Genomic DNA, 1153433 nt, shown 5'->3' with positions numbered 1-1153433 from the left:
ATGACCACTTGGGCTTGTTGGATCCATTTCAAGACCACAGATTCCTATAAACGCATTATACAGATATGATCATCGTGAAAATGAAGACAAACCTTTTCCACAAGATCATACTACCCAACTGCGAGACATTCCCTCACACATAGTCTTAGATCTCTCTGGACCTCCATCAACAAATAATAAGACACACATACCCGCCTATTTCTTAGATCTATACGATCCTGATATCCCCTTACACCGAGATACCCTCACATTTGTTAGCCTTTAATCCCCCAGGTGCACCCCCTTGACATATGGACCTGCAGACACAAATACCTACACCAAAACAAAAACTGGAATATTAAAGACTATCTCTTAGTGTCTGGGAGGCGAAGAAGCCTGCTTTGTTATGTTATATTTTATTATATCGTGTTATACTTTGTTATGTTTCACGATAAGTCGCATGGTTTTTCTTTTTTCTGTTTTTATTTTTTTGTTTTAAGGTTACCAACTGCTTGATAGCGACTGCGTCCGCAACTGTCTTATGCCAAATGTAACCTAACCAACTGCTACTGACTATATGTTGTTCTGCCTGCCTGTTCCGGTATGTAATTTTCAATAAAATTGTCATTAACAAAAAAAAAAAAATTCATCATAACGAAAATTCGTAATTTTTACGAAAAGTTCATGAACCTAAAAGTTAAAACCACAGGAAGTCAGCACAAGGATGGTGGGAACCCTGGGAATTTCTATGCTTACAAATTTCATACAACATTTTGTTAACGAATTTCAGATCCAAATGAACAGAAACATGACTGGTGTTTTGTTCACCAGAGGAAGTCAGCACAGCACAGGGATGGTGGAAACCCCTAATCATGATAAATTCATCATAACGAACATTCGTAATTGTTACGAAAAGTTAACAAATCTAAAAGTTAAAAACCTAGGAAGTCAGCACAGTACAGGGATGGTGGGAGCCCCTCATGATGATAAATTCATCATAACAAACTTTCGTTATTTTAACGAAAAGTTTATGAATCTAACGAAAATTTGTATTTCCTATGAATCCGAATTGAATTTCGTACACAAATTACGAAATACAATTTTTTTTTTGTACGGAAAGAAACAAAACACATTTTTTGATGGTGCCCATGTCTAGTTGCTGAAGGAATAGTTTATTTTCTTTAAGCGAATAGGGTAATAAGCTGTTTTTGAGCAGGCTGTGCTTCTAAACCAAGTGACCATCCATTTTGGTAACTTAATTCACCTAACCATTACATTTCACATCTTGACAGTGTCGTTAATTTTGGCAGCATTTTGGAATTGTACTAAGGGGCCCGCTAGAGTGTGGCACGAGAAATGAAAACCTAAAAAGCTGAATTTCACATTTGTCCTTACTCAGGAGGAGGTACTAACTTATGATGAAGCTGCATTTATGTATTCCACAAAAATCTTCAGTAAGCACGAGACACAAGCCTATTACTTACAGAATATGAAACTGAATCTAAATGTACAATTTAAGCAAAATTGAACAAACACTTCTTTAAATAGAACTGTGTGTACCTGAGTAGACATTCCAAGGTATTAAGTAAGTAGCACAGTGAGTTTTTTTAAGTTGTAATTTTTCCCCACAATTCTTTGCAAAATTAAAATTTTTTTTTTTTTTTACAAAATTATCATATTATCTGGTTATTTCTCACACACAGCATATGCATACAACAAATTACACCCCAAAATACATTTTACTACTCTTCCCGAGTATGGCGATATCACATGTGTGAGACTTTTACACAGCCTGGCCACATACAAAGGCATTGAAGTAGAACCTTCAGGCGTTCTACGAGCATAAATGACACATCTCATTTCTCAACCACCTATTACACTTTTGAAGGCCCTGGAGCACCAGGACAATGGAATTGCCCACCAAATGACCCCATTTTGGAAAGCAAACACCCCAACATATAATCTATGAGGCATAATGAGTCTTTTGAACGGTTTATTTTTTTCCAGAAGTTTTTGGAAAATGTGGAAAACGCATTTTTTCCCACAATATCAATTTATAAGCTATTTCAAACACCTAGCATGTATATAGCAAAAATTACACCCCAAAATACATTCTGCTATTCTTCCCAAGTATAGTCATGTGTGAGACTTTTACTCAGCCTGGCCACATACAGAGGATCAACATTGAAGTAGTACCTTCAGGCGTTCTAGGAGCATAAATTACACATCTCATTTCATTTCTACCTATCACACTTTTGAAGGTCCTTGAGCACCAGAACAATCGAATTACCCACAAAATGACCCCATTTTGGAAAGCAGACACCCCAACATATATTCTATGAGTCATGGGCTGCAGATAGGTACTCGGGTACTCTGATGGGCTGCAGATAGGTACTCATGTACTCTGATGGGCTGGAGACAGATACTTGGGTAACTTGATGAGCTGCAGACAGGTACTCGGGCACTCTGATGGGCTTGTGACAGGTACTCGGGTACTCTGATAGGCTGGTGACAGGTACTCGGGTACTCTGATGGGCTGGTGACAGGTACTTGGGTACTCTGATGGGCTACAGATAGGTACTCGGGTACTCTGATGGGTTGGTGACAGGTACTCGGGTACTCTGATAGGCTGGTGACAGGTACTCGGGTACTCTGATGGGCTGGTGACAGGTACTTGGGTACTCTGATGGGCTACAGATAGGTACTTGGGTACTCTGATGGGCTGGTGACTGGTATTTTGGTACTCTAAAGGGAGATGATAGGTACTCAGGTACTCAGTACTCATATTAACTGTGACAGGTTGTCAGGTACTCAGATGGACTGTGACAGGTACTTGGGTACTCAGATGAACTGTGACAGGTACTTGGGTACTCAGATGGACTGTGACAGGTACTCGAGTACTCAGATGAACTGTGACAGGTAATCAGATGGACTGTGACAAGTACTCAGATGGACTGTGACAGGTACTCAGATGGACTGTGACAGGTACTCAGGTACTCTGATACTCATATGGACTGTTACAGGTACTCAGGTACTTGGGTACTCATATGGACTGTGACAGGTACTCGGGTACTCACATGGACTGTGACAGGTACTCGGGTACTCAGATGAACTGTGAAAGGTAATCGGGTACTCAGATGGACTGTGACGGGTACTCGGGTACTCAGATGGACTGTGACAGGTACTCGGGTACTCAGATGGACTGTGACAGGTACTCGGGTTCTCAGATGGACTGTGACAGGTACTCTGGTACTCATATGGACTGTGACAGGTACTCTGGTACTCATGGACTGTGACAGGCACTCGGATACTCAGATGACCTGTGAAAGGTACTCGGGTACTTAGAAGAACTGTGACAGGTACTTGGGTACTCATATGGACTGTGACAGCTACTCGGGTATGCAGATGAACTGTGACAGGTACTTTGATGGGTGGTGACAGGTACTTTGATGGCTGGTAACAGGTCTTCTTTATTGGGGGCAATCAGTGTGATTGGTGTACACTGTAAGCGGTAATGAGATGTTACCGCAATCTGTTTCTCACACATGATTGGTGTGTGAGAAGGGGAACCAGTTAACATCTCATTATGACTTTGTGTTTACATTTAGTGATCGGCTGTGAAAGGATCACAGCCGATCACATGGTAAACAGCAGCCGGCCAATGGCTGTTTACCAGCGTCAGTGATGAGCAGTGTTCCTGGGAAGACGCTGCCACTGACGTGCACACAAAGTGTGCTTGCGCATGCACAATGCAAAGTGTGCAGGTACTATCTGTGATCAAGAAAAAAAAGGGGGGAACAAACTGCGCTACGGAGTACCCAAAATACAGAATTAATCGAAAGCTGCTACTCTAACGTACACCAAAAATAAACAGAATCAAGATAAGAAAAAAAGGAGTTTCGCTAACCTATATGGACAAAGATTGGTATGAACCCCAAAAAATATATATATATGTGCCAATCCAGGAGTGAAAACAACTGAAAACCTCAAGTTGTTACACCTGAGGGGTAAATCACTTCAACAAATTGTGCATGTGTATACACGTGCAACACTTAGCCAACACAAATAGGATACAACTATGTATCTCCAGTGTTCGCATCAAGGAGAAAAACCACTGTGTGTTAAATTAAAAATAAAAATTTTAAAGCATGAGTGATAAACTAAAACTCAAACAGGGTGCAAAACAAAATAAACATAAATCATATAATAAACAAATGAAGAAGCAAGTGAATAAAAATGAATTAATCAATATTAACACTGTAAAGTGTCCATATAATTTAAATAAAAATTATTAATAATGCATAATGTCCATGTGGTTAACCGACCACCTGTGATGGATATATAGTGGATGACTGAATTCCAGACAAAACTTTCCAAAGTGTGAATGTGCTCTTTGCCACTACCATACATATAAGTTGGCTCTTTACCGACTCAAAGTGACCCCTGTTACAGAGGGTCTCAGCAGGCAACAATAGATTGAATGGGCATTCAGATTAATGTGCTGCTTGTCCGATCACAAATCTTCCACAAGATGGAACTAATGCAGTCTCTGCCGTCTCTCCATACACCACTCTCCACTCAGCGCAATATCATATAAAAGTTAGAGGCTCCAAATAGTGTAAAACCAACGACTTTTTAATTAAAAAAATAATAATAAAAAAATAATAATAATGCACTTACATAAATAGCTTTACATCAGGCTTGATAGGAAACAAACCAACCCGTACTTCCTGGTGTTTAGCGAACGAAAAGACCGAGGTGACGTCAACACGTTGCTCCTCCCTACGCGTTTCGTAATAACATACGTCGTCCAGGGGCGACTATCTGTGATCGGCCGTGACTTCATCACGGCCGATCACGTGGTAAACAGCCATGCCCAATGGCTGTTCACCCCCCTCGGGGCCAAGCGGTGTCTCTGTGACAAGCCACCACCAAAAGTACAGGGTTGTGCGCACATGATCGCACGCATTCCCTGTTTAAATGGACGGATGTCATATGACGCCCGCCCAGAGCAAGAGCAGTGCCGTCTGGCTGGCATATGACGGCCGGCAGGCGGCAATCGGTTAATTGCAGGCAATCTCCAATTTTTTTGTAGTGGGTCTCTTAGCTATTTCTTGCTGTGTTCCCTCCCTTCAGGTGTGCTGTTTTTGGACATCCACAATATCTTTGAATCCTGTGTCCTTCAATGAACAAAATAAAAATTATATTTTTGAACTCACCATATATAATTTTCAAGTTCATTGAGGGACACCCCTCTGTGTTTATGGTCTTATTCTAGGCATGCTGGAGTGGTAGGAGTTATACCAGGCTGGTCACAGTATAACTCAAAGGTCTTTGAATCCTGTGTCTCTCCATATAAAAATGCAAGAAATGCGGCGCTACCTAGAATAAAATACAATACTCAAACACATGTGGTGCAACAGTGAATTCACCTCACTAAAAGTGATAAATGTGCAATATTCAACCGTGAATATTATAGTATCCTGATAAAATAAAGTGTATAAATCTTCAAAACATCATGCATGAAATATTAACAAAATATTAAATGTGAAAATTGCTGAATAAATACTCTTATGAAAACAGTCCGAGAAATGACGGATAATAATAAAATGACAAATAATACATAAAAAGTGCTTCTCTAATGAAGTCCATGCAATTAAATAGTGAGCATGTATCTCAGTTCATGCAAAATTAATAAAGTGTTCTCCAGATCCGTGACTGTCCACCGATCAACTTCAGTGCCCAATTTCAGTGCCACAACTCCGTGCACCCACTGTTTCCCCCAGGCTCTCACCTCAGAAATCAAATGTATAGGCACTGCAACAAAACCGATATTCACTCGTCCTTAGCAGTCCAGCTTCAGCAGCATACCACTATATATATAGGAATAGTGTTTCTCCAATGTCTTCAAACAGGTGAAATTATCGTTCGTGGTACATAGGAAAGATAAGGGGAGGCTCTCATGGGTAGTAATCAATAGCAGCGTTTTAATAGATAAAATAAATCACTTACATTAAAGCAAATGACAGCAAACTTCGCAAGTACGAACAGAGCAGATGACAACAAACTACGCAAATACGAACGGAACTTCCGGTCTCGGCCGCGAACGGAAGTGATGAATGCAACACCAAAAGCTCCCTCCCTGACGCGTTGCGTCACGACCTCGTGACTTTTTCAAAGGGTGTGTCTCTCCATAAACGCCAAGTAGAGGATTTCACAGTGAGTACAAAAATCATACATGAACTCTATGTTGAAATATTTTCACCTTTAGGTCCGATTGTCCATTTAAATTTGCTATTTCTTTTTGCGGTTCTTCAATGTTCATTCTCGCCTACACATTGCTTTCCTCAACCCCTTCCATTCTTGTATTTAAATAATTTTCCTATCTGATTGTGTTAAATACCATGTTTCAGATCCATGAGTTACAGTTACTCTAATTATAGAATATAAAGTTTTATCTTCAAAGTTCTGGATACTGCATGCAATTTCATTATAAGGTACATGGCAAACTAACATCTATTTTGTGCTTTAATTATAGCTTTAATTTTACTGATTACCCTGTTTTTCTCTGTAGTAATAAATTCCACATATTTTAATATACTAGCTTTATGAAATTCACAGTTTCCTATTTTAACATCCCTTATATTTACTGTCTCGTTTGGCTACCCATTGAAGTCATATATTTACAGTAGTTTGGTCTACAATCATTTCAAGCTCCATCCTTTCCAACAAATCTTTTAGCAAACTATCCATGACATATGCTATTTTAAGAGATACCACTCATTATGGAAAAGCACAAAAATGTAAAGTCGTGAAGATACAATGTTATAAAACACTTTCTAATACAGTTATAATTATGAAGGCATCATAACTGCTTTTGCTTAGTTTCAGAAATTATCTTTGTTACCTTTTTTACAAGGTTAAAAAGTTCTGCCGTGTAACCATGCTTCTAACTTCAGCTTGTTCAATTAAGCTTTAACAATAAAACATAGAAGATGATTGGTTACTACAGTAAGTTTCTCTGTGTTCCAGTTTTAGTAACCCCCCCCCCCCCCTCCCCAAAATGTGTCCTGTATTTCATAGTCTGTTCAGTCTGTGGCAAGATGCAGGCTTTGCTTGAGCAGGAGACATGTTAAAGAGGCATGCTGTAATTGGGAGGGTGTGTGTGCTAGAGGCTGGCTGTGATTGGTTGGGGGCATGGTGGCTCAACAAACTACATAGTAAAGGCATGCTGTGTGTCTACACAGTGTCCTGTACCTCTGAATGGCCAGCCAAAGGAAAAAAAACTGACCACGCTAAAATATATTAGCTTTTGTACTTTGTGTAGTCAGTTTAGAACAAGGTAGAAATGTGCCTGTCAGGATCAACCAGATACTACCAATGGAAAAAGTACATGAAAATTATAGAGATTATGATTTATAAAATACACATGTGAACACACACAAAGAAAATAAATACATATTTAGGGCAACATACACTTTAACTCAATTTAACCTTAAAAGAGAGAAAAAAAAATGCATCTGCAAAAACACTTAAACTGTAATTGAATGGGATGAAGGTAACCCTATAAATCATTGGCCAGTTTCCTTTTAATCATCTCCTAACTTCTTGGATCAATATTCTAATATACAAACTGGTTACTGCTGTACACTTTACAAGATAAAAATAATGTATCTGGCAGCAGCTTAACTGAACAAGACCAATACTCCACTAATCTGTGTCAGTCAGTGCTTATCTTGAGTATAAATAATTTAATCCATAGAACAATTTTGGCAGAGACACAACATAAAGAAACTCAACTAACTCATATTTGTGAAAACATTGGTATTGCTTAAAGATTCATCTGAGGTGTCTCATTATGGTAATCCATCCTGGTCCTTCAAATGTAGCCAGAGGTTAAATAACATGACTATTCAAATGGTAAGATTGCGTGTTAATATCCTCAGATCTTACAAAAAGAGGCAGTGATGAAAATTTTGAATGCAATACACTAACTATCAAAAACACGATAGCTGGCAAAGTGGCAGGTGGACATCTGCATGGAAAACACTGCTCATAGGTTGAACCACTCAATGGGTGACATCACTCATTTCACAGAATCACCTCTGCTCTGATGCATTTCAATAGGTCTGCCTATCTTTCTTAGGAAATATGATGTATACGCAGATATTCCTTTATATCCCGTTTTGCCTTTTTCTTAACCTTTATTAATCCTCAATAGCCTCCTCCTAGTAGATTCCTCACTGGACAGGAGAATCATCTCAGATGAGCTATACATATTTATTCACAATAGAGAAAAGTTATTTTATGTTGTATCTCTGCCAGTATTGGACTATAAATTTGGTTATTTCAACTTAAGGAGAGCGCTGAGTGATACATTGCTATTGCAATCTTTTTATATGTCTTTCTAATGACAATCACAAATAGTTTATTTTTTGTATTTTTGAAAAGCATCCATTTGAATCTAATCTGCTAGAACTAGTCCCTGTGGAAGACTATTTATCCCATACTTTAATTGCTGTTACAGTAAAGAATCTTTTCTATTTGCGGAGGTTCAATCTCTTTTTTCAGTCGTAATGGAGGGCCTTTTTGTGTTGATGCTAAAGTCAACATATTTCCATAAAAATTTACAATTCATATATTTAGAGATGATCATATTTGACATGATTGTCTGTACCAATTCTGTTTACATTCAGTTAATTTATCTTCCCCCATAGCCCTTCTAATCTTCTGTGCACTTCTTTTTACTTCTACAGTATCTTTTTTTTTTTTTTTACTGAAAAGCATATTCAAAATTATGTTGTTCTAACGCTATATATGCACTATATACTATGTCTATATATTGGCAAAATATTGTCTCTTTCACTTGAGTTTCTGCATTTTTATATGCAGAAATGTACCTTGCTGCTTCTAGGATGCTGATTGGGCTTTGCAGTTGTTATTACAGTGCCTTGAAAAAGCATTCATACTCCTTGAAATTTTCCACATTTTGTCATGTTACAATCAAAAATGTAAATGTATTTTATTGGGATTTTATGTGATAGACCAAACACAAAGTGGCACATAATTGTGATGTGGAAGGAAAATAATAAATGGTTCTCATATTTTTTTAGAAATAAATATTATAATAATATTAAATAATAATAATAATAATAATAATAATAATAATAATAATAATAATAATATAATATTAAATATTATAATAAATATTTTTTATTATAGTATTTATATGTGTTTATATTCAGCCCGCTTTACTCTGATACCCCTAACTAAAATCTAGTGGAACCAATTGCCTTCAGAAGTCATCTAATTAGTAAATAGAGTCCACCTGTGTGTAATGTAATCTCAGTATAAATACAGCTGCTCTGTGAAGCCTTCAGAGATTTGTTAGAAAACCTTTGTAAACAAACAGAATCATGAAGGCCAAGCAACACAGCAGACAGGTCAGGGATAAAGTTGTGGAAAAGTTTAACCGGGTTCCCGACCGGCGCATGTCGGCAGAATGGCATGGGCAGGCATATTGGCGTACAGGTACGTCCAATCTTTAATGCCGCCCTGCCATCTCAAGCGCGCTGCCGGCGGGACCCCCGTGAGTCCTGTCACGATCGTCTCACGGGGCAGCTGAACGGAGAAATGCCATTGTAAACAGCATTTCCCCATTCTGCCTAGCAACTAGTGACGCTGATCTCTGCTTCATGTGATTGGAGCAGAGATCAGTGTTCACTAAATGAAAGCCCAGCCCCCCACAGTTAGTAACACACCCCTAGGAACACTTAACCCCTATACTGCCACCAACTGGTTAACCCCTTCACTGCCAGTGTCATTTACACAGGAATCACTGCATTTATATAGCAGTGATTGCTGTATAAATGACAATGGTCCCAAAAATGTGTCAAAAATGTCCGATGTGCCCGCCATAATGTCGCAGTCACAATAAAAATTGCTGATCGCCGCCATTACTAGTAAAAAAAAATTATTAATAAAAATGCCATGAGAAACTATCCCCTATTTTGTAAACGCTATAACTTTTGCACAAACCAATCAATAATCGATTATTGCGATTTTTTTTACCAAAAATATGTAGAAGAATATGTATCGGCCTAAACTGAGGGAAAATAATGTTTTTTTTATATATTTTTTGGGGATATTTATTATAACAAAAAGTAAAAAAATAATGCGTTTTTTTCAAAATTGTCGCTTAATTTTTGTTTATAGCGCAAAAAATAAAAACCACATGTGTGATCAAATACCACCAAAAGAAAGCCCTATTTGTGGGAAAAAAAGGATGCCAATTTTGTTTGGGAGCCACATCGCATGACCGCGCAATTGTCAGTTAAAGCTACGCAGTGCCGAATCGCAAAAAGTGGTCTGGTCTTTGACCAGCAAAATGGTCCGGGGCTGAAGTGGTTAAAGCAGGGTTAGGTTATAAAAAATATCTCAAGCTTCACTGTTCAATACAAAATGGAAAGAGTATGGCACAACTTTAAACCTACCAAGACATGGCTGTCCACCTAAACTGACAGGCCGGGCAAGGAGAGCATTAATCAGAGAAGCAGCCAAGAGGCCCATGGTAACTCTGGAGGAGCTGCAGAGCTCTACAGCTCAGGTGGGAGAATTTGTCCACAGGAGAACTATTAGTAGTGCACTCCACAAATCTGGTGTTTATGGAAGAGTGGCAAGAAGAAAGCCATTGTTGAAATAAAGCCATAAGAAGTCCATTGTGAGAAGCAGTTTTTGATGAGCCATGTGGAAGACACAGCATACATGTGGAAGAAGGTGCTCTGTTTAGATGAGACCAAAATGGAAATTTTTGGCCTAAAAGCAAAACGCTACATGTGGTGGAAAACTCCAGAAATGAAGAACAGAAGATGGCGACAGTGGCAGCGGCGACAGAAGACCAAAGAGGGAGACAAGACCCCCGAGGGGGACAAGACCCCCGAAGTCGGAAGAAGAGGGCGGCGGCGAAGAAGAAAGCCGGGCTCCTCCGCTAGTGAAAGAGCTAGCAAAAGAGCAGAAGATAGCGGAGGAGTCTGGCGAGAAGACCCCCGAAGATGGAAGAAGACCCCCGGAGCTGTGTAATAAACTAATTTAACCCTTGTGTGTTGTGTTTTTTTTTACTTTTTTTCACAGGTGAATGGGTAGGGGTACATTGTACCCCATACTCATTCACATAGGGTGGGGGGCCGGGATCCTATTAAAGGGGGCTCACGGATTCCGATAAGCCCCCCGCCCGCAGACCCCGACAACCAATGGCCAGGGTTGTCGGGAAGAGGCCCTTGTCCTCATCAACATGGGGACAAGGTGCTTTGGGGTGAAGGGGGGGTGCACCCCCCCTTCCCCAAGGCACCCCCCATGTTATGGGCACGTGGCCTGGTATGGCTCAGGAGGGGGGGCGCTTGCTCGTCCCCACTCCCTTTCCTGGCCGGCCTGGTAGCGTGCTCGGATAAGGGTCTGATATGGACCTAGGGGGGGACCCCTACACCGATTTTTCGGCGACGGGATTCCCCTTTAAGTCCATACCATACGCCGTACTTAGTCCGCCGCAAAAGTGCCGTGTGTGGGCAGATAGCTCGTTCGGAAAGTCCGGCGGACAGTCCGGCGGAATGTCCGCCAGACTAAGTCCGCCGGATAGTCTGATACGTGTGTACGCGGCATAACGTATAATCTATGAGGCATAATGAGTCTTTTGAACATGAAAGCGCATTTTTTATTTTTTTTACACAAAGTTGTCCATTTATAACAGGGATATGCAATTAGCGGACCTCCAGCTGTTGTAAAACTACAAGTCCCATCTTGCCTCTACCTCTGGGTGTCATGCTTGTGGCTGTCAGAGTCTTGCTATGCATCATGGGACTTGTAGTTCTGCAACAGCTGGAGGTCCACTAATTGCATATCCCTGATTTATAATAATAGATATTTCTAACATATAGCATGTACATAGCAAAAATGACACCCCAAAATACATTCTTGTCAGGGCTGGCTTAGCCCTTCCTTTTCTGGGCTGGCCGCTAAGCTGTCGGCTAATTGCCAGCTCTCTTCTCTCTCCACAGCTACCAGTGATTTTAAACCCTAAGAACAAACTCTTATGCCGTGTACACATGTCTGGACTTTCTGGCAGAAAAGGTCAGATGGAATCATTTCATCGGATATTCCAATCGTGTGTGGGCTTCATCTGACTTTTTTCAAAATTTTCAAAAATTCTGATGGACCTAGAAATAGAACATGTTTTAAATCTTTCCAACGGAATCAATTCCTATTGGGAAAACCGTTCGTCTGTATGCTGTTTCAACAGACCAAAAACAACACAAGAGCAGCTATTGGCTACTGGCTATTGAACTTCCTCTTCTAGTCCTGTTGTACGTCATCGCGTTCTAAATGAATGGACTTTGGTGTGATCGTGTGTAGGCAAGTCCATTTCAGAGGAACTCCGTCTGAGTTTATTCTGGCAGAAAGTCCGGTCGTGTGTACGTGGCATTATTGTTACTTTTTGGTTTGTTAATTGTGATATTAAAGCGTTTTTGTTATAACTGTTTAATAGGTGCAAAAAATATAATACTTGTTGATTCCTATAAAAATTATGTGAGCTGATAACTTTAAGTGCTCTCTGCAGTATACAGTAGACATGCACTTATCATTGGCAACCTTTTCAGAGGTAGTAGGCAGCATTTACATGTGTACATATGCTGGCTATGGACACAATGGACATATCTGGGCAGGTATACTTTGATACCTCCAGTACAGCATGTACTAGAGCTTTGTTACTTTCTTTTTTTCTTTTTTTTCTGCCAATATTTATATCATTGTGCAATTCATGCAGATTTATTTCTATAGAAAATTCATATGTAAAATACCTAACAGAAAAACCAAAGGTCATTAGAGAAAATCACATTTTAATGTAGGCATACCTTTGCTTTGCTGGTGTATGTTTGGACACTAGCACATACACTACATAGTAAACCACACTAGTTACTAAACCCAATGCACAGTATGTACGCCATAGCCTGTGCACAGATCTCCACATGCATAGTAAAAGCTGTTCATAACCTTTAGTAAAACAAGGTCTTTTGGCACACACAAAAAAAGCTATGAGGGATCTGCAGGTTACTTTATTTATTGCTGGCAAGGGAAAGAGAGTCTATTAACCACTTAATATAAATCTATATAGACCACATTGTCCCCTGCTTAGAAAACACATGACCTTAAAAAGAAACAAAATGTGGATGTTTCTTTCCATTTTTTACTTTATGTCAGCCAGGACCTTGGGGGCTCCTTGGAATCTATTTATAACTGACGGCCCTCAGGAAAAATAAATTGCTCTCTATTCATAGAATCACCCTCTCATTGGCACTTGTCACATCTCATCCGTATATTGGAATGACTGTGCTAACGCTGCAATATTGAAACTCCAAACATACAGTATTAAACCTTCCAAGACAGATGGAAAAGGTGCCTGATTAATATTTAAATGATTGCTTGAGCTAATTTATCTTCTTAGCTGTTCCTCAATATGAAATTAAAGCTGTGAGTCTGTGTTTATTTACAATAGAAGCTAGAATTGCCATGGCCTAAATTCAAGTTATAAGCATTTTTTTCATGGTTGAAGCAGCTTAACATATCTTGATCTCCTGCTCACATTGTTCCATCAAATTTAGGCTGGATTCACACCTATGCATTTTTAGTGCTTTCTGCAGTTTGAAAATTTGCACTGCAGTCCATTTAACATGGTTTCCTATGGAACACGTTCTGTAGTGCTAATCTGCAAAATGCAAAAAGCATTAAAAATGCATAGATGTGAATCCAGCCTTATAGAGGCTTAAAAAAATGAAATATATGTCTTTCCATGAGCGCAGCTCCAGGTTCCACGATAGTCTGTCATGTGATCAAAAGGAGATATTACATTTAGGGAGAGTCAATCAATGGCTCTTCAACACTCAGATATGCGTCTTTAGTAGACATCACAGAGCCTGGTGGAATGTTCTTGATATTTTATGTTGTATTTTAACATCTTTGAATTTAACAGGTTTATCAGAAAGGCAGTGTTTTTTTTTTAACTGTAAGTCTATCTTAAATGAAGTCCAGATGAAAATGTGGTGCTAACTACAGTGTAAAAAAATAAATAATGTAACTAAACCCAAAATAATAGTCAAGACTAATCAGCAGTGTAACATCATCAGGCTAACACAATCCAAGTGATAGAAGAATCCAAAAATGATAAAACATATCCAATGTAACTCTGAAAATGCATAGAAGTATAAAGAAATCAAAAAAAGAAGAAAATTAGCAAAAATCGCATGAAGTGAAAAAAGTCTCATAAAATTGCATAAAGTGACAAACTCTTCACATAAAGTGAAAAAAAAGATCCAATACAGATGCAAAGATCCGAAGTGCATAGGAGTGCAAAAGAAACCACAATTAAATGAAAGAAACACATAAAATGCATAAAAATCGCTAAAGTGCAAAAAATTGCATGAAGTGCAAAATAGTGAAAAATCACTGTAAAAATAGGAAAAAGTGCAAAGTCCGATCAGTGCAATCAAGTTCCAACGTGAATGCAATAAATCTTCATATAACAGTTTGTGTAAAAAACACAAAGTGCATGTGCAGAAAATGGTCTGTTTCAGATTCCTCCAATCAGACACTCACCTGTCCCACGGTCCAGTGGTACAGGTTACTAATTAGACCAATCAGACACTCACCTGTCCCACGGTCCAGTGATGTGGGCGCACGAAGCCCCGATCCTCTCACCCTCCTCTCTGAGGCATTCTAACTGTTGGCGCTGGCTGTGGCTTCACAGCCGGGCACGCACTGCTCATGCGCGAGCCGCTCTGAGTGCTGTGAATGGCCGGGCAATCTTCTGGGACCTGGAATCTGGGTGCCTGTAAAAACAGGGTACCTGCTCCTCCCCCCAAAAAATGACATGCCAAATGTTGCATGTCAGGGGGCCACCTGCACTCGAAGTAGAAGTTCCATTTTTTGGGTGGAACTCTGCTTTAAGTACATTTTCCTCATTTAGATCACCAGCCCGCCTCTTTAATCAGCAAAATTCCTGTACTGGAGTTTTGAGGACCCCCCGTTTTGAGAATTTCTTATTCCCTTGTTGGACTATTAATTTATTTTATACTATATAAAATTATATTTAGGGAAAAGAGGCAGACTCAAGAAGCCAAAAGAAGATTTTTTTCGCTGCTATAGTCTCTACCAGAGATGCTTACTGGTACTTGGCAAGTGTTCTCCACAGAAATATTGTTCTAATTGGTACCCAAATAGCAAGCAATTGTGTTGAAAGTTTGAAAACGACTTGTTAAACTATTGTTAGCCCTTGTACACACGGTCGGAGAATCCGTCGGAATGTGTCCTATCAGACCGTGTTGTCGGATAATCCGACTGTGTGTGGTATGCATCGGACTGATTCCGTCTGAATATCCGTCGGACCCAATTTTCCAACTTGTTGGAAATATTTTCCCACCAACTGGTTCGATCGGACATACTCCGATCATGTGTAGAGAATTTTGATCGGACCAAGTGCCACGCATGCTCAGATCAAATTCCTACATCAAAGCTATTGGCTACTAGCCTGAACGTAGTCCCATCGTAACGAAATTACGTCATCACCTTCTGAATGATCGGATTTTTCGACAACTTAGTCTGACCGTGTGTATGCAACCGTTTCGGACAAGATCCGACGGACAAAATCCGACTGGACAAAATCCGATGGATTTGGTTGTCGAAATCTCCGACCGTGTGTACAGGGGCTTAGACTTGCCAGACTTGACAAGTTTGTTCCACAATCACAGCCAGATTGCATGATTCCAGATCAACTTCCTTTACAAACATTCTGCAAGTCTGCTGCAAGTTCTGGTTCAGATATGTTGTGCAATAGTCATCCCACCACAGGGGTCATTGTGGCAGAATTGTCATGCTGTAGACTTGCATAGCTCTTGCTGTGGACTTGCCACGTAAATTTGCAACAAATTGGAAAAGTGTCAACTAGAACTTGTGCTTCAAGTGCTCTGCAAGTGTACAACTTGCCAGTGAAAATGGGCAGCAAATGTGGAGCAAGTTAACAGACTTACAATTCAATGCTGCCACAGTGGCAAGTTATCCTTGCTATCTGGGTATGAGCAGGGCTGAAAAAAAAAAATTAACAAACATGGTAATGTGAAAGAACCAATGCACACATTTAGAGAATAGGCAATTTACAGCAAGAATATGCGTCTTAACTTGTTATTCCTCACTCAAGGATAGTGAGCAAGACTATGATAATATCAAGGTATGATTCCTTTATGCAACTGGAACATCTGTGCATGAAGATCAGCTGGTTTACAACACAGGTAAAGCCTAATGTCACAATAAAAAGTACAGCTAATAAAAAGTGTAAACTGATGGAAGGGACATTTTAACAAGTTGTCTATGTATAGTGTTCTCTTCATTTACAAAAACACTCTTAAATGTTAATATGAAAACATTTAGGTTATTGTATGTTGAATATGTTTTTATGATACAGTGGTTGATGGTTTTTAGCATGTGATTACCAATATCATCAACATATTGAGGACTGAACATATTACTACAGGTAACAGATTTTAGCCACATTATCTTCTTGTATTACTCATGAAAATGTTTACTCTTTCACAAGACGCTCTACATATGCATTCTTGAGAAAGCTGGCTTTATTCTGAGAAGCACATTGTATGGATAAATATCTACATATGCAGTACCTTTCATATGTATAATACAGTGTAAAATATTATGTTTCTGTCAACTTTTTTATTTTATTTGGGAGAACCCAACAATTAGTTACATTGTTAAACCAGTTGCTATTTATAATTACTAGGTGTCACAAGTATCTCTTCTTTGCAGTTATAATTTGTGAATAGCAATATCCATTGCATTGGGATATGACATGCAGAATGATGAGTGGTTCTCTTTGACCTCCACTACATCTCTTCTTCTCTAATAATGTTTTAGAGATATTTATTTTGAAGCGCATATAGCTGTTACAGGCTACTTTGGCAATATTAACACACTCTAGGCAAACCATAGCTACTATGCGGTAATGCTTGGGTGACAAGAAGTAGAGGATCTTTTTATTTATTTAAATCTTGTTTTGTTATAAATTTTTTTGCTTGAGAAATTAATGTTTACCCAGTTTCTAGCTGACATGACACAGTGGTTGCATTTCATTTTGGAAATAGGGATGAGCTCGTGGTTGGGACCAAACTTTGGCTGTTTGTCCATTAGTTTAAATGCTGGACTTTATGATTGTTCAGCAGAAGTTAAATATAATATATGATAGCAATATTTCTACTGCTACTATATATTATACCTTCCTTCCTGTTAATGGTTGCTAAGGAAGTGGTGCAGGCACATGCTGCATTCTTAGAAACCAGTGACATTACCCCTATTCAGTTACTGGCTGAGAATCCCCAACCATGTAAAAAAAAATGAAGGGGTAGCTTTACATCACTGACCAAATATGATTAGATGACCATATTTGGTAAACAATGTCACCTGAGAGACCCTGTACCTTTGTTTACCTTTAGCGGCCGGTCCCAGGAAATTTAGTTTTTGGTGCACTAACAACAGGATTAGACATGTCTGTTGGGCAATAGGATTGTTTTTCCAGCAGGCATCAGGTACAATTTATCATAATTTATTCAACACCTATTGCATGGGTACCCATGTACATGTGTACATGTAGGTAAACTACATCAACGGATGACAATGAATGTGCATTGATCAACTTTTTTTTTTTAAATAAAGGATTTGGTAAAAAAATAAATGTCTATGCTGTATGTGTTTTTCCTCATCAACATGGGACTTCCTCTCATGTTGAAGGCATGTGGCATGGTATGGTTTGGCTGGAGGGCACACACTCATCCCCCCTTTCCTGGCCTGTTAGGCTGCATGCTTCAAAAGATACGTGCAGCTCATCCATTTTATAGAACACAATTTTAGTTTATGCAATTTCTTGCATAAGTTTGACAAATGCAGTACAACCATTATCTTCTTATGGCCCCAATTAGATATTGGTGTCTCACCAACCTGTGAGAAAAATGCCTGATACAGAGGTAACCAATGCTTTTTGCAAGCAGTGTGCATGGGGACCTAAAAGGTAAATTTTAAACTATTCACAATAAAAGACATTTGAAGAGTTAATTGCAGATTAAGGCTACCTTGGGCCCCAGGTGTCTTCTGACACACATACATGTTGTTTTATAGTATCATGCAGAAAGATTATTCATTTAGTGCTTTGCGGATAATATACCACTTAAAATAGAGCAACATTTTTAGTAGACAAGCATGTGATTAAAAAAATACAATACTAACAGTTCAATAACCAAAATAGTTTAATAGGTTATTTGAATAGGTCCTAAGCACTACATAGTTGCCAGTAAACTTTTTCTGCTCTACATGTTATAACACACTGATGCAGATTATGGTCTTTTTATGCTTCAGTATGGCTCTAACCTCCCCTTATACACCTACCAGCTGCTCCCAGACTGCCCTGACTTGTGTAGTCACTGCACTTTAATAAGATCAGAAATGTTAATCATTGGTAAATCAAGGCTACCCAAAACTAAACATTTTGATTTTAGTAAATATTGTTTTGGATGCAGGTTTTTGTTTAATGTGGAAGTAAACTCCCATGCATACTTTTCTCCTATAGGTAAGCCTATAATAAGGCTTACTTATAGGTATTGTAAAAATCTCCTAAACGTGCAGCGTTTAGTAGATACAGCTGGTGACATCACCCTGGGTGGTCATTCCTTCAGAGTCCTGTGCCTCAAACGGCGGTTCCCACACACATGCGTGGGAGAAACGTCATTGCAGCTCTGGCCACTCACACAGCGGGAGTATGAACTCGGAAGGAAGACTGGATGAAGATGGAAGCACCTTCAGCGGTGATAGATTATCACTGGAGATGCATACTAGCACACTATGACATTGTCTTGTAGGTTGCAAGAAAAGAAAACACATCGGTTTACTACTGCTTTAAATTTGGTTAGTTAAATTCGATAGACTTGTGTCTTTTTTTAAAAAGAAACATAGGTCCTCGACTGCTAAAAGAATTTGGATCAAAAGGTAGTGTGGGACAACCAAGAAATTATAAATATAAAACATCCAAAACCAGTGCAGCTAATCAATGACATGTGGAGAATGTAACATCTGAAAAGACAACCAGGGGAACAGAGCTCAATGGACTGAATAGTCAGATGGGGAATCAACAGAAGTCAATGAAGCCCTAAATAAGGCTATAGTTTATTGTTTCAAAAGACAAGATGATAGAAATAAAAAGTGTTATACAAACAGCCAATAATACCACTCTCATTCCTCATGGACGTTGAGGGGTTAACATCAACCACTCGACCAGATGATAAAGCATGGGGGGTACCAGAGACCATGCTATGGAGCCGGAGACCTGGTCCAGGAGGGGAAGAGTAATCCTGAAAGCTCAGGACTGGAGAGCACCCGCGTATCTGGGGCTATCACCACTGTCCACAACGGGATGGTGTGGGCTGACCAGGAAAACCGGGCAGAGAAGCCTGACTTGGCTACGTGTCTGTTGTTACTACCTGCCGTAATGGAAGATGCAGCTGTCTGGAGAGCAAGCTGGCAGGTCGGCACGCCTGGATAACTGACAGAAGGTGTGGGGAAAGATGGAAGCCATTGGGTCAGGTGGAACGCAAGCTCATCTGTTGCCATGATGACACATGCGCTTTGTCATAGTCACCATAAAGGATTTTTTTGCAAATATGCAGTGAATGGAAAAGTATGAAATAAATATGAAGTTATGCAAAAAGGCAGCCAATTTTCCCATCTAAGGCCGCGTACACACGCGGGGACTGTTCGCCCAACTTTGTCCGTCAAACAGTTTCGGCAAACAGTCCGCTCAAAATTAGCATGGACGGACATGGCCACACACGACGAACGAACAGTTTGCTGAAACCGTGCGCGATGACGTGAACGGCACGTACGACGGGACGAAAAATACGACGTCCTATACACTGCATTATAACTTTCGGCGTGTAAATCCTTTCTGAGCATGCGCGGAACTTAGTTTGACGAACAAGCCTACACACGGGCGGACTGTTCGCTCAAACAAGGTTTCAGCGGACAGTTTTACGGAATTTCCGAAAAACCTTGTCCGTCAAACTGTCCGCTGAAACTGTCCGCTGAAAGCCCACACACGAGCGGACTGTCCGCCCAAACACTGTTCAGCGGACAAAGTTGGGCGAACAGTCCGCGCGTGTGTACGCGGCCTAAGAAACGATGGTATTCTCCAGTGGGAAACATCAACAGGCAAAACTTAACCAAAATGACTAATATATAACCATACTCCTGACCCCTGCATGCATTCACTATGTTATACGTTATACTCCTGATCATTGCACTGCATATGCTATGTTGTACATTATACTCCTGACTCCTGCTCTGAATATGCTATGTTGTACATTATACTCCTGTATCCTGCACTGTACACTACACTACTACTGTACACTACATTATATAAGGTTAGGCAACAGAGTCTGTAAAGTAACATCAAAGGGTACACTCCCTTTCGGAGAGACAGAATTGGCAGTGGTGGAGGGATATGCATGTATGCGAAGAATGATTTGAAAGTGGATTTGAGAAACGATATCACATACTGTATCACTCACAAAAATTGTAATGATGTAGAGTCTTTATGTCTGGAGCTCCATAGGAGTGCTGCAAATAGTAATTTACTTGTAGGATTATGTTACATAAACATAAAAGATGATGAAGATTTTCAGCTTTTCAGAAGCTGAAATAGCTGGAAACCAGGACAATAATATTATTATGTGCAATTTTAATTATCCTTATATTGATTGGAATTGCATGCTTGTCATTTCTTAAATGTATTACAGGACAATTTCACAGAACAGATGATGGAAGCCCCAACCAGGAAAAATGCTCTGTTGGATCTAATAAAGAAACAACATTGGTCTCATTACAGATGTCAACAAAATACAAATATTTGCAAAAAAGAGCACACAAGTTAAGTAGGAGGGTTTTAAAGATTAATTCAAGGATAAGTTCACCTTCAAAAACAATAATAAAAATAAATGCACTTTTGTTTGCAGGTACAGTATTTGCATTTATATATTTTTTTACTTTGAGCCTGTGAAGCAATGCACCCGTACTGCTGCCTGCCATACAGGACTCCTGCAGACTTGTCAGTGTATCGGTCTGCTCATACCTCGTGAAGTGGAATACAATGACTAATGCCCTTGTTTAAAAGCTAAGTTATTGATTCACAGAGTTCTGTGAACGGGAAACTACAAGTATCAACAGACTTAGCGGCTGTTGGCTTGTAGTTCTCAATGGACAGAGTCCTAGGAAGCACTCTTCACATGCTCAGTTTGGTGACTATTGCTAGAGAGTTTTTATTTTTTGGTTGGGTGCATGTGATCAGCACAGGGCCAATCAGCACTGTATAGACAGAGGGTCAGTGGTCATGTGGCTTCATAGGACAGTCAGGGGAGAATGAAAACTCCTTCTACAAGCTTTAACCAATGCTCAGCCAGACATTGATAGAAGTCACAGACTGTTATTTACTGCTGATGGGAAAGTATTTAACAGTGTATAGTTACTAAAATAATTGCATTTCCATGTTCTGTGTACTGTTGGAAACAAGATATAGTGAATGCAGGCTCCTGAGTTTAGTAACACTTTAATTGGTAATGCTGAATCTTGGCTTCACTGTTCAGATGACTGGACTATTAATATTCCTGGCTATGCTCCTTTTAGGAGAGACAGGGCAAAACAGAAAGATGGAGGTGCCTGTCTCTATGTGAGAAGGGAGTGTGAAAAAGGACCTTGTTAATGGAGAGTGTGATGAGACTGAAGCATTATGGGTGGAAGTTCATATGGATGTGCATAGCTCAAAGTTAATCATAGGAGTTTGTTATAGGCCACCCAATGTTATTGAGGAGGAGGAGACCCAGCTTCTTGCACAGATGGATAGGACTGCAAGGTTTGGGACAGTGGGGGATGCTTTGCTGGACCTGGTAATCTCAAACCATGCAGAGCTGATTACTAATGTTCATATAAAAGTACATCGGGGTATAACATGAGTTTATTTAATGTAAGTTATAAGCAACAAACACAAACTGGAAAGATAGAAACACTTCACTTTAGGAGAGCACATTTTCCAAAGATGAAAGCTACTCTCCAAGACTTAGACTGGGAGGGTATATTGGCAACTATGAACATAAACATGAATGGGAATTCTTCAAACAGTCTATACAGTCATGGCCAAAAATATTGGCACCCCTGAATTTCTGTCAGGTAATGCACCACTTTGCCAGAAAATTGTTGCAATTAAAAATGTTTAGGCATTCTCGTTTTTATTTTCCAAGTTTGTGATGCTCTGGTATATTGTAAGTAAACTCACCTGTATCAACTAACAAGTGCTGACAATATAGAAATCACACCAGTTAAAATGGTGAAACATGTACTCAACCTTTCTGAAAAAGCAGCAAATAATTGCCTGAGGTTTTTGAGAAAAAAATTTGTGGAAAAGCATGGACAATCTCAAGCTTACAAGTATAGATGGGCGAACCGCTCGGCTCAAGCATAAGTTAGGGCTAAACTTTCGTTGTTCGGTCATTCGGCAAACAGCCGAACAAACGGGTCATTCCACCATTTGTTTGGCCCCCCAAACCGACCACAATGCATTGCGGCACTGAACAGTGCATTGCAAACTGTAATTGGATGAAGCAGTGAAAGCTTCAGCCAATCAGGGCACAGAGCACTGTCAGAGTCATGACTGGACATTGTCATCATGATTTTAACCATTCATGGCTTATTCCTGCCCCACAGTATAAAAGTATTCTTTCACTGGGAGCCATTTTCAGTGTGATATTGGAGTGGTGAGAGATAGAACTGGGCTCTGTTCAGTGCTATTAGTTAGTTAGTGTGCTATACTGTGCTATTTTGCTTCAATTGTGTAGAATATTAGTTTAGTGTCAGTCTAGGGATAGTGTGAGTGTAGTGAGGGGGACCATCATTCAGCTTTGCATAGTGTGGAGCTAGAGTAGGGACAGCTCAGATAGTTTCACTGTAGTGTAGTGAGACTGTGTCATTCATACATACATTAGTGTAGAGTAGGAACAGCTTATATAGTTTCAGTGTAGTGTAGTGAGACCGTGCCAGTAATCTTTTTTTTTTTTTTTTTATAATTTTTATTCAGAAAAATAAGAAAATACAGAGGCTCATGTAAAGGCACATTCAGTAACGCAAAGATAGAATATACAAGTCCAGGTCAAACCCTGGGACAGGGAGAAACCGTGAGACACAAAAACGTTCAAAGAGAGAAAAACAGTAATATCATATTAGCCTAGGGCAGTAGGGATAGAACTGGATGGATCGGGGGCTGTTTTGAACCCTAATCAGAGCAGGCGCTAAAACCGGCTCCCAAAGGATCAAGTGCCTGACTACAAACTCACAAGTCAAGGTAATGAAGGAGGGAGGGGGGGAAGAAGGGGAGGAGAGGGGGAAGGGGAGGACAAAGAGAGGGTAGGGGAATGGGGGGGGGGGGAAGGAGGCAGATAACAAGCACAGAAACATTGTAAAGGGGGGTTCATAAGTATTGACCATATAAAAGAAACCTGGGGGGGGGGAGGGCTCCATGGCAATCTGGGCTATGCAGTAAGTCATAGAGTGGTATCAGAAACGAAATGATTCATTGTATGTAAAGGAAAGTTGATCCAATGCACGTTAATCAGGTAGTGACATGGTAGAGGTGATGAACAAACACCACCTGGCGAGGAAAGCCGCTTTTTGGTTGACATGGGAGAAATCAGTCGTGAGCCTCTCTTTGTACAAGAGGGATAGGAGATCCTTGTGGAGTTGGGAGGCTGGAGGGCCAGAAGGCGATAGCCAATAACGGAGTATGAGGCGGCGGGCTAGAAGTAGACACAGTAGACTCCAGTCAACTGTAGCTCGCTGAGAGTGGGGCCCTAGTATGGATCCAACATCGGAGGAGGCAGACCATGGCAGCAGCAAGGGGTCCCAATATCCGAATATTAGGAGCAGAGGTTCCTTAGGTAATTTCAGCAGGGTGACATCAAAGATGAAGGCCAAGACCTGGTCCCAGAAAGTAGATATAGTCTGGCAAGACCAAAAGCGATGAAATAGGGGTGGCTTCAAATGTTGACAGTGGGGGCAGGATCCCCCGTCTCGCTTGGACTTGGGGGAAATAAAAGGGACGTAGGCCCTGTGGGCAATCTTGAGCTGGGTTTCCCTCCAGATTTCGTTGGGCGTGAGTCGCAAAACTTTGTTGAGACCGAGCAAAATCTTGTGGACGAGGTCGGGGTCCGGGAAGGCCGAGGACCAATTTGGGATGGAAGTAGAGGATGTCGGTGGTGTCGAGCGTTCCAAAAGAGGATTGTAAACATCAGAGATCTTAAAGCATTTGTCTCGTATCAGCTGGTCAATGAAGCTAGATTGGAAACGAAGAGAGTCTTCCTTGCAGTTCTGGGTGATAAAGCTAATACACTGACGGTAGTAGAGAAAATGTGAAGTGGGAATTGAGAATGAGTCCATCACCCTCCGAAAGGCAAGAGGTTTGCCTGTGTCCGGGTCGCAAAGGGAGGAGAAGAGGGACAGGCCCCGAGCCGACCAATCTGAGAAGGCTTTGCAGTGGAGACCTGGAGTGAAGCAAGGATTTCCTTGAATAGGCAGATGGATGGATATAAAAGGTGGAAGTCTGGCCAGTTTCCTAGACTCCCTCCATGCTATCGCTGTGTCTCTGAAGACTAGGTTGTGTTGGTGGGGGGAGGGTACTGATTTCCAGCGGCAATGCAAAAGGGCAGACAAAGAGAACGGGTGAGCCATAGCGGATTCCAATTCAAAGTTAGAGTACCTGGATGAGTGGGTGATCCAATCTAGACTAGTTCTAAGCAAACAAGCTAAATTATATAGTCGAACATTAGGTAAACTGATACCCCCTTTGCCCCTGGGAAGGTGCAATTTTTTGTAGGCAATACGTAGTCTTTTGCCGTGCCATAGAAATTTGGAGATAGCAGAATCTAATGAAATAACATCGTAAAACAACCCTGGTGACCTGGGGACCTGAGAAGTGAAAACGGATCATCTTGACTATGTCAACGCACTCACGGAGAAGTACACATACCCATACCCTGCGCTCTCTGGGGACCCCGCAGAGCAAATCATCATCCGCAAACCTAAGCAAATTTAAATACTCGGGCAGCAGTAAACATTCCAAAAAGAGGCCCCCACAGGACAACGGTATCATAGAAGACATGGAGGACGACGAGGTCTCTCTACCTGCCTCTGAAGACTCTATTGCTGGTGCCAATAAGACTGACCACCTGCTCACCTATGCGGCCATGACTGACATTGCGGCCGACATTAAAAGCTCCTTCACTGCTGCAATAACGGACATTAAAACCGAAATTCTGCACCTAATGGAACAACTGGCAATAACCAACCGGGCAGGGAAGAGAAGAGACAGAGCCCTGATAAGACTGGATGACATCGCAGCCACACATTCCCAACACCTGATTGACATGAATCGACAAATTGAAGATTTAGACAATCGAGGACGCAGAAATAACATCAGAATTAGAGGAGTACCTGAGACTGTCCCCCAAGAACAAATTAAGCCGACTCTCACAGCCATATTCAATACCCTCATGGAAAGGCCGGAACAATCCCCTATTGATTTTGACAGGGCGCATAGGGCCCTCAGGCCTAGGGCACAAGATGGAAACCCCCCGAGGGACATCATTTGCTGTTTACCCAACTACTGCCTGAAGGAAGACATTCTTCAAAAGGCCAGGGCCAGAGAGCGGATTGTACATGAAGACGCTGTGATCCAACTCTTCCAGGATCTGTCGCCAATTACACTCAAAAACAGGAGAGCCCTGAAGCCACTCCTGGAAGTACTAAGGCACAAAGGAATTAGTTATAGATGGAAGTTCCCGTTCGCGCTTCAAGCAAACTTCCTGGGGAAACAACACTTACTCAAAGTACCAGGGGACCTCAACAAATTTTGTGATGAGCTTCAGATTGACACCGTAGAGCTCCCAGAGTGGTATGCCGAGTTCCGCCCACCCCCAGAAGTGAACAATCCGCAATTTTCGCCGGGACTGTCACATACGCAGTCGCCCTACCAACCTGGTAGACACCGCAGGAACCCGGACAGGAACAGTTTCGAGCCCCCGTACCCCTCCAGAAATGCCAGAAGCCCAAGAGGGAGAGACGCAAGGGACTACTGACCTGATGGAGCTGCTCATAAGTTCTGTCCCTGCAACCTCTGTTCTGCTGCCACCCATTGAACATTGTGGCCGCCCGATTGCCTACGGACGACGTGCACAATATCAACGTGAACGCTGCACTCATGTGTAAATTGCACACAGTATACCACTAGTCAGAGTGACTTACGACCGCACCTGGTCTTCTGCTTCCAACTGAACTGTAAGTACTAAATGCCACACCCGCTGCTGCCTCCCCGGTGCAGTCTGGTAAGGTACGTACCTGACCCGGACAACCGGGTTCCTCTTACAGCTTCCTGAACTTTGTGCGGGCCACTCTGATCCTGCCATAGCGGAGACTTAAGATGCATACACGGGACTGCAGCTGAACCGTATTAAGTATATATCTCGGGCCTACACTCCTTGTCAATTGGTTCAATGGGTTCTTTGGTTGGTTAAAGGGTTAAACTATTTACTGTTTGTTGTTACATGCCGGGTTGCAGAATGTTATGATACCATTTTAGGCTGGCAGATGAGCAAGTCTCAACCACCTTTGACCTGAGTTGCTCTTGCCTGAGCTTGTTATAATAATTTTTTTTTTTTTTTTAAGGTCCATTATCTTAGACGATTTTGTACGTTCTTCACGGTTATGTACTGTTGATAGAGGTTTTTTCTTAACATTAACGGTTAATTTGGGCAATGTCCATATGCAGTGTCATTACCCCAAGCGATACCACCTGCGGCTAATACTTCTCACCAATTTAGCCTTACATCTGATCCCAGACACCCTAATCTCAAAGGGGGAAACCCCCCCAGCCTGAACTCTTCGGTCCTCAGGTCCCATCGGACCTTTTCATAGGGTTAACTACTTCTAGTACCACACTGCGCTGCTACACAGCGCAACTCATACCACTACCTGCTATTACACCTCCCACTACCCCCAACAGGGGAAGTACCACCGTACTTTGGAACGAGCCAGACACCGGTCTGACCCGTTCCACAGGGTGGGCAGATCAATCTGCCCCACCAAACCACCCTACCCGTTCCATCCCCCCCCCCTACTTACCCTTACTCCCTATTTACATAGCCACCCCCTCACTCCTACACTACCCCTACCCGTTTACACCTCACGTTAACAGTGGGTCCGAATCATATTGACTGACTACTTTGTCCCCTCAAAACATATCACTCTAGAAGTCACACCTTCACCATGGCATACGCTTTCCTGGGAAAAGCTCCTACCATTCTCTCCCATAATGTGAACGGTCTAAACGTGCCCGAAAAGAGGTCTAAACTATTGAGGGAACTTAAAAAAGCCTGTCCTTCAGTTGTCTTCCTACAAGAAACTCATTTTAAAAGCAGTAATATTCCTAGGCTCACTGACAACGCCTTTACCACAGTATATCACGCCACCAACTCCCTGGCCAAAACTAAAGGAGTATCCACCCTCTTCCACAAAGACGCTCCCTTTGTGCTGAAGCAACAATTGGCCGACCCCGAGGGACGATTCCTGTTCCTCAAAGGCTCATGGGAAGGGTCCCCTATAACCTTCACTAATGTTTACTTCCCTAATACCTCCCATATATCTTTCTGTAACAAAATCGTAGGGGAACTCAAATGGTTTGCTGAAGGATGTATCCTTCTTGGAGGAGATTTTAATGTCCCTCTTGCACCCCTAACAGACACCTCCACAGGACACACGCAAGTGCCGTATAGAACACTCAAAAGAATAAAAGCCCTCCTGCAATCACTAACACTAGTGGATACATGGAGATCCATGCACCCCACAGGCAGGGACTATTCCTTTTTCTCCGCACCACACAAAAAATATTCAAGAATAGATATGATATTCATTTCGCAAAGGGACCTTGGTAACCTGCTCTCAGCGGAAATAGGCATTATAGCCCTCTCCGACCATGCACCTACAGCGGTTACGCTGCAGCTAAAAGCGCCACGCAAGTCTGTATTTAACTGGAGACTGAACTCCAACCTCCTCACTGATCCAATTATAAAAGAGGACATCCTACACGCCATCAACACCTATTTCGTTCACAACATTGACACTGACAAAACCCCTCTGAATAATTGGGAAGCACACAAATCTGTAATTAGAGGCGAACTTATTAAATGGGGTGCCAGGAAAAAGAGGGAAAGGGAAAATGAAATTAATAATCTCTCCCAGCAAATAGCAAACCTTGAATTGCAACACAAACAATCCCAATCACTCAAAGTAGAAAATCAATTAACTCAACACAGGACCGCCCTAAGACTCCTGTTAGACATGAAACTTAAACGCTCCCTGTTTTTTAAGAAAAGCATTTTTTACGAACACGGAGACAAGAGTGGTAAACAACTAGCCAAAGCTCTAAAAGACGCCACGTTGGCGAACCATATCCACGCGTTGAAAGATAGGAAAGGCACTTTGAAACACAACCCGGAGGAAATAGCACGTATATTCCATAACTATTATTCTGAACTGTATAAACTTCCAGCCCAACACAAACCGCCTCACCTTACACACACGAAACGGGATAACGTACATGATTTTCTACGGAATAGCGGACTTCCATCACTGACAGTAGAGTATACAAACGCACTTGAGGACCGCATAACTGCCACTGAAATCTCAAACGCGATTGCAGACCTGAAAGCAGGGAAGAGCCCCGGACCCGACGGCTTCACATCACAATATTATAAAACTTACACCACTGCCCTAATAAAGCCCCTCCGTTCAGCCTTTAATTTCTTGGCAAAAAACCAACACGACTCCCAATCCTTCCTCATGGCGCATATAGCTGTGATTCCTAAGCCCAACAGAGAACACACAGACTGCGCAAACTTTCAACCCATCTCACTCCTTAACATAGACCTAAAACTCCTAGCCAAAATCCTAGCCAATAGACTAAAACCCCTTTTAGCGAACATAATCGGCCCTGAGCAAGTGGGGTTCATGCCGGGGAGGGAGGCCCGTGACAACACCATTAAGGCCTTGAACCTGATACATTTTGCGCGCAAATCCGGCACCAAGGGCATGCTGCTCTCTACCGATGCCGAGAAGGCCTTTGATAGGGTCTCCTGGGAGTACATGATGGCTACATGCTCGCACATTGGCCTTGGAGGAAACATGTTGTCATGGATCTCAGCTCTCTATCGGAACCCCAAGCCAAAATCAAAATTAACAATATTGTCTCAGAACCCATATCCATTCATAACGGTACACGCCAAGGCTGCCCCTTGTCACCCCTTCTCTTTATTCTGACCCTGGAACCTTTAATTAGAACTATTAACCTAAACAAGGACATACAGGGATTTACATTAAAGGATAGAGAATATAAAATTGCTGCTTATGCTGATGACCTCCTATTCTTTCTTACCAACCCCCACATCTCGATACCTAACCTACACAAAGTATTTCAAACCTTTGGGTACATATCCAACTTTAAAATAAACCAGTCTAAATCGGAAGCCCTAAATCTCACCCTACCACAGAACCTCCTCGAAAATCTACAAACCAATCACCCCTATAAATGGGAACGGGGCGCCCTTAAGTATTTGGGTATAAATTTATCCAGCGACATTGAAAAATGATATGATGCAAACTATAAACCCCTACTTGCCACGATTAAAAGAGACCTCCTTAAGTGGAATGCAAAAATGTTTTCCTGGTTTGGGAGGGCCGCCATATTAAAGATGACGGTACTCCCTAAACTTCTGTATGTATTTAACGCCCTACCAATTAAAATCCCAGAACTCTTCTTTAAAACATTAAACCAAATTCAGAGGCGATTTTTGTGGGCTGATAAGAAACCTAGAATCCAATTCCGACATTTAACACTGGCTAAAAGAGATGGGGGTATAGGATTGCCCGACTTCAAAAAGTACCACCAGGCTACCCATGTCACAAGAGTTATAGACTGGCATTGCCATGGCCTGAATAAGGATTGGGTTCAAATAGAAAACAATTTGGCAAAACGCGGCACCCTCTACCTCCCATGGTCGTTTCATTCCAGACAGCCCAAACTTATAGATCACCCACTAATTGAAACAACAATAAAGATATGGCAAACTCTGGTAAAGTCACAAAAGATCGCAACAAACCCAGGTCCCCTGACGCCACTCGCGAATAACCCCGACTTCATCCCTGGCCTGCACCACAACCTACCACAAGACTTTCTAGTGCACACTTGTATATCAGGTACACAAGTTAAGTCATACGAAACTTTGACCGAGGAGGTAGGGGAGCTGTTTCCTGGAAGTTGGTTCTACATCCAATTAAAGGATTTCCTGGTAAATAACAAATACAAAAATCAATTTCGCCTCCCATTGACTCAGATTGAGAATATATGTTTACGGAGATCACCAACAACGAACACCACGTCTCTTGCATACTCATTGCTAATTCAAGCTTCACAAGCTGACAAAAACAAATTCAAAACAAAGTGGGAACGTGATCTCCAAACAAGCATATCTGAGGAGCAATGGAATAAGGCATGCGTGCTGGCACACAAGTGCTCCTTAAGCTCCAAATACCAGGAAATATCCTACAAAATTTTAGCTCAATGGTATATTACGCCACAACAAACCAGGAGATAGTCTCCCTCCACCTCAGACATGTGCTGGAGATGTAAGACTCACAAGGGTACCTTCCTGCACATATGGTGGGAGTGCCCGCTAATACAAGCCTATTGGGATGCAATCAAATCCTGGATAAAACAAATAACAGAAACTCGCCTAGAATTGAGCGCGGCTATGTGCTTGATCAATCTGGTCCCCACCAATTTAAGCCGCTACAAAAAATCATTGTCCAGACACTTACTCACGGCCGCTAAAACACTGATACCAATCCATTGGAAAACAACCAAAACACCGAGCATTACAGACTGGTTAGACAGAGTGCAATATATCTACAAGATGGAGGAGATTGTGGCTACCAAACATGAAAATAGCACGAACTTTATCAAAACATGGCAACCATGGCTGATCTTCACACTCTCCCCTGAATTCTGCACGCTTAGAGATTAATCTCTTCAGCATCTTTTGACCCTCATCACGGTGGGAGCAAAGCTTAAGCAGACATAGAACCTTTCTAATTAACGGAGTTACGAATGATAGCGATGGGATGATCACACCCCACACCCCCCTCTCCTTACCCCCTACCTCCCCCCCTCCCCACATCCTCCACACCGTTCTCACCTGTCCCCAAACATCATACGCTACTTTGCGTCTTCAATTGTGTTCTTACTCCAACCTAGCCGCTAACCGAATCTGAACACAGTGGAGATGTACTTATATGTTATGTTGTTTACAGATTGATTGAAATGATATTTGTATTCAGACATTGACTGTAAACCTGATCTTATTTTCAATAAAATCTTTGATTGAGAAAAAAAAAAGAAATAACATCTTTGTGTTTGAGCAATAGTGGGAGAGTTTGCATAGGGTATAAGAGTCTGGCAATGCTGACCATTTTCACAAGGTGGCACCTTCCCAGGAGCGAAAGGGGCAGATCCATCCAGTTGGTCAATTCTTGGGATATCTTAGATAGCAAGGGTGGGTAGTTCAGCTGATACAGTGAGGAAGGCAATTTCCCAATTTTAATTCCCAGGTAAGTGATGAAGGAAGGGGCAACAGAAAATAGAGAGCCACTAGCCCAGGACGGGGTAGAATGGGAGCCAATGGGTAAAATCTCGCTTTTGGAATAGTTGATGCGGAGCCCTGAGCATAACCTAAATTCATCAAAAACGGTTTTAATGTTGTGTATGTCAGTGTCAGGATTAGAAGTAAAGATAAGTACATCATCTGCGAACAGGGATGTGCGGAGTTCCATGTCTCCTATTTTAATGCTGTGAAGGGGAGCTGTATGGGATAGGTATCTAGAGAGAGGTTCGAGGGCGATGTTAAATAGGAGAGGAGATAAAGGGCAGCCCTATCTGGTCCCTTTGTGCAGGGGGAATCTAGGAGAAAGGATGCCGGCCGCTACCAGACTGGCGGTGGGGGAAGAGTACATCAAGTTAATGGTGAGAGGTGAGTGAAGGGGCCTGAGAAACCTAGTTTGGAGAGGGTCATGGAGAGCCAGTCAAAACTGACGTTATCGAAGGCTTTCTCCGCATCTAAAGTAATGATGGCATAGGTACCCTTGGGGTTTTGTTTGGCTGATTCAAGAGCTAGTAGAACTTTACGGATGTTTAAAGTGGCCGTACGACCCTTGACAAACCCCGATTGGGCTGGATGGATAAGGTGGGGAAGGATATCGGCTAATCTAGTGGCAACGATCTTGGAGAGGATTTTCACGTCTAGATTAAGAAGGGAGATAGGTCTATACGAACCGGGCTGTAGCGGGTCTTTCCCTTTTTTAGAGAGGAGTTTAATGACAGCTTGATTCCCGGAAGGGAGATACGGGCCACCCGTCCAGATAGAAGAATAAACTGAGAGAAGTGTGGGAGCCGCAATATGGATATGGTTTTTGTAAAAATCACTGGTGAAGCCGTCTGGGCCAGGTGCCTTATGTGAGTGGAGATGGCGGATGGTTTTCTCTATTTCAGGGAGAGTGATGGGAGCATTGAGAGTCTCCAATTGCTCCGTCGAGACGGAAGAAAGCAACAAATTGTCTAAAAAGGACCAAGCCTTTTCTTGTACAATGGGGTCTGGGGCATATAAATCCGTGTAATATCGCAACATTATCTTATTGATGTCTTGGGGGGAGGAATGTGTGCGTCCCGTGTGGTCACAGAGGGAAGTGATGTGTGTAGGGCAATGGCCACCTTTAGGGCGATGGCCACCTGGAGAGAAGTTTCCCAGCCTTATTACCGTATCTGTGAAGGGTAGCATCCAAGTGAGCCTTCTTCGTACGTTCGAGGGTGTCAGCCCAATTATCAAAAGCTGACTTGGCTGATACCCATTCATCGTGATGTATAGAGGAGCTAGAAGAGTATAGCTGCTGTTGGGCAGCGTGCAATTTGGCGCTAGCCGATTTGTAATGTTGGAGAGCGTTGCATTTAAAAGAAGTGGCATAGCTAATAATGCGCCCCCTAAGATACGCTTTCCCGGCATCCCAGAATAGGTAAGGGTCGGCTGTGTGGAGGGCATTCGTGGAGGAATACTCTGCCCAGGCCTTGTCCAAGTATGTGTAGAAATGTGTAGAAATCTGAATTATTAGCCAGGAAGGCCGGAAAGCGCCAAAGATTAGGGTGGGGAGGGAGATCCAGCCTGTCTAGGGAGATTGCTACTGGAGCATGGTCTGAGATCGCTATGTCATGTATAGCTGAGTCTGACATCAAGTGTATGAGATCATCTGTACCAAAAAAAGTGATCAAGCCTCGCCAGAGATCTATGGGGATTAGAGTAAAACGTGAACTCTCTGTCAACAGGGTGGGAGAGACGCCATAGATCTGTTATGTGAAGGGAGTCCATGGTGGAGGCAAAAGTGGTAGGGTTTGTTATGGCTGAGCCTGGTATCTTATTGTTTGGGTAGGATCTGTCTATCAAGGGGTGCATAACATCGTTAAAATCACCCCCTACCAAATGAGGTAGGTGGGTGAAGCTAAGAAGCCAAGTCGAGAGCTCGGTATAAAATTGCTTGGTGGGGTTGTTAGGGGCATATATGTTAGAAATGAACAACTCTTTACTTATTATCTGAGAGGGTGGATAAAATTGTGCATGGAAGATTTTTATGGATCAGAAGTAGTACACCAGCCTTCCGTCCTAATGATTCAGCTCCATGTACTGTACCCACCCACAGTTTTTGCATGCGCGGGAAATCGGATGCATGTAGATGGGTTTCCTGTAGTAGGGCAATATCTGCCTTAAGACGTTTAAGGTGTCGAAGGACCTTCACCCTCTTTTGAGGAGAGCGAAGGCCCTTTACATTCCAGGAGATTACTCTAAGAGGAACAAATACTGTGGACTTGGAAGGCTGGATACGTGGTTTAAAAGGGCATGGAGGGTTAGGTAGCCCAGGTTGGATTTGATAAAGATATAGGACAGGGGATCCTGCCCAGGGATCCTGAGTAGAGAAAGAGGTGAACCCAAGTACGTAGGGGGGGGAGATCGGAGGGGAGTAAAGTTAGGGAGGGTATGGGGGGCAAACGGGGATAAAAGAAGAATAACCAAACAAATAAACAAATGCAAATACTTCTCTTTTTTCTGCATGAGTTCACTGTGTAGGGGGGGAGCTCCTCAAGCAGAGCCCCACGGAAGCATAGGAGTGACAGCGAACAGTCCCGAGGATGCTCCATGGGCATGTTGTCCTGGGACGAGTGTCACGGCGTGGTGGCAGCACTGAAATGAGGTGGAGTAGTACACAGTGGAGTCATGCTAAAAAAAAACGGACACAATTTCAGAGGCACCTGCAATTCAGGTCATGGCAATAAAATACATAAACAATAACTAAGAGCATAGTGGATAAACAAAGAAAAATGCAGTAATAAGAGAATCCTGAACATTCATTTGTGAACTCGGGGTAAAAAGATAGAAGTAGGGCATAGGCAGGGGGCCTAAAGCGCCCTGTGTCCAAAAATCTCCACGGTCGGCAGAAGAGCAACTCCCTGAACTGGAAGGTAACGGTCCAGGAAACAGGAATGTTGGAGGGAGGGAGAGATGAAAGTTAAGAGTATAAAAGTAGTGAATAGCCACTACTTAACACAACTTGCCTTGTGATCCGGGCGGAGGAAGGAAATAGGAGAGACCGTCATATGGAGACAGAAGAGGCTTCAGCGTGGAAAGTTACGGTGTCGGTGATCCGGAGCAGAAGCTCGAAAGCGCTTGGGCGAGTCCTTCCTGGGGCTTCTCTGATCCAACGCTCGCACTGATGAGGCAGATTTGGAGGGCGTAGCCGGTGACGGATCCGAACGAAGAGAACGCAGGAAAGCTTCTGCTTCAGAGGGGTCCTGGAAAGAGAGTTGTTCCCCTTTGGGGGACTTGAGACGCAGCACTGCAGGGAAAGCCAAGGAGAACTTGATTTGCAGTTTAAACAGTTCCGAGCAGATCGATTGAAAGGCTTTGCGTTTTTTTGACACTTCAATAGAATAGTCTGCAAAGATGAGAATCTTGATACCATCAACATGTAGGGAAGGAGATTGCTGAAATGTTTGAAGAATAATGGCTTTGTCTGCATAATTGAGATATTTTTTTCAATAATGGGCCGGGGGTTCTTGCGGTCAGCGTTAAACGAACCCATACGGTGGGACCTTTCCACTGTGAAGGAGCCTGTGAGGCCCATGGCTTCTGGAACGCGTTTAGAGCAGAAGTCGTTCAGGTCGGCTGTAGGGAGCGACTCTGGGACACAGACGAATCGCAGATTGGATCGTCTGGATCTATTCTCTAAATCATCTAATTTTTGGATGACATATTGGATTGTTTTTTCTGGGGACTGCTCCGTGGCTTGGGATTGATAGAGATCATCCTCCACCTCAGAAACTCGGTGTTCAAGTTCATTGAGCCTGGTAGTATGCTCTGTGAGCTGGGCCTTAATTTGCTTCATACCAGCCTGAATAGCTTTTTCCACCGAAGCAGTGATCATTGGAGATAGCAGGGCCGCCACCGCTTGTGCTATGCGGTTAGTATGGCCATCATCTCCTGGGGATGGCCGATTAGTGCCCCCAGACAGATTGTGAGGGGTCCCAGTAGCATGTCCACGAGGGTGGGGAGGTCCTGTGGTAGCAGGGGATGCTGGTGTGGCGGCACCGCTTACCTCCATATCCGCGTCTGTGCGTTCCGCCGCAGGGGCCTGCGTAGCTGGAGCGGAGTAGGCCCGAAGCCGGGGGCTCGATTTGCGGCCGTTCGGAGGGTGCCACCGCGGCCACGTACGACCGGGCCCCCGTTTTCTCTACAAAGCAGTCCATGGTAGCGGGGATCATGAGGGGGGGTACCCGGATCCGAGACTGAGCACTGGGGCCCCTGAAACTGGCTTTTTATGCCGAATTAGGAGGCTCTGTTGCGGGAGCTAGGCTGGGACGCAGCTAGCTCATGCGGCGCCGGAACCGGAAGTTCGCCAGTAATCTTGACATTAGTGTATAGCTAGAGTAGGGACAGTTCAGATAGCATCAGTATAGTGACTATTTGATTGATTTTGATTGCGTTACTGCCAGTTTAACACCATTTACTTCTGTGTGCATTACTGCCAGTTTAACGCCATATCGTTTTGTGTGCGTTACTGCTAATTTAACGCCATATAGTTCTGTGTGCGTTAATGCCAGTATAATACCATATTGTTTTGTAAATTTAGACTATCAAACCATGTGCTGACATAAACTGTATCGAAATATACAGTAATTAATTGCAACAATGAAATGACTTAACCATCCAAAAAATTACTTAACCATCAAGAAAAAAAAAATTGTTTCAAAGTTTACTTTCTATGTGCAATGTATTGTATTGTATTCAGTCCACAATGCAAATTGAGCCGTGGTTATATCCCTGGGAGCAAAAAAAGCACATTGAAATATTTTCTTATTCTTATCAGACAATGTTGGGTAACAGGCATGTAAAGGTGGTTAGTTTGTGATTTCAGATCTCTTCTCGGGATAATAGACACAGGGACAGCTGCTGACAGGCAGCAGTGTCTTCTGCTAGATGAGCTCATTCACATGGAGGAGAAAAACAAAATGTTTCATAGCGTGATCCTGTTTCAAATACTTTTAAAGAATTCGCATGATGGTATCGCCTATGCATTAGGCGTGATTTTTAAACAATGGCTGGTACACACTACTCCAAGTTGTTGTATAGCCATGCCCTGATGCGTTTCATCATCTGCGACATTATCTGAGGGTTGTCAGATGTCACAGATGATGAAACGCGTCGGATCATGGCTATAGAAGAAGAGAAGGACAGAAGAACGGAAGAAGGGAAGGCGGCGGCGGCGGCAGAAGACCGGGCCACCACCTGTAAAAGAGCTAGAAGAAGGCGTGGTGGCCCGGCAGAAGAACCGAAGAGGGGGACAAGACCCCCGAAGTCGGAAGAAGAGGGTGGCGGCGAGGAAGAAAGCCGGGCTCCTCCGCTAGTAAAAGAGCTACAAGAAGATAGCAGAGGAGTCCGGCGAGAAGACCCCCGAAGATGGAAGACCCCCGGAGCTGTGCAATAAACTATTTTAACCCTTGCGTGTTGTGTTTTTTTTGTACTTTATTTTACAGGTGAATGGGTAGGGGTACATTGTACCCCATACTCATTCACATAGGGTGGGGGGCCGGTATCCGGGGGCCCCCTTATTAAAGGGGGCTCCTGGATTCCGATAAGCCCCCCGCCTGCAGACCCCGACAACCAACGGCCAGGGTTGTTGGGAAGAGGCCCTTGTCCTCATCAACATGGGGACAATGTGCTTTGGGGTGGGGGGGCCGCGCGGCCCCCCCTTCCCCAAGGCACCCCCCATGTTGAGGGCACGCGGCCTGGTACGGCTCAGGAGGGGGGACGCTCGCTCGCCCCCCCTTTCCTGGCCGGCCGGGTAGCGTGCTCGGACAAGGGTCTGATGTGGACCTGGGGGGACCCCCACGGCGATTTTTTTCAGCGTTGGGGTTCCCCTTTAAGTCCATACCAGGCGGCGGGGCCAGCGACGTATCCTTCGCGGGCCCCGCCTACCTGGAGACCCGCTCGATCCGGGCGGGAAAAGTCCATTCATTTCAAAAGAACGGCAGACTGGCATACACACGGCCGGATTGTCTGCCGAAATGCGAGTCCGGCGGGAAGATTGGAGTGTAAAACTACTTTCTAAGTCCGCCGTACTTTCGGGTCAAAAAAGTCTGCCGGAGGCTACACACGGGGGGATTGTCCGGCGGACTTGAGTTTGCCGGACTTTTCCACCCGCTTGTTTGATCGTGTGTACGCGGCATAACTGACAGTTTAATGCCATATAGTTTGCGTGTGTTACTGCCAGTTTAATGCCATATAGTTTTGCGTGCGTTACTGCCAATTTCACGCCATATAGTTCTGTGTGCATTACTGTCAGCTTAACACCATATAGTTTTGTGTGTTCTTGCCAGTTTAACACCATTTACTTCTGTGTCAGTTACTGCCAGTTTAACACCATATAGCTTTGCGTGCATTACTGACAGTTTAACACCATATAGTTCTGTGTGCATTAGTGCCAGTTTAACGCCATTTACTTCTGCGTGCGTTACTGCCAGTTTAACGCCATATCATGTTGTGTACATTACTGCCAGTTTAACACCATAGCGATTTGCGTGCGTTACTGCCCGTTTAACGCCACATAGTTCTGTGTGCGTTACTGCCAGTTTAACGCCATATAGTTCTGTGTGCGTTAATGCCAGTATAACATCATATATAGTTTTGTGCATTATGAAGTAGAATAGTAAAGTATTGAACCAGGCAGAACTTCAGCAATACAGGTTTAATAACAGCTGATAGCATACAGGTTTATGTTCAAAGTATTACAGGATACACGTCTAATTTATACAGTTTCTTACAATGCAAGCATATTAGATATTAGATACAGGTATTCTTATCCTCTAACCAAATTGAAACAATTGTGAATTGTTCTTACCTTGAACCAGAATGGGCCTTTTCTGCCAATTCTTGGGAACCCATCACCTGATAGGGACCAGCCGGTCGACCAGTGGTCCGGTCATCTCACAAGTTTGTGAGGGAAATTCACCACGAGACCACATTCTTGAACAAGTTAAGAAGTCTTCTCTATATGACTCGTACGAGGAGACAAGTTACGGACGGATATTTGCCTATTGGTTCTGACCATCTGCCACCCTTGCAATAGGGCTGCATAGAAAAACAGTCAGCCTGATAGATGCCTTTTTGACTTTTGTAGAGCTTGCATTTATATACCATTTTACAAGCCTTATCTTCACAATCTCTCTTAGATATGATTGGTCGCTAAGATCTACGTCAATGTAACTAACTATAAATCTGACACCTGTTCTAAAACCAGACAAATTTAATTATTCCCAAAATTCCTATATGTTCATTAAAGTGATTTATAACTGGTTTTGTCCAATTAAAAACACCTGTGTAGAGATGGTCTGGCACCCAGCTGTATTAAATCAACCTTCCTTATACTGATAAGACAGATTTACGACTGTGGGAGAATGAACTTTCAATAACCCCACCAGATGTGTTATATGTGTTACTATATAATCCTGTGTGTAAAAGTACTGTATCGCTTACAATATATATATATATATATATATATATATATATATATATATATATATATATATATATATATATATATACATGCACTTACACAAATACACATACATATATACAAATATATATACATATATAAATATGTTATGTATAAATATACATATATACATATATTTCCGTATTCAATGTATTTTAACAGTTTTAATGAGGGCTCAAGCAGACCTTTGTTTGACTTGACCTTGTCATACTTAATGTACTGCACATTTCCCGTATGCCACCTAATTATTTTAAACACCTGTTTTCTTATCTTATCTTGTCTGATTTATATGCATTTCAAGGACTTTGAAACAATTCTATATGAACTTTCATCCAGTAAACTATCTTATAAAAAGTATGAGAAAGAAGCAGAGAGGTCATCTAAAACATTTAAAATGTTCTCTATATTTATACATTAATAAAGATTAATAACTATTGTTTTACTATTTAATAATTTAATAATAGTATTGATAAGACCACTACTATATAACAATAATAATAATAATAATAATAATAATAACAATAATTATATTATCAATATAACATATGCAAATCAATATGAATAATATGAAATACATTGGCTAATAATGATAGTTTTGTGTGAGTTACTGCCAGCTTAATGCCATTATAGTTTTGTATGTTACTGTGAGTTTAACGCCATTTACTTCTGTGTGCGTTACTGACAGTTTAATGCCATATAGTTTTGCGGGCGTTACTGACAGTTTAATGAAATAAAGTTTTACGTGTGTTACTGCCAGTTTAATGCCATATAGTTCTGTGTGCATTACTGCCAGTTTAACGCCATTTAGTTTTGTGCATTCCTGCCAGTTTAAAGCCATTTACTTCTGTGTGCGCTACTGCCAGTTTAACGCCATATAGTTCTGTGTGTGTTACTGACAGTTTAACTGCATTTACTTCTGTATGTGTTACTGCCAGTTTAACACCATATAGTTTTGTGTGAGTTACTGACAGTTTAACGCTATATAGTTTTGTGTGCTCCTGCAAGTTTTACGCCATTTACTTCTGTGTGTGTTACTGACAGTTCAACACCATATAGTTTTGTGTGCGTTACTTCCAGTTTAACGCTATATCGTTTTGTGTGTTACTGCCAGTTTAACGCCATTTACTTCTGTGTGCGTTACTGACAGTTTAACACCATATAGTTTTGCGTGCGTTACTGCCTATTTAACACCATATCATTCTGTGTGCATTACTGCCAGTTTAACGCCATATGGTTTTGATGCAATGTCACGGATTAAGTCTTTTTGGATGTGGAATCTCTGCAGGACTTCAAGGCTGCCTAGCTTTGAGGGTGTTCAATCATTTCATCTGGGAGAATGTTTTTGGTATAGGTCTCATGGGCACAATTAACACCCAAAGACCATTTTTTCAGCACCTGTTTGACAGGTGCATATCATTGAAATTATTTACAGCCAGGCCAATTCTTGCTTTCATCGAGAGTACCTCTATAGGGTTATGGTCGGAAGGCACCTTCGACACTCAAAGAGTAATTTTTATGCACCTGTTTGAGAGGTGCATATCATTGCAGTTTTTTTACCGCTAGGCCAATTCTTACTTTCATCAAGAGTACCTCTATAGGGTTATGGTGGGAAGGCACCCCGACACACAAAGAGTAATTTTTCTTCACCTGTTTGACAGGTGCATATCATTGCATTTTTTTTACAGCAAGGCCAATTCTTGCTTTCATCTAGAGTACCTCTATAGCTTTATGGTGGGAAGGCGCCACCGAAACCCAAAAAACAATTTTTCTGCACCTGTTTGACAGGTGCATATCATTGCAATTTTTTACAGCAAGGCCAATTCTTGTTTTCATCAAGATTACCTCTATAGGGTTATGGTGGGAAGGCACCACCGACACCCAAAGACCAATTTTTACGCACTTGTAACACCAGAATGTATCCAAAAAAATCTCTAATCTTGTTCCCAGTGCACTACATTGCGGCCTCATCATACACACTGGCTCCTCAGCTGTTGCTGAGCAAAATAAGGCAGCTTAGAATTTTTTTTTTTTTTGGCTTTATAAATGCAATTATTACTGCAGCAGATTCTAGACATGGTACAAATCTGCCACTTTACAGGTAGACTAAGGGGACTTTAAATGAAGCACATATTAGCAATTGAATTGGTGGGTATAAAATTATTTATTATTCCATAAACACATATTTACATATTTTTAATAAGCATATACATAGAAATGCACACCTGCATATTGTAAATTTATAACACAGTGGTAACTGACATGATTAAAAAATGAATCGCATGATAGGGTCTGAGGATCCCACCAAATTGCATGATTGGATATACATATATTGTATGGTAGCCCCTGCATGGTCTATGATATTTTTAGTCGCTCTTCAGGAGCATACATGTTGTATCTGAAATGGAAAATATGTTGTCTAGGTAAGCTAACTTGTATCAGTAAAGAGAAGGATAGATCAACAAACACCCCCCCCCCCCCCCTAAAAGATCACTTAGAAGTATCTGTGCACTTGATAGCGCAGTGTCAAATTATGGAATTATAAATAATTTTATACCCACCACTCCATTCAATTGCTAACGCATTCTTCATTTAAAGTCCCACCCTCTTGCCCTCTCCTCCTGGAGGCACATGACCTTACCAGACCATGGCCTCATTTAAAGTCCCAACTTCCCCATTTCCCCCAATTATAGCATTATGAAATTTGAAGATTGCCAAAGAATTCTGGGGTGCAATGTAGGGCCCAGTGTCCGAAAGTTGGGACTTCATCAGAGGTCATGGGTCTTACAGCAGGACAATGACCCAAAGCTCACGTCAAAAAGTAACCCAGAAATGGTTTAAGACAAAGCACTGGAGTGTAATGAATTGGCCAGCAATAAGTCCAGATTTAAATCCCACAATGCACCTGTGGAGAGATCTCATAACAGCAGTTAGGACAAGGAACCCTTACAATCTGAGAGACTTGGAGCAGTTGGTGAAAGAAGAGTGGTCCAAAATTCCAGGAGAGAGGTGTAAGAAACTCATTGATGGTTACAGGTAGCAATTGAGTTCAGTTATATTTTCCACGGGGTGTGCTACAAAATATTAAATTGAGAGTGCCAATAATTTTGTCCTGTCCATTTTTGGAGTTTTGCGTAAAATGTGTCAGATTTGGCATTTAATTTCTCCACTTTTTTGTGTCATTGCAATACAAACAATATAAATAAAGAATGAGAAGATGAGAGTGCCTAAACATTTATAATTGCAACAATTTCCTGGGTGAAGTGGTGCATTATCTGACAGAAATATTTTTGGCCAAGACTGTATGTGAGCACACTGCAAATTATATTCCCATGGGCAATATGTTTAACCCCCCTGGCGGTATTCCCAAATCTGTCTCGGGGTGAAAATTCAGAACCAAAAGACTCGGGATCGCATCGCTGGATCCAGGATGAGTTTACTTACCTTGTCCCCTGGATCCAGCGATGTCCCCCTGCACTGTGAGCGGCTCGTCCTCCACTCGATTCATCACATCGCCAGGCTCCGTTCCCTGCGAGCGCTGTGATGCATGGGGATGGAGAACGGCGCCAAATTCAAAAAGTAAAACACACACTATACATACAGTATAATGTAATCTTACAAATTACATTGCTGTATGTAATTATTTCACATCCTCTTTGTCACCAGTGTCCTGCATGCAGTTTTATATTATAAAAACTGTTCTTTATGCCTGGAAACTGGAGATTGCCCATAACAACCAAAACTGTCCCTTTACATCAAAAATGGTTTTAGACCAGCTAGAAAACAGCGATAATAAATTAGAATCACTTGCAGAATTGAGAGACATCGATTTGTGGGGAGATCCGTCATTAAATACTGAAAAGTAATGACAGTGACAATTCTGCAACTGAGCAAATGTCTGTGTTTTTGATTTAATTACATTATTGAATCATTTTTATTTTTATTATTATTATATTATTATTTGGTATAATTATTTATAATTATTTATTATATTATAATTTATGATTTCATTTTTCAAACTTTATCATACCCGGGATGTCTACTAGACTCTGGTTTGGACAGATTTAAGTGAGTTATTCCTAAGAATTGCAGGACTACAATATAAAATGCCAAATTGTCATGCAAAATAATGGTACTGCTTTCAGCACCTAAAATCTGAAATAAGCATACCGACAGGCAGGTTAAAAGACTAAAAATAAAACCTATGTGTCTCTCAACCAAAGTTAAGAAAGCTATTAATGAGGCACATGCGCGGATGCCTGAGAGAGCAGACATGCTTTCTTAGAGCTCCTATCCAGAGGGGAACACGCTGAGGAACTACAAGCTTCAGCGATGCCCCGCTCAACTTTCAGGGTCACACATACCAGCTCTTTTGCGGATCTCTCCCCACTCACAGTGGCTAAGAGACGTGCACTCAAACCCCAATTGCAATTGCTTCAACGCAACCGAATTGCATATCACTGGGGGTTTCCATTCTCACTCCGCTTTACGCATCTTGAGACTAAATATGTTTGTCGCTCTTCAGAGGAATTACAGTCTGTTCAGATTGATTTGGGCTTTGCGGATCGAGGCACAACTAGAGACAAAACTAAAAGACATTCGGCTTCTCATTCTCCTGCACAGCAAGCAGTGGCTGGCTCAGGTCCCTCAAACTCTACACGCCAGAATCTTCATAAGCGTGGTTGGTTTGCTAATCCCATACCAATCAATTTTATGTACTGATTTTAATCCATTGGTTTGGAACATTTCTCGCTTCCCAAAAAGAAAAAAAGAGATTGCACTATGGACTAAACCAGGAAGAAGGGAAATGGGTATGAGCTGCCTCTACTTAATACCTCCCCCCCAAAATTGGGTGGGTAACGCAAATGGAATGAAGGGGGAGTAGATTTTGGCGCTATACCTAAAGGTCACATGTAATTGTGGTGAAACACCAGAAAAAATCCCATATAAAAGTGAATCCCTTTATGTATGCAATCCTATGTGAAAGGGGTAACCTTAGTGTGATAGCATTAAAGTTAGTGTAAATTATGCATATAGTACAATGTACCGACTTATTAGTGATTTGGTGACCTATCAAAAGGTAAAAAAATATTTTAAAATAATTTCTAAATATAACGTGAATCAATTTGTAATTGCCTTGATTACATCAACCAAAATGTGAAAAAAAGGGTTAATAATTCCTATATAGCATATATCAATTCCCTAGTAGTTTAGTGACCGTGATTATAAATATATATATATATATATACTGCTATTCGTGCCTAAAACACCAGTGTATATGAAGTTCATGCAAAAAATCCCTATGGAAATATATAACCAAAATTATACTCCAGTGCAGATGCCTGAATAAACAAATAAATATATGTATAAAAAGTGACAATTAATAAAAGATGACAATTGATAAAAGTCCCCCATAGAAATAAAGAAAGGTGACTAGTGCAGGAATCCTTAATTTTTCTCAGTAGAACAAACTTCTCCGGGTGCGCTTCTCAGTGCTTAGTGATATGATTGCCCTCACCAGAAATCTTACCCCAGTTGGGGTGGATAAGCCTCCGCAGTATGAGCCACTGTGCTGCTCTCTGGTGTTAGCTGGCGTTATCCTGGGAGATGCTCTTTCATCCAATAGTGTTGTATCCACGTTTATATGTGTGATGAGAAAAAGGACATATCCATGGTGTAGTACGTAATGGAAATGTGCTTTATTCGAAAAAAAAACTACTCACATGTAGCCTGCCTGATTGCATACAAATTGAAAAACGCCTAAGGTCTGACCTCATATTATATGGTTTTGGTAAATCTGAAGACAAAAAATTGCTGAAAATCTAATAGTGTGTATGGGGCTTTAGGCTCGTTTACCTGAGCCTGCTTTTATTATATTTATTTTTTTCTATCCTTTCCAGGAACTTTCATTTTGACCTTTTTGTGATTACCTACTCAGATTTCGAGTTTCTTTTGAGCTCAATTACCTCTAACTTTGTTTTTTCTCAGATTCATGACACTCATTGATATATATAGCCTAGTTTTCTTTTATTTGAAGACTATATTTTTTTGCTCTCTTTAAAAAATAAAAAATAGCTCTGGTAACATACAATTTTACTGAGAATGCATTGCTATTAATGCCTAATTGTTAATAACATATTACTGAAAACCCTTAGTCACCATTGGTTCCCTGAACCTAGAGTATCTCTCCTTTGTGTTGTCATATTAACCAGATCATTATTTTCTCCTAGTAGGTACCAGGTTGACCAATTTCCTGGTTGGAACTATCTAGGGTATTATAGTCTTGTTACAAATACATTTAAAATTACAGTTAAATGTTATTTACTAAAAAAGTTTTGGAGTTTCTCCAGTGTTGTCCCTCTCTTAGGAACTTCTTGTTGCCCTCCTAGTCACCCCCAGACCTCTTCTATAGTTATGCGGATCTCTGAGAGTGGCTCCGGAGCCCCTCTGGGAATACTTGATACTCCCATGAGATGCTCCCTCACCCTAATGTCAAGTTATTACCTATTGATATTCTATTATCTTAATAGGGTTGTTTGATTACGTTATTATTACTTCTTCTCTATTCTCTCCCTTTTTCTCCTCTATCTCCTGGTGGTAGTGCTGGCCCACGTCATAGATTATATTCCCTATGTCATAGTAACTGTCCTGGACACGTTATGGCCCCCATAAATATCCTATCCTTCAAAGTGCAAGGCTTCAATATCCCACATAAGCGCACCAAAGCAATGCATTCGTTTGCTGCTAAGAAGGCACATATAATCTGTCTTCAGGAAAACAATTTTGTTGACAAAGCCTCTCCTAAATTTCTTGCCGCCTCATATCCACAATTTTACACTGCCTCAGCCATAACTAAGTGACGTGGAACCCTTATTGGTTTCCATCGTACAACAACGTTTACACTTGCCTCACAACTGAATGATCCAGAGGGAAGATACATTTTGCTTACAGGATATATTTCTGATTGTCACAATTGTTTCTTATTATGCCCCAAACAAACACCATGGCTGCCTTTTTATCACATCTTCTCCAAGTTGTAGAAACACATAGGCTTGGAACTGTTATATTATGTGGCGATTCAAATGCAACTGTTTTCCCTTTCCTTGACAAATCCCCAACAGCCGCAAATAACAGCTCTTTTCACGCATAGACTCTATCCTTGTCTAAAATTATTCCTTATCCATGGATAGACCATTGCACAGTTTACACCACCATGGCCTCCCCAATTCTTAGGTCCCATGACTCTACCTGGTGTGCCAATGATTCTACACTGGCTCATCCATCTCATTGATTGGAGATTGAAGTAGCACTCACTGATAATCTCTCATTTGATGACATAGACGATATTCCCTTCCTTACACTATGGGAAGCTCACAAAGCTGTCATTCGGGGAAGGCTAACTTTAATGCATGCCACTTGGCTTTTCAATCTTCCCCGAATGCCACCACCAATAAAATTTAGAAAAGGCCTGTCTTGATCTGACTCACTAATTATATACTTTAGAGCCTTTATTACTTTCGAAAGCGTTCGGATAACTCTTCCTCCTCCTCTCTCTTCATCTTCACACCTTTCTATTCTCTTTTCTCCTCTACCTTTCATCCCCCTCCACATATCTTACGTGATTGCAGTGTGATAAACTGATTTTTGACTAGCCTTGAGCTTTAATTACAGGTTTGTATCAGATCACTACACTTGTGGGTTCTCCAGATGGCTTACTCCGCAGTAGGCCGAGGCCCTACAATCATATCACATAATGTAAAAGGGTTGAATCTCCCAAAAAAAGGTCTACACTGCTAAGTAAACTCAAGAAAGGTAGGCCACATTTTGCTTTTCTGCAAGAGACACGCTTTAAGACCAACCAGATTCCCAAACTGACAAGCACATACTTCACTGAAACATTGTATTTTCAACCATTATGTTATACAGTTTGTTACTTGATTATACTCTTATTGGTCCTATAGTTGTATATGTGAATATCTGATTGTATTTGCATTGTCTGTATCCCATATATACATTTATATATATATTTACTTTTTGGTTTTGTGTATATAAACCTCAATAAAAACATTGAACAAGAAAGCTATTAATAATAAGAAAAGAGCTTTAAAAAAAATCTAAAAATGAAGGAACACTATCATTGTTTAAATTTTACAAACAATAAAACAGAATATGTAAAAGGGAAATCAAGGCTGCAAAGACATTTGTTAAATATCTTAAAGCAAAGGAATTTGTCAAATATATTAAAAGTAAAAAGGTTAGGTTTGATTATGTAGGTCCTTTACAAAATAATCTAGAATGAGTGACTGGGGATAAAGAGAAGGCAAATGTATTAAATACATTCTTCAGCTCTGTGTATAAAAATGTGCATTGGGAAGCTCAAGTCCATAATGGGGATGATATTGACACAGCCCAAAATGAACCATTATTGCTCAAAATTGATATGGTCAAAAAACATTTAGACAGCAAAAGGGTGAATAAAGCACCTGGACCAAGTGGCATACATCTCAAAAGAATTGAGCTCTGTAATTTCAAAGCCATGTTTCTAATTTTTAGGGACTTTATTGACTGGTATAGTACTACTGGACTGGCGTAAGGCCAACGTGGTGTCTATATTTAAAAAGAGATCAAAGTTTTTACTAAGCAACTACAGACGTGTTTGTTTAACTTATATAGTTGGTAAGATACTGGAAAGTTTAATAGAAGAGCACATAGATGAGTTCTTGCTAGAACAAAATATTTTAAGTAACAGACAGCATGGATTCTTGAAAGACAGAAGTTGTCAGACAAATCTGATTTATTTTTATGAGGTGAGTATAAGTATAAGTATAAGTAAAACCTTAGACAAATGGGTGACTGTGGATGTGGTATACTTGGATTTTGCAAAAGCATTTGACACAGTACCCCACACACGGCTAATATGTCAGGTAAAGTCTACAGGCTTGGAAAAATCAGTTTGTAAATGGATAGACAACTGGCTAAAAGATAGTGTTCAGGGAGTAGTAATGATTCATACGCTGAATGATCTAAGGTTATTAGTGGTGTACCCTCAGATTCAGTGTTGGGTCCCTTACTTTTTAATATATTTATAAATGATATAGGTGTCACAGCCCCTACCATGCCATGTAGATAACCAGGCGTAGTCACACCCCAAGTGGTTCATGGAGGTATTGAACCCATGACATTCTGTTTGCTGCTGCTGTTTTGCCTCTGAGCCACACCTCAGTCCATTATTCAGCCTGGTTTTCAGCTATAATCTGGATCTTGCTTTGCAATTAGTATCTGTCACTCCTGGTTCAGCTGTGGCTGTTTATCTAATCAGCTGGGAATAAAAGACTGTCTCACTCTGAGGGCTTGTTCAATTCATTGTCTCTTGTATTGCCAAAAGTTCCTGTGTTCTTGTTTTCAAGTTGCAGTGTTCCAAGACTGACCCCAGCTTCTGAGTCTGGCTCCATTCATCGTTAACTGTGACTTCTGGAATCCCTGACTACGGCTTCATCTCGACAATCCTTTGGTATATTCCCTGTCAAGCCCCCGTGCATAGATTCACAGCCCAGGTAGCTTTCTACCTTGTTACCATGGGCTGTGTGTATTTGCCAGGGAGAGTATACATCTCTGCACTATGGACTCCAACCAATGTAAGCTCTTACAATAGGGTCTGGGATTAAAAGCACAATTTCAGTGTTTGCAGATCACACCAAGCTATGCAGTGGAATACCTTACAGGATGTCTTCAACTCTCAAGCTGACCTCAATACACTGTGTAATTGGGCAACTACAGTATGTGGCAAGTGAGGTTTAATGTTGATAAACGAAAAGTTATGCACTTGGTGGCTAAGAATATGCATGCATCTTACATACTAGAGGAAAAACAACTGGGGAGTCAATGGTGGAGAATTAGGGTGTTCTGGTAGATCATAAACTTAGTAATATTTTGCAATGTCAAGCAGTGGTTTCAAAAGCGAGTAAAATCCTTTCTTGTATCAAAAGAGGTATGGACTGCAGAAAGAAAGATATTATTTTGCCCCTGTACAATTCATTAATAAGACCACATCTAAAATATGCAGTTCAGTTTTGGACACCAGTTCACAAAAATAATATTGGGGTACTGGAAAAAGTGCAGAGAAGGGCAACCAAACAGATAAGAGGCATGAGGAAAGATTGGAAATAAACAATGGACTTCACTTTATAGGCATTGAGATACACATGAGTTAAAAGTTAGATGTGTTTATTACAAAAAGGTTCTTTATAAAATGAACACACATTTAAAAAAAAAAAAAGAGAGAGAGAATTACAATGGAAGTATTGCCTAGTAGATATATATAAATAACACCACCAATTACACCAAGGGTATATCCTGAATGGTCATGAGGGCATCCTAGATGTAACACTTAACAATGTTCCATCAGGCTTGGTGTACGTTGGTATGGCATGATGTAGCACCACCTGTTACACGCATCAGTGCTTTTTCAGGAGCTTAGGCATATATTAATATATGCCAAATAGTTGAGGTAAACAAGTAGAAACATCAGAGGATATATATATATATATATATATATATATATATATATATATATATATATATATATATATATATATATATATATATCTCCAGGAGGGAGCAGGGACTGAAGAATAGGTTAGCAGTCACTGAAATAATCCATAGGGATAGGCAGAGCCAGATTTCCCACAAGGCCACCAAGGCCAGGCCTCGGGGGCAGTGGTGCCGGGGCGGGCCGCGAGCGGCAGGGCTGGTAAAAGGCAGGGGTGGAAGGGGCATGTGCCCTTGGTGGTACCATTTTCTATAGGAGGGGGGGCGCAGCCAGCTGCACGGCCGCTGCCCGCCAGTGTAATACAAGTCACCTATGTCAGTGCCCAGCAGCACTGTACAAGCTGTGTGTGCCGAGTGTGTGCGCATCCTCCCTTCCCTCAGCTTCACTGTTTAGTTTACTGTCTCCTACTGTCACTGTTTACTCCCCCCTACCAAGGAGTCTCATAGTCCCTGCCAGCAGCGTGACATCACTCACAGCCGGAGGCATGGTTGGAGGATCAGAGGAGTGCAGGGAGCTGTGTCGGACTCGGCACTGCGACCTAGAGGAGCTGCTGCCTGGTTCTACCTGGATGGAAGCTAAGCTAGATTTGGATTTCAGTGTGACAGACAGTGTCCAGACTGAACTTGTGTAAAAGTAAGCACTAAATAAACAGATTAATAAATGGCTGGATTGGGGGATGGGAGGAGGCTGGGGCGAGGGTAATGACCACCATTGCTGTTTAATTTCTGCTGTAACAGATGGGGAAGTGTGTGGTGTGTACAGTGTGTGCACCCTCTCCTGCATGGATTTTGGCTGGAAGAGGAGAGCTGCCTTGTAGTGGAAGTGTGCTGTGCATGCAGTGTATTGTGAAGTCCAGGTTGGCATAGCTGTAAGACAGGTAGGAGTATATGTAATGCAGCATGGACAGGGGTCAGCAAGGTGCCCCACACAGACACCGGTCTGTGTGTGGTCCTTGCAATGTCCACTTCCACCACTGACTTTTTTTTTAAATGTTATAAGGCTTCTTTCACACTGGGGTGGCGGGTCCATTAGTGGTAAAGCATCGCCAGTTTTAAAGGAGGAAAATGGTGGTGTGTGTGTGTGTGTAGCCTTGGGGCTGCAAAGGGAGTAAATTTGAGCCTGGGGATAGGGGCATTGGTTAACCAGGCCCTGTCAGATATGGCAAGCAAAAGTGAGGAAAAATTAGCTAAACTGAATTTATTTTCTCTTGAGAAGTGTAGATTAAGGGGGATATGATAAACATGTATAAATGCAGTGCCTTGTAAAAGCATTCATACCCTTGAAATTTTACACATTTTGTCATGTTACAACCAAAAACGTGAATATATTTTATTGGAATTTTATGGGATAGACCAACACAAAGTGGCACATAATTGCGAAGTGGTAGAAAAATGATAAATGTTTTTCAAAAATGTTTACAAATAAATATCTGAAAAGTGTGGTGTGCATTTGTATTCAACCCCCCTCAATCGATACTTTGTAGAACCAACTTTTGCTGCAATTACAGCAGCAAATCCTTTTAGTATGTCTCTACCCGCTTTGCGCATCCACAGAGTAAAATTTTTGTCTATTCTTCTTTGCAAAATAGCTCAAGCTCTGTCGGATTGGACAGAGAGCGTCTGTGAACAGTAACTTTTATAAGTCTTGCCACAGATTCTCAATTACAATTTAAGTTTGGACTTTGAGTGGGCCATTCTAAAACATGAATATTCTTGATCAAAATCATTCCATTGTGGATATGGCTGTATGTTTAGCGTTGTTGTCCTGCTGGAAGGTGAACCTCTGCATAAGACCCCATACATATTATACAACTTTTGTTGTCTGATTTCCTTTAGATTTACCAAAACCATGTAGTGCAATTGCCTGCCTGATTGCATACAAATTGAAACTCTTAAGGTTTGAACTCATATTATATGGTTTTGGTAAATCTAAAGGAAAAAATCTGCAGAAAATTGTATAGTGTGTATCCAGCTCAAGTATTTTATAGACTAACAGGTTTTCTTCCAAGATTGCCCTGTATTTGACTCCATCCATCTTCCCATCAACTCTGACCCGCTTTCCTGTTCCTGCTGAAGTAAAGCATCTCCACAATATGATGCTGCTACCACCATGTATTGCGGTGGGGATTATGTGTTCAGGGTGCTGTGAAGTGTTAGTAAAAATCTGACCAGAACACCTTATTGCACATGTTTGCTGTGCCCCCACATGTCTTCTCGCAAACTGCAAACAGACATTTTTTATTGGCTTTCTTTCAACAATTCTTCTTGCCGCTCTTCCATAAAGGCCAGATTTGTGAGTGCACGACTAATAGTTGTCCTGTGGACAGATTCTCCCAACTATGCTGTGGATCTCTGTAGCTCCTCCAGAGTTATCATTGGCCTCTTGGCTGATTCTCTGATTAATACTCTCCTGGCCCAGCCTGTCTCTTTAGGTGGATGGCCATGTCTTGGTAGGTTTACAGTTGTGCCATAATCTTTCCATTTTTGGATGATGGATTGAACAGTGCCCCATGCGATGTTCAAAGCTTAGGATATTTTTTTATAACCTAACCCTGCTTTAACCTCCCTGGCGGTATGATTCATTCTGGTTTTAGGTGCTGAAAGCGGTACATTTATTTTGCATGGACATTTGGCATTTTATATTGTAGTCCTGTAATTCTTAGGAATAACTCTCTTAAATCTGTTCAAACCAGAGTCTAGCAGACATCCCGGGTATGATAAAGTTTATAATATAATAAAGAATAATAAAAATTATTCAATAATGTAATCTAATCCTAAAACACTGAAAAAGGGACACTTTTTGGTTGCTATGGACAATCTCCAATTTTCTGGCAGAAAAAACAGTATTTATAATATAAAAGTGCATGCAGGGCACTGCACAGACCACTAGGGACAAAGGGGGTGTGTAATTTTTTAATACAGCACTGTAATCTGTAAGATTACAGTACTGTGTGTGTTTTGTGTCTTTTTACTTTTTTGAATTTGGCGCCGATCTCCGCTCCCGTGCGCTGTAACGTCACAGGAAACGGAGCTCGGCGGCATTTGGCACTGTGTGAATCGAGTGGAGGACAGCTCGATCACACAGCGCGGAGGACATCGCTGGATCCAGGGGACAAGGTAAGTAACTTCTCCTTGTCCTCCCTGTATCCAGCGATGCGATCCCGAGTCTGGCTCCGGGTTACCGCTCATGATAGTAAAATCCCAACCCGAGCCAGACTCGGGATTACCGCTAGGGAGGTTAAACGTCTCCACAACTTTTTCCCTAATCTGTCTGGTGTGTTCCTTGGCCTTCATGATGCTGTTTATTCACTAAGATTCTCTAACAAACCTCTGCTGTACCAGCTGTATTTATACTGACATTAAATTACACACAAGTGGACTCTAATTATTAATTAGGTGGCTTCTGAAGGCAATTGGTTCCACTAGATTTTATTTAGGGGTATCAGAGTAAAGGGGGCTAAATACAAATGTACGCCCCACCTTTCAGATATTTATTTGTAAAAAAATTTGAAAACCATCTATCATTTTCCTTCCACTTCACAATTCCGTGCCACTTTATGTTGGTCTATCACATAAAATCCCAACAAAATACATTTACATTATTGGTTGTAACATGACAAAATGTAGAAAATTTCAAGGGGTATAAATACTTTTTCAAGGCACATAAGTGCATAAGTGGTCCATATAGGGAACTCAGTGTTGAGTTAATCACTTTAAGGTAATCGCAGAGGGCACCTAGAGGAAAATAGATCTAATCTCGAAATACAGAAATGCTTCTTCATAGTAAGAGCTGTGAAAATGTTTAATAGACTCCCTCAATAGCTGGTTCTGGCTAGCTCTGTAGATTGTTTTAAAATGACTGGATTCTTTCCTAGATACACATATTATAACCAGATACTAATATTTGTAGGTAAAGTTGATCCACGGAGTATCCAATTGCCTCTTGGGGGATCAGGAATGATTTTTTTCCCTGCTGGAGCGAATTGGATTATGCTTTATTGGGGGGGGTGGGGGTTGCCTTCCTCTGAATCAACTGTGAGTGTAGGATTGCGTATATTGGATTGTATCATTTTTTTCCCCTTCTATTGGTTGAACTGGATGGACTTGTGTAACTATGTAATATAATGTTGAAAACATAGCCTTCTCAAGTAATATTGGTGTGCTTAATATCTATAAGGCTGTAGTAGATTTTCAGCTTTCCTTCCAAGCAAAAAAATTGTGTAAACAGGACTTGGAACCATTTTCAAACACAACAGTGAGGTATTATGCTCCTCAATATTGCAATACAGTAGTTAAAAAAAAACATGTCTGCTAAGTTGCAAACATGTTATGTGATTCATTCCTGCTTCTACCACTACCATCTCCTGCCCTCTCCACAAAACACATGACATGACAGTGCTAAGTATACAAGTTTATGCAAACTTGGCCATTGAATAACTTAAAGTGAAAATAAGGAGAAGAAATATTGAGTAAATACCAGGCATCTTCATTCTCTCTCTCTCTCTCTCTCTCTCTCTCTCTCTCTCTCTCTCTCTCTCTCTCTCTCTCTCTCTCTCTCTCTCTCTCTCTCTCTCTCTCTCTCTCTCTCTCTCTCTCTTACACACTTTTCTACACTTCCCACTTACACCACTAACCGTGGAAGGAAGTTCCACACCTTTACTGCTTTAAGATTGAACTGCACTTCCGGTTCCGGCGCTGCATGGAGTGACTGCTCTTCACTTCAGCTCCCGCAGCACGACCACATATCGGCCTATAAATCCCGCTGAGCGGCCGGGCGACTGCACAAACTCCTCTGGGAGTCATCCCCCCTGCCCATGGACCGGTTCGTGGAGAAAACCGTAGCCCGCACGCACATGGCCCTGGCCGCGTCCGCAGCCCAGCCGCAAATTGAGGCCACGGCTTCGGCCTACTCGGCTCCCCTCTCAGAACTAAACGCGGCGGCCATGGAGGTAAGCAGTGATTTTGCCTCCCCTCTCCCTCCACAACCCTTAGCCTCACACCATGCCTCATCACCAGAGGGCACTGCCTCCACACAAACAGCTGGGGACAACACCACGGAGCGTATAGCACAGGCTGTGGCTGCTCTCTTGTCACCCATGATAACTGCATCTGTGGAAAAGGCAGTGAATGCAGGCATGAAACAACTTAAGGCCCAAATAGGGGAACATACTGCCCAACTGAATGACTTAGAACACCGCTTATCAAATGTGGAAGAGGAGCTCTATCAGGCCCAAGCCACGGAGCAATCTCAAGATAGGACAAACCAGTACATCTTACAGAAACTCGACGATTTGGAAAATAGGGCCAGACAGAGCAACTTGCGATTCGTAGGTATCCCCGAATCGCTACAAACCTCCGCATTGACTGACTTATGTGCTGTGTGTATCCCAGAAGCTCTGGGCCTCCCAGGTCCCTGCACAGTTGAAAGGGCCCACCGCATGGGTCCCGCTGCACCTGAACGCAAATCTCCTAGGCCTATTATCGCAAAATACCTCAATTATTCTGACAAGGCCCTTATCCTGCAAAAGTTCAGGCAAACTCGCTCTCTCCAAATTGATGGATTTAAGGTCCTGATCTTTGCCGATTACTCTATTGAGGTCTCCAAGAAAAGAAAAGCATTACAGCAGGTGAGCACGGAACTTTTCAAACTGCAACTCAAGTTCTCCCTGTCCTTCCCGGCTATCCTTCGCCTCAAGGCTCCAAACGGCGATCAACTCTCTTTTCAGGATCCCTCCGAGGCGGAGGCCTTCCTCCGCTCTCTCCAACCGGGTACGCACCCTCACACCCCATCCAAGACATCTTCGTTCAACCGCTCCCTGGACCAAAGAAGTCCACGTAAAGATTCTCCGAAATGCTTCAGACCATCCGCACCGGACTATCACCATCGTGCCACCCCTCGTTGAGGAAACGACGATCACCTCGGTTCTTGTTCTCTCTACCCCCTCTGAGCCTCTTCCACCAGGACTACAAGTCTGGTACTGATCTGTGAGTTTTACACCATGTTGTTTCTTTTAGGTTATAATTGTTGATCGCCCAGGCATTTCTTGCCCCGGTCGGGACTCCTGATCTGCCCCTCCCGGGCAGACACATTATTGTTTTTGTTTATTCTCATTCCCCTGCTCTACCCCCTGGCCTCAGCTAGGAGCAACTCGCCGTATTCCGGCCATGTTAAATGTGTTAATTGTTTCTACTTCACTGGGTCTCTTTTTGGATGTTTTCAGTATACAATGCCGGTGTTATCATATTGCATATCTGACTGTATTATGCTCCCCCTGGACTCACTGTGTACACCTGTAGCTATACCCTGGCACATGACCCATGCAGGCGAACCCATATTGATACTTCCCGCCCAGGCGCCTGTGTATTTTATCACAGGGTCGTGTACTGGGGGCTGGCCTACACAGTGACTCCATGCGGAAAGAAGCGAAGTTCGCTCGATTGTTTATGTTCCTGTTCTTGTTTCAAGTTCCCTCTCCCCCCCGCTGCCCCCCCTACCCCCTTCACCTTTTCGGGGACACTGTCCCCCCACTAGCTACGATGTTAACCTCGTCCCGCAGCTCCTCCAGGTCCTTACAACTTGATCTACAGTCCTTTTCCCATCGCCCATCGTGTGGCGACAAACTTATAAAACCGGCCCTCTTCCTTTTACCGACCCCCCTAACATGAGAATAATCTCATGGAATGTTAAAGGCCTTAGGTCCCCTAAGAAGAGAATGAAGGTCCTCCGGCATCTTAAAAGATTAAAAGCAGATATTGCCCTACTACAGGAAACTCATTTGGCCTCACCAGATTTCCATCGAATGAAAAAGCTATGGGTTGGCAAAGTATTAGGATCGGACGTTATTGGGCGCAAAGCGGGCGTTCTCCTGCTGATTCACAAGAACCTCCCATGCGAGGTAATGTCCATGCACTCAGACTCTCAGGGCCGGCTCCTCTCGTTGCATGTCCTTTTGGGATCCAAGGAATTAGTGATCACAAACGTTTATGCTCCTAACAACCCTAGCAAATCTTTCTATGGAGACCTGACCTCATGGCTACTTCGAAATACCTAGGTCCCTCATTTAGTTGGCGGTGATTTTAATGACATCCTACATCCCATAGACGACAGATCTTCCACACGACCCAACAGGTCAGGCTGCTTTCCCCTCGCTCCCACCCACTTTGCCTCCACCATGGAATCTCTCCACCTCCGCGATATCTGGCGCCTTACACACCCTGCGGATAGGGAATTCACTTTTTACTCCCATCCCCACAATGTGTTTTTGAGAATCTATTATTTTTTTGGCTCTGACAACCTCATTCCCATGATGTCTGAAGCAGACGTACTAGACATAGCTATCTCCGACCACGCCCCGATTTCAGTACGACTTGACAACCTGGACCTACCCCACCACCCTAAACTGTGGCGCTTCCCTTCATACCTCCACAATAACCCCGACTTCCAACACTTTATGGCAGAATCCTGGCTAGAATACTCTGAGGCAAATTCCCCCCACTCCGATTCCCCAAACCTCTTCTGGGATGCTGGCAAAGCGTTCCTAAGAGGACGAATCATCTCCTATGCAACCTCTTTTAAAAGAAACGCCTTGTCCCATTATAAGCGGGCCAGTGCGCAGCTACATTTAGCCCAAAGATCCCTCTCTGATAATGACTCTCCCGACAATAGATCTGAATGGCAGGCGGCTAAGAAAACATTTGACACTTGGGCGGACACACTTGAACTCACTAAAAGATCCCACTTCGATGCAACGCTCCGCAAGTTCGGAAACAAGGCGGGCAAACTTTTAGCGAGACTCTGCAAAGGTCCCTTTCACCCGACACACATCACTTCCCTTAGGGACACGGAAGGTAACATGCATAACACCCCGCAAGCAATAAATAAGGTGATGCTTAAATACTATACAGCACTTTATGCCCTGGATCCTATAGATAACGCATTGGCCCATTCAATCTTAGCTGACGTGGTCATGCCTAGAGTCACCCCCGAACAATTAGAAGCCCTCAATGCTCCCATCTCTCTTATTGAAATCTCCACCACCATACGCAAATTAACCCCGTCCAAAGCCCCTGGCCCAGAAGGTTTCACAAGCGAATTTTACAAAACCCTCTCTTCCATCACAGAACCCACTCTCCACAAGGTGTATAATGGCATCTGGTCTGGTGGCCCATATCTGCCTTCCGGCAACCAGGCCATTATCAAGCTACTTTCCAAAAAAGGGAAAGACCTTCTGAACCCGGGCTCCTATAGACCCATTTCCCTGCTCAACCTGGACGTCAAAATTCTGTCTAAAATTATTGCCACAAGACTAGCTGCTATTATCCCCTCCCTAATCCACCCTGCCGAATCTGGCTTTGTGAAGGGCAGAACTGCCACCTTGAATATCCGCAAGGTCATGCTCGCTTTGGAACATGCTAAAAACAACCCGGAGGGCGACTTTGCCATCATAACGTTAGACGCGGAGAAAGCCTTTGACAATGTCAGCGGCTCTCCATGGCTCTCCGTGGCTATGTCCAAAATGGGTTTCTCGGGCACTTCTGCCATCTTATCCACGCTATGTACACGTCCCCGGCAGCTAAATTAGTAGCAGCAGGTCTTCTTTTCGATGACTTTCGCTTACATAAAGGCACCCGCCAGGTCTGCCCTCTTTCCCCGCTCCTTTTCAACATCGCCCTAGAACCCCTTTCCAGATATCTTATCCAAAAAGCCCCTTTACATGGCATCCGCATTGGCCAACATGATCTACGCACATCCCTCTTTGCGGACGATGTGCTCATCTTCACAGCGAACCCCTCATCCGACATGTCAACCATTAGAGAGGTTTTTGACACATTCAGGTCTTGCTCAGGGCTCCGCATAAATTATGGTAAAAGTGAAATTCTCCCTCTAGGTTCTTCTCACAAGCCCCCCTGGACACAACACTCCATCTTCTCAGTCGCCAGCTCCCATATTACATATTTGGGTATTAAAATAGGGAAACTACCCTCCTCCCTCTATCACCTCAATTACCCCCCTCTGATTACAAAAATCTCACAGGAAATAGTAAACTGGATGGATCTGCCCCTCTCGCTCCTGGGAAGATGTCACTTGGTGAAAATGGTTAGCTTCACCAGATTATTGTACCCCCTACAAACCATTTCCCTGCTCCTTCAACATAAGGATGTTAAAATTCTGGAATCAGCCATCTCATCCTTCCTATGGCGGGGCAAGCGCCCACGTATAGCCTTGAAGAAATGATATCTTCTCAGACGCGAAGGGGGTATTAGTCTCCCTAACGTTAGAATCTACAACTTGGCATGCCTATTGAGAACCAGCCTAGACTGGATCTCCCAATCCTCAAGATACTCAAACTACTCTATGGAAGCCGCCATGGTTTCCCCGCTATCACTGGTAGCACTCCTCCACTGCAGATGGAAATCGACTCCGCCTCTGTTACAACACAACCTCCTACTAAGGGATACCGCCATCGCATGGAGGGAAACCAGGAAATGCCTTAAGCTTCCCCCTTTCATCTACAGACACCTCCTGATTCAAGGAAACCCCAACTTTCTGCCTGGCCTACTCCACAAGCCATTCTCTGTCTGGAAAGAGAATGGAATCACTAGTTTTGCTACAATCTGCGGTCTGGAATCGGGTCACCCGCTGCCCTTCCCAACCATAGCAGACAGGTTCTCCCTTCCGCCAACACACGCTTTCCATCACAGACAATGCATCAGCTACTTAAGGGACATCTGTAGAGAAGAACGTAAACACTTCACTCCAAACTTCCTAGATCAACTACTCAAAGATGACTCATACAAAATTTCGGACATTTACAAGCCTCTGCTCCAGAAAACCTCCTCCCCACTAACGTCCTCATCAGTCGCCAACTGGGGTAAAGACTTTCCCGATGCGAACATAGTTGACAAGATTCTGCAAGGTCTCAACAAGGTGCATCGACTAACCCCAAATGAGGTATGGAGAGAAACGCAACTGAAAATCGCCCACAGGGCATATCAACCCTTCCTACCATCCCACACCGATCAGGACAGTGCCAAATGCCCCCATTGTTTTCAACATAGACCTTCCTTGACCCACCGTTTTTGCTCATGCTCCTATATCTCCACATTTTGGGACCGTGTCCTATCCTACATTTTTAAAATAACTTTTCTACAACTAACAAAGGACCCCCTCCTCCTCATTTTTCGGATATTGGGACCCTCTACTGCTTCCGTGGTCTCACAACACGACCCCCGTGCCCACTAACTACCCGAAAGCCCGACCTACACACTCGGAATGGTCTTTTCTATGCCTACTTATTGCCAGGAGAACCATCCTAAAGAATTGGACTTCATCTCTTTGCCCCACTGCCCAAATTCAAAGAGAGCTTCTATCTCTCTTATACAAGGACCGCTGCAACGCAAATTTTCGTGACGAAAGATCGAAATCTCGCTTTTAGGGGATGTGGCTTCCCTTCATGTCCTCCACTCTTCCTCCGGAAGACATAACCACTATTGGCCATTTCACCTTCTTATACCACGGTGCACACCAATCTGACCTAGAGGACCTCATCACCCCATCTATGGACTAACCTGCTACCAGCTACCTACTGGTTTTAAGGACCGCCTTTTTGGATCTTCTTGGATCTTCCTCTCTCAGAGACTGTTCCCTAAGGAATCATCCCCCCCCCTCTTTTCTTTTCCCGGCCTTCAGCTATTGGTATCCAATTATTTGTTATCTAATAAAACCCGGGAAATATTGTTTTCCATATAAATATTGCTATTGCAACAATATTACATGATCCATCCAGTTAGTAATATTTTAGAATGTTACTCCGGTGTGCATATTGCACTGTTTTCTTTCTGTTAATGGTACTGCTGTCTATCCATCCTGAACGTTCAGCTTGCCCTGTTTTGATATAATCAACTCCTGCTTATTGTATTTGTACGATTTCTTCTTCCATGTACCTCATCTGCGATGATGGTCCTTTGATATCGTGCCTGTATCTGTTGCACCTGTATTCTTTTTTATTTCTCAATAAATACTTAAAAAAAAAAAAAAAAAGATTGAACTGCTTCTTGTCCTTCGTTGTGTGGCTGTGTGTCTTCTTTAGTGACCTTATGCCACGTACACATGGCCGGATTTTCCAGCAGACTAGGTCCGACAGGCTTCCCGACTTCCCAAGTTCCGATGAACTTGCGCACACAAACGGACTTTCCTGCAGACTCGGTCTGACAGTCTTCCCGACGGACTTTCGATTGAGTTATGACGGACTTCCAAAAGGAATGGACTTGCCCACACACAAACTATTTTGAATTTTGAATCATTTTGAACGTGACTCCAGGTACGACGGGACTAGAAAAGGAAGTCAATCTCGCAACTTTTATCAGCGAGATTTTGGGGTGTGGCCCCCCACCCCAAAGCACTTTGTCCCCATGTTGATGAGGACAAGGGCCTCTTCCCAACAACCCTGGCCATTTGTTGTCCTCATCAACATGGGGACAAGGTGCTTTGGGGTGGGGGGCCCTCAGGGCGCCCCCTTCCCCAAAGCACCCACCCCCCATGTTGAGGGCATGCGGCCTGGTACGGTTCGGGGGGGGGGGGGCTCGCTCGTCCTCACCCCCTTTCCTGACCAGCCAGGCTGCATGCTCAGATAAGGGTTTGGTATAGACCTTGGGGGGATTCCTTAAAATCCATACCAGACCTTAGGGACATTGCCGCCTCTCTCTCGCACTCGCTGCAATAGGAAAATGTCTTTTTCCTATTGCAGCAAGTGCAAAATGTACAGCACCCTGTAGCCGAGAACCAGCACGATAGGATAACGCTGGAAACATTCTCGCGGGCAGGTGCCCTTGCATCGTATTTGGCCTATCAGACCAGCATACAGACGAACGGGTTTCCCGATAGGAGCTGGGTCCGGCGGAGTTCCAGTGGGAAGATTTAAAACATGTTCTATTTCTAAAGTCCGTCAGATTTTTGGACAGCAAAGGTCCGATGAAGCCCACACACGATCGAATTGTCCGATGGATTCGTTCTGTCGGACCTTTGCTGACAAAGTCCAGTCATGTGTATATGGCATTGGAAACAATTTTTAACCACCATTATAAAAGATTTGTATATTGTGATGATTTCCCCTCTTAAGCACCTCTTGTCCACAGAAAAATAAGATTGATTTTTGTAGTTGTTCCTGAGGTCCTCCAGCCCCATTGGAAGTTTTTAGATTTAATTAGATAAGGATTCACAGGAATACTATAGGAACATAAGACATTTGTTCTTGTTGTAGCGCGTAGAATGTTGGATGATATAAACTAGGACTTGCACCTTTCTCAAGAAAAAAATATCCCATTGTGTCTATTATTATGGGTGTGATGTTAGCCTGCATAGTAATACTTACAAGCCCAGAGAATCCCAATTTGTCCACTTCTCACTCACCAAACTTCTGCTGCAAATTCCTTCCCACTCTGCCATCTTTGTTTTTGTCATTAGGATGCAGGGCTGAGAGCATTGCTGCAGGCCTTGTCGACGAGAGCTGACATCGAGTCACTCATCGGAAGTCTAGAAGCTTCCCACCACAAATTAATTGTGGCGGTTTGAACTGATATCACAGTGCTAACAGATCGGATGGGAGAAGGTGAAGCAACAGTGACAGCACTGGAATGCAGGATGCGGAGAGTAGAGGATACACAGACCTCCCAAGCGGCAATCATGCTCGCACAACTGCAATTGGAGGAAACTGAGGACCATAGTAGGAGAAACAACCTGTGACTTGGGGGCCTACCCGAAGCCACAGGACTTATCAGCAACCGCGCTAGCCATCTTCAGGAACATTGCAGGTGACAACTTTCCAGCTAACTTGTCATTTGATAGGCTCCACAGAGCTCTGGGCCCACGACCTGCAGATCCGAATCGCCCAGGAGATGTGATCTGCTGGGTCCACCAATACTCCCATAAGGAAATGGTTTTACAGAAGGCATGGGAAGTCAGAGACAGAGACAAATCCTACCAGATCTTTTACAAGCCACCCTGCAACGACGAGCAATGTTGAAACCTGTGCTAGAAATAGCCCAGCACTTCGCTATAGTGGTGACATTCAGAAAACAACAGCAGTCTTTTACACTGCGCTCACCAACAGAACTCCCAACACTATTCGCCTTCATAGAAGTCGACCCGGTGGAAGTTCCAGATTGGCTTTAAGTGATACCGCGATTCACTTCCCGTCTTGGTGGGTCAAGTCAGAGAAGAGCACGCTTACCCAGACCACAGAGGAGCCAACGCAGATGACGCATAACTTCACCGGAGGAGACCAGAGAAGTCTAGTGGCAGCTGCCGCAGCAGTCTTTTTTACAGATACCGCTGATCTTGCCTTAATTATTTGTTATACCTCCCCTGTTTGAGATCCCTGTCACCTTTTCCCACTTTGATGCCAACCATGTCAGATAGAGACTACCCCCAGATGAATGTTCCTAGCGGCCCCTGATTTTTGGCTGACACTTGAGCCGCCTGTGGGTGGCGGTTGGGCACCTGGAGATAGATGGAACTGCATTGGTGGGAAGTTGGTTTGGAACCCCTCCCTCCCCCACAGGTTTGATACAGAGAGGAGAAATTTTCCTCCCCATGCAGGAACCAAACGGCCCCCACTGGAACTTTTAAACTAGAGCTCCCTTTTGTCCTGATGACGGTTAAAGCAAGACACCTTGGGGCAAATGAGTCACTAGGATATACCTTTTCTAGGGAGGTGGGAGTTAACTGCGGTGTCAGTTGATGGGGATGCCCTCCAATGAGAAAGGGGAACTTTTCTTGTCTTGAAGTACTAGGGGTTTAGACGGTTCAGGTTCACAGAGATGTTATTATCTAATGAATATTTATTCCCTACAGGCTGGTATATTATCTTGCCGAGGTCTGGCCGTCGTGAGGGCTTAAGACATAATGTACCATCAGGCATGCTCCACAACAGTTTTAAGGCCTGCATTTTTTCAACTCTGGCTGCCCCCCCCCCCCTTCCCCTTGCTTGAGTGGGATGGGACAGCTTCACTTACTCGTCTATGCTCCTGGGAGGTTTTACATGTTTACATTCAGTATATATTAATGGGTACAATGGAGACATTGGCTATGTTGTATGTAGATGAGGTGTACTTATAGGACACACTAGAGAGAACCCTGGGCTGCCACCCCTTCCCAGTGGACACTTTGGGGGGATTTGGGGAGGGCGTAGAGACCCCCTCAATGAGAGGATGATACTGATTCCAGGGAGTCTTAACGGATATTATACTATGGGGTCTGGCACAGCCTTTTGTGGGAAAAGAGTGCTGACACCTGTGGTGGCAGACGTGGTCCCTTATTGCAAGGATCCACAAACAACTCATATACATGCATACCTCAGGTTTTCTTACCCCATAATAGACTGCCAAAAGGGCACCTACAGGGGCAATGCAGAGATGTTGACCAGGTCGAACAGGGACACGTGGAGGTAGAAGGGACGTTACCTGAGTTAGACAAAAACACTGTCATTGCCTGTTATATATTATCTGTTAATTGTTATATAGCCGATGATTTAGAATTATTGATTTCTAAAGTTACGTTTGACAATAGACCTGCACCGTTGTACTGATGCACACCCTTCACTCTTGTTTTCTTTTTTTAGAGTACATGTTGAAGCTTATATCCTAGGGCTGTGTGGTCTGAACAGGGACTCCCCTGGTCATAGTCTAGCCACCTCCCCACTAGGCCGGGGCACAGAACCTGGTGACTACCGGAGTGTGCCTCATTGCATACATTTGCAGAAGATTTTTTTTTTTAAATTAGGAATAGAAAGGACAACTTACATTATAGGCTGTCTGCTTTATTCTCTCTTGAGCTAACCTTGCTACTTTGCTTCTACTCTTTCTCCTTTTTAACTCCCTCACCTCCTACTCGACTCACCCACTCCCCCCTTCCCACCCCCATCCAACTCGGATGCAATGGACCACATTAACATTTACTCGTTGAATGCCAAGGGATTAAATCTACCTGAAAAATGCTGTATGCTCTTACATGATCTCAAACGAGCTTGAGCAGATGTAGCGTTCATACAGGAAACTCATTTCAGAATAGGCACACCTCCCTGCTTAAAAAGCCATCACTTCCCGTTATCCTACCATGCCACCAATCCAGCAGCCAAATCCAAAGGAGTGTCTATACTCCTCGCAGGGAAAGTAACTGCCGCGATATCAGAGTAGATCCTGAGGGCCAGTATGTGTACATTAAGGGACTAATAGGAGACGTACTAGTGACACTAGCCACTGTTTATGCACCAAACAATAGACAGGACACCTTTATACACAGCACATTGACCTTGCTAATGGACTTCACAGAAGGTCATCTGATTTCAGGGGGAGACTTTAATGTACCCCTGGCCCCCTTAGTGGACATGTCATCAGGTCTCTCATCTTTGCAAACCAGTGTACACAAATGCATCACACAAGATCTACACAAAGCCCAACTGATAGATATATGGAGACTACACCACTTTGGGGAAAAGGACTATACGTTCTTTTCACCCCCTCACAAAACATACTCACCCATTGATTACTTCCTGATACCCCACGGCCAACTGGAGGCAGCACATGACCCAGTGATAGGTAATATCATTTGGTCAGATCATGCGCCCATTACCATGTGGTATACTCTCTCTCAGACCTCGGCGACTCAATCAAAGTTCTGGAGACTGAACAAAAGTCTATTACAGACTCCAATAGTGTTGGCGGATGTTATGACCGAACTGAAACAATACTTCCAAACGAATGACACTGCCAATTGTGACCCAGGTATACTATGGGAAGCCCACAAGTATATAATAAGGGGGGTACTGATCAAGCATGGAGAACGTGTCAGGCATGAGAGAGCAGAACAGCTGCTCTTGCTCCTTTGCTAGAATCGAAGCACAAAAGCAATCCCATACCCTCACTAGAAACAGAACTGCTGACCCTTAGAAGACAAACAGTAGATATACTGCAATACAAAGCCAAGGCGGTGTTATGCCCTGTACACGCGGTCAGACTTTCCGACGGAAAATGTGCGATCGGATCATATTGTTGGAAAATCCGATCGTGTGTGGGCTCCATCTGATTTTTTCCGTCAGACTTTCCGACAAACAAAGTTTGAGAATTGGATCTCAAATTTTCTGACAACAAAATCCGATCACGTAAATTCTGATCATGTGTAGACAAGTCCGATGCACAAAGTGCCACGCGTTCTCAGAATAAATTATGAGACGGAAGCACTCGGTCTGGTAAAACTAGCATTCTTAATGGATATAGCACATTCGTCACGCTGCAATGTTAAAATTTTTTTAATGCAGCGCATTCTCTTTTTCTTTAAAATGCTAGACGAATTAAGTTGTTTTGCTGCTCATATTCACACAAACTTCTCACAAACTCCTTACTTTATTTTTTTTATGATTTCATGCATATAATTTTTTTTTTGTCAGATCTCCTGAATAATTATTTTAGTTTTATGTTTTAATATGTTTAAGTATTTTGTGGTTGTTTTTTCTTCAAAATCTCCATTTTTTTTTAGGTTATCTCCATAATTTTTTTGTGGGTTTTGTGTATCAAGTTTCCACAACACCATTGTTATCTTGTATTTTGAAACCTCAAGGAGGTTGGTTGGTGTCCCTTGTTAATTTCAAATTGTATTTAGGAAATGTACCTGCCTGCCTACTCACAAATAAACTGTGCTTTTTGAAGTAAAACACATAGGCAAGTATTTCTGAAAAATAAATACACCTTTATAAGGGTGTCATAAGAAAATAAAGAGGAGGGCAACTCTGGAGAAACTGCTAAAGTTGGCAAAACCTTTGTACCCCAGGGCTCACATCAACTATTTAAAGGCAAAAGTGGTGGCTTGAGGAGTCCATATATAAGGAGTACAGTCTGGTCCAGAAGTCCACACGATCAGGAACAGCAACAGATAACATCTATGTCCCCAGGCTGTGGTCATATAACAGCCTGCATCTTTTGTCAGATCAGAATGAACCCAGGCCCTCACACTCTTGTCTTCCTTAGACACTTCCTTCCAGGCTTCCTTCCAGGTTGTGGCTCTGCTGTTGTAGTTGTGACAGGAGGTGGAGGAGGAGGAGAGCGATGGTCAACCTCCTGGCTGCCACTTGCCACAGGCTCCTCCTGGCTGAGGTCTTCCTGTGTATGAAAATGGGACACAGTTTTAGTTTTTTTGTTCATCAATCACACAATTTTTAGCTCATGACTGTAGAAAATTGCATGTTAATAAATAGAACAGACTATTATTCTAAGCCCAGCATTTTCTATTCTTATCCCAATCATTTGTGGTCACTACTGTCTATTGATATGTAAACCACTTTGTTAAATCAGAACTTACTGATCAATAATAACATCTAGTTAACATCATTAAATTTATGACAATAAATATGTTGAACAATGCTCTACCTGACTCAAGCTTGGCTCCTCCACATGTTGCTGCCTGGAAGGCCCAAGTTGGACATCGGAAGCCTTATCTGGGGGGAAGAAAGCCTTGAAGGAAGACTGGAGAGTGCTGGCCTGGGTTCCCTCTGGTCTGCCAAAAAATGCAGTCTGTCATGGTACCACAGCCTGGGTACATAAACGTTATCTGAAGCTCCTGATCTCAGGGAATTGTGGACCTTCTTGCACTCCCTCAGATATGTATTCCTCGTGACACCAATTTTGGCCTTCAAATAGGTGATGTCTGCCGTGGGGCTCAACGGCTTCACAAATGCAAGCAGTTTCTCCAGTGCTGCCTGCCTCTTTCTTAGCTTCTTATAAAATGGATTATTCACCTGCCACAGGCAGGGCAGCTCCCTGAACATATCAATGCATATGGGGATACATTTCCTGTCTTGAATGCATCCATATTCTCTGCAAGACAACCCCTAACGTCAGGCTAAACTCTTCTAATCGTGTCCCAATATAAGCCTCAATCTAGAAGCAGTATAGGCCAGTGATGTACCAAGTTAAAATTGTACCTTCATTAGAATAATCGGCGCTTCTGCTACTCCTTCCTCGGCTCATAGATCGTATGACGCACGCGTGTTATGTTTTATATACACTGCGCATGCGTGAAACTCCATCTGCCCCTGACGTTCTTTCTAGTCTATTCCCCACCCCTTCTTTTTTGGCGCAGTGGGGAGAGCACATGGGGCAGACACAGCAGGTGCATTCTAATTACAGCAACGAGGAGGACAAGGAAAGCCCGGAGCCAGAAATGTCCCGATCCCGGAGGCGATTTAAGGCCTCAAATATGTCCTTTGTAGAGATGTTGGAGATGGTGGACATACTGAAGAGGAATGACTATGATGGGAATATGGACTTTACCCAAACCCAAATATGAGAAAGGCCAAGATCATGACTAAACTTGTGAAGAGTCTGCAGGAGAATTTCGGGGTACAACGATCCAAGGAGGAAATGCTGGTCAGCCCTGAAACTGAGGGAGCATGATCAGTACAGAAAAAGTAAGTATTTGTTGTGTGTTCATATTATTATTATTATTATTACTTGCATACTGCTCCATGTGCTTTTCTTTAGTGTTGTACAGTTTAAAATGGCCACTTTCATGTTCATGGGTTCAATCAGTCGTAGGAAACATTGTTCGTTCGGCCACTAAAATACAATGTTTTGTGAAGTTGCAGTATTTGTTCAGGCCTCTTTCTAGTCAAAGAAGTTTGTTGTCTAGATGGGTTTGTAACTAGAATGAAATGCAAATTGATTCAGTGTAAAGGAGAGGATACTCTGCAGCTGTTCACACATCTGGACTCAGGAGCACTAGTGTGGGACACCGGAACACCTTTTTATTAGGGTGTCCCACACATGTGCTCCAGTGAATACTATAGGGGTGTCTCCATCTGTGAAACTTGCACAAAACAGGTAAGTATTCTAGCTTTAGAAAGTGTAAAAAATAGTGTTTTCAGCTTTGAACTCTGCCAAAAAATATAATAGTTTGACACTTCCAAGCAATGTTTCATATTCCTATTTCTGCCCTCAAATATCGGTGTGCTAAGTATTCCTTTTTTACATTCTCATAGGGGAGAGAAGATTCAGGACGTCTGAGGACACCAGGGACCCCACACCTCCAAAAGAAGGTGAAATACCAACACCAGAAGAAGAGGAGGAGGAGGGAGAGGTTGTTGAAATTGGCAAAATTGTCACCACAATAGATGAGTGTCTGAGACCACAGCTTCAGGTAATAGATGTATGCCTGCATTTTTATAATACATGGTGTGCTTTTTTGTTTATTTTTAGGTGATGTGGATGTTGTGGAAGAAGAATGTAATTTTACCAGTGAAAGTACCCAGATCCTCATTGGGGAGATAATGGGATGCAATCGCGATTTAGAGAATCTGAAGAAAAACATCAACGATGTTCAACAAAAAATTAAGAGCATCGTTGTTGTTTTAGGAAGAATCTAAAACACACAAAACTAGCTGGCATCGATTTGAGATTTTAAAATCCAGTTTTATTTTTTTTTAAAAAGCCAAATTTGGAAGATGCACACAGTGTTTCAATATGTGCTATCTCCCATCATTGGGGATCAATGTATGCGTTTGGGGGTACAACCCCTTCCTCGCTACTAAAGTGGCTGAGATGAAGGGGTTGCACCCCCAAAACATGTACATTGATCCCCAATGGTGGGAGATAGCACATGTTGACATTAGGAATGTGATCAGGAGCAAAATGCCCAGTCTGAATCACAGTTTGTGTGCATGTTCCAAATTTGGCTTTTACAGGGATGACACCCCATCTGATGAAGGCAATATCAACACAATTTGGACATACTCCTGTCTGATATTGCCTTCACTTTTCAAAGTTGAACTTTGTAAGTTCCTGAGTTGTGTATGTTTTATTATGCTTTGAAACATGCCTGTTTTAACACAAACATTAGTTATATTAATGTTACCAAAAATAATGTTATATACATCAAATATGTTGGTTTGTTGAAAAACCCGTTTATAAACGCACATGTGAATGTGCTTTAAGTAAAAAGTTTTATTATCATCAACAATGCGTGGCTTCTTTCAATGCTTAAAAGCAGGTTTGAAGTAAAATTGGTGTTTTCTGTAATAATGGGGGTTATTTACTAAAGGCAAATCCAGTTTGCACTACAAGTGCAGTTTCAAGTGCACTTTTGCAGTGCACTTGTAGTGCAAAGTGGATCTGCCTTTAGTAAATAACACCCACAGTGCTTTTTGATTTGCCCCAATCACGCCTTTTTTAATGACTCCATACATTTCTGTCATGGTGCTGAAAATGTTATATATTTTTGTCAGTAATGCACTACATACATTAACAACAAAAACAAGGTGTGTGTGTAGCAGACCCACAACATAATAATAATATTATCTGAATAAGAGACTGTCACCTCCTGTCTCAAAGAAATTTGTTTTGCACTGTTGAAGAAAAAGGCCCCAAAAAAAAAAACCTAGGAGACAGATAAAAAAAAAACCCAAAGCAGTAAATGAAAACAAATATTATTCCAGTTTCAAATATAAATGTATTTAAAAAATGTCTCTCAAACATTTTCTGGCATATCAATGGCCCCCCTACCTGCAAAGTACTCCATGTATCTGCTTCTGGCCTCACGGGCGCTTTGGGGGGGCAAGCCAGGACAGCCAGGTTTTCTTAGAAAATTGTGCAGAATGCAGCAGGCAAGCACAATATGGTTCAGTTTATATTCTTCCATGGGGATCAGTGTCAAAAATAAGCTGAACCGGCTGGCCATTATCCCAAACGTGTTCTCCACCACTCTTCTGGCTCTGGCCAGCCGGTAATTAAAAACCCTCTGGTCTGGGGGGGGGGTCCTCATAGGGAATGGCCTCATAACATGGTCCCCCAGGGCAAAGGCTTCATCTGGGATGAAGACAAAGGGAAGTTCTTCTACATTGTCTTCTGGAGGTGGCAAGACCAAGCTGCCATTCTGGAGATGCCGGTAGAACTCCGTCTGGGAGTCTGGGAGATCACTCCACCATCCGACATCTGGCCATTTTTCCCCACGTCCACATAGAGGAACTCATAAGTAGCTGACACCACTGCCAACATCACTATACTATTATACCCCTTGTAATTATAATAGTACGACCCCAAGTTCGGGGGTGGGATGATGTTTCCCATCAATTGCACCCCCACAACTGGGAAAGTCCCAACGGGTGGCAAAGTGGGAGGCCACAGTCTGCCATCCCTGTGGCATTGAAGGAAACCGTGGAGTCAAACAAGAAAAAAAATGAGTAATTTTGCACGTAAATGTTGCAAGCAGATTAGACACAAACACTTTTGCCCAACATAAGTATAGCATTTATTGAAATTAGTATTTAAACATAAAAGTATAAGGTCCACTTATCAGATTCCTCACCCCATCTGATGGCCCATTGCAAAAATTTGGGGAGAGGGAGATGTTTTGGACAGGTAACCCTCTCCACTTCATTGAATGCTGAATGCAAAAATAATGTGTGTTAACTTTGGCCAGCCCCTCCTTACTTACACTATTGGCAGCCCACTAGACAGGTAAGCAGTGTCAAAATAACAAAAAAATACACTTTGAAAAAATGGAAGCACATTTTTACATTCTGCTATTACCTATCAAGATAATAATAGGAGAAACAAACTTTAAACAGTGCAAAAAAGGAGGGGAATTTTGGGACTTTAAATGAAGCACAAGTATGTGCCTCCATCCCGGTAATCGGTACGTAATAGAGGGAGTTTGGGACTTTAAAATGAAGCACTAGGATAATGGAGGTAGGTTTTAACCACATTAAAAAAAATATATATAATTTTTTATTGATTGTTCGGTAACAGATCATAAAAAATAATAAAGATCAAATTCATAAAGTATATAGGCGTAAGTACAGTAGAAGCATGATATATAGTATTCACATATAGCAGCACATAGTAGTAATAAATAAAATAATTGGGTAATATGGCATGGTAGTGCCTATGACAGCAAAACCGACATCAGCAAGTACATCCACATAATACATATGCATCCACTAGATGTAAAACAAAAATAAATTTAGTATATAGTTAAAAAAGTAAATTCATAACAAATTCATAAAGTATATAGGCATAAGTACAGTAGAAGCATGATATATAGTATTCGCATATAGCAGCACATAGTAGTAGTAAATAAAATAATTGGGTAATATGGCATGGTAGTGCCTATGACAGCAAAACCGACATCAGCAAGTACATCCACATAGTAGATATGCATCCACTAGATGTAAAACAAAAATAAATTTAGTATATAGTTAAAAAAGTAAATTCATAATAAAATAAATATAGTTCCATATAAAGTATAACTGGGACATCATTTCAAAAGCTCGACGCGTTTCGTGGGTGTCTCCCCACTCATCAGGAGCTGATGCGACCAAAAAATTCCTATGGAATAGAATAAAGAATATTATAATATACTAACCATATAAATAAAAATAAATTAATGGGGATTTAATGCGTGTAAATGGTTAGCCAGGGCAGACTCACCAATCCGGATGGAAAGTGCAGTGTGCGGCAGTGGGCGTAGGGTGGGCCATGGGCAAGATCCCTCCCCGGGAACTGAGGCGGCATAGACATGGATGCGATATCAGGCGAAACCAAAAAGATACAGCAGTGTTGAAGAGTATCAGATATGGAATGTGTGGCAATTGTTGAAAACAACATATCTAAAAACAAAATGTTAATAGTATGTATGATTAATGAAAATAATGTGATGCAAAAGTAATTGAAAATTGATAGTGACCCTCAAAGAGTACAGAGAGAGTGCTGGCCATAAGCCAAGTATATACTATGTAGTAAGTATATGCAGATGAATGTAAACAGTGAATGGTGTGCAAAAATTAAAGAAATGTAATAGTGTAAAAGAAAGTGAAAACAACTGCACACTCACACTTTCTTTTACACTATTACATTTCTTTAATTTTTGCACACCATTCACTGTTTACATTCATCTGCATATACTTACTACATAGTATATACTTGGCTTATGGCCAGCACTCTCTCTGTACTCTTTGAGGGTCACTATCAATTTTCAATTACTTTTGCATCACATTATTTTCATTAATCATACATACTATTAACATTTTGTTTTTAGATATGTTGTTTTCAACAATTGCCACACATTCCATATCTGATACTCTTCAACACTGCTGTATCTTTTTGGTTTCGCCTGATATCGCATCCATGTCTATGCCGCCTCAGTTCCCGGGGAGGGATCTTGCCCATGGCCCACCCTACGCCCACTGCCGCACACTGCACTTTCCATCCGGATTGGTGAGTCTGCCCTGGCTAACCATTTACACGCATTAAATCCCCATTAATTTATTTTTATTTATATGGTTAGTATATTATAATATTCTTTATTCTATTCCATAGGAATTTTTTGGTCGCATCAGCTCCTGATGAGTGGGGAGGCACCCACGAAACGCGTCAAGCTTTTGAAATGATGTCCCAGTTATACTTTATATGGAACTATATTTATTTTATTATGAATTTACTTTTTTAACTATATACTAAATTTATTTTTGTTTTACATCTAGTGGATGCATATCTATTATGTGGATGTACTTGCTGATGTCGGTTTTGCTGTCATAGGCACTACCATGCCATATTACCCAATTATTTTATTTACTACTACTATGTGCTGCTATATGCGAATACTATATATCATGCTTCTACTGTACTTATGCCTATATACTTTATGAATTTGTTATGAATTTACTTTTTTAACTATATACTAAATTTATTTTTGTTTTACATCTAGTGGATGCATATGTATTATGTGGATGTACTTGCGGATGTCGGTTTTGCTGTCATAGGCACTACCATGCCATATTACCCAATTATTTTATTTATTACTACTATGTGCTGCTATATGTGAATACTATATATCATGCTTCTACTGTACTTACGCCTATATACTTTATGAATTTGATCTTTATTATTTTTTATGATCTGTTACCGAACAATCAATAAAAAATTATATATATTTTTTTCAATGTGGTTAAAACCTACCTCCATTATCCTAGTGCTTCATTTTAAAGTCCCAAACTCCCAAACTTTAAACAGTACAATTTGAAAGTATTCAGGCAGGCCCTTGCACTACATGCTTTGGTGAATTCATCCATAAATCTGACCACAAAAGAGGAAGGTATAGTGTGTATGGGTTGCCAAAGTGAGCAGAGGATTGCTATCAGCTGACTTAGCGGTTGGGGGGAGGGAGGGTTCCAAATGCGTTTGGGCCACCAAAAAAAATCCTCTGGCACTCTGCATGAATTTAAGGACACACATAACATTTGTACACATTTTAGGGGGTGTTTAGGGGAAAGCACTACTATGGAGCTGACAAAATACATTGCTAAGTGACTAGGCCATAGGTGTATATGGGCCCAGGAGAGCATGCTGGGGAGGTTAGTGAAGGCAAATATGCATGAAGGACAAAAAAGGAACTTTAAAAGCTTCCAGCATGCATGAGGACAAAGGGGCACAGCATATTACAGCATATTACAATTATGGTAATTAGGGAAAGATGAAAGAAATACAATACATTAGCAAACATTAAATACATAAAATGTGATGTTACAGGAGAAAACTTACCTTAATATAGTCCTTCTGCAGGCCCTGAATAATGGCAGAACAGGTCTCTGGAATAATGGAGCTTGGGGGGAGATGCCTGTGGAGAACTTGAGGTCCTGCAGGCTTCTCCCAGTTGCCAAGTACCGCAACGTGGTGACTAGCCTCTGCTCCGGAGTGATAGCTTTCCACATGCAGGCATCCTGCCTGCTGATATAAGGGGGCAGCAAAGCCAATAGATGGTGAAAAATGGGGTCCATCATCCGGAGATAATTCCTGAAATCATCAGGATTATTCTCCTGGAGATCACGAAGCAAAGGCATGTGCGAGCATTGGTCACGCTGGAGCAGCCAATTCTTCGTCCATGAACTCCTCCCCACCCTGTTCATGTGTTGTATGTCACCTCGTTCTTGATGATCGGAAATTATGCCAACTTTGTGTGACTGTGTGTATGCAAGATAAGTTTGAGCCAACATCCATCGTAAAAAATGTGATGGATTTTGTTGTCGGAATGTCCGATCGCGTGTACAGGGTATTACAGTTTTTTAGGAGACAACAAAAAAGGGTAACAAATGCAGGAAACTACTGCCCAAATTGGTTAGACAGGGGACTTTACGCCTACATACCCCAAATTATGTCACTTTCGGGACACAAACAGGGCATGCCCACTCAAATTGCATGGGAATTCCAGACCTACTATTCCACCCTATACAACCTCCCGAAGCAGCATATCAGGGATACTTAAATAAAAGACTATCTTACTTCATCTGGCATAACCCAACTTGCGGAGGAAACAAAGGCAGAAATGGAAGAACCCATTACGTTAGTGGATTTGCACAGTGCCATCAAAGGGATGAAACCAGCTAAAGCACCAAGCCCAGACAGGTTTACCTTGCAGTATTACCAAACCCTTTTACCAGTGCTAGGCCCATACATGGGGAAATTGTTCAATAACCTCACGGAAGAGGGGGCACCTACAAAGAGATACTTTAATGGCGCGTACACATGACCAGTTTTCCTATCAGAATAAACTCCAAAGGTTTTTCTGACAGAGTTCCCTGAAACTGTCTTGCATATACATGATCACACCAAAGTCCGATTGTTAAGAATACGGTGACGTACAACACGTACGACGGGACTAGAAAAAGGAAGTTCAATAGCCAATAGCCTCCATCTCTCCCATACTTGCTTCAGAGCATGCGTTGTTTTTGGTCTGTCGTAACAGCATACAGACGAGTGGTTTTCCTGATAGGAATTGGCTAGAAATATTTAAGACATGTCCTATTTCTAGGTCTGTCAGATTTTTCATAAAAAAAAGTCCAATGAAGCATACACACGATCATAATATATGATAAAAAAGCTTCCGTCTGACTTTTTCTGTCGGACATTCCGCTCGTGTGTACGCGGAATTAGAGCTCACATCTCTCTCATCTCTAAGGAGGGTAAGGATCCAGCTGCTTGTAGCAGCTACAGACCTATATCCCTCCTGAATATAGATCTTAAACTCTTCACGAAGATATTGTCCAACAGACTGTCTCACCATATGACAGATCTGATACATCTAGATCAAGTAGCTTTTGTCCCCTCCAGAGAGGCTAGGGATAACTCCACCAAGGTACTTAATCTATTACAAAAGGCTGCAGTGACTAAAACACCATGCGTCTTCTTTAGCACGGACGCTGAGAAGGCTTTTGACCAGGTCAACTGGGAATTCATGTCATACGTTCTTAAGGATATCACACTATGTAACAAAATGTTGCCATGGATCTCCAGCATTTACTCCACACCAACAGCCCAGGTCAAAGCCAATGGGGTCCTCTCAGAACCCTTAAGCATTTCAAATGGTACCAGGCAGTGATGTCCAATATACCCCCTTCTCTTTGACCTAGAGCTGGAGCCTTTTCTATGCACGATACGCTTGAACCCTGACATATCGGGAATCTCAATAGACTATTCCCAATACAAGATTTCTGCTTATGCAGATGATCTTTTATTCTCCCTGACAAATCCTTTTATATCACTCGCAAACCTCATTGGAGAGTTTAGGAGATATGGGAACATCTCAAATCTAAAAATAAACTTCGATAAATAGGCAGCAATGGGGATAATCATTATACCACATAGCCTGTGCTCCCTGAAAGCTCAATTCAAATTCAAATGGTCAGACAGCCATCTTAAATACCTAGGGACAAATATCCCGAGTGACCTGAAATGTACCTTCAAATTAAATTTACCCCCCCGTTAACCAAGACAAGGGGGATGCTCGAAGATTGGAATAAGGGACTCCACTCCTGGTTCGGTAGATGCAACCTCATTAAAATGTGTATTCTCCTGAAATTTCTATACTTGTTCCAACCACTACTGGTTAGGATCCCATCCCTATACTTTAGACAAGTACATTCACTGTTTACCAAATTCATCTGGTCACACGCAAAACTACGACTATGCAGAAGGTACCTAACGCTGCCAAAACATTACAGAGGGCTGGCCCTTCCAGACATAAAAAACTATTACCTAGCAGTACATCTAGCGAGAATTGATTGGAAAAGACATCGAAAAAACAAATTGTGGATGTAACTAGAGAGTGCCCAGGTGAGTGTACCACTGAAGAGGGCAATATGGTGTTAAGACCAACTCCCCTCTAATATGACAACACATCCTGTCATAGGCACCACACTGCACATAGGTTCGATAATGATAAATACATCTTCCCTGACCTCCAGACACTCCCCTCTATTCCCAATTCTAGGCAACCCTGCATTTGTACCAGGTCTAGACCAATCAGAATACGAGACGTGATTGACAGCAGGTAAATACTGCGCTTTACATTTCATGGACGTGATCAATGGCCATCCATTCAAATGTTGATGAGCCATACAGGCTACTTCCAGCTTCCATTTTGGAAGGCAATAAGACTACACTATCTCATACACTCAATCCCAGACCCTATACAATTTAAACACAATCTGACAACATTTGAGGACTATTCTAAAGACGAGGGAGTTTTACCTCAAGTATTGTCAAAAACATATACACTGCTTAACACCCCATCGGAACAACCAGACCTGATCCTGCAGAAATGGCAAAATTACCTACAGTGTACTTTCACAGACGTACAAAAGCAAAACATCCTCAGGTTCTCCTTAAAATCGTCCATTTGCACAAGAATGCAAGAAACAAACTATAAAATCTTAACAGGTGGTATTATACACCCCAGATTCTTCCCAACTACTTCAGATAAATGCTGGAGATGCTAAAGAGACAAGGGGACAATAATACATATCTTTTGGTCCTGCCCACTACTACTACACTTTTGGACAACAGTAGAGACAGTCATTCAAAAATGTACTGATCACATGGTTCAGAAAGTACCAGCGTTCTTCCTGCTACACGCCACCACAATCCCGACACAGATCTACAAAAAATCTCTTGTGCGACATCTGCTCAACGCTGCAAAATCTTGTATTCCAGTAACACGGAAACAAAACTCACCGACATCTATTGTACTGTGGTTGCGTAAAGTAGAGGACATTAAAAAAATAGAGGACCTAGTTCTCACGGCCCAACACAAAAAAGAAAAACATTCTAAGGTCTGGAGGCTGTGGAACATGTTCCTGCTCTCTGATGAAGGAAAGTTCTTACTAAATTCTTGAAGAGTAACCAGAGTGACACCATCGCTGCATCCATTGCCCCCGGGTGGAACAACATTCCCCCCATCCCTCTGCCTCCTCCCCCTCTATCTTTCACTTTCTTACCCACTGATCCCATTCTCTGGTACCTCAGTACCTTCCTTCTTTTTCTTTAATTAATGCGGTCAGGGAACAGACAATCCGTCAAAAAAAAATATTATTAAGAAATGAAGGCAGCATCTCATACATAATCATACAGGACTGGGAATGGTGACTATCAAATGCTGTATGTGTAAAATAATACATTAACCCGTCTTTTGTGACATCACTAGGTGGTCCACATTGTGGATCGAGAGTGGACCTTTTTCCTAATTGCCACAATGTATGTTTATTGTCTGTTGTGACCATCACTGTACTGTACACTCTCTGTACCCCTCTTTATAAATAAGGAAAAATCTTGTTTTTTTTTATTTCTTTTAAACATGATTGTATATGTTAAAATATATTAAATATGGTCAGTTTTCTATTTTATTTCTGATTACTGTATTATTTGAATTAGTTCTTCAGTCATATACATTACATTAGTTCTGGAAGAACTTCTGTACCACTCTAGGATGAGAAACAGTGTCAAAGGCTTTTCTAAATTTCAAATATGTGACATTAACAGAACTTCTTCATCAATAATTGAATCATGTATAGCCATTACCTATATATCATGAACCCATGCCTCTCTGTTGTTTGAATATTCTCAGCTGTACATTTTGGTGTATCATTCCTTTGTAAACTTTCAGAAATTTGTATACAACAGAAGCCATACTTACTGGTTTACATATTCCGGTTACATTTCACCTTTCCAAAATGAGGAAACAACAGCAGTTGTACTTTGTTTTATGTAGATATGACCCAGTTTTAGGGAGTTTAACAAAAAAGGGCATTAATTGACCTATACATTTCATTTCCACACAGGATGTCATATAGAACAGGTGCTGTGCACATCTGTCTTGATATTCTAAGATGCAACCCACCTGCCAACAATCTTCCACCATATGTTCTGAAAACAGTAATTTCTTTCTGCAAAAGGAAGTGTAAAGGTCTTCAGACTTTGCTTTCTCATATACAATATTATTTCTTAAACATGTCTTAAATCATCAAATAATATTCATAGAAACAGGTTTATACATTTTGGAATTCAAGTTAACCACTTAAGCCCCGGAAGGATTTACCCCCTTCCTGACCAGAGCACTTTTTGCGATTCGACACTGCGTCGTTTTAACTGACAATTGCGCGGTCATGCGAGGTTGTACCAAAACAAAATTTACGTCCTTTTTTCCCACAAATAGAGCTTACTTTTGGTGGTATTTTATCACCTCTGCGGTTTTTATTTTTTGCGCTATAAACAAAAAAAAGATTTTAAAAAAAAGGCATTATTTTTTACTTTTTGCTATAATAAATATCCCCAAAAAATATATAAAAAAAAATGTTTTCCTCAGTTTAGGCCAATACATATTCTTCGACATATTTTTGGTAAAAAAAATCGCAATAAGCATTTATTGATTGGTTTGCACAAAAGTTATAACGTCTACAAAATAGGGGATAGATTTATGGCATTTTTATTAATATTTTTTTTTTACTAGTAATGGCGGCGATCAGCAATTTTTATCATGACTGCAACGTTATGGCGAAATCTGACAATTTTGACACATTTTTGGGACACCTGGCATTAATGCAGTGATCAATGCTATAAAATTGCATTGAATACTGTAAAAATATCACTGGCAGTGAAGAGGTTAACCACTATCGGGCGGAGAGGGGCTAAGTTTGTTTCCTGGGGCGTGTTTCTTACTGTCTAGGGGATGGGCTAGCAGTGACATGACACTGATCGCTGCTCCCGATGACAGGGAGCAGACGGTCGGTGTCCTGTCACTAGGCAGAGGAGATGCTGTGTTTACATCGGCATCTCCCCGTTCTTCAGCTCCGTGACACAATCACGAGCATGTGGCAGGCATGCGCGCTCATGCATGCGTTACTTTGCCCAGCCGTGCCATTCTGCCAATGTAAATATACAGGCAGCGGTTGGCAATCGGTTAACCCCTTGCCGCTGAGTGTACGCAGATATGCGTACTTTGATTTTGGGAGTTATACTGAGACGATGCCCGCGGCTGGAGGCATCATTCCGGTACTGTTTTTTAGAGCCGGCGATCGGCTTTCCAGCCATGGCAACCGATGCAGCTAAAAGCAGCTCGGCTGTTATGCCGGAGGAGGGGCCTCCCGCCGCTCTTACCGGGGCTCCTGTTCCATCGGGGGCCCCGATGAACAAACTGCCACTTCTGGCGGCTAGGGACAGAAAAAACTATTTGTTAATTTTTAAATAAATATGAAAAAATGGTTTTTCAAAGTGCCCCCATCGCCACGAGCTTGTGCAGGAAAGAAAACGCATACGGAAGTCACGTCCGCATATGTAAACGGTGTTCAAATCACACATGTGAGGTATTGCCGCGATCATCAGCGTGAGAGCAATAATTCTAGCACTAGACCTCCTCTGTAACTCTAACCTAGTAACCGGAATTTTTTTTTAAAGCATCACATATGGATATTTTTAGTTACCGTAGTTTGTCGTCATTCCACAAGTGCGTGCAATTATAAAGCGTGACATGTTTGGTATCTATTTTCTCGGCATAACATCATCTTTCACATTATACAAAAAAATTGGGATAACTTTACTGTTTCATTTTTTTAAATTTCATGAAAGTGTCCCTTTTCCCAAAAAGTTGCATTTAAAACACCGCTGCACAAATACCGTGTGACATAAAATATTGCAACAATCGCCAATTTATTCTCTAGATTCTCTATTAAAAAAAATATATATATATATAATGTTTTGGGATTTCAAGTAATTTTCTAGCAAAAAATATGGATTTTAACTTGTAAATGCCAAATGTCAAAAATAGGCTTAGTCATGAAAGGGTTTTAGCATAATTAGCATAATTGGCTTTTCTCCTTTAGAACCTATTTCGAATTTTTGTTAAATCATTTTTATTGTTTTTTTATAAAAAGGCATTACTGTACATAGAGCAGTGGTTCTCAACCTCAGTCCTCAAATACCCCCAACAGGCCATGTTTGCAGGTTTCCCTTTATCTTGCACAGGTGCTTTAAATCAGAGTCAACGGTTTGGTATTTTGGACAGCTATTTTATCTAAGAGAAATTCCCAAAACATGGCCTGTTGAGGACTGAGGTTGAGAACCACTGACATAGACCATGCTGGCTGTGATGTTGAAACAGAGGACTAATAAGATGGAACATCAAAGTAAAATGACCTTGGCAAAGGACATAAAAATACATATGGTAACTATGTAAGTGTGAGATACACCGTTTACATACTGTTGCTCTATTCTGCTATTCTAAAAACACCCATTTAGGGCAAAAATATATATTTTTCAGTGTTTCCTGCATATCTGTACATGTGAGATACACACTTTAGATACTGTTCTTCTATTCTGCTATTCCCAAAAAAATAATTTAGGGCAAAAATATTTTTTTGGTGCGTTTTCTGCATATCTGTATGTGTGAGATACACCGTTTAGATACTGTTGCTCTATTCTGCTATTCTAAAAACACCCATTTAGGGCAAAAATATGTATTTTGCAGTGTTTCCTGCATATCTGTACGTGTGAGATACACACTTTAGATACTGTTGTTTTATTCTGCTATTCCCCAAAAAATTATTTAGGGCAAAAAAAATGTTTGGGTGCATTTTCTGCATATCTGTACATGTGAGATACACTGTTTAGATACTGTTGCACTATTCTGCTATTCTAAAAACACCCATTTAGGGCAAAAACAAATATTTTGCAGTGTTTCCTGCATACCTGTATGTGTGAGATACACATTTTAGATACTGTTTTTCTATTCTGCTATTCAAAAAACACCTACTTAGGGCAAGATCCTAAATTTGAGAAATATGAGGAGAATGTCAAATAAGGGTGTGGTGGTGTTGCTGGTGGAGCTCCTGTTGCAGGGAGAGGGCGTGGTCAATCTGTGCCAGCTACACGCACAAGTGAAATACCTTCCTCAGGTACGAGTAGGCGACAGAGCCTGCAGTGGTATTTGGTCAGGCCTAATGCGGCTCTACGAATGTTGAGGCCAGGGCAAGTACAGGCGATAGTAGATTGGGTTGCTGAGAGTGTCTCCAGTTCCTTCACATTGTCTCCCACCCAGTCTCCTGCTGAAAGATCAGAGTTGGCACCTGCAGCCGATGTCCATCAGTCTTTCACCTCACCCCCTTGCAAATCAGCCATGCAGTCTGAGCCCCAAATCATGCAGCAGTCTGTTCTGCTTTTTGATGACCCTGTTAGCAGGGTTTCCCAGGGCCATATACCTAGACCTGCCCCAGAATTGGAAGAGATTGAGTCCACCGATGCCCAATCACTTATGTTTGAAGATGAGTACATGAGAGGACTATCGCAGCATGTCTCGGATGATGACAAAACACAGGTGCCAACTGCTGCTGCTTTCGCAATTGTGCAGACTGACAAGGAGGGCAGGGGTGAAGACTGGGTGGAAGATGATGTGGAGGACGATAAGGTCCTTGACCCCACATGGAATCAACATCATGCAGGTGACCTGTGTAGTTCAGAGGAAGAGGTGGTGGTCGCACAGAGCCACCAACACACCAGAAGAGGGAGCAGGGTGCAAAAGCAGAGCGTCCGTCCCCTAGATAGTATGCCTGCTACTGCCCAATGCAGCAAGGGACCGAGCACACCAAAGCCAGGTCCAAGGAGTTCCCTAGCGTGGCAGTTCTTCAGACATTGTGCTGATGACAAGACACGAGTGGTTTGCACGGTGTGCAATCAGAGCCTGAAGCAAGGCATAAACAATCTCAACCTGAGCACAACCTGCATGACTAGGCATCTAAGTGCAAAGCATGAGCTGTAGTGGAGTAGACACCTCAAAAACCAAGAAAGGTCTCTGGCGCCTCCTGCTTCCTCTTCTGCTGCAGTCTCGGCCTCTTCATCCACCTCTGTAGTGACAGTGGCACCTGCCACCCCGCAAACAGAGGATCTGCCAGCAACACTACCACCTGAGTCACCAACCATCTCCACAATGTCCCATGGAAGCGTTCAGCTCTCTATCTCCCAAACACTGGAGTGGAAGCGGAAGTACCCCCTTACCCACCCACAATCCCTGGCCCTGAATGCCAGCATTTCAAAATTCCTGGCCTTTGAAATGCTGTCATTCCTTCTGGTGGAGACGCAGAGTTTTAAAAGCCTGGTGGCATTGGCTGTCCCACAGTACATCGTGCTCAGCCGCCACTACTATTCCAGGCGTTCCATCCCTTCCCTGCACAACCAAGTGGGGGACAAAATCAGGTGTGCACTGCGCAACACCATCTGTGGCAAGGTCCACCTAACTATGGATACATGGCCCAGTAAGCACGGCCAGGGATGTTATATCTCCCTAACAGCACACTGGGTAAATGCAGTGGCGGCTGGGCCTGAGGCAGATAGCAGTTTGGCGCATTTCCTTTCATCACCGAGGATTGCAGGGCGCTTCAGTTTGCCTCCTGTTGCTAACTCCTCCTACTCCGCTTCCTCATCCTCTACCGCCTCCTCATCCGGTCAGCATAACACCTTCACCACCAACTTCAGCACAGCCAGGGGTAAACGACAGCAGGCAGTTTTAAAACTTTCCTGTTTGGGGAAAAAACCCCACGCCATGCAGGAGTTGTGGAAGGACATGGAACAACAGACCGATGAGTGATTGGTGGCAGTGAGCCTCAAGCCCCGGGCCTGGTGGTGTGCGATAATGGGCGAAATCTCGTAGCAGCTCTGGGACTAGCCAGTTTGATGCACATCCCTTGCCTGGCGCATGTGCTGAATTTGGTAGTACAAAGATTCCTTAAAAATTACCCCCATATGCCAGAGCTGCTGCAGAAAATGCGGGCCATCTGTGTGCACTTTCGGCGTTCTCACCCTGTTGTTGCTCACCCATCAGCACCACTTCACCACCAATAAAATGCGACACCACCTGTGTGCCTTGTTGCGCTGTTTCGAGTACTCCACCAACATGGCCAGTGCCAATGACGCCGTTCTCACCGTTACTATCCCAGTTCTATGCCTCCTTGAAAAACGCTTTGGGTGATGATGGAAGAGGATGTGGCACAGGAGGAGAAGGAGGATGATGAGTAGGAAGAGGAATAATTTCCAAGGCTTTCAGGGCAGTCATTCACAAGTGGCTCCGAGGGTGGGTTCCTGCACCAACAAACGCCAGGTACACAATTGTCCAGCAAGGGCACAGTTCTGGAGGATGACGAGGTGGAGGGTGAGGAGGAGGAGGTGGAGGAGGAACCATGTTCACAGTGGGTGGCACCCAGACCAGCTCATGGCCATGACTGGTGCGTGGCTGGGGGGATACAGAGGACACAGACGATACACCACCCACAGAGGACAGCTTTTCGTTGCCTCTGGGCAGCCTGGCACACATGAGCGATTACATGCTGCAGTGTCTCCACAACGACGGTTCGAGTTGCCCACATTCTAACTGATTTCTGGGTGGCCACGCTGCTGGATTATTGTTACAAGGACAACGTACCGTCCTTAATTCTGGAGCGTGATCTTAAGATGCGCGAGTACAAGCACACGCTGGTAGACGCGCTGCTGGTGGCATTCCCACCTGACAGCGGGACACAGTGGAGGCACAAGGCGAAGGCAGAGGAGGAGGAAGAGGTCGCCAATGCAGTCAGGCACTGCCAGCACCTCAGAAGGCAGGGTTAGCAAGGTTAGCCAAAATGTGGAAAAGCTTTGTCAGCACAACACAACAGCCAGCACCACCAGCCGATATGGAACGTCTTAGCAGGAGGCAGCATTTCACCAACATGATGGAGCAGTATGTGTGCACATGCCTACATGTACTGAATGATGGGTCTGCCCCCTTCAACTTCTGGGTCTCCAAATTGGGCAAATGGCCTTAGCTTGCCCTTTAGGCCTTGGAGGTGCTGGCCTGCCCTGCAGCCAGTGTATTATCTGAATGTGTATTTAGCACAGCAGGAGGCGTTATCACAGATAAGCACAGCCACCTGTCCAGAGCCAATGTGGACAAGCTCACATTCATTAAAATGTACCAGACATAGATCCCACAGGACTTGTCCGTACCTTGTGCAGAATAGACTTGTATACCGGCCTTACCCAGCCATTGTTGTATTTTTGATCTTTCTCACTCTTTTGGGGTGTACCCTAATTTAAAAAAAAAAAAATTAAAAACAAAAACCAGTGTTGGCTATCTAGTCCTCCTCCACTGCCGCTTCCACCTACACCGCCACATCCATCGCCACCTCAACCTCCTACTCCGTATGGACCTCGTCCTCCTAGGTCAAGATTATTATTTTTTTATTTTTATGTATTTTATGTTATTTTAAGTTATTTCCCTATCCACATTTGTTTGCAGCACACTTGCCATGCTCTTAACAACATTTTGCTGCCATTTGATGCCCTCTAGCCCTTTCCATTACCTTTTTAGAGCCACTTTAGTCCTCAAAAGTTCGGGTCCCCATTGACTTCAATGGGGTTCGGGTTCGGGGTCAAGTTCAGGTCCTGAACTCAAACTTTTTTTGAGAAGTTCGGCCAAACCCATCGAACCCGAACATCCAGGTGTCCGCTCAACTCTAAACACCAATATACTATGACAACGCATTATAAATGTTATGGCACATCCAAATGTCAATCCAATGTCAATCCAATTTCACTACAATACTGTTTTAGCCCTTGTACACACGGTCGGACATTGCGACGGAAAATGTCAGATCGGACCGTGTTGTTGGATAATCCGACCATGTGTGGGCTCCATCGGACTGTTTCCGTCGGAATATCCGACCGACAAAGTTTTAGAGCTGGGCTATAAAATTTTCTGACAACATGGTCCGATCGGACTTTGTCTGATCGTTAGTAGAGAATTACGACCGGACAAAGTGCCACGCATGCTCAGATCAAATTACAAGATCAAAGCTATTGGCTACTAGCCTGAACGTAGTCCCATCGTGAGGAAATAACGTCATCACGTTCTGAACGATCTGATTTTCCGACAACTTTGTCCGACCGTGTGTATGCAACACCAGTTTCGGTCAAAATCTTTTGTTGATTTTGTTGTCGGAATGTCCGACTTGTGTACAAGGGCTTAATGCATTTCAGTACCACAAACTTTTTGATTTTAAGTCCTCTTTTGTTTTACCATATTAACAGTCTCCTGTTCAAACATATTGTTTTTTATACATATTAGTACTATATTTTACAAAGCCAGTTTTTTCCTTTTATATCAGATACACATTTAATTTCCCGTCAACAGAACTTTTGTAATAGAAGATTAAACACAGTAATTTTATTTAAAGTCATTATACACAATAAAATCTGTCCATACAATCTTTCTACAACCAATTTGAGATTTACCAAAATTATGTAATCTGAAGACCTACCTAAACTTGTATAATCAAATTGCAACATGTGCGTTGAGCTCTATACTTTGTCACAAAATTCGCCCTTTTCTTGTTCGATAAATTTATTGAATATAAAGAATCACAGAACAGTACAATTTGACATTAAAGTGGTCGTGCCATACCAAAAGATAACAAATAAAAATTACAAGAAAGAGGGGCGTGGCCTGACCTGGCATGGCGGCGGATGCTTAGAATGAGAGCTCCAGCCGCCACAGGAGGATTCAATTAACTCTAGGAGGTATTTCCTGCACACACTACGCTGATACGATGGAGACTGCCTCGCGGAACACCTCTGCCTCCCGATCCTGTTCCTCGAGGGAACTTCCTGGCTCACAGCCTTACCAAATCCCAGAGATGTTTAGGACAGGTCGGGGGAATATGGCGCCTTCCCGCTCCGGCCCACCTCCCTCACAGGCGCAGCAACCGCCGATGTCTGTCTCACAGCCACCTTCCCCTCAACACCTTCCATTCCAGGGCGATGGCGGCGACATTGTCCTCCTGCCTCAACCCCACCTAAACATTAAGGACCTCCGCATGATGGCGGAGGACATCAAGGGCACCCTGGCAGCAGCCATAGCGGAGCTCCGGCTGGATCTGCACACCCTGAACGACAGGGTACATAAGGTTGAACAGGTGACAGACCTTCACGACAGGACCCTACACTCTGCTATATCCTGTATTGACTCTCACACACTGCAAATGAGAGACATACAGCAACATTTAGAAGACCTCGATAATAGAGGCCGGCACCAAAACCGGATCCATGGCATGCCCGAATCCATTGAGGGGGACCAGATTTCCCAGGCTGTAATAGGCCTCTTCAATGGCCTACAAAAAAACCACCACAGACACCAATTGTCCTGGAGAGAGGGTGATCCCCCACGCGACATTATCTGCTACCTGGTGGACTATAAAGTCAAAGAGGAGATTCTAAAGCAGGCGAGGGGCAAACAACAAATCCTTTATGAGGGAACCCCGGTACAAATTTATCAAGATCTGTCAGGCATTACCCTGCAACATAGACGTGACCTGAGGCCCCTACTGGAAACACTACAAGAGAAAGGCATCTGTTACAAATGGAAATTTCCGTTCTGTCTCTCCACATCATCTCAGGGCCGTACCGCCCTCCTAAAGGTACCCGAAGACCTCCCTTTTGTCACATGCTTGATATCCCCTTGTATCCCCAGGTACTGTTTCTCGGGTAACTGAATCCCCTGCTGAACCCATGGACACACAGCGCTCCAGATAACGTAGGAGACGCTCTCCTTCCACTTTCAGGAATGACTGCGATGTTACCTTGGGACACAGTGCTTACAACGCAGCCTCATCACCCTGATCCCGGCAGGCCCGCAGGGATCGCTAATCTATCAGGGCTGCCCCTTACTTTCTGAATGAGGTTGCCCCGTTGGGCGCATTTGAATGACTCGGTTACTTGACTGTCTCTCCGTTTACTTGGCCTTTTTATTTTATTTTTGAGTTTTCAGTTTTTCACCTGTTGGAGCTCACTTTGTCTCAGCCCCCCTTTGATTCTAACTTTTACCACAACTTGGGACTGCCACTCCGGAAGAACTGTTAGTTGCTTGGGCACCTAGAGCCCCTCAGAAATTTCATCTGCTCATGCCCCCCCCCCCCAGCTCTACCACATGGGAACACTTGTGACTGGCTACTTTTTGGGACCTTTGCCCCCTGCAAGCACAGCCAACGTCCCTTCTGGTTTCTGCCCAGTGATAAGCCTTGCTCTCTGGAACTACATTTCCCAGGAAACACAGGGGCTTGCGACTATGTCACATGGGTTGGCCACGAACTACTGATCGTCGCGCATCCGCCAACCAGTCTCCCTGATGCCTCTCATCACTGATGGTACTTGTACAAGTGGGCATGTGCAACGGTGGCCCAATCTGTCTGCTCTATTGATCAACGCCTCTCCACCTAGTGCCAACATGTCTGCTGCTGGGCCACTCCACAGCCACATTTTACAGGAGGACGCTCAATACCACCTGGCAGGCGGAGCAGACATCACACCTCTACCCCAACGAAGCAGCCTTGTCCCTCCACATGTGAATGGAAGATAGCCCTGCTGTCTGATCGCCATCCGACCGCCCACTTGGAACTGAATCTGTGATCGCTCACTGGACATTCCCCAGGAAGTGGCAACGCTCGCGGAGCACGGTTATGGTTCTGTACTGCTCTTTTGGTGTCTCATTTGGGCTTTCTGGAGAACTGACTTTGCTTGCCTGACCCCTCTCGTGTGGATTGCCTGTGCTGGGGCACTTTAAGACAACCTGCTTGGTTTTGGAAAAAGCAAGCACGTGGTATATGGTTAATTTATTGTTGCACAACAGCTAGTTCTCCAATGTTTCTATATGGTTAATTTTAATGTTTCTTGGTGGTTGCACCTTCTCCCAGCCAGCTTGACCGCATGTTTTAAGTGGTCCTAACCGACCTGTGGGAGGGGGCAGACTGATGGCTTGCCCCCCCCATGGGTCCTAGCTGACAGATGGTCCTACTACCACTACAGTCATATGTTGTTTACTGATACTGTATTGGTGTTCATATCGTTGCTTAATTGGTCACCTTTTTGTGCCACTTCGCTTAAGGCTAAACCCTAGCTAACGTTCCCCCTAATGCTGGACATTTCCACATGTGTTTTTTACTCACATGACGCTTACCTCCCCTACCACTACTTACGCCCACTGCCCTACACCCTCTTGTGGCGGCAGTCGTCTGTACATCCCTGGTTCACACATCATCCTCACTGCCAGTGTCCAGGGCAACCCCCTCACAAAGGCATGTCCTTTGGGACCCGGGCGCAGGCCATGTTCTGCACCCTACCGTATATAGTCAGGAGGTGAGTGGGCGTTACCCCCTCACCTCATCGGTTTATACCCAGTGACTTACTTCCGCACTTCCTCTCGCCACACACTTCAAATAATCCTCCCGCCCCCCCATTCACTTTTCCCCCACGGTCATGTCAGACCCAGAGGAGCCCCAACCCCCCCGTAGACATCCCCCCAGCCTCTCAACAAGCACTAGCAATTACATTGTGCTCTATCAACATCAGGGGACTCAACACCCCAGAAAAGAGGTCAAAACTTCTATACTATCTTCACCAATCCAAGACACAAATAGCACTCATTCGCACGGACACCATTCCCAAGCTCCACAACAAAAACTACCCCCCTACCTTCCACTCCACAAATGCAGAGGTGAAATCCAAAGCAGTTTCCATTCTCACTTTGGCACATTGCCCTTTCCAGGTGACTGACACTCTAACGGATCCTTGTAGGAGATTCCTATTTCTCAAAGGCACCATACATCACAGACCTTTCACAATTATGAATATTTATTCTCTCAACACACAGCAAGTTTCCTTTTTCCAGACGACCCTCCAACTACTTATAAGTTTCCAATCTGGCACCTTAATAGTTGGAGGAGACTTTAATGTCCCACTAAATCCCACCACTGACACTTCCAATGGCACATCCTCCCTTACATACAGGGCATTGCGTGCGATCAAACTACAGCTCAGTAACCTACTTCTCCACAATGTATGGTGCACATTGCACCCTATGGTTAGGGACTATTCCTTCTTTTCCGCCCCTCACAACAAGTATTGCAGACTGGATTACTTCTTTATCTCTCAACAGGACCTGACACATCTCACTAAGGCCACCATTGACCACACAATACTTTCTGACCACAGCCCTATTTCCTTGACCTTGCTCTTGCCCACATCCCTCCCTAAAGCTCACATATGGAGACTCGACAACTCCCTACTGACAGATATGGAGAATATAACTCGACTGACGGCTTGCCTCTCTAATTTCTTCTGGGAAAACCCCACAGATGCGGTCTCGCCTGCCATAACCTGGGCCGCACATAAATGTGTCCTGCGGGGTGAACTGCTCTCCATGACAGTGCAATGGAATAAACTCTGGAAAAAATGCATCTCTGACTTAACCACTCGTTTCGGTTCACTTGAACAGGCACATAAAGCCTCCCTCACCACCTCTTCTCTGATAGACCTAACCAAGGCGAGAGAAGAACTGCTGGACGTACTAACCAGAACCCTGAAGTGTAAGTTTGTGCTGACACAGAAGCTTTATTACGAATTTGGCAATAAAGCCAGCAACCTGGCTAGGGCGCTCGAAGCTAAAACGGCTGCACATACGATCCACACTATTAAGCGCCCCAGCGGTGAATCCACGGTGTCCAACGAGGATATCTCTGCTCAGTTCGTTCAATACTTTTCTAAGTTGTATAATCTCCCACGCACCAGACAGACTAACAATGATACAGACCGCAAGACCGCAATAACTGAATTTTTAGCATGATATGGCCCTACCACCCTATCACCAGAAGAATCCACAGCACTAGATTCTCCCCTGGAAGAACTTCTCAGTGCTCTCAAGCAACAGAAAGTCGGCAAGTGTCCAGGCCCTGATGGCTTGTTGGCCAGTTACTATAAATCGTTTCAAACTATCCTTCTCCCTCATCTTGCCAAAGCCTTCAATGATCTCCCTTCCACATCTTCGGCCCGCAGGAATATCTTGGAAGCACATATTACTCTCATCCCTAAATAGGGCAAAGACCCCTTGTTAGTATCCAACTACCTGCCAATATCGCTCCTAAATGTGGACCTAAAACTATACGCCAAAGCACTAGCGAATCGCATTCTCCCCCTCCTTCCTAAACGAATCTCCCTATATCAAGTAGGCTTTGTCCCTGGCAGAGAAGCTAGGGTCAATACCAACAAAGCCCTAAACATACATCATTGGTTGACTAGAACTGCTACGCCTGGTTTTCTTCTGTCCCTGGACGCGGAGAAGGCGTTTGACAGGGTGGCTTGGGACTATATGGAGGCCACCCTCAAAGCCCTGGGCCTCCCACCCCGCCTTCTAAACATGATTATGGCCTTATATTCTTCCCCGACAGCTAGGGTTAGGGTCAATGGCTGCCTGTCGGGCGCCTTCTCCGTGTCCAATGGAACCTGTCAGGGCTGCCCCCTCTCCCCGTTAATTTTTATTTTAACCATGGAACCAATGCTTCGTCAATTGAGAGACAACCCCGCTATTAAAGGCATAGACATCGCCCATAGACAGTATAAAGTGGCCGCGGACGATATCTTGCTCTTCTTATGGGACCCTACTACAACTATCCTGAATCTACTAGCCGACTTCTCACTATTCAAACATTTGTCCCACCTCCAAATACATTTTGAAAAATCGAAAGCCCTAAACATGACCTTACCGTCCTCTTCAGTTGAACAATGTCGCAGCAACTTGCCATTTTGGTGGGAATCGCATGCGATTTCCTACTTGGGTATCAAAATCCCAAAGCACCTAAGCGACCTCTTCACCTGTAATTTATCCCCACTGCTCCAGTCCATACAAAGAGATCTCACAAAGTGGCACCTGGGCTCATTCTCTTGGCTGGGGATACTGAAAATGAACGTCCTGCCCAGACTCCTCTATCTTCTCCAAGCCATTCCCATTAAGCTCCCAACCTCTTTTTTCTTGTCATATAAGCCGACCTGTAGGAACTTTCTCTGGGCTTCCAATGCCCCTCGAATAAGCTGGGACTGATTGGTGTTGCCCAAGCCACTGGGAGGCCTTGGACTCCCAGATCTCCAAAAATATCATTGGGCTTGCCATCTAGCCAGGATAGTAAAAAGGAAAAATAACACAATAAGGGAGCCCCCAAAGCTGCATAACCCATAAGTATACAAAAAACACAGGAAATTTCCCCAGGGGTTTTTTAGCAGCAGAGAGTTGGTGTGAGAATAATTGATGTAAAAAAATCATTTATTTAACAGACAATAGTAATTCCAAATGAACAATAATACATCATCCATATAGGTAGTGTGACAAAAACAAACATGGAACATCACTCATAGCAAAAAAAACACTCTATGTACAGGCATGGTTTGCCAATTGTATTCGTAACATATGTATCCACATGAAAAACCCTGATGCATTTCGACCCTTGCGATTTCCGGTCTCTTCAGGGGGATTTATATTCTAGGGAAATGTCAAAATATCGAATTAAAGACTTTGGGCAATATAAATAAATATATATATATATATATATATATATATATATATATATATATATATATATATATATATATATATAAAGGGTATAAATAGGCCCACAATACCCCACTCAGCGCCTATTTCAGCAGACCAAAAAATTCAGAGAAATAGTATTAATAAAAGATATATATAGTAAATATGACCTATCGAATTAATCACGAAGGTCTATAGGGCAGCAGCCGTTTAAAATTAAGAAAATCATAAAACAAATAGTACACAAATAAAAATCAGTTCACGTCCTGAAAATATCAGTACTAAAACAGCGCTAAAAATAAAGTCCCAAATAGCAGCATATAGATCAAAAAGTTGTGCAGAAAGGGGGACAATGGTGGTTTGATCAACGTTGTAAGGGGATAATGATGTTCATCAAAAAGTGCTGTAAATACTCCATCCACCAGGATTGCCCCAGTATTTAACTGCATGAAGCTCGTATCCCCTTAGGGGGTTAAACTCACCAGATACAACCGTAACAAGCGCCTTTAAGGGAATAATCCCACTTTTGTCTACCGCAATTCAATTATACTCCACCAGGGTTCGTCTGCCAAAAACGCTTCCAAAACGTCATAAAATATAAAGAAATTTGCACATAGCGTAATTCTATTTTTTATTAATTAATGGTCACACATATATAAAACCCTTATATCAATCTGCGTACATTTAGTAAGAAAAAATAAGCATAAGAACAACAGTGTGTTCTGTCACCGTGTTAGATGGATGCCAGGAACTTTCCCTATGTGTCTTTCTGCTGACACTGTGTCACTTCCTGGGTCTGGTTAGCGGTGGAACGCAACTGTAACTTCCGGTCAACGTCACATAGGCCATTCCCTGACGCGTTTCGTCATTTCCCGACGCGGTGAAATACTGGTGCAATCCTGGTGGATGGAGTATTTACAGCACTTTTTGATGAACATCATTATCACCTTACAATGTTGATCAAAACACCATTGTCACCCTTTCTGCACAACTTTTTGATCTATATGCTGCTATTTGGGACTTTATTTTTAGCGCGGTTTTAGTACTGATATTTTCAGGACGTGAACTGATTTTTATTTGTGTACTATTTGTTTTATATATATATATATATATATATATATAGTATTTCAAATTAAGCAAAATTATGTCTCCATGCATATAGAGGTATAGTTACCAATGGGTGGAAGAGGACATGAGGATGTGTCGCACAAACCAGCATTGCAGGATTGTAGCTGTCCAGTGATCCCATCGCTGCCACATGTTCCCCCACGCCCTCTGGGTGGGTGCATAGTCCACTGAGCTTACAGGGGGCCATGTTTTGGGACCCAGAGAGGAGGATGGGGGGTAAAACACCTGCAGATGGACATGCAAAAAAACTTTGTATGTCGTCATTAAATAATATTAGAGGGAGTATATAGAAGTGCTTGGCAGCTGTAGGCTTATTATTGCTTGGTCATTAATGGATTCATATTATAGAAGAATTAAATTAGTTATACATGGCATGGCGTAGTTTATTCGTTAGTTATATTGTTTATAAGAGGGATTAGCTGACAGTGAAAAGAAGGTGGGGGGGGATGGGGTGTGGTGATGTGGTAGGTGAAGTGAAAGTGCATGATGTGGGGTAGACTGATGATGGGGCAAGAGAGGTGTGAAAGTGAAAACAAAACAAAAAAAACTGCTGAAAAAGAAAACTGAAACAACAAAATATTTGAAAGTGTAAAAGTGACAAGTGTGGGCAACTAGATGAGTGTGGAGGGCCTAAATTAGTGAAGGGTGGAGGGTGGAGGGTGGAGGGTGGAGGGGGGGGGGGGGATAATGCATAAGTGTATATGTGTGTAAAGAGAAAAAAAGAAAAAAGGGGGGATAATTAAATAAGATGGGATAGTAGACTGGCACAAACACCACCTCACCAAAGACTGGATTCACTTGGAAAATTCCTTTGCGGCCCTCCCATTACCTAATGTACCTTGGATTCATCATAAATCACAGACCCTGGCCTACATATCGCACCCACTCATAGGAGCCACAATAGCAGTCTTCAAACAGGCGTGTAAAACACTTTTACTCGTCCCCTCTCCTGGCCCCATGACCCCTCTGGACAACAATCCAGACTTTCCCCCAGGTTTGCCTTTGAAAGACCCGACCACAGGGACACACTTTCTTCAAGCCAGGGCACGTGATTTTTTCAATGACGGGACTTTCCTATCATACTCGTCGCTGACTGAGACCTTGCATCCATTTCACATCCCCCTCTACAAATACTTCCAACTGAGACACTCTTTCAACGCCTCCAAGCCCTCCTCTCTCTGGCATAGAGACTATACCCCATTTGAACTGTTGTGCAACAGCACTGAACCCCAAGGCTACCTAATTTCCACCATCTACACACTTCTGTTCTCACAACACAAGGTTAAGGATGACCAATTAATTAAACAGTGAGACGCAGACCTTTCGATAACACTGTGGGCAGCACAGTTGTGTAGTGGTTAGCACTTTCACCTAAGCAGCAATAGGGTTGTTGGTTCAAATCCTGACCACGACACCATCTGTCTAGAGTTTGCATGTTCTCCCTGTGCCTGCGCGGGTTTCCTCCCACACTCCAAAGACATGCTGGTAGGTTAATTAGACCTTGTCTAAAAAAATTGGCCTTAATATGTGTATGTCAATGTTGTACGTGTTTGTAAGTGTGTCAGGACCTTAAGAGGTAAAGGACCACACAAAAAAAAAAAACGCAGATGGATTCTGGTGGCAAGAAAGTGCCCTTAGGCAATTCAGTTCGCATAGGTAGCGCTATACAAGTCACTCACTCACTCACCCCTGAAGAATGGGAATGCATTTTTACACTTATTCACAAGGGCTCAACTAACATCTCCACTCAGGAGAACAGATATAAACTATTCTCCAAATGGTATAGTTACCCCTGACAAGGTACATTGCTTCCACCTATCAATCCCACCAACATGCTGGAGATGTCACACGGCACATGGCACCCTGCGTCATATCTGGTGGGAGTGCCCTCTGATTCAACCATTCTGTGCTGAAATCCACCAAACGATCTCTCAAATCACCACCCGCACAATGACCTTCTCGCCAGCACACTACCTGTTACACCACACCTCTGAACCCTCTCGCTCATACTGAAAATCTCTGTCACTGCACCTCATCAGCCCCGCCCACCTTTGCATCCCTATCTTGTGGGGAAATGCTGGACCCCTCACGATAGAAGACTGGATCTGTAGGGTAGACAAGATAGCAGATATGGAAAAACTGATCTGTCAAGCTCATGACAATCCTACTAGATTTTTCGGCTACGTGGTCTTGCTGGCTCCACTATAGGTCGGTCAACTCTCCGACTACACCCCTTGTCCCTGCTCCCCTACATTCCCCACCCGGCATTCCCCCCTAGCAACGCTTTGAGAGGTCCTGGGCTGACCCTAAACTCCATGCTCCTTTTGTCCCACTTAAGGAACAACATGGGTACACCCTTATAAATAGTCACTGGATTCCCCTCACCCCCTCCCACCTACAACCTCCACGCACCCTTCAGGACCTGCCAATGAGTTCCAATGAACCGTCTCCATATGCGTTACTATGTTGAGCTACGCAGCCCCCCCCCCCCCCCATTCACAGAAAGTTCCCGAAAAGGGGTAAATGGATGGTGCCTATTATTAATATAATATAATATAATTAATATAGGTTACTCCCAGAGTCCTTGAAAACTGCAGCTGCTAACCTTAATATTTAATGGCCATTTGCTTCCCCTTAACTTTTTACCATACCCTAGAATGTTTCTCGACACAGGCTTTTCTTAAAACGGTTTGTATATCCCTAGGCAATACTCCTCAGGTTTTCTCCAGGTTTTTCTCCTTGCTATATGTTCCTCTTGCATTAGACTGGAGGTTTATGGTATTGTGAAGCATATATCCTACAAATGTTTTCATTTATGTACTGATTTGCCTGTCACTGATACGTTGTTATACCTGTCTCTAAACTCAATAAAATATTATTTGAAACAAAAATTACAAGAAAAAAACACACAAACAAAACAGTAGTGATTGAATACCGTCAAATAAAAGCTCTATCTCAAAAAATGATAAAAATGTAATTTGGGTACAGCGTTATATGACCACACAAAGTGTGGCAGCGCTGAAAGCTGAAAATTGGCCTGAGCAGGAAGGGGGTAGTAAAAGTGCCCAGTATTGAAGCGGTTAAAGAAGAAGTTATGAACACACTAGAGTTCTGGAAGGATCAACTGTTCTTTTGCTGTATTTACGATGTTCTTATAGAGACAAAGCATGCGGAATGTGCATGTATGACAGAAATTTACTGCTACTGAATATGTTTTTACTTTATTTTGCCCAGTCAAAAAACTGTAAAGCTAACTACACGTTTATGAAAAAAAAATGCAGCAAAAAAATAATTAAATAAATAAAATAATATAGCAGTGTTGTAATTTAATGTTAATAAAATTACCTTTCCATTTCAATCTGCAGCCAGTGTAGTTTTCTGTAAATTTTTTATTGTAATTGTAAAATGTAATTGTTCATTGTAATTGATCACCTTGTAAAACAACTTATTCCGTTTAAAACAGAAACTAAAGGCAAAACATTTGTGTATAGATATAAAAAAAAACATTATAAATGCCTTTTTCTCCCTTTTTAAGAATAAGTAATCACATTCCCTCTGTTCTCAGCTGCATAAGAGCTGGGGGAAGAGAAGGAGCAGTACACTGAGCTTCCCAGTGAATGGCTGTGCAGCGTTGGGGGTGGGGGGGGGGGGTGTCAGGACAAGTCTGGTCATTGGAGGAGAGCATAAAACAATAAAAAAAGACTGACCATTTTTGGGAGAAAAAAAACTATATTTTTTACTTTCTGCTATAAAGCATACCGAATAAAAAAAAATGTAAAATCAATTTTCTTCATTAATTTAGGCCAATATGTATTCTGCTACATATTTTTGGTTAAAAAAAAAAAAAAAAAATCCCAATAAGCGTTTATTGATTGGTTTGTGCAAAAGTTATAGCTTCCACAAACTATAGGATATTTTAATGGAAATAATTTTTTTTTTTTACTAGCAATGGCGACGATCAGCAATTTTTAGCGGGACTGTGACATTGCGGCGGACAAATCGGACACCTAACTGAAACTTTTGACTCTTTTTTGGACTAGCGACACTAATATAGTGATCAGTGCTAAGAAAAAATGCACTGTAACTGTACTAATGACACTGGCAGGGAAGGGGTTGACATCAGGGGCAACCAAAGGGTTAAGTGCCTACCTAGGGAGTGCTTTCTAACTGTGGGGGGGGGGGGGTGGTTTGACTGGGGGAAAGCAGAGATCTGTGTTGCTGCTTAGCAGAAACACAAGATCTCCCTTTTTGCCTTGTTTATATAGGCAGAACAGCGATCTGCTTTGTTTACATGGGGAGACCACCTCTGCCTCTCCTCAAAATGATCGGCTGATCCTGGCGTGCATCGTGTCCATCGGACCTGCTGATTGGCTCCCGCTGTGTTCAATCACAGCTGGAGGGAGTCACTGGCAGCACGTGCGCATACCCCAGGCCCTGTGCAAGAAATCACGTACAGGTGATTTAACGCAGGAGGGCCGTTCTGCCACAGTATATCGGCATGGGCCGTCTTATAATGGGTAAAGCCTTCACAGACACCAAGACTCCTCATTATTAGCAATTATCTTTTCTCCTGTCTTTGACAGGAATAGGAAATGTATTTGCTTAACAATCACTCTATGAGACTACAATCTACAAGATTGTTGAGAGATTTTTTTCTGCAAGATAAAGCTCATGAGTGATTTTTTCTCTTGAGGATTTTTTCCAGTGTCTGAGATTAATGGTCGTCTGTGTAGCTCTAGCCTTAAGGTTTCTATATAGCTAAGAATACTTATCGTTTGGCTGTCATGAATGGTAAGCCTCACTTTGTTCAACTCTCTGTTCACACATTTGGTCTCATAATAGCTTTGTACTTGTAGAGAAATAATTACTTTATTAAAATGTTATTTAATTTGCCTTCAAATCCTTAATCTCATTCGTTTGATGTCCTTTACAGCTAGTAAATCATTTAGGAACTGCAACGTTCAGTTACTTAATGCACTCATGTTAAATATGTATATTTTATGTGCTGCACTGTGCTAAAACAGGGGATGGCAGCAATAATAATTAGGGAAGAAAAAATAGACGTAAATGTCAACACATACAATAAAAAATGTACGACAATGATTTCTGCATTACCTGCATCATTTATATATTTAACAAGCTCTGGAAGGAAATAAGTGCTATCAATCTTTATGGAAGATCAGCATCAAAAGCTGTTAAGATTTTGTTTTGTTCTGGCCTGGAGGTAAAGAACTGAATCATAAAGTGGATAGAATGAACTGTCATTCTGCAACTCCTTCCCATGTTTGCCATTCTTATTAGCCTGATGGATTGGACAGTAGCCAGCAGGAACTTGGAAAAAATGACAACACTATCTAGTTTTGTTCTCCGTTGTCTTTTGTGGATGTATCTATAGTGCTATAATAATAGGCAGCTGTAATGAAAAAAAAATAAAGTTTCATTTTACTATTGTTTAAAATGTAACAGAAATGAGACAGAACATATAGTTATGGGAATATGATCCAATCTGCCTCCCTTCCTGTCAGCGTTAGAGAAATGATTTTAGAAAAAAGGTTTTCTATTCTAGAACACCAGGTGTTGTGACAATCGGTGTCTGCACACTACAGATAAAAGGAACATAATCCCATAGTAAACATAGCTTGACAGGCAAGATTTGTGTATGCCTAGGGTAAGGCTGAATAAGAACGAGCTATATACTTTGGTATCATGCAAATGTTAGATCTGTGTTCATTGAATTGCATGTGAATCTATTTGTTAACATTATATATCATGTGTGCGTTATTGGGCTTAATATGCTGTATTTAAGAACTGGAGTGCAACGCTTAGGTAAATAGTCACATAGTAAACACCAAAACAACATAAGCCATAGGCCCACTGCGTAGCACAGAGCAAAAAATGTATCAAGAGAATGAATGAAACAACAAATATTGCACCTACCAAATTGCTGAGTGCATAGAACTGAGTTAGCACTCTGGTGCTAGACAGGAATAATTGCTACTGGTTAAACAACTGGGAAGACTCCAACAAAGAATTTCAGGAGATGATATGACATCATCCCAAATCATGGAGTAGCAAACAAAGTCCTATGGCCACTAGGGATGAGCTGCGTATTCGAGTCGAACTCATGTTTGACTCGAACATAGTCTGTTTGTCCGTTCGGCGAAATCCAAATATTATGGGCCGTTCACGCTAAATTCAGGTGGCGCTCATGACCCATAATTCACTGAGGCATCACAGTGCATTGCTGGCTGATGATTGGCCAAGCATGCGCTATGACCCGCATGCTTGGCCAACCTCAGCGCCATCAGCGATGAGAGCCATAATTATGGCTCAGGGGGTTTAGGACACGCCCCACACTATATAAGGCCACCTGCACGGTGGCCTTGCATAGTGTGTTGCTTCGGCTAAGAGAGAGAGAGATAGATGGAGAGACAGTGTCTGAATTTCCTTTGAAGCTGTTGCAATTACAGTCGGTGTATTGTGCCACCTGCATAGTGTACACCTAAAGCTACCGCAATTGCTGGTGTTCTTCTGATCCTATACCACAGGCAGCTGCTGCAGCAATTACAGTCAGTGTATTGTGCAACCTGCACAGTGTACACCTAAAGCTACCGCAATTGCTGGTGTTCTTCTGATCCTATACCATAGGCAGCTGTAGCAGTTACAGTCAGTGTATTGTGCCACCTGCACAGTGTGCACCTAAAGCTACCACAATTGTTGGTGTTCTGCTGTTCCAATACCTCAGGCAGCTGTAGCAATTATGGTGGGTGTATTGTGCCACCTGAAGAGTTTACAGCTAAAGCTACCCCAATAGCTGGTGTTCTTCTGATCCTATACCACAGGCAGCTGCTGCAGCAATTACAGTCAGTGTATTGTGTCATCTGCACAGTGTACGCCTAAAGCTACCTAATTGCTGGAGTTCTGCTGATTCTATCCGCAGGCAGCTGTAGCAATTACAGTCGGTGTACTGTGTCATCTGCACAGTTTGCACCTAAAGATACCCCAATTGCTGGTGTTCTTCAGATCCTATACTACAGGCAGGCAGCTGCAGTAATTACAGTTGGTGTACTGTGTCATCTGCACAGTGTGCACCTAAAGCTACCCCAATTGCTGGTGTTCTGCTGAACCTATACTGCAGGCAGCTCCAGTAATTACAGTTGGTGTATTGTGTCATCTGCACAGTGTGCACCTAAAGCTACCCCAATTGCTGGTGTTCTTCAGATCCTATACCACAGGCAGGCAGCTGTAGCAATTACAGTCAGGCCGCGTACACACGTGGGGACTGTTCGCTCAACTTTGTCCGCTGAACAGTGTTTCGGCGGACAGTCCGCTCGTGTGTGGGCTTTCAGCGGACAGTTTCAGCGGACAGTCTGCTGAACAAAGTTTTTCGGAAATTCCGAAAAACTGTCCGCTGAAACTCTGTTTCAGCGAACAGTCCCCTCGTGTGTAGGCTTGTTCGTCAAACTAAGTTCCGCGCATGCTCAGAAAGGATTTACACGCCGAAGTTTGCATTGCAGTGTATAGGACGTCGTATTTTTCGTCCCGTCGTACGTGCCGTTCACGTCATCGCGCACGGTTTCAGCGGACTGTTCGTTCGTCGTGTGTGGGCAAGTCCGTCCATGCTAATTTTGAGCGGACTGTCCGATGAAACTGTTTGACGGACAAAGTTGAGCGAACAGTCCCCGCGTGTGTACGCGGCCTCAGTGTACTATGTCATCTGCACAGTTTGCACCTAAAGCTACCCCAATTGCTGGTGTTCTGCTGATTCTATACCGCAGGCAGCTCCAGTAATTACAGTTGGTGTATTGTCATCTGCACAGTGTGCACCTAAAGATACCCCAACTGCTGGTGTTCTTCTGATCCTATACCACAGGAAGACAGCTGAAATAATTACAGTCATGTACTGTGTCACCTGCACAGTGTGCACCTAATGCTACCCCAATTGCTGGTGTTTTTCAGATCCTATACCACAGGCAGACAGCTGCAGTAATTACAGTCGGTGTATTGTGCCATCTGCACAGTGTGCACCTAAAGCTTCCCCAATTGCTGGTGTTCTGCTGATCCTAAACCACAGGCAGGCAGCTGCAGCAATTACAGTTGGTGTATTGTGCCATCTGCACAGTGTACGCCTAAAGCTACCCCAATTGTGGGTGTTCTCATAGTAATAATACTACAAGCAGGCAGTTGATTCTGCTAGCTGCAGTATAATCAGTATATACGTCCCAGCTTTGTGCAGCTACATCTCCCTGCAGGCCATTAGTATGTCTGGAAGGCCAACAAGGAGAGGCAGACAGTCACAAGCCCATAAAAGAGGGCAAGCAGGCTCTGTGTCTAGAGGCAACAGTGCTGGTTGTGGACACGGTACATCCTCATCAGCACGTGGCCATGGGACATCCTTGTCCTTATTTTCAGCAGCTGGATGTGTTGAGCCGCAACATGCCGAAGACTTGGTAGCGTGGATGACCAAGCCCACCTCATTCTCCTCATCCTCTCTCACCCAGGCTCAGGGTACTGGCAAAGCAGCTGCCAACGCGGCCTCTTCCCTCGTCTCAATGGCATCAGTCACTCCTTCCCTAGCCCCACCATGTCCTCGTCCTGAGGAGTCCCCCAAACTGTTTGAGCACAGTGTTGGGTACATGCTCCATGAGGATGCCCAGCGTTTTGATGATGATACCCAGCTAGAGGAAGGCAGTAACATGAGCCCAGAGAGAGGGGATGCCCAAGAAGCACAGCAATCTGGCAGTCATGTTCCCCCTGCAGCATACTGCCAGGTTTGCTTCAGTGATGAGGAGGGAGTGGATGATGAGGTCACTGACTCTACGTGGGTGCCTGATAGGAGAGAGGAGGAGGAGGCACATCTTCAATGAGGCAGGATGCCCTACAGGGGCCAGCTTAAGGGCAGCACACTGACTGCATCACACCGCAGAGCTCCACCTGTGCAGGGCGCTGCCTCTGTGCTTTATTCCAAAAGTTCTTTAGTGTGGGCCTTTTTTGAGATGGGTGCATCAGATCGCCCTGCTGCTATTTGCAACATATGTCTCAAGCGTATCTCGCGTGGCCAAAACATCAGCCGCTTGGGCACCACATGCTTGACCAGACATATGTCGACCTGCCTTGCAGTTCATTGGCAAGTGTACCTAAAAGACCCACACCAAATAAAAAAGCGGACCTCTTCTTGATCTTCATCAGCTGTGATCTCCAACCCCACTATACCTTCAGTCCTCTCTGAAACCTGCACTGAGAGGAATGAAGGTGTAGAATTAGGTGTGTCACGGCCAAGTACTTGCAGGCAATCTGGTACACCCATGTCCAATTGTACCAGGCAAATTTCCCTGCCCCAGCTGCTGGACTGTCAAAAGAAGTTAACTCCCAGCCATCCACATGCCCAGCGGTTGAATGGTAGCTTGGCTAAATTGCTAGCACTTCAACTGCTGCCTTTTCAGTTGGTAGACTTGGTCCCCTTCCGTGAGTTTGTGCAATGTGCGGTTCCTCAGTGGCAGGTTCCCAAACGCCACTTTTTCTCACGGTAGGCGATTCCGGCTCTCTACCGGCATGTGGAAGCCAGTGTCCATGCCTCGCTGGACAGTGCGGTCAGCGGTAAGGTGCATATTAGCGCTGACTCATGGTCCAGCGGGCATGGACAGAGACGTTACCTATCTTTCACGGTGCATTGGGTGACTCTTCTGGCAGCTGGGAAAGATGCAGGACAAGGTGCAGTAGTGTTGTAGGTTGTTCCGCCACCACGCCTCCAAAATGCTACTACTGATGATTGTGATACACCTCTCTCCTGAACCCCCTCCTCTTCTTCTTCCTCCATGGCCTCCTCCTGTGCTTTGTCCTCGAAACCAGCGGTGCTCCGTAGGCATTCAAGGGGCTATGCAAGTATGCAGGCTAAAAGGTGCCATGCCGTGCTTGCGCTGGTGTGCTTGGGGGACAGGAGCCACACTGGGGCATTATGTCATCTCTGCAGGAGCAGGCTGAGAGGTGGTTGATGCCACCCCAGCTTAAGCCAGGAATGGTGGTTTGCGATAATGGCACCAACCTCCTCTAGGCCCTCCGACAGGGACAACTGACCCATGTGCCCTGTGTAGTTCACGTCCTTAACTTGGTGGTGCAGCGGTTCTTGGGCAGGTACCTGGGCTTACAGGATGTCCTGAGGCAGGCCAGGAAAGTTTGTGTGCATTTCCACTGGTCATATAATCCCAGTTCTCGGCTGGCTGACCTCCAAAAGGAATTGAACCTGCCCAAGAACCTCCTAATCTGTGACATGCCCACCAGGTGGAACTCAACGTTGGCCATGCTGCAGAGGCTGCACATGCAGCAGAGGGCCATCAATGAGTACCTATGACACTGTCCCTCTTGTCCACCTGTTTATGGAATATGGGTAATGCATGTTTATGGATATAATAAAAAAAAAAAAAACATATATATAATTTACATTTTTTTTTATATGTGTGTGTGTATATATATATAGTATATATATATAGTACCTTGCGAAAGTATTCGGCCCCCTTGAACTTTTCAACCTTTTGCCACATTTCAGGCTTCAAACATAAAGATATAACATTTAAATTTTTTGTGAAGAATCACCAAGAAGTGGGACACAATTGTGAAGTGGAATGAAATCTATTGGATAATTTAAACTTTTTTAGCAAATAAAAAACTGAAAAGTGGTGCATGCAAAATTATTCGGCCCCTTTACTTTCAGTGCAGCAAACTCACTCCAGAAGTTCAGCGAGGATCTCTGAATGATCCAATGTTGTCCTAAATGACTGATGGTGATAAATAGAATCCACCTGTCTGCAATCAAGTCTCTGTATAAATGCACCTGCTCTGTGATAGTCTCAGGGTTCTGTTAAAAGCGCAGAGAGCATCATGAAGACCAAGGAACACACCAGGCAGGTTGGTTATACTGTTGTGGAGAAGTTTAAAGCCGGATTTGGATACAAAAAGATTTCCCAAGCTTTAAACATCCCAAGGAGCACTGTGCAAGCGATCATTTTGAAATGGAAGGAGTATCAGACCACTGCAAATCTACCAAGACCTGGCCGTCCCTCTAAACTTTCAGCTCAGACAAGGAGAAGACTGATCAGAGATGCAGCCAAGAGGCCCATGATCACTCTGGATGAACTGCAGAGAACTACAGCTGAGGTGGGAGAGTCTGTCCATAGGACAACAATCAGTCGTACACTGGCCTTTATGGAAGAGTGGCAAGAAGAAAGCCATTTCTCAAAGATATCCATAAAAAGTCTTGTCTAAAGTTTGCCACAAGCCACCTGGGAGACACACCAAACATGTGGAAGAAGGTGCTCTGGTCAGATGAAACCAAAATCGAACTTTTTGCCCACAATGCAAAACGATATGTTTGGCGTAAAAGCAACACAGCTCATCACCCTCAACACACCATCCCCACTGTCAAACATGGTGGTGGCAGCATCATGGTTTGGGCCTGCTTTTCTTCAGCAGGGACAGGGAAGATGGTTAAAATTGAGGGGAAGATGGATGCAGCCAAATACAGGACCATTCTGGATGAAAACCTGTTGGAGTCTGCAAAAGACTTGAAACTGGGACAGATATTTATCTTCCAACAAGACAATGATCCCAAACATACAGCAAAATCTTCAAAGGAATGGTTCACAAATAAACGTATCCAGGTGTTAGCATGGCCAAGTCAAAGTCCAGACCTGAATGCAATCGAGAATCTGTGGAAAGAGCTGAAAACTGCTGTTCACAAACGCTCTCCATCCAACCTCACTGAGCTCGAGCTGTTTTACAAGGAAGAATGGGCAAGAATTTCAGTCTCTCGATGTGCAAAACTGATAGAGACATACCCCAAGCGACTTGCAGCTGTAATCGCAGCAAAAGGTGGCTCTACAAAGTATTAACGCAAGGGGGCCGAATAATTTTGCACGCCCCACTTTTTATTTTTTTATTAGTTAAAAAAGTTTCAAAAATCAAATAGATTTCGTTCCACTTCACAATTGTGTCCCACTTGTTGGTGATTCTTCACAAAAAAAAAAATTTTTATATCTTTATGTTTGAAGCCTGAAATGTGGCAAAAGGTTGAAAAGTTCAAGGGGGCCGAATACTTTCGCAAGGCACTGTATATATATGTGTGTGTGTATATGTAGATATGTATATGCATATAAAATAATATGTATATTATATAAATTGACGAATATATTGGTTTGTTGGCTCCAGTATACTTTGCTTAGGTCCTCATCTTTTTTTTATGGACAAATCACCGCCTTTAAGTGGTCAGCCCTTACGCACTAGGTATGTGCTGATGAGAGGAGGGGTTGAGATTCAGTCGCATCTGTTTGCGTTTTTTGATGCCACTTTCTCCCTTTCCCCCTGTTTGTGGTTTGCTGTAGCCCTTTCAGGTCGGATCCGCAAAATAAAGACCTTGCCAGGCCACAACATTCATCATCTAAATCCAGACGAGGTTCTCCACATGGATCTCACCACCAGAGGAGAGGTTCACATTCCTGCTCCAGACACGGCTCCCACCGCCATGATGGTCGCTCTGGTCACAGAGCCTGCTGGGGATGTGAGACTCGAGTCCCGGAGGGCAAATCTCTATATGAGCGATGTTATGCCCAGGCGGTTGGGGAAAAGGAATCAGAAAGCCAGCGTATGGAAGCCCTGGTGAAACGTGTGGTGCAGCAGTCTCTGAGAGCCATGGACACTTCTCACACGCTGAGTCAATCCACCTCTCTGTCTGGCCCTCAGGCTGATGAGGCCCGTGATGATTCGGGTACTTCCCAGCCCTACGCAGCATCTAATGCATCCTCAGAGGATGAGCTCCTAGGGGAAGAGGAGATTGGGGGCTTTGACTTTGTTATGGTTTCTCCACTGATTAAAGCAGTTAAGGAGGCCCTTAAGTGGGAAGACTCATCTACCCCTCTAGCCAAACAGAAGAAATTCTTCAAACAGTTGGGGAAAGAATGTCCAAGTTTTCCTTTTCTTACTGAGCTAAAGGATATTTTTGAGGAAGAATGGAGTAAAGTGGATAAAAATCCTCTATGACCAATAAAACGTCCAGATTGTATCCGTTTAAATCAGAAGACGTTAAACACTTAGAAAACACTCCACTGGTGGATGCGGCTTTGATGCGTTTGGCCAAACACGTTACCCTCCCATTGGAAGATTCAGTGTCCTTCAAGGATGGTCTGTAGAGGAAGATAGACCAGGATCTCAGGAGGATTTATGGTCTGGCTGGGATGGCCTGTAAACCAGCTCTAGCACTAGCGGCTATGTCTAAGGCCATGGAAGCCTGGGCCGAAAACATAGATTCATTCCTGAAAGGCGTTTCTGAGGTGCTGGCTAGAAGTTCAGCAGCAGCAGAGCTGAAGCTGGCGGCAGTTTTCATGGGGGAGGCATCCATTGATCTGATCTGTCTGCTGGCGCGCATTATGCTGTCAGTTACAACCCAGTCTCTAAGCAGGAGTGGTGCAAAATTCCCTTTGAGGGCTCTACACTTTTTGGCAACAAGCTTGATGACGCCATCACGCGTGCTACGGGTGGTAAGTCAGGTTTCCTTCCCCAGGACAGAAGATTATTGGGTCAGAAGAGACCCCAGTATAAGAAACACAGTCCAGAGCGTTCGAGAGATGCGCGCTCCTAAAAACCTGGTCGGGATTTCAGGAGGAATTGGTACAGAGGGCAAGCTTCCTTTCGTAAGCCCAGTAAAAAACAGTCATCCAGTGGTCGTGACCAGACCAAGTCATTCTGAGGTCGCGCCCGCCCAGGCAGGTCGAGGGGGGGCCTGTCTATCCCTTTTTCGGCACGTCTGGGTTGCCTCAATCTCGGATTACTGGGTAATCAGGACGGTCTCGTCAGGTCACAGATGGACCTTCTCCAGCACCCCTCCTCCCAGATTCGTGTCCACCCTGCTCCCTCGCTCAGAAGAACAAAATAAAGTACTGTCCTCCTACGTGGATCTGTTACAATCTCAGGGTGCAGTAGTTCAGGTACCAAAGGAAGAATGGTTTCAGGGAGTCTAATCTCCTCTTTTCTTGGTGCAAAGGAAATGCGGCTTGTGGCGCCCGGTTATAAATCTCACTTATCTGAACAAGTTCATAGAGTATGGGAAGTTCAAGATGGAAACTCTCTCGACTATTCAGCGAGCCATACAGTCAGGGTATTGGATGATTTCGATCGACCTGAAGGACGCTTATTTCCATGTCCCGGTAGAAAAAGATTTCCAAAAGTTCCTAAGATTCCACGTTGGTCAAGACCATCTCCAATTTACTTGCCTCCCCTTCGGGTTGACGACCTCTCCCCGAGTTTTTTCAAAAGTCCTCCTGGCCGTAGTGGCTCTTATCAGGTTAAAGGGTATTCGTCTATACCATTACCTGGACGACCTGCTGGTTCTGTCCCAAAGCAAAGAACAGTTGCTGGAACATCGGGAGCAAGTGATTTCTACTCTTTAAGTTTCGGGTGGCTTCTGAACTTGGCAAAATGTCATCTAGACCCGGTTCAGCGGCTAATATATCTAGGAGGCCAATTCGACACTCTGCAGAGTACTATCTCTCTTCCGGACGAGAAAATTCCAGTTATACAGGAAAGGGTCTCTCGGGCCCTACACACTCAACATCTGAAAGCTTCTCAGTGTCTCAAGATCATAGGTACAATGGTCTCAACGGCCCCCGATGGTGAAGTGGGCTTTGTGGAGGCTACGCCCCTTCCAGGCGGGTTTTCTCAAGCAGTGGAGGTCAACAGACAAAAATCAAAGTATTTGCATATCCACAACCATGAGGGAGAGCCTCTTTTGGTGGCTATAGCTCAAGAACCTGCTGAACTGTCACTCCATCATTCCCATCTCTTGGGTCACAGTCACGACCGATGCCAGTGGGACCGGTTGGGGGGCTCTCTGCGGATCAAATCTTGTGCAGGGCAAGGGGAATGCTCATCTCCCTCTACCAGGTTCGAATGTCATGGAACTCCGAGCTGCCTGGTGTGCTTTCCAGTACTTCTCTCATCTTCTGAAGGGGAAATCGGTGTTATTAAGGATGGACAACACCACGGCAGTCTCCTATGTGAAAAGACAAGGGGGCACTCGGAGCTCTACTCTTCTCCGAGAGGTCGAACCCATCCTATCATGGGCACAGAAAAACCTAGTGAACATCTCAGCGGTTTTTGTACCAGGGGTTCAGAACTCTCAAGCGGATTTTCTGTCCAGGACTCAGCTGGACAACATCGAATGGTCCCTTCATGCTCAAACCTTCAGGTGGGTTCTGTCATTAGGGGTGGATCCGGAGGTAGATCTGTTTGCCTCTCCCTGCAGCTTCAAGATAGAGAAATTCTACACACAAAGTCGTTGCAGTCAGGCCTGCGGGACAGATGCCCTAGCGGACCAGTGGAGGTTCAGGAGGGCATATGCCTTCCCTCCACTTCCCGTGAGCCTCAGATTCCTTCAGAGGATCATAGTGGAAACAGTGGAGATTGTGACAGTAGCTCCTTATTGGCCCAACGGGCCTTGGTTTCCCCTCTTGGTCCAACTCAGTGTTCAAGATCCCATACCTCTCCCTCTCAGGCCGGACCTTCTCTCTCAGGGTGCAGTCCTGCAACCTTGCCTGGAAGTTCTGAGACTGATGGTCTGGTTCTTGAGAGGAAGAGGCTGGAATCCATTGGGTGTGCCTCAGGTGTAATTTCCACCCTCATGAGCAAGGAGATCAAGTACGAACAAAGTGTATGGTAGAATCTGGACCAAATTCGTTGATTTCTGTTCATCCTCGAGTAGATCTTTTGAACATCCAGGAGTCCAGGACATTCTTGACTTCTTGCAGACTGGCCTCCATCTTCCTTTGTCAATAAGTTCTCTCAGAGTACAAGTATTGGCTCTATCGGCCTTCTCAGGTACATCTTGGGCAGTGCATCCATTGATTCGTCAGTTCTTCCGGGGAGCCTCAAGACTCAAACCCCAAAGAAAGCCCAGATCTTCCCCTGGTCCTGGATTCTATCTCAGGTTTAAGTAGGACGGGGCCATCCCCGCTCTCTATTAAGGACTTTTCAGCAAAAGCTGTTTTCTTAGTGGCGGTCACTTCAGCCAAATGGGTATCAGAGATCAGATCCTTGGGCTTTGAAGAACACTTTTTGAAGTTTTTTCCGGACCGGGTAGTCCTCATTCCCATGTTGGGATCTAATCCAAAGGTTACTTCGGTGTTTCATCAAAATCAAGAAATTGTCTTGCCTACCTTCAGGTCACCAGGTTCTAATGATGTTCATCCTCTGGATGTTGGAGAGGCCCTGAAGGAATATCTTCTTGTCACTACCCCCTTCAGACATTCAAATCATCTCTTCGTCTTACATTCAGGTAGCAACAAGGGGAAGAAGGCTTCAACCAGGACACTGGCCACCTGGATTGTGAGAACTATACAACAGGCATATAGGGCGAAGGGCTTGGCTCCTCCAGAGGCGGTGACGGCTCACTCTACCAGGGGAATGGCAACCTCATGGTCAGCAGCTCGGCATGTGGCTCCTGACACTATCTGCAAGGCAGCTTCCTGGTCCTCTATTAATACGTTCATGTCGCATTACTGTATTGAACCTGCTTCTTTATCCTCTGTGAATTTTGGTTTAAAGATTTTATTGGCTGATAAATCAAATTAAATGTTTTCTGTTCAAGCATACCCACCCGCGTGGTCAGCTAGTTATTTCCCACACGTAGGCTGCCATGGAGTCTGTCAGGGAAAAAGGAACATTTATTGTCAAATACTTAACGTAATTTTCCTTTCCTGATGGACTCCATGGCAGACGGAGTTCCCACCCATGAGTCATATGAGTAGGCTAGTTACGGAACACTGTGTGGAGTGGTGAGTGTTCATTTATGTGAATGGGGTCCTATAGCATTGTAGAGGAGGTGGGGTTAACCCACACGTAGGCTGCCATGGAGTCCATCAGGAAAGGAAAATTACGGTAAGTATTTGACAATAAATTTTGCTTTTTTGTGCAGGGACTGTCCTAAACACGGGAAATATGTGCCACTTCACAGGCATACTATAGACACCCCCCAGGCACGATATTTAAAGGAATAGTTCAAATTTTTTTTCACTTTAAGCGTCATTAAAATCAGAGCTTCCGAAAAAACTGAAGTTTTTAAAACTTTTTTTGCATTGATACATGTCTACAGGGGCAGGAGCCAGGTCCCCAAACCCTTTTTAGGACAATAACGTGCATATTAGCCTTTAAAATTAGCACTTTTGATTTTTAACGTTCAAGTCCCATAGACTTTAATGGGGTTCTAAAGTTTGCGCAAATTTTCTGTCCGTTAGCAGGTTCTGGTGTAAACCGAACCGGGGGGGGGGGGGGTGTTCAGCTCATCCCTAATGGCCACCATGAATCTTGGGTGGCAGAGTGGTCATAGTAGCTGGTTTGCTCTTCTACAAGTAAGCGTAAGCCCCAAAAAATAGATTAACCTCATTCAAAAGAGTAGGCCAGTGCTAATAGGAACGAAACCCTATGGCACTATCAGTACCCTACTGAGAGGGTCTGGTCTATCATATGGGTCACAGATTCTGATTTGATCTGCTACTCACTCACCCAACACAACCAGAAGCAGCTGTATATCTAATGTATTTGACATATGAGATGGATCATTTTTTTAGCACCCTCTCAATGAAATCAAGCAAATAGTAATTAGGGATGAGCTTCGTGTTCGAGTCGAACGTACGTTCAACTCGAACATTGGCTGTTCGTCCGTTCGGCGAAATCCGAACTCTTGGTCCGTTCGCGTCAAAATTCGTGTGGCGCGCACGGCCCACAATGCACTGCGATGGCGCAGTGCATTGCTGGCTCATGATTGGCCAAGCATGCACTGTGACCCCGCATGCTTGGCCAATCGCAGCGCCAGCAGCGAGGAGAGCCATGATTGGCCACAGGCAGGATGCCTGTGGCCAATCATAGCTCAGGCTGTGTAGTGCACGCCCCACACTATATAAGGCCGCCTTTGAGGCGGCCTCGTGTAGTGTGTTGGCATCTGAAGCAGTGGGTGTTCTGTGTACCTTCAACACAGTTACACACCGATCGTTTTTGGCTGATTTCCTATCTTGCTCTTGTGTAGTGGTTATTGTCTGTGCCCTGACCGCAGTATACACCACTATATTCACCTCACCTATATAGCTAGTGATCTATCTTTAATAATAGAGCTTGCAGTCAGTAATCCACCTACATAGCTGTTCTCTATTTGAGCCCAATTGCCATCTGCAGGAGTTATTGGAAGTTGTGTGTGCCTCCAGCACAGCACAGTATACATCTGTATATACCCCTTCATCTCTTCTGTTTTCTGGTTATTGTCTGCGTGCCCTGACCGCAGTATACACCGTGATATTCACCTCACCTATATAGCTAGTGATCCATCTTTAATAATAGAGCTTGCAGTCAGTAGTGTTAGGAGATAGTGCGTGCTGTTTGTGTGCTCTGTACCCAGTACATACCGCTATAATCCACCTACATAGCTGTTCTCTATTTGAGCCCAATTGCCATCTGCAGGAGTTATTGGAAGTTGTGTGTGCCTCCAGCACAGCACAGTATACATCTGTATATACCCCTTTATCTCTGCTGTTTTCTGGTTATTGTCTGCGTGCCCTGACCGCAGTATACACCGCGATATTCACCTCAGCCTAAGGCCCAATTTTTCTGCCCCTGTTTAACAGGGGCGTTTAAGTACAATTTTTGATGCAATGCTTTGCAGCAGGGCTAATTCCAGCAAAAAAACTAGAGTATATGGAAGAGGTTGCAGTGTGGTGGCACCAGCAGCAGTGCCTAAGGCCAAATTTTTCTGCCCCTGTTTAACAGGGACATGTAATTACAATTCTTGATATAATATTTTACAGGAGGGCCCCTTCCTGTGCCCACCCAGAGTAACGGTGAGGACTTATAGTGTTGTGGCACCAGCACCACAACCACCAAAGGTCAATTTTTCTACCACTGTTCAACAATGGCATGTAATTACAATTCTTGATATAATCGTTCACAGCAGGGCGCTCCAGCGCCCACCAAGAGTCACTTTGAGGGCTTACAATGTTGTGGCAAAACCAACACCTTGTTCCGCCATTTCTGCAGAGCATATAGGGCAGGCCCCTACTTTCAAACATCCAACTTACAAACATCAGACAGCAGCGAGATGAAAAAAGATGGACGACAAAACAAATTATACAGGGGTGATAACCCTTCCCTATGTTTTCCAAAAAGCTTAAAAATAGTTTTTTTGACTGGAGCTACACTTTAAAAATGTACCAGTTGAAAATTACAAACAGATTCAACTTAACACAACAAACCTACACAGTCCCTGTCTTGTTTGCACCGCCTGTATACTGCTGTTCTGAGTATATAGGGCCTGGGGGCCACACGCATTTCCTTTTTTTAATATGGGTACAGGGTTCCCCTTAATATGCGTACAAGACCCAAATAGGCTGGTAATGGGCAGGGAGGGCTACCCATGCCATTTTTCTCAATGATTTTCAACCATATTGCAGGAACCAGATATAACATTAAAACCGCAAGCAGTTTTAAATGGTGTTATTTCCGTTTAATGTCATTTTGTGCAGGGACTGTTCTAAACACGGGAAACACGTGGCACTTCACAGGCATACTACAGACACCCCCCAGGCACCATATTTAAAGGAATATTTCACTTTTTTTTTTTACTTTAATCGTCATTAAAATCAGTGCTCCCGCCAAAACGGCCGTTTTTAAAACTTTTTTTTGCATTGACCCATGTCCCCTGAGGCAGGAGTCAGGTCCCCAAACCCTTTTTAGGACAGTATCTTGCATATTAGCCGTTAAAATTAGCACTTTCCATTTCGAACGTTCGAGTCCCATAGACTTCAATGGGGTTCTAACGTTCGTAACGAACGTGGGGTCCGTTCGAAAGTTCTGGTGCGAACCGAACCGGGGGGTGTTCGGCTCATCCCTAATAGTAATAATAATGGCCAGAAAAGTAACACAGATAGTGTAAATTGTAGTGCCTGGTAAAATTGGTGGTCAGTCAATAAGTGCCCCATTACATTGGTGGCCAGAGGAAATTTGCCACCTTATACTGTTGGTAACTGGAAAATTCCCCTTTTACGTTTGTGGCTAGTGGAGGGAAAAACATCTGCTTTTTTAAGTGTTCAGTGATAGGCAAATTGTGTGTCATGGTTATGCAGTGCTCTATGTTTGACTCTGTTACCGACCTTGGCGTGTTCTCAACGATTCCTGTCTGCTTGTGACCTTGACCGTTTGCATGTCCCTGACCATCCCTGTCTGCCTGTGACCCTGAACCTTTGGCGTGTACTCTGTTGTTCCTGTCTGCTAGTTGCCCTGACTTCTACCGTATCCCCTTACTATCCTTGTCGTTCCAGCCTGCTGCTTCCTTCTCCTGTAGTCTACTGTGAGTATGAGCTGTGAGACCCTAGGGGCTGCGACCTGGAGCCAGACTGCAGTGAAGTCCATCCTTGCCACTGGAGGCTCTGGCGAACACCCGCTGGCTCTTAGACTCCACGCCCTGGGGAATCTATGCTCCAGCCCCCATTGGGATCTGTTTTAGTGATCCTGTAGACCTGTGTCCTGAATCTCCCTGGGTACAAGAAAGTAAGTTAAAGTGCTTATAAACCCATATATTTTTTTTTACTAAAAAACATGTCATGCTTACCTTCTCTGTGCAGTGGTTTTGCACAGAGCAGCCCGATCCTCCTCTTCTGGTGTCCCCCACTGGGGCTTCTGGTTCTTTCCCACTGTCAAGTTCCCACTATAGCAAGCCGCTAGCTATGGGGGTACATGTGCAGGCTTGCTCCCGAGTTGTGCTCTGTATTTCCATTGACACACAGAGCACGGCTTGGCCCCACCCCCTGCTCCCTCTTCACTGGCTCCCGGTGATGTCTCTGAGCCTATTGGGAGGGAAAGAACAGAACTGAATCGAGTTTGGGCTTGGGTAAGTATAATGGGAAGGGGAGGTTGAACCCTAATGCAAAGCATGTATTAAGGTAAAATCTTCAGCCTTTAGAACCACTTTAATGGGCAAGGGACATGGGCTTAAAGTATAACTAAAGGCAACCCTTATATTTTAGTTTTGGATAGAGTGGTGATGGATTAGAATATCTATTTTTATTTCTGTTTGTGCCCCTATTAGAGATATTCACCCTGTTTCTTGTCCTGTCCTGTTTACCATTATCTGTGAAAGTAAAAGAGAATGACACATTTTGGATTGTCCCCAGAAAAGTAAAAGAGGGAAAATCTTCCAATGGGGACACTAATTCTGGATACCTGGTGTGCCCCAAAAGTTTTCCCCAATTTGCAGGAAAATTTCTTTCACTTCCTTTTTTTGCCTGTGGAACATGAAATAAAGGGAAATCTCCCTAATGGGGCACAGATGGTAACAAAAAGTAAAACTGACAGGGGTTTTAACCTTCCCTTACTCTACCCAAAATGAAAAAAAAGTTTTGCCTATAATTCTACTTTAATTTTATCTACATTATGTGTGTATGCACGTGTTCATAGCAGTCACTTGCACCACTGCTATGAGTTATTATTGTGGCCACTGACAGAAGTGCTGGAGGCTAATATTGCAGCCCTCTGACACCAATAACTGACAACTGACAGCAATGTTGGGAGGTGCTACTTCAGCCACTAACATGAATGCTTGGAGTTTATATTGTGGCCACTTACACTAGAGCTCTGTGTTCTTATTGTGGTCAATAACACCAATGCTGAGAGTGGCTGCCACTAACACCAGTTATGGGGCTTCTTTTACTTCCATCTTCAGTTTAAATTTGCATTAAAAATACTGCATAACCAACATTTTTAGAAGTGAAGAATCAATTATAGGAGGTATCAAGTAAGGTGGACAAGGACTGGGAACATCTGGATTCCAAAGACAAAGAGTTGCTATTGACCACACTCCAGCCCTCAAAGCCAAATTTTATTTTTATTTTTATTTTTTAAACTAATACCTTGAAAAATATTAAACCTCCTATATATTGCTTTCATTTTGATAAAAAAAAAATCTTCCAGTCTGGACACAGACGGTGAACAGGAGGATACACAAGAGGATAAAGAAATTCATGATGATCATTGACAACCGCAATGAAAGCATGGTCAATAAACCACAAGAGAAGAAATCTGTGCAAGATGATTTAAAAGGTGTCATTACAATTATATTGTAAAGATTCTTGCACGGTAACCTGTTAAATTAAATAGATAAAGTGTTTCCTTTTGTCCTTTACGAAAAAAATAAAGGAAATCCCATCAGGAAGCAAATCTCATATGAAAATAGAAATGATTAAGAATAAAATATTGAGAAGTATTCCAACCAAATTGCATAAAAACAAAACAAAAACAAACAAAAAAACATGCTACATCCATGCTGTCAACTGATCCTTCTTTCAAGCCATTGTACATGGAAAATACTCCAGCATCCTACCAGTCATTACTAGTAATTCCTGCACTCACACACTGCCAAACAATAGTTCTGAGTATTTTTTTTTGGAATGCTGACTCTGATTACAAGAAGATCTACAGTAGTCCTGAGTCTAGATATACCAAACTGATATTGTTCACAGCAGAAGACGATCTGCAGGTGCCGGCCAATGGATGTCCGCTGTCACCCGCTAATCGCCAAGAATAGAGGCTGGATGAAGCTCTGCATATGTACTGTAACGAGCTCTGTCCTGACAGTGGGGATGTGATGTGCTTTGCAGAGAAATAAAATGCATCACATCCCTTAGTGCAAGCAGCGCACACAGTAAACAAAAACACTGGCTAGGCACACAGTTAATCCTTTGATCACCCTAGATGTTTAACTCATCCCTGTCATTAGTACAGTGGCAGTGCATATTTTTAGCACTGATCACTGTATTAGTGTCACTGGTTCCCTGTTAATGTCAAAAGCATCAGTTAGTGTCCGACTGTCCGCCGCAATATTACGGTCCTATAAGTCACTGTTAAATATACCATAGTTTGTAGACACCATAAGTTTTGCGCAAACCAATCAATATATGCTTACTGGGATTTTTTTTTACCAAAAATATGTAACAGAATACATACTGGCCTCAATTTTATTTATTTATTTTTTATTGGATATGTGTTATAGCAGAAAGTAAAAAAATTGCATTTTTCTTTCAGAAGTGTCGGTCTTTTTTTGTTTATAGTGCAAAAAATAGGATTTTCGCAACAATCTCATGCCATGTCAAAGTTCTCATGCTCATGGAGTGTTAAGCCCCATACACACTATCAGTTTTTCTGTTGAGTTTTTCCTTCAGATTTACCAAAACCATGTAGCGCAAGGGCTTGCCTGATTGCATACACATTGAAACTCCTAAGGTTTGACCTCATATTATATGTTTTGGTAAATCTGAAGGGAAAACTCAGCAGAAAAACTGGTAGTGTGTATGGGGCTTAAAAGAAGGACATTTTTATATGTTGATCTGAATGTTGAACGATTAGCGCTGCTAACGTTTGTATTTGCTTTTAGGAAGTTCAAACTTATTTATGTAGCATAATCTATTATTAATTAACCACTTGATCTCCTGAAGATTTACCCCACCTTCATAACCAGGCCATTTTTTGCGATACGGTACTGCATTCATTTAACTGCCCATTGCGCGGCCATGCAACACTGTACCCAAATTAAAGTGATTATATAGTTACATACAACATCTCACAAAAGTGAGTACACCCCTCACACTTTTTTATATATTTTATTATATATTTTCATGTGACAACACTGAAGAAATTACACTCTGCTACAATGTAAAGTAGTGAGTGTACAGCTTGTATAACAGTGTCAATTTACTGTACCCTCAAAATAACTCAACATACAGCCATGTCTAAACCACTGGAAACAAAAGTGAGTACACCCCTAAGTGAAAATGTCCAAATTGGGCCCAATTAGACATTTTCCCTCCCCAATGTCATGTGACTTGTTGGTGTTACAAGGTCTCAGGTGTGAATGGGGAGCAGGTGTGTTATATTTCGTGATATCACTCTCATTCTCTCATACTAGTCACTGGAAGTTCAACATGGCCCCTAATGGCAAATAACTCTCGGAAGATCTGAAAAAAAAGAATTGTTGCTCTACATCAGGGGTGTCCAAACTTTTTTTGGAGAGAGCCAAATTTGATAAAGTGAACATGCATGGGGGTCGACCATTTTTTCTGACATTCTTTGAACTATTAAAATTCAGTCTAAGTGTGTTTGTCCGAGCACTAATACACTGACCAACAGGAATTCTCTTGCCTTTGTGGCTGTGTTTGGTGAAGAGATGAGCTTGGGCATGTTATTTGGCTATATATATATTTTTTGTGGCCCCCAACCAATCCCAGAGTGCCACTCAGGACTAAGGATGAGATGAGGCATGTTATTTGGCTATACCTCATACCCTATTTATCGGCGTATAACATGCACCTTCACTTCAAGGGGGAAATTTCAGGAAAAACCTTAAAATAAGGTTCAGTGCCCATCAATGCAGCCTAATTAGTGCACATCTGCAGCCTCCCCATTGCCATGCATGTAGCCCTACCATTGCCATTAACGTAGCCTCTCCATTGCCATGAATGCAGCCTCACCATTGCCATGAGTGCAGCCTTACAATTGCCATGAATGTAGCTTCACAAGTGCCATGAATGCAGCCTCACCATTGCATTCAGGGCAATGGTGAGGTTGCATTCATGGCAATGGTGAGGCTGTATTAATAGCAATGGTGAGACTGCATTCATGGCAATGGTGAGGTTGCATTCATGACAGTGTCACCATTGCTATGAATGCAGTTGCACCATTGCCATGAATGCAGCCTCACTAGTGCCATGAATGCAACCTCGCCATTGCCATGAATGCAACCTCACCATTGCCATTAATGCAACCTCACCATTGCCATGAATGCAGCCTCCCCATTGCCATGAATGCAGCCTGAACATTGCAATCAATGCAGCCTTACGTTTGCCATGAATTCAGCCTCACCATTGCAGTGAGTGCAGCCTCACCATTGCCATGAGTGCAGTCTCACCATTGCCATGAATGCAGTCTCACCATTGCCATCAATGCAGCTTGATCGATGCCCAACTGCAGATTCTCCTGTATGTAATCTGATGGCGCACATCCTGCCCCCTCCCTGTCCCCTCTGAGGCAGCGACAATAAATACAGTATATATTTCTTGTGGCCCTGCTTCTTGCATTTTGGAAGTAGAGTCCTTTTTTCAGGTGACAAACACTTTTAACTCTTTCTCTTAATCAGATATCACATACATGACAAATTGACAAATTCCCGGTTATGCTCCACTCTGAGCTTTTGTGTAATCTTGGTGGAAGTTAGAACTACTTGAATTTGTCACACATGTTGGCAATGTTACCAGAACTGGTGCAAATGCTTGCCTGAATTAAGCTGGCCATACACCTATAGATTATCTGCAGATTTTCTATGGTTAGATGGAAAAAGTGCAACAGATTTCTCCATGTTCGCTAAACTGTGTGGATGGAGGAATCTCCCACTTTTTCCATCTCACCATAAAAAATCTGCAGATAATCTATAGGTGTATGGCCAGCTTTAGGCTCACTGCCATAAAAGTGTCATTACTGCTTTATTAAAGTCCCCTGACTGTGTCTTATAACAGATGAGAGCAAGTCAATTGTGTGAACTATTTGATGTTGTCAGAGCATGGCTTATTTCCTTGTTTTTAAAAATGTATAGAACCTATCCAAGTAAAAGTTTAATTTTCTTCAAAACATAATTGCAAAGTTGAGCAGCAGTGCATTTAGATTTAATTTGCAATTAGGGATGAGCCGAACACCCCCCCGGTTCGGTTCGCACCAGAACTTGCGAACGACCCCCGCGTTCGGTACGAACGTTAGAACCCCATTGAAGTCTATGGGACTCGAACGTTCGAATTGGAAAGTGCTAATTTTAACGGCTAATATGCAAGATAGTGTCCTAAAAAGGGTTTGGGGACCTGCCTCCTGCCTCAGGGGACATGGGTCACTGCAAAAAAAAGTTTTAAAAACTACCGTTTTGGCGGGAGCACTGATTTTAATGACGATTAAAGTGAAAAAAAAAAAAGTGAAGTATTCCTTTAAATATGGTGCCTGGGGGGTGTCTGTAGTATGCCTGTGAAGTGCCACGTGTTTCCCGTGTTTAGAACAGTCCCTGCACAAAATGACATTAAACGGAAATAACACCATTTAAAACTGCTTGCGGTTTTAATGTTATATCTGGTTCCTGCAATATGGTTGAAAATCATTGAGAAACATGGCATGGGTAGCCCTCCCTGCCCATTACCAGCCTATTTGGGTCTTGTACGCATATTAAGGGGAACCCCGTACCCATATTAAAAAAAGGAAATGCGTGTGGCCCCCAGGCCCTATATACTCAGAACAGCAGTATACAGGCGGTGAAAACAAGACAGGGACTGTGTAGGCTTGTTGTGTTAAGTTGAATCTGTTTGTCATTTTCAACCGGTACATTTTTAAAGTGTAGCTCCAGTCAAAAAAAACTATCTTTAAGCTTTTTAGAAAACATAGGGAAGGGTTATCACCCCTGTATAATTTGTTTTGTCGTCCATCTTTTTTCATCTCACTTGCTGCTGTCTCCTTGCATTTGCAAGTAGGAGATGTTTGTAAGTTGGATGTTTGAAAGTAGGGGCCTGCCCTATATTATAGCGGTATGTACTGGGTACAGAGCACGCAGACAGCACGCACTATCTCCTAACACTACTGACTGCAAGCTCTATTATTAACCACTTGTTAGCCCAATGTTTGCATAAAGTGAAAGATGAAGTTATGCTGAGTAAATAGATATCAAACATGTCACTCTTCAAAATTGCACATGCCCGTGGAATGGCGCCAAACGTCGCTACTTAAAAAATCCCCATAGGCGACGCTTTAATTTTTTTTTTAACTGGTTACATGTTTTGAGTTGCAGAGGAGGTCTAGGACTAGAATTATTGCTCTCGCTCTAACATTCTCGGCGATACCTCACATGTGTGGCACATGCGAGCACATGGGGACATGGGCGCTTTAATTTTAATTTTATTTTTTTATTGTTCATTTTACTTTATTTATTTTAGTTTGACATTTTTTTCCCCAAAAATATATTTTTGATCACTTTTATTCCTATTACAAGAAATGTAAACATCCCTTGTAATAGGAATATGGGGTGACAGGTCCTCTTTACAGTGAAATCTGGGGGGTCAATATGACCCCACATCTCACCTCTAGGCTGGGAAGCCTGAAATAAAAAATAAAAAAAAGATTCTGGCTTTGATCGTACTGGCGAGTTGGTAGAAGCACCGGAGGGCGGTGAGGGGTGGGGGGCGTCTATGGCTGGGTATTTCAGGGTATCACCGAGTATGGCTGGGTATCTCTGAGTATGGCTGGGTATGGCAATTTATGGCAGGGTATTACAGAGTATTGGCGGGGTATTGGCGGGGTACTACAGAGTAATAGCAGGGTACTGCAGAGTATTGGGGGGTACTACAGAGTAATGGCAGGGTACTGCAGAGTATTGGGGGTACTGCAGAGTAATGGGGGTTACTGCAGAGTAATGGGGGGTACTGCAGAGCAATGGCAGGGTACTGCACTGCAGAGTAATGGCAGGGTACTGCAGAGTATTGGGGGTACTGCAGAGTAATGGCGGGTACTGCAGAGTAATGGCGGGTACTGCAGAGTATTGGGGGGTACTGCAGAGTAATGGGGGTTACTGCAGAGTAATGGGGGGTACTGCAGAGTAATGGCAGGGTACTGCACTGCAGAGTAATGGCAGGGTACTGCACTGCAGAGTAATGGCGGGGTACTGCAGAGTAATGGCAGGGTACTGCAGAGTATGCACTGGTATTGCAGAGTATTGGCAGGGAATTGAGGGGTTAAATTCGGTGAGCAGCGATGTGGGCACTGCAGATGCAGCCCACATCGCTGCTGACACCGATCTCTTTCCCCTCCGCTGTACCGATCGGTACAGAGAGGGGAGGGAGGAACAGGCGTCATAACATGACGCCGGTTTGTTTCCAAGTGATCACTCCGTCATTTGACAGAGCAATCACGTGGTAAACGGCCGCTATGAGCGGCCGTTTACCGTGATCCGTGATGCGACCCGGCGGTCACGGATGCTCTCGAGTGCGCACACCTCGGGGCACGCGAGAGCAGAATTCTGGGAGGCCGTTAATTAACGGCCTCTCAGAGTTAAACAACCCCCCTGAAGCCGTTAATCGGCAATGGGCAGTTGTTAAGTGGTTAAAGCTAGATCACTAGCTATATAGGTGAGGTGAATATAGTGGTGTATACTGCAGTCAGGGCACAGACAACAACCACTACACAGCAACAAGATAGGAAATCAGCCAAAAACGATTGGTGTGTACTGTGTTGAAGGTACACAGAACACCCACTGCTTCAGATGCTAAGTAACACACTACACGAGGCCGCCTCAAAGGCGGCCTTATATAGTGTGGGGCGTGCACTACACAGCCTGAGCTATGATTGGCCACAGGCAGGATGCCTGTGGCCAATCATGGCTCTCCTCGCTGCCGGCGCTGCGATTGGCCAAGCATGCGGGGTCACAGTGCATGCTTGGCCAATCATGGGGCAGCAATGCACTGCGCCACCGCAGTGCATTGTGGTCCGCGAGCGCGTCACTCGAATTTTGACGCGAACGGCCCAAACGTTCGGAATTCGCCGAACGGCCGAACGGCCGAACGGCCGAACGGCCAATGTTCGAGTCGAACGTACGTTCGACTCGAACACGAAGCTCATCCCTATTTGCAATGTTATTTAATGGAGTGATGCAAAGAATCTCTGAAAACACTACCCACTCTTGAGTGTCAGTAGCAGGCAATTTGTTTTCTATGTTGTGTGTGTAGATGTTCTACATTAGTATTGCTTTATTTAAAAAAAGAAAAAAAAGAAACATTTGTGGGTTGAGCATGCATAGGGCACAAAGTAATGTTCTTCATACACTGTTAAACATGACAGCTTAAGAAAATGACTGTTACATATAAATTAGGGTGTACAGCGCATTACGGGCTTCTACATTTCATATTAAGGAACAGTACACAAGTGTTATTACATGTATCACAAAATAACATTATAGCCAGAGATGCCCTGAGGGGAACCAATTTGCTTATGTGTTTGGACTAATTTGTTTGCAGAGTCTGACTTTTAATACTCACTGTAATATCCGTACATTGCATAAAGGGTGTACATAACAGGTGTCTAATTTTCATATTAGCAAAAGTGATTGCACATCATCACAACATGATATTATAGTCAAAGATTGTCCTGAAGGAAATCAATGTGCTTATGTTCTTGGGTTATTGTAATTACAGGGTATGATATTTAATACTCATGTCCTACATGACCAGAAGGGTGAACATTACAGGTCGCTTCTTTCCATATTAGTATAAAGTATAACTGTACCCAGTGGCTGCCCCCCTAATCCATGCATCCAGCCCCCTAATGCACATGCGGGGTGCCGGACGCATGGATTCCAATGAGGGTTTTTTTTCTTTTGAGCATGTGATTAGAGCCAGAGGCTCTAATAATCTTTAATAAAGGCACCCCAAGCCCACCCAGTTATGTTACAATAGCGAATTAATATTCGCTGGTGTCTTCCTGATTCTCCTCCCAGCCAATCTGGAAACGGATCCTGAGACCCATCACCCGATTGGCCAAAAAGGAGAAGCGATCCCATTGGCTGCCGAGGAGGAGGGAGAAGATGCAGAAGGAAAGGCCGCCCGGAGGAAGAGCTGCCCGAGACCTAGATGGTGTAAGTCCGGGGCTTGTGACCCGACTGACCGGAGGGAAGAGTGTCACTGACGAAAGGGTCCTGCGTGACTCCGAAACATTGCATGTCTTTTGTGATCATTCTTCAATAAAGATTTGGACGTAATTGAGAATCCACAAATCCGCAGTGAGCTGGCAAATATGTGCATTTGATCTGTGATGTTTCCAGTTCCAGCTGGTTGTTGCTGCAGCACCCATTACTCCTAAAGCTTTATCCAGGAAAGTGTGCAATGGGAATATTAATACTTCTCAATCAGAGATCATCACAATAGTAAGTCATTCATTGTGTACAACTGTCATGTGATCACTGTGATTGGTCACATTGATCACATGGTACCAGCATCAGCCTAGTACAATGATCTGGCAGATCATGCTGCAGCACGGCCTCTAGGGCAAGTACGAGATGCATGGCAGGGAGGACGTCATATGACATCCATCCAGAACTGTAGTGCTCCCACTCGACTGTCATTTGTTGATAGGCTGGGTGAGAAGCTGTTAATGTAGGATACCTAGAAAACAGGTACAGCCTGAATACAGAACTTGATTCCTTGCCAGTATACTGAAAAGGAGGACCTTTGCTGATTGTGTCAAAGCAAGGGTCCTCCTTTGCAGTATACTGGCAAGCATGCCCCGATGCATGAGAACTAGAGCTCTACAATCAGTAATAAGTTTTATCTTAGCTAGTTGAAGAGACTGAGCTCTACAAAAAAATGCAAACAGCTTCAAGCTGATTGGGAAGCTGTAGCTATGAAGTAAAGATTCTGTCACAGTGCTGGTGATTTCAGGCATTCTTTACTTTTCTAGAAAGAGAGATCATATCCTCCATAATCGGTAGGCTACAGTCTATAGGTGGTGGGTTGGAATGCACAGATGCATTTTTGGACAAGAGTGGTAGTGAAGCAAGATTAAAAGGACTTCTATTGGGACTGACACTGATTATATACTGTATGTTACTTGTTATATATTTGAAAATATTTTTTTGTTTTTAAGATTTTTGTGTTTATGATAAATTGGTGATATTGGTGAGAGTTATAATCACTTGAAGGTGCTTTCTCTTTTCTTTGGTCTTTATACTGTATTGTATTCATATTAAATATCCTAATTTACTTTGCAAAAATATACACTATTTTTTTAATGTTTTTTATTTTTACAGGACCTAAAGAGCATGATTCATTAAAGGCAAATAAGCTGTTCACTTTGCAAGGGAATTTTCCTCAGAGCTTAGTAAATGTGGTAAAATTTCCCAATGCAGAGAATACCCAATGTAAATAAAATAAGAAAGAATAACAGTATATTTGCTTGTACATGATTGGTTGATGGAAGTCAGCAGAGCTTCACCTCGTTCACTAAACTCTGGTGAAAATTATTTGCAAAGTGCAACTTCCCACCAAACCACAAAGCAAATTAGTCTAAAGTGCCTTTAAATGTCTGTAATACCATCACATAAAAACACTCAATGCATTTGAAGGGCAACACAACATCCCCTTAATTAGGGCTACAACCAGACATAAAATCAAAATTTAACAGAAAAAATGCAAAAAATATGATAAAACAAACTTGCTAAAAAAGTACTGTATTTATTGATGTATACAAACTTTTTCACCCTGAAAATCAGGTGCAAATAGTGTGTGCGTGTTATACTCCAATACTGCAATTTGGGTTGCCTAGGAGGGAACTGGGAGGGGATTGGACGAGCGCTAGCAGATTACACACAGAGAGAACCTCCTGTTTACTCAGCGGCCTCTGTAATAGGAAGCCCCATCTCCTGGGCCAGCATTGGACCAGTGCTCTGTCTATCATAGAAGCGGTCCAGAAGGTGGGAGGATTAAAGAGGCCGCCAAGTAAACAGGAGATTCTCGCTGTATGCAATATGACAATGCTCGTAACGACCCCTCCCTGTCTCCTCCGAGGCAGCAGTAATTTGAGGTGAGGCTGCAGATGGGCACTGATCAGGCTGCAGGTGGGCAATGGTAAGGCTGCATTGATGGGCACTGACCCTTATATTGCTTCAAAGTTCTTTATTTAAATTTTTAGTTTTTCCCTGAATCCTCCCTTCTAAAATTAAGGTACGTGTTATATGCCAATAAATACAGTATATGCCATTTTAAAACAAACCATCTTTCATGAATTATCACATAAAATGTACTGTTTTGTGTAGAGAATTAAGTTACAAATAAATTGGATAAAATAAAACATAAAACCACTAGTGTTCATATCTACCATACAAAAAGCTATATTTGCAAATACCATAAGCTAAGTGTGAATAACAGAATGAAAACTAATATGTATCAAACCAGTAAACCTTGAAAATAAGCTGCTCATAAATCAAATAAGGGAAAAGATAAAAGAACAGAGCTTCCTATGTGCGGATAACAAATATTTTATAAAAGCTATTATGTATCACAGTATTAGAAGAAATCAAGTGTAAAACAAAGTCTGTGCATAAAGCATACTTTAGAAAAATTGAATATGGACTTGAATAGAAGGGACCTACAATCAGATGGATCTGTATTAAATAATAAACATATATCTGAAAGTGCTTATTGTGAAGGGAGAATAGTAAAGATTAGATGGCAGATGCTAAGTAGATGTTATTTGTTTCTGATCTGGTGCAAAACCTGGGAATTATAGCAATTGTGACAATGTAATTAGGAGCAGGTAAATGTACGCATGCTGCCTGTGGCTATTTAAATGCAGAAAGGGTGCCAGAAAAGGGAAGGAGGAGGCAAGGGATCCCTGGGGAGGAGACCAACAATGCTGCTGAGTTGAGTGATAGGAGGGGAACAGTACAGTTGGTCTACTTCCCCATCTTTCGGGTAACAATTGCCTCCTTTGTTTTATTATACAGGATTTTTTTTTTTTAGCGTGACAGTTTATGCAGCACTTTACAACTTGAGGGTAGACAGTACAACTACCATACACTTAAAAACAGTAGGAATCAGAGAGCCCTGCTCGTTAGCACTTATACAGACATACTTTTTAAGTTTGATATAATTGCAGTTAAAACATTTGTTGCACATGTATACACATACTAATTTATGCAGCTATTGCATGTGTTTTAACCACTTTGCCTTTTTGTACAACATACGGCAGAACAGAACCACTTCCAGCTGGCCAGATCAGTATGCCTTATGTCGGCTGCATTTCCCATTCTGCTATGAGCATAGCTTATAACGGAATGGCTCCCCAGAATGGGAAATAAATGCACAGCTAAGATTAATGACTTACAAGCTGCTGATCATAGTTATGTAACAAAATCTGAGCATCACCACCGCTATCACCACTCACTGCTGTGCACTATGCCTACCTGTCAGATTCTCCTCATAGTAGGTGAAGTAAAAAAAAGACACAAGTCCAACCTATGTGAAATCATCTCTGTATGCCGGCAATCTGCTCCGCTCCATGTACCCTGCACAGCCCAATTTCTGGTTTCCGATCCTAGCTATGCTCTCCCAGCCTGTGTAGGCAGAAATAGCGGGTTATGTGTGGGGACACTGAGTGGGGAACATTGCAGCAGCCACAGGAGAAGGTTTCAGTGATAGACAGGCAGTGCACAGCAGGAGAAAGGATTTGATTTTAGAATTGAGGGCATGGGGTGTTTATCAACCTCTCCCTTTCCTGAATGAACACAGCAAGTAATCAGTACTGATCCCTCCTGGTCTCATTAAAAACGTAACCAATAATAAACAATGTGCCACGTGTTTATTATCAGTTCAATTTGTGAATGAACAGTAAGCATTTTGAGCACTTCCTGTTCATCAGTGAATTTCGGGCTACAGAAAAGAGGGTGACTGCGGAATCTGTGCCTTCGGTCCCTTTCTGAATATGAAAGTGAAATATCATGGTTCTGTTTACAACTCTGATATTTCCAAAAGCCCCTACTGTTAAAGAAAATTAAAGATGCCACAAAAAAACAAACAAATAAGGTCTCATTCACATAGTTGCAAATGGCCATATAGCATAAAGAAGCAGCAAGTTGGGAATCATACATGTTTGTGTTCAGCTATGGTCAGCAGCACTGTGTTGATATAATGTGCATGCCTACATAATTTTGGTAATGCCACAGCACATAAGTGTGAAGCCAACCAGTGAATATTACACATTCACAAAAAACAAATAAGTAAACAGTGTTCAATGTGCCAAACATGAAGTCTATTTTAAAGTCCATATATATTCACATAAAAAATCTTCCACCATCCAGCAGATCCTTGTAGTGTAAAGAAGAAAATAAATATGGCCTCTTATGAAATAATACAACAATAAAAATAGATAGGAACTTGCACCATCATCCAGAATCAGTAATGTAAAAGTTGGGAGCCTAATCCCCAACCAGGCTACCACGAAAAGGGGGGGGGGGGGGCAGTTGGACTATCACAGTACAATACAAATGATATAACAAATAAATATATAAAAAATGTACAGAAAATTTTATTGATACCAGAAAAACAATTCATCATTTACAAATAAACATCATAGCTCGACAGAATGTGTCACCAGTGGGTATTCACGGTGGGGCAGTTAATCACAGGCATAATTTTCCTCAACTAGTTTCGCGGACATAAGCCGCTTCATCAGGAGGTTGTCTGTGATAAAATCAAAAGAACAAAATAATGAACAAACATAGAAAATATAAAAGCATAAAAAATGTACATAGTCATCATACGGCATCATTTGTTGTGGGGAAAGAGCAAAGCTGCTTACCCAAACTTCAAGCGGACATCAAGCGTAAAACGCTACCACCTAAAAAATGTCTCCCGCGGCAACCCAGGGGAGCTACTGGGTATGATGACTGGAATCTAGATAAAAAGGCAGAACAATAGTAGTAGGTATATTGTAAGCTTGTCATAGCAAGAGGTGAAGGTGGGCCAGGATTGGGAGCATGATAAGGCTTAACCACCCGTGCCTGTGTCTCCTGTAGGAAGAAAAATGATAATACAATTAGAATTAAAGCAAACCAATGCTAGTGCCCATTGATAAAGGGTACTGCATGGGAGTAGAAACAATTAGTATATTGATAAATCACTTACTAAGGGACAACTGGAACATAGAATGCCGGGATCCAAATCTAAATCCCCACAACAGGCGAATGCCTGTTATAAGTAGCGCCCAATCGTGCGCACACTCAATCAATGCCAGCCGACGCCAGCGCATGACGTCGCAAGTTCAGGGCTCCCACATCGCGCACGCGCGAAAAACCAGTCCCTGTCAGGGTCAGTGCAAGCGGAGGGAGACGCCCCATAGAGGGACCGGCTCCTCCACCAGGGAGCTCACCGGGTTGCCGCAGAGAGACACAGGTGGAGCAATCCATGCCAGTGCCCGTTATGAAAGGGGGAAAAGGGGAAACAGCAAGCTCAGTTATAAATATAGAAGGGGAGTTATAGACCTAATAATATCAATGAGGATGGGTAAACAAAAATTACAATTGTAGTAAATGACGATGAATAAATAGTTAATAGCTAGTAATTGTGAACAAGGCAGTTGCAATTCAACTGCTCAAATTCCGCGCCATGTGAACAAAAACAAATGAAAAATATACACAAAGAGCAGCTCCCTAGAAAAGTGAAAAAAACACCTGTAGAGTAATAACAATGGTTAAGGGCGCTCTGCAAAAAAACATTATTCTGAACCACCAATTTGCAAAATATTTTCTAAACCACTAAATTACAATGGCTGTGACAAAAATACTTGAAACAATGTAGTGATCACCAGAGTAAAAATATGCACATATAAAATGACAATAATTACACTGGAGAAATAGTGAACATCAGTGAACCACCATACATAATAGTAATAATTAGCAATGTAAAGTCCCAATGACGTGTCTCTACAAAGAATGAATTCTGCCAAATTCTACCGATCCGGGATGTGGAAAACAGATAATAATCGTGATATAGAAACAATTCGGGAAAAAGGCTTGCGACTCCCTCCACCATACACGTAGAACTACACCAGTAATGAAGATACAAGTCCAAACTGTTTACCAGATCCGTTTGACCACTTTAATTAAAAAGTAAGTCAAACAGCGCTCGTACAGGATAATGCCTGCTCATATGGATACCAATGCAAATGATAGTAGATGGTGTGTCTCTCTTCACAGACTCAAGCGGCAAATATGAAAAAATACAAAAAGATCCATAGCATAATACTGACTTTAATAAAAAATAAGTAAAAAACAGACAGCCAAAAGGTTAAAAAAGGTTTTAGTTTGGAACCCCCCATCTTGTTTAGTGATGGTGAGGTCCAAATAATTAGCCTCTTTCATGCTTTAGAGACCATTTTTAAAAAATATTGGCCCATTTTATTAAAAGATAAAAACCTTGCATCTACCATTCCAAATAGGCCTAGGTTCATCTATAGGAGGGCCCCTGGCCTTAGAAACCGGCTAGCTCAAAATGTACCAGACCCGCCAAAGAAATTGGTTACTTTCTTGGATGGTTCTGGTTTTCACTTCTGTACCAGGTTTCGTGCATGTAAAGTTACTAGAGGTCCTGGGATACCTAAAAAAATGCTTAATTTTACATCACGTGTAACGGGAGAAGAATTCAAGATTAAACCTCTCATTACTTGCAATTCAGATCACGTAACTTACGTATTGGAATGTCCATGTTCATTGCAATATGTAGGCCGTATTACAAGACAATTAAAAATTAGAATAAATGAGCATCTTGCAAATATAAAGAAAGGTTTCCCCAACCACAGTGTCTCGAGACACTTTAAACAGTACCATAATAGTGATCCTTCTTTGTGTATGTTTTATGGGATTGATAAAATCACGAGACATTGGAGAGGAACGCATATGAAAAGAGAAATTTCGAAAAATGAAACTAGATGGATTTATAAATTACAAACTTTGCAGCCATTGGGAATGAATATCGAACTTGATCTAAACTGTTTCTTATCCAATGACTAATTGATTGGAAACAGTTTTGAGAATTTCTCTACCCTGTCCCCCTGTTCATAGAGGTACATGAGATCAGGGCTATCTCCCTTTCCTTCCTTCTCCATTTCCTATGATATTTTCAAATTTATATTTTTTATTGAGTTGTTAATCTTGGTTTGATTACACTCAGGTGCTATTGTATAGGTTTTTCTGTCTCTTTAGGGCATGTACGCGCTCTTCTATGTGATAGGTACTTGTGTATTTTTATATTTATTTGTTTCATTTTATGGTTGATATTGTGCTTGTGTACATGTCTTCTCCCAATGGTTTGGGGGTCTGATATGTATATCTGCACATATTTTTTATTATTATTTTTTAGATATATTTTTTTGTTTATTCTTTATATTACAAAAGAAGTTTTTTGCAAAAAAAAAAAAAGAAATATTTTTTATTGTTATATTTTCTTATATTGATTTTGTTTGTGCTGGAATCATGTGAAAGATTAGTAACTCATTTGCCATTTGTTTATGATTAGGTAATCATTCGTTGTTTGGACATATTTTTACCTCTGAATGTAAAATGTATTGTTGGCACTTTGTCCTACAAATTTTATATTGTGGACATGAATGTTAATGATTCCATCTGTTCGTTGTGTTGCCTGGGTGTCACTGGGGCTGCGCACGACCTTTTTCTCCATTCATAGCCATTTGTTAGTGATTCAATCTAATTGACAATCGTATCCGTTATAATTCGATAAGGATTTGATATGGTTGACAATTGTTCTCGTTATTCGAGTGGGATTCGGTATAAATGTTAATTAGTAGCGTTCGTTGTGTTGCCTTGTAGGCTGCGCACGACTTGTTTTTTCTATTCGCTACAATTCGTTAGTGTTTCGATATAATTTACATTTATGTCTGTTACAATTCGAGGATGATTTGATATGGCCGCCAATTATTTTCGTTATAATTCGCTAATGATTTGATATGAATGCCAATTATTAGTGTTGGTTGTTTTGCCTTGTGTGTACTGAGGCTGCGCATGACCTGTTTTCCTATTCGGTATAATTCGATAAGTGATCCGATATAAGCGACAATTACGAGTGACCCAGTGCGCTTCCTGAAGACGTTAACAACGAAATGTACATCGGAGCGGTACTTGGTCACGCTATTCGACGCCATTTCCGGCCCTCTGGTTCGTCAGTCTGCAGGCCTGGAACGCACGCCAATATCAAATGCGGAAGGATTTTTTCCTTGGGTTGGGGAGTGATTCTTTCGGTCAGAGCAAGCAGTCCCAGTGCCAGGGCAGGCACCTAACCATGTAAGGAGCCTTTTGGCTGTCTGTTTTTTACTTATTTTTTATTAAAGTCAGTATTATCCTATGGATCTTTTTGTATTTTTTCATATTTGCCGCTTGAGTCTGTGAAGAGAGACACACCATCTACTATCATTTGCATCGGTATCCATATGAGCAGGCATTATCCTGTACAAGCGTTGTTTGACTTACTTTTTAATTAAAGTGGTCAAACAAATCTGGTAAGCAGTTTGGACTTGTATCTTCACTACTGGTGTAGTTCTACGTGTATGGTGGAGGGAGTCGCAAACATTTTTCCCGACTTGTTGCTATATCACGATTATTATCTGTTTTCCACATTCCGGATCGGTAGAATTCGGCAGAATTCATTCTTTGTAGAGAAAAAAGGGGAAAGGGTGTGTTGCGCTTCCTAAATACCAACAAAAACGATTACAATAACTATAAAACACATAGTATTAAAAAAACTTATAAATAATTCTTAAAGTGTTCTGTGAACAGCACTTAAAACTTAAAAGGGTGTATTACATTGAACATCTAATATATAGTGTTCTTATGTATTATTCCTGTGTTTTAAAAGTAAGCAAAACAGTGCTTGAGACCATAGAGTGCATAAATTAAATAAACATCTGTGATATCACTACAACTAAGTAATAAAAAGAAGTATATGTAATAATCTAAGTGATCAAAATCATATAAAAAAACTATAAACACATAAAATCGGTGATCTAAAACGTGTAGAGAAAACAGAGGAATGTCCCAATTACATTCCTTAGTGAAAAAAACAAAATAGCAGCAAAAACGTGAATTTCAATAAAGTGTCCCATACACAGTTCAATCGTGCAACTTTCAGATGTGATTTCACAACCGCAAAAAAAGGTGCAATGTGCCAGGGCAACTCTCCTCCAATGGTGTTCCGTGCCGGTGCTGGTTATATTAAACAATTACCTCACAGCTGCAAGGTATGCAGCAGAACAGCTAATGTTGCAGGGAAGACTCAGGGGGGTCAGCAGGGCTGTGGATGGGGGCTTCTGACAGTGCCGTTCTCCCTTGTAGTTGTGGCCAGTGTAACAATGCTCAAAACAACAGGTAAAGGAGATCCTCCATAGTGTAGTATTTCAATCAAATATTTTATTAAAAATAGCTAAAATTACTCACATAGAAGAACGAATAAACGAGCACACAGCTTAACAGATCTGAGCGATTTCCTCAGGTACAAACGTCACTTCCGGTCTCCTACGCGTTACGTCACGTATGGACTTCAACTGGGATAATTATGAGAGGAACGGAAGTGCTTTTGAGTGTACTGGGCGGACGTACGTCCGCCCAAAATTTACATAACTAAACGTGTGATCGAGGAAGACGGGGAACAGTTGGAACGCCCACTATTACCATAGTTAGGGCGTGTACTGAAAGAGCGAGCCAATTAAATTCCGTGGGTGTATCCCACTTTATGTTTAACTCTACAATCCGCTCGAAGTGGTTCATTAGAGCGGATCCATGTAGTGTAGACAGAACGAACGAACAGACATAGATTGCTCAGAAAAAAACGAATTTCATGGAGCCCATAATTGAAACGTGCTTTGGGAGGAACGACATAAGTGCAAGCACAGTGTTCCTCCACATCCAATATTGGAAAACGGAACGAGCGCTCTATATTCACATATATAAGTATATCGGCGGCCATTTTCTCGAAGTCCTTAGATAACAATGAGGAACGGCCATTGTTTTGGTGGCAAACCTTCTTAGTACTAGCACGGGGGGCAGCCATTAATTTGGTTATATAGAAAAAAACTAAAGAAACAGAGCAATGTTTCTTCCTTTTTAAGATGCCAAAAAAACATCGCAAATGGCAATGGTAAGCCGTTAATATCCGGCAATCATTTCTAGACACCCAAATAGATGTATATATACAGTTAGAGATAGAGCAATTATGTGTATATATACATATATATGTAAAAAAATATATAAATAAATATAGTAAAACGACGAAGACCAAAAAAATTAAAAAAATTAAGCCAATAAAATCTGTTTAAAAAAAAAAACAGACTTTAAGAGAGACACAGTCCTATATTAAAAAACGTATATATAGATAAAAGGATCGCGGAAATGACGTGTGTATTGACAACATAATAAGGTGGAGGTATCTATACACTAAGTCAATATCTATAAGGATTAAATTTAGTATAAAATGAAGTATCACAAAATTAAAAGGATAAGAATTAAAAATAAACATTAAAATTAAGTGGTCAGAACGGGAGGTGGGATAAAAGGCGCTAGAAGTTACTGATAAAACAGTTCAAGTCGAACTCAATATTCAATCCTCTAGGGGCAAACGTATCGAGGGTAAATATCCACTTCGACTCTATTTGGCTTAAAGTCCTTACTTTGTGCCCGCCCCTCCAATGTTTGACATAGGGGGCGATGCCCCAGAATTTTAAATCTTTGGGGTCTTTTTTATGGTGGATAGCAAAATGCTTAGAAACACTATGCTTATCATACCCCTTTTGGATGTTCTGTATATGCTCCTTGAGCCTAACCCTTAAAGGTCTCTTTGTGCGGCCAACGTATTGTAGGCTGCAGCTGCATTCAAGAGCATATACAGCGCCTTCTGTATTACAACATATAAAGTCTCTAATTTTGTATGCGTTACCAGTACTTGTGGACGAAAATTCGAAGACTTTTGTAGGTTTACTTGCCCTTGTGCATGCATCTTACATGGGTAAAACCCCTTCCCCGTAAAGAACGTATATTTATTCACGGGGGGGTCTGGTATATTTTTTACCAACATATCCCTTAAGGTTGGGGCACGTCTATATGTGAAATGTGGTCTCGATGGTAAAACTTCATGTAAGTCCTTGTCATTCAATAGAATGTGCCAATGTTTTTTTATTATTTTTTCTATACTTTTATATTGGCTGTTATAGTCAAGAATTATTCTTCCTTCTTCCGATTTCTTGTTTTTACTTTTATCCAGTTCTATACTCTTTTCTTTCTCTTTAAGGAGGTTCCGGCGATCCATATTCTTAACTTCTGTTATTTTTTCCAGAATTACAGTCTTGTCATAGCCTTTATCGCAGAATCTCTGACCCATAGAGCTAGCCTGCTCCAGAAATATATCTTCTTTACTGCAATTTCTCCTCAGTCTCATAAACTGGCCTTTGGGAATGTTAAAGAGCCAGTTATGATGATGGCAACTTGTGACCGGGAGATAGCTGTTTTTGTCGACACTTTTGAAGTGCGTTTTAGTCTGCAATTTACCATCTTCTTGTATAATTGTCAGGTCCAGGAACGTTATTTCTTTTTCGTCTGTGTTCCATGTCAACATTATGTTTAAATCGTTGAGATTCAACCTCTGTTGAAATTCGTTCAGACTAGCGCTACTTCCTTTCCACAATACTATTATGTCGTCGATGTATCGTCTGTACATTACCAATTCACACGGTGTGTCAGAGAAAACTGCGTTTTCCTCCCATTTCGCCATAAACAACCCGGCGACACTGGGAGCAAACTTTGCGCCCATTGCGACGCCTGTCGCTTGATGGTAGAACTTTCGGTCGAACCAGAAATAATTATTCTTTAGACAAAAGTCAAGACATTTGACTATAAACTTTCTTTGAAAGCAGGCAAGTTGGGAGTGTCTTCTTAGGCCCCATTTCACACCTTCACAAGCCTCATGGTGGGGAATTATAGTGTAAAGCGAGGTCACATCTGCCGTCGCTAAAATAAACGGGCCGTCATTCGAAAATTCTTCCAAGATCTGTAAAACATGTTTTGTATCTTGAAGATATGCTTTTGTCCTTTTGACTACTGGTTGCAGAAAGTTGTCTATATAAGATCCTATTCTTGAGGTAAGTGAGTCTATGCCATTTACTATGGGTCGGGGAGGGGGGTTGATTTTATCCTTATGAATTTTCGGCAAGTAATATATAATTGGTGTCCTTACTGATTCTGGTATAAGGAACTGAGCCTCTTTTTTGTTCAGAATCGACTTTTTTAAACCCAAATGCACCACCAATTCGAGCTCTTTTCTTCCTCTAAAAACTGGATTTTTTGGTAACGGTGTATAGGTTTAAGGGTCATTTAGTAATTTTGCCATATTTTCATTGTATTGGGTTTTTAATAGTATTACAATTCCTCCTCCTTTGTCGGCCGGGCGGATCACTATGTCTTTTCGCTCACTTAACCGTTTCATTCCGCATTTCATGTAATTTGGTTCTTTCTGTTTCTTAATCTCTAGGACCTTTAAATCTTCGACAACAATCTTTTTAAAAACGTCGACAAATTTGTTATTATTAATTTGAGGATTAAAAACCGACTTATTTCTTAAAGTGCTACGTGTAACTTCATTGGGTAGGGGGGCCTGAGTTTTTATGGGGTTATTAATCAGATACTTCTTTATATTGAGTCCTCTAATATACTTCTGGATATTTACGTAGGTCTGAAACTTGTCCAAGTTTTTTTTGGGGGCAAATTTAAGACCCCTGTCCAGTACAGCAATTTCTTCTGTTGTTAGGGGGACACCGCTTAGGTTGAACACCCCTTCGCCTTTTATTCTCTTTTTCGCTTGTTCTCGCGCTCCCGCTCTTCTGCCTCTCTTCTTTTTGGACTTACTTCTCTTTCCCCTTGTGTATCTCTCGCCCTTGGGGGATGATGGTCCAGACCTCTCCCTAAAAAAGCCCTATTCTCGTGTAAATCAGGGTAATATGTCTGGTAGTAGTTATCTTCTCTTTCATCATCTCTATAGTCTCTGAGTGGTGCGTAGTGGTTATACGTGGGGACGGAGTGTTGGTCATATGGTCGCTGGTACACCTGTGGCGGTCCCCAATCATCTCTTTCTCTACGGTTGTAATCGTAGTAAGGTGCAGGATTTCTACTGTATGGAGGGTGATAAGGGCCTCGAGGTTGTTCATAAGGGGGGTGTTGCCAATTGTCACCATAATTGGACCTCTTATTATTGGCTTTTTTCCAATGGGGTTTCTTCCACCCCTTTTTTGGAGTATAGGGGTTATGTGACGGTCTCCTTTCTGGCTGTTGGGGTGTCGATTGTTTGGGAAAATTCTGCCCATCATTTGATTTGTTTAACTTTGGAGGATCATTCATCTTATTTCTAGTCTGCACATTCGTTGAGGGTAGCTTGTATGATACAGAAGCAGAATTGACGGGAGGTGCAGCTGCCTCAAGTCTAACAGGTCTTTCAGGTGTAGAGTATGTGGAAATGGGGTCTAAACGTCCCAATTGGCTCTGCCATCTGAAGACCTGGTCATTTTTAAAGTCTCCCATATCTCTAGTATATTTTTTGCTCTTTCTGGTTTGGACTTCCTTGTCTTTTTTAGTCAGATCTTTATTCAGCTGTGTAGTCAGAGTGAGAAATTCCGTAGAGTCTTTAAATAACTCCAGATCACTTTTAATTTGCTCAATATTTTGTTCTACTATTTTAATTTTTCTCTGTTTTCTTTTTAGTAGAAATTGCAGTAGTTCTAACCCTTTCTCGTTAAAGAACCTGAACCACTCATCTACTGAGTCCTGATCCATCAACCCGTCATTTGGTGGGATATCCCACCTGAGACGTCTAGGAACTAAACCATCTTTTAGGTACTGCTCGAAGGTGGTAGTGTCCCACCATAAGCTCACTCTTTTTTCCATATTGTACCTAAGTTTTTTTGCAAGATGCTCTACATTGTTATTTTTGTTTTTAGTTTCTATATTGGTAGCGTTGAACACTTCAAGTGTGAACACTTCAAGTGTGAATTGGTAATGTACAGACGATACATCGACGACATAATAGTATTGTGGAAAGGAAGTAGCGCTAGTCTGAACGAATTTCAAAAGAGGTTGAATCTCAACGATTTAAACATAATGGAACACAGACGAAAAAGAAATAACGTTCCTGGACCTGACAATTATACAAGAAGATGGTAAATTGCAGACTAAAACGCACTTCAAAAGTGTCGACAAAAACAGCTATCTCCCGGTCACAAGTTGCCATCATCATAACTGGCTCTTTAACATTCCCAAAGGCCAGTTTATGAGACTGAGGAGAAATTGCAGTAAAGAAGATATATTTCTGGAGCAGGCTAGCTCTATGGGTCAGAGATTCTGCGATAAAGGCTATGACAAGACTGTAATTCTGGAAAAAATAACAGAAGTTAAGAATATGGATCGCCGGAACCTCCTTAAAGAGAAAGAAAAGAGTATAGAACTGGATAAAAGTAAAAACAAGAAATCGAAAGAAGGAAGAATAATTCTTGACTATAACAGCCAATATAAAAGTATAGAAAAAATAATAAAAAAACATTGGCACATTCTATTGAATGACAAGGACTTACATGAAGTTTTACCATCGAGACCACATTTCACATATAGACGTGCCCCAACCTTAAGGGATATGTTGGTAAAAAATATACCAGACCCCCCCGTGAATAAATATACGTTCTTTACGGGGAAGGGGTTTTACCCATGTAAGAGGTGCTATGCATGCCCAAGGGCAAGTAAACCTACAAAAGTCTTTGAATTTTCGTCCACAAGTACTGGTTATGCATACAAAATTAGAGACTTTATATGTTGTAATACAGAAGGCGCTGTATATGCTCTTGAATGCAGCTGCGGCCTACAATACGTTGGCCGCACAAAGAGACCTTTAAGGGTTAGGCTCAAGGAGCATATACAGAACATCCAAAAGGGGTATGATAAGCATAGTGTTTCTAAGCATTTTGCTATCCACCATAAAAAAGACCCCAAAGATTTAAAATTCTGGGGCATCGCCCCCTATGTCAAACATTGGAGGGGCGGGCACAAAGTAAGGACTTTAAGCCAAATAGAGTCGAAGTGGATATTTACCCTCGATACGTTTGCCCCTAGAGGATTGAATATTGAGTTCGACTTGAACTGTTTTATCAGTAACTTCTAGCGCCTTTTATCCCACCTCCCGTTCTGACCACTTAATTTTAATGTTTATTTTTAATTTTAATTCTTATCCTTTTAATTTTGTGATACTTCATTTTATACTAAATTTAATCCTTATAGATATTGACTTAGTGTATAGATACCTCCACCTTATTATGTTGTCAATACACACGTCATTTCCGCGATCCTTTTATCTATATATACGTTTTTTAATATAGGACTGTGTCTCTCTTAAAGTCTTTTTTTTTTTTTTTTAACAGATTTTATTGGCTTCATTTTTTAAATTTTTTTGGTCTTCGTCGTTTTACTATATGTATTTATATATTTTTTTACATATATATGTATATATACACATAATTGCCCTATCTCTAACTGTATATATACATCTATTTGGGTGTCTAGAAATGATTGCCGGATATTAACGGCTTACCATTGCCATTTGCGATGTTTTTTTGGCATCTTAAAAAGGAAGAAACATTGCTCTGTTTCTTTAGTTTTTTTCTATATAACCAAATTAATGGCTGCCCCCCGTGCTAGTACTAAGAAGGTTTGCCACCAAAACAATGGCCGTTCCTCATTGTTATCTAAGGACTTCGAGAAAATGGCCGCCGATATACTTATATATGTGAATATAGAGCGCTCGTTCCGTTTTCCAATATTGGATGTGGAGGAACACTGTGCTTGCACTTATGTCGTTCCTCCCAAAGCACGTTTCAATTATGGGCTCCATGAAATTCGTTTTTTTCTGAGCAATCTATGTCTGTTCGTTCGTTCTGTCTACACTACATGGATCCGCTCTAATGAACCACTTCGAGCGGAGTGTAGAGTTAAACATAAAGTGGGATACACCCACGGAATTTAATTGGCTCGCTCTTTCAGTACACGCCCTAACTATGGTAATAGTGGGCGTTCCAACTGTTCCCCGTCTTCCTCGATCACACGTTTAGTTATGTAAATTTTGGGCGGATAATTTAATAAAATATTTGATTGAAATACTACACTATGGAGGATCTCCTTTACCTGTTGTTTTGAGCATTGTTACACTGGCCACAACTACAAGGGAGAACGGCACTGTCAGAAGCCCCCATCCACAGCCCTGCTGACCCCCCTGAGTCTTCCCTGCAACATTAGCTGTTCTGCTGCATACCTTGCAGCTGTGAGGTAATTGTTTAATATAACCAGCACCGGCACGGAACACCATTGGAGGAGAGTTGCCCTGGCACATTGCACCTTTTTTTGCGGTTGTGAAATCACATCTGAAAGTTGCACGATTGAACTGTGTATGGGACACTTTATTGAAATTCACGTTTTTGCTGCTATTTTGTTTTTTTCACTAAGTAATGTAATTGGGACATTCCTCTGTTTTCTCTACACGTTTTAGATCACCGATTTTATGTGTTTATAGTTTTTTATATGATTTTGATCACTTAGATTATTACATATGCTTCTTTTTATTACTTAGTTGTAGTGATATCACAGATGTTTATTTAATTTATGCACTCTATGGTCTCAAGCACTGTTTTGCTTACTTTTAAAACACAGGAATAATACATAAGAACACTATATATTAGATGTTCAATGTAATACACCCTTTTAAGTTTTACGTGCTGTTCACAGAACACTTTAAGAATTATTTATAAGTTTTTTAATACTATGTGTTTTATAGTTATTGTAATCGTTTTTGTTGGTATTTAGGAAGCGCAACACACCCTTTCCCCTTTTTTCTTTAATATTGAGAGTTCACTCATAGAGTGCTTGCTGCTCCTGCTAGAACATTCCTTTTGCTATCTTCCACTTTTTTGTCATAGAGCGCAGGAGCCCCTTTTATACACATTCTTTGTAGAGACCCGTCATTGGGACTTTACATTGCTAATTATTACTATTATGTATGGTTGTTCACTGATGTTCACTATTTCTCCAATGTAATTATTGTCATTTTATATGTGCATATTTTTCCTCTGGTGATCACTACATTGTTTCAAGTATTTTTGTCACAACCATTGTAATTTAGTGGTTTAGAAAATATTTTGCAAATTGCTGGTTTAGAATAATGTTTTTTTGCAGAGTGCCCTTAATCATTGTTATTAATAGCTAGTAATTAATAATAATAATAATAATAAATAATAGTAATTACTAACTATTAACTATTTATTCATCGTCATTTACTACAATTGTAATTTTTGTTTACCCATCCTCATTGATATTATTAGGTCTATAACTCCCCTTCTATATTTATAACTGAGCTTGCTGTTTCCCCTTTTTCCCCCTTCATGACGGGCACTGGCGTGGATTGCTCCACCTGTGTCTCTCTGCGGCAACCCAGTGAGCTCCCTGGTGGAGGAGCCGATCCCTCTATGGGGCGTCTCCCTCCGCTTGCACTGACCCTGACAGGGACTTGTTCCTCTGGTCGTAGGGCTAGTGCGCATGTGTGCGCGCGCTGATTTTTCACGCATGCACGATGCGGGAGCCCTGATCTTGGGATGTCACGCGCCGGTGTCGGCCAGTGTTGATTGAGCGTGCGCACGATTGGGCGCTATTTATAACAGGCATTCACCTGTTGTGGTGATTTAGATCCCGGGATTCTATGTTCCATTTGGCCCTTAATAAGTGATTTATCAATATACTAATCATTTCTACTTCCATGCAGTACCCTTTATCAATGGGCACTAGCATTGGTTTGCTTTAATTCTAATTGTATTATCGTTTTTGTTCTTCCTACAGGAGACACAGGGACGGGTGGTTAAGCCTTATCATGCTCCCACTCCTGGCCTGCCGTCTTCATTACTGGGGTCACATATGATCATCTTTTCCACTAGTGGGTTGTCTCTCCCGGGATCCCCTTTATTTTAAAAACATTATGATCAGGTATTTGCTGCGTGTCCCTCCCACCTCATCTCACATTGGTTCACCTATTTTATTCCTTATTACCCTGCCACACTTCCTCTCTCTTTATCAGATTTTCCAACAACCCCCCCCCCCCTTTTTGTATTTTATCACTTTAATATTCACTTCCTCTCACTACCCTAACCCCTTCTTCACCCCATTTTGATTTCATCTTCATCGTTAATTTTTCACCGGTTTCACATGTATTGCACATGCGCACAATCCTCCACCCCCCCCCCCTTTTTTGGGGGATTCTCACTTATATTCCTTGGATTCTAGTATCACACACCTTCACCTCTTGCTATGACAAGCTTACAATATACCTACTACTATTGTTCTGCCTTTTTACCTAGATTCTAGTCATCATACCCAGTAGCTCCCTCCGGTTGCCGCAGGAGACATTTTTTAGGTGGTAGCATTTTACGCTTGATGTCCACTTGAAGTTTGGGTAAGCAGCTTTGCTCTTTCCCCACTTTTACTTTCAAAGATTTTTTCAACAAATGATGCCGTATGATGACTATGTACATTTTTTATGCTTTTATATTTTCTATGTTTGTTCATTATTTTGTTCTTTTAATTTTATCACAGACAACCTCCTGATGAAGCGGCTTATGTCCGTGAAACTAGTTGAGGAAAATTATGCCTGTGATTAACTGCCCCACCGTGAATACCCACTGGTGACACATTCTGTCGAGCTATGATGTTTATTTTTAAATGATGAATTGTTTTTCTGGCATCAATAAAATTTTCTGTACATTTTTTATATATTTATTTGTTATATCATTTGTATTGTACCGTGATAGTCCAACTGATACCCTTCTTGTAGTGTAATGAAAACACAGAGTGCCACCATCCTAATCAAATGTACACTCACCAAACCATATGCTGTAACAGGTACAGCAGACACAGCATTGTTTTATCCCCTGGTGTATGCGTTTCCACTCTGGATTTGCTTCTCTTAGGCAGCAGAAAATGTCAACGCCCACTTGAAAAAATAGAGCTCACCAAGGAGCCAACAGAAAGCCAGTGATCATGCAGTAGTTTAAATAAAGGTTTATTGTAGAAGAGAGCCATTCATCAAATGAAAACAATGTAACAGCTAAAAAACTGTGAAAACTCAAAGAGAGAGCTGATGATGACATGGGATTGTGCAGCAGCGTTAAGTCAGCACTGAGAATTCGCCCCAAATTTTACATCACACTGCTGTACAATCACAGGTCATCAGCGGCTCTTTTTTCTTAGTTACACTCCAAGGATCTGCTGGATGGTGGCAGATCTTTTTTATCTGAATATATATGGACTTTGATTTAAGACAGACTTTATGTTTGCCACATTTTTTTTTGTATGCTTTTGTTATATTTACTGTTGCTGCATCCATTCACAATGCTGTGTTTGTGTCCACTAATACTGGGGTCCTTCACAAAGTCTGAAATCTGTAAGAGAACGAAAATAAAAAAGTGATAAAATTGCAAAAAAGGTCTGGCCACCTATGGTTAAATGTGAAAAGCAGGGCCGGGCAGTGAAAGGGTAAAAAGGGTACAGTTATGCCAGTCATGTTTCATCCAAAGCCATGATACATAATAGCTATTGTAAAAATTGTGTTACCCACACATAGGAAGCTTGTCTCTTATATCTGTTATTTCACTTGATTTATGAGAAGATCATTTGCATGGCTTAATCGTTTGATATATATTACTTTTCTTTGTTCTTTAATCTTAGATATTTTGCAAATATTACTTTTTTGATAGCTTTGACTTGTAGTGAATTTAGAGTTTATTATATTCACTTTTATTTACATATCACTTACCTGTGTATACAGTATGTTTTAAAATGGTATACATTTCTTTACTGTTCTATATTTATATACTAAAAGAGGGGTGTAGAAATTGTGCAGGTGAAATATAAAGAAAGCATCTGGCAATAACACAAAAGAACATATGTGTATAAACAGTAAAAAACAAAAACTGCAGCGCTATGTGAACAACAATACATAAATAAATGTGATCATTCCATTAAAGTGTTCAAATGAATAATGTGAAGAAAACAATCCTTTGTAAGTAGTGTCTCAAAAAAGATGAAAAGCTTTTATACTATATTACACATTACTTTAATGGACTGATCAAATTTTTTTATTTATTGTTCACAACAACAGCAGCAGTTTTTGTTTTTTATAGTTATATACTGTATGTATGGACACAAGTTTTTCATCATTATTAGTTTACATTTTTATTTCTATTACTTATTTTAATTTGTGTCTGTTTTGTGGCCTTGAAAAAGAGGGAGTTGTTACCCTCATAATGTACCAAAATGTTATTATGAAAAGTTAAGGGCTCAATGGACCCTCACTTTGTGGTTTGACGCCCATTTGTATACATTGAGTTGCTTCATGGTATCCATTAGGCGAGGCCTGTGTGCTTGTTTGAGAGCTGCCTCACCAGAGCCAGTAAACCTGTTTGAAGAGTTCCTTGCATTTGTACTATTATGCCCTGTACACACGACCGGTTTTCCCGTCGAAATAAACTCTGAAGGTTTTTCTGACGGAGTTCCACTGAAACTATCGTGCGTACACACGATCACACCAAAGTCCAATCATCAAGAACACAGTGACGTACAGCACGTACAACAGGACTAGAGAAGGGTAGTTTAATACCCCTTTGGGCTCCTTCTGCTAATCTCATGTTAGTAGAAGTTTGGTGAGAGACGATTTGCGCTTTTCAGATCGTTTTACTGCTGTTCAGTTTGTGCTTGTGGGTTTATATCTGGTTTTCAGCACGTGCAGTCAGTTCGTATATGTTTTTCATTGCGTTCTGGTCCGCTCATTGCTGATTTTCAGCTCACTCTTCAAAGGCCTTGCTGTTCTTCAGTGCGTTCTGTTACGTTCGCTCTGACCAGCCGACCATTTTGAAACCATGGTGCGGGTACATACTCATCGTAAGTTTTGTGCTGTGTGGGGGCTTGGTGTTGGGGTTTATACTTTGACCCAAGCCCAGTCTATCAACAGGGCGAGGAGGAGTTCATGGACCAAGAATTGGTTACTCAAGCATGACCAATTCTCGCACATGTCTTTGCTTCGTGAGATCCAGGAGAATAATCCTGATCAGGAATTATCTCAGGATAATTTTTTCACACCTGTTGGCTTTGCTCACCCCTTATATCAGCTGGCAGGATACTTGCATGTGGCAAGCCATCACTCCAGAGCCGAGGCTAGTCCCCACCTTGTGGAATTCGGGAGAAGCCTGCACGACCTCAAGTTCTCAATAGGCATCTCCCCCCAGGCTCTGGGGATCATTATTCCAGAGACCTGTTCTGCCATCATTCAGGTCCTGCAGAAGGACTATATTAACCACTTCAGCTCCGGACCAATAAACACCTTAAGGACCAGAGGTCTTTTTGCAATTTCGCACTGCGCTGCTTTAACTGGTAATTGCGCGGTCATGCAATATTGCACCCAAACGAAATTTGCGTCCTTTTCTTCCCACAAATAGAGCTTTCTTTTGATGGTATTTGATTGCCTCTGCGATTTTTTTTTTTTGCGATATAAATGGAAAAAGAGCGAAAATTTTGAAAAAAAAAGATATTTTCTTCTTTTTGTTATAAGAAAAATCGAATAAACTAAATTTTAGTCATACATTGAGGGCAAAATTTATTCAGCCACATGTCTTTAGTAAAAAAAATGTCAACAAGCGTATATTTTTTGGTTTGCGCAAAAGTTATAGCGTCTACAAACTAGAGTACATTTTCTGGAATTTACACAGCTTTTAATTTATGACTGCCGATCTCATTTCTTGAGGTGCTAAAATGGCAGGGCAGTACAAATCCCCCCCAAATGACCCCATTTTGGAAAGTAGACACCCCAAGGAAATTGCTGATGGGTATGTTGAGCCCATTGAATATTTCTTTTTTTTGTCCTAAGGGATTGAATAATGACAAAAAAAAATAAAAATTTTTTTTACAAAAAGTTGTCACTAAATGATATATTGCTCACACATGCCATGGTTATATGTGGAATTGCACCCCAAAATATATTCCGCTACTTCTCCCGAGTATGGGGATACCACATGTGTGGGACTTTTTGGGAGTCTAGTCGTGCACGGCACCCCGAAAACCAATCACCACCTTCAGGATTTCTAAGGGTGCAAATTTTTGATTTAACTCCTCACTACCTATCACAGTTTCGAAGGCCATAAAATGCCAAAGTAGCACAAAAACCCCCAAAATGACCCCATTTTGGAAAGTAGACACCCCAAGCTATTTACTGAGAGGCATGTTGAGTCCATGGAATATTTTATATTTTGCCACAAGTTGCGGGAATATTACAAACTTTTTTTTTTTGCACCAAGTTGTCACTAAATGATATATTGCTCACACATGCTATGGGCATATGTGAAATGACACCCCAAAATACATTCTGCTGCTTCTCCTGAGTACGGGGATACCACATGTGTGGGACTTTTTGGGAGTCTAGTCGCGCACGGCACCCCGAAAACCAATCACCACCTTCAGGATTTCTAAGGGTGCAAATTTTTGATTTAACTCCTCACTACCTATCACAGTTTCGAAGGCCATAAAATGCCAAAATAGCACAAAACCCCCCCAAATGACCCCATTTTGGAAAGTAGACACCCCAAGCTATTTACTGAGAGGCATGTTGAGTCCATGGAATATTTTATATTTTGCCAAAAGTTGCGGGAATATTACAAACTTTTTTTTTTTTTGCAAAAAGTTGTCACTAAATGATATATTGCTCACACATGCTATGGGCAGAAGTCAAATTACACCCCAAAATAAATTCTGCTGCTTCTCCCGAGTACGGGGATACCACATGTGGGGGACTTTTTGGGAGCCTAGCCACGTACGGGACCCCGAAAACCAAGCACTGCCTTCCGGATTTGAATATAAAATGCTACCAAAAAACCTGTTAGCGATGGCAGGGATCAGGCCTGACTCTGCGATCGCTGCAGTTATGTGTTTAGTGTTTTGTAAGTGACAGTGATCGATCGATACTGCACTTGGGTGGGCTGGGCAGAGGGGCAAAACGCAGGTGCTAGCAGGTATTTGGGCTGATCCCGCTAACAATGCGTTTTTTTGGAACCCTAAACTGCTGGGGACGCTAGTATAGATCTGATCAGATCAGATATTGATCTGTTCAGATTCTATACCACTACGGGAGGTGTATGCTTTGCGTGTGGGTGTTAGCGGTACTGGCACTAACCTAGCGCTGCCTGGGGCGACGCAGACCCTGACCCTAAAACCTAATTGATATCACCCGCCGGGTGATCAGGGGGTTAAACCTTTATTGGGTAATAAATGGTGGGTGCCCTTATGCTATAAAAAACAAACTAACCAGAGTCACCCGTAACACTTATACGGTGATCAGTGGTGAAAGGGTTAACTAGGGGCAATCAGGGGGTTCAAATTTTTATTAGGTAGTATATGGGGGTCCCTGGCGCTATATAAAAACCTGACGGGGAACCTAAATAACTAACTGGCTAACCAGCGTCACCAGTGACACTTATACTGTGATCGCTGGTGAAAGGGGGTGAAAGGGTTAACTAGCAGCAATCAGGGGGTTAAAACCATTATTTGGTAGTATATCGGGGTACCTAGCGCTATAAAAACCTGGCGGTGAACCTAAAAAAATAACTAGCTACCTAGCGACACTAGCGACACTGATGCAGCGTTCAGAAAAATTATCGCTTAGTGACACTGGCAAAAGGGGGTGAAAGGGTTAACTAGCGGAAATCAGGGGGTTAAAACCATTATTGGGTAGTATATCGGGGTACCTAGCGCTATAAAAACCTGGCGGTGAACCTAAAAAAATAACTAGCTACCTAGCGACTGTAGCGACACTAATGCAGCGATCAGAAAAACGATCGCTTAGTGACACTGGCAAAAGGGGGTGAAAGGGTTAACTAGCGGCAATCAGGGGGTTAAAACCATTATTGGGTAGTATATCGGGGTACCTAGCGATATAAAAACCTGGCGGTGAACCTAAAAAAATAACTAGCTACCTAGCGACACATGCAGCGATCAGAAAAATGATCGCTTAGTGACACTGGCAAAAGGGGGTGAAAGGGTTAACTCTAGGGGCAATCAGGGGGTTAAATCTTTATTGGGGGGTGATAGGGGGCTACCCTGGACCTAACACTAACTGTCCTGACAGTTTTTACTGTCACAACTGACACTGAATGCATTGATCAGTAAAGAAATGATCAATGCAATCAGTGACACTGTGACTGGGGGGGGAGGGGGGGCGGGGGGGATCGGGGGGGGGGGGGTTTGTGTGCCTGTGTGTACCTACATGTCAGTGTAGTGTTGGTGCACACTTACTATTAGTCTTCTCCTCGTAGTCCGGTCAAAAAGACCGCCCCGAGGAGAATGACATCACTTCCTCCTTCCTGTGTAAACAATACACAGTGGGAGGAAGCTTCTCATTGGCCAGGAGCGATCCAGAGGGGGTGGCCGAAAACCAACGGCCATCCCCTCATCACAGAGCGCTCCTGGAGCGAACCGGACCGCCGTAACCAGCGGGAGGGGGTCCGATCGGACCCCCCACCCGCTGGAAGGCAGGCACGTACATCTACGTGATTGTGCCTGCCTGTGCCATTGTGTTGACGTACATTGGCAATACGGCGGTCCTGAAGTGGTTAAGGCAAGTTTTAACCTTTAACATCACATTATATGTATTTAATGTTTGCTAATGTATTGTATTTATTTCATCATTCCCTAATTACCGTGAGTGGAATATACTGTGAATGTCCCCTTTATCCTCATGCATGCTGGAAGCTTTTAATGCTACTTTTTTGGCCTACATGCATATTTGCCTTCACTAAGCTCCCCAGCATGCCATCCTGGGCCCATATACACCTATAGCCTAGTCCCTTAACAATGTATATTGTCAGCTCCATTGCACTGCTTTCCCCAAAACTCACCCTAAAATATGCACCCTGTATCCAAATGTTATTTGTGTCCTTAAATTCAGAGTGCTGGAGGCTTTTTTTTGGCTCCCAAAGGCACCTCAAACCCTCCCCCCCCCATACAATTTTAGCACATCAGAGGGGGTGAGGAATCTGATAAGTGGGCCTTATATATTATATATATTTTTGTCTTTAAATACTCCTTGAAATAAATGTTATACTGATGTTGCCCAAGAATGTTTGTGTCTAATCTGCTTGCAATGTTATGTGCAAAAGTACTATTTTTTTTCTTGTTTGACTCCACAGTTTCCTTCAATGCCACAGGAATGGCAGACTGTGGCCTCCCATTTTGCTGACCGTTGGGACTTTCCCAACTGTGGAGGGGCTATAGATGGGAAGCATGTCCACATTGTGTCACCTCCCCATTCGGGGGCTTACTATTATAACTATAAGGGGTTTAATAGTGTAGTGTTAATGGCAGTGGTGTCAGCACACTATGAGCTCCTCTATGTGGACGTGGGGAAGAATGGCTGGATGTTGAATGGAGGAGTCTTCGCCCAGACTGAGTTTTACCAGCGTCTCTAGACTGGTGGCCTGGCATTGCCACCTGATGCGGATAACGTGGGAGTGCCCTTCGTCTTTATTGCAGATGAAGCCTTCGGTCTGGGCGAGCACCTGATGAGGCCATTCCCCCAAAGGACCCTCACCCGGAGAGGCAGGTTTTTAACTACCGGCTGGCCAGAGCCAGAAGAGTCGTTGAGAATACCTTTGGGATAATGGCCAGCCGGTTCTGCCTGTTTCTGACAGCAATCGATATGGCGGACTACAAAATCAACCATATCATCCTATGCGGCTGCATACTGCACAATTATTTAAGAAAAAATTCACAGAATTATATAGCCTCAGTCGGGCCTGAGGCTGGACTTATTACAGAGAATTCCCTGACAGGCCCGGATACTGGCCATACTAGCTTGGCCCCCCAAATTGCCTGTGAAGTTGAGAAATATGTTAATTAAATTCCAGACAATGTCTAATTTTTATTAATAAAAAACAATTCAGATAAAATCTAGAAATTTCTTTATTGCTTGCTTTTCTTTTCACTGTAGTGAGGTTATTTAACCCCCTACTGGACCGGCCTCCAACTACCTCAATACACATGGAACATATCCACAGAGCCCTCAGGCCAAGAGGGAGAGATACAGACCCACCACGTGATGTAGCCTGTTGCCTGATCGATTTTAAACTAAAAGAAGATGTCCTCAGAAAAGCTTGCAACAGAATACAACTGATACAAAAAGGAAATGATATCCACATCTATCATGGCCTCTCAGCAATCACCCTGAAGCATCGCAAGGATCTCAGACCTCTCCTAGATGTGCTGAAAACCAGAGGTATTCAATACCGATGGAAATTTCCATTTGCTTTATCTGCCACACACCAGGGATGCACAGCTCTCCTAAGGGTCCCAGAGGAGCTGGATGCGTTCTGTGCAACACTCGACATACCGAGAGTAGAAGTACCAAATTGGTATGCGGATTTCCAGATCCCAAGAGTGTGATACACCCCAGAAAGACCGGAACTGATGGAAGCACAAGATGTGAGCTACCGAAGACTCACCATCTGACCCGAGACACAGCCCTGCATCAACGGCTCAACTCCAACACTCAAGCCCTACGAAAGCTCCTTTACACCGCAGGGCACACAGAGATAAATAAAGTAAAGACAAAGTCAGAAACTAATAATCAAGAAAGCTACCTACTGATCCCTTTATTTTGTTTTATTTTTGGTTTATTCCTGCTGTTACTTGACATGTTTCATTGTTATTTGATACGATTTGCGCTTTTCAGCCTCCAGCTTTTTCAGATCGTTTTACTGCTGTTCAGTTTGTGCTTGTGGGTTTATATCTGGTTTTCAGCACGTGCAGTCAGTTCGTATATGTTTTTCATTGCGTTCTGGTCCGCTCATTGCTGATTTTCAGCTCACTCTTCAAAGGCCTTGCTGTTCTTCAGTGCGTTCTGTTACGTTCGTTCTGACCAGCCGACCATTTTGAAACCATGGTGCGGGTACGTACTCATCGTAAGTTTTGTGCTGTGTGGGGGCTTGGTGTTGGGGTTTATACTTTGACCCAAGCCCAGTCTATCAACAGGGCGAGGAGGAGTTCATGGACCAAGAATTGGTTACTCAAGCATGACCAATTCTCGCACATGTCTTTGCTTCGTGAGATCCAGGAGAATAATCCTGATCAGGAATTATCTCAGGATAATTTTTTCACACCTGTTGGCTTTGCTCACCCCTTATATCAGCTGGCAGGATACTTGCATGTGGCAAGCCATCACTCCAGAGCCGAGGCTAGTCCCCACCTTGTGGAATTCGGGAGAAGCCTGCACGACATCAAGTTCTCAATAGGCATCTCCCCCCAGGCTCTGGGGATCATTATTCCAGAGACCTGTTCTGCCATCATTCAGGTCCTGCAGAAGGACTATATTAAGGCAAGTTTTTTCCTTTAACATCACATTATATGTATTTAATGTTTGCTAATGTATTGTATTTATTTCATCATTCCCTAATTACCGTGAGTGGAATATACTGTGAATGTCCCCTTTATCCTCATGCATGCTGGAAGCTTGTAATGCTACTTTTTTGGCCTACATGCATATTTGCCTTCACTAAGCTCCCCAGCATGCCATCCTGGGCCCATATACACCTATAGCCTAGTCCCTTAACAATGTATATTGTCAGCTCCATTGCACTGCTTTCCCCAAAACACACCCTAAAATATGCACCCTGTATCCAAATGTTATTTGTGTCCTTAAATTCAGAGTGCTGGAGGCTTTTTTTTGGCTCCCAAAGGCACCTCAAACCCTCCCCCCCCATACAATTTTAGCACATCAGAGGGGGTGAGGAATCTGATAAGTGGGCCTTATATTTTTGTCTTTAAATACTCCTTGAAATAAATGTTATACTGATGTTGCCCAAGAATGTTTGTGTCTAATCTGCTTGCAATGTTATGTGCAAAAGTACTATTTTTTTTCTTGTTTAACTCCACAGTTTCCTTCAATGCCACAGGAATGGCAGACTGGGGCCTCCCATTTTGCTGACCGTTGGGACTTTCCCAACTGTGGAGGGGCTATAGATGGAAAGCATGTCCACATTGTGTCACCTTCCCATTCGGGGGCTTACTATTATAACTATAAGGGGTTTAATAGTGTAGTGTTAATGGCAGTGGTGTCAGCACACTATGAGCTCCTCTATGTGGACGTGGGGAAGAATGGCTGGATGTTGGATGGAGGAGTCTTCGCCCAGACTGAGTTTTACCAGCATCTCTAGACTGGTGGCCTGGCATTGCCACCTGATGCGGATAACGTGGGAGTCCCCTTCGTCTTTATTGCAGATGAAGCCTTCGGTCTGGGCGAGCACCTGATGAGGCCATTCCCCCAAAGGACCCTCACCCGGAGAGGCAGGTTTTTAACTACCGGCTGGCCAGAGCCAGAAGATTCGTTGGGAATACCTTTGGGATAATGGCCAGCCGGTTCTGCCTGTTTCTGACAGCAATCGATATGGCGGACTACAAAATCAACCATATCACCCTGAAGCATCACAAGGATCTCAGACCTCTCCTAGATGTGCTGAAAACCAGAGGTATTCAATACCGATGGAAATTTCCATTTGCTTTATCTGCCACACACCAGGGATGCACAGCTCTCCTAAGGGTCCCAGAGGAGCTGGATGCGTTCTGTGCAACACTCGACATACCGAGAGTAGAAGTACCAAATTGGTATGCGGATTTCCAGATCCCAAGAGTGTGATACACCCCAGAAAGACCGGAACTGATGGAAGCACAAGATGTGAGCTACCGAAGACTCACCATCTGACCCGAGACACAGCCCTGCATCAACGGCTCAACTCCAACACTCAAGCCCTACGAAAGCTCCTTTACACCGCAGGGCACACAGAGATAAATAAAGTAAAGACAAAGTCAGAAACTAATAATCAAGAAAGCTACCTACTGATCCCTTTATTTTGTTTTATTTTTGGTTTATTCCTGCTGTTACTTGACATGTTTCATTGTTATTTGATACGTTTTGCCATCAGCCTGATGCACCATGAAGCAGCGAAGTTTACTATTGCAATATCTCCAACTCCAATACAGATGAGTCCCATGCACCATCCCTTAAAAACATGCTCCCCAGGCAAAGCCCCATTGATCAATGGCTATTATCCGCCTTAGGACTACCCACGCATAAGCACCAGTCTGCGACCTTATAAGGGACCAGAGGCCAAGCAACAACCCCATACCTCAATCTTGGAACCTCCACCTAGCGCAGGAAATCGCATGCCTGAAGACTTTGCGCCAGGTATTTATCACTTAAAGCTGACAAAATATGCCATCCCACGCCGAAAACAGACACGTTCTTAACCAGAAACATGCTCCTTTTTAGATGAAGTGCAAGACCAAGCCCATACCTACCTTCTACTATAAGAACACGCATCTCTAAATAAAATAACGCTCAACTCTAAATGAAATTTTTTTTGACACTCTGGATCACTGGCTGCAATTTTGCTACCCATGAGCACATAACAATTTCCACAGCCACCAAAGGGAGACTCATCCTGACTGCTGAATACCGACTTACACCGTCCAGGTGATAGGTGATGCTAATATATGTTAAATACAGTACTATATTTCCGAATCGGAAACCCACTAGAGTATCAGAGCATCCTAGCTTTTTAATCTCAAAAAGATAGCCATCAAATACCCAGGTAGGTCAACATTGTCTTACATTTAGACATGACCTGATTAGCATAAATCTGATAAACATTTAGTTCTCATATGTGGCAAGTCTTGGGAAACCACAACTGCAACTAGCCTTCGTGAGTCACAGAACTCGATCCAACAAAAAAACAACTCACTGCTGACCACCTACATCTAAAGAGGTAGTCGAGCACATTTGATCCAATATCAACGCCTTGAACATGTTCCAATAGGAGCTCCCTCCACCATCAACCCCCAAGGCACACACACTGTACTAACCCCCTAATTACAAAGAAGATATTCTCCAAATAGTCACATACAAGGAATACAATATAGGCAGCTCTAAGGGATGGAGTTCTGCTGGTGCGACAATGGAAGAATAAGAGCTGCATCAGGATATGCCCGACGGTCCCTCAGTTCCTATTGTTACTTATACGTATTTGTTCATTATCACTTATGAAAAGTTTGTTAATATTTGAAATAGACCTTGTTTCGATTCCATACTACTGTTTAATGTAGCTCACCTGTAAACGTATCAAATAACACACATCTTCCACACATGATTCACAAACACTTAACCATATATAAGTTAATATAAACACCTAGTATACCAGGTAAAGGCCATAACGCTACCTCTACGCAAAACGATACCTCTACCTACAGCTATAGCTACTGTATACACTCTGAACTCTCATGCGACACCTCAAGGGCTACAGGAGATCAACATCACTAATATCCCCTGTTTTACTCACCCTCCACCAGCGTAGCCAACCATTCACATCACACACCAAATCTTCAGAGTAGGGATGAGCCGAACACCCCCCTGTTCGGTTCGCACTAGAACCTGCGAACAGACCTAAACTTCGTGTGAACTTTAGAACCCTATTAAAGTCTATGGGACTCGAACGTTCACAATCTAAAGTGCTCATTTTAAAGGGTAATATGCAGGTTACTGTCCTAAAAAGTGTTTGGGGACCCGGGTCCTGCCCCAGGGGACATGGATCAATGCAAAAAAAAGTTTTAAAAACGGCCGTTTTTTCAGGAGCAGTGATTTTAATAATGATTAAAGTGAAACAATAAAAGTGTAATATTTCTTTAAATTTCGTAGCTGGGGGGTATCTATAGTATGCCTGTGAAGGGGCGCATGTTTCTGGTGCTTAGAACTGTCCCTGCACAAAGTGTCATTTGTGTAGGAAAAAAAGTCTTTTAAAATCACTTACGGCTATTGTCGGGTCCCGTAATACAGAGAACACTCAATGAGTGTTCTCTGCATTAGCCGACAATTCATTCATTCATTGATAAAAAAAAAATCTAAATTTAAAAAAAAAAAGCGTGGGGGTTCCCCTAAATTCAATTACCAGGCCCTTCAGGTCTGACATGGATATTAAGGGGAACCCCGTGTCAAATTTAAAAATTTTTTTACGTGGGGGTCCCCCTAAAAATCCATATCAGACCCTTTATCCGAGCACGCAACCTGGCAGGCTGCAGGAAAAGAGGGGGGATGAGAGAGCGGCCCCCCCTCCCTCCTGAACCATACCAGGCCACATACCCTCAACATTGGGAGGATGCTTTGGGGGTCTGTGACCCCTCAAAGCACCTTGTCCCCATGTTGATGAGGACAAGGGCCTCATCCTCACAACCCTGGCCGTTGGTTGTGAGGGTCTGCGGGCGGGGGGCTTATCAGAATCTGGAAGCCCCCTTTAACAAGGAGAACCCCCAGATCCCGGCCCCCCCCGTTTGAAATGGTAAGGGGGTACAAAAGTACCCCTACCATTTCACAAAGAAAGTGTCAAAATGGTTAAATAAGACAAACACACTTTTGAAAAATCCCTTTATTAAAAATAAAAAAATAAAAAAAAGATTCCAGCGGTGCTAATCCACTCTTGTTATCCAGCGACGGGTCTCCAGGGTCCAGCGATGGATGATCATATCCAGCGACGGGGGATCTCTCAGTCCAGCGCTGTCCATACATCCTTCTTCTGTCTCCACTCCGGAGACACTGCAGAGATCCCAGCGCTGACGTTTCTTATATTAGGAGGGCGGGGCCACCCGTCACCTGACCCCGCCCCTCTGATGCTGGAGAGGGAAGCCAGGGGTTCCCCAGTGACGTGTGGGTGACCCCGCCCCCTCTGATGTAACGGAAACCTGCGTTACATCAGAGGGGGCGGGGTCACCCACACATCACTGGGGAACCCCTGGCTTCCCTCTCCAGCGTCAGAGGGGCGGGATCAGGTGATGGGAAGCTCATCCCTACTTCAGAGTATACACTCCCACACCAAATGCACCACAACTAAAAAAAAAAACTATCAAGCCATCCTTATTTTCAGTCCACAACTGAATCTAATAAGGCGGACTGTCTGGCGGAGTATTTGGAAATATCCCTCTTCTACCAACAAACCAAACTCTGCACAGTGGGTAACTACGTAGCAAACATTCTCCTACCTCATCACTTTCTAATACCACTGATCACCTCCGGCCATACCAGATTGGTACGACACACACCGAGTGAGAATTATCTCACCGGCTACTGTACATCTCACCTTTCTAAACCCCACTGCCTCTTTCCCTCTCCTTGCCCCCTCCCTTGCCCACTACCTTCCCCATTCCATATACCCTCGCCCACACCCTTGCACCAACCCGAAACCCAACTTCCAGCTCAGACCCGGCTCTCTTGCCTGCCGCATCACTTCAAGGGCTCGAAACACACTACATTAATGGGATCCCCTTCACGACACTCCAAGAGACACAAACACCCAACGCTTAAAAACATGACCACGACTCTTCCCAATAAAAACAAAACGCTTATCAAGATTATCTCGCTTAATGTCAGATGGCTCAATACCCCAGAGAGACACTCCCAACTCCTGCTCACTATGCAACAGAATAAGGCAGATATAGTTCTGCTACAAGAAACGCACTTTTGTTCCACTCTGATACTGAAACGAATAAATAAACAATACCCTACCGTATACCATGCAACAAACCACATATCTAAGACCAAAGGAGTCTCCACGCTCATAGCGAATTGATGCCCCTTCTTAATTACAGACACGCTAGGAGGAAGAGGCAGGTTCCTCTTCCTAAAAGACACATGCCACGGCAAACTGATAACACTAGGAAGCATATATGCCCAGAACGCTCATCAAGTTCCTTTCTTTCGTGAACTAACGAAAACACTTGCTTCATTCCAGGAGGGTTCTCTAATCTTAGGTGGTGACTTCAACATCCCCCTAAACCCCCTCCAAGATACCTCGAATGGCACCTCCTCTGTGCCCTACAAAGCTCTATGCTACATTAAGACACAATTACAGGATCTTTTACTACATGGTTCATGGCGCACGCTAAATCCAACTGGTAGGGACTTCACCTTTTTTTCTAACCCTCACAAAAGATATTCACGGCTCGATTACGTCTTCATAACTCAGAATGACCTACCCCTCTTACACCACACTTCCACTAACCCTATGTTCGTTTCGGTCCACTACCCTATATCTATGACAATCGTAATCCCAGAGCTAAAGAGCCCCTCCCCCCCCCGACCTGGAGGCTAAACCCCTCCCTACTCACAGATCCTGCAATCACATCGGAAGTTGAGACACATATACACCAATATTTCACAGAAAAAAAACCCGCAGATACCTCTCAGGCAATTACATGGGAAATGCACAAATGTGTAATTAAGGGAGTTCTAATTGCGGCCGCTGCCAAATGCAAAAAAGAGAGACAGAAACACCTCCTTGAGTTGACCGTCCAAATTCAGAAGTTAAGCCGCGTACACACGGGCGGACTGAATAGCCTACTTAGTCCGTCGAAACACATTTCAGCGGACAGTCCGCTCGTGTGTGGGCTTCAGCGGACTTTTTCAGCGTGCAGTCTGGCGTACTAAGTATTTCGGAATTTCCGTAATATTGTCCGTCATACTTTGGTTTCAGCGGACAATCCGCTTGTGAGTAGGCTAGTTCGACGGACTAAGAATGGCGCATGCTCAGAAAGGATTTACACGGCGGAAGGTTGCATTGCTGTGTATTGGACTTCCTATTTCTAGTCCCGTCGTACGTGCTGTACACGTCATCGCGCAAGCTTTCGACGGACTGTTTGTGCATCCGTGTGTGGTCAAGTCCGTTCATTCGAAAGTATGACGGACTGTCCGTCGGATTGTATGACGGACTAAGTAGGCCATACAATCCGCCTGTGTGTACGCGGCTTCAGAACGCGTAGATAAACAGACACAAGCCCTAACTACATTTCAGACCCTTATGCAAGCTAGAAATGACCTGCTAGATACACTAGGCAAAAAAATAAGACGCAAATACGTTCTATCACAAAAATATTTTTACAAGTACAGCAACAAAGCAGGGAAAATGCTAGTGAGAGCCTTGCAATCCAAGAAAGTGGCCCTGACAATACACTCTATAACGGACAAATCAGGACACAGACTTACCTCCAACCCTGATATTGCCAAACAATTTGTCAGCTATTATTCAAAACTCTACAATCTACCCAAAATGGACCCGACCACGGTAAATCATTCGAGAAATCAAATAACAGACTTCTTGAAACAATATAGCCCATCCCCAATCCCAGATACTGCGATCCCAAGACCTGGACAGCCCTCTAACTGAAGCAGAAGCCAAACTTGCACTCAAACAGATGAAGCTAGGCAAGAGCCCGGGACCAGATGGGCTAACGGTAGGCTACTAAAAGACCTACGAAGACCTCCTACTCCTGTCCTTTCTTGCAGCCTATAACTCCTTTGCCGACCCGCTGACATCCCCTCAGGACCTACTGGCAGCCTATATTACAGTAATCCCCAAACCAGGGTAAGATGCCTCCCTAGTCACGAATTACAGGCCGATCTTACTACTTAATGTGGACTTGAAGTGGTATGCCAAAATACTAGTGAACTGCCTGCTTCCCTTGCTCCCCCAGCTAAACTCCCTTGACCAAGTTGGCTTTGTACCAGGAAGGGAGGCAAGGGACAACACGCTAAAGGCGATAAACATACATCATTGGCTAACAACTAACCGGTACCCAGGGTTCCTACTTTCCTTGATGCAGAGAAGGCATTCGATAGGGTGGCATAGGACTATATGATAGAAACACTTAGGGCTATTGGCCTTCCCAACAAAATGCTAAACTTTATTTCAATGTTATACTCAAGTCCCACAGCACGTATTCGCGTCAACGGCCACCTATCGGATGCCTTCCCGATCTCAAATGGAACCCGTCAAGGCTGCCCCCTCTCCCCCTTGATTTTTATACTCACCCTCAAACCTCTTTCAGACATAAGAACACACCTCGATATCAGAGGAATCACGATAGCTGACCGCATGTACAAACTGGCTGAATTCGTGGACGACATCCTCCTCTTTCTATCAGACCCACATACAACAATCCCAAATCTGCTCAAAGATTTTGACATCTTCAACTCTCTCTCAAACCTACAAATCAACTTTTCCAAATGCACCGCATTGAACGTCTCACTTCCTGCAGTTACATGCCAGCAATGTCAATCGAATTCCCCTTTCAAATGGAACAAAGATATGATCCCCTATCTAGGCATCGAAAATACCATCATCACTTACAGAATTATATTCCAAAAATTTCTTACCGGTATTGAAAAACATAAGAAGGGATGTAAAAACATGGTCCTCTGGCCTTTTTTCATGGTTTGGCAGGGCTGCAATCATCAAAATGAACATCCTACACAGAGTATTATACCTACTACAAACCATCCCAATAAAACTTCCACCCTCCTTTTTTTCAACATACCAGAAACCCTGCACAGACTTTATATGGAGAACTAAACGTCCATGCCAGACTGACAATCCCCAAACTCAAAGGAGGCGTAGGTCTACCAGACCTCTATAAATACTACAAATCCTGCCACTTAGCCAGGATCATAGACTGGAATATCCACATGAGATTCAAGGACTGGATTAACCTAGAACATGATCCCCCGCCCCACTGTCCCAAAGTCCCTGGATAGCACCGAAACACACCCCCCTGCCCTGCAAAAATAACCCATTAATACTGCTGACCTTATCAACCTTCAGAGAGACCTGCCGGAAATATGAAATATCCTCGATCCAAGGCCCAATGACCCCACTATGCCGCAACCCGGACTTCCTTCCAGGAAATCACACTACATTCCTCAGAGATGCATATCCGCATACCACCATCCGAGAAGAGCAATTTTACGAGAGAGGCCATCTTCATACGCAGACTCAGCTTGCTGCCCGAATGAACAATCAAACATTTCCATTCTGGACATACATACAGATTAGACACTTCCTCGAAAAACCCAACCCCAGACCTGATTGGTCTCAACAGACAACCCCCTTTGAAGCACTCTGCCTAAAACAAGAACCCCAAGCTCACCTAATCTCTTACATATAAACCCTACTTTTTAAAAAACACAACCCCAAATCCAACCTTGCATGCTGCCAATGGGAAAAAGATCTTGCCATAGATGTTTCAGAGCATGACTGGGAAAAAATCTGTGCATGCATCCACAAAGGAACAGTAAACATTGCACGCACAAGAGAACATGTTCAAACTATTCTCTAGGTGGTATAGAACCACCCTTAGAATACACAAACTATTTCCATCACTCCCTTTCCACTGTTGGAGATCTTAGGGGGAACCGGGCTCGCTCCTCCACATTTGGTGGAACTGCCCCAAAATAAACCCTTCTGGAGGGAGGTCCACTAACTAACAAATCGAATCACCGCATTCAATCTAGATTTCACCCCATCACAGTTTCTGCTGCATCACTCCTCCATATGCAATAATACATATATGCGCTCTCTAGCCATGCACATGGTAAATGCAGCCAAAATGTGCATCCCAACCAATTGGCACTCCCTGGAACCACCATACGTAGCAGATTGGTTTGCACGGATACAGAAAACTGCAGATATGGAGGAACTTATCCCTCAAGCGAAAGCTACCCCATCCAAATTTGAGAAAATATGGTCCTGTTGGCGACATTTCACCACAACGGATAAGTATAAACAACACCCTTCTCTTTTCTCCATAGTAGTCACCACCATGAGGTCTCCTGACCCCCCTCCCCCTACCCCCTAAATATCCCTACCCACCTCTTAAAACAAGCCCACTACCTTCATGGAACAACCCTTGACAACTCATATTCTGAAGCCCATACTCCAACATTTATAGGCCGTAGCACACAGAACATTCCCAGACAGCCTCTAAAAAAAAATTGGAAGAAATAGAGACTCTGCAGTTAACACAAGCGATGACCACAAATAGATAATACACCCAACAACACAAGAAGCATCACATCACAAAATGAAAAAACAAATTCACAAGTGGTTCAGGATCACGCTAAAAAAATAAACGAATATGTGGTTCTGTATTATCCTGGTTACACAATTACATTTCTGTGCATGTATAAAGATATAAATGTTCGCTAAAGCGGATGCGTCCGTACATATATATGTACCTATTCAAAATATATAGCATATACACTTACTTAAACAGACACAATGTGAAATATACTATATTGACAGCACTAAATAAAATTACAAAAAAAGGAGAAATAAAGAGTTCATAGACTCAAAAAATATAGTCCCAAAAAGGTGTAAAGTCCTCAAGGTGCAGATAGGAACAGTTAACTCAAATGTTCAGAAGAGGAAAGGAATGAAGATCCAGCTCCAAGCCATCCACCAAAACCGTCAGTGTAAGAAGAACTCCATGCACGGTGCCGCTCCCTATGGTAATGCACTTACCACACTTCTAAAGGTTTAAGGCACATCTGATAGTAACTGGTTCCTAGGATCTCCTCAATAGTACCACTGAAATCCAGCGACTCTCCTCCAAGCATGCATTCACATATAAGAAAAATCTGAAACACAATTCATAGTGCACACTGATTTTAATGAATAAAAATTCCTTCACACCTTAAAAACATACGTACACAAACCAGCTTAAAATCTGTCACATAATCAATCACTTGCAGAGGTCACTGTTTGTCTCACCGCGGTCCGGATTCCTAAGGTGGTAACGGGCCTCCGAAACTGCGGTGGATCCCGGGTTTTGGTGGATGGCTTGGAGCTGGATCTTCATTCCTTTCCTCTTTTGAACATTTGAGTTAACTGTTCCTATCTGCACCTTGAGGACTTTACACCTTTTTGGGACTATATTTTTTGAGTCTATGAACTCTTTATTTCTCCTCTTTTTGTAATTTTATTTAGCGCTGTCAATATAGTATATTTCACATTGTGTCTGTTTAAGGAAGTGTATATGCTATATATTTTGAATATAACTAAGCTCTTTATGATAGCTGCTTAGCACTTCTTAGCATACTGAGAGCGCTGGGATCAGTGGGGAATATTTGTTGGTAAACATTTTTCAGTGATATTTATAATATATATGTACCTGTTTTATCTTTGTTAAATCAATAATAAAAAATAAAAAAATGATGAAGGACCTAGAAATAGAACATGTTTTAAATATTTCCAACGGAACCAATTCCTATCAGGAAAACCACTCGTCTGTATGCTGTTCCAACGGACCAAAAATGAGGCATGCTCTGAAGCAAATATGAGAGGGAATCGCTCAGAGTGGTAAAACTAGCATTCATATTTCAGCTAGCACATTCCTCACGCTGCTAATTCTGTGATCTTTTAATGCAGCGCATTCTTTTCTTCTTTATAATGCTAGAAGAATGAAGTTGTTTTGCTGCTCATAGTCACACAGAGTTCTCACAAACTGATTTCTTCATTATTTATCTCATTAATAATATTCTATTTTTTAAAAGCTCGATCTCCTTCGGGGCGTGGCCTGGAGCGGCATGAGGACGCAAGTGAGCTGAGCTCCACTGGCCGAATATCCTGATCGCATATCCTGAGACCCAGACTGCAGATTCTCCCCGCTGTGGCTGCTCCACAGACCGGGCAACCCCTGGGCACATGTCGCCACCGAGGAGGAACACAGCAGCTGCCGCTAAACTGTCCCAATTCCAGCATGATGAGGCAGACTCAGCAGACCAAGATGGCGCCGCCATGCAGGGGGAGGAGAGCACGCGGAGCACAGACACAGTCAGACTCCTGGATGCTATAACGGCATGTCAAGAAGCTGTCACAAACTGCCAAACCAACCTCATGGCAAGGATTGAAGAGGTAAAAGTAGGGATGTCACTGGTTAGGCAAGACTTTCAGAAACTAAGGGAGAGAGTTACAGAGGTTGAGACCCGCTTGGGCAATTCGGAGGACTCCCTCCCCCCCGCAGATCTCCTCGGAGGCCATGCAACACCAAGTGAATCAAATCCTACAGAAACAGGATGATATTGAGAATAGGATTTGCAGGTGTAACCTGCGCTTTATAGGCCTGCCAGAAGGAGTGGAGGGAAGGAACCCCCTGACTTTTTTTTTTTTGGAAACGCTCCTCTCGGATACATATGGAAGGGATTCATTCTCCCCCATGTTTGTAGTGGAGCGCGCACACAGACTGTCGGGCAAATCACCGCCACCGGGGGCACCTCCCCGCACCTTTATTGCCAAATTCCTAAATTTCAGGGACAGGGATACTATCCTTCACCTTAGCAGGGAAAAAGGGAACATCCCATTGTGATAACAAAACCGTAGCAATCGTTCCTGACTTTTCTGCTGAAGTCCAGAAAAAAAATAACATTTTTATGGAAGTGAAAAGGCGCCTGCAGATAAAAAACATAAAGTGCGCGGCGTGGCCGGACGTGAAGGAGGACGAACGCTCCGAGTCTGAGCTCCGCTGACCGACTCTGAATCCAGTGCCATCCTGCTCTGGGGCATCTGATCTATACCCCAAGACCCCGTTACCGGAGCACGGGCGGCACCCTTTCGGGCCGTTTTGGAAGTCAGTGGCAGCCTGCATCTCCTATACTTAGACCCGAAGCCGGTGCCATCCTCGAGGCTACGGCCGCCATCTTGCGGCCTACAAAGACTAGGGCTCCGCCGGACTAAATTACCGCAGCGGGCGGCGAGTGCGGCGCCCGATCCGGACGGGATGCGGCCCTACGCACCCCAACTAGCTTCTGGAGCACCGGTGGTGACATCCCCGGCCGCTGCGGGGACCCGAGGCTACCCACACGCTCCGTGGCCAGGCCCGAGGTCGGCGCCACTCACGAGGCCCTGCCGCCATCTTGCGGCCTACAAGGCCCTGGGATCCACCATACCCTAGTACCGCTGCGGGCGGCGGAAACGGAGGCTTACCCAGCCCCGGCGGTGATCCCCAAGACAGCTGGGCAGAAGATAGAGGGCGCCTGGAGGCATCCGACCTCACCCACACAACGTCCAGGCTCCAGGAGTGGAGGTAGGTGGTGGCCATCTTGGTACACCCAAACCCCCAGCAGGCCCCGCATCCCTCCAGAGTCAGAGCCTAACCCCCTCCAGACCACGTTGACAAACTACGAGGGGAAGTGACCCTAGGGGGCCCCACAATGGTCATGTAAAGGGCCAGCTCCCACATCCAGAGGGCGAACAGAAGCCTATTAGGGGACTTCAGTAAATCCTCCCCAACATGGGCAGATCCACCAAGAGCTCCTCCACACCCCGCACCCAAAGGGACCCGGGTACCCAAGCATCTGGAAATATCCCGGAGCTGTTTCGCACAAGCCAAACGATGCATCACAAAGTGGCGCAGGCGTCCCAGGCTTCACAAGCTACATCCCCGGCCACATTCAGTGGCCCCTTAGACCCGACTATGGAGGGGGATGACACTGGACTCGGTACCCCACACCCCAGTCTCCTGGACATCCAAAGAGACCTCCAAAAGGTAGCCCTAGACCTTAAGCGCACTTTCTCAGAGGCGATCTCCGATCTGAAAGCGGATTTTCACGAAATGACCAACCGGCTTTCTGAGGTGGAGGAGACCTCCCGGATGCAGGCCACAGCGATCAAGCAGGTTCAAAAAACCTATGACATGCACCTGCCGCACATGTTCGAGCTACACAGACAAGTAGAAGACCTCGACAACAGGGGACGCAGGCATAACGTACGGGTGAGGGGAGTCCCGGAGGGAATAGACCAGAACGAACTACTTCAAACGGTCTGCTCTATTTTTAATGATCTACTTGACCGGCCCGCAGACTCTCCCATTGAAATGGAACGGTTACATCGGGCATTAAGACCCCCTCCTCGGGACTCGGAACCTCCCAGAGACATTGTTTGCTGCATTGTGAATTTCCCTCTCAAGGAAGAAATTCTCATAAAAGCTAGAGACAGAGGGCGCATACTATTTAATAGCGCTGAGATAAAACTTTTTCAAGATCTGTCACAGATTACCTTACAGAACAGGCGTAGTCTACGCCCCCTGCTGGAAGTGCTCCGCACTCGCAACATTCAATATCGCTGGAAATTCCCTTTCTGTCTCTCAGCTTCGGCTAGAGGCCGCACCGCACTGCTTCGGACGCCTGAGGACCTACCCTCCTTCTGTGAGCAGCTGGACCTGCCTCCAGTGGATCTGCCCGAATGGTACTCCTTCTACTTTCCTACAGAGCCTTGGAAGCCAGTCTCGCACAATGCGTCGCCTTAGGCGCAAAGACACCGCTCCAGACATCGCAGACTCTAACCCATGTCACCTGGAGAGAGGCCCTCCCGCAGAGACTCGTCACTCCGCAGCCCGGGTCCGGCAGTCACCCCGCGACGGAACCATCCTCTGGTTTAAGACGGTGTAGAAGTGGATCGCTCTGCGTACACACAGACTAGCCTAACCTTGTCTTCTTTGATATTTTTTCCCTTTTTTGCCTCTTTTTTTGTCAGTTCTCTAGTTTACCCCCCACAGGAATTCAGCCTTCCTCAACACCAAGATTCTGCAGGGACCTGGTGCACTTCTGGAACACTCTCAAGGTACTACGAGCCCATTATCAACGTGGAGTCAGGTACTTTTCTCGCCCCTATGACACCTCAGCCAGGACACCCATACCCTTTTGAGCTTTTTCTTCCCCACCCACAGACGCTTGCTGTGTCATTTTCTAAGGGACCTCTGGGGAAGAGAGGGGCCTGGACCCTGTCCTCCCTCCCCCCCCCCCCCCACTTTTTTTTTTTTTTTGGTATGTGGCTTTTGGTCTTTTTGGTTCCATATTTTTGCCTAAATGGGGATATGCACTGCACAAGGAGAGCTGGCAGGTGGAGGGGGCCGGGGCTCTGGCCGTCAGGGGGTGACTTTTTTTTGAACGCACTTCATGCGCCATTTAGGGAGGCCGAACGTACCCGCTCCTTGGTGGGGCCCCCGGCCTCCTCCAAGCAGCTCACGGGTATAATGTACCATATATAGTAGATGCTAGGCTCTGCAGGACAGCATACCGTTTGTTCCTATAGCATCAGATTACTAGTTGACCTTACATCTTGGCTTTTTCAATCACATGAGTCCGGTGCGCTCACCAGGTCCCTTTGCACCCCTGACTATTTGCATTGCTGCACTAATGATGTACTGAATTACTGATCCGTAGTATAAATGCTATAAGCAGAATTTACTGTATGCTGTCTGTGTGTCGCAGAGCAATGCGTCTGGTTTTCCCTTTGTTTTTTCTATTCTGTTATTTTATTCAATGGTTTATACTGCCCAGTTGTTCTACCCAGTTCCTTGTTTAGAAGTCTATTGGTTCCCTGGGAATTTCCCCCCGGGAAGGTTGTACCCGACACACTAAGGTTGCCTCTCGGTCAGCCCCTTACCCTCTCCAAGGAACCGATTTGGATTTCTGTGCCCCCCTCAATACTGGCTCATGATCACAGATCGCCCTCTCCGATGTTGGAGCGCTCGCTCACCCTAGGGTTTACATCCACCCCACAGCTGCCCTCCCTAGCTGACATCCCGGCCCAGTTTTCTTTCTAGGTGGACGGGAAACCTCCACGTCCACCTCCGGTAGTTCTGTCCACAGACCCTGTCTGTGCCCTATTGGACCTGTCATATACTATCTATTTCCACCCCCCCTTCGTCCTCTTCGGCCTCCCCTACACCCCCCCTCTGTCTGCCCGCCTCACCCCTCTCCTTCTTTCGGGGCGGGGGTGCCCCCCCCTGCCGATCTGCCGGCTGTTCCGCCGACCGCCCGTGTGCCATACGAGTCTGCTGCTAGGACAGCCGGACTTGTAAGAGGGTTACCGGCTGGCTGGCTCCTTGACGTCGTTCACTCATAGGCCCTTGCTCCCTAGTTTAGCACACTATCCTCTCTGACAATGCAGCAGTAATTAACTCTAAAATGCCTATCGCTAAATGTTAAAGGTTTAAACCTCCCAGAGAAGAGGTCACAGGTTCTAACTGCTTTGACGAAACATAGAGCTCACTTTCTATTCTTGCAAGAAACCCACTTCCGTACTGACGCTGTACCCAAACTAGCTAATCACATTTACAACAGGTCGCTACACTCCACCAACTCCGATGCCAAAACGAAAGGGGTTTCGATCCTTATTGCCAAACACGCTGATTTTCAACTTAAAGAGTCCAAGGTAGATCCGGGGGGGAGATTTCTCTTTATTAAGGGTATATATGCATCCAAACCAATTACGCTGGCCAATATTTACTGCCCCAACGAACGTCTGCTATCCTTCCTCAGAATGATATGTGACGAGCTGGCGTCCTTTCAGGAGGGCGTAGTTATACTGGGGGGGGACTTTAATACCCCAATGAATCCCCTTCTAGACTCCTCCACTGGGACGTCATCCCTACCCTACCGTGCACTACGCCAAATTAAATTACAACTCCAAACCTTGACCTTACATGACTCCTGGCGAACTCCATTCCCCACTGTTAAGGACTATACTTTCTTCTCCGCACTGCACCAAAAGAACTCCAGGCTGGATTACTTTTTCTTGTCTCAACGCGACCTGACCCACCTCTCCCAGGCATCTATAGAACCGATGTTTCTATCGGATCACCATCCCATTACAATGACTCTCACTTTCTCCCAAGTCCAAGATGTGGAGACTGAACCCCTCCCTCTTGAAAGACCCGGCAACTCTTCAACAAATACGTTCCCGAATTCAACTCTACTTCAAAGAAAACCTATCCCCTGACATTTCGCCTCTTACCCTCTGGGAGGCCCACAAATGTGTCCTCAGGGGGGTACTTATATCCCTAGCAACCGCCTCGAAAAGGGGGAGTCAGGAACGGATTAACTCCCTCATTGCACAAATCCAAAAACTTGAAAGGGCGCACAAACAGACCACCTCCCTATTGACACTCCAGGACCTCATCCAAGCACGCTCCATGCTTCTAGATGAGTTGGGGAAACGCACCAGAAGATGATACATCCTAGGCCAAAAAAATTTCTACGAACATGGGAATAAAAGCGGGAGACTACTGGCCCGCACGGTCCAGGCAGCCAAATCCCAGACAACTATACACCAGATACGGGACAGCAAGGGAAATATATTCTCCAAAAACACGGACATTGCCAAACAATTTGAACTATTTTACTCTAAATTGTACAATTTGCAGAGAGACAGGACAGAGACACATACTGTAGGGGACCGTAGTGACAAAATCGCAGACTTCCTTTCCCAATACTGCCCAAAATAAATCACACCTCAACAAGCGCAAGCCTTAGAACTCCCTCTCTCTTCAGAGGAACTTTTATTAGCAATTAAACAAATGAAAGTGGGTAGAAGCCCGGGCCCGGATGGTTTACCTCTTATATACTACAAAACCTTTACAGACGAACTGACGCCCCCCCTCCTGCGGGCACTTAACACTCTAGCAGACCCCAACGCCCCTCCAGGCCGTATGCTGGAGGCACACATAACAGGCATCCCCAAATCTGGCAAGGACCCAACGCAGGTATCCAACTACAGGCCCATTTCGCTACTTAATGTAGATATTAAACTCTATGCAAAGATGCTCGCCAATAGATTACTCCCCCTCATTCCCGGGCCTCATTTTCTCCGACCAGGTAGGCTTCATCCCCGGCAGGGAGGCTAGGGACAATACCATCCGCACACTGAATCTACACCACTGGTTTACCTCTACCCTATCCCACGGGTTCTTTTTGTCCCTTGATGCGGAGAAGGCATTCGACAGGGGGGCTTGGGACTATATGCAGGCAGTACTGAAGGGAGTTGGACTCCTACCACGTATGTGCACTCATATTGATTCCTTGTATGCGAATCCTTCCGCCAAAGTCAATGGCCTCCTGTCGGACGCCTTCTCCATCAGCAACGGGACGCGACGGGGCTGTCCCCTGTCACCCTTAATCTTTGATCTGACACTTGAACCTCTGCTCAATAGATTGAGAGCCAACCCTGATATAAAAGGGTGTGTGGTGGGCGATAGAGAGTTCAAGGTAGCAGCATATGCGGATGATATTTTGCTGTCACTGCAGTCCCCACGCACGTCCCTGCCTAACCTTCTTAGTGACCTGAAACAGTTCAGGGAATTATTAAACTTAAAGATTAATTACTCAAAATCATACGCCCTAAATGTCTCACTTCCCCACGCAAGAAGCTATTCACTGTCAAGACTCCTTCCCATTTCGATGGCAGAAGGATAGCATCCCTTATTTGGGTATCCAAATCACAAAGAAAATTTCTGACCTATACAAACAAAATTTTCTACCCGCGCTCTCCAAAATTCAAACGGAACTAGCAGATTGGGCCAACTTAAATGTCTCCTGGTTCGGCAGGGCTGCACTGGTAAAGATGATGGTCCTCCCCCGGCTCTTATACCTGATGCAAACGATCCCGATTCACCTCCCTCCCTCCTTTTTTGCAATGTATAAAAAGTCCTGCACTACGTTTATCTGGAAGAACTCAATCCCGCGTATCAAATATTCCTGCCTAACTCGGGTTAAAACAGGGGGAGGGATTGGCCTCCCTGACCTTTCCAAATATTATTTAGCCTGCCACCTAAACCAGGTGGTAGACTGGCGGATCCACAAGGTCAGAAAGGCGTGGATTGCTCTGGAACAGTATTTTACTAACGGAGTGCTCCACTCCCTCCCCTGGATTGCCCCGACCCATTGGAACCAGGCTATTGAGACACACCCTTTTATCTCTCCTACTCTGGTGGCCTTCAACCAAGCTTTACGTCTCTACAAAATCTCCTCGCGACCAGGACCCATGACACCCTTGCGCAACAACCCAGAGTTCAGCCCGGGAGAAGGCACTGCATTTTTAAGCAGAGAGTGGCCTCATGCGGAGGTTCTAGCACACCACTGCTTTCACAAAAATAGACCACGCTCCTATGAAAACCTAGTGGCACTCTCCCGACCCAAAGCTTCCCCTTCTGGTCATACAGACAATTGAGCCACTTCCTCGCCTCGGTACACCCATCAACCACGTGGTCCAGACAACTTCTCCCATTTGAACGCCTTTGCACGAGCACCACCCCTTTGCGACACTTAATATCGAGCATACATGTACTTCTACATGATGAGTCGGACCAGGCACTGATGAGTCCCATGCGCAGCTCCTGGGAAAGGGATTTGCAGGTCCACCTTACCAATGAACAGTGGGAGGACATATTTACTTACATCCATAAAGGCTCGATGAACGTGGCTATCCAAGTAAAATGGGTACAAGATCGCCACTAAATGGTGCAGGACCCCTACTAGACTACACAAATTCTCCCCTACGATTCCCAACACATGCTGGAGATGCCAGACAGCAATAGGTTCAATGATTCATATATGGTGGGAATGCCCCTTGATACAACCCTTCTGGCAGGAAGTCCAATCCATTATCGCACAGGTCACCACCTACACCTTAAACTATAACCCCGCGCAATATCTCCTCCACCTTACGACTCTACCCAAACGGACCTTCCTTAAATCATTAGCCATGCATATGGTTAACGCGGCCAGGCTGTCTATTCCCACACACTGGCGATCTACCGACATTCCCTCCATTAGGGAATGGCTGACCAGAGTGGCTAAGATAGAGGAGATGGAAGAGCTGATATACACCACTCAAGACCGACTACAGAAATTCTCGACTATCTGGGCGTGTTGGAAACATTTTCAAATACAAATACAAGACATTCTTTCCCCTACATATATAAACCAAAGAGGCGTATGGTCGGCGGGGGCCGGGGGGGACACCTACCCGCCCTCTTTTCTTCCCCCCTCCCCTATATCCTTACTTTCTTTCTCCCTTAACCCCCTCCCCTCAATCCTTTACCCCCTTACATTCTCCCAGTCAGATGCTGAACATTTTATTCTATAGGACTGCAACAAAACAGTCGTTTGCTCTCCCACTCGGTCACGAGTGTCGGGAACTACATTACCCACACACACCCTAGCGGGACCGGTGGATACCGGCCCTGCAGGCTAGGTACTCAGGCCCAGCACTATCTAGCACGACTTGAGTAAGCCTCTTTAAATGATAGGTCCACATTAGTTATGTGTTTGCTAACAAGTTGTGCCTCTGTATAGCAATGTTCTATTAGTCACGACCAATGTAACAGTGTAATAGCACTATCTGTATTGCGAGTAGATAGGGTCGTGACAGCACTTTGTGTTTATGTTGTTTCTCTGGCTTGCACGTTTGTATGTCTTGCATTTTTTCAATAAAATCTTTTATGGAAAAACAAAACAAAAAAAAAACATAAAGTGCGCCATGTTGTTTCCGGCCCGCCTGCGTGTGGAAGTCACTGACCGGGCCCACTTCTTTGAGGATCCTGAGACGGCCTTGACATGGCTGGAACACCGAGGATGCCAACAGATCAGTATATATGTGAAGATGCATCCCCCTCTACCTTCTGCACACTTGAATTGCCCCCTTTTTTCCCCATTCACCATCTCTGGCTCCACCTGTATTGCTTGAGTGGGATCCTCATCCCTTTTACCCACAGAGTGGTTTGGAAAATGCATGATAACATTGCTCATTGTTTCTACCACCCCTGGGTCCGAAAGTTTTGGGACGCCAGATTTGACTGGGTCCCCTCAGCCTCATATTGTCACATGGCTCCCTCAAACTGCACCTACTGTTGTTACAGCCTGCGACAAGATACGCGGTGAAATGGCATCTGACTGCATATGGACATTGCTCACTGACCCAGATAGCCACCCGCGATAGAGGAGACTGTGTTCCCCATGGTTTTGGGATGTCCAGCATCATCACAAACTTTCCTCCAAGATTGAGACAGCTCCCTTTGCAGTTTGTTTGGCTGAGGCACCTGTTGATAATGTTGTCATTCCTTACCCTGGGCTACATGCCACATGTTGGATCATTGCCACTAAATTTACCTATGTCCGGGTCAAGACTTTATCTTTTATAATTTCTACAGGAGTATACAGTATAGCTGAGGCCCCTCCTTGCCGGCGGAGGGGAACACCTTACTAGCAAGCTCACCTTGATTAGTGAGCACAGTCCTATAGTGTCCCATAGCACAGCGAAGTTTCGCCCAGTGCCTTATTATGCACTACGTGTGTTGGAATAAATGGCAAACACTGCGCTATCATACTATGACGCCTTTATGTGTATTTTGTTGATACAATGTCATTCTTTCACAAGTTGGAAAATGTTTGTGCCCTGTTGGCAGTTAGGGTTTAATGCCTGCACTAGTTGGGGTCAGTGCAGGGCGGGGTGGGGGGTTAGAAAGTTTACACGGGTTAAAGAAGTTATTTTTGATGCTGCACATGCTTGTTTTTTTTTGGTACCATGCGTATCTGGTGGTGCAGTTGGGGCCCTCCTCCGGCTGGAGGGGGGGGGGGGGGGGTTCCAGCTCTTCTGACCCAGAGGGTTGGCCTGTCTCTTGGAGTTTCATCATTTAATTGTATACACCCATGGCCACATTAAAATTCCTCACATGGAATGTGAGGGGAATGAGGGACCCCATTAAGTGGTCAGCAGTCTTTGGACAACTTAAAAAGATGAAGGCAGATGTGGTGGCTTTAGTGGAAACACACACTGAGGGCCCTATGTTAAGAGCGCTTCAGCGTACCACTCTGTCCACACTACACACTCCAGAGGAGTCTCCCTATTGACTGCTAAACATACCCACTTTGAACTCCAGGATTCGGTAATAGACCCCTTGGGCAGATTTGTATTTATAAAAGCAAAAATACATGGGGACGTGATCCTTATAATGGCATTTTATGTACCTCCACCCTTCCAGTTTGGTGTACTGACGGAGGGCTTTAACTATATGGCTCTCCACCCTGCTGTTCCGGTGGTGTGGATGGGGGATTTTAATAATGTGCTGGACAAATCTCTAGATAGGATGGCTGACCCCATGCAGGCCACGCCGCGCACCCAACTGCCGAGATTCGCCCGACTTCTCAATGATTTCCACCTGGCAGATACGTGGAGAACCAGGCACCCAACGCAGCGGGCGTACACCTGCTTCTCCGTCACCCACCAGTCTATGTCCCGAATAGACCTCATACTTTTCTCCAAATTACTCCTACCTAGGCTCACAGATATGGGCTTTTTGCCCAGATCATTGTCTGACCATTGTCCATACTGGGCTACACTTTCCTTACTGCACACACACCCCCCGACAACGTGGCGCCTGAATCCCTTTTGGTTGACTCTCCGTGGCCACAAATAGTCTGGGAAGCATTTAAACTACATGCTAGAATGACTCTACAGATTAACAAGGTGAAGCGTTCCTCCACGGCAAACATAGAGGAGGCGACACATACTTTAGAGACGGTGCAGAGAGAATTTATAAACGATCCCATGACAGAAAAGGCAGGTAGCCTTAAATTATGCTCCAGAGCACTGGATCAATTGATTTATGAAAAATTCAAACAGACGCTGTTTTTCCTCAGGCAGAGGTCATTTGAGCATGGCGAACAAGCGGGGAAGCTACTAGCTTACCTAGTTCATAGTGAGGAGAGACCCCCAATAGTGATCTCCCTCCGTTAGGCACACGGTGTGCTTGAGACTGATCCCTTACAGGTCACGAGGATGTTTTGTGACTTCTTTACCTCTCTTTACACAAAACACTGTCTCGGTTGACCTCTCCCAGATGAAATCCTTTTTGATGGGGTTACATTTTCCGCACCTGACTGAGGAACAGGCCCAAGAACTAGAAGAACCCCTAATAAGGGACAAAATTGTGTCTGCTATTGTTGAATTCCCATCATCTAAAGCCCCAGGTTCAGATAACCTACCGGTAGAATTCTACTCTACTTACATAGATCTGCTGGCCCCCAGGCTAATATTATATAACTCTATTTTTCAAACTTCCAAACTTCCGGCGACCATGAGGGAGGCTACCATAGTGCTCATTCCCAAACCCGGGAAGGATCCGCACCTCCTGGAGTCTTACCGCCCCATTTCTCTGTTGCAGGTGGATGTCAAGATACTAGAAAAGGTTCTTGCCATCCGCCTCAACAAAGTGATTCTCTCCTTGATCCATGGAGATCAAGCAGGATTTATGCCAGGCAGAAACATGTCGTTTAATCTTCTGAGATTATTTATTAACCTCCAGACTCCCCATGATAATGCTGGTTCTAGGATAATAGTCGCATTGGACACCGCCAAGGCGTTTGACTCTGTTGAGTGGCAGTACTTATGGACCTGCCTGACTAAGTTCGGACTGGGGCCCAAATGTATTAAATGGATCCAATTACTCTACCAGACCCCAGTTGCCAGAGTACTGGTGAATGGCTGGCCCTCAGAACAATCCCCCCTCTCCAGAGGTACTAGGCAGGGGTGTACCTTGTCACCTCTGCTTTACGCTCTGGCGGCGGAGCCATTGGCCATGGCGGTTCGTGCGCATATGGGAATAGTGGGTCTGTGCAGGGGTGAGATCACAGAGAAGATCAGCACATATGCAGACGATACTCTACTTTATTTAAATGACTCAGACCACTCACTCCCACTAGCTCTAGCTCTGATAGAAAAATTGGCACATTTTCTGGTCTAAAAATTTATTGGGACAAGTCCCAAATTCTTCCCCGGGATAGTTTTCCGCCTCCCAGAAACAAGGCCCTGCTTCCCTTACAGAGGGTAGACACTATTAAATATCTCGGTGTCTGGACGACTAGAACCCCGTCAGACTACGTCCCACTTAACATTACCCCTCTAATTTACATGATTAAGCAATGGACGCGCCTTCCACTAGGGGTGACGTGTCGCACAAACTTGATTAACCACTTGCCGCCCGCCCTATTACAAATTGACGGCGGCAAAGTGGTTTCATAATCCTGATCGGGCGTCATGGGGGCGCGCATCGCGGCGATCGTTGTTGCGGGGTGTCAGTCTGACACCCTGCAACTACGATCTCGGTAAAGAGTCTTAGACGGAGACTCTTTACCACGCGATCAGCCGTGTCCAATCACGGCTGATCACAGTGTAAATAGGAAGAGCCGGTGATTGACTTTTCCTCACTCGCGTCTGTGAGACGCGAGTAGAGGAGAGCCGATCGGCTGCTCCTCTGATGGGGGGGCCTGTGCTGATCGATTATCAGCACAGCCCCCCTGAGGATGCCCACACTGGACCACCAGGGACACCACCAGACCACCAGGGATGCCCAGGATAAGGTATGCCACCCTAGACCACCAGGGATTCCAGTCAGTGCCACAATGGATGCCAATCAGTGCCCATAATGGATGCCAATCAGTGCCCACAATGGGCATCACTGATTGGCATGCATTATTGTTTGGCACTGATTGGCATCCATTAGTACAGTATATGATAATACAATGCCGCCTATCAGTTCCCATCCGTGCCGCCTATCAGTGCCCATTCATGCCACCTATCAGTGCCCATTCATGCCCACCTGTGCCGCCTACCCATGCCCACCTGTGCCGACTACCCATGCCCACCTGTGCTGACTACCCATGCCCATCCATGCCGCCCATCGATGTCCATCCATGCCAGCTATCAGTGCCAATGTGTGCCACCTATCAGTGCCCATCCATGTCGCCCATCAGTGCCGCCTATCAGTGCCCATCAGTGCCGCCTATCAGTGCCACATATCAGTGTCCATCAATGCCACCTTATCAGTGCCACTTCATTGGTGCCACCTCATCGGTGCCCATCAGTGCTGCCTTATCATTGCCCATCAGTGTATCCCCATCAGTGAAGGAGAAAATTTACTTATTTACAAAGTTTTGAAACTGAAACAAACAAAAAAAAAATATTTTTCAAAATTTTCGGTATTTTTTTATTTGTTTAGCAAAAAATAAAAACTGCAGAGGTGATCAAATACCACCAAAAGAAAGCTCTATTTGTGAGAAAAAAATGATAAAAATTTCATTTGGGTACAGTATAGCATGACCGCGCAATTGTCATTCAAAGTGCGACAGCGCTGAAAGCTTAAAATTGGTCTGGGCAGGAAGGTGTTTAAGTGCCCGGTATTGAAGTGGTTAAAATGGTCCTGCTCTCGAAAATGTTGTACATGATTTGGCACTCCCCTGTCTACTTGGTCCTCAAACACTTTACGGTGATAGAAACCCTTCTAAAACCATTTCTATGGGGCAATACTAGGCACAAACTTCCATGGCAGAAACTTAAACAACCCACTGACCTGGCAGGACTGGGACTGCCTGACTTTAATTTGTATTACCTAGCAGCTCAGCTATCGCAAATTTTTCACATAGACAAAACAGATAAAGACAGGTTCCTGAACTTTTTATGTCCAACATGGATCAGACTAACTTTAGATCCCATGGTGGCAATTGCTGGGGGAACGGAGAATGAGGGCAGGAAGGTGGCCAATAAATCACTTGTTGACCAGTATAGGAGGGTATGGAACATAGCTTCTGCGAGACTATGCCTACCGCCCCTACACGAATATACCCCCCTTTGGAACAATAGGATTCTCCTAGAGTTTCAACGGATCGTGGACAATGGAATGTGGAGTAGAAGGGGCATTTTTTTATCTGTCCCACATAACCTCTGGTGGTAAACTAAAATCTTTTTATGATTTACAATCTGAATATGGGCTCCCTAATAACTATTATTATAGATACTTACAGGTTCGTCACGCATATCGTGCTCAATTTCCCCTAGACAATCTCTCCCTAGCCAACAATCCTCTGATGGCAGCTATTTAAAACCCAGATCCCCAAAAACTCATTTCACAGTTTTATGTTATGCTGTCGCTTCCTTCCATGACTGTGGCAGCCTACGCACTAAAGAATAGATGGGTGGGAGAGATAGGACCTATCACAGATGATGAATGGAGCGATGCATTAGACACCTGTAAACTAGCATCACCCAAACTCTCTGACCGATTGACCCAAGTCTTTATAACGCATAGAGAATATCTCACACTGCTTAAAATTTCAAAATATAATAACACTTACTCTAGCACTTGCCGTATGTGTACCCAAGTAACTGGTACCTTCTTTCATCTCCTGCAGGAATGCCCTAAAATTCAAATGTTCTGGTCGCAGGTGGTGAGATTCCTAAACGACACGATGGACTCCCCCATAACACTTCAGCCGAAACCGTGTCTTTTGGGAATCTTCACGGATCCTGACTCTAATAAATTTACTAAAATATTCTTGCATGAAACGCTATTTTCTGCGCGGAAAGTCATTGCCAGAGTCAGGATGAGACCTGATCCCCCAACCGTCTCACAATGGATCGGGGAAGTTAATACTGTACTGCCATACAAGAAACTTATATATACCCATAGAGGGTGCCCCTCCAAATATGAGAAAGTTTGGGACAGATGGCTCAAGAACTCTGCAACATGCATATAGTGGTTTGATTCTAGATGGGCATTGTTATGTACTCTGGGTGAGTCCATGGAGATATATCGGGAATTAGCGGGATAGGATGGGTGATGCCGTGGCGGTGTTTGTATGACTCTGGTACCAATTTGAATACTATGCACTGATGTACTTATTTCTATGAATGTCATTTTGTGATTTTGTATAGTTAAAATGAGACACGCATATGTTACCAATTTGATACCCTTTATTTTTGTATGTGCAACAATTTTTTCAATAAAAGAACTCATGTTAAAAAAAAAAAATAGCCGATCTCCATAAATAATGTTTACAATTATTTTTTATACTCATCTTTTATCATTTTTTATTTTTCATATCATTTTTGGAGTGTCAAGTAACCACAATAACATGAATATGTTATATTTTTTATTAACCTCAAGGTCCCTTGTAATTTGACATTGTCTTTTTTAACTGTGCCTGCCTACTCACAAACAAACTGTCCTTTTTGAATAAAAACGCATAGGAAAGTATTTTGTGAAAATAAAATATCCATTTATTCCGGGTAACAAAATAAAGTGGAAGTCAACGCTGGACAAACTTTTGGAATTTGCAAAGCCTTTTGGCCCCCAGGGCACACATCAACAAGTCTGTGGAAAAGAAAATTGTAAGCTTGAGGAGTCCATATAATAGGGAGCACAATCTGGTTCAGGAATCCCAGAGATCAGGACCAGCAGCAAATGACATATCTGTCCCAACAGCCTGCGTCTTCTGTCAGACCAGAATGAACCCAGGCCATCACTTTCTTGTCTTTGCTGCAGACTTCCCTCAATGCTTCACTGCAGTCTTCCTTGGAGGCTGTGGCTCTGGTGGTGGACTTGTGGCAGGAGGAGGAGGATAGGCTTGCTCATATATGTGGCTGTTCTCAGTCAGCTGGCCCCTCAACCCCTTCTGAAGGGCATCATAAAAAATTCCCTCACAGAGGAGGCATTGGCTCTTCTCCAATTCCAGCAACCTGGTAGCTAGATAGCAGCCATAGGCCTCTTCAGCATTGGGGGGGGGGGGGGGGCTCCTGAAGAAATTGCTGGCTTCCCTAATGAGGCCCAGTGCTGCCTCCTCTGTCATTGTCCCCATCCAGGGCCTTTTGGTGGTAAGGCAGATGGGAGGAGCCTCACCCTGGGATTGGGTGAGGCTCCTACTGGACCCATCCACCTCTTGGCTGCCACTGGGCACGGCCTCCTCCTGGCTGCCACTGGGCACGGCCTCCTCCTGGCTGCCACTGGGCACGGCCTCCTTCTGGCTACCGCCTGTAAAATCCTTATCTTGGAATACATCATGGGACACAGAGGTCCCTCCCCTCTTTTTTGGGATTTAAGTATATTGCTTTTCTACAAAAACTGATGTGCTCCTGGAAGGAGGAGGGGTTATATAGGGAGTGAACTTCCTATATTGGGTATACCAGTGTCCATCACCTGAAGGTGGCCTATAACCCATTAAGTAATTACTGAAGGCCCTGTGTCCCATGATGTACCCCAAGAAAATGATTTTACAGGTAAGCTGTTATAAAAATCCAATTTTTTAAATAATTTGGATAGATTTTTGTTGGCTTTCTGCATACTATTAGGGGGATTTCCCTATACTTCCTGCTCTGATGATGTAAGATGTGTTCACAATGTGAGGCAAAACCTCTCCTGGACAGTTGTCATGGGAACATGGTTCCCAATTGTAAGATTTATACTCTCTTCTTGTTCTGTTGGTAACTTAAGGCTGGGTTCACATATGAGCATGCAGCGGGTCACAGCAGGAGTCCATTGCATCCTCATTCATCGTTTCAGGTCCTATTTCAGTCTGAATTTTGGGCTGAATTCAGAGCTGAAACGGACCAAAAGAACGCACAGGAGCCACTGCGGAGATATGTGAACCGACTCCATAGAGAGCAGGTCACAGTCTCCTGCTGTGCGAATTGGGATGCGGGGAAATCCTTGCAGAAACCATGAATTCAGACCAAGACAGAAATACAGTTAAATTACACTTGAATAATAATAAAAAAAGTAAATAGAACAAACATAGTCAAAACATAGCCAGAGTTCAGTAAACGGAATAGATAGTCAGACAAGCCAAACGCCAGGGAGCCTGAGATGAGTGTAGTAAAACAGCAAGCAGGATCTGTAAGTAGTAAAACAGCAAGCAAGGGATATCAGCTAAGCAAGTCTTTTAATAGAAATGCAGGTGAGCGTCTCTGTGATGTTGACTGAGTCAAAGGCAGAGCTCCTCTGCACTGGATGGTTTAAGTAGGCAGGACTGATGAGCAGGATATCAGCAACAGCTGAGTAACTGTGGAGAGATAGGAGCTGTCAATTACCCGACAGATGCTCCTAAAGCTCCAAAAGAATTCCACTGATTGTCCAGGTCTAAGCAGATTTAACCCTTACCGTGGTGGCAGCGTGTAGAATGCAATGATCATCTGAGGTATGTAGAATTGTGTCTGCTTTGCTGATGCTGTTCTTCTTGCCTTGGCTCTGACAATATTGCATCCTTGTATAGTGCAAAATTGCAAACTGCCATGCTTTTGGCAAGCACATTAAGTCAATAGTTTTTGGGAGACTGATAGTGCAACATTGTAGAGAGGTTAATTGTAAACTGCTGTACTTTTGGGAAGCACATGTGCTTTTGGCAAGCACATTAAAGTTATAGTCTTTGGGAGTCTGATTCAAAAATAGTAAAATAGAGGCTCTATCGTAGAATAATAATATTGTATAAGAATATTGTATTGTAGCATATAAGAATATTGTTTAGAGCTTATATTATTGTTGTACATTGCAAGAGGGTCTTGCACAGTAAGACAAGACCCTTCAAATTAAGAATGGGTAAGGAAGAAAGTAAAGAATACCCCCCCCCACCTAATCTCACAGAGTATGTGGAACCGATTATTTTTTGATAAATCCTTTCATATACAATCTGGCCGGATAAACTGAAAGTATGTGCAGTAGCTCACCCTTCCCGTGCACAGGAGCAAATGACTAATTCCATATGGATATGCTCAGGGGACCCTGAGTGAGACAAAGTATATAAAGGAAACAGGGACCCCCCACCACTCAAATAGGCCAAGCGGAAGCTAACTCTTTGGCAGATACGATCCTTGATAGTGAGTGACTTTGTCACTGGAACTGTACTCTTACATCATTCATTCAGGATAATACCTTCATGCCTGGTAAATCTTTTGGGAAGAGATTTAATAGGAGTCTTAGAAACTGAAATTTTCTTGACTCAAAGAGGGGGAGTAGCCATAGAATTACCACTGTTCTTTCAAACTGAAGTCCCTCCCCCATTTCCACAGGACCACCCCCTCTGGGCAAGACAGTCTTGATGTAGGATACATTTCATGTACCCCTTACAAAGCCAGACTAAAACAAGGAGTATCCCCAGTTTACCACAGGCAGTACCATCTCTCCAAAGAAAAGGAGGAAGGCATCAGACCCATTAACCAGTTGCCGACCGCCGCACGACGATGTACGTCGATAGCATGGCACGGGCAGGCATATTGGCGTACATGTACGTCCCTTGCCTCCCGCGGGTCGGGGGCCCGATCGGGCCCCCGCCCGGTGCCTGCGGCGGTCGGTATTCGTGCGGGAGCGATCCCGGACGAGGGGACGGCCATTCGTTCATGGCCACCCCCTCGCGATCGCTCCCGACGAATAGGAATCCCCCGTGACATCACTTCCTCTCCTGTAATGTAAACACAGGAGAGGAAGTGATGTATTCTCTCCTCCGTGTCGGTATTTTTCGTTCCGACACGGAGGAGAGCGGATCAGTGAGTTGCACCAACACATCCCACACACAGTAGAACATGCCAGGCACACTCACACCCCCCCTTTACCCCCCGATCACCCCCCCAATTACCCCTGCCCCCCAGTCACAGTGACACCAATGTCATTTTTTTTTTTTTTTTTTTTTTTTTGCATTGGTGTCATTTGTGACTGTAATAACTGTTAGGGCAGTTAGAGTTAGCCCCCTTTAGTTCTAATGTACCCCCCTAACCCCCCCAATAAAGGTTTAACCCCGTGATCACCCCCCGTCGCCAGTGTCACTAAGGCTGGGTTCACATTGCAGCGGTTTATGAGAACGAATGTGATTCGCACCGCACTGCAGTGCAAATCACATCCGATCTCTGTGCGATTCGAGTTCAGCCATTCGCCGCACCCGCCGCACCCGCCACACCCGCCGCACCCACCGCAAATTCGCACGGGACCCTTTTTTTGGCCCGCAGCAGAATCGGATCGCATGGGTGTTCACACCATGCGATCCGAGTTTGCAGATCGCACTGCGATATGCGAACTGATCTGGGGGTGTCAGTAACATTTCACTGACACTCCCAGCAGTTCGCATAGGGCAGTGTGAACTGCCGCCGGGAGGCATGCGATGCGGGAACCCGCCGCGGATTTGCGGCGTTTCCGCATCGCTCCAGTGTGAACCCAGCCTAATAAGCGATCATTTTTCTGATCGCCGTATTAGTGTCACAGGTGACGCTAGTTAGGCAGGTAGGTATTTAGGTTCGCCGCAGCTTTTTATAGCGCCAGGGACCCCCATATACTACCGCATAAAGCCCCCTGATTGCCCCCTAGTTAACCCTTTCACCAGTGATCACCATATAACTGTTACAGGTGACGCTGGTTGGTTAGTTATTTTTTATAGTTTCAGGGCACCCGCCATTTATTACCTAATAAAGGTTTAACCCCCTGATCACCCGGCGGGTGTCATTTGTGACTAATAACTGTTAGGGCAGTTAGGGTTAGCCCCCTTTAGTTCTAAGGTACCCCCCTAACCCCCCCAATAAAGGTTTAACCCCGTGATCACCCCCCGTCGCCAGTGTCACTAAGGCTGGGTTCACATTGCAGCGGTTTATGAGAACGGATGTGATTCGCACCGCACTGCAGTGCAAATCACATCCGATCTCTGTGCGATTCGAGTTCAGCCATTCGCCGCACCCGCCGCACCCGCCACACCCGCCGCACCCGCCGCAAATTCGCACGGGACCCTTTTTTTGGCCCGCAGCAGAATCGGATCGCATGGGTGTTCACACCATGCGATCCGAGTTTGCAGATCGCACTGCGATATGCGAACTGATCTGGGGGTGTCATTAACATTTCACTGACACTCCCAGCAGTTCGCATAGGGCAGTGTGAACTGCCGCCGGGAGGCATGCGATGCGGGAACCCGCCGCGCATTCGTGGCGTTCCCGCATCGCTCCAGTGTGAACCCAGCCTAATAAGCGATCGTTTTTCTGATCGCTGTATTAGTGTCACAGGTGACGCTAGTTAGGCAGGTAGGTATTTAGGTTCGCCGCAGCTTTTTATAGCGCCAGGGACCCCCATATACTACCGCATAAAGCCCCCTGATTGCCCCCTAGTTAACCCTTTCACCAGTGATCACCATATAACTGTTACAGGTGACGCTGGTTGGTTAGTTATTTTTTTATAGTTTCAGGGCACCCGCCATTTATTACCTAGTCTCACTAGTGTACCCCTAAATTTAGGGGTGTCTACTTTCCAAAATGGGGTCATTTGGGGGGGGTTTGTGCCATCTTGGCATTTTATGGCCTTCAAAACTGTAACGCCCTTAGAAAGCCTGAAGGCGGTGCTTGGTTTTCGGGGCCCCGTACGCGGCTAGGCTCCCAAAAAGTCACACATATGTGGTATCCCCGTACTCAGGAGAAGCAGCAGAATTTATTTTGGGGTGTCATTTCACATATGCCCATGGCATGCGTGAGCAATATATCATTTAGTGACAACTTTGTGAAAAAAAAAAAAAAAAAAAAAAAGTTTGTAATTTTCCCGCAACTTGTGGCAAAATATAAAATATTCCATGGACTCAACATGCCTCTCAGCAAATAGCTTGGGGTGTCTACTTTCTAAAATGGGGTCATTTGTGGGGGTTTTGTGCCATCTTGGCATTTTATGGCCTTCAAAACTGTAATAGGTAGTGAGAAGTGAACTCAAAAATTTACGCCCTTAGAAAGCCTGAAGGCGGTGCTTGGTTTTCGGGGCCCCGTACGTGGCTAGGCTCCCAAAAAGTCCCACATATGTGGTATCCCCGTACTCAGGAGAAGCAGCAGAATTTATTTTGGGGTGTCATTTCACATATGCCCATGGCATGTGTGAGCAATATATCATTTAGTGACAACTTTGTGAAAAAAAAAAAAAAAAAAAAAAAGTTTGTAATTTTCCCGCAACTTGTGGCAAAATATAAAATATTCCATGAACTCAACATGCCTCTCAGCAAATAGCTTGGGGTGTCTACTTTCTAAAATGGGGTCATTTGTGGGGGTTTTGTGCCATCTTGGCATTTTATGGCCTTCAAAACTGTAATAGGTAGTGAGAAGTGAACTCAAAAATGTACGCCCTTAGAAAGCCTGAAGGCGGTGCTTGGTTTTCGGGGCCCCGTACGCGGCTAGGCTCCCAAAAAGTCCCACATATGTGGTATCCCCGTACTCAGGAGAAGCAGCAGAATTTATTTTGGGGTGTTATTTCACATACGCCCATAGCATGTGTGAGCAATATATCATTTAGTGACAACTTTGTGTAAAAAAAAAAAAAAATTTTTTTTTTTGTCATTATTCAATCGCTTGAGGCAAAAAAATTAAATATTCAATGGGCTCAACATGCCTCTTATCAATTTCCTTAGGGGGTCTACTTTCCAAAATGGGGTCATTTGGGGGGGTTTTGTACTGCCCTGCCATTTTAGCACCTCAAGAAATGAGATAGGCAGTCGTAAACTAAAAGCTGCGTAAATTGCAGAAAACGTACCTTAGTTTGTAGATGTGACAACTTTTGCGCAAACCAATAAATATACAATTATTGACTTTTTTTTTACCAAAGACATGTGGCTGAATACATTTTGGCCTAAATGTATGACTAAAATTGAGTTTATTGGATTTTTCTAATAACAAAAAGTAGAAAATATCATTTTTTTTCAAAATTTGCGGTCTTTTTACGTTTATATCGCAAAAAATAAAAATCGCAGAGGCAATCAAATACCATCAAAAGAAAGCTCTATTTGTGGGAAGAAAAGGACGCAAATTTTGTTTGGGTACAACATTGCATGACCGCGCAATTACCAGTTAAAGCAGCGCAGTGCCAAAGTGTAAAAAGACCTCTGGTCATTTACCAGCAAAATGGTCCGGTCTGAAAGTGGTTAATGAGCAATTCCTGAAATAAGGAATTTAAAGACCCATCATATCGACTTATAACACTCCCATAAACCCAGTTAAAAAGAGTGATGGGATCATACATGTTTGTGCAGGATCTCTGAGCCATAAATAACCTTGTGATTCCAATGACCCTTATTGTATCTCTATTGTACCTGATGTGCCATCTCTCATTACCTCCATAACTGCCTTGGCAGTGTGTTTTTCAGTTGATTTAAGTGATGTTTTTCTTCTCCGTCCCTGTTAACAAAGAGACACAACTACTAATAGCATTTTTCCTATAGAGGGCGACAGATAACCTGGAATCACTTGCCATGGAAATATAGACTCACCTGCAGTCTACTCAATAGCTCTCCAGGCCACCTTAGAGTCTTGGGCGCCTAGCCATGGTTCCGTCCCTCTTTAATGACCTACAGTTTGTGGTCCCTCCCAGGAAGCCTGTCAGAAAGACTGTTTTACTTTTAGAACATTTAGCATAGGCAGATCACAAAGTGTCTAAGGAAAAGTTGCAATGGCAATGGCAAACTTTTGAGTGTCTTGATTTTACTCTGTCCCATGGTGAAAGGAGAATCAGTCACAAGAGAGCTCGGCTCCCATGGGTCTGCCCTGCCCACATATCAAGAAGGAAGTGTTAACCTTCTTAGGTACAATTGGTTACTGCCGCCAATGGATATCTGATTGCTCCTACTATGTTAACTTGCTGAGACAAGCTGCTCTACCTGACAGTCCTCATCTTGTGAAATGGAATGATGAAATGGTTCATGCTTTTGTGTATCTTAAAACTGATATGGCAATAGCTCCTGGTCTGGGATTACTTGATTATTGTAAAGTGTTTCATTTGTTTGAAAGGAACAACTGTAAAACCATGGCTGGGGTCCTTGCCCAAGAGCATGGAGGAAAGCTGAGACCTGTACCCTTTTTTATCTAGAGTAGTCCCAGTTCAGGTACAAGGCATGCCAGTGTGTCTGAGGGCTTTGGCCTCTTGTGCCATGGCTATAGAAATTGCTATATTTATATTAGGTTATCCTATGGAATCACACACACACAGTACTGATGATATTTCAAAGGGAAATGCACTGGCCGACGCCGCTGCTAAACTAGCTTTGACAGTCACAGCCTTTATCTAAATGCCCCCCCTTACATCCCCAACTTTGCCCTGGGAACAGGTTTTGCAGGAACTATAGGCTATGGCTTCACCAGAAGATCTGGCCTATTGTCATAAACAGGGTCTGACAATGATTCCTGACAGAGGACTTATTGCCAAAGAGGGGAAACCAGGCATAACAAAAGCAAGTGCACCTTTATTCATCTCACAGTACCATGGCATAAAGGATGGAAAGGGAAAACTACAGCTGAAATGTTAACACAAGACTTTGCAAATAGAGTGGAAATTCCACCTTCCATATCACCCACAGAGTTCAGTGGAAAGAATGAACCGAACGATTAAAGATAAAATAAGGAAAGCTACCGGTGGCACATTTGCCAAATGTACAACTTTGCTGCCTGCGGTTTTAGCAGAAATAAGAAGGACCCCTTCCAAGACCAATCACTTGCACCCTTTTGAGATCCTGATGGGTCAATCTTTTCCCACACCCTAGATTAAGAAACCCTTGATATTAGAGCAGGGAGATCAGAGTTTGATACATTGTAGAAACTTGATTATGCAGTTGAATGGCATCTACAGTAAAGTATTCTCTTCTTTCCCATTACTCTGACAGGAACCAACACACGAGTTCCAACCCAGAGATGTGGTCATAATTCACCATGTGAACCTGACCAAGAAGCAAGATTACCCTTTTGGCCTGTCCACTTGCGTAGTCACAGTGACCAGAACCGATGTCCTCACGGAACAATCCAGAGCCTGCATCCACGGCGAGAGGATAAAGTACCACAAAGGACCCAGAAGCAAGACACAGATAAAGGAGGTCAAGCAGGTGATGCAAATTCTCAAAGAGCAAGTGAAACAGAGAATAAAAGATTCTAAAAAAGATGACTTCACTTCTTTCACAACAGACTTTTGGGAAAGCCCACATGGATCATTGCTAACTGTATCTATCATCTTGAGGACTTGGGTACCCTAAAGACCATATACACCCCGCCTTCTAATGAAACAGTAACTAGACAAAGGAGGGAATACAACGTGGAGGGCCCAAAGGACTCATAACCCCTACTGATAAAATGTTGTTACTGTTAATGTTGTTACAGTATAAGTATTCTTATGCTCAGAAGTCAGGTTATGACAAATGTTGGGTATGTAGTAAATTGCATAAGGTGGCCTGGAGAGCTATTGCATCCAAGCACATTCCAAATTCCTCTCACAGCTGCCCCTGTAAATATAACCCAGAACTTAATACAAATTTAAAACCTATCTTGAATAGTGGAGCTGGTATTAAACGCTGTGAGTTTCGTTTTGAACCAGTTGAACATGGCCACCGTTTCTGAAAGTTTTCAGGATACTATAAGCCATGATCATTTCCCCTAGGGATTAGTGTATATGTATGTTGCGGCAAAGAATTCTATCCATGGATACCAGTTGGTACCCATGGGTGGTGTTATTTGGCCTCATTGATTCCAGGTATGGGAATCATAGGGGATGAAAAAGGAAAGCACCATATTTTGAGAGCTAGTGCATACCCCAGGTTCCCCCTTAAAAACATAGAGAAAAGAGAGTTGTTTTCTGATAAAGACCAAGCCTGGGCATGGTTTCCCTCTTGGATAGGGTGGGGAATAATTAAAAGATTGACTAACTACTCCAAAATTATGGATGAACTTATGGAAAAGAATTCTGTAGACATCAAACTGTTAAGTATTGAACAAAGGGCTATTTGTAAACAACTAGATATGGACAAAGTAGCTATCGAATCCAGTGCTGCTCTGACTGGACTCTGTGAAGTAAGGGAGGACTACGAGTGCTGCACATGGATTCATAATACCAGTATTGAAATACCCAATTATTATCATATAATTGATAAACACCAAAAGGAGATGTCAAGCCTCCAAGCTAAAGCGCGAGATATTGCCAAAGATGAGTGGAACCCCTTTAAGGGGATAGGAAGTTTCTGTGATTTTCTTGGTTCCATCTTCACTTGGTTCCCGACAGGCAGGAATGTTAATTATATTGTGCCTGGTTTTTATCCTTGTTGTATATATATATATATATATTGTTCAAGCTTATTCAATGTATCTGTAATTATACAATACAACAAAATTACCCCACACAGAGAACATTAAGTGATCATGGTGAAATCACTTTTGTGATTTAGGAGGGGATTGAAGGAGGAGAAAGAGTTATCATGACTAAAACTTTAAAATAGCTGACAGAGGAATATTTTTATTTTAGGGTCTTGTTTGTCACGATGACCACAGGATAGATAATGTCTGGTAAGAAATGGTTCTGAAATGATGTCTTCAAAGTCAGAACATCATTAAATAGTTTAAATTATGTTTTTAGATAATATCAACCATCAGCTAAAATACTAATTTAGACTATGTCTGAGATGCTATATGTTTGTATAGGAATTATGTGTCATGTGATGAACTCCGTCCTCCCTCCCTTCTTTCTCTTTAAGTTGCGCAATATTCTTTGTCCATAATTTGTATAAAGGTACGATTCTTATCATTAAAACTAAGCATTCATTGAACGACTCTCTTGTCTTGTGCATTGGATGCTTCTGGAGCTCCGAAAGAATTCCACTGATTGTCCAGGTCTAAGCAGATTTAACCCTTACACCTCCTTTCCAAATGTATGCTTTTTTATTCCTCTAGCAGATGCCTGTAATAGTGGAACAAGGAACCAGTCAGATGCATTGCAGTGTTCCTGCACCAACAAGCTCTATAATGGTTTAGAAGGTCTGGTAAACAAAACGATAAGTAAATAGCACACCTAATACAATGCCAAAAAAGCATGTACCTAAAAAAGACTGCTAATATATTTATGTCAACTTACAACAACAAAGAACCTAAGACTGCATAAGTGCATACACACATTTAGCACACAACATTTTGCAAAAACCGTTAGCAATAGCTTACTAAGGAAAGAGAAGGGCACGGTGTCAATCACATATCCTCCTAAATCAGCTGGAAGACTGTTATGAAACCCAAAGTTATCATGCTGTGTCTGCAGCTTCCCTGTTTGGTGGCTGCAGCCAGCCATGCCACTGATCCAAGAAATAGCCCCTGAGGAAGAACAAGTTTCCAAACACGTTGGGATTTGGGTTCAATTGATTTTCGGTTGTTAACAGCTTCAAAATTACCCCCGAGATGGGGCCAAATTCAACCCATTATAAAGAATATACACACCATTCTTATAAATATATATTTATAGATGCAATATGGATCAGATCAGATGGCCTGATGGACATATTTTTTGCAACTTATCAACAAAGAATATACTGTATATTTTATGTTAATATGTGTGGTTCATTTGGTACTCTATTAAGCCTCTGCGATTGATGGTATCTTTTTTATTTGAAAGTCTTTGCTTGGGCTGGCTACAGAAGAAATCTCTGGGTGCAATTTTGTGTTAAAGTCTTTGATTTTGCATGCATTTTTGTAAAAAATAAAATAAAACTGGGCTTTGTGCACACAGCATGCCTACAGTAAATGCCAGAAAGAAGACAAAGGCAATTAACAACAGTAGAAGAGTGTTCCTATAGGGTAACTGGTGATCTTTAATGCAGCTAGACAAGACAGTTGCCAGGAGCCATGGTAAGCAGGGGTATCCTACATAACCTAACAAACGAATCACATTAATATAAAATTAAAGTGTTTGTTACCCCAACATTTTCATTTTGTGTGAAATACCTGGTGACCCTGCCAGTCCCCCTGCTTTCCTAATGCAAACTTACCATACTATGCATGAGAGCTCATACTGTACATCCCAGGTTGGTCAGTTTTCTGGCTGTGTTGAAAGTACAGCCTGCTTGTCCTCCAATGATCAGACTTGCTGTCACAACCTGCCTGCAGTCTTCACCCCCACCCCTAAGTCTCTTATTCAGCTGAGAACTGAGGTTACGAAAAGAATGTATAATGTTTTTTATTTAAATACACATTTTTTTTGCCTTGCATTTCTATTTTAAACTGAATTGGTTGTTTTACAAGGCGAGGGTTCACATATAATTTAAATAACAATCGGATCACCATTTGTGCTGGAAGGGAGGATTTGGGGAGAGAGAAGATTTGTGCACGAAGGTGGGATTTAGGTGGGAAGTAAGATTTGTACTGGGTGGTAAATTATTCTGGGAAGGAGCTTTGCGGGTGAGAATTTGTGTTGGGAGGTGGAGTGGGAAAGGAAGGATTTTTGCTGAGTAGGAGAGATTTAAACAGAGTTCATATTTATAATGGGAGAAAGAGGGTATGTTTGCATGTAGATTAGTTCTGAATTTTCTTTTTAAGGCTGGATTCACAATGTGTGTGGTACCTGGACACAGCAGGGGGTCCAGTGTGTCCCCGTTCATCGTTTAAGGTCTGCATTTTTGGCTGAATTCGGACCTGAAACTAAGCCAAAGACACACAGGACCTTTCTGCAGTGTGCTCCGTGGCTACCCCAGAGATTTGTGAACTGGCTCCATAGAGAGTCGGTCACACTCTCCTGTCATGTGTATTGGATGCAGGGAAACTTGCATTGAATTCACAATAGTGTGAACCCAGCCTGAGGGGTGGGGATTTTATCTAAGAGAGGAAAGTATTGATTTTTGATTCTTGCACTCTCTTCATGTTGTGCTCCTGATGCCTGCAATCTTTGTGCTACACAGACCCGACCCCTGCAGTTTATGCATTACATGAAATCCCGGATCCCTGAACTCTGTGCTCATCTGCTCTTTAACCCAGCACTGACCACAGTGTATTATGTACTCCTGACCCTTACACTCTGCATTACACACCCTAACCCCTGTACTCTGTGCCTTTAGACTACTACACTCTATAAACTATATTGTTCATTTTTGATAAAGATGTTTTATTTATCAACAGTTGCTGCTTGCTAAGCAGTCCCTGACATTTGAATGAAGTTCTTCTTTAAGATAGAGTGTCAGTTCTGTTTTCTGTGCACACAAAAATATATGTAATTAAAGTTTTTCATTTTGTAAAAATGATTAAAGCATATTTTATGGGTACAAAACGAGTCAGGTTTTCCCATTCAAGCACCCTACTGTTAACACAATTTGACCACAAACAGTGTTTGCTGCCATCCACTGCTCGTGCTGCATTATTGCTTTCCTGAATGTAATTGTGATGACACCTATTTGCAGTTATACTGTTGGCCTCTGATTAAGGTTATAAAAATGCATACATAAAAAGGCTAAACAAACAGAGCACAATACAATATTTACATTTCAGATCTTTGAAGGTCAATACCAGTCGAATGTCACATTGGACAAGGGGGAACTCTAGTGAAGTAAAATATGCCCAGCTTTAATAGAAACGTTTGCTTAATATTTTTTGCTCTAAACCTGTAAAAACCTAAACATGAAAAAACAGAAACCAAAACAGAGAAAGAATTCTTCAAAGTGATTATATTCCTTCAGGTAGCTACAAGGCCAGAGCCCTATGGAGTTTGATGTATCAGGAATTAAATTTCTGTGTGCTCAGGGATTTATTCCATATTGAGGTAGAACACGTTACTCTTTTTCAAATATTTGACTGTGTTCCATAACTAAACATACAGTCAGTGCCCTTCATATTTATTGCATAGTTTTAGTGCTTTACCCCTTTAATAATTGAATCAGACTTGTGTTAAAAAGGCAGTTTATTGAGAATACAACAGACTGGTTTTCAGTATGTTGCCACAGCAGGCGGTATAGAGGATATCAGCACATAATATCACAGAGTGTGAAAGAACAAGGAACCATATATATACTGTATATACATATACATCTGTATTACGGACATATTTTCAGTCACATAAAAATGGTGTGTACAATATAATATTTATGAAAAGTTTTACAAGGGAGCATAATAAAGCAAAGAAATAAAAAATAACCAAGTCTACCTCTGCAACAGAGTGGTTCCAAATTCCGCTCTCTTCATATATCCGGATAGCCTAACTAGAATGAGTCTATCACTATAAGTAGCGATAATGGCAGATGGAGCTGAGGTAGCAAGGTGATCATGGCTTCCACTTTTGTGACTTTTTTTTATTTTACTTCTGTCCTGTTAAGTATATATGTGTATATTTTAATGGGCAAGAAAAATATAATTTACCAGGTCCTTCTCCTAACAAACTAGAGGCCTTCTCCCTCCCAATCCCAGACACTGAAAAAATATACCTTTCATTTGAAGATAATTAAAAAAATACTTATTATCTAGGATATATTGTGCTGAAAAAGATGAAATATTTGTGTTGTTTTCAAGATATACCATCAGGTGGATGGTTAGGCCTCAGTAGTGGGTTCAAGGTTTCCAACTTTCATTATCAACCTGTCGCTGACCTTTCACACTGACAAGAGGCATACTGACATGCTTGGGAATCATGGTTTACACATAAATTAATCTCCTTCATTGAGTAACCAAATTATGACTTTTAATTAGCAAGGCCTTCTTAAACAAAAAAGATATTTTCATATCTATAGAAAAACTATTTACATAATAAAAGTGTGCTCCACCCTCCAAAATAATAACGATTTGATGTGTCTGTGAGTTAATTTCCTTCCTTCGAGTTTAATTCTAACAACTTTTTTTTCCATAACAGGATGTTTAAGATAAATCCCAAATTACAATTTATCTCCTTCAATAAAAGGCATAAACCTTGCAAGGACATACATCATATGCATACTCAAATATGAAATGTCACCATCCCTGATACTTGAAACATAGGGTTATCTTATTTCTTTTTTTTTTCATTTATATAGGCACTGATTATGTATTCAAGTTTACTTTTAACCACTAGAAAAATACCCATTTCAGGTACATCACAACCCTGTCTTAACCTTATATCCCCAAACAAATGAAAGTACCCTGTAAAGGTAAACAAAATGTTAACTTTTTAAAGAAATATTAAGACATTGACTGTATTTATGCTCCCATAGTAATATTGACCCCAGTTGGAACCTAAGTTTGGGAAATGTAACAATTTTTCACTGAATGTAGATAAGATGTGATCCAAATGGCAGGCAACCTAAATTAAAAGTACTCATGTGCATGCTTACTTTAATGGAAGCATATGTCAGTGGTAACCCACAGAAGATTATTTTCTGATCTGATCATTATAAGTGAGCACGGCAATGATCAATGTATAACTTCTTTTTTTAGGGTACACAACAGCTTTTAGAACAAATATTGTGAGCAGATATTTTGGCTAGCTTGTCTGTAAATCCAGTGGATGGCCTAGTTTTACAGGTAAAGCACTGTGGGAGACAAAACTACTACACACACTCAGTCTAGCTATAGAGAGGCAGATGTCACACTTGAGGTCAGATATCTCTCCATTCTCTCTTACATCACTGGACTGCTAGAATCTGCCATGACCTTCACTTCAAAGCAGGACATGAGCAGTGGAAGTCAGATAAACTTTTCTCTGTAAAAAATGGAATTGAGGCTCAAATGCATTGATTAGATTTAACATAATGTATTTGGTAAAAAGTGATTCTGACAATTGCAATTGTACATTATTTCCTTCTAGGTAACCTCCCAAGGGCCCCATATTCACCTGATTTCAAAAAAAATTACAGAATCATTACACTCTTTTTGACATATTTCCCATAAATAAATAAGTCATTATTATATGATATCATGGGATTTTTTTTTTTTTTTAGAAAACAGAAAATTATTTTGGGGACAAACCTCCACAAAGAAATGGATTTCAGAATTTTAAGCCACCTTTTTCAAAAGCAAAGTTTTTCAGTAGCTGTGTAGCAGCAAGTTGCTTTAATAAATTGGCACTGACTCTGCTCTTTGCAATCTAAGATGTAAGGGGAAAAAAGCATGCCTTTTAAGAGTAGATATACATTTAATGAAAAAAAAATTGGATAAGGCAACCCTGAGATGCCTTGCTTAATTTGGCCCCTGCAACATGACGGCTACACTGTTCAGTGGATAAGTGGTGTTTGCAGCTCTTCCTCTATCAGTGGTTTCAGACTTTGTGTTGATGTTGCTGAGAAGTGGTTAGGTCCATCTCCCATGGGTTTAAAGAGCATACGGTACATATTTGTAGCTTAGAAGGCAGCCAAGGATTAATACCTATTGATTTTTTTTTTTTACTAAATATACAGATACATTTTATTAGATTTAAAAGGAAACACTGTATAAACTTGGTCATGATTCATCAGGATATTGAATGACATTTGCTGTAAAAATACAACACCTCCATGACCAACTCACTGGTCAATCCCAGAGCAACCATATATAACATTTTTTTAGCTAAGCATACAATATGAGATGTTATATCTGAGTATTTGCTGTGGGTTACTGTACATCATTACTCTTTGTGCTGTTGTGTAAATCCCTTGTTTTATAGAGTTTTATGTGCAGCAGCATTAAAAAAAATGGCATGATACTTTTTACTAAGTAAATTTGAGCATGGGCCCTATTGTGTCATAGCATCAGACATGTAAAAAAAAAAGGTCCATTACCTGGCATGTCTCTAAAATGATAATAATTATATTGTATGAGTCTTTTAAATAATTCATCTATTGCAAACCCAGGTAAGCACAAATGATTTAGAATTGTCTTTTGTAACACTAAGAGGATTATAGAGCCTCTGTGTTATTTATCATGTAATCCTGTGCTAGAGATTCAGCACAAAGTGGTTTTAACACTCATCTAGACAAAGACACATTGCATACAGCTACAATCAGTGATGTCTTAACATGGTCTCCAATTTTATTTTTAATAATGATCCTGAAGGAACAAGAGAATGCGAGACGCAATTGGAAATGTCTGGTGTACGTTAGAGTGTTGACTTAGATGCTAAGCATCAGATGTGGCATTTCAGTTTAGTTGCTGCATGAAAGTTCAACTGAATATGCAGGGATAGTACAGTGTGAAAATTACACACTAGACCAGTAAAACTTTCACACTATTAAAAAATAAAGAAATCCTAATACCACCCTTCATCTTCTGTTTATAATGTATTAACTTATTTATACAAATGACATAGGTATACCTAAACCAGTTACTCCACAGATCATTAATTTACAGTTGCATAGAAAGAGAAGAAAAATACAGAACACAGACACTATCTGAAAACATGTCTTCATCTTTGGGTATTCAGTGTCTTATGCCTTTAATAGAATGCTCTGAATGCGTGTCAGTCCCACGTAACCTTTCAATAATAGAATCTTTGATTGGCTCTGTTCTGAAGGGACTCTGTGCCAAGGACAGATGTTCTCATGGATGGTTTGTTCACATTGCCTGCATAGAAAAGAATAATAATAATCAATGATTATAATATGAACTGGCCAGATAGTATTCAGTGCATGCTGCCACACAAGGATTCTATTGTTACTCTCAACTGTTTCAACAAAAATTTGAATTGAACAGTATTCTGCATTTAAATGCATTCTCATCATCTGCTTACTGCAGAAAGTTGTTAGATTGGAAAGGGAAACTCCAGTTTGGTGACATAATCAATATAACTGCTATACACTTTCATAATTTACAGGAAGATTAGTTTATAATTTCTTTTTGAATACAGTGTACATTAAAAACAACAATATCACCTAGTGTGAATCAATGGGGTTAATTTAATAAAGCAAATAGACTGTGTACTTTGCATGTGCAGTTTCACACATATTTCCCCAGAGCTTAGTGAATGTGGTGAAGCTTCACTTTGTATAGAATACCCAACCAGGTGCAATGAAAATAAAAAACAGCATTTTTGCTTGCACATGATTGGATGACGGAAATCAGCAGAACTTTACCACATTCACTAAGCTCTGGGGAAAATGAGTGCAAATGCACCTGCAAAGTGCATAGTCGATTTCCCTTTAGTAAATCAACTAAATAAATAATTATACATGTACACGAGGGCAGTCAAACTTAGTCAAAACTTATATGTGCTGAGTGAAATGTCTCTTGTGTATGGTAGCAGTACCCTGCTTTATAATGAAACTGGAAAACAAAATCTTTAATATTTGTATCATTAATGCTAACCTATCAAGCTATACTAGCCAGAAGCAACAAAGCTAGAAGCTAGGGGGAAGTTTTTCTAAGTGGCCGGTGAGGTCTAGTTTTGAAGTGTGCATTTGTGCTGGATGTGAAGATGCTGTGATGACCCAGCCATCAGCCACTTCTGGTCTCTGCCACCCACAGGCAGTGCTTACAAAATAATTTCAAGCTGATTGGATAAATTACAAAGGGTGGTGACAGGAATGGCCAAAGGAGAAGGCAGAGGTGACTAGTCATTTTCACAGGAAGCGTTCTACCAAAAATTAGGTCACCATTTCTATATATATATATATATATATATATATATATATATATATATATATATATATATATATATATATATTTGAGTCGAAATAAATAAATGATACATGAATAAACGAAAATAAAATAAAAATACATAAATGAAATAAAATGAGAAATTAAACCAACACAAATGAAGGATGATGCCAGGTACAGATCATAGTTGGATTATGTTTATATATGGTTCTCTATGTGTGTGTTTATGTGCTTGGATGGGTGGAAATGAGGGGGGTGAAAAATGGGGGATGGTGGGAAAAAAGGGGTAGGGGAAAATGGGAAGGAAGGTTGAAGGTAAAAGAAAGAGGACAAAGGGAAGGGAAGGAGGAGCAAAGGAGGGGGGGGAGGAAAGGATTTAGTCCTTTGGGTACAAGAGCATAAAACATATATATCCAAAAGACTTCTACAAAGCCCTTTCTCGATGGTCTCTATAGCAAAGACTTCAAGACATCTGATGTCATCATTGTGAGTGCGGTGAAAATTACATGGAACACTGTGTTCCTCGCATTCTTTTTTTGATGAACCTGCGGTGATCTCCAATTCTTGCGCGCAGAGCGCGTATTATGTATCCTGCTTACAGGAAGCCACAGAGACATTTCAGAACATAGGTGACATAATCTGTAGAGCATGTAATAAACTGTCTAGTTATGAAAGTTCTACCTGTGGTGATAGTGATGTTGGTACTGCCATGAGTGATAAATTGGCAGGTCAGGCAGCCTCTCTTTTTGAATTGAAATTGTAATTTGTGGGGCTGCTGGTAGCACGGGAGCTAGACGCTGGTCTAAAAGTAAAATTTTATAATTTTTATGTATGATTTTTGAAACGGATTTGTATTTATCATTGAAGTTAGAAAAAAATCTCACCGTCTTATTGTTGTTCCCCTCAGTTGTAATTTTTAGTTGTTTGGGGAGGGGGTTCATGTGTGACATAAAAGCCTTTTCAAGCTAGTTTCAAAGGATTTCCCATATCCTCAAATTTATTTTTCATGGAAACACCTTGTGTGACATAATCATCGAGTCTTGAACAATTTGTCCTTAATCTTTTAAACTGTCCACTAGGAATGTTCTTTTTCCATGTAGGATGGTGGCAGCTATTAAAATAAAGGTAAAATTCCCACTAGTAGGTTTAACATGATTTTTAGTGAGAATCCTACCTCCATCATGGGTTAACACCAGGTCAAGAAACACCAACTACTTGGGGTTGAGTATGTGTGTGAAAAACAACCCAAGGGGGTTGGTACTGCAGTGGGCTACAAAGGTAGACAGCTCAGCCAGCAGATGTGTGTAGAGTGGCTCACCAACACCCTGCATGCCGCGGACCCCTCCATCAGCACGCCATCCAGCCAGCCCTGAGAGCACCTGTGAGTGGGTCCACTGGCTATTTCAATTTTTACTTTCCTTGTGATAACCACATCCACACTGGTCTTTTATCCAGCTTTTTAGAATTAACTATCAATAAACTTGTTTATGGTTTACCATTGCTATTGAGCATTTCATCAGACATTCATGAACCCATTGACTTCTTTTTGCTTTGTTTTGCTGTATGTCAAACCCCCCAGATATGCTTGTGGTTCAGCTGCACTGGGTCACTTTGAATTAACTGCTCACCCTCTCCACATCTGCACACCATCCGCAGTTTAGCGCTTGTGTAAAATGTTGTTGTTCATAATGCGTGATGTGGAAATCCATGTGTGGTAAATTTGAGTGTAAGGAATCCTCACAATATATATGATGCAACCATGAAATCATTGTGAATATCTTATTGTATGAAACATTACAAACCTATTCTAAATTCTAAATAAAATCTGTACTTGAATAAAAACTTGTTGTCTAGCATAAGATTTTTTTTATAGTTGGTAAATAGAAAATGAATCATACCTGCTCTCTTCTAGAAGAGCTTGCTGCAAATATTAAAAGAAAAAAAAAATTAATACTCAGATAAAATAAAGCATAAAGATCAAGCATGTTGGAAGTAACTGGTTGGGCAGCTTTAAAAAACAAGAATATGACTAAGTCTGCAATTTATTTCTCTTTGTGCTGATTAAACTACCTGTGTGTAAGTTTTCCATTACAGTCTTTGCTTCTACATGTGAGGTCTCGAATTATAGATAAGGAAAAAAATTATATTGTGCTTGATGATGGTAGATTTGATATTTGCTCAAGACCAATCCCTATTCTGAGTCAGGCAAGGAAATCCACTTAATCCCACGCACAGCACCAACAGCAGAGCCTAACCTTTCCGATGAACAAATAGTTAGGGCTTGCAAATCTGTGCCAGCATTACCTACATGGGCAGTGGAATTTAAAATTATTAATATTACGACCAACATTTTTACATGTTTCTGGCACTATCACAAGAAACTAAATGAAAGTAACCTTATCTAAAGTATGTAGTAAATATTAACAGAAATAATCCTCAAAAAGGAAACAGTGTACAGAGGAATCCAACCATTATCTCAAGAACTGTGAAATATACATATCAGAGCTTGTTTGCAGGCACGCTCATCTCCTGCATGTTTTCTGATTTATGTTTATTTTTGTATACTTGCAACAACACTATATATTTATCTGTTCTGGAGGTGCTCTTTAAAAAAAAGGTTGTTGTATACTAGAGAGTGTGAAACACCGCTCCAGGTGAGTCTCCAAGGTTCCCACTTCCCACTACACACTGATGGGTGCTGGCCCTGTACGTCACGCGTTATCTGTATGTTATACCCCCCTCATCTGTGCATTGTGATTTGTAGTTGTGAATTGTCTGCATTAATAAAGGTGATTTTATGGATGTGGAAGTGGTTCTTTAACCACTTTGATACCAGGCACTTTTGCCCCTTCCTACCCAGACCAATTTTCAGCTTTCAGCGCTGTCGCACTTTGAATGACAATTGTGCGGTCATGCTACACTGTACCCAAACAAATTGTTTATCATTTTGTTCCCACAAATAGAACTTTCCTTTGGTGGTACTTAATCACCTTTTATTTTTTGTGGAACAAATAAAAAAAGCCTGAAATTTTTGAAAAAAAAACCTGTTTATCTTTGTTTTGTAAATAAGTACATTTTCTCCTTCACTAAAGGGCACTGATGAGGCTGCACTGACGGGCACTGATGATGGACACTGATAGGTAGCACTGGTATGCAGCACTAATGGGCACTCATAGGCCGCACTGTTGGGCACTGATAGGCGGCATTGTTGAGCACTGAAAGGCTGCACTGATGGACACTTTTAGGTGGCACTGATGGACACTAATGGGTGGCACTGATGGGCATCACTTATAATGAGACATCTGGCAGGCATTTGTAGTTGGTACTGACTGGCACCATTTCTGGGCACTGGTTGGCATCTTTTACGGCACTTTATGGCATCCCTGGTGGCCATACCTGGTCATTCATGTCTGCTGGCCATCCCTGGTGGCGTCCCTGATGGTACAGTTTGGGCACCTGCAGAGGACTGCGCTGATAACCCCCCCCCCCCCCCCTCTGTCAGGAGAGCAGCCAATCGGCTCTCCTCTACTCGCGTCTGTCAGACACAAGGGAGAAAATGACGATAAACGGCTTTTCCTGTTTACACTGTGATCAACCGTAATTGGACATGGCTAATCACGTGGTAAAGAGCCTCTGTCAGAGGCTCTTTACCGAGATCAGTGTAGTGGTGTGTCAGACTGACACGCCGCAGCACCGATCACCATGCAGTTATCCTGAAAGACGTCATATGACGTCCAGTACGGATAACTGAACCACCGCCCCGCATTTTGCTATAGGCCGGGTGGGAAGTGGTTAATGTTTAAACTATAACAGTAATCCACTCACAATTAAAATCTTTGCACAGCAAGCATCTAGGCAAAATGTCACTGGCGATGGTAAGCAGAGAAGGAATCTTGGACCCAGCACTGGAGAGCACTGCTGTTTATGGAAGCCACTAGGCACCACCAGTGACATTCTGCCTAGATGCTTCTTCATGGATTTTAAATGTGAGTGCATTATCATGCCAATTAACTCTTTTTGTTTTTATCTCTATAGTTAAGTGATCACATGACAATTGTAAACAATGGATGGCTTCCTTTCATGCAAACCATTGTATACAATTGCATTGCTAGCTGTAACTGGTCGCAGTGAACACATTGCGCAGACAAGGTACAGACAGGGTCAATCGATCTATATCATGTGATTCGCTTTGGCCAATTACAGCTAATCACAAGAGACACTGAATGAATCAGTTTCATTCAGTGAAGATGGTTGCTTTTACCAATGAAATTCATTAGTATTAGCAACCATAATGTGTAAAAAAAATGTAAAAAATCCTGATAACTGCCCCAGAGTGATTTCTCTGGCAACACTGTATTGCTCTGGTCACAGTGTGTTAAAAAAAATTGTTTTTTTATTTTTTTTGCAGTCAGTATCTCTGATCACCGCCACACTAGTTATATGATAATGCTGTACTGCAGTAAGTATGGTGGAATTTTAATGGCTCAAGTCCCTATATAGTTAAAATATAATGTTTGTTACAAATATATTTATTAATAAAATAATAATAATATTTTTTTTAAAATAACAAACATTCACATTATAAAATCATGTTAATGAATACATACACATTTTACACAATCAACCCAGTTAAGGTATACAAACTTATATCCAGTGATATGTCTGAGCAGTATGTATCTCATACATTATATACATATAAGATGCATACTGCTCGGACATATCACTGGATATAAGCTTGTATACCTTAACTGGGTATTCATAAACACAATTTTATAATGTGAATGTTTGTTATGTTTTTAAAAAAATTATTTCTCAAATACACTTTATATTTTAATTATATATGGACTTGTGTCATTAAAATCACGCCATTTTGAATTAGTGATGTGGCACTCAAAGGCCAAAATTTAGCTGTACTGCACTGGTGACAATAAAAAAATTGTTAGTTAGTTTTTTTAATTTTCCCAAAAATTTAGAAAGAAAATTACAACTTCAAAAAACTCGCCATGCCTCTTACTAAAAAGATTACAGAAAATTACAACTTCAAAAAACTCGCCATGCCTCTTAAGCTGGATTCACACCTATGCAGTTTTAGTGCATTTTGCAGATTTGCACTACAGTCCATTTAACATTCTTTCCTATGGATCACATCCTGTAGTGCAAATCTGCAAAATGCAAAAAGCACTAAAAATGCATAGGTGTGAATCCAGCCTTACTAAACACCTTGGAATGTAGCAGAATACATTTTGACCTAAATTTATGAATAAAGGCAATTTATTTGCAAAATTTTATAACGAAAACAAAGAAAAAAAAGTGTATTTTCCCCTAAATGTTCTATCTTTTTTTCTGATTATTTAGCAAAAAAAAAAAACAGTGGTGAGTAAATACCACCAAAAGAAAGTTCTATTTGTGTGAAAAAAAATTATAAAAATGTCTTATGGGCACAGTGTTGCATCACCACACAATTGTCATTCAAAGTGTGACAGAAAGGGAGTAAAAGTGCCTGGCATTGAAGTGTTTAAAGTCATCTATTCATTTTGAGTCAGTAAGCCCTGTTTTTTATTAACAAAAATAGTGTCCTTATTATCATTAATGTTATTAATTTATAGAGCTCTGTGGATACACCCTTGTCATTTTAATTTAAACAATAGGATATTTCCCTGACGTAGCTGTTCACTAAGTTTTTAGCTGAACAGAGAAATTAAACAGTTGTCATACTTCTAGACATACTTGTAGACATCAACCTACTGTTTTATTTTTATTTTTTATTACTGATTTCAAATAAACATGCTAATTCAGATTGCCCTTAGGTGTGTTTATCACTGTGGAAGTGAGAGGGGGTGAACAACATAGAAATTTCTGGTTCAAGAACCCTGCAGGAGGTGGGTGTGAAACTTAGGCCAGCCATACATGGTTCGAACCTCAGCCAGTTCAGCAGCACCGTTAATGGACAGGCTGAATGTACCAAGTTGTTTGATCGATCAACCAGCCTGCTGGATTCACTTGGATTATCGCAAGTGCCTGCTACAGCCCCTAGCAATTATCACTGCCTTCTCTTGGCTTCCCCGGGCTGCCCCCCACCAAAAGCAAACAATGGCTCACCAGGAGGTTTTCGCCTGTAAGCACTGTCGATGTTGATGGGGGAAACTTGCAAATTTCTTTAATGGAACCAGTAGTGGCTGGAAAGAAATTCACACCGTATATAGCGAGCTGTACAAACACACTGAACTGCTAAAAATTGCAGTCCAGAAAAGTGTGGCTTGTTCTGTTGGTATTTGTAAAAAAAAGGACTGTTATCAGGTTTACTGAGCTTGGCTGGATTGGGGGATGATCATCTGAGCCTGGCTTTAGGACTACATATTACTGTTATTTTTTTCAACACCGTAGCAATCTGCAAAATGCAAATTATATACAATATGTTCCAAATAAGCAATGGGACAAAAGAACACATCTTAATCTGTTCTCATCACTGCCTGCCATACTAAAGCATTCACCTAAGATGGAAGATGGAAAAAAGTACATTTAGGTACACTGATATTTGCTTGTACTAGTTAAAAGTTTTCAAGTAACAGCTTTACACAATTTTGATCAGAGAACAAATATATGAATTTAACAAAATACCAAAGAACATGGGTTTTGTCAACATTTCATTCCAAAGTCAAGGCAGAATATGTGATACCATTTTCACCCCCTGGTCCTATGCTGAACCCCTAATGCATATTGCAAAGCCATGTCAAGCCCTATCTCTGATCTATCCAAATCGCACATTATTTGACATTTTCAATATTTAAAAACCCTGCGTGGGGATGTTCTTTCCCTCCCCCCCCCCAAAAAAAAGTTTGGAGCTTGGTTCCACAAAGCACAGTAAGATTCTGAACCACTCACTTCTCAATACAATCTTCTAATTAAACTGAATCGTGCTCATGCATTACACCATTTTAATGAAGCAATGCAACTCTGGAGTTTTACAATATTATAAAACAAAACCTCAAAATAACACCTGTAAAAAAAAAAGTAAAATAATAATAAGTATTAGCACTTACAGCTGCTGAGTGGAAATGTGCTGTTTATTTGTTCCATAACATCCATCAGGTCTGTGCTGGTGTTATGAGACGAAGATAGTATGTCATCTGTAAATGCATTAATCAAAGCAGGAAAGTTCAGACGAAAATTTAACAATTCCTCAAAGCAGAAGTCTATTAAAGTTCTACGGGTATGCAATGTTAATACTGTAACATTTGCAATGCATGAGTAATAACCAAGATGAGATTGTCTCTAGCAGAGGCTTCATAATTACTGCTTGGAGGAGAATTAAACTGATTCTATCGGGATCACTTTCAATATGTAGGTCTCTGTTGGGTAGGAAGAGCCTATGTAATAAAAGCAACACAGCTCCATTTCACAGATGAATGATCAGCCTCTGGACAAGGCAGTCTATACAGTGCAACTGGTAGATATTTTTTCATCCCTTACATTTGATATCTATAAAATTATTTTTACTCAAACTGTTTTTAAACAGTTAAATCTTAGTGCTCATTAGTTTAAGGGCTCATGCACATGGGTATACTGGAGCATAGAACATAAAGTACATCCATTTTTTGGTATTTTAGCTGCCTGAATAAATGAATTACGAAATACAGCTGTAGGCAGCTCTGAGCACAAATGTGCATACTCCTATGGATGGGATGCAGGCAGTCTGCAACCAGGCACATGTATCTGTATGCATATTTACACTCTGAGCTGCGTATACACATGTATTCTGTAATTAATTTGAACAGGCAACTGTACACAACACCTGTGGCAACATGGATGTCAAAATATAGGCATAGTTTACATTATTTGCCCCTATACATCCATGTGCATGATTCCAAAAGACAGACTCAAACCTTCATAACTTAATTTTTTGTTTTACCAAGTGGTAATTAAAGCACCTTTTTTGCCTAAATACATTACAATGTGAACCATGAATTCAACACCTATTAATATGGCAGAATAAGGTTACAACAGCTGTATTAGATATCATATGTTAGAGAGACGCGACATATTAAAAAGGAGATATGCTCTCTGCTGGATACCACGCTCTGTACTGTAAACTGTGCTTGCAATTTACAAGTCATTTATAGAATACAGGCCACTGTGTGCAGCCAGAGGTGTATATCAGAGTGGTCTCTGCATGATGCAAAAAGAATACCACAGGAAAGGAGAAGAACTACGTCACATGACTGACAGGTCATATGACCTTTCCCCCAGCCGCTTTTTCCCATTCATTAAAGTGATACTAAAGTATCATTTCTTTTTTGTTTGTTTAAAAATAACAAACATGCTACACTTGCATCTGGAAAGTATTCACAGTGCTTCACTTTTTCCACATTTTGTTATATTACAGTCTTATTCCAAAATGGATTAAAATCATTATTTTCCTCAAAATTATACAAGCAATACCCCATAATGACAATGTGAAAGAAGTTTTTTTGAAATCTTTGCACATTTATTAAAAATTAAAAGCAAAATCACGTGTACATACATAGTCTCAGCCTTTGCGCAATACTTTGTTGAAGCACAACTGGCACCAATTACAGCCACAGTCTTTTTGAGTATGATGCTACAAGCTTGGCACACCTATTTTTGGGAAGTTTCTTTTATTCTTCTTTGCAGGACCTCTTAAGCTGGATGGGGAGCGTCAGCGTACAGCCATTTTCAGATGTCTCCAGAGATGTTCAATTGTCTGGGTCATTCAAGGACATTCACAGAGTTGTCCTGTAGCCACTCCTTTGTTATCTTGGCTGTGTGCTTAGGGTCATTGTCCTGTTGGAAGATGAACCTTCACCCCAGTGTGAGGTCCAGAGTGCTCTGGAGTAGGCTTTCATCAAGTATGTCTCTGTACATTGCTGCGTTCATCTTTCCTTCGATCCCGACTAGTCTCCCAGTTTCTGCAGCTGAAAAACATTCCCACAGCATGATGCTACCACCACCATGCTTCACTGTAGGGATGGTATTGGCCAGGTAATGAGCAGTGCCTGGTTTCCTCCAGACATGACGCTTGTCATTCAAGCCAAAGAGTTTAATCTTTGTTTCATCAGACCAGATAATTTTGTTTTTCATGGTCTGAGAGTCCTTCAGGTGACTTTTGGCAAACTCCAGGAGGGCTGTCCTGTACCTTTTACTGAGGAGTGGCTTCCGTCTGGCCGCTTCACCATACATGCCTGATTGGAAAGAGAGAGATCCACCGCTCCAGGCTGATCCACCAAAAAGCTGATTGCTCTTCCTCCAAACAGACAGGGGTCCCAGGTGCAGGCTAATTGCACTAGCCAAATGGATAAAGAACAGAAGAACTCTGGATAGCCGCACTCCGGATCAAATAAAGTGAATTGTGCCTTTATTGTTTCCACTAAAAATCTTCACATCACGCAAATCACAACGGCAGAAAGAAAAATAATGCAGAACAAAAATTCTGACTCGTTTCACGCTAAAAATTAGCTATGAGTAAGCGCTAATTTTAACGTGAAACGCGTCAGTATTTTTGTTCTGCATTCTTTTTCTTTCTGCCGTTGTGATTTGCGTGATGTGAAGATTTTTAGTGGAACCAATAAAGGCACAATTCACTATCTGATCCAGAGTGCGGATATCCAGAGTTCTTCTGTTCTTTATCCATACATGCCTGATTGGTGGAGTGCTGCAGAGATGGTTGTTCTTCTGGAAGGTTCTCCTCTGTCCACAAATGCTACAGCTCTGTCAGAGTGACCATCGGGTTCTTGTTTACCTCCCTGACTAAGGCCCTTCCCCCGATTGCTCAGTTTGGCTGGGCAACTCGTTCTAGGAAGAGTCCTGGTGGTTTCAAACTTCTTCCATTTACCGGAGATGGAGGCCACTGAGCTGCAGTAGAAATGCTGCAGACATTTTTCTGTACCCTTCCCCAGATCTGTGCCTCGATACAATCCTGTCTTGGAGGTCTACAGACAATTCCTTGGACCTAATGGCTTGCTTTGTGCTCTGACATGTTCCGTTAACTATGGGACCTTATATAGACAGGTGTGTGTGCCCTTCCAAATCATGTCCAATCAACTGAATCTACCACAGGTGGACTCCAATCAAGTTGTAGAAAAATTTAAAGGATGATCAGTGGAAACAGGATATACCTGGGCTAATTTTTGAGTGTCATGGCAAAGGCTGTGAATACTGTACATATGATTTTTTAAAATAAATTTGCAAAGATTTCAAAGAAAATTCTTTCTTATTGTCATTATAGGGTATTATTTGTAGAATTCTGAGAAAAATAATGATTTCATCCGTTTTGGAATAAGGCTGTAACATACAAAATGTGGAAAAAGTAAAGCACTGTGAATATATTCCGGATGCACTGTACCTGCTCTTTACAGTGGTACATATCCTCTTCTTCTCGGGTTCTTTGCTGGCACTCCTGGCTCCTCCCTCCAAGCCGAGCTGCTGCTCTGTGTGTCCATTCAGTCATGGAGCTGTGGCTTGGCCCTGCCCCATCTCTCACCTCATTGGCTCAAGATGGGCTCAGATAAGTATTAGAGGGCTGCTGCATACAGAAAGTTTTTTTTTAATATAGTGCATAGAATGCATGAAGATTAAAAAACTTTTGACTTTAAAACCACTTTCAAATTACTGGGGGTTTACTTGATTTGCAGTCCCAATGCATGCAAAGTGAAGGGCACATTTAAAAAAAAAAATGTAGGTTTTAAAAATATGCTGGTGTTTCCGTACCAGTAAGGCCGTGGTAAGGCTATGTTGATGCTTTAGAAACAGGCCTCTTCAGACTATTTGTGGTTAGTAGGAACATTTTTAATCTAAAGAAATATTTTATTGAGCTAAAACACACAGTTCAATAATAAATATGCAATACAATTAGCTTTATATTCTCCTTTTTTCTTTCTAGCAATATGGGAAGAAAATGTAATAATGTCTCACTGGTCTGAGACTATCACAGGAAACTAAAACCTGTCTCAGCCAATGCCTTACTTTCTTCTTTCTTTTTTACTTCAATACATTTTTATTGCCGTTTTCACAGAAAAACAAAAAAATAAGTTGAAGAAGCAGAGTACTGAGTGGCGATGCAGATGTCAAAAGAATACAAGCCTCTTGAACTGCAGTGTCAACAACATTAACATTAGGAGTCAATCCATAAGAACTATGGTTTCCACATACAATTAAACTTTGTCACCAGACCTGCTCGCTTTTCGTTGTGTTTTTCACAAACTATCCATGATACAAAATAACATCCCATTAAACAGGATCCCACTATTCTCCCACCAATACTGCACACTTGCTGAAAACTGGGATGTATAAGCCTCATGAATTCTGCAGCTACTAATCAAATAAAATTCAAATTTCCAATACACATAACCTGCCTTTATGTAAGATTTCATGAGTATTTATCACACATAGAATTTGACTTAAAAGCATACAGTATGTGCACATGATGAAACTTGCATGATATTGAAAGAGCACAGGTCATCCTTTTAACTACACACACACACACACACACACACACACACACACACACACACACACACACACACATTCCCATTTTGTTAATTGATTAAAAGAAAAACTATTACCACTCCTATTTCTGAGAGCATTCTTAATTTACAGGCATTTTTCACACCTGTCTAAGACTTTTGCACAGTACTGTATATATACAGTTGTGATCATAAGTTTACATACTCTGGCAGAATTTATGATTTATTGGCCATTTTTAAGAGAATATGAATGATAACACAAAAACTTTACTTTCACTCATGGTTAGTGTTTGGCTGAAGCTATTTTTTTATCAATCTACTGTGTTTAATCTTTTTAAATCATAATGATAAGAGAAACTACCCAAGTAAATAAACAGAAGATAAATCCAAATCAAATCAATATTTGGTGTGACCACCCTTTGTCTTCAAAAAAGTTTTAATCCTCATAGGTACACTTGCACACTGTTTTTGAAGGCACTCAGCAGGTAGACAGAAGAATTTGAGGCAGCCTACATCCACAGAAGATCTGTGGTGAGTTCTCTAAGATGTTTGGAACAACCTACCGGCTGAGTTCCTTCAAAAACAGTGTGCACATGTACCTAGAAGAACTGAAGAATTGCTTTTATGAAGGAAAATTGTGGTCACACCAAACATTAATTTAATTTGAATTTATCGTCCGTTTATTTACTTTCCATTTTGTTAATTGATGAAAATAAACGATTAACATTTCTATTTCAGAAAGCACTCTTTATTTACAGCATTTTTTTACACCTGCCTAAAACTTTTGCAGAGTACTATCTATATATATATATATATATATACATAATCATTTAGATGAGACACTCACCTGTCTGTTGAAACTGTGAACTGTAGTGGTCAGCTGTATATTGTGGGGCTGGTGGCTGCATTAAAACTGTAGACATGGAGACTCCATTCACCCTGCATTCTGAGTCAGGCTATGAACCAAGTAAATAAAAGCCACATTAGATAAACATCTACCGTATATACTCGAGTATAGGCCGACCCGAATATAAGCCGAGGCCCCCAATTTACCCCCAAAAAAACTGGCAAACTTATTGACTCGTGTATAAGCCGAGGGTGAGACATGCCTGTCCATCCCTGTGTGTGTGTCCGTCCATCCCTGTGTGTCCGTCCATCCCTGTGTGTCCGTCCATCCCTGTGTGTCCGTCCATCCATCCCTGTGTGTGTGTGTGTCCATCCATCCATCCCTGTGTGTGTGTGTCTCCATCCATCCATCCATCCATCCCTGTGTGTGTGTGTCTCCATCCATCCATCCATCCATCCCTGTGTGTGTGTGTCTCCATCCATCCATCCATCCATCCCTGTGTGTGTGTGTCTCCATCCATCCATCCATCCATCCCTGTGTGTGTGTGTGTCTCCATCCATCCATCCATCCGTGTGTGTGTGTCTCCATCCGTGTGTGTGTGTGTGTGTGTGTGTGTGTGTGTGTGTGTGTGTGTGTGTGTGTGTGTCCAGCCTACCTGTGTCCCGAGCCTTTGTCCCGAGCCTCCGTCCCGTGTCGTGCCTTGCCTTCGTCCCGTCCCGTCCCGTGCCGTGCCTTGCCTTGCCTCCGTCCCGTGCCCTCTTCGTCGGCGGCCATTGTAAAATTCAAAAGCCGCGCCTCCTCCTTCGCCTGTGATAGGCGGAACACTGAATTTCCCAGCAGCCTGTGTTCCGCCTATCACGGACGTCGTATCATCCTCGTCCGTAGTACGAGGATGAGCGGATGCCCGTGATAGGCGGAACACAGGCTGCTGGGAAATTCAGTGTTCCGCCTATCACAGGCGAAGGCGGAGCCGGAGGCGCGGCTTTTGAATCATAGAATGGCCGCTGTCTGTCTGCTCGACACGCTGATCGAGCGGGCAGACAGCGATGACTCGAGTATAAGCTGAGGGGGGCACTTTCAGCCTCAAAAAAGAGGCTGAAAATCTCGGCTTATACTCGAGTATATACGGTAAGTTAAGGAGAATATATAATACCACCTAAGAATTATCTGCAAGGTTTCCTTCCTGTACTCCTACTTTCATTACCTGCCTATAACTTACACTTATGGAAGATTAATAAGTCTGGATGAGGCATCAACCTTCTGGACAGATAAATATTTATGGATATTAAAAAGTGTGGGAACTGGGAACATTTCATGTATTAGCAAAAACATGTTTGTGTTCCTGAGAAATGTAATTCAACATCATGGCCTGACAGTTTTTAATTTCTGATTCTAAATGATCACAAGCCACAGACCATCATGGGAATGTTTAAAAAAGAAGGTCTAAAAAAAGAAGCACTTTAATGAAGGCTTGTTACACTGCAAATGAAGGTTACTAGATACAGATTAATTTCAATGAATAGAGATCAAATGGTGAAGCAGATTGTTCTTAAAGGGGACCTAGACTCATGCAATCTTATATACCAAACACCCTTCAGCTCCTGTTTTGAAGAATTAAGCACATCCTTATTAATTACTGATTGTCACTAAAATAAGATGTTAGTAAATGTTGCAGCCTTCAGTCCTACATGAAATTTGTCTTGTCAAACATCTACTGAAGCTTGTTAACAGCTGGTCTAAACTGAGAGCCGGCATTTCACTTATTAATTACATGTATGATGCAGTCTGCCAACCTAGCAGTTTTTGTTTTTCTAACTCCCTCTAGACCATAGTTTTATCCGCTATTGATCTTGGCAGTAGATCTTTTGGTAGTACACTTCCTGTAACAGGCCAAGCTGTCCACCAATGGCAGTTATAGGTTTAAGACCTTCAAAAATATTGGCAGGGGTGCTTACATTTGCCAGCTTTATTTTATATTGATTAAACCTTTTTTTCCAAAAGGAAAGTGTTAGCAAAAGTTAGACATTATATTATTTGACTCTTAAAGTTGTTTTAAAACTATAGGTCAGTCTAAAACTACCCTGGGGTAACTTGGGAAAATCAAAACTGCTCTGTTAATGCTATAACACAATGCATAATTTATGCAATTTTTTTTTCATTAGGCCCAACGTAGCTGGCTGTACACACTGCTCTTAAACTAGCTAAAAGCTTGTATGCACAAGGCCTTCATTTTATTAACCCAGTGACACCAGTAGCAGAGCAGTTTTTTGTATTGGTCACCAGTACAAGAAGGAAATATATAATTGGATCCTATTCTATCATTTCCCACTGATTTCTAACCCAGTTTTGCAACTTAGGCATGTGCAACTTAGGCAACTATACATATTTTTCACTACTTAGTTTAGCCTTTTTCAACTAGGGTGCCTTCAGGTTTCTTCAGGGGTACCTTTGCAACCCTTGGCAAATTACCCAAAAATTGTATACAAGCCAGAACAAGTCTCCCTTTTAGTTACACAAAGCCAAAGGTTTTAATTGTGCACCATTACAACCTTCTAGCCGACAGCATCCTAACAACCAATGACGTTATCGACTGATAAGGAGAAAGTCAGGCACACAGCATTCTTGTTTGGCACTCCTTTGGCCCTCTCTGTCAGCACTGGGGTTACATATGCTGAGTCAGGGAGATAAACTGAAGGAAAAGAGAAACATTAGAATACTAGGCAGTACCAGTATGCAAAGGATTGCTTGCTTTGGAAGAATAAATCACCTCTAATGTTAGGTGCCCCATGTGTGTGGATGTTGCTAGAATATGTAAACCTATCAGTTGATTTTTTTAAATTTTAGAATGGGGTGCTTTGACTGAAAAAAAAGGTTGAGAAACACTATTTTAGTGTATCCAAGTGAATTATACCTTGTTTTTTTTAAGGACAAATGGGGTCCTTATTTTGTGGTAAATGTTAATGCTTATCCCGATTTAAATTTTTTTATCGAGCGAAAACCTTTTTACATATTAGCTTTATATTTCTTGCCATGATCCACTACTAAAAAACAAACAAAATACATTTCCACATCCTGACATGCATGAGGATACTACATATGTTTGTGTTGTAGGAAGGGGATTTTTTTACATTTCTAGAGAGCCCCCTGACATACATTCTGCAGAGGAGATACACTGGAAAGTTCTCTGAGTGATCACTGTGATTTGCTAAATCAGTGATCTCACGAAGGGAGCCCATCTCACCAGCTCACAAATGTTAGTGACCAGAAGCTATTGGTTACACCTCAGTTTCAGTGCTGGGGCCATATGATCCACCAACACAAACACAAGTACACATATATGTGGCAGCAGGCATAAGGCCCAATCCATGTTGCTACATATTCGGTATGCATATAGTGGGCATCAAAGGGTAAATTAGGTTTGATATACATAGAGCGATACACAAATAGCTATTCCTGCTACTACAACAGAAAATCCAAAAGTCACCTAAACACAGCAAGAAATTATTTACAGTAATAGAATAAAAATAAAAATAATGATCTAAAGCTGAATTTGATTACTCTGGAAAATGTGGACACCTAATGCAAACTGAACCAAATACATAATAAAGCCCATATGATGACCCATATGGATCCTCTTGGCCAAGTGCCCATTGCACTACGGACTCCAGTATTTACTGTTAGGTTGATAAGGTTTTGAAACACAACTATAATAAGCATTGCTTACAATAAAGTGTATGATGTTGTATAAGAAGACTTGCACCTTTGCCTTGGGGGTCCTAAAGTATATCTAAAACCAACATTTTATTAGTTTTGTATTGCACAGAGTAAACATTTTTTAGAACATCTCTCAACTATTAATTGTTGTCTGTATGATACTGATCAGGTTGACCCTTAATGATTATCAATATACTGATATGTTTTTGTACTTTGGATTTGTGACCTTGTGTTGATACGTATGAAGGTATCTATGGATGCAAAGACATCATCACTTAGAAACTAGTTTTCCCCTGTAGAACTGCCATCTAAATATTGGATTGTTTAGTTTCTTTTTATAATTTATAGATTCATTATGAATAACTTGATGTGTATAGTGATGTATAAATACAAAGTCACAAAAGTCAATGTATAAAATATATATTGTTTGGTACCTGCTCCAATAACTGGCGAAGCCGTTGAAGTTGGGACTCTAGTTGCTTGTTATGATCTTCCAGAATCTGCATCCTGGCTTCCAGTCGGCCTTTGTGCTGTCTTAGTAGTTTTGCCTCAGCAATAAGTTCTGCATCTTCAGATGTGTGCTGCAGAGATGCCAGAGAATCAGGGGGTGAGGACGGAGGGCTCAGCCCTCTTCCCAAGTGCTGTGCTTTCAGCTGTTCATATTCAATCTTCAAAATCCTAAGAAAATGTGCATTTTGCATGTCATATACAAAAGAGTCAATCTAAATCAAAAGCACTAAATCCCATCAAAAGTTGAATTTTCAGACAAGATCATGGATTAGTATATCTCTCATAGACTCGGACAGTGAGATCATATTTCTTCCCTCAATGAAGCCATTAAAATGCCAACAAAATGCTACTGGTTTGAACAGATTAAGCATCCCCTGTTGAGAATATAACATCTTCATAACAACCCCAGCAAAGGGCAGGGACAGCATGCATGCCAACATGAGCTTGCCTCCATACTCATTATTATGCAAAACATAATGAATGGTGATTCAAAGACCAGCATTCACTGCTAACTACATATCAGCTTTTGGTGGAATTTCATCACCTAATTTGTCAAAATACTGTTTATTAGCCCAAAATAAGTATTGCATTTGAGGAAAGCTGAAAACAGATAGTTTAAAGCAGACCTTGCAGTCTGTGAAAAGTCAGCTTATTAGGTGCCCCCTTACTGAAAAGCAGCAAATAAAATAGAAAAGGATAGACAATATACTTCCCTTTCCTCCAGCTTCAGTGGTTAAGAGGCTGACATCATACTGTCGATAAGATCCCAGGGAAGGCTAAGTACTCTTTATCTTGTAAGAAGGCACTGCTGCACAGGACTGTAAGATGTGGAGCACTCCACATTCCCCAAATCTTGATGGAAGAAGGATGAGGTCACCCTTGCCCATGCACCACAAGTGGAAGGTTATGTATAATATGTACCTTTTTTTGTCCCCTACAGTTTTGTTCTCTAATATATATGCTGCTTTTCTGCAAGGGAGTAGGGGGCTTTAAAAAGGTAGACTTTGCACTTTAGATCCACTTTACCCCCTTCCTGACTGCCATCCATATATCTATATCCTCGTCTGTAAGCGGTTATACCAGTATCATGGCTACAGCTGCATTGGCTTTTCTATAAAAGTGATCCAAGCAGTTCTGCAGTTCTCTCACTGGGACAGTCGAAAAGTCCAGGACTGCTAAACCCTGTGTGGATGGCTGAATACAGAGGTGGAGAAAGTACATCTGTACTTTCCCCTATTCTCTGATGAAAGAAGTAATACAGGTCACTTCCAGTATCAGTTACTGGCTAGTGAAGCACCTAATAAAACCAATTTAATTTTTTTGAGCAGATGCTTTATGATGGCAGAGGAAAGATCTGAAGTCTAATATGTCATTCATAATCATTAGTCAATATGGATTTTAAAATCCTTACAAAAATGCTTACCAACAGGCTTATGTCAGTTTTATCCCATTAGTGTTTGAAGACCAAACGGGGTTCATGCCTGGAAAAGCCACTGATATAAACCTGAGAAGGGTATATACCCATATACAGCTAGGCCCTGAGATTACCAAAGGAGGAATATTAGTCTTTTTAGATTTAGAAAAGGCTTTTGACTCAGTGGATTGGAGCTATATGCAAGACATGCTGTGGCGGTTCGGGTTTGGCCCTATATTTTGTCAATGGATTTTGCTACTATATCATTCCCCAGTTGCGGCAGTCAGGCTTAATGGGATGGTGTCAGAGTTCCTCTCGGTAGCTAGGGGGGCGTGCCAGGGTTGCCCGCTTTCACCGGGCCTTTCTTATTGAGCCTTTAGCTGCAGCCCTGCGTGTGTCTTCTGGGGTGCAGGGAATATAGGTGGGTGTATTAGAGGAAAAAACTGTGCTATACGCGGATGATATGGTGCTTTTCCTGGGGGATCATGACCGCTCGTTGACCACTGCCCTATCTATCCTAGACACCTTCTCCCGGTTCTCTGGTCTTAAGGTGAATTGGGGTAAGTTGCAAATTCTGCCATTGCACGTTCCATCCCCAATCCTTAGGGCCCTGACAGGCTGCCCACTCCAGTGGGTGGATAAGGTGAAATATATGGGACTGCATATTACCCAGTCGGTATCTGACTTTATCCCCCCTAATGTTCCTCTGATTGTTCAGACGCTTAAGCTGCGCACACAAGCCTGGCGTAACCTACCATTGTCCCTGATTGGGAAAATAAACTTGCTAAAAATTAAATTTATCCCCCTATTCCTTTATATCTTTAGGAATTACCCGGTTTGGATACCTCAGACTATTTTCCAGTCCATTGATAGAGTGATTACAGACTTCCTCTGGGGTGGGGGGATACCTTTGTTAGGTATTTTTGAGCGGGCAGTTGGTTTTTGCACAATGATGGCTGACTTAACCAGAGGATGATGCTGCAGTGACTTTGGAGGCCACAGTGGTTGGCTCATATGTGGCAACATCTGACCTAATATACAGGGGAAGAGGGGCCCCCTATCCCATGACAGGGTCAATGCGCTAAGTTATCAGAGCATGGGACCTGACTAGAAGGGCGGCACTTCAGGACGGGGTAGTGTCACCTTATACTCCTCTGTGGCGCAATCCAAGCTTATCCCATTTTTTTGCCTATCCAGATCCAATAGTCTGGACCAGATATGGGATTAAAACAGTAGGTGCGGTGGTTGGAAATGGTATGTTATTGACGTTTGATGTGCTCAGAAGCATCAGCTTCCTAGCTCGCACCTGTTCAGTTTTCTGCTATTCAGGCATGCTTTTTCGGATCAGTTTGGGTTCTCCATCCTAAATGTGCAGGCAGGTGACCTGGAATCACTACTCAGGGACAAGTAACCACCCAAAGCCTTATCTACCATATATAAGGAACTGTTCACTGGCACTACAAAGCTTCTCACATCCTGTCGTGCTGCCTAGACTCTGAATTTCCTGCAGCTTGACAGTGATGACTGGGATGATGTCTGGAGCACCACATTTGCCAGACTGGTGTCAACCCATGATCACCTGATACAGTTCAAGTTTCTTCATAGGATATACTACACCCCCGCTAAATTAGCAAGTATTTTTCCTGCGCACCCCTCGAACTGCTGGAGGTGTGATACACCTGGAGCAGATTTTTTGCAGATTTTTTGGCTCTGCCCCCACATCCGCCGGTTCTGGGTGGGCGTGATGGACAGGCAGATACTTATCCATCATGCCATACCATCAGGGAGGTGTGTGATTGGCCCCAAATGTATTCTTCAGCAGGCCAATGACCCCAAACATCATCGAGTGTCTGGGATTACATGAAGAGACAGAAGGATTTGAGGCAGCCTACATCCACAGAAGATCTGTGTTTAGTTTTCCAAGATATTTGGATTAACCTAGTTCCTTCAAAAACTGTGTGCAAGTGCACCTAGAAGAACTGACAAATTGATTCTGTTTTGAAGACAAATGGTGGTCACACAAAATATTGATTTGATTTGGATTTCTCTTCTGTTCATTTACTTTCAATTTTGTTAATTGATAAAAAAAAAACTATTGACACTTCTATTTCTGAAAGCATTCTTCATTTACAACATTTTTACACACCTGCCTAAAACTTTTGCACAGTACTGTATATCTTTGTACAAACCAAGTTTAGGCTAGGGGTAAATTATAATAAAAATGTAGCATTTACACTCAGTTACTTAGAATAAGTACATCACTTAGAAAAATATGAAAAAAAAAAATTAACAATGGTATTCCAAAGGTAAGATAACCTTAAGAAAAAGAGATTAAAGAGTGGAAAATGTGGATTGCAAAAATATAGAGAGATAATATGGCAGACAGAAATAAAGGTAGATTGTTAGTAAGGTTATGGAAGTGGTGAAGAGGGTATAGCAGTCATTAAATAAATTATTTCCAAAATCAGTGACAGTAATTACAGTTAATATGTTGGTGATCTGTTTCTAGCACTTACAACCAGTGATTTCTGACTAATTATCATCTGTGCCTAAGGGGTGTCTTTCTCTACTGCTACGTTCTTACGTGCTTTTTCCGTCTTTGGCTCTTTTTATTTTTTTTCTTGTCTTGGAATTTCCTTGACCTAACAGGTGGACTATCATATGACCTATATACTGTCGCCGAAAGCTATATTATTATATAGTGTGTGAAGCCGATTTCTGCAACTTGTGCCATTCTACATCTTGTCCTACCATGGTTATATAATGTTTTACTGCTGTGTGTCTTTCTTACACTGTAAAACAAAAAACTTTGTTTCAATAAAAAATATCTGACATAAAAATATATATATATTGGTGATCTGGAAATCAACTGTAACTATAAACCTAATACAAATTCCTGCTCTGTCAATTTTACTGCTAAAGGTAAAAGTAAGACCCCTATGAAACCCAAAACTAGACACCCCTACCTTTAGCGTAAAGGTAATGAAAGTCAGCACTGCACATTGTGCATATGCAAAATGGCAGATTCCTGCTGCCCATGCCTAACCTGTGTAATAATCTGGCCTTGGCTGCACCTGAGTCACAAATAACAAATGTGTTTTCTTATTTATTTCATTATTGACACTTTGCATGAAATGTTGCATGTGTTAGGTTTTGGGAACTGATGCTTAAAGTGTATGTAAGCCCCAAATCAATGTTTCCTACCTGGAGCTTTTGCCAGTAACAGCACTTCCAGTTGCAAGCTGACACTGCTAAGCCAATATCTCTAAGGCTGGATCCACACCTATGCATTTTTAGTGCTTTTTGCATTTTGCAGATTTGCACTACAGAACGTGTTCCATAGGAAACCATGTTAAATGGACTGTAGTGCAAATCTGCAAAATGCAAAAAGCACTAAAAATGCATAGGTGTGAATTCAGCCTTAGGTAGTGGCTTAACAGTGTCAGTCTGCATCAGGACATTCTGTTACTGGCAGGATCTCCAAGTAAAAAACATTGCAACAGATTGACAAAAAAAAATTTGCTGAAGAAATCTGTATACAGTGAGACACAATGCCAAACATAATAAAAAATAGATTTTGGATTTGCACACACTATAAGAGTGATGTCACCATCATACTAGGCATGCTATAATGTAATCACTGCATCTGGAATGGGAAACTAACAAAATTTCAGGATTGCTTGGTAAATACTCATCATGCAGAGATCTTGACACATACCTTTGTTCTTCCTCTAGATCGGCAATGATCTGTTCCAGTTCTCCTCGTTCTTCTCGTTCTACTGACTTTAGGATCTGAGAAGGACTTTGTGGCTGACCTAAAGGTGATTCTCCTCCCAAAGTGTGACAGTAATGCTGGATAAGAGCATGCTCATCATCTCTGAAAATGTAAATCAAATATTTATAGGCATAACTATGTACTTTAAATCACTTCACTGCAAAAAAGTAGTTAAACAGAATTTATTTTCCTGTATCCGGGTAAACCTAGTATGTTGTAGCTTGTTCACAATTTTTGGATGTTAATACACCACATTTGTACACGCATAAATCTCTATAGTTTGTGTGAAATGCAACACTGGGAAAACTCTTACAACTTATTGTTTTATTAAATGTATTAGGATAGTGGAACATATATTCTTTTGTTGTTTCCTTCAAGCAGATTTTGGTCTGTGTGTACTCCTCTCTGTTTGTATTAGTGCTTACAGTCAATGGCTGCAGTGCTGATCTGTGTATTCTGAGAGGGGGGGCCCTGCTGTCAGAATGCAATAGTGTGGCATGGGAGATCATTGCATCCACATTGCTTATGTGATCACAAGGATTTATCGCTTTTTTTTTGGTTCAACCTGCTGCTAGAATAAAACAAAAAGTGTGCATGTATACTCTGCTTAAATCTCTAAAATGTCCCAACTGATCCACGAGTCTTTATTAACTCTACTATCAAGTCCTCAAGTATCTGTTGTCATTCTGAAAAATCCTCAAACACAAGGCTGATTTACTTAATTAGATGAGGATCTTCAGACAATAAATTCAATATTCCATTTAATTATCAAATTATGTGCAAAGCAAATTCCCTTTAACTTGTTTTTTTTATATGCATATGTTGCCTTATGAGTTTATGTGAAATCTCCATTAATAGCTATAAACTATTGTAATCAAGAATATATTTTATTTAGCTTGTATCTATGGAGGGCGTGTAACATAGCTTCACAGAAGTGTCTGTTAGAGAGACAATTTGGTGCCTAAGCTTGTTTATACAAACAAAGGGACCCAAACCTCATGGTTCTACACATACTCACTTCAAAGAATCCCATGTTAGAATATGAAATGAGGGGCCTTGGCAGTCCATCACGTATACTTCATTTCCCTGAAAATGTAATCTACTTACAAGGTTAAGTTTCCTGCTCAAAATAGACTGGGACAAGTATTTGCATTAAAGGGGGCTGACCTATGTAAAGTATAGGGATTGGAGATGTAGCCAGTCCTTACCCAGGATTAGAGAGGCCCACCAATCAGAGCCAAGCCATGCCAACCAAATGAGGCATCAGCCTGTAATGATATACACAGACTAGATGGGAGGGAAACACGCACTTTATGGTAGTGCAGCCATCAGAATGGAACCTTGATGGAAATGGTAACTATGGGAAAGGTCTGCCTTTTACTTGTAACTAATCTATATGTTTGTCTTATGTCTTTTATGTCCCACTGTTTGCAGATGAATGCTTTAAAGAATATATTCTGTATTCCTTCATGTAATCCATGGTTTTTACCCTTTCCCTGTACACATAGATAGTATGTATTAGTCTAGGCCTACGTTACTATAATCCAATACATTTTTGTTATTGTGTTAAATAAAGCTTTCACTCATGGTCAAAGAACTCTAATTTAACCCAAATCATATCTGAGAGATATTAAATCTCAAATATAGTAAACGGGTAACACATATGACTGGAAAACTGAAGTCAATATTCACACAATTTATTGTGTGAAGATTCTAAACTCCCTTAGTAAAGTAGCTCAAACATTTTAGTATTTGAGGGACAGAACTAAGAAAAAGGAAACAGCAAAAGAATATATTCTCCAAATATTTTGAAAGAGAAATACTTTTACTTTTAGATTCTACTTGAATGCACTGTCCTACTATACACAGCTATAAGTAACATTTTGCCTCCAGGTATTTGTCATCATATTCAACTGAAGAAAAACAAAGATCCTAATATTCCAAATTAAAAAAATCTTAGATCAGCTCTGAAGATTGTTTTTTGAAATCCTTAAAATATGTTCATACATATTACACATTATACCTAACACTTTTGATTGATTTAGAAAACCTATACTCTCTTTTCAAGATAAGTTGACTTCATTCATATTAATTTTAAGCGCTGTAAACTAGGTTTCTGAAACAAATGTCTTGAGTTATCAATGTGAAAAGTGCCTCCTAGATAAATATGCATTTCCCAAGTTCCACATCTTCTGCTAAGAAAATTATATTATATAGAGGAGCTCTAATTACACATACAATGGAAGAGAAATGGATAGAGCGGAGTTATTAGGTGCTGAGAATTCAATAGGATTCGAGAAATACAAAAAGTAGTGTCAGAAACACTGATATAGCATTTTCCCTCTCCTGATTCTATTGTGGGAGGAATAAATAGCAGTCTTAATGAATCAGGGAAAATTAAATACTAAAATCATTTAATTACAGAGAAAGTGCTCCTAGATAAAAATACTAAACCATATTTATTTCATCTAAATGATAAATTATAGTTAGGGCTCATTTAGAGATGCACAGTATTTTGCACCGCTTGCTCAAATGTGCACTGTGCTAAACAAGTGTCATGTTAAAGAGGAACTTCACCAAATATTGTACAAGTAAAAGGCAGCAACTACAAATATTATAGCCCTTTGACCTTTAAGGTGGTTGTAAAGGCTCAAGGTTTTTTACCTTCATGCTTTCTATCCATGAAGAGAAAAAACCTTCTATGTGCAGCCGTCCCCCCAAATACTTACCTGAGCCCCATAGCGATCCAGGGATGTGCATGAGGGCCTCGACTCCCTGGGGACTCTCCCTCCTCATTGGCTGAGACAGCAGTGGGAGCCATTGGTTGTCAATCACAGCAAGTAAGCTAATGAGAGGGGAGTAAGCCATTGCTCTGTGTGTGAATGGACACGTAGAGCAGTGGGCAGGAAACAAGCCCGCTTGTGATGTGATCCCAGGAGCCTGCCAATGAGGGGCAGGTCAAACTGACATCATATTTGCTAATGTGAGGATGAAAGAGCTAGTGTTATGCTGCGTACACACAAACTGACTTTTCGACAGCAAAGGTCCGACGGAACAAATCCGTCTGACAATTAGATCGTGTGTGGGCTCCAGCGAACCTTTACTGTCCAAAAGTATGACGGACTTTAGAAAAAAAATTTCCCCGGAACTCCGCTGGACCCAGTTCCTATGGAGAAATCCGCTAGTCTGACAGACAAAAACCGACGCTAGGGCAGCTATTGGCTACTGGCTATGAACTCCCTTATTCTAGTCCGGTCATACGTCATCACGTTCGAATCCGTTGAACTTTGGTGTGATTGTGTGTGGCCAAGTCCGTTCATTTAGAAAGTCCGTCGGAACACCACCGAAAGACGGTCGGGAAGACCGTCGGACCTAGTCTGCCGGAAAGTCCGGTCATGTGTAAATGGCATTAGAGCAACGCTGGACATGGATTTTCACAGGTCACCAGAATACAAAGTCATTAGCCTATATTTAGCAGCTCAAAGATGAGGACCCCCCCAGAAGAGAACATTCAACTGTACTGTGAACACCAGCACTGGCATTTACAATGCCATCTACCTGCAGATCAGTCTGCTTAGGAGTATTTTTGAGTACATTTAACATTCTGCCATTTACCTTGCCTTGATGAAGGGGAATTGTAGCCCCTGAAGCATGTTGGCTGTCTTTTGTCCTGCTTGATTTACCAGATGAACAATAAATACTTTGGACTCCTAAGGAATTTTTCATTTGGCACTCTCTTAGACCTATTAAACTAGACTAGGATTACGGAAGTGGGAGCAAATACAACTAAAAAAAAAGATAATTGCTCCCAGATAAAAAATTATGTAACAGGCTAAGTAAGAAAGGATAATGCACACTTTCATTTTCAGGTGAAGGTCCACTTTAGCATAGTGCTTATGGTGTCATGACTTTGAGCGTCTATAAACAGTATCTGCTAGAGAAACTTGTATGCAATTTAACATTGTGTATTTTTTTTCTCTTTCTTCACATACAGTACCCCCCACCGCAAAGCACCTTGTCCCCATGTTGATGAGTGCAAGGGCCTCTTCCCGACAACCCTGGCTGTTGGTTGAAGGGGTCTGCGGGTGGGGCGCTTATCAGAATCCGGGAGCCCCCTTTATTAAGGGGGCCCCCAGATCCCGGCCCCCCACCCTATGTGAATGAGTATGGGGCACATCGTACCCCTACCCATTCACCTGGGGAAAAAAGTGTTAATAAAACAACACACTAGACAGGTTTTCAAAGTAATTTATTAGACAGCTCCGGGGGTCTTCTTCTGACTTCGGGGGTCTCTTCCGACTCCTTCGAGCTCTCCGGCCTCTTCTCTCAGTCTCTGGTTCTTGTCCCGCTCTCCAGTTCTTCTGCCGGGCTCCTCCGCTTTCTTCTTCCTGCTCTTTTGCTAGCGGTGGCCCGGTCTTCTCTGTCCTTCTTCCCTCTTATCTTCTTCCGCTGTTGACACAACGCTCTCTCCCGTTGTAATGCCATGTGTGCCCCGCACCTTATGACCTCAAAGTCCCAGCATGCACCGGGACTTGACATCATTAAAGGTGAGCTCGCCGTCCCCACCCCCTTTCCTGACTGGCTGGGCTGCGTGCTCGGATAGGGGTCTGGTATGGATTTTGGGGGAACATGATGTTTTTTCAGTGTAGGGGGTTTCCCTTAAAATCCATACCAGACCTAAGGGCCTGGTATGCCCCTGGAGGGGAACCCATGCCGATTTGGTGTGGAGTTCCCCCTCATGATTCATACCAAACACAGTGCCTGCTATTGGCGGGGATCCAAGTTGGATCCCTGCACCAGTGTGAACCTGGCGTCAATGTCAGCAATGCTTGTCGCTCATTGGGAAAGGAAAAAAACAAATTTTTCCTTTCCCAATGAGTGAGCCAGCTCCACGCTGACTCCCGCGACGGGGTTCGCAAGGTGTCAATCTCACCAATAAAAGTGACGAGATTGACACAATATCATGGTCACCTACTGTATATGCTAAGGAAGACTCTTTGTGTGTGAAGGAGTCTTTAAATGGGTAATAGATTTATGGGGTACTGCTGTTAGTGACAAGTTTTGGACTTGTCCAATCTATACCAATCTATACCAGTGATACACAGGGTCATTTTAAGACACAGGTGGGCTAAGGGCAAATATTACTATAGTGGGGTTTTGAGAGTACACTGTCTAAAGAGGCCGCAGTGGAGATACTGATCAATACTAATGGTGGAACTGCTTATGCTACAAATGTTGAAGGATACAAGGATTTGAAAACAAATAATGAAAATGTTTGAATGTATGGCCAGTCAATGCTTTCTTGTGCTTACTCAGGTGATGAACCAGTGCCTAAGCATGCCAGCACTCAATGAGGTACAAAACAATCGGGTATGCAAGTCTGACTATTTTACAATGACTATGGACAGTTTTATGGTGAAATCAGCTGTACCTACTGTTTACAATACCTAATTTTTCTGAAGGCATTGGCCTAGTGCAAGATGCTTTAGTACTTTTATAAGATACTATTATAACCATTCTAATCATATTTCCACCTTTAATTTAATTCAACAGTTCTTACACATGTGAATAATGACCCTAACAAGAGGCAGTCGCAGTTTAGCATTTACTTGTAATGCTGTCACTTAATATTGTGGTAAAGATATTTGATCTGTCAAGATTAAGATAAGAAAAAACATTCTTATCATTAACCTAGTATTCAGTGCACTGAATGTTCCACTTCAATTGCCCACTTACTTGCTCAACAAAATGTCTAAAGCGCTTTATAATATTCCCAGATGATTAATTTAGAATTCATTAATATGTAGCCTAAAAATCAAATTAAAAAAACACAGTCAGTAGAAAATCCTAATGAGGTGACACTGGCCTCAACACATTGTAGAAACCCCACTGCAGCCAATCCAATAGAACTAATTAAAAAGAAACACATACAATGTTAGCTTATCTACCTATTTTGAGTGTCACATTGTAAAAAGCAGCTCAGTTCTTTCCTCATTTTAAATAAATAAATATATATATATATATATATATATATATATATATACACATACTGTATATATATATATATACACACACACACACACACACACACACACACACACAGTGGATATAAAAAGTCTACACACCCCTGTTAAAATGTCCGGTTTCTATGATGTAAAGAAAAGAGAGAAAGATAAATAATATCAGAACTTTTTCCACCTTTAATGTGACATGAGCCTGTATTTGTAGGAGGAGCCTGAGAGGGCTATTTAAACCTCCTCCTCTGTAAGGGCCAGTGTCGTTAGGATTTCTGGTAGAGGTCTATAAATCAGACCAAAAATAGGAATGAGGGACAGAGGGATGTGGCTTCAAAAGCAGGGACAGTCTCTCCAAATGTGGAGCAGCTTGGATATGCTATGATCTCTGTCTTGTAGTCAGTGCAGAATTTTAGTAGAAGACTGTAGTCCACTCCGTCATTCAGCTTTGTTGTCATACACTGCAGGAAGAGATGCCGAGAAATGTGTCCTTCTTTCAACTGCCTAGAACAGCAAGTGGACATGGGATGTCCCAGTCAGTATATTAGGGCCAAGTCAAATAACTATGTTGCAGGCTGATCAATGTATAATAAGGGAATATTGTGTGATGAGATGATGGCCACCTGAAAATGTTCTGAGGTATGTTTGTTTCGGGCCGTACTTCTGGAAAGGCATTGAAGGGCCATACTGAACATGGTAAAATTGTTTCTGCAGAGTCTGCTTCCAGTAAACTTCCCCAGCTGGGAGTTCTCATTCTGATTGCCTCTTGGTAGCCTCTGCAAAAATCTGAGACCTCCTATCACTTTTATTGATTTTTGTTATTGACTGCGACTTGCTGCTGGGTGCCTGCTTCTTGGTTGTGATGCCAGCAGCCCCAGCAAACCCAGAGTTGTCACTTAAATGACTCCCTACTTTCCTTCGCTCCACCTTTGCATCTAAATAAGAGGTTGTGTAGAGAAGTAATGTGCTGGGCTAATGCAGAGAGTAATTAGGCATTCCTAGCAGAGTAGAGTAGGGTTTCTCAGCCGGGGTTCCGTGGAGCCCTGGGGTTCCTCTAGGGGTTTCTTGGGCGGTGGGAGATGTCTTCCTCTCAGATGGGTTCCCGCTGGCGCCGTTGGTCCTTTTGGCTGTCTGTGGGGTGGGGGTTTGTCCTCGGTCGCCGCACGTGTGGGGAGCATCCTTACTACTGGCCGTAGCGCTGGTGTGTCGTGGGTTGTGGATGCGGTGATTTGGCAGGGGTTCCCTGCAACTAGAGAGTTATTTCAAGGGTTCCCCCTCCTGAGTTCCATGTGGTGGGCCTCCTGAGCTCCACGTGGTGGGCCCCCCGCCTGTGCTCCACGTGGTAGTTTTCCTCCCCCCACCCGCCTGAGCTCCACGTGGCGGTCTACCCACCCACCTGAGCTCCACGTGGCGGGTCTCCCCACTCGCCTGAGCTCCACGTGGCGGGTCTCCCCACCCGCCTGAGCTCCACGTGGCGGGTCTCCCCACCCACCTGAGCTCCACGTGGCGGGTCTCCCCACCCACCTGAGCTCCACGTGGCGGGTCTCCCCACCCGCCTGAGCTCCACGTGACATTTCTGTCGCATCGCTCAGTCTAGCGTTTCTGTCGCAGCGTTTCTGTCGCAGCGTTTCTGTCGCAGCGTTCTGTCCGGCATTTCTGTCACAGCGCTCTGTGCGGCATTTTCGTCACAGCGTCCTGTGCGGCATTTCCGTCACAGCGTTCTGTGCGCCATTACTGACTTAGCGGTCTGTCCAGCTTTACTATCATAGCGGTCTGTCCAGCATTGCTATCATAGCGGTCTGTCCAGCATTACTGTCTTAGCAGGCACTACTGTCATAGCGGTCTGTCCAGCATTACTGTCATAGCGGTCTGTTCAGCTTTTCAGTCATAGCGTTCTGTCCAGCATGTCTGGCATAGCGTTTCTGCCCCTGGATGCCTGTCATAGCGTTCTGCCCCGGCATGTCTGCCGTAGCTTTCTGCCCAGGACTGCTGTCATAGCGTTCTGCCCTGGACTGCAGTCATAGCGTGCTGCCCCTGGACTGCTGTGGCGTTCTGTACCAGGATTTCTGTCATGGCGTTCTGAGCCAGGATTTCTGTCATGGCGTTCTGAGCCAGGATTTCTGTCATGGCGTTCTGAGCCAGGATTTCTGTCATGGCGTTCTGAGCCAGGATTTCTGTCTTTGCATGCTGTCTCAGCATTCAGTCTCAGCGTGTTTTCGGGCTTTGCGTTTCTGGCCAGGATTCTGCTGTTGCGTCGCTGTCTCAGTTTTTCTGTTATAGCATTTCTGGCCCAGGATTTCTGCCATTTCATTTATGCCTCAGCGTTCCAGTCTTGGTTGTTGCTGTCATTTGCGTTTTTTGCCACTGGTTCTGTCGCTACGTTTCTGCATCAGCTTTAAGTTTCAGCGTTTTCTGTCATGGTTTTTCATCATGGCATGTTGTTTTTCTGTTTCAGCGTTTTCTGTGTCAGCGTTTTCTGTGTCAGCGTTTTCTGTCTCAACGTTTTCTGTCTCAACGTTTTCTGTCTCAACGTTTTCTGTCTCAACGTTTTCTGTCTCTGTGTTGCTGCCAGCATGCCTGTCATGGTTTTTCCAGACTTGGTGTTCAGTCTCAGAGTTTCTCAGAGGGGCGTTGTTCACTCATGGGGTACTCTGGTAGTCGTTTGTCCTTGTTGATTGTCATGTCCCATTGTGTCTGTGTCATGTTTGTGCCTGGGTCAGGTAGCTAGGGCTCACATGTCAGGATCTGTCACGTCTATAGATCCATACGGGCTGAGGTTTTGTTTATTAATTGATTGTTGTCCACAATCTTCTTGCCCGTATACCATACGTCATACGTTGCATGTTCATTCACCACATCTATACGACTACCCACCATTGCCTGTGGGTACACTAGCCCTGAGTTTTCAGTTAATTACCTGTCTCTGCACTGCAGGTTACTCGGGCTCACTTACCACTTACATATGGGTGGGGGGGTCTGTCCGCCAGGTTCTTTTACGCGCAGTGGTCTTGACTTTTCTGCTCATGTTTCATTCTTAGTTAGGCAGGGGGGTATTGTTGTTCTCATGTCTGGTTGTCTGTCATTTCTCTAGTTTGTGTTTCAGGTTGGGCAGTCTTGGCATCCATACCGATATCATCCATGCTTGCTATCACTTCCTTCAGCCCGGCCATTGTTGGGGGCTAGTTGATTGGTGCTGATGTCTTTTCACCACTGGGCTCACTCTTGGGTCAGAGGCAGTCAAAAAATGTTCCTTCAGTTGATGTCCTGTTGTGTTGAGGCCCTGGTTACTGCCCAGGGATGTATAGTCTCTCTCAGGGTGTTTGTTAAGCCACGTCCCTGTGACGGTCCTTGGGGGGTAGGTTGGGCAGATGTCATAATGGTTGTGGATTCCACTCTTGGCTCTGATCTTGTTTGAATTTATTGCCTGGAGTTCCACTTAGGGACATCAGTCCAGTCGCCTTTTCCGATCCCCAGCTTGTTCCAAGTAGGAGGGGCTTGGGTATGTCTGTATCATGCCATGGGGACTATTTCCCCGGGAGGGAGTTTTTGGCCCTCCTTGGTTTAGGATTCTGTCTCAGTTGTTGGGTTCAGGCTGTAGCATGACCCAATCGTATCCGGTGGGACCTGGGTCCTGCGTCCGGTATGGTTTCTCCATGTTGACAGTATTATTACCGTGGCTTTATCTGCTTACTCCGTCACATCCATCAGGTTTCCATCTTTTCACACTCCTGCTAGTGGTCTTTTTGCCACTCACCCTTTTGGGGGGGTATGTCTCTGGACTATTTCACTGGTGTCATTGGGGTATTTTGCCATCTATTGCAGGGGTTTCCTCGGGTCAGGCCTTGTTCCTTTCCCCTCTCGTATCCTCTCATTTCACAAGCAGTTCATTCTCGGGTCTGGGTGTCGCGGGCATCCGGCTCAATTCAATCTTTCAGGGGATGTTCAGTTGGGTTCAGGGTTGTGTCACAGGTTCAATAGGGGGTTCTGTCTCATCGTCAAGTCAGGAGTCGGTGTGTTCTTTACCATTGCGAACACTTTCCGGTTACTTGCTGGATACGTACTGCTGCCGTCCGGGAGCACACCTTTATCCGTAATGGTTCATTACCTTCCCTTCTTCACCTACATTTTGTGTCTTTTTGCCCTCTTCTCAGGCATACTGACCAGCTAGGCCAAGGCACACCTCAGGCCTTGGTTCTTAGGAGTATCGCATTTCCCACTTGAAGACTCTGACTACAAGTTGTAAGGCTGGCCGCAGGCCAGCCTGTATTTGTAGGAGGGGCCTGAGAGGGCTATTTAAACCTCCTCCTCTGTATGGGCCAGTGTCGTTTCCCAGGATTTCTGGCTTCCCACCCACCCGTTCCCCAGTTTCATACATTCTCATAGTATTTTGTTCTTATTCTTACATTCAGGGTATGCCCTCTTCTCAGGCATACTGACCAGCTAGGTCAAGGCACACCTCAGGCCTTGGTTCTTAGGAGTATCGCATTTCCCGCTTGAAGACACTATTTATCTTTGTCCCTTTTTTTACATCACAGAAACCTGACATTTTAATAGGGGTGTCTTGACTTTTTATATCCAATGTATATATATATATATATACACACACACATATGAATTCTGCCTTTTTTTTACTAAAATGTACCTTTAATCTAGAATGTGTATTTATATTTGTAAATGTGTAAATCTAAAGCCTAGTACACACAAGCCAAATGTCGGGCGGCATCGGCTGGTTCAATAGAAACTGGCTGGCATTAGGGTCAGAGGGCAGCCGGTCAGACGAAGGCTTGTGACCAAAAAAGGTCTGCCAACCAACTCCCGATTATCAATCTCAGCAATTGGCCGGAGTGTTCTGGCGGGGGGGGGGGGGGGGGGGGCTGTCCCCTGTCGCAACACAATATCTCAGCAGGGGAGATCGCTGTAATAACATTGGATTGTAAGTACAGTGACTCTGACCTGTGCTGTCAGCTTTTTTTTTTGTTGAACCTGCTGGATTGAACAAAAAAATAATAATTAATGGTGTGTACGAGACTTAAGGCACTGTGCTTCTCACAGCCAGTCTCAGAAGATCTGGATGGATATGTGGTGATGTCATTACTGTGCAGATTTCAGGGATTTACCTTTACCTTTACCTTCTTCCGCTTCATGTTTAATGTGGATCTTTGATTCTCTACAACTCCTGCTGCTTCTCAAATTTTCTCAAACCAGTTTTTAACGGGGGCAGTTATTTTAGAGGTACAGTTTATACATTTCAAGTCTTCTTTAAAGTGTAGGAAAAAAAGTAATGTAGCGAGTCCTTACCATAGTAAGGCCTTGGTTCAAAACACACAAGGACACTATCATCATGCTTATTTGGCTAATGAGCTTCCACCTCAAATACCACTAGAGTGCTTGTCCGACTATCAAAATTAACTTAGCCATAAGATTCACCATATACAGAGGTTAAAGAGCATTCATTGTTCTCTGTAATCACTAGGTTTGCACAAACACCTCTAGGCAAATTAATCATCAATAAAATAAGTCTATGTGCAACCTTCTTCACAAAGCATCACGTTTGATTGTGTAATTTACAATGAGCAGTTTATGGGTAATTGATAAGAGAGAATACTTTTGTAAATAACAATTAGCTACAGATCATTAGCACGCATCAAGTACACTAGCACTTTTGGCTCTCCTTACACTGTATCAACCTCAAAAAAGTAGGGATCACCAGACTAAAGAGATAGCTTTATTTAGATTCTGTGTTGTGAATATGAGTGTAGTGCTGTTCATTCAACATAAGCTATGGCAAGTATTGTATCCTGACCTGTTTTTAACACACATTAAGACAGTACATTTATGCAGGTTGTGTTTTGTAATGCACTGTACTGCAACATAGTGAAATCAATGGGCCAAATAAATTTGTATGACAATTGCAGTGGTTTCCCCAGGGTAACTAGCTGAGTTATACCACTGGGAACCATTAAGATGTAAACACGGGCTCAATGAGCATTATAGCTGTATAACAAATATTGTTCTAGTCAGAAGGCATAATTTACAGCTGCTATGGGGGCTCAGTAATTATTTAGAGAACAATTATCATATCCTTCATCTTCTACAGAACAGACCTAACTGACAGCAATTATATTATAAAAATACTCTCTCTGACTGCATTTAGATATCTGCCACTATTCAGTTTTCACTTGGCATTTAGCTGAGAGCAAAGCCATTGTTCATGTGGATGGTCTGACTGAAGCTACTAATAATTGTTAAAGGTCATTAAGCATAAAGTAAGCTTGTTCAGGTTGCTTCACAATAAAGATTTTTAGTACAGCATGTCCCCTACATACAAACTTCAAGTTGTGAACTTTCAAAGATATGAACGTGTTCTCATGTCCAATCACATAAGTTAGTTTATGTGTCTGGCATACATTGTCGCCTGCGTTCATTCTTTACAAGTGGTTGTGCTTTTGTGTACTTTACTGTACAGTACTGTATAGAGTATTATAGTACAGTATTATTATTCATGTGAAAAGTACTGTATTATAAACCTATTACAGTACAGTACTTTATAGCTAGTTATGTTAGTTGGGTACCTAGGCTAACCTTGCTGGACTTACAAACAAACTGGACTTATAAACACACTCAAGAAACAGAAGTCGTTTGTATGCAGGGGACTTACTGTACTGTTCCTTGATAAATATCGAAACATCGTTATCAAAATGTATAATTTTTGTTTTGTATTAATAGCTCATTCACACTATTGTGCTGAAGTGGCACGCCTTGACACAATGCATAGTAATGTGCATGGTGCAAAGTAGTGTCATTCATTTTGAATGGCTCACTAACAAACCTTGTGGAAACATTCCACATACGCCTTTTTTAGTGTGTTTTGGTGAGTTAGAAAACCCAAAGAAATAATAACACATTGCAAGTTAATGTGCAGCAAAACATATGTGTCCCGACACAATGCAATAGTGGGAATGGGTCCTCAAGAAGGACATATTCCTCCATGTGGAAGAGCTTTTATTCAGTTTATATCACAAAAGATATTGGATAGAAACATTTATTCACACAAACCATTCTATAAAGTGACATATACAAATAAAGAACTTCAGCAAACGGCTATATACAAAACTTAAGTACAGATAAATTTTTTCAGATCTAAGTATGTAATTCTGTAGAGCCAAAGTTGTGCTTAACACAAGTCAAGACGATCACTTATTTCCTAGTTCAACCTTACAATTCCTTTAGGCCACCTGTTGGTTCATTGGATGTAATGGATAATGTTAAAGCGGTATTAAAGCCAAAACCAAACATGTAATGTATTGCAGCTTACCAATCATTAGATGCGGTAGCTGCATTTGTTTTCTTTTTTAGGCTTTTTTTCCTCTGCATGCTGCACTAAATCACAGGGTACTGTGGTTGCATGCAATCTTGTGACCGCAAACAAAGTGCCAATGTATTGGCACCTGCAGCAGATCACTAGGGCATTGCAATTTGAACGCACAGAACAAGCATTTGCCACTCAGCGTTCTTGTGTGAACAGGCCCTACAGATTTTTCATCCCCAGGGATAAGATTTAAGGAAAGTGTAATTATTGTGTACTCAAATAAATTTCTGTTTATTTAGTTTATATTTTCAACATATTTACCGTTTATAAGCTATATGCAGTTTTAAAATCTTATGGTATCTATATTTTATAATTAGCCTTTGAGACCTACAATGTTTTAACCTTTTTTAATGGATTATTACAATATTCTGCAACCTAACAGATATTACTCACATGCTTCCAGTGGCCGAGCTGCTGTCCGTGAACAAGGATCCATTAGTTCTTTCCATTTGTGCCAGCCTAAAAAAAATATTGTGATAGTTTTAAAAAAACAGGGAAGGAAAACCTTATGTGCCTTAAAGACTAAGTTCACATAAAAAAATAAAAATAAACAAATGCACATTTTTTTGGAGGTTTCTTAGGAGCCTGTAAAGCATTCCCCCACAACCAGCAGATCGTGGAATGCAATGTCAGGCTCCTGCAGTCTGTCAGTACAGCTGTCTTCCTGTAACTTCTGTATGAGCATACAGTTACTGATGAAGATCAACAAACTAAAAGAGTACTCATTAGCACCCTCACAGTTCATTGAGAACTACAAGCTGTTTGTGGCAGTGGTAGATGGTACTTTCACAGAACTGTCTGAATGAATAAAAGGGCTGTGTGGGCAGAGCCGTGCATTACTGTCATATTCATCTGTCAGTTTTTCAGGCAGAGATGATCAGAAACTCTATATAAATCTATGGGCAGGTGAATGTAAATGTACCTCTGGGGCTAGAAAAAAAATTAAAAAGATCTGCACACTTTCATTTTTCCAGACCTAAACATGATAGATCAGAGATAGTTTGACATAAACAGATGCAAGTCTATTTTCTTCTGGCTTCCCATAGACCCAAAATGGGTCTGGAAAGCTCCCAATTTAAAATGTAGTAAAAAACTGAACAGACGATGATGTCTCAAAAATGATATTCACCCCATTCTACTCTGATATAGCAGGGGATCTGTTCACAGATCTCCTACTGAACAGACCAGATATCTCCCGTGTGAATGAAGCCATAATATGCATGCCCCAAAGCCATAATACCAACATACAAATGTGTCACGTAACATAAACACTACAAGAAAAAAATGAATAGCACCAGTCAGTTAGACATAAAGGTAGGGTTTGAAGGTTAAAAATTAGGAACTAGCCAGCCACGCTGTAGCCATCATTCAGCTAAAATGTGGTTGGCAAGTGGTTAACAGAGCCAGTAAAAAAATAAAATACAAACTCTATGACCAAGTGCAATAAAAAAATTGTTCATACCTACAGCATGAATAACCTTTGTATATGTAAAATATTCAGCATGTAATAGGAGTGTTGGCTTTGTGTAATACTGCTGAAATTTTTTTTCCCTTTTATTGATTGAACTGGATGGACTTGTGTCTTTTTTCAACCAGACTAACTATGTAAATATGATACCATTTTTATATTCATTAAATTTCAGTCAGGTAAAGGTACGTATGATGAAATAATCCTATAGAGCTTACTTCATTTAGTGTACAGCACATTCGGTCCATTATATTTTGTTGTTCAAATTCTGGCTACTGCATTTTAACACCTTTGGTCTACCAGTGTCCATTCACCTGGAGATGAAGTATAACCCAGATGTCCTGATACAATGAAAGTCTGTCTAAGGAGGATCCTATTGGTGTTCATGCAATCTATCTCCCCATGTGTATGGTGAAATCCAAGTGGAGGATTTGCAAAGTGCGTTTGACTGCTTTTGATTAAGTAGTCCATCATTGGGGTAAGAGTCAGTGTGAACCTTTCCTTCTTGGTGACGGATTCTTCCCAGCACTCTCCTTTGTGTGGACCTACACCTATTGGACTGTTTTATTTGAGATGTCATACATTGGGACTTTTTATTAATTCTGAGTGCTGCATTTTGTGATTTATGCTATTTTGCCTTTTTGCTAGGAGATTTGTGTCAGGAGCTGTGTTGCTATTATTAACGCTATTATTCATTAGCGCAGATATTTTTGGTTTTTATTACTGTTTTTAACCATTAAGTTAGCATACTGTATACACCTATATTCGATTTTGAGGGCATTACAAAGCCATAAACATGTATTTCCATGCAGTCAGTGACTACATTGTATGGTCTTTTGCAAGCAAGACCAGAGCTTGACCACTGTTGCATTAAAATAAGTTTGGATATGTGCAAATGTCCTAAATGAAACCACATACACAGGTGCAAAAGTATTTTCTCAGTTTACAAGTAATCCAATTTTATGGTTATTTTGTTTAATTTAAGGCACAGACTTATGACAAAAATGGATGCTTAAATTAGTACAATGGTGACTCCAAGTCATGCAATTTTCATTCAAAGGGGCATAAAACATAAAAGACTTGAAAGTGTTCTACAGTCAGATGCTTACAGACATGAAAGCAGATCTGCACCTTTAATTTTATTATTCCAGAAATGATGCCTTTTTCGAGGCACTGGATGCCAATTATAACTGAAAGAAGAGTCGTTGCTTTGAAGTAAACTTCAAGAATTTTTCGTTGATGAAAGACAAACAAATAAACTTCCTTTTTAATAAATATGTAAATAAGTGTTCCGTTTCAGCTTTGTGAAACACATCAGCATTACCAGGCTGTGCACCCTTCTCCTATCTATTTTTCCTACTCACATCGGATAGGAGATGACAATGTTGTCAGAGATACACAAATAATAAATGTATAAGCATGTTTTAAATCAAAGACTTTTTTGCTAATTTGCACATCTCAAACAAACTACAAGCTTTGGTATAAAACTTTATTCACTCATATTAGAAGCTTAGAAAAGTTGTTGGCACACCACATGACCTTTATCAATATGCAAATAGCAATGGCATGTAAAAACCTATGTTTAAGAATTAGTGTTGTGCTATAAATATGTGAACTATGAATTTTAATTAATGAATCAACTATGACAAACTGTGAATACACAAAACAATCTACTTTTTGAACAAATGTCATAAGTCCCTAATGCAATTTCACTTGCAAGACCGTATCCACTCAAAACAATCCGTGATAAACTTCACTCACAACTATGTCCACTTTGTGTCCACTTTGGTGCTCCACCACCCATGTGCAGACAAGCTCCTTACATGATATTAATGACCTTGTATGCATGAAGTATTTAGCCCCAGTTCAAATCATTAGTAAGACCTCATCTGGAATATGCTGTTCAGTTCAGGGGCACCAGTTCTCAAAAAGGATATCAGGGAACAGGAGAAAGTACGGAGAAGGGCATGGAGGTGCTCAGCTATGGGGCAAGATTAGAGGAACAGAATTTATTCACTCTTGAGAAGAGGAGAATAAGGGGGGATATGAGCAACATGTTCAAATATATAAGGGGTCCATATAGTGAACTTGGTGTTGAGTTATTCACTTTACGGTCAACACAGAGGACACAGGAGCACTCTTTACATCTAGAGGAAAAGAGATTTCATCTCCAAATATAGAAAGGTTTCTTCACAGTAATAGCTGTGAAAATGTGGAATAGACTCCCTCCAGAGGTGGTTCTGGCTAGCTTAGTAGGTTACTTTAAGAAAGGCCTGGATACTTTCCTAAATGTACATAATATAACTGGGTACTAACATTTATAGGTAATGTTGATCCAGGGAAAATCCAATCGCCTCTTGGGGGATCAGGAAGGAATTGGAGCATGCTCTGCTGGGGTTGTTTGCCTCCCTCTGCATCAATTATGGGTATAAAATTGGATATATTGGATTGTACAATATTTTTTATTTATTTTTTATTTTTTATGGTTGAACTGGATGGACTTGTGTCTTTTTTCAACCTGACTAACTATGTAACTATGTAGCCCTTTTAAAGTAATGAGGATGTCACTAAATCAGCAACTTGAGGCTTTGGTACCGATCTCACAGAAGCTCATACTGATCTCAGCTTGGAGAGAGAACAAATGGGTTACATGTGGCAGACTCCACCTTACGCAAAGCAGACAGAGACACCCAGTGTCCTCTATGTGCGGTCAGATATAAACAGAGCACCTGTCCGTTTACACCCGAAGGCCACCAGATCCGATCAGCTAGATGGATGTTTTTAGCAGATATGATCGAATGGGATGCTGGTGGGTGTCAACAGACACATGTCATCTGTGAATTTTTGGGAAATCTCCCTGACCTTTTTCCAGATCTTAGGTCTCAACAGTGGGGGCAGGACCAGGAAATGTCTAATGTTGAAATACTGTCTTTACTGCACCTCCAACAAAATGTCAGCACAATCTGGCAATTGTTTATGAAGAATTGTAAGCGCTCTGTACCACCTGGTTAGTAGCTTGAAATTCGTTTCTTGGTGTTGTGTGCAGATGGAAGACTTTAGGACTAAATGTAGGATCTTTTATGATTGTTGTGATGAAAAGGAAATCTTTAAAGTGTTTGTAAACCCTTACATATGCCCAGTGAAGTGACTATCCTCAGGTAATACACAGAGATTAAACAAATCCTACATAAGTTGTACCTGTTTATTTGCAGTCTCCTCTTCCCTACATCTGTACAACATCCAGAATTTATAAAGCTTGTCTGAGCTGTCAACAAAAAGGGGACAGACAGCTGAAGTGACAATCTGCAGAGCTCAGTGAGGCGAGCTCTGAGAGCTGATTGCATGGAAAGGAGACCCCCCCCCCCCTTCACACATGAACAGAACTGAGACTGTCAATCAGCTAGAGACTCCTCCTCATCACTCTTTTTCTCTTGGTGTCAGGAAAACTTGTCAGAAGTGAACTATGCTGATAGCTGAGGAACTAACCAGCAGACAGAAATTACACTAAAGGGTTGATTTACTAAAACTGGAGATGGCAAAATCTGGAGCAGCTGTGCATGATCAGCCAATCAGCTTCCAGGTTTTCTTTTAAAGCTTAATTGAACAAGCTGAAGTTAGAAATTGATTGGCTACCATGCAGCGCTTCACTAGTTTTAGTACATTAACCCTTTAGTGCACTTCACTGAGACAAGTACTCACTATAGAGGGATATGCTTTGTTCATATTTCATGTTTGAGATTTACAACCACTTTAAATCTTGTTTCCTTTTAATTAGAAAGGGGCTTTTGTAATCCTTTTAGGTGCAGAGAGAGAGAGAGTAAATAATGGAGAGGGAGTGCCTAATGGGGTTCTGATCGGAACAGGACAAAAAAATTGTAATTGAATTATGGCCTTTTACTGGACAACCTACAAAAAAAAGAGGACTGTTTTGAGTATTCACGGTTTATCACAGTTGATTCAATAACTTTGTTGTATATTTATTTGATTGCATATTTTCTGAAAAACAAGTCACATATTTTATTTTGGAATGTATTCATAGTTCACATATTTAAAGGGCTAGCATAACACCTAAACATTGTATTGATCTTGTATACGTATATGTTTGAGTGAAGCTTTCCTTTTTCTCCTATGGTAGCCAATCAGTATTCATCTTTCAGCTGTTTACAATTCATGGTCTAATGAAGGCTGATCTCTTATTTGTTGATGTGTTGGTGTGCATCATCAATATTTGACTTGTTTTACTAAATAAGCAGACACGTCTTTCATTAGAAGCAATAATAAAGGGTGGCAATAGTATAAACATGGTGAATTAAATTATATATTTTCACTAAGCTAAGTGTTCACTTTGCAATATGAAAATACACATACATTCTTTATTCTTTAATCACCCCCTTGTCTATTGCTACCCACTAGCTTAAAAAAATAATGACATTTTAAATAATACTAAAACTGACAATCACCATACAGTATTCACAATATAATAGCTATACATTTATACGTTCAAATTGTGGTTTTACTCTATAAGCATGTCCTCCATATAAGACTTATGCATGGCTACTTACCTGCTGGCATAATGCTCTATTCTGGAATGTGTATCATCATCAAATAGTTCTGGTGATTGCAATGGACTAAAAATGAATTGAAAGAAAAAAAAGTTATAAAACAACAACCAAAAAAAAAACTCTTAAGAGCTGTTGTACACAGGTGCTTAATGTGTACCCATTTGCATTCAACGTTCATTACATTTGGGTTAGACAGTACTGGGATAGTGATGCATGGGGGTTGGAGGCAGCGCCAAACAAGTTCTGTTGACTTAAGCTACTGACTTGCATTCAGATCAGACTCCAAATCCTGTTCACTGATTTTGTGCTTCTCGTATTGTTTTAAGTCTCATCTTTTGCTATGTTCATTCAGTTTTACCTGGACTGTGGGAAATTCGACAGACTGCAAATGGGACATAGGTAAATTGTACACTCAGCCCCTGTATACACAAGCTCACATACAAACAGTCAATATTAAAACTCTATACCTAAATTCTATTGTTTTAGACTTGAGCACTTTAAAATACACATAGATATACTCACTCAAACTGGTCAGGCCACATGCTGATGAGTGTAATAGGGCTGTAAGGGGACAAGGAGGAGACCAAGAGAGAGACACTTTAATGTCATGTAAGCGACAGCAGAAAAACCACAAAGCCCATCCTTTCTTTCCCCTCAAGAGGCAAAAAAAGGTTCTGAAAGACCATAGCTCATAAGCAAGATTCCTGGAGGGCTGCTATTAAAATATTTGCAGCAATGCCTAATTCTTCCATTCTCCAGCAGTTCCATATAAGAACACTGCTATAAGTCTTTCACTTAATAAATTATTGTGCACCAGGAATTGCATTGAGGTTCAACGGAGCTTGAAGCTAGGTTAGAAGAATCCGATTGTGCCAGAAATTAATAGCAGCAAAGAACAACATAGAAAACAAGAAGCACATCTATAGAAATGGCCCTGAATAAAATCTACTGTAGGCAATTAAAATACAGTGAATAACACCTGTCACCATTCAATAGAAAGAAGATCCTCTCATAGCCCGTTTCATAAGGTACTGCAAACTAAATGTTTATTTTTAATACTTAGCAGCTATATATGTTCAAAATCAGATAAAATGCTAACATTTAACAACATTTTATTTTGAAACAAAAAACATTGTATCACAATATTAAAATATTTAAACTAAAAAAGTTTAAAGTCAATGTAAAATCTAACCATGTGCTTTATTTGTACTCTCCACCGACAGCACAAAACGATTTAGATAGCAAAATTGTAATTGTACAGTATTTTTATTTGAAGTACAGGTAAAACAACACTACTGACAAAGAAGATGATAAATCGTCACTTGCAAAACTGCTAATAAAAATGCATTGTACGACTGAAATCTGTGAAGGTCAGCGCTGGTTTTAGCTTTGCAATTTTCCTAAAAAGTACCATAGCTTGTTAGACCCCTTTCACACTGGGTCGTTTTGCAGGCGCTGTTGCGCAAAAAATAGCATCTGCAAACCGACCTGAAACAGCCGATGCTGTGTCTCCAATGTGAAAGCCAGGAGGGCTTTCACACTGGAGTGGTGCGCTGGTAGGATGGTAAAAAAAAGTCCTGCTAGCAGCATCTTTGGAGCGGTGTATACACCGCTCCTGCCCATTGAAATCAATGGTGCAGCGCGGCTATACCGCTGGCAAAGCGCCTCCTCAGAGGCGCTTTGTAGTGGTTTTTAACCCTTTCTCAGCCGCTATCAGGCCACAAATAGCGGCACAAATCCGACAGTAAAGCGTCGCTAAAAATAGCCCCAGTGTGAAAGGAGCCTTAGTGTAAACATATTATATGATTAAAATAAATCTAAGCATGAAGAGAATATTTGTACATGGGATTACACCCAATGGCTTCTAAATGTGACTGTCATTACAGATGCATGGGGGATGCCATTGCAAACATCTTTCTGAAAATTCTAGATGCCTGGCTGTGCCTGACATAGTTCTATTTCAATCACAGACACAGAACCAGAATGCTTTAAATGAGTTACAGAACTTTTTACCTCTTTACTTGTTCCAGATCATTGAAGCAGCCAACATGGATGTCAAAGCATCAGAACGACAGCCATAAAATTTGTATTTTCAAAATGAGGATTAGTTCAGAACTGGCAGTCTCCATTATTCTCTAATGACAGAGTTCCCTTATGCCATGAGTGTATCTTAGGTAATTTTGTATTGCTTGAAACAACTTCTCACTTTTGAAAATAGTATGTGAACATATGCAGCATTTAGAAGCAGGAAGCAGTAAAGGCTGCATAGGTCTTAAAATGTCTTTAAATGGTTATTGTCGGTTTTAAAATATTTTTGTTGATAGGTAAAGTGATTCTAAACCCTGCTAGTGCACTCATGATAGGGCACACTAACAGCCACCGATTAACAGGAACAATGTTTTAAAATGTTGGTATTCAATACAGTTTCAGAGCTTTCCTAGTGAAAGTCACGTGTCTTTGTTCCCTTTCCCCAGCAGCAGGCCCAGGCACATAGCCTACTGTGAAGAAAAACCCTGGTTACAACAGCCTGGGTTGGATGCAAGGATAAGCCAGACCTCGTCACATGTTCTGTGATTATTGCCCCAACCTTTTACACCCCCCTGGGCCATGCAAAGCAGAGTGGTGCTGTCAGTCAAGCATCTAATCCACCCACCAACACCTTCAGGCAGATTAGGTCCTTGACTGGCAGTTCCAATCCACTTTGCACAGCCTGAGAGGAGGGCCTGAAAAAGCTGAGGTGATATCACACGACAAGCGATCTAGCTTTAGACTACCCCTGCCTCCAACCTGTAACTAGGGATTTCCTTCATCTTATGCTGTGTGTATATGCTGCTTACTTACATTGTGGGAGAGGAGCATACACAGCCTGCAGATCGTTAAAATAAATAAATAAATAAATAAATAAAGATTTAAAACTAAACAAAGGGCACAGACATGGAGCAATTTTTAGGATGGGTTTCCGTTAGACCCCTTTCACACTTGGGCGTTTTTTAGGTGCTTTTGGGCTAAAAATAGCACCTGTAAAGTGCCTGAAAAACACCTCCCCTGCAGCCCCAGTGTGAGAGTGCTTTCACACTGGGGCAGTGCGCAGCATCTTTCAGGCAGTGCGGGAGCAGTGTATACGCTGCTCCTTCACCGTCCCTGCCATTGAAAGCAGTAAGCACTGCTGCTGAAGCGCCTGCAAAGTGCTTTGGCAGCGGCGCTTTGTGGGCGTTTTTAACCCTTTATGTGGTCGCTAGCGGGGGGCTAAAATCACTATGCTAGTCGCCGAAAAGCACCACTATAACAGTGGTAAAGTGCCACTAAAATTAGCCGTGCTTTACTCCTAATGCCCTCCTCGCCCCAGTGTGAAAATAGCTTTAATTTTTTAATATTTTTGATTTTAGTGACACTTTAATGTGGATCCATTTTTATGAAATTGGAAATGGCAGGGACCTCTCATGTAGACTGCTTTTATAGCATAGGTTCATATTTTAGTCTTAATGTGACCTTCATATAAAGGAGGCATGTGGTGACAATGAGAATTTCATGCTTCCTAAAATATAACAAAAAAATTATGCAGCTGACTTACGTCTCCATGTTATCTCCTTCAAGAACAGTCTGTACTGGTAAGTAGCCTAATCTGGGATGCTTGTCAAAGTACTTTTTGGAACGAAACTTATTTTTCAACACCTTCGTAAAGTCTCGAACATCTTCTCCTGATGTTGTCTGAGGGCAGTAAGAAAATGGAATAAATACATCTTTAGGAAACAGATGTAACTATTCAGTAACTCTGGCTTGCTGCCACTTTACTTTGTGTCAGTGGGGACCTCTTGGACTAGATAGGTTTGGAATACTGAGCAATTTAAATAATGGAAGCTTGGCAGGAGTTGTCCTCAAGCCAACCAGATTGACAGTGTTCTGCTAAATCTGCATAATAATTAACATAGAAATGTGACTTTTGAATAAAAAGTATGAAATACTAAGATAGAGACAAACTCTGGCAGGAGCCCAACCCCAAGAAAGAAGAGCTAGTACAGATAAATACATTAAGTGTTTGTGACAGCATAGAATCAAAGTAAAATGTGCTAAGCAGAGACTTTGGATAACAAAAAACTTCTATTATACAGAAATAAATTAAAGCATATGTCAAAATAACACCTTTTAATAGTGCAAATAGAATTTTTCTGTATGTGTCATGGGCCTTAAAGTGACCCTGTCACCACATGGTGCAAAATAAGCAAAGCCCATGCTGTAAAAGTAGAACACATATACTTACATTTATAGTGTCCCATGTCTTTAAACTTCAGTTTGCTGCTCCCCGGCTGTGACAGGCATTCAGCACCTCCAGATTTGTGAAATACCTGGTCTCCTGCCATACACCACGGTTCCTCCCACCAGCTTTTACATCCTGTTGTGACATACGAGGCAGCAGGCATAGCCACAGCGTGTGGCTGGATGAGCAGGTATTCGACACATGCGGAAGTGCTGAATACCAGCAGCGGCCAGGGATCAATAATCAGCTGAATTTGAAGACATGGGCTGCCAGAAAGGTAAGCATGCATGCTCTTTTTTTTTAGAGTGTGGGGTTTGCTTACTTTGGGCCCTGTGGTGACAGGGTTGCTTAAAGAACTAAAGGCACCAAGCAAATAATGTTTTCTCTATCACATTGTGTATTTTCACATTTCTCTTTCTTTTTTGATATTGTCAACTGTACAAATGAAAATCAAGAACATATCCCAGCATTTCCAGAGCCAAGGTCATCTGAGTGCCTGCTACAGTGTATTCGGGCGGCACCGGTGGGGGGTAGGTCTGGCAGAGGAGGTGCCTGAGCGTGTCGCATGAAGTCAAGGTGCAAGGGAGCCAAGCGGCCAGAACCTCGTGTGTGGGTCTGCGGAACAGGAGCAAGGCAAGCCGGGAGAAGGACTGTCAGTGCTGTTTTGACTGGAGTGGGCTGAAGGGACCATCTGGTGTGGAGAGAGACTGTCACTGTGACTCAGGAGGGGACGCGTCATGTTGGTGAGGTGTCATCATTATCTGTGCTGCTGCATGCACACTGCTGTTAGTGTTACTGTGAGAGTCAATTTCAAGTGTGTGTGCACCCACTCTAATTTCTTGCCCTTTTGAATCCTGTCCCTGAGCTACTTACATACTATACAGAAAATAAAATAAGAAATATGTTTTTTGCCTTAATATCTACCTCAAGTCACATTGTGAATTGCATATTGTACTTGTTTGTAGCCTAAATATTGAAATTTGGACTTAAAACTGTAATTTTGTAACTTTTGCATATGCCAGTAAAAACTTGGTGGTGCCAGTAAATTTTGAGTGTCGTGTCAGTAAATTTAAATCTGGTAGGTTGGCAACACTGGTCAAGGGGGTGGTCTCATTGGACAATGGAATGGCAGCTAGAGGAAGCAAGCTTAGATAAAGTAAATCAGGGGTGGACAACAAAGAAGCTTTTCTTTCTAACACATTAATAGCAGGTTCCTTGAGTTACCGTCTCTTAAATTGGAGTATAGGCTTATGTTAATATTCATGTCCTAAATATAATATTACATCATCACAATTGTGTGTATTTTTAGACAGCATACAATATTAGTCAACAGATTTGTAATATGAACACATCAACAGTAATTACAAGCTAAAAAAACTGATCCTCTACGGGGCAAGTATCAAACTTAACCTCAGCAGATTTAAAATAAGAAGGAAAATTCTGTAAAATCTAGTGATATTAAAAAGTTCTATCCTAGCCTTAAGAACCGTTTGCAGTCATAGATAAAACCTCTTTCACTTAGAGACAAATAATCTTTTCCAGTTAGAAGTCCTAAATGCTTTTTCCAAACTGCTAAGATGATGAAATAATTTGTTTATGGCTTGTTTTGCCTTAGAGCAAAAATTCTCTAAGTACATATTTTCTGTTTAGCTTTTTCAAAGTCAAAACATGTTCTCAAATGGAAGTGATCCTTCTGAGTGTTTAGGGACATCTCTTCCAGAAAAATGTATCGGTCCACAAGATCGTCAAAATACAAAGATCCAAAATATACTGTGCAAGTCCCAAGAATTGTCCAACACTTGTCAAATAAACTGCAGGCTTACCCCTTATAATTTAGTACTCCTACTGAGAGCTTTCTTAATTCTTGGTGTGTTGAAGCGCAACCAGACAAACAGCTAAGTACATGGATTATTTTTACATATATATATACATATATAGTTATATAGATACATATCTATAATATCTATATCTATATATAGAGATATATATCTACATATATATATATATATATATATATATATATATATATATATATATATATATGGGCTGGGGTGGAGATCTAATCTTTCTCTGCTGCAGATTCACTTAAAATATCAAAACGTAATTAAGCCTAGGTTCACACTGATGCAATTTGACATGTCAAATCGCATGCCAAATCGGCAGCTATTGCCGGCAATGGCATTGTCCGAATCAGTGTGATGCCAATTTTGCGGTGCTGCACCGATTCCCAAAAATAGTTCCTGCACTATTTTTGGCAACATCAAGGTGTGATTTGTATAGACATCTGTGCAGAAACCCGCTCATATGTCTCAGAAATCACCCCCTAAGTCGGACTGACATGCAGGTATGAAAGTTCAGCTGAACTCACATCATTTAAATCCACTGTCAATGTGAACCTAGGCTAATAAATACAATTATAAAGTGCTTGTGCAAATAAATAAACACAGATTTCATGAGTACTTTATAATAAGTTTTGCCTAGGAATATGGTTTACAGAGAGGTAAACAGTGTAAACAGTTTGTTAGCTAAATCTGCACATGTGGGTTGTATAACATTTTTTTTTATATGAAATCTGTATTTATTTGCACAAGCACTTTAAAATGTATATGTACTATGTTTGATATTTAATAGATCATTTTTCAGGACATATTTTAAAGTGATAGCGCACCCAATTGTTTTTACTGTATTACACCTGATTGGCTCCTTATGCTGCTTGTCCCCTAACCTATGCTGTACAGACAATACAGTAGACTGCAAGAGGCAAATGTCACACAAATTCCGGTACATATACTGCTTGCATTTAAAAATGCATTCAATTATGTATTAATGATTACAAAGTTGAATTGTTATGTGCCTTTTTATAACTATTTGAAGTTTCGTTTTAAACTGTGTTGGGTTTGGATAAGGTAAACAGAGATTGTAGAGGCTTTGTGACTTTACCAACTTAAACTAGCACTGATAAATGTATAAGCATATATCTCCTAGATCAGTGATGGCGAACCTTGGCACCCGAGATGTTTTGGAACTACATTTCCCATGATGCTCAACTACACTGCAGAGTGCATGAGCATCATGGGAAATGTAGTTCCAAAACATCTGGGGTGCCAAGGTTCGCCATCACTGTCCTAGATGTACCATCAGATGGCATTGAATATATTTGCACTAAAGAACAAAAGACAATCCACTGTGCCTTTTCCATGGTTAGTACAGTAATGACTGATTTTTTCACTGTCACTCAGTTCTCTTAGGATGGAGAATTTTTTTTTCTGAAATTCTGTACTTCCTTCTGTCAAGCATTGCATGTTTATGGAAACATTTATACAGCTTTTTTGTCAATATTTACTGATAAAGTCACGTGATTGTGGCGAAATGTGTTGGGCGGGACTTAAAGCGGGGTTTCACCCTAAAGTGGAACTTCCGCTGATCGGAACCCTCCCCCCCTCCGGTGTCACAATTGGCACCTTACAGGGGGGAGGGGGGTGGAGATACCTGCAAAGACAGGTATTTACACCCACTTCCGGGCATAGACTCCTGTGGGAGTCTATGTCATTTCCTGTCCGGCCGCGCTGTCTGCTGGGACAGTGACAGCGCGGACAATTCCTATTGCGCTGCGCGACTCGCGCATGCGCAGTAGGGAACCGGGAAGTGAAGCGAATCGGCTTGATTCCCTAACCTAGAATGGTGACGGCAGCAGCCGAGAGCCGAGCGATCGATCGGCTTCGGCTGCCGGCATCGCTGGAACCCGGGACAGGTGAGTGTCCATTTATTAAAAGTCAGCAGCTGTAGTATTTATAGCTGCTGGCTTTTAATATTTTTTTTTAGGTGGAATCCCTCTTTAATGATGTTATCATGCACAAACCAGGAAGGAGCTGAAATTACATATTTTATGTGCTGATTCAAGCTAAATGCCAAATGGAGGTGTTTTATTAACATTGCGGTGTACCTGAGTGCACTTAGGAGATGGTGCACTAGTAAATGTGAGTGTGTTTTTAAAGGATTTTTAAAAATGTGGTTTTAGAAATGGAAAACGCTACGTGGTATTTCTCTGCTTGTCTTGAATAATGTTGAGGAAGTGGATGAAGTGGACACTAAGGCCCCAGGAAGGGGAAAGAAAAAAGGCTCTATAATGTGTACGTCACTGTTCTAAGGTTCTTGAGTGAAGCACTGCGGTGGAGGAGGAGTGGTGTGAATCATGGAGTGATAAATGTTTTATGTTATTCAGCACCCAGGACTAATGAAAATTATTATTATTATATTGGAACTTCACATTGAATATAATCAATTTGTGTGTGGCATTGCATTAGAGAGTAATGTTGCCATTTCACAAGTGTATATATACTTTTTCATGTATGGTTTATATTGGGAGTAGCATATATATATATATATATATATATATATATATATATATATATATATATATATATATATATATATATGATATTTACAAAGGGAATGTGTAGTGGTATTATTATGCTTAGTACTACAAATAAAACGTTTTTAGTCCAGTAAATATTAAATACTTCATATGAATTGTATTTTTACTTTCAGCCAGCAGGTTTATTCTGTGCTGGACATGCCAGCTGGAAATGAATGCAGATTCCAGCGCAAAATCCTCTTCTTTGCTAATGTGTTTTCACAACCATACAATGAATAGAACTGAGCTTATGTAGCAAAATGTCCTGCCACTGGGGATAGTCTACTTGGGACTATGTGCCATACTCATTTGTTTCAGTGAAAAATTAGTATGCTCGTTGCTCTGTGCGTGACAGCATTTTGTTTACATCTGTTCTCATCACACTGCAAAAGCATTTCGCTCTCTGAGATCCGACCAGGCAATTATTTTTCTTATTTTTATGTATAATTGGCTTTTCTCACAACACAAATAATAATTACTATTTATCACAATGTCTAAGAGGATATTGTGATAGACAATAGTTATTATCAATGATATAAAGCAATATGTACTAAAAGGCCTCACAAAAAGGTGTCATTTACTGAGACATAACGTATGTGATTTTTCACAGCATTTCATTTTTAAGCTTTATGTGTTGCTCTCATTGGCTCTCCTGGCGGAAAAAATCATTACAGCTTAGTGAACTGAACCTACATTGTGTTGTGAAGTACAAGACCATGCTATGAGATTCTGAGTTAGTGACATTGTTCACACTGCTAGACTTAGGTAGTGATGTCAGCTTATTCAAATATAATATATAGTTAAACATAAAAGAAATGGTGCTGGCAAAAAAACAACTAGAAAAACTGTATACAGATGTAAATTCAGATTGCTGTGCTTACAGTGACAACCATAAATTGATAAAGGTGGACCATTACCGCAAAACATGCATATTTGAGAAAATTAAAAAAATATATATATAAATATAAACAGTCCCAATTGTGTCCAGATTTCAAATCCACCTCTGTGATAATGAAAATCTTTTGTGATCCAATGTTTGCAACACCTAAGTGCAACGTCACCTCAGATTAAGAGGATTCTTACCAGAACATTTGAACCCTTTGTATAAAAAGAGTCAAATAGGCACGTGGATTAAGATTTAATCAGTGGGAATCTGATTGGAAAACCATCTCCAGGGAACACATTGAAATCTCCCAGTCTCCGGAGTACATGCATACCCCACTTTTAAGTACACAATGGGGTTTATTTACTAAAGCTGGAAAGTGCAAAATCAGGCTCACTTCTGCATAGAAATTAATGAGCTACTAACCCCAGCTTATTTAATTAATCTTGGGTAATAAAACCTGGAAGCTCATTGATTTCTATTCAGAAGTGAGCCTGATTTTGCACTTTCCAGCTTTAGTAAATAAACCCCATTGTGTACTTAAAAGTGGGGTATGCCTGTAGATCATCTTATTATGCTATCTAGTGGTCCCAAAATGATTCAATGAGCCATAAAAGCAAAGCAGGGAAGCTCACATAGTGTAAAACTGTATAAATCTTTAATTGAATTAAAAGCGGATGGTATTTCTTATAACTTTTAACCTTGTGAGTAGTGTAATCCATTTTTAATTCAATTAAAGATTTATACAGTTTTATACTATGTGAGTTTCCCTGCTTTGCTTTTATGGCACGGTTAATAATTTTGGGATCACTGGATGGCATAATAAGCTGATTAACTCCGGAGACTAGGAGATGTCACTGGCTTCCCTGGAGATGGTTTTTCAATCAGATTCCCTTTGATGAAATCTTAATTCACATGCCTATGTGACCCTTTTTATACAAAGGGTTCAAATGTTCCTGTCATCTGAGGTGACGTTGCACTTAGGTGTTGCAAAAATTTTATGAATTTTTGGTTGTCACCTTAAGCACGGCAATTTGAATTTACATCTATGTTGCTAAATGGCATGCAAACCAATGCTGGAATGTAGAATTATTTATTTCGTAACAGTAAAAGTTCTGATTTAAGTGAAGAGAAGACAGGAGACGGGGGAATATTAAACAAATTGGACTTCCCTTTGATTATAGATTGCTTTCCACTACCAAACGCAGCTCAGAACACTGTTATTTTTGGTAATGCTAAACAAACCAAACTAAGAGGAACTGCTAATGCTCTTGTTGGCATTATAAGAACATAGAAAAAGATAGGTTTAAAAAAAAAAGAAGGGTTAAGCACAGTGATGGTGTACAGCCTAAATAAACAAACTGCCCTTTTCTGTATACAAGTGGTGTATGACTGTACTCATGCAAGAAATCAGAGACATTGGCTATAAACTGATGAACATTGTTAATTTCTATACTAATAAGGAAAAGCTAGGAGGTGTGAGAGGAAAAGCAGGAGCTGACCAGGGAGGAAAGCAAGAGGTGGCAAACCGTGACATGATCAAGTATCATGTGCGGGGAGGTAGAAAAGAGATGACTATTGATGTGTGAAAGGGAGACAAGGTGAATCGTGGGCTGCTCAAATTTTCCACATTTTATCATGTGACAACCGAAAACTTAATTATATTTTATTGGGATTTTATGTGATAGACCAACACAAAGTGGCACATAATTGTGAAGTGGAAGGAAAATGATAAATGGTTTTCCAAATCTTTTACAAGTAAATATCTCAAAAGTGTGGCGTGCATTTGTATTCAGCCCCCTTTACTCCGATACCCTTAACTAAAATCTAGTGGAACCAATTGCCTTCAGAAGTCACCTAATTAGTAAATAGAGTCCATCTGTGTGTAATTTAATCTCAGTATAATTGCAGCTGTTCTGTGAAGCCCTCTGAGGTTTGTTAGAGAACATTAGTGAACAAACATCATCATGAAGGCCAAGGAACACACCAGACAGGTCAGGGATAAAGTTGTGGATACCCTTAAAGCAGTGTTAAGTACTGAACAAATATCCCAAGCTTTAAACATCTCATGGAGCACTATTCAATCCATCATCTGAAAATGGAAAGAGTATGGCACAACTGCAAACATACCAAGACATGGCCATCTTCCTAAACTGACAGGTCAGGCAAGGACAGAATTAGTCAGAGAAGCAGCCAAGAGGCCCATGGTAACTCTGGAAGAGCTGCAGAGATCCATAGCTCAGGGGGAGACTATTAGTCGTGTACTCCACAAATCTGGCCTTGGAAGAGGTCCAAGGGGTCCAAGAAGAAAGCCAGTATTGAAAGAAAGCCATCAGAAGTCACGTTTGCAGTTTGCGAGAAGCTATGCGGGGGACAAAACAAACATGTGAAATAAGGTGCTCTGGTCAGATGAGACCAAAATTTAACATTTTGGCCTAAAAGCAAAATGCTATATGTGGCAGAAAACTAACACTGCACATCATCCTTAACACACCATCCCCACTGTGAAACATGGTGATGGCAGTCTCATGTTGTGGGGACACTTTTCTTCAGCAGGGACAAGGAAGATGCTTTTATGCAATCTGACAGAGCTTGAGCTATTTTGCAAAGAGGAATGGGCAAAAATGTCACTCTCTAAATGTGCAAAGCTGGGAGAGACATTGGCAAAAAGGATTGCAGCTGTAATTGCAGAGAAAGGTGGTTCAACAAAGTATTGACTCATTGACTCAGGGGGGCTGAATACAAATGCACGCCACACTTTTCACATATTTATTTGTAAAAAAAAAATGAAAACCATTTATCAACTTCCTTCCATTCCATAATTATGTGCCACTTTGATCTATCACATAAAATCTCAATAAAATAAATTTACATTTTTGGTTTTAACATGACAAAATGTGGAAAATGTCAAAGGAAAGAATACTTTTTAAGGCACTGTAGGGAAGTAAAACAGTAGAGGAATAGGAGATGATCAGGGACTGGGTAAGAGAAAGAAGGCAATGGGATCTAATAATATATAGGGGATAAAAGATGTGGGGCATGAAGTGATACCTGTCCACTGTGATAATAGAGAAAGTAGGTCTGAGCATGGCTGAGTAGCAGAGGAGACGATGAGACTGGGGAGTAAGGAAGTACAAGGGGAGCTGATTGTGGAAAGTGATTGGAAAAGCAAGAACTGATTGTTTCTAAAAAGTGGAAGGGAAGAGAAGCAATTACTAAGAGAGGATGCAGAGGAGAAACTGGTATGGAGAGTAAAGGAAGCAGCAAAAAATAAGGTTCTGTGGACCGGTGAGGGGTCAAGGTCATGTATGAACTGTCATTTCTCCTTCCTTGAGTAGTTCATAACATTTCCTCTGTTATGCTGCGGCACAATTACAGAAATGTCAGGTGACATTTGATATTTGCCTGGGAGTTTTCCTTTTTTTTATGTAAGCCTAGGGACAGTGTAGACAATGTTCAGATGCAACATACCACACAAAGAATACAAATAATAGCAATAAAGAGTGATTTTGTATGTGTGGAAGAGGTGTGGGGGTCTGTTGTCAGAGAGGTCAACTCCTTTCCCCAGAAAGCGGTACTAGCTAAGTATTGACAACTTCAAAAAACTTCTACATATCTTCCTCAGGAAGCAGAATATACAGGGCTAAGGCAATTTTTAAAGAACAAATATCATACATACATACACATTAGACTGGATAAATGTGTGTGTTTTGTCAACCTTATAACATAGTTACACAGGTACTATTGAATTCAATGTGATAGGAGCTAAAACTAAGAGAAGCTAGTGGTCCCAAACACTGATGATTAAAGAGTGTTTAAATCTAACATAGGCACTACTGTTTGAACAATGTATAGCTGTATACCTGTATGCACTTCAGTGAAAAATTCTGCAAAGGGTCAGATCCGAGAGTGATAAGATATTATGCCTCCCATTTTTATGAAATGGGGGAAGGGGGACACATTGTTTTTCTTGTTTCTAGTTATGCAGATTAGAATGAATTAATAAGTCAAAAAATAATTGGCCAAACTTGTTCTTGGATTTCAGTAATTTCCCTGACTGGCACATAAGGAAACAAGAGGTCTGTTCCCACCTACAGAATTTGCTTCAAACTGCCCTTAAACTGGACATACATAAGAATTAGGATTGGATTGGCAGAACTCTTTCTAATAACCCAAACATACGTATAAGTCGCATTCACTGTGTACAGTCCAATAAAGTATTCTAAAGTCCAAATTCCCTAGCTTTCATAAAATTGTGCATAAGGTAAATTGTTATATATTGATAAACCAAAAATCCTCTGCAAATGCTTGCTATGAAGAGTTAAGCAATTACTACAACTAAAACATTGCCCACAACATAAATATGGCTGTCGCTTGTGAACTGCGCACAAGCATATACACATGTGAGACACATGCATATTCTACCAAGGAGGCTGATTTGCCATATCTCAAAAACATGATTTCATACACATATAATATATGAACGCAATCTGCTTATTTCAATTTTATTTTATTTAATTTACAAAAGAATACATAATTAACATATATATCACTTTCTGACCATACTACTATTTTTTTTTATGATGTGATGCACTAGTAAACATTCCCCAGTCGAAGACATATGTGTCGAAACGCGTCGGGCTAGCTGTTGGCACCCCACATTGCTTTTACTTTTATTTTATTTTTTACTTTTACCTTACTGCTTTGTGATCACTAAGTCATTTGTTACACTCTTGACTTTTAATAAATTATCCTTTTTATCGCCTGACCCGCACCATGTGGAGCTTTTTCTTTCTTTTTTCTCTTTTGGTTTAAACCCTTCAAACATCTTCCCCTTTATTTTGGGGTATCCGGAGTATCGGAGTGCAGCGTGCCTTACCTGAGTTGGATTTCCTAACCACTTTGAAGTTCCATCGGTGAGATTCATGATTGGATATACGGCCCTTTGGAGTCTCCCCACCAGGCTGACGAACCTCCTCCGATTCACCCCTCGGTCCTAGATTGTGACCCCAAGCCTTATTGACTCAACCGTCATACGACTGTGTGAGTCCAACATTTCTGGTAAGAAGTATCCATCTATTCCTTTCCAATGTCTCCAGACAAGCTGTTGCACATGGACATATCCGTTTAATAGGATCTGCCCCGTATTGCGATACGGTCTGACTACCATTGTGCCGGTCTTTCCACAGGAAGCTTACACCTATTCTTTGGACTTTATTTTGTTAATTTACACATTTATATGATCTTTGTTATATGATCATCTTTTCTACACATATTCACTTTATAAGCGCTACACTATTTTTTACCACTAGTAAACATTGCCTGTATTAGCCTAACAAATAAAAGAAATATAAAAATAAATTATCCAGTATATAAAAAGTATATGCATACAACACTAATTTACATTTCCTTTGAAAATAACCACAAATATAACAATTACAAGTAGTGATGGCTAAGGAAGATTGAATATTGTTTTTCTGACTGATTATTAGGACTCTTGCACATGGCCATACATTAGCCTTACATTTTTATAGATCTGCTTATATGCGTGCTTGTGAATACGCATGCGCCAGTGGTTACATGCGTATAGCTGCATACAAGTATTTTGCAATATATGTCAATGCACTAAAGAACTGTGCAGCTGTGGCTCACTAAAGGATGTAATTCTGTACAGCTGTACAAACCAAGTCCAAGAGCCCTCAGTGGGCTGGTGTGTGCACATTTATGTATTTAAATGTTTTCATTTGTACATGAATATGGGAAGGAAATCTTTAAACATCCCCAAAGATCACTATGTTGGCAACTGAGCCTATTCCAAATGAGATCCATTATGGAAAATGGTTTGGCTCAATCAAAGCAATATCCAGAACTCCTGGGCTGTGATCTTTCTTTAAATATGCTTTAGCATTATTGTAAGTGTATAAGACTTGATATTAGACACATAACTCAACTAAATAACTCATCAAAGTAACATGATTTTTACAAAGACAACTTTGAAATGGTACTCACTGGTATGCAATATTCCACCATTGGGTGATGTAGCTTATGACCCTTTGCTGTCCTTCCCGAAAAGAAACAGCTCTGGCAAACATCATAATTGAAATGTTTCAAACTACGATATCTGAAATAAGAGCATGAAAGTATATATATTAATAGAAACACTCATTACTAACAACAACAAAGTGCAATAAAGATGCTGTATTTATGACATCAATGGCTTGATCTGGTAAGATGCTACAGCCCACAGAAACCCACATGGTAACCATAGTAGCACATTGATTGTAAAGAACTACTTCCCACTACTACTGTCTGTGCTTTGTAAAAATATATAAGACTATATCACCATCATTTTAATCAGTTTTAATCAGTTAAAGGAACATGCTTTGGTCTGCAAATGTAAAAAAAATAAAAATAAAATGAAATGCTAAACAGTTTAACTGCTTCAGCCCCAGAAGATTTTACCCCCTTCCTGACCAGAGCACTTTTTGCGATTCGGCACTGCGCCACTTTAACTGACAATTGCGTGGATGTGTGACCTTGCACCCAAACAAAATTGACGTCCTTTTTTTCCCACAAATAGAGATTTCTTTTGGTGGTATTTGATCACCTCTGTGGTTTTTATTTTTTGTGCTATAAACAAAAAAAGAGCGACAATTTTTGAAAAAAAACACATTGGGGGTTATTTACTAAAGGAAAATCCACTTTGCACTGCAAGTGCACCTGGAAGTAAAGTCACTGTAGATCCGAGGGGGTCATGCAAGGAAAATAAAAAACAGCATTTTAGCTTGCACATGATTGGATGATAAAATCAGCAGAGCTTCCACTCATTTCAGATCTACCCCTTAGATTTAGAGCGAGTGCACTTTCAAGTGCACTTGCAGTGCAAAGTGGATTTGCCTTTCGTAAATAACCCCCATTATTTTTTACCTTATGCTATAATAAATATCCCCCAAAAATATATTAAAAAAATGTTTTTTTCCTTAGTTTACGCAGATATGTATTCTTCTCGCCATGTTATACATCGGCTCAGGGCGGGGTCTAGTGGCCACCAGAGGGAGCGATGTAACATAACGGCGATTTGCGAGGCCGAATCATGTTGCCACAGTACAACTGCAGCGACTGGTCGGCAAGCGGTTAAAAAAGCCTTAATAAACCTTTAGTGACCGAAGTTATTGGCAGCTTAGACACCCAGACCACATCTAGCAGAGTTGGCATGCATCCGTTAAAGTGGTTGTATATCCCGCTTGGTAATTTTTATCTACAGGTAAGCCTATAATAAGGCTTACTTGTAGGTAAAATGAATATCTCCTAAACTTGCAGGATTTAGGAGATATTTATCCTGCATGCAGCCGCTGATGTCAGGTCCAGTGTTTTACTACTGCTTTAAATTGACAATAACTTTATTCATCATATTTCTGGTTGACAACAAGTCTAAGAACTAGAAACACACACAGTTGAACATTTCAACTTCTCTGGCACAAGGTTAATTAATGTTCTCACGGCAGGCTACATTTTATAATTGAACTTATAAAGTCATATTTCAGCCATGACGGGGTTTTAAAGTGGAGTTCCACCCAGAAATGGAACTTCCGCTGATCCGGCACTATTTGTCACCTTTTTTTTCTACTTAATTAACTATTTCCACCTGAATTCTGGGTTGGCTAGTGAATGGGGGAAGTACGGGTGTTGCAGAAGGGATGGGCTCCCAATTCAGATTGGCAAATGCAGCAGGAAGGGCAATATGGCCTCGATGGACACTACTTGTGCTAGCCACCTTACCAGCTTGAACTGCACTTATGGGACTCGCCACGTCACCAAGTGTTACTGCAGTGGTGGATGTACGACCAGGATGTACTAAGCCGCTGGTGCTTGCCAGTTTACCAGAAGGATGAGCGGCACTAGTACTGGTTCTCTGCTCCATACGAGAGTCCTGCAGTTTTTGTACCTCAACAACAGCAGAAGAATGGGGTCAGGTACACCTGACCTTGGCAGGGACCACTACTCTGTCGTTGGAGCCATCTGTCGGGGTGCTGCTGCTGCTGTCTACTGGTTCGTATTCTGAGCCAGAATGCAGACAGATAGGTGACTTCCTCTTATCTGTCAGGCTCAGAAACGTGTAGGTCTCTTCACTAGTGTACCTTCGATTGGACATTTTGGCCTCTAAACTTACTGATACACTAGTGAGACTCACAGGAAAAAAGAGCACCTGACTGTCAGCAACTGCTTCAAATGCTACAAAAAAAACTGTTTGCATTCGCAGGGATCAGGCCTGACTCTGCGAATGCTGCAATTATGTGTTTTGTAAGTGACAGTGGTGGATTGATACTGTACTTGGGTAGGCTGGGCTGGGCGGAGGGGCTAGCAGGTATCTGGGCTGATCCCGCTTAGCCTGCGTTTTTAAGAACTCTAATATAGTTCTCATCAGATCAAAGATATTGATCTGTTCAGACACTATACTACTAAGGGAGGTGTATAGTGCATGCGTGGGTGTTAGCGCTACTGCCACTAATCTGACGCTGCCTGGGGCGATTCAGACCCTGACTGACGCTAAAACCTAACTGGTATCACCTGCCGGGTGATCAGGGGGTTAAACCTGTATTTAGGTAATATACGGCGGGTGCCCTGACGCTATAAATAAATAACTAGCTTACCAGCATCCCACATGACACTAATACGGTGATCACTGGTGAGGTGATCAAGGGGTAAAACCTTTATTAGGGGGATTGGGGGGTCCCAGACCTATCTGGGCCTACCACTAAGTACTCTAACACTGATTATAGTCACAAATGACACCAGTACAGTGATCAAACTGCACTGGGTGACACAGTGACAGGAAGTGAAGGAGTTAACTGAGGGGGTGTTTGGGGGGTGACAAGTGTGCTTATGTGTACTGTGTCAGTGTAGCGTTGGTGCAACTTACTCTGAGATGTCTTCTCTCCTCTCTCTGGAACGGAAAAGAGTTCCATGTGGGGAGGTGACATCACTTCCCCTGCCTGAACCGATCACCAGGTCCAGGCCAGAAATCATTGACCTGAGCCTGGAGACTGATTGGTTCTGAAGCAAATCCGATCATCGTGGCCGCCGTGCAGCTACAACGCTTTGCCCAGCCTGGCCAACCTGCCGCAGTATAACTGAGGCAGCTGGTCTGGAACTGGTTAATGTAACTTGCACAGTTAAAGCTCATTTATTTAACTTTAAAATACTTCTTTGAATAATGATATTTTCCAGCCCACGACAGGTTAACTGCAAAGTCACAGTGTAGTCTTAGAGATAATTACAAGCAACTATCTCTCTTTGCGGCATTCTCTACCACTTAATCAGTCTTAGGCACCTTATCCTTTAATTGCAATATAAATTTACTGTCGAATGATGAGAGCAGTGTTAATAACTTTGCCACGTAAGTACTAAGCGCTTGAGTGCCCATAAGATCCAAGCGAAGGATAAGGTAAGATTTTTAACTGTTTTAAAAAAGGAAAAGCAGATAACTTGCAGTAAATATTGCTCTGTGCGTCTATTTTAATACTGTTACTTTTACCTGGAAAACTTCAATGTAATTAGATAGACCATCTTTATTGCTTTGCAGCTGAAATGGTTGATTTTAATACTGGGATCTATGCTTCAAGAGGAGGTACACAGTAAAAAAACATGCCTTTTTGTAACCCCCCTAAATATCCAATTTGTTTTCTGTGTCCACTTTCATTTTATTTTATCACAAATCAGAACAAGCTGTAATAAGATCTTATATATATGAACAACATCAACTTATAGCACGCCAGAATATTACCATGCAAACGTGTCATCAAAGCTTTATGAATATAGTTTCATAGTTAGTAAGGTTGAATAAAGACACCAGTTCATCCTGAGTGAGTGTATACCCCTATCCCTGTACATTGCACAATCACATTGGTCCCTACCCTCAAGGAGCCCACAATCCAAGGTCCCCATTCATATACTAGGGCCAATTTTGGACAGAAGCCAAATAACCTACCTGTATGTCTTTGGAGTGTGGGAGGAAACCGGAGTACCCGGAGGAAACCCATGCAGGCACAGGGAGAACATGCAAACTCCAGGCAGGTAGTGTCGTGGTTGGGATTTGAACCAGCGACCCTTTTTACTGCTAGGTGAGAGTGCTAACCACTACACCTCTGTGTTATTGGCATCTGTTAAAGTTATTATAATTGCTACGTATTAATGAAATACATATCCGGGTTACAGAGATTTACTCTAACTGCTGTTAACTTAAACCCCACTCCCCTCCTTCAAAGCAATAAGAAAAAGTCTCTGCACTAAAGTCCCCTTGAAAGTCTATGCCACATCCTTATTATATAGCTAGTAGTAGTGACATTCAATTGGGCTTGTTATCAAAGCATCTGCGTCAGTCAAGCTAAATGTCTAACTATTACCAGCCACACCATGACCTGGATAAACAACTTTCTTTATCATATGTTATATTGCCCAAGACAATGATAACTGTGGTAAAATATAATTTTAGGTTTAATTCAATTTCTACTGCACATATTCACTGGTATTTTTATTAGCTATATGATGTAAAATTGACCACGTGACTTTTCAGTACTTCGGTAAACTTCCCGTTCTGCCCTTCTTTAGTTAGTGGAATGCTCATTACATTACTGGTTACTAAGACTGGCAGACCGGGTGTAACCAGATTGAGACAGTAACTAAAGAAAGAATTGCTTTTGCTGCACACAAAAATATGACTGTTCTATTTGAGCCCCAAGTGGTATATATGGAACAGTGAATAAAAGTCCTTCACTTTTTGCTATTTGTAGTTTGTTCACACCTTCTAACTAAGGTGTTTGTTAGGACAAAATAAACCCAAACAAATCAACCCAAGGACAGAAAAAGACTTGTTGATGTGTCAGAAATGCAGTGAGTTCCTAACTTCCTGTTTGGACTGACCACACATTTCCTATACTGCACACAAATTTCAACCAACATTGTCAGCCTTGCTTGTTGGAGTACACAGCTCCACCTATCCTCCACACCTCTTTGTCTCACTCTACAAATATACATTCATTCCTTTCCCCAGCAATACAATGCTGCTGCCTTGACCCCCAAGACTGCCTACACATTGTGGGGTTGATTTACTAAAAGAGTAGAGCATGTTTAAATTTGAAATGCGTCTTTGCCAATACTAATTGAGCTCCCTGAAGCTACCCCTGAAAGAAATGTAAAAGCATGGTGAAGATATCACTGTAATAAAAGATGTTTCTTGCTACAGAAACAAATTAAAAGGAAAAAATGCTGGGACATGCTTTATACGGAGAGAGAGGAAAGTCTGGGCGGCTTTTTGTAATTGTCTTCCTCAATAGCAATAAACCTTTTTGCTGCTTTTTTCTTATAATGGAAAATGGCTCTGGCATATAGCTTCCATAATCTTTACCTTTGCATTTACTAGTAGAGAATTCTCACTTTTTACCATACTAGTCTGAATCATCACAGTGTTTCCTACATATTACATATTCCTGTTTTTGTAGTTTCTACCTATACATTCAGAAATGCTGACAAGAATGCTTATGTTAAGTTCCAGACACTCCACTGGCGAATTCACTTACCTAAATCCTACAATGGGACATTCCTTGCAGATATTACACTTGGCTTGATGCTTAGCCGTTTCAGCTGCTGCTACTCTATGAAGCACAGGTAGCCAGACCACGGACTGAGGCTCCAATCGCATCCATTGAATAAACTGTTTCACGTTGATCTCTGGCTTATTCTGAGTCTATAATAACAAAACGACAGTGAGCAGTAGGATAGTAACATAGCTGTGACTAGTAGTAATAAAAAACAACAAATAATCTGGGCAATTTAAGAAAAGAAAAAAAAGCATTGCTTTATTCGATTATTACACTCTTGTAATGCCTACAAAAAAACTGTCAGATTGATTGACTAAAAGAAAATAGGTTAGTCCCTTTGAAAAGGAATTTTTTTTTTAAGGGAATTTTCCCTTAACTTACTGAATGTAGTGAGAATTCACTTTGCAGAGAAAACCCAATTATGCGCAAAGTAAATAAAAAAGTAGTATTTTTGCTTGCACATGATTGGATGACTGAAGTTAGCAAAACTTCAATAAGCTGAGGGATCATGTGCTTGCAAAGTGAAAATTCCATTGTAAAGTGAAAATTTCTTTGCAAAGTGAACAGCCTATTTGCCTTTAGTAAATCAACTCTTCTTTCCTTTCATTCATGCCTTTCCTAGCCTGCCCAATCAAGAGTAGGTGGCTTTTTCCTCATGTAAAGTGCAACTCTAGCCAAGACTTGTATGCTTGTTAGGGACATTTCTTCTAACTTCCTTTCCCACCAATCCACGGTTTTGTTGTCGGAAAATCTAATCGTGTGTACGGGGCATAAGTCTGTAGGGTTCAATATTGAGTTGGCCCACCCTTTGCGGCTATAACAGCTTCTTATAGGAAGGCTGTCCACAAGGTTTAGGAGTGTGTCTAAGGGAATGTTTGACCATTCTTCCATCTATATTTGTGAACAGTTTACTGCTGAATTACTGCAATTTATTATCTGCAGTTTTCATCAGTCCTTCGGATTCTGTCACACTCTATCACTGCTAGATGGCTAGATGGCTGCAGCATCGATCCAATGCTCCAGCTGCCCCCCGCTGACACTACACCAAGTACTATGTGATCAAAGATTGCTGATCACTCAGTTCTTGGTCCTCAGTGAACAGAGAGCCAGTGACTATCAGTCACCGGTTCTCTGCTCTGACCTTCATCGCTCACTGGAGCTCTGGGGTGTGGAGAGGGTCTGAATGGCTGGCTCAGGCTCTCACTGGTGCTCTGAGAGGCTGACCCAGCTGCCCGCACATCTGGATCTCTGCAGAGCCTGAACCAGCTCTGTGAAGTCAGCCGACAGCAGGCTTTAGCATGCAGTCAGCTCAATCTGGGACAAAGGAGTGCAGAACTAAGTGCACTCCTGTGATTCCCAGGAGAAGTATGGTCACAAAAGCTTTGACCAGACTTCTTCTTTAATGAGTGAAGTGCATATGTCTTGGTTTATTCTGAACCTTCAGCAACCTGCCAAGCGTGTTTTATATTTTACCTGCACAATTCCTTTAACCACTTGCTGGCCAGCTCAAGCCGATATACATCGGCAAAGTGGCACGGGTGCGCAAAACAACGTACCCTTACGCAGCTACAGCATCCACGGATAGCGGGCGTGCGTACGCCGCCATGCGCACCTGTGGAATCAATGTCCGCTGGTGGCCCCCGATCATGGCACAGAGAGGCAGAAAGGGGAGATGCCTAAGTAAATAAGGCATTTCCCTGTTCTGCCTAGCAACATGACAGGGATCTACTGCTCCCAGTGATTGGGAGCAGTGATCGTTGTCATGTTCTAGTGAGCCCATCCCCCCCTACAGTTAGAACATGCTGAGGGAACACAGTTAAACCCTTGATCGCCCCCTAGTGTTTAACCCCTTCCCTGCCAGTGACATTTACACAGTAATCAGTGTATTTTTATAGCACTGATCGCTGTATAAATGCCAATGGTCGCAAAATAGTGTCAAAAGTGTCCGATCTGTCCGCCGCAATGTCGCAGTCAGGATAAAAATCGCAGATTGCCTGCCATTACTACTACAAAAAAGATGATTAATAAAAATACCATAAATCTAACCCCTATTTTGTAGATGTGATAACTTTTGCACAAACCAAGCAATATACGCTTATTGTGATTTTTTTTTAACAAAAATATGATTAAAGTGGAGTTTCACCGTCAAATTTTTTTTTTCTTTTTCTAATTTCTTAAGTTACTATAATCTACATATACCACTAACTTGTTATTTGCAAATGACCCCCGGATGTCCAGTTTTGTTTAAAAAAGGAACTTATAAAATTTGTTTGTGATGGTTGTCATCTTGCCTGTGGGCATGTGACATCCGCAAGCAGACACTTCCTGGATACGGTGATGCTGAGCTACCAGCAGGCACTGCCTGTTCCCACGCATGCGCATTATTTACAAGTTGCAGCGCCGTAAGCTTCCGACGTTGCCATCACAACGGGCGGTGGCGTCGGAAGTGCCCATCCCGTTGTGATGGCAGTGAAGATCAACACAAGCACGTCATTGCGTCACTTCCGGTTTCGGGATCTCGCGATAATTAGCGGTGGCTAGCCCCACTGACTCCTGGGTAGATTAATTCATAGCTCCCAGGAGTCAGTGCGCCGCCCCAGCAGACATTGTGCGGCAATACCTGTAGGTGGCTAGGACTGGAAACGCAACATCAACAATCAATAACAAGGTAACCCTTTGGAAAAAAAAAATCTTTCCATTTGTCATTGTATTTTATGCCTGCTTGTGAATCAGCTAATTTTGTTTATAACACAAAAAATAAAAACCACAGAGATGATCAAATATCACCAAAAGAAGGCTCTATTTATGAGAAAAAAAGGATGTCAATTTTGTTTGGGTACCATGTCACACGACCACACAACTGTCAGTTAAAGTGGCGCAGTGCCGTATTTCAAAAAGGGGCTTGGTTAGGAAGGGGGTAAATCCTTCCAGGGCTGAAGTGGTTAAAAAATTTACAAATGTTCAATTAACAGTTGGTCATATTTCTGCAGTTTTTTGAATTGTAAGACCAGTATTTTTAGCTCAGTTATCCTACTTAAAGTGATATTAAACCCAAAAACTAAAATTTTAGATTTTTTTCTTTTTCTAGGCTTTTTCCACCTTTCACATTTTCAACTGCTGATCGTAACAGTAAATCTACTATTTTTCAACCTCAAACAAAACCAACATAGATTCTGAGCTCAACTTAACGACCAGCCTGCAACCAATCAAATTATCCTGGCTAACAATATGCGTTAAACCTGCGTTATCATGTCTAACAGTTTGCATTAAAAACAGGGGTTTAGTTTGCACACATTTGTAAATACATGCTTAAACTGCAGAGCCACTTCAGGGCATCCCAATATTATCTGCAGTCCTAACTAAATTTTGAGAGCCTCCATAATAGAAGCACATGCAATTATAATAGATAGGCAGATAGGCCATTAGTTTGTAGTGTTGGAATACTGGTGAGGCCATGTGCCTTTAAGGAGCGGTGGGTTCTCTTCAGGCTCATCTGCCCTCATTCATTGTAATGCATGTGCTTTTACTATGGAGGCTCTCAAAATTTAGATTTGCAGATAATACTGAGGTGCCATGAAGTGGCTCTGCAGCTTAGACATGTATTTGCAAATGTGTGCAAACTAAACCCCTGTTTTTAATGCAAACTGTTAGACATGATAATTTGATCACTTGCAGGATGGTCGGTAAGTGGAGCTTGGAATTTTCTTTGGTTTTCTTTGACATGCGTCACCCTTTCATGTGCTCCTTGCTGCACAGACCAGTTATAGGTGGGGGCAGTGGCCATTTGTTTGTACGATTTTGCAATCTGCACTAACAGCCCAAGCTGACCAGCAAAAGAGTCAAATAGAGACTTGATACCAAACATTTAACACTGACAAAGGTGCATGCAATGGTCAGCTTTTATTACATTTTTAAAAAACCTTTATACCAAAAGAAAAAAAACAGTTGCTGCAAGTCCATCTAAACTCTCTGCTATCACCTATTACTGGTCAGGAAAGCTAAGTTATGAAGCGCCTGCAGTTTGGGGCTGTGAGATGAATATCTTTCAGTCAGTAAGACATCAGTCAAAAAGCTCATATGTCTCTTTGTGAATCATATTCACTAACAGAAAGGAAATTATTATTTATATAGGCAAACATATATCCTTAGGCAAAATGCTTTGAAAAGCTAATTTAGATTTCTTAAGAGCTTCAGCTATAAAACAAATGAATTAGAAACTAATGTACTGAAATTAAACGTGAACACATGAATTAAAGATCAGCTCAACTCTATCTACTTCTCAATGTGATGGAGTTGTAGGCTGTTTGGAATTTTTATGAAAGCTAAAATAGCCTACAGTTTGCTTCAAAACTGGAATCACAAATAAAGGGGCAAGACCAGCATGCTGATTATTTTTTAGTTATTAGATTTTGCATTTATATTGAAAAACATACAAGTGTAATATGGATTACAAAGAGCACTAGAACTTGCAAGTATCAACCTTTGGCCTTTGTCCAACATAGAGCAAACTTTTCCTTCCCAGAATAAGCACTAGCCCCTTTTTCAACAGTCCTTTTGTGCGAAGAAAGAACAAATGGTCAGTGGGTAATCTCACAGTGGATTGAGGCCAAAGATCGAGAACCTCCCAGGTCCTACGGAAAGCAAGCTGAGGAAAACCCCACATGCTTGCAGATACCTCCCCTACTGATAATTTTAAATTCATAACTACTGGCATAGCAGCCCAGGAAGCTGCTGTGTGGTGAAGGACCCAGCTTGATTTGAAAAAATGCAAACACTTGTTTATGCTTACAGGCATATAGGTTTCTTTACCAAAAGCAAAAATAACGGCAGACAGAGAGAAATCTACTAGAAAAGGACCATGTAACTGAGCCTTCGAGGCGTAAATAGACCTATTTCAATGACAAAACAATTATTGATAGAAAAATCAGAAAATCTTTATTAAGTCATAAAAAAAATTTCAAAATAACATCTATTTCTTTACCATGCACTGATCTATGTGCTAAGTATTTTTTTTACAAAATGGGGATGCAAGAGATAAAAATTTACAGAGGCAACAGAAGTGACCTGTGAGGAGAAAGCAGAGGCTTCCAATGTGGCTTCCTAAACATACATGTACTTAGACCTAAATCATTGTTAAAGAGGTTATAAATAAGGGCACCAAAAAGAAAGGCTAGTATCCCCTACCCATGAATGCGAAAAGGTCAAAACAAGATAGAGTGCAAAAACTGTACTGACCAGTAATAAGAAAGCGGTGTAAGTAGAAAAGAGGGTATTGTAGACAGCACAATGCCCATTCTGTGCCACAGGATGACAGCAAGTGCTCCCCAAGCCATTTGAGCTCACAAACAGGTAAGCACCTATGGCACTTAGAGCAGAACTCCAATTGAATTTACATTAAATTGCAGTAATTTGGACTTACACAGTTCACAGGAAGGTTAAAGCAAACAAAAGCAATTACAGCTGATGTTATGCTCACATATAACCCAATGAGTAGATTTGGTGTGGGGTGACACAAGGAGCTGCGGAGATGCAATTATTATTATTATATCATCCACATAGCAATTTCCTGATCACTTGAAGAATGCCAAGTCCAGACATATTTTCACACACATATGAAATAAATGTGTTACTTTGGGGGGGGGATGCAATATCTAAGCCTACTTTGTCCTAAAAGGTTGATAGCATAAAATAAAAAGCTGCAGAAATATTTTAAATATCGAATATCTCAATTTCTTTATAGATCCGAACATTTTTAAATACACTGAAATTTCAACTTATATTTGCTATTTTTAAAGTGTGAAAAAAATGAAATATATCTATCATCATGCATCACTGTATACAGTTTTCTTAAGCAAGCTGTTTATTAGTGACTTAGCTGCAAAGTTTTTTTTTTATCTGGGGATCCTGCAAGTAACAGCACTTCCTGTTGTAGGCACACGTCATCTCCTATCCACTTCAGCTCTCACACATTCACACATGTATACCTCTTCTAGCTTCTCTAATAGCTTCTGTATTTTTACAGCAACACTCAGCTGTTATTGGGGGAATTGCCAGAAAATGGGGGGCAGGGTGACAGCAGGGGAGGACAGGGTGTAATACCCCCTATGGTCCTCAGCAAAATATTTTGGATGTGTGTACCAAGCCCAGTGTTTGCAGCATTGTCAGCCTGCCATACTTGCATGTTCAATTGGTTGTTGCTTATCTGATAGACCTAATAGGCAGACCGATTGATAACACTGAAAGTAAATGCTGTTGCTGGCAAGATCTCAAAGTGAAAAACTTTGGGGTGTATTTACTAAAACTGGAAAGTGCAAAATCTGGTGCAGCTTTGCATAGAAACCAATTAGCTTCCAGGCTTATTTTTGTATTTGTTTGTCAAAGCTTAATTGAACAAGCTGCAGTTAGAAGCTAACTGGCCACCATGCACAGTTGCAACAGAGTTTGCACTTTCCAGTTTTAGTAAATCAAACCCTTTGTCTCATTAGAAAATGTTAACAATAAATTAATCAGGGCTATTTACCAGTCTGTCTCACTCTACTGTCTCATAATAAACCATCATATTCAACATACTGTATCACCTTCCAACTTTGCATGTTTAAATTTGATTTGATTGAGATCACTAAAATGTTCCAACCGTGGGCATAACATGAAATACTCTTTCAGATATATAAGCACCTATGGTGGCTCATTAAAATATGTGTGCTCGTTTTAAATATTTTTACAAGTTTTTTAGACTCCCCACCAGCTTATATTTGTTTTCCTGTAATATGTTTACCCAGCATCAAGCAAATCTCAAATGAATTGTCTTTACTTACATGTTGAAAACAACTGCGGACACTTGGTTCAATATTACTTCCTCCAAAAGCTGCCACTTCCCCCAGCTGCCGTGGGATTTGAATAGCATCATGTAGTAGTAAGCCCAACTGCTTCTGGTCACAAGTATCTGCTGCCCCAGAAACTTCCTGGAAGAGATCTAGGTAGAAACAATGTTAATGCACTCCATGGGTAGTTAACTGATGAGACAACCAAATTCATATTGCTGTAATATACTGCATAATTCCAATAATTAACTTCACTAGATCTCTTTATTCTCCTGATTTATGGACACATATTTTTGTGACCACACAGTTCTTTTTTTTATGAAATTAAAAAGTGCAAGATCCTTGAAACATGTTTCCTTATATTTTCATCCTTGCAGGGTTACATATTTAGGAAAAGGAATGGGCAGCTTTACCATCTGAGATGATAAAGAGCCTCATCCACAAATACCACAAAAGACTTCAAGCTGTCATTGATGTTAAAGAGGATAATACAAAGTATTAAGAACTGGGGTATGTAAACTTTTGATCAGGGTCATTTATGATTTAAAAAGAGTAAACACAGTTGATCGATAATAAATGGCTTCAGCCAAACACTAACCACGAGTGAAAGAAACGTTTTTGTGTTATCATTCATATTCTCTGAAAAATGGCCAAGAAATCATAAATTCTGCCAGGGTATGTAAACTTATGAGCACAACTGTACATACATGTACACTTTTCAAAGGAGGATTGCCAGTCCTTTATTAACCACTTAAGGTCCACCCTATAGCAGTTTTAGGCTTGGTTTACACTGAGGCGACCTGCCAGGTGACTTAGCCGCCTGACAAGTCACGCTCCATGCAGTGCAATGGAACTGTTCTAATCAGAGTGACTCAAGTCGCTCCTATTTAGAAAAAATGTTCCTGTACCTTTTGAGGATGACTTGCATTGACTTCTATTATAGAAGTCACTTGCAAGCCGTGTTGAAGTTGCGCTGTTTGGGGAGGCTTCAGATTCAGGTGACTTTGAAGGTGTCCCAGTGTGAATCGGCACTTACTGTTTAAGCTTTTTTAATAGCATAAACAATAAAAAATGCAGAGGTGATCAAATACAACCAAAAGAAATCTCTATTTGTGGGAAAAAATGGACATGCATTTCATTTGGGTACAGCGACGTATGACCGCACAATTGTCAGCTTAAGTAATGCAGTTCCTTATCGCAAAAAATGGCCTGGTTGTGAATGATCAGCGGATACAGCTACAGATCTATTCATTCTGTTGCAGTTTTTTTAACCCTTTCAGGCCCCTCTCCTATCTCCATATACTAGCTCCAATGCTTTCTCCATGTAACCTATAAATTAACTCCTCGCCTCCTTATCCTACACATCTGGACATTACGTCCTTCATCTCCATCCAACTGCTGACTTTTAATAAATGGACACTCACCTGTCCCAGGGTCCAGCGATGTCGGCAGCCGAGGCCGATCGGTCGCTCGGCTCTCGGCTGCTGCCGCCGCCATTCTACGTTAGGGAATCAGGAAGTGAAGCATTGCGGCTTCACTTCCCGGTTCCCTACTGCGCATGCACGAGTCGGAATGGTCCGCGCTGTCTCTGGGACCTGTGTGTGTCCCAGCAGACCGCGCACCAGGACAGGAATCGGCATAGACTCACGTGGGAGTCTATGCCCGGAAGTGGGTGCAAATACCTGTCTTAGGTATCTGCACCCCCCTTCCCCCTGAAAGGTGCCAACTGTGACACCGGAGGGGGGGAGGGTTCCGATGAGCGGAAGTTCCACTTTAGGGTGGAACCCCGCTTTAAGTAGAACCTAAGAGAAACTTTTTTTTTTTTTTAAGGTCTGGTCTTTTTTTCTTGTTATAGTAAAAAAAAAAAGAAAAGACAGGAAATAAGCGCAGTTTTTAAATACCACCAAAAGAAAGCTCTGCCTCAATTTTTTTTTTATAAGACTCATTGGGTACAGTGTTACATGAGAAGTTATGTCAATATGGTAATGAAGGCATATTACAGATTGGTACTCAAGTGGATAAGGTTCTCTGGCCCCTCAGTGACTACAAAACATCCAGGCCATAAGGCAGCAAAACAGCCTCAATTTATTATTCTGCCCTCACCACTGTTCACAGTTAAAGATAAAGATGTGAGGTGGGTAAGCAGTCTTGTCCACTTAAAGCTTTGCTTCCCTAAGTCCGATGTGACCTTTCTACAATCATACATGTTAGGTCATGAATTCCCACCAGAAGGTCAGTCTACAAAGCAGTGCAAACTGGTAATTTAAAGTTCAGGCTAGGAGAAAGCATCCAGCAGACAATTTACATTTCCTTTTTAGTGCTGTAAGAAGTCCTTAATTGGGAGTTTTATACATATCTCTCAGGTTTTTTCCCCTAATTTCCTGATGATAATGAAAACCTTTCATTAGCTGACAATAGATGTCTGACTTGCTGTGCTGAAAGCGTAATGGAAGACTGTCCATCTGACATAGAAAAGGGAAAACAAAATGCAGTGCTCTCATTCTAGATATAGAAGCAGATTGTATTGCTGAATTCTCAAAGGAATCTATAACAGCGGCGGGTGCTAATGGATAAGAAGCTATTGCGTCCCAAGTGCATTATCCACTCCAGTAACAAAGCTACTATTAAACTTCCCTTTTTATGTGTTAAATAAATTGTGTTTATCTCAGACATGTTAAAATAAATTGGTACAACATTTTTGGGCGCCATATGTACAAGCGGAATGCAAGCAGCAAAACGGTTAGATCTTTAAAATCACACAAACTTGTCCTTTGCTGTACACATATACTGGTTACTTACAATTCCATTACTGCAAATAATGGGAGCTAACTAATGACTTTTATGTAAAGTAGAATACTGGAAACAGTTAACTAATGGTTAAGGCAGAACTAAACTTTCTTAATCAACATTAAAGCGAAACTAAACCTTTTCAACCAAGAAAGATGCCATCTTATCTTCGGTTTGATCTTCAACTGTCATGATGTTACACATGAGATCAGTTATGACACCAGCCATTTGACGGGTGACAGTTTGGTTGAGAGCATAAGCAAATGTGACTCTTTGCATTCCCGGAAGGCTTTGGATATAACTAATTGATGGGTTTAGTTAAGCTTTAACTATTTTTTTTGTAATGCTTTATTGAAAGCTTTCAAGTCAAACAGAAATAATCAATCCAGTTAAAGCGGTAGTAAACCCATTTTCAAAAAACACTTACATTCCCGGCATGCCGGAAATGCTAACTTTCACATTGGTTGTGCTCTCAACCAAACTTTTCAAACCATCCACTGGCTGGTTTCATAACTGATCACATGTGCAGCATTATGGCAGTTGAAGAATCATTAGAGGCCAAGATGGCAGCTTCATTGACTGAAAACAATAGAAGGGTTTACTTCCACTTTAAACACCATAGTAATACATATCATGGGCACTGAACGTGATGTACACATGGAATCTAAACAACCTCTATCAGCAACATAATTTAATAGGTGTGTGTAGGAGATCCGGCGGGAAGCCTGTGCTGACATCATCTGCCATCTTTTGGACCTATTGTGAGTAGCATTTACAGTTTTTAATGCAATAAATCAGTGATTAGTACACCGCTAGAGGTTTTCTTGCTAGGCTGCTAATTGCTATGCGGGAGAGGGAGATATGAGTGAAGTCTCCAGTAGAGGTGCCGCATGGTTCCCTGGGACTGATGATCCATTATCTCAAAGGTCCACGCAGCTTCATGTTTGAAAGATCTACCATAATTTGGGGTCTTTTAATTTGATAATAGGCAGTGTTTGCTTGGGTGGAGGGTTTTGCTGGCGACACTTCATTGCATCGCCAACAGATGAATGATGGACACTGTGTCACATATATAATTTAAAGAGGTTTATTTTATTCACAAGGACACTGGTGGTTATTATTTTATTTATTTTATTTTTGATATTGGTTTGTTAATAGTGATTTGAATCCAGCCCAATAGGATTGTTGCAAAGGATTATTACATTTGTATCTAGTGTTTTTGAGTGCGGATGTATAATTTTTATTGTATACACTATTAACATTTATTTATCTTTTACCTAAAAATTGATTAGTTAGCACAAAACACAGTTTTTCTTTTTACAAATCAATTACAGATCACATCTAAAAGAAACGTGTCAACATTAACTATTTTTATTTGTTATGCTGCTAGTATTAGAAAAAGGTAGGAAGTTGTTTAGAACTTTATTTTTTTTGTTTTTTTATTTATTTTTCTTCCTGTTTTTTTTTTTTTATACCGGTATTATGCATCCCATGAGTCTTCATGAGCATATTCTTTTCCATTCATCTAGAGAGGCTGCTTTCTCAGCTAAGCACACTCACCTGCCTGTGTGCCTGAGCTAAGGAAGGATATGGATTCCAGAAAGTAAATGCTACATGAATCATCTGCCCTTACTCAAGATAACACAGCTAGATATGCTAGAGGGGGGTTTCCAAAGTGATTTCCTAACAAAATAAGGCATGGAGACATGGCTGGATGGGCAAGTTTGCTTTGAATAATAAAAATGTTTGCAGAGCTCAAATACAGTTTCCTTTTGCATTATGAACTGGCCGCTCCAATATACCAATTAGTCAAATTTGCAGCTCTCCTGTCTTGCTTTAGTCTTTAAGAGTTCTCAAATCAATATTTATTTAGCAAAGTGAATATTTAGGAGTCTCCTATCTGCAAAATCTGCCTGATGATAATAACGAATAACTGATTTAGGCCTTATACATAATTATTACATTGTGTTATAACCCCCTGCAACTACCAGCAAAGACACAGTGACAATATCTGACAGATGCAGAGAGAAATTTGTTCTTTACTCTTGGACAAAACAATATGCACGCAATAGCAGATGCCAGCAGAAAAAAACAAAAACACAATAGCTATAATGGACATTCAAGGTTGTCTCTAAAAAATTTTTTAACAGGACGCTTATCACAGAGCAGTTTCATCAGAGAGATACAGTCTTCAAAATTGTGAACAAAGTTGTCAAAACACTCATTAATTCTGCAAACAATGAACACACTAAGCCCCTGTACACACGGTCGGAGATTTCCACAACCAAATCCGTCGGATTTTGCCCGTCGGATTTTGTCCGTCGGATCTTGTCCGAAACTGTTGCATACACACGGTCGGGCCAAGTTGGCGAAAAATCCGATCTTTCAGAACGTGATGACGTAATTTCGTTACGATGGGACTACATTCAGGCTAGAAGCCAATAGCTTTGATGTAGGAATTTGATCTAAGCATGCGTGGCACTTGGTCCGATGAAAATGCTCTACACATGATCGGATTAGGTCCGTCCGGCCCAGTTGGTCGGGAAATATTTCCAACATGTTGGAAAATTGGGTCGGACGGAGATTCGGACGGAATCAGTCCGATGCATACCACACACAGTCGGATTATCTGACGACACAGTCCGATAAGACTCATTCCGACAGATTCTCCGACCGTGTGTACAAGGGCTAACAGATTCGAACCGTTAATGGTTAATCAACTTGGGTACATCCAGCCTGCTTTGTTCTCTTACAATTATCACTAGAGGCTGCTATAGTCGCTAGTGATGATCACTGTCTTCCCGTGGTTGCAGGAAAGAAATTTGCACCGTGTTTGGCCTGCCTTAGACAGTAATGCAGTAATCCATATCAGATCAGGGTTAAACGTACATATTTCAGACCAGAACATGAAGGGTAGTTGAAAAAGTTACTGGAATACCATAATTTCCCATTCATATGTTGCATTGTTGTATTGATCAGGCATGTTAAATGTATTCATTTAGTTCTCCTGAGCAAACACAGAGTTTCATGCATTTGGATTCTCAAAGTTATAAAGGGAGGTGACAGAGTACATTCATTGACGTATTTGACACTCTCTTGTTATTTTTGGAAGATAAAAAAGTAATGTATGGTTTACCTTTTTACATGTTTTAACTTATTGCTCTACCATTTATTGTATATTATATTTCACATGCACATTGTATTGTATCAGCATATCAGAAAATGTCAGCTGAAACACTTCATAAGGACTACTAAGATCTCAATAAAGGGTTTGTTTTAGTTTAGCAGTATTGAGTCGTGTACAGTGATTGTAGTTATAAATTCTGTTCATTCACATACATTTTGGTGACAATTTTTTGCTGTGAGCTTTGTTGCAATTCAGAAAGTGGGCAAAGGATTTAATAAATCTATACTGTTGTAATATGTGTTATTATTAAAGTATTGTTGTAGCAAATGTTGTGCACACAGGTACCTTATTTCATACTGGTCAGACTGTAGTGGCAGCCTGGGGGATTGGTGATGTGCCATCTGGCACATGGGGCTCCCCCTACTATGTTCCTGTTGTTGAGGGGTTATGGGCTCCTTCATATGCCTTTTAGTGTGTGCTCCTGTTGTGCCTATGGTGGGAGTAGATTCCCCTGTGCTCCAGCTACTGGTGGGCTGGGGGACTAATCCGATGCTGCACCCTGCTCCATAAGATGTGCAGGACCAGTGGGTGGCTAGACAGTGTAAGTGCTGGCGTCGCTTCCCAATGGTGGTGTCCTGATGTCCATGGACATGGTGATGTCATGGCACATGCATTTGTGTAACGTAGCCACGTATTGCTGGCAGAGGACGGTGTGGCAATCTAGACGTGAAGGTGGCAGAGGATCAAGATAAATATTTGCCTCCTGTATCAGAGGATATAGGCAGTTACTGTAACTATACTTGAACTATAAAAAAGGTTTTCTTTGGACAACAATTTTTTTTTTTTTTTAATGATCCATCTATGGTTGGCTTAAGAGTGAATGTTCAGTGTATCACAAAGGTAATACTTCATCTGTATGTAGCTCCAAATCAATCTATCCATTCATCTATCCATCTAGCTACACAATACGTATTTCTATCTAGGTACACAATGAATGGTAGGGTCCAAAAATCCTTCTTACCTAAAGGATTTTTGGTGATAAGGTCAACCTCGGCATGAACACACATTGATAAGATTTTCATTCCATTTATCACATGTATATACAGTGGATATAAAAAGTCTGCACAATAAGACAATTAAGAACTTTTTCCACCTATAATGTGACCTTTAAACTGTACAATTGAACAACAAACTGAAATCTTTTAGGTGGAGGGAGTATAGCAAAAAAAAATAATAATAATATGGTTGCATAAGTGTGCACACCCTTAAACTAACACTTTGTTGATGCACCTTTTGATTTTATTACATCACTCAGTCTATCAGCATGGCACATCTTGACTTGGCAATATCTTTGCAAAAACATTCCAAATCTGTCAGATTGTGAGGGTATCTCCTGTGTGTATCCCTTTTCAGATCTCCCCACAGATTTTCAATCGAATTCAGGTCTTGGCTCTGGCTGGGCCATTCCAAAACTTTAATTTTCTTCTGGTGAAGCCATTCCTTTGTTAAACTGAATGTATGCTTTGGGTCGTTGCCATGCTGAAAGAAGAAGTTCCTCTTCAGGCTTCGGCTTTCAAGCAGAAGCTGAAGGTTTTGTGCCAATATTGACTGGTAGTTGGAACTGGACATTCCCCCCTACCTTGACTAAGGTCCCTGTTCCAGCTGAAGAAAAACAGCCCAAAGCATGATGCTGCCACCACCATGCTTCACTGTGGGTATGGTGTCCTTTTTGTGATGTACAGTGTTGTTTTTGCTCCAAACATATCTTTTTGGAATTATGGCCAAAATGTTCAACCTTGGCTTCATCAGACCATAACATATTTTCCCACAAACTTTTGGGAGACTTCAAAATTTAGCCGGGCCTGGATGTTTTTCTTCGTAAAAAAAAAAGCTTCCGTCTTGTCATTCTAGCCCAGACATATGAAGAATACAGGAGATTGTTGTCACATGTACCACACAGCCAGTACTTGCCAGATATTCCTGGAGTTCCTTTAATGTTGCTGTAGGCCTCTTGGCAGCCTCCCTGACCAGTTTTCTTCATGTCTTTTCATAAATTTTATAGGGACGTCCAGTTCTTGGTAATGTCACTGTTGTGCCATATATTCTCTACTTGATGATGACTGTCTTCACTGTGTTCTATGGTATATCTAATGCCTTTAAAATTATGTTGTACCCTTCTCCTGACTGATACCTTTTAATAATGAGATCCTTCTGATGCGTTGGAAGCTCTTTGTGGACCATGGCTTTTGCTGAAGGATGTGACTAATAAAATGTATACTGAACAGCTGAACTTTATTTGGGATTAATCAGAGGCACTTTAAATGATGGGGGGTGTGCACTGACTCATGTTTAACATGAGTTTAAATGTGATTTCTTCATTCTGAACACAGCTACATCCCCAGTTACAGTTGTGCTCATAAGTTTACATACCCTGGCAGAATTTATGATTTCTTGGCCATTTTTCAGAGAATATGAATGATAACATAACACAAACTTTTCTTTCACTCATGATTAGTGTTTGGCTGAAGCCATTTATTATCAATCAACTGTGTTTACATCACAGAAAACTGACATTTTATCTACTTGCCGACCGGCTCACGGCGATATACGTTGGCAGAAGGGCACATACAGGCATATTAATGTACCTGTATGTTGCCCTTTAAGAAGCGGTGTGCGCCGTGAGCTCCGTGAGTGTGATTGCGGGTCCCGCTAACTCAATGTCCGTGGGGATACCCGCGATCGTCTCACAGAGAGGAAGAACGGGAAATGCTGATGTAAAAAAGCATTTCCCCATTCTGCCTAATGACACTGACATTGATCACCGTTCCCTGTAATCGGGAGCAGTGATCAATGTCATGTCACACATAGCCCCTCCGCCCCAGAGTTAGAATCACTCCTTAGGACACACTTAACCCCTACAGCGCCCCCTAGTGGTTAACTCCTTCACTGCCAGTCACATTTACACAGTAATCAATGCATGTTTAATCGCACTGATCGTTGTATAATTGTGAATGGTCCCACAATCGTACCAAAAGTGTCTGATCTGTCTGCCATGTCGCAGTGACGATAAAAACCGCTGATCGCCACCATTACTAGTAAAAAAAAAATATTAATAAAAATGTCATAAAACTATCCCCTATTTTTTAGACGCTATAACTTTTGTGCAAATCAATAAATAAACATTTATTGCAATTTTTTTTACCACAAATATGGAGAAGAATATGTATTGGCCTAAACTGAGGAAAAAAAATGTATACATATTTTTTGGGGGGTATTTATTAAAAAGCAAAAAGTAAAAAATTATGTATTTTTTTCAAAATTGTCGCTATTTTTGTGTTTATAGCGCAAAAATAAAAACCGAAGAGGTGATCAAATATCACCAAAAGAAAGCTCTATTTGTGGGAAAAAAAGGACGTCAATTTTGTTTGGGAGCCACGTCGCACAACGGCGCAGTTGTCAGTTACAGCAACGCAGTGCCGAATCGCAAAAAGTGCTCTGGTATTTTGCCAGCCAAATGGTCCGGGCCTTAAGTGGTTAACAGGGGTGTGTCGATTTTTTATATCAACTGTAGTTATTATTATTTTTTTATTATTATTATAATTATTATTATTTATAAAAAAACTTTAATTCTCAAAAATAGCTAAAATTACAAACCTCTGCTGTAAAGCAGCTTAATACTATTATATGCAATGGGCATTTCCTCATCGCTTTGCTTTCATACATTACAAAGTGCCGACAATTCTGTCCTGAAATATTTGTGCGTTTGTCTGTATAAATAATGCCGTAAGAGTATATATTATAAATTATATATACACCAGGAAGCGATTTTGCATTATATATGTATGCTTGGAACTGACCCAGCGGAGACTGTTTGCTTTTCTCATTCAGGGAATGCAACACTTGCGAAAGCTCATGACCAGTATATTGATTGATAAGTGGGTAAAATATTTTTTCAATACTGTACTGTTTACTCTCTCTGGAAACTATCCAAGCTCTTGGAAGAAAGTCTAAAGGAAGGGAAAACAAGCCTCTAGATTGACTTATGTATAATAAATGTCAGCATGCTAACCTGAAATTTAAAGGACATGGTTGCTTTTTTGTGTTTTACCTATCAAGAGGGTGAAGAAGGGATTCAAATATTTATACTTAAAGTAAAATAATCCTTTAAGCTCAATGGCAGTCTAAAAATGTGAGAATATTCTGTTGATATTATTATAAGTGCACATGATCTTTTACCATAAACTATTTTAAAAATATGGCCATTCAAAGAAATATTGTTTGCAAAAATGTACTTTATGGATTATTACATACTAAGCAGTAAAATAGTATATGGTAGATAAGTGGTTTACATAATAGTAATACAGAACAGTAAAGAACATGCAATGCAAAAATAATCACTACAGAGACTTATCCCATAGTCATTATCATGTCTGCAAGCTTTGAACTGCCTGTGATTACATGGTGACGGCCCAAGAAGTGGTTTGCCAAATCTCATTTTAAATTGTTGGAACTGTGAAGGAGAGGACAAAACTATGTATAGAAAGTGTTACAAATCTGTCTGACTCAATCTAACCAAACCATGCGACATACCTTATTTCTCTGCTAACGGTACTTCGATGATGGAAGAGAAAACTTTTAAATGAGATATTGCTGCTAAAGGTTGTTTTTTTTAAAACCTGTTTTCTTCACAGGCCTTTCACATACAAATGCATAGTGCTACTAAGCTCAAGGAAGCTTAAGAAAATTACCTTACTTTACAAAAAAAGTAAAATTTGATCCAAGGCAATAAACTACTATTAGGGCTGTCAAGGAAGTTTTTACAACCTGTACATCAGAATATAATCAGTTTCAACCACATCGCTCTCATATATAAGGTTGAATAATTCATATATATAGTTCAAATTTCAAAACAACTAGAATTATGCATAAATGGAATGTAAAAAATGGTCTGGTATTCAATAGAATCACAACAGAGAAGCACAATCTGCCTTAACTAATACCGCATACAATTATATTTTCTCAAGCCTACTATGTGACTTATTATAGGCATACCTGTAGGTATAGACGAAAAAGCGGACTTTACTACCGCTTTAAATAAAGTATTGTGCAAATATAATTTTACACTATGGTATGTTATGTCGTTTAGCTTATGGCAACATTATGATAGAACTGGAAACCATACCAAATATCAGATAACATTTACTATTACACACAACATATCCTCCAATAATCAAAATTAAGTAACTTACATCTGTATTTTTCTTCTAGAAGTCCCTTGGACAGAGATATAAGTCCAATCTTCAGAGACTGTACCCGAATCTTCCCTGTACGACCCCTGCAAGAAAAATGGTCCCATCAGTCATGCAATAAATCATCAAAACAATTTATTCAACTAATTGAAAAACCCCTGCGGGGTTTACATTTGTTTACATCACGTTCCTCCAGATGCTTAGACCGGTCCCATTCTCCACTATTTGGCCTATTCTTCCCTGCATTGTGGAGATCTGATGCCTCTGACGTCATCAAGACTAATGCAGAAACCATAGTCCTGCATTAGATATGGGGACGTCAAAGGATAGTCCACTGTTGTGGCACAAGGGAGAATTGCTTGCAAAGGGGATCTGCGAATCAAGCACCGTCCCCTAGACTAAACTTGCATTAAACTTCTGGCCACTAAAAAGGGAGGACTTCTATTGTGGTCTTCCATAAGTTGGGGCTTTAATAGTAAGCCTCAGTACAATCTTTTTTTTTTTTTTTTTTGGAGAGAGCAGGCAGAGGACAGGTGGATCTTATCTCTGTTACTATTTAATTTTGTTCCACCTTATAGTACTATCATGTCCCCTTTGCAGAACTTCTCCCTCACGTCCAATGACTGTGATACCCAAGGCAAAGATTACTTCATGCCTTCCTTTGGAGAATTAGTATCACTTGCTTCCAAATGGACTGTATATATAGGAAAAGTTGCAAAATGTGCAAGATGTACTTTAGAAAGGTGAAATAGCTAACAGCAGTGCCCTGAATGTCTCCAAGAGAGGTAGTAAACAGACTGCTATAAAATCCTGACAGTGGTCCTAACACTTCCAGACGCCATCCAAAACATAAAAAAGTTGTGACTGGAGTTTCATTCTAACTACCTGCCGACCGCTCACAGTAAATACACTGTGAGCAGGCAGCAGATACAGGCACAATCACGTACATGTATGTGACAGCATTCTTCTGGGTTTTGGGTGTGCACAGGCCCCTTCTGACCTGTGCTGTGATTGGACACAGCACAAGTTTGGCAGCGGATTCAGGTGAAATCAGCTGATTGGCTGTGTCTAATCACACACAGAGTTCTGTGTGTACAAACACATAGGACTCTGTGTACAGGGAACAGTGATCTGGCTGTTTCTTCTCCCTGAAAAGTGTGTAGAAACAAACAGCCAGATCAGAAAGTAAAAGCAGCACACATTACACAGATTACATATCATTAGGCACACCGTTAACCGATTGATTGCCCCTAAATGTTCATCCCTTCTCAGCCAGTATCATTAGTACTGTGTCAGTGTACAGTATTATCACTTATCACTTTATTAGTGTCACTAGCAACATCAGTGCCAGTTAGTGACCCTCCCATATAGTGTCTGTTAGTGTGAGATTGGCCGCAACTCTATCATACTCCAACTATAAGTCGCTGATCACCGCCATTGCAATAGAACATCAACAGCTGCATAAATTCCAATATATATATATCATAGTGTGTAAATTCTATAACTTTTGCACAAACCAGCTAATTTACACTTATTCTAATTTTTTTTTCTCCAAAGCCATGGAGCAGAATAAATGTTGGCCTAAAATTATGAAGAAAATTTATTTTTCCATTGGATATGTTTTATAACAGAAAGTAGAAAATATTGTTTTCTTTTCAAAATGTTCGGTCTTTTATAACTTATATAATAAAAAAAACCAGTGGTGATCAAGTATCACTAAAAGAAAGCTCCAAAATAAATAAAACAAAAATAAAAGGTTACTGGCTCTTCAAGTGAATTCAGCCCCAGAAATATGCAGGCACAATTGGAGGAGGTCAATCTGGCACTGCTCATGGCTCATTAAGTACAACAAATGGGAATATTTCTAAATTCTGATAGTGGACCCCACAAAAATAATTGGTTGGTTCTTCCTGTTTTATTATCTGTAAAAGACCTCCTGTTTCTAGAGCTACCATTGCTTCTCAATAGAAGAATTTCCAAAAATCAGTGCGTCACTAGTACAATTAAAGACAGCAATACTTACCTCTGCTCCAATGGTCTGATGCCTGCAAGGTCCCTTGCTGGCACCAGCATCTTATACCCAGATTTTTCTGGGTATTGTTTTTGGCGGTCTTGATTGACCGTTGCAGGATGACATCACTTCTGTGCATGCACAGGAGTCACTCATCCTGGCACACTGGCACTGTGACAAAAATGTAAACAGGGCTATGCATGCATAGCCACTTTTGCATTCTGCAGAGATCTGCAAAGAGGTTTATTTTATTGCAGAAGTGACATTGCATGTCTCTTTTGCAATAAAGAGCCTGCCTACTAGAAAAATATTTAAAATTGAGTTTAGTTTGCTAGGAAATGCTTCTTCAAAAATTCAACCTTTCAGGTGTGTTGATTAACATGCTTTCCTGCCACAGGAACCGGTCTTTCCCTCCATCTCATATGTCAATACAAGAGCTTGCGGGAGGAACCACAGCATAGATAACCAGGTAGAGGGTCTGCAGCCGTCATCTTACTATGTTGTTAAACATAACTCCTGACTCAGGGGCTTCCCTACACTACATATAAATGTAGTATTTGTGTATAGGAGGGTTGCACCTCCATTGCAAATTGTGTCATATGTTTTAGATGCTTCCTGATGACGTTGTAAGACGAAACGTATGTCGAGGCACATCCTGGTCACGATACTTCTGGTTATTCTTCTTTCCCGGTTTATCATCACCACGGTGGTGGAACGCACGCCAACAACGGAGCGGAGGCCAGGCGGCTGCAGACCCTGTACCTGGTGATCTATGCTGTTATCCCCAGTCCCGGGAAAAGGCACCTATAAATGTAAGCAGCCAATTGTTGGCATTGTTTAATTCAACTATTTTAAATAAACTGCATTACGCTATGGTCCCGTTTATGTCTATTTTTAATGGTCTACCATGGTGGAGAGGAGGATAATAATGAAAAGGTTTTCAGCTTCATCTATGTTGGTATACGAGCAAGCCCACTAATTTATACCAACAACCTGCTGTGACCTTCTTTTTAGTTAACCGCTTGCGACCAGCCGCCGTAGTTTTACTGCAGCAGAATGGTACAGTTGGGCGAAACGTTACCATATGTCGCTTCACCTTTTGGCCACTAGGAGCACGCACGCGCCCACAGCATGTGCCCGGAGCCAATGCGAGTGCCGCGGGGCTCCTGCAATCGCTCCTGACAAAGTTCAGTGTTCTTTTAGGGGAGAGGAGACAAATTGTGTGTCCATACTATGTATGGACACCGATCTCTCTCTCCTCCTAGACAGTCCCATCCCCTCACAGTTAGAAACACATATGGAACACAGTTAGCCCCTGGAAATCAGGTGGACCACGTCCTGGTACTAACATTCTGAAAAACCCATCCCCACCATCGGAAGCTCTGGGGAACACCAGTTAGTACTTACTATCTTAGGTGAGCTGGTGTCATCCACCAGGGTGACTTACTTCTGTACTTATCCAGCTGGTAGGTGGGTGCATCTCTACTGCTATAGCCTCTGAGCCTGACTCCAGACTGTGAGAAGCAAACTCCTGCATAAAGTTCAACATGTGTTCAAGCCAGCCAATCATGTGAAAGTAATCCCTTCCTGGCCAGTTCCCACTCTACTCTGCCAAACTGTAAACACTTACTTGCTTATGTCATACCTCACTGGACATGTAACTTACATTATACAATACTTTAGGTGTTAAAGGGGGTGTGACCACAGGGAACTTGAATTAACCACCTGCACACTGCTATACACCCCCACACATTTCTACCTGGTTGTCACTGACCTGGAAAGCAAACTAAATGAAAGTCATATACCTTTCTATGAATATTTGTTTCAGGTCAGCAAAAGTACTAAAGACATAAAATAAGCCTACTCAGCCTACTCTCCCTACAGGTATCCTTTAGAGCAGGGGTGCCCAACCTTTTGAAGAGTGAGGGCCACTTAAGCGACTTAGTAACCGGTCGCCGGCCATAATGAGCGGAGCGGGTGGATGGCATGTCTGTGTCCACGCTGCATTTGGAGAGTGGACACGGATACAACCCACTATACTTTTTAGCGGATCGTATTGCAGGTAGAGTACAAGTCGGTTTATGTCTGCCACTACTTGGAGGTGAATGGAGGGTCCAGTTGTTTGGAATTTCGGACTGACCGTGTAAAAGAGGTCCAAGGCTGCTTTCACACTGATGCCCTGCGGTTTACCCGCACCACGTGTGCAACGCAGTGTACCTTTGGCTTTCCTGCAATTTGCAATAGACTTCTATTATATTCTGTTAGTTTGGTGCACCTTCAGAAAGCTCACCAAACTCGCAGGTAATAATAGAAGTCTATGGCTCAGTGCAGATAACCCGCAGGTAAATTGCTCTGCACCTGCGGATCAGTTTGAAAGCAGCCCAGTAACCACTGCAGATATGCCCATATATAACACTGTGATTTTAGTAATAAACTGACCTTTAATAACAGTATTCATTCTATTCTATCCCAGATCAGGCGGTCGCGGGCCACATCAGAGGGCTCCGTGGGCCACTGGTTGGACACCCCAGCTTTAGAGTGAGTTTGTTGCTAAAATTAGTCACATAATTGCAAAGAAGGAACTAAATACTTCTGCTACCCGCCCTGCAAAAGAAATCATCCCTTCTCTGAAGTAAAATACTGTACTTAGTGGTTTCTCCCACTGACTCATGTGTCAATACAGTACACATTGGTGACATGGTCTGTTTTTGCAGACTTCAATGGATGATTCCCTGCATCTGACAGGTCACTTAAACCTTCAGTCATTTGTTCAACTTTCCGTCTATTAAATCTTATGCCCTTGTTGTTTTAGCTTTGGATAGTAAAACATTTTTTTTCTGCCAGTAAATACCTTATACAGCCCAATTCCTGTTTCTTGTCTGGTAAAAAGCCTAGGATTATGACATCATGGCCAACTCTGCTCTCTCTCTCTCAATCGCGTGACAGTTTGCCAGGAAGGGAGGGGGGTGAGTCATAAGAGGGCCAATCAGAGCTGCAGGGCTGCAGAGCTGGAGGTGTGTGTCTGTGTAAATCCAGGAAGTGAACTGACAGCAGCTTCAACTGCCCACAGTTAAAATGGTCGCAGCCATACTCAGTGGAGGGAGATTTCTGCAGCATATTTGGCAAGTACAGAATCACAGTATATATAAAATAATATGCAAAGTGGTTAGAGGGAAGCTTCAGCATGCCAAAGATGTTTTTATTACAAATTATGTGAGCAAACTGTAGTTCCTCTTTAAGAATTTAAATTCTAATGGTGAAGGCACACATTTGTATCATCCACCTTCATCACCAATCACCTTAAAATCTACCTTTAAGTCATAATCACACCAATTTGTATGTAATATCTATATTACTGAAACTCAAAAATAAAAATAAAATAATACTATATGATTCTCATATTACTTTACACAGTTCCCAAGTTTATTTTGGACAGTTTGGCTATAGTTGTTTGTTATACACCAATGACTACCTGAGGCTATAACGAACAAGTGTATTTAACAACATGGCTACTCACTAAACATACTTGGAAACAGCATAACATAATAATCATATTAGACACAGAAGAGTGTGTTCTTTCTATGGACAGATATATTTTTACAAAATAATAATAATAGTACTGCTTTCAAAAAGAAATCTCTTTCCCTAACAGTATTTTTCCCTTGTTAAATCTTTCATATGTCGTATTCACATTATTTCTGACATGAAACAAGAAAAAGAAACACATTTCCAGACAAACAATGTAAACTAATCCTACCCTCAGGTATCTACTTCATGCTCACCATGCTTGGGACACATTGACCAGCTTTTTAAACAAAGCCTTATTTCTCACTTACAAAGTATATGTGCCCTTTGCATCTGATTTAACCAGACTACTGCTGTGAACCATTGCACAGGGCAGTCATTGAAGAAAGGATTATGCAAGAGCCGCTGTACTCACAGCGGCCGCCTCTCCTTTTACTTCCCTGACTATCAGCAGGGAATACAATTGCTGGAGCAACATCTGGATGGCTAGATTAAATGAGACAACCCTGACTTCAGTTTTTCCCATTCTGTTGAAGTTTAAAGGCATAAAAGGCTATATTTTAAGGAAATTACAAGATGCTAGATAAAACCCTTGTTTTTGAGGCTTCTATTGGATTTCACCATATTAAAACTTACAGTTGTGTTGTTAACAAAGAGATAATCTAATCTTTATGTAGAAAGAGTTTTTTCTAAGCAGCACAAATTACCAATTCAAAAATACATGCACCTCCCTGGCATGTCAAAAAACTGATAAGGTGCTTGCTATTGTAGTGTTTAGTATGTGCACAAGAGAGGTTTTTCATTGACTGCTGCACCTCTACGGTGAGCTAAATGCACTGCGATTAGATGCTTAAGAACCCAGTGGGGGTTCCAACGATGAACTTGAGAGGCTACTCCTTTGAAAGTAATGCAATGCTGCCAGGGCCGCTGATAGGCCAGTACAACTGGCCCTGTTGTACTGGGCCTGGCCAGCAGGGGGGGGGGGGCCTGGGAAACCTGTCCACAGAACTAATTAATGTGCAAAAAAAATAAAAAATCCTCCAGCCACCATGACCAAACATTGTCTGACGGAGTCATCCTCCCCTCTCCCCCCCCCCCCCGGTTACATTTTGAATTTTTTATTTTTTTTTATTTTGAGCTCAATATCTGCAGGTGGCGACAGGGGGAGGGACTATTGTTTCTATTTCGGGCGCGGAAGAATGTCTCTTCCGTGCCCGCTCCTCATGCTGGCTCAAGTCCCGGCCAGCATGTCATTTCCTGGCACCACGGAGTGATTCCTCTCCCTCTGCTCTGAAGCAGTAAGGCGAGCGGGGCCGCCAGTGTGTTTTTTTTTTCAAAATAGTTTTTATTTTTTTATTTTTTTTAAAAAGTAAAAACCGCAGAGGTGACCAAATACCACCACAAGAAAATAAATATCACTTGTAGACAAGCCTGCACTTTTTTTCAAGGCGAGGTCTGGGGAGGGGCCAGGGGTGGGGCTAAAGGAGGGACCAGGGGCAGGGCCAAGGGTGGGACTGAAGGGGGCCCCGTCAGGTAGGCTGTACGGGGCCCCATGATTTCTATCAGTGGCCCTGAATGCTGCTGGCTCTCACAGCTAGTTGCAGCCACTTTCATTCTGTCATGCAGCGATCACATGAAAGTGATTGGCCCTGGATGCATGTAGTCTACATATTGAGCCAATCACTTACATGATCGCTCCATGAAAGAATACATGTGAGCGGCCACGATTAGCTGTGAGAGCTCACAGCCTTCTACTGCTTTCAATGGGGCAGTCTAATCGCAGCCAATTGGGATACTTGCATCTAATCACAGTGCGGGTGCATTCACAAGTATAAACCCTTTGCATACCCAGAAAAGATCTTACAAGTTTGGAAACTTGTAAAATCTAAACTGACTTTGTGTGGTCTGTGAAATATATTGTAACTGGTAAGTAAAATGTGTATTGTGGCTTGTAAAATGACTTTATAATAAGCTGCATCTCCAGGCAAGCAGAACTGTCTTTGCTGACTATGTAAAGGACACTGTTAACCATTTTTATCCTATGTCCTCCTATGTCCAGAACCAGTCTTGCATGGCGTGTCCACTACACAGTCATGCACTATGATTACTGATGTTTAATTCCCAGACTGCATCCTATCGCTTTTAAAAAGGATTTCATTCTATTGTCTGCAATCACCTACAGCATGTGAAATGCATCTAGAACCGATGTGTTGCTGTTTGGGAGTCATTTATCTTCTGACTGCATTAGCAGACCTCAATTTAGACAGGGAACATCCAAACCGGCAGAGGTCCTTTCCCACTGGCCTCTCATACAATCCACAATCTCAGCCATTTTAGCCAAGCACCCAAGTGACTTAATTAAATCAGAATCCTGTCTTTCCTTTATCTTGCCAAGCAACAGAGCTGGACTGTCTAGGCTTAATAATTTACAACCTGCTACATTAACTGGGATATAACCTCAATTAACCACTTCAAGGCTGGAGACTTTGACACCCAGCGAGCAGAACAGTATATACATTTAATAGATTTATCATTTTAACTGAAAATACATACAGTTTTGACACCTCCATCTACTCAAATTAATATTTTTGCCAGAAAGGGTATCATTTAATGCCATGCCATAAATATTTATGTGTAGCTGTACTGTTTGTAGTATTTAGGCTATTTTGATAGGAGCCCAGTAGCTGTACTGAAAATCTGTACTGTGTGCCCCAAGCATATTGTCCCTAAAATACTATGTAAAGTCCAACTTCTGAGTAAGTCCACTTGTAGCTTCAGCCGCTCTCTACTCAAGTGACATCACAATTTTGTCACTCTCATCCCTTACTGTGCTCTGCTGTATGTTACTGCAAGTAATTCCCATGCTGTACTTGGCTAACCAATCAACAGAAAAGCATGTGTGGGATTTCCCTGAAATCCTAATTATTGACCAACTGTCTCTTTGTCTTTCTTGCATTCCAAGATGGCAATGCTTATACAGAGAATTTTAGCATTATTCCTGAACTCAGGGACTCAGGACAGGTTTTCATAAAATTTTTGTATCTGTGTGGCACATAATTTCTATAATTCAACATATAAAAATAGCGTAAACCTCACGCTAGTGGAAAAACTCACACTGCTGCACTTATATTAACAGCTTCAGCCCCAGAAGATTTTACCCCCTTCCTGACCAAAGCACTTTTTGCGATTCGGCACTGCGTCGCTTTAACTGATAATTGCGCGGCCGCGTGACATTACACCCAAACAAAATTGATGTCCTATTTTTTCCCACAAATAGAGCTTTCTTTTGGTGGTATTTGATCACCTTTGCAGTTTTTATTTTTTGCGCTATAAACAAAAAAATAGCGTAAATTTTGAAAATAAATGCAATATTTTTTACTTTTTGCTATAATAATTATCCCCCAAAAATATATATAAAAAAAAAAAATTTTGTTAGTTTAGGCCGATATGTATTCTTCTACATATTTTTGATAAAATAAATCTTAATAAGCATATATTGATTGGTTTGCACAAAAGTTATAACGTCTACAGAATAGGGATTCGTTTTATGGCATTTTTATTATTATGTTTTTTTTTTTATTAGTAATGGCTGTGATCTGGGATTTTTATCATGACTGTGACATTATGGCGGACACATTGGACACTTTTGACACTATTTTGGGACCATTGTCATTTATACAGTGATCAGTGCTATAAAAATGCACTTACTGTGTAAATGACACTGGCAGGGAAGGGGGTTAAACACTAGGGGGCGATCAAGGGGTTAAGTGTGTCCTAGGGAGTGATTCTAAATGTGGGGGGGTGGGCTACCACTGACATGGCAGAGATCACTGCTCCAGATGATAGGGAGCAGTAGATCCCTGTCATGACACTAGGAAGAATGGGGAAATATCTTGTTTACATAGGCATCTCCCCGTTCCGCAGCTTAGTGACACGATCGCCGGGACGCTGGCGGACATCGAGTCCATGGGTCCCGCAGGCATGGTCACGCTGTACGTGGTGGGCGCACACGCGCCCACTAGCTCCGCAAATTAAAGGGGACATACAGGTATGCCCATTTGCCCACCGCTGCCATCGTGCCAACATATATCGGCATGCAGCAGGCGGCAGGTGGTTAATCCTAAATACTGGATCTTGTAAATGGTATAAAACAAAAAAGATGCACTGTCTTAAATAAAACCCCAGTGATTATAAAGTGATGTTAACTTATTGAAAATGCTGTACTCATATAGTGCATACTCTCATCTATGAACAATGTGAGAAAATTAGGTGTATATTATACCTTAAATATAAGCATACTTATAGCAAAACTCTAAAGGATTCATCAAAAATGAATTTTGTTTGTATTTTTTGCACATATTTTATGAAATCTTTAGGCCGGGTTCATACCATTGCATATTGAATGCGGGTTCACCACATCCAATTCACAACAGCAGAAGATTTTGACCAGCTCTCTGTGGAGCCGGTTCACATATATCCGCTGCAGCTCTGACACAAATTTGCACAGGACCCCTGTGTTTGGACTGAAATCGGACCTGAAACAGTGAACGGGGATGCACATGACCCCTGCTGGGAGCCGCATCGGTATTAGATGTGAATCCAGCCTTAGAGTTTTGCTATAGGTATACTTACAGTATATATGAGGTATAATTTACACCTAATTTTCTCACATTGTTGAGAGATGAGAGTAGGCACTATATCAGAACAGCATGTTCAATAGGTTAAAGCGGTTGTATAGTTAATTTTATAACTTTAATCTACAGGTAAGCCTATAATAAGGCTTACCTGTAGGTAAAAAGAGTATCTCCTAAACCTGTACGGTTTAGGAGATATTCCCTTCGCAATGAGCCGCTGACCTAAGCGGTGCATGTGCACAGGGGATTCTCGACTGAAAGCCCATCAGATGCCGGACTTTGCCGGAAAGAAGTCTCCCGCGCGCATGCCCTGGAAGACACGCTGAGGCAACATGTCAGTTATCTCGGCGTGGACCAGGTGAGTTACCAAAGCCTCGTTCTAAGGTAAGTATTTCATAATGAGCTAGTATGCTAAATTGGGGGGTATACAACTGCTTTAATATCGCTTCATAATCACTGGGGTTTTATTTAAGACAGCACATCTTAATAATATAAAATTCAACATATGACAACATGAGAGAAGTTTAGAAACTAAGGAACAAATTAAGTTTTAAAATAACCTGTACCAAGATCTTGCACACTAAAATTTACATATTCTGAACAAGCAATAACTTCACTTTAAAACAAGGCCACATTCATCTCTGTATCTCTAAGCATGGTAACAAAATGAATGTTTACAGTTTACAACAAAGGTACTGTGGTTTTCTATGAGAACAGAACCTGTTTAAAAGAGAAGTAAAGGAATTTTTTTTCTCGAAATCATACTTACCTAGGTAGATGCAGTATTGGTTTGATGCTGCATCTCCCCCCGGCGCCTCTGCACTGAGAACCGAGCGATCAAATGTCACTGATCACTCGATTTTCAGAGCTACGTGAGCAGAGAACTGTAGACTGTCAGTCACACCTCTCTGCTCTGCCCGCTCCTCGCTCATTGGAGCACTGGGTTGTGGATGGGGGCAAGGGCGGCCGCAACAGGCTCTCAGCGGCTTACTGAGAGACTGAGCCGGGTGTCAGTCCAGGCACCTGGCGGATCCAGACTTTATTGTCGTGATGACGCGCTGCCTGGGCTGACATTCGTGACATCAGCAGAGAGCAGACTTCAGCCCAGTCTCTGCTGAAAATGGTCACAGGAGTGCAAAACGAAATACATTCCAGTGATCCATAGGAGGAGTAGAGCCAAACGAGCTTTGGCTATACTTCTCTTTTAAATTCACATTATAAACAGCTAGAATGCTAGACTTATTTCAAAGCTCTTTGACTGCTTGTTAATTCATAAATAGTTTATTGGCATAGTCTGGACGTGGGTGCACTTTACGGTGTAACTTTTTTTGATTCACAAACATACACAACAAAAAATGTATAATGTGCCCATCATACCTGCTTAAAAGCAACTCAGTAAAACATATATATATATATATCATAAATAATGGCAAAGACATACATCAAACACATTACAAATGTTTGTTAAGGGCACATACAATACTGCACATTGGGGATTGTGTAAATAAGCTCTGAATCTTTTCTGTGATCTTATTCTAAGTACAATAACCTTTCTAGGGATTGGACTGACCAGATCATTTTTAAGTATTTGGATATACGTTATATTTTATTTTGTTTATTGGGGGGAGGGGCATTCTTCTGTCAGATTATAGATTACATTTGGGGTCGCGTGATGGTTTTATTATTTATTTGTCTGGTATGACTTTTATAGAATTACATATAAAAAATTTAATTTCAGCGACGCTAAACTTAAATTGTTTTTATAAAATAATATACATGAAATATGTTTAAATATAAGTTGAATGCACTTCCTATTTCTCTCTTCCATTGTTTCATCTCTCAAATTGAAGTTTTTTCAGCTGTTCTCAAATTTCCTGTTTCAGGCTAGATTCACACATATGTGTGTCTGCCAGACGCATTTTGCACAGGCACTGCAGATCATTTATTTAAATAAGCTGCCATGCTTCTTGAAACGCAGGGAAAAGGTTCCTGCGGCATTTTAGAAATAGCAGCCTGCACAGAAACTAAGTGCAGTTTAGTGCCCAGTGAGGGTGTGTTTTCCAATGTATGCAGCGTGCCATTAGGATTAATGCTACCCACACACATCCAGTGCGCTTTTCTGCGTGGATGGTTGCAGCTGTAAGAAAAGATGCGGACCCACAGTGGGAACTACCGGCACAGATGTGAACCTAGCCTTAGGGTGGCTAAATTTGTGCATGTGATTGAAGCCACCCTTTCCTACTCGCTCCTGAGATGGACAATAAATCTACAGGAGACACATTTAGCTCTATGGGAATTGTAGTGCACATAAGGCAGAGCATATGATGAGAAATACCAGAACTGGTCTACACTCATATTAGTGAGGTACATCAGTGGGAGATAGGGAGCAAGCACAGAATAAAAAAGAACACTAAAAACAACATTAAGGGCTTGGTCACAAGTGGAGCCTTGGTATACATGATATTTTAGAATGATTTATGTAAAATAATAAATAAATATTATCTTAACAGGGATTGTGGTTTTTGTTTGGAAAATGCCATTCATTCCAAAATTTGATTTTAAAATCAAACACAATTTTTAAGTGCTTTTGTACAACATTCATCAAGTCATCAAATGTACGAATGAGAATTTTCATATGAATATACAGTGCTTTGCAAAAGTATTCACCCCCTTGGATTTTTACCTATTTTGTTATGTTACAACCTTTGGTTCAATGTTTTTTTAATCTGAATTATATGTGATGGATCAGAACACAGTAGTCTAAGTTGGTGAAGTAAAATTAGAGAAATATATACATAAAACTATTTTTCAGAAATAAAAAACTGATAATTGGCATGTGCGTATGTACTCACCCCCTTTGTTATGAAGCTCATAAAAAGCTCTGGTGCAACCAATTACCTTAAGAAGTCACATAATTAGTGAAATGATGTCCACCTGTGTGCAATCTAAGTGTCACATGATCTATCATTACATATACACACCTTTTTGAAAGGCCCCAGAGGCTGTAACACCTGAGCACCACTAACCAAACACTACCATGAAGACCAAGGAACTCTCCAAGTCAGGGTTAGGTTATAAAAAAAATAGCGAGATCTTTGATGATCCCTAGGAGCACCATCAAATCTATCATAACCAAGTGGAAAGAACATGGCACAACAGCAAACCTACCAAGAGATGGCTGCCCACCAAAACTCACAGACCGGGTAAGGAGGGCATTAATCAGAGAGGCAGCACAGAGACCTAGGGTAACCCTGGATGAGCTGTAGAGTTCTACAGCAGATACTTGAGTATCTGTACACATGACGAAAATAAACTGTACGCTCCATAGAGTTGGGCTTTATGGCAGAGTGGCCAGAAGAAAGCCATTGCTTTCAGCAAAAAACAAAATGGCACATTTTGAGTTTGCGAAAAAGCATGTGGGAGACTCCCAAAATGTATGGAGGAAGGTGCTCTGGTCTGATGCAAATCCAACACATCACATCACCCAAAGAACACCGTCCTCACAGTGCAACATGGTGGTGGCAGCATCATGCTGCGGGGATGTTTTTCAGCAATCGGGACTGTTAAACTGGTCAGAGTTGAGTGAAAGATGGATGGTACTAAATACAGGGATATTCTTGAGCAAAACCTGTACCACTCTGTGTGTGATTTGAGGCTAGGACGGAGGTTTTGCAAGGAGGAATGGGCAAAAATCCCAATGGTAAGATGTAGCAAGCTCATACATACTTATCCAAAGTGACTTGGATCTGTGATAGCCGCAAAAAGGTGGCTCTACAAATTATTGACTTTAGGGTGGCGATTAGTTATGCACATTTACTTTTTCTGTTATTTTGTCCTATTTGTTGTTTGATTCACAAAAAAATAAAAAATAAATCAACGTTGTGGGCATGTTCTGTAAATTAAATGATGCAAATCCTCAAACAATCCATGTTAATTCCAGGTTGTGAGGCAACAGAACACAAAAAATGCCAAGGGGGGGTGAATACTTTTGCAAGGCACTGTATGTTTGAAAATCTCTACTAGTATATGACCAGCTTTAGTCTTTTTCAAAACATATACTGTTATATTGTACAATTTCCAGATAAAGAGTAAAAATCATTTAAGGATTAATTCATCAGAGACATTTTATAATAGTTTATTTAGACTTAGCTGATAAGGAATGACTACGGCTGACCAAAGTTGATTTCTCAAGGACATTCTACACACCAATCAAAAGTTATGCGCCCTGCTTATTTGATTTTTTTATTTTAGAGAGAGTGTGGCCTCATTATTGACAGACACACAAATGTTCCTGTCAGAATTTTAACAACTGCCTTTCCTGAACATTTACTGTGCAAGTGGGCTGTACTGCGGCCTGTCAACATGTTCAGTATGAGGAGTAGCTACCTTAATTGCAGTCTAAGCTAACAGCATGAAACGAGCAGATGCTTTGCAAAGTCTGTTTAATTATCTGAAGTTGTTGAGATGGACTGCACTTAAGCAATAAACAAAGCTGATTTCAGATTGCCAAGTATATTTCAATACACTGCATGCCACCGATGTTCAATTACATATAAAATACGTTAGTATACACCTTTTAAAAGGGATATCTTAATTTGTCTCTTAAATTTTATCAATTAACAAATATATTGCTAAAAATGTAAACAGCAATAACAGGCAATAAGTGGAAATAAACTGATGTGATGTCTGAATTTTGATTTAATGCCCCAGAATATCATGTCTCAAGCCGGAGACAGATGGATCAAAATTTGTCCTGCTCAGCAGGGACCAGCCAATTTTCAATCCATCTAAGGGCTGGCTGGTTGGACAGAAGTCGATCTGTCTGCTTAATAAGTGCTGCCAGCTATAGCTGATGAACATATTCTGATGGTAAGGAAGTCTACCCGCTGCGGGAATACAATAGCTCAACAGGAGTATTTTCCCAATTCACCTCTGTAGTACGGGCTTATATTTATAATTGATTTACAAAGAACTTGGGATAATGAGTTATTAACTATGATATTTTTAAGGCAATTGCTTATATATGTATATGTATGTGTATGTATGTATGTATATTTCTGCATACATTGATTTCACTGAGCTCATAGATAGTCAGTCACTCACAGATGGTCACATTGTCTTGGGACCATTGTGGCTAGTCTTTTGTGGGTGCCAGATAAAACCAGCTTTTCCGCGCTTCTTTCAAGCCTATAAATGACCAGACAATACAGAAGGCCAGTGAACTTCATCTAGGACGGAAAGTGCCTAGGATTTGCATAGATTGTCGACTCCAGAAAAACTGTCTGAAGATTTCAGAAGTCGAGGGGTTCCCTGGATTGAATGCTGACTTTATCCTTGTATTGTATCATCTGTAACACATCTGTAACTGAAGCTAAGTAAATCTCCTTTTTATTATATTCTTTGTGTGTGTTTTAATCCTTGCATTTACTGACCACAGATCTGAAAGGGTAAATATCTGAATGAACCTATGGTTAAATATAACACACAATTTAACCCCTTATTACAACCTCCAAGGTAGTAGTTTTTATCTTATCTTGTAAAACAGATAAGATAAAAACTGACAACGACTGACAATCTACAGCTCTGAAAACCAAGCGATTGGCAATATTTTATCGATTGGCTCTCAGTGCAGAGGCACCGGGGGGCAGATGCAGCGTCAAACCAATACTGCATCCACCTAGGTAAGTATGATTTAGAAAAAAAAAACATCTTTACTTCTCTTTTAAACAGGTTTTGTTCTAAAAGAAAAACACAGTACCTTTGTTGTGAACTGTAAAAAGTAATCTCTTTACAAAGCTTATGGATACAGAGATGAATAAGGCCTTGATTTAAAGTGAAGTTATTGCTTGCTTAGAATATGCAAATATTTTAGTGTGCAAGATCTTGGCACAGGTTATTTTAAAACTTAATTTGTGTAAAGCTTGAATTTATAAAGCATGTGTGAAACTTTCAGCAAGCTTTAGGACATTTTGTTCAAAAGAGAAATATGGCTAAACCTTTTTTGCCAATATATCTCTTCTGGGTCACAGGAGTTGCACTTACTTATGTGATCAAGAGTCAGCTAATAGTGAGCTAAAGTTTCCTGTGAGCTGACATGGCAGTGACACTACTGGCTCTGGAGGGATCCTGACCATACTGTCAGGATTCACCCAGATGCCTGATCAACAGCTGGCTCAGGCTCTCAGCGCACAGCTGAGAGTTGAAACCAGCTGCACACGTCCCCTCTCCAGCCCAGCACTCCAGTGATAATATAAACGGAGGAGGATTTCAACTAGGGGAAGCATCAAGACAAGGGACATATCCTGCTAACTGTAAACAATATCAATTGTGCAAAATTTTCAGGTTTTTTCTGGTTGCACTTAGGCTTTAGGAAAAACCAAATGAGATAATTCAACTTCTGCTGTGGAAAAAAATGCACATCAATGCAACGCAATGTGCTAAAAATGAATGTGAACTCAATTGCATTTAACGTGCGTCAATGTACGCTGAACACAACATACCTGGTGTGAGTGCAGTCTATATAGGGGTGCTGGTAGTCATTTTAAACAAGCATTTAGCAGGTTTAGAACTTCAGCACTAACCTTACATTGCTTGCTCTACACAATGGTCTTATACAAGCTGAAGTCTCTGTGAACATCACTTTAAAGCCCACAACCAAGTTGCCCCTCCATCACTGAAGCTGTCCCATCCCCTACCCCCTGCTGTTTAAGATCATTTTATAGTTATCTTTTTTTTTTCTGTAGTCACAGGTCCTCTTCTCTAGTGAAGGTGGATAGACTTTCCTCCTGGAGAGCGCAATGGTCGCATCACACTGTCTAGCAGGACTGTGAGCCCCAGTTGATGTCATGAATCCTCGTGGGTTTTGTTCATGACAACCAGGGTTTACAGGAAGTTTATGAAGTATGTTGATGGTTGCCATCATTCAACCCAGAAAAGAAGTGGTGGCTGGGAACCGAAGCAAAGATTCTGTAGGGAACAGGTATTTCTTGTAACTTACAAAAGGTGTTGGGCCATAAGGATGCTAAGTTAGAATGCTTGTTCATCAGAAAAGAGCTGTTTAAAAGACAAGGAACAGGAAAAGCAAAAAAATACCCCATCAAAATTGACTAAAATTAGCAACAGTCATCCAGAAGAAACGGTACTTTGCCAAGTTCTGCCATATCTATTAATAATCCCCATAACATAAAAATTATAATTGCCATTTGTGCTGATTTAGAATTATTAAAACTCAACAGGATACTGATAAACTACAGATTACTACAGCGTGATCTTGACAAAATGTAGCAAAATTAGTTAAAGTAAATAAAATGTAATCTTGAAAAAAATTTAAGTTTTGCACCAGATGAAATAAAAGCATTGCCTCCTATACATAAAATGTAATACAGTTGGCAAATAGAGCTGTTGAAGGACTATGGTACTGATTAACAGTAAAGTTGGCAACAGCAGCAGCACTTAATGCCAAGTTGCAAAAATAAACAAAATATTGGCATGGAGGATAAAAGAATACTATTATATGATTGCCAGGGCTGTATTTAGATATCACAATGCCCTAGGCACAGCTTAAGGATGGCATCCCTAAATAGCTACTCATATCATGCAATTACTTTAGAGAAACTGTTAACTTTATAGTATTTACAGTTACTTTTCACTGCAGTGACCAATAATTAAGAGAAAAGAAATAGGATTTCATAAACGTAGAGCCTTCTGTCTTTTTTTTATTAACAAAATGGAGTAAATGAACAGAGAAATACCGTATTGATCGGCATATAACATACACTTTTTTCCCCGTAAAATCAGGGGACAATCGTGGGTGCATGTTATACGCCGATCCCCGCTGATTGTGAGCGGAGGAGCGAGCGCCGCTGATATCTATACATAGCCGAGTGTACTTGGCTATTTCCGCTCAGTCACGTCGAGTCCCGCCCTATGATGGACATAACACAGGGACTGTGTGTGGAGCTATCCGAGCCTAGCCGAGTACACTCGGCTATGCATGTATATGGGCAGTGCTCGGTTCCGCTCATAGTCACGCCCAGTCCCTGTGTTATGTCCATCATAGGGCGGGACTGGGTAAGACTCAGCGGAACTAGCCGAGGATAGCCGAGCACACTCGGCTATGTATAGCTGTCAGTGGCGCTCGCTCCTCGAGGAGCCGAGATACACAGGACCGGCTCTGTGACATGTCACTGCAGTTTAACTGCAGCCTGGGCAAAGCTGCAAATGACACTGAGGAGGCTGCAGATGACACTGAGGAGGCTGCAGATGAACGCTGCAAGGCTGCAAATTACACTAACAAGGATGCAAGGCTGCAAATGACACTGAGAAGGCTGCAAATTACACTGACAAGCATGCAGATGAACGCTGTGCAAGGCTGCAGATGGACACTGATAAGATGGGCATTTAAATGTAAGTTTTTTTTCCTTAAAACGTTTTTTTCCTTAAAATTTCCTCCTAAACTTGGGGTGCGTGTTATACGCTGATAAATACGGTACATATCAAACCAACATTTGGTGTGACCTTCTATTGCTTCAAAACAGCATCTATCCTTCAAATTCTTCTAGGTATCTTCTAGGATCTTCTGTGGATGTAGGCTCCCTTAAATCCTTCTGTCTCTTTGTGTAATCCCAGGCAGACTCGATGATGTTAAGATCAGGGCTCTGAGTGGGCCAAACCATAACTTCCAGGACTCTTTGTTCTTCTTTACGCTGAAGATAGTTTTTAAAGCAGAGCTCCACCCAAAAGGGGAAGTTCCACTTCAAGGCCTCCAAAAGGGGGGAGGAGTTACCTGGTTTTGACAAGTACCTGCTCCCACTTTTGCTCGGATTGCCTAGGCAATATGAGCAGAAGTTCTACTTCCCCATCCCCTCCCCGCAGTCACCTGGGACATGTCACAGGTCCCAGAAGACTGCGGGACCATTCACAATGCACAGCACGACTCACAGCCGGGTGCCCACAGTTGAGATGTCGATGCCAGGGTTCTGTAGCTGCTGACTTCTAATAGCCACAAAAACGACTGGAGCTCCTCTTTAACAACATTGGCTGTAAGTTTGGGGTCATTCTCCTGCTGCAGAATAAATTTGGGGCAAATCACATGCTTCCTTGATGGTATGGCATAATGGATAAGTATCTGCTGGATTTCTTAGCATTAAGGACACCATTGACCAAATCTCCAATTCTATTTGCAGAAATGCAGCCCCATAATTGCAAGGAACCTAAATCATGTTTCATTGTTGCCTGCAGACACCCAATACTGTACCACTTTTCAGCAAACAAACTGCCTCCTGCTACAGCCAAATCTCAAATTTTGATTCATCTGTCCAGACCATCTGCTGACATTTTTCTGCACCCCAATTCCTATGTTTTTGTGCATAGTTGAGTCGCTTAGCCTTGTTTCCATGTCAGAGATATAGATTTTTGGCCACAATTATTCCATGAAGGCCATGTCTGGCTAGACTTCCCTGGACAGTAGATGGGTGTACCTGGGTCCTACTGATTCCTGCCAGTTCTGTGCTGATAGCACTGCTGGACATCTTCCAATGTCAAAGGGACGTAAGTATATTGAGTCTTTCATCTGCTGCAATACGTTTCTTTGGCAGACCACTGCATCTAGGGCCCTCAACATTGCCTGACCAATTGTGTCTTCAATACTGAGAAATACAGGCAGACACTTATCAATGTTGTCATTCCATCGATGAGGTGTGTGACTGGCCCTGAGTTTACTATGCAGCAGGACAGCGACTACAAACATACAGCCAATGTCATTAAAAACTATCTTCAGTGTAAAGAAAAAGGAGTCAATGTAAGTGATGGCTTGGCCCTCATAGTGCCTTGATCTCAATATCATAGAGTCTGCCTGGGATTATATGAAGAGACAGAGGAATTTCAGGCAGCCTACATCCATATAAGATCTCTGATTAGTTCTTCAGGACTTTTGGAACAACCTACCTGCCAAATTCCTTAAAAAACTGTGTACAAGTGTACCTAGAAGAATTGATGCTGGTTTGAAGCCAAAGGGTGGTCACACCAAATATTGATTTGATTAAAATTTTTCTTCTGTTTGCTCACTTTTCACTTTGAAAATTGATAAAAATAAACAATCACAATATATATTTTTGAAAGTATTCCTACTTTACAGCATGTCTTTACACCTGCCTAAACCTTTTGCGCAGTACTGTGAATATAATAAAAAAATTAAGATAAAGTAGCTAGATCAGGGTTTGATCTAAGTCAGTGCCAGGGTGAGGGCCCAGGGTCATGATCAGTGTATGTTTGGTAGAATTAAAAAAAAACATTTCTTTAAATTAGTATCTGCATCAGTTAAGTGTCGGTATGTTTTAGGTAAGGAAAAAGAAAAGTAAAATGACCACTATTGTGTCTGGACATCACTACAGGTACATAACAACAACAACGTATGTGGCATCACCTCGATCGCCAGGAGCACAAAATTTATTTTGGGTTGTTCTGTGGTGGTAGGCTATGGTAATAGCAAGAAATATGCTACTAAATTTATATTAAAGTGGTTGCAATGATATGTACAATCTTACTAACACAAGCAAAACTGTGCTATGGACATTTGTTTTACCCTCCATCATGAAAGGGTTGGTTAAGCTTTGAATTGGGTTAACAGTCTCTCTCACTGATCCTTAGATCTCCAATCCATGGTGATTCCCGGATAAAGTTCATAGCCTCTCAAGCCGTGTGGTCAAGCCATGACACGTTTCGTCATTCCATCTTTGTCAATAGGCGTGGCATACATCACGGCTTTATATATTTGTAACAACTTGAGTTGTTAACTCCATCAGCTTTCACAGCAGGATGGCTCACCAGTTATCACTGCTGACAGCTGGAAGGATGTAAAGCGCTATACGCATAGCTTGGATCTTAGCATGAACAATCCGTGCAATCGAATCATATATGGACACTCAGGTCATACATAATACAAATTGATAAATATTATTTCATAATTACATTGGACCGAGAAACAATCCATACATTGCTATTCTCACACATCTATGAGCATAAAACATCATCAAACGCACATAGGACAATTGCATTAATAAATCGTATCTCCAAACATCTATACTCATAAATTGTAAATACCACATAAAAAACTTGCTAAAATTAGCGTTTAAGACAAATGTAAATGACATGATTCAACAACTTAATAATGCATAAAGAGGTACCCTAAAATAAAATCATAATGATCTTTACTAAATCACTTATGAAACAAATAAGATCTAATTCTACTTTCCGAATATGTGAGATATGTGAGAATAGCAATACATGGATTGTTTCTCAGTCCGATGTAATTATGGAATAAGATTTATCGATTTGTATTATGCATGACCTGAGTGTCCATATATGATTCGGTTGCACAGATTGTGCTGAGATCCAATCTGTGCGTATAGCTCTTTACATCTTTCCACCTGTCCACGGTGATAACTGGTGAGCCATCCTGCTGTGAGAGTTGATGGAATGACGAAACACATCTGGGTGTGACCACACAGCTTGAGAGATTGCCAGCAGCTACCCGGGAATCACCATGGTTAGGAGATCTAAGGATCAGTGAGAGAGATCTTGCAGGCTGAGTGGTTATTATTGCATATTCAAATGCAGTTTTTTTAATGTTTTATTGTAAGTGCAATTTTAGAGGGGGGTTTGTTTGCCAATAAAAGCCTTAACAGGATTACACTATGAGGTCTATTCCCTTTTGTTACGAGACAATGAGACTGGTGGCAGATCTTAAATGATTCTATGATGCAAAGATATGACCCAAAGTTGTATGAACTTTGTATATCTGGTGTGCCGCCCCAACGGGGCATAGAATTTATATAGATTGTTCCTTAACCATTTTCGATGGACTTTTATATTTAGTTCACATTCTGCCATCTAGTGACCTTTTGTGGTAATGCACTTGTTTTCTTATGTTCTTTTTCCCTGATGTTATGACACAATTCCTTAGTATGTAATGCTCCACCCTTCTTCCTGAGTTTGTAATTCCTGTGCCATGAATGCAACCAACAGACCACATGTAGCAGGACATATGTATTCTGCATATTAAGCTACAGACAATATCATCTTTTGACCGCATAAATACCACAACCTATTCATCTGTTTGTATCTTGTCATCTGCTGTAACCTGCTGTTCAGAATAAAAGCACCTCTGTGGATGGAATCGGTATTTGGTGAGTTCAAGATATCTGATGAGGGTTGTCCTCAGTGATTATATCTTATACAGGCCAGGCATAGAGGTCTCACAAGGGATAAATCACTTCAGAACAATCGGAGTCAGAATATCTGGTGAGTTCAAATTTTGAGGGGAGCGCTTTTCAGGAGGTGAGGTGAAGATTTTTCTGTATCTATACATCTATACACCCGATAAATCCTCAAAGGACACTCAGTGGAGAATGTTTATTATTTGACTCACCTGTCACAGGGTGCAACAATTTTGAAATGTTTGGGAGCAAGGTGTGCAGTACACCAGAAGAGTGCTGCTTTTGCTTGATTGATTCTAATGGATTGTGATCATTTTTAGCATATGAGTTATTGGATCTGATCAAACTGCCTGTATGAACGGGGCCTAACTGAGCAATCTTTGATTCACCCCTGATGTGTTGCAAGATAGTTAATAAAAGAAATAAAAGCTTGTCTTGCATATCTCTTAAATATGTAGAACAACAAAAATGAGGCAGGTTTTCAAATACAGACATAGTAGTTTTATAGCCATTAACAAAATAAGGCCTATCGTGATCCTATAGGGTATGCTGTCATCTTTGTCCTAGGAGACAAAAACAGATGCTCCACAGGTACATTTTTCATTATCTACTGTCACTCCTGATATTACAGGAATTACTGTGCATATTTCAATTTGTTCCCAGCAGACAGCACTAATGTAGAAAAATCTATCAGAACTAACTAACTAACTAATGAGAACCAACTTACGTGTCATATACGTTAAGCAGCCAGTTCAGACACATATCTACACAGAGAGGCACATTAACCAGATCTTTGTGTTTTTCTTCCAGGCTGTCATAGATGGAAGTGAGGATGCTGATGATTTCCGGGACAGATAGAAGCTGTTGGTTTTGATTGAGTTCATGTTGTTTGAAAATGTTGTGTGTGGTGCTCAGTTCCAGTAGATCCACTAAAAGAAAAAAAGACAAAACAGTCCCGTTTGAATATGAATAAACCACTGTATGTTTCATTTACAAGTGCTTGTGAAACTGCAGCAATTATTATGTTGTCAGAAAACATATGGTAAATAGAAAAACTCTACAACTCTATTATTGTACTTAGTAGATTAGAAAACAAGAATTATAAAAGAAGAAGGTTACATTCACCCTATATACATTCAATTGACCTTGAATATTTTCTTATTTTTGTATTGAAAAACATATTATTCTGTGATTAAAGAGGAAGTAAACCATGATGGGTTTACTTCCTCTTTGATTCCCTGCAAAGGTAAAGCATAATGGGCTACTATGCATCACATAGTAGTCCATTATGTGTCACTTACCTCACACAGGAGCCAGCGAAGTCACCGCTGTCCCATGTAGGCTGGAGCCTCCATCCATCTTCTTGGTGTGTCTCGCTGCTCCAGCGCTGTCATTCATCGGAGCCACGATGACATCACTCCCGCGCATGCGCACGGGAGCCGCCACTCGTGGCATATCACCGTTAACTGCGGCGCGCCGCTGTCTACGGCGTATGCGCCGTAGACAGCGGTGCCTGTCTTTCGGCAAATATCTCCTAAATTTAATCTAGGTTTACCTGTAGGTAGTGGTTTGTAAGGGTCCTCTGTAATCACTGCTTTAAAGTGGATGTGAACCTGATTCATGAAATTTGAGCTGAGCACATATATCTGCAGTGTTTTCTTATCTCTCTTCAAATCACTAAGTCATGTGGCTTTCTTCTACTCCATTCTTCTGGTATCAGCCTGAGAACTTCAGAGATAAAACTAGTCGGAAATTTGTGTCAGGGAGAATGGTACAAGCAGATTAGCAGAAAGCTGCTTTACTCACAGGACAGCTCTGAAATTCTCTGCCTATCGGGGAGGGGGTCTTTCCTCCAATCAGCTGTCTCACAGTGTAATCCAACTCTACACTGTTACTGCTGAATGAGGAAGTGGAAATTCTAACATGATCTGCACGAGTATATAAAGCTGACGACAGCAGATATACATGTAAAACGTATGTAGAGCATTGTGTTTCATCTCTGTGTATCATCTAAGGCTGTTCACATCACTAGGTATATGTGAGGTTTTACATCCACTTTAAATTACAGCAGATCTAATGAGGTCAACTAAATATTTACTGAACCGGACAATACGGCAGAACTAAACTGTCTCAGTCATCATCAACTAATTTTAATCCTTATGCTGTTAGCCTTAGTAAACAGACATATATTATATACAGTATACTTGTTTTCAGATTTTTATTTTTTACCTTTATTCAGTTTATTCCTGTTACTGGCCTAGGCCAAAATTATGTCATCCATCAATTTGGCCAGAGGGGTTTTCTCTGCTAAGCACACCCTCCTGCCAAGAGTAAAGTGCAGATGCATTCCAGGAAGTAAAAGCTACATGTATTATCTGCCCTTACTCAGGATGGCTGTGGCAAGAAAAACTAGGGGGGGGGGGAGGGAAGGTGGGGGTGGGGGGGGGGGGTTAAAGTGATTTCTCAACACAATAAAGCATTGAGCCATAAATGGATAGGGAGTTTGCTCTGAGTATAAAAAGCAAAAAAAAAAGAATGAAATGGTAACTTTTTAAAGTCCTGTTTTAGGCCTTTATGCACACTAGACATTAAAATAATGTTAGAAAAACAGCAGTAGTTTTACAGTGAGTTTTTCAACGTACTTGCAATAGCATTTTTTGCGTCTATTAGTGTTTTTCCGCATTAGTGTTTTTTAGCATTTTTTTGGTAAAAGATTTTTTTTTTCAATGGATCAAAAACATCAAAAAACACTGATGAGCTGTGTTTATCTGCGTTTTTTGACATTTGAGCATTTTTACAGCTGAAAAACTCCTCTCAGAACCCACTAGTATTTTTTTGTTTTGTTTTTTAAAGCCAAAAAATGCCTATGTGTGCATGGACACATAGGATAACATGATGGGGAGTTTATTGACTGTAGAAAAAAAAACATCTGAAGCCAAAAACAGCTGCTGTAAAAACGCCCAAAAACATCCAGTATGCGTAGGCCTTAAAGTATATGTAAACCCTCACCTTGTAAACCAACTCATTCATTTTGAAATTCAGTAGAAATGAAAGGCAAAACTTTTATATATACATTAATACAATTTTTTCCTAAGTGATCACATACCCTCTGTTCTAAGCTGCATAAGGAGCTTAGAGAACTGGGGAAGGAGAAACTGCAATGCACCAAACTTCTCAGTGAATGGCTGTGCAGGGAAGGGGCATGTTAGGACAAGTCTGATCATTGGAGGAGAGCAGGCTGAGTTCTCAGCACTGCTACAGAACTGACCACGATGTGCTCCCATGTCTAGTGTGGCCAGTTTTTTAATAGGACAGCAGTGAATGGCATGAATATTAGGTATTTCCCACAAAGGAAGCAATAGAAAGAGTACATGGTACAGCAGGCACATATCGGGAATATGAAATGTTGGGTTTACATATTCTTTAACTTCATGTCAAGGCAGAACTGGGGGGAAAAAAAAAATGCCCAGTGCCATTTATAAAACGAAAAATGCAGCTAAATCCCAAGTCTGTTATTGTATTAAATGGGAGTTATTGCACTGCACTGTTATCGTTCTAATAGGTTTCTATGGACTGGAACTAATGGGCAAAGCCTTTGGACAGCTAAGAGGAGGAAGACATATAGCCTTTTGCAGTGTTGGTATGGTCATGTTAGGGAACCCCAAGTTCAGGTTATTAAGTTACAGTCCCAGAATGATTTATTCAGACACATAACATATTTAATTTTCTTGATGACAATAAGTCAGTATAAAACAAAGGGTACAAAAAAGGATATTAAATGTTTACAACACTGTCATTTTTAGTGGCACATTTCTTTAGGGTTATAGAGATCTCAAAAGGGGGAAAGGAGCCATTTTTCTGGCTGGCTGTCTTTGTAGCAGTGTGTGTATGTGTTTGGAACTTCATCTGGCAAGCAAGCAGACTTGGCGTGGTATCAGCACTGACTTAAAATTACAAATGTCATTCTATTATGGTAACAGAATATGACAGGTCTGGGGAAAGCCATAAATCACAACACCTCGACAATGAAAAGTAAATGGCTGAGGAGGGCACAAGCTTTTAGAAAGGTTTTGGCAGGGCTCGCTAGCCAGTCATTCGCTTACCTCAAAAATAGAAAAACACTTAATAGTTCTCTTGGTGACTTAAGCAATATTACTAGCCAACAACGTGTCATCCATGGCAAAGACACGGCATTTGAGATTCGATTTTTTTTAAACTGCCAACATGACAAAAATGAGGTCAAAATTTGCAGAGATTGCAATGTTTGAAAACTTACAGTGGAACTAAAATATATTTTCAAAAGTCTAAATGTAAACTTTAAAGTGATTGTAAAGGTAGGTTTTTTTTATCTTAATGCATTCTATGCATTAAGATAAAAAGCCTTCTATGTGCAGCAACCCCCTCAGCACCCCTAATACTTACTTGAGGTCCCTCTAGATCCAGCGATGTTGCATGAGACACTCGGTTGGCTGGGAGTCCCCTCCTCATTAGCTGAGACAGCAGTGCGGCGCCATTGGCTCCCGCTGCTGTCAAAGCCAGTCAGCCAATGAGAAGAAAAAGGTGACGGGCCACAGCTCCATGTTTGAATGGACACGGGGCACAGCTTGAGTGCCCTCATACCAAGCTGTTTGCGGTGCAGGCACTCAACAGGAGGGAGGGGTCAGGAGCACAGAAGAGGGACCCAAGAAGAGGAGGATCAGGGCTGCTCTGTGCAAATCCACTACACAGAGCAGGTAAGTATAACATGCTTGTTATTTTTAACTAAAAAAAAACAGACTTTACAATCACTTTAACCACCTCGCGCCCGCCCTATAGCCGAATGACGGCCGTAGAGCAGGCGCGTTCGTCCGGGTGGTCGTCCCTGGACGTCCTGATGTTTACTTCCGCAATGCGCGCCGCCGCGGGCGCGCATCACGGAAGTTCTGTGTTCGCCGTGTCCCCCGGGGACAGGCAAACACAGATCGCTGTAAACGGCCAATCACAGCGGCCGTTTACAGCGCGATCGGCGTGTCCAATTGGAGATGATCTCATATGTAAACATATGAGATCATCTCTCAGCGCCGCTCTCCCTCCTCGCACAGACAGTGTGAGAGGGGAGAGATGAACGGCTGCAGCAGCAGCCGTTCTGCCTCTAGTAAAAAAAAAAAAAAGTACCATCCTCCCCCCAGCAGTGCCATCCTCCCCCAGCAGTGCCATCCACCCCAAGCAGTGCCATCCGCCCCCAGCAGTGCCATCCGCCCCAGTGCCATCTGCCCCAGTGCCATCCGCCCCAGTGCCATCCAACCCAGTGCTACCTGCCCCCAGTGCCATCCACCCCAGTGCTACCTGCCCCCAGTGCCATCCACCCCAGTGCTACCTGCCCCCAGTGCCACCTGTTGTCAGTGCCACCTGTCGTCAGTGCCATCTGTCATCAGTGCCACGTATAAGTGCCATCTGCCATCAGTGCCACGTGTCATCAGTGCCACATAGTGCCATCTGTCATCAGTGCCGCGTATTAGTGCCATCTGTCATCAGTGCCACGTATCAGTGCAATTTGTCATCAGTGCCACCTGTCAGTGTCACGTGCCATCTGTTGTCAGTGTCACCAATGCCACTTATCAGTGCCATCTGTCATCAGTGTCACGCGTCATCGGTGCCATGTATTAGTGCCATCTGTCATCGGTGGCACGTATTAGTGCCACGTATTAGTGCCATGTGTCATCAGTGCCACGTATTAGTGCCACGTGTCTTCAGTGCCACGTATTAGTGCCACGTGTCATCAGTGCCACGTATAAGTGCCACGTGTCATCAGTGCCACATATTAGTGCCATCTGTCATCAGTGCCACATATTAGTGTCATCTGTCATCAGTGCCACCTGTCATCAGTGCTACGTATAAGTGTCATCATTGCCACGTATCAGTGCCATCTGTCATCAGTGTCACGTGTCATTGTCCTGGTGCTTCAAAAGTGTAATAAATAGTCAACAAGTTAGATGTGTAATTTATGTTCCTAGAACACATGGCGCTACCTGCATGTTGGGCCTCTCTATGTGGCCAGGCTGTGAAAAAGTCCCACACATGTGGTATTGTAATACTCAGGAGGAGTAGCAGAATTTTTTGGGGGGGTGTCATTTGTGGTATACACATGCCATGTGAGAGAAATAACCTATTACAATGACAATTTTGTGGAGAAAAAAAAATGAAAAATCTTAATTTTGCAAAGAATTGTGGGAAAAAAATGACAACATCAAAAAGCTCACTATGCCTCTTACTAAATACCTTGGAATGTCTACTTTCCAAAAAGGGGTCATTTGGGGGGTATTTGTACTTTCCTGACATGTTCGGGTCACAAGAAGCGAGATAGGCCACAAGTACATCAGATGTGATCAATTTTGTGCGATTCGCACAACACCTTGTAGACTCTCTAACTTTCACAAAGACCAAATAATATCCACTAATTTGGGTTATTTTTACCAAAGATATGTAGCAGTATAAATTGTGGCCAAAATTTATGAAGAAAAATTAATAATTTGCATAATTCTGTCACAGAAACAAAGAAATATGCGTTTTTTTTCAAAATTTTCGGTCTTTTTTCATTTATAGCGCAAAAAATAAAAACCCCAGAGGTGATCAAATACCACCAAAAGAAAGCTCTATTTGTGGGAAAAAAAGGACAAAAAAATTCATTTGGGTACAGTGTTGCATGGCTGAGTAATTGTCATTCAAATTGTGAGAGCACCGAAAGCTGAAAATTGTTCTGGGCAGGAAGGGTGCTTAAGTGCCCAGTAAGCAAGTGGTTAATTTATGAAGTACCAACATATTCCACAGCTCTGCGTAAGTGAACGTGCAGTAATTACAATATACAGGCAAATTACAGTACACAGCATTAAATAGAAAGAAGCACATACCTGACAAGACTGAGAGTTAAAGTGAATAAATATATATATATATATATTTTTTTTTTCATTTTGGATGAAGTGAAGAAGGCTTAACAACTTTGTCAACATTTGTATTACTATCTGTGTCCCAGTTGGGGAGATTCACATTCTCTATATGTAACCACTGTCTCTATAATTAAAAGTGAGCAAAAATCCCAAATAATCCATGTTAATTCCAGGTTGTGAGGCAACAAAACACGACAAATGCCAAGGGGGTGAATACTTTTGGAAGGCACTGTAAGCCAAGCCCTAGCTTCGGCATCACAAGAGTTTAATTGACAGCAACAGGAACATGTGGCTGTACAGCCCTCAGTTTCTCCCATGAAAGCAGCAAGTAAGAGAAGTGGTTCTGGAGATGGAGACAGTGCTGGAGTGGAGACATGGAGCCAGGTAAGTGTTTATGGATGGGTGGGGCTGGAGGGGGATAAGACAGGTATTGGGGCATTTTTTACCTTAATGCAGAGAATGCATTAAGGTAAAAAAACATTTAGAATTTAGAACCATTTTAAAGTGACCCTATCTGCAAACAAAGTCCTCATATACTTACCTTTCATGCCACCATGCCACTGAGCACTGTATCACTGAGGAGGAATGGCTAAGTGAAGTTTCTTTTGAAATGAACACCTCAGGGAAAGCTGATATCCTATGTACCCTGCAGCATTCACAGATTCCTCCCGTCGACAGAAAGATGATGAATATATAACATGTTAAAATTGTGTTAGTGTGAATAGAGTATGAATGGTTCTGCTAAACCCGTGGGCTTTTCCTATTGCCTTGCTTATTGTTTTTAGCAAATTATATTTACAGAGTAGCCAACTTCATTTTTAAATGATTGCTTTCATCAGATAGAACAATAAAACTGATCCTTCGGTTCATATCCATGGACTATCTCCAAGAGATGATACTGAATTGCTAAAGCAAGTCACAATAATAACAAAAGTAGCAAACTCTTCAGAGAAGAAATGAATGCAGAGGGTGTACTGCATTTTATGGCATACGTTATAAAAACAAAAGATTGAAAAAAAAAAAAAACAGTAAATAAAAACACAGAATCTCCTACACTAATAGATTATAAAACTTGCCTTGTACACACGGCCGGACATTCTGACAACAAAATCCATCTGATTTTTTGCCAAACTTGTCTTGCATACACAGGGTCGGACAAAGCTGTCGGAAAATCCGATCGTTCTTAACGAGGTGACGTAAACCACGTACGACTGGACTATAAACGGGCCAGTAGCTAATAGCTTTTCTGAGCATGCGTGGCACTTTGTCTGTCGGAATTCTCTACACACGATCGGAATTTAAATGATTGGATTTTGTTGTTGGAAAATTTTAGATCCTGCTCTCAAACTTTGTGTTTGAGAGCCCACACACGATCGGATTTTCCGACAACACGATCCGGTCGCACATTTTCCATTGGAAATTCCGACCGTGTGTACAGGGAATTAAACCTGCACTACCTAAAGCCAGGTACACAGTACAATCCCCTGCTAGAACACTCTGATTATCGCTCTCTGCCATTGGCTGATTGGGAGTCGGTCAGATTCTGGTTTTCCAGCATGCACATCCGACAGAAGCCTGTCGGGCTGGCCTGGACAGACAAGTCAGGCCAATTGTCTGACTTTTTTTTTAACTGCCCGTTGTCTTCTGACATTCGGCCCATGTGTATGGGGCTTTACACTTTAAACCTAATCCCTATAACAAACCCTTATCTCTTAACCACCTTCCCCAACAATACACACAACGCTTCTTTAGTGCTTAAAGATGCCATACACACATTTAAAACAAAACCAAATTCCCAGCCCAACTCACCAGCCAATGTGCTCCCAACTGAATTAACACAGGTGGACACCAATGAGAGGCAATGATGAGGGAGTGGGGTGCTCCTGGTCAAATATTTTGTTTGTCTATTGTATGGATTCGGACCAAATCCTTTTTGGGCAGGGGCACCCCACTCCCTCATCATTGCCTCTCATAAGTGTCCACCTGTGTTATAGGAGTCCTTTAGTTCTCCCATATAGAGTATTTCTCCCATGGTTTGGAGAAGCAGGGTCTTCCATCCTACGGATAGTGTAGGACCCACTAATAATGGGGTACTTTTCCGCAGTAAGTGGGCTTAAGCACCATATAGCAATATGGTGTGACCAAATCCCCATATTTTTTGAAAATGTTCAGGCATTTTAAATAGCCTTGCAGGAGTTAAAGGTCATCTTTTTGCATATGTGCGCTGTAATATTTTGCTTCACAGTACAGATGGACAATGATCCAAAACACACTGCAAAAGCAACCCAGGAGCTTTTTAAGGAATAGAAGTGGAATATTCTGTAAAGGCTGAGTCAATCACCTGATCTCAACCCAATTGAGCATACATTTCACTTGCTGAAGGAAAAACTAAAGGCAGAAAGACCCACAAACAAAGAACAACTGAAGGCAGCTTCAGTTAGATCCTGGAAACCATTAGAAAGGAGGAAGTACAGTCCTTGGTAATGTCCATGGGTTCCAGACATCAGGCAGCCATTGCCAGTAAATTCTCAACAAAATATTAAAAACAAACATTTTATTTATGATTATATTCATTTGTCCAATTACATTTGAGGCCCAGAAAAGGGGAGAGGGGGACTGTGTAGAAAAACAGTTGCAGTTCCTAAAATCTGTACTTGATATTTATGTTCAACCCCTTGAATTAAAGTTGAAAGTCTGAACTTCAAATTCATTTGGATTGTTTAATTTTTGTTTTATTCTGGTGGCATACAGAGCCAAAGGTAGGACAATTGTGCCTGTGTCCAAATACTGTGTATATGGACCTAACTGTATATACTATACATATAGTATATACTACTTGCCTTGTACAACAGCATGAAAGATGTTGGAACATTATACGATATGTACTTACAACAAGGTTACACATACAATACTAGAACATAATGGGGTGGACTTACTAAAAGAAAATAGACAGTGTACTTTTCAAGGACAGGTGCACTAAAACTTATTTTCCCCAGAATTTGGGAATACAAAGCTTAAGTTTGTAAAGAATACCCAATGAGGTACAAGGAAAATAAAAGAACATCATTTGTGCTTACACTCGATCGGATGATGGAAATCAGAAAAACTGTACCACATTAATTAGGCTCTGGGAAAAAATGAATGCAACTGCATGTGCAAAATGCACACTATTTGCCTTTAGTAAATCCACCCACTGTTTGGGAGATACATGATTTAGGAAATCCCAACTTACAACACAGAGTTTTCTGAAGTCTCCTTATCTTCATAGCAGTGCGATAGGCAGAAAACCTCACATTGTTTAAATCTCCTGTAAAAGAAGAAAAGGTTTATGTTTGTAAGAAAGGAAAAGAAAAATTGGGCATGGCAGAGACATAACTGTATTTATTTTTCATTCAAAAGCATTATTTATTGTTAAAATCAAAGATGAACCTCTACATTTAGGTACCTACTCCTGGGCATAGCTGAGTTTCCCAGGCAGAAGTATATGCAAGTCTTGGAGTACACCTTACACGTTTGAAAGTACTTTTACTTGGTAAAGGAAAAACAAAATTCTCCTTAAAGGCAAACTCATGGTGATTTAACTACTTCCCGCCCGCATGACGTCTATGAGACTCGCCTGATCACCGATCCGTGCAAGGGGTCGATCCCGACCCCTTATCACGTGATCAGCTGTCAGCCAATGACAGCTGATCATGTGATATAATGGAGCCGGTAATCGGTTATTATTCCTCCTCGCGCTGTCAGCGCGAGGAGAAAAAAAAAGCCGATCACCGGCGGCTGTGATCGGGACATCAGTCCCGATCATGGCCAGCCCTGCTAGTGCCCACCTGCCCCCTGACAGTGCCCACCTGCCAGTGCCACATTAAAAAAAAGTAACTGCCCCCCGTCAGTGCCACCCAGCAGTGCCCATAGTGCCACCCAGCAGTGCCCACAGTGCCACCCAGCAGTGCCCACAGTGCCACCCAGCAGTGCCCACAGTGCCACCCAGCAGTGCCCACAATCTGCCTCAACAAAGGTGCTGCACCCCAGTGCCACATATCCGTGCCCATCAGTGTCATCTACCAGTGCCCAGCCAAGCCACCCATCAGTGCCCAGCAGTGCCACCTATCAGAGCCACCTATCAGTGCCACCTATCAGTGCCCATCAGTCCCATCTATCAGTGGTACCTATCAGTGCCCATCCGTGCCACCCATCCGTGCCACCCATCTGTGCCACCCATCCGTGCCACCTTATCTGTGCCCATCTTTGCCCATCAGTGCCACCTTATCTGTGCCCATCAGTGCCGCCTTATCTGTGCCTATTAGTGCCTCCTTAACTATGCCTATCAGTGCCCACCAGTGCAGCCTATCAGTGCCCACCAATGCAGCCTATCAGTGCCCACCAAGGCAGCCCATCAGTGCCCACCAAGGCAGCCCATCAGTGCCCACCAGTGCAGCCTCATCAGCGCACTTCAATGAAGGAAAAAAATGACCCGTTTGCAAAATTTTATAACAAACTATTAAACATGATTTTTTATTTTTTTTTGCATCTTTTTTTGTTTGTTTAGCAAAAAATAAAACTCCGAGCTGTAATTAAATACCACCAAAAGAAAGCTCTATTTGTGGGAAAAAAATGATAAAAATTTCATTTGGGTACAGTGTTGTATGCCTGCGCAATTATCATTCAAAGTGCATCAGCGCTGAAAGCTGAAAATTGGTCTGGGACTGAGGGGGGTTTAAGTGCCCAGTAAGCAAGTGGTTAAAAATCACTGCGTGAATACCGTGTGACATAGAAAAATTGCATCAACAACCATTTTATTCTCTAGGGTCTCTTTAAAAAAAAAACATATTTAATATTGGGGGGTTCTGAGTAATTTTATAGCAAAAAAGTACAGATTTTTACATTTAGGAGAGAAATGTCAGAATTGCCCTGGGTGGGAAGAAGTTAAATAAAAAAAATAAAATAAACAAAACTGTTCTGAAAAATACTCTCTTTTTTAATGCAGCAGCCACCATAAAATGCTAGTACACAGCTCCCATTAATTAGCCTCACCCCCAAATGAGCCACTTGAAATATCTATGAAAATATTCACTTTCTGAAAGTCACAATAGAGGCTTGGCCTACCCTGAACCCCACTATACAATACTGAGGCCTCCATGATATATTGATAGGTTTGTTTGTTTCTGGGGGTAGTTGGGGGTTTTCATGGGAAGGGCCAGTTCTATGTAAAATCAAATCTAAATATTCTTATTTATTTTGTTTAATATTTAATTTACAAAACAGTACACAGAACTAGAAGTATAATACCCATAAGGGTTGCTGGCAATAAATAATTGTGAACAATTTAAGTGTATTTGTCATAATGTGACAGAGAGAACAGCTTCATAAATACTGTCTGTAATAAACGGTACATTTGTTTTGGCAACAAATAAGGTAACAGTGTTGAAAACATATTATGGAACAAGCAATCAAATAAGTAATGTCTAACATTGCTCCAAACAATTGAGATGCAATCTTTATTATGTCATTATAATTTTCACCAGCAAGAAATCATCAGGCATGAAAAACTGCATGACAATCAAATATATACATTTCTGCCAGTAATTATGTATCAGCAAACACATGCTTTCTCAGCGGGAACTGTAATCAAATTAAAATTAAACTTGCATATATTTACATTTAGCTTGGAACTGTAAACACATACAATGTGATTTTTGTACTATTTGCTAAATATATTTCTAGGAGTTCAGTGAAAGTTCAGTTAGGTCATGAAAGGGTGCCCCAGCCACTTATCGATGGGTTCTGGTCCCATTCTCCACTGGGATGAGCAATGCTTTGTTAAGACAGTATACTGTTGGATCCACAGAAGGGTAACATAAATGCTCCTCAATTGGTATCAATAGAAGTCCTCCTCAATTAGTATACAGCTGATAAATGCTTTAGAGGGACAAACAACCTTTCAGGTTTTCTCCAGCCTCCATAAAGGTGGACTGAAAACAGTGGGTGCACCGAAAAGGTCATGGCTGTCTTGGGAGCCCTAAGAGAGCCTTGACCAAAGACAGTACTGGCAGAAGCCAAAGGGCTGATCCTCAAAAAGTGGTGCATAATACAGTGGGTAAAATAAGTATTGAACACGTCACTATTACTCTAGGTAAATATATTTCTAAAGGTGCTATTGACATGAAATTGGCACTACATGTTGTTAACAACACATGCAATCCATACATACAACGAAACCAAAACAAATAAGTTTAGAAATTAAGTTATGTGTAATAAAATGGAATGACACAGAGAAAAAGTATTGAACACAGGAAGAAAGGGAGGTGCAAAAAGGCATGGAAAGCCAAGACACCAGCTGAAATCTACCAGTAATTAGAAAGCACTCCTGCCCCTTGTCAGTGCAAATTAATATCAGCTGGTTCAGCCTCAACTGATGGTCTAAAAAAGGTGTCACACAAGAAATATTTCTATCAAGACCTTTGCAACCTTATTGTTGCAAAACCGCCTGATGGCATTGGTTACAGAAGGATTTCTAAACTTCCAAATGTTCCAGTGAGCACTGTTGGGGCCATAATCCAGCACTGGAAAGAACATAATTTCACCATAAATCGGCCACAACCAGGTGCTCCTCGCAAGATTTTTGACAGCGGAGTGAAAATAATTATCAGAAGAGTTGACACAAAGCAAGACACAAAGTCAAGGAAACTCAATTGGTTTTAAAGAAAGAAAATAAAGCTGCTAGAATGGCCCATCCAATCACCTGACTTCAATCCAATAGAAAATCTATATAAAAAACTAAAGATCATAGTTCACAAAAGAGGCCCACAGAACTTTGAAGATGGTTTTGTGGAAAAATGGGCCAAAATCACATCTAACAATGCATGCAACTAATTTCTCCATACACGAGGCATCTTGAAGCTGCCATCACCAACAAATGATTTTGTAAAAAGTATTAAATACATTTCAATTGGCGTGTTCAATACTTTTTCCCTGTGTCATTCCATTATATTATACATAATTATAATATAATAATTTTGATTTCTTTGTATGTATGAATTGCATGGGTTGTTACCGACACATGGTGAAATTTTCATATTAATAGCACCTTTAGAAATATATTTACCTAGAAAAATGGTGTTCAATACGTATTTTACCCGCTGTATGTCCTGTGTAGGCTTGTCTGTTAAGAATTTAAAAGGCTCTGCATCTGACAGGCTGAGGGTATGGAGGCTATTTTTGCTCATGAATGCAGTAAAATCCTCTCCGGATAGAACTGAGGAAACGGTCACACCCATCAGAGCTAAGGAGGTCTCTGAAGAAGACCTAGATTCTAATTCTAGAAGTTAGGCACCTCATGGGGTATACTACACGCAGCACCAAATAAGTTATTTGAGTGCTTACTGGAGCCACCTGGCACAGTGGGACTGCCCCCTATGTGATTAGAGCCAGGCATGGGGCACTGCAAGGTAGAACCCAATGTAACTAAGGGTATGAAGTTAGGTCTCAGATAATCTTGAACCTGACTGCTGGGTAGGCAGGAATAGGGTCAGGCAGCCAAAGGTGACCAAATCACTTGCAAACAGAAGAAGCATCAGGAAGATGCTTCCTCAATGTTGACTGGATGTAAAGAAAGTGAGACAAACATGCATGTGACACCCCACTCAGTGGATGATGTCTGGATGCAACCCCTTAAGGTTAACTCCTTATGTGGTAAAACAGACAGTAAGTGGGAGTATTTAATGGCGCCCAGCGGTCTTAATAATGATGTAGCCTCCAGTGTACAGCCCACACAGGTCTACTTACAGGGTCAAACCATGTCCAAGACTCTTCCACCTCTCCAGGTGGTATTATCCATAGCAGCTGGAATTACAATTAACACCTTGGTCAATCACAGTGGCCTCACTATCATCACACAAAGCACCGGACATTTTATGTTTATTGTTGGCTACTTACAGGGTCACATCTGGGGCTGTGCCATGGCTCTACACCTGGAAGTTAACCAGTACACTCTGGTCTAGAAAGCACCAAAATGCAATCCTTGTGCCCTGAAGGTTACATTTTAGCCTAGCTCCACAATGTCCAGTCCTGCAGGATTCACATATGGCACTCAAAAGTCAAGCTGAAGAAAGTCCCCTTTGAATAGCTCCATATAGAGACCAGCTCAGCAGTGATGTTGCAGGCGTCTTGCTTCAATAAAAAAATACTAACTAGCAAAAAGATTGGAGTATTTCAGCAGGGCAGAGAAACAACATCCAACCTTTCTGTAGGCGGCAGTACACAAGAAGAAAAATTCACTTTCTATGAATTTCCACAACTAAATTAAAATGCCCCCTTAAAAAAATACAGATCAGGAAGAAAGTTAAAATGTCAGTAAACATATCTTTTCTTTTTGTCATTACAAGTAAAAGTATTGTATCTACTTACATGCATAAGCTTTCCATCATCCATGTTGATTGTTAATACCTAGTTGATCCTGCCATATCAGTGAACTTCACGATTCACAGTGGCAACAAAATAGCAGTCAATCCTAGTTTTGTCCATTGCCTGTTTCTGTGCATACGCTTATCCAAATTTGCTCTTAGGAAGCCATTCACTTCTTAGTTTCTGCTCTGAAGGCCACCCTACCTAACTCGTTTTGTCAGCTTGGGGGTGGCTTCAGCAGGATCACCAATATCTTCTGCCTCTCCTCCGCTCTCTTTCGCACTTGACAATCTGACATTGCAGGCAGGATCTAGCAGAGATGATTGATTCTTCTCCCTGCCAGCCACCTCCTTACATGATACACCTATCAGAGGGCTGTGGGGTAGCTCCCAGAAGGTGATTTGCAGCAGCTACTCAAGCGAATCATAGAGCCCTATGCTCTGTGCGGCCATAGGAAAGAAAAAAAAAAACTTCTAGTGATGTCTGCAGGCTGCGTAATTGCTTTCCTGCTTGCCCCACCCAAATTTCTCATACTGCAGTGTGGGGCAAGTTACAAAATGTCACCTGACTGTGGTATTGAAATTATGAAATAAGGCATTTGGATTTAGATTTATTATGAGATGCAGAGACTGTTGTTGAAAATGTTACCTTTCCTATTAATATATACAGACTTGTTGCATTGTGTTTACTGACACTTTAAAATATTCCTATTTTACACTCCCGATTCTGGTCGTGGCACCTACATGAGGATGAGATCATGGGCTTTCTGGCAAGAACATGCTAAAGCAGATACCACTCGCTTGTGGGCCCATAGCCATTCATAATTCAATCGTGAGGCTAGAAACATGGAGGCAATACAGAAAACTGAAGAGCTGAAGACTTATAGTAGTTTGTGATTCACAAGACTGGCTGAATACTTCATGGAACCAGACATACTGCTGTTTCAAATCCACTTTTCAAAATGCACTGTCCACATGCAAAGAAATTTACTTACCAAGAGATTGGAAGAGCTCAGTCATTTTAGGGTGATCCCAACATGTAGTTTGAGTTTGATGGCTGCAAATGAAGCAAAAATTAAAAAAATTAAGCAAAAATTAAGTAATGCATTTATGATGCTCGTTGCCTTATACAGATATATAGGAAGCTATTTTTGACTGTAAAATAATGTAGTATGTTATCCACACACAAACTAGCCAATCAGGTCTCTGCACCCCTACTGTAGTATACATATAATAGAACACAAATTCTGTTATTTTTCAGGTGCTATAACAAAAATAACACCATTTTATTAGAACAATCCTTTTATGCATACGAAATTATGAAGGCATATAAAAAAGGAATAAAAGGAAAAAGGGAGAAACACCACAGTAGTCAACGCTTATATATATTATTATTGCCTCTATATTGTATCTTGAGCTAATTTTAAAGATAACATTCAATGAATTGCACAGAATAAATGATAAGCTATATCAGCAAGCGTGGGTAGCATATGCATGTGTTGAAACATGTGCCAGACAGCTCAGACCTCTATACTCAACTTTCAAACAAAGGGAGGTGGTCCAGGCTGTTTTTGCACTCACTTACATGTATTAGGGGAGAAGCTGTTCTGTCCTGAAAATGAGCCCACGCATGCATGCCCTTAAATGAGTTATCTAATGGTGTAGCTATTACTATAGGCAACTATTTCCCTCCCTCCATTTGTAAACCCTCCATAAAATGGCTGTCATTCCATCCACTGTTTAGGCTTTTCCATTCTGCCCCATGCGGTGTGCACCGGCACTGCCTTTCTGAGAGTTTACACTGGAGGGAGCTCACAGCCCTGAGCTCCACAGTGTGATGCTAACCCCACTTAGTCTCATCTGTTGTAGCCGCCTTTACGGACTGTGCATACGCAGCCAGGAGCTGGCCGAGTCAGGTGATGTGGAAATCCCACCGCACTCCCGATTGAGACGTGCATATAAGGCTGCCATACAGCCTTACATTATGGCAACCACTTCATACGTTTATCCTTTTGTGGATTAATCCATCTTCCATTATCTTATCCAGCTCGGTATGTACTCTTGGCTTTTCACTAAGTGATTGCTGTCACTGTTATGACTTTTAAATGACTTATTGGCAATACTCCTATCTTTCAGATGGTGTGGATTTGAGGCTTTTATGCTTCCTGTGCTGTTATAACATAATCTAAATGACCCCTTTATGATGTTAATCGCGCTGGGTTTAATAATTTCGTCCAATTTTCTGGCCCTGGCATGTTCTCCACATACCATATATAATTACCAGGTGAGATCACTGATATGTTTTTCTCTAGCTACTTTTCTTTGCAAATCGCTCTGTTATTGAGCCACTCTCAATGTTATTATATACATATATCTTTTAGGTGGCCTTTTTACCGCTAATCACAGCTCCAGCCTAAAGCAAAGATCTCAGTCATACATAGATATAACCTTTTGTTACTCATGCTTTATATCAAGGTAGGCCTTGCTAGGATTTTTGTGCTTTTTTGGCACACTACTATTTCTCTTATGGTGTGGGCTGTCTTATTTTCCACAGTTTATGCTTCTCTTCTTATTCCTACTCATTTTTTTGGGTGCATTTATATTGATACACATTTATAATGCTCTACCTGGCATGCCCTCACATATCACCTGCTGCGTACTTTGCATGCAGTATGTTCAGCCGCCCCTTGGTGCCATTCTGGTGTTCCCTGCATCTCTTAAGACTTTATACCAATATTGTATATTATTATAATGGTTATTGACTGCCTCTTTCTCTCCTTAGAATGTTTATCAAGCTCCTGAAGCGATTTTCGCGAAACATGTAGAGCTTTTTTGAATGTTATAATCTAGTATAGTCACCCACGTCTATTATGGCATGGTTTTGACACTCATGATCCATATTGGAGAGGTCTAGTTGTCTGCTGCATTTATTTGGAAGTGTTTTAAATGTTTTGTATGTATTAATTGTTTAATAAAAGCTACTGTTTATTTTCTATGATTGCTGTCTGGAAAGTAAATTGTTCAATTTTTTCTAGTTAACTATTGACCTTTAGGACGTGGCACTAAGCTACCTTAAGCTCACACAGTTCCATCCTGTGTTGGTGCTTGGTCAACTCTTTGATTCATATAGCCAAGTATGCAAGTGCTGTGGATCCAAACAGCAAAAAGGAAGGGGCAACGTTTGGCTGTATATTGAGTTTTGCAAGCTTATTTTGAAAATACTTTTGAATACAATGAACACTTATCTTGTTCTGCAATTGGCACATCTATTGGAATGTAGTAGTTAGGATCATGTCATATAAGGCCTCCCTAGTTGGTCACAACTGGTGTTTCTGACCATTGAAAAGTAACTGTTTAACTGTTCAATGAGCTTAGTGAATAAGATGAAGGTGGGTTTACATCAATTATCCAATGATGTACAATCAAAATTCTGTGTTTTTTCCACCCTTGCATATATATGCAAAGTGAAAATAGGTAAAAAAAATAAAAATCACAAAGCTAAATGAACATTCCTGAGTCCTTTACTAATACAACACCTATGTATTTACCATAAAAATTGAAAGAAGAATACACCTGGTTACTAGGGGCAATGCTACACTTTTTGTTCCTTAACCTGTCATACAATACTTTGTCAGGATTTGACAGAAATTTTTACCAACTTAATACATAAGTCATACCTAGTTAAAAAAGCTAGCTTTTCAAAGAAAGAAATTCTTAAAGTAAAAATCAATTTTGCAACAGATAATGAAAGAAAAACGATGTTGACATTAATTAATTACATCCATGCCTGATCCACTGCAAATAAATTATTAAACACCTGCCTGTGTGAAGATACATTTGTGGCTCTTCCAATCTAATTTGCTATTAATATACTACATGATGGCAATTTCCTCAAAAAAAGCACATTTAAAGGCAAACAGCGTTTCCTATCCGTTACTCACGTTTCAGATTTTCTGTGAAAGCTTAGCTGCTATATGCCATTAACTGTCTATGGACAAACCATGGCAATAGAGAGCAGATCTCGCTAGGATGGGTTGCAAATATATTTTCTCCCATCCACACGGTCTTGTCTTTTTCTCTTGTTATGCCAGTATATCCTTTTTTCTGTCTCTTCACCACTTTGTTCTCTTGCCAATATAATGACTTCCTTCCATGCTTTAAGCAATGGTCTAATCTTTTTCTACCTCTCATTATCATTCTGTTCTCCCCTCTTGCCATCATTTTCTGACCAACTGGAAGGCATGGAAAGCAGAAAGCCATATGCTCTCCTTGAACATTTCAGGCTACACACCTTAATAACCTTCTCAACTCAAACATTTTTTTACAAATAAAGCTACATTGCAATACAAAATTCATTCTTGAAGCTAACGTTATGTAAAACCAGCAATTCAAAAGTCATTCTTGAAGTTAACATTATGTAAAAGCAAATGTGTAAATAGTCTAGCTCGTTATATATTAAAATGAACCATGTAAAGGTTTAGAGAAATCTTTCATCTAATTAAGGAAGAACTTTAGGCAGATATATAAAAGAACTCATTACTTCAATTACTTTATTTATAGAAGTTAAAGTGCCAGCAAAAGTGCCTACTGTATAAGTTAATTAGTGCAAGAGGTGGTGCATTGGAAAGCCTGCAGGTGGGGGAAAGTTCAGTATAAAGGTAACAGTGTATTGGTATCCTCTAACAGTCCACAGGAGGAAGGGGAAGTGGCACCAAGATTACAAAATATAGGCTCCATTAGCAGCCCGTGCATATGGGGTGCAGGACAGCCGCCCCCCCCCCCAATTCATGCATCTGGCCCCTAATCTACAAGCAGGGCACCAGATACATGGATTCCAATGTTTTTTTTTTTTTTACAAGCACATGATTAGAGTCTGAGGCTTGAATTGGCTTCAAAAAAAGGGTGGGCTCGGGGCTCAGGTCGCTGAGCACTGCACCCTGAGCCCACCCAGTCATGTAACAATAGCACATTAATATTCACTATTGTCTTCCTGATTCTTCTCCCGGACAATCAGGAAACCGGTCCTGAGACCCAATTGGCTGGTAGGAAAAGCGCTCAAATTGGAGAAGGGGTAGAGGATGAGGAGATGCAGAGGAAGCAGCCACCTGCAGGAATCATTGCCCGCGACCTAGATGGGGTAAGTGCAGTGTTGGTGGCCAACCCACGGAGGGGGGGGGGGTGTTGTTATAGTGTGGCTGATCCCACCACCCCAAAAAAACATAGCACCAGCCACCACTAGTAGGCTCTGAATAGTTTTGTCTCCTCCAAACGCCATGCAACCATATGCCATAGCAGAGGAGGGTGGATTACAAAGTATGGATGTTATCTACATTTCTATTCACAGGTAGAATAGTATGCTATATGCATTTTTGTAGTGCATTTTTTTTTTAATTGTGCCATTAAAAAGCAACATGTGGTTTTTAAAATCTCTATTTTATTCTGTATGAGAACATATTTTCGAAAGCTTCATGTGATACCAATACCAGAGTTCAGAGTGAACCATAACAATTAAGTTTTTCTATATAAAGATTTGTCACATATGCCTACACATTTAATCTGATAAAATTAATAATATTCCCAAATTGTTATCTATTTTATAATGTAAAACAAATACCTAAAATACTTTTTTTAATTCAAAGAGTGAAAGGTAGTAAAATGAGTCAGTGTAAAATGCTGGGCCAAGCATACTGAGTAAAGCAGAAATCTGCAACTCCTTTGAAGTTGTGAAAGTACTGGGAAACTCTATATATCCTTCACTCCTCTGTTACTTGCTGGTTATAGCTTTGATATTTGTGAATGTATTTGTGTCCTAAAATTACTGCCATGTAACACTTTAATGGCTGCATGAGGCACTAGCTACATAAAGAAAATGTCTGTAGTTGGCATTAACACCAGAAGAAATGCCACTCGTGTTTTTTTTTTTCCTTTTTATTTCAAACTTGAAAGTCCTTTGAGGTATTACTGCAAATGTCCATTAATTTCTCCAAATGGCTTTAATCTAACGTCCAGTCACTGAAATAGCTCTTAGGAAATGTTGTAGGCATACTTAATATTCAGTTTTATGCAAAGCAGGACAATATCAGACAAATGGCTATTTGGAAAAAATGACAGGTGGAAGGTTACTTTTTGGCCCATCTATTCATCCACCTATTGATCTATCTATCTATCTATCTATCTATCTATCTATCTATCTATCTATCACTCTCATTGCTGGTCCTGATGCCTAAGTAGAGAGGCTGGAGTTAAACTGATACAATTTAACCACTTCCCGACCAGCGCACGACGATGTACGTCGACAGAATGGCACGGGCAGGCATATTGGCGTACAGGTACGTCCAATATTCAATGCCGCCCTGCCATCGGGAGCGCGCCGCCGGCTGTGCTGGTCGGGAGCCCCGTGAGTCCGGTCGCGGGACCCGCGGACTCGATCGCCGCGGGCATCCCCGGGATCGTCTCACGGAGCGGCCGAATGGAGGAAATGCCGCGTAAACAGCATTTCTCCATTCTGCCTAGCAACTAGTGACGTTGATCTCTGCTCCATGTGATTGGAGCAGAGATCAGTGTTCACTAAATGAAAGCCCAACCCCCCCACAGTTAGTAACACACCCCTAGGAACACTTAACCCCTACACTGCCACCCCCTGGTTAACCACTTCACTGCCAGTGTCATTTACACAGGAATCATTGCATTTATATAGCAGTGATTACTGTATAAATGACAATGGTCCCAAAAATGTGTCAAAAATGTCCGATGAGTCCACCACAATGTCGCAGTCACAATAAAAATCGCTGATCGCCGCCATTACTAGTAAAAAAATAAATAATAAAAAATAATTAATAAAAATGCTATAAAACTATCCCTATTTTGTAAACGCTATAACTTTTGCGCAAACCAATCAATAATCGCTTATTGCGATTTTTTTTACCAAAAATATGTAGAAGAATACGTATCGGCCTAAACTGAGGGAAAAAAATGTTTTTTTATATATTTTTGGGGGATATTTATTATAACAAAAAGTAAAAAATAATGCATTTTTTTTTAAAATTGTCGCTCTATTTTTGTTTATAGCGCAAAAAATAAAAACCGCAGGGGTGATCAAATACCACCAAAAGAAAGCTCTATTTGTGCGAAAAAAGGGACGTCAATTTTGTTTGGGAGCCACGTCGCACGACCGCGCAATTGTCGGTTAAAATGACGCAGTGCTGAATCGCAAAAAGTGGTCTGGTCTTTGACCAGCAAAATGGTCCGGTCTGCAAGTGGTTATGGGGCGTGTAAACCCTAATAATATACTTCTGTTACGGGTGCACCAAATGGGTTTTTTGGTGCCGAAACTGATACCGAAAATGACTGTTTTTAAAAAATATTTTCATACAGGAGATGGTCAGAGACTGGGGACATGGTACAGGAGATGGTCAGAGACTGGGGACATGGTACAGGAGATGGTCAGAGACTGCAGACATGCTACAGGAGATGGTCAGAGACTGCAAACATGTACAGGAGATGGTCAGAGAGTGCAGACATGCGACAGGAAATGGTCAGAGACTGCAGATATGCTACATGAGATGGTCAGAGACTGCAGACATGGTACAGGAAATGGTCAGAGACTGCAGATATGGTACAGGAGATAGTCAGAGACTGCAAACATGGTACAGGAGATGGTCAGAGACTGCAAACATGGTACAGGAGATGGTCAGAGACTGCAGATATGGTACAGGAGATGGTCAGAGACTGCAGACATGGTACAGGAGATGGTCAGAGACTGCAGACATACTACGAGAGATGGTCAGAGACTGCAGACATGGTACAGGAGATGGTCAGAGACTGCAGATATGGTACAGGAGATGGTCAGAGACTGTAGACATGCTACAGGAGATGGTCAGACACTGCAGACATACTACAGGAGATGATCAGAGACTGCAGACATGGTACAGGAAATGGTCAGAGGCTGCAGACATAATACAGGAGATGGTCAGAGACTGCAGACATGGTACAGGAGATGGTCAGAGACTGCAGACATGGTACAGGAGACGGTCAGAGACTGCAGACATGGTACAGGAGATGGTCAGAGACTGCAGGCATGGTACAGGAGATGGTCAGAGACTGCAGATATGGTACAGGAGATGGTCAGAGACTGCAGACATGGTACAGGAGATGGTCAGAGACTGCAGACATGGTACAGGAGATGGTCAGAGACTGCAGATATGGTACAGGAGATGGTCAGAGACTGTAGACATGCTACAGGAGATGGTCAGACACTGCAGACATACTACAGAAGATGGGCAGAGACTGCAGACATACTACAGGAGATGATCAGAGACTGCAGACATGCTACAGGAAATGGTCAGAGGCTGCAGACATACTACAAGAGATGGTCAGAGACTGCAGACATGGTACAGGAGATGGTCAGAGACTGCAGACATGGTACAGGAGATGGTCAGAGACTGCAGACATGGTACAGGAGATGGTCAGAGACTGTAGACATGGTACAGGAGATGGTCAGAGACTGCAGACATACTACAGGAGATGGTCAGAGACTGAAGACATGGTACAGAAAATGGTCAGAGGCTGCAGACATACTATAGGAGATGGTCAGAGACTGCAGACATGGTACAGGAGATGGTCAGAGATTGCGAACATGCTACAGGAGATCAATGCAACCTCACCAGTTCCCCTCAGATGCAGCCTGCCTGATAAAAAAAAATGCATGCACAGTGTTTTCCATGTATTCCAATGGCTCTAGTTCACACCACACAGCCAGTTTCCGGTGCCATTGGAATAAATGGTAAACACTGTGCATGCATTTTGTGCAAAAAAAAAAAAGCGCACAGAACTGCATCTGATGTAAACTGACCCCAAGCAAGCTACCTGGTTCCGTTCCAACAGACTTCTATTAGTAATGATCAAATCGTTACCTCTACTAACAACTTAACCCTTCCCCATTCTATCACATGGCGATAAAAACCTAGCTGGGTCAAGATTATTATTTTTTTTTTTATATGGCCAATAAAGTGAGTACAGCCTTTGTCCTGTGACCTGGTTTTATATAGTATGGCTACATTCACACAAGCGGCCAGAGGTGGATAGTTTGCCTGTTCAGAGGTGAACAAATGACTCTACTGGACGCAGTAGCACTGTGGGCACATAAAACTTGTGAATTAGTTGCGGACAAAACTCTTCAGTAATGCTTGCCCTGGGCACACGCTTTTCCCCTCATGCAGCCTGCCTGTTCCCCTCATGCAGCTTGCAAGTGTCTGAATGCAACCTCACCTGTGCCTGGATCAGAGTGGCAATCTCTCTGTGTCCTGGAGCTGTGAATTGAATTGCCTGGACGGCTGCAGTAACAATGTCCCGCCTCCTGTAATCACGTCATGCTGATTCAATGTCCCGCCATTGGATCAGTGTGCCGTCTGTCACAGGAGGCCGGACATGTTACTGCAGCCTCCCGGGCAATCCAATTCACAGCTCCGTGACACGCGGAGATCGTCGCTCTGTGGGGAGGGAGGAGAGGAGGAAAGGAGGATGGAGGACTGAGGACTAGGGCAAGCCAGGAAAATGCCCCCACAATGGGCAGCACCAGGGGGTGGGGGCCGCCCAGGCCCCGCCCCAATTTTCGGTAAGATTTTACTTTTGGCAATGTGCCGAAAACACAATTTTCGGCTGACACGTTTCGGTGGCCGAAATTTCAGTGCATCCCTAGTTATTTATTCCCTTTTGTTCTGTTAAATAAATCATTGAAAGTGTTTTGTTAACTGATGGAGTGGGGGAGCTGAGATCTGTCATCCTAGGAATGTCAGTGTGTTACTGGTGGGATCACTAGTGGAAAATATAGGAAACAAGCTTGAATAAGAGCACTAATGAAGTAACCATACCTAAGGACCGGTAAGCTGCAATATATTAAATCTTTGTTCTTGTATTTAGGTACGCTTTATGGCTAAACTAAATGAGACTGAATTATTAACAGTGCCAAGCTTCACCATCTACCCACAGGGCAACTCAAAACCCTGTGCGTGCAAGCTTTCTCTCTATCCCATCACAGTCACTCTGAGCTCAGCGCTGCTGCAAAGGAGGATGATAATGAACCGTGCATGTGCTGGGTTTTGATCTGGAGAGAAATCCCACTCCAGTAACGTTGGGGGGGGGGGGGTGGGGTGGGGACCAAGGGCTGGGAGCATCTTAGCAATATCCTAGTAACAAGTCAGAACAGGGGAGCACCATCTCTGGGAGTATTATTGAATGGCTTTGGGGGGCATGAAATAGCCTACACCTAAAGCAATTATTCGACTTTAGCTAAAGCTGCATAGTTGTTTTCATCGATAGACATTTTTAATTTTTTTTAGAAAGGTGAACTTATCCTTTTAACATTACTGAGCTAATGGAAATGCTTGTAATCTTATCCCAGAAGGTCATTTCTTTGTACTACTAAATTATTTAACAGACATCATCCAGCTTCAAAAACAATTTACTGCCTTGAATCACATATTCAGTGTTATTCACCAACTCCAGCAGGAACACTCTGTCTTGGCTCCTCTCCAGGCTCTTTTTCTGCCAGTTCCTTTCTCTAGAGCGTGTCAGGCCATTAGTGGATGTTTTTGGAGGAACACTTGGCATCTGACACTGGAGGGCACCAGGCAGAATGATGGAGTTACCCAGTGGTGTTTCAATGGAGAAAGTGGGCACTGAGGCACCTAGAGGCTCCCTTCCTGCAGCATGCTGAGCCGTTTTTGTAGGGTGCTGCAGTGCACAATGTGTCCTCAGCTTTTGGATGGGCCCCTGTTGCACAGACTTAGGGGAAGACAAGTACATGCAGAGTGTGTGGTGTAGATGCATGTTGTGACTGCAGAATAATACAACAGTTATCTTTGCCTTCAGAAAGGAAATCAACAATCCAAAAAAACATATACAGTGTTTTCAATCAGGGTGCTGCAAAGGGTTCAAAAGGGTGCCACGGAAAAATTACATAAATTATATCCTCTGTTAACTTCTGTATACAGAGAGGAGGGAGAGAGAGCACAGGAAATGGGGGGGGGGGGGTAATCAAGCCCAGTACAGTCCAATCTGAAAGCACTCTGTGTTAACTCTGGCTCACTCTATGGAGTACTACAGAACACCTCTAGTTCTCCATATATATTTATAATGTAGCAGGGAGGTGTTCTGTAGCTCACAGAAGCGTGCTGTGCCGGTCTCATTACACTGCTAAATGCTAAAAGTGCAGCACAGGTAGACCATAAAAGACCTTTCAAATTTACCAGATTTCTGGCAGGAATAACAGGCTTTTTTTTCCTTGCACTTACCCAACAGGTGTAAAAAAAAAACACTTACAGCCCACATTCACATCGGGGCAATTTGGCATGTGATTTGACATGTCAAATTGGCGGCTATTGATGGAAATAGCACCATCCAAATCATCTGCATCAAGTCCCAAAAGTAGTACTTTTGCCGACTTCGGGGGGCCATTTCAATAGGCATCTGTGCAGGAACCCGCAAAATCGCTCCCAAAGTTGGACTGACATGTGGGTATGAAATCGTGCGCTTTCAGCTGAACTCACACTATTTCTAACCTAAAGTCAGTGTGAACCTAGGCTCAGTGATATATTTAACAGACTAAAAGGAAGTAAATAAGAGATTTTCCTCATTAGGGTTTACACACACTTTAAATACATTTTAGTCTGCAAGGTTGTTTAAGCAGGTAAGCTTAAAACCAACTAATATGAAAAAGTATAAATCTAGTTTTTTTTTTTTGTAAAATGCAAGGTTCAAGCGTCTAAAAAAAGAACATAATTTCCTGCTGACTATGATGCTGAGCCCAATCAATATTGATGGAGACGAATGAGCAGAAAAGATCCCCTAGTCTTTAAAGAAGATGTTTTCATTTCATTACCATTCTGGCAGGATTTCAAATGTTTTGCACTATAGCTCCAGAGATCTTTTTGTCAAGCCCTCAACTGAAATCAATTTAGAGCTTTATTAAAGTCGAAAATTAACATAATTTATGGTAAGGTTAAAGAAGAAAAAGAGAAATTACATTGTGGCCATCGCTGGGCAGCAGGTTGCATTTTTAACATTCAATAAGCAAGTCTTTTTTTCCTAATGTTTGCTAACAACAGAAACTGATGCAGACAGAAAATTGTCAACACAGATATTACATAAAGACATCCATTCGTGGCAGCAGCTGAAAACAGTGCTGGAAAAAAGTATGCAGGTTTCAGACAAATGCACATAACCTATAATGCACGACCGGACTTTGACGGACAAGGTCCGATGGAATGAATCCGTCGGATATTACGATCGTGTATGGGCTCCAGCGGTCTTTTTTTTCCCCAAAAGTCAGACAGACCTAGAAATAAAACATGTTTCAAATCTTTCCGATGGGCGGATGAAACCCGACGCTATTGGCTACTGGCTATGAATTTCCTCATTCTAGTCCGGTCGTACGTCATCACGCTCGAATCTGTCAGAATTTGGTGTGCTTGTGTGTGGCCAAGTCCGTTCATACAGAAAGTCCATCGGAACTCCGCCAAAAGTCAGTCGGGAAGACCGTCGGACCTAGTCCGTCGTAAAGTCCAGTCGCGTGTACACGGCATTAGCCATGGATCACTACATACTTTTAGGTTGATATAAAAAAAATACTGATCAATATAAGTGATAATATATGAGAATCTTAAATTTACCTGTGAACTTTTTTAAATCAAGCAAAAATGAAAGGAGAAAATTTTTTAAAGCATGATTTCAGTCAAAAAGTGAAATCAATCAATGATCTTCTAATGCCATCCTGGAAATGCTGCTGAGTAAGTAAATTTGCTGCAATCAGAATCCAAAAAGTTCCTCTCATATGGTGTGGGTGGGTATGCTTCCTAAAGCTGGCCATACATGGATCATAATTTGGCAGGTACAGCAGAATTTCAATCCATTTATGCGCAGGCTAATTGTACTCGATCCAGTTGGGGAACAACCAGACTTTGGATTTTTGGCATGCAATTACTGCTGGTGGCCATAGCTGCTAGCAGTAATCATTGTGTTCTATCAGATGTTCAGTGTTAATGGGGGAATGTCTCCCGCAGCGCTTTTGTGTACTGCTGGCAAGGGAGGGGGGGGGTCTTGTGGGGAGCCGGAGTGTGTTTATGGGGAAGTCGTGCAATTTTATTTTGTTATTTGTATTTGTTTGCATTTTTGTTTGCATTGTGTTTGTATTTTTTTGTAATACTTTGAAGATTGAATAAATAGCATAAATAACTACGGTAATTAAAACAGCTGCCCAATTGGGGGCAATTATTATCTGTCAGTATTTAGAATGCAATACTATGAACAGAAATGAGCATATCTGCACTTACACCCCATGCCCACGCTAGCTGCTTATTTACCTTCATATTACTGGAGTGGCCTGCTATTGTGTTTCCCTCCTCTACTAAAACAATTGAGTACTGTCTGCGACACTTTTTTTTTATTATTTGCACTAATATCCAATTTTTCAGGATAAGCTTTTGAGGTGTACCCCCTTCTTCAAGGTCCAAGCAGTACTAATATACAAAGTTTTAGCAGAATATTAATAAGACAATCTCAGAAGAAAAAAACACTCACAAACATACACAGCAATGGTAATTAAACTTGGATAGTTAATGAGATAAGGCAGGGAGAGATGAAATGGGAGGGGGAAGAGCCACAGAGGTGAGTGAAGTCGAAAAAAAACTCTTGGATAATGATTTAGTAAACTAAGGTCCACATTTAGGCTTGATTCGCACTAATGCCGCATACACACGATCGGACTTTCTGGCAACCAGAGTCCGTCGGACAATTCAGTCGTGTGTGGGCTCCAGCTGACTTTTTCTTCCCAAAAGTCAGACGGACCTAGAAATAACACTGGCTTCACATTTGTCCACCGGACTCAGCTTTTAGCAGACAATCCGTTCGTCAGTGTGCTAGTCCGACGGACTAAAACCGACACTATTGCAGCTACTAGCTATGAACTTCCTTTTTCTACATCATCACGTTCGAATCCGTCTGACTTTTGGAGTGATCGTGTGTGGCCAAGTCCGTTCGTTTAAAAGTCCGACGGACCTCAGCTGCAAGGTCCATCAGATTGTCCACCGGACCAAGTCTGCTGAAAATTCCGGTCGTGTGTACATGGCATTATGGGTTTTTTGATGTTTTATGCATTTTGCAGAAATGCAGGGAATTTTTTTTTACATGGGTTCCTATGGAACACCTTTACATCAATGCATTTCTGTGCCTCTGCATTTCTGGAAAGGGCTGGGGACTTTTTTCCCGAAAAATGCAGCGTTTTGCATGCAATAGACTTCAATGGACCCACATCAAAAACGCAAGTACTACGATCCCCTCCAAATCTATACCAGATCAAAAGGTCTGGTAGGGTCTTGGGGGAGACCCCACACAGCTTTTTTCGTGAATTTTTTTAGCCGGCAATTTTTTTCTTTACATTCAGCTGTCAGCAGGGAAGCCCGCTGACAGCTGATGACTCATCGATTGTTAAGGACACGGCGGCTGGCTTCCTGACCCGCTCCTTTGCAACCAGCTATATACAGTCAGTTTAAAAAAACAAAACACACAAATGACAAATCATGGTAAAAACGCGGTTATAAAAACGCAGAAAGCACAGCAAAAAACACTGCATAAACTCTCAACAGCAACATGCATAGATGTGAATTGAACCTTAGTCTGTTATCTTTTGTGTCAAGTAGAATTGTCATTCTTAGTTCAAAAGTTTTAATTTCCTGTAGTTTTGAAGTACCCTATAAGCACCAACACATTCATGTCATCCATAGTGTGGTCTGGTTGTGAGGAATGATGTCCCACGGGTGTATATCATCTTCCTTGAGTTCCTTAATGGTGTGTCTGCATAAAAAAATTATTTTTTATATTTTCTGTCCTTTTTCGCCAAAGATCTTTGTTGCATTTTTTGCATAGGATGAGCTACACAAGATTATTGGATCCTGTGATATTGAAGGTCCCTTTTGTGTGCGTGCCACTTTTTGATGGATTCGTATGGCTGTATAGTTAGCAGTGCCTTTTGTTACATGGTTTGTTACCTTTATTTATGACTTCATAATCAGAATTAAGTTTTCTGCTGATTTGTTTATGTCTGAGGTTTGGTAGTTGCCTGAAAGCCAGCATTGGGGGTTGTTGGAATATTTCTTTCAGCGTTTCATCCTCTGTTAAAAATCTGTGATTATCTTTCCTGTCCATTCTAGTGATGGATTATATGTGGTTACTAGAGGTACACAGTTGATTGTTTTTTTTCTTTGTGTTGGAGGAGATTTTCTCTTCGGGTTTTCAGGGCTTTGTTTATGTTTGTCTTTATGGTATTGTCCTTGTATCCTTTCTTATGGAAGGAGTTTGCTAGTACTCTAAAATGCTTATTTCTGTCTTCTGAGCTTGAGCATATTTTGTGCTATCTGATGGCCTGGCTGTGTATGATGGCCATTTGGTGTGAGGGGGTGGATGCTGGAACCATGGAGATATAAATGGGCTTCCTGTATACGGTGTGTAGCTTGTCATCCCTGATGCATACTCTAGTGTCTAGGAAATGGACACTTGCACTTGAATAGTCAAGTTTTATTTTAATTGGTGAGTGAAACGTGTTAATTAGTGAGTGAAATGTTTTAGATTTTCTTCACCCTCTGTTCGTATGATGAATATATTATCAATAGAGTGATAGTATCTGTATGGCTTTTGTTGAATGCTGTTAAGGAATTTCCCCTCCAAATCAGCCACAAATACGTTTGCATATTAGGCTGCCATTTTACTTCACATAGGGGTACCCATACACTGACGATAGATGTTATTATTGAAAGTGAAGGAACTGTGTGCTAGAATAAATGTTATAAATACACTGTATTTGTGGTTTTGTGAGAACGATAAAAATCTGTGACAGGCAGCGATCCCATCCTTGTGAGGGATGGCACTGTACAGTGATTCTACAGCCATAGTTACTAAACGTGTGTTTGGTGGTAATTTTTGTATATTGTTGATCTTGTTTAGAAAATCAGGTGTATCTTGCAGGAAACTATCAGTATTCATGACTAATGGTTTTAAAAAAATGTCTACAATGATTGCTCTGCCTGGTTTTCCTGGCTTGTGGATCTTGGACAGCATGCAGAAATTCCACATTTCTGGATTATCTGGATTCACACTGATAACTTCTGAATGTAGGTGGGTTGGTAGTGTTTTAATAACAGCTTTTATTTGTTGAGTAAAATGTTGGGTTAGATAATAATTCAGTTGTTTATAGTAATAAGCATTTGCCTCTGCCCCTCTTGTATGTATTTATCTGTATCCATCACAACTGTCCCCCCTTTATCTGCTGATTTATTGGTGATGGCCTGACTACTGCATAAATTGTGTAATTGTGTAAAATTGTATAACATTTTCCTTTGCTGGGTGAATGTCAGGAATGTAATTCACATGAAGTCACAAATAAAGGAACCAAGCCCTGCAACAAAAACAAAAAACGCTGCAAATTGTGTAGTCACATCCACCCATCAAAAAGTGTCACACACAAAAAAACACCTTGAATATTGGAAGATCATACAGCTGTATCTCTAGTAATGTTGTGTACCTCATCTAATGCAAAAAAAAATGCAACAAAGGATCTTACGCTGCCAAAACAGGACAGAAATTATAAAAAGGAATGAATTTACGCACACACTAAGGAAACATAAGGAAGATGATTTCTGTACACCTGTGGGACAGCATTTCTAAAAACCAGACCACACAATGAAAGACATGAATGTTTTGGTTTTTAAAGGGAACTTCAAAATTACTCAGGAAATTAAAACATTTGAATTAAGAATGATATTTCTATTTGACACAATAGACAATTAACTAAAATGTGAACCTAAATTTTCTAAATCCCTATCGGACAGTTTTACAACCTCTCTGTGACTCTTCCCCACTCCCATTCCATAGCTCTCTCTCAGTCTTATCCCACTAACTATCCAAGTTGAATTGCTGTATATGTTTGCTTGTGTTTTTTTTTTTCAGAGATTGTCTTGTTAACATTCTGTTAAAACTTTGTGTATTAGTACTGCTTGCACTTTGAAGAAGGGGGTACATTCCAAAAGTTTTTCCTCATAATTTGGATATTAGTGCATATAAAAAAGTATCACAAACAGTACTCAAATGATTTTATAAAAAGTGCAATAAAATGTCCACAATCACCGCCCTCTTCTACTGAGCCCTATCAATGTATTTGCTGTGTGTTTCCATAGATTTGAATTGGGTCATATACCAAGGATCTCCATTCTCTGTATATGGCTATACTAAAGTTTAGACATAGACTCTGCATACAGGTGCAGCCAGCTTCAATGAGCAATACTTCAGAGAGTAAGTAAACACCTAGAAAGCTCTGATATGATAGTAAGTAATCAGTAATCAGTCTGAATGGGGTTAAATGGGTTGTAAACCCTTGTTTAAAAAAAATAAAAATCAATAACATACATATCATACTTACCTCCACTGTGCAGTTTGTTTTGCACAGAGTGGCCCTGTTCCTCGATTTCTAGGATCTGCCAATGGCGCTTTTGGCTCCGCTCCTCTCTGCATCCAAAAACCCCCTAGGAGAAGTGCTCTCCATGGGGGTTACTGTGCGGGCACACTCCCGAATCTAGCATTTGCGTCCATAGACACAGAATTCCAGACTTGGCCCCGCCCTGTCATTGGATTTGATTGACAGCAGCATGGGCCAATGGCTGTGCTGCTATCAATCTATCCAATCAAGAGCTGACACCCTGGCCAGAGAGGGTTTGCGCATCTCCGGCGTGGTAATGAACGGGCTCAGGTGGGTAAAACAGGGGCTACGGGGCTGGTCAGTGACAGAAAACCCCTTTAAGGGTTTAGTGCAGATTAGTTTAGGAGGGTGGGCTAGTGTTCATTTATATAAATCCTAACACTTACCTTAACTATAACTTATTAATCTATACCATGGGCTCTTAACTCTTAACCTGCCTTCTCAATACTGAAAACTCAGAACTTATACATCTACAAATTTGTCACTTCAGCCCCTTATTAGTTGTACTTACAAGATTATTAATAAGCATTATTTCCACAGGTCACATTTACATATTTTTGATTATACTTCAAATATACACATAATTAGCAGTGAATATATTTACTGCATTTCAAAGCACATTTTAATTTATTTAAAAAGAAAAATTTGAATCATCATTTAATTTAGCTAAATCTTTACTCAAAATGCATTTAAAAACATTAAAGGCTCATTCACACTAATGCAAAACAGAGTTGTCCTGTGTGGGCTCGAGTCAGGGCTGGTACAGGCTTTAGAGGCAGCACCTTGCATTTTTACAATGCAGGGTACTGTCACTCTTTTTTCACTCTTCATGTCATTTCTATTTCATTTAATTTTTATGCACTATAATTCAGAAACACACATACACATCTGCAGTATAGAAGCGCACACACAGAGAGCTCCGGTGTGAATGAGCATGATTTTAGTACTGTATACAAACTGCAAGTTATAATGGTTTGAAACATTATTCTACAATCTTAATTTCACATCTTAACTTTTTTCAAATCCTTATTGTCACATCAAGGTAGACCATTTAGCAGGGTAAAAACTACAGACCAAGTCCACATGCTGTTAACCTTGTAATAAATACAGTATGTATTAGTTTTGGTTAGCTTGTAATTGCAGTCTTCAATAAGCAGGTAAATTTGTGAGTGTTTATTAAGTTTTTAAGTTTACAGTACATACATACATGGTATATTTCAATCATTATGATATTGCAAAGGTAAGGTTGCTTTTCCCATACCATGTACAAATCTAACAAAATAACTAAAGAATGAATTAACAATAAAATAAAAAAAAATCAGGTTTATTAATAATTATGTAGAGTTGATGTTTTTACTTAAAGAGGAGGGCCGGTTTTGAAAAAAAAAATTAAAAGTCAGCAGCTGCAAACACTGTAGCTGCTGACTTTTAATAAACACACTTACCTGTCCAGGGCACCCGCAATGTCGGCTGCCCAAGGCTGACCCGTCCCTCGGTCTCGGGTCCCGGCGCCGCTATTTTGGGTAAGGGAAACAGGCAGTGGAGCCTTGCGGCTTCACTGCCCGTTTCCTACTGCGCATTAGCGAGTCGCGCGCGCTTTGTGAATGGGACGCGATGCGTTCTAGGACACACAGTTCCCAGAACACAGCGCGACCCATTACCCAGAAGACGCCGCACGGAGGAGAGAAGAAAGAAGATCTCCGAGGAGGAAGAAGAGGCAGATTAGGATGATGTGCCTAGCAACAGGCATTTCTGGTAAGTAAAAAAAAAAAATTTTCATTTTATTTTAATGATTTTTTTCACATTTTTAATGTATTTTCTTTTTTCAGGGTGGCCCTCCACTTTAACTTCAAGTAAAATTTTTGTATGGTAATGTATATGAACTGTCGTCTTGTAGCTGGAGTAAAGGAGCATAAAGCACACTAACCTTGTCACATTTTTTTGTTTATAAATTTTCTTAGTGAAAGCATATACCCAGTCAATCATCTTTTAATTGTTCCATGTTTGAAAATCCCATCCTGTGTACATCTTGTTAATGCAAGCACTCCTGGAACATAGTGAATACCACTGTGCTAGGCAGGCTGTGCATCCTGAGTCCAGGTTCTGGATGTAAATGAGCAACTTGCAACACTGCAAAGGTATGACAACCCGGAGAAGCGCTTGTTGTAGGATCCAGAGGTAGGCATCTGGATTAGTCAGTAGATGAAGTAGAGGACAATTTTCATGGAGGCTAATCCTGTACTGGCCCTAATATATATCTATTTTTGGCTAATATTGGCAATGTAAGTCTTGGCTTTACAGTGAGGCAACGGATTATGTCCTCTGGCAATCAGGAAAATAATTACTGCAGTGGGAATGGAAACAGCAGTTCAAGACAACTTAATTCTTTAGGACTTATTTGAAAGTCAAGTTCACATAAAGCCAACAGCATTTTCTGGGTAACAACACTTTTTCCAGGTGATATATCATTGTCTGACACATTCAAATACATCCATTGGTTGTAATTGTAAATTGTCATTTTTCTATATCTTTAACATTCACAAACTTTACAGATTTTCAAAAAACTTGAATAGACATTCCCTAAATACTGATTAACCACATAATAAAGATTCATCTAGTATGAAATCTCATTCCTCGTTCTAAAAATAAAAAAAATTGCTGAAATTGTAACTGACCCATTATAGTTGCTTTGTTAAAGTATTTTATTGCATTTTTTCTCATAAGTGTGCCATATGGTATAGGTATAAACAACACATTATTGATCCAAAGTGGTATTACACTGACATATGTATTTGAAAACATTACTATATGAAGCTTCAGAGAAATGTTTTCATTTCGGTGTATTGTGAGTGGGATTAATATTTCAAAGTCATTAAAAATATGCCATATGTTTAAGAATGAGCTACAGTAAATTAAATTAGGAGCACCACAGTGCCAATTAGCATAGTGATATCAACTATGAATGATTTACTAATATGTGAAGTGATTCTGAGCCAGATTTGCTACAGTGCAAAGCAAGCTGATGTAAACCAGTGTGAACTTCCCCTCTTTAGTAAAGTTTAGTAAATTAGGCCCTGCATAGTCTCTATTTTCAGTGTGGGGTCCTTTTAGTTTACTTTATGGTAATTTAAACATTGCAGATGAAGAACTAATATCATAATCATAAAAAAAAGGTCTGGGGAGATAAAGATGAAGACCGAAAACTATCATTCAGGATACATCTATCCAGACTGGACATCTTATGACCAGAAGGTGCTGAGGTCCATTACTTAGATTTTTTAATTCATGAAGGAAGTTGGTTTTGCACAATCGATGTGCTGGGGCCATCCTAAGAATTGTTTAACCTTGAGCTGTTAAGTTCACTTTAAGGTACCCACCAATTGTTTTAGTTGTTTAACCACTTCAGTTCCGGACCAATAAACACCTTAAGGACCAGAGGTCTTTTTGCAATTTCGCACTGCGCTGCTTTAACTGGTAATTGCGCGGTCATGCAATATTGCACCCAAACGAAATTTGCGTCCTTTTCTTCCCACAAATAGAGCTTTCTTTTGATGGTATTTGATTGCCTCTGCGATTTTTTTTTTTTGCGATATAAATGAAAAAAGAGCGAACATTTTGAAAAAAAAAGATATTTTCTTCTTTTTGTTATAAGAAAAATCGAATAAACTAAATTTTAGTCATACATTGAGGGCAAAATTTATTCAGCCACATGTCTTTAGTAAAAAAAATGTCAATAAGCGTATATTTTTTGGTTTGCGCAAAAGTTATAGCGTCTACAAACTAGAGTACATTTTCTGGAATTTACACAGCTTTTAATTTATGACTGCCGATCTCATTTCTTGAGGTGCTAAAATGGCAGGGCAGTACAAATCCCCCCCAAATGACCCCATTTTGGAAAGTAGACACCCCAAGGAAATTGCTGATGGGTATGTTGAGCCCATTGAATATTTATTTTTTTTGTCCTAAGGGATTGAATAATGACAAAAAAAAAAAAAAAAAATTTTTTTTACAAAAAGTTGTCACTAAATGATATATTGCTCACACATGCCATGGTTATATGTGAAATGACACCCCAAAATACATTCTGCTGCTTCTCCCGAGTACGGGGATACCACATGTGTGGGACTTTTTGGGAGTCTAGTCGCGCACGGCACCCCGAAAACCAATCACCACCTTCAGGATTTCTAAGGGTGCAAATTTTTGATTTAACTCCTCACTACCTATCACAGTTTCGAAGGCCATAAAATGCCAAAATAGCACAAAACCCCCCCAAATGACCCCATTTTGGAAAGTAGACACCCCAAGCTATTTACTGAGAGGCATGTTGAGTCCATGGAATATTTTATATTTTGCCAAAAGTTGCGGGAATATTACAAACTTTTTTTTTTTTGCACAAAGTTGTCACTAAATGATATATTGCTCACACATGCTATGGGCAGAAGTCAAATTACACCCCAAAATAAATTCTGCTGCTTCTCCCGAGTACGGGGATACCACATGTGGGGGACTTTTTGGGAGCCTAGTTAACTAGCTACCTAGCGACACTAGCGACACTGATGCAGCGTTCAGAAAAATTATCGCTTAGTGACACTGGCAAAAGGGGGTGAAAGGGTTAACTAGCGGAAATCAGGGGGTTAAAACCATTATTGGGTAGTATATCGGGGTACCTAGCGCTATAAAAACCTGGCGGTGAACCTAAAAAAATAACTAGCTACCTAGCGACTGTAGCGACACTAATGCAGCGATCAGAAAAACGATCGCTTAGTGACACTGGCAAAAGGGGGTGAAAGGGTGAACTAGCGGCAATCAGGGGGTTAAAAACATTATTGGGTAGTATATCGGGGTACCTAGCGATATAAAAACCTGGCGGTGAACCTAAAAAAATAACTAGCTACCTAGCGACACATGCAGCGATCAGAAAAATGATCGCTTAGTGACACTGGCAAAAGGGGGTGAAAGGGTTAACTAGCGGCAATCAGGGGGTTAAAAACATTATTGGGTAGTATATCGGGGTACCTAGCGCTATAAAAACCTGGCGGTGAACCTAAAAAAATAACTAGCTACCTAGCGACTGTAGCGACACTAATGCAGCGATCAGAAAAACGATCGCTTAGTGACACTGGCAAAAGGGGGTGAAAGGGTTAACTAGCGGCAATCAGGGGGTTAAAAACATTATTGGGTAGTATATCGGGGTACCTAGCGATATAAAAACCTGGCGGTGAACCTAAAAAAATAACTAGCTACCTAGCGACACTAGCGACACATGCAGCGATCAGAAAAATGATCGCTTAGTGACACTGGCAAAAGGGGGTGAAAGGGTTAACTCTAGGGGCAATCAGGGGGTTAAATCTTTATTGGGGGGTGATAGGGGGCTACCCTGGACCTAACACTAACTGTCCTGACAGTTTTTACTGTCACAACTGACACTGAATGCATTGATCAGTAAAGAAATGATCAATGCAATCAGTGACACTGTGACTGGGGGGGGAGGGGGGGCGGGGGGGGGATCGGGGGGCGATCGGGGGGGGATCGGGGGGGGTTTGTGTGCCTGTGTGTACCTACATGTCAGTGTAGTGTTCGTGCAGACTTACTTTTACTCTTCTCCTCGTAGTCCGGTCAAAAAGACCGCCCCGAGGAGAATGACATCACTTCCTCCTTCCTGTGTAAACAATACACAGGGGAGGAAGCTTCTCATTGGCCAGGAGCGATCCAGAGGGGGTGGCCGAAAACGAACGGCCATCCCCTCATCACGGAGCGCTCCTGGACCGAATCGGACCGCCGTAACCAGCGGGAGGGGGTCCGATGGGACCCCCCACCCGCTGGAAGGCAATCACGTAGATGTACGTGATTCTGCCTGCCTGTGCCATTGTGCTGACGTACAATGGCAATACGGCGGTCCTGAAGTGGTTAAAATCATTATCTACTGCATATCATAGTAAGTACTATTAGAATACTATTATTTTAAAATGTATAAGACCATCATAGAGAACATTGTTTTAGAGCATTACTAGATTTAGTCATTTATCTTTAGAAACATAGAATTCCCAAGCTCCCCCCACAAGGCTGCTTCATTCATTTATTTGCAGTTTTTATGTGAATGAATTACCTACAAGTACTGTCACCACCTGTGGTAGATGGTTTGTAGATTTGAATGAACTATGCTGATAAGCACCCTTGAAGTACATTCATAAGATCTGCAGCTTTCAACAGCCTGACAGCCTGTATGGAGGTATGGGTTGAAAGCTGCAGGGTTTGTCTGCAGAAGCCTGACATTGCCCCCCGTTCCACTGATCAAATGTGAAATGCTTTCCAGGCTCTTGCAGGAAAAAAATGATAAATGCACAATTTGTTCTGCAAATATATGCATTTATTATATTTTTCTAAAAAGGTGAACTTATCCTCCAAGTTTACAGGTCTAGCGGCATGCTGTGGCCATTAAAAGTGTGACACTCCTTGTTGGATTAATTATTTTTTGTATTATAGAAGATGCTACAGGAAGAATGAGACTCCAAGTGGGAGAGCAACTATCATTGCTATTGGATTCCTAAAGAATTCATCAAAATTTGTGCAAAACAAAAAAAAATCAATACCCAAGCTCACTCTCCATTTAAAATAAGACATTTGCAGGGAAAATGCACAGGAAACCTTTCAATTGCGAAACATTGAGGCCACTAGTTGCCTAGCTGCCAAGTTGATCCTTTTGCTTTAATTTTTTAACCACATGCTGACCACCTGCTGTCGCTTGACGGAGGCAGAATGGCTCCCCTGCGTGAATCAGCATAGCTGTATGGCGCACCCTTGCCGCCCGCATCACTGAGGAGCCAATGCATGTGCCCGGCAGCCACGATGTCTGCTGGGCACCTGCGATTGCTTGTGACAGAGCAGGAACATGGATCTGTGTGTGTAAACACACAGATCCATGTCCTGTCAGGGGAGAGGAGACAGATCGCGTGTTCCTCATATATAGGAACACCGATCGGTCTCCTCCCAAAGTCAGTCCCATCCCCCACAGTTAGAACACACAGTGAAGGAACACATTTAACCCCTTGATCGCCCCCTAGTGTTAACCTCTTCCCTGCCAGTGACATTTATTCAGTAATCAGTGGCTATTTATAGTACTGATCGCTGAATAAATGTCAATGGTTTCAAAACAAGTGTCAAAAGTGTCCGATCTGTCTGCCGCAATCCCGATAAAAATCGCAGATTGCCGCCATTACTAGTAAAAAAAAAATAATTGTATAAAAATGCCATAAATCAATAACCTATTTTGTAGGCGCTATAACTTTTGCGCAAACCAATCAATATACGCTTATTGCAATTTTTTTAACCAAAAATATGTAGAAGATTACATATCGGCCTAAACTGAGGGAAAAAAAATATATATATATTTTTTTAATTGGGGATGTTTATTATAGCAAAAAGTAAAAAACATTGTGTTTTTTTTTTCAAAATTGTCACTTTTTTGTTTATAGCACAAAAAAAAACACAGCAGAGGTTATCAAATACCACCAAAAGAAAGCTCTATTTGTGGGAAAAAGAGGACATCAATTTTGTTTGAGTACAATGTCGCACGATCGCGCAATTGTCAGTTAAAGCGACACAGTGCTGTATCGCAAAAAATGGCCAGTCAGGAAGGGGGTAAATTCTTCCGGGGCTGAAGGGGTTAAGTAGCTGCCCTGGAACCAATATGTACCTATACACTTTAAACTTTAACCTGACCTTCTTGACATTTGAATGTGGTACAGGCTAGTGATTTAGAAGTTATTGAAGTCACTGGCACTGAACTCAGACCCCATACACACTATTAGATTTTCCTGCAGATTTTTTTCTTCAGATTTACCAAAACCATGCAGTGCAAGGGCCTGCCCGAATTGCAAACACATTGAAACTCTTAAGGTTGGACCTAATATTATATGGTTTTGGTAAATCTGAAGACAAAAATCTTCAGAAAATGTAATAGTGTGTATGGGGCTTTATAGCCAGGTACTTGGTGTTTTGAGAAGGAGGTCATCAATGGCAGCTTCCATAGAAAAGACAAATTTAATGCTAACTGCTGAGGTACAGAATTTTAAGCATCATATATTATAAGCAAAATCAAAGCCCTTCATATAAGCATGTATTATTGACAAAACAATGAGAACTAAGGTATTAAAATAGAATGCTTTTTTCCTCAAGATTTAATCTTTTAGTTAACTCAAAAGAACTTTCATAAATAACACGTCTCAAGCAATTCCTTTCAAGTGCTAGTTCAAAGTGTCATCTTGCTCTTTAATCAAGAACAAAAAAACTTTCTTTTTATACACTGAAGAGTTGAATTACTAACAGTATGTAAAATTCTAAGGGGCTAATTCAAGTTTTTTTTTTTTTTTTATCTTTCACTGCTTTTTTCTTTTGTGTGACTAATTTGTGTGACTTTCCGGCAGACTAGGTCCAACGCTCTTCCCGACTTTTCAGCGGAGTTCCGACAGACTTCCGAATGATTGGACTTGAACTAACAGGAATGGACTAAGTCTGTTCGAAAGTCCGTTCATTTTGAACGTGATGACGTAAGACGGGACTAAAAAAGGAAGTCCAATAGCCAGTAGCCAATAGCTTCCCTTGTGTCGTATTTGGTCCGTCAGACCAGCATACAAACGAACGGTTTTCCTGATAGTAATTGAGTCCATCGGAGAGATTTGAAACATGTTCTATTTCTAGGTCTGTCAGATTTTTATAGCGAAAAACAATCGGATTAGCCTACGCATGATCGGATTGTCCGACGGACTGATCCCGTCGGACCTAGTCTGCTGGAAAGTCCAGCCATGTGTATGTGGCATTAGAAACATTTCAGGTACTTTAATCCACTCCAACTGATCTCAGCTTTGGACAGATGCCTCTAGTTGTAATACTATACACTGACACTGCACTAATGACACTGTCTGGGAAGGGGTTAACATCTAGAGGCAATAATATGGATAACTGTGTGCGTAACAAGTATAAAATGTGTAGTGTCAGCTGCTTTTACTAAGCGATGTGAGTAAAAGTGTTTTTACTCCCAGCTTTGTTGTTTACCAACACAGGGCTCTGTTCTGTCATACGCTCAGCCGATCAGCAGGTCCTGGCCATGTACGAGCGGTCACTACCTCAAAATGCCGGATTACTTATATATACTGTACGTGATCCAGTGCAAAGTGGCTGCCCTGTAGCAGTAAATCGCCAGAAGGCAGTCTGCAAGCAGTTAAAGAAAGTCAGAGTAGATTGACTCTTTAACCTCTTCGCGCCCGCCCTATAGCCGAATGACGGCCGTAGAGTGGGCGCTTTCGTCCGGGAGGCCGTCCCTGGACGTCCTGTTGTTTACTTCCACAATGCATGCCTCGGGGAAGTTCTGTGTTTGCCGTGTCCCCCGGAGACAGGCAAACACAGATCGCTGTAAACGGCCAATCACAGTGGCCGTTTACAGCGCAATCGGCGTGCCCAATGGGAGATGATCTCATATGTAAACATATGAGATCATCTCTCAGTGCCGCTCTCCCTCCTCACACAGACAGAGTGTGAGAGGGGAGAGATGAACGACTGCAGCGGCCGTAAGTGTAAAAAAAAAAAAAAACATAAAAAAAAGAGCCATCCTCCCCCAGTGCCATCCTGCCCCAGTGCCATCCTGCCCCAGTGCCATCCGCCCCAGTGCCATCCACCCCAGTGCCATCCACCCCAGTGCTACCTGCCCCCAGTGCCACCTGTTAGTGCTATCTGTCCCCAGTGCCACCTGTTGTCAGTGCCATTTGTCCCCAGTGCCATCTGTCATCAGTGCCACGTATAAGTGCCATCTGTCATCAGTGCCACGTGTCATCAGTGCCACATAGTGCCAGCTGTCATCAGTGCCACATATTAGTGCCATCTGTCATCAGTGCCACGTATCAGTGCCATTTGTCATCAGTGCCACCTGTCAGTGTCACGTGCCATCTGTTGTCAGTGTCACGTGTCATCAATGCCACTTATCAGTGCCATCTGTCATCAGTGCCACACGTCATCGGTGCCACGTATTAGTGCCATCTGTCATCGGTGGCACGTATTAGTGCCACATATTAGTGCCACGTATTAGTGCCATCTGTCATCAGTGTCACGTATTAGTGTCACGTGTCATCAGTGCCACGTATAAGTGCCATCTGTCATCAGTGCCACATATTAGTGCCCTCTGTCATCAGTGTCACGTGTCATCAGTGCCACGTATAAGTGTCATCATTGCCACGTATCAGTGCCATCTGTCATCAGTGTCATGTGTCATTGTCCTGGTGCTCCAGGGCCTTCAAAAGTGTAAAAAGTAGTCAACAAGTTAGATGTGTAATTTATGCTCCTAGAACACGTGATGGCGCTCCCTGCATGTTGGGCCTCTCTATGTGGCCAGGCTGTGAAAAAGTCCCACACATGTGGTATTGTAATACTCAGGAGGAGTAGCAAAAAATTTTTGGGGGTGTCATTTGTGGTATACACATGCCATGTGAGAGAAATAACCTATTACAATGACAATTATGTGGAAAAAATTAAAAAAAAGGAAAAATCTTAATTTTGCAAAGAATTGTGGGAAAAAAATGACAACATCAAAAAGCTCACCATGCCTCTTACTATATACCTTGGAATGTCTACTTTCCAAAAAGGAGTCATTTTGGGGGGTATTTGTACTTTCCTGGCTTGTTCGGGTCACAAGAAGCGAGATAGGCCACCAGTACATCAGATGTGATCAATTTTGTGCGATTCGCACCACAGCTTGTAGACTCTCTAACTTTCACAAAGACCAAATAATATCCACTAATTTGGGTTATTTTTACCAAAGATATGTAGCAGTATAAATTGTGGCCAAAATGTATGAAGAAAAATTAATAATTTGCATAATTCTGTCACAGAAACAAAGAAATATGCATTTTTTTTCTAAATTTTCGGTCTTTTTTCATTTATAGCGCAAAAAATAAAAAACATTAAAAAAAAATAAAAACCCCAGAGAAAGCTCTATTTGTGGGAAAAAAAGGACAAAAAATTCATTTGGGTACAGTGTTGCATGACCGAGTAATTGTCATTCAAAGTGTGAGAGCACCGAAAGCTGAATATTGGTCTGGGCAGGAAGGGTGTTTAAGTGCCCAGTAAGCAAGTGGTTAAGAAGCAAATATGAAAAAAACACCATTTACTTCTATATTCTTCAAAATTACAATATTTCTTAAAAATAATTTTCAGCTAGTGTAATTGCCCTGATTACACTGTATAGTGAGATTACTATGTAAACTGATAGTTAGCTGGGGTACTTACATACAAGAGCAAAAAATAGGATTTTTCATCATACTTAGGACCTGTAAAATCCTTTTGAGTACATCATGGGACACAGAGTCAGGCTAATATTCATTACCTACTGGGACGTTCCAGAGCAATAGCCTTGAGGGGAGGGAGACACGCTGCCAAACAATAGCCATTAGAACTTATACGACAGCCCGCAGTACACTACGGCCGAAAGCCGAATCCTCGGCTGCTCGAACATCCACTCGATAAAATTTTGTGAACGTATGCAGTGAAGACCAGGTAGCAGCCTTACAAATCTTAACCACAATCAAACACCCCTGATAGAATAAGCTCTCACCCTATAGGGAGGAGAGTTACATTTCAGACTGTAGGCCCGAATGATCAATTGATGGATACAATTGGCAATGGAAGCTTTGGAAGCTGCCTGGCCTTCTTGGGTCCTTTTGGTAAAATGAAAAAGGAGTCCCATCTTTAGATCTCCAGAGATCTAGACAAATAAACCTTGACTGCTCAGGCAACGTCCAATGAGCGCAGTCGTCTCTCTTCTCCCGAGCGAGGCTGAGAGTAAAAAGAAGGCAAAGTAATGTCCCGATTTAAATGAAAGGCCAACAGCACCTTTTGCAAAAAGGATGGAACAGGTCCTGGTGAAGGATCAAGTACGGTTCCCTGCATGAAAGGGCCGCCAACTCCGACACCCTTCTAGCCGAGGTCATAGCCATCAGGAAGGCTAGCTTGCGTGACAGCAAGTCTAATGGAATCTCCTTGATAGGTTTAAATGGTTGCTTCTGTAACACAAAAGAAATGAGTTGCCCACTTCATAAAGCTTCCAATCAATGAATGGGAGGCTAAAGGCCTTTGGAAGAATACTGATAGGGCTGAAACTTGACCTCTGATTGTACTCAAAGTCAATTTGATTTCCACAGCTGACTGTAGAAAAGAGAGAATTCTCCCAATCGCATATTTTGGAGGATGCCATTTTCTGGCTTCACACCAAACAATATAAGTCTTCCAGACCTTATGATAAATTTTCCTACTGACAGCTTTTCTAGCATACACTAGGGTAGACACTGCTGATCCTGAGATCCCACAGTCCTTTAACACTCTGGCTTCAATAGCCATGGGGTCAAATTTAGAGACTGTAAATTGGGGTGGAATATAGGACCTTGAGACAGTAGATTGGGGCGACGTGGAAGCCTCCATGGCCTGTATATTGTCAGTCTCACAATCTCTGGGAACCAGGGTCTTCTTGGGCCAGGCTGATGCCACCAGAATGACTGGAACCCCCTCTTTCCAAATCCTGTGCAACAAATGTGAAAGGAGAGGGATCAGAGGGAAAGCATAAACCAGGAAGTACTGTCTCCATGGAACTATCAGAGCATCTGCTCCGATTGTATCAGGGAAGAAACCTGGATCAGCCCCATCAGCTTTGCTGTTTCCCTGTGCGCATGCGCAGCGGAACGGTGCTCTGGCACACACATATTTGCAATAGATCTACGATCCAGCTGAGCGGCGTGCGTGCAAAAGTGCACGCATATAGTGAATCCTCTGACCGGCCTATAAAAGGAGCCTTAGTATTCAGATAAGTTGCTGGTTTGTTTTCAGCTCTCCTGTGATCCTTGCTTCCTGTTTCTGTTTACCATCTACCTGTTGTGACCCGGATTGTTTAAAGACCACTCTGATTCTCTCCTGTACCTGACCTCTGGCTTGTTTTACTGACTTCCTGCTCTCTCCTGTGTTTGACCCTCGGCCTGTACTCGGATTGTCTCCAGTCTCCTGTGATTGACCCTCGGCCTGCCCTGGATTGTCTTCTGTCTTCAGTGCTTCAAACTCTTGCTTGTTCCCAGACTTCTTGCCTGTGTTTGGCCCCTGACCTGCCTCTAGTCTTACCAACTTATGGACTTGCTTTACTGCCAGCTTCCCGGACCTGCCCTGGACTTATTACTTACCTGCTGGGTCATACCCCGTCCTGCATAGCTATCTCCTTGACCTTCACGCAAGTCGGGTGTCCTGCTGGTAGCTTGTGCCTCTTGGTGCAAACCACACTCTGTACCATCTTCAGGGGTGGTGTGCTCTGAGTCGCAACAGTGACCTCTCTATGCATCTTGGCCTCGGTGAGTACCCGTTTGCTAATAGATTGCCAGAGGATCCTTTGTTCGGGACACAAATTGCTGTAGCTTGTTGTTGAACCTGCATACCAATAGGTAGACCTCTGGCCATCCCCAATGCTGGCAAATTTCCTGGAACACCCCTGGGTGTAGGGACCATTCCCCCGGGCAGATCTGCTGGCAGCTGAGATAATCTGCCTTCCAGTTCTCTACTCCAAGGATATAGATTGCTGAGATAATCGGCACATGTCCCTCTGCCCAGGCTACTATGTGGTTCACCCCCTTCAGAGCTTAACAACTCCTGGTACCGCCTTGGTGGTATATATAGGCCACTGTGGTAGCACTGTCAGACTGCACTTTGATAGGGCAGTCCTGAAGCTCCACCGTCCAGACATACTGCCTGTAATTCTAGGACGTTGATGGGCAGGATCTGTTCTGTCCTGACAATTTCTCCCGAGCTGTGAGCCCTTCTAGGGTCACTCCCCAGCCTGAGAGACTGGAATCTGTAGTCAGTACTCTCCAAGTTACCAGGAGAAAGGATTTTCTCTTTCGCAAGTTCTGATCCTGCAACCACCAGTTTAGGCTTAAGCGTGCCCGAGGAGGTAAGCACATTGGATAATCCTGGGCTTGTCCTCTTCTGTTCCAGGCCAACAAGATTTCTTGTAGCAAAAGCTTTGAATGAAACTGGGCATAGGAAACTGCCTCGAAGGAGGGTGCCCTCCTCCCTAGAAGACTCATACAGAGCCAAATGGAGGGTTGTCTGGTGCCCCTTATCTGACGCACATGTTATTACAGGTGGCAAGAATATTCTTGCTTGAACCGTATCTAGGATCAGACCTAAATACTTTCGATTTTGAGCTGGTTTCAACGTTGACTTTTCGGTATTTATGATCCAGCCTAAGCTTTTCAAATACAGCACTGTGCATATTATGCTCTGTTCTAGAGTCTGTAATGAGTGATCTCTGAGTAGCAGGTCGTCCAGGTACCTGAGCACTAGGATACCTTGGGCCCTTAAAAGACCTAGTACTGGTGCTAGGACCTTTGTGAACACTTGGGGAGCTGTAGACAGCCCGAAAGGGTAGAGCCACAAACTGAAAATTACGTTCCTCTACTGCAAAATGTAGCAACCTCTGATGTGGCTGAAAGATAGGTATGTGTAAATACGTGTCTTTTATATGGATGGAGGCTACTGAGGTTTCTGAACCATAAACAGGTTTGAGTAAAACCCTATGCCTCTTTTGGATACCGGAACCTCTACAATCACTCCTTGATGTACTAGATGATGTAGTGCCTGAAGCAATACGTTTCTTTTTGAAGGATCCGAGGAAATGCTGAATCAAAACCTCTGAGGGGAACCCCCCGCAACTCTAACTTGTAACCTCGAGATATAATTAAGGTGACCCATCCTTAATTATTGTTCTCCAAATGTCCGCAAAGTGCATCAGCCTTCCCCCCACTCCATGGAGTGGGTGTGTCCCCTCAAAAAGAGGGCTTGGTGCTGGGTTTAGAAGAATCTTGGACCTAGGGCTTCTTCTGGCCCTGTGGTTTGCCCCTGGCCAAGCGCCCTGTTGGCAGTGGAACTGCCTTGACGCTAAGACATTGGAAGAAGCAGTCCCTGAGGTTTTAAATGAGGGACGTCTGGTGCTTTTCTTCACAGGAAGTAGAGAACTCTTCCCTCCGGAGATCTTTGGATATGTTTGTCCAAATGATCACCGAATAAACGTTCCCCATGAAAAGGGAAACCTGCCAATAACTTTTTAAAAGGAAGCTTGGCGGACCAGTTCTTAAGCCATAAGAGTCTGCACATATGTACAGACGAGAGAGCCAAACGAGAAACCTGCTGTATTCAATCCTTTAAGGCGTCAATAGCAAGACACAGCACTCAAGAAATATCTGTCTTACTTACAGGCAGATTGTCCTCCTGGTTAGGCCTATCAGGCTGTTTGACCTGATCCTTTATGGACTGGCAGAAACCAATTGCTGCAACAGCTGGATGAATAGCTGAACTGGCCAAAGAAAAGGAAGCCTTTAATAATGACTCCAATTTCTTGTCAACAGGGTCTTTTAACTCCTGTGCGTTATCTACCGGGCAAGTTAAGTTCTTGTTTAAGGAAGAGACTGCTGCATCTACTGTTGGCATGCTCCATTTTTTACTGAACTTTTCGTCCATAGGATATAAAAGGGAAAACATATTAGGAGGAACAAAAATCCTGTCAGGATGTTCCCAATCAGCATACACCGCCTGTTCCAATAGGGGGTGTAGAGGGAAATCCTGTGGGACCTGAAGAGGCCTCAAGGATCTCAAAGAGGAGCAGGGGGGCTCAGTCACCTCTGTAAGAGGCAACCTAAAGGCAGAATGAACCATTTCAGTCAGAGTCGGGATCAAAATCCTCTGTGAATGAAAGGCAGACATTAACTGTATATCGTCTTGTCCAGATTGCTCGGAAGCAGATTCATCTGCTGGGCCCTCCACAGAGTCCTGTGCTTTAAGCTCTTCCCCATACTCAAACCAATCCTGATCCAGACTAGGAGGCTCTGGCAAGGGGGATCTGTCATGCTTCCTGCTACCCTGGGGGATGGGCATGCCAGCAATCCTGTGCTCTAACTCGGCTAGGGCCGAGGACAGTTCATCCTTAGTAATAAAGGGTGAAGTAGCAGCATTGACTGTAGGCACAATACCAGATAGGTACAGCGGCTCAGGTTGCCCAGAGGCCTCTGGTTTTTCAGGGGATACAACACTAGAGCTATGACTAGGTTCATCAAGAACTACTGATGATATTGGTGTGCCCTTCCCTATAGTGTTAGTCCCGATCCTCTTTTTTGAAGACATTTACCTGCCACAAAAAGAGCGTACTTGGGTGTAGTATAAGGCAACCCTTTCATAGGGCTCCCAAGCCCCTATGTAACAATACTGCTAAGAACTTTTAGCCTGCCAAGCAACACTTGGTGACTCACTTGATCCAGTAAGGAAAGAATGAACCGCTGCAAGTGTCTGTTCAGAGCCTGCTCGGTGTCCCACAGCTGCCTTCTGGAAGCACCACATGCTTGGCCTATACAGCTTAAATAAGCTGGGTGTGCGCCGGAACGCTCTGTGCTTGCGTGCGCACGCACATGCGTGGTCCCAGCGAACGGGCGTGGCTGTATTTGTGTATGACACAAACCCTCATGCTTCCACATAAATGCTACTGCACATGTGCAGGGAAGTTGAGTGCGTCATGGTCGCCAAACAACAATTGCTGAACACAGTGCCACTCTTGCGAATGCACGTGTGTCATGGTGAACCAAGGCAAAATCGTGCACCATCATACAAGTAAGAAACAGCCAGACACAAGCAAAGAAAAGGTACACTTTACAAACACCCACAGCTAGCCCGAAACACCCCTGTATGGTCACCGCACATAAGTGTCTAGCCTCTAGCTAGCTTGACTGATTGTTAAAATCACTGGGACACCCCGCAATAATAGTAAAGGGGTTTTACTTATCTGTCCAGGCACAGAGCAGCTTAGAAACTAAGAGCTCAAACGTCACCCATCACGTTGGGTTTCTGTCACTTGAGGACCTTCAAGGACTGGGTACCCTTTTCATGTGTAGGGTCCATTCCCTTGGACCTGTACAGTACCCTGGAGGAAGGCCTTAGCACTGTGGTTTCCAGGATTCCACTTCGCAGGGTCCAGCAGGACGAGGCTTGGGTACCATTTATCTAAACATATAAAGCCTTTATCAAATGGATCCAATCGATCAATCCGATGTTTAATTTAAGAACTGTATGTGAGACTAGAGACCTGGAGCTCAAACAAACCGTGCCATCCACCTTGCAGACACTGGTAATAAAGCTAAAGTGCTTCCTGTGTGGGAGGGTTTATATAGGGGATAATTTCCTGTCATACTCAAATCTGTTGGCAGGTACCACAGTCTATATAGACAGTATCTCACAAAAGTGAGTACATCCCTCACATTTTTGTAAATATTTTATTATATCCTTTCATGTGACAACACTAAAGAAATAACACTTTTCTACAATGTAAAGTAGTGAGTGTACAGCTTGTGTAAATTTTCTGTCCCTTCAAAATAACTCAACACAGCCATTCATGTCTAAACCACTGGCAGCAAAAGTGAGTACACCCCTAAGTGAAAATGTCCAAATTGGGCCCAATTAGCCATTTTCCCTCCCCGATGTAATGTGACTCGTTAGTGTTACAAGGTCTCAGGTGTCATGGGGAGCAGGCGTGTTAAATTTGGTATCATCGCTCTCACTCTCTCAAACTTGTCACTGGAAGATCAACATGGCACCTTATGGAAAATAACTCTCTGAGGATCTGAAAAAAAGAAGTGTTGCTGTAGATAAAGATGGCCTAGGCTATAAGAAGATTGGCAAGACCCTGAAACTGAACTGCAGCATGGTGACCATACAGCGGTTTAACAGGACAGGTGCCACTCAGAAGAGGCCTCGCCATGGTCGACCAAAGAACTTGAGTGCATGTGCCCAGCATCATATACAAAGGTTGTCTTTGGGAAATAGATGTATGAGTGCTGCCAGCATTGCTGCAGAGGTTGAAGGGGTGGGGGTCAGCCTGTCAGTGCTCAGACCATACGCTGCACACTGCATCAAATTGGTTTGCATGGCTGTTGTCTCAGAAGGAAGCCTCTTCTAAAGATGATACACAAGAAAGCCCGCAAACAGTTTGTTGAAGACAAGCAGACTAAGGACATGGATTTCTGGAACCATGTCCTGTGATCTGATGAGACCAAGATATACTTATTTGGTTTTGACGGTGTCAAGCGTGTGTGGTGGCAACCAGGTGAAGAGTACAAAGTCTACAACATTAAATGAAGCCTGCAGAGCACTGCAATTGCAATCAGTGTGTTGTGGCTGCGATGTACAGGCTCTAGCATTGTTTATGCCCCAGGTTAGTAAGGTGGTACATACCTACAATCCTGGGGCTGGAAAAAATAACTAATGGATTACAAGCCCAGTGATGTAACCACATGTGTGCTCAATTGAGCAGAGTGGACTATGCCTTTAAAGCGGAACTCCAAGATATATAACTCCAAGATTTATGATACACAAATACAACGTGTTATTAATTAATATATCAATAGTGTGATTTTTTAAATGCAAAAAGTGTCAATTACCCGAATGGGAGAGGGAAAAGCAGCTGAAGGAGCCAATCGCATATGCTATAATGCAGGGAGTATGCTAAAATAAAAAGAGAGCAAAGCGACAGAGGGTATCTGGCTCTCCTTTCACTGTCCAATCAAATAGTGGGGCTGGGATGGACACTTGTAAAGTGAAACTGTAGCAGAGAAAGATCAGGTCCCGTCCCCTGCCAGATAGAGCTGGGCTGTGTGGCAAAGCTGTTTAAATATCAGGACTGAATAGACAGAAATAAAAATCCTTCTGGAAGTAAAACTTATGTGTCTTGTATACAGTGTGTGTATTTATCTGTTTTTCTGGAGTTCAACTTAACGTCAGGATCTATTTTTATTGCCATATCTGAATTGAAGGGCCCACCAAAAACAAATTACATTGAGCAGCATTTTGCTGTATGCTTTATTTTTCTGAAAAATGTGAATCCAATAACTTGCATTTTTCTTAGATCATTCAGTTTGGATTTTGGATACAGAGCATGTTTTAAGGTAATTTTATCAGCCTTACAGAAGGAAATTTCTTCCCGATAGTTTCTGAGATGCTTTAACAGGTACTGATTTATATTCATGAAAGTGACAACTTGTAAAACTGGTATTTTTCTTCTTGAATGTTCTGTATATTCAAAGCATCATCTTGTTCTACTAGTTTAAAATATGCATAGCAAATATCTCATGTGGTCCAGTTTAATTGCTTCAAGATCATTAATTCTAAAACACCAACATCCCGCTACTTTCCTGTATGCCTCCAGCTCATCATTAAAAGGACATCCGCATACTTTTTTCATCTTGTAAAAACACACGGTCTGAAATCAATGCATGAGTGCCATGCATGATTAACACTGTCCCGCTCCTGAGTTTCTGTTAATGTGAATGCTGGTCGGTAGACTACGGATTTTACATCAGCTCACTTGATATTTTTTGTACAGTGCTGAATTTCTGTCCTAGTTAGCAGAAATGCTGTTTCTAAAATCCAAGTCAGCCCTGAGCACATCAATAACTGTCCTAACTTTAAATTCCAAACCTTTATTAACATAGAGTTTGCTTAATTCTGTGTCCATTTTATTTTCAGTCATTAGCTATTTGATGCATACACTTACAACTTTGACCATATTTCCCTACTTTTGCTGAGCTTTATTAGTTATAGATATCTGACGTTTACAGCTGCTACAATTAAAAGGGATTTCAGATTCTACTTGCATTACCCTAGGCAGACACCCTTTACAACCTCACATTTATTGCCTAGCCCCATCATCAGTAAACTGCAACATATGAAATCTGTGTTCTTGTATGTCGATACACTTTAACCAGTTTAAAACACAACTAATCAAGCTTGATAAATGCCTTTATATTTAAGTTTAATCCGTGCTATGGAACCAGAGTTGGCTGTAGGGACATAGAAGAATAATTTGAATTTCTCCACCACCTATTTGTAAAAGAATGTCCCACCATTGCTTTTTTTTGGTGTAAGTAGTAATATTTCAATTTTCCTTGCTTCAGTGATTTCATTATACTACATGAAACTGGCAGGATATTATTACAGGACAACAAATGTATGCTGTGCTGAAATTTAGGTCAAGGAAAAACGACTAGACTAACAGAAACAAATGACATAATGGCACCACACCATACCAAGGGAAATGGCTAAAGATTTGCCTGCAGGGTTTATGTATCCAAGTAAAGGGCACATCCATTATTTCACCTGCAAGAAAAGTCCTTCTTTTTATGTATGGCAGGTTTCAATAAGAAGACATGACTTTATTTCACAAATATTACGTTTTGGGAGTATAGTTTCTAGTCTTCTGGGTTTTAACCGCATATAGAATGCCAAAAATAAAAATATGTTTTTCCCAGCATCTAAGATTTGACTTTATACTATAAAAACAAAAAAGGTCACTTCTGCAGGTATACATTGCTTGTTACCATATGTTAATGTGCCTGCGCTGTTTGTCAATTTTCCTTTAGCAAAGTTGGCTCAGGATACATATTTTGCCACATGAGAACGTTCAAGGTTTCTGGAAACTTGGAGATGCTCAAGGGTGGTGTTATATGTCTTTATTCTTCATAAATATTTTTAACGCAAAAAGATTTAGGCTTCATTTACACAGAAGGTTTTAACACCCCTGACCGCCCACCTAAAACATATCATGCAGACAGAGGGGGTTGTGCGGCAAGTTTTTGGGATGTTCAGTTTCAGGCGGCATCGCACATTGATGTCAATAGGAAGGCATAACAAGTTTGAGAAAAATGTTTGGCTTGCAACTGCGGGGTAGTATTTTGCTGCAATATCCCTCTTCAGAAGAAAAAATTAAAATAAAAAATAAAACAAAAAGAAAGGCATTCCCACCAGTATCATCTTTGGAACCCCTGGAGGCTGCTGCTCTACCAGCTTCCATTGTACATTTTCAGAGGGGCAATAGAGACTGCTGCAGGGGTAAAAGAGGCTTTACTGATTAGTCATGACATCTACATGGATCCTATATCTGCATATAAACCAGGAAAATTAAACACTTATTTAAATCACTGCCCCCATCAGTATTCATTCTCTCTATTAACTAATGAGAATGGCCATCTCTCTTTGTAGGCAACAAAGTCGTGAGGAGAGAAGGGACATACTATACATCCACCAAGAAAAGGGATCACTCTTTCCCCTAACATAGCATCTAGTTTTTAAGGTAAGTGGGGCACTTTGCAAAAAAAAAAAAAAAAACTATCAGTGCATGCGAAAACCAAATAATTAAGCCCTCTAAGTGCAGCTAAAAAGAAGTATAAATGAGAGGCAAAATTGTGTCCACTGAGATACAACAATTTGGTTGACCATGGAAACACAAAAAAAAGACAGACATTTAAACCTAATAGAGAGGAAGGGGACCCTAATAGGCTGCCCTACAAAGACCCATGAAACAGGAAATCTCTTATATTCCTGATATGTGTCTGTTGTACCATTCACTTGTATGAAAACACTATCCTGTTCTCTTTGTATTCTTTACTTTGTGTGAAATACCTGGTGATCCTACCAGTCCCCATGTCTTCCAATTTCAAAGCAAGTATGCTATGAATAATGGCACATCCATCCCATAATGGTAACTTTGTTTGAATTATTTTTAGATACACAGCCTGCCTGTAATCCAATGGTCAGACTTGTACTGACACACCCCTCTGCACAGCTCTTCACTAAGAAGATCAGTTTACCGCTGTTTCTCTGGCTCCTGCTGCCACCCCCTTTCAACTTGCAGTCTGTGCCTCAACTCAAGCTCTCTAAGCTGAAAACTGAGGACATGTGATCGCTTGTAAAAAAAAGACAACGGTATTTAGCATAAAAAAAGTATATGTGGTAAATATGCATATATATATATATATATATATATATATATATATATATATATATATATATATCCCACTAATGGAAACCTATAGTAAAATAAATAGGTGGGTTGCTCTCTTTTAGAAAATGCTTCTTACTAGTACTGATCAGATAAAATATCATAAGACTGACCCAGAAAAAGTCTGTAGATCAAAAAACCTGACTTCTTTCTGACTTTCCTAATGACGTTTTTTTTTTAGTAGCTTAATACATCGGAGAGTAGTGGAGCCAGAGGCAAACAGGCATCTTGCATTTTTGAAGAAATATTACCAAAGGTATCCTACTTATTTTTTCTAGTATGCTTTTCTTATAAAGGATACCTTTCCTGACTGACCCTGAACAAGTATGCAGATAATGACTTTTCTCTGATTTTCCTGTTATCCATATTTGCTTCAAGTCTATGAAAATACTTAAACAGTCCTGTCGCTACAGGGCCAAAACAACAAAAATCAATACCTGCAGAAATAAGAGGCAATATGCTCACCTTTCCAGTGGTCCATGTCTTGAAACATCTAAGGGTTGATTTACTAAAGGCAAATCCACTTTGCACTACAAGTGCATTGAAAGTTCACTTGTAAATGCAGTCGCTGTAGATCACTGTAGATCTGAGGGGAAGCTATGAAATGAGGTGAAGCACTGCTGATTTTATCATCCAATCATGTGCAAGCTAAAATGCTGTTTTTTATTTCCCTTATATGCCCCCCTCAGATCCACAGAGACTTTATTTCCAAGCATTGCTTGTAGTGCAAAGTGGATTTGCCATTAGTAAATAACCCTCCATGTGTTGAATTTCTGCTATCTACACTTCATGCAGTGGTTCCTCCCACCATCTCCCATGTCACTACACATTTGACCTAGCTTTAGGAAGCACTACCTGCAATGGAGAAAAGTATTTGACCAATCTTACCGGTCAAATATTTTGGACAGCCAGAAACACTCTCACAGGTATGTTTCAAGACATGGGCTTCCAGTAAGGTAAGTATATTTCTTATTTTTTCTACATGTATTGCTTTTTGCTATTTTTACCCTGTAGTGGCATTGTCGCCTTAAGCCAGAGGATCTAAACAAAAGCCAGGCAATTATCTTTATACAGAGCAAAAGGTCAGCAATGGCAGCTCCCTTATTTCTTCCAGCACTGCTTTGCCATTTCTTGAAAGAATTTACAACTACATTCTAAAGCTAGATCCCTGCTTAGTATATTTTCCTACAAAGTATTATTATTGCCCCCCTGATCTTAACACTGACAAAGTTTCTAAACTCAAAAACAAAAATTCAGTATATAGCATTTTACCAGTCTTTGGGTGTAGTAGCTGTATTTGATTCCCTTTGCAGGCTGTATTTCCTTTAACTTCAATTAACTAACTTCCTTTAACTGATAATCCTCCCAATAACATACTTCCTGTCCTAAACCAACAACATTAAACATAAGTTCCCCTTTGGGAACTTGTTACATGTTCCATACAATTTTAGGGTGGAACATGTAACATGTTCCTAGTGCTGCAGCCGCAGCTTGCTACCCCTCACTCCCTCCCTGTGGCAGCAGTACGGGGAGAAGTTCCCTGTACCAGCTGTCACTGTTTGAAGACAGCACAGCCGTGCAGGGCTCTGTCCACATGGCCACATCATTCTGACACACAGCTCTGTGTGTGAATGAACTACAAGTCTCGACATCCTTACCGGTTGTCGGCTTGTAGTTCCCAATGAACTACCACTGCTCTGTGGTAGTTTGTTGAATCTTCCTGTCGGCAAGTATCGGCTTACACAGGTAAGCCAATACTGCTGACAGGAGGATTCAATGGGATGTACGGGCAAGCAGATAAACTGGCAGTATGCAGGAAACCTGCATGGTATCAGTGATCTGCTGATCACTGATGCAATGCTTTACAGGCTCCTACAAAAAATAATAAATGCACATTTTTTTACCTGAAAAAAGATGTGCATTTATAATTTTTTGTAGAAAGGTGAACTTATCCTTTAAGCCAGTGCTTCCTAATTAGCAGAAGTGTTGGCAAATTACCAACTGAAACATTTAGCATGACAGACTGGCAATGTTGCTGCTAGTTAAGAAGCAGTGGCATAGCATTGTAAGCCTGCAACATGAAGTGCTGTTTGTTGACAGAATCTCAAAAAAGGGAACTTTCAAACAGATCAAACTTTCAGGCACATTGTTTGCTTATAAAACCTGTAAGCAGTGAGGCATGATGCCAAACATACTGAAAGCCAAATTTAGGGTTTATCTATACTTAAAAATAGATAAATGTCAATATATTGACACTCCCCTTTCTAAAATATATCTTGGGTTAAGATGTACCATACCAGACTAATAATCAATATAATTTAGCGCTAAAATAGATAACTGGGTAGTGCACTAAACTTTAGTACCCAACCAAAATAGACCTTTTCCCAGTCCTACACTAGAAAGTTATAAAACTTATTGAAAATTGTGGACTTCTACACCATGGACATCATCCATAGATGAGCAGTTTATTGAAAAGGCTGCACTGAATTGTTGCTAATCCATGTCAAATGTATAATGCTTAAAACAGCACATTTTATTTTTTTCAATGGTGAGCCTCTGTGCCAGAATTTCTCCTGCAGCAGCTCTACAAATTCTACACTGCACCATTGCGTGTTACACCATGTAAGCCTGTATCATAGTCTATCAAATTCATATACACCTACAGACACATGAAAATAAGTAATAAAATACCAATATATATATATATATATATATATATATATATATATATATATATATAAAATGATAATAACACTTTATAAACATCAACATCAAATTTTATAATAAAGTGCTCCTGTGACTCCAAGTGATCTGTTACACCCTAACTCTGTAAAGTGCTGTATTAGCACTTTATTATAAACTTTGATGTGTTTACAAAGTGTTATTATCATACGCATGCAGCTGAGTAGTGACGTCCATCAGGCATAGGGTTCATTAAGGCTCCCAGGATTTTTGATTTCTTTTTTCAGCAGCTCTCTAGCTACCTGTAATATCCTTTCCCTGTCCCTGTCAGAAGCAAAGGGATAAAGCTGGGGGAAGCAGTATAAATAGTTTAAAAAAGTAGACTAAAACTGTGACCGAGATTTGAATTAAAATTTAAAAAAGCTATACATAACATTAATAATCGTGAAGAGAAAATGTGTAATGATCAACTGTAAATGTATCTATACAAACACAGTGGTCCATGTCTTGAAACAGTAAGTTACTGTACTGTGACACTGTGCACCTCCTCTCTAAAAATGTGAGCATGTCCTTTATAGAACACATATCTTACACAGCTAAGATTCATATCAAATAATAACATTGCCTTTAACAAGGTCAAATGAAATTCAGTGAGCAGTTTGCAAAGATGAGAAAAGTCATCAAACTTAAGGATGGTTTATGTTGGTAAGTTTATGTTCTTTATGCAACTACAGCTATAGTAGACTGCTTTATAATATAATATGCAGCTGTGCTCATAAGTTTACATACCCTGGCAGAATGTATGATTTCTTGGCCATTTTTCAGAGAATATGAATGATAACACAAAAACATTTCTTTCACTCATGGTTAGTGTTTGGCTGAAGTCGTTTATTATCAATCAACTGTGTTTACCCTTTTTAAATCATAATCACAACAGAAACTACCCAAATGACCCTGATCAAAGGTTTACATACCCTGGTGATTTTGGCCTGATAACATGCACACAAGTTGATACAAATGGGGTTTGAATGGCTATTAATGGAAACCATCCTCACCTGTGATTTGTTTGCTTGTAATTAGTGAGTGTGTTTAATCAATAAGTGGAAAATGAGGGGTTCGGTTGAAACCAAACCACAGTCAGGTATACCAACTAATATTTCAGCCACAACTGCCAGTGAAATTGTTCGGGATGCAAAGAAAAATCCACAAATAACAACAGGAGAGGACTCCCTGAAAACATGTGGTGTGGCTGTTTCAAGATGCACAATAAGGAGGTACTTGAAGAAAGATGGGCTCCATGATCGAGTCGCCAGAAGAAAGCCCTTACTACACAGATGCCACAAAGTATCCCACTTACAATATACCAAACAGCACAGAGACAAGCCTCAAACCTTCTGCCACAAAGTAATTTGGTGCGATGAGACCAAAATTGAGCTTTTTGGCCACAACCATAAACACTACATTTGGGGATGTGTGAGCTACAAAGGCACAGGACATTTGGTCAAAATTGTTGGCAAGATGAATGCAGTATATTATCACCAAATACTAGAGGAACATTTGCATTCATCAGCCAGGAAGCTGCGCATGGGTGTTCTTGGACATTCCAACATGACAATGATCAACAACACAAGGCCAAGTCGACCTGTCATTGGCTACAGCAGAATAAAGTGAAGGTTTTGGAGTGGCCATCTGTCTCCTGACCTCAATATCATTGAGCCACTCCGGGGAGATCTCAAACGTGCAGTTCAAGCAAGACAGCCCAAGAATTTACAGGAACTAGAGGATTTTTGCCAAGAGGGATGGGTAGCTTTACCATCTGAGAACATAAAAAGCCTCATCCACAAATACCACAAAAGACTTCAAGCTGTCATTGATGTTAAAGGGCACAATATACGGTATTAAGAACTGGGGTATGTGAACTTTTGATCAGGGTCATTTGGGTAGTTTCTGTTACCATTATGAATTAAAAAGAGTAAACACAGTTGATTGATAATAAATGGCTTCAGCTAAACACTAACCATCTGAAAAATGGCCATGAAATCATAAATTCTGCTAGGGTATGTAAACTTATGAGCACAACTGTAGTTGTGCATATAGTTCAGGCACTTTTAGAAGACTGGAAGTGTGAAGGCCCCTTTCACACACACACATTCGTCCGTTTTTGCTCTGTTAATCCCCGCTGAGCCAGCGGATGACAGGTCCGTCTATGCTCACTGTGCAGGGACGAACCTGTCAGAGCTCCGCTCTCCTCTATGAGGGATCGGATGAAAACGGATCCGCCTGTGATGAAAAATAGGGTTTCCATCCGTCTGGATTCAGTGAATCGGATGTCATCGGACATGTCACCGCTGACATCTGTCGCTCCATAGACCTGCATGAAGGGCCCGTTCAGGTCCGCCTAAAAAACTGACAGGGGTGAAAGGGGCCTGAGTGTTCATTACAGTTTTAGAACGGCAAAGATCACAAAACTGAGGTTGACGTTAACCACTTCACGCAAATTGACGTACCTGTACGTTATTACTTTGATGCTAAATACTGGGGTTATAGCAGCAGCTAGCAAGTGTTAATGCTTTTGGTTACTACACCTGTCCTTCAATACTGGATAACTTGCCTTTTTTTTCTACGTTTGCATTATATTCAAATCTTTATATTCTTTATTTATTTTTTATTTCCATTTTGCTGCCATGTTTGTTCTCCTGTCAAAAATGTTCTATATTGAAGAGCATTGAAATATACCATACAACTACACATGCTTGCAGTTTACATGCTAACACACTATGCTCTTACCTGTATCCATATTGTAAGTTGGAACTTACACTCTTGGTGAAGTCTTCACTGGAACTACTTGTGGATCAAAGACATTGCTTACTTCTCTACACAGTGATACTGGTTTTAGACAACTAGCCTAAAGTTTCACACACTTTTGACAGTTCAAATTTACAGCTAGTTGTGTCATGGAAGAATACATACTTCAACATTGTGACATTCATTTTTTTACAACGCAAGGAATACATCCAGATTAGAATCACATAATAAAGACCGATACATAAGCTATATTGCAGTGGGGACCACTTCACCTTTTGCTTTCAACTTGATAAATGACACAGTGCTATTTTAATTGACATTTAAAACGCTGATACTTTAAAAAACACTGATCCATTGCATTGCATAAATATTGAATAACTAACACAGATACACCATTACAAACTTCTCAATTGCCTTGATTTTGGTGGGACAGTACTAATTCCAAAAACTGTTGAGTTTAGGGTGAAAACATTTATACTTTTTCTAGTTTTGTAAGTATTAGGGATTGTTTCTTGCTTCCCGTGAACAATGTTCGAATGAATATTCATATGTACATTCATACAAAAACTCTGTTCTGAGTACATTTGATGATTTGACAAATGTCATTCACAATCTTGATTGCTTTTAACATACGGTTTTGGAATGAACTTAATGTCCTGAACGAAAAAAACACTTTCACGGTCAGAAATGTATTCACTCGAGAAATAATTTTCCACCCTGCTTCATAAATTTTGTCCCCCATGGTCCAAAACTATAGTCGATCTGACCCAACCAACGAACAGAAAGTCAAACAAAAGGATCATTTTCTAAAAAAATTCTGTTGTATGGCCAGTTTAAATCTATCCAAAATACCCTCCAGAACAACGTCCCCCATTGAAAGATTGGAAGATTTCCCTTCACCTCCTGTTCTAGAAAGAACTGTATACAATTTGCATTTCTTTCTGTGGAAGTGACAAGAGTAAATCCCACCAGCAGGTCCATAGACACCTATCAAAAGCTAAAAAAGTTTTGGCTTAAGGTACACTTTAGTGTCCCAATACATTGTATCATAAACAACTGTATTGGCTAATTATTTACTTTTTTGTTGCCATACATAATTCTCACACCTTTTTTACTTATATACTGTAATGATCTATGATTTAACACTGTATTTTGCTTGGGCATGACCTAAAATGCCTTTCTATTGGTGTTAAACTTGGTGTACAAGCACTACCTGCCCTCCTTTCCAGTGCTTTATGCTGGAAGAACTGAGTAATAGTCATAACCCTCATGAACAAATCCTCATACCGACCTGTAATGCTGAGGAAAAGAGCGGAGTCTGTCTCACTGGGTCAATTTGCTTACAACGTGCACTGGGCAGAGCCTATTTGATGCCTATTGCACTGCAATATCATATTTAGACACAATAAACAAGTGTAATAACAGGAATGTCTACAATGAATGCCTGACTGGATATTTTTGCTGTGAGTTCAATTGAAATTTAACTGTGTTTAAATTGAATTCTGTTTGTTACAGTTTAATGAATAATTAAACATGAGTATTTTCAGCAAAATGTAGCATCTTTGACATATCTGTTTAATTTAACAAACAAGAACGCACACAAAGCTAAAACATCAAAAATAAAGAAACAAAAAAACAACTTACTTGATGTAGTACGGCACTTTATTAAGTGACACAGATCGTTGCCAAGGAAGCTGTACTGAAGCTGAAAGCATAAAGAAAAAACAGATACATCAAATATTACTTAGCTTAATAGAAAACATCAGAAATGATCACAGAAAGAACATTAAAAAAAGTCACTGTTTTTTGTAACCACGCTAATAACGTTTTTTTTTGTTTGGTTTTTGTTTTGTTGTTAATAGCAGACCTAATTAATTGTAAGCATAAATCTACTTTATCCAACTAGCTGGAAAAGATGCACTAAAAGAAGGGCTAAAATGCTTACCACTACTGGAGATAATGTTGCTCTAGGACCCATTCAGTCTGAAAGCCTAGGCACTCTGTAGTCACTTCACTAAGCTGAATTTAACTTTGATGTTTTCTCATCATCATGAAAATTTACAAAAATACTGAAAAGTTCAAACATTTTAAATATACAGTATCTCTCATTTAAACCCTTTGTATTTGCTCATGAAAAGCTACCTTAGTTCCAACTGTATGGCTGAACTCGCATTGCACAGATATCGAATGTGATCGGCACCACAGTGGGGGTGTGACTCAAGTGCATTGTCTGTGTTCGCTACAGTTTGAACCCGGCTTAAGGGCAAGGAACAGCATAACATACTTGGGAACCTTAAAGAGGAAGTAAACCCTAATGGGTTTTACATCCTCTTTGTTTTCCTGCAAAGGTAAAGCATAATGGGCTACTATGCATCACATAGTAGCTCATTATGTGTCACTTAGCTGACACAGGAGCCAGCAATGTCACCACTGTCCACTCTTCCACGAAGCGTCCATCTTCCTTCCGGGTATCGTGGCTCCGGCACTGTGATTGGCCGGCCCCGCGATGACGTCACTCCCACGCATGCGTGTGGGAGCCGCCACTAACGGCATGATTGTCGTTAGCAGTGGCACGCTCAGTGCGCCTGCAGTGCCTGTCTTTGTAGGTTTAGGAGATATTTCTTGCCCCTAGAGGTAAGTCTTAATCTAGGCTTACCTGTAGGCAAAAGTGGTCTGTAAGGGTTTACAACGACTTTAATCTACTTCTAGTTTGAAAAAGCTCTGTCAATTATATTAAGCTGTTTAACAGCAATTTCAAAAACCTCTTGTCCTCTAGAGATAGACTTATATCTTGGTTTAGACAAATCAACGTCTTAAAAAGGGACGCACCCCTCTTCTGTTGAAGTCTCCATACACCAACCATCTTTACAATTCTGCCTTTACAATGGCACACGCCAAGATAGTCCTCTTTCCCCACTCACTTTGCAATTTACATTAAACCCACAGCTTCCAACATCAGAAACAACTCCCAACATAAACAGTATACAGGTAAAGAAAAGCCCTTTGGCCTCTTGCACACGATACTCCAGTTTGAGCATCTATTTTTTCAGCAGTTTTTTTTATGTATTTGCTCATATTTCATATTTATGCGTCCGCGCAATGTCACGTATTTATGCACACAAACTTATTCTGACATTTGCAATATGTTAATGGACATTTGCATACAAATGTCTGCAGATGCGTGCATACACATGTCTGAGGCGTAAATTACTGACAAAAAAATGCAGATTTTTCTATACTTTCTTTTTTTTTTTTTACTGAATACACAACACTTGTTTACGCGCACATTACAATTAATTGGCTGTATTTTAGCCCAGTAAAAAAAAAAAAAAGCTGTACTGAGCTTTTTCAAGCTGCAGTGTGCAAGATGCAAGAGACCTTTGTATTTTCTTCTCTTTCCTGAAGGTATTTTTCTCACCCTGCCAAAAGTAATAACAACCCTAGCTAACCTGCAGCAAAAACTATAGCTACAGCCCATTATCAGGCTACAAGGTCATTAACTCCAAGGCAGAAGCTCTTCCAAATAACATGCACCCAACATATGATTCTTCAATTAAAATATTACTATCCCTACATGTGGGAGTTTAAGAATGATTTCAGAAATAGAAGTGTTAATAGTTTATTTTTATTAATTAACAAAATGGAAAGTAAACGAACAGAAGAGAAATCTGAATCAAATCAATATTTGGTGTGACCACTCTGCCTTCAAAACAGCGTAAATTCTTAAATTCTCCTAGGTACACTTGAACAATTGTCGAACTGCAGTTCTAATGTGACAATTTGTATGTTTTCTCTGTGTAAAACCTCAGGACTAGGCTTGGAAAATAAATGTTCTTCCTGCAGCACTACCAATTTTAAGTCCACAGTTTTCTGCCTTAAATGATGGATAACTATGACTTTTATTCTCATGCCCGTACCCATCTGTCTTTTTTCTCTCTCTTTTCTTATACTGACATGTGAAATTTAAGTCCATCTTTGCATACCATGTAGTTCATGCTTCCACTAATGTTTGCCTTGCCCATATGTTTTTGCATATCGCTGGGAATATCTTAGAAGGATAAGTTCTCATTTACAAAAAAAAATGCATATACAGTGGTGTGAAAAAGTGTTTGCCCCCTTCCTCATTTCCTGTTCCTTTGCATGTTTGTCACACTTAAGTGTTTCGGAACATCAAACCAATTTAAACAATAGTCAAGGACAACACAAGTAAACACAAAATGCAATTTTTAAATGAAGGTGTTTATTATTAAAGGTGAAAAAAAATCCAAACCATCATGGCCCTGTGTGAAAAAGTGATTGCCCCCCTTGTTAAAACATACTATAACTGTGGTTGTCCACACCTGAGTTCAATTTCTATAGCCACACCCAGGCCTGATTATTGCCACACCTGTTCACAATCAAGGCATCACTTAAATAGGAGCTGCTTGACACAGTAAGGTCCACCAGAAGATCCTTAAAAGCTACACATCATGACGAGACCCAAAGAAATTCAGGAACAATTGAGAAAGAAAGTAATTGAGATCTATCAGTCTGGAAAGGGTTATAAAGCCATTTCCAAAGCTTTGGGAATCCAGCGAACCACAGTGAGAGCCATTATCCACAAATGGCGAAGACATGGAACAGTGGTGAACCTTCCCAGGAGTGGCCGGCCGCCCAAAATTACCCCAAGAGCGCAGCGACGACTCATCCAAGAGGTCACAAAAGACCCCACAACAACGTCCAAGGAACTGCAGGCCTCACTTGCCTCAGTTAAGGTCAGCGTTCATGCCTCCACCATCAGGAAAAGACTGGGCAAAAATGGCCTGCATGGCAGAGTTCCAAGGAGAAAACCACTGCTGAGCAAAAAGAACATCAAAACTCGTCTCAATTTCTCCACAACACATCTTGATGATCCCCAAGACTTTTGGGACAACATTCTGTGGACCGATGAGACAAAAGTGGAACTCTTTGGAAGGTGTGTGTCCAAGTATATCTGGCGTAGAAGGAACACTGCATTTCATAAAAAGAACATTATACCAACAGTAAAATATGGTGGTGGTAGTGTGATGGTCTGGGGCTGTTTTGCTGCTTCAGGACCTGGAAGACTTGCCGTGATAAAAGGAACTATGAATTCTGCTGTCTACCAAGAGATCCTGAAGGAGAATGTCCGACCATCTGTTCGTGTACTCAAGCTGAAACGAACTTGGGTTCTGCAGCAGGACAATGATCCTAAACACACCAGCAAGTCCACCACCGAATGGCTGAAGAAAAACAAAATGAAGACTTTGGAGTGGCCTAGCCAAAGTCCTGACCTGAATCCTATTGAGATGTTGTGGTATGACCTTAAAAAGGCCGTTCATGCTCGAAAACCCTCTAATGTAAATGAATTAGGACAATTCTGAAAAGATGAGTGGTCCAAAATTCCTCCAGGACGCTGTAAAAGCCTCATTGCACGTTATCGCAAACGCTTGGTTGCAGTTGTTGCTGCTAAGGGTGGCCCAACCAGTTATTAGGTTTAGGGGGCAATCACTTTTTCACACAGGGCCATGATGGTTTGGATTTTTTTTCACCTTTAATAATAAACACCTTCATTTACAAATTGCATTTTGTGTTTACTTGTGTTGTCCTTGACTATTGTTTAAATTGGTTTGATGTTCCGAAACACTTAAGTGTGACAAACATGCAAAGGAACAGGAAATGAGGAAGGGGGCAAACACTTTTTCACACCACTGTATTTGTTTTTTTGTTAGGGACCTGTAAAGCATTGTACTCATGATCAGCAGATCATTGGTGTAATGCCACGGTTCTGAACACCTCCAAAATGGGTAGGCATTTACACACTGACAGGAAGCTCAATGAACCACGTAGAGCGATCAACAGCGTGCTCTGGTAGTTCAGTGAGAAGTACAAACCAACAGCCGCAAAGGCTGTTGGGACATCTCATTTTTCGATTCATAGAACACAATGAATGATGTGGCCGGGCAGGCAGAGCCCCGTATGGCCACATTTGTTTCCCCCTAGATATCTAAACAAGCACTCAGGGGCTGCGTGGGCCCGTGTATTTGTAACATGTTACACCCAGTATATGGGTGTAATATGTAACAAAAGGTGAACTTTTAAATAAACACTTATATAAAATGGATATACTGCCCTGATTTCTGTGGATTTTCCATACAATTCCCAGTATTCCTTGAATCGCCCATCATTGCTAAATATCTGGGGCAATGTTAAACCCATAACAAGCCATAACTTAAACTATAAAAGGACTATACATACAAATGGTCATACAAATATATATTTGAAATCAAATCTTCATTTTTTTTTTTTTTTAAGCAGATTTAATATGCCACACCAATTCTGTTTAGCTGGTTCGTGGGCATGGAGAAGGGAGGGAAGGAGTTGGCTCTCATTTACCACTGTGTATATGCCCACATGTATAACTCTATAGTAACATGGGCTGCTCAGATGTGATAGAGGGAAAATGTTCAGGGTATAAATACACTGAAAACTGAGCATGTGCATTAGCTGCCAACACTGTTCTGCAAAATCCCATACTACAGCAGGAACATGGACGGGAGGGGGAACCAGAGAACAGCAGGATCAACCAGCTTTATTGCAGAATACAGAGATCGAGTCCTTTAGTGACTGAGTCAGTATGAACATCATGTAATACATCATTTATTGATAGTTAATAATGATGTGGTTTTGATGACACTAAATGTGAAGGCTTGTTTTTATTGTACACAAAAAATGCGTTATTTGAGCTCTAACTTTTGTTCTTCCCCTTCTCATTCTCACCTCTTCCACCACCCTCCTCTAGCTATTTTTCTCCCTTTGGTCTCCTATCTTACACTTCCCTTCAGTACCATGTACCAAGTCTAAAATTTGCTGTAACACTGTTTTTTTTTTTTTCATATATATAAAAAATGTTGACCAAAAAAGTTGCACTGATATAGTGACTTATGAAAGACCAAAGACCAGTATCCAGCAGAATCATAAGCTTGCTATGTTATAGCTATATAGTTCTCAGAAAGCGCAAGAGGCAGAGGCCACGCAGCTATACCATGTAGGGTTCAAACAAAACAAGGTGACCTATACAGGGTTAAATGAAAACATGAATCCTGCAAGGATTGTCAAGGTAGACTGGACAGATCTATAAGTGAAGTAGAACATATATTTAAAATAATGGATTAGCACAACTTATTCATCCATAATTATTTCAGTTTGCCAAGAGTCAAGCAACCATCAGCAATGCAAGGCTTTTAAAACATAAATGAAGTATTGAATTATAGCTTTTCATACTTACTAGACAGAAAGTGTTGAGAGGAAGGTCCAAAATCTTGATGTGCTTCGTGAAGATGTTTGAGTCGTTCTTCAACTGCTGCCTACAAAACAAATATACATTTAAACATAAAATATAACATTTAATGAATATTACATTTTTCAATACTATCAAAAGTGTGTCCATTCTAAACCAGATACGTTTGTGGTTACATAGTTACATAGTTAGGTTGAAAAACGACACAAATCCATCCAGTTCAACCAGCGTAGAAAATAGAGGCAGCAGAAAGGATACTTTCAAGTGTATGTATAGCCAAAACTTTTTTTTTTTTAAATAACTTATGGATGATTTTGGGAAGGGTTAAAAGCCTAGCCAGATTATTATTTATTTATTTTTTGCTGTATGCCTACTAATGTGATTTCCCTTTACTTCATTTTCCAGAGATGCAACAGGAAATTAGAGGAAATCTCTACACGTTCTTCCTTTCTAAAAACAGTCACCAGGACACACACTTTAACTACTTAAGCCCCGAACCATTTACCAGCTAAAGGACCAAGCCCCTTTTGGGATTCGGCACTGCGTCGCTTTAACTGACAATTGTGTGGTCGTGCGATATGGTTCCGAAACAAAATTGGCGTCCTTTTTTTCCCCACAAATAAAGCTTTCTTTTGGTGGTATTTGATCACACCTGCAGTTTTTATTTTTTGCGCTATAAACAAAAAAAAGAGCGACAATTTGGAAAAAAACACATTATTTTTTTACATTTTGCTATAATAAATATCCCCCAAAAATATATCCCCTCAAAAATATATTTCCTCAGTTTAGGCCTATACGTACTCTTCTACATATTTTTGGTAAAAAAATCACAATAAGCGTTTATTGATTGGTTTGCGCATAAGTTATAGTGTCTACAAAATAGGGGATAGTTTTATGGCATTTTTATTAATATTTTTTTTACTAGTAATGGCGGCGATCAGTGATTTTTATTGTGACTGCGACATTATGGCGGACACGTCGGACAATTTTGATACATATTTGGGACCACAGGCATTAATACAGCAATCAGTGCAATTAAAAATGCACTGATTACTATAAAATTGTCACTGGCAGTGAAGGGGTTAACTACTATGGGGCAGTGTAGGGGTTAAGTGTGTGTGTTTTTTTAACTGTAGGGGGCGTGGCTTGGTGTCTGACGTCACTGATCTTCTTTCCCTATAACAGGGAACAGACGATCAGTGACAGCCTCAGTAGGAAGTACGAGGATAGGTTTGTTTACACTTACCTCTCCTCCTTCTTCAGCTCTGTGACTCGATCCCGGGACACCGCGGCCATGGTCACGGAGCTCAGGACTGGATCGTGTGTGCGCCACCGGCGGCGCGCTCGCGACCCAGGGCTGGGCACTTAAAGGGCAACGTACCTGTACGTGCTTGTGCCCAGCCATGCCATTCTGCCGATATACATTGGCGTGAGGCAGTTAAGGAGCAGAAAGTTAATTTCAGCAAAAGAATGTAAGAGAAGGAGCAGAGATTGTGAACAGGTAGGAATGTACTGTTAACAAAAGGAGGTTAATTGACAAATTTAGGGTTCACGTTGACTACAGGCTGGGGAGGAGGCTCAATTTGAGGCGTATGAGGTGGTTAGAAAGGGCTGCTCTGCGAGTTAGGGATTAGGTGGCCAGTGAGAGATGTGTGACGACAGGGAGGAGGTCAGGGAGGGATGCTCTGTGATCCAATTGAGGTTGCATGATTGGACATTCCGACAACAAAATCTGTCGGATTTTTTCCGACAGATTTTGGCCGAAACTGGTGTTGCACATACACGGTTGGACAAAGTTGTCGGAAAATCCAATCGTTCCAAACATGATGACATTTGTTCATTACGATGGGACTACGTTCAGGCTAGTAGCCAATAATGTTGGTCTCGTAATTTGATCTGAGCATGCATGGCACTTTGTCCGATCGGAATTCTCTACAAACGATGGAACAAAGTCCGATCGGATCAAGTTGTCGGAAAATTTTATATCCAGCTCTCAAACTTTGTTGGTCGGACATTCCGACGGAAAAAGTCCGATGGAGCTCACGCATGGTCGGACTATCAGACAACACAGTCCGATCGGACATTTTCCGTCGGAATTTCCGACCGTGTGTACAAGGGCTTAGAGTTAGCTAGAGAGGAATGTGCTGTAGCCAAGGGGGTGAGGTGGTTGGAGAGGGAGTGTGTTGTGATCAGGGGTGAGGTTTTTTTACATTTTATACAATTAAAACTAAAAACAAAATAATTATAATGAAAAGCAATGTCATTGGTTGCACACTTGGACCATTAGTCTTCACCCAATCGCAACAAATGATATTTGAACATTTCTTATCAGATAACGTAAAAAAGAAAGCTAATAGAAAAGTATGATCTTTTTACATTTTTCACAGGATTTAACAGAAATGTTAGATAATTAACCATCAGTGCCAAATTATCTGTTTTTAGACATCAGACTTTCTTCCAGGTAAGACATCTGTGCTAACAAAGTGAAAACATGTTCACTATAATGAATAGATTGGCAAGCACTTTAGAATGTTCAAGATAAAAAAGCTATACTTTGATCGCGCTCAAAGTCTTAAAAAAAAATACTTGTTTTGGGCTGACCTGCTCTTATTTTTTTACAATGAAGAACAGAGAGGGGCAAATCTCAGATAGAAACATAGCATAGTCAACTGTAATGTATTGTACGATCAAGGATATGTCTTTCTGAAATATGCGCCTTTGTAAACCTTTCACTGTGGTTAAGTAAAGTATAGCTTTTCACTGGGATCGAATTCAAGTGCTGTTTTTCCTTTTATTTTTTCTGGGATTGTATAGCTGATGCTAATTGTGCATACAGCTATCAGGAGGCTATAGTACGGTTGAGCTGTCTTCTTGGATGTTTTTACTTATATAGTAAACCAAAGAAAGTTGTATATAGCAGACTCCTAAAGGCATCTGCATGTATTACATTGCATTCCTTAAAGAGCTTCCCCAGAACCCCAAAGCCTTGGGTGCTCTAGTGTGCAAATAAAAACCTGAAAGGTATTCTAACCCCTTACCACTCTATCCAAAATGAAAATAAATGTTATATAAATTATAATGTTTTCCTTTTTTTGCTTCATATACTTATTAACCACTTCAATACCGGGCACTTAAACACCTTCCTGCCCAGACCAATTTTGAGCTTTCAGCGCTGTCGCACTTTGAATGACAATAGCGCGGTCATGCTACACTGTACCCAAATGAAATTTTTATCATTTTTTTCCCACAAATAGAGCTTTCTTTTGGTAGTATTTGATCACCTCTACGGTTTTTATTTTTTGCGCTACAAATAAAAAAATACCGAAATTTTTGAAAAAAAATAAGTTTTTTTTGTTTCAGTTTCAAAACTTTGTAAATAAGTAAGTTTTCTCCTTCACTGATGGGGCTACACTGATGGGCACTGATAAGGCGGCACTGATGGGCACCAATGATGTGGCACCAGTGAAGTGGCACTGATGAGGTGGCATTGATGGACACTGATAGGCGGCACGGATGGGCGGCACGGATGGGCGACACGGATGGACACTAATAGGTGGCACAAATTGGCACTGATAGCTGGCACAGATGGGCATGGATGGGCGGCACAGATGGCCATGGATAGGCGGCACAGATGGGCATGGATAGGCAGCACAGATGGGCATGGGTGGGCACTGATAGGCGGCACAGGTGGGCACTGATAGGCGGCACAGGTGGGCACTGATAGGCAGCACAGGTGGGCACTGATAGGCGGCACAGGTGGGCACTGATAGGCAGCATTGGTGTTATACTGTACTAATTGATGCCAATCAGTGCCAAACAATAATGCATGCCAATCAGTGATGCCCATTGTGGGCACTGATTGGCATCCATTAGGGGCACTGATTGGCATCCATTGTGCTGACTGGCATCCCTGGTGGTCTAGGGAGGATTACCTTTTGCTTAGCATCCCTGGTGGTCCGGTGGCGTCCCTGGTGGTCCAGTGTGGGCATCCTCGGGGGGGCTGTGCTGATGATCGATCAGCACAGACCCCCCCCCCCTGTCAGAGGAGCAGCCGATCGTCTCTCCTCTACTCGCGTCTGACAGACGCGAGTGAGGAAAAGCCGATCACCGGCTCTTCCTATTTACACTGTGATCAGCCGTGATTGGACATGGCTAATCACGTGGTAAAGAGTCTCCGTCGGAGACTCTTTACCGAGATCGTAGTTGCCGGGTGTCAGACTGACACCCCGCAACAACGATCGCCGCGATGCGCGCCCCCGGGGGCGCGCAGTGGCTCATAATCCTGATCACGTCATATGACATCCGATCAGGATTATAAAACCACTTTGCCACCGTCAATTTGTAATAGGGCGGGCGGCAAGTGGTTAAAGCAGAACTTCAGTCATTTTTTTTCAACTTTCCATCTATTAAATCCTCTGCCCTTGTTGTTTTAACTTTGGATAGTAAAATATTTTTTTTCTGACAGTAATTACCTTATACAGCCCACTTTCTGTTTCTTGTCTGGTTATTAGCCTAGGCTTATGACATTATGCACAGCTCTCTCTCACTCTCATGAGAGTTTGCCAGGAATGGAGGGGGGATAAGTCATAAGAGGGCCAATGAGAGCTGCAAAGCTGGAGGTGTGCCTCTGTGTAAAGCCAGGAAGTGAATAGGCAGCAGCTTCAGCTGTCCACAGTTAAAATGGTTGCAGCCAGACTTAGTAGAGGGAGATTTCTGCAGTATATTCGGCAAGTACAGAATCACAGTATATATAAAATAATACGCAAAGTGGTTTTATTGCAAATTATGTGGGCAGACTGCAGTTCCTCTCTAATGAGTTCTGTTTATTGCTGTGGGTTTCCTTTAATTGGTTTAAAAAGGATGACTTCACATGCAAACCTGAAGATTTTTGTCCTCTGCCCAGTCAGCACTGTCCATTCTGCAAAAACTGGATTTGTTTTAATCTACATTTTGCATGAGTGGCAATAAAGTGGATTTTATTTCTGCCAACTTTCACAGTTCTCAATAACTGTAACATGATTTATGGAGTTACAACATTGCTTACAAATTTCATTCAATATATGTATCACCAAGGTGCCAGAGAGCAACAGATAAATACATAAAAATTACAAATGGAGAGTATCAAAGAAAAGTAAAATCATGCCCCAGTAGAATAATTTACTTCTTGCGTGGGAGAAAGGATAACAGGAACAATTTAGTTCATAAGAGGTCAGGATTAGCAATAATGGATATGTACTGAAAAATAAAGCTCAACAATATAATACAAGACTGATCGTTAATGTGGTTTTCTGAATAAAACAAAAGCTGTACAGGTAATGACTACTATACCATACGTAAAATACGTGGAATTTGGGGAACACCACCAATCCCCCAGTTCAGGTAAGGAAAAATATATTTCTTTGACAGACGTGATATTTTAAAACAGACGTAACACAAAAAATGTTGATTTCCTCTGACAGAAAACCTCTAGGGGGAAAAAACTGGTGCATTAAAACTGTATTTAGACAGTCCAGTCAACTTGAAAAAAAAAAAAAAAAGTCTCTTTAAAAGACACAATAGTATAGGATGAGAGGCAGTCTTTAACCACTTCAGCCCCGGACCACTTTGCTGGTCAAAGACCAGACCACTTTTTGCGATTCGGCACTGCATCGCTTTAACTGACAATTGTGAGGTCACGTGACGTGGCTCCCAAACAATGTCTAATTAGCTTCAGAAGCCTCCTTACCGGGCTTCACTTTCATGGCCTATAATCCTTTATTCCCCACAAATAGAGGTTTCTTTTGGTGGTATTTGATCACCCCTGCGGTTTTTATTTTTTGCGCTATAAACAAAAATAGAGCGACAATTTTGAAAAAAAAAAACACATTATTTTTTACTTTTTGTTATAATAAATATCCCCAAAAATATATAAAAAAAACATTTTTTCACCTCAGTTTAGGCCGATACGTATTCTTCTACATATTTTTGGTAAAAAAAATCGCAATAATCGATTATTGATTGGTTTGCGCAAAAGTTATAGCGTTTACAAAATAGGGGATAGTTTTATGGCATTTTCATTAATATTTTTTTTTTTACTAGTAATGGCGGCGATCAGCAATTTTTATTGTGACTGCGACATTATGGCGGACACATCGGACATTTTTGACACATTTTTGGGACCATTGTCATTTATACAGCAATCACTGCTATATAAATGCAGTGATTCCTGTGTAAATGACACTGGCAGTGAAGGAGTTAACCAGTGGGTGGCAGTGTAGGGGTTACGTGTTCCTAGGGGTGTGTTACTAACTGTTGGGGGCTGGGCTTTAATTTAGTGAACACTGTTCGCTGCTCCAATCACATAGAGCAGAGATCAGAGTCACTAGTTGCTAGGCAGAACGGGGAGATACTGTTTACAATAGCATTTCCTCGTTCAGCCGCCCGTGAGATAATCGCGGGTGTGTCCACGGCGATCGAGTCTGCGGAACCCGTGACCGGACTCACGGGGGTCCCGACCAGCACGCGAGCGTGCCGCCGGCGGCAAATTTATAGGCACGTACAGGTACGCCCATTTGCCTGCCCGTGCCATTCTGCCGACGTACATCGGCGTGCGCTGGTCGGGAACCGGTTAAAAATCACTGAGCTGTGATATGGGGTATACTGAATAAAGGATCAGCTGTCTTCAGGGTTGTGACGGTTCTGTGTAAATCAAAGAAAGCAAGAAAGAGAGAAGGACGAGTCAAACTAAAACACTCACAGAATAAAAGATAAATATGGGCTCATCTGTATATAGTGTCTGTATATAGTGTATATAGTGTCACCCGGGCTATCATCATGGGAATGTTGTGGGTGTGTGGAGTGGTTTCCAGCAGCCAAGTTGGAGAGAGAGAGACAGTTCCTGGAGCCTAGAGGAGTCAAGAAGTCACTCTGGCAGCATAGAGTGTCCCACAGGTATAACTGAGCGGCTGGAAACCACTCCACACACCCACGACATTCCCATGATGACACACTGCGCTGCTCACTGTTCTCCTTTCTGGAGAGGAAGCTGTACCCGGGGACCTGCAGTGCAAACATCTTCCTGAACATTCAATGGACTTGTGATTTCTGCACCTTTCTTGCTGCTTTTTGAAGGGAAGCAGCTCTGACATGAGGTAGCAAAGCCCTACTTTTACCAAGATGGCTCCCTCCAGACAGAGAAATAGCGCAGAAGAAGACATGGTAAGTTAGTAATGGAAAGATCAATTGCCGAAAGCCTATATGTAATACTATTACATTATCCTCTTCTTGCATTTTTTTAGGTAAAGTTCAGATTCCATATGATATGTAAAGTCAGCTTTCCTGACAGCCCCCACCCCAAACAAAATTATCGGCAAGAAAACTCCAAAACTTTAAAAAATAAAAATTCTCCTAGGTTACAACCTATAGGAGGTGCAGATGATGTCACCATGCTTATCTGCTGGGATAATTAGGCACACAAAATCCTGTGAAAGATTTTAACCTTCATTATCAATTAACTATCATCTCCTCAGTAGTTCAACGGTCTTTTTTAGCATCAACTGATCCTTTTGGGGGAATAACATTTCAAGGCCTTGGTGTAAATACTAAACCCCACTCCCACCACAGTAAGCAAGTGTTGAATGTCATGGTATAATACCCTTAGGGCCCGTTCACACCAGGAACTGCACGTGAATTGTACAAGAACACTGTGAGGTTCCTGTGCCATTCACATGAAGTTCTGTTCAGTGTGATTTCAGCCCTATTAATTTTCACTGCGCTGAAATCGCACTACACCTAAAGTAGCGTATGCTTTACTTTTGGAAACGCACTGCAATCAAATCACATGGTATCATGTGATTTGTTGCTGGCCAACATACTGCATTTGCGATTTGTGTGTTGAATTGTCCTTAACATTGCACTGACACCCGTTGAAGATCACAAGGGCAGTGTGATTGGAATGTGGTGCAGAAAACCAGGTTCCAACATGGTATGGTAGTTTGAATGACCCCTAAATGTCTAATTAGCTTCAGAAGCCTCCTTACTGGGCTTCACTTTCATGGCCTATAATGCCGCGTACACACGGGCGGACTGTATGGCGTACTTAGTCCGTCGAAACACATTTCAGCGGACAGTCCGCTCGTGTGTTGGCTTCAGCGGACTTTTTCAGCATGCAGTCCGGCGTACTAAGAATTTCGGATTTTTCGAAATTCCGTCCGTCGTACTTTGGTTTCAGCGGACAATCCGCTCGTCAGTATGCTAGTTCGACGGACTAAGGCCGCGTACACACGCGGGGACTGTTCGCTCAACTTTGTCCACTGAACAGTGTTTCAGCGGACAGTCCGCTCGTGTGTGGGCTTCAGCGGACAGTTTCAGCGGACAGTTTGACGAACAAAGTTTTTCGGAAATCCTGAAAAACTGTCCGCTGAAACTTGGTTTGAGCGGACAGTCCCCGCGTGTGTAGGCTTGTTCGTCAAACTAAGTTCCGCGCATGCTCAGAAAGAATTTATATGCCGAAGGTTGCATTGCAGTGTATAGGACGTCGTTTTCTAGTCCCGTCGTACGTGCCGTTCACGTCATCGCGCACGGTTTCAGCGGACTGTTCGTTCGTCGTGTGTGGCCAAGTCCATCCATGCTAATTTTGAGCGGACTGTCCGCTGAAACTGTTTGACGAACAAAGTTGAGCGAACAGTCCCCGCGTGTGTACGCTGCCTAAGAACGGCACATGCCCAGAAAGGATTTACACGGCGGAAGGGTGCTTTGCTGTGTATTGGACTTCCTATTTCTAGTCCCGTCGTACGTGCTGTACACGTCATCGTGCAAGCTTTCGTCGGACTGTTTGGGTATCCGTGTGTGGTCAAGTCCGTTCAGCGAAAAGTATGACGGACTGTCCGTCGGATTGTATGACGGACTAAGTATGCCATACAGTCCGCTCGTGTGTACGCGGCATAAGTGATCGATTCCATAATCTGTACAGTGTAAAAGGTGTCACAGAGGTTTTTTCATCAATTCCTGAAGGAGGAGAGAAGGGGTACAAAGAGTAAAGAAGCCTTAAAGCATAACTAAACCCCAAAATGGATAGTATTGCAGCTTATATGACCTTAGATGTGGTGGCTGAATTTTTTTCTGGTAATCCTGCCTTTTAAGTGACTGTAAAGTCTCATTTGTTTTGTTTTTTAAATAACAAACATGTCATACTTACCTCCTCTGTGCAGTTGGTTTTGCACAGAACAGCATGGATACTCCTCTTTTTGGGTCCCTCTTTGCTGTTCCTGGCCCCTCCCTCCTATCTAGTGCCCCCACAGTCAGCAGCTTCCTATAGGGGCACTGGAGCCAAGTCACAGCTCCGTGTTTCCATTCAGACATGGAGCCCTGACCCGACCCCGCCCCGCCCCTCTCTCCCCTGATTTGCTGACTGACTTTGATTGACCGCTGCGGGATCCAGTGACACCATTGCTGTGTCTGGATGGCTAAGACATTCATGGACATCGCTGGAGAGAGATGGGGCTCAGGTAAGTAATTAGAGTGTGGTTGGGAGGCTTCTACACACAGAAGGTGTGCAGCACCTTCTGCCTTTAAAACTCCTTTAACACACTTCCTGTCCCAGGTGGAGATGTTTCGTAGCCCATGGGGGACAGCAGGGAATAATGCTAACTGATAACAGTCCAGAGGCAGAATACACAGGAAGTTCACAGGATTTCTGACTATTTTTTTTGTACTTTTCAAACAGACATAGTAAAACACCTTCAATTTTACATTTAACAGACAACAGGGGAGCAAATTTGAGAAATGTTTTATTAGAGCTTGCTTTTAGTTTAATGATAACCAACCAGCCTTCGGATATTTTAAAAAGCAAAAGCAAAATGTCATTAACACTGCCTGCTCTGTAACAATGCTATCCCTTTTCATGCTCCAGTAATTGAAGCCAATGCTTTTGACTATATTTTAATTGAGTTATTTATATTTATGTCTGAAGATGTGCTTGGTTTTCCTTCAATGTTACTCTTGGTAGTTTTTACTTTGATAGCATTATTAACATTTGGCTCTCTCTTCTCCAGAGGGAATAAGTTCAGTTCTCACAACCTTTCTTCATAACTAATATCCTCCAGACCCTTTATTAGCTTTGTTGCCCTTCTCTGTACTCGCTCCATTTCCAGTACATCCTTCCTGAGGACTGGTGCCCAGAACTGGACAGGGCAGGTGAATCTTTCTGGGACATGTTTTACATTATAATGAATGATTACCCAAGAATGTTCAGTGAATGTCACATTCAACATAAAAAAGCTTGTGTTAATACCCATTATTTATAAATAAGCCAATGTTAATGCCAATCTTATTCCAATTTAGAATTTTTACCCACTTTGTGTGCTACGACAAAGAAGTACATAAACACTACTTGACAGAAACTCTTGACCCTTGTCACCAAGGCTTAAAGTGATCCCAAAGGTAATTTTTTTACTTTTAAATAATAAACATTCATACTTACCTATGTGTAATGGTTTTGCACACAGCAGCCCTGATTCTCCTCGTCTGGGTCTCCTGCCAACACTCCTCCCCTTCCGAGTGCCTCACACTCTCTCCTCAAAGCTGTGATTGACACTGGCTCCAGCTGCTGCCTCTCTGTACCAGTGAGGAGAGAGAAAGTAGAGAGCGCCACTGCTCTCAGACACATTGCTAGATCAATATCGGGCTCAGTGAAGGATGGGGGGTTGTTTTTTTTTAAAACTTTCTGCATTTAAAACCACTTTAATGTTATCTACCATCTGGATTTGCAGATTCTTTTACATGCCATCCAACAAAATAAAAATTTAAAATTAAAGAAATAAAATGACAGTATATCTTACATTAATTACTGATTATTTTGTGTGCACAATCAGGGCACTTTGGGAGCAGTAGCATGTTGGCCCCTCTCTTACACCCTTCTAAAGAACAATAATTTTGTGGCAAGGTAACAGAAGTTGCAGAGCCTCTTAAATTGCCAAGTAGAAATTAAAGTGGATGTAAACCCGATTCATGAAATTTGAGTTGGGCACATATATCTGCAGTGTTTTGTTATCTCCCTTCACAGCACAATGTTCCGTAGCTGTCTCCTGCTCCATTCTTCTGTTATCAGCTTGATAACTCCTGACAAGTTCTCCGTTACATATGTGTTGGGGAGGATGCTATAAATAAATTAGCACAGAACTGAACGATTCAACGATCAGAGCAGAAAGTCTCTACCTATGAGGAGAGGTGGTGTGTGCCATTCCTCCAATCAGCTGTCTTGGATGTATGCCCAGGCTTCACTGCAGCACTAACCAGGAAGAGAAAATCTCCTAACACAATGTGCACTTTATAAACAGTATAAAAAAAGATGAAGACAACAGATATACATTTAAAACTTATGTAGGGAGATTTGTTTCATCTCTCTGTATCATCTGAGGCTGTTCACTTTACTGGGTATTTGTGAGGGTTTACATCCACTTTAAATCATTGATGCAGCAGCATTTTAGAATTTGTTTTGTTGATGAAACCATCCCACATCTCAAAGAAATGTTATTCAGTGGTCTCTATGTTAAATGTGGCTTCAATTAGTTTGATACTAAAATGGGTTTATGGATTTTAATGTTTGAATAAAGAATACAATTAAACCATTGGCTCGGGATACAAGAGATAAGTGCACATGGTACCGCATGTATGATGGCCGTACACAGCTTTAAAGTGGCTGTAAACCCTTACAAACCACTTTGACCTACAGGTAAGCCTATAGGCTTGCCTGTAGGTCCAAGAAATATCTCCTAAACCTATACGGTTTAGGAGATATTTACAAAAATACAGCCACAGCATGCACCGTAGACAGCGACACGCAGGCAGGCTGCAGATCGCGACGATATGCTGCGAGTGTCGGCTGCCGTACGCATGTGCGGGAGTGACGTCATCGCTTCTCCGGCGAATCACAGCGCCGGAGCAGCGAGACCCGGAAGTCACTCCGGGATCAATGGTAGCGGCGGGCATGAAGACGGAGGACCGCTTCGGGGGCTTTGTTCTCGGGTAAGTTATTCATACTAGCTCATTATGCCTTTGCCTTGCAGGTTCCTTTTTTTATCTGATTTTTCAATTATCTTTACTTCCTCTTTAATATTGGCCTATTCGGCAGGAATTCAAGCCAAGGCAGACCCTTTTGGCAAAGTTAATTTCAAATTTGACTGGGCCTGTATGGAAAATACAATAACTGGCAAAGGAAATTCCTTCAACCTCCATCCATACTGTTAAGGTGTAAGCTCACCTTTACAGAAAATCTGTAAGGTGACCTTACATCGGACCCCCTCCCCATCCCCTTTGACCCACTGTACCAGTGTCCCACGAGCCCCCGCTGTCAGGAACCAGGATGCCACATCACCAGCCTGGGCATTTGAAATCCTCCTGGTTTTCTCTCCTCTCTTCAGAGCACTGACAGGACATGCTAGATACATTCTGATTGGTCAGCACCGTCCATATGACAGTGCTGACCAATTAGAATGCCTCTTATCCATACATTTAGAGGTATGGATAGGAGATTAAGCCGCAGGGATTTCAAATTCCCAGACTTTTGAAATGTCATCCCGTTGCTTGAAAGCGGGGGAATAGGGGACCCTGGTACAGCGGGACCTGGGGGGATGGGGAGAGGGTCCTGGGTAAGGTCCCCTTACACATTTCCTGTAAAGGTGAACTTACACTTTAAGCACAGAGGGGGAATCAAATGGTTTCTCTTGTGCAGCCTTCTCAAAACAAACAAGTATCTGCATGCCTCACTTCTATCAAAAATGGAGGTGGTAATATCCTGTTATGGGGGTGTCTCTCAGCAGCAGGGACTGGAGCACTTGTCAGAATAGAAGGAAAAATGGATGGGGCAAAACACCATTGAATTCTTGAAGAAAAACTGCTGCTCTCTGCTAGAAAGTTGTCAATGGGAAGAAGGTTTACCTTCCAATGGACAATGACACAAAACACAGCAAAAATTACCACAGGGTGGTTGAAGGAGAAAAAGATTAATGTCCCTACATAAGCTAGTCAGAACCCAGACTTAAACCACATTAAAAAACAGTGGAACTACTTGAAGACTGCAGTCCACAAACAGTCACCATCAAATGTAACTGAACTTGAGCAGTTCTGCAGAGAAGAGTGGGCAAAGATTGCAAAGTCTAGATGTGCAAAGTTAGTAGAGATATATCCCAACAGACTAAAGGCTGTAATTAAAGTGGATGTAAAACTCATCACTCCTCATTATAAACCATTGCCATAGTACTACTCTACATGTGTATACATGCCTCCTGCATGTATCCTTACCTGTGAAATACCACCCCCTTCTGCTAAATGAGCCCGGCAAATCTCCAGAATAGAGTGTGTATGTGGGCAGAGCTTTTCACTGGAAGATATCATGATAGATTACCTTTTAGAACCATTGAATGTTCCCAGGTGTTAGATGAATTCCCTTTTGTTTTACCAATCATCTTTGCAGATGTCGAGGCTCCATCTCCCCAGGGGTCATTAATATGCTAATGTCGGAACTGTTTGGGCTGAGGGATCAAAGGAGGTGGTTCGTTAATTAATAGACTGAGTGGCACCGGAAGTTTAGACCTGAAGCATGGACATTTCAGTGAGCTTCAGAGTTAGCCAATCAGAGTGTGAGCCAACTAGAACCAATAGGCATTTAGACTTTAGAATTAGCCAATCAGAGGTTGATGCAAACTCAGAGCCAATGGGTGTGTTTCATCTTCTGATTGGCCGAGAATGCATATAAAATAGGGCGAGAGTTAGCGCATATAAAATAGGGCGAGAGTTAGCTGATGGCCTGTTCAGTTCCAGACCATCGGAGCGACAGGATGTCCGTGTAACGTATACTTGTATCTCTAACCTATTTCGATCTCTAACCTGTTTCTTTCCTAGGACTTGTCTTGAAATATTGATAACCCTATTGATAGTGTATGTCTATTGTAACCATATGGCCTAAATTATCTTTGCAGCCTAAGCAACACTGTACCTGTAACATCACTTGAGATATATGATAAGTTCTAATTATTCTAAAGTTTCTTTTCTATATAAATAAATGTAATTGTCTATCTTTTCGCACTGTTATCATTCGTTTTTATTCTTATGTAGACAAAGGTTTAATCACTTATTTCTTGTATCGTTAATCATTTAAGTGAGATATAAATTTAGCCAACACACCATATACACACACAATAGAAACAGAGTGTGTTGTGGTAAGAAGCAGAGCATGCTCGTGGCCCCCTGTCACTCCTGCGCATGTGCTTTACACTGACAGAAGAAAGAAGGGGCAATGTGAAGCTAGGACTGCTCATGCATGAGATAAGGAAAGTATATGTCACTCACAACACGAGGAAGAAATGGCACGCATTTATCTGTCTTTTTTTTTTCTTCTGAAAAAAGATAAGAGGATTGCTCAGAGCTGGATTAACTCTTCGTGGCAAGACTGGGCATAGATGACACGACATCCTATACCAGTGATGGCGAACCTTGGCACCCCAGATGTTTTGGAACTACATTTCCCATGATGCTCAACTACACTGCAAAATGCAGGAGCATCATGGGAAATGTAGTTCCAAAACATCTGGAGTGCCAAGGTTCGCCATCACTGTCCTATACTGTACCAGGTAGAAGTCTCAATTACAAAAAATATTTTAGGTTTACATCCACTTTAAAGCATAAGGTGGTTCAGCAAAATACTGACATAAGGGGGAAGATCCTTTTTCAAACAGTGATTCTGTTTTTTTTTGTTTTTTTTTACATGTTGGTGTTAAATCTATTAACAATAAGCAAACACAGTGTGCTTAAGCTAATAACACACAAGCAATTCTAGTTTATCGTGTCTTTATTGAACACACCCATTAAACATTCAAAGTGCTGGAAGAAAAAGTAAGTGGACCCACAGACTTCAATGCAAGCTAATGGTATCAGTAGTTTGCACACCTGGAGTCCACTGAATTAAATGATTATTGTTCATAAGAAGCATTAGCTGTTGTGAACCAAAAAGGAGCTCTCAGAAAACATACAACCAAGAGTAGTTGATTTGCATAAGGCCGAAAAGGTATATAAAGCAATCTCAAAGCATGGGGCATCCATCAGTTGACAGCTAGGCAAATTGTCCATAAACTAAGACAATTTAGTATTGTGGCTATTCTTCCTAGAAGTGGGTGCCCAGCCAGGAAGACTCCAAAGGCACAATGCAGAATCCTTAAGGAGGTAAAGAAGAACCCACATGCAACAGCTAAAGGCTTGAAAATATCAATGGAACTGGCAAACATCCCTGTTTATGAGTCTACCATACTTAAGGGGGAGCTCCACTCAAAAAGTGGAAGATCCACTTGTTCGTACCCACCCTCCCTCCACTGCCACATTTGGCACTTTTGGGGGAGTGGGTATGTGGTTTTGACATGTACCAACTCCAACTTCTGGGTAAGATTGCCGCAGTGATATGTCTGGCCCCTGTTCCTTTCCCCCCGCTGCCTTCTAGGATACACACAAGTCTCCGAAGACAGCAGGACCATTCATAAAGTGCAGCGCAGTATGAAAGGCTTCACTGCTGGTTTCCCTTAGTGAAGATCCCGGTGCCTGCACCCAAAGCAGACTGAAGAATCGTCTCGGGTGCCGACATTGCTGGATTCCTGGACAGGTAAGTGTCCTTATAGCAAAAGTCGGCAGCTACAGTACCTGTACTGCTGCTGCTGAATTTTAATTTATTTTAATTGTTTTTGTGTGGGGGGGGCTCCTCTTTTATTCTTTGAACATGTAGGGTGTACCATGGCAGAACACAACAGAGGAAGCCGTTGCTTTCCAAAAAAAAAAACATGCTGTATGCCTGAAGTTTGCCAAAGAACATTTTGGCAGACCTCAACGTTACTGGGAAAATGCTTTGTGGACTGATGAAACAAAAGATAGTTTGTTCAGGAAGAATAGTCAGCACAATGGCACAAAAAGGGAACAGCTTATTACATCAAAACATCGTCCCAATGGTGAATTATGGTGGAGGGATCCTCATGATTTGGGCTTGCTTTGCTGGCTCGGACCACTTGCCATCATTGAGAGGAAAATAAATTTCCAAATTTACCAAAATATACTACGGGATAATGTATGGATGGCTGTCTGCAATGACTCTAAGCATCAGAGTAAATCCACCACAGACATTCTTATCTTATCTCACAGCAATAACTTGTTATCAGTGTCTTTCAGAATGCAAAGGGAGGGGCTGAGATAACCCTCTGACATCAGCCGGCCCGCAGAGGAATGTCATGTGACCGCTGTGAGATAAGGAATTTAAAATTAGAGTTTTAAAAGAACAGACACCTACTAGTAAAGATCTTGATAAAACAGAGGGGGTGCAAGTTATTTTCAAAGATATTTCAAGTGAAAGGGAAGAGCAGTAGGGGAGAGGGGCTGGAGGAGATCACTATCATACACAGGCATTGGAACTGACAGGCAGGAGGGGAGGGGGAGAGGCAGAGAGGATAGAGTAGACAGCGTGATGACAGAGGCACATAATATGACCACAGTATCATGGATCAGGAGCCATGATTATTGTGGTCAGCAGAGACAGGAGGACACAGAAACAGGCAGGATGATATTTCACATCATACAAAGGGACAAATGACATGGCACAAACACTGTGCTATTTAACATGCTTTAAAGGAACATGATATACATATATTTTTGTTGGGGGTTACAAACACTTTAACCCCAAAGAGATGCTGTAGAATGACTTCAAAAGAGCCGTTCACACCAGACATCCTATAAATGTGTCTGAGCTGGGCAGTTTTGTAAAAAGGAATGGTCAAAAATTATTTATGAATATTGTGCAGGTCTGATTTAGAGCTACTAAAAATGCTTGCTTAACCACTTCCATACCGTGCAAATCCCAGCACTCCCCTCCTACATGTAAAAATCATGATTTTTTAAGAAAATTTCTCAGAACCCCCAAAGATTATATATATATTTTTTCAACAGACACCCTAGGGAATACAATTGCGTTCATTGAAACTTCACACGGTATTTGCACAGTCATTTTTTTAATGCAATTTTTTGGGGAAAATAATATTTTCATGAATAAAAAAAAACAAATTAGTAAAGTTAGCCCAATTTTTTTGTATAATGTGACAGATGATGTTACAAAACTGCGCACACTCGTGGTATGGTGCCAAGATGCTTTAACATTTTTTACAGGTTACATGTTCAGTCACAGAGGAGGTCTTTGTTAGAATTATTGCTCCTGCTCTAGTGTTCACGGTGATACCTCACATGTGTGATGTGAACATAGTTTACATATACAAGCGCGATCTACGTATGCGTTCGTTTCTGCATGAGAGCTTGCAGGAATTGGGGCACTTGAATATTTTTTATATTGTCTATTTTATAAAAAATACATTTTACACTTTCCCTTTAAAAAAAAAACATTGCTCACTTTTATTCCTATTACAAGGAGTGTAAACTTCCCTTGTAATAAGAATAGTGCTTTATGGACACATTATTGTTCTTATGGTGTAGGGAATCGCTGGCTAAAAAAAAATGATATCTGGATGATGTCCTCAGGCATCGTTCGGATGTCACCACTGAAAACCGAGGACATCATACGACCACCTGCGGTATGGAAGTGGTTAACGTCATTGCTGCTACAAAAAAGGTTCGACCACCTATTAACTTCAAGAGTTCACTTACCTTTCCTCCAGCACTGTGAATGGGTGTGTTCAATAAAGATACGAGAAATTCGAATTGTTTGTATGTTATCAGCTTAAGGACATTGTGTTTGTATATTGTTGTGACATAGATGATAATCAGGTCACATTTTAGGGCAAATTAGTGCAGAAAACCAGTTAACCACTTCCCATCCCGTGTATAGTAATATGACGGCCACAAGGTGGCTCTCTCATCCTGGGCGGCCATCATCTAACGTCCTCAGCTCCCGCCGCATCACTCGGGAGCCAATGCGGCCTCGATTGCTTCTCACAGAGCAGGGACGTGGATCTGTGTGTGTAAACACACAGATCCACGTCCTGTCAGGGAGAGGAGACAGATCGGACACCTCCCCAGTCAGTCACCTCCCCCCACAGTTAGGATCACTCCCTAGGTAACACATTTAACCCCTTGATTGCCCCCTTGTGTTAACCACTTCCCTGCCAGTGACATTTAAACAGTAATCAGTGCATATTTATAGCACTGAACGCTGTATAATTGTCAATGACCCCAAATTAGCTTTAAAAATGTCCAATTTGTCCACCGCAATATCACAGTCCTGACATAAATCGCAGATCGCTGCCATTACTAGTAAAAAATAAATAAATAAAAATGCCATAAATCTATCCCCTATTTTGTAGGCGCTATAACTTTTGTGCAAACCAATCAATATATGCTTATTGCGATTTTTTTTTATACCAAAAATATGTAGAAGAATACTTATCAGCCTAAACTGAGGAAGACATTTTAAATTGGGATATTTATTATAGCAAAAAGTAAAAAATGTTTTTTTCGAAATCAGCGCTCTTTTTTTGTTTATACTGCAAAAAATAAAGACCGCAAAGGTGATCAAATACCACCAAAAGAAAGCTCTATTTGTAAGGGAAAAAATATGGGTATAGTGTTGAATGACCACACAATTGTCATTCAAAATGCTACAACGCTGAAAGCTGAAAATTGGTCTGGGCAGGAAGGGGGTGAAAATGCCCTGTATTGAAGTGTTAAAAAGGTTGTAAAGGCATATATATGTGTTGGGAACAATTCGTTTTTTTTTTTTTTTTTTTTACATTAATGTAGATAATGCAATAAGGAAAAAAAAATGTTCTGGTTGCAGAATCACTTTCATTCCAAGGGGTTCACATACTTTTTTTTTACAATGGTTATTACTGAAAAATGTATATCAGGCTGGATGAACAATACAACTTCATGGCCTTCTGCACAATGATTGAAGTGACTGCATTTCGACGAGATGATCTCCTACTGTCTATTCTCAGAAATAATAGTGTTCTTCTTTTTAGAGTCAATAAGCTACAAAATCAGCTACTGAGTATCAAAATCAATGCTTTAACTTCTTTAAAGAAGAGTGTAGATTATAGTATACCTGTAGAAGCTTCCATCTGATGTTCAAGTCATCCAACTGGCGAGCCGTTTTTGCAGATGGCTGAATATCAAGAGCAGAGAGCCTACTAGCCACATCATTCACTGTGTTCACTTTTGAGCTGATAGGTGTAATTTCCTCTCTGAATGTCTGTCAAAGGAAAGATAAAAGACAAATATTTCTAACTTTAGTCAGCAGTATAAATCTTTGAGAAGTTGATACTTGAATAAAGACCTAGAAGTTTAATATATATACATATATAAATATATATATATATATGTGTGTGTTTTTTTTTTTACTGCAGGTAAATACAGAACAGCAAAAATGAAATAAAGTAGAACTCCAACCCAACCCTCTTTTCTGATTTTGGATAGTGCGTGGGAGGGTTAGAATCTCTGTGGGCCTGGTAATACTGCAAGTGTCCTTGCTGAGAAGAATTACTCTATTTGTCTTAGTGACTGTTTTCAATTGGACAGAAATAAAGGAAAATCTTGAGTTTTACAATTACCCCCTAGAGCAGAAATAGACAAAATATCATCCAATGGGGATCGTGATTCTGGTGAGTCAAAGAAGGAATTTTAGGGAGCTTTTAATACACACCTTCTGTCAATATTGACATTGCCACTTGCCCCAAAGACCCCAAATAATCTAAGTAATTTAAATTCAAGCAGAAAACATTTTGAAAATGTGCTACATCGCATGGTAATTTCATACCTTTCTGCTTTTTAATTTCAAAATCATTAAAACCCTTTTTAAAAGATATTGACACAAGCATCTACACATATAACAACCAAATACTAAGCACCTAGTTTTGATCCATTAATACCTCTCTTCTTTATGATCTAATAATAACGGACAACTGTATAATAGTTCAGAAATCCAAAAATGTCATGCTTGAAGTAAGACAATGGCCAGGACTCTGTATGTGTTTCTTGGATAAACATCAATTTCATCAGGTGATATGGAGCTATTTATATATTATGTATTCTGTTGTATGGTGTCTCAGACAAGGAGGCTTGGGGGGAAGCAGGGGACAAGGTTGGAGGCACTCGCCCCCAACCATTGCGTAAGAGGGAAATTAGATGGGCTTTATGATAACTCTTTACAAAGTTGTAATGTGTTGGTGCCCTTAATCCAAAATAGTTTTGGGAACTGTTTGTAGTATTACATAGTATGGACCACTAGGGGGTACTCCAGTGTTTCAAACTAGTCACATACATATCCAGATTCAAATTACATGGTGATCAGTGTAGTGCAAGCTGTCCCCCTGTAACCCACAACAAGAAGGTGTTACGCAAGAGGAACTTCACCTTCACAGCTTACAAGATTTCTTTCCAAGTCTTTTATTTGAGTTTTTGAAAGTAAACATAAAGAACAAGAGGGAAACATATACAACAGCAGAATAGGTTAGCCAGATTTGAGCTCACAAGGTTTCAAATCAATTCACTTTGTGATAGCATTTTATAATATTATTTTTGACAATAGTTAAGTATGTCTCTTGCAGGTGACCAAATGGGGTACCACTAAAGTCATGTTTTTCAAAATGTTCTCTGGTTAAAGTTATTATTAAGAGATGTAGGTACAAAGCTTTAGCTCTTTCCTGTACTGTATGTTCCCCATACTCCCAGTATGTTATCTATATAAGTAGATTATTAAGAGATAAAAAACAGTAAGGTATTAATGATATTCAAAAAAAACACTGCTATGCTAACATTCTTTCATCAACCAAATTTACGGGTCTATTTTACATTAGACATTGTATTTGTGAACGGTGGGAGGAAAGCCTGCAGTGGGTGAGTTTGGATATAAATCTTTATCACAAGAATGGGTTGCCAGGTCACTACAAAATAGGAGTTGGATGGAGTGATGAAGTACAGCAAAGCCTCCATGACAAACTAAACTACTCTGCAGGTAGACTTAGCTCCCCGCATGCATCCCAAATTTCCAGCTTGGCAAATGGCATCTGCAATTAACTAATATATACATTTGGTAACGATTGAACCTATAAAACTGAACTTCGGGCAGATGACTAAATACACAGATGAAATGTATATATGGAGGCTGTTTTACTTGTCAAATGATTTCTATTCATGTCCGTTGAGTCCTGAGATTTATACAGCTCTGTCACTCAGCACATCCCTGTCTTATAGGGCAGGATCCCTGATTTTTCTCTTTTGCAGTCTGTAGCTCTAAGCCCTTGTACACACGGTCGGAGATTCTGACAACCAAATCCGTCGGATTTTGTCCGACGGATCTTGTCCGAAACTGTTGCATACACACAGTCGGACAAAGTTGTCAGAAAATCCGATCTTTCAGAACGTGATGACGTAATTTTGTTACGATGGGACTATGTTCAGGCTAGTAGCCAATAGCTTTGATGTAGGAATTTGATCTGAGCATGCGTGGCACTTTGTCCGATTGGAATTCTCTACACATGATCGGAGTATGTCCGATCCGACCATTTTGTCGGAAAGCATTTTCCGGCAAGTTGTAAAATTTGGTCCAACGGATATTCCGACGGAAACAGTCCGATGCAGACCACACACAGTCGGAATATCCGACAAAACGCTCCGATCGGACACATTCCGTTGGAATCTCCGATCGTGTGTACAAGGGCTTACAGATGTTGCCCATCCCCAGTCCATGACTTGATAGTTAAAGGAGAATGAGCAGATTGACAAGCTCTTCTCTTTGTCACTCTTGCTCTGCAAGTTCCCTGTGGGCACTGCAGCACAATTGCCTGGCCCTTTGTGATGCTTTTCACACTACTAGTCTGGGCTCCGCTGTACATGGTACAAGTCAAATTCAGATACTTAACTAGCCATAAATATAATTTTGCAGGAAATCTGAGCAGCGGGTGGCCCTTTCTGCACCACAAACTTTGGTTGAAAAATCTATGGAGCCAGGTGGAAAATTGTTGGCCGGACAGTGACTGCATCCTACCAAAGCCCACAAAACTCCTGTCCACACCTCCTCTGAAGCTGCCAGATGACATTTTTAGCTCTGCTGTGAAGCCCTCTGACTCCTCATCTTTTACAAGGACTGTTCACATTAGGGCACTGTGCATGAATGCATTCTGAAAATCTTCAACACCCCATCATCGTCCTTGCTTTTCCAGGTCTCAAACTCCCAGTGTAGTGCATGAAATTGCTCTTGCGTGGAAATGCTAAATACTTCTTAGTGCAGACTAAGTCCAGACATGCCGCCCACCTACTGGCAGCTATTCAGAGCACATGAGAGAGTGGAAACTGTCAGCTTGTGTTGTTGTGAACGACTATGGCTGAGAGTTATAATTTACAAAAACACAAGCTGACAATAGCACATGTGAGCTACTGCACTACCACGGTTTGTCACATGCAAACATTCACAACACAAGCCAACAGTTTCCACTATCCTTGCCCTGTATAGTGAGAGGTGGGGTCCAGGCTGCACTAATAAGCACTTGTAATGAACATTTTCATACACTTACATATGCAAGGATAATGCTGCATGTAGATTTCCACACCATGCCTAAGCACAGTGTACTAGTGTGAACAGCCCCTGTGAGAGCTGAGCAAAATGGAGAGTGAAAGGGGGTCAGTGCTGGCTAAGAATTCCCCCATGGTGGTGGGGGAGTGGTTGGAGCTACAGCATGCACAAAAAGAGGTAAAATAGTAATTTTATTTAAAATCCACAGCACAGATTTGAACAGGGGCAAGCATTATCTTCTGGTGATACTGCTTCTTTAGTATCTGTCTCATGTTTAGCTATAAATCTTTTCATTTTCTTGCATTTTAAAGCAATAAGTTAGGCATTACCTGTAAATCTGTAACCTTTACTACACAAAAAAAGGAAGGATGGAAGTTTCTAACTTTTCAAAATAGTAACTTGCAGATTGCACATGAATTTGTATACTACTTTTTTTTCTTCCAGTCTATTTAACTTCTAAATTCTGCCCCTGAGATACCTAGCAGGAAGACTTCAAATTATTTTTTTCCTTCTAAAGCATTAAGCTGTTTTTATGTCCTACTATAATACTGTTGCAATATTCTTACTTCTAATAAATAGCATTTTGATATAATAAAACGACATCAATTCCAAGCAGAAAAGGGCAAGGTCCTCGGTCAGCCTGTGGTATACGGTGACTTCCCTTCTACTTCAGTAATATTCTCTATCTTGAAACGTCAAGGCTGCAATTTGATCCTAGCAGAAAACTCATTTCTCTGGATTGAAAAGGCAGTATCGGTGAGCTTGTCATATGTCTATAAAATGCATTTGTTTCACACTGCTCTCTGCTGTATCAGTATTCACAGTAAATATTATTTCAAGCAACTTGTTTTCTTTTGTAGGTGACATTAAGATAAGACCACAAAGGAGATATCAAGTAAAAATACAATTACAGCAACCATTTTGATAAAAAAATAAAAATAAAGCTTGACCTTATACAGATTCACTACACCTACTGTAAAGAAAACTGATCAGCACATACTATTATAATAAATATGAGATGATGATGTATCAAAGTGTGATTCTCAGGCAAAAAATTAGACCCATCAGACCAATCAAGCCAATTCACTGCTAAAATCAGAAACCAGCCAGACTTCAAAGACCTTCTCACATGGCGAAGGGGAGGTCTACTTCTAAAAGCTTGAGCAGTGCAACATACTCTCTCTCTCTGCTTGTGATATCGGCAATCAGAATTAAGGCCAGAGTTAACAGGTTTTGGTTCACTTCAGAACATCTCTTTCCATATAAATCTACTGTAATGCAAAAGCAGCTGAAACGGGTCAAATGCTGGTGAAACGCACCTGTAATGAATTTTGAATGATCTCAGAAGCGTCTCAAAGTGATGTCAAAATGACATTGCTTTTGCGGTCCAAAGCCCACACAGCCCTTTACACTTCCAAGACAGGTTTAAGTCTGACTGGAAGCTGTGAGAAACTTCTTAGCTCTGAAATTTCTAAAAATCATGTTTTCTATATAGGAAAGATAGTGTGTAAACTATCCTCATACATCACAAAAGGAAAAAAAATATGTACTCCATAGTAGTAAAGAAAGGGACTGCAGTGGAGCTACTACAGCATTTCTGTGTCAGGTAGGTTGTGCATTTGTTGTATATATTTCAAGGGTTAGTTTCCATTTGTAACGGGATAGTAACTGGAAAAAAAAAACTACTCTGAGAAAATACTAATGCCGCGTACACACGATCAGTCATAAAAATCTTGGATGGTTTTTCCAACGGAATTCCGCTCAAGCTTGGCTTGCATACACACGGTCACACAAAAGTTCTTTCAGCTGTCAAGAACACGGTGACGTACAACTCTACGACGAGCTGAGAAAATGAAGTTCAATGCTTCCGAGCATGCTTTGAATTATTTCCGAGCATGCGTAGGAATTTTGCACGTCGGAAATGGTACAGACGATCGGAACTTTTTCTGATGGAAAAATAGAGAACCTGCTCTCAATCTTTTGCTGGTGCATACATACGGTCTAAATTTCCGACCAAAACCTCACATCGGACTTTTGCTAGCAGAATTTTCGATCGTGTATACGGGGCAATAGGCTGCTATAGATGAGCTCAGTTTTTGATAGTGATAGCTGCCTGACTGACTATGCCGATACAAAGGCAAGCATGCAAATTGGTAGTGCAGAGTTAATAGCTATATGTTTTTTAAAGAAAAGTGTTAAAGTGGTTATAAACCCTTACAAACCACTTTGACCTACAGGTAAGCCTAGATTAAGGCTTACCTGTAGGTCCAAGCAATATCTCCTAAACCTATATGGTTTAGGAGATATTTGCCCGAAAACGGGCACCGCTGTCTACGGCGCATGCGCCGTAGACAGCGGCGCACAGGCGCACTGAGCGCGGCATTTCCAAGAATGGAGCTGCCACGCGTGTCGACTCCCGTGCGCATGCGCGGGAGTGACGTCATCGCGGCTTCGCCGAATGACAGCGGCGGAGCTGCGAGACGCCACCAGCAAGATGGATGCGGCGGACTACAGGGGACAGCGGCGACTTCGCTGGCTCCTGTGTCAGGTAAGTGACACATAATGGACTACTATGCGATGCATAGTAGTCCATTATGCTTTGCCTTTGCAGGGAATGAAAGAGGAAGTAAACCCATCAGGGTTTACTTCCTCTTTAACAGACCCATAGTGGTTGTCATTGTAGCTGGGTTATTCTGAAAATTCCATTTTGCCTAGATGCCATGCTGACCAGCAGTCATTTCACAGACCTGAAAGTTCTTAAATATGAGGGGCAACTGAGGTCAATTCCTTTTTTCCAATATTTAGTAGGAGTAAGTAAATTATTTCAGAGACATCACTCCACTTTTTTTTTTCTAAAAAAAGAGATGATTAATTCATTACCAATTAAAACAAAAAAAAGGTCCATCTTTATCCTCAGGTACTCTGAAAGGGAAACAACATGATGGACTATTAAAAAAAGCATTCTGGCTGATTGATATCAGCACCCGTGACAAACACTGCTACATATGTTAGGAAATGTGTCTTCTGCTATTTTATTAAAGAGGCATTTTAAGCTGCAGCTGTTCCCATAAACCCCGCTGACTCTCCTGCAACAATTTGTAGTCTGCCCCTAAATGCACATGTGAATGAGGCCTTACAGAGCTGGAATAATGAGCCTCATAGCCATTGCTAGATATTTAAGAATTAGCCATGTAAAAAAGAGTGTGGTTCAAGGTTTAGGCACATTCTGACCAACCAACAGTCAGTTTTAAAGTAATGCGTGAATATTTTATGTGTCTGTTGATACACTCATTGTCAGGCGTATCTTTCTAATAAAATAGAAAAGCAGTGCAGCACAAAAAAACCTAATCACATGATAAATGATAAACAAGTCCATAATGTTTTTCCATAATGTTTTCAGTGATGAATATGTGCGCTATAAACAAAAAAAAGACCATCCATTTTGAAAAAAAACTATATTTTTTAGCTTTTGCTATAATAAATATCCCCAAAAATGTTTTTAAAAAACAAATTTCTACATCTTTAGGCTGCTATATATTTTTCTACATATTTTTGTGCAAACGTTATATCATCTACAAACTATGTAAACATTTATGACCTTTTAATTTTTTTTTTTTCTACTAGCAATGGCAAGGATCTGCAATTTTTAGCAGTACTGCGACATTGCGGCAGACAGATTGGACACTTTTGACACATTTTTGGGGACCATTTACATTTATACAGTTATCAGAGCTATAAAAATTCAGATTACTGTGTAAATGTCACTGGCAGGGAAGGGGTTAACACCAGGGGGCGATCAAGGGGTTAAATGTGTTCCCTAGATAGTGTTTCTAATTGTATGGGGATAGGACTGATTGGGGAGAAGACAGATTCTTGTTCCTACTTACTACTACACTACTACTACTTCAGGCTAAAATTAAAATCTCTAAATCTACTTGCATCCACAATCTAAGGCCGCGTACACACGGGCGGACTGTTCGCCCAACTTAGTTTGTCAAACAATCCGACAAACAGTCCGCTCAAAATTTGCATGAGCGGACTTGACCACACACGATGAACGAACAGTCCGCTGAAAGCGTGCGCGATGACGTGAACGGCACGTACGACGGGACTAGAAAAACGACGTCCTATACACTGCAATGCAACCTTCGGCGTGTAAATCCTTTCTGAGCATGCGCGGAACTTAGTTTGACGAACAAGCCTACACACGAGCGGACTGTCCGCTCAAACCAAGTTTCAGCGGACTGTCTTACGGGAATTCCGAAAAACTTTGTTCGTCAGACTGTCCGCTGAAACTGTCCGCTGAAGCCCACACACGAGCGGACTGTCCGCTGAAACACTGTTCAGCGGACAAAGTTGGGCGAACAGTCCGCCCGTGTGTACGCGGCCTAAGACTAACCTATCTAATAAATCCAATAAAGCAAAAATCGCTATATATACCTATTCTGAAGCCAATCCAGTCCGGTCCCACGCTGAGCTGTCAGCGGTGGCTTCTCTGTGTGGAAGTGTGCAGAAAAGGCAGCCGACAACTGAAGCCCCATAGCAACCCTGTGGGTGTTGTCACTTCTCAGGCATTTCCCAGCTGTTGTCAGCTGTGTCCTGCACAGTGCTTCCGCCGCTGTAGACCGGACCGGAGTATAGCGATTTTTGCTTTACAGGGCTAGATAGGCTAGTCTTAGATTGTGGATGCAATTAGATTTAGAGATTTTAGTTTTAGGGTGAACTTCCACTTTAAGCTTTGAGAATAAAACTTTGAAGCCGATTGGTTACTATGCGAGCTGCACCAGATTCTGAGTGCACCAGTCTTAGTAAATCTCCCCCCATAGAGACTACCTATCAGTCTCTATGAAACTGCTTCCTTGCTAGTCAACTGAGCAAGATATCGCTTCATCACTGCTCCGCCCACCAGTAAGGGAGATTTGGCAGTGTTCAGGGCCAGCAAGGAAGTGATTACACAGAGGTAAGTGGAAGACTCTCCCACATGACTGTTGCTTGCCATGTCCCGCCAGCAGCAGAATCGGACATTGAGTAGCTGAAAAGCAGTCCATGAAATAATTTTGCCTGATTAATTGCTGGTTTGTCAGGGAGTGATAATCCAGGCATATCACTCATTACCCACAGATAAAAAAATCAACCTGAAAACAGATTTTTAATGGAAAAGTCCTGGAAGTTGCACATTTTTTTGCACAAGTTGCACATTTCTGAACAAAATCCCATAAGAAGGTGTATGACAGCCTCACCCTGCTCCAGCCTTGCCACGCCCCCAACAAGTTTCACTCTGCCCACGGAGCTTTATCATTAATCCCTGTGACTAAGCTCTGTGGGTGGAGTGAAATGTGTTGGGGGCAGGGTCTGGTTGGAGCCCAGGTTAAGGCTGTTATACACCTTCTTAAGGGGTTTTGAAGAAATGTGCGACTTCCAGGACTTTTTCCTTTTCCATTAAATGTCTAGAGCTGGGACAAGCTCTGTCCTTGTCTGCACTCCAAGTGGTTGTTACACAAGAAGCCCTGGTGGAGCTTTGAGTGGCACCTGTCAATATAGTTTGGGTCACACTAAAATCAAATCTGATTGGTTGGCAATAAATCCATGAATACTGTAACTAGAGCTGCATGATTGAGCGATCTCGATTCAACGCCCTCCCACGATCTTAATAAAGCCTTTCCACGATTCATTCATGAAACAAGTGCAGAGCCACTCTCTGCTTACTCATAGCTGTCCAAAAAAAAACACCATCCAGGAAATGTTTATCAACATTGCTTAGTGCTGGGAAATAAAATTAAACATTGTAACATTTAGTTCTTTTTGATCAAAGGGATGGACTTCGGCCAGTAAATGAGGGCAGTTTAACCACTTAAAGCGGAGTTCCGCCCAAAAGTGGAACTTCCGCTTATTCGATTCCTCCCCATCTCCAGTGCCACATTTGTCACCTTTCGGGGGAGGGGAGGGAGGAGCAGATACCTGTCTTTGGGTACCCTGTCCCTACTTCCGAGAGACCGAGCTGTGGCCAAGTACGTCAGCAGCTTGGCCCCCCTCCTCCTCCTCTTCTACTGGGCCAGTGGGAGAGAGCAGTGTGCTTCATGCATGCGCAGTAGGGACCCAGCCATGAAGCCAAAAGGCTACACTGCTGGGTTCCCTTGGCAAGTTACGCCGAGAATCGTGATTTTTATTCTAAGCAAAAAAAAAATGTGATTTTAATTTTTTCCAGAATTGTGCAGCTGTATCTGTAACATATTTTAGCTATCGAGATCCTGCCCAAGCTAACTTGAAGAACATATATATTTATTCTAATCCAATATTGGGTCAGAACACAGCTGCAATATTTTCTCTAAAAGTAAAAAATATGCATACCTAAAATTATGCATACCCTTCCAATGCGCAATTACTTTGAAACAAAGATAATCTTGCTTTACAAAAGTAACCCTTTCTTTGGGCCCACATATAACTTAAAGTAGAAAACTATTTTAAAAGATGGATCTCAAACTACTATTAATATTTTTTGGGGCAAAAAGAGAAACCAATTCGTCTGGTGTAGCTGTATAACTTAAAATAGCTTTTCAGCCAATCAGGTGTTAACTTTATAGTCTGCCGCATTAGGGGAAAAAATCACGTAAAAATGTATTTTTAATGCAGCAAACCACAGAATATATACACTTACTGAATCTTTATCAGTTATGATATATTCATTTTTCCCTCCAGCCAATGAAAAACAAACAATTGTCTTCCACTAGACGATGCTAATATATCACCTGGTTTTTAGCGCCTATAAAACGTTATGAGTCATTCAAACAACACGTAAGACCACACATAAAACATCTAAAGCAAGGCATGAAGTGAAATTATTATCATAGTTTGTGACTTTATTATACTGCAGCAGCTGGTTACTGATTTCTGTTTATAGATTATTCGATAGCAAAATCTCATTTTAATTGAACCTGTAATTCATGCTGAAATGTATAAAGGTGATAAAAGCACAGATTTATTTCAATCTAATTAATTGTTCATAAAAAAAGAAACCAAAACCAATCATTGTTCAAGGCACCGTCTGTTCACATATTACATATGGCATGCAGGCGCAGTGACGACTGGGGCAGGGGGTCATTTGCGATGTAATGTCAGAGAAGGCTAGGAGGGGAAGATCTAGAGTAATGACAGTACGTCATTGAAAAGCAAACGTTCTATCTTCGCTAGGCAAAGATGTCTGTTTTTCCAATAAGATTTAGGTATCTTTCCAGAGCGTATTTTGATGCTATTATTGAGAATTTTATTCTAAGTACACTGTCACATAACTAGCTCCCTTTTACAATATTTACCATTTTCAAATGAAATGGTTGCCGAGAGGAAAGTGGGGCAGGGCAATCTGATCACTGTGCTGAGATGGACCTGTCAGAGTTCCGCTCTCCTTTATGGGGAGATCGGATGAAAATGGACCGCTTGTCCGTTTACATCCGATCCCATCTGATCCGCCAGATGAATGGAAAATAGGGTCACCATCCGTCTGGATTTGGCGGGCATGATCGGATCGGATAGCAGCGGACATGTCACCTCTGACATCTGCTGTCCCATATGGGTGAATGGAGAATCCAATCAGGTCAGCCTGAAACACTGACAGGTGGACCTCATTGGAAAACCTGTGTGAAAGGGCCCTAAAGCTGACTATACACACTTCAAATTTCTCTCATTCAAAAACCTGTGGTTGGTAAGAGATGATTACCCCTGGACACAAACGACCTGCATCCAGGGATAATCATCTGTCCTACTCCATGAGCGATTCCATCTCATTACCTGTAGACAAGCTGAGGCCGCTATCAAGCTGCAGAAATCTGCTGGATTCTTGCCACAGCAAGCACAAGCGCCATGTGAACGAGGCCTTAATTGTAAAGCTCCATTCACACTAGCGCGACTTTGGACATGACAGACAATTATTTCAATAGCATCCATTCAGATCGGTGCGACGTAAAGTCACATTGATGTTGAAAAGGCCTCTGCAATATTTTGGTGCGAATTTTAATGCAACTTAGATCCAATGAGTGTAAATTCGGATCAGTCTCACTTGAAATTGTGGTACCTTTAGGGCCGGTTCACACTGGGGGCAATGCGAGGCGACACGACTTGCCTCGCCGCGACCTGCCGCGACCTCAGCGGCGACTTGCAAGTGACTTCTGTATAGAAGTCAATGCAAGTCGCCCCGAGGTCGCCCAAAAGTAGTACAGGAACCTTTTTTCTAAGACGGAGCGACTCGAGTCGCTCCTCTTAGAACGGTTCCATTGTACAGAATGGGGGCGACTTGTCAGATCGCGGCACGGCAAGTCGTGTCGCCTCATGTCGCCCCCTGTGTGAACCGGCCCTTAGAGTTGCGCTAGAATGAAGGGAGCCTATGACTTGTGAAAAGGTAGAATAATAAATATTTTCAAAACAATGCTTTCTTAAAATTACAAAATAGCAAAGTAGAATGTTTATCCAAACACATTTTTCCCTGTTAAAGCAAAAAAAGCCAAACTGTTTTCCTTCCCCTGGATAGACGATGGTTTCTATAAATTAAACCCAACTTATACAGTCTAACAAAGAACCCAAGTCATAAAAGTAATTTCCTCAAATGTAAACCACTCTTTCATTTGTTGTTTAAATCTAATATATAAATGATATGCTTACAGTTGTCTTTTCAATATGTTCCTTCAATGAATCGATTAATAAGTCTCCCACTGGCTTCCAGGTGCTTCGCACTTCCTCTGCTGCCGTCAGTTCTGAGTCACAATCATCCATTGCACTTTGCAAGACCTTCAGTTTCTCCAAAGCCTTCTCCACTTGCTTTTGCCAACTGCCAGCCTGCGTGTTCAGGCTTTCCCACTTCTCCTTCACCTCCACAGACTGTGTACGCATAGTCCTTGCAATTTTTTGGGCCTTTTCTTCAGGAGTTAATTCTAAAAAAACAAACACAAGCACAGAATATTTTACAAAATGTTTTATTTTTGTCTGTCTATAGGGGAGATTTATTAAAACTGGTGCACACAGAATCTCGTGCAGCTGTGCAGAGTAACCAATCAGCTTCTACGTGTAAGACCCCATACACACTATTAGATTTTCTTCAGATTTTTTTGTCTTCAGATTTACCTAAATCATATACTATGAGGTCAAACCTTAATGCCCTGCACACACGGTCGGACATTCCGACCACAAAATCCGTCAAAAAATGTTTCCGACAGATTTTGGCTGAAACTTGTTGCATACACACGGTCGGACAAAGTTGTTGGAAAATCCGATCGTTCGGAATGAGGTGATGTTCATTGCGTATGACGGGACTACGTAGAAGCTAGTAGCCAATAGCTTTGGTCTCGTAATTTAATCTGAGCATACATGGCACTTTGTCCATTGGAATTCTCTACAAACGATCGGAAAATGTCAGATCGGATTTTGTTGCTGGAAAATTTGAGATCCAGCTCTCAAACTTTTTCCGTCAGAATTTCAGACAGAAAAAGTCCGATAGAGCCCACACACGATCGGATTTTCCAACAACAGAATCTGATCGGACCTTTTCCATCGGAATTTCCGACCGTGTGTACAGGGTATAAGAGTTTCAATTTGTATGCAATCAGGCAGGCCCTTGCACTACATGGTTTTGGTAAATCTGAAGACAAAAATCTGCAGAAAATCTAATAGTGTGTATGGGGCTTTACACACACACATTTCAATCTGGAGCCATCCCTTGTAGTATTTTTTTCCCACAAGCTATCCCTAGCCTTTTGGTTTGAATGATGGTCAGCGGTGAAATACTGAGAACATACTATGAATGCAATGCAGGGCATCATGTCCCTTATAATTGAGAGGATTTTACCATGAAAACCTTAATTTATATTGTATGATGCAGAGAGTGGTGCTGACATCATCATATTATTGCCGCTCTTAGCAACTTCAGGAACATCCTACTACTGGAGAAAATCAGGAGAGAAGACCCATGGTGTAACATGAGCAGCTAGAAGATACCTGAAAAAGTAAGTATAATAAAGAAAAACATTAAATACCACTGGCAGAGACCTCAGTGGCCTTTTGAGGGGATAGGCATGGATTCCAGAGATGAACGGTAAATCTATGGGTACCATAGGTAATATAGATACCATGGATAACCACAGGCGTTATCTTTACAGAATGTTATTTTCACACTTAGTTATATGACTTTGAGGTTGATTTACTAAAGGAAAATATACTGTGCACTAGAAGTGCTCTGCACTTGATACCTAATCAGATGGCTTTACTACTTTCTGAGTGGCTGACCTGAAATGAATATGCTGAGTTCTGACTTTGGTTTAAGTTGACTTGTTGCATGCTTGCTCCAGATCAGTGACCCAAATCATCCCCTTCCAGAGCAGGCCTTTGTTACATGTAAACAAAAAGTGCCAAAAAAATCTGTATTTTTTGCTAAACAATTACGTAGGACCCCCCAAACATTATATATTTTTAGGCCCTAGAGAATAAATTGGTGGGTTTTGAAATTTTTATATCACGTGGCAGTGGTTTTTAAAACGCATTTTTTGTGGGAAAAAATGTTTTTTGAATTATTATGCAAAAAATTACAATACATAACCCAATTTTTTTGTAAAATATAAAAGATGTTATGCTGAAAGTCTCAGAAGAAGAATGACGCCTGTGCTCTGAGTCCAGGTGCAAGCCCCACCATCAAAGTGGACATAGCCACGCTTCGGGCACGCTTCGCTCGCCACGCTTCGGGCACGGCCTCGCTTCGCTCGGCTATTTTTTATTCTAACTCTATGTCCACTTGGATGGTGGAGCTTGAACCTGGACTCACAGCGCAGGTGCTGTTCATCTTCGGAGACCTTTGGCGTCTCCTTGTCCTCCGTACTGGGCAAGCGCAGTACAGGGCAGACACTATCCGACGGGGGACAGTATTCGGTGGTGTCGTGGTTAGCACTCTCACCTAGCAGTAAAAAGGGTCACTGGTTCAAATCCCAACCATGACACTACCTACCTGGAGTTTGCATGTTCTCCCTGTGCCTGCGTGGGATTCCTCTGGGTATTCCGGTTTCCTCCCACACTCCAAAGACATGAAGGTAGGTTAATTGGCTTCTGTCCAAAATTGGCCCTAGTATATGAATGGGGACCTTGGATGGTGGGCTTCTTGAGGGTAGGGACCAATGTGAGTGTACAATGGACAGGGATAGGGACAATTGTAGACACTCAGGTTGGACTGGTGTCTTTATTCCATCTTACTAACTATGTAACTATGGCGTCCCCCTGTCAGAATACATTAGTACAGCAAATGATATCAATGTACTAATATTGCACTGTTAGTACAGCTGCTCCGACCTAAGCTGCCAGTTGTTTTTTTTTCATTCACCTGCTGGGTTCCTAAAAAGGGAGTGGCTGGTAAAATCCTGTATGATTTTTGTGTTGAGACTGTGCTGATAATTACAGATACCATGGGAGAATAGACAGAGAATCATGAAAATAGATTATAGAACAGGTCAAAAAGGTATCTTTACCAGCAACAGTGGCAACACTGAAATATATACAGCTCGTACTCATCTACATTATTAAAAAGTGTCAAAGAGGATCAGCAGCTTTAACAAAAAAAGCCAGTGAGAATACTGCAGAGAGAAATAGGAAGGAGGGAGCACCCACAATGCCACATCCATAATGTATCAAGGGAAAACAAAGAAGATACCAAATAGATAAACAGGTCGGGCTTTTAAGGCATGGAAGCAAAATATGAAAGTAGAAAAAAATATATATTTTATTGAAAAATGCAATATCATAACAGTGTTCAAAACAATATAAAAATCATATAAAATGATATAATTTTTACATTGAGCCCTTGTGCATGGCTGCAGAGAGCTTTAACCTCATTCATAACATTATTCTAAAGGGTAAGAGATATTTTATTATCAAGCATTCAAGCTTAACATGAAGCCCCTTATAACAAAAAAACATTCTGCTCAGATATCTAACATTCTGTACTGGAGATTTAGGGGAAAAAAAAAACATATTATACAAAATGCATATAGGTTGTCAAATCTTTTAAGAACGCGGTATGCTTCACTGTGCAGAACAGAACATCTGGAAACAAGTAAAACACCAAATACCTCATTAGGAACACTGTATGAAGAATTTAGATGCAAGATCCATGAGCTAAGCTTTTTTCCCTACAAGCACCGAGATCTCACTAGTGCCTTGTCTGTGTGATTGAACAACTAATGGAATATTTCAGATTCCTCACAGAGTCAATTCAAAGATGATGAGTCTTGCTGCTAGCCAGCTTTCATCCGAAACTTTTGATAAAAAAAAAAACTTTTTTCATCATCATTCAAGTTAGTGCTGACATGGCAAGCTGTTTGCATTGGATGGAATATACAAGTCCAAATGCTCGTACCAAAATTTGTGACCCAGATGGTGACATATTAATAGAGAAGCCCTGGTAGGACATAGCCAGAAATTCTTAAATGAATCACTATTTTTCTCCAGTGCTGATTGTTTTGCAGACACTTCAACAGCTGCTGACAAACATTGTGTCACCCTAGCTTGAAAGAGCCATCTGCCTGGCCGAAAAAGAACATGAGCAATCCCTTATCTGTAAAAGGGTGAGAGCTCTAAGAGCTAAACAACAACTCTTTCAGCTTAAAGCAGGCACATATGATGTAAGATTTGATCAAACAGCAGATGACAGAGTCTAATCAAAATAACAGTTGCCCTCTCTAAGATTACATAGTATCTAAAGAAAACTGCTGGGATGCTGTGTTATGTAAAATGTGTATTGATGTGCCATGTACAGTATAAAAGCTCAAGTCTTACAAAAAAAAAAGAAAAAGAAAAAAAAAAGCGCGTCTTGCATTTGCAAAACTGGTCACAAATAAAGTTTTCTGGTAAATGATACAAAGAAAACAAATCTATAATAATATAAAATTTTATATATCAAGCTGACGTAATGCATTTCACAAGAATCTCATAAGAAACAATAGCATACGTAAAAAAAAAAAAATAATGATAATAATAGTAATCATAATAATAATACGTTCTAGGAAATAGCACTGTAAGCCTGATTTCACACTTGAGCGAGTGTTTTCATGTGATTTTGACAGTTTTTTAGGCATTTAAAGTAGATCTAAGGGTTGAAGGTATTTTGTCTTCACACATTCTATGCAGAAAGGTAAAAAAAAAAAAAAACGTCAGTATGCAACTGCCTCCCTAAGCCCTTGTACACACGGTCGGACATTCCGACAACAAAATCCGTCGGATTTTGTCCGAAACTGGTGTTGCATACACAAGGTCGGACAAAGTTGTCAGAAAATCCGATCGTTCGTAACGTGATGACGTTATATAGTTATGACAGGACTACGTTCAGGCTAGTAGCCAATAGCTTTGGTCTAGGAATTTGATCTGAGCATGCGTGGCACTTTGTCTGATCAAAATTCTCTACAAACGATCAGACAAAGTCCAAACGAATCGTGTTGTCGGAAAATTTTATATCCAGCTCTCAAACTTTGTTGGTCGGATATTCCGACAGAAAAAGTCAGATGAAGCCCACACACAGTCGGATTATCTGACAACACGGTCCAATCGGACATTTTCCGTCGGAATGTCCGACCGTGTGTACAAGGGCTAATACTTACCTGATTGCCATCACGGTTCTGTGATTTGCACAAGAGTGGCTGCTCTTCTGGGTCTAGGCCTCCTTACTGGAACGGTCAATTCTGTATGTCTTATGGACACACAGAGCTGGGCTAAAGAGCAAGCAGTCAGAGAAGAAGAGCAGCACTGGCAGGGGACCCAAGAAGAGGAAAACAATTGCAAAGAGCAGGTAAGTATAAGATGTTATTTTTTTATTTTTATTTATTTACTCTTTATAATAACTTTTAGGCCCCTTTCACACATATGGACAGTATCTGAAAACGGATGGATGAAATACGGACATACATGCATCCCTATGGGATAGCAGGTGTTTGCGGATGAACATACCGTTCGTCTCCGCTATGGTCCGATTCTGTAGACGGAGGAAAATCCTATTATTCTATCCGTCTGCAGAGCGGATTGGATAAACATGGACAGACGGTACGTGTTCATCCGATCCCCCATAGAGTAGAGTGGAGATCTGACAGGGCGGTCCCTGCACAGTGTGACTCAGCGTGACTCAGCGGACCTTGCACAGTGTGACTCAGCGGGGATAAATGGAGCGATCCCTGCTGAGCATGGGATTCACGGGGTGGATCATCAGCCAATGGAGAGCTAGTTACTAGTTGCACTCTCCAGTTTTAGTAAATCAACCCCATACTATATATATATATATATATATATATATATATATATATATATATATATATATATATATATATATATATATATATATATATATATCTTCCCATTCACAAACCATACCTTATTTTAAATATTTAATAATTGCTGCCTACCTTTTAACATGTTTTTTTCTGAAAAAAAAAACAGGGCTAAAAAATCCTAAATAGCTCATTATCCATTATACGGTAAGTAGAGTGTATTAATAAAGGGTGAAAGATCTCAATGCATGGGTGCTTCATTGTATGTTTAAGAAGTCTCTCAGTCTGTCCCTTATCTCTATATTGTTATTGCCATCAATTCAAAGCAATAGAAACATCATAGTATTCTATGTATAAGCCTATTCTTTGGGACCAGCCGAGAATCAAACCATGTATGAACAGGCTAATTGTACACAAGTCGATCCATCAGTTGACTTGGGTACAACCAACATGTTGGATTTCTAACATGTAACTAGCTATAGCGGCTAGCAATAATCATGTGTGTTCTCCCGGCAGGGGTGGTTCCCGGGCCACCCTACCAGGTGAACTTAATAGCTCTGCGAAAGGTATTCCCCCCATCAACACTGACTGTGTGGATAGGGGAATCTAGTGCTTTTCTTTTATGCAACCAAATTATGGCCAACTTTAGACTAAACAATTTTTTGGTATGTAAATTGGAACATTAAACAAACATATGGCAGAGTTTCTTGAATGTGACTGTAAATGTGGAAATACACTTTGAACGTTAAATAAGTAAAAGAGATTGGAATTGTTTATTTTCCTCCATCTCTTATCCTTCTCATTTCTCTTTGATGTCTTCCCTTTCATTGGTGTGTTTCCTGTTGCATGGTCATAGAATCGAATTGGTGTTTAAAGTCCAATTTACTTTTACTTACTATCTTTGAAAAGTGAACATGCCGCTTTCAAGGCAAACAGCCTCTACAATGAATACTATGCACATACAGAATATATATTTACAGTACAGAATTCATAAGGTAAGCAATTAACTTTTGTGTTATATATCATTTCATAGCACATCACATGCAATAAAGTATACCTGCCATCATGTACACTGACCTCTGCTTTCCTATACTGACTCATTGTTCAAAATCTGTCTAATAAAACTCTACCGAGCACCAAAAAAAAAAACAGTCAGAGTCAGAAGCAATTTTTACTGATGTTTTCGAGAATCTGTAAGATGCTGTGAGATTTTACTGAAGCGTTATGCATTGTGTTTTAGGGATATAGCAAGTTTAGGTCATGTAATGTTCCATAGATTATAGTCTCTTCTGTCTGGCTTATGAATGGAGATTTGCAGCCCCGGGCCATACGGAAAGATAATTTGTTTTTAGTTGAGAAAAAGATGACAAGGTAGCTTAAAGTCTAAAGAAAGACATTACTTCAGTTGTAGAACATGAATCACAGCCTGGATACCATTAAATATAGCTCAGTTTCCAGATCACTGCATCCTTCTATTATTTGTAGTCCTTTTCTAAAGCATGATATGCAGTAAAATGAAAAGCCCAAAAATCTGTAGTTTGCACTGTGACACGTAAAGGAGATCAAGCTACTAATTGTTTCTTGATCATTTAAGGAACCAGAAAGAATTTCGCTCACGCATCTTTGGGTTTACATTTGCTTCAAGGTGTAGGAGCACAATTCCTTCTGGATTCTAATGTTACTGTAGCAGTAAAGAAATTGCAGGCAATTTTCCTGGTGCCTTTCACTATAAAAATCAAAACAAACTGTTTTGCAAGCAGTCAAGGTGGCCTAAACGTATAGCCAGTGCTGGGAGAAGGTCAACCAGATGCTAAACTGCCTCCCCCCCCCCCCCCCCCCATTATGTGCAAGCTTAGGGACCCAATGCCCAGCAGTCATTCGCTTGTCAATGTCACTGCCCCTGTCACTATTCCTGCCAGCCTTGTAACAGAAGAAAGGCATCCCTACAGTAAACAATTGCTCCTGCCCACCCTTTGTCTTAGCACTGCGTATAGCCAAAGAGTTTGGCCATTAATGTGTATGGCCAGATCTAACTAACAATATGTGCCCATTGAGGTCATAGAAACACTGAATACTTGGATAGTCACTGCCCACCCACAATCACATCTGTTAAAGTGGTTGTAAACCCTGTTACACCAATTTTACCTACAGGTAAGCCTATAACAAGGCTTACCTGTAGGTACGTTGAATATCTCCTAAACTTGCACAGTTTAGGAGATATACAGTCTATGCACTGCTGCCGTCATCATTGGCGCTTGAGCACTGAAGAAACGGGCCACCGGTGACGTTTCTTCAGGAGTCGTGCCATGACCACATGCGTGGGAGTGACGTCGTCACGGCTCCGGCCATTCCCAGCGCCGGAGCCACGAACCCAGAAGTAACTCCGGTGGAAGATGTCCGTGCTGTACTCAGAGGGCTGACGCCGATCTAGGGCATCGTTCTCAGGATTTCATACTGAGCATGCATACTAGCTCATTATGCCTTTGTCTTGCAGGGTTTACAACCTCTTTAACCACTTGCTGAACATCCAACGCAGTTGTAGTGCGGCAGATTGGCATGGCTGGGTGAAACAACATTATGTTACATCGCTCTGCTCTATGGCCACTAGGAGCCGATGCGAGTGCCTGATGGTCACGATCACCGCTGGGCTCCCGCGATCGCTGCTGACTCATGGAGAACCGGGATCTGTGTGTGTGTGTGTAAACACAGTTTCTGGTTCTCAGAGGGGAGAAGAGACAGGTCGCCTGTTCATATAGAGTATGAACACTGATCTGTCATCTCCCCTACATAGCCCCCTCCCCCCTTCAGTGAGAACACACACTAGGGAACACAATTAACCCCTTGATCGCCCCCTAGTGTTAACCCCTTCCCTGCCAGTGACATTTTTACAGTAATCAGTGCATTTTTATAGCACTGATCGCTGTATAATTGTCAATCGTCCCAAAAATGTGTCAAAATTGTCCGATGTGTCTGCCATAATGTCGCAGTCCCAATAAAAATCGCAGATCGCCGCCATTACTAGTAAAAAAAAAAGAATAATAAAAATGCCATAAAATTATCCCCTATTTTGTGGACGCTAAAACTTTTGCGCAAACGAATCAATATACACTTATTTTTTTTTCTTTTAACAAAAATATGTAGAATACATATCGGCCTAAACTGAGGAAAAAAATAGCTTTTTATATATTTTTGGGGGATATTTATTATAGCAAACCTATATATTTATTATAGCAACCTTTTGCCACATTTCAGGCTTCAAACATAAAGATATAAAATTTTAATTTTTTGTGAAGAATCACCAACAAGTGGGACACAATTGTGAAGTGGAACGAAATCTATTGGATTTTTGAAACTTTTTTAACTAATAAAAAAATTAAAAGTGGGGCGTGCAAAATTATTCTATAATACTTCCTATTTCCTGACATGTTTCATCACGTGATCAGTGACTTCCTCGTAGGGTCCTATGAGGATGATTTATTATTATTATACAGGATTTATATAGCACCAACAGTTTGCGCAGCGCTTTATAACATGAGGACAGACAGTACACATACAATACAAATCAATGCAGGAGGAATCAGAGGGCCCTGCTCATTAGGCCCCTTTCACATTGGGGTGGTGTAGGTGTCGGCGGTAAAGCGTCGCTATTTTTTATTTTTTAAAGGGTTAAAACTGCCCGCAAAGTGGCGCTTTGCCGGCGGTATGGCCGCGCTGCCCCATTGATTTCAATGGGTAGGAGCGGTTTAGGAGTGGTGAATACACCGAGCCTTCACCGCTCCAAAGATGTGGCTAGCAGGACTTTTTTCACTGTTCTGCTAGCGCACCGATCCAGTGTGAGAGCCCTCGAGTGAAAGGGGCCCTTTTTTTCAGGCGCTACACAGGCGCTATTTTTAGCACTGTAGAACCTGAAAACCGCCCCAGTGTGAAAGGGGCCTTAGAGCTTACAATCTAGAAAGGAGGACAAAGTTTGTTTTAACACTACATCATAAGGGGTATATTTCTTCTTTATTGAGAGGTTGTGGATTGCACTGGTGGAACACACTTTTTTTTGGACTATGCACGACAAGCACGCATGTAAATGAATGCATGTGATATCACAAAAAGAATGAGTCAATATATTATTATTATTATTCATTATAAAGAAGATTCTTTGTGACTATGTTGATTTTGAGCTTCATATTGATTATTTATACTGTATATATATTAAGCTAGTGATTATTCACATTTTATGCATTGTTAATGTTTGTTGCACACACAGGAGATTTTGAAGAATATTGTGTTTTGGAAATTTGGGACAGTGGGATCATATTATTAGTACAGGCATAACCCACTTTTAAGTACACAGTGTTTATTTACTAAAGCTGGAAAGTGCAAAATCAGGCCCACTTCTGCATAGAAACCAATGAGCTTCCATGTTTTATTACCAAAGCTTAATTGAACAAGCTGAGGTTAGAAGCTCATTGGTTTCTACGCAGAAATGAGCCTGATTTTGCACTTTCCAGCTTTAGTAAGTAAAGTCCATTGTGTACTTAAAAGCGGGGTATGCCTGTATTAACTTGTGCTGTACTTCGAAGGCTTTTATATTTTATGAGGTGTGGGAACATATGACAGTAACAAGGTGCAATTTTATTATATATACACTGTTTTTAAATAATTTTTCACACTTTTCTTCATGCGTGTTTGGTGAGAGTGGCTGTCTTTGTGATATATTTATATATATATATATATATATATATATATATATATATATATATATATATATATATAGTTTGCCATAGTCACAATCTTTATTTACACTGACCATTAAGAAACAGATAAAATGTTCATTATCATAAAATGTTTGACAACAACTTGTTTTTATAATTGCGGAGGCCATAATTTCTCAACTTGTATAATTTTCCATTAACACACATAAATCTTCGAGGATCTGTGTATGTGACTTTAATGCACAAATGTACTTACTAGCACTCTTTAAAACATTGCACTACAAAACTTTCAAAAGTAACGCTCAGTTTTTCAGCATATCTTGTGAAAAATTGAACAGAGTTGCCCTGAACTGAAGCATCATTTTACTTTATCGGTTACTGATAATTACAAATAAACATTTGGAACAATCTGATGAAGCAGTCAGTAATATCTTCCAGTGGGTTAATATGTAGCTGCTAAAAGGTCTATTGGTCATGACACTGAAACTATTCTATTACTGGGTAATTAGTCAATCAGCATACAAACAGATGAGCTATGGAATCAAGAAAAGAATACACAAACCTCTGTAGTTATATAGTGCTCACAATTTTTTTTTCCAATACAGAATCTAAATGGAACTCCAGTTTCTCCATCAACATTGAATATTTTAATCCTTATGTTGCTAGCATTAGTAAATATATAGGAAAGTATATCATATTTGCTTGTTTTAAACTTTTGTTTGTTTACATTTGTTCAGTTACTTCCTGGTTTACAGGCTTAGGCAAATGATGTCATACAACCCAGAAGTCTTCTGGAGGGAAGGAGGCTTTTTTTCAGCCAAGCACACCCTCCTGCCTGCATGCCTGGGCTAAGGGCAAATGGATTCCAGGAAATAAATCCTACACCAATCATCTGCTCTTACTCAAGCTGGCCACGGCCAAACATGCAAGGGGGGGGGGGGTGAGTTCAAAGAGATTTCTCAAAAGAATAAAGCATGGAGACATGGCTTGATGAGGGAGTTTTTTTTGAATATTAAAAATGCATTACATTGCATTTTTGGTTTGTGGTCCTCAGATGCAGTGTAGTTATGCTTTAAGTCTCTATTTATGTATGCTAAGCATTAAAGTAGCTTGGTCATATATTTGCAGTAGATTCAAGCATTGCGAACGATAAGTGGGCTCTGTGGTGGTTAACTACAGATGTTGGAAAATCTCTGCAAGTAATTACTTGTCTTTGAGGCAAAGCTGGGGCAGATCATGGCAATAAGTCATTTGGGGTAGGTTTTTGTTGTTCTTACACTACCTGTCACTCTCAGTGAGAAATTACATCATAAAAACAAGTGATGTGTCCATTTCAACCATCAACTGTACCAATAAATCAGGCAGAGTTTTCCCCTTTACAACCAAATGTTTTCTTTTCCATGGTGAGCAAAGGGAAAAAGCTACACTGTTCATAGGCCACATTCCAGAAGAATTCAGAACAAGATGGATGTCAATGGTGAAGGACATCTCATTGTCAGGGGTGGCACAGTGGTGTATTGGGTAGCACTCTCACCTAGCAGTAAAAAGGGTTGCTGCTTCAAATCCCAATCATGACACTACCTGCCTAGAGTTTGCATGGTCTCCCTGTGTGGGTTTCCTCTCACACTCCAAAGACATGACACTACCTGCCTAGAGTTTGCATGTTCTCCCTGTGCAGGTTTCCTCCCACACTCCAAAAACATGCTGGTAGGTTAATTGGCTTTTGGCTCTAGTATATGCATGTGAGTTGGGGATCTTGGATTGCAGGCTCCTTGAGGGTAGGAACCGATGTGAGTGTACGATGTATGTGTAGAGAGCTGCATAAATTGACGGCTCTATATGGGTACCTTAAATAAAATAATAATATAATAGATCAGCATCTTAATGAGACACAATGTACAGGGACAATTGTAGACATGCACCCACACTCACTCAGACTGGACTGGTGTCTTTATTCAACCTTACTAACTATGTAACTATGTCATTTTACTTTCAATAATTTTTATTAAGTATTTGAAAACAACAACATGCGGAAGATGCATACAAAACTCAAGTTACAGTAAATCACTTTTACAATACTCAAAGAGCGAAAAAATAAGAACATAAAAATTGGAGCGATCAAGGAAAGTTGTGTCTGACAATACATTCCTAGAAGCTGATGGCTATGACAACTAGAATAAACAGTCGAAAATAAGAAAAAGAGCACTGTAGTGCCAACTCCAGTGAGCGACAGTATTTCAGGGGTGACCATCGGGGTACGAACCCCGTCTAATAGCGACCCCAACAGCAAAAAAACAAGCAAATTAAAAGAAAAGAGTTACCCTGAGCAGTTCAAGCAGAGGACAACAGTGCAAGTGCCCTCAACTAGAGTACGGGTGAGGGTGTAAGGGCAAGGCCCCCCCCCGCCGCCCCCAAAGGGCTCTCGCTGCAGAAGGGAGGGTCTTGTCCCCCACTACCCCCACGCACTGCTGACTGCGGTACAGATATTTAGGTAACTATGTCATTTTTAGGGAGACAGCTGCCTTCCTATAGCCAACTTCAGCGACTATCATATGTTAGAAAATTGCAATATGGATAAAAAGGTGTCAGGAGACTAAAAACAATCATGTAGGTTGAAGAGTTTCACAATCATATTCTGTTTTTGTGTGATAAACTTTCTATAATATGCTTTCTCTCCTTTCGAGCACATAGTACACCAGACCATTCAAAAAGAGAAAGCAAATAATTGTAAATAGCACTTCTGGGAAGATTACAGTCACCCGAACTGAATTATTTTATTCCAGAACAATTATGCTGCATGCCAAGGAAAATCACTTGTAAGGAAGAAAACAAACTGTGTGGTGTGCAGTCCAAATACAATGCATTCAAGTGGCGCTGTGTGAACTGACATTTAAGGCTCTGTATTTCCTCTAAAACCAATACAGGCATCAGAGTATTGCTTTCAAGTGTTTCCAGTCTCCGGCTGGGTTTTCTGGTCACCTGAAGAGAGTTTTCTGTATAACAGGAAAGCTTTATTTATATTTGGTTCACTCTGCGTAATTGAATTATTGAACCAATCACCAAGACCAAAAATGACTAAACTAAAATAATACCTAAGAACACAAATAATTAATGCTAGTAATGGTTTCATGTTTATTAGTAAAGCATAAAAACTCTCTTATTAAGGCTCCTAGATTTCTGGGCATATGGTGTGGCAGATCTGGTTTACTGGCAACACAAGACCTACCATCGGTGTTTGTGACTAAAACAGGCCAATATAATCATCATACAAACATTCATTCCAACACAAAACTGGACTCTTTACATTGTGTTACAATAAAAGTCATGTCTTTGTCAGCCAATTAAAGTGTTACTAAACCCACAACAGTAAAATCAGTCTGTATATGCAGGAAATCATACTTGTTATACTCACTGTGGAACCTAAGGGGTTAATCCTCTGCATTGTGTAAAAAGGCTATTTGGACATGTCTTCTCTGACCCTCCTCTTCTTCCATTGTCCCCAATCCATCTCATGATAGAACAGAGCCTTTGGAGTCACTCTGCACATGCTCAGTTTGGTGTGCATTGCTAGAGAGTTTTCTTTTTTACTTGGGAGGAAGCATTTAATTGGCACAGGGCCAATCAGCACTGTCTAGGCAGAGGGTCTTGACAGTCAGAGTAAAATGAAAACTCCTCCTACAAGCTTTAACCAGACACTGATAGAAGTCACAAGACTGCTATATACTGCTGATGGGAAAAGGTATTTAGCAGTTTATATTTACTAAAATAATTGCACGATATAGTGAGTGCAGTGTCCCGGGTTTAGTAACACTTTAAGAGTTCATTCACACAGGGGCAACACGACTTCTAGCGCGACTTTGGGAGGCAACTTGGACATGACTTGAGTATGAATCACAGCACGACTTGGGACAGCTTACAACGCAACTTGAAGCTGCCTCCAGGACAGGGGACTTTTCCAGTGGCCAATCATATAATAATCAGCTCTGTGGTGGGGAGGAGTTTGCCTAGAAAACTATTTTTACTTCCCAGTTAAGACAGGGGATCCGACTTGGAGGCAAACTTCCATTGAAATCAATGGGTACAAGTCACCTAGAAGTCGGATTGAAGTAGTACAGGAACCTTTTCTGAAGTCGGAGTGACTGCAGTAGTGTTCATTAAGATGGCTCTCATTCACTTACATTGATTTTATCATGTCGCACGACTTGAGGCGACTAGGGGCGACTTGGGGCAACTTCCAGTCAGATCCAAAGTTGCCCCTATGTGAATGGACTCTAAAGCCCCGTACACACGAGCGGACCTTTCAACATCCAAAGTCTGACGGAATGATTCCGTCAGACTTTTCGATCGTGTGTGGGCTGCAACGGACTTTTGATTCGCAAAAGTCTGACAGACTTTAGAAAATGGAACATGCTTCAAATTTTTCCGACGGAACTCCGCCGGACCCAGTTCCTACCGAAAAATTCGCTCGTGTGTATGCTATTCCGACGGACTAAAACCGACGCTAGGGCAGCTATTGGCTACTGGCTATGAACTTCCTTATTCGAGTCCAGTCGTACGTCATCACGTTCCAATCCGTCGGAGTTTGGTGTGATTGTGTGTGGCCAAGTCCGCTCATTCGAAAAGTCCGTCAGAACTCTGTCGGAACTCCGGCAGAACTCCTTCGGAAGTCTGTCGGACATAAGTCTGGTTGTGTGTACGCGGCATAAGACTAAAAACATTAAATCATGTATAACAATATCCCTCTCCCCTTTTATGTATGTTTTCTAAACACATTTCCCTTTTCACAAAATAGCAGTATATGTACATAGATAACTACACTCCTAATGAAACGTAAAAACTGTAAAGTGTTATATATAGATATTTTCTTCTTAGTGTTGGACTGAACAGGGAAAGATTAAGGCCCTATTCACATCTGAATGTTTTCTGCAACATTTGGCTAAATGAAAATGTACTTAAAGTAGAAATCCAATGCTTTACCATGTTGCTGGTTCACATCTATGTGCTACAGATTAGTAAGACAGAAAAGGAAAACTATATACGGTCATTCACATCTACACATGTGCATTACTGCATTCACTTCAATACAGGGATTGTTCTCACATCCTTGTTAAGTATTGCTCTTTCTCCCTGTCCCCTGCATCTTCTATATTAGTTCTTTCTGGCCACTGTCACCAAGAAAAATTATGATGAGAAATTCATAATTTTGGATTTATCACCAGAACAAGAACTAAAGGTAAGTCCTCCAAAAGGGACATTTTGTAGAGATTTCTTCCTGCACTTCCGAAAGTGGAAGTAAATCTACTTAATGGCACCCAGGCAGCAAAACAATAATTTATATGTTATCCTTTAACGTGTATTGAATGGTAATGTCCACTTTCTTAATGACAGGGCTAAGTTGACACTATAGCTGTCACTCCAGGGGCACTTTAAAAGTGCTCATAGTTCGAAAACTTCTATGTTCTATGATTGGCTACTGTAACCAACTGGCACAGCAGTCACCATGCAATGGGATCTGCCAAGAAGTGCCTATTGTTGGAAACTATGCAAGGATAACTCCATGTGATGTTTGCATGATGACTATATTGGTCTTTTGTGGTCACATAGACATTTGGTAGTTGAATTTTCAACTTAGAAATAAAGTTTCTTGTTTGAAACATGATAAAGGAGTAGCTATGGTTCTCATACCTAAGCTTCTACCCTAAAGTTGTCACATTTACTCAGTATGCCTGTTGCTAGCCATTTTGTGCTCAGCTGGACTTGACACCAAGAAAGGTGGAAAAATGTGTTTTGATAGACTTGTACGGGCACAGTCAGCTGACATCTTTAACCTCCCTGGCGGTACGATTATTTCGGATTTTAGGTGCTAAAAGCGGTACAATTATTTTGCATGAGAATTTGGCGTTTTATATTGTAGTCCTGTAATTCTTAGGAAAAACACATTAAATCTGTCCAAACCAGAGTCTAGCAGACATCCAGGGTATAATAAAGTTTGAAAAATGAAATCATAAATTATAATATAATAAATAACTATAAATAATTATACCAAATAATAATATAACAATAATAAAAATGATTCAATAATGTAATCAAATCAAAAACACTGAAATTTGCTCAGTTGCAGAATTGTCACTGTCATTACTTTTCAATATTTGATGATAGATCTCCCCACAAATCGCTGTCGCTCAATTCTGCGAGTGATTCCAATTTATTATCGCTATTTTCTAGCTGGTCTAAAACCATTTTTGATGTAAAGGGACAGTTTTGGTTGCTATGGACAATCTCCAGTTTCCAGGCATAAAGAACAGTTTTTATAATATAAAACTGCATGCAGGACACTGGACAGACCACTAGGGACAAAGGGGATGTGAAATATTTACATACAGCAATGTATTCTGTAAGATTACATTATACTGTATGTATACTGTGTGTTTCACTTTTTGAATTTGGCACCGATCTCCGTCCCCGTGCGTCGCAACGCTCGCAGGGAACGGAGATCAGCCATGTGATAGATCGAGACACGGCTCGCTCGTACAGCGGGGAGACAACGCTGGATCCAAGGGAGAAGGTAAGTAAACGCCCTCCTGGATCCAGCGATGCAGTCCCGAGTCTGGCTCAGTGTTACCGCTAATGGTACAAAAATTCCACCCGAGCCAGACTCGGGAATACCGTCAGGGGGGTTAAGAACCATGCAGGACCTGCCAAGTTCCAGGCAGCTCAGGAAAAAAGGGGAATGTACTAGACACTCAACTACTTTCTCAAACAATGCTCCTTTTTTAAGTCAGAAGGCATGGAAGAGGCTGGCACTAAGGCCCGAGTGTCAACAGTGGACATCCTCAGTGCAGCTCAGTAATGATTGCTCAGCATTGCTCCCTGCATGGCCACTGCACCTGTAACACAGGCAGGCACAGTGGCCTGGACGTTGAGCTGTTGGGTGATCAGATCCACCTCCATTGTGATTCCATGACCTCTATACAGTAAAATAGTGGCTATGGAATCTGCCAACTGCTGTTTGCTGTTCCTCTAATACAAGGAAGTCAGACCTGTTGGAAAGCTAGTCTCTCAGAATCTCTATCAGACTCCACCCACTGTCAGTGTTCAAACCTGCATGACTGGTTGCTGGGACGCTGGTAGTCTCCGTCCTAGAAACCAATAAAGCTAAGAAACCACACAATAAGTTAATAAACAACAGGCACACTCTAATAACTCTGGCCTGGGGCATACTGCCAGAAAACTGTTGCAAACGTGTTATTGAATTCCGACCCTTATATTTTCATTTAAAAAGTAGAACACAAAATAAAAATATACAAAGCCTAAATTTACAAGTACACGTACCTTTCACTAATAAAAACATGAATTTCCACAATAATAAAACAGAGAGCTCTATACTATATCTATAGACGACTGATAAAATAAACAGTTAGTTATGTCTTTGGAGAGTGCATGTTAAACTTCAAAGGATTTGACAAATGAGTAAAGCTGGCCATATATAGAATAAAATGTGGCCAGTTCAGCAGGGACCAGCCTAATTTCGATCCATGTATGGCCACTGTGGCTATAGACTGCAGTGATGTCAGTATACAATGACAGAGCAAGAGCAGCGGGGAATATTTCCACAAGTGTGTAGATGGGAGAATCGGCTGTATTCTTTTAAGTAAGGAGAGGGGGAGATGAACAGTTAAACAGCAAGTTTGTATACAACTGTTGAAGAAATGTAAGACAAGGCAACCAATGCCAATGCGTCACATACACATCGAGTGTGTAGATGGGGGATTCGCCCACTGGTTGAAAAAAAAAGACCCGTGTAAGCCCTTGTACACACGATCGGAGATTCCGACAACCAAATCCGTCGGAGTAATTCCGACGGATTAATTCCGGAAGAGGTCCGGAAGTGATGTTGCATACACACGGTCGGACTAAGTTGTCGGAAAATCCGATTGTACATAACGTGATGACGTTATTTCATTATGACGGGACTACGTTCAGGCTAGTAGCCAATAGCTTTGGTCTAGGAATTTGATCTGAGCATGCGTGAAACTTTGTCCGTCGGAGTAGGCTACACATGATCGGAGTATGTCCGATAGGAGCAGTTTGTCGGAAAATTTTACCGGCAAGTTGAAAAACTTGGTCCGTCGGATATTCCGACGGAAACAGTCCGATGTAGACCACACACAGTCGGAATATCCGACAAAACGGTCCGATAGGACACATTCCGTCGGAATCTCTGACCGTGTGTACAAGGGCTAAGACTAGCTAAAACTGCATGGGTTGTAAACTTTTTCATAAAGATAAGGAGAGGGGGGAGGGGAACAGTTAGACAGCCACTTAGTATACAACTGGTGAAGAAATGTAAGACAAGGCAATCGATGCCAATGCATCTAGGTAAATGGTAATATAAGCTAATGAACATATGGTTCATTATTTATTCATTATAAACAAAGGTACCTGCATTTTAAAATTCTAAATCACCACTGTTGCTCTGCATCTTACACTCTGGAAGGTAATTAGCAGTTCCAACTAATAACAGATTGTGGTAGTAAAAGTAACATTATCCATTCAGCGACAACTAAATGCCACAATAATTAGCTTGTTTTAGCTTTAACAGAATGCAACAAAGTGCAATTACAAATAATGGAAGATTTCTGTGTATATTCAGCTTTAGAAAGTTACTGTATTTAAGTTAAATAACTTAGTACACTTTTCGCTTTATAAAAGGTATATCTAGTTTTGCACTTTTTCTTTTTCATAGTCCCCAACCCCCAAAAGAACACCTGTCATGAAAGAAATCAAAGTGCTGCCATTGCCTAACTCCTAAAAATTCTAGATGCTATCTCTGAAACAAACATGCAGCAGCTTAAAGCATAACTTTACCCATAACAACTTGATAAAAAATAATCTTCTTTAGCAAGGAACATACATACCAAAATTAGTGTGCACTGTAAATTGCCTTCAGCAATGCATTGCTCCTGTTTCTTCTTGCTTGGGGGTTGCCATTTTGCTGAAGCCCAAAACCCCTGAACAGCAGTAAATTGTAAAGCGATACTAAACCCATCAATTTATTGGTTTAAAAAAACTGTTACATTTCTGGAATGCTGTGATTGCGAACTGTCATACCCAAACTGTCAAACCATCAAATGGCTGGTGTCATAACTGATCACAGGTGCAGCAACATGGCAGTAGCAGATCAAACAGAATCAGCTTCCTTGGCTGTAAAGGATAGGAGGGTCTAATTCTGTTTTAACCACTTGATGTCCAAGGTACGTACATGGATGTCTTTGGGTTTCAGTGGTTATACAGGAATGATGCATGCACCTATCAGGCATCCATCTTTTCAGCCAGTGATTCTGTTTTGCAAAACTGATCCGAGTGGCTAATTAGTCCTCGCACCGCCGCCTCTCCCGAGAGAGAGAGAGAGAGAGAGAGAGAGAGAGAGAGAGAAAAAAACTGATTTTGTTTCCTTCTCTCTGCAACCCTGGAATCGGGAGCGACAAGTAGTTTGTCACTTCTGGTTCCGCCTCTTTGTTTACCTGGCCACCAGCGGTCAGGAAAGCAGCCAATCAGACCGGCTGCATGGGAGGTCAGAGGAGAGGACCTGTCACGGCCCATGCTGTCACAAAGGATATTGTTTATCCCTTGCAATAGCAATAAAGTTAGTACAAAAAAAGTGTAAAAAAATTATTAAAAAATTTTCTATAAAATAAATAAAACAAATTTTAAAGCACCCCCGTCCCACCGTACTTACGCACAAATGCGAACACATATGTAAACGTGTTTGTGCCACACATGGGGTATTGTCGCAAACGTCAGAGTGAAAGCAATAATTCTAGCACCAGACCTCCTGTGCCACTCTAAACTGGTAACCTGTAAAGGCATTTAAAGCGTCTCCTATGGAGAGTTTTTAGCATTGTAGTTTGCCGCTATTCCAAGGGCAGATGCAATTTTAAAGCGTGACATGTTGGGTATCCATTTACTCAGGGTAGCATCATCATTCACATTATACAAAACAAATGGGCTAACTTTAATGTTTTTTTTTTTTTATTATTCATGAAAGCGTTTTCTTTTTCCCCAAAAAATGTTTGTAAAAAAAAACACCCACCATTTTATTCTATAGGGCCTCTGATAAAAAATATATATAAAGTTTGGGAGCTCTACGTAATTTTGTAGCAAAAAGCAGAAATGGCCCAGATGACAAGTGGTTATGGCTGTCAGCAGATAGGCTGTGCCTAAAAATATAGAGCAACAGAGCATGTGCAGAGCAGGGTAAGACAGTGTATTACTGGATTTTAAAAATGAAAGGCACTTATTTGTAATGCTTTACCTGCAAAAGGGGCCAGCCTAAAGTGATCTAGAAGGACTTAATTTTCTGATTAAAGTTCCACTTTAAGTCAGAACTCTAGAACTCAATAGGAGTGTTGCAGGCCAGTGACTCAGAAAACATGGAAGCCAGATAAGGGGGGTGCGTTTTCAGAAAAACACTGGAAGTGGAAGTCCCCATACTTCTCTATTGATGAACTTTCTTTAACGACTTGTGTATCAGCTTTTAATACCCATTCATTATCAGCCCATTTTTCGTTTTTTTTGTGCTGTGATAGGTTAGCTGACAATTACTCACCCGAGCAACACTGCATTTAATTAAAAGTTTCCAAGTCTGCTCCCTAGATCGTGGAATCAGTCTTGGAAACTTTCAATTGATTAAAGCAGTAGTAAACGCTTAAAAAGTTCCTCCCTTCCCCCTGCAGGGCGAAGGCATAATGTGCTAGTATGCATCACATACTAGCACATTATGAAGGACTTACCTTAAAATGAAGCCCTCCAGTGGTGCGCTGTCACCACTGCCGAGACTTCCATTGCCACCCAGTCTTTCTTCTGGGTTTGTGGGCCGTGGCCGCTTGATTGGCTGATCCGTGATGACGTCACTCCCAGGAGTCTCGGACGTGGCACACAGCTCTGAAGGAACGGTATGGGTATGCCATTTCTTCAGAGTGCATGAGCTGGTGATGTCACCAGCTGCTGCTTACTAAAATATCTTGGTACGATACGCGTTTAGGAGACATTCATTTTACCTACAGGTAAGCTTTATTATAAGGTTACCTGTAGGTAAAAATAAAATATGCGTTTACTAACACTTTAAGTCCTACCACTATACTGCAATCTTATGCTTGGAAACTAGTGTCATATAGCCTATACACAGAGCACAGCACAGCACATCAGTGACTTCTGGGAGCAGGCAAGCTTGTTTCTCACTTGCAAAGTGTCACCACATCTGCTAAAGGTGCTAGTATAACAGGATAATTGTTTTTCATTTTACAAGCTCAAAACCTACATCTGAAAAAGTAATTCCCATTCCACTTCTAAGGCCATTTTTATATTGGCCAACTACTTTAGGAGATTACAGGAATGAATTGCATCATTGTAAGCAAAGTTTCCACCTCACTAAAACTCAGTTTTTAACTTGAAATTGCGCTTAGGATAAAGCTATCCTTCTTACACTATACTGCTTCTCCTGTAACCATGCAAACAAATCGGCTATGAATTGCTGTCCATAACCTGGCAACACCTAACCCATTTGTTTTCCTGGGATTTAATTTATTGAAGCTTTTTTATATTACAATATTGATTATCTGTGAGAACCATTCTTCACTGTCCCAAACTACTCATTGAACAATTCACATCCAGCAGCCTAAAACTGCAGAGAGAAGGTGCTGCGGAAAGACTGCTGCACACTGAATTTAAATCAAGTTGTTTTAAACATTTAGAAAGAATTATTAGTCACTGCTAGTGTGAGTATAAATGTAAGATTTCTACATGAATGTTATTACAGGCAAATACATCTCTGTGGATTTTTGCACAGTTCAATATTGCATTTGCAAGAGTGAAAAGAGATAGGTCTTTGCATCTTTGAAGCATTCATGTTTCCAAACGGGTACAACACTGAGTGATTTAGATTTAGACTGTCATAGAAGGATTTAAAGGGAATATAGTCCTTTTAATGTTTTTTTTAGATATACTTTCAAAAGAGGTGAGCTCTGTGTAAAAAAATATTACCGGTATGTGTTAAAAGTTTTGAGCCAAGCCACTATTTCCAATTTTTCAAGACACTTTACTAACTGGAATCGTTCAGGTTCAAACTGATTGATCTAGACTAAATGTGGTACCAAAAAAAGACGATCAAAATGGAACTAGGAAACTACAGATCAGTCAGCCTAACATTGATAGTATGTAATGCATTTGAGGGAATGGTAAAGGGATGCTATAAATAAATTTGTCTGCAATAATAGTATCAATGACAACCAGCATGGATTTATGAAAGACCATTCTTGTCAGATCAACCCATTATCATTCTATGAGGAGGCAAAAGATAATTTGGATGGTGGAAGTCATGTGGGCATATTTTATCTAGATTTTGCCAAAGTATTTGATACTGTACCCCCAGCTACATATAAGGGAATACAGCCAGCCCTCCTGTAGAGGGCCTGGGCCCTATCAGTGCAGCGGGGGGGGGGGGGGGGGGGTCCGGGGGCAGAAAGACTTTGGATGATGATGATGGATGGAAACCACTGACAGTTCACAAGTAAGAACTTCTCTGGAGCTGGCTGGATCAGTTTGAGTGTGAGGACGTCTCTGATTGTGGCACTGTGGACTTCTGTACATTCTCACTGGGATTTATTTTTTTCAGATGATCACTCCACTGTTGAAATCCACTGTTAGTGATATATGTGGAGGGCTGCATAGTTGCACAGTGTAGCAGGTGATTGTGTTAGACTGCAAGTGATGTTACTCATTGACAAATGACAATTCTCATTGTGGTCATGCAGTGGTCAGTACAATATCTGGATCTACTCATCAGCGTGACTGCAGCAGAGCGTGATGGCTGCATTTGCTGCTTAGATAATCAGCCAGTCACATGCCCTGATCTTGCTAAAAGCAGTGCAGTATGCTCATTGAAGTGTATTAAATTCTTACCAGGTGAGCTGACCTAAGTGCAAGGCTGATGTGTCCCTGGCTGCCTGTGTCATCTTCCTCCCTATCTCATCTGTTTCTTTTTTGTGGAGTCACTGGGAGAGAGCTGTTGGATTGCTGGGGCAAAACTGAATATAAAATATAAAAGCCCAAACTACACAGGTGTGTCCTGCATCCAAAATCACCCAATACTGTATGTGCATAGTCTTATGGACATTTTCCTCATTTGTAACACAATGATTTTAGCAAGTTTCAATCTTTGACAGGTCATATAAGGGTGGATGGGCAGCCATTCAGGCTGTGCTGTGTGCCATATAGAGACCAGAAGCTGTGTAGCATGTGCGTGATGAGTGATTTTGCTGTGAGTTGTGCTATCATGTCCTACATCAATCCTATAGCAAAAATAGATTGGGACAACTGTGTAGGCTGTATGGGAAGGCTGTATAGGGCCCCATGATTTCTAATTGATACAATTTGCGAGGAGATCTCTACTGTTCAGATACCCTCCACGCGTTACACTTCATGCCCACAGGTACAATCATTACTTCCCTCTTTCAACCCCACCACTATAGACGAGGTTGCTAAACTACTTGCTAACGTCCACCTTACCACCTGCCCTCTGGATCCTGTTCCCTCGCAAATGCTAAGTTCACCCTCTGACTCTAAGCTACACCCACATCTTCAACCACTCCCTCTCTTCTGGCATCTTCCCCAACTCTCTAAAACATACACTTGTCAGAACCATACTTAAAAAGCCCTCACTGGACTCATCCAATCTTAACAACCTACGCCCCATCACCTTGCTCCCCTTCTTATCCAAACTCCTTGAATGTCTGGTCTACAACCGATTGAGCGTCCACCTTGCTGATAATAGCCTTCTTGATCCCCTTCATTCTGGATTTCGTCCTCAACACTCCACAGAAACTGCTCTCCCTAAAACTAACAAGCGATCTACTAACCGCCAAAAGGAATCAACACTATTCTGTACTCCTACTCCTGGACCTCTCTGCTGCCTTTGATACAGTTGACCACTCCCTTCTTTTCAAAAAACTCCACGCCTTTGGTCTCCATGACTGTACTCTTCGCTGGTTCTCTTCCTACTTATCCAACCGAACCTTTAGCGTTTCTTACAACTCGACTTCCTCCTCTCCACTTCCGCTCTCTCTTGGGGTCCCCCAAGGTTCTGTTATTGGACCTCACTTATTTTCAATCTACACCTCCTCCCTGGGTCAGCTGATAGCCTCCCATGGCTTCCAATATCACCTCTATGCTGACAACACCCAAATCTATTTCTCTACCCCTCAGCTCACTCCCTCTGTCTCCTTGCGTATTGCTAATTTACTATCAGATATATCAGTCTGGATTTCACACCACTTCCTCAATCTCAATCTATCCAAAACCAAATTTTTCCTCCCCATATGCCCCTTCCCCTGATCTCTGTCAAAATAGATGGCACATCTATAAGCCCATCTCCACACACCAAGGCTCTAGGTGTAGCCCTGGACTTTGAACTCTCCTTTAAGCACCACGTCAAATCATTGCCCAAATCCTGCCGCCTCAACCTCCACAACATCTCCAAAATACGACCCTTTCTAACCAATAACACAATAAAGCTCTTAATTCATTCGCTGGTCATCTCTCGCCTTAACTACTGCAACTCCTTTCTCATTGGCTTACCTCTAAATAGTCTATCACCTCTCCAATCCATCATGAATGCTGCTGCCAGACTCATCCAGCTTACCAATCGCTCTGTGTCTGCTAACCTTCTCTGTCAATACCTCCACTGGCTTCCGCTCACCCAACTAATTAAATTCAAAATACTAACAACTACTTACAAAGCCATCCCCAATTTAGTCCCTAGATACATCACTAGCCTAGTCTCTAAATACCAACCTACTCGTTCTCTTAGTTCCTTTCAAGACATAGTTACATAGTTAGTAAGGTTGAATAAAGACACCAGTCCACCCAGTTCAACCTGAGTGTCTACAATTGTCCCTATCCCTGTACACTGCACACTCACATCGGTCCCTACCCTCAAGGAGCCCACAATCAAAGGTCCCCATTCATATACTAGGGCCAATTTTGGACAGAAGCCACGACCTCCTGCTCTGTAGCTCCCTCGTCACCTCCTCCCTTGCTAGCCTCCAGGACTTTTCCAAAACCTCTCCAATCCTATGGAATGCCTTACCCCAATCTGTCCACTAATCTCCTACTCTATTAGCTTTCAGATGATCCCTGAAAACCCTTCTCTTCAGAGAAGCCTACCCTGCCCACAACTAACAACTATTTTTACCTTTCCTCCATCAGCTCACTCCCCAAAATGATTGCCTTTTGTTTCCACTTGACCCTCCCTTCTAGATTGTAAGCTCTAACGAGCAGGGCCCTCTGATCCCTCCTGTATTGATTTGTATTGTAAGTGTACTGTTTGTGTACTGCACACTGCTGCCACATGCTTAACTTATAAAACACCACAGTCTAAACTACACCCAATCACACTGCCCAGGATCTATTAGGGCTGTTTGTAACACTAAGCCTAAAAACTTGCTTTTTATGTTTGCTTGTTATAAATATTTAACTCCAACATAGCCCTATTATCAGTTCCAAAGCCCCCTTCGCCTTCATTATATTTAATTTTTTGCTATATGAGATTATTTTTCCGTGACATTTTCCTTTAAATCCATATTTAATTATCATTTGAATAGGAGAGAAGTTATCTTTTTAGTTTCCAATTTTGTGTGCAGTTTAAAATCAAGTATCACAAGGAAGCTGGTTATGCTAACTTATCTTACTCCTACTATCACTTCTCATATGCTTAAAATCTCCAAGGTCACATCCTAAGGCTACATGCACACTAGCATACCCTGACCGCTGCCATGGGAAAACACAAAACATGGTAAATATGCAAACTATGTTTAATGCAATTTTGCCATGATTTGTGTTTTCCCGCGACTGGCAGTCAAAATGTTCCTATCCTGAGCGTGATTCTTCTGCGTTCAACACAGGGAGATTTAACCTCACCTAATCGCGGCAGCTCCTAAACTCTGTGAAAAACCTAAATTGAGTTTAGAAGTTTTGGAGCTGCCATGGAGCCCAAATCCTCATGCACACTTGAGCTCAGGCATCTGAGCTTTTTTTCTGCCTCTAGACTACCCTTCATGTTAACCGATGTGTCCATGCACACTATATTTACAGTAATTTCACTGCAGGGGAGTTTAGAGGCAGGAAAAAAAAAACATAACTTGTGCACTCAAGAGAGAAGCGTTTTGGCAGAAAAAAAAAAGGTCTTGATGCATCTAAACATGGGTAAACATGTCTAAACGCGGGATAGCACTAGGCACTATCAGCACTTGAGCGTTTTTCGATTTCAATAACCACAAAAAATAAACATTCTGGCTAATGAAACAAATAAGTATGTAAGCACTTGACGTTCCTAAAAGCGCTTGAAAAAAACGCAGCTTAGAAGTGTTTTTGCAGCTGCTTTTCTCCTGCCAGAAGAAAAATATTTAGAGAAGCCCCGGTGTGCATGAGGCCTAAAAGTCACTTTTTTTAGGCCTCGGGAATTGGCCTATAATCCTGATGGGCTTTAACCTGTAAATGCAGCCAATAAATTCTGGACAGTAGATATCCAATTTATCTGATAACCATTTTCAGAGAAGCAATGCTGGTCTTTTAGCAGTCTGATCTGGAGGTCAGAACATACACCCTCTATAAGCAGCAGAGATGGAACCTGGATGATTTCTCGACATTTTCTATACTATTTAACTACAGATAAAGCTGTAAAGCACTGCGTCAGTAAGCATACTCAATTAAAGTAGTACCTGGTACAGATCCGTGCACAATAATGTAAGATTTCCCATGAGATCTTATCCAGGGAAGAAGAAATCAAGCAATGAAAAAAAAAATTCTCTTTCTCCTTGAACTGAAAATAAATTATTCCCAATGAGTACCTAAATCACTGAGGTATTAGGGCAAAACCGAACAGGGGATTTAAAAGGTGAACATTCTTTTTTTGAACACACACAAAACAACTTGATGACAGATAAGCTAGCCATACTGTACTCACTTTTTCTCTGTTAAAGGATAAATGCATATGTTTTTGGACGTTATAAAAATGTGCATTTAATATTTTTTCTCAAGGACCTGCAGAGCTTTGCACCTACAATCAGCGAATGTCAGGCTCCTGCAGACTCTTCCTACAGCTCTGTGCCCATTCCTCTGTATGCGCTATTAGCTTCAGAGTTGCAGGAAGAGTAAATTGACTACAAGCACGTTGATCAGCACACTTGTAGTCCATTGAGAGCTACACGTCTTTATGAAAAATACAAGAACTACAAGTCCCTCTGCCACATGTCTGTCAATGGATGATGTGGCGGTGCAGGTGGGGTCCTCTGATTTTAAATGTGCAATGGCTGCAGGTGAGAAGAAATTCTGCCCACTATCATGGAGTGGCTTTATCAATATTTCCATGCTGCACCCTAAATTTGGGTGTAGCATGTAATATGTTACTAAAGGTCACACTCAAAAACATGCTGGTAGGTTAATTGGCTCCTGTCTAAATTGGCCCTAGTATGTGTATGTATGAATGTGAGTTAGGGACCTTAGATTGTAAGCTCCTTGAGGGCAGGGACTAAATGTACAATATATGTGTAAAGCTCTGCGTAAATAGATGGCACTATATAAATACCTGTAATAAATAAATAAATAAAGGTGAACTTTAAACTATGTCTGAACCCAAGATAAAAAATGGAAATATTGCAGCTTACCAGTTCTTTGTTTTAGTGGCTGTATTAGTGTTCTTTTCAGGCCTAATTTACTTTATTTTCACCTGGCAATGCTGCCAGTAACACACTTCCTGTCCTAAGGTGACTAAAGTATCTATGGGAGAGCAGCATTTTCCCCCAGGTTGTAGCTCTTAAATATCTTCTATACAACACTAGTCACTTTCTTTGTCTTCATAAAATAGGGAAAATATTCTGCAATTCACAAGGAGAACCAGGGGCGGGGGGTACTAACCATGACTATTTACATGGCAGCTCTGGATTTCTGGCAAGATCAATAGGTATTTTTTTTTTTGCACTTAACAAAGATATATAAAAAATGCTTTCAACGGGAGCTTTTAATGTCGTTCCCAAAGAAGAGCAAATAAGAGAAGATCATTGTTGGGGTTCACAAACATTTTAATGGTACCGGTTTAAATTTTATCAGTATTGCTTTAGCAGTGTAGAATCTAGATGTGCAAACTGAGGGGATTGACCAAAAATCATGTCCCATAGTAAATTTCATCACATACCTTTCTAGAGTATGTAAGGTGCAGGTCATGTGATCACGTTTCCTTCCTCAGCGCATCATGGAATCATGGGTGTGTCCCAGTGGCGGAATTGCCAGGATCGCACCAGTCGCATTTGTGACTGGGCCCTCGGGCTCCACCACTGTAGGGGGGCCCGCCGCCACTGCCCGGGAGATAGTACAGTACACTGAGCATTCACAGGGGATCCGCTCCACCCAGCCCCCCCAGCACACACACGGGCACACTGCACAGGCTCTGCCCATCCTCTCCACCCATCCTCTTATCCTGCACTCAGGGGCACAATCCCCACCCGCTTTGACCATCTGCTCTGCCCGCTCCGCCCAACCTCTCCGGCTCCACCTGCACTCACAGGTCCCGCTCATCCAGGCAAGACCCAGCAAGGAGGGGAACCAAGTGATCTGCAAGTGAGTGGCACCCATCCCTCAATATCAACACTGCCACTGATCCCCACACCCCCACTACTGCACTGATACTCACCCACACCACCACTACTGCACTGATCCCCCCCCCACTGCTGCCACTGATACCCCCCCCCACACCACCACCACCACTACTGCCACTGATCCCCACACCACCACTACTGCACTGATTCCCCCCCCCACACCACTGCTGCTACTGATACCCCCCACACCACCACCACTACTGCCTCTGATACCCTGATACCCCCACACCACCACTACTGCCACATATTCCCACACCACCACTACTGCCACTGATACCCCCCACCCCACCACTACTGCCACTGATACCCTGATACCAAGCCCCGTACATCCCCACTACTCCAACTGATACCCCCACACCACCACCATCACTACTGCCACTGATACCCTGATACCACCACCACTACTGCCACTGATACCCCCCACACCACCACTACTGCACTGATCCCCCCACACCACTGCTGCCTCTGATACCCCCACACCACCATTACTGCCACTGATCCCCCCCACACCACCACGGATACCCCCCACACCACCACTGCCACTGATACCCTGATACCACTATTGCCACTGATCCTCCACACTGCCACTGATGCCCTGATACCCCCCACACCAACACTACTGCCACTGATTCCCCCTCCCCCCACACCACTATCACAACCACTGCTGCCACTGATCCACCCCACCGTGACCACTACTGCCACTGATCCCATCCTTGCCACTGATACCATTCCCTTCCCCACCACTCATCCCATCCCACCCCCCTAACCACCACCCTCATCACAGATCCCATCCTCCCACCACCACTGCCACTCATTTCATCCAATCCCCCCTTCCACTACCACTCATCCCATCCAATCCCCCTTTCCACTACCACTCATCCCACCCTCCTCCAATCATCACCCATGCCACTGATCCCATTCAATCCCCCCTACCACCGATCTCACTCCCCCCCAACCACAACACTTGCCGCTGATCCCATCCCTCACCGCTGCCACTCATCCCAACCCCCCACCACCACCACTGCCACTGATCTCATCCCCACCCAACCACCACTGCTGCTACTGATCCCACCCCCCCTCGCCCCTGCCACTCATCCCATTCCCCATCACCGATGCCACTGATCCCATTCCCCATCAACACCGCTGCCACTCATCCCAGGGGCGTAACTACAGGGGTCACAATTGCAATAGCACACATGTTGCCCCTGAACAAATCCCCTCCATTGTTCTCCTGCAGCCACTAAAAGTCTGCTTCTCCTCCTCTCCCTCTGATAGGCATTCAGTGGCTGTAGGAAGAAAATGGAGGGGATTTGTTTGCCCTCCTATCCAGGTCCTGCTTCCCCTGGGATCAGTGGGAAGGGCCCTAGCCGGAGGTCAGGGGGCCCTCCATGGTTTCTTGCACCGGGCCCTGAAGGTTCTAGTTATGCCACTGGTGTGTCCACACTTGGGGCATGTACGTCATATCTGCCAGTGAGGTTTGCCGTCGGGCATCAGCATTTCCAAAGTTCTTTCACTGGGGCCCTGAAGGTTCTAGTTATGCCACTGGTGTGTCCACACTTGGGGCATGTACATAATTTCTGCCAGTGAGGTTTGCAGTCGGACATCAGCATTTCCAAAGTAATGAAATGTGAACGTATACCTGGTGGCAAACCTCCCCTCCCCCTTCCCCCCAGCTACCTTTCAATTTTGATTACATTACTTACCTGTTTGCAGCAATCTCTGAGGATCATGTGACCAGGACATGCTGCAGCTTCACAGCAAGGCTGGTGTTCAGCTGGCTGGAGATCCTGCTGTCAACCAAGGGAGGAGGAACATGTGGGGGCATGGCTACTCACTGTTCAATTCTATATTGTTAAGATAGAATTACATCAGCAGAACAGGGCTGTGCTGCTCACTTTCCTTTGTTAATCTCATTTTTAGAATGCTGTGCCTGTGATGTCAGTAAATAACAAAGTCTTAGCACAGTAAGGCAGACCATACATTAGTCAGTTTTTTCATTCAACCAGTGAGTTGAATAAAAAAAACTGACCCAACCTCAAATGTGTGAATGTGGGAATTCTCTCCACTGTGTATTATTATTGCATTCTAACAGTAGGAGGACTTCCACACCATCAAAATATACTGATGAGGGGTACAGTCTAAAGTCTGCAGGGCAGACTGAGCAGGGAAAATTTGACAGGGCAGTTGTACAAAAGTCAATCGGAAGATCGACTTCTGTACAATCAGAGTGCTTATACATGGATTGAAATGTGGCTGTCCCTGCTGAACTGGCCCAATTTTCAATCCACTCATGGCCAGCTTTAACTGCCTACTGCATGTGGTAACATCAGCACTACAACAGAGTGTGAGTGAGAGGACTGGTCACCACACACATAGAAAGCAGGTAACCTAATAATCAAGTGTATAGGATCCACAGACCACTGAAGGCAAAAGAAGTGCACATTTCTTATAGGTATGCATAACTTTAAATGTTTAACACAAATTTGTTGTGCTTGAAGTTCATCTTTAAACAGCTATTCCCTTTATATATGTGAAATTGAACTGGTTGTGTTTTACAGCCATTTGCAAGCTGCTGAAAAAAATCGTGCATCAATAGCAAGCATGGTCTTCAACGTGGAGTACACTTATCAAGAAATCTGACAGATTTTGTCGTCAGAAAAGTCCGACCGTGTGTACAGGGAGTACACACGGTCGGACATTTCTGACGTCAAAATCCGTCAGATTTCTTGAGACGGATTTTGGCCCAAACTTGTCTTGCATACACACGGTCGCACAAAGTTGTCAGAAAATCCGATCGTTCAGAACGAGGTGACGTAAACCATGTACAATGGGACTATAAAGAGGGCAGTAGCCAATAGCTTTCGTCTCTTCGTTTATTCTGAGCATGCGTGGCACTTTGTCTGTCGGAATTGTCTACACACAATCGGAATTTAAACTATCGGATTTTGTTGTCCAGATCCAGCTCTCAAAACTTTGTGTGTCGGAAATTCTGACGGAAAAAGTCAGATGGAGCCCACACACAATTTTCCAACAACACGATCCGATCGCACATTTTCCGCCAGAAAGTCTAACCGTGTGTACAGAGCATAATAAGGACTCAGGAAAAGGTTGCCCTTTATTCATACCAATTTGAAATGTCAGACATTTTTTTTCAACTGCAGGTTATAAGTATCCCTTATTCTAAATATATCTAATATATCAAATTAACCTACTTTTTTCCATACTGTATACAGTCTTCTCTCACCTATAATCTTTTTATACCATTTTCTGTAAGATTTTCTTCTATCCACATGCAAAAATGCAACTCAATCCTGTTTTGCCTACTCACAGTATAAACATAGACTGGTCCCAGAAATTAAAGCAAACAGCTCTTCTGGGCCCCCAATTTCTATACCATATACAATAGCCATTGCAGGCTGTTGGGACACATTCCTTCATGGTTTTTAGTAGTTAATTAATATATATCTATTACCTTCACGTTAGTGTCAGTTTATTTCTTAATCCTTGAACCAGGAATTAGACAAATAGGTAGGAGAAGTGACATGTATTGCACAAGTGACATTTGCTATACTTGAAAACTACTGAGTCTGCAATACATAGACTGATATGAACAGTGCAAGTAACAGTTCACTGTACCGATAACATGAGTATGATTGAGTGCTAAAGCAGAGAAGGACCGTCACTGTATACCAACAAGATTTAAGCTCTTTCATTCCTGAAAGATCACTTCTGATAATGCATCTACAGGCATAAATCACAGTAAGGTGAAGGTATAATGTTACAAGAGGTTCAATACATCTGGAAATTGTCCATGATGCCACTCTAAATTTACTGTTCTCGTAAAATATTTGACAGGCTAATTATTTCCTCAATCAAAGAGTAAATCTAACAGTATTTCTTCCTTAGAAAAAATAATAAAGTTAAAGAACAATAACTGAAGTTACCTGTTTTAGGGAGTAAGTTTCGTCTTGGTTCTTCGGGGCCTTCAATGGGCTGCTCAGAAATAAAAATCCGTGCTTGTTCTATGGCATTCAGGACTGTCTGTTCTTTATCCTTCAATTCCCGTTTCAAGACCTACAACAAAAACAAATTTTAAAATGCGGAGTTATAGTTATACATAGTATCTGGCACCATTACACTTTAAAGCTGACCTAACATCAGATAAATTTTTTTTTTTAAGTTAAATGTATGCATGCTAAGTAATGAGTAAGTGTAGAGTAGTCCATATTTAATGCATCTCACAGAGATCAAAGCATTCCCTGACGATTCCTCATTTGCCTTTCTCCCCAGTTTTTCAGGCACTATCCAGGGTCACCAGCTACTTCTACTGAATGCACATGCCATTGCTGCACAGACACACTTGCATGTCAAAGTTTGACATGCAGGCAGTAGCAGGTGCATGGATTCAGAACACAGAGGCTCTGAAATTGTACTCCTGTTTCTGGAGTTTCGCTTTGAAGTAAATCTAAAAAGTGTGCCTATGTACATTTCTAAAGTCACTAGCCATTGCTCAAATATTATATATTCATAGATCCATTGCAGGGAAGTCTTGCACAACTCTTTAGGCAATTAAATTTAATGGCATATTTCTGAAAAGATGGATGTAAATGAATATTCCATGTGAGTTGTTTAATGGGACATAATATAGGTTTAGCTAATATCTGATGTTATTCAGGGTACACCAAGCACAGCATGGTTAATAACAGGATTAATCTGTAGACCTTACAAGTCAGCCTCACTGAGCTGGACAAAATAGACCTGTCAATCAACAAGCCAGAATTGCCACGAACAGACTGTGTGCTATTGACACTAGACATAAAAAATGTGTGAAGATTTTTTTAAGTGCTATCAAATGGCAAAAATTCAATAACACATACACTTTTTTTAGGGATATCTGTACTGAAAAAAATATAAAGGCTTTCATTGCTGACCTACCTCTGAAAACATTTCTTAGGTTGTCTCCAACATGTATATGAATCATGGAGTCAGAGGAAAGTCAAAGCTTGTTCTGGGTCAGAGACTAATAAAATTGAAGCCATTTGATTGGCAGAAGAGCCAAAGAAACTATCAATTCAGGAAGGAGAAGTGAGAAATAGTTGTCTACATATTTTCTCATTACAAGTTTCCCTTGAATGACCAGTAGGTGTAATAAATCAGTTCTACATGCATTCCCATCTATTTGGTGCACAGAAAAGGTCAATGCTGGAGTCCACATATAATCCACAGAGCTTATTAATGAATTACTTATTCATTAGTGGTCCAGTTTACAGTAGAAGTGTGCTGCACACACCCTATTCCACACTGCCTTACAAATTTGGGAAACAGTTGTTGAAGGCTGGATAGCCAACAGACCTAGTAGAGTGCACCTAGTCAGAAAAAGGTTGAAACCTGATCCTTAAGACCATAAGCCTGGATAATGATCTGTCTGAGAAACCTAGAAATTGTGGAGAGTGAAGCCGATTCTCCTTGACACTGAGTTCGCACTGGTACGATGCGGGAACTAGCGTGATTCCAGCGCAGGTTCCCACATCGCTTCTCTCCCACAGGCAGTTCACATTGCCTTGTGCGAACCGCTGCAGGTGTCGTTAACAAAGTTAATGACACCCCCAGTTTAGTTCACAGAGTTCACAGATCGTAGTGCAAACTCGTACAGGAATTGGATCGCATAGGTGAGAAAACCCATGCGATCCAACTCTATTGCGGGGAAAAACAAGTCCCTGCACTATTTTCTGTGCGAATCCAATGCAAGTTCAGTCATACAACTGTATGGCTGAGCTCGCATTGCTCAGAGATCGCATGTGATGGGCACTTGCAGTGCGGGTGCGAATCACATGAGATCTCTGAGATGGCACTAGTGTGAACCCAGGCTTACAGAGACTATCAGGGATGACAAAGAGAATACAAGCCTTTCTAAAGGAAGCCAAAACAACCTTAACCACTTGCCGACCGCCGCACGACGATATACGTCGACAGAATGGCACGGGCAGGCATATGGGCGTTTATATACGTCCCTGCCTTCCCGCGGGTGGGGGGCCCGATCGGGGCCCCCCCCCGGTGCCTGCGGCGGTCGGTATTCGTTCGGGAGCGATCCGGGATGAGGGGGCGGCCATTCATTCATGGCCACCCCCTCGCGATCGCTCCCAACGAATGGAAATGCTCCGTGACATCACCTCCTCTCCTGTAATGTAAACACAGGCAGAGGAAGTGATGTAATCTCTCCTCCGTGTCGGTATTTTTCGTTTCCGGCACCAAGGAGAGAGGATCGGTGAGTTGCACCAACACAACACTACACAGTAGAACATGCCAGGCACACTCACACCCCCCCTTCCCCCCCCCGATCACCCCCCCAATTACCCCTGCCCCCCCAGTCACAGTGACACCAATTGCATATTTTTTTTTTGCATTGGTGTCATTTGTGACTGTAACAACTGTTAGGGCAGTTAGGGTTAGCCCCCTTTAGTTCTATTGTACCCCCCTAACCCCCCCAATAAAGGTTTAACCCCGTGATCACCCCCCGTCGCCAGTGTCACTAAGGCTGGGTTCACATTGCAGCGGTTTATGAGAACGGATGTGATTCGCACCGCACTGCAGTGCAAATCACATCCGATCTTTGTGCAATTCGAGTTCAGCCATAGAGATAGTATGGCTGAATTCGCGCCGCACCCGCCGCAAATTCGCACGGGACCCTTTTTTTGGTCCGCAGCAGAATCGGATCGCATGGGTGTTCACACCATGCGGTCCGAGTTTGCAGATCGCACTGCGATATGCGAACTGATCTGGGGGTGTCATTAACATTTCACTGACACTCCCAGCAGTTCGCATAGGGCAGTGTGAACTGCCGCCGGGAGGCATGCGATGCGGGAACCTGCTGCGGATTCGTGGCGTTCCCGCATCGCTCCAGTGTGAACCCAGCCTAATAAGCGATCGTTTTTCTGATCGCTGTATTAGTGTCACAGGTGACGCTAGTTAGGCAGGTAGGTATTTAGGTTCGCCGCAGCTTTTTATAGCGCCAGGGACCCCCATATACTACCGCATAAAGCCCCCTGATTGCCCCCTAGTTAACCCTTTCACCAGTGATCACCATATAACTGTTACAGGTGACGCTGGTTGGTTAGTTATTTTTTATAGTTTCAGGGCACCCGCCATTTATTACCTAATAAAGGTTTAACCCCCTGATCACCCGGCGAGTGTCATTTGTGACTGTAATAACTGTTAGGGCAGTTAGGGTTAGCCCCCTTTAGTTCTAAGGTACCCCCCTAACCCCCCCAATAAAGGTTTAACCCCGTGATCACCCCCCGTCGCCAGTGTCACTAAGGCTGGGTTCACATTGCAGCGGTTTATGAGAACGGATGTGATTCGCACCGCACTGCAGTGCAAATCACATCCGATCTCTGTACGATTCGAGTTCAGCCATACAGATAGTATGGCTGAATTTGCGTCGCACCCGCCGCAAACTCGCACGGGACCCTTTTTTTGGTCCGCAGCAGAATCGGATCGCATGGGTGTTCACACCATGCGATCCGAGTTTGCAGATCGCACTGCAATATGCGAACTGATCTGGGGGTGTCATTAACATTTCACTGACACTCCCAGCAGTTCGCATAGGGCAGTGTGAACTGCCGCCGGGAGGCATGCGATGCGGGAACCCGCCGCGGATTCGTGACGTTCCCGCATCGCTCCAGTGTGAACCCAGCCTAATAAGCGATCGTTTTTCTGATCGCTGTATTAGTGTCACAGGTGACGCTAGTTAGGCAGGTAGGTATTTAGGTTCGCCGCAGCTTTTTATAGCGCCAGGGACCCCCATATACTACCGCATAAAGCCCCCTGATTGCCCCCTAGTTAACCCTTTCACCAGTGATCACCATATAACTGTTACAGGTGACGCTGGTTGGTTATTTTTTTATAGTTTCAGGGCACCCGCCATTTATTACCTAGTCTCACTAGTGTACCCCTAAATTTAGGGGTGTCTACTTTCCAAAATGGGGTCATTTGGGGGAGGTTTGTGACATCTTGGCATTTTATGGCCTTCAAAACTGTAACGCCCTTAGAAAGCCTGAAGGCGGTGCTTGGTTTTCGGGGCCCCGTACGCGGCTAGGCTCACAAAAAGTCCCACATATGTGGTATCCCCCTACTCAGGAGAAGCAGCAGAATTTATTTTGGGGTGTCATTTCACATATGCCCATAGCATGTGTGAGCAATATATCATTTAGTGACAACTTTGTGAAAAAAAAAAAAAAAAAGTTTGTAATTTTCCCGTAACTTGTGGCAAAATATAAAATATTCCATGGACTCAACATGCCTCTCAGCAAATAGCTTGGGGTGTCTACTTTCTAAAATTGGGTAATTTGTGGGGGTTTTGTGCCATCTTGGCATTTTATGGCCTTCAAAACTGTAATAGGTAGTGAGAAGTGAAATCAAAAATGTACGCCCTTAGAAAGCCTGAAGGCGGTGCTTGGTTTTCGGGGCCCCGTACGTGGCTAGGCTCACAAAAAGTCCCACATATGTGGTATCCCCGTACTCAGGAGAAGCAGCAGAATTTATTTTGGGGTGTCATTTCACATATGCCCATAGCATGTGTGAGCAATATATCATTAAGTGACAACTTTGTGAAAAAAAAAAAAAAAAAAGTTTGTAATTTTCCCGTAACTTGTGGCAAAATATAAAATATTCCATGGACTCAACATGCCTCTCAGCAAATAGCTTGGGGTGTCTACTTTCTAAAATTGGGTCATTTGTGGGGGTTTTGTGCCATCTTGGCATTTTATGGCCTTCAAAACTGTAATAGGTAGTGAGAAGTGAAATCAAAAATGTACGCCCTTAGAAAGCCTGAAGGCGGTGCTTGGTTTTCGGGGCCCCGTACGTGGCTAGGCTCACAAAAAGTCCCACATATGTGGTATCCCCGTACTCAGGAGAAGCAGCAGAATTTATTTTGGGGTGTCATTTCACATATGCCCATAGCATGTGTGAGCAATATATCATTAAGTGACAACTTTGTGAAAAAAAAAAAAAAAAAAGTTTGTAATTTTCCCGTAACTTGTGGCAAAATATAAAATATTCCATGGACTCAACATGCCTCTCAGCAAATAGCTTGGGGTGTCTACTTTCTAAAATTGGGTCATTTGTGGGGGTTTTGTGCCATCTTGGCATTTTATGGCCTTCAAAACTGTAATAGGTAGTGAGAAGTGAAATCAAAAATGTACGCCCTTAGAAAGCCTGAAGGCGGTGCTTGGTTTTCGGGGCCCCGTACGTGGCTAGGCTCACAAAAAGTCCCACATATGTGGTATCCCCGTACTCAGGAGAAGCAGCAGAATTTATTTTGGGGTGTCATTTCACATATGCCCATAGCATGTGTGAGCAATATATCATTTAGTGACAACTTTGTGTAAAAAAAAAAAAAAAAAAAATTTTTGTCATTATTCAATCGCTTGAGGCAAAAAAAATAAAATATTCAATGGGCTCAACATGCCTCTTATCAATTTCCTTAGGGGGTCTACTTTCCAAAATGGGGTCATTTGGGGGGGGTTTGTACTGCCCTGCCATTTTAGCACCTCAAGAAATGAGATAGGCAGTCATAAACTAAAAGCTGCGTAAATTCCAGAAAACGTACCTTAGTTTGTAGATGTGACAACTTTTGCGCAAACCAATAAATATACAGTTATTGACTTTTTTTTTACCAAAGACATGTGGCTGAATACATTTTGGCCTAAATGTATGACTAAAATTGAGTTTATTGGATTTTTCTAATAACAAAAAGTAGAAAATATAATTTTTTTAAAAAATTTGCGGTCTTTTTACGTTTATATCGCAAAAAATAAAAATCGCAGAGTCAGTCAAATACCTTTAAAAGAAAGCTCTATTTGTGGGAAAAAAAGGACGCAAATTTTGTTTGGGTACAACATTGCATGACCACGCAATTACCAGTTAAAGCAGCGCAGTGCCAAATTGTAAAAAGACCTCTGGTCATTGACCAGCAAAATGGTCCGGTCTGAAAGTGGTTAACGGGTCAGGTTACCTTTACCAAAAAAAAAAAAAACTGCCTATCCAGATAAGGGGCATCTGTAGCTTAAAACAAACTGTGCAGCTCTGATTAAAGTTGAATAATGCCCTTGCTATAGGTGTAGGCCATTTACATACCTACTGAAGCCTGGCTGGAATACTCCCAGAGCATTTCTAAGCCTTTGTTAAGTGAGGCCTAGTTGTTACTGCTCACCTTTTCTATCACAGGAGTGAGCCCTCAAATCCTGAGCTCAGAGCTACTGCAGTAAGAGAATGGATGAGCAAGTAAGGGGGTATGAATCAGAGAAAAATTATACTTATGTGATGGTGGAGATAAGCAGTAATGACTACACCTCACTTAGCAATGCCCTAGCAATGTCCTGCTAATATTTCATTCAAGCTTAAGGAAGTATGTAAACGGCTTACACCTATAGCAAAGGCATTATTCAACTTTTAGTTGAGCCAAGGAAAAACTATGCCTAACAGAGATATGGAAGATTCAAAAGAGGGTCAATATTCCAAGCTGTCGGCGTCAGGCCCTCAAACTGGTGCACTGTAGGCAGCATCAGAGCTAATAGTGGATCGTGAGCAGGAATGACCTGTTACAGCAGGACTCACTATGTTTTTGAGATTCAACATGTTGCGCTAAAAGGTTGCATTTCAGACTAGCCCGGTGCCTGTCTAGTTCAGCAGGCTGCAGATACCGAAGCATTTTGAAATTAGGAGGGAGTTATACCAGGCTGGTAACTGGGTTTGTTTGCCAGTGTCCAAACACTTCTGTAGGCGTCAGTATAACTCAATTGTCTCTGAATCCTTTGCCCCTCAATGAAACATAAAAAATCCCTGACTGTAATGAGTCAAGCAATCAATGAAACCTCTATGCAACCCCTTGGTAAGATTAATGCAATTTTTTTATAGGGGGTGTAATACCATACCATTGTTCAGAGCCTGACAGGAACTGGCAGTTAAAACCACTCATATCATACTGGAGTACTCTACAAAGAGGAATGACAGGGTACAATAAGTCTACAGTTTCTTTCAGCAAGTATAAATCTCTCACAGAATATATTACTGGTGTGGACTAGGGGATCATCAGGATAAGCTGGTTAATTTGATTACACTTGCAGAACCATTACTATGGTGGTGGATAGCTTTAACTTGCAAATGTATGGAGTTAAATGTTTACCATTACTTTTATTAGCCAAGTGCCTGATTACAACAGCAACCCACAGAATAACAGCAACCACGGACAGACATATTGGTCAGTGATCTGTCACTTTGCTATCAGGCTGAGAGAAAGGTTCTGTATATAATTGAATGTCAGAAAAGGGCTGATAATGTTATTTATTTTTGAAGCTCAGACAACAAATGCCAGTCTTTTGTTGAGAGAAAGCTTAAAAGAAAATTCTGAATTTTCACCATCATTACCTAGCTAAACATCTGGCAATTATAAATAATGACTATACATTACTGGTGGATAAACCAAAAATTGTCATTTAATAATGTCAACTAAATAATAATAGTGCAGCTGTCTCTGACTGTATGGTAGCTTAAATGGAAATTGTTATTTTAAAAGAGAACTCCAACCAAACTGCAATCTACAAAGGGGAATTTCAGCCCCCTCCTGCTGTAGTCCTTGAACCGGGAAAGGAGAGTGGTGGGAGGTCACGTGACTGCACAACGGTGCTGTGAAATAAGGTATTTAGCTTCATAATTAAAAAAAAAAACACACACACTGTATAGCTTGCTATAACAACCAGTGATTGAGATCAGCATAACTTCTCAACCAATTTAAGGGTAATCTTCCCAGTAAGATATGAATAGCAAATAATAACCTGATAGGGGTTTTAATGCACCTCTATGCCATACAAGGAAAAAATATACAGCAGGCAATATGCTGCTTCTGTAAGTTCCAAAGAATAAACTATCCATTACATACAACATCCCTATCCAGCACCACATATTCCACATGAAATATTAGAGACATACACAGCTGAAGAGAAAGCAGACAGAAATACAATTTTCAGGATGCAGGCTTTATTGCAGCTCACAAAAAAAAAAGAAAACACCAAGTGTGACTACTATGACTAGAAATGCATTTACATGGAATTTATATTCCAAATTAAGCCATCCTTTAAATTGTGATTATCTAAAACATGGGTCTCCAAACATTCCAAAGAAACTGTCCTTCAGGATTTAGGTGGGCCAGACTATGGTCAGTGGGAGAAATAGTGCCCCATCTTTGGTGTCAGTGGATGAAATGGTGACTTATCATTGGGGTCAGTGGAAGGAATAGTACTCCATCTTTTTTTGGAAAGAAAGTATAAGCTCACATAGACATCAGTTGCCCATGCAGGGGTTCTTCCACATGCTCTGAGCTTTCCTCAGCCTTGAGGATATAACAATGCTTGTACACCTGTGTACTCACACAGGATTCAAGCATTCAGTAAAATCTGGGCACAGGATTGAAAGTTCTGTCCCACTCAAGACACTTTCAAAACATCAAGCTCCAGGTCCCAATCCAGGTTTAGAATCCAAAGAAAGACAATAACACAGCTTTCTCTGCTAAGAAACCATAGTCTGAAACCTCACATTAAGCCTTAACTACTTGCCGTCGGCTCCTGTACATATACTTTGCACATTGAAAATGGATATCTCTATAAAGGCAGCAGCTTCTGCAATAACTGAGGTATCCATATTTGGAGCCGGCAGTTCTGTGTACGATAATGGTGGTCTCTTGCGGCGAATTCGCTGAGAGATCACCGTTATCGGCGGCGAGAGAGAGGCCACCCCCCTACCCACCACTCTACCGCGCCCTCCGCCGCTTACCGGACCTGTCGGAGGCGATCAGGACCTAGCCGTATAAATAAAAGTGACCATTTTTTTTTTTCAAAAACAGTGCAAAAATAAATAAAAGCAAATAAAAGATTTTTTTTTTTAAAGTGTCCTGTCCCAACGAGCTTGCGTCCTGACAAGTCACACATGTGAGATATCGCTACAATCGTTAGAGCGAGAGCAATAATTCTAGCCCTAGACCTCCTCTGTAACTTAAAACATGCAACCTGTAGAATATCACCTATGGAGATTTTTCAGAGTAAAAGTTTGACGCCATTCCACGAGCAGGCACAAATTTGAACCGTGACATGTTGGGTATCAGTTTACTCAGTCTAACATTATCTTTCAAAATATAAAAAATAATTGGGCTAACTTTACTGTTGTCTTTTTTTTTTTGTTCAAAAAAGTAAGTTTTTTCCAAAAAAGTGTGCTAATACGATGTGACAAAAAGTATTGCAATGACCGCCATTTTATTCTCTAGGGTGTTAGACAAAATAATGTATAATGTTTGAGGGTTTTAAGTAATTTTCTAGCAAAACAACATGTTTTAAACTTGTAAACACTGAGTCTGCAAAAAGAGGCCTGGTCTTTAAGTGGTTAATGCAAACCCTGTATCGTTTTCCACTATCTTTCACAGTGCCAGGGCTTTCCACTGTCATATCACTCATACAATCAAGACAGTAAACTCACTGCATTAGGAAGGTTATTGATATGTTGTTAATGTTTTTTTAGAATAATGTATTTTTAAAATTATATACAAGATGATCTATGGAATGTCAAGCAGCTACAATAAATATACTGTACATCAGGATGGGTCATTAGCAAAGTCTAATGGCTGGAACGTGTTCATTTACTACAAATCTGTAAAGGAGATTATATTTCAAACCTGAAGGGCACTGCAAATAATAAGTTTAAACTTTCATATATCTCTTACAAAGATTGATAATTTTCAGCAAATGTGAAACGAATCCTCATAGGATTATTAGTATAGAAATACTAGTATACAATTTTAACCAAAGCTTGTCATGTGGGTGAACTAGTTATTCAGATACTTAAAGTGACACCAACTCCAAAATGAATCTATACACACACACAACCTAATGGCACTGTAATCTATTTTTCATTAACTAATTTCTTAAGTTGGCCATACACTATACAATTTTCTTATGCAATTTTCTTTTTTAAATTTACCTTCAATTGTGTAGTGCAAGGGTCTGCCTGATTGCATACAAAAGTGTTTAGGTTTGACCTCCTAGTATATGGTTTTGGTAAATCCAAAGGAAAGTTGTACAAGAAAATTGGCCAGCCTTACTGTGTTTTCCTCCCCATAACATCCTCCACAAGCTCCCAAACCTCTACTTATCCCCCTCACTTTTGTTGTTTGGCATAAGCAGTACATATTAGTTGTGGTTTTGTGCACTACGCTATGCACACTACAAATCCCATACTCCATCCTATAAGCAAGCAGGAGAAAGTGGCTACTTAACTCTTCATAGGTGTTCAAAGATACTGCTATGGGAAGTAAAATGGCACCCTAATATGCTGCCTTAAAGGTTGTAAACCCTGTTACACCCCTTTCACTACAGGTAAGCCTATAATAAGGCTTACCTGTAGGTACCATACTTGCACAGTTCAGGAGATTTTCACTGTATCCACGTCATCGGCACATGCACACTGAAGAAATGGCCCACTCGTGCCGTTTCTTCAGTAGCTGTGCCGTGCCACAGTAGTGATATCATCGCAGCTCCAGCCAATCACAGCACGGTGCCCGCAAACCCAGAAATAACTCTGGGAGACATGTCGCTGATCACAGTGGTGTGAGGGAACCACTACAACAGCTTTGATCTAAGAAAGTATTTCATAATGAGCTCATTATGCCATTGTCTTGCAGTTTTTTGTTTTTTTCTGAGTTTACAACCACTTTAAAAGCAATGTACTGTAGATACTAGAGCTATATTGATGATATTTTCATCATATGAATAGAAGGTGAAGAAAATCTAAAAAAAAAATTACTCATTGAGCAACACGTTTCACTCACCAATAAAACAAAAAATTAACTATTTAAACACACGTCAATTTCCCAGACACTACAGTGTCCATCGGGGATGACAAGCTTCACACCTCACTATACAGAATATCCACTAAAAGATGTGTATCTCCACATTTCCAACTTCCACAAAGATGGAGCTCTGTCCATCAAGCTTTAACAAAAACTTTGAAAATAAAAACACTGCTGATTTTGATCTTCCTCCTCTGCAACACCCATGAGTGCCTCAAACCAGTTTTGGATTAATACAAGCATAAACATGGCTCTGAAAATCCGAACAGAAAAAACAAATAACCGTGTACCTTTAGCAACCACATGCTGTAAAATACAGCTAGAAGGGATAAGAAAGATAATGAAAGATTTGCAACACATTAAAGCAGTGGATGAAATGCTGAAAGAAATATTCCAATATCCCCAATACTATCTTTCAGGTAACCATCTAACCTCAGACATACCCTTATCCGCAGGAAACTTCATTCTGATTATGAAATCACAAATAAAGGAACAAAGCCTTTCAACAAATAACGATGCAAATTGTACAGGCAAATCCATCCGTTAGACGGTACTTGGTGTACCTCATCTAATGCAAAAAAATTAAAATAAAATAAAATCTTGGATCTTACGTTGGGGAAACAGGACAAAGATTGCAAACAAGAATGAATTTACACCGATGCACCATTAAAGTGTTACTAATGCAAAACAAAAAATGGCCGACCAAGTTTCCACCACATGCCGCCTACGTAGAGATGATTAACAACCCAATGCCACTCCTCTTAGCAATTAAATGAGGCTACTGCCGTAACCAAAAACCAGCATATACAGAAAGAGGTGTTTTCCAAGGAGGATCAAAGAAGAGAAGACCCTCGGAAAAAAAGATGGCTACTATGGCTGTAGTGGGCAATTATGGGAGACTAATAATACAATTTAATTCATATTTTTATATGGTATCAAAACTACAGTGATTAAAAATTCATTCAACAGATGAAAATTGTATAGATCTAGTCTTACTGAATAACAGAAAGTGGCATACCAAACATGCATCAAAGCATGTGGTGCACCCAACAAACACATGGTCAGAAACCGACAATAGACACACAAATAACAAAGACGGACTGGGCGCCTTAATTACCACAAATACATTGAAACCCCACAGGCAAACCGCCAATTAGAAAATATAAAAAAATATAAATAATAAATATTTGTTAAATATAGAGGGGAACAATGTATGGGTGGTCCCCAGGGGTATGCAGAAACTAGGGGAATAAAAACATCCCTATCGTAAAGTGCCTATCTCTCGAATTGCCGGGTATTGCATATAGTCTCTAACTTTGGCTAGCAATTAAATCCCTTTTTGTTGTCCTGGATGGATGAATCATATATAGTTGCATGCGCATGTATGGAACATATAATGGAAAATAACCATTCCTGGAAAACAATTTTGCAGCTGTATTGGAATCCAAACTTCATTAGGAGACTATGGGGGTTATTTACGAAAGGCAAATCCACTTTGCACTACAAGTGCACTTGTAAGTGCAGTCGCTGTAGATCCGAGGGGAGACATGCAATGAAAATAAAAAATACCATTTTAGCTTGCACATGATTGGATGATAAAATCAGCAGAGCTTCCTCTCATTTTAGATCTACCCCTCAGATTTACAGCGACTGCACTTACAAGTGCACTTGTAGTGCAAAGTGGATTTGCTTTCCGTAAATAACCTCCTATGTTCATATATAAAGTGGTTAATAGTGCAATGCTTGATAGCAACTACTTAATAATATAACCTCAGGCAAGGTAAAGTGAATGGTTCAAATATCAATTTCCTTCTCCCATCCTTCAATTATTATCATTAATAGTCGTGTATCATCATATATGGCTATCCCAAGGTCTGGATCAGACCCTAAGCCGTGCAGTTTGTATATAGAAAGGCAGTCTATAGAAAGACAGGGCTTTTGTCGATGATTTAGTACTATACCGCCTCCTTTCACTATGCAGGCATTTCTTGTATCTCATATGCCGCATCCTCGTCCACCAATGGAGGATCAAGTACAGGACGCTGTTAAATGTTACTTGCGGGATGTTCCCAGATCTCGTCCACACTGCAGCGGAACAATCAGACGGATGGATGGCAGCTCAGTATGTGTACACTGAGCATTCAATTCACAGTTCTCCATTTCCCGTTTGAATTTGGGGAATCACTCTGACCGCGTCTCCGGGCCGTAGTTACATCAACGCGTTTCGCAACGTCATGTCACATACCTTCAGCTGGACAAGTGTTACTAAACCCACAACAGTAAAATCAGTCTGTATATGCAGAATAGCATGCTTGTTAGACTCACTGTGGATAATCCTCTGCATTGTGTAAAACAGGCTGTTTTATCCTGTATGCACAGATCCTCCCCTCTTGATCTGTCTATCTAGGGAAGGTCAGCTAACACACAGGCAACAGCCAACTTGCATGCTCGGTTGTGTCTTTTATGCTGGAGAGAACAGTCTCTTGTTCTCAGAGCTAGCCAAGTCACATAATATTGACATTCCACACGTAGTGAAAATATCCTCGTTCCTGGACTCTCAGCACTTGAGAAACTGTGCAGTTTATCACTGAACGTGGTATACAGGTCATCCAAAAGGGAAGCTGTGGGCACTGTGGTGGGGTGGATGAACTATTTTCGTATTACTGGATTTAGTTACACTTTAAAGATCGTGAGGAAGAGGATTTCCACACATCTGTGGGACATCATTTCTCACAACCAGACCACACTATGGAAGACATCAATCTTTTAGTTCTTGAAGGAAACTTCAAAAAAGGAAAACTTTGAACCAAGAATGATAATATGATATAGCCCTCTCCCTGCCTTATCTCACTAACTATCCAAATTTAATTACCATTGCTGTGTATGTCTGTGTTTTTTTGTTTCTTCTCATCTTATTAACATTCTACTAAAATGTTGTGTATTAGTACTGCTTGGACCTTGAAGAAGGGTGTGCATCCGGAAAGCTTGTTCTGAAAATTTGGATGTTAGTGCAAATAATAAAGTATCATGAACAGTACTCAATTGTTTTTGTTAACAAACCAAGGATCTCAAAGGATTCTTTGTAAGACCCCTTTTACACTGAGACGCTTTACAGGCGCTACATCGCTAAAACTAGCGCCTGTAAAGACCCACTCCTGTCTCTCCAGTGTGAAAGCCAGAGTGCTTGCAGCATCATTGGAGCAGTGTGGTGTATACACCACTCCTTCACTGCTCCTGCCCATTGAAATCAACGGGGCAGCACGGCTATACTACTGGCATAGCGCTGCTGCAGCAGCGCTTTGCGGTGGTTTTAACCCTTTCTCAGCTGCTAGCGGGGGTTAAAAGCGCCCTGCTAGCAGCCAAATAGTGCCGCAAAATTGACAGTAAAGCACCACTAAAAATAGCACCGACCACCGACGCACCCACCGCCCCAGTGTGAAAGGGGCCTCAGAGTCTATAAAACCGATCACAAGATCATTGTCTCCTAAAAAAGAACTAAACCCATCACATTTAACTGTCTCCCAAAACAGTTACATTTAAGGCATGTTGGGAATAATGACTGTCACAAGGGCTTGTGCTCCCAACTGAACTGTCAAGCCATCAAACAGCTGGTGTCATAACTGATCACATGTGCAGCCCTAAGGCACCTGAAGAGTAAATGGGGGTTAAGATGGCAGCTTCCTTAGCATTAAAGGATAGGAGGGTTTAATTCTACTTTAATGTTCTAGTTGACAGCATTGTCTTTGCTCTCCCTGCAGCTGGTCTTTCCCAAAACCTGACTTACAATATCATGATCTGCACTGTGTCTCTGTATAGAGGTGGCTATCTTGGCTGAGGCTGGGCTATGTTTTCTCATGTTAGAGCCTCCAGCAAGGAGAACAGTAAGCAGCACAGTACTGACATCACCAAATCTCAATCCAGCTTTTCTGAGACTAGCAGACAGAGGCAGCAGTGTCTTAATTCAGATATACAGCTATGAAGAAGTAGATAGGAATCTGCAACAAAGGTTGCTATAATCCTTGCAATGTATATCGATTACCCAGAGGGGATTAAAGTTTTTCTCAACAAAACTGGAGCTTTAAGAGTCTTATTGAGATTGACTAAACTTAAAGGGTAACTCCACTTTTGTGAGGTAAAAAATAGCAAATAAAGAAAAAATAATATAGCGCATATAATTGTGACACTAATCATATTGTAATTGAATGTTATTAAAAATTACCTTTCCATTCAGGGAATATCAGTCAGGGGCAAAGAGTTCAAAATTTCCTTTTTGCCGATGATATTATCCTCACACTGACCCAACCCTACATGTTCCTCCTGATCCTGCATGCGGAGCTAGAACACTATGGGACCCTCTCGGGATACAAAACTAATACATCCAAATCCGAGGCCCTGCCCATCAACATTCCCGAAGCAGAGACCACACTTTTAAAAGCCAACTTCTCTTACAGCTGGAAAACAACTTCACTAAAATACCCAGGGATCCAAGTTACCCCAAAATTCACCACCCTCTTCTGATCAATTAGATCTTTATTGCTACAGTGGAAGAAGCACCATATATCCCTCCCAGGGCGGAACGCATCAGTTAAAATGACAATCCTCCCAAACCTTCTCTATCTTTTCCAAACGTTGCCCATACCTGTACCCTATAAGCACCTGAAAAAACTTAAATCTGACCTATTTCACTACATATGGAACTACAAATGACATAGGATATCTAGGATGGTACTGATGGCGGTGCATGGTGAAGGGGGCCTTGCATTCCCCAATCTTATCAAATATTATTAGGCAACCCAGCAGTAGCCTCCTGGTTTACCCAAAGGTGCTATAACAAATGGACAGAAATCAAAAAAATATGGATAGTTCCGACCCACCTGAACAACCTACTCTGGAGTGCGAATGCAGAGGTAACACCTGAACCCTTACTCAGGCGGGTCTGGCGCAAATTGTCACAATCCCAAGGGTTGTCAGCCGAGAAATCGCTCCTGATCTCCTTTATATGTAACCCTAAAGTGCCAGATAGCCTCACACACCAAATGTCGCATCCATGGACATCACAAAACCTATTCCACTTTGGGAACCTAGTGGACCCCAGGTCCCACAAATTGTTACCCTTTCCTGAACTTCAGACCAAATTTGATCTACCAAAACCGGGTATCTGCAAATCCGACATTATGCACTTACAATTCTCCCCTCCATCCCCTTTTGAAACCATAATACTGGCTGGTACCGCACAGAAGGGCCTAATATTAATCAGATATCTATAAGATACTAAATACTTGTCCCCTAGAAGATCAGAGGAAACTTTCATATATGATCAGAATGGAGAAAGCCCTCAATGAGGAAATTCCCATAGAACAGTTGCAGGTGATATGGTCCCACGCAGTAAAAAGTTCATTATGCACACTATATAAAGAAAACACGTACAAAATCCTCCTATTCTGGTATATGACCCCAGATGTACAAGCACAGATAGGCGTTGGCGATGCCAGGGGGCGAAGGGAAACCTCCTCCATATTTATTGGAGTTGCTCACTAATCATCCCATATTGGACCACAGTCCAACAGTTATTGGCCAACCTTCTAGAAAATCAGGTCCCAGCGACCCCAACATTTTTTATTACTAGGTTTGTCACTGCTGAAGCTACCCACCCCCTACAAAAAACTGGCACGTCCCATCTCATAGCCCTAAATTGGAAACTCCGCGTCCTCCCTTTTCCTGAAGCCCTTTTCTTCAGAATCAAGGATGTAGAATTGATGGAGAAAATGACGACTAGGATGCTCATAATAAGGAAAGACTGAAGGCTCATAATAAGGTCTGGGAGCTGTGGCACCTTCAGGAGGACTCACCATGAGCAGGTAATAAAAAAAGCTATCGGAATGACTTCTTCTTTCTTTCCCCCCTTCTTCTTCCATTACCCTCCTTCCCTTTATATGAGGTATTCTTGTGAATCTTATAACAACATATAAATTGTTACGATTTATTAAACGAATAAAAGATGCAGATCTGACAATATATTAAAGCTAAATAAAGAATGACTACTGTCTTTAAACACAATATCGATATTCATGAATAACCATCTGAAAGAAATTATACATATGATTTCCACCTTTAAAATGGTGTACCACTTTATTCTGTATTGCAAATATAAACAATAATAAAATGTTATTTCATAATAAAAATTACCATTCCTTTTCTATCTGCAGCCACTGCAATTTTCTGAGAATGCATTGCAATATGGCTACCATAAGTTGTTCTGTACATGGAGTGTGTACTGACCCCCCCCCCCCCACCGAAACATAATTTTCTGTTTGTGTGATTGGCTCAACAATTTTCCCAGAAGTCTACCTAAGGCAAGGCATACATGAGTCGATATTTAGAAATAATTTTCTTTCATAACTCTTATCTATGAATTTTAGTTCGAATTTCGCACCATTAGTGGGTTGCAGCAACATCGGATTTTCATGCGGTTATCAAATTTGAGTAATTGGGCATGTTGGATTTTTTTTTTTAAAACAAACAATTTTCTAATCAACGATGGGAGAATTGTGTGAGAAAAGTAATCAAAAAATAAATGCGCATTTGCAAGAAACGAAAATTCCTGGAAAGAAAAGAAGATTCCCAACCACAAAAATAATTTTCTGTAGCTACAGGAGGTGAAACTGAAGGCTTGGTTGGTCGAATTTTGAAATCAATGGTGGCACCATCGGATCACAAAATGCACAAAATTTTCTGATTTTCAAATGAATTTTTCCATAATTTGATCATGTATGGCCAGCCTATGATACAAGTACAATTTCAGGCATCCCCTGCGACAAAAATGTTGTTATAGGAGAGATACTTTCAATAGGAACAAGTCTAAAGGGATGCAGGCCCAGCAGATTTCCTCATTAGCGCTCTGCATCTGCACACCTGACTGTTAATTATAAAACCACTCCCATTAGACCCACCCAGAACAGAGGCACAGAAAAACACAGAGGGATTTCTTTAGAATAACAAAAGGTAGGTATCTGCAACAAAGCTTGTTATAATCCTTGCACTATACATAGATCACCCAGAGGGGAACACTTGTTTCTCGACAAAAGTGGAGTTACGCTTTAACAGTATATAATCCTATTTATGTCCAATTACATTTTTTAGACAACTAATCTCCTCTCAAAATTCAAGCATGAAAAATACGAAAAGAATTAAAATATAGAATTAAAAAATATATAATGCTAGTATAGTAATGATTGGAAAGTAGTTGTATATTAGGGTATTTTTACATTGCTGTCAACAGTAGATAGTTTCCAAATCTTCTTACTGAATCAAACATGATACCAAGTGTGATTGTTTATCCTACTTAAAGTGGAGTTCCACTCAAAAATTGAAGCTCCATGTGTTCCCACCCACCCCAGCTGCCACATTTGGCATCTTTCAGGGGGAGTGGATACCTGTCAAAACCAGGTATTCGCTCCCGCTGTCATGTAAGAGCGTCACATCTTTGTGTGGCAATCTAAAAAACATCTGGCCCCTCCTCCTTCCCCCTTGCTGCCTTCTGGGAGACACACAGGTCTCATAAAACAGTGGGACCATTCAGAACATGAAGCACGACTTGCACATGCGCAGCAGGAAACAGGTTCCTTCCTGTTTCCCTTAGTAAGGATGCCGTTGCCTGCACCCATAGCCGATGGACAAGCTGGCTTCAGATGCCAACATTGCGAGCTCCTGGACAGGTAAGTGTCCTTATAATAAAAGTATTTTTAAATTTTTTTCACATAGGCTGGAACTCCACTTTAAACGGTAAGTGCACCTGTACACCATGGCATTTGTCATTTGTTTAATGCATTATACCTATCATATTCAACTGCCCTGAAGAAGATGAAACTTGCCTCCCCAGCGAACATGAAAAGACTTTACAGACCAATCAATGCAGAATTTAAACCTGTCCGGAAACATACGCTTTGCTGTGTAGTGCTAAAGAGGAACCAGTTTCAAATGATCTGATCTCTTCTATTTTCCAAACATATTACTGCCTGTACCGTAGTGCCTGTACTAAATATGAACTCACTATTGTTATTATTTTTTAAAATATGGTTAAAATATGCTACCAAGATTCTTTTGTATATTCATTGCCTTTGAAACAGCAGTTCAGGAGTGAAGAAGTGAGTGTAGCTACACTGCCATCAAATACTAACCATTGATTGCTTTGCACTACAACTACCACCTGTCTCAGCAGAATACTGAATTATATGGTGGAAAAGATGGTGTTGATAAAGGCGAGGATTGATGCCAATCTGTGATTATTTTGTTATTTTTGGGGAGTTACTCACAAGCAGACAGAAGATTGCTGGGGACTGGGACTATTTCTCATGTGAGTAACTAAATGGTTGTGTAAGAGATCAGATCAACAGCAGAAGAAAACAGATTGCTACTCTGAATTTGGCTACTGTGATTTGTCAACTTATAGAAGGCTTAGGCAAACAACGTGATCTACTTCATGCATGCTGGGAAACTATCTTTGTAGGCAATACGTTATAGTTTGGAGTAGAAAACATCTTTAAATAAATAATTACTGGAATTGATTTAGCTTGTTATAGCTATGTTATAGGTAGGTGGACCAAAAGAGTGGCTTTGCAATATTTCACTGGTTTCCAAAATGATTTCCATAACGACAGGGGTACTTTGAATGCTCTCTATACAGTTCTACATTTTTTTTTTACGTAATTGTAAAATCTTGTGTTTTTTTTTTTTTCTTTAAAAATAACAAACATTTTATCCTTGCCTGCTCTTTGCAGTTGATTTTGCACAGAGCAGCCTTGATCCCCCTCTTCTTGGGTCCCTCGCTGGCTCTCCTGTCCCCTCCCTCCTGTCAAGTGTCCTCACAACAAGCAGCTTGCTATGGGGGCACCCAAGCCAGGCAGTAGCTCTGTGTGTCCATTCAGACAATGGCGCCACTGCTGTGTCTCAGCCAATTTTGAGGGAGAGGCCAAGGCACTTGTGCACATCACTGGACCAAGATGAGGCGCGGGTAAGTATTGGGGGGGGGGGGGGCTGCTGAACACAGACGCTTTTTTTTTTTATCTTAATGCATGGAATGCATTAAGATAACAAAAAAAAAACCCTTCTGCCTTTACAATCCCTTTAAGCTAAAAAATTATACAGAAAAAAAAAGTTAGAATATATAATTTAAGCTACAAAATCCTGAGCTATAAGTAGGTGACAAATCTATTTTAAAATGATGTTTTGTTTTAAACTTCATCTATAATACGTCTATGACTCACCACTACTGCCTACAGCAAAGAAACCGTTGCCGCTAGCTTTTGAACTCACATAATGAAGTATGCTTTCAGGCATGGCTATAAATATAGCTGTAAGGCAAATGAAGCATATGGCAATCACAAAATACCACCATCTTCCCTGTTCGAATATTTACATAGAACAAACTATAACTGAAATGAGATCAGTATTTTGAGCATTATTATTGTGATAGGCTACATATGGATTGTGAGACATTCTCGGGATATCATTACACTTCTTGCATGGAAGTATAGATGAGTGATCCTGCTTGGGTTTGAATTTTGTTGGGGGGGACGGACGGGGGGGGGGGACATTTTCAAGACTGATTTTCAAGACTAATAGCCTTGAAGCTGTTGCCAAAAAAGGAAATTAGAAGAAGGGGACTGTCATGGGGGACATTTAATCAAGCAAAAAAGAATAATAAACAGCATAGTGCGGAGAGGGTCCTTTCAAAGTAGATAGAAATAGAAACATGGAAAAAAACGCAACCTGATAAATTGATTGGGAGATGCCTTAAAGCTGTAAAGTGTAATTGCTGATTTTCACAGACAGCATCAGCAACATCATATTCCGGCATCACATATGTTGAATTTGCAACTGATTTTTTTTAACTGGGAAAAAATCTTTAGTAGGTTGTTAAAAATAAAGCTAACTTAAAATCAATTGGCCAGTGGTAAAACCATTTAAAGCCTCATTAAACCCAGAACTAAAACAGTTGTATATTGCAGCTTACTAAATCTTAAATGTGGTGGCTTCATTCATTTTCTTTTTTTATGTTTTTTTCCTTCAGCATCACACCACCTGTATTATAGCGCCTACACTGTGGATAAGCACAGGAGGCACCTTAGGACAGCAGCATTGTCAGTCTGGGGGGAGGGCAGTGTTGGATGTCCTAGCAGATTTAAATACACTAACAAATTGCAGCCAAACTCCAGTTAACACTTTCTAAGAAGTTACAGCACCAGTTGTTTTAGCCAGGTAGCCACGTTGCATTGCATTTTCAGAAAATTACAGTGGCTGCAGATTGAAATGGAAAGGTATTTTTTAATAACATTCACTTACAATATGATTTGTGTCGCAACCATATAGGCTATATTATTTTTTCTTTATTTGCAATTTCTTTCCCTGCGAAGTGGGGCTACCCTTTAACCATTTGAGCTCCAGAAGGTTTTATCTCCGTCATAACTAGGCCATTTTTTGCTATTTAGCACTGCCCTTACTTCCAACATCCAATAAGAATAGACATGGGCGCTAAATATCTCTTTGCACCACACTGAGTAAATCTTCTGGTGGCTAAGAAGGATGCAAGACAGAAAACACCACTGAGGCTGTCTTGTTTGATGGCAACTTCTTGGTACTAGTATCCCCCCCCCCGCCAGCACCCCAGAGAATATGAAACATCCCAGGGTAAATGCTGCCATGCTGTGCTGCAGTTCTTATGCCTTGGGGACAGCAGCCACACTGACTCACACTTCAGTCGGCTCTCCAGGCCTAGGTCAAAGATGGCTTACAGACACCATCCTCAGGCAAATGCAATGATATAATGGCACTAACTTGCTGCCACCCGTTACTTGGGAAAAATCACACTTGCACTTTGCCTGGCACAGATTTTTCAAAGGAGAAAAATCTAGTGGTGCAGTGGTTATTCATGAAGTACCCTGGCTTCCATGAGGTCCTTCATCAGGTCAGCATTAGGAGGTCGTACCTGGCCTGTGTTCGTATGCTAGAAATGCAGTGCCGACATACATTGCTTGTCAAATAACTCATCCATTATGCTCCCAAGTGACAAGGTGGGGATTAGTAAAACAATCCCTCTCATATTCTACCTGGAGTACACAACCTCCACGGCCTGAAAAGGGGGCACTGGAGGTATAGCAGCAGGTGGAAGAGCAAGACCTGCTGCATTCTCATCCGTTGTTGCCTCTATCCTTCAGGCAGAGTTAGAATGAATCAGAGGAGGAATATAGGAGCCGGCGGATAAGGGTTGGGATGATGGAGGCAAGGAGGTGGAAATAATAACATGTTCCACTCCTCAAAAACTCTGGAAGTTGTACATGGGTGAAGTGAAATTGAGAGGGACTTGAGGCCCTCTGCTGCAGGCGATTGTGGTGAAATTTGTTCTTTGTGCTTAAATGGCTGTGCAAGGACTTCAAGATTCGGGTCATCAAAGAGAGTAACCGTTATTAGGTGTTCACCCTAGTAGATCTCCCGTACAAGGGAAAAATGTCTAATATACTGCCACCATCCCCAGGGCTGTCTTTAATATAGATTGGACCCCGGGCAAAAATTTTCTTGACCCCCCCCCCCCCCCCCATGCAATTTTGCTCTCCACCTGCTTTGAGACATACAATAAATAGCAGCTAGACTTAAAATCAGTTTACTGTATCAGATCAGTCAGCAATTGCGATTGGTTGCCAGTGGTTACAGCACACATTACGGCTCACTGATTAGTTGCTAGTGGTTACAGCAAATGATTTCTGCTTGTTAATTGGTTGCTAGAGATTACTGTACAGTAATACTGCTCACTGATTGGTTTCTAGAGGTTACAGTACAACATCTCCTCACTGCAGGGGAGCATGATACACATATGAATGCCACCTTTATTTACATATCAATGCTGCCAGCCGCATCTATTTACTTAGTAATGCTGCCAATATTTACATATGAATGCCGGTTATTTACATGTAAACACAGGGTCTGCGGGTGAGTCATCTGTACACAACAATAAGGCAGAACTGGGCAGCATTAGTACCATCACTTCACACTGAGATATCAGGACACAGAACAGGACTAAAGCTTCAAGGGAATTTACACTGGGATAGTTGGCAAGTATGAGGCAGCTGCTTTGGGCCCCACAACAATGACAGGGCCCAGGGCAGCTGCCCCTTTTGCCCTGCCTTAAAGACGGCCCTGACCATCCCAGAGTGAGCCCAAAATGTGGCATTTTGAAGAGGTGTCAACGGTTGTTGCTGCTCTTCTGATGAGCAGTGCCTCCGCACTGCTTTTCAGAGTTTTTTTTAAACTAGGTAGTGAGCCTTGACTGGTTGGTGCCGCTCATGTGACAGTGCTGACCAATTATAATGCTCCTAAACTTACCTCCTGAGGAGGTACATTTTGGAGATTAAGCTGTGGGGGATTTCTAAGCCCTGGAACTGTTGAGACGGTGACCAGATTTCTCCTAGTGGGTGATCACCGCACTCCAGGTCAGAGGGAGGGGGGGGGGTGAGGAGGGGTCCTGTGTAAGTTCACCTTACACAGGACCCCCTTACAGATTTTTCTGCAATGGTGCACTTACCCCTTAAGCAGTTGTACCTGGGTGATGAGGCATCGCCCCGGTACCATTTATAAAGCCGACAATCTGATTTCTTGCAATAACAACTCATGCAGCTAAGCAACTACTCAGCTGTAAATACAGCCCCCCCCCCCCCCCCGCTGCCTTATGTTGCTTCGCTGTAGTCTCCCGTACCACCGGTAGACCCGAGCAACGATTCAAAGAAGCCAATCTTGGCGTTTTGGATACTTTCAAGTGCAGTAGAGGGGTTTGGAGTATTTTATACCTCTAGATCGCTCCATAAAGAGTACCAGTCACTGCCTATTACTGTCACAATTACTGTCAATGTTTTACAGCAGTAAAAGTGATCAGAGATATTTTTTCTTAAAAAAAAATATTTAAAGTGTCCCATCTCTTCTTGCTTGCCAAAGAAAGCACATATGCAAGCCGCGCGCACAAATGTAAACAGTGTTCAAATCACACATGTGATCATTACAGCGTGAGCAGTAATTCTCGCAGTAGACCTCCTCTGTAACAGGTAACTGTTTAAAAATGTTAAAAATAAAATATTGCAATGACCGCCATTTTATTCTCTAGGGTCTCTGCTAAAAAAAAAAAAAAAATATACGGTAATTTGGATATTGATGGCAGCAACACATCTCAGAAAACTTAGGTCAGGGACAGGATCACCACTCTGTATCCAAATATGTACACAGATAAAGGAGGTTGTGGTGCACCTTGTGTGAGGTTGTGTGGTAAGGTGGGTGCCATCTACAGTGTTTTTTCTTTTTTTTATGCAGTGAGGTGCTGTGAAAAAAAGGCAGCTCTGTAAGAGATGGCAAACAACTGCCAGTTATCTAAAAAAAAAGTGAAATATCCCAATAATAAAAGATAGTAGCTAAGCTGATGACGAGCTGTCAATCAGTTGTTCCAATATGTAACAATCAACAAAAGGATTTTTTGGGTGTACCGATCTGTGCACACATGCACGGAAAATGTACACCAACAATGCAATTCAAAGAGCTCAAGCACAGTTTGGTAAAGTAGATGAACAACCAACAACTAAAATCTCATATAAGTTTTAACATGAGGATATCACTTAGAAAGCCTACGATCATTTTAAAGCTAGTTTTCATGAAAATACCAACTGTGATACTAATAAAAGGGGTCACTGCTTGAGCACTATGTACTTATTTAGGTATTTATGACTAGTTTATTCATATAACTCAATTCAATTTACAAAGTGCTTTGCATACTGTAGATTCACATACTCTTCCATACATATACTAGGGCCAATTTACAACGTTCTAACCATCTTTTAAATTCTACTGCCTGTAAATCACCCTGCTATATGCACTCCCAAAATAAATGACAGGCTGCTGCACCAATGCACATTGCCCAGGCATGCACTATAGTTGTCACCATTTTAAAAGGGCTTGTGAAAGCAGCCAGCAACAAATAGGAAAAATGCCTTCTGATAAAACACATGCAACCTGTTATCACTGTAGTGCATGTGGACAGAGACAAACTATAAAAAGGCTGCAGGACATCACCAGAATTCAGATGTAACATAGGATGACAAAGTAACCCCCCCCCCCCCTCAATTTACATTCACTTTATGCAGTTTGACACCTGGACTCCATATGATCTCCATATCACAACTAAAGCACAGTGTCAATCTGGCTGCTTTGACCTCACTCTATCATAGTGAGGGAGCTGGCTCATCCCAAAGCCCCATTATTGCCCCTGAAGTTTACAAAGAAATCGGTCTGGAGAAAATTCATAACTTCATTTGACAGGACCCTAAACCTTGAACCCTTAATGGTAGCAAACTCAAACCTCATGCCTACTTACAAGGTATAGAAAATAGTTTTCTTTGTACTGAATACCCCAAAGCTTTAATTAAACAAAAAAACGAAGCAATCTGAATTGTCAGGAAAAACAAAAACATAATACATTACAGAGAGAGGCAGTAACCACAGAAGATGTACTGCAGAATACTTACTTTATGTAAATTTCCCCTTGGCACACCTTACAATGTTGTGTTCAATATGTCATTCCCTCTACATGAATGTCAGATAGTAAATCACAAGCTAGAGATTTAAGGAAGCAGAAAAGGAAAACAAAGCTCCTGCAAACATAGCATATTTCCCTGTAGTACTGTACTTCTGTTTAAGGGATAATGATAGCTGTCCATTCAGGATGACAACCCTGCTTCCTACCTTTTAAGACCTATGTTTGAGGTTCTTAACAGGTCACACTTAGCCTCATACTCCAGCTATCCAAAGGAGATTAACTATCTACTCCTTCAATGAGAAATGTAATTAGAGCTTAGATGAAGGTCACTACTTTTTCATCAGATTCTGACCCACAAGGTAGATATGTGGGTCACTCACCTCTCTAGAATCAGGATCCAGTCATTCACTGACAATCTTATGCTATAGCTCACCCATTTGGGTATGATAACTCTCTATGAAGACCAGTGTACTTGAAGAGATTTTTTTGAAACTATTGATCTTTATTATTTTAAAGTAATGAATTGTCTTTAAAGCGGAGGTCCACCCTAAAGTGGACCTTCCGCTCATCGGAACCCTCCCCCCCTCCGGTGCCACAATCGGCACCTTTCAGGGGGGAGGGGGGTGCAGTTACCTGGATAATCCAGGTAACTGCACCCACTTCCGGGACAGCTCTCTGTGGAAAGGGGCGTAACTTACGCCCCTTTCCGCAAGTGCCCACCCCTTCCCGCAAGTGCCCCGCTGCCTGCTGGGAAACACACAGCTCCCAGAGGCAGCGGGGAGCGTCCTTATTGCGCAGCGCAATTCGCGCATGCGCAGTAGGGAACCGGGAAATGAAGCCGAAAGGCTCCATTTCCTGATTCCCATACCCAAGATGGCGGCGGCAGGACCCGACAGACGACCTAGCGATCGGCTTCGGGTGCCGACATCGCGGGCGCGCTGGACAGGTAAGTGTCACTATTTTAAAAGTCAGCAGCTGCAGTATTTGTAGCTGCTGGCTTTTAAAAAAAAAAAAAAAACGCGGAGTCCCGGTGGACTCCCGCTTTAACAGGAGGTATACCATTAGAAAATCTCTCCCATGGGTATTATAATCAGAGGAGAGGGATCCCGTGCCATATGTCTAAATAGCTAAATTTACAGAGGACATGTTTGATGGGTTTTACAGACTATTAATAAAAGATGGGTAGAAACTAAAGGAAAAAGCAGAGGGGGTATGTGGGAGTAAAGAGGGTGATGAGGGTTAAGGTCAGAGGGAAACAGAAGGAGAAGTAAGAGAAAAATAATTCAAGTCACATCACAATTGTTTAGCAGTTTATGCAAGAATTTATAATACAAAGGGGGATTTACTAAAACTGGTGCACACAGAATTTGGTGTAGCTGTGTATAGTAACCAGCTTCTGGGTTTTATTGTCAAATCCTAATTGAACAAGCTAAAGTTAAAAGCTGAATGGATACGATGCACAGCTGCATCAGATTCTATGTGCACCTGTTTTAGTAAATCCCCCCCCCCCCCCCCAATGCATAGTCAGGACAAAGTGTCATAATGCATAATATGGCATTGTAACCTGTTGTCATATATGAATAAGAGTAATTCTCTGTATCTAGGGTGAGAACTTAAAAATATTCTAAAGAATATAGCTTTGGCTATCAGCAAGCCATAAAGCCTATATCATTTGAAATTTACACATGAAACCATGAATGCAAACAAAAGTTTTTTTTTCTTAGGTAATATGTGTGTTCAAAATAGCTAGTACAGTTGATAGGATGGATCAGTAGGTTGTTTTGATAATATAGATATGACTACTCTGGCTGCAATCAAAACATGAATATGAAAATGTTGAGCGTGTATAGGCCATTTTTCAGAGTCTATGCCAAAATTAGCTAAAGCTGGGCCAATTTCAGTAACCGAATACATCATTCCAGAAGAATGTAATCTTCAGGCAGTTCTAGCAGATATGAAATATTGAACCCAGCTAGTCATAGTTTCTCCAACATCCTGGGGAGTACTGATGAGAAGAGTGTGCTGCTAAAATGTTCAGCTCTCATTCCCATTTCTGTATCGCTGGCCCCTTTCACTCCAGTGTGAAAGCCGGAGGGCTTTCACACTGGAGCGGTGCGCTAGCAGGACGGTGAAAAAAGTCATGCTAGCTGCATCTTTGGAGCGGTGTATTCACTGCTCCTAAAACACTCCTACCCATTGAAATCAATGGGGCAGCGTAGCTATACCACCGGTAAAGCGCCGCTGCAGCGGCACTTTGCGGGCGGTTTTAACCCTGTTTCGGCAAACAGCATGCCTGTTTCGGCATACTGCCGCTAAAACGACGGTAAATCAGCGTTAAAAATAGCGCAGTTTTACCGCCGCTCCCGCCCCAGTGTGAAAGGGGCCTTAGGATTGTTACGTTATCTGCTGGAGAAGGGAATTATAAATAATTGTTATTCTACAACTGCAAGGAGCATCAGAGATGTAGAAAGTATGGAGGGATTGGAGAAGGTGGTCATCTTTACACATTACCCATTGCCATAGATGTCAAATTCTCAGATGTTTTTAATAATAAGTGGAGAAAATATCATCAAAATATCTTAAGACATGCCACAAATATGAATTCCTGCTGCATTCTTTAAGTCTGGAGTTGCCTCAGACAAAGACAGCAGAGGTACAAAACTGTTAATCGTTGGATCTTTATTGGGGGGCATCACATTAAGTCCATGTTCACACTGGGGGCGGGTTTGAAACTCCCACAATTTTAAACCGGCATTTCAGTCCGACTTTGAGGGTGATTTGACAGACATCTGTGTGGGTTCACCCCCAAAGTCACCAAAAATAGTGCAGAAACTACTTTTTGGAATTGGCGCGGCACCGCAAAGTCGGCGTCACACAGATTCGGACGGTGCCATTGCCGGTAATAGGCTCCGATTTGGATGATATTTGACATGTCAAATCGCATTCCAAATCGGCCCAATGTGAACGTGGGCTTAACCAGGTTTGTAATGTCACAATGACTGTATCAAGGCAATGTCTTATGATTTTGAGAGTCAATGCCAGAGCCACGAGCGTAGCTCTCAGACTTCTGGAAAAAAAATTGCTGCTCAATTTGTATCCACTGCTTTTCTCTGTAGGAATGGTCCACCAATGTTGTGCTTGATCCAGAATTAATGCTCTATAATAAGTACTCAGGTCTGGGGTGCCCATATTGGTTTTAGAAGTGTATATGGAGTGTTTGCTAGTTTAAGCTATTTGTGTGCCCAGATAAAGTTGTGTACAACTTTTTTGTAGATTTCTGAGGAATGACAATAGGATCTGAATAGTGATGGGTCAGAACAAGTAGAGTTTATGTGGATAAACATTTTAATGAGAGCAATCCGTCCTGCCCAGAATACTGTAGCATAAGATAATTCTTTACACAAGTCTGTAATTTTAATGAGCAGGGCTGTATAGTTAGCTTTGAAAATATTGCAGCCTGGTGAGGTCAATTTTATATCTCGATAGGTTATTTCAGAGGACGATGCCCAAGAGAAGGGAGAAATCAATGAGATCTGTGCATGTAATTTGGATGTAATATTAATGGGTAGCATGGAGGATTTATTTTCATTTACTTTATAGCACAAGAGTAGACTAAATTTTCCTGAAGACCTTGTAAAGCTGGTAATGAGTTGAGGGAGTCAGTAGTCATAACAATTATTATGTCATCTATATTATGCTCTTCTTCATCTATTTGAAAACCTTTGAGGTTAGGTAAAGCTTTTATCTGCTGATGAATGTTAGAAGTAGTAGCTATGAAAGTTACTGTTTATATAGCATTGGCATAGGGTATATGGGATTGTTTGATATTTTTTATTTCTTTTTGTCTTTTTATGGTTGAACTAGATTGACCTGTGTCTTTTTTCAACCTGACTAACTATGTAATTTAAAGTGAACCTTGTCTTTTGGTACCTTGATACTGTCTGTGAATATTCTAATCCTGACATATTAAACAGAACAGTACCCTCTTCTACTGTGGTTTCACTAAAGCTCTGAACATTACTAAACCTGGAAGCTGGTTTCAAAACATAAATGAAACAGAAGCATTGGAAAGATTTTTATATAAACTATAACATCTTTAAGGTTTTCACATATTTCTTAGATCTCCATCAGGGCACCCTGCTTACTGAGCCTGACCCCTGATTCAAATATGTACATATAAGAAGACTTCCATTGTGTTTTTCACCCTTTGGCATTAGTTCTTACTAAATTATATACATAGTTTAAAAAGTTCTTCTAATGGGTTCTGCTTACTTCGGCATAGTTGTTACAGTTCGGTGTTTAAACAAATAAAGATACAAAATATGCTTAAAAATATATTTAAAACACAGGTCAATATCCGCACTACTTAATAATGTTATGAGTAGTAATATAAGCAGCCAGCACAATATGTTGATCAGCAAAAAAAAAATATAAAAGTCCGCATGGCGCTAAATGAACAGTAGATCCAAGAAGGGAAAGTTAATAAACCTGTCACCAGCTTCAATGTGTATGGGAAAGCACAGCACACCATGTGGAAATCCAATCTGCTTACCAGACAACTGTAAAAAGTAGACATTTAATAGACAAAACAAGACTACAGCTATGTATAGTGGGTATGTAGAATCCAAGCCAGGAATACAGCTAACATCAGGCACTCTCATACAGCCAAGTTTTCTTGAACTCCCATATGAGATGTTGAAACATCCAACAAAAAGGCCAGTGGTACCCAGTGAAAAGAAAAGGCAGCCAATAGTGAAGCCCGTATGATATTATAAAAATTGTATTCGTAGTAACTTACATATTAGTACAGGAAAACACACATCATGATGTCCAAATGGCCGTGGCTCTCAGCATGCTAGTGTCAACTCGCCTCACATGTTTCATCCAACAGGATTTTGTCAGAGGTGTGGCTATGTGACACTATCACGTCCTTTTAACCAGATATGACATATGACGTTCATCCCGGAAGAACAAACCCTCGGGATGATGCAACAGCCGGAAATGAGGTCAGTGGAGCGCAACACGTGCTGTGCTTGCATTCCACCACTGAGCGGTCTCCCATTGCAAATGACCGCACAGCATCGAGTGAGCGACACACATTTATGCTCTACAAACTCAGAGCACAATAAAAATGTTAACATTACATTAAACTAGCAGCATAATTGTATCCTTAATGGTAGATAATATAACATTATAGGAGGCTACCCAAGGAACAAAACATACATAAAAGATCAATATTTAAACAAATGTTTGTTCCAAAGAACGGGAAAGAGCCTTCTAGTGGTAAACCAGAGAAACTGCATATACAGATAACTCCAAGCAAATATGGTAAAAAAATATATACACTGACTGGATCAACAATTCTTAATGAAACTATACACATCCCAGTTAACGTTTAACCCAAAGGGAGTATAACATTTGAGGTCATAAATCCAGCGAGTTTCTATCCACGAGATCTCTCTCTTAGTCATACTCCCTTGCCAGTGAGGTGTAAATCCATCTATGGCTATGAAAGTTGTTCCTGCTGATTTTTTTTATTATGGCATTCCAAATAAAGGCGGGAAACGGTATGTTTAGGAAACCCTTTCTTAATGTTTGCCAGATGTTCCTTAATCCTAACGGTCATAGCTCTCATAGTGTGGCCTACGTATTGTAGACCGCATAGATAAATCAATAAGTAAACCACATTTTTTGGACGTGCACGTGATAAAAGTATTGATATCACATACCTTGGCAGTAGTGTAGGACTTAAATTGACAATTTTTTCTATCTTTGTTTTTGTTAACATTACAAACAGCACATTTTCGGCAAGGAAAAAAGCTTTTGGAACTGGGAAAAAAAGAGACTCTATTGGGTGCGTCCAAAATATTTGGAGCAACCTGGAGCTTAAGAGGTGTTACTCCCCTAAAAATAACTTGTGGACGTTCTTATAAAACGGAGCCCAAAATTGTATAATTTTTCAGCACTGCTGTCAGGGATGGCCTAGCCCTTCCTCCTCTGGGCTGGCCGCTCAGCTGTCGGTTAATTGCCAGCTCTCTTCTCTCTCTTCAGTTACCAGCTGTTTCCGATTATGCTCGTCTGGCCTGCCTATATATAAGTCTTCCAGCTTGCAGTTGCTCTCCATGGATCCCTGACGTCTGGACTGGCTGATTACCCGATTTGGCTTATGAACTTTGGACTGGCTGACTACCCGATCTGGCTACTGGACTCTGGCTTGCTTGACTACGCTTTTTCCTATTTATCTTTTTATTTTTATTAATAAACAAGTGTGATTAGATTGTACTTCTGTCTCTGTCTGTTTCATGGTTCCTGACAGTACGTGAAGGCCATGAATTTTGCAGATACAGTCAATCCACTTGTTGGTAATATTTTTTCCAGATTGGATGAGCAAGATCACCGCATGGATCAGTTTGCCTTGGCATTACAAATGCTCCTGAATCGCACGGCTCACCTGGAATCCCCCATGGTGGCTGCTCTGGTACAACCTGAGTCACAGGCCGCCCCTGCTGCTGCGCCAGTCTCTGTGCAGGCACCCGCCTCAAGTATTACCTCTATAAGAGGTATGTCTGGTTCTGCTCCGCTTCCCCAGCGATTTGGGGGCAATCCAGTTCAATGCAGAGGGTTTCTCATTCAGGTTGAGATATACTTCGAAATGCTGCCCCAGGCGTTTCCCACGGACAGAAGCAAAGAAGGTTTCGTGATATCTTTGCTTTCTGAGAGAGCCTTGGCCTGAGCTAACCCTTTATGGGAGACGCAAAAACCTGTTGTCTTGAGTTACCCTCAGTTTGTGGCCTCCTTTAAAAGGGTTTTTGACGTTCCCGCACGCTCCGCTTCTGCTGCCAATTGCCTCATGTCCATCAAACAGAGTACGAGAACTGTTGCCTGACTCGTTTGTTCCGCAGAGTATTCCTGCGTTGAGGAGCATCTCCGTGGTCTTCGTTCCACTTGGGTACAAGTTCAGGAGGCTTTGCGTCATGCTAATGATAGGTACAGACTCCATGCTGACCGCAGACGCCTGCCAGCGCCTTCATCTCGCAACCTCCAGCTTCGTGTTCCCTCACTGAAGTTTGCACCTCGGTTTATTGGGCCTTTCCATATCCTTCGCAGGATTAACCCAGTAGCTTACGTGTTGGAACTTCCTCCTAGTATGCGCATCTCTAATGTGTTTCATGTCTCCTTATTGAAACCGTTGGTCTTTAACCGATTTACCACCTCGGTGCCACGTCCTCACCCTATTCAGGTTGAGAACCATGAGGAGTATGAGGTACAATCCATTGTTGACTCCCGTAGGTTCCATGGGCGCATACAGTACCTGGTGCATTGGAAGGGGTACGGTCCGGAGGAACGCTCCTGGGTTTCATCCTCTGACGTACATGCCCCTGTCCTCCTCCTCAAGTTCCATAGACGGTTTCCCCTCAAGCTCGGTGGCCTGGGAGAGGGGTCATTGAGAGGAGGGTACTGTCAGGGCTGGCCTAGCCCTTCCTCCTCTGGGCTGGCCTAGCCCTTCCTCCTCTGGGCTGGCCGCTCAGCTGTCGGCTAATTGGCAGCTCTCTTCTCTCTCTCTTCAGTTACCAGCTGTTTACGATTATGCTTGTCTGGCCTACCTATATATAAGTCTTCCAGCCCATTTCTCCTTTGCCTTGACGTTTGGTCACATCTCTAGGAACCATCTCCTGCTGTTGTTTCAAGACTGGCTTGCTAACATCCCTCCTGGCTTCCATCCTGCTTGCAGTTGCTCTCCGTGGATCCCTGAAGTCTGGACTGGCTGATTACCCATATCTGGCTTATGAACTTTGGACTGACTGACTACCCGATCTGGCTACTGGACTCTGGCTTGCTTGACTACGCTTTTTCCTATTTATCTTTTTATTTTTATTAATAAACAAGTGTGATTAGATTGTACTTCTGTCTCTGTCTGTTTCATGGTTTCTGACAACTGCCCAGTGTTTGGTCATCATTTTTCTAATGTCATAATATTGATGCGAATACGTAGTGACGATAGAAGAATTATGAACATTCTCAACAGCTCTTGATTCATCTTTACCCTTTAGCATATCCATAGTAGCCACTTATTCTATCACTTTATCAAGGTCAGCAGTAATGTACCCCTTCTAAATAAATTTGTTCTTAAGAATTGAGGCTTGCTCCAAATAATCATTCTTCATGGTACAGTTTCACCTTAAATGAATGAACTGGCTCTTGGGCACTGATTTGAGCCATGTGGGGTTATGGCTACTCCCATGCCCAATATAGCCGTTTCTCCACTTTCTTTTGAAGAAAGTGGAGATCTTAAACCCACCATCCTTGATCTCTATATTAAGGTCAAGGAAATGAATATTTTCTTTACTGGTCTTGAACTGTAAAGCAATACCCAAAGAGTGCTCATTGAGCAGGAAAAGATAAAGGTTTTCACAATTTGCCATGGCTGGATTTCAAAAGCAAGCAGCGCCAGTGCCAGTCTAGTGTCACTGTGTAGATGACTCATTTGCACTCAAATATAGCCTGGGCTGGTGAATAATTGAGGAATAAAAAAGTGTCTATTTGTAGAATCTGAACAATTTGAAATAAATATCGCAGGCAATACGTTTCTAAAAATAGATCATTTCATGCTGGTGGTTTATTTAGAAAGTAATTTAAAGTCAACAGGCTCTGATCATTTAAATTTAACACACCACATCAACACAGAGTTTCTTTAGAATACATATACTATTCAGTGCTTATTCCTGACAGGCCTAAGTATGGAAATTATGTTTCTCTAGCAATGAAACTATAGGACTAGGGTTCATGGTTTCCTGAAGTTCTCCTTTATAACTGGACATACAGTTGTGCTCAAGTTTACATATCCTGGCAGAATTTATGTTTTTTTTGTCAATTTTTCAGAAAATATGAATAACACAAAAACATTTCTTTCACTTGTGTTTAGTGTTTGGCTGAAGATATTTATTATCAATCAACTGTGCTTACTCTTTTTAAACCATAATGACAACAGAAACTACCCAAATGACCCTGATCAAAAGTTTACATACCCTGGTGATTTTGGCCAGATAACATGCACACAAGTTGACACATAGGGGTTTGAATGGCTATTAAAAAGTTAATCATCCTCACCTGTGATATTTTTGCTTGTAATTAGTGTGTGTGTGTGTATATAAAAGGTCAATGAGCTTCTGGACTCCTGACAGACCTTTGCATCTTTCATCCAGTGCTGCACTGACGTTTCAGGATTCTGAGACATGGGGAAAGCAAAAGAATTGTCAAATGATCTGCGGGAAAAGGTAATTGAACTGCATAAACCAGGAAAGGGATATAAAAAGATATCCAAGGAATTGAGAATGCCAACCAGCAGTGTTCAAACTCTAATCAAGAAGTGGAAAATGAGTGGTTCTGTTGAAACCAAACCATGGTCAGGTAGACCAACTAAAATTTCAGCCACAACTGCCAGGAAAATTGCCGGGATGCAAAGAAAAAGCCACATATAACTTCGGAAATACATTAATTCAGGAATACATAATTCGAAATACAGTACTCTCTGAAAACATGTAGTGTGGCCGTTTCAAGATGCACAATAAGGAGGCACTTGAAGAGAGAGATGGGCTTCATGGTCAAGTCACCAGAAGAAAGCCATCACTACACAAATGCCACAAAGCACAGCACAGAGACAAGCCTCAAACCTTCTGGCACAAAGTCATTTGGAGTGATGAGACCACAATTTAGCTTTTTGCCCATAACCACTGCATTTGGAGAGGAGTCAACAAGGTCTATGATGAAAGGTACACAATTCCTATTGTGAAACACAGATGTGGATCACTGATGTTTTGGGATGTGTGAGCTACAAAGGCACGGGGAATTTGGTCAAATTGATGGCAAGATGGATGCAGTATGTTATCAAAAAATATTGGAGGTACATTTGCATTCATCAGCCAAAAAGCTCCACATGGGACGTACTTGGACATTCCAACATGACAATGATCAACAACACAAGGCCAAGTCGACATGTCATTGGCTACAGCAGAATAAAGCGAAGATTCTGGAGTGGCCATCTCAGTCTCCTGACCTCAATATCATTGAGCCACTCTGGGGAGATCTCAAACATGCAGTTCATGCAAGACAGACCAAGAATTTACAAGAACTGGAGGCTTTTTGCCAAGAGGAATGGGCAGATTTACCATCTGAGAAGATAAAGAGCCTCATCCACAAATACTACAAAAGACCTCAAGCTGTTAAAGGGGGCAATACACAGTTAGTAAGAACTGGGGTAAGTAAACTTTTGATCAGGGTCATTTGGTTAGTTTTTGTTGTCATTATAATTTAAAAAGAGTACACACAGTTGATTGATAATAAATGGCTTCAGCCAAACACTAACCATGAGTGAAAGAAAAGTTTTTGTGTTATCATTCATGTTCTCTGAAAAATGGCCATGAACTCATAAATTCTGCCAGGGTATGTCAACTTATGAGCACAAATGTATCTTATTGTTTTGATGGTATTATACTATTGCAATGGACATCTGGGATTTTCATTTATCACATTTATTTGTAAAACAATGTAATATAATATACGGAAAGCAAATATGTCTCTTCATTCCTTTAAATCTCTATAATCCTATGAATGCATTTACTTATTTCTTTCACATCGATGTACTACACTATACATTTCTGTCAATCTGGTAACCTTATATCAGTCTATAAAGATTTAAATACACTTTCCGTAAATCTATTGTGAGTATAACCTGCCACACACCATATTACCCCCGTCAAATATGATATACTATCCAGCTGTGCTTTTTTATTTTTTTATGTACGAAGATCAAGAAAATCTATGAAGAAAGATGTAGAACTGTACTACACAATGACAGCTCCATGTGAATTCTAACAAAGGATCCAATGAGCAACTCTGATTTAAGTTAAATAATCTAAAAGCTTGCTCTACATACCACATTTTAAATTATTAGAACAAGTAAATAGAAATGTTACCAAACAGTGTATAAAATGTCATTTAACTTTACATCATAGCACTCTTAAAGAGGAAGTAAACCCTGATGAGTTTACTTCCTCTTTTTTTCCCTGCAAAGGTAAAGCATAATGGACTACTATGCATCGCATTAGTAGCCCATTATGTGTCACTTACCTGACACAGGAGCCAGCGAAGTCGCGCTGTCCCCTGTAGTCCGCCGCATCCATCTTGCTTGTGGCGTCTCGCAGCTCCGTCGCTGTCATTCGGCGAAGCCGCGATGACATCACTCCCGTGCATGCGCATGGGAGTCGACAAATGCGGCAGCTCCATTTTTGGAACTGCCGCGTTCAGTGCGCCTGCGCGCCGCTGTCTACGGCGCATGCACCGTAGACAGCGGTGCCTGTCTTCAGGCAAATATCTCCTAAACCGTATAGGTTTAGGAGATATTGCTTGGACCTACAGGTAAGCCTTAATCTAGGCTTACCTGTAGGTCAAAGTGGTTTGTAAGGGTTTACAACCACTTTAATAACCAATTTAAGAAACATGTTTTTTGGCCAAGATCTTCAATTGTATTTTGATAAAGATCGTAAAGCCCACATATAAATCTATATTTATGTTAAGAGAGTTCTTGGATATCCAGGAAGAGCATTCAACACTGGAGAGTGCACCAAACAAACTTTTCAGTAATGACTTCAACAATGTTCACTGGTTAAGAATGCCAATGTAGCAGGGTACTGCTATGATGGGAAACTGACAAAGTTGCAGAAAGCAAACAGGAAGAACAGTGAGCATTTGTCAGACAGAACATATGATGACCATCCAATCCCAAGCATTTGGCTACCTTGATAGATAGGTGAAGCTGGCCATACATTTGATGTTGGATGTGGGAATCCTGCCCACTGTGTCATTGTATTCTGACAGTGGAATTCCCCCACAGTCAGAATACACTGATCAAATCCAGGGGTGTTATGTATATGCACCAAGTGTATACCCAAAATATGGTGAAATCATTCCAAGAATTTTCTAAAGGTTGTTTTTGTCAGTTATTTCCAATTATGACACGCACTTCATGCCCAGCAAAAGCAATCTCCACGTTCACTTTATCAACCAGTTGTCCTCAACATGGTAATTAAGGTAATGTCTAAACAGGGAAATGTTTCCGATATTTATGTAAGTTTACTTGCCTCCCACCAAAATCTATCCCCCCTTGCCTGTAAAGCCAAATGGGAAAAAGATGTGGGGAATATCTCCCCAGAACAATGGGAATTCATTCTTGTAATTCCTAGTATCTCTTTTTTTATCAAATTTTAAAATCTTATCACAACTCTACATCCTTTATAGGATGTATTGGACACCTGAATAGCTGTATAAATATGGTCATAGAGACTCTTCCCTATGCCCCAAATATTTGGGAGAAGAGGGGAACACACTACACATGTTTTTGCACCATCCTAAGATAGTTTGTTACTGGCGTGGTATAATGACATAGTCGGTGTGGTGTTCAACTATGTGTATTGTCTGGCTGCAGTTTTTGGACAAGAACACCCTGCTGTCTATGGCCATAAGTCAACTGTTATCCAATTGACTGCTTCCAATTGTTATCTAATTGATCAAATGGAAATTTTCCAATAGGACCATTCATGAGAAGTCAATTAATAGATCAAATTCTCATGAACAGGAACGGTCATAGACGGATCGAAAATTCAGCCGATTCTGCAGGAACTGGACAGATTTCAATCCATGTATGGCCAGTTTAACACATAGGAAGAATATCAAAATCTCTCATTATACGCAAACTGTTTAGATATGTATAGAAAAATGTTAAGCTTTGAGGCAGTCAAAAATCGCCTGAACGATGTCATGGTTAATGAGAAGCTGACGGCTGTTCTTTCTGATCCGCATGACAAATTCCTCAAGGTTTGGCAACCTTGGATTACAAACCATCACCCTTCTAGGTTTGACGTAGCATTACTATCATTATAGGACTCCTGCTGTACACGCCCCGTGGACCCCTTACCCCCCCTCTTTGTTTCTGCTCCTCTTCACCCCCTGCCCTCTCCCTTGTTTCTCGCTATTCTTTTTCCCATTTTCACATCTCTATTACTTCTTCCTTTTCTCCTGACCTCTTTCCCGCTATGCTCTTTCTTTTTACACTTTTCTCGAGGATGCTAACCTTCAGGTAACAATGTGGTGTATTGCATACTCCCAATACAGGTTCATAAACACCCAGGATGTTCCGGGTTTCTGATCATCTAATTTCTAGACCCTCCTTATTTGAGTCTAGTTAGCGATCATTGCTCCTGTTTCTTCTATACTGATGGAGGCCGTTAGGCCCTGATTTGCTATGTATACTAAATATTATAATGCTCTGGTGTAAACCTGTTCTGTTGGCATATATGACAATAAAACTTTTATAAAAGAAAAATGTATCACAATAATAAGTTGTGTATAGGTGAAAAGTGTTCTTTAGTATGACATGCATGGGCTGATTTACCATCAGATAACATCTGTAGATATACATATAGAATTCTACACAAGAGCTGCTCCACATGCATAATGTAGAGAACAAGGAACTGTTGCTGGTTTTGTATTAAAAAATGAAGAGTACAAGGTTCATTGTCTAATTAGTCACACACACTTCATTTATGTGGGAATTAATAGAATATTTAAGTACAATAACTCATAACAATACATGACAGTAGTGAATGAATCTATTCCCAGCAGCAAACTCATTACTGGGCTTGAAAGAACAAGAATAAAAAAAAAAACAAGAAAGGAGCAAACTAGTTATTTTTGAGTTGGGGCATGCTTAGCAATGCGTTTAAGATTTAACTCTCCTGCCACCTTTTTTACTGTTACACTTCCCCTGCATTAACACTATTGTTGATCTGTTTAGCTGATAGATCCATCAAGAACAGTTCTACCTAAAAGAAGAACTCCAATTAAATTTTTTTTTTTTGAGTACTTAGAAAAGGTTTACAATCTCCATTAGTTTTTTTTATTCCTGTCTAATAAGAGATTTCCCCTTATGTGCTGTCCTGGTAACCAAAAAGGTAGTAAGTGGAAACCATACAATATGAAAATAGAGGTTGTAACTTGGCCATGCTACTAAAAATGGTTTTACTGCTGCCTGTTTCACTCCAGTGGGGACTTTTTTTTAGTAATGTTTGTATGTTCCATTTGGTAGATTTCTCCCACTTCCTGTGTAGTCTGGAAATATTTGGTTCCCCCTGGTTCCTCATTACCTTACTTTTCTCCCAGTGGTGTCATCACATCTTTTTGATTCTTTATGCAATACAGGCAAATCATGACTGGTAAGAAGGGCTGGAAGAGTGCTGTATGTAGTTTCCTAAAAATATTACGGCACTCTAAGTACTCGGTCTTGGCCCTTGATGCAAGCAGTGGCCTGACTCATGTTAGGAATCATGAAAATTACAAAGTGCCTTGATGGGTGGATATCAGTCTCAAGTAGTATGAGTTTTGAGGCAGACCGTAATTGCATGCAGACTACCCTAGGTAACACCCACATATGATGCTGATTCTCCATGATTGACAGAACTGAAATACTATAAAAGAAAGGGGTGGGTCAGGGGAAGCCAGGCTGAGAAGGAAAGGGCTAGGTCTTTTTAAACTTCTTCCAGCCAGGAAATGAGGGATACTCTATTTGACTTGTGGTAGCTTCTAATACAAACTGTGTAAAGCTCACTGTGTACAGTGAAATCACAGTAAGCATTTTCAGTACAGGATAGTTGCCTGCACAACTGTGTAAGGCTAAAGATGAGTCTGGAGCTCATCTTTAAATCACAGGAAACAAATGAACCAGCACAGTGGAGTAAGTGAGCATGTCATGATCTTTGTTGAAGTGATATTAACAGCGATGTGAATGTTATCCCTTGTATCTGAGCTGAGTAATCTGAGGGTGGAGCATATTTCCTTTAGCCTATTTCACTACAAACTGATTGGAAGTCTAACTGGCAAAAGGTTTGTAATGTTCACAACATGATTTTAAAAATAATCTATCAAAGGGTATAGCTACAGTGCCTTGCGAAAGTATTTGGCCCCCTTGAACTTTTCAACCTTTTGCCACATTTCAGGCTTCAAACATAAAGATATAAAATTTTAATTTTTTGTGAAGAATCACCAACAAGTGGGACACAATTGTGAAGTGGAACGAAATCTATTGGATATTTTAAACTTTTTTAGCAAATAAAAAACTGAAAAGTGGTGCATGCAAAATTATTCGGCCCCTTTACTTTCAGTGCAGCAAACTCACTCCTGAAGTTCAGCGAGGATCTCTGAATGATCCAATGTTGTCCTAAATGACTGATGGTGATAAATAGAATCCACCTGTGTGTAATCAAGTCTCTGTATAAATGCACCTGCTCTGTGATAGTCTCAGGGTTCTGTTGAAAGCGCAGAGAGCATCATGAAGACTAAGGAACACACCAGGCAGGTCCGTAATACTGTTGTGGAGAAGTTTAAATCCGGATTTGGATACAAAAAGATTTCCCAAGCTTTAAACATCCCAAGGAGCACTGTGCAAGCGATTATTTTGAAATGGAAGGAGTATCAGACCACTGCAAATCTACCAAGACCTGGCCGTCCCTCTAAACTTTCAGCTCAGACAAGGAGAAGACTGATCAGAGATGCAGCCAAGAGGCCCATGATCACTCTGGATGAACTGTAGAAAACTACAGCTGAGGTGGGAGAGTCTGTCCATAGGACAACAATCAGTCGTACACTGCACAAATCTGGCCTTTATGGAAGAGTGGCAAGAAGAAAGCCATTTCTCAAAGATATCCATAAAAAGTCTTGTCTAAAGTTTGCCACAAGCCACCTGGGAGACACACCAAACATGTGGAAGAAGGTGCTCTGGTCAGATGAAACCAAAATCCAACTTTTTGCCCACAATGCAAAACGATATGTTTGGCGTAAAAGCAACACAGCTCCTCACCCTCAACACACCATCCCCACTGTCAAACATGGTGGTGGCAGCATCATGGTTTTGGCCTGCTTTTCTTCAGCAGGGACAGGGAAGATGGTTAAAATTGAGGGGAAGATGGATGCAGCCAAATACAGGACCATTCTGGATGAAAACCTGTTGGAGTCTGCAAAAGACCTGAAACTGGGACGGAGATTTATCTTCCAACAAGACAATGATCCCAAACATACAGCAAAATCTACAAAGGAATGGTTCACAAATAAACGTATCCAGGTGTTAAAATGGCCAAGTCAAAGTCCAGACCTGAATCCAATCGAGAATCTGTGGAAAGAGCTGAAAACTGCTGTTCACAAACGCTCTCCATCCAACCTCACTGAGCTCGAGCTGTTTTGCAAGGAAGAATGGGCAAGAATTTCAGTCTCTCGATGTGCAAAACTGATAGAGACATACCCCAAGCGACTTGCAGCTATAATCGCAGCAAAAGGTGGCTCTACAAAGTATTAACACAAGGGGGCCGAATAATTTTGCACGCCCCACTTTTCATTTTTTTATTAGTTAAAAAAGTTTCAAAAATCCAATAGATTTCATTCCACTTCACAATTGTGTCCCACTTGTTGGTGATTCTTCACAAAAAATAAAAATTTTATATCTTTATGTTTGAAGCCTGAAATGTGGCAAAAGGTTGAAAAGTTCAAAGGGGCCGAATACTTTCGCAAGGCACTGTATCTCTTTAATGATATTGATTTTTTATGACCAAGGTTTAATGACACTGTCATTTTTTTCATAGAAGAGTAGATTGCAAGGGAATTAAAATGCATTTGATTGCCATTCCTGAACTCTCTGTTCTTTATAATTTAGAATCCTAGGCATCAAGGATACCCTCCATCCCCTATAAATTATAGGTTGGTTAAGGAACCCCTTTACTAATAATTATAGGGAATATATGGACATAACAGTGTTTGTTGTGGCAAATAAAGAATTTAAGGGGTTTGATCATGTCCTCTTGTTGCATTCCCATTGTATTTATCCTGTTAAAACAAGTTTCTTTAGTCTCCAGTTCACATATATGGACTTCCAACCAACCTTTGTAAAACAAATTGCAAACAAATCAAATATTTGATCTAGGAATCAAATTGACAAGTACTAGTGGTCCAGATTTACAAAATTCTGGCTTGGAAAAATTGCAGCCATCAAAAGAAAGCCTCAGACAAGCAAAGAAGTCTCTGATATATTTTAATACAGAGAGCACACTGATTGATATCAGTGTCTTGATGCAACAAATTAGATTTTATATACTGTATCTTTTTAGTGTATATTCCACATTAAAGTTGTTTATCAACAGTTCCTACTGTTGATTTAGAACAAACAAATGTTTGGATAAAACTTTTGGGTCAAGTTCATGGCAGTTTTGCTTTCTTCAAATAGGATGTTGTATTAATTTATAGGATTTCCAGTAATATTTTTACTTTTTTCTTACTGTAAGTTAGCATAATTCTTTATGATGGCTGACATTTCACTTTTGCTGTTTTAGAAAACTGGAATACAAATTGATAAATGTTATTCAGGGACACTGGCAGAGTAAGATAAAAAAATAATATAATCTCAAAGCACAGCAAATGTAAGCCTCTCAGAGCCAGAAAACCACTAAAGCCGCTTTGACTTACATATAGTCAAGGCCAATTTGTGTCCTCAAACAAGAATTTAAGATGTGCCCCTTGCATTACAGAACATATCTATAAAATAGATTTTAAAGGGCTGCATGGCCAAATTGTATGAAGTATTAATTAGGAAAATTAAATAAGTCATCGATTTATCCCTGAGTGAGTTTTGGAACCACTATATACGTTTATACTTTTATCATTAAATGTAAAAAAAACACAGATGAAGTTTAAATTAACACAGAGGCTGGCCAATCACAGTATGATCTGAACACATTTCGTTTTTGTGTTCATGAAGTTGATATAAACTTGTATAGTACTTAAAAAGAAATTAAAGAAGAACTGCAGATAAAACTGCAAAAGAAAGCTGGAAATCTCCTGTTCATATAAAAACCTCAACTCTGTGACTTCTTTGAAACTTATCGACCCAAATAAATAATAAAAAACATTGTGAACACTGAAAGGAGAAACATACAACATTAACATTTATTGAACACATTTAAAATAGATTAAAAACAAATAACCACACCCACAATATTGTAAATACACTAAATAGCCTAAGTTCATATGGTGTAATACCAGACATGGACAGTGTACTATTAACCCAAACCCAAAAATGTCTCGCAAAAAAAATTTTTTTTTGAGGGAGCATGCAATTGGCATGCTGACTGCAGAAATGTCCACCAGAGCTGTTCCCCTTCAATTGAATGTTCATTTCTCTACCATGAGCTCTCCTAAGGCATTTCAGAAAATTTGGCACTACATCCAACTGGCCTCACAAACGCAGACCATGTGTAACCACACCAGCCCAGGACCTCCATACCCAGCATCTTCACCTCCAAGATCGTCTGAGACCAGCCACCCGGACAGCTGCTGCAACAATCGGTTTACATGACCAAAGAATTGGTCTGTCAAAAACCATCTCAGGGAAGCTCATCTGCATGCTCGTCATCCTCATCGGGGGTCTCGACCTGACTGCAGTTCATCATCATAACCGGCTTGAGTGGGCAAATGCTCACATTTGATGGCGTCTGGCAAAAATTTTGGAGAGGTGTTCCCTTCACGGATGAATCCCAGTTTTCACTGTACAGGGCAGATGGCAGACAGGGTGTATGGCGTTGTGTGGGTGAGCGGTTTGCTGATGTCAACATGGTGGATCAAGTGGCCCATGGTGGCGGTGGGGCTAGGGCAGGGCTCAAAATTTCAAGTCCTGAGCTACTAGCCAGGCCTCAAGGGTTACTCGCCACCAGTTGCCCCACCCAACCCTGCCCCTAAACACGCCCTCATAAATGATCTCATTAAATAACACTTAAATGTTTTATGCAGAATTAAGTTCTAAAAATAAATATTAACAATTGTATCTGTGCCCACTGATGCAGCATGCCTGCTCACACCAATGTAGCCTGCCTGTGCCCACCAATGCAGCCTGCCTGTGCCCAATGCAAGCTGCACCCACCATTCACCATGCAGCCTGTGCCCACCATTCATTTCAATTTCTGTGTTCCCGCTGCTCAATGTCATATACAGCCCCGCCCCCTGGCCGGGGAACTTTGATTGACAGATCACCCGTGACGGGGATTGGACGTGTGATCTGTCTATCAAAGTCCTGGGACCAGGAGGAGAGGCTGTATCTGACATTGAGCAGCGGGGAACATGGCAATGTGAAATGAAACCTGATATCCCCGCGCTGTGCTCTGAACACCCGGGAAGCTCTCGCTCTCTCTTCCCCTCCGCGATCACTGAGAGGACTCCCATTCCACCAAGGCTGCCGGCTGTGCTAGCCCCCTCCCTCCGCACCAGGCAGCCCTTCCTCGCCAGGCCTCAAAATGCACTTGCAAAATGCGAACAGGCAAGTGCAATTTTTGAGGGCTGGGCTAGGGTATGGGCAGGCGTATGCTATGGACAATGAACACAGGTGCATTTTATTGATGGCATTTTGAATGCACAGAGATACCATGACAAGATCCTGAGGCCCATTGTTGCGCCATTCATCCACGACCATCGCCTCATTTGGCAGCCTGATAATGCACGACCCCATGTTGCAAGGATCTATACACAATACCTGGAAACTGAAAACATCCCAGTTCTTGCATACTCACCATACATTTCACCCATTAAGCTTGTTTGGGATGCTCTGGATCGGCATCTATGACAGCGTGTTCCAGTTCCTGCCAATATCCAGCCAATGAAGAGGAACGGACCAACATTCCACAGGCCAAAATCAACAACCTGATCAACTCTATGCGAAGGAGATGTGGTGCACTCCGTGAGGCAAATGATGGTCAAATCAGATACTGACTGTTTTTCGGACCCCCCCCCCCCCCCCAATACAGTAAAACTACACATTTTAGAATGGCCTTTTATTGTGGCCAGCCTAAGGCACACCTGTGCAATAATCATGCTGTCTAATCAGCATTTTGATATGCCACACCTGTGAGGTGGATGGATTATCTGGGCAAAGGAGAAGTGTTCACTAACACAGATTTAGACAGATTTGTGAACAATATTTGAGAGAAATAGGCTTTTTGTGTACATAGAAAAAGTCATAGATCTTTGAGTTCAGCTCATGATAACTAGAGATAAACACAAAAGTGTTGCATTTATAATTTTGCTTGGTGTATATATGTATACATATATTCTCTCACCTCTATGCACGAGTTGCCAGCATATGTGAAGACTTAAAATAAGTGCATCTCCCTCTCACCAGCCTAAGCCTGATTGAACCACATGTAGTATTGCTAAGGGGTTCATACCATCTGGTGAGTGAATACTCAAAAGGGGGTATGCGAGCATGGGTCACTGTGTTGTGTTGGCGCACTACTGCGCTTTAATTATTTCTTTGCACCGGCGCATCTTTGGAAGAAATTCTGGGACTAAGCCCTTGTACACACGGTCGGACATTCCGACAACAAAATCCATCTGATTTTTTCCGAAGGATTTTGTCCGAAACTGGTGTTGCATACACACGGTCAGACAAAGTTGTCGGAAAATCTGATTGTTTGGAACGTGATGACGTTCGTTCGTTACAACAGGACTACGTTGCGGCTAGTAGCCAATAGCTTTGGTCTCGTAATTTGATCTGAGCAAGCATGGCACTTTGTCTGATTGGAAAAAATCTGATCGGATTTTGTTGTCGGAAAATTTGAGGTCCTGCTCTCAAATTTTTTCCGTCAGAAATTCCGATGGAAAAAGTCAGTTAGAGCCCACACACAATCAGATTTTCCAACAATATAATCTGATCGGACCTTTTCCGTCAGAATTTCCGACCGGGTGTACAAGGGCTAAGACATATATCACCTTATGGACTTTCACTAGTTGTGTGCTTATTGGCTGATATTGGACTTTGAAAAGGGTTCATGACATTAATTTGTTATTTGCACTTTTGAATTTGCACTTTATTATGTCATTGCACTGTGGTTTATGATATAATAATGTTACAAGATTTTTTTTGTCCTAATTCATAATATTCATCCATGCTACCCAGTGTGAATTTTGGGATATTCAAACATTTATTGGTTCACCGAAATACTCTTCAATATGGTAAAAATAATTGACTCGAAGGATAAAAATTCCATTATGTTATATATATATATATATATATATATATATTCAAAATGCCTTGTATTTCTATGTGACCTGTCAAGAGCCACATATTGTTATTTTTATATCTCATCAATCTATTTATTATGTTGAGTGTTGATACATTACATGCATTCTTCAGTTACAAAAACAATGTATACCAAGAACATTCCACTGTTTTAGAACATTGTATGTAGAGCTGACATCAAACTAAGCTTCTTGCCTAATGTCAGATGTCTGCTTAAACAAAAATGCTGAGCAAAAAGCACAGCACTGTAATGCATTTAATAAATAACTAAAGCCAATCACTCACATCTTAAAAATTACATGAAATGACATGCTCATTATCAATGAGAAATTAACATCAGTATATTGCAACACAATGGGCAGTCAGACCCAAATGGCTTTTTACCAGAATGTTATTATATTATGTATATACTGTATACTGTCAGTGCAATATACAATCTTTTATTTTTATTTTGTTAATATATATATTTAGTTTGGGATTACTAATCAGTTGAAAAAGCCTTTATATCATGATTTAGCGCCCTTGGCTCTGGTAATATTTACTGGATGTTTTAATATCATGTGCCACATTTTTACATTTAGGGGTTTACCTACTAAGGGAGAAACATTCACTCTGGTATACAGTATATTTACCATAAATGCCCAAATACATTGAGTTAAAGTAGAACTATAGGCAATTTTTTTTTTCATTTTGGATAGAGAAAGTAAGGCTTGAAACCCTAGTCTGTTTTTTTTGCCATCTGTGCCCCTGTGGGGAGATTTACCTTTGCTTTCTGTCCGAACGTCAAAACAGGAAGTGAGAAGTCCCTACAAATTAAGGTAATCCATTGGTGCCCTACAGGTCACCAGAACTAGTTCCCTCATTGGAAGATTTTCTCTTTTTTCTTGTTGTGTTGTACTTCCAATCAATGATAATGACTTAAAAAGCCTTCCTTGGACCCCACCGATCTTAACAACCTATGTCCTATCTCCTTGCTCTCCTTTTCCCCTAAACTCCTTGAATGCCTGGTCTACAACCAATTCACAAAGAATAACCTTCTTGATTCCCTTCAGTCTGGATTTTGCCCTCAACACTCCACAGAAACTGCTCTCCTAAAACTCACGAACGACTTACTAACAGCAAAAAAAAAAAAATACACTACTCTGTACTCCTACTTCTGGACCTTTCGGCTGCCTTTGATACAGTTGACCACCCTCTCCTCCTCAAAAAACTCCACTCCTTTGGTCTATGTGACTGTGCTCTTTGTTGGCTCTCATCCTACCTATACCACTGCACCTTCAGTGTCACTTACAATTCTACTTCCGTTCTCTGTCAGGGTCCCCCAACGTTATGTTCTTGGACCTCTCCTATTCTCAATCTACACCTAAATATAATTTCTACCCTGACGACACCAAAATCTATCTCTCTACCACTCAGCTTACAACATAAGTCTCCTCACGCATCACTAATTTACTGAGCGATCCCTAAAAAAGTTATCTCTTCAAAGAAGCCCATCCTGCCCTCACTTAACAACTGTTAAGAGGGTGAATCTCCCTAAGGCCCCTTTCACACTACCACAACTTCAAAGTGATACGATTTTGCCGCAATGTCAAATCGATGTTTACTGCAATTTTAGGGAATGCCTGTGTAACCCACATCAAAGTCAGACCAAAGAGGGGACTACTTTGAAATTGGCACGACTTGAAGAAGTCGTACTAATATGAATGGTAGTCATTGGAAATCATGACTTGTCATATGACTTTGCAGTCCCAAGTCATAGGACAAGCCATACAAGTGTGAAAAAGGCCTAGAAGGGACACCTACAGCAATAAAACCTGACATGGGTTCTAATCCTTCTCCACGCTATCCAAAACTAAAATACAAAGTTTTGCCTTTAGTTATGCTTATTATCTTTCCAGATTTTCCTACAAGCAATTAGAAGTCTGGGCTGAAACAAATCTTTACAGCTCTACTCTTTACTGTCAATGTGACCATCTAATAGTTAATGAGGTGGATTTACTAAAACTGAAGGTTGCAAAATCTGTTGCAGCTCTGAATGAAAACTAGTCAGCTTCCAGGGGTTTTTTTTGGTCAAAGTTTAAATGAACAAGCTTTAGAAGCTGATTGGTTACCTAGCACAGCTGCACCAGATTTTGCACTTTCCAGTTTTAGTAAATCAACCCCATTGTGTCATGCGTTCAATACTCTGTAGTTAGAGCTGAGTGAACAGATTGGGACATATGCTTGAATGGTCAGTATTCTTGTATGGCCAGCTATGAAAAATGTTATTATTCGCCCTATGTGCTTAGCATGAATGATAATACAGACAACTAGCTAAATACACAGCTAAAGGCTCATGGACATGGCCATAATGAACTAATATCTAAGCAGGATCTTGCTGGTAGAAGCTATAAGCAAGATGCTGCTTAAAAAAATACATCTTATGTATTTTTTTTATGTATCAGTACATCCTTCCATATAAGCACACATTTAGTTGCATACAGAGCAATAAAGTATTTCTCCCATTGATTAGCTTATATGTACGAATGTACCTGCAATTACACACCTTTAGATGGGTCCTTGTGTGTAATAACTGACCACAGAAGGCGATTTTTCCATTTTGATTTTACTGATGTTAAATGTGTGCATGAAACCATGCAATACAAAACAACTGTTTTGAGATCTGGAAATGGATTCATGCGCAAGGGCCCTAAAACTGTTTACTTATAAAACACGTAAACAAAAAAATAACATTTAGGGTCCTTTCACACGGGGCGGATCGGTGATGATCCGCTCCGTGGATATCCTCTTGCTCAGCGGGGATCGCTCCGTCGATCAGCATGGAAAATGTCCCTGCAAGCCTGAATTCAAATCTCTTCTGGTATGGTACATTCTGTATAAAGACAGAATTCAGGCAAATACACCAGTGAAACTTAAAATTGAAAGTAATCATAAGTAATGAGTGCCATTTATAGACTTGCCTGGAGTGATTCCTTAACATCCACATGTTGAGAACAAATGAAAGATCTCACGATTTTGTTTGGATACACTTTATTAAACACAGCGGCGCGGAAACTAAATTACTTCTGCAATGCAGCAGAAGAGTTGTAAGCTTGCATAATGCCACACATATTGTTAATAATTTGAGGTACCGTAAAAATTATGCAGAAGTCCAAAGCTGTGATTATCATTTATGAAAAACAATTTGGTTTAATGATATGCCAGAGTGTGTATTCTACAAGCACTAATTACTTCATATCCATTACAAAAGCATTGCATTTAAGAGCTTTAAAGGAATCATAAAGTAAAACATTAGGTACCTGAATACTATATAATTACATTGAAAGTGAAGATTATATTTGCAAGCATATCCAAATTTTCACATATCAGCGATGTCCCCTACTGATGTGGCAATACATTTGTCTTTTGTTTCTTTTAGAGTGGTTATAAACCTTTCATATATCCAGTGAAGTGACTGGCAGGTGATACACAGAGATGAAACAAATCTTCCTATACCTGTTTACCTGCAGTTTTCTCTTCTGTACATCTGCTTAAGGTGTTGAATTTATAAAGCTTATCTAAGCTGTCAGAAAAAAAAAGGGCGGCGAGCTAAAATTAAACATTGCAGATTTCAGTGAGGAGAACTCTTATGCCGCGTACACACGATCGGAATTCTCATTGAAAGGAAGCTCTGATGGTTTTTCCGACAGAATTCCGCTCAAGTTGTCTTGCCTACACACGGTCACACCAAATTCCGATCGTTGAGAACGTGGTGACATACAACATGTATGACGGGATTAGAAAAAAGGAAGTTTAATAGCCAGTAGCCAATAGCTTCTGTCTCATAGTTGAATCTGAGAATGCGTGATTTTTAGCGTGTCAGAATTGCATACACACGATCGGAATTTCCGATACAAAGTTTTTCCGTCGGGAAAATTGAGAACATGCTATCAATTTCGGACAGCTAAATTCCAATGGAGCATACACACGGTCGCATTTTCCAATGAAAAGCTCTCATCTGTCTTTTTCTGGCCAGAATTCCGATCGTGTGCACGCGGCATTAGAGCTTATTGGGGGGAAGAGACAGACCCCCTTCACACAACACACAGGAACGGAGCTGAGGCTGTCAAATACAGGCTGTGTGCTGGAGATTCTCCCAGTCACCTTTTTATTCTTGATGTCATGAAAACTTGTCAGAAGGGACTCATGCAGATAGCATAAAGAGGTGGCAACGTTGTTCATATTTCATGTCTGTGGCTCACATCCACTTTAAATTATCTATCATATATCCTTTGTCAGCATGGCTGGTATCTTGCAGCCTTTTACACTCCAATAACTGGTGCACTTTTTTTTCTCATGGTGAGTTTCCTGATGGTGATACCAGGGGGCCATGCCTGTGTAATATGCATTGGCACAACTGATTGTGTCTTCATTGTTCGAACGTTGTCACCCTATAGTATGGTCTATACACGAAGCCTTGATGACATGATAACCAAGCATCATTTTAATGAAAGCTGGAGAATTAAAAAATAATTAAAATGATTTTGGAAATTAAATATAATAAACATATCAAAGTTAATATGAGATTTGAAGGCTCATGCACACAAGCACTGAGGGCCGCACCTTGTTAAAAAGTAGTGAATTTCTGTGCCCGGGAGTCACAGGTGTTTGCATAAAAAGGCCAGCAGCATATTCAAATCAATGGCAAGCTGGTGCAGAGACTGTAACTATATAACCACACATGTGAGTGGTAAAATGAATATAGAAACAGATGAGTATCTTGGTTATGTCTGGGTTTTTTTTCGGGGGCCCTATATTTTTATACTTCAACACACCTTTTCTTTGGATTTTTTTATTACATTTTATCTGATTTAAAAAAAAAAGCTTCATGTTTTCTTTTTATGCTTTTGAATTTTGTTCAAACACCTATTGTACCCTACATAACTACCTGCGGATATAAATTGCATCACCCTGAATTGAAGAAGTGGCAATATAAAGCAATGAAACACACCACTGTTTTTTTGTTTTTTTTCCCTAGACTCCTGACTTACAAGTTCTTGTGCTTTCATGGGTTTCCCTGCACTCCAAAGGACAATCTTGTTAGGTTATTTGGCTTATGCTTAGATTTGCTCCAGTATGAGTGGATGTCTGGATGTGAGATAGGGACGTTAGGCTGTAAGATTCTTGAGGGCGGGAACTGATCCAAATGTACAAGTATGCAAAAATTCTGTGTAAATTGTTATATAATATTCATACGTTTGTTAGATAAACCCCCCACTAGGCTAAAACACATACTTGAAATTCTAAAATTAGGCTTTGCTTGAATACCATTAATACTTTTAGTAACTGTTCTACTTGTATGCATATTAAACAGATGAGCACAACATACATACGTGTGTACAGTGGTTTCAATGGAACATGTCACGGCAACTATAAGGCTGGGTTCACACTAGTGCGAATTGGATGCGGGTTTTCTCCGCCTCTAATTCGCATGACAGGAGATTGTGAACGTCTCTCTATGGAGCCGGTTTGCATATCTCCATTGCGGCTGTGGAGTGGCTTGCACAGAGTCTTGTAAATCTTTAGCTCCATTTCAGGGCCGCTTTCAGGCTAAAATTCACCCCTGAAACAAAACAGGGATGCATCGGACTCCTGCTGTAAGCCACATCCAGCTTAGATGTGAACCTAGCCTAAAAAAAAAAAAAAAAAAAAAAAAAAATGATGGATATGATGAGTAGTGAAAGTAATATTTCTGATCATGTTTGTCAGCATAGCTAACTCACAGGGCTAATTTAAAATGCTCAGCTTAGGCATAATTTAAAGACTGTGCGCTTGCACAAAATCTGTAGCTCATTTACAGCATGTTTAATAAAAAAATCATCTCCCCACATAAAACAAGATGTATACAACTCAGGCACTGGTGGATCAGTTATGTACAATCAGGGAATTGCCTCTGCAGACATAAAACAGCTTTAGTGTTCAAGCGACATGCGAGAACGTTGAACTTGTGTTTTAAGCTGCATCTGGAAATGTTAAACACAAGTACAAAAGAGAAAGTCTGAAAAAGCAAGATGTAACATTCCGAGAACCCACTAAACAATCCAACTGTCAATGCATTTAAAGAGAAAGCAAAGGTGAAGACACATTTTTGTGTTGTAGAGTAACTGGTTACTTTGAAAAATATTATATTATATTGTCCACTGAATTCAACCTTGTTCGTCAGGGCAAAAAAAAAAAAAAAGGTTTGCAGAACATCGCTGTAATTCATGTACAATTCTACTTGTTTCACCTCTGTAAGTTTAAAAAATGTTTTAATCTTAGCAGAAACACACTTGGCTCCAAATGTCCTATTGGGTGGACAAATTGTCTTTTGCTAAACTACAGACTCATCTCCACAACATAGAGATAATGGGGATTATTTACTAAAGGAAAATTCACTTTGCACTGCGAATGCACTTGGAAGAAAAGTCTCTGTAGTTCAGAGGGGGACATGCAAGGGAAATTAAAAAAACTGCCTTTTAGCTTGCACATGATTGGATGATAAAATCAGCAGAGCTTCCACTCATTTCAGATCTACCCTTTATATTTAGAGCGACTGCACTTCCAAGTGCACTTGTAGTGCAAAGTGAATTTGTCTTTTGTAAATAACCTCCTATGTTCATATATAGAGAGGTTAATAGTGCAATGCTTGATAGCAACTACTTAATAATATATCCTCAGGCAAGGTAAAGTGAATGGTTCAAATATCAATTTCCTTCTCCCATCCTTCAATTATTATCAATAGTCCTGCATTAATCCACTTGTAGTGCAAAGTGGATTTGCCTTTCGTAAATAACCCCAAAGTGTTTCTTAGTCCTCCATAACAGAGTGAACAGGACATCTCTTAATTTCTGTTAGGGTCACACTTCGTAGACAGCAATAACAAAAATATTTCAATAAAATATTTCAATGCTATATTTAATTTTGCAAAATGATTAGTCACTGAACGTAATAAATAAGGTCAAGCCATGCATTCCACTAAACAATTCAAGTGCTAGCAAAAATCTTTTTTTTTTTTATTCCCTTGCACTTAATTGGTATTCAAAATGAGCACTGGTTCACTTTATTTACTAACTTCTCCTTTTCAAGGTGAACATTCACTTTGCCACACAAAGCCTCTACTACGTTAATAAATCAACCCCTGTGATTTTAGAGGCAATTTGCATTTTTTTTTTAAATCAGTGCATAGCATTAGGCCTTTATAATTTCAGCAATAATTCCTATATATTTATAGGATCACATGGAATGAATGAAATGTTCTTATGTTTGGGAGCCAGCCAAGAGAGATTCCAGCATCAGTGCTAAATACTGTAAATTAGATAATGAAGGTTATAGGCTGTCTGCATGGAACACAGATAAGGCCGCAGACACACAGCTCAATACTGCTGATCACAACATGTTCAACAGATTGATCCTGAGTACATCTTAATACAATCAAGGTAGGTACAACCAAACAGTAAATCAGTGGACTTGCATAAATAGGGAATTTCAATTTGCTCACCTTCCCATACTATATCATGTATTTCTTTGTTAGGGTCCATTCACACCGTTCATTGTGGTAATGCACATTACATTTTGAATGGCATGCAATGCACCACCATTGGCTTGTGATGTGCTGCAAAAACTGCAGGTACTTTTTTGAAGAAAAAAAAACCCACAATTGTATGGATCCTGGAAGTGTTGTGAAAAAGGTTCCTATACCATATTAAATGAGGGGAGGTGCTTCCAAAACTATACATAATATTTTTTTATGCAAGTTTCATTGTCAGTGGATTCACAGAAATTGTTTGACTGAATTTTTGATGTTATGCTTGTTTCACAATGCATATATTCTTATACCTGTCAGCTTTATTGCTTAATTGACAAGCTGAAGGCAAAAAAGGAGACGTTGGATTCTCAACTGCTGATAAAGGAAACACATTTGTAACCCACCTGGCTGTGCAGTGTTGCAGACGTGTATAAATCACAAGACTGGATGAACAGGTTAAAAAAACTCCTTTGGAGGGTAACAGTATATACAGTATACTGCATATGTATTTAAAAAAGTATAACTTTAATGAACGTCTGCTTTAAAGTAGTTGTACACCCTGTACAACCACTTTTACCTACAGGTAAGCCTATATTAAGGCTTAACCATAGGTGCTGTAAATATCCCCTAAACCTACACAATTTAGGAGATATTTACAATAAAGCTGTGTTCCGATGTCTACAGCGCATGCACACTTTAGAAAGGGCAGATCGTGACATTTCTAAAGGGGCCATGCTGTGAGTGGGTCTCGCACGCATGCGCAGGAGTGACGTCACGCGACTCCGGCCAGTCACAGAGCCAGAGTTTGTGTCCTCGGAAGGAAGAGGGGTGAAGATGGACACTCGCTGCTAGTGGGGACAGCGGTGACATCGCAGGCTTCAGTTTCAGGTAGGTGACACATAATGGGCTACTCTGTGTTGCATAGTAGCCCATTATGCTTTACCTTTGCAGGGAAATCAGTGTTTACTTCCTCTTTAAGAATGTTCACCAAAGAGTTACAGAAAATAGTTCATAGTGAGCTCAAAAATAGTTAATGAAGCTCCTTATATCGCATTCAAGTATATACACAGCAAACGCTACTTTCAGAGGCAGAATGGCAAAAAAAAAAAAAAACTCTTGAAAAGGCTGAGTTGTGTGCTTTTAATAGATAATCACATCCCATTCCACTTCCATTTAATACGATGATGAATAACCTTGTTAAAGTACTACAAAAAAGTCTGAAATTAATAAAACTATAATATGTCCGCTCAGTACTTTTTGCCCGGAGTTTGCATTTGTTGTTTGCAAAGTAGCACACTGTATAATGAGATTTGTAATGCCCGAGACAAAAAGCAGAACAGGCTTAATCAAAATTTGGTTAACTCTTCAGAATAAAATTTCACTAGCCCTCATCAAATTCATATTGCTTTCTCTTGTGGTGCTTTCAACTTTGCAAGTCTATGTCTGGAATACAAACACAGAGTTTTGCCAAAAATCAATTTATAGCAGTTGTTTGATTGATGCTGAGGAAATACTACAAATTAGTATTACCCTTCACCAAAGGGGAGCAATTCTCAAAAAGGAAAGGGAATACAGAGATCTCTTCTAAATGTCTGCAAGTAATACTCAATGAAAAACTGTCTCAAGACAGTATTTTAATTGTGTTTCATATAGGTGTGAAGCCAAGACCACTAACCTCTCAGAATATTATTAAATAATACTGAAAACTACTGCTCACTATCAATCATTTTTTAGCGTGTTTAAACTCACTTATATTAAATACCTGACTGGTTTAAAGACAAACATTTTTATTCTAACTGGGTGTCTAAATAAAACAAATGTTCTAAGGACAGGTTTACATGGATCAAAAGTCAGCTGCTTTAACAGGACTGGCAAATTTCAATCCATGTATGGGCAGAGAGATTGTACAGAAGTTGATCTACCGGTTAACTTCTGTACAACTGACATGTCCGATTTTCCCCACTCGATCAGCTCTGCAGGCTACAGCCTGCAACACTGATCAGTGTATGCTGACAATGGGTTAGCCTCCCTTCTGTCGCAATACAATAGCTCAGCACTGAGGATTCACTCATCTACCTCAAATGTGTGGATGGGGAACTGGGCCAGTTTTTTGTTCATTCTAGTTGAACAAAAAAACGGATTCCTTCATGGGTTGCCAAAAAAATGTGTGATCCACAAAGAAATATAGAAGGACTATGTCTAGTAAGAAAGGTGATAATTCTTCAGATACTTTTCCAACCCTTACTTGACAATATCCAGGTCTAACTGACTGACATTGGAATATTTTTCAACAGATAAAAAGACTGAAGGCTCTAAAGTGGTCTATTCTCTTGACCTATCTGCACCTCATTTTATTTATAGTAAAAGATTAAAATGTTCTCATTAATAAAAAAACAGCATTTTTTTATTTAGTATTGCATAAAAATTGAGGATAATGTATTTAAAGTACCCTTTAGAAAAGAAAAAAAAAATTAGTCCAACCTCGCTGGCCCCCTATCTAATTAAGTTTTAAGGCTCCGAGGAAAAGTTACAGGCCTGTCTAACATGTGGAAACGTCTGGCAAACAATTTTCTTAGGCACTGTAGAGGAGTGACCAGTCTTGAAGTTGTAACCCTCAGTGATGCTGAGGCAGCTAGTTGGAGAAAGGATCCATGTGAAGAATTAAGCATAGCCTTCAATCTTCGATTATAATTAGAATCATAAGCCAGGCACTTGCTCTCAGAAGAGAGAGGTTGTCCATCACCTAAGTACACTAGCAAAAAAATGAGGATTGGGAGTAGGAAGTGTTACAGTATATAGGCTGTCCTAAAAACTATGTTTGCCAGCGTCCTTACCTGAAGGTGGCAGCATATAACCTGTGGTCAAGACCTAAAGGAGCCTGTACTGTACAATAAAGAAATCAGGTTTGACTTGCACAAAAGTGTGACTACATTGATTTTCAAAAGTTTACTAATAAAAAGATTAAATTAAATCTGCACTATTACCTAAGTAAAAGACACTGGAACATATAAAATTATTAATGCAAATTCCTAATGTTTATGCAGTGTTTTATGTGGCATTACCATTTTACAGGTGGCTAGCCTGCATGGGTCCCAGTTCTTTAAGAACATACCATGGCCCCAGAAGTCCTCATTTGCCTGTTTCTAGTCTCCAGCTAGCAAAAAGAGGCTCTATAACATGCTTCTTAATACTCCCTGCGAGACAATCAGACAAAGAGCAACATAATCTGCTTTTATTCTACAGTAGACACTAAAGCCTGTCAACATCCTGCATCTGCATAGGCAATGAATTAGCCATTACACGATGCAATTTAACTGCTAAGCAGTCAATACCCTTATAAGCATAGGAAACCTACTTGAAACCTATTTTAGAACCATCAGGATATCTACATATGAAACACATAGGGGTTTATTTACTAAAGGCAAATCCACTCTGCACTACAATTGCACTGCAAGTGCACTTAGAAGTGGAGTCACTGTAGATCTGAGGGGAGCATGCAAGGAAAATAAAAAAACAGCATTTTTGTTTGTACATGATTAGATGATAGAAATCAGCAGAGCTTCCCCTCATTTCAGATCTACACTTCAGATCTACAGCGACTGCACTTCCAAGTGAACTTGCAGGGCAAGTGTAGGGCACTTGTAGTGAAAAGTAGATTTGCCTTTAAAAGACATTCCAAGAACAAGGATATTGTGGATATGTAGGCCACTTACCATATTCAATTTGACCGAAGAAATAAAGATTATAAAAAGTGCTTTTTCCTACAAAAGGTAATGAGATAATTTACTAGAAGAGGTAGAGGCTGTTTACATAGAAAAATGAATGTCTGATTGTAAAAAGTGATTGTACTTAGCAAATTTAATGTTAGTAAATAAGGTTAACCTACATTCATTTTGAACACTCAATCATGTGCAAGGGAATTTTTTTTTTTAATAGGATTTTTCTAGGCTAGTCTGGGTAGTCAGTAAAGTAAACACTTTTCTAAATTTACTTTGCCAATTAATAGTCTCTAGTTCTTTAGTAAATCAACCTCACTGAGTATTTGAAGTCAAGCTTCTGACACTTACCTTGCAGAAGTCATACTGTTGTTGTACAGTGGGAACATCTCCACCAACTGGCATTTGCTTTTTTACCTCTTCATTTCTGACATCTAACCAACCAATCAGTTCTTCCAAGGATTTTAGCAAGCGATTCCATTTATCAGCACTTGCCTCCAAGTGGGTTCTGCAGTGACACATATCAAAGGTCAAAAGTTATACAGGTCTTCGCAGCTTGAAACAGGTTTATGATGACCACCAGTCTTGGTGGTCTGGAAAAGTCTGGCTTGTAAAATTCAAAGACTGTTATAGTAACCTAAACTAAAGAGCTATAATTTCACATGTGTCTAGAGGACCCATCAGAATAAAAAAGGAAATACAAAGACGTTAACTTCTGTACATCAATTTGTTTATTTTGATACCTCAAAGCTAGCAAATAGTGAAATGAAAAGGCCTCACATAAGAATGTTCAATGTCAAATTTCATGAATTGGGACAAGTCAAACATTCAGCTACTCCAACTTTGGGAGTAGGAATTAGACTGCTTTGTATGAAGTGGACAACACAGTACACATCTGTTGATCAGGTAAGCATCTTTAAATGTGTTACAGTGGGTGAAGAAAGACATCCAACTAAAACCCATAAGTGGTTAACTAACAAAAGTAGAAACTCCAGTTTACACCTGTGCAGCAAGTTGCCTTGAACTCTGTTTCAGCAGTTTCTCTTTCACAAAAATGTTGCATAGGAGAAACAAGGACAATTGATACATTTTTTAAAGTCTCTGTACAGTAAACTGATCTCAGGATCATATAGGAGAAGGTACAATTTGGACGTACTGTCATTTCCTTTTGTGCTATTTATACAACTATACACTTTATAGTTTTTACAGGATAAATTATTTGTTTCTTAAGTTGAATCCATGCTAACCATTATACAGAGTACAGAGGTATATCCTTCTTTTAGGGCACACTGGGCATTTGGCTTGCATGTGTTTAATCCTGGCATTTTTGAGTGCCTGGGAGGCACTGGTGCAGTGTCTAGCTTGACTGACTGCAGATTCTCAAAGCCCATGACAGACTTAAATATGGTGGGGCTGAATGCTGCGCTGAGTGTTACTTAAAACAAAAGTTTGGGAATTGAAAAAAAAAATCATACTTACCCAGATGTTTACAGCACCGATCCCAGCTGCAGCTGTCCCCCATTGCCTCTAAGACCAAGACCTGAGCGTTCAAATACTGCTGATCGCTCAGCTCTCAGTCCTCAGGCTGCAGAGAGTCAGTGACTGTCAATCAATTGCTGAGAGGCTGAGACAGCTGCCAGTCTAGGCTTCTAGGGAGATCCAGAACATATAGTCAGGATCTTTTTCAGTGCCTAGACTGGCTCTGTGACATTAACCCGCTGTCTGCTCAAGGTGGGTCACAGGTGTGCAGAACTAAATGCATTCCTGTGACCCACAGGAGATGTATAGCCAAAAAAGCTTTGGTCATACTTCTCGTTTAAACAAAGAAAGATTATGTTTAATACCTTGATGCCAATAAAAAAGGAAACATGTCTACACTAAATGGCATTAAAGCTACTAAAAGTCATAAAGTCATAAGCTATTTAGTTTTCAAAAATTGCTAGCAGAGGATACAAATGCACTGAGTGGCAGTAATGAGACACCATCCGGATGACACAATTTAAGCATTATGAAATACAGTACCTCTATCTCCGTTTATAAATATCTGACTAAGGATAATGATCAGTAACAGCTACTCTTACCATTATTTCTGCATCACTATGTAACAAGCTGAACTTTATAAAGGAACATTTTATTGCACATTCAAAACTGCTCTCAGCACTTTACCTCTCAGATTGAAAGGTGTCAAGACAGCCTTTGAGTACATGGATTTTTTAGGCTTTAAAAGCTTCTCACTTTATGAATGAAAAAATTACAAATATTGATCCATTAAAGACGATATAACCAAGCTGAAAGGCCATATCTGTTGCTATTTCTGTCTGGGAACAGGAATTTCAATTTGTATTATGTAAGTTACAGCAGTCTATTTAACCATCTCTTAGCACTCCAGACTGCCAAATTAAGCAAACACTGACTCAGTAATCACACGTGTTATGTTCCACGTGCCATTTATTTTGAAGGAGTAAATAGACAAAGGTGTTAAAAGCTTTAGAAAAAAAAAAAAAAAAAAAAAAACGAGAGGGATATTGGATCTAGCCGATAATACAAACAATATTACAAATATACTGGCCTTATTTATAACCCACAGCCTTAAAATATTTTAGTCCTTACCACAACTCCTATTTGGGGTAGATTGGTGCAAACTAACAGGTCTAGGCAGAACCCCACAAAATGCAATACAAAGCTTATGCCTCTCAGTTATACCCAATTCACACCACTATATTTCAAGTGAGGTGCCATTTTTGGGCAGTGCATTTTAAGTGTCTTATACAATAGTCTATATGCATTTTACTTGCGTTACCATTAACAAAACAAACCACTGTATCCTCTTTACTTTTCACTGATGATATGGGATTTTATAGTTACATTATGGAAGGTGGGGTTTAACCTCCCTGACGGTATAATTATTTCAGATTTTAGGTGCTGAAAGTGGTACAATTATTTTGCATGGAAATTTGCCTTTTTATATTGTAGTCCTGTAATTCTTAGGCATAACTCATTGAATCTGTACAAACCAGAGTCTAGCAGACATCCCGGGTATGAGAAAAGTTTGAAAAATTAAATCATAAATTATAATATAATAAAGAACTATAAATAATTATACCAAATAATAATATAATAATCATAAAAATGATTCAATAATGTAATCAAATCAAAAACACTGAAATTTGCTCAGTTGCAGAATTGTCACTGTCCATGATAGATCAAGCGGAGGATGGCTCGCTCGTACAGCGGGGGGACATCGCTGGATCCAGGGGACAAGGTAAGTAAACTCTCCCTGGATTCAGCGTTGCGGTCCCGAGTCTGGCTTGGGGTTACCGCTAATGGTACAAAATTATCACCCCTAGCCAGACTCGGGAATACCGCCAGGGGGGTTAATGACAACTTGGAGAGAAGTTTGGAGTTCATGTAAATTCTAATTTCCATAAAGAAAAACTTAAATTGAAAACCCTCCTTACTCCCTTGGTGCCTGATGCACGTAGCTGGTCCTATGCAACTCTATTACCGCCCCTGCTAGTTGTTATAATGGCCATGTGACCGTGCTGATCAATGGTGATCTTTATTGAGCTTTCCTTCAGGGACCTGGTTCCTTAGAAAAAAAGAGATTCTCCAGTCAGCAGGGTCAAGTGGCAGCAAAACCAATCACACATGCCACTGCCTGTATTATGATACTGCGTGTTACTGCAGGCTTTTAAAAAATGCATACTTACTTCCCCATGAGGTCTAGTGCTGCCTTCCTTGTATCCACAGTCTTTCCAGCTATTTTCTTTCCTGTGCCATAATCTTGGTCATTTCTTGATCACTCAGCCAGTCCCCTTGATGAAGTGTCATTGCGCATGAGCAAGGCTAATGGACTGTAGGAAGATTGTCTTAAAGCCTCCTAGGATGTGCGGCATTTATCCCAGAAAGCTGCTGGAAGGGCAGGGATAGGTGAGGAAAAGAAGTGGGGCCGAGCAAGTTCGATTTTCTGAGTGAAGGTCTACTATAAAGCTGGGTACACACTACTAGTTTTTTTTTTTTTCATTTAACCCAGCAGGTTAGCCAAAGACAAAAAAGTGCTTTTACTGGAAAGAAAGTGATCACTCAAAAGTATGTTTTTTGGTATTGCTGATCTATGCCCTAGGTAAAATTAGATTTTCAATGAAATGGCAATTTTATTGACTAAACCTGAGAACAAAAATTGAATATATTGTTGATTACCAGATCTTAGATATGGTGGATACATTGATTTTCCTTTTTAAGTGAAGTACATATTTGCCAAGAAAAAAATTATTTATAACGCCAGAATTCCAGTATTTTTGTACAGCAAGTTCCTGTGCACTAAACATATCAAACAAAGTTATAATTTCCCCAACTACCTTTTGGGAACTACAAAAGAAAGCCTCTCTATGTAACCGAAATGAGGATAGTTTGTAGACGTATAGTCCAAATCAAGAAAGCAGCCTAGCTACAACTATAGCACTCCATAGATTCCAGGGAGGAGAGTGAAAATGTATTATTTGCAAGAATAACAGGTGAAAATAAAGAATGAAAAAACTGAAAAAAGGGAAGTTATTGTAGGCTCCACATCTAAGGTTGATAAGGGTACTATTGCATTTACCTGATATTGGATGACTTGGCCTTCAAATCATTCCAGCGCTGATTCATATCATCTAGTCTATGCTGAAGTAATGCTGCTTCCTCTGAATTTCCCAAAGCCTTCACCATCTTCTGTCTGTTTCCATCAATGCTTTTGAAAATGTCATTATGGGCATCGATTTCTGCTTGAATATCCTGAAACAAAAATGACAGACACGTTAGTATATAAGCCTACAGGACACTGAAGCAATAAAAAGTGTTCTGTTTTGCTAAATTACCTTATCAGTAAACACAGAGGGGTACATTTCACAAAGAACTAAAATTGCAATTTTATTTATAAGACTGACAATTATTATGGGTTATTACAGAGCCAAGACTTGTTCTTTTAGTTGGAGATAGAACTAGGTTTTTAATTTGCTGTCTGTGTCCTGGCTAAGTTGGTTAACCCTCTCTTAACGTTCCTAGGACCATTGTTCCTAAGACAGAAATTGATGGGAAATAAAAATTTCAACGTTGTCAACAGAACAGGATGTGAGGTTAAATCTTCTAATACTTGTTCTGGAGCTAGTTGTCTTAAGAGGGCAATTTCTCTCATATTACAGCATTTTCCTCTCACTTCCGGTTGCATTTATGAGAAAGGCAGTGAAGGGAAATCTCCCTAACAGGACACAGACAACAAAACAATAAATGGTGTTAACCCTTTCTACTTTATCCAAAACTAGGAAAAAAAAATGTTTTGGCTATACACACACTTAATTCACATTTTTTTTTTCACGATCGTATATAGTATGTGTTCTATGGTCTCTCACTCGGGTTTATGAAGATGGGGAAGGTTCTGAAATGCCTTATTTTTTACCTATTTTCTTCAGAGCTGCTGACAGGTTCACATAATGTTCATATTTTAACCAAAGACATGGAAACTAAAGTAGGTTCGAATAATTTATTCTTATTTCCAATGTTGTTGTTGTTAAAGTTTTAGTTACAATTTTTACCCCTTACAGCACATAGTTTCAGTCATTCCCAAAAATTCCTCGCACAATCCTATAATTCTGTTTATGGCCAATGTCACATGATGACAGGTAAAGGTGGTAGGACAACCAAATTGAATCAATGGGTGTAAAAATACAAGAACTTACAGTAATTATAAAAAAATAAAAAATTGCTCCTTATAAAATGAAAAATGCCCTGAATTGCCAAACAGACACACTTGAATAGCAAACACATACAATATGCCACTTCTCCTAGTCTCTGCTGCTTGAAATAAATAAAAAAAATGATAATGACCTTTCATTTTCATCTGATAGAATGATGGTTACCAGTTTGGAAGACCAGATAAAATGCTGCTGAGACCATAGCTTATCCTCAGGGCTGTAGATTGGAGATATTGTGCTCAGTATGAAGTGTATGTGCGTGAAGTATGGACAGCTATACTGTGTGTTTTACATTTATAAACCTCTGTGAAGTCAGGCATAGCAATTTTATTGAATGTTTCTTCTAAATCTGCCCACACGGATAGATTCAACCAACATTGCTCTGTTGCCAACGAGTCAATGCTGCGACCTCCTTCTTTGATAGTCAAATGTAATAGTTTTGCAAAACACATTTTGCATTATGCTTTGTATGGAACAATACAAATACTAATGAAACATAGAGAAAAAAAATGAGTTTTATAGATCAACCACTAAGATCCCAGCTGTCACTTTTCTAGTGTGGATGAAAAAAATGTTATTGGCAATTACTTAAATTTTTTGCCTATAGTATAATTAAATGTGTTCAATTTATTTGTACGTTTTAGTAGCATGCCTGATCCTGCATGTTATACTTTCAGCTAAATGTCCAGCACAAAAAACGTTGAAATTACACATCATGCAGATTTGTTTGACATGACTCAACAGCTGCAGCTCTGATAGACAAACTAATGTTTAGCGATCAGTAGAGTTTAGAGACCAATAATGTTTTCCAGCTCGTGACAAAAAAGGGGAAGGAAAAAGGAGATATGATTATGTATTTTCATGCTTTCAGAGAAAACATTGTTAAAATGCTATTTATCTGTTGAAAATCAGTCAGCTGTCCCATTTATTGAAATGTTAGTTAATTAGTTTACATTAATTGTGATTCAACATAACATAACTGATCGCAAAGTTTTTCTTTGAAGTTCGAAAGCATTTAGGGTATTACGTTTCTTGAAGATTTCAGCAGTACTATACATTGAACTACATATTACACAATTCCATGTCAGTAAAATGGAGATGCAGTATCTCACAAAAGTGAGTACACCCCTCACATTTTTGTAAATATTTTATCTTTTCATGTGACAACACTGAAAAAATGACACTTTGCTACAATGTAAAGTACTGAGTGTGCAGCTTGTATAACAGTGTAAATGTGCTGTCCCCTCAAAATAACTCAACACCATTAATGTCTAAACTGCTGGAAACAAAAGTGAGTACACACCTAAGTGAAAATGTCCAAATTGGGCCCAATGTGTCAATATTTTGTGTGGCCACCATTATTTTCCAGCACTGCCTTAACCCTCTTTGGCATGGAGTTCACCAGAGCTTCACAGGTTGCCACTGGAGTCCTCTTACACTCCTCCATGACGACATCACAGAGCAGGTGTATGTTAGAGACCTTGCGCTCCTCCACTTTCCAGTTGAGGATGCCCCACAGATGCTCAATAGGGTTTAGGCCTGGAAACATGCTTGGCCAGTCCATTACTTTTACCCTCAGCTTCTTCAGCAAGGCAGCGGTCGTCTTAGCCCTTGTACACACGGTCGGACATTCCGACGGAAAATGTGCGATTGGACCGCGTTGTCGGATAATCCGACCGTGTGTGGGCTTCATCTGACTTTTTCTGTCGGAATGTCTGACCAACAAAGTTTGAGAGCTGGATGTAAAAATTTTCTGACAACATGATCCGATCAGATTTTGTCCAATCGTTTGTAGAATTCCGATCAGACAAAGTGCCACGCATGCTCAGAACAAATTCCTAGACCAAAGCTATTGGCTACTAGCCTGAACATAGTCCCGTCGTAACTAAATAACATCATTACGTTATGAATGATTGGATTTTCCAACAACTTTGTCTGATCATGTGTATGCAATACCAGTTTCGGACAAAATCCGTCGGACAAAATCCGACGGATTTTGTTGTTGGAATGTCCGACCATGTGTAGGGCTTAGAGGTGTGTTTGGAGTCATTATCATATTGGAACACAGCTTCTGCCAAACATTCTAGGCTTTCTACTAAGTAAGCCTGCTTACTTTTTGTTTGGCCTATGTCAAAATGAAAAGCTATACGGCTCTGCAGTAATTACGTAAGCAAAAACAACAGTGATTACTGGTACCACTTATTGCAACCCCTAAAGGTTTATTGTATTCATAACAATGCAATTATAACCAATAAAATATCTCACACCTATTTGTCCCTTTACATTGAAAGTAGAACAATATGGTACACATCCTTTGCAGTACTGCCAAACTGCACACATTATCACATATACACACTGTACCGCAACCCATATTAAGCTAATGCCCTTTCCCCGTGTGTTTTTTTTTTTTCAGAACTCTGATTCTAGGAAAGATGCATTTAATTCCAACAGTAATCAAAAATCGATTTCAAGTTGCCAATAAACATGTCTAGAAACCAGAACAGTACATACCCTTGGATCGAAACACTATGTTTAGTGTGACAAAGCAATTAGTTCTAATATCAATATGTCACTTGCAGTTGAGGAGCTAATTGTGTGTCCTTGCTTCTTTTTATCATCAGCACACCCGATGGCAGATGCTTTAAGCCTGGTACACACTACAGTGTTTTTTTCATGCAATCCCAGGGGTTGCACGGAAAAAAGCAGACAGCTCCGTTCAGGAGCCGCTGTACTAACCATGCGAGGTTAGTCGAGTGATCTCCCCTGCTGAGCTGCTGTGTTCTGACAGGGGGACGCCCCCCCCCCCCCCGCCAGAACACTGCGATCAGCATGCTCTGCCATTGGCTGAGAACTCTGACTGGGAGTTGGTCGGCTGCTGGTTTTACAGCATGCATATCTGACAGAAGGCCGGCTTCTATCAGACAGACCAACATACACATGTTGGCTGGCATTTTTTGTACCAGCAAATGTCTACCAACATTCTGCCCCCGTGTACGGGGCTTTACACACAAGTTAGAAAGTTTATTTTCAGTGTCAGCCATTCACTTCCTGGCCACCTCTGCTGGTCCCATTACTATTTGTCTTTGCCCAGAATTATTGGTGTTTTTTTAAATTGACCTGAATAGTAGTATATCAGTTTATACAGGCTATTCAGAGCATAGTAGTAAATAGCTCAGCAGCAGTGGTTAAAAAAAAGTGCCAAAAAGTGTACCATCTGCTAACTGCAAGTGGGAGATATAACATTTTCAAATATATTTTATTTTTACCTTACTAAAAAGAAATACAAACATAAGGTATTTATTATTTTACTACTGTACATAGTATTGAAGATACATACAAAACACTGAATTTCCTTGTCCAGATAAAGCATTACATACATGTGTTGTCATCACTTATTCTAAAGATTCTTATGAATTGGCGGATATCTCTTTAACAATATGTGGGGATCCCATGTGCCCATCCTCCAATGAACTGCTGGAGCATTGACACCCACAGTGAAACTCTGCCAATGTTATTATTTGGCAGATCAGATCTAGCTAATTGAAAGTTTCCTAAAACAATGGAATTCAATATTGTTGCTGTAGCAATGCTTATTATTGCCACCTAGGGAGGTCAGATTTGGGCCATTTAAAAGAATATCTAAAAACCAATAATGCAATATACTGTATATTGCAGCTTACCAATGCTCAGGTATGGTGGCAGCATCAATTTTATTTTTTTTAGATTTTTTTCTCTTTATTTTTACCTAGCAATCCAGCCATGTCCTGGAGTGGCTTCAGAATAGGTAAGTAAACAGATATTTTCTTTACAGGGTTGGATAGAATAGGCTTAGAATGTAGGTGGGTGTAAGTGTAGCTAGCTAGACTGAAATTCCACATTAATCCTAACTACTCTTAAAACTGTCCCCTCCCATAACACCTATGTTTACTAACCTACATTAGAAAGATCTGTATACTTACCTATTTTCAGGCTGCTCCAGTTCAGTCATATGATCCCGCTCCCCTGTGTCAGTCAACGTAGCTGCAGGAATGAGGAGAGAGTGCCGACAATGGATGGGCTTCTGAAGACTATGGGTGACGTCACCGCTTCGGCTGTGAAATGCTCTCTCCCCTGCAGCCACCACTGGCCATCACAGCCTGCCAGAGTAGACTGAAAATAGGTAAGTGTATATATCTTTGCGGGGGTGGAGTGAAATGTGTTGGGGGCATGGCCTGGTAGGAGTCCAGGCTGAGGTTGCCACTCTATCCATTCATTGCAGCAGGACACCATAGATGTGCGACTTCCAGGGGTCACCCTTTCTTTCTTGTCCAGGACAGGCTCCAACCCCTACACTGTTCTCCATACTACATATGGGGACTATATTAAAATTGTTTTGCTGCATTTCATATCCATTTTTGGAACATGATGTTTCCCTCCTTTCTCTTTTACACAGAAACCCTCTGATTACAGTCAAAGAAATAAGGTCCTGAGGAAGCATAAAGCGAAACATTGACCTGATTTAGCAGTAATAGGGATGCAATATTTTATATAGATTGTGTGGTTATATCAATGTGAGCTCCAATTTTCTTGTTTTTATCTTGTACTCATTTTTAATTTTGTAATATATTTGTACTAAATTGAACTTCATAAAATTATACAGTGTTCCTTTTCTGGTACCTCTCAAAACGTCCTATATCTTTTAAACAGGCTCCAACCCCTGTCAGCGCTCTAGCAGCAGCTGTAGATGCATACATACCTCCTCCCTATCAAGCCTGAGCAGCCCACACACTTATCCCAGGTCGCAGTTTCAAGAGTAGTTAGGATTAAAGTGATTTTAAAGGCTATTTTATTTATTTTTTTAAAGAGGGAGTCCACCTAAAAAAAAATATATATTAAAAGCCAGCAGCTACAAATACTGCGGCTGCTGACTTTTAATAAATGGACACTTACCTGTCCCAGGGTCCAGCGTTGTCGGCAGCCGAAGCCGAGCAATCGCTCATCTCTCAGCTGCTGCCGCTGCCATTCTTATTGAGGGAATCAGGAAGTGAAGCATTGCATCGCGCTGTGCATCGTAAGTGGTCCCCGCTATCTCTTGTGATCTGTGTTTCCCAGGAGACAGCGGGGGGGGGGATGGGAAGGGGCGTGGAGTCTATTCCTGGAAGTGGGTGCAGATACCTGTATTATACAGCTATCTGCACCTCCCTCCCCCTGAAAGGGGCCAATTGTGGCACCAGAGGGGGGAAGGAATCCGATGAGCAGACGTTCCACTTTTCGGTGGAACTCCGCTTTAAATAACAAACATGTTATATTTACCTTCTCTGTGCAGTTGGTTTTGCACAGAGCAGCCTCGATCCTCCTCTTCTCAGGTCCCTCTTTGCTGCTCCTAGCCCCTCCCTCCTTTGAGTGCCCCATAGCCAGCAGCTTGCTACAGGGGACACCCAAGCGGAGTCAGAGCTCCGTATATCCTTTCAAACACGAGCCCGACCTGGCTCCGCCCACTCTCTCCCCTGATTGGCTGACTGACTTTGATTGACAGCTGTGGGAGCCAACAGTGCTGTTGCTTTGTCTCAGCCAATCAGGAGGAGTGTCCTGGATGGCTGAGGTGATCATCGACATCGCTGGAGGGGCTCAGGTAGGTAACTGGGGGGCTGCCACACACAGGTTTTTTTTTTTTTTTTTAAACCTTCTGTCTTTACAACCCCTTTAAGCTGTAATTCCACTTTAAATGTGGTGAAATGTAAAAAAAAAAAAAAAAAAAAAACATTCTTCATATATTAGTAAGGCAATGTATGCATGAATATAAATACATTTCCTCATACCATGAATACCACATACCAAATACCCTTAAAACTCTGTAAAATAAATCTGTCACAGCCCCTGACAAAAAAAGTGAAACTGATAAATACCACATGGCTAAATAATTGTGCTATTAACTGTGTCAATGAAATTTCCATATCAGATTTGTTTTCTCTTCTTTGAAGTAGAGCATGAAATCCCCATCTGACTTAACTTCTACTACTCTGCTAAATACTACTTCCATCAATCTACCACTCCTTAGACACATTTCCTGGCAGTGGGCTAATCTAATGGTGACATCAAAGCATTGCTGCCAGATTTCAGCAGTTATAATATGTGCATAATTCCTGGGTATTAGAAATGTTGCATTTTTCCCATATTGCTCTCTCTTGCGCCAAACGGGGTCAATTAGAGACATAGACAAAAATTACAACCAAAGCTAACCTAGCTTGAATATACATGTTGAGGTAAGCAAGGACGTGGCAGAGTGCCAAACTGTGGATCAAGCAGAAGTGCAGGATGTTAAAAACAATCTCCCTGTGTACAGCCAGTCCACATATCTGCAACGTTCTGCTGCGCTAGAAATGCTACAGGATAAGCACCTTGCTTTGAAGGAACAGATCTGAAAGTGAAAATCACACAGGTTTCCACCTACTTAAACTGTTCACAGTTTTGGGTCATTGGAATGTATGTGGGGCATGAATCAGGATAAAGTCTCCAACATATCCACTCGTCGATTCCTAGAAAAAAGTTCAATCTCATTTCAGTGACTGAAATTATTAAGGCCAAATGGTCAGCATAACTGTTGGACAATTTTTGTTTTCAGAACAAGGTTAGAAGCGTATCCGTAAGGCCCCGTTCACACATATGCGAATTAGATGTGGCTTACACTGCATCCAACTTGTAGGACATTATTAAATACATTCATTTGAATGCATCTGGTTCACATATATGCGTTGCATTCACACTGCGCATTGCCCAAAAAACGTGTGCCTTTTCTGGGCATTGCTGTGCGAATTACAAGCACATTATCTTCTTATGGGAACGCATCTGCAAATCAGAACGTGAATTCTCTCCTTCTCCTCACTACACTTCCCCCTTCTCCCCCCTCTCCCTGCTCAACAACGGGGAGGAACCGCTGAACAGCTCTTTTTTCTCTTCGCAGAGAAAACGGAGCTGGAATTCGCACCGTACATGTGTGAACCCAGCCTCAGACTCTCTTTTGTGGCATAGAAATAAAAACATATTGGGGTTGATTTACTAAACCTGGAGAATGCTAAATCTGGTGCAGCTGTGCACAGTAGCCAATCAGCTTTTAACTTCAGCTTGTTCAATTAAGCTTTGACAAAATAGCCTGGAAGCTGATTGGTTTGTATGCAGAGCTGCATCAGATTTTGCAGTCTACAATTTTAGTAAACTAACCCCGATGTGATTTATAGTATATGTTCATTTGAGCCCGACAAGCAAATGACTGCACAGTTTTCTCACCTGTCAAGATATATAGATTAGGATTATATAATATATATTAAAAAAAAATCCTCTCCATTGTCACCTTTCAATGTCCTTATTTTATATTAGCTCTAGTAATTTTATGACAGTCCTAAAAATACATACTGGCTGAAGATTAAATCTTACAACCTCAAATTTCTCTTGTTCAGATTGTTCAATTAAGCTTTGAAAAAAAAAAAAAACCTGGAAGCTGATCGGTTTTTATGCAGAGCTGCACCAGATTTTGCACTTTCCAATTTCAGTAAATCAACCCCATTTGTGTGTGCACAAGGACTATGGCATACGTATGCCTTTTGCCATGTGCGAGTTCTTTTGCTCGTGCAATATGCACTCCTGATCTCTGTTACCTATGCAATACCCATTCCTGAGCTCTGCACCCTGTTTAATTTGTACTTCGGAGTTCTACACTAGATGCAACATGCCATTCTGAGTCCTGCATCATTTGTGACACTCACTCCTGATCTCTCTGCCAATTCTGCACCCTGTGCAGTATGCACTTCTGTAATCTGTACCCTGTGTATCTGACTCCCGTCCTCACCCCCTCTGCTAACCACCACACCTAACCCCCATCTCCACCTCTTCACTCTGTTCTCACCCCTCCCCTAACCACCACACCTGATCACATCCCCTTCCCCTCCCCTAAGCCCCATACCCACCCCATCTAGCCACCACCCCTTACTCATATTCCCACAGCTCCCTCCCTTAAATACTACACCTAACCTCCATCCCCACCCTTTCCCAAACCACAGCTCCTGACCTTAAGCGCCCCCTAACCAACCAACACAATTGACCCCCTATCCTGACTGCCTTTCCTAACCACTGCTCCTGATGGCCATCTTTACACCTCCGCTAAACACTGCTCCTGACCCCATCCCTACTCTTAGTACTATGCCTGCCCCCAATTCCCAACCCCTCCTCTAACAACCATGCTTAACCCTACTCACTCCCCTAAACACTGCACCTGAACCCCATCCCCTACTTTAACCACCACACCTGCCCCCCCCCCCCCCATTTTCACCCACTAACAACCATGCCTGACACTCTTTTTCTCCACTAAAAATGTATCTGACCCACATATTCACCCCCTCCTCTTATTGTTGTACCTGGCCTTAATCTCCACACTTTACCCACAATCCCTACCCACTACACCTGACAACTTGTCTAAGAAACGTGCATGACCTCATCTCCACTCTCTCTACTAACCAGCACACCTGATCCTATTCACATCCTTTAAACACTATACCTGTCCACCACCCCTAACCACCACACCTGACCCCAAACCTTCCCTAACCTCTGCACCTGACACCCAAACCCCACCCCTAACCCTATCCACTGTGCTTGACCCCAATTCCCTCTATATCTAAACCACCTGACTTCCATCCCATTCCCTTCCATAGGGGGCTAGAGGTCAAGCACAGTGGATAGGGAAGGGGGTGGGGATGAGGGTCAGTTATGGTGGTTATAAAAGAGGTAGTGGGGATCAAGCGCAGTGGTTAGGGGAGGAGGTGGGTATTGAAGTGAGGTGTGATGGTTAGGGGAGAGGGTGGGGACTGAGTTCAAGAATGGTAGTTAGGGGAGTGGATGGAGGTCAGGTGCAGTGGTTAGGGAAGGGGTTACCCTAACAGATGGAGGATTCCCTAACAGCCTGTGGGAGTTTGATCCATGGACTGGAGTCAAGGTGAGGCTGAGAGGAGATGGAACTAATAAGTGGTGTCTAGTGTCATGATAAAGACAGCCAGAGTGAGAGAGAGACTTGCTGAGTGGGGACACTGTTACTGGTAGGGGTTAGTGCTGCGATGACTGTGCTGTTAAAGTGGGATCTCTGTGGCAGGGAGGAATTTCCTATTATTCACTTAGACCCCTTTCACACTGGGGTGCTTTGCAGGCACTACAGCGCTAAAAAATAGCACCTGCAAAGCGCCCTGAAACAGCCGCTGCTGTTTCTCCAGTGTGAAAGCCCCGAGAGCTTTCACGCTGGAGCGGTGCACTAGCAGAATGGTAAAAAAAAGTCCTGCTAGCAGCATCTTTGGAGCGGTGTATACACAGCTCCTGCCCATTGAAATCAATGGGGCAGAGCAGCTATAATCCAAAAAGTAGACAATGTGTTTCAGAGGTCCAAAGGTACCCCCTTCAGCATGGCTTGAAAACAATTTGACTAGACTAGAAGTGAACTGGACATTTAATGTTTCTTCCAAAGTGATTAAAAGAACAGGCCTTATTAGTAACTGGTTTAACAGAAGCAAGCACAGTCTGGGCTTGGCACTGGTATATAGACTACCTCTATGTCAAAATTAGACTTTGTCCTCTACAACCTTGACAGATGACTGCAGAAGTTCCAAAGTGCATAGCTGTACTCTTGAGTGCCTATAGGGTAAAACTCCACCATGTATACATCTGCCCTCCAAAGAAAATAACAATAACTTCTCTCATGACTTGTTTTAATGTTATGGTGGCTCAGTTGGGATTTAAATGTTTGGAATCATTCAATAAACTTCCATCACTTTTTGCCATTAAGTATTTGTCTGGCTTTATTTTGGGTACACTTTGGAGGAAAAAAGAATAAAGCAAGCCACTCAGACTTTAACATTAAAATGACTAGGCAACTTGGAAAGAGACACACAGACATCAACCTTCAGCTAAAGATCCAGAAGAATAATTACACTGATAAGCATCAAAAGAATGTGATAACGGCACATACCTAACTAATGAAGTAAGCCAAGCAAATGTCAGAATTTTTGTTTTAGCATGAGTTAGAAAAAGAGAGCTCTATAATGTAGTGATTAGTTGTGCTTACAGTAATCCACACACTCCTGCATTAACGTTCCTGGAGTAGTTCATTCCAACTATGATGGGAAACACTTCGTCATGTGCAAATAAGTGCTTTGCTAAATGTGATCCTACCATTAGTATTAGTATAGCCCTTCATATGCTTGTTCACAGCATAGATATCATTAGGTTTGTGCAGTAGAGGCAACTAATCCCAATCTTAGGAGAACTATGTTTTAAAAAGGCCACTTTTGTTATCCAAAGTCACCTACAGAACAGTACCACTTTTACAGCAGGCAGACCAGATCGGGCAGTTATTTGTATGCTTCAGATATACTGTACATGAAGTTTGCGTACAAGAATTAGTCCAGTGCTAATATCAGAGTAAATATGCTCCTATTATTATTATTATTATTATTATACAAGATTTATATAGCGCCAACAGTTTGCGCAGTGCTTTACAACATGAGGCCAGTACACTTACAATACAAATACAGGATACAATACAGGAGGGATCAGAGGGCCCTGCTCATTAGAGCTTACAATCTAGAAGGGGTATTTAAATAACAAAACCAGACAAGCCATTTGACCTTGACAAGTCTATTGAGTACAAATTAGAAATACAAAGCTATGTTCTGCTGGCCCAGCTTTTTCCTTTTACATTTTATTCCAATGATCTCATATACAACATGGCAAAGTAATTTATCAAGAAAAACTGCCATAATTTACTGCATTTTTTACTAATACAGACTTATTAACTTGACAAATAGCAAAGTGGCTCACAATGACCAATCAGAATTCATAATTTAATGATCTGAATACTGTAAAATACAATTCCTTACTGTACTGGCTGTTGTGTAGAGTGGAGACCTAAGCCAGCCAGCCATAGATGGGTTGCAGAAAAGAAAATCACGCACAGTCAGTGTTGATGGGGGAATCCCTGCCATGGGGCTATTTTGTTCTCCTGGCAAGGGGGAGCAGTCCCAGGAGATCCCAGAAGAACACACAGTAATTATTGCCAGTGGCTATAGCCACTGGCAGTAATTGAATGAAAACTCCGACAGACTGGTTGTACCCAAGTTGATTGATCGATCAACATAGGTACAATCAGCCTGCCCATACATGGTTCGAATCTCAGCCGTTTCAGAAGGGACTGGCAGAGAGTCTAATCATCGTCGGCTCTAGACAGCAGGAAAAGTTTTTAGAGAGATTCCAACCCTTACTTAAATCAATAAATACAAGTTTTTATTGTTATACAAGTACTCTTGGAGAGCTTTCTACTCACTTCCTGTCCTGGTGACAAAACAGTATTCAGAAAAAAAAATTGTCTTATGCCGCGTACACACGACCATACTTTTCGACGGACTAGGTCAGATGGTCTTCCCGACGGACTTTCGGCAGAGTTCCAACGAACTTTCCAAATGAACGGACTTGGACACACACAATCACACCAAAGTCTGACGGATTCGAACATTATGACATACGACCGGACTAGAATAAGGAAGTTCATAGACAGTAGCCAATAGCTGTCCTAGCTGTCCTGTCAGTTTTTTTCAGTCGGACTAACATACACAGGAATGCATTTCTCGATAGGAACTGGGTCCGGCGGAGGTCCGGCCAAAAAATTTGAAACATGTTCTATTTCTAAAGTCCGTCAGATTTTTGGACAGCAAAGGTCCAATGGAGCCCACACACGATCGAATTGTCTGACGGATTTGTTTTTTCCGTCGGACCTATGCTGTCGAAAAGTCAGATCGTGTGCACGCGGCATTAAGCTTGGTTTGACGAAAGTAAAAAATATATATATATTTTTTTTACACTTCAGATACTTATGTTGGATATAACTGATACCCAGGAAATGAAACAAATATCTTCTCAGCAGGCACTATAAATGTGACAGAGGTTCCAACCTTTCACCACCCAACCATAAAATAAATATTTTTTCTTTTCCTAATCTATGTCCCCACCGGAGGAACTCCTCCTCACTTCCATGTGTTCCAGGAATATGAAGTAAAGAGAAATTTCCAGGGTGTAGACACAAACAGTAATTAAAACCTGACAGAAGTTCTAAACCTTTCCAACTCTACTAAATCTATACTTTTGTTGGTGTTCTTTTTTAAAAGACAATGAAGACAGAAAGTACTTTCATTGATATAACAATCCTGCATATTTGCAAGGCACATTTATACAATAGTGACTCCAATTTTAAAAGTGTCTTAAAGCGGTAGTAAACCCGCAATTTTTTTTTTCTTTTTTTAAACCTGCAAAGCAAAAGGCATAATGAGCTAGTATGCACCGTATACTAACTAATTATGAAATACTTACTTTAGAACGAGGCCCCGACATCTGGCCCGATCCACGCCGAGGGAGCTGACATGCTCCCTCTGCGTTTCTTCCGGGTATCGCGGCTCCGGCGCTGTGAGTGGCCGGAGCAGCGATATCGTCACTCCCGCGCATGCGCGTGGGAGATTTCATTCCGGCCGGATTTTCAGGCCGAGAATCCCCTTGTGCGCATGCGCCGCTGCAGTCAGCGGCGCATACCGAGGGGAATATCTCCTAAACCGTACAGGTTTAGGAGATATTTTTTTTACCTACAGGTAAGCCTTATTATAGGCTTTCCTGTAGGTAAAAGTAAAAAATTTGAGTATACAACCACTTTAAGAAAAATAAACTGCCTGTGTTGTTTATTCTCTTGAAGGAAAAGAAGAGACAAATCTGATTTACAAAGGAATACACAGACTGGTCTCTTATTGTGCACTTTAACCACTTGCCGCCTGCCATATAACAAAATGACATCGGCAAAGTGGTTGCGATATGCTGACCGGACATCATGACGTCTTACAGGATATCAAGCCCACGGGGGTGCGCATTGCGGCGTTCGTTGTTGCGGCATGTCAGTCTGACACACCACAACTCCGATCTAGGTAAAGAGTCTCTGACAGAGACTCTTTACCATACAATCATGGCTGATCACATTGTAAACAGGAAGAGCCGTCGATCGGCTTTTCCTCACTTGCATCTGACAGACGTGAGTAGAGGAGAGCTGATCGGCTGCTCTACTAACAAGGGGGGTCTGTACTGATTGTTTATCAGCGCAGCTGCCCATCAGGTGCCCACCCAGGACCACCAGGGATGACCACCACATTGGACCACCAGGAATGCCACCCTAGACCACCAAGGAAATCACAATCAGTGCCCAGGCAGCTGCCAATCAGTGCCAAAAAAATGCCTGCCATTCCCAGTGCCACCAATGATACCCAACTGTTAAATCTACCAGTGCCAGCCAACAGTACCCATCAGTGCAGCCTTTCAGTGCCCATCAGTGTCACCTATCAGTGCCCATCAGTGCCAACCAGTGCCACCTATGAGTGCCCATCAGTGCCACCTATCAAATGTCCATCAGTGCCACCTATCAGTTCTGCCTGTCAGTGCCCATCAGTGTCGCCTATCAGTGCCCATCATCAGTGCCACCTCATCAGTGCAGCTTATCAGTGCCCATCAGTGAAGAAGAAAATGTACTTATTTACAAGATTTTATAACAAAAACAAAGAAAAACTTTTTTTCAACATTTTCGATCTTATATTATTAGTTTAGCAAAAAAATAAAATTCCAGAGGTGATTAAATACCACCAAAAGAATGCTCTATGTGTGGGAACAAAATGATACAAATTTAGTTTGGGTACAGTGTAGCATCACTGCGAAATTGTCATTTAAAAAGTGACAGCATTAAAAATTGGCTTGGGCAGGAAAGTGCGAAACTGCCATGTATTGAAGTGGTTACTAAATGTAACCCATTACATATGGCAATAGGCATTACACTGAAGAAGTCCAGTTTAGAGGTCCTAATAAGATGTCCTTCCAGTATAATGCATTCATTTCACTGCTGGTAAATATTTCAGCTCATGCTGGTCAAAATTCCATCAAAGCGATCCAATACAAGAGAGGAAATAACAATTTACATTATTTTGTCATTCACAAAAAAAGAGATTGCATTGATTGCACACGAGTATGCTACAAATGAGGTTTAAATAGACATTTATTGCATTTTAAATGTTTTTACCATAGTACGCACATTTATAGGACACCACAAAAAGACACTAATGTGACATCATTCAGGCAATGCTATGGGAGTAAGCTACAGAGACACTTATCCATATTTACAAACAGAATTTATATCGGGTAATTTAGTATAGGAAATAATGTTTATAATCTAAACATTTGCCATCATGTTTCATTTTTCAAAGCCAATTTAGAGTAAAACAAAATAATCCAGAATATTTGCCATTTATGAGAGAGTAAAAATAAGAGCACACATTTTGTAAAATGCACATTTTCGTCTCTGAATGAACATACACTATATTGCCAAAAGTATTGGGACACCTGCCTTTACACGCACATGAACTTTAATGGCCTCAGTGTCTTATTCTGTAGGGTTCAATAATGAGTTGGCCCACCCTTTGCAGCTATAACAGCTTCAACTTTTCTGGGAAGGCTGTCCACAAGGTTTAGGAGTGTGTCTATGGGAATGTTTGTCCATTCTTCCAAAAGAGCATTTGTGAGGTCAGGCACGGATGTTGGACAAGAAGATCTGGCTCACAGTCTCCGCTCTTATTCATCCCAAAGGTGTTCTATTGGGTTGAGGTCAGGACTCTGTACAGGCCAGCCAAGTTACTCCACCCCAAACTCGCTCATCCATGTCTTTATGGACCTTGCTTTGTTCACTGGTTCGCAGTCATGTTGGAACAGGAATAGGCATTCCCCATAGTTGGGAGCATGAAATTGTCCAAATGTCTTGGTATGCTGACGTCTTAAGAGTTCCCTTCACTAGAACTAAGGGGCCAAGCCCAACCCCTGAAAAGAAAAACCCACACCATAATCCCCCCTCCACCAAACTTTACACTTTGTACAATGCAGTCAGGCAAGTACCATTCTGGTAACCACCAAATCCAGATATCAAATTGCCAGATAGAGAAGCGTGATTCGTCGCTCCAGCGAACACGTCATGGCGGAGTTGCTGTTGTTCCCAGTTGCTTCCACTTTGTTTTAATACCATGAACAGTTGACTGTGGAATAGTTAGTAGCAAGGAAATTTCATGGATGGACTTATTGCACAGGTGGTAACCTATCACGGTACCACACTTGAATTCACTGAGCACCTGAGAGTGACCCATTCTCCATTCTTTCACAAATGTTTGTAAAAGCAGTCTGCATACCTAGATGCTTGATTGTATAAACCTGTGGTCATGGAAGTGATTGGAACACATGAATCCAATGATTCGGAGTTCCAATACTTTTGGCAATATAGTGTATATATATATATATATATATATATATATATATATATATACACATACACACACATACACAAACACAAACACACAAACAGATCAGTAAACTGTAATAACAATCATGCTAATAAGAAGGGAACAGATAATACAAATACAATAAATGATCAGTCCGTCAGCACTGAAAGGTGTTTCACACCCAATAAAGCTAAAAATTCAGTGTGGAAAAGTCCCATATGGATGTAAAGTGTAAAGGTCATGTTACGCCAATGACGTCATCTACAGATGTCTCCTAAAGAAATCCTGTAGGGACATAATGCGTGAAGGTGGTATTACGTTGATGATGTCATCACGTTGACTGAGGACGTAACCGTGAGTTTTCAGTGCAGAACATGATAAGTTAACAATGCAGTGTAAAGTATACCATTTTGTGGAATTGATATAGATGAAATATTTTAGTTTTTTTTGTACCTTGCACGTGTTTGGAAGCTTAGAATAAATACTGTATTACAGAGCATTGTACGATTATCTCCCTCCTTAAGCTTGGATATGTATGAGAAAGAATTCAAGTCCCCTCTTCAGGAATATTCATCAAGCACTAATGGGCTTCTTATAATTGAAAGGGTCCTATTGGCGATATATTTATACATACACACACATATTATTTTATGAAAACAACATACAGTGCCTCAGCCCCAACCATAAATACCTCAGGGTCATAATATATCTGCAGTGGTCTTTCAGTCTTTCCTATTCAATTTAAACAGTCTGCCCACAGTTACAATTTAAGTTATGTGTGGTAACAATGTTTCTAGGAGCTTAGGGGCCTTGTGTATGAAATTGTGCTAACACAATTCTTACTAGTTGCTTTCAAATCTCATTTATATAATGCATGGTTTGAAATATAACAAGGACCTTGAGGGTCCATACACAATGGGCTTAAAGGCGCTGCTTCTACAGGAGTTTTGTTATCCTATGTGTCCATTCACATTAGGACTTTTAGAGGCATAATTTAAACATATAGAGGCAGGAAAAAAAAAACCTTCTAGTTTGCGTTTCTGAGAGGAGAAAAAAAAGCTAAACACTCCTAAACGCTTTTTAACACGTTTCTCCTGCCAAAACTGGCATTTTCTGAAGCCCAGTGTGCATGGACCCAGGCTGGTAAAATATGGGCAAGAAAACATTTTCTTATTAAAACAGTTTTCATGTCTTAGACCAATAGTTACAAAAAAGTACATCCTGGCACTTGAGCAGGCGATACATCTGAAGAAACCAGAAAATTAACTGACCTTCTCTATTTGGCAGTGCAAGCCAAGTGTAGCTGATAGCTCTTGGAGTGAAGTGTACAAATATAAGGTACGCTTGTCTCAGTTAATTTGAGTGTTATACTGATAGGACTAAAGTAACACTGACCCAGAAAGTCTATCATTACAGCGTAGTGATGGACAGCCAATAAGCGTGTAATTACTGTATTTACTGTTTTGTGATTGTGTTAGCATAGAAGAATTGCAGCACATTTACCTCCATTATGTACAGTTGCTCCATATACACTTGTGCTGGTGAGGACTGATGTTTGGAAGATATAGTGCTGTAGTTTGATGCCATTAATGATTTTGTTAAGTGTGGTATAAAACAATCTTTCATGTGAAAATATATAATATTGTATTAATGTTTCTTGGGTTATTAACCACTTGCCGACTGCCCTATAGCAGTTTTACTTCTACGGGGTGACTGCTGTGCGCACTGTGACGTATATATACGTGATCCACGTGATCGTCGCCAGCTTGCTCCCACTGTGATTATACACAGCGGGAGCTGATCAGTGGGCACTCCAAAGACATGCTGGTAGGTTAATTGACTTCTGTCTAAATTGGCCCTAGTATATGAATGTGAGTTAGAGACCTTAGATTGTAAGCTCCTTGAGGGTAGGGACTGATGTGTATGTACAATGTATATGTAAAGCGCTGCGTAAATTGACGGCGCTATATAAGTACCTTAAATAATAATAAAACTGGGGACTTGATGTCTGCCAGCACCCACAGATCATCAGCCACAGAGACAGAACTGCAATCTGCCTATGTAAACAAGGCAGATTGCTGTTCTGACAGGAGGGAAGGCATGGATTCTGTGTCTCGGCAAAGCAGGGACTAGGAGCCATGTCTTCCCCTAGTAAAAACACCTCCCACACTGTAGTAAAACACAGGCTAGACACACAGTTAACCCTTTGAACGCCCCTTATGTTTACCCCTTCCCAGCCAGTGTCATTAGTACAGTGACAATGCATTATTTTAGCACTAATCACTAAATCGGTGTCAATGGTTTCCAAAAAGTGTCAAAAGTGTCAGAATGTCTGACGAAATATTGCAGTCCTGTTATAAGTTGCTGATCGCTGCCATTACTAGTAAAAAATAAATAAATAAACATATCCCATAGTTTGTAGATGTTATAACTTTCGAGCAAAAAATGGACTGGTCAGGAGGGGTGTGGGGGGGGGGGGGCATGGGGTTGTAAATCTTATACCAATATGTCCATATTTTGGTACATTTAGGAATTATTTATTTACATGTATCTACCATTCAACATTGCCTGTGGGAATTTTACATGCACACATTGACACAGCTAACAAGAAGAATTGATGTAGTTTAGTTGTCACAGTTCAATGATACACTGTCTCTAGAAGAAGCCATTCACTTATCAGCCTTTTGCTGCTCCTTTTTTTTACATTAATGCCACGTACACACAATCGAATTGTCCGGCGGACTTAGTCCGGCAAACAATCCGCCAGGCCACACACAGACACTCCGAAAGTCTGGCAATTTCTAACGCGATGACGTACAGGACGTACGATGGGACTAGAAAAGGGAAGTTCAATAGCCAGTAGCCAATAGCTTCCTTCTCGTACTTGCTTCAGAGCATGCGTCATTCTTAGGCCGCGTACACACGGGCGGATTGTCTGCCCAACTTAGTCCGCTGAACCGTGTTTCAGCGGACAATCCGCTCGTGTGTGGGCTTCAGCGGACTTTTTCAGCGGACAGTCTGACAGACTTTGTCTTTCGGAATTTCTGTAATTTTGTCCGCTGAAACTTGGTTTTGTCCGTCCAAACTTGGTTTCAGCGGACAGTCCGCTCATGTGTAGGCAAGTTGGACGGACTAAGTATGGCGCATGCTCAGAAAGGATTTACACGGCCGAAGGTTGCATTGCAGTGTATTGGACGCTGTTTTTCTAGTCCCGTCGTACGTGCTGTATACGTCATCGCGCAAGTTTTCAGCGGACTGTCTGTTCATCGTGTGTGGTCAAGTCCGTTCATTCAAAATTTGAACGGACTGTCTGTCGGATTGTCTGACGAACTTAGTTGGGCAGACAATCCGCCCGTGTGTACGCGGCCTTAGTCCACCGGACTAGCACACTGACGAACAGATTGTCCGCTGAAAGGCAAGTCCGGTGGACAAATTTTGAGTCAAAACGACTTTCTAAGTCCGCCGGACTTTACGAAGAAAAAGTCCGCTGGAGCCCACACACGATCGAATTGTCCGGCGTAATGCAGTCCGGCGGACTAAGTCCGCTGGACAATTCCATCGTGTGTACGCGGCATAATAAAACCAACCACTAGTTGTTTACTATATGTTATTGTCATGCTCTTGAGCAATGAATACAACTCAAAGGATACAGTAGAAATCTGATTCAACCAATGATTACAGTAATAGTATGCTGAGAGCCCATGTACCCTTTGCACAAGACAAAAGTTTTAAAGTGGTAGTAAACTCTCTATTACCACTTGTACCTACAGGTAAGCCTATGATAAGGCTTACCTGTAGGTATTGTTGTGAACATTTCCTGAACTTTCACAGTTTAGGGGATATTCAAAGTCCATGCAGCCAATGACATTATCTGCACATGTGCTCTAAAGGTCTGGCTTACAGTGCCGAACCTTCAGAGCCTGTGCCAGAAATGGCGGCTCCTTATACCATTGCCTTGCAGCATTTTTTTTGTTTGTTTTGTTTGGGTTACAACCGCTTTCAAGAGGATCTTATGCTTGTACTGCTCAGGGCACAATTTTTACTTCCTTCCCTCCTAGGCTAACTGTCCTATGCAACCCCTCCTTTACCCATGTCAGCTGGCTATTCTTAGCACCGCAATACTTAGATCAAATATTACAGCCACACTTAGGGGTTGATTTACTAAAGGCAAATAGACGGTGCACTTTGCGAGTGCAGTTGCACTCTACAAGTACAGGGGCAGAGCTTAGTATATGCGGTAAAGCTTGACTTTACAAAGAATACCCAATCGCATGAAAGGAAAATAAAAAAGCAGCACTTTTTGCTTGCACTATTGGATGACTGAAGTCAGGAGAGCATCCTTTCATTTACATAGCATGCTGAGGCTTGGGGGCAGGGAGGCTGAAAACCAGTTCACCCATAATCTATCCACATACCCAGAACTTGTGAAAAAGTGGTTTAAAACATTAAGGCAGGGTTCACACTAGAACACACATCGGCTCACAGCAGGAGTCCGGTGCGTCTCCATTCACTGTTTCAGGTCTGATTCAGCCCGAATTTTGGGCTGAATTCGGACCTGAAATGGACCAAAAGACGCACAGGACTCCTACTGTGAGCCACTGCGGAGATGTGTGAACCGGCTCCATAGAGAGCCAGTCACAATCTCCTGCTATGAGAATTGGATGCGGAGGAAACCCAGCCTAAAGGTTTTTTTTTACCTTCATGTATACTATGCATGAAGGTAAAACACCTTCTCTGTGCAGCAGCCTCCCCCCCCACCCACAGCCCCATCTTGATCCAGTGATGTGCACTAGAGCCTCAGATCTCTGGGGGCTCTCCCTCCTCAATGGCTGAGATGGCAGTGGGAGCCATTGGCTGTCAATCACAGCCAGTGAGTCAATGAGGAGAGAGAGGGGACAGGGCCAAGCCACAGTTCTGGGTGGGAATGGACATACAGGATTGTGGCTCGGAAACAAGCCTGCTTGGGTGCCCCCATTGTAAGCAGGTTGCTATGTGGGCACCCTGCAGGAGGGAGGGGCCAAGAGCTCTGGTGGGGGACCTGAGAAGAGGAGTATCCTGACTGCTTTGTGCAAAACCAGTGCACAGAGCAGGTGCATATGACATGTTTAATAACCTTCCTGGCGGTAATCCCGAGTCTGGCTCGGGTTGGTATTTTAATTACAGGAGCGGTAACCCCGAGCCAGACTCGGGATCGCATCGCTGGATGCAGGGGAGGACACAGGGAGAGTTACTTACCTTGTCCCCTGGATCCAGCGATGTCCGCTGCGCTGTGTGATCGAGCCGTCCTCCGCTCGATTCACAGTGCCGAATGCCGCCGAACTCCGTTCCCTGTGGCGTTACGGCGCACGGGAGCGGAGAACGGCGGCAAATTCAAAAAAGTAAAAGTACACAAAACACACACAGCACTGTAATCTTACAGATTACAGTGCTGTATTACAAAATTACACACCCCCTTTGTCCCTAGTGGTCTGTGCAATGCCCTGCATGCACTTTTATGTTATAAATACTGTTTTTTCTGCCTGAAATTTGGAGATTGTCCATAGCAACCAAAAAGTGTCCCTTTTTCAGTGTTTTAGGATTTGATTACATTATTGAATAATTTGTATTATTCTTTATTATATTATAAACTTTATCATACCCGGGATGTCTGCTAGACTCTGGTTTGAAGAGATTTAAGAGCGCTATTCCTAAGAATTACAGGACTACAAAATAAAAGCCATATTTTCATGCAAAATAATTGTACCCCTTTCAGCACCTTATTCCAGACTGAATCATACCGCCAGGGAGGTTAAAGGCTCCTGCTGCTGTCTCAGCCAATGTGGAGAGGGGGGTCCCGGGACAGCCAAGACTCTTGTGCAGATTGCTGGATTAAAAGGGAGCTCAGGTGAGTATTAGGGGGGCTGTGGGGGAGCAGCACCCAGAAGGTTTTTACCTTGATGTATAGAATGCATGAAGGTAAAAAACCTTCAGCCTTTACAACCATTTTAAACTCCTGGCAGTCATTTTTTTAGGTTTATAGACACAATCAGCAACATGAGGGAAGGGTGGCTGTATGCTGCTTCTGACAATCGGGCCACAAAAGGTGAAGGTCTACACAAAAATCCATCCCTGGTGCAACTACTCCTTCCCTCTCTGTTACAAAAGACTAGAATATACAGTATGGGTTCTCGGCTAAACTGGATGTGTTGTCTGGTTCTCCACACTGACATTTTGGTATATGGTCTGTCCTTAAAAATAATAACATTTAAAAGCCAATATATCTGAATAATCTCACCAAAATACAGAATTTTTCCTAGACACTATATATAAGCTCTGGAAATGAAGAAAATTAGCTCCAAATCAGGGGTAGGTGCCAATAGGAACAAACTAGGTTTCCCTTCCGTTTTGAACATTCAGATTGGCAACTATGATAAAAATCCAAAATGTATTTTCTCCAGTTTTCATGGGCTAGACCATATATCACAAAGTTGAAAGAGAGGGGAACCAGTGTTCTTACATCAATTTATATGAAGCAGACATACAAACAAATGAAAAAAAAAAACAATAACTTGTAGTTCAGATTAAAGCTGGATGTGATATATACAGTATATAATCTAGAAAACCAGCAACCCTTTAACAGGGGGAGGCTTTTGCCCTTTGGCTGTAGACTTCGGGAGCACTTGATTGGTTGCCATATAGATTCTCATGGGGCACCATAGTATGGACAAGATTATTATTGTTCATATACAGTACATGATCTAGCTTTGTCAACAAACGTATTAGTGAATAATGCCTGGCAGATTTATTTCTGTTATTTTAGCTCTACATGAGATAGGCATGTAAATGTATATAAATGTATATATATATATATATATATATATATATATATATATATTTTTTTTTTATATACACATTTTTTTAATTAAGTATATGATCAATTCTTCTTCATCTAGTAACATAACAGTTCTGTGTGTCATGAAGAGCCCACACACATATAAAGCTTATTGACACGACTCACTTTCAACCATCATTAAACTGGAAATCGTTAGGTTTTATCTCAATCCAATTCATTGATTATATAATTACTCCAGTGCTCTGCTAATTATAAACTTGTAATTGCCTACCCAAAAATTCATGCAGTAGTCTGCTTCTTGTTAGAGGATAAGCTTGCCAAGAACAAATCTTATGAGAATCTAAACCTTTGGAATTATTAATTAAGAAAGATCCAATTTGAGCGTTAACATTAAGTCTTCTAGTTACAGTTATAGCGGATAAAGCTGAGATTGCCAGAAATTCGTATTATCTGTGCATGCCTCTACAAAGCTGGCCACAGGGCTTTATTGTGAAAATGTTCTAAAAAGTTCTGTGACTTTCTATCTACTGTGCATGGGCACATGACTGTTCTTACCCTGATATTAAAATGAAGTGCAATGAACGAATGGTCACTATATCAGTCTTATGTTAACTTTGATGCCCAACCTATGTGTTGTGCTTGTGTAATTTATATAGACAGGCTACTTAAATCTTAAGTCTTCTGCATCCTCATATACAGGCAAACCTAAACTGGGAGAGGGAGAAGCAGCACAAAGAATCAATCGATTGTGCTGCAGTGCTGATGTACTAATAAAGGGCATGCTACGAGGAGGATATAGAGTAACAGAGAGATAACCTCATCAGTCAGCTGCTTCTCCTTTCACTATCTAACGCAAGCAGAGGGAGAGACACAGCCTATAAGGCCTCATGCACACTGGACTACGGCTGTCGTTTTTGGCTTTAGATGTTTTTTCTTCAGTCATTAACCTCCCTAGCGGTAATCCCGAGTCTGGCTCGGGTTGGGATTTTAGTATCATAAGCGGTAACCCCGAGCCAAACTCGGGATCGCATCGCTGGATACAGGGAGGACACAGGGAGAAGTTACTTACCTTGTCCCCTGGATCCAGCGATGTCCTCGTGCTGTGTGATCAAGCCGTCCTCCACTCGATTCACACAGTGCCCGAATGCCGCTGAGCTCCGTTCCCTGCGACGTTATGGCGCACGGGAGCGGAGATCGGCGCCAAATTCAAAAAAGTAAAAACACACAAAACACACACAGTACTGTAATCTTACAGATTACAGTACTGTATAAAAAAAATTACACACCCCCTTTGTCCCTAGTGGTCTGTCCAGTGCCCTGCATGCACTTTTATATTATAAATACTGTTTTTTCTGCCTGGAATTTGGAGATTGTCCATAGCAACCAAAAACTATCCCTTTATGTCAAAAGTGATTTTAGACCAACTAGAAAACAGCGATAATAAATTATAATCACTTGCAGAATTGAGCGATAGCGATTTGTGGGGAAATTCATCATCAAACACTAAATCTAATGACAGTGACAATTCTGCAAATGAGCAAATTTCAGTGTTTTTGGATTTGATTACATTATTGATTAATTTGTTTTATTATTTATTATATTATAAACTTTATCATACCCGGGATGTCTGCTAGACTCTGGTTTGAACAGATTTAAGAGAGTTATTCCTAAGAATTACAGGACTACAATATAAAACGCCAAATTTCCATGCAAAAAAATTGTACCGCTTTCAGCACCTAAAACCAGAACTAATCATACCGCCAGGGAGGTTAACTACCTGACATCCGCGCTATGGCCGAATGACGGCCACAGCGCGGATGTGAATTCCCAGGAGGCCGTCATATGACCGCCTCCCCTGTGCGCGCTGCCTGTGCACGCTGTGATCCCCAAATCATCGGTGATCACCGATCTGAGTAAGGGGCTAGTCCCAGACCCTTACTATGTGATCAGCTGTCAGCCAATGACAGCTGATCACATGATGTAAACAAAAGCTCAGTGATATTTTTTACTCCTCACGCTGACAGTGGAGGAGAAGAAAAAAAGCCAATCACCGGCTTATCTTAAAGGGACATCGGTCCCTAAGAGGAAGAGGCAATTATGCCTCATTTATACCAACCAACAGTGCCCACAAGTGCCACCTATCGATGCCCACAGGTGCAACCTATTGATGCCCACAAGTGCAACCTATTGATGCCCACAAGTGCCACCTATAGATGCCCAAAAGTGCCACCTATCGATGCCTACAAGTGCCACCTATCAATGCCCACCAGTGGTGCCAATCAGTGCCACCTAGAAGTGCTGCATATCAGTGTAATCGATCAGTTCCCATCACTGCCACCCATCAGTGCCCATCACTGCCACCCACCAGTGCCCATCAGTGCCGCCTCATCAGCGTACATCAATGACAGACAAAAATTACACATTATAAAATTTTAAAACAAAAAAACATTTTTATTTTTTTTTTATTTGGTCTTTTTACTTTAAAAAAAAAAATCGCACAGGTGATCAAATACCACCAAAAGAAAGCTCTATTTAGGGGGGAAAAATGATAAAAATGTAATTTGGGTACAGTGTTGTAGGACCTCACAATTGTCATTCAAAGTGCGACAGTGCTGAAAGCTGAAAATTGGTCTGGCAGTGTTTATTTATTTATTTTTTCTCTTGTTTTTTTTTGGGGGGGGGGAGGGAGTAATGGATGTAGAGGGTCAGTAAATGTATATGTGTATGATGGCGCACAGGGGATGGTTTAGACTTGTGAGGGATGAGAGGGCGGGATAAGGAGGGATAATGAGCAGGGGGGGAGAAAACATAGAATTAGAACACAAGAAACTGTGGGTTTTTTTTTTCTTTTTTTTTTGGATAATTAATTAATACGGTCAATCACTAATCACTAATATCAGTAACCTTTAATATCACCACTAATAAAATAAAGCACATAGCTAGGGACCTGGGGGAAACAGAGGGTTTACGGATTGGGACCAGACCCCCCTACCTGAACCTAAGGATGAATAAAATAACTTTATAAGATGTGGCCTCCGGCTCCGTCCCCCCCCCTCTTTTCCTTTTCTCCCTCTCCCCACCTTGCCTCCCCTCCCCCCCCCCCTTTTTTTTTTTTTTTGGGGGATGAGGAATATAAGGTACTATATTGTATTGTTGTTTTATTGTATTAATGTACGGTTCTTTTGGAACAATGTCCATACACAATATGGCTCTTGGAGGAAGGAAGAGAGAAACGGAGAGGAGACATGGAAAATGGGAAAGGGGGGGGATTGATATAAATTATATTATATATATACAGGGGAGGCTTAAGCTTTGGATAAATAAATATAGAGGTGGGAACATGTATGAATTTGCAAATACAGGCGCAGCTGTGGATGTGTGTGCCCATATATGTATATGCAAGGGTATAGGTGTATATATGTAAAAGTATATACGTAGATGGGAATGGACAGACATAATTAACTTTGCCTATATTATGGCCTCTGTCTCCTTTTTTTTTTTTTTTACCCCCCCTCTTTCAAAAGAGCCATGTTGGAGTAGACACAATTTGTGTAGAGAAGTAACAGGTGATAGTAGAAAACATGATATTATAAAAGACTGGCGGAGGGCACGGGGGAAGCTCGCCCAGGAGCAGCCAAGCACAACCACAAAACCCCATTAGGTAAACACTCATAACCCGGAGGGTCCGGAAATTGAGTGGTTAAAAGCAGTAGAGCTTTGAGATTCGTGGGGAGACCGTTGGTAAACGGCCAACCCAGGGATTGGTAGTTAGGGAGGGAGTGGTAGACTAGACGGGAGGGAGGGGGGTGGGAGGGGGTGGGGCTAGAGGGGGCTCTCCCCCCCTTTTTTTTATTCCTTTTTTTCTTTCCTCCCCTTTTTTTTTTGCACCTTTATTTGTCTCTGCCTCTTCCCCCGAGGAGATATGGAAACTTTAAAAATAATGTCCCTGAATGTAAAGGGACTGAACGTTCCGGAAAAAAGACGAATGTTATTCCATGATTTAAAGAGACTGAAGATAGATGTAGCGTTTATTCAAGAAACACATTTTAGAGAAAATAATCTCTCTCTGCTGAGGTCTACGGGGTATCCAACGGTTTACCATGCACTTAACCCGATTTCCAAAACTAAGGGAGTCACCATCATGATATCAAAAACAGTAGCATGGAATCATAGGGATTCCATGATAGATGCAAAGGGAAGGTATCTCTTTGTAAAGGGGACTATAGGAGGGGTAGGAGTTACATTGGCAACATATTATGCCCCCAATATACAACAAGACTTCTTTGTTAAAGAGATACTTGACAAACTTATGGAATTTGAAGAAGGACAGTTGGTTATGGGGGGAGACCTTAATATCCCATTAATCCCCAGTGAAGATACCTCATCAGGGACATCATCAGTGACACCTAAAACAAGAAAGAGGATAGCCCAGGCATTAACAGAAACAAAACTGGTAGATATATGGCGATTATTACACCCCAAGGAAAGAGATTACTCTTTTTTCTCCAATCCGCATAGAGTGTACTCACGGATAGATATGTTTTTTATCCCGCATAAACAATTATCCTCAGTTAAGGAAGCCACTATTGGTCTAATTACCTGGTCAGATCATGCCCCAATTTTTTTAAAATATAACTTAACGGGGAAAAAACATTTAACCTCTAGGATGTGGAAACTTAATGAGAGCCTTCTTCAGGATCCTTTAGTCCTGGAGGATGTTAGAAAGGAGATAAAATTCTTCTTTCAGGAGAATGAAGGCCCAGAAAGTTCCTTGGAAACAATCTGGGAAACGCACAAGGCAGTAATCAGAGGAGTATTGATTAAGCATGGAGCAAGGATTAAGAAGGAAAGAGAAACTAAGTTAACAGAATTATTAGTAAAAATGCAACACCTAGAAGCCCAACATAAACATGCCCAGAACTTAGAAGTTGAACAAGAATTAATAAGTATACGTAGGCAAGTTACAGATCTGCTACAGTACAGAGCTAAAATGGCAATTCAGATAGGACGTAAGTGTAGCTATGAATCCGGCAATAAATGCGGAAAACAACTAGCGAGAGCATTACGGGAAATACAAACCAAGACATACATACCTATAATTAGAAAAAAAGGTGGGGAGGAAGAACGGGTGCCAGAACAGATTGCTGGTGTGTTTGGCGATTTCTACTCCTCATTGTATAATCTGAACTTGAGGGCATCAGATCAAGCTAAGATAAATGAATACATAAGTTCAAGTGAAATGCCGACTCTGACAAGTACTGCACGGGAGGAGATGGAATCCCCAATCACACTAGAAGAAGTACAAAACACGATAAAACAGATAAAAAGTGGGAAAGCACCTGGTCCAGATGGACTAACAGCCCAATATTATAAGACGCTTATGCCGGAATTATGTCCATATATGGTTAAATTGTTTAATGAAATAGGAGACATATCGACTTTCCACTCAGATACACTTAAAGCTACAATTACAGTGATACAGAAAGAAGGTAAAGACCCGAAACAATGTGGAAGCTATAGGCCAATATCTTTACTGAACGCAGATTTGAAAATATATAGCAAACTACTAGCCTTGAGGATACAACAGTATTTGCCCTCTTTGATTCATCAAGATCAAGTGGGATTTGTCCCAACAAGAGAATCAAGGGACAATACTATTAAGGCCTTAAACCTAATACATACAGTTAACTCTACCGAGACCCCCTGTATATTTCTGGGAACAGATGCAGAAAAGGCTTTTGATCGGGTGGGGTGGGGGTTTATGTTCTCGGTACTCCGACATATAAAGCTAGGAGGGAAAATGATGAGCTGGATAACAAGCCTGTATGAAAAACCTACAGCTCAAGTAAGAGTAAATGGAGTGGTATCTACATCTTTCCCAATAACAAATGGGACCAGACAGGGATGTCCATTGACCCCTTTGTTATTTGCGTTGACCCTTGAACCACTTCTATGCAGAGTAAGGCTCAACAGGGATATCCAAGGAATAACCATAGGAGAAACCCATAATAAAGTTGCAGCATATGCAGATGATATGCTTTTTACAGTGACGAACCCGATAATCTCGCTCCCAAATCTATGTAAGGAAATCGAGACATACAGTACACTATCCTACTTTAAAATAAACTGCTCCAAGTCAGAAGCCTTAATGATAGCAGTCCCAGAGAAAATGATGAGACTAATAAAATTAAATTATACATTTAACTGGACGGACTATGGCTTGAAATACCTGGGAATAACGATCACAACAGACCTCAATAAGATATATGAATTAAATTTCGCACCAGTATTGAAGATGGTACGAGGATGCCTGGAGAGATGGCACAGGGGAATACATTCCTGGTTTGGAAGAAATAATATAATCAAGATTAATATTTTGCCAAAACTCCTGTACCTCCTCCAGGCAATCCCAATGTTAATACCAAGAAATTTTTTCAGAACTATACAAACATTACTTATGAAATTTATCTGGGCAGACAAACAACCAAGGATACGGAGGACATTATTAACATTACCAAAGCAATACGGGGGATTAGCAACACCAGACATATTTAAATATTACCAGTCAATACATCTAGGTAGATTACTAGACTGGTGTCGACATGGAGATCAGAAAATATGGGTAAAATTAGAGCAAGCACAATGTAGGGAGCTATTACATAGAGCACCTTGGTGCTACAGAAACTTGACCTCAGACACGAAGCTACACCCTACAATAGGACCCACATTACAGATATGCTACCATCTCTTAGCTAAGAATAAGATATCGACACAGAACTTCCCTCTAGTTCCTATATTGGGCAACCCCCGATTTATACCAGGCATACAGAAAGGACCTTTTGATAAGTTGATTAAAAAAGGAATATACTAAGCCTCGCATTTCGTGAAAAAGGGTAAATGGCCAACAATGCAGGAGATGATAGATAGAAAAGGCCCCTTTCAATTAGATTTCTGGCAGGCGGCACAATTAGGACATTTTCTAAGAACAGAGATAGAGCCAGAGTTATTAGATCGAGACTATATGCCATTTGAGAAACTCTGTACGGAAAAGGAACCAATTACGCATGTAATCTCGAAAATGTATGCGTTACTGATTAAACCCGTAGAAAATTTTCAGTTATCCTTCTTTCGGAAGTGGGAAATAGACTTAGGAAGGATTTTCTCTGAGGAGCAGAAGAAAAAGATGATACAATCAATTTTTAAAACAGCAACATGCACAAAATTACAGGAAACTAATTATAAAATTATTGCACAGTGGTACAGAACACCAGAAAAACTTCAAAAATATTTCCCTCATATATCAAATAAGTGTTGGAGGTGCCAGAAAGAAGTGGGACATTTTTTACATATATTTTGGTCATGTCCAAAAATTAAGAAATACTGGAAAGATGTACGAGAGATTGTTCAAAAATTTAGCGAAGTAGAAATATGGGAGGACCCAGCAGTATTCCTTCTGAACTTGTCAGAGACCTCAGGAAATATAGGTGGGAATTCCATCCTGTGTCACTTGGTAAATACAGCCAAGTCATGTATAACACTTAGGTGGAAACAAATACAACCCCCCAGTGTGAGCATGTGGTTGAAGAAAGTTGAGGAGGTGAACAGGATGGAAGACCTAATATGGACAGCTAGGAAAAGAAGGAAAACTTACTTGGAAACATGGACACCATGGAACCTCTATATCTCCTCGGGGGAGGGAAGGAGACGGATCGATGCGATTTAGGGAGGTGGGGGGGAGATTTTGGGGAAGGAGATGGGAACTCCCCCTCTCCCCCCCCCTCCCCCTCTCTGTGGCTTGGTTCCCCCCCCCCTTTTTTGGGGGGGGGGAGAAGAATAGGGGGGGAAATATTAGGGGGGGAAGATGAGAAAGAAGAGGATAACAATACAACTCTGATCTGATTGGGAACAGTACCAACCTAGGATCAGACATGGGGTATGTGGGACTGAGAGAGAAGTTTCTATGATACTGTCCCGATATATTATATATATTACCACTAACCTTGCCTGTTCTCTCTGTGGATTTATACATTACACTATAAGGGGAGTAAGAAGCGAAGGGAATAGAATGAATTGTTATGCTATTTTTGTTTATTATGTATGAATATGGAAACTTGATGTATGACTCTTAGATTGTTTATGTAAAATTCTATTCTTGTTTACTTGAGAAAAAAATGGAAAGGGAAAAAATAAATAAATAAAGAAATTGAAAAAAAAAGAAAATTGGTCTGGATAGGAGGGGAGTTTAAGTGCCTGGTAAGCAAGTGGTTGAACTCTCCAGCATGTTATCCTATGTGTCTGTAAAAAAAAATCTCAAAAACTAGTGGGTTCTGAGATTCGTTTTTCAGCTGTAAGAACGCTAACGCAAAAAAATGCAGATAAATGCTCAAAAACATAGCGCACCAGCGTTTAACTTTTTTGCTCCCACTGAAAAAGAAAAAACACTAACGCTGAAAACGCTAAAAAACGTTATTGCAAAAAGGTTGAGAAACTCACTGCAAAGCTACTGCCATTTTTATAATGTTATTATACAGTCCAGTGTGCATGAGGCCTAAGTGTTAACTAATGGAAGGAAAACAAATGAGGTTTTCCATCCTGTTAGACAGTGGGCAGACTGTAAGTCTTGGGGCTAGATGGACAAAAATACAAATCCTTTAATATGCATTTCATCTATGTATCTAGATGTTTACCTAAAGTTCAGCTCTAATACTTATCTAAAGATGGACTTCTGGAAGCTATAGAACTGTAACTGTAATTCCAATTTATGGGGAACTAAACCTTCGTAACCTTTTTTTTCAGCCCTGTTTCAGACTCTATTTGGATCTGTATTGACATGGTGCAGCATATGTCATCAGCTATGACCCCAGCCATTTGAAAAATCAGATGAGGAGCCAATTATGGTTGGATGCAACTGATATACATACACCCCCCCCCCCCCCCCCCCAATTTGATTCGGATTATAATAATCTGCAAATGACCAAAGAAGAGCAAGTAGAGGACAGATAAGATGGACTAAAGGCTGTGTGTGGTCCAGACAAGTGTGGGTGTTCCTTACTGAAAATTTAATTTTTTTAACTTGGTGAAGGGTTAAAGTAAAGCGGAGTTCCAGGCTTTTTATGTTTAGTAAAAGTCAGCAGCTACAAAAAGTGTAGTTGCTGACTTTTAATAAACAGACACTTACCTGTTCCACGGTCCAGCGATGCGGCCGAACGGAGCATCACTCCTCTCCCCCTCCTCTCCGCTGGCACCTCCATTGCCACTCTGGACACCCGGCTGTGACAGCTTTCTGCTTCACGGCCGGGCACGCACAACGTATGCACGAGTAGCGATATGCTCCCGAAGTGGACAAGCGATCTCCTGGGACCTGTCACGTGTTCCAGGAGACCGCCTAGAGGGAGGGGCCACCTAAGGCGAAAGGAGGAGTCACCTTGGTGGTCCCTGGGCGGAAGGAGGAAGTGGGACAGGAAGTCCCCCTCCTAACAAAGCCCCCACTCCCCCCCAAAAAAAATACCTACCAAATGTGGCATGTAAGGGGGCAAGGAGTGCTTAAAGCGGAAGTTCCATTTTTGGGTGGAACTCCACTTTAAGATAAAATTCATCTTTTTGTAAGTAATCTGTTCAATTGTATTTTAAATATGATTACATTTAAAAATATGATATAATTATTAGCTAAACCATGGGGTATCCTGTGGTCCTCCAGCTATTGCAGAACTACAAATCCCATGAAGCATTGCAAGGCTGACAACTATGCCCTGTACACACGACCAGTTTTTTCCGACGGAGTTCTGACGGAATTCCGCTGAAACTGTCTTGTGTACACACGATCACACCAAAGTCCGACCGTCAAGAATGCGTTAATGTACAACGCGTACGATGGGACTAGAAAAAGGAAATTCAATAGCCAGTAGCCAATAGCTTCCGTTTTTGGTCCGTCAGAACAGCATACAGATGAGCAGTTTTCCCGATAGGAATTGGTTCCGTCGGAAATATTTAGAACATGTTCTATTTCTAGGTCTGTCAGCATTTTCAATGTAAAAAGTCCAATGGGGCAAACACACGATCAGAATATACGATCTGTCAGACATTCCACTCGTGTGTACGCGGTATTGCAAGCATGACTCCCTAAGGCAGAGGCATGATGGAACTTGTAGTTCCACAACAGCTGTAGGACCACAGGTTGAGCACCCATGAGCTAAACCAAAGTAGTAACCAGACTCTGAAAGGTTTAATTATAACTGTAGGCAGTGAATATTAATATTCAGCTTCATTGCACAGCAGTACTCAGTCTGGGACAACAATGGTTTGTACTCTATGACAATCAGCACCCTGATGTTTTACGGTGTGCTCTCAGCCTAACATTGTGAATATGCTTACAGAACTAGAGGGACAGAGGACTTATTCATTGTTACCATATAATCAGGAAAAGAAAAGCTAGATTGAATGGGTTCTTGACCAAGCTGTATGACTTAACCTCCCTGGCATTATGATTATGGCAGATTTTTTATGCTGAAAGTGGTACATTGTTTCACATTGAAATTTGGTGTTTTATATTGTAGGCCTGTAATTCTTAGGAATAACTCACTTAAATCTGTCCAAACAAGCGTCTAGTAGACATCCCGGCTATGATAACGTTTGAAACACAAAATCATGAATTATAATATAAAAAACTATAAGTAATTATCAAAAATAATGATATAATAATAATAAAATGTTTTCAATAATATAATCAGCTCAAAAAAACTGAAATTTTCTCAGCTGCAGAATTGTTGCTGTCGTCGCTTTCAGTGTCTGGTGACGAAATTCCCTACGAATCACTATCGCTCACTTCTGCAAGTGTTCTAATTTACTATCCCTGTTTTCTAGCTGGTCTAAAACCACTTTTGATGTAAAGGGACAATTTTTGGTTGCCATGAACAATCTCAAGTTTCCAGGCAGAAAGAACAGTATTTATATAATATAAAAGTGCAGGCAGAGCACTGGACAAAGCACTAGGGACAAAAGGGATGTGAAATATATTGATACACTAATGTAATCTATAAGATTACATTGTACTCTATGTGTTCTGTTTTTTGCACTTTTTAAATTTCCCATTGGTCCCTGTGAGTTGCACTGCTCACAAGGAACGGAGCCCGGGATACAGTACATTTGGCGGAAGACACAGCCGCCGCACACAGCCAGGGGACATCGCAGGATCCTGGGGACAAGGTAAGTAACTTTCCCTGGATACTGCAATGCATCCCCGAGTGTGGCTCGGGGTTACCACTTTTGCTATGGAAAATTCACCCTGAGCCACACAATTGATCTCAAAATGCAGGTTTATGCTTCAACTATACTTTCTTCATAATACTTTTGCATTAAATACTTTGGGTTTGTTAGTGTTACATTCAAATGTCCTGGGGATCCTGGGGACAAGGTAAGTAACTTTCCCTGGATACTGCAATGCATCCCCGAGTGTGGCTCGGGGTTACCACTTTTGCTATGGAAAATTCACCCTGAGCCACACAATTGATCTCAAAATGCAGGTTTATGCTTCAACTATACTTTCTTCATAATACTTTTGCATTAAATACTTTGGGTTTGTTAGTGTTACATTCAAATGCCTGCACTTTTATATAATATAAAAGTGCAGGCAGAGCACTGGACAAAGCACTAGGGACAAAAGGGATGTGAAATATATTGATACACTAATGTAATCTATAAGATTACATTGTACTCTATGTGTTCTGTTTTTTGCACTTTTTAAATTTCCCATTGGTCCCTGTGAGTTGCACTGCTCACAAGGAACGGAGCCCGGGATACAGTACATTTGGCGGAAGACACAGCCGCCGCACACAGCCAGGGGACATCGCAGGATCCTGGGGACAAGGTAAGTAACTTTCCCTGGATACTGCAATGCATCCCCGAGTGTGGCTCGGGGTTACCACTTTTGCTATGGAAAATTCACCCTGAGCCACACAATTGATCTCAAAATGCAGGTTTATGCTTCAACTATACTTTCTTCATAATACTTTTGCATTAAATACTTTGGGTTTGTTAGTGTTACATTCAAATGTCGGTTTATCCTCAGTAAAAAGATAGCTCGGGGCTGTACAAACTTGAGTGCCAGCCTTCTGCCTGTGAGTCAATTAGGAGAAGACCTCTAATGTCCTGCTCATTAGTCCATTACAATTTAGTATAATGCTGGATTGTTCAAGAAAATCACTTCCAAAGAGACTTTCATTTTCAAGGGTGAGCATCTGGTTTCTTCATTACAGTCACAGTAAGAACACTTGAGAAACTCCTTGCTGAGTGCATCAGCATGCCCAAAAACAAAAGTGAATGAGCAGATGTTTTGCAGGACATAAAAGGGAAGAGCGCCAGTATAGCCTGGAGCAACCCACCCTGGCAATCTTACACTATGGGTGTACAGAAACATGAAGCTATACTCTGAATCAAAGGAAGAAACTTGAATTCATCATGTCATGGCTGGCAGAACATCTAACCCACCATTGTGTATAAATGTAATTATTGAAGAAATGCTGAACTTTTCACAATGCGGGTGGCAAGTTAAGTCTTATTCCATCAGTTTTCACATCCTTAAGGCATCTCTTACAATAATATAGTTAAAATGTTTAGACTTCACAAAGTTTACAAGTTCTATAACTATATTAAAGCTACATCTATACATATCTTGCTGTCATGATACTTAATTTAAAGTTCATGGTAAGATATTCTTGAGAGACACACTTACATTGATATTAGTATTAACGCCGTCTATAACGGGCCATGGTCATGTGTCAATGGGCAATTACAGCTAACTTTCAAGTGCATTCCGCTTATATTAAAGATTAGTTTGAGATGCTTTAGAGATCATTGAGTTCACACCAGCATAACGCTATAACCTGCAGCCGCGGGTGCATGTTGTATAGGAGCAAGGGTGTTAACCCATTGCGCATTTTGCTTTTTTGTTTCTCTTTTTTGTTTTGTAACTTTATTTGAAGTGTCAGAAAATAACACTTCATCCAAGTCTCTATAAAACAGCACATTGCAGCATGCTGCAGTGCTCTAAGCATTGTGGTTCTAACACAACAAAATAAAATATGGTTGACAAAGGCCCTAGAGGTAATTTTATTTATCTGGTTAGAACCCAGTCAATTACTTTAACCACTTGAGGTTCGGGCCATAGCCGAATGACGGCTACAGAGTGGACCTCAATTTCCGGGAGGCCATCACAGGACGTTCTCCCCTGTTCACGCGCCCTGCAGGGCGAGCGGGGAGCGCGCTGTGATCACCGAGTCACTGAGACTCCGCTGATCACCGATCCTAGTAAGGGGCCGGTCCTGGCCCCTTACCATGTGATCAGCTGTCAGCCAATGACAGCTGAGCACATGATGTAAACAAAAGCACCGGCTTATGTTAAAGGGACATTGGTCCCAAAGAGGAAGGAGGCACATCTGCTTCCTCTGTGCCATTCAGTACCCCCTGCCAATGCCACCTGTCATGGTCACCTGCCAGTGCCCATCAGTGCCACCTATCAATGCCCATAAGTGCCACTTATCAATGCCCACCAGTGGTGCCAATCAGTGCCACCTAGAAGTGCTGCCTATCAGTGTAAGCAATCAGTGCCCATTACTGCCACCCATCAGTGCCCATCACTGCCACCTCATCAGCGTACATCAATGAAGGAGAAAAATTACCTGTTTGCAAAATTTTATAACAAAATATAAAAAAATATATATATATATTTTTTTTTTATTCAGGTTTTTCATTTTTTTTAACAAAAAATAAAAACCGCAGAGGTGATCAAATACCACCAAAAGAAAGCTCTATTTGTGGAAAAAATTATAAAAATCATTTGGGTACAGTTTTGCATGACCGCACAATTGTCATTCAAAATACGACAGCTCTGAAAGCTGAAAATTGGTCGGGACAGGAGGGGGGTTTAAGTGCCCAGTAAGCAAGTGGTTAAATGTGGAAAGAAAACATCAACCAGCCCAGGACATTTATTAATTGTCCAAGCATGTGTTGTTTGTTCTGTGCAAAGCCTTTCCATGTACACCTTTACCCTAAAAGCTAGTTATAAATTAGGGTTGTTTTTGTTTAGCTTGTTGGAATTCTTGTGGGGGCATATTGGATGCCTTTGGCTGCCATTGTGCTGTGCTGGGCTTCTGGTGTGTTCCTGTGCCTTTAAAGATAAATGGCCTCCCTCCAAGCATACCGGCATCTCATTTATCCTTTGCTGTATGCTCCAACATGGAGGCTCTCATAGACTAGGGTGGCTATACGGAGGGGTGGCTTCCAAAAGCTGTACAACTAAAGCCTCTGTTTTCAATGCATATTGTTAGACGGTGTAATTTGTCTTCTGCTGGCTAGCTGGAAGGTGTGCTTGGAAAAATAAATGATTTTGTTTGTTCAGTACTAAAATGAATATGTGGCTATAATTCCCCACCATTCCCTTATAAATAATTCCTGAAATCTCACCAACAAGTCAATTTTGTCAACGCAATTATGTTTATTCAGTAAAAAAGCCCTAATACAAAATGTAAAGAAGGCTCGTATACTACATAAAAACATAGCAATCAGTCTTATTTCTGATTGCTGCAGATGATTGGCTGATTTAGGTTATTGAACTTCACATGTATAACTGTGCATTATACTCTGCAACTTAGTAAGTCAAACCACTTTGTGCGATTTCATTTAAGATTATATCAGCTAATGTTTTTGTTTTCACAAGGGAGTAACAATTATGCGCGAGCTTATTTAGTACAAAACAATTTGCATGTTATTTAGCAATTAAAATGTCCTTGTAGCTCAGCTTGCCAGGGTTTTTGTCTCTTGAAAGATTAATGTTTAACACATAGACCTGCACACATGAACAGAGCCTTTATATGAAATGTTCTAAGCCCTGGAAATCTAGGTGAGATTTCCCAACAGAATTGCTGTGTATGTAATAAAGAAAAAAAAAAAAAACAACAAGCATGTTATATGGAGTTTTAAATTACCTCTGTCTCCCGTCAACCTGCAGACAAAAGGCTGGGGCACCAAACAGGGGTACATTACAGGCACATGAACTTGGCTTTAACTCTGAAAATAGTAACTATCATCAACACACAGACATTACGAGTATTTTTTATAAAGTTCATCTGTCAACACCAATACAAATGAATCACTAATTAGTACTATAAAAAGCCTAATGTTGGCTAGTCCTTTGTTTAGAAAGATTTCCAAAAAAAAAAAAAAAAAAACAAGCCAGAGGAGCCATTAGCTTACAGTATAACAGCGTGCTATTCTTTCTCAGCAAAATGTGATTGGTTGTGAAAGGCGAGATTGCTCTAATTTTTTTCTTCCAACTATTTTCATTCAAGATCAAGTCAAATCCATGCTGTCATCTGAGATGAGAAAGAGACGTGTTTTCATGTGTATATAACTAATATATATTTCTATCTTGCTAATCTGCTGAATGGTAATAGATGGACAGATGCCATAGGAAAGTGTAAGGCCGCATACACACGCGGGGACTGTTCGCTCAACTTTGTCCGTCAAACAGTTTCAGCGGACAGTCCGCTCAAAATTAGCATGGAAGGACTTGGCCACACACGACGAACGAACAGTCCGCTGAAACCGTGCGCGATGACGTGAACGGCACGTACGATGGGACTAGAAAACGACGTCCTATACACTGCAATGCAAACTTCGGCGTGTAAATCCTTTCTGAGCATGCGCGGAACTTAGTTTGACGAACAAGCCTACACACGAGGGGACTGTTCGCTGAAACAAAGTTTCAGCGGACAGTTTTTCGGAATTTCCGAAAAACTTTGTTCAGCAGACTGTCCGCTGAAACTGTCCGCTGAAAGCCCACACACGAGCGGACTGTCCGCCGAAACACTGTTCAGCGGACAAAGTTGAGCGAACAGTCCCCGCGTGTGTACACGGCCTAAGATGAAATTTATTCCCCGAACAAAGAAACAGCTGATCAAATGGCCAAACATTTTATAACCGGTTCTCGACCAGCTCACGCAGATATACTGCAGCAGAATGGCTCCCCTGGGCGAAACCCCGTAGGGTATGTCCTTCTGCTTTTTGGCCACCAGAGGGCGCCTGCCCGTTGCATGGTGGGGGACCCGATGTGCATTGACGGCAGGCACGATTGCTACCGGCCACGAGCGATCGCGTGCACGAGCGCCAGCACGGGGATTTGTGTGTGTAAACACACAAATTCCTGTGCTGTCAGGGAAGAGGACACATATTGTTTGTTCCTACTAAGTAGGAAAAACGATATGTCTCCTCTCCTAGTCACTCCCATCCCCACACCGTGAGGGAACACACTGTTAACCCCTTGATCGCCCCTTAGTGTTAACCCCTTCCCTGCCAGTGACATTTACACAGTAATCCGTACATATTTAAAGCACAGATCACTGTATAATTGTCAACGATCCCAAAAAAGTGTCATAAGTGTCCGATCTGTCCATCGCAATGTCACAGTACCGCTAAAAATCACAGATCACTGCTATTACTAGTAAAAAATAAATAAAAATGCCATACAAATGTCATATATCTTTACCATAGTTTGTAAATGCTATAACTTGCGCAAACCAAACAATATACGATTTTTTTTTTATAAAAAATATGTAGAAGAATATATATTTCGCTTAAACTGATGAAGAAATTTGTTGTTTTTATTTTTTTAATTTTGGGGGTATTTATAGCAAAAAGTAAAAAATATTTTATTTTATTTTTTTCAAAATTGTCGCTCTTTTTTTGTTTATAGCGTAAAAAATAAAAACCGCAGAGGTGATCAAACACAACCAAAAGAAAGCTCTATTTGTGTAGGAAAAAAAGACGTAAATTTAGTTGGGGTACAGTGTTGAGCAACCAGGCAATTGTCAGTTAAAGCGAAACAGTTCCAAATTGTAAAAAGTGCTCTGGTCAGGAAGGGGGTAAAATCTTCCAGGGCTGAAGTGGTTAAACTATGCCATTTTCTTTTTCTAGAAACTTGAATTTGATTACCTACCAATTACACTTTCCATAATATTACTATCCCCTTCTCACAATCGTAATATACTTCTATTTAGTTTTTTTTAGCTAAACTCGCTCTGCACTTCTGGATTTCATGCCTAGGTGAAAATTACACAGACCACCCCCCCCCCCCCCCCAACACACGCACACCCTTAGCCTCTTGGGATGCTCACATCATGCATCCTAGCAGGCTTCAGGCCATCATTGTGCATTTGCCACAGAGCTTTAGCAAGGGGCCATCTGCCAAAACCCAAAAGAGAAAGCCAGCTTCTGATAATATAACAAAGGAAGATGGCAGCACAGGCCCTGGCTTATTGCTGCAGAGAATACTGGATTTGCTGGGCATGTGTGTCTGTTTATTGAGGGGGAAACTCCAGCCAACAAAGTAAGTGAAACTGAAAAGAAGAAAATAAGTTCCTCTTTAACATTGCTGATGTAATTTCAGTATCCCAGCTGACCTACAGTCCACAATTCATAATGCTTAAAAGTGACTCCCCCAAACCCCCCCCCCCCCCAAAATAAAAGAATAAATAAATAAAAATAATTACTATTGCTACTCGAAGCCCTCTTTAAACAAATGTTGTAAAGTAATCAAACAATATAGTGCTCAAATCACTAGTAGCGCTGTTTATGTTTTTCACAGTACTTCTAGAGACTTTAGCACTATATTATTGTTCGCTTACTTTCTTATATTTGCTTTAACACCTAATCACAGTTGGAAAAAGTACACTATAACTCATGCGTTTTCACACCTCTGCAATTTGTGGTGTTTCACAACAAGAGAATTCCAATTCACAAATGCTCTTATGTGCAACCTGGAAAAAAGGTGCAGGCACTTTGTTTGGTACAACATTTAGCATGTTTTTGACCCCACTAGGCACTTTGTTTGGTACAACATTTAGCATGTTTTTGGCCTCACAGACTTCAATAGAAGCACATGAAAAATGCATAAAAAGTGTGAACCTAGCCTTAGGAAATATACCCTTTTTTTTACTAAAAGTGCTAAATGTGGCAACTTGCTCTAAGATTGTACGTTCCATTCACTTACGAGAAACTGAATTTCCTTATGACACTATATAAAAACCATACACACATACCTAGAAGTATAAATATATGCATATACTGTATACACGCACAGAAGCGCATAACACTTCTGTACTCTATATATGATGTACCAGCCTAATCATAATGGACCATTTGTGGTGTCACGTAAGGACCCAGAGATACCTGCTCAAATTTCATTAGCAGCTCCTGCAAGCTGAAGTTCATGCCAATCATTGTCAGATACATCCTTTTTGGACTACATCTTCCTGGTAAGTTTCCTGCAGCCAGTCTCCTAAGTCTTCGATACAAAGCCTTTTTATTCACAATGTCATACCCACAGACATGACGACTCTATACTACAGGCCACAGTTTTCATGCCACAATAAAACAACTTTCTTCTCCATTCCACCAAGTACATCCTTCGGCTGATCTTGCACAGAAACCAGTCCATGGTTGCTTTGTTAACCGGGATCCATGATTCTTGGTTGCAGTCTGTGAATATCACTCTTCAGCACACCTTGGTAATGACCCGAAGACCTCCCAACTGTTGTCTCCAGGGCCAGTGGCTTTTGGACTAGTCTCAATTACACACAAGGAAATAAAAATCCTATTTTAAAGTGTTGGGTCCTTTTGGAACACAAAGGATACATGTGGGGAAATAAGAGCCATTCCACAGGTAGCAAAATCCAGTGCAAATAAAGAAACTTCTAAATACTGAAAAAGTGGTCATAAAACGAAGAAGACTATTGACATTAGTCAATGTTTATGTAAATAGAGTAGTGGTCCTATGTTACCATAGTGATAACAATGCCAAGTGCAGACTCTCATCCTGTCTGCAAAGATGCTGAGCTCCGGCCGGACTATAGCGTTCTGTTCTGTGCTCGCAAACTGTACAACTTCACGTGTGAGGCTGTTGCAGGCTGACTTTCCATTCTCAGTCCAGGCTGTACGAAAACTAACCTTAACCATTGTGAGCTGTTGTTTATTTTCATTTTTTTTTTTTTTTTCATTCAACATTCTCCTGTTTCAAACCCCCCTTAGCTAGTCCAGGGTTTAAGAACACTCCTACTTCCTGAGGCCTCACTCTCTGCTTAACTTCTGTGCCTCAGGAGAAAAACGTAGTAGAAAGCTGGAATTGCATGCCCACACTCCCCTCCCTTCTGTCTCCCCTTAAAATGAAAACAGCAAAGGGGCATGGAAAGGAAAGGTTCCACGTTCATGTTGTGTTTAACCCATGCACAGATGTCAGTTCCATTCCAGTCTTCCCTGGAAAACACAGTATTGCCTTCAGTCTTTCATGTGAACAGTTTAACTCTCTAATTGGCAGGTGGGGGGCACTAAGGCCGGTGAAAGGGGAAAAACAATACAATTTCATATGTGCTAACTGCACTGGGAATGGAAGCACACACATAACACATGGCTATTTGAAGTGTAACAGCTGAAAAGGGGTTTACATATAGCGATTTAGCAAATGCAAAAGATATAAATACTGTAAATACTGCGAGTACAGAAAGAGTTTCATCACTATAAAAGCAGCTAAATGTGCTGCATGCGGCAGAAATAGCAAAATCAATAAAGGACTTTAGACTGACTGTGAATATCTACTTTAACCACTACAATACAGGGCACTTTCACCCCCTTCCTTCCCAGCCCAATTTTCAGCTTTCAGCGCTCTAGCGCTTTCAGTGACAATTGCGCGGTCATGCTACACTGTACCCAAATGAAATTGTTATCATTTTGTTCGCACAAATAGAGCTTTATTTTGGTGTTATTTATTCACGACTCCGTTTTTTTTTTTTTTTGCGATATAAGCGCAAAAATAGCGGAAATTTGGAAAAAAAACTATATTTTCTTTTTTCTATTTGAAAAGAAATCCAATAAAATCAAATTTTGTCATAAATTTAAGCCAAAATGTATTCTGCTACATGTTTTTGGTAAAAAAAATTCCGTTAAGTGTATAATAATTGGTTTGTGTGATCACGGACATATGTACGCAAATGATCATGTACATATGTGTGCAGGTGATCACGTACATATGTGTGCAGATAATCATTGGGACATGTGATTTTAGTGGGACATATGTGGGGGACATGTTTTTATTATTAGGGACATGTGTTTTTATTATTTGGGGACATGTATGTTTTGGAGACATGTGTGTTTTGGGGACATGTGTGGGGATTGTGTGGTGTGTTGTGTGTTGACACTACACTGATGATCAGTGAGTAAAAAGCTGTAAAAAGCAGCCCATACTCACTGATCATCAGCCGGCTGCAGCGTTCTGCTCTCCTCTCCTCAGCGGTGACTTCCGTGTGAGGAGAGGAGAGCCGATTGCCTAGCAACCGGCTGTTTGTTTCCTGCCGATCTGAGATGTGCCGTGTCCGGGTGACACGAGCACATCGGGATCGCGCCGCTGCGCGAGCGCGCGCGCGCGCGATCCCGCTATTCCTGAAGGACGTTCCTGAACGGCCTGTCAGGAATAGATGGCTCCCACCCGGCCGTATATATGCATTGGCCGGGTGGGAAGTGGTTAAGGTAGTTAGAATTACTGAAGAATATGAATGAAGCATATGAAAGCACAATAATAAATTTTTCCCTTTTTTGTCACTAAATTGTCATCAGTTAAATGGATAAAGGTTAGGCCTGTTTTTTTTTTTTTTTCCAATATAGCTAACTGCTGCATAAGGTCACACGGATGTAAATAGGCCTCTGGTCACTGTGCATTAACCCTTATACAGATATAGGCCTCATTTACACAGACCTACCTAGGCATAAAAATAAAAAAAACACATTTTCCTGCACCTGAGGAGCCAGAGAGGTAAGATGTACAACAGGTGAATAACTGGTTGCCCCTGTACTCACGATGTAGAGAAGCACTGGAATTGACCTGTGCATGAGTGTATGATGTAATTTGCACATTCTGAAAATGACATCATATGGGCTTTCGCAGGTAAATGCTGATGCAGAGAGATCAATGTCTGTATGCATAAATGGGGCATAGAGTCATTCACTTCTACGGACAGTAGTTACATCTGTGTGCATTAAATCTATATCTGTATAGGGACTAATGCACATGGGTGCAAAGGGCTGTACATTGGAAAAACTGGGGGGGGGGGTGGGCTGAATATAATCGTAGCATCAATGTATCACGATTCAGCCGTCCTTAATTCTGCGTCGATGCTACCACCGGCTAAATCGATGGGTGGATGACATCACCTAGTGCACCATGCAAATATAGGCATACCCCGCTTTTAAGTACACAATGGTGTTAATTTATTAAAGCTGGGAAGTGCAAAATCAGGCTCACTTCTGCATAGAAACCAATGAGCTTCTAACCCCAGCTTGTTCAATTAAGCCTTGGTAATAAAACATGGAAGGTCATTGATTTCTATGCAGAAGTGAGCCTGATTTTGCACTTTCCAGCTTTAGTAAATAAACCCCATTGTGTACTTAAAAGTGGGGTATGCCTGTATAAATGATTGTGCAGTCAGATTGTAACATGTATGTTAAGCTTAACAAGGTAAAGGCCGCTCAGTTAGCAAAATGAAAGTTCACTTAGCTTAGCTTCATCAGCTAGTGACTCTTGGGTCAAACAGAATATGTTACTCGATAGTAGATTTGTGCATAAAGGTTTAAAGTAGATCCCTTTACAAATGATATGCAACAGTTTCTACAAATAATCGAAAGCATGCACCAAAATAATTACGCAATCACACCAATGTACTAAATTAGAAATTGTTCTAAAATGTACACCATTATCGCAGTGAAGTAAATACTGCGGTTAGGAAGGGCATACAGTGAGGAGCAGCACTGCTGGAGAAGTAGATGTGTATGGATGGACAGTGCATCACTATCATGCAACAAGCTATTTGTCGCATGACACTTATTTCATGTTCTTTGGTGCCTTTTTCTCCATGTCGTTGTTAATCCCCCACAGTGCAGATCAATTTGCCCTCATGTAGCCTTAATAACTTGCATGACACAGGGTCACAGTGCAGAAGCACACCTGCAAACAAGTCCCTGAACAAAGACCTTCATTCAGAGCCACTATTAGAGATCATAGGGCCCTTTACAGCCTAGTTGACAGCCCCCCCCCATTTTACCTGCTTTAGTGCAACACATATTACATTCGTTAGTGTGAGGCAGTGCAGTTCATTCTTCATTTTGAATGGTACCCCCAACACACCTTGCAACAAATGTGCATTGTGCTGCCAAAAGTTATTTCACTTAGCATATTTTGGCAGTGCAACCCATGTTAGTACACTGCAATGCACATCCCTTGCAAGGTTCACCATATTACAACAAGGCATGTAATGTGGGTTTCCTCAATGCTATAGTGTGAACAAGCTCTAAATGTCAGTGCAGACACAGGTCAGCCAATCAGGGGTTTTACAACAACAAAACGAAAACACTCCTTCGCATAGGCAGAACACCAGACCGGCTATGGAAAAATCAACACTGGCCTTACTGCCCTCAAGGGTGGGGGACCCTAAAAGTTAACGAGAGAAAAGAGAAAAAGAGGGCACACTGGCCTTGTGCATTATCCTTTGAGTATTAATGGTAGGTTATCCTCGCGCTATAGTGGTAAAGTTAGAGCAGGTTGGTGTGGTTGCAGCAGAAAACACCGACAGAGGTGCAAACCCTCCCCTCAAAGTGACAGTAAATAGTAAATAGATGGTGTTGCGCTCCACATAAAATAAATTAAGTCTAATAACACAATTAATAAATAATCTCATAAAATCTTGAAAACGCACTCATGTGATTAAAATTAAAATCACTAAATAATCGCATAAAATCTTGAAAATGTGCTCATGCGATTAAAAATTCCATTAATTCTAGAATAAATACCAAGTGAATAATACAGTGCTTGAAGCTATTTCCTACTAATATTCATAAAATGAAGAAGCTAAAATAATCTATATACTCGTGATAAAGTGACAAGAAAAAAAAAAAAAAAAAATCGCAAGTCTTAAAATTATCAACAAAATCGTGACATCAAACAAATCTGTGTCAGTCCATGAAAGTGCATACAAGTGCCAGCAATATGTGCAAAAAAGAGTATATATAAAAATATACAATAAAAATATAAAAAACGGTGTATGAAAAAATTATTATCACAAAATGCAAAAGATAGTAGTCCAGCAAACGTGATAAAAAAATGTCTCTAAATAAGTGTACAAAGGCTAAATCATAAAGTTCATGCAGAAGATGAAATAAATCCACGCTGTGCTATGTGAGGAAATGAATCCTATGAACAACCCCGGGATGATTCCACCAGTGATTTTTCAGCTCCTTAAACGTGGGTGCTCACACACTGAGTGCAGTGGGTACCTTACCTCACTGCTGTCAGTAAGACAGCAAAATACTCCAGTGCAGCAGTTGTGTCCTCAAATGGGGTGTATATCCTCAGTAGGTATAGGGGAACTTCAACACTTTGCGGTGTATATCCTAAATGTAGTATGGGCGCCCCCAAAACCTTTTCCTCCAGATATTCCGCAAGGGATCGCAAATCAGACCCAAGAAAGAAAGAGGGGTGCTCCAATAGTGAAGTACGTTCACACAAATACTTTATTATAAAAAGGAACTAAGTCCTGGGTACTCACACTTATACAGTAACAATCAAGCGTTTTTTTCACTAACAAACAACGAACGGCTTCCTCGTTCGTACCCCGGACGTCACTTCCGGTATCCTCCTAGGCCAATCCTACGCGTATCGTCATTGATCACGTGACTTCATCAGGGACTCAGGGAGTCCCTGATGAAGTCACGTGATCAATGACGATACGCGTAGGATTGGCCTAGGAGGATACCGGAAGTGACGTCCGGGGTACGAACGAGGAAGCCGTTCGTTGTTTGTTAGTGAAAAAAACGCTTGATTGTTACTGTATAAGTGTGAGTACCCAGGACTTAGTTCCTTTTTATAATAAAGTATTTGTGTGAACGTACTTCACTATTGGAGCACCCCTCTTTCTTTCTTGGGTCTGATTTGCGATCCCTTGCGGAATATCTGGAGGAAAAGGTTTTGGGGGCGCCCATACTACATTTAGGATATACACCGCAAAGTGTTGAAGTTCCCCTATACCTACTGAGGATATACACCCCATTTGAGGACACAACTGCTGCACTGGAGTATTTTGCTGTCTTACTGACAGCAGTGAGGTAAGGTACCCACTGCACTCAGTGTGTGAGCACCCACGTTTAAGGAGCTGAAAAATCACTGGTGGAATCATCCCGGGGTTGTTCATAGGATTCATTTCCTCACATAGCACAGCGTGGATTTATTTCATCTTCTGCATGAACTTTATGATTTAGCCTTTGTACACTTATTTAGAGACATTTTTTTATCACGTTTGCTGGACTACTATCTTTTGCATTTTGTGATAATAATTTTTTCATACACCGTTTTTTATATTTTTATTGTATATTTTTATATATACTCTTTTTTGCACATATTGCTGGCACTTGTATGCACTTTCATGGACTGACACAGATTTGTTTGATGTCACGATTTTGTTGATAATTTTAAGACTTGCGATTTTTTTTTTTTTCTTGTCACTTTATCACGAGTATATAGATTATTTTAGCTTCTTCATTTTATGAATATTAGTAGGAAATAGCTTCAAGCACTGTATTATTCACTTGGTATTTATTCTAGAATTAATGGAATTTTTAATCGCATGAGCACATTTTCAAGATTTTATGCGATTATTTAGTGATTTTAATTTTAATCACATGAGTGCGTTTTCAAGATTTTATGAGATTATTTATTAATTGTGTTATTAGACTTAATTTATTTTATGTGGAGCGCAACACCATCTATTTACTATTTACGATCCTTTGAGTATGAGTATTTATTGAAGACATAAAAAAGACAACTACTCACAAACGATCTCATAAAATCTTGCGAGAAGACAGTAAAAATAGTCATCAAATAGCAGCATCCGATACTAGACAAACAGGACTCTCCAGAGGTCGCACCATTCACTACCCGCTGACTCGTTTCGAGGTGACCAACCCCTCTTCCTCAGAGCTCAGTAGTCACAAGTTATCGCAAGATTTTATGAGATCATTTGTGAGTACTTTTCTTTTTTATGTCTTCAATAAATACATACTCAAAGGATAATGCACAAGGCCAGTGCACCCTCTTTTTCTCTTTTCTCAGCCAATCAGGGGGTTGATACACAATTAAGGGGAGAACAGGACCCAACTACATACCCAAAGCTCAAGCCTAGATCCTGCCCCATTGTTCAGGGGGTCACACTCACATCTCTGTCTGAAAACATCTCCTCTGTGATAGTCTTAGCTGCTTACAACCACTGTGAGCAGCTGGGCAAAGGCAGAGGTGGAGCCAGTGTGAGTAAGTGAGAAGCAGCCAAGAGACCCATGGTAACTCTGAAGGAGCTGCAGAGATCCACAGCTCAGGTGGGAGAATCTGTCCACAGGACAACTAGTAGTCGTGCACTCCACAAATCTGCCCTCTATGGAAGAGTGGCAAGAAGAAAGCCATTGTTGAAACAAAAGCCATAAGATGTCCCGTTTGCAGTTTGTGAGAAGCCATGTGAAGGTCATGCTTATTTCTAAAGCTGTGAATGTGACTTTCACCAAAAATTTGCTCATGATGAATCAATCACTGTCACTGTCGCATGCACCCAGAAGATTCACCTGCAGGGAATGTTTGCTAAATGGCAGATTGACTGCTTTTTAAATATGCCCCTTAAAAATAATATGACACAATTTAAGCGATAGTAAAAAAGAATGATCCCAGAGGTTTACTGCTAATTATGAACAGTTACTATAAGTACAAAGCAGCTGCAGACCTTTCTTTTGTATTAATAAAAAGCAGATGACTGGATATAGAATGAACTGTTGGTACCTGTTACAAATTACATACATCTGAGGAAGGGAAAATCATGCAGATGTCAGAATAAAGCTGTATAAGGCTGGGTTTTATAGCTGGGTCCTTAGAATGTGGTGGTACAACTTAGCTGGGGTGGGCTGTAATCTCCCAACAAGCCTACATACCTTGTTCAAAATGCACTACAGCGGGAATCAATGCAAAGCTAACGACACCACAAACGCAGGGCGCAAATGCAGTGCGTTTGCCTGCACCAGATCACATGGTACAGTAGTACCATGTGATACAGTAGGACCAGATGTTGTTGTTTTTTTTTTCTTTTTAATTTTACTTGCACCTGATTGGGTATTCTTTACAAAATGAAGATTCACCTTACTAAGATCTGAGGAAAATAACTGTAAAGTGCACAGTCTATTTGCCTTCAGAAAATTACCCCAATGTGATACACATCAATACAGGGCACTTACACTCCCCTTCCTGCCCAGGCCATTTTTCAGCTCTGTCACACTTTGAATGACAATTGCATGGTCATGCTACACTGTAACCATATAAAATAGTATTATTTTATTCACACAAATAGTGCTTTTTTTTTGGTGACATTTAATCACTCCTGGGTTGTTGTTTTTCCTAAAAAAAAGACCAAAAATATTGAAAAAAAAAGTTTTCTTAGTTTCTGTCACTACATTTTGTAAATAAGTAATTTTTCTCCTTCACTGATGGGCACTGATTAGGTGGCACTGATGAGGAGGCATGAATATACCGCACTTATGGGCACTGATAGGTGGCACTAATGAGCACTGATAGGCTGCACTGATGGGTGGCACTGGTGGGCACCAGTGGGAGCAGATAGGCGGCACTGGTGGGCACAGATAGGCAGCACTGGTGGGCACAGATAAGCGGCACAGATAGGTGGCACTGATGGGCATTGATGGGTGGCATCGTGGGCAGCAGTGATGAACATCGATAGGCATCAGTGATGGGCATTAATGGGCAGCACTCTTAGCAACATGGCACAACCGCAAATGTGCCAAGCACCCCCGGGGGCACACAAGAGAAAACGTTCTGGAGGGCCACCATATGACATCCACCCAGAATGAGAACCGTGCCACCCAGCCGTCATTTGACAGCTGGCGGGCAGGAAGAGGTTAAAGCTGTGACTGCATAGTGAAATAACAACAGGGTCCACTACAGGTTTAAAGCGGAGCTCCAGCCAAATGGGGAAGTTTTGCTTGTTTGCACGCTCCACTGCCAAATTTCCTCTTTTTTGAGGGGAGCAGGTACCTGTTTTTGACCTACTGAGCCACAAGTTCGGCCCCCTCCTTCTCCCGCAGTCTTCTGGGACACATCACAGGTCCCAGAAGTCTATGGGACCATTCACAAGCCACAGCACAGCTCACACATGCACAGTAGGAAACCAGCTTCCTGTTTCCCTTACTTGGTATGACGGCACCTGCACCCAAAGCCGATTAAAGAATCAGATCTGGTGAGGACATTGCTGAATCCCTTATATTAGAAGTCAGCAGCTACAGTATTTGTAGCTGCTGGCTTTTATTTTTTTGGCGGGAGCCTGGGGTTCCTCTTTAAGTCATATTGTTCTTGTATGTACCGCATACTAGAAAATTATGACAGACTGTCACAGCTCCCCGGTGCTTCCATTTTCACATGGTCTTCCTTTCAGGTCCGTGGACTACAGCTGTATGAATGGCCAAAGGACAGAGCTCTGAAGGTACAGCTGGAGCATGCTGTCCATTCAGAACGCATGTGCCAGTGACATCACCAGCTGCATGCTGTGTGAATATCTCCTAAACAGTGCAAGTTTAGAAGATATTCACCTTACCCACAGGTAAGCCTTATTATAGGCTTGTAAATAATTGGATAAAGAAAAGTTGGACTTTTTAAGCACGACAAAACAAAAATGACAAAAATATAAATGTATTTACAAATAATGACTGAACATATATAAAACCACACTGATAAAATAGACCAATGAGAAATGAAGGAATGAAGTATAAAGCTACATATGACCGATTTATAACTACATTGAGTCTACCAACAGAAGAATTTGTTGTATAATAATGGTGAATCCAGGAGTGGGATTATATTGCAGTGAAGAAATATCTTAATCTACATATTACGCGCCTTGCGTTTCTTCAGGAGAATTAGAATAAAGCTAAAAGCAACACAAACAGAAAGCAGGGCGGCTGCTGAAGGGTCAGGTAATCCCATCAAACAAAGTAGAAAAATCCTGCCGATGTACGTCAGCAGAATGGCATGGACAGGCAAATGGGCGTACCGGTACGTCCCTTTAAATTTGCCGTTGTGCCATCACTCGCGCTGGTCGGAACCTCCGTGAGTCCAGCCGCGGGGATACCCGCAATCACCTCATGGGGAGGAAGAACGAGGAGATGCTAAAAGAAACAAGCATCTCCCTGTTCTGCCTAGTGACAGTGTCACTGATCTCTGCTCCCTGTGAACGGAGCAGTGATCAGTGACGTGTCACACACAGCCATGCCTCCCCACAGTTAGAAACACGCTCCTAGTACACACTTAACCCCTACACTGTCACCTAGTGGTTAACCCCTTCACTGCCAGTGTCATTTACACAGGAATCAGTGCATTTGTATAGCACTGATTGTTGTATAAATGACAATGGTCCCAAAATGTGTCAAAATTGTCCGATGTGTCCGCCATAATGTCGCAGTCACAATAAAAATCGCTGATCGCCACCATTACTAGTAAAGAAAAATTATTAATAAAAATGCCATAAAACTATCTCCTATTTTGTAAACGCTATAACTTTTGCGTAAACCAATCAATAATCACTTATTGCAATTTTTTTAACAAAAATTTGTGGAAGAATACGTATCGGCCTAAACTGAGAAAAAATGTTTTTATATATTTTTGGGGAATATTTATTATACCAACATGTAAAAAACAATGTGTTTTTTTCAAAATGTATGTTTTTTTTGTTTATAGCGCAAAAAATAAAAACTGCAGGGGTGATCAAATACCACCAAAAGAAAGCTCTATTTGTGGGGAAAAAAAGGACATACATTTTGTTTGGGAGCCACGTCGCACGACCGCTCAATTGTCAATTAAAGCGACACAGTGCCGAATCGCAAAAAGTGGTCTGGTCTTTGGTCTGCAAAATGGTCCAGGGCTGAAGTGGTTAATGGGATCTGTTCATATTTGCCTACACGTACAGGTTTAGCAAAACTGAATTGATTGTAAATGATTACTTTGTAAAACAACCCATTCAGTTTAAAATAGAAATGAAAGACTAAAACTTTTTTTCTACAGATGTAAAAAAATTAGAAATGCCTTTTTTTCACTTTTTTTTTATAAATGTGTTATACATATCCCCTCTGTTCTCAGCTGCACAAGAGCTGGGGGGAGGAGAAGCTGCAGCACACTTAGTTTCCCAGTGAATGGCTGTGCAGAAGGGGCTTGTCAGGACAAGTCTGATCATTGGAGGAGATTTCACAGCTAGAGAACTGACCATGCTGTGTTCTCCTGCTTAGTGTGGTCAGTTTTAATAGGAAACCAGAGGGGCTGGCAGGAACAGCAGGGTTTTCACATAAAGAAAGCAATACCTCCCCTGGAGTATGCTGCCCAGTTCTGGGCACCAGTCCTCAGGAAGGATGTACTGGAAATTGAGCGAGTACAAAGAAGGGCAACAAAGCTAATAAAGGGTCTGGAGGATATTAGTTATGAAGAAAGGTTGCAGGCACTGAACTTATTCTCTCTGGAGAAGAGAGGTTTGACAGGGGATATGATTTCAATTTACAAATACCCACAATAGGGATACAACTTTTTTGTGGAAGGGAGTCTAACTCACTAAAATTAGAAGAAAAGAGGTTTAACCTTAACCTGCGTAGAGGGTTCTTTACTGTAAGAGCAGCAAGGATGTGGAATTCCCTTCCACAGACGGTGGTCTCAGCGGGGAGCATCGATAGTTTCAAAAAACGATTCGATAAGCACCTGAATGGCCGCAGCATACAGCGATATACAATGTAGTACTGACATATGATCACACACATAGGTTGGACCTGACAGATTTGTGTCTTTTTTCAACCTCACCTACTATGTAATATGTAATAAAAAGAGAACAGGATACTTTCTCATACAAGTACATGGTACAGCAGGCACATATCAGGAATATGAAGCTTTGGGGCAACAAAAGCTTTATTTACAATGTTACAAGAATGATGACAAATTTGTGGCAACAGCTCCTTGGGCCCAGATATCTAGGCACACCTCATCCATGATGTGGGAAACACAAAGAGCTAAAAAAGGAAGCTGTTCTGGGTTTGTATGTATACTGCAGTGACAAAGACTAGTGACACAAAGCTGTTAGTGGTTGCAGAAACAAAGAAATAAAGATTGGGCTCTTTTTTTGGCCTGGCCGCATTGTTTTGACACTGATAGATCTTTCTGCTTTCCTCACTTAACAGCATTCAGGCCAGTACAATTCAACATGGCTTAATTACTCTGTTCTGCTTTGAATCCTATTCATTTCAGAAATCCATACTTTGAAGCAACTGATATCAGGTCATTTGCAGAACGTGATTAACCACTTCAGGCACGGAAGATTTTACCCACTTAATGACCAGAGCATTTTTTTGCAATTCGGCACTGTGTCATTTTAAGTGACAATTGTGCGGTCGTGCGACACTGTACAAAACAAAATTGATGTCTTTTTTTCCCCACAAAATAGAGCTTTCTTTTGGTGGTATTTGATCACCTCTGCAGTTTTTATTTTTTGCATTATAAACAAAAAAAGACTGGAAATTTGAAAAAAAAGGCAATATTTTTTATTGTTTGCTATAATAAATATCCCCAACAAATTATTTTATTGCTCAGTTTAGGGCTGATATGTATTCTACATATTTTTTGTAAAAAAAAAAATTGCAATAAGTGTATATTGGTTGGTTTTCGCAAAAGTTATAGCGTCTACAAAATACGGAATAGATTTATGGCATTTTTATTATATATTTTTTTTTTTTTGTATTAGTAATGGCGGTGATCTGCGATTTTTATAAGGACTGCGACATTGCAGCAGACAGATCGGACACTTTTGAAACTATTTTGGGACCACTGACATTTATACACCGATCAGAGCTAAAAAATAAGCACTGATTACTGTATAAATGTCACTGGCAGGGAAGTGGTTAAACACTAGGGGGCGATCAAGGGATTAAGTGTGTTCCCTCAGCATGTTCTAACTGTAGGTGGGCCGGGCTACCGCTGACATGACAGAGATCACTGTTCCCAATAACAGGGAACAGAAGATCCCTGTCATGTCACTAGGCAGAACAGGGAAATTCTTTGCTTACATAGGCATTTCCCCGTTCTGCCTCTCCTCGCCGAGATTATGGGCCACCGGCAGGCATCGAGTCTACAGGACCAGCAGGTTGGCGCCCACTATCCTGCTTTTGTGGACTGACATACAGGTACATCGGTTTGCGCAGGAGTGCCATTCTGCCGACATATAACAGCGTGAGCCGGTCAGCAATCGGTTAATGACATATACAACAAAACTTGCAGGGAGCTTTGGGAATAAATGTTTCTATCAAAATCGAATTACGTAAATGTATTTTAATTCTAAAATAAACATACAGTACTATAAATAGTACTTTTTTTTTCTACAATCACACCTGCAACTCATTTTAAAATTCTGAATATAACTGCTTGGTAAACTTATTGCACATCCAACATTACAAAGGAACGAGAAAAAAATTAAGTGCATCAAAAATAAACAGCTGAGCTGCAAGGGACTCTTTTCTGCAATAAAATACATTAGTTTGGAAATATAGGCACAATAGTAACAGCAAATACAATTGTATTCCCCGATTCCACACAGCAATCTACAGTCATTACATAACCAATAGAATGTGCTACATGGGTTACTGTACTAACACCAAATCCAAATCCTTCTGGCAACAATACAATGATTTTTTTTTCAAGAATACAACAAGCTTATTTCCGATGAAGTAAATCTCTTAACAAGAAGCATACTGCACCATATAAAGTGGCTATTAACTCATACAGGAAACAAATGTTCTAAATTCCAAATCTGTACCATACAAACAATTGTATTTCTTCTTTCTGCACTTAAGGGGGTAAAAAACAAGTAGGGAACTATTCAGGAGATCATTATATGGAATTCCCCGATTATTAAATGTCACCTTGGAAGGAGTTGTAATATGTTTAAGCACATGCTCTAAAGCCCACAGGTTAAAGAGGAACTGCAATCTGCTCACATCATTTGTAATAAAAACATCTTTGCCATTCTGAAGTTTCCCTCCAACCATTTTGCATATTATTTTATATATACTGTGATTCTGTACTGGCCAAATATCCTGCAGATATCTCCCTCCGCTAAGTCTGGATGCATCCATTTTAACTGTGGGCAGCTGAAGCTGCTGCCTGTTCACTTCCTGGATTTGCACAGACACAAAGAGGCACACCTCCAGCTTTGCACCCCACACGGCTCTGATTGGTTCTCTTATGGCTCATCCCCCCTCCCTTCCTGGCAAACCAAATTTGCCAGGAGTGAGAGAGAGAGAGAGCTTTGCATGATCTCATACGCCTAGGCTTTTTAGTAGACAAGAAATGGGAAGTGGGCTGTATTTACTGGCAGAATTTTTTTTTTTTAAAGTTTAAACAAGGGCAGAAGATTTAATAGATGGAAAGTTGAAAAAATGACTGATGGTCCACTTTAAATAAGTTTACAGAAAAAAACAAATTTTCAAGGTTTCTCAAGTCACACTAATTATACAGTGGAAATTGCTAAGAGAATAGCAATCAATTAACTAATGAACAGAACATATTCAAAATCATCCACTCATAATTTTTTATTTTTTAATAAAGCTTTCTGTCAGTCATTTTAAACATTTAAAATTAAAAGTCCTGCCTAAGGGAAAGTATCTAATATGAATTTAATTTTATTAGCCAAAGGCCAGTGAAGCCAGACCACCATAAATACGTGATGCCAAATGGGGTTCATGTGCAGAGGAAGGACTGCTTACTATAAGAGGTAAATACCACAACAAACGGACACTTACATTATTATCCATTTTTGGAGTAAAAACAAACACTGGCCTCATTCTAAGACCCCTTGCACACTGCCGGCGTTTTTCAGGCGCTACAGCGCTAAAAATAGCACCTGAAAAAAGCGGCTCCATTCACTCCAGTGTGAAAGCCTGAGGGTTAAACCCACCTCGCTAGCGGCCAAATAGTACCGCTAAAACAGCGGTAAAGCTTTACCGCCGACACCTGGGTGGCTCGGTGTGAAAGCCCTCTTAGCTGCATAAAGCTGCTTCACGCTGGTTTCTCATCCCCGTTGCCTAGTGTGGGGACAGAAGCAGTTCTGCCAAAATAAAAAGCCATAAACACAGTCACTAAAGACAGAATTCTTCAAATTTTTCCAGTGTAGTGGATGACATTTGGGATCAAATGTCACACGCATTGTAAATTTAGTTTTTGCCTCAGGACCCTACGGTACTAAGGGTTAATTGTGTAGGTAGGCCTTAACACCAGTCTGGCCAGGCCATGTTTGAAGTTCTGCCTGGTCATGTGAGCGGTGAGGTGCACATGACAGGCTATAACCAGGCCTGGTTGGATGTTTGGGTATGGCCCTCTCGGAGCCAATCAGCGGGAGTGTCGGGCACGCCGAGGGTGTGTGTCACGTGTTCGGGGTTCCGGAGTTGTTCGTGAGACCCGTGTGGTCTGTTCTGGTTCCAGGACCGGGGTAGCCCCGTGAGGGGACCCGGTCATGGGGTGTCAGACATCCCGCAGCATGTTCCTGTCAGTGGCCCCTGATAGACCTGTCTGGTCTGGGGTAGGGATCCATCTCGGAACCTGCTGGTCGGAGGCGCTGTAACTGAGGGAGGATTCAGAGTGTTCGGGTGTGCTCTCGGCTTGGAGGGACACCACAGCTCGAGGAAGTGACCGGGGGAGGACTCTTCAGAGGAGGGCCGAAATTGACACAGCCACCCCCCCGGCACATCTGATGCCCAGAAAAAGGCCGCCACATGACCGCTGTACTCACTGACAATTCTTGTCCTGGCCGGAATGTCTGGAGGAGCACAATCTCCACCCCCCCCGCTTGTGATTGGAGAAATTATAAATCCACTCTCTTTTGTCTAATCACTGTGCTGTGATTCGTTACAGCACAAGCTGATTTTTTGGAAGTGGGGGTGGGGCGTCCCTGAATGGCAGTTTGGAGATGTCGTCACCCTACTCAGCACCCCCTTCCTTCCCTCTTCTCCTATTTCCCCCTGACTATCTTTCTCCTTGTTCTTTCTTTGTCTTTCCTTGATATTGGTTGGAGTTTTTTTTATACTCCACTGTAGTTCTTATTCCCCGGTGCTATTGATGCATAGGATATGGTAATAATGAGGCTGATCTAGGGAGCTTCTATGTTTCCCGGTGGGATACAGATATAATGCATATGTAATATCAGGTTGTTATGCTTTTGTAGTTGTCAACTCCTTTGTTTCTATGCTTGTGAAACAGCTGCGTGTAAAATTGTCTGTAACCTGCGTTTTTACAAAAAACTTAAAAGAATAAACTTAACTTAAAAGATAAAGAATTCCAAAAAAAAGTATCAGAAGAAAAATGGTCTGTGTTACACACAACACGCAGTCAATTTTATGCTTTTTCAAAGTTTTCTATAGTTAAAAAAGCTAAATTGCAGGAAGCATACCTTGTTTTGCCTGAGCCTAAGCAATAGAATAATGAAACTAGGAACTGATGGGAAAATCTCCCTATTAAACTATCATACTTACAAGATAAGCAGCAGGGGAGTTCATCAAGAACATACTGTATATTCCACTTTCCTAGCATGTGGCTATTACACAACTATACTTGAAAACAATCTGCATAAATACACATGAAATAATATCTTAAGGGGAGAAAAAATGAAACCCTGTGACTTCTAGTGTTAGAACAATTGTAAAACATACACTTGGGAAACTCTTCAAGTAAATAAGTTGTGAGTTTGTTACCATTTTCATTACTATTTCTTGTGTTTTATAAATCGCCCTGTTACTAAGGAAAATACATGTCAATGAGCAATTCACGAAATAAAAAAAAGGGATTATATACTTATATCTATATTTCTAACAGAACATAAATAAACTAACCATACCAATCATAAAAGAGGTAAGTGAAATACTGTATAAACATCAAATCAATACATGGTATAAAAGTGGTTTATGAACATGCTGTAGGCACAATGCATTACTTTTTATATTTTCCATTCTGGCCAAGTATATCTTTCATGTTTGCTTACAAAATGTTGCTTTTAAAGAAGTTATGCAATTTAATAGAAATGACAATGTATTTGTATTTATTACACAGGAAAAAAGTTAGAGTTTGTAGGTGATTTATGACCACTGATCCAGGGAAAAAGATGATGAGCCACTTAGAAGTATATTACTAAGAAGTTTTTGCACTATGAAGGACATCCAACATCAGCACGGAATTATAGCACAGCCATAAATCAATAAAAAAAAAAAAAGAAAACTGTTCCTCATTGATGGCTTCAGCTGTTTTGTCTTTTCTAAGAATGATCCTGATGTCACCTTGAGCTTCTCTATGTTCAGGTCTCCACAGTGAAGCCAAAACATATCGGAGATCCTGACAGCACAGTCAGGTTTGCCGCAAGGTGAAGCGAAAAATACAGGTGTAAGATACTAAAAAGTGTAGGACACATTTTTTATTTTGTTTGCAAGTTGTACACATCATTACAAATGCTGAGAAATTTAAAAAAAAACTCAGTTACAATGCAGCTTATTTGTGGAACAACCACAATCTTAATCCACTTAAAGGCACTTTTCAACTCCTGGACTGCATATGTATCTCAAAACATGAAAAGGTTCAGCTTATCTACCCCAGAACCAGTATTTAGGGACAAGGTTATGCCAAATGCCTTGTAAAGAACAAGGTAGGCTAAATTGTGGGTCCTTTTAATACTTCCAATAACAAACATGAAGAGAAAATAGATATTTTATGGGTGCTGGCTAGTCTGTATCAAGTAGAAATGTAGGCTGCTCATTTGACAGTCTACAGATATTACAGCATTTCATGTACTGTATTATATATAAGGTGAAGCAAAGGGAATGCAAGTGCTCCATTCCATAAAAATTAAGCAGGATATACATGCATAGTTTTTCACAGATCCCAGCATCCACACAAGCAGCACCATTTTGACAGCGGGACCCCCCCCCCCAAACAGACATTCAGTGCTGAAGTCATTGGCTGCATGCCCTGATCAATTGCTAGTTTTCCAGCAGGATTGTTCTGCAGTTCTGGACGTTAGACTGGCTTCTGTTGAACAGACAGCAGTACAAATGTACTGAAATTCGTCTGGTTCCTGCTGAACCAGTCAACTCTTAGTATGTGTATACCTAGCTTTAATATAATTATATATAAACCGTTCCAAGGGTGGCCACAACATTCTATGCTTGAAGTAAATGCCCAGGTGCTCACCCACAAACAAGATCCATATATATCCAAAACTGGTTTAGAGGCACTCACAGGTCTTGCAGAAGAAGTAGTTTAAAAACAGGAGTGTTTTTATAGTGTTTCAATGAAGCTCAGTCCATCGTCTTCATAAAGATGGACTGATTTTCATCAAAACAGAAATAAAAACACTGCTGATTGTTGATCTTCCTCCTCTGAAAGGTGCCTCTAAACCAGTTTTGGAGATATATATATATATATATATATATATATATATATATATATAGAAAATGGAAAGGTGAACTAACAGCGTACGTCCCCCCCCCCCCCCCGATCCTGGAAGTGCTGCAGAAAGGAGGGAAAATCTCCGACTGCATGGGCACCAACATCTCATCACCCATGCAGATAAGTACAGCGTGGCCACTGATAGCTCATCACCCACAGAGATAAGTGTAGCCAGGGGGTTATTGGGGGGGTGGGTTGGGAGGGTGTACGCTGTTAGTTCACCTTTCCATTTTTTCTGAAAAAGGTGAACTAACCTTGCATTGCCCAAATTCCTATTGGAAATAAAGGAAGCAACATTCACACTAACATAAAAGAATGATTTAGGAAATACACTTTGTTCAAAAAAGTGACTATTGTCTTTATTTAGTAGGCTAAAAGGGTTGCCTGAGTTTTGGTGTTGGACTTTAAAATAAAAAACTAGCACACTGTGGAGAAGCAAATATGAGGCAGAGAAACGTTAAGAATCGTTTCTCTTAAGTCATTACCACAAAAAAAATAAACAGGAAAATACACCTTCTGCAAAAATTGCTGCTTTACAAAAATAAGAGCAGAACATTATTATTAATTGGTTGAATGAAGGTCTAGGCTCAGAATTAAGTGACTAGGGATGACAAGTGACCACAATTTAACTCAAAGGGTGGGAATACCTTCATTAAGAACTTAAACTATGTGAAACACTGTCGTTTGTAACAATTAAGCTATGAAAACTGTGGGGTGTCTGCTGTAATATCTTTCTGCAATTTACCTTCCTCAAACTACTGTCAAATCTTAAGTTTCTAGCTAAAAACAATACATTATTAGCTTTAAAAACTTGATACAACCAAATATAAGAAACAGACACACATAATATACATATTTGACATAGTTACAGACATAAGGTTAAAAAAGATTGATGTTCTTCAAGTTCACCCTCTCACAACTCCCACTGTTTTGGTCCGGAGTAAGACAACTGTGCAATTGTTGTAACACAGGAGGAAAGCATTCCTTCATGACCCTCCAAGGTCAGCCAGCTCAAATTTCTGGATCAACATATTTTCCTCTTTGCCCTTAATTATCATTCTGGATATTAATAGAAGAAAATCATGCAGTCTTCTTTTTTTGCTCACTTACTACATTATGTGATAAAGCTTTCCACAACCTAATCACTCACAGGGCTCATTCACACTATTGGGTTGAAGTAACACACTTGTAAGCTCATATGTTACTGTACATATTACATGCGATGATGTGATGCAGTGCCATTTTTATTGGCACCCCAATGCATCATGTTGAAGTTTGTCCATTACAGCACAGAGCAGAATGCATTGCGGTGAGCTGCCAGAAATGGTGCACACACCTTTTCTGGTACATTTTGGTGCATTAAGTAATTCCAATTAGCTGGCTGCCTTGCATTGGAAGTTAACATGCAAACTCATGTTAGCATGTGTGTGCTAAAGCATTGTCACAGTGTCAGGTCTATATCTTGTAACAAGTTATCACAATGTATCTTATGTTAAATTGTGGGTATTCTTTTATTTTAGCTTGGAAAGAAATTATTTTACAGACTGCCAAGTACTGATAACAATGAGGGAGTGGCCTGGCCCCCTGTGCCAGTACTAGTAAGATTTGTTGGAGAAGTGGAGATCCTTTAACATTCAGATATTGTTCAGAGTGGGAGCCGCAGTCAGTGGCACATACTACTCATTATACTGTACAGCTACAGAAGTTGATGCTGTAAGCCCTTGTACACACGGTCAGACATTCCGACAACAAAATCCATTGGATTTTGTCCGAAACTGGTGTTGCATACACACGGTCGGACAAAGTTGTCTGAAAATCCGATAGTTCTGAACGGAATGTAATATATTCCGTTAAGACGGGACTACGTTCAGGCTAGTAGCCAATAGCTTTCGTCTAGGAATTTGATCTGAGCATGCGTGCCACTTTGTCCGATCGGAATTCTCTACCAACGATCGGACAAAGTCCAACTGGATCATGTTGTCGGAAAATTTTTATATCCAGCTCTCAAACTTTGTTGGTCGGATATTCAGACGGAAAAAGCCAGATGGAGCCCACACACGGTCGGATTATCCGACAACACGGTCCGATCGGACATTTTCAGACGGAATGTCCAACCGTGTGTACAAGGGCTTAGATGTGCAAAGTTGTGTCACATACCGAGGCCATGCCCACTATGTGGCACCATGGCACTCTTTGTGTGGTGCACCTTTTTTATCCTACAGAAATCTGTCCCCACCACAAAAGGATCACATTGTTATGTTTGCCCTGTAGGCCAGAGGTTTCCCGTCCTCCTCTGGAAGATAGCATTCTAGATTTGGTATTAGAGCTGAAGGCTTATATATTTTTATATTTGTTGCTATTAGAACTTCTCGAAAAGTATATGACACCCTGCCAGTCCTTAGATGTGGTGACTGGCTTAATTTTTTCAGGTTTTCATCTTGTGATCCAGTCAGCCAGTAACACACTTCCTGTCCTAGGGTGACAATCCTCATTCACAGAACTGTATCTATGAAAGAACAGTGCTGTCACCTTAGACTGCTTGCATCTGATTAAAATTACAGAACATTTCCCCCACTCCTCATCTTTATAACACAGATGTGATATGTGTTCTGTAGCTCAGAGAGGTGAACTAGGACACTCTTGTAACAATGCTTGAATTTTCAGGAGACACATGAGCGGTTTTACTTAGGGCAAATAGAATGTGTACTTTATAAGTGCATTTGCACTAATTTTCCCCAGATCTTAAAGTGGTTGCAAATGTTCTTTTTTTTAAAGAACAAACATGCCTATACTTACCTGCTCTGTGCAATGGTTTTGAGCAGCCCTTTTGGGGTCTCCCACTGGTGCTCCAGGCGCCTCCTCTTTCTGCTTTCCATGGGGGCACCTGTGCAGGCTTGTTCCCCAGTGCTGTTGCTGCGTCTATTGACACAGACAGCGTGACTCAGCCCCCGACCCCTCTTGTGTCACATCTTTTGATTCACAGCAGAAGCAGCCAATGGCTCCTGCTGCTACCAATCTGTCCAATGAGAAGAGTGACAGCGGCTGGAGCCGCTGCGCTCATACACATCACTGGATCGGATAGGGCTCATGTAAGAAAAAGGGGATGGGTCTGGGAGGCAGCTGAAGTACAAAAGGTTTCATAGAATGCATTAAGGCTTTACAACCACTTTAATACATGTAGTAAAGCGTTGCTGATTTCCACCAGCGATTTGTGTGCAAGCAAACTTTTTTTTTTCCCTTGCACTTGATTGGGTATTGTTTACAAAGTGAAGCTTTACCATATTTACATTTGCTAAGGAAAATTAGTGCAATTGCATTTGCACAGTGCACAGTCAATTTTTTCTTTAGTAAAATCACACCACTGTTTTGTCAGTTCACCAAGTATGTTCTCACTGGATTTCTAGTAAGATCTCCAGGTAATTTTTTTGCACTTATGAACCAGATATAGCAAAATGTGTTCAATCTTGTATTTAGCAGAACAAAAGGGAAAGAATAAGAGCCCATTGTTAGGGTTTACATACATTTTAAGGGACTTATTTACCTATACCCAACTTTCATTCAAGGTATTGCTTCTCTCAGAGCTTACAAGTCTAAAATGTTATTACATCGGTTTGAAATGTGTTAAGAATTTTTAAAAGCAGGTTGTTTTAAAAAAAAATCTGGTTTATATTGTGAATGATTTTTTTTTTTTTTTTTAAGAAACATAAGCCTTCAGAAAATGTGTTTATTTACAATAGTCTTCCTCAAAAGAGGAAAACTTAATAAATTGTCTTTAGTAAAGCAATCCTAGAATCCACTGTGGCCACTGCACATGCATACACATACATGGTGGCAGCAATAGATTTCATACATCCCAAATGTCCCATATTGTGGGGGCTAGTCTACGTCTTAGGGTCCTGAAACTGTAAGTGCTTCTCAAAAGTGGGTGAGGCCTGATAGTTGATGCTCCTGTATTTTTTATCACAGTATTTTTTTCCTAATGCCCCCCTCCCAAGCAGAATATATGTTTTCTTCACTCCACCCATTTTTCACATCACCCCACCATTCCATTCAACCACTGTGAGAAAAGAAAGTCCTGCATAAGCTAAAAGTCACTCTACTAGGGCCACACGCTGGAGGAGATTTACTAAAGCTTGAGCATGCAGAATCTGGGGCAGCTGTGCTTGGTAGCCAACCAGCTTCTAACTTCAGCTTGCTCAATTAAGATTTGCCAATAAAACATGGAAGCTGATTGGTTTCTATGCAGAGAAGCACCAGATATTGTACTCTCTAGTTTTAGTAAATCCCCCCATCCACACATCAATTGTGCTTTGCCAATCACCAGTGCTGTCACATGGTAAGAATGTATTATTATATGCCCTGGTATTTATTTATTTGTTCGGTACCCCATAGGCTAAACTAAATAAAAGGGGATGGGTGGCAAAGGAAAGTCTAATTGTACTCTGGGAGGAGGACAGTAAAATATTACCGATTGCATTGCAAACACAACACACAGGTTTTCTTTAAAGATTTTTTTTTTCCTTCTATGATGTTAGTTAATTCTTGTACATTAATACAAAGGAGAAATACGTTAAATTATACTCAGTAGTAAGTCACAGTTCTAATCTTTCCATTTGCATATTCTGAAGCGTGACTGAACATTATATATAGAATTAACATCTGTGAAAATAATGAGGTCTTCCAAATGCTCTATGAAGTGACTACGTATGATAATGTTAAATTTAGTGATGGATTAAAAGAAAGTAAAAAAAAAAAAAAACACTTTGTTGCCAAGGCAGCAAAATCTCAGAAGGGAAAGAACTTTTACAGTACTCTATTATAATCCATGAAAATAAATTGCTTTTTTTTTATTGTATATATTTTTATTTCACTTAAAAGAAAGATTCAAATGTACCATAAAATGAATGTTGGACAACATTTCAAAACAAAATTGTTTTTATAAAGTGAAAAAATAATTCTGTTTAAAAATGATTTGACATTTAATTAACACAGTAAGTTTGCTTTAGATCCTTGAATTACAGGGTTATCAACATCTCTGTACTTCAGGCATTTCCTAACACAACTTCAAGTGCACATAAAGCACTTAAAGTTTTAGTAAAGGCTAATACTAATTAATTATTCTTAAAAAAATGTTTCCTCCCCCCTTTTCCTACCTATCTTGCATACCATGTGTAAAAAAAGATCTGTGTACATATTTTAATATGTTTTGGATTCCTCACATGACGACGCTGCAGCTTCAAATACTCTACGTAAGGGAGTGCTCGACAGCGGTTGTGAATTTCCAAAGGCTTAATGTCATCCATAGCTCAGCCATTGTTGGCGTTCCCAACCTCTCCCCTGCAGCAGTAGCTTTCTGGCACAGGAGAGCCAGAGCTACAGGATCACTTGACCAGACTGAACAGGATTAAAAATAGGCAAGCACACAGATCTTTTTTAAGGGTATGCAGGATAGGTAGGGGGAGGAAATATGTTTAAGTATAGATAGTATTAGCCTTTTCTTGCACTTGAAATGGTTATTTGCCATTATAGTTCTCAATTATGTGTTTGTGTATTTTTAAAGAAGTTTGTTCAGAGCATTTATATTGTTGTTTCAAAGAATAAATGTTACCGTATGTGTGTTTTCTATGCTTTAATGCATGAAGATGTATGTATAGCTTGTAACACCTAAAAAACTCATATAGAAAGAAAGGAATGTGTAGTGAAGATGTATGAATGTTCCCTAAATAACCAAACACAGGATTTAACTAGTCACATGGGAACTTACATTTGTGCAGCCATCAAAAGATTATATAGCTTAATCATTCTTCTTATCTTATCTTGCCTAAGGATTACTCACATTTTTGAAGTAGAACAATTTGATTCTTTCCCAAATGCAGTAATATCACACTTAACAACAGTTACACTTTGGTAACAGTTTAATTTACAGGATTTAAAAAAACAAAAAAAACACTAACACAGAAGTGAAAAACCCACTAACATAAGCTATTATCCCCATACACAGGGCAATAAATCAACTGTATCTGCCCTTGTACCTTTTTAACAAGGCTCATTTCTCTTTGTTGCCAACCTGATCCAAACTGCTTGGGCATTAAATGCCCACAACCTTTAAATATGGCCATAAATATGTAAAGCTAAATCCAAATAAGGACTAGGTCATCAGTGATTATGTAAAATTATGGATCTGGTCATTTCTGGCCAGATTTACTTTTAATGATGACCTGTACTACCTGAGTAGATTTTGTTCATATTAGATTGCCACATTTATGGTGCTTACAGACAATGACACCCGAGACTTGTCACAGAGAAAAATCTTGTCTAATCTCTATTATTTTCCCTCTAATAAGCTGGTGAGAAAGACTCCCCATCTGCAGTGCACTTTCTTTGCATAGAACAAACTAAAAAAAGATGTATGGTGACGAGTAAGAGTAAGGGCTCGACTTATAAGGTTCAGGGTGTCCTTAAGGATACTCATAGACATACATCTGAGATTATTTCTCCCAATCAAGCTAAACTGAACAGATAATTGTTAAAACAATGGGTGCCCAGCCCCTGGGCAATAATTTTCAATACAGCATATCTGCCAGGTTGGAAATTGTTATTGTTCAACAGAAAAGGGAGTACAAGTATACAGTATATGTTCAAGTGCCTTTAAAATTAGGTTGTTAAGCAACCAGATTGTGCCCAAACATCTATTAGTTGTCTTAGGTCGTTAGCTAGATCTTTGAATGGCCACAAACAACTGAGCAGGCCAAACCCAATCACCCTCAGGCACCTCTGGTGGCTGGTATTGTCAATACCTAAACCTTGGCCAGGTGTTGGTGCTAAAGATAGGTGAGGGAGTAGAGAAGCAGAGCGAGTAGTTTACCCAAGAAAAAAGAGAGAGGGAACAGGCAATGGGACAGAATTTCAAACCTGCAAGTTGTCAGCCAGTAGGCATTCACTTATTACCCTAGTCATTGGTTTTATGAGCTTTCCTCATAGCTAATGTCCTCCAGTCCCTTTATTTGTTTTGTTGCCCTTCTCTGGACTCTCTCCAGTTCTAGCACATCCTTCCTGAGGACTGGTGCCCATAACTGGATGGCATACTATATGTGCGGCTGGACCAAAGTCTTGTAGAGTGGGGAAATTATTTTATTTCTGGAGTTAATCCCCTTTTTAATGCATGCCAATATTATGTTTGCTTTGCTTGCAGCAGCTTGGTTTGCATGCAATTGCTGAGCCTGTCATGTACTGGGACCCCCAGGTCCTTTTCCATCCTAGATTCCCCCAGAGGTCCCCCCTTCTCCAGTTGGTATATTGCATTCAACAGTTTTTATCGGATGTGGTACCCCCTTTAGCGATTACTATGCATTCATATTTTAGAAACCTCATTTGCCATGTAGTTGCCCACCCCATTCATTTGTTCAGATCTTCTTACAAGGTTTCCACATCCTGAGGAGAAGTTATTGCCCTGCTTAGCTTGGTATGGACTGCAAATACAGAGATTGAGCTGTTTATCCTGTCATCCAGGTCGTTTATGAATAAATGAAATAGGATTGATCCCAGACAGAACCCCTGGGGACCCCACTTTCCACCCCGGACCATTCCCAGTACTCCCCATTTATCACTACCTTCTGAACTCGCCCCTGTAGCCAGTTTTCAATCCATGTACTCACCCTATGGTCTATGCCAACAGACCTTACTTTGTACAGTAAACGTTTATGGGGAACTGTATCAATTGCTATTGCAAAATCCAGGTACACCACATGTATGGGCCTTCCTTTATCTAGATGGCAGCTCACTTCCTCATAGAAGGTTAATAGACTGGTTTGGCAAGAACGATTCTTCATGAATCCCCGCTGATTAATGCCAAGGATACCACTGTCATTGCTAAAATCTTGTATATAGTCCCTTATCAACTCCAAGAGCTTGCATACAACTTATGTTGGGATAACTGATCTGTAATTCCCAGGGATGTTTCTTGGCCTTTTTTTAAATATTGGTGCTACCTTGGCTTTCTCCAATAAGCTGATACCATTTCAGTCAGTAGACTGTTCATAAAAATTAGGAACAATGGTCTGGCAATTACTTGACTGAGTTCCTTAAGGACCCTCAGGTGAAAGCCATCTGGTCCTGGTGACCTATTTATGTTAAGTTTTTCAAGTGTATTTCTAATTCTGTCCTCTGTTAGCCATGAGGGTGCTTCCTGTGATGTGTCATGAGGATAAACATTTCAGTTTTGGTTACTGAAACCCCCCAATTCCCTCATGAAGACTGTGGAGAAGAATAAATTCAATACCTTCACCATCTCTCCATCCTTAGTAACCAGATTCCCTTCATCATTCTTTATGGGACCAATATAATCTGACCTCCCTTTCTTACTATTTATATACTTAAATATTTTTTTTTCTTTAAGCTCCTTTGCTATGTGCCTTCAGTGTTCTATCTTAGCCACCCTGATTGCACCCTTACATTCATTTGCAAAGTTGGAATGCTGATGATGAACCCTGAGCCTTGTATTTTTTTTAAGGCCTTCTCCTTTGATTTTATATGCATTTTTACGTTGGAGTTAAGCCACCCAGAACTTTTATTAGCTCTTTTAAATTTATTTCTCATTGGGATGCACTGGCTAATGCCCTTATTTAATATGCTCTTTAAGCATACCCATTTTTCCTCTGTGTTCTTTGTTTCCTAAGATTTTTAGCCCATTTGGTATCTTCTAGCAAGGATCATAGTTTAGGGAAGTTGGCTCTTTTGAAGTTCAGTGTCTTGTATTCCCTTTATGTTTCCCATTTGTGTGATTTATACTGAAACAAATTGATCTGTGATCACCGTTTCCTAAACTGCCCCATATTTACACATCCGTAAACAGGTCTGTATTGTGTGTAATCAGTAGGTCTAGAAACGCTTTGTTTTGAGTTGGTGCATTTACCATCTGACCCATGAAATCATCCCGCAAGACATTTAGGAACTGGGGAGCCTTAGATGAATGCACGGTTCCTTCCACCCAGTCTGTCTAGATATTTAAAATCCCCCATTATAGTAATCCAAATTGTGATAGGAGGTCCGACTCATCTCTCTGGTTAGGGGGCCTATAGCATACTCCCAGTATTACTTTCCTCCCTTTGTAGCTCTACCCATAAGGATTCCACCTCCTCACTTGCTCCCTTAGTGATGTCATCTCTCACATTCATTTGTACATCATTTTTGATATACAGGCATACGTCTCCCCCTTTTTTACCCTCTCTATCCCTGTAATATAGGGAATACCCTTGAATGGTTGCCAGCAAATCATGCGAGCTGTAAAACCAAGTCTCTGAAATTCCTACAAAATCAAAATCCTCCTCGTACAACAGTAGCTCTCCCATCTTGTCTGCCGTGAACATGCCATGCAGTTTATTGGGTATTCCGAGGTTGCAAATAGGACTTGTTACTGTCCTTACCTAGGGTTGAGGTGCTTTAGTCAACCTACCACTAATGCCCCCAACACTACCCTCTGGAATTTCTTCTGCACTGACTATCTCTACCTCTGGACCCCCCCCCCGTCGTCTAGTTTAAAAGCCCCTCTAACTTTTTGGCCATCTTCACTCCCAGCAGATCCTCCTCATTTTGGCTGTGTCTGTCCCTTCTATAGAGCTGGTAACCAACTGAAAAGTCTGCCCAGTTCTCAAGGAATCCAAACCCCTCCTTTCTACACAAGCTCCTCAGCTACTTGCTTACTTCCCTAATCTCCCTTTTGCTCTTCTGGTGTGGCTGGAAGTACCGGTAGTATTTCTGAGAATACCAATGTGCACCTTGACAGCAGGGTCTGTATGTTGCCCGGGAGACAACATACAGTTCGGCGCTTCAGGTCTTTGTGACAGATTGTCCTCTCTGTCCTGTCAATTTTTTTTTATTATGTTTTCCTTTAGAATCACTTTTTTTGACTAATGCCGGCCATACACGGTTCGAATTTCGAAAGAATTTTCTTTCGAAAATCGTATCTAAGAATTTTCGTATGAATTTCGCACCATTAGTGGGCTGCAGCAACAGCCGATTTTCGTGCGGAAATAAAATTTGAGGAATCGGACATGTTGGAAATTTTTAGAAAAACGAACGATTTTCTAATCAATGATGGGAGAATCGTGCGAGAAACGTAATAAGAAAAGAAAATGTACGGAGATAAAAGAAAATGTACGGAGATAAAAGAAAATTTACGGAGAGAAAAGAAGATTCCCAGCCAAGAAAATTCTTTTCTGTAGCAACATGAGGTGAAATTGAAGGCTTGGTCGGCCGAATTTCGAAAATCAATGGTGGCATCATCGGATCACAACAAAAACGAATTTTCTGATTTTTGAAAAGAAATTCGTTCGAAATTCGACCGTGTATGGCCTGCATAAGCCTTGGTAGGCAGGGAAAATGCATCAAATGTGCAGTTTGGTGGAGACATGTAGGCTGAGGCTTGCTCCTTATCGTTAATTTGTTATAGTTAAACTGGTGCTGGTGGCACAGATTGACCTAAAACAGATCTATAAGCTTTGATAATGTGGCACGTCACTTGTTCTAGTTTGTTATGCCACTATAATGGCACAGGCAACTTAATTAATTCCCTAGATTGCTTCTAAGTATAATTTGTAATTGCATATTTTTGCATATATGTTGCACTTGACTGCATACATATGAGTGGGCCCCCCTTTTATATTGCAATTCTACACAACGGTTTTGTTTTACTGCTATTTTCTCACAATTCACATTCTGGGCTGGATTTACCCTTTCATCCTTCCAAGGCTAACTCTGCCTTCTGCTGCCCTCCTTTCAACCCAATCAACTGGCTAGTTTTAGTAATGCACTAAAAAGGTCAGACATCATAGCTACACAAGACATTTCAAAGCTGGGGACAGAGAAGCTTGCAGGGAGAGATTTTTCAATGTTGCGTCAGTACACCTAGATCTGATGACAAACAGTGAAGTAAGCAAATAGACAGAAAAAAAAAAATAATCTCAAGGAATATATAGTGAGATGTACAAGATAAATTAGACAGTGATAAATTGGTAAAATTGTCTAGTTTGTTTTACACAAATAGAGAATAAAGCTGGCCATAGACAATTAATTTTTATTATATTTTTTTTTGATCAGGCATGCGGCTGATCAAAAAAAAAAAGGAGCAAATTTCCCTATCCACATTTGAGGTGGATGAAGGAAACCTCACCATTGCTCTATTGGATTCTGACAGCGGGATCTCTCAGCTCACAGAGCATACTGATTAGCAGCACGCTGATAAGACACAAATTTTCCAACAGTCCCATTTGAAAGGAGTTGATCACTAGGTTGACTCCTTGCGAATGTAAACGGCCATGAATGGCACCGAAATTCAGTCAGTCCCTGATAAACAGGCCAATTTAAATAATAACAGTTTTTTTTTAAAAGAACAGTGTAAAATAAAAAAAATAAAAAGTAAAATAAATAAGAAAACAAACCAAAAAAAAGTTACCGTGCCCCGTCCAGCTCACATGCAGAAGCGAACGCATACGCGATTAGCACCCGCATATGAAAACAGTGTTCAAGCCACACATGTAAGGTATCACCACAATTGTTACAGCAAGAACAATAATTCTAGCCCTAAACCTCCTCTGTAACTCAAAACATGCAACCTGTAGAATTTTGTAAACGCTGCCTATGGAGATTTTTAAGAGTAAAAGTTTGTCACCATTGCACTTGAAGCATGACATGTTGGGTATCAGTTTACTCGGCGTAACATTATCTTTCACAGTATAAAAAAAAATATCGGCTAACTTTAATGTTGCGTTATTTTTTTTAAATAAAAAAAAGTGTATTTTTTCCCCAAAAATGTGTGCTTGTAAGGCCGCTGCGCAAATACGGTGTGACAGAAAGTATTGCAACGGCTGCCATTTTATTCTCTAGGGTGTTAGAAAATAATATATATAATGTTTGGGGGTTCTAAGTAATTTTCTAGCAAAACAAAATGATTTTAACTTGTAAACACCAAATCTCAGAAAGAGGCTCGGTCCTTAAGTGGTTAACAAAAAATAAAATAAAGAAAAAACAAAGGAATAATGGAAATGCTATGGGTCCTTTTACACCAATAGATCTATTTTGTGAACACAACTGTAGACAAAATATTATAAAAATGAGAAGAGGTCCCTTTTAAATAAAAAATGCCATCTGTAATTTATAATGTAGAGCTACAAGGAACCTTATTATGCCAAAAGTCTTTCAGTGGAGCTGTAATCTGACAAAAAACAGCCTCAGATTAAGAAATGACAAGAAACCCTGGAAAGGCTTTAGGTAAAAAGGAAATGAATCAACGGTGATACGAATGTGAGCTAAACAAATAGTGAGTACATTTCACACATACCAGATCATATGACTCTAGATATTGGCAAAAAGTCAGTATTTGCATCAATAGAGCTTATCTTGCAATAAAGCAAATAAATAATAAAGAGCACATACTTCTTTTGTTTTGCAATTTTTGTTTATACCAGAAAACGAGTTAAAGGCATTTTGCTTAGTGGAGGCAGTGTGGGAACAACTTTTTTTTTAATCAGATAATTTTTATTGAAAATAAAGATAACATTTTCATTTTACAACAAACATATCACATAACTGAGAGGACACAAATGTATCCATTGTTGTAGCTAGCCAGCTACATAGTTTATGCATTCGTACTGTATATAAGGCAACATTCCATGTAAATAAAGGAGTGCCACATACCCCTAAACAGCGGGGTGTGGTTCACAGGATTTATACGTTAAATGTTGGGTAAAACAAAACAATAAAATCAACCACTGCAGAGCAAGATACCACTTCAGTTTAAGTTGTACATGGAGCCCTACTCCCTCCGGCCACACACACTACCCAACAGGCTAATAATTTCTATGGTTAAGTAGACGATGAGGTCCTGCCACTGAGAATTTTATTTTGAATCAGGCATAAGGGGGCTAAACCAGGAACCTCTAGCCAAGCATGCCAGATATTTTCAAACTTTCTTGGGCTACCTCAATGTTTGTATGTCAATTGTTCCCTTATAAGAGAGTAATTTATGGCCGTAACCCATTTCGTATGTGTAAGAGGTGATATCGAGAGCCATTTTCTAGCAATACATTTTCTAGCTATAAATAGAACCCTGAGAATGGCTATATAGGTGTGGGGTGTATACACTTCCTCATCTAACCAGCCAAGTAGGCAGAGTTTAGGGTCTACTTCAAGCTTAAGGTTCCAAATTCAATTAATAGAACTTGTCACTGTGGACCAATATCTTTGCAATTTTGGACATTTCTAGAGCATGTGTATAAGTGTACCATTGTCCACCAAACAACGAGGACAAAGCAGATCGTCCCTTCTATGCCATTTGTGCAGTTTATTGGGGGTACAGCAAGTGCGGTGGATAATAAACAATTGAGTACGTTTTTGAGAAGAGTGACGCTCTAAGCACATTATCTAGTATAGTGGTGCATTCTTCATCTGAAAGGTGCCCTATATCTTCCTCCCAGCCAGCTTTGCAATTCAGTGACATTGCTTTAGACACTTGACATAGGAGAGAGCCATATAGGGAGGATATCTGTCCCTTCCGGGATGATGATGTAACTAGTTGTGTAAGTATTGTGGGCCTAGTTAGTTCCCAGGTAGATATTGTAGATTGTGCGGATATAGCGTGCCTAAGTTGCAGGTATTGAAAAATAAGGTATTTGGAAGATTGAATTCCATGCTCACCGATTGAAAGTCTCGCAAGAGGCCTCCATGGTACAACTGTAGAATATACACAATACCACTCCTAAACCAGGTGGAAAAATCCTGTTATTGACCTAGTTCTGGGTATTTCCTATTGTTCCAGATACGGGACAAGTTAGTGTATTGGGTATATTGGAAGTGCTGTTTGGCTTTACTCCATATTCTGTCTATAAGTACCAAGGTGGGTTAATGCCCCTAACTCTCCCGCTCCTATGCATTAAACAAGGCCATCACCAGACATGGGAATAACTTTAATTCCCCACTAAAAATAAACATTGATTATTGAATAATTAGACCTAATAACAAAATATGTATCCAACCACTAAAAACATAATTTATCTCCATAAAGGAAACCGTACATAATATAGTGATCATCTGACATCTACAGTAGCTCTAATGTTGTAGATCCTTAACTCATGGAACAGCTGTGCAGACTTCTGTACAAAGCTTGCTGCTGAAAATATATAATTTTGCTAATAAAATCAGACTTGAGTATCACATATGTGGGGTACGGTAGGGCAAATCTTGGCTAACAGCGTGGCATTGTAATATAATATAATTTGCTCGAAGAAATAGTTATAAAAAATAAATAAAAAGTTGTATATCACAGTAAACAAAAAATAGAATTTTACTTTACTTATTGTTTTCTTTGAAACAATTGTAAAGTACTCAACTGCCATGGCCTGTATGCACGCTCACCATACAAGACTCCATTGCTGATGAAAAAGCATGATGAAGCTTGTTTAAAGTTTGCTGCACAACATTTAGACAAGCCTGTGAAATACTGGGAGAATATAGTCTGGTCAGATGAGACCACAAATGAGCTCCTTGGATGCCATAATACACACTATGTTTGAAGGTCAAATGGTACTGCAGATCAGCCCAAAACATCCCAATACCAACAGTGACGTTTGGAGGTGGGAACATCATGGTGTGGGGCTGTTTTTCAGTATACTGTACTGGCAAACTTCAGATTATTGGAGGAAGGATGAATGGAAAAATGTACCAATGTAACAAAAATCTGCTGCCATCTACCAGCATGATGAGGATGAAACGAGGGTGAACATTTTAGCAAGACCCAAACACAAGGCCAAGAAAAATCTCAATTGGTTTCAAAGCAAGAAAATAAAGCTGATAGAATGGCCCAGCCAATCACCTGACTTGAAGCCAATAGAAAATGTATGGAAATAAGTAAAGATCAGAGTTCATAGAACAAGCCCATGGAACCTTCAGGATTTGAAGACTGTGTGGAAGAATGGGCCACAATCAAACCTGAGCAATGCATGTGACTAGTTTCTACATACAGGAGGCATCTTGAAGCTGTCATTACCAACAAAAGATTTAGTACCAAGTATTAAATACATTTCAGTTAGCGTGTTTGTAGCCTTAAATACTAGTCAACAGTGTTCAATACTTTTTCCCTGTGTCATTCCATTTTATTACACATAACTTAATTTCTGAACTTGTTTTGGTTTCTTTGCATGTATGTATTGCATGGTTTGTTACAGTTGTTACCGACATTTGGTGAAAATTTCATGTCAATAGCACCTTTAGAAATGTATTTACCTAGACAAATGGTGACGTTTCATACTTATTTTTCCAGCTGTATGCAGCTTCTTCTGTATTATAGAGATATACAGATGTATTTTGACCAGCCATTGTAATGAAATGGTTGGTCAGGGCACCTGTTGCTTTGCACATGTGTGCTCACAATGCCTGTGATCATGCTGCCTTTAGACAGAGCAGATCACAGGTAAAATCCAAGGAGCCAGTCAGAGTGGTGTACATTATATACTCCTGACAAAGTGTTTAATTATTTCCACAGACCCCAACTGATTTAAATTAAATTCTTAACAAAGTAGGCACGGGCAAAACTTGGAATCTGTGTGCAGATAAGCATATGTAATCATTTTTTTTTTTTTTATGTTTTTTCTTCAGGTTTATGTGTTCTGTGAGACAAAAGTTAAGGAGTATTTTAAGGATACAATGGCCGTGGAATATGTGTACAGTATATACTGTGAGTAGTTCCCTTTTCAAGATATAAAATGGCTACAAGGCAATAAATGCACTTTCTCACCTTTCTCGTTATGCCTACTGGGCTAGTAACATACAGTACATCGCAATTGAGCAGAAAAAGGCACTTGTTTTTTTTTCTTGTTAGCAAATGTGAATGCTAAGATATATACAGTATTTATAGTGCATGCAGCAGCTTCTTTTATATAACTGGCCCTTTTTCCCACAATCACCTATTTCCCCCACCTGCCCCACTTTCTGGAATTTAGGGTGGCTCCTTTCCCCTGCAAGGTCCCAGCCAGGACCATAATCAGGGAATCAGTTCAAACACACAGCACTGACATAGGTCATTCCCCCTCCTCCCTACGTTTGCGCTGTCCCTTCTGAACAGTGCATGTGAGATACTCAGGGCACGTGCTCCCCTTTCTGGAAGATCAGGGAAGCAGTGTTGTGCCCCCTGGAGCCAGCACAAGTGTTCAGTTACAAATGTAAGTGTTTGAACCCCCATGCTTAGAGAAATACACACCAGGGAATGGGGAACAGGATGGTATGAAGGCATTCATTAAAAAAAAAAAAAGTGAGTTTTATTCCACAGAGCCAATATTTGTCTTTTGCTTTTTAACAGAGCCCATGTTTGTTTTCTTTTTTTAAATAAGACATTTTAGACATTCTATTGAAAACTGATGTAAGTAATTTGTAAAAAAAGAAATATATATATATATATATATTTTTTTTTTTTTCAAATGTTTGTCTTTAACCACTTGGGTACCGCGCTATTGCCGAATGACGGCATTAGCGCGGACCTAGATTTCCGGGACTACGTCTATTGACGTCGTCCCGGTTACGAGCGGCCTGCACGCCCCCTGAGGGGCGCGCGCGGCGCGCTCTGTGATCGGCGAGTCTATGAGACTCGCCTGATCACCGATCCGTGCAAGGGGTCGATCCCGACCCCTTATCACGTGATCAGCTGTCAGCCAATGACAGCTGATCATGTGATAGAACGGAGCCGGTAATCGGCTATTATTCCTCCTCGCGCTGACAGCGCAAGGAGAAAAAAAAAAAGCCGATCACCGGCGGCCGTGATCGGGACATCAGTCCCGATCACGGCCAGCAATGCAAGGCACCACATGCCACCTGCCAGTGCCCACCTGCCTCCCGCAGTGCCATCCTGAAGTATAACTAAAAGTAAAAGTAAGTGCCCCCCGTCTGTGCCCATAGTGCCCACAGTGCCACCCACAGTGCCACCCACAGTGCCACCCAATCTGCCTCAAAGGTGCTGCACCCCAGTGCCGCCCATCAGTGCCCAGCAGTGCCGCCCATCAGTGCCCAGCAGTGCCGCCCATCAGTGCCCAGCAGTGCCACCTATCAGAGCCACCTATCAGTGCCCATCAGTCCCATCTATCTGTGGTACCTATCAGTGCCCATCTGTGCCACCCATCCGTGCCACTTATCCGTGCCACCCATCTGTGCCATCTTATCTGTGCCCATCTTTGCCCATCAGTGCCGCCTTATCTGTGCCCATCGGTGCCGCCTTATCTGTGCCTATTAGTGCCGCCTTAACTATGCCTATCAGTGCCCACCAGTGCAGCCTATCAGTGCCCACCAATGCAGCCTATCAGTGCCCACCAATGCAGCCCATCAGTGCCCACCAATGCAGCCTATCAGTGCCGCCTTATCAGCGCACTTCAATGAAGGAGAAAAATGACCCGTTTGCAAAATTTTATAACAAACTATTAAAACATGATTTTTTTTTTTTTTTTTGCATCTTTTTTTGTTTGTTTAGCAAAAAATAAAACTCCGAGCTGTAACTAAATACCACCAAAAGAAAGCTCTATTTGTGGGAAAAAAATGATAAAAATTTCATTTGGGTACAGTGTTGTATGCCCGCGCAATTGTCATTCAAAGTGCATCAGCGCTGAAAGCTGAAAATTGGTCTGGGACTGAGGGGGGTTTATGTGCCCAGTAAGCAAGTGGTTAAAAGCTGACTGACATCTGAGATTAAATACATCATAACGATCATATCCAGGTATGCAATTCTCCCCTCTGCTTCCCCACAATGCAACATATGGTGCCTGAAGGCCAATTACTTTGCCTCAGATTTGTCAGGTAAAGGGAGACTCTATATAAGGTCAAACTAGGCAGTAGAGGGCATGTAGTCTGCCAGTCTGCACTCTTTACTGAACCCACATTCTCCCTACAACAATTTAAAGAGGAAGTTAAGCCTCAGCAATAAAAAAAAAAAACCCTGCATAGCATACTAGCTCATTATGAATTACTTATTTGAGATCGAAGCCATCCAAAGCAGTCCTCGTTCCCCTCCTCCGACGTCACCATCTATCCCGGAGTGACTTCTGGGTCTCTCGGCTCTGGCTCTGTGACTGGCTGGGGCCGCGATGACGTCACTCCCGTGCATGCGCAAGGGTGTCGCCACTGACGGCATGATCGCCGTTGGAAACGGCATGCTCTGTGCGCCTGCGCTCGATGTCTAACGCACATGCGCTGTAGACATCGGTGACACTATTTCTGCAAATATCTCCTAAACCTTTTAGGTTTGGGAGATACTTCTTGTACCCACAGGTAAGCCTTAACCTAGGCTTACCTGTAGGTTAAAGTGGTTGTAATGGGTTTACAACCACTTTAAAATTGCATGGGATGCTGTAGGTCCAAGCCCCGGTGAGCAGGGCGAAACATGTCAGGCGGGCATATGCTTTTACACCTCTGCATGGTGCACTGACGATAGGCTCCCTTCGCTGCAACCGGTGGGGAGATCTCTGTCTCAGCTTAGCACAGCACTGCAAGTTTCATTTGGCTGCCGTAGGTTCTTGCATTTTGCACTTTGGATATGAGGAATGCATCTGCATGTGACTTCATTGTCTCAAAAACCCCCAAAGTATAGAATCAGCAGATCAAGCTTCTTTTGTAAGTTGTTGGTTTGAGGCAACTTGCCCTACATGATGGATCTATTATGCTCTGGATTGTAGTCTGTTTAATTCATACAATAGCTGTACACAAAGTTTTTTATTTTCATTTTCAATCAACAGTTTATAAAGAACAAGAGAAAAGTAGTATTCTTTATTACTTGCTGTGCATAAGAATTCCACTTAAAATATCCCTGTGGGCTAATTTAGAAGCTTTGCCCTCACATTCAAATGGTTGTCAGCAATGTTTATTGTGGGTGTGATTACAGTACTCCTATGTATTGGAAATTAGTTTTCCAGAGAACGATAACCCTGAAGGTGGATGAGATGAAGACATTTTAAATCAAGTTATCTTCAAATACCAATAGAATTTACACTTGTGGTTTCCTTGCTCAAATAATGTGGTTGAAGATTGAAAGGCATAATGAAAATTACTTTTTTTGATCTAAATTTTGTAAATGTAAAGAAATGGCTGTTGAGAGAGAAAAAGTAAATCTCAGTGTGAGAATTAATGCAATGACGGGAATAATTGAAAAAAAGAATCAATCTTTAATGTGCCATAAATTCACTGTGGAAATAAACACTTAAAAAACAGGCAATACAACTTGCCCTAAAACTAAAAAGCAATGTGATATTCTCATAAAATAAAGCATGGCTATGTGATTTGCTACTAGCCCCTTTCTAGACAGAAGTGCTTTTTTTTTTTCAAGTATATTTGTTATTATTCTGTGGTGGCAAAGGAATATGGCTCACACCAAGATGAACACACATATAAAATAAACATCATTATAGAATCGTTAACACACATTCTATAACCACAGGGGCGGTGCCAGGTGGGTGCTTGGGTTTGCTGAAGCTCCCCAAAAAATGACATGTCTGATCTGCTCTGGTTACTGAAGGGACATGCCTGATCTGGTCACTGACTGAGGGGACATGCCTGATCTGGTCACTGACTGAGGGGACATGCCTGATCTGCTCTGGTCACTGACTGAAGGGACATGCCTGATCTGCTCTGGTCACTGACTGAGGGGGCATGCCTGATCTGCTCTGGGCACTGACTGAGGGGACATGCCTGATCTGCTCTGGGCACTAACTAAAGGGACATGCCTGTCATGCTCTGGGCACTGTGTATGGGGTCACTGACCTACATTGGGCACTGTCTGGGGTCACTCTTTTTTCTTTGGGCACTTTAAGGGGTCACTCCTCTGCACTGTGTACTGCTCACTGTCCCTCACTGTTATGCTGTGCAGGGTGTTATGGCTGGCCCTAACATGTACTAGGGGGTTATCATTGCTGGCCCTTATACTTGCTGGGGTTTATCATTGCTGGTTCCATTTAGGTTTGTTTTACTCCAACAATCAATTTTGTGTGCCCGAAGGCCCCATTGTCAACAATGGGAAAGATCATGAAAAAAAACACCCACTTCTTTGGCCACGCCCACCATTGACCACAATCACGTTTTGGGCATGCCCAGATGAGGGGCGGCACCACCACTAATGCTTAGCACCACCACTAATGCTTTCAGCACCCACACAGCACCCCCTCAAAAAATTGTCTGGAGCCGCCCCTGTATAACCATAATTATGATCTCAAACAATGCTGAGGGCCATTGTCAAGTACTTCTCAGGGGGGGGCAATCCCATGATGCCCTGCATTCCGTATGGAATCAGTCTTCCGGGTTAAGTGGTGCTGGGCATCATTCAACCTAGAAGACTTGTGGCATAAAAGAAGTATTGCAGGAAACCGATCCAGACTGAAGGTGATTATAGCCTGAGCTGATTTTTCTTTTTTAAGGGTCGAGTCACACAAGGAATTGCACAGGAACGTGTGCAGTGCAGAGCTTTTTGAACTCTAAACTCCTGTTAACGCCTATGTGTGCGTGAGCACATAGGTTCACATGGAGGGGTGCTTATAGGCAGAAAAAAAAAGCTCAAACGCTTATAAATTAGGTGTTTTTGAGCTGCAGTGTGCATAAGACTTAAAAGGGGTTGTGTAGGTGTAACATGGAGAACATTAGACACATTCTGCATGAACCAAGCATTTTTTACATGATTAAGACACCAGAACTGCCTGCCAAGCTCACCAAACCACAATAAAGGGCTGCAGTGTGTATGAACCCCAAAGAATCGTAATAAGCTCACACTTGTATGAGTGGCACAAGCCATATATGAACAGTCTTTTTTCAAGAAATCAAACAAAATCTTACTACAATGAAATCTATTTTAAGTTTAGCAGAACACTAGAACAGATTTTTGTGATGTCACTTAAGAATGTGTGTAGCTGCTTGTTTGATTATTAATGATTTTACTATCTGTGGGATCTGTTCTGTATGAGGAAACAGATGCTTTTAGAGGAAAATTATTTATCATGTGTCCCACAGGATCAGTCATACTGATAGATTTTTCCCCCCTGTGGAGGCAACAAGAGACAGCCTTAAGCTAATATTCCACAAATCAAATCTTCTTCGTTGAAGGATTTAACCAGTTTGTTACTAAAATTTGGGAAACACAGCATTCAGCTGTAGACTTGGCTAATATATAATTTTACTCTGCACACTAACACAACTAAAGCAATGAGAGGCTTCTTTACTGTCCCATATAACAAGGAAAATAACGTTCAGTAGTAAGTAAAGGGAAACATTAGCTTTCATTAAACTAAATATAAATATATATTGTAAATATTTTATTATATCTTTTCATGAGACAACGCTGAAGAAATCACACTTTGCTAAAATGTAAAATATTGAGTATACATTTGCTGTCCCCTCAAAATAACTCAACACACAGCCATTATTGTCTGAACTGCTGGCAACAAAAGTGAGTACACCCCTCAGTGAAAATGTCCAAATTGGGCCCAATTAGCCATTTTCCCTCCTCGGTGTCACGTGACTTGTTGGTGTTGCAAGGTCTCAGGTGTGAATGGGGAGCAGGTGTGTTAAATTTTGTGTTATTGCTCTCACTCATACCGGTCCCTGAAAGTTCAACATGGCTGCTCATGGCAAAAAACTCTGAGGATCTAAAATAAAGAATTGTTGCTCTACATAAAGATGGCCTAGGCTATAAGAATATTGCCAAGACCCTTAAACTGAGCTGCGGCACAGTGGCCAAAACCATACAGAGATTTAACAGGACAGGTTCCGCTCAGAACAGGTCGACCAAAGAAATTGAGTGCACATGCTCAGTTTCACATCCAGAGGTTGTCTTTGGGAAATAGATGTATGAGTGCTGCCAGCATTGCTGCAGTTATTGATGGATGGGGGGTCAGCCTGTCAGTGCTCAGAGCATACGCCACACACTGCATCACATTGGTCTACATGGCTGTCATCCCAGAAGGAAGCCTCCTCTAACAGTGATCCACAAGAAAGGCCGCAAACAGTTTGCTGAAGACAAGCAGACTAAGGACATGGATTACTGAAACCAAATCCCATGGTCCGATGAGACCAAGATGAACTTATTTGGTTCAGATGGTATCAAGCGTGTGTGGTGGAAACCAGGTGAAGAGCACAAAGACAAGTGTGTCTTGCCTACAGTCAAGCATGGTGGTGCTCTACTGAAGCAGAGCATGATCCCCTCCCTTTGGAGACTGGGCCGCAGGGCAGTATTCCAACATGATAACCACTCCAAAACACATAACAACTGCCTTGCTAAAGAGGCTGAGAGTAAAAGTGATGGACTGGCCAAGTATGTCTCCACACCTAAATCCTATTGAGCATCTGTGGGGCATCCTCATTTGGAAGGTGGAGGAGCGCAAGGTCTCTAACATCCACCAGCTCCATGATGTTCTCATGGAGGAGAGGAAGATGACTCCAGTGGCACCCTGTGAAGCTCTGGTGAACTCCATGCCCAAGACGGGCAAGGCAGTGCTGGGAAATAATGATGGCCACACAAAATATTGACACTTTGGACCCAAATTCTGACAAGGTATGTAAACTTATGAGCACAACTGTAAAAAGATATCCAAGGAATTGAGAATACCAATCAGCAGTGTTCAAATTCTAATCAAGAAGAGGAATATGGGGGTTATGTTGAAAACAAACCACGGTCAGGTAGACCAACTAAAATTTCAGCCAAGACTGCCAGGAAAATTGTTTGGGATGCAAAGAAAAACCCACAAATAACTTCAAGTGAAATACAGGACTCTCTGAGAATATGTGGTGTGGCTGTTTCAAGATGCACAATAACGAGGCACTTAAAGGAAGATGGGCTGCATGGTCGAGTCGCCAGAATAAAGCCATTACTACGCAAATGCCACAAAGTATCCCGCTTACAATACGCCAAAAAGCACAGAGACAAGCCTCAAACCTTCTGGCACAAAGTCATTTGGAGTAATAAGACCAAAATGAAGCTTTTTGGCCACAACCATGAATGCTTCATTTGGAGAGGAGTCAACAAGGCCTATGATGAAAGGTACACCATTCCTACTGTGGAACACAGAGGTGGATCACTAATGTTTTGGGGATGTGTGAGCTACAAAGGCACAGCAAATTTGGTCAAAATTGATGGCAAGCTGAATGCAGTATGTTTCTGGAGGAACATTTGCATTCATCAGCCAGGAAGCTATGCATGGGACGCACTTGGGCATTCCAACATGACAATGATTCAAAACACAAGGCTAAGTTGACCTGTCATTGGCTACAGCAGAATAAAGTGAAGGTTCTAGAGTGGCCATCTCAGTCTCCTGACTTCATGATCATTGAGCCACTCTGGGGAGATCTCGAACATGGAGTTTATGCAAGACAGACCAAGAATTTACAGGAACTGGAGGCTTTTTGCCAAGAGGAATGGCCAGCTTTACCATCTGAGAAGATAAAGAGCCTCATCCACAAATAACAAAAAAAGACTTCAAGCTGTCATTGATAATGAAGTTGGAAATACATGGTATTTAAACATTTGATCAGGGTAATTTGGGTAATTTTTGTTGTAATTTTTAAAAAAAGTAAACACAGTTGGTTGGTAATAAATAGCTTCAGCCAAACACTAACCATGAGTGAAAGAAAGGTTTTTGTGTTATTCATATTCTCTGAAAAATGGCCAAGAAATGATAAATTCTGCCAGGGTATGCAAACTTATGAGTACATATATATATATATACATATATATATATATATATATATATATATATATATATATATATATATATATATATATATAAAACAACTCCCACTGCTTGGAGAAAACAATAGCTTCTCAAGAGGGATTTCCTCATCAACACTGTGTTGATGGGGGAAATCAAGCGATTCTAGGGTTGCAGGAAAGAAAATAGCACCGTCTATGGCTGCCTTTACAAGCAGCTAAAACATAGTTTGTGTCTTGGTGCTGGCTTTGCCAAGTGGAATGGCCCCAAAACTTTGAAGGCACCACTAAATGGTAGATCAATTAGCCACAGCTTAAGGTAGAACCTTAGAGTTCTATAGAACCCTTTGAGAATGTCTGACCCAAAGTTTTGCCCTATTACACAACACAGCTAATATATGAATCCTTAAACTCTGAATTTCAGAATATATCATTCTTTCAGTTCGCAAATGTTCCCAAGTTAATTTTTATATATTAACTTTTTAGCATGTACATCAACATTCAGATTTTTTTATAAGATTGGTCTGGTGTCTTTTATGAATCCATATAACTAGCAGTAAAATGTTTTGATACACAGACTTTAAATTTTTAAATACTAAAATAAAAAATGACACATACAACTATGAACTCTTAGTAGTGGGGCTTAGCTGTAAATCAATTGTTAGATTTTTGCTAGTCTTTGCACAAACATATAAATATTTTATGAACATCATTATGAGCAAAGGATAAATTATAGGTAACATTTTAAGACCAAATACAATATTCATTTCCAAGGCTACAGCTTTTTCATATTCAGAGTGAATAATGGTATTTGGAAAACTATTTGATCTGTGTACTGCTCAAAATAAAGGATAACATTCTGTCAGAAAACTAAGCCCAAATAAACAGGCAAATTGTATTTGCTTAGTGGGCTATGACATCAAATAATCAGAATGCTGACAATTGCAGATACGAGCTGCATTTATTATTATAATGATGCCCTTATAAAACAGAATTTTATCTGTAAGAACAGAATCCCCATTTACTGTTTAGGGAGCATAATCTGCTTTTATGATAACATAATAATATTGTAGAGTGAACATATCATAATAAATACATTTTGAAAAACATTTAACTGAGAGCTATGCTGTCAAAGATCAGGTTGATTTGCCATGTAAAATGCTAGAGAATATATGAAGGGATGTTTAATGCTTGGAAAACATATATACAATAAACAGGTGGCCGCAAATTTTTTTTTTTTTTTTTTTTTGTGCCTTTCATGTGCTGCTTATGAGTAGTTTGCAAGGTAGAAAAATAATAAATACGAAAATACAAATGGAGGGACAACAGGAAGTGAGAGGAAATCTACCCCTAGGAAGGGAAATTCAGTCCTGTAATGGCGAGTACACACGGCCAAACTTTCCGGCAGAAAAGGTCAGACGGAATCATTCCGTCGGATATTACGATCGTGTGTGGGCTTCATCTGACTTTTTTCTTCAAAAATTCAGACGGACCTAGAAATAGAACATGTTTCAAATCAAATCAAATTCTATCGGGAAAACTAGTTGTCTGTATGCTGGTCCGACAGACCAAATACGACGCTAGAGCAGCTATTGGCTACTGGCTATTAAACTTCCTTTTCTAGTCCCGTCATATGTCATCACGTTCAAAACTAACAGACTTTGGTCCGTTTGTGCGTGGGCAAGTCCGTTAGTTTGGAAGTCCGTTGGAACTCCATTGAAAGTCCATCGGAAAGACCGCTGGACCTTTTCTGCCGGATAGTCCAGTCGTGTGTACGTGGCATAAGAGTTTTTATGGGAAAACGGTGTCTCCACTGATGCTTTATCACCAAAGCTTGTTTCCACAACAACCCCATATTTTCAAAATCCAATTGTCATTGGGATAGAAAGTGAGGTGACATCTTGTAAACAGGGGCACAGACAGCAAAACAAATGTTACAGGGGTGTTAACCCTTCCCTATGCTATCCAAAAAGCTTAAAAACAGTTTTTTTTTGTCCGGAGCTACACTTAAAAATGTACCTGTTCCAACTTACAAACAGATTCAACTTAAGAACAAACCTACACATACGGGAGAGAACAATGTTTCAAGTAATACTTACTGGTGATGCCATGTGCCTTGTGTATGCTGGTATTCGGGTAAGCAGTCTTTTATCTGTCCCCATATAACTGCTGTATATTGTCTAATTTTATATATTACTTGAAACATTGTTCTCTCCTGTATGCAATTAAATGAATTGTTTTTTGATCATGTATTAATTAAATTGAAGATATTTTCCTGATGAAGTGGCTCAGTCTGCGAAACTAGTAGAAATGTTGTCTGTGGTCAACTATCCCACTGTGATCTTCCCCACCAGGGGAGTATTATCTTGGTGATATACATGGACCATCACCTATTTTTTCATTCACCATTGATATTTTTGTCATGTATTGTGTATCAATAAATGTTTGTATATATTTTTACATGATTGTTTTTACATTTGAACTTACCTTCATTGTATTGTACGGTGATAGTCCAACTGCCCCCTAGTTTCTTGGTGAGCACATGGTTGGGCTTCTAGCCCCTTTATCCCCAGCCAAATGACTAAGATATAGTCATTCTGATTGTGAAGTCATCATGACATACTGTGTCCATTTATGATTTGGGAGTACTTTTAGCTCAAGCTTTAAGCCTATTGCACACCCAAGGGGGTCTAGATAGTTTTTGTGCAGCTTTAGTGAGACCGATGATAAATGGAGTAAACTGCCTTACCGATGTTCTATGTACTGTAACTGCTATGGTATCTTCTATCTTCTTCAACATATATGTACTGTAGGGATGAGCTTCGAGTTAGAGTCAAACTCATGTTCGACTCAAACATTGCCTGTTTGCCTATTCAGCGATAAGTGAACAATTTGGGCTGTTCGCGGCAAATTCAAAAAGCCGGAACACCCTGTACAAGTCTATGGGAGAAATCTAAAGTGCTAAATTTAAAGGCTAAATCAAATCAAATCAAAGGCCCGCGTCAAATCATTATTAAAATCACTGCTCCTGAAAAAACTGCAGTTTTTAAAACTTTTTTTTTGCATTGATCCATGTCCCCTGGGGCAGGACCCAGGTCCCCAAACACTTTTTAGGACAGTAACTTTAGCCTTTAAAATTAGCACTTTAGATTTTGAAAGTTCGAGTCCCATAGACTTTAATAGGGTTCTAAATTTCACACGAAGTTTAGGTCTGTTCGCAGGTTCTGGTGTGAACCGAACAAGGGGGTGTTCGGCTCATCCTTAATGTACTGTGATACTACTTCCTCTCATTAAGAGAAAAAAAGATCACCCATCCGAACAGAAGAGAGAAGATAAATCATACAAGATATTTTTTTTTTCTTTTACAGTTAGAACAGGCCTTCATAGTTATAGTGGTTCTCAAGGAAAATATTTATTGTTTCCTAAAATAAAAAAAAAGAGGTTATACTTCCCTGTTCTGTGTAATGGTATTGCAACTCTCCATTAACCTCTTTCCCTCTTCTGGATATACAAATAGTCCCTTACTACTTCTTCTGGAGTCCTCTGCCAGCACACGTGCCCCCTCAGCTTGCTACAAACTTTTTTCCTAACAAAACTCCCCCTTTAATGACTGTGCCATCTGCATTAATACCACCTTTAGGAAAGGTATAAACATGAAGTATGAACCATCCACCAAGCTTTCCATCCTAAAACATCAATGAGGATACATTTTAAGTGGTGAATATGTGTGGCACATTTTTGCTTAATGCAAAATACTATAGCTTGATTAAGTACCAACTGAGTGACTAATGTTTCTGCTTGCCAAGAAACAGATTTATCATCCACATCCTGCTCATACAACCATTATATCAAATTCACAGAAATGAAACTATGATTTAATTTCAATTTTGAATCACAGTAATCATAAAAAAACAACCTCTTGATTACAGCACAAACTAAATCACCAAATACTTATTGCTGCAAAACAGGAAACAGAAAGGTAATGAAAAGGGAAATATCATTCACACTTCAAATGCTGAAATGTCCAATTTTGTTTTATTTTTGTATTACATTCCACATCCATCCTTAAAATCCTTTTTTTTTTTTTTTTGTAAAAAGTAAGATCCAGCAGGTAGAAAAAAATAAATAAAAAATCTCTGGTTGCAATGCTTACATTCAACCATTGTAGGTTATCAGTTATATATGTTTATTACATATGTGCAATGGCAAAAGGATGGGCTTTAATGTCCACAAGTGTTTCTGGGCGGTTATTCTTTATGTGCTCACTGCATGCTCGCAGCATAAAGACCGAGCTGTCGCAGACAGCTCTTGGTTACATGGGTACCAAGGCTTCCTATGGAAGTTTAGATCTTTTTAAAGGGACATGGGAGTAGGCAGGAAGGGGTTTATCTCAGTGACGTACATACAGGGGCTGCAAATGTGTCCCGGCCCCATGCCTTCGGGGGGAGAGGAGGAAAAGACGGAATTCAGCAGCTGCAGGAGGAAAATGGGGAGACTGATTCCATCTCCCGCCGACTGTTGCAGGGAATCTGTGCGGATATAGAGCGGGAAAGGGGCTGGTAAATGTGTAATTTAATCACCCCTTCCTTTTCTGAATGGAGAGTCAGTGATCTGTATCAATCGCTGGCTCTACCCATTTATAACTGAGGCATAGTGCACTGCTTCAGTTTGTGAATGAACAGAAGCTCTGTACAGAGCTATTCCTGCCCATTCATTCTGTGCAGTTGAGGCTGCAGATAAAAAATTGTAAAAAATAATAAAAATAAATATTGCATAAAAATAAAAGAAAAACAAAAAGAAAAAAAATTCGAACACAAGTGACAACTACCAGAGTCACAGAGATCGCTCTTGCACCAGGCCCTGGCGTTTCGTCCCTGGGCTTAGGGGGAAGAGCCCACATGGGACGGGGGGGGGGGGCTTTGCAGTTTTTTGTACCGGGGCCCTGAAGGTTTTACTTATGCCACTGGTTCATCTGCTTATATTTTGTCTTCTCTGGTTTCAATCCTCATACATTTTAAATAAAACATTTCTGTTTTAGTTACATACCTTATTACAGACCCAGTTATATAATCACTACATCTCTGTGCTTTTCTATGCAATATAGGAAGATCATGGCTGGTGGGAAGGACAAACAAGGTGGTATAGATAACTTCCTGAAAGCATCATAGCACCCCATCATTGATTAGAAAATCGTTTTTTTTTTTTTTTCCATAAAGATTTTATTCAAAATAGAAAGGTAAACATACAAAACAAGAAGAGTAATCACAAACCAGCCAACATTCAGGACAATATACTGGCATCATTTAACAGGGTACAACATGGGAGTGTGATTCAAAGTACAGTAACAGGAACAAGCTAAGACATTCAAAGAGGGCGATGGAGGGCAGAGGGTAATATTTTCACTTTGCGCCTCCCCACAAAGTCCATCCCTGACAAGTCAGGTGAAGAGAAGGGAACATAGAGCCATTCCTGGACAAAGACCAGGGTGTATTGGAACCCCCTAAGGCATATTTGGTGCCAGGCAAGAGGTGTCATAACTGGAGTTGAAATGTCCAGGCTCGACTGGTCAATATCGGGAGATGAAGGTACAGTACCAGAAGAAAGTGAAGTAGACAGACAGAGAAGGAAAATTAGAGATAGGAACGGGGAAGGGGGAGGTTAAGCTCTACAGTGGAGAGAGGGGAGGAAGAAGCAGAGGTGTTGGTACAAAGGGGGAAGGAAGGGAGGGAAGACAGAGGGAGGGTGGGGTACGCGGGGAGAGTGTTCAGGGAAGTGAGCCATGGGTCCGCGCCCACGCCCCACCCAGGGTAGCCTGTAGCTTAAAGCAGACTTCGTAGAGTGACCTTGTTAGAGATACTGACGGTATTTGTCAGTGGTAATAAAATGATTCCAACAAGCCCATGTAGTTGGGAATTTGTGCACTCTTGCGAGATATGGTCCAACTCCTCCATATTCCTAATCTTAGAGATTCTCCCAAACCATTCCCTGATCATTGGAGCACATGAGGACTGCCAGTGCTTGGGGATACAGAGCCTCGCTGCATTGACCATGTGCATTGGCAGAGATTTGTAGTAGTTCTTTTTATATAAGGATGTATGATGAAGGAGGAATTGGGCTGGGGAGAAATCCAAGGTGAATGTAGTGATATGTGTGATGAGACCATGGACCTCCCCCCAAAAAGGTTGGAAGTTCTCACAGTGAAAATTTTTAAAAAAAAAGAAAATTCCGACATGTCCAATTCCTAAAATTTGATTGCCGCACGAAAATCGGCCGTTGCTGCAGCCCACTAATGGTGCGAAATTCATACGAAAATTCTTAGATACGATTTTCAAAAGAAAGTTCTTTCGAAATTTGAACCGTGTATGGCTGCCATTAGTCTGACTTGCTGAAAAATCCTATGAAAGGGAAAATGAAAAAAAAAAGAGTCCTAAGCTCTCAGTGCAATATAGTATTGTGCTGTTTAGTTATGTGCATACCATAGCTTAAAGTGGACCTTCAGTATTGTTATCATCTTTCCATCTATTAAATCTTCTGCCCTTGCTGTTTTAACTTTGGATAGTAAAACATTTTTTTTTCTGCCAGTAAATATCTTACACAACCCACTTCCCGTTTCTTGTATGGCCATTAGCTATGATGCACAGCCCTCTAACTCTCGTGAGAGTTTTCCAGGAAGGGAGGGGGGATGAGTCATAAGAGGGCCAATGAGAGTTGCAGAGCTAGAGGTGTGCCTCTGTGTGTTATCTGCGTGAATCCAGAAGGTGAACAGGCAGCAAATTCTTCTGCCCACAGTTAAAATGGATGCAGCCAGACCTAGTGGAGGGAGATTTCTGCTGCAAATTGGGCAAGTACAGAATCACAGTACATATAAAATAATATGCAAAGTGGTGGGAGGGAAGCTTCAGAATGGCAAAGATGCTTATATTACAAATTATGTGAGCAGACTGCTGTTCCTAATTAATGAAGAGCTGTGGATCCTTCCCGCAACCCCTATGTCACAACAGCACTAACCGGTGACCTGGGTCTGCCTTCATTCACCTGCCTGATTGGGGCTGTGGGGTGGCTGCAGAGGGGATCCCAGGTGTGTGAGATCGGACACAGCCAAGCAGCCTGTACAAATCAACGACTGGTTGACTATCTCATACTATATTGTACTGATGGAAACATGAGTACAATTCTTGGCTTATATTTTTTACCTTGCTGTACATGTATGGTATATGGTATATTCTGTGCAATATGGTATATTCTGTGCATGAACCTGTGCCTGAAATCTGGAGTACCTGTTACTTGGCAAGTGTGAACTCTCTACAATTGTATTATTATTGGATTGTATGATCTACTGTTATTTCAATAAAGAACCTGATTTAAAAAAAATAAAAATAAAAAAAAAGCAGGCTGACAAGCACCATCGCAGCTGTCCAAATGTATCCATATCCAAGAACTACATGCAGTTAGGGATATATGAGTGGGCTTGAACACAAACTATCTGTATTCCGGCCGCTCATTTGTTCCTAATGTTCAATGCATGTGGTTGCGTCATGGGACAGCCATGACACCTGTCAGCCTGTCAATGATCTGTACAGGCTTTCTGGCCATGGTGGATCATAAAGACCGGTGATCCCTGCTGAAGCTGCATGCTGATAATTGTCATACCATGGCCCTAATCAGTCATGTGAATAAGGCTTGGAAGAGAGAGGAGTTTGTACAGGCTTCTTATACAGGGAGCAATTGTTTGCATTTTTTTCGGGGGAGTGACTTTAATGTGTTTCTGTTGAGTCGGCTGTGCTTGTGCGCAAGTGCACAACACAAATTTGCCACATTTTGAGATATTCTATAGAGCAATGGTATGTGAGGCTGCCATACTACAAGGCCAAGTAAGAATCGCTAAACAGACTCAGTGCTAAAACTGAAAGGCATCAGGGCTGACAGAGACTTTAACTGGATCTGACAGCCTGCCATCATTTCAATTAGATTATAAGCTCTGTGCAGTAAAGTTTTCTCATAAACAAACCATTACTGTTTCTGGGAAGTAGTTTTTATGTTAAAGCGGATGTGTCAAAATATAAATAATTAAAAGGAAATGTTACAAATAATTTAATTAAATATTTGAAATGGCTTGAACTAATCACAATAAATTAGGATATTACAGTTTGCTATCCACAAGATAAAAACCGTAGACAAAAATAAAAAATAATAATCAGAAAATCCTCACAACTAAGGATTTGTTTACACTATTGTGCATGCATTGGCATTATGTTTTTAACAGTGTGTTTCTTAAGCCCTTTAAAAAAATGTTTAATCTATGTTCTTTTAACATGCACCACACTGCATTGTGAAGACACCAGAGCATACGTTTCATATACATGTCCTATTTTCTTCAGTGCACATCATCGCAGTGCACTGGTGGAGCTCATAGGACATAAGGCACATTATCTTGTTCCTTCACTGGGACTCTGTTGGGCAGCAAAGCCCAATACAACATTAAGACAGAGACATCTTCCTAACAATAAGCAAAAAGGGAGAAAAAATTAGGAAGGGTTTACACCCAACACTGCAGACTTACAACAGCTGATATGCATAACTAAGATGCACCAAGAACTCTGGGGAGAATGTGCAACAACATAATCAAATATTCTCCTAATGCTCCATGAGGACGCTTTGGAGACACATGATAAACATTAAATATATCTGATTTCTTCTTCTGACGTGGCCATTTACTTTTAGGGAAGAATTGTATATCAGTAGGCCCTACCCTAGCGGGACAGCTATACCTTACCTGATATTTTTGTTTTTCCCCAAAAAGAGGAGAGCACTGTGGATGTCTGCTTGTCATTCCTCTTCTCCATTCCATAAATACAAAGCAAACCACCTCCTTGGTTGTCAGATAATGTATATATGGCTGATCACCATCTAATGGTATTTAGACTGATTCATATATACTATTGAGACTCCTAATTTACACAAAATAAAACTAAAACTTGATGGCTTACAGAATATACAAGCATTCTGTAAATGGCAACAGGGAAAGGGGAGGGGGATTCACAGTGGTCCAGAAGTACAGCAGGAGCTGTACTATCTAGCTTAGACTCTTTGCCCCCCCCCCCCCCAGGGCTTTTTTCAGTCGTTTTAGCGCTAAAAATAGTGCCTGTAAAGCGCCTCTCAAGTCACCCCAACGTGAAAGCCCGAGTGCTTTCACACTGGAGCGGTGCGCTTGCAGGACAAGAAAAAAAGTGAGTCTCACCCCCCCCCCCCCCAGTTAGAAACATCTTGCAAGGAACACATTTAGCCCCTTGATCGCTCCCTAGTGTTAATCCCTTCCCTGCCAGTCATATTTTCACAGTAATCAGTGCATTTGTATAGCACTGAACGTTGTATTAATGTCAATGGTTCCAAAAAGTGTCAAGAAATAGAATGATCAATTTCCTCTTGGTATGGGACTTTGAGTTAGGGCAGTCCGCATTATGAAAAGTAAGTAAAGTATAAAAAATATATAAGATCTTTAATATGCATCATTTAAAATATACAGCATACTTGGAAGCTTGATCACCACCAAACTATTATATACAGCAATAATGTACAGACAAATAGCGCAGAAAAAATCTCAAACAATCTGTTGGGACCAATTTGAGCAAAAACAAACAAAAAAGTGTCAAAAGTGTCCGATCTGTTCACTGCAATGTCACAGTCCTGATAAAAATTGCTTATTGCCACCATAACTAGTAAAAAAAATAATAGTAAAAATGCCATAAATCTATCCCCTATTTTGTAGACGCTATAACTTTTGCGCAAACCAATCAATATACGCTTATTGCAATTTTTTTTACCAAAAAATATGTAGTTGAATATACATCGGCCTAAACTGATAAATATTTTTTTTTTTTTATTTGGAGATATTTATTATAGCAAAAAATATTGTTTTTTGTTTTTGTTTTTTTCAAAATTATCATTCTTTTTTTGTTTATAGCACAAAAAATAAAAATCGCAGAGGTGATCAAATACCACCAAAAGAAAGCTCTATTTGTGGGAAAAAAGGAAGTACATTTTGTTTGGGTACAATGTCGCACGACTGCGCAGTTGTCAGTTAAAAGTGACGCAGTGGCCGCAGCATACACCTCAGTATAGGTAACAATTGTATACACACAGAAGAAAAAAAAATGTGTTTGGAGTTATGTTCACCAGACTGACCTCTGTAAGCACAATATTTTACCATACTGGTACCTTGGACAAAAAAAAATCACAGTACTCACTCACTAGATGTTAACAACTTTATAGGTTTCTGGAGTTTGACTCTTCATGGAGTAGATGGGGGGGGGGGGGGGGGGGGGAATGTATTTCATAATACACAATATTTCCCAAAGGTACTGTTTTTTTGTGTTCTAGATTGTGAAAGCATTAGAACCCCAGCAAAACTGGCAGTCTGTGTGCTTGCTAACTAGCTTTAGTTGTTCTGTCCAGGACCAGAACATCCAGGACCATCCATGTCCTATCATGTCAGAAAGTGATGGGAAATCAAATTGTTAGAATTGTCATCAGGACAAGAGGTGAGGGTAGCATCAAAGTGGGGAAATGCCATTACTTTATGGATATTTTCTCTTCCTGCTGTGTCTCTGGGGAGGAAAGTGAAGAAAAACCTCCCCAAAGGGACAAAGACAGAGAAAAATAAACGGTCAGGGGTTTTGGCCCCTCCCATTGCCTATTCTAAAAAAAAAAAAAAATGAGCTGTAAAGTTGAAATTCCCCAGGGACCTGCTATATAGACTTCATAGGCTTTACCCTCACAGAAAAAAAAAAATTAACTCTACTATAACAAAATGACCACCTAAAGCAGTACAGCCCAAACTGCCAAAAAATAAATAATATATTGTAGACATGGCAGCTGCATTAGCTTTCTTTCATTAGGCTTTTTCCCCTTTGTTGTCACATGGTGATCTGGTCAGTTACCCACCTCCTGCTTCTGGATGAAGAAGCACAGGGGCATCGTTAGGCAGCGGCATTGTTAATTTGGAGTGAGGGGAGTGTTAGATGTACTAGCAAATGTATATACACAAATTGAAGCCAAACTCCAGCTAAAACCGTGGTTATACAAGCAGGTACAGCAACAGATTTTTTTTTCTTTTGAGTTAAATAAAAGCTGATCACTCTTACCTGATACAATTGTAGGTGAGCTTGTTCTGTTGAAAAACAACAGACTTACTGGCCAGTTAACCAGATGAAAATAAAGTAAGGAAAGCATAAAAAGGAATGCAGCCATTACATCTAAGAATTGGCAAGCTACAATATAATAAATGTTTGCTTTTGGGTTTAATAACACTTTAATGATATTGTATATGCTAAACATACATAATATACAGTCAAGACCTTTGGCAAAATTGTATCTCCAAAACCAAAAAACACCTGTTGGGTCTAAGAAGAGAATGTTTCATACACGACTGCACTGTAATAGTAACAGATCTTTGGGCTTACAGTAAGGCTTACTCACACCTAATGCTAGGCACGCCTGGCACAATTTTTTAACAAATTCCTGTTAAACCAACCAAAATTCAGGGTGTGGATGGCCCTGTCGGCACCATTGGGCTCAACAAAATTCAGTTGAAAAATCAAAGGACCCTGGCTGTTATTGAGGCGTCAGCAATCAGATGACGTGGTGTTGGTGTCTATCAAAATACCTAAAAAATCTTTCGCTTGGTATCAAGAGATCTCCATATTTTCCATTTCTTATTAAGTGATTGAACAATACTGACTGGCATATTCAAGGCTTTGGATATCTTTTTATATCTTTTCCATCTTTGTAAAGTTTCATTACCTTGTTGTGCAGGTTTTTTAACTGTTCTTTTCTACCTCATCATGGCTCAGTGTCTTGTCTGCTTAGTGCATCCATGTAAAAGCTAACAAACTCATTGAATATTTATACACAGACACTAATTGTGATTTAAAAAGCCACAAATGTGGGAAATAACATTTAGTTGTCATTTGAACCTGTGTGTGCTACCTTCTGTGTCTGTACCCAGACCAAACATTCCAGGGTATCAGCTTTTTTCATAATGATAATAGAAATCACCAAAAAGGCCCTATGTGATAATAAATGGCTTCATGTAGTTGTTATTCTTAAATAAAATAGTTTTTTGGCATGCTCAGTCTTATTTTAAATATTAATGCTAAAATTTCAAAATTTCTGCTAGGGTATGCAAACTTTTAAGCACAACTGTATACATGCAGTGCAATTGTATGTATCCTATTTAGAACACCTCCTCCACACTCAAACCCCACTATAAAAATTGTGGATCTCTCAGGAGGTAAAATTAAACATTAATGTTGGAGATGCTCGTTATGGCTCCAGGGGTATTGTTCAAACCTGTATATGTGGGGCTACAGGTAATGTCTCCCCACTTATGGCTGGCTTTGTGCAATGGCAGCTTTCTGGCAGGATAGCTCAGGTGGGTTCAGAGTAGGATCCAAACATGCCTGAGCTGATCCCTAATAGTACATAATAGCTGCATGTGTGTTGCTTCAATTTATGGGTCATGTGATTACCCTCAGCAAGTCCCTGTATGTCAAACCACAGGCAAAAAAAAATGTCTCTTCTCCTGCTGTTCTTGTGCCTGTGTTAAGGCAAAGTGGTACCGAAAGAATGATTTAGGTAGCCATTGAAAAACTCATCATTTCTCCTCAATTCATTTTAAAGCATTTGATCCAACACAAGTAGATCACATTTGAAGTTTGATCTCTGGGCCTGCACACCTGCTCTGGGTCAGACACCAAGGTTTTCTAGCATCTCCTTCTATTCATATACAGTATTGCTAAACCTTTTCAAGGGAAAATACAAAGAACATATGGAAGCAAGTAGTATTTATATTAAGGACATTATATATATATAATGTCCTTATGTTAGCGCTAGTAATTTTATCACAGTCCTATAAATACATACTGACTGACTGGGGACTAAACCTTACAACCTCATATATATATATATATATATATATATATATATATATATATATATATATATATATATATATATATGTAGATAGATACATACGTACATACATACCCTGGCAGAATATATGATTCCTTGGCCATTTTTCAAAGAATATGAATGATAACACAAAAACGTTTCTTTCACTCATGGTTAGTGTTTGGCTGAAGCCATGTATTATCATTCAATTATGTTTACTCTTTTTAAATCATAATGGCAACAGAAACTACCCAAATGACCCAGATCAAAAGTTTACATACCCTGGTGATTTTGGCCTGATAACATGCACACAAGTTGACACAAAGGGGTTTGAATGGCTATTAAAGGTATCCATCCTCACCTGTGATCTGTTTGCTTGTAATTAGTGAGTGTGTATAAAAGGTCAATGAGTTTCTGGACTCCTGACAGACATTCAGTGCTTCACTGACGTTTCTGGATTCTGAGTCATGGGTAAAGCAAAAGAATTGTTTAAAGGATCTGCGGGAAAAGGTAGTTGAACTGTATATAACAGGAAAGGGATATGAAAAGATACCCAAGGAATTGAGAATGCCAATCAGCAGTGTTCAAACTTTAATCAAGAAGTGGAAAATGAGGGGTTCTGTTGAAACCAAACCACAGTCAGGTAGATCAACTAAAATTTCAGCCACAACTGCCAGGGAAATTGTTCGGGATTCAAAAAAAAACACAAATAACTTCAGGTGAAATACAGGACTCTCTGAAAACATGTGGTGTGGCTGATTCAAGATGCACAATAAGGAGGCCCTTGAAGAAAGATGGGCTACATGGTCGAGTTGCCAGAAGAAAGCCCATACTACGCAAATGCCACAAAGTATCCCACTTACAATATGCCAAACAGCAAAGAGACAAGCCTCAAACCTTCTGGCACAAAGTCATTTTGGAGTGATGATACCAAAATTTAGCTTTTTTGACTACAACCATAAATGCTACATTTGGAAAGGAATCAACAAGGCCTATGATTAAAGGTACGGAGGTGGGTCGCTGATGTTTTGGGAATGTGTGAGCTACAAAGGAACAGGAAATTTGGTCATAATTGTTGGCAAGACAAATGTAGTATGTTATCAAAAAATACTGGGGGAACATTAGCTTTCATCAGCCAGGAAGTTGCACATGGGACATACTTGAAAATTCCAACATAACAATGATCCAAAACACAAGGCCAAGTCAACCTGTCATTGGCTACAGCAGAATTAAGTGAAGGTTCTGGAGTGGCCATCTCAGTCTCCTGACCTCAATATCACTGAGCCACCCTGGCAAGATCTCAAACGTGCAGTTCATGCAAGACAGCCCAATAATTTACAGGAACTATTATTGCCAAGAGGAATGGGCAGCTCTACCATCTGAGAAGATAACGAGCCTCATCCACAAATACCACAAAAGACTTCAATCTGTCATTGATGTTAAATGGGGCAGTACACATTATCAAGAACTGGGGTATGTAAACTTTTGATTAGGATCATTTAGATTCTGTTGCCATTATGATTTAAAAAGAACAAACACAGTTGATTGATAATAAATGGCTTTTTGTGTTATTATTCATATTCTCTGAACAATGGCCAAGAAATCTAATTCTGCCAGGGTATGTAAACTTATCAGCACAACTGTACATACAAGTGACAGCTACTCTTTACAGACACACGAGGGGGTCAAATAGATGCCTCCTCTGCCTCCAGTCAGTGCAGATCAGGAATACAGTCTTTGATCTGCTGCTTACCTAGCCATTGCCACCAGAATTTGATGGCTCTGAGTCCAGAAGTGTTCAGAGGCAGTGGCAGGAGGGCGCTCCTGGGTTCATTCCGCCTAGCGGAAATCAGTAAACAAACATTCACTGATCTCCTTGTGCTCTGTAGTCTGATTCTTTCTGCTGTAGTTCTGTACCAACAGAGCCAGATAAGCACAGGGACCACAAATGGGGATAGGGAGATGGGCAGGCTCCTCGGTGTTCTCCTTAGACCCCATTCACACCTGAGCGTTTTGTAGCTTGAAGCCTGAAGCTACAAAACGCTAGAGGGGAAAAATTCTATTATTCTCAATGGAGATGGTTCACATCTCCACTCCATGTCGCCTGAAGCCGAACACCTGAAGCTCAAACAAGTTCCGGACCCTTTTTTGTCGTTCGAATTGAGCAGATTTGGGCGTTTTTCTTCTTTTAACATTGGTGACTTTTTGCCCTGCACAAAATCGCGGCAAATCGCGGTAAAAAACGTGGTAAAAAACACCGCAAATCGCGGGAAAAAAGCCGCAAAAAACGCTTGAAACCGCTAAACTCAGGTGTGAATGCAGCCTTATGGGTTCTGGTCCGGCAGCTGTCTAAAGCAGCCAAGTTAAATACCCAGCAAAAACAATGTAGGGAGAACACCAGTACAACAATAAAAGCCTTAAAATTTAAAAGCAGTACCAAGTTAATAAATGCATGTCCAACCTGTTCTTATATTAAAAGAGATTTAACAGCATACATGACACCATCCCTGTGTTGAAAAAGTTAATTAGTGTCCACAGTAGCTATACACAAATGAAATTCTGCCATAAAACTGATTTATTGAATGATATTACATATCGGAAAATTATATAAATGATCTACAGGGAAGCACAATAAATAATCTGCCCATTACATTACAGCATCTGTTCCATTACATGATACAGATTATGTTGATACAAGGGTCATTAATATTAATCAGCAAGTACACCGGCGGTTATAAAGTTCTCTAATGAAACCACACAGCTTGCTGAGGTTCATAGGCCCTCTTGAGTCCTACCAGCCTCTAAACAGCAATGAACCTTGTGAAAAGTGTTTTAAAATTTCAAGGTATTGCTGTCTATTTCTTTCCTGGCTTCATGAATAAAATTCATTATCAGAGCTAGCCTAATCTTTCTTTTTCAAATTTGTCAACAAATATTTATTTATCTTGAAGAGAGAAAATAGGTGTGAAAGTAATCTTTCAAATATTTTAGCTGTGAACGAAACAGGTTTCTTGTTTAAATGATTTTGATGCAACTCTGCCAGTAGTGACAGTTGTCTATAATAAAAAAAGAATATATTGATTATTAAAAGATAACACAATTGAATTCTCTTTAAAGTCACCTGTCACCTTGCCACTAAACTGTACAATCCCCAGTCTCAAGCATGTAGTGAAAAGACTAACTAATAAACACATTAAAGTGATAACAAACCTTCAATTTTTTGAAATACGTATGCAGCTTCCTCATCTTTTAATGTTGGCCTACGTTCCAGTCAAAGATGATGTCATAACCACTGCCCCAGGTTCCCATTTCACAGTGGCTCCTTTATCTCGCAGCATCCTGTGGAGCGACCCTTTCATGCACAGACTAGATTTGTGCCTCCCTACACTGTGCATCAATATAAGGCAATATTTCCACTATTGCGCACCCAAAGATACGCAATTTGGGGATTTTGGGATTTGGGATGTGACTTTGAGGGCAGTTTTGATGCAAGTTTACAGTCTCTGGATCAAAGTTGCATCAAAAGTCGAATCAAAGTAGTGCAAGAACTTTTTCAAAGTAGCTGCAACTTGTATAGATGGGAACAGGTATATATAAGTTGTATAGATTGGAACAGAGGCCATTGAAATCAATGGGCTGTGACTTTATGTGTCCAAAGTCGCACTAGTAGAAACGGAGCCTTAGCACACAGCCCCATAGGCTAGGATAGCACTCCTCTGTTCTTCCTTCCCTCTCCCTTCTCTATGCTAACAGACTGGCTGGAGACTGCACTGTCCACTATTAACAATTTCTTATGAAAAACAGAATTTCTGCAAAGCAGGGCAGTAGCATTAAAAGTTGGAAACTGCAAGTGCTAGGGTACAAATTTAGTTTACTGGGAAATGTCTATTTTATTGTGATCGAGATAAACTATAAAATGCTGAGGAATTGATACTACTTTAATTTATTCCCACAATGACATTTCCAGAATCAATAATGCGTTTCTATGCAATGCTCTTAAATGAATTGAACATTTCAGAAAACAAGTGAACAATGGCTAAAAATAGATCTTTTTAGAATATATATTTTTCATGTTAAAAAGAGGCTCCAGAGAATACAAGGACATCCGAACTAATAAACCAGTGCCTGTGGGTTGTCAATACCCCCATCTAATATAAACCATTTTTTTGTATTATAACAGAGTAGTGTATGGGAAGGTAATGACATAAGAATATAATGTGAGGACACCAAAGTTAAAACCAATTGGTTAAATCGAGTTATAAAAACAAATGAAATACAACCTCGCCTTCACTGTGAGCGCAAAGGCGAACAACATGGTTTAAAGTCTATGGGACAGCTGATGTAAGAGATGCTGATGGACAAATACACTTTTTGGATTTCAGTAGTCACACTGCACATGTAAATATAATAGCCAGGAAAGTTTTTTCCTCATGAGTGGATAATTAGTATACTTAGACAGCAGCTTTGACTGTCTCTGAATTGACACGTGGTTACAGATTAAATTGACCTCCTGGACTTGTTTCTTTCGCCAACTTCTTTCAAAAGAACCTGTCATCAAAAAAAAATCCATGTGAGAAGCAATTGATAGAAGCTGTCTCACTCACAAGCTGGTTTTGGGACAGTAACTATCTGTTCAGCATCACTGGGAGTGCACCGGTCTGGATCTAGTGTACAGATTGTCAGCAGGACAATGGTTGTCTGAAACAGAGGCTTCCTTTAACCCACAGACCCCAAGACTCTTAAAGCACCGTGGAAGATTTGGACTGTTGAGATCTGAAAAAGCGTTGTGGATCAAAATATAAAGCAAATTGACTTTATACTAGATAGTAGTGTCTTGGTCTTGCTAAAAACTTAAAGCGAAGTTCCACTCAAAAGTGGAAGCTCCTCTTGTTTGCTTCCTCCCCCGTTCCGGACATTTGGCACCATTCGGGGGAGAGGGGGGAACAGATACCTGTTTTTGACAGGTATCTGTTCCCACTTCTGGGAGACCTGGCTACAGCGAGGTTGCCTGGAAGTTTGGCCCCCCTCCTCCTTTCTCCACGGATGGGCCAGTTAGAACGTGAAGCGTGCTTCACACATGCGCAGTAGAGAATCAGCCGTGAAGCTGAAAGGCTAACATTCAGAGTGCACACTCCCTGACTAGAAGATTGGGGAAAAGGCATACAGAAAGCTGGGGCTGTGCCAGTAAAATTAAATAAATGTGATTGTTTATTGCCATTTTATAAAATAATAAATTATTGTTGTCTAATAAATAGCCTGTCAAGAGGGATTTGTTTGTATTCTAAAAGCTAAGGTTTTACCACTGTTTAAGCCTCGTACACACCGTACGATTGTTGGACAACCCAGCGTCTTATTTTTGTCAAAAGAGCGCATGTCAGGATCTTGTCTTGCATACTAATCTTACATAAATTGCCATGCCACAAACACGAACGTAGTGATGTACTACAAGGAATTTCAACTGAGCACCACCCTTTGGGCCCCTTCTGCTAATTTTGTGTTTGGTGAGCATTGATTCTGAGCATGCATGTTTGTACTTTTGACTTTTGTGTGACAAATTTGTGTACTGAGCATTCAAAAATCTGACGTGGAGCTGTCGCTTGACAAAAATTTACTAGCCTGTCATCCAACATTTGTTGGCCGAAAAATGGAAAACAATTGTTGAAAGGTGCGTACTAACAGTAAGAGCTTCGGACAACAGTCTGTCAAACAACAATCCCCTTCTGATTTTTGTACTGTGTGTACGAGGCTTCAGAGTACTTTCCATTATTGGAAGGTTCACTACTGGTCCCCCACTCCCAACTGAAATAACTTTAAAATAGTAGTTTAAAGTAAAGTTTTTACAAAAAAACTTGCATTTCCAGCTTTTAACATCGCTGCTGCCTTACCTCCGGTGAACTATAGCTGACCTGTTCTGCTTAGACCTGCTCATGGTATGTGCTCTTGCTCATTGAACTCTTTGCATAAACAGCACAATCAAACTGTTATCTGCTCCTAGCCTGACAAAAAGCAAGTAGATGGCCTCTTACATAAAAGGGTGCCCAATCTGCACTGATATAGCCTGAAATTGTACTGGAAACTTGCACGGCCGCTCCTCCATCACCAGGAACTGTTATCTGCTCCTAGCCTGATAGCCTGAAATTGTACTGGAAACTCACACGGCCGCTCCACCATAACCAGGAACTGGCGTGCGTTCCAAATACCAGAAATACATGGCCAGAAGTTGCGTGTCGGAAGGTCCGCCTCTACGCGTTTCGTCACAATGACATCTTCAGGAAGCAGATTCATATGTTCACTATTAGCGCTCCCTATATTTCATTATTCATATAGTGCCTTCCAGGAATGCGGGGGGCTCAAAATCCTTTGAAAATGCACTCCAGTTCATTGCAGAAATGCTGGAGATGGGATAAGTATTTTATGTGTTTATTTAATTTTTCTTAAAGCTTGATTATTTTATCCAATACTATATCAGTTTGAAGGGGTGAGTAAAGTGCACCATCCATTTTTTTATGGAAAGTGTGCTTAATGTATTTAAGTGTTTGTAGATTTGTTTCTGAAACCATACACAGTCAAATCTATTTAAAACACCTGTTTGTCCTGATGTAGGAGGTAAATTATAAAAAAAAAAAATGCTGTCGTCACCAGCAAAGGCCAGTAAGGGGAAATCATGCAATGGGGCCACCTGTTCCAGTTACGACAGTCTAAGTGGGAATTGTTCTCACTTTGTATATCTATCCAATTACTTTCTGTTGTGTTTAAGTGACAGAAAGGGAAATCTTCATGTTTAAGACACAGGTGGCAAAAAACTGACTAGGTTCAACCATTGCCTACTCTATCCAAAACTTAAAAAGGGCTTTACATACAGTATACTCTTAATACACTGTATAAGAGTGTGTAAAAACATGGTGAAAATTGTTCTAATTTTAAATTAAGTGTATATTGAAAAAATAAATAAGCAGGTTAGCCAAAGAGAAAATTGCATATCCAAACCAGTCTACATCCCAAGATATTGGCAGCTGAAGTTTCAGGCAAAACTTAACTTTTCATGGCCCAGCTTGGTCTTAAACCTCTTCACCCCATAATTTGTACAGGCCGTTCAAAGTGGTGCATGGCCTTAATGACAAATAGTGAAGCCTAAGGGATAGTAGTCTCTAACAGTTGATCAAACTCAACTGTTAGAGAAAATGTTGAGTTTTGCATATGACTTCAGATTACGAAATTTCTGGATCCATTGACTGTTTAGACATGCAGCTTTCAGTGGAGATAACCTCTGATTATAATCACTTTCAATTACCTAGGTTTTTGACAGGTTTGCATGCACTTTTGCTAAGAATAAAATAAAAAAATGAAATAGAAGGAAAGAGAGTTCATTGTTCGTTGATACATCAATAGCATCAGTCATTTGTCTACCACTGCATTATTCTCAGTCAATAAGTTATTTTGCTGAAGCCATGTTTCAACTACCACTTAAAGTATGAATTGTGTCAGCTTTCCAGAAATCGTTCAGAAGGATAATTGATTGCCTGCTCAATGCTGATTGTCCTTCAGAGGCTTTCTAAGGTAATGCATCAATAAACTTGCAAGCTGCCTTTCTAAATCTCACAGAATTTAAATATATTTGTTTTCTCACATTTACACATTAAAATTCAGCAGGTTAAGAATTATGCTCTTAGTACTATGATATAACAGCAACGATGGCAAGGTTAAAGATCTGTCACTGCCCAAGCCTACAAAATCTCACTATCTCCTACATCAGTGGCCCAAAAAAAATTTTACAACTTGGATCACACATGTCATAAGAGCCTGTCGGTAACATTATGTGTTCCGTCTTCTTATCATTATTATTTTAAAAGTGTGAAAATAAGACACGTGAATTTTCTAACAGCTTCCATAGTATATTAAGCTCTTTAAAGAAATACATCTAAACATTTTTAAGTGGTCATATCCCCCCTAAAGAAGATCTATCAAAAAACTTGTTAAATCTCCTATGGGATCCGATGTACATAGCACTTGTCCCCCATTAAAATCTGAGCAATTGATGTCAACCTGTCCTGCTAGCCGTACACATATATGAGGAACTTTAACTCCAAGCTGCTTTTCATTGCTGAGAGTGTGTTCACTACTTGCTCTCAGCTCAGTGAGCATGGTGTCAATGACAGCTCCCGATACATATGTGTAATTGGGATCTTCCAAACCATGTGACTGCTGTGACAGCCAATCACAGCAACCGCATTATCAGAAAGCATGTCTCAACCTCCCAGCATTTAGATCCCCTAAAGGGCTGGGGGCGGCGACAAGGAAAAAGGCAAAGTTAAAGTCAGCACTTAGCCCTGCCTCTCTATTCCGCAGCTGATGTCTCCCAATCTCTCCTGTTAAATTAACACAGAGTCTGGACCTGCAGCCTGCTATTTAGGGCATCAAGAGAGTGGAAACTGTTAACTTGTGTTGTGGATGATTACAGCTTGAGAAGAGCACTTTCATATACAAAATGAAAAAAAGCTTCTCAATGGAACACAGACAGCAAAAAAATAAATTGACAGGGGTTTTAAACCTTTCCCACTAAATCCAAAGCAAAAACTGTTTTGACTATGTAACAGAACTGTCCCACACTCCACTTGCGTGCTTCCGTTAGTATACCGCTTCCTCCAGTCGGAACATAGATATCAGATATTATAGCCACATATTGCAACCAAGAACTAGACGGGACTAGCTCAGCTGCAAACCTGGTCTTTTATTGAACAAACTCACACAGAATATATACCCCACAGGAGGACATAACTCTCCTGATCACATTACTCTAACAATACAAACTGCACACAGGAATATAATTACCATAGCTAAACAACAACCAACATATACTAGAAACATTAGGTTGATTAAATGACTAGCCACCTGGACACTCAGAGGTCTCGTTCCAGGTCAGAATTGCCGTCATCGAGCTCACAAAGTACAATACACATTATTACAAGTATAAACACATCCCCACAGTAGTTTGCTAGCAGACATTGGGTGTGTTAATTAGCACAATTAACAATAAGTTAAAGACAGGTGGCTTGAGCTGATGAGATTACCATTTAATATGTTTCCAAGTGTTGAGAAGTCATAGCTGGTAATGTGCTATTTAGGCCTTTAACATGGATCCCAGAACTAAACTCCCAGAGTCTGTGTGTTCTGGGGAGAAACCCGAATCAGAAAAAAGACCACTCCAAGGATCCCCCAGGCACCAACCTGCAAAAGAGTAGTGTCCCCTAGAAAGCCAGGGCCCATATTCAGTAGGCTAGCCTGCAGTCCCCTCCAAAAGCCTCACTGTCACAGACTATATATAAATATTAACTACATAATTACACAATTGTAGCAGTTAATACCACTTCATTTTCTTTGCTAAAACTGGCCATACACTGCTCAAATTTTGGACAATTCCCACTGCATCTGCCAAAATTTGAGCTGTGGGTGTCCCTGTCAAGGCTGAACAAGAAAATGTTGAGGTTGTAAGGATTAGTCCCCAGTCAGTCAGTATGTATTTTTAGGACTGTGATAAAATTACTAGCGCTAACATAAGGGCATTATATATATAAAATATATTAATCTATATATCTTGAGAGTTGAGAAAACAGTGAAGTCATTTGCACATCGAGTTCAGATGGAACATATACTGTAAATCACATTGGGGTTGATTTACTAAAACTGGAGCGTGCAAAGTCTGGTGCAGCTCTGCATAAAAACCAGGCTTTTTGTCAAAACTTAATTGAATAAGCTGGAATTAGATGCAGATTGATACCATGCATAGCTTCTCCAGATTTTGCAATCTCCAATTTTAGTAAATCAACCCCACTGCATACTGCTAAAGTAGTAGAGTGTTATATTAAGCGCTCATATATAGCAAGCCATTGTAAACCTGTGCAGTTTTTCAGAGTATTTCAAAATCTCATTTGCTTTTACCATTTAATTTTGGAGTGAATGGACTTTGCGTAAATGAAAACTACATATACTGTTAGAAATTTGATCATCCTACTCCTTCGAATTTTCTTGTCACTGCAGCCAAAAAATAATGTCAGTGTGACCCCACTGATGATTGGAAACCAGATGAACATTCTTAATATGAAAATTTTTGAATGAAAATCTAACAGTGTATACCTAGCTCTAATTGTAGACTGGTCTTCTGTAAATACACCTCAATGCAGGAAGCACAAAACAGCTGCTCATTTCATTTCAGAGACTAACCATAATTTATGTTTTAATAATCAAGTCTTTTTCTCTTATTTAAAACAGTGGGAAACAGAGAGACAACCAGTTCTCTAACAAAAGAGCTGTATCTCAATTTTTAATGATAGCCACAGTCTGGTTGTTAATATAACACTCAGCAGAGCACAACGGAAAGTAATTGCATATCATAGGTCTTCAAGACAGGGTGTAAAACCCAGGGACACTTACAAAGCACCATGCTCAGTCTCCGCCAGCTTTTGAAAACGACACATGCAATCAGAACTAACAGGTACTAGAATTACAAGTGTCCACTTTATCAAGCATTTATTGTACCTATAATGGCTATATAATATTACACTAATATGACATGACCATTATCATTTTGATGATAATTTTTCAGTGAAAAAATGCATCTTTTTATTAGCATTACAACACTTCTAGCTAACAGGTACCGGTATATATGTCACATCTAAATATATTTGTGTTTTGCTGATCTTTCTCAGAGAATGGTGATGCAAAGGAATACTGTAAACAATTTTCAGCTTGCAAAAGTGAATGTTTAATCGGTTTAGAAAACGCTAAATATTGTAGTGCAATTCTTTTCTTTGCTAGTGGTAAATCACCAGTTGATCCTGCCATTTTTTGCTGTCTCTATGGAATTCCTGTGATAGGAGGACAACATTAAACACTGCCACCCAATGCCATTGTCACCCAGAATAATCCCAGGTCCATAACCCCTATATTGCCTGGTCAGGAGAGGGTGCCAGTCAATAGTCTATTTTTCCACCATTAACAATGTGGTCCGTGAAGGCATCTTGGACTTCCCCAGCCTGCAGCGAAAACAGAGGTAGTATGGACGCATTGCAGCTTCTCCACATCTACAGCTCTGCAGTCAGTGGTCGCAGTAAATGTTCACATAGCTAATTCACCAAGTTGTAGGAACACTCACTTTTCTAAGTGAACTAAAGCTTCAAGCCCAATTCCAAATTGTTTTTTTTTTTTTTTTTTTACATCTGTTGCTGTCTGTGTCCCCGTTAGGCAGATTCACCCTCTATATTTGTTGTTTTTATCATTATCATCAAAAGTGATAGTAAAATAAAATCCCCAACTTTTGGGTTGTCCCCAGAATAGTAATAGAGGTAGAATCTAGTACACTAGTTCTGGTGACCCTAGTGATAACCAGGTATTCCCTAACTTTGGGGGGATTGCCTCTCCCTTCCTATTTAACTATGAGACAGGAAGTGAGGTGAGAGCTCCCCAATGGGACACAGATGACAAAACAAACCTGACCTGGCCAGGTTATAACTCTTCCTTGCTCTATCCAAAATGAATTAGCCTTTAGTTTATTGGAAGACACAGCAGAGTAGATAATTTCACACTCTTGTTCAGATGTTCAGCTATAGCAAACAGTAAAAACAGGAGCAGGGAAACATTCTTTCAACCCAAATATGTTAATTGTGGCAACATACTGACAAAAAAAAAAAAAAAACACCCATAGAGCTGTGTCATTCAATTAATTTTTCAGAAAATGATTTTACAGTTAAGAACATTTTTCTTTTTAATGATTTGCAGGAAAACACAGATCAGTATATTCTATATGTATAGGATGTCCAAAAAGGGTGGACAAGGACATCCAAACACCAACAAATTGGTTTTTTTAGTAAATCAGCACCAATATGTGGGTTGACCTGACCTAAGACAAATGCATATCAGTTCCTACATGCATTGTGAACTTTTTTTCTATTTTACTACTGCAGAAATTATGCTGTCAAAATGATATAGTGGAGGAGAAGGTAGCAAGGACATAGTATGGGAAAGAAAATGGCACTAAAGTAAACCAAATAAAATTGGTAAATGAAAGAATGTTTAAGTATGCGCACTTTTGTTATGATTTACACATTTATATTTGTTCCTACAACCTTTGTCCTGCATACTTATGTCATTCAGAATTTGTACATTGTTCAGTGGTAACTGAATTGACTCTGTGGGCACATTATATATCCATCAGCACATAAGAAGATCCAATTTGCCAGTGAATACAGTTAATATACTAAAAGCATATTTTTAGTAAAAAATAAATAAATTAATTAATAAGTCATACGTATAGCAGTTTATCAATACTTGCATGTGGTTGTTGCATTCGTTTTTGTTTTAGAAGAGATGTTCATGGTTAGGTTTAACATACACTTTAATTCCTGGGCTACACAATTTGGAAGCTCAAATCAAGGACCAAATATCTGATGTTTACAGATTTCTTCATATGGATACGGTTAGTTGTACGGTGTTGACTAACTAGAATCCATCAGGTCCGCACTGGAAGCGCTGACGAAGAAGAGGCAGAAGAGGGGGCTTTCACATCCCCTGACTACTGGAGTGGCTGCAGGGGTGCTAATGAAAATTCAGACTTAGGTTACAAATTGTGGCTACCAAGAGTGTAATGTAAAAGCTAACTCAGGGTCAAACTAGGGCACCTAATCTTGAGGAATAATAGCTATATCTATATATGTAAATATCCAAGATCCAGTGGCTTGGCACCTTGCAGGACTGGATAAGAACACAAAAAATGTGTTTTGAATGAATTTAAAATGTATACAGCTCTGACAATTCACACACTGTACATTCACATTAGTCCCTCCATCAAGGACCTTACACAGTTTAAGGTCCCTATCTCATACTATGGCTAATTTAGATAACAACAACACTGACTGCATACCATGATGTCATAAGTATTATATGGTTGCATCAGCTGAAATAGCTGCATTAATTGTTGAACTTTAATATTTATTGGAGATCAGCTTAAAGAGGAAGTAAACCCTAATGGCTTTTACTTCCGCTTTATTTCCCTGCAAAGGTAAAGCATAATGGGCTACTATGCATACACTGAAATTTGCTCATTTGCAGAATTGTCACTATCATTACTTTCAGTGTTTGATGATGGATTTCCCCATGAATCCCTATCGCTCAGTTCTACAAGTGATTCTAATTTATTATCGCTGTTTTCTAGCTGGTCTAAAACCACTTTTAATGTAAAGGGACGCTTTTTGGTTGCTATGGACAATCTCTAGTTTGCAGGCAGAAAGAACAGTATTTACAATATAAAACTGCATGCAGGGCACTGGACAAACCACTAGGGACAAAAGGGATGTGAAATAATTTGATACAGTAATGTAATCTGTAAGATTACAGTATACTTGTACTATATGTGTATTGTGTTTTTTACTTTTTTTAATTTGGTGTCGTTCTCCATCCCCGTGCGTTGCAACATTCGCAGGGAGCAGAGCTCGGCCCTGTCATAAATCCGGTGGAGGACACAGCTCACACACACAGTGGGGAGACATGGCAGGATCATGGGGACAAGGTAAGTAACTTTGCCTGGATCCTGCGATACGATCCTGAGTGTGGCTCGAGGTTACCGCTTTTGGTACTGAAAATCCACCCCGAGCCACTCTCGGGATTACTGCTAAGGAGGTTAAAGGAAAGATTGTGATTGTAACACGTCTTATTTGATATACATACATATGAACACCTTTGATTTGGTAAATCAAAAGAAAAGGGCAGTGTTTAGAATTTCGATACATATGTTCATGTGCACTCTGTCATCTCAAATAGAGAGAAACGGGCGAGTAATCTACTCTCTATAGTGGGGAGTCTATGCATGAGAGTTCAAATGCAGAATTCGAATTTCGATAGCAAGTATTTCTTTAAGCTGCAATATGGTGGCCATAAAGCTTAGTATTGTACAAAGCCATTTCTCTTAAATCTACGGTAATTACAAATCATTATTTAGTCTTTACATAATAAAGACAGATGATAAAAGAGAAAGCAGCACACTACTGAATCACAAACAAGAAGATACTGTAGATGTTCGGATGAAGATAAGAGCATATCTTGCCATATGTCTCACTGATTCTCGCCAAGCAAACATCTGTTACAGCAGATTAGAAGCAAATGTGAACCAAAATAAACTATGTTACAATTTGAAGCTAATAATATACCTCACTCATCACTGGGATATCCTGTTTGTTTAACTTATTAGTCTCTAAGTGAATAGACAGAAGCGAAGTTTACACACTTGTAAAAAGCTAGAAAGCTGGATGGAGTACCATGTCATCATCTATTAATCATGTTTAAAGAAGAACTCTAATAAGGCTGCTTTAATGTAAATTAGTTTACTTATTTATTACAGGTATTGATATAGTGCCCAAAATGAATGAAAGTGCATTCACATCAGTCCTTGCCCTCAAGGAGCATGCAATCTAAAGTTGGGTATACACGTTGAGATTTTTTGCCCCTTCAACTGGCACAATTCAGATTCCTGCATCTACACAATGAGGTGGATGCAGGAATCTCCCCTGCTGCACTACATTGCCCCCAACCCCCTGTCATAATACACTGATCAGCACTACTGATCAAATTCTGGCTTTCAGGACTGTTCGACTGCTGAACAGAAAGTACGCAGATCAAAATGTGTCCGGTTACTGCAGAACCGATTGAATTTTCAATACATGTATACCCAGTTTAGGTCTCTACCTAATATGCATACATACACAAGGGCAAATTTAGACAAGAGATAATAAACCTCCTAGCATGTATTTAGACATGGGAGGAAATGCAAACCCCATGCAAGTAGTGTCCTGGTTGGGATGAGTGCTAACCACTAGCTCACTGTGCTGCAACCTATAGTTATTTTGAGATTGAGCCCAGCCTGGCATTAAAGTGAATTCTGTGCTTTGCCAATGCAGGGCAAAGCAGAAGGTTCACTTTAATGCAGTCTTCTAAGGATGCTTATAATTACACTACTGGCCAATCTGTTTAACTTCTGAAAGTGAAAGCCCTGTGTAAGCTACAAATCACCGGAATCCAGAATCATAGCTCACATAGGGTCAGGGGCGGACTGACAATGGGGCCCCCGGGCAATAGATTATGGGGCCCCCAGGCAATCAGAGATTATGGGGCCACACAGTAGACACAAACACACACACACACACACACACACACACAGTATACAATCACACAGTATGCACAGACATGTTTCTATTGGCTGAGAAGATACTGGAGATGTGGGGCAGCTATAATCTCAGGATTTTTAGACCAAAAGGATGTCGGTAAGGGACATTTCAGAGACAGATGTAAAAAAGACCACACATTTTTACATACTGTCCCTGGTTTTACTGAGGCTGGCAACCCTGATGGGGCCCCCTAGTGGCATGGGGCCCTCGGGCAGTGCCCGAGTGGCCCAATGGTCAGTCCGCCCCTGCATAGGGTATGGACTCCATGTGACAACACTGAATGTCCCAGGGTCATCACATGGGGTAGTCATTTGATGTGCATTTGGTTGACAAAATCAAATTGGGTTTACATAAGCAGTACACATAGCTCTACATAGGCTACATTTGACCTGCTGTGCAATGAGGTGTGTGTCTTTGGAACTAGCATATCCTATTAGGATGCATTTGCCTGCAAAGCAGGTCATTCACAGTCTATTCGTATTAAGCACTGCATTTCCTTTTCAAACGTATGCCTTTACAATTGTAGTAGCAAATACAGAGCATGGCAAAAAAATGCCTGTCAACATCAGCCCTAAGTCTGTGCAGATATGACATGATGAACAGAAGGAGTGGGCACACACTGGCCTTATATTTTGGCATTCCCCCACATTTTCCTGGCATTTAGAGCCATGAGACCCCTACAAAAAAAGTTTATGATTTCACAGAATGGGTTGTTATGATTCTGAAAGGGCACCAGGATGTTGCTGACCAGTTTAGATCCAAACTGATTACTATTTTTCATAAAAGATAACAGGAAAATAAAGTGCATCCATCTATTTCTATATAAAAATATATTATACAGATATAATTATGGTAGCAACATTTGAAAGGATACAAGTTAATTTCTATGCAGCAATGACTTTGTGAGTGTAGTAACAGAGCACCTAGTCACAATAAATATTCTTGATGATCCAACATGATGAAAAATCTATGTGATCTTTTAACATTTGTTGGTGATCATTTCATGCATTAATGCCATTAAAATATGGATTGTCAGATTTCCGATTGTCATTCTAGATTTGCCAGAGTACGGCTGTTATAATAAAGCAGAAGCTGCCTGGCATGTGACACACCATATGAGAAAAGGAAGGACAATCTTTGCATATTACCAAAATCTTTAAGTACAGTGATCTTGGAAATTAGAGAAAACCTGATATATAAAAAATAAGGTTATAAGTGCATTCTTTTAGTTGAGACATTATAATCAAGGTAGCAAATAAAAATTAGGAAATTGCATCAGCCCCCCCCCCCCCCCCTACCCTCTATAATTATAGGAACTTATATACCAGCATTTTACACAACCTCAAACGGTTATAGGCAAAAAATGTTAAAACTAAAAAAATACAGCAAAGGGTTTTGCTTAATGCAAACCACTTTTTAAGAGTATCTAATGTCAAAGTGCAATATACAGTATGTGAGGTATGGGTGGTTACACTTTTCTATACTGTACTGTACTGTGTCCAGGCTGAACTTCAAACCTGCCTTTTTCTGCTGTTCTCCTTTAGCCCTTGTACACACGGTCGGACATTCTGACAACCAAATCCGTTGGATTTTGTCCGAAACTGTTGCATACACACGGTCGGACAAAGTTGTCGGAAAATCCGATTGTATATAACGCGATGGCGTTATTTCGTTACGACGGGACTACGTTCAGGCTAGTAGCCAATAGCTTTGGTCTAGGAATTTGATCTGAGCATGCATGGCACCTTGTCCGTCGGAGTAGGCTACACATGATCGGAGTATGTCCGATCGGAGCATTTTGTCAGAAAATTTTACGGACAAGTTGGAAAACTTGGTCTGTCGGATACTCCGACGGAAACAGTCCGATGGAGACCACACACAGTCAGATTATCCGACAAAACGGTCCGATAGGAAACATTCTATCGGAATCTCCAACTGTGTGTACAAGGGCTAATATAGGCGATGAGAGGACCAGCAGTTTACGTTTGGGAAGATAACATTGTTTGTGCTTTCAGTTCAGCTCACAGAAAGTGGCATTGCATTTCTGGCAAGATTAATAGGTACTTTTTGCATTGAAAATGTTCTAAGACTGATAAAAATAAAATCTAATGCAGCCACCTATCTAGGGACTAGTAAGCTGCAATATATTACATGTTTTACCTTTGACTTAGATATATTGTCAACTGTACTAACTTATGAACAGATATAAAAATAAGACTCTCATATATTAAATCACGCATTGAAGAACAAAGCAATAAAAAAGGGCAAAGACTCAATATTGCCTACCAACTTACCAAATTGGGTGCGGATCAACGTTCCTCAAAAAACACTGTGAACTCAATTTTTTTTTATTTCTGTTGGGTGGAGATTACATTTTTGCGATGTGATGTCTTTTTCACTACTTTATTACTATTAACGGTTTTCAAAAAAGTTTCCTATTTTAGCAGATTGCAAGGATTGTCTTTGGTACCTCCTTTATTTAGGGGCCTTTCCCTAAATATTTGTTCATATAAAAATAAGTCTCAACTGAAACAGTTACTTTTTAAACAACCAATGATTGAATATAAAAAAAAAATCCAATTTTTAGCATCAAAAGAATAAGCACCGTAGAAAACGTTCACTGTGATCCTGAATTTGTATTGCAATTGGTAGATATGTTTTTAACACTAGTATACGCTTTAGATTTCTTAAGCTAAGATTTCATGTTGTTGGCTCTAAATACGTTTTATAAATGCTGTTCTTGTAACTCCTCAGGCAGTAAGTATTAAACTGACTTGTAAGAGGCAGGATGAATGAATAACATTTTCTTGCAGAGCCCAGGGAATGTATCTGAGGCACATACTCTTTAGCGCTTTATAGATAAAAAAAGGTTTTATTCACATTTGAAGGTTGTGCATGGGTCAATGCACATAACCAGTGTGGCAAAAAAAATATCTGAATTTTGAATCTGAAAAATTGTTTAAGTGCCAACATACAGAAATGACTCAGCAAGCATGCACTTTGCTTTCTGTGACAAGGCGCATTTACTTCTGTATAGTAAGAGCCATGCACTGGAATAAGCACAAGTACTAGGAAAACCCTGTTCTGTACTGTTTAACAACAAAATATTTGTGATCTGCTTCTTTAACACTATAGGAAATAAGTCACTGCTCTGAATCTTTATTTAAGTGTGTTCATTTTCTGCAAGCTTTTTAAAAAAAGGTGGTATAGAAAAACATGATAATGTGCTAAAAGTATTCAAGAGCTCTACCTGCTGGCAGGAAATGAGAATAATATATTTATATATATAACTATATATATAACTATATATATATATATATAACTATATATATATATATATATATATATATATATATATATATATATATATATATATATATATATATATATATATATATATTTATTTGACGGAAAGGAACAACAATAATAAACAAAATATGTATATATTTGTATATATTTTCTAACTATCTTATTATCTTATTTACTGGCCCAAAATAAGGACGCAGATCAATTATGAAGCCCTTATCTGCATACTTTAACAGGTTCCTGAATCAAATTATTGACATTAGAGAGGTCAGCATTACAATGAGGCAGCTGACATTTACAGAACTAGATGTCAGTAATAAGTATCATATGTTTTTATCATGGTGGGTTTATTTTACATCTCTTGTATGTTTGGCTACCCAATCATTTGCAGAGAAGTTTAAAAAATACAAATTTCCATTGCAAATATTTGGTTGAATAACCTGAAGAGAGCTCCACAGAGCAAGAGAAAAAAAGGCACGTCTTAGTAAAGTGATCTCAATGTCTTAAACCACAAGACACCATTTTTGTTGGGATTTATCTTTTTATTTGTGCCTATTCTAAGCCCTGGTGTCATGGTTATGCAGTGATCTTCCTGTGTTTGCTTACCTCCCCTCATGTGTTCAGACTAAGAGGACAGCCACTTCCACCTGGTGGTTTTTATAACCTCTCCTCTAAGCATGGCTCCACCCCAGGCCCTATCAGTGAGCCCTATATTAACCTGTGCACTGAAGGCCATCAGGGCTGATCAACCATTATGTATTCCTTTGTGTGTTAGCTTCCTGTTACCTGCCGTGTGCTCTTCTACTGTTTTCCGTTACCGACATTGGTGTGTCTTTGACTATCCTTGTTTGCCTGTGATCCTGACCTTTTGGAGTGCCCCCGACTATTCTTGTCTGCTTGTGGCCCCGACCTTGGCTTTGTCCCTCACCATCCCTATCCTCCTGTTGCCTACTGTGGGTGTGAGCTGGGGGACCCTGGGGGTCGCGACCTGGAGCCAGTTGCAGCCAAGTCCATCCTCACCACTCGAGGCTCTGGTGAACACCTGCTGGATCTTAGACTCCGCACCCCAGGGAATCTTGCGCTCTAACCCCGGTGGGACCTGTCTCCCCGTCTGCAGCAGTCAACCGTAGGGTCCACAACCTTGCAGTGCACTCCTGATCCCTACGGTGTGCATTTGTCACCTCGCCTCAAGGTGACCTGACACCTGGTTTGTTATCTGTATGGCTGCTGAAAGGTAATTATATTACAGTCATACCAAAATGTGTTACGAGTATGGAGAGTGGCAACGAGGTTCTTAAAGTGGCATAGCCTATGTTAGCATGATTCTCCATAAAACATACTCTGTTTTTGTAGCTTCTACTAATACAGCTTTTATGCTGAAAACACTCAGCACTAAGTAATAAATAAAATGTTGCAATAACTAGGATTATCCTTAGCTGTTACAGCGTCACAAATAAACAGGTAATACAGATAAACACTAATATATGCGAGCGTGAGACCTGTGCATCTTTTATCCCAGCAGTAATCTCCTATATCTGATGGTTTTATTGCTCCCTATAAATGTTGTACACTACAGGCCATCAGAATTCACCAATGGTTTCTTTAAAGCTCCAGAGTGCATGGCACACAAAACAAATTTGTCAGTGTCACCGTCTCTTGTTGGTCTAGAAAACTGCTAATAAATATTCTGCTACACTTTATACAAGCTTTAATTCCTTGTATTTACTATTGTATTTCAGAGTGACAAGAGCGGTATTCATCAAGGGGAATAACCCGATAATAGGTACATAACATGATTTAGCCTCACTTAACGCTGAAAATTGCTGAAGCTGTACTGATGTGATTTAGTCTTGTGTTGGTCTAATGGTAGGCTTAACAGTTGACCTTAACCGTGCCTCAAATAAATATAAATGCTGCCTCAAAGAAAGTTATTGAATGGATAATGGTCGGAAGAGATTCTAACTGATGTTTTAGATGTAAGCAGCATAATTAAGAAACCCTCTAAGCGCCACCTAATTTTACAAGTAGTCAGGATCTTCAAAGACAACAAACTTGCTTCAAAAGAAAAAAAAAAATATATATATATATATGATTTTTAACTGTGTGTGAAAGCTAGGCTAAACATATTTGCAAGTATATTAACTTATGGTACTCACAGATGTGCAGATGACTTGTCAAAAATGATTCAAGGAAACATCTGTCCATTCCATATCAGCAATGTATCGTGTGAGTCAGTCAATGGTTACAAACATACTTAAATTGGGGTTCCACCCTAAAGTGGAACTTCCGCTGATCGGAACCCTCCCCCCCTCCGGTGTCACAATTGGCACCTTTCAGGGGGGAGGGGGGTGCAGATACCTGTCAAAGACAGGTATTTACACCCACTTCTGGGCATAGACTCCCACGGGAGTCTATGCCTCTTCCTGTCCCTGCGCGCTGTCTGCTGGGACACATACGGGTCCCAGAGACAGCGCGGGCAATTCCTATTGCGCTGCGTGACTCGCGCATGCGCAGTAGAGAACCGGGAAGTGAAGCCGCTTTGCTTCACTTCCTGATTCCCTCACCAAGAATGGTGGCGGCAGCAGCCAAGAGCTGAGCGATCGATCGGCCTCGGCTGCCGGCATCGCTGGACCCCGGGACAGGTGAATGTCCATTTATTAAAAGTCAGCAGCTGCAGTATTTGTAGCTGCTGGCTTTTAATATTTTTTTCCGCAGTGCAGTCCCGCTTAATGCCTTTTTTCCTATAGAGACTAGTGTCTATGACCGAGAGATGTTTTAAGTCTGAAAATGTATATGTGATACTGAGCACTTCTGTTGAGTGGATATTGTGTCCTGAATGGGCCCCCTTAGGAATAGTTTATGTTATTGTCTTTGTTTCTCTGGAGACAGAGCTGAGGGGTCGCTCTACAATTTGGATAAAAAAAGAACCTATGAGGATGGAGGGGTTTCTGCTGAGTTGTTTTTAAAGGTGAACATGAACTATCATCCAGGCTATTCTACTTAGCGAATTTCGGAACCACCACCAGGGTAAAGTATGGGGGGTCACAAATCTTAATATTTCACTAATCAATATCTTGTTCTGGTTAGTAAGGCTGGCCATAGAAGGAGCGATTCCCCCATCAACACAGTCAGTCCCCGCCAGGCTATAACAGCTGCTAGAAAAAAAATTGCAAAAACCTGACAGGCTGGTTGTACCCAAAAGTTAATCGATCAACTTGGGCACATACAGCCTGTCCATACATGTTTTGAATGTCGGCCTGGTTCATGAGATTCAAACCATCCATGGCCGGCTTTATTGTAATAGTGAAACAACGATAAATATGGCATAAAGCATGAACTTTTAAAAACAAGTTTACAGAGGACGGACGCACTGGGAAGGAGCTCCGCAAATTTTTCTTTCCATCCACCTCCATCCGCGCTTAGAACCATCTCGGAGCACCCTAAAAAGTGCCTTCCTGATCGCGGGAGTCGTCCGGCACATTTTGCGGACGGAATTTTACTCCTGCGGGGCCTCCATTCGTTTCGGGCCAGTGCGTGGCCGGCTGCACAGCGGGAGGCCCGTCGCCGCCATCTTGCGGCCTACCTCCATCCTCCGATCCCGCTTGCTATGGGCCTTGACTAGACAGCCATCGCGGACGTATACATTCACCGCACACTCCGGAGACTATCCCCGCACGGGGCAGGGAACCTACAGCCCGTTTTTGGCCGGCAGAGAGACGCCTGGATCCCTCCACCATCAGGTGAGCTCCGGTGCCCATCTTGCTACACCCAGGGCCTAAAGTGAGGAGACGCCCTGGGTGTTTATTAACACCTGTAGCCCCGCTGACTTAGAGCAGCTCAGGACTTTGACATCACAGGCAGGGCAGCAGATACCTGGCTTTCCCCTGCAGCCACCCCTACTGAAGAGTGAGGCCTTGGCCTGGCTGGCAGCCATATTGGAACTCCCAGGGTCTTCCCCATATAAACACACCAGCCTCCTCTCCCTGCTCCCTGGTCCTGCCAACTTCTCAGTTTCTCCCTGCATGGCAGTGCTCCTGCCCCCCCCCCCCCCCCGGAGTCCTCCAGCATAGCCAAGGACTTCCCACCGCTCCCCCCCCCTTCGTGCTGTCCTATGTTTCATGTGTTGGACTTTTTACTGTGGGGGCCACACACCTCTACAACGCATAACAATCACCTTTACAACGGGGGGCAGCACAATTGACTGATATCTAGTCCCAGCGCCTCATGGTGAAATACGGGCCAAAGCACCCCACTCAGTCTCAGCCACCAGATCTGCGGTCCTCACAGACGCTTGATCGCTTTCTGAGCAGACCTACATCCCCACCCCCATGCTTGGCAACCATCACGTCCACACAGGTGACCTCCCAAACTGCGGTGCAGGACGCCTCAAAGATCCCATCGGACATCCCCTTTAGAAAAAATGGCCGCTCCTGTAACAGTGAAAGTTCTAGACGACAAACTGCGGGCCCTCCTGCAAGACCTGACCAGTAACGTCTCTAAGGAGATGGGAAAACTTGCACACGAACTAAGGGGGGAGTTTGCTCAAATCGGTGAACGTACTGATGTCTTGGAAACTAAGTTTGATGATTTGATACAATACGTTCACGTTTTGGAAGAGGACAATGCTGGCCTGAAACAATCTATTTCCCAGCTTCAGTCCCAACAGGAGGACTTGGAAGACAGGGAACGCCGTCAAAATGTATGTATCGGGGGTGTTCCTGAAACCGTCAGTGAGGGGGAGATCAGACCGTACCTACTCAGCCTCTTTAATGTGGTGGCCCCTCGGATTCCGGACATTGACTGGAGATTAGATAGAGCCCACAGATCCCTAGCCCCAAATCCACCAACAGGAGCTAATCCAAGAGACATTATAGTACGCTTTCATTATTACGACAGTAAAGAAGCTCTAACCATAGCCACTCGCAACAAGTCTCGCTTAGAGTTTAAGGGGGCAAAGATACAGATTTTCAGCGACTTGTCTCCAATCACCCTTGCCAAACGTCGCAGCTTTCCCCCTGTGACCACACATCTGCAGAATCATCAATTACCATACCGATGGGGGTTCCCCTTCCGCTTATCAGCCACGAAAGATGGAATCCAATACTCCATGAGGGACCTACAGGAAAGCGAAGCATTCCTCCGCAACCTTGGGCTTCCACTGATTCCAGACGAAGATCCTACTCCTCTTCCTATGACGCCTAAGCCCGCTTCCATTCCAGGACGGATCTGGACCCCTGCTCGTCAAAAGTCACAGAAAAACGTTTCCACCCCTCAACGCAATCCGTTTCCCAGACTCCCTCCTTGAGGAGAACCCAACCCCACAACCTGGCTGTAATTGGCTTCGGCCCCTGTGTCACCATGTTTCCCCTGTTTTTGGGGCGTTCACACCCATATTCATGGGTTTTCATCACACCTTTGGACTAGAGAAAAGTTTAGTTCTTGTTAATTTTAGTCGCTGATGGAAGGCGGCGGGGGGTCGCTCCAGATGAGCTGGAACCCCCTGTGTGCCTCCTTTTGTTCCACGGCCTTGGCTGTGGACTCCTGGGTGGTTTTTACCCCCCATGCTCTTTTTCTACAGTTTTTTCTTTTTTTTTTTCTTTTTATAGGCTCCTTTTTTGGCCTATTTTCTATCTTTGACTTGCCTAACTCACAGTGTTATATACCTTCTTTTCTTATGGCTGATGTTGTATTCTTTAATTTGCTTTATTTCCACAGGATACACCATGGTTCATATTGTCTAGTTAATTCATACGGGTATTTTTGGCCAGTATATGTTTTTTATGGTTACATTACACTAATGCCAATCCATAACGATGGCTTTACGGGTCCTTACCTATAATGTTAAAAGCTTGAACTCCATTCACAAGCGCTGGTTGGCTCTGAAGGAGTTCAAATCTTCAGCTGCGGACATAGTCCTGGTCCAGGAGACTCAATTCCGTCCCGGGGGTTCCCTTAAATTTGCTGCTAAGCACTTCCCAAATTCCTTCATGGCTTCTGACCCCTCTGGCAAAGCGGGGGTTGTAATCCTGATTAGGAAAACATGGCCGTTGAGGGTAAAATCCTCGCTTATAGACCCCCGGGGTAGATACATTCTTCTGGACTGCGACTATCTCTCACGCTCTCTTACTGTGATTAATGTTTATGCTCCTAACTGGTCAAATTCAATTTCAATTCAATTTCTCTCTGACTTATTGGGCAGCTTAGGCAAATACGCTCAACCCTTTATGATTGTAGGAGGTGATTTTAACATGACCATATCTCCTAGAAGAGACAGACAAACGCTCTTCTCCACTCCCTCATCTAAAGTAGAACGCCGATCCACTGCATTTCGCAAACTCAGAGCCCACAATCTGTTGGACATCTGGAGAATTAAACACCCTACTCACAGGCAATTTTCGTTTTTTTCCCCCCACATAAGATATACTCCAGACTAGACTACCTCTTTATAACAGCACCCTTACTGACATCGGCGGTAGCATCAGAACTGAACCCCATAACGTGGTCAGATCATGCCTCTGTTCAACTTGACCTTGCACTTTCCTGCTCCATACCTAGAACTTGCCACTGGAGACTTAATGACTTCCTTCTCCGCAACCCCATCGTTGAGGCACAATTGTCCCAAAATCTATCAGAATTTTTCCATCCAAATGAGGGTTCTGTAGCAGATGTGTCCACCCTATGGGAAGCCCACACGGCGTTATTTAGAGGCGAATGTATCTCTGCCGCCTCTCGCCTGAAGGGAGATTCAGCATCACAGAGGCAAGATGTCCTCTCGCAGCTACGAAAAGCAGAAACCTTACGTCTAGCTTCCCCTACGGTGACACGCTTGTGCGAAGTTACCTCTCTCTGTGAACGTTTGAAATCCCTGGACATGCAAAAATGCTCCAAGGCCCTAATTTGGGCGAAACAGAAATTTTATGAGTTTGCCAATAAGCCTCATAGGATGCTGGGGAACAAGCTTAAATCACGTCCTTTCCAATTTTACCCTGAGTTCCTCCTTCAGGCTGATGGTACCCCAACTCATTGCCCATTAACAATGTCCAAAGTTTTTGGAACATTTTATGACAAACTGTACAACTGTTTGGCCTCCGACCCTAAACACATCTTTAACCAAGAGGAATTTGACTCTTTCTGTTCCCCTTTGAAACTGCCCAAATTATCACCGTCCCAGGTAGCTACCCTAAACGCGGCTGTTTTGATGGAGGAATTGGAGGCAGTCGTGAAAGAATTGCCCTCACACAAATCCCCTGGTCCTGATGGCTTACCCTATATATATTATAAAACTTTCCTCCCAATCCTGAGTCCCTACTTACTAAAGCTCTACTCTTCCTTACAAAAGGGGAACATTCCCCATCCACAGTTTTTACACGCACATATCACAGTTCTTCCGAAACCCGGCAAACCCCCATCTCTACCAGACAATTACAGACCCATAGCCTTACTCAACTCAGATTATAAAATCTTTACTAAAATCTTAGCCAACAGACTTTCCTCTATGATCCCCACTCTCATTCATAACGACCAGGTGGGTTTTGTTTTAGGTAGGCGAGCAGGCGACAACACCAGACGCACCATTGATTTAATTGACCTGCTCGATAAAACTTCTCGCTCTGCCCTTATTCTCAGCTTAGATGCCCAAAAGGCATTTGATAGGCTTGGTTTTTCAGGCTCTTTTGTATCGGCTCTCCAGGCCCTCTATTCTCGTCCCACGTCACAAGTTCAACTGGCATCCTTCATATCTCCAATATTTACACACAGCAATGGTACTAGACAGGGTTGCCCGCTCTCCCGCTTGTTATTCATACTATGCCTTGAACCTTTAGCTGCATTTATCCGGGAGAGTCCAGACATAAGTGGGGTCTCTTTGCGACGGAAGGAATATAAGTTGTCTTTATTCACGGACGACATACTTCTCACTCTAACAAAACCACACACTTCACTTCCCAACCTACACGCCATATTGGATACATTCTGCAAACTCTCAGGTTATAAAGTTAATAAAGCTAAGACTGAAGCCCTCCCCATTCACGTCCCCCCTCCACTTCTTTACGAAACAACTTCCCTTATCACTGGTGCTCTGGGTCACTCAAGTATCTGGGCATACACTTAACGGCGTCCTACCGCACATTATACCAAGCCAACTTCCTCTCCTTAATCTCAGAAACACACGGTCTACTCCGTAACTGGATGGATTGTCCTTTGTCTCTCCTAGGTAGGATAAATGTTCTCAAGATGGCTATACTACCAAAGTTTCTGTATCTTTTCGAAACCTTACCTATTGCTCTCCCTATGTCTCAACTTCAAAGTATTCAACGGGCCTTTACTGAATTTATATGAGGAAACAGATCACATAGAATAGCTCACACAGTCATCTTTGCCCCGCGCTCCCATGGAGGTCTAGGAGCTCCAGATATTATAAAGTATTATTACGCAGTCCATCTATCAGCGACGGTCTCCTGGTCATCATTTTGCAGCAAATCGATGGGCAGAGTTGGAGATGAGCGTCACCAGCCCCAATCATCCTTGTTCTATGTTATGGTCCGACTTATCCTCTTCTATGACACAACTTAAACGCATAAGCCTGAAACCAATGCTATTTACTCTATCCATTTGGAAAAAATGCCACAAGAGGTTCTCTCTCTCTTCCCCATGCCCTCCCCTTTTAAAAGTTACTTGTAACCCAGACATACCTGACAGTCTTTTTACTGTGGCTATGGCTCCATGGTCTCAAGCGGGTATTTTCCAACTCCGCCACCTGGTTCACCCGGTGACCCACAAACTTATGTCCTTCCCAGACCTCCGAAACAAATTTGAAATTCCACAACAGTCCTTTTTTATTTATCTCCAATTTAAACACAATTTTTTCTCCATATCTCCTGCCATGACCCTAGAGAAACCTAATGCCTTTGAGGTCTTATGTACCCAGGGTCCTCATCAGAGAGGTCTCATATCCTCTATATACAGGATTCTCCATGACTCATTACCACCAACACTGGAATCTCACCTGTATATGCGGAGATGGGCCAAGGTCCTACCCACTTTTTTATCTCTCCCTCAGTGGCAGGAGATCTGGACTTCCATTTCCAAAGTCTTGCAATGTGTGGAGCAGAGAGAGACAGCCTACAAGGTGTTGATGTTCTGGTATAAGACTCCTGAAGTTTTACATAAATATGATCCCTCATTATCCCGTCTATGCTGGAGATGCCTACAGGATGTGGGTACGCATTACCACATCTTCTGGGCTTGCCCACTGATCACACCTTTCTGGTCTATGGTTCAATCCCTACTCCATTCAGTATTGGAGAGAGATATCCCATTGAATCCAACATACTACTTATTGAGCCTTCCGGTCCCGTGTATCCCTAAATATGCTAAAAAACTGATGGCCTTTATACTCCTAGCTGCCAAAAGAGCAATACCTGCCCATTAGCTATCTCCCACACCCCCCACACAAGCTCAAGTAGTTTCATCTATTGCACAGATGCTTAGGATGGAACATATGACGGCAGTAGTCCAGGATTCTCTGCCTACATTTTCTAAGATATGGGATCCCGCGGATAACTCCCTACTCAACCAAGAATTCACTGTCGGCCCCTCCGCCAATCCCCCCTAGGGCTATCTACTAGGGGTATCACATCAGTGTCTCCCCCCCCCCCCCTTACCGACATATCAGGGTTCTTCTTTTTCAATATGTAAATATCATTGTGTACAGATACATGGTGTACCCTCCTTCTTTCCCCATATGGTACTTATATGTGTTTTTCTTTTACTTTTTCACAACTTGAAAGATGATATCAATGCTATGTTTTGCCAATATCAATAACTACTGTAACGTATTTGCAATTCTTTTGTTTTGCTAAAAAAAAAAAAAAATCAATAAACATACATTTAAAAACAAGTTTACAAAAGGAAGGCCCTATATATTTGGTCTTAACAGGTGCTCCCTTTTCATTTCTATTCCAATTAATAGAATGAGATGACAAATCTGTGAAATTAAAATGGACAATAGACAAGCAGCAACAATTTAGAGGTCCAGTGGATTTTGGTTTTAAAACCTTGTATAATTGCCATTCTTTCCATAAAACACAGTAGTACCTGGAGCTGTCAGCCTGATCTTCTTCCTCCTCTTCCCCTGTATTCTCAGGAAAAGTATCATAATTGGAGCAAAGAGAATCTGGAGCAGTTGTGCATGGTAACCAATCAGCTTATACCTTCAGTTAGGCTTTAAAAAATGAAAGATAGAAGCTGAGTTTGTTTGCCATGCTCAGTGCTCCAGATTATGGCAGCTCCAGTTTAGATAAATCTCCCTCATTGTGTAGAACAGCCTGTCTCAAAATGTTTAATATGGAGGAATCCTGGAAATAACTTTCTGAACTCAGCTGGGATGGGATCAGGGGATGGATGGACTGGGGTGGGATGGGAGCGGTGTGTGTAGCTTGGATGAGATAGGAGGGCTGATGGAGCCGGAATGGAATCGGGGGATGGATGGTGCTGGAATGGGATGGGGTGGATGGCACTGAGATAGGATTGGGGAGGATGGATGGAGCTGGGATGGGATGGGGGGTGGATGGAGCTGGAATGAGATGGGGGGTGGATGGAGATGGGATGGGGGGTGGATGGAGCTTAGATGGGGTGGATGGAGATGGGATGGGGGGTGGATGGAGCCAGTATGGAACTGGGGGATGGATGGAGCTGGGAAGGGATAGATGGAGCAGGGATGGGATGGGGGGTGGATGGAGCAGGGATAGTATGGGGGGGTGGGTGGAGCTGGGGTGAGATGGGGGTGGATAGAGCAGGTATGGGATTGGGGAGTGGATGGAGCTGGGATGGGATCCGGGGTGGATGGAGCTGGGATGTGATCGGGGGTGGATGGAGCTGGGATGGTAACAGGGGTGGATGGAGTCTTTGATTTTGGGGGTGTTAGAGGATTTGTGATAGGGGGTGCTTTGGGAGGGGAGATGAATTGTGCTGGGGGGTAAACATCAAATCCCCCCTCCTTTTAGCATAAGTCATTTCTAATCTGAAACAAAGCACCCCCTAGTACATACCCTCAATCCTCTCTCCCTAAAATGACTCCTGGCAGCATAGATGTCTCCTCTGCAATACCTCCCTCTTGACCCTCTTCCTCTTGACCCTTTTCCTCCTCCTCAGCTCTTCCTCCTGGTTTGTGCACATGAAACATCAGAGCCAAGGAGGAGGCGGCTATAGTCCAGTCTGCAGCGGCGAGAGATGATTGCAGTGTGTGGGACAATCAGTGTCAGACTCCGGGCATCTCTGCCTCACTCCCTCCTCCCCCCCCCCCCCCACACATCACGTGCAGCTGAGATCTGTAAGGGAAGGAGGGAGCCGCGGCACCGGTGCCAGTCTCAGCCTGATGTCACGTTCTGGCAACTGTCACTCAGGTGCGGGCCGTTGACCCTTCCGCCCCCTCACCCCCCAGCAACGCCACTGAGTAGAAATAAACCTCCCAAGCTAAAATCAGTGTTATCGGTGTTTACTCATCTGAAAAGCAAGTTGATCATTGCTTGAAGAACTCCTTGCAACCGTTAGTAATAGTTTATGTTATTGCATTTGCTCTTGCTGAGACGCAGCAGAGGAACACTGGTTAAGTATAGAGTATAAAAGGATGGCCACCTAATGACATTCCCCATGACATTGTATTATGCCTACAAGTAGCCTTGTACAGTATGTCTATGGTCATATTTAAACATACACATATTAATCAGATAAGCTTGAAGTGCATTTATTATGCTACAGTACATTATTATTATTATTTATATGAGATGTTCCCCCAAAACCTACCAAGGCTACCTAAACCTGGTACACCAACTACTCTTCCAAATGCTAGCGGATCCAGAATGTGCCACATTTCAACATGCCTGTCCACAGTACAATAGCAACTATTCAGATTCCACCCTCGACTATTCAACAGACACTTTCCTGGGAATGTTTGAAACCAAATTGTTGTGCTTTATGATGCCAGTAATTGCTAAAGCTGGTCATCCTAGGATAGAATAGTTGAAAGAGTCATATTGCAGCAGATGTCACATAACTACCTTGATATGTGGCGTTTATCACAATAGAACATATGGATAAAGTTCTTGACGTATTTTAAATTGTCGCCTGCAGATAACTGTTGATTTCATGCATTCAGCCTTGTTAGTTGGTATTCTTTATTCACCCTAAAATTCCCATATGGACAATCAAACAGGAGTCATCTACTGTGGTTCAGGTGAAGCCAGCTTCATCTTCACACCATACAATTTGTGCTAATTTTCTGAAGGTTTAATGCCTGAACCAACGTTTCAAACTATGTAATTAACAATAGAAGAGGATGCACTAGGACCATATACATGCAGACAAGTGATCTTTGTATCCTAGGCGGACTATCCTGGCCACTTTGAAAATTGTTGGTCTGTAATATCAAAAGTACTTCACATGTCTATTAGTACACAAGTTAAAAAATGTGCTTCTAGTAACTGGGATAAATGATGTATGGCAGATATTGGCTCAAATTTTCCAATCGCTTACTCGGATTTTACGAGTGGAAAATGAGGGCTGAGCTGTGTGGGGATCGGGGGGGGGGGGGGAGCCACGGGATCACAGAACAGGATAGCACACTGTTACAGCTTACATTACAATTGTCTTTGCTCTGCTTGACACAGTGCCTGTGATGTCCAATGCTGGGATGTGTTCTGTCTATCCCAAGCACAGGGTTAGAAGGAGGCGGGGCTGTGCAAGCTGTAACATCATGCTATCCTGCTCTGTGATCCCGTGGCTCTCCTCTTCCTCCAGTCATGCATTCCTCTGCCCAGGTGAGGCTGCAATAGTGGGCATAGTGGGGCTGCAATGGGCACAGTTTCGGTGCAATAGTGGGCACAGTGAGGCTGCAATGGGCACAGTGTGGCTGCAATGGTGGGCACAGTGAGGCTGCAATGGTGGGCACAGGTGAGGCTGCAATCGTCGGCACAGGTGAGGCTGCAATCGTCGGCACAGGTGAGGCTGCAATCGTTGGCACAGGTGAGGCTGCAATGGGGGGCACAGGTGAGGCTGCAATGGTGGGCACAGTTTGGCTGCAATGGTGGGCACAGTTTGGCTGCAATGGTGGGCAAAGTTTGGCTACAGTGGTGGGCACAGTGAGGCTGCAATGGTGGGCACAGAGAGGCTGTATTGATGGACATAGGTGAGGCTGCAATGGTGGGCACAGGTGAGGCTGCAATGGTGAGCACCGGTGAGCCTGCATTGATGAGCACAGGTGAAGCTGTGTGAGGGGCACAGGTAAGGCTGCACTGATATAGTTGTTAATATTTATTTTTGTAACTTAATTCTGCATAAAATATTTAAGTGTAATTTCATGAGATAATTTGTAAGGGCGTGTTTAGGGATGGGGCAGGGTAGGGGATGGGTGGGGCAACTGGTGGCGAGTAACCCTTGAGGCCTGGCTAGTAGCTCAGGACTTGAATGTATGATTGTGTTGATATATGCACACCAACTAAATTTGTATTTTTAGACCACCGTTTTGTGTCATCACTGTAATATCCTTTCTTCTATATGAAAATTAATGCTCAGCACATATTTCAAATGTTAGAACTAGCTATGTGAAGGTCTGAAAATATCTTAATTCTCATTGATACATGCATATTATATACCTTTTCCAAGCTAAATTTGAAATTACCTGTTACGAAAACATCTCTGTCCAAAGTAGGCATTTCAGAAATATAACCAGTAATAACAATGTTCACAACTACACATTTCTATGCTCATAACAGTGCCACAGGCACTTCAATACTAATACGATTTTGAATGCCACTTCTAATGTCATACATGGCTTTTAAATTCTATTTGTAGAAAGTAATTGTATTAATGTGTTTCTTGTATCATATGGTAACCACACTAGTTAGCACAAACTTGATTTACAAAGACTGTGAAAAAGCCTTCTCAGCCTTGATATACACTTGAAATATATTAGGAGTATATATATTATCTAGCAGTATGAAATGTTTTTTCCCTACAGATCTCTCATACAGCATGAGTACCTGACCAGAAACATGACTTAATTAATAGAACACAGGTACATTAAGGGCCAATTCACAGCATTTATTACTGGTAACGTGCATATAACTGCAACATAACATTTTTGTCACTGCACATAATTGTGTTTCTCATCCATTGTAAGGTGCATTAGGGTGCAATTCAAGGTTGAACGAAAATAAAAAATCCTAATGTGTACTACAAGTGGTGGGCCATCAAAAAAAAAAGTAAAAGTCAGCAGCTACAAACACTATAGCTGCTGACTTTTAATAAGCACTTACCTTTCTAGGGTGCCCGCGATGTCAGTTGCCCAAGGCCGACCCATCACTCGGGTCTCGGGTCCTGGAGCTGCAATTCAAAGTAAGGGAAACAGGTAGTTGAGCCTTGCGGCTTCACTGCCTGTTTCCTACTGCTCATGCACGAGTTGCATGGTGCTTTGTGAATGGGGCGTGCTGTGTTGTGAGACACACACAGTTCCCACAACACACTGTGCCCCATTCACCAGAAGACAACGCGAGAAGAAGAAGACCGAAGATCACCGGGGAATAGAAAGAGGCAGATTAGGACAATCTGCCTAGCAACAGACATTTCTGGTAACTGAAAAAAAAATTATATATATATATATATATATATATATATATATATATTTTTGGAGCCTTTTTATGCCTTTTTTTTTTAGGGTGGACCTCCCCTTTAAGGCTTATCTCCTGTACTAAAAATTGCTTATCCTGCTTTCACTGCACATAGTGAGATTCTTATTGTGTGCATTAGAAGCTGCAGCAAATCCGACAGAGTCCTCCTCATCTCCAGGCCTCATCTAGCCCCTTCCACACTAGCCTTACTGTCCCTGGCCTATCGTTTTCATCCATTGCATTGTGAAGGTTTAGCATGACATGTGAGCTTTTTCTAAGGAAGTCTTCATCCAAATGCAACCTGTCTAGGAATGACCATTCCTCCAGACTGAAATCCACCTAATTAGGCAATTTTATATTTGCATTGCTTGTATAAGAGCTTTTGGCTCTTCAAAGGAGTACTGAGCAGGGCCAGGATAAGGGGTAGGCAAAAGGGACACATGCCTTGGACACAGAGGCGCTGTGAGCAGATGAGTGCTTAGCTCCTCAGCTACCCGAATGACAGGAGTGATGCTGCCATCACTCCTGCCATTCAGAACAGAGCACAGTGAAGGTTGTTTACCTCTTCCTCCCTTCAGCTACTGGATTGGAATCTCCTCCCCCCTACCACCTCCAGCAGTTTCAGGCTCTGGTCTATGGCAATCCCAAGGCAGTTTGCTGGCTATTGCTGCCAGATGTGTGGGCAAAATGGGGATGCAGCCAGCTTAACAGATCCAGCCCTCCTGCCTGCCTACCTGGAAGAGGGAGATGTTACCTGAGCAGAAATGAGTGTGCCGAGTTAAGCTAAGCAGGTGGTATTTGATGTCCTTGCTCCCTGACCACCACCAGAGCACAGAAAGTAAGGGCATGAGACTGGAGCAGGCTGGAATTGAGGAAAGGGTTAATATTGTTGTAACCACCAATGCAGGTAGGGGGTGGGGGGGGTCAACTTTCACTGCCACCGATCCCTACCCCCTGCATTGGTGGTCAGTGGCAGTGAATGCTAACTCCCTCCCCCCCCCCCACCCCCACACACACACACACACCTTGTATTGGTCCTCATGGCAGTAAAATTTGAACCCACCACCCCCATTCTGCATTTATGATAATGTCAGTGAAAGTGAATTTCCTCCTCCCCACATTGGCAGTCATGAGAAGGGTTATATTTCAATACCACTGACCACCAATTTGGGGGAGGGGCTATTAACTCTGTCACCTGTGCTAGGGTATATTAATGCATCCACTGACTTCAATTCTGGGAGTTATTAATGCGTCCTGTGATACCTGTGTTGAGGATTATTATGACATCCATTGACACCAATGCTAGGGGGAATTCTAGCATCCAGGAAAGGCGGGGGGGGCACAATCTGGCATCGTCACCCTGGGCACTAATTGACCTTGCCCCATTACTGGTACTAAGCAAGGGTTCTGTAATGTAGAACACCTAGCTGGCCCCTCCCACCACCATAATCTTCCCGTATTGCATAGAGAAGCAAAGATAACCAATGATGACATCACTAAGTCTAAAGTACGGTATATAATGAACATGGAAAGATTTTATGAGCATATTGGTGAGAGGGGAGGGAGAAACCAGGGAAGTCAAAATATAGGCAGATTAAATTTTAGCTTTAATTAAAACTATCAGGATTAGACGATGGAAGAAAACAAGAGAACCGATGAGTTGAAAAGTAATTTACATTTTTGTTATTTTCAATTCGGTCTCTTTCAGTCATGAAATCACAGAGACTGGCATGCACCCTCCCTGCTGGCTGGGTCCTGTTCAATTCCTTTCAAGGTTAGCTAACTTTTTTAATGCACCTTGATATTTCGCTTTCCTCTTGACAGGGCTTTTAGTAGTAAAGAGAGATGGCAGCTGAAAGTGCAGAAAGCTTTTCGGATAGGCTTTGTCTTACTGTTCTAATTAAAAGCCATTTCAATAAAGTGTGTAACTGAACATCTGGCTTGAAAAAAACAGCTAAGGGTTAAAAAACACCAGTGTAAATGGAAAGAAATATGTTGTTATAGGAAGAGTAGCATCTAAAAATCAAAAATAGTAACCAATTAGCATAATTATATATTTTTATCTGAATGGGAGAACAGTTAAGACAAATAAACCAGTGTCCCCATTCCCAACAGATCCCCAGATGACAAATTTAACAAAATGACGCAGGAGTCAACACAGAAAATCTCCCACTATATCACAGTTCAAGTTAGGTTATTTTTCCAATTAAAGATACTCAACAAAGGCATTCTGAAAAGGAGCAGGTATACAATAAATAAGGCTTGGTGGTTAGGTGCTGGAGTCGTTATATTTGTTCAAAAGAAGGGCTGAAGCACACAGTGGAATGCTTTTTCATACTGTGGCATTGTATCTCTCAGACATGGATTATAAAAATGTTAATATTTTTTTCTCTGCAGTCTGACAAAGAAAAATGCTCAATCAATCACGATCTGCCAGACCAATGGTAAAGAAAAAAGAATGGTATGAATCAAACAATAGTATGAATCATGCAGAAAAACAAGATGGCTGTGAATGAGCAAAAACAACAGCATACATATATTTCAACACAATTCATTTTACAAAATATCACAATTACTGCATTGGTTACATTCATTAAATTAGGAGCAGTAAAGTTTCTGGTTCCATTTGGCTTCATCAGACAAATACATGTAACTGGTAATTTCACTTGTCTAAAAAGAATTTTTCATACCCTCCTGGTCCTGCATAGTTTGTAGACACTGAAAACCGCCAACGGTGTAAAATGTGACATTCCTGACACTGGGGCATATTTATATAAAAATGAAAATGACAACTTTCACCCTGAGATTTATCCTCTGGAGAAGAAGTCAACTTACCTAAAATTGGGGCCTAAAGTGTGGCCCTCAACATCAACAAGGACCACACATAATCAGCAAATGCAATGCTACGGAGAGCTACCAGAGACTGCAGCTATGTAACAGGAGGCACTCAGATACTATAGGTGTGCTACAAGAGATGGTAAAACACTGCAAACATGCTACAGGAGGTGGTCAGAAACTGGGGACACACTTCAGGAGACAGTCATAGAATGGTAGAAATCACTGCTATTACTGTCACTTTACAAATGAATATTTCCACATCTGTGCCTCCCAAAAATGATTTGTGGCACATTTTATATTTCTCTTCGCAAGATCAATTAGAAAACATTGTAGGTGAAAAAAAAAAAAATGAAAAGAAAAATGGGATGGACAGCGCATACAAACGTTAAATAGTGTGAAAAACTGTTTGCGCACTGTGCAATTTTTAGGCTAGCCATAGACTTATACAAGTAAAATCAAATAGATTCCTTCTTCCAAGGTAATGGAATGGATGAAAAACTCTCCTGTTGGCAATTCCATCAAGACAGCTGGCATCCACAGCTGTCTAAATACCCAAAGAGTGACTGCACCCATGTGGTTTCAGATGTGGTTCAGCCGATAATTTTTCACCCAGCTCCTTTAATTTTAAAATCAAAGTTTGTGCCAACAGGGCCACCCATTGCTTAAGGTGAGCCATGTGTTAAGAATATTTTCCTTCAATGGTTTAAAGCGGTTGCATAGTCTTTTTTTTTTACTTTTACCTACAGGTAAGCCTGTAAAAATATCTCCTAAACCTGTATTGTTTAGGAGATATTCCCCTCGCAATGAGCCGCTGACTGCAGTGGCGCATGCACACAGGGGATTCTCAGCTGAATGCCCGGCTGACGCCATACCCTGCCGGAAAGAAATCTCCTGCACGCATGTTCAGCTCTAGCTCATTATGAAATGCTTACCTTAGAATGAGGCCCCGACATCTCGCCCGATCCCCACCGAGGGAGCTGACATGTTCCCTCCGTGTGTCTTCTGGATATTGTGGCTCCGGCGCTTTGAGTGGCCGGAGCCGCGATACCCACAAAACACACTGAGGGAACATGTCAGCTCCCTTGGTGTGGATCAGGCAAGATGTCGGGGCCTCGTTCTAAGGTAATTATTTCATAATGAGCTAGTATGCGGAGCATACTAGCTCATTATGCCTTTTCCTTTGCAGGTCTGAAAAAAAAAAAAAAAAAAACATCAGCAGGTTTACTCCCGCTTTAAGTAAGCACCAAAACACTGACTATTGTCTGCAGAGGCCCCATGGGCCGCACAATAAGTGCCAAAGGGCCCCAAGTTGGGCTCAAAAGTCACAAATGTGCAATGCCAGCATTTATTTTAAAATATATGCAGGTAACTGTAGGTACTGGCTATACACCAAAACTGCTAGTTTTATTGGTGTATGTTTCTGACAGGTTTTTCCCTATTTGAAGGCAAAACAAATCTTTCAAAATCAGTCATTTTTCAGATACCACACGCCAGAACTCCTATCAATCAGATCTGTGCAAATCGACTTAGAATATGTAAACAAATATAAAACACAGTAGAAAAACAGCTTGTACTTTGTAATTGCTTATTTCAATGCATAATACTGGTGGCAAAAATAAATTGTCAAGGACACTTTAGTCAAACTAATGAACATTGCTGATGGCTTTACAGTGAATCTGCAATTAATTTAATGTTACCAAAGGCAGTGGCATCATTAACTAAGTGAAAGCAGCAGATAAACAATTTGACCCGACGTTCAATGCAAGATGGCAAGTCACTACGCTAATTAGCTAGTCCTTAGAACCTTGTGTAGAAAGTCCAGGCGCACACAGCTAACGTCATAACTCATATAGAAGAGACCGAATGAAAAAAATATCCTGTAAAGTATATGCCTGGGCAGCCATGTCAACAGAATTTGACAAACAGATATATTTTCTCTAATAACATGAAACAACTACTCAGCACAAAAAAATATTGTATAAAATTACACACAAAAAACACACACACACACACACACACATCTTTTCAGAAGAAACTTGACTACCGACTAAACAAAGCTCTTCTAATTTTGCTTGTCTTGCCATAAACTGCCTTGATGCTATGACAGAAACTGATATGAATTGTTCAATTTTTTATAAAGCTCAGAGAAAAAAAAAAAGTGTCAATGCTAAATAAATAGGAAAGAAAAAAGTGAATAACATATTAGAATGCACTGTAAGACTACAGCTGCTGCCGTGCAATCATATTTTGAAAGAACTATGAACTATAATATATATATATATATATATATATATATATATATATATATATATATATACATATTATTATTTTTTATTTTACATTGCAGCTACCTATAGCACATGAAACTGCTGGTCTAGAAACTACCTACCATAGGATAGGTTCTACAAAGATGGCATTCCACCATCAAAGGTACACCAAAACATTAATATATATGGCTTTGAAGTGTCTCATCTCTATTCCATAAACCATGCAAAAAGGGTGTCTTCCTCATTTGTAAGTATTTGTTGTATAAACCGTCTTTTAGGTTTAAATTTGACAAGTTACACATCCCAAGTAATTATCACAAGTAATTACAGTCACTGATGATAATGTTCCTCTGTTTTAAACCATTAGGGAACTACATTAAAAGGTACATTAGAAAATGTCACTGAAATATGACAACTGGGAGAAAAAAGAAGAACAAATGCTAATGGGGAATAAAAGCTTTAATTGTGAAGACAGTTCATTGGAAAATTGTGAACCTTCCAGCTGGGCACTTAATTACTGAGATTAAGATATTTACCAAGATGTGCAAACATGCTATAACAATGAGTAACCAATATGAATTAGCTTTGATCAATACAGTGAAATTAAGGTAATGAAAGCCAATTAGCGATTGCCACGAGTCTGTAGACAAACCTATTTAGAGGGAGCAGCACGTTTTACTTAAACTTGGTAGTCCTGGATAGATCATTAAAGGAGTTGTAAATCTTTGTGTTTGTTCACCTTAATGCATCCTATGCATTAAGGTGAAAAAAACACCTGGCAGTGACCGGCTGCCCAGCCCCTTTTTAGTTACCTAAGCCCTGGAACTTGACCCGATGGGGACGCGCAGTCTCTCTGCCCAGGGTTCTCGCCTCTTGATTGGATAAATTGATAGCAGTGCAGCCATTGGCTCCCACTGCTGTCAATCAAATCCAATGACGTGGGTACCGGGGGTGGGCCGAATCATACATTCAGCAGCTATGAACGTTGAATACTGGATTTGGGAGCACGCCCGGAAGGTAACCCCCTCAGGAGAACGCTTCTCCTAGGAGGTTATCTGCTGCAGGGAGGAGCAGAGAGAGCCGCCGGAGGAACCCAAAAGAGCAGGTTTGGGGCCACTCTGTGCTAAACTAGCTGCACAGTGGAGATAAGTATGATATGTTAGTTATTTTTTTTTTAAAAAACAACAAATAAACCCTTACAATCACATTAACATCAATAAAAGACAACATCTAAAATACACAACAACTTTTTTTTTTTCCTGAGCTGAATTATTTACCTCTATGGGGTTACTTACAATGGTACGCCAGCTGTCACCTAAACATGTCAGAATAGTAGGTACTTGATGCCTGGCTTCAAGCACGTTTACTGAAAGGAACAACCAATGTATGAGAGCCTCACTTGGTAAAAAGTTCAGTTAAAAGCTTTATTTGGGCATTTTCCACTACATTGGCCACCAGTGTAAGGTACAGTAGTATGTAGGCACAACTAGAAACCTGTAAGCAAAGGATCTTTGGGGGGCTGTTGAGAAGGATTAGCTGAGCCAAGAGACTAGCTTCAAGACAGTTTAGTCATGTCTGCACATCCGACTACCTTGGAGTTTTATTGCCAGATCTATAGACCTACTGGGCCTGTCTTGCCCATTTATTGTGAACTGAACATGTTGGCAAATATTTGACCCACCAACCATAATTTAATAGCTTAGTGTGATTCAGAGTACTTTTACTCCATCAGCATTTAAGTAAACGTGCCAAAATCATGCACACTAAAGTATTTCTACATTCTGTAAAACAAGCTCTAATTCATTTGTGTAAAGGTCACAAAAGCAGATCCTGGCAGCCTGACATCACTCTAATCTAAACAATCAGCAGGTGTTTCTAAGCCGTTAGGGCTCATTTACACCAGAAGAACTGCTGGTGTATGCTAGAAGGAAACAGTGCTGATGTGCTAATCCTAGCGTATTGCACCGGTTGATTTTTCTTTTTTTTTGTTACATTATTGAAATGTCACAGCTGACGATTCATTTAGTTTTACTGACTGCAGTGGACTGCATATCACAATGCTGTGCTAAAAAAATACAGCGTGGTATGAACTGGTCTCATCAGGGACAAGGCTTTTTGCCTTGACTTGTGTAGGGACTGTGCTTGGCAAGGCTGTCCACCTTTCTAATGCTGCGTACACACGATCAGAATTTTGGTCGGCAAAAGCTCTGTTGGTTTTCCCGACTGACTTCCCGATGGGATTTCGCTCAAGCTGTCTTGCATACACACGGTCACACCACATTCCGACTGTCAAGAACGCGGTGACATACAACACGTATGACAGGACTAGAAAAAGGAAGTTCAATACCAAGTAGCCAATAGCTTCCATCTTGTAGTTGAATCTGAGCATGCGTGAGTTTTGCGTGTCGGAATTGCATACACACAAGCAGAATTTCCGATAGAAAGTTTTTCCGTCTGAAAAATTGAGAACATGCTCTCAAATTTTTGCTGATGGGAATTCGGCCAGCTAAATTCCAATGGAGCATACATACGGTCACATTTTCCGATGCAAAGCTCTCATCGGTCTTTTGCTGGCTAAAATTCCAATCGTGTATACACAACATTAGGGTGAACAAGCCCTTAGAAATTGACTGAACCTGGAGTCGAAATTACCTGCTGGAATCCTTGGGGATGTTTAAGAATTACTTCATATTAAAAGCAGCTAGAGGAGGTCAGTGAGGGCTTGCTTTAAAGCTTTGTTACTGCTCGTTAAGAATATGTAAATAGTTTAATATCCATAGTCTGGGCACATATACACTTTAATGACAGTGCAAATTCAGAAAAATTTTCACTATAAAGTCTCATTAAAAAAACCCGAGCATATCTCAAACAAACGTTTATCACTTAATTATTAACAAATTGTCTTATCTAATGAAGTATTGATCTGCAGATGTCTGGCATGGGCTATCACTTCACAAATTATTTTCTTCAAACTCAACCCACAGCAGCTGCTTTTTCTAAACTCCTTTGTCTAGCTGCCCCATGCTGCAGTCAATCTCACATAGACAGAAGTTAATCAGTGATCATAATCTTAGAACAGTGATGTTATTGTCTAGGGAGAGAACTTTGTTATCACCCTAAAGGCAAATTACAAATGCAGATGCTGGATATGCAAATACTGACAAATCAAGTCACTTGGTGTCTTGCAGGTATATAAGATAGCTAATAGCTAAATAGAAACCTATAGCGCACAGCACATTTTTATATTTAACTCTTTCATATTTTTGTTGCTTTTTTTTGGATTACACAATGACATCAACAGAAGTTCCTAGGCATTGTGTTCTGTTCAAAGGCATAAATATAGCATTCCATGTTTGTTTCAATTACTTTACAAACAGGCTTACCTAGCATGGCAGTAACAATGATTTGTAAGCTCCATAAACCCCATAGATCTAGATTCCCGAGTGCAGTAGTGAGATCGGTTTAATATTTTTGATTGGTTGCTGCTGTTACTGGTGAGTAATTCATGTGAGTAAATACTTAGTTTCTGGGTAGGTTTATCTGAAATTAGGAAAGTTGAGCTCCTACCTGATAGAGTGGGCCTGGAAACTTCCAACACAGGCACACAGAAGGCACTTTGTGGCTCCACAAAGGGTAACAGCAGATACTTTTGACATAAAGGGCTGAATTTACCATTAGGTTTGTGCTTATTGGCAGCAGAGACAAATGGACGTTTCCCTCTATAGTGACCCACTTTTTTTGCCCTCCATTCGTAGAAATGTGTTCATTGTACGATGCGTAGAAGCGATCCGTGTCATGGAAAGAGTCCACCACATTCTGATGGACACTATGCCGATATTTGAAAGAAAGTGGACCCCCCTGGTCATCCTATGTTCTTTAAGGTCCAAGGAGTGTAGATTTACTTATGCATGGTACCTCACAACCAATATATCAGTGTAGTTCCCCCTCCCCCTTTTTTGCCCCCCCCCCCCTCTTTTTCTCTTCTTATGGTTTTACGCATGTTGCGCCCTTAGGATATTCCCTTAATACAAAAATTATAGTTTTGGTTACTAGATAGGGCGGTCACACGTTTTTGTTAATGTTATTCATGTAGCCTTTAATCATTTAGCTTTGTAATGAGATTATCACTAGATTATCCCATAATGGATTACAATTGTTATGCAAGTGACTATAATTCGTAATTTGAATAGTTGTCTTTTTCTTTTCAACAAAAATAAAAATTGTTGGTAATAAAAAAAAAAAAATCGTTCACTGCTTAAAGGCTTAAGCCGGCTATACTTGGCTCGCAATTCTGCTGATTCAGCAGGAATCAGCCAAATTTTGATCCATATATGGGCAGGCTTGGGTATAACCAACCTATTGGAATTTTGTAATGTGATTACTGCCGGCAGCTATAGATGCTATATGAAATGTAAAGTGCAGTGCTAAAATTATGCAGTTCAAGATGACACAATGCATATGTAGCATGTGATAACCGTAAAGTGCAAATGTGCAATACCAGCTGCAACTAATGTGCAATAGAAATACAGACAAAAAGAAAAATCATGAATAAACTAACATAATTCATAAATTGCATGCATTATACTATAAAGTGAAATATCATATAAAAGTGCCAAATGTGATATCAAATAACAGTGCAAATGTAAAAAGTTCATATATGGCTGGAATTCAATGGAGGGGATCCCATGTGAGATATGGAGCATTGGTCAAATAATTGACAGCATGATACCCATTACCATAGTAAGATAAAAGGCTTACCAGAAAGCCTGCGACCACCCTTACTCAGGGGGACACAAAGCACTTTATTGGATCAAAGATCCACTGAAAAGATGTCCTGATGTGCTCAGCACCCCCCACCAGAAGCCTCTATAAACACTGGGCGATGATCGGATAGCCTCAGTACCAGGAAATGTAAATATGCAAGGAAACAAAGACTCCTATAGTGTGATATTGTCTCTTTGGGTATTTTTGATTGCAATGCTGCAATGCCACATATAAATCTGAGTCTCCAATGCAAACAAGCCAAAATAAATTCCTTACAGGTTAAAAATCCTTAAAACATCCATAAAAGTGATTGCTCATGCGCATAGCGTGTGTATGTAGCGTCCCGATGATTGTTTCATCATAAATGACATCATCAGGGGTACGCCCACATGCCTGCGCCCACGCTATATATACTTCAGTGTCAAGACAAGGTTGTGCTACCAATGATCAGACTACATGACCCAAAGGTACTCATTGGATGAACAAGCTTTGCTCATCATGGATAAGGTGAGGAAAGTATTCCATGCATCCATTGGTAGAGTTATGTGTCTATCGCCCCGGGAATACACAGACTAAACTAAATCTACAGACCCCTGGTGAAGAGGCACATCCTGCCTTCTTGTGGTGAAATAAAAAAAGGGAAAATATCCACAGATAGCAGCATGTGCCTTTTCGCCAGGGGTCTGTAGGTCTGCAGGTTTAGTTTAGTCTGTGTCAGACTATCTGATCATTGCCTGGTATTAATAGAGGCCTCTGGTGGAAGACGCTGAGGACCTCAGGACATCTTTTCAGTCAATTTTTGATCCAATAAAGCGCTTTGTGACGCCCCGGGTAAGGGGTCACAGGCTTTATGGTAAGCCTTTTATCTTACTGTGGTGATAGGTATCATGCTGCCAAGTATTTGACCAACCCTCCATATCTCACATGGGATCCCCTCCATTGAATTCCAGCCATATATGAACTTTTTACATTTGCACTGTTATTTGATATTACATTTGGCACTTTTATATGATATAGCATAATGCATGCAATTTATGCATTGTGTTAGTTATACATGATATTCCTTTTTCTTTTTGTTTGAATTTCTATTGCAGATTAGTTACAGCTGGTATTGCACATTTGCACTTTATAGTTAACACATGCTACATATGCATTGTGTCATCTTTAACTGCATAATTCTAGCGTTGCACTTTACATTTCATATTCTGGTTTAGGGCCAATATCTGGTTTATAGTGTTCTGCTGCTGTTTACTTTAATTGTATTTATTTTTATTTAATAAGCGCGGATATAACTGTATACTTAGCTATAGCTGCTAGCAGTAATCATTGTGCTCTGCCAGCTGGGAAGGTTCTTTGCATATCGGGCACTAGGGGTTTCGTTTTAGAAAATCAATTTGTATATGTTGCATAAGTGATATAATGTTAAACAGGTTTCTTTTTATAATAATGTTGATTGATCGCAGATGTCCTAGAACTCTGTATAAGGAATCCCTCCACCTGGCAACTCCTGCTCTACTACGAGCGTAGGTAATCTGTCTTACATTGGATTGTTCAATAAACTTCAATGACAGCTTTTTTTTTTTTCTTGAGTGCAGCTATTTTTCTTTCCTTTGTAATTGAGTCTGTGGAGAATGAACCACTTGGTTAGCTGGCATCCAGGACTGGAATTGTGTGGGCAGGCATATCTGTAGTGGAGCACTGGTATAGACGTTTACGTTGATTTCAAAATGTCGAAGTGGAACACTATGTATACTGCAGCTTACATTGTTGTAACATAAATATTGACAGTTTTACTTTCTGAAGGTTGTAGACCTTTGATTAGCCATTCCTATTTCACACACACCTTGGCAAATTCCTGAATTATCATCACTGCTTACTAGGTCATCTTTACAGCTTCTTTGTCAGCTTCCAGCTCAATGAATAGGTCTCAATGCCGATTCATTTTAAAATCCTGAGCCTGGAGGCAGAGCGGTGATACAGGATCCTGTGCTTCTTATCCAGCATTATGAGTTTATCAGTCCTTAACTATATGGGCTAGGTGGTGTAGAAATAGTGAGTAAATCACAAGACTGGCTGTACAGAATTATAAATTATTTTGGTAGTAAAACTGTAGCATAGTGTATGGAATTTCATTCTGTACTAGGTTGCTTTTCCAGAATTTGCACTTTATTTTATTTTCTGCTCTTAAGACAATTGATATTTTCCATATGCCTTTGGCCACCAGGGTTGGGTTCTGCATTGCATATTAGCAGGGCTTTAATGGGAGATCACATAGCTACACATCCCTTTTGGCTTACAGTGGCTTTCTAATCTCCCTGTCATTTTCAGTTGAACTTGTTTTTGATTGGTTTGGTTATGAAGATCTGATTCTGCTATTTGCCAACAGCATATACAGTATATGTTAAAGAAAACTAAAAATTTAATCAACCATTACACCGGCCACCGTAGATACACTGTGGCAGGGTGGCCGCTCTGCGCCCGATGATCACATGCCTAGTACATGATATGCCACTCCAGGTCTGGGGCTCACATGAGTGCTGCCGGCGACCTGCTCTTGCTGTGATCACACACAGCGGCAGGTACCATGAACATGATGTCTGCTGGCACCCGCTGATTGTACAGTACACAAGCAGAAGGCCGATCTGCCTATGTAAACAAGGTAGATCGCTGTTCTGTCAGTAGGGAAGGCATTGATCCTATGTTCCTGCAGGGACATGGATCTATGCCTTTCCTTAGTAAAAGGATTTTTACCACAGTACACAAGCACTGGCTAGGAACACATGTAACCCTTTGATCGCCCCTTATGTTAACCCCTTCCCTGTTAGTGTCATTAGTACAGTAACAGTGCATATGTTTTAGCATTGATCACTATATTAGTGCCACTGCTCCCCATAAAGTGTCAAAAGTGTCAGTTGGTGTCTGATTTGTCTGCCGCATTATCACAATAAGTCGCTGATGGTAAAATAAATAAATAAAAATATCCCATAGTTTATAGAAGCTATAACTTTTGCGCAAACCAATCAATATATGCTTATTGGTTTTTTTTTTGTAGCAGAATCAATTTTGGCCTGAATTTATGTAGAAATTAGATGTTTTACATTTTTTAAATCGGATATGTTTTATAGCAGAAAGTATGTTTTTTTGTTTTTTTTTTTTGTTTATAATGCGAAAAATAAAAACCGCAGAGGTGATCAAATAACACCAAAAGAAAGCTCTATTTGTGTGAAAAAATGGACAAGAATTGTATTTGGGTACAGCGTCGTACAATTGTGGAATTGTCAGTTAAAGTAACGCAGTGTCGTAGCAAAAAAATTGCCTGATCATGAAGGAGGGTAAATCTTCTGGAGGGCAAGTGATTAAGGAATATATGAACACAGAGGAAATACCCAGCTTAGAGCAATCAAATAATAACAGAGTGGATTCTTTTATATTATACCTTCATAAAACCAAGTCCATACGACAGGGCACAAGCTAATAGAGTGAGGACTACTCTCTCTAGAACGGTTACACGACATTACAGTAATCATATCCTACTGTTCTGCAAATGTTTCAGTGCAATATCCCAGAGAAAACAGCATTGCCAAAACACTTTACAGTCAATTTCTCACAGAAATGAGACAAAAACAGTCACTGAAATTTGTTTATGCTCATTTTTATAGTCTGCTTTTCACTTCGAGTGTCATACTGTGAAACTGCATTGTTTCTAATGGGATGGATTAATAGTGCAACTTCTATGAATGCCAACAGCACTGACTGAAATGAGAACATTGTACCCAAAGTATATATCTCACCGCTATGTACCACTGTTTTTTTTTTGCCTTTATCTTTTAAATTTTTTTATATTTCATAAAACTGAAGTCTGTAAAGTTCATTGTTTTACAATCTATGCAGTTTTGGCCAATCAAAATATGGCGACATGGTTTTATTTTATTCTTTATTTATTACAGGTACTTAGCGGCATCAATTTTACATTGAACATTCGCACCCGTCCCTGCCTCAGTTCAGGAACATTGAATTGGGGATCTTTGTTGTGTCTATAATTTAATGTTGGTATTATACATCTCTTCTTGGGATCGTTTGGCATCTCTTCATAAATGGTGCTCCGTTCCAGTCTCTTCTGCCTGTGGCACATGCCCAATGCAGTGTATGTTCCCAGTCCAATTTTGTCATCTGTAGGGACAATGCAACTCTAGCACACATGCACAGGGGTTACATCATCACCAAATGGCCAAAGAGTTCACATGTCAGGCCACGTACACACGCGGGGACTGTTCGCTCAACTTTGTTCGTCAAACAGTTTCAGCGGACAGTCCGCTCAAAATTAGCATGGACAGACTTGCCCACACACGACGAACGAACAGTCCGCTGAAACCGTGCGCGATGACGTGAACGGCACGTATGACGGGACTAGAAAACGACGTCCTATACACTGCAATGCAACCTTCGGCGTGTAAATTCTTTCTGAGCATGCGCGAGACTTAGTTTGACGAACAAGCCTACACACGGGCGGACTGTCCGCTCAAACCAAGTTTCAGCGGACAGTTTTTCGGAATTTCCGAAAAACTTTGTTCGTCAGACTGTCCGCTGAAACTGTCCGCTGAAGCCCACACACGAGCGGACTGTCCGCCGAAACACTGTTCAGTGGACAAAGTTGAGCGAACAGTCCCCGCGTGTGTACGCGGCCTCAGATGCAAAGTAAGACCTGGAGACTGAAAGTACTTAAAACAAAAACTTAAAAAAAAAAAAAATGTTTGTTTGCAGCCACCAGCGTATTGGATTGCGACTTTCCAAGACTGTTAATATTAATGCAACTTATGTTGCATTAATATGTTTTATTAGATTGTGAAAGACTTCTTATTCTGTGCAATATTCTATGAGATCTGAACCCCGCTGTTTGTGAAGGGAAACCTAGAAATTCCTTCTGACACCTTTTATTATCCATATGAGAAATGTTATCTTTTTAAGATGTGATGGGCTTCAAATGGCAGCAAGCTGACTGCAGAAAATAGTGATTCAATACTAAATGTATATATCTTTGTATCCTTGTCGTGTCTGAATATACTATACTGCACTGCAGAGATCTCTTCATCAGACAGATATATGACAAGACAAGCAAGATGATATTTGCCTTTGCAGTTATTCCATGTCACTGCTTCAAAATCAATCTAGAGATTAAAAAAATAAAATTAAATTAAATATTCAAGACTAAGTTTTTATTTTAACATGTTTTCGGAGCCAGGAGGATTTGTGTAATGTCAACAGGACAATTGAAAATGATGTTAAAATTTGAAAAAAAAAACAAGCTTTAGGCAAAAGTCATAATGGTGGCTGGCAAAGGTAAATTACAGACTTAAAAAAACTAAACTAAAAAAAACAAAAAAAAAACAACACCAAACAATGCTATGTCTCAGCACCATATAATGCCTATTTCTGTTCATTCTCATTTGAACATTGTAAAAAAAACTATAAAATGACAGAATTTACCTAAATATATTACTTCCCAAACCTGTTTTCCTACTTTCTCTGCAGTGGTGAGGATGCTTCTACCTCCTCCCGAATATTCCACTGCCACAGTTTGCTTCGGCCAATTTTTTCTAACATTTTGATGCAATGGTGTATTGCAGTCATATAGTATACTTCTTTAGATACGCAAATCAACCACCTCATCTTCAGGACCTCCCAGCCCCATCTAATCCTACACAGAACAGGCAGATGCAGCCCAACAATTGCCCCTCTGCTTACATGTAACATGCCCACAGGACTGTCAGAGGCATTCCCACAAATACAACTCGCTGTAGGGAGATAGCGATAGGAATTTTGGGAGGTGTTTATTTTAACACCTTTGACGCTTAAAGCAATGGGAAGCATTGGATAATGCAGCCCTACACACTCTTTAGACTCAGGTGGTGTAAACTGTACAAGGAACTGTACAAATATTTTATTACAATAACTATGAAGCTGTTATATGTGTTATATGAAATACAGACAAGGAGAAGTCGGTTGTATTTAAAGTATTATTGTTCTGTTAGGCCTGGTTCACACCTATGAACTATTTAGTGTGTTTTAAATTTTGCAGAAACACAATCCAGCGTTACTAGATCTACTGATTACCAACAATACAGACCCCAATGTAAAAATGCATATTGCATATAAAAGCAAAGGAGAAGGCCTTCAAAAAATACAAGGTTGAGGGATCATCATCAGCATGCATACTTTATAAAGAATACAACAAGAAATGTAAGGGTGCAATAAGGATGGCTAAGATAGAACATGAAAGACACATAGCGGAGGAGAGCAAACAAAAAAACAAGAAATTCTTTAAGTATGTAGAGAGTAAAAAAGGAAGGTTGGACCATATTGTCCCCATAAAGAATGAGGAAGGACATCTGGTTACAAAGGATGAGGAGATGGTGAAGGTATTACATTTTTCTCAGTCTTCACGAGGGAATCAGGGGGCTTCAGTAACCAAAACTGCAGTGTTTATCCTCAAGGCATATCACAGGAAACACCTCCATGGTTAACAGAGGACAAAATTAAAATTAAACTTGGGAAACTTAACATTAATAAATCACCGGGACCAGGTGGCTTGCACCCAAGGGTACTTAGGGAACTCAGTCAAGTAATTGCCAGACCATTGTTCCACATTTTTACTGACAGTCCACTGACGGGAATGGTACCAGCTGATTGGAGCAAAGCCAATGTAGCACCAATATTTTAAAAGGGCCCAAAATACATCCCTGGAAATTACACACCAGTTAGCCTAACATCAATAGTATGTAAACTCTTAGAGGGGATGATAAGGGACTATATACAAGATTTTAGTAATGAGAACGGTATCATTAGCAGTAATCAGCATGGACTTATGAAGAATCGTTCTTGCCAAACCAATCTATTAACCTTCTATGAGGAGGTGAGTTGCCATCTAGATAAAGGAATGCCCATAGAGGTGGTGTATCTGGATTTTGCAAAAGCATTTGATACAGTTCCCCATAAACGTTTACTGTACAAAATAAGGTCCGTTAGCATGGACTGTGGAACATAGGGTCAGTACATGGATTAAAAACTGGCTACAAGGGCGAGTTAAGAGGGTGGTGATAAATAGGGAGTGCTCAGAATGGTCAGGGGTGGGAAGTGGGGTCCCCCAGGGTTCTGTGCTGTTTAATTTGTTCATAAATGACCTGGAGGATGGGGTAAACAGTTCAATTTCTGTATTTGCAGACGATATTAAGCTAAGCAGGGCAATAACTTCCCAGCAGGATGTGGAAACCTTGCAAAAAGATCTGAACAAATTAATGGGGTGGGCAACTACATGGCAAATGAGGTTCAGTGTAGGAAAATGTAAAATAATGCATTTAGGTGGAAAAAATATGATTGCAATCTATACACTGAGGGGAGAACCTGTGGGGGAATCTAGGATGGAAAAGAACCTGGGGGTTCTAGTAGATGACAGGGTCAGCAATGGTATGCAATGCCAAGCTGCTGCTAACTAAGCAAACAGAATATTGGCATACATTAAAAAGGGGATTAATTCCAGAGATAAAACTATAATTCTCTAAGTACCTGAAGGACTGCAACATACAGGAATATACAATGCAATACTGACATATAATCACACACATAGGTTGGACGTGATGGACTTCTGTCTTTTTTCACCTCACCTACTATGTAACTGCGTAACACTACAGTCTATTTAACATGGTTTCCTATGGGTCACATTCACATCTGTGCATTTCATGCAAAGGATCAGGGACCTGCATGTTGTGTTTTTGGTTCTATAAACTTCAATGCAGGAAAAATGTGTATTGAAAAATGCAAAGTGCACCTGGAATATGCATCGACTGCAACCTGCATAGGTGTGAACCAGATCTTATTAAAGGGCAGCTGCACATTTAAGTGAAAGCTTCAAATCAGCCTAAGCATTCAATAATTACATATACGGAGGTACCACGAAAGCACCTGTGCCACAGCTTTATCCAAAATGATTTGCCCGATTCAGCACTCCAGTCTCTGTGGGGTAATGGAATAGTACTGCAGCTTTTATTGTAATTATTCTATGCAAATGTTGAGAGTGGAAACTTTTGAATGAAAGGCCCAGCTGTTCTTTATCCTAAGAATCTGAAAGTTTATTTAGAAAGATCAGATTATCAGAAAAAGCACCTTTCATTTTTTTCTCCCTTTTTATTCTCATTAATTATTCTTATGAATTAAATACAATAGAATAATTGCATTCAAAAGCACTTAAAAACAATATAGGTCCCAAAGACATTAGACTTTCAGTAGGAGTAGGACAAACTTGAAAATTCAGTACTACTGGATATTGTTTGAGCGGTCTATTGGTTGGGTATTTGTGATACAGAGAATGTATGTCTCCATCTCAAGGGAAGAAGATATAAAATAGGCTCCCCTTATAATGTAAATTAAAGCGCAAATACTTGAAGCCATGCTCAACAGCCAATTGCAAAGTGTTTATACCATCTAATCAGACTGCAAAACCTTTGTGAGAGTTGGTACAAAGGGGCACTGTCGGTTTCCCCACCATAAGTGCCTGCTGTGATTAGCCATAGTGCCAAACTGCCAACAGCTCAATTTGTCAGCTTTTAGTGTTTGGTAAGGGAACTCAGAACTTAGCAATGGCTCATTAATGAATTCCAGTTTTTATAACTTTCTACTGACCTACATGGTTTAAGTTATTTTCATCCATGTCCATTTTACACAATGCCTATTTTTTAAAGCCCAACTCTTCGCACAAAACAAATAAAAAAATATGCTTGTGAATACAATTATACAATGTCTTTAACCACTTGCTGACTGCCCTATAGTACTTTTACCACCAAAAGAACGCTCTAGTTGTGGGGGGGGGGGGGGGGGGCAAAATAAAAATGATTTGGGTACAGTGTTGCATGACCATGCAACTGTCAGTTAAGGTAATGCAGTGCTGTATAGCAAAAAAATGGCCTAGTGATGAGGGGGGGGGGGGGGGGGGTAAATCACACAGAGGTCAAGTGGTTAATTAACGGGTATAAACAGTGAAGAGTGCAGACAAGGCAAAGGGATGTTAAATGTATACTTGTGCCGTATATTTCTGTGTATTTGTAACAAATGTACTGTTAAGGGTTCTAAATTCCATTTAAAGAGGGAGTCCACCTAAAACAAAATTATTAAAAGTCAGCAGCTACAAATACTGCAGCTGCTGACTTTTAATAAATGGACACTTACCTTTCCTGGAGTCCAGTGATGTCGGCAGCCAAAGATGAGCAATCGCTCGGCTCTCGGCTGCTGCCCCCGCCATTCTCAGTGAGGGAATCAGGAAGTGAAGCATTGCGGATTCACTTCCCGGTTCCCTACTGCGCATGCGCGAGTCGCGTAGTGCAATGAGAATGGTCCGCGCTGTCTCTGGGACCCGTGTGTGTCCCAGCAGACAGCGCGGCGGGACAGGAAGAGGCATAGACACCCACGGTATCCGTACCCCCCTCCCTGTCAAATGTGACACTGGAGGAGGGTGAGGGTTCCGAAAAGCGGAGGTTAAATTTTTGTGTGAACCTCCGCTTTAAGAGTACCTCTCAGAGAGCATTAACTGAAACAGATTCTATAAATGTACACCGAAAACTCAGATGACTTCTATCACACAGACATTCATTAGCGCTCCTGGCATTGTACTTGAATGTAAAGGTATATTTTGAAATCCTGCAGAAGTCCATTTTCTAACAGATGTAACTTTTCAAAACTAGTTCACATTTCAAAGCGTAGAATACTGTAAAACTACTCGAGATTCTAAGAGCTTGTCACACAGTTGAATGACTATATTATTTTAAGCTTGATTATCACCATCTGGTGACCCTGTAATGGAACTTTAACGAATATTAAATTTACATTAGTGACATAATACTGGAAACAAGTGATGTAAATGATCAACTATAATCTCCGTTCAGTATCAGGCACATCTGCTTGTTTTTTGTTTTTTTTTTATTTCTATATTTCATGGACTGGTAGGAAAGAAAAACTCCTTTCAGAGGACGAATGCTAAATTATAGTAATTTGTTGCAAATAAGGCACTGCTCTGCTATGTATAAATACCAGAACGATGAAAGGCTTAGATGATCCGTCAACTCATTTTAAAGACAATGGCCAGTTGATTATGCATTCAACAATAAAGGCTTAAATGAAATCAATGAAAGAGAGCCAGGCAGAAGATTTCAAACACTGTGCTTTCAGATCCCTTATTAAAATATCTAAATAATAACAAACGACTTCACTTCTGTCAAATGCAATAGTTTGCACAACATGGGATCCATAGCTGGGCTAAGACCTTATATATCAGAAAAACACTGCACTGATTGAAACTATTTAAAGTTGTTCAAAGACTGACATAGAGAAACGCTGCATGGCAATAGGAACTAGAAAACAACAAAGAGTATAGTAATATATATATATATATATATATATATATATATATATATATACACACACTCACTGGCCACTTTATACACCTGTTCAATTGCACGGTAACACAATTAATCAGCCAATCCCATGGCAGCAACTCAATGCATTTAAGCATCTAGATGTGGTGAAGACAACTTGCTGATGTTCAAACCGAGTATCAGAATGAGGAAGAAAGGGGATTTAAGTGACTTTGAATGTGGCATGGTTGTTGGTGTCAGATGGGCTGGTCTAAGTATTTCAAAAACTGCTGATCTACTCGGATTTTCATACACAACCATCTCTAGGGTTTACAAAGAATGATTTGAAAAAGAGAAAATATCCAGTGAGTGGCAAGGTGTGGACAAAATTGCCTTGTTGATGTCAGAGGTCAGAAGAGAATGGGCAGACTGGGTTTGAGATGATAGAAAGGCAATAGCAACTCAATTAACCACTCTTTACAACCAAGGTATGCAAAATACCATCTCTGAATGCACAGCACATCAAACTTTGAAGCAGATGTGCTACAGCAGCAGAAGACCACACTGGGTGCCACTCCTATCAGCTAAGAACAGGACACTGAGGCTACAATATGCACAGGGTCACCACAATTGGACAACAGAAGATTGGAAAAATGTTGCCTGGTCTGAGGAGTCTCGAATGCAGCTGCAACATTCAGATGGTAGGGTCAAAATTTGACATAAACAACATAAAAGCATGGATCCATCCTGCCTTGTATCAACAGTTCAGGCTGGTGGTGTAATGGTGTGTGGGGTATTTTCTTGCCACACTTTGGGTCCCTTAGTATCAATTGAGCATCATTTAAACGCCACGGCCTAAATGAGTATTGCTGCTGACCATGTCCATCCCTTTATGACTACAGTGTACCTATCTTCTGATGGCTGCTTTCAGAAGGATAATGCACCATGTCACAAAGCTCAAATCATCTCAAACTGGTTTCTTGAACATGACAATGAGGTCACTGTACTTCAATGACCTCCACAGTCACTAGATCTTAATCCAATAGAACACCTCTGGAATGTGGTGGAAGGGAAGATTTGTATCATGGATGTGCAGATGACAAATCTTCAGCAACTGCATAATGCTACCACGTCAATATGGACCAAAATCTCTGAGGAATGTTTCCAACAGCTTGTTGAATCTATGCAACGAAGAATTGAGGCAGTTCTGAAATCAAAAGGGGGTCCAACCCGGTCCTAGCAAGGTGCACCTAATAAAAGTGGTTGGTGAGTGTGTGTGTGTGTGTATATATATATATATATATATATATATATATATATATATATATATATATATATATATATTGTATGTATGTTGTATATCAGGGATATGCAATTAGCGGACCTCCAGCTGTTGCAGAACTACAAGTCCCATGAGGCATAGCAAGACTCTGACAGCCACAAGCATGACAGCCAGAGGCAGAGGCATGATGGGACTTGTAGTTTTGCAACAGCTAGAGGTCTCCTAATTGCATATCCCTGTTGTATATGATGATGGTGATGATTATTTTTGTTTGCCTACTGCCAATCCAGAAGCAAAGGCATGCCTACCAACCTTTTTCTAATTTAGGTCAGACCTTCCTGACTTACTTTACAGAGGTGGAATTGCTATCACCAAGATTTGAGTTTCCACATCATGGGTGCTCACTGTGGCCCTGCAGTGGTTGCAAAACTACAAGTCCCATCATGCCTCTGCCTTTGGGAGTCATGGTTGCCCATCTGCTTGTCAGCCTTGCAATGCTTTGTGTGACCTGTAGTTTTGCAACAGTTGGAGGGCCACAAGTTAAGCACCTATACCAGGGATATTCAATTAGCGGACCTCCAGCTGTTGCAAAACTACAAGTCCCATCATGCCTCTGCCTCTGAGTGTCATGCTTGTGGCTCTCAGAGTCTTGCTATGCCTCATGGGACTTGTAGTTCTGTAACAGATGGAGGTACGCTAATTGCATATCCCTAACCTATACCATAGATGGTAAGCTGCATTGTGACTGCCATTGTGGGAGGTTGCCTCTTATACAGCATGCAATGGTATTGCTCAGAATAGGTAGGGAATAGGAGGATATGGAAAAAAAAAGTGCTATATACCAGCAGATTTTTGTATGATTTTAAACTATTCAACATTTTTCTAGTCACATAATCTTTCACAAAGAGTGACACCGAACAAGCCAAGAAAATTGTAAATCATACCCTATAGCCTTCATATCCTATATAAATTAAAAGTAGACGAAGGGATCAAAGTTTTCTAATAATTCTGCCAGTGTCCTCATTGGGTGCTCAGTGCACAGCACAGATCTGGGTGATGAGACTTGACCTGCTGTCCTACTCCCTAACACAATGATTCACAGTCCTGACCAGCTGTTTATAGGACGGATGAGGTCAGTACTTTCCCCCTTGTGTTATAAAGAAACACTGAAACATTATTTTCATTGCTACTGGATCCATTCACATTTGTGCAGAGACCTTCAATTTTCTGTGCTTGAAAAACACAGGTGTCTGCTAGGGCACACAAAAAAAATAAAAAATCATATTTTTTTTCTATGTCTTCTGTTCAAACTACAATGGGGCCCTCAAGACTTCAGCAGTGCAGTGCGGATAAATGCAGCATGTAAACGTTTTTCCACGCCAGAACTCTCTGTGTGTACAAAGCAATGAATAAAATGTGACATTGTGATACTGCAATAAAGGTAGGAAAAATAAAAAAAAATAAAAAAAAAAGGTAAATAGTTTCTACCTTGTAAAAATGCCAGGCACTGCCCGTACAGAATAGACATGAGTCCGCACAGGAAAATGAATAGTTTTCTTGTGCAGGCCACTGTGAATGAGCTCTTAGAAATGAATACAGAAAGATAAGCACGTACATCCTCTCAAATCTAAAGCCCCGTACACACGAGCGGACTTTTCAACATCCAAAGTCCGTCAGACCGAGTCCGTCAGACTATCCGATCGTGTGTGGGCTGCAACGGACTTTAGCTTCGCAAAAGTCTGACGGACTTTAGAAATGAAGCATGCTTCAAATTTTCCCGACGGAACTCCGCCGGACCCGGTCCCCTTCGAAAAATTCGCTCGTGTGTGTGCTACTCCGACGGACTAAAACCGACGCTAGGGCAGCTATTGGCTACTGGCTATGAACTTCATACGTCGAATCCAGTCGTACGTCATCACGTTCGACTCCGTCGGAGTTTGGTGTGATGGTGTGTGGTCAAGTCCGTTCGGTCGAAAAGTCCGCCAGAACTCCGTCGGAACTCCTTTGGAGGTCTGTCAGACTTAATCCCTCTCGTGTGTACGGGGCATTACTCTTCTAAAGGTCTGCACTACAGCACTGAAAAGTCCTCAGCATGTGCATTGTTCTCTCAGTAGTGACCACACATTTTCTGTCTGTCCTACCTCCATTTACACCGTTTTTTGCTAGCTCCAACCCTCATTCATATTGTGCATTTTAACACCTTGGATGCCTTATTGTCCATGTTGCTATGTTATAATCTCTAATTCTGCGTACACATGTTCAGAATTCTCATCAGAAAAAGCTCTGATGGTTTCCCCCTCAGAATTCCAACGGAATTCCGCTCAAACTGTCTTGCCTACACATGGTCACACCAAATTCTGACCACCAAGAACACGGTGACGTACAACACGTACAACGGAACTAGAAAAAGGAAGTGCAATACCTAGTAGCCAATAGCTTCCATCTCGTAGTTGAATCTGAGCATGCATGAGTTTTTGCGCGTCGGAATTGCATACACACTTTCTGATAGAAAGTTTTTCCATCGGGAAAATAGAGAACATGCCATCAAATATTTGCTGGCGGGAATTCGGCCAGCTAAATTCCAATGGAGCATACACATGGTCGCATTTTCTGATAAAAAGCTCTCATTGGTCTTTTACTGGCCGAAATTCCGATCGTGTGTACGCGGCATAACAGTTTGCACCTCCTGGTCTACCACTTCCTCCCATACATACACTGACTGCACGTCATACTCATGTTAGCTGTATTGCTCTGATTTAAGGAGGGAGATTGTGATGTTCATCCGCACCTCCTAGTGAAAAGAATTGCAAGGCTTTTAATAAATGAGGATTGAGCGGACTTCTGTGATATTTGTTTTACAGCCAAAAGTCCAAGTCTAAGCACAAGATATCCATTTCTGATAGAAGAGTTTGGTCATTACAAACATTATAACAAATGCTGTAGCAGCCAGGGGTAGGGCACCCTTTATTGGAGGGACTTTTTTTGCAGTGCAAATAAACAAAATCTTTTTGGGCCATAAATCATGTTTAAGATCTGGTGATTCCTCTATCACAGAAGTGGTCATAAATGGTGCACAAGGATAGTTATAAATATAGAAAGGCACTTACCTGGTGTATGATTATAGTTAACCCCTCTGGCTAGCTTAAAGCTGATCTCAAACTTTAGTTTCAGTTTAAATATACAGTCCAGGCCAAGCTTGCCCAAATAAACTATTTCCCTTACTAACCTGTGGTCGCTTAATGTGCTGTATAAACTGTATATAGTTGAGGCTTCATATAGTACATAATATATTTTATACATAGGTATACATATACAGTATATACATAGCTGGTATTATGTATATAGTATACATTAAACTAACCTGTGCGGCTCATGGATGTGCTGTATAAACTATATGTAGCCTACAAACAGAATACAGCACTGTATTTTGGATGCGAGATAAGTCGTATCGGCACTCAGAAATTCATAGAAAGCTTTGTAATCTATTAATGAATACAAAGCTTCCTCTGATTGGCTGAGTTGGAGGTTGTGACATCATCAACCTGCCTCGCTGACTCCACCAGAGAAATCTTTGTATTCATTGATAGAATACAAAGCTTTATATAAATGGATGAGTGTCACTCAGACTGATGCTATTTTCACAGAAAGATCTCATCTTGCACCCGAAGCCCAGTTCTGTATGCTGTATGTAGACTCAGATTAAAGTGATTCTGCACCTAAAAAAAAATATTAAAAGCCAGCAGCTACTAATATTGCAGCTGCTGACTTTTAATAAAATCACACTTACCTGTCCCAGGGTCCAGCGATGTCGGCGGCAGATGACGAGTGATCTCTCGTCTCGCTGCTGCCCCCGCCGCCATCCTCTGTCAGGGAATCGGGAAGTGAAGCATTGCGGCTTCACTGCCCGGTTCCCTACTGCGCATGCGCGAGTCGCGCTGTGCGTCTCTTCTGGTCCCCCGCTGTGTCCTGGGAACTGTGTGTTTCCCAGAACACAACGGGGGGGGGGGGGGAGTCTGCCCAGAAGTGGGTGCAGATACCTGGGGGGAGGGATCAGATTAGCGGAACTTCCCCTTTAGGGTGAAGAACCGCTTTAATACAGTTTATAAAACACACCCAGTGGCTACACATGTTAGTAGGAGAAATAGATTGTTTCGGCCAGTTTGGTCCAAACAAATTATATAAACAAACTAAAACTGGAGATTAGCTTTAACTTTCCCCATCTCCATCACCACACCTGTCTTGTCACTGTATGTGTAAATGACTAAATAACAGTAACAACTGCCAACACTTTTTTCATTCAACATTTACAAAGTAAACTGACTAAACTAACTGACTAGAGGTAATATTGAAAGTTGTTTTCAGTCTTTTGAAATCAGCAGTTTTCAGTAATGCCTGCTAACCTGCCATATATGTCTTTGTTAGGCATTTTCTATCATAGGGTGACAATTGTTTCCTAATTATGTTCCTGTGATGTCACAAGCTGCTGTGCCATTACACATTGTGCAGGCATGGGCCACCATTGTCAATGCTGTTCCTGAGCAATGGTGTGCAGCTGAATCTGAGAGATCAGGAGCAGTGAAATGCAAAAAGGATAGAAAAAATATAAAAACAGTATTTTATGAAACAAAAACAAAAAAATTGGCAGTTGTTTGTGTCCAGATATAAACTAGCTCGAGCAAATGAAATGTCATCCAGATAGGTTTTACTATCTGCTTTAACATCCACTTTGACTTGATCTATATAGATCTATGCTGCTTTCCCCTCCCTATGGTTCTATGATGCAGTGTGCCAGCCACAGTACACCCCCCACATGCCACTCGCACCCCAGGTATGTTTCTCATAGACCTCCTTCATAATACTGGAGCCTGTCAGAGAAATTCTATGACACTAAGCTAAACAAGCTCCTTTTGAAGCCTCCTATGTGAAGCAGCCAACTGAGACCTCTATTTGCCGTCTCTCCAACACTGTGCATCGGTGAAGGATCTCCACTCACTAACTATTAAGCTCAGCCGAGCAGAAGAAAGAGGGATGAGTCATCAATAGAATCGCGCCCCACGAGGTTCTCACCGCGACACAGGAGACACACTCGCCCACTGCACATGCAGTACGGAGTCTCACTGATCTACCTTGACAGGCGCGTGTTACAAAGTTGCCTGAAGCGCCTGGGACTCTGATATCCCACAAAGGAGCAACAAATTACATTGCCCCCATAAACCAAGGGATTCACCAACCTACGATACGTGCCTCTGGAGACAGTTTACCTGCTAACCTAGTAACACTGCACACCTCTATGCTTGGAATGCTGCAATACTGAAGGAAAGTACTGACTTTATCTCACAGAGCAGATATCTGATCAGCGCCTGAATGATCATTTTTGAATCCATCGACACCTGTGCCATCTTAATGGAATCAGCCGAACAGGCTGCCTCTATTACAGCTTCATGATTTTGAGAACTTTGCAGCTTGATTATCATACAGTATTATCATAGAGGAAGCTGTCTATGTGTTCACTATTCTACTTAGCTTTTTTGACATGTTTGGTAGATCTTTGGAAATAGAGTGATCAGAGGTCCTTAAATGTGACAGTATAGCCACATGAGCTGAAATCACATTAGGTTTCCTGCTCGTAACTCTCGCCTCTGATCCCAAACATACTGTATGCTATTCAAGCCTGCATATTGTCATACTTTGACCGTCCATTATATATTATATTTTATATTGAGTGCAACTGGATTTGGGTATGTCTGTGCATTGTGGCCACTTTGTCCCTTTAATGTTTTTATAAATAATATATATATATATATATATATATATATATATATATATATATATATATATATATATATATATATATATTCTGCTCACAACCTTTTTCATTAAATTTGATTCAATAAAGAAATGTGTTCAACTAGTAAGAGACCGTTGTTATCCCATCCCTTCTTCCCACCCAGAACTCATCGGGTCCCTTCCCCCTTCGTGCTTTTCCTACATGCAGAAATAGCAGTCCGTTAAAGGCAGGAATGCAATATTATCAGTGACACCATGCAGCTTAGTTGTCTTTGCTGACCTTTGTTATTGTCTTGTGTAGCAGAGCACCATTGGAACAAGGTGCTTATCAGGATACATAAGTGCTTCTAAATTACTGAGGCTGTTAACAACAGCTGAGACCGTCAGAGCCCTGCCTGTGCTTGTTGATTTTGCAGAGCATTGTGCAAAATATCTGAACGGAACACACTCAATGGTCCTAATGAAATGCTAGCCACCACACTTGACAAAAGGGCCAAGCACACATGCACAAAAAAACACGGCTGAACCCTAGAAGCAATGGGTGGCATGCAGGGGGGATCTTAAACATCTTTCTACACCTGTCCAAAAAACATTAATTTGGATGGTACAGTTAGAAAATACAACAGAATTTCTATGCATCCTTAAGGCAGCTTAGTCCTAAGAAGTTCCTTTTTTCACATACTTTGCTCTGTTGGATGTTGAGGGCGTAACGTAACGAGGATAAACAAAACATAATTTTGATATCCCCCAAGACCCTGCAATTTTCTACTTTCTATCAACAACACTATCCTAGGAAAAGCACTGCTAATGGGTTTTAAAGAAAACCAGCTAAGTGTTATCTGTAGATCTGACCACTGCCTTGGTCCCATTTGACGTAGTTTAAATTTAAAAGCAAGCATTCGATTTTCAATTTTGTGCCTACTCACCCTGCAGGTAGCAAATGTTGCCAATTATCTGGTAGATCAACACAAAAGTCTTCTCCAAGTCTACCTGCACTTGGCCCACAGGGAATGTATTGCCTTTAACCACAAACTATGTTATGTACAGATTTCTGTTCAGCATAAAGCACCTGGGGCCCGAAATATTCATGTGATAAATTATTCAGAAAAAAAAAAAAAAAAAAAAAGATCTGGTAGATCAACACAAAAGTCTTCTCCAAGTCTACCTGCACTTGGCCCAGAGAAAATGTATTGCCTTTAACCAAAAAACTATGTTATGTACAGATTTCTGTGCAGCATCTAGGGCCCGAAATATTCATGTGATAAATTATTCAGAAAAAAAAAGATTTTGCAACTTCAAGCTACAAAACACAAAGTAGTCCACCAATTTACTTTATGATTACATGCCTTTGAGAGCAAGAATCTCTGTCACCTGTCAATGAAAATTAGGAAACATGCCCTGTATTGGCGACAGCTGTTAAGATGTCTGGCATCAAGGAATTGACTGTTACAGCTATGAACCAGTTTTTATTAAATATCAGTATAAAGATAGGATCATCTCATCTCACCTGGTTGTCAGCTGCCCCAGGGTAAGAGAAGAAAATCTTTAATAAATGCCTGCAATTTGTAACAATGCAGTAAACAAATGTTTTCTTCTTTTTTTTCACGAGAGCTGTATTAGCTGGAAGGTGTTTGAAGCTTCTAGTTGCAAAATGTACACAATTAGATTGGTCTTCAGGCTGATCCAATAATGAAATGTAAACAGCAACAATCATGTGCAAAGTGCATTCATCTTGCCACTTTCCAAGTATTAACATGGTCAAGATAACGTATTCATTCACAGATGATCAACAAAAGTCTGTATTTGACACACACACACATAATATATATATTTTATTTCTATTATATAACTATATATATATATATATATATATATATATATATATTTTTTTTTTTTTTTTTTTTTTTTATTATTATTATTTTTTTTTTTTTTTTTAAATGAACAAACTACCAAGACTTGCAACAATACTACAATACTACTTTATTACAATTCCAATTATGCGAGGAAAGTAACCAAATAGGTAAAACACAGGTGAAGCAATCTTACACTTGTGCCATAAAAGTAATTTGTCGGGAACCTTAGCCATTAGCTCGCCGCTCTTCTGGGCTATCTAAACCACAGAATTCATTTTTACCTAATCAATGGTAGAAAGGAAGGTGAGTAATGTATGTGATATGTTTTTTTTTTTTTGTTTTGATCAGCACTACCTTAGTTTTCATGACAAGCTCTCAAGAGACCCACTCTCACAAAGATTTATCAAAATGCAAAACCAAATCAGCAATCAGTTAAAAGTTGTATTAAATCCATAGACCAACATTTCCTCTTTATGTTAAACTCAGGGCAAATAGCGGTGAAATTAACATTTTGTTCTCTATTGTGCTCCAAAGTCTTGCTTTAGCAGTATCCAGGTTCCCTGTGCTATGTCCTTCTTGGTGGTGTTTCTCAATGCTCTTACCCCATAAAGCCATGTGCCTACTATAGAGATACCACACAGAGTAGCTGTCAATCAAAATCTTTGTAGGAGGAGCAGGAGAGTGGATTTGTGCATTGGCTGCATATGCCTGCATGAGCCACACAAAAGGAGGAAATAAAGCGGGAGTCCACCGGGACTCCGCGTTTTTTTTTTTTAAAAGCCAGCAGCTACAAATACTGCAGCTGCTGACTTTTAAAATAGTGACACTTACCTGTCCAGCGCGCCCGCGATGTCGGCACCCGAAGCCGATCTCTAGGTCGCCTGTCGGGTCCTGCCGCCACCATCTTGGGTATGGGAATCAGGAAATGGAGCCTTTCGGCTTCATTTCCCGGTTCCCTACTGCGCATGCGTGAATCGCGCTGCGCAATAAGGACGCTCCCCGCTGCCTCTGGGATCTGTGTGTTTCCCAGCAGGCAGCAGGGCACTTGCGGGAAGGGGCGGGCACTTGCGGAAAGGGGCGTAAGTTACGCCCCTTTCCGCAGAGAGCTATCCCGGAAGTGGGTGCAGTTACCTGGATTATCCAGGTAACTGCACCCCCCTCCCCCCTGAAATGTGCCGATTGTGGCACCGGAGGGGGGGAGGGTTCCGATGAGCGGAAGGTCCACTTTAGGGTGGACCTCCGCTTAAGGATGACCACATTTCTCATGGCTAATTGTAAATGACAGAGTGGATCAAAAAAGGTCACAGCAAACAGGGGATTTTATTAGTTATTAGCTACATTATTTTTTTTCCCCACAGGGTTTAACGTGGTTCTAAAGGCAAACTTTTTTTCTTTTTTTTATCTTAATCCATTGTCTGCATTAAGGTAAAAAAAAAAAAACGTTGTTATGACAGCTCCCCCAGCCCACCCCCAGAATACTATCTGAGCCCCATCTCGATCCAGTGCTATGCCTATTTGCAGCAGTGTTGCTCTCCTCTCCACTCTTCTCACAGGAGGCTTGGCAGACGCAGGAGCAATTGGCTCCTGCTGCTGTCAGTCAAACTTGTGATGGGGGGGGGGGGGCAGGGCCAGGCCGTATCTCATTGGATGCACACACATTACACAGAGCAGGTAAATATACCATGTTAGTACAGTAATTGTAAAGATATATATATATATATATAATTTTTTTTTAATTAAAATAAACACTCAAATCCAGCCAAGATATTTACTATCTTGCACGTAATGTGGAAGAGTTAGAGCCTCTGGTAACTTTTCATTGCTGTGCCCCTTTTATGAGATTTCTCTTTACATTGCCAAGTAACACAAAATAGAAAGGTAGAGAAAATCCTGACACTTCCTGTACATTCAACAGTTTGCATTCATAACAGGAAGTGAGGGGAAATATCCTAACAGGAACACTTCAATTAATTTTCTGATAGAGTGAAGGACTAGAACCTCGGCCATTATCATATTGCTGTTTGTTTCTCACTTAAATTTCCCCTTGACCAGGTGTTGGTTGTAAGAAAGGCAAGAGAAAAATCCTCTATGGTCAGGCAGGCTGCATTTACACCCTTCCCCACACCTAAAAATAAAGTAAAAAGGATTTTATGTATGAACAAATGTGACTCAAAACTGCCGGTTTCTTCATACCACTTTCTAATATTCATGGGTAGGTTAAAGGAAGAATGAAAAAAAACATAAGGTCATAAAAATGAGCTACATAAGCAGTGATAAGTGGGCTAAAGGATGGGGGTGGGGATATAGTCAAGGAGGTCAGAATGCATCTGACAGTGATTTAGAAAATTGAGATCAGCATCAAGTCCATTAGCTTTGCTGTTAAATGGGGTCAGTCAAGAAGCATCACACACAACAGGAATTGTTAATACCATAAGCTCACACTGATCCATTTCTCATAATGCTGTTCACAATCTAAAAAAATGATACAGGAAGCTGCATTATTAATACATGACAGAAATAGCAAAGCAAGTATAAATCCATAGAGGCACACAATAACAGGACATAGGAGGATAACTATGGCACGCCTGCACATCATCATGTTTAGAACAAGGACACTCCACGACATCAGAGCTGGATTTTATCTACAAAGTTACATAGTCACTCTGGTTGAAAAAAAGCACAAGTCAATCCAGTTCAACTAATAAAAGAAAAACAAATACAATCCCATATATACAATTCTATACCCACAGTTGATCCAAAGGAAGGCAAAAAAAAAAACAGCAAAGCATGATCCAATTTGCTCTAGCAGGGAAAGAAATTCCTTCCCGATCCCTCAAGAGGCAATTGGATTTTCCCTGGATCAACTTATTAGTATCCAGTTATATTATGTACATTTAGGGAAGAAGCCAGGCCTTTTTTAAGCAACTTACTGAGCTGGACAGAACCAGCTCTTGAGGGAGTCTATTCAAGATTTTTACAGCTTTTACTGTGAAGAAGCCTTTTCATATTTGGAGATTAAATCTCCTTTCTTCCAGACATAAATAGTGCCCGCTTGTCCTCTGTGGATGACCTTAAAGTGAATAATTCAACACCAAGGTCACTATATGGATCACTTATATATTTATACATGTTGATCACATTCCCCCTTAATCTCATCTTCTCAAGAGAAAAATCAGTTCCTCTAATCTTTCCTCATAGCTGAGCCCCTCCATGCCTCTTATCAGTTTGGTTGGTTGTCTGCACTTTCTCCAGTTCCCCAATAACCTTTTTGTGAACTGGTGCCCAAAACTACATATGCCAAATGAGATCTTACTAATGATTTGTACAGGGGCAAAATGACATCTCTCTCTCTCTCTCTCTCGCTCTCTGGAATCCATACCTCTCTTAATACAAGAAAGGATTGTGCTCGCTTTGGAAACTGAAGCTTGGCATTGCATGTTATTATTCATCTTATGATCTACCAGGAACGCCCAGATCCTTCTCCACCACTGATTTCCCTAGGTGTACTCCCCCTAGTATGTATGATGCATGCATATTCTTAGTCCCAAAATGCATAACTTTACATTTATCAACACTAAACCTCATTTGCCACATAGTTGCACAACTGAACAGTGCATTGAGGTCGTAAATTGGAGAAATCCTATAAGGACATTATTCCTTCCACTGCATAGCTTGGTGTCATCTGCAAAGTCTGAAATGGTACTTTTAATCGGAGACCCTATATCATTTATAAATATATTAAAAAGTAAGTGTCTCAACACTGAACCTTTGGGTACACCACTAACAACCCTAGACCGTTCAGAGTATGAATCAATAACCACTACTCCATGAATATGATATTTTAGCCAAGTTTCTATCCATTTACAAACTGATTTTCCCAGGCCTGTAGACTTTACCTTACACATTAGCTGTGTGTAGGGAACTGTGTCAAGCTACTCATAAAAATGTGTTGGTTTCACTAGCATTATACCAAGTGGATGATGGTCCTGACGTGTAATACCCTCCACCCTGTGATAACATTAGTTTTGGTCCAGGGAAGGGATTTGGATAAGCTTATGAATCACAAATAGTCATTCTCATCTGTAGTAATGGATGGAGCCATGCTAATCATACTGACCACAGCTCCTGCAGAAAGAAGCCACTGACTTTCCCTTAATGATCCACATAGGCTTTTAATAGGGGATACTTGCACAGGATTTCTTGGTGGTGACTTGGATTAATCCAATACTAAACAATATCCATAGTTTCCAAAAATTATAATTCATACACATTCACTACTTAATGGCCATGATATAAATTTTTTCATAAAACAGATTGTTACTGCGTTTTTCTGCATCCTTGTAAGGGTTTCTAAAGCTCTCCTTTCCCACCTTCCTTCCATTTGTTTGGAATGAGCAGTGTGAGTTGGTTGTGATCATGTGCACTGCTCCATGCACACTACAAATCCAACAGTCCATAGTACACAGTCCTTACTTAGTTCAGTGATAGCGAACCTTGGCCCTCCAGATGTTTAGAAACTACAATTGCCATGATGCTCAACTACACTGCACAGTGCATGAGCATCATGGCAAATGTAGTTCCAAAACATCTGGGGTGCCAAGGATCACCATCACTGCCCTAGTCCATCTTGGGAGCGAGCAAGAGAGGGTGGCTGCGATCTTTCATACAGGGGGACTTCAGAGAATGAACATAGCACCACCCTCTAATAGAAAGTATTTATTTTTTTAAAGGATAAGTTCACCTTTGGAAACATGTTACACATTCCACCCGATCATGGGGTGGAATGGGCAACATGTACCCAGTGCTGCAGCTGCAACTTCCCAACCCCCAGTGGCAGCAGTACAGGGAGGAGTTTCCGATACTAGCTGTCAGTTTTTGAAACTCCAACACAACCGCATCATTCATACATTCATACACAGACCTCTGTTTATGAACGAACTACAAGTCGAGATGTACGGTTAAGCAGATGCACTGACAGTGATCTTCTGATCATTGGTGTAATGCTTTATTGGCTCCTAATAGAAAAAGTAATAAATAAATAAATACACATTTTTCACCTGCAAAAAGATATGTGTTTATTATTTTGTATACAAATGTGAACTTATCCTTTAAGAATACGTACTTGATACGTTTTTTTTTTTTTTTTTATACCAGAGTTTAGAGTGACTTGTAAATTGTATGTCTGTTGAACCTGTGTGTATCAGTGCTGCTTTGACCTTATGAAAACAGTTCTCTTAAATACGTGTCCTAAAAATGTATTGTTGATGTAGCGCAAATTGTAATGTTTTTTTTTTTTTTTTTTTGCTACAAATGACATAATACGGATATTATCTCCTTATGTAATAATGTGATCATATTATCACTGGTACAGCACATTCTTGTAACACTGGTTGCAGATAGTAAGTAATAAAGCATTACAACCACAGAAGACATTTTTTTATTATACTGTACATCAGATTCTGGAAATATTCCGCTGATCCTAAATATCTTGCTTGGGACAGGCTGTTTCTATGTTATGGTGCCCTCTCAGTGACTTTGTGACTAGCCACTGATGCTCTAGTAGTATATTATGATTCACAACCAACCTCATTACCTATAACTCTTCTTTGTACAGCAAAGCAATAGATGAGTTATACAGGGGACAGAAGGCCAGGCATTAAGTCATAGCAGAGGGAGACTCTTTAGTGACTAGATTACTTACTGAAGTAGATATAGATGGCTTCTCCATACTATTTATTGTCTTCCAGCCAAAACTGTGGGTAAAGCACCAAAACACAAAGCAAATTCAAGACAGACAAGAACAGGGTAATGGCAATATTTATTGCTTCATTTTAAATAGTCCCAAAACCTCAGAACAGAAACACATAAAAGCCAATAAATATAGTATTACTGATGTGAAGCACTGACTGCACTATTGGATGAACATTATCTATAGACATTTTATGTTAAATTAAAGATGTAAAGTGTCACCCATAGTTAGATCAGCTAGGATGGTTAGAAAGTTGTGGAACTTATATTCTCACTAATTAATGGTCACTTTCAGTAAATATACCACTGCTGTCTAACTCAGACCTCAGAGGTCCACATTCTCCCAGAGTTAGGCAATAATAAATAAAAGGTACTCTAGGCATACCGATGAACATAATTTAAATACATTTATGGGAATGTTTTACCTGCCAAAATATTAAAATGAATTTCAGACAGTTCTGTGATCCATTTAGTCCTGCCACACATCACAGCCTATTGATATCCCAGTCGTTTCTTCTGCAGTCAAAGATCTTCTTCTATGCCACACTGAACCACAAATTGCTGATTTGTTATATTCTAATATAGTTTTTACCTAATCACTTTTAAATGCCAACAGCAACCTAACTGATGCAACTATAAGTCCATAGGGTCAAAAGACATAATCACTCTAGTTTCTAGCTTGTGCATCTGGTCCATCATGGTGAGGAAAAGGTGGACGTTAGTAGAGGAGAGTATACAGGACTGGGGCTCTTAAAGGAATATTGTAGCACTGGATCAACATTTGTTCCACATGGGGCCTGAATAGGGTATTAGGTGACCAGGCTTGGTTTCCAAGATAAGGGGAAAAAAGCCTAAAAGAATAAGTTAGTTTAGGCTCATACAGCCATGTTATTCATTCACAGAGTTCTGGTAATGAATGAACTACAACTACTGTCAGCCATTGTGATTGACCAATTGTAGTTTTCTGGTGAGTGTCCTCGTAATTCATTGATCTTCCTGGACTTTATTAACTACCTGCCCATATCGGAGGTACAATACTCCTGATTGGCTGAGACACAGAAGCGGCACCATTGGCCAATCAGGGGAGAGAAGGGGTGGGACAGGGTTTGGGCTCCATTACTGAATGGACACAGGGAGCTGTGACTCGGCTCGGGTGCCCCCATAGCAAGTTGCTTGCTGTGGCGACACTTGACAGGAGGGAGGGACCCATGAAGAGGATCTGTGCAAAATCAACTGCACAGAGGAGGTAAGTATAACATGTTTCTTATGTTTTTTTTTTTTACACAACTTTACAATCACTTTAAAGGTGAACTCAGCCCTTAAGCACAGTCAGAATTCTTAAGACCTGATGAAGGGGGAGTGTGTTTGGCCCCCACAATGTACTGGCTTTATTCTGCTATGAATCAATTTTATGATTACATTACCTTGGATTCTTTGACATTTTTTGGCGCTCTTCTTGGATTGTATGTGTGTAGATTCTGAACTCTGGGTTTTTTCCACTTTTCCCGAGGGTAGGCCCCATTTTGTGAAGTGATGCTGAACCAGGCAAGTGTGCTCAGTGACAATTTCAGTGACCCTTAAAAAATCTGAACCCAGCATACTGTCTCCTTGTGTTTGGACTTTTGTAATAAATAAGAATCAGAGAAAAGTTTGAAATTCTCTCATTCTAGAAGGGCAAGAACCAAAACGAAAGCATTAACATGACAGCCGGGGAACTAGCATTTCCAGAAGCCAAGCTAATGGCAGCCTACATCCCTTTGTGACAGTTTTCTTTAAACAACGGAGAGGAAAAGCCCGATTCTATGACATATGGTCATATATCCCGATTAAAATATAACAAAAAAAAAAACAGCTTTTGTTGCAATACTCATATTCAATCTAGACCCCCCCCCCCCCCAGCAACCACTAAGGTAACAGTGCTAGCAAATGCCTGTCTAAAGTTTAGATGAAGTTCAGGGAGAACTATTCAGAATTATGTATAGGCACTTAGGGTCCATTCACACGTTTACAACTCCAAAGTTGGGCAACTTTGGAGTGCAACTTCAAGGAAACTTGGAAGTGATTTGTTGTCCCTCTGCAAAGTCAGACCCAATATTTCATGTAAAACATTCAGGTATCCCTTTCATGCAATTTGAGGGTTGACACTGAAGTCTATGGCCTTCAAGTTGCATGAAAGTCAGATCAAAGTTGTGCATGAACTACTTTGAAGTCCTTGCAATTTTAAGTCACACATATATGAACAATTATCATTGGAAAACATGGGGTACAGCTTGTAATGCGACTCTGATGTCCAATGACAAGTCGCACAAGTATGAATGGGGTGTCACATATTTGCAAACAATAACTGTACTTGTATAAGGCCCTGTTCACATCTAGAGACAGCGGATGTGAACAGTTTTAGCTTTTTTTAAATATATGTCTCTTGCCACATTTTTAGAACAGGCTGCTCTCTGCTGCAAAAAGACACCCAAGTAGCTCCTTTACCTAATTTTGTAGCACACTCTGGCACGTTTTTCGAAAGCACAGTTTTGAGCTTTTTTTCACATGTTTTGTCGAACTACAAAATGCCCGCCTTCTGAGCATTTGGGGTAATAATGGCATCCAAGCGCATGTTGTGAGTTTTGCAGCAATTTTACCACATTCCAGAATAAGAACAAAGCCTTACATACTGCTAAATTGTATGAAGTACATTTATAGACACATATATAAAATTTCTGGAAAAAAATACGTATCTGCACTTCCAAAGGCAGCAAGCTGAAGTATTTACACTTTTAAATGTTTTTTTTCAACATTGATTTTTCTTTTTGCTTGCCTTCATTCAACCGCTTAACTAGGACGAAAGAAATCCCTCAAGGGTTACAGTGTGTTGGGCAGGATGCTAAGAACAATCTCGCCCCCCGCAGAATATTGAAAGAAAGATGACAAGTCATGTTCTCAGAGTTTTACACTCATTTGCATTCACCTATAGGAAAATAAAAGACTGAAGTGGGGAGGGAAGGATCGCAATCATGATCTACTATGAGTGATTTTTGCTAACAGAAATAACTCTCCATCTCAAAGGCTCTGGCACTACCTAAGGGTGCCATCTACTGGAATTCAACAATATTACTAATAAAGCTGCAGCCAGTCCTTCGGTTTTCATTCTCCATTAAGAAAATGGCAAAATTATTATTATTTTTTTCTTTAAATGTATGTATTGCACGTACTGATGAGTTGTTGTTTTTTTTTTTTTTTTTTTTGCAGAATAGTAATTTAAAGCAATACAGCAATTTTATTACTGAATTATTAGTATATAGTTCTATATTGTCTATGTATTTACACCCGCTCTGATTAAAAGACAAGCTTTGAAGTACAAAGTAAAGAAAAAGATGCAAAATGTTGAAAAAGGAGCAGCCTGCAGACCAGATCCTTTATTTGGCTTTTCCAAAGGCTGGCTCTGTGTTAATTTTGGTGAACCAATTATGTGGAATAAAGAAATGTACCCACAATATGACTTCCCCACCACTGTTATAGAATATTTGGCCATGTTTGAACAACAGTTTGTTAGCCTTCCACAACATTTTTTGATTGTAGGAGCCAACAGAAAGAACCCAACAAATCTCAAATGAGCATACAAACTCCATGAAGATACTGTACCTGGTGTGAAACCCAGGGTCTCAGCCCTCGAAGACTACAGTGCTAACCATTAAGCCCCTATTCTTTTTTTGAACAAACTTTAAATCCTCCAGTAGTCTGGTAACTCTAGCTATAGAGTCATTTTGTTTTTCTGCTTCTAAGTTACAATAATAGGACATAGATTGATGAGTGGTGACAGCTTCTTCCACCACTCTATCTACTGTCCCTAAAGTTCCTATCCTGCTTAAAGTCATTCTACCAAATATTTTACATAAGGGGTGAATTGAGATCTTGGAAAAGGAATAATTATGTCACTCATAATAGATCTTACATAATAAGGCAGTGTTTTTCTTTCCAGTGGGAATGCAAAACACCTAAACTTCAGGAATTCAGTTACACACAATCGTAATTCTCGTCAGAAAAAGCTCTGATGGTTTTCCCATCGGAATTTCGCTCAAACTGTCTTGCCTACACACGGTCACACCAAATTCTGGCGGTCAATAACACCGCGACATACAACACGTTCAACGGCACTATAAAAGGGGAGTTTAATGCTTCTGAGCATGTGTCAAATTGTTTCCGAGCATACGTCGGAATTTTGCGTGTCGGAATTGCATACACACGATTGAAAAATCCAATAGAAAGGTTTTCCATTGGAAAAATTAAGAACAGGCTCTCAATCTAAAGACCGTCGGAAATGCCAACAGACAGATGGGCATACACAGGGTCGGAAAATCCGTTAAAAAGCTCCCAAGGGACTGTTTCCATCAGAAATTCTGGGCGTGTGTACACGGCATTACAGTTCTACAGAGTGTCTGGAGTACAGCTATCGCTATACTCCCAGAGCTCTGACATTTCTGTCTTTGCATGCACAAGCATTCCCCCCCCCCGCCCCCCACTAGCTGTCCATTCACAGAAGGCTTTGTATTTTGTGACTGGGTCCACATAATACATAATGCTCTGTAATTGGGCAGGAGGAGGGGAGGGGTGAGTACAGCAGCTGCATGTGACTCTGCAGTTGCTGAAGCTGAGATCAGAAGGTCCAGCATCGGACCACAAGTAGTACATCAATAACTCTGTTTCCGCTGCTCAGTAAAAATGTAAACTGTAAATTAAAGAGATAAGTCCACGAGCTGACATGTACCTCTTTAGACATAACCTATAGTTAGCCAGCATATTTTACAAAGTGAATGGATTCCTGGAGTTCAGATTTAAGGATGCTTAATGCAGTTTAGAAAGTGATCAGATAAAAGTCAGAAGCACCTGTGAAGGAACTTAGTATAAGCTGAGAAACATTTCAAACAAATCTCATACACAAACAGAATGTCCTTGACAACCTGCAGCATCTACACTAGTCCTATAGCAGATAACCAGACATGTGCCAGATTAGAAACCATCAGCACCAACACACAGGCATCATCATTTCCATAATTTCTTCTATCCAAAACTGTAAGATTTGTTTCACTGAAAACTCTTCACACTGTTCCCTAAACTGCAGTAAGAGGAAAAGAAACTAGTTTGTTTATTGAAAAAAATGCAAGGCACAAGGTGAATGGTGGCCATTCCAAGTGAGCACCCCCTGTGTTTACTATACAGGGGCGCAACAATTTGGCACGGGACCTAAAATATCAGCGCAATCACTGCAGTAGTGGGGACTAATACATTGATTCTCTCCTTCCACAGCGGTCTCACAAGTATGGAATATGTATACTTGCATTGGTCCAAGTTGAATCAATTTAACTATGAGGTAAAATCCAAACCTGGAGTTCAGTCTTATATTATGCCTAAAGACAAAACTCTTCATTTTGGCCAGAGTCAGGAACTGCTGTCAGTTTTTTTTATTTGCCATCTGTCTCATCAGTGAGATTTGCGAGAATTTTTAATGATAGGGAAATCACCTAGTTGTCATATAACAAGTGTCACCATTGGAAGATTTGCTCTTCTGGTGGCAACTCAAAATTTTTAATTTACCCTCACTTTCATTCCCGGTGGCTGGTGCTCCGGACAATTAGAGAGAGTGAATTTGTTAATAGGGACACAGACAGCAATCCAAAACTGACCATGATTCTAACCCATCCTCACTCTATCCAAATAAAAAAAAAAGTTTTGCCTTTAATTATACTTTAAAGCAAAGCCATATTTTGACCATGCAACAATTTGCTTTAATGTCCTCTTTAAAGCAGTATAAACTCAACTTTCCCTTGCTTCCTGGCTACTATATTCACTTGTCAGAATCAAGCAAAGTAAACCTTGTGGAAACTCCAGGTTGCTTTATTAGGAAACTATACAGGGCTGAGGACTGTGCTCATGTGACAGTGCTGGACCAAGCACCAACAATGTTGTGTTAGATGAAGTGGCGTGAATCACATATTCTTCTATAAGGGAAAGTACCAGTTATTTTCTCCTGCCATGCAGGAGGTGATTCTTGGGGAGGTCATTAAGCAAACCTACTGTTTTGTACAGGTTTGATTGAAGAAGGCCAACAACCTTTTCCTCAAATAGCAGTAGACAAATGTGTGTCTTTAAATACTCCACAGAACCGCTAACCATTCTCCAAACTAAATGACAGGTTTCAGGCTCCAGTCATTTCATGGATTTGACCAGCTTAAAGGGGAAATCTGCCCATCCCTGCAAAATTAAAAGCCAGCAGCAAAACATACTGCAGCTGCTGTCTTTTAATAAATGTTATATGAATAGATGTTTCCATCAGATGTCGGATGCTGCCGCCACCAATGCAGGTAAGGGAACCAAGCAGTGTAGCATTACGGCTTCATGAGGGTTCTCTACTGTGCATGTCCGAGGCACCGCTGCACTCTCCTACTGGCCCGGGGCGGGGGAAGGAGCAGGGAGCCGAGCTGTGATGTAATTTGCCCCAGCCCAGACTCCCCGGAAGTGGACAAAGACAGGTATCCACTCCCCCCCCCCCCCCCCCCGAAAGAGAGACAAATGAGCGGAAGTTCCACTTCTGGGTGGAACTTCGCTTTAAGGTTGTTTTTAAATTATACTAATTATTTTGGCATCATTGTGCAACACTTCGAGATATTCAGGTAGGTTGAACATTTTCAGCCATTATCGACTGTTGATGATTATGGCCAGTATCCAAATGTGAAGATAGGGGTTAAACACTTTAAATTGGAGAGTGGAATCTAAAATGTCACTGTCTTCATTTATAAACAAAGGTAATTTTGTTAAACATTAGTGAAACAAACCAAAATGGAACTCTTTAATGGACATTTTCACACTGGCATTTCCTAGATCTACCCCATTAGTGAATACTTTCATTGACTTTGTATTACTAAAGAAGTCATTACCGAGAGAGCTCATTTAATGTACCTTAATGCATCATACACAAGCTCTATATATTCAGCATGGTGTGCATATCATACATTGCCCAGATAGGAAAAAAATGATATATTTTTTTTTTCTATGATGCGTCATGACAAATGCATTAAAATGATCTAAACGGGCCACTCTAGGAAGGGAAACAACAATTCCCTAGAAAGTTCTTTACATTTACAGAGCAAGCCTATTTACATATGTGCAATGACACTTGCATGCATGCAAACCCCAAGGCCCCTTTCACACGGGCGGATAGAATTCAGCTGTGGATAGATCAAGTCATCTACCGCAGCTAAACTTAGACAATGCTTTCCTATGGCTCCATTCTCACACTGCATTTAGCAACAGTTTTGTTACATGGGGCTTTGTGCGGTTAGAAAAAATTTATTTGATGGCGTCCAGGACTGATTTATTGCAGCTATCTGCACAAAATCGCAGGTAATCGCAGTGTACTATTTCTCCTGCGGATAGCAGCAGCAACAAGGAAAGAAAAACAACAGGAAGCACATCAGAAAAGGCAAGAGTGTTCCAACGCAGCTAAATGCAGCCGCATGTAAACGCAAGTAAATGCAGCTAATCACATACAACAAACAACTTCAAGTGATCACTGTGCTTGGAGTCTTGGAATTTCAAAATAAAAAAAAAACATGCTTTTAACAGCGGCAGAACAGCCGCCTTGGTGAAAGATTGTGAAAGTTTGTTTAAAAAAAAAAAAAGCATGCTGCATAATGTAGAATGTATTTTTTCTGTGCAAATAAAACGTGCAATTCAAATCCGTGTCATCAACTAACACTAAGTGAATGCAATACATAAACCTCATATACATATATTTTAAGTGTATTCTGTGCTTGGTAAGTTAAAGAAAGGCAAGAGGTGCTTCTCTCTAAATTTGTTCCAGGCAGATGATAGTTGGAATAAGTATGATCAACTCATCAAATGTTCCTTCGCAAAACTCTCCCTATAATAAAGCCACAATAACAGACTGCTTGCTTTTGGCATAGCACAAGCGGTATGATTTCAGAAAGTGAAATAAACTGACGTGCATCTGTTGGCACAAAGAAGAGGAAACTAACTTTAGGGAGAGACAGCTGTTGATATTGTGTTCAAAGCCTTTCCACATCCTCATAATATCACAGAAGGAACAGAAAGAAATTGATGTATGAATGTATGGGCTCCTATTGAGGGATGTAGCTGCTCCTCTAAATAAAATATGCTGATTATAATACAGATTAGAAGCAGATATTCATACATTAGAATACACAATATTCATTCACATCACACTACTGACATATAAAAGAAAAAAGTTTCATGTCCTGCTGGATATCGATCTATGCTGCTTTCAAGGGACAAAGCAAACAAGGACCAATGATATCAACATTTGACAGGAGTGGCAAAAAAGAAGACGCATACAATTCATCATTGACTCCCCAGTGTCCTATATCCAAAACCAACTTAGCATGTCTAATATTACTTCCTCCCACCATCTCCTCCAGGAATTCATCACCACACAGCATTTTCTCCCAGCACTTTGTCCTCATTCTCACCTCCTACCCATTTGTAAACCCACCACTCTACACAACCATTTTACCTATTGACATATTTTAGAAGTAATGTTATTATAGAAGTAAAGTTTATTACAGAATACATACTCATACAGATTCAGGACAGTTAGCCCCTGTATTATAGTGTATACAATTGTATATTCATGGTAAACTCTACAGGTTGAGCAACAATACACAACCTGTTAGATCTACATCTACAGGTACCACTAACTAAAAACAAAACGCAATATCTATGCACGATTTAAAAGGCATACCACTGAAACAATAGGATTGGCTTAGCCCTGTAGAAGGGACAATATTTCCTAACATCTATAATGAAATCACACTAAGGTCCTATCCATATGTATGAGCCCAAGCTTCAATGAGAATGCAGGCTAGTCAACTGTCAGTGCCAAATATAGTACTGATTTCCATAAAGAATCAATCATAGGAGGGACTATTCAAAATCACATAGTAAACAGTGGCTCAGAATATTGTACAAATACTGTATGATAAAAGCGAAAAGGTCTGATGTCACCTGCAGACCACATACTGTATGATATACATAGAGAACATACCATAGAGAACATCGAATGACTAGAAAAAGTAGAACAACCAACAATCAAATCACAATATTATTAGGGCACTTACTTCTCAAACCATTCCAGTTCCCATATTCAATTAGCAAGCGGCAATTAATCAATTCAAACAATTTATGGCATTGATAGATAACAATGACACAACCAAAAGCTAAGGGGACCCTTAATAATATACAGTGCTGACAACAGACATATTACATCTTTCATTTGTGCAAGATGAACAGTATATCCTCACATAACATTAGGACATGTATCTGCCTATAGGGTTAAAAGCATTATTCATACAACTCAAATGATCTGTGTTGTTTCTATTAAAAACCAAAAAAAAAGTTTGGGTCACTTTTCATGTCATTAAAAGTTGGCATCCTACCAGGCAAGGAAGGGACCATCTCCCCCATGGCCAACTTACCTTGCACAGTTTCTGGTACCGAGGAGAAGAGACTGCCATCCTTTGCAAGTGATGCAACAAAACAACAACTTTCTGGAGAGATGTTCTCACGACAGCCATCATTTTAAGTTTGCCACACTTCTGGAGGTACCTCAGAATTTGCATTATAAATGAAAAGCGGCAATCATTCCCTCTTGGTCACTGGACAACCATTTGCCAGCTGTCTGAGCATGCTCGCTTCCAAATATATAAGACAAAAAATTGCTTTAAGGAGTACAAAGTCCTCTCTGCTTGGAAAGACAGAAGTCGATAGCATCTCCTCAGTTTGATTTCTTGATATTAAATCCTTATATCCCAGCTCTATAAAAGGCAGCTAGAGCCAGCAGCTGAAGCAGCCTGCCTTATCCAAACGCTTGTTTACCCCACTGAAATCCATTCAATAGGATGTGACTTTAAGGATGAAGACATTAGGACTACAACACACTGAAGAGTCCCCCCGTGTTGCGATGATGGATCTGCAAATATATTTAATTCCACACTGAAGGGCAGAGAAAGGCAGAGATGCTTGCACCCTTCTACTGAACGATGTGCTTTCTCCCTCTGCTAGACTCTGACTGAATGCAGCTGCATAGGAGTGAATAACAGGCAGGGATAAATCTTCAGAGGAGACCCGAGAGATAATTGCTCTAATTCCATCAGCCATACGTTAAATGCTAATTAATCACACATAGCCATAAGATGGAATAGAGTGAAAAGTGCAGGGGAGTGCATGACTGAAAGAAAACATGAGTTCAGTAAATATACTAACAAATAATGGTTCTGTTAAACTCCTCTCTGAACTCAGGATTGCTTCTATATCCCCCCTCCCATGATTTCACTTGACTGCTTCCTAGAAACATGTCAGAGAAGCAAATAAATAATGTTATATGCTAAAATTTGTCCAAAAAAGGTAGAAAGCTGAACGATTCAAGACTATCTTTCCTATGAATATTCTATGTTTTTATATTTCATTTTCTCTAAGTAGAATTGTTTAGGAATGTTGACTGTTGCCTCTTTCCAAGTATTACATGTTACAATGATGCTCACAGAAGCATCTATTATAGAACAATATCACGGAGGTGCATGGGCACATGCCCAAGGCTCAAACCGTTCAAGGGAAGTCAGTCAATTCATGTGCTATATTGTTGTCTGAAGTCTTCATCACAATGCTTCAGTTAGAAAATTCAAGTTTAGAAAATCATAAAAGCAAATAAAGGGTGGAGTGAGAGAAAATAAAAGGTGTTAAAGGAAAAAAATAAATAAATACATATACAAAATATGTAATAGATATAAAAACGTTGGATACAAACATCTGCAGGGTTTGATACACAGGTCAGGTTAACGATCCAGTTAAAAGGATCCTTATCACCCTCAATAGAGTGATATTTCAGCTTTGCCTTCGACTTCATCTCATCCAAAACTGACTCATTATTGAAATCATATGGAGTGTAGCTTTATCATTTAGATAGAGCTTCATAGATGATATGCTAGTTTGTCTAACAAACAGAGTTCAGTAGTTGTAGTATTGTCTGTGAGCATTCATTTGCCTAAAGTAACTCCACAAAAGAACTAGTTGCATTCTAACAGAAATTGTTCACAAATGTAGCAAACATTGACCTGGCACTCTAGCAGATGCACCAGATTGATCCAGCGGGAGCATTAAAGCTGCTTTTACTTAGCTTTGTAACTGCTACACTCCAGTAAGCACACCGGGCTAATGAAGAAAAGTGCTGGGTAGGATCTACTGCTTAGTATGCACTGAAAAACCTCAAGTTGTTATGGTCATATCGTGCCAAGGAAGTGACAGCATGGCGTACAGTTCACAAAAGCTTAAACACAAAAAATACACAGCTGTGTATAAATAAATAAAATAAGAAACACTCCCCTTTCACTTTCTTTATTCCTATTCTATGTTACACATAAAGGTTTGTAGGTAAATGCAAGGCAGATTAGATATGTAACCAAGGTGTAATCACTAGATGTTAAAGGGTTGGTTCCCCCGCAGTTATAGTTGAAATCTGAATATGGTTTGATCTCTTTTTTTTTAGTTTCTTCCACTGTTTCCACTCACATGTGGCAGGTGAGCTAGGAGTAAGCTAGAACTTAACTTTTGGAGCAAGTTGGGATCCACATATTACTATTTACTACAGCCATTTTTATAGCACTGACAATTTATGCAGTGCTTTACATATTGTACATCAACATCACTCTATGCCTTCAAGAAGCTTAAAATCTAAGCTCATGCATACTAGAGCCAATTTAGACAGGAGCCAAAAATCTACCAGCAAATCTTTGGACAGTGGGAGGAAAGCCACCCAAGAACAGAGTGAATATGTAAATGCCTTGCAGACAGTGCCCTGACTGGAATCCCAACCCTGTACCGCAGTGCTGCAAGGTACATGTGATAACCGCTAAGCCATTCTAAGTTTTGGGACTTTTGGGATGCTTATGAAGATATCCATCGGGTATATGCAGGCACCTATTAGTGTCATGTTATATGTTTATAAAGAGGGAAACATTGTCCCTTGTATTTCTGTATATGGATGATGGCACTGTAATTATTGAAAAAACAAAAACAAAAAATCTAAAGTACCTTTTTCCTAATCAATATACAGCTGTCACAGGACCCAGCTCTTTCCCAGCCTGTCTGCAGGGAAACATAAGCAGGAGGAGCTTCTAGTCCTCTGCTGGTCACTTAAAAAAAAACAGCCTTTGGAATACAGAGTACAAAAATCTCTACACACCGGACTCCACGCAGCTTGGGATTTCTCGTTTTTTTCCCCTCTCCTTGGTTTCTTTATTCACTCCTTATCACCTTCCAGGTGCCACTGGTGGATAACCACTTCCCTCATTCACACGTCCATACCACATAGTTTATGGTTAGCTTCAAGGTCGTCAGTCCTCATTTCTGAACACTATTTTCTTTTTACTAGGACAGGTCCTCCGCCCACTTTCTCACCCTCACTCATATCTCTTCGAGACTTCCGAGACTCACTTCATATTTTCACTTCCTACACAGGAATGCCTTGTGGTTCCATGCCTGCCCCGGTTTATGCCTGTATGGGTCATCCCCACCAAGTTGTCTGCAACAGCTTCGGGTTGGGTCGGCCATTGATGGATCGTGGTGCCCGGCACCATACCGTCAATACACGAACTACAGTAAGTAACCATGCACCCGGTGTGGGGCCTTTTTTACCCTACCCCTGTTCATGTTTATATATATCAGACTATTCATATATAATAATTCTATTTTAGAAGCATCATGCGTTTTCTCCTGATGAGTGGCTCAAAAGGCACGAAACAGGCAGAGCTACCAGACGCTGTGTTTCTACCAATACTTACCCAGACCTTCAAGTCATTAGGTAATACCCACCTTTACAGGACTAGTGAGGCCATAGGTCCTGCAGGCGCCATTTCACAATTTCTGGTTTTATACAATCTTGCTATTGGTGAACTATGGAATATTATTGTGGTTATATCATGAGATACCAGTGTCATTACCATGTTTATTGTTATTACTATGCTCGACGTCTATAATTGATACCGACATTATATGTACAGTATGTATATACTATATAATTATCAATACATTTCCTACATGTTCACCAATTTACTCTATTGCAACCACACGCTTCATGTAAAGTCCCACTCTCTTGCTCTCCTCCTTATTTTTGACTTGGACCCCTTAGTACCAATTGAGCATTGTTTAAATGCCAAGGCCTACCTGAGTATTGTTGCTGATCGTGTCCATCAAGATCACAATGCTTATCTCACAATGCATTCCTCAGATTTTCTCATTAAAAAGACAGCCCTGACTTGTTCAAGAATTTTCCAGAGTCACTTTCTGGACTAATTTACTGGCCTATGAATGACAAAATCATGTAAATCCTGGTGCCTGTGCATTTCTTGGCTATGTTCAGAAAATGTTATTCATAGATCAGTTCCTGACGCAGCCTTTTACTTTGGAACTTGCTAAAAAGTTGCAATGTGCAATCTTGTCATTGGAGGAGAATGGGAAAAATAATTCTTTCTGATTACATCAGGACATGATCTTGTTGCAAACAGTCACTACACTAGAGCCCAAGGTCTACTTTTTAAAGATGTCTAAAATCCCCTCTTATCTTTTTCGCTGGTCTTATCCACAATAGACATACTTGCAAATCCAGCGAATCCAGCTTTGCTTTGTTGTAATCTTTAGCTCTACTTTCACATCCTGGATTTTGTGCCTCCCTCTTCCTTATAATGTGTCATCTGGTGAAGGCTGCCTTTTCCTGGTTCTTGCAGTGAACCCCTGATGACACACAGAAAGGTCTTTCCTCCTCCAGGAAGCTGATGCTTTCTGGGATATGCAATGTAGATATTTCAAAAGACGTTATGAGTGGAGTACCTATCATTCTTGCCAATATGAAAATGGAGTCAGGCGGCAAGGTGGAATCTGAATTATTAAATAAAAAAGTTTGCTTTTTAGATTATGACCATGAAGTTCCACTTGAAGGATAAAAGGTGGGTATTTGCAGTTACTACTGCTGTATATTGTGACATGTCAAGTTACTGGAAGGTCCACTTTAAACAAGCATGTATACATAAGGAAAAATGTGAGGTACAAGTATATTTTTAATAAAGGCTCATTTCCAAAGTGTAATAGATATTCAAGTGTCAATTAAAATAATAATATAAAAGAGATGCAGCACTAAAAAAAATATGTAAACCCCAGATGAATGTATAGGGATATGTGCTCAATATATATTATATGGAAGTGAAAAATTTTGAAACATACCAAGCAACACCGCAAATAGTGATATACATAGAGTGATATGTGTATGAATATACACAGAAACTGAAAATGAAACAGAAACTTTCATACTTTCATAGTGGTGTAACACCACAGACAAAATATGCAGACATAAATTGGCCAGAATAAATAACGCATGGAATAGCTGGTAAAAAAAAAAAAAAAAAACTTTCCAAAATTCAAAAAACGTGAATAGCCACATGATAGTCCTAGAAAAAGTTCAAACGGACATGCTTAGTCCCTTGAACATAACCACAGGGTGCTGACGTATGAAGCTGAAATATACAGAGTGATATTTACACACAGCACTCGGGGGTGTGTATCCAACACCAGGGAAGGGGGATGGGTACTCTTACCCTAACATGTGGACACACACGCCAGCAGCGGTGGGTAAAACAGGCATGAATAATCGTCAGGAACTCGATCTCTGACCCGAACTCCTGCAGAAGAATTGGCGTGCGTCTATACCTGCATCCATAAAGCCAAAGATGACCCAAAGACATGGACTTCAGTGGCGATGTTCCTGGTGAAAATGGTGCTCCTTATATCCGGGAAACAGTGTAGATAATAGGAAAAAAAGAAGGCCTCCACATGCAGATTAATCCGATGTTTAAAAAAAGTGTATTCAAGTAAAAAAAATATAAAACAGTACAATCATCTCATCAGATGTGTACAAATCATTATCACAAAGTAGGTAAAAGGACAAGCGTGGTGTGTAGAGCTACGCCGGCTAAGTATCTGACATGTTTCGTACAAAAGTACTTCAACTATTTCAATATATTAATCCATACAATCAAAAAGTGTAAATTGGGGGTGGTGGAAGTACCCAGGAATACTTCCACCACCCCCAATTGACACTTTATGGTAGTTTGGCTTCGTAGAACAGCGCCACTTTCCCTTTCTTTGTTTTTTATATATTTATTGCATTTCACTTTGTGGAGTTTGTTATAGGGAGGCAGCAGGTCATACCACTCCTAAGTGTGACATTTTTTTTTAATGCATACAATCAAAAAGACACATGCCCCATTAAGATTAAAACAAAACCGCTGTAATCTAAAACTCCCCCTGGTCGAACAAGCCAATCAGGAGAGTACAGCGTCCAAATCGCATTGCTACTGTATTGCGTCATCACGCGCTGTGAATATCACATCACAGCTTGTTCAGATATGAGAGGGTGCCATTGGCTGGCCGACGATCTGTGACAAGGTGATGCCCACCTGTCTAAGAAGCACAGCAGTGTCATGTGATAGAAACGAGCCATACGCGGCTGGACCAACTACAACACTGCAATGCAATGCATACTAGCTCGTTATGCTTTTGCCTTACAGTTTTTTTGTTGTTTTTTGCGGGCATCCAACCACTTTAATTTATATCACATCATGGTTAATGTAGTGGCTTTGTAGCATTTGCAGGAGGAAAAACAGGGATTCAGTAAGGAGAATCCTTATGAGATAATAAAAGCCAAAGGTCAGTTAGCCAGGTCGCATGTGTCCACCCAAACTAAATAAATATATATATATATATATATATATATATATATATATATATATATATACACACACACATACATTTTGATATAAAGATAGAGCCCCAAATCAATACACTTGATAACCGAGCTGCACAGAAAAAAAAAATCTTTATTTTTTATGGAATTGGATATATTTTGGTACTTAGTGTGGATTTTATGTGATTTGGAAAGCAGCACATCCGTGAAAATGAAATTACACATTGGGCAATATCTAAGGTGAACATTTCACTTGATATATGGACAGGATTTGGAAGGACTTTTTAGCTTTTAGTCTTCTTACAAAGGAAAATGTAAGTATCTAGGAGCAATGTGCTAGGCGTGAATTACTCAGAAAACAGCCACGTAATGAAGCACTGCCAGAGAAAAGAAAACTAAAAATGCTCTCAAGTTAATAAGATTGGACAAGGGACAGCTAAGCCATCAGTACATTCGAAATTAAAACCACGGTGGTTCGGCGTAACTAAACATGACATTAGGAGCCAAAAGCCAAAGAACATCTGAGAATTACATAAATGTCTGTGTCAATGTACGGTCAGAGTTCTCGGGCTTGTATGTAAATAAACATTCGGGAAACCCATTTAGCAGCTGCCAATTTTCTAATTCTGCTGTGGGCAATGAAGACGATTAAAGGGCAAATCCAGGAAAACAGCTGCACAGTTAAAACAAATATATAGGAAATGTTAACCTGCCAAAAGATTTGAAAGGTAATGCATGCAATGTGATCATGTCAACCATGCAGAGAATAAGGAGGGCAAGAGCTCTTTTCAGAGCAATGTGTTTCTTCCCAAAAGTCTATGGACACATTTACTTGTGTATGAGAATAGATTGTTCTTTTTCTTCAAAAGTGTACAATGATATATAATAAATGGACTTGAAATAGAAAAAACAGCATGGATTTTAGGTCATTCAGCATTTCCCTGTTCACAGAAAAGTTGGAGGTGGAAGACTTCATATAGACATTTACCCTGGTGTTCCATGCACACCTTGCTTCTCTTTCTTTGGACAAAGACATGCAGTCTAAGTTGGAAACTGAGCCTTATGCCGCATACACACGATCGGAATTCCGGTCAGAAAAAGACAGATGAGAGATTTTCACCGGAAAATGTGACCATGTGTATGCTCCATTGGAATTTAGCTGTCCGAATTTCCGCCAGCAAAACACTGATAACATGTTCTCAATTTTCCAGACGGAAAAACTTTCTATTGGAAATTCCGATCCTGTGTATGCAATTCTGACAAGCAAAAAATCACGCATGCTCAGATTAAACTAGGAGATGGAAGCTATTGGCTACTGGGTATTGAACTTCCTTTTTCTAGTCCTGTCGTCCGTGTTGTACGCCACCGCGTTCTTGACGGTCGGAATTTGGTGTGACCATGTGTATGCAAGACAGCTTTAGCGAAATCCCATCGGAATTCCGTTGGGAAAACCATCAGAGCTTTTTCCGACTAAAATTCCGATCGTGTGTAAGCAGCATAATATGTAGTGCAATAGAAAAGACAATTGTATAAGCAGAGCCATATTTATACATCCCATCTTTCTAAGCAAGCTGCCCCCTTCCTACCCTAGTTGGTTGTTTAGTTTTAAGCCCCCAAAGATGGCTTGAATTTCAGCCAACTTCTGCTAAATCAGCCAAAAATAAGTGTTGTTAGAGGCCCTGACAGCACAACCCAGATTGACAAAAGTCAATTAAAAAATTGCCTGAGCCAAATGGAAAATTATCAACTGAACGTAACCGATCAGAGGCAGGTACTGTCCCCTCAGCAACAGCAGCCATGGGAACCATGGCTGCTGAATAAAATGGAGATTTCTCCATGCTGCTTGGAATGATGGTTGGGGAAATTGAGTGATTTTTTTTTTCTCTGACTCTCAATGGCTGAATGGTCAAAATGTGAGCCACCTTTGTCCAACCTTAGTACATCACTGATAAGATCAGACAGTATCGCTACACAAAACATGCTGATCCTTGGGGGAAGAGAGAATTATAGACATGGTTTGTCCACTCTCCATCAGCACACCTTTAACAATAGCTTAGTTGTAAGTGCATTAACTAAAACTAGGTGAACTTCATACAGTGCCATTTAAAGTCAGACAAAGCATAATTTTGGAACCCTTTTTTTAAACACCTACATTTTTCACTATACAACATGTATAGGTGGCTGTGTCGTGTCCCCAACAGCCCTACCTATGTTGGCTATGCAGACATTTTTACATGTGTACAAGCATTCTTTCATGCCAGCTCTGTTTCACATTTCCAAAATTCAGCATTCAGTGCAACCACTTTGAGCCTGGTTTGCATAATAAGTTATTTCTGCATTGTATGTGATAACTTTGGCAAATGGGGTAGTGGTCATAATTGGAAATGATGGGGAGGAAGGCTGTGGGACCATGGATAAAAGTTAGTCCACCCCCTAAAAAAAAAAAAAAAAAAAAAAATATATATATATATATATATATATATATATATATATATATATATATATATATATATATATATATACCTCCTTTACTGGTGTGGTAGGAAATATCTTTTTTTTATCACCACCCACAGTGAGGCTTTAACTCTAAACGCAGATATGGCTCTCTACAGTCTCTTAATATAGCAATCCTGAAGAATAGCTTTACAATTTTACAGACAGAATGTAAACTGAAAGAAAAAAAATGACAATACACGGAATCTATCACTGCAGTTTTCAGTTGTGGAAACTGCATCTTAGGCACTATGGTTACCCACCATATATATTGCACCACTCGATCATAATTAACATATTTCTACAGTCATGATTTATTGTCAAGATTTTGTGTACCACACAAGTAGCTGCCACACTACAAATGAATTCAGAATATTAATCATTAAGCTCTAGGGATATTGGAAAATTACAAACAAATTGCTTTTACTAAAATGACATAACAGTTAAAACAAGAAAAAAAAAAAGAACATTAGTATGGGGAATATACGATGTTCCTGACATTTTTATAATTCAAGAACTTAATTTCCCATTATATTGTTTGCTTTTGGTCTGCAAAATGCCATGTTTTACAGTTTACTGATTTCATTCTATGTTATTAGCTATGCATTTTGCCCATACATATTTGTGCTGCAATTTCCCAAGTGAAATTAAAGTAAATGTAATTCAGTTTTCTAACATCACAATTCAAACTGGATTAGCTTTACAAAGTGGTTATTCTTTATTCCACACTGTTGTAAACCTACATTTTTTTTTTTTCAACAGAAAATTCCCACCTCTAATCCTTTGAGTATTAAAACGAAAAAAAATATTTGCCAAACCTTCAAGGGCAACAATACTTATATACTGGTATTATTGTTATTTCCGGGTAATTTTATGTTTTTACGTTCCAAGAACTTTGCTGTTTTTTGAAAACAGAAATAATAGAGGTATTAGTGTGAATAACCACTTAAGCCCCGGATCATTTTACTGGCCAAAGACAAGAGCACTTTTTGCGATTCTGCACTTAGTCGCTTTAACTGATAATTGCGCGGTCGTGAGACGTGGCTCCTAAACAAAATTTGACGTCCTTTTTTCCCCACAAATAGAGCTTTCTTTTGGTGGTATTTGATCACCCCTGTGGTTTTTATTTTTTGTGCTATATACAAAAAAAGAGCAACATTTTGCTATAATAAACATTCCCCAAAAATATATAAAAAACATGTTTTTTCCTCAGTTTAGGCTGATACCTATTCTTCTACATATTTTTGGTAAAAAAAATCGCAATAAGTGTTTCTTGATTAGTTTGCGCAATAGGGGATACTTTTATGGCATTTTAATAATATTTTTTTTTCTTTACTAGTAATGGCAGTGATCAGCATTTTTATTGTGACTGTGACATTATGGCGGACACATTGGACATTTTAGACACATTTTTTGGGACCACTGTCATTTATACAGCAATCAGTGCTATACAAACGCACTGATTCCTGTGTAAATTACACTGGCAAAGAAGGGGTTAACCACTAGGGGGCAGTGCAGGGGTTAAGTATGGGGTTAAGTATGTCCTGGGAGGTTATTCTAGCTGTGGGGGTTGTGGCTACATGTGGCATGTCACTGATTTCTGCTCCCAATCACAGGGAGCAGAGATCAGTGACACTGTCACTAGGCAGAACGGGGAGATGATTGTTTACATTAGCATCTCCCCGTTCTTCCCCCTTCATGAGACAATCGCGAGTATCCCCGCGGACATCGAGTCCGTGGGACCCACGACCCAACTTAAGGGGCAACGTACAGGTACGTTAGTTTGCCTGTACGTGCCCTTCTGCCGCAGTATATCTGCGTGAGGCGGTCGGCAAGCAGTTAACATATCTGGCACTTGGGACATTTTATTTTTTTGACAACCCCCTCCTCTTAAACACACACCTATTTCAAGATTGCTTAGCTTTATGCAGAAATATTGAGCTTAGCATATCAATGTCCTCAGAAGCTCAGAGACTCTATATTCTGCATTCTCCCTGTGCCCGCGTGAGTTTCCTCCAGGTACTCCCGTTTCCTCCCACATTTCAAAGACATGCTAATAGATTAACTGGCTCCTGTCTAAATTGGTCCTAGTTTTTGTATGAACCTTAGACTGTAAGATCCTTGAGACAAGAACTGATACAAATGTACAATTTAGATCTAAAGGTCTGTGTAAATTGACGGTGCTATATTAATACCTGTAATAAATGACTAGTTACCAATATTTGAAAGAAGGAGGAGACATTTTTACGTATGAAGTCAGTGGTGGTAACACCAATCCATGCCCACCAGAACTGTATTTTAATTGTACTGTCCCACTTTATATTGTAAAGTGCTGCATAAACTGTTGGTGATATATAAATTCTGTATAATAATAATAATAATAATAATAATAGTAATTGGTGGTGAGTTGCAGAGAGCAAATGGCACATAAATGTTAGAGATCTGTGGGAGGAAAAATGCCAACCTGAAACAATGGCAGGCCCTGCTAAGTGATGTTAGCACAAAAACAATGTAGAGATAATAATAAGAGGGTTCTTGCACTTGTAGCCCCACCAGTACACTTTAAGGTGCAGAGCCACTCGCTTAGGGAGGCGCATGTCCCCAAGCCAAGTCTGCCTCTAAAAGATATATCAAATCAATAAAAAAATAATATTTTTTCACTGAATAAAACTAAGGACAAACGTACTAATAAATGTTTTGTCACCTACAACATCCTGACAAGGTGAATGAAGCATATTTTTTCTATTAATATTGATAGCCATTGATCAATATTTTGGTCCAGCGACATCCTTCAGCAGAACACAAATGTAATATTTTCTGACATGTATTGATTTATCTCCCTGAGGAAATCCACGGGAGGAATAATGAAAGAAACCAATTTTTCAGAGCTGAACCTTGATCACGTGTTTTTCCATTTTTCAAACTACATTACCAAACTGTCACGATTTGAAAATATAATGATGGAGGACTGAAAGTATAAACAATATAAATGTAAGTATGCAGTATTTTTTTTTTCTGCACTGCCTGCATATCAACATACCAGATGTTAATTTAGTTTGATATGGATTCTCTGTGTCATTTAATGACAAGACCTGCCAGGAAGCAGATTTCTGTTGCTAAAAAGGGCACCACTCGCTGTACATCGTGATACATATCAGAACGTCAAGAAATACATCTTACAAGCTGCACAAATTATTTACAGAACAACGATTCGTGACACAGATGTTTACAGCTTAAAATATGGGAGTTAAAGATAAAGAGATCACTGAAGTATGACTGACACAAACTATACACACACATCCAGCACTTGTGTAGAAGGGTCAAACCATATAGAAACATCCATATCCATTTACATTTCTTACCCAATGCAAAAGACATACAAATCAATTATCATTATTCAGTAGATACACAATAAAGAGTCTACAAATATGGCCAAAAACGCCATAGCAACCAATTACAAACCATCTTTCACTTTCTGACTGTTAAGAACTGTTGATAACTGTGACAGGGCTGGCTGTTGTGAATATTTGCATATTCTATGAATTAAGCTCTTGAAAATCCTACCTGAAGCTGAGCTTTGAGCTGACGCAAACGATTAACATCTTGCTGAACACCTTCACGTTGTGATGCATCCATGAGAACATTCACTGTTGTTTCTGCTTCTTGCATCCACTTCATTAAGTTCTCATGCTCTTTGACCAAGGACTGGAAATTCTTCAGCTCCCTTTCCAGGGTGCCCTGTCGGTCGCCAACCCTAAAAAAGCAAAAACAAGCAATGCAGATTTGATTATATCTTTAGAAGCAAAAAACTGAGTTCTTTATTACTTCTTTTATTAATTAAGAGATGTATCTTTATAACATATTTAATGTGTTATTATCGATATAAAAGGAACCACACAGTATAGCTACACAAGTAACAATTTCCCGAAACACTTGTTTCTATACACTCCAGAAAATAGTATTTACCTGAATTGTTGAGAAGTAATTTCCCATTTAGTGTAGAGAAATAAAATTGAGTACTGTCCGTGATACTTTTTTTATTTGCACTAACATACAATTTTTCAGGACCCTTCTGAGCAGTACTCAACTGCTTGGACCTTGAAGCAGTACTCAACTGCTTGGACCCTGAAGTAGTACTCAACTGCTTGGACCCTGAAGTAGTACTCAACTGCTTGGACCCTGAAGCAGTACTCTACTGCTTGGACCTTGGACCAACTGCTTGAACCCTGAAGCAGTACTCAACTGCTTGGACCCTGAAGCAGTACTCTACTGCTTGGACCCTGAAGCAGTACTCTACTGCTTGGACCTTGGACCAACTGATTGAACCCTGAAGCAGTACTCTACTGCTTGGACCTTGGACCAACTGCTTGGACCCTGAAGCAGTACTCAACTGCTTGGACCCTGAAGCAGTACTCTACTGCTTGGACCTTGAACCAACTGCTTGGACCCTGAAGCAGTACTCTACTGCTTGGACCCTGAAGCAGTACTCTACTGCTTGGACCTTGGACCAACTGCTTGAACCCTGAAGCAGTACTCTACTGCTTGGACCTTGGACCAACTGCTTGGACCCTGAAGCAGTACTCAACTTCTTGGACCTTGGACCAACTGCTTGGACCCTGAAGCAGTACTCAACTGCTTGGACCCTGAAGCAGTACTCTACTGCTTGGACCTTGGACCAACTGCTTGGACCTTGAAGAAGGGGCCATCCCCCGAAAGCTTGTCCTGAAAAAATTGTATGTTGGTGCAAATAAAAGAAGTATCAGACAGTACTCAATTTTATCTGTCACAATTGCACTAATACGGCTACAATCCCATTTAGTGTACAAGTACTATTCACAAAAATTCATTCAAAAATTGTAGAACTTTAGATATGGCATCTTAATTGAGTGAAATCTCCAAACCCACACAAAGGGCTTTTTATTCCAGCCCGAAAGCCCTTTATTTAACCTCCACTATTTCCACTTATCTGATGTCCTTCAATATATAATATAGAAAAGGTTTCAGTCTTGCAGTAGCCTGATGTACAATACATTTCCAGTGTCAGATTCAATTAGCTCAAAACTGTATTGCTTTTTTTTTTTATAAAAACATTACTACCACAAACCAAAGTTCATGGGCTAAAAGGTTGTACATATAACTCATATCAAGAATCACCAAGACAAACTCACATATGCCCTTGTCAATAAGACAATTGTGTTTACAGACATGTATGTTGCAGTCAGCAATGTACTTTGAGATCAAGCTGCTTTGGCATATGGATGATGACATGTCTTATACAGGCCAGCACATTTGACCCCAGTTGCTTTAACCACTTGACCTCTGGAAGATTTACCCTGACCAGGCCCTTTTTTTTTCAATAAGCCACTGCTTTACTTTAACTGACAATTGCGTGGTTGTGGGACACTGTACCCATACAAACAAGACATCTATGTCCATTTTTTTCCCCAATAAATAGAGCTTTGGTTTGATGGTATTTTATAATTTTTTTGCACTATAAACAAAGAGAGACCTGCAATTTTGAAAAAAATATATATTTTTTATTCTCTGCTATAAAACATATCAAATAAAAAAAAATTTAAAAATCAAATGTCTATCAATTTAGGCCAACATGTATTTTTTTTTTTACATATTTTTGGTAAAAAAAAATCCCAATAAGTGTATATTGATTGGTTTTCACAAAAGTTATAGAGTCTACAAACTTGACACTGGCTGGGAAAGGGTTAAAATCAGAGGGTTAAATGTGTGCCTGGCCAGTGCTTTACTATTGTGGGGGTGTTGCTTGTACTGGGAGAAGGCATGGGTTGGTGCCCCGCCTTAGCAGACACAAAGGATCTATGTACTGACAGAATGGCAATCTGTCTTGTTTACATAGGCAGACTGCTGCTCTGCTTGTGTACCAAAGCATTAGCACCTGCTGTGTCTAATCACAGCAGGAGTGGAGAAGTGCAGAATCACATACTAGGTACCTGATCCTGCTTAAGATCAGTATATACAGTGTAAGGTCAGCAAGCGGTTAAAGCAATATTAAACTCAGTAACCAAAATGTGTTAAAGAGGTTGTAACCCTTAAAAAAAAAATAATAATAATAATAAAAAAGAGAACATGTTCCCTTATAGCAGGTTAAACAGCACACTGCTTGTGCTGTCTAATCTGTCCCTTTTTATGCTGTAAAAAACCTGCTTGATCCTGCCTGTTCCTGTGCCCCTTAGTGTGCTGACCACGATAAACATGGCTGCTGATCCATGATATCATGGTCAGATTACGTGCCTCCATCATCCCGCTGCTCTCCCCCACCCTCCCTGCATCAGGTTGGCCCGTCTGCACAATATTGCGTTACTATACGTGATGTGCGCGCAACTCCCCCCACGCACCGGCTGTGCCAATCGGATTCGATCAGGAACTGATCAATCCTCAGGCCCAGGCCAATGAAATCTGGCCTGGACCTGGTGATTTCTCCTGGAGAATGAGTAATATCATCTCATCACCTCATGTCGGTGTTTTCGTTCCAGACCGATAGCAGAGAACATTGAAAAGTGAGTTGCACCAACACTACACTGACACCAGGGCACATAATTCACCCCCCGAGTTAACCCCTTCACCACCTGTCACTGTGTCACCCAGTACAGCAATCACATATTTGTTTGATCGCTGCACTGGTGTCATTAATACATGGTGAGGCATGGTGAGTATTTTGCAGATCTCATTTATTTTTGAAAATGAACAAAGAATTTTTTTTTTTCTTTTTTACATTTTCAAAACTTTGTGACAAAAAGTGTGATCTACAAATACTCGGCAGATAGCTTGGGGTGTTTCCTTTCCCAAGTGGGGTCATTTGGGGGGTTTTGTGCTCACTGGGCATTTCATGGCCTTCGAAACTGTGATAAGCACTGAGGAGTGAAATGAAAAATGTACGCCCTTAGAAAGCCTGAAGGCAGTGATTGGTTTTCATGGTCCTGTACGCGGTTAGACTGCCAAAAAGTCTCACGCATGAGGTATCCCCGTACTCAGGAGAAGCAGCAGAATGTATTTTGGGGTGTAATTCCACATATAACCATGACATGTTTGAATAATATATCATTTAGTGACAATGTTGTGTAAAAAAAAAAAAAAAAATTACTGAAACATTTGGCAAAATATAAAATATTCCATGGACTCAACATGCCTCTCATCAAATAGCTTGAAGTGTCTTCTTTCCAAAATGGGGTCATTTGGGTTTTGCTATCTTGTCATTTCATGGCCTCCGAAACTGTGATAGGTAGTGAGGAAGTGAAATCACCATTTTGCGCCCTTATTAAAGTATACGGAATGAAGCAGAGGGGCTTTGTCACAAAGGGTGATAAGAAGCAGGATTTAGATTACTGTAGCATTGAGATAGGGAGACTTACATTTTTGAGTTCTTGTATGCATAAATGTAATATATGTTAAGCTGCTTTTGTAATATATGCTTACTATTTTAGGAGACTATGATCTCCCATTCTGTAAACACTGTTATAGTATGTATATGCAATTCATTCCTGGAAAAAATGTAATAAAATCACATTTGAAAGATTACTGTCATCCCCTCTGTTCTACTAAGCCAGGAATATGCAATTAGCGGACCTCCAGCTGTTGCAAAACTACAAGTCCCATCATGCCTCTGCCTCTGGTTGTCATGCTTGTGGCTGTCAGAGTCTAGCAATGCCTTATGGGACTTGTAGTTCTGCAACAGCTGGAGGTCCGCTAATTGCATATCCCTGTACTAAGCCATAATACACTGTGTACATGTTTGTATAAAATTGTGCCTGTAAATACATTATTTTAATTAATTTGCAGTCATGTGACCTCCAGCCACTCTCCTCCCCCAATCTAAGGTCTACAGCAGGAGGAGCTGAATGGACACCACAGTGATCACGTGACCTCTGGGGTGACATCAGAGGGGGATCCTGGCCTCTCCTGCTGTAGCCCTAAGCCCTTGTACACACGGTCGGAGATTGCGACAACCAAATCCATCGGAGTAATTCTGACGGATTAATTCCGGAAGAGGTCCGGAAGTGATATTGCATGCACACGGTCGGACTAAGTTGTTCGGAAAATCAGATTGTACATAACGTGATGACGTTATTTCGTTAGGACGGGACTACGTTCAGGCTAGTAGCCAATAGCTTTGGTCTAGGAATTGGATCTGAGCATGCATGGCACCTTGTCCGTCGGAGTAGGCTACACATGATCGGAGTATGTCCGATCGGAGCATTTTGTTGGAAAATGTTACCGGCAAGTTGGAAAAATTGGTCCGATGCAGAACACACACAGTCGGAATATCCAACAAAACGGTCCGATAGGAAACATTCAGACGGAATCTCCGACCGTGTGTACAAGGGCTTAGATCGAGGGAGGAGAGCGGCCAGAAGTGACATGACCAGCCAGAAACAAACATATTTTAAGTTATTTACAGACACAATTTTATACAATATGTACACAGTGTAGTATGACTTAGTAGAACAGAGGGGCTGTCAGAAATCTTTATTTGAGTTTACAACCAATTTAAATTGCATATTGCCAATTCCTAGATATGGTGACTACATTTGTTTTCTTTTTTTAGGCTTTTTTTCCCCCTTTATTTTCACCCGGACATCTGGCCAGTAAGTAAATGTTATTTTTGAACTTAAGCCAGTCATTTTATGACTTGGAATGCTGTTCTTCCTGCACTGTGCTGTATGTTATATATACTGGCAAAACACACAGATTTCTGCTGAAGGCTATAGCCACCAGCAGTAATTACATGCAAACAATTTGACAAGCTGGTTGTACTGAAGTCGATCTTTGGATAGACTTCAGTACACCCACCCTGCCCATAGATGCATCGAATCTCGGGCGGCCCCTGTTGAACCAGCTGAGATTTGATCCAACCAACATGTCAAATTGCCATGTAATCATTGTGTTCTGCTGGTATGTATATAACATTTAGCACAGTGCAGAACACATATAAAGTGTGGCAGTCCAAAGTAAGTAATGTACAGCATAGCAGTGGTACAGAAAGAATAATGTACAGTACGTGGTTGACCAGGTCATGTAATATAAAGTGCAACATATGATGTGTGCTGGTTCAGAGTATGCAATGTACAGCAGAGTATATGGAGTGTGGCAGTTCAGTTCATATATTTTACCAAACCAAGTGTAGTGGTTCAGAGTATGTGATATATGGAGTGTAGTATATAATGTAGTATGTAATGTACAGGGCAGCATATGTTAGTGCACAGTATATAATGTATAGTACAAGACAGTAAGTCCACAGCGTGCAGCGCTGAACCTTTCTTTTAGGTTATAATTACTGTCTATGTTCTTGTTAGTAAGACTTCCCTCTTATTTTCTCTACTGGTGACCACAAGTAAGAAAGAATCAAGTTAATGGGGACTAAAAAAAAATAAAAAACACATCTTCTGCAGTAAACGATAAAGTCAGAACTTCTCTCAAGTCTTAATTTGAATCTTGTAAACACACATTGGATAGACATTGTTCGCTGCTGTCACTATTAATAAGCTGGATCTAAGCAATGATATACAACTGGAGCAAGTGCATTAAGACAGGAAGTGGCTACAAAGAAAGATCAGGAGCACTGAAATACACAAAAGGATAAAAAAACTGGTGAAACAGTATTCTATAATAAAAAAGGTAACATCTGTTTATTAAACACAGTACTCCAGCAAACTAAGCAAAGTCCAGTTAGAGTTTACGACTGTTTTAATAAAAAAAAGACTGTCAGCAATGTTAGAGGAAAATGCATGATTTTAAGGGGGTTGGAGTTCATTACTTGTATACTGTCAAAGGTAGAACAAATCTTGAAGTTGATCTCTGGGCTCACTCTGCCGTGTCCCCAAGGATTATTTGTTCTTCCTTTTCCCAAGAATGAACAGTGGGCACAATAAGGACCCCGCAACATGGGATTGTGGCCCCAGATGGAGTAAAGTTTATCTATAAAAAAAAAAAAAAAAAATATATATATATATATATATATATATATATATATATATATATATATATATATATATATATATATATATATACTGTATTTTCTGGCGTATAAGACTACCTTTTACACTTAAAAAAAATGCCCAAAAATTGGGGGTCGTCTTATACGCCGGGTATACAATGCTGCCCGATGGATGTCAGCCCCCAAATGTCTGCTAATACTGTATGTGGATTCAGCTACAAACAGTATACGCCGCTGAGCCAATCCCGGCGAGCAATGTATTCTATTAATGAATACAGAGCCTGCTTGGATTGGAGTAACAACCTCTGCCAATCCGAGCAGGCTACATAGAGTAGCCTGCTCGGATTGGCTTTGAGAGAGAGGGAGAGAGGCAAGGGCTGATGATGCTACAGCACAGCCTCTGCCAATCCAAGCAGGCGTTGTATTCATTCAAAGAATACACCGCTCACCATACTTCCCTGGGTAAATCCATTCACTGATATCCTACTACTATATATCCTGCTGTTTGCCTTTGAGGTCCCAGGCACCCAAGAGGGACAGGTAAATCTGGGACATATGACAGGGGGGTTATTAAATGCATTTTGGTGGACAATTCCCATAGAATGTAACCCAAAAGTGGTATAGGTTTGGTTAGTGAAAAATTCTACTTTCCAGAGTTGTGGCATTCAATAGATCTCTCTCTGTGTTATTATTGTTTGATTTACTTTGACATATCACAGCATGGCGGGTGAGTAGTTGGCATTCTTGCTTTGTGTCTTTTAATGGTTATAATGTTTTTTTTAAATGGTGTTGCCTCAGAAGGGGGGTAGTCTTATACCGCGAGTATTGCCCAAAACCTATGTTTTTGCTTCAAAAATAGGGGGTCTTCTTATACGCCCAATCGCCTGATACGCCGGCAAATACGGTATATATATATATATATATATATATATATATATATATATATATATATATATATATATATATTTAAATAATGTTATATGTTTTAATATTATATTTAATTAAGATATAAAAAAAAAGGGGGCAGGCTTGTCACGAGAGCGGGGAAAAACATTTCTCCACAGGTACAGGAGATTATAAAAGCCACCTGTGTGACTAGCCGCTATCATTTGCCCTAAGGTGGCTTAGGATTGAGCTCAGCGGTATTTTGTCAGCTCGCCTAGCCAGTAACAGGACATGAAATCCCTAATTAGGAGGGTCCTTGAAAGGGCTGAAGCAGAAGGCAGTAATGTATGGCTACAGAGGTGTCTGGCTCTCACTGCAGAAGACACTATTTGGCACAGCATCAGCGAAGTCTCAGCCCACATTGAATATGACAGAAGTATCTACCGTGATCCGTGATATGGATCTTCCCGGTTGTGCGCCCCAGGGGGCACACGGAAGCAAGAATCTGGGAGGATGTCCCACAGATGTCCACCCAGAATAAGCCGACCATGCTGTAACCGTCTTTCAGCTATGGCCTGATCGGCATGTGGTTAAGAGCAGCAGTGTGCATGAGGCCTAATTGTCAGTGTCTGGGGAGGCAGCTGACTGCAGCCTCCAAACCTCCTCTCATATGTAATCAGTGCTCTGCAAAATGACCCAGGAGAGCAAGAGCTGGTAGGAGGAGGAGGTACAAGTGATGCACAAACAAACCAGAGCCAGAATCAAGAGAAGATAACATTTCAGCAGCGCAGAGATAGGTAGCAGAGCTAGCTATAACTCATGCAACAGGCTGGTTCCAGAAATAATTGTATTACTACAGATCAAGCAAAGCTGTCATGCTTCTTATGCTTCATGGCTACTAATAACAGCTATGTTCTCCTCCAACTCCAGGTCTTTGCAGAAGAGGAGAAAGCTAAGCAGTATGTAAGTCTTTGTGCTCTCAGTGCAGCTCTTCAGCTTACAACTAAACTTGGCCATGCATGCATTGAATTTGTTACTGAATTGGCCAAAATTCACTCTACGGGAGGCCCTGTCACCAACATCTATTTTTCCAACTGGCTCATTTGACAAAAGTCAATTGAAGGGTAGTTGGAAACGTGTCAGCTAAATAGGACCTGCATCTAATAAGATGCAGGCACTATTCAGATAGCTGGTAGAGAGAGATTTGCCCATCCATGTTGTTTATCATGAATAGAGGAACACATTTGATTTCTTTCATTCAGAGTGTGGTCTATACGTGTATAGCTGGCTTAAAGGTCAATTTCTCCTGGTGATTCATGTCATATAAACAAATGGCCCAGAGGTTCATAACATATATATGATATATATATATATATATATATATATATATATATATATATATATATATATATATATATATATATATCTCAAAGAATGGCAAAGGTATTGCTGAATAAATGGTCAACAGAAAATATACAGGTGCAAGAGCTCAAATGGTTAAAGATGCTATGCCATATGACAATCTTGATTAATCAGTTACAATAACACAGACCTTTCAATCTGTAATTTTTTTATAACAAGACGCCACAGACTCAAAATGTGCTCCTAAATAGATATCAAAAGAATTGCAGATAGGGCTGTAAGCAAAACAAATGTTAATCTTTTCATTTCCATGACAATGAAAGCTGCCATATGGAAATCACCTTTTATGTTTTCTCCTGTCCGCTAGACAAGAATCTCCATTGTTGACTGAAAGAAATCTGAGAAAAGTGGATACATATAAAAGGATTGAGGGCGCACTGTTGCTAGGAAACGGGTAAAAGATAAGAAGACCCACAACCTTGTCAATGACCTGCAAAAATCCTGGTTCTGTGATACTTTTTCAAAGGTGTTCCCTAATATCAACCCATATCTATTCTATGGCCTTACCTAATATTGTACAACTGTAACTGTAACAGTTTACGGCTCTCCTTTCTGGACCATTTTAATAATTAAAGTCAACGGTAACCCTAATTAGATGGTATTTTGTTTGCTAAAGCACTGTGTATCATAAACAATTGCCTTCTAATACATAATTTTTCACTTTTTTTGTCCATGAATGAATCTTGGTTCTGGTAATTTCCTGCAGACTCTCTGCAGTTACTTTCTGCCTACATGCACTCACTGCAGAGATGGCTGAATGGAATTTCTCAGATACTAATAACCGTGGCTAGAGCCTGCACATGTCTGTTTTAAACTGGGTACTTGTAGTCTCCATGGGAAGTCGCTGTAACAGGGTGACAACCCAGGAGCACAACTGAGAGATAGGAACAGAGCATTGAAGGATTAAGCCAATTATTATCAATCAACTGTGTTTACTCTTGTGAGGATGGTTACCCATGTGAGGATGGTTACCCATGTGAGGATGGTTACCTTTTAATAGCCATTCAAACGCCTTTGTGACAACTTGTGTGCATGTTATCAGGCCAAAATCACCAGGGTATGTAAACTTTTGATCAGGATAATTTGGGTAGTTTCTGTTGTGATTATGATTTAAAAAGTGTAAACACTATTGATTGATAATAATTGCTTTAGCCAAACACTAACCATGAGTGAAAGAAAAGTTTGTGTGTCATCATTCATAGTTTCTATAAAATGGCCAAGAAATTATAAATTCTGCCAGGGTATGTAAACTTATGAGCACAACTGTATGTATTTGTCTACATGGCACCAAGCTAAGGAAACCACATAAAACATGTACGTTGATATAGAGAATCTCTTATTCTTTACATAGATGTATTATTAATGTGTCACTCTAGCATTCATAGAATTGAGTGATTGCATTGATCACCGGCTGCCTTAAAAGAAATAAGACATTATTCATGAGCAAAGCAGAATTCTTAACTAGATTGGGACTTTTGAGAAAGGATATTGATAGAGGATTCCGATTAGGATCTGAGGCTTTTCAAATCGCTGTGAAAATTGTTAGTTCAGCTGGAAAAAAATACAACAGTGACATATGCAACAAGAAAAAGGAAGAAATTCTTTTTTATTTTAGTTGGTCATTTGAGCAATTCTCGCAGTAATCATTTAGCCTAAAAATGTTATTCTGGTTAAAACGTTTTTAGGTTGTACTTTTCTTAATCAGGAAAGTGCTGGTATCAGTTTATGATAACAAATATCAGGCTTTTTCCTACTATCAGTGGACATAATATAGAGGCATATAACACATGTACCTGTTAAAGTAAAGTGACAATGAGTCCCCTCTCTCCTCACACTTCCATTTCTCCATGATTCAAACACTGTGTAAGCTCTGTGATGGATAGCTTACACAGGTTTAATGACTTGTCAGGTGACAGCGTTGAGGCCTAAGGATTGACCTCTTGGGAGTGAGAACTGCATCCTGTGCAGAGCAATAGCAGAGTACGGGGGAGGTATGTGGGTACAGGTAGGTGTGGGTAGGCTAGTAAGATACTCACTTTTTCTCCTAATGATTCTCTTTAAGGGCTTGTTTACACAGTTGCAGGCATTACCCCAGTACCGTTTTTTAGAGCAGACAGTCAACTTTCTTGTAATAACAACTGCTGCGGCTAATCAGCCGTTCGGCTGTTATTACAAGCAGCGGGAGGGGACTTCCCCCCTTCCCGCAGCCTTCCGTGGCTCGCCCGGGCTCTCCCATCCCACCCGGAGGCCCAATCAACTAGCCGGCACTTCCGCCGGCTGGCCAGGGACCCGAACAAAGCTGAGATCGGGCTTTGATCAAGTCTCGGATCTAGTAACCCAGAAGCGATGTCATGACATCACTTCCGATTTGCTAAGGACTTAAAGGCGCCAGATTTAAAAAAAAAAAAATTATAGTATTCAAAATAGCCAAATTTGGGGTTTGAATGCTTTTAAGTGCAAAGAAGGGATTTGGGGTCTTATAGACCACATATCTCTCCAGAAAGAGTACCTGTCAATGCCCATTACTGTCATAAGGGATGTTTACATTCCTTGTAACAGCAATAAAAGTGATAAAAATAAAAAAACTATAAAGGCATAGCATAAAAATATAAAAATAAAATAAATAATTTAAAGCGCCCCATCTCTCCGTGCTTGTGCACAGAAGCAAAGGCATAGCTAAGTCGCACTCACAAATGTAAACAGTATATAAATCAGACATGTGATTGCCGCAATCATTAGAGAGAGAGTAATAGTTCTAGCACAAGACCTCCTTTGTAACTCTAAACAGGTAACCTGTAGAAATTTTTAAAGGGTATCCTACAGAGATTTTTAAGTACCATAGTTCGTTGCCATTCCACGAGTGTGAGCAATTTTAAAGCACGACATGTTTGGTATCTATTTACTCGACAAAAAAAATTGGGCTAACTTTATTTTTTTTTAATTCATGAAAGTGTATTTCTTCCAAAAAAATTGAAAGACCGCTGCGCAAATACATAAAATAGTGCAACAATTGCCATTTTGTCTCTAGGGTCTCTGCTAAAAATATATATATAATGTTTAGGGATTCTAAGTAATTTTCTAGCAAAACATACTGATATTAAATTGGAAGCAACAAGTGCCAGAAAAAGGCTTAGGCAGGAAGGGGTTAATGCAGGGTAGCACAAACGCAAGCATTCATATGCAAACAGCTGCCTTTGACAGGCTATGCTTGCAATATAAATGCATCACTTATATGAAATAATGCATTCAGAAAAATACAACGCAAAGAAGGCCAAACACAGCCTCACACTATACCAGTGGTCTCCAAACTGCAGCCTGGGGGCCGAATGTGGCCATTTGCTTGCCTTTATCTGGCACCTGGGGCACTGGTCCATCAACTGACACCAATTTTAGGGTACCATTCCCCCTACTGACAACATCGATGGGGCATAATGCTTCCCATTAAAACCAATGATGGGGCACTGATAGTGGGGCATTTTCTACTACCACTGGCTACAGTTCGTCCCCCTAAAGCCTAAAGGACAGTAAACCGGCCCCTTGCTTAGAAAGTTTGGAGAATCTTGCACTATACTATTGAGGTAAATTGGAATCTGTTGACCCGTCTTTGAAACACAGGTTAATAATGCCTGTGTACACGAGTTCCTATCAATAGTTTAAAAATGTGCAACAGTGTGTACATGTATTTGTATACTATATCCACTTAAGGACCGCCTCACGCCGATATACGTCGGCAGAATGGCACTGCTGGGCACAAGCAAGTACAGACAAGTTGCCCTTTAAGAGCCCAGCCGTGTGTCGCACGTGCGCCGCCGCCGCACTCAAGACCCGGTCCTGAGCTCCGTGATCGCGGCCGCGGGACCCGATCACTGCCGGTGTCCCACGATTGGGTCACAGAGTTGAAGAATGGGGAGAGGTAAGTGTAAACAAACCTCTCCCCATGCTTCCAAGTGAGCCTGTCACTGATCGTCTGTTCCCTGTCATAGGGAACGACGATCAGTGATGTCACACGCCAAGCCACACCCCTCCACAGTAAAGAAAACACACACACACTTAACCCCTACACTGCTGCCTAGTGGTTAACCCCTACACTGCCGCCTAGTGGTTAACCCCTTCACTGCCAGTGACATTTTTACAGTAATCAGTGCATTTTTAATCGCATTGATTGCTGTATTAATGCCAATGGTCCCAATAATGTGTTCAAAATTGTCCGACGTGTCTGCTGTAATGTCGCAGTCACAATAAAAATCGCTGATCGCCGCCATTACTAGTAAAATAAAATTATTAATAAAAATGCCATAAAACTATCCCTTATTTATAGACACTATAACTTTTGCGCAAACTAATTAATAAACGCTTATTGTGATTTCTTTTACCAAAAATATGTAGAAGAATACATATCGGCCTAAACAGAGGAAAAAAAAATGTTATATATTTTTGGGGGATATTTATTATAGCAAAAAGTAAAAAATATGGATTTTTTTTCAAAATTGACGCTCTATTTTTGTAAAACCGCAGAGGTGATCAAATACCACCAAAAGAAAGCTCCATTTGTGGGGAAAAAAGCACGCCAATTTTATTTGGGAACCACGTCGTGGTCCTTTAGCTGCAAAATGGTCCAGAGCTTAAGTGGTTAAACCACAGTTTTTTTAAACAAAATGGCAAATGGTGGTCTCAAATGAGCTCTGCAACTTGAAGATGTTCCATGAAGTACAACAGCCCTTCAATTTGGAACAATAAAGTCTTTTAGGTGCATCAGACTTCATTTTGAACATTGAACTTACATTTCTAGCAAAGTTCCACATGCATAAGATGATTAATTTCTTGTGAACATGATTTACTAGACCATATGTATATAGACTGTCATATCAATATATATACAGATCAGGCCCAACAACACAACCATACTATATTCAGAGCTTTTACTATGAACCTCTAATGTGAAACTTACTAACAGGTTTTATTTTATCCACTCCCAAGCTGCCGCACCATTCTGCTTTTCTAGCAATTATTTACTATGGACAATTGTCTGATACCTCAATATGTCATTTTCAAGTTGCTATGATTGTTTTTATGAATATGGTCAATAATATGTGATTATTATACCTATTTACCATGTATGTACTCATATTGTCATGCTATGTTTTTTGATGATTAAAACATGTCTTGGTACATTGGCTCCTCCTTTAGCCATGCTAGATCTACCTCATTTAAAGTCCCAAACCCTATTTTTCTTGCATATAGATAGGGATGGAGCTGTGTGATTCCACACACCTCATTTAAAGTCCCCTCAAAAAAAACACCCCCTCTTTCTTGTTCCAACTTACTAACAAATGTAGTTTTCTTAAGCCCTGTACACACGGTCGGAGAATCTGTCGGAATGCGTCTCATCGGACCGTGTCGTCAGATAATCCGACTGTGCGTGGTATGCATCGGACTGATTCCGTCCGAATCTCCGTCTGACCCAATTTTCCAACATGTTGGAAATATTTCCCGACCAACTAGGCAGGTTGGACCTAATCTGATCATGTGTATAGCATTTTGATCGGACCAAGTGCCACGCATGCTCAGATCAAATTCCTACATCAAAGCTATTGGCTACTAGCCTGAATGTAGTCCCATCGTAACAAAATTACGTCATCACGTTCTGAAAGATTGGATTTTTCGCCAACTTGGCCCGACCGTGTGTATGCAACAGTTTCGGACACAATCCGTCGGACTAAATCCCACGGATTCGGTTGGCAGAATCTCCGATCGTGTGTACAGGGGCTTAGACAATTTATTTTATCCACTCCCAAGCTGCCGCACCATTCTGCTTTTCTAGCAATTATTTACTATGGACAATTGTCTGATACCTCAATATGTCATTTTCAAGTTGCTATGATTGTTTTTATGAATATGGTCAATAATATGTGATTATTATACCTATTTACCATGTATGTACTCATATTGTCATGCTATGTTTTTTGATGATTAAAACATGTCTTGGTACATTGGCTCCTCCTTTAGCCATGCTAGATCTACCTCATTTAAAGTCCCAAACCCTATTTTTCTTGCATATAGATAGGGATGGAGCTGTGTGATTCCACACACCTCATTTAAAGTCCCCTCAAAAAAAACACCCCCTCTTTCTTGTTCCAACTTACTAACAAATGTAGTTTTCTTAAGCCCTGTACACACGGTCGGAGAATCTGTCGGAATGCGTCTCATCGGACCGTGTCGTCAGATAATCCGACTGTGCGTGGTATGCATCGGACTGATTCCGTCCGAATCTCCGTCTGACCCAATTTTCCAACATGTTGGAAATATTTCCCGACCAACTAGGCAGGTTGGACCTAATCCGATCATGTGTATAGCATTTTGATCGGACCAAGTGCCACGCATGCTCAGATCAAATTCCTACATCAAAGCTATTGGCTACTAGCCTGAATGTAGTCCCATCGTAACAAAATTACGTCATCACGTTCTGAAAGATTGGATTTTTCGCCAACTTGGCCCGACCGTGTGTATGCAACAGTTTCGGACACGTTTCGGCTGAACAAGGGATTGAAACGTATAGGTGATTATTTTTACCATAAGGGCATACACCCCCCTCCTATTTTACAGGAAGTCTGGAGATGCCCCCAGCGGAGAGCTTCCATTTGCAACAAATTTACCACATTCAAGTCAAGTCATTGCAGAGGGAAAGCTCTGACTTAGTAGTTCGAACGGTGTTCAAAAATATATGCATGAAGGATGCTGCTCTGTGAGGGGGTGTCTCCATGCTATATAAACTGTTTTTTTTTCCTGTCAGGATGGTTAACATCACTAAGGATGTGAGTATTGCCCTACTAAATAAGCCTGTTGATAATGTTGAACGACACACACAGACCTTAATTTACTTTATGTTTCTAGCTGCCAAGATTGCTATAGCAACAGCATGGAAAAGCCCTGTCATAGATATTGCAATAGTTAAACGAAAACTCACTTGGATGATGTTGAATGAAAAGATTGTGAGTGTCCTACGAGATAAACAATCCATTTTTGATAAAATATGGTCCCCTTGGCTAGCTTACCTGCAAGTCCTGGATGCATGAATCTAGTCGCCTGAGCAAGCTGATGTAGGATCCTCGGATGGACCCCTCTTCTTTTCTTCTTCTCTTTTACCTTCCTTATTTCTTCCATTGTTTCTTTGATTCCTTCCAGCCTTGGCTTCATGTTCTCTTAGCCCAAATTCTATTTTCCTCTTATTTTGTTTTCTTTCGTATTCAAGTTAGCAATGTCTACATTCAGGGACTCGAAGTCCCTCTTGCGAGACCGTAATAATGCTCGGTAACGAGTAATCCTTTGTGGACTGTGATCGCTGGAAGTGGGCGTTTTTACCTAGGGGGCCTACTCCCAGAGATTATGCTTTATGGTGGTCTCGACCTCGAAATCATGGGTTTATTGACCCAAATTATGAGTCAATGGGTGATTGTATGGAGACCACCCCTCAGTGGTTATAAGGTTCTAGTCGTTTCTATATCCATGTTATAGCACAAAATGTATTATTCTTGCTCTTTTATGTTAGTGACTACATGCTCACCTGTGAGGTTAGAGAAGGCATCACTCATTTGCAGAGAGATTCTGTAACCTTGTTTTCCCCTACTCATGTACCATCTCTTATTGTCTATACAGAGCATGCAAGGATTGTTTGCTGCTCTGCACAATGTTCATATTTCTTTTAAAAAAATTAAATGAAAACTAATAAAACAGAAATGTGCACTCTAGCATCTGAATGTACAGAAGTTAAATGCTGGGATACATAAAAGACAATGGGATTTTCTCTTATATTTGGGAAGTGAAGGTGACACCTGGAGGGTCCACAGGTAGAGATAGTCAGCACGGAACATAGTCCAGAGGGAAGTATTGGGGGCATTTGTGGTAGGATGACTAAAGCACATAATAGTAACAAGTCCTAGTTGCACTCTCGGAACACCTAATAAAAGGATAGTATGCAACCAGTCTAAACTATGTGGCATGTTCACCAATGCCAGGAACCTGGCGGACAAGATGAGTGAACTAGAGATACTGTTATATGAGGAGGATTTGGATTTTGAGGGAATTTCAGAGACTTGTTTCAACCGTACTCATGATTGACTGGAAACAATTCAAGGATATACTCTTTTAGTGCAGGGATAGAGGGTAAAAAAGGGGGAAGGATATTCCTGTATATTAAGAATAATGTACAAGTGCATGTGAGAGATATGACATTACTAAGGGAGCTAGGGAGGAGGTGGAATCCTTATGGGTAGAGCTCCTAAGGGGAAAATAATACTGGGAGTATGCTATAGGCTCCCTAAATGGGGAAAACTCAGAATGGTCAGGGGTGGGTAGCGAGGTCCCACAGGGTTCTGTGCTGGGACCAATCCTATTTAATTTGTTCATAAATGACCTGGAGGATGTGGTAAACAGTTAAATCTCTGTATTTGGGGACGATACTAAGCTAAGCAGGGCAATAACTTTTCTGCAGGATGTGGAAACCTTGCAAGAAGATCTAAACAAATTAATAGGGTGGGCAACTACATGCCAAATTAGGTTTAATGTAGTAAAATATAAAATAATGCATTTGGGTGGCAAAAATATGAATGTAAATTTATACACTGGGGGAGAACCTCTGGAGGAATCTAGGATGGAAAAGGAAATGGGGTCCTAGTAGATGATAGGCTCAGCAATGGCATGCAATGCCAAGCTGCTGCTAACAAAGCAAACAGAATATTGGCATGCATTAAAAAAGGGATTAACTCCAGGGATAAAGCGATAATTTCCCCACTCTACAAGACTCTATTTCGGCCGCACATGGAGTATGTTGTCCAGTTCTATGCACCAGTCCTCAGGAAAGATGTACTGGAAATGGAGCGAGTACAAAGAAGGGCAACAAAGCTAATAAAGGGTCTGGAGGATATTAGTTATGAAGACAGGTTGTGAACACTGAACTTATTCTCTCTGGAGAAGAGACGCTTGAGAGGGGATATGATTTCAATTTACAAATACCGTACTGGTGACCCCACAATAGGAATAAAACTTTTTTGCAGAAGAGAGTTTAATAAGACACGTGTCCACTCATTAAAATTAGAAGAAAAGAGGTTTAACCTTAAAGCGGAGTTCCACCCAAAAATGGAACTTTAAGCACTCCTCGCCCCCTTACATGCCACATTTGGCATGTCATTTTTTTTGGGGGGGGGGGGGGGAATGGGGGCTTCAATAGGAGGGGGAATTCCTGTCCCACTTCCTCCTTCCACCCAGGGACTGCCAAGGTGACTCCTCCTTTCGCCTTAGGCGGCCCCTCCCTCTAGGTGATCTCCTGGGACACGTGACAGGTCCCAAGAGATCGCCTATCCACTCGGGGAGCGCAGCAAGACTTGCACTTGCGCCGCGCGTGCCTGGCCGTGAAGCCGAAAGCTGTCACGGCCGGGTGCCAAGAGTGGGAACGGAGGTGCCGGCGGAGAGGAGGGGGAGAGGAGTGATGTTCCGTTCGGCCGTATCGCTGGACTGTGGAACAGGTAAGTGTCTGTTTATTAAAAGTCAGCAACTACACTTTTTGTAGCTGCAGACTTTTAATAAACATAAAAAGCCTGGAACTCCGCTTTAAACGGTTTTGTGGGTCCTTTACTGTAAGAGTGGCAAGGATGTTGAATTCGCTTCCACAGGCGGTGGTTTCAGCGGGGGGGGGGGGGGGGCATCAATAGTTTCAAACAACTATTAGATAAGCACCCGAATGACCGCAACATGCAGGGATATACAATGTAATACTGACATATAATCATACACACATAGGCTGGACTTGATGGACTTGTGTCTTTTTTCAACCTCACCTACTATGTAACTATGAAGCTCAATTTGCTCTGATGTAGGGGTGTTTAGCCTGAACATGGTGAAGGGACACTTGACACATTGGGTACACATTTACGAAAGGTAAATACAATTTGCACTGCAAGTGCACTTGGAAGTGCTGTCGCTCTAAATCTAAGGGGTAGATCTGAAATGAGTGGAAGCTCTGCTGATTTTATCATCCAATCATGTGCAAGCTAAAATGCTGTTTTTTATTTTCCTTGCATGTCCCCCTCTGAACTACAGCGACTTTACTTCCAAGTGCACTTGCAGTGCAAAGTGGATTTTCCTTTAGTAAATAACTCCCTATTGGAGTTTTTTGTTTTGAATTTTTTTCTGAAGCAAACTTTGCATCAAAATACAAGGTACACTTTTCTTTTACACCCCCACCACCATGTAATAAGTGGAAATAAACATCCTAAAAAAAAAAAAAAAATCACGCAAAAAAGTTAAAATATACTATCCTTACATCTAGACTTACGCTCAATGCACCTAGATAAAAGTTTTTGGAATTAAGGGCAGAAAAGCAGTATTATTTCCAAACCTGCTCTTGTGCATTTTCTTTTTGTAAATTAGGCTACATGTGCCAATGAATTTATTCCTAAAGAGATTAAACATATATTAACACTTAATTTCAATTCATATAGCTAACTCAGGAAAGAAAATATGCTACTTAACATGTGGCTCTTTTCACTGGAATATACTGTATTTCACGGAACATTGCTGGGATTAAGTGAGACAAACATTATACCTAAACATTAATAACATAACTTGTTAAAGGTTAGGAAACTCATCTGGCTTGTCAGTTTCTATTATTGTATTTGTGTAGCTGGATTAAAAAAAAAAAAAAAAAAGATTCAGGGAAAATATCGAATCTTTTTATACAATTGAAAGCGCAATTCCATGAAAGAAAAGCCCCTTTCTTCCAGTTGTCAACCCCCCAACCCAGGAAATCCCCCCCCCCCACATTATTTTTTTTTAACTTTTCTGAATACATACTTTTTTGCAACTGTCTTTATTCCAGTCAAATTATGTGTTGGGGCAGTGCCACAGAGCAGGGGGAATATTTCATATTTAGGTGTAACAAAACTGCATCTCAAATAGAAAATTAGAATTTCTATAATATTCAGTTACATTAGTATGTACGGTACTGTTGATATAAACAAATTAGTTCAAAGAGGTTGTGCTTAGAGCTCAATTAAAGTTTTACAACCCTTGTGCTATTACTTGCATGTCTGTTGGGGGGGGGGGGGGGGGGCTACCTTGTGAAACAGTACCTCAGAAAATGCTAGCTGTTTGGCTGTCATGCTGAACCTCTTGCTTCAATACACTGCCCTGAACAGGTATACCGGGAAGGACTTCTGACTTTACTTAACCATTGTTTTGTGTTTGTTTTAAAATAACAAGCATGTCATACTTACCTCCACTGTGCAGTTGGTTTTGTACAGAGTGGCCCCGATCCTTCCCTTCTGGGGTCCCTCAGTGGCTCCTCCTCTTCTCGAGTGCCCCGTTGGAGAGGCGCTTTCCTTTGGGACACCCATGCGGGCGCACTCCCGAGTCCTGCTGCTGAGTCTATTGACACAGACAGCAGGACTCTGCCCCCCCCCCCCCACATCATTGGATTTTATTGATAGCAGCGGGAGCCAATGGCTGCGCTGCTATTAATCTATACAATCAGGAAACGAGACATCGGCTAGTTTGTCCCCAGGGCGAGGAAGAGCAAGTTCAGGTAAGTAAAACAGGAGGGGGGGTCTGGGGGGTAGCTGGATGACAGAAGGTTTTTCACCTTAATGCATAGAATGCAATAAGGTGAAAAACTACAAGGGTTTAAAACCCCTTTAATGAGATGCACAGTTTTTTGGGTCAGTGATTCAGAAACTATGAATGCTAGTTGGCCAGATTAATATAGCAAGAACACTATCATTTAAGATAGATGTCAGTAATGATAGTGCCTATACTTCTCTTATTAAAATTATTATTTTCAAGTAAATGTATGATCTTTTTAAAATTTCTGAGAACCTACTTTGTATTGAAGATTTATTGGAAGACTCAAGCCCCTGCTGTTTGTTTACTGCCTGGTAGTGACCTATTAGCTGGTGCTGATGTTGTCCTTTGAGGTTCAGGGTTTATGAGCCATAGCAATGGTTTCCTGTCTAACAGAGCATTGCGGGGATGACTAGGTCCTGTGCCTAGAACACAATCAGAAAATCGGACAAAAAATATTGCTTTCAGGGCGCTCGTACGATAATTTGATCATTAGTACACAGCTTTCGAGGGCCTATCACGACAGTTCATTAAAAATTATCTGAAGGCACAAATGCAAATGTTTTTCTCATACAGTAGCAGATTGTACAATTTTCGTTTAATCAGCACGGTATTTGTCCAAAAAAAATTCAGGAGACCAAGACTACGCATGCTTGGAAATGAAAGAATACCTTACAATACAATACAACACGTTACATCACTTCTGAAGCTGTATTCTGTCATACATTTAGTAACCTCTACATTTTCGATATGAGACTAGCATGCAAAAAAATTAGGGATGCACCGAAATGGCCCTTTCAGCAAAAAGCCGAAAGAGAATTTCCACCGATACTGGTGCCGAAAATGGGGCGGGGCTTGGCCCCGCCCCCGGCGCCGCCCATCACTGGGGTGTCATTCTGTCTTTAGCTCTCCTCCTCCCCTCCCTCCTCACCTATGCTGCAGTCAACCTGTGGGGTCTCGCTCTAAAGTCCCCCTCTCCACAGCGGTGGCTGCTTATGTCTCCTCAGCCGATGTGTAAATCGGCTGTGCAGGAGCTGGGCACGATGTTTACTGTGAAAGTGAAACCAAAGGAGAGGCGTCTAGCAGTGTGTGCTGTGCTCTCTGCCTCCCCCTAGAGTGCAGTACCCAGCATGGAGATTAATGTACAGAGCTGCAGCTGCCAATTTTTAAATAAAGACTGTCTATATATATGTTTGTATGCCTGTGTGTTGTATGCCTGTGTGTTGTATGTGTGTTATATGTGTGCATGTTTGTGTGTATATAATAATATGTGTGTGTGCGTGTGTGTGTGTGTGTGTGATATGTGTGCATGTTTATATGTATGTGTGTTAAGTGTGTATGTTTCTATGTGTGTGTTCGCGCATGTATGTGTTATATGTGTGTTGTATGTTTATATGTGTGTATGTTTATATACAGTGGTGTGAAAAAGTGTTTGCCCCCTTCCTCATTTCCTGTTCCTTTGCATGTTTGTCACACTTAAGTGTTTCGGAACATCAAACCAATTTAAACAATAGTCAAGGACAACACAAGTAAACACAAAATGCAATTTGTAAATGAAGGTGTTTATTATTAAAGGTGAAAAAAAATCCAAACCATCATGGCCCTGTGTGAAAAAGTGATTGCCCCCTAAACCTAATAACTGGTTGGGCCACCCTTAGCAGCAACAACTGCAACCAAGCGTTTGCGATAACGTGCAATGAGGCTTTTACAGCGTCCTGGAGGAATTTTGGCCCACTCATCTTTGCAGAATTGTCCTAATTCAGTTACATTAGAGGGTTTTCGAGCATGAACGGCCTTTTTAAGGTCATACCACAACATCTCAATAGGATTCAGGTCAGGACTTTGGCTAGGCCACTCCAAAGTCTTCATTTTGTTTTTCTTCAGCCATTCGGTGGTGGACTTGCTGGTGTGTTTAGGATCATTGTCCTGCTGCAGAACCCAAGTTCGTTTCAGCTTGAGTACACGAACAGATGGTCGGACATTCTCCTTCAGGATCTCTTGGTAGACAGCAGAATTCATAGTTCCTTTTATCACGGCAAGTCTTCCAGGTCCTGAAGCAGCAAAACAGTCCCAGACCATCACACTACCACCACCATATTTTACTGTTGGTATAATGTTCTTTTTATGAAATGCAGTGTTCCTTCTACGCCAGATATACTTGGACACACACCTTCCAAAGAGTTCCACTTTTGTCTCATCAGTCCACAGAATGTTGTCCCAAAAGTCTTGGGGATCATCAAGATGTGTTGTGGAGAAATTGAGACAAGCTTTGATGTTCTTTTTGCTCAGCAGTGGTTTTCTCCTTGGAACTCTGCCATGCAGGCCATTTTTGCCCAGTCTTTTCCTGATGGTGGAGGCATGAACGCTGACCTTAACTGAGGCAAGTGAGGCCTGCAGTTCCTTGGACGTTGTTGTGGGGTCTATTGTGACCTCTTGGATGAGTCGTCGCTGCGCTCTTGGGGTAATTTTGGGTGGCCGGCCACTCCTGGGAAGGTTCACCACTGTTCCATGTCTTCGCCATTTGTGGATAATGGCTCTCACTGTGGTTCGCTGGATTCCCAAAGCTTTGGAAATGGCTTTATAACCCTTTCCAGACTGATAGATCTCAATTACTTTCTTTCTCAATTGTTCCTGAATTTCTTTGGGTCTCGGCATGATGTGTAGCTTTTAAGGATCTTCTGGTGCACCTTACTGTGTCTAGCAGCTCCTATTTAAGTGATGCCTTGATTGTGAACAGGTGTGGCAATAATCAGGCCTGGGTGTGGCTATAGAAATTGAACTCAGGTGTGGACAACCACAGTTATAGTATGTTTTAACAAGGGGGGCAATCACTTTTTCACACAGGGCCATGATGGTTTGGATTTTTTTTCACCTTTAATAATAAACACCTTCATTTACAAATTGCATTTTGTGTTTACTTGTGTTGTCCTTGACTATTGTTTAAATTGGTTTGATGTTCCGAAACACTTAAGTGTGACAAACATGCAAAGGAACAGGAAATGAGGAAGGGGGCAAACACTTTTTCACACCACTGTATGTGTGTGTGTGTGTGTGTGCGTTTTATATGTGTATGTTTATATGCACTGGTGAGGCACTGGTAGGCTGCTGGGCACAGTGAGGCTGCATTGATCTCCTGTAGCATGTCCGCAATCTCTGACCAGCTCCTGTAGCATGCCTGCAGTCTCTGACCAGCTCCTGTAGCATGCCTGCAGTCTCTGACCAGCTCCTGTAGCATGCCTGCAGTCTCTGACCAGCTCCTGTACCATGCCTGCAGTCTCTGACCAGCTCCTGTACCATGCCTGCAGTCTCTGACCAGCTCCTGTACCATGCCTGCAGTCTCTGACCAGCTCCTGTACCATGCCTGCAGTCTCTGACCAGCTCCTGTAGCATGCCTGCAGTCTCTGGCCAGCTCCTGTACCATGCCTGCAGTCTCTGACCAGCTCCTGTACCATGCCTTCAGTCTCTGACCAGCTCCTGTAGCATGCCTGCAGACTCTGACCAGCTCCTGTAGCATGCCTGCAGTCTCTGACCAGCTCCTGTAGCATGCCTGCAGTCTCTGACCAGCTCCTGTAGCATGCCTGCAGTCTCTGACCAGCTCCTGTAGCATGCCTGCAGTCTCTGGCCATCTCCTGTAGCATGCCTGCAGTCTCTGGCCAGCTCCTGTAGCGTGCCTGCAGTCTCTGGCCAGCTCCTGTAGCATGCCTGCAGTCTCTGGCCATCTCCTGTAGCATGCCTGCAGTCTCTGGCCATCTCCTGTAGCATGCCTGCAGTCTTTGGCCATCTCCTGTAGCATGTCCGCAGTCTCTGGCCATCTCCTGTAGCATGTCCCCAGTCTCTGGCCATCTCCTGTAGCATGTCCCCAGTCTCTGGCCATCTCCTGTAGCATGTCCCCAGTCTCTGGCCATCTCCTGTAGCATGTCCCCAGTCTCTGGCCATCTCCTGTAGCATGTCCCCAGTCTCTGGCCATCTCCTGTAGCATGTCCCCAGTCTCTGGCCATCTCCTGTAGCATGTCTCCAGTCTCTGGCCATCTCCTGTAGCATGTCCCCAGTCTCTGACCATCTCCTGTAGCATGTCCCCAGTCTCTGACCATCTCCTGTAGCATGTCTCCAGTCTCTGGCCATCTCCTGTAGCATGTCCCCAGTCTCTGACCATCTCCTGTAGCATGTCCCCAGTCTCTGACCATCTCCTGTAGCATGTCCCCAGTCTCTGACCATTTCCTGTATAAAAATATTTTTTTTAAAAATAGTCAATTTCGGTATTGGTGCTGTTTCGGTAGCGATTTCGGTTTTCGGGATCAAGGAAGATTTATTTTCGGTATCGGTTTCGGCACCAAAAAACCCATTCGGTGCATCCCTAATTATAATTGAGTGGTCAAAAGATGCTTATATAAATTACTGGCTGCTCTGCTCCAATGCGACCTTCCAGATGTCCACAGATATCCACTCTCATATAGGCTTAGGACATGCCACATTAAAAGACAAAGAAGTTTGCCATAGTGTAAAATCATCAACCATTTCACTTTAATCCTAAAAGCATACACTCACATAATCACCATTAACATTGCACCATGAATGATGATAATGTCATGTCATCATCATGAGGAGCAGCAGTAAAACTGGGATGGTTGCAGGACAGAACTACATTGGTGAATCACCACTCTTTATGTCCAGAAGAGATGCCATGGAGGGTTATGGGAGCAGGTGAGGGGAGTATAAAACCTTGTTGGAATTTTTTTTTTTTAACCTTTGTAAATGGGTGATGGATTGAGGAGGAACCAATTTGCCCAGGGATGGGCTTCAACTACTGTAAAGAATCCCTTCTAAAACTGAAGGCAAAATTATACTTTATTTATGTGTAACTGATGTCCCTTTGTCCAGCCAAATCTTTATTCTGACCTTGAGTGTATTTAATCATATTAACTAAGTTGTTGCTAAGACTTATTTCTTTCAAAATTGAAAAACTTACCCAGTTTTTCAAGACGGTTAAGCTCTGTTCACTGCTGTGACTCCAAATTTGTTTGACTCGCTTGCGATTTTTGTAAGTTATTAATGCAGTATATGTCACTCAAGTCACACCAAAGTTGCAAAAAAGTAGTGCAGGAACCTTTTTTTGTTGTTGTTGCGACTTGACTCACATTGATTATGATGGCACCCATTTAAATTAATGTGTTTTGATTTTTCGCATTATAAGTCACAGCAGTGTGAACCGGGGCTTACTTTCCATGAGATTTTCAGTACACTTTATTAGTTTAGCTGCCCGTCTTTGAATTTGAATACACAGTTATGTCCTTTTTGCAATGTTGCCCACAACTGGACCTCCAATTCTAGCTGTGTGCTTACCTTTTATTCATGTTCACCCACATCATGTACAGCTGATCACTAGTCTCCTTTACTTTTCTGGTGTCATCAGAGCTGTAATCACGTAGTACTTTGTTGGTAAGTTCATTAAATGTGTCCATAGCTATCTCACCCTTGTGCAGTTCTTGCATTAAAGCCTGGAAAATAAAATATAATTTGGTGCTACAATTGGGAAGAGGAATGGTTATAGTTGTAGTAAATAAAAATAAACTAGATAAATAACTCCCCAAGGACATTTCTATTTGAAACTGACACAGCAAAATAGGTTTACTATTCACTACTATTACTCACACCGCCACATAACAGAACTTAGCCATCTATTTCTTTACAAAAATTTACTGAATACATTTTCACAGAAAGTAAATAAGAAAATAGTTATCAACTGAGAGTCAATAAATAAGAAAGGCGCTATATACCAATTTCATAATTCCTCATTTTAAAACATTCTGCAGCTACTGGCAAAAAGCACATTTTATGAAGAGTACTAACCAAAACTCAGCACATATATGACCCCTAACTTCTCCAATTCTATCCTTATTTGTCTGTTAAATTATATAACATTAAATGTGTTTTGTTATATTGTGAGCTTAAAGTAAAGTGGTTGTAAACCTTTACATACAGAATACCCAGTGACGTTACTGGTCTCAGTTGATACATAGAGGTGAAACAAAGCCTCCTACGTAGGTTGTACCTGTTTATCTGCAGTCTTCTCATCTCTACATCCATTCAAAGTCCAGAATTCATAAAACTTGTCTGAGCTTCCAGAAAACAGAGGGCAGAAAGCTGAAATTACACACTGCATAGATCAGTGAGGAGAGCTCTAAGAGCTGATTGGAGAGAAGGGACATGCCCCCCCCCCCACAAAGCACACAGGAATAGAGCTGAGGCCGCCAATCAAGGACTGTGTGCTGGAGCTCCTTCCTCTGTTACCTTTTGTCTCTTGGTGTCAGGAAAACTTGTTAGAAGTGATTCATGCTGATTGCAGAGCACAGAAGCAGCAGACAGAAATAACATTTAGTGCTCTGGATTGAGACAAGTACACACTATAGAAGGATATGCTTTGTTCATATGTCATGTCTGAGGTTTACAACCACTTTAAAGCTTTCTGTGCTCTCTATAGACTGCAGAACACTACCCACCTATGTCACAGAGATGAAGAGAGAAGGAGGTATTCAGTAGCCCACTGTTTTGTCTACCTATGCATATTCTAGTATTTCCTACTGCATTCTGCAAAATATAGAATACATTTAAAACCCAGCAAGAACAGTTACTTTACCTGTTTTTACTTACATGTTCTCTACATATATAACCAGCAAAAGTGACAATGGGCAGTGATAGGGGATGCTTACAATGGTTACCTCATATCTACAGATTATTTTATTTATTATTATGATCATTCATTTTTAAAAATATGTTTTTACAGCTTTTCAAGTACCTGTAATGGTTTTGTTCATCTCAACCCCTCTCACTACTACCTTTGATGTAAAAACTTGGTTAAGAATATAAGGACATGACAAAAAAAGCAATAATGGATATACTAAACACAAGTATTAACATCAGAATACAAAATTGTTTGAAATTGTGGTCCTTTAATCTTGCTTCTCTGCAATACCCTTCAACAGCTACTTTTTGAAGCATGTGCTTTTTAATTTTACCAAAACGACAAGCCTTTCAAGGCACATTGGAATCTTATTGGGAAAAACTTCTATAGGCAATTTGCACCTGATTAGGAGAAACCTCTATAGGCATTTTAGAATCTGATTGGTAGAAACTTCTATAGACATGTTTAAATCAGATTTAGAGAAACCTCTATACGCAGTTTGCACCTGATTGGGAAAAAACTTCTATAGACAGTTTACACTTGATTGGGCGAAACCTCTATAGACATTTTAGAATCTGATTGGTAGAAACTTCTAAAGGCATGTTTGAATGTCATTGGGTGAAACTTATATGTGGCACTATGTTTTTATATGAGATCATCGGTATAGAAAAGACAGAAAATACCCTGGAATGGGTGTATTGGGAAATGTACTCTCCTGCATCACAGACAGGAAACTCCAGATAATAGACAAAAGAGAGTGCAGTGCACTATAGCAATGCCTGGATGGACAACTATAACACTAAGCAGGCAGATTGTGCTTCCCTTATGCATCCCAAAATGTAAATTTTAGTTTTGATTACAGGTTACCTTTAAATGGGAGTATGTAACAAAAAAGAAATGACTGTCAATAAATTACAGTTTGAGTAAACTCCCTTTGTTGTTTTGTACCTACAGGTAAACGTATAATAAGGCTTACCTGTAGGTACAGTAAACATCTCCTAAACGTGCACCATTTGGGAGATATTTACTATTCACTGGCGTATGTGCACTGGAACACATATTAATTGTTCATGTTACATGGCATAGTGTGTGAATTGCAGGGATTCCCTGTTTAATACAATGTACATGATTTGATATGTTCAGCTGTGCTGTACTGTCAAACAAGAAAGCCAAGCACTGCCTTGTTGCTGACTGTTCGTGTTGATGTTTACACTGCGTTTTTGATGCATTACCAGTGTGTTTTATGGGTGCCTGACTCCCAGCATGCACCTGGGAAACATGGACATGTGACTGAAAAATGCACCAAAAACAGGCCTGTCGTGACAGGACAGGCAAAACTAGCAATTGCTTGGGGCCCCGAGCTGGCCTGGGACCCCAGCCGCGCCACCGGCCCCCGCTTCCTATAAACTGCATTCTGTAGCATGGCTGAGCACTTCATCCTTCCTACTGCAGTCCACGCGGTACAGGAGATTCAGTTTCCTGTTCCCCGGGCCCAGACTGACAGGAAGTGCACACACTGAGTGCTCACTTCCTTTCAGTCTGGCCGGCCAGGAATAGAAAACTGAATCTCCTACCGCGCAGTATGCGGTAGGGAGGGGGGTCAAAAAGAACAGGGGGGGGGGGGTTGGGGAGTAGTAAGGGGGGGAGGCATTAATATCAAGACCCATTTAGTAATATATGGTAACTTTCTGACCATAATAAAAAAAATTGCCATAGTTTTCTTTCCATTTTCTTTCTTTACCATCCCATTTCAATCTTATTGCTTCTTTTTTGAATCAGGTAATATTAAAGATTTTTGCAAAAATTTACAAAGCAAAGACTCTACAGTACACTCTACTGTAGAGTCTTTTCTCTGCTTTGTAATTTTTTGCAAAAAGCTTTAATACATATTACCCGATATAAAAAAGAAGCAATAAGATGAAAATGGGATGGTAAAGAATGAAAATTGAAAGAAAGCTATGATTGTTTCCATGGTAAAGCTATGGTAAATCTTTATTTTTTGCTCTCCTCATTAGATATCGTTAGATATACTGTGTTCACTGTACAAGATGTTATCCCTTATCCATGATTTATATGTCCAGCCATATGGGTGCTTTAAGACTTCATTGTTTACTGCCACAATGCTTCCATGTTGGTGTGTATGTAAGACCCCTTTCACACTGGGGAGTATTGCAGGCGCTATAGCGCAATCCACCCTTAAAGTGCTGTCACATTCACTCCAGTGTGAAAGCCTCAGGCTTTCACACTGGAGCGTTGCACTAGCAGGACGGTAAAAAAGTCCTGCTAGCCGCATCTTTGGAGTGGAGAAGGAGTGGCGTGTTTACTGCTCCTCCACCGCTGCTGTCCATTGAAATCAATGGGACAGCGCGGCTATACATTATATGCAACAGCAGTATTTGCACTGTAAACCTTTTTTTATTTATATAAAGTGTTGGTGAACTTAAACTGTATCCCTATGCTGTGATTCCTGTAGGCTTTGCATGTGTGCGGCGGGGGGGGGCTCCATGTCCATTTTGCTTGGGGCCCCCAAAAAACACAACGTCCTTTTCAATGGGGAGTGGCGCTTTTGGTGTGGTTTTAAAAAGCGCACCAAAGATGCAGCATGCAGGACTTTTCAAAGCACACTGTACCACCAGAGCAGTGGTGTGAAGAGTCCCATAGGATTTAAAGGAAAATATTTGTATTATTTTTTTAACAAGGTAAAGTCACAGCAAAAACGCATTTGTGTGAAAGGGCCCTAAAGCTGCGTTCCAACTCTGCAAGGTAAGGAGGGTGGGCTGTATCTGATCAATCAGTTGTGCAGGTGGGTAAACCTGCTGCACTGCTATTTAGGTCTATGTTCACAAAATGTCAGTAAATCAGCTATCTCTACACTGGAGTATCAGACTTTTACTTGTCACCTGTTGACTGCACAGGTGTAAACGTTATCCATGCAATATTTTAGATTTGCCTTACTAAAAAAATATTAAAACAATTTAAAAGGTATGGAAAGACACTATATCTTGCCTTTATAGAAGTGCAATAAAAATACAATGTATTGAAGATTCAGCAATATTATGTAAAATGTCATGTAAGCACACTTAATATGTATATATGTGGCTGTAAAGTGATTCATTTTTTTTAACGCAGACGCATGCAGTTCATCTAACGAAGTGAAACTTTCTAAATGCATAAAGCCATTCCAGTGTTAAATATTACAATACAATGTTACAAGACCTCCCTCTGCAGTCCAATGACAACAACTGCATGTACCTGCTGGGCCAAGGAAAACATACTGAACAATATATTTTCAAGCTAGTTAAATATAAAAAAAGATACTTGAATAATTAAAAAAATATGTGATTAAAATGTAAGCATATTCTGAATGTATGTCTCATGTGAAGGTTATAAAGCATTTATTATCCAAATATTTATAGTGTTAGCACTTATAAATAACTATTGATCATGATTATTCATTTTTATCAGCACCATCTTCACCAAGAAAAACTAAATGGCATGATCATGCCATCTATTGTTTTACTTTAGGAGTGGGGGTTTCTTCCATTCTGTACCCTTTTTTACATGTTCTATATTCTGTTATAAGATAAACTACATTGTGATTTCCTTTACAAACTTTTAAAAAAGAACTCCTAGTATGGTATTTTCCAGCTTGGACCAATGTTACTATGCATTTATCATACCTGTGAGATCCCTCTAGAACAGGGGTCTCAAACTGGTGCCCCCCAGCTGTTGTGAAACTACAAGTCCCATTATGCCTTTGCCTGAGGGAGTCATGCTTTTAACTGTAAAGTACAATATACTTACAATATACTTACAATGTACTTTACAATGTAAAGTAGTGAGTGTACAGCTTGTATAACAGTGTAAATTTGCTGTCCCCTCAAAATAACTCAACACACAGCCATTAATGTCTAAACCTCTGGCAGTGAGTACACCCCTAAGTGAAAATTTCCAAATTGGGGCCAAAGTGTCATTATTTTGTGTGGCCACCATTATTTTTCAGCACTGCCTTAACCCTCTTGGGTATGGAGTTCACCAGAGCTTCACAGTTTTCTATTACCTTGTGTACCACCACCCCCTCCCTTTAGAATATAAGCTCAATGAGCAGGGCCCTCCTGTACCTTTTGTATTGTACTGTAATTGTGTTGTCTCCCCTATACATTGTAAATCGCTGCGTAAACTGTTGGCGCTATATAAATCGTTAATAATAATGATAATAATAATAATAATAACTGCCATGCCACCTACACGCGACCGGACTTTCCGGCAGACTAGGTCTGACTGTCTTCCCGACGGACTTTCGGCAGAGATCCGACGGACCTTCTGAACGAACAGATTTGGCCACACACAAATGGACTAAGTCTGTTCGAAAGTCCGATCGCTTTGAAGACGGGACTAAAAAAGGAAGCTCAACAGCCAATAGCCAATAGCTTCTCTTGCATCGTATTTGGTCTGTCGGACCAGCACACAGACGAATGGTTTTCCTGATAGGAATTAAGTCCATCGGACAGATTTGAAACATGTTCTATTTCTAGGTCCGTCTGGTTTTTTATGTGAAAAACGATTGGATTAACCCCCACACGATCGGATTGTCCAACAGACTGATTCCGTTGGACCTAGTCTGCCGGAAAGTCTGGCCGTGTGTACGCGGCATCAAGTTTGCAATGCCTCATGGGACTTATAATTTCGCCAACAGCTGGAGGGCGGCCAGTTTGAGACCCCTGCTCTAGAAGCTACAAATCAATGTAGTAGACACGGCTACTCCGGTGATCTTCACTTGCTTCCAGGTCCCATGCCGAGCAGCTGTCCTGCTGCATTATGGACAGAGGAGGTTGGCACGAGTCCCATTCAGAGAATGCTTTTTTCATTTTCTCAAAGCATTTTCTGATTGAACAAGGTGGAGAGGGAGGGTGGTTACATCCACCAATAAAAAAAAATCTTGTTCTTTGCTATAAATCTTTTTTGTTGCACATCACTTCAGTACAGAAAAGTTCAAAGAGGAGCATATGGTGAAGTAATAGCCATCTATCTGGTAGTTATGAAGATCTGCACCAGGTTTTCCTGCATCTTTAAAACTACCACCTCAGTGACTATTTACCTTGTTCTCTGCAATCTGTTTGACGAGTGTGTCTTTGGATGTTTGCATCAGGGTATAAAGGCGAAAATCTGCTTGGTCCAAGATACTCTGCAACTCCTTCCTTAGCTCCTCCCACTTCATGCTGTCAGATAACATATCTTGTAGCTGCTTTTGTCGCATGTCAACCCCATGATGTGTGCTGTCCCACTGATTCTTCAACTTTTCCGCTGTGCCGTTAAAAAATCAGGAGTTAATAAAAAAGCATAGTTCAATAGGGTATATATATATATTTTTTTTTTACTATACTGTTAATCATGCAAATATACACATCTTATTTACTAAAACAGCTAATTCTGTACCACTCAATGACATAAAACATGCTAACTGTTCAATGTGATAAATAGGAAAAAAAAACAGAACAGATAAAAGCTTTGGTTCCAATAAAAAGTGTAGATATATTTCTACAAATGAGTAAAGAATAGGCACTGCAACTAAATAGGGTTGATTGACTTAAGAAACAGAGCATGTTCAATTTGCAAAATAAATGATCATTGATGCTGGCCATAGACGGCCATAAACTGACCCAATTCACATCTACACATTTGAATCCTCCCCACTGTGTCATTGTATTCTGATACTCAGATTACATGTCGCATAGCTCCCAACTGTCCCTGATTTGGAGGGACTGTCCCTGATTTGGAGCAATGTCCCTCTGTCCCTCCTTCCTCCTCATTTGTCCTTGATTTGGAGCAATGTCCCTCTTTCCTCCTCATTTGTCCCTCATTTTGGTCTGATCCATATAATTGTATATAAAATGCACTTTTTATCTTTCAAAAAGTATTTCCCAGTGCTAACCCTTTCATCCAATTTCTAAATTGCTGTATTTGTAAATTTTAAAAGCCAGTATAAGACCCCTTTCACACCGAAGGCGTTTTGCAGGCGCTATAGCATTAGAAATAGCGCCTGCAATCCGCCCTCAAACTGCTGCTCCTTTATCTCCAGTGTGAAAGCCCCGAGGGCTTTCACACCGGAGCAGTGCGCTGGTAGGACATCAGGAAAAGTCCTGCCAGCAGCTTCTTTGGAGCGGTGAAGGAGCGGTGTGTTTACCGCTCCTTCACCGCTGCTCCCCATTGAAATCAATGAGGCAGTGCTGTATTACCACCAGCAAAACGCCGCTATTTTTTTTTTTGCTTTAACCCTTTCTTGGCCGCTAGTGGGGGTAAAAGTGCCCCACTAGCGGCCGAAATGTGCTGCAAATCCGACGGTAAAACGCAGCTAAAAATAGTGGCGTTTTACCGCTGACGCTATAGGCTCGGAGGTGTGAAAGGGGTCTAAATAAATAGTAGTAGTAAAAAAAAGCCCTTTTGGGTTTAACTATTTTTTTTTGTTGTATAATTCTCCTTTAAGGGGACGTAGCAGGGAGTATGTTCTATGCATACATACTTTTGCTAATAAGTGTCCCTCATTCCCATCTAAAAAATTTGGGAGGTATGCATGTCAGAATACATGTCAGAATACATGAAGATAAGTCAGAATACACTGATCAAGAGGACATTTTCCAGCAGGGTGGTTGTACAGAAGACAGTTGGTAGATCGGCTTCTGTAAAACCACAGTGCCCATATACGAATTGATATAAATCCATTCAGACCACAATGTCCGTTGAGCAAAACCATTTTTCAATTTAAACCAGCATAAGCATTCTTGCCACACTGCGTTAAATTTTTATATGCCTTTTTATTCGATTTGTACGTGTTTTCCCCATATCACTTCCCACTTATTCTAATATGATTTTCATGTGATTCTGTTGTGATTTCCAGTGCGGCTATGCAGTATGACTTGCTTGCGATTTTGATGCCACTTCATAGATAAGGAGCATTCCTATGTGACTTTGATGGATCAGTGATTTTTAACCCTCACTTCCTGGGTCATCCTTGCTGCCTAAAAAACTTCCATTCACACAGTAAGTGTAGCAGAAACACGTGTCCCCCCTTCTGGTTTGCGGTTTTGATTGGAATTTACAATGCTAAACACTCCTAAGCACGCTTAAGCATCTGTACGAAGATGTTCTATATGAGCGCTTTTTTTCTGTCAAGGGAACTGCTGTTTTTTAAAGCCCCAGATCTTTTGTAGACCTAGCAACACCCCTGCCAGTGTGTATGGAGCCTGAATGCAGCCTTAACATTCATACTTACAAGGGTTAGGCCTGGCAGTTTGATCATTCCAATGTTTCTGTTCAGTTTGTATGAACGGAATGTTATTTTGTTCGTCTCACCTTCGTTTATTAAACATTCATTGTTCAGAAATTAAAACTGACTCTTAACTTGGTTTTTCCATTTTCAATAATTGGTTATAGTGTTTAGCTACAGCCTGGGACTGTACAGAACCAGTAAATGAATAAAGCTCTAAGGAAGATTAAACTGCAATAGGTAGCGAGTACAATTAGGTTATATAATATAACTGAATCTGCATTCCAGGGAGCTTGCCCCAAGGTCAGGTAACAATTAAACTTCAGTTTTTTAATAGCTAGTTTCAGTATACTGGCAGATTTTAGCTATCAAAATGAACCTGCCAAAGAAATATGGGATGTGCTATTCCTGGCATTCTGACTGGTTGTATTCTGACTTATTATCTTGAACATTTTAGGGCTGCTTTACTAAAAGAATATAGCATGTTCATGCCCTGGTTCCCACTTGTTCCGGTGGTTCCCACTTGCGGGTCCACACCCGTTCCCACAGCCGCAATTACCCGCACATAAAATGCATTAGATGCCTATGGGTGCCATTAATTCTAATGGCTACCGCTCACACTGGAAATTTCAGCAGCTGCTTCCCACACTGGAAACTGCACTGCACCATGGTTTAAAGGGCTGTGATTTAAAAAATGGAGCAGTGACCCTTTCCCTGCATTTTCAGGAGGCACAACAGCCAATTTAAATAAATAGGCTGCCGTGTCCATGCAAAACACAGCTCACAGAACCGCATGAGTATGAACCAATTGCGTAGTGAAATAAGTAAAGGTATGTTCATTGAAAGCAGCAATGTTTTCTTTTATTTCTCTTGCACATGATTGTGTGTTCAAAGTGAACACAGCTTCATCTTGTTTACTAAGGCCCAGTGGTCTCCAAACTATGACCCTCCAGTTGTTCAGGAACTACAATCCCCACCATGACTAGTCATGTCTGTGCATGTCAGAGTAATACAATGCCTCATGGGACATGTAGTTCCACAATAACTGGAAGGCCGCCATTTGGAGATCCTTGTATAAGCTAAGTGGAGATACATCCAGCAAAGTCAGCCTCTACTTCTGCAGTAAATCGATCCCATCAAATCACAGACTTAAAGAGGAAGTAAACCCTCTGTAAAAAAATTAAAAAATAAACACTCTGCAAGGCATAATAAGTATGCATAGCATACTAGCTCATTATAAATTACTTACCTGAGATCGAAGCCCCTGCAGCGGTCCTCGTTCCCCTCCTCCGTTGCTGCCATATCTCCCGGAGTGACTTCCGGTTATCGTGGCTCTGGCCAGTCACAGCACCACTCCTGCGCGGGAGCCGCCACTAATGGCACAATCAACGTTGTGCGTTCAATGCGCCTGCACGCCGTTGTCTATGGCACATGCGCCGTAGACGTCGCTGCCTGTCTTTTGCAAATATCTCCTAAACCTACACCTATATTTCTTGCACCTACAGGTAAGCCTTAATCTAGTCTTACCTGTAGGTAAAAGTGCTTTGTAAGGGTTTACAACCACTTTAAGAAGTTGTAGGATTAAAGAAGTTCTGGGACTACTGAAGCAGAAGAGCCAGTTGCAGCCAGACAACAAGCATTTTCAAACAGTAGTCAGCAATGGCATCCTCCATGATTTCATGACAGTTTTTTTTTTTTTAAAACACCTGTCAGAACTCAATGTTTACTTACTGGATTTAATACCCTTATTGTATATTGGTTACAAAACTGCCTGATCTATTGTCAGCATCCTGGAAGCAATTAACTATTCCAATATAATGAGAACCCTCAATGGGCCTAGAATACTAAGGAAAATGCTGCTGCATTGATGTGCTCTAATACAACTGAATCTCCCATGGCTATAATGTTTTATATTAAAAATTTCGATACACTACTCTTGATGTGTTTTATCTACTGGGTTTTCATAAATGAAATGTATTATTAGCATTTCCCACTGTCTTTGAAGTTCCAAATGAAAAACAGCTACAAAATTGAATTCTGATTTGGCTTTCCTACACATTATGAATACATTGGCTCATGACAATATATTACCAGGCATGATAGTTTTATTTATATATTTACCATGTACAAATGTTTCTGTGGAGTGTCCTAAAGAACAATTTTAGGGACTTAGGAGCTAAATTGAGGAAAAAGACCGCCAAGTTAGTATTCTCAGGAATACTAGCGGTACCTCGAGCCACACCAGAAAGGCAGAGAGAGTTTAGGAAAGTAAACAAGTGGCTGAGGAGCAGGTGTACTAAGGAGAGTTTTGGTTTCCTGGAGAACTGGGCCAACTCATCAGCCAGTCACCAGTTCTATAAAAGGGACAGACTGCACCTAAATGAGGAGGATGCAGATCTGTTGGGAGTGAAGATGGCCGAAAAGTTAGAGGGGTTTTTAAACTAGGCGAATGGGGGGGGGGGGAGGGTTCAGAGGTAGAGATAGTCAGCAATGAACATATTCCAGAGGGTAGTATTGGGGGCATTAGTGGTAGGTTGACTAAAGCACATAAACCCGGGGTAAGTATAGTAACAAGTCCTATTTGTAATCTTGCAACACCCAATAAGAGGACAGTATGAGACCAGTCTAAACTATGTGGCATATTTACCAATGCCAGGAGTTGACGTATATGATGGGGGAACTATAGATACTGATGAACGAGGAGGATTTCGATTTTTGGGGAATTTCAGAGACCCGGTTCAACAGCTCTCATAATTGGCTGGCAACCATTCAAGGGTATTCCCTTTATCACAGGGATAGAGAGGTTAAAAAGGGGGAGGGGTATGCATATATATCAAGAATAATGTACAAGTGAATGTGAGAGATGACATCAATAAGGGAGCTAGGATGGAAAAGGACCTGAGGGTCCTAGTAGATGATAGGCTCAGCAATGGCATGCAATGCAAAGCTGCTGCTACCAAATCAAACAGAATATTGGCATGCATTAAAAAGGAGATTCATTTTGGGGATAAAGCGATAATTTTCCCACTTTACAAGACTTTGGTCTGACCTCACCTGGATTATGCTGTCCAGTTCTGGGCACCAATCCAATGGAGCGAGTACAAAGAAGGGCAACAAAGCTAATAAAGGGTCTGGAGGATATTAGTTATGAAGAAAGGCTGCAAGCACTGAACTTATTCTCTCTGGAGAAGAGATGTTTGAGAGGGAATATGATTTCAATTTACAAATACCGTACTGGTGACCCCACAATAGGGATAAATCTTTTTTTTTGTGGAAGGGAGTTTAATAAGAAACGTGGCCATTCATTAAAATTAGAAGAAAAGAGACTTGATGGACTCGTGTCTTTTTTCACCCTCACCTACTATGTAGATATACTGTGGTAGGGTGGCCCACCTACCTGTATGTGATTCTGTGCACTGGGTCTGGGATGCACGCGTGACAGCCCACTCCCGCAGGAGACACAGAACAGCAGTCTGCCTATGTAAACCAGGCAGACTGCCATTCTGTAAGAGGGGAAGGCCGCGTACACACGGGCGGACTGTTCGCCCAACTTTGTCCGCTGAACAGTGTTTGGGCGGACAGTCCGCTCGTGTGTGGGCTTTCAGCGGACAGTTTCAGCGGACAGTTTGACGAACAAGGTTTTTCGGAAATTCCGTAAAACTGTCCGCTGAAACCTTGTTTGAGCGAACAGTCCGCCCGTGTGTAGGCTTGTTCGTCAAACTAAGTTCCGCGCATGCTCAGAAAGGATTTACACGCCGAAAGTTATAATGCAGTGTATAGGACGTCGTATTTTTCGTCCCGTCGTACGTGCCGTTCACGTCATCGCGCACGGTTTCAGCAAACTGTTCGTTCGTCGTGTGTGGGCATGTCCGTCCATGCTAATTTTGAGCGGACTGTTTGCCGAAACTGTTTGACGGACAAAGTTGGGCGAACAGTCCCCGCGTGTGTACGCGGCCGAAGATGGAGATCTTGTGTTCCTGCTAAGCAGGAGCATGGATCTCTCTCTTCCCCCAGTAAAGCATCCCCTATACAGTTAGAAAGCACTCCCTAGGAGTACATTTAACACCCTGATTGCCCCTGAAGTTAACCCCTGCCAGTGTCATTAGTACAGTGACAGTGCCTTTTTATAGCACCGATCACTTTATCACTGGTCCCTAAAAAGTGTCACTTAGCATCAGATTTGTCTGTTGCAATGTCACAGTCCCACTTAAAATCGCTGATCGCCGCCATTACTAGTAAAAAATAAATAAAAAATAAATAAATAAATAAATAAAATAAATAAATATGTAGCAGAAATATATATGTATATATAAATATGTATCAGAATACATATTGGCCTAAATTGATGAAGAAATTAGATTTTTTTACATTTTTTATTGAGTATGTTTTATAGCATAAATTAAAAAATTAATATATATTTTCAAAATTGTCTGTCTTTTTTTATTTGTAGCGCAACAAATAAAAATTGCAGAGGTGATCAAATACCATAAAAAAAGCTCTATTTGTGGGGGAAAAAAAGGACACCAATTTTATTTGGGTACAGCGAAGCACAACTGTGCAATTGTCAGTTAAATGAATGCAATGCTGTATCGCAAAAAATTGCCTGGACATGAAGGGGTAAACCTTCTGGGGCTGAAGTGGTTAATATTACAGGGTCCTTGTTCTATTAGCAGAAAGGCTTAAGAAGGTAAATTAATGAAATAAGTATATTTTTGAGGTATGATAGTATGTGATAGTTTGGGACCTTTGATTTTAAGCTCCTGGTGTGAACATACAACATATAAATGTAAATCACTGCGTAAATTGATGGCACTATATAAGTATCTGTAATAAATAAATGATAGCTGAGGAAGTGTATACACAAAATAATCTGTGTCCAAGATCTATAGTCGTTTTCTGGATTCCTCCTGTGTTGCTAATGAGCATTAGAAGGGGTGGGCACAGGATCAAAATCTTTCAAAGTGTCAGCCTGAGTTGTGTATTAACTGCTCTCCTATTACTAGAAAAGTAGCAAGTGTCACAATTGGTTATGTTCATTTGGCATCAACAGCTTTACATTTTCAAACTATCATAACTTTCCATTAGAACAGCTTTTATAAAGATCGAATGAAGTCCTTCAAGTTTTATTTTTTTGTTCTCAGACAAATTTGTTTTTTTCTCTGCTTGGGGGTGAAAATGTATTTTTATTCTTTACCTATGCCACTTTCACAGTTCAAGGAAGACTTAATTATGAAACATATAAAGGATTATAGAAGAAACTATTCCAATTAAGGTCCTAATAATATCACAATAATTAGTGATAGAAAAGTAACAAAATGTTCTGGATAGATAGAAAGTTGCAATAAATATCCCTTTCAGATGATATGCTTATTCTGTGTGTTTTGTAAGATTTTTTCTATAAAAAAAAAAAATAGTTACTACACATAAGAGCTGCAAAATGAAAATGGTGTGTATTCTCATGGTGCCCATCAGATATTTTGGTTCTAAATTTGACCTATGTGTGCTTCATCCTTGAAAATAGTTGTTCACAAATATAGGTGCTGCCGAAAACTGATGACATGAAAAGGTGCGATTGTGAAGAGTGGGATATTTTTGTTAGTGTAAAACTTACAAATGTTCAGTAAAGAAACAGTGTCAAATTGTGTTCAGCCGCATGTGTTTGCTAAGTATAAATGAATTTTTGCAAAAAATTCTAAAGAAAAATCAATATTTTTAAGTAAGTTTATGATTTTATGTTGGGCCACATTCATAGCCGACTTGGGCCGCAGTTAGACTCTCTTACATAGTTACATAGTAGGTGAGGTTGAAAAAAGACAAGTCCAACCTATATGTGTGATTATATGTCAGTATTACATTGTATATCCCTGTATGTTGCGGTCATTCAGGTGCATATCTAATAGTTTCTTGAAACTATCAATGCCGCCCACCGAGACCACCACCTGTGGAAGGGAATTCCACATCCTTTCCGCTGTTACAGTAAAGAACCCTCTACGTAGTTTAAGGTTAAACCTCTTTTCTTCTCATTTTAATGAGTGGCCACGTGTCTTGTTAAACTCCCTTTTGTGAAAAAGTTTATCCCTATTGTGGGGTCACCAGTACGGTATTTGTATATTGAAATCATATCCCCTCTCAAGCGTCTCTTCTCCAGAGAGAATAAGTCCAGTGCTTGCAACCTTTCCTCATAACTAATATCCTCCAGACACTTTATTAGCTTTCTCGCCCTTCTTTGTACTCGCTCCATTTCTACTACATCCTTCCTGAGGACTGGTGCCCAGAACTGGACAGCATACTTCAGGTGATGGCAGACCAGAGTCTTGTAGAGCGGGAGAATTATCGTTTCATCTCTGGAGTTGATGCCCTTTTTAATGCATGCCAATATTCTGTTTCCTTTGTTAGCAGCAGATTGGCATTGCATGTCATTGCTGAGCCTATCATCTACTAGGACCCCCAGGTCCTTTTCCATCCTAGATTCAGAACAACAGAAACTACGAAAAATGTTTTTTTTTTTTGTTTTTGTTTTATCTGTCTTTTTTTGTTTATTTAGCAAAAACAAAAAAATTCAGTGGTGACTAAATACCATCAAAAGAATCCTCTATTTGTGTGAACAAAATTATATAAACTTAGTTTGGGTACAGTGTTGCATGACCACGCAAATGTAATTTAGAGTGTGACAGTTCTGAAAGTTGAAAACTGGCCTGGGCAGGAAGAAGGGTAAAAGCTCCTGGTATTGAAGAGGTTAAAAATATACTGTATAACATATATATATATTTTGTCATATCAGATCTTTTTCATTAGCAGAAACTACAAACCTCTCTGCTTGTTTTCCCCAGTGATTTGTTGAGTTGCTACTGTAGCTAATCATAATGATTATCTATGCAACTTCATCAGCAGATGCTTTAATGATACCGAAGGTGGCAATTCTGTATCTAGCTCCAAATGCTTCAAATATCAATTTCTAGGTGGCTGGACTATAAATTGCTTGGAATTTCTTTGACACAGACCTTTTTTATTGACTGCAATTATTTTTTTTCTAGCAACATAAACTTTAAGAATAGTGATTCTGCCACTGCTAAAAAAATGCTGTTATCAACTAGGCAGTGTGACATGTCCTTAACCACTTCAGCCCGGAAGATTTGGCTGCTCAATGACCAGGCCCTTTTTTTTTGCGATACCGCACTGCGTCGCTTTAAATGACAATTCTGCGGTCATGCAATGCTGTACCCAAACAAAATTGGCATCCTTTTTTCCCACAAATAGAGCTTTCTTTTGGTGGTATTTGACCATCTCTGCAATTTTTTTTTTTTTGGAGCTATAAACAAAAAAAGAGCGGCAATTTTGAAAAAAAAAAATGTTTTGTACTTTTTGCTATAATATAAGGCAATGCATACTAGCTCCTTTTACTTTGCAGAGGAAAGCAGGGAAAACAAGATGGCTTTAAAGTAACCTGGATATAGCATCATTTTTCTCTAAGAACATTGGGTGGGGACATATCTGACAAAAGATTTGGATTTGACAAATTGCATGGTAGTTTTTAGATTAGACGGATATGCTTATAAAAATTTAGCCAAATCAAAATCTTCAAACTAGATCATCCTCAGTAAAAACCTGCCTATATACAGTATACAACCAACAATGACAGCTGAACACATGCAGCAATTTTGATATTGCCCTTTCTGTTCTATAATAGAGGATTGAAAACGGCACACACAGTTTTACCATTAAAGGTAGAAAATGTATTACTTTAGCAACAATTACCTAAATGGACTGGTAGTGCTTATTAGCATACACTATGTAGGTACTAAATAGATCAGATTTTGCAAGAGATACTGGAATAGGTAGCATCTCTTATTATTATGAAGCCATTTAGGACAACACTTACATTAAAGTGAATGTGCAACTTCTAAACAAGAAATAAATGCACTTTAAAAGAAACTCACACTCACTTATCTAGCTACAGACATTTTGAAAAAATTAATTTTCAAAATTCACTACTAATTTCCCATGTACTTTCTATTGTAATAGAAGCTTATCAGCCTGTGTGCCCTCTAATGCAGACTCACACCAGGTTTTCAAGATAAAAAAAATAATAACTGAAACCTGACTTCAGAGCCTTTGTAATTGTATAGAATAAATTACTTCACAGTACAAGTAGCTACAAAGGTTGGTAAGGGTTTGTTTTAAAGCTCCTTTCCTGCCTCTTTCAATGTGTAAAAACATAAATTTCCATATTCTGGACACATATTTACATTAAATATTCTTCAGCTTACACATTGTACTGTACAGTTTAAATGTAAAGAAACGTTGGGCCTACGCACACACATGCTTACCTGGATTATGGCTCTGTACTCGGACCCGAATGCCCAAGTCAAAGTGAACGGCTTCCTTTCCCCCAGCTTCCCGATCAGAAATGGCACGAGACAGGGGTGCCCCCTTTCACCACTATTGTTTGCTCTGGTGCTGGAACCGTTTCTTCGTACGGTCCATGCGAACACGGATATCAAGGGACTTACTGTGGGGCGTATGGAACATAAGCTATCGGCTTATGCCGATGATGTACTTTTCCACCTCACGGAACCCCTGATCTCCTTGCCTAACCTGATGAGGGAACTCCAGCGCTTTGGGACACTTTCTAACTTCAAAATTAATTATACAAAATCAGAGATATTACCTATCCAATTGACGCCTTCCCTGACTGACAGGTTGCGTACTGCCTTTCCATTTACATGGGCCAAAGCGTCCATAAAATACTTAGGTATACGGCTGACAGACAGGTTTGACACCCTATACTCCACTAACTTCCCCTCCCTACTAAAAGCTGTGAATAAAGACTTGGCCCTATGGACTAAGACAGCCTTCACTTGGATGGGCAGACTCAATATCATCAAAATGAACATTCTCCCATGCGTGCTGTTCCCTATGCAGATGCTACCTGTGGCCCTACCTAAGACCTTCTTTGCCCAGCTATCCAGTCTAATATCAAATTTTGTTTGGAACAATAAGAGGCAGAGAATCGCAATTAGATTGTTAAGTCGCCATAGAGACACAGGAGGCCTGGGCCTCCCTGACGCCCAAAGATACTACAGGGCAATAGTCCTCCAGAGAATACTGAACTGGCGCTTCCATACTCAATCCAAATGATGGGCCTCTCTTGAAAAATATATGGCAGGGAGAAATTTGACCTATGCGCCGTGGCTAGCACGGGAACACAGGGGTCTGTCCACCTTTACTTCCCCGTTGACGATCCAGGCCCTGAGAACCTGGGACCAACTTAATGCCCACTGGGGGGTTACTTATGGTTCCCCCCGGGGAAACAGGCTGCTTTATCCGGCCCCTGGGCAGATGATGGAGACGCTAGCTGTGGTAAATTAATGCAGAATGGCAAACTAATGTCCCTAGAAACTCTACGAGATCAGAGGGGGAGCTTCCCTATGGACTTCTGGCGGTATAGGCAACTCCACCATTTTTTTAAAACACAGGGAGACTCCATACGGGATATCTCCTCCCTCACACCCTTTGAACGTCTCTTCATAGCGGAAGAACCAATACCACACATGGTCTCTGAACTCTATCAACTGCTTAACTCTGCATCCCCCACAGTGAAGCCCACTTACATTAGAGCCTGGGAAAGGGACTTGGAGTTAACTTTCTCCCCTGCCCAAATATCTTGCCTCTATCAACTTACCCGGTCCAGCTCGATTGATTCTAAGACGCAAGAAATGAACTACAAGCTACTGATGCGCTGGTACTGTGTGCCGGCAGATTTAGCAAGGATATACCCATCCATGTCAGATCAATGTTGGTGGGGCTGTGGCCACAGGGGTACTCTTCTGCACATTTGGTGGGATTGCCCTGCGATCAGACCTTACTGGGAGGACATTAAATCTCTGACCAAAGAAATCACAGGCATATATATTCCTCTGTCCCCGATTCACTTCCTGCTACCCATTCCTCCCATGCCAGTGAGCCAGTACAAGAAGAGTGTGCTACCTCATTTGCTAAATGCAGCTAAGCGACTGCTCCCTATTTTTTGGAAGCGTCCGCAAATCCCAAGTAAGGAGGAGTGGCGCTGCAGGGTGGGTGACATCAGGGAGGTAGAGGGGTGGATTGCCACTTGCAGGGGGGCCCATGACCGCTTCACCGCGATTTGGCAGCCCTGGCTAGTGTATATATCGAACCCTGGACACATTTCATCCAGTTTAGATGTGGCCCTCCTGGAACTGGCGGAGCCATCCCTAAGGGGACGCCCCCAGGGCTTATAGATGGGGACAAGGAGCCGAGGAGACTCCAACACTTAATTTAACATTTCATTAATCAGGGGCGGGGAGACAGCATGCTATTCTCTCTCTTCACTCACCCCCTTGATCATCCTACATGTATGGAGAGGTTGATGGAGCTCGGGGAGGAGGCGGAGTCGGACGAGAGGCTTCAGGTATGCTCTAAACCACTTTTCTTTTCCCTTCTTTTTCTCACTTAACTACTTTCTAATACTTTATGAATTTTTGAATAGTTATGGCTGCCTACGGGCAGATGGTTGATATGTTGAGTGCCAGGTGACGGGTGACGAATGGAGGACTTGGGTGGCCCAACAAAAATTTGGCGACCTGACGCCATGGGACAACCTGACTTGAGCAGGGAAATGGCACTTCGGTGCCGCTGTTACGCAGGACTGCCCCCCTTCCCCCTGCACGCTGTTGTCTAGGAAGCCATCGGCCCCACGTGAATTACCTTGAACGTTAAAGCTGACCAAGCGTATCATGCGTGAGAGCCCCTTACAAGAGGACAGACCAGTCCTATACTGCACGAAATAGACTGCGGAATGGGATTACTCAGCCCAACAATCGAGTTGACCTACCGTGCTGACCCGTCACCTGGTAAATACTCTCTCAATAACCTAATCAGTACCAAGTTAATTTATGACTGTTGACTATTCATGTTCTTGTTCCCACTACAAGTGAAAAACAAAAAAGTAACGACTGGAGTATTACGTATCAGCACTACCTACAGCAAATGTTTATCCTCTCTGTTCATTTTCATTTTTTTTTTCTTTTTTTTACTGTATATCAAGCTGTAATACCCTTCTACTATAAATAAAGATTGTTTAAAAAAAATGTACAGAAAACTGATGTATAACAGTTGTGATAATAGCCTAATAGATAGCCTGATATCCACTGCCTGTCATCAGCTGAAAAATTCTGAACTCCTTGAGCTACTGACATCTAATGCTGCGTACACACGACCGGACTTTTGACGGACTGAACTCCGGAGGACTTTTTGACGGACTTTCGACGGAGTTCTGATGAAACGGACTTGCCTACACATGATCACACCAAAGTCCGACTGATTCGAATGTGATGACATATGACCGGACTAGAATAAGGGAATTCGTAGCCAATAGCTGCCCTTGTGTCGTTGTTTGTCCGTCGGACTAGCATACAGATCAACTGATTTTTCGACCAGACTCAAGTCCGTCGGAAAAATGTGAAATATGTTCTAAAACTAAAGTCCGTCTGATTTTTCGACAGCAAAGGTCCGATGAAGCCCAGACATGATCGAATTGTCCGATGGATTTGTTCCGTCTGAACTTTGTTGTGGAGAAGTCCGGTCGTGTGTACGCAGCATAAGCTGCCTCTTGTATTTTACACTTCTTCTTTGGAAGGTAGAAACAGTGTTCATATTAAATCAGCTTGCTGTTTCTAACACTAAGTACACATTTTGTATATCTCAGGATCAAACTGAACTTACATTTTTCCGTTATAGCTGTTCTGACATCCAAACTAGAAGTTTTATTTTTAACATTCTGAGCTAAAGTAAAGACAGACTCAAGTTGGGGGTGGCGTTGCTCCATATCTTCTTTGGTTATCTAAAAAGGAACAATAAGATAATGTCAATGCTAGTAGGTAAATAATATACATGTTTTTTATAGTACTTTAAATTTGCCCCTAGCAGCAAAATAAATGTTATACTCCAGTGACAAAAGGCCTTGCTTTGGCAGTATACAGTACTGTCTAATTCAACAGATTTAACAGCTGATGTAGCTAAATGTATTATATGAGCATATATTCATATCTAATCTGCTTTTTTAGGTGAAAATGCAATTACACATTCCTGGCATACAATGCTTTTTAATAAGCTTAATGAGTCTGAAGTGTTTATCATAGAAGTATAGAAACAATTACATGCACACAGCACAGATGTATGAAAAACAATCCATGATAATTACTATGATAATTGCTATTTATGACATCTTAGCTCCACACGCTGTTTAAACAGATATGAGAATGTAACTTTAATCCACCTCAAGCAGAGGGGATTAGTAGAGTTCTAATGCAGGCTGTTTAATTTTTAAAGCCCATCTCGGCTCGTCTTCATAAGAGTTCTCATCATTAAATGCAAAAGTATATAAAAGGAATGGTAATGATGCATTAAATAACTTTTGCTGATTATGCTGAAAACAGCACTGTTCTGATGCTAAAAAGAGCCCTGATAATTTGTAGCGAGTGCGCAGATGTTATTGGACATGGACCTGTGCTCTTCAGAAGTATTTTTCTTTCTAAACTGTGGTTGTAGCAGGTCTCTCAGTTCCAATTGTAAGATGATTTACAATACTGGACTAGTAGTTTTGTCACTGTTAAATGGTTCTACTAATACTATGCATGTGAGACAGTTATGCCTGGCTAAAAATTGTTATTTAAAACTAGCAGTGAACTGATACCATTTTGCACAAGTACTTGTACACGACAGCACTGACAGCACTGAAGAAATGACACTTTGCTACAATGTAAAGTAGTGAGTGTACAGCTTGTATAACCATGTCAATTTGCTGTCCCCTCAAAATAACGCAACACAAAGCAATTCATGTCTAAACTGCCGGCAACAAAAGTGAGTACACCCCTAAGTGAAAATGTCCCAATTGTGCCCAATTAGCAATTTCCCCACCCCGATGTCATGTAGCTCATTAGTGTTACAAGGTCTCAGGTGTGAATGGGGAGCAGATGTGTCAAATTTGGTGTTATTGCTCTCACTCTCTCATACTGGTCACTGGAAGTTCAACATGGCACCTCATGCAAAGAACTCTCTGAAGATCTGGAAAAAATAACTGTTGCTCTACATACAGATGGCCTAGGCTATAAGAAGATTGCCAAGACCCTGCAACTGAGCTGCAGCACGGTGAACAATACCATACAGTGGCTTAACAGGACAGGTTCCACTCAAAACAGGCCTCACCATGGTTGACCAAAGATGTTGAGTGCACAGTGTCATGGCTTAGCATCATAGCCAGAGGCTGTCTTTGGGAAATAGATGTATGAGTGCTGTCAGCATCGCTGCAGAGGTTGAAGGGGTGGGGGGGGGGGGTCAGCCCATCAGTGCTCAGACCATATGCTTCACACTGCATCAAATTGGCATGCATTGCTGTCATCCCAGAAGTAAGCATCGTCTAAAGATAACGCACAAGAAAGCCCGCAAACAGTTTACTGAAGGCAAGCAGAATAAGGACATGGATTACTGGAACCATGTCCTGTGGTCTGATGAGACCAAGATAAACATATTTGGTTCAGATGGTGTCAAGCGTGTGTTGTGGCAACCAGGTGAGGAGTACAAAGATAAGTGTGTCTTGCCTACAGTCAAGCATGGTGGTGGGAGTGTCATAGTTTGGGTCTGCATGAGTGCTGCTGGCACTGGGGAGATACAGTTCATTGAAGGAGCAATGAATGCCAACGTGTACTGTGACATATTGAAGCAGAGCATTATCCCCTCCCTTTAGAGACTAGGCCGCGGGGCAGTATTTCAACATGATAACGACCCCAAACACACCTCCAAGATGACCACTGCCTTGGTAAAGAAGCTAATGGTAAAGGTGATGGACTTGCCAAGCATGTCTCAAGACCTAACCCCTATTGAGCATATGTGGGGCATCCTCAAACAGGAGCTGGTGAAGGGCAAGGTCTCTAATAGCCACCAGCTGTGTGATGTCATTATGGAGGAGTGGAAGAGGACTCCAGTGGCAACCTGTGAAGCTCTGGTAAACTCCATGCCCAAGAGGGTTAAGGCAGCGCTGGAGAATAATGGTGACAAAATATTGACACTTTGGGCCTAATTTGGACATTTTCACTTAGGGGTGTACTCACTTTTGTTGCCAGCGGTTTAGACAATAATGGCTGTGTGTTGAGTTATTTTGAGGGGACAGCAAATTTACACCATTATACAAGCTGTACACTCACTACTTTACATTGAGGCAAAGTGTAATTTCTTCTGTGTTGTCACATGAAAAGATAAAATAAAATATTTACAAAAAGTAAATGTTCAAACTCGGTTGAAAAACTGAAATATTTTAGGGGGGGAAGTAAAAATAAAAAAATGTGGTTGCATAAGTGTGCGCACTCTCTTATAACTGGGGATGTAGCCGTGTTCAGAATTAAGCAATCACATTCAAACTCATGTTAAATAGCAGCCAGTACACACCTGCCAATATTTAAAGTGCCTCTGATTCACCCCAAATAAAGTTCAGCTGTTCTAGTAGGTCTTTGCTGACATTTTCTTAGTCGCATCATACAGGAAAAGTCATGGTCATTGTTAAAAGTTATCAGTCATGAGAAGGATACAAAAGAATTTCCAAGGCATTAGATATACCATGGAACACAGTGAAGGCAGTCATCATCAAGTGGAGAAAATATGGCACAGCAGTGATATTATCAAGAACTGGGTATCCCTCCAAAATTGATGAAAATACGAGAAGAGAACTGGTCAGGGAGGTTGCCATGAGGCCTACAGCAAAATTAAAGGAGCTGTAGGAATATCTGGCAAGTACTGGCTTTGTGGTACTCTATCTATTCTACCTATGTCTGGGCTATGGGGTAGAGTGGCAAGACAGAAGCCCTTTCTTATGAAGAAAAACATCCAAGCCTGGCTACATTTTGCAAAAACACAACTGAAGTCTCCCAAAAGCATGTGGGAAAATGTATTATGGTCTGATGGAACTTTTTGGCCATAATTCCCAAAGATATGTCTGGCGCAAAAACAACACTGCCCATTACCAAAAGAACATTACACCCACAGTTAAGCATGATGGTGGCAGCATCATACTTTGGGGCTGTTTTTCTTCAGCTGGAACAGGGGTCTTAGTCAAGGTAGAGGGAATTATGAACAGTTCCATATACCAGTCAATATTGGCACAAAACCTTCAGGTGTCTTCTAGAAAGCTTAACATGAAGAGGAACTTCATCTTTGAGGAAGACAGTGACTCAAAATATATATCCAAATCAACAAAGCAAAGGCTTCACCAGAAGAAGATTAAAGTTTTAGAATGGCCCAGGCAGAGCCCAGACCTGAATCCGATTAAAAAACTGTGGGCTGATCTGAAGAGGGCTGTGCGCAGGAGATGCCCTCGCAATCTGACAGATTTGAAGTGTTTTTGTAAAGAAGAGTGGGCAAATATCGCAAAGTCAAGATGTGCCATACTTGCACACTTATGCAACTGTATTATTTAACTTTTCTTTAATCTGTGTCTCATTTTTTTTAGCAAGAAGTTGAGCATTAAAAATGCAGTACAAAGAAGTGGAAAGCAACATATATGGATGTTCATAATCTGCTGGGGAACAGTGTTGATAGAGAAAGGGCATTTGGCTGTTAATCATAAGTACCGACCATACTATCTGCCTAAAACTTAAGCATATAGGCTGTTGATTGATAATTTCCCACTGTTGAAAATAGCTAAATCATTTGTCTTATACCAACTCTACATGGTTGTTGTTTTTTTTTTTTTCTTTTTTCTTTTTTTTTTTTTTGGGGGGGGGGGGGGGGGGTTCCATATAGGTAGGTGCATTCATGCAGGTGAATTAAGATTACTCCAGCCACACAAACAACATAGATGGAGGAATCTCCCTGCCAGGACATTGTATTCTGAGAGTGGGACCAGCCCGTCAGAATATGCAGCTGCAAAACTTCAAACAATCAACCTTTGTCGACAGAGACAGCTACACACAGGGCTGTCTTAGTTCATGGGCACCCCTGAGCTGTGCCTAAGGGCCCCAGGTGAATGGGGGCCCAATGATAATCATATCATACTTTCCAATTGTCCCGGATCTGCCAGGAGAGTCACGCTTCTTATTACGTTGTCCTGGGATGGTAGTGTCCCAGGAAGTATTCCGGAACCTGTACTGTGCCCTTCTGTTCCAAGTATTGTTCCCTTTGTGTTGATTAGTCATGTTTATGGCATGTTTTCTTATTGTTTAAAATCCATTGTATTGAAAGGACTAATAACCATATTGTGTGTTTCATTCTATTAACTATTTATACTTCAATTCTTGAGAGGATTTGGGGCAGGCTGATAGGGGCCCCGGGTCATTACTTTGCCCAGGGGCACATGATGCTATTAAGATGGCCCTGGCTACACTACACACTGAAAGAAATCCATCCCATCCTTACTGAACAGGCCAGATTTCGATCAGTGTGTAGCTAGTTTTAAACTTACTTAACTTCAGAGTGTAATTCTGTGATTCTGGTCATATAAAGGTCACATAAACTCACTCTATAACTGTTTAGTCAAAGTAGTTTTCCATTCTGCAGGGACTATCTCCAGATGCCAGTATGCAAACATGCAGTATACTGAAGTGCAGGAAATGAACAGAACCTTATCCGAGTGCAAGGCCACCTTTTGATAGCACAAGAACTACGAAAGAGCAAATGTTCCAGCCCTTCTGCTTTGTGACTGAAGAGTATGACCTCTTCCAGTTTAGACAAACATGAGGGTGAAAACATGCAACATTTATTCTGATCTTGGTGACTATGCAGGATCTAAGCAAGGATTACAACCTGACTACATATATTTCTACCACATTTTACATACTGGCATTTCTGGATGTGTAGGCTATTGCACAGTGAAATGAATGCTACACTATTTGCCAGGCTAAGTCCCCTCTCTTTCTGTACCCATCTACAATCACCTGCTTGTACAAACAGCATCTTATATACATTCCAGACCAGCAATTAATAAGCATTCACAGAATTAGGATTTTCTTTAAAACTGGTCTGTGCTAACAACACATGCAGAACTATAGGAATGATTATAAGGATCTCAATTTCAAGAAACACAAGACTGATTAAAAAGTGGTCAATTATAATGTTGCAGTTGCCTGTGCAGCATATATAAGCAGGTTTAGAACTTGTACATGAATCTTCCACACTTACACCTGATGAACACTGTAAATTATACTCCTCAGTAGACATTTTAGTAGGATTTCCCATTACCTTCATACGTGATATTGTTGTGTTGATATCATCGGGATCACCCACAGTGACAATATTTGACTTAAGCATCTGGTCTATAAGCAACAGCCAGTCTGACAGTTCAGTGATAGTCTTATCGAGGTCAGTGGTGGGTGGCAATTCTACAACATGCTTGGCCACTCCTGGGAACTCGGAAGCAGAGGACACCAGCACCATTTTCTGAACTGGAGGGAAAGCTGCAAAACACAAGAGTATACATAGCATAATAAAGTATAGTAAGGTGTATATTTAGAGTACAATACAGTATGTACAACTGCTCAGAAAGTGGTTTATTATGACTCAGCTAGACAGGTCAACTGTTTTCATAGATTAAGGCTGCATTCACACCTGAGCGTAGCGTGTTTGAGCGTTTTTACCGGCGTTTTATCGCGCGACAACGAGCGTTTTGTCACACTACAACGCGCGACAACGAGCGTTTTGTCACACTACAACGCGCGACAACGAGCGTTTTTTAACTTCGGCGTTTTTTTTCAGCCAATAGGAAAAATATTTTTCATCTGCTTATTTTTTCTTGAGCAGATACAGCGTCAAAACGCCCGTAGAAACGCTTGTTGTCGCGCTAAACGCTCGAATCGAGCGTTTCCATTAGTTTCTATGGGAATGAAAACGCCCAAATCAGCCCAATTCGCGCGACAAAAAAGGGTCCGGAACTTGTTTGAGCTTCAGGCGTTCGGCTTCAGGCGACATGGAGTGGAGATGTGAACCATCTCCATTGAGAATAATGGATTTTTTCCCCTCCAGCGTTTTGTAGCTTCAGGCGTAGGGCTACAAAACGTTCAGGTGTGAACGGGCTGTAATAGATAGAATAGGTTATTTATATTGTGTAGTAGTTTTCTTCGCTCCCTGTTAGCGTTTCTGCTTTGTATATAAGCTGGAAATATCTAAGCAAATACTCACTCTCTCTAAATGGATATATGTAGGGTTGCATAAACATGTACATGTAAGCATACGTCTGCTACAACAAATAGTTTATTGAACTGTAAACATGGTCTCCTGTAAGACTAATTTAGCTACTAAACTGTCTGCAACAGTTTTTATAAGGGTGTATTGCAGAAGTAATCTGATGTGATAGGAATATACAAAGAGGTGCACTTCAGCTAATTTTCCACTTTTCTAAATCTGGCCCAGGAATGGTTCACTTTCAGACTCAGCTTCTGGAATGTCCTCAGACTGTTTCTGACATACAAAAGCGCTGGCACTCCATCACCTCTTTAAGATGCCATATATATGTATTATTTATTTTATTTATTACAGGTACCTATATAGCACTGTCAATTTGTAGTGTTTTAGATTCACATGAGTCTTTGCCCTCAAAGAGCTAAGGTCCCCAACTTTCATTTGTACATACACGGGCACATTTAGACAGGAGCCAATTAACCTACCAATTAACCTACCAAAATGTCCTAAAATAATTGAGCTATGTCATTTCAAAGCCATTGCTTCTAATTTTTAGGGACTCTCTGATGACTGGAATAGTACCACTGGATTGGCGTAGGGCCAATGTGGTGCCCATATTTAAAAAGGGATTAAAGTCCAAGTAACTATAGACCTGTCAGCTTAACTTCTATAGTCGGGAAGATACTGAAGAGTTTATAAAAGACCACATAGATGAGTTATAGCTGGAAAATAATATTTTAAGCAACAAGCAGCATCCTGATTTCGCTTTATGAGGAGGTAAAACATTGGACAGAGGGGTGGCTGTGGACGTGGTATACTTGGATTTTGCAAAAGCGTTTGACACAGTTCCCCACACATGGCTAATGTGTAAGGTAACGTCTACAGGCTTGGAAAGATTTGATTAAATGGATAGAAAATGGATGGAAAACTAGCTAAAATGCCGAATTTCTACACAAAACAACATACCGCTGTCAACAGCAAAAATCTGACATAATCATACCACCAGGGAGGTTAACTACTTGCTGACTGCCCACTGTCGTTATACGTCATCTGTATGAAGAGGAATATGGCAGCAGCTAGCTATCATTTATATACCGCCAGGGAGGTTAATATTGATAAATGTAAAGTTTTGCACTTGAGGGCTAAGAATATGCATGCATCATACATGCTAGAGGGAGTACAACTGGGGGAATCAGTGGAGGAGAAGGATTATAAGTTCAATAATAGCATGCAATGCCAAGCTGCAGTTTCCAAAGCAAGACAAGTAATTTCTTGTGTTAGGAGAGGTCCTGGGAGAGGACTCAGGAAGAATATCATTTTGCCCCTGTACAAAGCATTAGTAGGACTACTTCTGTAATATGCAGTTCAGTTTTGGGCACCAGTTCTCAAAAAGGATATCAGAGAACTGTAGAAAGTGCAGAGAAGGGCAACCAAACTGATAAGAGGCATGGGTCAGCTATGAAGAAAGATTAGAAGAACTCAATTTATTCTCTCTTGAGATGAGGAGATTAAAGTGGTTGTAAACCCTTACAAACCACTTTGACCTACAGGTAAGCCTAGATTAAGGCTTACCTGTAGGTCCAAGAAATATCTCCTAAACCTATATGGTTTAGGAGATATTTGCCGAAAGAAAGGCACCGCTGTCTACGGCGCATGTTAACGGCGATATTCCGCGAGTTTCGGCTCCCGTGCGCATGCGCCGGAGTGACGTCATCGCAGCTCCGATGAATGACGGCGCCGGAGCAGCGAGACCCACCAAGAAGATGGATGCCCCGTACACATGGGGACAGCGGTGACTTCGCTGGCTCCTGTGTCAGGTAAGTGACACACAATGGACTACTATGCGATGCATAGTAGTCCATTATGCTTTACCTTTGCAGGGAATCAAAGAGGAAGTAAACCCATCAGAGTCTTCATAGTTAACAGCAAAACAGGCAGCTGAGGTAGGAGAGGAGCAAAACAGGCAGATCTGGAGGAGAGGAGATGAGAATGGTCTTTCTCAGGTAAGTACAACCTCCTGCCTTGCAGTATCCTCTTGTCAGCCAAAAGGGAAAAGACCAGTTCGGGCTGCTTCTATTCAGTGGAGGAGAACTTAACTTAACAAGTGCTGTTAAGTAAGCAGTCTTGTGAGTTTGCTTTGCACTCATTTGGTAGTGTTGGGAAATACACCAGAACATTTGGCTTGCTGGTTCACCACACTGTGGGGAAACATTGCTGTTTGAAGAGCACTTTACCGGGATTTACTTGCAAATGACATTTGCTGTTTATATCTGCTGCACTTTCACAGATTGAGCACTTTGTCTCTATCTGCTCTGTGATTCCCTATTGGTTGAACTTTTTGCACATTTAAGTTTGAAGTTCATTGCACAGTTAGTACTTTACATTTTGTTATCGGAAATTTATATTGGTGTTGCTATTTGATTATTATAAGACTTTCTTGCATCAATTCTTTTTTTATTAATTTTTTATTTTTTTACCATTAGAACAGATTTTTTTATTTTTAGTACACCCTCTTGCCTGCATGCCTGGGCTAAGGGTGGATGGATTCCAGGAAGTAAACACTACATAAATCATCCGGCCTTACTCAAGATGGTTGCAGCTAGAAATGCTAGGGGGTGTTTTCCAAAGTGATGTCTAAACAAATTAAAGCATAGAGACATGGATGGATGGGGGAGTTTGCTTTGAATATTAAAAATTACTTAGCGTTTTCTGTTTGCTTCTTACAGTTAAGTTCCTATTTAAAAAAAGGTTTTTTTGTGTTGAATGGCTGAAAGGCATGCTGATGGATTTCTGTTTACTGACTTGTCCAGGTTCACCTTTCCTGGGCCAGTTACAAATGAATGTATAACTGAATTGTTGGACTTTTTGCTTTGTTAAATTAGAGCAGGCACACAGACTGGGGGTCTTCAGCTGCCTTGAGTAATGTTGGGCTTCTGGCATGTCTCCGCTCTAATTCATCCCAAAGATGTTCTATCAGGTTGAGGTCAGGACTCTGTACAGGCCAGTCAAATTTATCCACCCTAAATTCGCTCATCCATGTCTTTATGGATCTTGTTTTGTATTAGAATTAGAGCAGAGACTGCGAGCCAAGCCTTCTCGTCGACATCAGTGCCTGACCTCACAAATGTGCTTCTGGAAGAATGGTCAAACAGTCTTATAGACACACTCCTAAACCTTGTGGACAGCCTTCGTAGAAGAGTTAAAGTTATAGCTGCAAAGGGTAGGTCAGCTCAATATTGAACCCTACAGACAAAAGACTGAGATGCCATTAAAGTTTATGTGCATGTAAAGGCAGGCGTCCAAATACTTTTGTTAATATAGTGCATTAATACACATATACACAGTATATTCATTCATGAAAGATGAGTTACACTTGTTGGGAAACAACACTGCACCCATATAGAGAAAAAAAAAAAAAGATGTGTAGTCCAAAATTGTTCCAAAATGCTCTTTTCTTTCAACTCACAGTGGCAAAAGTACAAATCACATTTTAACAGTAAGGCCACAATTGGAACAACCACATTCTTTGTCAAGCTGTGGCAGGGACATGTGCAATCCATCAAGATAAATCCATTGTTCTCTGTACTACTTTTGTATTTGTATGAGTCTGCTCTCACCACCATCTCCCGAAGACTCCAGTTTCCATGAAAAGCCGGCGCTGTAACAGTCTGAAACTCACTTATAACCAGGTATGCTCTAGTTAAAATCTGCCAAAAGGTTTTTAATGTTTGTGTGCATTTTGTTTCTCATCTTCTCCTGTAATTTGGCCATAGCATTAGGTCTCAGTAATTCAGTCATTTCACTGTTAATTATATAGAAACTGTCAAATGCTAATAGTTGATTTCAGAAATGAACTATTAGCATTTGACAGTTTTCATCCTCCCCATACATTTAGGTTGATTATACGTAGTCCGCTCTATAGGGTAACTAGGATTGTGAGTGATTAGACACAGCAGGAAGTCCTGCTAGAAGAAATGTTTACTAAATTTAGAGATTGGGGATACCAAAATTATACATTCAACAGTGAAATGGCTAAATTACAAAGACGTAACAATATGTCCAAATTACAGGAGAAGAGAATAATAAAACGCATGCCTTTTTGTATGCTTATAGTGATGACATTTTTAAAATCAAAAAAACACTGGCAGATTTTAAATGGAGCATAGCACAAGATAAGTGAATTTCAGACTCACAACTCACTTCAATATGGGCTTTTTATAGAAAGCCAACTTTTCGGGACATATTAGTGAGAGCAGACTTTCAGAAAAATACAAAAGTACTGGTAGTACAGAGAACAATTTTGGGTTCAAGATGTTTAAATTGTACCCAATGTAATTTAATAAGTAATGGTGACAGGCAATGGACAGATGTTTAAAATCAGAGGGCATTTCACCTGCCAGTCTACATATGTCATTTGTTTTAAAGTGGAACTCCACCAAAAGGAGAAGCTCCGCTTGTTTGCTCCCCCCCCCCCACACTCTGCTGCCACATTTAGCATTTTCGTGGGGGAGTGGATACCTGTAAAATCCAGGTATCCCTCCCACTTCTGCATCATTGTGCTGCAATCTACAAAACATCCAGCCCCTCCTCCTCAGCCCCTGCTGCCTTCTGGGGGATACAAATTCAGAAAGCGCAGCGTGACTCACGCATGTGCAGTAGGAAACAGGCTGTAAAGCCACAAGGCAATAATTCCTATTTCCCTTAGTGAAGTGCCGACATCACAGGCTGCTTGGACAGGTAAGTGTCCCTATATTAAAAGTCAGCAGCTACCGTATATATAGCTGCTGCCTTTTTTTCCAGGCTGGAACTCCTCTTTAACCTCCTTGGTGGTTTTCCCGAGTATGGCTTGGGGGTTAAATTTCAGTACCATTAGCAGTAACCATGCATTGCAGGATCCTGGTGCAGTGTACTTACCTTGTCCCCAGGATCCTGCGATGTCCCCCCGCTGTGTCTGCGGGTTCTGTCCTCCGCTTGATGCCTCTGTGTGCCCACCTCTGTTCCCTGCGAGCATTGCGAAGCACAGTGGCGGAGCCAGGCAGCAAATTCAAAAAAATTTAAATTCATAACACATACAGTACACTGTAATCTTACAGATTACATTACTTTATGAAATCATTTCACATCCCTTTTGTCCCTAGTGCTTTGTCCAATGCCCTGCATGCAGTTTTATATTATATATACTGTTCTTTCTGCCTGGAAACTTGAGATTGTCCATAGCAACCAAAAAGTGTCTCTTTACATCAAAAGTGGTTTTAGACCAGCTAGAAAACAGCGATAGTAAATATAGAACACTTGCAGAATTGAGCGATAGTGAATCAAGGGGAAATTAATGTTATTATTTTATATATATATATATATTATAATTATTTATAGTTATTTATTATGTTATAATTTATGATTTTGCGTTTCAAACTTTATCATACCTGGGATGTCTACTAGACTCTTGTTTGGACAGATTTAAGTGTGTTATTGCTAAGTTATTGTACAGGCCTACAATACAGAACACCAAATTTCTATGCAAAACAATGTACCACTTTGAGACGGAAAAATCTGACATTATCATACCGCCAAGGAGTCTACTATGTCCACGCAACTTATATGTGGGCAAAACTCCACAGAAAAAGAAGGACAACACAGGTTTTCCATTATGAATAAGCAGCCTGGACTTCCAGAAGCAAGCCATTGAACTAGGTTTGAGCATAAAGAATCTGATCTGTTGGATCATATTGGAAGATGTTTAAAAAAAACAGGCGAGGTGGGGACAAGATTGTGATACTCAAGAAGCGGGAAATTTGGTGGATCAGCAGGTCGGGTACATTACAACCTAGTGGTTTGAATAATGACTATGATCTGTATTTGTTTTTATAAGTTTTGTTACATTCTATATTATTTAGCTAGTTATTGTAAAATTTTATTTCTTTTAGATAATTGTGGGAGCTATCATCTATTCCACTGCCTTGGGCGGATTTAGGCTAGGTTCACACTAAAACATGGTGTGGGAAACCCACGTTCTGTGCGTGTTTCTTGCAAGGAGTAATCATCACGTAAGTGACATCTCCCAACTTACCATTCCCCACTCATGTTGGTCGACACCCTATATATATATTTTGTGCAGACTTCTCTTGCTGTTATTGAAGGCTCTGATGAAGAGGACATCCTCGAAACGTGTTAGCCCACTTTGTTGAACACTTGTCCTTGTATGGGCATGTCTGATTTTTAAACTAAGTTTTTAAAGTGAATATGTTGTAAACCTGTTTTTATGAATACGTAGATACTTTGCACATGTTTTTATTATCTTTTTTATGTGAATAAATTGCATACATTTTGTGACCAAAGAGTCGGATCACGCGCCTTCCTTCTTTTCTCCTTTGCGTGTTTCCTGCACCCTGTTCAAAATGCACTGCAACAGGTGTCAATGTTAATTTAACATTCCAAAAGCACGTCACAAACACAATGTGTTTGCCTGCAACTGATTGCATGGTACTTTTTATCTGGTTGCAGTGCGTTTCCAAAAGTAGTGCATGCACTTATTTTGGTGAGTCACAAGTGCAATTTCAGCCTCTTCAAAATGAATGGGCTCAAATCACACCGCACTGAATCATATGTCAATCACACTGGAATACGCAGCTCCATCCCATGGCATTCATAGTGTGAACTGTGGCTTGGTGTTAGGATTTGTCAGTCTGAGTTAGCACAACAATATATGGAATCATGTGTATAATTGCATATACTGATTGCTGGGATACATCTGTAGTTGTTGGTGGAATGGGTTTACCTTGAAAGATTGCACTGGTCTCTGTCACATTCAGCTTGACAAACAACATAGTCTTTCCAAACACAGTTTTTCTGTTCAAATGTGATTTTTTCACTATTCGCACATGGAGTTACAAGAGCATTTTGGCACAATTTTGGACTACATTTCCTTTTATTTCCTTTCTCTCTCATATATATCCCTCAAATTGGAAGCTCAGATCATTGATTTAGATAATCATGTAGCAGCTAGATAGCTTGGGCTTGAAAAGAAGTTTTTTATATTTTAGGAACAGTATTTTAGTGATATGGACATGAATTAATAAAAGCAGAAAGTTCTAAAGTATTTCACGATGGGAGATTGCATATTTATTATTCAACAGTGACATCATTGTTGGAGTTGCTTGCATGCTGTAGTGGAATTCCCTCTGACCTTGATATAACAAGCATATTATGACCATTTATAATGTGATGGTCCATCAGATCTGGTAAGAGTCCCCCCTTAGCTGTAGGTGGATTCTCCCTTATTACTGGTGGATCGTACTGCCCAATTAGACTCAGTTTGCTTTCTATTCACACTTTATGGACTGGATTCTTTCTTGGAGGAAGGATTTCAAAGGAAGAATTGTGTTATGATTTTTGGATACACTTTGTTTATGAACACACTTCTTTTATTTTTCATGATAGCTAGTTTATTCATACTTTTTTCACGTATGGTTCTTTGGAATTGGTGTTTTTGATTATATATTACATATTGTCAATTGATTTTCTATTAGGCTTAATGTACACGGGACGCTTTTACAACTTCTCCTGAACGATTTAACTTGACAGATAGTAACCTGCGTTTAAAACTTCTGTTTTGCCGCATTTACATGCCGCGTTTAGCCATGTTATATATATATATATATATATATATATATATATATATATATATTTTTTGTTTTTTTAATTTTTTTTTTCAATAGCCAAAAATGAAAAATGCCTGTAAACGAAAGGTGGGAAAATGCGAGTTACCGTGTTTAGCCGCGTTTGGCATTTGAAACTTCGGCGTCCAAACTCATTTTTTTGCCTTCAAAGAAAAACCTATAAACGTAATTTCCTAAAAACGACATTAAACGAACCTGTGTACATGTACACATAAGATAACATTGGACAAGCATCCAACTGCCCCTGAACGTCCGTTTATCAGCAGCAGTGTACATGAGGCCTTAATGCTGCTTTTTGTTTATATTATTTGATTGACTGGTAACACCGTAGTAAAATGGCTGCTTGTTCACATACACTGGTGACCTAGCGCAGATATTATTTAACTTTACTAATTACTAGACCTAAGCAATGTCACGTGACCAGGGTAGCCAGCAGCTGCGAGGGGGCACAGGTAAGGTAACTTACCTGCCCTGTAAGAGACACTGTAACTTTGCCCTGCATGGAAAAGGTGAAAGTGTCTCTTTAGTCATTTGTTTGTGAAATTTACTAGCCCCTTGAGACCTTTTGTATAGGATAAAACTTTCTTCAGGAATAAAGAAATTAAGCATATTGTTTACAAAGAAAGTACAAAGAATAGGTTGTGCTTACTGGTTAATAATGGCTGAGTGGTATAGGTGGGATAATATAAACCTCTTTCCAGGTCGTTTATATTTTCAGGCACTTCTCTGGACAACTGAAACAATGCAAAAAATAAATTAACAAAATTAAATATCTCCTAGATAAATGTAAATTCAAATAATGCATTTAATCTACTCTGTGCTTCACAACCTCCAGGTATCCGGGTCCTTTTAAATAGCTTATCCAGCATGAACAGTAAAAATAATGTACTAATTATGGGCTTCATGTGTAAACATCATCTAAACACGCCAACAAACACTGTACTGTAAAACTAAATTTGTAAAACAAAGGGGGAGATTTACTAAAACTAGTGCACACAGAATTTGGTTCAACATTGCATATTAGCCAATCCGCTTCTTGTTTTATTGCCAAAAGCCTAATTGAACAAGCTAAAGTTAAAAGCTGGTTGGTTACTATGCACAGCTGCACCAGATTCTGTCTACTCCAGTTTCAGTAAATCTCCCCCAAAGTGTAGTACACTATGAAAGTTCAATGGATTTTAGTTTACTAAAAGATGAAGGCCCCAATGCACACAGCAGGATGGGGGCCAAACAATGCAAGGGCATAGAGAACCTGTGAAAAATCTTCGCCAAGAGTCACAGCTCCTGTATACACCCATAGAAAGCAATTACAGGATTCGGCTGTGTGCAGGTTTTCACTGGTACTTACAAACACAAATACGGATGTACAACCTTGCGCACACAAACATCCTGTGCCCAGGGTTGCATGACCATGCTTGTGTTTCTGCAAATACCAATGTATACCTGCATCCTGCATTTACTTTCTATAGGTGGCTGTACGCTGCAGCAGTGAGTCCTGGGGAAGACCATTTACAAGTTCTGTACACTCTTACATACAGATGCCTTGCACTGGGAGTATTAGCACTAACTGATTGGTTGCTGTGGGCTTCTTTATCTTGACAGAGTATATTAGGCTAGATTTCAATCTGTAACCAAACCAGTTTCTGTAAAAAGTGATCTGTGTTAAATAATATGACAACATATGTATGTAACTAAACAGAATATAAACATGCTTTGCTGGAAAACAAATAAATATGGAATTAAATATGGAATTATGAAAGAATTTAGCAAACATTTGTATAACAGATTATATTTTCTCTAACAAAATCACCATTAAGACTGACAGGTATTAGCGATTTACTGGCCTAATGATTAGGCCACCACACAATTTCTGAATGAAGCATATTTCTGCCAGTACTCAATGTACAGTACATGTGTATTTATTCTTTATATTATATATATATATATATATATATATATATATATATATATTCATTCTTCTTATTCAATTGAACTTCGTTGCAAATTTGGATGGGTTTGACTTGGATGTGACTTGTTGTCCCTTTACAAAGTCGGACCCACTGTTGCATGTAAAACATTCAGGTGTGACTTTGACGCAACTTTTGAGGGTTAACATTGAAGTTGATGGCCCTCCAGTTGCATGAAGGTCAAACCAAAGTAGTGCATGAACTACTTTGAAGTCATTATGACTATACATTGTATATATATATATATATATATATATATATATATATATATATATATATATATATATATATATATATATATATATTTATCAATGGAAAACATGGAATACGACTAGTCATGTGACTTTGATGTCCAAAGTCGTATTATAGGTTGAACAAATGTGAATGGGGTGTAATCGAAGTAGAAAATGTCATATTAAAGACAAGTGTTTTGCCTCATACGTTGCAATCTGTATTTCTTATGCCGCGTACGCACGATCGAATTGTCCGGCAGACGCGGTCCGCCGGACCACAGTACACCTGATAATTCAATCGTGTGTGGGCTCCAGCGGACTTTTTCATCGTAAAGTCCAGTGGACTTAGAAAGTAGTTTTGACTCAAAATTTGCCCGCCGGACTTGGCTTTCAGCTGACAATCCGTTCGTCAGTGTGCTAGTCCGGCGGACTAAGAACGACGCATGCTCTGAAGCAAGTACGAGAAGGAAACTATTGGCTACTGTCTATTGAACTTCCTTTTTCTAGTCCCGTCATACGTGCTGTACGTCATCGTGGATTGTTTGCCGGATTGTTTGTCATACCAATTCCGCTGAACAATTCGATTGTGTATATCGTGCCATTATACTCTCGTAAAACCTTGACACTGTGCTAGAGATTGGAGCCATTCAAAGACAAGTATGAGGAAATCAATCTCCAATACCACTGAAGATAGAAAGAGAACTGTATATTTGTTGGAGAATCTGTAAATTTTACGCCTGTCAGCATTTGAAATAATTTATACAGTGGCACCTATTTGCCATGAAAAGGTAAATCATGGAGAGTTTCTATAAAAGTACAAACATGGCTGAAAAGTCTGAAGGCTGATACTGGCAGTAAAGTGGCGCTATACTTAGCAGCACTTTACAGGCGTTTTAGCTGCGCTATTCGGCCACTAGTGGGTGGTTTTAACCCCCCGCTAGCGGCCAAAAAAGGGTTAAAACCACCCACAAAGTGACGCTTTGCGGGCGGGTTTGCATCGCTGCCTCATTGTTTTCTATGGGAAGGGGCGCTTTAGGAGCAGTAAATACACCGCTCCTATACCACTCCAAAGAAGTGGCTTGCAGGACTCTTTTGACCATCCTGCAAGCGCACCGCTCCAGTGCGAAAGGCCGACACAGCAACGGCTGTTTCAGGGCGCTTTGCCGGTGCTATTTATATCGCTGTAGCTCCTGCAAAGTGCTCCAGCGTGAAAGGGGCCTTAAGTAAAAGAAAATTTTGAGTGTTTAGTGTGCTTCAAACCCAAATCAAATGCACAAAAACAAAGCACATTTACACAAGCTCTTACACTATTTTCAGAAGACTGACAGTTCAGAAGACTGACAGTTTCAGAATTACAGCAGTCATTTCATTGGTCAACGCAGGACTCCCATGTATTTACAGATTCCCAATAGCTACCAGAATTGGAAACAAAAAAGTGCGTGGGGCAGAAGTATACACTAAAGCGCAGTGGGGATAATAATGGTACATAATTAAATAACTGAGAAAAGGAGCATTATTTTACAAGCAGAAAATGCTTTAAAAGGTAACTTGGGCAGATTAAAAAAATAAATAAATACTGATAACTATATCTATTTCAGGTAATTAATGTTGCTTTAGGCAATCATTAAGCAGTGTCAAGAGAAATTACATTTAGAATACTTTATCTTACATTTTCCAGTGCAACAAATAATCCATTTCTATAGACAAGTTGGCATAACAGAACAGCAGCTCACTCAGGCATTACAATTGCTGCATGGCATGAATATCAAGTAAGTAAATAAGACTCTCCCCTAGACAGGAAACCCTATGTGGTCTGCCTACCTGCTGAACTGATTGCTCTACCTATTCCTAGGAAACACTTGAAAACTCTACAACACTATGAAATATGCTAATAGTATATAAACAAGATGTACATGAATTTAAAAATAAAATAAAAATATCTATCTATCTATCTATATATATATATATATATATATATATATATATATATATATATATATATATATATATATATATATATAGATATATAGATATATATATATATATATATATATAACATTTGTATCAATATGTATAATATATCATGCTCTAGTGACAAATGCAGAAGTGTCTAGGTTTCCAACACATGCCAATGTTCCTTTTTATTCCTAGTTTGATATTAACAGAAATAAATACATGTTCACTTTTTTTTTTTAAATGTTGACATATCACTGATAGGAATTTGATCTCTGCTTCCATACCTGAGTCCAGTTGATGTTTATGGTTCGTAGCCTAGTAGAAAGTTTCTCTCTGTCCTGGGCACCGAGGCACTTCAAAGCCAAAATATCTGGTGCGGCACAATTCAGCCACTCGACTTTCTCACTCTGGGTTCCCAGATCTTTATTTAACGCCTGAAGAGGGCACAAGAGAGCTTTATTTCCATTGATCACATACATCTGAATTCAAAATCAAGAACATTTTTCAGAGTTTTCATAGACTTTAATAGACATTTATTGTTTCTTCCACATTTACATTTAAATACTTGGAAATAGTACTGGAAAAGTATTTTTTTTTTTACAAGCAGGCATGAGGCCCCACAGCAAAATCATCACAGCAACCCCAGAATCTGCAACCTCTATGTTAAATCAGTGTTATTATTGAAGTCTGTGCTATTCTATAACAATAACTTACAATAGAGAATCAAGAAATCATTCTGCAACCAAGATGTATTGAGCTTCATTTGCCATCCAGCTGCTAAGCAACTGCATTGTCTGCTCTGGCTGCATTTATGCTCAACTTTAACCACTTCAGCTCCGGAAGTTTTACCCCCTTAATGACCAGGCAATTTTTTTGCAATATGGCACTGCGTTACTTACTGACAATTGTACGGTCATGCAACGCTGTACCAAAGTATGTGCTTTTTTTACTCACAAATTGAGCTTTCTTTTGGTGGTATTTGATCACTTCTGCATTTTTAAAAAAAAAAATTTTTGCACTTGCACTATAAACAAAAAAAGCTGACAATTTTGAAAAAAAAAAAAAACCAATATTTTTTACTCTGATATAAAACGTACCCAATAAAAAAATGTAAAAAAATCTAATTTCCTCATCAATTTAGGCCAATATGTACTCTGCTACATATTTGTGGTAAAAAAACAATCCCAATAAGCATATATTGATGGGTCTGTGCAAAAATTATAGCATCTACAAACTATGGGATATATTTTTGGATTTTTTTTTTCTACTAGTAATGGCAGCGATCAGCGACTTATAGTTTGACTGCGATATTTCGGTGGACAAACCAGACACCTGAAACTTTTGACACATTTTGGGGACCAGTGACACCAATACCCTGATCAGTGCTAAAAAAATGCACTGTCACTGTACTAAAAAGTGAAAGTCCTGAGGGGTTATACTGTGCCTTGTGCACCAGGTTTTCTTTTGCTGTCACTGTGCTAATGACACTGGCAGGGAAAGGGTTAACATCATGGGTGATTAAAGGGTTAAATTTGTTCCTAGGGAGTGCTTGGATACTGTATGGGGGAAGGGGCATTTAATGTGGGAAGGCAGAGATCCGTGTTTCTGCTTAGCACAAGTTCATTGTCTTCCCTTGTCACAGAATGATTGGTGGGTCCTGGTGGACAGACCCGCTGACTGGCTCCCTCTGTGTCCAATTACAGTGAGAGTGGGTCACCGGCAGTGCTCCTGCGTGCCCCAGACCCGCAAGTGCAGAATCACTTACCTGTATGTGATTCTACACAGAGCGGCCACCCTGCCGCAGTAAATGTGCGTGCTGCAGTCCACATCTGGTTAAATTATAATCTCTATTATAACAATGTGATTTTATCTCTGAAAGAATGAAAGTATAACTAAAGGCAAAATGTATTTTTTTAGTTTTGAATAGAATGGAACTCCTGTCAGTTTTTATCGCTGTGTGTGCCCCAGTTAGGGAGATTTATCCTCCTCTTCCTTTTCTTGCCCCAAGAAAAGTAATAGAGGGGGAATCTTCCAATGGGGATACTAGTTCTGGTGATCTGGTGGTCCCCAAAAGGTTCCCTTAATTTGCAGGGATTTCCTCTTATTTCCAATTTTGGCAATGAGTCAGGAAGTGAAAGGAAATCTCCCCAACAGGACACATATGACAAAAATAAACCCTACAGGGGATTCAACCCTTCATCACTCTATCCAAAATGAAAAAAAAAATGTGCATGTAGTTCTACTTTAAAGCAGTTGGAAATATTAAACATGTTATACAGGCATACCCCACTTTTAAGTACACAATTGGGTTTATTTACTAAAGCTGGAAAGTGCAAAATCAGGCTTCTAACCCCAGCTTCTTCAATTAAGCTTTTTAAATAAAACCTGGAAGCTCGTTGGTGTCTATGCAGAAGTGAGCCTGATTTTGCACTTTCCAGCTTTAGTAACTAAACCCCATTGCGTACTTAAAAGTGGGGTATGCCTGTACTTACCTGCTCTGTGCAACAGTTTTGTACAGTATGGCCCCAAATATCCTCTTCTGGGGTCCTCCACCGGCGATCTTGGCTCCTTTTCTCCGAGTGCCCCCATAACAAGCCACTTGCTATGGGAGTACTTGTTTGAGCTCAGCTAAGCATTAGGGTAGGTTGGGGGAGGGGACTGCACACAGAAGGTTTTTTACCTTCATGCATAGAATACATGAAGGTAAAAAACTTTGAGCCTTTAGAACCACTTTATGTAAAAATACATTACAAATGTTAATGTGATGGTGACAGAATTTGAGATAAAACAGAGATGACAATAAATGACAATGAAGAGGTTTAACGCAGCCTTCTCACACTGTCATTATATTTGTACTCTCCCCTACAGCCGCAGTTCGATGGCACAGGGAAAATTAAGCTGCGGGAACACATGATCGGACCAGAGCACATTGAAAAAGGTACGTATACGTATATTTTTTTTTACATAGGGTAGGGCAGGATAGGTATCAGGAGAGGGGATGATACATTTGTAAGGATAGTTAGAGCAAGTAATAGTGTTAGTCAGGAAATCCACTTTAACCAGTTCCCGACCAGCGCACGCCGATGTACGTCGGCAGAATGGCAGGGGCAGGCATATTGGTCGGGACCCCCATGAGTCTAGTCGCGGGTCCCGCGGACTCGATCGCCGTGGGCATACCTGCGATCGTCTCACGGGGCGGCTGAATGGAGAAATGCCGTTGTAAACAGCATCTCCCTGTTCTGCCTAGCAACTAGTGACGCTGATCTCTGCTCCATGTGATTGGAACAGAGATCAGTGTTCACTAAATGAAAGCCCAGTCCCCAACAGTTAGTAACACACCCTTATGAACACTTAACCCCTACACTGCCACCCACTGGTTAACCCTTTCACTGCCAGTGTCATTTACACAGGAATCACTGCATTTATATAGCAGTGATTGCTGTATAAATGACAATGGTCCCAAAAATGTGTCAAAAATGTCTGATGTGTCCGCCATAATGTCGCAGTCACAATAAAAATCGCTGATCGACGCCATTACTAGTAAAAAAAAATTATTAATAAAAATGCCATAAAACTATCCCCTATTTTGTAAACGCTATAACTTTTGTGCAAACCAATCAATAATCGCTTATTGTGATTTTTTTTTACTAAAAATATGTAGAAGAATACGTATCGGCCTAAACTGAGGGAAAAAAATGTTTTTTTATATATTTTTGGGGGATATTTATTATAACAAAAAGTAAAAAATAATGCGTTTTTTTCAAAATATTCGCTCTATTTTTGTTTATAGCGCAAAAAATAAAAACCGCAGGGGTGATCAAATACCACCAAAAGAAAGCTCTATTTCTGGGAAAAAAGGACATCAATTTTGTTTGGGAGCCACCTCGCATGACCACGCAAGTTGTCAGTTAAATTGATGCAGTGCCGAATCGCAAAAAGTGGTATGGTCTTTGGCCAGCAAAATGGTCCGGAGCTGAAGTGGTTAATGTGTTTAATCTTTGCGGCACTGCAAGCATAGATTTTTAATTTTCCCAGAGTTGGACTTTAAGTAAAAAACTAATTTTATAAAAATTTGAAGCAGACACTTTAAGTTATTTGATGCTAAAAAGAGTATTTACAATCAGAGTGTGATAAGAATTTACAAGCATCCATAAAAAAAAAAAAGTATAATAATATAGAGAGTCTAAGCCAAGAAACAATCAATGCTTTTTTTTGAATAAAGACTGTCTGAAGTTGAAGTTTAATTTAAAATATATATTTAGAGAACACTAAAGAAAACAAAAACTGAAATAATGCAAGATAGTCGGTATGATTGGTATTTCACTAAGAATTTCGATTTTTCAGCAGCTACTCCTTGTGACCTCTATTCAGTTTGCTTTGTCTGAACAAAAATACAATGATCGCAAACACTCGGAGAACACCTGCAGATTCAGTGCAACTAAACAAATGTTTGTTCAGACCTTTAAGAAGCCCATTCTGAGACTGTGCCAAGTAAAGATCAACTAGGTAGCCTTTGGATAGAAAAAACGGATTCAAGGACACACGCAGGACTGCTTTTCCTTTAAGCCCTGTCTGGAGGTTAACAACTAAATATCTTGGCAACTTTTTGCTTGAAATAATTTTTCTTTACTGAATCCGTAAAGTTATGAAAAAAAAAAAAAAAAAAACACACACACTTTATGTGTCTACACTGTCATTATCAAAGCACTTTGTGTAGGAGATTGTCAGAAGGCAGCCAGTACTCATACCCAAGGACATTTAAACAATAAGTGTACTGGCAACCAGATGGATTTGGTCAGCAGTGCAGTCATATGCACAGAAGGAATGCCAGAATAAAAAAAAGAGACATTCTACAATTTGGCTTTGTCTTCTAGGTCCTTTTAAATGCAACTCTTTCATTGTTTTTTTTTGGATGAAAACTTTTTTTTTTTTTGGATGGATATCTTAATTTTAAAGAACTTATTACTAGCACTCACGTTTATCTTTTTGGCTCGATTGCCGATTTATTTAAGCAGGATATGTTTTATTCCTTGTTCTTGGTAATTTCCATCTTGCTTGTGGGCATGTGAAGCCCACAAGCACTTCCGGGCCCACAAGCATCTTCCGGGTTCTGGAGCAGCTGAGCGACCAGCATGCACCGACCATTCTCGCACATGTGCAGTATGTACGATGCAGCGCTGTACACTTCTGATGTTGCCATCACAATGGGAGGAGGCATCGGAAGTGCCCGCCCCCGTTGTGAAGGCAACAAAGCCCTCGGCGCTGCCCACTGACTCCTGGGAAATGATGACAAGCATCTCCCAGGAGCACTAACAAGCATGTGTGCCAAGGGAAATTACGTCAGGCGCCAGGGAGAGGAAGAGGCAGATTCCAAGGCTCCCCTTAGCAACAGACCTGAAAACGTGAGTAAAAAAAATAAAAAAAATATTTTTTTTCCAAATGTTTATATGGTTTAATGCTGCTGATTAATGAAAAGTTAATTTTATGGGTGGAACTCCGCTTTAACTATACCAGATTTAAATGTATGTTTAAGTAAACACAGTGGGGTTAAGTTATTAAAACTGTAGAGTGCAAAATCTGGTGCAGCTGTGCATAGAAACCAATTGGCTTCTAACTTCAGCTTGTTCAATCTTCAGCTTTGACAAAAAAACCTAGAAGATGATTGGTTCTATGCAGAGCTACACCGAATTTTGCACTCTCCAATTTTAGTAAATCAACCCAACTGCGATATTTTATTTCTTTCAAAATAAGTTTTTATACCATAGTATTTTGTACCCTGCTAAGAACTCCTCATAACATCATAGCATAGCATCATTGGCATTACCTCTGACACAAGAAGTAGAGCTATGGAAAGCATGTGGTTAAGACTTCAACTTATTCAATCAAGAGTAGTAGAATCAAATTGCAGTAATGCACATCAATCAATCAGAATTAACTTAACTGAATTTACTGAAGTCAGACTAATACAAGGAGGAAACTGATTGACTACAGTGCTCTATAGGTGTCCTCAACCTGTTAGCCATCAAGTCACTGATAGAAAACCTCTGCAGCAACTATGAAGCGCCCTATGAATTACCTTAAGTGTGTTCAGCTTTTCTTTATTATCAAGTGCAGGATTCACTCTAGTCACGCTTGCAGCCTGCTCCAGCCAAATGATAAACTCATCCATTTTTCTCCTGTATTCACTAAGTGCAGGATTCTCCTCTTTTAACCTTGTCATAAAATAAACAAAACACAATTAGAAAACAATTGAGCAAAGCAAAGCAACATATGCAATGTGGGTTTGATTCACAAAAAAATATGCATTGGACACGACTCTTATGCCCTGTACACACGGTCGGACTTTCCGACAAAAAATATGCAATTGGATCACCTTGTCGGAAAATCTGATTGTGTGTGGACTCCATCGGACTTTTTCCGTCGGAATTTCCGACACACAAAGTTTGAGAGCAGGATCTAAAATTTTCTGACAACAAAATCCGATCATTTATATTCCAATTGTGTGTAGACAATTCCGACGGACAAAGTGCCACGCATGCTCTGAATAAATCGCGAGACGAAAGCTATTGGCTACTGGCCTGTTTATAGTCCCGTTGTACATGTTGTATGCCACCTCGTTCTGAACGATCGGATTTTCGGACAACTTTGTACGACCGTGTGTATGCAAGACAAGTTTGGGCCAAAATTAGTCGGAAAAAATCTGATGGATTTTGTCGTTGGAATGTCTGACCGTGTGTACAGGGCATTATAGTGATTGTAAAGGAAAAAAATTAAAATGGTATATGTACCTGCTCTGTACAATGGTTTTCTCTGGTCTCTCATTGGCGCTCTGGGGCCCTCCCCCTTGATGAGTGGCACCATACTGTGCCAACTCTCTGTGTCCATACAGCACCGTCCGGATCAGCCCTGCCTCACTGGCTGTGATTGACAGCAGTGGGAGCCAATGGCTCCTGCATTCCAGCCAATCAAGAGAGAGAGACCCTAGGCTCTTGTGCACATCGCTGAATCGAGATCAATGTTAGGTAAGTATTAGGGGGTTTGAGTGGAGAGCTGCACATTGAAGGTTTTTTTACCTTCATGAATAGAATTCAACAGAAACTGGCCAACATTCGGCCCATTTGTACAGCAGCCTGTCTGACAGAAGCCGGTCTAAAGACCGGCTTTTATCAAATGAGCATGCAGTGAAACCAGCATCCGAAAAGCGCTTGCAGACAATTTCTGTGAGCGCTGATCAGTGTGTTCTGGGGCAGTCCCCCTGTCAAAACACAATAGCTGCGCTAGTAGATTGCTGCTCTAACAATGCTTAGGTGGTGCAGCGATCACTCAGTTTTTTTTTTCGTTCAGCTTGCTGTACAGAAAAAAAACTCCCCGTTTATAGCGAACATTAACCATAGCAACCATTTTTTTTTCTAATTTTTATCTTGCAATTGTAGAATTAATATGGTGACACTTGGAAATATTTTTAGTCCCTTCCAGTTCCACCAACTAACCACCAACTAAGGCCATGTGTGAAACATTCCACAACTGGATGGCTATTTCAAAAGACATGGGAAAAGCAACCAAAAGCAGGTTAGTTGTATAACTGGCTTGTACATTATAGATTTAGTAACTAGATTCCCAACCTGTTTACTTATTTCAATTCTGTATAGCGCCTTTATTTAAATATGTACCTATAAAGATTGCATCCATGTGGCAAACCTATTAAATAAATAATGTTATGCATTTGTAAAAAAGTGTTATATGAATAAATCACAAAAAATATTTGAAGCCAAAGGGCAAAGGGCAGATCTAAATGCTCAAATCTTAACAGCTGGACTAGACAGTGGAAGCCCACAAATCCTATACATATGAAACGTTACATACCTTTGCTGCCTCTCCATGACCTCTGACTTTATGGCACCCCAGCGTTTGTTCAGGCTCGCCAGTTTCTCCTGTAAGAAGACTCCATCTGCAGACGACAGATGCTGTATGATCCCTTCTCCACTCTGGTTAAGAATGGTAAAGCTGAGCTGGTGACTGCTGACTCCTTCTTCAAGCTCCTGTGACAGTGAAGCAAAATACAAATAATTCTAACTTCATAGGCCTACTGGTCTCTGATATACATATGCCTTGCTACACAATGGCAAATACATGCACAGATGAAACATAATCTTCTTTAGCAAAGCTCTGTTTGCATTGCTGCACAGAAAAGTGGTTTGATCTGTTCAAACTGGTAAAGAAGAAATGACACCCATGAAATTAAGTTCAGTTTGAACTAAAACACAGAAATTCTCTTATCTATTTGTTGCAATAATTGAACATTTAAGATACTACTTGCTTTGTGGATATACAGCAACAAGGAATTATGATACATGTTCTAGTTTATAAGAGAAACAATAGTTTATTGCGTTAGAGACAAAGGTATTTCCATAATATCACTAATTTGATCTAGATTATCAATTTGATGCAGAATTTCATCTGGATTATCATGGACACAGACTAACATTGACTTTAGTGTTTAAATGAATAAAGGTGTGTATCTATCACAGGGTGGTGTCTGTGGATACACTAAAAAGGTCAAGATATTCGAATGCCACGTCCTGGTTATCACTTTGAAGGAATAACATTTTTTGGGAAATTGGGGGATTGGGAATAAAAATAAAAAATACAAATAAGAGAACCTTCACATAAAAGACCTCAAGGAAAAGTGTGGGTTCAATTGGACTTTTTAGGCATAAAGGACAGTTGTGGAGATAACCGACATGTTCAAAAAAAAATATATCTCTGTTTATTATTAAAAAAATATATATATATATATATATATTGTGAACAATCAAAATTTAAAAGAAAAACAAGAAATTTTTCTCCTTATAAATACACATTAAGTCTCATTTGATATCCTATCAAGGTTAATATAATCCAGTCAGAATTTACAGATAAAAACTAACAGTTGTACATATATAAAATAGAGGATATCAAATATATAGCCGAAACTTAAGTATGTTCTGGTGCTCTACATGTTTCGCGTTTATTGGATAACGCTTCTTCAGGAGCTTATAGCAATGTTATTTCTCCGTGGGTATGTCCCAGGAGGGGAACAAAGCCACAGAAGGAAACAGGAAGATTGAAGAAATTAGAAAAAGGCAATTTTTCCAAAAAGGTTAAAAATAAAAGTGTAGATTTGGGTTGGTGAGACCACTTTGCATTATGTTGAGCCCTAGGGCTTCAACTGTAAGATTTAGGTAGATATTTGTGATATGTTCTAGCCGGAGGGCGTGTAGTGGTAGATAATCTGGTATCCCGTGCACTTTAAGTGAAGTGGTCCCTTCCAATGATTGCAGCAAACCGATTTCCCGCAAAGTAAAAAGTGAGGGGGAACATAAGAGGCAGCCTGTTCACCCCTATAGTGCTTATTGTTTGAGTTTTTTATGGCCGCTGTGTAATAAGCTTGTGCTGTGCTGCTGCCTTTGTGGCTATCTGCATTGAGTCACCCACCACGGCTCCCGGTTGGGGGTGTATACTGGACGGCTTGCGGCACCCACCTACTAGACCACTAGTACACTCACCGAAATTGAACACGTGCTCTGCTCCTGATGAGTGGTACAAAGGCCACGAAACATGCGTAGAGCTATCATATGCCGTGCTTCTTTTGAATATATTCAGATTCTGACGTTACTATATATGACCCTAATTGGTGCACAAAGACCTTGGTCCTGCAGGCATTATGCTGCATATGCCTTTATTCAATTCTGCTGCGGTGAACTTTTGGAGTTTTATTATGATACTTTGTGATATCCATGTTATTATCATGTTGTACCATTATTACCATTACCATGTATTGTTTATTACTCTGTTTATCATTGTATTTATTTCTTGTAAATCCAACTGTAACGATTAATAAAATTCCTATTAGTTCACTTTATACTTTTTTGCTACCACATACTTCATGTAAAGTCCCAATGTCCCCCACAGGCCGCTGTGTAATAAGCACTATAGGGGTGAACAGGCTGAACAGGCTGCCTCTTATTTCCCCCTCGCTTTTTACTTTGCAGGAAATCGGTTTGCTGCAATCATTGGAAGGGACCACTTCACTTAAAGTGCACGGGATACCAGATTATCTACCACTACACGCCCTCCGGGTAGAACATATCACAAATATCTACCTAAATCTTACATTTGAAGCCCTAGGGCTCAACATAATGCGAAGTGGTCTCACCAACCCAAATCTACACTGTAAGCCCTTGTACACACGGTCGGAGATTCCGACAACCAAATCCGTCGGAGTAATTCTGACGGATTAATTCTGGAAGAGGTTCGGAAGTGATGTTGCATACACACGGTCGGACTAAATTGTCGGAAAATCCGATTGTACATAACGTGATAACGTTATTTCGTTACGACGGGACTACGTTCAGGCTAGTAGCCAATAACTTTGGTCTAGGAATTTGATCTGAGCATGCGTGGCACTTTGTCCGTCGGAGTAGGCTACACATGATCGGAGTATGTCCGATAGGAGCATTTTGTTGTAAAATTTTACCGGAAAGTTGGAAAACTTGGTCCGTCGGATATTCCGACGGAAACAGTCCGATGCAGACCACACACAATCGGAATATCCGACAAAACGGTCGGATAGGACACATTCTGTCAGAATCCCAGATTGTGTGTACAAGGGCTTAGAAAATATTGATTGCTATTGCTTCTCTAGAGGTTAGCTGGCATGGAGATGTCTGCATGACCCACATTCCTTTTCATCCCATCGCCTTGCATGTTTGGATGACCTGACTTATGTTTAAACTTAATGCTCTGCAGAAATACTTCTTAAAACCACTGGATCTTGCCTGAACGTCTATGCCCAGGCAAACATTCTCTGAAGCAGGTGGGCAAATATTACAGTACCTGATCCAATTCCAGAACTGCAAAAATTGAAATTCTCTAGGGAGCAATACGCCGCTTTATTGCATTTAACTTGCATACAGCCTACACGATATTGGCAAAGCCGCACAAAAAATTGTGGCAGATACTCAGGAATTTAGGCCTTTGCTAGCTGTTCACAATAGGAGATCTGCTCCCAAAAAGGCTGTGTAGATATGGAAGGGGAAAGCACTATCCTCACTTTTAGCAGACATTAAATGACCAAGTGCCTAGGATTCCATTTTACACAGGGGAAAACCTTGATGCTCAAGGTTCTCTTCACTGTTGGTCATATCTCTAGAATCGAAAAAATGGGTCCATGTGCTCTATACTAAAGAAGAGGATCAGAACTTAGACTGGTTCTTCCTCATATCTAGCAAAGATCAGATGACCACATGCATCATGCTTTAGAAATGAGCAGCGCAAGAGGAAACCAGGGACAACACTCACCGTATTTATCAGCATAAAACACGCTATTTTTTCCCCTGAAAATCGGGGGGCAAATCACGTGTGCGTGTTTTACACCGATTCCTGGCTGCCTCAAAGTAGGAGGGGGCAAGTGCCGCCGGATTACACAGAGCCCAGATCTCCTGTGTACCCGGCACTCATTCACACACAGTCCCGCCTCCTAACCTGGTATTGGACCACTGTTCTGTCTATCATAGGAGCTGAGCCAGGAGGGGGGACTGTAATGAGTGTGAGTGCCAGGTACACAGGAGATTGCAGCTCTGTTTAATACAGCACTGGTGAGGCTGCCCTGATTGGCAAAAGGTGAAGCTGCAGGTGGGCACTGTTTAGGCTGCATTGATGGGCAATGAAGAGGCTGCAGATAAGCACTGAGCAGGCTGCATTGATGGGCAATGGAGAGGCTTCAGATGGGCAGTGGCAGGCTGCATTGATTAGCAATAGAGAGGCTGCAGAAGGGCACTGAGCAGGCATCATTCATGGGCAATGGAGAGGCTGCAGATGGGCACTGAGCAAGCTGCATTGATGGGCAATGGAGAGGCTGCAGAAGGGCACTAAACAGGCTGCAATGATGGGCAATGGAGCGGCCGCAGGTGGGAATTGAGCAGGCTGCAATGATGGGCAAAGGCGAAGTTGCAGAAGAGCACTGAGCAGACTGCATTGATGGGCAATGGAGAGGCTGTAGATGGGCACTGAGCATGCTGCATTAATAGGCAATGGAGAGGCTGCAGATGGGCACTGAGCAGGCTGTATTGATGGGCAATGGGGAGGCTGCAGCTGGGCACTGAGCAGACTGCATTGATGGGCAATGGAGAGGCTGCAGATGGGCACTGAGCAGGTTGCATTGATGGATAATAGTGTGGCTGCAGATGGGCACTGATCATGCTGCAATGGTGAGGCTGCAGATGGGCACTGAGCAGGCTGCCATGTTGGGCAATGGAGAGGCTGCAGATGGGCACTGATCAGGCTGCATTGATGGGCACTGATCAGGCTGCATTGATGGGCAATGGTGAGGCTGCATTGATGGGCACTTATAAGGCACTGCGTTGATGGGCTGTGACCCTTATTTTGCTTTAAAATTCTTTATTTAAAATTTACATTTTTTTCCTGAAACTTCCTTCCTGCAAAATTAAGGTCTGTGTTTTATGCCTGTGCGTGTTATACACCAATAAATACGGTCTATAAAAGATAATTATTCCACTACAGTTTTCTGTTTATTAATTCATTCCAACAAAACTGCTGAACAAGGGTGCACACACGGCTTCAGGCAAAAAATGGACACACCCGGTCCAATCCTGGCTCATCACCGTAGGCAATATCAAGAAGAAAGAAGAAAAGATTGATCACACACTTGAATCCAAAAGATGCTGTAGAATTTTCTTTATTGTAATGAGCCAGACAAAATTGCAATGATGATAAGATGTTTTAGCATTTAAAGAGGAAGTAAACTCTGATGAGTTTACTTCCTCTTTCATTCCCTGCAAAGGCAAAGCATAATGGACTACTATGCATCGCATAGTAGTACATTATGTGTCACTTACCTGACACAGGAGCCAGCGAAGTCACCGCTGTCCCCTGTAGTCCGGCACATCCATCTTCTTGGTCGGGTCTCGCAGCTCCGCCGCTGTCATTTGGCGAAGCCGTGATGGCGTCACTCCTGCGCATGCGCACGGGAGCCGACACACGCGGCAGCTCCGTACTTGAAAATGCCGCGCTCAGTGCGCCTGCGCGCCGCTGTCTATGGCGCATGTGCCGTAGACAGTGGTGCCTGTCTTTGGGCAAATATCTCCTAAACCGTATAGGTTTAGGAGATATTTCTTGGACCTACAGGTAAGCCTTAATCTAGGCTTACCTGTAGGTCAAATTGTGTTGTAACCACTTTAAGAAATGTTTTTATGTCAGTGAAGTTTTGTGTTGATTGCTCTTTAACTACAGGTGTTTTGTGTTAGGTGTTTGATTTGATTTCCGTCTTTAAATAGCTTATATTGTGAGCATTTCAATTGTTGTGAATAAGCATGGCTCTTTTCATGTGAAATGCGTCAATTGATCATCATTGCAATTTTGTCTTGCTCATGACAATAAAAAAAAATTCTACAGCATCTTTTGGATTCAAGTGTGAGATCAATCTTTTCTTCTCTTCCCAACAAAACTGCTAACAAAACATTATGTTACCACTACTCACAAAGGCTTTGTTTCCTGCTTAGAAATACTATGCAACAGGCTCAATTCGCAAAACTAGAACACTATAAGGTTCCTTGTGTTTCAAAAATTACAGTTATTTTAGGATACAACCAATAGATTAAAAGATGCAGTTGCAAAATTAAAATGGTTATCATGGTGTTCGAACTTTGGGAATTGAGCCTAATAAAAGTTATTTACTGACCCCGTTATCTGTATGCCCATCAGACTGCTCACACCAATAAAAAAATGTGTCACTCATAAAGTGTGCTAACTATACATAAGCAGTAAAAGGAGAATCTATAAATCTGTATATGCGATTACCTTGTAAAATAATTCTCTCGCTATGTCCACTCCTGTTTCCATGTACCCCTGTTTGCTCTTCGTTGTAATGTGAATGTAAAGGATTTCTAAATGATAAAATGCTTCATTTGGCAATTTTGGTAGAAATTACCCTAAATTTAACCTACACAACTATCAGCCTAATGGATGAGCCACACATGGTGAAGGACTCTAGTGTTACTGTAGCTCCCAGTAAAGTTTTATCAAGGAAGCAAGAAAAAAAAGATAAAGTCTGCTTCTGCTAGACTATGCAAATAAGAGACTACAAAAAGGTTTGCATACCTGTTGATGAAGCTGAGCTTTTTCTAAATTATAACCACCTCCTGGTGTTTTAGCCTGGGCTAACAAAGCCTCTGCTTCAGTTGTCCATTGTGTGAGATCGCTGAGGTCACCATGGAACTGCCGCCACTCTTCCAGCGCTCTGTCAAAACGACTGTAGAAAAAAATTACAATGATTTAATATGTGTTTACTGAGGTTTTCAAACAGTAGACGGGTCAACAACATATTTCCAAAGCTATGAGATTCCTAGAGCTCACTAGGGAAAACTGTGCCTTGCTTTAAATCCTAAGTTTGGACACATTTTTTTTTTTTCTAAATTAGCACAAGGGACATTACTTACATTTAATCCAATGTGCTGTTAGTAAAGTCCTCTGCATGTAATCTTCCAGTGTTCCATGAGTTAATACCAACCTTGCACCTGTAACAGGCAATCAACAAGAGTGCCAACCATGCTTAGCCTTTCTGCCCACCTCCTCCATACATAGAAGCTGTACTACAGCTTCCATGAATTAAATTAGCTTAATGAATCGAGGACATTTAGATGAATTAAGGCTCCACCTCCCTCATTCATTGATGGATTTTCATCCTTGACAGCTATAGTACAGCTTCTGTTGTACTTCCAAATATGAAGGAGCATGTGACGCCCTCCATGTGATGCCCGAAGCTAGCACTAGATGAGGCCGAACCCCACATAGTATGAAGAGGACAAGACCAGCCTACACATGAACATCACAGAGAAGAGACACCTCTTCAAGCACTGTAATAAGACATAGAAACTGAAATGATGTCCTGCTGAGGGAAAATCAGAGTCTTCATAGGCTACAAAAGGCTCTGAAGCTCACCCCCTAGGGCCAAAGGAGAAGGGGGTGCATGACTGGAACAACTGCCAGAGCAAACAGCCATCTCATCAGAGCAAGGGCTAAACAGGAAGAATACTGAAAATGACTTATTTGGGACTGATCAATAGAGAAAGTACAGCTTACATAAAGAGTTTTCTATAAATGGAGAAGACAGGTGATACCAGGTGGATCTCTTCGCCAAAGCAACACAGAGGAATACAGATCAGATGTAGAAGAAACCACCTGTTCTGGAATCCTAATATGAATTCTAGGAAGCAAGAACTCTCCAATTACAGGATCTTCCCAAAAGTAAGAAGACGAGAGCTTAACAGCCCAAAAATGGAAGACTGGTTTATCAGGCAAGGGACAATTTCATCCTCATAGACAGACAAGCAAGATAGCTCGAAAGGTAAAACGAAAACAGTAGACAGAAGGCTGATGTAACCTGAGAAGAAATAGGCTAAAAGGGGAGTCTCAAAGAGGGAGGTCCTCAATGCCCAACTGTAACAGTTAGGAATGAGTAACTCCCTGTCCAAGGGAGAGGAGCTCGAGGGAAAGCATGCTGTAGACCTTTTAACTGAACAACCATATTAGTTAAAACTTTCAGATGAAGCAAGATCCAGCCAAGTTTTGGAGGCTGTAGTCCCATTACAAAAGAGTTGTCCACTAAGGCCCATGATGACTGATCTCTCCACAAAGGGTCACCTGAGTGTCTCAAAGTAAGGATGTCACGAGAAGACATTAGGGCAGACAATGGAGCCAACACCATGAAGAACAATAGGTGTGCAGAGATGAGACCAATGTGTCAGAGTCCTGGTGGGACAGAGTTCAGCAAGTACTTCTCCCACCTGATCGTGCAGGTCAGATGGCCCGCCACTAGGGAACGGTTGGTGGATCCTTCAGATACTAGTTCCAACTAATGGCTTCCTCTACTGAGTCTGGCTGCATCAATTTTAACTGTGGGCAGCTGAAGCTGCTGCATGTTCACTTCCTGGATTTACACAGACATACAGAGGCACACCTCCAGCAATGCAACTCTCATTGGCCCTCTTATGACTCACCCCCCCTCCCTTCCTGGCAAACTCTCGTGAGAGTGAGAGAGCTGTGCATGATGTCATAAGCCTAGGCTTTTGTACCAGAGAAGAAACAGAAGGTGGGCTGTATAAGGTATTTACTGGCAGAAATTATTTTTTTTTTATTGTCCAGTTAAGTTAAAAGTTAAGTTAAATTTTAACTTAACTTTAAGTTAAGTTAAAACAACAAGGACAGAGGATTTAATAGATGGAAAGATGAAAAAATGACTGAAGTTCTGCCTTAAGTCTGCTAATCTGTGCGGTTGCACAAGAAGGTGGAGGGTGAGAAGCTGAATAGGGGGATGCATTTATAAACAAAAAGGGCTGCTTTGTTTGCCTGAAGCCTAAAGGGTAAACTGCTTAAGAGCCCCAAACAGGTCAACAAACATACCTTCATTGGGAAGACTGGAGGCCCATATTCATGCCGAAGACTTCTCCAAAGGCTTAACAGGGTGTTTGCTTTCAATTGTGCTATCTTGAGTTGGGTTTACTCCAAAAACAGAGTCAACATTATTGGAATGGGTCACAGCCGACCTTTACTTGGGCTTCTTGCGCTGAGGCAGGTGAAGGTTTTGTCCTCCAATGATTTTCTTGGTGAAAATATAAAGTGGAAGATCCGAATAGATGTCATCCCTCATAGACCAAATGATTCATGTGCTCCTTGGATACAGCATCTGCATACAGCACCTTAACCAGAGTACTCCACTCATGTGTATGGACAACAGGCCCATAGGAGAGTCAAGCCTAGATGATTCCAGCAGGCCATCACACTTGAAGCATAGGACTCCAGACATCTTTTTCACACCCTTTATCTGGAAAGGGTTCACCATTCCAGTGGAGAGATTCATTTTAAGGGATTACATTTATTCCATCAAAGTTTGACAGAATAAATAAGTGGTTTTCCTGATAAAGTGAGTCACTGCTGGATCCACAGTGAGTGCAGACTGCTGTTTAATAAATTTGTTTCAAAATGGTCACAGAAGCATTTAGGGGGAGTCCAGGACCTCTGAAGATGCATCCAAACCTAATAGAGGAAAACCTCAAAGAATGGGAGCTCTAAAAAAATGATCCTGGAGTCAGCAGGATGATCCTCCAAATGCAGGGTAGTACATACCACATCAATAAGGGCCAAAAATGTCTTCTGCAATTTTTTGGGTAATTGCAGAAGAATAAATTTCTCAAAATCAATCTGACCTGAGAGAGACTTAGGAAACCCACAATCTAACTTAGAGATTATGACTATGCCAGATTGTGTTTAAGAAGACCATAGGGAGATCAGAAATTGACTGCAGTGGAAGTGGGGGAACACATGTACATGTGACTTCAGTAGAGGCCCTTGGCAATAAGGGGGGGGGGGGGCGGGTCAGCCTCACCCAGCAGAGCTAGGGAGGACCCCGATGAGGTGGACCCTAAGGTACTGTAATAAGGAAAGAAGATTTCAGATTTTGGATGTCGGTGCCTTCAAAGGGCATGGAGTAAACATCCTTGGAACTGTTAGGGGAGTGTTAGCTGGGATCACCTGTTACAGTAGAATTGTTCCCTCTGTGTTTAAATAATAACAAGGTGCAACCTTATGACAGTAAAGCACATAAGCTCAGGGCATGAGGCAAGGCAAGACAGCTGGCAGTCTGTGAGGGTCAGAGACAATTTAACTGTAGACGGGCAGTGGGAACAGACCGGAGATCAGCATTCCATGTTCCTTTTTGCATGGAGAAGCAAGAGCAGCAGCTGGGAGATGCTTCCTTGAAGCTGAATAGCTGGAAAGAGAATGCGCGCTACACTTCACACAGCAAAAGATGTCCATGCTTAGTTCCTCAGCACTAAACCCTTCAGCCGTAAAACCGGGGATATAAATAAAGCAATAGCTCCATCTGCTCAGCCCAATTGGCCTATGCAAAGACTCAGAGCCAGTGCAAGCGCAGAGGCAATGCCATAATGGCACTGGACTTGGAAAGTGCTCTGCGACTAATTTTTTTACCAGAACGGGGTCTGAAAAGTGCCTAATGTGGAACTCAGAGCTTGAGGGTCACTTCCACGCTAACCTTGAATGTCCAATCCAGAGGGGTCCAGGTACAGCACTCCAAAGTTAGACTGAGTAGAGGTCAGTCTGAATAGCTGCCACTGTGGAGACCAGAGTCAGAAGAGGTGTATCAAGGAATCTTGACTGAAGAAACAATTAAAGAGAAAAAACAAAAAAGGCTAGCAAAATATTGATAGACTCTTCCCAGCAGAGCTGAAGAAAAGATATCCAACTAGGACAGGCTTTCTCATCTATTGTTCTGTAAAACTACCACCATTACTCTGGTGGTCAATGGGAAGGATACTCTCTGTACAGACAGGTAAAACAAAACAAAATTGGTGTTATTGATTACTTATCTGACTGTCAGAAATTGCTCACAACTCATGGAACCCCTAGCAACCAATTTCTGACAGTCAAATAAGTAAACACCTAAACCATTTTTTTACCTGTCTGTACAGAGAGCACTGACCACCACTGAGGGGAGCAGTTTTCCACTGACCACCAGAGTAATGGGGCCCTTCTCCCAATTGCCTGGGTGCACCTCAAACATAAAGATATATATAAAGTTTACAAATGGTAATAAGCAACATTTTGAACATTTAACATTAGACACAGTGGATATCTTAAGAATCCATAAAGCCAACAAACTGAAAAAAAGGTAATAACCATAGGCGTGCGCACACCCTAATCAATCTGTGTGGTGCCGACTCCCCATACTGCCTTGGCTTCAGTGTGTTTGAGCTTTGGGGTTTATACCCTAATGCAATAGGTTGTGCACACCTATGGTAAAAACTTTGGTTATGCTCAAAGCTGCTCTTTCAGGGGGTTAAGAAAAGGCAGTACCCTATGAAGAAAGCAGCTTTACACTTAAATATCTGGTGGCCCATTTTCTGAAACATCATACTATATTTGAGTTCCCAGCACTGATTCTAATTGATTCCTAAAGATGGTCTAATAGTGTATATCGCAAAATTCTGTTAGGTAGCCACTGACTTTTTGTTGAACATATAGATACAACATAGATACATTCCATAAAAATTATGTTTTATTTGTATCAATTAAAAAGTCACTATAAAAAATGGTGTCTGTTTAGGGGTTCACAAAATGTATAAATCCAAGACAATCCACATGTAAAATTGTGTTTTAACTCTCATGTTGTATCTATATGTTCCACAAAAAGTCTATGGCTACCCAAGAGAATTTTGTGATATACTGCATACTGAAGGGACATGTGGATATATAGCACACACAGCCTCTGTTTTAAATATTGCCTGGTCTATTAGTGGGTCTCACCAATGCTCACTTATGTTTCTCCTGCTGACCCCTAGTTATTGCAGGATACAGTAGCGAGGTAAGGGTTGATGGTAGGAACTACAGAAGCCAGCTTGGGATAGGCAATGCCACACACCCACTAGAGTGGTATAGTACTGACTTCTGAAGCTCTGCTACAGGGCAAAGTTTAAACAAACAGGCTGCCGGTAGGTAGTAAGTATACTGCTGCTTTATTTACAGCATACTGACATTGTAATTTTGTTAACCCTTCTTACAGGGACAGTTTAAAATACTAAACAACAGTAAAATAATTTGACGCTTTACTGATTGGTCCTTATTGTCAACTAAAAACACCAGCATCATATGGTGACATATATAAAGTCAATCATATTTTGAGTGTATAATATTTTTTGTTATTATTCTTCTTACCTCTTGCGATCGGTGTACAATCGATTGATCCTATCCCACTCTGCATTCACCTGAGTGAGAGAATCCCCTATTTGTATGGCTTCAGGTCCCGATGCTTCAAAAATTACATCTGGCTGTTTCTCATGAATAGCTGCAATTTGCTCTCCAAGCTTATCCAGAGAATCTTTTATGTCCTACAAGACAGGAATATATAGGTATGTCAAGATTCTTGACATGTATACTAGGAGCAGAATTTCAAGATGCTTACTATTTCTTCTCTTAACAACCAATCACACTATGCACTTGTTTAGGAAAGCAGACAGATGCTAAGGCAGAATACTTTTTTTTTTTTTTTTTTTTTTATTAACCAGGGAAAATTACCCATAGGCATAAAGTGCTGATTAGTAGGCTTCATTGGCCTTTATGACCACTAACAGCATGATAATTTTGTTACAAGATAAGTCATATTGATTCATCTAAGTATTCTTTTGTGCACAGGTATCTAAAAGGCTAAAAAAAGAATGAAATCAGAACATGTACCATAACTGCAATCCAATACTGCATATTTGAGCTTTCACATCTAACAAATGGTGCCATTTGGTGCTTTCCATATATCCTGTGTTACTGAAGGCCTATAGTACTGTAATTTCAGTTTAACTTAGTTGGAGTCACAACATACTGCTAAGAAGTCTCAAAATGAATTGCACCCGAATACTCAATGCTCTTCCTCAGTGGTTTTATTCAAAATAAAATTTTGAAATCTTGTGAAAGCCTAATTAGAGGTGCATTTGGGATTTTAACTGGCTTATCAAAACTAGATTTTTTTTTAGATGATTTTTTGTCACATTTTGACATCGTTCAAATACCAAATGTATTTACAAAAGTTTCATGCACAGTTTTATTTATACATATAATATTGTTCAGTAACCCAGACTATCCAGTCAGATATATTTTATTAATTCAGCTAAACTGTTAAAAGATGAATTGCGATTGCAATAAACTGCTAAAAGATGAATTGTGATTGCAATAAACTGCTAAAAGATGAATTGTGATTGCATATTGATGAGAATATTTGTTCTATGCTGTGTTAGCATGGTGAAGGGCTGGTAAGGTCAGGGTATTTTTAAAAATGCTGCTTGCTGGGAACAGTTGCAGCTGTAGATCTTAAATAGGTTGAAAATGACATTGCAGTAAATGTGTTATGTGATCTGAGACTTTCTGTCATGGAAGATAAAATTAATGAAGATCAATCACAAGAGATTTTTCAGCATACTAGGAAATCACTTTATGTTACCATTTTCTTGGAGTTACTAGCAACAAATCCCATGCATGTTTAAGAAATGGAAGACAGTCATGCAACTATACTGATGGCTCATTCACACCAGCAGCTGTGCTAAATGCATCGGTCATAGGTGTGCACTGGAAACAAAACTGCTGATGTACCAATAACCTCTTTTTTATTAGAACTTTATTGAAATTTCACAAATTACTTTTAATTGAATTCTGTTCACTGTGGCAGCATTGTGATGTAGGGATGCTCGGGCCGAAATTTGGTTGTTCGGATATTCTGCGAACACCGAACAATATGCAGTGTTCGGGGCAAATTCGAAAGCCTCCGTAGCACAGTTAAAGTCTGTGGGACATTAAAATGAAGATTCAAAAGTATTAATTTTAAAGGCTTATATGCAAGTTATTGTCATAAAAAGTGTTTGGTGACCCGGGGACCTGCCCCAGGAGACATGTATCAATGCAAAAAAAAGTTTTAAAAACTGACATTTTTTTGGGAGCAGTGATTTTAATAATGCTTAAAGTGAAATAAAAAGGGGAATATTCCTTTAAATTTTGTACCCGGGGAGTGTTTACAGTATGCCTGTAAAGTGGCATATTTTTCCCGTGTTTAAAACAGCCCCTGCACAAAAAAAAAATTGTGTGGGGGTCCCCCCAAATTCCATACCAGGCCCTTCAGGTCTGGTATGGATATTAAGAGGAACTCTGTGACATTTATTTTTAATGGCGTAGAGGTCCTCCTCAAAATCCATACCAGACCTAAATTTTAAGGGGAATCCTGCGTCAATTAAAAAAAAAAAAAAAATGGTGTGGGGGTCCCCCCAAAAATCCATACCAGACCCTTATCCGAGCACGCAACCTGGCAGGCTGCAGGAAAAGAGGGGGGGATGAGAGAGCGCCCCCCCTCCAGAACCGTACCAGGCCACATGCCCTCAACATGGGGAGGGTGCTTTGGGGTAGCCTCCTAAAGCACAGTGTCCCCATGCTGATGGGGACAAGGGCCTCATCCCCACAACCCTTGACCGGTGGTTGTGGAGGTCTGCGAGCAGGGGGCATATCGGAATCTGGAAGCCCCCTTTAACAAGGGGACCCCTTGGAATATTTCACTTTTATTGTTTCACTTTAAGCACTATTAAAATCCCTGCTCCCAAAAAAACTTCAATTTTTAAAACTTTTTATTGCATTGATACATGTCTCCTGGGGCAGGACCCCGGGTCCCCAAACACTTTTTATGACAATAACTTGCATATAAGCCTTAAAAATTAGCACTTTAAATTATTCATGTTCATGTCCCATAGACTTTAACAGTGTTTGTGTATTCTTCCAAATTTGCCTGTTCGTTATGTTCTGGTGCGAACCGAACTGGGGGGTGTTTGGCCCATCCCTATTGTGATGCACTAGTTCTTGTGTGGTACTCATTTTCACGGCATACCACAACGACGCAGTGGTTTGACATGACTTCATGTCAAATATGGAAAAATTGCATTGTCTTGGCGTTGGCGCAACCCAAAGCAAATTCAAGAAAAGGCTCAGGTATGTTTACACGTCAAACAGGGTGTGGTGAAACAAAAGCAGTTACCACCTGCAATAAGCAATGAATGCGCAAACCCATATTTTTCTGACCAAGATTGAATGATGGTTATTACCGTCAGTAATTCTTCCTGTGCGTTGAAATTTTCATATTCTCCACTGCTCAGCTCAGGTGCATTAAGCAAAAGCTCAGTATCTGCTATAGAAAGCAGGACTTTGTTTATTTCAACTAAGTAATCAGAGGAAAGAAACGAGGGCATGAATCCTGTAGAGGTATCGCTGCCATCCAGGCGAGGTTCAGTGTCATCCTATAGACAGATACAGGTTACCATTTTAGTTATGATTCTCAGTAAAATGAGGCTGCAGCTGAACTTAGAACACAATACAAATGGAGCTCAGTATATTTCATATAAATTAACAAACAGTGAGGCTTTTTCTAAGGAACATATAGTTTGCAAGATGAATTAGCAATGATTTAGTTATGAAATATAGGTTAATTCAGAACCACGTCTTAATGACTTTCTGAATAACCTATAGTATTCAAATGATCACATCAGACATATATATACACACACACACAGTATCTCACACCCCTCACATTTGTAAATATTTTATATCTTTTCATGTGGCATAGTAAAGTAGTGAGTAAACAGCTTGTATAACAGTTTAAATTTGCTGTCCTCTCAAAAAAACTCACACAGCCATTAATGTTTAAACCGCTGGCAACAAAAGTGAGTACACCCTTAAGTGAAAATGTACTATTTGGCCATTTTCCCTACCGGTGTCATGTGACTCGTTAGTGTTACAAGGTATCAGGTGTAAATGGGGAGCAGCTCTCACTCTCTCATACTGTTGGTGGGAGTGCCATGGTCTTAGGCTGCATGAGTGCTGCTGGTACTGGGAGCTACAGTTCACTGAGGGAACCATGAATGCCAACATGTACTGTGACATACTGAAGCAGAGCATGATCCCCTTCCTTTGGAGACTGGGTCGCAGGGCAGTATTCCAACGTGATAACGACCCCAACATACACCTCTAAGACGACCACTGTCTTGATAAAAAAGCTGAGGGTAAAGGCCAAGCATTTCTCCAGATCTAATCCCTATTGTGCATCAAACGGAAGGTGGAAGAGCACAAGGTCTCTAACATCCACCAGCTCCATGATGTCATCATGGAGAAGTGGAAGAGGACTCCAGCGGCAACCTGTGAAGCTCTGGTGAACTCCTTGCTCAGGAGGGTTAAGGCAGTGCTGAAAAATCATGGTGGCCACACAAAATTTTGATAGTGTGGGCCCAATTTGGACATTTTTACATAGGAGTGTACTCACTTTTGTTGCCAGCGGTTTAGATATTAATGGCTGTGTGTTGAGTTATTTTGAGGGCACAGCAAATTTACACTGTTATACAAGCTCTACACTCGCTGCTTTATATTGTAGCAAAGTGTAATTTCTTCAGTGTTATCACATGAAAAGATATAATAAAATATTTACAAAAATTTGAGGGATGTACTTACTTTTGTGAGATATATATATATATATATATATTAAAAGAGAAAGTTCAAAGGGTGAGGTGTACGTTGGTCACAGCAGTACGTGCAATAGCAATCAAGCCTTCCCAATTATCCTTATATTATAGAATAAATTGAGCGGGATTTCTGCACAAAAAAAATGTTTTAATGAAGAAGTTTAAAACACCAAAAAATTCAGGCAGTCATGGTCTTAGTTTTGGGCTAATACAGATCATGCCCTTCTTGAAAACCTCATGTCTATAAATGACCACATACATGGAACAATATATATAGAGAGCTCATCAGCATTCTATTAAACAATCTGGAATCAATTAACTGATAAATCATTGTGTGAAACATTTAGTGAATACATAATATAATACAATCCTGGAAGGAAACATCAACAGATATGACAATATTTCCACACCTCACAGATTATATCACTCGGGAATCCTACACAGAAAAACTGAAAATAAAAATGTATAAAATAATAAATTAATAAAAAAAAAAGTGAAAAAATAGATTTAATATGTACACAAAAACAATAATTAAATTAAAGACTAATTTTTTCAGGCTATGGTCATTCCATCATAGTAACTATGGGTCTATACCCATGAGCTACTCCATAGGTAAAGCACTACCACTACATTATATCTCCTGTTTTTCAGCTGAAGAGATCTACATATCTAATATATTAATTGGTCCACCTACGTATTTATTTATTATACTGTTTATTTTATAGCATCCTCCTCCTGACGATTGGCTTTAAACGCCATAAAACGCGGTGAGTCCACACTTGAGGGTGCCAGGTTATAGCCTGTATTATTATGAATTTATTCCATTCTCATTTTATATGTTTCACAATTCTATATTAGGTACTGTTCATTATGACAATCATGTATAATATTCTTTCTATTATTGTTCTTTGTACCAATCATGTCCTTTGATGTATGAATATTAAATATGTGACTATTTTGCATTGAATATGGTTATATCATGCATTATTTTGTACACAAGAAATATTTATTTATTTTTTTATTTTATTTTGCTCATTATAGGGATAGGGATTGGTTACACTCAATAGTCTCTATACAATTAATTTACAATATCCTTTGCTAACAGAGACACGCCTCATCTAAAGTCCCGTACTTATTCCTTTGTTCTTCTCCTTTTATATATCCTCTAGGGATGGAGGCATGTCTCTGCTATGTTTGGGTTGTCTTGGGTCATTTTTTGTTTCTCTTAATAATTAAATTAAATAATAAAAAAAAAATGTATATACATGAAAAATATATATATAGATAAACTGTGATCTGTAAACCTAATTAATAGTGTGCATGCCCATGTGATTCATATTAAAACATAAAAAAATTTAAATAAAATGTATGTTTTGATATGAATCACGTAAGCATGCAAACTATTAATTAGGTTTACAGACCACAGTTTATCTATATTTTTTTTTCATGTATATAAATTTGTTTTTGTTTTTTTTTTATTTAATTTCATTAATTATTGTTTTTGTGTACATATTAAATCAATTTTTTCACTTTTTTTATCAATTTATATTTTTATACATTTTTATTTTTTGTTTTTCTAATAGATTGCTGATGAGCTCTCTCTATATATATTGTAACATGTATGTGGTCATTTACAGGCATGAGGTTTTGAAGAAGGGCGTGATCTGTATTAGCCCGAAACTGTTACCATGACTGCCTGCATTTTTTGAAGTTTTAAACTTCTTCATTAAAATATTTTTTGTGTAGCAATCCCACTCAATTTATTATATATATATATATATATATATATATATATATACACACACACACACACACACACACACACACACACACACACACACACACACACACCTTTTTTTCTGGCACCTCCGCCCCAAAAACAGTGAGGGAGAACTGTATTTTTTATATAGTTTATTTTAGTAGGACGCCAGCCGTGGAGTGAACTGGTGGCCGCATAAGCGACAGCTTTTGTAGCTCTGGCTGCAGTCCTTACAGGGTGGAAGGCAGAGTGATATCATCTGTATTCCGCCTCTCCCTGCAGACCGGATAGCATGCTCCTTTTTGCCATTGGTTGCAACTGTGAGGAGCTGTGGTACAATGCTAGCCTGCCCTACTTGCACATTTTCCTGTGGAGACAATGCTTTTTTGTTAAGTTAATTATTCAGGGTTGCTAGAAAAGGGCTGTATGTGAATGCTGCTTGGATATGGGGGTGCCTGGCTATCTCTTTGCTCGATATGGGGATGTCTCTTTTGCTGGATATGGGGATTTCTCTTTGCTGGATGTGGGGATTTCTCTTTGCTGGATGTGGGGATGTCTCTTTGCTGGATGTGGGGATGTCTCTTTACTGGATATGGGGCTATCTCTTTGCTGGATATGGGGATATCTCTTTGCTGGATATGGGGATGTCTCTTTGCTGGATATGGGATGTCTCTTTGCTGGATATGGGGATATCTCTTTGCTGGATATGGGGATATCTCTTTGCTGGATATGGGGATATCTCTTTGCTGGATATGGGATGTCCCTTTGCTGCATATGGGCCTGTTGAAAGCATCTGTATGTGCCTCTGAGCTTACTTTGGTAAGTGTTGGACATTGCTAATGTTCTGAAAATTTTACTACATTGCCTTTTATTACCACATTCCATACAAATTACTTGTATAGCCCTCCCAAATTTATACTTGGTTCCCTGCTCTCTGAGATGGGCGATGCTGGGAGGTGTATAGGGGAGGATGGTCATAGAGCAGTTCTAGGGGTGGGTAGGGGCATATATATATATATATATATATATATATATATATATATATATGTGTGTGTGTGTGTGTGTGTGTATATATATATATATATTAAATAAAATACATTTAAAACTCAAAAGCCATTTACCTACTTTTGTGCTTTTGGGTATCATTAATCTCAGAAGACTAAAGACATCTTTTTTTCTAATAGACAAGGGAACAATTTAAAAGAAAATATTGTAGCAACTGTAACGTTTTGGATTTACCATTAACAGGGGTTCTAAACCTTCCATTTTCTACTCAAATTGATACACTACAACCAACAACAGGCAGGCATGTATTGTGAACACATACTGTATGTACAGAAATAATATAATTACAGTATATGTCAACAGGTACGGTATATACTGTAGTGTGAGAATGTTTGCAGATATGATATTGTTTAGAAGGTTTTTTTTTTACAGTAAAGCGAAATGCATTATCACACTGTAACTAATCAAATATAATAATTTACTGGTCTGACAACATTAAACTGAAACTTGACATTTACATTCTTTATTAGACTCTAAAGTTTACACTTTTAACTGGTGAGTTTTGCTTTGGCTTTTACTCCAATATTCAGATTTTGTGTATGTGTACATATGTACTAAAAGTAACACACAGTCAATTTGGTAAATGTAAAATCTCAAATAATGTCACCGCTTTACTAGATGATAGGCAATGAATGTACAGGAACAGTGGGGCGTGTCCAAGATGGCAGAGTGTACAGATGCTTATTCTGGAGCCCTGCTGCTGAGATAATCCTGCAATTCACCTGGCCGGGTTTCTCAACGTTCTGCATCGTGACAAGTGACAGTGGATGCCTTCTAAACAATCCGGACGTAGCAGAGGGGGAAAGAAACGTAGTTTTCCCCCGGATATACCTCCTGCAGTCAGCCTGGAGCCTCAGCGGTACAGCGAGCAGCCACCACATGCTAACATGGCGTCCCAGACGGACCCCCTGAAAGGATCTGCCAATTCTGTACCAGGGATACTGCAGGTTATGGCGGCTATCACTACCTGCCAGACAGCTGTTGCCTCCTGCCAACCTGCCCTTACCTCTAAAATTGGCGGTACAGCTGGACGACAAGACCTGGATAAGGTCCGCTCCCGGCTGACCTCGGCTGAAGCACGGGTGGGACATGTGGAGGATGCAGTAGAAGGAAACACTGGCGTGAGCCACTTCCTTCAATCCAGAGTTAGGGTGCTGGAACACAGGGCTGAAGACTCAAAGAACAGGTGTCGACGGAATAACATTTGTCTCAATGGCTTGGTGGAAGGCGCAGAGGGCAAGAACCCCACAAAGTTTGCAGAGGAGCTGCTCCGTTCTTTACTCCCTGTGGCTCAACTATCCCAACACTTTACGCTGGAGAGGGCCCATATGCCCCCGTATGCCACCACAACCCAGCCCGCAACAATCCCCTCCTTGTACTTTTTTTTATGCACCTCCTAAACTTCAGGTATCAGGATGAATTGCTCAGGGCTGCAAGAGCAGTGGGTGAATTGATTTACAAGAATAATTGCATTATGTTATTCCCAGATTACTCCAGAGACCCAGAAGCTCCGTTGCTCAGTTGATGTGGTCAAGCATGTCTCCGCTCCAAGGGGATTAAGTATAGTGTTCTTTTACTGGCCAAGCTGATGGTGAAACAATACGTTTTTTTTACCTCCCTGAGGGAAGCCCTGAACTGGCTGGAAACTATACCCTCCTTGGGCTGAAATTCTCCCAGGATGTCATTTGAATTTATAACTTCCCTGGATAAGTATGTACTTTTGGTTTGTTACTGACTGTCTCTACCTCTCTTGCAAAGCAGGCCAGCACTTTACTGATATCTGGGAGTTGGCTGACCCCTTTGCTGTTGGTATGTGATCTCAAAAGCTTTGCACTAGACAATGGCTAACATAGACATTTGCTGTGCCGTTTCTCCTGTTGGAGTATAAGTTACTAAGTGAAGTGTCCCTGGACCGGCCCAGGTGATTTCTTACAAACCCGGTTACGATGACATTGTAGCATCTCTTATGGAATATGTCTCCTCTTTTAACAAACTTTTATTTAACCCTTCTTTGTTGCTGGAGATTGGGTGATGCTGGGTTCTTGACTCTTGGCATACACACACACATGCCTCCCAGTCACTGGTTGCCTTCGGGGAGGTTAATTGGGGTCCATGCAGCCTCACCTTGGGTGGGACCTGCGGAGTGTGGGGAGGGGATTGCCAGCTGTTATTGGCTATTTTTTGTTTTCTTCGCAAGGTATGTTATTTAGTTGTCTGTTTGCAATTTTGAATGTTTTGCATGTTCCTTTATTGCATGGCTTTTCTCTTCATATCTATGACTACAGTGCTGGGTGGGCTTGGCTAGCTGGAGATGGCTGGCTAGCTGGATGGGTGGGCTGAATGCCTGGCGGGTTCCCTTGGATGGCTGGAGTACTTTTCCCCTGAGATCCATATAGCTGTTGTCTCTATAGTCTCCTGGAATGTGTGGGGGGTTAACTCTGCCCATAAAAGATCATTGGTCATTTCCGAAATATTTCCCCAAAATGTGTGTTCTGCAGGAGACTCATGAGCCTGAAGAAGGCCTGGGTGAGCTCACACTATCATACCACGTACTCCAGGGGGTCAGTATCCTGATACACAAGCAGCTGCCTTTTCAGTTCTTGGATATCATTACGGACCCAGGGGTCGATATATCGGCATGCATGCTCTGATTGCTAGTACTCCTTATGTATTCGTAGGAATTTATCTGCCGGCTCCAGCGGACTCTGCGTTACTTTCTAAATTTATGCAGTTGGCACTCAGCTATGGGGTGGAGGATATACTAGTGCTGGGAGATTTCAACTTGACTCCTTCTCCGGATCTGGACAGATTCCACTCTGCCCCTCACTGGGTCCCTTGCCTGGCCAACTGGGTGAGTACTTTCGATCTAACTGATGTCTGGCGCCACTTCAACCCTTCCCTTCGGGAATTTACATGCCATCCCGTTACCTTTCGTACTCTTTCTCGCATCAGTCTGACCTATGCCACCCACACTACTCGAGAAAGTCACAGACATTGCTATCCTGCCCAGGGGAATTTCAGATTATGCCTCCTTGCTGCTTAAACTGTCCTTTGGCCCCCTGGAGAGAGGCTGTGGAGGCTGTCCAGTTACTGGCTTGAGGATCAGGAGATTCAGGAGACCGTTCAGGAAGGGATCTGTAACTACTGGCTGGCTAATGCTAACTCTACTACTCCTCTGGTAACATGGAATGCTTTTAAGGCCTGGACCAGAGGAGAGTATATATATATATCTCGTATTGCTGCAGCAGGTATGAGATCTGTGCATTCTCTGGAGAGGTTAGAGGAGGATGCTAGGTTAAAAGAGGCAGTATATGTTGCACCTCCTGATCAAGTGGCCTATGGAGCCTAGCAATTTGCACTTAGAGAGGTATCCCTGTGTAGAGTTGAGAGGATGCAGAAATCATTTCTTAATATGGCTCAGAGGATCTTTGAGTATGGCAATAGAAGCGGTCGCTTGTTGGAATAGCTGGCCAAGGGGCAGTTTGATGTTACTCATATTAATGGAGTGAAGGATTCTGAAGTGGTAGTGCTGAGATCACCTAGTAACATAAACGGAAGATTTTTGCAATACTATCAGCACCTGTATTTCTCCAGGGTGGATTATACTCCTCAAGAGTTGTCCTCATACCTTGATTGTGACACACTGCCAACTCTTGGAGAAAAGACATGCATGGACCTGGGGTCTGATATTATCCTGGAGGAAGCGCAGACTGCTCTTTCAAAACTTCAAGCTGGGAAGACCCCTGGGGTAGATGGTCTCCCAATGGAGTTTTACTCCCACTATCAAGACCTGCTGGCCCCACGGCTTGTGTCCCTCTTTTCACTGGAAGCTCATCTTGATTCCATTTCTGAGGCATGGTGTTTGTTCTCAAACCAGGCAAGTACCCAGAGGATTGCTCCTCCTACAGACCAATTTCCCTCAAATGTTGATGCCAAGATTTTGTCAAAAAATTGGCAAATAGGCTATCTAAGGTCTTGGAGGAAGTAGTCCATGCTGATCAAACTGGGTTTATGCCTGGGAAGGGCACGTATATCAACATCCGCTGCCTCTTTCTTAACCTTTCAATATCCCATGCAAATAGTGGAAGTCGGGTCATCGCCTCATTAGACGCTGAAAAGGAGTTTGACTCTGTAGAGTGGACTTTCCTGTGGGAGTCATTACGCCATTTTTGTTTTGGACCCAAGTTCCTTCAGTGTATATGTATGCTCTACCTGGTGCCCAAGGCTCGTATTCAAACTAATGATAGGCTATCTGCATCCTTCCTGCTGAAGAGGGATACCCGATAGGGATGTCCCTTATCCCTGGCCCTTTTTACCCTGGCTCTTGAACCCTTGGCCATCTTAATCAGGAACTCTGAAGGGGAATGAGGGCGGGGTCCCTGGAGGAGAAAATCTTTCTGTACGCTCTTATATCTTCAAGACGCAGACGGGTCTTTGAAGGCGACGTTGGAGCTATTTCGGGAATCCGCATAAATTGGTCCAAATTGAGTCCCATTATTAAGTCCCATTACTCTGAGTAGATCAATTTAGGTTCTTGGGTATCCAGGTTCGACAGGATCTAACAAGCTTCACTGAACTCAACCTGCTTCCGGTTCTGTCCCAGCTTCGGGCCAGCTGGGCATCCCTACCACTGAATCTCATGGGACGTATAAACCTGCTTAAGATGTTATTCCTTCCTAAATTTCTATGTTTTTCCACAGCTGCCCAACCTGGATATCCAACTCTTTTTTTGAAGATGTGTATAAATGCATTGGTACATTTATTTGGGGGGGATCTACCCCTAGATTAGCTAGATCGACTCTGACTCTTCCTGTCTGGACTAGCACTACCAGATTACCAAATCTACTACTGGGTCGCTGTCCTAGTGACCGTCAGGTGGTGGTATGTGGTTTCCCAATCCAATGCTACCGTGTGAGGCAGCTGTCTTGGGGTCACTTCGAGAATTGGGCAATTTCATTTATAAAGGTCATCGGGCATATGGTAACCTGCCGCGCACTACAAGAATGACCCTTAAGGTTTGGACAGTGGCCAGATAGAGGATCATGAGTCCCAATAGATGGTCCCCCTTCTGCCCTCTCTCATTTTCAGATCTCTTCCTGATCCACAGATTTGGGATCGATATGGATTTAAAGTACTAGGGGACATTTTTTCAGCGGGGGTCTTACTCCCCTTCACAAACCTTAAAAAAAAATACCATTTACCTGGGTGGATGTATTTTAGGTATCTACAAATATGCCATGCAGCTCAGGGCCAGTTCCCGACCCCTCCTAGGCTGGTCATGGATCCCATCGAGGAGATGTTAGCCCAGGAACAGATGTCAAAACCTCTGTCCACTCTATACTTGAACTTACTGAGAGCTGACAAAATAGATAGGCTTTGAGATCAGTGGAAAGATGACCTTTCCAGACCTGGACAGAGATGATTGGGAGAACTGTTTACCAGATAGTATTAGCTTGTTGATTTCCTCAAAAGAAAAGTTAATACAGGTTAAATATCTACACATAGTTTATTACACCCCCCAGAGACTGCACAGAGTGTATCCACAAAGATTGCAGGACTGCCCTAGGTGCTGGAATGGAGTAGGATCGTATATTCACATGTTTTGGAGCTTCCCGATGATTGCCCCATGCTGGGAGGAGGTAGTGGATGCTATTAATGGCCGCCTCCAGTTGACTCTCCCTGTTTCCCCAGAATTGGTTCTTCTGGGTATCCAGGATGATGATCAGAGGCCTCGATGTACTAAACTATTACTAATGTGTCTTTTATTTTATGCAAAGAGGGAAATTGTATTGTGGTGGAGTGCCCCTTCCCCTCCCACTGTGGATTCATGGGAAAAATCAATAATGCTGTTTTACCACTTTATAAATTGACTTACCTCAATAGGAACTGCCCTAAGAAGTTCAACAAGAAATTAACTTCTTAGGGCAGTTCCTAAGAAGTTTATATCTGGACGGCTTAGGAAGGACACATTTCCTGCTGAAGGACTTTGATACTGTGGGGCTGATATGCCTTGTTGTTGTCCTAGCTAAAACAGACCATGGAATGGAATCTTCTGTGGGACCTAACTTACATGAATGTTGATTGTCGCTTAGTTGATCTGTACTCTATCACCTGCCTAATATGCTCGCCTGAACTATGTCTTTTGATTTAGTCCATTCTTGGACAAATTTGTACTATGCCTTGACTTTTTGTCTCAAAAAAAGGAACATTCTGTTTCAATAAAAAAAAAAAAATGTACAGGAACAGAGCTAAGAATACTAATGCTTGATGATACTCACCAGGCTGGAATTTTGTACTCCTAGATACATGGCAAACTGCTCTTCAATTTCTTCAAACCGTTGCTTCAATTTCCCACCATCTATCTCTGCTTGAGAGTCATGCTGAAGATCACTGCTCCTTTTTTGCAGTGCAATGAACTCCTCTCGATGTTCTTCTACTTCTTTGAGCAACTCCTGTGATGAGGAGTCAGGCTTTACTAATGTTTACCATTTACTAATGGTGAGCAAACAAACATACTAGTTACAGACTGGTAAAAGTAGCAGTCATTATATAGAAAGAAAAAAACTGTGAGACAGCGTTCAGGTGAGATCAGGTGGACTTTAGAGCTTAAAGTGTTTGTAAAGTTATTTTTGTTTTCTTTTAAAATAAGAAACATATTATACTTACCTGCTCTTCTCTGGACTCCTGCCTCTTGGCTCTTTCTCTTCTTGGTGTGTCAACAAAGAAAGCTGCTTCTTATTTTGGCACACCTGCAGGCTTGATTCCAAGCTGCACTGCCTGCCTCTATAGAAGCAGGCTGCTCCCAGCCAAGCCTATGAGAATGGGGAGAAGTGGAGAGAGCCACTACAGATGGACACAGTGATGGATCAAGAGTGGGCTCAGGTATGTAGAGAGGGGATGATACACATACTGAAACATTTCTTCTCATAAAGCAAGAAATGCATGAAAGTAAAAAACGTTTAAGCTTTATAACCACTTTAAGTGCAGAGATCAGGCAAACTTAGGAACTCAGTTGCAGAGAATAGGCAAGACTGGATGCTCAATTGAAAAAATTTGGTGGACTTTAGAACTTACAGAGATCTGGCAGACCTGAAAGTACAGGTGCAGTGATCAGGCAGACCTGACAGAGGTTCGGAGATCAGGCAGACCTGGGAGCTAAGATGTAGAGATCAGGTAGCCCTGGAAACTCAGATATAGAGGTCAGGTGAACTTTGGCGCAAAGGTGCAGAGATCAGGAAAATTTTAGAACAGAGAAGCTGAGATCAGATGGAGTTTAGAATGCAAAAGCAGAGATCAGGTGGATTTTAGAATGCAGAAGCAGAGATCAGGTGGACTTTATTTTACAGGAGCAGAAATCAGGTGGACTTTGAAATTCAGGATCTGAAATCAGGTAGGTTTTTAGAGCACAGGAACAGAGATCTGGTGGGCTTTTATTTAAAATGCATAATACTTACTCTTGTACTCCAACACAAAAAAAACCCATGCCTTTCAAGTGTATAAAAACTGACATCAAGAATACCTCACCTGAAGCTTCTTGTCATCCTCTGCATCCTGAAGGCCAGAAAGGCGATGCTCAGTCTCATTCATCCAGGAGAATAAGCGATCCTCCTGTTCATGCTGAGCAGTAACTGGGGAAAGCTTACTTCCTTGTCTTCTCCTAACTGTTTGAAGTTCCTGCATAACACCAAACATTGTTATAACAATGGAAAACATTCATTGTATGTGCTACATATTACATATGTATGACAAAAATATTTTAAAGATACACATATATTGGGTATTTAAAGTGATATTAAACAATCAAATGTTTTTACATTAAAATAAAAATATTGTTATAACTACCTGCTCTGTGCAATGGCTTTGAACAGAGCAGCCTCAATGTTGCTTCTTTCTGGTCCCCGGCTGGCACTTCTGACTCCTCCCCCCACCGATTGCCCCCCATAGGAAGCCACTTCCCATGGGGGTACTCAAGTGTACTTGCTCCCGAGCCGGGCTGTTTACATCTATTCAGACACACAGCCCAGCTCGGCCCCACCTTTTGCTGACAGGTTTTGACTGACAGTAGCAGGAGCCAATGGCTCCCACTGCTCTCAGCCAAGCCTATGAGAGCTGGGAGAAGAGAGAAGAGCTGCTGCAGAGTGCGTAGCGCAGGACCAAGATCAGGCTCAGGTGAGTATTTAGGGGGTACTGCGGGGGGAGGTGGGGGGTGGGGGTATAGCGCTAGAAAATGTTGACAGAAAACATTTTCAACTGTTGGTTATCTTGCTACTTAGCAATACCAATGTCTGGATTATGGCCCTGTTTGGATTTCAAGCTATGATGTCTAATCACTTCGGCCCCAGAGGATTTTACTATCCTCTTCCTGACCAGAGCACTTTTTGCGGCACTGCGTTGCTTTAACTGACAATTGTGTGGTCATGCGACGTTGTACCCAAACAAAATTGACCCCGTTTCTTTTCCACTAATAGAGATTTCTTTTGGTAGTATTTGATCACCTCTGCCGTTTTTATTTTTTGCGCTATAAACAAAAAAAGAGTGACAATTTTGAAAAAATATATATATATTTTTTTACAAAATAGAGGATAGTTATATGGCATTTTTATTTATTTATTAGTTATGGCGGTGATCTGCAATTTTTTTGGGGACTGCGACATTATGGTGACACATCGGACATTTTTGACACTATTTTTGGACCATTGTCATTTATACAGCGATCATTGCTATAAAAATGCATTGATTACTGTGTAAATGACACTGGCAGTGAAGGGGTTAACCATTAGGGGGCGGTGAAGGGGTTAAGTGTGTCCTAAGGAGTGATTCTAACTGTTAGGTGGCTGGACTTCAAGACAGAGGAAAGTGATCACTGCTCTCGAAGAGAGAGAGCTGTGATCACTGCCCTGTCACTAGGCAGAATGGGGAAATGCTTTGTTTACAACAGCATCTCCCCATTCTTCCACTCCGTGACATGATCACGGGAACCCGGCGGACATCGAGTCTGAGGGACCTGCGGTCACAGAGACAGTGGCAGGCACGCATGCCGACGACACCAATTCGTAAAGGGGACGTGCCCGTATGCCCTTTTGCCTACCAGCACCATTCTGCCGACGTACATCGGTGTGTGCTGGTCGCAAGTGGCTAATAAAAATTCCTTGCAGATGTAAACAGTTGTAAACATAATCAGGCTGTGATCAACTGGCACAGTCCTAGCATGTTCTATAGTGAACTAGCCAGTTAAAATGGTAACAAAGGTAGTGATCTAACTAAATTAACAATGGTATAAAAAATGTGCAATATAAAAAAAAACTATTATTCATTTAAAAGGCGGTCTTGCAAGATATTATGTAATTTTAGCTTCCAAGAGTTTGTTATTCCCCAGTTCTAGAAATTCTAGTCTGCCCATACATGCTGACAGCCAGAACAATATGACATAATAATTTCCACAATATGAACCAATAATACAGTGCAAGTTCATATTTCCAACTCAAAAAATGTAACATTATCACAGCAAACATAGAAACATCTCAACCAGAGCACATATATGAACACATTTCAACCAGATATACAAAGTTTGTGGACACATGACCATCATGCCTATGAGCTTGTTGGACACATTCTACTCCAAAACCTGGGGTATTAATATGGAGAACATTTGTGAGGTCAGATACTAATGTTGGAACAAAAAGACCAGCCTCACAATTCACTTTATCCAAAAAGTTTTTCAATAATATTGAGGTAAGGGTCCAGTCTCTCAAGCTTACTAGCTATGAGATATCTATTATTGACACACACTGTTAGGGTTCATGCACACATACAAGTGAATGGCTGTATTAAAACATGATGATTTTTTGCACTACCGTTAACCCAGACACACAGGTCCAATGTATCTGCTCCAAATGCGTAACTTTCATGTTTGGAAAATATGTCAGATGCATTGGTGTTTAAAAGAGTATGACGATTCATTGTATGGAAGGCTATATGTGGAACATTCAGCTTCCTGAGCATAGGAAAGCAACAGGAGATTTATGCTAAGCATAAAAATGCATATTTTAGTCTGTGTGCAATAATCCTTAATAGTGTATTCCAGTGTTTCTTAAACTTTTTTGTCTTGAAGTGCACCAAAAAGATCCAAAAGCTTTCACGGCACACCTGAAAAGATTTAACAATTTTTGTAGTGAAGAACTTATTTATTTTTACATATATATTTCATTTTAAATTTAATGTAAAGGATGTGCCTGCTTTCGAGAGCAAATCATATTGAAGCGATTGTAATCTTTTTTGTACTTTCACTTGCTTCTATGCTTTTCATTTAACGGTTTCTCTTTCAGAATTCCAGACTTGATTAAGTATTTCTCCATCGCTAGACAACGAACAAACTTTATTTAGAAGCATATAAGTTGGAATGGAATGGTCTCTATTATTATAATATAATTAGAGCGATTGAGTTCTCCTGAGATCTCGCACAAGTCTTGCGTTACGAAAAGGAATCAATGAATGCCAGACAGACAGGGATTGGGTTTTTATATATGTTACTTTTTTTACTTTTGCAACATTGATTTACCATTTAATTTTTCGATATGTTCAAGGTTTCAAAATGCTAGCAATTTAAAATATTTTCTCAAAACTCCCACGGCATACTTGTAAATCTCACGAGGCACACTAGTGTGCCACAGCAAACAGTTTGAGAATAATTGGTGTATTCCATACCAGTTTCACACTAAACCCTAAAATATGTGTTTTGGATCTTCTAAATGAAGAAAACTGAATGCCTCATGTTCATACATCAGTTAACAGACTTCTATAGGTGGAATCTAAACTTATTGTTGTAATAACTAACCAATCTTGTATTATTTTGTGGTATTTTTCATTATTAACTCTATTACAGTTGCACTGCAATGTCAAGGAAATGTACCCCCTTTTTTATACAATACAGAAAGGTGGCCTAATTGAATGCTTTATACTTGATCATACTGCATTATCGAGAATGATGTCATTGTTCATATACTGTGAATCATTGTATGTACAGTTATTCATGTGGATCCACTGTAGTTCTATTTTTGTTTACTACCGTGCTCTCTTGAGTGATACTACTAGAAGGACAAAAGGTAGTGTTTTTTAATTGTGTATAAAGCCTAGGTTCACCTTTAAAAAAACAAACAAATAAATGCACATATTTGCAGGAACACAAAGGGCGCATTTATTTATTTTATGTAGGAGCCTGCAAAGCATTGCACTTGTGACTAGTGGACCGTAGGTGCAATGCCAGGCTCCTGCAGACTCTTCCTTTAGCTCCCTGTCCTTACAGAGGTACAGGCTTTCAGTTGCAGAGTTGGAAAAAGTGTCAAAAGATCACCACACTCGTGTTCCAGTGAGAACTACAAGCCTATCTGTCATGATGGCAGACAGAACTTATAGTTCATCCATTCACAGATCTCGCCATTCTAAAAAGTGACAATAGCTGCAGGTGTGGGGGGGGGGGGGGCTGAATGCTGTCACAGGGTAAAGGGGGGGGGGGGTGTCACTCTATGTTTGCTGGAGTTTGTTTGCTACAGATGCTACACTCTACAATACGATGGAGTTAGCCATTAATTTTCTAAGTAAAAAAGAAAGATATCTCTACAAATAGCTATCTGATTAGAAAACGATGCATGACTGTCCTTCACAATCAGCATAAATTAATTCTGAATAAAAATGTGTCTCTTGATTCATTGGCCTTAAAGGCTGATAGCTTCCTGTGGCAATGTGAGAAAGGAGGGACCCATCTTGCATGAGCCAGTTTACTGCAAAATTTGATCATAAAAAAACTATCTTGGTAAAAGTTCAGCCTTTCTATTAAGGCGTAGGGGATGTAATAAAAAACAGTAAAATAAACCATTCCCATTACAACCAAAATAACTGTTGTGAGAAACATTGTATCTGGGATTTCAAGCATGCTCTGTTAATAACCCTGAAAACTATAACACCCCAAACAGAGTATAAAATAGAATAATGTTTGATTACAACCGTAACACTATTGTATCTCGTCTGTAAGAGCAGCAGCTCCAGTCGGATTTTCTCTCTCTGAATGTCATCCATTGGCTGCTGAAGAAGTTGTTCTCCTCTGCGTAGAATGTCTTCAATACGAGTCTTTTTGTCATCAATCTAATTAGATGAAATACAGGTGATATAATGAATCTGTGCTCATATAAATATGAAATGAATTACCCGAACAGGCAGAGCCTCTGAAGGACCCTTATTTGCTTGAGACCACAATACATGGGCCAGCTATTTCAAATTCAAATGATGAAACACTATTAAAAGATATTCAGGCAGTGTAGTGGCTTAATTATAAAAATCAATGCCAACTATTTAAAGGAAAACTCCACATTTGTTAAAACAATAAAACAAAAATATATAGTATAGTCTAACATATATACAGTAACTGCTACATACAATTAAAATGATCTTTCTATTTCAGTGTGCAGCTACTGAATTTTTATGATTTAAAAAAAAAATTAAAATAAATCATCGTTGCATCCTTTTAGTATGGGAACCTGGTGACATTCCGTACACTAATCCTGTATAATATGCCTGCTAAAGTAGTTCTTCCTGTGGGTGTGATTGATTTACTCCTTTTCTCAGAAGTCTGCACTGAGTTAAAAGTTACATTTTAGGCATGATACTCCATGGAATACTACATCATTGCTCATTAGAATATTGTGATTTGCTCAGGTTGATATAAGGACAACAGACCTTCTCATTCACAAATCAGTCTGAGAAAAGGCATGGTGAGGAGCCATTCACAGCATAACACAGCCCCACCCTTAACTTCCCTACATAACATTTTATGTAGCTGCCAGGGTGAAAATGAAAGTAAATACTATGGAGTGCCAGTTAAATAATAGCTCCGAGTCTGGCACGGCTGCTAAGATCACAACCAAGTTAGTGGTGACCAGTAGCAGCCTCTGGATTTTTGGATGCCTACAAGTAACAGAGGCCTATAACATGGATAAAATACATTAAATGCACACATAAACTTCTAGGAAGATTAAAAGATGAAATCTTTAAAGATGAAAGTTGGAGAGCCAGAGGAACTTTATTATGGCCCTATCATGTCCCCTTTGCATTACCCATATCAAGTAGGAAATTCATGCAGATGCATTTAGTGTGGTGATCTTTGGACAGCTGAACAACATGTCCCCAACAATGTTTTTACTTGCCGGGGTGATTGGTTCACTGGTCTTCTGTATTGACACAAGTTTTATGCATCCTCAGAAACAGTAGTGTTATTTTTCCTCTTCTAATATTTTTTCATTAGATTATTGGGATTCATTCAGGTATTATAGGGAAGGCAGATTAAAAAAGTCAAGGAGGGAAGTTTTGCAGATTCATCAATTACAGTGATCTGGGACAGCTGTTGTGCCTTCTATTGTATGGATAGACTAACTTTCACATACAATCCATATTGACTAATGTAGCCCATAGGTGATTCCGTTTTTTTCATTCAACCTGCAGGTTCAACAAAAAAAAAACTGACCCGATTCTCTCATCCACACATTTGAGGTGGCTGGGGGAATTCTAACTGCTGAGCTATTGTACTCTGACAGTGGTCAGAATACACTGATCGGTGCCACTGTCCCCATACATGGATCAAAATTCGGCCTGTCCCTGCTGAACTTAGATCCATGTATAGCTGGAGAAGTATAGGCTTTGCAAAAAAAAAAAAAAAAAAAAAAAAAAAAACGTATACTCACCTAGGTAGATGCATCCATCCAGTGCTGCATCTGTCCCCCACAGGCTCTGCAGTGAGAACTAAACAATCAAACACTGTGATTGATTAGTCCCCCCCTCCACAGGACTTTCAATCTCTGACTCTCGGCTCTGCCCCTCCAGCTCACAGGAGTGCTGGGCTGTGGAGGGGGTGGAAGAGACTGGCTGGGGCTCTCAGCAGATTGCAGAGAGGCTGAGCCAGTCCATGCTTTTGTGTGGATCCTGATCATATGGTCAGGTTCTTTTCAGAGCCTGTTATGTCAGCCAACAGTGGGCTGACATCCCACAGCCCTCCTAAATTGTAATCCACTAATAAGGGGATGTATTGGCCCTGCCATATAGAAGTGATAGCAATAACAAAGTCCTTTCCATCAGGTACAGGTCACATTATAATCAAAAAATCCATTTGAGGCTAAACAAGGTACAGATGACCTTTGGTCATTTCAAGAGAAATTATGAAAATGGTCACCCCAAAATCAGCCATGTCACACAAAACATGTTTCTATCATTCTGTTACTTACAATCATGTGATTAAGAAATATTCATTGAATCTTTGTTGAAACTTTCTCAAATGTAGCCTATGTATGGTTGGCCTTACACAAGCCCAGTATTTGGTTTTGCACGCCAAATGAAATCAACAATACAGTCCAGTGTTAGAGCATTGAGACACCAAATTTCCCAGAAGCCAATATTAAATCAGCCTGTAAGGAAACTTTGTGCTGCACTCAGAAATTAATTTGATCTATTTATGGTCTTTGTTCTCACCTTTTCACTCTCTGTAGGTGACTGTAGACACCTCTCCAGAACCTTTTGGACAACAAGAAGCTCAGACTCAAAGACTTCAAGTTCAACAGCTGTGGCCTCAGTAGGTACAGATCCTTCTCCTGGACTTTGTGCTAGGGCATCATGATTCACAAGCATCTGGATAGGACATATAAGATTAAACAAAAGCCTACTATGCATACCCATAAGGTTTATTTTAACAAGACCTGCCTCAGAGACAGCTTCAAATATATATATATATATATATATATATATATATATATATATATATATATATATATATATATATATATATATATATATATATATATATATATATATATATAAAATGTATAAATTTAACTTATCGACCCTGTTCAATTTTATTCCACTAAAGGATTTGTGTCCTACATGTTGGTAAATAACAGGATCACTCGTTTTTTTGCATTGGACATATAACTACAGCTAGGCACACAACAACATACCGTATATACTCGAGTATAAGCCGAGATTTTCAGCCTCTTTTTTGAGGCTGAAAGTGCCCCCCTCGGCTTATACTCGAGTCATCGCTGTCTGCCCGCTCGATCAGCGTGTCGAGCAGACAGACAGCGGCCATTCTATAATTCAAAAGCCGCGCCTCCGGCTCCGCCTTCGCCTGTGATAGGCGGAACACTGAATTTCCCAGCAGCCTGTGTTCCGCCTATCACGGACATCGTATCATCCTCGTACTACGGACGAGGATGATACGATGTCCGTGATAGGCGGAACACAGGCTGCTGGGAAATTCAGTGTTCCGCCTATCACAGGCGAAGGCGGAGGCGCGGCTTTTGAATTTTACAATGGCCGCCGAGGCGCCGACGAAGAGGGCACGGGACGGAGGCAAGGCAAGGCACGGCACGGGACGGGACGGGACGGAGGCAAGGCAAGGCACGACACGGGACGGAGGCAAGGCACGGCACGGGACGGAGGCAAGGAGGCAAGGCACGGGACGGAGGCTCGGGACAAAGGCTCGGGACACAGGTAGGCTGGACACACACACACACACACACACACACACACACACATGGATGGATGGAGACACACACACACACAGGGATGGATGGATACACACACACACAGGGATGGATGGATGGATGGAGACACACACACACAGGGATGGATGGATGGAGACACACACACACAGGGATGGATGGATGGATGGATGGAGACACACACACACAGGGATGGATGGATGGATGGACACACACACACACAGGGATGGATGGACGGACACACAGGGATGGACGGACACACAGGGATGGACGGACACACAGGGATGGACGGACACACACACAGGGATGGACAGGCATGTCTCACCCTCGGCTTATACACGAGTCAATACGTTTGCCAGTTTTTTGGGGGGTAAATTGGGGGCCTCGGCTTATATTCGGGTCGGCCTATACTCGAGTATATACGGGTAACTACTTAATGAGAAGTTTTTACTTTTTCTGAAAGCAAAATTCTGGCCAGAAAAAAATAACAGTCACCCTGGCTTCACACTCAAACACATAATGGTGCGGATCACATGTAAAGTTTGTGCAATGCAAATTCAGCCATACAGTTGTAATGCTAAATTCGCATTGGATTCACACAAAAAAGGTGCAGGGACTTTTTTTTCCCTGCACTCTAAGCGATCTCATGGGTGTTCACACCCATGCAATTCGATTCCTGTCCGAATCCACAGTTCGCACTGTGATCTGTGGGTGTCATTAACTTTGTATTGACACCAGCAGCGGTTTGCAGAGGGCAGTGTGAACTGCCTGCAGGGGAGATGCAATGCGGGAACGGGCACTGGGTAGCCCTGGTTCCCACATCGCAAGAGTATGAACCCAGGCTAAACTACATTTCAGCTATTCTGCCAAGCTAAGTTACTCCACACAAGATAGGGCATATGTTGTCCGAAAACCTCATAAAAAAGTGTCTATAACTTTGTATTATATAAGATGAAGTATATACATAAAAAATGGTTTTCAACATATTTTATATAAATATCTGAAAAGAGTGGTGTGCATTTGTATTCAGCCCCCCTGAGTCAATACTTTGTAGAACCACCCTTTGCTGCAATTACAGCTGCAAGTCTTTTTGGGGATGTCTTTACTGACTTTGCACATCTAGAGAGTGAAATGTTTGCCCATTCTTCTATGCAAAATAGCTCAAGCTCTGTCAGTTTGGAAGGAGAGTGTCTGTGAACAGCAATTTTCAAGTCTTGCCACAGATTTTCAATTGGATTTAGGTCTGGACTTTGACTGGGCCATTCTAACACATGAATATGCTTTGATCTAAACCATTCCATTGTAACTCTGGCTGTATGTTTACAGTTGTTGTCCTGCTTGAAGGAGAACATCCGCCCCAGTTTTAAGTCTTTTGCAGACTATTTATATATTTTGCTCCATCCATCTTCCCATCAATTCTGGCCAGCTTCCATATACCTGCTGAAGAAAAGCATCCACACAAAATGATGTTGGCACCACTATGTTTCACGGTGGGTATGGTGTGTTCAGGGTGATGTGAAGTGTTCGTTTTCCGCCACTCATAGAGTTTTGGTTTTAGGCCAAAAAGTTCCATTTTGGTCTCATCTGACCAGAGAAAATTCTTCCATGTGTTTGCTGTCTCCCCCACATGGCTTCTTGCAAACTGCAAACGGGGTTTCTTATGGCTTTCTTTCAACAATGGCTTTCTTCTTGCAACTCTTCCATACAGGCCAGATTTGTGGAGTGCACAACTAAAAGTTGTGCAGTGGACAGGTTCTCCCACCTGAGCTGTGGATCTCTGCAGCTCCTCCAGAGTTACCATGGGCCTCTTAGCAGCTTCTCTGATTAATGCTCTTCTTGCCCGGCCTGTCAGTTTAGGTGGACGGCCATGTCTTGGTAGGTTTGCAGTTGTGCCATACTCTTTCCATTTTCAGATGATGGATTGAACAGTGCTCCGTGAGATGTTCAAAGCTTAGGATATTTTTTATAACCTAACAATGCTTTAATTTTCTCCACAGTTTTATCCCTGACCTGTCTGGTGTGTTCCTTGGCCTTCATGATGCTGTTTGTTCACTAAGGTTCTCTAACAAACCCCCTGAGGGAATCACAGAACAGCTGTACTTATACTGAGATTAAATTACACACAGGGGGACTCTATTTACTAATTAGGTGACTTCTGAAGGCAATTGTTTCCATTAGATTTTAGTTAGGGGTATCAGAGTAAATGAGGCTGAATAAAATGCACGCCACACTTTTCAGATATGTATTTGTAAAAAAAAAAAAATGTAAACCATTTTTTATTTTCCTTCCACTTCACAATTATGTGCCACTTTGTGTTGGTCTATCACCTAAAATCCCAATAAAATACATTTACGTTTTTGGTGGAAATATGACAAAATATGGAAAATTTCAAGGGGTATAAATACTTTTTCAAGGCACTGTAAATATCACAGTGCAGAAAAATGGATCAGTGATAGCAAAAACATCTGTAAAAGATAATATCACGATCAATTAGGTCAATTTGACATCAAACTGCATGAAGTGTAAGCAGAAGACCCCAAGCCACTAAATTTCACAAAACATATAAACACTAGAAGGGTAATCAATATAAGGGAATGTATCCTACAGGATGTTACACACTTAACGGCTGAGTTGCACATATTTTTGGAGGTAAAAATTTATTTATTTTTTCTTTTGCAGAAACCTGCAGAGCATTGCACCTACAATCAGTGGATCACAGATGAAATGTCAGGCTCCTGCATTCCCTTTTCCTACAGCTCTGAGCCCATGCCACAGATTGGGCTGTCCGTTTCAGAGCTGCAGGAAGAGTGAATGGAGTACGAGGGCGCTATTCAGCCTCCTCTCAGTCCATTGAAAACTACTAGCTGTCTCCTGTGGTGGAAGATGGGATTTGTAGTTTATTCATATGTAGAATGCTGATTTTAAAATGTAACAGCGGGTTCAGGGAGAAGAATGCTTGCCTGCTATCATCAGGGGAGGGGCTGAAGAGCCTACTGCATAGTAACATGTTATGCATTATACCCTAAATATGGGTGTAACATGTAGCATGTTAATACGGGTGAACTTATCCTTCAAATAGTTATCTGGAGCGTTAAGATCAGATTAGATAAATCTACAGGATGGACACTAAACATTTTAATAAGGCAGTGTAGATAGCAGTGGTGAAGTACAAATGCAGTAACCCATAGCAAAAGAAGAGTGGAAAACTCTTTAATAATTTAGCATAGATAGCAGTGATGAAGTACATATGTAGTAACCCATAACATGCAATCACATTAGTGAAGGATAAATTGCAGTCAGTTGATATGGTTACTGCACTTTGTTTGCCTTATTAAATAAGTCCAATTAGGCTTAATTCACTATAATGAATGAGTTATGATAATTGCATTAGTTAATTAACCCTAAGATAGTTTTCACCTAAAATTGTTTTTTTTTAAACACAGATTTTGATTAAATATGGAATCTTTATTTTTTTCACAAGATATTGGCTTTTTATTGTGCAAAACCCCTATTTTCTATGAACTGTTATAATATTTCAGTAAAGTATTGTTTTATTACCACCTCAGACAGCTCTCCTGGTCTTCACAACAGACACCTTACTGAACCTTAACTTGTGTGATAATCATTGTGAACTGACTTTTAATTGTAAATTCCTCAAAAAGTATGCTAAACACATCTGATTCAAGCAATAATGCCTTTAGCAAATTGAAAAATATTTTTTGGGATACAAAACAGTGAGTAAGTTGCAGTAATAAAAATGCATGTATTAGGCATTTATGAATTGTTGTTATTTCCTGAAGGAGTGCCAGTGGAGTGGTTTAAAAGAACTAAAGCCCCATACACACTATCAGATGATCTTCTGATTTTTGTCTTCAAATTTATCAAAACCATGTAGTACAAGGGCCTGACTGATTACATACAACCTGAAACTCTTAAGGTTTGACCTCATATTAGATGGTTTTGGTAAATCTGAAGGAAAAAATCAGCAGAAAATCTGATGTGTATGGGGCTTAACTCTAAGCCATTTGAGGCCATGCTGTGATTGCAAAAAATAAGTTTGCCCAATGGGGTGCAAAATGATGTCTTTGCATTTATGTTTCACTGCAAATATTAGAAATTGTCAATGTAAATAATACAACCTGAAAGTTAAAATGGACATCATTCAATCTAGGCCCCATGAGATGCCCATATGGTAAAGTATATATACATATAGTATGTATGGGGCTTAAGAGAAAATCTCTAACAAAGTAAGAGGAAATCCCCTCTGGGAACAGTTTTCACCAGAATACATTGCATTGGAAGATTTCCTCTCAATTACTGTTCCATTGGCAACTGTGAAATTTTAGGATCCTGTTACTTTCTGTCCTGGTGACACCTGGTGGTCACCAGGACAAACGAATAAAGTGAATCTACAGATAGCTAGAAAAATGGACAGAGATTTTAACAAAAGTTTGCCTTTACAACTCTACCTTTCATAAACCTACTCTAACCCAACCTCTTTTGCCCTAATCTAGACTAAACCCTCCCACCCCAACTTCTACTTACTTCTGTAGCACAGTCTACAGCAGTGGCCAAAAGTTTTGAGAATGGCACAAATATTAATTTTCAAAAGTCTGCTGCCTTATGAAAAGTGATCAGATGAATTGCAAAGTCCCTCTTGAAAATGAAACTGAACTTAATCCCATAAAAAAAAAAAAAACATTTCCACTGCATTTGCGAAGAAGGCTTCAGGCCACCCAAGAAAGTCCAGCAAGCAGCAGGACCGTCAGTTGATTCAGCTGCAGGATCGGGGCACCACCAGTGCAGCGCTTGCTCAGGAGCGGCAGCAGGCTGGTGTGAGTGCATCTGAATGCACAGTAAGGCGAACACTTTTGGATGATGGCCTGGAGTCAAGAAGGGCAGCAAACAAGCCACTTCTCTTCAGGAAAAACATCAGGGACAGACTGATATTCTGCAAAAGGTACAGGGATTGGACTGCTGAGGACTGGGGTAAAGTAATTTTTTTCTGATGAATCCCCTTTCCGATTGTTTGGGGCATCTGTAAAAAACCTTGTCTTTAGAAGAAAAGGTGAGCGCTACCATCAGTCCTGTGTCATGCCAACAGTAAAGCATCATGAAACCTTTCATGTGTGGGGTTGCTTCTCGGACAAGAGAGTGGGCTCACTCACAAATTTGCCTACGAACACAACCATGAATAAAGAAAGGTACAAAAACATCCTCCAAGAACAACTTCTCCCCACCATCTAAGAACAATTTAGTGACAAACAATGCCTTTTCCAGTATGATGGAGCACCTTGACATAAGGCAAAAGTGATAACTAAGTGGCTTGGGGAACAAAACAACAACATTTTGGGTCCATGGTCAGGAAACTCCCCAGACCTTAATTGCATTGAGAACTTGTGGTCAATCCTCAAGCAGAGATGGGTGAACAAAAAAAAAAAACACACATTTTGAGAAACTCCAAGCACTGATTGTGCAAGAATGGGCTGCCATCAGTCAGTATGTGGCCCAGAAGTTGATTGACAGCATGCCAGGGCGAGTTGCTAAGGCCTTGAAAAAGAAGGGTCAACACTGCAAATATTGACTCTTTTGCATTGCATAAACATAATGTAATTGTCAATAAAAGCCTTTGACACGTATGAAATGCTTGTAATTATACTTCAGTATACCATAGTAACATCTGCCAAAAAGATCCAAAAACACTGAAGCAGCAGACTTTATGAAAATTAACATTTGTGTCATTCTCAAAACTTTTGGCCATGGCTATATTTCCACTACTCTGTTTAGTGTATCTCCAGCACTGCAGAAGTCCTCTTCAGCACTGTGCACTCCTGGACAGTTGAGTCTTCATAGACTTGTATAGGACCATACTGTGTAGTTCCAAAACACTCAACAAGCCAAATCCCATTAATTTCAATGGCCCCTGTTCACATATGAGCATTCTGTCACCTGAAGCAAAATGCCTGACACTAAAAAAAGAATATGAGTTCTTTTTGGCAGATTACAAGCATTTTGGGCCCTATAGACTCCAATAGAAATGACTGAAAACATGTGACTTGAGCGTTTTATGAGCCATGATGCATTTCCTGCTGAAACAGCAGCTCTTCCCCCCTAATCGCCTCCACTTCTCCTTCCTCTAGTGCTTTCTATTGGCTAATCAAGCTGTAAACCGCTTGTAATAAACTTCTAAAATGCCTGTAATACACGCTAAATTAAAAACACTAGTAAATCGCTGAGTGAAGATGCTGGTAGTATGAGCTAGTATGGCTTAGTGTGCAGCACTGGATAGGACCTCTGATGGTGATGTAGTAAACTGATGACCAGCATGTAATTGTGTTACAAAGTTAAAGTGGTTGTAAACCCTTACAAACCACTTTGACCTACAGGTAAGCCTAGATTAAAGCTTACCTGTAGGTCCAAGAAATATCTCCTAAACTGACACGGTTTAGGAGATATTTACCTGAAGACAGCCACCGCTGTCTACGGCGCATGCGCTGTAGACAGCGGTGCGCAGGTGCACTGGGCAAGCCGCAGATCGCGGCGATATGCCGCGAGTGTCGGCTCCTGTGTGTATGCGCGGGAGTGACGTCATCGCTGCTCCTGCGAATCACAGCGCCGGAGCAGTGCGACCCACCAAGAAGATGGACGCTCAGAACTACAGGGGACAGCGGTGACTTCGCTGGCTCCTGTGTCAGGTAACTGACACATAATGGACTACTATGCGATGCATAGTAGTACATTATGCTTTACCTTTGCAGGGAATGAAAGAGGAAGTAAACCCATCAGGGTTTACTTCCTCTTTAAGCAGTAAAACTTGGGTAGGGAGTTTAAGTCCAGGTTAGTTCACAAGGGTTAGAGAAGGTTTCCTGAAAAGTACAGTCCCTGTTATATCATCAATTAGGAGCAGTTTTGTACGGCAACAAATACCATAACTGTTAACGTCTGTAATACCCAACTAGTAAAAAATCTTTCAAATGGTACAGTTACCTGTTGCTTGTACTTAGGTTGTTTCATTCACATTGACTTTTCTTTCCTAGTGTTCATGGGCTAATGGGTTTTATTTGCATCACGATGGGTTTTGATTTCCCATACAAGGCTACGGGAATGCGAAACCCACTTGAAGCAGGTGAAATGAAGGTCAGATGGAGGTCAAATGCAATCGTCAACTAAGTCTGAATGATCTCAGAGGCATCTCAGATTGATAGCAAACATGTGCCATTGATACACATCCAAAGTATGTCAACATAGGCCCTTAAATTGTTTAGCAGCCAGGGTTTTCACTACGGCCTAACACAATGAAGGAGCAAGTTTCTCTCATTTACAAGAGAGGTAGATATCCGTTTGAAAGACAAATCCACCCTGAATTGATACTACAGTATAGGAAATAATTGATGGGTCAACTAACTTGTTTGTTTCTTATATACTTTTGGAGTTTGGATGAGACATTGCCTTTGAGATGATTACAAAGTTCTACTAGTCTCAGTTCTGGATTCCACACTTATTTATTAATCTTACGTTATGGCACCCTATTTTGACATTAAAATGGCCAAGTTTTGTAAAAGAAATAAGCCAGAGGGTAACTCAACCCATCACCCATAACTATTATATACATTTTGAGTGGACCTATTTGTCAAAGCTTCCTCATTTTGCAGCATAATAGTAATTACACTTAATAATCTACAAAACATAAGCACAATCTTATAAACTGTAATAAGTTGTTTTTCTAACACATATGAATTGTTTCACCATGGTTTAAAGCCAGAAAGTAAGGTACTGTATGTCTGCATTACTACAAACCATCCTGTATCCTTTCTGGTCACTGGCATGTGTTGCTGTTACCTTGGCAGCCTTTATGTGCTGAGAGACTTTCTCAAAGTTGCGGTTCAGTTCAGCCAGCTTTGGTTCTACCAATTCACGACAGGAATTACCACGGCTATTCATAAGAATTATGGCCTGGTCACGAACATTATCTACTCTGAGACTGACATCATCAAGCTCTGATAGCAAACGCTGAAAAGAGATAACAGAAATGATAATTATCTATATAGTCTACATGCTCTTGTATGCATGCTTCATTAATGTCATTCAGAAACATGAAATATTAAATAAATATTAAAAATAAATTTAAAGAACCTGAATTTATAGCAAATGCAAAAGGAGCTAATATGTTAAGATTTAAAAATAACCTATTTTTCAGAGAATCTTTTATGACAGATTCAACCACAAGATTGTTCTGGGTCATATCATTTGCTGTGAAGTTGCTTCAAAGTCACTAGCACACTACTAGAGCGTAAGGCCGCGTACACACAGGCGGACTGTTCGCCCAACTTTGTCCGCTGAACAGTGTTTCAGCGGACAGTCCGCTCGTGTGTGGGCTTCAGCGGACAGTTTCAGCGGACAGTCTGACGAACAAAGTTTTTCGGAATTTCCGTAAAACTGTCCGCTGAAACTTGGTTTGAGCGGACAGTCCGCTCGTGTGTAGGCTTGTTCGTCAAACTAAGTTCCGCGCATACTCAGAAAGGATTTACACGCCGAAGGTTGCATTGCAGTGTATAGGACGTCGTTTTCTAGTCCCGTCGTACGTGCCGTTCACGTCATCGCGCACGGTTTCAGCGGACTGTTCGTTCATCGTGTGTGGTCAAGTCCGTTCATGCTAATTTTGAGCGGACTGTTTGTCAAACTGTTTGACGAACAAGGTTGGGCGAACAGTCCGCGCGTGTGTACGCGGCCTAAGAGTGTAGTATGCTAGTGAGTAGGAGGAATTTTACCATATATTGGAGAGATGTATGGACTGACAAACGTGATTCTTGTTACAGGTTGTCTGGTGTGGAAGGACTGGATAACTCAAAGGTCTCCAATATTTCTTACATCTGTTACCAGGACCAAGATATTTGAAGGGTGCAATATTATTATTATTATTATTACTACAGGTATTTATAGTGCTGCCAATTTGCACAGCACTTTACATATTGTAATTCTCATCAGTCATTGCCTTCAACTTGCTTACAATCCAAGGTCCTTGTCTATTTCATACATACACGTACTAGGGCCATATTAGGAAGGAATCAGTTACCTACCAGCATGTCTATGGAGTGTGGGAGGAAACCAGAAAAAATAAAAAAAGAGTGTGGGAGGAAACCAGAGTACCGGGAGGAAACCCACACAAGCACAGGGAAGAAATGAAACTCCCATATTTGAATTTATAGTGGCCATTAGGGGAGCAAAGCTGGAAACCTGAGCAAGAAGATGGAATCTCTGAAACACATGGAAGGCCGCGTACACACGGGCGGACTGTCTGTCCAACTTAGTCCGCTGAAACGTGTTTCAGCGGACAGTCCGCTCGTGTGTGGGCTTCAGCTGACTTTTTCAGCGGACAGTCTGGCGGACTAAGTCTTTCGGAATTTCCGTAATACAGTCCGTCCAACTTTGGTTTCAGCGGACAGTCCGCTCGTGAGTAGGCAAGTTGGACGGACTAAGTATGGCGCATGCTCAGAAAGGATTTACACGGCCGAAGGTTGCATTGCAGTGTATTGGACGTCGTATTTCTAGTCCCGTCGTACGTGCTGTACACGTCATCGCGCAAGCTTTCAGCGGACTGTCTGTTCATCGTGTGTGGTCAAGTCCGTTCATTCAAAAGTAGGACGGACTGTCTGTCGGATTGTCTGACGGACTTAGTTGGCCAGACAGTCCGCCCGTGTGTACGCGGCTTTAATCGTTACATGAATCAATCGAAAAGAAAGTGTCACTGTTGGTTGGTCTAAACCACTAATACTGTCGCTACTTTAGTAGAAACATTGTAAACTGTATTAGGCTGGTCACATAAGTTACAACCTTTTTGTACAATCCCTTTTAAAGTGGTTGTAAAGTAAATTTTTTGACTTTTACCTACAGGAAAGCCTATAATAAGGCTTAGCTGTAGGTAAAAAAACTAGCGGTGCATACTAGCTCATTATGCATTTTCCTTTACAGGTGAGTAAAAAAAATAATAATAATTCAGCGGGTTTACAACCGCTTTACATTTTTACTAACACTGTAATGTGAGGGCCTACATAAACACAATTTTTTTCGGATTTTTTTCATCAGACCTTTGTACTACATAAATACGTGTAGATCTAAATGAGATTTTACAATCAGGAACAATCATACAACTGTACATTAGAAATGTGTATTGCTCCCCTAGACACCGCATACTCTTTATACACTAAAACATTAATATCAATTGTTTAGAGCAGTGGTCTCTAAACTGCGGCCCTTTGCCTGACTTTATCCAGCCTTTGGGACACTATTCCTTCCACTGATGAGATACACTATTCCCCCCACCACTGACACCAACAGCGGTGCACAAATTCTCCCTCTAACACCAAGGATGGGGCACTATTCCTCCCACTGACACCAATGATGAGGCACTATTCCTTTTACTGCCACCAATGATGGAGAACTATTATTGTAGCTGAAAAAAATTATGGGGCACTATTTCTTCCACTGACACCAATGAGGGGGCGCTATTCCTCCTACTGACATCAAAGATAGGGGTACTATTCCACCCACTGATACCAATGATGGAGCACTATTCCTCCTCCTACTGACCACATGGGTACTATGTATTTTTTTTTTTTACTCCCACTGACCACCGAGTCTGAGGCATTATCTACCTTCAATGGCCTGAGCTTGGCTCCCTACAGTCTGAAGAACAGTAAAGTGGCCCCTTGTTTAGCAAGTTTGGAGACCCCTGGTCCCTGGATGATACTGCATTTCGTTAAATACTTACTCATTTTCATTCAAGAGTAAGAGAGTAGTATGCTAGTGAGTAGAAGGATTTTATCTATCTGAAGAAAATAACATCATGGTACAGTAAATGAGGCTTATAAATCCTACATTCCTAAATCCTAAATTCTGGGGCTCGGATATAGAATCTATCAAATCTATCTGCACATTACTCGTAGCATCGCTCATAACCATAGATGCAGAAACTTGCAGTCCAAGTTTTGTCAGCCTGCACTCGGCCATCCCAAGATGTGTTTAGGGTAAATCAGAACTTAAGTGTCTAAGAAAGTTTGTTCAGACTTACAAGAAGTCATCCAGTACTGTGTCAATGGCCAAAAGACAAGCCAAACCACATACAGGGCATTCAGTATTCTGTGCAAGTGAAACATTACCTTCACGGTTTCTTCTTTCTTGATCACTGGCTTTTTCTCAATCTCATCAAGAAGGGCTTCCGCTTGGTAGAGCCAAGTGCTTATGTGAGCAACATTCTCATCGAAAATCTCCATCTGACTCTGGTGATTCTAACAAAAGACATAGATGGGGTATTGGCTGAAAGCAGTTAAGTGAATAGCCAATAATGAGTGTTAATTTACAGAGCTGGCACTGAATGTAGACATTGGAGGATGGTCTAGAATTTAGGGCACATATAATGGAGAAGACCTTATAATAGAGTAACAGGTCAGAAAAAACACAATGCATGGCATTGACTCTTGGAATATGTCATAACTATTACTGGCAAACATTAGATTAACAAACAAAAAATAAAGCATATAAAATAGGAATTGACAAGACTATTGTAAAAAACAAACAATTCACTATATATAGCATCTTTTTAGGATGATGAATCTCCATTACTCTCTTGAAATTATAATTTTAAGAAGCCCAAAAGTAAGGTTTTATACATCAAAGAATAACATTTTAAGTGTGAAAAACTAGTAAAATTTGGATGCTGATATTTTATGGTGCCAAGAAACCATTAAAAACAGCAGGAAAGAATTGTTATATGTCCTCAATAATTAATGCAATTAGACTTAGCGTGTTATGCTATAGTATTGCTGCTTACTTACCAGCAGAGTATTGCACCAATCCTCTGTCCAGGTACGTACTCTGCTCCAGCCAGCATTAAGAACACACAGCTTTTCTTCCAGGATGATCTCGCTTCCCTCCACTAGGCACTGTAGAGCTGCACTACTCTCCGTCACACTGTTCAAATCAGCTTTCCTCCTCTCTAGTTCCTTCAGTACGTTCTACAAAAGAAGCAGGCCTGATTATTCAGAGCACGCCGGCAAACCCTTCAAACTCTCTCTTGTTCCACACACTGTTTAGCAGTACAGGACACTCACCATCTTTTCACCTCTCACCACTAACTCTACAACCCCAAAGTGCACTGTAACTTACAACACCTATTATGTACAAATATTATTTTTAAAATGTAAAAGAACAGCCAAAGCATACAAATACACAGCAATATTGTTCTTTGTACATGATCTTATTTTATGTAATACAGATGTAAACCTTATTCTACAACAAACCTATTTACCCAACGCTGTCATCACACAGATGTGTATAAATATTTCTGAGTGTATGAGCATCCTGTTCATTAATGCACTTCTAAAAACTTGCCATGGCCGCAATTTCCCAGCATACATCACTGCTGGACTTTACATTAACAGCTCCAACTAACATAGCATAACATGTAAAAAAAAAAATACAATTTGCTGCTTGCCTTATATTTATTTAAAGACTTCAGTGCCAGGCTAGTTCACCTCCTTCCTGTCCAGGCCCTACTTTCAGCTTTCTGCGCTGTTGCACTTTGAATGACAATTGTGTGATAATGCAACACTGTACCCAAACTAGATTTTTATCATTTTTTTGACACAGATAGAGCTTTCTTTTGGTGGTATTTATTCCCCACTGGGCATTTTATTTTTTTGCTAAACAAACCATAGAATGAACAAAGATTTTGAAAAAAAAAAAAGGTGTTTTTCATAGTTTGTTATAAAATTTTGAAAATAAGTAATTTTTCTTCTACACTGATGTACGTTCATGAGACTGCACTGATGGGCACTGATAAGGCTGCACTGATAATCAGGACTGCTGATGATCAGTGCCCGATTATCAGTGTAAACAGTGGGGGTTATTTACTAAAGGCAAATCTACGTTGCACTGCAAGTGCACTTGAAAGTGCAGTTGCTGTAGATCCGAGGGGGACATGCAAGGAAAATAAAAAAAACGCATTTAGCTTCCACATGATTGGATGATAAAATCAGCAGAGCTTCCCCTCATTTCAGATCTACCCCTCAGATTTATAAGTTACGTTTAAGTGCACTTGCAGTGCAAAGTGGACTTGCCTTTCGTAAATAACCCCCAGTGTGCTGACAGCCTTGCCGGATACCAGTACTCCTTTCCTCACACAGACACAGCACGCGAGGAAAGGAATGCCAATAACCAGCAAGTCTGTTTACACGTAATCAACTGTGATTGGACAAATGGTAAAGGCACGCTGTGATTGGCCCTTTACAACGATCACTGATCAGCTGTGTCCTAAGGACACAGCAGTCACAGAGTGTGCCCGATGCATGCCCCAGAATGAGAAAGCTGCGCTGTAACTGTCTTTTGGCTATAGCGCGGTAATGAAGTGGTTAAATCATTTTTGTATGCTGTGTCAATGGGAATGCATAACAAACATATAGTGGGGGGTTTCTTAAATTTGACTGCAAAGGTAGAAATACAGGCATACCCCACTTTTAAGTACACAATGGGGTTTATTTACTAAAGCTAGAAAGTGCAAAATCAGGCTCACTTCTGCATTGAAACCAAGGAGCTTCTAACCCCAGCTTGTTTAATTAAACTTTGGTAATAAAACCTGGAAGCTCATTGGTTTCTATGCAGACATGAGCCTGATTTTGCACTTTCTAGCTTTAGTAAATAAACCCCATTGTGTACTTAAAAGTGGGGTATGCCTGTACTTTCCATTTTTCCTAAGCGTTACTATATATTAGCAATGTCTCCATCATTTTACACAGGCTTCACCTTATTTTCTAAGCGCTGAAACACACATTTTGCAGTATTTACTTTGTTAAAGTACATATTAAACCAAAACTTTGGAATGATAAGGAATGAAAAAAATCAGTTAGTTCTTGTTTTTGATTTCTATGTCCCATTGAGGAGATTTACCTTGACTTCCTGTCCTGCGGTCAGTCCAAATGGAAACTATGTTATGAAAATCAATTTAAAGTCTATGTATAGTTTACTTTTTAATAGAAAAGTATTAGCACACTTGATTTCTTATTTTTTTGCCTGAGATTTCCTCTACATACTGTCCCAGAGAGGCAACAGTGAGAGGTAAATTCTCCCCAACTGACGACTCGAAAATTTGGGCTTTTCCTTCACTTTCCTTCCTGCTGATGCTGGTCACCAGGAAAAAAGGGAAGTTGAATTTCCCTAGCAGAGACACAGAGAGCAATAAAAACCTAACAAAGGTTCTAAAACCTTCCCAACACTACCCAAACAAAAAAAGTAAGCCTTGTTTACATGAGGCATATATATGCGTGTCCTGTGTGAGGTTTATTTATTTTTTGTTGTTTTTTTCTTTTTTTTTTTAATACATTTCTTTTTACTGTTTTCACAATAGGTAAATATACAACAGCCTGGCAACCAGGCAGACAAAACAAACAACACAAAACAGCAGTACAAGGCCATCAGTATGACTCCTAGGCTTATACAATGCCCACCTAACTCAGTTATATTATTCAGACTATACGAGTCCACAAACAGTCATTATGTTATTATGATTTGCCGGCTCCCCTCCTCCATAAGGTACATACATGAGGCAATGCATATCTAGTAGCTATTTCATCTGACAATCAGACAATCTAGATCATCTGTCTGCATCACTATACACAGGACATACTGCAGGCTTTAAGAGAGTGAAAATAGAGTTCTCTACTCTGACACTATAGACATGTAATTAACCCATCCACCTCATACCTTATCTAATTTATTTGGAACTCCTCTACTAGTATATGCCTTGTAGAATGGTAGAGTCTTGTTGATAAGTGCCTTCCAGGGGACACAAGCTTTTTCCATGAGACAATAATACGTTTCCTGGCGTAGTAGAACTATAAGGTTAGCAGAGCACAGATCACATTTTTTTTGAGGCCAAGGAGTCTACCAGTCCCAAAAGGCATATTTTAATAGATGGCCTAACAAACAGTGTTGTAACTTCTTAAATACATTGTGTAACCGCCGACCAAAACTGTAGTATAGCTGTGCTTTACCAGACTATGTGAATAAAATCCGCCCTGGATAAAGTACACCACCAGCAACTAACCTAATCTGGTGGGAGTGAGGTATAATCTGTGTATAAACTTGTACTGTATAAGATGGTCTCTGGCCGAGACCAGTGTAGGAAAGATAACCTCCAAGAGATGATCCCAATCATCTCCATCCAGCTACAAAAAATCTGTCACCCAGGCACAAGGCCCTTACTGGTATTCATAGGCATGTGTACAGGGTGTGCCAAGTGTGCCTGGGCACACCCTAATCCCCTAGTGTACATTAGCATTATCGCCCTGTGTGCCAGCAGGGAGATGGGAAAGATCTCCCTCTTACCTGCTCTGCGGTGTGGAGATGGGTAGAGATAGGTAGATTAGGCACACCATAGGGTGTGGCAGCAGGTAGATTAATGTACCAGGGCCATATACATATAAACACACACACGTGTGTTTGAGCTATGGTGTGCACACTTAGGCTGCATACACCTATGCTGGTATCTAAGCACAATTGCTTTTTATAGAGTAAACAAGCTTTGACTAGAGTATCATCACGGAGCAAGGCCTCCAAATCCCCCATTCAAACACTAATTACAGCCATGTGTGAGGGTTTACCCACACCCGCATGGATATCACAATGGGAGCAGCAGCTGTGTCTGTGCAGTCACTGTGTTCCATTTGACAGCAACGGGACTACATGCACAGTGATGCATGGAACACCTGTGCATTCCCATGTGGGTACATGAAGCCCTCCAAAGGCAAACGGTTATGTAAGTCCCATGCCAATAGGGCCTTAGATACACTTTACCTGAAAAGTCTCTTCTTTTTAGTAATATCAATTCCATGTCCTCTGATGGCCCTTAAGAGTAAAGCCTTCTACTGTTCCTATAAGCTAAGCACTGGTTCAGATGAAAGTGTGTGTCAAGGCAAAAAAACAACATATTTAACACAACTCTGGACTACACGCACGTTTCTTCATGACTTATCCTATATGCTATATTTACAAGTCGTAAGTGTAGTAAAATAATGTAATGTATCAGAAATGTAACAAAAGTGTGCTCCTACCTTCCTCTTTAAGGCCTAATTCCCATGAGACGCATCAGCTTCCACGGAGTCTGCCTCTGTCCACTAGCTCAGCGGGAGATCTCACCGTTGATCTCAGCTGAGCCGGTGGATGACAGGTTAATCTCTGCTCACTGAGGGGCTTGTTGAGCGCCGCTGGTTTCTATGGAGAGATTGGATGAAAATGGACAGCATGTCCGTTTTCATCAGATCTCACCTGATGTGATCCACCAGTGATGTATCCGGAAGTAGGGCCATCCGTCTGCTTTTGGTGGATCGGACTGGGTCAGATGTCAGCGGACATGTCACCGCTGACATCCGTCGCTCCATAGACTAGCATGGAGCACCCGTTCAGGTCCGCCGTAAAAACTGACAGGCGGACCTGAATGGTCCGACAGTGTGAAAGGGGCCTAAAGGCTAAGTTCACCTTTTATTAAAGAAAATAAATTGCGGTTAAAAAAAAGAAAAAAAGTGCATTTATTATATTTTTACACTGGCACTATAAAGCATTTCACCTGCAGACTCTAAGTTGTCTGCCAGTATGTCCGATACAGGCAGGCATTTCTTGAATTACAAGAAGAATCAATGAACTATGAGAGCACTCACCAGCTCCCCCACAGTTAATTAATGAACAATTACAAACTGTATGCCGTGGTGGACAATAGTATTTGTAGTTCATTTATTCACAGAGCCCTGTGAATTAATGATGTGGTTGTGTTGGCAGAGCCCAGCATGGCCTCGCTGTTTTTAAATTGTGACAGCGGGTAAGGGAGAATATCCTCCGCCTGCTGTCACAAGGTGGGGGGGGGGGCACGTGGGGAGGCATAAGCTGGAACATGTTACATGTTTAACCCTAAGGTTTAACCGAAAGGTGAACTTGGCCTTTAAGGAAGGCCATAGATGTTGTGATTTTCTTTCCTGCAACCACAGGGTTGTGAGCCGTCCCTGCTGAGAGAACACAGTGATTATTGCTAATGGCTATAGCTGGTTGTACCCAAGTCAATCGATAAATCATCTTGGGTACAATCAGCCTGCTCATAGATGGTTCAAATCTCAGCCAGTCCCTGCTGAACTGTCTGAGAATCGAATCATCTATGGCCAGCTTAAAATGACAATACAGCTCTGAATTTGTAAGGACATGACGTCAGCCTAGCCTACTTCATTTCTGATGGATTACAAAAAACACACACCACTCCTCAACCCCACCTTAGGCACAAAGTACATAGGAAGGTATTAGATCAAGAAGTATCTTTGACATTGAACAGATAAAACAAAAAACTTTCAATGGCATATTTAGCAGACCAAAAGGGGGCAAATAAGAAAAATTCATTGTTAGGATTTACATCTACTTTAAGCTTCTTTGTGCCAATGATTTACAAGGAAGAAGTGTTTTTAAGCTGCGCAACTGTTCTCGGTTTCATTTTTGAATTATTATCCAATTAATAAATGGCTGGCCCTCCTGGTGAAACAACTAAATTCTTTTTCAATAAAAAGATTTCTGTAAGTAGAAAATCATTCCAAAGTACAGAAACGCTACTGTCAACAAAGTTTAAAGAGTAAAGAAAAAGCATTAATATAAACAGATTCAGTAAATATCCATCAACAAAATTTATGCAGCATGCAATTTGCAATTTGAAGCGATTAAAGATTCATTATCCAAAAGTAATTTGCATCCTGGTGCAGCTAAGCCACAAGTGAGTTATAATTAAGTCATTTAATAAGTCAGGCACAATTTGTTTTTGCTGTGTACTCATAATTCAGAAAGAAATCTCAGCCCAATTAATGCTGATGCAGTGGCAAGCTGTGTGTATTTTGTTATTTGAGGAAAGGATTGGAGCATGTATGATTAAATAAAGTGCTTTACACATAAATGCAGAGTAATGAAAATATCAGGTTCATGGCTGAACTCCACATTGTTTGATTTTGGAATTATAGTCTTTTATAGTGGCCAAACAAAGCCCAATAAATGAAAATAATGCTACAGGTTTTAGCATTGCTTGTCACAATCAAGTTAATGAAGGGGTGTGATAATGAGTATTTCTGAGTACTAAGTGCTAATCACCTCAAGCGGATTATTAAAGATGCTATTTGCTCTGTTCTTCAATTTTGCTTTAAATACTTTACATCCATTCGCATTAGTTAGCAAGAGTTCACTTGCTTATTTGTATAGGTGTGTACAATGTGATAGTTACACGCACAAGAATGAGATTTGCCAAAGTAGAACTCAAGTCAAAATAAAAATGTCGAAATTAAAGCTAAATAAAATGTAAAATAAAATATATAATACCAAAATCAGGTTTTGCTGTAAAGATCTTCAATTCAGAGTTGTTTATTAAATACTCTTTGTACAACACTAGATGTTGGGCTTTGATGTTGAATGATGGCCAGCATCAATCAACCCACTTACCCCACATGCAAACTGCCATGGACCCCTCCCCAGGATACAACTGGACATTTACATACAGTACAAGGATGTGCTCATGTCTCTTTTACTTTGCTTTCATCTTCGATCAGCAAGATATCATTATATAGATATATCTATACATGGATACAGTAGAACCTTGGATTGCGAGCATAATTTGTTCCAGAAACATACTTGTAATCCAAAGCACTTGTATATCAAAGCAAATTTCCCCATAAGAAATCATGGAAACTTAAATGATTCGTTCCACAACCACTTATTCATAGGTCCTTCAGTTTATAGTCCATATAAGACGATTATATAATGTGACCAGGTTGTGTAACCATAAAATGTCCATTCACAAATGGCAGCCTCCACAAGGGGATTAGAGGCAAAATCCAGCAGGAGCTCCAGAGTATACGCCTCTAAGTGTAGCAATATTTATCTAAATGTTGTACCTTCATTAAATGTAACCATATTGCTACACTTATGCCCCTGTACACACGGTCGGACATTCTGACAACAAAATCCTTTGGATTTGTTCCGACGGATTTTGTCCTAAACTTGTCTTGCATACACATGGTCGGACAAAGTTGTCGGAAAATCCGATCATTACGACGGGACTACGTTGAGGCTAGTAGCCTATAGCTTTGGTCTCGTAATTTGATCTGAGCATGCTCTTTGTCACTTTGAATTCTCTACAAACGGTCGGAAAAAGTGCTATTGGATTTTTCCCAACGGAAAAAGTCTGATAGAGCCCACACACGATTGGATTTTCCGACAATATAATCCGATTGGACCTTTTCTGTCAGAATTTCCGACCATGTGTACAGGGCATAAGAGGCACTTCTCTTCTCTTTCATACTCAGTTGTGACATGATGCTACTTGTATATCAAGACATCGCTTGTATATCAAGTCAAAACTTAAAAAATTTTGCTTGTCTTGCAAAAAGCTCTCAAACCAAGGTTTTACTGTATGTAGATATATCTATATATATATATCTATATATATATATATATATATATATATATATAGCAGGGACATGCAGTCAAGGGAGGCAGGTGAGGCAGAAAAATCTTAACTACAAGAAAAAAAACATGGGCTTATTGGTATAATGTTTATCTATAATCCCATGTTTTTCTTACACATTTAAAAGGGAGAATCTGCTGCTGCTGAAAAGGCACTTTTTTAACCTCCCTGGCGGTATGATTCAGTCTGGAATAAGGTGCTGAAAGCGGTACAATTATTTTGCATGAAAATCTGGCATTTTATTTTGTAGTGCTGTAATTCTTAGGAATAACGCTCTTAAATCTGTTCAAACCAGAGTCTAGCAGACATCCCGGGTATGATAAAGTTTATAATATAATAAAGAATAATAAAAAATATTCAATAATGTAATCAAATCCTAAAACACTGAAAAAGAGACAGTTTTTGGTTGCTATGGGCAATCTCCAAATTTCAGGCAGAAAAAAACAGTATTTATAATATAAAAGTGCATGCAGGGCACTGCACAGAACACTAGGGACAAAGGGGGTGTGTATTTTTTAATACAGCACTGTAATCTGTAAGATTACAGTGCTGTGTGTGTTTTGTGTACTTTTACTTTTTTGAATTTGCCGCCGTTCTCCGCTCCCGTGCGCCGTAACGTCGCAGGGAACGGAGCTCGGCGGCATTCGGCACTGTGAATCGAGCGCAGGACGGCTCGATCACACAGCGCGGCGGACATCGCTGGATCCAGGGGACAAGGTGAGTAACTCTCACTGTGTCCTCCCCTGCATCGAGCGAAGCGATCCCGAGTCTGGCTCGGGGTTACCGCTCCTGTAATTAAAATCCCAACCCGAGCCAGACTCGGGATTACTGCTAGGGGGGTTAATCAAGCTAAATAATATATTATTATGCTATATGTTATAATAATGTATTATTTATCGATTTACTGTGAAATTACTGGTTTGAAGTTATATCTTCAAACTTCAGTAATTTCTCCGTTAAGCCAACTGCTTGAGTACAGTTTTTGAAAATATAGTAAATTACCTTAAAAACAATATATAATAATTATTTGTATATTACTTACTTATGGTAATTAACCACTTGCGACACAGGCCAATTCTGACACTGCTCTTCTACATGTAAAAATCATATTTTTTTTGCTAGAAAACGACTATATTTTTTTTAATAGACACCCTAGGGCAGTGATGGCAAACATTGGCACTCCAGATATTTTGGAACTACATTTCCCATGATGCTCAACTACACTACAGAGTGCATGAGCATCATGGGAAATGTAGTGCTAAAACATCTGGGGTGCCAAGGTTCGCCATCACTGCCCTAGGGAGCAAAATGGTGGTCATTGCAACTTTTTACGTCGCATGGCGTTTGCGCAGCAATTTTTCGAATGCGTTTTTTTTTTTAAAGTTTCATGAATTAAAAAAAACAAAAAAAAACACTATAGTTAGCCCAGTTTTTTGTATAATGTGAAAGATGATGTTACCTTTAATTTCTTTTTTATTAGATTTTCATAGAAAATACATGACATGACATTACATAACATTACTTTCCCGTTCAACAAATACTCCTTAAGTTTACATACCACAGTATACATATAGCTCACAAATTCTCTCCAATAAATCACAGAGGGGGGAAAAAAAGAGAAAAAAAAAACCCAGAGCAAAACTCTCCACTACCCCTTTCTCCTTTATTTACCATCAAATTCCTTCTTATCTAAAACTTGTGAATTACTAATTTATTAAACACCCATTAACCACTTGCTGACCGCCGCACGCCGATGTACGCCCGTACTTTGGGGACGGATATCGTTGTTATGGCAGCAGCTAGCTGCCATAACCCCGGCATTCCCATGTTCGGCCGGCGATCGGTTACAAGATACCGTATATACTCGAGTATAGGCCGACCCGAATATAAGCCGAGGCCCCCAATTTACCCCAAAAAAACTGGGAAACGTATTGACTCGTGTATAAGCCGAGGGTGAGACATGCCTGTCCATCCCTGTGTGTCCGTCCATCCCTGTGTGTCCGTCCATCCCTGTGTGTCCGTCCATCCCTGTGTGTGTGTCCATCCATGCCTGTGTGTGTGTCCATCCATGCCTGTGTGTGTGTCCATCCATGCCTGTGTGTGTGTCCATCCATGCCTGTGTGTGTGTCCATCCATGCCTGTGTGTGTGTCCATCCATGCCTGTGTGTGTGTCCGTGCAGCCTTGTGTGTCCAGCCTACCTGTGTCCCGAGCCTCCATCCCGTCCCGAGCCTCCGTCCCGAGCCGAGCCTCCGTCCCGTCCCGAGCCGAGCCTCCGTTCCGTCCCGTCCCGAGCCGAGCCTCCGTTCCGTCCCATCCCGAGCCTCCGTCCTTCTGCCATGCCAGGATCGCCGCTCTTCGTCGGCGCCTCGGCGGCCATTACACTGTTCAAAAGCCGCGCCTCCATCTGTGATAGGCGGAACACTCAATTTCCCAGCAGTCTGTGTTCCACCTATCACGGACATCCTCTCATCCTCGTCCGTAGTATGAGGATGAGCGGATGTCCGTGATAGGCGGACCACTGACTGCTGAGAAATTGAGTGTTCCGCCTATCACAGACGGAGGCGCGGCTTTTGAATAGTAGAATGGCCGCCGTCTGTCTGCTCGACACGCTGATCGAGCAGGCAGACGGCGATGACTCGAGTATAAGCCGAGGGGGGCACTTTCAGCCTCAAAAAAGAGGCTGAAAATCTCGGCTTATACTCGAGTATATACGGTAAACGTGGTATCTGTACAATAGGCAAACAAGAGCCTTGCTGGAGGTAAATGTTAGTTTTGCATGTGTGCGCTGTAATATTTTTGTTCTGTTGTATGGTCTTATGGCAGCACCATCTTTATGCATTTTTTTAGGGTGTGCCCCCAAATATCTTGTTTGTCTATTGTATAGATTCTGACTAAATCCTGGTGGGTGGAGCACCCCACTCCCTCAGTAAGTACCTCTCATTAGTGACCACCTGTGTCATGGTGGATACCTCATGTTTTCCCATATAGAGGAGTATAGCTCCCATGGTTCAGAGAAGCAGGATCTCCTAGTCTACGGATAGTGTAGAACCCACTAATCATGGGGTACTTTGTCGCAGTAAGTGGGCTTAAGCACCGTATAGCAATATGGTGTGACCAAATCCCCATATTTTTTGATAATGTTTTTTTAAAATGTCTAGGTGTTTTTAAAAAGCCTTGCTGGAGGTAAATGTTAGTTTTGCATGTGTGCACTGTAATATTTTTGTTCTGTTGTATGGTCTTATGGCAGCACCATCTTTATGCATTTTTTAGGGTGTGCCCCCCAAATATCTTGTTTGTTCTCCTATCAGGTATGGAGACGAGTGAGGGGAAGATGGCCCCCATCCGTCTCCATACCATAGCAGGGCGGAAGGAACATTTTTTTTATGTCATTTTTTAAAAAAAAATTTGCATGTCCAAATATGTCCAGTTTTCCTTAGTTGGAATGGCAGCGCCTGCATCCAATCCGATAGATGGATCGGCCTCAGGTATCTGACATCGTGGGCTCCCTGGACAGGTAAGTGTCCTTATTAAAAGTCAGCAGCTACAGTATTTGAAGCTGCTGACTTTAAAAAAAAAAAAGTTTGCGGCTGGAACACCGATTTAAAATGACTGATGAAAGTTGATGTTACGCTAAGTAAATAGATACTCAACATATCACTCAAACGTTTGCGACGATACCTTACATGTGTGGTTTTAACACTGTTTACATATGCTAAAACAAGTCCTTATGCTGGTATGCCTAATTAGCAAACTATGAGAACTATGAGAACTAATGAGGCCCTATATATAATCTATATAATCAGAGAATGGTTCAAGTTATATTCTTTTATTATATAGATTATATATGGTACTTTCATTAGTTCTCATAGTTTACAAATTTAACCAACATAAGAACTTGTTTTAATAAAATCAGTACTGTTGGTAGCTATATAGAACACAGTGTAATTTTTATTTTTTTTATTTCTGCATTCTGTAACAGCCCTGTACTTGCCCAGTGAAATCTCAGCATTTACAGGGCTGTTACAGAATGCAGAAATAAAAAACTAAAAATCTGCTCTACAATAGATTCCTTTCACCAGGATGTTGGTGTGTATCTGGCTCTGATACTAGCCAGTGCCTCACCAGCCACGGACCTCACCGCACGTCCCTGACATACAGGGCTGAGACAAGTGGTGGGCCAGAGGGGCGATTTCCCTGTGGGTAATGGTTTCTTGTAGGGATGAGGGTGCCTTCCTTCTGTTACAAGGCTGACAGAAATAGTGACAACAGCAATGATTTTGACAAGCTAGTGACTGCTGGGCATAGGATCCTATAAGCTTGCACATCATGAACGTGGGAGGAGGGGGCACAGTTTGGCATCTTTTCCCTGGGCGCTGGATGACCTTGCCCCGGCACTGCTGATATATAGTATGTGTTCAGGCTGCATGAAAAAAATAAATACTGTGGCTGCTGTCTTTTAACCTCCCTAGCAGTAATCCCGAGTCTGGCTCGGGTTGGGAATTTACTAGCAGGAGCGGTAACCCCGAGCCAGACTCGGGATCACACAGCTGGATGCCAGGGGAGGACACAGGGAGAGTTACTTACCTTGTCCCCTGGATCCAGCAATGTCCCCTGCGCTGTGTGATCGAGCTGTCCTCCGCTCAATTCACAGTGCCGAATGCCGCCGAGCTCCGTTCCCTGCGGCGTTACGGCGCACGGGAGCGGAGAACGGCGGCAAATTCAAAAAGTAAAAAGACACAAAACACACACAGCACTGTAATCTTACAGATTACAGTACTGTATTAAAAATTACACACCCCTTTGTCCCTAGTGGTCTGTGCAGTGCCCTGCATGCACTTTTATATTATAAATACTGTTTTTTCTGCCTGGAATTTGGAGATTGTCCATAGCAACCAAAAAGTGTCCCTTTTTCAGTGTTTTAGGATTTGATTACATTATTGAATAATTTTTATTATTCTTCATTATATTATAAACTTTATCATACCTGAGATGTCTGCTAGACTCTGGTTTGAAGAGATTTAAGAGCGTTATTCCTAAGAATTACAGGACTACAATATAAAACGCCAGATTTCCATGCAAAAACCTAATTCCAGACTGAATCATACCGCCAGGGAGGTTAATAAAAGGACACTTACCTGTTCAAAGAGCCAGCGCTGTCCTCACCTGGGCCTGCAGTGTTTTGGCTGAAGCCCCACTCCTCTCACATCCTGGTCTCCAAGACAATAAGAATAGTGGGAGCCATAGGTTTCTGCTGTTGTCAGTCGAACTCCTGTGAGGAGGCATGTAGACACACATAGCATAGCTCGGGCGCACGTTTGCCTCTTAACTGTATCTGAGCACCACAAACTGAAAACACTATTTAATTTATTTTCCATATTCAAAGCAAACTCACCCATACATCCTTGTCTACATGTTTAATTTGCTGAGAAATCAATTTAAAATTACTTTGAAAAACGCCCCCTAGTACGGTAGTTCTACTCACTGTCATTTTGAGTAAGGGTAGATGATTCATGTAGCATTTACTTTGTGAAACCAATCTGCCCTTTGCTCAGGCATGTAGGCAGGAGGGTGTGCTTAGCTGACAAAGCCAAGATAAAATAAAAAAATGCCCATGAAGACTTCTAGGATGTACTGTATAACATCATTTTAGCCTAGGCTGGACCAGGAAGCAACGGAAGATATATAAAAAAAAACAAGTAAATATAATATTACGCCCTATCCATTTACTAATGCTAGGGGCCTAAGGATTAAAAATAGTTAAAGTTGACCAAGAGGGTTTATCTGTGCTTTAAAAGATCTACCATCGTGAATTTCCTCCACCAATCCACCAATACCCCCTTCCTCCCCTCTTGCTACTTCTGCTGTTGGGCCTGCAAATAAAATTGAAGACAACATAGCTAAAGTATAGGTCTAGGCTACTAGACCTATACTTTGGCTACATTGTAAGGCGTAGGCTTACTCTGTAAGGCTACTTTCACATTGTTTCATTGCAAAAACACAGTAAAAGCACTTATGCATTTTTGCAGTGTTACTGATGCATTTTGCACCTGTGAAAAAAGGACGTGTGACTCAAAACCGCACCAAAAATGTAACCGTGGGTGCACTTTTGATGTGTGATGCAGTTTTAATTCATTTTATTAGGGAGGTGTGTTTTTAGTGCATTTTTTTAATGCACCAAACACGTACCAAAAATGCAGCAAGCAGGAATAAATGCAACAGACACGCAACTGACCTGTATATAGAGTTTCATAGGATTTATTGGTCATGCGTTTTTCTTCCACAAAAAAAGAAGAAACAGTGTGAAAGCAGCATTAGGAATTAGAAAAGAGAAACTTAAAAAAAAATAAAAAATCATCTGTCACAGTAGGGTTGCACAATGTTCCTGATCACTATCTACCCAAAAAGTCCTTGGGTGGAGTTCTTATTTGCTTCCAATTTTACTATTACTTTATTACATTAGATAAATGTAATTTTGCAATAATTTCACTAGAATAAAAAGATATTTTGTAGTATGCTCATGGTAAGAGCATTTTATATGAAAAATATATCAGAAACATCTGTAAACAACTCCAAGAGTATACATGGGAAGAACTCACTGGGCCTTAATAACTGAAAAAAAAATGGAAAGAACAGAAAGAAATCACCATGAAGGCTGAAGTTACCCCTGGGCTGTGGATTAGCAAGAGTGTTCATGTCTCAGCATGACCTCCTAAGTAATCTGGTAGTGCATTCATTCTTGGTAAATAATTTGTGTTGGTCCACATTCACAGTGTGCGTTCAAACCCCCAGAGGAAGCTTTTTCATGGCTTAATGCATATATATTTAAATTTAATGTGTACAGTGCCTTTAACGAGTATGAACACCCCTTGAAATGTTTCACATTTTGTCATTTTACAACCAAAAAATGTACATGTATTTAATTGGGATATTATGTGATAGACCAACACAAAGTGGCACATAATTGTGAAGTGGAAGGAAAATGATAAATGGTTTTCAATTTTTTTTACAAATAAATATGTGAAAAATGTTGTGTGCATTTGTATTCAGCCCCCCTGAGTCAAAACTTTGTAGACCCATCTTTCACTGCAATTACAGCTGCAAGTCTTCTTGGAGATGTCTCTACCAGCTTTGCACATCTAGAGTGAAATGTTTGCCCATTCTACTTTGCTCTGTCATATTGGATGGCGACCATCTGAACAGCAATTTTCAAGTCTTGCCACAGATTTTCAATTGAATTTAGGTCTGGACTTTGACTGCGCCATTCTAAAACATGAATATGCTTTGATCTACACCGTTCCATTGTAGCTCTGGCTCTATGTTTATGGTCGTTGTCCTGCTGGAAGGTGAATCTCTGCTCCCCAGTCTCAAGTCTTCTGCAGACTCTAACAGGTTTCTTCTAATGCCGCATACACACAACCAAATTGTCCGGCGGACTTAGTCCGCCAGACCACATTATGCCAGACAATTCGATCGTGTGTGGGCTCCAGCAGACTTTTTCATGGTAAAGTCTGGCGGACTTAGAAAGTAGTTTTGACTCAAAATTTGTCCGCCGGACTTGGTTTTCAGCAGACAATCCGTTCGTCAGGGTGCTAGTCCTGAGGACTAAGAATGACGCATGCTCAGAAGCAAGTACGAGAAGGAAGCTATTGGCTACTGGCTATTGAACTTTCTTTTTTTAGTCCCGTCGTACGTGCTGTACGTCATCGCGTTAGAAATCGCCGGACTTTCGGAGTGTCTGTGTGTGGCCCAGTTTGTTCGTTAGAAAGTCCGGCGGATTGTTTGCCGGACTAAGTCCGCCGGACAATTCGGACGTGTGTACGCGGCATAAGACTGTCCTGTATTTGGCTCCATCCATCTTCTCATCAAAACTGACCAGCATTCCTGTCCCTGCTGAAGAAAAGCAGCCCCACAACATGATGCTGCTTCGACCATGTTTCACGGTGGGGATGGTATGTTCATGATGATGTGCAGTGTTAGTTTTCCATCACACATAGCATTTTGCTTTTAGGTCAAAAAGTTTAATTTTGGTCTCATCTGACCAGAGCACCTTCTTCCACATGTTTGCTGTGTCCCCCACATGGCTTCTCGCAAACGGGACTTCTTTTAGCTTTCTTTTAACAATGGCTTTCTTCTTACCACTCTTCCATAAAGGCCAGATTTGTGGAGAGCACAACTAATAGTTGTCCTGCGGACAGATTCTCCCCCCTGAGCTGTAGATCTCTGTATCTCCTCCAGAGTTACCATGGGCCTTTTGGCTGCTTCTCTGATTAATTCTCTCCTTGCCGGGACTGTCAATTTAGGTGGACAGTCATGTCTTGGTATGTATGACCTAATTTAAAGTCTCGCTGACCACTTTCCTTTCTCTTTGGTAGGTATGCAGTTGTGCCATACTCTTTCCATTTTCGGATGATGTATTGAACAGTGCTCCATGAGATGTTCAAAGCTTGAGATATTTTTTTATAACCTAACCCTGCTTTAAACTTCTCCACAACTTTATCCCTGACCTGACTGGAGTGTTCCTTGGCATTCATGATGCTGTTTGTTCACTAAGGTTCTCTAACAAACCTCTGAGGTTTTCATAGAAAAGCTGTATTTATACTGAGATTGAATTACACATAGGTGGACTCTATTTACTAATTAGGTGACTTCTGAAGGCAATTGATTCCATGCTTTTCAGATATTTATTTGTAAAAAAAAAAATTAAAACCATGTATCATTTTCCTTCCACTTTACAATTCTGTGCCACTTTGTGTTGATCTAGCACAAAATATCAATAAATTATATTTACGTTTTTGGTTGTAAAATGAAAAAATGTGGAACATTTCAATGAATACTTTTTCAAGGCACTGTATGTCAAGATGTTGCTTAATGCATCTATTTGTCCCTTTTGCTCTCAAACACACTGCACACGCTTATTAATTTTTTTTTTTTTTGGGGGGGGGGATGTCCCCAAGAAATTCCCTTACTTGCAGGGATTTCCTCTCCCTTCCAATTTGACTATGGGACAGGAAGTGAAGGAAAAACTCTGCAATGGGACACAGATGGTGAAGGAAAAATCTTAAAGAACCCATAGGCTGTACCCTTAGAAGAAGAAAGGTTGTATAAGTACAGGTATTGGTCATTACAACAAGCATTCATAAGAAGCAGTGAATTAAAGCTGGCCATTGATTTTTTTTTCATTCAGAGCCAACTAACTGAATGAAAAACAAAAAAACTAATGGATTCCCCCATCCACACAAGTGAGACGGATAGGGGAATCCTCCCTGCTGTCAGAATACACTGCAGCTGTTCAAACAGAAATTTTCATACATGGAGTGAAAAATTCAGCTGGTCCTACTGAACCAGCCAAATTTTGAGCCATCTATGTCCAGCATTAGTCACAGTGAGCATAACATGTATGCACATGTACACTGTGTTATCCATTGCAAAGACTGCACTATGGCTTCTTTATTTTATTTTTTTCATTTATGCTTTTTTTTATGTATGCTTTTACAGCAGTGTATATATGTGCACAATAAATACTGTGAGAATATAGCTTGTAATAACTTGTTCAACTTGGTTTGTGGGCTCACTGATCAGCCTCTAATGGGTATATGCATTACGAAGTGACGCCCATTGAACAGAGTTTTTTCAGTATACACTGTTCTTTATGAACTGTACCATTTTCTGTTGCTAGGATCTAATGAGTGCAAGATTACAGACAAAGATGCGTGACTGTGAACTTTGCCTGACCCAAATAAATCACATAGCTTACTTTCTACATTCTGAATGATTAAGAACATTATTATATCCAAGCATGAAAATTCAACCTGGATAATTCAAAATGTCCACTCTAAAAGGCTTAACATTGTTCTCCGATGTAAAAGACATTTGATTTACATTAAAGCACATGCATAGCTAAGACTTTATTTTAAGAGTGGAAAGATCGTTGTCAGGTTGTCAGGTTGTCAGGTTTTTCTTGCTGACTGTGGTCCGTTTCTCCCGGGGAGATTCACCTTCTCCATTAATGGTCTTTAAATGCAATATGTGGCATTAATGACCAAGTGAGGTGGCAGAAAGGATTAATTAACTTTCCAAAATGGGGATTGAAAGTTGCATAATTGAATGTTTCAGGTTTCAAGGCTCCTAAGATCAGTAAGAATTTTGAAGTTATGGGCAAATACCTCCCCACTATTAAGTTCATGTGCCAGTTAATAAGGGTACATTTTACCCTACTATTTACAGGATTAAGTATCCATAAACTTTATGTAAGTGGTTTACAAGCCATTCCATCTGTGTTAAAGGGTCACTTTGACTAAATGATAAAAAAAACATTCAAAAAGTTAAAGTGGTTGTAAACCCTTACAACACACTTTGACCTACAGGTAAGCCTAGATTAAAGCTTACCTGTAGGTCCAAGAAATATCTCCTAAACCTAAACAGGTTTAGGAGATCTTTGCCAAAAGACAGGCACCGCTGTCTACGGCGTATGTGCCGTAGACAGCGTCACGCAGGCGCACTGAGCGCGGCACCCGTCAACGGCGATATGCCGCGCGTGGCAGCTCCCGTGCGCATGCAAGGGAGTCGTGTCATCGCGGCTTCGCCGAATGACAGCGGCGGAGCAGTGAGACCCACCGAGAAGATGGATGCGCCGGACTACAGGGTACAGCGGTGACATCGCTGGCTCCTGTGTCAGGTAAGTGACACATAATGGACTACTATGTGATGCATAGTAGTCCATTATGCTTTACCTTTGCAGGGAATGAAAGAGGAAGTAAACTCATAAGGGTTTACTTCCTCTTTAAGCTTTGCTAAGGATTACAATGTCAGCTCATTGTTGGGAGTTAATAGGAGGCATTTACCCACATCAGGCTAGGTGATGCACTCTGTAATCTCAATTAGATGTCATGTAATTAGCAACAATACATAACTTTTAGGGAAAGGTGACCTAAATCATGCAAATTAATGTATTTTGCAGTACAAATCACTGCTTCCCTCTGTTTTGTTGTTTTTATTGTTATACTTTACATTCAGTTTCCTTATGAAACACAACTGATAAAAGAATGCTTGTATAAGCAGGCTGCATGCTTTTCTTGGCTCCCCCTTATTGCACATTCTACCTACTTTACTTGATTTACTCCTCTCCACTTGAGCACTTCTTAGTCACTTAGCTCTAGAGACCATCCATTGCCAACATTACTGACCAGACAAATCCCTTATTTCAGCTACAATACAAACAGAAACAAACAGTGCTTACTTTAGCCCAAGCAATTTCCACATCCAGATCTGCACACAGACCATCAGCTGTGGTTTTCAGAATGAGCTCGGATTCAGTAGCGCTAAGCCATTCAGACAGAGAGGCCGATTCTTTTTTCAGCTTTGCGGCTAAAATAATGGCACGTTCCAAATCTTGCTTTCCTTCTGTTACCTGCAGCAAAACAGAGAGCTCATTAAGAAAAGCAGCACACTACTGACTATGTTAGAGTCTTTATACAAATGACAATGCAAGCACCAATTATCACATGACACTTATTAGGCTGCAACTTATTTTTCCTATCCATTATATTTTTCTGCATCACCAGGCAAAATCAATTTACCCCAAATATCAGTTATAAGGATACAATCTCTAGCACCATGGATCTACAAACAGAACTTATACAGATGTTATTTTGAGAGTAACCATATGAGTGCCAATCAGCTATTCAGTTTCAATTCCGCTGTCGCACAAAAGCATAAAGGAACTTGTCATTAGCAATCCTGAGCACACTGTGAATCCACAGGAACAGACACTTCACTGTAACTAAAATGTAATTGCAATGCAAATGCTTTGATTCTATAAGTGTATCTAAAGCTAAAACCTTTTTTCAGTTTTGGATAGTGGGAGGGAGGTTTCCTTGCTTTTTTTGTACCTGATGCAGAAACCCATGTCTCTATTAGCCCAGGTGAAAAGGGCACATGTAAAAATGTACACGTTACTGAAACAAAACAAAAAAAGAGGGAAAATGCTTTCAATTGGGGGGGGGGGGTGAGAGAGAGGGAGTGGGGTGACACAGAGATTTGGGTGAAAGAGAGAGTGGGTGGGGGGGTCAGAGAGGGGTGAGGGGGCATGAGAGAGAGAGAGCAAGAGGGGTGAGAGAGAGGGAGGTGAGGTTAGGGGTGGGTGAGAGAGAAAGGAAGGTTGAGAGAGGGGAGGGGGTAAGGGGGGGGATGTGAGAGCAAGAGGGGGTCAGAGAGAGAGAAAAGGGGTGAGATATAGAAACCAGGTGAGAGACAGAGAGAAAGCGGGTGAGAGGGAGAAATTGGGCTGAGGGGGGGGGGGGGGGGTGAGAGAGAGGAGGGGGGTCAGAGAGAATGGTGGTGAGGGGGGGTCAGGGAGAAAGGAGAGGTGAGAGGGAGGGTGGGAGAGATGAGGGGACTCACCATTTCCTCTATCCTACACCAAGAGAGCCCCCCCCCCCCCCCCCCCACATACCCTTAAAATTATAGCTGTATAATGTTCTACAACTTTCAGATGCCTGTAATGTTTCTGGATCCTATCAGCAGGGTTCCCTGATCACTACATTATCTGTGAAGTCAGTGTTCTGTCATGTAATTTAATATCACGGATTCCCTTCACCTTCCCGCTGCCCACCGGCTCTATCAGCAGCTGCATGTAGCACTCACAAGTGAGCTACTTCCAGCATAACCAATCTGCCGCCTCCTCCGCTCCCATCATTGGCTGTCCCCTAGTCGCCCTGCCTCATCTACTCCCATCCTGGACTCCCCTCACCCTCCCGCCAGGCAGTGCCCAAAGTCCACCCCTGGCTACATGTTGTGAGTGCCTGGCAGACCCAAAACAGATTCAGCAGCGCCATCGGTACAAATCCCCTGCCTCTCAGTAAGGAGCAAGAGAAGCCAGAATCTCCCCGGAATCAGGACTATCAGGAATCATGGTCACAGAAAGCATTTAATGTTTTCTGTTTCTATTTCACATCATCCTGATTTTTATCATAAAACTTCCACTTTTTTCTTTCTCCTGAACTTTTACTGGCATCTGACAATCATTTATGCGGGCCTTTAGAGCCTTGTAGATTCAAACAGCACTTGACTAAATGGCCCTGTGCCCCCTGTGTGTGCTGCTTGGCCTTACTCCACCAGTTGACTTCATCTCTGAAATGAAATGTCAGTGATACAGTTATTGGGAGAACTGACGATAAGCAGTAGACACTGTAAATATGCTTAGCAAGTCAAGCAAAACAATGCACTCGAATGGGCAGTGTTAACTAAAAAATATTTTACAGATATCAAAATGTATCATGAACATTGACAATAAAAAAAAAAAACGGCCAGATTTACACTTCTGCATTGCAAAAATGCGTTAAGCCAATGCACCGGCATTGTAGTGTGCTGCAACGCACAACAAACAACATAACTTATGAACTTCCCACTAATCCTACAAGATAAAACTGTAAAACTGCCATTTACTGGAACTGATCCCCTGTAGTTCCCCCCCTGCAGCAACTATTGAAAGCTGGCAAGAGGAAGTTCCAGTAAATGTCTCCCCTGCCTCACCTTCTGTCCAGGTCCCCCTTTATTCTGCTTGTCAGCTGCCTGGGCCCCCCTATTAAACTGATGGGGCCCGAGCCCCATACAGGAGGACCAGTGGTACCCCGTTATGTGCGGCCCTGTGCACCAATGCTCTTTATGGACCTTTTGAATGAATGCAATTATTTACATGTTTGTTTTTGCTGAAATGAAAAAGAGCACCTAGAACAATAAGCACCCAACAGTACTCAGAAAAAGGAACCAACTCCGAGTTCAGGTCAAGCTGTAGCTACAATGGGACATTTATAAATCAAGTGCAGGGAAAGTCACACAGTTTTTTTATGTTATAATTGTTAACTAACACATATGTACATTGCACACTTTTAGCTATATTTGAAGTTTAATAATCGTTTAAATAAATACAACTGTATTTTTTTCAAAAAGTGGACCAGTGCTAGCGGCCTGTTTTGTTCTTTATACGCAAGAGAGCTGGAATCGCAGGTTTTGCCGTTTTTAGTTTCAGTAGCAGGTTTGGGTCAGCTATAAGGTATAATCTTTATACTATGCATTTCCCCACCACGTAAAACTCACAATCTCCAGTCATAAATAAAATGCGTCAATAGACAGACCTGAGCACCGAGGTCATTATACAGGAGTTTTAAAGATGTTAGCTGCTCGTCCATTAGCTTTGGATTATCAGTCTGCTGCTTCTGCACGATTTGTCTTCCTGTCTTTATAACAGTTTCAACCTCCAGCTTTACTTCACTCAGGGTCTTGTACAATTTCTGCATGACAAACACAGCATGTTACTTTTATCTACAGAAAGACAGGTACTTGTACAGAAAATCTCCATTGCAGTCTATAAAGAAAAATTCAGGAAAGTAATATGAACACAGATTTGAGGAGCTTGTACGATCAGTATTTCAAAATACATTTAAAGTATGTGTAGATCCAATCACTAAAATCGCACATATTTCTCATACCATAATTTAAAATCTTCAGCTTACATTTATATAGTACATGTGTATCCTGTATTATGAGGTCTTTGTTGAGGAACTTCCTGTTATAGGGTGACATCGATCTGCCCCTGCTTCCAAATGTTGCTCCTGCGTTGTCACTCTATCACATGGATTTCCAATGAAGACTACAAGCCCTTGAGTTCAAAATCATGAGGACAAAAAACTTATTTTCACATTGCAAAGTGTCCACAATATCAAGCATGGGCACTGAGTGACAAAGAGGATGACATGATGTCAAACGATGGACTGGAAACAGAAGTGGGGCATCCGCCATATTTGTTTTACCCATCCATTATGTGTTGCGGTCACATTCAAGACTTATATAAGCATATTTTTTACATTTATAAAGTGGGTTTTAATTAACTACTTCATTATGGGCTTGACTTTTTGCTTTCTCCTTGATATTTCTTGTATTCCAGAGCACTATTGGAGCCTACAGAGCAGACCTGAGTGAAGGAGAAACACACCCGGTGGCTCTGTATTTATTGCAATATTCTTGTTGTGACCCATTGATATCTAAGGGTCCTAATATCTGGTGATAGTCCATTCATGTGTGGTTTGCTGCACTTTTTGTAGACACTCTACAGCAGGGGTAGGGAACCTCGGCTCTCCAGTTGTTTTGAAACTACAAGTCCCATGAGACATTACAAGACCGTAACAATCACAGGCATGACTCCTAGAGGCAGAGGCATTATGGGATTTGTAGTTTCAAAACAGCTGGAGAGCCGAGGTTCCCTACCCCTGCTCTACAGAGTGAGAAGAAGTTTTTTGTGCACTTGACACAAGAATTATTTTCTTTGGAATGCATTTTCACTTTATGTATTAATATATGTTTTATATTTATGATCTAATTTTACATAGGGTATATTATTATTACATAGGGTATATTATTGTTACTACAGAACTGGTTTTGCTCAATACATAGAATTATCTGTCCAGAGAGTTAGGGTTATTCCAGCTGCTGGGGGTTATCTTCATTTTTTACAACGGGAATGTTTGTGTTTCTTTCTGAATGCTAGGGAGCCAGTGGCTCTAGCTGCTCTCAGCCAAGCCTGTGAGAGCGGGGAGAAGTGAGAGAACCGCTACAGACAGGCACAGCTCTGGATTTAGTAAGGACGAATAAGGGGTGGGAGAGGGGGTATACTGCTACCTAAACATTGTTTATCTTAAGGCCCTATACACATGGTCAAATTTTCCAACGGAAAATGTGTGATCGCATCGTGTGTGGGCTCCATCTGACTTTTTCCGTTGGATTTTCTGCCGCACAAAGTTCGAGAGCAGGATCTAAAATTTTCCGACAACAAAATCTGATCGCATAAATTACGATCACGTGTAGACAATTGTGACGGACAAAGTGCCACACATGCTCAGAATAAACTAAGAGATGAAAGCTATTGGCTACTGGCCCGTTTATAGTCCCGACATACGTGTTTGACGTCACCTCATTCAGAACGATCGGAAATTCCGACAACTTTGTGTGACCGTGTGTATGCAAGACAAATTTGGGCCAAAATCCGTCTGAAAAAATCAGACGAATTTTGTGGTTGGAATGTCCGAAAAATGCATTAAGGTAAAAAAATGTTTAGGCTTTAGAACCACTTTAAACCCAAAATAGGTTAAAACCTAGATAAATCAGCCAACAAAATCTAGTACTCTACAAAGATTACACTATTTTACACATATTCACTGCAGGAGAATAAAACCAAGCTCCAGGTTATCTCTATTGTGTCCCACTGCTCACGTTGAGTGAAGTTACTGGCATTGTACATGAGCATCCATGCAATCCTTGTTCTTTGTTTTCCTCTGCACAAACTTTTTGCTTCTGATAGATATCCAGACAGTGTATCAGAACCCTAAAACTAGTATATAACTATAATGGCTGTATCTTATTCACAGACTGCACTTGTCTGGCTTTAGTGTCATGCACTGTAGGAAGTTAATAACCATAGTCCAATCTCTGTTATGTATGCTTACCATGCAGCCATCCATGTGTTTCTGCAAGACATCTGGATCAATATCTTTGACATCAAGTACACCAAGCTCAGCTTTCACTCCCTCTAGGACACGCTTACAGTCCAGCATCCTCTGTTCAAAATTTGCTGGCTTTTGGAACAGCTGGAACTTAGTAGACACTTCTCGAAACTTCCTCTGTATATGGTAAAATATGTTTACTTATTTTTTTTTTTCAACAATCGAAACCTCACCTTTGCCCAAAGCCCAAAAAAAAAAAGGAAATATATTGCGTAATTATAAAGTGCAAGTCCAACTAACACTTTTTTTATTTAACAATGGGTTTCCTTTGTGGACACTGGGATAGAAAGTTCAAAAATCCTAGACACAGATAGCAAAGGTTCTGTCTCTTATCAGTTATATTGCTGAATGTGACCTCCTTGGGGAGATTCACTGCATTTCCTGTGTTTCTAGAAAACAGGAAGTGATAGGAAACCTTTATATACATAAACTGCAACAGAAATCAGATGTTTTAAAAAGTGGTAGTAACGCTTATTTAAAATCTATACCTACCGGGAAGCCTATAATAAGGCTTGCCTGTTGGTATAGTAAATATCTCCTAAACATGTACCATTTAGGAGATATATACTTTCGCATCGCCGGTGTCGTCACCGCCGCATGTGCACTGTGCTCTCAATGGACAGTGTGCAGTCCATAGAGAGAGCTGTGCCGTGGCCGTGACTCCCGTGTGCATGCCTGGGGAGTGAAATCACCAATCAAACGGCGGCTGCCTGTGAAAGGAAGATGGGAGCCATGTCAGCACTGAAGGACTTAATTTTCAGGTAAGTCTTTCGTAATGTGCTAGTATGCAATGCAGTGAAAGCTAACATTTTATGTTTAACCGCTTAAGGACCGCCTCACACTGATATACGTCAGCAGAATGGCACGGCTGGGCACAATCACACGTTCCCTTTAAGTGCCCAGCCGTGGGTCGCACGCGTGTCGGCGACGCACTCGCGACCCGGTCCTGAGCTCCGTGACCGTGGCCGCGGGACCCGCGGACCCTATCACGCTGGTGTACCGCGATCGGGTCACAGAGCTGAAGAACGAGGAGAGGTAAGTGTAAACAAACCTCTTCTTGTGCTTCCTACTAAGGCTGTCACTGATCGTCTGTTCCCTGATATAGGGAAAGACGATCAGTGACGTCAGACGCCAAGCCACGTCCCCCCCACAGTTAAAAAAGCACACACTTAACCCCTACACTGCCCCCTAGTGATTAACCCCTTCACTGCCAGTGAAATTTTTACAGAAATCCGTGCATTTTTAATTGCACTGATTGCTGTATTAATGCCAATGGTCCCAAAAATGTGTCAAAATTGCCCAACGTGTCTGCCATAATGTCGCAATAAAAATCACTGATCGCCGCCATTACTAGTAAAAAAAAAATTATTAATAAAAATGTCATAAAACGATCCCCTATTTTTTAAATTCTATAACTTTTGCACAAACCAATCAAACGCGTATTGCAATTTTTTTTTACCAAAAATATGTAGAAGAATACGTATCGGCCTAAACTGAGGAAAAAAACATTTTTTATATCATTTTGGGGGATATTTATTATAGCAAAAAGTAAAAAATATTGCATTTTTTTTCAAAATTGTCGCTCTATTTTTGTTTATAGCGCAAAAAAAAACCCGCAGAGGTGATCAAATACCACCAAAAGAAAGCTCTATTTGTGGGGAAAAAAAAAGACGCCCATTTTGTTTGGGAGCCACATCGCACGACCGTGCAATTGTTTTTTTTTTCTCCCATGCACTGGGGCCTGTGCCGTATGGTTGAACTGCTCATTTTTTTCTAGGGGTGAGGAGTGCGGAGATATAGGTAACTAATCCTCCGAATCCAAGAGCAGTCCCTGCTGCACCTGCTCCCCCTGTGGCCTAGTGCTTTTGTGCGGTGTATTATTCCTGAAGTTATAATGCCCTAAGCTGGCTGTGGACGTGAGGACAGCAGGAACAGTCCACCACTAGACGTGGGGGAGTGCTTCTCCTGAGGATTGACAGATTGGGTGAGTATAACCTTTCTGTGCGCCCCTGGATAAAACAGGCAGTTAACCAATGCAGTGTAGGCATAGCTCCACTGCATTGGAAGAATTTTTTCCCCCCCAAAGTTTTGCTTTAAAGTGACACTAAGCCCTGGTTGAAAAACAAAATCTATTTAAGTATGTATTATTAATTAAAATAAGTACCTTCTATTGCTCTCGGCCTCCTCCAAATCTCCAAATATTTTTTTTTTGCAGCTTTGATCCAATTTCCACTTAGAGGATGACTATGTTTGTTCTCCACGGTTCCACTGTATGTGGAACATAGCAACCCTCTCCTGCTCTTTCCTCTGATGAACTATAGACTACGGGATGTGTAGTGTGCATTGAACAGCACACATGACCGTAACTAAAGTGCACAGCTCGCTCCAAACAAACAGTGAGGGAAGGAGTAGAGGATTAGGAGCTCATGAAGGACATTACAAGGAGGCAGAAAAACACAAGAGGAAACAATTTCATGAAAAATAGATTACAGGGCTAATAAGTAATAGATTTGTATAGATTAATTTTGGAGAATAAGGATATTGTTTAGTGTCACTTTAACCACTTCAACCCTGAAAGAATTGGCTGCTCAATGACCAGGCCATTTTTTGCAATACAGCACTGCGTAAATTTAACTGACAATTGCGTGGTCGTGCGACGCTATACCCAAACAAAATTGACGTATTTTTTTCCCACAAATAGAGCTTTCTTTTGGTGGCATTTTATCACCTCTGCGGGGTTTTTTTTTTTGCGCTATAAACAAAAAAAAGAGTGACAATTTTGAAAAAAACACAATATTTTTTACTTGTTTTGCTGTAATAAATAGCCCCATTTTTTATTTTTATTTTTTTAAAGCTAATTCTTCCTCGGTTAATGTTGATATGTATTCTTCTACATATTTTTGGTAATAAAAATAGAAAATATATAGCGTATATTGATTGGTTTGCGCAAAAGTTATAGCGTCTACAAAAATAGGGAATAGATTTATGGCATTTTTATTATTATTATATTTTTTACTAGTAACGGTGGCGATCTGCGATTTTTATCGAGACTGCGACATTATGGCCGACACATCGGACACGTTTTTGGGTCTATTAACAATTACACAGTCATCAGTGCTATAAAAATGCACTGATTACTGTATAAATGTCACTGGCAGGGAAGGGGTTAACACTAAGGGGCGATCAAGGGGTCAACTCTGTTCCCTATGTGTGTATTCTAGCTGCGGGGGATGGGACTGACTATAGGAGATGACAGATCGTGGTTCCCAGCTCATAGGCACTCACAATCTCTCTCCCCTCTCCTCACAGAACTGAGATGTGTGTGTTTACAGACACGTCCCTGTTCTGCCTTTCGTACCCGTGATCGCTCGTGGCTGGCGGTCATTGCAACTGCCGGTCACGGGCGTCTGCACCCCCCTGTGCAACGAGCATGCCTGCTATCCCACTTAAAGGGACCGACGTATAGCTACGACGGTTCGTGGAATCGTGCCGACCCGCCGCAGTATAATAACAGCGGCTGGTCGGCAAGTGGTTAAAGCCTACTGTGTATTACACATGTTACACTAACAACATGTTAGAGTGATAATGCAGCACATTATTATTATTAAAACATTATTACCTGAGCAACATCCAGCTGTGATCCTCCTCGGGTGGGTTTAACTTCTGGGCTGGACAGTATCACAGGTCGTGAAATTTTCTTCAGTTCCTCTAATGTTGCTTCATGGCTACTTATATCGGCTTGAATTTTCTTAAAAGAGTAGAAAACAGACCATTACTCACAAACGTACGGGATGCGTTATAGAAATCAGTCAGTCGATATGTTAGCTTGAAATAGAAAATAAAGAGTACAGCCTCTTTATTTAATAGAGTTTATCATGTTCTTCCCAGTCTTGTGATTGCTGGGAGTGGTCTACACATATTACTGTATCACAGTAAATCATCCTGTTTCTAGACAAGGCATTTAGGAAAAATTCAGGAAACACAGTTTTAAAATGACCAAAGGAACATGTTTGTAAAAAAAAAAAGGCTGGGTGCACTGACAACAAATCTAAAAAGAGAAAACAGGTAATTTTAAAGCTTTGTTGAGTAGGATATGGATAATACCCCTGCTATTTTTCCTGCCTGTGTCCCATTGGGTAGATTTCTCTTGTCCTCCTTTCTTGGAAACACAACAGGAAGAAAAGTTAATTGCTTTTAGGGCCCATTCACACCAGTGTGCTGCGATAACGCATGTTTGTGCGCTGAGGTTGCCATTCATTGTAAATGGCACCAAACACACCTTCCCAGTGCACCTGCATTGTGGTGTACTGCAGAATATGCCACATGCACAATTTTTGATTTGTTGTGGTGCATTAGGCAGACCATTTAAACAAAGCACATTACCTCTTGACACAACATGCGTTTAACACACTGCAGAGGACAAGGCTGTGCTTACCCCTCATTGTCAGTTATATTGACTTTTCCCCTCCCCTCCTGCTTGGTAGATTTTTCTTTAGCTTCTGTTATGTAATATGTTGGTTTCCCATCACTTTCTGTCCTGATGACAATGATGATGAGAACAAATAGAGGGGATGAATCACCCCAGTGGCAATTAGGGTTCTAATAACCATTTCCCATTCTATAAAATAGTAAAAAAAATAAAAAAAACTTGTGGCTGTAGATAGTGTGTCTACAGCCAAAATGGTGTGCATCTATAATTATAGATCAAGGCACGGATTATTAGGTATAGGACCTATCTAGCGCATCGTATGTTATATTTATTTTTATTCTGTTTGTGGTATTCACCTCATGAGGTACTGCTCTTACCCAACTCCTAATGCCTTGTTAGGAAATGGATCAGTCTCATTATTTTATTGTTTTCATGCATTATTATAATTAGTACAATGCTTAGAAGTGAGGGGACAATCACCCGTGAATGGAACACAGGGAGTAATAAAAGTCATCTATGCTGTTTTATTGATCCACTGATCTTTGTCATGTCTACTTTTTGTAATGCAGCAAACAATTAAAACCTGGTGTGCCACTTTAGGGGCTGATTTACGAAACCTGGAGTGTGCAAAATCTGGTGCAGCTCTGCATGGAAACCAGCTTCCAGTTTTTTTTGGCCCAAGCTTAATTAAACAAGCTGAAGTTAGAAGCAGATTGGCTACCATGCACAGCTATACCAGACTTTGCCTTCTCCAGTTTTAGTAAACCAATTCTCTACATATACCTAAAGTAGAATTCCAGATTAAATGCTCCTTCCCACCTCCTAAAACCTATGCTGACTAACCTGTATACGAAAGATGTATATACTGTATTTACCTATTATCAGATTAGGTGATCTCCTATGTTAGCCAGCAGTAGCTGTAGGGCAAAGGATAAAGCATTCGGCAATGGCTGGAATTCCCGGGAGCGTGGACATCACCCATAGGCTCCTATGGGGCTCTTATGGCCCATCCATTGTCAGTGCTTTTTCTCCTTCCCTGCAGTCACCATTGGCTGACATAGCGAAGCCGGATCACGCCACTAGACCAAAGCGGCCTGAAAATAGATAAGTATATAGATCTTTCTTACACAGGTATAGTCAGCATAGGGGTTAAGAGGGAGCATTTTTAAGGTTAGTTAGGATTATCCTGGAATTCGACTTTAAGCCCTGTCAGGAAAACGGGGAGATATTTGAGTCCCTGAAACTGGCTGTTCTGTGTTTTCTCTTTGTGAACAAATTTTAATAGAAGCTTTTGGACTTTAAGGCATTTTTGGCACTCTCAGTGGACTTTGTGCATATGAAACTTCAAATCCAGACCCCCTGCTTTTGGGGTAGCCTGCCTTGATTAGAGCAGCCTTACCGGAGCCACTATGCCTAGTTGCAATCTGATCAATCTACTAATAACTTCAATCCAGCACCTCATTTTTACTTGTTCCAGTAATAAAACACTGTCAGAGGTTCGAATTAAAATTGTCTGAAGTTGGGCTTTAAACCACACAATTCTAAAATCATGGTGTGCAAAGACTATAAGATCAATGCCCTGAACACACACGGAAAAAGTCTGATCGGATTATGTTGTCAGAAAATCCAATCGTGTGTGAGCCCCATCGGACTTTTTCCATCAGAATTTCTGAGGCACAATGTTTGAGAGCAGGATCTAAAATTTTCTGACAACAAAATCCAATCGCATAAATTCCGATCATTGTGTAGACAATTCCGACAGACAAAGTGCCACGCATGCTCAGAATAAACTAAGAGACGAAAGCTATTGGCTACTGGCCTGTTTATAATCCCGACATACATTTGACGTCACCTCGTTCAGAACGATCAGAACTTTGCGCGACCATGTGTATGCAACACAAGTTTCGGACAAAATCCGTCGGAAAAAAATCAGACGGATTTTGTGGTCGGAATGTCTGACCATGTGTACAGGGCAAAACATAGTAAACTTTTAAGTTCCATGATAACCTAGTTAGATCATTTCCCACGGAAGGTATTTATCCAAAAACAATGTATTTTTGTGTAAAATTATCTGGCTGAGCTAACACACGGAGATTTCCCACTCCAATCACTAGGGCTGACAAGCAGAACCGACAGGCAAAGAATGATGGAAATGCAGGGTGCAAGATGTTTACGTCAGGGCTGTGTAAGTATAATCTTTCATGCAAGCTTCATACTTTCCACCTAAAACTCTTCATTAACTTTCTTTAAGCCCACACCTAATCATAACAATGATGTTACCCTACGCCATGTATAGTCATACACAAAATTCTTAGATTCTCACAAATACTGCTGTTACCCACTTCTAATTCTATTTTTGCAAAATCGATCAATCCGTTTATTCCACATTACTATAATAATATTATGCTATAGGTGATGATTTGAGTGGTTAGATTACATTTGAATAGGAGAGGACATGAAAACCATTGCTGAGATACCTGAGCCTCCTGTGGCATTCGCAGAGCATCGACTCTATCGGTCAGGTACGTGGTCAGCTGTTTATCCAGCTCTTCCAGGGACTCTTGTAGTGTTTGTAACATGTGATCACTCTCACGAAGGGTCTGTAGGTGCTGCTCTAAAGCGATCTGTCTCGCCACAGCCTGAAAAGATACAATCTGATTTAAACTCCTATTCATCTTCATGATTTTAGCACAGTACCTTCCAATGTCACATTGCCTCTACCAACACTCCACTTCACTGTTGATGTGTTACATTCCACAAACTAATAAAGAGTGTCTGTCAGGTCCTTACTTGTGAAAATATGTTTTGTTCCTGTGAGTCAGTTACTGTGCAGAGGATATAAAAATACGTAGTGTGATTGTGTATGAATGTACACATGGGCTTGGGAATTTTCTTTATTCATTTTCAACCTGCAGAACACATTTTATGTAGTTGAGAAGGTATTTTTCATCAGAAGAAAGAATTTAACTCATTTGATTTAACCCTTTACCTGCCACAGACATTAGGGATATGGAGGAACAGAACCACTTGCAGCTGACTAGCTATGCTGCTGGCTGCATTCTCTCTGCACTCCAGCAACCATGAATTTATTTCAGAAGTGATTTCCTAACTTTTCTGATTTCAGAAGCTGGTGATCATTTGTCCTATACCTTCAAAATGTGAGCCCTCACTATAGGATCTTGACCCAGGGTTAAAGTTCCAAATTTTTAACAAGTCTACTAAAAGGTTTCCCACATACAGAAAGAACACAGAAGAGCTCTTCACAGGGCTGCGAGATAGAGGGGTTGATTTACTAAAACTGGAGAGTGCAAGATCTGGTGCAGTTCTGCATGGTAAACAATCAGCTTCTAACTTCAGCTTGTTTAATTAAGCTTTGGCTAAAAAAAAAATTAAATTTGGAAGTTGATTGGTTTCTATGCAGAGCGGCACCATATTTTGCACTCTCCATTTTTAGTAAAATCAACCCTATATGCTCAATTTCTTCAATCTGAAAAGTTAACATACTAAAGGCCTATTTTCATACCAGTGGTCATAAATTATGGTGTGCCCAATGTGTGTGTGTTGTGCACCTGTGCTCTTTTGCATTTTTACAACACATCACATTGTTTGGTTTACTAAAAATGGAGAGTGCAAAACCTGGTGCAGCTGTGCATGATAGCCATTCAGCTTCTAAATTAAGTTTGAAAAAAAAAATAGAAGTAGTTTCTATGCAGAGCTGCACCAGATTTTGCACCCTCCAGTGCAAAAAATATATATAACAAGTGATGATGTGTAAGGTGCAATCACCTTTGGAAACCAATATGATTTTACCATTTATCTATTTAGCACATTTTGATTTAAAAAGAGGATTGCCGATTTTTTGCTGTGGATTACTGAACACTGATCTTCACCTTTATAAATAATCCTGTATGTACTATAAAACTGTATCCTCAGGACAGTATTTATGTATTCTTCAGACCATCAAACCTGTATGTACGAAAACAGGACAGAAGACCTAGGATGTGGCACACAGCTGACAGTTTTAAATGTAATGTGTTCCTAAACCCACAACAGTAAAATCTGTATGTGCAGTAAAACATGCTTGTTATACTCACTGTGGAACCTAAGGGGTTAATCCTCTGCATTGTGTAAAAAGGCTGTTTGATCCTACCTTCAATGATCCTCCCCTTCTTCCACAGTCTCCAATCCATCTGCTGATAGTACGGAGTCTTGTGGACACTTCGCACATGCTCAGTTTGGTGTGTATTTCTAGAAAGTTTTGCATGACACCAGAGAGGCCGGAGTGGCTGGTGTATTAGGGGCTCAGGGGCACCGCCTTTTGTATGAGGTTTTTACTTTTTTTCAAGCCACATGATTAGAGCCTGAGGCTCTGAATTGGCTTGAAAAGGTTGGGCTCGGGAGGCAATGTGACAATAGCAAATTAATATTCACTATTGTTTTCCGGCTTCTCCTCGCAGCCAATCAAAACAGGAGACGGATAGGGTTGGCTGGGAGGAGAAGCCAAGGAAGCCGCGGAGGGGTGAGTGCAGAGGTAGACCGTCACCGTGAAGAGGCTGAGTGCGGGTGGATCTGGGGAGGTTTGTAGTCTCATAGGACAGTCAGACTAGAAGAAAAACTCCTCCTACAAGCTTTAACTAATGCTTGGCCAGACACTGATACAAGTTCACAAGACTGCTATATACTTCTGATGAGAAATGCTATTTATCAGTTTATATTTACTAAAATAATTGCATTTCCATGTTCTGTGTACTCTGGGAGACCAGATATAGTGAATATAGGGTCCTGGGTTTAGTAACACTAAGTACTTACCAAATGACTAAGTTCTTCGTAACGAGCATTAAAGACTTCTAGCTTCTCGCTAATGATGTCATCAAGGATTCCACCATCAATCAAGGTCTGGCCAAGTTCACGGATCTGTGTTCTGTTATCTGCAGGGTGCCGCAGGACTGACTCTAAGGACTGAATGGTTGCAGAAAAAAGCAAAACACTTTTACTAAGTTTTACATTTACATATTCATTGTCACTTTCATGTCTGATGCTGAAATGGGATATAGGTCTTCAAGCTATATGTATGGTGGGTACTCCCGCGCTACTATGGAATGGTAAAGTATATGTATGAGGTTCTGCAGACACCGTATGAGTCAAACACTACTCAATGTGAAACAAATAGCAAAGTGATTGGTGTTGTGCTCCTGACAAAATGATAAATTATTAATAACGTGAAAATAATTCTCAATGCGGGCAATAAAAATGTGTCCAACACGTGACAAAATTCATCAATAAATGTATATAAAAGCAATCCACTGTGTCATAAAGTAAACTTCATCACAATATAAAGTGCTAACGTGCAGATGAGTAATCACATGCAAGTGTGAATAAAACTAAAATTTCAAACACAGAGATAATCGTGACTGTGGTTTTCAATCAACCGTGAAGAAATAGGCCGCGTACACACGCGGGGACTGTTCGCTCAACTTTGTCCGCTGAACAGTGTTTCGGCGGACAGTCCGCTCGTGTGTGGGCTTCAGTGGACAGTTTCAGCAGACAGTCTGACGAACAAAGTTTTTCCGAAATTCCGTAAAACTGTCCGCTGAAACTTGGTTTGAGCGGACAGTCCCCGCGTGTGTAGGCTTGTTCGTCAAACTAAGTTCCGCGCATGCTCAGAAAGGATTTACACGCCGAAGGTTGCATTGCAGTGTATAGGACGTCGTATTTCTAGTCCCGTCGTACGTGCCGTTCACGTCATCGCGCAAGTTTCAGCGGACTGTTCGTTCGTCGTGTGTGGCCAAGTCCGTCCATGCTAATTTTGAGCGGACTGTCCGCTCAAACTGTTTGACGAACAAAGTTGGGCGAACAGTCCCCGCGTGTGTACGCGGCCATAGACAAATTGATAAATATAAAGTATGTCAAGATAAAAAAAGGGGGGAAATATAAGTCCAAGATATATAAGTAGATAGTTGGACACTGTTCTGGGTCCAAAGTGCAGGGTGCAAGTTAGGTAGATGTTCTACAGGAACAGCATGTGGAAGTTTAAAAAAAAAAAACATCTGGTGCCACTGTGACTTTAAATACACGGTGGTCCTTCGGTGTCAATAATACCCGTAGATATACTAAATAATTACCTTACTGCTAAGGTAAACAGCATTTAGAAGATAAGGGGGAGATAAATCCTCAGGGAGGGTCGGCTCCTGCAAGATAAAATAGGGTTTACACAGAGGGGGTCACTCCATTTCCTTCCAAGGGATGGGTCCCAGGGACTGCTTGAATGCTCAATATACTCGGGTAGAAAAAGGGATATAGAGCCTCCTCTGCTGCCCCTTCCAGCAATTAGCGAGGAGACATTGCTGGAAGTGGCAGCAGAGGAGGCTCTATAGAGAGTATATTGAGCATTCAAGTGACCCCCTCTGCGTAAACCCTATTTACACTGGGACACATAGGAGGAACACGCAGGAACCGACCCTCCCTGAGGATTTATGTCCCCCTTAGTTTTCCTGACGGAAAAACTTTCTATCGGAAATTCCAATCGTGTGTATGCAATTCTGACACGCAAAAACTCACGCATGCTCATACACAGTGGGAATTTCTTTCCTCTAGTGATAATTGTAATAGAATCCAGCAGCCTGGTTGTACTAAAGTTTATCGATTGACCACCTTCGTACATTCAGCCTGCCCATTACCAGTTGGAATCTCGGCCAGTTCCTGCTGAATCTAAATTTGAACCGCGTATGGCTGGCCTTAGAAAAGAAAAACTATGCAAAAAAAAAGGAAAAAAAAAAAGAACAGAACTCTTTCTTATTGCTTCAACTGTTCAAAGAAGAATGAAAAGATATGAAGCAGAGAGCAAAAAAATATCAAATAATTGAGCGCAGCACAGCATTAGTGGTATGAACATATTTCTTATCACATCTTCATTTGCTTTAGACTCAAAAGAGTACACCATCTATCCTTAACATCAGTTAAACAATAAGAATCTAAGGCTCCAGCAATAAAAAGCACCGCTTGGTTTGATTCGACTTGCTGTCATGTTCAGAGGACAGCATTTACAAAAATATGAATTTAGGGGGTCAGTAATGCCTGAAATCGATAGGTTGATGCGGTGGTTTAATGGGATTAGGACTTCTTCCTTGTTATATGTAAGATCCTTGGATTCAAATTATGTAATAGGGTTCATTTATTAATAGAAAAGCATCTACTCACTTAGCAAAGTGAATGTCACTGATGTTAGTAAATAAGATGACAATATGTTCACGTTAAACAGCTAATGATGAGCAAAATTCCTATTGTTTCATTTCCCTAGCGCCTTATTTGCCAACATTCAAGTGACGTCATTGTGGCTCCGGCCACTCAGTGTCAGAGCCCGCGAACTTGGAAGAAACAATGGGGAAGATGTCAGCCGTCTCAGCAGTGTGCGGGTGCCGCTGGAGGGCTTCGTTCTAAGGTAAATCTTTCATAAAGAGCTAGCGTACGATGCATTCTAGCTCATTATGCCTTTGTCTTACAGGTTTCTTTTCCCCCCAGGGTTTACAACTGCTTTAAGGCATAGTAAGGCTCAAAGTACCTTAATATGGTATAAAATAACATGTTTCATATACTTGCAATCCCATTTTTATTTATTTAAGAAAAGCATCAAAATATTCATTACATTTCACAGCATATAACAGGGGCTTCAGTTATCAGTATAGAGTGATAACATAAACAGTAAGCATGGCACATGGACTAACAGTACAATATAATGAAAGAACAAGGTAGAGAAAGAGATCAATAATCATTTCTGTTTCACAGTATGGCAAACACCATTTTTGAGAAAAAGTGGAGCAAGCTAAGAGTTTAATGACTCTGACATGGGCATGGGCAATAATCACTCTGTTACTGATGACAGCAAGAGGCACGGCACTAAGCAGGTGTATTAAAAAAAAAAATACTGAGAATTTCAAATCAATTACAAACCATAGACGGGCACTGTCAACTACAATAGAAGCTAACATTTATTTGAAAATATACCCTTACAATAAAAGTTCAGTTACTATACCTCCAGAGCTTCACTAGCAGCATCCACCTTATCTGGGAGATTTGTTGAGTTCTGTATTCGTTCTTCCAGTGAACTTAACCAACCTGTCTCCAGATTCAAATAATGGAGAAGTTCTATCCAGCAAGACCACACTTCCTGTCAGAGGAAGAAAATTAAAATAATTCTCAGAAGACAGCCTTTTACAATGCAAATCCTCTTTTCTTTATAAATATTCCCACAAGGTATTAGAAGAGCTTTTAAAATATCCATTTTCTTTCATAAACAAATATTCTTGCTCCCTCACATGAAAGTGTTATGGAAGTTCTTACAAAACTTCAAAATATGAAAATATGTGTCAGAATTCAGTTTATTTGGATGCGTGTGAATCTCATTAATATATCAATGAGTCCAAAGGGATTTAGGATATGCAGATTTTTGGTTGACCTATATCAACAATTTGTTTTATCTTGAAAAAAATCGAAATAAAAAATAAAAAGAGTATTTTTTGTTGACCTTAATCTACTCCAAAAACGATGCCAACACTAAGCGTTTATTTTGGTCTGCATTAAAAGGATCAAAAAATAATATATACTAAAAATCGCAACTATCTTAAACAGGTTGTAAAGGTAAATATTTTTTCACCTTAATGCATCCTATGCATTAAGGTGAAAAAAACACAGTGCAGGCGCCTCCACCCCCCCCCCCCCCCCCCGTTTTACTTACCTGACCCGTCCAAAGTCCCGCGCTCGCTCCCGACATCCTCTTCGCTGCTCAGCCTGGCCGCTGATTAGCTAGAGTGGATGGATTGAAAGCAGCGCAGCCATTGGCTCGTGCTGCTGTCAATCACATCCAATGACGCGGCGCGTGGGGACGGGGCCCGAGGGATACAGCAAGCGGCTATAGCCGCCGGCTGTGTCACGGGAGCATGCCCACAAGTGCTTCCCACCATGCGAGGGAGCTTGCATGAACGTGAGAAGTACTTGCGGGAGGAAGCCGAGACAGCCGCCGAGCGACCCCAGAAGAGCAGGTTCAGGGCCACTCTGTGCAAAACATCCTGCACAGTGGATGTAAGTATAACATGTTTGTTATTTTAAAAAAATAAAAAAAGTAACTTTACAACCCCTTTAACCCATTAATGGTAAAGGTCAAAACAAATTTTAAGTGGAAGAAAGCCCTAACTATAGTATACAAGTTCTTAAAAATGTCCCCCCTCCTCCTACCTACCTATATTAAAAAGGATCTGCATGCTTACTTATTTTTAATCTGCTTTAGTCTGGTCACATGAGCCCTGGCTCCCCTGTATCGGTGAGCAGCTGCTGCAGGAGAGAGGCGGGAGCCCTGACAACAGCTGGGCCATGGGAGCTTATGGGTGATGTCACCACTCCCTGAATTCAGAGCCGCTGTCGAGTGCTCCCTTACACAGAGATGCAGAATCACGTGACCAGATCAAGGTAAACTGAAAATAGTTACATATATAGAACTTCTTATTACAGGCATACCCCACTTTTAGGTACACAATGTGGTTCATTTACTAAAGCTGGAAAGTGCAAAATCAGGCTCACTTCTGCATAGAAACCAATGAGCTTCTAACCCCAGCTTGTTCAATTAAGCTTTGGTAATAAAATCCGGAAGCTCATTGGTTTCTATGCATAAGTGAGCCTGATTTCGCACTTTCCTGGGGTATGCCTGTACAAGTTAGGCAGGATAGGTAGGAGTGGGGAGAAGAAAACAATTTTAATAGATAAAGTTAGGGTTTTCTTTTATGTTAATGCCTGAAAACCGTTATTTAACTTTGACATGTATTAGTAAATCTGTGCTTATAACAGCTTAGTGTAGCCGGGTGAATTATACCTTGTTTTTTTCTTTTTAGGGGAAATTGGACCTTTATTTGGTGATAAGTGTTAATACATATGCAGATTTTTTTGTTTTTGTTTTGTTTTTTATTAAAGGAAAACTGGCACAAAAAAGTTAAAAAAATATATATATATATATATATATATTTTTTAATTAGCTGTAAATTTCTTGCTATTACCATGACCAACCACCAAAGAACAACCCACAATAAAATTCTACTATTCCCGGTGATTGCAGTAAGGCTCAGATAACTAGATCAAACCATTATCTAGCAGTTTTATCCTTATTTTATTTCCACAAGACTTCTTTCCTTTACATTTTTCTCCTCTAGCGAGGAAAAAAATACAATGTATTTTTTTTTCCACTCAACAGGAGAAAGAAAGTACAGGGGCAGGCTGTACTGATAGTGATCATTGTGATAGCTAATCACAAGCTATCATAGAGATCTTGTGAGCAGTTTTATCCTCATATTATTTCCACAAGACTTCTTTCCTTTACATTTTTCTCTAAAGGAAAGGAGCACAGCACCTTCATAAACTTGCCATATTTTTATTGCACAGAATGCACTTTATAAAGAGAACATTGTGGAACAGAACAGTCACAGCACTTTTTTTACTTTATTTCTATATTTTTCACACTGTTATAAAATGTCTATATGAATTGGTTATTGGCGTAGTATGAAGTTTTTGTTTGATTTCTGTCACATTTAAAGGATTCTGTTGTATTAAGCACAGACGCTGTAGGGAATTTATATTTTGATCCTGGTAGGTTAATTGGCTTCTATCTAAATTGGCCCATGTGTATGTATATGTATGAATGTGAGAAACCATGGATTGAGGGCAGGGATCGATGTACAATATATATGAATAAATTGATAGTGCTATACAAGAACCTGTAATAAATAAAATAAAAAGTAAAGCAAAAAAATTTTAAGTATACACATTTTTTTGTAATCATTATTAGTACCTCTAGTGTGTGGCATTTCCCCCGCATTCTGTTACAAAGTAGCTGATAGTTGTCAAGAACCTCTTTAAGCTCTATTGTCAAATCTTGGCCACCAGCTGGTCCTTTGGCTGCCATTGCCTTTATATTATCCTTTAAGATCTTCACTCTCACCTCTTTCTGTAACACATCCTCTTTGGCTCTCTAAAAATGAAAAAAAAAAAAAACATGTAAAAATATGTACTTCATCATTCATACCAAGACATTGCCAAATTACCTAAACATGCCAAATCAAAGCCTTCACGTGAAGAGGTATAGAATAATCACATCTGGAATACTGAGAATTATTTTCTGAACAGAAAGCAATCAGTCATATAATCCGTAATCCAAGTCAGTTACTACGAAGGATGGTGCATAACAATTGTCAAACATTTTCAGACCATATGATTGGACGTGCAAATGTACAATAGAGTATGTACTTGGAAGATACACAACTGTAAAACAAACACATGTGAAGAAATGCGTTCATTTACAGTTGAGTTCAAAAGTTTAAATACCCTAGCAGAATATATGATTTCTTGGCCATTGTACTGAGAAAAGAATGATGAATGATAACACAAAAACTTTTTTCACTCATGGTTAGTGTTCGGCGTGCGATGTGGCTCCCAAACAAAATTTACGTCCTTTTTTTCCCACAAATAGAGTTTTCTTTTGGTGATATTTGAGCACCACTGCGGTTTTTATTTTTTGCACTATAAACAACAAAAAAGCAACAATTTTGAAAAAAAATGCGTTCTTTTTTACATTTTGCTATAGTAAATATCCCCCAAAAATATATAAAAAAAAATATTTTTCCTCAGTTTAGGCCGATAAGTATTTTTCTACATATTTTTAGTAAAAAAAAAAAAAACGCAATAAGCACATATTGATTGGTTTGAGCAAAAGTTATAGTGTTTACAAAATAGGGGATAGTTTTATGGCATTTTTATTAATAATTTTTTTTCACTAGTAAATCTGTGATTTTTATCGTGACTGCACCATTATGGCGGACGCATCGGACATTTTTGACACATTTTTGGGACCATTATCATTTATACAGCAATCAGTGCTATACAAAGGCACTGATTCCTGTGTAAATGACACTGACAGTGAAGGGGTTAACCACTAGGGGGCAGGGTAAAGGTTAAGTGTGTCCTGGGGCGTGCTTCTAACTGTGGGGGGCGTGGCTACATGTCACACGTCACTGATCTCTGCTCCCAATCACAGGGAGCAGAGATCAGTGACACTGTCACTAGGCAGAACGGGGAGATGCTTGTTTACATTAGCTTCTTCCCCGTGAGACGATCACGGTTATCCCCGCAGGAATCAAGTCTGCAGGACCCGCGACCCAACTCACGGAGGTCCCGGCAAATTTAAAGGGATGTACCTGTAAGCCCATTTGGCCAGCTGTGCCATTCTGGCCTGATAACATGCACACAAGTTGACACAAAGGGGTTTGAAAGGCTATTAAAGGTAACCATCCTCACCTGTGATCTGTTTGCTTGTAATTAGTGTTTGTATAAAAGGTCAATGAGTTTCTGGACTCCTGACAGACGGACCCTGGATTATTTTTGCTAAGAGGAATGGGCAGCTTTACCATCTGAGAAGATAAAGAGCCTCATCCACAAATACCACAAAAGACTTCAAGCTGTCATTAATGTTCAAGGGGCAATACGTGGTATTAAGAACTGGGGTAAGTAAACTTTTGATCAGGGTCATTTGGGTAGTTTCTGTTGTGATTTTAAAAGAGTAAACACAGTTGATTGATACTAAATGGCCTCAGCCAAACACTAACCATGAGTGAAAGAAAAGTTTTTGTGTTATTCATATTTTCTGAAAAATCCCCAAGAGATCATAAATTCTGCCAGGGTATGTAAACTTATGAGCACAACTGTATCTTAGCAGAAATTATACTATACCAAATTACATTAGGTCCATTTCACACTGGGGCGGTACGGGCGTTGGCAGTAAAGTGGCTCTATTTTTACCCCCGCTTTACCGTAGTTTTAGCGGCAGTATTCGGTCGCTAGCGGGCCGATTTTAACCCCCGCTAGTGGCCGAAAGAGGGGTTAAAACTGACCGCAAAGTGCAGCTGCAGCGGTGCTTTGCCGGCGGTATAGCCACGCTGCCCCATTCATTTCAATGGCAGGATCAGTGAAGGAGCAGTAAATACACCGCTCCTTTACCACTCCAAAGATGGTGCTGGCGGGACTTTTTTTTACCACCCTGCCAGTGCACCGCTCCAGTGTGAGAGCTCTCCCACTTTCACACTGGAGTGAAAGGAGACGCTTTTTTCAGGCACTATACAGGCGCTATTTTGTATCACCTGAAAAAAACAGGTGTGAAAGGGGCCTTAGTGTGGAATGTTTTGATCTGCTCTTTGCTGGTAAAATGGTTAAAATGGAGCTATGAATAAAGGAAGGCACCCAAAATAATGATCTGGACATTCTGGCACAATTTACACATATTTGCTTTAAAGTGGTACTAAACCATAAATCAAAAGTTTAACATATTGCAGCTTATCAATCATTAGATGTGGTGGCTGTGTTATTTTTCTTTTTTGGGGGCTTTTTTCCCCTGGTCATCTGGCCAGTAGCACACCTCCTGTATTAGAGTGTCCCACTCTGAATGAAGGCATACAATGGGAACCTTTGGACAAAAGCACTGTTAATCTGGCGGGAGTGTTAGATTTACTAGGAGATTTAGGCTAACAAACTAAAGCCAAACTCCAGCTCACACTTTATATCCCTTTTGGGATAAAGGTTTTACATAAAGTTGATCATTGTAAGCACCCCTTTCAGTGGCAGATGGTTTTGTCTCAACCCTTTAACTGTTACATTTGGAGGTCAGCTTGTTTTGTGGAAAAACAACAGACTTACTGGCAAGATCACCAGGTGAAAAAAAAAGAAAGCCTTAAAAAGAAAACAAATGCAATTACCACATCTAAGAATTGGTAAGCTGCAACATAACAAAAATGTGCTATTGCATTTAATACCACTTTAACTTGCATTTCCAGCAGAATCCATGGAAACGTATGAAAACAATGTCAATCTGCATTAAGCGTATGCGTTTATTTTAATTTATTTCAAAGAAGAATCCATTTTCCACCAAAGCGGAATGGTGAATGCAGCCTCTGGAATGTCCTTTGTTTATGTGGGTCATGCATCTAAAGACGTAGGCTGCTTACTATGTCATGAGGTCAGCTGTACACAGAGGTGAGCTGACATTGAGATTAAACATGCCATAGTGTGACCTATTGAAGAACTAGCATTTGTGACATGACATGAGTGACTTTATCAATGATTAATAATAAGCTTACTTCTTTTCTGCACAAAAAAAGCCATTTTACTGTTCCGGAAAAAAATTGTCTCCTTTTGCTATACAGTATGTTAGCCAGTTTATTAATATGGACTTGCCTAAATTTAAAACAATTTATGCGGGTAGGGTATGCCTGAAAAAGTTTGCTGGAATATGTCAACCATGGCTAGATGCCCCACTTAGCAAAATGCTGATATGGCTTTGTCTTAGTAGGATGTCTTTTGTTTCTTTACCACCTTTTACCCTAAGTTCACACTTGTGCATTTTGTGTGGGCCGAATTTGCGTGGGCACGGCAACCCATTCAAATGAATGGGCTGCTGTGCCCGCGTTTCCGCAAAAAAAAAAAAAAAGCATGGCACCTTTTCAAAAACGTGGTAGCAGGGAAATCACATGGTCTTTTTAACCATGCAGTTTCCCTGCAGTTCCCACACGAGGCAAACGAGCGGCATGCTGAGATGAGTGGGGGTGTCATTCAGAATTAGAGCAGTGGGATTTGGCTGCGGGTGCGGCAACAGATGCGTTTTTCTGCAACCACAGCCACACGCATAGGTGTGAACCAAGCCTTATGCCCCATACACACGGTCAGAAATTCCGATGGAAAAAGTCCGATCAGATTATGTCAGAAAATCTGATCGTGTGTGGGCTCTATCTGACTTTTTCCATTGGAATTTCCGACGGAAGAAGTTTGAGAGCTGGAACTAAAATTTCCCGACAATAAAATCCGATCAGACTTTTTCCGATTGTGTGTAGAGAATTCCGACGCACAAAGTGCCACGCATGCTCAGAAAAATTTTGGAGACGAAAGCTATTGGCTACTGGCCTCTACGTAGCCCTGTCGTACGTTTTGTACGTCACCTCGTTCAGAACTATTGGATTTTCTGACAAACTTTGTGTGACTGTGTGTATGCAACACAAGTTTCGGCCAAAATCCGTAGGAAAAATTCAGACGGATTTTGTGGTCGGAATGTCCGACCGTGTGTATGGGGCATTAGGGTGTGGAATTTTTAGGCTTGAATCACTGTGCTAGAAGGACATAATACTCTTGATCCAACCAACTTTGTTTTGAGACTGATGCCCTAACCAAGTATTTTCCCTGTTTACATTTTATTTATGATTAAATTACAATAAAACTGATTCTGTGCTGGTCACTGAGCTGATGTATTGTGATTACTGATTGAATATTTGCAGGAAAAGTCCAGCATCTCTAGTGTTTCTCTCCTGTGTTATATATAAACATTTTCTGAGACGCAATACCCTCTGCTATTATTTCCCATTAGATGGTAATTTCTGCTGTCAGTGACACTCCAAATATATGCAGATACAAGGTGATTTCTGCTTTTAAAGCTAATGTTGGAGCTTCAGGGTGACCCCAAATATTTTCAGTATAACATCCCCAGAGCAAGAATGTCCTTTTTCTCACGGGTATAATTTTCTAGCAACATAAAATGGAAATACTGACAGAGGTTACTGAGAACCAGGTAATAACTAAGGATTCGGAAAATGCACAGAAACCGTTAATTATGACACATTTAGAGTTCATGGCAGATAGGAAGACAGCACTAATTAGAACAGGATTTCATTCTACCAGGACCTTTGTCCTCAAGCATAATCTTCAGACAGAATTTTTTTTTTTCTTTCACACAGATACGCCTCACATAGGATGTACAGGGACTTTCAGAAAGAGACGGAAAATCATTGCGCTGATTTTCACAGCCCAGAGGTCATTCTGAATTGTATTACAAATAACAGAGCCGTGAGTGAGTTCTCCTTATGTTTTGAAGTCCTATCGTTTTCAGCATGTCAGTATTTAATTAATAATTAGCAGATCACTTTGTTGCTGGCCCTGCACAAATTGTGTTTTAGGTGTGATTAGCAGATCAGCAATTTACCAATTTAGTATGAGGGTCTACCTAAAACAATCTGATCACATGTTATCTAGACAGGTAGACCTCCACACTACAGTGTTGTTGGTAAATGTTGCTAATCTAAAAGACCACAATCTGACAGTTTGTGGCCAGCATGGCATTAAAGCAGAACTATAGGCATTTATTTTTTTAGGATAGAGTAATGCCCTGTACACACGGTCAGATTTTCTGACGAAAATGTGCGATCGGATCATGTTGTCGGAAAATCCAACCGTGTGGGCTCCATTGGACTTTTTCCGCCGGATTTTCCGACGCACAAAGTTTGAGAGCAGGATCTAAAATTTTCCGACAACAAAATTCGATTGTGTAAATTCTGATTGTGTGTAGACAATTCCAATGGACAAAGTGCCACACATGCTCAGGATAAACTAAGAGACAAAGGCTATTGGCTACTGGCCCATTTATAGTCCTGACGTATGACGTCGCCTCGTTCAGAACGATCGGATTTTCCGACAACTTTGTGCGACCGTGTGTATGCAACACAAGTTTCAGCCAAAATCCGTCGGAAAAAATCAGACGGATTTTGTGGTCGGAATGTCTGACCGTGTGTATGGGGCATAAGGGAGGAATATAACCCCTGTAAGGTTTATTTTTACAATCTTTGTCCCATTGCGGAGATTTACCTTCACTTCCTGTCCCATAGCCAAACAAGTAAGAGGAAATATCTGCAAATTAAGGAATTCTCTTGGTCACTAACAGGTCATCAGAATTAGTGTTCTGATGACCTGAGATTTCCCATCTATTTCTTTTCTGGGGACAACCCAAAATTTGGGATTCTCTTTTACTTTCACTTTCAAAGATAATAGTAAACAGGATAATATAGAGTATAAACCTCCCTAACAGGGGCACAGGCCGCAATTAAAACTGACAGGGGTTCTAATTCCTCTCCCCTCTACCCAAAACTGGAATAAAAACCAGTTTTGCCTTTAGTTATACCTTAACCTCTTAGAGCCAGCGCATGCCAGCCCTTTAAGGGGTGAAGAATGGCAGAAGGTGGGGCAGGGCTTATCGTCATGTGACTGCTGTGACAGGCAACCACGAATGGGAGCTTTCAGTTTGCTGTTGGCAATTGTGCCGGGAGCGAACAGGGCACGTGCTCTTGGCACAATGCTCTTGGCACAATGCTATTGGCGTTATTGCACGCAAATATGTGGCCGCTCAGTGCCAAGGAGTTAAAGAACAGAATTAAACACACAGATCTGTATTTTAAAATGCATTACTGCTCTTTTTTTTAGAAGTCATGGGTTTTATACTTGTCATAGGTAACCCAAACAGAGAGGCAACAGAAAGGAGTCAAAACAATTCACACAATAAAATTGTGCAAATAATCAGTTAAATTATCCAATCATGTGAAAAACAAATTCCTGTTTAGAAAAGTAGAAACATAAAAGAGTGAATGCAGAAAAAGGACCAAGTGGTCAGAGTCTGTCCCATTTTTTTAAAACTTTTTTCATACGCATGATTGGGTTTTCGAAAGTTCTCACACGGTTGGATAACTGAAATTAATATTCACCCATTTTACTGTGTGAAAGTTTTCATCCCCTTTAGAAAAGCCCACTAGTATTTAAACACAGCACTTTTGCTGCAAGTAAACGACTGAGCCTCACACTAATTGCAGCAGTTTAAAACTAGTTCTGTATAGGAACTGAGTTTTAACAAGTTCTGTGAAGCTAGCCATACATAAAAAGACTAAACACACATTTTAGGTGGATGTGGAATTCCTGTGTCTTTGTATTCTGACAGTGGGACTCTTCCGGTGCCAGAATACACTGCCCATTGGCTGCAATCACTGATTGAATGCTGCTTTTCCAGCAGGACCACTCGACGGCAGCCAGTCTATGGACCGGCCTATGTTGAACAGAGAGGGCTACACAAGGACTAAGATTTGGGCAGTTCCTGCTGGACCGGACAAATTTCAATCAATGTAGGGATTTAGGATTCTTTTAAAAAAAAAACAATGCAGCAGTCTGCACATCACCATACCCAAGAAAGCGGTACTAAACAAAATCATTGTTTAATCTGGTTTACTTGTTTTTAACCTCCCTGGCGGTGATCCCGAGTATGGCTCGGGTTGGGATTTCAGTACCATAAGCGGTAACCCCAAGCCACTCGGGATCGCATCGCTGGATACAGGGAGAGTTACTTACCTTGTCCCCTGGATCCAGCGATGTCCTCCGCGCTGTGTGATTGAGCTGTCCTCCGCTCGATTCACACAGTGCCCGCGGAGCGGAGATCGGCACCAAATTCCAAAAAAGTAAAAACACACAAAACCCACACAGTACTGTAATCTAGTAAGAGTATGGTCAAATAGTAAGAGTATGGTCAGATGCCTCTATATCAAGCTTATCTTGGGTAAAACAGTTGTAATCAAACAAAATCCAATACATATATTCGTATGACAATATATCTTGGTGCTAACACATGAGGACCATCCTGATCAGGCCCAAATCCTCTCAACATTTATGAGCACCTTTAGATTAGATCCAAACCAACTCTGACAGAAAGGTATAGATAGCTAGAAAGACTGCACGGTCTACTTTTTTCACATTGACAGTCCATTCCATAAACATTTTAGGTATCTCTTTAAATAATAATGTCATCCATCGCTTTCTTACTTTCATTTCTTCTACAGCATTCTCAAGTTCTTCAGGAGACTTGTATTCAAAATCTCTTTCCAAATATTCCTCTTCTGCTTGCGTCAGCCACTCTCGCATTTCTGCCAAATCCTTCTTTAAATTCACAGCTTTCTCCTGACTTTCAGATAACCTGTTCATCTGATTAATTACCTGAAAAGTAAACATGTGTTAAACATAAACTTATTTTAACTCCATAAGATGCCTAGTATGTGCAGCACACACATATGGACTTTATTAAAACAGTGCAACAGAACTAATGTAGTAAGGTATTTCTGTAGTCAAAACCCATCTTTCCATTTTCTTCATATGATTTTCTAGCATAAACAGGTAAAAAGCATTTACCATACATAAGGGTGTGGTCTGGAGTCTGGAACGTAGCATAGATGGCCACTAAATAGAGAAGTACTGCTACCTTTAGGGGATAGACGGCACAGATGGGCACTGATAGGTGGCATGGATGGGCATGGATGGGCACTGATGTACACCAATTAATGGTATGGATGGATACCAATCAGTGCCAAACAATAATGCCTGCCAATCAGTGATGCTCATTGTGGGCACTGATTGGCATCCATTGTGGGTGCTGATTCACTGATTGGCATCCCTGGTGGTCTAGGGTGGCATACCTGGTGGTGACATCCCTGATGATCCTAGTGGCATCCCTGGTGGTTCAGTGTGGGCAATCCCTGGGGGCCTGCACTGATAATCAATCAGCACAGACCCCCCTGTCAGGGGAGCAACCAATTGGCTCTCCTCTAATCGCAAGTGACTCCTCTACTCTCCTCTGACAGACGCAAGTGAGGAAAAAACAATCAACGGCTCTTCCTGTTTACACTGTGATCAGCCATGATTGGACACGGCTGATTACATGGTAAAGAGTCTCAGTCAGAAACTCTTTACTGAGATCGGTGTTGGGTGTGTCAAACTGACATGCTGCAACAACGATCACCGCGATGCACGCCCCTGGTAAGGATGTTGAAACCATTTTGCCGCCGTCATTTTGCTATATGGTGGCAGGCAAGTGGTTAATTACACATTGTCATAGAACAGATTAGTACTCAGATCAGAGAAGAGGTGTAGTCCTTTCAGTACAAAAAGTTGTGTACTTACAGGTTCCAGCAATGAAATTTCCTCCTCAATTCAGATACATAGCAGTTCTGTTTACCTGTTTATTGAGTAGTTCCCATTGTGCCTGCTGGTCGGAAAGCCTTGGTAATACCCAGGTATGAATCAATGTATCGGAGTGGGTTCTCAGTGCGGTTTCCACATCTGATAACTTGTTTAAACATCCTTCCACAACTTCCATATCATTCACAAGAGCCTAAGTTTGAAATAAAAATAAAGGTGACCCCTTTGTACAAAGCAAGCATAAATGTACCCAACTATTCAAACTCTTACTATGTTAAAATAATAGTATCAAACTTACTCTTTTAAGTTTATCTAAATGCAATCAATAAAAAAGCATTGTAAGTTACCTTTATAGAAGTTGGCTGGTAGCCAAAGTCACTCCCTGCTTTAGAAGGACAACTCTGTTGTCTAAAGTGCCACCCACTAAATAGGTGATTTACAATGGCTGGAAAAGATCACTATGCTGATATGTGCACTGCCAGCACCTGACCCAGAAGTTCAGGGCCACCTCCATTATCATGATTTACACAGCGATAATAACTTCAGGGGGATAAAAGAATGTTTAAAATATCTTAAAATAATTGTATAGCGGCAATGATTTCAACAAGGCACTTTATTTATGGATGCTATTTTAAGAGAGTTGTCATTTGGTGTTGGTATATTTTTTCTTCAAGCTTTAACCATTCCCTAGAGTTTATGGATAACTAAGAAATGTTTTAAATTTAGGTAGATAGTCTGGGATGATTTATTATTCACTATATTATATGTATAATACCTACCCATTTGACACAGTTCCCCATAAACTTTTACTGTACAAAATAAGGTCCGTTGGCATGGACCATAGGGTGAGTACATGGATTGAAAACTGGCTACAAGGGCGAGTTCAGAGGGTGGTGATAAATGGTGAATATTTGGAATGGTCAGGGGTGGGTAGTGAGGTCCCCCAGGGTTCTGTGCTGGGACCAATCCTGTTTAATTTATTCATAAACAACCTGCAGGATGGGGTAAACCATTCAATCTCTGTATTTGCAGACGATTCTAAGCTAAGCAGGGCAATAACTTCTCTGCAGGATGTAGAAACCTTGCAAAACTATCTGAACAAATTAATGGGGTGGGCAACTACATGGCATATGAGGTTCAATGTAGAAAAATGTAAAATAATGCATTTGGGTGGCAAAAATATAATATCTATACACTGGGGGAGAACCTCTGGGGGAATCTAGGATGGAAGAGTACCTGGGGGTCCTAGTAGATGATAGGCTCAGTAATGGCATGCAATGCCAAGCTGCTGTTAACAAAGCAGATAGAAAATTTGAAATGCATTAAAAAGGGGATTTATTCCAGAGATAAAATGATAATTCTCCCACTCTACAAGACTCTGGTCCGGCCGCACCTATTGTATGCTGTCCAGTTCTGGGCACCAGTCCTCAGGAAGGATGTACTGGAAATGGAATGAGTACAAAGAAGGGCAACAAAGCTAATAAAGGGTCTGGAGGATATTAGTTATGAAGAAAGGTTGCAAGCACTGAACTTATTCTCTCTGGAGAAGAGACGCTTGAGAGGGGATATGATTTCAATTTACAAATACCATACTTGTGACCCCGCAAAAGGGATAAAATTTTTTCATGGAAGGGAGTTTAACAAGACTCGTGGCCACTCATTAAAATTAAAAGAAAAGAGGTTTAACCTTAAACTACATAGAGGGTTCTTTACTGTAAGAGCGGCAAGGATGTGGAATTCCCTTCCACAGGCGGTGGTCTCAGCGGGGAGCATCGATAGTTTCAAGAAACTATTATATAAGCACCTGAACGACCACAACATACAGGGATATACAATGTAATACTGACATATAATCACACACATAGGTTGGACTTGATGGACTTTTTTCAATCTCACCTACTATGTAACTATGTAATTATGCAATGTGGCACTTCACACTGAGATGAAGCAGGGAACCCTGGGAAGTCACCTGTTGGTTGTTCTGTCCCCTTAAAACCATTTTACAGAAGGCTGGTATGTAAGCAACAAAGTGTGTGTTCCTGCGTGAAATTCTTTCTTGGTGATTACAATTACAACAATTTGTTAAAGAAAGTAATCTAAAGGCATTTTATTTGTGAATTAGAGAAACAGTAGGGTTCCAGGCCCCTTGTTTCTGTCTGTAGCTTATTTTAGAGATGCTATACTGCTTGCGTATAATGACACAGATGTCTTACTTTGGATAACATAACAACATAAAAAAGAAATATTAGCACATAACATTAGGGGACTGTCCCGCTCTCATTCAGTGAACCGATATATCTTACCATGCACTGGTCCAGCTGTCCTTGTAGAGCCTCAGGATCCTCTGCGGCTGTATGCCGGTTGAGCACAAAATCTTTTGCTTCACTCATCCATTTCTGTACAGATTTGGAATTATCCTGAATGTGTATGAGACAGCAAGGCACAAAATTATCATATGAATAAAACTAGGAAGATAATAATTACTGCTGTTTACATTTAAAAATTGGACCCCCTAAAGTAACCATAGTTTATATGTAACCTAGCCAAAAAAAAAAACTCTTTAATGTCAAATCAACAAACTCATTATTTGCCTTTATTGCAATAACAGATAGAAGACATTTTCAGGTTTTTATCCCAAATGCTAACCATAGGCTCCCTAAAAATGTATTTGTGGACCCTGAAAAAGTAAAAAATGTTTGTTTCGTTCACAGATACCTTCTTCTAAAACGGGGCACAGGCTGTACATTTGATACCCTGGTTCTACTGTTATTTGTAAGTAGTAATAATATATTACATTTTAAAGTAAACCTGTGACGATAGACGCATGCAAGCGCCAAAGATTACCCCCTTAAAAACAAGTCAGCAGTGCAGGAAGTATGTCACAAGTCATACACTATAAACCAGACACAAGCCTATAAAAAAATACTAGCGATGCATGGTGTACTGCTTAGATTGCAGCAGAACAGGTCCAACACAATAAAGAAACATTGGGGGTTATTTACTAAAGGAAAATCCACTTTGCACTGCAAGTGCACTTCAAAGTAAAGTCACTGTAGATCCGAGGCGGGCATGCAAGGAAAATAAAAAAACATTTTAGCTCGCACATGATTGGATGAAAAAATCAGCAGAGCTTCCACTCATTTCAGATTTATCCCTTAGATTTAGAGCAACTGCACTTCCAAGTGCACTTTCAGTGCAAAGTGGATTTTCCTTTCGTAAATAACCCCCATTGTGTATTACACCTGTGTATGTCCAGCCAAAACTGTTTTTCTTTAGCTTTGGGTAGAGTGGTGAAGGATTGGAACCTCTGTTAAGTTTTATCTGCTATCCTTTGCTGAACTAGAGGATTAAGGTGTATGCAGTTATGTGACAGATTGCGTAAAGCACAAGCACGGCCATATGCTTCAAATACACACTATCTGCATTCAAAGCAACCCCCAGTGCATAACTGTGTACAGACACAGCTTGTAATTCCTCTCAATGGGTCCCGAGAAAGTAATTATGCAGGTTCTGCACGCTGTACATCCCCAGTATGGCTGTGTGCCTAAGGCGGCGTACACACGGGCGGACTGTCTGCCCAAACTAAGTTCGTCAAACAGTTCGCTCAAACTTTTGAATGAACGAACATGCCCACACACGGCACTTTTTGAGCGGACTAATACGGCAAACTAAGTTCGTCGTACTAAGTCCGCGCAACTTTTGAAATGATCGGACTCGCCCACACACGCTGAGGACAGTCCGCTCATTTCGAGCGCGTGTCAAGGTTGGCGGGGCCCGCGACGGAGACGTCGCGGGCTCCGCCGCCTGGAATGTACTTAAAGGGGAACCCCAATGTGACATATACCATGTGACACTGCCCCATTGTCACTATATAAGTGGCCGCACAGCGCGGCTCTGGCATTCCGGCCGGGGAGAGAGCGTCGTGTCAACATCTCCTGGAGAAGAAGAAGAAGAAGAAGAAGAAGAACGGAAGGCGGCGACGGCGGCGACGGCGGCGACAGCGGCGACAGAAGACCGGGCCACCGCCTCTAAAAGAGCTATAAGAAGGCGCGGTGGCCCGGCAGAAGAACCGAAGAGGGGGACAAGACCCCCGAAGTCGGGAGAAGAGGCCGGCGGCGGGGAGGAAGAAAGCCGGACTCCTCCGCTAGCAAAAGAGCTACAAGAAGATAGCGGAGGAGTCCGGCGAGAAGACCCCCGGAGCTGTGCAATAAAATATTTTATCTCGTGTGTTGTGTTTTTTTTTGGGTACTTTTATTTTACAGGTGAATGGGTAGGGGTACATTGTACCCCATACTCATTCACATAGGGTGGGGGGCCGGTATCCAGGGGCCCCCTTATTAAAGGGGGCTCCCGGATTCCGATAAGCCCCCCGCCCGCAGACCCCGACAACCAACGGCCAGGGTTGTCGGGAAGAGGCCCTTGTCCTCATCAACATGGGGACAAGGTGCTTTGGGGTGGGGGGGCCGCGCGGCCCCCCCTTCCCCAAGGCACCCCCCATGTTGAGGGCACGCGGCCTGGTACGGCTCAGGAGGCGGGGCGCGCTCGCTCGCCCCCCTTTCCTGGCCGGCCGGGTAGCGTGCTCGGACAAGGGTCTGTTGTGGACTTTGGGGGGACCCCCACGCCGATTTTTTTCGGCGTTGGGGTTCCCCTTTAAGTCCATACCAGGCGGAGACGCGCTCGAAATGAGCGGACTTTTCTCCGGGCGGGAACAGTTCTCTCATTTCGAAAGTACAGCGGACTGGCCCACACACGGGCGGACTGTCCGCTCAAACCAAGTTTCAGCGGACAGTTTTACGGAAATTCCGTAAGACTTTGTTCGTCAGACAGTCCGCTGAAACTGTCCGCTGAAGCCCACACACGAGCGGACTGTCCGCTGAAACACTGTTCAGCGGACAAAGTTGGGCGAACAGTCCGCCCGTGTGTACGCGGCCTAAAGGTGAGTAAGAGAGAAAGACATGTTTATAGTCCAGCCTGGATGAAACTCGTGATTTCCTGCACAGATACAGTCCCAGATAGCAAGCAATTGTGCCGCAAGTTAGAAAATGACTTGCTAAGCTTTTTCTAGACTAGCCAGGCTTCACAAGTTTGTTGCACAATTGCATGACTCCAGATAAACTTTCTTTGCAAACATTCTGCAAGTCTGCTGCAAGTTCTAGTTAAGTTATGTTGTGCAATAGTCATCCCACCACAGGGGTCACTGTGGCTGAATTTTCATGCTGTAGACTTGCAAAGCTCTTGCCGTAGACTCATCACTACAACTTTGCTCTTGCTAGAGACTTGCCACACAAATTTGCTACAAATTGGACAAGTTTCAACTAGAACTTGTGCTTCAAGTGCTCTGTGAGTGTACAACTTTCCAGTGAAAATGTGCAGTAAGTTAACAGACTTACAATTCAACACTGCCACAAATTTGTGGCAAGACAGCCTTGCTATCTGGGGCAGATAGCGAATTTAGCTAGCCTAGTACAGAAAGTTATTAATAGGATTACCAGAGTGAAAACAAAGGAAAAAAGAAAACAAGTACAGTCACTTTATGGAAGGGCTGGTAAGCTGAAATAAATATATATATATATATATATATATTATATACGTATATGTATACACATATATATATATATATATATATATATATAGTTTTATTTTTTTTACTTCAGATACACTTTAACTATCACTGCAGTTCTATTTGCCTTACTTCAAATTCTCTCAGTCTGGAAGTTATATCCTCTAGAATACATAGGTGATCGGCACAGATACTCTTTAGCTTGCTCCACTGCTCTTCCATATCCCTGCACTCATTCATGTATGCTGCTGTTTTGTCTTCTGGGGCTCTCCTCTCCAGGAGTCTGGTTTCAGTGTACATTGTATCGAGGTGCACCTTCTGGGCATCTAATGTCTGTAAAAGAACCTAAAAACAAGAAAGCAGCTATAAACAACCATTTCATATAAAACACAGGGCAAGTGCCGAGGCCATGCAAGTTGCTCTGGACCTGAACAACGCTCTGCATCTAATTTTTAGCAGAACAGAGTCTGGAAAGCACCCTACACCCAACACCCCAAAGGTAACTTCCAGGTTATCCCAGCAGTGTCCAGTCAAGCGGGTTCCAGATGCAGTACTCCAAATGTTTAAGGATTACCGTGCCAAAAAGCTGTAAGTGACAAAGCTCCAGCAGCGATTTAGATAAGAAAGAAATCTAAGAAGGAAAGAAGGGTGCTAGCAAAAAGGTTATGCCCCGTACACATGAGCGGATTTTCTGTTGGAAAAAGCTTGGATGGTTTTTCCGACAGAATTCCGCTCAAGCTTGGCTTGCATACACACGGTCACACAAAAGTTCTCTGAACTTTCAACCGTCAAGAACGCAGTGACGTACAACACTACGACGAGCCGAGAAAGTGAAGTTCAATGCTTCCGAGCATGCGTCTAATTGTTTCCGAGCATGCAAAGGAATTTTGCGTAATTTCCGTGGAATTTGTACAGACGATCAGAATTTCCGATTGGAACTTTTTCCGACCAAAAAATAAAGAACCCGCTCTCAATCTTTTGCTGGCTGAAATTCTGCCAGCAAAAGTCCGATGGAGCATACACACAGTCGGAATTTCCGACCAAAAGCTCACATTCGACTTTTGCTGGCAGAATTTCTGATCATGTGGCTTTAGTCTTTAACACAGCAGAGCTGCAGAAAAGACGTCCATCTTTTTAGGACACTAGCAAAAAAACTGGGGCGTGCTGGCAGTAAGAGGGTTTATCCGGTACTGACCTAATTTATTATTTTTTGCTTGCCAGTGTCCAATACTCCTTTGTATAATCCTATTTTCCAGTATAATTCAAAGGTTAAAAACTTTGTGTCCCTCAGTTGTCTAGAAAAAAAAATGTATTTACCTCCTCATCTATGCAAACTTTATATAGGTGTCCATTTATGAAGCAGTGATCAGCAGTGATCCAGAGGATCGCCGCTGTTCACAGCCCATAAACAGTTAATGGACCAGAGATTATCAGGGGAGAAGTGTTTGAGCATGTTCTCCCGCCGATGATCTCTGCACACTGAGAATCCTCATTGAATGACACAGTAATGGGCAGTTTATGAAGCTGAGATCTCATCGCTTCACTGGCGATCTGAGTCAGAATTCACACTCCCTGATTCACCAGCTCAGAGGTGGAGAATTGGGGAGTAAAGAGAGAATCTGGGGGATCTGAGGAGGAAAGAGGGAGATTTTTAACTTCCTTATACCTCGTTCAGACCCCCCAACACTGTAACCATGTCCCCCTGTCATATTTATGTGTATACATATATATATATATATATATATATATATATATATATATATATATATATATATATATATACACATATACACATATATATATATATATACATATATATATACATATACATATATATGTACATATACATATATATATACATATATACATATATATATATATACACATACATACATACATACATACATATATATATATATATATATATATATATATATATATATATATATATATATATATATATATATATATATATATAAAATGTGTGTACATATACATGTATATAGAATCTGTGTGTGTGTATACATATATATATATATATATATATATATATATATATATATATATAATGTAGGGGGACGCATTATTTTTTGGTGTTTGTGAATATCTGGTGCTGTAATCTGGTAAAGTCTCACGAGATTGCAGTATCAGGGACCGTCCTCCACTGTTGGAAGGGTTTGTACATCTCTTCACTCCTCCGAAGGTGAAACGATTTACAAAGCTTCATAAACTGGCTCACAGAGGAGAACGATCTCCTCTGTGAATGCTGGAGAATGAAGCAGTGAATAGATTTTACTGCTTCATAAATGGACACCATAGTGCACAGTGCACTTCAAAACAAACATAGGAAAGTAAAGGAGCCCAGAAGAAATAGAACTTACACAGCTTTAATTCCCTCTAGCAAATAAGTGAAATAGAGCAACGTGACAAAGAGAAGATTTACTGTGTGAATGTATTGTGCTTACACTGTACTGTATGTTAGCTATGGCAACACACTTCGTACAGTCAGCTCTGCCACTTCTTATTATGAAACTTTATTCATGGAGATAAAATCAACTGACTGTAATAATGGGAAAGTTTTCACAGAAGAGAACAGCTGAAATATTTGCACAAGAAATTGTATCTATTAAAGCGTATCTATGGTCAGAATGTAAAATCATATATTAACCACTTCAATACCAGGCACTTAAACACCTTCCTGCCCAGACCAATTTTCAGCTTTCAGCACTGTCACACTTTAAATGACAATTGCGCGGTCATGCTACACTGTACCAAAATGAAATTTTTATCATTTTTTCGCCACAAATATAACTTTCTTTTGGTGGTATTTGATCTCCTCTATGGTTTTTATTTTTTGCTAAACAAATAAAAAAATACCGAAAATTTTGAAAAAAAAAAATGTTTTTTTTTGTTTCAGTTTCAAAACGTTGTAAATAAGTACGTTTTCTCCTTCACTGATGGGCACTAATAAGGCGGCACTGATGGGCAATGAAGTGGCACTGATGAGGTGGCATTGATGGACACTGATATGTGGCACTTATAGGCGGCACTGATGGATGACACGGATGGGCACTGATAGGTAGCACAAATTGGCACTGATAGCTGACACGGATTGGCATGGATAGGCGGCATGGATAGGTGGCACAGATGGGCATGGATAGGTGGCACAGATGGGCATGGATAGGCGGCACAGATGGGCACGGATGGGCACTGATAGGTGGCACAGATGGGCACTGGTAGGCGGCATTGTATTGTTTTATACTGTACTAATTGATGCCAATCAGTGCCAAACAATAATGCATGGCAATCAGTGATGCACATTGTGGGCACTGATTGGCATCCATTATGGGCACTGATTGGCATCCATTGTGGGCACTGACTGGAATCCCTGGTGGTCTAGGGTGGCATACCTTGTGCTGGGTATCCCTGGTGGTCTGGTGGCATCCCTGGTGGTGTGGTGGCATCCCTGGTGGTCCAGTGTGGGCATCCTCGGGGGGGGCTATACTGATAATCGATCAGCACAGAGCCCCCCTGTCAGAGGAGCAGCCAATCGGCTCTCCTCTACTCGCGTCTGACAGATGCGAGTGAGGAAAAGCCGATCACTGGCTCTTCCTATTTACACTGTGATCAGCCGTAATTGGACATGGCTAATCACGTGGTAAAGAGTCTCCGTCTGAGACTCTTTACCGAGATCGTAGTTGCGGGGTGTCAGACTGACACCCCGCAACAACGATCGTCACGATGCGTGCCCCCGGGGGCACGCAGCGGCTCAAAATCCTGATCTTGTCACATGACGTCCGGTCAGGATTTTGAAACCACTTTGCTGCCGCTTTTGTTATAGGGCGGGTGGCAAGTGGTTAATTTCCACATTGTATTTCAATTATTTCTAGCCTACTTCTAATAATCTAAATGATCTCAAAGTTTTGTAATCATTGTGAACCTCCCCAAACATTTAGTTCCTTGAATTCTGTGATTTGTAGTCACTATGCCCTGTGAGTAGGCACTGCTGTTTCACACATTTCACAGAGCCTGCCTTCTGCCTTCTATGTGCTGAGAGAAGGAGGCAGAGTAAGTATAGGAATCAAGCTTGCAGGCAGCAAGGTACCATGGGATATATAGTCCTTAGAAATTCTTAGAAAGTAAACAGCAGAGGAGAAGCTGCAAAACATGCAGGGAATCCAGGAAGATGCAGAACGAGAAAGCCAGCACTAGAGGCAACACGTGCAGGGAATCCACACGTGCAGGGAATCCAGAAAAATTTGGAAAGTGATTGCCAGCAGACAGGCAGCACTCACAACATAAAAGGAGATTTTTTAAAGTAAGCTTATATTGGATTGTCAAAAAGAATCATTTGTGTTGTTATCACAATGCTGATATTATAAAATGAACGTGTATGCTGTGACCATAAAACTCTTTTAAATGCACACTTTTCTAACACATGTATTATGTAACACAACTATCAATGATGTAAGATAAGATTTTGTTGAATGCGTATCTTATTTGCCACAGATTTTTCCAGCTGCCTCAGCTCCTGCTCAGATGTTTCCTCTACTGTTTATATATCAAGATTTTTTTTGTTTACTGAGCATTCTTACCTACCTGTTTTTTAAGTACACCTATCATGGCAACATATAGGGGATAACCTTGCTTGCCTTCCTTGGAAAACGTTGCTTGCCTGGATGTGTCTGGCCTCACTTCTTCTGAGTCACTGACAGGGATCAAGCAATGACTCAAAAAGCATTGACTGATATCAGCATTAGGTCCCATGCACACTGGATGTTATAAAAACACCAGTAGCTTTGCAGTGAGTTTCTCAAAGTATTTCAATGTTTTTGCAAAAGTGTTTTTTCGTTTTTTTTTTTTTTTTTCAATGGGATAAAAAACATTAAAAAACGTTGGTGAGTTAGGTGTTTTTCGGCAGTTAACTGTATTATTTGACATTGGAACATTTTTACAGCTGAAAAACTCCTCTCAGAACCCACTAGTTTTGTTTTGTTTTTTACAGCCAAAAAACGCTCCAGCCAAAAACAGTTGATAACGGCCTATGTGTGCATGGACACATAGAATAACATGCTGGAGAGTTTATCGTCTGTAGAAAAAGAAGTCTGGAGCCAAAAACAGCAGCTGTGAAAATGTCCAAAAACATCCAGTGTGCTTGAGGCCTTATGCCACGTACACACGACCGGACTTTCCGGCAGACTAGATCCGACGGTCTTCCTGACGGACTTTTGGCGGAGTTCCGACAGACTTTCCGAACGAACGGACTTGGCCACACACGAACAGACTAAGTCCATTCGAAAGTCCTTTAGTTTTGAACATGATGACGTAAACGGGACTAAACAAGGAAGTTCAATAGCCAGTAGCCAATAGCTGCCTTTGCATCGTATTTGGTCTGTCGGATTAGCACACAGAGAAACGGTTTTCGATTTTAGTCTGTCGGAATTGAGCCCGTTGGATAGATTTGAACATGTTCTATTTCTAGGTCAGTCTGATTTTTTTTTGAAAAATGATCGGACTAGCCCATAAATGATCGGATTGTCCGACGGATTAATCCCGTCGGACCTAGTCTGCTTGAAACTACAGTTGTGTGTACGCGGCATTACAGTCAGAAAGCAGAGCAATGGTAGACTTTTCTCAAGACTGTTTTTTTTTTTGGTTAACTCTGGGCTTCTATTAGATTTACTCATGCAGTGGGGTCCCCAGCACTGTATGGGTTAAACGCTCATGTTTGCTAGGGAAGATAGGTATAAGTACAAATACTCACCTCCTAGGATGGGTAGACAGGAAGGCGAAAATAATACACACTCAGATTATTATACTAGTGGTATCCAACTAAGCATTAAAAATATTTTAGGAAACACTTGATTAAATATAGCTAATGTTTTTGTTGGTCCAGACTTCAGCTTTACAAACTTGTTTGCTAATATTTTCACCCATTGTAAAAAGGTAGGAAACCTGCCAAGGGGAAAATAATGCCATGTCAACTGGACCTTGGGCGGCTGAAGCACTCAAGGCCTGATTTTCTTTTATTTGTTCAATGAAAACGATTTCAGACTTTCGGTTGAATCAAAAAAGAAGATAGGAACCGCTGCATACATTTTCATTATAACCAACCTTTGCCTGTTGAAGAGCCAGCTCAACTGTTGCAGGGTCACAGAGCCCTGTTAGTTGTGATTGTAATTTGTGTTGACATTCCACTATTGTTTCTTTCAACAACCTCCGGGTATCCAAATACTTCTGGCTGGGCTGGTGATCCAGGGCTGTAAACATAAAACATGACAGCACTGTGTAAATACATTCTGAATAAAACTAAAGTTTCTGTACACATTTACAGAAAACTGTGCACTGTTTAAGGCAAACTCAATTTTGGCTAACGTAATTTCCTAAATAGAAGTATCCAAACACAAACTGAATTCATGTGTCAAGCCAAAATACCGTACCTCTGTTCTAAATCTAGTGAGGACATTAGAAACTAGGAGATTGATTTACTAAGGACAAATAGGCTGTTCACTTTGCAAAGGAAGTTGAGCTTTGCAAGGGAATTTGCCCCAGAACTTAGTGAATGACCTGAAGCTCTGCTCACTTCCATTATCCAATTATGTGCAAGCAAAAATGATGTTTTCTGTATTTTCTTTGCACATGATTAGGTATTCTTTGCAAAGTAAAACCACCATATTCACTAGGCTCTGGAGCAAATTCTCTTGTAAAGTAAACAAACTATTTGTCTACGGTAAATCCACTACGGTCTAAGTATAAGTATTTTAAAATATTTGTATCATATTGTGCAATGTCTTCAGGTAAATAGTAAAATATCAAGCAGATATTCACAACCGTTATTGTCTAGTTTAGGGTTCTATCTCCTGTCTGCTGAAATGAACTTGTATGTAACCAAATAATAAATGTAAGCAGCAGACAATATAAGCCGTCGGCAAATCCCTCTTGTGGCAGAAACTGTTACTGCAGCACTTTTGCAAGCCTTATCCTACGTGTGACAAAGCCCGGACTTCAGGTCCTTCATGTACCCGACAATGCACTGCAGTATAGGGACAGAACTGTGTGCCTTTTCTCTAGTACCAGGCAGTGGAGAACTTGAGAGGCTCTCGGCACCACTGGAGTAGACAATTCTGACAAAGAATGTTAATATTCACAGCTTATGTTGTCAGGTACATTGTTTAGATACAGGTTTGCAAAATCAAAAAGGAAGGGGGGACTGTTTGGGTCTTTCCTCACTACAACCCCTGCATCATAAGAGCCCTTTCACGCTAGCAGCAGTGGTGCTTTACTGTCGTTTTAGCGTTGGTCGCTAGCAGGGCACTTTTAATCCCCCACTAGCGGCAGAATAAAGGATTAAAAGCAACCGCAAAGCACTGCTTTGCAGGTGATTCGGCAGTGCTGCCAATTGATTTCAATGGGAAGGAGTGCTTTAGGAGCAAAGATGCTGCTTGCAGGACTTTTTTTAACATCCCGCCAGCGCAGCGCCCCAGTGCGCTAAAGCACCTAAAAAAAGCCTACAGTGTGACAGGGGTCTAACAGAAAGAACATTATTTTCTTTCACGTTGTTATGGGTAAAGTTACACCACCCCCCAGAAAAAAATGAAAGGTCAGCAGCTACAAATACTCTAGCGGCAGATGAGCGGAGCTTCCACTTTTGGGTGGAACTCTGCTTTAAGTGAAGACTATCACACATGAAGAAATGGCACGTTCTACATTGGAAAGTTGCAGGATTGAATGCAAGTATTAGAATTAAAGGGTCAGAATTAGAAGTATTCAGAGTAAGCATGCTAGGATATCCACAAGCCCAACTGACTAAGTGTGAACTATTCCATGCATCTGACAAATATATAAATATACAAACCTTCCTGAAATTGCTGGAGTTCTCTTTCCATTTGATTCTTTGCCCTGTCATAATGGGTAGTGATGTTATTCACACTGGCTTCAATGAAGACAGGAGCTGTAGGCTGGGAACCAAGTGAAGTTGCTTTTGATCTTAAATATTCAACTTCTGAGTGCAAGTCACTGAGTTTTGCCAACCGAAGCTGTAAATAATATTACATTATATGAGTATTAGTAAATGGCACACACACTGCACATACATAAGTAAACAAACAAATTCTCTCTATTATTCACCTCCTGCTAACCATTTTGTGAACTGTGTCAAATATTGTCTCCTGGATTTATTTTCTATGGACCTTACAAGTGCTGCACCTCATTTATATAATTTTTTACTGCACATACATGTTTATTATATCTTAACTTCTGCCTTACTTAGCCAAAAAAAAACAGATAAGAAAAAAAGCCTGTGACCTTATACAGCATACAGCGCCGCTCGAAGCCCAAGGCACTTAACTCTGCCCCGTCAGAACTCAGAAGAAGTGGGCAAAGCGTCCAAATCCATTGATTCAGAAGTGCAAATAAGAGTGGTGTCTCATGCTTTTCTTATTGGCAAAAAAAAGTCTGTGTATTTCTCTATGGAGAATGGAAGAGTTTCTATTGCTGTCTTTGTCCCTTTTTTGAAAAATATACTCTTAGGCCGCGTACACACGCGCGGACTGTTGGCCCAACTTTGTCCGTCCAACAGTTTGAGCGAACAGTCCGCTCAAACTTAGCATGGACGGACATGGCCACACACGACGAACGAACAGTTTGCTGAAACCGTGCGCGATGACGTGAACGGCACGTACGACGGGACGCAAAATACGACGTCCTATACACTGCATTATAACTTTCGGCTTGAAAATCCTTTCTGAGCATGCGCGGAACTTAGTTTGACGAACAAGCCTACACACGGGCGGACTGTTCGTTGAAACAAGGTTTCAGCGGACAGTTTTTCGGAATTTCCGTAAAACCTTGTCCGTCCAACTGTCCGCTGAAACTGTCCGCTGAAAGCCCACACACGAGCGGACTGTCCGCCCAAACACTGTTCAGCGGACAAGGTTGGGCCAACAGTCCGCGCGTGTGTACGCGGCCTTACTTCCTTATCTGGCCCTTCACTACTACATTCAAAACTAAAATAAACTTAAAATTAGTCCATTGATTTAGTAGATCTTAAAATTAGGTTTTATATAAGATTTCCTGATAAATATTTAATAAGTGACAAAAGCTTTCCAGAGCACCATGGGCCAACTAGAGATAGCAAACCAGAAGCTCCCTGCCTTTATGCCGTGTACACATGATCGGACTTTCCAGCGGACCAATCTGTCGGACAATTCGATCGTGTGTGGGCTCCAGCGGACTTTTTCTTCCCAAAAGTCAGCCGGACCGAGAAATAAGACTGGCTTCAAATTTGCCCGCCGGACTCGGCTTTTAGCCGACAATCCATTCCTCTGTGTGCTAGTCCAATGGACTAAGACCGACGCTAGGGCAGCTATTGGCTACTGGTTATGAACTTCCTTATTCTACATCATCACGTTCGAATCCGTCAGACTTTTGGAGTGATCGTGTGTGGCCAAGTCAGTTCGTTTTGAAAGTCCAGCGGACCTCAGCTGCAAAGTCTGTTGGATTGTCCACCGGACCAAGTCCGTCTAAAAGTCCGGTCGTGTGTACGTGGCATTAGGCTTACTCAATCGCACTAAAGCCTCAGACAGAACTGTCAGAGAAGGGGCAAGTCAATGCTTTGACGCATGCACTTGTGTGTGTACATTTAAGCTTCAGCTACTGAGCTCTGTAAACAAGCATTTTAAAACATAGTATGAAGACAGATAGAATTAGATCTAGAGGTTCAAGCACTGGGTGGACAGAAGACTACATATTTACTTGAATTAAAATAAAAAGATATCTGTAAAGTGTCCATAAAGCGGAACTAAACCCATCGATTTAACATTTTTTAAAAACAGTTACATTCCCGCCACATGTTGAGAATGTAACCATCACATTGCTTGCGCCCTCAACTAAACTGTGAAACCATCAAATGGCTGGTGTCATAACTGATCACATATGCAGCATTATGGCAGTTGAAGATCAAACAGAGGCCAAGATGGCAGCTTCCTTAGCTGAAAGTGATACAAGGGTTTTGTTCTGCTTTAAGCCCTTACTATAGTATATAAAGAAAGACATTTTATACAACACCACCACACATGCTCTGAAAAAAGCACAATCCAGCTGTCCAGCTCATGAAAGAAAATAACAGTTCCAAGTCTCAAGTTGCAATAGTGATTATATTGCCTAGCATAGCAGCTAATTTTTTAAATCCCAACAGATATCTGGATGGAAAAGAGGTATTACACTAGAACGAATAGGGATATTTAGAGCCAAAATAATGTTCTGCTATGTACAGTGGGAAATGTCTGCGATGCTAGCAAGCTTCAGAAAGCCTAAACAAAAGCCATGACCAATGGCAGCAATTGGGCTGTGCATACACTCATTAATATTCACAAATTACTACATCTTCCTACATAATGATAAGGGGCATTCTAGAGAGTAATGCAAAGGGTAATGAAGATGTGTATATATTAACCCTTAGTAAGCAATCATAACTAAATTTGTTTACTAGCAAGATTACTGTAAACTAAAATTTGGGTTACTGCCAATTACCAATATACTGTATATTGGTCAGTTTGTGTTGTCTTTAATGTTCTTTTTTTAGTGAAAGCAACACGTCTATTTTAACCAGTAAAGAAATTAGATATTAAATCTATGGTGGTTAAAATATTTTTTTTTTCCCAACCCCATATTTCTAATTACCATGGTGGATGCAGCATTGATCTGATGCATCATGTGTCCCCCATCGGGTTAGCACTGAGAATGGAGCAAACACTGCTAATCGTTCAGTTGCCGGTCCAGGAATCTGGGTGGATCCAGACTGTAAAGTCGAGACCGATCCAGCACCTGGACAAACTGAGTGACATCAGCCAACAATGGACTTTAGCCAGCTGTCGCCTGAAATGGGTCACAGAAGTAAAGCTGTAAAAGTATGTAATAATGTAGTTCACTAATCAAAACCAATAGGAAATCCTTACCTTTGTACTGTCTTTCATCGCCTGCAAAGGAAGGTCCTGGGACGATAAGGATTGAGTCTTCAGCCATTCCTCTTCCTGTCTTATCTTTTCTTCTAGTCTATCCAACTCTTGGAAATAGTCAGTGATAGCATCCTGATACAAAATACCCTTATGAAGCTCTTCTATTTGTTTGTTTATGCCATTCCATTCGGTCTGCAATCTTTCCAGGGACACTTTCACTTCTTCTTCAGGGAACCCCTCTGTAATAACACAATAAAATTGCAAAAAATGCACACGTTTATTATTCTATAACAATTTAAATCCTAGCGCCAGCTTTGGTGAAGAATTATAAATCTAGTTATCATCGACCAGCTGAAATAAATTCAGCTTTTTCTCCAATACTCTCCTTTACACTGTGCCCCTCAACCATCACCGGTGTGTCCTCCAGCTCCGGACTTCTTCTAGGTTGAATGACTCCCAGCACCATTCATCCCATTTGGGAGTCCAGGCCATCATGGAAAAACCTCCTGGGGTGCAGTATTAACCCAGCCTGGGCTCATAGGAGTATGCTACAGAGAACAGAGTCAGTCTTTGCATGATTCAGGACCACACACTAACAAAGGACAGAAGAAGCTGGAGGAAGAGGACCCTTCTTATGTGGACTGGCCATAAGATGCCTAGAATATAGGTACGTATGGATATTTTTTTTTAAGTATAGGGGCAGGAAAATAATTTATGGGTAAGCTTTTTATTGAAAAAAATGTCATGAGTTAGAGCAGCACAGCCCCTGCTCCATTCCAAACACAAATACCTTAAATACCAGTAAATAAGCCATTACCATAGTGGACCTTAGGCTAGTGTTGTTGTAAATATTTTGTTAAGAAAATGCCCCTATGCATGCACAAACACACACACACACACACACACACACACACAATGTGTGTGTGCATAAAAATGATATTAATGAATTTTATTTTTATATTTTTTATAATTAGTCACATTGTAATGTGCACCCATAGTGATGTAATGTATGAATACTTACAGTGTCTTGAAAAAGTATTTATACCTCTTGAAATTTTCCACATTTTGTCATGTTACAACCAAAAATGTAAATGTATTTTATTGGAATTGTATGTGATAGACCAACAAAAAGTGGTACATAATCCTGAAGTGAAGAAAAATGATCAATGGCTTTCAAATTTTTTTTACAAATAAATATGTGAAAAGTGCATTTGTATTCAGCCCCCTTTACTCTGATACCCCTAACTAAAATCTAGTGGAACCAATTGCCTTCAGACGTCACCTAATTAGTTAATAGAGTCCACCTGCGTGTAATTTAATCTCAGTATAATTACAGCTGTTCTGTGAAGCCCTCCGAGATTTGTTAGAAAACCTTAGTGAACAAACAGGACCATGAAGGCCAAGGAACACACCATACAGGTCAGGGATACAGTTGTGGAGAAGTTTAAAGCAGGGTTAGGTTAAAAAAAAAAAATCCCAATCTGTGAACATTTCACGGAGCACTGTTCAATCCATCATCTGAAAATGGAAAGAATATGGCACAACTGGAAACCTACCAAGACATGTCTGTCCACCTAAACTGACAGGCCAGGCAAGGGGAACATTAATCAAAGAAGCAGCCAAGAGGCCCATGGTAACTCTGGAGGAGCTGCAGAGATCCACAGCTCAGGTGGGAGACTCTGTCCACAGGAGACAACTATTAGTCATGCACTCCACAAATCTGGCCTTTATGGAAGGGTGGCACAAAGAAAGCCATTGTGGAAAGAAAGCTATAAGAAGTTCAGTTTGTAGTTTGTGAGAAGCCATGTGAGGGACACCGCAAACATGTGGCAGAAGGTGCTCTGGTCAGATGAGACCAAATTTGAACTTTTTGGCCTAAAAGCAAAACGTTATGTGTGGCAGAAAACTAACACGGCACATAACCCTGAATACACCATCCTCACGATGAAACATGGTGGTGGCAGCATCATGTTGTGGGGATGTTTTTCTTCAGCAAGGACAGAGAAGCTGGTCAGAGTTGATGGGAAGATGGATTGAGACAAATACAGGACAATCTTAGAAGAAAACCTGTTTGAGTCCACAAAAGACTTGAGACTGGGCTGGAGGTTCACCATCCAACAGGACAACGACCCTAAACATACAGCCAGAGCTACAATGGAATGCTTTCAATCAAAGCATATTCATGTGTTAGAATGGCCCAAAGTCCAGACATAAATCCAATTGAGACTCTGTGTCAAGACGTGAAAATTGCTATTCACAGACACTCTCCATCCAATCTGACAGAGCTTGTGCTATTTTGCAAAGAAGAATGGGCAAAAATGTCACTCTCTAGATGTGAAAAGCTGGTAGTGACATACCAAAGAAGACTTACAGTGAAAGGTGGTTCTACAAAGTATTGACTCAGGGGGGCTAAATACAAATGCACGCCACACTTTTCAGATATTTGTAAAAAATGTTGAAAACCATTTATCCTTTTCCTTCCACTTCACAATTATGTGCCACTTTGTGTTGGTCTATCACATAAAATCCAAATAAAACACATTTACATTTTTGGTTGCAACATGAAAAAATGTGGAAAATTTCAAGGGGTGTGAATACTTTTTCAAGTCACTGTATATGGTGAAATTTCTATACTTCCCAGGCGACTACGTCATCAGCCTGGCACATTGACTCCTGTGAAAGCTATGTCAATGATCCCAGAAGTCTTTGGGCACCTAATGTGGGTATGATCGTGAGATTTCCCGACCGGAAAAAAGCACCCCTCACAGTGTCATATTACTGCGCAAACGCGAGAACGGGAGGTGCATGCTGGGTAGCCAGCTGCCCACATCCTCCATGGCCACACCCGAAATCGAGGGAGAAAAAATAAATTATAATTTAGTAAGTAATTATCATGTGCACATGGCCAGCAATATCCATTGCAGTTATGGTATGTTACAACAATCTCAATTATGTGATTAGTATAATTTTGGGCAGGAGACTGGAACTTCTCTTTAAGGCTTTACCAAAATATGTTATTTTTTCCAATTACTTGAAAGAAAAAATGCATTAATTATGTCAACAGACATGCTCTGAGATGAACCTGTAGCTTGAATAAATGTGCTATGCGTACAGCAGAGGGCGCTGCACAATATAAAAACAGAAGACACGCAAAGTTCCACATTACTGACATTAAAATAAATTGTATCTATCTTAGGAAATGGAATTTTAGAATACAGACAGCTTTTCAGGATTTACTAGCAGGATACCATGAAAGGCCTGGAATGCACCTTCTTACATGAAATAGGAGGAAATCCTAGATGAAATTTATGTCACAATTTAATTGAAGCATAATTGAAAGGCAACAATGCTGTGTAATTGTTTGCATCATAGGTGTGGATTAAATATATATTTTTCTTAAAGTACACCCATTATAAGGAAAGGCTGGGGGGGGGGGGGGGGGGTGTATACCACACCAGTGAGCTCTGTCTGATTCTATTTGACTGTCTGATATACAGAACCACTAGATTTATTACTTTCTGTGTAACAGACCTGAAACAAATATGATCAGTAAAGTAAATAAAGTCAACATTCCCTAAGGATGCACTTGTTCCAGGCCAGTGATTCAAAGTACTGAAGCCAAATGAGCCAGTATGACAGCCAGACAAGAGTTCACTAACCACCCCCATGTTACTTTAATGATGTCCTTTGTAAAGTTCACCCAAAACTGGTATTTCAGTATTTAAGTATACAGTATATGGGACAGATCAATATCTAAACTGTTTATTTGCAATGAATTCAATTATACAGACCATTCTTACGTTCTTATGAATGGACTGTATGCACATAGACCAAATGGTATGAATCTAGCTAGGGTCATAAGAATTTACTGAGCTGCTCACTTACAGTGAACTTTTTGAGAGCTGGGTATAGTGGAATGCATTTACAATAGGGAAAATAATTATTTGATCCTCTGTAGAAGTTGTATGTTTGCCTACTTAAAAGACATATAGGGTCTATAATTTTTATCTTAGGTGTATTTCAAATGACAGAGACAGAATATCAACCAAAAATCCAGAAAAAAACACATGATACAAATGTTATAAATTGATTTGCAGCTCAGTGAGTAAAATAAGTATTTGATCCCCAAACAAAACATGACTTAGTACTTGGTGGAGAAACCCTTGTTGGCAAGCACAGGGGTAAGACGTTTCTTGTGGTTGGTTACTAGGTTTGCACACATCTCAGGTGGGATTTTAGTCCACTCATTTACATCTCCATCCATAAATTTTCTATAGGATTAAGGTCTGGAGACTGGCTAGACCACTCCATGACTTTAATGATCTTCTCCTTGAGCCACTCCTTTGTTGCCTTGGAAGTATGTTTTGGGTCATTGTCATGCTGAACGACCCACCCATGACCCACCTTCAGTTTTCTGGCTGAGGGAAGAAGGTTGTCATCCAAGATTTTACAATACATGGCCCCATCTTTTGGCCCCTCAATGCCTGAGGTACCTTTAGCAGAGTACCAGCCCCAAATCATAATGTTTCCACCTCCTCGCTTGACTGTAGGGATGATGTTCTTAGGGTCATAGTCAGCATTTTTTTTCCTCCAAAAGTTGTGAGTCTCCCTCCTCAAGAAGTCACATGTACAGACCCATCTGAAGCTTGCTAATGAACATCTAAATGATTCAGAGAAGGATTGGGAGAAAGTGCTATGGTCAGATGAGACCAAAATTGAGCTCTTTGGCATTAACTTAACTCATGTTTGGAGGAAGAAAAATGCTGAATACGACTCTAAGAACACCATCCCTACAGTCAAGCACTGAGGTGGAAACATGCTTTGGGGCTGTTTCTCTGCTAAAGGTACAGGCTGACTTTGCCGCATTGAGGGGCCAATGGACGGGGCCATGTATTGTAAAATCTTGGATGAGAACCTTCTTCCCTCAGCTAGAAGACTGAAGATGGGTCGTGGATGGGTCTTCCGGCATGACAAAGACCCAAAACATACCGCCAAGGCCACAAAGGAATGGCTCAAGAAGAAGCACATTAAGGTCATGGAGTGGCCTTGCCAGTCTCTAGACCTTAATCCTATAGAAAATTTATGGAGGGAGCTGAAACTTCGAGTTGCCAAGCGACGGCCAAGAAACCTTAAGGATTTAGAGAAGATCTGTATAGCAGAGTGGACCAAAATCCCTCCTGAGATGTGTGCAAACCTGGTAACCAACTACAAGAAACGTCTTACCTCTGTGCTTGCCAACAAGGGTTTCTCCACCAAGTACTAAGTCATGTTTTGTTTGGGGATCAAATACTTATTTTACTCCCTGAACCCAATCTAGAACATTTGCATCATGTGTTTTTTCTGGATTTTTGGTTGATATTCTGTCTCTATCATTTAAAATATACCTATGATAACAATTATAGACCTTTCATTTCATTTCTTAGTAGGTGGGCAAACTTACAAAATCTGCAGAGGATCAAATAATTTTTTTCCCCACTGTAAAGGTAGAGCTGAAAATTGACAGAGCTTTGTTCACAAGGTAGTGTTTTGTCACCTATCATCCAAGACAGACATGGCAAAGTCTAAATGACAATGCCATGTATTAAAGTGTCATTAAAAAATATTCATATTCACTCAGTCACTGCAGTTGGGGGTTTTGCAGAGCAGTGTTAGCAGCTCTGCACATGCTCAGTTTTTAGTGAGTTTCTATGCTGAGCATTTCCTCCCCATCACATCTGTGCAGCCCATGTAACTATAGAGTCACACATGTGGGTGTATACACAATAGTAAATGACGGCCCACTCCCTCTCTCCTCCTTCATGTCCACTAACCGGCTAAACGCAATGGAGGTGGGATATTACATCTTGATTGATGGAGGCTTCACCTCCCTGTTATTCTAAGACATAGGCTTGAGGGGCGTGACACAGCATGTGACTGCCAGAAATCCGCCCACACCATGTTACTGTGTTGCCAAAAAATAATGAAGATTTGATTTCAAATATATACTTGTATGACAATTTAAAACAGTTTATTGATATTAATTATTTATTTTTACTATGTATACTAAAGGCTGTTTATTTTTTTACTTTAAACATGTGACCAGCAGCAAAAGATTAAGGGCCGGTTCACACAGCGGGCGATGCGAGGCGACACGACTCGCCTCGCCTCGCTCCCGCAAGTCGCCCCCGTTCTGTACAATGGAACCGTTCTGAGAGGAGCGACTCGAGTCGCTCCGACTCAGAAAAAAGGTTCCTGTACTACTTCTGGGCGACTTGCATTGACTTCTATACAGAAGTCCTCTGCAAGTCGCCGCTGAGGTCGCCGCAGGTCGCGGCGAGGCAAGTCGGAGACGCCTCGCCGCGCCTGCAGTGTGAACCGGCCCTAAAAGCTCCTCCTGCTACTGTTTTCCTACAGACATGCTGGGAAAGAGCTGGGTCATGTGACAGCTGTATATCAATTAGGAAATGTATTTATTTTTATTAACCCCCTTGGAGCCAGCACCTCCCGGCCCTTTAAAGGGTTTAGGATGACAGGAAGCAGGGCTTATGATCATGTGACCACTGTGATTGGCTGTCACGGCAGCCACATGATCAGAAAGCTCTCCATTAGCCACTGGTAACTGTGCCAAGAGCACGCAGGGTGCATGCTCTCAGCACAGTTGCAGTTACACTAATTCATGCATATATGCTGCCAAGGGGTTAAAATAATTAGTGTCATCATCCATATACAGAATGGGAACATTTACATTTACAATGTAAATTAACAATGTGTATTTAGTATCACTCTAATGCAATAGGACGGGCATCCCTAAATAGCGGACCACATGCCAAATACGGACCGCCTCACTCTCCTATGCGGTCTGCCGCGGTACCGCCTTTTAGCAGCCTTTTCTCCCCCCTGCCGTCTCTGTAATCCTCACACAGAGCAGACAGCGGGAGGCAGGACAGTTCTGGATGGAGAACGGAGCTGCCAGAGGTTAACAAGCAGGTGATTGGCTGCTAGGATGAAGGGCGGTCTTAGCAACCAATCACCATCTTGCAACACCCGCCCTCCATCCGAGACATGCCGTGCCTTCCTCCTATCTTCGGTCTGTGCAAGGTAAGTGAGGGAGGGGGCGAAGTTACATGGAGTGAGGACCCTAGTCTGAAAAGCTGAAAAGGAGGAAAGTGTGTGCTGAGGACATTAAAGTGGAGTTGTTGAGGGCTATGATGTGGTGGGCTGAGGACATCAGGGTGGGGGGGCTGAGCGGACTGTGATATATGGGAGAGATGTGGACATCACCGTGGGGGAGATGTGGACATCACCGTGGGGGAGATGTGGACATCACCGTGGGGGAGATGTGGACATCACCTTAGGGGAGATGTGGGCATCACCTTGGGGGGAGATGTGGACATCACCGTGGGGGAGATGTGGACATCACCGTGGGGGAGATGTGGACATCACCGTGGGGGAGATGTGGACATTACAGTGGGGGAGATGTGGGTATTACAGTAGAGATGTGGGTATTACAGTGGGGGAGATGTGGACATTACAGTGGGGGAGGTGTGGACATTACAGTGGGGGAGGTGTGGACATTACAGTGGGGGAGGTGTGGAGATTACAGTGGGGGAGATATGGGCATTACAGTGGGGGAGATGTGGGCATTACAGTGGGGGAGATGTGGGCATTACAGTGGGGGAGATGTGGGCATTACAGTGGGGGAGATGTGGACATTACAGTGGGGGAGATGTGGGCATTACAGTGGGGGAGATGTGGGCATTACAGTGGGGAAGATGTGGAAATTACAGTGGGGGAGATGTGGACATTACAGTGGGGGAGATGTGGGCATTCCAGGGGGGGCGTGTGGACATCACAGTGGGGGAGGTGTGGACATTACTGTGGGGGAGGTGTGGAGATTACAGTGGGGAGAAGTGGACATTACAGTGGGGAGAAGTGGACATTACAGTGGGGAGAAGTGGACATTACAGTGGGGGAGATGTGGACATTACAGTGGGGGAGGTGTGGACATTACAGTGGGGGAGATGTGGGCATTACAGTGGGGGAGATGTGGGCATTACATTGGGGGAGGTGTGGACATTACAGTGGGGGACATGTGGATATTACAGTGGGGGACATGTGGACATTACAGTGGGGGACATGTGGACATTACAGTAGAGGAGATGTGGGCATTACAGTGGAGGAGATGTGGACATTACAGTGGGGGAGATGTGGGCATTACAGTGGAGGAGATGTGGACATTACAGTAGAGGAGATGTGGGCATTACAGTGGAGGAGATGTGGACATTACAGTGGAGGAGATGTGGACATTACAGTGGGGGAGATGTGGGCATTACAGTGGGGGAGATGTGGGCATTACAGTGGGGGAGATGTGGACATTACAGTAGAGGAGATGTGGACATTACAGTAGAGGAGATGTGGACATTACAGTGGGGGAGATGTGGACATTACAGTGGGGGAGATGTGGACATTACAGTGGGGGAGATGTGGGCATTACAGTAGAGGAGATGTGGGCATTACAGTGGGGGAGATGTGGACATTACAGTGGGTAGATGTGGACATTACAGTGGGGGAGATGTGGGCATTACAGTAGAGGAGATGTGGGCATTACAGTGGGGGAGATGTGGACATTACAGTGGGGGACATGTGGGCACTACAGTAGGGGAGATGTCGGCATTACAGTAGGGGAGATGTAGACATTACAGTGGGGGAGATGTGGATATTACCCTGGGGGAGATGTGGATATTACCCTGGGGGAGATGTGGATATTACAATGGGGGAGGCTGAGGACTGTGATGTGGAGGGGGCTGAGGATAGTAATGTGGGGGAATAATGTAAATAGGGGCAAAGGACAGGACTGGTGGGGCATTTGGTGTCAAGGAAGTGTGAGAACATTACTGTGGAGGCGGGTGATATAAAGGAGGACCTGAGGACACTCATCAAGAGGGAGAGGACTCTGAGGCCGCGTACACACGGGCGGACTGTTCGCCCAACCTTGTCCGCTGAACAGTGTTTGGGCGGACAGTCCGCCCGTGTGTGGGCTTTCAGCGGACAGTTTCAGCGGACAGTTGGACGGACAAAGTCTTTCGGAATTTCCGAAAAACTGTCCGCTGAAACTGTGTTTGAGCGAACAGTCCGCCCGTGTGTAGGCTACTTTCGAAATGAGCAAACTGTTCCCGCTCGGAAAGTCCGCCCATTTCGAGCGCGTGTACAGGTAGGCGGGGCCCGCGAGGGAGACGTCGCGGGCTCCGCCGCCTGGAATGGGCTTAAAGGGGAACACCAACGCCGAAAAAAATCGGCGTGGGGTTTCCCCCAAAGTCCACACCAGACCCTTGTCCGAGCACGCTACCCGGCCGGCCAGGAAAGGGGGGCGAGCGAGCGCGCCCCCCCTCCTGAGCCGTACCAGGCCGCGTGCCCTCAACATGGGGGGTGCCTTGGGGAAGGGGGGCCGCGCGGCCCCCCCACCCCAAAGCACCTTGTCCCCATGTTGATGAGGACAAGGGCCTCTTCCCGACAACCCTGGCCGTTGGTTGTCGGGGTCTGCGGGCGGGGGGCTTATCGGAATCCGGGAGCCCCCTTTAAGAAGGGGGCCCCCGGATACCGGCCCCCCACCCTATGTGAATGAGTATGGGGTACAATGTACCCCTACCCATTCACCTGTGAAATAAAGTACAAAAAAAAACACAACACAGGGAAAAAATATTTTATTGCACAGCTCCGGGGGTCTTCCGTCTTCGGGGGTCTTCTCGCCGGACTCCTCCGCTATCTGTGTGTAGCTCTTTTACTAGCGGAGGAGTCCGGCTTTCTTCCTCCCCGCCGCCGGCCTCTTCTCCCGACTTCGGGGGTCTTGTCCCCCTATTCGGTTCTTCTGCCGGGCCATCGCGCCTTCTTATAGCTCTTTTACAGGCGGTGGCCCGGTCTTCTGTCGCCGCTGCCTTCCGTTCTTCTGTCGCCGCCTTCGGTTCTTCTGCCGGGCCACCGCGCCTTCTTGTAGCTCTTTTACAGGCGGTGGCCCGATCTTCTGTCGCCGCTGTCGTCGCCGCTGTCGTCGCCGCCGCCGCCTTCCGTTCTTGTTCTTCTTGTTCTTCTTCTTCTCCTGGAGATGTTGACTCGACGAGCTCTCCGGCCGGAATGCCAGAGCCGCGCTGTGCGGTCACTTATATAGTGACAATGGGGCGGTGTCACATGGTATATGTCACATGGGTTGGTCACATGGGTTGATGTCACATGGGGACTATGACATCGTAAGGGGGCGGGGTCACCATGTGACCAACCCATGTGACATATACCATGTGACACCGCCCCATTGTCACTATATAAGTGGCAGCGGAGCGTGTCCCTGGCATTCCGGCCGGAGAGCTCGTCGAGTCAACATCTCCAGGAGAAGAAGAAGAAGAAGAAGAACAAGAAGAAGAACAAGAACGGAAGGCGGCGGCGACGACGACAGCGGCGACAGAAGACCGGGCCACCGCCTGTAAAAGAGCTACAAGAAGGCGCGGTGGCCCGGCAGAAGAACCGAAGGCGGCGACAGAAGAACGAAAGGCAGCGGCGACAGAAGACCGGGCCACCGCCTGCAAAAGAGCTACAAGAAGGCGCGGTGGCCCGGCAGAAGAACCGAAGAGGGGGACAAGACCCCCAAAGTCGGGAGAAGAGGCCGGCGGCAGGGAGGAAGAAAGCCGGACTCCTCCGCTAGTAAAAGAGCTACACACAGATAGCGGAGGAGTCCGGCGAGAAGACCCCCGAAGACGGAAGACCCCCGGAGCTGTGCAATAAAATATTTTTTCCCTGTGTTGTGTTTTTTTTTGTACTTTATTTCACAGGTGAATGGGTAGGGGTACATTGTACCCCATACTCATTCACATAGGGTGGGGTGCCGGTATCCGGGGGCCCCCTTCTTAAAGGGGGCTCCCGGATTCCGATAAGCCCCCCGCCCGCAGACCCCGACAACCAACGGCCAGGGTTGTCGGGAAGAGGCCCTTGTCCTCATCAACATGGGGACAAGGTGCTTTGGGGTGGGGGGGCCGCGCGGCCCCCCCTTCCCCAAGGCACCCCCCCATGTTGAGGGCACGCGGCCTGGTACGGCTCAGGAGGGGGGGCGCGCTCGCTCGCCCCCCTTTCCTGGCCGGCCGGGTAGCGTGCTCGGACAAGGGTCTGGTGTGGACTTTGGGGGAACCCCCACGCCGCGGGCCCCGCCTACCTGTACACGCGCTCGAAATGGGCGGATTTGCCTCCTCCTTACGTGGGCGAGTCCGTTCATTTCAAAAGTTGAGCGGACTGTTTGGCAAACAGTTCGCTGAAACAGTCCGCTCGTGTGTGGGCAAGTCCGCTCATGCAAATTTTGAGCGGACTGTTTGCCGAAACTGTTTGACGAACAAGGTTGGGCAAACAGTCCGCGCGTGTGTACGCGGCCTGATGTGCACTGGGGACTGAGGATGCTGATGTAAGAATGGGTTCAGATCTGTACATGTGCATTAGGTGCACATGTCGAGGGTAGGTCAACCCATTTTAATGGGCTGCACTACCCGCAAGAAACACAGAGAAAGACGTCTTTGACGTCTTTTCCAAAATAGTGCGGAGCAACCTGCGGTTTGGCACAAGCGAAAAGGCGCCATGGGTAATGACATGATGTTCGGACCTCTGCTGGAAGAAAATTTTGCTAACCGGACCTCTGTGAATTTTAATTAATTACCCCTGCAATAGGATATGTCATGATTTTGACATGCAAGTAAAGCCAAAACAGACAGCAGTCAGGTTTTTTTTAGAGCCACTCACTTTTTAGGGGTATCTTTAAATCTCATTTTGCAAAATTAATCTTTTTCAGTTAAAAACAAAATATGCAAATTCAGGTTGAATTCATGTTCAACTTGAATCTGGATCTCAACACTAGTAGAGATGCAACATAATCTAAAATGCACTTAGCTCTCCTTTAAGTTGCAAGGTTTCCAAATGAATTGAAATTTTTCATTCAGCTCAACAAGATCCACTGTCGGACTTCTGGTCTGATAATCCTCTCGCAGTACAAGAGGTTATAAAATTTGACCGGATACAAAAGACTATAAAACTTAGTGAACAATGAACAGAACAGAAGCCTGGATGGTTTCTAATTTGTTTACTTGTAAGATGTAGTAAAAGACTTTGTTGCAGATAATTATTAAGGCCACAATACATATTGCATGGCCACTCAAAGTAAGACAATAACACACTTGTACTGGTAACACGAGATGGCAATTAAGTGAATTTGCCTATAGCAAAGCAAGGAAGGCAGAGAGGTGTTAGTTCAGGGAGGGCTAAGTTGACAAAACAAATAAGACAGGAAATGAAATGATAAGTGCAAGGTTAGCAATCATACAGACCCATCACAACAATATTTGAACAGCTGTAGAAACTAAACATTAGTCAGCTGGTTGCTGAAATAATAGTAACTATTACTTTAGCAAGGGCAGTGAAACTGACTCAATGCTCATCGCACAATGTTCATATAAAACATATCTGAAAAGGGAGATACCCTCTGTTGCATATATCTTACGGAAACCTACAATTACCAGAACGTCAAAGTTGATTAAGGCTGCACACATGTGTAGCACAATTTCGTTTGAGTGCTTTGCACGCGATTTTGCGAGTCGCATTGGGCCATCCCATGAATGGACTGCTATTTGCGCATTTGTCGCCCGAAAAAAAAGCTTCTGTTCATTCGTGCGCTCTTTAAAAGCAAGGTTTTCTGCGATTGCAGCAAGATCCTGTCCTGTGATAATCGCAGCTAAACCGCATTGTGCTTCGGGTGTCATTAAGAGATAATGGCACCCAAACACGCGTTGTGCAGGAATCGCAGGCAGATTCACAGTGATTCTGCACTTGATTCCAAATCGCGAGGTGTGAATGTAGCTCAAAAAAGGCTGTTTGCTGTATTTTCTTTAAACTGACATGTAGAAATAATGTGGAATCACCTAATCTGACATTTATAAATATAAAGCTGAAGATTAGGTAGGGCAATGTTTACATAGATACATTGGTTTAGCTTGGACTAGTGCAAGTATGTATGTGCCACACCTGTGGGATCCCTGTGAAAGCTGGAAATCACTGTATTAGGCACCAGTAATTGCTCGGACTTTTGGGTCATGCTGAGCAGCTTCCCTGCTGCTTACTGTACACAGGTTGCTGGCTCAGCAAGGGCACCGTTCAGAGAACACTTTGCATTTTCTCAATAAATGTCAAGTGTTCTCTTACTGGACGAATCGAAAATCATGACATCACCTGCCTGCCTCTCCACCTTGCTCAAACAGAGAATGATTTGCATTGGGAAAATGCAGTGTTCCTTGAATGGCACCCATGCCGAGCAAGCGACCCCCTGTGTTCACAATGCAGCAGCTCGGCACATAACCTAGAAGCTAGTGGATGCGAAACGATGTAAAAATTGCAATACTTAAACTTCAGTTTTAAGGTCCATAACAGAATTGTACATTTCTTATCTGTTTGGTTAAAAAAAAAAAGGACACGGTTAAATCAAGAATTTAGTAACTGAGTTTATATCTATACATTTCCTGACACTCTAACATACAGTGGTGTGAAAAAGTGTTTGCCCCCTTCCTCATGTCCTGTTCCTTTGCATGTTTGTCACACTTAAGTGTTTCGGAACATCAAACCAATTTAAACAATAGTCAAGGACAACACAAGTAAACACAAAATGCAATTTGTAAATGAAGGTGTTTATTATTAAAGGTGAAAAAAAATCCAAACCATCATGGCCCTGTGTGAAAAAGTGATTGCCCCCTTGTTAAAACATACTATAACTGTGGTTGTCCACACCTGAGTTCAATTTCTCTAGCCACACCCAGGCCTGATTATTGCCACACCTGTTCACAATCAAGGCATCACTTAAATAGGAGCTGCTTGACACAGTAAGGTCCACCAGAAGATCCTTAAAAGCTACACATCATGCCGAGACCCAAAGAAATTCAGGAACAATTGAGAAAGAAAGTAATTGAGATCTATCAGTCTGGAAAGGGTTATAAAGCCATTTCCAAAGCTTTGGGAATCCAGCGAACCACAGTGAGAGCCATTATCCACAAATGGCGAAGACATGGAACAGTGGTGAACCTTCCCAGGAGTGGCCGGCCGCCCAAAATTACCCCAAGAGCGCAGCGACGACTCATCCAAGAGGTCACAAAAGACCCCACAACAACGTCCAAGGAACTGCAGGCCTCACTTGCCTCAGTTAAGGTCAGCGTTCATGCCTCCACCATCAGGAAAAGACTGGGCAAAAATGGCCTGCATGGCAGAGTTCCACGGAGAAAACCACTGCTGAGCAAAAAGAACATCAAAGCTCGTCTCAATTTCTCCACAACACATCTTGATGATCCCCAAGACTTTTGGGACAACATTCTGTGGACCGATGAGACAAAAGTGGAACTCTTTGGAAGGTGTGTGTCCAAGTATATCTGGCGTAGAAGGAACACTGCATTTCATAAAAAGAACATTATACCAACAGTAAAATATGGTGGTGGTAGTGTGATGGTCTGGGGCTGTTTTGCTGCTTCAGGACCTGGAAGACTTGCCGTGATAAAAGGAACTATGAATTCTGCTGTCTACCAAGAGATCCTGAAGGAGAATGTCCGACCATCTGTTCGTGTACTCAAGCTGAAACGAACTTGGGTTCTGCAGCAGGACAATGATCCTAAACACACCAGCAAGTCCACCACCAAATGGCTGAAGAAAAACAAAATGAAGACTTTGGAGTGGCCTAGCCAAAGTCCTGACCTGAATCCTATTGAGATGTTGTGGTATGACCTTAAAGAGGCCGTTCATGCTCGAAAACCCTCTAATGTAACTGAATTAGGACAATTCTGCAAAGATGAGTGGGCCAAAATTCCTCCAGGACGCTGTAAAAGCCTCATTGCACGTTATCGCAAACGCTTGGTTGCAGTTGTTGCTGCTAAGGGTGGCCCAACCAGTTATTAGGTTTAGGGGGCAATCACTTTTTCACACAGGGCCATGATGGTTTGGATTTTTTTTCACCTTTAATAATAAACACCTTCATTTACAAATTGCATTTTGTGTTTACTTGTGTTGTCCTTGACTATTGTTTAAATTGGTTTGATGTTCCGAAACACTTAAGTGTGACAAACATGCAAAGGAACAGGAAATGAGGAAGGGGGCAAACACTTTTTCACACCACTGTAGTAGCCATGGTCTTTTTTGTATAACATATAGATATAACATAAATATTGCATTTTGTAAGAACAGTCTTTTATTTATATTGAGGTCACAGTATAAAACCAGTGTATTGCATGCTGGTGGATCGGATGGGAGCATGTATGACATATGATTTATACTTTTTTGACCTTCTATACCTGTCATAAGTTCGACGTCTTTGCTGCTTTTTTTGACCCATAAGGAATTTTTAATCAGGAATAAGGTACTGAGATTTGTGATTATCCATACAGCTTTAACAGAGAAGCTTCTGGTCCCTAAAATTTATGGTGACGTTTATTTATGAGACTATTTGTTAACTTAGAAACTGTGGGATTTATCAAGATATGCTTCTATGGGAGAAAAAATTCACCTGATGTGCTCTCCAGCAGATTGTATTCTACTTTTCATTTGGAAGATCAACTGTGGGTTCCACGTCGCATTGATTTGATTCACATGTACTCCTGAGGATCATCGAAATGTGTCAAGTTTACATGTGGATTGTTTTGGATCTATACGTTTTGTGAAACAGACACCAGTTTTTTTTCTGTGACATTTTAATCAATACAAATAAAAGATGAAATGTTGTATTTATGTTGTATGCACTGTACTGTTCCACAAAAAAAGTCCATGGCTACAAAGCGAGAGCAAGAGTCTTATGATATATACTGATATACAGGGACATATAGCTCACACAATCTATTTTTCAAACACCTTTATGGGTCTATATCTACTTTAATTTTTTCCTTTGGGTTGTTTTTTTTTATATAAAGAACTGGGTACAACTACTAAATAATATATGTCATTGTTTATGCAGAACGTGTCCACATTTACAAATATTGGTAAAGATTAAAACTATATTGTCTTCTCCATACCTTGCTTACACAGTTCCATTAGGTACTGTCCATGTGCAGCAGCCTCTCCAAACTTGGGGGTTCTTTCTGCTCTTTCTTTCTCTAAAACCTAAAAAAGAAGGTAAAGAATAGCAAATGAAAAACAATATCAGTCAAGCAATTTTGCTACAGTGCATTGTATTATAACAAATAAATACAAAGATTAATTTATATTTTAAAAAAACTGCAACAATAACCACACATCACTTTTCTGATATGTTAGGGTTTAGCTCCATGACAAAGGTTTGCATTGAATTTAAAGGTGAACTGAATTTTCTTAATGATATATTATACAGTACTTTTTAATGTAGGTCATTAGTAGGCTGAGGGTTAGGGTATTCAAAGACATTAAAAGAGAAGTATGGGTTTGGTTTTTTTTCCTCCATCATACTTACCTAGGTGGATGCAGCATTGATCTAATGCTGCATCTGTCTCCCCTGCACTGAGAACCGAGAGATCGAACATTGCCGATAACTCGGTTCTCACAGCTCCCCGAGCAGAGAGCTATTGACAGTCAATCAGCAGCTCTCCTGCTCTGCTCCCTCCTCGTTCATTGGATCACAGAGCTGTAGAGGGGGCGGGGAACGGCCATCTCAGGATCTCAGCGGCTCGCTAGAAGGCTGAGATGGGTATCAGTCCAGGCACCTGGTGGATCCAGACTTCCATTGTCAGGATGATGCAGTGCCTGGACTGATTCCAGTGACATCAGCAGAGAGCAGACTTCAGTCCGCTTTCTGCTGAAAATGGGTCACAAAAATGCAAAACAGATTGCACCCCTGTGACCCATAGGAGAAGTACAGCCAAACAAGCTTCAGCTGGACTTCTCCTTTAATAGCCTGTTGCTTGCTAAATAAACTGGAAGATAACGGTTTGTCTAAAGCTGGCCATACATTATACAATTTTCTTGTTCAATTTCCCTTAGATGTATCTTCAACTATGTAGTGCAAAGGCCTGCCTGATGGCATACAAATTGTACAAGTAAACTTGCATAATGTATGGCCAGCTTAAGAGCAGTCTGCAACCTTTGCAGTCACGTCTGGACCACCTGTTCTCAAGAAAGAATTAATTTTATAGGATAGATTTTTCTAATTGATCACCAATGTCCACTAAAATAAGACTAGAACCAGAGAGGGCTGCTGAGTGCACACATATACACACACATTTAACTGACACTAGAACGCACATTTACATTGGGGAAAATAAATATTTGATCCCCTGCAGATTTTGTAAGTTTGCCCACTTATATAGACATAAAGGGTCTATAATTTTTATCATAGGTGTATTTTAAATTATAGAGATAGAACACCAACCAAAAATCCAGAAAAAACATATGATACAAATGTAATAGATTGAGTTGCAGTTCAGTGAGTAAAATAAGTACAGGTATTTGATCCCCAAGCAAAACATGACTTAGTACTTGGTGGAGAAACCCTTGTTGGCAGGCACAGAGGTAAGACATTTCTTGTAGTTGGTTACCAGGTTTGCACACATCTCAGGAGGGATTTTGGTCCACTCTTCTTTACAGATCTTCTCTAAATCCTTAAGATTTCTTGGCTGTCGCTTGGCAACTCAAAGTTTCAGCTTCCACCATAAATGTTCATAGGATTAAAGTGGTTGTAAACCCTTACAAACCACTTTGACCTACAGGTAAGCCTAGATTAAGGCTTACCTGTAGGTCCAAGAAATATCTCCTAAACCTGTACGGTTTAGGAGATATTTACCTGAAGACAGCCACCGCTGTCTATAGCGCATGTGCCATAGACAGTGGCGTGCAGGCGCACTGGGTAAGCCGCAGATCACGGCGATATGCCGCGAGTGTCGTTTCCCGTGTGCATGGGAGTGACGTCATCGCTGCTCCGGCGAATCACAGCGCTGGAGCAGCGAGACCCATAGAGACCCACCAAGAAGATGGACGCTCGGAACTACAGGGGACAGCGGTGACTTCGCTGATTCCTGTGTCAGGTAAGTGACACATAATGGACTACTATGTGATGCATAGTAGTCCATTATGCTTTACCTTTGCAGGGAATCAAAGAGGAAGTAAACCCATCAGTGTTTACTTCCTCTTTAAGGTCAGCCTGTACCTTTAGTAGAGAAACAGTCCCAAAGCATGACATTTCCACTTCCGTGCTTGACAGTGGGGATGATGTGCTTAGGGTCATAGTCTGCATTTTTCTTCCTCCAAACAAGGCAAGTTGAGTTAATGCCAAAGAGCTCAATTTTGGTCTAACATGACCACAGCACTTTCTCCCAATCCTTCTTTGAATCATTTAGCTCTTCATTTTCAAACTTCAGACAGGCCCGTACATGTGCCTTCTTGAGGAGGGGGATCTTACGGGCGCTACAGGATTTCAATCCACAGTGGCATATTGTGTTACCAATGGTTTGTTTGGTGACTGTGGTCCCTACTGCCTTGAGATCATTCACAAGCTCCTCCCGTGTAGTTCTGGGCTGATCCATCACTTTTGCCATGATCATCCTTACCTCATGAGGTGAATTATTGCATGGAGCTCCAGACTGAGGGCAAATGATGGTTATTTTGTATTTCTTTCATTTGCGAATAATCGTTGCAACAGTTGTCCTCTTCTCACCAAGCTTCTTGTTTATGGTCTTGTCGCCCTTTCCAGCCTTGAAAGCTCTTTGGTCTTGCACATGATGGTGGGTTTGAATGGAAGAAAGAGATTCTGTGGAGAGTCTTTTATGCACATAACGAGTTGTCGTTAGGAGCACCTTCTTAAATTGACAGGGCTAATCTGTGTACCACAAGGGCACATACTGTAGCCAGTCTTTGGGAGCCAGAATTATTGCTGGTTGGTAGGAGTTAACTGCTTACGGACCGTCTGCCACAGTTTTACATCTGCTGTTTGAAGGAGGATATCGTTGTTATGGCAACAGATAGCTGCCATAACCCCGGTATCCGCTTCTTCAGCGGGCGGTCCACTAGAATGTAAAAGTGGTCTCTGCAGCAGATTCACCGCAAGATCACTTTTGTTGGTGGCGAGAGAGGGCCACCCCCCTGCTCCCCCTTACCGGAGCCATCGGCAGCGGCGGAGGAGATTGTGTCTTGTCTCCTGTCAAGTATGGAGACGAGTGAGGGGAAGATGGCCCCCATTCATCTTCATACAATTGCTGGGTGTAAGCGATATCAAAACGTCACTTCTGCCCATAGCTCTTAAAGGACCATTTTTTTTAATGATTTTTTTTAAATAACAATTTTTTTTTTTATTGCATCTCAGTATAAATACTGAGGTCTTTTTGACCCCAGATCTCACTATGAAGAGGTCCTGTCATGCTTTTTTCTATTACAAGATGTTTACATTCCTTGAAATAGGAATAAAAGTGTATTTTTTTTTTTTAAACTGTGTATAAATAAAAAATAAAAGGTATAATAAATAAGAATTTTATTTTTTTTAACGCGCCCCGTCCTGACGAGCTCGTGTGCAGAAGCGAGTGCATACATGAGTGAAATATATGAACATATGAAAACTGTGTTTAAACCACACATGCAAGTTATCGCCACAATTGGTAGAGCGAGAGCAATAATTCTAGCCCTAGACCTCCTCTGTAACTCAAAACATGCAACCTGTAGAATTTTTTATAATTAAACGTCGGCTATGGAGATTTTTAAGGGTAAAAGTCTGTCGCCATTCTACGGGCGCAATTTTGAAGCGTGACATATTGGGTATCAATTTACTCAACATAGCATTATCTTTCACAATATAAAAAAATTGGCTAACTTTACTGTTGTGTTATTTTTTTAATTTAAAAAAGTGTATTTTTCCAAAAAAAGTGTGCAAGTAAGACGGCTGAGCAAATACGATGTGACAGAAAGTATTGCAATGACCGCCATTTTATTCTCTTGGGTGTTAGAAAGGTTCTAAGTAATTTTCTAACAAAAAAAATGTTTTTTACTTGTAAACAACAAATCTCAGAAAGAGGCTTGTTCCTTAAGTGGTTAAAATACCTATTTTACTCACTGAGCAACTCACTTGTAACTCAATTTATAACATTTGTATCATTTTTTTTTTCTGGATTTTTGGTTGATACTTTGTCTCTATTTTTTAAAACACACCTATGATAAAAATTATAGACCCTTAATTTATTTAATTTTTTTCAACAATAGATTTTTAGTGAAGGCTTTATAAACAGTACAAGTAGAGCACAAGGTCCATAATATAAAGGGACACATAAACAGGGTCTACAATAAACCATGAGTGTACAACATAGTCGTCACAGTCATACAAATGATGAAAAAGCAAGAAACAGCATTTGATGATAGCAAATTCTTAATTTTTTTTATAAGTGGGCAAACTTACAAAATCTGCAGGGGATAAAATAATGATTTTGCCCACTGTATGCCATGAAAGCTTTCTACAAATACATAACAGTTGGACCTTCTGACCACCGTTCCATGCCTATAAGAAACCATAGTGCTTTTGTACAAGCCCTAAAAGGCCCAAATTATTACTAACTGGTGCTAAGTGCACATTTTCTAAGAGACTGCTAGATTCAGTTTCACAAAGATCAAAACAAACAGAATTGCTTAAAAGTTAGGTTTATGTTCTATTGCATGTAAACAATAATATATATAAATGTACTGAACACATACAAGCAAACATGTGCCAAGGCACTCAATGGACTTGGCAACAAGAGAAATGCAGTATGACAAGTAGTGAATGTTTTTATTACAATCCTTTGATAAAACGGGCAGCCAATACCACTGAGATCTAAGAACATGGTTATTATTGCAAGGATAGATAAATCGCAGATCATACCCCCAACCGCTACAGAATGTAACAGAACCCCTATTCATAGTCACTTCCTTCCCGCTTCTCCTTTTACCTTTAGTGTGTCTTTTATGTCTGATGTGTCTCTAATCTTTCTGTAGTTACTGATCTCTGCGGCCAGAATGACAGCCCTGGATTTAATCATCCAGTTCAACAGCTCAGCAGATTCCTCATCAAACCTGAGGAAAGAGGAAAAAAAGAAAAAGACATGAAGAGACGGAGGTCATTTATGTATGATTTTATTAAATTCAATAATGTCTACCTTGGAAAAAAAACTGCGAAAAATCTTCAAACAGCCGTCCACAATGTAGGTGTCCATAAAAATATGCTTCTGATCATTTCTTTTTAAAATTAAGTTAAGGAAGTTTGTGATAAAAAATATTTAAGAACACCCCAAAGTGCTTACAAGCCAAACAAACAGGCAGAGGCAAGGTTTAGCAATGGGCTGTCTAGACCTGGATTCAGCGATAAGAGAATCTCAAGCCTAGGGTGGTGCCATAATAGCAATAAAGCCTAGAAACCATTTAAACAGCTCTTCCTTAAAAGATTGCAGTCTGATCACTGGGGGAGAGGAGACTGAGGAAATTCTTCCGCCTGCCCGCAGTAGATTGATGAAATCATTTCAGTCTAGGCAAAGTAATTTGGCTGGAGTTATAGAAAAGCTTTTAAATTAACAGATACTAATTTTTGGGAAAATTATACTGAAGTTTATTGTGGCTCTGGGAATGCACTTTTACAAATTTGTAGTTATTTTATTGTAAAACTATAAAAGGAAAAAAAAATTATAAAAAAAAAAGTTTACTAACAAATGCAATTTGTCCTTTTTAATTTACGTAATAACTTATAGAGAAAACTCACATTTTCTTTTCCTCAGCATCCAGGCTCATTTGGTGCTTCCTTGGTGGTGGAGGAGGAGGGAGCTCTTGTTTTATTAGATGGATACTACTGTGTTCTGTTACAGTCATTGTCTCAGTAATAACTTTTCGGGAGACTTGCTTCACTCCAAAATTGGTTACTGACTCAGTCACCTAAACACAAAAGAGAAATGAACACAGCGTTTCTGCTATCAATACTATTATCAGATACAAAGATAACCCCCATAAGTCAACTAAACATGTTTTCTGAACAAAATCACCATTATCCAATACCAGGAAGCTAAAATGCTAGAAAAGTCATAAAATTTAACTATGCTGCAGTAATTCAACAATGATAAAAGGTAAACCCTATGTACCTCAAAATCCGTTGGCTAAACATGTATTTAACTGAAAAAAGCAACTAAACTTGTTACTTGTATGCAGGGCCATCTTTAATGTTGATTGGACCCTGGGCAAAAAATTTTTTGGACCCCCCCCCCATTCTGAGACATACAGTAAAGTATAGAGTGCAGGTCTGAGGGGTGCGCTATGTGAAGAGTGCAGGGTTAAGGGGTGCACTACATGCAGAGTGCAGAGTTGAGGGGTGTGCCAGGCGCTGAGTGCAGGGGTGCGCCAGGCACAATGTGCAGGGGTGCACCAGATGCAGAGTGTAAGGGTGTGCCAAACGCAGAGTGCAGGGGTGCGCCAGGCACAGAATGCAGGGGTGCCCCAGTCGCAGAGTCCAGGGGTGCCCCAGTCGCAGAGTCCAGGGGTGCCCCAGGCACAGAGTGCAGGGGTGCCCCAAGCACACAGTGCAGGGGTGCACCATGGGCAGAGTGCAGGGGTGCGCCATGGACAGAGTGCAGGGGTGCGCCATGGACAGAGTGCACCAGGCGCAGAGTGCAAGGCTCTTCCTCTGCCCCCCCCCCCCATTCCAGTTCCACTCCCCCCCAAGTACAAGGCTCTCCTCACAACCCCTCACCCCCCAATTCCCTTCTAACACCCCCTCACACCCCCATTTCAGCACAGAGCTCGCCTAACACCCTCTCCCTCCAAGTACAAGCCTCTCCTCCCACCCCATTATCGATTCCAGTACACAGTTTTCCTCTCACACTTCAAGCATAAAGCAAAAAAAGTCTTAAATCTATAGGTTTATTTTCTCTTTATCAAAGCCAATCCAGAGCAGCTATATTCCACTATTCCATTACCAATTTCACACGATGTACATATAGGCATGTTAGAAAAAAGAAAGAAAAACAGTTCTTCTTGCAATACTCACCTTGTGTCTAGTGTTGTACCCCATCGAAGCCGCTTCATCACCAGTGACACTCAACCAACTTCTTGTAAGATCAGGCTGTCATGGACACACTCCATGGGGGTACTTCAACACGTCTGCCTGGGCTTACAGTACAATACTGCATCAGCACGTCAGTGCCACTCTTTAAATTACTGATGACAACCTACCACCACAATAAATAAGGGGGCTCAAGGGCATCACATGACTGGCCAGAGAAGAACTTTATTAAAAGGTATGTAAAAAAAGAGAATTAAGAAAAAAAATGAAGTGTAAAAGGGGGGGGGGGGGGGGTGTGGAGAGGTGGGGCCCAGGCTTGTGCTACCACTAGGAAAATTAGGCAGCCCCCTAGGGCGCACTGTTGCCTAGGGCGCCCGGCTGCTGGCATTCTTACGCTCTTCTCTCTGCAGCAAGCAACTAAGCCGCCGCTCCGTTTGCACATAGTGTCAAAGGTGTAGGAGCGGTGGAGGAATGTATCTGTGTCCCAACTCCCGAATAAATGGCACTGAACGCCTCTGACCTGTGATTGCTGCCCATGATGTGACTACAGTTAGCCAGCACTGCCTCTCTGCCCATACGCAATTCCTAATCCTGTGTCCCCTGGCCCCGCCCCCCCCCCCCATCATAGAGGCCGCTCTCCCTCCTGGCCCGTCCTGAACAAGCAGTGTCACTCAAGTGCTATAGCACCTGGAGGTGGCGCTGCTCGCTAGAAAACAGGTGGAGTATGCCTGGAGGAGGTACCGAGTGAGGCAGAGTTTAAAATTGTTCCTCGCACATGCTTGGCAGGGTCGCGTCATCAGATGGATGCAGAGCAATCTGCAGAGCCCCAGACCTGGTGAGCAAAATACTGTCACTAAGATTACATTATCGCAGATTCGCATGTATATGTATTTGGTGTATAAAGACTGATCTGTCCATATATCAAGGGGTCGGGTTCCCCCTCCTTTGCAGGCTACATAGATGGGCACTGGTAGGCTGCATTGATGGGCGCTGATGAGGCTGCATTGATGGACACTGGTAGGCTGCATTGGTGGCCACTGATAGGCTGCATTGATGGGCACTGGTAGGCTGCATTGATGGGCGCTGGTGAGGCTGCATTGATGGGCGCTGGTGAGGCTGCATTGATGGGCGCTGGTGAGGCTGCATTGATGGGCGCTGGTGAGGCTGCATTGATGGGCGCTGGTGAGGCTGCATTGATGGGCTCTGGTGAGGCTGCATTTGCTGGGCACTTCATTAAACAGTTGAGGTATACATGGGCAGGGCAGGGCAAAGGGTGTAGGGTCAGGGGTGGAACCCAGGGGGAGGGGGGGGGGCAAAATTGAGTTTTGCCTAGGGTGTCAAAAATCTATGCACCAGCCCTGGGCAGGGGGGATTTGTAACTAGAGATCTGCCTTCTTTTGGTTCATATCGTAGATAGCTCAATTATATACATAATCTTGCCAGGGCTGGCAGGTTTTTATGCTTCCAGTAGCTGGTGAAAATCTATTTGGTCAAATTATTTTTCTGATTAGTAATTAATTAAGGAACATTTACATATATATGCAACACAAAAGCTATATACTGTAAGCACGAATACAGGACTTCCCAAAGAGTCTATGCATATATGCGGCCTAACAGAAGTTGGTCTTTATTTATGGGGCAGCATATGTGCGCTGCTGTGTTTGTGCTGAGAGTGCGCTCCACAGCACAGTGACCAAGCTTTAACCAAGAGCTCTGGTTCTTGTACGAACGATCGAGGAACTGGAAGGGCCGCATCCTGACCATCTGATTGCTGCGATAGCCTCTGAATGGCTGTCACAGTAATCAGTCTCTGTACAACTCATCCCTGTGTTGCTTTCTCCTCTTGAATTGAGTAAAATTCCTTGCTAGAGAAAAAAACTGAAACTTAAAGATATAGTTCTCCTGGATACACTAAGTTGGGTAGATATTTACATTTACTAATGTCGCGTACAAACGATTGGAATTCTCGTCGGAAAAAGCGCCGATGGTTTTGCCGGCGGAATTCCAAAGAAATTCCGCTCAAGCTGTCTTGCCTACACAAGGTCACACCAAATTCTGATTGTTTAGAACGTGGTGACTTACAACACGTACAACGGGACTAGAAAAAGGAAGTTCAATAGCCAGTAGTCAATAGCTTCCATCTCATAGTTGAATCTGAGCATGCGTGATTTTTGGCGTGTCATAACTGTATACACACGATCGGAATTTCCGCCGGGAAAACTGAGAACATGCTATAAATTTTTGGCTGGCGGAAATTCGGACAGCTAAATTCCGATGGAGCATACACATGGTTGCATTTTTCGATGAATCTCTCATCTGTCTTTTTCTGGCCGGAATTCCGATCGCGTGTACACGGCATTACACATGTCAAAGCTGCAAAACTGTGCTCGGGTGTTAAGATTTGTTTTACCTTCTGTCATGAAGGGGTTAAAAACGAAACACAGCCAGAGCCAAGCACAACACTTTTCCGAGCTGCAACAGGTCCGGGGGCTTTCGTCAAACTGCTAAAAACATCTTTTTAGATGTAATACCTGGTTAGTATAATCCTCCAATAAATGCACTAGTTCATCCCATTTTTGAGCAAGGTCTTCCATATCAGTCTTCAGTTTCTGCGATGCTTTGCTACTTCCAATAATTAGAACCACATCCTGGGCCAACTCATGCAAATGGTCAAACGTTTGCTTCTTCATTCCCAATTCTTCCTTTAAGCTCTAAAATAACAATGCATTATACAGTTTTCCTCAGCATACAAGCACATTTGCAAACACATTTAAACAAAACGTTTACAAATCTCACTTGGTTATTAAAAAACCCTTACATTTATTATTCATTATTTACAATTAAAAATGACTACCCTAAGGGTGGGATGCTTGGAACAAAATATGAATGACACTGTGTGTAGGTTTTTCTTTTTTTTGCAGTTTGAAATCATAATGCTGTTTTTTTTCTTCATTATTTTAAACACGTAACTTTATTGTTTGTTTAATAACTATTTGTTACGGCTGCATTGAGCAGTACAAATGTACACAAAACAGTAATTAAAGGGGATGATGAGATACAATAACTTTTGTTTGCTTTCAATCTTTTCAGGGCCAAAGAAATTGAATGGTAATGAATGACAGGAAAGGATGCATAACATTGACACTAATCTCCTGGTTTCTTGGTGAAGCCTCACTTCCCTCAAGCATGTTTCTACCCTTGCCTTTTCTACAAGAAATTCCTCACATAACAAAGATAACATACTCACCGCCAACCTCCTCACATTCACACTCAGCTCATTCTGATCTTTGAAGTTGCTCCTCTGCACTTTACTCAGAGAATCTTCTTTTTCTTTTAGCCATATTCTGAGCAAGCACTAGATGAAGAAGAGTGTCGAAATTTAACAGAGTATTAAGAACATCTATATAAAATTGACCATGAAGTAATTCATAATTTCCCAAAGCATAAACCACATACAATATGTTCAAAATAATATTTTAAGCTGTTTTCAGAATGCAAAAACAAAAAACAAAAGAAGTTAATTTTGCAATCATGGATGGATGGACTTGTGTCTTTTTTTCAACCTGACTAACCATGTAACTATGTAATCACTCTCAGTGTTTTTCAAGGTGAACCACCGATGGGACTGCAGGGCTCAGAGTTTCTATGAAAAACTGCCTTGCGGAAAAATACACTTAATATACGGTCATGTACTACAGGCAGAGGTCACAGACACCGTGGTGAAACCATTTGCCATCAGTAGACAACTCAGAGAAAATAGCTTCCTAATTGTATGCTGGTAGTCTACATGGAATGCGTATTCCACTTTATTGGTGTAGCACAAAGGACATGTCCTTTTTGCCGATCTTTGAGTTTTTATTATTTTGGCTGTACTTAGGCTTTACAATAGAGTTACATTACAGTAGAAAAATGTAAAATAATGCATTTGGGTGGCAAAAATATGAATGCAATCTACACACTGGGGGGGAGAAGCTCTGGGGGAATCTAGGATGGAAAAGGACCTGGGGGTCCTAGTAGATGACAGGCTCAGCAATGGCATACAGTACCAAGCTTCTGCTAATAAAGCAAATAGAATATTGGCATGCATTAAAAAGGGGATTCATTCCAGAGATAAAACAATAATTCTCCCGCTATACAAGACTCTGGTCTGGCCGCACCTAGAGTATGCTGTCCAGTTCTGGGCACCAGTCCTCAGGAAGGATGTACTGGAAATGGAGTAAGTACAAAGAAGGGCAACAAAGCTAATAAAGGGTCTGGAGGATATTAGTTATGAGGAAAGGTTGCGAGCACTGAACTTCTTTGGAGAAGAGACGCTTGAGAGGGGATATGATTTCAATTTACAAATACCGTACTGGTGACCCCACAATAGGGATAAAACTTTTTTGCGGAAGGGAGTTTAACAAGACTTGTGGCCATTCATTAAAATGAGAAGAAATGAGGTTTAACCTTAAACTACGTAGAGGTTTCTTTACTGTAAGAGCGGCAAGGATGTGGAATTCCCTTCCACAGGCAGTGGTCTCAGTGGGGGGGGGGGGGTATTGATAGTTTCAAGAAACTATTAGATAAGCACCTGAACGACCACAACATACAGGGATATACAATGTAATACTGACATATAATCACACACATAGGTTGGACTTGTGTCTTTTTTTCAACCTCACCTACTATGTAACTATGTAACATTGTTTGCAGGCTTTATTAATCATTTGTTATAACAGTACTATTGTTCTAATGTATTTACAGTAGTTCATTTAGGAGAAGGGCCAAAAATGTAATCTGAACATAGCATTCTTAAAATAAACCTTACAAGTGAAAAAAAAAAAGTTTTTATGTTTTAACAAAATTGTTCCTATTTAACCTTTTATTAATCCCTAATCAGCCTTTAGTATTTGCCATAAAGTCCCTATAGCTGTTTTTTACGTTTAATTCTTATTTTACCATACATATGCCAATATTTTTCAATTTTTTCATTTTTTTGGGGCTTCAAAAGTTGCATCAAACAAACAAAAACAAAAAAATCAATAAAAAAAAAACCTTTGATTTTTTGGAAATTACAGTGATATACACCGGGATTGATTTACTAAAACTGGAGAGTGTAAAATCTGGTGCAGCTGTGCATGGTAGCCTATCAGCTTCTAACTTCAGCTTGTTTAGTAAGACCCCTTTCACTCTGAAAGTGATTGTAAACTCTGTTAAACCACTTGTCCCTACAGGTAAGCCTATAATAAGGCTTGCCTGTAGGTACTGTAAATATCGCCTAAACTTGCACAGTTTATGAGCTATTCCCTATATACACTGCTGCCGACATCATCAGCACTAGCACACTGAAGAAATGACCCGCTGCTGCAGTTTTTTTGCAGGGTCCATGTTGTGACTGGGGGCTCCCGCGTGCATGTGTGGGAGTGACGTCATCACGGCTCTGGCCAATCACAGCACCAGAGCCCACAAACCTGGAAGTAACTCTGGTGAAAGATGTCGGCCGTGGGAGCGGAGTGCACGCAGCACAGTAGGGCAACGTTCTAAGGTAAGTATTTCATAATGAGCTAGTGTGCTGTGCATTATGCCTTTGTTTTGCATTTTTTTTTTTTTTTTATTTGGCAAAGGTCTACAACCTCTTGAAGCGCTGCTAAAACAGGACTAAAGCGCCGGCCATTTTCACTGTACTTTAGCTGTGTTTTAACAGCGCTTTTTGGGTGCTAGCTGGGCTTTTTTTTAGGTCACGTGACAACTTTTAGGGCACTTCGGAAGCACTGCCCATTCATTTCCATGGGCAGGGGCATTTTAGGAGCACTTTTTACAGCATTTCAAACCTGCCCCAAAGATGCTACTTGCAGAACTTTTTCTAACGTCCCGCAAGTGGACCGCCCGAGTGTGAAAGCACTCATGCAAATGAATAGGAGGCAGTTTTCAGGTGCTTTTCAGATGCTATTTCTAGCGCTAAAGCGCCTGAAACCTGCCTCAGTGTGAAAGGGTTCTCGGGCTCCGTTCACACTTGTGTGACTTTGGACACAAAGTTGCATGACAAGTTGCAGCCCATTGATTTAAATAAAACCCATTGAAATCTATGCAACTTAAAGTTGCTGCAACTTAGAAAAAGTTCCATCACCACTTTGATGTGACTTGAGAGTAAACAGAGCCTTAAGCTTTAAAAAAAAAAAATGGAAGCGGATTGGTTTCTATGCCGAGCTACAGCCGGTTTTACACTCTCCAGTTTTGATTGCACTTAAATAAAATCATGTTTATAGCAAACTACTGGTAGCCCCCATGAGACAAATCAGAGCAACACCGGCTTTTCTAAATTCTTAAAATGGATGAGAATTACTGTAACACAACCAGACTAACTGTATATGTGAAGGAAAAGTCAAATTTATTCAATTAGGTAAATCAATAATGCCGCGTACACACGGTCGGAGAATCCGTCGGAATGCGTCTTATCGGACCGTGTCGTCAGATAATCCGACTGTGTGTGGTATGCATCAGACTGATTCCATCCGAATCTCCGTCGGACCCAATTTTCCAACATGTTGGAAATATTTCCCGACCAACTGAGCCGGTCGGACGTAATCCGATCATGTGTAGAGAATTTTGATCGGACCAAGTGCCACGCATGCTCAGATCAAATTCCTACATCAAAGCTATTGGCTACTAGCCTGAATCTAGTCCCATCGTAACGAAATTACGTCATCACGTTCTGAAAGATCGGATTTTTCAACAACTTAGTCCGACCGTGTGTATGCAACAGTTTCGGACACAATCCGTCAGACTAAATCTGATGGACAAAATCCGACGGATTTGGTTGTGGAAATCTCCGACCGTGTGTACAGGGGCTTAGACCCCTTTCCCGCTGAGGCAGTTTTCAGTCGTTTTAGTGCTAGAAATAGCCTCTAAAAAGTGCCTGAAAACTGCTTCACATTCTTTGCAATGAGTGCCTTCACCCTCGGGAGGTTCGCTTGCGGGATGTTAGGAAAAGTCCTGCAAGCAGCATCTTTGGGGCGGCTTGGGAGCGCTAGAATTAGCGCTCCAAAATGCCCCTGCCCATTGAAATTAATGGGCAGCGCTTCCAAAGTGCCTTAAAAGCGCAGCTAAATCGACCGGCACTTTAGCGTTGTTTTAGCACGCTGCAATGTCAACTTAATGCAAGATGTCAGCATATTTTTATGTGAACAACTGATATGCACATATGGATTTATTTGTGCCAAATTAATTCACCAGTTTCGGTATTAATTCCTAGAGTGGTCCTAGGCTGACAGAGAGGAATCAGCACACACTCATACATGCCAGCAGTATCTGCCATTACGTATTTTGCAACTTGTCCAAGGAACAGATTTTAAAAACGCATGGTCAATTACCCCTCATTACTTCTCAATTAACCAAGGAAATGATTGGTCTTGTTGCAGAGAGAGTTTCCAGTAATTTGAAAAACTTCTGTATATAATACCAAATACTTCTAAGAATTCTTTTTTTTTTTTTAAATAACAAACATGTCATACTTATACTATAGAATGCATTAAGGTGAAAAACCCTGAGTTTTTACTACTCCTTTAAGTTCCTTGAAGTCTCATCCTCCCTCAAGCACTGTGTGAAGATGGACAAATATGGACAAAAGTACTAGGGTAGAAAGCAGATGTAAAATATTGCAGCTTCTAACTTTTTGTTTTGTGAATAAAAACAATGGTTCCGGTTTTGTTTTTTGTTTTGTTTTTTAATATCAAGAAGCTACTAAATTGGACTGACTGTCACCTGAATTCTACATTTTTTCTCCCCCTCTTACACACACAAAACAGCATTTACTGGATTAAGAATTTAACCTCCCTGGCGGTATGATTATTTCGGATTTTAGGTGCTAAAAGCGGTACCATTATTTTGCATGAAAATTTGGCGTTTTATATTGTAGTCCTGCAATTCTTAGGAATAACTCTCTTAAATCTGTCCAAACCAGAGTCTAGCAGACATCCCGGGTATGATAAAGTTTGAAAAATTAAATCATAAATTATAATATAATAAATAATTATAAATAATTGTACCAAATAATAATATAACAATAATAAAAAATATTCAATCATGTAATCAAATCAAAAACACTGAAATTTGCTCAGTTGCAGAATTGTCACTGTCATTACTTTTCAGTATTTGATGACGGATCTCCCCACAAATCGCTATCGCTCAATTCTGCGAGTGATTCTAATTTATTATCGCTGTTTTCTAGCTGGTCTAAAATCATTTTTGATGTAAAGGGACAGTTTTGGTTGCTGTGGGCAATCTCCAGTTTCCAGGCATAAAGAACAGTTTTTATTATATAAAACTGCATGCAGGACACTGGGCAGACCACTAGGGACAACGGGGATGTGAAATATTTACATACAGCAATGTAATCTGTAAGATTACATTATACTGTATGTTTACTGTTTGTTTCACTTTTTGAATTTGGCGCCGATCTCCGTGCCCGTGCGTCGCAACGCTCGCAGGGCACGGAGATCGGCGATGTAATGCATCGAGCGAGACACGGCTCGCTCGTACAGCGGGGATACAACGCTGGATCCGAAGGAGAAGGTAAGTAAACCTCCTCCTGGATCCAGCGACGCTGTCCCGAGTCTGACTCGGGGATACCGCTTTTGGTATGAAAAATCCACCCCGAGTCAGACTCGGGAATACCGTCAGGGGGGTTAAAGACTGACCTAATATTGCGGCAAATTACTGAATCCCTTAGCTAAATGGAATACAAATGTAAGCAGCGAATTGTATTAACATTATTTAATTATAATAATATATAGAAAAAAAAGAAAGAGATGGCTTTGAGTGGTGGAATGACACAAAAACATGACTGTAATCCATATAAGCAGGACACATTCTGTTACATCATAAAACTCCCAAATGATTCTTCTTCAAATAACATACGTTATATTCTACATACATTTTGGCTTACTGAGCTGAATAAGGCAAAATTCAAAATAGGGAAATTTAGTCAAAACCTGTCTGACGCTAAACCTACTCTCTGCTACATTCTAAGCTTAATCTATCTAGCTCTGTAAAAAAAAAAAAAAAAAGAACCGATAATGGCTGTAAAATGCCTGGGAAGTGACGTCACATTACTATGGGGCCTCTCCTGTACACTCACACACTGAAGCCATTGCTGAGAGCTCAACGTGGGACCGCACCGGAGCAGCCGCAGAAAAGGTATGTACAGCGATTTTTTTCTTTACAGGGCTAGATAGATTTGGCTTAGAATGTGGCAGAGAGTAGGTTTAGAGTTAGTTTTTGACTAAACTTACACTTTTTTTTATTATTATTATTTTTTATTGGATTTCAAAAGGCATAGGCATACAAAACAAAGCCTATTGGGCATACCCAGGCTTAAACAAACCCAATATGACCTAACAAAACAACCTAACTAAACTTTGACTTTAAAGCGTAACTTCAGTCCCCTGTGTATTGGCAATAACCCCCCCAAAGCTGCCATTATGGTGCATGCCCAGGTGTGCTAAAGGGTTCTGCCCGGGGCCCTCGGAACCTAGCAGAGCCTTTCAGCACATCTGTGCATGCGCAGGAGATTGTCCACGCATGCACAAGGATGTCAAAGGATTAGGACCTCCATAACTGCCATATGTGCGCATGTGCAGGAGAACCTGCACTTACGCAGATGTGTCGCAGAACCTGGAAGCCTTGCGGCACATCTGCATACTAGCAGGATGTGGGGGCGATCACACAAACGTCATTCTCACATGGGCAAGGAAATGCTGCTTTGTAGCACAAATAAATGTTAAGAAAAAAACCCTATACATTGATATCCAATTATGAGAGAGGGAAGCGGTAGAAGGCAGGGCAAATTTACTTTGGATGATGGACCGCTTTATTTTTGATTAATTCGAAAATAAAAACAAAAAAAAAATAAAGATTCTACAATCTTATGATGAAAAATATAATTTATATATGTTCTCCATCATTTATTTCTTATGTAAGGCTTTATAGTAAATAAGAAACAATGTTATGTTTTTCTACAAATCACACCAGCTGAAACACTGCAGATAAAACATTACACTTTTCAACAATACTTGCCAGTGTTAGCCCCTGTACACACGGTCGGACTTTCTGCCAACCAAATCCGTTGGACCAAGTTGTCGGAAAATCCGATCGTTCAGAACGTGATGATGTTATTTCGTTGCGATGGGACTACGTTCAGGCTAGTAGCCAATAGCTTTGGTGTAGGAATTTAATCTGAGCATGCGTGGCACTTTGTCTGATCGGAATTCTCTACACATGATTGAAGTATGTCCGATCGGACCAGTTTGTCGGAAAATATTTCCAATAAGTTGGAAAATTGGGTCAGACGGATATTTTCCGACGGAATCAGTCCGATGCATACCACACACAGTCGGATTATCCGACAACACGGTCCGATAGGACACATTCCGACAGATTCTCCGACCGTGTGTACAAGGGCTGAGGCTGGCCATACATTATACAACTTTCCCATACAATTTTCCTTTAGATTTACCAAAACCATATAATAGGAGGTCAAACCTAAACACTGTCAATTTAGATGCAATCGGCCAGGCCCTTGCACTATATAGTCAACAGTAAATCTAAAATAACAGATTGTGCCTGCCAGGATGTGGGTAAGCAGTCTCACTTCTGCTCCTGTATAATACAAGCATACTGTTTGACCGACATTTTGCTTCAAATTTTGTTATTTCTATGCCTGTGACTAATTATAGTGTCATTGATCATTTGTTACTCAAATTACAGATCCCCTCCTGATGAAATGGCTTTGTCCACGGAACTAGTTGAGATTATCCGTGATAAACTATCCATCTGTGATCTTCCCTGTTTGGGGAGTATTATGTTGGTGATATGCATGGATTGTTATCTATGTTTTTAATCTGTAACTGATTCTTTTATCATGGGTTATGTATAAATAAACTTTTGTATTATTTTACACATCTTTTCACATTTATGGAACTTACCCTCATAGCATTGTACCAAGATAGTCCATTTGCCTGCTTTCTTGAGGAGACCTGGTTGGGGACTAGGCTCCCGACCCATTTATCTCTAAATTTCTGTATGATGGTACAACTCCCTTTCTTTCCATAATCTCTACTTATCATTATTGATTCTAGAGGCTACCCCTACTTTTCTATAAAATAAATGAAACAAGAACATTGTATAATGTATGGCCAAATTTAGTTGATAGAAATGGCCGTTATGTATTGAAACGGTCTTTTATCACTAGGGATCAGCAGTCTGGGATGTTCCATACCTGTTCTTCTAGAAGCTTCTGCCAGAGGATAAGAACTTCCTGCAGCTTACTCCAGTGTTCCTCTGTCCAACGGCAAACCGCAGCCCATCTTTCTCCTAGTTTCTAAAGAGATTAGATAAAGTATTTAGAAACTGAAGCAAGGTCTCTCACTTAAAATATGAAATGTACATGCTTGTTTGTTACAGTGTTTCATACAGTCATGCTAATGATAGTGTTTCTACCTTTCACAACTGCTTCACACCTTAAGTAAACTATAGGCACTTTTTTAAAATTTTGGATAGAGCAAGGGAGGGTTACAACCCCTGCCAGATTTTTCTTCGCCACCTGTGTCCCATTGCAGAGATTTGCCTTCACTTCCTGTCCAATAGCTAAAACAGGAAGTGAGAGAAAATCCTTGAAAATTAAGGGAATTCCTTAAAGGACCCACAGATCACCAGAACTAGTGCCCCTATTGAAGGGTGTCCACTCTATTACTTTTCTGGGAACAACCCAAAATTAGGGATTTTATTCTCATTTTCAATGCTAATGGCAAACAGGACAAATAGCGGTTAAATCTCCTTAATGGGGACATAGACAGCAATAAAAACTGACAAGCCTTAAAAAGTTTTGCTTTTAGGTATACTTTAAATGTATCATACATCAAAGTTATTCATAAAACTGGAGTAGAACAAAATGAGTATATGTTACAACTGTCCAGGCAAACCCATTGTTTAAAATAATGCAAAAAACTGTAGTTTCAGTAAGATACAACATTGTACTACAAAAGACTGACCTGTAGTTGTGTTTCCAGTGCAACTGTAGCCCCCTCACCACTGTTCTCATCCACAATAACCACCATGTGGGTTAAAGAGTTAACTTTCACTTGCTCACTTTCAAGATCATTCTGTAGTTTCTAGTAAGGAATAAAGAAAATATAAATAACACAATATTTACAAAATTGTGTAATTTTTTAAAAAATTGTCAAAATTACAATACACTTACTGTCATTTAACATTATCTGTATCTAAAATAAAAAATACATAAAAACACAAGGCCCCTTGAGAATAACACAGTCAATCCTGCTAGTACACTGCCATAAATCAAAATGGGAAATTATTTCGTTATTCTGACAGCCCCAATTTTAAAACAGGGAACTCATTTTTTTATAAGACTAAAGTTTGTCCCTTTTAATGGACTAGAGTTCCAATAACTTTCCACGGTAAAGCGCATGTTGGTATCCACCAATATTTTCATAATCTAGGACCAAAGGCTGAATGACCAGTTAATGGAGGGAAGAAGGACGGGATGCTGTAGTGATAAAGCCCTTACGTATGAAGATGAGAAAACAGATTCAGGCAGACTGAGGCCCAACTCAAATTGGGCTGATCTGGTAAGTGGGCACAGCAAAGGTGCAGAAAAGTCATGGCGGTGTGTAGTGTGCAGCTAACCTGCAACCTTGCTTGCAAAAAAAAAAACGGTCAATCAGTGAAAACTTAAAAATGAGTAAGGGAACCCGTAAGTCTCTTCAATCACAGCTGTATATTAAATATCTATCTGACTGGAACCCACAGAAAGTTGATTGGTTGGGAGTTTTTTCCCCCAAATGTAACACTGGAAAGAAAGGACCTGATGAAGAGACATTGCAAGGTCAGAGACCCTTAAAGATAAATTTCTAAACTGTAATAAAAAAAAAAAAAAAGTATAGTGGAGAGGGATTTTTTTGTTTTGTTTTCTATTTATAATAAATTGATAAAACTCAACTTGAGTTATATTCAACTACAAAACAAGGCACTGGATAGCAATTTCAGGCAGTCTCCGGATTACAAACAAAATTTGGTTCTGTAGGTTTGTTCTGCCCTAAACTGCTAAAATCATGAAAAAATAAAATGTTTAGTTAATATTGCCCTTTTCAGTTGACAAGTGGGCTGGCAGTTTCTCTGCACCAAGTTTTAGGTATGGGAAAGAAAATGTTTTGGCAAGAATCTTAATATATTACTTTCTGATTAGCTTCTGATTCTTTTACTGTCTATAAGACAAAAGGAAGAATCAAACTTTGCAAGAAAGATCATACTAAGATCAGCAGCAAATTGCAGGACCGTAAGCTCCTAGGGGATGTTCCAAGAATAGAGTCCCAGAATTTTGTAAGAAGCGGGCAGATAGTTGTATCTGCCGATATGTATCCAGAAAAAGGGTTGTATTTGACAGACAATTCCAAGCAACAGTAGTACAAGGACCACTTATCAAGTGACTTAGAAAACCTTTATTATTTTAGAAGATGAATGCCCATAAAAATATTTGCTATTTTATAGGATGAACGCCCAGAAAAATATGTTGAAAATATAAAACTAAGAATCACAAATGACATGTTTTTTGCATACTTTGTGTTCTTCAATTTGCTTTTTAAAGGTCTCAAAATCATCCCCATAAGACTTTGTATCCATCTTGCGAATTCGCTCTTCCGTGACAGTCAACCAGTCAGACAGCTGGTCCAGTTGTTTTCTTTGCAAATCCATCAGCACTTCATGAAGCCTTCCAAGAAGCAAAGTAAAAAACAAGTTAAACCAGGTAAAACAAGAATGTTTATAAGATAACATCTTAAAACCTAATTGCATGCTACAAGCAGGGTTTTCACCTGGTACCTGGCATGCCTGTACAACGTGCTTTAGTAGTAAATCTTCAGCGAACTATGAGAAAAACTATAAGGACAATAATGCAGATAAGCATGAAGGTTAATTACCCGTTCAAGTTAGACATTTTCATGCAGTGTAACATGCAGTTCTAAGGTCTTCCATAACAACGGTACAAAATCAAAAAAGCAATAAAACAATATTGTATATAACAAAGTATATATAGTATATAGTGTATATAGTAAGAAAACAAAACTCCTATTTGTCAACTCTATTGATGGTATACTGTTTATATATCACCACTACATATTGCAAAGCCACATATTGCTTCCCTCACAGGTCTACAATGGTCCCAAAATATTTTAGTAATGCTACCTATGTGCACGTAAATTCTGCCCTACTTACAGAACTGAGGGTTAGGCAGAGTGCAGGCAAATATTTCCACCCCTCCCCCATTTCTATATGCATCATGTGATATATGTGATGCAAAAGCAGAAGAAATGAAAGACATTCCTGAATTCAGCAGCAAAAGCCCGGTCTGTAAGAAGGTCTTCGTTTAGATCAGAAATGGATGCAGAGAATACATTATTACACCAAGGAAGGCTCCAGCGGTTCAGCAGGGGAGTGTAATCTACGTAAATAACCACTAAACAGCAATGAGAGGAAGCATTTCTTGCTGCTATAGGCTCTAATAAAGAATGGGGAAATATACTGCTGCCGCTGAGCACCAATAAAGGGTAGGGCATATGTATTGCTGCAAGGAAGAGTGGGGGAGAGTTATTGCTGACCCCCACTGTCCTTGAACACATTAGGTTGGTGTTGGTGAAGGTGGAGGTGCAGTATATATTATCTTCATTGACACCCATAAAGGGTAGGGTGTATTTATTGCTGCTACTAAACAACAATGATAGGAGGTAGTTACTTCTGATATGTCCTCTAAACAACTATAAAGGTGGGTATTATATTATATGATCAGCCATAAATATGACCACTGATGGATAATGTGAATAACACAGCAAGTAAACATGTTGTGCTTATAGTTGATGAGTTTAAAAAATATGCCTCTCAGTTTGTTGTGTATGGGCATGCGCTGACCAGTCAGGGTGCAAATGCTGATCCATGTTCACAGCTAAAAGCACCTACAATGGGCACATGAGCATCAGAACTGGACCATAGTGCAATGAAAGAAGGTGGCCCGATCTGATGAATCATGTTTTATTTTACATCATGTAGATGGCCTGGTGTGTGTGCATTGTTTACATGGGAAAGAGATTGCACCAGAATGCACCATGGGAAGAAGGCAAGCCAGTGGAGGCAGTGTGAAGCTTTGGGCAATGTTCTGCTGGGAAATCTTGGGTCCTACCATTCACATAAATGTTAGTTGACACAAACCACCTACCTAAACATTGTTGCTGACCAAGTACACCCCTTCATGTAAACTGTATTCCCTGATGACAGTGGCTTCTTTCAACAGGATAATGCACCCTGCCACAATGCAAAAATGGTTCAAGAGTGGTTCAAGAATAACACAAAAATGAGTTTGAGGTGTTCATTTGGCCTCCAATTTCTCAGAATCTCAATCCAAATGAGGATCTGTGGGATGCACTGGAAAAAAGTCCAATCCGTGGGGTTCCCACCTTGCAACTTACAGGACCTTAAGGATCTTCTACTGACAGCTTGGCGCCAGATACCACAGCATACCTTCAGAGATCTAGTGGTGCCCATGCACTGATGAGTCAGGGCGGTTTTGGTGGCAAAGGGGAACCTACTCATTTATAGGTTGGTGGTCATAAAGTTATAGCTGAATGAGGTAAAAACACTGTGCCGCTTTTGTCGAATCACTATACTTTTTATATTCTGACAGTCAATGTGATGTAATCAGAAGTAAATAAGTTCTGTCTTCTTTGCATTTTAATCCCCAACTCTACAGTAGAAACTTTTATTGTGTTAGGAGCTATGGGGCCTGTTTGTTCTTGAACACTACATGCACATAAATATCAATGCCCACAGAGAATTTAACATTTTGCTATGAAAATAAGCATAGTATAATATGCACTGTAGTTTCAAGTTCAGGCCTCAACATTTATAATCACACATATACAAATGCTGGATCAGGGGAGCCAAAAGCAGGGATTAGTATATTCGTTACAGCCAGGGAGAGGTAAACATGTAACACAGGGCCTAGATATCAATGCAAGCCAGGGAAAGAGAGTTTGCGGAAGAAGCACATGGGAAAAGAACATCTGTGCTTCTTAAATAAGCAACACCTCTGGTCACTATGTCCTTCAAGTTATTCATGTTATCTGGCTAATCATATTCACTAAAAAAACATGTCACTAGAATTGGGTGTATATGAGACAATATGTATGGGTGTACAGATAAAACAACTCGGTTGGCCACAGCATGTAATTTAGATCAGGCCCCAAGAACCACAACTTCTTCAAACACACATATACTTTCACTATTCCCACTGTTTACCATTGTGCTTTCTATAAAACATGAAAGCTCCCCCACTGGAACCACTACAAGTCTTTTTAAAATCCCGATAGTTCAAATCAGGGAATACACACCTGTAAAACCTAGCTTCTTACTGAGTAAAGGGGGCAAGCAGGATGGACTTGACTGTTTCTGTCTGTTTATTAATAATAAAGTCAGAACCCAACACAGTTCAATACATTAAGATCTTTACTAAAAAGGAGAAGTTCACCCACAACAAATTATTCAGTTTAGTGTGAACTTCTGGATGTTAATTACCCTCCAAATAGCGAAGAAGAATATACGTTATAATCAATTCTTCTAAAGTGGATGTAAACTCACCACTCACCCAGTATAAAGTAATGGAACAGTACTAATGTATATATACATGCAAGCCTCCTGCATGTATCCCTACCTTGCAAATGTCACCCCCGTCAGCAGTAGGAGCCCTGCAAAACTCTGGAATCAGTGGGTGGGTCTCTTTGCCAGAACTGGATGGGCTCATCTAACTAATGACAATGCTATACAACTACAGCTCCTAGAATTTATGACTATAGAGCAAGTCTGGTAGGGTAGGATTTGTTATGAGTTTGTTTATAGTATGTAATGTACTGGAGAGAATACAATTGTTGACAATATTTGCTGGAACAGGTATCCCTACTGGGAGAATTTTCCAATTATTATAACAGAAAGAGGAAGTAAACACTGGCATAAAAGTGTCAGGCAACATAAAGGTAATCATCCATATATGTTTATGTTACAGTAATAAAGAGATATTTGGAAATTAAACTCAAATTTTTGTTTCCGTGATATTAGAGCAACACATGTAATACCATGTGAGAAAAATGTGTGTATATGTTAATTTATACAGTCATGTATTTGAAGATGCATACCCTTTTCCTCCTGGATTAACTGTAAACTGTCCATAAACTGGTTTAGAAGTTTTTAAATATTACAAAAATTGTTACTGCTGTAGCCACAAAAACAGGCCTGTACACTAATATAAGAAGAGTTGTGTGTGGATTTTTTACTTTCATGTACAAAACAGAACACTGTCATTAATATCTTCTGGGAATTCTTCCCAATTCCATGCATCAAACCTCCAGTGGGTTCCCAAACACTGCTACACATATGAATCCAAAAAACAGAAGGGTTGGAGAACAGATCTTTCTGCTTTTTCTTTATTTACATGTAAACATCATAAAGAACAACTGTTTTAGGCGTGGCCATCTGTTTTTGTGAACTTGAAAAAGGGCAGTGATGCCCAAACTATTGTTCTTTGTTCCTTGTGTTACGAAACTTTAAATACAGAAAAAACAAGATCTGTACTTCATCCGCTCTGTTATTTGTATATTATCTACCAGGTAGTGACCAAATTTTAAATAATTTAACTAACCGAGACTGCCTATCCATGCTTTCTAAGCGGAGAGCTTCCCAGCGTGAATTCAGGAGGGTCATTTGCTCTTGAATCTCATTTTCTTCTTCCACCGAAAGATCACCTTGGGCAATCAGCTGGTTTCCTGCTTGTAAAACATTGCCCACACTGCTCTGATGTGCTGTCAGTTCCATCATGAATGCCTGAAGAAGAAGAGGGGCAAATTAAACATTATACCTATTTTGTTCATTAAAGAGTATATTTTTGCTATTAAAAGCTAAACTTTTTTTTTTTTTCATTTTGGATAGAGTAAGAGAGGGTTATATCCCTTGCCAGATTTTTTTGCCATCCAAGTCCTATTGGGGTGATTTCCTTTCACTTCCTGTATCATAGTCAAAACAGGAAATCTTTCCAAAGTGAGAGAATCACTGTTGTCACCAGAGTCACTAGAAATAGTGTCCCCATTGGAATATTTCCCCTTTTTTACTGTTCTGGGGGCAACCAAAATGTGAGAATTTCTATAACCTTCAGTAATAATGGTAAACAGGAAAAACAGAGGAAGAATCTCCCTAACGGGAGCACAGGCAACAATTACAGGTGTTCTAATCCCTCTTCACACCGTTCAAAACTAAAAGAAAAAGTTTTGCCTTAAGTTATACTTTAACTCAACTGTAATCACTTCTGTCGAAATAAACTAGAAAGATGACCTGGGAATTCCTGGATGTAAGGGACAGCCCCATAAATACTCCAATGAAATGTACCACATATATGTATATATTCTCAGCAGAAAAAAAAGAAACCAGTGGGCCTTTTTAGGTACATAAATAATAACCACTCAAGATTTTTATTCAGTGCAATGAAATTTTGATTTGTAAACAAAAAAAACACAAGTATTTAATCAATTTTAACCTATATAATCATATAACAAGTTAGGTCTGTCCACACCTATATTGTAAAGATTATACAAATCCAAACAATATAATTACAAGATGTGGACCCCTACTGGGCCAATAAACATCTCAACACATTTCATGGATAAGCCACATCTATTATCCAGTAAAGTACAAAAAACAATTATTGGTTTTATTATTTGGGTGTTTGTAGTGGATACAGGTTTGCTTGGCTGTGAACAATATACAACTTGGTTCATCAAGTACGTTGACTTGACTTGGTATCAACTGTACAGTCTGGATAAAACAGCAAAAAAAAAAAATAGGGAGACCAATGCGGAACAAGGAGCCAAGGGTGCTTCAGTGCAAGGAGCCGATAAGAGGACAGAGCAGAGTGATTAGGCGATGAGCTCAATAATCTTCTGCTTCTTCGTCCACTGTCCTACCACAGGATGGTGCTGGGTAGGGAGCCAATAAGTGAAAGTAAAGCTGCCGCAGAGAAGGACCAGGTTTGTCTGCTAGACAAAGCTGTGCTGTGTGGCAGAGCTGTATAATTCTCAGAACAAAATATACAGTAATACAATTTATTTGGCATATTATTTAGCTTCCATGTATGTTTTTCATTTGTGTTTTACTCATGCAGCCACCACATCTAAATGACTGTAAGGTGCAATATACTACATTTTCATTTTTGGTTTTAGTTATTGTTTAGTATCATTCAGCAGGATGTGGGTAAATTCTATATTACATTTAGAGTTATTACATATAACAAAATTGACATATGACAAAGTATTGATATTTTGAATATTATTTCTATTCAGAATCCCAAGCAAGATGTTATAAAACTCAGCTGCCAATCATCCAATATAATTTTTTCTTCCCTATGATTAATTATTTTACTGACTGTATGAGTCAGCGTTTCTCTACCTTTTTACCTCAAAGGAACCCTTGCAGTAATTTTCAAGTCTCAGGGAACCCCTGGTAAGATAAGTTCATTGGTGGTCATTGGGAAAATGCCCCTTATGTTAGTGCTTGTCATATTATAACCCTTAGGCTCGGTTCACACAGGGGCGACTTGTCCAGGCGACTTAGCCCGCCTGACAAGTCGCGCTCCATTCTGTACAATGGAACCGTTCTAATAGGAGTGACTCAAGTCGCTCCGACTTAGAAAAAAGGTTCCTGTACTACTTCAGGCGACTTGTTTTGACTTCTATACAGAAGTCGTTTTGCAAGTTGCCGCTGATCGTGTACAGGTCGCGGCGCTGCAAGTCGTGCCGCCCCTGTGTGAACCGAGCCTTACAGTCTTGTCTCTGGCCCTGCCAAGTGCTGTTGGACCTGGAACAATGCAGGCACCATCACATGGGAGGATAGTTAGCCACAGCTCAAGGAACCCCTGGCCACTTCAGGTGGAAGCTTGGTTGAGAATAGCTGGTATAAGCTGTAAAATCAAAGCACAATTTGCCAATTGAAATGTTGATAATAAAAGCTTCTTCCAAAATCTTCCTTATGATTTTTGGATCTGCAATGCAGTTCAGTTCTCATATTGTTTATAAGTGAAAACAAATGGAAATTCCCTCTCTTTAGTTAACATCAGCATATGGATCATGAATAAGGACCTAGATTCAGATACTGTAAACTACTCATATTTTCCTCAACATGATTAAAATGATTTAGTAATTATAATAAAGCATTAATCTGCTCACTAAAGTTATAGTGCTCCAAATCGTTGTACAGAATGTGGGTTGGTTCTTTATGCATGAATCCATTTATAGTATTAACAAAAAAAAAATACATTTCATATTAAAAAACATTTTTTCTATATTGTTTTACATAATTAGTCAAACCTACTTCATGAGTAGCAAATTGTTGTTTAACATCTTCTACATCATCCGATACATCATCTTGCTCCTGAAAAGTGTCTTCTGCCATAAGAAGCCAAGTGAGAACATCTTCAAGGGCTACTTGATAGCTATCAAGATCCATTTCCACTTCAGTTACTAAACTTGGTGTCTCAGGACCAGAGTCTCTATATGGTTCATCTAAGCCCTACAATAAAAAGAGAAGAACACATCAAAACTGATAATAGACATCCCTAACTTTAATGTCTTTGCCAGGCTCATTTTAATTTAACAGAGAATTTAATTTTTTTTTTTAGGAGATTTCAACCATGCCTTCTGTGTCTGTGAATTACTGCTAATAAGTTTGCAATACAGGGAAAGGAGCACCAGGTTACCTTTATCTGTCTCTACTATTAAGAGACTTAGACAAGACTTTTCAACCCCCCTGAACCCTTCTCACACTGACTGATTTTTAACATCTTTAAACTTTTTTCCAGACTTTATCTTGACTCTCGTCAGTTTTTTTTTTTTATATATATAACAGAACGGATAGGGCTAAAAGAAAAGGTGGATGCATCTGTCAGATGGGTTAAGGAACTGATTAGCGTATGACATCATGTGCACCACTTTGTTACTGAAGGATTGTTGGCAGTCTATCCAATTTAATTTCTACTACCTTTATAGGACTTTTCAGAGTATTTTACTGTCAAATACTTCAGCATAATATTTGTAAAAGTTAATTATATCTGTTGACCTATTGAACACTGTAATATTTCATATTCCCATCGCACACGTTCCTGGTATAAGCTCTAAAGGTTTGGGTGCTTCAGCAACAACCAGCTGGATACTGGTTCAAGTCACAATGTAGATATTTGCCAGCACACCAAGGATCAGCACAAGGTGGCGCCCAAACAGTTTTGTTTATTGCATGATCACAACACAAAAATGTGCAATGTTTCGGAGACACGCAAGACCACTTTGTCAGGCATGTGATGTCATGTCACATGCCTGACGAAGGGGTCCTGTGTGACTCTGAAACATTACACCTTTTTGTGTTGTGATCATGCAATAAACTAAACCATTTGGAAACCACCTTGTGTTGATCCTTGGTGTGCTGGCAAATATCTACGTTATTGCACACTGTAACACATGCATGTGTGATGCTCGTTCCCCTCATTTATCAAGGGGTCACAGGAATAAAGTATTGGAGTATTACTAGCCTTCCCCAACTCTACTCAAAACTGTTGGCAGATTTACCGTAAATCAAATTTATCTGTAAATGATTTTGCACAAGATTCCACACAACTTTCACCAAGAATTCATTAATTTTCCCAATTAAATACAATTACAAATTTGTGAATGCTGTGTAAATCTTGTGTAAATACTTTTATATATACACAACCAAGTTAAACACTTTAAGGTGGTTCTAAAGTAAAAAAAAAAAAAGTAAACCTTTATGCATTCTCTGCATGAAGGTAAAGAAAATAAATCCCCAATAACAAACCTACACCCAAAACACTTACCTGACCCCTCTAACTGATCCAGTACTGAATCAGCTGCAGCACCACCCTCCTCTCTTCCTGATCTCACAGGAGATACTGAGGGCAGAGAGCAGCTTATTGGCACCGCATGCATTTATGAGCACACACAGCCCAGATTGGGTGCGCACAAACGGGTTGCTGAGGGGGCACTTGGAGGAAGAATGGATTGACAGCACCAGTTGGGGACTGCGAAAGAGCAGCCAAGGGACCGCTCTGTTCAATATTGTTGCACAGAGCAGAAAAGTATAAAAAAAATGATCCAGCCCCCAATACTCCTCTGAGCCCCATCTCAATCCAACAATGTGCATAAGTGTCTCACCTCTCCAGGGACTCTGCTGCCTCATTGGCTGAGACAGCAGTGGGAGTCATTGGTGGGCCGAGCCACGGCTCTATGTGTGAATAAAAACACGCAGTGCCGCAGCTCAGGAGTACGCCTGCTTAGGTGCCCCCATTGCAAGCCGCTTGCTCTGGAGACACTTGGCAAGAGAGAGGGGCTAGGAGTGCAAACGCGGGACCCAAGAAGAGGAGGATCCGGGCTGCTATGTGCAAAACCACTGCACAGAGCAGTTAAGTATGCCATTTTTTTTTGTTTTGTTTTTTGTTTTTGTTTTTTTTAAGAGACTTTAATGCCACTTTAAAATATGCCTCTAAAGGTCTTAATGTGCATGGACACATACAGGTAAAACACAAGACTCCTGTAGAAGCAGCATTTCTTTAAGCCAGTGTACATGGACACGAATATGGCAAAGGGCAAGCAATAAAAAAACATTTATTAGAGCAGTAGGAAAAGATTAGAACCAATGATTAGAATCTCTGTGACGTCCTGATCCCTTATTCATTTATTCAAAAAGAAAAAAACTCTCAAAAATGATTACCTGTGAAAAGAATATATTGTAGCTATATATACTCGTGCTAGAAGTGAAAAAATGTGAACAAGATATTTAATAATAAATTATAATAATATATAATAATAAATTATATAAATTGCAGCTGCTGTACACAAGGTGCTATTCACTCTGCAAAGTGAAAAAAATTGATAGATTACAGCACTCACAATAGTGCAAAACAATGATCTAAATATAATAAAATAATAACAATTGATAAATGGGTGAATGTCCATATATTAATGAACGATGTGCTCCAATCTATAAAGTGCACAAATGCTCCAAACTTCAAGGTGCACCACACCCTCTCCTGTGTCCCCACTCACCTTATGTTTTTTATTTATTGCACAAATAAAAAATGGGTACTTACAAAATGTATGATAAAAACAGGCATATATTTGCAAGAGATTGCAATAGGAAGCGCCACTGCTGGCGTGCGTTCCACCAACAACTGGAAGTGACGTTGTTGGACTCAAAACCGGAAATTGCATCAACATTTTGTAAGTACCCATTTTTTATTTGCGCAATAAATACATTACCAAGCAGTACTTTACTATGGTCCTCTTCTTTATCTTATTTTGGGCAGAATCATTCACGTATGACTACCATGATCAAGTGAGATCTTCTTTGCAAACTGATGTGAATTTGCCATCCGTGGCCAACATTCTAAGCCTGAACGACCCCTAGACTGAAAACATAGGGGTCCATTCCTTCCGGTAAGTGGGGATGTGGCGCACCTCGAATTTTGGAGCACTTTTGCACTTTATGGATTGGAGCACATCGTTCACTAATATATGGACATTCACCCATTTATCAATTGTTATTATTTGATTATATTTACATCATTGTTTTGCACTATTTTTTTTTTAATTATTACCCCACTCAACCTTTACATTTTTCAGTTCTCTATGGGACAAGATGCATGTAATACTTTGTCCCATCTGTGTTTTCAGATACGGTGCCTACCCCCGCACACAACACTGCAGATAGTAAGTAGGCAGCTGCTTTGTTAGCAAAAGTCTGTCTCCAGCATCCCGCACTTGTCAAGACACTGGCAAAAGAGCTGCAGAGGGAGGTGAAGTATGTCAGTGTCCTGTACCTCTGCATTCTTCTTGCTGGTTCTTACCTCAGGTATATAGCAATGACAATTTACACAACTATACAGCTATATACAAATGTGCAGGAATACATCTTGATCATGCCAATATCCTTGACTACTTTTTTGTAGGAAAAAAAACAAGCCACAGCGTCCGCTACCTGCGCCACCACTGTTGGCCCACTGTGTGCCTCCCGCACGCTGACTACAAGCCATGTTGATGCATGGAATTCCTTTAGACTAGCATAGTTGACTTGCAACATTACAGTTAGCCAACCCTCCAACCCACACAAGCACTCTGATGGACAGCGGCTCATGTAGGAAGTACTGCTGTCGACATTGTAAGAGAGGTAACTGTGTTATTGGTGGAAGAAGCCCTGCACAAAACAAAGCACTCTCAGAGTTTTTAGCCTATGTACAGAGAAAGTGTCAGGCAACTGTTAATAAATCCAAAAAAGAAAAGTTATTTATTATTTAATTTTTATTTAACTAATACAGCAGTTACAGTATACACGTGCTATTGCAGGGATTGAGAGGCAGAGTATAAGAAAAAGTGTTACATAAGCTTTTATTGCTTTTCTGTTTGTTTTTCCAAACAGAATATATATATATATATATTTTATATATATATATATATATATATATATATATATATATATATATATATATATATATATATATATATATAAACCAGACGTCTCAGATTCCCTATTTGGTCAATAGATACAGTACAGTTATTTACATCAACAAGTGTCCACTGCACAGTTTTAGCGTATATGAAGAAACTTCACCTGTCCTCTGTGGGAAAAAAACAGACATTGATAGTTATTAATATGTTCTTCTAACACCTTATTAAGCATCTGCCAGTTAGAGATTGGTTGGTCCTGTAATATGATTGCCCTCTTGTCTAATATGTTTCAAGTGTCCATGTCTAGAGTATATGATGCTATTGTAGTAGTCTCTGCCTTATTAGACAGGCGCTAGACCAGGGACAGATAACTGTGGGTTCCACGGTTTTCCAAACTTCTGAGGATTGCCCCTATGATAAAAAAACGATTTTTTTTCCCTGGAGAGGCTAGAATTAACTAGATTTCTCCACTCATCCACCATCATTGGGTTTGGAAATATTCCATTTTGTTTGAAACAAGTCTGATAAAAGGAACATATATCTCTGAAAGAAAAGATTTGTCATGTATCATGGCCAACAAACATAGGTAGAGTACCCAAAATATATACTATACCTAGACTTGTTTTGTATATTTTGTTTTAAAGTTTACTGATATCTAGTTTATGTCTGTTTTCATATTTTTAGACAGTTATATGTAACAAAGTTGTTCTTCCTGAAGAAGCAGGCTCTGTCCTGCGAAACGCATTGCAGATACAGTCAAGACACTACCACTGGAATTTTCTATTCTGAAGTCATATCATTGAATGAATAATTATATTGGGATAATGTAATATGATTAATTCTGTAAATGTCTACATTAGGTTTTTAAACTGTATAGTGTTTACTACATGTGCAATTTCATCCCTTTTATGGGACTTTTTTTATTGGATGTTGTAATAAAATTTTACTTTTTAAACATATAAATTTTTCTGGTGTGGTACCCTTAAGCCCCATACACACTATCAGTTTTTCTGCTGAGTTTTTCCTTCAGATTTACCAAAACCATATAGTATGAGGTCAAACGTTAGGAGTTTCAATGTGTATGCAATCAGGCAGGCCCTTGCACTACATGGTTTTGGTAAACCTGAAGGAAAAACTCAGGAAAAAACTGATAGTGTGTATGGGGCTTTAAAGTGCAAGCCTATGCTAAAACTAAAATCTCTGCATATATAGATACCCACGATCTAACACTAACCTATCTAGCCCTGTAAAGAAGAAATCAGGCTGAGCTGTCAGCCTGCGGCTTGGCTGTGGAGGGGTGGGTGCAAAGGAGGCAGCCGACAACGGAAACCCTATAGTAAGTCTCTGGGTGATGTCACTTCCCATTCATTTCACAGCCATTTGCCCCTATGTCCTCTGCAGAGCTTCCGCCACTGGAGAGCAGGTTGGATCGGCTTCAAAAAAGGTATGTATTTCTTTACAGGGCTAGATAGGTTAGAACAGAGGCAGGGATTTTAGTTTTAGCATGGACCTCCACTTTAAAGTCCTATTTAGTTGTGTTCTTTAGGGGTTCTGTCTTTATGAATATGTAATAGTAAAGTATGTGGTACCAGTAAATCCATGAAGCACAAAAGGAAGTCCTGTTGCTTTCCTCCCCCCAACCTTAAAGTGGTTGTAACGCTAAAAGAAGAAAATGCTCCTGTTTCTTTAAAGCAATGTTTCTCAACACCAGTCCTCAACTACCCCCAACAGGTTATGTTTTCAGGCCTTCCATTATTTTGCACAGGTGATGTGATCAGTTTTATTGCCTAAGTAATTACCACAGCCGTTTCATCTGAGGGAAATCCTGAAAACATGACCTGTTGGGGGTACTTGAGGACTGGAGTTGAGAAACATTGCTTTAAAGCATGATCAGTAGCATAGTGCTGTTTCAGTGTAATTTGTTTCTTTCTTTGATCTAAAATACCTGATTGATCCTGCCTGTTCCTGTGTCCCCGTGTGCTGACCATAGTAATCATGGCTGCTGATCCATGGTATTGTAGTCAGTTTACATGCCTTTGTCACCCCGCTGTGTGTACACAGTCTCTCCCTCTCCCCCTCCCTTCCTGCCTGTCATTTCCTAGTCTGTGTGTGAGAGCCGATCTCCTCCTCACCCTTTCCCTCTCCTCCTGCCTCTATTCTGATGTAATAAACATAATTACTTGTATCCTCTCTGTTTTAGCAAGATATTCAGTACAGTATGTCAATTTTATATTTTTATTATAATCCTAAATATTTTTTTGCACAGCTCCTCTGTGCAGTCATATGACCTCCCTCTGCTATTTGGCTGACATCAATGGGGAATCTCAGCCCCTCCTACTGCTCTTCTTAGATTGAGGAAGGAGAGCAGAAGGAGATCACAAAACTGCACAGAGGAGCTGTGAAAAAAATTATTTAGCATTATAATTTAAAAAAAAAAACACACACACACACACACACACACACACACACACTGCACTTTATATCTTGCTAAAACAGAGACGATACAAGTAATTGTGTTATGTGACTTTACAACCTCTTTAACTATTTGCGAGATTGGCCAAAAAACATATACATAGATCTAGTGGTATTGAAACCTGAAAAGCACCGGTGCCTGTGAAGTTTAGGGCATCACCATATCACAAATTAGATCAGCAGGACCATCATTATATGTCGGGAAATCTAGGGATTTTCTATGGTGCCAGTGAAAAATATTTTTGGGGGTATATGTTCTCCATAGAATAAATAGCTGAGAAACCTTCAGTTTATTTGCTAGTTTGTTAGTTACTTATTTTTAAATATTTTAATCCAAACGTCTTAAAAACAGACATGTGGGCTTAACTTTCCAATGAGAGAAAAAAAAATGTTTTTATTCTTGCAGGGTTACTACTGGTAATAAGGCAAAATGTATACATATGAGCATGTATTTCCATAGATTTCTGATTCCTGGGAATAAGCTTATCACATAGAATACATGCTGGAACATGGAGTACACGCCCAATTGGTTGTATCACGGCTGTCTAACATTTCAATGAATGAATTTTTAATAATGCTCTTTACAAGCTTGTAAACAAGGGTGGGGGAGCAGGCAACAGTAGACTTTAAAGAGATGGCTCCATTAGACACAAAGTCGCTTTAAATGTAAGGTGCTATTTCAGCAATTAAATAAAATATCTACATCTTTAATAGACTGCAAGCAACATAATGCGTTGGGAAGCAGTTCACACAACAGAGAGAGTGCCCAATAATTCCTAATCTTTTAATTGTTCAAAACTGATGCCTTGAGGTCTCTTAAATGTTAGTGGTCACAATGCCATTGCCATTGTCAGGAAGGAAAAATGTAGGTCCATCAGTGCTAGTTTCTTTCTGAAAGTAGTAGTTCCCCCGCTGTCTCTGGATTCACTACTTCTAATTACAGTCCTGGAACAAGTATGCACTAATTGTCCGCAAAAGTAAGAATTCCTAATACCTCTCCACTTGATCTCAGTGGTATTAAACCAAAAACCAACAATGTAATATATTGCAGCTTACTAGACATTAGATGTGATGGCTACATTCGTTTTCTTTTTTAGGGTTTTTTCCTTCTGTTTTCATGATGGCAATCTGGCCAGTAGCACAATTCCATTGCTACAGCGATAAAGTGGATGAAGGAGCAACAGAGACAGCAGCATTGCTAATCTGGGGGGGGGGGGGGGGGTAGTGTTATATGTACTAGCAAATTTTGATGCACCAACCAAATGAAGCCAAACTCCAGCTAACACTCTTTAAGCAATTACAGCAACAGGTTCTTTATTTTATTTTTACTTTCGGGATAAAGGCTTTACGTAAATTAATAAAATGTGATCATTGTAAGCCCACCTGTCAGTGTTAAATGGTTTGTCTCAACCCTCTACTGTTATATCTGCAGGACAGCTTGTTCTGTTGAAAAATAACAGACTTGCAGGGCTATGTAAATTTAGGACTGATTGGACAAAAAAAAAAAAAAAAATCATTGGCACATGAAATAGCTTCAATATATGTATGTCAAATGTGTGTTTTTCTGTTTGCCTGTAGTTCAGCTTTAGGCCTCATGTACACTGGACGTTTTTACAGCTGCCGTCAATACTCTGCAGCATGTTATCCTATGAGTCCATGCACACATAGACTGTTATCAGCAGTTTTTGGCAGGGGCGTTTCTGGCTGGAACCACTCCCCTCCCCCCCCCTCGCCAGAACTATTGGGTTTTGAGAGGCATTTTTCAGCTCTAAACAGCTTAAAAATGCCAAAAACGCTGAAAAACATGGCTACGCTGCGGTTATCAGCGTTTTTGAACCATAAACTTTTATGGGAGTATAGTTTTGCTTAAAAACGCTGAAAAAGCGCTAGTGCAAAAATGCTATAAAACTCACTCTACAGCTTTCTATAGCTAAAGTTACTGGCTTTTTTTATAACATTCAGTGTGTATGAGGCCTAAAAGCAAACCTGTGTTTTGTCCATGCAGGGCAAAGCAAGACATTTGCTTTCATTCCCATAATCCTACTGCTCAGTATAGCTGGCAGAAGCAAAGGAAATAATACCAACGACTTCTGGATATGGAATATAATTTATGTGGCTCATTCCACTGTGCTGAGAAAATTAGCAAGATGAAAATTTGTCATATCAGGAGAGTCCATATCCTTGTGTAGGCTAGTTTATGGATGTGTATCAATAAAGGTATATAAATATATAAAACACATTTTATTTGATCAGCTAACTATGATGCATACAAATATTTCACATTTACTATTGTCAGTCATCTAGCACGTCTCTGGGACCCTAAAGCGACTCTGTCCCTCAAATAGAAATGCCAGAAGTTCTATTTTAGCGACGGAGTTGATTTAATAGTGTTGCTGACAAAAACAGCCTGTTTACAGAGCAAAATACATGTAGCTCAGATTACACAAACAGCTGAATGCTTTGGAGAGGTGATGTATTTTTCCATCCCTCCGTCCGTCAACCTGCTGTGTACACACTGTAGTGAATTTCATTTGTATACAGAGAGTCTGAAAGTCAAAAGCTAATACTGCTTTTACTAGCCTCTATTTCTTCTCTTAAGGGCTGTACACACAGGTCTAACATTGAAGGGGCATGACCGAGAAAGCTCTGCTGATGGCATCCGTGTGTGTTCTGGCCGGGGGTCTTTAGAGAGACTTAACTAGGACTACTTTTTGCTTCCTAGAACCACTACACATGAGCTGGTAAACTGTAACCTTCTCTGCCAGGTGCTAGAAGGTTACCTTATCAGTGTGCTTTGGCTCCCTCATTGACCAATCAGAAGGCAAGATCAGGGAGGTCACCCTCCTGGCTTTGCAATATGGCAGGGATGCATGAATCACAAAAGTGCTGTTTATTCATATTTCTGAATTAATAGGCTTTCTTTAAGAAAACAAATAAGGTTTGTTAGAAAAATAATGATTAAAGTTACATTTATAGGCCAAACAAACCGATGCTGGAACACTGAGATGCTTCCCCTATCCTCACGAGTATAAAAGCACTCACGAAGCAGAACTTGAGCTGGCCAAGTATAATGGCAAGTCTCCCATTCTGCTCAGCTTTGTCAGTTGTCATCACACTGCAGTTTACGATGATCCTCCACAAAGCAGTCTGGGAAAGCGTGCCAGCAGTACAAGAGCCTGCTCCTTATATATTACAAAGTCGCATAGCTGAGGAATGAGCAGACACACTGTCATTTCTAAGAAATGCTGGTATTCTCTAATTATGAAGACAGTGGGGGATCAGTCTGCTGAGGATTAACAGAGCACGAGGAGTGAAATGAGCTGAGAATGAGGATTACAACAGAAGAGGTTGTCTGAAGTTTAAGGAGAGAAAAGTCTGCTATTGTAAAATGTAGAAATTTTTACAGCAAAAGTAGATTTTGGGCTGGATTCCCATTCCCATTGAATAACAGGGTTTCTCACTCACAGGGTTTCTCAGGTAATGACCTAACCGCTAAGGCCGTTTGGTGAACTGATGCACTACAGCAATTCTGAATGAAAGACCCAAGTACCGAAAAGGTGGGTTGTGTTTAGTGTACACATTGCAAGGTTGGATTTTCATTAATGACTAGTGTATACCTTTAAAATGAATATACAGTATATCATGTTAGTACTAGAGGTCGACCGATATATCGGCGGATATTTGGCGTTTTTTAATTAATCAGCATCGGCCGATTGTGCTGTTAAAAAAGGCTGATATCTTCAGCGCGACTTGCAAATGACTTCAGTAATAGAAGTCAATGCAAGTTGCCTGAAGACGTCAGTGAAGCGACTTGTTTACTCTCTGGGCAGTCTGCCAAGAAAAGAGCAAAGAGATACAATGTTTACACTTCTGAATGAATTCAACTCTTTGTGTAGAGTTCTCAGTTTAACCATTTAAAGACTAAATCTTTTCTGACACTTGATGCTTACAAATAAAAATCCTGTATTTTCTGCTAGAAAATCACGTAGAATCCCCAAAACTTATATATATATATATATATATATATATATATATATATATATATATTTTTTTTTAGCAGAGATCCTAGGGAATAAAATAGCGGTTGTTGCAATATTTTACGTAACACGGTATTTGCGCAGCGGTCTTTCAAACGCAATTTTTTGGGAAAAAATACACTCATGATTTTTAAAAAATAGAATAAAACAGTAAGGTTAGCCCATTTTTTTTTCATCCAAAAGTTTTGATTACCTGTTTTTGTGTATTTAATATATATATATATATATATATATATATATATATATATATATATATATATATATATATATATATATATATATTTTTTTTTTTTTTTTTTTTATCTAAATTATACATACAAGTGAACTGACTGGATGTTTGTTTTGTTTAATAAATGTTTAAATGTAAGACATTTTCTGTATTACTTAAGGCTGCTTTCACACTGGAGCGGGCAGGCGTTGATGGTAAAACGCTGCAAGTTTTAGCGGCGCTTTACTGTCATTTTAGCAGCGCTATTCGGCTGCTAGCGGAGCACTTATAATCCAGCTAGTGGCCGAGGAAGGGGTTAGATGTGCCCGTGAAGCGCCGCTGCCAAATCGCATTGCAGGTGCTTCGGCAGTGGTGCCCATTCATTTCAATGGGAAGGAGTGGTGGAGGAGCGGTATACACCACTCCAAAGATGCTGCTTGCAGGACTTTTTTTTAATGTCCTGCCAGCGCATCGCCTCAGTGGGAAAGCACCCGGGCTTCCACACAGACTGCAGGGGAGCCGCTTTGCAGGCACTTTAAATGTCCTATTTTTAGCCCAAAAGCACCTAGAAAACACCCCAGTGTGAAAGGAGTCTAACTGTTAGATTTTATGAGATGAAGGGGAAAAAAAATATAGGCCTAACATATCGGCCCAAAAAAAATCGGCATCATATATCTACCATCGGCCGCGGTGATTTCTAAATATCGGCAAGAGAAAAACCCATATCGGACGACCTCTAGTTAGTACTAATAATTACCTGTTGTTTTGTGAAAGGTATGTCCTCACATGCTCCCTTGTATCTCCTAGGAAGAGTCTCCACCTCATGGATATCATCCAGGGTTACTTCATGGGGAAGGACCTCAAAAAGGGATGTTAGGTACATAAGTATGGATTTCTTATCAGGTAGTGGCACTGCCACATCTGTATAGGAAACAAAAGTGAGAATATTTTAGAGACAGACTGAAAAGAATATGCTTTTCATACCTGAAGCACTGAATTATATGGCATGTGTCACCCACATCACATTATCTTCACATAACTGTCTGACTGATGAGAGAGATACAGTACATTTCTAAGATTTCAAAACTAGAATTGAAAATGTGATCCTTCGCTTATTCACAAACTATACTCAAGCTGTTTTACAGGTTATTTTATATTACTTTCTCAGCCTCAAAGATACCCATATACATTCAATGACATTCATTTTTTATTACATAATGTATTTTTCTTCCTGGATGACTGACTTTTTAGTGTATATTCCCCACTTTAATTCCTGCACATGTATATAATTACTGGAGCACAGCAATTCTTACATTTCTGAAATTGGCCTATTGATTTAGCCAAGCAATACATATGTTGGTTTTTATTTTCAGATACAAAAAAAAGCGTTATTGATGATGATATTGATGAGATTTTATTTTCCATGTAGTTTCTAGATAAAGATGTAACACACCTAAATCTGTTTTTTTTTTTTTTTCTACTTTGACCAATATAAGTTTTAAATCAACTAGTGTAATGAAGATAGAAATAATATTTTTTTTTGCCAATGATTTGTCCTGTTAAGAATGATCATTACGATTCTACAAAGTATGGAGTTTTTCAAAAAATAAAATAAAGGCTGTTTTTTATTTTAATGCAACAACAAATAAATTAAATTAAAAGTTGGGAAAAATCAAACATTTATGTTTAAAATGGAAATTAGAAATCACGCAGTAAAATAATAGCTATAGGAGAAGGAAAAAGTTAAATGGGGCTGATTCGGCTTAACTAAGGTTTAAAGGGGTTCTGCACTCATAATCAAACATTTGCCCATTCTGTTGCCTCTAGTTCATATATTTCATAATGCGCGAGATCTCGGCTGTAATAACCCAAATCACGCGAGATGTCGGCTGTAGCACCCGAAATCTCGCGAGATGTCGGGTGCATTAGCCGCAATGTCTCCTGGGATTACTTCAACGAGATCCCAGGAGACAGTGCGGGCTTCAGCAGGAAATGACGCTGATCCCCGCAAGAGACCGCCCATCGCCGCAGGGGTTTAAAATAAATTACTACAGATTACAAAAGGTAGGTGAATCCAAAAAAAAAAACAGGTGGCATTATGAAATATATGAACTAGAGGCAACAGAATGGGCAAATGTTTGATTATGAGTGCAGAACCCCTTTAATAAAGTGCTAATTGTAAGGTGGCTTTAACTGACTGATCAAAGGTCAATGTTTTAATCTGCACATAAATGAGACAGAGTAAATACAATGTAACAATCATTTTCTTACATTGTAGTTATCATTAAAGGTTGAGAACACTGAAGCTGCTGCTGTGAAATAGAACAAACTCCAGTTAACAGCCAGGACTTACAGCATTAGCGGCTAGGGGAGAGGTGGCAAATGGAGAGAAATGGGTTGCTACCGTAGGTAAACATATACCGATCCTTTAGTAAATCAAACCCAATGTCTCTCCACTGAGTAACCACTGAACACCTTCCAATGACAGAAATATTGTCATATTCCTTCTACAAGTGACACCAACAATGGAAAAAAAATGTCTTCCTCTCCCTAACAATTCAGCATATTCTTCACCCTACTGACATGGGTAATAGGACATTTTGGAAATGTTGCTACCATTGACAACAACATTAGAGTATTCTTACAGTAAACCTATGAGCAAAACTTTTTTTTTTTTCATTCTGGATAGCATAAGGGAGGGTTGTAACTCCTCCTTGCCACCTGCGTCCCATTGGGGGGGTTTCCCTTAATTTTCTATTCCACAGCCAAAACCAGGAAAGAAGAGAAATTCCTCCAAAGTAAGGGAATGACTGGTCACCAGAACTACTGCCCCCGTTGGAAGCTTTTCCCTCTATTTTTGTTCTGGCAACAACCCAAATTTCACTTTCCCTCTCAGTGATAATTGTACAAAAGACAAATAGAGAGGAAATAATCTCCCTAACGGGGGAGCAGACAGTGTTAATAACTGTATAGGTCCCTCTTCACTCTATCCAAAACTAAAAAAAGCTTTACTTTTAGTTACACTTTAATCCCACTAACACAAAGGCCATATTTTTTTACCCTACTGACATAGTCTTTCTCCCTTTGACTAATGAAGCTGGAGCATTCTTTCTCCCACTGATCACCAACATGATGAAGATTTCCACTGCTGCCCATGGCTTGTCATTGTGATGTGCTGTGTTTTCCACACGCTCCCCTCCTTTTTCAAGTCTCAAAGAGGAGGAAGCATACGTATGTGTATCCTCCTTGGAGAGGTCTTCTGCCTCACTTAAGCTGGTCATGCATGGGTCTGTTTGTTTGTTTGTTTTTTCATTCAATCAGCGGGTTGAACAAAAAAACTGACCGGATTCCCCCACTGACACATATGATGTGGATGTAGGAATCCTTCATGTGTAATTGTAATCTGACAGCAGGGAGATTCCCTTACCATCAGAACACACAGCTGAAGTCTATTGCCTGCGGTGCTGATCTAACAGAAATATACTGACAGGTCAGTTGAACAGAAGTCGATCGGTAGATTGGCTTCTGTTGAACCCCAGAAGCTACACATGGATCAAAATTTGGGGCGATCCCTGCTGAGCTGGCTGAATTTTCAATCCATGTGCGGCCAGCTTTACCAAAAGGCAATGGCACAGTAAATGAAGGCTATACTTTTTAGTGAGGGCACAGACAGAAATAAAACCTGGTTGGTTCTAACTCTTTCCCAGGGGGTTTATAAAAACTGGCTGAAATTTCCCTGTAGGCACAGGAATTCACTTTTACTTTCTACAACATGCCGAAAAGCTTCTGCAAATAAAATGCCTATGATCTTTCTTTAGCACCTTCTCATTTAGTTTTCACTCTCACATTCTTTTCTGTGTCTGTCATACCCTTGATAAAGCTAATCCGGCACGATACAACAACAGATCTACCAAATTCTATCCCAAGACTGGAATTTAACAAAGGTCCTTCACCAGAGTATATTTCTTCTAAGTAACACATTTTTACCCAGAAGCACAAAACCCACAAGAGAATGAATGTAGCTGAAAAGCCAAGAGCTGTTCTGTATGTAAAAATACTGCTCATCCAACAAGAAAATAGAGATAAGAAGAGGCGGTGCAGTTGACATGCATTGCAATAAAATTCCAGAACACTTCTGCAACATTACCTTCAGGGTCAAGCAGCTTTTCAATTCCCAAGTGCTTTTTTGCTATGCTGAAGGCATGATCCAGTCTTTCAAGTATAGAGAGCCTGGTAACTTTTTCCCAGCTAAACAAGTCAGGTCTGAAATAAATATAAGCATTAGCATAATAAGCATTAACACAATACATACAAAATTAGAAAGCCAATGAGTACATAAAAAAAAACTTTTTAAACACACATATATATATATATTTTAAAAAAGCAAAGAAAGCAATCAGAGAAACTCTATTTGCTCTCTATTACTTTTTTTTATATTAGCGGCATTGTAATTTAGTGGCAGCTGATTTGCAGCAAACATGGGAATTTCACATACAGTCTAATTTAGTAAATCAAGAGTCATTATATGAAAATGTGGTTTATATTTCTAAATTCATCCTCACTGTGTATTCTTAGCAAGTGTACATTTTGAGGTATTATTGTAAAATTCACCTAAAAGTTATATTTGATGTGCCTTTTCCCACAAACTTTATATCAAAATTGTACAATCAGCCTTACTGCCAAATGGCTGCTGAAAAATTAAAAGGATAAGCTATCAAGAGCAGAGTGCTCAACAAATCTAAGCCCTTGTACACACGGTCGGAGAATCCGTCGGAATGTGTCCTATCGGACTGTGTCGTCGGATAATCCGACTGTGTGTGGTATGCATCGGACTGATTCCGTCCGAATATCCGTTGGACCCAATTTTCCAACATGTTGGAAATATTTCCCGACCAACTGGTTCGGTCGGACATACTCCGATCATGTGTAGCGAATTTTGATCGGACCAAGTGCCACGCATGCTCAGATCAAATTCCTACATCAAAGCTATTGGCTACTAGCCTGAATGTAGTCCCATCGTAATGAAATTACGTCATCACGTTCTGAAAGATCGGATTTTTTGACAACTTAGTCCGACCGTGTGTATGCAACCGTTTCGGACACAATCCGTTGGACTAAATCCGACGGATTTGGTTGGCAGAATCTCCGACCGTGTGTACAGGGGCTAACAGGTCTGATCATGCCTGATGACTTTCACTAAAAGCAGCAGCAAAAAACAATTACTGCACTGCACAATATTGAGTGGGCTAAGCAGTAAAAAACAACTGTTTGCAGATTCTTTACAGAAGATGAGAGTGAAATCCACACTGCTTCTACAAATGTGTGCATAAATCCTTAAAGTAGTATTAAAGCCTAATGCCGCATACACACGATCGGATTTTCAGACGGGAAATGTTGGACGTGAGCTTGTTGGCGGTAAGTCCGTCCGCTTGTATGCTCCATCGGACATTTGTTGTTGGACTTTCTGCCAACAAATGTTTTCTAGAATGTTCTCAAATTTTCTGCCAACAAGTGTGTGTTGTCCGACTTTCCGATCGTATGTACACAAGTCCGTCGGACAAAAGTCCAAAGTACAAACACGCATGCTCGGAAGCAGAGGCGGTCAGTCTTGTAAACTAATGGAGAATTAACATTCGTGACGTGGCAAATTATGAAATCTCCAAATGCAGCGCACAATTCTCTTGTTCTTTAATGGGATAATAATGAAGCTGCTTTGCTGGCGATACTGATGGAGTTATTGCAAACTAATTTTCAAAGGCTTTATTTTCTAGTGATATCAAGACTCATATTATTATGTTTTTTGTTTTTTTATTTGTGCATTAAAAAAAAGGGGGACTAAAGCCAACCACAGATGGATTGAATCTCAGCCAGTTCTGCAAAGACCAACCATGATTCGATCCATCTATGGGCAGGCTGGTTGTACTAAAGTCGATCCATCGATTGACTTCAGTACAAGCAGACTGTACATTTTTTTGCATGCAATCATTGCTGACTGCCTGCCGGTAGAACACAACAGTGCTGCAGGAGTGATTCCACACACAGTCAGTGTTGATGGTGGAATCTTGCCATTTTCTTTCCTTGCACCCATGGTGCAAGAAAAGAAAATGGTATGTTTTATGGCTTGTCTAACCGTGATGCATAGGAGGTTTGGGCAGTAATTACAATACAAATCGACTGGGTTTTGGCTGTCCCAGGGCATTCCACATGGAAGCAGAGGTGACATGCAAGCACCATTTTAAAGTACATGCCCCTTTGGAATAAATTTTCTCGCCACAGTTTTTCTTGAATTCTTTCATAGTACATTTTTTTCTAAACAAATCATAGTACAAAATGTTCATTACTGCTAGTGTATTTATATGATGTCTGGTGTACTCCCTACTGTAATGCCTGGTACACATGTTAAGTTTATTTCCTTCAACCCAGTGGGCAGAACGAAAAAACTGAGCAGGACCCCATACTAACTATGCAATGTTTTACAGCAATCTCCCCCCACTGTGCTACTGTGTTCTGACAGAGGGACCGCCCCCCACCAGAACACAAGGGTCAACACTTGCAAGCCATTGGCTGCAAGCGCTGATGGGAAGGCCGACCAGCTACTGGTTTTCCAGCATGCTCGTTCGACAGAAGCCAGTCGTGAGATTGGCTTCTGTCGGACAAGCAGCTGTACACACAGGCCGAAAGTCAGATGCGTATTAAAGCGTTTGTTAACCCCAGAAAAAAAAAATTATCATGTTCCTTTAAAGTATTTTATACAGCACATTGCTTGTGCTGTGTCATTTGGACCCCTGTAACACCGAAAAAACCTGGCTGATCCTGACAGTTTCTGCCCTCCCCTATGTAAACTGACCACGGTGCATCATGGGTGCTGAGCCCTGACACCGTGGTCAGTCGGTCATCTGCAGCCTGCTGTCCTATGTCTGTGTCCTCCTCTGTCATCCTCCCCTCTCTGCCTGTCAGCTAGTATCAGGGCCGCCCCCCTCACTGGTATCATAACATATATTTGTTGCTACAATCCTCTCTGCAATATTAAATGATGTGCCACACTGCATGCGTTTTCTAAAATATCCACCACTAAATACCTTAATCTATAGCTGCGGTCAGCAGTCACGTGAGCGGTCGTCTCTCTTCTCTTCTCCTGTCCTCCTCCCGGCTGACATCAGTGGGGGTTTTTCAGCCCCGCCCACTTTCCTGTCAGCTCGAGAGAAAAGAGACGGTAGGACACGTTAGCGCCGATTGGCGCTATAAAATAAGGTTACTTAGCGGTTATTTACTATTACAGTGAGGATGGTAAAAACAGCACCAAGTGGGTTAAGAACTACTTTAATGTAGCAGCTGATTTCGGACAATATTAGGCCTGTGTGTACGGGGATTAATGCATCACAGAAAATGCTACTCCTTTAAATGTTAAAGTGTATGTAAATATTTACTTTGAACTCCTTTTAATTGCTCCTTTTTTGGTCTGTTAAAAACATAATTAAACGGATTCTGGTATCAAATACCTGTTGATTATATCAAACATTTTGAGCTGCCCTGTACACAGGAAGGAGTCTAATTACCCCTCCCAGTACTTATCTTGGATACAGAACAATCAGTTCCTGTGTTGAGGAGATGAGAAGAGTAGAGGTCGACCGATATGGGTTTTTCTCTGGCTGATGCCAATGTCGATTTCTGTGACTGATATTTTAGGCCAATTTTTTCATTTTTTGGCAGGTGGCACTGATTGGCACTGGTTGGCACTGACAGGTGGCACTGACTGGCACTTGGCACTGATTGTCACTGGCAGGTGATACAGATTGACATTGTTAGCACTGGTTGGCACTGGCAGGTGGCACTGGCAGGTGGCACAGATGGCACTGGCAGGTGGCACTGGTTGGCACTGACAGATGGCACTGGTTGGCACTGGTCTGCACTGGCAGGTGGCACTGGTTGGCACAGATTGGCACTGGCGGGTAGCACTGATTGGCACTGGCTGACACTGGCAAGTGGCACAGATTGGCACTGGTTGGCTCTGGTCTGCACTGGCAGTTTGCACTGATTGGCACTGGCAGGTGGCACTGATTGGCAATGGCAGGCAATGGCAGAGGCTGGCACTGGCAGGTGGCACTGGCAGGTGGCACTGATTGGCAATGATTGGCACTGGCAGGCGGCACTGTTTGGCACTGGCAGGCGGCACTGGCAGGTTTCACACTGAGCCAATATAGTTTAACTGTGTGAAATTGACAAATGTAACTGAATGCAGAGAGAGACCAGTTGTCAAAATTCAGCGGTGATGTGGCTGGGACCCTGGCATGGGCAGGACCCAGCAGCTATCAAACACCAGCCAATGATTGGGCTGCTCAAGAAAGAGGTGTGGCCACATACAAGTAGCGGCCTGCACACGGTGCGGTCAGTGTTAATAGATCGAATTTGCATAATAATCGTCCAATGCCGATTTCTTAAAAGAGGCCAAATATTGTCCGATATATCGGTGGACCTCTATAGAAGAAGGTAGTAGAATTCAGTTGTTTAGCAAAAGCCAACTAGGCAAGGCTAACATAATGATGTCCACAAAAACGCTGTGCTGTGTCAGCCTGAAATAGAAATTTAGGAGAGCAAAGTGCAATTCTACCAATTCCACAATATGTTTTTGTACTTGCAGGGTCTTAAAAGTGTAAAAACATAAGAAAAGGTTCATGTATTACAGGTGTGTACAACATACAGCATCTCACAAAAGTGAGTACACCCCTCACATTTTTGTAAATAATTTATTATATCTTTTCATGTGACAACACTGAAGAAATGTCACTTTGCTACAATGCAATATAGTGAGTGTACAGCTTGTATAACAGTGTAAATTTACTGTCCGCTCAAAATATCTCAACACACAGCCATTAATGTCTAAACCGCTGGCAACAAAAGTGAGTACACCCCTAAGTGAAAATGTCCAAATTGGGTCCACAGTGTCATTATTTTGTGTAGCCACCATTATTTTCCAGAACTGCCTTAACCCTCTTGGGCACGGAGTTCACCAGAGCTTCACAGATTACCACTGGTGTCCTCTTCTACTCTTCTACTCCTCCATGACGACATCATGGAGCTGGTGGATGTTAGAGACCTTGCGCTCCTCCACCTTTCCGTTTTAGTATGCCCCACAGATTCTCATTAGGGTTTTGGTCTATTGACATGCTTGGCCAGTTCATCACCTTTACCCTCAGCTTCTTTAGCAGGCAGTGGTTCTCTTGTAGGTATGTTTGGGGTCATTATCATGTTGGAATATTGCCCTGCGGCCCAGTCTCTGAAGATGGGGATCATGCTCCACTTCAGTATGTCACAGTACATGTTGACATTCATGGTTGAGCACTCATGCAGCCACAGACCATGAAACTCCCACTACCACACACATGCTTGACACCATCTGAATCAAATAAGTTTATCTTGGGCTCATCAGACCACAGGACATGGCTCCAGTAGTTATCCCTTAGTCTGCTTGTCTTCAGCAAATTGCAGGCTTTCTTATGCATCATCTTTAGAAGAGGCTTCCTTCTGGGACAACAGCCATGCAGACCAATTTGGTGCAGTGTGCAGCGTATGGTCTGAGCACTGACAGGCTGAAACCCCACCCCTTCAACCTCTGCAGCAATGCTGGCAGCACTAATACATTTATTTCCCAAAGACAACCTCTGGATATGACGCTGAGCATGTGCACTCAACTTCTTTGGTCGACCATGGTGAGGCCTATTCTGAGTGAAATCTGTCCTGTTAAACCGCTGTCTGGTCTTGGACACCATGCTGCAGCTCAGTTTCAGGGTCTTGGCAATCTTCTTATAGGCTAAGCCTTCTTTATGTAGAGCAAAAAAAAGAATGTTAAGATCCTCCAGTTCTTTGCCATGAGGTGCCATGTTGAACTTCCAGTGACCAGTATGAGAGAGTGAAACGATAACACCAAATTTAACACAGCTGCTCCCCATTCACACCTGGGACCTTGTAACACTAAAGAGTTACATGACATCGGGGAGGGAAAATGGCTAATTGGGAAAAATTTGGACATTTTCACCTAGGGGTGTACTCACTTTTGTTGTCAGCGGTTTAGACATTAATGACTGTGTGTTGAGTTATTTTGAGGGGACAGCAAGTTTACACGGTTATACAGGCTGTACACTCACTACTTTACATTGTAGCAAAGTGTAATTTCTTCAGTGTTGTCACATGAAAAGATATAATAAAAGATTTACCAAAATGTGAGGGGTGTACTCACTTTTGTGAGACACTGTATATTATTTTTAAAATTTTGCCTTGACATAGACTTTAACCACTAGGTGACCAGCTCACGACGATGTACATTGGCACACTGGCACGGCTGGACAAATGGGCGTACAGGTACGTCCCCTTTAAAATCACAGCATTGTGGGCACAGCATTGTGTACTCCGTGACCATGCCCGCGGACTCGATGTCCACTGGGGGCCCGCAATCGTGTCACAGAGCAGAAGAACGGGGAGCTGCCTTTGTAAACAAGGTATTTCCCCATTCTGCCTAGTGACATGACAGGGATCTACTGCTCTCTGTGATCGGGAGCAGTGATCGCTGTCATGTCAGTAGAAGCCCCCCCCCCCCACAGTTAGAACACCTCCCTAGGACACACTTAACCCCTTGATTGCCCCCTAATGTTTAACCCCTTCACTACCAGTGTCATTTACACCGTAATAAGTGCATTTTTATAACACTGATTGCTGTATAAATGAGAATGGTCCCAAAATGGTGTCAAAAGTGTCCGATGTGTCCGCCATAATGTCACAGTCATGATAAAAATTGCAGATTGCCGTCATTGCTAATAAAAAAAAATAATTATAAAAATGCCATAAATCTATCCCCTATTTTGTAGATGCTATAACTTTTGTCAAAACCAATCAATATATGCTTATTACGATTTTTTACCAAAAATATGTAGAAGAATACATATCGGCCTAAACTGAGAAAGAAATTAGTTTTTTTATATATTTTTGGGGGATATTTATTATAGAAAAAAGTAAAAAATATTCCTTTTTTTTTTTTTTCAATTGTCACTCTTTTTTTTGTTTATAGCGCAAAAAATAAAACCGCAAAGGTGATTAAATACCATCAAAATGTGTCATGGTACTGTGACTAAGGCTGAGTGAGTCTTAAGAGCTAGGTGGCTTGGTATTTATTTGATTTTTTTCTGGAGAAGAACCCGTGTGGGAAATCCAAACATATATGAACTTTCATTTTGATACTTTTATTAAAAGTGTGCTACCACGCCCTAAAACCTGAAATTGCTGTGTGCTGTGAACTCACTGAAAAATGCATCTACAACTGAGCTAGACATCCTCCATATTACATTAGGTAGTGTTAAGCTTCATTTTGTCAACTAGAAAGTTTATTAAGAGCCATAATGAATCTCATATGAATCACAACTTGATATAAATAATTTGAGGCCAGTGTCCAAAAATTGGGAGATTCCCCCAACTTCTAGTTCCAGTGACAAAAGTGGAGAACATAAAGAGAAAATAAATTTCTTTCTCAGTTTCGGCTGATATGTATTCTTCTACATATTTTTGGTAAAAAAATCGCGATAAGCGTATACTGATTGGTTTGCTCAAAAGTTATAGCGTCTACAAAATAGGGGATAGATTTATGGCATTTTTATTATTATTATTTTTTTTTTAGTAGTAATGGCGGCAATCTGCGATTTTTATCATGACTGTGACATTCTGGCGGACACATCGGACACTTTTGACTTCGGATCGGCTGTTGGAGCCGCCGCCATTTCTGGGGAGGGAACCCGGCAGTGAAGCCTTTTGGCTTCACAGCCGGCTGCCTACTGCGCATGCGCGCTGCACTTTCTAATTGGTCCGGCAGTGAAGGAAGGAGGAGGGGCTGAACTTCCGAGAGACCGGCCTGTGGCCCCGTCTCCCGGAAGTGGGGAACAATACCAAAAACAGGTATGTGACCCTCCCCCCTGAAAGGTGCATTTTTTATATATTTTTTTTAAGATATTTATTATAGCAAAATGTAAAAAATATTGTTTTTTTTTTTTTTCAAAATTGTCACTCGTTTTTTTGTTTATAGCGCAAAAAATAAAAACTGCAAAGGTGATTAAATACCATCAAAAGAAAGCTCTAATCGTGGGAAAAAAAGGACGATCTGCTTCCTACTAAGTAGTACTGTTCAGACACTGTACACCATTGATCCTTTCTCCCAGTACAATACCATGTAAAGCCCCTTGCTGATGTTTATTTAGATGTAATGTAGAGCGTAAGGACAAAGAGGTTAGATGGGTATGAGGTATAAGATGAATGACACAAATATTAGGCCGCGTACACACGGGCGGACTGTTCGTCCAACTTTGTCCGCTGAACAGTGTTTGGGCGGACAGTCCGCTCGTGTGTGGGCTTTCAGCGGACAGTTTCAGCGGACAGTTTGACGAACAAGGTTTTTCGGAAATTCCGTAAAACTGTCCGCTGAAACCTTGTTTCAGCGAACAGTCCGCTCGTGTGTAGGCTTGTTCGTCAAACAAAGTTGCGCGCATGCTCAGAAAGGATTTTCACGCCGAAAGCTATAATGCAGTGTATAGGACGTCGTATTTTTCGTCCCGTCGTACGTGCCGTTCACGTCATCGCGCACGGTTTCAGCAAACTGTTCGTCCGTCGTGTGTGGCCATGTCCGTCCATGCTAAGTTTGAGCAGACTGTTTGCCGAAACTGTTTGACGGACAAAGTTGGGCGAACAGTCCGCGCGTGTGTACGCGGCCTTAGAGTGTACAAAGTTACACGTCTAAAGTGATGACATGACCTACCTGTGCCTGTGCAGCAGACCATTGAAGGCCAGACCATCTGTCCAACTGGTGGTGAAGTTTAGCACATTGACTTCATCATAAGGTCTTGTTGAATTCCTAACCCAGCTCAAAAGAATCTTCTCGCTGTTTGTTTGCTGGAGTTCTGACATAATTTTCTTCATGACATCTTTCACCTGGCAAAAGAACAGTTAAAAAAGTTACAGACGCCAAGATGGAATTGCTTTCGAATGCTTTGGCTTACTGCATTGTGTAGCTGAATGAAAATGCTGTCAAAAACAAAGCCATTTTTTAGAATTTGATCTCAAAGTTGTAGCAGCATTTTAATTTTACTTAAAAAGAACCTGCCACAAGGGAAAAATGGAGGCTTCCATAGCTGACCTATCTTTAAAGGAATGTAAGTGTATTAGCTGTCATGTTGTAGCTTTGGCGTTAAGACTAGTTGCATCACTGACCCAGAACATGTATAGAGATAAAGTCCCGTAAAACTAATTTTGATAGTTATTCACAACATTCTTGTGATGGGTATGTGACTCAAAATTGCTGAAGTCAGACCCAATCACATGTCCAATGTTTTTAGAAGGAGGCCGGCAATGACAGCCCTCATACTTCTCTCATGACAGAGTCACTTTAACGTTCCTTTTATAATTTGTTGGACCCGTTTCTAAATCCACCCTCTACTTGATTTACTCTCAATCACGGCCTGTTGTTTTATCATTCACTGAAATCTGGTAAGATTTCTACACCATAGTGAGAAACCAAATAATGAATTATCCTAGCCACTTTTCTTTTCAGAAATACAAAAACTTTGCTACTAAAGTGTGTACAAAAAGCATTTTTATTTAATTTTGTTTGCATCAGTCAAGACATTGGTTATGATGATGATGGTTATTTCTCCATTGTCCTTTGGTTATTAGGAAGCACAGCATACTTAGATAAAACCTGAGACTTTAAACCCAGGTTCACACTGAGCCGCGGGAATTAAGTCGTACGAATTCAGCTGAACTCAGTCCCGATTTCACCGCAATTTTAGAGACATCTGTGCAGGTTTCTACATAGATGTCAATGTAAATCCCAGCCTGAAATTGCAAAAAGTAGTACAGAAACTACTTTTTGAAATTGGTGCGGTGCCGCAAATGCATTGTCGCACCGATTAGGATGATGCCATTGCCAGCAATTGCCGCTGATCTGACATGAGATTTGACTTGTCAAATTGCATGTCAAATCGTACCAATGTGAACCTGGGCTAATAAACAAAATAGCAATAACATGCAATTTGAGTACTAAGGACAAGTGTTGGCTATGCCAGCTGTCATTTCCTGACCTCTTCCATAGAGCACTGCATGTTCTAAAGGCAGAAAAGTTGCTTTTATTGGCTGGCCTGTGAGTAAACAGATTCTCAATATGGTAAAGGCCTGATATAGTTGGATTTATAGCTGACAACCCAAGTTCTCCAGGAACTGAAACTTTCATCTTTTAAAGAAAACATATCATGAAAAATGTGGACTGTCATTACTGCACTCCTTCGAAAATGCTAGTTGCCCAACTGTAATGTTGATCTGTTGCTTTCAATGCTTTCTACCTAATATTCAGGTCAGGATGATTTTTTACTTTACTCTTTACTCTTTACTTTACTGCATACTTGCTGGGTCAGTAATTCAGAAAGTCATCCAGAGGTTTGGGATGATATCCAGGTAACTAGAATGTTCAGAAGGTGGTCAGGAAAAGTAGCTAGCAATTTTATCTAATAACAGGTTTTCTGAATGAGTTGCGATGGAAACTATCTTCACGAATATTAATAATTTATTACGTAAATAATATTTATATAGTGCTGTTCCTTGGAAACCTCTTAACACAGATACACTTTTCACAATACACTCCAAGGACTTTGGACTAGCTATAAAATATGTAAATGATGCACGTTATCGGTGAGAACTGTCCCTTTGCACCAACTTAAATTATGTATGTATGAGACCAAATCGGACTTCTCAGGAAACGTATGTGCGTTAATGACTGTACATAGATTTTCAGACTCAGATTATACTATGATTTTTTGATTGACAGCTTTAACAATGCATGGCTTCCCTACTTTACAGGGAAATACATGTAATGCCATTGGCAAACCCTTCTTAAAATTCTAGTTTGTCTGTTTGTCAATCTGATTTGCTGGTTTTATTAACTACTGGTTCATGTGCAACAAGTATGCATAGCAGAAGGTCTGAATTCACCAGCTGCATATTTTTTTTTTTAATATTTGTGATTTAATAAATATTAAATTTTTACGATTGGAAAAGAAATACACCACAGCAAAAAAAATATATAACTATTGGGTTACATGATAAGGATAGGAGAAATAATTCTGCAAAAGAGTTTTAAGCAGTAGGCATGTAATGTGACTAACGTGAAAAAACAAAGAATTTAAGTTTTGTTTTTTGTTTTTTTTAACTTGTTCTTAATTTGATTCATTCAGCTTGCACCTCAAGTGTTTCTTCTGTAGTTATTTGTAAGGAGGGTTGCTATTGAAATATACAATGAAGTTGTTAAAGTTTTGGCAAATACAGTCCCACTGCCTGTAGTTTATCGGAGCCTCGGGATACACTAATCACCCAGTGTCTGGCCAGAATTGTTTCCACCAGCTCCAACCCTGGATAAAAGTACCCGTCCACAAAAAGAAGAAACCGGACAAAGCAATTGTCATCCATCACTACTTATTCCATACTTAAAAAAATCTGACTTTGCTTTAGATTTTTGATTCAACAGACTATTATAAATCAGGGCTTGACAAATTTGCTTAGAATCTAGGAGCCAGCTGAAATAGTTAGGAGCCAGTTTTTTAAATCCTCTGCCCAGCGCCCAGATCTGCATGTCTGGGGCATCTGGCAATAAGAATTGCTCATGCCTGATGCCGAAAAAAGAACAATATAAAAAAAAAAAAAAAATTAAAAATCAACTTTTGTTTTGTTTGTTATAAGATTTTGCAAATACCGGTAAGTATTTTTTCTCCTTCACTGATGTGCTCTGATAGGCTGCACTAATGGGCACTTATGGGATGGCACTGATGAGCACTGATGGGCTGCACTGATGAGGCGGCATTGAGGTTGGAACTGATGGGCACCAATAGGCAGCACTGAGATGCCACTGATTGGAACTGACAGGTGGTACTGATAGGCAGCACTGATAGGCTTCACTGAGGTGGAACTGATGGGCACTGACAGGAGGCACTAATGGGCACTGATATGTGGCACCGATAGGCAGCACTGGCAGGTGGCACTGGTTGGCACTGGAAGATGGCACTGGATGGCACTAATTGGCACTGGCACGTGGCACTAATTGGCATTGGCAAGTGGCACTGGTTGGCATTGGCAGATGGCACTGGTTGGCAATGGCAGGTTTCACAGCCGATAGTATAACTGTGTGAAACTGAATGCTCTCTGCAGCATTGCGGTGTGTGAAACTGCATGGAGAGAGAGAGAGGATCTGACAAATTATGTGTGATGTCGGAGGTGGGCGGGACCCGGGGAGGGCAGGACCCAGCAGCTATCCCGCTAATGACATACACGTAGTGGCCCGCCCAGATCCCATCCCACTGGCTGGTGTTGGATAGCTGTGTCCCGCCCACTCCCGACATCCAACCTCAATTTTAACACCTCCTCTCTCTCTCTCCATACAGTTTCACACACCACGGCGCTGCTCTGCCAACAGAGTGTGGAGAAAGGAGGAGGACCCTCTTGCAAACAAGTGATTTCTGTAGCTCTCAATGAGACTTCTGCACCAGTCAATAGATAGTTTGCCACCCTCTTTTTGAGCAAGCTGCTCCAGCTGTCTGAGGTTTGAAGGGTGCCTTCTTCAAACTAAATGTTTTGGCTCTTTCCATAGATGTTTGGTAGGATTCAGATCAATGCTCTTAAAAGGCCACTTCAGAAATAGTCCAATGTTTTTTTTCTTTGATAGAACAAAACTGATGGTTTGCAATTCCTTAATAGCCTTGGGATTTCATTGCGCCCTGCACAGATTCAAGGCTCTGTATGCCAGATGCAAGAAAGCAACCCCAGACATGACTGGGCCTCCTGCATGTTTTAAGAAATTCTCTCCATTCATACTTTCTTTGCTTTAGTCTTTGACTTGCCAAAAGCATTTAGATATACCTGAGACAATTGCATTTAAATGTATCACAGTTCTAGAGGAGTAAATCATTATTTTAATGAGCTGTATAGTGTACCAACAAATGTGTCCATGTTGGTATGCATCCTTCAAGAAGTCTGCAGGTGATGCTAACTGGCAGATTGCATCATTACGTGATATGTCATATTCCTTTATTCAAAACATATATGTCTCTATTTAGATTAGCATGCAGATCAAGCTGTCAAGCAAAAGTGACCGTCATAGCAATTTGGACAAACTACAACATTGATAGGTGTGTTTACAGCTATTACTTTGTCTCAAAGTTGTCAGCGTCACTTTTGCTGTACGTTTTAACCACATATAGTACATGCATCCTCCAAAAAAACATACACATTCATTTAAAAACTCCTATTCTTGTTAAACAAATTAAAGTAAATACAAAAGCAGCACAGAGCTTGAAATAAAGAGGCAGCTTGAATCAACGCATAGGCATATCATACAGCAAAAATACACAATTTTCCCCTGAAAGCATACTGCACTGGGTTGCTTCTGAACCAATGTACATAAATCCTTGAAGTGTTTGCAACCACATTTGGTGAGTATATCTTAAAGAAAATGAAGGGGGAAGAGCAAAGTAGAGGTGGATTATTTTTATTGAAAATAACCCAAATGATGTAGGAGGCAGAATATGGAAACTGTAAGTAATGGGTTGAGTAAAACAGGCTAAAATTGTGCAAACCTTAGCATGGAAATGACCAGCTATGGATTACATCTGGTAATATTTGTTTTAAGTATAATTTTACTTTTATTATGAGATATTAATTTACATCGTCCATGAAGAGTCTGAAGAAAAGCCACCATAATTGGTTACCTTCACTGAAGATAACCTCCATACCCATTTCAAGCAGTATGGCCTGCAGGTTCCCAGTGCTGTCTTTACTTCTTGCAGAGCTATGGCCAAGCTGCTCCCCATAGGGGTGCTGCTCCTTTCGTTCAAAGCACGGCAGTACTCCTGCCCCCAAATAAATGACTAGTTAAGGCCGGGAGTAACTGCTTTGAAAGATTTCAGGCCAATCTGAGTTACATAGTTAGTCAGGTTGAAAAAAGACACAAGTCCATCCAGTTCAACCAATGAAGTGAGTGAAATAGGACTTATTTTTAGTAATGGTAACCCATCATATTTCAGTAATTATGTAAATACAAAAAGTCCAGCACTTAAATATATGCAGCACTGGGCTTTTTGTATTTACATACTGAAATCCACCAAAAGGTGTCATTATGCAGTCTAGCAGCTGATTGGGGGGCTAACTTTCATAGGAGTGCTGCACAGACTAGCTATATAACCCAGTATATGCAAATTTCACTACTCCAAGTGGAATGGTTAGAGCAGCTGGCTCAGTGATCCTCCACTTTGGCTACACAACTCTGTGCCATCAAGGACCTCAGCGCCTGGAAGTTGGAATTTGTTTTAGCTATATAACCCATCATCATTTTGTTCAAAGGCTGCAAGGACAATAAAAATACTTAATACAGATAAAAGAGAACACACTTTTTAACTCCTGGCATGTATAAGGCTAACACAAATATTGGTTATTTCCAGTTTGCAGAATGAATAATGGCTATACAGGTGTGTCCTGAAAAGTAAAAGCATAACATTTCATTCTAGATGATGTCTTACCTGCCAGTGAAGGATGATGCTCCATATCAAACCAAGGGTAAGCTTTGGGTTTCCATCCACAATATCTGTACCTCCTATGTTCACCAGCTCCACCTGAAAATAATACACCTTTAGTCTCAGTGATATTGCTAATGGGTCACAAAACTGAAATATGATTATATAATATATATCGTACGAATGATTGGTTGTGGCTAACCCAGCAATACCCTTCCTAGCAACCAAGAATAAGGCAAGTATAAACAGTATACAAACAAGTAAAGACCTGGTTAAATAACATAAGACAAAGGGGTAGTTGTATATAGAACATATTCAAAATTAACTATAATGTTAGTGATATACCACAATGGTTTGCATTGGGTTCAGGTTATGTTCAATCTATTTAAAAATGATCTGGATGGATGGCATGGAAGTTAACTGTAAATACAGTACTGTGGCCACTGCTGCACAGCAATTATGTGTGGTCTGGTATTTTGTTACCCCCAATATGTTCACATCAAGCTACTATGTGTGGGTAATGTGAACGTTTCCCACCTAGTCCCAGAAGGGGCTAAAAAACAGCTTGTAGTAGACACAGAGGTGTACTCAGGCAGCCCATACAGCAGCAAAGCATAAGGTCATAGAGTAGTCAAGGTTTCATCAGGTGAGTTGGCTATAATCAGCACCAGTGGAGGAGACAGGAACATATTCAGAAGGTGTCCACCAGAAAGATGCTGTAGGAGCCATGAGAGTGTAACATTAATTGTGTGCAGGAAGCCTCCATTAATGCAGATAGTAAATCGTAGGAGTTCTTCAACAAAGCTCAGCTGGGTGGTAGGAGCGAACACTAGGAAGACTGACAGATGAAAACTCACTGAGACTTACATAGTTAAATAGTAGGTGAGGTTGAAAAAAGACACAAGCCCATCAAGTCCAACCTATGTGTGTGATTATATGTTGGTATTAAATTGTATATCCCTGTATGTTGCGGTCATTCAGGTGCTTATCTAGTCGTTTTTTGAAACTATCGATGCCCCCCCACTGAAACCACCGCCTGTGGAAGGGAATTCCACATCCTTGCCGCTATTACAGTAAAGAATCCTCTACACAGTTTAAGGTTAAACCACTTTTATTCTAATTTTAGCGTGTGTCTTATTAAACTCCCTTCCGTGGAAACGTTTTATCCCTATTGTGGGATGACCAATTTGGTATTTGTAAATTGAAATCATATCCCCTCTTAACCTCGCAACTTTTCTTCATAACTAGGCCCTTTTCTTCATAACTATATCCTCCAGACCCTTTATTAGCTTTGTTGACCTTCTTTGTACTCACTCCATTTCCAGTACATCCTTCCTGAGTAGGGATGGGAGAACAGTTCAGCCTGAGCATAAGTTCGGGCCGAACTTTGGTTGTTCGGACGTTCGAACAACAGCGACCATTATGCGGTTTTCAGGGCAAATTCAAAAGCTGCAGAACCCCGTTAAAGTCTATGGGACACGAACATGAAAATCCAAAAGTGCTAATTTTAAAGGCCTATATGCTTACAGTGAAAGAATAAAAATGAAAGATCCCTTTAAATATCGTGCCTGGGGTCTATAGTATGCCTGTAAAGTGGTGCAGTTTTATGTGAATTATCACTTTATCCCTGGAGTTAATCCCCTTTTTAACCCCCCTGGCGGTGTTCCCGAGTCTGACTCGGGGTGGATTTTTTATACCAAGAGCGGTATCCCCGAGCCAGACTCGGGACTGCGTCGCTGGATCCAGGAGGAGTTTTACTTACCTTCTCCCTCGGATCCAGCGTTGTCTCCCCGCTGTACGAGCGAGCCGGGTCTCGCTCGATCTATCACGGAGCCGATCTCCGTGCCCTACGAGCGTTGCGACGCACGGGGACGGAGATCGGCGCCAAATTCAAAAAGTGAAACAAACAGTATACATACAGTATAATGTAATCTTACAGATTACATTGCTGTATGTAAATATTTCACATCCCCTTTGTCCCTAGTGGTCTGCCCAGTGTCCTGCATGCAGTTTTAGATTATAAAAACTGTTCTTTATGCCTGGAAACTGGAGATTGCCCATAGCAACCAAAACTGTCACTGTACATCAAAAATGATTTTAGACCAGCTAGAAAACAGCGATAATAAATTAGAATCACTCGCAGAATTGAGCGATAGCGATTTGTGGGGAGATCCGTCATCAAATACTGAAAAGTAATGACAGTGACAATTCTGCAACTGAGCAAATTTCAGTGTTTTTGATTTGATTACATTATTGAATAATTTTTATTAGTGTTATATTATTATTTGGTACAATTGTTTATAATTATTTATTATATTATAATTTATGATTTAATTTTTCAAACTTTATCATACCCGGGATGTCTGCTAGACTCTGGTTTGGACAGATTTAAGAGAGTTATTCCTAAGAATTGCAGGACTACAATATAAAACGCCAAATTTTCATGCAAAATAATGGTACCGCTTTTAGCACCTAAAATCCGAAATAATCATACCGCCAGGGAGGTTAATGCATGCCAATATTCTGTTTGCCTTGTTAGTAGCAGCTTGGCATTGCATGCCATTGCTGAACCTATCATCTACTAGGACCCCCAGTTCCTTTTCCATCCTAGATTCCTCCAGAGATTCACCCATTAGTGAGTAGATTGCATTCATATTTTTTCCACCCAAATGCATTATTTTACATTTTTCTACATTAACTTTCATTTGCCATGTAGTTGCCCACCCCATTAATTTGTTTAGATCTTCTTGCAAGGTTTTCACATCCTGCGGAGAAGTTATTGCCCTGCTTAGATTATTGTCGTCCACAAATACAGAGCTTTAACTGTTTACCCCATCCTCTGGGTCGTTCATAAACAAATAAATAGGATTGGTCCCAGCACAGGACCCTGGGGGACTCCACTTCCCACCCCTGGCCATTCAGAGTATTCCCCATTTATCACCACATTCTGTACTTGCCTTGTAGCCAGTTTTCAATCCATGTACTCACCCTATGGTCCATGTCAACAGATCTTACTTTGTACAGTAAACGTTTATGGGGAACTGTGTCAAATGCATCAGATACACCACGTCTACAGGCCTTCTTTTATCTAGATGGCAACTCACCTCCTCATAGAAGGTTAATAGATTGGTTTGGCAAGAACGATTCTTCATGAATCCATGCTGATTACTGCTAATGATACCGTTCTTGTTACTAGAATCTTGTATATAGTCCCTTATCATCCCCTCCAAGAGTTTACATACTATTGATGTTAGGCTAGCTGTCTGTAATTCCCAGGGAAGTATTTTGGACCTTTTTTATATATTGGTGATACATTGGCTTTTCTTCAATCAGCTGGTACCATTCCAGTCAGTAGACCGTCAGTAAAATTTAGGAACAATGGCCTGGCAATTACTTGACTGAGTTCCCTAAGTACCCTGGTACCCAAGCCATCTGGTCCTGGAGATTTATTAATGTTAAGTTTCCAAAATCTATTTCTAATTCTATCCTCTGTTAGCCATGAGGGTGCTTCCTGTGATGTGTCAAGAGGACAAACACTGCAGTTTTTGTTACTGAAGCTCCCCAATTCCCTTGTGAAGACTGAGGAGAAGAATACAAATTCAATACCTTTGCCATCTCCCCATCCTTTGTAACCAGAGTCTAAAGCTAAATGAGTGCAAGAATTCTCCAATGCTCTTCCCTTTTTATACGACATACCAGAATGGGAGCAGCATATAGAGGAAAGATCAATGAGTGTGCTGGGGGTGGAATCTCAGTGAATTGGGGGCAGACTTCCCTTTGTTAATGTGAAAATGGCACTTAGCCTTAATATTATTTGAGATAGAAGACACAAATATGTTTACCATGAAATATCTAGCAAAAACATATACATTAAAAAACTTACATTATTTTGATGTAAAATTTGGAGCACTCTGTTGACGTTATTTAAAGCATGCACCCTTGTGGATCCACGTTCTTTGGGCTGGAAAAAAAAAATTAAGAAATAAACTAAAGTTTATTAAGTGATATTTTAAAGTAAAGTGCATGCTATTTTTTAAGTATTTTTAGAAGATTCAAAGCACATTGTTGAGTGTAATTTACACACTTCCACCTAGCATCATGCCTCATTTACTGTTCAGTATCTGCAGCTTTAATTTACAAAAAAAATGTCAAATAATTTTCAGTCTGGCAATAATTTCACGATATTGAGTTGCGACATTCTAGGCAAAATTCAGATTGCACTGAGAATCCAAGTTCTGTGGGAAGAAGAAACTTAAAGTGTTACTAAACCCACAACAGTAAAATCAGTCTGTAAATGCAGTAAAGCATGCTTGTTATACTCCCTGTGGAATGTAAGGGGTTAATCCTCCATATTGTGTAAAAAGGCTGATCCTGTCTTCTCTGATCCTCCCCTTCTTTTACTGTCTCCAATCCATCTACTGATAGCACAGAGCCCTAGGAGACACTCTGCGCATGCTCAGTTTGGTGTGTATTGCTAGAGAGTTGTTGTTTTTTGGGGGGGGGGGTGTATGTGATCAGCACAGGGCCAATCAGCACTGTCCAGACAGAGGGTCAGGGGTCCTACAGCCTCATAGGACCGTCAGATGAGAATGAAAACTCCTCCTACAAGCTTTAAGCAGTACTCGGTCAGACACCGATAGAAGTCACAAAAATGCTATATACTGCTGATGAGAAATGGTATTTAGCAGTTTATATTTACTAAAACAATTGCATTTCCATGTTATTTGTACTTTGGGAGACCAGATTTATTGAATGCATGGTCCTGGGTATAGTAACACTTTAAAGTGGTTGTAAACGATCCCCTTGCAAAGCAACCCATTCAGTTTAAATAGAAGTGAAAGTCAAAACATTTATGTATAATTAGAAAAAAAAATAACAAATACCTTTTTTCCCCTTTTTTATAAGTGATGACATTCCCTCTGTTCTCAGCTGCAAAAGAGCTAGGGGTAGGAGAAGCAACACTGAGCTTCAAAGTGAAAGGCTGTGTGTGGGGGGGGGGGGGGGGGGTGTCAGAACAAGACTGATCATTGGAGCAAAGCAAGCTGAGTTCCCAGCATAGCTAGAGAACTGACCACAATGATGGTTATTTACTAAAGTTGGAAAGTGCAAAATCTGGTGTAACGCTGCATAGAAACCAATCAGCTTCCAAGTTTTATTGATAAAGCTTAAAGTGGAGGTCTACCCTAAAGTGGACCTTCCACTCATTGGAACCCTCCCCCCCTCAGGCGCCACAATTGGCACCTTTCAGGGGGGAGGGGGTGCAGGTACCTGTACAGTACATGTATCTGCACCCACTTCCGGCGTAGATTCTGCAGAAGCCACGCCCCTTTCTGCAGAATCTACGCCCCTTTCCGAAGGTCCCCACTACCTGCTGGGAAACACACGGATCCCAGAGACAGCGGGGACCATCCTTATTGCGCAGCGCGACTCCCGCATGTGCAGTAGGGAACCGGGAAATGAAGCCGAAAGGCTCCACTTCCTGATTCCCATACCCAAGATGGCAGCGGCAGCACCCGAGAGACGATCTAGAGATCGGCTTCGGGTGCCGACATCGCGGGTGCGCTGGGCGGGTAAGTGTCATTATTTTAAAAGTCAGCAGCTGCAGTATTTGTAGCTGCTGGCTTTTAAGGAAAAAAAAACGGCGGACTCCCGCTTTAATTGAACAAGCTGAAATTAAAAGCTAGTTGGCTACCATGCACAGCTGCACCAGATTCTGAGTGCACCAGCAGTAGTAAATCTCCCCCAGTGCATTCTCCTGCTTAGTGAGGTCGTTTTTTGCGGGACTGGCAGGAACTCCGGGATTTCACACAAAGGAATCAATATAAATAGAACAGGAGACTTTTTCACACAAGTACATGGTACAGAAAGCAGATATCAGGAATATAAAATGCTGGATTTGCATATTCTTTAATGCGGAACTTCATCCAAAAGGCGAAGTTCCGTTGTGTGCCTCCTCTTTTAAAATTCACACTTTCTTTGGAGGGGGGGGGGGGGGGGGGGCAGGTACCTTATTTTGGCAGGTACCCACTCTCACTTTCAGTCAGATCGGTGTGATCTGAGCAAAAGTTCTGCCCACCATTCTTTCCCCCACAGCCTTCTGAGACACATCACAGGTCCCAGAAGACTGTGGGACCATTCACAAAGCACAACTGGTTTCCCTTCGTTAAAATGTCGACGCCTGGACCCGAAGCCTATTAAACAATCGGCTCAGGTGAGGACAGCTAAGGATCCAGGGGCAGATAAATGCCCTTATATTAAAAGTCAGCAGCTACAGTATTTGTAGCTGCTGACATACATTTTTTGGGGGGGAGACTGGATCTCCTCTGGACATCAAAAGTGTTATGATGTCCAATAGTTGTGCAAAGACTAGCAGTTGGTGAGGTTGTGGTACATTTACAGGTTCTGAAAAATGTCATACAATTTATGCTCTGAAAGCCACAACAGGAGAGAGAGAAAGAGAATCATATGAATATGTTAATTACTTTAGAAATAATTTACAATGCAACACAATTCAAACATTTAATAGTGTATATTGAAGGCTCAGCTGAAGCCAATCTTTAAATTTACCTCATGGCAATTTCACGTGAATAATTTTCTGTCAACATTATTATTTTTTAAAGAAAGATCTGTCACATAATTAGGACGCAATCCTTGAGATCCAGTCATGTGACTTTGCCTAGGCCGATATGATTTTATCAGTCTCATGCAGAAAGGAGGAAATATTGTTTACTGCCTCCATGATTAGACTGCAACTTTGCAGCAAATCACAAGGTGAGAAAAAACTGCAGTCGTTTTCTGTCATTTAGTCCCCCACTCACACTATGACAGGTACTGCACATACGTGCATTTTTCACACATTGTCACATTTCATGCATTTCAACTGGCTGCCCTACATAGAAAATTGTGGCAATGTTACTTGTGTATCTATTTGCGCTTCAAGCAATCTTTGTGCGTTTGCTAATTGTTATTGCTTGGCACATTTGGGGTGCTATTGACCATGAATGGCCCCCGCAAGCATGGCACACATTCCCACTCTACACTCTGTACACACGAAAACTGCCACTGGAAGCTAACTTGATTTTGTCATCATTAACCACTTCAGCCCTGGAAAGATTTGCCCCCTTCCTGACCGGGCCATTTTTTGCGATACGGCACTGCGTGCGTTTAACTGAGAATTGCGTGGTCATGCAACATTGTATCCAAACAAAATTTATGTCCTTTTTTTCCACACAAATAGAGATTTCTTATGGTGGTATTTGATTGCCTCTGCGATTTTTTTTTTTTTTGCGCTATAAATAAAAAAAGACTGAAAATTTTGAAAAAAAAATATATATTTTTTGTACTTTTTACTACTATACATATCCATTTTTTTTAAACACATTATTTCCTCAATTTAGGCCAATATGTATTCTTCTACATATTTTTGGTAAAAAAAAAACAAAAAAAAACGCAATAAGCGTATGATTGCTTTGCACAAAAATTATAGCGTCTACAAAATAGGGAATAGATTTATGTCATTTTTATTATATATATATTTTTTTTTTACTAGCAATGGCAGCGATCTGCAATTTTTACCAGGACTGCAACATTCCGGCGGACAGATCGGACACTTTTGACTCTATTTTGGGACCATTGACATTTATACATTGATCAGAGCTAAAAATAGGCATTGATTACAGTATAAACGTCATTGCCAGGGAAGGGGTTAACACTAGGGGGGATCAAGGGGTTAACTGTGTTTCCTAGATGTGTTCAAACTGTAGGGGGGGTGTGACTGACTAGGGGACGAGACCATTCGCCGGGCACGCGCATTGGCTCCGGGGACACGAGGTGGGCGCGCCTGCCGTGATGTCTTAAAGAAGCCACGTACAGCTACGACGATTTTGGAGCCATGCCAACCTTCTGCAGAATAACTGCAGCGGCTGGTCGGCTAGTGGTTAAGGTCCGCACACATGGGCTGAATATCAGGTGGCATCGGCCAGTTTAATAGAAACCAGCCAACATTCAGCCTGTGTTTACAGCAGCCGGTGCCACAGAAGCCAGCATTAGGCTGGCTTCTATCGAAGGGGCATGACGGAGAAAGGTTTGCCGATCAGCACCCGATCAGTCAATGGCTGAGAGGGTTGACTAGTGTGTTTCTGGCAGGGTGGCCGCCCCCATGTCAGAACACATTAGCTCAGCAGGGGAGGTCACTGTACTAACATATGATTGCCAGTACAACGGCTCTTCTTGAGCTCTTAATTTTTTTTTTCGTTCAGATAGCTGGGTTGAATGAAAAAAAAACAGATAATGTGTACCAGGCTTCAGCCAGCATGTCAGTACAAGAATTATATGCTGACCCTGTATAGTGCCTGAACAGGGAGTGTGATTCCTCTGGAGAGAAAAGCAGATATAGGCCTCGTCAGGGGAATCACTGTAATCTATGTAGGAGGTAATAAATACCTGTAAGTGTAAGGTCAATTTTACCCCAAGCTAAATAAGAGAAATCTCAGAGATTCTTCCATCTACGCTAAAGAGTGTGGATGGCAGGAATCTTGCTCTGCTGGCTATTGTACTGTATTTACAAAGCGTGTGCCTGTGGCTTTCTGAATACAATGATTGCATCTAACTGATAGTGTGGAGTAGAGCTGCACGATTAATCGTTAAAGAATTGAGATTGCGATTCAACCCCATTCACGATCTTAAAATAGCATTTCCTTAATTCAGTGCAGAGCCGTTCTCTGCTCACAGCTGACAGCTGTCAAAATAAAAAACAAAAAAACAGGCAGCCTGTCAAGTTTATCACAACTTAGGCTGAGATAAAGAGAAACATTGTAGCATGCATTTCTTTAATATCAAAGGAATGAACTTTGGTCTGTAAATTAGGCCAGTTTAACCACTTAAAGACTAACTAAACCTCTGGTTTAATCCTACTCTCCAAGGACATGCTGGTAGGTTAATTGGCTCCTGTTTAAACTGTCTCTAGATGTATATGTATGAATGTGATTTAGGGACCTTAGATTGCAAGTTTCTTGAGTGCAGGGAACTGATGTGAATGTACAATATATATGTCTGCTGCCTATAATCACAGCACTATATAAGTACCTGTAAGAAATAAATAATGGATCAGGTACTAGTAAGTATTATAGCTTCTTTCATATACGGTCATTGATCACATTTCTCCCCAATGTATACCTTCTTTTAGTATGGAATGTTATTATATAAGACAGATTTACATTAGGTCATTTCATTCCCCAGGAATGAGGTCTTGTTTTCATAGAGAGACAACACCCAGCATACTGAAGTAGTCACCACATAAAATGGCTGTACATTCACTATATCTATGTTAAAGGTCAGACGCAGAAATTTCCTCTTATTATTAGATTTAAACAGCTCGGTATTTTGCTAAAACATAAATCATAGGGGTTGTACCAAACTGTTCTGTCCAGCTGCAGAAACAGCGTACCTGTTATATGCGTTCCCATGAAGGCTACATCCTCAAGTCTTTCTAACTTCTAAAATGGAAAACCTTTAGGGACGTTTTATCTACAAACATTCAGTAATAAACCGACAGAACACAATGCATAAAGCTAGGCCAAATATTTTGATACAGCAAACCAAACCCTCATCACATTGCAGAAAACTCTCTACTAGCAATCTTGCAGGAAGGGGCAGGAAATGTCTCTTGAGTAATCTGGTGTGTAGATACATGATAAGGAAAAACTTTGATTAAAGCATTTGTTAACCCAAAAAAAGAAAAAAAAATGGATCCTGCTCCTTTAAAGCATGGTATATGACACAGTGCTTGTCCTGTGTCATTTGGCCCCCTATAACACCTAAAAAACCTGGTTGATCCTGCCAGTTTCCCCCCACCCCTCTGTAAACTGACCACGGTTTATCATGGCTGCTGATACCAGACACAGTGGTCAGTTTACTTGCCTCTGTCATCAGCAGCCTACTATTGGCTCTCCTCTCTTCTTCTGTGTCCTCCTCCCCCTCCCCTCTCTGTCTGTGTGTAAGCCGCCCCTCCTGCTGCTCTCATAACAATAACCTGCATACATCATCAGCACTGCCTTCTACTGCAGTGTCCCCCTCTGTGAATGATTTTTAAATATAAATGCTGTAAATACCTAATTTAAGGGCTGAGATTGCAATCACATGACCAGCCAACTCCCTCCTCTTCCCCTCCAGACTGACATCAGCAGAGAGAACTCAGCCCCTCCCACTGCATCTGTCAGAGCAGGAAAGGAGAAAGCTGGCCAGTCATTTGATCGCAATCTCGGCAATGAAATTAGGTATTTGCAGCATTTATTTTTATAAATCACACACAGAGGAGGATACTACAATAGGAGGCAGTGCTGATGGTGTATACAGGTTAGAGTGGCTTAAGAACCACTTTAAAGCAGCAGTAAATCTATGGAATGCAAGCAGCTGAGCTATGGCAGGGGGTTAGACAAATACTGAAGCAATTGTGTGCATTTTATGTACACACACTTTATTGTCAGCTACATTCATCAAAGTAGATGTGGAAATATTCACTGTCCGCTAAACATATATTAGACCTTATCATAAGGTTCTTGTTGGCATGTGGCTTAAAGCAAAATCCTGGGCAAACACAATCGGAATACATACATTTATTTATTGTTTGTAAACTGCAAAAGGACCGATAATTCTCTATAGCCAGACTTTCATACTGCACAACTAGAAAGGTGATATATATACAGTAGCTCTGAATTAAAGCTGGACTCCAGGATAAGCAAATATTGTCTAAGTACAAAAAAAAAAAATATATATATATATATATATATATATATATATATATATATATATATATAGCAGAAACGTAAATCCCTGGTTATCACTGCTATATGTATCACAATGGTGTTTTGACTTATAGTACTTATTGCTGTCTATTATTTATTCATACACATTGTATTTGTTTTTAACCACTTCAGCCACGGATGGTTTGGCTGCTGAATGACAGGACACTTTTTGCATTTTGGCACTGCGTCTCTTTAACTGACAATTGCGCAGTCGTACAACGTTGCACCCAAAAAAAAGTGACGTCCTTTTTTCCCACAAATAGAGCTTTCTTTTGGTGGTATTTGATCGCCTCTGCGTTTTTTATTGTTTGCGCTATAAACAAAAGAGCAACAATTTTGAAAAAAAGCACAATATTTTATACTTTTTGCTATAATAAATATCCCAATTTTTTCTCAGTTTGGGCCGATATGTATTCTACTACATATTTTTGGAAAAAAATTTAAAAAAAATTACAATAAGCGATTTTTGATTGGTTTGCGCAAAAGTTATAAGTTAAAGTGTCTACAAAATAGGGGATAGATTTATAGCATTTTTATTATTATTATTTTTTTACTAGTAATGGTGGTGATCTGCGATTTTTATCAGGACTGCGATATTATGGTGGACACATCAGACACCTTTGACACATTTTTGGTACCATTGGCATTTATACAGTGATCAGTGCTATAAAAATGCACTGATTACTGTAAAAATGTCACTGGCAGGGAAGGGGTAACACTAGGGGGCGATCGAGGGGTTAACTGTGTTCCCTGTGTGTGTTTCTAACTGTAGAGGGAGGGGATTGACCTAGAGGAAGCGATACATCGTTGTTCCTAGCTATTAGGAACTCATGATCTGTCACGCCTCTCGTGCTCCCCGTTGGTCATCGCGACCGGCGGCCACGAGCATTGGCACCCCTGCTGTGCAGCGCCTGCTATCCCGATCCCACAAGCCGACATAGTTACGACGGCTAGTGGGATCTTGCTGACCTGCCACAGTATAAGGCCTCATGCACACTGGACTTTTTTTACATTTTTACAGCAGCTGTTTTTGGCTGTAGATATTTTTTTCTACAGTTATTAAACTCCCCATCATGTTATCCTATGTGTCCATGCACACATAGGCTGTTATCAGCAGTTTTGGGCAGTGGCGTTTTTGAGCAGTAAAAAAAAAAAAAAAAACTAGTGGGTTCTGAGAGACGTTTTTCAGCTGTAAAAACGCTCTAATGCTGATAAACATTGATAAACGCTCGAAAACATTGCTCACCGGTGTTTTTAACGTTTTTTGATCCATTAAAAAAAAAAAAAAAAAATTTCTTTAAAAAAAATGCTAAAAAACACTAATGCATAAAAACGCCAAAAAATGCTAATAAATGCTAAAAAAAACACTATTGCAAAAATGTTGAAAAAAGTTGAAAAACACACTGCAAAGCTACATGTTTATAACGTTATTTTAACGTCCAGTGTGCATGAGGCCTGAAAAAAAAGGAAAAACGTCTACAGCCAAAAACAGCTTCTACAATCATTAGACTCCCCATCATGTTATCCTATGTGTCCATGCACATGTGATCAGCAGTTTTTGGCTGGGGGCGTTTTTTGGCTTTAAAAAAATAAATAAAAACTAGTGGGTTCTGAGAGGAGTTTTTCACCTGTAAAAAATGTTCTAACATCAAAAAATGCTGATAAATGCTCAAAACCACGGCTCACCAGGGTTTTATGAAGTTTTTAATTCATTGAAAAAAAAACGCTAATAAACGCTAAAAAAGCTATTGCAAAACATTTTAAAAAACATTGAAAAACTCACTGCAAAGCTACTGGAGTTTTTATAACGTTATTTTAACGTCCAGTGTGCATGAGGCCTTATAGTCGTAGTGGTAGAGCGCTGTACCAAACATTCATTTTTTTTGTCAAAAACTTTATTATAAGCTTGCCTGTAGGTAAAAATCAAAATGGTGAGATCGTCATTTGTCCAAATCTGAAGGGATCCAGACTTTACTGTCGGGATCCACCCAGATGCTTGATGCCACACCAGCAGCTGGCCAAGCCTCTCAGGACGCTGCTGAGAACCTGAGCCAGCTGTTCATATGAAGCCTGGCGCTCCAGTGTGTGCTGGAGGGGCAGAACAGAGAGTAGTCACTGATAGTAACCAGCTTCCTCCTCACTAAAGACCAAGAACTGAGTGATCAGCAGTCCTTAATCACTCAGTTCTTGGTCTTATAGGCAGCGGGGGGACAGATGCAGCATCAGACCTAGCCTGAATTGCCATACTTCTCTTTTAACTACTGCTTAGGAGATGCTTATTTATAATAGATAAAAACTGTGCTGCATCTGGGCTGTGCTTCATTAAACATACCTGAATATGACAATGTGTATATGAGTTTCAGTGCCATGAACATAACATTCTGCCTACTAGATCATTTGCTTGGGGGGGGAATAGCTGAATTCAGAACGATAGAACATTGTCTTTAATTAAAATTTCAGACAGGAAGGTGGTTACTGAAAGAATGTCTTTCCAGCCTGACAGCTGTCTGTACAGCAGCCAGTCTTCATTTTCCCAGGGTACAGTTATGCTTGTTTTTTTCTGTTTTGGTGCAGTGAGATTTACTGCAGTAGCTTTAACTAGTATGCACTTATAAAGAAGTTTCTATGTAAAGCCGGGCATACATGGATCAAAATTTGTCAAGTTCAGTAGGGATCGGCTGAATTTCAATCCTTGTATGGGTACTGTGTTTGTACAGTAGTTGAACCAATCATTATGGCTCTATGTACCGCTTGCCGAGCAGTATAATGTAAATCTGCTATAGGGCGCCTGCGTCGTGAAAAATCACATATATGTATATGTTGCTTCTACTGTGATTTGTCACAGCAGAAGCCAATCGGCGGGTGCTGGCCCATGGATGTTCGCTGGCACCCGCTGATTGCCGAGGAGAGACACAGGACGAAGCTCTGCCTATGTAAGCAAGGCAGAGCTTTGTCCTGGCAGGGGCTTTGTCCTCCAAAGCAGGGAAAGAAAATCCATCCCATCCCTTAGTAAAAGCATGACATATAATACACAAAACACTGGCTAGGCACACATTTAACCCTTTGATCGCCCTAAATGTTTAACCCCTTCCAAGCCAATATAGTGTCAGTGCATACTTTTAGCACTGATCACTGTATTAGTGTCACTAGTTCCCACAAAGTGTAAAAAATGTCAGTTAGCGTGTCATAATATCCACTGCAATATAGCAGCCCAGCTATAAGTCGCTGATAGCCGCCTTTACTAGTATAAAAAATAAATAAAAATTCCAGTATATATCCCATAGTTTGTAGACGCTATAACTTAGTGCAAACCAATCAATATACACTTATTGTGATTTTTTTTTTTTACCAAAAATATGTAGCATAATACATATTGGCCTAAATTTATGAAGAAATTTGTTTTATTTTTTTTATTGGATATGTTTTATAGCGGAAAGTAAAAAAGTATTGTTTGTTTTTTTCTGTCTTTTTTGAACAGTGCTCTATTTGTGGGGGAAAAAAATGACATAAATTGTATTTGGGTACATTGTTGCATGACCACGCAATTGTTAAAGTAATACAGTGCCGTATCGCAAAAAATGGCCTGGTCATAAAGGAGGGTAAATCTTCCGGCAGTCAAGTGGTTACATTTTTGATTTATGCAAAAAAGGCTATACATTGTCACACTGGCACCTTCAGAGCTGACCAAACAATCAAATTATACTCTCAAAGTACTTGCCAAGTTCTTTTAATTCTCATAACTATGATAATGTAAATATGGGTAATTCACTAACCAATGTGAAAAGCATTATGCACTTCAGCGTTTGAATGTACACCAGCTAGGTGGTGGTATACCAACAATAAAATTGGGATTTTTCCCTAAATGTTTCAGCTGACATCTGATAGCTATTTTGTGTAAGTCATATAGGAACAATGCAGTGCACACTGATATCATTAAAGTAGAAGTTCAGCCAAAAATAACAAGATAAACATGAATAGCCTATTAAAAGAACATAACAAAACCAGATTATGCAACAATATTCTCTTTCGATTTAAAATTTCCCTATACAGTATTTTATTTCTGCCTACTAGATATACTCAGGGCTGTTCATACCAGAATCCGGTGTGGGAAAGGCGAGTTCCATGATCATTTCCCACAACAAGTTCAAACACAATGCTCTTGCAATCTGTGTGCAAGTGCCAATGTATTGTTAACAGCACCCCAATCACAGATCGCAAAGGCAGGGCGTTTGCAGACACCAAATCGCATGATACTGCAGTACCGTGCAGTGCGTTTTTAAAGGAGTGTAAACACAACTTTTTGGGTGGTTCGCTGAGTTTAACAAGCCATTCAAATGGATGGGCTGTCAAAACACTCTGCATGGGAACCCAGTGTGAATGGGCCGAAGTCTGACAGTCAGCACTATTCAACCCACTTCCTGTGAGCCCAGGCCATCCTGAACTTGTGCCAGTCTGTGACTGGATAGTGAAAGAAGAACCTGAACAGTGGTGAGCGCATCTGTCCTTACGCTATTTGTTCTTATTATTAGCATGCTTCTTGTCAGGACATCAAATGCTTCTTCCTCCTAGACTCCGGCTCTTCTGTACAGGGACTGTAAGAGGTACCATATCAATTTCAGGTACCTAAACTGCTTGCTCTTACATTAATATTGATTACAGAACCACATTAACCTGGGTTCTTTATATCTAAGTTTTTAACAGAGAACCTCATATCTGAGTTTAGCTTCAGATATGACTTAAAACCTATTTCCTCCTTTGCAGTCAAATTTGAAACCCCCCCCCCCCCCCCCCCCGCCACCCCCCATATGTTTGTTATGGGTTCCCATCTCCAAAGCCTAACTAAAAAAATGTAAAACATTTCTTACCTACTAGATCAGGGTTTCTCAACCAGGGTTCTGTGGAAACCTAGGGTTCCTCCAGAGGTTGTTAGGGGTTCCTTGAGCAACGAGCAATTTCTCCTTTCAAATAAGTTCCCACTGATGCCATTGATCTTTTAGCCATTTTATAAGGGGGTATTTCTTCCCAATGACCACAAGTGTAAGGAGCATTCTTCCCACTGACCATCACACAAATGTATCATGAGTAGATATAGTAGTTTTTAGCTAGGGTTCCCATAGACCTGAAAGTTATTTTAAGGGTTCCTCTATGTTGAGAAAGGCTGTACTAGATGTTCCTCAGGAGGGAGAACCATGGCTGACTGCAAGGTTTTTTGAATAATGTTAAAATGAGCCTGTCCTAAGTATGTCGTCATTAACATATAATGCAAGTAGTTCAGCCCATACACCTTTAAAACTTTGTTAGGACACCCAGGGGTTTATTACTTGGAAGTGCAATGCAAGTGCACTTGTAAGCGCAGTCGCTGTAGCTCTGAGGGGGACATGCAAGGAAAATAAAAAAGGGCATTTTTGCTTGCACATGATTGGATGATAAAATGAGCAGAGCTTCCCCTAGTTTCTGAGCTTCCCCTCGGATCTACAGTGATCTACATCGACTGCACTTACAAGTGTACTTTCAGGTGCTCTTGCAGTGCACTTGTAGTGCAGAGTGGATTTGCCTTTAGTAAATCAACCCCCTTGTGTTCAAATTTGGTTACAATTGATAATAAAGATTTGCCTGCACCATACGGACAGAGTTAATTATGGAAAACACGGCTACCCATCCCCCTCTCATAAACAAAGAGGACTACCTAGGGTTTTTCCTTACAGGAGGGTCCAGAATAGAGCTTCTGAAAAAGGTGAAGGTGAATTTCTTAACTTATAATAATATAAGTTATGTGAATGGAGACATGTAAGAAATAGAGCATAGATGTTATGTTATCCCAATTTGGCTGCGAAATTGGAAATGCCCTTTAAAAAAAACAGCTTGTATGCACGCTTTGTTGTGGGTATCGCAGTGAGCATGTATATGTATTACACACATGTGCAGAAGTGCAGACTTTGGCCATGGCAGGTACGCTTACATTATTTCATGAACTGCTAAACTGCGAATGCCTGTTATTACAAAAAAAATAAAAAATCCATATAAGCAGTCTTATTTGCTGTGACAACATGAAGAATGACTTTTAGGATGCTGCTCCTTTGTTTTGGCCTATACTACAGAATCTGAGCATGTTTGATTTTAATGCACACTGCAAACATGGAAATGTGTGCATGCTTTAGCAGATAGCATAGAAGATCTACAATTCTCTTTATAGCAAATTCTCCATGCCATTTTGCATTTTCTTTTAGATCTGGCCCACAGACTTGCATTGTAAGAAGCAGAAGAAATGTACAACTGCAGCAAACTATTTCCTTTGGGCCATGCAGTATAAATGGCTTGGCTATAGATAGGTAGCTATGGTCTCAAGAACGCCAGCAAGGGAGATATCCGTCTATCCTCCACTGAGCCCTCTATCAACTGTCCCTGACAGTCACAGCATTGGGAAAGCAGTACTTCTTCTTTAACAAACTATTTTTTCATTACATACAACATTAAAAGCAAAGCATTATACGCAAAGATTTTTAGGAATTGGGCCATCCCGGTTCATCCTGATGACATATTCCCACATATGCCAATCTCTTAGTAAAAACACCTTACAATCTAACCAAAGGATACAACATGAAGCTCAGAAAATATTGTGTCTAGATCTCACAGTAATTGCCTGCAACAGTCATGAGAGTCAAAACATGGCCAATCATTAAGCTAATCAGGCTCTAAACAAAACAGATATTTTCCTTAAATGATCCATCATTATAAAAATGTATTTGCAGTCTGAGACTTTATGAATGGCTATCAAGAATATCTTATAACCAAATAACCAATCAGAAGAAGGTACAGTAAGGCTGGATTCACACCTATGCATTTTGCAGATTTGCACTACAGTCCATTTACCATGGTTTCCTATGGAACACATTCTGTAGTGTAAATTTGCAAAATGCAAAAAGCACAAAAAATGCATAGAAGTGAAAGCCTTAAAGAGTACCCAACATTTCATATCCCTGATTTGTGCCTGCTGTACCATGTACTTGGTTGAGAGACTATCCTGTTCTCTCTGTATTGCTTCCTTTGTGTGAAATTCCTGGTTGCTCCTGCCATTCCCTCTGCTTTCCTAGTTTAAAAAAAACTGACAACACTAGGCATGAGAGAACAGCCTGGTCAGTTTTCTAGCTGTGCTGGGAACTCGGTGTGCTCTTCTCCAATGATCAGAAATCTTCCTACACAGCCCCTCAGCACAGCCATTTACTGGGAAGATCATTGTACTGTTGTTTCTCCACCCTCACCTCTCTATGCAGAGAACAGAAGGTATGTGATCACATGGAAAAAAAAGGAAAATGCATGTTTTTTATATGTATACACAAATGCATTTCACTTCTGTTTTAAATGAGTTGTTTTACAAGGCGAGGGTTCACATATACTTTAAGTATAGATACTTAAAGTACAACTAAAGGCAAGGTTTTGGACAGATGGAGATGGAGTGGAGATAGGTTAGAACTGGCAGTTTTTATTGCTGTCTGTGCCCCTACAGGGCCAAAGCCTTCCTCCTGCTGGGCTGTGAGACCCTGGTTTCCTATGCTTACAGAGCCTTGTTATGTGGCCACTTGCCACTCCATTTATTGGACATCAGTAGTTTATTGGGTGTCATAGTAAGCAATACCTTAGTTCATTACTATGTTGCGGCGTGCTGCAATGCATGTGTGTCACATATGTTTAGCCTTAGGCCGCGTACACAAGCGGGGACTGTTCGCTCAACTTTGTCCGCTGAACAGTGTTTCAGCGGACAGTCCGCTCGTGTGTGGGCTTTCAGCGGACAGTTTCAGCGAACAGTCTGCTGAACAAAGTTTTTCGGAATTTCCGAAAAACTGTCCGCTGAAACTTTGTTTCAGCGAACAGTCCCCTCGTGTGTAGGCTTGTTCGTCAAACTAAGTTCCGCGCATGCTCAGAAAGGATTTACACGCCGAAGGTTGCATTGCAGTGTATAGGACGTCGTTTTCTAGTCCCGTCGTACGTGCCGTTCACGTCATCGCGCACGGTTTCAGCGGACTGTTCGTTCATCGTGTGTGGGCAAGTCCGTCCATGCTAAGTTTGAGCGGACTGTCCGCTGAAACTGTTTGACAAACAAAGTTGAGCGAACAGTCCCCGCGTGTGTACGCGGCCTTAGTTTATTGGAGTACAATTCAAAATCGCAACATGTAATATGTGTTAACATTCATTGTAGTAATGTACCAGAGAAGTGTAAGCCCTTGTACACAAGGTCGGAGATTCCGTCGGAATGTGTCCGATCGGAGCGGTTTGTCGGATATTCCGACTGTGTGTGGTATGCATCGGACTGTTTCCGTCGGACCAAATTTTCCAACTTGCTGGAAATATTTTCCGACAAACTTCTCCGATCGGATATACTCCGATCATGTGTAGAGAATTCCGATCGGACAAAGTGCTACACATGCTCAGATCAAATTCCTACATCAAAGCTATTGGCTACTAGCCTGAACGTAGTCCCATCGTAACAAAATTACGTCATCACGTTCTGAAAGATCGGATTTTCCGACAACTTTGTCCGAACGTGTGTATGTAACAGTTTCGGACAAAATCCGGCGGACAAAATTCTACGGATTTGGTTGTCGGAATCTCCGACCGTGTGTACAAGGGCTAAGTGGACCCTTAATCATTTTTAAGGCAAACAATAGCAAAATGTTCAGCTAAATTTACACCTGTGTGTTTTTCTCCAAATGTGTTTCCTATTCAAATCACTGGAAATGTACCAGCATGCATGTTTGTTGTACTTTAACATGCCTTCAATACACATCATAACGCCCATCCCAGATGCAAGTCTAAAGCCTAGTACACACGATGATTGAACGTCCATTATTTTTTGGGATACAAGCCTCCATAGTGAAAATGAATAGGTTAGTAAAGTACAAAAATTCTCGAACGACAGAATAAAAATTCTAAAGTGATGTTATGTATTTGCATGGTATTTTCGGATGAAAACTGTACTGATTAAACTAAAAAAAAACAGATCGTAGGAGGAAACGTTTTGTGTTTATCCCTTCAGACGAAAGTTTTGTACTAATGAGATTATTGTACGATTGCTTTGAAAGCTGTTTTTTCGTACGATATTCTGATCGTTTGTATGCATTTCATTGACTGCAATGGAAAAAGCATGAAGCACAAAGGTGTGACTCCAGCCCAGTCTGGTCACACACTTTATAATCTGCAGTACCATGTCCGGACAATAGGGGTTATTTACGAAAGGCAAATCCACTTTGCACTATAAGTGCAGTTGCTGTAGATCCGAGGGGGACATGCAAGGAATATAAAAAACAGCATTTTAGCTTGCACATGATTATATGATAAAATCAGCAGAGCTTCCACTCATTTCAGATCTTTACAGTGATTGCACTTCCAAGTGCACTTGCAGTGCAAAGTGGATTTGCCTTTTGTAAATAACCCCCATTGCACGATAATACAAGTTAAATGCATTGCTGTGCTGCATCCTAAAAATGCATATATAGATTGCAGTATGTTCCAATTTCATGTGCACTGCTGGGTTTTTTTTTTCATGTGCGCTGCTGTTCCCTCATTTTGGTCTGATCTCTATAGCTGTATTTAAAATGCACTTCTTATCTATCAAAAAGTGTTTTCCAGCACCAACTCTTTCATCTGATTTCTAATTTGCTGCATTTGTAAATTCCAAAAGCCAATATAAAGGAATAGTAGTGGTAAAAAAAGCACTTGTGGGTTTAACAACTCTTGTTTTTTTTGACAATTCTCCTTTAAGGGGGCGTGGCAAGGGGTATGTCCTATGCCTGCGTACTTTTGCTGAGAGGTGTCCCTCATTCCCATCTTAAAAAGTTGGGAGGTGTGCACTATTATTCTTCCAAGATAATACCAGTGCTAGGGTTGTTTGAACATATCCGCTATTGCTATGCTGCTATAATCATGCATGTTGAAGGAACAATTGTTCTAGAATGGGCATATGAGCTGATATTAGCATAGCAAAGGGATACATTTTTGTTATGGAGATACACCATTGAAAGCTTTTTTCACTTTTTATTGGTAGATTGTTCAGCTAAAACAAATGGCAGACATTTATATTCAGCAAATGGGACCATCCTAGATGTGTTCTTGATCGGGGGGGATAAAAATCGATGATATTAAAAAATAATAATAATAATAATCAGATTTTTTTTAAATTTAAATCAGATTTTTTTTTTATTATTTTAATCAGATTTTTTTTTAATCAAATTTATTTTAATAAAATACTTTTGGAGTAAAAATCCATCTAAATATAGTTTTCTATTTAAGATACATTAATAATGTAGTTTATTCAGCATGAAATGGAGCTTAGGTATGTAGCATGAGGCTGTATATTCTGCAGTATTTACATTTTGGTAAACTCATTCAATGAATCCAAACTCTGCAAGCTGAGATAACATGCACTGCATTGATTCATTCACACAAATTCACACTACCTGCAGGAATGAGTATTTACATTTAAAAAGCACCTGTCATTTCAGATCCATCATGGCAGCGCCTGTTAGTGGGTATCCATTCACCTGCTGCCACCACGTCCCTCACCTTGTTGTGTCACCATTACATCACCAGCCACCCCGTTAAAGTGAATGGGACTGTCGGTGAGTCAACAGTGGGCCATCTTCCTCACCAAAGATGGCGGTGTCAGCACCCAACAGCCGAGGGATAGATTGGCTTTGGGTGCCAACAAAGTCATATATTGCCATATGTAAAATTTACCAGCAGATGTGATCGAGTTATGTGGTGTGTGCCCCTTCAGTACATCTTTGCAATACATGCACACTCATAAATCATATCTTTTTAGTGTGACGATTAGACTTAAAGTGGGGTGCCCCTAAAAAAAAAAAAAAATTAAAAGTCAGCAGCTACAAATACTGCAGCTGCTGACTTTTAATAATCGCACACTTACCTGTCCCAGGGTCCAGCGATGCGGGGGAACGAAGCCCCCCCCCCCTCGTTCCCCGCTCTGCTCCTGGTGCTGGCATTAGTGATGGACGAACTTCCGACGGGACGTTTCGCGAACGCGAAACGCGAACGGGCACAAACGTTCGCGAAAACGACCGTTCGCCGCGGGCTCCATTGACTTCAATGGGAGGCGAATTTCGCAAACCTTTAGGTCGAATTTGCGGCCACGGGGTAATTATTAGGGGGTAGCACGTAGTCCCACCACCTGGACAATAGCATAATACATGTATGAGGTGAATTTGGGATCGATAACTACAAGCATTTTTTTTTTATTTGGGAAATTGTTCTGACAATTCAGGACTATGGAGCTAATGAAGGCAATGGAGGAGAGGGAAGGTCAGGGACCAGGGTAGGCAAACAAGAGGGTGCAGGAGATACAGAGCACTGACAGCAGCACCGTAATACAGAGCACTGACATCAGCACCGTGACATACAGCGCTGACAGCAGCTCCGTGACATACAGCGCTGACAGCAGCTCCGTGACATACAGCGCTGACAGCAGCTCCGTGACATACAGCGCTGACAGCAGCTCCGTGACATACAGCGCTGACAGCAGCTCCGTGACATACAGCGCTGACAGCAGCACCGTGACATACAGCGCTGACAGCAGCTCCGTGACATACAGCGCTGACAGCAGCTCCGTGACATACAGCGCTGACAGCAGCTCCGTGACATACAGCACTGACAGCAGCTCCGTGACATACAGCGCTGACAGCAGCTCCGTGACATACAGCGCTGACAGCAGCACCGTGACATACAGCGCTGACAGCAGCTCCGTGACATACAGCGCTGACAGCAGCTCCGTGACATACAGCGCTGACAGCAGCTCCGTGACATACAGCACTGACAGCAGCTCCGTGACATACAGCGCTGACAGCAGCTCCGTGACATACAGCGCTGACAGCAGCACCGTGACATACAGCGCTGACAGCAGCTCCGTGACATACAGCGCTGACAGCAGCACCGTGACATACAGCGCTGACAGCAGCTCCGTGACATACAGCGCTGACAGCAGCTCCGTGACATACAGCGCTGACAGCAGCACCGTGACATACAGCGCTGACAGCAGCTCCGTGACATACAGCGCTGACAGCAGCTCCGTGACATACAGCGCTGACAGCAGCTCCGTGACATACAGCGCTGACAGCAGCTCCGTGACATACAGCGCTGACAGCAGCTCCGTGACATACAGCGCTGACAGCAGCACCGTGACATACAGCGCTGACAGCAGCTCCGTGACATACAGCGCTGACAGCAGCTCCGTGACATACAGCGCTGACAGCAGCTCCGTGACATACAGCGCTGACAGCAGCTCCGTGACATACAGCGCTGACAGCAGCTCCGTGACATACAGCGCTGACAGCAGCTCCGTGACATACAGCGCTGACAGCAGCTCCGTGACATACAGCGCTGACAGCAGCACCGTAAGCAGCCCCAGGAGGAAGTCAGCACAGCACAGGGATGGTGTGATCCCCTCATAATAAGAACCCCCAGGAGGAAGTCAGCACAGCACAGGGATGGTGTGATCCCCTCATAATAAGAACCCCCAGGAGGAAGTCAGCACAGCACAGGGATGGTGTGATCCCCTCATAATAAGAACCCCCAGGAGGAAGTCAGCACAGCACAGGGATGGTGGGAGCCCCTCATAATAAGAACACCCAGGAGGAAGTCAGCACAGCACAGGGATGGTGGGAACCCCTCATAATAAGCAGCCCCAGTAGAAATATGACACCGCTCAACCTCTTCAAAGAGGAGGGTAGGGGCATATAGTACGGTGTGCTTTTTTGGGTCAGGGAAGTGAGCCAAATGAATTAAGAAGGTCTGTGTGCTTGATTCCAAAAATTGTTTATAGACATATACATGGTCTACTGATCACATGTGTTGAATTCCTCCGAGATCCATGCCTCATTCATTTTTAGAAATGTGAGGTAGTTAACACTGTGGTGAGCTAGGCGAGTACGCTTATCGGTCACAATCCCCCCTGCTGCGCTGAACGTCCTTTCGGACAGGACACTGGATGAGGGGCAAGCCAACAGTTCGATTGCAAATTGGGCAAGCTCTGGCCAGAGGTCAAGCCTGCCCACCCAGTAGTCTAGGGGTTCATCACTCCTCAGAGCGTCCACATCGGCCGTTAACCCAATGTAGTCGGACACCTGACGGTCTAGGCGTTCCCTGATGCTGGATCCGGATGACACCTGTCGATGGGTCGGCTGAAAGAATGACCTCATATCCGAAGTCACCAACACATCTTCAAACCGGCCTCTTCTTGCAGGCGCTGTTGGATTGGTACCCGCAAATCCTTCTCTGGGAGTGGGAATTGCTCCTCTGCCAGCGCACGCAAAAGCAGAATGCAGCATTTCTCGAAGCAAGGCCTGGAAGTGCTGCATTCTGACAGCCCTCTGCGACGGCGGTAACATTTCCGCCATTTTGTGTTTGTACCGGGGGTCTAAGTACGTTGCCACCCAGTACTGGTCCTTGACCCTCATGCTTTTTATACGGGGGTCCCTATTAAAACACTGGAGCATGAAGGCCCCCATTTGCACTAAAGTGGAAGCGGTGTGGTGGCCTGGCTCCTGCTCATCATCCAGGATAATGTCGTCCTCTTCATTCTCCTCTCCCCATCCTCGCACAACAGGGATCCCAGAAAGGTTTAAAGCATGCTCTTCTTGCTCCTGCTCATCCGCCCCGGCACCATCCTCCTCTGACTCCTCATCAGACTCCTGTTGTTGACTTGTCTCAGATAGAGTAGCCCCCCCTGGGAATTCATCCAGCATTGCGACTTCCTCATCTTCCCGCTCCTGCTCCTCCACAGCCTGATCAATGACACGACGCAATGCACGCTCCAGAAAGAAGGCATAAGGTACCATGTCACTGATGGCGCCATGGCTGCGACTGACCAGTTTGGTGATCTCCTCAAATGGCCGCAGAAGTCTGCATGTGTCGCGCATGAGCAGCCACTGGCGCGGTGAAAAAAAACCCAGCTCCCCAGAACCGTTTCTTTCGCAGAGTTCATACAGGTAGACGTTAACTGCACGTTTCTGCTGGAGCAGCCTATCAAGCATATAGAAGGTTGAGTTCCATCGCGTCGGGCAATCGCAAATAAGACGTCTGACCGGCAGATGGTGTCGCCGCTGAATGTCAGCAAGGCGAGCCATGGCCGTGTAAGATCTTCTGAAATGGGCCGAGATTTTCCTTGCCTGCCGCAAGATGTCCTGGACCCCAGGGTATTTGACAAGGAATCGCTGCACGACCAAGTTTAAGACGTGTGCCATGCACGGCACGTGCGTGATTTTGCCCTGTTTCAATGCGCTAAGCAGATTGGCACCGTTGTCACACACCACTTTACCAACTGTCAAATTGAGCGGTGTTAGCCACTCATCTGCCTGTGAACGCAAAGCTGAAAGGAGTGCCGGGCCAGTGTGGCTCTTTGCTTCCAGGCACAACAGACGCAGCACGGCATGGCAACGTCTCACCTGGCATGTGGAATAGGTTCTGGGGAGCTTGGGCGGTGCAGTGGAAGAGACGCTAGCAGCGGAAAAGGAGGAGGCAGCTGAGGAGGAGAGGGAGGAGGATGGAGTAGGAGGAGGAGAAGAAGAGTCAGGCCTGCATGCAATCCGTGGCGGTAAAACCAAATCTACACGGGTGCCACGGGTTACATGCTTGACGGCCGTCAGAAGGTTCACCCAGTGGGCAGTAAAACTGATATACCTTCCCTGCCCGTGTTTGCTAGACCACGTGTCTGTGGTCAGATGTATCTTGGCACCGACACTGTGTGCCAGAGATACATTCACTTGCCGCTGAACATGGCCATATAGCTCTGGGATGCCCTTCTCTGAGAAATACTTCCTTCCTGGGACCTTCCATTGTGGTGTTCCAATGGCCACAAATTTGCGAAAGGCCTCCGAGTCCACCAGTTTATATGGCAGTAGTTGGCGGGCTATGAGTTCTGACAAGCCAGCCGCCAACCGTTGGGCAAGAGGGTTATCCGGCGTCATCATTTTTTTACGCTCAAACATTAGGCCCACGGAAGCCTGCCTTTTTGCAGAAAAATGTGAGCTTGGCGTGATGGAAGGTGGAGTGGAGGACAATTGTGAGGAGAGAGGAGAAGGAGAAGTAGAAGACGAGGCTGGACGGTGAGAGCCTGCAGTGTGGCTTTGTGTGTTCCGTTGCTCCCACTGGGCTCGGTGATGGCTGCTCATGTGCCTTCTTAAGGCGGTCGTCCCTAGGTGAGTATTGGGCTTACCGCGACTAACGCGTTGACTGCAAAGATTGCAGATGGCAACGCTATTGTCAGCAGCGGACACGTTAAAAAAAGCCCACACTGCGGAGCCATGTGCCGGTGTCCTGGGAGCGCCAGATGTGACCGTACATGGTCGATGACTCGCTCCTGATACATTTGCAGTCTGCTTTGTCCCTGCTGTGCAATGTAAGTCATTGCTGCTTCTCCTCCCTATCTGCTGGTCCATATCTCCCTCTGAACTCCCCTCCTCTTCCTCTCTTGTGGGCACCCACGTGACATCACTAGACACGTCATCATCAACGTCACCTTCCCCACCGCTATAAGTAGAGTAGGCAGCAACACCGGGGACCAACCTCCTCCTTGGGCTGATCTGGGTACTGGCGTCAGACTGCTGAGTAGCGCTTGTTGCTACCTCCTCTTCCTGATCCAATACCAAGAGTGGCTGCGCATCAGAAATGTCCTCTTGATATGGATCGGAAAATAATTCCAGTGACTCAAGCGGAAGGTATGTGGTGGTGGTGGTGGTGGTCGTGTTGTTGGTGGTAGTGTCTTTGGGGGTGCACATAGCAGAGAGTGAAGAAGAGGGTGCAGATCGAGAGGATGAGGAGGGTGCAGAAGAATAAGGCTGAGTGAGCCACTCAACCAAGTCTGGTGCGTCCTTTAAAGTAATTGAACGCACCTTCTGCAACTTCCCACTTTGGCTCAAGGCTGTTGCTCCTGCCCTACCCCTACCACCCCTGCGGAAGGGCCTGCCTCTTCCTCTGCCTGTCATTTTTTAAATCACCCTGTGACAAAACTCTTAGTCCCTATACCGCTGAAGGACTGCTGCAGTATAGGGCAGCGGTCAGCAGTAGTGCACGTCAACCCTATGTATTGTGGACCGATAGCGGTCCTTACAGAACAGCAGACTGTACTGCACTCAGGCCTATGTACCGTAGCACCCTATACCAAGTTACCAGTCCTTATAAAAACTTTTGTGGACCAAGCAGGTTGTGTGTTAGTGATTAGCAGACTGTACGTCAGTCCCTATACCAATGAAGGACTGCTGCAGTATAGGGCAGCGGTCAGCAGTAGTGCACGGCAACCCTATGTATTGTGGACCGATAGCGGTCCTTACAGAACAGCAGACTGTACTGCACTCAGGCCTATGTACCGTAGCACCCTATACCAAGTTACCAGTCCTTATAAAAACTTTTGTGGACCAAGCAGGTTGTGTGTTAGTGATTAGCAGACTGTACGTCAGTCCCTATACCAATGAAGGACTGCTGCAGTATAGGGCAGCGGTCAGCAGTAGTGCACGGCAACCCTATGTATTGTGGACCGATAGCGGTCCTTACAGAACAGCAGACTGTACTGCACTCAGGCCTATGTACCGTAGCACCCTATACCAAGTTACCAGTCCTTATAAAAACTTTTGTGGACCAAGCAGGTTGTGTGTTAGTGATTAGCAGACTGTACGTCAGTCCCTATACCAATGAAGGACTGCTGCAGTATAGGGCAGCGGTCAGCAGTAGTGCACGGCAACCCTATGTATTGTGGACCGATAGCGGTCCTTACAGAACAGCAGACTGTACTGCACTCAGGCCTATGTACCGTAGCACCCTATACCAAGTTACCAGTCCTTATAAAAACTTTTGTGGACCAAGCAGGTTGTGTGTTAGTGATTAGCAGACTGTACGTCAGTCCCTATACCAATGAAGGACTGCTGCAGTATAGGGCAGCGGTCAGCAGTAGTGCACGGCAACCCTATGTATTGTGGACCGATAGCGGTCCTTACAGAACAGCAGACTGTAACGCACTCAGGCCTATGTACCGTAGCACCCTATACCAAGTTACCAGTCCTTATAAGAACTTTTGTGGACCAAGCAGGTTGTGTGTTAGTGATTAGCAGACTGTACGTCAGTCCCTATACCAATGAAGGACTGCTGCAGTATAGGGCAGCGGTCAGCAGTAGTGCACGGCAACCCTATGTATTGTGGACCGATAGCGGTCCTTACAGAACAGCAGACTGTACTGCACTCAGGCCTATGTACCGTAGCACCCTATACCAAGTTACCAGTCCTTATAAGAACTTTTGTGGACCAAGCAGGTTGTGTGTTAGTGTTTAGCAGACTGTGCGTCAGTCCCTATACCGCTGAAGGACTGCTGCAGTATAGGGCAGCGGTCAGCAGTAGTGCACGGCAACCCTATGTATTGTGGACCGATAGCGGTCCTTACAGAACAGCAGACTGTACTGCACTCAGGCCTATGTACCGTAGCACCCTATACCAAGTTACCAGTCCTTATAAGAACTTTTGTGGACCAAGCAGGTTGTGTGTTAGTGTTTAGCAGACTGTGCGTCAGTCCCTATACCGCTGAAGGACTGCTGCAGTATAGGGCAGCGGTCAGCAGTAGTGCACGGCAACCCTATGTATTGTGGACCGATAGCGGTCCTTACAGAACAGCAGACTGTACTGCACTCAGGCCTATGTACCGTAGCACCCTATACCAAGTTACCAGTCCTTATAAGAACTTTTGTGGACCAAGCAGGTTGTGTGTTAGTGTTTAGCAGACTGTGCGTCAGTCCCTATACCGCTGAAGGACTGCTGCAGTATAGGGCAGCGGTCAGCAGTAGTGCACGTCAACCCTATGTATTGTGGACCGATAGCGGTCCTTACAGAACAGCAGACTGTACTGCACTCAGGCCTATGTACCGTAGCACCCTATACCAAGTTACCAGTCCTTATAAGAACTTTTGTGGACCAAGCAGGTTGTGTGTTAGTGATTAGCAGACTGTACGTCAGTCCCTATACCAATGAAGGACTGCTGCAGTATAGGGCAGCGGTCAGCAGTAGTGCACGGCAACCCTATGTATTGTGGACCGATAGCGGTCCTTACAGAACAGCAGACTGTAACGCACTCAGGCCTATGTACCGTAGCACCCTATACCAAGTTACCAGTCCTTATAAGAACTTTTGTGGACCAAGCAGGTTGTGTGTTAGTGATTAGCAGACTGTACGTCAGTCCCTATACCAATGAAGGACTGCTGCAGTATAGGGCAGCGGTCAGCAGTAGTGCACGGCAACCCTATGTATTGTGGACCGATAGCGGTCCTTACAGAACAGCAGACTGTACTGCACTCAGGCCTATGTACCGTAGCACCCTATACCAAGTTACCAGTCCTTATAAGAACTTTTGTGGACCAAGCAGGTTGTGTGTTAGTGATTAGCAGACTGTACGTCAGTCCCTATACCAATGAAGGACTGCTGCAGTATAGGGCAGCGGTCAGCAGTAGTGCACGGCAACCCTATGTATTGTGGACCGATAGCGGTCCTTACAGAACAGCAGACTGTAACGCACTCAGGCCTATGTACCGTAGCACCCTATACCAAGTTACCAGTCCTTATAAGAACTTTTGTGGACCAAGCAGGTTGTGTGTTAGTGATTAGCAGACTGTACGTCAGTCCCTATACCAATGAAGGACTGCTGCAGTATAGGGCAGCGGTCAGCAGTAGTGCACGGCAACCCTATGTATTGTGGACCGATAGCGGTCCTTACAGAACAGCAGACTGTAACGCACTCAGGCCTATGTACCGTAGCACCCTATACCAAGTTACCAGTCCTTATAAGAACTTTTGTGGACCAAGCAGGTTGTGTGTTAGTGATTAGCAGACTGTACGTCAGTCCCTATACCAATGAAGGACTGCTGCAGTATAGGGCAGCGGTCAGCAGTAGTGCACGGCAACCCTATGTATTGTGGACCGATAGCGGTCCTTACAGAACAGCAGACTGTACTGCACTCAGGCCTATGTACCGTAGCACCCTATACCAAGTTACCAGTCCTTATAAGAACTTTTGTGGACCAAGCAGGTTGTGTGTTAGTGTTTAGCAGACTGTGCGTCAGTCCCTATACCGCTGAAGGACTGCTGCAGTATAGGGCAGCGGTCAGCAGTAGTGCACGTCAACCCTATGTATTGTGGACCGATAGCGGTCCTTACAGAACAGCAGACTGTACTGCACTCAGGCCTATGTACCGTAGCACCCTATACCAAGTTACCAGTCCTTATAAGAACTTTTGTGGACCAAGCAGGTTGTGTGTTAGTGTTTAGCAGACTGTGCGTCAGTCCCTATACCGCTGAAGGACTGCTGCAGTATAGGGCAGCGGTCAGCAGTAGTGCACGGCAACCCTATGTATTGTGGACCGATAGCGGTCCTTACAGAACAGCAGACTGTACTGCACTCAGGCCTATGTACCGTAGCACCCTATACCAAGTTACCAGTCCTTATAAGAACTTTTGTGGACCAAGCAGGTTGTGTGTTAGTGATTAGCAGACTGTACGTCAGTCCCTATACCAATGAAGGACTGCTGCAGTATAGGGCAGCGGTCAGCAGTAGTGCACGGCAACCCTATGTATTGTGGACCGATAGCGGTCCTTACAGAACAGCAGACTGTAACGCACTCAGGCCTATGTACCGTAGCACCCTATACCAAGTTACCAGTCCTTATAAGAACTTTTGTGGACCAAGCAGGTTGTGTGTTAGTGATTAGCAGACTGTACGTCAGTCCCTATACCAATGAAGGACTGCTGCAGTATAGGGCAGCGGTCAGCAGTAGTGCACGGCAACCCTATGTATTGTGGACCGATAGCGGTCCTTACAGAACAGCAGACTGTAACGCACTCAGGCCTATGTACCGTAGCACCCTATACCAAGTTACCAGTCCTTATAAGAACTTTTGTGGACCAAGCAGGTTGTGTGTTAGTGATTAGCAGACTGTACGTCAGTCCCTATACCAATGAAGGACTGCTGCAGTATAGGGCAGCGGTCAGCAGTAGTGCACGGCAACCCTATGTATTGTGGACCGATAGCGGTCCTTACAGAACAGCAGACTGTACTGCACTCAGGCCTATGTACCGTAGCACCCTATACCAAGTTACCAGTCCTTATAAGAACTTTTGTGGACCAAGCAGGTTGTGTGTTAGTGTTTAGCAGACTGTGCGTCAGTCCCTATACCGCTGAAGGACTGCTGCAGTATAGGGCAGCGGTCAGCAGTAGTGCACGTCAACCCTATGTATTGTGGACCGATAGCGGTCCTTACAGAACAGCAGACTGTACTGCACTCAGGCCTATGTACCGTAGCACCCTATACCAAGTTACCAGTCCTTATAAGAACTTTTGTGGACCAAGCAGGTTGTGTGTTAGTGTTTAGCAGACTGTGCGTCAGTCCCTATACCGCTGAAGGACTGCTGCAGTATAGGGCAGCGGTCAGCAGTAGTGCACGGCAACCCTATGTATTGTGGACCGATAGCGGTCCTTACAGAACAGCAGACTGTACTGCACTCAGGCCTATGTACCGTAGCACCCTATACCAAGTTACCAGTCCTTATAAGAACTTTTGTGGACCAAGCAGGTTGTGTGTTAGTGATTAGCAGACTGTACGTCAGTCCCTATACCAATGAAGGACTGCTGCAGTATAGGGCAGCGGTCAGCAGTAGTGCACGGCAACCCTATGTATTGTGGACCGATAGCGGTCCTTACAGAACAGCAGACTGTACCGCACCCAAGCCTATGTACCGTAGCACCCTAGACAGACCAAGTTACCAGTCCTGATAAAGAGCTTTGTGGAACAAGTGAGTTGTGAATGATTAGCAGACTGCAGCAGAAGGGCAGCAGTCAAGTATAATATTCTTTCTATATTTGGAAGAAAGAATATTATACGTGTACAAGCCTATTACCGTACCACTGATACCAGTCCTGAAAAGAACCTTTGTGGAACTAATAGTAACAGCAAGTCTTTAAAATTATCCTCACTGCCTGACAACACTGCTTCCTGCCTGTCCCTATACAAATTGGCAAAAAAGAGTAGGCTGGAACGATTAGCTGGAACAGCTCTTTTGTGGACCTGATAGTAACAGCTAATGATGATGATGATGATGATGATGAAGAAAGACTAATCTGGCTGAGCTGTCCCTAAAATAGCAGCATACAGCGCTCTGTCCCTTTATCTAAACTGACAAAAGAAACTCAGGCTGCTGACCTAACACCTATACCAGTCCTGAAAAGAACTTTTGTGTACCAAATAGCTAGCGTTTTCTCTGTCCCTACTCCACACAGGATCCTTTCCCTACAGTGACAGAAGAAAGAATGTAAAATGGCCACCGGATCGGGTGTATTTATAGGTTAGGGGGAATGTCCAAGTGTCCATGAGCTGTCATGTCTCAATTGGTTGTCCTGTAACACATGATAAACGTGTCACGAAAGGTTAAAGTTCTTGTATACATTAAACACGTAAGTCCGCCGGGGCGAACGACGGAAAAAGGCGTTCGAACCCGCGGACGGCGAAAGTCGGAAATTCGCCGCGAAACGACCGCCGGGCGAACCGTTCGGCCATCACTAGCTGGCATTCTTACTGTGGGCACCTGGCTGTGGCTTCACAGCCGGGCACCCACTGCGCATGCGCGAGCGCCACAGGGCGCCATGATACGCCGCACAGTCATCTGGGACATGTGACAGGGAAGTGATGTCACCAGCCTGGGCAAGGAAGAAGGCAGACTATGAGGTACCCCCTAGCAACAGGTATTTAGAGGTGAGTAAAAAAATAAAAAATTTCAATTATTTATTTTTCATTTTTTTAAGATTTTTAATCACTTTTTTATTTTTTGGTGGCAACACCACTTTAAATTGCTATCCAAGAAACACAATGTAGAAGAACATGACTAAATTAACTAGTTACTAACCAGAGAGGTTCCAGTGAGGCCCTCAAGCAAATCCAACAGTTTTCTCCCATCTTTGAGATCTGTAAAAAGGTCCTTCACTGGTGCTTTTCCACTCTGCAAAACAAGAAAAAAATGAATTCCTCATACAATGCACACAATTTCACAGCTTGCATGTAAACACAATCTTATGAGGAGCAAACCGAAATGTTGTCATATGCATCTGATTCTACTTAGGTTGGTTCCTAAAGTGTACACAGGCAGTGCAACTCTCCACAAACAATGTTATCTGTACCTCAGATTTGTCTCCTCCAGCATTTTGGCAAAATAAAACGAGTGGGTAAAAAGAAGCAAGGGAACCTGTTAAGTAAGGGCCGGTTCACACTGGGGCGATGTCAGAGATCGGATGTGATTTGCACCGCACTGCAGTGAAAATCACATACGATCTCTGTGCGATGTGATTTCAGCCATAAAGATCGTATGGCTGAATTCGCATCAAACTCGCACAAGACTGTTTTTTTCCTGTCCGATTCCTGTCCGAGTTTGCAGATTACACTGCGATATTCAAACTGATTTGGGGGTGTCATTAACTTTTACCTGACACCCCCAGCAGTTTGTATAGGGCAGTGTGAACTGCCACAGGGAAACATGCGATGCGGGAACCCGCAGTGGATTCGCAGGATTCCCGCATTGCAGCAGTGTGAACCGGCCCTAATGCCACGTACACACGAGCGGACTTTCCGTCGGAATGAACTCTGACTGACTTTTTTCGACTGACTTTGATGGAGTTCTGCTGAAACGGACTTGCCTACACACGATCACACGAAAGTCTGATCGTTTAACGAGATGACTAGTAGCCAATAGCTGCCCTTGCGTCGTTGTTGGTCCGTCGGACCTGCATACAGATGAGCGGTTTTCTCGATAGGAACTGGTTCTGGTGGAAAGATTTGAAACCTGTTCTATTTCTAAAGTCCATCAGATTTTTAGACAGAAAAGGCCCGATGAAGCCCACACACGATCGAATTGTCCGATGGATTCGTTCCATCAGAACTTTGCTGTAGAAAAGTCCGGTCATGTGTACACGGCATATGTGTTTTTTCCAACTTCAACAGACCAAGCTGTCCAGCAAAAGTGTTGAAACAATTCATTTATGAAAAACATGTACCCCAAAAGGAAAACAAAAAACTGTTATTGTTGTTGCATATTGTAGCTGGGGGGTCTCATACTAATGAACCTGGGAGACCCAGTTTCTGAATCCCCTGATTGCTGTGATAGCCTCTGATTGGCTATCACAGTTACATAATTAGTAAGGTTGAATAAAGACACCAGTCCAAGTTCAACCTGAGTGAGTGTGGGTGCGTCATCTACAATTGTCCATATCCCCGTACATTGTGTCTCATTAAGATGCCCATCTATTATATTATTATTTATTTAAGGTACCCATATAGCGCCGTCAAAACTGCATAGATGTGAATCCAGCCTAAGGAAGGAACTTAAAAAGTATCTTCAATGCTGGCATGAAGCCAAAGCTGTATAACACTATTACAGTGTGTGGTGCTGGAACATAACACAAGATGACACAATAGCCTAAGGAAGAAGGGTGCTTAAATACACGTCCTGAATAGACACTTCTAATGACAGCTGGGGAAACATGACAGCCAGACAATGGGTAGAAACTGTGTCTGTATATCTCATCAAGGCTTGTTTTCCCTCCTTTTAGCAAAAAATCTATTCTCTTATCTCTAACCACTTCAGTTGTTTACTTCTTGTGGACCACAGCAAAACTTAAGGGTCTTCCGATTTGCCCACACCTTATTACTTATGATACTGTAGACCAAAAGAACAAACTTTTATCTGCTATTGCTCTTGTTACATTTCAGATAAACTGCAGGGAACCAACAAAAAACAAATTTGTATGTATTTTTTAAAGAAGAAGTACCTAAATTATGATGGCATACAAGGATTTAAGTGCAAGAAGGAGTATGCCACCTCCTGGAGCTCTCTTTTTTACTGGTTCACTTTCGCCATAATGCTGGCGCTCCAATAGAAAAAATACAACTCTCCAACACAGCAGCCACTCTGTCCGCCCCTCCACTAACTGGTACATTCACAGAAAGCAAAGCATTTTGTCATTGAGCAGGAGGAGATCGGGGGCGGGCAGTGCAGCTGCAAATTACGCTACAGCTGTTGTGTAGGACACCCGTAGCTGGGGTGTCAGAAAGATAGAAGTATAGCAATAGCTATACTATCAGTGCTCAGTGAAACAGTACGTTTTAAACCAGGGGTAGGCAACCTGGGGCCCTACATGCTGTTGCATAACTACAAGTCCCATCATGCCTCTGGGAGTAATTGTAACTGCCAGCCTTGCAATGTCTCATGGGAAATGTAGTTCCACAACAGCTGGAGGGCCTATCCTTGTTTTAACAACTCCAGGAGGTGGCATACATCACACTGCTCATAATTCCTTGTGTAACAGAGTTTCCTGGAGTTCTTCTTCAACTGCCTTACAATAAAAAGTGTATAAAATATTTGAATAGAAACAGTAGAAACACAAAACTGTCAAAAAATGTATAATAGAAGCTAGCTAGAATATGGGGAGGAATGATGTAATTAGGATTAATTCATGTTAACTAGGGGTTATGGCTGGGTTGACACTGCACCGACATGGAAGTTGGACATCCGACTTTGCCCTACATCTTCATGTCCGACTTCCAATAAACGGGATCCGACTTTGATCTGACCATACCAGGCCTTTTGAGTCTGGTATGAATCTTGATGGGGCAACCCCACTCCAAAATAAAAATAACCGAATAATAAATAAATAAAACAGCATGACTCCCCCAAAATCCATGCAAGACCCTTATCTGAGCATGGAGCCCAGCAGATCAGGAAAGCTCTGTGGCCCCCCTCCTCCCCCCCCCCTCAAATTACCTTGTCCTCATGTTGATGGGGAGAGGAGCCTCATCTCGACATACCTTTTTTTGTTTTTGCATGTTTTTTTTCCCCTCAAGATCCATACCAGACTCATATATGAGGCTTGATATAGAATTTGGGGGAAAACCCCACAGTTTTTTTTTTTTTTTTGCCGTGGGGTTCCCCTTCAAGATCCTCAGAGCACAAGTTACATGCCACAAGTCGGATCAATTAAGATGATGATCCAACTTGAATGTTACTTAGATTCAAATCAATGATCTGAAATCATGCCCAAGTCGGACCAAAGTAGTGCAGGAACCTTTTTCAAAGTCAGACCAACACAAGTCGGACCAGTTAAGACGACTCTCACAGGGAACCATTGATTTATACATGACATGTGCTCCCAAAGTCGGAGCGTATGTCGCACCAGTGTGACCTGGGCCTCAAATAGGAATACTCTTTTTGAAACTTTATTTCACTATAGTGCTTCACTGATAACAAAAGATCGAAAAGTCTGTGATTGCAGTAACTGGCTACAATTTCAAAATTGAACAAACAATAAACTATTAAAATGTTTTTAGTGGAGAAAAAAAGCGCACGGAACTGAATGACTACAGAATGTGTTCCATAGGAAACCATGTTAAATGGACTCTAGTACAAATCTGCAAAAAGCACTAAAAATGAACAGGTGTGAATCCAGCCTTAATGTCACTAAAGCTTTCTATTGCTGTCTGTGTCCCATCAGGATGATTTACCTTCACTTCCTGTTCCAGAGACAAAGCAGAAAGTAAGAGGAGATCTCTCCAAATTAACCCTCTCCTATACAGATGTCACCAGAACAGATTTCTTTATTGGAGGATTTCTCTGTATCTCCTGTTTCTATGACAACTTACAATTTTGGATTTCCTATAATTTTCTGTACCAGACACATTAGTCACCAGGACAAATAAAGTTGGCTTTATGTACACTTTAGTGGAATTCTAGCCGAACACTAAATCCTAGTACACACTTGTAGTTTTTTTTTTTCCAATCAACCCAGCAAGGCTGAACAAAAAACAACTAACGGCTCAGGAAGAGCTGCTGTACTAACAATCTAAAGTTAGTACTGCGATCTCCCCTCCTGTTCTATTGCACTCTGACGGGGGCACGTTCTCCCCCGCCCTCCTTTCACCCTATTTGTAATTTCCACCATTATCATCGAAGGTGAAAGTAGAAGAAAATCCCAAAATTTGGGTTGCCCCCAGAACAGGAATAGAGGGGATATGATCTAATGGGGACAGCCAGGGGTTCCCTTATTTGGAGTTACTTCCTCTTATTTCAAGTGAACAGAAATCTTGCCAATACAGATGGGAAAAAAAATAAAAATAAATAAATCTGACGGGTTATAACCTTCCTCTATGCCAGGGATATGCAATTAGCGGACCTCCAGCTGTTGGTCCCATCATGCCTCTGCCTCTGGGTGTCATGCTTGTGGCTGTCAGAGTCTTGCCATGACTCATGGGAATTGTAGTCCTGCAACAGCTGGAGGTCCACTAATTGCACCATCCCTGCTCTATGCTTTTTAAAATGGAAAAAAAAAAAGTTTTGCCTTTAGTTCTATATTTGCAGATGCGATTTATTTATTAAAAATAAGCTTATCAACAGAGAGCAGCCACATTGCTCCTCATTTACGCCTTGCTGCCTCGTTTTTTAGTTCATAGCAAATCTGTGAACCTCTATAGACAGAGTTCTGTCAGCAGACTGCCATTGAAAGTCGCTGAGAAAAAAGGCTGTTCTGTGAATCCAGCCTACAGTTAGCATATCTTGTATACAATTTCTTCTTTCATATGTTCAAAGCAACTCTGCAATAATAACTGAGTACAATAATAAATGACTGCTCACTAAAATACACAAAAACGTACATTAAAACGTTAACATCATTTTCTGACAACTTTACTTTCACTGTTTGGGAACATTCCCATAACTTAAAAAATAATTTTATATTTTTCCACAGCATAATAATATAGCAAAAAGAACAAGGACTCTGCTTTAAACACCCCTTGTGATTGTGAAATCTGTGTTCTTCAATGTAGACACTTCCCAGAATGCTTTGCTACCTTATGAAAAAAAATATGGATATGAAACAGCTGGGAGACTGTGGGTTGCTTGGCCTATCCCATAGTTTTACTGAAAACAAAACTCTGCATTAAAAAGAAAAAGGAAAAAAAAAACTGGCAAGGAATCGCATTCCTTTTAGAGATTAAATATAAAATATATTCTAGGCTTCTATGCATTCCCTTTCTTAAAACATGAAAAGTTCAACTCTTTGGTGTTGCTATGCCTACTAAGGATAGTTCAGTAACCATATACTGTCCGGATAAGATCTACGCCTTTCTAACAACAGTCAGATTATCTTTTTTTTTTGTTTAATCTTCATTGCTCCAGCTCTGGCTGGATAATGAATAATGATTGAAGTGCAGAGTAACAGACATTATGGGAGTTTCTTTTCTTGTTGTATGAAACAAAAGACTTTATTCAGTAATGCAAGCCATATACAGAGTGAAGTTTGCAGGAAAGAAATTAGCTTGATTCCCCCATTAAAACAGATAGTATTGACAGAGGAATCCCTCCTACCAAGCCATTCTATTCTCTTGAGGGAAGCCGCCCCGCTGGGAGAAGACAGTGATTATTGTTAGCAGCTATACTAGCCACTAGCGATAATCGGATGTAAAATCTGGCAGGCTGGTTGTACCCACGTTGATCAACCAATCAACTTGGTATATTCAGCTTGCCCATTCATAGTTCGAATCTCAGCCAGTTCCTTCTGAACAGGCTGAGATTCGAACCATCTATGGCTGGCCTAATGCCGCATACACCCGACTGGACTTTCCGGCAGACTAGGTCCGACTGGATCAGTCCGTCGGACAATCTGATCATCTGTCCGATCGTATTTTAAAAAAATAAAATACGGCGGACCTAGAAATGGAACATGTTTCAAATCTATCAGACAGACTCAATTCGGACGGACTAAAATCGGGAAAACCATTCATCTGGGTGCTAGTCCGACCGACTATGCGATGCATAGTAGCCCATTATGCTTTACCTTTGCAGGGAGACAAAGAGGAAGTAAACCCATCAGGGTTTACTTCCTCTTTAACTAGTTAAGGGCTGACCTGCTCTCTCTCCATCCTCTCTAGCATATAACTATTTGTTCTTGAAACCCACCTGGATAGAGTGGGTAAAGTTTAGAAACTTGGTAAGGTTTTACATGCTGTTGGTTTCCCTGTTAGAAGAGGGCAGTGAAGAGGTCAAGTGAAGAGTTGATTGAACTTCAACTGATAAGAATACAAGGTTGTCTGGCATAGAAAGGTTTCAATGTAAGGCAGAGGAAGCCCGGCATATAAGGACACCAGCAAAAAACGGAGGTCTAATGAAGTGGGATAGGGCTATAGGGGTAAGCTTTGCCAGCGTCCAATCACATGACAACAGTAGTGTATAACCCAGGGTCTATAAATATCTAGCCTGTGCCCTGTTTTGTACAATTAGGACATGTAATTTATTTCTCCATGTGTTCCCATTGAGAGGAGCTTCATGCATTCCCTGTTCTGACACCCAAAAAATAGACAGGAAGTCAAGTCAATATTTACATGTCAGTTTTATGGGATCCGTGGGCTCACACTGAAACAATCTCATTACTAGGACAGTTTTTAACTACTTCAGCCCCAGAAGGATTTACCCATTTCCTGACCAGGCCATTTTTTGCGATACGGCACTGCGTCCCTTTAACTGATAATTGCACGGTCGTGCGACTCTGTACTCAAACAAAATTGATGTCCTTTTATTCCCACAAATAGAGCTTTATTTTGGTGGCATTTGATCAACTCTGCGGTTTTCATTTTTTGCGCTATAAACAAAAAAAGAGCATCAATTTTGACAAAAATAATCCAAACTGGTTTAGAATATAATCATTATATTCTTAGTGGAACTACAGTGCATCTGAGCACCACAAACCAAACAATAGGATTTTTTCATTATACTTACCTGTAAAATCCTTTTGTTTGAGTACATCATGGAACTCAGAATCAGGCCAATATTCATTACCTGCTGGGTTATACTCCATCTCCAGGTGAATGGACACTGGTAGACCAAAGGTCCTTAGACAGGAAGTGATCCCCTAAATAACCCTCCCACACAGGAAGCACTTCAGTTTTGTAGTAAGCACTGAATCCTCAAAAAAGAGGCGAGGGATCTCTGTGTCCCATGATGTACTCAAAGAAAAGGATTTTACAGGTAAGTATGACGAAAAATCCTATTTTCTTTTTCATATATCATGGGACACAGAGTCAGGCCAATATTCATTACCTGCTGGGACGTCTCAGAGCAATAGCCTTGAGGGGAGGGAGACACCCTGCCAAACAATAGCCATCAGAACTTATAAGGCAGTCCGCAGTACACTGCGGCTGAAAGGCGAATCCTCGGCTGCTCAAACATCCACTTGATAACATTTTGTGAACGTATGCACGGAAGACCAGGTATCAGCCTTACAAATATGAGCCACAGATACCCGATGACGAAAAGCCCAGGAGGTTCCTACACCCCTGGGAGAATTAGCTCTCACCCTAAAGGGAGGAGCTTTATATTTCAGACTGTAGGCCTGAATGATCAATTGACAGACTCAATTGGCAATGGAAGCCTCGGAAGCTGCCTGCACCTTCTTGGGTCATTGGTAAAACAAAAAAGGAGTCTGATCCTCTGATCTCTGCAGATCTAGACAAATAAATCTTGACTGCCCGGACAACGTCCAATAAGTGCAGTCGTCTCTCTTTCACTGAGCGAGGCTGAGAGAAAAAAGAAGGCAAAATAATGTCCTGATTTAAATGATTTTTTTTTTTTTTATGAAAAGCCGACACCACTTTTGTCAAAAAGGATGGAACAGGTCGTAACACGACCCTGTCGTGGTGAAGGATCGAGCATGGTTCGATGCACAAAAGGGCTGCCAATTCCGACACCCTTCTAGCCGAGGTGATGGCCATCAGGAAGGCTAGCTTGCATGACAGCAAGTCTAATGGAATTTCATTGATAGATTCAAATCCCAAGGACACATAGGTGACCCAATGGGAGGAAGGAAGCGAGTTGCCCCTGGCATAACGTTTTGGATCAGTGAATGAGAGGCTAAGGGCCTTTGGAAGAATACTGATAGGGCCGAAACGTGACCTCTGATTGTACTCAAAGCCAATTTGATTTCCACAGCTGACTGTAGAAAACAGAGAATTCTCCCAATCACGTATTTCCGAGGATGCCATTTTTTGGCTTCACAGCAATATAAGTCTTCCAGACCTTATGATAAATTTCCCTAGTGACAGCTTTTCTAGCATTCACCAGGGTAGACAATACTGGTCCAGAGATGCCACGGTCCTTCGGCACCCCGGCTTCAATAGCCATGCCGTCGAATTTAGAGACTGTAAATTGGGGTGGAATATAGAACCTTGAGACTGCAGATCGGAGCGACGTGGAAAAGTGGCCATGGCCCGTCTATTGTCAGTCTCACAATCTCCGGAAACCAGGGCCTTCTGGGCCAGGCTGGTGCCACCAGAATGACTGGAACCCCTCTTTCCAAATTCTGCACAAAACTCTTCCCTCCGAAAATCTTTTGGATATATTTGTCCAAATGATCACCAAATAAACATTCCCCATGAAAAGGGAAACCTGCCAGTAACTTTTTACAAGGAAGCTCGGCTGACCAGTTCTTAAGCCACAAGAGTCTGCGCATATGTGCAGACGAGAGAGCCAAACGAGAAACCTGCTGTATTGAATCCTTTAAGGCGTCAACAGCAAATCCTGATCCTTTACGGACTGCAGATACCAATTGCTGCAACAGCTGACTGAATAGCTGATCTAGCCAAAAAAAAGGAAACCTTCAATAATGACTCCAATTTCTTGTCAAAAGGGTCTTTCAAGCCCTGTGCATTATCTACCGGACAAGTTACGTTCTTGTTTAACTGGTTGCTGACCGCCGGCCGTCAAATGACGGCCAGGCAGCGCACCTATTGTGGCGGGAGGCCGTCATATGATGGCCTCCCGTTTAAACAGGGAATGCGCGAGATCGTGTGCGCGCATCCCTGTTTCTTCGGTGGCGGCGTGTCACGGAGACACCGCTCGCCACCGAAGGGGGTGAACAGCCATTGGTTATGGCTGTTTACCACGTGATCGGCCGTGTTGAAGTCATGGCCGATCACAGATGATCACACCCCGACTGTGCACGGCGCATGCGCGCGATCGTGAGCGCGCTGCGCGTGCACGTCCGTCGCGGCGTGTTCCCTGGGAACACTGCTCATCACCGACGCTAGTAAACAGCCATTGGCCGGCTGTTTACCCACGTGATCGGCTGTGATCCTTTCACAGCCGATCACTAAAATGTAAACAAACCGCGGTAACGAGATGTTACCGGGTTGTTCTCCTCCTCATACACCGATCGTGTGTGAGGAGGAGATTGCGGTAACATCTCGTTACCGCCTAGTGTACACCAATCACACTGATTGCCTGCCTGCCCCCCCCCCAATAAAGAGGACCTGTCACCACCCCTCATAGTACCTGTCAATCACAGTCCATCAGAGTACCTGTCACAGTCCATCAGAGTATTTGAGTACCTGTCCCGGCACATCAGAGTACCCGAGTACCTGTCACGGCATATCAGAGTACCCGAGTACCTGTCACGGCACATCAGAGTACCCGAGTACCTGTCACAGCCCATCAGAGTACCAGAGTACCTGTCACGGCACATCAGAGTACCCGAGTACCTGTCACAGCCCATCAGAGTACCAGAGTACCTGTCACAGCCCAACAGAGTACCCGAGTACCTGTCACAGCCCATCAGAGTACCCGAGTACCTGTCCCAGCCCATCAGAGTACCCGAGTACCTGTCCCGGCACATCAGAGTACCCGAGTACCTGTCACAGCCCATCTGAGTACCCGAGTACCTGTCCCAGCCCATCAGAGTACCCTAGTACCTGTCCCGGCACATCAGAGTACCAGAGTACCTGTCACGGCACATCAGAGTACCCGAGTACCTGTCACTGCACATCAGAGTACCCGAGTACCTGTCACGGCCCATCAGGGTACCCGAGTACCTGTCACGGCCCATCAGGGTACCCGAGTACCTGTCACGGCCCATCAGGGTACCCGAGTACCTGTCACGGTCCATCAGGGTACCCGAGTACCTGTCACGGTCCATCAGGGTACCCGAGTACCTGTCACGGTCCATCAGGGTACCCGAGTACCTGTCACGGTCCATCAGGGTACCCGAGTACCTGTCACAGTCCATTAGAGTATCGAGTACCTGTCACAGTCCATTAGAGTACCGAGTACCTGTCACAGTCCATCAGGGTACCCGAGTATCTGTCACAGCCCATCCGAGTACCCGAGTACCTGTCACAGTCCATCAGGGTACCCGAGTACCTGTCACAGTCCATTAGAGTACCTGTCAAAGTCCATTAGAGTACCGAGTACCTGTCACAGTCCATCAGGGTACCCGAGTACCTGTTCCAGTCCATCTGAGTACCCGAGTACCTGTCACAGTCCTTCTGTGTACCAGAGTACCTGTCACAGTCCATCTGAGTACCCGAATACCTGTCACAGTTCATCTGAGTACCCGAGTACCTGTCACAGTTCATCTGAGTACCCGAGTACCTGTCACAGTCCATATGAGTACCTGTCACCGCCCTTCAGAATACCCAAATACCAGTCACCAAACCATCAGAGTACCTGTCCCCAGGCCATCAGAGTACCTGAGTACTTGTCACCAGGCCATCAGAGTACCTGAGTACTTGTCACCAGGCCATCAGAGTACCCGAGTACCTGTCACCAGGCCATCAGAGTCCCCGAGTACCTGTCACCAGGCCATCAGAGTACCCGAGTACCTGTCACCAGGCCATCAGAGTACCCGAGTACCTGTCACCAGGCCATCAGAGTACCCGAATACCTGTCACCATGCCATCAGAGTACCCGAGTACCTGTCACCAGGCCATCAGAGTACCCGAGTACCTGTCACCAGGCCATCAGAGTACCCGAGTACCTATTTGCAGCCCATGCCTCATAGAATATACGTTGGGGTGTTTGCTTTACAAAATGGGGTCATTTTGTGGGTAATTTCACTGTCCTGGTAGTCCAGGACCTTCAAAAGTGTGATGGGTAGGAATGAAATGAGATGTGTCATTTATGCTCCTAGAACGCCTGAACGTACTACTTCAATGTTCGGCCTCTCTATGTGGCCAGGCTGTGTAAAAGTCCTACACATGTAGAATCGCCATACTCAGGAGGAGTAGCAGAATGTATTTTGGGGTGTAATTTTTGTTATATACATGCTATGTGTTAGAAATATCTTAGAAATTGACAATTTTGTTTAAAAAAAAAAATGCGTTTTAATTTTTTTACACATATTCCAAAAACTTCTGGAAAAAATTAACCATTCAAAAGACTCATTATGCCTCACAGATTATACGTTGGGGTGTTTGCTTTCCAAAATGGGGTCATTTTATGGGAAATTCCATTGTCCTGGTACTCCAGGGCCTTCAAAAGTGTAATAGGTGGTTGAGAAATGAGATGCGTCATTTTTGCTTGTAGAACGTCTGAAGGTACTACATCAATGTTGGGCCTCTGTATGTGGCCAGGCTGTGTAAAAGTCTCACACATGTGGTATCGCCGTACTCGGGAAGAGTAGCAGAATGTATTTTGGGGTGTAATTTGTTGTATGCATATGCTGTGTGTGAGAAATAACCTGATAATATGACAATTTTGTAAAAAAAAAAAATAATAAAAAAAATCTTCATTTTGCAAAGAATTGTGGGAAAAAATGACAACTTAAAAAAACTCACCATGCTACTTACTTAATACCTTGGAATGTCTACTTTGTAAAAAGGGGTCATTTGGGGGGTATTTGTACTTTCCTGACTTGTTAGTGTCTCAAGAAATGAGGTACACCTGATGTACTGAAGGCCTGATAAGAGATGATCAATTTTCAGTGATTGGCACCATAGTTTGTAGACTCTATAACTTTCACAAAGACCAAATAATATATACTAACGTGGGTTATTTTTTTCAAAGATATGTAGCAGTATAAATTTTGGCCAAAATTTATGAAGAAAAATTACTAATTAGCAAAAATGTATGACAGAAACAAAGAAAAAGGCATTTTTTCACAAAATTTACATTTTATTTTATTTATAGCACAAAAAATAAATAACCCACTAGTGATTAAATACCACTAAAAGAAAGCTCTATTTGTGTGGAAAAAAGGACGCAAGTTTCATATGGATACAGTGTTGGATGACTGAGTAATTGTCATTCAAACTGTGAGAGCGCTGAAAGCTGAAAATTGGTCTGGTCAGGAAGGGGGTGTAACTGCACTGTATTGAGGTGGTTAAGGAAGTGCCTGCTGCATCTACTGCTGGTAGGGGTGCAACAGATTGGCACCGATCCACGTTCCGAATGGGTCACCCCGCTCGGATCGGCACACGCCGCGATCCACGGAGCGCTCCGCGGTCTCGGCCTTAGGAAAGGCCGCGGCTTCAGCCTAGTTCCGGAGCGGCGGCCATCTTGGTACACCCGTCGGTGTTTACAATGTGATCGCTCCGTCAAATGATGGAGCGATCACCTGTAAAAAAAACGGCATCATGATGAGGGGAGAAATCGGATGGCAGCCACAGCCCTCCCAGCAATACTTACCCTGCCAATACTCTGCAATACCCTGCCAATACTCTGCAATACATACCCTGCCAATAGTCTGCAATACTTACCCTGCCAATACTCTGCAATACTTACCCTGCCAATACTCTGCAATACTTACCCTGCCATACCCTGCCAATACTTACTCTGCAATACCCTGCCAATACTTACTCTGCAATACTTACCCTGCCAATACTCTGCAATACTTACCCTGCCAATACTCTGCAATACTTACCCTGCCAATACTCTGCAATATTTACCCTGCCAATACTTACTCTGCAATACTTACCCTGCCAATACTTACTCTGCAATACCTACCCTGCCAATACTCTGCAATACTTACCATGCCAATACTCTGCAATACCCAGCAATAATCTGCAATACCCTGCTAATACTCTGCAATACCCTGGCAATACTTATCCTGCCAATACTCTGCAATACCCTGCCAATACTTATCCTGCCAATATTCTGCAATACCCTGCCAATACCCTGCAATACTCTGCAATACCCTGCCAATACTTACTCTGCCAATACCCTGCCAATACCCATCCATGCTCAGCCAATATTAGATGTATATTACAGTGGGGGAGATGTATATTGCAGTGGGGACTATATGGTGGTGGCATTTTCACAGGTTTTTGCAAATTCAATTATTATTTGCTGATCGGAAAATGATCTGATCCATAACTCTGATCTGAGGAACGATCCGATCTGTGAGTTTTTTGATCCATTGCACCCCTAACTGCTGGCATGCTCCATTTTTTAACAAACTTTTCATCCATGGGATATAAAAAGCAAAACCTCTTAGGAGGAACAAAAATCCTGTCAGGATGTTCCCAATCAGCATACACCACCTGTTCAAACAGGGGGTGCAGGGGGGAAACCTGTGTAGCCTGAAGAGGCCTCAGGGATCCCAAAGAGGACCAGGGGGGCTCAGTCACCTCTGAAAGAGGCAACTTAAAGGCAGAACAAACCATTTTGGTCAGAGTCAGGATCAAAAGCCTCTGCGACTGAGAGGCAGACATCAACTGGATATCTTCTTGTCCAGATTGCTTGGAAGCAGACTCATCCGCCGGGCCCTCCACAGAGTCCTGAGCTTTAAGCTCTTCCCCATGCTCAACCCATTCCTGCTCCAGACTAGGAGGCTCCGGCGAGGTGGATCTGTCACGCTTACTGCCACCCTGCGGGATGGAAGCAATCATGCCAGCAATTCTGTGTACTAATCTGGCTAGGGTTGAGGACAATTCATGGTGATAAAGGGTGAAGCAGCAGCGTTTACTATAGGCATAATACCATATAGGCACAGCGGGTCAGATTGCCTGCAAGCCTCTGGTCTTTCAAGGGATACAACACTAGGGATACGACTAGGTTCATCAGGTACTATTGACAACATAGGTGTGCCCTTCCCTGTAGTGTTAGTCCCGCTCCTCTTTTTTGAAGATATTTACCAGACACAAAAAGAGAGTACTTGGGTGGACTTCAGAAGGACACACCAGAAGGGAGACCCTTTAATAGGGCTTGCCAGGCCCCTATGTAACAATTTTGCTAAGCACCTTTAGCTTGCCAAGCAACACTTGGTGACTCACGTGACCCAAGTAAGGAAAAATGAACTGCTGCAAGTGTCAGTTCAGAGCCTGCTCTGTGTCCCACAGCAGCCTTCTGGAAGCACTGCATGCTTGGCCTACAACGACTTAAATAAGCTTGGTGTGCGCCGGAACATTCTGTGCATGCGTGCGCAGGCACGTGCATGGTCCCGTCAAACAGGTGTGGCTGTATTTGCGTATGACGCGAACCCTTGTGTGCCCAGATAAAAGCTACTACATATGTGCAGTGAAGTCGCGTGCACCATGGCCGCCAAACTGCTAAATCCAGCATTAAGATAAAAAAAAAATCCTGCCCTGTACTTTTCTATTTACTAATACAAGCAGAGTAAGGAGTAAAATTGTCAATGTAAACATTCTAGATCTTGCGTTTTTTTTTTTTCTTTTTAAATATAAAGAGATACCAAAATACTGTCTGAAAACCAGAATCATGGTCTGCTCAATGCCTTTTAATGCATTTGAGAGAATGATGTAATCTGGCTTCCCCCTAAACTTTCTACTTTTGTCCCCTAGTAATCTGTCATAACACACTGAATCCCCTTCTATCCATTATCTGTTTGTATGAATTCATAATCCAACAGAAATTGGAAGACAGAAGTTGTGAATCAGTTAGGGTTACTCTCGGCCATATATATTCAGCAGCTGTGGAAAAGGTAGTAGTTAATTAACAGAAAAGAGTCAGTATCAACTAGGTGGGAGGCATAAACATATTAACTGACAAAAATCAGTATAATGCCATGTACACACGACTGTACTTTTCAACTGCAAAGTTCCAACGGAACGAATCCGTCGGACAATTCGATCGTGTGTGGGCTTCATCGGACCTTTTCTGTCGAAAAATTTGACAGACTTTAGAAATAGAACAGGTTTCAAATCTTTCCGCCGGAACCAGTTCCTATTGAGAAAACCGTCCACCTGTATGCAGGTCCAACGGACCAACAACGCAAGGGCAGCTATTGGCTACTGGCTATTGAACTTCCTTTTTCTAGTCCCGTCGTACGTCATCGCGTTAAACGATCGGACTTTGGTGTGATCTTGTGTAGGCAAGTCCGTTTCAGCGGAACTCCATCGGAACCCCGTCGAAAAGTCAGTCGAAGCGTCCGTCAGAGTTCATTCCGACGGAAAGCACAATCATTAACAAAAATTTAAGAGGCAACAGATTTAAGTCAAAATAAAGGTTTATAAAAGTTGAGTTTTTGGCTCTTACTTCAAGAGGAACTGCAGTCTGCTCACATAATTTGTAATAAAAACATCTTTGCCATTCTGAAGCATTCCTCCAACCCCTTTGCATATTATTTTATATATACTGTGATTCTGTACTTGCCAAATATGCTGCAGAAATCTCCCTCCACTGAGTATGGCTGCCACCATTTTAACAGTGGGCAGCTGAAGCTGCTGCCTGTTCACTTCCTGGATTTACACAGACACACAGAGGCACACCTCCAGCTACAGCTCTCATTGGCCCTCTTGTGACTTCAGCCCCCCTCCCTTCCTGGCAAACTCTCACGAGAGGGTGACAGAGAGCTGCACATGATGTTATAAGCCTAGGCTAATGAGCATACAGCAAACAGGAAGTGGGCTATATAAGGTATTTACTGGCAGAAAAAAATGTTTAACTATCCAAAGTTAAAACAACACGGGCAAAAGATTTAATAGATGGAAAGATGTAAAAATGACTGAAGTTCCGCTTTCAGAAATGCCCAATGATTTACTCACTTGCTATTAGTGAGTCATGTTCAGTGGGTTGCTGAGCTTGGATCTAAACTTTCCCTGTTCGATTAATAAAACAAATGTTTATTTGACCCCACTAATCATTAGAGAACAGAACGGCCGTTCCTACGGCAAAATTTTCTAAACGCAAATTCTGCTGGTGTATGGCCAGGTTTACTGTCTCTGTACCCAATGGAGGCATTTGCCATCACTTCCTCGCCCTTGTCTAATCCTTACCCATTCTATAAAATAATTCAAATAGTTGCTAAGTAAGCCCTCTCAAATATCAAATATCAGAAATATATGCCCATATTATCTGTGGGGACATTGAAGGAACAAAACGTGCAAAAAATAAAAATAAAAACCTACAAAACACAATATTTGAATACTACATTTCACTTTAAAAGCAAAAATAGCTATGCAGTCATAGATAACATGTTAATGACGTTAGAGATGACAGATCCACTTAAACACCATAGTGATTGCTTCCTGTTCTACTTTACTGATCAGCACTTTCCCACAAGTTCTGTTTTTTTTAATATACACAAAAAAAGATACTAAAAGTTACTACTGTTACTTATTCTGTTTTTGGTAAAAAAGAAAAGGCCGGGGGGAGTTACATTGTTGCATTCATTTCAAGAATTTTTAAGAAATAGTTTAAAGTTTGTAACGTTTTCATTTTACTCTTGGGCACTTTTGTTTGTTATGCCTCGTACACATGATCAAACAATCCGGTGGAAAAGTAAATCCGGCCGTGTGTGGGCTCCGGCGGACTTTTTTTACCCAAAAGTCCGGCGGACTTAGAAAGTATTTTTGCACTCAAATCTGTCCGCCGGACTCGCATTTCGGCGGACAATCCGGCCGTGTGTGTGCCAGTCCGCCGTACTTAATCATGTCCCCGCCCATTACGATGTCACAGTCCTAGCATCCTCTGGGACTGTGACATCATAATGGGCGGGGACATCACCTGGGATGTCCCTATATAAGTCGCCGCACGCCACGTCCCTGTCATTGTGACCGGAGAGAGCGCCGAGACAACATCTCCAGAAGAGAAGAACAGAAGAGAAGAACAGAAGGCCAGAAGACAGCGGCGACAGAAGACCGGGCCACCGCTTGTAAAAGAGCTAGAAGAAGGCGCGGTGGCCCGGCAAGAAGAACCGAAGAGGGGAGACAAGACCCTTGAAGAGGGGGACAAGACCCCCGAAGTCGGAAGAAGAGGGCGGCGGCGGTGAAGAAGAAAGCCGGGCTCCTCCGCTAGTAAAAGAGCTAGCAGAAGATAGCGGAGGAGTCCGGCGAGAAGACCCCCGAAGACGGAAGAAGACCCCCGGAGCTGTGCAATAAACTATTTTAACCCTTGTGTGTTGTCTTTTTTTTTAACTTTTTTTCACAGGTGAATGGATACCCCATACTCATTCACATAGGGCGGGGGGCCGGTATCCGGGGGCCCCCTTATTAAAGGGGGCTCCCGGATTCCGATAAGCCCCCCGCCCGCAGACCCCGACAACCAACGGCCAGGGTTGTCGGGAAGAGGCCCTTGTCCTCATCAACATGGGGACAAGGTGCTTTGGGGTGGGGGGGCCACGCAGCATCCCCCCATGTTGAGGGCACGCGGCCTGGTACGGCTCAGGAGGGGGGGTGTTCGCTCGTCCCCACCCCCTTTCCTGGCCGGCCAGGTAACGTGCTCAAATAAGGGTCTGATATGGACCTGGGGGGGACCCCTACTCCGATTTTTCGGCGTAGAGGTTCCCCTTTAAGTCCATACCAGGTGACGGGGCCAGCGACGCCAACTTCGCTGGCCCTGGCTACCTGGAGACGCGCTCAAAATAAGCGGACTTTCCTCCGCATGTGTGGACGAGTCAGTTCATTTCAAAAGTACGGCAGATAGGCCGGTGGACTTAGTACGCCGTATTAGTCCGCTGAAAAAGTGCCGTGTGTGGGCAAGTAGCTCGTTCGGAAAGTCCGGCGGAAAGTCCACCAGACAAAGTCCACCGGATAGTCTGCTATGTGTGTACGCAGCATAAGAAGGTAAATGATGATGCTTTGGTTGCGCTGTAGTATGATATAATAAGTATCTCAATAGCATATCCAAATTGTGTTTTTTTTTTATATAGTCAAATTGTGAACAATTCTTGGTCACTTTCACCTTATGGTTTGGCACCAATTTTTGTAGATTTACATTTTTAATCAAATAGCAGATCCTTGAGCAATGCACAAAAGAAAGTAGCCAATGGTACTTTTACTAAGTGTTTTAAGAGCTTCCCACTGCACCATAAACATTATTGAATTGCTATGTTCAAGTGAAAAATTGCCTTTTGAAATGAAACCAAGTTGATATGAAGGTCATCTAGCCTACCTTGGCCAATCTTTTATCTTGTGATGCTGCAACTAACCCACATCACTTCTTCAATAATAAAGATTTGACACTAAATAGAAGTTAGTACATTTTGGTGATTTGACAGATCAACAAGTTTGACCATCTTTATTAAAGAGTATAAATTATCTCAAAATACAATACCCTGAAGGACATGGACTAATAACAAAAAACATCTATAATACAATGGGTGCAACATATGATGGAGAAGATCTTGTCTTGTCCAGAAATATTAAATATAGAATAAGTCAAGACTGAAGAGTAAAAACTTTTAAATGTTGTCTGTATTTTTCTAGGAAATACATTTTCAGAGTGGTAAATGGTACAACATGGGCTTAGGGTAATGTAAGGACAAGCCACAATCAAACTACTCATTTGTGAAGTCATCAATTCTTGCTTAGTAATTCACTTGTGGCTGACTTTCTTTTTTAAATTTGTGACAACTACCATGTAATAATGAAAGGTAGAATTATTGCACGTGGCCACAATGTTGATTAAAACAACATGTACCAAAAGTACTGTAGTAACTCCTCTTCAAACATTGCAGGATTTATACATTAAACATTAAGAAACCCAAGAAACCAGTAAGACATCATCATTCATAGTTCTCTAAATTGTGAAAAAAGTATAATGTCTGGAGGTTAGTGCACTTGGTCCTTCCTTGTTGCCATTAGCACTCTTTGTTAGATAAGCATGTTTGTGCAAATATTTCAGTTGCCCTAGGAGTAGGACATTTGCAGATGTCCTTACCCCTGCTTAGGTATGGGATATAGTGGACAGGGAAGTCTAATGCTCCATACACATGATCGGACTTTCCGACAACACCGTGGAATTTTGTTAGAAGGTTGTTGGCTCCAACTTGTCTTGCATACACACAGTCACACGAATGTTGGCCAACAATTACGAGCGTAGTGATGTACAAGACGTACGGCGAGCCGATAAAAGGAAGTTCAATAGTCATGTGAGATCTCCATTCCGAATGCTAGTTTTACAAGACTGAGCACTTCCTGGTCGTACTTAATTCCGAGCATGCGTGGACTTTTGTGCGACGGACTTGTGTACACACGATCAGAAAGTCCTACAACAAAAACTTGGTGGTGGAAAATTTGAGAATCTGCTAGCCAAGATTTGTTGGCAGAAAGTCCGCCAACAAATGTTCGATGAAGCATACACATGGTCAGACTTTCCGCCAACAAGCTCACATCAGACATTTGTTGTTGGAAAATCTGATCGTGTGTATGCAGCATAAGTGTGGCACATCTGCAATAAATAACAGCTACAAAACACTAATAATAATTAAAGACCTGTCATCTTGTGTTTTATCATACCGGTCCTGTCATTATCTCCAAGAAATACATGCAGCAAAATGCATCACATATGAATTAAAGCAAATGTGCTGTAACAAAAGGAACCATAAAAAAAATAAAAATAAATGCGAAATCATAACACTTGAAATATATATCACAACTTCAAACCAATGACACTATACTAGAACAGGATTGCAGCTGAACTTTATACAAAATGTGAGCCGTGAACCCCTGCATTTCCTAATTCTATAGTGTACATATAATGCCACATACACATGACTAGACTTTTCGACGGACTAGGTCCAACGGTCTTCTCGACTGACTTTCGGCGGAGGTCCGATGGACTTTCTGAACGAACAGACTTGGCCACACATGGCTGGAATAAGTCAGTTCGAAAGTCCTTCATTTTGAACGTGATGGCGTAAACGGGACTAAACAAGGAAGTTCAATAGCCAGTAGCCAATAGCTGCCCTTGCGTCATATTTGGTCCGTCAGACTAGCAAACACACGAACGGTTTTCCTGATTTTTAGTCCGTCGGACTTGTGTCCGTTGGATAGATTTGAAACATGTTTTATTTCTATGTTCGTCTGACTTTTGGGGAAAAAAAGTCCACTGGAGCCCACACATGATCGAATTGTCTGACGGATTCCAGTCCGCCGGACCAAGTCTGCTGGAAAGTCCGATCGTAAGTACGCGGCATTACAAGCCTATAAATATGAACACACAAAAAATGAAAATGACCATGCCTCTATTGCTGTAAACACAACAAAGAATCATTCTGGGAATAAGGTCTAAGCTTCAACCCTCCAAGGCCATGGAGGCAGCTATCACAGTGACAGCCCGTTCACACCTGAACGTTTTGTAGCCCTACGCCTGAAGCTACAAAACGCTGGAGGAGAAAAAATCCATTATTCTCAATGGAGATGGTTCACATCTCCACTCCATGTCGCCTGAAGCCCTACGCCTGAAGCTCAAACAAGTTCCGGAGCCTTTTTTGTCGCTCAAATTGGGCTGATTTGGGCGTTTTCATTCCCATAGAAACTAATGGAAACGCTCGATTCGAGCGTTTAGCGCGACAACGAGCGTTTCTACGGGCGTTTTGACGCTGTATCTGCTCAAGAAAAAATAAGCAGATGAAAAATATTTTTCCTATTGGCTGAAAAAAAAACGCCGAAGTTAAAAAACGCTCGTTGTCGCGCGTTGTAGTGTGACAAAACGCTCGTTGTCGCGCGACAAAACGCCGGTAAAAACGTTCAAACACGCTACGCTCAGGTGTGAATGCAGCCTAAGGCATAGAGCAGGAAATTAAACAGCTTGGTCTTCCAGAGGCAGAATCCCTGCAAGGAGTCCAAATAATGCATAGATTTTGGTGGGGGTCGTTTCTTGGGAAAGCAGGGCATTAGACTACACAGAGGTTACACTTGTAAAATCCCATGGAAAGAAATTCTGTTTTCTCTTTATCTGACATCATAGCCATGCATTTCCACTGACATTGTATATACTTTATATACCACTATATGAAAAAATCTGGGGATGCGGTTGTCATCCTCGTTTCACTAAAACCACCCAGTTGAAATATGGAAAAGGTGTTAACTCCCACCCTGCATATTTGTTCCTGGCTAGTGACTCACTAAAGCAGACCTCTAGCAAAAACATTAAAAAAAATGAACAGCTTATTAAAAGCTTTAAAAGTAGCTGTTGCATCAATATTCACTGTCAATCAACTTTGACCAGCAGTATGCCCTCAAATGTCCAGCATCCTTTAACTCTCTTGCTCTGAGCTGACGCTGCCATGCGTCTGCCCCCCAGCCGGTGACTGGACAGTGAAAGAGAAGCAGCAGAATGATGGACTCACTCTGCCCATTAACTCTATTGGCATGCGCCTTGTCAACACATGAAATGTTTGGCTTCTTGTGTTGCTTCTTCCTTTTGTACACAGATTTCAAGAGGCTGTTACAAGCAAAAACTCAGGAATACATGTTTAATTGTGTAATTATAAATATAAAGACATTGCATTAAATTGTGGTCTTTTATATCTGCATGGGGTCCAGCTTTTTTAGTGCAGCAAGAATGAACATCCCTTGAACCTGTACAACTTAAAAACAATGTTGGCAATAATAGTTCCTGCATTTCTCTAGACAGGCTCTCTACTATAAAAAAAAAACTTCCACTGACTTCATGCACCTGTATTGGTAAGATGGATCACACAAATGTAAAATCCGCAGTAGACACTAAACCACTTATAGGCTGGCCAGCTGGCTCCTGCACAAAGTAAATACAGGATGTTTTGCAGTATTTATTTGACTTTGGCCCTTTGACAAAAATGTCTCTGTTAGTGGAGATGTCGCTCTTCAGAAAAAAATGAGGGAAGGTTTGGTGTAGTTCTCCAGGCTTTCTCCGAAGGCTTATAAATAGTGGATTCCTTGCACATTGTCAATAAAGGCGTTTTAAAAGGTACTCTCTGGTCAAAACTGAACTTTAAATCTTTAAATACATACAGGGATTAGAGCCCCTCTGCCGAGTACATCCGCTGTGCCTTGTTGTATCACTCCGCACGAGTCTGCTGGTAATATACCAGAGCTATTCCCAAACACAACAATTGCAGGCACATACAGAAGAACTTTTTCACATACAAAAATACCAGTGTAAAAAAGTGCTTGTTCTAGGTGGTTGCAAACAGCCATAATTCAGATTCCAACCTGCCTTGAAAGTTGGAAAATAGCTGGTGATAACGAAACAAAGAGGATTCTACATAACACGGGTTTCAGAATGTATATTCCTTGTAAGTCAGTTGTTTTCTGGTTCCTGCAGTTCATTAAAAAGAATTTAGATTAAAGTGACGCGTAGCCAGACCATTAATTCTCAACAATCTTACCATAACATTATATGTGCATTTAAAGAGGATCTCCAGGCTCCCCCCCCCCCCCAAAATGTAAAGTCAGCAGCTACAAATACTGTAGCTTAACCGCTTGCCGACTGCGTGAGGCGAGCGGCGAGAGGTTAAGCTGTTCCTCATCCTCAACCCATTCCTGCTCCAGACTAGGAGGCTCCGGGGAGGGGGATCTCTTATGCTTCTTGCCACCCTACGGGATAGAGGTAATCATGCCAGCAATCCTGTGCTCTAACCCGACTAGGGCCGAGGACAGTTCATCCTTGGTGATAAAGGGTGAAGCAGCAGTGTTGACTGTAGGCACAATACCAGATAGGTGCAGCGGCTCAGATTGCCTGGAAGCCTCTGGTCCTTCAGGGGATACAATACTAGGGATACGACTAGGTTCATCAGGAACTACTGGCCACATAGGTGTGCCCTTCCCTGTAGTGTTAGTCTCGCTCCTCTTCTTTTAAGACATTTACCAGGCACAAAAAGAGACTACTTAGGTGTAGTATTAAAACACCTCAGAAGGAAGAGCCTTTAATAGGGCTCATCAAGCCCCTCTAACAATCCTGCCAAGCACCTTTAGCTTGCCAAGCAACACTTGCTGACTCACGTGATCCGGGTAAGGAGAAATGAACAGACACTTGCAGCTGCCTTCTGGAAGCACTGCAAGCTTGGCCTACACAGCTTAAATAAGCTGGGTGTGCGCCGCAACGTTCTGTGTGTGCGGCCCCGGCAAATGGGCGTGGCTGTATTCGCGTATGGCGTGAATCTTCGTGCACCCAGATAAAGGTTGCTGCACATGTGCGGCGAACTCGCATGCGCCATGGCCACCAAACAAACAAATTGCAGAGTCCATCGGCACTTTTGCGAATGCACGTGTGCCACGGCAGCAAAAAAAACACTGCTGAGCACAGAGGCACTCTTGCAAAGGCACATGCGCCATGGTGAATCAAGGCGAAATGGCGCACCATTGTGTGTCATCATACAGGTAAAAAATAGCCAGCCAGACACAAGCAAAAAGGGTGTACTTTGCAAACACGCACAGCTAGCCCAAAACTCCCCCGTATGGTCACTGCACACAGGTGTCCAGCCTCTAGCTAGCTTGACTGATTGTTACAATCACTGGGACACTCCACAATATTAAGTAAAGGGGTTTCACTTATCTGTCCAGGCACCGGGCAGCTTAGGAACTAAGAGCCCAAACTTCACCCATCATGGCAGGTTCCTGTCACTTGAGGACCTTCAAGGACTGGGTACCCTTTTCATGTTTAGGGTCCACTCCCTTGAACCTGTACAGCACCCTGCAGGAATGCCTTAGTGCTGTGGTGTCCAAGATTCCACTTCGTAGGGTCCAGAACCTGGGCGCTGCATTACAGGAAAAACCTTGCAGGATCTTCAGTCTTCTTTGCGAGGCTCAGCTACCATTTATCTAAGCATATGAAGCCTGTGTCAAATGGATCCGATCGGTAAATCCCTTGATTCATTTAAGAATTGTTTGTGGGACTAGAAACCTGGAGCTCAGAGAGCTTAAACAAACCATGTCATCAACCTTGCAGACACTGGTAAAAAAAAACTGACATACTTCTTGTATGGGAGGGGTTATATAGGGGATCACTTCCTGTCTAAAGAACTTTGGTCTACCAGTGTCCATTCACCTGAAGATGGAGTATAACCAAGCAGGTAATGAATATTAGCCTGAATCTGTGTTCCATGATGTATGAAAAAGAAAAGATGCACTTGGATCCAGTATACACAGTAATATTGCCTCTTTTCATTTAAAAACATTGCCTCCTTAAAGACCAGCCTTTCAGCATCAGTTCCTCAAATATGCAACAAGATGGCTTACTTACGATTCTGGATGTGATGATGTCATGTGGCCCCCACCCCCTCTGATGCATTTCGTCACATGATCAATAATTTTATCAAAGGGACTTTAAGTGTTTGTGAGTGTTACTTAATTTTTAGTTAAATAAAGGTGGTGTTTGTGGAAATATTACACTATGAGAAAAAATAATAACTTGTTCACGGAAAGAATCAATGCAAGCAAGCATTTAAAATACTTGATTTTACCTGCAATTATTTTTTAAGTTGGTGAAGAAGTCTCTGTAAGGCAACAGAACTTCCTAAATTTTAACACCTGGTGTTGCCCTCAAGCAAAATGTGCAAAAAACATGAATCCTGTATGAACTCTACAATTATAGAATTAAAGCCCAACTGTAGACACAATCTTTAATTATACAGTAATTTTTTGCCCTTTTCTTCTCTTGTTCTCCTTATACCTGCAACAGGCAATATGAGATACTGACTATAATATATAATATTTTTATTCTATAGTACAGGTCCCAAACTGGAACTATATAAATAGCATGTTACTTGGAGTTTGGCTTTAAAGCCCAACCCTGATAATTTCAGTAAAAAAAAAAAAAAAAAATTGTTTTCTAGGAAGGAAGCCCTACATTTTTATATTCTACAGTTGTCTCTGAAGTACTTCTATTCCACCACAAGATGCCCTCAGCCCTCCAGGGTGCATGATGCCCAACCTCATTCAACTCAGAAGACTGAAGGCATACTATGAATGAATGGGTATCATTGCCCCACCCCCTAAGGAAGAGTCAACATGGCGCTCTTCATTCATAGTTCACTGAAGCAGAGAGCCACTGATGTCATCACTGCTCACTACATGAGCAGAAAACCACCCAGACCGGTGAAGCGGCAAAGTGGAAGAAGACCCAGTGGAGCAGGACGTTCGCCTAAAAAAATCTGAAAAAACTGAATCAGAAAAACAAACCCTTGTGTGGGGCCTCGAAGACTGGGGGGAATTGTAGGAGGAGAATGGGAGGCTAGAGTTGGCCTGTACCAGTCCTTTAAAATATGGGAGCTGTCTCCAATAAAGAGGACATTAAAATCTGACCAAAAATGTATCATTTTTCTGGGGAATATATTACTGAACATAATAGGCAGGAGATGCAAAGGCAACAACCTAATAATGAAATGAGATTTACAACTATTAGTTTCCTCTTAGTAGTCTTCCAATAAACACATTTCAAACTTTTCTTTTCAATGTAAGAGATCTCTAATCATCTATGCTATACATTGGAAAGATTTTTTATTTTTTTTGCGTGGAGCAAGCCATTAAACTATCTTTGAGAAAAGCTTAATTTTGTTTAACATTGTTGCTGGGTGTGGGAGTTGTACACATCATGCCAGTCGTATCCTTGGGAAATCCCTGTAACTTGATAATGACATAGAGTCATCAGTTCCTTTTACAGAGCACCTGTTTGGCGGCAGGCATTTTTTTTTTTGGGACTATATTGCACACATAAGCACACGTTTAAAAAAAAGAAGGGTATGACATATTCACAAAGCTATTTTTAGATTTTATTTTTAAGGCAACATTCAAGGGCACAGCTAGTAGAAAATGCAACTGTTCCTCAACCCATGTAGTCAGCAGGCCCTTCCTGAGCAGCCCCTATGCTTATATTATAAATATCCTTTAGCTGAATAGAACCATACCACACAACTCAAGTCTGTAACTACAGAGAGAGTGTGCAAAGGGGAAATAATCCAGTTTATTTCAAGCCCAAAACATTATTTTCTAGTTTTGGATAGGGTAGAGAATGATAAGAACTACTGATGGTTTTATCACGGTCTAGAGCTTGATTACAGATTTTCCCCCTCACTTCATATCCTGATGACAAGAGTCTTACAAAAGAAGTGAGAGGAAACCTGCAACATGGACACAGAAAATTTGACAAGCGTTCTAGTCTTCTCCTACTTTATTTTAACTGCTTCCTGTTCTGAGAGGACATCATATGGCATCTTACCGAGAACGGGCTGCGCTCTGTCCACTGGACACAGCAGATGACTGATCGGTGTACCGTCCACTGCCGGTAATGTGATCGCTTTGATCAATCACAGCAGACCACATGCCAGTTGTAAACAATGAATGGCTTCCTTTCATGCCGTTCATTGTATACAATTGTGTTGCTAGCTGTGATTGGTCACAGTGATCACATGGTACAGACAGGGCCAATCACAGCCCAATTTGTGCCATGTGATTAGCTGTGGCTAATCACAACAATACACAGTGTGTACACACTGTCATCCAGTAAAAATATGTGTTTATAGCAGTGAAATGCACTGCTATAAGCAATTATACTATGTGAAAAAAAATTCGGATGAACTCCCCAGAGTGGTACAGTGGGCACAGTATGCAAAAAAAAGTAAAAAAAAATGAGAAATGTCTGTGTTACTGTTGAGGAGTTACCCTCACTTCCGGTTTAAAAACAGGAAGTTAAGGGAAATTCTAAAGAGCACCAGATAGCAGCAAAAACTGTAAGAAGTTTTCTAACCTTTCCCTACTCTATCCGAAACTGTGAAAAAAGATTTGATTAGACATACATTTAAAAAAATCCTGTGACTTAGTAAATTAATAAACACAAAAAAGTGCCTAAAAGAAATCCAAAAGTAATGCATATTTTTCAGATTTAAACGTATTATGGTTCTACTTTATGTCTGTAGTAAGCTTACTCCTATAATATTTCATCATAGGCATCTTGTGATATGCTATAAACATATTTGATCAGCCATTATCAATCACGGTTCCTTGGGACCCTAGGATTAATCTTCGAGCTGTGGATGATGGATTCCCCATCCCATTTGATGGTGCCAGCATAGTGCCAGGGCCCATGTCATTTGGAAAAGCCAGCAGCATGACACCAATGATGAAGGGGTATTCTTCCCACTGGCTACCAATGTAAGAAGCATTCTCCGCAATGAATTATTTTTAGCAGGGATTTTGTGAGAACTTTTATTTTAAGGGTTCCTCGGGGGGAGGTTAAGAAAGGCTGTATTAAAGATCTGCCATTTTAAACATCTAAAAATATTCCAAGAACTTTAAAGAGGAAGTAAAGGCTATTTAAAAAAAAAAAATGCAACCTGCAAGGCAAAGGCATAATGAGCTAGTATGCATAGCATACTAGCTCATTATGAATAACTTACCTGAGAATGAAGCCCCCGAAGCAGTCCTCCGTCTTCATCTTCGCCGCTGCCATGTATCCCGGAGAGACTTCTGGGTCTCGCTGCTCTGGCGCTGTGATTCACCGGAGCCGCGATACCGTCACTCCCACGCATGCGCACAGGAGCCGACACGAGTGGCATATCGCAGTGATCTGTGGCCTGCTCAGTGCGCCTGCGCGCCGCTGTCTACGACGCATGCGCCGTAGACAGCGGTGCCTGTCTTTTTGTAAATATCTCCTAAACCGTATAGGTTTAGGAGATATTTCTTGGACCTACAGGTAAGCCTTAATCTAGGCTTACCTGTAGGTCAAAGTGGTTTATAAGGGTTTACAACCACTTTAAGAGGTGACACAAATATGTCAAACACTCTTAAACAAGATTTTACTCCAGGAATAAATAGAGACATACACAACATAGCCCTTACTTAAAAAAAAAGTACAGTATCATACTGTGTGCATTTTTCAGTTTAAAAGAGTGAGAAGGGATGTTGCATTAATGTTTTTCAACAATAGAAAACTTCTCTGGCTAGTAGTTTGTTCATGTATTACAACAATCATTTAGATAAAAAAAAAAAAAAAAAAAATCTTACAAACCAATTGTCTTACCTTTGAAAAGCGAGCATTTATCCATTTGGTAAAGGTCTTCTTTTGCACATCGTTGTGTTCATCTGATGTAAAGATGTAAAGAGAGGTAAAATTAGCATTGTTTGGTTATATAATTTTGGCTTTATATTCAATAAGATTTAGGCTACCCAAAAACATGACATGCTTGTTGTCTAACCTGGCCAATATTGATATGTCTTTGGACACTGCAACCTCTTCCACTGACCAACCAGGCTCAGATCAAAAATGTATTCACCATAAGAGATTTCACGGGATGAAGAGTGTTGTTTCTCTAGCCAGCACCAGGGGAGTATGGCTCCGTGCATGTTCAGCCAAATTATAGTGCATAGTTTTTAAAAAAAAATTTGTTAGAAACATTTTTTCATGTCTATATTACTATACGATATAGTAATACAGAAGAACCTCGGATTGCGAGTAAAGTAGCGTTTCGCAATACAAGCTAAGTCCTGACTCGTTTTGCGAGCGTTGTCTCCCAAGAGGTGTAGGACTCAAGCTGCTGAGCTGTGAAGTATCGCATTTGGCCAGAGGTGCTGCATTCTTCCTGTGCTAGAATGTAATGGTATACTGTAAAATGCATAAAGAATACACTCCAACGCAATAAAAAAAACGCATAAAAAATGCATGGACCCCAGTACAGTAAAAAAAAAATTAAATAAATAAAAACTGGAAAAAAAATAGGAAAAAAATAAGAAAAAAAGCATCTGGAATACAAGCGGAAATGCATCAAAAACACACTACAACATGACAAAAATGCGTTAAAACCGTGCATGCAGAAACGCACCAGGAACGGTTCTGGAGCGCACTTTTGTGTTTTGAACAATGTTCATTTATTATTACAAAAAACATAAAAAAAACACCAAAAGACGGTTTTAGCATTTAACCAGAAATGTAATGTTAAAGAGAAGTAAGGGATTTTTTTTTTTCAGTATCCTAGGTGGATGCAGCATCGGACCAATGCTCCATCTGTCACCCGGCGCCTCTACACTGAGAACCAAGCGATTGAACATCACAGCTCCCAGAGCGGAGAGATGCTGACTGTCAATCAGCAGCTCTCCTGCTCTGCTCCCTCTTCACTCATTGGAGCATTGAGCTGTGGAGGGGGCGGGGAGTGGCCATCTCAGGCTCCCAGAGGCTCACTTGGAGGCAGAGATGGGTATCAATCCAGGCACCTGGCTGATCCAGACTCCTGCTGAAAATTGGTCACAGGAGTGCAAAACTAATTGCACTCCTGTGACCCATAGGAGAAGCCCAGCCAAACAAACTTTGGCTGGACTTCTCCTTTAAGATGTAAAATTGGTCCTACCACATATAGTACCTTTGACACCCTGCCAATTTGCCCTCTAGATGTTGCAGTACAAAAAAGAGGTCTACCGCTTTGTATCATGATGATTTAAATGATGGGGTAGGGATAGTGCTCTATGCGTCACTCAAAGGAAGGCAAGAGGGGTGTTGAAAAGAGGTATCCAGGACCAGCACAGTCAGGAAAATCTGTCCATTTCAGGCCCTTATCTTACCAGTGCCGTACTTATTTGTATTTGTATAAAGTGGATATGATACTGGCTTCAAGAGAGGACCATGAAGTCAACAACCACCCTCAGCATGAAACTGACAATACTGTATATACTGGTGAAGTGCTGTGCTGGAAACTCTTACACAAAGGGTGAAACCCCCAGTTTGGTGGCTTCACTGGAGGATGCCCTCTCTAACCCCCTTGTGCACATATATTGCAAAGACAGACTTCTCAAGTCTCCTGCGAGTCGTGGGAGACTCACGCATTGCTCCTGGACACCCGCGAACGATGAGCAAACTCCCGGCTGGGACTGTCATTCAGCCACAGACAGAGCAACCCGAGCGGCCGGAATGGAGTACGGCCGCGGTGGCCGCCCAAGCTGCTCCATCTTCTGTCTGTGGCCAGGGGAGGGGGCAGGACAGAGCCGGTGTCTTGTCATATAACGTCCTCCATCCGATAGTGTCCGCTGCGTACTGCACATGCACAGTACACAGCAACACAGATTCCGAAAATTGCAGAGGATGAACGGCGCCTGCGCCGTGAGTCCAGGTTCTATCCCCACCATCCAAGTGGACATAGAGTAGGAATAAAAAAGAGGCGAGCGCAGCGAGGCCGAGCCCGAAGCGTGGCGAGCTAAGCTCGCCCGCGAGGGGCCCTCTAATATTCACAACCCTATGTCCGCTTTGATGGAGGGGCTACCACCTCGACTAACGGCGCAGGCGCCGTTCAGCTTCGGAGATTTTCCGAAGCTTCGTCTGCTCCGTACTGCGGATGCGCAGTACGGCCCGGACACTATTTGATGGCCGGACACTATACGGCAGAACACCGGGAGATCTGGGGACACACCCCATGCTGGTGCCCCCATTCTGCGCTGAGACCTCTCCTGGCAAACTCCTCCCCGCCGGCCCCTCCTTCCGTCCTGTCCAACCAAAGTGCTTCTGGGGTGGACGGGAGGGAAGGAGGGGCCAGCGGGGAGGAGCATGCCACCACAGGTAAAATGACCGCTGATTTGCAGGGACCAGATCTCTCATCACCTCAGACAGACTAGAAGAGGAGGGGCCAGTGGGGAGGAGCATGCCACGAGAGGTAATCACAGCTGATTCCCATGCTACTCTGCAAGTAATGTAACAGCAGCTGCTTGGATCTTGCTGTGATGTGTGCCCCATGCCCTGCTCTGTGAATAGTGCCCTGCTGTGTGCCCCATGCCCCACTGTTTGCCCTGCTGTGTGCCCCATTCCCTGCCGTGTACCTTGCTGTGTATCCAGTGTCCCGCTGTGTGCACCATGCCCCGCTGTATGCCTTGCTGGGTGTCCCATGTCTTGCTGTGTGCCCTGTGTCTAGATTTATGCCCCATGATGTTCACTGTGCCCTGCTGTGTGCCTCATGTCCTGATGTGTGCCCCATGCCCGCTGTGTGCCCTGTTGTGTGCCCCATGTGCCGTACTGCGTGCCCCATGCCCGCTGTGTGCCCTGTGCCTTGTTGTGTGTCCCATGATGTTCCCTACTGTGTGCCCCATGTCCTGATGTGTGTCCAGTGCCCCTGTGTGCCCTGCTGTGTGCTCCATGATGTGCCTTGCTGTGTGCCCTCCTGTATGTCTCATGCCCTGCTGTGTGGCCAAGCCCTGATCTGTGCCCTGTTGTGTGCCCCATGCCTTGCTGTGTGCTCCATGTCCTGATGTGTGCGCAGTGCCCCTATGTGCCCTGTTGTGTGCTCCATGCCCTGCTGTGTGCCCCATGATCTGCCCTGATGTGTGCCCCATGCCACGCTGTGTGCCCTGTGCCCTGATGTGTGCTCAGTCAACGGGGTCGGCACCAGCTTGAAGCATCACCTACCTGAAATTAGTTTAAAACTTCCCTGAAATTAGTTTTTGCAGGTTGGGATGTCTGCAAAGAAGTACTTGAAGCAAAACTTCACTCTCACAGTCAACATTGACTATTTTTAATCCTTATTAGTAAATAGATAGGAAAAGATATCATATTTACTTTTTTTTTTTACATTTCTTCAGTTATTGGTTTCCATGCCTAGGCAAATTAGGTCATACATCCCAGGGGTCTTCAGGAGGGGAGAAAAGGCTTTCTCTGTTAAGCACACTGATAAACCTGCAAGGGCAGATGGATTACAGGAAGTAGATGCTACATGAATCATCTGCCCTTACTCAAGATGGCCACAGCCATAAATGCAAGGGGGTGGTTTTCAAAGTTCAGTTATTATTATTATTCAGGATTGATATAGTACCAACAGTCTGTGCAGCGCTTTACAACATGAGGGCAGACAGTACAGTTACAATACAAATTGATACAGGAGGAATCAGAGGGCCCCCCGCTTGTTAGAGCTTACACTATAGAAACAGCTAGTTATTGACGAAGCAGCTAGTTTCTTTTTTTCCTTTTGGACAACTACATCCCTTAAAATGACAAAAGTGGTTCTAAAGGCTGAACGTTTTTTTCCTAAATGCAGTGTGTGTGCGGGGGGGGGGGGGGGCAGGAGAAGAGGAAGAAAACCATTTCACAGAGCAGTACCAATCTTCAGGTAAGTATGACAAGTTTGCTTTTTTTTTTAATCAGAGCATTTACAATCACTTTAAGGTTTGTATAAAATTGTGTATGAATTGATTTTTCTCAAACATGATGACATAAAACAGAGAATACTTTTCCTGTGTAGCCAGGAGGACTATATAAACAGGCTACTGACATATGCAATACACTATACATCAAATATTTATAGAAGAACATTAGCCTCAGCATTTATGCATTCATTAATTGCATCATTGCTAGGAAAGCAATGTATTATAATGCGTACTAGCAAAAGTGTCTTCCAAGTGGTTGCACATATACAATAGTGCAGGTACAGCAGCAGGAGGCGGGAATGCCTTGATTTATTGTAGGTGCTAAGCTTATGTCTCCATCTATGTATAGCTGGCTTCACACCTGTGCACCTGCAGTACTGTACAATTTAATGCATGTTACCACACATACACACTTTATATGTGTGTTGTGGTGCAATGCTATTCTTTCTTAATAGCACCACAATGCAGTGCAAGCAAAGGCACATGTCTTTCAGCACACTACAGTGCACACATGTGAATACACTGTGCATTGCAGTGCAATGTGGTGCACAAAAAAAGTGCCGCTATGCCGCCTTGTCTATTGAGGCTCGTTAAGGGCCCATTCAAGGTAAATAGGCTGTTTAACACAATGTGTAATAAAAGAAGAGAAGATGTACATTAATGAGCTCATGCAACTACAAAAGAAAAAATGTGGGCCCTTGGGAGTTGTTTGCCATAATGTGCAATTATACAAAGCATATTCATTCTTTAAAATGGGCCCAGGGATCATCGACAAAAGGGCAACCCCAGGAGTGGTCTGGACATCAGAAATGGGTAGGCAACCTCTTGAGCACAGTGTGCAGAACAATGTTTTTAAAGAAATTGAGCGTGCTGATTTTATAACCAAAAAATGTAAACTTCACACTCTCAATCACAAAAAGTATTTTTTATAAAGTAAATGCTGTAAACTACTTTAGTAGTGAGAAATTAACATCCTGCACTCTCTTCTCATCTGTCCTAACATTAAACTTATATGCCCCACCACTGTAACCCCCTGCTCATGTGTTACACCAATGTACCTACTTTCTCCTCTGCACCCCTCTGTACCCCCTGCTCCTCTGCCCCACCACTGTACCACCCTGCTCATATGACCCACCATTGTACCACCCTGCTCATCTGCCCCACCAATGTACCCCCTTTATCATCTGCCCCACCAATATAACCCCCTGTTCATCTGCCCCACCAATGTTCCCCCTGCTCATGTGCTCCACCAATGTACCTCTTTTGTCCTCTGCCCCAACACTAAACCCGCCCTGCTCATCTTTCTCACCACTGTAACCCACTTCTCATCTGCCCCACCCCTCTGCTTTTCTGTCCCACTGCTGAACCCCCTTCTCATCCCTCCCACCACTGTACCCTCTTGCTCTTCTGCCCCACTACTGTAACCCCCCTGCTCATCTGCCCCATCAATGTACCACTTTTCTCATCAGCCCCACCACTGTACCTCCCTGCACATCTGCTCCACCACTGTATCCCCATGCTCTTCGGTCTCACTACTGAATCATCTTCTCATCTGTCCTAACACTGATCCTATCTGCCCCACCAATGTACCTCCTGCACATCTATCTCACCTCTGTATCCCCCTGTTCTCCTGCCCCACCACTGTAACCCCCTGCTCATCTGCCCCACCAATACACCTCCTTTCACATCTTCCCCACTGCTCTACCCCCTGCTTTTCTGCCCCAACACTGAACCCCCCCTGCTCATCTAGCCCATCACTGTACCCCCTTGCTCTTCAGTCCAACTGCTGAACCCCCTTCTCATCTCTTCCACCACTGTACCTCCCTGCACATCTGCCCCACCGCTGTACCCTCCTGCTCTTCTATTCCACCTCTGAACCCCTCCTGCTTATTTTCCCCACCACTGCACCCTCCTGCTCATTTGCTCCACTGCTGTACCCTCTTCTCATCTACGATATGCGTGAAATGCAGAGTCGTGAAAGGAAGCAGAAATGAGACACATCTACCTGTCCTGGCACACTCATCTTGTTGATCCACTTTTCACATGCAGCCCACATGCTTGTATGTGATGTATGTGATGTCACATACAAGCATCTGGAATATATGCGCAATGATGAGCTCAGGTCAGGGGCATTTTTCTGAAAGCAGTGGGCCTGTGTGCAGGATCATAAGTTGGGCCCCGCAGCTGAGAAAAGTGGTTGGGTGTGATTTTCATTGCGCTGAATACTGGCTGTGGCTTAAAGGGACACAGAGTGCCGGGGTTCAGTAGTAAGTAACGCAAAGTTTCAGGAATCATTTCAACAAAGTTCCCAGAAGCTCAACAGTAGTTCCACAAACTGTCACCTGATTGTGGTTTTCTCAATCAGTGAAATCTCTTCTTTCAGAGATTGGTAGCAGCAACCAAACGAGTCATCTTCCTCCAGATGGTGGACAGGGCTAGCAGGACTGTGATTGGCTTTAGCAGTGGCCAAGACAGTCCTCCTGGAAACAGGGACCCCCCCCCCATAATAGAATTGCACCCAATCTCTTGCCCATCACAAAAGCTGACGATCGCAGCTACAGCAAAGTTAGAGAACCAAACAATTTTTCCCTTCTTTTACAATGTCGGGGGGGCCTTCCCCTTAGTGCAGGCGCGGCGTGGGGAATTCTGAAACTGGAATGCATTAGTGTCTCACTAACACTGCTCTGCTGATGGGGAGGGAGTCGAGTGCCAGCAAAAGAGGCTTTGCATGCCACTTGCGGCACCAGTGCAGGGGGTTACCTACCCCTGAATACATACGGGTAAAATAAGTATTGAACACGTCAACATTTTTATAGGTTCATATATTTTTTAAAGATGCTATCGACATGAAATTTTCACCACATCTTGGTAACAATCCATACATACAAAGAAACCAAAACAAATACGTTCATAAATTAAATTATGTGTAATACAATGGAATGACACCAGGAAAAAGTATTGAACACGTAAAGAAAGGGAGGCGGAAAAAGGCATGGAAAGCCAAGACACCAGCTAAAATCTATTAGTAATTAGAAAGCAACTCTGCCCCTTGTCAGTGCAAATTAATATCAGCTGGTTCAGTCTCAACTGATGGCCTATAAAAAGGTCTCATTACCAAGGTGTCAAACAAGAAACATCTCATGATGGGTAAAACCAAAGAGCTCTCTTAAGACCTTCGCAAAACATACCGATGGCATAAGTTACAGAAGGATTTCTAAACTTCTGAATGTTCCAGTGAGCACTGTTGGGGTCATAATCCGGAAGTGCAAAGATACATAATTTTGCCATAAACCAGCCATGACCAGATGCTCCTCACAAGATTTCTGACAGAGAAAATAATTATTAGAAGCATTGTCCAAGAGCCAACACTTCTTACCTGCTAATTCCAACGCTGGAATTAGAAGGCAAAATTGTTTCACAGAAAAAAATGAGTAATGCACTCAACCGCCATGTATACACTCTCACCATGCAAGACTCCATTGCTGAAGAAAACGCATGTTGAAGCATGTTTAAAGTTTGCTGCACAGCACTTAGACATGCATGTGAAATACTGGGAGAATATAGTCTGGTCAGATGAGACCAAAATTGAACTCTTTGGATGCCATAATGCACACCATGTTTGGAGGTCAAATGGCACTGCACATCACCCCTAAAACACCCCGATACCAACAGTGACGTTTGGAGGTGGGAACATCATGGTGTGGGGCTGTTTTTCAGTTTACGGTACTGGCAAACTTAATATCACTGAAGGAAGGATGAATAGAAAAATTTATGAAGACATTTTTGCTAAAAATCTGCTGCAATCTACCAGGATGATGAAGATGGAACAAGGGTGGACATTTCACCAAGACAATGATCCCAAACACAAAGCCAAGGAAACTCAATTGGTTTTAAAGAAAGAAAATATAGCTGCTCAAATGGCCAAGCCAATCACCTGACTTAAATTGAATACCAAATCTATGGAAAGAACTAAAGGTCAGAGTTCATATGAGAGTAGTGAGGAAGCTTCAAGATTTGAAGACTGTATATGTGGACGAATGGGCTAAATATCACACCTGAGCAATGCATGCAACTAGTTTCTCCATACAGGAGGTATCTTGAAGCCATCATTAAGAACAAATAAATTTGTGTGGTGTATTAAATACATTTCAGCTAGTGTGTTAAATGCTTTTTCCCTGTGTTATTCCATTTTATTACACATAACGTAATTTCTGAACGTATTTGTTTTGGTTTCTTTGCATGTATGAATTGCATGGGATGTTACCAACATGTGGGTTTTGACATATCAATAGCACCTTTAGAAATATATTTACCTATAAAAATGGTGATATACATCAATATTTATTTTACCTGCTGTATACAGCATATTAGAACATTATGACACACTTACCTTGAAGGCAATCCTCTCCAACGCTGCCATCTTCTCTGGGATTTATCCATGTTCAGAGTCTTTGGCCTGTAGATTGGCTGGGTAGGGATAGCATTAACCCTTGCCATGCACCCAGAGAGCTACTTTATCTAATACACTGAGCTGTGCATGCCATTCGACACTTTCTCTAGTATTGCAGGCCTCTGTCCCTGCTGCAAGCTGTTGTTCATTTCTCCAACATTTCTGCCTATGAGGAACCTTGTAGTGAGGAAGAAGTTGAGGAAAGGAACTATACAGTACAATAGCGTGGGAAATGTGCATGTACTGCAAAACCATACTGAATATTTTTTTTTCCCCCAAACATACATACAAACATACATACACATTAACAAAAATAGTTAATTTGTCTAAAAAGGTTTTCTTGTTTGGCAAGTGATTTTCTCCAAACAGTAATGGAACTCTTGCACAGGCATAAAGGTTTCCCTGACCCTTTGGCATGCACTGGGATGATTCAAATATATCCAAAACAAAGATTCAGCAGTTGAGCATCCAAATTACGCACAGAACAATAAAATGTCTTCATAATGGTTTCAACATGCATATAGTGCAAAGTATATATGTTCATCCAGTTAGACTAAGGAGAAATTTCTCATTTATGTTTTTTTCCTTGCCCTCAGTAAATTTGTTCCATCAGTGTTTTTCTTTTTATTCCAACCATTCTGCATTTTCATTTGGCACAGCCGCCATTAAGAGAACACTTGGCATTTTCTCAATGAATGTGATCTCTGATTGGATGAGGTGGAGAACATACATGTAACAATGTAAAAATTGCCATACCTAAACTTTACTTCAGCAAGAGGAGTTGGGCTGTAACACAAGGATTCTCAAGACAATTAAGGCCGCGTACACACGCGCGGACTGTTCGCCCAACCTTGTTCGTCAAACAGTTTCGGCAAACAGTCCGCTCAAAATTAGCATGGACGGACATGGCCACACACGACGAACGAACAGTTTGCTGAAACCGTGCGCGATGACGTGAACGGCACGTACGACGGGACGAAAAATACGACGTCCTATACACTGCATTATAACTTTCGGCGTGAAAATCCTTTCTGAGCATGCGCGCAACTTTGTTTGACGAACAAGCCTACACACGAGCGGACTGTTCGCTGAAACAAGGTTTCAGCGGACAGTTTTACGGAATTTCCGAAAAACCTTGTTCGTCAAACTGTCCGCTGAAACTGTCCGCTGAAAGCCCACACACGAGCGGACTGTCCGCCCAAACACTGTTCAGCGGACAAAGTTGGGCGAACAGTCCGCCCGTGTGTACGCGGCCTTATTCTTTGACTTGTAGAGCCCAGGGCAGTTTTTCCTGTCTACTCACTGCCTCTGGGTGATCACTTGATGACTTAATTAAAACATCCCCTGTGCGATTTAACTTGACAGAATAAACAACGTTTAAAAATTTCAGATTTGCCGCGTTCAGCCACGTTTGTGCTTAGGAGCATTTAAAAAAAAAAATATATATATATATATATTTTTTTCAAACAGTCAAAATTGTATCTCCATTAAAAACGTCTGTAAACGAAACACGGTTAAACACGTGTTACCGCGTTTACAAGCTGTTACAGGCATTTGGGGTTTCAAATGCCTCTGAACACCCGCCCTGACCACATTTTTTTGCTTTCCAAAAAATGCTTCTAAACTCAACTGCCTAGAAATGACTATAAAAGACCCTGTGTACATGTACTGATAATATAACATTCAGAGGCAGCTGAAAAAAATGCCCAACTGCTCCTAAATGTCAGTTTATCAGCAGCAGTGTACATGAGGTCTAAAACATAGCTGTGGTTGTCCTTTAAGAGTGGACAATTGCCATTTGTACCAACCGGACATATGCTGCTGTAAGGGATCTGAATTACGATATCATCGGTTTCAAAAACCAGCTATCCAAAACCTCTAAGAAGAATTAGGAATAATTGCCCTTTGTGTAAAGAAGTGCAGATAGTCACACCAACACAGTTCATTCACTACAGATGGAAAATAAATTAATTCCCTGAACAAACAAATATTTGTGTTAATTAGGCGATTGTAATCCAGAGGGTAAAATTCCCCGAATTCCTTATCAGGAGATCAGCCTACATACATATATACAAGGATACAGACTATGGAAAAGTCATACCAAATTAACATTTCAAACTTGGGGGGGGGGGGGGGGGAATAGCAGTACAGCATAGTACACATCTGTATAAGTTTACAGTACATCTTTTATATGTTTTTAACAGTAAATTTGTGAAAATGCATGAACTGCAATAGTAATTCAAATCTCAGTATAGAAATATCTAGCAAATATCAGATGTCTGGAAAAAGTATTTGTAAAAGCTTTCTTTCCACCATATGATGATATACTTAAAGCTTCTTTATTTCTTAAATGTGATAAATAAATAAAAGTTATGTCATAAAAGACGACCAGTATTCCATTTAATTTTATAATGTATATATATATATATATATATACACACACATATATATATATATATATATATATATATATCATTATTATTATTAGACTATATATATATATATATATATATATATATATATATATATATATATATATATATATATGTGTGTGTGTATATGTATATACATATACAAACACACACACGCAGAAAATTTTGGACGGGTTAAAGGAAAGCTTACAGAAAATCATAGTATGAGTCTGGAAGTTTGCAGAGTGCATTTGATTATTTGATTGAGCAATGTCCAGGAGAGGCTAAGTGCTTTAAAAGCCATTTTCTAAAAGGTAAGAGGAGGATATTAATACACTGAACGTAGTAGCAGCTGTAAGCACATACCCAAATAGGATTAACCATAAGTAAGCCTATATTAAAGAAGCTGCTTGAAAGAAACAATTTAGCAGATTCACTTTATAGGTAATTTATGTATATTGGTGGAACAAAAAGGTCAAATGCCAATTCAAAACTTCTGAAAGATTCCAGATATCACATCCTTACACCCAAACATATGGCAATGCCTTAGATGGAATAAACTGAAAAGTTAATATAGGTAAAGGAGAAATACATAGGCTGCCACTTCAACTTCACGTCGTGTTTAAATTCTAGCTGTCTCAATGTAAAATGCTGATACCCAGGTTTTAATATTTTTTCACTTACTGACCCAGAACAAGTATGGTAATTACCTCTGACTTCCATATGACTTCACATGTTGCATGACTGTTCCAGGTCGGTGACTACCAAAATACTGAAGCTAACTAGAGCCCACCCTTTTGCAGCTACACCTACAGTATGTGTTAGGCAGTCGTAAAGTGGTTGTAAATCCCATTCATAAAATCTGACCCAGGCACATATCTCTAGTGTTTACTTATTTCTCTCCAAAGTCCTAAGTCCTGTGTCTTTCTGCTCCTTCGTTCCTCTGTTAACAGCATGATAACTTTTGACAAGTTCTCAGACACAGGAGGTAAAAGCAGCTGGAAATTTGTTTGGGGAGATTCATTTAGAGACAGATAAGCAGAGAGCTAGTCTATTCACAGCACAGCTCTACAAGTTTCAAGGGGGGGGGAGTGACTTTCCACAGTGTATGGGCAGACCCCCCTCCCACTGCTGAAACAGGAAGAAAAAGTTCTAACACAATGTGCCTTTTCTAAAGAGTCTAGAAAGCTGAAGACAGCAGATATACATCTGTGTGTATCATCTGAGGCCGTTGACTTCACTGGGTATATGTGAGGGTTTACTTCTGCTTTAGAGATGAACTCTGGGCAAAAAAATAAAGATTTCCCATGCAGTGTGGCTGTGCTTGCACTGCATGGGTCACTGCTCATTTTTGTCTATGGTATTGGGAACGGAGATATACTTATATGACTCTACAATCCTCCACGCACAAGACCAGTCCCACTGCCCAGAGTTGGGGCTTTAATAAAGAAATATGCTATAGGTCAGCCTTTTCCAACCAGGAGTCCTCCAGTAGTTGCTAAGGTTTTTTTGAGCAATGAGCAATTTCTGGCTCTCAGATAAATAATAATAAAAAAAAAAACACTGATACCTCTGACCTTTTTAACTATCTGCAAAGGGGAACTCTTCCCAATGACCCCAGATGTAAGGTGCATTTTTCCTAATGACCTAATGACGCTAATGTACCTTGAGCTGTAGATATAGTAACTATTAGCAGGGGTTCCCTAAGACAGATAGATATGAAGATAACAGTAATCAGGGCATCTTCACCTTTTGTTAGGATAACTACTGTATACTGGCCCACAGAGAAATTATTTAGTCAAGAAGTACACGTTCAAAATTTACCTTGTTCCCAAAACATATCATTTGTGCAAATGTAATTGTTACAAAAAGATTGTCAGCTTTATTTTGTAGTCCTGTAGAACAGCCTTTTGTAACCAGGAAGCCGTCAGGTTTTTTCAGGAGTGCCATGGCAAAATGCCTAAAAATTGCCCAAAACGGTTTACAAGCCAGCAGGTGGATCAAGCTTGTACTTTAGTTACACAAAGCCGCAGGTTTTCAAAGGGCACCATTACAACCTTTTGACCGCTGGGGTCTTAACAACCAATGACATCATCGGTTGATAAGGAGTATGCCGGGCGCCTGCACAGCATCCTGGTTTGTCCTTACCCTGCCCCTCTCTGTCAGCACTGAGGTCACATTAGCTGAGTGAGGTGGAGAAACAGGGAGAAGAGAAACATTGGAATACTAATCAGTACCAGTGTACAAAGGTGTATTTGCTTTGGAAGAATAAATCATTTCTAACACTGGCGTCCTATGTGTGTGGATGTTGCTACGTTATGTAAAACTATTCAAATTCATTTTTTAGATTTTACAATGAGGTGCCTCAAGATTGTGCATAACTTTAAAGGGTGCCTTGACTAAAAAAAAGGTTGAGAAAGACTGCGGCAGAAGACAGAGAACGTTAACTCCATGGACTCCTTGTAAATACAGCTGTCTAATGTGGGGGTGGTTGACACTAATTGTTTTACTGACATACTGAAAACTGTTGGCCTCTCTGTTATGGAAATGTGAAGAATGTAAAAATATATTGTATAATTACATAGTACAAGTCTATTCTTATACGAATTCCTGCAAATTCCTGCTGCTAATGATCAGTATGACCAGAAGCTCATTCCTGGACACATAGAATGCCATCACAGAGGTGAGCGGCACTCCAGTTGCCTATAAACTACAGACCAAAGCTAGCAATGCATGCAAAATACAGATCCTCTTATAACCCTCTACAAATGTGAAATGTGTACATTGGGCAACTTATTTGGTCAATGATGGGAGAGGAGGACACTCGTTCGTCAGCCTATCTCAATCAACAAGGATTGGAAAAAGGTCAACCTTACCAATTATGTTTTTCCCATACAATGTTCAACCTGGAAATGTCTGCTGCCTTTAGAGTCCATTCACACAGGGGCAACTTTGGATCCGACTTGAAGTCGCCCCAAGTCAAGCGACATGATAAAATCAATGTAAGTGAATGAGAGCCATCTTAATGTACACTACTGAAGTCGCTCCAACTTCAGAAAAGGTTCCGACTTCTAGATGACTTGTACCCATTTATTTCAATGGAAGTTGCCTCCAAGTCGGATCCCCGTCTTAACTGAAGCAACTTTCCAGGAAGTAAAAATAGTTTTCTAGGCAAACCCCTCCCTCCCACAAAGCTGATTATTATGTGATTGGCCACTGGCAAAGTCCCCTGTCCTGGTGGCAACTTCAAGTTGCCTTGTAAGTTGCCCCACGTCGCGCTGTGATTCATAGTCATGTCGTGTCCAAGTTGCCTCCCAAAGTCTCGCTTAAAGCGGGAGTCCACCGGGACTCCGCGTTTTTTTTTTTTTTTTTTTTTAAAAGCCAGCAGCTACAAATACTGCAGCTGCTGACTTTTAAAATAGTGACACTTACCTGTCAAGCGCGCCCGCGATGTCGGCACCCGAAGTCGATCTCTAGATCGTCTCTCGGGTCCTGCCGCCGCCACCTTTCGGCTTCATTTCCCGGTTCCCTACTGCGCATGCGCGAGTCGCGCTGCGCAATAAGGACGGTCCCCGCTGCCTCTGGGATCTGTGTGTTTTCCAGCAGGCAGCGGGGCACTTGCGGAAAGGGGCGGGCACTTGCGGAAAGGGGCGTAATCTACGCCCCTTTCCGCAGAGAGCTATCCCAGAAGTGGGTGCAGATACCTGTACTGTACAGGTATCTGCACCCCCCTCCCCCCTGAAAGGTGCCAATTGTGGCGCCGGAGGGGGGGGGGGGGTTCCGATGAGCGGAAGGTCCACTTTAGGGTGGACCTCCGCTTTAAGGAGGTTGTACAGACACTAGCCTGTTATACTGTCTCACCATACCCTACTGAATAAGGTGAATGTTTTCTAATGCCAACTGCCACATCGACTGAGCCCTACACAGTCAATAGTTAGTTTAAAAAAAATGATGCACCCAGTTTCCCTACAAGATGATAATGAGCGCTCACTCTGGTAAAATAGATATAACATGACCAACCCCAAGAATAAGAAGAGTAATATGTTATATTATAGACCGTTCAACCAATTTACTAAAAACTACAGATCTTATTAGTAAACCTCTTTCCCCAGATCCTACTTAAAGTGTTCTAAAGTCTAAACATAAACAAACGAGCGAGCGGTGGGGCAGGGCCGATTCCCACTGTCTTTGTCAATGGACAGCTCGGAAATGAGCATGCACCAGTGCCCCCCATGGGAAGCATTTTCCTGTGAGGGCACTGGACATAGAGGAGCCAGGAGCGCTGGCAGGGGACTCAAGAAGAGGACATTTGGGGACGCTCTGTGCAATTTTATTGCACAGAGCAGGAAAGTATAGAGATCAGAGCAGTGCAGGGAAGTGTCAGTGAGACACTAATGCATTCCAAATTCAGAACTCCTCAATGCGCCCTCACACGTTGTAAAAGATGGAAAACATTGTTTGGGTCTCTAAATTTGCTGTAGCTGCAATCGTCAGCTTTTGTGATGGGGAAGAGATTGGGTGCAGTTCTGCTGGGGGGGGGGTCCTGGCTCCAGGAGGAGGAGGAGGAGTGTCTTGGCCACTGTTAAAGCCAATCACAGTGGGGCAGAAGAGCAGGGAGTACAGCGGTGGGACAGATGACAAAGGGGGTTACAGTGGTGGGGTAGATGAGCAGATAAGTTCAGTGTTAGAACAGATGAGAATATAATTCAGTACAGCGGTGGAGCAGATGAGCAGGAGGGTTACAGTGGTGGGACAGAAGAGCAAGAGGGTAGAGTGGTGGGGCAGATGTGCAGAAGGTACAGTGGTGGGAGGGATGAGAAGGGGGTTCAGTGGTGGGACAGAAAAGCAGGGAGAGTACAGTGATGGGGCAAATCACCAGGGAGTTACAGTGGTGGGGACAGATGAGAGGGGGGTCAATGTTGGGCCAGATCAGATGAAAATGGGGTTACAGTTGTGGGAAAGATGAGTAAGGGGGGTCATTGTTGGGGCAAAGGAGAAAGGAGGTACATTGGTGGGACAGATGAGCAGGGGGTTACAGTGGTGGGGCAGATGAGAAAGGGGGAACATTTGTGGGACAGATGAGAAAGGGGGGTACAATGGTGAGGCAGAAGAGCAGGGTGGTACAGTGGTGGGACAGAAGAGCAGGATGGTACAGGGGTGGGACAGAAGAGTGTTGTGGGACAGAAGAGCAGGAGGTTACAGAGGTAGGGCAGATGCGCAGGGTGTTACAGTGCTGAGGCAGATATGCACGGGGTTACAGTGCTGGGGCAGATGAGAACGTGGGTACATTGGTGTGGCAGATGAGAAAGGGGTTCTTTGGTAGAGCAGATGAGAATTTTTGAAAACATTTTTCGGTATGTTGTGCTCAAAAGTTTGCCTACCCCTGCCATAGAGTCTTCCAAACATTGTCTCTCGGAGACTAAAAAGGGGAAAACCCAGGCCACGATCCACAGGACAATTGAAGCAACCATCAACCATACATGATAAAGTATCTAAATACATTAAGCTTTGGCAATCCTGGATAACCACCTTCTTGCCCTCGGGCTTCAACGCATCGCTTTTGGAACCTTAAACTGTAGTTCTATCCCATCCTCTTTTTGTTCTCCTAACAGCATACGGCTGCTTCCCTAGAAAGCCTCCTCCTCACCATACTACTATTCCCAGACCTTCACTGTTTACCATGTACTCCATTGTTGATGGCTTACCACTATACTGCCAGTTAAACATGATGCTATGAGCACCCGGACACTGTTTACGACACAGGTGGTCATTTTTTTTTTTTCCATTGTTTAAATCCTCTGCCCTTCTTGTTTTAACTATGGATAGTAAAACATTTTTTTCTGCCAGTAAATACCTTATACAGCCCACTTCCTTTTCTTGTTTGGTAAAAAACCTAGGCTTATGACATCATGCACAACTCTCTCTCAGTCTTGTGAGAGTCTGCCAGGAAGGGAGGGGGGGTGAGTCATAAGAGGGTCAATGAGAGCTGCAGAGCTGGAGGTGAGCCTCTGTGTAAATCCAGGAAGTGAACAGACAGCAGCTTCAAATGCCCACAGTTAAATGAATGCAGCCAGACTCAGTGGAGGGAGATTTCTGCAGCATATTTGACAATTACAGAATCACAGCATAGGGTATATAAAATCATGTGCAAAGTGGTCGGAGGGAAGCCAGAATGGCAAAGATGTTTTTATTGCAAATTATGTGAGCAGACTGCAGTACCTCTTTAACTAGTTGCTGACCGCCGGCCGTCAAATGACGGCCAGGCGGCGCAGCTATTGTGGCGGGAGGCCGTCATATGACGGCCTCCCGTTTTAAACAGGGATGCGCGCGATCGTGCGCGCGCATCCCTGTTTCTTCGGTGGCGGCGTGTCACGGAGACACCGCTCGCCACCGAAGGGGGTGAACAGCCATTCGTTATGGCTGTTTACCACGTGATCGGCCGTGATGAAGTCACGGCCGATCACAGATGGTCACACCCCCTACCTGCACGGCGCATGCGCGCGATCGCGAGTGCGCTGCGCGTGCACGTCGGTGGCGGCGTGTTCCCCGGGAACACTGCTCGTCACCGACACTGGTAAACAGCCATTGGCTGGCTGTTTACCCACGTGATCGGCTGTGATCCTTTCACAGCCGATCACTAAAATGTAAACAAACCGCGGTAACGGGATGTTACCGGGTTCTCCTCCTCACACACCGATCGTGTGTGAGGAGGAGATTGCGGTAACATCTCGTTACCGCATACAGTGTACACCAAACATACTGATTGCCCCCCCCCCCCAATAAAGAGGACCTGTCACCACCCCTCATAGTACCTGTCAATCACAGTCCATCAGAGTACCTGTCACAGTCCATCAGAGTATTTGAGTACCTGTCCCAGCCCATCAGAGTACCCGAGTACCTGTCCCAGCCCATCAGAGTACCCGAGTACCTGTCCCAGCCCATCAGAGTACCCGAGTACCTGTCCCAGCCCATCAGAGTACCCGAGTACCTGTCCCAGCCCATCAGAGTACCCGAGTACCTGTCCCAGCCCATCAGAGTACCCGAGTACCTGTCCCAGCCCATCTGAGTACCCGAGTACCTGTCCCAGCCCATCTGAGTACCCGAGTACCTGTCCCAGCCCATCTGAGTACCCGAGTACCTGTCACAGTTCATCTGAGTACCCGAGTACCTGTCCCGGCCCATCAGAGTACCCGAGTACCTGTCACGGCACATCAGAGTACCCGAGTACCTGTCACGGCACATCAGAGTACCCGAGTACTTGTCACGGCACATCAGAGTACCCGAGTACCTGTCACGGCCCATCAGGGTACCCGAGTACCTGTCACGGCCCATCAGGATACCCGAGTACCTGTCACGGCCCATCAGGGTACCCGAGTACCTGTCACAGTCCATTAGAGTACCGAGTACCTGTCACAGTCCATTAGAGTACCGAGTACCTGTCACAGTCCATTAGAGTACCGAGTACCTGTCACAGTCCATTAGAGTACCGAGTACCTGTCACAGCCCATCTGAGTACCCGAGTACCTGTCACAGTTCATCTGAGTACCTGTCACCGCCCTTCAGAGTACCCAAATACCAGTCACCAAACCATCAGAGTACCTGTCACCAGGCCATCAGAGTACCCGAGTACCTGTCACCAGGCCATCAGAGTACCCGAGTACCTGTCACCAGGCCATCAGAGTACCCGAGTACCTGTCACCAGGCCATCAGAGTACCCGAGTACCTGTCACCAGGCCATCAGAGTACCTGAGTACCTGTCACCAGGCCATCAGAGTACCCGAGTACCTGTCACCAGGCCATCAGAGTACTCGAGTACCTGTCACCAGGCCATCAGAGTACCCGAGTACCTGTCACCAGGCAATCAGAGTACCCGAGTACCTGTTCCAGTCCATCTGAGTACCCGAGTACCTGTCACAGTCCACCTGAGTACCCGAGTACCTATCTCCAGCCCATCAGAGTACCCGAGTACCTATTTGCAGCCCATGTCTCATAGAATATACGATGGGGTGTTTACTTTCCAAAATGGGGTCATTTTGTGGGTAATTTCACTGTCCTGGTGGTCCAGGACCTTCAAAAGTGTGATGGGTAGGAATGAAATAAGATGTGTCATTTATGCTTCTAGAACGCCTGAACGTACTACTTCAATGTTTGGCCCATCTATGTGGCCAGGCTGTGTAAAAGTCCTACACATGTGGTATCGCCATACTCGGGAGGAGTAGCAGAATGTATTTTGGGGTGTAATTTTTGCTATATACATGTTATGTGTTAGAAATATCTTATAAATTGACAATTTTGTGTAAAAAAAAAATGCGTTTTAATTTTTTTCCACATATTCCAAAAACTTCTGGAAAAAAATGAACCGTTCAAAAGACTCATTATGCCTCACAGATTATACGTTGGGGTGTTTGCTTTCCAAAATGGGGTAATTTTATGGGAAATTCCATTGTACTGGTACTCCAGGGCCTTCAAAAGTGTAATAGGTGGTTGAGAAATGAGATGCGTAATTTTTGCTCATAGAACGTCTGAAGGTACTACATCAATGTTAGTGCTCTGTATGTGGCCAGGCTGTGTAAAAGTCTCACACACGTGGTATTGCCGTACTCGGGAAGAGTAGCAGAATGTATTTTGGGGTGTAATTTTTGCTATATACATGCTATGTGTTAGAAATATCTTATAAATTGACAATTTTGTGTAAAAAAAAATGCGTTTTAATTTTTTTCCACATATTCCAAAAACTTCTGGAAAAAAATTAACCATTCAAAAGACTCATTATGCCTCACAGATTATACGTTGGGGTGTTAGCTTTCCAAAATGGGGTGATTTTATGGGAAATTCCATTGTCCTGGTACTCCAGGGCCTTCAAAAGTGTAATAGGTGGTTGAGAAATGAGATGCGTCATTTTTGCTCGTAGAACGTCTGAAGGTACTACATCGATGTTGGTGCTCTGTATGTGGCCAGGCTGTGTAAAAGTCTCACACATGTGGTATTGCCGTACTCAGGAAGAGTAGCAGAATGTATTTTGGGGGGTAATTTGTTGTATACATATGCTGTGTGTGAGAAATAACCTGATAATATGACAATTTAGTAAAAAAAAATAAAAAATAAAAAAAATCTTCATTTTGCAAAGAATTGTGGGAAAAAATGACAACTTAAAAAAACTCACCATGCTACTTACTTAATACCTTGGGATGTCTACTTTGTAAAAAGGGGTCATTTGGGGGGTATTTGTACTTTCCTGACTAGTTAGAGTCTCAAGAAATGAGATACACCTGATGTACTGAAGGCCTGATCAGAAGTGATGAATTTTCAGTGATTGGCACCATAGTTTGTAGACTCTATAACTTTCACAAAGACCAAATAATATATACTAATGTGGGTTATTTTTACCAAAGATATGTAGCAGTATAAATTTTGGCCAAAATTTATGAAGAAAAATTACTAATTAGCAAAAATTTATGACAGAAACGAAGAAAAAGGCATTTTTTTCACAAAATTTACGTTTTATTTTATTTATAGCACAAAAAATAAAAAACCCACTAGTGATTAAATACCACTAAAAGAAAGCTCTATTTGTGTGGAAAAAAGGACGCAAGTTTCATATGGATACTGTGTTGGATGACTGAGTAATTGTCATTCAAAGTGTGAGAGCGCTGAAAGCTGAAAATTGGTCTGGTCAGGAAGGGGGTGTAACTGCACTGTACTGAGGTGGTTAAACATAGAAATATAACATGTTATTCTGCTACAATGCTTCTCCCTGTACTAGAGGTGCATGGTCAGGGTGGATATAAATCAATGATTAAAAAATAAAAAATAAATTTAAAAAAATCAGATTTTTTTTTAATTTAAAATAATTTTTTTTGATTTTTATCAAACTTATTTTAATAAAATGCTTTTGGAGTAAAGATCTATCTAAAGATAGTTTTCTATTTAAGATACATTAATAATTTAGTTTATTTAGCACGAAATGGAGCTTAGTTATATAGCATGAGGCTGTATATTCTGCAATATTTACATTTTTGGTAAACTCATTCAATGAATCCAAGCTCTGCAAGCAGAGAAAGCATGCACTGCATTGATGCAGTCACACAATTTCACAGTAACCATGAGATAAAAACAAAATTCAGGAATATTCCTTTAATCCCATTGTTTTGCAAATCTATGTACACTACAAACTGTATGATTGAATCGGATCTTATATCACTGTTTTACTAACATGACTGCTTATTATTCTAATTAGGAAACCTTCAATTTGTTTGCAAATATTAAAGATTCTAACTACCAACAAGAATAAGTCCTTACATTTAAAGAACACCTGTCATTTCAGATCCATTATTGCAGTGCCTGTTAGCTGGCATCCACTCACCTGCTGCCACCACGTCCCTCACCTTATTGTGTCACTGCCGCATCACCAGCCATTTCATTAGACCCCTTTCACACTGGGGCACTTTTCAGGTGTTTTAGCGTTAAAAATAGCTCCTGAAAAGCGCCTCTCAAGCCACCCCAGTGTGAAAGCCTGAGTGCTTTCATACTGGGGCGGAGCGCTTGCAGGACCAGAAAAAAAGTCCCCATCTTTTGGGTGGTGCGCCCCTGCCCATAGAAATTAATGGGCAGCACTGCCAAAGCGCTATTACCCTTTCCTCGGCTGCTAGTGGGGGTTAAAAGCACCACGCTAGCAGCCGAAAAGTGCCGCTATAACAGCGGTAAAGCGTCGCTAAAACTGGCGACGCTTTACCACTAATGCCGGCACCTCCTCAGCGTGAAAGGGGTCTTAAAGTAGATGGGACTGTCTTTGAGTCAACAGCTGCTGCATGACAGAAATGACAGTTGCTCTAAAAATTATGATTTAAATTGAGTTGATTTAAATGAAGCCTTTTTACTAGCGATTTAAATCATGATTTAAATTGTGATTTAAATCGACTTAATTTAAATCAAATCCTGGGTACGATTAGTCGTTAAAGAACTAGATTGCGATTCTTTCCCCTTCGTGATCTTAAAGCATTTTGCCGAGTTCTCTACTCACAGCTGTCAAAAAAAATAATAATAATCCAGGCAGCCTGCCAAATTTCTCACAACATTGCTTATGCCTGATACACACAATGAGATTATTGGACGAATGATCGTTGTTTTTTTTTTACATGCTAATTTCAGATCGAATTTGAAGAGTTTACTAAAGTCACCAAAATTCTCATACGACAATAAAAATTCAGACGTGATGTCATGTATTGTAGTGTATTTGTATTGCATTATCAAATGACAACTGTAGTAAATAAACAAAAATCGTCCGAAATTTTTTTTCGTGCGTACATGTCCGATCAAATAATATCGGATGAACTGTCCTGATCAGATCTCGAAAGCTCTGTACCAGCGATCAGATTATTGTACGATCGCTCAGAAATCAATGCATAAGTGTGAACCCAGCATTTACTATTTTCTGATCATTTGTATGGGGCTTTACACAGAGATAAGGAGAAACATTGTAACACTTCGTCCTTTTAAGGGATGTACTTCGTCTGTTAACGAGAGAAATTTAACCACTTAAAGACTAAACCTTTTTCTGACACATGTTTACAAGTTAAAATTTTTATTTTTTATTATAAAATTACTTAGAACCACCAAACATTATATATATATATATTATTTTAGCAGAGACCCTAGAGAATAAAATGGCGGTTGTTACAATATTTTTTATGTCACACTTTATTTGTGCAGCGGTCTTTCAAACGCAATTTTTGGGGAAAAAACACAGTTTAATTAATAAAAAACGAAACAGTAAAGTCAGCCCAATTTTTTTGTATAATGTGAAAGATGATGTTACGCCATGAGAATAGTGATCTTTATTCTAAGCAAAAAAAATTGTGAGTCTCATTTTCACCAAAATCGTGCATCTCTATAAAATATTTGAAAAGAAAAAATACAGACCTTAAAGTGCACGTTAAAGTCGTATTAAACCCAAAAGCAAACATTTTATTTTTTTCAGCTTACTAATCCCTAAATGTGATGGCTGCATTTAATGCTATTTTTTAGGTGTTTTTTTTTACTTTATTTTCACCTGTTGGTTATGCCTGTAATACACTTTCTATACAAGGGTGTCTCCCCTCTGGGTGGAGGAATAAAAAGAGACCTCTTCGGACAGCACTTTTTACTACAGGTAAGCCTATAATAAGGCTTACCTGTAACTACCGTGGATCTCTCCTAAACCTGCACGCTTTAGGAGATATCTGCTGTATTAGCATGTGCCAACGTCATCGTTCATTCGTGCCATTGCTTCAGCTGACATGCGGTTACAGGCGGCTCCCGCTGGCATGTGCGGGAGTGATGTAATCAGGGCTCTGGCCAATCACAGCACTGGGAGTCATGTCGCCAGGCAGAACAGTGTGCTGGGACCACTGTGGGGGCTTCGATCTATGAGTAATTCATAATGAGCTAGTATACTATGCTGGGTTCACACTTATGCATCCAAATTGCATAAGTGTGAACCCAGGCTTAACCTTGGGAGAGGGTAGTATTAGGTGCTCTGGCAGATTAAATTGATTTAAATGAAAGCAGAAGTCTTACAAAGGCATTTTAAGAAGTTGCAAAAACTGTTTTTTTTTCTCTCTTTTGGGATAAAGATTTAAGCCTCCCACACACGATCGGATAATCTAATGGGAATTGTGTGATGAAGGGCTGTTGGCGGTAAATCCGACTGTGTGTACGCTCCATCGGACAATTGTTGTCGGACTTTCCGCCAACAAATGTTGGATAGCAGGTTTTACATTTTTCCTCGGACAAATGTATATTGTCAGATTTTCTGAGTGTGTGTACACAAGTCCATCAGACAAAGGTCCAAAGTACAAACACGAATGCTTGGAAGCAGAAGCGGTTGGTCTTGTAAACTAGCGTTCATAATGGAGAATTAAAACTCGTGATGTGGCCAATTATGAAATCTCCAAATGCAGCGCACATTCTCTTCTTCTTTAATGGGATAATAATGAAGCCTGCTTTGCTGGTGATACTGATGGAGTTCTGCCAAACGTATTTTAAAAGGCTTTTTTTTTTCTAGTGAGATCAAGAATAATATTATTATGCTTGTTATTTTATTTTTTTTCTGGTGCAATTTACCACAACACCATTATCCCGTCGTTTTTAAGATCAAAGATACAACTATGTTGGTGTCCCTTGTCAATTTTACATTGTATTTTTTTAAATGTAACTGCCTACTCCCGAACTGTCATTTGAAGTAAAACACATAGCCAGGTATTATTCTACACAATTATTGTATCGTGCATTAAAAAAAGTAAACAAATAAAATTAGACATGCTATCTGCCAATAGAACTTAACCAAAAAGTGCATTCTATGCATCCAAAAATATAGCAAATATAACAAATCAAATCATTATTCAACCAAAAAATACAAAATAAAAGCCTCATGCATGTGTCCTTCTTCTTAATACAGGGGGTCATAAATGCTAAGAGTTGGTGAAAGCAGGGGTCCGTCATCCAGAGATAATTCCGAAAATCATCCGGATTATTCTCCTGGAGCTCCTACAGCAAAAGCATATGACATAATTAATCACGATTAGTAAAGCAACCGATTTTTGGTCCAAGAAACCCTCCTCCTCCTGTTCCTGGACTGGACTTGGGTCAAAGCAATAACTCCTGTCTGGCTGCCAAACAGAAGTTCAGAAACAAACTGAAAAGCATGAAATGAAAAGCGCAAACCAAAAAGCGTGAAATGAAAAGTGTGAATCAAACCTCTACTAACATGAAATTAGTAGGAGCCGAAAAGGGTGGTGCCTGACAATTGAACTTCCCCTTTATCGGCTCGTAGTACGTCTAGTATGTCCCTATGTTCGTGTTTGTTGGCAGACAATTGTGTACCGTTTGTATGCAAGACAAGTTCACGGCGCACGCACTTCAGACAAAAGTCTGATGCTTTGTCTGCGGAAAATCCAATTGTGTGTACGAGGCTTCAGACCCCATACACACTATACAAATTTTGTTGTCGGATTTCTTTTAGATTTACCAAAACCATGTAGTGCAAGGGCCTGCCTGATTGCATACAAACTGAAACTCTTAGGCTCGGTTCACACAGGGGCGACTGCGATCCGACTTCAGGTCGCCCCTAGTCGCCTCAGGTCGGACAACATTTAAAAATCAATGTAAGTGAATGAGAGCCGTCTTAATGCACACTACTGAAGTCGCCTCCGACTTCAAAAGAAGTTCCTGTACTACTTCAATCCGACTTGTAGGCGACTTGTACCCATTCGGATCTCTGTCTATACGGAGGAGACTTTGTCAGAATTATTAGCTCTGAAGGGGGAACTCCACGCCAAATTTCTGAAAAGAAATTTGGCGTGGGTTCCCCCTCCGAGAGCATGCCAGGCCCTTAGGTCTGGTATGGATTCCAAGGGGAACCCCCTACGCCGAAAAAACGGCGTGAGGGTCCCCCCAGATCCACACCAGACCCTTATCCGAGCACGCTACCCGGCCGGCCAGGAAAGGGGGTGGGGACGAGCGGGCGCCCCCCCCCTCCTGAGCCGTACCAGGCCGCGTGCCCTCAACATGGGGGGTGCCTTTGGGGAGGGGGGGCGAGCGGCCCCCCCACCCCAAAGCACCTTGTGCCCATGTTGATGAGGACAAGGGCCTCTTCCCGACAACCCTGGACGTTGGTTGTCGGGGTCTGCGGGCGGGGGGCTTATCGGAATCCGGGAGCCCCCTTTAATAAGGGGGCCCCCGGATACCGGCCCCCCACCCTATGTGAATGAGTATGGGGTACAATGTACCCCTACCCATTCACCTGTAAAATAAAATACAAAAAAAAAACACAACACACAAGATAAAATAATTTATTGCACAGCTCCGGGGGTCTTCCGTCTTCGGGGGTCTTCTCGCCGGACTCCTCCGCTATCTTCTTGTAGCTCTTTTACTAGCGGAGGAGCCCGACATTCTTCTTCGTCGCCGCGGCCTCTTCTTCCGACTTCTGGGTTCTTCTGCCCGGTCTTCTGTCGCCGCCGCCGCCTTCCGTTCTTCTTCTTCTTCTCCTGGAGATGTTGACTCGACGTTCTCTCCGGCCGCAATGCCAGGGACGCGTTGCGCTGCCACTTATATAGGGACAAGGGGCAGTGTCACATGGGTTGATGTCACATGGGTTGGTCACATGGGTTGATGTCACATGGCGACAGTCCCAGCATCCTCCGGGACTGTGACATCGTAAGGGGGCGGGGTCGCCATGTGACATCAACCCATGTGACCAACCCATGTGACATCAACCCATGTGACACTGCCCCTTGTCCCTATATAAGTGGCAGCGCAGCGCGTCCCTGGCACTGCGGCCGGAGAGAACGTCGAGTCAACATCTCCAGGAGAAGAAGAAGAAGAACGGAAGGCGGCGGCGGCGGCTGCGGCGACAGAAGACCGGGCAGAAGTACCGAAGAGGGGGACAAGACCCCCGAAGTCGGAAGAAGAGGCCGCGGTGACGAAGAAGAATGCCGGGCTCCTCCGCTAGTAAAAGAAGATAGCGGAGGAGTCTGGCGAGAAGACCCCCGAAGACGGAAGACCCCCGGAGCTGTGCAATAAATTATTTTATCTTGTGTGTTGTGTTTTTTTTTTTTTACTTTATTTTACAGGTGAATGGGTAGGGGTACATTGTACCCCATACTCATTCACATAGGGTGGGGGGCCGGTATCCGGGGGCCCCCTTATTAAAGGGGGCTCCCGGATTCCGATAAGCCCCCCGCCCGCAGACCCCGACAACCAACGGCCAGGGTTGTCGGGAAGAGGCCCTTGTCCTCATCAACATGGGGACAAGGTGCTTTGGGGTGGGGGGGCCGCACCCCCCCATGTTGAGGGCACGCGGCCTGGTACGGCTCAGGAGGGGGGGGGCGCTCGTCCCCACCCCCTTTCCTGGCCGGCCGGGTAGCGTGCTCGGATAAGGGTCTGGTGTGGATCTGGGGGGGACCCCCATGCGTTTTTTTTGGCGTAGGGGGTTCCCCTTGGAATCCATACCAGACCTAAGGGCCTGGTATGCTCTCGGAGGGGGAATCCACGGCAATTTTTTTTCAGAAATTTGGCGTGGAGTTCCCCCTTCAGAGCTCATTCTCTGATTGGCCACGGCAAAAGTCGCCTGGCCTGGGGCGACTTGTAAGTCGCCCCAGGTCATGTCTGAAAGTCGTGTTCAAGTCGTCTCCAAGTTGCCTCACAAAGTCGTCCTGAAGTCGTGTCGCCCCTGTGTGAACCGAGCCTAAAGGTTTGACCTTGTATTATATGGTTTTGATAGATCTAAAGGAAAAAAGCTACAGAAAATTGTATAGCGTGTATCCACTGTTTAACTGACACTTTTGCTGCTAAGCTACAAAATAACAAATTTTTGTTATTGGGTTTAATTCATGCGCATTTCCTCATGTCTGCTGAACTGCAAGAAATGCAATCCTAAACCCTGTTGTGGGCTAACAACACACAGCATTTATGAGGGCCGAGTAGTGTCGCCTAATAACTTTTACTAAACTATCACCCCCCCCCCCCCCTCCATTCGCAGATCTCTACAGCATAAAGACTAACCACTGTATATCTTATGATAAGAACTAGGAGGGCTAAATAGTTCCTATAACACAGGATTGTACAGGTGACACGGCACAGCTCTGAATTTCTGACCAATTCAATATATATTTTATACACCTATCAAACAGATATAGCAAAATGCTTTAAATTGTATATTTACCAGGCTAAAAAGGAGAAAATAGGAGAAGTTAATTTTAAGTGTTTACACTTTAAAATTTTACTAAACCCACAACAGTAAAATCAGTCTGTATATGTAGTAATGCATGCTTGTTATACTCTGTGCAACCTAAGGGGTTAATCGTCTGCATTGTGTAAAAAGACTGTTTGATCCCATCTTCTCTGATCTTCCCCTTCTTCCACTGTCCCCAATCTATCTCTTGATAGAACCTTTGGGGCAAGCTGCACATGCTCAGTTTGGTGTGTACTACTAGAGAGTTTTTTTTTCTTAGGAGAGTGCATGTGATCAGCACAGGGCCAATCAGCACTGAACAGATAGAGTCAGGGGTCCTGCAGCCTCATAGGACAATAAGGGGAGAAGGAAAATTCCTCCTATAAGCTTTAACCAGACACGGATAGAAGTCACAAGACTGCTATATACTGCTGATGAGAAAAAGGTATTTAGCAGTTTATATTTACTAAAATAATTTCATTTCCATGTTCTGTGTATTGTGGGACACCAGATATTGTAAATGCAGGGTCCTGGTGTAACACTTTTAATTTCCACTCAAAATTTCTGGCAATTATGTTCTTTGCCAACAGCCTTAAATCAGTCCTTTTAAATTTCTTCACTCTGGATAACATTAAAAGAGTTGTAAAGGCAGAAGGTTTTTTTGTTTAATCTTAAAGCAGAGTTCTCCCTTAAAATAAGGACATTTACCTGACCAGGGCGCCCGCGATGTCCTTACCCGAAGCCAATCTGTCCCTCGGCTCTGGGTGGAGGCGCTGGCATCTTAGGTAAGGGAATCAGAAAGTGAAGCCTTGCGGCTTCACAGCCTGGTTTCCTACTGCGCATGCGCGAGTCGCGCTGTGCATTCTGAGTGGTCCCTGCTGTCTTTTGGGACCTGTGTGTCTCCCAGAAGACAGCAGGGGAGACAGAGGAGGGGTCAGACCTGGCGTAGATTGCTGCGGATGCTGCAGTGATCATTCACTGGAAGTGGGAGCAAAATACTGTATTGGACAAGTATCTGCCCCCCTCCCCCCCCGAAAGGTGTCAAATGTGACACCAAATGTGTCATTTTTGGGTGGAATTTCCACTTTACTGCATTCTATGCATTAAGATAAAAAACCTTCTGTGTGTAGCAGCCCCCCCAGCACCTCTAAGGCCCCTTTCACACTGTCAGACCGTTCAGGTCCGCCTGTCAGTTTTGACGGTGGACCTGAACGGGCGCTCCATGCTAGTCTATGGAGCGACGGATGTCAGCAGTGACATGTCCGCTGACATCCGACCCGGTCCGATCCGCTAAAAGCAGACCGATCTCTCCATAGAAACCAGCGGAGCTCTACAAGCCCCTCCCCACTCAGTGAGAAGAGAGGGACCTGTCATCCCCCGGCTCAGCAGAGATCAACGGAGAGATCTCCCGCTGAGTTGGCGGACAGAGGCGGACTCTGTGGAAGCGGATCTGCCTCGTGAGAATGAGGCCTTACACTTACCTGAGCCCAATCTCTCTCTCCAGGGATGTCCACGAATGTCTAAGCTGTCCAGGACACTCCTCCTGATTGGCTGAGACACAGCAGAGGCGCCATTGGCTCCCACGACTGTCAAAGTCTGCCAGCCAGGGGAGAGAGGGTGCGGGCCGAGTCAGGGCTCCATGTCTGAATGGACACACAGAGGTGCCACCATAGGAAGATGCTTGCTGTGGGGGCACTCGATAGGAGGGAGGGGCCAGGAGCAGTAAAGAGGGACCTGAGAAGAGGAGGATCAGGGCTGCTCTGTGCAAAACCAACTGCAAAGAGGAGGAAGTATAACATGTCTGTTATTTAAAAAAAAAACTAGACTTTGCAATCACTTTAAAAGAACCATTAAAAACAATCAACTGGGCCTCAATTAATATTATTAGTTATATGATGGTATTACAGACATCTTTCAAGCTTTAGAGAGAATACATCAGTAATTCCTATAACTTTTATATTTTTACTCACTAGTCCATTTCATTTCAGCGATTATTGTTATATATGTTTCCAAAAGGAAAAATTTTGATTGATGGGTCGCTCTTACTGCCTGCTGTACAGTACCCATCAGCGTGTCCGCTTTCCTGTCTGCTTTCCATCCTTTTATTGATCCAAACAGTGTAAACATGCCAACATCATTTAAACTTAATTGTGTATTTGTGCATTGGAATGTGGTTTCAGATTCCCATAGAATGGTAATTTGTGAGAAAACAATTCATTTAAACACAATTGTACGGAAAATATAAACATCTGCCAATGTAATCCTGCTTCAAATATTTACATCAATAGGTGAAGAATTTCAACTATTTGACTTAAGCAATGCCAACACAAACACACTTTTTCTTCAAACATATCAAACAGCAAAAACAATATATGAAAGGTATTGTAGCAAAATAAATAAAGCCTTGGAATTAAAACAATATTCAGTAACAAAATATCTGGGTTTATTAGGCATAGTCAATATTCCCTTATAATGCCTATATACTGTATATTATCAGTGCAGACATTAGGCTGTCACAGGAGAAGTATGGAGGCTGCCCCTGCCAACCTCCTTCTGAAAATATTAGTTTCCTGGCTTTTGGAACTTCACTTTACAAAGCAACATTGACTATGTTTGATTCTTATGCTGCTAGTATTAGTAAATACAGAACAGAAAGAAAAGTATATCATACGTACTCGTGTTTTTTTTTTTACATTTCAGTTAGTTCTTGGATTCTATGCCTAGCCAAATGATTTCATACATCCCAGGAGTCTTCAGGAGGGGAGGAGGGGGTTTCTCATCCTCCTACAAGCAGGCCTGAGCTAAGGGCAGATGGATTCCAGGAAGTATCCGCTTTTACTCGAGATGGCCACGGCCCCCAAAGTGGGGGTGATTTCTCAGCAAAACAAAGCATAGAGACATGGATATATGAGGGAGTTTGCTTTGAATGTTAACAATAAATGAATTAGCATTTTGGTTTGTGGTGCCCAGATGCCATTGGCTTCCACTGCTGTCAAAGTCAGTGAGCCAATGAGGAGAGGGGAGGAGGCAAAGTCGCAGCTCCGTGTCTGAACGGACACACAGAGCTGCTGCTCGGTTTGGGTCCTCCCATAGCAAGCTGCTTACTGTGGGAGCACTCAGCAGGAGGGAGAGGCCCTGAAGAGAGACCCAAGAAGAGGAGGATCTGGGCTGCTCTGTGCAAAACCACAAGTATAACATGTTTGTTATTTTTAAATAAAAAATAAAATAAAAAATGAGACTACCATGTATAATCACCTTCTGTTAATGGGGGCGCACGTCTATGATGGGATATTAGAAAATGGTGCCCGGCTGCACACAATATCAGCAGGCTGTAAACCTAAGTAAAAGACGATGAGAACTGACTTGGTTCTTCACCCATAGAAGAACCCCCCTCCAATGCATTTCATCCATGTGAGGCTTGATCATAGAGGCCTAAGATTGACCCTTCTTCAGCAGCTCCGCGCCAGACTGGGAGACAAAAGGCTACACCAATCCCTAGCTGTGAGCCTTACTCCAGTTGCCCGCCCAGCCAATACTGCCAACACCCCAGCATTGTTTTGATGCCAACATGGTGCACCCGATACTTTGGAAAAATAACAAACCCGTCCACTACACATTATGAGAGGCTTTGGGTAGAGTGTCTTGCTAGATGTTGCAGGTGGCAGCCTCTATGGAAGAGGATAGAAACAACATTGGAGAAACCTCTAAGGATGCTTTAGGGGGAAATCACAACCTGAATCACTGGAGTCTTGGTCAAGGTATTCCTTCACCTGCTGCTTACAACTCTACCAAACATCCTAGTTCTACCTTCATGTTTTGACTGTTACTAACCAGGTTCAGCTTTATGCTGCACAGTATAGTCATGATTCACCAATCATCCCAATGTAAAATCCTGCAGAGGGCCCATGACAGCACTGTACCATGGATGAGATCTCACCCTCATTTGCAATGTTAGACACATTGCAATATCAATAAACTGTATGATTACGAAGTATCACATGTTCATGTTGCAAGGGCTTAGAACATGAAATTACAGCAGCAGGTCTCGCCTTTTTGTTCTCTTTTCTGACTCACTTCCTTGTCTTTTTCTAACTTGTTTCTTCCATTCCTTTACTCAGGTGCAAGATAGACCCTCTAGTCGGACCTGCTGTCCCGACTTTAGGGTTTCGGATTAGGTTTTGTATGTAATGATGTCCCTCAAAGGATATGACGCTGTTTTTACACTTGATTTTTCTAAGTATACAATAATTATATATATTTTTTTGGGGTAAGATAAATAAGTCCAGTGTTGGATGACATAATGGTCACTATGGTTGTTAAAATTCCATTGTTATGTCTATAGCTTGCCTAGGTGGATGGGTGGGTGGGTGCTGTCATGCCTGACCCCTCCTCCAAATGTACAAAGTTGGTCTGAAGTAAGGCCCACAGGTTGTTAGACCTATTAGTGGCATATAAACTAATATGTTTCTCAATATTCGTTTTCATATAGTTGACCACTCTGTCAGTTTCTAATATCCAATGGCGTATCTCCATGGATTCATGTCTTAATTCCTTACCCTTAAAACATGCTATCGTTGATGACTTTTTGTTTATTGTTTATGTCATCAGAGCCATTTTAAAACAAAAATATGTAGCGCTACCTGTTTAAAAAATAAATAAATATACAACCTAACCTAATCAATAAACCTTTATCAATATTTTTGCACATTTTGCTGATTTTGCCCATTTATTTGCATATGTATGGTTTATTGATTTATTCACTGATTTATTGATTAGGTTACGTTGTATATTTATTTATTTTTTAAACTGGTAGCGCTACATATTTTTGTTTTAATATTTGATAGATAGTGTGGAGATCTTTATATATGTTGGCAGCTTCCTGTAAGTAATATTTTTATTAGTTAGACTTGTCAGGGATATTAATTTGTGGTTGTGCGCACTAGTACTAGTACTTTTGTCTTACATTACAACAATTAACTGTAATTCTTAAAATTGAATAAACAGATCAAAACAGAAATTACAGCAGCAATGACAACTCTACAGATGAATGGGACATTTCTCATGAGAGAAGAGCTGTGGTGTCACTCGTCATCTGACCAGAACAGCTATCAAGGTGATACAAATCCTACCTTTACAAGCCATTGACAAGAACAGCCATAGACAACACAGTGCAAGAGGTTATTTATTATTCCCATTTATCCCCACTCTGCAAAGACTATAATTTACCTCTTTGGGGCAGATTTACTAAAGCTGGAGCACATAGAATGTGGTGCAGCTGTTCAATTAACCTCCCTGGCGGTACGATTATTTCGGATTTTAGGTGCTAAAAGCGGTACCATTATTTTGCATGAAAATTTGGCGTTTTATATTGTAGTCCTGCAATTCTTAGGAATAACTCTCTTAAATCTGTCCAAACCAGAGTCTAGCAGACATCCCGGGTATGATAAAGTTTGAAAAATTAAATCATAAATTATAATATAATAAATAATTATAAATAATTGTACCAAATAATAATATAACAATAATAAAAATTATTCAATAATGTAATCAAATCAAAAACACTGAAATTTGCTCAGTTGCAGAATTGTCACTGTCATTACTTTTCAGTATTTGATGACGGATCTCCCCACAAATCGCTATCGCTCAATTCTGCGAGTGATTCTAATTTATTATCGCTGTTTTCTAGCTGGTCTAAAATCATTTTTGATGTACAGTGACAGTTTTGGTTGCTATGGGCAATCTCCAGTTTCCAGGTATAAAGAACAGTTTTTATTATATAAAACTGCATGCAGGACACTGGGCAGACCACTAGGGACAACGGGGATGTGAAATATTTACATACAGCAATGTAATCTGTAAGATTACATTATACTGTATGTTTACTGTTTGTTTCACTTTTTGAATTTGGCGCCGATCTCCGTGCCCGTGCGTCGCAACGCTCGCAGGGCACGGAGATCGGCGATGTAATGCATCGAGCGAGACACGGCTCGCTCGTACAGCGGGGAGACAACGCTGGATCCGAGGGAGAAGGTAAGTAATCCTCCTCCTGGATCCAGCGATGCAGTCCCGAGTCTGGCTCGGGGATACCGCTTTTGGTATGAAAAATCCACCCCGAGTCAGACTCGGGAATACCGTCAGGGGGGTTAAAGGGGTTGTAAACACTAGTTTAAAAAAAAAAAACATGTCATATTTACCTCCACAGTGTGCAGGTACCCTGAGCAGGTAATTTTGCACAGAGTGGTCCCAATCATCTTCTTCTGGGGTCCCTCAGCGGTGCTCATGGCTCCTCCCTGCATCGAGTGTCCACGTTGGAGAAGCGCTATCTTTGGTGGACTCCCGTGCGGGCACGCTACCGAGTCCCGCATCTGTCTACATACAGAATGGAGGACTCGGCCCCGCCTCCCAGCGCTGTGTCATTGGATTTGATTGACAGCAGTGAGAGCCAATGGCAGCGCTGCTATTAATCTATCCAATCAAGACACAAGACACTAGAGCTGCACAATTAATCATCAAGAATCGTTATCGCGATCTTGATTAAAGTGTTTCACAATTCATTCTATGCAAAGAATTCTCTCTGCTCTTCTGAAGCCACAGCCTTCAAAAGAAAGGAAGAGAGAAACTGGGCAGTCTGCCAAGAATCAAAACATTCTTTATCAGTTGAACTTAAACATTGTAACAATTTGTCAAAGGAATAAACTTTGTGTGTAAGTGAAAAAAGTTTAACCATTAAAACACTAAACCTTTTTCTGACACTTGTTGGTTTCAAGTTAAAATAATTTTTGTTTGCTTGAAAATTGCTTAGAATCCCCAAACATTATATATATATTTTTAGTAGACACCTTAGGGAATAAAATGGTGGTTGTTGCAATATTTTATGTCACACTGTATTTGCGCAGCGGTCTTTCAAATGCAATTTATTATTTTTTTTTAATTACTTTAATGAATTTGAAAATAAAAATAAAAATAACCAGTAAAGTTAGCCCCCTTTTTTTTGTATAATGTGAAAGATTTTATAAATTGTGAGAGAAAAAAAAAATAACCAGTAAAGTTAGCCCCCTTTTTTTTTGTATAATGTGAAAGATTTTACAAATTGTGAGAGAATCGTGATCTTTTTATTCTAAGCAAAAAAAATAGTGATTCTCATTTTGTGCTCGTTCCCGGCTAGAGAAGGATCAGGGTCAGGTAAGTAAAATGGAGGCTCGGGGGTGGGGGTTTTGGTGCAGCACCACAGAAGGTTTTTCACCTTAATGTATAGAATGCATTAAGGTGAAAAACCATGAGGGTTTACAACTAAGCTTTGACAATAACTGACTGGCTGCAGCTGCACCAGATTCTGTATGCACCAGTTTTAGTAAATCCCCCCCTTATTGTCTTAGCCCTTGTACACATGGTCGGACATTCCGACAACAAAATCCAATCAAATCTGTCTGAAACTGGTGTTGCATACACACGGTCAGACAAAGTTGTCGGAAAAAGCCGATCGTTCAGAACATGATGAAGTTTGTACGTTACGACAGGACTACGTTCAGGCTAGTAGCCAATAAATTTGTTCTGAGCATGCATGGCACTTTGTCCGATCGGATTTCTCTACAAACGATCGGACAAAGTCCTATCGGATCATGTTGTCGGAAAATTTTATATACAGCTCTCAAACTTTGTTGGTCGGACATTCCAACGGAAAAAGTCAGATGGAGTCCATACACGGTTGGATTATCCGACAACATGGTCCAATCAGATATTTTCCATCTGAATTTCCGGCCGTGTGTACAAGGGCTTAGATATCATGACAGAAAAAACAGTATCTTCATTCTTCCAAATGTATCAAACCATAGGACACATAAAATCATTGGCCAGAACTTTCATGTGACAGACATATGCGCGCACCCTAAACCTGGAAGTAGGCAGCAACGTACGAGTGTGCCATTTAGTTTATAGCGGCTGTTCGCCCACAGTTCATTGCGGGTGGGCTGTCGGCAAGTGGTTTGATTCCTAGAGACTCATATACAAATGCAAAACCCATCTGACACAAAAAAGCACACTGACCCTGGCACTTAATCTGATTTGCCCATCTGTATCCTACAGATTTCAGCTGTTGATGTGTTTAGAGAGGAAATGGCCAGAAGTTCAATCAAAATCCCGGCAATGTTGCTGGTTTAGAACTGAAAGGTCCACAACAGAAAGCTAACTTGCAAAGCAGTGATATAATAGGTATTTTTAAAGCATATTAAATCCAAGAACAAAAAATATATAGTATTACGTGTTACGTGTTAGGCTGCATCCAATTCACAATAGCCAGAGATTGTGACCGGGTCTCTATGAAGCCGGTTCACATATCTCCGCAGCGGCTCCGGTGTGATTTGCACAGGAACGCTGTACGTCTTTTGGTCCGCTTCAGGTCTGAATTGAGCCAAAAATTTGGGCTGAAATCGGACCTGAAAACAGTCAAAGAGGACACACCAGATTCCTGCTGTGAGCCGCTGCGTGCTCATATATAAGACCAGCCTTAGATGTGATTGCATTCGTTTTCTTAGTTTTTTATTTCTTTTTTTTACACTTTTTTCCTTTATTTTAACCTGGTAATCCTGCCATTAACACCTACGGTGACAACTACAGTCAGCAGCGCCATCACACTAGACAGGGAGTGCTAGGACTACATAACACCTTCCTCCAAAAGGAAGCACATAGGAGAAATGTACAGTTTGCATACACTTTAATCATGAATGACTGTGTTTACCTAAAACTGTATGTCTTTTCACTAACACCAGACTAATTTTAACATGAACTGTTATTCTAACTGCACATGGAAACCAGCACTCTGTTTCAGTATTGTTTAAGTTACTAAATGGAAAGGGAATCTCTAATTCTATTTACATTCTTTTACTTGCCTGCAAATGACCATGAAAAAGCTTTGAGAACAAAACACTTTCACTCCGGCTGCACAATAATGACAGAGCAAATAAACCAGTGAACTTTGGATAATTAAAATGACCTACTAGTATCCAGATCGCTTTATTAAGAATCTATAAAAAAGTATACATCACTTAAACACCCATTCAGCACAAATTCCATATGTCTAAGAATTTATGGCATCACTTTGGGTTGAAATTTTTTAGCTTAAAAACGGTTTTGCCCCAAAATAAAGGAGATTTCTGATGTGCATGCCTGTACACGCCTAGAATGTAAGGTAACGCGATAATCTGTTATGTATTACTCGCCTCTTGCACACAGACGTAATCATTTACTGATGTTTATACTCAGGAATAGGGATGAGCCTGATGTTCGAGTCGAACGTAAGTTGGAGTCGAACATTGGGTGTTCACCTAACAGCGAACATTATGCGGTGTTTGCGACAAATTCGAAAGCCGCAGAACACAGTTAAAGTCTAAACCAAAATTGCTAATGGCTTATATGCAAGTTATTGCCATAAAAAGTGTTTGGGGACTCGGATCCTGCCCCAGGGGACATGCATCAATGCAAAAAACAGGTTTAAAAATGACAGTTTTTTCGGGAGCACCGATTTTAATGATGCTTAAAGTGAAACAATAAAAATGAAATATTTCTTTAAATATCGTGCCTGGGGATGTCTATAGTATGCCTGTAAAGTGGCACAGTTTTCCTGTGTTTAGAACAGTACCGCAGCAAAATGACATTTCTAAAGGAAAAAAAGTCATTTCAAACTGATCGTGGCTGTAATGAATAGCCAGGTCTCGGCAATATAGATGTCCATTACCAGGCCCTTTGGGTCTGGAATGAATATTAACTGGAAAACCCTGAACCAAAAATGTAAAAAAAAATTATGTGAGGGTCCCCCCAAAATCCATACCAGGCCTTCAGGTCTGGTATGGATATTAGGGGAACCCTGAGCCAAATTTTTTAACAAAAACAACAAAAGACAGGAGACACTTTGGTCCTTTAGAGTGACGTCAGAGGAAGGCAGCTGTCACTGAGAAGAAGCGGCACTCGGTGGGAGCCTCCTCGGTCCCGATCAGTTTTAAATGATTTTTTTTCCTTTAGAAAAGTATTTTTGCTGTGCTACTGTTCTAAAACTGTGGGAAAACTGCACCACTTTACAGGTATACTATAGACACCTCCAGGCACGATATTTAAAGGAATGTTTAATTTTTATTGTTTCACTTATTAAAATCACTGCTCCCGAAAGAATATCTATTTTTAAAACTTTTTTTTGCATTGATACATGTCCCCTGGGGCAGGTCCCCAAACACTTTTTATGACAATAACTTGCATATAAGTCTTTAAAATTAGCATTTTTGATTTTTCATGTTCGTGTCCCATAGACTTTAATGGTGTTCGCTCTAATTGTTTGCCTGTTCTCATGTTCTGGTGTAAACCGAACTGGGGGTGTTCGGGTAATCCTTACTCAGGATCTTGCTGGCAGCAAGATCCTGAGTATAAGGCCCCTTTTACATTGGGAGGACTCTGCCATGCGTCCAGTCCGCTGATCCCTGATGAGCAGGTTGATGGTTGGTCCGTATCCACTCATGCACAACAGACACAGACACAGCCCGCTTTCTTCTATGAGCAGTTTCGAAATGTATTCATCAGTTTAGGCCAATATTTATTCTTCTATATATTTTTGTTTAAAAAAAAAATCGCAATAAGCGTATATTGATTGGTTTGCACAAAAGTTATCATGTCTACAAAACAGGGGATAGATTTATGGTATTTTTTTTTTACTAGTAATGGCGGTGATCAGCGATTTTTATTGGGACTGCGACATTGCAGTGGACAGATCGGACACTTTTCTGGGACAAGTGACATTTTTACAGTGGTCAGAGAAAAAAATATGCACTGATCGCTGTATAAATTACACTGGCAGGGAAAGGGTTAACACTAGGGGCGATCAAGGAGTTAAAGAGGTATTCTGGTCATAATTTTATTTATTTTTTGACATACTTAATATTGTTATAATATAGGTGTATTAATAAAGATCATTAGATGACGATCTGTTCAGTATTCAATTAATAAACTTACAGAATATTGTCTGAGCAATCTTGTGGCCGTTTCCATCTTGTCTATTGGCATGTGAAGCCCAGTTGTTTGCTCTTCCTGGTTTTCGATGAGAGAGGTGCATGCTGGGTAACCATCATGCACCTCTCTATCTTGCGTATGCGCAGTTAAACAGCACTCGCAGCGCCGGTAGTTTGTATAGTTTCCAAAACAATGGGCTGGTGATGGAGGAAGGTCCCACCCCGTAGTTATAACTAAGATAACCAACGTAAATATCGTAATTTTCTGTCTCCAAATAAAGCAATTTTTAAACACAGTAATGCCCACAGCACTCTTGGGAAATGATGACACTCATTTCCCAGGAGGCCAGGCGAGTCAGGAACAGAGGAATAGGACCACCGAGGAATAGGAAGTAGGCAGATTGGGAAATCTGCCTAGCAACAGGGTCTTACAGGCAATACATTTTTTTTGTTTTTTTTTTAACTAAATGATTTTTAGTACATTAAAAGGAAGCTATTAATGTAAAAAAATTTTTTAGGTTGGACATCCGCTTTTAGTGTGTCCTAGGGAGATGCTTTCTAACTGTGGGGGGAGGGGACTGACTGGGAGTACACAGGGATTGTTGTTCCTGATCACTAGGAATAGACAATCACACTGTACTCTCCTGTCAGAACGGGGACCTGCTTTGTTTACATAGGCAGATCCCCGTTATGCCTCTCTGAGGAGCAATCACGGGTGTCTCGTGCATGAAACGATGTACGGATACATTGTTTCATGCAATAGGGTCGCCCAGCCGTAGCATATATGTGGTGGGCGGTCCTTAATTGGTTAAGCACCACTGTTTGTTTGTTTTTTTGCTAAACAAACAAAAAAGACTGCAAATTGAAAAAAAATATTAAAATTTAGCCATCTTTCGGCTATAGCACAAGAGGGAAGAGGTTATTCAGTGTTAAGCAGCTTTTGAGCATTTTTTTTACGCTCAAAAGCTCCTCTCCTGAACATGCAAGTAATATTTTTTAAACTACTGAAAACACCTTTATTGTGCATGGACACATGAGCTAACACCAAGGGGAGTATAATAGCAGAGAAAAAAAAAGCTAAAACGCCTGTAGAAGCAACTTTTTTGAGCTGTAGTGTGCATTAGGCCTTTATTGTATGTATAAAAAAAAAATCTTCACTGTTTGAATTGTGTGAACATAACTGACTACTGTTTATGGTCTACAGTCCAACTAGCTATGGAATAACCCAGTGAGAGTTATACCATGCGATTAGAAATATAGCAAGTTTCCGATTTTTTACAACAAAACCAAAAATAAAGTGTAAGACCGGCCAAACGCGGTTCGAATCTCAGCCGTTACCGTCGAGATTTGAACCATTAATGGGCAGGCTGAATGCATAAAGTTAATCAATCTAACAACTTGGGTAAAATCAGCCTGCTGGATTTGCTTGTAATTATCACCAGTGCCTGCTATAGCCGCTGGTGATAATCACAGCCTTCTCCCGGTGGGCTCGGCTTCCCCCACCTGCCCCCCCCCCGTGGGGAGAAGACAATGGCCCAGCAGGAGGAATTAACACATCAACACCCACTGTCTATGTTGATGGGGGCCTAAGGGTCACACCACTCAAAAAGAAAATTGGTTTAAAAAAGGTTAACAAGGTTTTATGATGGCTCTAGACAGAAACATCACAAACATAAAATAGACAGAATGCCTCCCAAACATATAAAATGTGCATTTTGATGATATACAGTGGATATAAAAAGTCTACACACCCCTGTTAAAATGTCAGGTTTCTGTTATATAAAAATAACCAAGACAAAGATAAATCATTTCAGGACCTTTTCCACCTTTAATGTGACCTATAAACTGTACAACTTAGTTGAACAACAAACTGAAATCTTTTAGGTGGAGGGAAAAATAAAAAAATGAAAATAACATGGTTGCATAAGTGTGCACACCCTTGAACTAATACTTTGTTGAAGCACCTTTTGATTTTTTACAGTGCTCAGTCTTTTTGGGTATGAGTCTATCAACATGGCACATCTTGACTTGGCAATATTTGCCCACTCTTCTTTGCAAAAACACTCCAAAGCTGTCAGATTGTGAGAGCATCTCCTGTGCACGGCCCTCTTCAGATCACCCTACAGATTTTCGGATTCAGGTCTGGGCTCTGGCCGGCCATTCTAAAACTTGAATCTTCTTCTGGTGAAGCCAGATTTGTTGATTTGGATGTATGCTTCAGGCCGTTGTCATGGTGAAAGATGTTCCTCTTCACGTTCAGCTTTCTAGCAGAAGCCTGAAGGTTTTGTGCCAATATTTACCGGTATTTGGAACTGTTCATAATTCCCTCTACCTTGACTAAGGCTCCTGTTCCAGCTGAAGAAAAACAACCCCAAAGCATGATGCTGCCACCACCATACTTCACAGTGGGTATGGTGTTCTTTTGGTGATGTGCAGTGTTGTTTTTGTGACAAACATATCTTTTTGAATTATGGCCAAAAAGTTCAACCTTGGTTTCATCAGACCATAACACAAGATGCGTTTTTGTAAAATTTAGTCGGGCTTGGATATTTTTCTTCATAAGAAAATGCTTCCCTCTCGCCACTCTACCCCATAGCCCAGACCTGAAGAATACAGGAGATTGTTGTCATATGTTCCACAAAGCCAGTACTTGCCAGATATTCCTGCAGCACCATTAATGTTGCTGTAGGCCTCATGGCAGTCTCCCTGACCAGTTTTCTTTCTGTGTACTGACTCCTATTTAACATGAGTTTGAATGTGATTGCTCAATTCTGAACACAGCTACATCCCCAGTTATAAGAGGGGTGTGCACACTAATGCAACCAAATTATTTTATTTTTTTATTTTTACTTCTTTCCCCCTAAAAAGATTTCAGTTTGTTTTTCACTGAGTTGTACAGTTTATAGGTCACATTAAAAGTGGAAACAGTTCTGAAAAGATTTATCTTTGTCTCATTTTTTTACATCACAGAAACCTGACATTTTAACATGGGTGTGTAGACTTTTTATATCCACTGTATGTAATTCGTAAGTGTTGATCCTGCCATTAAAAATGGTGAAACTCCACTTCCATGACAGGGTAAGCTGCCTGCTGCATAAGAACTGCATGAGACTTTACTGCGCCTGCATGGCATAATATATATTTTTATCTATGCATGCCATCTACTTGAGGCTGGGTTCATACTGCAGCACCCTCCGGCTCAAAGCAAGAGTCGGGTGTGTCCCCAATCACCATTTTAGGTCCAATTTCAGCACATATTTTTGGCTGAATTCGGACCTGAAATGGACCAAAAGACGCACAGGACTCCTGTGCAATTCGCACCAGGAGCTGCTTCGGAGATGTGTGAACCGGCTCCATAGGCGAATTGAATGCGGGGAAAAGAGGGGATATCTTCCAATGGGGACACTAATTCTGGTAACCCCCGATGACACACAGGGATTCCCACACTTTGGAAGGATATCCTCTCACTTCCTGTTTTAGCTATAGGACAGGAAGTGAAGGGAAATCCCCCCAAGAGGACCAAAAAGGCAAAAAAACTGGCAGGGGTTATAACCCTACCTTACTTCATCCAAAACCAAAAAAGTTTTGTCTTCAGTTCTACTTTAACATTTTATATAAGTCTCTATTAATCAACTTGCTCAAAATGGACATGCTAAGTTATTTAGCACATACATGGAGGTTGAGTCACTTTGTTATGATGGAGAGTTTGGATTCCAGTGCATGAATAGAAGGGGATGTTTATTTTCCGCAAGCACATTCAATCCTTTGGCTCTTATACAGAGATTTCCCATTAGGGAAGCCAAGAGTGGCCATCTATGCTTGGAAAACAAGGCTCATCCAATCAGATAAGGGCCTCACATTTTCATGCCCATTTCTTTCCAAATGAGTCAGAGTTTCTAAGTGCTAGCAGCTATTAAAAGGGAAAAAAAATGACATGTTTCCGAAAAAAGTAAAAGGGAATTGCCAAAGTGTGCAGATTCCTGCAAGCATGTACAGTACTTAAAAGCATATGCAGGGCAACTGGTCTTTAGAATATACAGAAAATACCAATATTGCTACACACATACAAAAAACATCAAATTCACAACTTATTTTATTGTGCATATTAGGGATGATTTACTAAAACTGGAGCATGCAAAATCTGGGGCAGCTGTGCATGGTAGCCAATCAGCTTCTAACTTCAGCGTGTTAAATTAAGCTTTTAAAATAAAACCTGGAAGCTGGTTGGTTTCTGTAAGACTCCTTTCACACCAGGGCGTTTTGCAGGCGCTATAGCATTAAAAATAGCACCTACAATCCGTCCTCAAACGGCTGCACCATTGTCTGCAGTGTGAAAGCCCGAGGGCTTTCACACCGGAGCAGTGCGCTGGCAGGATGTCAGGAAAAGTCCTGCCAGCAGCTTCTTTGGAGCAGTGAAGGAGCGGTGTGTTTACCGCTCCTCCACCGCTGCTCCCCATTGAAATCAATGGGGCAGCGCGGCTATACTGCCAGGAAAACGCTGCTATTGCGGCGCATTGCGGGAGGTTTTAACCCTTTCTCGACCACTAGCAGGGGTTAAAAGCACCCCGCTAGAGGCCAAAATGCGCAGCAAATCCGCAGTGTAAAAGGGGTCTTAGGGTTGCGCCGATACCGATACCAGTATCAATGCTGATACTAAGCATTTGCAGTCCTCGTTCTCCTCTGTGAACCCAGGTTTGTCTTAGTAACTTTAGCTGGGGTTCACACGGGAGCAGTGTGGAAAACCGCATGCAATTCAGACAGTTATTGCACTGCATTTCTGTGATTCTTTGCAGTGCCCCTTCAATTTTTTATGGGCTCAAATCCTACCGCAAATGTATTGGTACTTGGTATCGGAGAGTATTTAACCAAAAGTATCGGTCAAATAAAATAAAAAAAAAGTATCTAAGCAGCCCTAATTTCTATGCAGAGATGCGACAGGTTTTGCACCCTCCAGTTTTAGTAAATCAGCCCTATTGATACTGCCCTTGGGACAGGGTGGGTAAAAATCAATCAGATTTTTTTGATTTAAATTCGATTTTTTTAGTTTTTTGTAATTCAATTTATTTTAATAAAATACTTTTGGAGTAAAAATCTATCTAAAGATAGTTTTCTATTTAAGATACATTAATAATTTAGTTTATTCAGCATGAAATGGAGCTTATGTAGCATGAAACTGTATATTCTGCAATATTTACATTTTTGGTAAACTCATTCAATGAATCCAAGCTCTGCACGCTGAGATAACATATCTGTAATGTACTTGTAGCATGCATTACAAGTACATTACAGAAAACAAACAAGGTTTTTGAAAACATCACACAGTTTGTTTGTTTTTTTACATCAGGCTAAATAGTTACAAAAAGTATATATTCCTTTTAAAGGCCCCATATCGAGAGCTAAAATGTTTTCTGATTCCTGATGAATTGGGCAAAATTTGTGCTATGAGTTTTTTTTTTTTTAAGGGACACATCTGAAAAATTGCTACGGGGAGCGCAGTGATCTTGAAACTGATGCCACACCTTTAAAAATGGATCCGGTCTCTACATATTTTCAATTTATAGTAAAGCTATTGACAACACAGAGGGATCATCTACGAAAGCCGTGCGCTATCAGTAGAGGCGCACGGCGAGGCACAACACACATTTTCATATTTACGAAATGGTGCGCCGGTAACAAATCGCAAATCTTCCATTTACTATAGCGATCTCGGCGCATGGGAGAATGTAATCTGTGTGCCACTATGGACACGGCGCATGGCTTTTCCAAATCAATATTGACAGAAGATGGAGGTGCCAATATTATGGGGTCATGTGAGGAAGTTTAGTAACAACTGCCCAAGTAACAAATATGTCCAAAACAGAATGAGAAAGTAAATTTTTCAGAGAAAGCCTGCTGTGCCCGCAAGTACATTTAGAACTGCGTGAGATCAATGTAAGCAGTGCGCATGCGCAAGCAGCTGTTGCGCACGTTCACATGCATTTGTTCACTGCTCGGCCAAAATCTTAGTAAATGTTAAGCAACGTACATGCAATTGCGTGGGTTGAACAGACGCACCTCTAAACTTGACACATTTTTTTTTACGCTGGTTCACCTTTATGTATTCTTTAAGGAGATTTGCAAACAGGTCATGTCAAGCACCTTGTTAAAATTATGTAAAATGACTAATCGCTGCTCTAGCTCATTCTAAAAGAGCATTTAACCTTTCCCCTCTAATGCATATGATTTCCTTGGACTAGTTTTTGCTTTTAAGGGGGAACTCCACACTCCATTCTACAATGCTTGTCTCCCCCTCTAATCCCTTGGATTTCCACGGGTTAACTTTTGCTTTTAAAGGGGAATGTCACACTCCACTCTATTCTCCAAAGGCTGTGAGCTGCCTTCACTAATCCAAACCACATCCTTTTTCAGAGCATTCAACAGGGCCAGCTAGGAAAGGGGGGGAGAAGAGCAATCACCCAACCCCCTCCTGAACCATACAAGGCCACATGCACTCAACATATCTGGCTGCCTTTGGGGCATGGTGGGCACAGCCCAATACCAACCACAAAGCACCTTGTACCCACTAGTTTAACCTCCCTGGCGGTATGTTTCAGTCTGGATTTAGGTGCTGAAAGCGGTACAATTATTTTGCATGGAAATTTGGCATCTTATATTGTAGTCCTGTAATTCTTAGGAATAACTCTCTTAAATATGTTCAAACCAGAGTCTAGCAGACATTCCGGGTATGATAAAGTTTATAATATAATAAAGAATAATAAAAAATATTCAATAATGTAATCAAATCCTAAAACACTGAAAAAGGGACACTTTTTGGTTGCTATGGACAATCTCCAAATTCCAGGCAGAAAAAACAGTATTTATAATATAAAAGTGCATGCAGGGCACTGGACAGACCACTAGGGACAAAGGGGGTGTGTACTTTTGTAATACAGTACTGTAATCTGTAAGATTACAGTGCTGTGTGTGTTTTGTGTACTTTTAATTTTTTGAATTTGCCGCCGTTCTCCGCTCCCGTGCGTTGTAACGCCACAGGGAACAGAGCTCGGCGGCATTCGGCACTGTGAATCGAGCGGAAGACAGCTCGATCACACAGCGCGGAGGACATCGCTGGATCCAGGGGACAAGGTAAGTAAGTCTCACTGTGTCCTCCCCTGCATCAAGCGAAGCGATCCCGGATGGTTACCGCTCCTATCAGTAAATTCCTAACCCAAGCCAGACTCAGGATTACCGCTAGGGGGGGTTAAAGGGGTTTTCCCACATACCATAAAGCCCCTTGTCTGCAGCCCCCCACAACCACAGTCTAGGGTTGTATGGAAGAGGCCCTTGTCCTCCTGAATATGGGAATAAGGTGGTTGACTTTTGGGGTGCCCGAGCCCCTCCTGCCCCCATACATCCACCCCACTTTCATGGGCTGGCTTACTGTGTGTTTGGCTAGGGGTTTGTTAGTGTGTGGGGTGGTATTTTTCACGTGGGGGTTTCACGTGGGGGTTCTCATTTTAAGCTTTAATAGACCCAAATGGCCTTGTATGTATTGGAGGGGAAGGCCATTCTTTGTTTTGGGTTAAAATCTTGTAGCTGCAATGTAGATTTGTATGTTTTCTCTAAAGCCGTACATCTTTGAAGAAGCATTTTGGATACATGCTACAGATGCACCACTTAAAAGGCAGAGTAACCCCCCCCCCCCCCAAGTTGCTAGCTGTTAAGCAATTTAGCATTTTTAAAGGCACTTCTCCTTGTTTCATTGTTGGGGTTGTCCAAATTGGTGACATTAATATATGTTCCCTCAGGGTGGGACCTGGGCTATACCCATTTTAAGGCCAATAACTAGAATATAAGCCACCCAAGTGGGGACCCGCAAAATTAACAAGTCAGCTCCCATAGACTGCAATGGTATTTGCTGTACAACTTTTGCCCATGTTGGGCTCTTTTTTTGCCCCCCTGGACCGGGGGGGGGGGGGGGGTGTTTGTCTTGTCCCATCTGTCATTTTGTAGCATGCTGGATGATGTGCATAATTTTGGACAGGAGGTGGCTTATTTTGTGCTAGCTGCATTTGGGTTGTTCTGGGCATGCTCAGGGACTTTGTTTTTTTGTGTGTGAACAGCCCTTGGATTTTTCTGGGCATGCTCAGGGAGTGTGTTTTTCGGATTAGTAATTTAAGGACATCCTTAACCCCCCTGGCGGTGTTCCCGAGTCTGGCTTGGGGTAGAAGTTTTGTACCAAAAGCGGTAACCCCTCGGGACCGCATCGCTGTATGCAGGAGAAGGTTTACTTACCTTCTCCCTTGGATCCAGCGATGTCCCCCCGCTGTACGAGCGGGTTGTCCTCTGCTCGATTCATCACAGAGCCGATCTCCGTTCCCTGCGAGCGTTGCGACGGACGATCCATAGACCTCTATGGAGCGTCGGATGTCAGCGGTGACATTTCCACTGACATCCTACCCGCTCCGATCCAAAAAAAGTGTGACGGAGGAAAAACCTACTTTTCCATCCGTCTGCAGATCGGATCGGGTGACGACGGACTATACGGTCCGTCATCATCCGATCCCCCATAGGGGAGAGCAGTGCTCTGACAGGTCCATCCCTGCGCAGCGTGCAGAGACAGACCTGTCATCTTCCTGCTTAGCAGGGATCGGCGGAGCGATCCCCGCTGAGCAAATAAATGTCCACGGGGCGGATCATCACGGATCCGTCCCGTGTGAAAGAGGCCTAAATGAATATATTTTTTGCAGATAAAATTGTGTGCATGATTTTCTTTTTGTACTGAAGCCTGCAGAGCATTGTACCACAATCCCCGTTGGGATTTCATTTACAACGCTACAGGAAGAATGAACAAACTACAAGTGAGCTGAAAAGCCCATTTAAACTACAAGTATGTCTGCCCCGGAGAAAGACGGTACTTGTAGTTTTTTCATTCCCAGCACTCTGTGAATGAATGAATGATGCGTTTGTGTGGGTGGAGCCCTGCACAGCCGCACGGTTTTCAAAAAACAACAGTGGATGCGGGGAGAGGATCCTCTGCCAGCTGGTATATGTGGGGAGTGCTGGGGGCAGGGGGTGAGTGTATAGGAGCATATAGGAACATGTTATACCCTAAATATGGGTGTAAGATGTAACACACTCCTAAAAGGTGAAGGTTTCCTTTAATACCACTTCAAGTACAGAAGGAGCCATACTTATTTTATTAAAACGTGCTAATGGAAAGTCTATACTCCATTTATCCCTGGCTACAGTGAATCACCCAATATTAATGCCATTTTACTAAAACATCTTTTAAAATTGGCACGACATGAAAAAAAGAATGGAGTAGAAATGTAACTAAAGAATGGACGCCAGCCAGGAAAAAAAATAAAAAATTTCCTTCTTTGTTCCTTACTCCTCTTCTTACATAAAGTATGTGGTTATCATGAGATTTAATGAAATTTGATCTAAAGCTGAACTAAAATGGTAAATGAGAAAATAAATGCATTGAACAGCAGCAGTCTTTAAACAAGCTGGATAACACAATGCTAGGAAGAATGTTAAACAAATATTTAACCAGAACATTCATATATATGAACACATACAAATACAATTTAGGCGTTTGGTGGTTTCGAATTTGCATTCCCCACATTGTATAAAGAAGGTAAAGTGCGCATAGTGATGAAAGGGCATATAAAATGAATCCAAGACGTTTGTAGAATGGTTCCCCTAGTGTCTAGTGCTAAAGCTAAGCCCCAGGCAAAAATCTAAATACACAGATGAAATACATACACAAGCTCAGTTTTACCTGTCAAATGGTTTGCATTTCTGTCCACACATTCTGACATTTACACAGAGTGGTTATATAACACACAGTCACAAGTAAAGCTGCAGTTTAGCAAAATAAGAAAAAACATTTTTTTCTCTTTAGTGACAGTATGTAAGAATGTCCCATGTTGTGCAGGCAGCCAGATCCTGGAGAAATCTTCACTGCAGGAATGCCAGTCCTCTTCCTGTCAATTCATTTTTGATGATGCAATGGTTAATAGGTGGAGGTCTTCATGCAGAACAGCAGTAAAGATGGCCCATCGGAAAAGACTTGAAGTCTGTCTGAAAACGAAAAGCTAATGATCCCCCTTAGTGCTAGAAATAAAGGGACAAATGCAGACTGGCATCCACGCTCAGTGTATTTCTACAGGATTCAGCTGCCTGCATGACATGGGATATACTTCGATACTAATAAGTAATGTCACTAAAGCAGTAGTGAAAATAGTTTTTTTTTTAGCTCAACTTTAGCCTTAAAGAAGAACTATAAGCAAAACTTTTTTCTTCATTTGGATAGGGTCCACCATTGGGGAGATTTGTGTTCACTACTTGTCCCATAGCCAAAACAGGAAGTGAGAGAAAATCTCTGAAAAGTCAGGGAATCTCTTGGACCCCAGACTCTCTAGTTTGCCAATTGGAACATTTCCCCTCTATTACTTTTTTTAAGGACAACCCAAAATGTGGGACTTTTGAATGACAATAATAATGGTCACCAGACCCAAAAAAGAGGAATCTCCCTAACATGGGCACAGACAGCAATAAAAAACCTGAAAGGGCTTCTAATCCATCTCCACTTGATCCAAAACTAAAAAAAAAAAAGTTTTGCCTTTAGTTATACTTTAAGGAATATAGAGGCAATAACCCCCTGTCCACAGACTGCTGATTGGGAATTAAAAGAGCAGCCAGCGATTAACTCGGTCATCCTTCTGCTCAGTCTGTTCTATACTGCTGTTACCTTGTTTCTTGCCATCATATTGCATGCATGCAATACCTTTGATGCCCTCTCTACCAGTTTGAGTGCTGCTGTTTAGGAGTTTGCAGAATGCTAAAACCATGTAAAATGTAAGACCCCTTTCACACCAGGGCGTTTTGCAGGCGCTATAGCGTTAGAAATAGTGCCTGCAATCCGCCCTAAAGAAGCTGCACCATTGTGTGTAGTGTGAAGTGCGCTGGCAGGACGTCAGAAAAAAGTCCTGCCAGCAGCTTCTTTGGAGCTGTGAAGGAGCTGTGTGTTTACCGCTCCTCCACCGCTGCTAACCATTTAAATCAATGGGGAAGCGCTGTAATACCGCCGGCAAAACGCCGCTATTGCAGCATATTGCCGGCGGTTTAAACCCTTTCTCGGCCACTAGCGGGGGGTAAAAGCGCCCCGCTAGCGGCCGAAATGCGCCGCAAATCCGGCGGTAAAACGCCGCTAAAAATAGTGGTGTTTTAACGCCGACACAATGAGCGGTGTGGTGTGAAAGGGGTCTAAAACTAGGTGCACTGGCTGTGTAAAAAAGCATATCTGCATTAAAGAGAAGCTCCAGGCTCCCCCCCCCCCCCCCCCCAATACTGTAGCTGCTGACTTTTAATATTAGGGTACTTACCTGTCCAGACATCCAGCGGTGTCCTCACCCAGGTCGATTCTTCAATAGGCTATCGAGTGCTGGTGCGCAATCCTGACTAAGGGAAACCAGCAGTGAAGCCTTGCCTTTTCTACTGTGCATGTGTAAAGCGTGCTGCGCTTTGTGAATGGGCCGCAGTCTTCTGAGATCTGTGAAGTCTCCCAGAAGGCTGTGGAGGAAACAGGTACCCACTCCCCCCCCCGACCCCCAACAGGTGCCAAAGGTGGCATCGGAGGGGGGCAGAGGGGGAAGGCAAGCAGAACTTCCCTTTTGGGTGGCGCTCCCCTTCAATTTGTGTCTGTTATATCTGCTTGGAGTTTGGAAATATATTTCTAAACAGTGAACCAATCAGAATCAGGATTTGATGAAGATGCACTAAAAAACGAAGGTTCCTGTTTTGCATATTGTCATTTGCCAGGGGCCTGTAGGCAAATAGGAAGAAAATTATCTAAGAAATAAAAAAAAACGAAGGTTAAACGGAAGGAATTTCAATGCTTGAAACAAATATTGTGCCTCCAAAAATGCCTATACAGTACAGGCATAATCAGTGGAACACTACCTTTAGCATATGCACAATTTGTCTTTTAGAACTCCCATTTCTAAAAACAAAGTAAATTCAAAATCAAGGTGGATGGGGGGAATCTAACCCACTGCACTATTGTATTCTGACAATGGAGGCGACTCCTCCACTCTCGGAATACACAGATTAGCACTGCAGCCACTGATCGACTGGCTATTTTCCAGGAGGTCCATTCAACAGAAGTCAATCGAAAAAGATCAACTTCTGTTGAGTGCCAGTGGTCACACTGGGATCTAAATTTGACTGGTCCATGCTAAACCATCTGAATTTTGATCCACCTATGGCCAGCCTAAAGTGATTCTAAAGGGTGAAGGTTTTGAGAGGGATCCCCAAAAATGGTGCTTCTCTGCCAAAGCACCAGTCCCAAATGGCGGTGAATGCTAGACTCTTCTGAGCCCCTGCCCAGGAATCCATGCTGAGTGCATAGTGCACATAACTGTTCTGGGGGCATCAGAATGTTCTTTCAATGGCAGGGACTGATGGGAAAGCTCTATGTCCTCTGAGATATGCTTTGTTTTATGATGGCATTATATAATTATATGAAATATATAAACACTGTTTGCCTTAGGAATTACTCAGTACAAAACCTTGACACTGGTGTTTATAAAATAATCAGAGCAGAATATACGTGGGAACAACAATTCCATGTTAAACTGCTAAGCCAACAGAATATATTTTGCATTTAATCTTTTACACCTACAAGGGGAGAGATCAGTTGCCTTATTGTTGGAAAACAATGGTAAATGCCAGAATTGCACAATATGCATTCAGATATTGGCATATTAAAATGAACAATAAAGTCATTGAAAGATAGCTGTATAATTCAGGCTGTATAAATCAGCCAAGGTCCCGGAGACTGATTCTTGCTACAATGAATGCATGTTTTGCCAATACATAAACTTTTCAGCATTCCACATTGATGATATAAGCGGTATAAACTGTATTTTTCTAGAGATTGGATGTGAAAAAAGAGCCAAAATACTCTGATGTATAAACACATAGCCCTTCTCTCCTTTTAAAATGTTGTATCTCTTTCGGAATTTATACTGCTCTGTAGTTTAACTATTGTATACAATTAAAGAATAAGTTCACTTTTGGTAACGTTACACCCATATTATCATGTTACATGTTACACCCATGTTACCAAAAAGCAATGGCCTGTACCCCCCCCCCCTCGATTCCCCACTGTAATAGTGGTAGGGGGATCCTCTCCGGTAACTGTCTGCCCATACTGGAGGTACGGGCAGACAGCTATTCTGAGAGTCTGCGGGAGCCTGACATTGCACTTGTGATGTGCTGATTATGGGTGCAATGCTCTGCAGGCTCCAGAAAAAAAATGCACATTTATTATTTTTGAGTATACTCATCACAGTGATGCACTAAAATGGTTAGTTGCTTACCAATGTAGACTCCTGTCTCTAAGAGGCCAGACGAGGGCATCTATGAACTTCCCCCATAACAGAAACAGGGGGTAAGGTAGTGAACACAAAACTAAGCGGACCTCCCTTAAAACTGAAAACAGAATATGTAAAGAAAATTGATATAGTCACTAAAAGAAACAAAAAGGGGGGGGGGGGGGCAGAAGGAAAGGGCCTCTTAGTCCACATTGGTAAACATCCAGCCAACCCCTCTAGTGCATCATTGTGATAATTATACTCGTTACTTGTTATCTGTATCATGCTTCTGGTATTTGATTGATATCATGTTTTGTTTCAAAATACATTTTGCTTTTTTTTGCTCCTGAAGAAGCTGATAGATCCATGAAACGTGTAGAGAAGCAACCATCACCCCATGTTTCTCATCACCCTAGGGGTGCTACACTATTCTGTGACTTATACTAACACAATATTTTGTCATTCCATGTGATTTTAGCTTTGTATTCATGTATATGGAAAAAAAATGTTCGTTTTTGTATTAATAATCTTAATTTTTAAGTAATTTCAAATGTGTTATCAATGGGCACCAAAATAGTCCATTAATCCTGCTTTAAGGTCATTTCTCCTGGTTTTTCAATTTTGGCAAAAGTGACAGGTGAGAACAAACAGATTGCAGCCATTGGTGTAGAATGTGCCCCATTGCCCTGATGAAGGAGCTATGGCTGTTCCTCCCACCATAGAGAGATTCCCCCACCCAAGCTAGGAATCTGGGTACACAGAGTGACAACACAGGCCACCTCTGGTTGTGAAGTCATTTAAGAAAACATTAGAAACAAAGAGGAGAACATAAACTGAAAATAGGGGCTCCTGACTGTCAGTGGGTAAGAACAGGAGTTTGCTGCGTGAACCTCCCCACACCCTTCATGGCCTACTGCAACCCCTTTAGAACATAAATGTTAGGTTCCTCAAGTCTGTATTCAGTAACTTTATAAGCAATACAGAGAGCACTCAATAAGTCCAAAATGAAAAGACAAATCTGCTTCTGTTGCGTGTTATCAGTAAGCATTGATGCAAGTTTTTCCTGTAGAATTTAAAATACTCCCCTAACCATGTTATGGAGAAGAGGAGGGGGATGTTCTGCAGTTTTGTCCTGGGGTGACAACACTGCTCTTCCATAGATATAGTACAGTGACTGAGCACTGTCATCCTAGGACAGGGGTTAAAAGAAAGGAAAAAGCCTGAAGAAAGTAAAACAAATGCAGCCACCACATCTAAGAACTTGTTAGAGGAAATATATGGCACTTTTGAACTTGGGTTTAGATACCCTTTAAAGCGGAGGTCCACCCTAAAATGGACCTTCCGCTCATCGGAATCCTCCCCCCCTCCGGCGCCACAATTGGCACCTTTCAGGGGGGAGGGGGGTGCAGTTACCTGGATAATCCAGGTAACTGCACCCACTTCCGGGATAGCTCTCTGCGGAAAGGGGCGTAGATTACGCCCCTTTCCGCAAGTGCCCGCCCCCTTCCGCAAGTGCCCCACTGCCTGCTGGGAAACACACAGATCCCAGAGGCAGCGGGGACCGTCCTTATTGCGCAGCGCGACTCGCGCATGCGCAGTAGGGAACCGGGAAATGAAGCCGAAAGGCTCCATTTCCTGATTCCCATACCCAAGATGGCGGCGGCAGCACCCGAGTGACGATCTAGAGATCGGCTTCAGGTGCCGACATCGCGGGCGCGCTGGACAGGTAAGTGTCACTATTTTAAAAGTCAGCAGCTGCAGTATTTGTAGCTGCTGGCTTTTAAAAAAAAAAAAATGCGGAGTCCCGGCGGACTCCCGCTTTAAATAAATGATGTCCTAGACCAGGGGTAAGCAATCTTTTGAGCACAGTGTGCCGAAAAAATATTTTCAAAGAAATTGAGCGTGACGATTTTATAACAAAAAAAATGTAAACGTCACACTCTCAATCACAAAAAGGATCTTTTATTAAAGGGGGCTCCCGGATTCCGATAAGCCCCCCGCCCGCAGACCCCGACAACCAACGGCCAGGGTTGTCGGGAAGAGGCCCTTGTCCTCATCAACATGGGGACAAGGTGCTTTGGGGTGGGGGGGGGGCCGCACGGCCCCCCCTTCCCCAAGGCACCCCCCATGTTGAGGGCACGCGGCCTGGTACGGCTCAGGAGGGGGGGGGCGCACGCTCGTCCCCACCCCCTTTCCTGGCCGGCCGGGTAGCGTGCTCGGATAAGGGTCTGGTATGAATCTGGGGGGGGGGGGCCACGCCGTTTTTTCGGCATAGGGAGTTCCCCTTGGAATCCATACCAGACCTAAGGGACTGGCATGCTCTCGGAGGGGGAATCCATGCCAAATTTTTTCATAATTTGGCGTGGAGTTCCCTCTTGAGAGCTCATTCTCTGATTGGCCGCGGCAAAAGTCACCTGGCCTGGGGTGACTTAAAGTCGTGTTGTAAGTCGTGTTCAGGTCGTGTCCAAGTTGCGTCCAAGTTGCCTCCAAAAGTCGTGTTGAAAGTCGTGTTGCCCCTGTGTGAATGGACCCTAAATGGACACAGAGTGCCGGGGTTCAGTAGTAAGTGACACAAAGGTTCAGGAATCATTTCAACAAAGTTCAGAAGCTCAACAGTAATTCCACAAGCTGTCACCTGATCACAGTGAAATCCCTTCTTTCTGAGATTGGTATGGGCAATCAAGCAAGTCATCTTCCTCCAGATGGTGGGCGGGGCTAGCAGGACTGTGATTGGCTTGAGCAGTGGCCAATGACAGTCCTCCTCCTCCTGGAAACAGGAACCCCCCCCAGCAGAACTGCACCCAATCTCTTCCCCATCACAAAAGCTGACGATCACAGCTACAGCAAAGTTAAAGAACCAAACAACGTTTCCCATCTTTTCCAATGTGTGGGGGCACAGTGCCCCCCCCCTCAATGCGGGTGCGGTGTGGGGAATTCTGAGATTGGAATGTATTAGTGTCTCACTGACACTTCCCTGTGCTGCTCTGCTGATGGGGAGGGAGTCGAGTGCCGCTTGGGGCACCAGTGCCAGGGGTTGCCCACCCCTGGTCTAGACCCTTCTAGATCTTAAAGCCTAAAATTGTTTGCATCATATTGTGCTTTATAAAAAATGTTCACTGTCACTTTTACAACTCATACATTTCTGCAGTAAATACTGTGGTTCAGACCATTATTATTTGAATTACATAAGTCAGCAAAGTGCTTTAGCAGCTGTTGGAATTAGGTGGGTGCGGCTCTCAGTAAATATAGTGAGCCTCCTAAAGTGGTCTGAAGCTCAGTTTGTCCCTCTGACAGCCCTTTGTACCCGACAGAACAAAATGTGGCTTTAAGGACAGTATCTGCCTGACGGGCGCTATACATAGAATACGACATATGACAGGACAGAATGAATCCATTATTAGCCAGGATCCCGGCGTCTATAGTCTGGGACTATGTCCATTTCTTGAATCTCACAAACAGAAGACAGTGGAAGTCAAGGCAAACCTTCACACTCACTGCTGACATATGTATGTGTGGGATGTCTTACCTGACAAAAAATGTGCAATGTTGTAGACATCCCTGTCATCCCGCACTGTCATGACCTCACTTATCTCTACTGCAGTTAAAGCGGTATTAAAAACTCAAAAGAAAACATTTATAACACTGCAACTAATTCTTAGATGTGATGGCTGCAGTCGTTTTCTTTTTTAGGCTCATGCTTTCCTTTATTTTCACCTGGTGATCCTGTCAGTGAGTTTGTTTTTCAACAGAACAAGCTGTCCTGCAAATGTAGCAGTTAGAGGGATGAGACAAGCTATTTAATACAGACAGGGTTCTTTACAATGATCAACTTTTATTTATTTATGTAATTCCTTTATCCCAAAAGGAACAAAACTGTTTGCTGTGACTGCTTATAAGTGTTAGCTGGAGTTCCTCTTTAATTTGTTAGTGTATTTTAATCTGCTAATCCATCAAATACTCTCTTCCTTCCAGGTCTGACAATGCTGCCAAAAGTGTTTCTGTTGCTCCCCCATCCAGAGTGTGGACACTCTAATACAGGATGTGAGTTATTAGCCAGAACATCAGATGAAAACAAAGGGAAAAAAGCCTAAAAATCTAAACTAAAGCAGCCACTACATCTAATGACTGGTAAGCTGCAATAATTTAACCACTTCAATACTGGGCACTTAAACACCTTCCTGCCCAGACCAATTTTGAGCTTTCAGCGCTGTCGCACTTTGAATGACAATTGCGCGGTCATGCTACACTGTACCCGAATGAAACCCACAAATAGAGCTTTCTTTTGGTGGTATTTGATCACCTTTACGGTTTTTATTTTTTGCGCTACAAATAAAAAAATAACGAAAATTTTGAAAAAAAAATGTTTTTTTTTGTTTCAGTTTCAAAACTTTGTAAATAAGTAAGTTTTCTCCTTCTCTGATGGGCGCTGATGGGGCTACACTGATTGGCACTGATAAGGCGGCACTGATGGGCACCAATGATGTGGCACCAATGAAGTGGCACTGATGAGGTGGTATTGATGGACACTGATAGGCGGCACTGATAGGCGACACGGATGGATGACACGGATGGACACTGATAGGTGGCACAAATTGGCACTGATAGCTGACACGGATTGGCATGGATGGGCGGCACAGATGGGCATGGATAGGCGGCGCAGATGGGCATGGATAGGTGGCAGATGGGCATGGGTGGGCACTGATAGGCGGCACGGGTGGGCACAGATAGGCACCACAGGTGGGCACTCATAGGCGGCACAGGTGGGCACTCATAGGCGGCACAGGTGGGCACTCATAGGCGGCACAGGTGTTATACTGTACTAATGGATGCCAATCAGTGCCAAACAATAATGCATGCCAATCAGTGATGCCCATTGTGGGCACTGATTGGCATCCATTATGGGCACTGATTGGCATCCATTGTGCTGACTGGCATCCCTGGTGGTCTAGGGAGGATTACCTTTTGCTGGGCATCCCTGGTGGTCTGGTGCCGTCCCTGGTGGTCCAGTGTGGGCATCCTCGGGGGGGCTGTGCTGATAATCGATCAGCACAGACCCCCCCTGTCAGAGGAGCAGCCGATCGGCTCTCCTCTACTCGCGTCTGACAGACGCGAGTGCGGAAAAGCCGATCACCGGCTGTTCCTATTTACACTGTGATCAGCCGTGATTGGACACGGCTGATCACGTGGTAAAGAGTCTCCGTCGGAGACTCTTTACCGAGATCACATTTACCCAGTGAGGTGACTAGACTCAGGTGATACACTGGGATGAAAAAAATCCTACATAAGTTGTATCTGTTTATCTGCAGCTCTCTTCTCCAGAGTCGCTCAAAGTACAGAGTTTACACAACATTTCTTGGCTCCAGAAGGCAGGGCACAGGCAGCTGATTTCACACACTGCACAACATAGAATAGGGAGCTGAGTGTAATCTGAGACCTGAGTAGATGGAAAGCTAACACCCCCTTCTACACAGTCTCATAGGGACTGAGGCTGGGAAATAACCTGCTGTGTGATTGGGGGGGGGGGCATGTCTGTCTCCTAGAATTGCTTGGTGTCAGGATTAATTTCAGAAGTGACTCAAGCAGATATCAGAGGAAGGAGAAAGCAGAGATCACACTAGGTGCTTTGGTTTGAGGCAAATAATACCATGGACATTTGGGCCCTGTGGCCCTGTGTGCATTGAGGACCCTGCACCCGCACTCGGTCCTGAAGGAGTTCTCCATTTCCCCCTAGAAAACTGTAGTTGTTTCCCCAGAATAGAGAAATGACAGCCCACACACGTCCCATCATCCTAATACATGATCAGCAGCTTCGCTACCTCTTCTATCTTTGCTCCTTGATTAGTTCCAGCTCTGCACTCAACCCCTTAGCAACAATCAGTTCTTGAGTTTCATTTTGTCTGCTACCATAGCTTGCTTATCTCCTATCCACAATCCTTCTCTTTGTTCCTCATCCATGTTCAGACCCACTCTATATATTCTCCCAATAGCACAGCCTGTCCATGAGACTGCCTTTTCTCTCTTCCCCTTGCCCACAGTAATCTACTCTCTGGCTCCTCTCGTACACTGTGGTACTTAAAGTGGATCTCCCCTGCATCTGACCACCGCAAACCAAAAACACAATTTTATTCATTTTTTTAATTCAAAGTAAACTCCCCCATCCACCCATGTCTCCATGCTTTATTTTGTTGAGAAATCACTTAGAAAAACAGGGCAGATGGCAGATGATTCATGTAGCATTTACTTCCTGGAATCCATCTGCCATTAGCTGAGGCATGCAGGCAGGGGAGTGTGCTTAGCTGAGAAAACCCTCCTCCCCTCCTGAAGATTTCTGGGATGTATGACATCATTTGCCTAAGCAAAATAACAGGAAGTAACTGAAGAAAGGAAAAAAAAAAAGTTTAACACAAGTAAATATGATATACTTTCCCATCTACAGTATTTACTAATGCTAGCAGGATGAAGATTAAAAATAATCCATTTTGATTGGGAGAGTGAAGTTTCCAACCTATGCTCCCCCTCCTTTCTCTTTTCTCTCCGCTCAGTTTTATCAGCCTTTCCCAATGTTTCATATTAAACTTTTAAGCCTCATACACACGATTGGATTTTTCGCAGACAAAACCTCTGACTTTTGTCCGAAGGCGTGTGCCTGGATTTTGTCTTGCATACAATGACAAGGAATTGTCAGTCAACAAACACGAATATTTTGCGTGCGATGTGGCTTTTCAGCTCTTTAGCGCCACCCTTTGGGCCCCGTCTGCTAATTTCATGTTAGTAGAATTTTGGCAAAGTGTTGATTCTCACTTTTCATTTAGTGCTTTTCAGTTCGCGCTTTTCATTTCATGCTCTTCGGTTTGTTTCTGAACGGCCGTTCGTCAACCAGACGTGTTGCGGAATCGGAGGCGATAACGTGTTATTTATTATTGGCCTTGGAGTTATTGCTTTGACCCACGTCCAGTCCAGGAACAGGAGGAGGAGGATTTCTTGGACCAAAAATTGGTTGCTTTATTAATCGTGACCAATTATGTCATATGCCTTTGCTGCGGGAGCTCCAGGAGAATAATCCAGATGATTTTAGGCATTATCTCCGGAAGACGGACCCCTGCTTTCGCCAACTTTTGGCATTGGTGATCCGGTATATTAAGAAGAAGGACACATGCATGAGGCTTTTATTTAGTTTTTTGGTTGAATAATAATAATTTGATTTGTTATATTTGCTATATTTTTGGATGCATAGAATGCACTTTTTGGTTCAGTTCTATTGGCAGATAGCATGTCTAATTTTATTTGTTTACTTTTTTTTAATGCACAATAAAAAAAATGGTGGAGAATAATACTTGGCTATGTGTTTTACTTCAAATGACTCAGTTTGAGAGTAGACAGTTACATAAAAAAAAAATACAATGTAAAATTGACAAGGAACACCAACATAGTTATATCTTTGATCTTAAAAACGACGGCATAATGGTGTTGTGGTAACTTGCAAAAAAAAAATAACATGCATAATAATATTATTATTGATATCACAAGAAAAAAAAAGCCTTTGATTTGTTTGCAATAACTCCATCAGTATCACCAGCAAAGGATCTTCATTATTATCCCATTAAAGAAGAAGAGAATGTGCGCTGCATTTGTAGATTTAATAATTTGCCGCATCACAAGTGTTAATTCTCCATTACCAACGATAGTTCACAAGACCGACCGCTTCTGGCTTGTCCTTGCTTCTGAGCATGCGTGTTTGTACTTTGGACTTTTGTCCGACTGACTTGTGTACACACGCTCAGAAAATCAGGCAACAGACATTTGTCCACAGAAAATTTTAAAGCCTGCCATCCAACCTTTGTCCGTGGAAAATCCAACAACAATTGTCCGATGGAGCGTACAAACGGTCAGATTTTCCACCAACAGCCTGTCATCACACATTTCTCATTGGAAAATCCGATCGTATGTATGCGGCTTTACTCTTCATTCCCTCCATCCCCAGCAAGGGTCAGCTTCCATTTGGTTCTCTCCTCCTCATGCCCATATACAGGTGTCATTCTGTCTTCACTATTGTACCGCCTTATCCATGATCTCCCCCCTCTAATCCTCCTATATCCCTGCATGATCAAATTTGTGAGATGGCATAGATACCAATATATTGATCAAAACCCGTTGGGCCGAATGAACTTGTTCACAAAGAGGCTCTCATTTGCTAGTTTGTTTCGCAACATCAAATGGCCAACACATGGCATAGCATGTGTGCTATATTGTTGTTTTCAGTGTTTTATATGCACAGTCTGGAATTCCAAGCAATGTAAATGGTGCAAAATCAGAGCTAAAATCCAGTTATCCTCAGACAACCTCCAGTGAAGGAAGGGTCTACAAGCAAATAAAAACTTTAAGCTGATGAACCATTGTCCCACAATGTCAGAGCAGGAATAGTAAGATTGTCCCCCAATGTCAGAGCTGTAGGTCTATGCAATAAAACATGGTAAAAAACATTCATACCATAACATTCTTTATTTTATTGTTAAGAAAGAGACCAAGAAAGTATGGGATACGCAACACATAAACAGCCTATATTACTTCACACAAGCTGCTATGCATAGAATGAGGTTATGCTTTTTATCTAACATAGATAGTGTGCTCAGTAAACTTTAGATCTAAAAATCCAGCAATAACCGCCAGTGCACTTTTAATGAAATCCTTTTATTTTCCTGTGGACCTGTTTATTTTGGGTTACTTATTAGCCACCTTTTTCTGTTTAGTTCCCTTTCCATCCTCCACTAAGGATATAAAATCCAATACATGTCATTGCAGTCAGCTATTTACAGCAAGATTTGTTACATTATTCAATTAGACCTAAAATTCCACTACGCCAATAAAACTTCTTCCCTTCAGTCATCTGTAAGTAAGTGGAAGTTGTTCAGAGGTAAACGGGGTAAGAGAGGCTGATATTCTTATGCTGGGTAGAATTTCATTTGAAAAAAATTTAATTACAGAACATTCGTTCACATTTTAAATACTTAAAGCGTTTGTTAACCCCAAAAATAAAAAAATAAAGTTCTTGTTCCTTTAAAGCATGTTAGACAGCACAGTATGTGTGCTGTGTATTTTGGCCCCTTCTATCACCTGAAATACCTGGCTGATCCTGCCAGTTTCTACCCTCCTCTCTGTACACTGACCATAATATATCAGGGCTGCTGAGCCCTGACACCTTTGTCACTGTAAATGCCTCCGTCACACGCTGATATCTGCAGCTCCCCTGTGTCTTCCTTGCTCCTCCTCCTCCCCCTTCCCTCCCTGCCTGTCATCTCTCACTATCACTGGTCTGCCCACTGCTTCAAAACAAACTGATCTGTATATCATCCCCTCTGTGAGTCTTAGTGCCTATGCTAAAAAAAAAAAAAAAAAAAAAAAGATTTCTACCTGTTTTAACAGTGATCACATGACTCCAAGCTCTCGCTCCTCCCCTCCCCTCCTCCCTGGCTGACATCAGCAGTGGAATCTTGGCCCCGCCCACTGGAGATATCAGACAGGGAGAGCCGAGAGCCTTGAGTCATCTTAAAGCTGGAAGACACCGTTAAAACAAGTAGAAATTGTTCTTTTTTTTTATAAAGTACAGGCACTAGGATGCAGATTTTTATGTGACAGAGGGTATGAAATAAAGGTGATATAGTAGCTTAACAACCTCTTTAACCACTTCAGCCACGGAAGGATTTGCACCCTTCCTGACCAAGAAATTTTTTGCTGGGCAGCACCAAGTCACTACATAAGTTGTACATGTTTATTTGCAGCCATTTTTCCACTACATCCTTGTAAATCTCAGAGATGAAAAGGATTTTTCACGGACTCACAAAGCAGAACTGGAGGAGCTGCAGTTACACAATCAACAGGAGCTCTGAGAGCTGATTGGAGGGAATAGAAGGGAAAGGGAAAGAAAAGGGAACGAAAAGGGAAAGGTAAGGGACACCCTTCAGAGCACCCAAATACCAGTCACCAGCCCATCAGAGTACCTGAGTACCTATCTGTAGTCCATCAGAGTACCCAAGTACCTATCTATAGTCCATCACAGTACCAGAGTACCTGTCGCCATGCCATCAAAGTACCCAAGTACCTGTCACCAACCCATCAGAGTAACCGAGTACCGGTCACCAGCCCATCAGAGTAACATAGTACCTGTCACCAGCCCAATAGAGTACCAGAGTAACTGTCTGCAGCTCATCAAGTTACTCAAATACCTGTCCCTGGACTATCAGAGTACCTATTTGCAGCCCATGCCTCATAGAATATATGTTGAGGTGTTTGCTTTCCAAAATGGGGTCATTTTGTGGGTAATTCCATTGTCCTTGTGCTCAAGGACCTTCAAATGTGTGATAGGTAGGAATGAAATGAGATGTTTAATTTATGCTCCTAGAATGCCTGAAGGTACTACTTCAATGTTGGGCCTCTGTATGTGGCCAGGCTGTGTAAAAGTCTCACACATGTGGTATCGCCATACTCAGGAAGAGTAGCAGAATGTATTTTGCAGTGTAATTTTTGCTATATACATGCTATGTGTTAGAAATATCTTATAAATTGACAACTTTGTGTAAAAAAAAAAAAAAGCGTTTTCATTTTTTGCCCAAATTTTCCAAAAACATCTGGAAAAAAAATTAACCGTTTAAAAGACTCATTATGCCTCATAGATTATGCTTTGGGGTGTTTTCTTTCCAAAATGGGGTCATTTTGTGGGCAATTCCATTGTCCTGGTGCTCCAGGGCGTTCAAAAGTGTAATAGCTGGTTGAGAAATGAGATGTGTCATTTATGCTTGTAGAACGCCTGAAGGTGCTACTTCAATGTTGGTCCATTATATGTGGCCAGGCTGTGTAAAAGTCTCACACATGTGGTATTGCCATACTTGGGAAGAGTAGCAGAATGTATTTTGGGGTGTAATTTTTTTGTATGCATTTGCTGTTTGTGAGAAATAACCTGATAATTTGACAATTTTGTAAAAAAAAAAAAAAATTTTTTTTTTCATTTTGCAAAGAATTGTGGGAAAAAAATGACAACTTAAAAAAACTCATTATGCTACTTACTTAATACCTTGGGATGTCTACTTTCTAAAAAGTGGTCATTTGGGGGGTATTTGTACTTACCTGACTTGTTAGTGTCTCAAGAAATGAGATTCACCTCATGTACTGAAGGCCTGATCAGATGTGATCAATTTTCAGTGATTGGCATCATAGTTTGTAGACTCAATAACTTTCACAAAGACCAAATAATATACATTAATTTGGGTTATTTTTACCAAATATATGTAGCAGTATAAAGTTTGGCCAAAATTTATGAAGAAAAATTACTAATTAGCAAAATTTTATGACAGAAACAAAGAAAAAGGCATTTTTTCACAAAATGTACGGTCTTTATTTATTTATAGCACAAAAAATACCCACTAGTGATTGAATACAACCAAAAGAAAGCTCTATTTGTGTGAAAAAAAGGACGCAAGTTTCATATGTGTACAGTGCTGCATGACTGAGTAATTGTCATTCAAACTGTGAGAGCGCTGAAAGCTAAAAATTGGTCTGGGCAGGAAGGGGATGAAAGTGCACTGTATTGAGGTGGTTAAAGTGTTACTAAACCCAGTAATATCAAAATAGTTCACCTGGCACCCCACAGTGCCCAAAGGTTTTAAATCTTTTTTTACATTCAAATATTGCCACTATATACCTTTTTGGATGATCTGTATACCACGGTCAGTGATAAACTGCACAGTTTTTCCAGTGCTGAGAGTTCAGGAAGGAGGAGGTTTTCACTATAGCCTGTATACATGCCCACACGTGTGATGTCAATATCATGTGACCTGGCTAGCTCTGAGAACAACAATCTGTTCTTTCCATCATAAAAGACACAACTGAGCATGTGCAGGTCGGCTACTCTGCCTGTGTTAGCTGGCCTTCCCCAGATAGACACTGCAGGGAGGGGAGGATCTATGCATACAGGTTAAAACTGCCTTTTTTACACAATGCAGAAGATTAACCCCTTAAGTTCCACAGTGAGTATAACAAGCATGCTATGCTGCATATACAGACTGATTTTACTGCTGTGGGTTTAATAACACTGGTGGCACAAACCACATTAAAGTGGAGTTGCCCCCCAAAAAATAAAACTACTTAAAATTCTTTAAAAAAATCAAAAAAAAATAATTGGCAAAAAAAAAATTTTTTACTCACCTCTAAATACCGGTTGCTAGGGGGTCCCTCGTAGTCTGCCTTCTTCATTGCCCGGGCTGGTGACATCACTTCCCCTCGCGCCGCACATTCACCTGGGACCTGTCACGTGTCCCAGGTGACTGTACGGCGTATCACGGCGCCCTGCGCCGCTCGCGCATGCGCAGTGGGTGCCCGGCTGTGAAGCCACAGCCGTGTGCCCACAGTATGCATGACGGCGCCGCGAGCGGAGCGGGGAGCGAGGGGGGGGCTTCGTTCCCCCGCATCGCTGGAACCCGGGACAGGTAAGTGTCCGATTATTAAAAGCCAGCAGCTGCAGTATTTGTAGCTGCTGACTTTTAATTTTTTTTTTTTAGGGGGTACCCCACTTTAAAAACAGCCAGGCGTGCTAATCCCTCTCCACTCTACCCAAAAAAACAAAAAAAGATGTTTGCCTTTAGTTATAATTTAATAAATTAATAAATTATATAAGAACCCCTTGCAATGTTTGTCCAGCTTGCTCTGCAAGTAAATGTAAACAAATCACGTGAAATGAAAAAAGAATTTATATAGAATTCTATAATATGCATTACCTACATACAGTTATCAGGTCCCTGAGGTTAAAAGCTGCTGTCCTTTGAGCCATATGTATTCTAAAAGGTTTTAAAGTTGAGAGTACTAGCACAATATTGTCAAGGGTTGAGAAGAATGTGAATGCCTGTTCATACTTTCTGTGCATTCTTTTATAAATGTGTTCTTTCCTACTTTATTATTAAATGGCAAAAGCTTTGTAACAGTTGAGTCTTTTGATAGTTCCTTATATGTAAACTTTCTTCTGAAGTCGCAATAGAAAGAATTTTCAAACAAAAAGTTGAAAGTACTGCACAAAAACAGATACTAAAAGGATGCCTTTACTCTTTTTTTAAAATACAACTGTATGTCTCACAACGTAGTCTTATCAAAGCGTTCCGTAGGCTTTACAAGCATAATTATGCTTGTATTTCTAGCTTTACAATTTTTATCAATAGTGCACTACATATTACCAACTTTTTAACACTTGATTATTTTATAGCTGCTTAAAGTGTTTGTTACCCCAACACTTTATATTCCTGACATGTGCCTGCTGTACCATGTACTTGTATGAAAAGTATCAGGTTCTCGGAGTGCATGCGTGCGGGTGAAGCAGATGGACGCCTGATTCCCTTGCACCGTGCCATCCGAACTAACATACAAGTCTAGCCAGACACAGACCACACACAGACTTCTCTCATCCACCTCTCGCACCTCCGGAATGACCCAAGCTGCCACCAGTTATGAACTGCTCCTCCAAGCAGAAGCACAAGAACTGGCAGCTCCTTAAGGCCTCCCCAGCATCAGGCGGGGGCAAAGGCAGGATGGAGCCTGAACCTCCGGAGCCAGACAACACAACCCAGCTCTCCGCAGCAGATCCAGCTTCACCTGCTGACAGCCTCCACCAATTCCCCACAGATCTGGGGAGTCCCCTGCCCGCAGACTAATGGCTTGCTGGCCAAATTCTGCAATATTGTATGGGACAAGATCATTATGGCCTCCTGCAAGCTTTTCTCTGATTTAGTGATGGGTCTTAAAGATATAGGTTACCGCACTCATTTGGAACAACACATGGATTTAGCTACCACTGTGCTGGAGGGTCATGAGAAGGAAGTGGAAAACTGTCAACTGAACTGGAAGCCATGAGAGATAAATTGGAGGATGCAGAGAATAGGGCCCGCAGGGATAATATTCGCATCCACGGTGTCCCTGAAGCTATCACTGACCTACAAGGAACAGCAACTGCTTTCTTTCATTAACTGGCCCCTGAAATCCCAGTGGACAGGCTGTAATTTTACTGTATACACCAGTCCCTTGTTCCTAAACCATCTGATGACCCCCCTGGGGATATCATCATTAAATTTCACTACTACTGCGCCAAAGAGAAACTCTTACAGTCTGTGAGGGAGTAGCAGGACCTCTCCTTTGGAGGTAACCCCATCCAACTGTTCGCGGAGCTCTCACTGGTCACTATCGCCAGACACCAGAGCCTGAAGCCCTATCAGTTCCTATTCAAGCTCTCCTTTTCACATCTGGGCCTCCAGTTCCATGCCACTTCTCTATCTGACCTACGATGCCACTTCCTGGAACTGCAGCTTGATCTGCCTTCATCCCAAGAAGAAGCACCATCCTTGTCCTCCAGACCCACGGATCTGGGTAGCGCCATATGAAATTTGTTCCCTGCCCACCTAACCCCTGCCTCGAACCCTGATGCAGAGCCATGCGTGGTTACCCTGTTATATGCTGCACCGCCTGTGAGATGGTGGCCTAGGGTGATGACTACCTGCCTCGTATGCTGTGGAGGGTTCCTGGCTTCAGATCACCTCCTAACCTTTTTCAGCAACGATATAAGTATGGCAGTCTGTGATTGTTCATTTGGCCATTGTCTGCTATAACTGCCTTGGGTTATTCCTGGAATGTTACAGAGTGGGAGGGTAATGGAACTCTAGCAGGGATTGTCTAGCACTGTTTACCGTATTGGTTGTAATTTGTTTCTCCTAAACAAAGGTCTCTATTCCTGCCTTGTGGTTTGATAGAACTGCAGGTGCTGAGCAGGCATTTTTAGCCGCTCGGTCAGTCTGGGCTGACACGCTTGTTGTTGGTGGCCCCAGGTACTCGAGGGACCTTTGTTCCTATACATTTATATGTCTTATAAGGACTAAGATTGTCCTATTGTGTTTTTTTGTTTGTTCCTTCCCCCTATGTGTCAGGACTTGGCTAAGACGGTTGTCTTGGCCAACATCCAACCCAGTTGTGGGACTCACATCCCACACAGTGATGCATTAAACACTAAAATCCCTGCTTCCACAAACATCCACAATCCAACACTGACCATGTAAAGAAGAAATCAGTATATATACCTTTTATGAAGCCGATCCAACCCAATCCCGCGCTTAGCTGTCAGCTTTGGGTTCGCTGTAGAGGTGGGTGCAAAGGACACATCTGACAATGGAAGCCCCATAGTAAGGCTATGGGTGACATCACTCCCCATTAATTTCACAGGAGTTGACGGCTGTTTCCTCTGCAGAGCTTCCACTGCTGGAGACCAGATTGGATCGGCTTCTAAAAAATTATGTATACTGATTTCTTCTTTACAGGGCTAGATAGGTTAGTGTTAGATCGTGGATGTCTGTAGATGCAGGGATTTTAGTGTTAGGGTGGACTTACCCTTCAATGGCATCTCTATGTGTCTTGCTAGCACTCACGCATTCACGCAACCAAACCACGTCTTTAGGTGCAGCCCAATTTTTTTAATGGGTTTTGCCTGTTGTCTGTGCATATGGCAGCCCAACACTTTCAATGGGCTTCCCTATGCATAAGCAACATGCAAAAGAACACACAAAAGGCACAGAAACAAGCAAAAAAGCGCACACATAGACTTATTAAAACTTATAACAGTTTTTGTTAATGGTTTGGATACCTCAGATATGGTTAAAACCTCTGTCAAAATGTGTATATATATGTCACCAATGTGTCGATGAATAGAAGGAACCCAGAAGAAAGACCAGAAGAAGAAGGAAGCTCCTGGGACCAGTGGGAGCACTAACAGTGCAATGCTAGTGGGCTTTGTTTTACAGGTACTGCAAGTCTGCCATAATGTGTTAATATGCTGGAGTTTAATTCCACTTTAATATTATGATATCATGCGTAGGGCTCATTGGCATGGGTGCAGAGGGCCCATATAGTGTGTTTACGTAACTGTGAGGCACCCAGGAGTGACAGGTCTGCGTACAAGGCCTCTCATCCATCCCTGTTCACAGGTAAGGATGACACACGTACAGCCACAGCCTCTCATTGATTTGTAAAGGTGGCTGAATGCAAACATCTGGGTGCCTCCCAGCTACATAAATACTGAATGCCCCCTGTGCCCATGTGAATGAGCCCTTAATACATTATTATACTATCAGTTACAGCGCCGAGGGCTCTTAAAATCTACATCTTAAAAACCTGTGGCTGTCCTTGGAAATAGGAAAGAGTTGGAAAGTGATTTATATTTTTGCCTCTCTTATAAGAATACATCATAAATCCTTTAATCCTGATTACTTTCTTGAAAGTCACCATTAAATAAGCAAATCATTGTTGCAAGGACAAAGTGGAAAATCCTTGTCCGAGTTTTTACCTTTTTTCCGAGAAGTCGCGCTGAAGTTCCAGCCTCCCTGAAGAGCCAGGGAAGGATTTTTATGTCTCGTTTGCAGGTAAAGTCCCCTCACGCTCATGCTTTACTCTCATCTGTACAGCCAGCATTAGAGGAAACGGATACAAACTCAGTTCTGCAGACATCTGTATCATGGGCGGGCTCTGTCCTCCCAGCATTTCCTATATGACATGCTGAACTGCTACAACTCTGAGAAAACCCTGCATTTCCCTCGGGGGGTCAAAAAGCAAAAACAAACCGACTCTTCGCTTGTGTGGGAACCAAGTCAGTCTCCCTCGCTATATTCATCTGGGGATATGAATTTTTTATTTTTTTTTTATTTTAAGAAAACAACAGTCACAAATAGAGAGTGGACTTGCCAAGGAAAACAATTGGCAGTTTCCTGGCACCGCAAACCCATTATTCATCTGGGCATTAAAATCAGTTAAGGTACTAACTGCAGCTGTTAGAAGGACAAGGAAAATGAAGAGCACCGCATATTGTTTGTGAGCCGTATGAATTATACATACGCACTTCTGATTATTCAACAGCCATTTCAAGTTACACAAGGCTGCTATGTCAGTTCGTTTGCAGACAGAATGTCTAAAATGCATAGGGAAAAAATCTTCCCAACTGTATTTTGGCTGTGAAAGGATGCTTAAAGAATTTCAGGCATAAAAACTTTTACTGAAACAAATACCTTAATAGCCACCAAACATACAAAAATACACTTTGCGTTTCCCCTGAATGCCCTTGCAAACAAAGTTATTACCTTGTAAATATAGCAGTGACATGACTACAGAAGGGGGCGGATACAAGACCAGTCACCCTGCACAAGGGGAGTGCAGCACTCACTGGTCTTTATTATAGAAAACCCCTGCAGAGAAGCAAGTGCTGAAGTTGTTTCATGCTGAATTACTGCACAGATCACAAAAGACACAAAGATTTTGGCAGGAAAACACATGCCTATATTTTTTTAGCCCAGATTTCTGCTTTAGGCTGGGTTCACACCGCTGCGGCAGCGAGAACCGGATGTGATTCGCACCGCACTGCAGTGCAAATCACATCCGATCTCTGTGTGATGCGAGTTCAGCCATACAGATAGTATGGCTGAATTCGCATCGCACCCGCCGCAAACTCGCACAGGACCCTTTTTTTGGTCCGCAGCAGAATCGGATCGCATGGGTGTTCACACCATGCGATCTGATTCCTGTCCGAGTTAGCAGATGGCACTGTGATATGCGAACTGATCTGGGGATGTCATTAACATTTTACTGACACTCCCAGCAGTCCGCATAGGGCAGTGTGAACTGCCGGCGGGAGGCATGCGATGCGGGAAAACGCCGCGGATTCGCGGCGTTCCCGCATCGCTCCGGTGTGAACCTAGCCTTAAGGCTCAAAAGTTTATTTCTGTTGCTTCCAATTCAAGAAGGAAAGGACAGCACAGCGAACAGATGTTTGTTTCGGCTCCCCCCCTCTACCCGACAGTACCCACCATACGGGTCTGAAAAGAATGGCAGAGGCCAGGGGGTGTTTGAATGCTTTTTAAAATGATTGTAAGCCTTCATATTTTTTTTTTTTAATTACAAACCTATCATACTTACCTCCACTGTGCAGTTAGTTTTGCACAGTATGGCCCGTATCTCCTTTTAAGGGGTCCCCCGGTGGCGCTCGTGGCTTCTCCTTGCATCGGTAAACCCCCTGGGAGAGAACAGTTCTTATGGTTACCTTGCAGGCGAGCTCCCGAGCCCAGCATTTGCGTCCATAGACACAGAATGCTTGACTTAGCCCGTGTCATTGGATTTGATTGGCAGCAGTTGTAGCCAATGGCTGCGCTGCAATCAACCTATCCAATCAAGAGCCAAGAACCCCCAGGCAGAGAGGTCCAGCGCGTCTCTGCCAAGGGAATGAAGGGACTCAGGTGAGTAAAACAGGGAGGGCTGGGCGGCCGGTCACTGTAAGAAGTTTTTTCACCTTAATGCATAGAATACATTAAGGTGAAAAAACACAAGGGTTTGCAACCCCTTTAAGGGCAAAGAAGATTTGGAGTCGCAGATCTCTCCATAAAGCACCTGTCACTTGCCTATTGCTGTCACAAGGATGTTTACATTCCTTGTGACAGCAATAAAAGTCATCCAAAAAAAAAAGTCAAGCAACAGTGTAAAAAAATAATAATAATAATAATAAAAAAAAAGTGCCCCTCGTCCCTTATGCTTGCGTACAAATGCTTTGTTTATACCTATAGATGAGGCGTATTATAGGCTTGCCTATAGGTACAAACAATCCATGGAAGTTTACTTCCTCTTTAACTTGTGTTATGTGATGGTCACTAAATTTGTGTATATACTGTACATACGGTAAGTATGTGATTTTCAGTTCTCTGTATCTGACAAAGAGAACTAAGTGTTCCTGAAACTTGCACTACAAAGCAAACTCAACATTTAATATACTGTATACGGTTAGCACTACTTCAAAGTATCTGTAAACTGAAATTAGAAGATAACATTTTCAAAGGAAAATTATGCCTAAAGAAAACAGAAAGGAGAATAAAAAAGTTTATTTTTAATAGCAGCATGTACGCAAAAGATCCAAAAGCTGGGAGCCCAATTGATTACTGTAATAGCACGTCAATTTTTTGAGTTTCTCCTCAATAGCTCACAAGCATAAACTCAATTTGTCTTGGGAAGATGCAGCTTCATTCTTATGACAGAATTTGATAATCTGTTTTTCTGGTCGCTCTCTGTCTACTGTATTCACTCTCCATTTGGTTGTCTGTTGACAGCAGTAATCACATTTTGTACATACCAATGGATCTATTATTGCCCAACAGCCTCTGGCTGGTTGCCTAGGCCCCTTATTATTCCACGCGTAGTCATAAAAAAAAACAGCGTGGTTATAACAGGAACAGAGTGCGAAACAGAAGAGCAATCCATTACTGCTTAGAGGTCCATGGCAAACACTTTAAGAGAAAGTTGTTCTATTATACACTGAATATATCACACTGTACTGAGAGCTAGACGGTTGCTTATAGGTTACATTGTGAATTTTAGTGTATTTTACTAACCTTGTATTAGTTACACACGGCACATTTGATTTACCTAAAACACTGATTAACCCCTGGGTTCACACATATGCAAATTGGATGCCGGTTTCCTAGCATCCAATTCGCATGACAGGCAAGTGCGACTGGCTCTCAATGGAGCTGATTCACACATGTTCGGGGTAGCCGTGGTCTGGATTGAAAATGGGTCTGGTGCGTGTTTGGGTCCAGTTCAGGTGGAAATGTATTCAAAAATTCGGATTTGAATCGGTGGATAGACACACACCAGACCTCAGGCACGAACCTGCGCCCACATATGCACTCCAAAGACATGCTGGTAGGTTAATTGGCTTCTGTCTAAATTGGCCCTAGTATATGAATGTGAGTTAGGGACCTTAGATTGTAAGCTCCTTGAGGGTAAGGACTGATGTGTATGTACAATGTATATGTAAAGTGCTGCATAAATTGACAGCGCTATATAAGATTATGAAATAATAATAATATGTGTGAACCCAGCCTGAACATGCTTGCTGTTGGCTCTTGTGTGTATGTAGGAAAAAAAAGCAGTATATTGCTGTGCATTGTGGCTAAGTGGTTAGTGCTTCCACCTAGCATTATAGGTTTGAACCCCAACCACAGCACTACCTGCCTGGAGTTTGCATGTTCTCCCTGGGCCTGCGTGGGTTTCCTTTGGGTACTCGTTTCCTATCACACTCCAAAGACATGAAGTTTATTGATTCCTGTCTAACTTGGTCCTAGTATATATATTTGAGATAGGGATCTTAGATTGTAAGCTCCTTGAGGGCAGGGATTGATGTAAATGAACAAATTACTAAATAAGTCACAATATTCCAAACTCACTAACTGACTCAGCTGGGTAGCCCTCTCAGTTCTATTTGGAGAAATCTGCTCATCTCTAAGATAGTGCTCCTACATGGAGATCATCCACAACTCTGAATTAAAGTGCTTATAAACCCAAAAACAAAACAAACAAACCAAAAAAATCTGCAAAACAAAAAGGCATAATGAGCTAGTAGGCATAGCTACTAGCTCATTATGTATTACTTACCTGAGATTGAAGCCCCCACAGTGGTCCTCGTTCACCGCTCTGGCCCTCGACATCCCTCCTGGAGTTAATTCCGGGTATCGCGGGCTCGGGTGTTGTGATTGGCACAGTCTGAGGCAACAGCACTTACTGCCATTGCTTCAGTGCCGATGACGTTGGCACATGCAGATACAGAGGATATCTCCTAAACTGTTCAGGTTTAGGAGATATCCTGGGTAGCTACAGATAAGCATTATTATAGGCTTACTTGTAGCAAAAAGTGGTTGTAAAGGGTTTACAACCACTTTAAGATGCTGAATGAAAATGTCCTCACTTAACCAAGCCTTTAATAATTAGGCTGTAAATGCCAATGTCATCCAGAGCATGTGAAACTTCTGCTGGGACCTGGAGGATTAATGGGGCACTTGGACTTTTTTTAAACTTACTTCACTTATTAAATGTTATGAATTTTCTGCATCAGCTCTGCTCAGAACTTGAAAGAGACAGGAAGGGCCATGACGTCACATGTGACATTGCCTCACTTGTTCTGTAAACACAATGTGGAAGCATGGTCTGTACAGTGCCTGTTATCAGTACTCCTACAGAGTGTTCTGTAGCAGGAACAGAAGAAGCCTGGGAGCTCTTCCATTCAGCTTCTGGGCTTAAAGAGCAAGACCCCTTTCACACTCAAAGCCCCCCTTTTTTTTAGGCGTTTTAGCACTAAAAATAGCGCCTGTAAAGCGCCTGAAAAACTCCTCTCAAGGGAGGTGCGCTTGCAGGGCTGAAAAAAAAAAAGTCTTTGGAGCGGTGTATACGCCGCTCCTAAACAGCCCCTGCCATTGAAATCAATGGGCAGCACTGCCGAAGCAGCGCTTTGCGGACAGTTTTAACCCTTTCCTTGGCCACTAGCGGGGCGCTTTTAACCCCGCAGCTATAACAGCGGTAAAGCGTCAGTCACTAAAACTAGCGGCGCTTTGCGGCTAACGCAGCCCGCTCCCTAGTGTGAAAGGGCCCTTACTTTACTTTTGTTGAGAAAAAAACAGTCCTCTCTGGGTGATCAATGTACACTGAATGGATATTAGCAAACTATCACATTTCTACCTTTTCTTGCTGTGAAAGAAAAGCTATTTGTTTCACCATGATCACATTCTGAATGGGAAGGTCTGGTTCGTTATCAATTTTCTGATGTACTTTCTGTGTTCTGATGAGGAAACCTGCAGTGTCTGCATCCATTTGGAAGTGATTAACCATTTGGGAGAATCCGACCAACAGTTAGGCTTAATGTACACGGGACATTTTGAAACCTCCCCTAAAAGATCTAATGTGACAGATAGCAACCGACATTTAAAAACGTAAATTTTACCACGTTTACATGCATTTTTAAATAGTCAAATAGTCAAAAATTAAAAACGCCTGTAAATGAAAAGTGGCTAAAACGCAAGTTAGGCTTAGATCCCTTTCACCCTGATGGCGCTTTTCAGGCGTTTTAGCGCTAAAAATAGTGCCTCTTAAGCCTCCCCAGTGTGAAAGCCCGAGTGCTTTCACATTGGGGCATTGCGCTTGCAGGACTGAAAGAAAAAGTCCTGAAAGCAGCATCCTTGGGACAGTGCGGTAGCGGTTTATACACCGCTTCTGAATTGTCCCTGCCATTGAAATCAATGGGCAGCACTGCCGAAGCGACTGCAAAGCACGTCGGTAGCGTCGCTTTTGACCCCTGGTTAACTCCTTCTTTAGGGTTAAAGGCGCCCTGCTTCCGCCCGCACCACAAACTGTGTACAGAACCCCACCAGGTTGCAATATTGCATTGAATTTTACATTACAGCACTGAGGATTGAAAAGGAAAGGTCCTGTTTAACAACAATAAATGACATCATGGCTTAGAGATCAATTACGTTTGCTAGAAAAAAAATAATTTGTTTGCTATTTTTTTCCCAATGAAAGTGGTGTTACCCTTTAAAGCTGGACCATGGCTGAAAGCTGATGATTCTAGCACCAAAGTTGACTAAGACTGTGCTCCTTATTGGAAATTTAAGCAGAACTAAAAAGTTAAAACTTTTTTTATTTTTTTTTCATTTTGGATAGAGAACCTTCAGTTTTTTTTCTTTGCCACAACCCCCCACCCCCCCCTCCCCCCCAGTGAGGAGATCTCACTTCAGTTCCTGTCCCAGTGTCAAAACAGGAAGTGAGGAAGTCCCTGGATGTCACCCTAGTCACCAGAACGAGGGTCCCCATTGGAAGAATTCCCCTTTATTACTGTTCGGGGGACAACCCAAAATTTGGGATTTTCTTTCACTTTCGGTGATAATTGGTAAACTGGACACATAGAGAGGGTGAATTTCCCCTAATTGGGGCAAATACAGCAATAAAAACTTATAATTTAATTATATTTTAGAGCAGAACTTAACTATTTTTAAACATTTTTTTATCCCTTTGGTCCTCCCCCCCTCTTAAAAAAAATTGTGGAAAAAGTATTAAAATGTGTACCCCTTGGGTGTTTGGCCAGGCCAGTGTCTGAAATTTCTAAGACAGGCCATACAATATGCAACTTTCTTTCCTTCAACCACAGACTGAAGGAAAGAAAATTCCTCGATTCCCCCATCATCGCAGTCAGTGTTGATGGGAGAATCCTTCCTGCAGCGTTATTGCATTCCGGCAGCAGGGGGCACAGGGAGCCTTCCCCACCGGTAGGGTAAAATGATCACTACTGGTGGCTATAGCCTCTGGCAGTGATCGGGCTAAAAAAGCAAAAAAAAGGCTGATTGTAAGTCGATCGATACATTGGTGAAGTTCCGCTTTGAGGTCTGGAGCACAGTGGGCCTTGCACTGAGCACGGATAGGTCAAGGCTGCATGTTGGGCATCTCTAATTTATCACACTATAGTCAAAACACCCCACATACAAACACACACAGAAATCTTTCCGTATGCTCACAGAAAACGTACATCGGATATTTAGATCACTGAAAATCTACTATAACCATAGGTAAATACCAGACAAGCAAGCTCATCCAACTAATGTAACGTTTATTTGCCTCCCAATCTTCCTTTCACCGCGGGATATATGAGAGGTCACAGCTTCACATGTCATAGGATGGATTACATTTTCACAATGATCTTTGCCATCCTTTCATTTAAGGCTGGTCAATACTGAATTACAAGAGACAAGTGTGTACGGGTTAGTACAAGATGTCTACTGTCAGTTGTAGACTTCAATGTCTAACAACAAAGCAATAATACTTTTATATATAAAAAAAAAAAAAAAAAAAAAAAATCTGTAGTAAGATAACATTAAGGACTAATTCACACCATCCTGCAGGTAAAAACCTGTGTAGGGGCGGAGTGATGCCTTGTTACAGTGCATCGCACTACCTACTTTTTTATTTTTTGTATCTTTATTGAAGTGTCACAAAATTACACTGCATTCAAGTCTATGCACTGTAAACACACTGCGGTGACATGCTGCGTTTTTAGGCAGGGCACCACACCTTAATGCAGCATTTCATTGTAAACAGGGGCACATGGGAAACACTTCTGTTAAGCCTGCGTTGATTTTTGGAGATCAAAGCAGCTCAACAGATATGGTGTGATGGAACGCTAATGCCACGTACACATGACCGGACTTTGACGGACTAGGTCCGACGGTCTTTCCATCAGACTTTTGGCGGAGGTCTGACGTTCTTTCTGAATGAAACAGACTTGGCCACACACGACCGCACTAAGTCTGTTCGAAAGTCAGTTTGTTTTGAATGTGATGGCGTAAACGGGACTAAACAAGGAAGTTCAATAGCCAGTAGCCCATAGCTGCCCTTGCGTCGTATTTGGTCCGTCTGACCAGCATACAGACGAACGGTTTTCCCAATTTTTTGTCCGTCGGACTTGTGCCCGTCAGATAGATTTGAAACATGTTTTATTTCTAGGTCCGTTGTATTTTTGGGGAAAAAAAAAAGTCTGCTGGAGCCCACACATGATCGGATTGTCCGACGGATTCCAGTCCGTCGGGCCAAGTCTACCGGAAAGTCTGATTGCGTGTACGCGGCATTAGATCATATTTAGAACTGTTTAAATAGTTACAGACTTGAGTTTTGTTCAACTATTGCAAAATTTCAAGTGAAACTAAATGATATCTAAATAATCCATACACATCCATTACTCAAAAGAGAAGTATGGGAATCCGATTGTCCCCCCATGATACTTACCTAAGTGGATGCACCACACCCAGACATCTCTGCACTGAGAACCAAGCCATCGAACATAGACAATGGCTCGGTTCTCTCAGCTCCCCGAGCAGAGAGCTGCTGCGTGTCAATCAGCAGCTCTCCTGCTTTGCTCCTCCTCGCTCATTGGAGCGCTGAGCTGTGGAGGGGATCGGCTGCCTCAGTGGCTCGCTGAGGTGGCTATCAGTCCAGGCACCTGCCGGAACCAGACTTCATTGTCAGGATGATGCGGTGCCTGGACTGATTCCAGTGACGTCAGCAGAGAGCGGACTTCAGACCGATCTCTCCTGAAAACTGGTAACATGCGTGCAAAACAAATTGCATTCTTGTGACCCATAGGAGAAGCCCACCCAAACAAGCTCAGGCTGGACTTCTCCTTTTAATTGTAAACCAATTTGTTTTTTAAATAACAGGCTATAATTACATACTCTGTGCAATGGTTTTGCCCTGAACAGCCCCGATCCGCTTCTTCTGGGTTCCCCTGTCGTCCCTCCTCGCGGCCATCATCCGAAATTGCTTCCTATTGTGACACACCTGCGGGCTCCATCCCGAGCCATGTTGTCTGCATCCACTGACAGACAGTGAGTGTGGCTCGGCTGTCGCGATAAAGTTACAGGGTAAGTAAACAAGGAAAACCTTGTAGCAACAATAAGAACAGAAGATACAACAGACTTTAGATTATTTAAGGGCTTGCAAAGATTTAGAGGTCTCAGAAGAATACAACAGAGGGATCCTCGTGAACTTCAACAGAGGAATGTAACCAGGTTTAATAAGAAAATAGAACAAAAAAAAACAAGAAAAATGCCTGTATGTGCCCGTACCTGTGGAAAAATATGGTTCAAGGCTGTGGGAACCCTGTACCGCTTAGCCCTGTCACAGCCAATGGCTCCCGCTTCTATAAATCTGCCCTGTGAGAAGAGAGAGAGTGGAGAGAGCCTCTGCTCTCGGGCACAGCATTGGATCGAGATTGGACTCAGGTATTTGGGGGGGCTGCACACAGAGTTCTATGCATTATGCCGCGTACACACGATCAAACAATCCGGTGGAAAAGTCCGGTGGACAATCTGCCCGTGTGTGGGCTCCGGCGGACTTTTTTTTACCCAAAAGTCTGGCAGACTTAGAAAGTAGTTTTGCACCAAAATTTGGCCGTGTGTGTAATAGTCCGCCATACTTTTGAAATGAACGGAATTTCCCTCGCATGGAGAAAAGTCAGTTCATTTTGAGCACGGCTCCAGGAAGCCGGGACTAGCGAAGGAAGCGTCGCTGGCCCCGTCACCTGGTATGGACTTAAAGGGGAAGCCCTACACTGAAAAAACGGCGTGGGGGTCCCCCCAAGGTCCATATCAGACCCTTATCCGACCACGCTACCCAGCCAGTCAGGAAAGGGGGTGGGGACGAGCGAGCGCCCCCCCCTCCTGAGCTGTACCAGGCCGCGTGCCCTCAATATGGGGGCCATCGCTTGTAAAAGAGCTAGGAGGCGGCGCGGAGGCCCGGCAAAAAGAACCGAAGAGGAGGACAAGACCCCCGAAGTCGGAAAAAGCCCCCTGGACGGCGGCGAAGAAGAAAGCCGGGCTGCTCTGCTAGTAAAAGAGCTAGCAAAAGAGCAGAAGATAGCGGAGGAGTCCGGCGAGAAGACGGAAGAAGACCCCCGGAGCTGTGCTATAAACTATTTTTAACCCTTGTGTGTTGTGTTTGATTTACATTTTTTTTCACAGGTGAATGGGTAGGGGTACATTGACACATAGGGTGGGGGGCCGGTATCCGGGGCCCCCCTTATTAAAGGGGGCTCCCGGATTCCAATAAGCCCCCCACCCGCAGACCCCGACAACTAACGCCCAGGGTTGTCGGGAACAGGCCCTTGTCCTCATCAACATGGGGACAAGGTGCTTTGGGGCACGCGGCCTGGTACGGCTCAGGAGGGGGGGGGAGTTCGCTCATCCCCACCCCTTTCCTGACCGGGAGGGTAGAGTTCTCAGATAAGGATCTGATATGGACCTGGGGGGGACCCCCACACTGTTTTTTCAGCGTAGGGCTTCCCCTTTAAGTCCATACCAGGTGACGGGGCCAGCGACGCTTCCTTCGCTTGTCCCGGCTACCTGGAGCCGCGCTCAAAATTAACGGACTTTTCCTCCGTGTGTGTGGGCAAGTCCGTTCATTTCAAAAGTATGGCGTATAGTCCGGTGGACTATGTCTGCTGGAAAAGTCCCGTGTGTGGGCAGGTCCGCTCGTTCGGACAGTCCAACAGACTTTACGGCGGTTTGTCAACCAGACTAAATCCGCCGCATAGTCTGATCGTGTGTATGCGGCATTAAGGTAAAAAAACCTTCTACCTTTAGGATCCGTTCACACAGGGGCAACACGACTTTGAGCGAGACTTTGGGAGGCAACTTGGACACGACTTGAGTATGAATCACAGCACGACTTGAGGCAACTTACAAGGCAACTTGAAGTTGCTTTCAGGACAGGGGACTTTACCAGTGGCCAATCACATAATAATCAGCTCTGTGGGAGGGAGGGGTTTGCCTAGAAAACTATTTTTACTTCCTGGAAAGTTGCTTCAGTTAAGACAGGGGATCCGACTTGGAGGCAACTTCCATTGAAATCAATGGGTACAAGTTGCCTAGAAGTCGGATTGAAGTAGTACAGGAACCTTTTCTGAAGTCGGAGCGACTTCAGTAGTGTACATTAAGACGGCTCCATTCACTTACATTGATTTTATCATATTGCGCGACTTGAGGCAACTTGGGACGACTTCAAGTCGGATCCAAAGTTGCTCCTGTGTGAATGGACTCTTACAACAACTTTAATTGCCCTGTAATCTATTTTTCATTCCTTTGTTTCATACTGTGATGTTTCTTACTACTTGTAATGTCCTCTGTGAGCTCCCGAAACTTTTTCTTTTGCATTCAATTTTGTTTGTTTGTAACGAGCAGTGCATGTTAGTTGTGGTCATGTGTACTGCTCTATGCATGCTACAAATCCCATGATCCAAGAGAGGGTGGTTATATGCCTACATACAGAGGGACCATGGAGAACGAACATATCCACCCTATAATAGGAAGTTAAATCAGACAACAACAAAAATACGAATATGGAGATTTGGAGGTGGCTGAGAGCCACAGAAGGTAATTTATGGAGTTGACAATATAGAACTGAATCGACTAAAAAAAATGCTGCCTACATTTGGGTAGGTCTTTGAATGTTAACAACAAAAGATGCAGTATTCAGCGATTTAAAAAACAATTGGTTCCCTGCAGGGTTTTCCTTCCAAACTATTCTGTTACTGATATATAATCTTATTGTTTGCACAATAAAATGGCCATTCCTACATCTGGGCCAGTTGCTAGTACTGCATATGATTTTATAATTGAAATAAAGACATTTGCCACTTTACAAAAACTTGTCTGTGCTCAGATTTACAGATTATCATCAGAACGAAAGTTGGAAAGATACAAATTGCAAACAGACAGGCAGTGAATTGCAGAAGAGACATGCAATGTCTCTTTTGCAATAAAATACACTTATGTGCCTGTTCAATACCCTGTAGAATATACACTAAGCTGTGCATGCGCAGCTCAGTATACATTCTGGCACACTACCTGTGTGTTGGAATGGCTGCAATCCTGCACATGCACAGGAGTGACGTCAAACCACTTCGGTCAATGAAGATGGTGAAGTTGTTGGAACAGAGGTTAATACTGCTTTTAGTTCTGCTTTAAACTGTTCCATACTCATCTTTCATCATATCACAAGAAATTTTCAAATCTTCCTTACATCTGTACCTTTGGGGGTCAGTTCTTCCAAAACAAGGCATTGAGCTGCCACACACAGAGCGAACAGGTGGAAGCAGACAGGAACACAACAGTTGTGAAATCTGTACAGTTAAATCTGAACTTGAGTCAGCCATACAAATGTTGTACTATGTGCTACCTAACCCCATATAGCAAGGTTTAAATGCTCATGCAGTCTAGGGGTGGTTTAATGCTGAGAAATACTTACTTATTCCTGTCTACCCTTCCACTGTGCAACTAGTCCTCCAAAGCAATTTCTTTTTTTTTTGGGAGGTGCAGCTGATATCATATACAGCGCAGAACCAGTAATGGAGGTGGGGGGCCATGTGCCACTATATTTTTATGGCTGATGGGAGTCCAGCTTTAATTTTTTCAGCTGTGCAAGGGAATTTTTTTTTTTTACAGAGCAAGCCCATGAAGCAGAGCAGCAGAAGTAAAAGGTTTACTGTAGGTCCACTTTAAAAACCTATTAAAACTGGAGCCGTGTTATGCTATGCAAGGCTTTAAGCAGAGCAGACAAGTAACCCGGTCAGTTCTATATTTTCTAAATATTCCTCTTGTAGAATGCAGTAAAAACGCTGCTTGGGTAAAGGGTACCTAAAGTAGGGCAGACAATGGGTGGTCCCTGACAGATACAAGCTGTGATCCTGTAAACTCTCTGGGTGGCAATCAATGTGTTCATTATTGTCTTCATGCTGCGGTGGTCTTAAACTGGCCATACACATTTCTGCTGGACTGTGCTAAATCCAGATTCCCACATCATCAATGCTAATTAACATTGATGGATGATTCTCCAACTGTTGAGTACTGTACTCTGACATCGGAAACCTGTGGCTGTCAAAATACCAGAATAGTGATTGCGTCTGATTGGCTGCAGTCACCATTTAGCCAACTCCTTTGATTCCTCAATCATAGTTTGGCGAGCTGGGTGGTGTCAGTAGGGCCGCCCACAGCTCGAATTTCAGCCAACTGCCTGAAATCTGAGACCTGAATGGCTGTAGGGTAGTGGGTCAGAATTTAATAAAAAAAATCTCCATTGTTGCCTTAAAGTGGAAGAAAAGCCTTAGGCCGGCCATACAAGGGGCACATTTCTTTCCTGCAACCATGACTCGATTTCCTCATCCACACAGACAGTGTTGATGTGGGAATCCCACCTGCTGGACCACTGTCTTCTCCCGGCAGGGGAAGCCGTCCTCGGCGGGAGAAGACAATGATTATTGCTAGCGGCTATAGCAGTCGCTAGCAATAATTGAAAGAGAATCCAGCAGGCTGGTTGTACCCAAGTTGATTAATCAATCAACTTGGTAAATTCAGCCTGCCCATTAACGGTTCGAATCTTGTCTGGTTCTGCAGGATGGCCACCTTATACTTAAAGAGGGATTCCACCAAAAAAAAAATATTAAAAGCCAGCAGCTATAAATACTGCAGCTGCTGACTTTTAATAAATGGACACTCACCTGTCCCGGGTTCCAGCGATGCCGGCAGCCGAGGCCGATCGATCGCTCGGCCCTCGGCTGCTGCCGCAACCATTCTAGGTGAGGGAATCAGGAAGTGAAGCAAATTGGCTTCACTTCCCGGTTCCCTACTGCGCATGCGCGAGTTGTGCCGCGCAATAGGAAATCTCTGCGCTGTCACTGGGACCCGTGTGTGTCCCAGCAGACAGCGCGGCAGGGCAGGAAATGGCGTAGACTCCCACGGGAGTCTATGCCCGGAAGTGGGTGTAAATACTGTCTTTGACAGGTATCTCCACCTCACTCCCCCCTGAAAGGTGTCAATTGTGACACCGGAGGGGGGAGGGATCCGATCAGCGGAGGTTCCACTTTAGGGTGGAATCCCGCTTTAAATACTCCCCCGGTAAATTAAGTTAAACAAAATGCAGTTATGTCATTATTCTGCAGTACTCAATGCCTGTCACATATAATCCCTCTCCTTAAGCTGGCCATACATGGGTCGCCCATCACACATTGGAGATGAGCTGAGGGAATCCTCCCTGTTGTGTATTCTGTCTACAGCCTGCAGCTCTGATCGACCAGCTTTTTTCCAACAGGGTGGTTGAACAGAAGTTGATCGGTAGAGTCTTTCCTTCCACCCATGGTGGAAGAAAAGAAAATTGCATATCTATGGGCTGCTTAAGAACGATCTGTATACTTAACTATTTTTAGGCCGTTCTGTTCTGATCAGGTTCCTCTGTACCAGACAGCGGTGGTTGCAGGGTAGAGGCAGCACAGACAACAGATGGACCATAGGAGCCTGTGGGTGACATAGCCCCAGGCATTACCAGCTGTCGAGCTCTCTCTTCTCCCCATTACAACCGGTGCCGGCTGACACTGGTGAGATCACTTGACCGAAAATAGGTAAGCATTTACAACTTACTTATACAGGTTAGTAAGCATAGGTTGTCAAAAAGGGGCGGGGGGCATTTTAAGAGTAGTTGTGTTTTGCCTGGAATTCTACTTTAATGTGAGCCATTCCTCGTTCAGTCCATAGGCTGAATGAGAGAAATCTAACAGATTCCTCTATCTACACAAAGAGGTTCCGGCTGCAGTGCCGCAGCTGCCTGAATACCTGAACAACGACTGCATCTGATAGAATTCATACATTTTCCACACTCCTCAATTTTTCAGCTGAAGTTTATTGGACTGGGTGGTGCCAACAGAACTACCCACAACTCAAATTTCTGCCAAATCAGGCAGAATTTGAACTCTGTATAGCCAGCTTTAAGTCAACCATACATGGATAAAATTTCAGCCAGTTCAGCATGGACTGGCTGAATTTCGATCCGTGTACGGGCACCCTGTTTGTACACAAGTCGATCTATGGATCAATTTATGCAACCAGCCTGTCAGGTTTTACCTGAATGATTAGTGCCACCGGCTATAGCTGGCAACCCTAATCACCGTGTTCTTTCGGCAGGGAAGGCTCCCTGCAAGCAGTTGCATAATCTATTGGCTTTTAGCTGTGCTGAAAAGGCAGTGCCTGAGGACAAAGACTGATAGAATTGCACCCCTCCACACAAAGTGAGGAGGTTCATAAGGATGAAGCACTATAACTGACTTCCAAGGGTATCTCTTCACAGGTGGGATGAACGTCAGACAAGCCAAATATGCAGACAGATTACACCAACATTTCTCATTGCCTCACATACACTAACTATTCACTACAATGGGCTGAATACCAGTCCTCCATAGACTGACACCCCTGGAGGGGCTAATGTTTCTCAAACTTGGGTGGGAACTACCATTCAATTCAATTTCCTCTTCTTAGGAACAAAAGACCTGAACAGACAATTGAACAGCAGGATTTGAGAAAGAAGAGAACTCTGTAATGAGACACTGGACAGAAGTGGGGGAAAGTTCTCTACATATCCACCAAGCACATAAGAATAACACATATCACTTCTCCAAAGGCAAAGCATGCAATGATTCTCCATATCCAATCACAGTAAAAGAAGGTAAGCAAAACAACACATGTGGATACATGAATTGAAGAATATAATATAAAGCGTATTTAACCACTTAAGGACCGGACAGTTTTACCCCCTTAATGACCAGGCCATTTTTTGCAATACGGCTCTGCGTCGCTGACAAGTGCGCAGTGGTGCAATGCTGTACAGAACAAAATCAATGTCCCTTTTTTCCCACAAATACAGCTTTCTTTTGGTGGTATTTGATCACTTCTGCGGTTTTTGTTTTTTGCCCTATAAACAAAAAAAGGCTGACAATTTTGAAAAAATAAAAATAAACAATATTTTTTACTTTTTGTTCTAATAAATATCCCCCCCCCCCCCAAAAAAAAAAAAAAGAATTTCTGCATCTGTTTGGGCGAATATGGATTTATCAAGTCAATCTAATGACAGTGCATCAAAAGCGGATAATAAAAGATTTGCTTTTGCTACATTCAACCAGCAGGTTGTACGATAAAAAAAATAAAATAAAATATTCCTCTATCCACACAAACAAAATGGATAGTGTAATCCCCAAAATGGGCTATTGTATTCTGACAGCGGCTGCCACTCCCTTGTCAGAATATACCAATCAGCAGTTGCAGCCCCTTATTGATAAATATTTTCTAACATGTCCCTTCTATTAAATAATCAACTTCTGTTGAGCAGGGAAGCCCACACACTGATCAAATTCACCCGCTCCATGCTGAACCAGCTGACGTTTGATCAGTGTTAAAGTGGTATTAAACCCAAAACCAAAAATGTAATATATTGCAGCTTACCAATCATTAGATTTGGTGGCTGCATCAGTTTTATTAGTGTTTTCCCTCGGTTTTTACCTGGTGATCTGGTCAATAACCCACCTGTATTAGTGTGTCTTTACTCTGTATGAAAGAAACAGGGGCACCTTTGGACAGCAGCGCTGTTAATATGGGGGGAGGGGAGTGTAATGTCTCGTACACACGATCAGACTATCCGGCGGACCAGAGTCTGCCGGACAATTCGACTGTGTGTGGGTTCCAGAGGACTTTTTCTTTCCAAAAGTCCGGCTGACTTTGAAAGAAGACTTGACTCAAAATTGTCCGCCGGACTCGGCTTTCGAGTGGACAATCCACTCGTCTGTATGCTGGTCCGCCGGACTTTGTAAATGAATGGATTTGCCCACACACGGACTAAGGTCCGTTCATTTTGAACGTGACTTCAGGTACAACGGGATTAGAGAAGGAAGTCAATTTTGTCGCTTCCATCGGTGAGATTGACACCTTGTGAGCCCCGTCGCCTGGTATGTGTTTTAAGGGTAACCACTATGCCGGAAAACAGCGTGCTGTCCCCCCAAAGTCCATACCAGACCCTTATCCGAGCACGCAGCCCGGCCGGTCCGGAAAGGGGGTGGGGAAAAGCGAGCGCCGCCCACCTCCTGAACCGTACCAGGCCGCATGCCCTCAACATGGGGGGGGGTGGGTGCTTTGGGGAAGGGGGGCGCCCTTCCCCAGAGTGCAGGGTTCAGGAGTGCGCTACGTACAGAGTGCAGGGTTCAGGAGTGTGTTACGTGCAGAGTGGAAGGTTCAGGAGTACGTTATGTACACAGTGCAGGGTCCAGGAGTGCGCTACTTACAGAGTGCAGGGTTCAGGAGTGTGTTACGTGCAGAGTGGAAGTTTCAGGAGTACGTTACTTAGAGTGCAGGGTCCAGGAGTGCGTTACGTACACAGTGCAGGGTTCAGGAGTGCACTACGTACAGAGTGCAGGGTTCATGAGTGCACTACGTACAGAGTGCAGGGTTCAGGAGTGCGTTATGTGCAGAGTGGAAGGTTCAGGAGTATGTTACTTTGAGTGCAGGGTTCAGGGGTGTGTTACGTACAGAGTGCAGGGTTCAGGAGTACGTTACGTACACAGTGCAGGGTCCAGGAGTGCGCTACTTACAGAGTGCAGGGTTCAGGAGTGTGTTACGTGCAGAGTGGAAGTTTCAGGAGTACGTTACTTCGAGTGCAGGGTCCAGGAGAGCGTTGCGTACAGAGTGCAGGGTTCAGGAGTGCGTTACGTACAGAGTGCAGGGTTCAGGAGTGCACTACGTACAGAGTGCAGGGTTCAGGAGTGTGTTATGTGCAGAGTGGAAGGTTCAGGAGTATGTTACTTTGAGTGCAGGGTTCAGGAGTGCATTACGTACAGAGTACAGGGTTCAGGAGTGCGCTACGTACAGAGTGCAGAGTTCAGGGGTGTGTTACATACAGAATGCAGGGTTCATGAGTGCGTTACGTACACAGTGCAGGGTTCAGGAGTGCGTTACGTACACAGTGCAGGGTCCAGGAGTGCATTACGTACAGAGTGCAGGGTTCAGGAGTGCATTACGTACAGACTGCAGGGTTCAGGAGTGCATTGCGTACAGACTTCAGGGTTCAGGAGTGCACTACGTACAGAGTGCCGGGTTCAGGAGTGTGTTACGTGCAGAGTACAGGATTCAGGAGTGCATTACATAGAGTGCAGGGTTCAAGAACGCATTACAGAGTGGAAGGTTCAGGAGTACGTTACTTTGAGTGCAGGGTTCAGGAGTGCGTTACATACAGAGTACAGGATTCAGGAGTGTGTTATGTAGAGTGCAGGGTTCAGGAGTGTGTTACGTGCAGGGTTCAGGAGTGTGTTACATACAGAGTGCAAGGTTCTGGAGTGTGTTACACAGTGCAGAGTTCAGGGGTGTATTGTGTACAGAGTGCAGGGTTTAGGTGTGCGCTACGCACAGTGTGCAACCCCAAGTCATCCCAAAAGCTTCTTCACATCTCTGTTTCCTACCGGGCCGACTCTTACCCATGTATTTAAGTCTAGTACCTCCCGCTGTGTAGGCAGCTCTGCCTCGCCTTGCAAGGAGATCATTCTCCCTCTCAGATTCTGGAGATCTGTCCCTGTTGTGGGTGCATGCATATAGATCTGTTATATCTTGAAACCGCCAAGAGCAAAAGCTGTCCCTCGTAAACACAGAAGGTTTGTGTGTTTGAGGTGGTTGAATGATGTTCTTGCCATTTTTAAGCTGCAAAACTGGGTGCAAGGGCCACATGACAAGGCATGGCAGGCCCGATTTGGCCCGAGGACCTTTGTGTTTTATGTATGTCCCCTAAAACAAGAAGGGTGTTAATGCCCTTAAGGAAAAGCCTTAAAAAAAAAGAAAACTAATGCAGGCACCACGTCTAAGAATTGGTAAACTGCAAAATATTAAGTTTCCCCATTGATATTCTTTAACTTTTTCAATAAAGAAACAGTCTGCAAAGTTTAACACAATCTTGAGTTTATCTTATAAAGACTTTGGTGAGCTTCTCAATGGGCAATGCATACAAATGGCCTTTTTTGACAGTCAAATCCTAAAGGCTGTTAACATTTCGAAGAGATCATAAAACACAAACTTGTTAAACAATGACATTTGTGTGTGCCACTAATAGTGACTGATAAAGAGGCTCGTCACGCTTTATGAGCAGAACAAGGCAATAAATAGGAGGCATGGTTCGGAGCACACTGTTCTCTTTCATTAGCTGGATAAAAAGATGACCCACAAGATGTTCCTATAAATATTATTTGTTGTCTTACACAAGTTAACTTTTCCTTCTACTTCCACCAGAGAACAGCTGGGTGTTTCCTCTGCTTTGGATGACAAGAATACCGTATTTGGAATCCACACTGACCTGAATTGCAAGTTCAATTGTTTTCACTTTGGCAGAGCGCACGAGGCAGAATCCACCAATGCACTCTTCCTTTTTTACTAAGTAGATAGTATATAAGATTTTGATTAGATTATTTCGTTTACAGGGTCAAAAGAAAAAAAAAAAAGAAAAATGGATGAAAAAAACCCTCCCCAAAAAAACATGAGACCTTAGAGCTCACGCACATGGCGGCATTCGCCTACGCAGGGAGGGAGATTTACTAAAACTGGAGTACACAGAGTCTGGTGCAGATGTGCACAGTAACCAATCAGTTTCTAGGTTTTATTGTCAAAATGTACCTCCCTCCCTGCCCAGCTGTAGTGTGGTTGCCCGGTTCTGATAAGGCGTCCATAGACCTACCCCCGAATTGGGTGCGCTCTGCGATCGGGGTGCCCTATCGTGAACCCTGCCCCCTGCACGCCACCTGTGGTGCACATCAGGTGCGCTCTGTGAGTGACGTGTCCTTCGGGCACAGGTGATCACAGATCTGGGTAAAAGGCCAATCACAACAGCCCTTCACCAATCACAGCTGATCACGTGGAAAACACACTTTCCGGTTATCAGCATTCCTTTCCTCACAAGCTATTTCTGTGTGAGGAAAGGAGAGCCGATAACCGTCAAGACTGACAGTACATTGTTACACTGATTATCGATGCAGCCACATCAATGCAGGTTATTAGTGCCCATCTGTGCAGCTTCATCAGTGCTTCATCAGTGCAGCCTCATCAGCGCGCATCAGTGCAGCCTCATCAGCGCGCATCAGTGCAGCCTCATCAGAGCGCATCAGTGCAGCCTCATCAGTGCAGAAGAAAAATTACTTATTTGCAATTTTTTTATACCAGAAACTAAGAAAGCTTAGTTCGTTTAGCAAAAAGTGGCGATTAAATACCATTCAAGGTGGGACAGCACTGAAATCTAAAACTTGGCCTGCGCAGGAAGGGGGTGAAAATGCCTGGGATTGAAGTGGTTAATTGAACAAGCTGAAGTAAGAAGCTGATTGGTTACTATGCACAGCTGCACCAAATTCTGTGTGCTCCAATTTTAGTTAATCTCCCCCACTGGAATTTTGTTGTCTGAGTGCAGCTACCTATAGACATGATAGCGTGATAACGGCTGTAGGCACCTATGAACAGTTACTTACGTGAAGTAGCTCATGCACACAGCCGCATTTACCCATTCATATCTATAAGCAGCTGTTCGCAGCACCAGGACATCCCAGGCACCAAAATTTGGCGGTGTCTTTATAAATGCGCCAATGTGCATGGAGCCTAAAACAAGATCCATATGGGTGCAGATCACACAACAAGTTGTCAGTTAAGAGTATAAAATGCTTCAGGTACAGTAACCCTTTTTAATCTCTGTTTGTCTACTAGCAATGTTTCTGAGCACAACATTTTTTTTTACTGAATTGGAGAACAGAAACTTCCCCATTCCAATTAGCCAACTTAATTAAACATATGACAATCAGCTTTAAACATAACAATTGGCTGTTGGTCTAGCTAGTCACTGAGTAAAGATTTTGGTGTCTTCAATGTCTCTGCTGGACATTCCCTAGCCAAGCTCAGTTAGAAGAATGATTATTTGTCAGGGATGCATTTTGCTGGCTAATTGCTATTGTATTCTTCTGAGACAAGCCAACGCCTCAGCACTCCCCCATCTCAGCTATCCAAGAGCATAAACCCAAGGCTGAAATAAATACACTGCAGCTTACCGGTCCTTAGAAGGGTGGCTGAAAAATATCAACGTGGCACAAGTAATTACAAGGGGGCTACAGGAAGAGCAAATGTGAAGAATTCATTTGTAAAGTGGCTGCAGTAGCAGTGATCCACATGTAATGAGTCTCCAGTCTCTGACTGTCTCCTGTATATTACCACAGTCTCTGACCATCTCCTGTATATTTCCACAGTCTCTGACCATCTCCTGTATATTTCCACAGTCTCTGACCATCTCCTGCATATGTCCGCAGTCTCTGACCATCTCCTGTATATTTCTACAGTCTCTGACCATCTCCTGCATATGTCCGCAGTCTCTGACCATCTCCTCTTCATATCCACAGTCTCTGACCATCTCCTGTACATATCCACAGTCTCTGACCATCTCCTGTACATATCCAGAGTCTCTGACCATCTCCTGTTCATATCCACAGTTCCTGACCATCTCCTGTTCATATCCAGTCTCTGACCATCTTCAATAACATGTCCACAGTCTCTGAACAACTCTCCTAGCATGTCCACGCACTATAAAACCATCTCCCATAGCACATTCACAGGCTCTCTACATCTCCTGTAGCATATATGCAGTCTCTGGCCAAATGCCGCAGAATATCCAGTCTTTGAACTTCTTCTGTCACATGTCCACAGTCTCTGACCATCTCTTGTAGCATGCCCACAGTCTCTGACCATCTCCTGTAGCATGCCCACAGTCTGACCATCCCCTATAGCATGTCCACAGTCTCTGACCATCTTCTGTAGCATGCCCACAGTCTCTGACCATCTCCTGTAGCATGCCCACAGTCTCTGATCATCTCCTGTAGCATGCCCACAGTCTCTGACCATCCCCTGTAGCATGTCCACAGTCTCTGACCATCTCCTGTAGCATGTCCACAGTCTCTGACCATCTCCTGTAGCATGTCCACAGTCTCTAACCATCTCCTGTAGCATGTCCACAGTCTCTGACCATCTCCTGTAGCATGTCCACAGTCTCTGACCATCTACTGTAGCATGTCCACAGTATGTAACCTTCTCCTATAGCATGTTCACAGTCTCTGACCATCTCCTGTAGCATGTCCACAGTCTCTGACCATCTATTGTAGCATGTCCACAGTATGTAACCTTCTCCTATAGCATGTCCACAGTCTCTGGCCATCGCCTGTACCATGTTCACAGTCTCTGACCATCTCTTGGTCCAGGTAAAATGTTAATACATATATTCCAACTGTCTGATTTACCTGCCAGTGGACTCTGTAACTCACTGGAGTTTTCCTTGTGCCATGTGAAAATAAAAGTAGTGGCAATATTGATAGCAGATACAACTCACATAAACAACAATTGCAAAGAAACATCAAGCACACATTTGCAGAAATGATTTACATAATGGACAGACATAAACTGTTTGTCCAGAAAACTCTGTTGCAAATAGTTACTGTATGTTCACAAGTATTTTACCAAAGTGTACTATCATTTGAAGCATAGGACTATTATAAAATCTCTATGGAAACCTGAAACACATTACATGCACTTGTATGATTCCACTGTCACTGAGGATGGCTGACACCAAACCAAGAGCTGTAGAACTGCTTTAGCTGAAGTGATATGTTTTCACATCACTCCATGCATTCTTGTAATGTGCTGGAGTCATGCTGGTATACTTTCATGCTCCAAACTCTGCCGGGAGGCATGGAGATGTCATTTGTGCCTCCTGGAAGCACCAGAGGCCAGGTTTGAGGCAAGTTTTTATTTTATTTTATTTTTTTTAAATGCACAGTTTCTGCTGTGAATGGGCCCTAAAGAAATGTGTGTCTATTTATTGACTGTAAATAAATACAGTAGCATGCAATGGGATGCACTAAGGCCGCGTACACACGCGGGGACTGTTCGCCCAACTTTGTCCGCTGAACAGTGTTTCGGCAAACAGTCCGCTCGTGTGTGGGCTTTCAGCGGACAGTTTCAGCGAACAGTCCGCTGAACAAGGTTTTTCGGAAATTCCGAAAAACTGTCCGCTGAAACTTTGTTTCAGCGAACAGTCCCCTCGTGTGTAGGCTTGTTCGTCAAACTAAGTTCCGCGCATGCTCAGAAAGGATTTACACGCCGAAAGTTATAATGCAGTGTATAGGACGTCGTATTTTTCGTCCCGTCGTACGTGCCGTTCACGTCATCGCGCACGGTTTCAGCAAACTGTTCGTCCGTCGTGTGTGGCCATGTCCGTCCATGCTAATTTTGAGCGGACTGTTTGCCGAAACTGTTTGACGGACAAAGTTGGGCGAACAGTCCCCGCGTGTGTACGCGGCCTAAGACCGATACCAAGTATTTTCCCGAGTACTCATACTCCTGATACTCGAAACTGATACTACAAAATTAATGGGCATAAATCGCACTGCAAAGAATTGCATGAGATTTGAACAGGAATGCAGTGTGATTCTTGTCTCCAGTGGCTCTGTCCCCCTAGCCTGACCAATCAGTAGCCATCTAGTCCATACTTTCAGCACTGCACAGAGAGGAGAGAAAGCCACGGGGATTTCAAATCCTGTAAATGGTTAAGTAGCTTTTTGGAGTGTAGATGGAGAGGGGAGTCCAGTAGATGGTCGGACCCGCTGGGGAATAGGGGGAGAGAGCCGCTGGAGGGTGGGGGGAGAGAGCTGCTAGAGATGCAATTTGTTGCAGTGCAATTTGCACCCATTCATTTTGTATGGGCACAAATCACGCACTCACAATCATTTGATTTTTTATATATTTTTTTGGGGATATGTATTAGTAAGTAAAAAATATATATATTTTTTTCAAAATTGTCGCTCTTTGTTTATAGCACACAAAAAAAAACTGCAGAGGTGATCAAATATATATCACCAAAAGAAAGCTCTATTTGTGGGGAAAAAAGGACATCAATTTTGTTTGGGTACAGCACCACACATGCGCACAATTGTCAGTTAACACAATGTAGTGTTGTATCGCAAAAAATGGTCTGGTCATTAAGGAGACAAAGGGGATTATTTACAAAAGGCAAATCCACTTTGCACTACAAGTGCACTTGGAAGTGCAGTCGATGTAGCTCTAAGGGGAAGATCTGAAATGAGGGGAAGCTCTGCTGATTTTAGCTTGTACATAATTGGATGATACAATGCGGTTTTTTATTTTCCTTGCATGTCCCCCTAAGATCTACAGCGACTGCACTTTCAAGTGCACTTGTAGTGCAAAGTGGATTTGCCTTTCGTAAATAACCTCCAAAGTGGTTAAAATATAGCTATATTCTACAATGTGTGAAAATACAGATCTGAGTACTAACAAGTGGTTACCCAGAAGGGTGTGGGGTTCATTCCACTTCAGACATTCTCAGCAAGTGTTTCTGTGACACTACAAAACATGCCGCCCACTCGCAAACCATTTTTAACAGCAGCTTTTGTACTCTTCATTATTTTAATATGCAGACCAAAATGGCAAAATATTAATAATATTATATTGCAAGATTTATGTAGCGCCAACAGTATATGCAGCACTTTAACCACTTCCCGCCCACTGTATGCAGAGTGATTGCATTATCCTGACTGCGCGTTAGAGCTGAACGATTCTGGCTAAAATGAGAATCACAATTTTTTTTGCTTAGAATAAAGATTTTCATGGCGTAACATCATCTTTCACATTATCCAAAAAATTGGGGTAACTTTACTGTTTCGTTTTTCTTTTTAATTCATTATGTTTTCCCAATAAATGCGTTTGAAAGGCCGCTGTGTAATTACAGTGTGACATTAAGTCTCGGTTCACACAGAGGCGACTTGTCCAGGCGACTTCGCCACCTGACAAGTCATGCTCCGTTCTGTACTATGGAACCGTTCTAATAGGAGCGACTCAGGCGACTTGCATTGACTTCTATACAGAAGTAGTTTTGCAAGTCGCCAGCTGATCGTGTGCAGGTCGCGGCGCTGCAAGTCGTGCCGCCCCTGTGTGAACCGAGCCTTAATATTGCAACAACCGCTATTTATAATATAATAATAATATATATATATATATATATATATATATATATATATATATGTTTGGGAGTTGTAAGTCATTTTCTAGCAAAAAAAACAGAAAGAAAAGTAAGCAGCAACTTGGACCCATTTGTAGTCAAGGCCATATAAGTAAAGACACCTTGAACGTAATCAATCTGTTAGATTATAATTTGATCCCTTTAGAAATAGAAGTATTAGGTTTAGGTTTAACTTTTTGTCCCACTCAGGAAATAGACCAATTTGAAACTATTAAGTATTTCAATTTGTTTGCCCGCAAATTGACCTATAAGTACCTATTTGATCAAGAGAGAAAGAGAAAGGATAAGGATAAAAAAACTTGAGGACCAAAAGGAAAAACTTCTCAGTGAGAGATTTCCGAGCACTAAGAGATCTGAAGGACCTTTTAGAAGAGAATGAAAGATTTGAGCAGCAATCATAGTATTTACAAGTTATGGATCGGGTTGTTGTTCCCGATGTCCCTATTGACAATATTTCTCATATTGTTATGAAAAAGAAATCAGATAAAATTTCCCCATTACAAACTAATACAAATATTCTGGCTTTTGTTACACAGGTCACAAAAGAAAAAAAGAAATTGAAAAAATACAAGTACGGTATATCCTCACAATGCAGACGATTTGTCCCCCATTCAGAAACAGGCCTTACAGAAATGATGTGCACAAGAGGAAATTGTTATTAAATGTGTAATAGGATCTTGGATAATGAGGATTGGTACAAAACATTTCTGTAGAGCAATGCTAGCAAAGACCAGGATGAATTTTACTTACTTCTTTTGGACTCTTTTCATCAGGGAGTTATTACTAAAGACTTCTACAAGGCTCTTCTTCTTAAACATCCTGTTATGCCCACCTTTTACTCTCCCTAAGACACATAAAGATCTGGTGTGTCCCCCTGGAAGGCGGATTATATCCTGAAATGGGGCATATACTGAACAGGCTAGTCAATTATTCGACCAATATCTCCGCTCCCATGTTGTCTCACTTCCTTCCTATGTCCAGGACACACCAGATCTTTTGCGACGATTACAGAATATTCAAGTACCAATGGATACTGTTCTGGTAGCCATTGATATCGAGGGCCTGTACAGAAGTATTCCACACTCCTCGGGTCTGTCTGTTATGCACTACTTTCTAAGTGAGAGGACTCAGGATTCATGGTCTTTTAGCAAATTTATCCTCTCTATTTTACAGCATATTCTGAGAGGGAATGTCTTCACTTTCAACGGTTCCCACTAACTCCAGGTGCAGGGGGTTGCGATGGGGACCTCATGTGCCCCATAGTATGTCAACCTGGGGGGGGGGAACGCATGCTCTTCTCTGACGATAGGCAAGCCAAATATTGGGATTTTATCCTAATGTGGAATAGGTATATAGACAATGTTCTGATGCTTTGGACTGGCTCTACTACTGATCTCACTAACTTCATGCATGACTTGGATCAGAATGCATTTAATTTAAAATTCACCATGCATCAAAGTAAGAAATCTATTCCTTTTCTGGACATCACAGTAGTGATTGAAGGAAATGGGAATATTAATACCACCTTGTACCGCAAGGAGACAGTGGGGAATACCCTTTTGCACGCTAGTAGTTTTCATCCTACTCCTCTCATTATCCCTAATGGACAATATCTCAGATTGCGCAGAATCTGCTCCAATGATATTATATTTAAACAGGAAGAAGATGCACTACAATGTTATTCTTTTGATGCAGCTAGTGAAGATACCACCTCGAGAGGAACTTGGCAATGTGGTTCATGCATTTTTGCCCATGGATATATGAAAACAATGCAATGTATCTGCAGGTTACATTCTACGGTACACCATGTCAACTGCCAGATGGAGGGCGTGGTGTACATCGTGTTTTGTGACTGCGGTAGTTTCTATGTGGGCAAAACTAAACAGGCTTTCTGGCGTCGTATTAAAGATCATATATACTATACTAATTATATTGGTCAAATTGCTATGTAAAGTAGGATTGCAAAATAGGATGTCTCAAATTGTTCTGCTGTATGAGAAACTTTGATTTATTGCTGTAAGCATGATATTTAGATATTATTTTTTATTTATTTTTTGTCTATGTCCATGTTGGTATCTAGCTTGCCTGGCTTGTTATTTGGTGTATAGGGTTATGTGTTGGCTGGAGACATAAAATTACATAATGAAGTGCAACCTTTTTTGTCGCTACTATATATTGAAATGTGACATTGTCGATCTCTATTTTGGCCTTTCTTGCCCTTTTTTGATCGGTGGGCATGTTGTATAGCGAGCACATTTGGATATGCGGAATCCTGCTCTGACGTTAGTATGTTTCTGTGGCCGTATGCATGCATCGTATAGATGCAAGCATGTGACGTGGCGCATGCCTGGTAATCACATGGCCTGTCACCAGTTTTGATTGTTGCACGTGATTTGTGATGTGGTGTATGCGCAGTAATCATGCAGTGCGTCATCGCGTCACTTCCTGCATGAGATCTTCCTTGTTTTGATCTGTGCCCATTGGTCCACCTTCTAGGGTTGCAGAAGTGCGCCAACTTGGTTAGGTGCGCTAATACCTTCCCCTGTTGCCTCCCCACACTTGCTGGAAATTGCTCATCAGCTCTGGCAAATATTGATGATGCGGATAGGGTCATGTGACTAACGATCACATGACGCATCACGTGATGTGGCGTTTTGGCGCTGACAATCACGCCATCATGCCCCCTCTGTTACCATATGCCCTTCTATAAAAGGGACTGTTTGGAAATTTGGCTCATACACAGAGGTGAAAGCTGCACACACTGGAGTAGTGTTCAAGGGTAAGCTTTATCCTTGACAGTTTTTCTAGGGAACTGTCATGTAATGGTTGTTTACGCTCAGTTACTCGCCCCATCCATATACCTTATTTTCTTTGTAAGGGTATATATTCTCCCTCGTTTATGTGGCATTATCTACCTGGGTCTTACTAATAGGCCTTCCCATTTGGGACAAGTGTAATACTCATACACTCAGGTGGGTGTTTATTTATCTCTCTGTCCTATCTCTGTCTGCACTTAGGTTTTTACCTACTTATATCTTAAGCACCTAATAGGCATTTATACTCTTTTCCTAGATATGCCATCTATCTTTATAATCAAGGGGATTCTATACCTATCTAATTGGTTTTGTAACTTTGAGGCCATATCTGGTACTCCTGGTAAGCACCATTCTTCATTTTCGCTCACTTATACCCAGTTTAGAGGGCTAATGCCTAATTGTAAAACTATCTATATATATTTTCAGATTCTCTGAAGGAAACGTTGATAGTGAGACCTTCTTACAGCTTACCTGTGTGTGTGATCCATACCTTGGTACTCCTAATTTATATGATTGTTATACATCAGGTGAGAGCTATTCCAGTACAGTTTTTATGCAAACTCTATCCCCTCATATAAAACCTTAATCCTCTTAGCCCTTGTACACACGGTCGGAGAATCCGTCGGAATGTGTCCTATCGGACCGTGTTGTCGGATAATCCGACTGTGTGTGGTATGCATCGGGCTGATTCCGTCGGAATATCCGTCGGACCCAATTTTCCAACATGTTGGAAATATTTTCCGACCAACTGGTTCGATCGGACATACTCCGATCATGTGTAGAGAATTTTGATCGGACCAAGTGCCACGCATGCTCAGATCAAATTCCTACATCAAAGCTATTGGCTACTAGCCTGAATGTAGTCCCATCGTAACGAAATTACGTCATCACGTTCTGAATGATCAGATTTTTCGACAACTTAGTCCGACCGTGTGTATGCAACAGTTTCGGACAAGACCCGACAGGCAAAATCCGACGGATTTGGTTGGCAGAATGTCCGACCGTGTGTACAGGGGCTTAGACAGCGTTTATAGCCATATCTATCGACTTTAATTAAATGTATGGGTGCATCTTATCCCATAATGTACCATAATGAATATTTTTTTATTGAATATTTTCAGAAATCAAAAACAGCCCCAAGATGAAGGCTATGCAGCATATATATATGTTATATTTGTTTTATATATAGAAAATGCCACCAAAATTCCAGTAAGTATTATAATGGCCATAATTACAGAGGAGACTTCACAAATCTTGCAGGACTCTACAATGAACATTTGGGAACCCTATTTATATGTGCTCATGTATGGACTAGGTAGAATAAATCACTGCCACACAGACTTTACCGTCTCACTCTGCCTTTGGCAGCATAAAAAAAAAAATCTGTACTATGGTACCTCAATTCCCATTTCTTAGTAAGACCCCAAGGTTAATGTTCTACAGACTGCTTTTAATTTTCAACCGTACTGTCACCATCTGTAACCTTTTGCATTCACTCATTCCAGTCATGCATTTCTACATTTAATATGAGCACCGTACCAAGTCTTTGGTGTGAGTGTAATTGTATTTTAAAAATATATTTACAGTAAGTGGCCATTCACACCTCTGTATTTAATTTGTCACAATGGGTTTTTGTGTGTGTATCTTACCTTCACAAATGGTATATATTAACTGTTAAAATGGGCTTGCTGGAAACCACATCTAAATATAAAGCCATGAACTACACCCAAACTGGTAACAGTAGTTCTAAAAATGTTAAATGTGCAAGAAAAGATACAACAATGTAGGTATAATGTGTGTGTTCTCATTAACCACTTAAAGGGGTTGTAAAGTAAAAATGTTTATTTTTTTAAAATAACAAACATGTCATACTTACCTCCACTGTGCAGCTCGTTTTGCACAGAGTGGCCCCGAACCTGCTCTTCTGGGGTCCCTCGGCGGCTGTCTCTGCTTCCTCCCGCAGGTGCTTCTCACGTTAATGCGAGCTCCCTCGCATTGGTGAGAAGCACTGCGGGCGCGCTCCCGTGATACAGCCGGCGGCTATAGCCGCTCGCTGTATCACAAGGCCCCGCCCCCTGGCGCGCTGCGTCATTGGATGTGATTGACAGCAGCGCGAGCCAATGGCTGCGCTGCTTTCAATCCATCCACTCCAGCCAATCAGCGGCCAGGCTGAGCGGCGAAGAGGACGGCGGGGGCGAGCGCGGGATTTTCGAGGGGTCAGGTAAGTAAAACGGGGGGACTGGTGGCGCCGGCAGTGTGAGATGTTTTTTCACCTTAATGCATAGAATGCATTAAGGTGAAAAAACATTTACCTTTACAACCCCTTTAAGCCCCGGACCAATTTGCAGCCAAAGGACCAGGCCCCTTTTTGCGATTCGGCACTGCATCGTTTTAACTGACAATTGCGTGGTCATGCGACGTGGCTCCCAAACAAAACTGGCGCCCTTTTTTTCCCCACAAATAGAGCTTTCTTTTGGTTGTATTTGATCACCTTTGCAGGGTTTTTTTTTGCGATATAAACAAAAATAGAGCGACAATTTTGAAAAAAATTCAATATTTTTTACTTTTTGCTATAATAAATATCCCCAAAAAATATATAAAAAAATGTTTTTTCCTCAGTTTAAGTCGATACGTATTCTTCTACATATTTTTGGTAAAAAAAAAATAAATAAAAAAAAAAAAATCGCAATTAGCGATTATTGATTGGTTTGCGCAAAAGTTATAGCGTTTACAAAATAGGGGATCGTTTTATAGCATTCTTATTAATATTTTTTTTTTACTAGTAATGGCGGCGATCAGCGATTTTTTATTGTGACTGCGACATTATGGCAGACACATCAGACATTTCTGACACATTTTTGGGACCATTGTCATTTAAACAGCAATCAGTGCTATTTAAATGCACTGATTCCTGTGTAAATGACACTGGCAGTGAAGGAGTTAACCACTAGGGGGCAGTGTAGGGGTTATGTGTGACGTTATGTGTTTTTTTTATTGTAGGGGGCATGGCCTGGCATGTGACATCACTGATCGTCTTTCCCTATAAAAGGGAACAGACAATCGGTGACAGCCACACTAGGAAGCACGGGGAGAGGTTTGTTTACACAGACCTCTCCTCTTTCTTCAGCTCTGTGACCCGATCGCAGGACACCAGCGGCGATGGGGTAAGCTGGTCCCGCGGCCACGGTCACGGAGTTCAGGGCCGGGTCGGCGCTCTCCCGACCCATGGCTGGGCACTTAAAGAGCCACGTACAGGTACGTGATTGTGCCCAGCCGTGCCATTCTGCCGACGTATATCGGCGTGAGGCGGTCCTTAAGTGGTTAATAACGCATTACCAAGTATCTTATAGTGTAAATCTGACCATATACTTTACAATCCAATTGTATAATCTCCTTTAGATCCACCATGGTGCAGTAAGGCTCTGCCTGATGGGAAACAAAATGAATGGATTGTTCATGTGCATCTTTATATTACATAGCTTTAATAACTCTATAGTAGAATGTACAGAGATTGTACACTGTCTAAGCCAGTTTTAGACCACCCAAATAGTTACACAGTTAGTAAGGTTGAATAAAGACACCATTCAATTCAATCTGAGTGAGTGTGGGTGCATGTCTACAATTGTCCCTATCCCTGGACATCGAGTCTCATCAAGATGCTCATCTATTATATATTATTATTTATTTAAAGTACCCATATAGCGCCATCAATGTACACAGTGCGCCACACATACATCACACACTCACATCGATCTCTACCCTCAAAGAGCCCACAATCCAAGGTCTCCAACTTACATTCATATACCAGGGCCAATTTTGGACATATGCTAATTAACCTACCAGCATGTCTTTGCAGTGTGGGAGGAAACCCACACAGGCACAGGGAGAACATGCAAACTCCAGGCAGGTCATGTCATGGTTGGGATTCAAACCAGCGACCCTTTTTACTGCTAGGTGAGATTGCTACCCAATACACCACTGTGCCGCCCAAAAATCTTTTTGAAGCTGGCCATACAGTGACTTGGATCCAGTTTCTGATGAACCCCCCTTTTTCAGTAAGAGCTAGCTTCCACTTCCGTATTCCTCGCCTAGGTAAGGATTCCTTGGATACTGTCACACATGCCAAGGGGCTACAGGACCAGTCAATCCCAGTTGGCCATCTTCACGTGTGCGCAGTGGGGAACTGCCTGTGAATCATCAGGAACTGACAAACAACTCCCAAATCCAGGATTGCAGAATGGGAATCTAACGAGCAGTGAGGACTTCAGGTGCTAGTAAGACAGTACTAGACCTAACAAACATATACAGTCATGGCCAAAATTGTTGGCACCCCAGAATTTTTTTCCAGAAAATCAATTATTTCTCACAGAAAAGTGTTACACATGTTTTGCTATACACATGTTTATTCATTTTGTGTGCATTAGAGCAAAACAAAAAAAGGGAGGGAAAAAAAGAAAACTGGACATAATGTCACACAAAATTCCAAAAATGGGCTGGTCAAAATTCTTAACACCCTTTCAAAATTGTGGATAAATAAGATTGTTTCAAGCATGTGATGCTCCTTTAAACTTGCCTGGGGCAAGTAACAAGTGTGGGCAATATAAAAATCACACCTGAAAGCAGAGAAAAAGGAGAGAAGTTCACTCAGTCTTTCCATTGTGTGTCTGTGTGCGCCACACTAAGCATGGACAACAGAAAGAGGAGAAGAGAACTGTGAGGACTTGAGAACCCAAATTGTGGAAAAATATCAACAATCTCAATGTAACAAATCCATCTCCAGAGATGTAGATTTTCCTATGTCCACAGTGCGCAACATTATCAAGAAGTTTTCAACCTATGGCACTGTAGCTAATCTCTCTGGGCGTGGATGGAAGAGAAATATTGATAAAAGGTTGCAATGCAGTATAGTCCGGATGGTGGATAAGCAGCCCCAAACAAGTTCCAAAGAAATTCAAGCTGTACTGCAGGCTCAGAGAGCATCAGTGTCAGCGCAAACTATCCGTCGACATTTAAATGAAATTAAACGCTATGGCGGGAGACCCAGGCGGTACCCCACTGCTGACACAGAGACATAAAAAAGCAAGACTACAGTTTGCCAAAATGTACTTGAGCAAGCCAAAATCCTTCTGGGAAAATGTCTTGTGGACAGATGAGACCAAGATAGAGCTTTTTGGTAAAGCACATCATTCTACTGTTTACCGAATATGGAATGAGGCCTACAAAGAAAAGAACACATTACCTACAGTGAAATAAGGTGGAGGTTCAATGATTTTTTGGGGTTGTTTTGCTGCCTCTGGCACTGGGTGCCTTGCATTTGTGCAAGGCATCATGAAATCTGAGGATTACCAAAGGATTTTGGGTTGCACTGTAGAGCCCAGTGTCAGAAAGATGAGTTTGCGTCCGAGATCTTGGTTCTTCCAGCAAGACAATGACCCCAAACATACGTCAAAAAGCACCCAGATATGGATGGCAACAAAGCACTCTCGTTTTTTGTTTTGTTCCAATACACACAAAGGGAATAAACATGTGTATAGCAAAACATGTGTTACTGCAATACTTTTTCTTGAGAAATACTCAATTTTCTGGAAACATTTCTGGGGTGCTACTTTCTTACTTACTTTCGCTTCTGTGAGCATGAGGGGATTGGGTGCTTTAAAAAATATATTCTTACACTTTCCCTTAATTGTTTACTTTTTTGATCACTTTTATTCCTATTACAAGAAATGTAAACATCCCTTGTAATAGAAATAAGGCATGACAGGTCCTCTTTATGGAGAGATCAGGGGTCTATAAGACCCCACAGCTCTCCTCTATGCTGGAAAGCATGAGATCAAAAAATAAACATTGATCACGGCCTGCTCTATGGCAAACTCCCGCTGCCAGATCGGTTCTTTAGCTCTCCGATTGCATGGGAGAGCCCGGAGAGGCACTGGTGGGCTGTAGGGGGACGTTCCCTCCCACTGCCAGTAAAAGACATGTAGCGGCTAAACAGCTGCTAGGATGGCTTTTACTAAAGAGGAAATCACTGGCTGAAAGAAAAAGATATCTGGATGATGCCTGTAGCTGCAGGCATCATCCAGATATCTTCACTCAAAGTCAATGTCATATGATGTCCAGCTAGGGGGAAGTGGTTAATGAAAGCTTTCTGAGACTTTATGTAAAGTCTTAAATTATTTCAAGTTATCTCAGCTGAAGACAAGCAAGTCCCAGAATAAAGTCCAGTGACACTGTACTTCTCAAAGTAGTTCTGAAAACAAGACAAAAGTGCATTTATGCCACTAGTGGGCACTGCAGGGGAAAGGGTCCAGTTTAGTTTGCGTGTGGCCTCCATCTTGTACCTCCTACAGCTAGGCGATTGTTGGGATACAGTAGATGATTTCTGTGCTTTTAGGCCCTAATTGGCAGGTAAGAGGGTCAATTTGTCTGACAACATAGTTTATCTCTTTTAACCTTTAAATAATTCCTATAAATTTTCTCCACCATCACAGCATAATGGTTGCCTGTAGTCTGCTCAGTAAATGTTTTTTTCTTTTCCTCCTCTCTATAAAATGGTGAGGCCAACATCTAGAGTTCACAAAAATTTCCACATTGCAATTTCTGGTTAGAGCAAAGCTGCAATTTTCAAATATTGAAATGTTCTTTTCTAAATGCTACATGGATGACAAAACACATCCTGGCATGCCAGAGGTGCCCTAAAGACATTAACAAATACTTTATGGAATTATTCGATTGTAAACTCACAGGAGCAGGGCCCTCTTACCCCCCTCATATTGAATTGTATTGCTGCTGTATTGTCTCCCTTTATATTGTAAAGAGCATTCCAGAAACACTCGTTCCACTGTTTCTGGATCATCACAAAGTGTTTCTTCACCAGCAGCATCTTCAAGTAAAGTAAGGCAAACCACTGCCTCACAAATATTCACAATTCCTTTATTTATAGACAAAATTACATCTAAAAAACAGAACATTCATCATTCTCTTGCAATCTAGAACTAGCCTAATGCCCTATACACGCGGTCGGACTTTCCGATGGAAAATGTGCGATCGAAGCTTGTTGTCGGAATTTCCGTTCGTGTGTCGAAATTTCCGTTGCACAAAATTTGAGATCTGCTTGTCAAATTTTCCCACAGCAAAATCCGTTCGTGTGTACACAATTACAACGCACAAAGTGCCCCGCATGCTCAGAATCAAGCAGAAGAGCAGCACTGGCTATTGAACGTCATTTTTCTTGGCTCGTGATACGTATTGTACATCACTACGTTCTTAACGTTCGGAATCTCCGACCAACTCTGTGCGACCGTGTGTATACAAGAAAAGTTTGAGCCAACATCCGTTGGAAAAAATCTGATGGATTTTGTTGTCGGAATGTCTGATTGTGTGTACAGGGCATTAAAGAGGAGCTGCACCTAAAAAAAAAAAAATATTAAAAGCCAGCAGCTACTAATATTGCAGCTGCTGACTTTTAATAATATCACACTTACCTGTCCCAGGTTCCAGCGATGTCGGCGGCAGATAACGAGCGATCGCTCGTCTCGCTGCAGCCACCGCCGCCATCCTCTGTCAGGGAATCGGGAAGTGAAGCATGAGGGCTTCACTGCCCGGTTCCCTACTGCGCATGCGCGAGTTGCGCTGCGCTTCCCTTATGGCCCCCCGCTGTGTCTCTGGGAACTGTGTTTCCCAGAACACAACGGGGGGGGGGGGGGGGGGGGCGGAGCCATGCGGGGGTGGGCGGAGCCATGCGGCGGCCTGGCCGGAAGTGGGTGCAGATACCTGGATTATCCAGGTAACTGCACCCCCCTCCCCCCCGAAAGGTGCCGATTGTGGCACCGGAGGGGGGGAGGGATAATACTAGCGGAACTTCCCCTTTAGGGTGAAGAACCGCTTTAAGCTGAAAATATACGTGGCACTTTCAACCACCTTTGATTCACCAAATATGGTCTAGTAACTGCTACAAATTAAGCAATACCCACAAATTCCATTGACCAACAGAATTTGGTTATTAGTGAAATAAGACTGGGCAATAAATTAACACATTTAATACAGTTTTTTTTTTAAATACTGAATTGAAATGGAGCCAATATAGTAAAAAGGTACAGCAATTAAAAGCAATGATATTTCCTAGCATACAGTCGGGACAGTTTTCATCCCATCTCCTTGCAAGTGATTTAAGCCAAAATTTTATGTCGGATTACTTGGCAATGAAACTTGTATAATGCATCTAGGATTTAATTCAATTAACAAGTCTGGATGAAATTTGAAAAACATGAAAAACAGTTGCCTCAATGATGGCAAGAAAAGATGTTCTGAAACGATTTTTCTCTATGAAATGTACACATAAAAATCTAGCCGTGTTTTTTCTTTTTCTTTTTTTACACCTGTAAAGGAAAAGGCATAATGAGCTAGTATGCACTGCATACTAGGGAGCTGACATGTTCCCTCTGTGTGTCTTGCGGGTATTGCGGCTCCGGCGCTGTGAGTGGCCGGAGCAGCGATGTTGTAACTCCCGCTCATGCGAATGGGAGTTTTCTTCCCGGCAGGGTCTGGTGTCTGCCGGGAAGAATCCGCAGTACGCATGCACCTCTGAAGTCAGCGGCTCATTACGAGGGGAATATCTCCTAAACCGTACAGGTTTAGGAGATATTCTTTTTACCTACAGGTAAGCCTTATTATAGGCTTACCTGTAGGTCAAAGTTAAAAATTTAACTATACAACTGCTTTAAGAGCAAAATATAAATACAGATAATTCTTATAATTAAAGCGGAGTTCCACCCTAAAGTGGAACTTCCGCTCATCAGGACCCTCCGTTGCCACAATTGGCACCTTTCAGGGGGAGGGGGGTACAGATACCTGTATAATACAGGTATCTGCACCCACTTCCGGGCATAGATAGCTGCAGAATCTGCGGCTATTTATGCCACTTCCTGCGGCCCCCCGCTGTCTGCTGGGAAACACACGGATCCCAGAGACAGCAGGGACCATCCTTATTGCGCAAAGTGACTTGCGCATGCGCAATAGGGAACCGGGAAGTGAAGCCGCAAGGCTTCACTTCCTGAATCCCACACCGAAGATGGCGGCGGCAGCACCTGAGAGCCGATCGACAGATCGGCTTCGAGTGCCGACATCGTGGGCGCGCTGCAGGGGTAAGTGTCCATATTTTAAAAGCCAGCAGCTGCAGTATTTGTAGCTGCTGACTTTAAAAAAAAAAAAAAAAAACGGCGGAACTCCCGCTTTAAGTGTTGCAGCAAGTATGTATTTATTGGGAAGCCTAAGCCTTAGTTCTCCTTTAAAGAATTGAAATGTTAGCCAGCCACACTTTCAAGGACAGTTATTTTGTTCGCTGAGCTATGTCAGCCTGATCTGGTTGAACTGCTTTTGTACTCAGAGGGCCTCATGCAAAGACATTCTGGCACAGAAACAGTCCATTCAGAGCAAGACCTACTGTATTCATTGTTTCAAGATCTGGGCAAGTGCCAGTGCCACGTGTGTACTAAGCTACAGCAAAGTATCCCAAGCAAGAAGGGCAAGCTAACAGGTTAGAAAGTCACACAAGAACTGATCCAAGAATTTAAAGAGTGTCACCGGTCACAGCTACAAAGGAGACTTCAAATACTGATCGTTTTTTGGATTTTTTTTCTTGCTCCAAGTAACATATGCAGTTGCTTATGTAAACTGTTTAGCACATTCCATTCCTTGCGAAATACAATTAAAACCTGTTTTTATTTTTTTTTGCCAAGGCACGAATTGTCTGCTCACAGCCTGCTGGGACACGTCACACATCCCAGGAGGCTGCAGGACCAGTTTTCTCTGTGATGACCAATTTTGCTTATGTGCAGTGGGAAGAATTCACAGCTGGCTCCCAAATCCAAGATGGCAGCACAGGTGAGAAGAACCAGCTATGGGAAAACAGCGCTGGACTGCAAGAAAAGGTAAGTTCCTGATTGTTAAAAGTCGTCAGCTGCAGTATTTGTAGCTGCTGAATTTTATTTTAATTTTTTTAAGTTTTTTTTTTAAGATTCCTCTTTAACAAACAGTTTTGCATTGCAGGAGACGGTGCACCAGAAAATATCATCTGTTGATTAACCACTTCAGCTCCGGAAGGTTTTACCCCCTTCATGACCAGGCCACTATAACTGACAATTTCGTGGTGGTGTGACGTTGTTCCCCACAAAAATGTATGTCTTTTTTTTCCCCACAAATAAAGCTTTCTTTTGGTGGTATTTGATCACCTCTGCTTTTTTTTTTTTTTTTTTTTGCACTATATAAAAAATAAATAAAAAAATGCTGACAATTTTGAAAAAAAACAATATTTTTTACTTTCTGCTATAAAACCCGGAACCCAGAATTCCGTACCTGCACGTGATTCTGCACACAGTAGATGCTGCCCAGCAGTAAATGCACCTGGGGCGGTCGGCATCTGGTTAAATAAGTGAACTGTAAGGCAAAGAGCGGCCTGCAAAATACAAACCCCAATAACAACAAAGCGGCAATTTCATAACAGATTGCTGTGGGTTAGCACTTGGCACTTTATTGCTGCTCTTTCAATTGCCATGTTAAAAAATAAAAATAAAATCTAAAGTTGAAATAAAACAAACCTACTAGACGCAGGGATATGCAATTAGCGGACCTCCATCTGTTGCAAAACTACAAGTCCCATCATGCCTCTGCCTCTGGGTGTCATGCTTGTGGCTGTCAGAGTCTTGCTATGCTTCATGGGAGTTGTAGTTCTGCAATAGCTGGAGGTCCGCTAATTGCATATCCCTGTAAACTAGAGGATTGTTTAAATGCATCTGACAATATTAAAAGAAATACAAAAGAAGCTTACCAATTCTTAGATGTGGTGGCTACATTCATTTTCTTTTCTATACTGTCTCTCTTTTATACTCACCTGGTGATCCTGCCAGTAAGTCTGTTGTTTTTCAACAGAGCAAGCCGCTCTGCAGATGAGGGTTGAGACAAACCAATTTATCACCGACAGGGGTGCTTACAGTAAACAGATTTTATTTATTTGTGTAAAACTTTAATCCCTAAGAAAAAAAACTGTTACTGCAACTGCTAATAGGTCAGCTTCAATTTGTTAGTGTATTTAAATCTGCTAGTACATCTATCTAGCACTCCCATCCCCCAGTCTGCTGTCCAGAGTGCCTCCTGTGCTCCTTCATCCAGGGTAAAGGCACTCTAATGCAGGAGGTGTGTTACTGGCCAGATAACCAGGAGGAACACAGGGGAAAAAAAAGAAAAAGAAAACTAATGTAGCCACCACATCTAATGATTAGTAGGCTGCAATATATTACATTCTTGGTTTTGGGTTTAATACCGCTTTAAGAGAACACTAGCAAGCATTGCCTTACCTGTTACAAAATAGCACCAATGACTGCATTTGCCTAACAAATGCTAAGCAAACTGTACTCAAGTAAAAAAGGTGTTTGCTTTAAAAATAGAGTCAGGTTAATGTCATAAGACTGTGAGGAACAAAAACTGTGTCTGAATTAGTTTTCCTTTCTTTCTAAAGCATAACTAAAGGCAAAACTTTTTAGTTTTGGATAGAGTTGATAAGGATTAAAACCCATGTCAGGTTTTTATTGAGGTCTTTGTCCCCCATAAGGGTATTTACCCTCTGTTTGTCCCGTTTACCGGTATCATCAAAAATGAAAGTAAAAGGAAATCTCACATTTCCCCAGAAAAGCAGTAGAAGGGAAATCATTCCATGGGGACACTAGTTCTGGGGACCTACAGTGGCCCGACAATGTCCTTAATTTGCAAGAAGTGAAGGGAAATCTCCCCAATGGGACACAGATGGCAAAAAAAACCTGACAGGGGTTTTAACCCTCCCTTACACTAACCTTTATGAAAAAATAACATTTTGCGTATAATTCTAGTAGAACTACAGTCAGTCAGACAGCTAAATACCTAATTTAAATGCATATATGTCAGCTTTTTAAAAGAGAAGTATGGGTTTTGTTATTTTTTGCAGAATCATACTTCCCTAGGTGGAGCAGCATTGGTACGTGGGACAGCTTTGCTTTCAGTGGCTTTTGGATGTAACAGATCACTCAAAACAGGTCACAGCAGGGGCAGCTCTCCAGAATCTGAGACTGATCTCCCTGCAAAATACACGGGTAGTAGAAAGAGCCACCTACACAGGGCGGTACTAGAGCCACCTACATAGGGACAGGTAGGAGAGAGTAGAAGCTTTGGGGGTGGGGTTGGTGTTGCACACTGAAATAGTGAATCCCTAAACCATGTACTTTGTACACAGCACACCCCTGGACTCTATATGCCGCGCACCCCTGAACTCTTTACGTAGAGCACCCATAAACCCTGCACTCTGTACATAATGCACTCCTGAACTCTGCATTCTGTAAGTAGCGCACCTCTAAACCCTGCACTCTGTATATAATGCACTCCTAAACTCTGCATTCTGTACATAGCGCGTCTCTAAACACTGCACTCTGTGCACAGCGCACCCCGAAACCCTGTACTCTCTATACAGAGTATCCTTGAAATCTGCACCTAATGTACCGCTAAATAATAAGAGTAGATGCATATTCTTTCAGATACAACTGGCCCTTTCAGCTGATGTGGCCCGCAATGAAATTGAGTTTGACACCCCTGCTCTACACCCTAAAAATGTGAGCTTTTCTGAGCTAGCAATTTCAAGCGTTTTTGATCCCTTAGACTTCAAACAGCGATCCCTTTAAATGCTCAATACTCAAATTTGTATGCCTGAAGAATTTCTCTCCTGCTATAGAACTGCTCTCCTCCCCTTGACCTGCCCAGGAAACAAACTCCTGAAGCGGGGTACACATGCAAAAACACCTTTTAAAAGTTTTGTAAAGGTAATTTTTTTTATTTTTTTTTTAACATTTCTATACCTACCTACTCTGGAATTGCACAGAGCGGGCAGGAACCTCCTCTTTTCAGGTCCCCTCCTCTCTGTCCAGTGCCCCCATGGGAAGACGCTTCCAATGGGGGCACTTGTGCGTGCTCGTACCCGAGTCCTTCTGCTGCGTCCATTGACACAGACAGAGGGACTTGGCCTCACCCCCCGCTCTGTCGTCAATGGCTTTGATTGACAGCACAGGCAGTGAGACCCAGAAGCGAGGGGAGAAACCATCTGAGGAAGTGCAAGCCACTGGATCGAAAGTGGTCTCAGGTAAGTAAAGGGGGGCTGAGGGGGCAATGCTCACACCTAAACATTGCTGACACCTAAACATTTACCTTAATGCAAGGAATGCATTAAGGTAAAAAAAATGTAAACTTTACAAACACTAAACGCCTAAAATAAAAAACAAAAACTTCAAAATCACCAGGAATATGCTCTGCCAAGGTGTGAATGAAGGCTTAAATTGATCCACAGCCAGTTATAAGTCACTGACCATAATGCCAATACTGTGACATCATTATTGAAGTTGTAAAAATAGTTCTGAGATCTTGTGATAGATAAAAACGAGCTATGCAATAGAAGTCTTCAGAAATTGAGAGAGATAGTGATGGTTAATTGAACATATTAGGTTCAACAACCTTTTGGTGACATAAAAAAATGAAATAAAAAATCATCCATGTAGAGAAGAGTATACACAATGGTTCATATGCTTCAGCTGAACTGTACTCCTCCCTCGGTTGCCACCATATTACTTTTGATGAGTCAACATCAGCCATGGAAAGTCTTGAAGCAACCCTGTGGTGAGAGATGCCGCTGACTCTTGATCCTAATAGCTCGGATTGGGGTCCTGACGTTCCCAGTCTTACTGGGGCCAGAAGTCTTCATTGCATATTTTACTGCCAGCACCACCTGGTGTATCTATTTTTGAAGGCTCATCTGTTCAAACATAATTGTGGTCTTTTGCTTACACAGAGGCTGCAAGAGTGTGAACCTCTGCTAATAAACAGAGAGGCCAGCAGCAGCTGGAGAGCTAGTAAGTAATACCATAGACATTGGAGAAAAGCCTTTGTACTTTTTTATGTCTGTTTGTTCTCTGTTGAAGAAACTTCACCTTACTTCCTGTCCCAGAAACACAAAAAAAGCTAATGAAAAGGGAACTCAGCAAATTGAGGGGAAATCAGACTTGACAGCTGTCACCAAAAAAGATTTACCTTCAGCGTCTGCTGGGGCAACTGTCAGCACATGGGTTTCCATTTAACGTTTGTCCTGACAACAATGGTTTCCAAGATAGGAAGCGTGGTTGACTGTCCTCAATGGGTAAACAAAAAACAAAACAAAAAAAACAAAAAAAACAAAACAAAAAAAAACAAACAAAACAAACAAAACAAACAAACAAACAAAACAAACAGGGACTCAAATTTCATTTTCATTTTCTCTGAATTGAGCTAGTTGAGCCATGGTTGACCCTGGCAGCACCATGTGGTTTAACCAACTTCAACTGAGAAATCAAAGGAGCTAGGTGGAAAAAAGTTGGCCAAACAGCAAATAGGCAATTCACTGCAGTCACTATTTGGGTATTCAGACAGTTGTGGGTGCCAGCTGTCAGAACATTATAGCCAGTTGTTTAGGATGGATGGAGGAATCCATAGATTCCTATTTTGTAGCTCTCTGGGCTGAACAAGAGAAAAGTGTTAGGCCTCGTGCACACTGGACTTAACAGCTGCTGTTTTTGGCTTCAGACATTTTGTTTTCTGCAGTCAGTTAACTCCCCAGCATATAATACTATGTGTCCATGCACATAACCATATTTAAATTTTAAAGTGGTTCTAATGTCTAATTTTTTTTTTTACCTTAAAAGCATTCTCTGCATTAAGGTAAAAAAAAAAAAAAAAAAATAAAAACACCCCATCCCTAAACACTTACCTGACTCCTCTCACCGATCCAGCACTGTCCCTCTCTTCCTGGTCTCACAGGAGACTCTCAGAGTAGCTGGAACCAGAGGCTCATGCAGCTGTCTAACTCCTGTGAGGAGGAAGCCAGAGTGTGGTTTGCCAGTGCTGTGTGTGTCTATGGATGCACATAGGCCCACTAGAAGGAGCAGATAATACTGGAGGGGGAATGTCAAAGAGCAGGAAAGTTACCACTTCCTCTGTAACTACTTGGCGCCTGCCCACCGTCAAATGGTGGACGTCATATGATGGTACCCAAAACAGTCACTCTCGCACGCCCCCGAGGACACGGAGCAACCCCGATCTCTGTAAAGAGCCGCGGCCGTGGCTCTTTAACCATGTAATAGGCTGTGTCCAATCACAGCCGGTCACATGAAAAACACGGAGATGCCAGTAATCGGCTCTCCTCGCCTAACACTGACAGAGTGTGAAGAGAGGAGAGCCGATAAGTGGCATCTCCTCACAGAGGACATCTAGGCATGTAATCTGGGCACTGATAATCAGTGCCCATTTGTGTTGCCAGTTAGTGCTGGCTATTACTGCTGCCCATCAATACCTATCATTGCTGCCCATCAATGCCACCCATCAGTAGCGTCTATCTGTGCCCACCAGTGCCGCCTATCTGTGCCCATCAGTGCCACCCACCAGTGCCACCCTCCAGGGCTTCAATACCAGGCACTGGTAAGTGCCCGGTATTGAAGTAGTTAATATCATTTTAACTATCTAGCCATGTCAGTCTTCTTACATGCAATTTTGTCTTCAAGGGCAATGTACTTGCAACACTATTTAAACAAATCCTTTAAATAAGTTAATTATGATAAATGACATGATTAAATGGAAACATTTTAAAGCAAAACTTTTCATCTGATAAACTGTGATCATTTAAAATGTAATAAAAAGCAGAAACACTCAGCTGTCTGCACATGTACTTTTCAACTCTTTCCCAAAGAATGTACAGACAACGGCATGTATACACTTTTTATTCATGTTGTAAATTTAAACCTTTTTATCAGATGGAAAGGTTTACGCTAAAATGTACCATTTCATTTAATGAAGCGTTTGCTTTTCTTTTCTGAATTTGCCACCCTTCTCTTACTTTTATACTGTCATCATTGAATGAGAGATCCTGATCTCAGTAACATTCACTGTAAATATATACATATAAAATACAGCAAATGTTACCTTCACTGACCCATGACGTTAAATCACTCACCACTTTCAAATAGCAGATCATAGCTTGTATCATTGATTCCCTCCAGGGTACCTGCCATGCTTAATTCCACTTCACTATCTAAGTCCACAGCCAATGCACAATGACAGCCTGTGAATAACGAATACAGCCTAAAATACACACACACACCTTCACTCCAGCTCCCAGCACATTAAAATTTTACAACGTATGCAAATTGTGAGGCCAAGTTGGAGATAATTACTCATTTAACAAAAAAGTTTTAGTGGACAAATAGCGGAGATTTACATTTATCACAAAAGGCAAAATTGTGTATTTAACACTTCAAAATAGATCTAAAAATGAACGCAGACAGGACATGTGGGTTCCATGCGGATATCATCGCTGAACGCAGACAAGTGAGTAACTGCTTTCCTTGAAGCATATCCTTAATGACAAGCAAGAGAATCCATGGCATTATGCCAGGCTCTGTTGAGAAAAGGCTTGGTTATAGTTGCTCTCAGACTGGATTCTATCAGGATAATGAGACAAGTGGGGGAAAAAGACATCGCAGGTGGCCATTCTTGGCTGTGGAACTAAAACAGTTTACAGAAAACAGACCAAAAAAGTGTGTGATAAAATAAATTATTCAATATGATTACACATCTCGGAAACACTGATGCCTATCCCGTTGTATTACAAAGAAAACCCAAGACATGAGAGTGAATGTTCACTTCATCTACTCTCTCTTTCTGGGTTTTTGCAGCTTCAGTAGGACTTAGGAGCCAATAGCCACAAGTCTAATGCCGCGTACACACGATCGGAATTCTGATGAGAGCTTTTCATCGGAAAATGCGACCGTGTGTATGCTCCACTGGAATTTAGCTGTCCGAATTTCCGCCAGCAAAAAATTGATAGCATGTTCTCAATTTTCCTGACGGAAAAACTTTATATCGGTAATTCCGATCGTGTGTATGCAATTCCGACACGCCAAAAATCACGCATGCTCAGATTCAACTACGAGACAGAAGCTATTGTCTACTGGCTATTGAACTTCCTTTTTCTAGTCCCATCGTACGATCGGAATTTGATGTGACCGTGTGTAGGCAAGACAGCTTGAGTCGAATTCCATCGGAATTCCGTCGGGGAAAACCATCAGAGCTTTTTCCGACGAGAATTCTGATCGTGTGTACGCGGCATAAGTGGTACGATTCTGCAAAATATTTGGTTTATTTTAGTCCAAGGGGAGGTCGCCCTGCTATGCTGCCAATATGACAACAGACATCTCTGTGGACTGAATATGCCTATACCCACACTAGATGCAATAGATGACTTTACCACTGACCACCAACTTAAAGTGGTTGTACACCCTGTACAACCACTTTTACCTACAGGTAAGCCTATATTAAGGCTTACCTGTAGGTTCTTGACATAGCTCCTAAACCTCCACGGTTTAGGAGATATTTACTACAAAGATGAGCGCCGAAGACTATGGCGCCGATAACACTGCCATTGCGTCCTTTAGAAAGGGCACATTGTGCTGTTTCTAATAAGGGTCATGCCGTGACTGGTGTGACGTTACGCAACTCCGGCCAGTCACAGAGCCGTAAGGAAGTAGCCCATTATGCTTTACCTTTGCAGGGAAATAAAGAGGAAGTAAAACCCACCAGGGTTAACTTCCTCTTTAAGGGGCAAGTTACTCACTTGTCCTGTAAAATAACAGGACAGTTTACTACTGAGCATTGATGTAAGAGGGTGCCAAATCTCTTCACCCCCAATATAAAGGGAGGTTTTATCACTGATAAACAATTCCAAGCTAAACCTCCTACTCCTATAAACGCTACCTACCCCTCCTAATACGTATGCTGACTAACCTTTATAAGAAAGATATTTACTTACCTATTTTTAAGCCCAGTCCGGTCACATGGTACCCTGTATAAGCCAGCGGTGGCTACGGGGGGGGGGGGGGGGGGTGGAAAGAGTATTCAACAATGGCTGGGAATACCTGGCAGCAGTGATGTCACCCATAGACTTCCATAGCCCATCCACTGTCAGCACTTCCTCCTCTCCCCTGCAGCCACCTCTGCCTGACACAGGGTAGCCAGATCCAGTGACCAGACCACAGTGGGCTGAAAAAAGGGAGGTGTATATATATATCTCTAGTCAGCATAGGCATTGGGGGGAATTTTTAGACCAGTTAGGTTGAGGTTATCTCATACCTGGAATTTCTCCAAAACAAAGCAAAGCTAAAGCTGAATAAAAGCCTCTCAAAAGGTTCAGGTGCTTCAAGCGAGCTTTGTCATCTAACTTCTATGGAGGCTTTGAAGATGCTTTGAAGTACCAATAACACACCATGGGTATCATTTTTGAAGCAAAACAAACAACATGTGAACAGGACTGTAAGTCCTTTCAGTTCACCCATAAGTTTGTCTCCCATGGTTGAGATGCAGGATCTTTCATTCTATTACTAGTGTAGGATCCACTGATAATGGGGTACTTTCATGCAGTAAGTGGCCTATTTTTTAACCACTTTCAGACCGGACCATTTTGCTGGTCAAAGACCAGACCACTTTTTGCGATTCGGCACTGCATCGCTTTAACTGACAATTGCGTGGTCGTGCGACGTGACTCCCAAACAAAATTGACGTCCTTTTTTTCCCACAAATAGAGCTTTCTTTTGGTGGTATTTGATCACCCCTGCGGTTTTTATTTTTTGCGCTATAAACAAAAATAGAGCGACAATTTTGAAAAAAATGCATTATTTTTTACTTTTTGTTATAATAAATATCCCCCAAAAATATATAAAAAAACATTTTTTTCCCTCAGTTTAGGCCGATACGTATTTTTCTACATATTTTTGGTAAAAAAAAAAATCGCAATAGTTATAGCGTTTACAAAATAGGGATAGTTTTATAGCATTTTTATTAATAATTTTTTATTATTTTTTTTTTTACTAGTATTGGCGGCGATCAGCGATTTTTATTGTGACTGCGACATTGTGGGGGACCCATCGGACATTTTTGACACATTTTTGGGACCATTGTCATTTATACAGTAATCACTGCTATATAAATGCAGTGATTCCTGTGTAAATGACACTGGCAGTGAAGGGGTTAACCAGTGGGTGGCAGTGTAGGGGTTAAGTGTTCCTAGGGGTGTGTTACTAACTATGGGGGGGGGGTTGGGCTTTCATTTAGTGAACACTGATCTCTGCTCCAATCACATGGAGCAGAGATCAGCGTCACTAGTTGCTAGGCAGAATGGAGAAATGCTGTTTACACGGCATTTCCTCCATTCAGCCGTCCTGTGAGACGATCGCGGGTATGCCCGCGGCGACCGAGTCCGCGGGTCCCGCGACCGGACTCACGGGGGTCCCGACCAGCGCAGGAGCACGCCGCCGGCGGCGCGCTCCCGATGGCAGGGCGGCATTAAAGATTGGACGTACATGTACGCCAATATGCCTGCCTGTGCCATTCTGTTGACGTACATCGTCGTGCGCTGGTCGGGAAGTGGTTAATATGTTCAGGTGTTTTTAAATAGCCTTGCAGGATTTAAATGTGATTTTTGTATGTGTGCGCTATAATCTATTTTGTTCTGTTTATGGTCTTATAGTAGCACCATCTTGAATGTAAATGCATTTTTAGGGTGTGCCCCCCAAGTCTGTTTGTATATTGTATGGATCCTGACCAGGTTCCTTGGGCCTGAGCACCCCATCCCCCCTTCATTACCTCTTATTAGTGTTCACCAGTGTTATAGGAGGAGTCCTTTCAGTTCTCCCATAAAGAGGAGTTTGTCTCCCATGGTTGAGACGCAGGATCTTTCATTCTATTACTAGTGTAGAACCCACTGATAATGGGGTATTTTGATGCAGTAAGTGGGCTTAGCACTATATGACCATATAGTGTGACCAAATCCCCATATTTTTGAATATGTTCTGGTGTTTTTAAATAGCCTTGCAGGATTCAATCTCATTTTTGTATGTGTTCACTATAATCTATTTTGTTCTGTTTATGGACTTAAAGCAGCACCATCTTGAATGTAAATGCATTTTTAGGGTGTGCCCCCCCAAGTCTGTTGCTTGTCAGGACTGTAAGCTAACCATTTTATTTAGTGACAGGGGCTTTTATTTGTTTTAGAATGCTTTAAAATACCTCAATAGCAAAAAAGAATATAAATCCGCTATGTGTGCGCCAAATGCCATTGTAAACCCAGGAATTATTACATTGTGAAAGTAGCAGTGAAATCCTCACTGTGCTGTACATAGTGTGCAGAGGGAGCAGAGCAGTGGGATAGACCCAGCATGCTCCATCCACTGCATGCTGCCTGCAGAAAACTACAGGAAGGGGCGGACACAAGACCAGTCACTCTGCACAAGGAGAGAGAGCAGCACTGACCGGTCTTTATTACAGGAAGCTCCTGAACAGACAGAGGTTTACACTGAATTTCTGCACAGATCTGCAAGAAACACACAAAGCACACCTGGATTCAAAGAAGAATACACAAGACGCTTGTATTTAGACAGCATTTGCTTATCCTGGAGTTCAGCTCCAATGTTCCTTCTTGTACAAACACTATCATTTCAGAGAATCTCTGTAGAAAGACATTGCTTAACAAATCGCATTTGTGCAACAAGAATGGAATAGTTTACATCTGTCCTAAAAAGTCATTTCCATAGCCCTGTCCAGCTAACTTAACACATACTTGTGAAAACATCTGTTTGGAGACAGCCGTGTTCAACGCACACAGCCAAGCTATTAGGAAGCGAAATACTGAATAAACAATGCAAATAATATGATGAGAAAAGCATAATAAACAAATCATTTGGAAAAAAAAAAAAAATTATCAGAAGGGTTACATTGTACAGGCATACCCCACTTTTAAGTACACGGTGGTATTTGCTAAAGATGTAAAGTGCAAAATCAGGCTCACTTCTGCATAGAAACCAATGAGCTTCCAGGTTTTATAACCAAAGCTTAATTGAACACACCTGGGTTAGAAGCTCATTGATTTCTATGCAGAAGTGAGCCTGATTTTGCACTTTCTAGCTTTAGTAAATAAACCCCATTGTGTACTTAAAAGTGGGGTATGCCTGTACTTACAGAATTAAAATGATGGAGCTGTTAGACATTACAGGATATATCTAAATCATTTTTTTTATTTAGGATGAAACATTTTATGACAGTTTGGGGGAGAGTTACTAAAATTGGTGCACATAGAATCAGGTGCATCTGTGCATTGTAACCAATCAGCTTTTAACTTCAGTTTGTTCAATTAGGCTTTGCTAATAAAACCTAGAAGCTGATTGGTTACTATGCACAAATGCACCAGATTCTGCGTGCACCAGTTTTAGAAGCCCCCCCCCTCTATTTGCCCTTATTCTTGCTGTCGCTGGGACAGAAAAATATGGGCAATCCAAAATGTAATAGCTGTCACCACAGAGGGGATTCCTCCAATGGGAACACCTGTTCAGGTGGTAATTGTCTGACGGTTGACATATATGGTGCAATTGATTCTCTAATTGATGTTTGATTCAATCAAAATGATTACAATAGCAAATAATTGAATATGCACAATTTCCCTTCTGATCAATTTAGACTCAATTTAGATCACTTTTAGCAAACCATGGTAGAAAATGATTGATTGTGTTGCAGGCAGTGTGTGCCAAGGGACAAATGCTCAGAACTCAAGAAATCTACATTCTAGGAATTCATCCCTGGGCACAAACTGCTCTATTCGCTAGTACCACCCAGTGCACCATCCAGCTGCAGCAGCCTGGAGTTTTACAGGCTGCCAGCAATATTGCAAACCACTGCATTCTTTCTAGTGATTAGTTTGGGGTGGATCTGCACTTCAAGTCAGCTGAACCCAGCATTAAGCTACCATTCCTGGGCCAATGGGCTGCGAAGATGCTTGGAATATCTTTGACCTAATATGGCCATCCCCCATCCACAGCTAATCAGCCTGGCACTGACAGCTGACGTCTGGGTTCAACCAAACAGGTTTAGCCTGGATGGGGGAATCACGTGATTTTTCTTGTTAAACTGCACAGGTCACACACTGAACCAGGTTTTTGTTGTAAAATCTCTATACATGCCTTCAAAGGTCTATCAATGTGCCATCAACATGACACAGGGATTAATACCATAACTCCTTCTGGATTTACAGTGCATTCACAAAAGTATTCAGTCCTTTCACTTTTTTCAATTTTGTTATGTAGCAGCCTGATACTACAGTGCTTTAAATTAATTTTTGTTCTCATTAACTGCTTCCACACCGCCCTACAGCAGATTTACTGTTACAGGTCGGCCCTTCTGTGAAGGATATATACCGGATTCTGCACTTCTGCCTTCAGGTGGCACATGCGCCACCGGCGGGCTGCATCTGCTGTAATTAATCAAGGGAGAAGCCGATCTGTGAGTGTTGGGCCCTGGATGTCCACCGGCACCCACCAATCGTCAGTAAAACACACAGAAGGGAGATCTGCGAACCAATCAATATATACGCTTATTGGTATTTTCTTTTACCAAAAACCATGTAGCAGACATAAGGCTCTCCTCAGTGCAAAACACATGAAAGCCTGCTTGGAGTTTTCAAAAAAGCGTCTGAAGAACTCTCAGACTGTGAGGAAAAAGATTCTTTGGTCTAATGAAATCAAGATTCAACTGTTTGGCCTCAATTCTAAATGTTATGTCTGGAGGAAACCAGGCACCACTCATCGCCTCCCATCACCTTTTCAGCATCAGGGGATGAGAGACTGGTCAGGGTTTGAGGGAAAGCTAAATGGAGCAAAGTACAGAGATATCTTCAATGAAAACCTGTTGCACAGCACTCAGGACCTCAGACTGGGCAGAAGGTTCACCTTCCAACATGACAACCATCCTAAGCACACAGCCAAGACAACACAGGAGTGGCTTAGGGACAACTCTGTGAATGTCCTAAATCAGTGATTCTCAACCTGGGTTCCTCCAGAGGTTGCTAGGGGTTCCTTCAGCATTGGGCAATGTCTGCCTCTCAGATAAGTTCCCCCTGACACCACTGATCTTTTTAGCTATCTGTAAGGAGGTAATTCTTCCCAATGATCACAAGTGTAAGGACCATTCTTCCCACTGACCATCACTCTAATGTATCATGAGTTGTAGATTTCTAATTTTTAGTAGGGGTTCCTCAAGACCAGAGAACTACTTCAAGGGTTCCTCTGTGTTGAAAAGGATGAGAAAGGCTGTCCTAAATTGACCCAGCCAGAGCCCTGACTTGAACCCTATTGAACATCTCTGAAGAGACCTGAAAATGGTTGTCCACCAACAGTTTCTATCCAACCTGACTGAGCTTGAGAGGATTTGCCAAGAATTGTGGCAGAAAATTCCCTGATCCAGGCGTGCAAAGCTTGTTGTGTCATCCCCAAAAAAGACTAAAGGCTGTAATTGCTGCCAAAGGTGCCTCAAAGTAAATGATATTTCTTTTTTTTTTTAATTCACAGACATTTCTAAAAATGTGGTTTTCACTTTGTCATAGCGGGGTACTGAGAGCAAATTAATGAGAAAAAAAAATGAATGTAAATAACTGTAGTATCAGGCTGCAACATAACAAAACTGAAAAAAATGAAGGGGGTCTAAATACTGGACTGCTGAGAAGCACACACTCATTTATGACCAACTAATAAACCAAAACATTTACAGACATTTTTCATTTTTGGCTATTTGAAATAAAAAAAATAACAAAAAAAATGTAAATGCTTCAAAACACAAAGTGGCAAAACGCTGCTAAATGGGGCATGTAAACCCGGCAAAACAGGCATTTTAAGCGGTTACTATCTGTCAAGTTAAATCGTTCAGGAGAGGTTGTACATGAAGCCTTAGAGGTCTGTCCTTGCTGAACCTCCTCAGAGCCGTGGGACGTGCCCCAATGTAGCCTTTTCCTAGAGTTCAAGCTCCACCCAGTCACCTCAGGTCTTTGTAGCCAATGGAGCCACCTAACTTCCCTTTTAGGTTCATGCCCACGGTGATGCCATGCTTCCAACAGTCAAGGTTCCCTTTCCCTAAAGAGGTTCAAGGGGCCTTCATTAAGAATGCACTGTATCTGCTGTATTAAAATATAGAGAATACAGGAGGCGTGAGGGCACATCTTGCCAATATACCATGAGATTTGAGAAGGCAGAGTATGGATCAGCCCACCAAAATGTTTGTGTATGAACAAACAGTATCTAAGCACTACTTTCGCTTTGCACAAATATATCAGTGACTCACATTATACAGGTTCTCATGTACGCTGCAACTAAATTACCGTAGGCAACTAAGAAGGCGGTAAGCATTACTGCCAGTGTGATAGAGCCCTTAGTGCATTGGAAGGGTCACAGAAGTAGAAGAGCAAGGCATACAATTGCATGGAACATGCATTTTGATGCGTTGGATACAGATGCCAACAAGCCATGGCCAACGGCTGTTAACCCTAACTCCAAACTCTTAGTTCAAAAACACATTGAAAACGCATATAAAAGGCAGAGAGGAAATGAAAGTTGACACATAACAATACATGTATCTAAAGCTTAAAAAATGCATATGTATAGATCCAAAGGGGCCCTTCAGATATAGTTAAGCAGAAATGTAGACTTTCACGTTTCCAGCTATAATAAAAATAACCGGCAGCAGCACAGACAGGCATCCGAGGGAGCAGCCAGGCAACAGATGGAATGCTGAAGTTTGCACTTTACCCCAATAAGAAAAAGTTCAAAGCACAATAAATCATAGTAGTGGCTTTACAACCTACCAGATCGGGATTTGATGATATCACTAAACTCATTGTTTTGTTCTCCTTCAGATCTGTCCAGCTGAGCCCCGAGGTTGGCCATTTTTCAGATTATCCTTAATGACTGATTTTTGATAAATCCTTCAAGATTAAACTTTAGCACACTTTATACATACAAAACTTCCAGCGTTCACTTTCTGAGCCAAACTGTTGAGTCAGCTGTGAAAAACCTGCAAAAAAAATTCATAATGTCACCAAACATACTTGGGAAACATAAGAAGAATATAATTCAAACAATGGGTGCAATTTATCAAAACGATCATTTCCTTTATCTCCTTGGTGTGATGATATGACATATGTGACTCTGCAAATTATACTGTTATGCGTGTAATTGTGACATGTGTGCACCGAGAAAAATTAGAAACTGTACTGCTTACCTGTCATATCAATGTTAAAATAAAGATATATTAAAGTGATACTAAAGTCTTTTTTTTTTTTTTTAAAGAAACGTGTTATACAATTTTGCACTGATTATTGATTGCACTGTTACATTTGGAACTGTTTTGATGGTTGATTCACTGCAACCGGATTTTATATGATAGGTGTAGTACAAAATAGATATTTTGGTGCTAGACAGAGCTGGGTTTGCACAATACAATGTTATACAATTGTTCTGCACAGAGCAGCCTCAATCTTCTTCTTCTGGGGTCCCCCGGTGGCGCTCCTGGCTCCTCCTGCCTTTCAGTACCTCTCGCCCCTAGAAAACTGCTTGCTGGGGGGTACTCATGTGTGCTCGTTCCTGAGCCACACTGTGTGCATTTATTGACAGACACAATATGGCTCAGCCCCCCCACCCCCCTTTACTGGATTTGACTGACAGCAGTAAGAGCCAATGGCTCCAGCTCCTCTCACTGAATCCAGTGAGGAGGGGGGAGAGAGCATAGTGCCGCTACCCTCAGGCGCAGCACTGGGCCGAGATAGGGCTCAGGTAAGTATTTAAAGTTGTTGTAAAGGCTAACGGCTTTGTACCTTCATGTATTCTAAAAAACCTTCAGTGTGCAGCTACCCTAACAGCTCCCCCCCATACTTAACTGAGCCCGATCTCGATCCATTGATGTACACAAGACCCGAGGCTCTCCCGGATCTCTCCTTCCTCACTGGCTGAGATGCAGCAGCAGGAGCCATTAGACTGTTGTCAATCACAGCCAGTGAGATGGGAGCAGGGGGTAGGGCTAAGCCACACTCTCTATGTCTTAAGGACATAGAGAGTGGGCTCAGAAGCGAGCACACACGAGAAAGTGGCTTGCTATGGGGGCACTCAACGTGGAGGGGTGTTCAGTGTGCCGGCGGGGAAACCAGGAACAGAAGCATTGGGGCTGCTCTGTGCGAAACAATTGCACAGTGCAGGTATAACATGTTTGTTATTTTTATAAATTTTTTTCCTTTACAAACGTTTTAATGTATTGGTAATGGCACCTCAAATAGGATGAGTTTGCGGGCACCAATACACATGGTAATGCAGTACCATGCAGTTTGGTGCAGTGAACTTTTAAAAGCAGTGCAAGCATTACCTTTCCCGCAGTCCAGTGTATTTTGCAGCCCGTTCAAATGAATGAGCTGTTAAATTGCAGCACACGAGAACACACATGGTCCCGTGCAATCCTTGTGTGAACCAGCCCTTAAAAAACATGAATGTTTTACAATCTGATTGAATGATTATCTTATGTCCCTGCTGAACCGGCCAAGATTCGAACCATCTGTGGCCAGCTTAAGAGGAAACCTCTGCTCCTTAGCTGTAGCCGTCATATGAACAGAGTTACCCATCTCTTATTGCTGTAAAGCCTCAACAATTTTGGATTTGCCATTACTTTCTGTATGGGAGACAGTAGTCAGCAGGACCAATACTGAGGGTGAAGCTACCCAGACAGAGAGAGTGATAAAAACCAGGCAAATTCTAACCCTTTCACATTCTACCAAAAACAAGAGGTCTTGGCTTTATATTAGGGCTTTAAAAACTAATCAGTTAATTGACAACTAATCGATTATGAAATTAATCGATTACTGTTTTCATAATCGATTAATCGGGCAGTAACATAATGGTGTTAAAAAAAACTAAAATGATCCCTTTATAGTCCAAAAATAGCAAATAATCGCTACTGTAAATATTACTTTCACAGTTCTACAGGAAAAAAAATGAACCCCTTACAGTAGTGATTATCTGCTTTTTTTGTACTATAAATGGCTAATTTTCGTTTTTTTTAACCCCATTATGTTACTAAACGTCATAGACCTGGTTCTCATCTATGTGTTTTTTGGTGCATTTTGAAGAAACGCGATACAGTTCATTTACATGGTTTCCTATGGGACACGTTCACATCTATGCTTTTTTTCAGCCGCTGGGTATTTGGAAAGGGTCAGGGACTTTTTTTAATGCAAAACTGTGCTTTTTTTGATTCAACATACTTCAATAGAGAAGCTACAGAAAAGCATTTTATGCGTTTTTGCAGCAATTTGTGTTTTTTAATCTGCCCAACAACAAATTGGCCAAAAAAAATGCAAAAACATAAATCGCAGCAAAATCACGTGCGCAAAAATCAAAACACACAAAACGAAAAAAACAAAATCCATACCAGACCCTTATCCGAGCACACAGCCCGGCAGGTCAGGAAAAGGGGAGGGGGCAAACAACCACCCCCAGACCATACCAGGCCACATGCCCTCTACACGTGGGGTGGGTGCTTTGGGGCAGAGGGGGGGCCTGCGCCCCCCACCCCAAAGCACCCTGCCCCCATGTTGATGGGGACAAGGGCCTCTCCCCGACAACCTTGGCCGTTGAGCGGGGAGCTTTTTGGAATCTGAAAGCCCCCCCCCCACCGATTACACCCCTCACCCTATGTGAATGAGTATGGTATACCCCTACCTATTCACCTAAAAAAAAAAAAAAGTGTCAAAAATAAAACACATTACACATGTTTTTAACCACTTCCCGACCAGCGCACGACAATGTACGTCGACAGAATGGCACGGGCAGGCATATTGGCGTACAGGTACGTCCAATATTCGATGCCGCCCTGCCATCGGGAGCGCGCCGGCGGCGGCACGCTCCCGCGCTGGTCGGGACCCCCGTGAGTCCGGTCGCGAGACCCGCGGACTCGATCGCCGCGGGCATCCCCGCGATCGTCTGACGGAGCGGCCGAATGGAGGAAATGCTGTGTAAACAACATTTTTCCATTCTGCCTAGCAACTAGTGACGCTGATCTCTGCTCCATGTGATTGGAGCAGAGATCAGTGTACACTAAATGAAAGCCCAACCCCCCCACAGTTAGTAACACACCCCTAGGAACACTTAACCCCTACACTGCCACCCACTGGTTAACCCTTTCACTGCCAGTGTCATTTACACAGGAATCACTGCATTTATATAGCAGTGATTACTGTATAAATGACAATGGTCCCAAAAATGTGTCAAAAATGTCCGATGGGTCCCCGACAATGTCGCAGTCACAATAAAAATCGCAGATCGCCGCCATTACTAGTAAAAAAATAATAATAAAAAATTATTAATAAAAATGCTATAAAACTATCCCTATTTTGTAAACGCTATAACTTTTGCGCAAACCAATCAATAATCGATTATTGCGATTTTTTTTACCAAAAATATGTAGAAGAATACGTATCGGCCTAAACTGAGGGAAAATAATTTTTTTTTATATATTTTTGGGGGATATTTATTATAACAAAAAGTTAAAAATAATGCGTTTTTTTCAAAATTGTCGCTCTATTTTTGTTTATAGCGCAAAAAATAAAAACCGCAGGGGTGATCAAATACCACCAAAAGAAAGCTCTATTTGTGGGAAAAAAAGGACGTCAATTTTGTTTGGGAGCCACGTCGCACGACCGCGCAATTGTCAGTTAAAGCGACGCAGTGCCGAATCGCAAAAAGTGGTCTGGTCTTTGACCAGCAAATTGGTCCGGTCTGAAAGTGCTTAAAGTAATTTATTAAAGCAGCTCCGGCGTCTCTTCTCCCCTCTCCGGCTCTTCTGCCTCCTCCACTGTTATCTTCTGCCTCTGTCAGTTCTTCTCCCCTCTCTGGGTCTTCTAGCCCTCTCTGGTTCTTCTACCTCTGTTGGCTGTCTTCTATCTCTGCTGGGTTGTCTCTGCTATCTTCACTCTCTTTTTCTGGGTCTTCTCCAATGTCTTCTGCCTCTGTTCTTCTTGACTCAACACTCTCTCCCGCTCTAAGTAGGGGCATACCGCGCACCCAGCATTAGATCAGGAGAGAGCATTGTGTCAATAAGAACAGAGGCAGAAGACAGCAGAGAAGACCCAGCAAAAGAGCGAGAAGACAGCGTAGAAGACCTGGCAGAGGCAGAAGACAGTGGACAGAGGGAGAAGAACCAGAGAGGGCTGGAAGACATCAGCAGAGAAGAACTGACAGAGGCAGAAGACAACAGCGGAGGAGGCAGAAGAGCCGGAGAGGGGAGAAGAGGTCAGAAGAGACACCGGAGCTGCCTTAATAAATTACTTTAACACCCTGTGTGCTGTGTTTTATTTTTCACACTTTTTTCAGGTGAATGGGTAGGGGTATAATGTACCCTATACTCTTTCACATAGGGTGAGGGGGGCTGTGATCTGGGGGTTGCCCTTGTTGAAGGAGGCTTCCAGATTCCGATAAGCCCCCTGCCCGCAGACCCCAACAACCAACGGCCAGGGTTTTCGAGAAGAGGCCCTTGTCCTCATTAGCATGTTGAGGGCATGTGGCCTGATACGGTTCAGGAGGGAGGGGGCCGCTCGTTCGTCCCCACCCCCTTTCCTGACCTGCCGGGCTGCGTGCTTGGATAAGGGTCTGGTATGGATTTTGGGGGGAGAAGGGCCTTGTATGCTCTTTGATGGGGAACCCATGACATTTTTTTTTTTTTTACATTTTGCATGGAGTTCCCCTAAAGATTCATACCAGACAGACCAGCCTTGCATTGTCAGGGATCAAAGTCGGATAATTGTTCATTGAAGTAGGTCGCAGGGCAAAGTCGGATCCAAAGTGGTACGACTGTTGTGTCATTCCAGTGTGAACCCGGCCTCAATAGCCATTCAAACCCCTTTGTGTCAACTTATGTGTATCAGGTCAAAATCACCAGGGTATGTAAACTTTTGATCAGAGTCATTTGGGTATTTTCTGTTCCCATTATGATTTAAAAGAGTAAACACAGTTGATTGATAATAAATGGCTTCAAACACTACCCATGAGTGAAAGAAGTGTTATCATTCATATTCTCTGAAAATGAACAAGACATTATAAATTCTGCCAGGGTATGTAAACTTATGAATACAACTGTATAGCCTTATAAGTTTGTATTCACATAATAGGAGCCTAATGTACTTATACTAATGTTCCAATGACTTGGTCAAAGCATGGATGCAGTATATGTGTAGTTAAAATGTGTTATGCCCCATACACACGGTCGGAAATTCAGACGGAAAAATTCCGATTGGTTTATGTTGTCGGAAAATATGATCGTGTGTGGGCTCTGTCAGACTTTTTCTGTTGGAATTTCTGACATAAAAGGTTTTCTGACAACAAAATCCGATCTGACTTTTTCCAATCGTGTGTAGAGAATTCCGACACACAAAATGCCACGCATGCTCAGAAAAAAAATTGGAGACGAAAGCTATTGGCTACTGGCCTCTACGTAGTCCCGTCATACGTTACGAATGTCACCTCGTTCCGAAATAACTTTGTGCGACCGCGTGTATGCAAGACTAGTTTCGGCCAAAATCCGTCATAAAAAAAATCAGACAGATTTTGTGGTCGGAATGTCCGACCGTGTGTATGAGGCATTACTGTTTTCTCCATAGAAATAGGAATAACTGGAATTTGGCTGCATGGAGGTTTTCCAGTATTATAAACACCTAATTAGGACAATTAAAAAATTAATTACAATAAACCATCATACTAGCATGACTTGTAAATACCATGTCACTTTTAGGCTCGGTTCACACAGGACGCGGCACGACGCGGCACGACTTGCAGCGCCGCGACCTGCAGAGACCTCAGCAGCGACTTGCAAAATGACTTCTGTATAGAAGTCAATGCAAGTCGCCCGAAGTCATGCCAAAAGTAGTACAGGAACCTTTTTTCTAAGTCGGAGCGACTTGAGTCGCTCCTCTTAGAACGGTTCCGTAGTACAGAACGGGGGCGACTTGTCAGACGGCGAAGTCGCCTGGACAAGTCGCACCTGTGTGAACCGAGCCTTATGGTAATAAAACAGATCTACTGTAAATATTTTAGGTGCTTAGTATTTTAGGCAAAATTTGCAGACTGACTAGAACAGCTGTCAGGTTTTTTTGCTGCCTGTGTACCCATTAGGGAGATTTTCCCTCTCTGTGCATCCTGGGGACACTGGTTCTGATGAGCCTGATGACAATCAGGGATTCTCTCACTTTTTGTTTTACTCTTACTTTTAGCGGGCAGTCAAGGGAAATACCCCTAATGGGACACAGATTGGAAGAAAACAACTGACAGGGGTTATAACCCTCCCTTGCTCTATCCAAAATGAAAACACAAAGTGTTGCCTTTAGTTTTCTACTTTATCAAAAAAAAACAAAGAAAATTAGGTAAAATATAATTTTAGTTAACAAAATGTATTTCCGCTCCCCCAGCATCTAAATTTAGACATTCCAGCAGATTGTCTATAATTAATATACTGTACTCCACTCCAAGCTTTATTTCGGGAGATCGAATTAAGAAAGTTTCAAGTTACTTGGCCTGGAAGTTGTATGAAGAAGGGGAAAGGTTTGTTTTATCCTAGCAAGCAAATCTGCTGCAAGAAAACATACTGACAGTTTGCTTGAGCCATAAAAGAGCTTCATCTGAGAGCAAGGCGTTTATGGTGCCATTACAGCTTGTCAAACACAAAGAGTCCATAAAAATTAAATTGTAAGATAGGATGGATACAATTTTTTTTAATAAAATGATGAACTGATAACAGTTCAGAACACTCCCAGAGGTTCCGTACTAAGGCCTGCTTCACACCAGATGCAATCCGGTGCATTTTTATTCTGCATAAAAAAAGCATGCACAGTGTTTTCCATGTATTCCAATGGCCCGATTCACACCAGTACAGTGCATTCCAGTGCAATGAGCAAAAGAAGAACATGAACAATGTGTGGATTGCGCTAACTTCTAAATAAATTTCTGTTCTGTTTTTTGCCATGGAAAATATGTGTCTATTTTCTATTGCTATGGGCAATCCTTATCCTGGGTACACGCGACCGGACTCTCCGGCAGACTAGGACTCTCCGGCAGGTCTTCCCGACGGACTTTCGGAACTAACTGACTTGGCCACACACAAACACACCAAAGTCTGACGGATTTGTACGACGGATTCATTCCGTCGGACCTTTGCTGTCGAAAAGTCTGGCCGTGTGTACGCAGCATTACGGATATTCCTCACAGTTCCTGATTAAGTGATTCAATTAATTGATTTATATATGTACCCAAAATCAGCACACTATTTAGAACCGTGCTCCTAAAAAAATGTATAAGTGAAATAGGTGTATACATAAACCGATATTCAATATACAAGTGGATCAAATATACAGATACAGTGCTAGTAAACGACAAATTATGACTATAATTAAACCCACAAAGTGCAAGTGCCAATTATGAAACAAAAGTGCAAATGCTAATAAATGGTATGCTGAATTGTCCAACTTGTTCCAATAAGTCCATTGATCAATAACATGCAAGTAAATACAAAAAATACATATATATATAAAACAAGGCACAATAGATAGCCTCAGTGAGTGATCAGCTCCTTTCAATAATCTTGTCCCTTATCCAAGCTAATCTAATTTGGGATGAGGAGTGTCAGCATGTCTGCCCCTGTGCTTTCCTGTCAGCGTGCGCTCCAAAGCCTCACTCACGTTTGACCATAAGTGGCGTAAATTTTCTCCCAGCCATCTCTACGCGTTTCAAAACAATGTTTGTGTCATCAGGAAGCTTGGTGCAGACTCAGGGGCTCATTGAAATGTGAGAGTAACAGTCTTTTTAAAAAAAAATTATTAAAGAGTAGAAATATACTACACTATGATGGCTATCTATTTTTCATGAGAACTAATAGAGCAAAAGATACGGATATACTGCTTGGAAGGGCTGCTGACTGATTCATTGAAACGGAGTGGTTATCCAGTTAATGAACCAAAGGCGCATACACACTTCCATTTGGTGAGTGGCCATTCTAAAAAGGTGGTGGTGTAGTCACAAAAAATGGTCGAAATAGGAAGAACTTAACTACGGATAAGGGACAAGATTATTGAAAGGAGCTGATCACTCACTGGGGCTCTATTGTGCCTAATATATATATATATATATATATATATATATATATATATATATTTTTTTTTTTTTTTTTGTATTTACTTGCACGTTATCCATGGACTTATTGGAATAAGTTGAACAATTCACCATACCATTTATTAGCATTTGCACTTTTGTTTCATAATTGGCACTTGCACTTTGTGGGTTTAATTATAGTCATAATTTGTCATTTACTAGCACCGTATATTTGATCCACTTGTATATTAAATATCGGTTTATATATACACCTACTTCACTTATACATTTTTTTAGGAGCACGGTTCTAAATAGTGGGCTGATTTTGGGTACATATATAAATCAATTAATTGAATCTCTTAATCTGGAACTGTGAGGAGTATCCGGAAGGATTCCCCATAGAAATAGAAAATAGACACATATTTCCCATGGCAAAAAACAGAAGTGGTATGAGATAAATTTATTTAGAAGTTAGCACAATCCACACATTGTTCATTATTTTAACATCCCACTCCAGGGTGGTATGCACCTTTGATTGCAGCAAACAAGATTATTAAAAAATATTTGTTTATTTGCGCCGCTAGCACATACTCTTCTTTATACTCTTTATACAAAAGAAGAACACACTGAATTTTTTGTAAATGGAACACAGCAAAACGCATAAAAAATGCACCAAATTGCACATGTCCTGAATTGAGACAAAGGAAAAAAGGGAAACCAAAGCACTGGAGCGCATCAAAAATGCACCTGAATGCATCAAAAATGCAGAAATTATGCTGTGAACCAGCACTTAGGGTACATATAGAATTTAGATGCCTGTGTCCAGATATCTGACACTTCAATAGGTTCAGCAGACATGAAATGTCTGGGCTAATAACTTCAGAACCCATTCACATCTGAGAGATTTGATGCGCTTTTCCTGAAACGCTTCTATGTTCAACACCCAGGATTCCCATCATATTCATTAAAGCGTGTGGCTTGAAGGTCAAAAACATATATGAGCTTTTTGGGGTGGAGTCACGCATTTTTGGTCCCTACAGACTTCAATAGGAGCACCTTAAAAAAGGCCAAAATCTGTATGTGCAAAAAAAAAAAAAAATCTTCAAACTCACCTGGAATTACTTATGCTCTAGTGTGAATGGGGGATTCTGGTACAAGAAATGTCCTGTGTGTTGTCTATGAAGTCTTAAACCCTTTACACACTATCAGATTTTCTGCTGATTTTTGGCTTCCGATTTACCAAAATCATGTAGTACAAGGGCCTGCCTGATTGCATACAAATTGAAAGTCCTAAGGTTTGACCTCATATTAGATGATTTTGGTCATTTGGAAGGAAAAAAAATCAGCAGAAAATCTGATAGTGTGTATGGGGCTTCATAGACTATAGCTATACTTGTGCTCATTGCTTTGTAAACCATGTGGCAATCTGGTTGTTCCCTCACCAATGTTAACCATAAATTCATAAATAAAAAAAAATTATAAAACGCACACACAAAAAAAATAAAAACTGTGATCAATATTTTTAAAGCTGAAATTTTTTGATTTCTTTTTTGTGTTAAATCAGAGCCAGTGAAGGTACTTACATAAATGATGAGTGTCCTGTGAGCTGGGGGCTATATTTTGTTTGAAATCTTTCATTCTCTGCCCCCTGGATACCCCCACAGTGGTAATCTTCTAGTGATGTCAAAAGTGCCAATTATACCTGCCCTTCCTTCTCCATTCATAGAAGCTGTATTTCCCACAATGAAAAGTGCACTATGAATGAAGACAGCTGACCTTTCATTCATCACTCATTCATAGAGCACTTCTCATTGTGGGAAGAAATAGTACAGCTTCTATGAATGGAAGAGGGGGCAGAAAAGGTGGGCACAGTTGGCACTTTTGATGAAAGCCTGTCACAGGTGAAGCTGCTTGTACTAATCCATGAAGCACCAGAAGATAACTGCTGCTTCAGGGCTGAGGGTGGAAGATATCCAAACCAGAGCAACCACAAGCACATGGGACACTCATTATTCATGTAAGTACCATCCCTGGTGCTGATTTTAGGAATAAAAAATAATGAAATCACTGAACTTCAGCTTTAGATATCAGCTATTGATCCTTTATTTCTAATATCACAGTCTATATTCACTCCTGTATCAATGACGGGGACTGCTCATTTCTTGAACATTCCCACCTCAATGGACTATTGCTTAGGAAAGCACCAGGGAGGGAGGAAGATCTTTTCAGGGTGAGACAAGTCTCCGTACAATACGAGTTCTACCAATCAGTGTATTTCATATACGGAAATATATTCTGTGGTCTTCTGGTGCTGATAAATTGCAAGGGTGTCCCCATATGTCTCATGTGTCATCACATCAGACTTCAGGAATTTGGAACTCCTCGAAGTTGTTGGCAGGAGTAACTGCGGCCATGATTAGACAGGAAAAATAAACAGAGCAATTCTAATCTTGTTCTGAAATGCGGAGCACAGATATTTCCAGTTCTATCAAAGCCAGAACCTGCCAGAACCTGAAGTGGAGTCACCTAAGGTCCAAATGTGGCATCTACAGAAATCATACCATCAGTTGGTATTTGGTACCACTGCGTACACTTGATGCCCACTCCGACCACTTGTACTGGGATGTGCTGGGCAGGTTTGCAGTGTTGTGCGCTGAATAAAAAAGTACCAAATGCAGCCCTTTTTTCAGTGCAGTAGGTTGCAAGGCGAACCACAACATCCCAACACTGCTGCAGGGAATAAAACTTAAAGTAGACCTAAAGACAAAAAACTTTTGCATTTCTTTTTTTGCATAGAGTAACGCAGGGTTATAAGCCTTGTTAGGTTTATTTTTTGCCCTTCCTGTCCCATCGCCAAAACAGGAAATCCATGAAAATTTAAAGGAATCTCTTGAGGACCCCTAGGTCACCAGAACTAATGTCTCCATTGCAAGATCCCCCCTCTATTAAGTCTCAATTTTCGATTAGCCAAAATTTGGGAATTCCTTTTACTTTTAGCCCTGGTTCACACTGATGTGATTTGGCATTGCAATTTGACATGTCAAATCGGCGGCAATTGCCGGAAATGGCACAGTCCAAACCGGTGCGACGCCACAAATTCACAAAAGTCGTTTCTGTACTACTTTTGGCAATTTCGGGGGCTCGATTTCCATTGACTTCTTTGCAGAAACCCGCATAGATGTCTCTGAAATCGCCCCCGAAATCGGGACTGACATGCGGGAATGAAATCGTGCAGGTTCAGATGAACTCACGCAATTTCATTCGCGCAGTCAGTGTGAACCAGGGCTTAGTGATAATGACAGACAGGACCACAGACAGCAATAAAAAATGACAGGCATTCTAATCCATCTCCACTCTATTTAAAACTAAAAAAAAGTTTTGCCTTTAGTTATACTTGACATTTATAGGATACATTTATTACACTTCTATCAAGTTCTAACAACAAACAAAGAAGGCATGAAGGAAAGTGCAATCAGCAGGGCCTCTGGTGTGAATCAGCCCTTAGGAACTTCACCCCCAACTCTGTGCATTTTTTTTTTACCCACCCTCTAACCTGGTTTCTAGGGTTATCCTCAAAATATATACTTCTCCTGTTGCAATCTGCCACTACCCGCCAGCCCCACACATCATGGAGGGTCCATTGTCTCTTCTGGGCTCTTGCAGGGACCGCCTGTGGCATGCACCACAGTGTGTCATTAGGGAGCCAGCTGCAACAACCAGGAAGGGACAGTAGGCGCTTTAATGACACCCATATGCCCCTGTGCTGTAGAATACCCAGAAGCCTCCTGGGATGCATAGGGGCAGCATCCCAGGAGGCTGTGAGCAAATGGGATGCCATTTCCATGAAGCCTCTGGGAGATGTCTCTAATAAAGGTATTAGGCCCCATTGTCTTCAGCTATTCACAGCCATTTGTATGTACCTGAAATGCAGTGATCACCTGCGGATTGCCTAGGCCAATCATCTGTAGGTACGTAGGGCATCCCATAGAGGAGTCCGTTTTTTTTCCTGTAACCCCTTGATGCCGGCCCTGTTAAAACAACTTACCGTGCTGAGAGCACGCTCCCAGCATGGTAGCTAGCACCAGAAGCTTTCCGAAAATGTGACCATTGTGACAGCCAATCACAGTGGTCACATGACCCAAATGCCCAACTCACACATTTTAGAACTCTTAAAGGGCCAGTAGGCGTTTGGCGTGAAGGGGTTAACCAGCGAGATAAATGAAAAAATTGACGATTCCAGCATGTGGATGGGAGAATCCTCCACAATGGGATATTGTATTCTAACAGCGGGGAGGCTTCCCCACCATTAGAATTCACTGATCAGCATTGCAGGCTACAGCCTTCAGTGCTGATGGAATGGGAAAAATCCATCAGGGTGGCTATACAGACCACAGTGCCCATACAAGGATCACAATTCTGCCAGCCTCTGATTAACTGGACACAATTGATTCATGTATGACCAGATTAAAGGGGTAACTTTTTTTTTTTTTTATAAACTAAAGGATTTTCCCCCTGTAAGATAAAGGCATAGGCCATAGGGGATAATTTACTAAAACTGGAGAGTGCAAAATCTGGTGCAGCTCTACATAGAGACCAATCAGATTCTTGTTTTGTTTTTTTTGCCAAAGATTAATTGAACAAGCTGAAGTTCGAAACTAATTGGCTGCCATGCACAGCTGCACCAGATTTTGCACTCTCCAGTTTTAGTAAATCAACCCCATAATGTGCTAGTATGCTTCACTAGCACATCATGAAAGACTTACCTTGAAACAAAGCCCTCCAGCGATGTGCTGTCACAGCTGCAGCGGCTTCCATCTTCACCCGGTCTTCCTTCCGGGTTTGCGGGCTGCGGCTGCTTAAATAGCCAAGCTGTGATGATGTCACTCCCAAGTTGGAGACATGGCCACAGCACAGAGCTCTGGAGGAATGGCATGGGTATGCTGTTCCTTTAGTTGGGGACGTCACTGGCTGCTACTCACTGGAATATCTCCTGAACAGTGCACATTTAGGATATATTTCCTTTTACTTACAGGTAAGCTTTATTACCTGTAGGTAAAAATCTACATGGGGAGTTTCCTTCTGCCACGTACACACGAGCGGACTTTCCGGCGGACCAGAGTCCGTCAGACAATTCGATTTTGTGTGTGGGCTCCAGCGGACTTTTTCTTCCCAAAAGTCCGGCGGACCTAGAAATAAGACTGACTTCAAATTTATCCACCGGACTCGGCTTTTAGCAGACAATTCGTTCGTCTCTGTGCTAGTCCGACGGACTAAAACCGACACTAGGGCAGCTATTGGCTACTGGCTATGAATTTCCTTATTCTACGTCATCGCGTTTGAATCCGTCTGACTTTTGGAGTGATCGTGTGTGGCCAAGTCCGTTCGCTTGAAAGTCCGGTGGATTTCAGCTGCAAAGTCCGCCGGACCAAGTCCATCGAAAAGTCCGGTCGTGTGTACGCGGCATTCCACTTTAAGGCACAGAACCACTTGACAAGGGAAATCTCATTGGGGTTGATTTACTAAAACTGGAGAGTGCAAAATCTGGCCCAGCTCTGCATAGAAACCAATCATCTTCCAGGTTTCTTGATCAAAGCCTAATTAAACAAGCTGAGTTTAGAAGGTGATTGACTACCATGCACAACTGCACCAGATTTTGCACTCTCCAGTTTTAGTAAATCAATCCCGTTGTTTTTAATGGTGCCTATTCTAATCAATCATGTGACCCAGAACAGTGTAATTTTGGACAAGGTTCCTGCACTACTTTGGTGCGATTTACAGCGAGACTTGGCCCTGTAGAATTTGCAAAGTCACATTAAAGTTGCAGCACATACCTGCATCAAAGTCCCAATGTGGTAGTGTGAACCGAGCCTAAGCATTACAATTACATTGCTTTGAATGGGTCTTCCAATATGCAGCTATTCAGAGGATGCCCTGCTGAGTCTCCCCTGGATAATCACAGGGGACCCCACCCACAAGAGTGAGCGGGCCTTAGAGAACAGAATAAATACATGTCTAATTATGTGGAAGAAGGAGTGCAATAATGTGGGTGGGAAAGGTTAAGGTTTACTTAAAAGTGCATACAGGCATACCCCACTTTTAGGTACGCAATGGAGTTTATTTACTAAAGCTGGAAAGTGCAAAATCAGGCTCACCTCTGCATAAAAACCGATGAGCTTCTAACCCCAGCTTGTTCAATTAAACTTTGGTTATAAAACCTGGAAGCTCATTGGTTTCTATGCAGAAGTGAGCCTGATTTGTACTTTACAGCTTTAGTAAATAAACCCCATTGTGTACTTAAAATTGGGGTATGCCTGTATACAGCCAAAACATTTTTGTTTTGGACTTAATAGTGAACAGGACACCTGGTCAGGGCTTGTTTTCTTTTGACACTGAAGAAGTTTTGCCTACAGTTACATGCTAAAGTGCGCACTGCAGCCCACATTTTTTTTATTTTTTTTGGACACAGCGGAAAGGGATTAGAACACCTGTCAGGTTTTTATTGCTGTCTCTATTCCTATTTGAGAGATTCACCCTCTCCATTTATTAGATGAATTCTTATAAGTGATAGTGAAAGAAGCTTCCACATTTTGGGTTATCACCATAAAATGAATTAGAAGGTAAATCTTCCTATGGGGACACTAGTTCTGGTGACAGCGAGGGATTTCCCCTCACTTCCTGTTGTGGCTATGTATCAGGAAGTGAGGGGAAATCTCCTCATGGGACACAGATAGCAAAAGACCCTAAAGTAGATTATATAAAAAAAGTTTTGGGCTTTGGTTGAAACTAACATCTTCTCACCCAGTTCCAGCATCCCTTTAGGTCCCGGGGAGTGAGAAGGACTGCTTGATCACATGACCACTGTGATTGGCTGTCAGAGGTCTTATGATCGGGAGTTGTCCTGCCTCCTCGCAATCATTGCTAGAGACTAATGCCCTGTACACACGATCAGTCATTCCGACCACAAAATCCGTCTGATTTTTTCCAAAGGATTTTGGCCGAAACTTGTCTTGCATACACACGATTGCACAAAGTTGTCGAAAAAATCCAATCGTTCGGAACGAGGTGAGGTAAAACAAGTACGACGGGACTATGTAGAGGCCAGTAGCCAATAGCTTTCGTCGCCAAACTTTTTCTGAGCATGCGTGGCACTTTGTGCGTCGGAATTCTCTACACACGATCGGAAAAAGTCAGATCGGATTTTGTTGTCGGAAAGTTTTAGATCCAGCTCTCAAACCTTTTAGAAAAAGTCCTATAAAGCCCACACACGATCGGATTTTCTGACAACATAATGCGATCTGACTTTTTCCGTCTGAATTTCCGACCGTGTGTATGGGGCATTAGATCTGTCCTTAGAGCTTGGTCATTGTGCTGGGAGTATGCAGTGAGCATGCACAGAAACGTTGGCCATCTATAGATGGGTGTTAAAGCCCACCCTCTTCACCACTGATGTCACATAAGATGGCAGTGCCAGACTGGGCAATGCAGTGGCTTACACCAGGTGACAGCGGGGCAACTTTGCTGGGGGCGAGTATATTATTTCAGCTCACCACAGATGAACAGATTGGGATGGGGGGGGGGGTCAAGTTCCCTTTTATACCTTGCTTCACACCAGTGTACTTGTGTATGTGCATTTAAATGCATCTTGAGTGCCAGTTCACACCGGAATGCGGTAGAGCTGCACGATTAATCGTTATCGCAATTTTTTCCCCGTAGCGATCTTGACAAAGTATTTCTCGATTCATTCTATGCAGAGAATTCTCTCTGCTCTGCTAAATTCAAACAGCCGTCAAAAGGGAGAGAAAGAAAAGGCAGTCTGCCAAGAATCACAACATTCTTAAATATAAACATTGTAATAATTTGTCTTTTAGATCAAAGTAATACACTTTGGTGTGCAAATGAGGGAAGTTTAACCACTTAAACACTAAACCTTTTTCTGACATTTGTTGGTTTCAAGTTAAAATCTTTTTTTTTTTTTTGCCAGACAATTACTTAGAACCCCCAAACATTATATATATATATATATATATATATATATATATATATATATATATTTAGTAGAGACCCCAGAGAATAAATGGTGGTTGTTGCAATATTTTATGTTATACTGTATTTGCGTTGTTCAAATGCAATTTTTTGGAGCGGCGCTCCTCCTCTTCATCGCCTGCCCCCATGGAGAGATGCTTTCCATAGTGGGCACTCATGCATGAGCGCTCCCGAGTCCTGCTGCTGCTGCCTATTGACACAGGCAGCAGAGGATTCGTCCCCCATGTCACTGGATTTGATTGACAGCAGCGGGAGCCAATGGCTCCCGCTGCTATCAATCTATACAATGAGGACCCGAGGTCAAAGTTAATGACACCCACAGGTTAGTTCACAGATCACAGTGTGAACTGTGAACTCGCACAGGAATCGGATTATGTAGGTGAGAACACCCATGCGATCCGATTCTAGGGTGGGGAAAAACATGTCCCTGCACTATTTTCTGTCCGAATCCAATGCAAGTTCAGCCATACAACTCGCATTGCTTAGAGATCGCATGTGATCAGCACCTTTGGTGCAGGTGCGAATCACATACAATCTCTGAGATCGCACAAGTGTGAGCCCAGGCTTAAAGTGGTTGTATACCCTGCTTTGTTATTTTTACCTACAGGCAAGCCTATATTAAAACTTACTTCTAGGTAAAATGAATATCTCCTAAATGTGCACCATTTAGGAGATATCCACCCTGCATGCAGTGGCGCATGAGCTCTGAAGATTGGGCATATCGTGCCGGAACTTCAGAGCTTCATGCGCAAGAGTGACGTCACCGTGGCTCCGCCCAATCAAAGCGCTGGAGCCTGCAAACCCAGACGAAACGTGGGGGGGGGGACATGTCAGCCCCCTCAGCGGTGACCGGACACTGCTGCGGGGGCTTCGTTCTAAGGTATTTCATAATGTGTTAGTATGCAATGCATATATACTATCACATTATGCCTTTATCTTGCAGGTTTGTTTGTTTTTTCAGCAGTTTACTTCCACTTTAAGACCCCTTTCAAAGTGCCTGAAAACTGCCTCCCATTCTGCCCAAGTGCTTTCACACTGGGGTGGTGCGCTTGCGGGATGGGAAAACAAAAAAAAGTCCTGCAAGCAGCATCTTTGGGGCAGTTTGTATTTAGCGCTCCCACACCACCCCTGCCCATTGCAATAAATGGGCAGCTCTTCTGAAGCGCAGCATTTTTAACTCCTTCTTTGGGGTTAAAAGTGCCCGCTAGTGGCCGAAAAGACCCCTTTCACACTGGAGACGAATACACCGCTCCTAATACTTCATATTTCCATCGGACATATTCTGGATGTGCTCTCGAGTTTGGGTGCTGCAGCAACAACCAGCTGGATACTGCTTCAAGTCACAGTGAAGATATTTGCCAACACAACATGGGACGACATAAATAGCGCCCAAACGGGTAATTTATTGCATAATCACAACACAAGGAGAGTGCACCGTTTTGGAGTCACGCAGGACCCCTTCATCAGGCATGTGACAAAGGGGTCCTGCATGACTCCGAAACGTTGCCCTCTCCTTGTGTTGTGATCATGCAACCCGTTTGGGCGCTATTTATGTCATTCCATGGTGTGCTGGCAAATATCTTCACTACACCACTCCTAAAGCGCCCCTGCCCATTGATATCAACGGGCAGGGCCGTTTTGAGGGTGGTTTTAACCCTTTTTCGCCCGCTAGCGCCAAACTATCGCTGTTAAAACAACAGTAAATCGCCGCTAAGGATAGCAGCGCTTTACTGCTAATGCCCAGGCGCTGGCAGTGTGAAAGTGCCCTTAAATGCCGCTAAAACGCGTGGGCAGCCCCAGTGTGAAAAGGGTCTAATGCCAGGCACGTTTAGCACTTGAGCGTTAATTCATTTCATTGGCCAGAATTATTATTCTGGCCAATGAAATGAATTAACGCTCAAGGAGTTGACGCGTCTAAATGCGTTACGCGTGTTACCAAGCGTCAAGTGTTTTTTCTGTCAGGATGAAAGGCGTCTAGGTGAGATAGAAAAACGTTGGCTGTCCAATGTTCTGAGGAAGTGCGTGCGTCTCCTGCGTGCGTCGGGGGGGCCAATAAGAATGAAGACGTTGGCGTATTTGGGCACGCTGCAGGGACGCGTGCCATCTCACCGGACGCACACAGGTGACGCTCTGATCATACTGGATGAATAATTTAGAGGTGTAATCCTACCTGGGAGGACTTGTTCCTTGTCTGATCCACTCTATGGATTGTCACCAGGAAAAGTCACCGACTTCCAATGATCGCCTACAAGTCAGCCAACATCCCGGCTGCTGGAAGTCCCGTCCAAGTGCTGCACCCTCCGCTCCTGGACACTCCACTTCTCCCACCCACCATCACACCTCCACCGGGGACACTCTCCTCCTCCTCCTTCTTCCTGGGATACAAGTTACATGAGCCGGCGATCCCGCAATGGTGGCCGCCTCTCTCCCCACTAACTTTGTCTCCCAGGTTCACACTCCGACTTCGCTCAGGATTTCAGTGCGGGCGGCCGCCGTGAAACTGAGAGAACGTGGCAGAATCACAACACGGCCCCGCCCACTCCGCGCTCCGCTCTCCTCGGACTGATATAGCGCACGCTGTACAGCAGACGGGCGCCACCTGCCGGATCATGTCAGTCAGTGCGGCACAGCAATTTCATTGTGCCCAGCCCCATACACTTTATCAGATGTTCTGCTGATTTTTTCCTTCAGATTTACCAAAACCATATAATATGAGGTCAAACCTTAGAAGTTTCAATGTGTATGCAATCAGGCAGGCCCTTGCACTACATGGTTTTGGTAAATCTGAAGACAAAAATCAGCAGAAAATCTGAAAGTGTGTATGGGGCTTAATGCCCGGTACACACAATGAGATTATCGCACGAATGATCATCCTTTTTTTTTTTGCATGCTAATCTCAGATCGAATCTGATGAGTTAAGCCCCATACACACGATCCAAAAATCATATGAAAAATGCTGCATACGAATCAATCTTACGATAATCGGATCGTTAGTACAGAGCTTTCGAGAGCCAATCAGGACAGTCCATCCAATATTATTCTATTGGACATGCACAGAATTTTTTTTCCTTTTTTTTTTCTTACGATGCCAGATCATACAATTTTCGTTTAATCAGTACAGCTGTCGTTCGAAAATACAATATAAATGCATTACAACACGTGACATCACTTCCGAATTTTTATTCTGTTGTATGAGAATTTTCGCGACTTTAGTAAACTCATCAGATTCAATCTGAGATTAGCATGCAAAAACATAAAAAACGCATGATGATTCGTCCGATAATCTCATCGTATGTACGGGGCATTAATGATTCGATTATCGAACGATCTCTTTCAAAGCGGTATTTTTCGGACGATTTTCTCATCGTGTGTACGAGGCATTAATGATTAGATTATCGAACGATTTATCCCAAAGCGGTATTTTTCGTATGATTTTCCCATCGTGTGTACGAGGCATTAAAGATCATATTATCGAACGATTTATCCCAAAGGTGTATTTTTCATACGATTTTCTCATCGTGTGTGTGGGGCATTAATGATTAGATTATCGAACGATCTCTCCCAAAGCGGTATTTTTCATATGATTTTCTCATTGTGTGTACGGGGCATTAATGATTAGATTATCGAACGATTTATCCCAAAGCGTTATTTTTCGTACGATTTGTACGGGGCATTAATGATCAGATTATTGAACGATTTATCCCAAAGCGGTATTTTTCATATGATTTTCTCATCGTGTGTACGGGGCATTAATGATTAGATTATCAAACAATCTCTCCCAAAGCGGTATTTTTCGGACGATTTTCTCATCGTGTGTGCGGGGCATTAAAGTCATGGAAATTTGCATAAGACAGAATAAAGATTCGGAAGTGATGTCATGTGTCGTAATACATTTGTATTGCATTTTTGAACGTCAGCTGTACCGATTCAACGAAAATTGTACGATCTGGCATCGTACGAAACAAATTTCCGCTCATGTCCGATCAAATAATATTGGAAGAACTGTCCTGATCGGCTGTGGAAAGCTCCGTACTAACGATCAGATTATCGAACGATCGCTCTGAAGTTGGTATTTTTCATATGATTTTCTGATCGTCTGTACCGGGTATTAAAGCCCCGTACACACGATCAGAAAATCGTACGGAAAATACTGCTTTTTGAAAGCGTATGATTATCGGATCTTTAGTACAGAGCTTTGGAGAGCCGATCAGGACAGTTCATTGGATATTATTTGATCGGACATGAACGGAAATTTGTTTAGTGCGATTTTCCTTTAATCAGCACAGCAAAATGCAATACAAATGCATTACAACACATGACATCACTTCCGAATTTTAAAAATCGTACGGGAATTTTCACAATTTTGGTAAACTCATCAGATTCGATCTGAGATTAGCATGCAAAAAAAAAAAACGGTTGATCGTTCGTCCGATAATCGCATCGCGTGTACCAGGCATTAGTCATGAAAATTCTCGTACAACAGAATAAAAATTCGGAAATACGTTGTAATGCATTTGTATTGTATTTTAGAACGGCAACTGTACCGATTAAATGAAAATCGTACAATCTGGCATCGTACGAAAAAACTTCTTGTGCATGTCCAATCAAATAATATCTGAGGAACTGTCCTGATTGGCTCTCGAAAGCTCTGTACTAACGATCCAATTATCATACGATTGCTTAGAAAGTGGCATTTTTCGGAAGATTTTCGTATCGTGTGTAAAAAAGGCTTAAAGCTCGTACACACGATATGAAAATCGGAAGTAAAATTTCATGCGAAGAACGATCTGCCGATTTTCAGATCGTTAGTACGGTGCTTTCGACAGCCAAGTACGAAAAAAGCTGGCAGACTATAACATTTTAATTGTGCGTGAACGTCCGATTTTTGTTTAATTAGTACGGTTTTCGTCTAAAAAAAAAAAAATATCGTAAGAGAAAGACTACGCATGCTCAGAAACAAAAGATTACATACAAAACTATTCAACGCGTTACGCCACTTCTGAAGGTGAATTCTGTTGTACGAGAACTTTAGTATGGTGAGTAACCTCTTCACTTTCAATATGAGACTAGCATGCAACAAAAAAATGAACGAACGTTCGCCCAAAAATCTGATCGTGTGTACGAGGCTTAAAGCTCCATGCACACTAGAGTTTTTCATAAGCTCAAAAAACAGCTAGAAAAAATTGCTGGATGAAGAATGCTGATAATAGCATATTTGTGCCAGCTTCCAGTAGCTTTTAGAAGCTTTTAGGAGCATTTTTTTTTTTTAACAAGAAGTAGGAGCATTAGCATTTTATTAACTTTTTTTGCAGTACAGTGGAACCTCGGATTGCGAGTAACGTGGTTAATACGAGCTATTTAAAAAAAAAATCCTGACACACTTTGCAAGCGTTGTCTCGCAAGATGAGCAGGATTCAAGCCGCTGGGGTGTGTAGTACCGCATTTGGCCAGAGGTGTGAGGGGCACCGGAGACACTTGGAGACAATCGGAGATGCACTTCGTTCCTGAGTGTCCCTGAGTGTCTCAGAGTGTTTCTGAGTGTCTCTGCGGTGGCCCCGCAACTCTGGCCACATGCGTAGACAAGCAGTGGCTGTGGAACGGATTATCTGAGTTACCATTATTTCCTATGGAGATACTCCATATTTACAAGCATTCTTCTTGAATGAATTGTGCTCATAATCCAAGATATTACTGTAAATGAAGAAAAAAAAAAAGTAAAAAAAAGCTGTTAGCATTTTAGTAGCTTTTAGAAGCAGTTAGGAGCATTGAGAATTTTTTTTTTCCGCTGGAAAAACGCTCCAAGAAACTCTACAAAAACATTAGTTTGAAGGGAACTCTTAAGACGTCAGCATACCAAGACATTTTGGACAATTTCATGCTGCCAACTTTGTGGGAACAGTTAGGGGATGGCCCCTTCCTGTTCTAACATGACTGCAAAAATGGATCCTGTTCCTTTAACCACTTCAGCCCCAGAAGATTTGGCTGCTCAATGACCAGGCCATTTTTTGCAATTCGGCACTGAGTTGCCGCTTTAACTGACAATTTCGCGTTCAAGCGATGCTGTACCCAAACAAAATTGGCATCCTTTTTTTCCCACAAATAGAGCTTTCTTTTGGTGGTATTTGATCATCTCTGTGGTTTTTATTTTTTGGGCTTTAAACAAAAGAAGAGCGACAATTTTGAAAAAAAAAACACAATGGGGGTTATTTACTAAAGGGAAATCCACTTTGCACTGCAAGTGCACTTGGAAGTAAAGTCGCTGTAGATCCTTGGGGGACATGCAAGGAAAATAAAACACAGCATTTTAGCTTGCACATGATTGGATGATAAAATCAGCAGAGCTTCCCCTCATTTCAGATCTACCCCTTAGATTTAGAATGACTGCACTTCCAAGTGCACTTGCAGTGCAAAGTGGATTTGCCTTTCGTAAATAACCCCTCTTTTGCTTTTTGCTACAATAAATATCCCAATTTTTTTCCTCAGTTTAGGCTGATATTTTTGGTAAAAAAAAAAAGCGCAATAAGCGTATATTGATTGGTTTGTGCAAAAGTTATAGCATCTACAAAGTAGGGGATAGATTTATAGCTTTTTTATTATTATTTTATTTTTTACTAGTAATGGTGGCGATCTGCGATTTTTATCGGGGAGGTGATCTGCGATTTTTATCAGCAGAAATATTGGACACATTTTTAAGACCATTGACATACAGCGATGAGTGCTATAAAAATGCACTGATTACTGTATAAATGTCACTGGCAGGGAAGGGGTTAACATTAGGGGGCGATTAAGGGGTTAACTGTGTTCCCTAGTGTGTGTTCTAACTGTGGGGGGGTGGGACTGACTAGGGGAGAAGAGAGATCAGTGTTCATACTTATTATGAACAAACGATCTGTCTCCTCTCCCCTGAGAGAACCGGGATTTCTGTGTTGATCCCGGTTCTCACTCTGTCACAAGCGATTGTGGGTGTCCGGCGGTCATCGCGCCTGCCGGGCACTCGCATTGGCTCCGGCCACATGCTGTGACCCCTACAGTGTCTTAAAGGGCCGACGTACAGTTATGGCAGTTCGCCCAGGAGAGCCAACCTGCCGCAGTAAGGCCGCGTACACACGCGGGGACTGTTCGCTCAACTTTGTCCGCTGAACAGTGTTTCGGCGGACAGTCCGCCCGTGTGTGGGCTTTCAGCGGACAGTTTCAGCGAACAGTCTGCTGAACAAAGTTTTTCGGAATTTCCGAAAAACTGTCCGCTGAAACTTTGTTTGAGCGGACAGTCCGCCCGTGTGTAGGCTTGTTCGTCAAACTAAGTTCCGCGCATACTCAGAAAGAATTTACAGGGCAGAAGCGCTCGGTCTTGTAAAACTAGTGTTCGCATTGAAGCTAGCATATTTGTCATGCTGCTAATTTTGTGGTTTTTTAATATAGCCCGTTCTTTTCTTCTTCGTAATGCAAGAAAAGTGAAGTAGCTTTGCTGCTTATATTCACACAGAGTTATACTACATGTTTTTATTCATCCTCATCCTATGATTAATCTTCCAATTATAGAAAAAATATATTCCAAATTAAAAAACAAAACAAAAAAAAACCCTCTAAAAAAAAAAAAAGAAAAATAAATTATATATATATATATATATATATATATATATATATATATATATATATATATATATGTGTCTATCTTAAAAAAATATATATATATATAAAATTAAAAAAAAAAAAAAATGTATATATATATTTTTATTTCTGAAAAAAAAAATATAGAATTTATCTATTACTATATATTTTTGGAACTACTATTGTCATATTTTTTTTTTTTTTTTTTTTTTTTTTGTGGGGGGTTTGAAACAAGATGGACTTGCATTTTTTTTGGCCAAGCAGGACTATGCAAGTAGAGATAGATAGATAGATAGATAGATAGATAGATAGATAGATAGATAGATAGATACCCAAACCATCATTTTAGCCTACACATGATTGCATGTTCAAAATCAGCAGAGCTTCCCCTCATTTCAAATGTTAAGCCTCAAATTTACAGCGACTGCACTTCCAAGTGCACTTGCAGTGCTTTAAAAATTGCACTTGAAGTTAGAATATTTACATGAACATGTGTTTTGTAAATAACCCCCAGAGTCTTTTGACATGTATCTGCCTACTCACAAATAAAGTTTGTTTTTTAAGCCAAAATTATACAAAAATATTGAAAAAAAAATAAAATAAAAAAAAAACATACAAGATTTTTTGTAAATAATAAATTTTTATTTTTCCTCAGAACCAAAATAAATCAAGAGGGAGGCAACACTGGAGACAATTTTGACGTTTGTGAAGCCTTTTGTCCCCCAGGCACACATCAAGTGAGTGGACACCAAAATTCCGAACCTGCGTAGCATGTACATAGTACACAACATGGTCCTAGAATCCCAAAGACCAGGAACAGCAGCAGATGAGATCTATGTCCCCAGACTGTGGTACTACAACAGCCTGCGTCTTCTTTCAGAGCAGACTGAAGCCAGGCAGTCACTTCCGACTCTTCCGTCCAGCCTTCCCTCCACGCGTCGCTGGAGGCTGTGCCTCTGGTGGTGGAGTTGTGGTAGGAGGAGGAGGAGGAGGAGGAGGAGGAGCAGTAGGGTCTGTGTTGTAAAGCTTAGTGGTGGGTGTGAGCTCACCCTTCAGACCCCGTTGGATGGCATCAAAAAAGATTGCCTCACACAAGTTTCGCTGTGGTTTGTCCATTTCTTGTAGCTTGCTAGCCAGATAAGTGGCATAGGCCTCCTCCGGATTGGGGGGTTTTGACAAAATTTGTGTGGCTTGCCGTATCAGCACCAAGGACTCCTCCTCTGTACGTGTCATCCTCCTGGGCCTTTTGCTGGCTAGGCGGAGGGGAGGGACCTGGCTCTCAGTCCTACTCCTGCTGGGCCCAGCTAGCTCCTGTGTGTGGCTGGTCCCGGCCTCCTCCTCCATACCACTGGTCCCGGCCTCCTCCTGGGTGAGCTCATCCTGTGTAAAAAAACAAAGCAATCAATAACTAAAATATGTCTATATTTAGAAATCATCAATCACTAACAATTTTACAGTTCTCACTTGCAAATACATTTGTCTTGAAATACAAAAGGCTATCATTTTGACACCATCATTTTTCCATCAGTTCACCAAGATTTGAGCCACATTTGTGTAAACTACTGTATCCTTCTATCTAATTTAATTTGTGATGCAAATCCTAGATTTGGAAGCAATTCAAACATTGAACTTGACATCATTAATATTTGAGCAATCCAAACTTTAGAAACTAAAATATACCTGGCTCCAGCTGGGCGCATCAACCTCGTCCAGCAAGGAAGGGTCTGGATCTTCCAGGGATGGCTCACCTGAGGCGGAGGGAAGGGTGGAGGGAAGGGTAGACGGAAGAGTAGAAAGTGACTGCCTGGCTTCTGACGTGTCATCCAGAAACCGCAGCCTGTCATAATACCACAGCCTAGGTACATAGACCTGACCTGCTGCTGATCCTGATGTTTGGGACTCTAGGATCTTTCTTTGCTCCCGCCTATACATGCTACGCAGGTTCTTAATTTTGGTGTTCACAAAGTCAGTGTCTGCCTGGGGGACTCGGGTTTTCACAAACGCCAAAACTGTCTCCAGTGTCTTCTTCCGGGCAGCACGGCTTGGATATTGGGGGTGTTTTGTATCCCACAGATTGCTGTGCGACTCCACTAAATCAAGAAAGGTTGAGAGGAAGGCCTCCTCCTTAAAGGGGTCTGCAGTATACCTTTGCATTTTCTGAAAAACAACCAAAAAAAATAAAAACAAAAAAAATAAATAAAAAGTCAGACCAAATGCACACTATATTGTGACAATGTAGGCGAGACACACACTACTACACACGCTACCCCCCACACACACACTACCCCCCCCCCCCACATACACACACACACACTACCCCCCCCCCCCACATACACACACACACTACCCCCCCCCCCCCCCCACACACACACACACACACACACACACACACTACCCCTCCCACACACACACTACCCCTCCCACACACACACACAAACACTCCCCCCCCACACACACACACTCTACACACACTACTGCCCCATACAGATACACTACCCCTCCCACACACACACTACCCCTCCCACACACACACAAACACTCCCCCCCCCCCACACACACACACTCTACACACACTACTGCCCCATACACATACACACACACACACTACCCCCCCCCCCACACACACACACACACACACACACACACTACTGCCCCATACACACACACACACACACACACACACACTACCCCCACCCCCCTATACACCCACCTCCACCCCCACACTACCACACAAAACACCAAGCCCACTCAACCACCAACCCACATAAAAATCAATTAAACATCAATAAGATTAAATTTCAATATACACATTCCTAACGCAGGCTTAAAATCAAAATAAAATAAAACGATAACTATCTTACCGTCGTGTGTAGCACTTGCTGCTTCCGTTCGGACAAGCGTACGGCCTCGTGGTAACGCTTTATATACAGCGCATGCGCTCAGGCTCCGCCTGCGTCGCCCGCCCCTGACGTTCCTTGCGACCGTGTTTCCCCGCCCCTTTTACCCTCGCTCCGCTGTGGGTGAATGAGAGGAGAAAATGGCGGACGCAAATTCTAGGAGCAGCGTGAGCAGCGCGGAGGAAAGCCATGGGCCCCATGCTTCAGGAGCAAGGAGGAGATATAAGGCCACCAATATGGCCTTTGAAGAGATGGTGGCTATCTTAAAAAGGGAGGATTATGATGGGGAACATGGCCCTTACCCAAAACCTGTCCTGAAAAGCGCCATCTTGGATGAGATAGTCACAGCCTTGGAGACGAAATTTGGGGTACGAAGAGGCAAGGACCAGCTCTGGAAACGATGGTCGGACATCAAGTCCAGGGAGCCGGACCAATATTACCGCATCAAAAAGGTCCTGAAAAAAAGTGAGTAAACTCCGCGTTTCTCGTGACTGTCGGACATAATCGTTCGTGTAGGCATTGAAAATCTGGCGGATTTGATCGTAATCGCTCGTGTAGATAGTGTATGTAAATCTGGCAGATTTTAACGTAATCGTTCGTGTAGGTAGTGTATGAAAACTGGCGGATTTGAGCGTAATCGTTCGTGTAGGCGGTGTATGTAAATCTGGCGGATTAGATCGTTCGTGTAGTTAATAGTTCTTGTAATGAGCGCATATGGTTGTGGGCGTAAATAGCATGAATTTGTGTATGGTGTAAATTTATCTGGTGTTGGATTAGATTTTAATTAGTTATTATTTTTTTGGTATTGTTCATGATAAACTGAATTGTCACGCTCAGTTTATAGGATATAAATTTTTACTAAAGTTTCATAAATTTATTCAGTGCAATGTAGACTCAATTAAAAAAATGAGATAGATAGATAAAATGCTGGTTCAACATCTGGACTAGGAAACTTTTATAAGTGTAGTTTGGGCCATCATAGAACATTTTTGACATAATCACACACAGGTACTCCAGGCGATGATTCGAGTGTGTCCGTCTGTGAAACTTGGACAAAAGATATACAGTATCACAGTTAAAGGCTAGGTTCACATTGCTGCAATGTACGAGATGAATGAATGAATGAATGAATGAAATACTTGTATAGCGCACAATGCGAACTGAATCGCCTCTAGGCGCTGCACTGCAGCGCAAATAACATGTGATCGCTGTGTGATGCGATTTCAGCCATGCATATAGTATGGCTGAATTTGCATCGCATCTGGCCCAAACTTGTACATGGCCCTTTTTTTAGTCCACAGCCGAATCGGATCACATGGGTGTTCACACCATGTGGTCCGATTCCTGTCCGAGTTTAAAGATTGCACTGTGAAATGAGAACTAATTTGGAGGTGTCAATAAAACTTTACACTGATACTCCCAGCAGGTCACATAGGGCAGTGCGAACTGCGCATGCGATGCGTGAAACCACAGTAGATTTGCAGCGTTCACACATCGCAGCAGTCTGAACACAGCCTAACTAAAAAAAAGTCATTTTAAGGATGTATTAAACTAGGATCTTGTAATAACCAGCTAATAATTTTACAACACTTCAAACCAATGTTTCATATTCAAATTTCTGAACTCAAATATCACTATGCTTAAAAGTATTTTTTTTTTTTTTTTTTTTTTCATTCTCATAGGGGAACAAAGACTCAGACAAGAGGCGGAGCAGCCCAGGACCCCCCGACCTCGCCAGCCTGATTGGGCACTTAGCCCCAGCCCCGCATCAGTATTGGAGCTGCCCAGCCCAGTGTCCTCGAGGGAGCAGCCAAGCTCGGTATCCTCCGCTGGACCAAGCTCTGTAGCTCCACTGGATGAGCCCAGCCCAGGGCTAGATGTGGAGGAGGAAGAGCAGGTGGAGTTACACACCCCACAAAGTGAAAGTGAGTGTCTGACAACCCAGCTTAAGGTAAACAATTAATGGCTGTATATTTTAACCAATTTTTTATCTACACATGTTTTCAGGTGATGATCTGGTTGTGGTTGGAGAAGCCGCGGAGCCATTTTCCACGGACAGTGCCCAGAGGCTAATTGGTGACATCATGGCCTGGAATGGGCAGATTGACCGTATGGAGAACCAGATTCTCAACATACAAAGAGAACTGATTACTATGAGGCAGGGAATGAAGAACATGATCGATGTTTTAGGGAGAATCTAAGCCCCTTTTCCCTAAAACCCAATCGATCATGTTCTTCATTCCCTTGGAACAACGTTTTTAATGTTTTAATTAGTGATGGACGAACTTCCGACGGGACGTTTCGCGAACGCGAAACGCGAACGGACACAAACGTTCGCGAAAACGACCGTTCGCCGCGGGCTCCATTGACTTCAATGGGAGGCGAATTTCGCAAACCTTTAGGTCGAATTTGCGGCCACGGGGTAATTATTAGGGGGTAGCACGTAGTCCCACCACCTGGACAATAGCATAATACATGTATGAGGTGAATTTGGGATCGATAACTACAAGCATTTTTTTTTTATTTGGGAAATTGTTCTGACAATTCAGGACTATGGAGCTAATGAAGGCAATGGAGGAGAGGGAAGGTCAGGGACCAGGGTAGGCAAACAAGAGGGTGCAGGAGATACAGAGCACTGACAGCAGCACCGTAATACAGAGCACTGACATCAGCACCGTGACATACAGCGCTGACAGCAGCTCCGTGACATACAGCGCTGACAGCAGCTCCGTGACATACAGCGCTGACAGCAGCTCCGTGACATACAGCGCTGACAGCAGCTCCGTGACATACAGCGCTGACAGCAGCTCCGTGACATACAGCGCTGACAGCAGCACCGTGACATACAGCGCTGACAGCAGCTCCGTGACATACAGCGCTGACAGCAGCTCCGTGACATACAGCGCTGACAGCAGCTCCGTGACATACAGCACTGACAGCAGCTCCGTGACATACAGCGCTGACAGCAGCTCCGTGACATACAGCGCTGACAGCAGCACCGTGACATACAGCGCTGACAGCAGCTCCGTGACATACAGCGCTGACAGCAGCTCCGTGACATACAGCGCTGACAGCAGCTCCGTGACATACAGCGCTGACAGCAGCTCCGTGACATACAGCGCTGACAGCAGCTCCGTGACATACAGCGCTGACAGCAGCTCCGTGACATACAGCGCTGACAGCAGCTCCGTGACATACAGCGCTGACAGCAGCTCCGTGACATACAGCGCTGACAGCAGCTCCGTGACATACAGCGCTGACAGCAGCTCCGTGACATACAGCGCTGACAGCAGCTCCGTGACATACAGCGCTGACAGCAGCACCGTAAGCAGCCCCAGGAGGAAGTCAGCACAGCACAGGGATGGTGTGATCCCCTCATAATAAGAACCCCCAGGAGGAAGTCAGCACAGCACAGGGATGGTGGGAGCCCCTCATAATAAGAACACCCAGGAGGAAGTCAGCACAGCACAGGGATGGTGGGAACCCCTCATAATAAGCAGCCCCAGTAGAAATATGACACCGCTCAACCTCTTCAAAGAGGAGGGTAGGGGCATATAGTACGGTGTGCTTTTTTGGGTCAGGGAAGTGAGCCAAATGAATTAAGAAGGTCTGTGTGCTTGATTCCAAAAATTGTTTATAGACATATACATGGTCTACTGATCACATGTGTTGAATTCCTCCGAGATCCATGCCTCATTCATTTTTAGAAATGTGAGGTAGTTAACACTGTGGTGAGCTAGGCGAGTACGCTTATCGGTCACAATCCCCCCTGCTGCGCTGAACGTCCTTTCGGACAGGACACTGGATGAGGGGCAAGCCAACAGTTCGATTGCAAATTGGGCAAGCTCTGGCCAGAGGTCAAGCCTGCCCACCCAGTAGTCTAGGGGTTCATCACTCCTCAGAGCGTCCACATCGGCCGTTAACCCAATGTAGTCGGACACCTGACGGTCTAGGCGTTCCCTGATGCTGGATCCGGATGACACCTGTCGATGGGTCGGCTGAAAGAATGACCTCATATCCGAAGTCACCAACACATCTTCAAACCGGCCTCTTCTTGCAGGCGCTGTTGGATTGGTACCCGCAAATCCTTCTCTGGGAGTGGGAATTGCTCCTCTGCCAGCGCACGCAAAAGCAGAATGCAGCATTTCTCGAAGCAAGGCCTGGAAGTGCTGCATTCTGACAGCCCTCTGCGACGGCGGTAACATTTCCGCCATTTTGTGTTTGTACCGGGGGTCTAAGTACGTTGCCACCCAGTACTGGTCCTTGACCCTCATGCTTTTTATACGGGGGTCCCTATTAAAACACTGGAGCATGAAGGCCCCCATTTGCACTAAAGTGGAAGCGGTGTGGTGGCCTGGCTCCTGCTCATCATCCAGGATAATGTCGTCCTCTTCATTCTCCTCTCCCCATCCTCGCACAACAGGGATCCCAGAAAGGTTTAAAGCATGCTCTTCTTGCTCCTGCTCATCCGCCCCGGCACCATCCTCCTCTGACTCCTCATCAGACTCCTGTTGTTGACTTGTCTCAGATAGAGTAGCCCCCCCTGGGAATTCATCCAGCATTGCGACTTCCTCATCTTCCCGCTCCTGCTCCTCCACAGCCTGATCAATGACACGACGCAATGCACGCTCCAGAAAGAAGGCATAAGGTACCATGTCACTGATGGCGCCATGGCTGCGACTGACCAGTTTGGTGATCTCCTCAAATGGCCGCAGAAGTCTGCATGTGTCGCGCATGAGCAGCCACTGGCGCGGTGAAAAAAAACCCAGCTCCCCAGAACCGTTTCTTTCGCAGAGTTCATACAGGTAGACGTTAACTGCACGTTTCTGCTGGAGCAGCCTATCAAGCATATAGAAGGTTGAGTTCCATCGCGTCGGGCAATCGCAAATAAGACGTCTGACCGGCAGATGGTGTCGCCGCTGAATGTCAGCAAGGCGAGCCATGGCCGTGTAAGATCTTCTGAAATGGGCCGAGATTTTCCTTGCCTGCCGCAAGATGTCCTGGACCCCAGGGTATTTGACAAGGAATCGCTGCACGACCAAGTTTAAGACGTGTGCCATGCACGGCACGTGCGTGATTTTGCCCTGTTTCAATGCGCTAAGCAGATTGGCACCGTTGTCACACACCACTTTACCAACTGTCAAATTGAGCGGTGTTAGCCACTCATCTGCCTGTGAACGCAAAGCTGAAAGGAGTGCCGGGCCAGTGTGGCTCTTTGCTTCCAGGCACAACAGACGCAGCACGGCATGGCAACGTCTCACCTGGCATGTGGAATAGGTTCTGGGGAGCTTGGGCGGTGCAGTGGAAGAGACGCTAGCAGCGGAAAAGGAGGAGGCAGCTGAGGAGGAGAGGGAGGAGGATGGAGTAGGAGGAGGAGAAGAAGAGTCAGGCCTGCATGCAATCCGTGGCGGTAAAACCAAATCTACACGGGTGCCACGGGTTACATGCTTGACGGCCGTCAGAAGGTTCACCCAGTGGGCAGTAAAACTGATATACCTTCCCTGCCCGTGTTTGCTAGACCACGTGTCTGTGGTCAGATGTATCTTGGCACCGACACTGTGTGCCAGAGATACATTCACTTGCCGCTGAACATGGCCATATAGCTCTGGGATGCCCTTCTCTGAGAAATACTTCCTTCCTGGGACCTTCCATTGTGGTGTTCCAATGGCCACAAATTTGCGAAAGGCCTCCGAGTCCACCAGTTTATATGGCAGTAGTTGGCGGGCTATGAGTTCTGACAAGCCAGCCGCCAACCGTTGGGCAAGAGGGTTATCCGGCGTCATCATTTTTTTACGCTCAAACATTAGGCCCACGGAAGCCTGCCTTTTTGCAGAAAAATGTGAGCTTGGCGTGATGGAAGGTGGAGTGGAGGACAATTGTGAGGAGAGAGGAGAAGGAGAAGTAGAAGACGAGGCTGGACGGTGAGAGCCTGCAGTGTGGCTTTGTGTGTTCCGTTGCTCCCACTGGGCTCGGTGATGGCTGCTCATGTGCCTTCTTAAGGCGGTCGTCCCTAGGTGAGTATTGGGCTTACCGCGACTAACGCGTTGACTGCAAAGATTGCAGATGGCAACGCTATTGTCAGCAGCGGACACGTTAAAAAAAGCCCACACTGCGGAGCCATGTGCCGGTGTCCTGGGAGCGCCAGATGTGACCGTACATGGTCGATGACTCGCTCCTGATACATTTGCAGTCTGCTTTGTCCCTGCTGTGCAATGTAAGTCATTGCTGCTTCTCCTCCCTATCTGCTGGTCCATATCTCCCTCTGAACTCCCCTCCTCTTCCTCTCTTGTGGGCACCCACGTGACATCACTAGACACGTCATCATCAACGTCACCTTCCCCACCGCTATAAGTAGAGTAGGCAGCAACACCGGGGACCAACCTCCTCCTTGGGCTGATCTGGGTACTGGCGTCAGACTGCTGAGTAGCGCTTGTTGCTACCTCCTCTTCCTGATCCAATACCAAGAGTGGCTGCGCATCAGAAATGTCCTCTTGATATGGATCGGAAAATAATTCCAGTGACTCAAGCGGAAGGTATGTGGTGGTGGTGGTGGTGGTCGTGTTGTTGGTGGTAGTGTCTTTGGGGGTGCACATAGCAGAGAGTGAAGAAGAGGGTGCAGATCGAGAGGATGAGGAGGGTGCAGAAGAGTAAGGCTGAGCGAGCCACTCAACCAAGTCTGGTGCATCCTTTAAAGTAATTGAACGCACCTTCTGCAACTTCCCACTTTGGCTCAAGCCTGTTGCTCCTGCCCTACCCCTACCACCCCTGCGGAAGGGCCTGCCTCTTCCTCTGCATGTCATTTTTTAAATGACCCTGTGACAAAACTCTTAGTCCCTATACCGCTGAAGGACTGCTGCAGTATAGGTGAGCGGTCAGCAGTGGTGCACGTCAACCCTATCTATTGTGGACCTATAGCGGTCCTTACAGAACAGCAGACTGTACCGCACTCAAGCCTATGTACCGTAGCACCCTATACCAAGTTACCAGTCCTTATAAGAACTTTTGTGGACCAAGCAGGTTGTGTATTAGTGTTTAGCAGACTGTACGTCAGTCCCTATACCGCTGAAGGACTGCTGCAGTATAGGGCAGCGGTCAGCAGTGGTGCACGTCAACCCTATCTATTGTGGACCGATAGCGGTCCTTACAGAACAGCAGACTGTACCGCACTCAAGCCTATGTACCGTAGCACCCTATACCAAGTTACCAGTCCTTATAAGAACTTTTGTGGACCAAGCAGGTTGTGTATTAGTGTTTAGCAGACTGTACGTCAGTCCCTATACCGCTGAAGGACTGCTGCAGTATAGGGCAGCGGTCAGCAGTGGTGCACGTCAACCCTATCTATTGTGGACCGATAGCGGTCCTTACAGAACAGCAGACTGTACCGCACTCAAGCCTATGTACCGTAGCACCCTATACCAAGTTACCAGTCCTTATAAGAACTTTTGTGGAACAAGCAGGTTGTGTGTTAGTGATTAGCAGACTGTACGTCAGTCCCTATACCGCTGAAGGACTGCTGCAGTATAGGTGAGCGGTCAGCAGTGGTGCACGTCAACCCTATCTATTGTGGACCGATAGCGGTCCTTACAGAACAGCAGACTGTACCGCACTCAAGCCTATGTACCGTAGCACCCTATACCAAGTTACCAGTCCTTATAAGAACTTTTGTGGAACAAGCAGGTTGTGTGTTAGTGATTAGCAGACTGTACGTCAGTCCCTATACCGCTGAAGGACTGCTGCAGTATAGGTGAGCGGTCAGCAGTGGTGCACGTCAACCCTATCTATTGTGGACCGATAGCGGTCCTTACAGAACAGCAGACTGTACCGCACTCAAGCCTATGTACCGTAGCACCCTATACCAAGTTACCAGTCCTTATAAGAACTTTTGTGGACCAAGCAGGTTGTGTATTAGTGTTTAGCAGACTGTACGTCAGTCCCTATACCGCTGAAGGACTGCTGCAGTATAGGGCAGCGGTCAGCAGTGGTGCACGTCAACCCTATCTATTGTGGACCGATAGCGGTCCTTACAGAACAGCAGACTGTACCGCACTCAAGCCTATGTACCGTAGCACCCTATACCAAGTTACCAGTCCTTATAAGAACTTTTGTGGAACAAGCAGGTTGTGTGTTAGTGATTAGCAGACTGTACGTCAGTCCCTATACCGCTGAAGGACTGCTGCAGTATAGGGCAGCGGTCAGCAGTGGTGCACGTCAACCCTATCTATTGTGGACCGATAGCGGTCCTTACAGAACAGCAGACTGTACCGCACTCAAGCCTATGTACCGTAGCACCCTATACCAAGTTACCAGTCCTTATAAGAACTTTTGTGGAACAAGCAGGTTGTGTGTTAGTGATTAGCAGACTGTACGTCAGTCCCTATACCGCTGAAGGACTGCTGCAGTATAGGTGAGCGGTCAGCAGTGGTGCACGTCAACCCTATCTATTGTGGACCGATAGCGGTCCTTACAGAACAGCAGACTGTACCGCACTCAAGCCTATGTACCGTAGCACCCTATACCAAGTTACCAGTCCTTATAAGAACTTTTGTGGACCAAGCAGGTTGTGTATTAGTGTTTAGCAGACTGTACGTCAGTCCCTATACCGCTGAAGGACTGCTGCAGTATAGGGCAGCGGTCAGCAGTGGTGCACGTCAACCCTATCTATTGTGGACCGATAGCGGTCCTTACAGAACAGCAGACTGTACCGCACTCAAGCCTATGTACCGTAGCACCCTATACCAAGTTACCAGTCCTTATAAGAACTTTTGTGGAACAAGCAGGTTGTGTGTTAGTGATTAGCAGACTGTACGTCAGTCCCTATACCGCTGAAGGACTGCTGCAGTATAGGGCAGCGGTCAGCAGTGGTGCACGTCAACCCTATCTATTGTGGACCGATAGCGGTCCTTACAGAACAGCAGACTGTACCGCACTCAAGCCTATGTACCGTAGCACCCTATACCAAGTTACCAGTCCTTATAAGAACTTTTGTGGAACAAGCAGGTTGTGTGTTAGTGATTAGCAGACTGTACGTCAGTCCCTATACCGCTGAAGGACTGCTGCAGTATAGGTGAGCGGTCAGCAGTGGTGCACGTCAACCCTATCTATTGTGGACCGATAGCGGTCCTTACAGAACAGCAGACTGTACCGCACTCAAGCCTATGTACCGTAGCACCCTATACCAAGTTACCAGTCCTTATAAGAACTTTTGTGGACCAAGCAGGTTGTGTATTAGTGTTTAGCAGACTGTACGTCAGTCCCTATACCGCTGAAGGACTGCTGCAGTATAGGGCAGCGGTCAGCAGTGGTGCACGTCAACCCTATCTATTGTGGACCGATAGCGGTCCTTACAGAACAGCAGACTGTACCGCACTCAAGCCTATGTACCGTAGCACCCTATACCAAGTTACCAGTCCTTATAAGAACTTTTGTGGACCAAGCAGGTTGTGTATTAGTGTTTAGCAGACTGTACGTCAGTCCCTATACCGCTGAAGGACTGCTGCAGTATAGGGCAGCGGTCAGCAGTGGTGCACGTC

At 41.6% G+C, this 1153433-nt stretch overlaps 1 protein-coding gene and 1 long non-coding RNA gene across 14 annotated transcripts; one reads left to right on the top strand and one right to left on the bottom strand.

Moving 5' to 3' along the window:
• Nucleotides 1-190667: 190667 nt before the first annotated feature.
• On the bottom strand, nucleotides 190668-1135910 carry UTRN (utrophin). 12 transcript variants are annotated; one of them, XM_077486405.1, is made up of 78 exons: nucleotides 1135569-1135910; nucleotides 1117045-1117253; nucleotides 996120-996181; nucleotides 968040-968132; nucleotides 939188-939265; nucleotides 935311-935403; nucleotides 929514-929686; nucleotides 920871-920986; nucleotides 917481-917644; nucleotides 905868-906065; nucleotides 903151-903332; nucleotides 899031-899181; nucleotides 897446-897565; nucleotides 896674-896775; nucleotides 888667-888774; nucleotides 887951-888130; nucleotides 884130-884299; nucleotides 883327-883450; nucleotides 878467-878554; nucleotides 862430-862668; nucleotides 859330-859510; nucleotides 857589-857734; nucleotides 851607-851819; nucleotides 848218-848331; nucleotides 845952-846107; nucleotides 844766-844936; nucleotides 836892-837071; nucleotides 834093-834227; nucleotides 830873-831022; nucleotides 828541-828702; nucleotides 825254-825382; nucleotides 821578-821751; nucleotides 819214-819369; nucleotides 816318-816488; nucleotides 797381-797560; nucleotides 796706-796834; nucleotides 793389-793559; nucleotides 784522-784677; nucleotides 782011-782148; nucleotides 777535-777684; nucleotides 776289-776462; nucleotides 765780-765971; nucleotides 762868-763040; nucleotides 757237-757387; nucleotides 750943-751118; nucleotides 749156-749291; nucleotides 743364-743513; nucleotides 739573-739657; nucleotides 730312-730526; nucleotides 724810-724927; nucleotides 710902-711107; nucleotides 704465-704619; nucleotides 678805-678994; nucleotides 492202-492374; nucleotides 487953-488109; nucleotides 429668-429797; nucleotides 396684-396952; nucleotides 384570-384716; nucleotides 365501-365579; nucleotides 359860-359920; nucleotides 358198-358254; nucleotides 314308-314369; nucleotides 308146-308220; nucleotides 298718-298919; nucleotides 275606-275691; nucleotides 264437-264594; nucleotides 257601-257767; nucleotides 252034-252145; nucleotides 240044-240180; nucleotides 236995-237033; nucleotides 236473-236538; nucleotides 230836-230901; nucleotides 217003-217161; nucleotides 211795-212038; nucleotides 207647-207755; nucleotides 202360-202446; nucleotides 197218-197240; nucleotides 190668-194287 (listed from the first exon to the last, which is right to left on the bottom strand). In XM_077486405.1, exons 2-78 carry the CDS (start codon nucleotides 1117124-1117126, stop codon nucleotides 194279-194281), a joined length of 10680 nt encoding a protein of 3559 aa, XP_077342531.1. In that variant the 5' UTR covers nucleotides 1117127-1117253; nucleotides 1135569-1135910; the 3' UTR covers nucleotides 190668-194278. The 12 variants fall into 12 exon arrangements, with proteins under 12 accessions (XP_077342531.1, XP_077342534.1, XP_077342529.1 ...); XM_077486408.1 differs by lacking the exon at nucleotides 358198-358254; XM_077486403.1 differs by lacking the exons at nucleotides 1117045-1117253; nucleotides 1135569-1135910 and adding an exon at nucleotides 1064495-1064661.
• LOC143990095 (uncharacterized) lies at nucleotides 1101619-1102503 on the top strand. Of its 2 annotated transcripts, XR_013277151.1 has the most exons (3): nucleotides 1101663-1101813; nucleotides 1102016-1102207; nucleotides 1102326-1102503. It is a non-coding gene; the product is annotated as an uncharacterized LOC143990095 (long non-coding RNA). The 2 variants fall into 2 exon arrangements; XR_013277150.1 differs by having other exon boundaries at nucleotides 1101619-1102207.
• Nucleotides 1135911-1153433: the final 17523 nt, after the last annotated feature.

Source organism: Lithobates pipiens, unplaced genomic scaffold (assembly GCF_037356315.1).
Source record: "Lithobates pipiens isolate NorthernLeopardFrog02 unplaced genomic scaffold, aLitPip1_a1.2 Scaffold_18, whole genome shotgun sequence".
In the NCBI taxonomy this organism is placed as follows: domain Eukaryota; kingdom Metazoa; phylum Chordata; class Amphibia; order Anura; family Ranidae; genus Lithobates; species Lithobates pipiens.
The sequence above is the reverse complement of the archived record's forward strand: the minus strand, read 5'-3'. Positions and strand labels throughout refer to the sequence as shown.

Coding starts and splice junctions, on each gene's coding strand:
- UTRN (XM_077486403.1), bottom strand. CDS start 1,064,591: ATGAGCGTGAGGGGACTTTACCTGCAAACGAGACATAAAAATCCTTCC. Junction 751,119..757,236: donor AAGCTCAGCTTCATCAACAG/GTATGCAAACCT, acceptor TCACTGTCACAG/GAGCTTGAAGAAGGAGTCAG. Junction 252,146..257,600: donor TGTCCCATTGTAGGATTTAG/GTAAGTGAATTC, acceptor CTCTTATTTCAG/ATATCGTAGTTTGAAACATT.